Here is a 1153433-nt window from a genome sequence, read left to right as displayed (position 1 = left end):
ATAGCCACTGTGGAATTTGACTTAGAGAAAAATGGTAAAGAAGACAAATAGAGAGGCTGCAGTTCTAAAGGTTTGGAACCTGGAGGAGGAATCCTATCCTTTGTGCATTGATGGTGGAATCGACTATAGGCAAAGAGGGCTGCCCTCTCTTAAGTGTATCCTGAATCAGTGCCTATATGCAGAGAATTAGCCTTTCCAATTCCAGGGCCTTTTGAAAAAGAGCATAGACAAATTTTGACTAGCAAAAGACTAAATAGAAAAATTCCAAGAAGGAGGTGCCCAAGCAAGGCAGAAATGGATGAGATGCTATAAGAGGGGGGCTTGTAAAGCTTGGAACAGTCTGAAGGCATTGAATATTTGAGAACCAGTAGTCAGGGAGGCTGGAAGGGCACCAAAGAAATCTTGGCTGATTCCACACTTTGGCAGCATTTCTGACAAACTTCAGCCAGAAATCTCTCCCATTGCAATGTCTCCTTTTGAGAATATCAGGCAAAATTTACAAAAACCAACAGATGCATTTCACAGAAGCAATATTAGCACTTTTCAAATCTACTTCATATTTAGTGAACAAAGAAGAAAACAGTGTTCTATACAAATGATAGCTTAAAAGCAAATCATGCTCATTGTCATGTGTTGTTCTCATGACATGAAGACTTTAAAGGCAGAAACTGTCTTAAGGTTTTTTTTTAACATGTTATATGTTCTTTTTTTTAATTTTTTTATTATTTTACTTTAAGTTTTAGGGTACATGTGCACAATGTGCAGGTTTGTTACATATGTATACATGTGCCATGCTGGTGTGCTGCACCCATTAACTTGTCGTTTAGCATTAGGTATATCTCCTAATGCTATCCCTTCCCCCTACCCCCACCCCACAACAGTCCCCAGAGTGTGATGTTCCCCTTCCTGTGTCCATGTGATCTCATTGTTCAATTCCCACCTATGAGTGAGAACATGCGGTGTCTATTTTCATTCTTTAAGGAAGTAATCTTGTGGCTGGTCTGAGGTTGTCCACTCTGTCTCTGGCATTTTAAATGGCACTGAGCCCTTGGACCTTTATAACATGAACAATTCTAAATCATGGAACAGGGAAGAGGGCAGAAATAGAATATCCTAAGAGCCGATAGTTATGGCTTGGAACATAGTGACTGGAATATTCCTATAAGATTGGCCTAAGCGAAAAAGAAAGTGGAAAAAGGATCAGCAATAGAACAGGAAAGACACAGGGACAATATGGGCCCCAAGGAGAGGAAGTTCCTCTAGGAATCTGAGGATGGTGTTGAATTTCATGGTTTAAAGCAGGCTCAAAACAAAGGAGTTAGGAGAAATGTAATATAAGAATTACCTCAGGAGCTTAAAATTTTTAAATTAAGATATAAGTACATAAAAGTGCATAAAGAACAGTAATCTTAAGTGTAAAGCTAAATAAAATTGGATATATGGATATAAGCCTGTGTAACCCCTATATAGATCAAGATATAGAACACATCCAGCACCCTAGAAAGTTCCCTCTGGCCCTTTCTGATTCTATATTCCATTAATCTCTTCCCAAGAGGTAACCCCTATTCAGACTTTTTCTTATCATAGATTAGATTTGCCTTTTCTATAAATTTATATAAATAGAATAACACGGTATGTACTCTTTTGTCTTACTTTTTCACTCAGTGTAATGTTTTTGAGATTGATTCATATTATTGTACATGTCAGTAGTGTGTAAAGTTTTATTCATTCTACTACTGATGAACATTTGGGTTGTTTCTAGTTTGGGGTTATTATAAATGATGCTTTTTGGATCATTAATATCCACGTTTTTGGGTGAACATGCACATTTGTTTTTGTTGGTTGTGCATTTAGGAGTGAACTTGCTAGGTTGTAGGTATTCATACTTTCAGCTGTAGTAGATACTGTCAATTTTTTTAAAAAAGTTGTTCCAATTAATACTCCCACCAGCAACGTATAAGATTCCAAATGTTCAACAACCTTGGCAACACTTGGGGTCTATTGTTTAATTTCAGTCATTATTGTGGATGTAGAGTGGGCACATTGTGGATTTAATGTTCATTTCTTGATGAATAATTATGTTTTGTGTCTTTTCATATGTTAATTGGTCATTTGGATACCATCTTTTGTGAAATATCTGCTCAGGTCTTTGACCCATTTTTAATTAGGCTATTGTCCTTTCTTATTGATTCATAAGAGATCTTTATATATTCTGAACACAAGTCCTTTGTCAAATGTATGTATTGTAATTATCTTCTACTCTGTGACTTGCCTTTTCTCTCTATTAATGGTATGTTTTGATGAAAAGAACTACTACACACACCCACCACCATCACTACCACCATCTCCCTAGCAGTCAAACTTACTTCCTACTTTATAGGTATAACAAAAGGCACCAGATAGGAGTTTCCTCATTTTCTTGCCACCAACCCTACACTTTCTGCCTCTGTGCCTATTCTATCTTCCTTTCAACTTATTATAGTAGAGGGGTTGTCCTTTCTCCTAGTTAAGGCCAATCTCTTCCTCTATGCTTTGAATTCCATTCACTCTTACCATTTGGAGTCCCAGACATTACCAATTTCCCCCTATTTGTCCTGTATCTTCAGACTGTTCCCTGAAATGGCTCCTTCACATCAGCATTTAAGCATTTCCATTTTTCTCCCATTTTTAAGAAAACAACAAACAAAATGCCCCCTTGACTTCTCATCCTCCTACTGTATCCCTTCCCACCCCATTCACAGCCAATTTTTTCAAAAGAATTGTCCTTACTTTGTTTTGTTCATTTTATCTGTTCTTTTCTTTATTTCTACTCACTACTTAACCCTCTCAAGTCTGATTTCCACCCCATCTCTCTACAAAGATCACTAATGACTTCAATATCACTAAATGTATTTTACACTTATAAAATCTCGTTTTGCTGGATTTCATAGTGGTAGTTGACAGACTTGACCACCACATGCTATACAAAACACTCTATCTTTAAGTATAGTACACCATAGTCTCTTGGTTTTCCTTCTGCTTATCTTGCAGCTCCTTATCAGTATCCTTTGCTGGCTACTCCACTTCCACCAAGCCATTAAATATTGAACCTCCTCAAAGCTCTATTCCAGCCTCTCTCCTAACTTCCATTAGCTCCTAAGTAATTTCACCCACTCCCAAGGCTTTAATCATCCAAATTGCAAAGTCTTGCAGGTCCATATTTCCATTCCAGTCCTCTCTCCTAAGCTTTAAACATGTATAAATCCAAAATAAGCTCATCATTTTCATCCCACACGTTCAACACAAATATATTTTATGTCCATTGTTACCATTGTTAGCAATATTGATCAATGATCAACTCTCAAGTCAGAAACCTGGGAGTCTTCTTTGATTCTTAGCACTCTCTTTCACTCCTTGCCAATAATAATATCTCATAAACATTCCAAAATCTGTTTACGCTTCTGCTTCCCCATTGTTATCAACTTGGTCTAAGCCCATATTATCTCTTTTTTGGATTATACCTCCTAACTGGCCTATAGGACAACTCTCAGTGTTGTAGTCAGAGCAGTGTTTTAAAAACACAACCCAGTTCAAGTCATTATTTCATTTAAAACCCTCAAATGGCTCCATCAAATTCAGGTTAATTCAGTTCTTACCCTGGTTTAAATATTTGCATGATCTATCCCATAAATATACACAATTATTATCAATTAAAAATAAATAAAATATTTTAAAACAACAAAATACTTGCATGACCTGGCTCCCTGCTACTTCTGTGCCCTAATCTCCAATTGTTCATCTCATTGATCAGTCTCCTCCAGTTACATTTCCCTCCTTGATTCTCCTTGAACAGCCCAACCATGTTCATACCTCAGAGCCTTTGCACTTGCTGATCCTTCAGCTGGAAATGGTGTACCCCACCAACCTTCAGATGGATTTTACTCATATTTCAGGATTCAGCTTAAATGTATTTTATTAGGGAAGCCTTCTTCAATTGTCCAAGAATTTACACCACCATATAATCAATTTGCACATCTGTAATATCCCAGTGATTTTTAAATTTTAAAATTGTAATTATGAAATATTTCAAACATACAGAAAATTTAAAAAGCACCTATATATCCACTATTGAGATTAAACAGACACCAAATTTTTGTTAATTTTACTTTATATCACTTAAAAAAATAAAACATTACAGATAGAGATAAACCCTACCTCCATTCCTTCATCCCCCACTTCTCACTGATAGATGACCACTAGCCTGAAGTTGGCATGTATCATCCCAATACTTGTTTTTGTACTTTCACTAAATGTGTACGTATCCATTAAGATGTATTTGATTGATTTCATGCTTAAAATTTGGGGATCAAGTGTTTCATACTGTACATACCTTTTGCATCTTGCTTTTTCCCCCCTCAATGTTATGATTTTAAGATTTATCTATATTGGTACACATTGATCTAGTTCATCCACATAACGACTTCATAGTATTCTATTGAATAAATGAACCATGCTAGCTTTTTTCTTCATTTCTCTGATGATGGGTAGTTAAGTACATTCCAATCTTTATCTATTCAAATCGTTTGCAATGAACATCCTTCACCATATCTCCTAATGCATATGTACAATTTTCAAGACTATAGGCCTAGAAGTGGGTATGTATATCTCTATATTTATTAGATATTGCTAAATTCTTTCTAAAGCAGTTATACCAATTTACAATTAGTAACAATGAAAAGCTCCTATTTCTCCTCATTTCTCCCAAAGTTGGTGTTATCAGAGTAAATTTTGCCAATCCGGTGAATATTAAATAATATCTCACTGTGATGCAACCTCTGTGAGGTTGATTTTCTTTTAACATGTTTACTAGTCATTCAAGATCCTTCCTCTAGTAACTGCTGATTCATATTATATCTATATTTTTGATTTGGTTATTTGTCTTTTTTTGTTTATAGAAATTCTTTATATATTCAGAATTTAAAACGTTTGTCATTTGTGAGTTGTAAATATCTTCTGTCAGTCTGTAACTTGCCTTTACCTTTGCTTATACTGAAATATTTTAAATTTTAATATATTTAAATTTATCTTTCCCTTTATGGCTTGTGTTTTTATGTTTTATTAAAGAACTCCTCCCATCTAGATATCATAAAGACTTCCTACTGTTCTCTTTTTTCTTACTTTCTTCTTACTAATACACAAACACACACACACACGCACCCCACAAACATATGTATTCTACTCTTCTTATTATTTTTACTTAGAGTTTAAACCTGCCAGGAATTAAATTATTAAATTTTTATAAATGGTGTAAAGTATTGATCTAATTTTATCTGTTTCCATAAGGGTAACCAAATATCCTAACACCATTTATTGGAAAGTCCATCATTTCATACACTGATTTATTATATACTCTATATGTCATATACTAATCATTTATTCTTGTATATTTGTAAGTTCATTGTGATTCTCCACCATTTATTTGTCTATTTATGCTATAATATTACACTTTTAAAAAATATTATGGCTTTATGGTAAGTTTCACTATCTAGTAATGTCAGTTCTTCATGCTTATTCCTCAAAATAGTCATGATCATTATTACCTATTTTCAATTTTATATGAATTTTAGTATCAGTATGTCAAGTTCTGTAAGAATAATATCCTTAATCCATATTTATTACTGATATCTTGATTAAACTTTCATTTAATGTATGGAATAACTTGAGAATAATCATTTATGTTCACAAATCTTTCCCTCAGGAACATAGTATAACTCTACGTTCATTTAGGCCTTTAAAATAGATTGTAATTAAAGTTTTATCATTTTCTTCTTCAAGAGGAAACACTTTTAAATTATTGCATTTTATAAGAGTTATTTCTATACACTTTGTAATTTTTGTTGCCCTTATAAATGCTTGAGGGGATGGATACTCCATCTTCCATGATGTGATTATTATGCATTGCGTGCCTGTATCTAAACATCTTATGTACCCCATAAATATAAATCCCCTACTATGTACCTACAAAAATTAAAAATTAAAAAAATAGTGGCTATGGGAGCAGGGGGTGTCCATTCTTGCATATTGTATGTGTATGTGTCTTATACCCATAAATATTTCACTGTGTTTGCATTGGTTTTTAATTTTGGTCTATCTTTTGCTATTTAGAAAAATTGTATTTTTGCTCTAATGATATCTTGATTCTAGTGGTTTTCAAACTTTTAGCATACCTCAGAATCTCCTAGAGAGCTGTTACAACACATTGCTGGGCCCCAATTCCAAAATTTCTGATTCAACGGTTCTGGAGTAGGGTATGAGAATTTGTATTTCTAACAACTTTCCAAGAGATGCTGATGGTAGTGGTCTAGTACAACATTTGAAGAGTTATTATTTCATGCTAATATCTTTATATAATGCTTTTAGCTCCATTTTAAAGAAACTGTCTATTGTTTCCCCTCATGAGTCATAATGAAATTTGCTGGTAACCTCTTTTTGCCTTTCCTCTCTTTCTGACCTAGCCTCTGATTTAAACCTATATCCTTTTACTCCCAGTTAATATTTACAAGGCTATCCTCTTTCTATAGCCATTTTTATTATTTGTAGTATATTTATATTTCAGACCATATAATGTTTAACTCTATTCTGTCATTCCATCCCCATTATTTATTCTTAGCTTTACAGGTAAATATAGTTACTGCTCACCATTAGAAATGTCCCAAGCTTCTCCTATAGTTTCTTGCTTATTTGAAGCTTGTCCTCTATTAAATCCCTTAGGAAGGAATAATGACAATATTTCTTGAGTTATTGCATATTCATTACAGCTTGTCTTTTAACTTGGTTGGATGTAAAATCTTTGGTATGCTGTTGCTTATCCATCTCATTTATAAGTAGTTTTCCTACATCACAATCTTTGCACATTTCTCTGAGCAGTTTTTTTCTGAAGCTTTTCTTCTGGAAGAACTCTAATACTACATTAAACAAATACACACAAATACCTTTTTATGTATACTTAGAAATCTGGTGCTCATAGGTAAGCAGCTCCTTGGCAAAAGAAGTGAAGTAGTGGCCAGCTGAAATGGCCACTTCTATCCAGAACTTTTCAGAACTGAACATTTCTTGGGGAATTAGGTGATGTCACCAGTGTACCCTGTGCTGAACTTCTTCTACTTTTCCACGTTTATATCCACTTTTGATCTCCCTTACAGGCATTTGAACCCACATCCTAGTTAAGACCTATTTATAGTCCATAGCCAGAAAATTTCCTTTGAATGCATAACTATTCTGTTGGTGGTAGAGTTTTGGTTTTTTTTTTGTTTTTTTTTTTTTTGCCAAACTACACTTTCACATGGCAAGCAGGTCTTTTAGAAATCCAATTATATGCCTTCCAAAGGTCCAAGGCCTTATTTCTAGTCAACTTGTACAGACCATTACAACTTCAGCTAACACAACTGCACATTGCTCAGCTGGCTTTTATCTGCAAGCACCACCTACTGGCCTGGAAGTAAAGCTGCACAACCCAATACAATGCCTGTTGACAAAATGCTTGTGCCGGAGAATGAGATAAGCTTCCTGAGACCTCCAAGTCCCTGTCTCTACAGTAGGCAGTGAGCTTGTTCACATCCCCAGTACACCACTACTATAATCAGATAATCAGCATTTGAGAAAACCACCACATTAAGCCTATTTATATCCCTGGCATTCGTACAGAGTCCTGTTCCCCTGAAAGCACTCAGAAAAATTGCCAAATGACTCTACTGAACATACACTACAGTCACACACTCAAGGGGGTGGGGGGAAACAAAAAGTCTCATCCAAATGAAAATAAATTCAAAAATGAGAAGTGACAGCTTATCCAGATAAGAAAGAACCAGTGTAAGAACTCTGGTAGTATAAAAAATGAAGTGTTTCAACAACCCCAAAGAATCACACTAGCTCTCTAGCAATGGATTCTAGCCAAAATGAAAATTCTGCAATGGCAAATAAAGAATTAAAAGTATTAATTTTAAGGAAACCCAGTGGAAATCAAGAGAAAGTTGAAAAGAACAGAAAGAAATCAGAAAAATAATTCAGGATATAAATGGAAATTTACTAAAGAGACAGATAATTTTTTAAAAAAACCAGACAGAACTTCTGGAAATGAAAAATTCATTGAAGAAGTTCCAAAATATAGTTGAAAGCTTTAACAATAGACTAAACAAAGCAGATGAAAGAATTTCAGAGCTTGAAGACAGGTCTTTTGAATTAACCTACTTAGACAGAAATAAAGAAAAAAGTTTTAAAAAAATGAAGAAAGCCTTTGAAATATATGGCATTATGTAAAGTGACCAACCATACAAGGTCATAGATATTCCTGATGGAGAAGAAGAAAAAGTAAAAAGTTTGGAAAACCTATTGAGGAAATAATTCAGAAAAAAAATGCCTGGTCTTGTTAGAGATTTATACATCCAGATATGATAATCTTAAAGAATTCCTGGAAGATAGACTACAGGATGACCTTCACCAAGCCATATAGTCTTCAGACTAGCCAAAGTCAAAGTGAAAGAAAAAATACTAAAAGCAGCAAGGGAGAAGCATCTAATCACCTATGAAGGAAATCCCATCAGACTAACACCAGACTTCTCAGCAGAACCCTTATAAGCCATAAGAGAATGGGGTCCTATTTTCAGTCTTCTTAAAGAGAAAACTGCCAGTCAAGAATTTTGTGTCCCACTAAACTAAGCTTCATAAATAAAGAAGAAATAAAGTATTTCCCAGACAAGTAAAGGCTAAAGAAATTTGTCACCGCTAGACCAGTCCTACAAGAAATGCTGAAAGGAATTTTCAACAAGGAAACAAAAGAATGATATCCACCATCATAAGAACACACAAAAAGTATAAAACACATAGTTCTTATAAAGCAATTACACAATCGAGACTAAAAAACACCTATATAACAATTAAAATTATTACAGAAACAAAACCTCATATATCAATATTAATCTTGAAAGCAAATGGAATAAATGCTCCACTTAAAAGATACTGACTAGTGGAATGGATTTAAAGAAACAAGATCCAAAAATATGCTGCTTACAAAAGAATCCACCTAACTGGTAAGATATTTACAGACTTGAAGTAAAGAAGTGGAAAAAGATACTCCATGCAAACAGGACCAAAAGCGAGCAGGAGCACCCCTACTTATGTCAGATAAAACAGACTTTTAACTAGCAACAGTAAAAAAAAAAAGACAAAGAAGGTCAGTATATATATGATAAAGGAATCAAATCAACAAGAAGATATGACAATCCTAGATAGATATGCACACAACACTGGAGCACTCAGATTTATAAAAATGAATACTACTAGACCTAAGAAAAGAGATAGACAGCAATGCAATAGACAGCAATTCAACACCTCATTGAAAGCACTAGACAGATCACCGAGGCAGAAAATCAACAAAGAAACTCTGGAATTAAATTGGACTCAAGATAAAATAGACCCAACAGACATTTATAGAACATTCCACCTAACAACAGCAGTATATACATTCTTCTCATCTACATCTAGAACTTTCTCCCAAATAGACCATATGCTAGGCCACAAAGCCAGTCTCAATAAATTTGAAAAATCAAAATCCTGTTAAATATCTTCTCAGACCACAATGGAATATAACTAGAAATCAACACCAAGAGGAAGTCTCAAAACTATTCAAGTACATGAAAATTAAACAATCTGCTCCTGAATAATCTGTGGGTAGATGATGATATTATGGTGGAAATTTGAAAATTTTGAAACAAATGAAAATACAGACACAATGAACCAAAGATCCTGGGATACAGCAAAAACAGCGCTAAGGGGGAGTTTATAGTATTAAATGCCTACATTCAAAAGATAGAAAGGCCTCTAATTAACAACCTAATGTCACACCTCAAGAAACTAGAAAAACAACAAACCAAATCCAAAGCTAGCAGAAGAAAAGAAATAACAGAGATCATAGCAGAACTAAATGAAATTGAAACCAAAAAATTATACAAAGAATCTATAAAATTAAAAGTTGGTTCTTTAACAAAATAAGCAAAATTGATGGACTGCTAGCTAGATTATCCAGGAAAAAAAGAGAGAAGATACAAATAAGGACAATCAGAAATGATAAAAGTGACATTACAATTGATATCACTTAAATACAAAAGATCATCAGAGACTACTATAAACATCTCTATGCATACAAACTAGAAAACCTAGAGGAAATGGATATATTTTCAGAAACATACAACTTCCAAAGATTGAACTACAAGGTAGAAAATGTGAACAGACCAACAACCAGTAGTGAAGATGAATCAGTAGTAAAAATCTTTCCCTCAAAAAAGGCTGGATTCACAGCTAATTTCTACCAGATGCACAAAGAAGGAATGGCACCAATCTTACTGAAATAGTTTCCAAAAATCAAAGAGGAAGGAATCCTTCCTAATTCATTCTATAAAGCCATCATCACCCTGACACCAAAGCAGAGTAAGGACACAATGAAAAGGGAAAACTACAAGCCAATATCCCTGATGAACATAGGTGCAAAAATCCTCAAAAAATAAAGGCTGGGTGTGGTGGCTCACGTCTGTAATCCCAGCACTTTAGGAGGCCAAGGCAGGCGGATCACGAGGTCATGAGATCGAGACCATCCCGGCTAACATGGTGAAACCCCGTCTCTACTAAAAAATACAAAAAATTAGCCAGGCGTGGTGGCAGACACCTGTAGTCCCAGCTACTTGGGAGGCTGAGGCAGTAGAATGGTGTGAACCCAGGAGGCAGAGCTTGCAGTGAGCCGAGATTGTGCCACTGCACTTCAGCCTGGGCGACAGAGTGAGACTCTGTCTCAAAAAAAGAAAGAAAGAAAGAAAGAAAGAAAGAAGAAAGAAAAAAATAACCCTAGCAAAAGGAATCCAACAACACTTCAAAAAGATAATACATCACAATCAAGTGCTCCTTATTCCAGGGATACAAGGGTGGTTCAACACATGCAAATTAATAAATGTGATTCACCACATATATAGAATTAAAAACAATAACCATATGATCATCTAGATAGATGCAAAAAAAATTTGATAAAATTTAGTACCCTTTCATGATAAAACCCTCAACAAGCTAGGCATCAAAGGAACACACCTCAAAATAATTAAAGCCATATATAATAAACCCATAGCCAACATCATACCGAATGGGTAAAAGTTGAAAGTATGCCCCCTAAGAACAGGAAGAAGTCAAGGATGCCCATTTTTACCACTCCCTATTGAGCATACTACTGGAAGTCTTAGCTAGAGCAAAAAGGCAAGAGAAATGAATAAAAGTCATCCAAATTGGAAGAGAGGAAGTCAAATTATCTCTGTTTACTGATCATATGATCTCATACCTAGAAAACACTAAAGACTCTTTCAAGAGACTCCTAGATTTAAAGATGACTTCAGTAAAGTTTAAGGCTACAAAATCAATGTACAAAAATCAGTAGCATTTCTATACACCAAAAAGTATCAAGCAGAGCGCTAAATCAAGAACTCAATGTCATTTGCAATAGCTACAAACATTAAAATACCTAGGAATGTATTTAATCAAGGAGGTAAAACATCCTTACAAAGCGAACTACAAAACACCGATGAAAGAAATCATAGATGACACAATTAAATGGAAGATAACTCATGCACATGAATTGAAAGAATCAATATTGTTAAAATGACTATACTGCCCAATCTACAGATTCAATGCAACTCCTATCAAGTTACCAATGTCATTTTCTACAGAATTAGAAAAAAAAATTATAAAGTACATATGGAACCAAAAAAGAGCCCAAATAGCCAAAGCAATCCTAAGCAAAAAGAACCAAGCTGAAGGTATCACATTACCCAAATGAAAATTATGCTACAAGGCTATAGCAACCAAAACGGCACAGTAGATTCTGCTGGCAAGAAGGCCAAATAGGAATAGCTCCAGTCTGCAGCTCCCAGTGAGACCAATGCAGAAGGCAGGTGATTTCTGCATTTCCAACTGAGGTACATTATTCATCTCATTGGAACTGGTTAGGCAGTGGGTGCAGCCCACGGAGGGTGAGCAGAACCAGGGTGGGGCATGACCTCACCCAGAAAGTGCAAGGGGTTGGGGAACTCCCTCCCCTAGCCAAGGGAAGCCATGAGGGACTGTGATATCCAGCCCAGATACTATGCTTTTCCCACGGTTTTTGCAATCTGCAGACCAGGCGATTCCCTCATGTGCCTACACCACCAGGGCTCTGGGTTTCAAGCACAAAACTGGGCGGCTGTTCGGGCAGACACTGAGCTAGCTGCAGGAGTTTCCCACCCTTCTCCCCTGCCCAGTGGCGCCTGGAACCCCAGGGAGACAGAACCATTCACTCCCCTGGAAAGGGGGCTGAAGCCAGGGAGCCAAGTGGTCTCACTCAGCGGGTCCCACTTCCGTGGAGCCCAGCAAGCTAAGAACTAATGGCTTGAAATTCTCGCTGCTAGCACAGCAGTCTGAGGTTGACCTGGAAAGATTGAGCTTGGTAGCGGGGGGCATCTGCCATTACTGAGGCTTGAGTAGGCAGTTTTCCCCTGACCACACTAAAAAGGCCTAGAAATTCAGACTAGGCAGAACTCAACACAGCATGGCAAAGCGGCTGTGGCCAGACTGCCTCTCTAGATTCCTCTTCACTAGGCAGGGCATCTCTGAAAGAAAGGTAGCAGCTCCAGTCAGGGGCTTATAGATAAAACTCCCATCTCCCTGAGACAGAGCACCTGGGGGAAGGGGTGGCAGTGGGTGTAGCTTCAGCAGACTTAAACATTCCCGCCTGCCAGCTCTGAAGAGAGCAGCAGATCCTGACAAGGAGGGTTCTCCCAGCACAGTGCTCGAGCTCTGCTAAGGGACAGACTGCCTCCTCATGTGGGTCCCTGACCCACGTGCCTCCTGACTGGGAGAGACCTTCCAAGAGGGGTTGACAGATACCTCATACAGGAGAGCTCTGGCTGGCATCAGGTCGGTGACCCTCTGGGACAAAGCTTCCAGAGGAAGGAACAGGCAGCAATCTTTGCTGTTCTGCAGCCTCCACTGGTGATATCCACGAAAATAGGGTATGGAGTGGACCTCCAGGAAACTGCAGCAGACCTGCAGAAGAGGGGCCTGACTGTTAGAAGAAAAACTAACAAACAGAAAGCAATAACATCAACATCAACAAAAAGAATGCCCACACAGAAACTCCATCCAAAGGTCATCAATCTCAAAGATCAAAGGTAGATAAATCCATGAGGATGAGAAAAAAACCAGCGTAAAAAGGCTGAAAATTCCAAAAACCAGAATGCCTCTTCTCCTCCAAATGACTGCAACTCCTCTCCAGCAAGGGCACAAAACTGGACAGAGAATGAGTTTGACGAATTGACAGAAGTAGGCTTCAGAAGGTCAGTAATAACAAACTCCTCTGAGCTAAAGGAGCATGTTCAAACCCAATGCAAGGAAGCTAAGAACGTTGACAAAAGGTTACAGGAACTGCTAACTAGAATAACCAGTTTAAAGAATATAAATGACCTGATGGAGCTGAAAAACACAGCACAAGAACTTTTGAAGCATACACAAGTATCAACAGCTGAATCAATCAAGCGGAAGAAAGAATATCAGAGATTGAAGATCAACTTACTAAATGAGGCATGAAGACAAGATTAGAGAAAAAAAGATTAAAAACGAGCAAACAAAGCCTCCAAGAAATATGGGACTATGTGAAAAGACTAAACCTCCGATTGATTGGGGTTCCTGAAAGTGACGGGAAGAATGGAACCAAGTTGGAAAACACCCTTCAGTATATTATCCAGGAGAACTTCCCCAACCTAGCAAGATAGGCCAACATTCAAATTCAGGAAATACAGAGAACACCACTAAGATATTCCTCGAGAAGAGCAACCCCAAGACACATAATTGTCAGATTCCCCAAGGTTGAAACCCAGGAAAAAATGTTAAGGGCAGCCAGAGAGAAAGGTCAGGTTACCTACATAGGGAAGCCCATCAGTGAATGTCTCTGGAGAAACGCAACAAGCCAGAAGAGAGTGGGGGCCAATATTCAACATTCTTAAAGAAAATAATTTTCAACCCAGAATTTCATATCCAGCCAAACTAAGTTTCATAAGTGAAGCAGAAATAAAATCCTTTACAGACAAGGAAATGCTGAGGGATTCTGTCACCACCAGGCCTACCTTACAAGAGCTCTGGAAAGAAGCACTAAATATGGAAAGGAAAAACCGGTACCAGTCACTGCAAAAACAGCACGGTAGTGGTATAAAAATGGACACATAGGTCAATGGAAGAGAATTGAGAATCCAGAAATAAAGCCACGTATCCACAACCAACAAAAATACACACTGGGGAAAGGTCAGTCTATTCAATATATGGTGCTGGGACTATTTAATCATCATACGCAGAAGAATGAACCTGGACCCATATCTCTCACCATATACAAAAATTAACTCAAAACGGAGTAAATACTTAAATTTAAGACCTTAAACTATAAAAAATCCTAGAAGAACACCTATGAAAACTCTTTGGACTTTGGCATAGACAAAGAATTTATGACTAAGTCCCCAAAATCAAATGAAACAAAACAAAAAATAGACAAATGGGAATGAAACTAAAAAGCTTCTGCACAGCAAAAGAATCAGCAGAGTAAACAGAAAACCTATAGAATGGAAGAAAATATTTTCAAACTATGCATCTAACAAAAGGCTAATATCCAGAATCTACAAGAAACTCAAACAACTCAACAAGAAAAAAATCCCAAATAACCCCATTAAAAATGGCCAAAGGACACAACAGACATTTTTCAAAAGAAGACATACAGCCAACAAATATATGAAATCATGCTCAACATCACTAATCATCAGAGAAATGCAAATTAAAACCCCAATGAGATATTGTATACCAGTCAGAATGGCTATTACTAAAAAGTCAAAAAAACAACAGATGTTGGCAAGGATTTAGAGGAAAGGGTATGCTTATACATTGTTGATGGAAATGTAAATTAATACAACCTCTACAGAAAACAGTGTGCGGATTCTCAAAGAACGAAAAATAGAACTACCATTAAATCTAGCACAATCTCACTATTGAGTATCTACCCAATGGAAAAGAAATCATTAATTAAAAGGATACTTGCACTCATATGTTTATTGCAGCACTATTCACAATAGCAAAGTCATGGAATCAACCTAAGTGTGCATAAACAGATGATTAGATAAAGAAGATTTTATATTATACACACACACACACACACACACACACACACACACACCATGGAATACTATGCAGCCATAAGAAAGAATGAAATCATGTCTTTTGCAGTTGCATGGATGGAACTGGAGGTCATTATCCTAAGTGAAGTAGCTCAGAAACAGAAAGTTGAAAACTGCATGTTCTCACTTGTAAGTGGGAAGTAAAAATGAGTACACATGGACATACAGAGTGAAATAGTAGACACTGGAGATTCTAAAAGGTGGGATAGTAGGAGGGGGTGAGGGTTGAAAAATTACCTAAGGATATAAGAGCCACTATTAAGGTGATGAGTAAACCAAAAATCCAGACTTTATCATTATGTAATATATCCACATAACAAAAATATGGCACTTCTATCTCCTAAATCTATAAAAATTTTAAAAATGTAAAAAGCAACAGAAAATAGTTACCAAATATGGTAGATATACATTTTAAAAATCAATAACCACTTTAAATATAAATGATCTAAATGCACCAATTCAAAAACAGATTGCCAATGTAGGTTTTTAATAAAATCCAACTACATGTTGTCTACAACAAACCCACTTTAAATATATAGACTCAGTTTTATGAGCCATATTAGCAAATTAATCTAAACTGAGGGAAAGGTCAAGGGAATCCTGATTTATAGCTAGTTGTCAGAAGTATAGGTGACAAGCTACTACTTATAACTGGCATCTGAATATACACAGTATTGCAGGGTTGAGCCCTTAACCTGTGGGATCTGACATTGTTTCCAGGCAGATGGTGTCATAATTTAATTTAATTATAGGACACCAAGTGGGTGTCCACAGGAGAATAGATTGTTGGTGTGGAGAAATCCCCATATGTAATTTGGTGACCAGAAGTGGTCTGTGCTAAGCATGAGAGTAGGAAAAACAGTTGGTTTTCCTATTATATGTAAAGTCCCAATAACCTTTTCTATAGATATGGAAATGACAATACTAAAATTCATATAGAATTGCAATGAGTCCAAGTAGCCAAATCAATTTAGAAAACAAAATAAAAGGTTGGAAGACTCACACTTTCCAATTTCAAAACTTATTATAACACTACAGTAATCCAAACAATATGGCACTAGCATAAGGATAGACAATGGCATCTATAAATCACTGAAATGGAATTGAGAATCCAGAAATAAAACCAAACATCTATGTATAATTGATTTTCAACCAGGATGCCAAGACCATACAATGGGGAAAGAACAGTCTCTTCAACAAATGGTTCTGGGAAAACTGGATATCCACATGCAAAAGAATGAAGTTGGACCTTTACCTAACATTATGTATAAAAATTAACTCAAAATAGTTCAAAGACCTAAATATAAGAGCTAAAACTGTACCAATATTAGAAGAAAACTTGGGAATAAATCATGATGTTGAATCAGGCAATGGTTTCTTAGATTTGGCACCAAAAGCACAAGTAACAAAATTTTAAAAACCATAAAATGGACTTCATCAAAATTCAAAACCTTAGTGCATCAAAAGACATTATTAAGAGGTGAAAAGACAGAATGAGAGAACATATTTGCAAATCATATATCTGATAACTAGATAAGGGTCCATATATCTGATAACTAGATAAGGATCTAGTGTTCAGAATATATGAGTAACTCCTACAACTCAATAATAATGAGAAAAGCAACCCAATTTAAAAATGAGCAAATGACTTGAATAGACATTTCTCTAAAGGAGATATGCAAATGGCCAGTAAGCACATGAAAAGAGGCTCAATATTAATCACTGGGGAAATGCAAATCAAAACAACAATTAGATATCACTTCACACCCATTAGGATGCTAATAATAACAATAATGGCAGAAAATAACAAATGTTGGTGAGAATGTAGATAAACTGAACCATCAACGGGAATTTAAAATTGTGCAATCATGGCAAAAAACATTCTGGAAGTTACTCAAAAGCTTACACATAAAGTTACTATATCATCCAGCAATTCCACTCCAAGATATTTACTCAAGAGACTCAAAAACAAATATCCAACCAAAAATATGCTCACAAATGTTCATAGAAACACTATTCACAGTAGCCCAACAGTGGTAACAACCCGAGTGTCCCTTAATAGATAAATGTATAAATGAAATGTGGTATATATACACACAATGGAATACTATTCAGCCATAAAAAGAAATAAAACAGGTCCTGTCATTTGCAACATGAAATAAGGCAGGCAAGAAAGACAAAACATTGTGTTCTTACTTATTTGTGGGATCTAAAAGTCAAAACGACTGAATTCATGGAGATAGAGAGTAGAAGGATGGCTACCAGAGACTGGGAAAGGTTGTAATGGGCTGGGGTGAAGGAAGGTGGGGATAGTTAATGGATAAAAAAAAAAATAGTTAGAAAGAATGAATCAGACCTAGTATTTGATAGCACAACAGTGTGACTATAGTCAATAATAATTTAATTGTACATTTTAAAATAACTAAAAGAGTGTAATTGGATTGTTTATAACACTGATATGGTTTGGATTTGTGTCCCCGCCCAAATCTAATGTCAAATTGTAATCCCCAATGTTGGAGGAGGGGCCTAGTGGGAGATTATTGGATCATGGGGGCGGATTTCCTCCTCGCTGTTCTCCTGATGGTGAGTTCTCATGAGATCTCATTGTTTAAAAGTGTGTAGCACCTCTACCTCCCTGTTTGCTCTCTTCCTTCTGCTCCAGCCATGTAGGACGTTCCTGCTTCCCCTCTGCCTTCTGCCATGATTGTAAGTTTCCTGAGGCTTCCCCAGCCATGCTTCCTGTACAGCCTGTGGAAATGTGAGCCAATTTTAAACCTCTTTTCTTTATAAGTTACCCAGTCTCAGGTAGTTCTTTATAACAATGCGAGAATGGACTAATATGAACACAAAGGATAAATGCTTGAGGGAATGGATACCCCATTTTACATGATATGATTATTATGCATTGCATGCCTGTATCGAAACATCTCATGTACCCCATAAATATATACATATACTATGTACCCATAAAATTAAAATAAAAAATGTTAAAAGCATGATACATAAAATGAAAATTGGTAAGTTAGACCTCATCAGAATTTTAAAGCCTTTTGCTCTGCAAAAACTCTAAGGATAAAATGACAAGCAACAGACTGGGATATTTGTAAATCTAGGACTAGTATCTAGAACATATTTTTAAAATTCAAAATTCAATAATTAGGAAATGGACAAAAGATATAGACATTTCATTGAAAGGAGTATGCAAATTGCAAATAAGGGCATGAAAAGAGAAAATACATCATTAGCCACCAGGGGGAACTGCAAATTAAAAGCACAATGAGATATCCCTATAAACCTACCAGAATGTCTAAACTTAAAAATATCTGGGCTGGGTGAGCTGGCTCATGCCTGTAATCCCAGCACTTTGGGAGGCTGAGGTGGGCAGATCACTCGAGACCAAGAGTTTAAGACCAGCCTGGTGAAACCCCGTCTCTACTAAAAATACAAAAATTAGCCGGGTGTGGGAGTGTATGCCTGTAATCCCAGGAGGCTGAGGCATGAGGATCTCTTGAACCCAGGAGGTGGAGGCTGCCGTGAGCCAAGATTGCACCACTGCACTCCAGTCTGGAAAACAGAGTAAGACTCTGTTTCAAAAAAAAAAAAAAAGTGATAACATCAATGGTGGTTAGGATGCAGAGAAACTGGATCACTGATACATTGCTGGTGGGAATATAAAATGGTACATTCTCTATGGAAAACAGCTTTGTGTTTTCTTATAAAAATAAAAATGTAATTACCACATGCCCCTGAAACTGTGCTCTTGAGAATTTATCTCAGAGAAATGAAAAATGATGCTATTGAAGAATTCTGTACTTAAGTGACTGTAGAAGAATGCTGCATTGGGTAGAAATAGCCAAGGTCTAGTATCTTCATAGTGCTCAGTTTTTGTCTGGGAACTTTCCAGCGAGAATTTGGCACTCCATCAAACCGCATGTCAGATCCCCAAACTTCTGCAGCTGAAGGCTTTCAGCTAAATGCACCTACTGTGGAGGTACTTTCCTGAAGGGAGAGCAAGGTGGCACACCACACGGCTGCTGCACAAATGTACAAAAAATTCAGTATGTAGAGGACTTGAAAAAGTCAATTAATAAACTTGATCTAATTGACATATATAGAACACTGCATCCAATTACTGCAGAACACGTATAGCTTTCAGATATATATAAAACATCTATAAAAGTTGAGCATATGCTGGGTCATAAATCAATTTATAATTCTATTGAGCTCAAAATTAAAAATCGCTAAAAATCTACATTTGAAATTTAAGCAAGAAGCTTCCAAAGTAATTAAAAAATTAAAGAAGAAATAACCATGAGTACTTAACAACACACTGAACTAAAGGACTATAACAATATATCATAGTTTTGTTTGCTTAGGATTGTCTTGGCTATACGGGCTCTATTTTGATTCCATATGAAATTTAAAATAATTTTTTCTAATTCTGTGAGGAAAGTCAATGGTAGCTTAATGAGGATAGCATTGAATCTATAAATTACTATGAGCAGTATGGCCATTTTCACGATATTGATTCTTCCTATCCATGAGCACGGAATGTTTTTCCATTTGATTGTGTCCTCTCTTATTTCCTCGAGCAGTGATTTGTAGTTCTCCTTGAAGAGGTCCTTCACATCCCTTGTAAGTTGTATTCCTAGGTATTTTATTCTCTTTTTAGCAATTGTGAATGGGAGTTCACTCATGATTTGGCTCTCTATTATTGGTATATAGGAATGCTTGTGATTTTTGCACATTGATTTTGTATCCTGAGCCTGCTGAAGTTGCTTATCAGCTTAAGGAGTTTTTGGGCTGAGATGATGGGGTTTTCTAAATATAAAGTCATGTCATGTGCAAACAGAGATAATTTGACTTCCTCCCTTCCTATTTGAATACCCTTTATTTCCTTCTCTTGTCTGATTGCCCTGGCCAGACTTCCAATACTATGTTGAATAGGAGTGGTGAGAGAGGGCATCCTTGTCTTGTGCCGATTTTCAAAGGGAATGCTTCCAGCTCTTGCCCATTTAGTATGATATTGGCTGTGGGTTTGTCATAAATAGGTCTTATTATTTTGAGATATGTTCCATCAATATCTAGTTTATTGAGGGTTTTTAGCATGAAAGGGTGTTGAATTTTATTGAAGGCTTTTTCTGCATCTATTGAGATAATGTGGTTTTTGTAATTGGTTCTGTTTATGTGATGGATTACATTTATTGATTTGCGTATGTTGAACTAGCCTTGCATCCCAGGGATGAAGCCTACTTGATTGTGGTGGATAAGCTTTTTGACATGCTGCTGGATTTGGTTTGCCAGTATTTTATTGAGGATTTTTACATTGATGTTCATCAAAGATACTGGCCTGAAATTTTCTTTTTTTGTGGTGTCTCTGCCAAGTTTTGGTATCAGGATGATGCTGGCCTCATAAAATGAGTTAGGGAAGAGTCCCTCTTTTTCTATTGTTTGGAATAGTTTCAAAAGGAATGGTACCAGTTCCTCTTTGTACCTCTGGTAGAATTCAGCTGTGAATCTGTCTGGTCTTGGGCTTTTTTTGGTTGGTAGGCTATTTAATTATGCCTCAATTTCAGAACTTGTTATTGGTCTATTCAGTGATTCGACTTCTTCCTGGTTTAGTCTTGGGAAGGTGTATGTGTTCAGGAATGTATCCATTTCTTCTAGATTTTCTAGTTTATTTGCATAGAGGTGTTTATATGGTAGTTTGTATTTCTGTTGGATCAGTGGTGATCTCCCCTTTATCATTTTTCATTTTGTCTATTTGATTCTTCTCTCTTTTCTTCTTTATTAGTCTGGCTAGTGGTCTATTTTGTTAATCTTTTCAAAAAACCAGCGCCTGGATTCACTGATTTTTTTGAAGACTTTTTCACGTCTCTATTTCCTTCAGTTCTACTCTGATCTTAGGTACTTCTTATCTTCTAAAGCTGGAGGCATCATGCTATCTGACTTCAAACTATACTAGAAGGCTACAGTAACCAAAACAGCATGGTACTGGTACCAAAACAGATATATAGACCAATGGAGCAGAACAGAGGCCTCAGAAATAACACCACACATCTACAACCATCTGATCTTTGACAAACCTGACAAAAACAAGCAATGGGGAAAGGATTCCCTATTTAATAAATGGTGTTGGGAAAACTGGCTAGCCATATGCAGAAAACTGAAACTGGACCCCTTCCTTACACATTATACAAAAATTAACTCAAGAGGGATTAAAGACTTAAATGTAAGACTAAAACCATAAAAACTCTAGAAGAAAACCTAGGCAATACCATTCAGGACATAGGCATGGGCCAAGACTTCATGACTAAAACACCAAAAGCAACGGTAACAAAAGCCAACATTGACAAATGGGATCTAATTAAACTAAAGAGCTTCTGCATAGCGAAAGAAACTATCATCAGAGTGAACCGGCAACCTACAGAATGAGAGAAAATGTTTGCAATCTATCCATCTGACAAAGGGCTAAAATCCAGAATCTACAAGGAACTTAAACAAATTTGCAAGAAAAAAACAACCCTATCGAAATTGGGCAAAGGATATGAACAGACACTTTTCAAAAGAAGACATTTATGAGGCTAACAAACATATAAAAAAAAGCTCATCATCACTACTTATTAGAGAAATACAAATCAAAACCACAATGAGATACCATCTCATGCCAGTTAGAATGGCGATCATTAAAAAGTCAGGAAACAACAGATGCTGGAGAGGATGTGGAGAAATAGGAACACTTTTACACTGTTGGTGGGAGGGTAATTAGTTCAACCATTGTGGAAGACAGTGTGGCAATTCCTCAAGGATCTAGAACCAGAAACACCATTTGAACCAGCCATCCTATTACTGGGTATATACCAAAAAATTATAAATCATTCTACTATAAAGACACATGCACACATATGTTTAATGCAGCGCTATTCACAATAGCAAAGACTTGTAACCAACCCAAATACCCATCAATGATAGACTGGATTAAGAAAATGTGGCACACATACACCATGGAATAGTATGCAGCCATAAAAAAGAATGAGTTCATGTCCTTTGCAGGGACATGGATGAAGCTGGAAGCCATCATTCTCAGCAAACTAATACAGGAACAGAAAACCAAACACTGCATGTTCTCACTCATAAGTGGGAGTTGAGCAATGAGACCATATGGGCACAGGGTGGGGAACATCACACACTGGAGCCTGTCAGGGGGTGGGGGGCAAGGGGAGGGATAGCATTTGGAGAAATACCTAATGTAGATGACATGTTGATTGGTACAGCAAACCACCATGGCACATGTATACCTATGTAACAAACCTGCACATTCTGCACATGTATTCCAGAACTTAAAGTATAATAATAACAAAAAACAAAATACAATGTAAAAAAAAAGAAAGAAGAAGAAGATATAACAATTGTAAACATATATGCACTCCAAATTGGAGCAACTAAATATACAAACCAGATATTAACAGAACTGAAGGGAGAAATAGAGACAATACAATAAAAGTAGGAGACTTCAATTCCCATATTCAGCAATGGATAAACATCCAGATAGAAAATCAAAAGGGAAACATTGGACTTGAACAAAACTATGTGGACAGCATGAAGGATTAAAAAAATATACGATCATCTCAACAGAGGCAGAAAAAGCACTTGACAAAATTCCACACTCCTTCATGATAACAATGCTCAACACACTAGGTGGAGAAAAAAATGTACCTTCACATAATAAAGGCTATATATGACAAGCTCACAGATGGTATCATACTTAATAGTGAAAGACTGACTTTTTTTCCTCTATGATCAGAAACAAGACAAGGATAATCACTCCCACCACTTGTATCCAAAATAGTGGTGGAAATCTTACCCACAGCAATTAAGCAAGAAAAAGAATTAAAGGAAATAAAAAGAAGCTGAGTAGGAAAGGAAGAAAAACTATTCCTGTTAGCAGATTACATAGTTCTACATGTAGAAAACCCTGAAGGCATCACAAAAAACTGTTAGAACTAAGAAATTAAGTAAAGTTGCAGGATACAAAATCAATAAACAAAAAAGTTACATTTCTACACACTAAGAACAAACCATCCAAAAAAGGAAACTAAGAAAATAATCCCATTACAATTATGATGGTATTAAAAAGAAAAAAAAAGTACTTAGGGATAAATGTAATTAAGGAGGCAAAAGTCTTGTACACTGAAAACTAGAAAACATTGTTGAAAGAAATAAAAGAAGACACAAATAAATGGAAAGACACTTCATGGATTGGAAATTTTAATATTGTTAAAATATCTATACTATGCAAAGCTATCTACAGATTCAATGCTATCCCCATAAAAATCACAATAACATTTTTTACAGAAATAGAACAAACAATCCTAAAGTTTAGATGAGAACACAAAACTATCTGGAATAGCCCAAGAAATCTTCAGAAAGAACAAATCTAGAGGCATCAAACTTTCTGATTTCGAGACATGTTACAAAGCTACAGTAACTAGAGAGTACTGGCATAGGAACAGACATATAGCCCAATGCAACAGGATAGGAAGCCCAGAAATAAACACATGCACATACAGTGGATTAACTGATGTTTGAAAAGTGTGCCCAAATTACCTAATAAGGGAAGAATAGTTTTTTCAACAAATGGTAGTGGGAAAGCTGGATATCCACATACAGAAAAAATAAAATTGGACCCTTATCTTACATGAAACACAAAGGTCAATTAAAAATGGATTGAAAACTTAAACAGAAGAGTGAATCTGGAGAGGGGAGAGACAAGATGGCTAAACAGAAGGCCCCACTAATCATGCCCTCCACAAGGACACCAATTTAACAATTACCTGCACACAAAGAAGCACCTTCATAAGAACCAAAAATCAGGTGAGCACTCAGAGTACTTGCCTTTAACTTCAAATCACTGAAAGAGGCACTAAAGAGAATAGGAAAGACAGTCTTGAGTCACTGATACCACCCTTCCCCCAGCCCTCTGGCAGTGGCCACGTGGTGCAGAGAGAGAATCTGTGCATTTGGGAGAAGAAAAGTGCAACAATTGTGAGACATTGCATTGAACTCAGTGCTGCCCTGTCACAGCAGAAAGCAAAACTAGGTTGAATTCAGCTGATGCTCGCCCATGGAGAGAGTACTTAAACCAGGCCTAGCTAGAAAGGAATCACCCATCCCAGTAGTCAGAACTTGAGTACTGGAAAGCCTCACCAGCATGGGCTGAAGTGCTCTGGGGAACATAAATAAATCTGAAAGGTCACCTAGGCCACAAGGACTGTAACTCCTAGGTGACTCCTAGTGTTGAAATGGGCTCATAGACACTGTACTTGGTGACACACAGCCTAGTGAGATACCAGCTGCGGCAGCTAAAGGAGTGTTTGTAACCTGAGGCAGTACAGTTTGTGCCTCCAGAGGAGACCCCTTTCATCTACTTGAAAAGAAGAGAGGGAAAGTAAAGAGGATGTTGTCTTGCATCTTGAATACCAGTTCAGCCACAGTAGGATAGGGCACCAGTCAGAGTTGTGAGGCCCTAACTCCCAGATGACATTTCTAGACAAACCCTGGGACAGAAGGGAACTTGCTGCATTGAAGAGAAGGACCCAGTCCTGGCAGGATCCATCACCTGATGACTGAAGAGCCCTTGGGTCCTGAATAACCAGCAGAGATACCTAGGTAGTATATGGGCATTGGGTGAGACTTGTGGGCTTCAAGTAAGACTCAGCACATTTTCAGCTGTGGTGGCTATGGGAAGTGATTCCTCTGCTTGAGAAAAGTGGAGAGAAAAGTAAAGGGGACTTGTCTTGCACCTTAGGTATCAGTTCAGCCACAGAACGATAGAGCACCAAGTGGACTCTTGGGGTCCCTGATTCTAGGCCTTGGCTCTTGGATGTATTTCTGGACCTGCCCTGGGCCAGAGGGGAGCCCACATTCCTGAAGGGTGAATCTAAGGTGAGACAGCACTCACCACAAGCTGACTGAAGAGCCCTTGGTCCTTAAGGGAACATCAGTAGTAGCCTGGCAGTACTCCCTGTGGGCCTGTGCTGGTGGCCATAAGGTGAGGCTCCTCTGCCTATGGAAAGGAGAGGAAAGAGCGGGAAGCATTGTGACTTATGGGTTGAGTGCGGGGTCAGACACAGTACAATAGAACACCAGGTAGAATTGTACAGACTTTGATGCCAATCCCTGGCTCCTGGATGGTACCTCGGGACCTGCCTGGGGCCTGGTGGAACGCACTGCCCTGAAAGGAAAAACACAGGTCTGGCTGGCTTTGCCATCTGCTGATTGTGGAGCCCCAGGGTCTTGAACAAACATACACAGTAGCCAGGTAGGCAGTGGTTACAGCAGGCCTTGGGCAAGACCCATTGCTGTGCTGGCTTCAGGTCTGATCCAGTGCAGTCTCTGTGGTGGTAACCACTGGGGTGCTCATGGGATGCCATCCCCAGCTCCAGGAGACTCAGAACAGAAAGAGAGACTCCATTTGTGTGAGAAGGAAAAAATATTTTCACCCTAGAATAGTATATCTGGCAAAAATATCCTTCAAGCTTGAAAGAGAAATAATAACTTTCCCAGACAAACAAAAGCTCAGGGATTTCATCCACACCAGACTTGCCCGACAAGAAATGTTAAAGGGAGAAAGAAACGGACGTTAGTGAACAATAAGAAATCATTGGAAGGTTCAAAACTCATTGGTAATAGTAAGTACACAGAAAAAACACAAAATATTACAACACTGTAACTGTGGTATGTAAACAAGTCCTATCTTAAGTAGAAAGATCAAAAGATGAACCAATGGAAAATAATAACTGCAACAACTTTTAAAGGTATAAGGAAGAAAGGAAGAAGATAGAAATAGAAACAACAAAAAATTTAAAGCAGGGGAATAAAGTTAAAGTGTAGAGCTTTTATTAGTTTTCCTTTCACTTTTTTGTTTGTTTATGCAAACAATGTTAAGTTGTTATTAGCTTAAAAAATGGATTATAAGACAGTATTTTCAAGCCTCATGGTAACCTCAAATACAAAACCATACAATGGACACATTAAAAAGTGAGAAATTAAATAATATCAGCAGAAAAAAAAATCACCTTCACTAAAAGAAAGAAAGGAAGGAAGTTAAGACGAGAGAAAAGACTACAAAACAACTAGAAAACAAATAACAATATGGCAGTAGTAAGTCCTTACTTATCAATAATAACGGTGAATGTAGATGGACTAAACTCTCCAATCAAAAGACACAGAGTAGCTGAATGAATAAAAACAACACCCAATAATATGCTGCCTACAAGAAACACGCTTCACTTACAGACACACACAGACTAAAAATAAAGGGATAGAAAAACATTCCATGCCAAAAAAAGAGCAGGAGTAGTTACACTTACATCAGACAAAATTGATTTCAAGACAAAAACTATATGAAGAGACAAGGAAGGTCACTATATAATGATAAAGGGGTCAATTCAGTGAGAGGACATAATGATTGTAAATACATATGCACCCAATACTGGAGCACCCAGATATATAAAGAAAATATTTTAGAGCTAAAGAGAGAGAGATCCCAATACAATAATAGCTGGAGACTTCAACACACAACTTTCAGCATTGGACAGATCTTCCAGACAGAAAATCAACAAAGAAACATTAGACTTAATCTGCACTATAGACCAAATGGACCTAATAGATTTGTACAGAACATTTCATCCAATAGCTGCAGAATACACATTCCTCTCCTCAGCACATGGGACATTATCAAAGATAAACCATATCTTAGGTCACAAAATAAATCTTAAAAGATGCAAAAAATTGAAATAATACCAAGCATCTTCCCTGACCACAGTGGAATAAAACTAGATATCAACAACAAGAAGAATTTTGGAAACTATACACATACATGGAAATTTAAAAATATGCTCTTAAATGACCAGTGAGTCAATGAAGAAATTAAGAAGGAAATTGAAAAATTTCTTGAAACAAATGATAATGGAAACACAACATACTAAAACCTATAAGATACAGTAAAAGCAGTCCTAAATGGGAAGTTTATAGCTATAAGTGCCTACATTAAAAAAGAAGAATTTCAAATAAACAATCTAATAATCAATCTTAAACAACTAGAAAAGCAAGAGTAAACCATACCCCAAATTAGTAGAAGAAAAGAAATAATAAAAATCTGAGGATAAAGAAACAAATTTGAAATGAAGAAAACAATATAAAAAAAAAACAAAAAAATGGTTTTTTGGAAAGATAAACAAAATTCACAGACCTTTAGGCAGACTAATTAAGAAAAAAAGAGAAGACCCAAATAAATAAAATAAGGGATAAAAAGGAGACATTACAACTGATAGACGTTTGAAGGATTGTTAGTGGCTACTATGAGCAACTATATGCCAATAAATTGGAAAATCTTGAAGAAATTGATAAATTTCTAGACATATACAACCTACTAAGATTGAGTGATAAGGATATCCAAAACCTGAACAGACCAATAACAACTAATAAGATGAAAGCCATAATAAAAAGTCTCCCAGCAAAGGAAAGGCCAGGACCTGATGGCTTCACTGGTAAATTCTACCAAACATTTAAAGAAGAGCTAATACCAATCCTACTCAAACTATTCCAAATAATGGAGGAGGAGGAACTTATTCTCTGAGGCCATATTACCTTGATATCAAAACCAGACAAAGACATTGAAAGGAGGTGCCAGCTGGGCTTCCTGGGTCTAGTAGGGGCTCCGACAGCTGTGAAACTCACTCATTTCCTGCAACAGGACTTACTTTGGTCCTGGATGAATAATATTGAAGATATATACTTAAAATATTCCTAACATCAGAATTTGTGCATGTGTTTTCTTCCCCAAGAAAGCTATAAACAGCGAAACTTTTGCTGTAAGCTTCCCTGTGTCCTCGCTCCCTCTCTCCCTTCCCCCTCCCCTGAAACTGAAAGGAATGTTAAAAGCCCGTTTTTCTGTGACCAGCAAACCTTATCTATGCTCCCAATTCCGATTCCTTGTAAACACAGTTTGTAAAATCCTGTGAGATCCTGTCTCCTTTGCCATGCCGCTGCAAGGTCATAAAGTAGATAAACCTTAAGTTACAATTCCGGTTTTCCTCAAGATCTGATACATGTTAATTGTCTTTGTTTCTCGCTCTGGTAACATCTTCCCGCCGCACGTATTTCCCGCCTTAAAGGGCTTAAAGGGTGATCAAAAAATCTAACACTGGCTACCGGCCCAGGACCCCTTCCACGCTGTGGAAGCTTTGTACTGCCACTCTTCTCAATAAAGCCTACAGCTTTTTTCTCTCAGTCTGATCCGTGTCTCTCTCTCACCGCGGGCTGCCGCCACACCAATTCTTTGGCATGGCTAAGGCAAGAACCTTTGACGTTACAACATCACAAAAGAAAACTATAGGCCAATATCACTAATGAATATTGATGCAAAATTTTTCAACCAAATACTAGAAAACCAAATTCTATAAAACATTAAAAAGATAATTTATCATGACCAAGTGGGATTTATCACACGGATGCAAAGATGGTTTAATATAGGCAAATCAACTAATGCAGTACATCATATCAACAGAAAGACCAAACCATATGGTCATTTCAATTGATATTGAAAAAGCACTTGATAAAATTCAACACTTCATCATAATTAAAATCCTCAAAAAATTGGGTATAGATGGAATATATCTCAACATAATAAAAGCCATATACAACATACCCACAGCTAGTATCATACTGAATGGTAAAACTGAAAGCCTTTCCTCTAAAATCAGGAACACAAGCATGCCCACTTTAACTACTGGTATTCAATATAGTACTGCAAGTCCTAGCTAGAGCAATCAGACAAGAGAAAGAAATAAAAGGCATCAAAAATGGAAAGGAAGAAGTCAAATTATCCTTGTTTGCAGATGATACGATATTAAACTTGGAAAAACCTAAAGACTTTACTAAAAAAACTATTATAACTGGAAAACAAATTCAGTAAAGTTTCAGGATACAATATCAACATACAAAAATCAGTACCATTTCTATATGCCCAGTGAAAAGTCTGAAAAAGAAATTAAGAAAGTAATCCCATTTACAATAGCTACAAATAAAATGAAATACCTAGGAATTAACTTAACCAAAGAAATTAAAGATCTTTACCATGAAAACTATAAAACACTGATGAAAGAAATTTAAGAGGACACAAAAATAGAAAGATATTCCATATTGACAGATTGGAAAAAACAGTATTGTTAATATGTTCATACTACCCAAAGCAATCTACAGATTTAATGCAACCCCTATCAAAAAAAGTTGAGTTGCTTGATATTTTCTATAGATTGAGGTCTGCAGCTGTGGTTGCCCACCATTTCAGACAGACAATTAATCTTGCAAATAGATGATGTACACTTATAGTATTGACAAATACAGTAAAGTACTATACATTTATTTTCTCTTTCTTATGATTTTCTTAATAACACTTTTTCTCTAGCTTATTTTATTGTAAGAATACAGTATATAATACATTAACATACAACATAGTGTTAATCAACTCTTTGTTATTGAAAAGGCTTCCAGTCAACAGGGAGCTATTACTGGTTAAGTTTTTGGAGAGTCAAAAGTTATATGTAGATTTTCAACTGTGCAGGGAGTTGGTGCCCCAACTCCTGTGTTGTTTGAAAGTCAACTGTGTATAAGAAACTCCTGCAACTCGATAGTGAAAAACAAATAACTCAATTAAAAAGTGGGCAAAGGACTTGAACAGACATTTCTCCAAAGAAGACATACAAATGGCCAACAGATAATGAAAAGATGCCCAACATAATTAATTATCAGTGAAATACAAATCAAAACTACAATGAGATATCACTTCATATTTATTAGGATGGCTATTATCAAAAACCCAAAGATAACAAATGTTAGTGAGGATATGAAGTAACTGGAACCCTTGTATACTGTTAGTGGGAAAATGAAATTATGCAGCAGCTATAGAAAACACTAAAGAGTTTCCTCAAAAACTTAAAAATAAAACTATCATGTGATCCAGCAATCCCACTTCTGAGTATATACCCAAAATAATTGAAATAAGGATCTTGAAAAGATATCTGCACTCACACATTCATTGCAGCAGTATTCATAATAGCCAAAATATGGAAACAATTCAAATGTCCAGATGAATGGATAAATAAAATGTGGTGTATACATACAGCAGAATATTATTCAGCCTTAAAGAGGAAGAAAATCTTGCCATATGTGACAACATGGTTGAACCTGGATGATATTATATTAAATGAAGAAAGCCAGTCACATAAGGACAAATACTCCTATATGAGAAATCTATAATAATCAAACTCACAGAAGCAGAGAACATAATAGTGGTTGCCAAGGGCTAGGGAGGTGGGGGAAATGGGGGCTTGTTCAATGAGCATAAAGTTTTAGTTATGCTAGATGAATAAGTTTTATAAATCTGTTGTGCAATACAGTGCCTGTAGTTAACCATATTGTATTGTTAACTACAACTTCGAAATTTGTTAAGAGGGTAGATCCCATGTTAAGTGTTATTACCACAAACAAACCAAAAAACCCAAAGGGACACAAGGAAACTGAAAGTGTTTGATGCATTTATTACATTGATTGTGGTGATGGCATTATGGATATTTGTATATACTCAAACATCAAATTATACATATTAAATATGTGCAGTTCTTTGTATATCAATTATGTTTTAATAAAGCTGTTGTTAAAATTAGAATAATTCTGGACGGTTTGTTTTCAAAGTAAGTATTTATAAATGTATGGATATATTGTAGAGGAAACGCAAAGGGTAATATAGGACCTAGGGATAATAGCAGTGGAGTAGCAGTTACCAAGCTTAGTCCAGTAGGGACAAAAGGAGGAAGCAGTTGTCAGAACCCAAAAGGAGTGAGTCCTGTAGAGATAGATGCTTTGAAATAAGCAGTGAGCTTCAGTTGAGGCCAACCCAAGACAATCTTTCAAGGAGAGACCCAGAGAAATAAATACTCTGACCTCACCCTCCTCTCTCATTCTGATTTCCTTCTGGGGTTCTGGCCAAATCTAACCAGAAGTCATATGGCAAGGGATTTCATTAATGTAGTCCATATTCCTGGAACATAGGGTAGGGTGAAAAAGGATGATGGGTCTGGATGAGAAGATATCTAGCACTATCGTATTGATGGGCTTAAAGACATAATATGACAAAGATGTTCTCCCCAAATTGTTCTACAGGTTTAGTCACAACCAAAATTTCCACAGATTTATTTTGCGACTTGACAAGCTGATTCTTTAATGTAGAAATGCACATGGCCAAATCATCCTTGAAGAAGAAGATGTAATATGGAATAGCAGGAAAGATGATGAAGCTAGTTTAATTAGGACTTGATGTATAGTGCAAGAATAGACCAAAAAAATCCATTAGAATAGGATGGAGAGTTCAGAAACAGGCCCATACACATATGGATACTGGATTTATTACAAAGGTGGCACTGCAGAGCAGTACAGAAAGGGTGATATTTTCTTTCCTCTTTTTTAAAACTTTACATATATATATATATATATATATATATATATATATATTAGAGGAGGCAGGGGCTCGCCATGTTGCCCAGGCTGGTCTTGAACATCCCGCCTCGGCTTCCCAACATGTTAGGATCACAAGCATGAGCTACTACGCCCAGCTGGGTGATCTTTTCAATAAGTGGTGCTGGCTGGGATACCCACTTGAGAAAAAAAGGCAACCCAATAAGAAACTCAGACACTCCATTAAAAATAAAAAAGTTTCTTGACTTTATAAATATTCTGGAAATTTTAAATTAAAACCCAATGGGGTTACCTTACACACCCATGAAAATGGCTAAATTAAAAAAAAACAAAACCCTGAGAATTACTAACACTTCCTTCTGTTGTAAGGACTGTGGAACAAAGGACATGCTTTTACACTGCTGGTGTGCCTGTAAATTGCTTGTGTCAATCAAGTTCCAGTCAGGAGACAGAAAACACACCAATTGTTTTAGCAGAGGAAACTAACATAAAGAATTGTTAACTAGGCATTGGAAAAATAAAAATGCAAAAAGAAAACAATAAGTTACCATGGATATGGTAACAGCAGGAAGCAGCTACCACTCCTAGGGGGGAACAAAGGGAAGAGTTTGAAATTATTAAATCCCAGAAATTTGGAGGAAAGGCTTTGCAAATGTGAAATGCAGACTCCTCAGGAGGGAGCACAGGCCTGATGATGCTCATCTGAGTGCACTTGAGGAGGGTCTTCCAATGGAACACTTCTGGGGAGGGGGTACTGCCAACTGGCGGTGGAGTATCTGAGGAAGTGCAATAAGGCTAATTCTGGAAATGCTGGGGAAACTGCAAACTGGATTAAGCTGCTGCTACTGGCAAGCACTGACACTGCTCTAGCACCTTCTTTAGGCAAAGACTACCAGGGAGGTAGCAGGCAGAGCATAAATGTGGTTTACAAAATCTGAGCCTCAACATCACAGAGCATAACACACAGTGTGGCCTGAGTCTCAGAGACTATTAATAACCAGTACAGCATACCAATTTCGATACTAAGTATTCATATATATCCTTTTACATGTATCTTCACTTCTATACACCAACAAAAATAACTCTTTGTATTTTAATATTATTAATTTTTTTATTAATTATTATTATACTTTAAGTTTTAAGGTACATGTGCACAATGTGCAGGTTAGTTACATATGTATACATGTGCCATGCTGGTGCGCTGTACCCACTAACTTGTCATCTAGCATTAGGTATATCTCCCAATGCTATCCCTCCCCCCTCCCCCCACCCCACAACAGTCCCCAGAGTGTGATGTTCCCCTTCCTGTGTCCATGTGTTCTCATTGTTCAATTCCCACCTATGAGTGAGAACATGCAGTGTTTGGTTTTTTGTTCTTGCGATAGTTTACTGAGAATGATGATTTCCAATTTCATCCATGTCCCAATATTATTAATTTTAATTAATAAGTTGTCACTATCCTTCACACAAAAACACTCTCACAATCTCCCCAAAATGAGAAGTGACAAAGTCACAATAGTTACTGTATTTGCCTCTGAACTATGTTGATTTCTCTTCAAATTCACTTACAGTCCCATCTGAAAATTTTTACATAAACACTAAACTGTAAAGTTAACTTCCAAAAATGATTTTATATAAAATAATAAGGGGAAAGAAGAGAAATAAAAATAAATTAGTCAATATATGCATACAGTTTATATATAATACGTACATACATACATACATACATACATACCTACATAAAAACAAGGAAGAGACTGTCTCATTGCTACATATACACCATATGGTTTTGGGTTGTAGTTAATATCTAAAACATCCTTCTTCAACTAATTCATATATCCTTAGCCCATTTTGTGTTACCTGGTAGGGAGACCCACAGCTTTATTGCTGAACGGTCTGAATCCTTAAAAATCTTGCCTATTTCCTGCTTAATGTAGTTTTCTATTAACCTTCACTATTCAGCATAGAAATACAAAGAGGTTCCCCAGAGAATTTTCCAAGTGCAAGCATAGTCCTCTCTGACCCCACTGTGGGACAGCAACCTAATTTCTTTGGAGATCTGGATCAATCACTCCAGCCTGTAGAGTAGCCTTTCCTGATTTTTGGTTTACTGGCATAAGAACTTCCAAATAGCTAATAGCGGGTGGCAGTCTCAACTTCCAATTCAATGGAATCATTGTGTCCCCGATTAAAGCATTCCTCCCCTGGTAAGTAAAACCTGTAAGCCAGCAGTGCTCAAATTTACCAGAACAAGAACCAAAATTCTTTAAGTGAGTTATTGAGGAGCCACTTCCACTTTGATTTCTTGGTTCTTAAAAGCAAAATTTAAGTGTTTTCTCCCAACTCATGTCACAGTGGATCTTCAGCAGTCTATCCATTGTTCAGTCAGTCCAGATGCTTCTGGGTGATGTGGTATATGGTAAGTCAAATTAATTCCATGGTATGGAGCCACTTCCACTTTGATTTCTACTTCTAGATCCTTGAGGAATTGCCACACTGTCTTCCACAATGGTTGAACTAATTTACACTCCCACCAACAGTGTAAAAGTGTTCCTATTTCTCCACATCCTCTCCAGCATCTGTTGTTTCCTGACTTTTTAATGATCTCCATTCTATCTGGTGTGAGATGATATCTCATTATGGTTTTGATTTGCATTTCTCTGATGACCAGTGATAATGAGCTTTTTTCATACGTTTGTTGGCTGCATAAATGTCTTCTTTGGGGAAGGGTCTGTTCATATCCTTTGCCCACTTTTTGATGGGGTTGTTTGTTTTTTCATGTAAATTTGTTTAAGTTCTTTGCAGATTCTGGATATTTAGCCCTTTGTCAGATGAATAGAGTCCTCAAGGATCTAGAACTGGAAATACCATTTGACCCAGCAATCCCATTACTGGGTATATACCCAATGGAATATAAATCATTCTACTATAAAGACACAAGCACATGTATGTCTATTGTGGCACTGTTCACAATAGCAAAGACTTGGAAGCAGCCCAAATGCCCATCAATGATAGACTGGATAAAGAAAATGTGGCACATACACACCATGGAATACTATGCAGCCATAAAAAAGGATGAGTTCATGTCCTTTGCAGGGAGATGGATGAAGCTGGAAACCATCATTCTCAGCAAACTAACACAAAAACAGAAAACCAAACACAACATGTTCTCACTCATAAGTGGGAGTTGAACAATGAGAACACATGGACATGGGAGGGGGGCATCACACGCTGGGGCCTGTTGGGAGGTTGGGAGCTGGGGAAGGGAGAGCATTAGGAGAAATACCTAATGGAGACGAAGGGTTGATGGGTGCAGCAAAGCACCATGGCACATGTATACCTATGTAACAAACCTGCATGTTCTGCACATGTACCCCAGAACTTAAAGTGTGTATATATATATATATATATATATATATATACTTTATATACTTTATACATATACTATATATATATTATATATAAAGTGTACATATATTTTATATATATATATATATATATATATATATATATATAACTTAGGCCCAGGAGCCCTAAGTTATCTTGGGACCTCAAGAGGAGAGGAGTTTACCCAACTCACAGGTATTTGATAATACAAATCCATGGCTGGGCTCAGCTTTAAAAAAGTATTGTTTGAGGATCCTTCTATGGAACAAAGTTCCATCAAAGCTAATTTAAAACACCTATGTAAAAAAATAATTATTTTTGCTGCACTTTACACAAATAATCTGGCCAAGTATAATACAACAAAACAAAACTCTACAAAATTTAGGAGTTGTCTCCCAACTCATGTGACAACTGGATCTTCAGCAGCCTAACCATTGTTCAGTCAGTCCAGCTGCCTTTGGGTGATTTGGTATATGGTGAGTCAAATGAATTCCATGGTATAAGCCCATTTCTGTGCTTCATTTGCTGTGAATTGAGTTTCTTATTAAGAATCAATGTCATTAGAATATCATGATGGTGCATAAGACATTTCACAAGTCCACGCATGATAAAGGTAGCAGAAATATTATGGTAAATCCATACTCAGAGCCAGTGTCTATTTCAGTGAGGAAAAATCATTTACTACTCCTTAATAGAGGCTATCCTACACAGTCAACTTGTCACCAGGTGGATGGCTTGCTCTCTCCAAGTGTTCCTCTCCTATCTTGGCAGGCTAAGCACTCAACAGTAACAATATCCAGGTAAGGCATGTGAGAAGATACATCAAAATGCTCCTGTCCTTTGGATCCCAAGAAAACTTCACCGAAGCGATAGATTCTGATTTTTCTTTTTTTTTTTTGATGGAGTCTCGCTCTGTCGCCAGGCTGGATTGCAGTGGCGCGACCTCGGCTCACTGCAACCTCCGCCTCCTGGGTTCGAGCAATTCTCCTGCCTCAGCCTCCCGAGTAGCTGGAACTACGGGCGCATGACACCACGCCCAGCTAATTTTTGTATTTTCAGTAGAGACGGGGTTTCACCATGGTGGTTTACTATTCTGTTACTAATGGGAAGTTCTTGAGGCTTATACTTGCCTCCTCCTACAATAATAACTCTCATTTCATGGATCAGAGAGCAAATGTGAAGATTCTGCCACTGTCTGAATGTGTCTACTCCAATTATATATTCAAGAGCTTGGGGGAATAACCATAGGGTGGGTAATCTGACTTACTTGTCACAAACATAGGTCAAAACTCCACTATCATCTTACCTCCATAAGCCCACATTTAAGCTCGTGAACCAGTGTAATAATGTGGGTTCTCAGAAATTAACATCAATTCAGAGCTAGTGTCTAATATCCCCCAAAAGATCTGGCTATTTCCTTTTCCCTATGCCGTCACCACGGTAAATGGCTATAGGTCCCTTTGGAGAAGGTTTGGGATAAGGTTTACAGTATATATTTATGGCAGTGCTCCGGGGTGTTTCATCAAGGGGACCTATCCTCTCCTTCGATCACAGAGCTCTAGGTCTATGAACTTTTTAGGTGTTTTAGAACTGGGTTTGAGGAGCCATGAATTTCCATTTTAGTGATTCAAGTCAAGTTTCTATCAAACCTAGATTCTTGTTGTTTAGATCAAATATCATTTTAGTAATCTACCCATCTATTTCATTCCAAAGGACACTGTGATGAATTAGCTGCCATCAAAAATTGTTGAGGACCAAAACATTGTGATAATCACTTTGTCCTTATTTCCAGTTAAAGTACTTACTCTCATCTCTTGTAGTTAAGGGCTGACAGTTGGCCTCTGCTACTCAGGGATACCATCATACTGACTGATATCAGGGCACTCATCTCAGTGTTGTAACTTTCCACTGTCATACCTGGCCTACGTAAGACAACCATCACAGAACTTTACAAGGGCACTGATTGTAGTAGATTGAATAGATGGCCACAATTCTTTACTCCTCCCTGTATCCATGCTCCTTTGCTCTGTGGCGAATAACCTCCTATCAAGAGGTAGAATATATTTCCCCATGCCTTGAATCTAGTCTAGCCTTGTAACATGCTTTGACCAATAGAATGTGACAGAAGTGACATTGCACTAGTTTTGAGCTCACGCCTCAAGAGCCTTGTACACTTTCACTTTCTCTTTTGGAACCTTATTCACAGTCATATAAACAACCCTAAGCTAGCCTGCTGGAGGATGAGAAAACAATGGGGAATAGAGACGAGCCATTTAAGCTGAGTTCTTTCAAGACCAGCCAGCCCTCAGATGACCTGCTGGCTGATGTCACAAGCATGAGTGAGTCTTGTCAAGGTAAGCTGAGCCTGGCACAGGACAGCAGAACCACTAGGTCAATCTGTAAACTTGTGATCTAAATAAATGTTTTTTTTAATCTTCCAAGTTTGAGGATGGTTTGTTAATGCAGCACTAGGCGACTAATACAGTGGTGCTCTTCTCACTAATATATTTCTCAAAACCTTAGTGAAAGGAATATTTTCTGGGCCATCTTGGGGGATACAGTGTGTGTGTGTGTGTGTGTGTGTGTGTGTGTGTGTGTGGTGGCTGTGGAAATCACATATGATGAATTCACTCCATCATTCCTATCTCCCTAAGCTTTCGTATTCCTTCCTCTACATTATGTCACGAAAGTTCTAACATCTCAACTGATTTAAATGTAGGCTGCCATTCAGTCCAAATTTTAGTCAACTAGCCAAAGAAGCTGTTAGAGTTACTTCCTTCTGTACAAGCTAATGCACTAAATCCATAATCTCTAATAAGTGTACCTATATTAATAACTTTGTCAATAATAATTAAATTGAACATTTAAAAATAAGTAAAAGAGTGTAGTTGTATTGTTTATAACACAAAGGATAAATGCTTGAGAAGATGGATATCCCATTTACCCTGTTGTGATTATTACACATTACATGCCTGTATCAAGATATCTCATGTACCCCATAAATATATACACCAACTATGTACCCACAAAAATTAAAATTAACAATAAAAAATAAATCCTATAACTAAAAATGCAATTAATAAAATAAAAAATGCAATAGAGAGAATCAACAGCTGAATTGATCAAACAGAAGAAAGAATGTGAATTTGAAGAAAGATTATTCAAAAATATACAGTCAGAATGGCTATTACTAAAAAGTCAAAAAAAACAGCAGATGCTAGTAAGGCTGCAGAGAAAAGGGAATGCTTATACACCATTGATGGGAATGTAAATTAGTCCAGCCCTGTGGAAAGCAGTCTGGAGACTTCTCAAAAAACTTAAAAAACAGAGCTACCATTTGATCCAGCAATTCCATTACTGGGTATATATCCAGAGAAAAATAAATCATAAACCAAAAAGACACATGCACTCATATGTTCATCACAGCACTATTCACAATAGCCAAGACATGGAATCAACCCTGGTGCCCATCAATGGCAGATTGGATAAAAAAAATACAGTACATATACAACATGGAATACTATGCAGCCATATCGAAGAATGAAATCATGTCATTTGGAGAAATATGGATACAGTTGGAGGCCACAATCTTAAGTGAATTAACACAGAAACAGAAATCCAAATACTGCATATTCTCACTTAAAAGTGGGAGCCAAACACTGAGCACACATGGACATAAATATGACAGCAATAGACCCTGTGGACTACTGGAGCAGGGAGAGAAGGAGGGGTGAGGGTTGAAAAGGTACGTACTGGGTACTATGCTCACTACCTGAGTGATAGGATCTGTACCCCAAGCCTCAGCATCACACAAATCCCCATGTGACAAGCCTGCACATGTACCCCCGTATCTAAAATAAAAGTTGAAATAAAAAAATACAATCAAAGGAGAAAAAAGAAAAGGAATAAAAAGGAATAAAGAAAGCTTCTGAGATTTATGGGATAGCATCAAAAGAGCAAATGTTCAGATTATAGGGGTTCATGAAGGGGAAGAGAAAGAGAAAGGGATCTAAGCTTATTCAAAGAAATAATAGAAAAATTTCCAAATCTGGAGAAAGATATAAATCTCCAGGTACAGGAAGGTGAAAAGTCTCCAATCAGATTCAATCCAAATAAGAATATTATGACCAAACTATTAAAAATCAAAGACAAAAAAGGATCCTGAAATCAGCAGCAAGAAAAATAAAGCAAATACTATATGAGGGAGTTCCAATATGCCTAGCAGTGAACTTCTCAGAAGAAACCTTGTAGGCCAGCATAGAATGGGATGATATATTCAAAGTGCTGAAAAGAAAAAAAACCACTGTCAACCAATAATACTATACCAGCAAAACTATCCTTCAGAAATGAAGGAAATATAAAGACTTTCTCAGACAAACAAAAGCTGAGGGAGTTTAACACCATCAGACCTGTCATACAAGAAATGTTAACGGGAATTATTCAAGCTGCAAAAGAAAGAACTCTAATGAGTAACATGAAAACATTTGAAAGTATAAAATTCTCTAGTAAAAGTGAGGACATAGTCAAATTCAGAATAATATGGTAATGGTGGCATGTAAATCACTCATATGTTTAGTATGACGATTGAAAGACTAAATTATCAAATATAATAACTATGATAACTTGTTAAGGGATATGCAATATTAAAATATGTAAATGGTGACATCAAAAAATTCAAAATGTGGGAGTGAAGAATGGGGTAAAACTGTAGGTTTCTGTTTGTTTGTTTGTTTTTTGGCTATCAAAGTTAAGTTGCTGTCAGCTTAAAACAACCTGTTATAACTATACGATGTTTTTTGTAAGCCTAACAGAATGAAACTATGAAACTACTAGAAGAAAACATATGGGAAAAGCTACACAGTGGCCTCAAAAGCACAGGCAACAAAAGTGAAAATAAACAAATGGGATTACATCAAACTAAAAAGTTGCTGTATAGCAAAGGAAATAAACAGAGTGGAGAGAATGAGAGAAAATATTTGCAAACTATGTATCTAATAAGGAAGTAAGGAACTCACACAAGTCAATAGCAAGAGAACAAATAACCTGATTTAAAAATGGGCAAAACATCAGAGAAATGCAAATCAAAACCACAATGAGATACCACCTCACACCAATTAGAATGGCGATCATTAAAAAGTCAGGAAACAACAGGTGCTGGAGAGGATGTGGAGAAATAGGAACGCTTTTACACTGTTGGTGGGACTGTAAACTAGTTCAACCATTGTGGAAGACAGTGTGGTGATTCCTCAAGGATCTAGAACTAGAAATACCATTTGACCCAGTGATCCCATTACTGGGTATACACCCAAAGGATTATAAATCATGCTACTATAAAGACACATGCACACGTATGTTTATTGCAGCACTATTCACAATAGCAAAGATGTGGAACCAACCCAAATGTCCATCAATGAGAGGCTGGATTAAGAAAATGTGGCACATATACACCATGGAATACTATGCAGCCATAAAAAAGGATGAGTTCATGTCCTTTGTGGCGACATGGATGGGGCTGTAAACCATCATTCTCAGCAAACTATCACAAGGACAGAAAACCAAACACTGCATGTTCTCACTCATAGGTGGGAATTGAACAATGAGAACACTTGGACACAGGATGGGGAACATCACACACCGGCGTCTGTCATGGGGTGGGGGGAGGGGGGAGGGATAGCATTAGGAGGAATACCTAATGTAAATGATGAGTTAATGGGTGCAGCACACCAACATGGCACATGTAACAAACCTGCACGTTGTGCACATGTACCCTAGAACTTAAAGTATAATAACAAAAAAGAAACAATAACAAAAAAACAAAAAAGAAAACAAAAAAAGAAAAAAATGGGCAAAAGACCTGAATCAATGTTTCTCAAAAAAGACATACAAATGGTCAACAGGTATGTGAAAAAATACTCAACATCATTACCATCAGGGAAATGCAAAGCAAAACCACAATGAGATATTGCCTCATTCCTATTAGGATGGCTATTACCAAAAAGACAAAGATAACAAGTGTTGGTGAGGATGTGGAAAAAAGGAAACCCTGGCACACTGTTGGTGGGAAGGTAAATTAGTATACTAACTATGGAAAATAATACAGAGGTTCCTCAAAAAATTTAAAAAAGCCTTGCCAGCATCTGTTGTTTCTTGACCCTTTAATAATCACCATTCTGACTGGTGTGGGATGGTATTTCATTGTGGTTTTGATTTGCATTTCTCTAATGATCAGTGATGTTGAATTTTTTTCATATGTTTGTTGGCCACGTAAATATCTCCTTTTGAGAAGTGTCTGTTCATGTCCTTTGACCACTTTTTGATTTTTTTCTTGTAAATTTGTTTAAGTTCCTTGTAAATTCTGGATATTAGACCTTTGTCAGATGGGTAGATTGCAAAAGTTTTCTCACATTCTTAGGTTGCCTGTTCGCTCTGATGATAGTTTCTTTTCCTGTGCAGAAGCTCTTTAGTTTAATTAGACCCCATTTGTTAATTTTTGCCTTTGTTGCAATTGCTTGGAGAAATAGGAACACTTTTGCACTGTTGGCGGGAATGTAAATTAGTTCAACCATTGTGGGAGACGGTGTGGCAATTCCTCAAGGAGCTAGAACCAGAAATACCATTTGACCCAATAATCCCATTACTGGGTATATACTCAAAGGAATACAAATCATTCTGTTATAAAGATACGTGTACGTGTATGTTCAGTGCAGCACTATTCACAATAGCAAACACATAGAATCAACCCAAATGCCCATCAATGATAGACCGTATAAAGAAAATGTGGTACATATACACCATGGAATACTATGCAGCCATAAAAAGGAATGAGATCATGTCCTTTGCAGGGACATGGATGAAGCTGGAAGTCATCATCTTCAGCAAACTAACACAGGAACAGAAAATCAAACACTGCATGTTCTCAATCACGGTGGGAGCTGAGCAATGAGAACACATGGACACAGGGAAGGGAACAATACATAACGGGCCTGTTGGGGGGTGGGAGGGAGAGAGAGCATCAGGATAAATAGATAATACATGTGGGGCTTAATACCTAGATGATGGGTTGATAGGTGCAGCAAACCACCATGGCACACATTTACCTATGTAACAAACCTGCACGTTCTGCACATGTATCTCAGAACTTAAAATTAAATTAAATTAAAAAAATTAAAAAAGAACTAGCATATGATCCAGCAATCCCACTATTGGGTATATATCCAAAGAAAATGTAATCAGTATGTCAAAGAGATATCTGCATACCCATGTTTATCGCAGCACTATTCACAATAGCCAAGATATGGAATAAAACTAAGTGTCCATCAATGAGTGCATGGATTTAAAAAGTGGCATATATACCACTTGAAATATTATTCCAGTACCACTTTGGAATATTATTTAGCCATAAAAAAGGAAATCATGTTATTTGTCACAGCATGGATGAACCTGGAGGACATTATGTTAGGTGAAATAAGCCAGGCACAGAAAGACAAATACTGCATGATCTCATGCGTGTGAAATCCACAAGTTAATCTCATTAAAGTAGAATGGAATGGTGGCTACCTAGAGGGCAGGGTGGTTGGTTACAGGGGGCAGGTGGAGAGATGTTGGTTAAAGAATAGAAAATTACAGTTAAATAGGAGGAATAAGTTCTATCGTACAGTATGGTGACTATAGTTAATAACAATATGTTGTATTCTTGAAAAATTGCTAAGAGAGTGGATGTTGCATTCTCACTACGAATATGATAACTATGTGTGATAATGCACTTTTGTTAATTATGTAGATTTTACCATTCCACAATGTATATATCCTTCAAAACATCATACTATACACAATAAATACATATAATTTTATCTGTCAATTTAACAAAAGAAAGATATACCAGCTCTGGCTTCAGATGAAGGAGCTTTGGGGTAGAATGATTTGAAACCTCTGCTCCCTATCAAATTCTAATGCTTTCTCAGGTCATATTGAGTTGAGATAATTGAACTGAGGGAACACTTACTTACGTGGTAATTTTTGGCTAAAAAAACAGGACACTGAAAACATGCCAACCATATAAAAGAGTGAAGTTGAACCCTTACATCTCATCATATATAAAAATTAACTAAAAATGTATCAAAGATATAAATGTAAGAGCTAAAATATAAAACTCTTAGAAGAAACATAGATGTAACTCCTTATGACTATAGTTTGGGCAGTAGTTTCTTAGATATAACACCAAAAGTACAAGCAACAAAAGGCGAAAATAGATAAATTCAACAACATCAAAATTAAAAACTAGTATGCTTCAAAAGACACCATCAGGACAGTGAAAAGACTACTCACAGATGGGAAAAAATTTTGCAAATCATATATCTGACAAGATCTTGTATCTAGAATATGTAAAATGCTCTTACAACTCAACAATAAAATGAAAAATAAGCCAATTTAAAACTGGGCTAAGGATTTGCATAGGTATTCCTCCAAATAACATATTCAAATGAACAATAAGCAAATAAAAAGAAGCTCAACATCATTAGTCCCCAGAGAAATAAAAATCTAAACTATAATGTGATACCACTTCACCTCCTCTAGGATAGTTACAATAATAAGGAAATCAACTAAAATGAGTGTTGGAGAGGATGTGGATAAATTGGAGACCTCATACGTTGCCAGTAAGAATGTAAAATTGTGTAGCCATTGTGGAAAATAGTGTGGCAGTTCCTCAATTGGTTAAACATAGAATTACCATATAATCCAGCAATTCCATCCCTAGAAAAATGAGAATGTATTTACACAAAATATCTTGTATATGAATGTTCATAGTGGAATTACTCACAAAAGCCAAAAGTAGAAACAACACAAATGCATATCAACCAATAAAAAGATAAACAAAATGTGGTTTATCCATATAATGAAATACTCTTCAGCCATGAAAAGAAATGAAATGAAACATGAATTGACCTTAAAAACATTATGCTCAGTGAAATAATACAGTTACAAAGGACCACACTGTATTATTTGATTTATATAAAATGTCTGGAATAATAGACAGAAAATGAATTAGTGGTTGCCAGTGGTAGGGAGTGATGTTGGGGTGTCATGGCTAAGGGATGCAGGGTTTGTTTTTGGGGTAATGAAAATTTTCTAAACTTGATTGTGATGGTGGATACACAACTCTGTGGATATACTGGATTTACTATAAGTGAATTATATCTCAACAAAGTTGTCTAAAAACATTTTCATAGGCAAAACTGACTGTGGGAAACAAAAAAAACCCTTCAACAAATAAATAACAAGAAAAAAAGTAAGGAAGGAGAGGAAATATCTATTCAAAGAGATTTAAAAAACATAATGACCAATTAAGATACTGACTATATATTTGATATCAGGGGAAAATTGTTGTAATAATTGCATGTGGTTATACTCAATAAAACAGTTTTTATCTTTTATAGGTACATCCTAAACATTTACAGATGAAAAGATAAAATATAAGGGACTTGCTTCAAAATAATCTAGATGAAACAGAATTTGCCATTAATTGAATAGTTGAAGCTGAATGATAGGTATATGGGGATCAGTGTATCATTCTCTCTAGTACAGGTTTAGAATTTTCCATTTTAATTAGCTTGATTGAATCTTTCTACAATGTATACATAAATCAAAGCATCACATTGTACCTCATAAATATACACAATTATTTGTCAATTAAAATTTTAAAAATTGATCAAAAAAGTGTTTTAAAAAGATGCCTCAAAGCTGTGAAATGTGGAATAAAGTTAATAGCTCCTTTTATTTTCCTGTTTCCTTTTATAGTTTAGTGACTTAGATGAATTGACTCAACTATTCTGTGTTTCATTTTTGCGTTGCATCACATTGTATTAAGAGAAGAAATTTACATTTGTACTAGAATGTAACTTTCTTGCCAGTAGCCATTTCTATCTGTTATTCCGCGTTCTATTCTCAGAATAGGCATATAGTAGGTGTTCAATAAACATTTGTTGAATGAACAAAACAAAAAGGAAGAAATACTCTGCTGTAGTCTATTAAGTTCATTATCCTGGACTATTAAATTACTGTCAATGCACAATTTAAATTGTCTACTTCATTAAAATTTATTTGCTATTATACACTGTTATCAGGCCTGCTAAATAACATATGAAACTAATCAGTGAAAATACTACATTATGAAGTCTCTTGCCAGAGGCAAACTGATCATTTTAAAAGGGATTTTGTAGTGTTGCTATGGCCACAAATAGATGTATAGATGATAGATAGATAGATAGATAGATAGATAGATAGATAGATAGATAGATGATAGATGCAAATATAGATTATATAGATACAGATAGGTAAATAATGTATTTCTGTAAGAAAGTGGTAAAAGTATAAATATTTAACTTTTCTTCATTTGTGTTTTTCTGTAATTTCTAGTTTTTCATCTAAAACATACATTATTTGTATAACAATTTTGTTAAAAGATTTGTAGATATGCTCAGGTTACCTGGTGTATGGTAGTTAGTTGAAAAGGAAACTCATTGTAAATAAATGCCAGATGAATCCCTGGAGAGAAGAGGCGCATTAATTGAATTGCTAAAGTAGCTGAGGAACTCTCTTAAACAGGCAAATGCCAAAAATAAACCATTTTGCTGCACATTTTCCCACATTTTTATTTGCACTGAAGACTCAAAAAGGAAAAAAGCAGCCTCCTATCTAACAAGGAATGTTTTTTAAAAAGCCATATAATGCTTTTCCCAATATTGTGTTTAATAGATAAGAAAAACTGCAATGATTTATTACACTCTAAATCTGAGCCAGGTGCTTTACATTCACTATCTCACTTAATTCACATGTTAATCCTGCAAGGTATGTGTCATTAACCTTATCTCCCAGATGCAAAAACTAAGACACAGAGAGGTTAAGTAACTTGCCTAAGCTTACACAGCTATTAATTAAACCAAATTTTGTTTCACTTAGAGTGAGAGCTTTTGATCTTCTTCATGAAATGTCTGGTACTAGACAGGTTTTGAAATGCAGAAATCAGCAAAACTGTCTCTTCAAGAGCAAGTGGAAAGAAAATAAACCACCTGCAAGTTCTTCTGATGCATATTGGACTAGCGTCTGGACCCACGAGTAAGCAATGACAAGTTCTAACTAAAACATGAAAAATTCAGGGCGAGTCAGTTCTACTGAAGACAAAAACAGCATCAGATAGAGCAGTAACTGGTAACAGGTGAATACAGGGGCAAAATTGTTCATAATATTCTGGAGTATGAGTTTCCACATCTGTAAAATGAGAGAGCTTAACTAAATCAAAACAAGTTCAATAAAAAGTGCATAAAGTTCCTTTTTCTCTAAAATTCTATAATTCTAAGAAATGATTTAAATAAGATATCTTCACATATTTTGTGTAACTGTATTTCAATATGATATGGCTTATTTTCAGAAAAGTGCCCATTCCTCTGTTGAAAAAAAATGTGGACTTTCATTTTGGACACTGTAATTCAGGAAAATGATTCTAAGAAGCAATGAAGTTCATGGATAAATAGAGTCATAGAGGGCAATAGCCATAAAGAAAAGAAGATCCTAGGTAATCTGAATATATTATTTACTTTTATATACTCAATCCCTGAAATGGGCCATTAATTTGTGAAATTTGGCCCAGTATCCTTTAAGTTGCTAGAGGTCTGTGAGGCCACAGACATATAGGTAAGGATGTGACAGCAATCAATCAGCTGCACATCAGAAGTCAGCCCCACTGTGAGGTTCAGTGATGGGAATCAGGATATAGGATTCTGTTTGGCCTAGCTGGGGATTCCAAAACAATTGGTTGATATTTCTCTTAGCTCTTGATATCATATACTTGGGGAAAGCAATCCTAATATATGATGAAAAATGCAATATCATATGTATGGAGTTCTAGCAAAGGCAGTGGTTTAATTGAGACCCCTTAATGAATGCTGGATATCTGTTATAAATGTTTCTTTATGGTCCCACTTGGGTCTTTGCTTCCAAATTTACAGACCCATCTGTTGGTCTGCTTGACTCAAGAAGTTACTGATAAAAGTATCATCTTCAGATAATTTAACATTTTGAGAGACTGCTGTCTTTTAAATATGAAGAAACTTGGAGGGGGAACCTTCCAGGACACTGTGATGATCCACATTATTATTTTCTCCTCTTCTAATTCTTCATTTGTAGAAATTTGTACAAGTACTGCTTTCTGCACAAACTGCAGCATTTTCAGCCTGTAGTGCAAAGTCATGCCCTAGGTATCTCCATTTTTATTTTTACTTAGCAGACATGGCTCCAATAGATAGGATCCTATTTGGGTTCCACTACAGAATGAAGGTGGGGTTGGCTGTGCAAACTTGAGGGATACAGCCAGAATAAGCCGCTGAGACAGTGAATTATGGAGCTCAAACTCTAATTAAGACAAATCACATAAGTGTAGGATGTCTGGTTAACATTGATTTTACAGCATGGAGTTCTCACTTTAACTGCAGGTAGTGGTTTGTTTTCAATACCCACAATCCTTCAGGGATGAAACATGCCCTAGGGCCACTAGAACCTATTTTCCAAAAGCAGTGATATTATAATTTCTTGTTAGTCCTCTGAAAGTTATTATACTTTGCATCACATCTATTTTATAGCCCCAACAGTCTGACTTTAGAGTGTGAAAAGTGCAGAGTGAGGGTTTTTCTGAATGCCCATCATGCTCTGCCAAGCACAGGTGTTGGTTTGAAATTGCTTCTACATGAAGCCTGTTGACCTTAATGCCTGTTACAGGAGGTGGCCCTATACTCCAGAGATACTGACTTGATAGTGAGGACCACCCACCTGCCCTTTGCGGGTAGCCTTTGGCTTCTGTGAGTTTGTAGTAAAAGCAGGGCAGGGAACCCATGTCGGGGTCTTCTGCACTGCTCTGTTGGTGAAGTTCCTTTCTCAGATGCATAGACGTTGTGTAATAAGATACGGTATAAATGAAGAGACCCTTGAATACCTTTGGCTGCTCTGGAGCCCCAGATATATTGAGTCTCTTGCTCAGGAAGTCAGTCATACTAGAGAAGTTGAGCCAAGCATTGCTGGTAATACACTGAATTTCAAATAAATCTTTGACCATACTGAAATGAGGGGACCTTTGCTGATATCACCCTGACTACCAGAGTGGAGAGGACATCATTTGGTAACTTGGCCTACAGACTCTTGAAGACACATTTTTTCCTTTTGGCATATGATGATAGCCCAACTCATTTTATGAGAAATAGTTGAAACAAAAAGGAATGTTTAGGGAGAAGAAAACTCATGGAAGTGGGAGAGTGGTAGAACAAAGGAAAATCCAGGAAGGATGGAGTAGACAATGTGAGTAGACCAGGATTAAAACCTATGTTTGTCTGACTCCAGAGCCCAGGGTTCTTGCCTCACCAACAGTAAGACTGGAAAAAATGTAATAGGTAATATGAGAAAAAATTAATATGGTTTGATGACTAGAATATACTTCATTGTTGTATGCATTTCTTGACTTAAATCCAAAATGGATTTAAGCTATTTATAGTACAAGACGTGCATAGAATGTCTGCTAAAACAAAAGTTAAAAACAATTCAGAATCACATAAGCAGAATAAACTGAAGATAATGATAGTGACAGAGTTTGATCACAAAACTTAGCTGTTCTTGCATGTTCTTGCACTCATACTGACTCTGTGAACAATAATAGTTGGCAAATCGGGTTTCCAGCATAGAAGTGTCAGCCATTGGCATTACTGGCTGCAGTAAAGTTGATTTTCTGTTGTAGAAATAGCACTGGTATATATAGTAGCATCTAGTCCTTTGTGGTAGTAAAAGAGGTTTCCTCGTCACACCAGCTGTGCAGTGAATTTTTGGTTGGTGGTCCTAGACACCCAGCCCATGACTGGTTCTCCACGATTCATGATAATTCTGTTAGCCACCAAATATCTGTTTTTTCTAACTTAATTTTTATTGAAGTATAGTTTATGTATAGTTAAATGTACAGATCTTAACTATACAGGTCAACGAGTTTTGACAAATGTATACACTGTGTAACCAACAACACAATCAAGATACAGAACATTATCATCACTCCAAAGGGTTTTGTCATTACTCCTTCCAGTAAATACACAACCCCTCTGCTCCAGGAAACCATTATTCTACTTTCTACCAGCATAATTTAATTTTGGAATTTCTAGAATTTTATATAAATTGTCATACAGTATGTATTCTTTTGTGTCTAGCTTCTTTAGCTGAGTATAATGTTTTTGAGGTTCATCTACATTTGTTGCTTTCGAGTAATTATTTTATATGGGTGAGTAGTATTCCATTTTATGGATGTATAGTTTATTATCAATTTGCATGTTTTGAATTATTTGCAGTTTGGAGCTATTACAAATAAAACTGCTGTAAAAATTTGTGCAGAAGACTGTATGAGTATATATTTCCATTTCTCTTGGGTAAATACTTAGGAGTGGTATTACTGAGTCATAGGGAAAGTGTGTTTAACTTTATAAGAATCTGCTAAAGTGTGTTTAACTAAGAATCTTATAAAGTGTGTTTAACTTTATAAGAATCTGCTAACCAGTTTTCTAAAGCAATTGTGCCATTTTATTTTGCCATCAGCAATGTATGAGAACTCAAAATGCTCCACATCATCATCAACACTTGGTAGTATCATTCTTTTTTAGATGTTATAGCTTGTGTGAAGTGTTGTGTCTTTGTGATTTAACTTTTCCTTCAGTTCAAGAGTAAATGATGTTGAACATCTTTTCATATGTTTATTGGCCATTCGTACATCTTCTTTTGTAAGTATATGTTTAAATCTTTTTCCCATTTCTAATTGGGTTTGTTTGTGTTTTTATGTTTGATTTTAAGAGTTCTATATGTATTATAGATACCTTACTTTTGTAAGATATAGGTATTATAAATATTTTGTATTTAGTCCATGGCTTATATTTTCATTTTCATAACAATGTCTTTGACATGCAGAAGTTTTTAATGTTAATGAAGTTTATCACTTTAAACTTTTATGGTTAATGATTTTTTTTCTATTTTGAGAAACAATTGCCTAACACAAGATCATGAAGATATTCTCCCATGTTTTCTTCCTTATGCTTAACAATTTCAGCATTTATGTTTAGGTCTATGATTAATTCTAAGTTGAGTTTTATTTATGGTATGAGGTAGAGTTTGAGGTTCATTTTCTTCAACTTTCAGTGGTTTAAGAGAATTTCCCTGTTCAAAGGCATTGGTAATGATATAAAAAATTAAAGTAATAAGACAGCATTGTATTGGCTGAGGGATAGACACTTAGATCAATGGAACCAAATACAAAAAAACAGAAACAGACCCTCACAAATTTGCCCAACTGACTTTTGACAAATGTGCAAAAGCAAGTTAAAAAAAAAGTAAGGATAGCCTTTCAAGCAATAGTCCTGGAGCAACTGAACATCTATAGGCAAAAGTATGAACTTCAACCTAAATTTCATACTTTACCAAAAAAAGTCACTGAAAATGGATAATGGACTTAAATGTAAGCCACAAAACTATAAAACTTTTTTAAAAAACATGATAAAATCTTTGGATATAGGTTTCAGTAAAGGGCTCTAAGACTTGACATCTAAAGCGCAATCCATAAAAAAACTTGGTAGATTGGATTCCTCAAAATTCAAAACTTTTACTCTGCAGAATATTGTCTTAAGAGGATGAAAAGACAAGCAACAGAGTGGGAGAAAATACTTGTAAACCATATATCTAACAAAGAATTAGTATGTTAAATATATAAAGTTCTCAAAACTCAACCATAAAAAATGCTGAACAATCCAAGTAGAAAATGGGCAAAAGACATGAAGAAACCTTTCACCAAAGATTATATACAGATAGAAAATAAGCACATGAAAATATGTTCAATATCATTCATCATCAGAGAAAGGCAAATTAAAATCACAATTAGATATCACCACAGACCTGTCAGAATACCTGACATAAAAAATAGCTAAGATAAAAAATACAATACAAAATGCTGGAAAGGTTGCATGGAAGCTGGATCTTTCATACATTGACGGTGAGAATATAAAATGGTACAGCCACTCTGGAAGACGGTGTTGTAGTTTCTTAAAGTATTAAATATGCAAATAGCATATAACCCAGGAAACATACTTTTGGGCAATTAGGGCAGAAAAATTAAAACTGGTATTCCCAAAAAAACACATGTGTACAAGAATGCTCATAGAACCTTCACTGATAATAGAAAAATACTGAAAACAGCTCAAATGTTCTTCAGTGGGTTATTGGTTGAACAAACTCTGATACATACATACCATGAAACACCACTCAACAATAAAAAAGAATCAACTATTGACACACACAACTTAGATGGCTCTAAAGGGAGTTAAGCTGAGTAGAAAAAAAGCCAATCCCAAAAGGTTACATATTGCCTGACTCCATTAATATAGCATTCTTGAAATGACAAAGTTATAGAGATGGAGAACATATTAATGGTTGCCAGGTGTTGAGGAGGAGAAAGGGAAGTGAGTGTGGCTATAAAGGGGCAGCATGAGAAAGCTTGTGGCAATGGAAATGTTCTACATTTTAATTGTGGTGGTCATTATACAAAGTTACACATATAATATTTTATACAACTACACACACACATATGCATGTGTAACTGGTAAAATTCAAATATGCTCTGTGGATTTTACCAATGTAAATTTCCTGGATTGATATTGTACCAGAGTTAGGCAAGATTTTACCATCAGAGGAAATTGTGTAAAGGGTACACGAGGTCTCCCTGTATTTTTTGGAAACTTCCTGTGAATTGACAATTATTTCCAAATAGAAGGTTAAAACCAAAGAAATATATGACCATAATATATGTAGGCCTATTACTGGATTCCGAGCTATTTTATTGACTTATTTGTTATTTCTTACTCTAATACCACACTGTTTTGATAAGTGTAGTTCTATAGTTAGTCTTGAAACCAAGAAGTTCTATAACTCCTCCTCTTTTTAAAGTTTTGCTGGAAACCCCAAGACATATGTTTACCCATCCCAACATCTGCACAGATTGTCTTCTCTAATGCCTTGCTCCATAGATTTCAGATGCTTCTGCTACCCTGAGCTCTGATCTTTTCCTCCTTCGTTCAATGAGACTGCAAACTCAGCTTGGAATCTAGCTCTTGATGCTGGGATCAGAAAACAGTCACCAGGCAAAGAGCTAAGGCAGTCTTGGGGCTTGATTTGTGAGTTTCTCTTTTCCTGGGGATCATAATCATGGGCTGACTATTGCTCAATATCTTTAAACAGTTTCCTTGCATATTTTATGCAGTTTTATGATGTTTCTAACGGCAAGAGTGCTGATCCAGTGTCATTCCCAACATAACTTTTTTTCCTGCTTAAATCAGTCAGCTTCAGCTTCTGTTGCATGCAACTAAGAACCTTGACTGATACAAGCCCCTATTTTATGCCATGTCCTATGATATGTGCTTGGCATTTATTATGTGATTTAATCTTAATTTAGAGAAATAATTCCATGTGGAAACTAGAGAAATGGGCAAGAAGCATTTCTAACAGTGAGGACAAGGTTGAGGAGAGGGAGGTTGCAGTGAGAGGAGCATTCTAGATTGAGGAAGAATGTATAAATGCACAAGGGAACCAGCATGCAAGAATTAAAGTATGAAACTTTTGTCATCTTCAAGGGAATTCTTCTGAGACCTTTATAAATTATCCTAATCCAATAAAACCACTATACATAGAATTTCCTCCATAAATGCAGTAAAGTACAATTGTTTATATAGTAGGATATTACCGGACGGTTTTAACTTTCCCACCCCTATTAACATGGGTACTAATAAAATAACTAAGCATCCTAGTTTGCCCTGAACTGTTGTGGTTTTAGCACATTACAGGGAATTCCTCAGCCCCAGGAAAACTGAGAAAATTATCCTTTGGTATATGTGACATCGCTCACCTAGCTACAGTTGATTGGTCTAGGTGGCCACCAGTCTCAAACTTGGCCAATAAATCCCTCATAGATTTATGGAGATAGGACCATAAAGGTCTATGGTAACCAGGGAGTGCCTCTCAGATCTTTCAAGGGAAAACCTACTATGAGGAGTGGAGTCAGCTAACAGTCTCCAGCTGGAGCACTTTTGGGATTATTTTTGCATCATTTGATCCAAGGTCATTCCCTTCCCAGGCATCTCCAGCCAATCTCTGAGCACAAGAGGTGTACTAGGGCTGTTTCTGTCTAACGCAGGATTCCTCTAATTAGCAGTCTCTGTTGGGGTGGTTGAGACTTCCATAGAGCTGTACTGTAATCTCCTCTTTATCTTGCCAGCCATTACCCACGATAGATCTGTAGATTTGCTTTTCAGAGGACCTGATATGGCTTAGTGTCTCTCTTCAGTGGTTGAATCTGTAATATGAAAATCTAGGAAGGTGTCCGTAACTGTATCTACTGTTACATGGACTTGGGAAACAAAAAGAGCTTGAGAGGAGTGGGGAGGAAAGCAAGGGAGGGAACGAGGGGATGAGAGAGAGAGAAGAGAGAGAGAAGAGAGAGAGAGAGGAGAGAGAGAGAGAGGAGACAGAGAGAGAGAGAGGAGAGAGAGAGAGAGAGAGAGAGAGAGAGAGAGAGAGATACCCCAGATAAATGTGCAGGGAAGAATAGGGGTAAAAGAATGATAGAGTCAATTTCACTGGAATCCTTGTTTTTGACGATTCTTGAGGCCTAACTATACCTTGCCTTTTTAAAAGTTTTGATTGTTCTAATCCTCCTTGAGTTCTGTGAAACACCTTATTATCTTCCCATAAATTTCTCTCTTTTGCTTGTTAGTTTCAGGTAGGTTTTGATAACTTTTAACTAATGAGTCCTAATTAATACTTCTTCACTGCAAAATTAATTGTATAGGTTACTACGTTTATGCTGAATCACATTTCTGTTGAGAGTCAGAAATGTTCATATCCCCAGAGTCAGAAATGTTCATAAACCGAAACACAAATTAATATACCCTTCAGCTTTACCAAATTTTTGTCCATGAGTAGGTGAGGAAAATTTTGTATGGTCTAGATGATTTCTGAAAAGTTTTAGCATTTATTTGTTTCTCTATAGAGTACCTAGCAGGATTCTTGTCATAGACCAAAGCTTCAGCCAAATTCAACATTGCACTGTGTCCAGAATATTTATTTTCTGGCTAAAAGTCACTACTTTTATAATAAATCTTCCTTCTTTAATTTTTTAACTCTTTCAAAGATCACTAGTAGTTCTTTTAAAGACCATCTTTGATAAATCGAAGTTCAAAATCACAATTAACACATAGTTTTAACCACCTTTCAAGAACTCAAGGTTATGAATATGATTAGAGATCACTAAAGCTTCACTGAGATGCTGATAAAACAAAGGTGTAGATGTTAGTCAAAGATGATGGCTCTCAGACATCATTTAATACAGTAGTCCATGCAAGAGATGGTGATAATTTGGCCTAGAGCAAGAGTCTAAAAATTATTGCCCACAGGGCAAATCCTGCCTCTTGCCTGTTTTTGTAAATAAACTTTTATTGGAACATACCTACACGTATTCATTTATGTATTGTCTGTGAATTCTTTCACTCTATGAAAGCAGAATTTAATACCTGGAGACAAAGACTGTATGTGACTCAAAAAGCCTAAAATATTTACCAGCTGACCCTTCACAGAAAAAAAAAAAAAAAGCCAAACTCTGGTCCGGAATGTTAGCAGTACAGTGAGGGACAAATGCATGAGCAGATTATATTTTGGAAGCAGAACAAGAACAAGTTTGGTGTGTTCTAGGAACAGCTGGTGTGGCGGGAACATAAAAAGACCCAGATACAATTGTTTTTTCTATTTTGTTTTCTAGCACATTTGTACCTATTGCTTTTATTCAGCTATTCATTCATTCCAAAAATATTAAGAAGTTCCACTCTGTGCCATACACCATGTGACCTGCTACACACACACACACACAGAGAGGAAACAGTAAAATATCTGACTTTTATTTTATTACAAGTAAAATTTATATTTTATTAAAAGTAAAATATCCAGGCTCCCTAGAGTCTGGAGCCAAATTACCTAGGTTTGAATCTCAGCTCTGAAATTTAACTGCCACGTGATCCTGGTGAAAATTGCTTAACCTATCTGTGCCTCAGTTGCCTTATCCTTAAAGTAGAAATAATATCATCTACCTTAAGTGTTTGATATAAAACAAACACTTAGCCCAGTGTTTAGCATATAGTGCACATTTTATAAATGTTGGTTACTATTATTAAGGAAACTTGCTTCTTTTACTGACTCAAACAAACAGGTATTGTCTATCAACCTGTTGCCTTTTCTGAGTACTTTGTGTTGATTTCAGCTTAGCTTTAAGTGAGCTCATTCACTCTAATTGCTACAGTTATGATCTTCCTGTTACAGGACATTGGATCATGCTGTTCTTTCTGCCCAAAACTTTTTTTGTTTTCCCATTTGCCTGGCCAACTCCAATTTGTTCTTTAAACATAAGGGCATAAGGGCATGGACTATATCTGGGCTTTGTTTATCATTTTACACCCAGATCTTAGTACAGTGCCTGGCATACAGTAGGCACTCATTAATGTTTATTGCATGAATGAATACCAGCCAGACTAAATCTAGATTCTCATTGTACTTAGTTTTTCCTCTTTATGTTACATTCACACTCTGGATATGTCCTTTTGTTTACACACTGGTTCTAGAAATTTTTTAACAAATATTTATTAAATATATAGACATTTTAGACTCTGTGCTTGGAGAACAAATATGAAAAACACAAGTTTTCTGCTCTCAAGAAGCTACTTATTCATTAGAGGACAAAGACATGCAGAAAGAGAAATTATAATCTAGAGTAAGTGGTACTCTTGAGACCTGTACGAGATCCATTGGGCATACTGGACCTAGGGAAAAAAAATATACAAACTTATCCGGGAAAGACAGGGAAGGCTTCACAGAGGAGGTGCTATCTAAATTGAGTCAAAAATAACGAGTAGCCGTTTTCCAAATAAACAAGTGCCGGGTAAGAGCATTCATGGCAGAAGGAATTCCAGGGCAAAGGTGTGGAGGCTTTTTCTCTTTTGTTGATCCTGACTTCTACAAACCAATTCCTTTATTGCTTTTTTGACATTAGATTAACACTTTTAATCTCGAATAAATATAATACTGCACAATTTCCCATTTTCAGTATATATGCATTTGATTTTTTTTGTTGTTCTTACTCTCATTTTTTAAATCTGCCTTGGATTTCCATTGCATATACTATTTCAGTATACTTTTTGGTCCTTCTTTGTAATATGTATCGTTCTTAAATTTTTACCTGCATAAGGTGTTCATTCCTAATGGGTATTCCCTTCTAGTGCTCACTGTATATAGCACTGTATCTGGACCCTGGGTTCAAGATGCTCAGCTGAATCGATGGGAGTAATGAGCGGTATATGACTTCCATAAACTCAAGAAAGTGGTGGAAAGGTAGTAGAATCTTAGTTCTAGTAAACCTCGATAAACTACCATAAATAGAAGCGTAGTGGGAGGACTCGGGAGGAGCACTGAAATGGCAGGCAGGGGACCCAGGTTTTATAGCTTTGTGGGCCTGTTTTTTCTCATCCCTGCACCTATAGCTTCAAGTATGTTCACTAAAGGCGATTGAATACAGTGCCCCGGCCCAGTCCTTCCGAATGGGAGACTGACGCCCTAGCACCGGGCGAAGTCCCGGGCGCCAGAGGCACCCACCCTGCACGGCCGGAAGGAGTGGGGCGGGGCCTACAGGCTCTCCGCTGGGCCCGAGCGGGCTGGGGGAGGGGAGCGTGGGGCCGACAGTTTTGGGGGTGAAAAGGCAAAAGGCGGGTGAAAGGCTGCCTCCCGAGACTCTCCTTGCTTGGAATTCTGCCCACTCTGCGGAGTTAGCAGTCACGACCTCCAGCACAGGTGGGTTCCGTCCCGTGGGTCAGGGAAGGGGTGTCCCCATGGGTGCTACGGGTGGGTTTGCCCAGGCGCTCGCTTTCAGGCCTGTCGCAGTGGGCGGCGGAGGCTCTCACCCGGGCTGCTGGGCCCAAGGGCGGTGGTACTCACCTTAACCCTGGCGGAGAGGAAGGCCACTCCTGCCTTGCCGCAGGGTTGTCGTCACGATCTGTGCCAGTTGCGCGACAGAGTCTGCCCGGAGATCAGCGTGAGGCCAGATGGGCCTAGCGCTCAGGAAGAGCTGGAAGAGCTGGAGCAAGCTCGCGTTGGGACTGACGCCCAGTGTACATTGTTTCAATCTCGGTCGGACTTTACAGCCCTGGATCTGTCACTGACTTGGTGTTTAGCTTTCAGCGAGTCCCTACCCTCTTCCTGCCTCACTTTGTTCGGCAGTAGAGTGGAAGGTGGAACTCAGCTGTCTGCAAGATCTTGCAGCACTTTCTTTCGTTCTCATATCCACTAATGTTCTCTGCCCAGATTTTACCCTTTGTCTGCCCCCTCTGGAGCAAGGCTCTGGGTAAGTAAGTTAGGCTAGGAAGTTTTCTTTCTCTTCCGAAAACAATGGAAAAGCCTTTAAATACTCCTGACTGCCCTGGAAACGACATTCAAACCACGAATTGAATGTCAACTCTGAAGAATGGGTTTGTGAATGCCATACTATTAAACGTTTTAACCAGATGATTGCCTAAAATGATGTGTGTTGAGTGGACATAGTACACTGCCTAGCAAAAGTCTCATGATAAATGAGTTGGGTGCTTTAACTCAGTCGCTGAAAGAAAAACTTGAGCTCTCATATTTAAGAAACACTTTCATAATCCACTCCCATACAGTAGTAGTCTTTTAGAGTTGCTTGTAGCTTGGTTTGCCCTTTCAGGACACACTGTAGTAAAAATTACATACAGTTTATTTTACATTAACTATAAAGACAAAGAAGGACTATAAACATTATGGATCAACATTTTGGTGTCAACTTCTGGTTTCTCCTCATTAAGGAACTGGTGGTAATGATAATGGTGAACATATATTTTGCAAAATACTATAATTTTCACAACAACCAGAAGACGTTAAGTAAGGTTATTTATAATAAGGCTTAAAAAACTTATACTTTATCTCATAACCAGTGTGATGAAGGGAATGTTTACTGGGGTGGTTGAGTCTGGGGGCTTGTTTAGTGTGCCCCACCTAGTTCTTTATTTCTTGGAAGCTTGGACTGGAACAGATCACTTCCTTGTTTTGGCCTCTGTTTCAGGAACCACCATTTGTTCTGTATTTCTGCTTGTCAACCCTGGGAACAACAGTAAAACCAGCCAAGTGGATCACTGGGTGTTTACAATGTTTCTGACAGCTGTATCTGATGCCTCCAGGGGCTGGGAGGGGGACCCCGGGATTAACAAACCTCTTTGGTGGGAAGAGTCTCTTCCTGCAAACTGAACACGGATCCATCAGTTGGGCACCACTGTGATCCCCTTTCTATAACACCAAACATCCCCTGGGCTCATATGGGCTGTACATGCACCTGCCATTGCCCTGTGTAAAGATTTACAGGATAAGAGGCTCTTGAAAAAACCCAGCCTGCTCCATACCTGTAGGTTCTAGGGAAGGAGTGGCTGATATGTAGGTGAGTGTTCTTCTGGATGAGGAAAACACCTCATGATTTCCCAAATGGTTTGAAAGGTGAGAAAAAAATTATGCTGGACATCTGCTGAGCCAACCTGAAGGGTGAGTTTTGCATTGGCTATTTGGCAGGACCTGGTGTCTGCCTTGTTTAGCTATATTTTCACTCTATTCATCATACTCTGTTCATTCACTCCAAAGGCAATCAATGAATGTCAACTCTGTGCCAGGATGCTGATCCATTCACTGAGATTGGCAGCACAGGACAGCCAGTTCGGGAGGACAACAGGAATTCAACTTTAAGCATACTCAGTCTGAGGCCTCCTCACCTTTCCCCACTCCCTATATCTAACTGCTACAAAATCTTGTCACTTCTACATCCTGAATATTTTAAAAAATCCATCCACTTCTCTTTGTCCCATGAGTACTCCAAATTTCAAGCCAGCAATATTCTTTTTTAATTGATTTAAAAATTTTTATTTTAAAAGACCAAATGGTTGCATGACCCTCGACTCTCATGGGAAAACCACAACCCACCACCACCACAGCAACAACAACAAACAGCCTAATGACCTCTGTATGATCCCTAATAAATTGTCAAAGTAAGGAGATGAAAGTTCTCTTTTTTTCTTGATGCTCACAGTGTTTAAATATTGTATTTAGGATAATTTACATGCCATAAAATTTGCATATTTAAAGTGATTTTATAAATTTATTGGGTGGTGCAACCATCACTACAATCTAATTTTAAAACATTTGCATCACGTCAGTGACATCTTCCTTGCCCATCTGCAGTCAGTCTTCATTACTACTCCCAGCATCAGACAACCACTAGTCTACTTTCTGTGCCTATGGATTTGCCTATCCTGAAAATTTCATCTAAATAATGTCTCCAAAGTTTATTAATGTTGTGGCATATATAAATACTTCATTCCTTTTTATAGCTGAGTGATATTCCATTGCATCAGTATACTACATTTTGTCTATCTAGTCATCAGTTGATGAACACTTGGATTGTTTCTATCTTTTGGCTATTATGAATAAAGCTGCTATGAACGTTTGTGTGCAAGTTTTTGGGTGGACATTCGTTTTCAATTCTCTTGGTTAAACACCTATGAGTGGAATTACTTGGTCATATTATAACTGTATGTTTAATTTTCTGCCAAACGGTTTTCCCAAGGGGCTGTACTATTTTACAGTTATTAGATTTATATGAACCACCAGCAATGTATTTCTTCACATCATCACCATATTTGTTATTTCCCCGTTTCGTTTTGTTTTTTTCAAATGTGTAGCTATTCTTGAGGGTGTGGAGAAGTATCTCATTGTGATTTAGATTTGCATTTCCTTAATGGCTAATTGAGCATCTTTTTATTTGCTTGTTAGATATTTGTATATGTTCTTTGGAGAAATGTCTCCTCACATATTTTGCCCATTTCTGATTAGGTTGTTTGCTTCCTTACTATTCAGATGTAAGAGTTGCTTATATACAAGTCCTTTATCAGATATGTAGTTTGAAAATATTTTCTCCAAGTCTGTGGTTTGTCTTTTCATTTTCTTACTACTGTATGTTGAAAGGCAAAGGTTTTTATTTATTTTACTTTTATTTTAGTTTCAGAGGTACAGGGGCAGGTTGGTTCCATAGATAAATTGTGTGTCACAGGGGTGTGGCGTACATATTATTTCATCACACAGGCAATAAGCATAGTACCCAATAGGTAGTTTTTTGATCCTCACCCTCCTCCCAATCTCCATCCTCAAGTAGGCCCCCGTGTCTATTGTCCCCTTCTTCATGTCCATGTGTACTCAATATTAGCTCCCATTTATAACTGAGAACAAGTGGTGTTTGGTTTTCTGTTCCTGTGTTACTTTGCTTAGAATAATGGCCTCCAACTCCATCCATGTTGTTGCCAAGGACATGATCTCATTCTTTTTGTGGCTGCATAGTATTCCATGGTGTATATGTACCAAATTTTCTTTATTCCATATACCACTGATGGGCATTTAGGTTGACTCCATGTCATTGCTGTTGTGAATAGTGTTGTGAGGAACATATGCATGCATGTGTCTTTATGGCAGAATGATTTATATTTCTTTGGGTATATACCCAATAATGGATGGCTGGGTCAAATGGTAGTTCTGTCTTAAGTTCTTTGAGGGATTGTCAAACTGCTTCCCACAGTGGCTGAACTAACTGACATTCCCACCAGCAGTGTATAAGTGTTCCCTTTTCTTTGCACCATTGCCAACATCTGTTATTTTTGACTTTTTACTAATAGCCATCCTGACTGGTGTAAGATGGTATTTCGTTGTGGTTTTCATTGATTAGTGATGTTGAGCATTTTTTCATATGCTTGTTGACCACATGTATGTCTTCTTTTGAAAAGTGTTTGTTCATATCCTTTGCCCACTTTTTAATGAGGTTGTTTGGTTTTTGCTTGTTAATTTAAGTGCCTTATAGATTCTAGATATTAGAACTTTGTCAGATGCCTAGTTTGCAAATATTTTCTCCCATTCTGTGTGTTGTCTATTTACTCTATTGATAGGTTATTTTGCTGTACAGAAGCTCTTCAGTTTAACTAGGTGCTATTTATCCGTTTTTATTATTATTGCCATTGCTTTTGATGTCTTTGTCATGAAATATTTGACAGGGCCCATGTCTAGAATGGTATTGCCTAGGTCTTCTTCAAGGGTTTTTATGGTTTTAGTTGTTACATTTAAGTCTAATCCATTTTGGGTTGATTTTTGTATATGGTGTAAAGAAGGGGTCTGGTTTCTATCTTCTGCACACAGCAACCAGCAATCCTAGCACCATTTATTGAATAGGGAGTATCTATCCCATTACTTGTTTTCATCAGCGTCAAAGATCAGATGGCTGTAGGCACACAACTTTATTTCTGGGCTCTCCATTTTGTTCCATTGGTCTATATGTCTGTTTTTGTACCAGTACCATGCTCTTTTGGTTACTGTAGACTTCTATAGTTTGAAATCAAGTAATGTGATGCTTCCAAGTTTGTATTTTTGCTTTAGATTTCTTTGGCTATTTGGGCTCCTTTTTGGTTCCATAAGAATTTTAGAATAATTTTTTTTAATTATGTGAAGAATGCCATTGGTAGTTTGATAAGAATAGCATTGAATCTATAAAATGCTTTGAGCAGTATGGCTATTTTAACAATATTGATTCTTCCTATCCGTGAGCATGGAATGATTTTTCATTTGTTTGTGTCATCTCTGATTTCTTTCAGCAGTGTCTTGTAATTCTCATTGCAGATATCTTTCATCTCCCAGGTTAGCTGTATTCTCAGGTATTTTATTTTTTTTATGTCTATTGTGAATGGGATTGCATTTTTTATTTGGTTCTCAGCTTGGACATTATTGATGTATAGAAATGCTACTGATTTTTGTACATTGATTTGGTAGGCTGAAACTTTGCTGAAGTTGTTGATATGATCTAGGAGATTTTTGTCAGAGACAATGGGGTTTTCTATGTATAAAATAATATTGTCTGCAAACATAGATAGTTTGACTTCCTTTCTTCCTATTTGGATGCCTTTTTTTTCTTTCTTTTGCCTGATTGCTCTGGCCAAGACTTCCAGTAGCATGTTGAGAGTGGGCATCCTTGTCTTGTTCCAGTTCTCAAGGAGAATGCTTCCAGTTTTGCTCATTCAGTATATGTTGGCTGTGGGTTTGTCATAGATAGCTCTTATTATTTTGAGGTATGTTCCTTCAGTGCCTAGTTTTTTGAGGGTTTTTAACATGAATAGATGCTGAAATTTATCAAAAGGCTTTTCTGCATCTATTGAAATGAACATGTGATTTTTGTTTTTAGTTTTGTTTATGTGATTAATAACATTCATTGATTTGCATACATTGAACCAACCTTGCATCCCAGGGATAAAGCCTGCTTGATCTTGGTGAATTAGCTTTTTGACATGCTACTTTCTTCATGGATATTGGCCTGAAGTTTTCCTTTTTTGTTGTGTCCTTGCCAGGTTTTGGTATCAGCATGATACTGGCCTCAAAGAAGGAGTTAGGGAGGAGTCCCTCCTCAATTCTTTGGAATAGTTTCAATAGGAATGGTACCAGCTCTTCTTTATATGTCTGGTAGAATTCAACTATGAATCCTTCTGGACCTGCGTTTTTTTCTGGTTGGTAGGCTTTTCATTACTGATTCAATTTTGGAACTCGTTATTGGTCTGCTCAGGGTTTGTATTTCTTCTTGGTTCAGTCTTAGGAGGTTGTATGTCTCCAGGAATTTATCAGTTTATTCTAGGTTTTCTAGTTTGTGTGCAGAAAGATGTTCATAATAGTCTCTGATGGGTTTTTTTTTTTTTTTGTATTTCTGTGGGGTTGGTGATGATGTCCCCTTTATCATTTCTGTTTTTGGTTACTTGTGTCTTCTCTTTTTTTCTTTGTTAGTCTAGCTAGCAGTCCATCTGTCTTATTTATTCTTTCAAGGAACCAGCCTCATTGATTTCATTCTTTTTTTTATCATTGAATGCTATAATCTTTCCTCTTGATGCTGTTTTAGCTATGTCTCCGAGATTCTGACATGTTGTATCTTTGTTGTCATTAGTTTCCAAGAATTTATTGATGTCTGACTTAATTTCACTGTTTACTCAAAAGTCATTCAGGAGCAGGTTGTTTAATTTCCATGTAATTTTATAGTTTTGACCAATCTTCTTGGTATAGATTTCTATTTTTATTGTGCTGTGGTCTGAGAATGTGGCTGGTACGATTTTTGTTTTTGTTGGTTTAAAAAATTTTTAATTTGCTGAGAATTGTCTTATGGCTGACTGTGTGGACAATAGAGTATGTGTTATCTGCAGATGAGAAGAATGTATAGTCTGTTGTTTTTGGGTGGATTGTTGTGTAGATGTCTGTTAGCTCCACTTGATCAAATGCTGAGTTCAGGTCCCAAATATCTTTGTTAGTTTTCTGCCTCAAGGATCTGTCTAATACTGTCAGTGGGGTATTGAAATCTCCCACTATTATTGTATAGTTATCTAAGTTTCTTCATAGGTCTCTGAAAACTGGTTTTATGAATCTGGGTGCTCCTGTGTTGGGTGCATATATATTTAGGATAGTTAAGTCTTCTTGTTGACTCTTTACCATTTGTAATGTCCTTCTTTGCCTTTTTTCATCATTGTTGGTTTAATGTCTATTTTGTCTGAAATTAAAATAGTAATCCCTGCTTTTTTTTGTTCTTTGTTTGCTTTGTAGGTTTTTCTCCATCCATTTACTTTGAGTCTATGGGTGTCATTGTATGTGATGTATGTGAGATGGGACTCTTGAAGACAGCATACCACTGGGTCTTGCTTCTTTATCCAATTTGCCACTTGGATACCTTTTAATTTTGGCATTTAGCCCATTTACACTTAAGATTAATATTGATATGTGCAGATTTGATCCTGGCATCATGTTGTTAGCTAGTTATTATGTATACTTGATCACGTGGTTGCTTTATAGTGTCAGTGGCCTATGTCTTTAAGTGTGTTTTTGTGGTGGCCAGTAATAGTCTTTTGTTTCCATATTTAGCACTCCCTTAAGGACCTCTTGTAAGGCAGGCCTGATGGTAATGAATTCCCTTAGCATTTGCTTGTCTATAAAAAAGATCTTATTTCTCCTTTGCTTATGAAGCTTAGTTTGGCTGGATATGAAATTCTTGGTTGGAGTTTCTTTTCTTTAAGAATGCTGAATCTAGGCCCCCAATCTCTTTTGACTTGCAAGATTTCTGCTGAAAGGTCGCTGTTAGCCTGATGGAGCATCTGATGACTATGTGTCTTGGGGATGGTCCTTTTGTATAGTTCTTGCAGAGGTTCTCTGAATTTCCTGAATTTGAATGTTGTCCTTTCTAGTGAGGTTTGGGAAATTTTCATGGACAGTATTATGTTTTTCAGCTCTATCATATTAGTTTGGTTCTTTCTTAAAATGGCCATTTCATCTTTCAGCTCCTGTATTGTTTTATTATAATCCTTAAATTCCTTGGATTCAGTTTCCACTTTCTCATGGATCTCAAATGATCTTAATTCCTATCCACATTCTGAATTCTATATCTGCCATTTTAGCCATTTCAGCCTGGTTAAGAATCCTTGCTGGGGAACTAGTGTTGTTTGGAGGAAAAAAGACACTCTGGCTTTGTGGGTTGCCAGAGTTCTTGTGCTGGTTCTTTCTCCTGTGTGTGGGCTAATGTTTCTTTAACTGTGGTGTAATTTGAGTATAGTCAGTTGACCTCATTTCTGGACATTGTCAGAGTGCTGGAGCTTTGTGCGGGGTCTTTATTTGTAGCTGAATTCTTGTTCTTCGTTTCACAGAGGGATATATTAGGTAAGTATTTTTGGTGTCAAAATTTGGGCTGTGATTCAGTAGATGGTGCTTAAGTGTAATGGCCATTAGGTAGGCTCTTGCTCAGCCACATGACTCCTCTATTTCCTTGTGTTTGCGGCCATGCTCCCTCTTGGTGCTCTGAGGGTGTGGGCTCCTCTCCCACTTGAGTGCTGGCTGCAGAGCTTGGCTTGACACTCTTGGGCTTCACATGCAGCCTTCAGATGAGCTCAGGCTTTGTGTTCCCTCCCCAGCTTGGGAGCAGCAGGGGCAGGGACCTTGGCAGTGGCAATTGCAGAGGGCCTTTCACTTGTCTTTTGGGTCTCCACTCCAGAGAAATGCAGAACTACTATCATTTGGAGCATTCATCCTGGGGTGGAGTGGCTGCATTGTGGGCCCGAGCCAGGGAGCCCTGCCTGGTGATGAATGGGGAGGGGGAGAAGGGAGCTCACAGGGAAGACAGACTAGCCTCTTCTTAGGTTGGCTGTGGCATGATGGAGGTATGAGTACAGCACTCAGGGTCTTTGTTCCTTCCCCAATCCAAGGGCAGCAAAGGCAGTACCACTGCAGTGGCAGTCTCAGAGGGCATTTCATTTGCCTCTGGGAGCTCCACCCCAGAGCAACACAGAGCCACTGACAATGGGAATGTTCAGCCATGAGGTAGGGCAGCTGTTCTGTGGGCCCAAGCCAGGGGCCCTGCTTGGTGAAGACCAGGGGGTTGGAGGCTCACAGAGATGAGAGACTTGGCTCTATTCTGTATGGCAACTGTGGCATGTTGGAGGTGCAAGTAAATCCCTCAGGCTCTTTATTCCTTCCCCAGTCTTAGGGCAGCAAGGACAGAGCTGCTGCAATGGCAGTGGCAGAGGGGCTCTCGGTTCTTTATTTTTGATAAAGTCCAAGTTATTTTTTTTCTTTTGTCAATTGTGTTTTTTGATGTTGTATCTAATAATTCTTTGCCTAACCCAATATCATGAAGGTTTTCCTATGTTTCTAAAAGTTTTATACTTTTACCTCTTTCGTTTATGACTCTGATTCATTCTGTGTTATTTTGTGTATGGTGTAAGGTGAAGGTCTTCATTAATCTTTTTGCATATGGATATCCAACTGTACTATCATCATTTGTTGAAAAACTAACCTTTTCCTGTTGAATTGACTTGGAACCTTTTTTGAAAACCAATTTACCATAAATATAAGGGTTTATATCCGACCTCTCAATTGTGTTCCATTAGTTTATATTTCTATTCTTATGCCAGTCCCTACTGTCTTGACTATTGTGGCATTGTAATATGTATTTAAATTGAGAAAGGTGAATCCTCAAATTTTGTTCTTCTTTTTCAACATTGTTTTGGGTATTCTGGGTTCTTCCCATTTCCATATAAATATTAGGATCATCTTGTCACTCTTTCTTTCTTTCTTTCATTCTTTCTTTCCTTTTCTTCTTTCTTTTCTTTCTTTCTTTCGACAGGGTCTTGCTCTGTTGCTCAGGCTGGAGTGCAGTGACACAGTTGCAGCTCATTGGATCCTCAACCTCCCAGGCTCAAACGATCCTCCCACCTCAGTCTCCTGAGTGCCTGGGACTACAGATGTGCATCACTATGCCTGGCTATTTTAACAATATTTTTGTAGAGATGTGGTCTCCCTATTTTGCCCAGGCTGGTCTCAAACTCTTGGGCTTAAGCTATCCTCCTGCCTTGGCCTCCCAAAGTACTGGGATTATAGGCATGAACCATCATGCCCAGCCTCTGCTTTGATTTTGGTAGCGATTGCACTGAATCTATACATCAGTATGGGGAGAACTGCCAACTAACAGTATTGGATTTTTCAATCCATGAACTTGAAATACCTCTCCATTTATTCAGATCTTCTTTAATTTTCCTCAACAATGTTTTGTAGTTTTCAGTGTAAAAATCTTTTACTTTTTTGTTACATTTATTCCCAAGTATTTAATTTTTGGTACTATTGTGAATTATTTTTTATAATATCACTTTATGATTTTTTGCAAGTGTATAGAAATACAAATTGACTTTGTGCATGTTGATTTGGTATCCTGTGACTTTGTTGAGTAGAATTATTAGTTTTAATATTGTGTGTGTGCGTGTCCATGTGTATGTGTGCATGTGAGTGTGTGGGTATATTCCTTAGGGTTTTCTCATTCAGGATTATGTCAAGGAAAGTTTGACTTATTTTTTTTCCCCAGCCTGGATACCTTTTACTTCTTTTCCTTGCCTAATTCCCCTGGCTAGCATCTCCAGTATAATGTTGAATAGGAATGACAGGAGTGAACATCTTTGTTTTTTTTCTGGTCTTAGGGGAAATATTCAATCCTTCATCACTAAATGTGATGTTAGATGTGCATTTTTCGTAGATGTTCTTTATCAGGTTGAGGAAGTTTTACTAATTGGTTAAGTTTTTATGTTTGATCATGAATGACTGTTAGATTTTGTCAGATGGTTTATCTGCATCTATTGAAATGATCATGTGGTTTTTGTCCTTTATTCTACACGATACATTATTAACTAATGTAACATAGGGTATTACCTTAATTTGGGGGTGTTAAACGAACCTTGCCTTCCTGGAATAAATCTCTCTTTGTCATGATATATAATCCTTTTTGAAATACTGGTGGATTTGATTTGCTAACATCTTGTTAAGGAATTTTGCATTTGTATTCATAAGGGAAGTTGAATTGTAGGCTTCTTTTCTTATAATGTATTTGTTTTGTTTGATGTCAGAGACCAGCCTCATAGAATTAGTTGGGGAGAGTTTTGTTGTCAGATGTGTATATGTTTATAGTTACATATCTTCCTGATGAATAGAACCTTTCATCATTATAAAATGTCCTTCTTTTTCTATAACATTTTTTTCTTAAAGTCCATTTTGTCTGATACTAGATATCAGTCTAACCACTCCAGCTCTTTTATGGTTGCTCTTTTTTTTATACAATTTTTTCATTCTTTTATTCTTTTAACCTGTTTATGTCTTCACATTTAAAGTGTGTCTTTCCATTATTGTAGATGGCATATCCTTGGAGTGTGTTTTTCATCCAGTCTCACAATGTTTGTTTTGATTGGACTGTTTAACCCATTTATACTTATAGATGTACATCTGGCTTTATTCATTTATTTCATTAATGTTTCTTGACTTCTTTGTTCCTCCGTTTCTCCTTTATTACCTTCTTTTATGTTATATAGCTAATTTCTTGCATACCATTTAAATCCTTTTTTGATGTTTTTACTGTAATTTCTAGAGCTTTTTAATTGAATGCTCTGGGGATTGCAATATGTATGTCAACTTGAAATAACCTACTTTAGATTAATAATAATTTAATTTCAGCAACACAGGGAAGTTTTCTCCACCCATCCTTTGTGCTATTAATGCAGTATATTTTACATCTTAATATGTTATAAGCCCAACAACACAGTTTTAAAAATACTGTTTTATGTAGTTTTCCTTTAAAAGAAAGTAAGAAAAGTATGTATTTTCTCTTTTATGTTTACTTACATAATTACCTTTACTAATCCTCTTTATTTCTTCCTATGGATTCAAGTTACCATCTGGTGTCATTTCCTTTTAGCTCAAGGACTTTAGTATTTTTTGTAGGGTAGGTCTGTTAGCAATGAATTCTCTGTCTTTGTGTATTGTGGAATTTATTTATTTCACATTGATTTTTGAAGGATAATTTTGCTGGATATAGAATTCTTACCTGAAAATTTTGGGTATTTTTCTTTCAGCATTTTGCTATTCCACTGCCTTCTGGCCTCCCCCACAGGGTGTGGCCTCTGATGCTTTTACTCAGTTTTTTTGGTGGTTGTTGTTGTTATTATGCTAGCTTCCAGGGGGTCACTGCTGGGCCATATTTTAGTGGTCATCCAGTGACTGTTCATATGTTATGCTTAAACACCTTCTGCCAGTGAGGGTTCCACAATTTGCTGAAAGTATCCATGTGTGGGCTGGGGCGTACATTCCAGATTCACGCAGTTTAGAAATCTACCTTTGCTATTACTTGCTACTGTATAACACCACACATTTAGGCAAAGACTAGTAGATAAGTGAGGCACTGTTCAGTTTCTCCCGAGCATGTGCACAGACTTGGAGACCCCTAGGGATATGTAGGACCTTATTTAAAGCCCAGTATAGCTGTCTCGTGCAGTAGATTACTCTGTTAAATTTTAGGCTGGTCTCATTTGCTTCAACTAGTATTGCAACTTTTGTCAGCTGTGATGTTGGTCGTTCCCAGTTGATTGGTTCTTCTTTGTGGAGGAGTCAAGTGTCTTGTGCCTCTAGTCAGCCATCTTGAAAGACTCTACCAATTCCCTTTTTATAACAAATATTTTGTACCAATTTCTTTATTAACCAGAAGTGAAATTCATAGATAGCATAACCTACCTATACACATATTTAAAATATGAGCACAATGTCCTAACTAGAATTTAAAGGAAAAATTAAATGCGAGTGATTTATAATAATGTATTTAAATATGTAAATGCTGAAACATGACTACCTGAAGTAGCCAAATATTTACACCTATACATTGATCGCCATGAATGTGACAGCTACAAATATAATACCACAAAGTGTAATTATCATTGGTGACATGATTTTCTAAAAAAATTATTTTGGATAAATTTCTGAACAAAAGAAAATATACTGTTCTCTCAATTTACTTGGTAGATTTACTCCTAGAAAATTCAGTATATAGTAAATTCATGCAAAAATACCATGTTTATATGTAACAAAAGGAGGTAGGTTCTGGCCTCTGGTAATTATAAACAGGTTTTTCATTTGTAGGCATGTCAAGGTTAATATTAAAAAGTTTAGGCAGGATTCTCCATTGCCTGGGACTGTCCTGAACATTTCAGGATGCCTAATATCTCTGATGCCACTAAATGTCAATAATTCCCCTCCAATCATTGTGATAACCAACCTGCCCCATACACATTTCCAACACACTCCCTAGACATGGCAAGATGCCGGTTGATGGTGGCAAGATGCCTGTTGAAAGCCACTACTTTAGGATAAAGTGTATGCATGTCCTCAACTCTACTAGATAAAAAACGTCAAACTCATTTTCAACATGGTTGTATCAAGTTTTGTCTCACTATCAATAAATAAATGGAAATGCTTTTATATCTTACTGTTAAGTATGTTTGTTATGTTTTAGTACCCCTTAACAGGCTAAGGAAGTTCCATTCTATGCCTAATTTACTGAGAGACTTTTAAAATATTGTGAATGGATATATTATCTATTTTTTTCTGAACATGTTGAAGTGAGTGTATTTTGCTTCTATCACCTATTAATTTGTTGAATTCTATAATATACTTTCTAAAATTTAAGCAACCTTGAACATGATGATTCATGTCTTTACTTTTTTTCTTGGATTTGTTCTGCTAACATATTTTGTTTGTGTTCTTGACAAGCATGTTTGTGAGTGAGATTGGTCTGTAAGTGTGTTGTCTTGGTTTGATTTTGATATAAAGATTATACTTGCCTTAAACATGAGTATGGGAGTATTTTCTCTTTATTTGTTCTCAGGAAGAGTTTGTATAATATAGAAGTACAGTTGACACTTGAACAATGTGGGGGTTAGGGCTTCTGACTCTTGCACAGTCGAAAATCCATGTGTAATTTTTTATTCCCCCAAACTTAACTAATAGCCTACTATTGACCAGAAGCTTCAGTGATAACATAAACAGTCAATTAACACATACTTTTTATGTTATACATATTATATACTGTATTCTTATGTGAAGATGAGTAGGCTGAGAAGGAGGAGGACTAGGAGGGGTTGACCTCACTGTCTCAGGAGTGGCAGAGGTGGAAGGGGTGGAGGAGGTGGAACGGGAGGCAGGAGAGGCAGGAACACTCGTTGTAACTACAGAAGAACATCATAATTTCTGTCTGTATTTTTTGCTTTATCATTTCTCTAAAAATGTTCCTATATGGTACCAATTATTCCACCATTTGCTTTAGTTTCAGTGCCCATATCATAGAAAAGTCCATATTGTAAAAGAAGTAAAAAAGCAGTCTTGAATAATCAGAACCCTTCTTCTGTATTGTCTAGTGTCAATTTCTTTATTATTATTATTATTATTATACTTTAAGTTTTAGGGTACATGTGCACAGCGTGCAGGTTTGTTACATATGTTTACATGTGCCATGTTGGTGTGCTGCACCCATTAACTTGTCATTTAGCGTTAGGTATATCTCCTAATGCTATCCCTCCCCCCTCCCCCCACCCCACAACAGTCCCCGGTGTGTGATGTTCCCCTTCCTATGTCCATGTGTTCTCATTGTTCAATTCCTACCTATGAGTGAGAACATGCGGTGTTTGGTTTTTTGTCCTTGCGATAGTTTGCTGAGAATGATAGTTTCCAGCTTCATCCATGTCCCTACAAAGGACATGAACTCATCATTTTTTATGGCTGCATAGTATTCCATGGTGTATATGTGCCACATTTTCTTAATCCAGTCTGTCATTGTTGGACATTTGGGTTGGTTCCAACTCTTTGCTATTGTGAATAGTGCCGCAATAAACATACGTGTGCATGTGTCTTTATAGCTGGCACTGCTTCATCTACATCTTCTTTCTCATAATCTGGCACTGGTTCGGAAGCACTCATCTCCATCAAGTCGTCATTTAAAAATTTTAAAATTCCTGTGGCATGGTATCTATTAGCTCTTGGACTTTTCCAATATTCCTATCTTGAAACCCTTCACCCTTCCACCTGCTTTTGCCATATGTGCAATCTACATCATGATTAACTTAATTGGCTCTGTCATAAGTCTATGAAGTCATGTACAACATCTGGACACAGTTTTCTCCAACAGAAATTTATTGTTTGGGGCTTTATGGCTTTCATGCCTTGTTCTATAACAATGATGGCATCTTTTTTTTTTTTTGAAAAGGATTTTATTTTGAAGAATGTACAGGTTGAGTATTCCTTATCTGAAATGCTTGGGACTAGAAGCATTTCAGATTGTTTTTTTTGGAATATTTGCATTACATGCTTACCAGTTGAGCATCTTTAATCCCCAAATCCAAATTCCAAAATTCTCCAGTGAGTATTTCCTTTGAGCTCATGTCAGTGCTCAAAATGTTTCAGATTTTGGATTTTTGAATTTGGGATACTCAACTTGTATTAGCTTAGGTAAAAAAAATGCTTAAGAAACACTGAGCCTGTCATTGTTGGACATTTGGGCTGGTTCCACGTCCTTGCTATTGTGAATAGTGCCACAATAAACATACGTGTGCATGTGTCTTTATAGCAGCATGATTTATAATCCTTTGGGTATATACCCAGTAATGGGATGGCTATGTCAAATGGCATTTCTAGTTCTAGATCCCTGAGGAATCGCCACACTGACTTCCACAATGGTTGAACTAGTTTACAATCCCACCAACAGTGTAAATGCGTTCCTATTTCTCCACATCCTCTCCAGCACCTGTTGTTTCCTGACTTTTTAATGATTGCCATTCTAACTAGTGTGAGATGGTATCTCATTGTCGTTTTGATTTGCATTTCTCTGATGGCCAGTGATGATGAGCATTTTTTCATGTGTACTATGCAGCCATAAAAAATGATGAGTTCATGTCCTTTGTAGGGACATGGATGAAACTGGAAACCATCATTCTCAGCAAACTATCGCAAGGACAAAAAACCAAACACCGCATGTTCTCACTCATAGGTGGGAATTGAACAATGAGAACACATGGACACAGGAAGGGGAACATCACACACTGGGGACTGTTGTGGGGTGGGGGGAGGGATAGCATTAGGAGATATACCTAACACTAAATGACGAGTTAATGGGTGCAGCACGCCAACATGGCACATGTATACATGTGTAACAAACCTGCACATTATGCACATGTACCCTAAAACTTAAAGTGTAATAATAATAGAATTTTAAAAAAAAGAAACACTGAGCCTATTTCAATGAGTTCGTATACTTAGAAGAAATGTATTCCTGAGTATAGTCACTGTCAGGAATTATGGAAACTACAGAAAACATAAGAGGCGCCAAAAGATTGGGGAACTGACAAACATATATTTTGAAGAGTAAATTCTGAGAAGTTGAACAACAACCCTTGAAAGTATTAGATAATGTTAGCATTTAGGGGACAGTGTATTGGGCAACTGACTGAGGTTCCTAAGAATAAGTCAGGTCAAAATAGCCTCATTTCTTTCTTTTGATACACATGGGGGAATTCTTTAATGTTGTAATCCTTCCAGACTTTCATGATGTTCTCTTTATTGGGGTTCTCTTTCATAGCATTGACAATTCTTTCTATAGAGTACTGGGTGTAATGAGCCTTAAAGGCCCTTATGACCCTCTGATCTAGGGACTGAATTAGAGACATTGTATTTGGAGGCAAGTAGACCCCTTAAACGCCTTTGGTGTTGAACTCATGGGGGTTCTGGGTGTCCAGGGACATTGTCCAATATCAAAAGAACTTTAAAAGTCAGTATCTTACTGATAAGGTACTTTCTGACTGCAAGGACAAAGCATCAATGGCACCAATCCAGAAAAAGGTTTCTTGTTGTCCAGGCTTTGTTGTACAATCAAAATACTGACAACTGGTGTTTATCTTTTCCCTTCAAAGCTCAGAGATTAGCAGCTTTATAGATAAGGAAAATCCTGATCATAAACCTGACTGCATTTGCACAAAGCAGTAGAGTTAGCCTATCCATTCCTGCCTTAAATCTTGATATTCACTTCTCTTCCTTACTAATAAATGTCCTTCATGGTATCTTTTTTTCAGTATAGGGCACATTTATTTACATTAAAACCTTGTTCATATAGATAGCCTTTCTCTTGGGTGATTTTCTTAATGGTATCTCAGAAATCATCTGCTGCCTCTTAGTCAGTAGAAGCTGCTTCTCTTAACATTTTTAATGCCAAACCTCTGTCTGAAATTGTCAAACCATCCTTTGCTGGCATTAAATTTTCCAGCTTTAGATCCTTCACCTTTTCGTTTGCCTTATCTTGTCATATAATCACTTCAATTTTCCTCAAATCATATTAGAATCTATAGGTATGCCTTTCTCATAGAAATCCTGTACCCATATAAAAACTACATTTTCAAAATGAGATTAAAAGGTATTTCACAAAAGGTACAAGGTTTTTGTGCCTGCTGGCATAGCTGCAGCCACAGCTTCATGAATTTTCTTTATTTACAATGGTCCTTAACTGGGTTTATTTATCTTGAAATGGTGGACAACCACAGTTGCAGACCTCAATCTACATACAGTACATATCAAGTAACTAAACATTTCCTTGTAATGTCATGACTTTTCTCTGCTTCTTGGAAGCACTTCCAACATCACAAGTGGCACTTTGTATGGATCCCATGATGTTTAAGGTTTATGGCATTGCACTAAATACAATGAAAAATATGTGAGAATCATGAGAGATCACTTCTTACTATGATATGCAATTTACTGCAGACATGAACTGCTCTTGTGGAGATGATTAGCATCACACAGCTTTTTAAGTGGATACTCATAATACCTAAGCCCACCCACAATGGCAACAAGAGGTGTCTATGAAATTATTATAGTAGTATAACTACAGTAAATTTTATGCAGTTATGATTTAATACTGCATCTTTATACTTGTTTACATTTATCTTGACTGTGAATGGCATCATGTACAGTCTGTGTTTGTAAATTTTGACAAATTTTAACTTTTTATAACATATTTGTATATATTTTATGGTAGTAAATGATAAAATGGACTAGCATCTAAATATATTTTATGCATTTGTGACATACCCTTTTCTTAAATTTTTATATTTCTAGGCCACATGGTTTGTAAGTTTTTGTAGATTGTTGCAAATTTCAAAAAATTTTTCAAACATGTTGAAAAAATTCTGTGTATAAGTGGACCCATGCAGTTCAAACCATGTTGCTCAAGAGTCAGCTGTACTATAGATTTTTCACTTTGTTGTTATCATAAGGCTTACATAAAACATCTTATAATAGGTGAATTTAAGCTGATAAGAACTTAACTTTTATCACATATAGCTCTACACTTTTATTCCCCTGAACACACACATTTTGGTTTTGGTGTCAAAATTTACAGCATTTTGTAATTTATATCCCTTGATAATTTATTTTAATTATAGTTATTTTTCATAGTTTTGACTTTTAGCCATTGTACTTGAGGTAAAATTGCTTTACACACCATCATTATACTCCTATTCTATATGTAACTGTATTACTTATACCATTAAGTTTTGCATTTTCATATGTTTTATGTTATTAATTAGTGGCCTTCTGTTTTAGCTTAAATAACTCCCTTTAGTAATTCCTGCAGGGCAGGCCTAGTGGTGATGAACTCTCTTAGCTTTTGTTTGTCTGAGAAAGCTTTTCCTTCTCCCTCATTTTTTTCTTTTTTTTAAAAATTGCTTCCTCATTTTTGAAGGACAGATTTGCCAGTTAAAGTAATCTTGGTTGCTAGGTTTCCCCCTCCCCACTTTGGCACTTTGAATTTATCATCCCATTTTCTCCTGACCTGCAGAGTTTCTGCTAAAACATCTGATATGCTGATAGCCATATTGATATTCCCTTGTATGTGATGTGTTTCTTATATCTTGATGCTTTCAGAACTTTTTATTTGTCTTCGAAGTTTGACAGTTTGATTATTGTGTCTTGGTGAGCTCCTCTTTGGGTTTAATTTGATTGCAGGTCTGTATGCTTCCTTTGCCAGACTTTTGGCATCTTCCCCCAGATTTGGAAAGGTTTTAGCCATTATTTCCTTAAATAGCCTTTCTGGCTCTTTTCCTCTCTGTTCTTCTTCATGTATTATTATTATTATGCAAATGTTAAGTCTCTTGATTGTGTTCCATAATTCTCATAGGCTTTCTGCATTCTTTTTTCTTTTTGCTCTCTGACTGCATTATTTCAAACGTTCTGTCTTTGAGCTCACTGATTGTTTTTTTTTTTCTTGGATTTATAGAGCCTGCTACTGATATATTCTATTGAAATTTTCAGTTCATTCATTGAGTTCTTCATCTCTAAGATTTTTATTTTTAAAAAATTGTTTCTATTTCTTTGTCAGCCTTCTTATTTTGTTCATGTATTGTTTTCCAAATTTCATTTAATTTTTTATCCATATATTATTGTAGTTCACTGAACTTTTTAAAGAGGATTATTCTGAATTCTTTGTCAGTCATTATATAGATCTCCATTTCTGTAGGACCCATTGTTGGAGTTTTATTAGTTTCTTTTGGAGATGTAATGATTCCTTGATTCTTCTTAATTCTTGTTTCTTTATGTTGGTGTCTTTACATTTGAGGAGGCAACCACCTCTTCCAACCTTTACAGGTGTTCTTTGGCAGGGATGGACCTTCACTATTGTCTAGCCTGTGATACTGGACGGGGCCATCTGGTAACAAGCCTGGGAAGTCAGAGCTTGCTGTTGTATTTTCTAGCTTGGTGGGCTGCTGCCTTTGCTCTGAGGTCATATGAGGCTGCTGGCTGGGCTTCAATATCTTATGGCATCACTGGCTGAGCTCTGAAATCAGGCAGAGTTGTTGGCTGGGCTTTACAATCACCTCTGATCAGGCTGGAACACAGGGTGTATTCCTTGGCTGGACATTACCACCATTTGATTTCTGTGGTTGGGCCAGGGGTGCAGGCTGGTCTCCAAGATTAGGCAGAGTTGCTGCTTGGAATGGTTGGGAGTATCTTCTATGCTCAGTAGAAATGCATAGTTGAGGTTTGCCTCCCTGTCTGGGTGGGGTTTTCAGATGGGGTTTGTGGCTGAGCCAAGCTGCTGTTTGTTCTCCCAGATGGGGGCAGGTCTAGCCCCTGTGCTTTGCCAAAATGTGCTGTGATGGGCAACTCTCTCCCTGGAAGGGGCCTTGGGGAGTCTGAGGCTGGACATGGAGGCTGGCCATCCTAGAGACTTAAGCCAGATTGAACTTCCCACTGTGCTTCTGGGAGCAATCAGCTCTACTTTGTGGGTGGGCTATGCCATTGGCTGGTACATCTGACAGGGCACCACTGCTAGCAGGAGCCCAGAGCTATCACCAAGATTCACACACTGGTGGTTATGAGCTCTGCCTCCTTTCTTTGTTTCTACTTGACCCAAGGCAGTCTAGCTGTGTCATTATTCTTTCTGTTCCCCATGAGGTGAGACTAGAGTGGGCTTCCTGGGGAGCATCTTGGAATGCTAGAAATCTAGTTGTCTGCCTCTGGTTCTCTTTTCCCACTGTAGAAACTGTAAGCCCAGGAGAACTGTCTCTGTATGGCACTGTGCCAACTTAGGGGAGTAGGAGATGCCTTGAAGTCAAAGTGGGATCATTCCTCTTATCCTTCTAATGGGTTTTTATTTAGTTCTGTGGTCCACATGGGTGTCTCAGGCTTTTCCCAAGTTTTGGGGTTTTCACAAAGATGTTTTGGTCTGTTGATAGTTGCTAGTTGCACTTTCTATGGAGAGAAGTAAAGCCTGGAATCTCCTATTTTGACATCTTGCTAATAACAGTACATTGTTATCAAATATAGTCACCATGTGTCTTGAACTCCTTTCTCCTGTCAAATTGAAATTGTTTATCATTTGACCAACATCTCCCCAGTCCCCTCCCCTGCACCCAACCCCTCAGAAGCACCAGTTTATTCTCTGCTTCTATGAGTTCAAGTTATTTAGATTACACATATAAGTCAGATAAGGTGGTATTTGTCATTTTGTGCCTGGCTTAGTTCCCTTAACATAACATCCTCCAGGTTCATCCATGTTGTTGCAAATGACAAGATTTTCCTCTTTCTTAAGGCTGAATAGTATCCCATTGTGTATACATACCACATTTTCTTTACACCTTCACCTATTGATGTATACTTAGGTTGATTTCATATCTTGATTATAGTAAATAGTGTTGCAGTGAGCATGGAGGTGCAGATGTCTCTTCAACAGACTGATTTTATATGTTTTGGCTATACCAGTAAGTGAGATTGCTGGATCAAATGGTAATTCCATTTTTAATTTTTTTAGGAACCATTACGATGTTTTCCATAATGGCTATCCTAATTGACATTCCCACCAAAAGTGTACAAGGGTTCCCTTTTCTCCACATCCTTACCACACTTGTTATCTTTAGTCTTTTTGATAATAGCCATTCTAATAGGTGTGAAGTGTTCCATAAATTTTGGTATATTAGTTTTATTTTCATTCAGTTCAAAAAAAATTTCCCCTTGGTTTCTTCTTTAGCTCATGGATTATTTATATGTTTTTCTTAATTTTTAAATATTTGTGGATTTCCCAAATTTCTTTCTACTATTGATTCTAATTTAATTCCATTGTGATTAGAGAACATGCTTTATGATTTCAGTCTTTTAAATTTATGGGGAATTATTTTATGACCTTGCATATTGTCTTTTCTGTATAAAGTTACATGTGTGCTTAAAAGAATGTGCGTTTTGGAGTGAAGTGTTCTATTGATGTCAGGTAGTCCATAAGTATATAGTGTTGTCTAAGTCTTTTATTTCTTCACTGATTTTCTTTTTGTTATATCCATTATTAAGAGTGGGATTTTGAGGTTTTCATCTATTATTGTTGCATTATTTCTTTCTTTCTTTAATTCTATCAGTTTCTTTCTTCTTCATGTACCACGGGGCTCTATTTGTTAGATGCATGTATCATTTTACTTTTCACATTTCCCTGAGGAATTGAATTACTGAATTATAAAATTTTTCTCTTTTAAAGAGTCTATTTAGTATAATAACAGTGTAGTCACTCTAGCTCTCTTTAAGGCTTACCTGGTATATCTTTCCCCATCCTTTCCCTTTAGCTTGTTTCTTTGACTGTAAAGCGTGTCTCTCATAGTATAGTTAGATATATATTTTTTCATCTAGTGTTTAAAATCCAGCCTGATAGTTTCTCCCTTTTGATTTGAATGTTTAACTATTTTATACTTAATGGAACTGTTTACATTTAGTCTGTTTCAATTTCTGCCTGCCAGTTTACTATTTTTCATCTACATATACCCTGTCTTTTTGTTCCTCTGTTCTTCCTGCTCTAGTTTTTTGTGTTAAATAGCTATATTCTAATATACTGTTATAATTAATTTTTGATGTCTTTATCATATACATGTATATTTTTAATTATTTTCCTACTGGTTTCTCTAGGGTTTATAATGTGCATCTTATTTTACCACAGTTTACAGAAGATTAATGCTGACTTCATTTCAGTAGCACGTAGAAACTTCAGAAGAGCTCCATTTTCTACCTTCTTTTATGTTATTAAAGTAATGTATATTATGTCTATATGTGATATAAACCCCCAAATACAGTTATAATTATGAATTTGTAAAATTATGTTTTTAAAGAAGAGATGGAAGAAAGGAGAAAATACATTTATAAAGTCTTTTAGATTAATTTATATATTTATCATTTATGGTTGTCTTCAATTCTTTCTGAGGATGCATGTTATCAATGGCATCATTTTCTTGCTCCAATATAGGTCTATTTTATCCACACATACTTTGGTAAGTATGATGTATCTTGTAGCTTTATATGTTGTAAGACCAACCATACACTTTCATAAATTATTGTTTTATACAATTGTCTTTTAGATCAGTTAAGCAAAGGAAACAGAAGTACATGTGTATGTACACGTATGTACCATGTTTTATATTTACCCATGTAATAATCTTTACCTTTATTACTTTGTGATTATTTTATTACCATCTGGTGTCATTTCCTTTCAGCCCAAGGAACTTTCTTTAGTATTTTTGTACAGGAGTTCTACTAGTAATAAATTCTCTCAATTTTTATCCATTTGGGAATGTCTTTATATTACCTTCATTTGAAGTACAGTCTTGCTGCAAATAGAATTTTCGGTTGACATTTTCTTCTTTTTCTTATCGATACAAAATATTTTACGTATTTGTGGGGTGCATATGAGTATTTGTTACATGCATAGGATGGATAAAGATCAAGTCAGGGTATTTGGGGTATCCATCACCTTGAATATTTATCATTTCTATGTGTTGGTAACATTTCAAGTCCTCTCTTTTAGCTACTTTGGAATATATAATACATTGTTGCTAACTGTAGTCACTCTGGTATAGATTATTGGAGCTTATTTATTCTATTCAACTGTATGTTGGTACCCACTAACCAATCTTTCTATATCACTTCTCCCATCCACACATCCTTCTCGACCTCTAATATCTATCATTCTGGTCTCTATCTTCATGAAATCAGTGATTTTACCTTTCATAAATTAGTGAGAACATGCAGTATCTGTCTTTCTGTTCCTGGCTTATTTCACTTAACTCCAGTTCCATCCATGTTGCTGCAAATGACATGATTTCATTGTTTTTTTGTTTGTTTGTTTGTTTTGAGAGAGTCTCACTCTGTCACCCAGGCTGGAGTGCAGTGGTGTGATCTTGGCTCACTGCAACCTCCGCCTCCCGGGTTCAAGCAATTCTCCTGCCTTAGCCTCCCGAGAGTAGCTGGAATTATAGGTGTCCACCACCACACCCAGCTAATTTTTGTATTTTTAGTAGAGACAGGGTTTCTCCATGTTGGCCAGGCAGGTCTCAAACTCCTGACCTCAGGTGATCTCCCCTCCTTGGCCTCCCAAAGTGCTGGGATTACAGGCGTGAGCCACCACACCCAGCCGATTTCATTCTTTTTTATGGTGAATAGTATTCCATTATGTATATATACCAAATTTTTCTTTATCTATTCTTCAATAGACACTTAGGTTTATTCTATATCTTTGCTATTATGAATAGTGCTGTTATAAACATGTAAGTGCAGGTATTCTTTTGATATACAGATTTTGTTTCCTTTAGATAAATACCCAGTACTATTATAGGATTGCTAGATCATATGGTAATTCTATTTTTAGTTTTTTGAAACATCCTCCATACTGTTTCCATAGTTGTGCTAATTTACATTCCACCAGCAGATGAGAGTTCCCTTTTATCCACATCCTCATCAACATTTGTTCATTTGTTGTTTTTTAAATAATAGGCTTCCTAGTTGGGGTATGATTATATCTCATTGTGGTTTTAATTTGCATTTCCCTGATGATTAGGGATGTTGAGCATTTTTTTCCTACAGCTGATGGCAATTTGTATGTATTTTAAAAAGAAATGTCTATTCATATCCTTTGTTCACTTTTTAACGGGATTTTTTTAAATTGTTGAGTTCTTTGAGTTCCTTCTAGATTCTGGATATTAGTCCCTTGTTGAATGAATAATTTGCAAATATTTTCTCCCATTCAATGGGTTGTCTCTTCACTCTGTTGATTGTTTCTTTTGCTGTACAAAAGCTCTTTAGTTTAATAAAGTCTCATTTGTATGTTTTTATTATAATTGTGCCTTTGATGTCTTAGCCATGAAATCTTTACCTAGACCAATGTTTTCTCTGTGTTTTGTTCTACTACTTAAACGGTTTGGGTCATGCTTAAGACTTTAATCCTTCTTGACTTCATTTTTTATATGGAGAGAGAAAGAGGTCCAGTTTTATTCTTCTGCATACAGGTCTCCCATTTTCTCAGAATCATCTATTGAAGAGGGTTTCCTTTCACCAGTATATGTTCTTGGTATCTTTGTCAAAAATCAGTTGGATATAAGTACATGGATTTATTTCTAGACTCTCTATTCTGTACCATTTGTCTATGTGTCATCTGTTTTTATACCAATGCCATGCTGTTTTAGACACTATAGCCTTGTAATATAATTTGAAGTCAGGTAATGTGATGCCTCCATCTTTGTTCTTTTTGCTTAGTATTGCTTTGGCTACTCGGGCTCTGTTTTAGTTCCATACAAATTTTAAGATTGTTTTCACTAATTCTGTGTAAAATAACATTGGTTCTTAGATAGGGATCACATTGAATCTGTAGATTGGTTTGGGTAATTTGGTCATTTTAATAATATTAATTATTCCAATACTTAAGCATGGGATGTTTTCCAGTTGTTCTGTTCTCTTAAATTTCTTTTGTCAGTATTTTTTTGTTTTTCTGTAAAGATTTTTCACCTCGATTAAATTTATTCCCAAGTATTTTATTTTTTGTAGCTATTGTCAATGGGATTGCCTGCTTTCTTTCTTGGCTAGATCATTGTTGGCATATATAAACACTACTGATTTGTGTATGTTGACTTTGTATCCTAAAATGTTACTTTATTTATCAAATGTAGGAGTTTTTTAGTAGAGTCTCTAGATTTTTTTAGATATAAGATCATATCATCAGCAAAGAGAGTGACTTGACTTCCTTGTTTCCAATTTGGATGCGTTTTATTTCTTTCTCTTGCTTGGTTGCTCTGGCTAGCACTTCCAGTATTATGTTGAACAGGAGTGGTGAAAGTGGGCATCCTTGTCTTTTTCCATTTCTTAGAGGTAAGGCTTTTAGCTTTTTTCCATTTGGTATGATGTTAACTGTGGGTTTGTTATATATGACCTTTATGTTTTTGAGGTATATTCCTTCTATACTAGTTTGTTGAGAGTTTTTATCATGAAAGGACGTTGAATTTTATCAAATTCTTTTTCTGCATCTATTAAGATGACCATATAATTTTTGTCCTTCATTCTGTTGATGGGTTGTAGCACATATATTGGTTTACATATGTTGAACCATCCTTCCATCCCTGGGATAAATCTCACTTGATTGTGGTGTATTATCTTTTTGATGTGCTGTTGGATTTTGTTTGCTAGTATTTTGTTGAGGATTTTTGCATCTGTGTTCATCAGGAATATCAGCCTTTACTTTTCTTTTTCTGTTGTGTCTTTGCCAGATTTTGGTATGAAGGTAATTCTGGCCTCATTAAATGAGTTAGGGATAGTTCTCTCTTCTTCAATTTTTTAGAATAGTTTCAGGAGGGTTAATATTAGTTGTTCTTTATACACTTGATAGAGTTCATCTGTGAATCCATCTGGTCCTGAGCTTTCTTCTTTGGGAGACTTTTTATTACTGGTTCAATCTCACTACTTGTTATTGATCTGTTCAGCTTTTCTATTTCCTCCTGACTCAACTTTGACACATTGTGTATGTCAAGGGATTTATCCATTTCCTGTAGGTTTTCCACTTTGTCAGTGTATAGATGTTCGTAATAGTCTCTGATGATCTTTTGTATTTCTGTTTGGTACCAGTTGTAATATCTCCTTTTTCATTTCTAATTTTGTTTATTTGGGTCTTCTCTCTTTTTTGATTTGCTTAGTGAGTTGTTTATAAAACTTGTTTATCTTTTCAAAAAACCAAATTTTCATTTTGTTGATCTTTGTATTTTTTGAGTCTCTATTTTGTTTAATTCTGCTCTTATCTTTATTATTTTTTCTCTTTCTGCTAATTTTGGGTTTTGTTCATATTTTTCTAGTTCCTTCAAGTGCGTTGTTATGTTGCTTATTTGAAATATTTGTACTTTCTTCATGTAGCCATTTATTGCTATAAACTTTCCTCTGAGCACTGCTTTTGCTGTACCCTGTACTTTTGTGTATGTGTTGTTTTCATTTTCACTTGTTTCAGGAAATTTTTTGCTCTCCCTAATTTATTTCTTGACTCAATGCCATCTAGGAGCTTTTTGTTTAATAACCATGGATTTTTTTTTTTTTTTTTTTTGAGACGGAGCTTTGCTCTTGTTGCCCAGGCTGGAGTGCAATGGCATGATCTCACTCACTGCAACCTCTGCCTCCCAGGTTCAAGCAATTCTCCTGCCTCAGGCTCCCGAGTAGCTGGGATTACAGGCATGCACCACCATGCTTGGCTAATTTTTTTGTATTTTTAGTAGAGACAGGGTTTCTCCATGTTGGTCAGGCTGGTCTTGAACTCACAACCTCAGGTGATCCGCCCACCTCGGCCTCCCAAAGTGCTGGGATTAAAGGCATGAGCCACCGTGCCTGGCCCAATAACGATGGATTTTTACAGTTTCTAAAGTTCTTCTTGCTATTGATTTCTAATTTTATTCCATTTTGGTCTGAAATGATACTTGATATGACTTCAGTTTTTAAAAAGTTGTTGAGACTTGTTTTGTAGCCAGCATATGGTCTATCCTGAAGAGTGTCTCATGTGCCTGTGGGAAGAATGTGCATTCTGTAATTGTTGGATGAAATTTTCTTTAATATCTGTTAGGTCCATTTGGTCTAAGGATCAGTTTACCAGTTTAAATCCAATGTTTCTGTGTTGATTTTCTGTCTAGATGATCTGTCTAATGCTGAGAGTGGGCTGTTAAAGTTCCCTATTATTATTGTGTTGGAATCTTTCTCTCCCTTTATATCTAGTAATATTTGCTTTACAAATCTGTGTGCTCCAGGATTGAGTGCATATATGTACTCCAAACATACAAAACATTTTGTTTATTTTCATGGAGCACACAGATTCATAAAGCATATATATATGTGTGTGTGTGTGTGTGTGTGTATAATTTATATCCTCTTGCTTGATTAATTTACCATTATGTAATGACCTTGTCTTTTTACTGTTTTTCACCTAAAGTCTGTTTTATCTAAGTATAGCTACTCCTGTTTACTTTTAGTTTCCATTTGCATGTAATGTCTTCATTATCCCCCTTTGTCTATATGTATCCTTGCAGGTAAAGTGCTCTTCTTGGAGGCAGCATACAGTTGGACCATGTTTTTAAAATCCATTCAGCCAGTCTATATGTTTAAGTGGAGAATTTAGTCCATTTGCATTCAAGGTTATCACTGATATGTGAGGTTTTGTTCTTATCATATTGTTAATTGTTTTCTGGTTGTTTTGTATATTTTTTGTTCCTTTTGTTTTCTCTTATTGTTTGTTATTTTGGTGTGGTGATTTTCTGTAGTGGTATCATTTGAGTCCATTCTCTTCCTCATTTGTGTGTAGGGTTTACTAGTGAGTTTTATACTTTTGTTTGTTTTCATGGTGGTAAATACTGTCATTTTGCTTTCAGGTTTAAGACTCGAGCATTTCTTGTAGGACTCATCTAGTGGTGAAAATTCTCTCAGCATTTGCTTCTCTGAAAAAGGCTTCATTTATGAGGGAAATCATAAATTTCCCTTCATTTATGAGTGAAAATGTTGCTGGGGATAGTATCCTTGGCTGGCAGTTTTTTTTTCTTTCAGGACATTGAATACATCATCTCATTCTTTCCTGTCCTGTGAGACTTCTGCTGAGAAATCTGCTGTTAGTCTGATGAGAGTTCTTTTATTGGTGGCTAGACATTTTTCTCTTGCTATTTTTAGAATCCTGTTTTATCTTTGACTTTAGAGAGACTGACTATAATGTGGTGGGGAGAAAACCTTTATGCGTTGTATTTCTGGGGATGTTTGAGCCCCATATAGACATATGGATGTCGAAGTCTCTTGCTAGACTTGGGAATTTTTCACCTATTATTTCATTAAATAGGATTCCATCATTTTGTTCTCTCTTCAGCCTTGAGAACACTGATAATTCAAAGATTTGATCACTTTATGGTGTCCCAAATGTCATGAAGGTTTTGCTCATTCTATTTAATTCTTTTTTATTTATTTTTTTTTCTGACTGGATTATTTCAAAAGACCTGTCTTCAAGTTCTGAAATTCTTTCTTCTGCTTAACCTAATCTATTGTTGTAACTTTCAAATGTATTTTATATTTTATTCAATGAATTCTTCAGTTTCAGAATTTTTGTTGGGTTCTTTTTTAAAAAAATATCTATTTGAAAAATTTCTAATTCATATCTTGAATTGTTTTTCTGATTTATTTTTGTTTTTCAGATTTCTCATTTATCTTGCCGAGCTTCTTTAAAATGTGTATTTTCAATTTGTTATCTGGGATTTTGTGAATATCTTTTTGATTGGGATCTGTTGCTGGAAAGTCATTGTGAATTTTTTTCTTTTCCTCTTTTTATTTGTTTAAATATATGAGGTACAAGTGTAGTTTTGTTATGTGGATATATTGCCTAGTAATGAAGTCTGGGATTTTAGGGTAACCATCACCTGAATAATGTGCATTGTACTCATTAAATAATTTCTCATCCCTCACTCCCCTCCTACCCTTCCAAGTCTCTGATATTTATCATTCCTCACTCTATGTCCATGTGTGCACATTACTAAGTTCTCACTTATAAGTGAGAACATGTGGCATTTTCTTTTCTGTTTCTCTGTTGTTTCACTTAAGATAATGGCATTCAGATACATCCATGTTGCTGCAAAAGACAATTTTATTATTTTTTATGGCTGAATAGTATTCCATTTTGCATATGTACTACATTTTATTTAGTCATCCATTAACGGACATTCAGGTTAATTCCATACCTTTGCCTTTGTGAATAGTGCTTGATATGGTTTGGCTGTGTCCACACCCAAATCTCATCTTGAATTCCTACATGTTGTGGGAGGGTGGGAGGGACTTGGTGGGAGGTAACTGAATCATGGGGGTGGGTCTTTCCCATGCTGTTCTCATGATAGTGAATAAGTCTCACGAGAGCTGATGGTTTTATTTATTTTATTTTTTGATGGTCTTTCTCCTTTTCTTTTTTTTTATTATACTTGAAGTTCTAGGGTACATGTGCACAATGTGCATGTTTGTTACATATGTATACATGTGCCATGTTGGTGTGCTGCACCCATTAACTCATCATTTACATTAGTTATATCTCCTAATACTATCCCTCCCCCATCCCCCAACCCCACGACAGGCCCCGGTGTGTGATGTTCCCCACCCTGTGTCCAAGTGTTCTCATTGTTCAGTTCCCACCTATGAGTGAGAACATGTGGTGTTTGGTTTTCTGTCCTTGCAATAGTTTGCTCAGAATGATGGTTTCCAGCTTCATCCAGGTCCCTACAAAGGACATAAACTCATCCTTTTTTATGGCTGCATAGTATTCCATGGTGTATATGTGCCAAATTTTCTTAATCCAGTCTATCATTGATGGACATTTGGGTTGGTTCCAAGTCTTTGCTATTGTGAATAGTTCCGCAATAAACATACATGTGCATGTGTCTTTATAGCAGCATGATTTATAATCCTTTGGGTATATACCCAGTAATGGGATGGCTGGGTCAAATGGTATTTCTAGTTCTAGATCCTTAAGGAATCGCCACACTGTCTTCCACAATGGTTGAACTAGTTTACAGTCCCACCAACAATGTAAAACTATTCCTATTTCTCTGCATCCTCTCCAGCACCTGTTGTTTCCTGACTTTTTAATGATCGCCATTCTAACTGGTGTGAGATGGTATCTCATTGTGGTTTTGATTTGCATTTCTCTGATGGCCAGTGATGATGAGCATTTTTTCATGTGTCTGTTGGCTGCATAGATGTCTTCTTTTGAGAAGTGTCTTCATATCTGTTGCCCAATTTTTGATGGGGTTGTTTGATTTTTTCTTGTAAATTTGTTTAAGTTCTTTGTAGATTCTGGATATTAGCCCTTTTTCAGATGGGTAGATTGCAAAAATTTTCTCCCATTCTGTAGGTTGTCTGTTCACTCTGTTGGTAGTTTCTTTTGCTGTGCAGAAGCTCTTTAGTTTAATTAGATCCATTTGTCAGTTTTGGCTTTTGTTGCCATTGCTTTTGGTGTTTTAGTCATGAAGTCCTTGCCCATGCCTATGTCCTGAATGGTATTGCCTAGGTTTTCTTCTAGGGTTTTTGTGGTTTTAGGTCTAACATTTAAGTCTTTAATCCATCTTGAATTAATTTTTGTATAAGGTGTAAGGAAGGGATCCAGTTTCAGCTTTCTCCATATGGCTAGCCAGTTTTCCAAGCACCATTTATTAAATAGGGAATCCTTGCCCCATTTCTTGTATTTGTCACGTTTGTCAAAGATCAGATGGTTGTAGATGTGTGGTATTATTTCTGAGGGCTCTGTTCTGTTCCCTTGGTCTATATCTCTGTTTTGGTACCAGTACTATGCTGTTTTGGTTACTGTAGTCTTGTAGTATAGTTTGAAGTCAGGTAGCATGATGCCTCCAGCTTTGTTCTTTTTGCTTAGGATTGTACTGGCAATGCAGGCTCTATTTTGGTTCCATATGGACTTTAAAGTAGTTTTTTCAATTTCTGTGAAGAAAGTCATTGGTAGCTTGATGGGGATGGCATTGAATCTATAAATTACCTTGGGCAGTATGGCCATTTTCACAATATTCATTCTTCCTGTCCATGAGCATGGAATGTTCTTCCATTTGTTTGTGTCCTCTTTTATTTTATTGAGCAGTGGTTTGTAGTTCTCCTTGAAGAGGTCCTTCATATTCCTTGTAAGTTGGATTCCTAGGTATTTTATTCTCTTTGAAGCAATTGTGAATGGGAGTTCACTCATGATTTGGCTCTCTGTTTGTCTGTAATTGGTGTATAAGAATGCTTGTGATTTTTGCACATTGATTTTGTATCCTGAGACTTTGCTGAAGTTGCTTATCAGCTTAAGGAGATTTGGGGCTGAGACAATGGAGTTTTCTAAATATACATCATGTCGTCTGCAAACAGGGACAATTTGACTTCCTCTTTTCCTAATCAAATACCTTTTATTTCTTTCTCCTGCCTGATTGCCCTGGCCAGAACTTCCAACACTATGTTGAATAGGAGTGGTGAGAGAGGGCATCCCTGTCTTGTGCCAGTTTTCAAAGGGAATGCTTCCAGTTTTTGCCCATTCAGTATGATATTGGCTGTGGGTTTGTCATAAATAGCTCTTATTATTTTGAGATACGTTCCATCACTACCTAGTTTATTGAGAGTTTTTAGCATGAAGGACTGTTGAATTTTGTTGAAGGCCTTTTCTGCTTCTATTGAGATAATCATGTGGTTTTTGTCTTTGGTTCTGTTTAAATGATGGATTACATGTATTAATTTGCATACGTCGAACCAGCCTTGCATCCCAGGGATGAAGTCCACTTGATCATCGTGGATAAGCTTTTTGATGTGCTGATAGATTTGGTTTGCTAGTATTTTATTGAGGATTTTTGCATCGATGTTCATTAGGGATATTGGTCTAGAATTCTCTTTTTTTGTTGTGTCTCTGCCAGGCTTTGGTATCAGGATGATGCTTGCCTCATAAAATGAGTTAGGGAGGATTCCTTATTTTTCTATTGATTGGAATAGTTTCAGAAGAAATGGTACCAGGAGAGCTGATGGTTTTATAAAGAGTAGTTTCCCTGCACAAGCCCTCTTCTCTTGTCTGCTGCCACATGAGATGTGTCTTTCACCTTCTGCTATCGTTGTGAGGCCTCCCCAGCCACGTGGAACTGTAAGTCCATTAAACCTATTTCTTTTGTAAATTGTTGAGTCTCAGGTATGTCTTTATCAGCAGTGTGAAAACGGACTAATATAGTGCTGCAATAAACATACAAGTACATGTATCCTTTTTATATAATGGCTTTTTTACTTTTGGGTAGATACCTATTAGTGGGATTGCTGGATCAAACGGTAGTTCTATTTTTACTTATTTGAGAAATCTCCATACTATAGAGGTTATATTAATTTACATTCCCATCAACCGTGTATAAGCATTCCCTTTTAGCATCCTCACCAACATCTGTTTTTTTTTACTTTTTGGTAATAGCCATTCTGACTGGTGTAAGATGATATCTCATTGTGGTTTTAATTTTCATTTCTCCAGTGATTAGTGATGCTGAGCATTTTTTCATATGTCTATTGGTCATTTGTATGTCTTCTTTTGAAAAATGTCTATTTATGTTCTTCACCCACTTTTTAATGGAGTTATTTGTTTTCTTTGTTGTTGTTGAGTTGTTCATGTTCCTTGTGAATTTGAGCGCTGGCTGCTGAGAACTAGGTTCATGTTGGATGCATCGTTTGCAAATATTTTTGTCCCGTTCTCCAGGTTGTCTGTGCACCTGGTTGATTAATTATTTTGCTGTATAAGAGCTTTTTAATGAAGTCCCATTTTTCTATTTTTTTGTTGTTGTTGTTGCTTGCGATTTTGAGGTCTTAGTTGTGAATTCTTTGCCTAGACCAATATCCAGCAGTTTCCCTGGGTTTTCTGCCAGTATTTGTATAGTTTCTGGTTTTACATTGAAGTATTTACTCCATCTTAAGTTGATTTTTTTATGTGGTGAGAGATAGGAGTCCAGTTTCATTCTTCTGCATGTGGAAATCCAATTTTCCCAAGACCATTTATTGAAAATGATGTCCTATAAAGATGGGAACAATAGACAGACACTGGGGACTGCTAGAGGTGGGAGAGAAAGAGGGGGCTAAAGGCTGAGAAACTACCTATTGGGTACTATGTTCACTACCAGAGTGACAGATTTAGTCATACCCCAAACTTCAGCATTATGTAATATACCTTTGTAACAAACCTGCACGTGTAACCTCTGATTCTAAAACAAAAGTTGAAAAAGAAAAATAAAGGGTGTCTTTTCCCCATTGTGTGTTTTTGTCACCTTTGTCAAAGACCAGTTGGTTGTAGATATGTGGTTTTATTTCTGTGTTCTCTATTCTGTTCCATTGATTTGTGTGCCTGTTTTTATACCAGTACCATGCTGTTTGGTTCCTATAGCTTTGTAGTATAATTTGAAGTCAGGTAATGAGATACCTCCGTCTTTGTTCTTTTTGCTTAGGATTCCTTTGGCTATTCAGGCTCTTTTTTGTTTACATATGAATTTTATAATTTTTTTCTAATTCTGTGAAAAATGATGTGGGTACCTTGATAGGGATTGCAATTAATCTGTAGGTTACTTTGAGCAGTATGGTCATTTTAACAATATTGATTCTTTTGACCCATGAGTATGGGATGTTTTTCCATTTTTGTCATCTACAATTTCTTTCACCAGTGTTTTGTAGTTTTCCTTGTAGAGATTCTTGGTTAAATATATTCCTTACTATTTTATTTTTTGTAGCTATTGTAAATGGGATTTCCTTCTTAATTTGTTTCTCAGCTGGATAATTATTGGCATATAGAAATGCTACTAATTTATGTATATTGATTTTGTTTCCTGAAAGTTTACTGAAATCAACTCTACAAGTTTTTTGGAGAAAGTCTTTAGGGTTTTCTAGGGCGAAGTTTTTCTGGGGCTGTGATGTGAAGTGTGCCAGTTTTGGGGCCCCAGTGGTGGCAGCAGTGGGCTGAGTTTGCCTGTCCTTGAACCCCAGAGCCATGTATTCTGGCTCTGGTGTTAACAGGTGAAGGCAGGCCAATTCTTGGGCCTCCGGGTGGCTTGTTCAGATGTCAGCAGTGACAATGTTTGGCCGGGTTTATGGGCAGGTTCTCAGGCCCCTGTGCAGTGGGCATGATGTGGGCAATGGCAATAGCATTGATGGGGCATCCTCCTACAACCTATGTGGTTGAAGCTCGTCTTTGCCGTGGCAGCAATGGGTTGGGTGGGCCAATCCCCTGGCACACAGGTGATATGTGTTGGTGTTTGCCAGCAGTGGTGGTATTGGTATGTTGGGTCAGCCCAACTTCAGACCCTGGGAAGAGTACTCAGGTTCCACTGGTATGGACTGGGCTGAGAGATCCCCAGGCCTCTGGATAGCATACTTGAGTACTGGGGGCATAGGACTGGGTTAGTGTACTTGCCCTCAGGGACCCTGGTTAGTGTATTCAGGCTATAGCTGTGATAGGTAGGGGCAGGGTTGTCTCCAGGCTGCCGGCAGGATATTCAGGTGGGGGCAGTGGTGGCTGCACTGTGGGCCTGCCATCTGGGAGGATGGGGCCATTGTCATTGTCAGCAGTGCAAGCAGGCACTTGTGGGGCACACAGCCTGCTCATACCTTGGTCCTACAGCCTACAGCAGCACTAGTAGAACTTTTCCTTGGGGCATGTAAAAGTGCCAGGCCTCCCCCATCTCCCTCCTGGACCTGATGGTGGCAGTGGCAGCATTAGCCCCAGGGCAGGATGCAGTTCTTTGGGGACTGGGCTCTCAATGGTACCAGCTGTAGTCCTGTCACCATATAGGGTGGGACCACTATCAGTGGGAGCAACATAGGCAGGCACCTGTGTGTTACATGGTTTTCTTGCTCTTTCGTTTCACAGCAGCCTGCAGCAGCAGCAGGGATGGGATTCGTCCTCAGAGTGTGTGAAAGTGCCTGATCTCTTCTTTCCCTCCTTGGCCAGTGGTGGCAGCAGTGGCAGTGGCACCAGGGCTGGATGTGTTAAGGCAAAAACTGCAATTACTTTTGCACCAACCTAATAGTTCTTTGAGAGCTGGGCTGTTAGTATTATCTCCATGGAAGGGGCATATACTAGCTACATCTAATCAGCCACTATGAACCTGACTGGTGTGAGATGGTATCTCATTGTGGTTTTAATTTACATTTTTCTATTTTTTTTTTTTTTGAGACAGAGTCTTGCTTTGTTGCCCAGGTTGGAGCACCGTGGTGCGATCTCAGCTCACTGCAGTCTCTGCCTCCTTGGTTTAAGCAACTCTCATGCCTCAGCCTCCCTGAGTATCTGGGACTACAAGTGCGCACCACCATGGCCAACTAATTTTTTTTATTTTTAGTAGAGATGGGGTTTCACCATATTGCCCAGCCTGGTCTCAAACTCCTGAGCTCAGGCAATCCACCCGCCTTGGCCTCCCAAAAGTGCTAGGATTACAGGTGTGAGCTAACTGCACCAGGCCTTAATTTACATTTTTCTAATGATTTGGTGATGTTTAGCACTCTTTTATGTGCTTGTTGGCCATGTGTATGTCTTCTTTTGAAAAATATCTGTTCATGTGTTTTGCCCACTCTTTAATGGGGTTGTTTGGTTTTTGCTTGTTAATTTAAGTGCCTTATAGCTTCCAGATATTAGACCTTTGTCAGATGCATAGCTTGCAAATATTTGCCCCATTCTGTGTGTTGTCTATTTACTCTGTTGATAGTTTCTTTTGCTGTGCAAAAGCTCTTTAGTTTAATTAGGTCTCATTTGTCAATTTTTGTTGTCATTGCAATTGCTTTTGATATCTTCGTTATGAAATCTTTCACTGGGCCTGTGTCAAGAATGGTATTTCTTAGGTTATCTTCCAGGGGTTTTGTAGTTTTAGGCTTTACATTTATAAGTCTTGAAACCGTCTTGAGTTGATTTTTGTATATGGTATAAGGAAGGGGTCCAGTTTTAATCTTCTGCATATGGCTAGCAGTTATCCCAGCACCATTTATTGAATAGGGAATCCTTTCTTCATTGCTTGCTTTTGTCAACTTCATTGAAGATCAGATGGTTATAGGTGCACAACTTTATTTCTGGGCTCTCCATTCTGTTCCATTGGTCTATATCTCTGTTTTTGTACCAGTACCATGCTCCTTTGCTTACAGTAGCCTTGTAGTATAGTTTAAAGTCAAGTAATGTGATTCCTCCAGCTTTGATCTTTTTCCTTACGATTGTTTTGGCTAGTCAGGCTACTTTTTGGTTTCATATGAATTTTAGATTTTTTTTCTAATTATGTGAAGAATGTCATTGGTAGTTTGATAGGAATAGCATTGAATCTGTAAAATGCTTTGGGTAGTATGGCCATTTTAACAATATTGACTCTTCTTATCCATGAACATGGAATGTTTTCCCATTTGTTGGTGTCATCTATGATTTCTTTGAGCAGTGTTTTGTAATTCTCATTGTAGATATTTTTTACCTTCCTGGTTAGCTGTATTCCCAGGTATTTTATTCTTCTTGTGGCTGTTGTGAATGCGATTGCACTCTTGATGTGGCTCTCAGCTTAGATGTTGTTGGTGTATAGAAATGCTACTGATTTTTGTGCATTGAGTTTTGTATCCTGAAACTTTGCTGAAGTGCTGATTTTTTTTTAAATCAGATCTAGGAGGTTTTGGCAGAGACTATGGGGTTTTCTAGGTATAGAATTATATAATCTGCAAACAGAGATAGTTTGACTTCCTCTCTTCCTATTTGGATGCCTTTTATCTCTTACTCTTGCCTGACTGCTCTGGCCAAGACTCTCAGTACTATGTTGAATAGGAGTGGTGAAACTGGACATCCTTGTTTTGTTCTGGTTCTTAAGGGGAATGCTTCCAGCTTTTGCTCATTCAGTATGATGTTGGCTGTGGGTTTCTTATAGATGGCTGTTAACTATTTTGAGGCATCTTCCTCCAGTGCCTAATTTGTTTTAACATGAACAGATGCTGAATTTTATCAAAAGCCTTTTCTGCTTCTATTGAAATGATCATGTAGTTTTTGTTTTTAGTTCTATTTATGTGATGAATCACATTTATTGATTTGCATATTTTGAACCAAACTTGCATCCCAGGGGTAAAGTCTATTTGATTGCGGTGGATTAGCTTTTTATTGTGCTGCTGGATTTGGTTTGCTCATTTTTTCTTTTGTTTCTTTGAAACTTGCTTATTTTCTTTGGCTTTCAACAGCCTATTGTGATTTTTCAGTATGTAGATTTCTTTGTGTTTATCATCCTTGGCGTTGAGATCCTTGGATGTGTAGATTAATATTTTTCATCAAGTTTGGGAAATTTCTGACAATTATATTTTCAAATATTTTGTCTGTCCCTTTTTGTCTCTCTGCTTTTTCTTGGACTCCAATGACTCATATGTTATGATATGCATTGAATTTTGTCCCTCCAAAATTCATATGTTAAAGTCATAACCCTCTATATCTGAGAATGCAACCTTATTTGAAGATAAGGTCTTTACACAGGTAATCAAATTAAAATGAAATTATTTAACTTATATTCTTATAAAAAGGGAAAATTTGGAGACAGATACATGCAGAGGGGAAATGATGTGAAGACAGGGAGAAGATGGCTATCCACAAGCCAAGGAAAGTGGTCTGGAACATATCTTTCCCTCATAGCCCTTAGAAGGAACCAACATTACCAACACATGGTCTCAGACTTCTGGCCTCCAGAACTGTGAGATAATATGTTTCTGATGGTTAAGCCACCCAGTTCGTGGCACTTTTTTATGGTAGTCTTAGTAAACTAATACAGGTTGTTGTGTTCGGTGCTATCCCACAGGTCTCTGTAGCTCTGTTCATTTTTCTTAAATTTTTTCTTTCTGTTCTACAGATCAAGTTATCTCTATTAATCTATCTTTAAGCTTGTTGATTCCTCCTTCTGTCAGAGCAATCTGTGTAGTCTCCCTAGTGAATTTTTCATTTCAGTTATTATACCCTTCAATTCCAGAGTTTCCATTTGATTCTTTTTTTATAATTTCTGTCTCTTTGTTGATGTTCTGTGTGCTAAGTAATTGTTCTCCTAATTTCCTTTAATTCATTAAACATGGTTTATTTTGTTCTTTTGTTCTTTGAGTACATTTTTTGTCCTTGTCTGTTGTGTGCAACATCTGAGCCCCTAGAAATGGTTTTTGTTGACTGCTGTTTTCACCCCATGTATGGATTACACACTCATGTCTAATATTTTTTAAGGAAAATTGGATGTTTTAGACAATATTACCTCTGTATCAGCATAGCTTAGTGGTCAGTTAATGGTTGGTCAGAGATTGCAATTAAAATCTTTAACCAGTAAGGCTAAGTTTCTACCCTTTGAAAAGTGGATCTGCATGTGGGATGGGAAACAAATTCAAAGTTCAGGCTGTTTACAAGCCTGTCTCACTCTTACTTTCTGTGTGGACAAGGACTCATGTTCTCCCAGGGACAAGTGCATATCTAGGATCCACTCTGACCTTTCATAAGCAAGTGTGCAGTTTGTAAATATACGTAGTCTGCCAAACCCCCAGTGATATGTGAGAACTTTTCAAGGCCTACTTTGGCTGTCTCGTTACCTGGATATCCCTGTTAAATTTCTTGCTGGCCGGCCTTCTGGCCTGTGGCTCTCTACAACCATTATGGAGGCTTTAGGCTAGCTGTCATATTGGCCTTCCTTGATTGCTTGCCACTGATTTTGCTATTGTTTTCAGCAATGCCACTGGATATGGGTTTTGTGTGTGTGTGTGCTCTGTTGTATTATTTTATTTTATTTTATTATTATTATACTTTAAGTTTTAGGGTACATGTGCACAATGTGCAGGTTTGTTACATATGTATACATGTGCCATGCTGGTGTGCTGCACCCATTAACTCGTCATTTAGCATTAGGTATATCTCCTAATGCTATCCCTCCCCCCTCCCCCCACCCCACAACAGTCCCCAGAGTGTGATGTTCCCCTTCCTGTGTCCATGTGTTCTCATTGTTCAATTCCCACCTATGAGTGAGAATATGCAGGGTTTGGTTTTTTGTTCTTGCGATCGTTTACTGAGAATGATGATTTCCAATTTCATCCATGTCCCTACAAAGGACGTGAACTCATCATTTTTTATGGCTGCATGGTATTCCATTGTGTATATGTGCCACATTTTCTTAATCCAGTCTATCATTGTTGGACATTTGGGTTGGTTCCAAGTCTTCGCTATTGTGAATAGTGCCGCAATAAACATATGTGTGCATGTGTCCTTATAGCAGCATGATTTATAATCCTTTGGGTATATACCCAGTAATGGGATGGCTGGGTCAAATGGTATTTCTAGTTCTAGATCCCTGAGGAATCGCCACACTGACTTCCACAATGGTTGAACTAGTTTACAGTCCCACCAACAGTGTAAAAGTGTTCCTATTTCTCCACATCCTCTCCAGCACCTGTTGTTTCCTGACTTTTTAATGATTGCCATTCTACCTGGTGTGAGATGGTATCTCATTGTGGTTTTGATTTGCATTTCTCTGATGGCTAGTGATGGTGAGCATTTTTTCATGTGTCTGTTGGCTGCATAAATGTCTTCTTTTGAGAAGTGTCTGTTCATATCCTTCGCCCACTTTTTGATGGGGTTGTTTTTTTCTTGTAAATTTGTTTGAGTTCATTGTAGACTCTGGATATTAGCCCTTTGTCAGATGAGTAGGTTGTGAGAATTTTCTCCCATTTTGTAGGTTGTCTGTTCACTCTGATGGCAGTTTCTTTTGCTGTGCAGAAGCACTTTAGTTTAATTAGATCCCATTTGTCAATTTTGGCTTATGTTGCCATTGCTTTTGGTGTTTTAGACATGAAGTCCTTGCCCATGCCTATGTCCTGAATGGTAATGCCTAGGTTTTCTTCTAGGGTTTTTATGGTTTTAGGTCTAACGTTTAAGTCTTTAATCCATCTAGAATTAATTTTAGTATAAGGTGTAAGGAAGGGATCCAGTTTCAGCTTTCTCCATATGGCTAGCCAGTTTTCCCAGCACCATTTATTAAATAGGGAATCCTTTCCCCATTGCTTGTTTTTCTCAGGTTTGTCAAAGATCAGATAGTTATAGATATGCAGCGTTATTTCTGAGGGCTCTGTTCTGTTCCATTGATCTATATCTCTGTTTTGGTACCAGTACCATGCTGTTTTGATTACTGTAGTCTTGCAGTATAGTTTGAAGTCAGGTAGCGTGATGCCTCCAGCTTTGTTCTTTTGGCTTAGGATTGACTTGGCAATGTGGGCTCTTTTTTGGTTCCATATGAACTTTAAAGTAGTTTTTTCCAATTCTGTGAAGGCATCAGGTAGCGTGATGCCTCCAGCTTTGTTCTTTTGGCTTAGGATTGACTTGGCAATGTGGGCTCTTTTTTGGTTCCATATTAACTTTAAAGTAGTTTTTTCTAATTCTATGAAGAAAGTCATTGGTAGCTTGATGGGGATGGCATTGAATCTATAAATTACCTTGGGCAGTATGGCCATTTTCACGATATTGATTCTTCCTACCCATGAGCATGGAATGTTCTTCCATTTCTTTGTATCCTGTTTTATTTCATTGAGCAGTGGTTTGTAGTTCTCCTTGAAGAGGTCCTTCACGTCCCTTGTAAGTTGGATTCCTAGGTATTTTATTCTCTTTGAAGCAATTGTGAATGGGAGTTCACTCATGATTTGGCTCTCTGTTTGTCTGTTATTGGTGTATAAGAATGCTTGTGATTTTTGCACATTGATTTTGTATCCTGAGACTTTGCTGAAGTTGCTTATCAGCTTAAGGAGATTTTGGGCTGAGACAATGGGGTTTTCTAGATATACAATCATGTCGTCTGCAAACAGGGACAATTTGACTTCCTCTTTTCCTAATTGAATACCCTTTATTTCCTTCTCTTGCTTAATTGCCCTGGCCAGAACTTCCAACACTATGTTGAATAGGAGTGGTGAGAGAGGGCATCCCTGTCTTGTGCCAGTTTTCAAAGGGAATGCTTCCAGTTTTTGCCCATTCAGTATGATATTGGCTGTGAGTTTGTCATAGACAGCTCTTATTATTTTGAGATACGTCCCATCAATACCTAATTTATTGAGAGTTTTTAGCATGAAGGGTTGTTGAATTTTGTCAAAGGCCTTTTCTGCATCTATTGAGATAATCATGTGGTTTTTGTCTTTGGTTCTGTTTATATGCTGGATTACATTTATTGATTTGCGTATATTGAACCAGCCTTGCATCCCAGGGATGAAGCCCACTTGATCATGGTGGATAAGCTTTTTGATGTGCTGCTGGATTCAGTTTGCCAGTATTTTATTGAGGATTTTTGCATCAATGTTCATCAAGGATATTGGTCTAAAATTCTCTTTTTTGGTTGTGTCTCTGCCCAGCTTTGGTATCAGGATGATGCTGGCCTCATAAAATGAGTTAGGGAGGATTCCCTCTTTTTCTGTTGATTGGAATAGTTTCAGAAGGAACGGTACCAGTTCCTCCTTGTACCTCTGGTAGAATTCGGCTGTGAATCCATCTGGTCCTGGACTCTTTTTGGTTGGTAAGCTATTGATTATTGCCACAATTTCAGAGCCTGTTATTGGTCTATTCAGAGATTCAACTTCTTCCTGGTTTAGTCTTGGGAGGGTGTATGTGTCAAGGAATTTATCCATTTCTTCTAGATTTTCTAGTTTATTTGTGCAGAGGTGTTTGTAGTATTCTCTGATGGTAGTTTGTATTTCTGTGGGATCGGTGGTGATATCCCCTTTATCATTTTTTATTGCGTCTATTTGATTCTTCTCTCTTTTCTTCTTTATTAGTCTTGCTAGCAGTCTATCAGTTTTGTTGATCCTTTCAAAAAACCAGCTCCTGGATTCATTAATTTTTTGAAGGGTTTTTTTGTGTCTCTATTTCCTTCAGTTCTGCGCTGATTTTAGTTATTTCTTGCCTTCTGCTAGCTTTTGAATGTGTTTGCTCTTGCTTTTCTAGTTCTTTTAATTGTGATGTTAGGGTGTCAATTTTGGATCTTTCCTGCTTTCTCTTGTGGGCATTTAGTGCTATAAATTTCCCTCTACACACTGCTTTAAATGTGTCCCAGAGATTCTGGTATGTTGTGTCTTTGTTCTCATTGGTTTCAAAGAACATCTTTATTTCTGCCTTCATTTCGTTATGTACCGAGCAGTCATTCAGGAGCAGGTTGTTCAGTCGCCATGTAGTTGAGCGATTTTGAGTGAGTTTCTTAATCCTGAGTTCTAGTTTGACTGCACTGTGGTCTGAGAGACAGTTTGTTATAATTTCTGTTGTTTTACATTTGCTGAGGAGAGCTTTACTTCCAACTATGTGGTCAATTTTGGAATAGGTGTGGTGTGGTGCTCAGAAGAATGTATATTCTGTTGATTTGGGGTGGAGAGTTCTGTAGATGTCTATTAGGTCCGCTTGGTGCAGAGCTGAGTTCAAGTCCTGGATATCCTTGTTAACTTTCTGTCTCGTTGATCTGTCTAATGTTGACAGTGGGGTGTTAAAGTCTCCCATTATTATTGTGTGGGAGTCTAAGTCTCTTTGTAGGTCACTCAGGACTTGCTTTATGAATCTGGGTGCTCCTGTATTGGGTGCATATATATTTAGGATAGTTAGCTCTTCTTGTTGAATTGATCCCTTTACCATTATGTAATGGCCTTCTTTGTCTCTTTTGATCTTTGTTGGTTTAAAGTCTGTTTTATCAGAGACTAGGATTGCGACCCCTGCCTTTTTTTGTTTTCCATTTGCTTGGTAGATCTTCTCCATCCTTTTATTTTGAGCCTATGTGTGTCTCTGCACGTGAGATGGGTTTCCTGAATACAGCACACTGATGGGTCTTGACTCTTTATCCAATTTGCCAGTCTGTGTCTTTTAATTGGAGCATTTAGTCCAGTTACATTTAAAGTTAATATTGTTGTGTGTGAATTTGTTCCTGTCATTATGATGTTAGCTGGTTATTTTGCTCGTTAGTTGATGCAGTTTCTTCCTAGTCTCGATGGTATTTACAATTTGGCATCATTTTGCAGTGGCTGGTATCGGTTGTTCCTTTCCATATTTAGTGCTTCCTTCAGGAGCTCTTTTAGGGCAGGCCTGGTGGTGACAAAATCTCTCAGCATTTGCTTGTCTGTAAAGTATTTTATTTCTCCTTGACTTATGAAGCTTAGTTTGGCTGGATATGAAATTCTGGGTTGAAAATTCTTTTCTTTAAGAATGTTGAATATTGGCCCCCACTCTCTTCTGGCTTGTAGGGTTTCTGCCGAGAGATCCGCTGTTAGTCTGATGGGCTTCCCTTTGCGGGTAACCCGACCTTTCTCTCTGGCTGCCCTTAACATTTTTTCCTTCATTTCAACTTTGGTGAATCTGACAATTATGTGTCTTGGAGTTGCTCTTCTCGAGGAGTATCTTTGTGGCGTTCTCTGTATTTCCTGAACCTGAATGTTGGCCTGCCTTGCTAGACTGGGGAAGTTCTCCTGGATAATATCGTGCAGAATGTTTTCCAACTTGGTTCCATTCTCCCCGTCACTTTCAGGTACACCAATACGATGTAGATTTGGTCTTTTCACATAGTCCCATATTTCTTGGAGGCTTTGCTCATTTCTTTTTATTCTTTTTTCTCTAAACTTCCCTTCTCGCTTCATTTCATTCATTTCATCTTCCATCACTGATACCCTTTCTTCCACGTGATCGCATCGGCTCCTGAGGCTTCTGCATTCTTCACGTAGTTCTCGAGCCTTGGCTTTCAGCTCCATCAGCTCCTTTAAGCACTTCTCTGTATTGGTTATTCTAGTTATACATTCATCTAAATTTTTTTCAAAGTTTTTAACTTCTTTGCCTTTGGTTTGAATTTCCTCCTGTAGCTCGGAGTAGTTTGATCATCTGAAGCCTTCTTCTCTCAACTCGTCAAAGTCATTCTCTACCCAGCTTTGCTCCGTTGCTGGTGAGGAACTGTGTTCCTTTGGAGGAGGAGAGGCGCTCTGCTTTTTAGAGTTTCCAGTTTTTCTGCTCTGTTTTTTCCCCATCTTTGTGGTTTTATCTACTTTTGGTCTTTGATGATGGTGATGTACACATGCGTTTTTGGTGTGGATGTCCTTTCTGTTTGTTAGTTTTCCTTCTAACAGACAGGACCTTCAGCTGCAGGTCTGCTGGAGTTTGTTAGAGGTCCACTCCCGACCCTGTTTGCCTGAGTATCAGCAGCGGTGTCTGCAGAACAGCGGATTTTCATGAACTGCGAATGCTGCTGTCTGATCGTTCCTCTGGAAGTTTTGTCTCAGAGGAGTACCCGGCCGTGTGAGGTGTCAGTCTGCCCCTACTGGGGGGTGCCTCCCAGTTAGGCTGCTCGGGGGTCAGGGGTCAGGGACCCACTTGAGGAGGCAGTCTGCCTGTTCTCAGATCTCCAGCTGCATGCTGGGAGAATCACTGCTCTTTTCAAAGCGGTCAGACAGGGACATTTAAGTCTGCAGAGGTTACTGCTGTCTTTTTGTTTGTCTGTGCCCTGCCCCCAGAGGTGGAGCCTACAGAGGCAGGCAGGCCTCCTTGAACTGTGGTGGGCTCCACCCAGTTCGAGCTTCCCGGCTGCTTTTTTTACCTAAGCAAGCCTGGGCAATGGTGGGCGCCCCTCCCCCAGCCTCGCTGCTGCCTTGCAGTTTGATCTCAGACTGCTGTGCTAGCAATCAGCGAGACTCCGTGGGCGTAGGACCCTCTGAGCCATGTGGGGGATATAATCTCCTGGTGCGCCGTTTTTTAAGCCTGTTGGAAAAGCGCAGTATTCGGGTGGGAGTGACCCGATTTTCCAGGTGCCGTCTGTCACCCCTTTCTTTGACTAGGAAAGGGAACTCCCTGACCCCTTGCGCTTCCTGAGTGAGGCAATGCCTCGCCCTGCTTCGGCTTGTGCACAGTGCACTGCACCCACTGTCCTGCGCCCACTGTCTGGCACTCCCTAGTGAGATGAACCCGGTACCTCAGATGGAAATGGAGAAATCGCCCATCTTTTGCGTCGCTCACGCTGGGAGCTGTATACTGGAGCTGTTCCTATTCGGCCATCTTGGCTGCCTGACCTCTGAAGTGGTTATGGGTTTTATTGTGATCTTCTACAAATGATGGCAGCACCCTCCATCAGTGGAGCTTTCAGTTCTTAGGTCTTCCACTGTACATTTAAAATGACCATGCCACAGGGCTGGTGGAAGGAATGGGAATGACCCCAGGTTAAAATGCCATAGATTTCTACCATTTGTACTCAAGATTCAATAGTTTTTCTTGAATTAATACTTCTCAATTTGTTGTATGATTTTGTCGGTTTCCAGAGTCATGATGTGGTTGTTTTTGACAACTTTGTCCAGTTTATTTTTGCATTTTGAATAACTTTATTGAACTCCTCACTCAGCTATTCCTGTGTCCCCTGTATTTATTTTAGGTATCTATTATGGGTGATTTATTTTTTTTAATTGGATAGCTTGTTTTGTTTTATTTTGTAACTTGAGACAAATAGACATTTGGGATTTCAAGTTCTTAGATTGCTTCTTGTACTGCACAAAAAGTATAGGAAAAATTGTTTTTATTTCAATTCCTAATGCAGTCATTATGTTCAGATGTAACTGCCAGTCATTCAGGAAGTTAAATGCTCTAGCTGTTGGCTTGCAGCCTTTCAGGAGATGCTGTTTCTTTCTTTGTAGTAACCATAAAGATATCGAAGTTGGCCCATATGCAGTTGCTGCTCTGACTAGAGTTTCCAACTGCGGCCATTCCCCAGACATTTCTGATTATTCTGCAACCAATGATTGTTGGATCTTGATTTGTTAATTCACATAAAAATGTATTAAGTTCTTAGTATATGTTTGACACTGTGGAGGTTACAAGTAAATTTACTCTCCAAACTCATAGGATTTGCAGCTTAGCTAGAGAATCAAAGCTTACATACTTGATGAACCAATTAGGAGGACAGTTAAAATCAAGATAACACCAGCACGTTTGGTTCAAATAGTATGCATCACTGGCCATCAGGAAAGATAGAAATCTGTGTAGTCCAAATGAAGTGAGGAAGACTTCTTTGAATGAACAGATTTTGAAATGGTCTTTGAAGAATGAAGAGAGATTTTATATAGAGTGAAGAGAGCATCCCAGGTTGAAGTATTATGAGCAACACCATGAACAGGACCATTGACATCTCCTGAGTAGGTTAGTGTGTCTCTTTTAGTCACATATACCTACTCTCTCAGCGTGTACCTCAACCCATAAAAAGGGAGTTCTGGTACCTTAAGTGGCCATTCACAGGGAAATAATGAACCATTCAATCTAACATTGGCCCATCTCTTACTTTACTCTCCCAGGAACCAACTTTGCCGTCTGTTCTTCTGTTGTATATCTGCCTTATCCTTCATGTTGAACACTCACTGTTACCTTCTGTCCTCCTGACTACAATCTTATATTGCCATGTTAGTAGGTCATCCTTGGACAGTCCTTGATGGTTTATTTCCTGGTTTTAGCATTGCTCACAACCTTCCTGCTTAGACTGGAAGAAATCCTTCTTGGATTGTGACATCTGCCTCCTAGAAAAATATATCTTTGATACGATGATTCTAGTGGCAACATAGTATACCCTTGGAGGAGATAATGGTGCCCCAGTAGACAATATAGCTGCAAACTGTGGCCCAGAGATAAGAAACTGTGTTTCTTCAAATTAAGAATGCTAACTGGCCAGATAACAGAATCCAGGAGTATAATCACTAACCTTGAAGTCACTTTGCTGCATCTACTGTCCCTGGAAAACACACAGATGCACATAGCCTTGGTTCAGGCTTTACTTTAAAGGTGTTAACCATACAGCATTGCTTCTGTTGGAACATTTTTTTCTAGCTATTCATCATAGTGTCTCAGATTCATAATGGTCCCTAGGTTTTCAAAGCAACCTAAGGCATTTAGGGGGCTCTTCATTTATACCGTATCTTATCCCACAACATCTATGCATCTGAGAAAGGGACTTCTCCAACAGAGCAATGCAGGAGACCCCCACGGGGTGATGGGGTGCCTTGCCTATACTTTTACTACAAACTCACAGCAGCCAAAGGCTACCCCCCAAAGGGCAAGTGGGTGGTCCCCATTTTCAAGTCAGTATCTCCAGAGTATCGAGGCACCTCTTCCACCTAGCAGTAGAGTCAATAGATTTCATTCAGAAGCAACAGTATACCAACACCTGTGCTCAGCAGAGCATGGTGGACATTCAGAAAAACCTTACTTGGCACCTGGCAAATAAATGTGTGGATGAGGTGTGTGTGTGTGACTGTGGATTGGAGGAACTGAACTTTCACTGCCATTTGTAAGTCTTGATGGGCTAAGTCCAAGCCCTACTTTTCTGCCCATATTATAATGCCACCCCAGTGTGCCTCTGCAGCCCCTAGAAGTCCTTTTAAGACCTTTCATGGCAGTGCATCTGACATAATGTCTTTTGGTACATGGAAACATGAAGTCCATGCATTGGAATCAAGGACATACCAGGAAACCCAAGGGGTAGTTTCACCTACTCTTGACCCTAGACCACCCTTGTTTGACCTAAACTTTACTTCAACCTTGTCCTGCCCTGCTTTTCAGTACCACAAGCCATACCCATTATGGTAGATACACTGATGTAATTGGCTATGCCCTGCCTGATATTATTGTCTCTCACCAAAGGCCACAGTTGTCACTGCCTTTCAGACTCCAAATTCTTTAAGGTCTTCCCTTTCCTCTCACAGCATACTGTTGACAGTAAATACATATAACAGTGCTTATTCTCCTTTCACAGACAAAAGATCTGAAATGCTCTGCTATCTGATGACCCTCCAAGTCTAGACACTCTTCCCACTTCCCCTCACATATCTTTTCCCCAGTAAATTACTTGCACATCTATTTTTATCAGGCATCTGCTTTTTTAGAAGACCTGAACTAATACAGTTGTTGGCATTACAATTTGGGAGATTTCATATATAATCTGTATATCTGGCTCATTTCAAAAATTCTGAAGATTACAACACTAGGCCTATCTGTCCATAATCAGCTGGAACTAAGTAGTGGCTATGATTTTTGGACACTTCAGTTCACCCCTCTCTCTACAACACATTGTCTCTTATACTCGACTTATTTATGTTACTTGCCTAGCCCTTGTGAGCATTTAATTTTGAGTCCTTGAAAAAAAGGAACATTCTTTTAATTCATGCAATCCAACATATTATTTTGCTGATTGTGATGGAGAAAATGGCATAGACCCTGCTCTCATTGGAACATTTTCTTGTAATAAGGCAACCAGACATTAGCCAAACAATCACAGAAATAAAAACAAATAAACAAATAATTACAAGTTGTAATAAGTGCATTGAAGAATAAAAGGATCTATGAGAAACTAACAAATGTTAATCTTCTTTTCCCTGTCTACACCAATTCCTTTGGTAGTCTCATCCAGTCTCCTGACTTTAAATACCAACTATGGAACAACTACCAAATTTGTATCTGCAGCTCATATCTCTCCCCTGAACTCAAGACTCATGTATCCAACTGCCTCTCTGATATTTCCACCTAAAAATCTAATAGACATCTCAAATTTAACAGATCCAAAACTAAAATTCTAATCTGTTTTTCCAAACATCCTCCAGCAGTCTTCCCCATCCTTTCAGTTTTTCAGTCCAAATACCTTGGGTTATCATTCATTCCTTGATATGGTTTGGCTCTGTTCCCCACTCCTGCTATCTCATCTCAAATTGTAATCCCCACATGTCAGAGGAGGGGCCTGATGGAGAGTGATTGAATCATGGGGGTGGACTTTCTCCTTGTTGTTCTCATGATTGTGAGTGAATTCTCAGGAGATCTGATGGCCTAAAAGTATGGAACTTCCCCTTTTGCTCTATCTGTCTCCTGCTACCATGTAAGGTGTGCATTGCTTCCCCTTTACCTTCTGCCATAATTTTAAGTTTCATGAGGCCTTGCAGCCATGCAGAACTGTGAGTCAATTAAACCTCTTTGTTTTACAAATCACCCAGTCTCAGGTAGTTCTTTATAGCAGTGTGAAAATGGACTAATACAGAAAATGGGTACCAGGAGAGTGGGACATTTCTATAAAGATAACTGAAAATGTGGAAGTGACTTTGGAACTGGATAGTGGGCACAGGTTGGAACAGTTTGGAGGGTTCAGAAACAAGAAGATGTGGGAAAGTTTGGAACTTCCTAGAGACTTGTTGAAGGGTTTTGACCAAAATGCTGATAGTGATTTGGACAATGAAATCCAGGCTGAGATGATCTCAGATGGAACTGAGGAACTTAATGGGAACTGGAGTGAAGGCCACTCTTGCTATGCTTTAGCAAAGAGACTGGCAGCACTGTGCTCCTGCCCTAGAGATCTGTGGAACTTTGAACTTGAGGGAGATGATTTAGGGTATCTGGTGGAAGAAATTTCTAAGAAGCCAAGTGTTCAAGAAGTAACCTGGCTGTTCCTAACAGCATAGTGTTATATGCACCTGGGTGTTCCTAACAGCATACTGTCATGTGCATTCACAAAGAAATGGTCTGAAATTGGAACTTATATGTAAAAGGGAAGCAGAGCATAGAAGTTTGGCAAATTTGCAGCCTGAATATATGATAGAAAGGAAAAAACCAAAAAACCCATTTTCTGGGGAGAAATTCAAGCCTGCTGCAGAAATTTCCATAAGTAAAGAGAAGCCAAATGTTAATAGTCAAAACAATGAAGAAAATGTCTCCAGGGCATGTCAGAGACCTTTGCGGCAGCCCCTCCCATCACAGGCCCAGAGGCCTAGGAGAAAAAAAAAGGTTTCATGGGCCAGGCCCAGGGCCTCCCTGCTCTGTGCAGCCTTTGGAAATGGTGCCCTGCATCCCAGCCACTCCAGCTCCAACTGTGGCTTAAAGGGGCCATGGTACATTGCTTCAGAGGATGCAAGCCCCAAGCCCTGGTAATTGCCATGTGGTGTTGGGCCTGTGGGTGCACAGAAGGCAAGAATTGAGGTTTGGGAACCTCTGCCTAGATTTCAGAACATGTATGGAAACACCTGGATGTCCAGGCAGAAGTCTGTTGCAGGGGCAGAACCATCATGGAGAACCTCTACTAGGGCAATGCAGAGGGGAAATATGGGGTTAGAGGCCCCACACAGAGTCCACACTGGGCACTGCCTAGTGGAGCCATGAGAAGAGGGCCACCATCCTCCAGACCCCAGAATGGTAGATCCACCAACAGCTTGCACTGTACACCTGGAAAAGCCACAGGCACTCAATGCCAGCTCGTGAATGCAGCCTCAGTGGCTGTACCCTGCTAAGCCACAGGGGCAGAACTGCTCAAGGCTGTGGGAGCCCAACCCTTGCATCAGCATGCCCTGGATATGAGAAATGGAGTCAAAGGAGATTATTTTGGAGCTTTAAGATTTAATGGCTGCCCTGTTGGGTTTTGAACGTGTGTGGGGCCTGTGGCCCCTTTGTTTTGGCCAATTTCTCCCATTTGGAATGGGAGCATTTACCCAATGCTTGTACCCCCATTGTATCTTGGAAGTGACTAACTTGTTTTTGATTTTATGGGATCATAGCAGAAGGAACTTGCCTTGTGTCAGATAAGACTTTGGACTTGGACTTTTTAGTTAGTGCTGAAATGAGTTAAGACTTTGGGGGCTGTTGGGAAGGCATGATTGCGTTTGAAATGTGAAAAGGACATGAGATTTGTGAGGGGCCAGGGGTGGGATAATATGGTTTGGCTGTATGTCCCCACCCAAGTCTCATGTCTAATTGTAATCCCCAATGTTGGAGGAGGGGCCTGGTGGGAAGTGATTGAATCATGGCAGTGGATTTCCCCTTGCTGTTCTCATTATTGTGAGTGAGTTCTCATGAGATCTGATGGTTTAAAAGTGTGGCAATTCCCCCCACTCCTGCCATCATGTAAGACGTGCCTTGCTTTCCCTTCACCTTCTGCTATGATTGTAAGATTCCTGAGGTCTCTCCAACCATGTAGAACTGTGAGTCAATTAAATGTCTTTTCTTTATAAATTACCCAGTTTCAGGTAGTCCTTTATAGCAGTGTGAAAATGGATTAATACATTCCTCTTTATCTCACACCCCATTTTCAATTCATCAGCAAATCCTGTCGTTTTTGCCTTCAAAAAAACAGACTCTGACCCTTTTTCACCACTTTCACTGCTACCGCCTTAGTCTAAGTCACTATCATTTCTTGCCTGGATTACTTCAATAAATCCAGTACTGTAATAGCCTACTAACAGGTATCCCTCCTTTCCTTGGCCTGTTTACAGTTTATTCTCAATACAACAGCCAGAACAGTTCATTTAAAATGTGTCATCATGTTACCTATTAGTTTTAAAACCCTACAATGGTTCATCATTTCTATCAGAGTAAAAACTAAAGTTTTTATATATTAGCTTATAAGGCCCTACATGATCTGACCTGACCTATTTATTCCTACCTTTCTCACTTCATCTATTATTTTACTTCTTGCTTAGTGAGCTCCAGCTACAATGTTTTTTCTTTCTTTTTTTTTCTTTTGGCCACAACAGATATAATCACAACTTAGAGCCTTTGCATTGGCTATCCCCTCTGCCTAGCCTACTTTACCCCAGATATCCTTATGACTAACTCCTCCTTTGATCAAATGTCATCTTTCTTAATGAGGCCTACCCTGACCACCATGTTTCAAAGTCCAACTTCCAGCACACTGCTTTATCCTGCTATTTTTTATAGCTTACTATATATAACTTATTATGTTTATACTTAATTATCTACCTTCTCCCACTAGAAGATAAACTTGAAAGCAAGACTTTTTGTCTTCTTTGTTCACTGGTATATCCCTAGTGCCTAAAACAATGTCTAGCACAAAGTAGACACCCGACAAATATTTGTTCAAATGATTAACTAATTAATTAGTTAATAAGAGTGTCAGCGAAGGTTTCTCAATGAATTGATATTTAATCTGAGACCTAAGGAACGAGCAGGAAGAACGAAGGGGAGAGCATGGTAAGCAGAGAAGGCAGTATATGTGATGGTCCTGACATGGGTAGGGCAAGATAGATTATGTAACGCCCTGAGTGCAACTGTAAAGAGATTGCTCAAACCTTTGCCTCTCCTCAAGGAGCTCATAGCAATTGAGGTAAGAAAAATAATTAAAGAAATGATTGTCATACATGTTTTAAGTGCACTAATAAGGTTATGCACAGAAACCTGTGAAAACACTGAGTAGGCAGTTGCTAACTCTTCCTAAGGGAGCTGGGAATATTTTACGAAGAAGGTGACATTTGAGCTAAGTCTCAGGCAGGAGAGTGGCATGATGAAAGTGTTTTAAGAAGATTAATCTGGCAATAGTATGGACAATGGATTGGAATATGGATGGACTGAAGGCAAGGAAACCATCTAGTCTATGGCAATAGGCCAGGTATGAGGTGATGAAGGAATCTATGGGAATGGAAAGAGAAGGACAAATCTGAAAGACATTTGGAAGGAAAAATTGACAGGAGCTAAATGCACTCTTGGCTTTAAGCCTTTCAGGAGGTAATGCTTCTTCCTTAGTAATAACCATGAAAAGATTCAGATTGACCTATTATGTAATTGCCTACTCTGACTAGAATTTCTAGCTATGGCTGTTCTCCAAAAGTTTCTGTTATTATGATTGATACTTGTTGGACCTTAATTTACATTACGATGGCTTTAGACTCTAAAGGTTGGGAAGCTCTCAAAAACATAATTTTGACAATGAAACAGCAAATTATTCTATTAAAGGAGAAAAGAGGAAAACCATGGGGCCACATAGGAAGTTTTACAATGAGTTCATACTTTCTTTTTTTTAAAAGATAATATATAAGAAATAGGAAAAAGGGCACAAACACAAGGATAAATATAACTGGTGACACGTGCCTAAAGGGTTAGTATTTGGAAGGATAAGGTCCAAAATTACCTCAGGCTTGTAGAAATGCATATTTGTAAAGACAACAAGAACAATATTTTAACTACACTCTCAGAAAGAAAAAGTACATGTGTCCTGGAATGGGTAAATTGTAACTCAGTTGATATTACTAAACTACTCTCAGTAATCGAAGGCATTAAGGAAAATAGCAAAGGTGCTTTAAGATTGGATTTATATAAATATATTACTGAGGCTAACAAAGAAAAAGGGGGAGTCTTCAATCTTCTAATCAGTGAGCTAAATGTCTCTTAAGTTAGCTTCTAAAACAAATTTTCAAATAAGCGAGTACTTAAAAAATTAGTTATCAACAAAGCCATTCAACACAAACCTGGTTCTTATTTCTGACAAGGCTATTAGAGGTAGTTTATGGAAATATGGCAGACATAATTACATATCTTAAATGAATGAATGAAATTTCAGCAAGACTAATAAGTCATTTATGATAACCTTCTGGACAAGACAATATGGGTTATAAAAGTAATATAATTATGTATTAATTAATTAAATCACCATATTCAAAGAGTGCTGATTAACATATCATAGGCAAAGGATGAATTTTTTGATGATCTGCTGTATACCCTACCTTTGGATTGACCCAGTCAATATTATTTACTTAAGCAAAATATCTTAAGCAGACATTAAGATTAAGCAAACATTTTAGATTTAAAGGGGCTATGATGCTGGAAGAATAATAATTCAATTCAATTTTCACAAACATTTATGGAGTTCTGCTAAGTACTAGGAACCATGCTAGATGTTAGGGTATCAAAATAAATGAGACAGATAGGCCTTCCTATTGAGGAACATCCAGCATTATTAGGGGGAAAGACATATAAACATATCATTTCAACATAATGTATTAAGAAGAAACACATAAAGACTATTATGAGAGAACAAAAGAAAGCTACTGGTTTATTCTGGGAGTTTAGAGAAGACTTCTTAGATGAGATGATATCTAGACTGATTCTTAAAAGATGAATAAAAGGCAGAATAGGAAGGGAAGGGCTTCCAGTTTGAACAAAGAGCATGAACATGAGTTTCTTCAAATATGAAAGAACATGGTAAATCTGGGGTTAAGCAATAAAGTACAAGGAGGTAAGTAGCAGGAAGTTAGGCTGAGAGGTAGCTCAGAACCAGGTAGTAGAAGGCATTACATTAAGGACATTGGATTTTACATTGAAAAGCCTAGGGAGACATTCAAATGGAGTGACACACTGACATATTTTAGTTAACTCTTCCTACCATGTGCAAAAAGTTTGAAGGGAGGGCAAGAGTGGATAGGTCAATTAGAAGGCTGTTGCAGTCTTTAAGTGAGAAATAATGATGGGCCTGGACAGGCATGTTGGCAAGTAGAGATACACTACGGTGGGTGAAGTTTGAGAATCATTTAGGGGATAAAAGTTATCATGACTTGATAATTGACTGGGGGGAAAACTTTTTTTAATGAAGTATTGAGTTTGAAGCACTGATTTTTGAGTTACGCAACTGGTTGAATGAGACTAGAATTTACTGTGAGGAGGAACTCTGTGGGAGGAAACAGTTTAGGTGTAGGGGGGATCAGGATGTCATTAAAAGGTGCTTCATGAGGATAGGAATATTTTTGGTTGCTGATATATTTTCAGCACCTTTAACAGTGTCTGGCACCTAATATGTGTAAAGATCTGATATATGTGCAATAGGAGTCCTAGAAAAAAAGGAGAGAGAATGGTACAGAAACAATATTTGAAGACGTGATGATGAGGAATTTTTGAAAAGTAATACAGCATTGCATTATTTTTCTATAGCTGCATATCAAATTACCACAAACTTAGTGGTTTAAAACAACATCCATTTAGTAGCTAACAGTTCTATAGGTTGTTGTGGGAAGTGAGGGGCCCCAAACGGAGGGACCGGCTGAAGCCATGACAGAAGAACGTGGATTGTGAAGATGGACCGGCTGAAGCCATGACAGAAGAATGTGGATTGTGAAGATTTTATGGACATTTATTAGTTCCCCAAATTAATACTTTTGTAATTTCTTATGCCTGTCTTTACTGCAATCTCTAAACATAAATTGTAAAGATTTCATGGACACTTATCACTTCCCCAATCAATACCCTTGTGATTTCCTAGGCCTGTCTTTGCTTTAATCTCTTAATCCTGTCAGCCGAGAAGGATGTATATCATCTCAGGACCCTGTAATAATTGCGTTAACTACACAAATTGTACAGCATGTGTGTTTGAGCAATATGAAATGTGGGCACCCTGAAAAAAGAACAGGATAACAGCAGTTGTTCAGGGAATAAGAGAGATAACCTTAAACTCTGACCGCCGGTGAGGTGGGCAGAACAGAACCATATTTCTCTTCTTTGAAAAGCAAATGGGAGAAATATCGCTGAATTCTTTTTCTCAGCATGGAACATCCCTGAGAAAGAGAATGCGCACCTAGGGGTAGGTCTCTGAACTGGCCCCCCCGGGGCGTACCTGTCTCTTATGGTCGAGATTGCAGAGGTGAAATAAACTCCAGTCTCCCATAGCGCTCCCAGGCTTATTAGGAAGAGGAAATTCCTGCCTAATAAATTTTGGTCCGACCGGTTGATCTCAAAACCCTGTCTCCTGATAAGATGTTATCAATGACAGTGGTGCCCAAAACTTCATTAGCAATTTTAATTTCGCTTCCGTCCTGTGGTCCTGTGATCTCGCCCTGCCTCCACTTGCCTTGTGATATTCTATTACCCTGTTAAGTACTTGATGTCTGTCACCCACACCTAGTCATATACTCCCTCCCCTTTTGAAACTCCCTAATAAAAACTTGCTGGTTTTTGTGGCTTGTGGGGCATCACGGATCCTACCAATGTGTGATGTCTCCCCCGGACGCCCAGCTTTAAAATTTCTCTCTTTTGTACTCTGTCCTTTTATTTCTCAAGCCAGCCGATGCTTAGGAAAATAGAAAAGAACCTACGTGATTATCAGGGCAGGTCCCCCGATAATAGGTCAGAAGTCCAGGTGTGGCATGACTGAGTTCTCTGGTCACAGTATTAAAGGCTGAAATCACAATGTTGGCCAGGCTACATTCCTTTCTGGAGGCTATGGCTAACAATCCACATGTAACCTCATTCAGGTTGGCTGAATTCAGTTCCTTGTAACCATAGGACTGAAGTCCCTGTTTCATTGCTGCATGTCAGCTGTAACTCACTCTCATCTTCTAGAGACTGCCTGCCTTACTTGCCACGTAGTTATCTCCATCTTCAAAGCCAATGAAAAATCTTCCTGGCATCAACTCCCTTTCTTGCTTCAAGTCTCTTTCACTAAGAAGAGACCAATTCAAGATGGATTAAAGACTTAAATGTTAGACCTAAAACCATAAAAACCCTAAAAGAAAACCTAGGCAATACCATTCAGGACATAGGCATGGGCAAGGACTTCATGACTAAAACACCAAAAGCAATGGCAACAAAAGCCAAAATTGACAAATGGGATCTAATTAAACTAAAGAGCTTCTGCACAGCAAAAGAAACTACCATCAGAGTGAACAGGCAACCTACAGAATGGGAGAAAATTTTTGCAATCTACCCATCTGACAAAGGGCTAATATCCAGAATCTACAAAGAACTCAAACAAACTTACAAGAAAAAAACAACCCCATCAAAAAGCGGGCAAAGGATATAACAGACACTTCTCAAAAGACATCTATGCAGCCAACAGACACATGAAAAAGTGCTCATCATCACTGGTCATCAGAGAAATGCAAATCAAAACCACAATGAGATACCATCTCACGCCAGTTAGAATGGCAATCATTAAAAGGTCAGGAAACAACAGGTGCTGGAGAGGATGTGGAGAAATAGGAACGCTTTTACACTGTTGGTGGGACTGTAAACTAGTTCAACCATTGTGGAAGTCAGTGTGGCGATTCCTCAGGGATCTAGAACTAGAAATACCATCTGACCCAGCCATCCCATTACTGGGTATATACCCAAAGGACTATAAATCATGCTGCTATAAAGACACATGCACACGTATGTTTATTGCAGCACAGTTCATAATAGCAAAGACTTGGAACCAACCCAAATGTCCATCAATGATAGACTGGATTAAGAAAATTTGGCACATATACACCATGGAATACTATGCAGCCATAAAAAAGGATGAGTTCATGTCCTTTGCAGGACATGGATGAAGCTGGAAACCATTCTCAGCAAACTATCAAAAGGACAGAAAACCAACACCGCATGTTCTCACTCATAGGTGGGAATTGAACAATGAGATCACTTGGACACAGGGTGGGGAACATCACACACTGGGGCCTGTCAGGGGGTGGGGAGCTGGGGAAGGGATAGCATTAGGAGAAATACCTAATGTAAATGATGAGTTGACGGATGCAGCAAACCAACATGGCACATGTATACCTATGTATCAAACCTGCACATGGTGCACATGTACCCTAGAACTTAAAGTATAATTAAAAAAAGAAAAAAAAAAAGAAGAGACCAGTCTCTTTCAAAGGATTGCTGCATCAGGTCATCCCAACCAAGGGCCATTCCCCTTTCTTAAAGTCAGCTGTCCCATATACATAATGTAATAATGCAAGTGAAACCTTATCATATTCATAATCCCTCTCACACTCCAGGGGAAAAGATTTTACAACAGCAAGGGTAACTGGAGGTCATCTTAGAAATCTGCCTGTCACAAGCATCAGTTCGTGGATTCAAAAAGTACCATAACCCGAAGCAGAATAAATAAATAAAAAACCCTCATCTAGGTGTATTTTAGTAAGAACTGCCAAAAAAATAAAGAAAAAAAAGTCTTAAAAGCATTTGGAGAAAAAAAAAGTATTACCTTTCAAGGAATAGCAATTAGATTGGCTTTGACTTTTCAACAAAAACAACATGAAGACAATAGAACTACATTTTCAAAATGCTGACAAAATTAACTGTCAACCTAAAATTTTATCTGGTAAATTCTATATCCAGCCTTTTAAAATGGAAGTAAAATAGATGTTTTTAGATGGTCCATAACTTAGGGAACCTGTCACCAAAAACCAAAGGAAATATTAAGGATCTTCAGGCAGAATTAAACTGATCCTAAATGAAATCTTGGAAATATATAATGAATGAAGTGCAGGGGGGAGGTTAAATATGTGTGTAGATCTGAATGTTCATTGATCATATTTTAAAAAATAGTAATGTCTTGGCAAAGCAAGGTAGTGCATGCCTGTAGTCCCAGCTACTCAAGAGGCTGAGGTGAGGATCTTGAGCCCAGGAGTTTGAGGCTGCAGTTTGCCATGATCATGCCACTGCACTCCAGCCTGGGTGACAGAGTGAGGCTCTGAATCTATAAATGAATGAATGAATGAATGAATGAATGAATAAAAATAGTAATGTCATGTGGCGTGCATGTGTATGCAATTAAAATACACAATAATAGCACTTGAGGGAGGAAGATAAATGGAGTTAACATAAACCCTCTAATTTGTGCTACACTTTAATATGTCATATATATATGTTATTATTCATAGAATAATCACTAAAAACAGTAAAAGAATGTATAACAATTAAACAAGGAGTAAATTGAATAATACAAATTACCATATTAGTACAAAACAAAGCAAGGAGAGAAAAGATAACAGAATAGGCAAGACAAACAGAAAGTAAATAGTGATATAGTAGTTAAATATATCAGTAATTATAGTAAATGTAAATGGACTGAATACCTCAGTTAAATGACAAAGATTATTAGAATGGTTAAAAAATACAAAATCTACATCTTGTTTATAAGAGATATATAAAATGTAAAGATATAGGAAGATTGAAAGTAAAAGGATGGAAGAAGTATAGAATGCAGATACTACCCAAAAGAAAGCTGATATAGCTATATTAATACCAGACAAAGGTGACTTTAAGGTAGAAATATTTACTAAATATAGAGCTATTTTATAATGATAACAGGGGCAATCCACCAAGAAGATACAATTATTCTGATTTGTATGCACTTAACACTCAAAATAGGCAAAGCAAAAATTTACTGATGCCCAATAAATTCACAATCATAATCAGAGATCTTAAAATATATCCCTTAGTAACTGATAGAATATCAGACAAAAAAGAGAAAACCAATAATTATATAGAAGAGTTGGACAGTAATATTAACAAACTTGACCTAATTGACATATATAGACAACCACATGCAACAATTGCAGAATACATATTCTTTTCTGCACATAGAAAAATACGTGATGTGTTGAACCATAAAGCAAATCTCAAAAACTTTAAACAATTATAGTATTTTTTGGCCACACCGACATTAAGTTAGAAAACAAGAAATAAATTAGAAAATCTCCCTAAAATTCGTAGTATACTTTAAAATAACCTGTGGGCCAAATTTTTAAAAATTGCAATGGAAAATAGAAAATATTTTGAGCTGACTGAGAAATGGAAATATAGCATCTCAAAATTCAAAGGGATACTGTTTAACCATTACTGTAAGGGAAATTTGTGTCCTTAAAATGCATATTCCACAAAAGAGGGAAGGCTAAAAAATCAATGACATATGGATCCATCTCAGGGAATTGGAAAAACAATAGAAAATTAATCCTAAAGAATGTAGAAGGAAGCAAAGAACAGAATTTCCTGTAAGAAAGACATATTTGACAGACAGCATTATTGAAACCGAAAGTTTCTTTTATGAAAAGACTAATAAAATTGATAATACCACTAGAAATATGGATAAAGAAACAAAAGAAGAGAGAGAAAGCATAAATAACCAATATTAGGAATGAGACAGGAGCTACCATTATATATCATAAAACAGAACAGTTACAATTGGATATTGTAAATAATTTTAAGTCAGTATACTAAAAATTTAAATAAAATACATAGATTCCTAGGAAACATAACTTACCAAAAAGAACACAAGAAGATAAATTTCTGCACTGACCTATAACTATTAAGTAACTCAAACCCATCTCACAAAGTAAAGCCAAGACTCAGATGCCTTCACTGAGTAATTCTATCAAAATTTAAGAAAGAAATAATATCAATCTCACATGACATTTTCCAGAGAACAGAAGAAAATAGATGTCTTTACAACTCTTTTTATAAAGTTAGAATAATACTGTAACTAAAATATTATAAGGAAAATATGAGAAAGGAAAATTTGGGGTTAATTTTACACATCAATATAGATGCAAAATTTCGAACAAACTATTAGAAAATTGTAAACAGTGATGTATTAAAAGGATAATATACCCTATTGTAGTTTGGTTTATGCCAGCGTTGCAAAGTTGGTTTACATTTTGAAAGTGAATCAAGGTAACTCACCACAGAAACAAAGGAGAAAAATCATACAGTCAAATCAATAAATGCAAAAAACCCCCTAAAATTCAACATCCATTTATGAGAGAAAAAGTCTTTTAGCAAACTAGAAATAAAAAGTAACTTCTGATAAAGGTTATTTACAAAACCATCTAAAACATGCCATCCACAATATCCAACATTCCAAAAAATACTACATATATAACAAAATGAATAAATAGTCAAAATAAGGAGGGAGGACAATAGTCAATAAAGGCAGACTCACAGATAACCCAGATACTGGTGTTTTCTGACCAGGACATTAAAACTGTTATTGTAAATATGTTAGAGAACTTACAGGAGCAAATAAGTGGAATGAATGAACAGATGGAAAACTTCAGAGGATAAACAGAATTTCTAAATAAGGACCAAGTGGAAATACTAGAACTGAAAAGTGAAGTGGAGGTAACATTTCCTAACTTATTTTGTGATCATTAAAAAGTCAGGAAACAACAGATGCTGGAGAGGCTGTGGAGAAATAGGAACGCTTTTACACTGTTGGTGGGAATGTAAATTAATTCAACCATTGTGGAAGACAGCGTGGCAATTCCTCAAGGATCTAGAACTAGAAATACGATTTGACCCAGCAATCCCATTACTGGGTATATACCCAAAGGATTTGGGGTGGGGGGAGGGGGGAGGGATAGCATTAGGAAGAATACCTAATGTTAAATGACGGGTTAATGGGTGCAACACACCAAATGGCACATGTATACACATGTAACAAACCTGCATGTTGTGCACATGTACCCTAAAACTTTTAGTATAATAAAAAAAAAAGAAAATACATGAGCTGCTGGAAACTTGTATGCAGTTACATTAGAATAAGTAGACAAGCTGATATAGTGCATGTTGGAACAGTCCAGAATGAGACAATATTAAAAATATTTATTTCGGGACCTGAGGTAGGTGTTGAAATGGATATGAAGGGCATGCAGCCTCACCCAACTGTCTTTCTGTGCATTGCCATGCCGTTTAAAGGGCCAAGCACCTTTTGAGAGTTGATGCGCTTTATTTACTAAAAATAAAAATATCTTTGGTCCCATTTTTCTTTTCTTTTGGGGGTAAAAAATAATTTGTTAGTTGTCAAGATAGCCAGGCTGAAGAAAAAAATGGCTTTTCCCCTCGTTTTTAACCTGCTTTGATGACATAGTAACCAAATAACCAAGTGGTTCATATACACTCAAAATATTTAATCACAGTCTCTAGGGGCAGGGCCGGATCATCAGAACTTTTCTAAAGTTCCCCACATCACTCTATTGTGCCATCAGGATTGAGAAACCACTTGTCTGAAGTCTCACCAGTTTGAACTGACATTAGTAAGGAGAAAACTTAGTCCAAAAGAGAAGGCTAGCAAAAGGAAACATGTAAATCAGCTATGAAATGTGAATGTGTTGCTTCAGGAATTGCTTCATTGCATTAAGGGCGTGAAAAGAACTTTGAGAGTTCAATTATTTCATTCGTGTGCATCCAGATAGAAACATACTCCAGGAATTGATATTCTGTTTTTAACAGCTTTCAGTGCTACTTATCCAAGTATCTTTTTGTAATCCATTCCCAAATATTGCAATGGATGGAAAAGCAAGCAAGCAAGTAGACCAATAGTACAAAACATTATAGAAAGAACTTATTTTTACACATAATAAAAATGGAAGTAAAATTAGTTACTTTAGGATTAGTTTAATTAGGACAAGTTAAATTAGGATTGCGACTATGCGTCATGGGTAAATTTTCATATATGCATATTACAATAAAACTGATTTTGCAAGACCAAAAAAAAATCATTCTATGATAAAGACACATGCACACGTATGTTGACTGCAGCACTGTTCACAATAGCAAAGACTTGGAAACAACCGAAATGCCCATCAATTTGAGACTGGATAAAGAAAATGTGGCACATATACGCCACGGAATACTATGCAGCCATAAAAAGGATGAGTTCATGTCCTTTGCAGGGACATGGATGTAGCTGGAAACCATCATTCTCAGCAAACTAACACAGGAAGAGAAAACCAAACACCACGTGTTCTCACTCATAAGTGGCAGTTGAACAATGAGAACATATGGGCACAGGGAGGGGAACATCACACACTGGGGCCTGTCGGGGAGTGGGGGCTAGGGGAGGGATAGCATTAGGAGAAATACCTAGTGTAGGTGACGGGTTTATGGGTGCAGCAAACCACCATGGTTTGTATACCTATGTAACAAACCTGCACGTTCTGCACATGTATCCCAGAACTTAAAGTACAATTTTAAAAACCCAGCATAAATCTGATAAAATACCTGATAAAGATGACACACACACATACACACACCAGACCATGTATTCCTCATGTATCTAGATGCAAAATACTGAAACAAAATTTCAGCATATTGAATCCAACAATGTATAAAAAGGATAATATATCATAATCAAATGGGGTTTATTCCAGAAATGCAAGGTTGTTTTAACATAGGAAGTCAATCAGAATAATTAACCACTTTACTAGAATAAAGCAACAAGCCATAAAATAATAGATGTAGAAAGTACATTTGCTAAAATTCAAGTCATATTCCTGATAAATACTCTCAGAAAACTAGGAATTGAAGGAAACTTCCCCAACCAGAAAAAGGCCATTAATAACAATAACAAAAAAATCCAAAAACATGGCTAACAACATACTTAATCATGAAACTAGAATGTTTTCCCCTAAGATCAGGAACAAGGCAAGGTTGTCCATGCTTACTCCTCCTAACTAGTGAGCACAATGCAGCAAAAAAACAAACAAAAGGTATAAAGTTTGCAAAAGAAGATGTAGAACTCTATTCATATATGACATTCCTTATATAGAAAATGCTGAGAAATTTCCAAAGCGCTTACTGGAAGTAATAACTGTTTTTAATAAGATTACAGCATTCCAGGTCAGAATATAAAAGTCAGTTGCATTGTGTATACTGTTAGCAATTACAAATTGAAATTTTAAAATGCTGCTTGTAATAGCACAAGAAATCACTTAGGAATGAATTCAATGAAAGATGTGCAAGACCTCTATACTTGCTATTGTCAGACATCTTAATTTTTGCCGATCAGATGGTTATATCATATCTCACTGTGGCTAGATTACAATTCCCTAATCATTAATGAGGTTGAACATCTCTTCATGAATTGATTGACCATATTGACCATATGTGTTTTCTCTTAGAAATGTCTGTTCATACTATTTGCTCACATATTGTTTGCTTTTCCTATTGACTTGTAGGATGTCTTTTTTTTTTTGAGACAGAGTCTCACTCTGTTGCCCAGGCTGGAGTGCAGTGGTGCAATCTCAGCTCACTGCAACCTTTGCCTCCTGGGTTCAAGCGATTCTCCTGCCTCAGCCTCCTGAGTAGCTGGGATTACAGGTGTGTGCCACCACACCCGGCTAATTTTTGTATTTTTTAGTAGAGACAGGGTTTCACCATGTTAGTCAGGCTGGCCTCATACTGCTGACCTTGTGATCCACCCGCCTTGACCTCCCAAAGTGCTGGGATTTCAGGCGTGAGCCACCGCGCCCAGCCTGTAGGATGTCTTTAAATATTCTTGATATTAATACTTTGTCAGTTGTGTGAATTTCAGATACCTGCTGCCAGTTTGCAAATTGCTTGATTATTAATCCCTTGTCAGATGGGTGGTTGGCAAATTATTTTCTCCCATTCTCCAGGTTGTCCGTTCACTTTGTTGGTTGTATCCTTTGATGTACAGTAGCTTTTTAACTTGATGTGATCCCATTTGTCCATTTTTGCTTAGCTTGCCTGTGCTTTTGAAGTCTTACTCCAGAAATCTTTGCCCAGACCAACGTCCTGGTATGTTTCCCCAATGTTTTCTTGTAGTAGTTTCATAGTTTGCGGTCTTAGATTTAAGTCTTTAATTCACTTAGATTGTATTTTTTGTATATGGCAAGAGGTAGGGGTCTCATTCTTCTGCATATGGATATCCAGTTTTGCTTGGGCTGATTTCTAAAAATTGAAACTGGTAACATTTGAGTAGTGAGATTATGGGAAATGGGGGAGGAGAGACTTTGTTTTCTACCATTCTTTTTTTTTTATTATACTTTAAGTTTTAGGGTACATGTGCACACTGTGCAGGTTAGTTACATATGTATACATGTGCCATGCTGGTGCGCTGCACCCACTAACTATGAGATATCATCTCACACCAGTTAGAATGGCAATCATTCAAAAGTCAGGAAACAACAGGTGCTGGAGAGGATGTGGAGAAATAGGAACACTTTTACACTGTTGGTGGGACTGTAAACTAGTTCAACCATTGTGGAAGTCAGTGTGGCGATTCCTCAGGGATCTAGAACTAGAAACACCATTTGAACCAGCCATCCCATTACTGGGTATATACCCAAATGACTATAAATCATGCTGCTATAAAGACACATGCACACGTATGTTTATTGCGGCGTTATTCACAATAGCAAAGACTTGGAACCAACCAACCCTTGGAATCTACCATTCTTTATGGTTTAAATACATATGTATTTCTGTATGTGTCTATAGCAGGTGTGGAGATTTTAATTATATGTGTCATTGTATATGCCAAACCTCATCAACAGTTTCCTTGAAAGAATGGGGTGGTAAATAATGAAAGAAAGAGGCTTTTACTTATTATTTTATATATTTCAGGGTTGTGTGGATTATTTCCAACACCTCCAACAATCCCATCTTTTTTTTTTTTTTACAATCAGTTTTATTTTTAAGTTAATATAAAACAACGAAACCTTCTTCAAAGAACACTAGTCATGTGGAGCTCCACCACTTTCCTCAGGCATCGTTAACTTCTTACTCCTTTGCACCTTTCACTGTGTTGTATGCTTAAAACTATTATAAATAGTAGTAGTTATCACCCTGTACTTGTCTTTCTTCCCTGCTAGTTTGTGAACATCTTGAATGGTGGCTAGGACTGCTGATTTATTTATGTTTGTATCTTAATACTTAAGAAAGTACCTATTATAGCTGGTCGTGGTGGCTCACGCCTGTAATCCCAGCACTTTGGGAGGCCGAGGCGGGCGGATCACGAGGTCAGGAGATCGAGACCATCCTGGCTAACACGGTGAAACCCTGTCTCTACTAAAAATACAAAAAATTAGCCGGGCGCGGTGGCGGGCGCCTGTAGTCCCAGCTACTCGGGAGGCTGAGGCAGGAGAATGGCGTGAACCCAGGAAGCGGAGCTTGCAGTGAGCCGAGATCACACCACTGCAATCCAGCCTGGGCGACACAGCAAGACTCCATCTCAAAAAAAAAAAAAAAAGTACCTATTAGTAATGTTTATTTTGTGAAATAATGAAGTGAGTGAATATACTTAAGAGTAGATTTTTGGGAGATTTTTCGATGTAGTGGGAGAAGAGTATTTGATTAAAAATTTAATATTTGACTAGGAGTTGGAAATTTTTTTTCTTTGAAGATCCAGATAGCACGTATTGTAGACTTCATAGACTACAAAGAAGAAATTCTAGTCTGGTCTTGGTCTGGAGTCTTGGTGTCATACTCATCTTTGTTTTTCTTTACAACTCCTTAAAAAGTATAAAATCCATTTTTAGTTTGTGGGGCACAGATTGCCAGCCCCTGTTTCAGACAGTATCTGTAGGTAGGAGGTTGGAAACAAGAGACAGTGAAGAAATAAATGTAACCCAGATATCAGCAGAGGAGTTTCTGTGCTCTCCTCTTTGCCCTCAGCCACAAAATCTCAATAAATTTGACTTTAGCCTTCCATTCTCTATCCTGTAATTACAGACTGCTCCCTAGTGATTAGTAAATTCTATTATATCTCTAGCTATGGCTTTAATTTATGTGATTGGTTTCATCCCATATCAGCATGAAGTTCAGTCCTTTCATCAGCTTACAACTCACATACCCACACATATGCATGCACGCACACACACACAGGCACTCACCAGTCCACTCAACATAAGCATTTTGTGGGTTTAATTACACTACTGCATATTTGAGGGTGTAATTGAGAAGGTTCACATTGAGAACCACACAGCCTATCTGCAATCACATAGCTCTCTCAGTCTTCTGCCACAGGACAAATTAATTCCTTTTAAGACCTTATGCAAATGGTGTTGTTTTATTAATTTTTCTAAAACTATGCTACTCAGCATCACCAACTCCAAGCAGGTTTATCAAGGCATTTTCCCAACATACAGTTTATGCCTAACAACAGCCGTAATAACGATAGTAATAGCAGTGATACATATGTAGGGCTTAGTATGGAACATATAATTCTAAGTATTTTAGTCCTCACAGTAAAGCCATGAGATAAATACTATTATCAACCTCATTTTACAAAGGAAGAAATGGAGTCACTGAGGGTTTAAGTAACTTGCCCACAGCACACATAACCAGCGGAGAAGAAAGTTTCACATAGTCGGAATAGGGGTGATCAGTAGTGTCACAAGCAGAGAGACCCAGAAGGATGAGACATGAAAAATAATCCTTTTACAATTATGGGTCAGTTGACAGGATAACGACAGGGATACATTCTGAGAAATGCCTCATTCAGCAATTTCATGGTTGTATGAACATCCTAGAGTGTTAACAAACCCAGATGGTATAGCCTACTACACGTCCAGGCTATATGATATATATAGCCTGTTGCTCCTAGGCTACAAACCTGCATAGCATGTGACTGTACTGAATACTGTAGGCAATTGTAACATAACGCTGAGCATTTGTGTATGTAAACACATCTAAACATAGAAAAGGTAATGCATTGTGCTACATTACCATGTCACTAGGTGATAGGATTTTTCGGCTCCATTATAATCTTATGGGACCACCATCATATATGTGGTCTGTTACTGACAGAAATGTCATTATGCAGATGACTGTATGTATTTGGAAGGTTAAGATTAGTGAATTTTTTAAAGCACTGCTTCAGTTAGGTAGTAGGCCAAAAGGAAGATTGTATGACATAAAATAAGAGTGGCTAATGAGAAAATGTAAGTAATGGTTATAGATCACTTATGCTTAACTTTTCACAATTTCTCCTTTGTTTAATCCTCTGTATTGAGATCATTAAATCTATCATTTTACATAATTATATCTGTAGTGTTATTCCTATAGCCTCATAAAAGTTGTTGTATATTACTACTAACTTGTTATTATCCAATCTTCTAGGATGTGGTACCACAGATTGTCCCACCTACACAGCAGGCTTCAGGACTTGCTGAAGGGAGGAGTCATATATCCGGCCCTTCCACAGCCCAACTTCAAAAGCTTACTTCCTTTAGCTGTCCATTGGCACCATACAGCCTCCAAGTCTCTGACTTGTGCTTGGCAGCAACATGAAGATCATTTTGGTAAGAGATATGTGAAGACAGATACTTTTTAAAACTTGTGGTAAGAAATATTTGCTTTGGCAGCACATATATCAAAAATTGGAATGATAAAATTGTGGTAAGAAAACACATAGTACAAAATTTACTATCTTAACCATTTTAAGTGTACAATTCACATTGTTATGCAATGATAAATACCTTTTGTGTGGTCTGAAAATACTTTTTGTGGAGTTGACAGGACCTCTAGCCATTTATTTTTAAGATTAGCCTACAAGTTGGGAGAAAGACAAAAATAACAGAGGGCAATAGTGAAATCCCTTCTCAACTAGGGGAAGGCAACTCAGCCTGCTCCAGCCCCACTCCATCTCCCTGTCTTACCTAAGGGAAAAAAAAAATAAAGAAAAGAAAGCCTTAATATACAAGGGAGAGGGTTTCAAAGATATAGACTAGGAATGTTACAACCACAGAAAGTATTAGTTGGCAGGAGGGAATACTTTACCTATGTGTATGAGTCTTCTAAGGCTGCCATAACAAATTACACAAACTAGGTGATTTAAAACAACAGTGTATTTTCTCATAGTCTTGGAGGGTTGGTAAGGCCATGCTCCCTTTGGGAGAGAGTTTTTCCTTGCCTTTTCTAGTTTCTTATGGTTGCTGGCAATCCTTGGCTTTACTTTGCTTGTGCCAGCATGACTCCAATCTCTGCTTTCATATTCACATGGCCTTCTTCTCAATATCTAATCTCTGTCTTCAAATATTTCTCTCTTTATAAAGATAGCAGTCATTGGATTTAGAACACACCCTAATCCAGTGTGACCTCATTTTAACTTGATTACATCTGCAAAGAGGCTTTCTAAATAAGGTCACATTCACAGGTACCAGGGATTAGGACTTCAACATATCTTTTTGAGGGTTACAGTTCAATCTACCACACCCTGGAAGAAAAACAAAAACAATTGTGAAAGTCACACTTCCAAGACACAGGCCCACTATGCACTCCAAAGACTGAGAATCTGAAGATTGTAGAATGCCCTCATCCCCCCACATCCTACAACAAGCTAATAAGCCTCCAGTTAAAATGACAGTGGATTACAGCTGGAAGAGCTGCAAGAGACAGCCTGTCTCTGAGGTACAGCACAAAGGGAAGGGCCAAGGCCAAGAGAGAAGACAAAAGCAAAATCACTAGAGAAATTTAATGCTTCTGGTACCCACAGAGACAACAAACATCAAACACAACCTAACTCCAGGCCAGATTAATATAAATATTCATGGTAAAATCCTATTTACCTCAGTAGCTATTGCTCTATACAAGATGTCTGGCTTTTAACAATAACAACATTACAAAACTTGCTAAGGCAAGAAATAACACAATTTGAAGAGACAAAGCAAGATCAGAACCAGACTTACATATGACACAGGTGTTGAAATTATCAGTCAGAATTTTAGGATTTTTTCTATTTCTGTGAAAAATGTAATTGAAATTTTGATAGGAGCTGCATTGAATCTGTAGATCACTTTGAATAGTATAGATATTTTAACAATATTAATTCTTCCAATCCATGAAGATGGAATTTTTTTCATTTATTTGTGTGTTCTCCAATTTATTTAATCAATGTTTTATAGTTTTGAGTGTAGAGATTATTAATCTCCTTGGTTAAATTTATTCCTAAGTATTTTTTTGCAACTATTACAAATAGCATTGTTTTCTTGATTTCTTTTTCAGTTAGTTCATTGTTAGGGTTTAGAAGCATTAATGATTTTTGTATGTTGATTTTACTGAATTCATTAAGTCTAACAGTTTTTTGGTAGTCTCTTTAGGGTTTTCTATATATAAGATTATTTCATCAGTGAACAGAGACAATTTCATCTCTTTCTTTCTTATTTGCATGTCTTTTATTTCTTTTTCTTGCCTAATTACTCTGGCTACAACTTCCAGTACTATGTGGAGTAAGAGTAGGAAGAGTGAACATCATTGTCTTGTTCCTGATCTGAAAGGAAAAGTTTTCAACTTAAGACCCTGAATGGCTAAAGCAATCTTGAGCAAAAAGAACAAAGCTGGAGGCATCGTACTACCTGATATCAAAATATATTACAAAGCAATAGTAATCAAAACAATATGATACTGGCATAAAAATAGACACATTAACAAATGCATTATAAATAAACACACACACACACCCCTTAAAATAAACAAGCAGGACCTCACACATAGGCATATTATATTAAAACTGCAGAAAACCAAAGACAAAGAGATATTCTTGAAGGCAGCCTAGTGGGGAGAAAAACACCTTACCTACAGAGAAACAAAGATAAGAATTGCAGTGGACTTCTCATCAGGAACTGTGCAAGCAAGAACACAATGGAATGACAACCTTAAAGTGTTAAAGGGGGGACAACTACCAATGTAGAATTATATATCCAGCAAAATGATCCTTCAAAAGTGAGAGATAAAGACTTTTTCATACATCAATACTATTTTGATTACTGTTGCTTTGTTGCATGTTTTGAAATTGGGAAGTGCGAGGCCTCCAATTTTGGTCTCATTTTTCAAGATTATTTTGACTATTCAGGGTCCCTTGAGATTCCGTATGACTTTTAGGAAGGTTTTTTTCTGTTTCTACAACAAATTCCATTGGAGTTTTGATTGGCATTGGATTTAATCTGTAGATCACTTTGGGTAGTGTGGACATTTTAACAACATTAAGCCTTCCAATCCATAAGCATGAGATGCCTTTTCATTTATTTGTACCTTTCTTTGATTTATCTTAGCAACATTTTGTAGTTTTCACTGTACAAGTGTTTCACTAACTTGGTTAAGTTTATTCCTAAGTATTTCATCCTTTTTGATGCCATATGCAGAAGGCTGAAACTGGATCCCTTCCTTATACCTTACACAAAAATTAACTCAAGATGGATTAAAGACTTAAACATAAGACCTAAAACCATAAAAACCCTAGAAGAAAACCTACGCAATACCATTCAGGACATAGGCTTGGGCAAAGACTTCATGACTAAAGCACCAAAAGCAATGGCAACAAAAGCCAAAATAGACAAATGGGATCTGATTAAACTAAAGAGCTTCTCCACAGCAAAAGAAACTACCATCAGAGTGAACAGGCAACCTACAGAATGGGAGAAAATTTTTGCAATCTATCCATCTGACAAAGGGCTAATATTCAGAATCTACAAAGAACTTAGACAAATTTACATGAAAAAAAACCCCATCAAAAAGTGGGCAAAGGATATGAACAGACACTTCTCAAAAGCAGACATTTATGCAGCCAACAAACATATGAAAAAAGCTCATCATCACTGGTCATCAGAAAAATGCAAATCAAAACCATAATGAGATATCATCTCACATCAGTTAGATTGGCAATCATTAAAAAGTCAGGAAACAACAGATGCTGGAGAGGATGTGGAGAAATAGGAACGCTTTTACAGTGTTGGTGGGAGTGTAAATTAGTTCAACCATTGTGGAAGACAGTGTGGAGATTCCTCAAGGATCTAGAACTGGAATTACCATTTGACTCAGCAATCTCATTACTGGGTATATACCCAGAGGATTATAAATCATTCTACTATAAAGACATATGCACACGTATGTTTATTGCAGCACTGTTCACAATAACAAAGACTTGGAAACAACCCAAATGCCCATCAGTGTGAAACTGGATAAAGAAAATGTGGCACATATACACCATGGAATACTATAGAGCCATAAAAAAGGATGAGTTCATGTCCTTTGCAGGGACATGGATGACACTGGAGACCATCATTCTCAGCAAACTAACACAAGAATAGAAAACCAAACATCGCATGTTCTCACTCATAAGTGGGAGTTGAACAATGAGGACACATGGACACAGGGAGGGGAACATCACACACTTCGGCCTGTCAGGGAGTGGGGTCTAGGGGAGGGATAGCATTAGGAGAAATACCTAATGTAGATGACAGGTTGATGGGTGCAGCAAACCACCATGGCTCATGTATACTTATGTAACAAACCTGCATGTTCTGCACATGTACCCCAGAACTTAAAGTATAATAAAAAATAAAATAAAATAAAGGGAATTTTTTCTTAATTTTTCTTCTTAGATTGGTCACCATTAATATATAGAAATGCAATGCATTTTATGTATTGCTTTTGTATCCTGCAAATTTTCTGACATCATTTATTAGTTATAATACTTTTTATTGCACATGGAATATTTAGGGTTTTCTACATATAAGATCATGTCATCTGTGAATACAGACAATTTTACTTCATCTTTTCCAATTTAGATTTCTGTTACTTCTCTTTCTTGTCTAATTTTTCTAGCTAGGAATCCCAGTACTTCAACAATAGTAATATTGAGGGTGGGCATCCTTTCCTTATAATGTGCATCCATTAACATAGATCTATAATTATTTGTTACTTTTGTTTTTAAAATTTATATCATATTTAAAAGTGATTTACACGCTTATATTACAATACTACACAATAAACCTTTATCAGAAGGTTTATATTTTCTTATGGTTTTGTGTTGCTATTTATCATCCTTTTTCTTCAACTTGAAGGATCCCTTTAGCATTTCTTGTGGGGCAGATTGAGTGGTGATCAACTTCCTCTCCTTTTGTTTATCTGGGAAGTCTTAATCTCTCCTTCATTTTAGAAGGACAGTTTTACAAAATATAATGTTCTTGGTGGGCAGGTTTTGTTCTTCAGTAATTGAATATATTATTTCACTCCTTTCTAGCCTGCAAGGTTTTGCTGAGAAACCAGCTGATAGTTTAATAGAAGCTCCCTTATATGTGATGAGTCATTTTTTCTTGCCACTTTCAAGATTCTGTCTTTGTGACTTTTGACAGTTTGATTTTGATGGGTCTCAGTGTAGGTCTCTTTAGATTTATTCCAACTGGAGTTGTTTGTTTATTCAAATTGTGTGTCCTTTTCTCTCATCAAATTTGGAGAGTTTTCAGCCATCATTTCTTCAGATAAGCTCTCTACTCATTTCTCTTTTCCCCTTTTGTGATTTGCATCATGTGTATGTTGTTCTGCTTGTTGGTGCCCCATAAATCCCTTAGGCTCTCCTCATTTTTCTTCATTCTTTGTTGTTTTTTTCTTCTCTTTTTCAATAATTTCAAAGCCCTATTGATGAGTTTACTAATTCTTTTTTCTGCCTGGTCAATTCTGCTATCGAATCCCTCCAGTGAATTTCTCCAATTCGATTATTAGATACTTCAGTTCCAGAATTTCTGTTTGATTCTTCTTTATACTTTTATTTATTTGTTGATATTCTTATTTTGTTTATATGTCAGTTTCCTAATTTTGTTTAGTTGCCTATCTATGTTCTTGTTTAATTCTTCAATTATTCTGGTGATGCTTATTTTGAGTTTTTGGTAATTTATATTTCTCTATGTCTGTAGGGGTGCTTTCTGGAGGTTTAAATTATTCCTTTGAATAGTCCACATTTCTTTGTTTCTTCGTATGTCTTACTATATCTTGTTGAGACTTTAACATTTGAAAGCTCAGCTACCTTTCTCAGTCTTTGTGGTCTGGTTGCATACAAGGAGGACATTCCCCAATTAGCCCAGTTAGAGAATCCAGAGACCTCCTAATCCTTTCCTGGGAATGCATACTCTTCTGGGATTGTGCATATAATCATCTAGTTGAAGAGATTTATCAGTTTCTATTCAGGAGTTCCCCTTGATGTCTGTCTGTGATACTGCCATCTCTCTGTTTCTGTAGTAAACTAGGGTATTGGAGCTCCACATAATGTCTGTCTGTGGTCTACAGACTCTGGTGCCAGGCCAAGCCACATTGATCACCTTTGTTCTCAGCAGGCCCCCAACCTGGCATCCCATTGCTGTCAGTTCTTAGATTCAGGCAAGACAGAAACCAATCTTTTAGATAACACCCTGAAAAGTTAGAATGTTGGACATTCAACTTCTTTTCCCCCCTAGGATAAGTCAGGAGGTAGGGGTTTCCTCTCAGTTACAATGCACCAAGCTGGGAGGAGAGTCTCTGGTGAAGAAATGCCATGAATTTTCCTACTGGGTTTTGGTGAGGTTGGCTTTGCACTTGCCTGGGGTGCAGCAACCTTTTAACTCATTTCTGAATTTGTCATAAAGGCAATTGTTCCATAAATTGTTATTCAAACCATGGGGGAAGGAGGGTCTTTTTTTTCTATTCTGCCATCTTGCTGATGGCACTCCTGGAATATTATTTTAATATGGGAGATATTACATGTTTGCTAATGAGGATGATCCAATAGGGAAGGAAAATTTGGTGACGCAAAAGAGAGGAATAGAACTGCTTCAGGAGCATAGTCTCTGAGTATGAAAAAGAGATAGAATCTAGTTCATAAATGGAAGTATTGACCTTGATTAGATGCACAGATATTTCAACGATTGTAACAGAAAGAAAGGTGGAATATATAGGCACAGATGCAGGTAAGTGATTGGATATGGGGCATCAGTTTGTGAAGATTCTCTTATTGCTTCTACATTTTCTTTGAAGGAAGAAGCAACGTCATCAGTTGAAAGTGTGAAGGGTGAGGAGGTGTTGGCAGTTTGAGGATGGGGAGATGGTATGACACAGTCTTCTTAGAGAGTGAGTGATTTTACTAGGAAATTATGCAAGAATTATTTGGCTATATTGAGTACTAATTTGAGATTTTTCATGATGAGTTTAAAATGATACTAGCCAGTGCAGTTTTTAAAATTTTCTCCATCATAAGCGTCCATCAATGGATGAGTGGATGAAAAAAGTGAGGTATACATACACAATGTAATACTACTCAGCCATAAAAAGAGTCAGATCCTGTCATTTGCAGCAACGTGAATGAACCTGGAGGAATTTATGTTAAAGGAAATAAGCCAGGCACAGGAAGACAAATACTGCATTATCTCACTCATACGTGGAATCTAAAAAATTTGATCTCATAGAAGTGAGTATAATGGTAGTTATCAGAGGCTAGGGTGATTGAGGGGAGGGAAGATGGAGACATGTTGGTCAGAGGATACATAATTAGAGTTAGATAGGAGGAATACATTTCAAGAGATCTATCATACAGCAAAATGACTATAGTTAATGATGATATTGTATTCTTGAAAAACAGAGTTGACGTTACATGCTAGCACCACAAAAATAATAACTATGTGAAGTAATCCATTTATTAATTGGTTAGGTTTAGCCATTCCAAAATGTATATATACTTCAAAACATCATGTGTACAAGATAACAAAACACAGTATTTGTCAATTAAAAAAATAAAACATAAAAGAAAAATTTTTCTCCAGCAATTTTCAGCTGCTTGGCTGCACAGGAGGTAGGAACTTGAGTTTACCATGGTTGGGGCTTTGTCAGAGAAGTATGGCACAGAGAGAGGGGACAAGGAAGTTAAGAATGTTTGCAGGGAATTGATTAAAATGATGGACCATGGAATATGGGCTCTGTAAGGAGGGAAGTGAGGACATTAAGGAGGGAAGTGAGGACATTAAAGGAAACAAGATGACAGAGAGTGAAAAGGAGCTTAGGGTCAATGAATTGGAGCTCTTTATGGGGTTGAAGGATTATCGGGGTGAGGAGTGCCAGAATAATTGAACTGGAATGGTAATAAGAGGTGGCTAGAGTATGGAATGTTTTAAATGAAAATTTTGAGAGTACTGTCATTAATGATGATGAAGTTGCCAAGGATGACAGGGAAAGGATAAAGTGGACAACAGTAAACTGGTCTTCATTAGAATAATTAAGAAAGCATGATCTTCAAAGAAGCTTGGGTTTTAGAGGAAGGAGGGAGAAAAAGTGGTCCAAAAACAACACTGAGAAGCGAGGAGGTAACTATCCTAACAGGATTACTGCAGCCTTGTCTTGCTCTCCTGATGATCCATTATCCATCCTGAAACTAGAGTGCTCTTTCTAAACTCCAATCTGATTTTACTACCTTGATTTTTAAAATCCTTTTATAGTGTCCCACTGTCTATAGATGATGAATACCTGAATGTGGCAGGAGAAAGGAGTATAAATGGAGAGGTTATATGGATTTCAGAAAGATTTAGGAAGTGGAATCAACAGACCTTGGTGATTGATTAAATGTGGGTTATAAAAGAGATGAATCAAGGTGAGTTTCAAATTTCTTTTCTGTATTAAAATTTTGATAAGATCTAATTAATAAGCATTTGCTGAGTGTTAATTTCATTAACTGAGCTAAGAACTGTTAGAGAACCAAAGATGGAAGATTCCCTTTCTCAATGTAAGATGTAGAGTCCCTGAAATGAATAAAATAAGTAAATAAATATGAGAAGCATAATTAGCTTATGCCAGACACAAATGTAAATTGAGTTGATACCTATCAAATATTTAATTTCAAAGAGGAAATACATTATTCAAAGAAGCTGCCTTGAATAAATGAATTTTTAGCTATATTTTGAAGGAGAAGGTGGTCATTTAATCAGAAGGTCCTTTAATGAATTTCTCCTGTGATTTCAAGGAGAAAAGTTACAAGTGAAAAGGCAAGAATGGATTCCAGTCAGCAAAAGGACAGTAAGCATACCAACTTAACTAAAATGAGGGGATATATTGAAGCCTACTAAAAGGCAAGTCTAGCCACACAGTAGTTTATTCCACTACTACACTGCTTATATAACTAGCAACTCTTAACCTGAAAATGGAATATAGCATATAGTCAGGATTACTAGCTATCTAGTAGAGCGGGAGAAGATCATTTGTAGATATGTGGCCTGTATTGGAGTTACCAGTAAGGCAGCTGCACCACTGCTTGATTTACCATTGATTTATTCAACAAACATTTAATGAATACCTACCAGGATTCAGGCATTGTCCTAAGTGCAAAGCATGCAGAGAGGAAGAAGACACATTCCCTATCCTCAAGATACTCACAGTCTTGTGGCAATGATAAACAAGCATAAGACAAGATGAGAAATTCTTTTAGGAAATACATAGGGTGCTGTAAGAACAAAGAGGAAAGGTACTTAATCCAACCTGGAGAGTTATGAATGACTGCCTGCTGAGTCATGAGTATTGAATATGAACTAGGCAGGGGAAGAGGGTTGAGGTAGTGAAGAAGAATGTTTCAGTTAGAGCAAACTATATGTACAAGAGTTAGGCTACAGAGAATATGTCATATTGGCCTATATGGACTGCTACATCAAGTGCAAGGAAGGGTTGATAAAAGATGCTACAGAGGTTAGCCGGGGCCACATTGTGCAGACCCTTGTAGGCAATCTTGAGGAGATTGGTCTTTATTGTAATGGGGAACTACTTAAGGGATTCTAAGCTAAATTTCATTGGAAAGAGTATTCTGACTGATGTGTGGAGCTTAAATGGAGACAGGGGTTAGTTAGGTTTCAAATGCTATTAAGGTGGTAGTATTAGCTACTCTTGCCAACTCACTAGAAGTGAAGGAGAGGATGAAAAAAAGAGTTTCTGCTACAGATTATCTCAGAGGTCAGCAGACTTTTATCTGTAAAGGGCCAGTGCTATGGACTGAATGTGTTTTCTCCAAATTCATATGTTGAAGCCTAACTCCCAATGTGATGGTACTTGAAGATGGAACCTTTGGGAGCTAATTAGATTATTAGGGTGGAGTCCTCATGATGGAATTAGTGCCATTATAAGAGAGAGCACATTCTATCTCTATCATTTGAGGATATAGCAACAAGGTAGCCATCTGCACAGCAAGAAGAGTGTCCTCACCAGGAATCAAATGGCCTGGAACCCTCATCTTAGACTTCCTAGCTTCCAGACAGTGAGAAATAAATATCTGTTGTTTAAGCTACCCAGTCTATTATAATTTTGTTATAGCAGCCTGAACTGACTAACACAGCCAGACAGTAAATATTTTAGGCTTTTTTTGGGCCATGTACAATCTCTGTCCCATGGTTGTCTTAGTTGGCTCAGGCTGCTTTAACAAAATACCATAGCCCAGGTGGCTTAAACAACAGACATTTATTTCTCACAGTTCTGGAGGCTACAAAATCTAACATCAGGGCACCAGCATAGTCAAGTTCTGGTGAGGACTCTCTTCCTGGCTTGCAGAAGGCTGCACTCTGCCTTCTTGCTGTATCTTCACATGGTGGAGAGATAAAGGGCTCCATCTCCTGTCCCTTGTTATAAGAGCACTAATACCATCATGAGGAATCTACCTTCATGGCCTAATTATCTCCCAAAGTCTCCATCTCCAGATACCATCACATTGGGGGTTAGAGCTTTAACATATGGACTTAGGGGAGACTCAATTCAGTCTATTACATTCCACCCATAGATTCCCCAAATTCATATTCTTCTCACATAAAATACATACCTTCCATCCCAACAACCCCAAGTCTTAACTCATTCCAGCATCCACTCTAAAGATGAAAATTCCAAAGTCTCAACTAAATCTCATCTAAATTTGATATGGGTGAGACTTGAGGTACAATTTATCCTGAGGCAAAATTTCTTCTCCTGTGAAACCAGATAAGTATGTGCTTCCAAAATAGGAAGGTGGGACAGGTACAATAGAGACAGTCCCATTCCAAAAAGAGAGAAATAAGGCCGGGTGCCAGGTGGCTCATGTCTGTAATACCAGCACTTTGGAAGGCTAAGGCAGGCAGATCACTTGAGGTCAGGAGTTCAAGACCAGCCTGACCAACACAGCAAAACCTTGTTTCTACTAAAAATACAAAAATTAGCTGGGCATGGTGGTGGGCACCTATAGTCCCAGCTACCAGGGAGACGAAGGCAGGAGAATCGCTTGAACCCAGGAGGCAGAGGCTGCAGTAAGCCGAGATCGCACCACTGCACTCTAGCCTAGGCGACAGAGCGAGCCTGTGTCTCAAAAAAAAAAAAAAAAAAAAAAAAAAAAAAGGCAGGGACAGGGGGAGAAATGAGAAGGAAGGAAAAAGTGATGGGTCCCAGCTAAGCCCAACATTTAGCAGCAGCCCTGCCCATGAGGCTCTTTGAGGTGACTGTGCCTTTTGAAACTGAGGAAGAACTAGCCCTGCCCCTTGGGCCTGTGGTGGGAGTGGCAGCCCCGATGATCTCTAAATTGCCTTTAGCCTCACTCTTCCCTTTTTTTGAGGAATAAATAGCACATGCACAACTCTTTCAATTTTGTCCCATTTTCTCTGTTCTTTTTGGTCCCAGCTGGCAGTTTTTCTGCTGGTATAATCCCATCTCTGTTTATGGCTTCTGTTGAGATGGCTGACTAGGACCATGGTTCATGCACACACTTATCTCCTTATCAAATGTCGATCAGCCACACCCTTAGTATTCTCTTTCAAACATACTTTCTCATTCTTTGCAATATGGATAAGCTGAGAATTTTCTAAATCTTTTAAGTCCTGGTTCCTTTTTGTTTAACAGTTCCTTCTTCAATTCATTTATCTCTTCTCGCATTTTACTGTAAGGAGTCAGAAGGAACCGACTGCTCTCTCATCACTTTGCAGCTAAGTTTTTTGCCACTTTATAAAAAGTGTCACTTTTTTTTCCTTTGTCCAGTAGCATGTTCCTCTTTTCCATCTGAGACCTCATCAGAATGGCCTTTACCATTCATATTTCTACCAGCATTCTGTTTACAATTATTTATATTCTCTAGGAACATGGAGGCTTTCCCTCCAGCTGTCCTCTTTTTTTTTCTGACCTCTTACCAGAAACACCATTAGCAATCCCTTCACAGTAATCTAGGCTTTTTTCTAGCATGTACCTGAAAACTCTTTCAGCCTCTACCCCATTACCCATTTCCAAAGCTGCTTCCACAATTTTAGGTATTTGTTACAGCAGTACCCTACTTCTCAGTACCAATATCTATATTAGTCAGTGTTCTCCAGAGAAACAGAACAGAACCAATAGGGGGATATATGTGTGTGTGTGTGTGTGTGTGTGTGTGTGTGTGTATAAAGGAATCAGCTCACACAATTATGGAAACTAAAAAGTACCAGTCTTCCATCCATAAGCTTGAGACCCAGGAAACCTGGTGATATGATTCCAGTTTAGTCTGAAGGCCTAAGAACCAGGAGAACCTTTCTAAGTTCTAGTCGAAGTTCAAAGGCCTAAAATGGAAGGCTGATATGTAAGTTTCAGTCCAAGAACAGGAAAAGACCAATATCCCAGCTCAAGCAGGCAGATAGAATTATTCCCGCATTGCAGAAGGCAATGTACTCTACTCAGTCTATTGATTTAAATGCTAATTTCTTCCAGAAACACTCTCACAGAATTAATGTTTAGCCACTTATCTGGGCACCCCATGGTCCAGTCAAATTGACATATAGAGTTAACCATTACAGTGATTTTCTTTGTTTTGTTTTTGTTTTATTACACTTTAAAAGTGTAAAAACCATTTTTTATCTTGCAAGCCAAACAAAATAGGTCACGTACCATATTTGACCCACAAGCTGTAGTTTGTTGAACTGTGCATCATCTCACTGCAATGACCAAACTGAATAAGGGTTAGTGGTACTCAAACACTTTTGTCACTCTAGGGAAAGGGTTCTCAATATTTTTAGTTTATAGACCCCATAGAAATTCTACACACACACACACACACACACACACACACACACACGAATTTTGCATATTATTCCACACACCCTAGGACAAGAACTCCAACTGTAGGGCACCACCAAATGAATAGCCCTATTTCAGAGTATCAGCAGTTGTATCAGACAGTCTTTCAATTAACTTCAGTATCTATAGATTTTCAAGCATCCAGTTGGGGTATACCTTGAAAGCACTTGTATAAGGCATGCCTGCCGTCACAGACAAAATGACTCAGTAAAGACCAAGTGTTGGCTTATAATGAGGAAATAATATAGGTACATGGAGGTGATGCCCCAATAGTCCATTCTGCTTCTCTCCTGTAAAGCTCAAGACTATTAGAAGGGAAAGACATTTTCTGCAGGACGTAAGTTGCCTTCTATCTGCATGTTTGACTTAGGCAATAGGATTTTCTGTAATATTCTCAGAGGGTTTCTGATGCCTGCTTTCTTTCTGTGTGTAGGTAACCCTTCTGTTTCTATACATATCTCATGATCTTTTCTTGTTGTTGAAAATCTGGACATTTTAGATAATATTTTATGGAAACTGAGTTCTCATGTCCCCAGAGGAATTGTTGCATATTTTTGTGTATTTGTTTGTATTTTGTGTATTTGTTTGTTTTGTGTATTTTTTTGTTGTCTGGGGTAATTCTGTGGAGTCTTTGTCCCCTGCAGTGTGTAGCCACTGATGTCTCTGCTCAGGTTTTATTTTTACTTCTTGTTTTTATTTTTAACTGTGGTTTCCTAAGCATTGCACTGGGGTCACCATAGCCCAGAGGCTCTCAATTGGGGTCTATTTTGCCCCCCAGAGGACCTTTGGCATTGTCTGGAGACATTTTTTGTCGTCACAACTGGAGAGGAAGATGCTGCTGACACCTGGTCAGTAGAGACCAGGGATGCTGCTAAGCATCCTACAGTCCACAGGACAGCACCCTATGACAAAAGGACTATCTGGCCCAGATGTCCATAGGCCTAGTTGAGGCATCAGGTTGGGAATTCCTGATATAGTTTAGAGGCCAGCCAAGTATTGATCAGAGGTTATGCTTAAAAAACTTAATGTAATAAGGCTTCCACCCTTTGCCAGAGGATCTGTGTGTTGTTTGAGGCATACACTTGAAGTTTGAGCTATTTACAAGTGATATGGTTTGGATGTTTGTCTCCTCCAAATCTCATGTTGAAATGTGATCTGCAATGTTAGAAATGGGGCCTGATGGGAGGTATTTGGGTCATGAGGGCAAATCCCTCATGAATGGCTTGGTGCCTGCCCCTCAGTAATGAATTCAGACAAGATCCAGTTGTTTAAAAGAGCCTGGCACTTCTTCACTCTCTCTTGCTCTCTCTCTCACTATGTGTCATGTTAGCTCCCCTTCACCTTCTGCCATGATTATAAGCTTCCTGAGGCCCTCACCAGAAGCAGATGCCAGCACTATGCTTTCTGTACAACCTTCAGAACCATGAGCCAAATAAATCTCTTTTCTTTACAAGTTACCTAGCCCCAGGTATTTCTCTATAATGATGCAAACAGACTAACCAAAGAAGTTTGTCCTGGTTTTTACTTTCTGTCATTCTCATGTCTCCTACAAAAAGCCTCATTTTCATCCAGAGACATGTAAATAACTGGAGCCATTTCCAGTCTCTCTTCAGTGTGCATACAGCACTGCATGCATGTGCAACCTTCCAAATACTAGGGATGTGTGGGAGCTTTTCAAGGCCCATTATAGCTTTCTCACTGCCTATATAGCCTGGTTAGATTTCTGCCTGTTCTTCTGGTCTGTTGTTTGCTCCAACCAGTATGGCTTCCCTAATTGTTTTTGATAACACCCAGATGCATGGGGGTTTTATGCATGCTCTGCTCCAAATCACGTTAGTCATATTTGACAGCAAACCTGCCGGTTTTCTTGGTTCGTGGAACTACCGCTGATTGGAGCTAGAGGTGGAGGAATAGGAGTGGGAGCACCCCATGCTAAAATACACCACAGATCCCCACTGTTTTTACCCAAGGTTCAGTAGTTTTTTTGTAAATAAATGCTTCCTTTTTAAAAGAAATTGCATTGTGTATGTTTAAAGTATATGACATGATATTATGAGATACATATAGACAGTAAAATGGTTACTATAGTGAAGCAAATTAACATATCAATCATCTCACATAGTTACCCATTTTTTTGTGGCAAGAACAGCTACCATTGACTCATTTAGCAAAAATCCAAAACATAATGCACTATTATAAACTATAGTCTTCATGTTGTTATATAACAGACATCTAGATCTGATCATTCTACATATCTGCTACTTTGTGTCCTTAGCCATACATCTCCCATTTCCTCCCTCATGCCCCTACCCTTGGCCCTGGTAACCACTGTTTTATTCTCTCTGTATATTTATTTGACTTTTTTTTTAAGATTCTGGATACAAATGAGATCATGCAAATTTTTTTTCTCTATCTGGTTTATTTCACTTAGCATAATGTCCTCCAGGTTCATCCATATTATGGCAAATGGCAAGATCTCCTTTTTAAAAGGCTGAATAATATTCCATTGTCTATATATACCACAGTTTTTTATACATTCATCCATCAACAGACATTTAGGTTGTTTCCATATCTTGGCTTTCATGAATAATGCTGCAATGAACATGAAAGTGCAGGTATCTTTATGAGGTAGTACTTTCATTTCCTTTGGGCATATACTCAGAAGGTAAAAGAATGAAATTGGACCTTTGTCATCCTACACACAAATCAGCTCAAAATGGATAAAAGACTTAAACAAGAATAAGACCTGAAACCATAAAACTCCTAGAAGAAAACAGGTGGTAAAGCTCCTTGACATTGGCCTTGGCAATGATTTTTTTGGATATCACACCAACTGCTTAGGCTACAAAAACCAAAATAAATAAATGAGACAACATCAAACTAACCAGGTTATGCACAGCAAAGGAAACAGTCAACAAAATGAAAAGATATCCTAGAGATTAGGAAAAATATTTGCAAACTGTATTTGTGATAAGGGGTTCATATCCAAAATTTATAAAGAATTCATACAACTCAGTAGCAACAAAACATATAACCCAATTAAAAAATGGTCAATGGATCTGAATAGACATTTCCCCAAAGAAGACATACAAATGACCAACACGTATATGAAAAGATGCTCAACATCACTAATTATAAGAGAAATACAAATCAAAACTACTCTGATATACCACCTGACACCCATTAGAATACCTATTATCAAAAAGACAAGAGATAACAAGTGTTGGCAAGGGTGTGGAGAAAAAGGAACTCTTGTACACTGTTGGTGGGAATGTAGATTGGTGTACCAATTATGGAAAACAGTATGAAGGTTACTAAAGAAATTAAAAATAGAATAAATACTTCTCAATTTGCTGTATACCTTTGGACAATTTCCAGAGTCTTAAAATGGTTCTTTTTTAGTTTGGCCAGTTTTATCAATACTTTTGGGGGAGAAAATTTGCCAAGCTCCTCTCTGTGTTTTTCTAAAAGAAGTATCACCTCCAGATTCCCAAGGCTGTACTTTGAGACACATTAGTGTACTAGGCTGTGGGGTTGCGTGACTTGGGTTCATGTCCTGGCTCTACCACCTAATGATTATATTCTTACAAAGTTACTTAGCATCTCTGAGCTTTAGTTAGTTGTCCTTAAAATGAGAATGATAATACCAATGAAAGTGAATGTGAGAGGTACAGGTATAGCAGTTTTTAAAAACTATTGCTTAATATCTTAAAATGTGGATAAACCACAGTTTATTCAGCGATTCTTCCACTTCCCCACTGATAGACATTTAGTCTTTTTCCTAATTATTTTTACTATTATAACCATCACTATTATGAATAACCTTATATGCAGCTCCACATGTGTGACACTTTCTATATGATAAATACTGAGAGGTGCACTACTATTTGTCCAAAGGAAAAGAAGTCATTATATCAAAAAGACACCTGTTTGTGTATGTTCATCACAGCACAATTTACAATGGCAAAGATATGGAACCAATCTCAGTACCCATCAACCAATAAGTGGATAAAGAAAATGTATATATACACCATGGAATACTACTCAGCCATAAAAAAGAATGAAATAATGTATTTTGCAGCAACTTGGATGGAGCTGAAGGCCATTATTCTAAGTGAAGTAACTCAGGAATGAAAAACCAAATACTGTATGTTCTTACTTATAAGTGGGAGCTAAGCTATGTTATGCAAAGGCATACAGAGTGGTATAATGGACATTGCAGACTCAGAAGGGGAGAGGGAAGGAGGGGGATAAAGAATAAAAAACTACATATCAGTTTCAGTGTACACTACTCGGGTGATGGGTGCACTGAAATCTCTGACTTCACCAATATACAATTCATCCATGTAACCAAAAACCACTTGAGCCCCAGAAGCTACTGAAATAAAAAAAAATATTAAAAGATAAAATAAATAAAGTACAAGAGAAAAAAATAAATACTGAGAGGTGAATATCTAGGTCAAATATGCACATTTTAAATTATTTTCATAGAAACTTGCTGATTGCCATCTAGTATAACTTTAACAATATATACTCCTACTACCAATGTTTGCAAGTATGCATTTTTCCCCACATCCTTTAAAACACATTTTAATCAGCCTTTAAAATTTTTATTGCTCTGATGGGTATAAAATGGTATCACATTTTGGTTTAAATACCCATTTCTTTGATTATTACCAAGGCTGGGGGCAGTTAATACATTTGCTGGTCACTTCTGGTGACTTTCCTTATTGATATCCTTCACCTATTTTTCTGTTGGGTTTTTATCTTTAATGATCACAGAGGTTTATTCTGTATGCTGGATATTAATCCTTTTATGCTACAAATATTTTTCCTGTTACTTCTCTTTTAACTTTGCTTTTATATTGTTTGCAGAACAGAAGCTATTTATTTTAATATAGATTAATTTATCTCTGTGCCTTTTGTGTCATATTAAAACAGCCTTTCCTACCTCAAGGTTGTCAACATTTAATGTTTTACAGTTTTAATTTTTTGTACTTTAATCCATCAGAAATTTATTTTTTTGAATTATATGAAGGCATAACTTATTTTTTTCTTTTCTTTTGTAAATTGGGTCACACACTTTATTTACCTTTTCTAAATGAGTAACCTGATGTATAGAAAGTCTTTATTTTTTTTGTAATTTTTTTATTTTGCTATAACTTCAAATTAACAGAAGGTTAGTTGCTAAAATAGTACAAGGACCTCCTGTATTAGTCTGTTCTCACACTGCCATAAAGAACTCCCAGAGAATGGTTAATTTATGAAGAAAAGAAGTTTAATTGACTCACAGTTCCATAGGCTGTACAGGAAGCATGGCTAGGAGGCCTCAGGAAACTTACAATCTTGGTAGAAGGTAAAGGGCAAGCAAGCATGTCTTACCATGGTGGAGAAGGAGAGAGAGACAGCAAAGGGGGAAGTGCTACACACTTTTAAACAACCAGATCTCATGAGAACTCACTATCATTAGAGCAGCAAGGGGGGAATTTGCCCCCATGATCCAATCACCTCCCACCAGGTCCCTCCCCCAACATTGGGGATTACAATTCAACATGAGATTTGGGTGGGGACACAGAGACAAACCATATCATTCCATCATTCCACTCCTAGCCCCTCCCAAATCTCATGTCTTTTCACATTTCAAAACCAATCACGCCTTCCAACAGTCTCCTAAAGTCTTAACTCAGAAGTTCAAGTCCAAAGTCTCATCTGAGACAAGGCAAGTCTCTTCCACCTATGAGCTTGTAAAATCAAAAACAAGTTTGTTACTTCTAAGATACAATGGGGGTACAGGCATTCGGTAAATGCTCCCATTCCAAATGGGAGAAATTGGCCAAAGCCAAGGGGCTACAGGCCCCATGCAAGTTCAAAACCCAACAGGGCAGTCGTTAAATCTTAAAGCTCCAAAATAATCTCCTTTGACTCCATGTCTCACATCCAGGGTATGCTGATTCAAGGGGTGGGTTCCCACGGCCTTGGGCAGCTCTGCCCCTGTGGCTTTGCAGGATACAGCCCTGGGGGTGCTTTCACGGGCTGGCATTGAGTGGCTGTGGCTTTTCCAGGTGCACAGTGCAAGTTGTTGGTGGATCTACCATTCTGGGGTCTGGAGGATGGTGGCCCTCTTCTCATAGTTCCACTAGGCAGTGCCCTAGTGGGGACTCTGTGTGGGGCTTCCAACCCCACATTTCTCCTCCACACTGCCCTAGTAGAGGTTCTTCATGAGGGCTCTGCCCCTGCAATAGACTTCTGCCTGGATATCCAGGCATTTCCAGCCATCCTGTGAAATCTAGGCGGAGGTTCCCAAGCCTCAACTCCTGCCTTCTGGGCACCCATAGGCCCAACAACACATGGAAGCCACCACTTGGGGCCTGCATCCTCTGAAGCAATGGCCCAAGCTGTTCCTTGGTCCCTTTTAGCCATGGCTAGAGCTGGAGCTGCTGAGACACAGAGCCAAAGGACATGGGGGCCATGTCCCAAGGCTGCACAGAGCAGTAGGGCCCTGGGCCTGGCCCACAAAACTCTTTTTTCCCTCTTGGCCTCAGGGCCTGTAATGGGACGGGCTCCTGCAAAGGTCTCTGACATGCCCTGGAGACATTTCCCCCCCCATTGTCTTGGATATTAACATTTGGCTTCTCTTTTCTTATGGAAATTTCTGCAGCCTTGAATTCCTCCCAGAAAATGGTTTGTTTTCCACCACATGGTTTCACTGCACATTTTACAACCTTTCATACTGTTTCCCTTTTAAATATAAGTTCAAATTTCATACCATCTCTTTGCAAATGCATATGAGCATACACTGTTAGAAGCAGCCAGGCCACATCTTGAACACTTTGCTGCTTAGACATTTCTTCTGCCAGAAACCCTAAATCATCTCTCTCAAGTTGAAAGTTCCATAAATCCCTAGAGCAGGGGCACAATGCTGCCAGTCTCTGATAAAGCATAGCAAGAGTGACCATTACTCCAGTTCCCAATAAGTTCCTCATCTCTATCTGAGACCACCTCAGTATGGACTTCACAGTTTGCATTGCTATCAGCATTTTGGTCAAAACTATTCAAGAAGTCTCTAGGAAGTTCCTAAATTTCCCTCACCTTTCTGTCTTCTTCTGAGCCCTCCAAACTGTTCCAATCCCTGCCTGTTACCCAGTTCCAAAGTTGCTTCGACATTTTCAGGTATCTTTATAGCAATGCCCCACTTCTCTGGTAACAATTTTCTGTGTTTGTTTGTTCTCACATGGCTATAAAGAACAACCTGAAACTGGGTACTTTATGAAGAAAAGAGGTTTAATTGACTCACAGTTCTGCAGGCTGTACAGTAAGCATGGCTGGGAGGCCTCAGGAAACTTACAATCATGGTGGAAGGTGAGGGGAAGCAAGCACATCTTACCATGGCAAAGCAGGAGAATGCGAAGGCAGAAGTGCTACACACTTTTAAGCAACCAGATCTCGTGAGAGCTCAGTCACTTTCAGGAGAACAGCAAGGGGGAAATTTGCCCCCATGATCCAATCACCTCCCACCAGGTCCCTCCCCCAACACTGGGGATTACAATTCAACATGAGATTTGGGTGGGGACACAGAGCCAAACCATATCACCTCATATATATATCCTCTACGCACCTATGCTTTCTTCTTTTGATACTTGAATGGTTTCATTTTCTAAATTTAGTACTCCTATATATTTTGAGTTTATCTTGATAACCTTGTGACAACATGACATATAGACACAAATTTATCTTTTCCCAAGTTCTATCTAGTTGTCCCAACACCATTTATTTAAAAAATTCATCTTTTCCTCAATGACTTTTGCTGTCACTTTATTACATACCAGATTTCCATATGCATTTGGGTATATTTCTGGGCTTTTTATACTCTTCCATCATTTTATCTATTTAAATACAACATTACACCATTTTAATTATAGAAGTTCTACAGTATATTTTAATATCTGGTACGGGGCAAGTCCCTCCCCTCAACCCTTATTGCTTATTGGTAGAAGACTTTTAGAAGGAAGTTTTCTGGATGCTGATTTTTTAAAGTTATCTCAATAAATAGTTCTGATGAATGTGATCTTTTCCCTAGAGCTGAAATATGCTAATACCGTGATGCGCTTTGATTACGTCTGGCTTCGAGACCACTGCCGCTCAGCATCGTGCTACAACTCTAAGACTCACCAGCGCAGCCTGGATACTGCCAGTGTGGATTTATGTATCAAGCCAAAGACCATTCGTCTGGATGAGACCACACTCTTTTTTACTTGTGAGTGGACAGGAGACTTGATCTTCTTTGGGGGTACTCTTCTGAAGGACAGTTATTTTGTGGAAAATGGTTTGTTCCTTTCAAAAATAGGTTATTACTTACTTTTCTTTTTTTCTTGTTTTGGAAGGATTTTTTGAAACATTTTATTTTTCTCTTCAAATAAAATTGTTACAATCCACAGCTAACATTATACTTAATAGTGAGACTGAATGCTTTCCCTCTAAGACAGGGAACATGGCAAGGATGCCCATTCTTACCACCATTATTTAACATCCACTCTCACCACTCTTATTTATCATAGTACTGAAAATTCTATTATAGTAAGTCAAGAAAAATTAATAAAATTCATACATAAAACTCTTTATTTGCAGATACATGACATCCTAACATAGACTACCTCAAGTAATCTATAATAAAACCGTGAAAACTAATAAATGAGTTCAGTAAGGTCAGAGGACACAAGATCAACACACAAAAATCAATCATATTTCTATATACTTAAACATGCAGAAACTGAAATGAAAAATGACCATTTCAAAAATAGCTTCAAATAAATTTAAATATTTAGGTATAATCTAACAAAATATGTATAGGATCTGTATGATAAAAATTATTAAATGCTGATGAAAGAAATCAAAGAAGACATAAATACAGGGAGAAACAAATCATGTTCATGGATTGGAAGACTCAACATAGTAATGATGTCAGTTTTCTCCAAATTGATCTATAGTTTTAATGCAATTCCTGTCAAAATATAAGCAAGATTTTTTTTATAATTATAAACAAGCTTGCTCTAAAATTTAAATGGAAATATACAGGCCCTAGGAGAGCCAACACAATTTTGAAAATGAAGAATTAAGTGGGAAGAAATCACTTCCAGACTGCAGTAATCAAGACAATGTGGTATTGGTGGAGGGACAGATACATAGATCAATGGAATAGAATAGAGAACCCAGAAATAGATCCACAGAAATATAGTCAACTTATCTTTGGCAAAAGTGCAAAAGTCATTCAATAGAGGAAGGATAGTCTTTTCAGTAATTGGTACCGGAGCAATTGGACATCCATAATGAAAAAATAAAAGAACCTCAACTCAAGTCTCACACCTTATATAAAAACAAAATCATAGTAGATTGTGGACTTAAACGTAAAACATAAAACTATAAAACTTCAAGAAAAGAACATATGAGAACATCTTAAGGTCCTGACTGGCGCTAGGACTAAATAACTCTTAAAACTCAGCAGAAAAACAAGCAATACAATTTAAAAATGGATAAAAGATATGCTCAGACATTTTCCTGAATAGGATATACAGATGGCGAATAAACACATGAAAAGATGTTCAACATTATTAGCTGTTACAGAAATGAAAGTTAGTATCACAATGAGATTGCACTACATACCTATCAGAATGACTACATTAAAAAACAGTGACTACACCAAATACTAGAGAAGATGCAGAGAAATTCTATCACTCATACATTGCTTATGGGAATGTAAAATGGTACACTCTGGAAAACAGTTTGGTAATTTCTTAAAAAAAAAAAAAAAAACTAAACATGCAACCCAGAAATCACACTTCTGGGCATTTATCCCGAAGAAATGAAAACTTATGTTCACATAAAACCCTGTACATTAATGTTCACATCAGCCTTATTTGTAATAGCCAAGAATTGGAAACTACCCAATGGGTTAATGGTTAAACAAACCATCCATACAATAAAATCCTACTCAGCAACTTTATTGGAACTAGTTCGATACATAACTTGGAAGAACCTCAATTACATTATGCTGAAGTGAAAAAGCCAATCTGCATGATTTCATGTTTGTAACAGTCATAAAATAACATAATTATATAGGTAGAGAACAGATTATTGGTGTCCAGGAGTTAGGGATTCGGGGGTAGGAGGTGGCGGATGTAGCTGTAAAAGGGTAACACGAAGGAGTCATATGGTTGAGTATCTTGATTTTGGTGGTGGTTACACAAAGTTACACATGTAATTACACTGCATAGAGCTATGCACACAAATGAATATATGTTTAACTGGTTAAATCTGAATAAGCCCAATGGATTGTACCAATACCACTTTCTTGGTTTGGGTATTGTAGTGTGGTTATATAACAAGTTAACATCAAGGAAGGGGAAGAGCTCATGGGACTTTCCTACACATTTCTTTTCAACATCCTGTGAATCTATTATCTCCAAATAAAAAAGTTAAAAGAAAAAGCATTGGAGGAAAAAACATGCTTATGATGCATACATTGACTACTAATTTCTCTACAATAGAAAAAAAATGCCATAGAAAGGTTTATTTAAAAACAGGCAAAATATTAGCAAAATGTATGCTGAAGACTAAATATCCTTAATATGTAAGGTGCTTTTGCTAAATTGTAAGAAAAGTACAATTGTTCCAATAGAAAAATGTGAGAAAGGACTGAACAGACAAATCATTAAAGCAGGAGTCAGCAAACATTTTCTATAAAGAGCCAGATGGTAAATATTTTTAAACTTTGTGGGCTATATGAGTGAATGGAGCTATAGACAATATGTAACAACATGGACAGCATGTGTTCTGAAACAGGCATTACAAAACCAAGCACCAGATTTGACTCATAAACCATAGTTTGGTAGTCCCTGCATTAAAGAAACATAGATGTCTAACAAATATAGAAAGTATTCTTATTAGCCTTAGTAAGCAAATAAAATTATTACAAGATAGCAGTTCCACTTTAGTTACCAAATTAGAAAAAAATATATTTTAAAAATAAGAATACTCCATTTTGATGGACACATATGTACTGTTGGAGGGAATGAAGATAAGTAGACTTTCTAAAAAGTAATTTGATTATGTATATCAGAACTCTTAAAAGTTTATATCTTTGAAATTTCTAAATACAAAGATACAAACTTTTAAGAAATGTAATACACATTCTATTTCTAAATTATAGAAATATGGTTAAAGATGATCACTAATAAATAATAGGAAAATTTTTTAAAATAAATGTACATACCCAGAATAACAGATGGGTTAGGTAAATCTTGGTAATGTATATTTTGTAAGCTTTAAAAATTAATTTTAATGAAGGTTGAATTTTTAAAATGATAAAATTTAATTTTAAAAATTGTTAAAATGTTAAGTGACAATGGCAGAGTCCCAAATTTTATATATATAAATTACATAAACTATATTTATATACATAAATTACATAAAATAAGAGAATGTACAGAAAAACTGGAAGGAATGATGCCAGGCTGTCAATCATAGTTTCATCTGGGTCATAGAATGATAAACATGGTGACTTTTAATTTCCTCATACTTTTTTATGCTTTCCAAATTATCCAAAGTGTGATACTTTTTTATCAAGGGGAGGGAGGAAAAGAAAGAGAAGTAAAAAGGAGAGACAAGTTGTCAGCATAGTCTTTCACTCCTTCTGCTGCTTCCTTTGCTTATCCTGAAGATTTTCTAAAGCATTTCAGGGTTGGTTTTCAACTTTTTTTGGGTGGGGTGTGCACAGCAGGTGAAGCCACTTACAAAGTAATTTTATTGTATTGTGTTGATGTCATATAATTAGACAGCAATGTCCTATATCATGTAGAAGAGGAAGGCAGCATAGAATAGTACTGAACTTGTAGCAGCAAGAAGGTGGGGTTCTAGTTCCACCTATAGTACTTAGTTGTGTGATCTTGAGTGAGTCACTGACTTTTTCTCCATCTGTAAAATAAAGATTAGCCCCTTCTAGCTCAAACATTCTGAGTTCCTATATAGATGGAAGACAGGGATGGGGGCAAGGGGAGAGAGTGCCAAGTAGGTTTGTAAAAGCCTACTTGGATTATCATTCTTTGATGACTTGATGAATTTTCCAGAAGATCTTTTACTATATAACTATAATTCTGTAAACTTATTTAGCCTCTGGGAAGATTTATTTGTTCATTCATTTATTCATGCATACCACTCAAACCACACATATTTCTTTCTCAGAAACATTCTAGGCATTCATTTTAATTTGGTTTCATAAACAATACAGTACTGGATAACTGATTGCTAGGAAAAAGATTCTTAACTAGTTGTAACCAATTACAGATATTGACATTATTTGTAATTATTATAGTGCCTTTTATTTTTCCCCTTAAAAGGGCCAGATGGTCATGTGACTAAATATGATTTGAATTGGCTGGTGAAAAACAGCTATGAAGGGCAGAAACAAAAAGTCATCCAGCCTAGAATACTATGGAATGCTGAAATCTACCAGCAAGCCCAAGTTCCATCGGTAGATTGCCAGAGCTTCTTAGAAACCAACGAGGGACTGAAGAAGTTTCTGCAAAACTTTCTGCTCTATGGAATTGCATTCGTAGAAAATGTCCCTCCCACTCAAGAGCACACAGAGAAGTTGGCAGAAAGGATCAGCTTAATCAGGTAATTCATTTGTTTCCTAAAATCCACAGTATTATAATTAATTTCCAGAGCATGAACACCAATAAATAAATGTAACAGGTATGGTCACCCTCGTTTTCAATCCAGAATATTTTGTAGCATGAATAAGGGACTCTCACTTGCAGTACTTTCTTTGAGGTCTGGATTTCTAATCTCTAAATACACTTATGTGTAAAATATAATGATGACTGCAGAGTCATTGGTAATATGTTTCTAGCCCAGTGATCCCAAGTGACAGGTATTATTGTACACTGGAAAAAAACACTGACTGTAAGGAGAACTGGATAGTAGTCTGAGTTCTACCATCAAGTAGTTGTGTGACCATAGGCATGTCCATTACACACACACACACACACACACACACCCTCGACCCCCTCTGTCCTCTATTTTCCCATCTGTTCAATTTGACCTTCTGTGATTCCTGTGGCTTGATTCAGAGACTGATTGTTAATAACACTGCCTTCAAAGGCTATATAGCATTCAGCCAGCACATTCCCACCCATTATTTTCTTTTAATTATTATAGGAACCCTGATCAGTGTGTGTTTTGTCCCCGTTTTACTGCTGAGGCACTGACAGTCAAATATACCAAGTGTCTTGCCCAGGAGTGCTCTACTAGTAAACAATAGAACTTGAATTCAAATAGCCCAGGTTTCCTAATCCTAAATACATTGTTTTTTTCATTACCATTATGCACTTTTGGGTGGTATATAGATTGATCTTCTATAGTATTAAGTGTGATGTCAACCTACTTTATTATAATTAGTACTTTCCTTTTACTTAATAAGATCCAGATATAGCTCATTTTGTAGTAGATAGTATGCTGGGTCTTCTTCCCTGTGCTGGTAGAGCATAATCAACAGCATCTGTGAGCCATTCAGTTTGAATCACAGTTTGAGAACTTTCAAGTGAAAGAAACTGTGCTGGTAAGTGATAAATTGAGACAGCTTTAGGGATGATAGTTCAAAAGGAAGAGCATTTCCTATTTGAACTTCAAGTGTTCAGAAAATAAGATGAACTTTGAAAGCTAAAGAATTAAAGTGACCTTTAGTCAGATTTGAGCCCAACAGAAAAATAATTACAAAATCAAAATATATGATGTATACTTCAAGGAGAGACACAACAACAATGGTACAGCAAGTCTCACTAAATACTTGCTAACACAAACTATCCTTTTCTCTTTTCTTTATTCCTCCATGTCCAAAAGATGAGTGAGGATCTACATTAATCACTTCTGTGTCTTATAAATAATATGAGAACTCTTCAGTCATCCTTGCAAATTGGATTATCCAAAATATTAGGAAATGACCACCATTGCTGAAAAAATGGTACTAATAAAAGACAACAGCTATAAAAATAGTAAATAAAGTTAGACTTGGAACCAACCCAAATGTCCAACAATGATAGACTGGATTAAGAAAATGTGGCACATATACACCATGGAATACTATGCAGCCATAAAAAATGATGAGTTCATGTCCTTTGTAGGGACATGGATGAAATTGGAAATCCTCATTCTCAGTAAACTATCGCAAGGACAAAAAACCAAACACCGCATATTCTCACTCATAGGTGGGAATTGAACAATGAGATCGCATGGACACAGGAAGGGGAACATCACACTCTGGGGACTGTAGTGGGGTGGGGGGAGGGGGGAGGGGTAGCATTGGGAGATATACCTAATGCTAGATGATGAGTTAGTGGGTGCAGCGCACCAGCATGGCACATGTATACATATGTAACAAACCTGCACATTGTGCACATGTACCCTAAAACTTAAAGTATAATAATAATTAATAAAATAAAATAAAATAAAAAAATCACTTCTAGAAGCAGCTATATCTTTTTCTGTGAAAGAAAGGTGAGCATAGAAAAGAACCTTGAATTTATGAAGGCTATGAAAACTGGGCACATAATCAGAGTGGGATGATTCTCCAAGCTTTCATAATACAATATTATACTTCCACAGTTTTCTCCCCAACTTTCTAGAATGTTAATAAGTGACAGAATTGTCAAGACTAGCATGTTCAACTGTCATTTTCACCTTATGGATTAAATTCTGGAACCAAAAAAATCTACTGTTATTTGTGAGTAACTAAAGAAGGTATTGGAAGGAGTTTTGAAAGACAAGAATGAACATTTCAAATAGCTAACAGGTCTTTCTTTATTTCATCTAACAGAGAAACCATTTATGGGAGGATGTGGTATTTCACTTCAGACTTCTCCAGAGGTGACACTGCGTACACCAAGCTAGCTCTGGATCGGCACACTGACACTACCTATTTTCAAGAGCCCTGTGGGTAGGTGGATTAGACTTTTACAGTGTAAAGTCTTTATATGTGATAGTCTTGAGTGGTTTCTTAATTATTTTCCATTCTGTTCGAACCAAGATCATATCTGCTGCTGCGGATTTGTATGACTTTCTCTTCCCCTAGAAACATGATCATTTTGAAATACCTTAACTCAGTTTTTAGATTCTGTATTAGGCCATTCTTGCATTGCTATAAATAAATACCTGAGACTGGGTAATCTATAAAAAAAAAAGAGAGAGATTTAATTGTCTCATGGTTCTGCAGGCTATACAGAAAGCATAGCAGCATCTTCTTCTGGGGAGGCCTCAGGGAGCTTCCAATCATGGTGGAAGGTGAGCAGGGAGCAAACAGTTACATGGCAAAAACAGGAGCAAGTGAGAGAGAGTCAGGGAGGAGGTGCCACACATTTTTAAACAGCTAGCTGTCACAGGAACTCACTCACTATCTGAAGACAGCACCAAGCCATCAGTTATCCACCTCCATGAGCTAAACACTTCCACCAGGCCCTACCTCCAGCACTGGAGATTACAATTCAACATGAGATTTTTGTGGGGATAAATATCCAAACTATAACAGACTCCTAGGAATAAAATATTTTTAAGTTCTCAAAAGAAGACATTTATGCAGCCAAAAAACACATGAGAAAATGCTCATCATTACTGGACATCACAGAAATGCAAATCAAAACCACAATGAGATACCATCTCACACCAGTTAGAATGGCAATCATTAAAAAGTCAGGAAACAACAGGTGCTGGAGAGGATGTGGAGAAATAGGAACACTTTTACACTGTTGGTGGGACTGTAAACTAGTTCAACCATTGTGGAAGTCAGTATGGCGATTCCTCAGGGATCTAGAACTGGAAATACCATTTGACCCAGCCATCCCATTACTGGGTATATACCCAAAGGATTATAAATCATGCTGCTATAAAGACACATGCACACGTATGTTTACTGTGGCACTATTCACAATAGCAAAGACTTGGAACCAACCTAAATGTCCAACAACGATAGACTGGATAAAGAAAATGTGGCACATATACACCATGGAATACTATGCAGCCATAAAAAATGATGAGTTCATGTCCTTTGTAGGGACATGGATGGAGCTGGAAACCATCATTCTCAGCAAACTATCGCAAGAACAAAAAACCAAACACCGCATGTTCTCACTCATAGGTGGGAATTGAACAATGAGAACACATGGACACAGGAAGGGGAACATCACACAGCGGGGACTGTTGTGGGGTGGGGGGAGGGGGGAGGGATAGCATTAGGGGATATACCTAATGCTAAATGACGAGTTAATGGGTGCAGCACACCAACATGGCACATGTATACATATGTAACAAACCTGCACATTGTGCACATGTACCCTAAAACTTAAAGTATAATAAAATAAAATAAAATAAAATAAAAGAAAAAGAAAACTCATCTTACTATATAAATGGAGTCCTAATTTTGTTAATTATTAAAATGTAATTTTACATTTTTCAAAGTAATTATAAATTATCCCCCAAAAAAGTATTGCCTAACCATTAGTTTTGGAATTTGTACAGATTTCTTGCATTTAGTTATTAACATATTGCAAAAGGGTCGTCATGCAAACACAGCTGCTTTGAGTATGGCATTAAGAAGAATTTGAATCTGATTTACAAGAAGTTGGAGAGGAGGAATGATGGAAGAATAACTTCTTCACACGGAATAAGATGCTTTTGAACCAAAGATGATACATACTATACTCAATTTTCCTACCATTTGCTCTTCAGTAGAGGCACCTCTGTGGTTATTCCGTGTTCTTGATCTTGTTTCTGCATATAGATGGTGAGCCTGAGACACAAAGATATGAGTAAAATGAGTGCACATAGATTTATGGAGACTATATGAGAGGATGATAATATGCAATTGCTCATGGTTACACTGATTTCCTTTAAGGGTTTATAACTTAAGAATGTTTGATTCAGGGAAGGAAGAACAAAGCAGCTTTTAGATATCCTGATAAATGTTATCAATATATGGAGAGATCAACAACCCTGCATCCTCATTCTAGTGGATACAGAAGGAAAAAAGAGGAAATGAGATAAGAAGCAGCTGTACAGGGGTTGAGGTTCAAATACTGACTAGCTCTTCCCTTTATGACCAACACCAGAGATAAACAACTGTTTGTGGCTTTAGTTTAATTGTTTGTAATCAATGGCAAGGAACAAGTGATTAGCAGTATGGTAATAGCACTTAAGAGTTCAGGCTATGGCATCAACCAGACCCAGATTTGCATTCCAGCCTCAACATGTATTAGATTTGTGATCTTGGACAAGTAACTTAATTTCTCTGTGCTTCAGTTTCCTTATCTGTAAAATGGGACTAGTAATATAAAACCTATCCATTAGCATTGCTAAGGAATTAAATTATATGATCATACTGCCTGACACAAACTAACCTATCCATTAGCATTGCTAAGGAATTAGATTATATGATCATACTGCCTGACACAAACTAAGTGTTCAATAAATATTAGCTATAATTTTCATCATTTTATTCATTTTAATCACTATCTTCATTGTTATATGCTTTACTCTCTCTAAAGCTATCTTTGCTCTGGATCTCATCCTTTCCAGCTTCCTTGGGGATTTCTCTCTCCTCTATCTTCAGCCTTTCCATACCTATTGACTCCTTCTTATCAGCCTCCCATATCTTAATTCTCTATTTTTGTACTTCCTTGGACTCTATCTCCGTTTAGCTACAGCCATGTTTTTTTCTTCCACTTCATGGCTAAGATTATTAAAAGAATAATAGCTACATTCAATATATTTTCATTCTCACTTCCCATTTACTCCTCAAACCCATAGGCATCTAGTTTTCCCAACCCACCCCTCACCGCAATTAAAGTTACTCTTTCTAACGTCACCAGCAACTAATTGTCATATCCAGTGTGTACTGTCATCTTACTTGATCCCTGAGACATACCATTAACCACTACTAAATTTCTTAAATGTTCCTTCTTTCCTAGTTTTCTTCCTATATATCTGACCATTTTTCCTCAGCCTCCTTTGCTGGCTTCTTTTGTCTATTTCCTAAATATTATTGTTCCTCAAGGTTTTCTCCTTATCCCTCTTTTCTTACTTGAAATGATCTCTCCAAATGACCTCTTCCATGCTCTTGGCTTTAGCTATCACTTGTAACAAAATCCACCTCTCTTCCTTAAACATCTTTAACTGGTAACTAAATAACCCTGACCTAGAAGTTTCACAGAAATTTCAATATGGCTAGGCTTACCTTTCTCTTTTTAATTGTATTTATATTATATTAGATTGTCCTTGATTTTACTCCATATTTTTGTTTCTTATTTTAATTTGCTTTTTACTTTTTCTTAGTTTTGCATATTTGATTAAATTACTATTAATTTTATTTTCCCTCATAAGTTTGAAAATTCTACCTTAGTTTTCCAGTCAATTAATAGTCACCTTACCTTTCCCTGTTAACATATTCAGAAACTGTATATGATTAGCTGTTCTAACATGCCTCTAAACTGAACTCCTTCCTCAACCTCTCATACTTCCTCATTATCATTCAACAGCATATCTGTCTGTAATCTCGGTCTTAGTAAATAGCATTATCATTTTTCAGGTGCCCAAGTGAGAAACCTGGAGTTATTCTAGATTCTTGCCTATCCTTCAGTTATCAAATTCTGCTACTTCTATCTCGGTATCTCTCAGGTGTGTCTTCTTCTCTATAACGCCCCTTTCTGAGTTCAAGCTCTCAATATTTTTCTTTACTATTTCAGTTGTTCAAGTTGGTTTCCAAGTTTTTTGTCACGTTGCTTCTCACCAGTCCATGTTCCACACTATCAACATAATGGACTCTTTAAAATATTGATATGGCCGTAGAGTTTCACAGTTTAAAATCATTTTGTGGTTCTCTGTGCTATGCCAATAGGAACTTCTTACTCCTTGTTGTTTTACATTGGTATCTTTGGTCATGCTTTCTCTCCGCCTAGAATGCCCTCTCCTCATCTCAATCTCCTTCTACTCCAATTCTTGCTCATTCTTTAAGATTAGTCAAAACAATTTTCATTCTTCTCCAAAACATTTCTTTATACAACACCCCACTAGAACAGATCATTCCTTTGTTTATGACCCCACTATATCTTGTTTGCAACTTTATTATAGTACCTATCATATTTTATTTGGTATTTATTTGCTTTAGTTCTTCTTACTAGACTATGAGCTTCTTGAAAATATAGGTTATATATTATTCATGCCTGTATTGCCAGGGCCCAGCACATATAAGCTTCAATATATGTTAGATATGTTTAGAAGAAACCTCTAGTGGCATTAATATTTGAAAACACAAAAAAGTACAACTGCCTATGAGAGAAAAACAATTAAGAAATGAGATTTCCAATTAGGAAATGAAAAGAAAATGACAAGTAGGTTCAGTAATCATTTTATATATAATTTCTAGAATTTTGATATGTTCTGTCTTCCACTGAACAGAAGAATTTTCTTTTCTCTCTTTAGCATTCAAGTGTTTCATTGTCTTAAACATGAAGGAACTGGTGGCAGGACACTGCTAGTAGATGGATTCTATGCAGCAGAACAGGTACTTCAAAAGGCACCTGAGGAATTTGAACTCCTCAGTAAAGTGCCATTGAAGCATGAATATATTGAAGATGTTGGAGAATGTCACAACCACATGATTGGGATTGGGCCAGTCTTAAATATCTACCCATGGAATAAAGAGCTGTATTTGATCAGGTGAGTATCAAAGAACTATCCCCAACTGTAATATATTTGCCAAAGATTAGCCTTCTAATGTAACAAAAATCCCTAAGATTCTTATATCTACTACATTTTAATCTTGCTATTCTATAGCTTTTTATTATCAAACAGTTTGTATTCTTCTTATAATTCCCATGGAATAGTAAATAGCCACCAACCAAAGAATACTAGGTTTATTTTAGGGGTGGGGTCAAATATTAGAGGTAGTATTTTTTAAATGAAAACATTATTAAATGAAAAAGAGTTATTAAATTATCCTCAGTGACCAAACAGCTAGGTTACCCAACAACATTTATGTATTCAGCCCAGATTTATGCAAAGCTCTTGACCTGTGTATTCAATTGACTACTGATATCACAACTTAGATATTTTGTAGAATATAAAACATATCATATTCAAACATGAACTCATCACTTCTACTCATTTTAAACCTACTTCTCCACTTGTTTTCCCATTTTCATTGAATGGTACCACCATCCACTAAGTTTCCCAAGCCATAAACCAAACATCATATTTAATTTTTCCCTCTCCCTTATATTACACAACCAGTCTTATCAACTCAATCTCCTATATTTTTCTCAAACTATCCCCTGCTTTCTATCTACAATGCCTCTTCTTGCAGTGAGAACACTTTTCTTTCCCATGGCTAAAGTTGTAACTGATGTCCTTGCTTCCATTGTGAGCCCTCTTCCATTAATTTTTCATGCTGAGTCTTATCTTTTGCTCCCATGTTAAGATCCTTCTAAACCTCCCCAGTGTCTTTCAGAGAAAGACTAGAGTCCTTCCTTATGGCTTTTAAGGTTCTGTATGATCTGATCCCTTCTTACTCTTCTAGCATGTAATTCATGTTTTCCATACATTCTTCCCTAGCTATTCCAAACTGCTTTGGGTTTCTGGAGCCCATTATTTTGCATCTTGCAGCCAAGCTTTTTACTATGCATTTTTGCAGATGGATTACTGCTCCTGCTTCTGCTTATTCCAAGCAAACTGTTACTGTGCATTAATTCAGTTTACTCAGCAAATATTTCATGAGCATCTACCAAGAGTCATGCTCTGTTCTTGACACTGCAGATGAAACTGTAGGCACAATAGACAAAAATTCCTGGCCATCTTGGAATTCTCATTATAGTGACGAGAGAGTAATTAAAAATAAATAAGCAAATATATAATATATCAAATTGTGATAAGTACTAGGGAAAAACAAAAAAGCAGGGAAGGAGATATGGGGTGAAGAGGCAGGGTGAAGATAGCTGCAAAACTTGACATACTACAAAGAGTACAGGCTTTGTAATCAGAAGGAGTTCAGTGTGAAATCCTGACTGCCATTTATTGATTTTTGGCCTTGGACAAGTTACTTAACCTGCTAGTCATGAGTTTCCAGTTACAATAATAATACCTTCTGTGCCCACTTGTTGTGAAGTTAAAAATAAGTTGTTATCCTTACCTTTACCCCTGGCTTGTAGGAGGAACTGTGTAAATATTAATTTACTTCCCTTGGATAAGTTCCTCTGGGAAACTCTCCCTCTGTTATCTCTCATATATCTAAGTGCCTAAAACAATGAGTAGTAACTCTATTTTCCCAACATTTTATTATGAACATTTCTAAACATATAGAAAAGTTGAAAACATTTAACACAGAAAAGCCATAGACTTACATCTAGATTCTACCATTAAGATATTTCTATACTTGCTTTATCACCTATCTTCCCATCTATTCATTCATCAGTTAATCTTATTTTCAGTGAATTTTAAAGTATAATACATTGCAGATATCAGTACATATCTCCCTAAAATACTTCAACATTTATATCATTAAGTAGAGTTCAATATTTGCTTACAGCTTTTTAAAGTTACAATGTATATGCAATGATGTTTAAAATATTAAATATACACTCACTGAGTTTTGACCAATGCATATACCTATTTAACCCAAACCCTTATCAAGATATAAAATATTACTATCACTACAGGAAGTACTCTCATACTCCTGCACATACATCTCAGAGGAACCCACAGTTTGATTTTCTTTTACCACTATAGATTAGATTTTTGCCTGTTCTGTTTATCTCTTCTTTTATGAATACACATCTGGACTCTTTCCAGTTTCAGGTTATTATGAATAAAGTTGCTGTGAACATTCATGTAAAAGTGTTTTTTTTATATATGTTTTCATTTTCATTTCACTAAGGTAAATACCTAGGAGTGGAACTGCTGGGTCATAGAGTAGGTGAATGCTTAGTTTCATAAATAACTGCAACAAGTTTTACCAAAGTACTTGTACCATTTTACACTGTCATCAACAATGTATGAATTGTAGCTGCTCCAAGGACATGCCACACTCTTTTAAACGACCAACTCTTGCAATGAATTCAGAGGGAGAACTCACTCATTACTATGAGAGTGGTACCAAGCCACCCATGAAGGACCTGCCCCCATGATGAAAACACCTCCCACCAGGCCCTACCAAAACTTGTTTGCTCTTTGCTTTGTTTGCTTATAATAGTCATTCCAGTGGCTGTGAAGCGGTATCTTACGGTGATATTTTTTTATTTTAAAAATGGATTTAGAGGGTACAAGTGCAGATTTCTTACATGCATATATCGCGTCGTGGTGGAGTCTGGGCTTTTAGTGTACCCATCACCTGAAGAGGGAACATTGTACCCAAGAGGTAATTTTTCAACCCTTGTCAACTTCCCACCCTTTTGTAGTCTCCAATATCTATTATTCTACTCTATATGTCCATGTGTACCCATTGTTAAGCTCTCACTTACAAGTGAGAATATGTGATATTTGACTTTCTGTTTCTGAATTATTTTACTTAAGATAACGTACTCCAGTTCCACTCATGTTACTGCAAAACACACGACTTCATTATTTTTTATGGCTGCATAGTATTCCACGTATATGTAAAATGCAGATGGGTAGATACCCAGTAGTGAGATTGCTGGATCAAATGGTATTTCATTTTTTACCATGTTTAGTTCTTTGAGAAATCTATTTTTAGTTCTTTGAGAAATCTCCATACTGTTTTCCATAAATGTGATAATTTACATTCCCACTAACAGTGCATAAGCATTACTTTTTTCTCCACATCCTCACCAACATCTGTTGTTTTTTGATTTTTAAATAATAGCTATTCTGACTGGTGTAAGATAGTATTGTTTGGTTTTAATTTGCATTTCTCTGATAATTAGTGATATTGAGCATCTTTCATATGTTTGTTGGCCACTTGTATGTCTTTCAAAAAACACCCATTCATGCCCTTTGCCTACTTTTTAATGGCGTTACTTGTTTTTTGTTTTTGTTTTTGTCGTTGTTGTTGTTGTTGAGTTGTTGGAGTTTTTGTAGATTCTGGATATTAGCCTTTGTTAGATACATAATTTGCAAATATTTTTTCTCATTAGGTAGGTTTACTCTGTTGATTGTTTCTTTTGCTGTGTGGAAGGTTTTTAGCTTAACTGAGTCCCGTCTGTTTATTTCTGTTTGTGTTGCACTTGCTTTTGAGGACCTGGTCAAAAATTCTTTGCCTAAGCCAGGCCAATGTCCAGAAGAATTTTTCCTACATTTTCTCACAGGATTTTTACAGTTTCATGTCTAAAGTATAAATCTTTAGTCCATCTCGAGTTAATTCATGTATATGGTGAGAGACAGGGGTCCAGTTTCATTCTTCCGCATATGGCTAGCCAGTTTTCCTAGCACCGTATATTGAAGAGGGTGTTCTTTCCCTATTGTTTAATTTTGTCAATATTGCAGAAGATCAGTTGTTAATAGGTACTTTATTTCTGGGTTCACTATTCTGTTCCGTTGGTCTATATGTCTATTTTTATACCAATATCATGACGTTTTGGTTACTATAGCCTTGTAGTATAATTCAAAGTCAGAATGTAATACTTCAAGCTTTGTTCTTTTTGCTTAGGATTGGTTTGGCTATTCAGACTCTTCTTTCGGTTTCATATGAATTTTAAGTTTTTTTAATTATGTGAAAAATTGTGTTAGTAATTTGATAGAGACTGCATTGAATCTGTAAATTGCTTTGAGCAGTGCGGTCATTTTTAATAATATTGGTTCTTTTGATCCATGAGCATGGGATGTGTTTTCATTTATTTGTGTCATACACAATTTTTTCATCAGTGTTTTGTAGTTCCTCTTGTAGAGATCTTTCACCTCCTTGATTAAATGTATTCCTAGGTGTTTTATTTTTTGTGGCTATTGTAAATGGGTTCTTCATTTGGTTCTTAGCTTGAATGATATTGGTGTAGAGAAATGCTACTGTGTTTTGTACATTGATTTTGTATCCTGAAACTTTACTGAAGTTCTTTATCAAGTCTAGGAGTCTTCTGGAAGAGTCTTTTGGAGTTTTATTGTACATTATTTGGGGTTTTCAACATAATGGGGTATATTTTTCTCCTTTATAATATGTATGCCTTTCATTTCTCTCTCTCTCCCTCTCTCCCTCTCTCTCTCTCTCTGTGTGTGCACGTGTGCGTGTGCGTGTGCATGTGTTATCGCACTAGCTGGGACTTCCAGGACTAACAGTGAATAGTAGTGGTGAGAAAGGACATCCTTGACTTATTTCTGATGTTAGGGGAAAATTACTCAGTGGTTCACTGTAGGTTTTCCATGGATAGCCTTTATTAGAATAAGGAAATTTCCTTCTATTCCTAACTTGTTGGGAATTTTATCATTAATTAATATTGAATTTTGTTGAATGCCTTTTCTGCATTTATTTATATGATCATTCGATGTTGCGTATTTAGTATGACAATATGATAAAATACATTGATTGATTTTTGAATGTTGAACCAACTTTGAATACCTGGGATAAACTCCACTTGATCTTGATGCATTATCTTTTTTATACATTGCTAGAGTTGATTGGCTAGTATCTTAGTAAGAATATTTGTACCTATGTTTATGTGAGATATTGCTGTTTTGTTTTTTGCTCGTAATATCTTTGTCTGAGTTTGGTATTAGGATGATGCTATCCTCATAATATGAGTGGGGTCATTTTCTCTCCTTAATTTTCTGAAAGAGACTGTAAAATTTGTATTACATCTTACTTAAATGTTTGATAGAATTCATGAGTGAAATTGTCTGGCCCGGAGTTCTCTTTCTTGAAAAGTTTTAAATTACAGATTCAGTTGCTTTAATGCATGCCAGGCTATTCAGATTATCTACTTTTCTTTGAATTAGTTTGTTTTTTTTTTACCATGTGGGTTTAAGAAATTGGTTCATATAAGTTATCAAATATATAGGCATAGATTGATTGTAGTATTCCCCCTCTTATTCTTTTAGTGAGAACATTCAAAATCATCTCTTCTAGCTATTTTGAACTATACAACATATTATCGTTGACTATTGTCACCCTATTGTGCAATAGAACACCAGAACTTAATCCTCCTATCTAACCATAACTGTAACTTTGTACCCAGTGACCAACCTCTTCCCATCTCTCCTTCCCTCCTCGCCTCCCCTGCCTCTGGTAACCACTGTTCTACTCTCTACCTCTATAACATCAACTTTTAAATTTATATTTATTTTATTTTTATTTATTATTTTTGTGGTTACATAGTAGGTGTACATATTTATGGGTTAGATGAGATGTTCTAATATAGGTATGCAGTACGTAATCACATCAGGGTAAAAATGGAGTATCCATCTCCTCAAGCATTTATCTTTGTATTACAAACAACCAAATTATACTCTTTTGGTTATTTTACTTTATTTTATGTTTTATGATTATTATACTTTAAGTTTTAGGGTACATGTGCACAATGTGCAGGTTTGTTACATATGTATACATGTGCCATGTTGGCGTGCTGCACCCATTAACTCGTCATTTAGCATTAGGTATATCCCCTAATGCTATCCCTCCCCCCTCCCCCCACCCCACAACAGTCCCCGCTGTGTGATGTTCCCCTTCCTGTGTCCATGTGTTTTCATTGTTCAATTCCCACCTATGAGTGAGAACATGCGGTGTTTGGTTTTTTATCCTTGCGATAGTTTGCTGAGAATGATGGTTTCCAGTTTCATCCATGTCCCTACAAAGGACATGAACTCATCCTTTTTTATGGCCGCGTAGTATTCCATGGTGTATATGTGCCACATTTTCTTAATCCAGTCTATCGTTGTTGGACATTTAGGTTGGTTCCAAGTCTTTGCTATTGTGAATAGTGCAGCTATAAACATACGTGTGCATGTGTCCTTATAGCAGCATGATTTATAATCCTTTGGGTATATACCCAGTAATGGGATGGCTGGGTCAAATGGTATTTCTAGTTCTGGATCCCTGAGGAATCGCCACACTGACTTCCACAATGGTTGAACTAGTTTACAGTCCCACCAACAGTGTAAAAGTGTTCCTATTTCTCCACATCCTCTCCAGCACCTGTTGTTTCCTGACTTTTTAATGATCGCCATTCTAACTGGTGTGAGATGGTATCTCATTGTGGTTTTGATTTGCATTTCTCTGATGGCCAGTGATGAAGAGCATTTTTTCATGTGTTTTTTGGCTGCATAAATGTCTTCTTTTGGGAAGTGTCTGTTCATATCTTTTGCCCACTTTTTGATGGGGTTGTTTGTTTTTTTCTTGTAAATTTGTTTGAGTTCATTGTAGATTCTGGATATTAGCCCTTTGTCAGACAAGTAGGTTGCAAAAATTTTCTCCCATTCTGTAGGTTGCCTGTTCACTCTGATGGTAGTTTCTTTTGCTGTGCAGAAGCTCTTTAGTTTAATTAGATCCCATTTGTCAATTTTGGCTTTTGTTGCCATTGCTTTTGGTGTTTTAGACATGAAGTCCTTGCTCATGCCTATGTCCTGAATGGTATTGCCTAGGTTTTCTTCCAGGATTTTTATGGTTTTAGGTCTAATATTTAAGTCTTTAATCCATCTTGAATTAATTTTTGTATAAGCTGTAAGGAAGGGATCCAGTTTCAGCTTTCTCCATATGGCTAGCCAGTTTTCCCAGCACCATTTATTAAATAGGGAATCCTTTCCCCATTGCTTGTTTTTCTCAGGTTTGTCAAAGATCAGATAGTTGTAGATATGTGGCATTGTTTCTGAGGGCTCTGTTCTGTTCCATTGGTCTATATCTCTGTTTTGGTACCAGTACCATGCTGTTTTGGTTACTGTAGCCTTGTAGTATAGTTTGAAGTCAGGTAGCGTGATGCCTCCAGGTTTGTTCTTTTGGCTTAGGATTGACTTGGCGATGTGGGCTCTTTTTTGGTTCCATATGAACTTTAAAGTAGCTTTTTCCAATTCTGTGAAGAAAGTCATTGGTAGCTTGATGGGGATGGCATTGAATCTATAAATTACCTTGGGCAGTATGGCCATTTTCACGATATTGATTCTTCCTACCCATGAGCATGGAATGTTCTTCCATTTGTTTGTGTCCTCTTTTATTTCATTGAGCAGTGGTTTGTAGTTCTCCTTGAAGAGGTCCTTCATATCCCTTGTAAGTTGGATTCCTAGGTATTTTATCCTCTTTGAAGCAAATGTGAATGGGAGTTCACTCATGATTTGGCTCTTTTGGTTATTTTTAAAGTATGATTAAATTATTTTTTTACTACAGTCTCCCTGTTGTGGTAGCAAATACTAGGCCTTATTCATTCTTTCTAACTATTTTTTGTACCCACTAACCTTCCCCACTTCCTCCTCACCCTCCCACTAACCTTCCCAGCCTCCCTTCTACTCTCTATCTTCATTTCAATTATTTAATTTTTAGCTCACACAAATAAGTGAGCACATGCAAAGTTTGTCTTTCTGTGCCTGGCTTATTTCACCTAATGTAATGTCCTACAGGCTTATCCATGTTGTCACACATGACAGGATCTCATTATTGGTTATGGCTGAATAGTACTCCATTGTGAATATGCACCACATTTTCTTTATCCATTCATCTGTTGATGGACACTTATGTTGATTCCATATCTTGGCTATTGTGAATAGTGCTGCAATAAACATGGGTGTGTTAGTCAAGGTTCTCCAGAGAGACAGAACCAATAGGATATATGAGAGAGGATTTATGAGGTGTAGTTGGTTCAGATGATTATAGAGATGGAGAAGTCCCACAATAGGCCATCTGCAAGCTGCAGAACCGAAGAAGCTGGTAGCACGATTCACTCCAAGTCTGGAAGCCTCAGAACTAGGGAAGCTGAGAGTACAGACCCCAGTCTGAGGCCAAAGGCCTAAGAGCCCACTGGAGGCTGTGGATGCAAGTCCCAGAGTCCAAAAGTGGAAGAAACTGGAGTCTGATGTCCAAGGACAGGAGGAGGAAAGAAATCTGGCTGCAGAAGGGAGATAGGATGAGCAGAGAGAGAGAATTCCTCCTCTTCTGTCTATTTGTCCCAACCAGGCTCCCAGCTAACAGGACAGTGCACGCCCACATTGAAAGTGGATCTTACCTGTTGCAGTCCACTGTCTCACACACCAAGCTCCCCTGGAAACACTCTCACCGACACACCCAGGGAACAATGTTTCAACAGCCGTCTTGGCATCCCTCAATCCAGTCAAGCTGACTCGTAAATTGAACCATCACAATGAGAGTGCAGGTATCTCTCCAACATACTGATTTCATTTCCTTTTAATATACCCAGTAGTGAGTTCTTTGGATCATATGCTAGTTCTATTTTTAATTTTTTGAGGAACCTCAGTACTGTTGTCTATATTGCCTGTACTAGTTTACATTCCCATCAACAATGTATAAGATTTCCCCTTTCTACACATCTTCACCAGCATTTGTTGTTTCTTTAACATAAAGAGTGTAAAATCACTTTATTAGAAAGTTTAACTAATCAGTCACAAATGAACAGCATTTTTGAGCACTAAACAGAGGATTAAAATAATTTCCAAACACTAGAGAAAATTATTGAAAATTCTAATATTTTAGGCTTAAAGTATCATTACCCTCATGAAAGCAAAAATCCTATAGATGATATTTTCTAATATATATATATATATTCTAAGTACTATGAAATTATAATAGAAATCATCAATTAAAGTGTAACAAAGAAGTAATATCTAACCACGGGCAAATTTCTTTTAAGATCACTTTATTATATTTTATGTTATTAAATTAAATTTTGATTTTTTTAATTATTATGGGTAAATAATAGTTGTATATATTTATGGAGTGCATGTGATGTTTTGATACAGGCATACAATATGTAATGATCAAATCAGGATAATTGAGGTATCTATCATTTCAAGCCTTTATTATTTCTTTGTGTTAGGAACACTCCAGTTCTACTCTCTTAGTTATTTTTAAATATACAATAAGTTATTGTTAACTATAGTTGCCTTATTGTGCTGCCAAATACTAGATCTTATTCATTCTCTCTGTGTTTGTACATACTAACCATCCTTGCTTTCAGCCTATTTTTTGTCTTTTTAATGATAGCCATTGTAACTGGGGTGAGGTGATATTGTGGTTTTGATTTGCATTTCCCTAATGATTAGTGATGTGGAGCATTTAAAAATATACCCATTTGCCATTTGTCTGCCTTCTTTGGAGAAATGTCTATTCAGAACTTTTGTCCATTTTTAAGGGAATATGTCTTTTTTGGTTATTGAGTTTGAGTTCCTTATATACTCCGGGTATTAATCTCTTGTAGATGCATAGTTTGCAAACATTTTCTCACATTCTGTGAGTTATCTCTTCACTCCGTTGATTGATTGTTTCTTAGAAATTTTCAAATTACAATACATTGTTATTAACTATAGTCATCACGTGGAAAAATAGATCACTTGAACTTATTTCTCTGATCTAAAATTATGTATCCTCTGAGCAACATATCCCCAACCACCCAACCACTACTCCACAACCCACCAGCCTCTAGTACCCACCATTCTGCTCTCTATTTCTGTGACATCAACTTTTTTTTTACATTACACATGTGAGTGAGATCATGCAGTATTGATATTTCTGTGCCTGGCTTGTTTTCACTTAATGTTCTCCAGGTTCATCCATGTTGTCACAAATGACAGGACTTTCTTCTTTTTCAAGGATGAATAGTATTCCACTTTTTATACATACCACATTTTCTCTATATACACTCCCATGTATTCTGCCTAGATTGATTTTATATCTTGGCTATTGTGAATATTTCTGCAAAGAACATGGAAGATATCTCTCGGACATACTGATTTCATTTCCTTTGGGTATATACCCAGTGGTGAGATTGCTGGATGATGTAGTAGTTCTACTTTTAGCTTTTTTTAGAAACCTCCATATTGTTTTCCATAATGGCTGTACTAATTCACATTCCCACCAACAGTGTGCAAGGGTTCACTTATCTCCACATCCTCATCAACATTGTTATCTTTTGTCTTTTTAATAATAGCCATCCTAAGGAGTATGAGATGATATCCCGTGGTGGTTTTAATTTGAATTTATCTGATTACTAGTGATGTTGAGCACTTTTTCATATACCTCTTAGCCATTTGTATGTCTTCTTTTGAGAAATGTCTATCCAGATCCTTTGCCCATTTTTAAATCAGGTTATTTGTTTTCTTACTATTGAGTTGTTTGAGTTCCTCAAATATTTTAGATATTAACCCCTTATCAGATGTATAGTTTGCAAATACTTTCTCCCATTCTGCAGGTTGTCTCTTCATTCTTTTGTTTCCTTTGCTGTGCAGAAGCTTTTCAGTTTGATGCAATTTCATTTACCTAGTTTTTCTTCCGTTGCTTATACTTTTGGATCATATCCAAAAGGTAATTGTATAGACCAATATCATAGAGTTATACCATATGTTTTCTTCTAGTAGATTTACGGTGTCAGGTCTTACATGTAAGCGTTTAATCCATTTCTAGTTGATTTTTGTATATGTTATAAGAAAAGGGTCTAATTTCATTCTTCTGCATGTGGACATCCAGTTTCCCCAGCACCGTTTATTGAATGTATAAGAGTTCTTTTCTCTCCACATACTTGCCAACGTCTGTTATTTTTGGTCTTTGTAATAACAGCCATTCTACAATGGCCATATTCCCATACTGTGGGTTGTTTCTTCACTCTGTTGATTGTTTCCCTTGCCTCACAGAAACTCTTTAGTTTAATCCAGTCTCATTTGTCTATTTCTGGGTTTTGTTTCCTGTGCTTTTGGGGAATAAAATCTTTTCCCAGAGCATTATCCTGGAGAGTCATCCCGAGGTTTTCTTCTAGCATTTTTATAATTTCTATAGCTCCTCCAAGGTCACACACCTGAACTGAGATTGTAATGGTGATCTAACTGAAAGCCTATTTATCTACCTATCTGAAAGCCCACCAGCTTTCACTTACACCACAATACACAAATCCATCAAATGCATCGTCTGCTCAATTATGGAGCTCTCTTGGGAAATACTTGTCTGTCAACTAAGAAGAAGGATAACTTTGTTAAATCTTCCTAGCTTTTCTTGTCAGATAAATGCCTGCTTTATTTGCTTTCCCCTACTCCCACGTCTCTCTTGCTTCATATCAAAGCAGGAAAAAAAGGAAAAACTGCACAATAATATGATGGCATCACTTTGTGCCAAAGTCCAGAAATAGTCTTATTCTAATCCAAAGTATTGCACAACCATTTTGCTTATGTGTAATAGACTTTTCCTGCTACTTTCTCTGTTGGCTTTAGAAAACACCACCATCTAATATAAATAGTGAATACCAAATTCCATGTAAGCTTGGACAAATCACAAGGTCTTATCATTATTTTCCTTATCTATAAAGTAAGACAATAACAGCTGTACTACTTACCTCACGTGGTTATCATACAGAGGGTCAATCAGATAGTGTATATGGAAACATTTCTAAACTGCAAATCTCAGTTTGAAGTCAAAAGATTATAAGTGTGATCTGTAAAAATGTTGCTCTCATGAACAAGCGTACACAGGAATTACGATCATTTTTCTGTTCTCTGGTATAAACAATGAGTTAAAGAATTAAGGACACCTGATTTCAAAACCTCTCTGCTACGTATGAACTCTGTGGCAGGTCTCCAAGTTTCAGTTGCCTTAAATGTAAAAGGAGGTTAATAACACCTTTCCTTCTGGGATGATGAAATAAGTAAATTAAATAATATTTTCACAAATGCCTAACCCAGCACTAGAAGTTTCTGGAAATGACAATGGGTGTCAACAGCCTGGTGAAGACTGTGCTTCCTCACTCCATTCTCCCTCCAGGCATGGCTCCTTGAAGCCTGGGAGGATGGACTATTATATTCTTTTTCTTTCTTTCTTTCTTTCTTTCTTTCTTTTTTTTTTTTTCTTTGAGACAGAGTCTCGCTCTGTCGCCCAGGCTGGAGTGCAGTGGCGCGATCTTGGCTCACTGCGGCGTCCGCCACCCAGGTTCAAGTGATTCTCCTGCCTCAGTCTCCCAAGTAGCTGGGACTACAGGCGCGTGCCACCGCGCCTGGCTAATTTTTTTGTTGTTTTGTTTTGTTTGTATTTTTAGTAGAGATGGGGTTTCGCCATGTTGGCCAGGCTGGTCTTGAACTCCTGACCTCAGGTGATCTGACCGCTTTGGCCTCCCAAAGTGCTGGGATTACAGGCGTGAGCCATCGCGCCCGGCCTATTTTTTTCATTTGATTCTTGCAGTAGCCCTGTGAGATCAGCTAAGCAGATGTTATTATGCTCATTTTATATGCAACAAAACTAAGAATGTTGGCTCTGATTGTGCCATGTACTATCTAACACTAAGGAATATTGCCTGAGATATCCAAAAATGGCACCATTGGATGTTAATTTACCTTTGGAAAGAATATCTTTGGCAGTATCTAGTAAATCTGAGCATACACATACCTTATGATCCATAAGTTCCATTCTTAAGTTTATTTCAAACAGGAGTGAATATATTTGTTCACCAAAAGACATGTAATAGAATGTTCATAACAGCACTGTTTGTAGTAGTTCCAAACCGGAAATTACTCATATGTCCATCAACAGTAGAATGGATAAACTGTGGTGTGATCACGCAGTCCACTTCCATATAGCACCAATAAACTATTGCTAAGCAATGATGAAACTCCTAAACATAATATTAAATGAAAGAAGCCAGACACAAAATGAATACATATTGTGATTGCAATTATATAAAGTTTTATATAAACAGGCAAAACTAATCTTTGGTGATAGAAGTCAGGATGGTAGTTACCCGTGGGTTGGGGGATGGGCATTACTGGAAAGGGGCATAAGGGAGGGTTCTGGGGTTCTGGTAATGATCTGTTTATTGACCTGGGTGCTAGTGATATGGATGCGATTACATCATGAAAATTCATCAAGCTTACGATTTGTGTACTTTTTCCGTAATGTATACTATACTTCAGTAAAAAGTTAATTTGCCTTAGGCAAAACAGAAACCCATTATCTTAGGCAAGGTTTTTCAGTGGCTTCCCATGGTACTCAGAATAAAATCCAAAGTCCTTACCATGGCCTGCATGGCAATATATACATGATCTAGCCCCTGACTACCTCCTCCGCGTAATTTCTCCCACCATTATTCCCCTTGCTTACTCAGCTCCAGCCACGTGACCTTCTTACTGGTCTGCAAACAGAATAAAACTCCATTCCACCCCAAGGCTGTGTTTTTGCTTTTCCCTTTGCCTGGAATGCTCTCCCCTCAGCTTGTTACATTGTTGGTCTCGTATCATACAGGTAACAGCTCAAATGTCGCTTCTTCAAAAAGTCCTTCACTTAACACTCCACGTGAAATAGATTTCCCAGTCGCTCTTTATTATATAACACTATTATTTTTTCATAGCATTTATAACTAGCTGAAATTACTTTGTTTATGTATTTATTACTTGTTTATCATCTATCTTCCTCAATAGAAGGTAAACTCTGTCCAAAGACTGAGGTCGTGTCTGCTGTATTCGTCCTTGTATCTTTAATGCCTGACGCACTGCCTAGCATGTAGCCGGTGCGCATATAAATGTTAGGGTTGAACGAATGATTGAAGATCCCTGGGTGAATGGCCCACTAGGCTATAGCTGGGATTCCTCCCACAAAGGGAGACACTTAAGTTGTAAGTCATCCTGTTAAAAGGAAAGCTTTGTTAGTACAACCTCTCTTGTCCACCCCACCTCAGCTTGGTGAGGAGAAAGCTCAGCGCTTTCCCCAGTGCTTCCATGACCTTTGGCCAGTAAAGACTTAAAATATCATATCATAAGATGAGAGAAACCAGTTGGAACTTAACTTCTATCCCGTATCCTTAGATTATTCAAAGAAAAACAAAACACGGTCAACAGGCAGTGGAACTCCTCACTCCAATGTGATATTCCTGAGAGAATATTGACTTATCGTCACTTCGTCTCTGGGACAAGTATTGAACATAGGGGAAGCCTTATATAAAATTGTTCAATAAACAAAAGATGTCTTTAACATGTGTTTCAGATCTTTCTTCTCATGATTCCATGTTAGGTACAACAACTATGACCGGGCTGTCATCAATACCGTTCCTTATGATGTCGTCCATCGCTGGTATACAGCACACCGGACTCTAACGATAGAGTTGAGGAGACCTGAGAATGAGTTTTGGGTCAAACTAAAGCCTGGCAGGGTGGGTCCTAATCTCTAAAGATGTCAAGCAAGCTTGTAATACTGAAGCAGTGAAGAACGGGTACTTACTTAATATGTGAGTCACGATGTTGCAAAGGAAAAAGAGAAAAGAGTCCTTGGTTTTGTTTATGGTCCTGCCGCCCACTCAATGAATGCTCTGGAAGCAAGCCTCAACCCATCTCTAAGGCATCAGTGACTCTATTTGTATGATGAAGGGGTTTAACTAGATGACCCCCAAGGGTCCTTCCAGCTTCATGATTCCATAGTTTTTATTTTTGGTATTTCCTCTGGATGAAAAATACCTTCAGCTTAGCATAAAATGTCATGAGATAATTTAACCCTTTGAGAAAGGGTAGAATAAGAATTAAAGAAAAAGAGAAAGAAAGAAACCAATTATCTGATTTGCTTTGATAAGAGAACAATTACTTGAGAAACAGAAGCTCCTCCAGTGCAGGGCCCATTACCTACTGTTGCCTCTGTAACTTCCATTTAGCCTACTACAGGGCTATACACATCTTAGTTTCCAAAAGTTTGTTTAATTTCAAAAGAAAAATATCTCATTTAATGTAACCAGAAAACAACCTAAAGGTTATCTTTTAAATGATCTCTTCTGACTTAGGGTTCCTTTGGTCTGTCCTTCTTCTGACAGTGTTTTCTCTCTCTCTCTCTCTTTTTTTTTTTTTTTGGCCCATTCACAGGTCCTATTTATAGACAACTGGCGTGTCCTACATGGCAGGGAATGCTTCACTGGCTACCGCCAACTCTGTGGCTGCTATTTAACAAGAGATGATGTATTAAACACTGCTCGCCTCTTGGGGCTTCAGGCTTAAAATTGACAGCATCTGGATTATGAATACACCTGGCACCCTGGCTACCAGAATTTCATATGGGCAGAATAATATTGTGTCAAACTCTACTTCAGATTGTCTCCTTATCCCATCCCACAAAACAGAATCTGTCCGTTTCTCTAGTAAGGGAGACTTGTTGGAGAGGCGGGACTCTGAGTTATCTAATGTCAGACATCTAGTGGGGCAGCTCTCTTCCTCATGTTATAACATGGATCCACTTGTTTTATTTAAACCTTTTAATATAATTTTGGTCAGTCTCCTTCAGAAATATAATCTCCATATTGATAGGAAAGCAATAATTGCCATGAGGTAACGATTTTTTTCCCAAGTAGATCAGTTAGAAAGAAATGCATTCTAGAAATAACAAAAATCCTGATAAAGCAACAATTTGCAAAATGTTTGGTCTTAGGACACCTTAACACTCTTAAAAGTTATTGAAGGCCCCAAGGAGTTCTTGGGTGTGGGTTCTATCTATTGATACGAATTATTTTAGGTATTAAGACTGAGAAATATTTAAAACTCAAGAAGAACACAGAAGCACACATCCCTCAGCTATCAGAGAGATGACATAACCATATGTCATGTAGCCTCTGGAAAAGTCCTCTGTATCCTCATGAGATAACGAGAGGGGGAAAAAAAGCTACTACTGCCTTTGTAACTTCCACTTAGCCTACTACAGGGCTATGCACATCTTAGTTTCCAAAAGTCTGCTTAATTTCAAAAGAAAAATGCCTAATTGAATGTAACTCATCTTGGTGTTATTATACAAAATAATTTTTAATCTGCAGACCCACGAAAAGGGTCTCAGGGACTCCTCCAGGGGTCTTCAGACCATACGTTGAGAACCCATGGGCTAGCGACTACCTTGAGACAGTCCTTTACCTAGGCCTGTGGATTAAAGGGTTTAGCTGAAACCCTAGATTCTTCTCTATAGTCTAATAGAACTCCAAACATTGTAAGAATTGCTTGGTAGCATAAGCTCAGGGATAAGGTGGGAATTGAGTTCAAATATAGTGTTTTATCTTCCACACAAATCATCTCTATAGGAGTTAAATTAGGAAGTCACAACAGCGCCTGTTGAACAAACTCATCAGTGTGGTAATCCTTTGAGGGATAATTGCAGAAAGGTTTTAGAGACTTGTGAGGTTCCATATGATAATTCTTTACACCTCCCCCCCGAAGAGAAAGTACACAGGGCTATTCTGTAATATTGTTCAGGGAAATCAGCATGACAGATGCTGTGCCTCCAGAGAGTTCTCTGGAGATTACTACCCAAATGTGTATTTTGGCAATTTGGTGGTATTTAGGATGTAATATGTTTTCCTCCATTTCTGCTAATTTTCTCTCTCTCTCTCTCATAACATACTATACATGCTAATTGCCAAGATTTGAATGAGTCAAATTTAGTAGCTTGCTGCTTTTATTTTTTAAATGGCTTCTTTTACGTATTGGCGGGGGGCGGGGGGGGGTGGGGGCAGGGTATGAGGCTTCTTTTCCCTCAGCTTTCATTGAAAGTGAAGCTGTACAATAACCACATTGACCACTGTAGAATGATGAAAGAGAATACAGGCTAGGATGCACACAAGAGGGGGGAAAAGGCATTATTAGTGAAGATAGGAGTTACAAAGCAAAGCAAAGTCAGTATTCAGATAGAGAATAGAGCCTAATCTGATGTTTGCAGGGAGTTCCTAGATCACATTTGGCAATTTACACATTATTTTATTGACCTATCCAGTGCTCCAAAATGTGTTCCAAAATATTTTGGCATTTTATTTGTACTATATAGGAATCTTTAGGGGAGTCCATGAAATTTGTTTTCCTCTTAGGTCAAAGGACTGATAATTAACTTTGGTTCTTAAGGAGTATGCCCTTTAGCAATAAGAACAGCAATAACATTTTACCCTGCAGTTTTTTCTCTATACCTACTATTATGCACTCCTAAAATATGTCATCATTAGTCTTCATGAGGATGTTTACCATTTCTGAAGTTTTGCGTAAATTAGCCTTGAAGATTACACTATAACTGAGGTCATCAGCATTGACTTATGGCTAGCAAAGGACATGCTCATGGCCCTGGAGAGATGAGGACACAAAACAAATCAATTTCCCCACTTACTGAAGGACTCCCCTTACCTTCTGTCTCTCCTGAGACCTTGACTCATTAATTATTTTACTCTCCTTTTTGGAAATTTGCAACCGGTCCTTCTCAACAATGTACTCCCTTTAGTACATTGAAGAAAAAGGGAAGGGAATTATTTGAGTCCTGATCACGATGCATTGAAAACTTCCTATGTGAGATGTTTCTGTTTTTATATCTCTTCCAGGTGTCCCTGAGTATATAAGCATGGGTCTATGTCTACCAAGCTCACTGTAGAGTCACTTTTACCTTTTGCTATGGTGGAATGGGATCTGTAGGGTCAGGAACACAGCACCCAACACAGTGCCTTATGGATAGTAGTTTTATAATACAGATGTGTTGGAAGAATAAATGAATGGGTCCTTTTCAAACAAATTCACCAGAAGTTACCACATTCTCTGTATGTATGTCCTTTTTCGTTTGGCATTTAGCTGACACTGACTTTTGTTTGCTTTCATCTAGAGTGACCAACCATCCTCTTGTGCCCAGAACTACAGGACTTTCCATTTTAAAACTAGGAGAGTCCCACACAAACCAGGACTGTTGGTCAGTCACCGTACCTTCTTGCTGCTAGATATGTAATTTTCTTTGGTTTTCATCACCGGTTCCCATTTCTTTGAAAGTGTTTGTAGGTCACAGACTGTGTAGTCCATGATGAAAAGAACAAAAGATGTATGAATTATGGTGTGTTGTGGTGGTTCCCAAAGTAGGGTCCCCAGACCACCAGCAGTGGCATCATTTGAGAACTCCTTAGAAATGCAAATTTTCAAGGCCCACCCCACGCCTACTAAGTAAGAAACTCTAGGCATGGGTACCAGCAGTTTGTTTTAGCAAGTCCTCTGCAGGATTCTAACACATGACAAAGTTTGAGAACTACTGACAGGAAGAGTCCTGCTGCTGAGTTCTAGGCCCAGTTCTGTCACTGGCTCACTAAATGACTTCAGGCATGTCCCTCTCCTATTTTGAACTTCAATTTTCTCTTCTGTGAAATGAAAGCCTTGGACTAGGCAGCGTCTAAAGGCTCTGTCACTCCGTAATTGTGTGACTTTGGTAACTTTGTTTGACTTCTCCTTGCTTAAGTTTTCTCATATGGGTATGGTAAGGAAAATACCTACCTCACAGGATTTTCTAACAATTTTGTGATTATTAAGTATGATGACTGATGACTAATATATGACAGCCAACTCTTACACAGTGCTTTCTATATCCTGGACTGTTGTAAGTGCTTTTAATCCCCGCAACAATCCCATCTCCATTTTACAAATGAAAAATAGAGGTCACACGGCTAATACGTGTCAGAGTTTGGATTAAAACCCAGAAAAATCTGTCCCCAGAGACAATGATTTTAACTAGCATGCCCTTTTGCTCAATAAATGTTAATTCCCTCACCCTTTCCACACACACACAGTCTAGCTGACCATTCATAGACAACAATCCCACTTTCACAGTCCATCCAACAAGATCTTAAAAGAACCATGAGAATCTCTAGGTTTCTTTTGCAAATAGTTTTCAAGCATTTAAAAAAAAAAGGTGGGGGGCGGGGAGGGAGTGGCCAAGATGGCTGACTAGAAGCAGCTAGGGTGAGTGGTTCTCATGGAGGGGAAGGAAAGGGGCGAGTAAATACAGCGCCTTCAACTGAAACATCCAGGTACCCACATTGGGTCTAATCAAGGAAACAACTCGATCCACAGAGAATGAAGAAAAGCAAGGCAGGATGACAGCCCACCCAGGAGCAACATGGAGACAGAGGAACCTCCTCCACCCAGGGAAGTCGTAAGTGAATGTGCGATCCTGGGAAACCACGCTCCTCCCATGGATCCTTGCAACCCTTGGGTCAGGAGATCCCCTGGTGAACCCACTCCACCAGGGCCTTCAGTCTGACACACAGAGATACATGGAGTCTCAGCAGAGTAGCCGCTTGAGCACATGCAGAGACCCAGCAGCTTTACATACTCCGGCCCTGGGTTTCCCAGCAAAAGTAACTGCAACTCCTGCAAAGCGGGAGATTAGACCCCTGTACATACCCCTAGGAAAGAGGCTGAATCCAGGGGGCCAAGCAGCACGATCTGCGGGCCCCACTTCCACTGCACCTCACAGGATAAGACCCACTGGTTTGGAATTCCAGCCAGCCACCAGCAGCAGTGTTGCACCTACCTGGGACGGAGGTCCCAGGGGGAAGGGCAGGCTGCTCTCTGGGACAGAGCTCCCAGAAGTGGTACCCCAGAACAGCACAGCACAGCTGCTCTTCAGAAGCATGGCCAGACTGCTTCTTTAAGCAGGTGCCCAATCTGTTCCTCCTCACTGGGTGGGACTTTTCAACCAAGGCCTCCAGCAACCCCTACTGGTGTTCTCTGGCTGACAGAGATTTGAATTCTCCCTGGGACAGAGCTCCCGGAGGGAGGGAGGGGCCACCATCTTTGCTGTTTGGGCGACTTAGCTGTTCCGGCCTCCAGGCTTTGGAGAGCCCACACCAACCAGGGGTGGAAGCAGTGCCCCAGCACAGCACAGCTGATCTGTGAAAGCATGGACAGACTGCTTCTTTAAGCAGTTCCCTGATCCCGTTCCTCCTGATTGGGTGAGACCTCCCAACCAGGGTCTCCAGCCTTGTCCTGCAGGTGCGTTTGGGCTGGCAACAGGTCTGTACCTCGCTGGGCCGGAGCTCCCAGAGGAAGAGGCAGGCTGACATCTTTGCTGTTTCACAGCCTTCACTGGTGATAGCTCCAGGTACTGGAAAATCCAAGGCGACTAGGAACTGGAGAAGAAGCCCAGCAAAGTACAGCAGCCCTACAGAAACATGGCCAGACTGTTGAAAGAAAAAAAAAAATCCAAAGGTCAGCAACCTCAAAGACTGAAGGTAGATAAGCCCACAAAGATGAGAAAGAATCAGTGCAAGAATGCTGAAAACTCAAGAAGCCAGAGTGCCCTCTTTCCTCCAAATGACTGCATCACCTCTCTAGCAAGGGTTCGGAATTGGGCTGAGGCTGAGATGGCTGAAATGACATAAGTAGAATTCAGAATATGGATAGGAATGAACTTCACTGAGTTAAAAGAGTACATTGTAACCCAATGCAAGCAAGCTAAAAATCATGATAAAACATTGCAGGAGCTGACAGACAAGATAGCCCATATAGAGAAGAATGTAACCAACCTGACGGAACTGAAAAAACACACTACAAGAATTTCATAATGCAATCACAAGTACTAATAGCAGAATAGACAAAGCGGAGGAAAGAATTTCAGAGCTTGAAGACTGGCTTTCTGAAATAAGACTGGCAGACAAGAATAGAGAAAAAAGAATGAAAAGCAATGAACAAAACCTCCGAGAAATATGGGATCATGTAAAGAGAGCGAATCTAAGACTGATTGGTGTCCCTGAAAGAGATGGGGAAAACGGAACCAATTTGGAAAACGCATTTCAGGATATCATCTATGAGAAATTCCCTAACCTAGCTAGAGAGGCCAACATTCAAATTCAGGAAATCCAGAGAACTCCAGGAAGATACTCCACGAAAGGAACATCCCCAACACACATAATCATCAGATTCTCCAAGGTTGAAACGAAAGAAAAAATGTTAAAGGCAGCTAGAGAGAAAGGCCAGGTCACCTACAAAGGGAAGCCCTTCAGACTAACAGTGGATGTCTCAGTGGAAAACCTACAAGCCAGAAGAGATTGGGGGTCAATACTCAACATTCTTAAAGAAACTCCAACCCAGAATTTCATATCTGGCCAAAGTAAGCTTCACAAGCAAAGAAGAAATAAGATTATTTGCAGACAAGCAAATGTTAAGGGAATTTGTTACCACCAGACCTGCCCTACAAGAGCTCCTGAAGGAAGCACTAAATGTAGAAAGGAAAGATGGTTACCAGCCACTCCAAAAACACACTGAAGTACTCAGACCAGTGACACTACAGAGCAAACATGTAAGCAAGTCTGCAAAATAACCAGCTAGCATCATGATGAAAGGATCAAATCCAAACATACCAATACTAACCTTAAATTGTAAATGGGCTAAATGCCCCAATTAAAAGACACAGAGTAGCAACTAAGATCCAATGGTATGCTGTCTTCAAGAGAACCATCTCACATGCAATGACACACATAGGCTCAAAATAAAAAGATGGATGAAAATCTACCAAGCAAACGGAAAACATAAAAAAGCAGCAGTTGCAATCCTAGTTTCTGACAAAACAGACTTTAAATCAACAAAGATCAAAAAACACAAAGAAGGGCATTACATAATGGTAAATGGTTCAATTCAACAAGAAAATCTAACTATCCTAAATACATATGGACCCAACACAGGAGCACCCAGATTTATAAAGCAAGTTCTTAGAGGCCTTCACAGAGACTTAGACTGCCAGGCAATGATAGTGGGAGACTTTTTAACACCCCACTGACAATATTAGACACATCATTGAGACAGACAGTTAACAAAGATATTCAGGACCTGAACTCAGCACTGGATCAAATGGACCTGGTGGATATCTACAGAACTCTCCACCCCAAAACAACAGAATATACATTCTTCTGATCACCGCATGGCACTTACTCTAAAATCGACCACATAATCAGAAGTAAAACACTCCTCGACAAATGCAAAAGAACTGAAATCGTGACAAACAGTCTCTTGGGCCACAGAAGAATCAAATTTGAAATCAAGATTAAGAAATTCACTCAAAACCATGCAATTACATGGAAATTGAATAACCTGCTCCTGAATGACTTTTGGGTAAACAATGAAATTTAGGCAGAAATCAAGAAGTTCTATGAAACTAATGAGAACAAAGATACAAAGTACCAGAATCTCTGGGATACAGCAAAGGCAGTGTTAAGAAGGAAATTTATAGCACTAAATGCCCACATCAAAAAGTTAGAAAGATCTCAAGTTAATAACCTAACATCACTACTAAAAGAACTAGAGAAGCGAGAGCAAACAAATCCCAAAACTAGCAGAAGACAAGAAATAACAAAAATCAGAGCTGAACTGAAGGAGACAGAGACATGAAAAACCCTTCAAAAAATGAAAGAATCCAGAAGCTGTTTTTTTTTCTTTGAAAAAAAGTAATAAAATAGACAGACCACTAGCTAGACGAATAAAGAAGGAAAGAGAGAAGATTTGAATAAACACAATCAGAAATGATGAGGGGAATATTTACCACTGACCCCACAGAAATACAAACCACCACCAGAGAATATTGTGAACACCTCTGGGCACATAAACTAGGAAGTCTAGAAGAAATGGACAAATTCCTGGACACACACACCTCCCCAAGGCTGAACCAGGAAGAAACTGAATCCCTGAACAGACCAGTAATGAGTTTGGAAATTGAGGCAGTAATAAATAGCCTACCAACCAAAAAAATCCCAGGACCAGATGGATTCACAGCTGAATTCTACCAGATGTACAAAGAGGAACTGGTAGCATTCCTACTGAAACTATTTCAAAAAATTGAGAAGGAGGGATTCCTCCCTAACTCATTCTATGAGGCCAGCATCATCCTGAAACCAAAACCTGGCAGAGATACAACAACAAAAGAAAACTTCAGGCCAGTATCCTTCATGAACATCAATGCAAAAATCCTCAACAAAATGCTGGCAAACTGAATCCAGCAGCACATCAAAAAGCTTATCCACCACGATCAAGTTGTCTTCCTCCCTGGGATGCAAGGTTGGTTCAACATATGCAGATCAATAAATGTGACTCATCACATAAACAGAACTAAAGACAAAAACCACATGATTATCTCAATAGATGCAGAAAAGGCTTTTGATAAAATTCAACATCGCTTCATGTTAAAAACTCTCAATAAACTAGGTATTGAAGGACCATGCCTCAAAATAATAAGAGCCATCTGTGACAAACGCACAGCCAACATCATACTGAATGGACAACAGCTGGAAGCATTCCCCTTGAAAACCGGCACAAGACAAGGATGCCCTCTCTCACCACTCCTATTCAACATAGTATTGGAAGTTCTGGCCAGGGCAATCAGGCAAGAGAAAGAAATAAAGGGCATCCAAATTGGAAGAGAGGAAGTCAACCTATCCCTGCTTGCAGATGACATGATCCTATATCTAGAAAACCCCGTTGTCTCAGCCCAAAGGCCTCTTAAGCTGATAAACAACTTCAGCAAAGCCTCAGGGTACAGAATCAATGTGCAAAAATCACTAGCATTCCTATACACCAGCAACAGTAAAGCCGAGAGCCAAATCAGCAATGAACTCCCATTCACAATTGCTACAAAAAGAATAAAATACCTAGGAATACAGCTAACTAGGGAGGTGAAAGATCTCTACAAGGAGAACTACAAACCACCGCTCAAAGAAATCGGAGATGACACACAAAAAAATGGAAAAACATTCCAAGCTCATGGATAGGAAGAATCAGTATTAAAATGGGCATACTGCCCAAAGCAATTTATAGATTCAATGCTATTCCCATTAAACTACCATTGACAGTCTTCACAGAACGAGAAAAAAAAAACTATTTTAAAATTCATATGGAACCAAAAAACAAAAAAAGCCCGAATACCGAAGGCAATCCTAAGCAAAAAGGACAAAGCTGGAGGCATCATGCTACCTGACTTCAAACTATGCTACAAGGCTACAGTAACCCAAACAGCATGGTACTGGTACAAGAACAGACACATAGACAAATGGAACAGAACAGAGAACCCAGAAATGAGACCACACACCTACAACTATCTGATCTTCGACAAACCTGACAAAAACAAGCAATGGGGAAAGGATTCCCGGTTCAATAAATGGTGCTGGGATAACTGGCTAGCCATGTGCAGAAGATGAAAACCGGCTCCCTTGCTTACACTATATACAAAGATTAACTCAAGATGGATTAAAGACTGACATGTAAAACCCCCAACTATGAAAACTCTGAAAGACAACTTAGGCAATGCCATTCAGGGCATAGGCATGGGCAAAGATTTCATGATGAAGATGCCACAAGCAATTGCAACAAAAGCAAAAAATTGACAAATGGGGTCTAATAAAATTAAAGAGCTGTGCACAGTGAAAGAAACTATCAACAGAGTAAACAGACAACCTACAGAATGGGAGAAAATATTTGCAAACTATGCATCTGACAAAGGTCTAATATCCAGCATCCATAAAGAACTTAAACAAATTTACAGGAAAACAAACAACCCCATAAAAAAAGTGGGAAAAGGACATGAACAGACACTTTTCAAGAGGAGACATACATGCAGCCAACAATCATATGAAAAAAAAAAGGTCAACATCACTGATCATTAGAGAAATACAAATCAAAACCACAATGAGATCCCAACTAATATTAGCCAAAATGGCCATTATTAAAAAGTCAAAAAATAACAGATGCTGGCGAGGCTGTGGAGAAAAAGGAATGCTTATACACTGTCTGTGGGATTGTAAACAAGTTCAGCCACTGTGGAAGACAGTGTGGTGATTCCTCAAAGACCTAAAGACAGAAATACCATTCAACCCAGCAATCCCATTACTGGGTCTACACCCAAAGGACTAAAAATCATTCTGTTACAAAGACACATGCATGTGTATGCTCATTGCAGCACTACTCACAATAGCAAAGACATGGAATCAGCCTAAATCCCCAACAGTGACAGACTGGAGAAAGATAATGTGGTACATATACACCATGGAATACTATGCAGCCATAAAAAAGAATGAGATAATGTCCTTCGCAGGGACATGGATGGAGCTGGAGGCCCTTATCCTTAGCAGACCAACACAGAAAGAGAAAACCAAATACTGCATGTTCTCACTTATAAGTGAGAGTTAAATGATGAGAACATATGGACACATAGAGGGGAACAACACACACTGGGGCCTTTTGGAGGATAGAGGGTGTGAGGAGGGAGAGGATCAAGAAAAACAACTAATGGGTACTAAGCTTAACACCTGGGTGATGAAACAATCTATGCAACAAATCCCCTATGACACAAGTTTACCTACGTAACAAACCTGCACTTGTACCCCTGAACTTAAAAGTTTAAAAAAAAAAAAAAAAGGAGTTAGTGGCTAATAAACTCTAAATAAAGCATTTCAAACTTAAAAGCAAAATCTGGCCAGGTGCCGTGGCTCACGCCTGTAATCCCAGCACTTTTGGAGGCCAAGGCAGGAGGATTGCTTGAGGCCAGGAGTTTGAAACCAGCCTGAGCAGCAAAGCAAGACCCCGTTTCTACAAAAAAATAGAATTAAAAGAAAAGTTAGTTGGGTGGAGTCATGAGTGCCTGCAGTCCCAGCTACTCGGGAAGCTGAGGTGGGAGGATCTCTTGAGCCCAGCAGTTCAAGGCTACTGTGAGCTATGATCACGCCACTGCACTCCAGCCTGGGTAACAGAGCAAGACCATGTCTCAAAAAAAAAAAAAAATTCATCATTTCTAATTTTGCCTCTTCCAAGAATGGAAGGAAATTAACCTATTCAGTACTTTTTTTTCTCTTGAAAAATACCAGTCAGTTGTTAGGCTCAAAACCCTTTGATAGAACATATCCATATCACTGGCCCCAGGGTGCTCTTGGGCATATTGGAAATCCACTCACTTAGCTCAGCTGTGGATTAGCTCAACTCTTAGTTACGAGGCCAGAACATGTCTGCATCCTCACCTCCTTAGGCCTGCAGCTCATCAGAACCAAAGACCCTGGCAGAGTTTGGTGGTAGTTCTTTTTTGTGAGACTTACAGTCAGGGGTTGGTGGGTTTGTGGGTAGCTCCATTCTAGTCCTGGGCTTTAATCTGTGAGTATGGCTTTTGTCTTCCATCTTGCTCAGGGTACTTTGGAACCGCTATACATTGCAGGAGCTTAGCTTCTGGTTACCATGGTTTGCTTCCAGAGCAACAAGCCTAGTACTTCAACATGGAGACAATTATCTTTTGTTTTTGTTTTGTTTTGTTTGTTTTGTCTTGGCCATGCCTTTTTGAGTTTACCTTTTTATATTTTGTCCATCATTGCCATGTGTTTGGAGCAGTGGGCGTTCCATAACATGAACTCACTGTACCATCACGAATGGGAAGTAAGGGGAAACCTTTTCCATGTGGATTTTACTCTTCCCTGATTCCCTAAATTGGGTTTGCAAAATACTACTGTGCACTTTCTTGATGATTCGGGCTTATCTTTATGACTGTCTGTTTTTGTGTCAGACTGTAAAGAAGTATAAAAGTCTTTAGCTTGATTAATGCAATCCACGCTTCCTTTCTGGAAAAAAAAGGGGGGGGCGCATTTTTTTACAGTTGCAATAAATCGTCTTAAGCCATGTTGGTGTATATCATATAGATTAGTGGTGGTGTTCTAGCTTACTTTCTGTGTGGGCAGGCAGGCACGGTAATTTATCCCCTGCACGACTAAAGATCACAAGGGCTAATGCTGTGTAAACCTGTGAACTCAGTGAAGGTTTTTCTCTGTTAGCCCCATCTTTCTCCATGGTCTACCCACTGATGGTGGCCACTCCCTCCAATTCAGGTACTCCCTGCAATTCAGGTACTCCCTCTCACCATCTGCTTTCTAACTTCCTCTCTGATGCCTTGACTGAGGCAGTGTCGTGTCATAGGAAGAGCACAAACTTGGAATGATCTGGGCTTGAATTCCATCTCTGACTTTTACTAGCCTGGGAAATTGTGGGAAGTTGCTTTCTTTCCTTGAGCCTGTGTTCCTACATATGCAAAGTGGGGCTAATAAATGCCAGCTAGCTGAAAAATCTATGATGAAGAATGAATCTATACATGTGTATAAAGTGTGAGCAGCACATAAAAAAACACTCAGTACATAGTAGTTGTTTATCATTGTTGACAATATCACTGCTTGAGAGAAGAGGAGGAATCAGGGCTAGGCTGTGTGTTTGACAGGAATCAACATTCTACTTAGGGGGAAGCAGCAAATTTATGACAGGCAGAATTGGAAAAGTATGTGAAAATGTTAGGGGTCAGAGAGAGTAGGCAAGTTGTGAAGCACAGATATATTGGCAAGACATCTGAACTTCTAGGCCTGAGGGTTCCTGGATAGGAAGTTGGTTTGGGGTTTTGGCAGTCCGAAGGCTGAGAGCTGAAAGAACAGAATGGTCAGGGAACAGGTCAGAGAGCCAGATGAGAAAAGCTGAGTCTGGAGAGTTTTAGGGAGAGTGGTGTGGTAATGAAGGTGTGTAGAATCAATGAGACAGGCAGGCAGACACCCATGCTCGTGATGGTGCATAGTTAAGGTGGAGCACATACTTCCACATCTAACTTCACCATCTCCCAAAACCCCACTGGAACTGCTACAAATGTGATTTTTGAAAGGATTAGAAGGATAGGAGTGAAGATGAAATAAAAAGGGTTGAAGAACAGGAAAGGAGGCAACAACTAAATTTTGGATGCTGAAGAACAGATGGATGAGTGGCAACTGACTTAGCAGATCCAAGAAGGCCACAAACTAGGAATTCTGGGACCTTAGTGGGAAAAGCAAAAAGCTAACTTGATTTACTCCTCACCCCCAGGAATCTTCAAAGGCTGGACCAAGGTAACTCTGGAAGTGGAGTTACCTCTGGAAGTGAAGGGGGGTGGGTATCAAAATAATGAAGGCTGTTTGAAAACTCTTTTAAGAAGTAGATTCATTGCCAAATCCCCTCCTGCTGTCAATGCCAGTGAGGGGCTGGCCCTTCCCTGCTCTGACAGAAGCCTGGAGTGTTATTCCCTGGAGAGGGTAAAGCAGAGGGTCTCTGGATGGGGAGTTCCCAGACTTAGTTGAGGGCTGGGGTCCTGTACTGAAAACAGGGGTGTTGAGTGGAAGCATGTGTCCTGAAAGCTGTGAACTCCCAGTCTTCTTCCCTGCCCCTGCCCCTGCCCCTGCCCCTGCCCCTGCCCCTAAACTTCTGGCAGCTGGAAGAGTCTTCTGTGAGCCATCTGACCAACCTAAGAGAAAAAGATCTAAGGAGACTCACACTGAAGGCTCCCCAGTAAAGGGCTCACTCAGCTGGGTTACTCCCCGATGAGGTACATATCTTGATACTGTGAGGAAGAAGACACCCATTCAATTGAGGGTACTTATTTTTGGAATGGGAGGAGAGACCTGAGCATTTTAGTTACTGCAAGGAAAGGAGCCAGGCAGAGAAGACGGAGAGATTAGACATTCTTGAGAGAAGAGGTAATTGATGGAGTGAGGCACCTGGGGAGGCAGGATGGGATCGAACCCAGAGCAGGAGTGGAAGTGACAGCCTGAGTCAGAAGAAAGCACCTTCATCTTTCACTGAGATAGGATGAAAAGAAATGAGATCTGGTTATAGACTCAATTTGATCCATTATTATTTTGCAGCTACTATATCCAAGGCGTTGTGTGGGGTAGTGTTCGTTCATCCATCCACTCATTCATCCAACATTTTTTGGAGCAACTACTGTGTTCCAGGCACTGTGCTGCGTGCTGGAGATACCGAGATAAGTCAGACAAGGTTCCAGTCCTCAAGGAGCTCACAGTCACAGGACGAAAGCAGGCTCACAACATAGGGCAATATGTGCTGTGAAAACTGAGCACAGGGGGCTGTGAGAACATGGAGCAAGGGACACTGTAGAGAAGGGAATGAAGCAGGTATGGAAATGGATATAGAACAAGACATGGACTGCTCTGTGCATTCAAGGGCAGAGAGATCTCATCCAGCAGGGCCCATCTGCAGAGGTTTCATGAAGTTAGGTGGTCTTTGAGTTGAAACCGAGAGGATGCCTAGGGTTTCTTTCAACCTGCAGTGACGTGGGGGTGGGGAAGGGGTGCCCACCAAGAGGTGAAAACAGATGCAAAGATCCAGAGGCAGGAAATTGCAAGAGGACATGTTCAGGGTAGAGGGAGAGGCCCTGGTTGAGCATCTGAGAAGCCCCGGTTGAGAGTATGCTGAGGCAAGTGGTAGGAGGTGCAGTTGTGAAGCAGGAATAGGATGAGATGCAAAAAATATCACTGAAGCAACATCACAAATTGCAGCCGGGTTGAACAAATGCATTGTGTAAAAAACACCAGACTGTGAAATGAGAAACCCGATTCTGTTTGAGGCCCAGCTCTGAAACAAACTTGCTCTTGATGTGGTGTGTAGTGACTCAGTTAACGTCTCTGAACATTGGTTTCTTCATCCATCAAGTGGTAGCAGGAACACCTTTCCTGCCTGTCTCATGGGGTTCTCGTGAGGAGCATATAAGTCAGTGTACAAGAAAACACCTTTAAAAAAACAACAACAACAACTCTTTAAAGTGCCGGTGCACACACGTGAAGGCTTATTATTGAGGAGACGCTTGTGCTGGGAACACAACCCTAACCCTAACCCCTAACCCTAACCAGGGGAGCAAATGTACTGAAATATTCTCCTAAAGGGATCCAACAACATTCCGAAACTAGTTGTTAGGTAACATGGGGAGCGAATCAACTCCTGTTAATTTTGGAATGTCTATATGTCAAATTTACATACAATAAAAATAGATTTGTACTATCCTGGCGGTCTACCGATGATAGTACAACAGGAATTATACACACAAAAACATGCAAATGTCCGATTGTTCTTCATTCACTCAACCAACATTCATTGACCATTCTGCTGTGCACTGAGGGCAGGCACGGTGGAGGCCAGACAAATAGAATTTCTGCCCTCAAGATCTCCTTGTACCACGGGAGACACATGTATTAACAGCCAATGTTAACACCAGGTAAGCACAAGGAGTCTGTGGGAGCTCAGAACAAGGGTACCTAAACCAGTCTTTTGCAGCTGAGGTTGTATTAATATGAAGTAGTACCATTGCCCCGATTTTACAGATGAGGAAACTGGGAGTTAGAGAGCAAGTGACAGAGCCAGTACTCTAACCCAGCTGTTTTAATTCTGAATCCAGGGCTTTTTCTGTCTCGCCACAGCTGCCTCTTTTGCTTTGTAAATACTTTAGGTCTAATGCATATGGCAAAAGATAAGTTGTCTTGTGTGTCCCTGCCCATCCTAGACTGCCTGCTCCTTTCCAGAGACAAACAGGAATTTGGGGGTTAGAGCACTTCCGTGCGTCCAAAATGTTATATTTCAGATATAAGTAATAATAATAATAATTAATAATTAATAGTAAAAGTCCTCACCCTATCTATAAGTTCCTTTTGAAAGCTTCTCAAGAGTCCAGGAGTGTGTGTGCACACACGCGTGTACGTGTGGGTGTATATGTGTGCACGTGTACGTGCACGCATGCAAGTGGGTGCGTGTGCATAGGCGTTTGGAGTAGGGAAGGTTGGGAAGCACTGGCTCCTGCATTTTCAACAAACCTGGATACAGAGAAAATGGAAAATGAGCCCAAACAAAAAGGAACTTGCAGAAGAAGGCAGGTGAAAATAACCAATGAGAGAAAAGAGTTCTCAGGAGACACCAGGAAAGCAGTGTCTGCTGGCCACATCTACTGCTTCACTGGCAGTTCCATTAAAATAAAATATATTCCACTAAAATATATATAGGGAAAGTGGTTTCCTCCATCATGTTCTTCTGGGAATTTTGTGGAAATTTCCTGACGTTGTGTGAGTCATAAAAGGAAAAAGAAATAATTTCCATTTCTGGAAATATTGCAGATTACATAACCCGAAATCCCTCCTTGCTACACAACACCTAAAAAAGCTGGGTAACTAGTGGTCTGTGGTTGCCAAAAATGACATCCTGTGAACATCCGGGAGCCTCAAGCAATCCCAACACTACGGCAACTGAAAAAAAAAAAAAAAAATGAAGGGATTGCACTAAGTAGCTCGTAAGATCCCTTTCATCCATTTCTTTGCACCATATCATTCTTTAGTTCTTGTATTCACTCATTCACTGGAACATTTACTGAGCACTGATTCTATATCAGGTATTGGCTGCGTTGTGTTTTGATGAATACAAAGTTGAAAGGCATGGTCCCTGTATTCAAATAGCTCACCACGTTGTGCAGTGGCTCTTGACCGGAGCTGCACATCGGAATCACTTGAGAAGGTTTGCAACAATGCATATGCCTGCCTTCCTCGCTGCCCTCAAGATTCTAACTTCATCCTGGAGGGAAATGAATAGCCCGGCATTCTTTCTGTGTTGATTTCTGAAACCCAGAGCCTGAAGGGAATTCAAAGTGTTAGACAGCATTCTATAGAAATATGAAAGGGAAAGGATTTCTTCTGGACAGGATAGATCCTCAAGCTCGGGGGAAGGTGCAGAAGAGGCGAGACCTCTGTCATTTCCAAGAGGAGTGGGAACCTGGGCCCTGCTGCCCGACAGCAATGCCAAGGAGAGACGTGGATTGATTTGAGAGGCATTTTGAAGGTAGAGTCCACTGAACTTGGTGTCCAATTAATTGTGAGAGAGGGGTTGAGGGAGAGGAAGGTGTCAAGATGACTCCCAGGTTACTGGTTTGGTCAACTGGGCACACCTTATTCACACAGGGAATATTAGAAGAGGAGAGAGCTTGGAGAGAAGATGTTTTCAGTCTTGGATATATTTGAGTTTGGGGTGCACGTGGAACAGAACATCCAGGCAGGGAAGTCCAAGAGGCAATTGGATACTCTTACCTGAAGCTTAGCAGAGTGTTCAACCTTGTATATCATTTTAAAGTGATTGCATCACTCCCAACCCTCTTAAAAACTTTCTGAGTAAAGCATAATACCAACTTTATACATTTCCTTTCAAAGAGTACACAAAAATCAGTTCTTTGTGCCTCAGGGAAGAGCCACACCCAGTTATCTATATAACCATATTTTGAGTACCACCTCGTGACTTTTCTGCAGCCTTCAGTACCTGCTTTTAAATGGTCACATATAATAAATGCACTAAAAGCAGCCATGTCTCACCACCGTTTGCTTAGGGCAGGATTCCCATCAGCAATGGATCTTCATATTTTTCCACTTCTGAGCCTAGGGAAGAAAAATCCATGAAGGTAACCAGTTCATAAAGTGGCTCTTCTTCCCAAAATTTCTTGTGACATGTGGCTTTGAGCAATTAGGGCTCTTTCAACCCCTGAGTGTCTGGCACCCCAAAGCACCAATCTTTCTTTGAGGCTACATATTCATGAAAAGTCTTCCCCCGCCCCCATCACATTCCTCTTCCAGAGAATTTGTGGGAGCTTCTTAGTGCTCTGGGAGTTTTAAAGGGGAAAGCAATTTCCATTTCTGGAAACAGTGCACACTAGATAACCTGAAAACCCTCCTGTTACAAAGCACCTTTTAAAAGGCAGGATAAAATTTAATAAATATTCCTTTTAATGCACATGTGATGAACTTATGGTGGAAGTTGACCCTCAGGTGTCAAAAAACAAAGAGGAACCTAAAGAGCAGATCAATGGGCATTTGAATTTATGTTAGGGTGGTAGGGGAATGGATTCAATAACCACCAGGGAGAGGAGACAAGCCTTGGTGCCTCACAAGGGCTACACAGTCAGTGAAAGGATGGACTAGGAAAAAAAAGTCTTCCCACCACCATGGTGAGATGACAAGAGAGTTTGTTTCTTCATGGGTTCTGGTGGGAGAAAATAAAATGCTTCCCCTGGTCATTTGTAACTCTAAGGCTATTGTCATGTAGGTCTAGGGTTGGAATTAATACCTCTTATTTAGGTCTTGAAAACCCCAAGCTTACACATTAACATCAAAAAGATAACAGCCAGAGATACACCCCCAGTCAAACCTCATTGAAGTCACACAGATGAAGCCGTTTGAACAAATCCCTAAACTCACAAACAAAATTATAAAACACCTGAGGAAAAAAAAAAACCACCTGTGATTGAGTATCAGCAAACACAATGATGAGCAGGATTACACTACCAAAAACTTTAGATAATAGAGCCAACCGAGAGTATAAAATAAGTTTGTGTAAGATACTTAGAAATAATAAGGAATCCAAACATATGAGAAAGATCAAGATTCTACGGAAAAAGAAGAGGCCGGTTTCTTTCTTTAAGGAACCAAATAGAACTTCCGAAAATGAAAGACATTATTTCCAGTGACAGCAAAAGATCAGAGGATGGGTTTAAAAGCAGATTCATCTGCTTTAGTGAACTGGAAGATAGAAGTAAGGAAATTATTCAGAAGGCAGCAAGGAGAGATAGCAAATGTATAAACGGTTAAGAGATACAGAAAAATGATGCAAAGGTCCAAAAAACCTCTAATAGGAATGACAGAATCAGAGACTAAAGAGAGCAGGGGTAAACCAATAATCAAAAGGATACTGGCTGGAAATTTTCAGATTTGAAAACAGACATAGTTCCTCGTATTCTAAAAGCATGAGCCACAGCAAGAATCAATAAAACTGAATCACAGGGGAACCGGCGCAGGTCAACAAAGAAAAGGGGAAAGATCTTAAAATCAACCAGAAAGAAAAGACACAGTGCTATCAAAGGGATAATAAACTGACAGCAGACTTCTCACCAACTGCAATAAAAATGGAATCATATCACTAATGCATTCGGGGAATGGGGGGAAATGTCATACCCAACTAAATTACAATTCAAGAATGAGTGAAATAAAGATATTCTTTTTGATATATTTTAAAATATTTATTTATTTATTTGTTGAGACAAGGTCTCACTCTGTCGCCCAGGTTGGGGTACAGTGGTGCGATCATGGCTCACTGCAGCCTCGATCTCATGGGCTCAAGGGATCCTCCTGCCTCAGCCTCCCTAGTAGCTAGGACTACAGGTGTGCACCTCCATGCCTGGCTAATTTTTTTTTTTTCCCGAGTAGCTGGGACTACAGGTGAGCACCACCACTCCCGGCTATTTATTTATTTATTATTTTGTAGAGACAAAGTCTCATTATGTTGCCCAGCCTGGTCTTGAACTCCTGAGCTCAAATGATCCTCCCACCTCGGCCTCCCAAAATGCTGGGATTACAGGTGTGAGCCACTGCACCCAGCCAGTAAAGATATTCTTCAACAAAGGTTGAGAGGGCTGACCACTCACAAACCCTCACTGAAAGAACGACTTAAAGATGTTCTTCCATTAAAAGGAAATTGAACGAAAAGAACAAAGCAAGATGCAACAGAGGAATGGTGAACAAAGAAACTAGTAACCATGGCCATGAGTCCAAAAAAAAAAAAAAAAAACAATGCATAAAAACAATATGACTGACCAAATTATAACTAAATACTGGACAGCATTGACTTGTAAGACAAGGTCCTTGCATTGTTTGCGGTGAAATTGGAGACGATTAAGATTTGATAAAATGAAGTGTTTGCGATTAAAAATAAAAAGACCTTGATAATTTCATATCCGTTAGTGTGGATTCAGATCCATTAGAAAGCTTACATTTATCTAAAACTAACTCCAAGTCAGCCGGAATATATCCCAGGAATAAAAAAATAACCCTTCAAAACCAGAGATTTTGTAACTGAACTCCGGTCCAGGCCATTCATCACCTGAAGGCCAAAAACTCAAAGAGAGGAGCTTTGGTGAAAGGAAAGTTAGCTTTATTTGAGAAGCCAGCAACCGGGAGGAGTCAGTGAACTAGACTTCAGTGATCACCTCTCTGAGTTGTGCCTCTGGATTAGGGGTTTTTAAGGGAAAGCAGAGGAAATAATGATCAAAACATTCTTCTAAAACGTGTTCAGTCTCAGGTGGGCAGTTAATCACTGCTTTCTTGGTCAATGTTTTGTGACCTTCTACAGGCACCGTCAGCCTATTCTTACCAGGCTGGTCAGCCCCTTCCCAGAGCTGCTGGTTGGCGTGTTTTCTTTTATCTCTGTTGAAGGTCCTGTTTTCCTGAGACTATTTTTAGTGAATCATCTACAGACTCAAGCAAAGCAATAATCACATTCAAGCAAGCAAGCTTTTATCTTAACTTGGAGTCAGTAACATTACAATTTATTTGTAAAAGATGGCAGAGTGAAGAAAGATAAAAGAATCTCCCTTCCCCGATCCTACTAAATAAATTAAAAAATAATAAATAAATAATGGTAAAAAGCAGAATGAGAAGAAGAGAAGACTAAGGAGGAGAAGAAGAGAAGACTAAGGAGGAGAAGCAGGAGAAGGAGGGAGAGAGGGAGGAAAGTGGCTTCCCAGGAATATATATATATATATATGTATATGAATATACATATATGTATATATACACGTATACATATACGTGTATATATACATACATGCATTATACATGTATGTATATCTACATGTATATTATATATGTATTTATAGCTACATGTATATTATATATGTATATAAATACATGTATATTACATATATGGATATAAATATAAATACATGTATATTACATATATTTATATAAATATAAATACATGTATATTACATATATATTTATATAAATATAAATACATGTATATTACATATATATTTATATAAATATAAATACATGTATATTACATATATTTATATAAATATACTTACATGTATGTTACATATATATTTATATAAATATGCACACATGTATGTTACATATATTTATATAAATATACATACATGTATATTACATATATGTTTATATAAATATACATACATGTATATTACATATATGTTTATATAAATATACATACATGTATATTACATATATATTTATATAAATATACACGCATGTATATTACATATATATTTATATAAATATACACGCATGTATATTCCATATATATTTATATAAATATACACACATGTATATTTACATGTATTTATATAAATATACACGCATGTATATTTACACGTATTTATATAAATATACATACATGAATATTTACATGTATTTATATAAATATATGTATATCTACTTATATAAATACATGTATATCTATTTATATAAATACATGTATATTTACATAAATATAAATACATGTATATTTATGTATTTATATTATATTTATATTTATATTTATATATATTATGTATTTATATAAAAAAATACATGTATATTTATATAAATATAAATACATAAATATACATGTATTTATATTTATATAAATACATAAATATACATGTGTTTATATAACTATAAATACATATGTATTTATATAACTATAAATACATATATAATATAACTATAAATACATATATATTTATATAACTATAAATACATATATTTTTTATATATATTTATATATATTTATATAACTATAAATACATATTTATATATTTATACAACTATAAATACATATATATTTATATAACTATAAATACCTATATATTTATTTATATAACTATAAATACATATACATATTTATATAACTATAAATACATATATATTCATATATATTTATATAACTATAAATACGTATAAATTTATATATATTTACATAACTATAAATACGTATATATTTATATATATTTATATAACTATAAATACGTATATACTTATATATATTTATATAACTATAAATACGTATATATTTATATATAACTATAAATATGTATATATTTATATATGTATATAACTATAAATAAGTATATATTCATATATGTATATAACTATAAATAAGTATATATTTATATATTTATATATTTATATAACTATAAATAAGTAATTTATATATTTATATAACTATAAATAAGTATATATTTATATACATTTATATAACTATAAATATGTATATATTTATATACATTTATATAACTATAACTACGTATACGTAGTTCTATAACTATAACTACGTATACGTAGTTCTATAACTATAACTACGTATACGTAGTTCTATAACTACGTATACGTAGTTCTATAACTATAACTACGTATACGTAGTTCTATAACTATAACTACGTATACGTAGTTCTATAACTATAACTACGTATATATTTATATCTACATTTTATATATAAATGTACATATATGTATTTATATCTACGTATTTATATATACAAATATATACGTATTTATACATACAAATATATACGTATGTATATATATGCATTTATATAGATAAATATATACACATTTATATATAAATATACGCACATTTATATATAAATATATGCACATTTACATATATAAATATATACATATATATAACATATGCACATATATACACATATGTATACATATATACATATACATACATATATACATATACATATATACATATACATACATATATATGCATATATATAAATATATGGGTATTCATATATACATGTATATTATATAGGTATTTATATATGTATTTATATATGTATTATATATGTACATATATATAGTACATATATATATGTATAAATTCTTGTGGGGAGGATGGCTGGTTTAGCACACTTCTCATTCTGTCCCCACCCCCTGGAAGCAATACTGAGGAAAAACAATGTGAGCCAGTCAGATCCTGAGAATGGGATGTAAGGCTCTCTAACTTGAGGAGAAATGGACTGAGAGAATAAGCAGAAAAAAATTAAGTAAATACCTTTGTGAACAGAAGCCCTCAACTGCCACTCCTAGATTTCACCAGCGGTAGGAAGGCTCCCAATTCTTTCCATTTTCCAAGACACCGTGCTGAGTTGGGCAAACAAAACAAAACCCTCAGAGTAAGACACACCCTTGCATGGATGGACTAGAGCATGATACATGATATTTAGCAAGATCTTAGAAGAAAAGGTAGATTGAAATCAACATCCCGCCTGCCCTCAAATTATCACCCTCAGAATTTTAGAGCAAATAGAACGTCTGACAATGTTTTCCATAATTGAAATAAAAATAAATGGTTTAGCAATGATGCTAACAATCTACAGGGATAGAGAGGGAGAGGGAAAAGGAGAGAAGAGAGGAGAGAGAGAGGGAGGGAGGAAGGAAGGAAGACAGAAGGAAGAAAGGAGGGAAAAAGAGAAGAGGGGAGGAGGGAAGAAAGAAAAAGAAGAAAAGAAATAAGGAAATAGAGAGAAAGAGAAAGAAAGAAGAAGAAAGAAAGAAAAAAGAAAGAAGAAAGGAAGAAGAAAGAAAGAGAAAGAAAGAAACCATCATAGTATACAAAAGACAGATAACCATCACAGACTGGAAGAATGCATAAAACAAGGAACAGATGCAACTAACCCTAGAGTTCTCTAAGCCATAGTAAAATTTAAAATATGATTTCAACTTAACAAAGTTTCAAAGACCAGATGATTGGCAACCGAATATGATTTTTTTTTTTAAAAAAAGGAGATTACTGAGCTCAGAAAAGAAACCGAGAACTCAAAGAACCACATGGTGGATCAAAGAAGTAAATTAGGAAGAGCAAGATGCAGAAGAGACATGCACACAAATCGAAACAAGGGCATGGAGGAAGGACTTTAGATGGTCACGCTAATGCTGATCCAACATTAAGATAATTTACATGCCTTAAGTAAAGAGCCTAATAAATGGGATAGAAAAATATCCGCAGATGCCATATGTGAAAAGTTTCCAGAAATAAAGGAAGAATTGAACCTGCTCCTGAAAAGGACAAAGTCTCTACCATGAAAAATTGATGCAGAACAATCAATATTGAGATATGTTCTAGTTGTGTTATGGTACTTCAAAAAAAATTAAAGAATTTCTTAAATTCTTTAAAGACACCTAAGTGCGTGCGCGCGCGCGCGCGCGCACACACCCACACCCACACCCACACACACACATCACTTACAAGGGAACAAATTTGTTCCACTTAAATATAAAAGTAAAATGTAACATCTCCAGAATGTTTCTGCTCCTGGGTGAGATGAAGCATGCACACTCTACTGAATGCAGCTATAAAATGTGGACACAGTGCACGGGCCAGCTATTTGAGGACTCTGAAAAGTAAATGGAAGGAGGCAGACCGGGGAAAGACTACAATCTGAAGCACCACTGAAACAGCAGTGAATTTCACATTTTCCCCCCTTTAGTATCCTTGGCTCAATGTAGCCTGCAAGTTAGAAGTAGACAGTGGTGTGAACAGAGAGAGCTCTGGTTCTGACTTGAGAAGAGGGAAAAGGGAATACTAACCCTCAGCGATAGTTAAGGGAATCCCCAGTTTTTCTTTCTTCTTTTCTTTGTACTTTCATGTTCTAGCCCACAGGCAATCCTGTGGCAGCAGTGGTGGTGACAGAGGCAGTGACAGTGACAGTGGCAGCCGCCAGGGCCTTCAGGTGATTAAAGCTCTGAAGGAAAGTAACCTTCCTCTCTGATTGTAGGTCCCAAAAGGGTGCCCGTGACTTCTTTTTCCCCTCTTTGGTCTTCCTGCCAAATCACACCAGAGGAAGGCAAAGGCACAGGAAGCGTGTGGCAGAGAAGAGTGACTAAAGCGACAGCAACAGCTTCACGGCTACAAGGTTGAAAAGGGGAAGCTGAGGGAACCAGAAAGTGCTGGGGAGATTGCAGGGAGGGAGGAAGTGCTTGGGAAAGTAAACCCATGAAGCTGTGTATGAGCTTCTGGGCTTACCCCCCAAGGTGTGTATGTACAGATGTGATCCTGTACGACATACAAAGGACTTTGAGAACTGCACTGAGTAAGGGATATAGACCTCGCCAGCTCCAAGACTGCTGATCATGCTTAACAGAACCAAATACCATTGCAAAGGCTTTGAAATGGAACTAACAATAAAACCCCCGGTCAGAACATGTGGCCTGAGCCTAAGTGACTGGGGGAAAAATGAGTGGACACTTGGGGATCTGTGGGAATATGACAAAAGAGCTACCTTTTGTGTCATCATAGTGACAGAAGGAAAGGAGGAAGGGGGTGGGACTGAAAAAGTATTCAAATAAATAATGGCTGGAAGATTCTAAATACGGCAAAAGACACATGCCTGTACATTTAAGAAGCTGAGTGAACCCCAAACAGAATAATCTTAAAGAAACTTACACCAAGAAGCATCACAGTCAAACTTCTGAAAACTAAGGACCTAGGAAAAAAGTCCCAAAAGCAGAGAGAGAGAGAAAGGAAACCTTACCTATACGGGAAAAGGAATTAGAATGGCAATATATTTCTCATTAGAAACCATGGAGGCCAGAGGAAGTGGCATAACACTTCTCAAGTGGCGAAACAAAAGAACCCTGTCTACAAAGTGAAATTACCTTCAGGAATGCAGGGGAAATCAAGACATTCGCAGAAGAAGGAAAAGTAAGAGAGATTGTTGCCATCAGACCTACCCTTACCTCTACGCTTAGAGAAGCTTCCTGCATGAGATTCCACTAGGCATGTAAAATGCCTTGGCTGAGCATGACCTGCTCACCAATTCTCTCTAATGTGGACATTTATCATGCTGCCCAGTATTGGGAAGATATGTCTTAGAATTTCTCACGAGCTCCTAGTACAAGTCTGGTCTAGTTTCTGCCTCCAACCCCTCCACTGAAATTGCTCTTGCCAAGGCCCCCAGCAACACTTGCATTGCTTAACTCAGTGAACAGGTTTTAATGCTTATCATTTTGGAACTCAGCAAGTGTTTCTGAGTTTGTCCCTTCTTGTTCAGTTCCTCTGGCTTCCTTCTGCACCTTTGCTCTCATCTCTTTCTGGCTTGATTATCTTTTAGCGTGCCCCCCAACCCCGCACCAACTTTATCTGTGGAGACACTCCTCTAGTCTTCTTCCAATGATGTTCCTCTTTTGCTTGCCCCTTAAAAGAAGTTGTCCTTGGTCCCCTTATATATTCTATGTGCTCTCCCTGAATGGTCTCAACTACATTCATGGCTTCAAGAACTACCCTGATGAGTCGCAAATCTGTATTTTCAGTATTGACTTCACTCCTGAACTCCTAAGCCAAATCTCCTTCATCTCCATCTGGATATCCCACAGGCATTTCAAATTTCACACGCTGAAGACTGAACTCATCTTCCTACCCATACGCAGACCTCCTCCTTCATCCCATTTGTCCAGGAATGACTCCAAAGTCTGTGGTCACCTCACTCTATCCCTGTGGAGTCATGCTAGAGCTTTTTCACTTCCCCATCGCCACTCCCCTCCCCTGCCAACCAATGCCCCGCTTTTCCAATTGGCTAACTTGTACTCGTTCTTCAAGCTTCATATTGGACACCATTTCTCCAGGAACATTTCCCCAACCCCAAACGTCTGTGTAAAGTACTCCTCTTATGTGTTCCTACAGCACTTTCTTAGTCCATCTGTGTTGCTATAAAGGAATACCTGAGGCTGGGTAATTTATAAAGAAAAGAGGTTTATTTGGCTCATGATTCTGCAGGCTGTACAGGAAACATGGTGCTGGCATCTGCTTGGTTTCTGGTGAGGGTCTCAGGCTGCTTCCACTCATGGCATAAGGTGAAGGGGAGCCGGCAAGTGCAGAGATCACATGGTGAGAGAGGAATCAAGGTGGGGTGGGGGGGAGGTGCTACACTCTTTTTTAACAACCAGCTCTTGTGGGAATGAATCAAGTGAGAACTCACTCATTACTGCGAGGCTGGCACCAAGCCATTCATGAAGGATCCACCCCATGACCCAAACACCTTCCATTAGACCCCACCTTCCAACACTGGGTATCAAATTTCCACATGAGATTTGGAGGGGTCAAACAAACCAAACTATAACCAGCACCTTGAACTTCCCCTCTCATAGCACTTATCACAGTATAGTGTTGTCATTGTCTGGCTCCTTGTCTGTATGTTCCACCAGACTGCATGCAGGGATCTGATCTATATTTCTCGTTGGTGTTGTCTCAATGCTTAACGCAGTATACCTGGCACTACCCTTCAATATTTTTTGAAGAATGAGCACATGAATTATCATGTCTCCAGCTAGGTTCGCCAGTATGAGTAATATGTAGTGAGTGTCTACTGTGTGCCATTTTACTACCTAAACTTTTTATGGACTCTGTCCCCTAGTCTTATCTACCAATGCCATTGTCTTAGTTGAGATATCTGTCATTTCTTGACTGGTATAATACAGCAGCTTTCTAATTCCAATCTCAGTCCTCTCTGTTCTATTCTCCAGACACAATCCTCTCTGTTCTATTCTCCACACAGCTTCCAGGGTGATATTTCTAGAGGCAAATCAGACCACGTCACTCCCAAGCTGAAAGACCACAGTGGGTTCAGTGTAGCCTACAGGGTATTCTAAAACCTCAGCATGGCATAATAGAACCTCCATGTCTTGGCTCCTGCCTACCTCTTTCCCAGCCACATCAACCACTACTGCTCCACTGGCATCGTACTCTCCAGCCTTAATGAATTGGTTGCAACTCCCCTCCTCCCACCGGTGCCTTGGCTTCTCATCATGCTACAGATTCTTTAACACACACATTGTCCTCCAAGAAGCTTGCCAGATCCACTCCTATTCTTTCAACGAAATGTTTACTGACCACTCTTTATACACTATGACCAAATAGGATTTATCCCACAAATGTAAGGTTGGTTCAACATGTGAAAATCAGTTTATATAATACACCATATCAATGGTTGGTTCAACATGTGAAAATCAATTTATATAATACACCATATTAACAGAATGCACGGCAGAGCGGGGGCGGGGGAGGGGGCTCATGGTCATCTTAATCATGTACAAAAAGGATCATTTGACAAAACGCAGTACCCTTTCATGAAAATAAATTCAACAAACCAGGAACAGAAAGAAACTTCTTCAACCTGATAGAGGGCATCCATGAAAAACCCAGAGATAATATCATACTTAATGGTGAAAGACTGGTTGAAACAACTGACTGTTGCAGATTGATCTTGGATACTGCAACTTTGCTGAGCAATGAATAACATGAAAATAAGATTAAGGAAATGATTCATTTTACAGTAGCATCGAAACAATAAAATGTCGAGGAATAAATTTAACAAAAGGTGTACAAGATGTATACTCTGAAAATTACAAGACGTTGCTAAAATAAATTAAAGAAGACCTAAATAAATCGAAAGGCATTTTGTGTTAACGGACTGGGACACTTAATATTGTTAAGATGCCCGTAATCTCCAAGGCAATATACAGATTCATTGTGATGCCTGTCAGAATCCAACCTGCCTTCTTTGTAAAAACTGACAAGCTGATCCTAAAATTCATAAGAAAATGTAAGGGGCTCAGATAGCCAAAACAATCTCAGAAAAGAAAAAAGTTGAAGGACTCACACTTCCCAATTTCAAAACGTACTACAAAACCGCAGTAATCCGAAAAGGGTGGTACTGCCATCGTGATAGATACATTAGGTCAATGTTACAGAACTCAGAGTCAGGAATAAACCCATATATTTATGTAAAGTTTATTTTCAGTAAGAGTTCCGGCACCCCTCAATGGGTGGAGGGGAAGAATAATCCCCTCAACAAACTGCACTGGGACAACTGGATAGCCACATGCAAAAGAATGCCCCTGGACCCCTACCTCACATCATGTAAAGAATTAATTCAAAATGGATCACAGATCTAAATGTAAGGGCTGAAACTATAAAACTCTAAGAAGAAAACAGAGATGTAACTTTGCACGACCTTGGATTAGGCAACAGCTCCTTCAGTATGACACCAAAGGCAAAGCCACAGATATCTTTTCATTTGGCAAGTTGGACTACATCCAAATGTAAATCTTTTGGGCAACAAAGGGCTCTATCCAGAAAGTGAATGGGAGAAACATTTGCAAATCACATATCTGATAAGAGTCTATTTTCCAGAATATATGAATAAGTTTTAGAAGCCCACAGCCAAAATACAATCAACCGAATTAAAAAATGGGCAAAGGGCTTGAATAGACATTCCTCCAAAGCAGAGGTACAGAGGGCCAAGAAGCACATGAAAAGATGTCTTAGTCTGTTTTCTGTTGCCATAATTGAATACCCGACACTGAACAATTTATAAAGAAAAGAAATTTATTTCTTACCGTTCTGGGGACTGGGAAGTGCCCCGGCATCTGGGGATGGCAGAGGGTATCACATGGCGAGAGGGCAAGAGCGTGTATGTCGTTTCAGGCCTCTCTTCCTATTCTTATAAAGCCACCAGTCGCATCCTGGGGGTCTCACCCCGATGACCTTATCTAATCCTAATTACCGTCTCAAAGGCTGCGCCTCCAATCAACATGTGAATTTGGGGATTAAGTTTCCAAGACACACAATTTGGGGGACGCACTCAAACCACAGCAACATCATTAGCCATTTGGGAAATACAAATGAAAACCACCATGAGATAGCACTTCACACCCACTAGGATGGCTACTGTAAACAAAACAAAATGAGGCAAACAGAAAACAAGTTTTGATGAGGCTGTGAAGAAATTGGGACTCTCATGCACTACTGTTGGGAATGCGAAAGATTACAGCTGCTGTGGAAATCAGTTTGGTGGTTCCTCGATAAGTTAAACAGAATTACCACACGAGCCAGCAGTTTGACTCCTAGAAATAGACCCAAAAGAACTGAAAAGAGATATTCAAAGAAAAACCTGTAGAGAGATGGTCATGGCAGTGCCATTCACAATAGCCAGAAGGGGGAAATAACCTGTCCATCAACTGACGAGTGGGTAAACAAAATGTGGCCTCCTATTTATACAACAGAATCGTACTCATTCAAAGGAAGGAAGTAGTGATTCATGCCTCTACATGGATGAACCCTGATGAAACCATTACGCTAAGTGAAAGCAGCCAGACACACAAGGCCTCACATTTGGTCGTATAATTCCATCTATAGGAAATCTCCAGAACAGGCTAACCTCTACGGACAGAAAGCAGATGGACTAGGGGTTGCCAGGGACTATCGGGAACGTGCGTATGGGCGGGGGGAGGGGGTGTGTGTGGGAGGGTGTGGGGGCTGGTAGTGGTGGTGTGGAAGGAGGCGTGCGCCAAGTGACTGCTTATAGGTACAGGGGTTTCGGTTTCCTTTCGGGGTGTTGAAAACGTTTCGGAACTAGGTGGTCGTGATGGATGTGCAACATTGTGAAGGCGTGGTACCCATCCTCCCCTCGCCCACCCCTTTGTCTTTCCCACAGTGTTCCCATCCAGTAGAAAGGGAAAGTTCCCACTGGCAAAGAGAGGGTCACCAGCGCGATTCCCCCTGCCCCGCCCCACCCCACCCCCACGGCCCTCCAGCCACTTCTAGGCCCAGGCCTGCTCCCTCGAGGCCAATGGGAAAGTGATGAGGTCACCTGACGGACGTGCGTCCCTTGTGAGGGGCCGTCACCACATGCGTGCCCGTCACCACATGCGTGCCCGTCACCGGATGTGCGTGCCCATTGGTCTCGGCTCCCTAGCCAATGAGGGGCTGGGCCCTGGTCGCTAGGATACACAGTACTGGACGCGCTAACTGTCCTCTTGAGAGCCATCTTGCCTAGCTGGGCCAAGCCGAGATAGCACACTCAACGCCCAGCATGCCGAGGAGGAGGAGACACCGAGGGTCCTCCGGTGCTGGCGGCCGGGGGCGGACCTGCTCTCGCACCGTCCGAGCGGAGCTTTCGTTTTCAGTGAGCCAGGTGGAGCGCAGTCTACGGGAGGGCCAGTACGCTCAGCGCCTGAGTCGCACGGCGCCGGTCTACCTCGCTGCGGTTATTGAGTACCTGACGGCCAAGGTCCTGGAGCTGGCGGGCAACGAGGCCCAGAACAGCGGAGCGCGGAACATCACTCCCCTGCTGCTGGACATGGTGGTTCACAACGACAGGCTACTGAGCACCCTTTTCAACACGACCACCATCTCTCAAGTGGCCCCCGGCGAGGACTAGCTTCTGACACCCGGCCCCTGGGACCTGACAGGTCCACTCGTCCACCCACCCGGCCCCAAATCCCCCGGCCTTAAACACCCTCCCCCCACAGCCCAGGCCCCAAAGTCTTGGGCCTTCATTAATTCTGTCAATAAAATGTTTAAAGGAACCCATCTGCCTGCTTCAGTCACTTTGCCTTGGGGTGGGGGTGGGGGGGCGGTGAGATGGGTTGGGGGGTTGTGAGACCTCCACAGCTGGAGGGATGGAGAGGTGGTGGGGGTCTGGGGTTGGGTGGGAGTCAGGGATGGCACAGAGGAGCAGTCTCTGCCGGTGACAGTGCAGGGGAGTGGCCCTGGGTGGGAAGGGGACACCCCCGCTGGTTCTGAGCAAGTCAGGGCCTGCCCGGGAAAGTCCTCAGCATGATGGTGTTCGTTGGGGCGGGTGGGCCTCAAGACCATGACTGCAGTGTTGCGACAGGACGGACTTCTAAGGCAACCGGGGTGGGGACGGAGAGGTGGACCCGGCGCTTGGCAAGGGGCCCTGGACCGGAAGACGGAGGAGTGAGTAGTCGGGGCGGGGGGGGGGCGGAGGGGGGCGGAACAACAGTCCAGAAATGCACAGACATGGAATTAGGGTCACGAGTTTAGTTTGGGTCATGTTCAGATGGAGAGGCTGTGGGATGCCTTTAGCAGCCTAGACCATTTGCATTGCAGCCGAGCTAGCAGCAGCTGGTGCCCCGCCAGGCCCCGCGTACCTTCCCAGGGTCTTGGCTCCGCATCCCCGAGACCCTCCATTTGCATACGCCGCTCACAGCCCGGCCAGGCCCCGCCTCCGATCCCGCTCTTTGCATATCACCAGGGCAAGGGGCAGGCTCGGGCTGGGGAGCCGGCGCGGGCACGGCGGCAGCCCGCCGAGGGGGACGCAGGGCACGTCGCCCCGCCCCGGCCCGCCCGCCAGCTGCGGCGGCGCGTCGGGAAGTGCTTGGGGCGGCGAGCATGGCGGCAGCGGCTGCAGGCCTGGGCGGCGGCGCCGGCCCGGGACCCGAGGCCGGGGACTTCCTGGCCCGCTACCGGCTGGTGTCGAACAAGCTGAAGAAGCGGTTCCTGCGGAAGCCGAACGTGGCGGAGGCCGGCGAGCAGTTCGGACAGCTGGGCCGGGAGCTGCGCGCTCAGGAGTGTCTGCCCTACGCGGCCTGGTGCCAGCTGGCGGTGGCGCGCTGCCAGCAGGCGCTCTTCCACGGGCCCGGGGAGGCGCTGGCCCTCACCGAGGCCGCCCGCCTCTTCCTGCGGCAGGAGCGCGACGCGCGCCAGCGCCTGGTCTGCCCCGCCGCCTACGGGGAGCCGCTGCAGGCCGCCGCCAGCGCCCTGGGCGCCGCGGTGCGTCTGCACCTCGAGCTGGGTCAGCCGGCCGCCGCCGCCGCCCTCTGCCTCGAGCTGGCCGCCGCCCTGCGCGACCTGGGCCAGCCGGCCGCCGCCGCCGGTCACTTCCAGCGCGCCGCCCAGCTCCAGCTGCCCCAGCTGCCCCTGGCCGCGCTGCAGGCGCTTGGCGAGGCCGCCTCCTGCCAGCTGCTGGCGCGCGACTACACCGGCGCCCTGGCGGTCTTCACGCGCATGCAGCGCCTGGCGCGGGAGCACGGCAGCCACCCGGTGCAGTCACTGCCGCCGCCCCCGCCGCCGGCACCCCAGCCCGGGCCCGGGGCGACGCCCGCCCTACCGGCCGCGCCGCTTCCTCCGAACTCCGGCTCGGCGGCGCCCTCTCCCGCCGCCCTGGGCGCCTTCTCGGACGTGCTAGTCCGCTGCGAGGTGTCCCGCGTGCTGCTGCTGCTCCTCCTGCAACCACCGCCCGCCAAGCTGCTGCCGGAGCACGCCCAGACCCTGGAGAAGTACTCCTGGGAGGCTTTTGACAGCCACGGGCAGGAGAGCAGCGGCCAGCTTCCCGAGGAGCTCTTTCTGCTGCTCCAGTCTTTGGTCATGGCTACCCACGAAAAGGACACGGAAGCCATCAAGTCGCTGCAGGTGGAGATGTGGCCACTGTTGACTGCTGAGCAGAACCACCTCCTTCACCTCGTTCTGCAAGAAACCATCTCCCCCTCAGGACAGGGAGTCTGATCCGTCCCATTCACCCAATGACTTCTTTTTGCCCAGGCCGGGACTTTTTGCATCAGTCACGTTAACCAGATGACTTTGCCTGTTACCAAACCTCATGCATCCACGTTTGCGTCTGGGGAGGAATAAAAAGACATCGTTCCCGCTTCTGCGTTTTGTTATTCCTACTGCCGCCATAGGAATTATTTCGTTGGCTGAACGTTACCAGCACCCCGAGAACACATTTTGATAGAATCAGAGTAGAGGACATGGCTGTCTTCTAAAAAGCCACGACATGAAAATGACAATCCCTTTCGTCTCCTTCCTCCGCTGCTTCCACCCAACGCAGCCTCCTGCCTCCGCCTTTGTTTCATAGTGAGGATCTTATTTTGCACGGCGCCCTCCCTCTAAATACCTACCCTAGATGATTTCATCCTGCCCCTCACTTCTTAACATATTCCTGTGTCTTTGTAATGGCCAAATTTCTCCTTCCACTCGTCCGCACGGTACGTCTTCATGGGAGTCATTTTATTCCTTACAGCTTCCTTGTAACCACAGCCCTAAATCCATGATAAAGCTACTCTTGTACTCCTCATGTGTGGTTTTGGTGTCCGTCGTCTATAAAATGTGACTCTCTTACCTACTTGTCAGGAGGCCAGCAGCAGAACCAGATAGCTGTTTGGGCTCCAGGCTGTATTCGTTCCTTTGAAATTTGCGCTATGCCTCCTGTGTGGGCAACGAACCTGCAGAGATCATCTATGATGTGCTCCGTACTGGGGTGACTGCAATGCAGATACATCCAGTGCAGCGGGTCTGGTGCCGATGCATCGATTTGCATTGGAATTCACGGTTCTGGTTCCATTCGCAGAGGTATATGCAGTCTGGATCACAACAGCTTTTATTTGTAATAGGGATTTTTTTTTTTTTTTTTTTTTTTTTTTTCGAGATGGAGTCTCACTCTGTCGCCCAGGCAGGAGCGCAGTGGCGTGATCTCGGCTCACTGCAACCTCCGCCTCCTGGGTTCAAGCGATTCTCCTACCTCAACCTCCAGGGTGCCTGGGATTAACAGGCGTGCACCACCACGCTGGGCTAATTTTTGTATTTTTAATAGAGATGGGGGTCTCACCATGTTGGCCAAGCTGGTCTCCAACTCCTGACCTCAGATGATCCACCCTCCTCGGCCTCCCAAAGTGCTGGGATTACAGGCATGAGCCACCACGCCTGGCCTGTAATAGGGATTTTGCTGCAACTTTTAGTTAAGGAGGTGAAATCAGAGTGCGTGGCCCTTTGGTGTTGTGCGATCACGTGACTGCAAGGCAGCCTCCGTGTTCCCCCAAAGCAGGATGGCGTTCCGTTTGAGAACACTTAAGTTTCCAAGGCTTTCTGGCTCAAATGGAGCATGCCCCCCAACTAAGCTGTTTTCTTACTTATTGCGTCTTTTTAATCCTTTTGATGGTGACAACAAGAACTCTTCAGAATATAGCCTCTTTCTCAAACTTTCAACCCTGGGGAAATGCATCCTTTGGGCCGAAGTTGCACACAATACTGATCTTCGGGGCTGAGATGTAAGGACACAGTTTGGAGTAGGTGTTTTTGTTTTGCGTCTTTTTGCAGGGGAGAGGTGTGGAGGGTTGTCACTGTGAGTTGAGTGCCTCCAAATGGGTGGGACTTGTAGGGTGTTCTTTTCTGCTTCTATTTCTATTTCGACAGTGTGGAAGTAATGGGAAGCACAGGAGAGGCCCATTCCACCGTCATTCCTCTTTCTCTCACTTGGCTGCCAGGAAGGGTCCTACGGAGCCCTGAACGCCTAGCCCAAATTATTGTAAAAGCGGTTGAAGGGCTCATGCTCCTTTGCTCTTTGGCTCTTTCCTGGTATGCTCCTCTTAACCCGGGCTGCAGACCTGGCCGGCTGGCTTCTTGTCAGGTTCAGGAGTTACGGAGCATGACTGGTGACCAGTTTGGGATTTGGGCTTCAGGAGAAGCCTCCTTAGGCCTCTGGTCCAAACTCCTTGCGTCAGGGAGGTGAGGGGAAGGATAACCAGACGGTCAGGTAGTGGGTATCTGAGCATAATTCTAGGAAACACTAAAACTCCTCGTTTTCCATTTGCCGTGGGCTCATTCGTGTATCTCCCTCAGAAGCTTAAGAGCAGTGATAACTGGGCCGAGGCCAGATTTCAGCATTTTTGAGAATTCCCTCGTAATGTATCACATCAGTATCAAAAGTCAACACTGATTTCTAGCATGCCAAAAGCAAATACTTTCAGAGGACATGATTAGTTTGCTTTTTAACTTGAAAACAATTCCAAATTCACACTTAAAACAGTGTAAACCGTCGGAAATGGTGGCAGCGAAGCAGTGAACCCTTAAAGGCTGTTGGGGTTCCCCTTCTCCCCATTGTGAGGTACTCCCAAAAGGATAAATGTTGCTTATGAAAGAATATTTTATACGTGAATAGTACAAAGACAAAGACGTTTGAGAACCGCTACGCCGGAGGAAGGTGGTCAAGACTGAAATTAGCGTGTTAGGCAAGATCTGGTTCCTAGGTGCTGAGGATTCTGGTGCCAAGGATTAATGTTAACCGTGCAGGCATCTCTACCACCGTTAGAGGAGACCAGCAGCCCACAGACTCTTTCTGTCAAGGGCGGGATAGAAATGTGTTAGTCTTTACAGGCCACAGGTGGTCTCTGTTGCACAGTCTTCTTTGTTTCTTTGTATGTTTGTCTTTGCAATCCTTTCAACGTGTAAAAACTATTCTTAACTCACAGTCCGTACAAAAGCAGGCTATGGGCCAAATTCTGGGGCTATAGTTTGCCCACCCCTGAATTAGAACCCAGGACATAGTAGTTGCTCAATAACTGTTTAATTTTTTTTTATTTCAATAACTTTTGGCTTACAAGTGGTTTTTGGTTAAATGGATGAATTATATAGTGGTAAATTCTGAGATTTTAGTGTACCCATCACCCGAGTAGTGTACATTGTACCCAATATGTAGTTTTCTTATCCCACACCCTCACACTCTTCCCCCTTGTGTGTCTCCAAAGTCCATTATATCACTCTGTATGTCTTTGCATTCTCATAGCTTAGCTCCCACTTACAGGTGAGAACACAGGGTAATTTGGTCTTCCATTCCTGAGTTACTTCACTTAGAATAATGGCCTCCAGCTCCATCCAAGTTGCTGCAAATGACATTATTCTGTTTCTCTTTATGGCCGAGTAGTTCTCCACGGTGTGTACATACCACATTTTCTATATCTACTCATTGGTTGATTGGTGCTTCGGTTCGTTCTATATCTTTGCATTTGTGAATTGTGCTGAAATAAACATATGTGTGCATTTGTGTTTTTCATATAATGACTTCTTCTCCTTTGGGCAGATACCCAGTAGTGGGATTGCTGGATCGCGTGGTAGATCTACTTTTAGTTCTTTAAGGAATCTCCATACTGTTTCCCATAGAGGTTATACATTCCCACCTAGCAGTGTATGCACCGTCCCTTTTCACCACATCCACGCCAACGTCTATTGCTTTTTGACTTTTTAATAATGGCCATTCTTGCAGGAGTAAGGTGGTATCTTATTGTGGTTTTAATGTGCATTTCCCTGATGATTAGTGATGTTGAGTATTTTTTCATATATTTTGTGGCTATTTGTATATCTTTTGACGAATGTTTATTCATGTTATTTCCTTACTATTTGATGGGATTATTTTTATTTTTTCTTGCTGATTTGTTGCATTCGTTGTAGATTCTATATACTAGTTCTTTGTTGGCTGCATAATTTGCAAATATTTTCTCCCATTCTGTGGGTTATCTGTTTACTCTGATGATTATTTCTTTTGCTGTGCATAGTGTTTTAGTTTAATTAGGTCCCATTTATTTTTTTTTCTGTTTCATTTGCTTTTGGGGTTTTAGTCGTGAATTCTTTCTCTAGACCAATATCCAGAGACGTTTTTCAAGGTTATCTTTTAGAATTTGTATGGTTTCAGGTCTTAAATTTAAGTCTTTGTTCCATATTGAGTTGATTTTTGTATAAGGTGAAAAATAGGGATCCAGTTTCATTCTTCTACATGTGGCTAGCCAGTTTTCCTAGCATCATGTATTAAATAGAGTGTCCTTTCTCCAATTTATGTTTTTGTATGCTTTTTTTAGGATTAGTTTGTTGTTAAGTATTTGGCTTTATTTCTGGGTTCTCTATTCTGTCCCATTGTTCTATGTGCCTACTTTTATACCAGTTCCAGACTGTTTTAGTAACTATAGCCTTGTATTATAAATTGAAGTCCAGTAATGTCATGCCTCCATATTTTTCTTTTTAATTATGATTGCTCTGGCTATTTGGGCTCTTTTTTGGTTCCATATGAATTTTAAGATTGTTTTTTTCTAAATCTTTGAAAAACAATGTTAGCATTTTGATGGGAAATGCATTGAATCTGTAGATTCCTTTGGGCAGTATGGTCATTTTCACAATATTGATTCTTCAAATCCATGAGCATAGGATGTGTTTCCATTTGTTTGTGTCATCTATGATTTCTTTCACCAGTGTTTTGTAATTCTCCTGGTAGAGATTTTTCACCTCTTTGGTTAAGTATATTCCTCGGTATTAAATTTTTTGCAGCTGTTGTAAAAGAGATTGCGTTTTTAATTTGATTTTCACCTTGGTAATTGTTGGTGTATAGTAGTGTTACCAATTTGTGTACATTGATTTTGTAACCTGAGACTTTACTGAACTTGTTTATCAAATCTACGTGTCTTTTGGAGAAGTCTTCTAGGTATATGACCATATCATTAACAAACAGTGATAATTTGACTTTTTCTTTTTAAATTTGGATGGCCTTTATTTCTTTCTCTTGCTTGATTGCTCTGGGTAGGATTTCCAGTACTGTGTTGAATAGAAGTGGTGAAAGTGGGCGTCCTTATCTTGTTCCAGTTCTCAGGGGGCATGCTTTCACCTTTTCCTGTTCAGTTTGATATTGGCTGTGGGTTTGTCATATATAGCTTTTTTTTTTAGACAAATCCCTTCTATGCCTATTTTGCTGGGGGGTTTTATCATAAAGCGATGCTGGATTTCATCAAATGCTTTTTGTGCATCTATTGAGATGATCATATGGTTTTTGTTTTTAATCCTGTTTATGTTGTGTATCACATTTATTGACTTGTGTATGTTAAACCTTCCCTGCATCCTTGGGATGAAACCCAGTTGATCATGGTGTATTGTATTTTTGATGTGCTGTTGGATTTGTTTACCTAGTATTTTGTTGAGGATTTTTCCATCTATGTTCATCAGGGATATTGGTCTGTAATTTTCTTTTGTTGTTATGTTCTTTCCTGGTTTTGGTATTAGAATGAAACTGGCTTCATAGAATAATTTAGGGAGGATCCCCTTTCTCTATCTTTTGCAATAGGTTCAGTGGGATTGGTACCAGTTATTCTTTGAATGTCTGGTAAAATTCAGCTGTGAATCTATCTGGACCTGAGCATTTTTGGTTGGCAATATTTTTTTATTACTGATTCAGTCTTTCTGCTTGTGATTGGTCTGTTCAGGGTTTCTATGTATTCCTTATTTTGAGACAGAGTTTCACTCTTGTTGCCTAGGCTGGAGTGCAATGGCAGGATCTCAGCTCACTGCAACCTCCACCTCCCAGGTTCAATCAATTCTCCTGCCTCAGCCTCCCAAGTAGCTGGGATTATAGGCATCTGCCACCATGCCTCATTAATTTTTTTGTATTTTTAGTAGAGATGGGGTTTCACCATGTTGGCCAGGCTGGTCTTGAACTCCTGACCTCAGGTGATCTGCCTGCCTTGGCCTCCCAAAGTGCTGGGATTACAGGCATGAGCCACTGCTCCCATCCAGCTTCCAGTTTAATGGAATCGTTGTTGTGTCTCCTGATGGCAGCATTCCTCCCTCTGGGGCTAAGACTTCTAGGCCAGCAGAATGTAATGTTGCGGGAACAGGAAGCAAAAATTTTGCTTCACTAGGGGTGATGGTGAGTGGTGCCACTTCCACTTCCACCCCTTGATTCCTGGACCCGTGAATCCTGGCTATGGGAGAAACAGTACCATATATTGGACGCTGATTGAGAGCATACATGGCCTTCTGGAGAACTTTGCCCCAGCCCTGCAAAGTATTGTCACCTAGTTGATGTTGTAATTGTAACTTAAAAAGGCCATTCCACCATTCTATCAATCCAGCTTCTTCAGGATGATGGGGAACGTGGTAAGACCAGTGAATTCCATGAGCATGAGCCCATTGCTACACTTCTTTAGCTGTAAAGTGAGTGCCTTGGTCAGAGACAATGCTGTGTGGAATACCGTGACGGTGGATAAGGCATTCCGTGAGTCCACGGATGGTAGTCTTGGCAGAAGCATTGTGTGCCGGATAGGCAAACCCATATCCAGAGTAAGTGTCCATTCCAGTGAGGACAAACCTCTGCCCCTTCCATGATGGAAGAGGTCCAATATAATCAACCTGCCACCAGATAGCTCGCTGATCAACCCAAAGAATGGTGCCATATTGAGGGCTCAGCGCTGGTCTCTGCTGCTGGAAAATTGGGCACTCAGCAGTGGCCGTGGCCAGGTCAGCCTTGATAAGTGGAAGTCCATGTTGCTGAAACCATGTGTAACCTCCATCCCTGGCACCATGGCCACTTTGTTCGTGGGCCCACTGGGCGATGACGGGTGGCTGGGGAAAGAGGCTGAGGGGCGTCCACAGAACGGGTCATCCTATCCACTTGATTATTAAAATCCTCCTCTGCTGAGGTTACCCATTGGTGAGCACTCACATTGGATGCAAATATCTTCATAGCTTTTGACCACTCAGAGAGGTCCATCCATATGCCGCCTCCCCAAATTTCTTTGTCACCGATTTTCCAATTATGCTTCTTCCAAGACCCTGACCATCCAGCCAAACCATTGGCTACAGTCCATGAATCGGTATATAATCGTACTTCAGGCCACTTCTCCTTTCATGAAAAGTGCACAACCAGGTATACTGCTCAAAGTTATGCCCACTGGGAAGATTTCCCTTCACCACTGTCCTTCAGGGATGTCCTAGAAAGGGGCTGTAGTGCTATAGCTGTCCACTTTTGGGTGGTGCCAGCATATTGTGCAGAACCATCTGTGAACCAAGCCCTAGTCTTCTCTTCCTCTATCAACTGCTCATAGGGAACTCCCCATGAGGCCATAGGTGCAAGGTTGGGGGAGAGAAGGCAGGGTGGCAGGAGTAGAGACCGTGGACATTTGAACCATTTCCTTATGTAACTTACTTGTGCCTTCAGGACTTGCGTGAGCCCAATCTTGTATATACCACTTCCATTTGATGATGGAATGCTGCTGTGCATGACCCACTTCATGGCTAGATGGGTCAGAAAGCACCCAGTTCATGATAGGCAGTTCAGGTGGTATGGTGACTTGGTGACCCATAGTCAAACATTCAGTTTCCACCAAAGCCCAGTAACAGGCCAAGAGCTGTCTCAAAAGGAGAGTAGTTATCTGCAGAAGATGACAGGGCCTTGCTCCAAAATCCTAGCGGCCTCTGCTGTGATTCACCTATGGGGGCCTGCCAAAGGCTTCAGACAGCAACCCTATCTGCCACTGACACCTCAAGCACCATTGGATCTGCTGGGTCATATGGTCCAAGTGACAAAGCATCTTGCACAGCAGCCTGGACCTGTTGCAGAGCCTTCTCCTGTTCTGGACCCCACTAAAACCTGGCAGCCTTTTGGGTCACTCGATAAATGGGCCAGAGTAACACACTTGAATGAGGAATGTGTTGCCTCCAAAATCCAAATAGGCCCACTGTTAGATCTGACATACAGCAATTACAGGACTCTTCAAAGATACAGGTGCTGCACTCACAAATCTGTTTCTCAAGGCATTGGTCAAGGTTATATCTTTTGGACCCTCCAAGCTGGGATGAGTAGGTCTAAATTAACTAATTCACTCCACTATCCCAATCTCCCTAAGCCTTTGGATCCCTTCCTCTACATTAAACCAAGGGAGAGCAGTCATTTCAGCTCGCTCAAGTGGGCTATCTTTTAATCCATATTTCAGGTAACCAAGCAAATAAACTATTAGAACCTTATTTAACTACCCGAGCTGCAACATTAAATGCAGAGTCCCTACTTAGTGGGCCCAAATCAATAAATCCAGCCTGATCCAACTCTATGTTCCTTCCACCATTATCCCACACCCTTAATATCCATTCCCATGCCTGTTCTCCAGATTTCTGTTCATATAAATTAGAAAAGTCAAGCAGTTCTTTTTGAGTGTAGTGTTCCTCCTCATGGGTCACACTCTCAACCTCACCTCTAGAGGCCCACTGCGACTTTAGTCTAGTTATAGGTCTAGAAGCAAACAGGGGTATTAGGGTTGGCTCCTAAGGAGAATCAACATTATCTTGCCTGGCAACTGCCTCAGGGGAGGCCATCACTGTTGCCTCAGGCAGCACAGGGTTTATCTCTTCAGGCGAAGGTGGAAAGGCTGATGGCAGCATGGGTTAGGGAGAGGATGTTGCCACTACTGGGGATGGGGAAGCTGTTTCTTCTGGCAAAAAAGGTTCATCAGAATTTATTAACTCAGTGTCCCCAGCTTCATCAGGGTCCTCCCACATGTCCCCATTCCAAGTTGCAGGGTCCCATTCTTTTCCAATCAATGCCCTCACTTTAACAGTAGATGCCTGGTGAGGCTGTGCATGCACCTTTGGTTGCAGGTCAGCCACTCACGTGATAAGAGCCTGTGTCTGTTTTTCCACAATTTCAGCTCTTTCTCTACAAGAGATAACACTCTCACTCAGGGCAATCTCAGCAGATTTGAGGCTCAGTATCTGTTTCTGAAGCCAGGAGATAAAATCCATGAGCTCATTTTCTTTCATCACGTTGTCCGCTGAACTTAGGAGCAACCAACCGGCTTCATTATATTCCTTGGTCCCCCATATAAGGTCAAAGATATGATGTATAGAGTCACTAAATTCCTTGCCTCTCACAAACGGTGAATCAGGAGTGTTAAATGCATTTATTTTGCATAACTCTCTAAACAGTCTATGACAAGGACTATCAGTGTTCTCCATACTATTAGAAGTAGATTCCTTAGCATTTTTGAGTCTAATCGTATTAAGCAGCCAACTCCAGAAACCCCAAAACCAACGAAAGAACTCCGTCCTTAATATTCTCTTCCTCTAGAACCACTCCTGGTACCAAAATCTGTCAGGGTTCTCTAGAGGGACAGAACTAATTATATATATAATTAGTTTATTAAGTATTAACTCACACAATCACAGTGTCCCACAATAGGCTGTCTGCAAGCGGAGGAGCAAGGAGAGTCAGTCTCAGTCCCGAAACTGAAGAACTTGGAGTCCAATGTTCGAGGGCAGGAAGCATCCAGCATGGGAGAAAGCTGTAGGCTGGGAGGCTAGGCCATTCTCATTTTTTTTTCACATTTTTCTGCCTGCTTTATATTCTAGCCATGCTGGCAGCTGATAGATGGTGCCCACCCAGATTAAGGGTGGGTCTGCCTTTCCCAGACCACTGACTCAAATGTTAATCTCCTTTGGCAACACCCACACAGACACACCCAGGATCAATACTTTGCATCCTTCAATCCTATCAAGTGGACAATCAGTATTAACCATCACATAGGCTAACTAAAAAATGAGAGAATACTCAAATAAATGAAATCAGAAATGAAAGAGGAGACATTACAACTAATCACACAGAAATACAAAGGATCATAAGAGACTATTAGAAACAATTATATTTCAACAAATTGGATAATCTAGAAAAAAATGGATAAATTCTTAGAAACATATAACCAACCAAGATTGAATCATGAAGAAGTTGGAAATCTGAATGTACCAATAATGAATTAAGAAATTGAGTCACTAATCACTAGTCTCCCATCAAAGAAAACCCCAGGACCAGATAGCTTCACCCTGAATTCTACCAAACATTTAAAGATTAGCTAATAGCAATTTTTCTCAAACTCTTCCAAAAAAATCAAAGAGGAAGGAATATGTTCAAACCCATTTTCTAAGGCCAGCATCACCCTGATACCAAAACCTATCAGAGACACAACAAAAAAACAAAACTTCAGGTGAACAAAACTTCAGGTGACACAACAAAAAAACAGAACTTTGGTGAACATCGATGCAAAAATCCTCAACAAAATACTTTAAACCAAATCCAGCAACACATCAAGAAGTTAATCCATCAAGTAGGCTTTATCCTTGGGATGCAAGGTTAATTCAACATATACAAATCAACAAATGTGATTCATCACATAAACAGAACTAAAGACAAAAACCACATGATTATCTCAATAGATGCAGAAAAGGCTTTTCATAAAATTCAACACCCTTTATGTTAAACAATAAACTAGGTATTGAAGGAAAATATCTCAAAATAATATCCATCTATGACAAACCCACAGCCAACATTATACTGAATGGGCAAAAGCTGAAAACATTCCCCTTGAGAAACTGGCAGAAGACAAGGATGCCCTCTCTCACCACTCCTATTCACATAGTATTGAAAGTCCTGGCCAGAGCAATCAGGCAGGAGAAAGAAATAAAGAAATAAAATTGGAAGAGAGGAAGTCAAACTATCCCTGTTGGTAGACGACATGGTTCTATATCTAGAAAACCTCATAGTCTCAGCCCCAAAGCTCCTTCAGGTGATAACTTCAGCAAAGTATCAGGATTCAAAATCAAAGTACAAAAATCCCTAGCATTCCTATATACTAACAGCAGCCAAGCCAAGAGCCAAATCAGGAATACAAACCCATTCACAGTTGCCACAAAAAGAATAAAATACCTAGGGATACAGCTAACTAGGGAGGTGAAAAGAGTTCTACAATGAGAATTACAAAACACTGCTCAAAGAAATCAGAGATGACACAAACAAAACATTGAAAAACATTCCATGCTCATAGATAAGAGGAATCAATATCATTAAAATGGCCATACTGCTCAAAGCAATTTATAAATTCAATGCTATTCTTATCAAACTATCAATGACATTCTCCACAGAACTAGAAAAAACTGTTTTAAAATTCACGTGGAATAAAAAAGGAGCCCAAATAGCCAAGGCAATCCTAAGCAAAAATAACAAAGCTAGAGGCATCAGGTGACCTGACTTCAAACTATACTGTAGGGCTACAGTAACCAAAACAGCATGGTACTGGTACAAAAACAGACACATAGACAAATGGAACAGAATAGAGAGCCCAGAAATAAGGTCACACACCTACAATCATCTGATCTTTGACAAACCTGACAAAAACAAGCAATGGGGAAAGGATTTCCTATTCAATAAATGGTGTTAAGATAACTGGCTAACCATATGCAAAAGATTGAAACTGAACCCCTTCCTTGCATCATACACAAAAAATAACTCAAGATGGATTAAAGACATAAATGTAAAACCCCGAACTATGAAAACCCTGGAAGACAACCTAGGCAATATCATCCTGGACATAGGAACTGGCAAGATTTCATGATGAAGACAGCCAAAGCAATGGTGAAAAAAAAGCAGAAAATTGACAAATGGGATCTAATTAAACTAAAGAGCTTCTGCACAGCAAAAGAAACTATCAACAGAGTAAACAGACAACTTAAAGAATGGGAGAAAATATTTGTAAACTATGCATCTGACAAAGGTCTAATATCCAACATCTATAAGGAACTTAAGCAGATTTACAAGAAAAAAAAGGCCATAATAAAGAGGGCAAAGGACATGAATGGACGCTTTTCAAAAGATGATATATGCAGGGAGCCGAAGGCCCCGTGGGACGTGACCAACTCAGCATTCCACTGGAGGCTATATGATCAAACAGCAAACTGTTTATGATGAATGCAGGATGTGGGCAAACTCACGACTGCTCCCGCTGCCAGAAGGTTTGCTGAGGGCAATCGCTTCCTGGCACGAGCTCCTTGAGGTTATCTACTGGGACATCTAGAGAATGCAGTCTTGCAAGCCTACTCTGGACCGAGCAGCTGACTCCTTCCTTCCACCCCCCCTTCTCACTATCTCTTTTGCCTAATAAATACAGAGGGCTATGTAAAGCTCAGGGCCCTTGTCCACTAGAGGCAAGGTGCCCCCTGACCCCTTCTTCCAAAAATACTCTTTTGTTTTTGTCTTTTATTCCTGCATTTGCCCTCTTTGTTCAGTCCCCCTAGTTCTGTGCGGGTTACAGACATACATGCAGCCAACAAGCATATTTTAAAAAGCTCAATATCACTGATCATTAGAGAAATGCAAATCAAAACCATAATGAGATATAATACCATCTCACCCCAGTAAGAATGGCTATAATTTAAAAGTCAAAAAATACCAGATGCTGGTGAGGTTGCAGAGAAAAGGGAACCCTTATACACTATTGGTGAGTGTAAATTACTTCAACCATTGTGGAAAACAGTGTGGCGATTCTTCAAAGGGCTAAAAACAAAACTACCATTCAACCCAGCAATCCTAGTACTGGGTATATACCCAAAGGAATATAAATCACTCTACCCTAAAGACACAGGCATGTGTATATTCATTGCAGCACTATTCACAATAGCAAAGACAGGAAATCAATCTAAATGCCCATCAATGGCAGATTGGATAAAAAAAATGTGGTACTTATCCACCATGGAATACTATGCAGTCATAAAAAAGAACGAGAGCATGTCCTTTGCAGGAACATGGATAGAGTTGGAGGCCATTATCCTTAGTAAACTAATGCAGAAACACAAAACCAAATACTGCTTATTCTCATGTATGAGAGCAAAATGATGGAAAGGCATGGACACAAAGAGGGGAACAACAGACACTGGGACCCACTTGAAAGTGGAGGGTGGGAGGAGGGAGAGCATCAGAAAAAATAACTACTAGGTACTAGGCTTAGTATCTGAGTTACAAAATAATCTGTACAACAAACCTCTGTGACATGAGTTTGCCTACATAGCAAACAGGCACATGTATCTCTGAACCTAAAATAAGTTATTTAAAAACAGAAAAGAAGACTGCAGGGCAATATAACTGATGAACATAGGTGCAAAAATCCTAAACAAAATACTACCAAACCATATTTACCAGGACATTAAAAGGATTTTTCACCATGATCAAGTGGGATTTATTCCTGGGATGTAAGGTTGGTTCAATATATGCAAATCAATAAATGTGATTCACCACATTAATAGAATAAAGGACAAAACGCACAGGATCATGTCAATAAATGCAGCAAAATCATTTCATAAAATTCAACATTTTTTATGATTAAAAACTCTCCACAAATAAAATGAATGTTTCTCAACACAATAAAGGCCAGCCATGTATAAGAAGCCCACAGCTAAAATTATACTAAATGGCAAAAAGTTAAAGGCTCTTTCTCTAAGATCAGGAACAAGACAAGAATGCTTATTCTCACCACTTCTGTTCAACATTGTACTGGAAGTCCTAGCCATAGCAATTAGACAAGAGAAACAAATAAAAGTCATGAAAATACAAAAGGATAAAGTGAAACTGTCCATGTTTGTTAATTACTTATTATTATTATTATTATTATTATTATTATTTTGAGATGGAGTCTCACTCTGTCACCCAGGCTGGAGTGCAGTGGTGCAATCTCACCTCACTGCAACCTCCACCTCCCAGGTTCAAGCGATTCTCCTGCCTCAGCCTCCAGAGTAGCTGGTACTACAGGCATGTGTCACCACGCCCAGCTAATTCCTTTTTTGTATTTTTAGTAGAGACAGGGTTTCACCATGTTGACCAGGATGGTCTGTATCTCTTGACCTCATGATCCGCCCACCTTGGCCTCCCAACGTGCTGGGATTACAGGCATAAGCCACCGCACCCAGCCTACATAATATTATATATAGAAAACCCTGCAGACTGTGCCAGAAAACTATTAGAATTGATAAGGAAGTTCAATGAAGTTCCTGATACAAAATCAACTTACAAAATTCAGTAGCATTTCTATACACTAAAAACAAACTATCTGAAAAAGAAATTAAGAAAACAATCTCATTTACAATAGCAAAAAGTAATACATGAGTAAATTTAACCAAGGAAGTTAAATATCTGTATACCAAAAATGATAAAATATTTATGAAAGAAATTAAAGATGACATAAGTGGAAAGATATCCTGTGTTCATGGAGTGAAATAATTACTACTGTTAAAATCTCCATACTACCCAAAATGACTTACAGATTCAATGCAATCCTTATCAAAATTCCAAGTCATTCTTCATAGAAATAGAAAAAGAAACTAAAATTTTTATGGAACCAAAAATGACACCTAACAGCCAAAGCAATCTTTACCAAAAAGAATAAAGCTAGAGGCATCCCACTATCAAATTTCAAAATACATTACAAATCTATAGTAATCAAAGCAGCATGGTACTGGCACAAAAACAGACACATCAACCAATAGAATAGAATACAGAGCCCAGAAATAAACTCACACAAGTATGGTCAATTGATTTTTGACAAAGGTGCCAAGAACACACATTGGAGAAAGGACAGTCCCTTCAGTAAATGGTGTTGGGAAATCTAGACATCAGAAGAATATTAAAAATATATTTTTATATTTATAATGGTGTTGGGAAATCTAGATATCAGAAGAATATTAAAAATATATAAGGAACTCAAACTACTTGGTAACAAGGAAACAAATAACCCTATTAAAAATGGGCAAAGTACCTGAACAGACATTTCTCAAAAGAAAGCATACAAATGGCCAATAGATACATGAAAACATGCTCAACATCTATAATCATCAGCAAAAATTCAAGTTAAAACCACTATGCGATATCACCTCACACCTGTTATTTTGGCTATTTTCAAAGAGACGAAAGATAATAAATGTTGGTGAGGATGTAGAGAAAAGGGAACACTTATACATTCTTGGTAGTATTATAAATTAGTACACCTATTTTGGAAAACAATATGGAGATTCCTTGAAAAATTCAAAATAGAACTACCATATGATCCAGCAATCCCACTAGTGGATATATAGCCAAAGGAAATAATACTGAAGAGATGTCTGCACTCCCATGTTCATTGCAGCACTATCACAATAGCCAAGATATGAAATAAACCTGTTTCCATCAACAGATGTAATGGATTTTTAAAATGTGGTGTGTGTATACATACACACACACACACACACACACGCACACACACACATATAGCTATATACACACACACGCACACAATGTAATATTATTCAACCTTAACAGAAATTTTTGCCATTTGCAACAACACAGATAAACTTAGAGGACATTATGCTAAGTGAAATAAACCAGGCACAGGGAGACAAATATTACATTATCTGACTTATATGTGCAATCTAAAAAAGTCAAATTTATAGAAGTAAAGAGTAGAATGGTAGTTGCCAGGGGCTGGAGTAGGGGAGTGGACAGGGAAAGGGGAGACATTGTTCAACAGGTACAAAGTTTCAGTTACATAGAAGAAATAAGTTCTGGTGATCTATTGCACAGCACAGTAACTATAGTTGATAATAATGTATTGTATATTTTGAAATAGCTACAAGGGAGGATTTTAAATGTTCTCACCACTAAAAATGCTGATTATTATGAATTTATCATTCTACATTGTATACATGCATAAAATATGTTGTACCCCATAAATATATATAATTATTATTTGTCAATTAAAACAGACTACCTACTGAACTGTGCACTTTAGTTATTTTTGTTATATAAATTTACTTCAATTAAGAATTAAAATTAAAAATTTTTAAATGAAGGAGAAATTTTAAAAGTGAATCAAATAATTTGGTACCCAATATATCCTTTCATGGTGTAAAAATGAAAAGTGGCCCAGGGAAAAGAATTTAAGGCTGCGGGTCTTCCACAGATGTCTGTAAGATTTGAGGTACCTAAAATTAAGTAGAGAGAAAGAGAATGTGTTTTAACAATAATTGTGGGCGTAGCTGTTCGTACATGAATCTGACCAGAGCAAAATAGCTAAAACTTTGGAATAAATTGAGGGAGACATACTGTCAAAATAAAAATAAGTCTGGACTAATAGAAAATATGATGGTTGTAGACTTAAAATAATCCTTTGGCCTCTAACCTTTTATGGGTGAGAAACAGGCCCAGCAGCACCTAAAATTGGAATATTTCATATAGTACCAAAGAGGATAATAGAAAAGGAAAGATTTTCTGTAGGAGAGTTCCAAGAGTCATAAATAACAATAGGCTGGGAGAGATACTCTCAAGGAACAGAACAAGAGCCTAATTAAGGAATATTTCCCACCTTCAGTCATTTTCAGTTCACATGTCTCTGTATCAAAAGGAGTCCCATCTGGACTTGATGACATTACCACATATCACCTAGAAATCTTAGACTTTTGAGCTCTAAACAATGACTGATTAGTAATTTTTGACTTATTGATCCTTTGACACGGGCAATTGTATTGTGTATGTTTAATATTTGGTGACTAGAGGACAGCTCACAGTAAATGCTTTCACTCTTTATCAAATATTCCAGCTTTTCAACACAAGGTGCTACTTTCCATAGAAGAATTATACATCTCTTTTTTATTAAACCCAGGAGTGGTCATGTGACCTGCCTATGAATGAAATGCTTAACAAATATTTACTGTGCACCTAAGATTGCTAGGTGCTTTACTTCTGGTGACACAACTATAAAGATAAATAAAGTCCTTGCATTGAGAAAGCATATGATCTTCCCAATAGAGAGATGTATGAAACCGAGCCTTCTTGCCCTGCTCACTAAGACTCACAGCAGTATTTGTATAAGAAACACAAACATGTTTTGAAAAAAGGTTTGAGAAGTAAATCTTTAATGAAGTCCTACAGAAGCCTAGGAATAGTTGTAGTGTGAAGGAATTATACTGAAGAAGGGAAAAGGAATTTTTTTAAAAAAATGCTGCTTTGGTCTACAAATACCCTTTCAACTTTAGGAAATGAAAGTAAAGAATATTACCTTTTTAGAAACATATTTAGGTATTGAACTATGCTTCTTAGACATGACACTGCTCACAGCCTAAAGCACATCAGCTTTACAAGTGTTAAAACACAGAAAAATATTTCTTTTAAGTCCATTTAGATGTCTCTCATTCTAAAGCTCCACTCATTACCACAGCTGCTGTCTCAAGTAGCTCTATGCTTTATCTTAGAAGGTAATCGTGATGAAAATATTTAAGTTTTTGTTCCTGCACAGTCAAAATAAGAATACAAAATGCAAATGTGTGTGTAAAATGGGAATTTTCCTGTCACAGAACTGCTATTGAGGACAATAGGACCAAGTAACTCTACATTAAAGAGAGGTATTTGAGGCCGGGCGCGGTGGCTCACGCCTGTAATCTCAGCACTTTGGGAGGCTGAGACGGGCGGATCACGAGGTCAGGAGATCGAGACCATCCTGGCTAACACGGTGAAACCCCGTCTCTACTAAAATACAAAAAATTAGCCGGGTGCGGTGGCGGGTGCCTGTAGTCCCAGCTACTCGGGAGGCTGAGGCAGGAGAATGACGTGAACCCAGGAGGCGGGGCTTGCAGTGAGCCGAGTTCACGCCACCGCACTCCAACCTGGGCGACAGAGCCAGACTCCGTCTCAAACAAACAATAAAAGGTATTTGACCAACCATCTGGGAAGGACTTACTAAGAGCTGACTCCAAAACAGTTTTGTGACTTCTAGCCTACCATCATCCACCTCTAGGCTGTACAAAAGAACGTGAGAGTGCTTGAGGAAAGAGGCTAGTAGCACAATTTTTTTAAGGGTCTTCTATCAAGTGATGGGGTGTGGAATGCTGTTTCCCCTCTCTGGTTAAGTTATCTCCACAACTCTCTCCCTTTTCAAATGAGGAAAATTTTAACCTCATAAAGCATGGATGTGTTTGCCAAGAGGAAAGATTTACTTCTCACTCCCAGCCCTACACCACTCTTACAGGATCTTTGCTGAGAAGGAAAAATGTATAGGCCTTTCCTGTGCTATTACTGAAGTAAAACATGTAAGAAAGTTCTTGGGTGAAATTTATCTGTATCTCCTGAAGTTTGAAGGGCACCGATATTGGTAACTGACTTTTCCTAGTAAATTCCAAACATAAGAAGCCAGCTGGTGCTGTTTGGAATAACAAAGTACAGAGATGAAGCTGGTAAGAAGAAGCTTTCACTGTCCAAGTTTTGGTGGAAAAATATGGCATATTACTTCCCTTGGGTGAGATCAGACATCAAAGAAGGTAGCTGGGTACATCTTGAGAGGATCCTTTCCTAGAGATCTTTCTGTTGAAGTGAGGTGCATTGTTACATCAAAGAGCAGTGCAGTATTGAAGGTCTCAAAAGAATGCACAAATGCACTCCAAAATGAAAACAGCCAACATTTTGCCATCTAGAGGGCATCCAGTGCCATCTGGAAGGCACTAATTCCAGATTACAGTGGCACTATTCAATTAAAACCATTTTGCCTCCTTACTTTTCTCTTCTACTCCAATGTATCCCCAATTCTCAAAGGATCTAGAAGCAGTATAATGATTTGGAGGATAGAAATTATCAGGAACAGTATATAAAATGGTATTGTTTTGTATATTTACATAAATAGATTAAAATATGAGTATAGGACAAGATATAATGAAAATGACCATGTAAATTTGAAAAACCAAAGAGAATTCTAGAAATAAAAAATACCAATTTTAATTAAAACTCATCTGATCAGTTTGATGGCAGATCAGATACAGCTGAAATTAGAAAACTAAGATAGACCAAAAGACATTACTTGAAACTCAGCACAGAGACAAAAAATAAATACAAGAGATGGAGAACATGAAGGATAGAGCATAATGGTTTACTATATAATCAGAGGTGTAGAAGGAGGAAAGAGAAAAAACAGAGCAGAGGGAATATATGGTTATAAAGGCAGATATTTCCCAGAACTGACAGAAGACCAGTCCACAGATTCAGAAATTTCAATGAATCTCAATCAGGATGAATAAAAAGAAATTTACACTTAGACACAGCATTTAGAAAACAAATTTACAAGAAAAAAACAAACAACCCCATCAAAAAGTGGGCAAAGGACATGAACAGACACTTCTCAAAAGAAGACATTTATGCAGCCAAAAAACACATGAAAAAATGCTCACCATCATTGGCCATCAGAGAAATGCAAATCAAAACCACAATGAGATACCATCTCACACCAGTTAGAATGGCAATCATTAAAAAGTCAGGAAACAACAGGTGCTGGAGAGGATGTGGAGAAATAGGAACACTTTTACACTGTTGGTGGGACTGTAAACTAGTTCAACCCTTGTGGAAGTCAGTGTGGCGATTCCTCAGGGATCTAGAACTAGAAATACCATTTGATCCAGCCATCCCATTACTGGGTATATACCCAAAGGACTATAAATCATGCTGCTATAAAGACACATGCACACGTATGTTTATTGCAGCACTATTCACAATAGCAAAGACTTGGAACCAACCCAGATGTCCAACAATGATAGACTGGATTAAGAAAATGTGGCACATATACGCTATGGAATACTATGCAGCCATAAAAAATGATGAGTTCACGTCCTTTGTAGGGACATGGATGAAATTGGAAATCATCATTCTCAGTAAACTATCACAAGAACAAAAAACCAAACACTGCATATTCTCACTCATAGGTGGGAATTGAACAATGAGAACACATGGACACAGGAAGGGGAACATCACACTCTGGGGACTGTTGTGGGGTGGGGGAGGGAGGGATAGCTTTAGGAGATATACCTAATGCTAAATGACGAGTTAATGGGTGCAGCACACCAGCATGGCACATGTATACATATGTAACTAACCTGCACATTGTGCACATGTACCCTAAAACTTAATATATATATAATAATGTATATATATAATGATATATAATAATAATGAAAAAATAATAATGAAAAAAAAGAAATCAAGGGAATATTTTACACTGCTGGTGGGAATGTAAACTAGTGCAACCATCATGGAAAACTATGGAGATTCCTTAAAGAACTAAAAGTAGAACTACCATTTGATCCAGCAATCCCACTACTGGGATTCCTACCCAGAGGAAAAGAAGTAATTATACAAAAAAGATACTTGCACATGCATGTTTATAGCAGCACAATTCACAATTGCAAGAGTATGGAACCAGCCCAAATGCCCATCAATCAACCAGTGGATAAAGAAATTGTGGTATATATACCACGGAATACTATTCAGCCATAAAAAGAAATGAAATAATGGCATTCACAGAAACCTGGATGGAATTGGAGACCACTATTCTAAGTGAAGTAACTCAGGAATGGAAAACCAAACATCATATGTTATCACTCATAAGTGGAAGCTAAGCTATGAGGATGCAAAGGCATAAGAATGATACAATGGACTTTGGGGACTTGGGGGAAAGGGTGGGAGAGGGATGAGGGATAAAAGACTACAAATTGGGTAAAATGTACACTGCTTGGGTAATGGGTGCACCAAAATCTCACAAATTACCACTAAAGAACTTATTCATGTAACCAAACATCACTTGTTCCCCCAAAACCTATGGGAATAAAAATTTAAATAAAAAAGTAATCAAAGACAATCAAAGTAGCTTAATAAATGGAGAGAAAGGAAAGATCTTCGTTAAAAAGGAATTCCAACTGATAAATGTAGAAGGAATGATGAAATTGGAAAATCACTATTTTGCAACCAAAATAGGAATAATTGATTGAGGCAAGAATCATTAATGGTGAGTTAAAGTTTATTGAGGAGTAAGACATTCGTCTACAATTGTCTCTTGGTATACATGGGTGATTGGTTCCAGGACCTCCATGTATACCCAAATCCATGCATACTCAAATCCATGCATACTCAAGTATCACAGTCTGCACATATATGAAAAGTTGGCCCTCCATAAATGTGAGTTTTGCATCCCCCAAATACTGTATTTTTGATCTGGCTTTGATTGAAAACATCTACGTATAAGTGGACCCATGCAGTTCAAACCCTCATTGTTCAAGGGTCAACCATAACCTTAGAGTGTCTTCCTACAAGACACATGTTACTTACAAAAGAAAAATTTGTTGCTTTACAGTGGGAAAAGCTGGAACACACCACCTTAACCAAGTTATCCAAGGTAACATCATCAGTAATGGGACAGATAAATATCAGGCTCACCTACTACAATACACTGAGTACACAATGTTACTTCTGTGTTATTTCTTCCAGTAGTGCATAACATGCACCTAATCATAAGAAAACATCAGAAAAACCTGAACTGAGGGACATTCTACAAAATGACTGGTCTGTTCTTCAAAGTTGTCGAGGTCATAAGGAAAAGGAAAGATTGGGGAACCATTCCAGATTGAAAGAGACTAAAAAATCATGAAAACTAAATGCAACATACAATCATGTATTAAATCCTGGATAAGAAAAATTATGAGGAGTCTTATTGAAGCAATTGAAAAAAACTGAAAAAGATCTGCGCATTAAGTGATAGTTTTATATCAGTATTAACTCCCAAATTTCAAGGGTTGTACTATAATAATGAATGAAAGATTGCTTGTATTTTTAGACACACACTGAGCTACTTAAAGGTATTGAATATCATATCTATGACATATTATCAATGCGTTCAGAAAAATGCTATTATATATATTAGTAATATAAAGAGAGATAGATGGTTATATGATATAATAATAAAGCAAATGTGGGAAAACAAAGTTTTTAATGGGGAATGTGGGTGAATTCTTTGTATTATTCTTGAAAGTTTTCTGTATGTTTGAAATTATTTCAAAATATGAAGTTTAAAAGCATTATGGGAACCTAGTTTTCTCAACTTCGGGAGGCCAAGGCAAGCAAATCACTTGAGGCCAGGAGTTCAAGACCAGCCCAGCCAACATGGTGACACCCCGTCTCTACTAAAAAACACAAAAAGTAGTTGGGTGTGATGGTGTGCGCCTGTAGTCCCAGCTACTCGGGAGACTGAGGCAGGAGAATCACTTGAACTCCGGAGGCAGAGGCTGCAGCAAGCCAAGATTGCACCACTGCACTCCAGCCTGGGTGACAGAGCAAGACTCTATCTCAAAAAAAAAAAAATAGAAGAAAAGGAGAAGATACCAATTCTGAATGTGGAAAGCAATAGAATGGATAAAGATATAACAGGCAAATGCAAACTATGAAAATTTGATGTAACTATATTACACTGAACACAATAAACATTAGGGTAAGGGAATGTACTAAATATTAAAAAAGGTCACTGCATAAGAATAAAAGGGTCAACACAGCAGGATGATATTTATAAACCTTAGTCAAGTAAAAACGTAGCCTCAACATTTATGAATCAAAAATTTACAGGAATAAAAGAGAAATGTAAAAACTGAACATTATTACCTTCTTCAGTAACTGATAGAAGAAGCAATCATAAATTCAATAAATGTATGAATATTGGTTTAATACAATTAGTACTTTTGATCTAATGGTGACAAACAGAATACTACACCCACCTCCCAGACAAGGACTTCAAAATAGCTGTCTTGAGAAAGTTCAACGAACTTCAAGATAATGCAGAGAAGGAATTCAAAACTCTATTGGAGAAATTTTCTTCTAGGGTTTTTGTTGTTTTGGGTCTTACATTTAAGTCTTTAATCCATCTTGAGTTGAATTTTGTATATGGTGACAGGAAGGGGTCCAGTTTCAATCTTCTGTATATGGATAGCCTGTTATCCTGCACCATTTATTAAATAAGGACTCCTTTTCCCATTTTCATTGTCGAGTTTGTCAAAGATCAAGTTGTTGTAGGTGTGTGACCTTATTTCTAAGTTCTCTATCCTGTTTCATTGGTCTATGTGTCTGTTTTTGTGCCAGTACCATGCTGTTTTGGTTACTGTAGCCTTGTAGTATAGTTTCAGGTCAGGTAGTGTGATGCCTCCAGCTTTGTTCTTTTTGCTTAGGGTTACTTTGGTGATTCATGCTCTTTTTTGGTTGCATATGAATTTTAGAATAGTTTTTTCCTAATTCTGTGAAAAATGATGTTGGCCATTTGCTAGGAATAGCATTGAATCTATAAATTTCTTTGGTCAGTATGGCCATTTTAACAATATTAATTATTTCAATCCATAAGCATGGGGTGTTTTACCATTATGTTTGTGTCATCTCTGATTTATCTCAGCAGTGTTTTATAGTTCTCCTTGTAGAGATATTTCACCTCACTGTTTAGATGTTGATATGGTTTGACTGTGTCTGCATTTAGATGTTCATATGGTTTGACTGTGTCTGCACCCAAATCTCATCTTAAATTGTAGCTCCCAAAATTCCTATGTGTTATGAGAGGGACCCAGTGGGAGATAACTGAATCATGGGGGCAGTTTCTCCCATACTGTTCTGCTGGTAGTGAATAAGTCTCATGAGATCTGATGGCTTTATAAAGAAAAACTCCTTTCACATGGTTCTCATTCTCTCTTTGCCTGCTGCCATGTAAGATGTGACTTTCACCTTCCACCATGATTGTGAGGCCTCCCCAGCCACATGTAACTGTGAGTCCATGAAACCTCTTTTCCTTTATAAGTTACCCAGTCTTGGATATGTCTTTATCAGCGGAGTGAAAATGGACTACTACAGTAATTTGGTACTGGTAGAGTGGGGTGCTGCTGTAAAGATACCTGAAAATGTAAAAGCAACTCTGGAACTGGGTAACAGGCAGAGGTTGGAAAAGTTTGGAGGGCTCAGAAGAAGACAGGAAAATGTGGGAAAGTTTGGAACTTCCTAGAGACTTGTTGAATGGCTTTCACCAAAATGCTGATAATTACATGAATAATGAAATCCAGGCTGAGGTGGTCTCAGATGGAGATGAGGAAATTTTTGGGAACTGGAGTAAAGGTGACTCTTGCTATATTTTAGCAAACAGACTGGTAGCATTTTGCCCCTGCCCTAGAGATCTGCGGAACTTTGAACTTGAGGTAGATGATTTAGGATATCTGGTGGAAGAAATTTCTAAGCGGCAAAGTATTCAAGAGGAAACTTGGGTGCTGTTAAAAACTTTCAGTTTTATAAGGGAAGCAGAGCATAAAAGTTCAGAAAATTTGCAGCCTAACAATGTGATGGAAAAATAAAAACACACTTCCTGGGGAGAAATTCAAGCCAGCTGCAGAAATTTGCATCAGTAATGAAAAGCCAAATGTTAATCACCCAGACAGTTGGGAAAATGTCTCCAGGGCACATTTGAGGTCTTCATGGCAGCCCTTCTCATCATGGGCTCAGAAGCCTAGGAGGAAAAAATGTTTTCATGGGCTGGGCCCCTGCTGTATGCTGTCTATGAACTTGGTGTCCTGCATCCCAGCTGCTCTAGCTGTGGCTAAAAGGGGCCAAGATACAGCTTAGGCTGTGGCTTTAGAAGGTGCAAGCCCCAAGCCTTGGCAGCTTCCATGTGGTGTTGAGCCTGTGAGTGCACAGAAGTCAATAATTGAGGTTTGGGAACCTCCACCTATATTTTAGAGAATGTATGTAAATGCCTGGATGTGCAGGCACAAGTTTGCTGCAGGGGTGGGACATTCATGGAGAATCTCTGCTACAGCAGTGTGGAAGGAAAATGTCAGGTGGGAGCTCCCACAAAGAGTCCCCACTGGGGCACTGTCTAGTAGAGCTGTGAGAATATGGCCACCATCCTCCAGCACCCAGAATGGTAGATCTACCAACAGCTTGTACCATGCACCTGGAAAAGCCACAGACAGTCAACACCAGCCTGTTAAAGCAGCCAGGAGGGGAGCTATACACTGCAAAGCCACAGGGGCAGAACTATCCAAGTCCATGGGAACCCACCTCTTGCATCAGTGTGACCTGGATGTGAGACATGGAGTCAAAGGAGATCATTTTGGAGCTTTAAGATTTGACTGTCCCACTGGATTTTGGACTTGCAAGGGGCCTGTAGCCTCTTCATTTTGGCCAATTTCTCCCATTGGGAATAGATGTACTTACAGAATTCCTGTACACCCATTGTATCTAAAAAGTACCTAAATTGCTTTGATTTTACAGGCTCATAGGTGGAAGTGACTTGCCTTGCTCAGATGAGACTTTGGACTGTGGACTTTTGAGTCAATGCTGAAATGAGTTAAGACTTTAGGGGGACTGTTGGGAAGGCATGATTGGTTTTGAAATGTGAGGACATGGGATTTGGGAGGGGACGGGGCAGAATGATATGGTTTGGCTGTGTCCCACCCAAATCTCATCTTGAATTGCAGGCTCCCATAATTCCCATGTGTTGCGGGAGGGACCTGGTGGGAGATAATTGAATCATGGGGGTGGTTTCCCCCATATTGTTCTCATGATAGTGATTAAGTCTCATGAGATCTGATGGCTTTATAAAGGAAAACCCCTTTCACTTGGTGCTCATTCTCTTTTTGCCTGCTGGCATCTAAGATGTGCCTTTCACCTTCCACCATGATTGTGAGGCCTTCCCAGCCACATGGAACTGTGAGTCCATTAAACCTCTTTTCCTTTATAAATTACCCAGTCTTGGGTATGTCTTTATCAGCAGTGTAAAAACGGACTAATACAGATGCATTCCTCCATATTTTATTTTTGGTGTGACTATTGTAAATGGGATTGCATTCTTAATTTGGTTCTGAGCTTGGGTGTTATTGGTGTATAGAAATATTACTGATTTTGGGCCGGGCGCGGTGGCTCATGCCTGTAATCCCAGCACTTTGGGAGGCCGAGGTGGGTGGATCACGAGGTCAGGAGATTGAGACCGTCCTGGCTAACACAGTGAAACCCCATCTCTATTAAAAATACAAAAAAAAAAAAAAATTAGCCAGGCATGGTGGTGGGCGCCTGCAGTCCCAGCTACTCGGGAGGCTGAGGCAGGAGAATGGCATGAACCCGGGAGGCGGAGCTTGCAGTGAGCCAAGATTGCGCCACTGCACTCCAGCCTGGGTGACAGAGCCAGACTCCATCTAAAAAAAGTAGATGATGGAAACTACCTTTGAGAAAGCTCATGTCTCTTAGTTTTGTTGATCTTTTCTATTGCTTTTCTAGTTTCTACTACTAAAAAAATCAAAGATAACAAGGGTTGGCAAGAATATAGAGAAAAGTGAACCCTTGTACATTTGTGGTGACAATGTAACCAATACAGCCATTATGGGCAATTGCATGGAGTTTCCTCAAAAAATTACAAATAGAACTACCATATGATCTAACAGTAGCAATCCCACTTCTGGATATAAATTCTCTTATGTTTACTACTTGTACAGTGTCATTTGTCTGTTTCCAATTTTTTTTTAAAGTATGGTAAAAGCATGAAAATAGACACATGGACCAACGAAAAAAATGGAAAGCCCAAAAATAAACCCATGCATATATGGTCAACTAATCTTTGACAAAATCTCTAAGAACACATATTGGAGAAAAGATAGTCTTTTCAATAAATGGTATTGGAAACACTAGATATCCACTTGCAAAAGGTGAAGTTGGATCCCTATTGTATTACCTACAAAAAATCAATTCAAAGATCTGAAACTCCTAGAAGAAAACACGGAGGAAAGCTCTATAACATTGGTCTCAGCAATTATTTTTTGGATTTGGTGCCAAAAACATAGACAACAAAGGCAAAAATAAATGACTGGTACTATATTAAACTAAAAAGTTTCTGCAAAGCAAACAATCAAATGAAAAGGCCACATATGGAATGGGAGAAAATATTTGTAAGCCACATGTCCAATAAGGGGGTAATATCCAAATATATAAGGAACTCATACAACTCAACAGCAAATAAGTAAATAAATAATAATAACAAATAACCTGATTAAACAATGGGCAAAGGGCCTGAATAGATGTGTTTCCATAGAAGACCTGCAAATTGCCAATAGGTATATGAAAAGATGCTCAATATCACTAATTATCAGGAAAATGCAAATCCAAACTAGAATGACATATCACCTCATACCTGTTAGAATGGCTATTATCAAAAAGCCAAAAGATAACCAATGTTGGTGAGGATCTGGAGAAAAGGGAACACTTGTACACTTTGGGGGGAATGTAAGTTGGTACAGCCACTATGGAAAACGGTATGAAGATGCCTCAAAAACTCAAAAATAGAACTACCATATATGATCCAGCAATCCCACTCCTGAGTGTATATCCAAAGGAAATAAAAATCAATATTTCAAAGAGATATCTGCACTGCCATGTTCATTTCAGTAGTACTCACAATAGCCTAGATATGGAAACAACGTAAGTGTCCATCAACTGATAGATGGATAAAAAATGAAGTATTATTCAGCCATAAAAAGAAGGAAGTCCTACCATTGGCAACAACATGGATGAACCTGGAGGAAATCATGCGAAGTGAAATAAGCCAGATATAAGAAGACAAATACTGCATGATCTCACTTATGTGTGGAATCTAAAATATCAAACTCATAGAAACAGAGAGACGGGTCCGTTACCAGGTGGTGGGTGTGGTGGAAATAGGGAGACGTTGGTTAAGGGGTACAATTCATAAGATGAATAATTTGGAGATCTAAAGTGAGACATGGTGACTATAGTTAATATTGTATACTTGAAATTTGCTAAGAAAATAGACCTTAAATATTTTCATCATTCATGTAAAAGTAATGATGAATGTTCGTTAGTTTGATTGTGGTAATCATTTCACAATGTATACATAGATCAAAACATTACATTGTATACCTTAAATATATACAATATTTATCTGTCAATTATACCTCAATAAAGCTGTAAAAAAGGAAAAGTATTTATGATAATAATGCCCATCAAACAGTGAATTCCAATAAAGAGATACAATTTTTTGAATCACCAAGTAGAAAATTAGGAGTTAAACAGTAGAATAACAACTGGAAGATTAATAGAAGGACTCAACAGGTTTGAGCTTCCAGAAGAAAGAGTCACTGAACTTGAAGCAGATTTGAAAAATACTATGTGATCTGAAGAATAAAGAGAGGAAAGAATGAAGATAAATTAACAGTTTCTGAAAAATGTGGCACACCAATAATAGCACCAATGGACATATAATGGGCATAACAGAAGATAGAAGAGAAAAATTGAGGCAGAAAAATTTATTCATATAAATAATGGCTGAAATATCCCCAAACTGGATTTTTAAAACCGTTAATATATGCATCCAAAAAGCTCAATATATTACTGAAAGACATCCCCCTAAGATCAGGAACAAGACAAAGAGTCTGCTCCAGCCACTTCTATTCAACATTGTCTTGAAAGTTCTGCTGTGGTAATTAGGAAAGAAAAAGAAATAAAAAGCATCCAGATTGGAAAGGAAGATGTAAAACTCTCTCTATGCACAGATGACATTATTTTCTATATGGAAAATTCTAATGAATACACACACACACACACACACACACACACACAAACTATTAAAGTTACTAAATGAGCTCAACAAGATTGCCGAATACAAGGTCAATGTAAAAAAATTGCTTGTATTTCTATACCCTAGCAGTGACACCATGAAAATAAAATTAAGAAAAAATTCAATTACAATAGAATAATAATATAATACTTAGAAATTGATTTATCAAAAGAGGTACAAGAATGCCAAAAAGAAGTATAGTATACTCTGAAAACTACAAAAGATATTTTTGAAAGAAATTAAAGACCTAAACAAATAGAGAGACATTCCAGTCATGGATTGTAACACTTAGTATTTTTTAGATGGCAATAATCCTCAAATTGATCTACAGATTTCATACAATATTTTCAAAATCCTAGTTTGCTTTTTTTGCATAAATTAAAAAGCTGATCCTAAAATTCATGTGTAAATGCAAGGGACCACATTTAACCAAAACAATCTTGAAAAAGAAGAACTAAGTTGGAGGATTCATAGTTTCTGATTTCAAAAAATGCCACAAAGCAACAGTAATCAACGCATTGCAGTACTGGCATAAAGATAAATGTATAGATCAATGGAATAGAATCAAGATTTAGGAAATAAGCCCACAGGTAATAAATAGTCTGACACCATTTTGGTTTGACTACTGACAGCTCTTAAGCCTTACTTTCCCTCTTCCCTTTCTGCCTCATATCTGGGGAGGCTGATAGGAAAGCTGGGGTACTGCCTCCTTTAATGCTGGCAGGAAGTCCAAATCATGTACGGGAACCCTCACCTAGGCCACACATCCTAACTGCCAGAAAAAATGGAAGTTATTCTCCTTACTCTGCTCTTTCAAGCCATCTTCAGGCCTGCTTTGAAGCCACTTTGATCTTCCCAAGAAGACTTTATCGTGTGTAATAAACTTTTCATACCCTCTTGGTGTATGTGTGGCGTCATTAGTCTCAACATACAAACCAAATTTTGAGTGGGGATCCATCCTGCATATTAACATGGCCACAAAACACCTTACATTTATGGTCAATTAATTTTTGACAAGGGTGTTGAAATCATTCAATAGAGAAGGAATAATATTTTCAACAAATCATGCAGAAACAGTTAGATATTCACGCAAAAAATAAAGTTGAACCCCCTACTTCACAACATACACAAAAATTAACTCAGAATAGGCCATAGAACTAATTGTAACAGCTAAAATTATAATCCTCTAAAAGTTATAGTAAATTTTTGTGACCTTGGATTAGGCAATAGTTTCTTAGATAGAACACCAAAGTATAAGCAATAACAAAAAATCAGATTAATTGAATTTCATCAAAATTTAAAACTTTTGTGCATCAAAAGACATTATCAAGAAAATAAAAAGACAACCCACAGAATGAGATAAAATATTTTCAAATCACATATCTAATAAGGGTCTTTTCCATAATTTATAAAGAGCTCTTAGAACTCAATAATAAAAAGACAATCCAATTGAAAAAATGGGCAAAGTATTTGAATACACATTTCTCCAAATAGACATGAATGACCAATAAGCACATGAAAAGATTGTCAACATCATTAGTCATCAGAGAGATTCAAATCAAACCATAATGAGATACTACTTCACACCCACAAGGATGGCTATAAGAAAAAGAAAATGGAAATAACAAGTGTTGGTAAGGATGTGGAGAAATTACAATCCTCATATATTGCTGGTGTGAATGTAAATAGTATGGCCATTGTGGAAAATAGTTTGATCATTCTTCAAAAAGTTAAAGTTAAACATAGAATTACTATATGACCTATCAATTGTACTCCTAATATATACTCAAAAGAATTGAAATCAAGTGTTAAAAGAAAAACCACACAACTTTTACAGAAATTGTTCATAGCAACACCATTCATACTAACCAAAAAAGCTGAAACAATATCCATCATCTGATGAATGGATAAATAAAATGTCTGCATACCCATACAATGGAATATTATTCAGCAATATAAAGGGATTAAGTATTGACACGTTATGATAGAGATAAACCTTGAAAACATGCTAAATGAAAGAGGTTGTTCACAAAAGACCACACACTGTTTAATTCCATTTATATGAAATATATAAACCAGGTAAATCCATAGAGATACAAAGTAGATCAGTGGTTGCCAGGGGCTGTAGGTAGAGGAGAATGTCAAGTGACTGCCAATATGTACAGCATTTTGTGGGGAGGTGATAAACATGTTATAAAATGTGATTATGGTAATGACTGCACAAATTATTGAATTTTTATTTCAAAATTGGTGAATTTTATGGTACATAAATTATACCTCCAAAATATGCAAAAAATGAAATACAAGAAAAATTTGTTGGAGAAAATTTGCTATTTGAGATTGAGTAAAGAATATTAATGAAGAATGTTAAATGAATTCCCCTAGATTCTCTGCTACTATAATATTAACACTATAATTTAACTCTATAATTTAAATATCTAAATATAATGAAACAACTGACATCCAGAGATTGTGTTCCATTGCTGGATGAGTACTCATCTGAAAGTTCTTCACTGCCAGAAGGTCTAGGCAACCTTTCCAGTAGACTTAGATGATAATGTATACCATTTTGAATTCTAAATTCCATTGAATTATCTATGTAGTCGATAGTTTTTCTGGAGGCATTGTCCTTGCATATAAAACTAGAGATTAAATTCACATAATTGTGTCAGAATTGAATAAATATTTTATATGAAAGTGTTCTGCAGGAGGTCAGTTTGGGCCCAAGTTTTTAAAGAAGGCAAGGAATAGAGAGAAAAGAATGTATTATTTAAATTAAATAGGGCTATTTAGCTATTCAATTTCCAATTATTCACCTTTAAGCAATCCTATTATGCTGAAGGTCTTCTGATGCTTACCATGTATATAATCAGATTGTGTAAAACACTCCACTGAGCCATGGTCTGTTTGTTGCGGCAGCTTTATAGGCACTGAAATGAAAACAGTCAAGAGTAGAAAAATTATCATGGGAACTGCAGTTACTCTTCACATGTCTGAGATGGTGAGAAAGCTGATATTTGGCAGATATTTATTTAAAGATCAACATATTGTGAGAGCCTGAATTAAAATAGTGTTAAAACCAAATTTAAAAATTACAGCATTATCACACCTATTTATTACATTCTGAGTATTGGGTAGGGTAATGGTCTAGGCATTATTCCAGGGAAGTGGAAGAAATAAATAAACTAATGAAATTGCAAGGCTCAGAAGTTAGGAGTGTACACTAAGTGCTAAGGACTCAAAATGGAAAATCATGAAAAGATTTGGGATTGAAGCAATTTCAAAATAAGGATTTGACAAATACCAAAATGGGTCTGGCCATTGTTTCAATTGGATGAAATAGCTCCTTCCTCTCAGTTTAGAAAAGTATTGACATATTTTAAATCATAAAAATCCATCAAAACTTTTCTGTGATCTCACATCCCCCAGAGCTATGTCTCTCTCCCTCTTTGTAATAAAGAATAGTCCACATTTGTTTTCTTTGCTTGCTCACCTTCTACTTTCTCCTCAATCCATTGCAATCTGACTCTAAATTCTACCATACCACTGACTAAAGTCACAGGCCACAGTTTTCATCTTACTTTGCCCCTTAACACTACTAGGTACAGTTGATCACAGATGACTGCACAACTCTGTGCATATACTGAAAATTATTGAATTTTTATTTTAAAATTGGTGTTTTATGGTACAAAAATATACAAAAATGAAATACAATAAAAATTGTTGGAGAAAGTTTGCCATTTGAGATTGAGTAAAGAAGATTAATGAAGGTTAAATGAATTACCCTAGACTCTCTGCTATTATAATATCAACTCCATAATTTAAATACCTAATTGTCTTCTTTCTCTATGCTATCACACCACATTCTTCTCATTTTCTTCCTACTTTACTTGTCTCTCCTTTGTCCCCTTTGAAAGTTTCTTTTTCTCTGCAAGTCCCTCAAGTGATAATATTCCTTAGGATTTTGTCCTATTCCCTCTTCTTTTCCAACTATACACAACAGTTATCACCATCTTATATCAACCTATTGTTTGTGGATTTCCCCCATTCTATGAATATTAGTGGGAAAAATATAATCTACTTTTTAGGGCAAATGTTAGCATATTTTAAGATATATTAAGGGTAGATTTGACATCAAAAGCACGGGTAACAAAAGCAAAAATAAACAAATGAGACTATATCCAAAATGCTTCTGCACAGCAAAGGAAAAAAATCAACAAAATTAAGAGGCAACCTACAGAATGGGAGAAAATATTTGTGAACTGTGTACCTGATAAGGGGCTAATATCCAAAATATGTAAGGAACTCACATAACTCAATAACAGAAACCCCACAAAAAACTAATAATCCAATTAAACAATGGGCAAAGGACTTCAAAAGACATTTTTCCAAATAAGATGTAAAATAGCCAAGAGGTATATGAAAAATGCACAAAATCAGTAATCATCAGAAAAACTCAAATTAAAACCACAATGAGATCACTTCACACTCATTACAATGGCTATTATCAAGAGACAAGTGTTGGTGAGGATGCAGAGAAAAGGGAGTCCTTGTACATTGCTGATGGGAATATAAATTGATACAGTCTCTGTGGAAAACAGTAAGGAGTTTCCTCAAAATATTAAAAACAGAACTACCATATGATTCACGAATCCCAATGCTGGGTATACATCCAAAGAAAATAAAACTAGAATCTCAAAAAGATATCTGCATTCCCATGTTCCTTGCACCATTTTTCACAATAGCCAAAATGAGGAAACCACCTTAAAGTTGACACAAGTTTATGGGTCTTTGTGACAACATGGATGAACCTAGAGGGCACTAGGCTAAATGAGTAATCCAGGCACAGAAAGAGAAATACCATATGATCTCATATGTGGAATCTAGAAAGGATGAACTTATAGAAGCAGAGAATAGAATAGTGTTTGCTGGGGACTGGAGAGTGGGGGAAATGGTGAGATGCCACATATGAGATCATATGGTATTTCTCTTTCAGTTACAGGATGAATAAGTTCTGATGATCTAATGTACAGCATGGTAGCTGCAGTTAATATTTGAAATTTGGTAAGAGAGCAGATTATAAGTGTCCTTACACACTTAAATGCACTTAACACACGCACACACAACATGGTAACTATGATGATGACAGACATGTTAATAAATTTGATTGTGGTGATTATTGCACAAAGTATACATATATCAAATCTGTACACCTTGGATATATACGATTTTGTTTGTCAATTATACCTCAGTAATGCTGGAAAAAATGTAAGGGATAGCTATGTTGGGTTAGGTGGGACTTCAACATTTTAAGTCAGTGAAGAAGGGTGTATTTTGAAATTGAGACGTCACAGCTTAGATTATTTTGGATATTGCCAACTGTTTTGGCTGCCCAAAATATTAATCTCTTTCTATGAATGCAAAATTACCCCACCTCATGGGTTTTGGTGGGAAGCAAAATATACCTCCTACTACAAGGGATGAAAATTCTAGATGCTAACTTGCCTAATCTCCATTACAGCTAGGGAGTGGCCACATAACCTAAGCTCCCTCAATCAGATGTGTCTGTGCCAGACTGACTTGGAAACTAAAGATATAATAAGAAGATTTCTCTTTCTGGTGGCAGTGGTATAATCATTTTTCTAATCAGATTTTCTTTTTCTTTTTTTTTTTTTTTTTGGGACAGAGTCTCACTCTGTCGCCAGGCTGGAGTACAGAGGCGTGATCTCGGCTCAACTGCAACCTCCGACTCCCTAGTTCAAGCAATTCTCCTGCCTCAGCCTCCTGAATAGCTGGCATTACAGGCACACATCGCCACGCCCAGCTAATTTTTGTATCTAATCAGAGAATTCTAAGGTGTGATTTGAGGCATTTTTCTTAGGTATAGCTGAGCCAGGTTCTACATTCCCTTAAACAACTTCTATGAGATGTCTACTGTCCTTTTAATAAACTCCCTTTCTGTTCAGTCAGCTAGGATTGGCCTCTACTGCTTGCACCTAACAACCCCAATTGATACAGCTCCTAATATTTACCTCTGGCCCTGCCCTCACTCTGAGATATACGTAAGATCATATCTCACATATCTCACAGGTTCCATACAGGATATCTCACAGTGGTTTGGCTCTATACCTGATATCTCACAGTTATGGAGCCAAACCACTTACTAGCTGTGTAACCTTGAGCACGTTACTTCTTTCTGAACCTTTGCTCTTGTATAAAATGAGAATTATATTAATACCTACCTCACAGGAATATTGTAATGGTCAAGTGAGAAACTTAGGTGTCAAAAATTGTAAACTGAATAATGCAATACAGTATTGTAAAATATAATTTATACTATTATAGTTTATTCTACATTAAATGGTAGTGGTACCTTGCTTTTCTTACCACATGTGTGGGAGGCTTGTAACTGTTTCTTTACTCCTGGGAAACAAGGTTTCCCCAAAGTAGCTGTATCTGCAAACAATGTAGAGTTTTATTTCTTTTGACGTTGCCTCAATAGTCCTTGTAGAGCACCAGGAGCGAAGCACTCTGTTGGTAATGATTTGAAGAAACAAAAATAATTTGAGGGTTGGGAACTTGAAAGGGAGGTAAAATAGATAGCAGAACAAGAATTGATATTTCTGTAATGCAGGCTTGAGAGAGACAAAAAAGAAACTGAGGCAAAATACTTTGAGGTCTCAAGGAAATAGAACTAAAAAGAGGATCTTGCAGTAAAAACAGTCTATTCAGGCTGCCATCACTGAAGCAAATGAATCAGGATATTGTTAACGTTTTTGTCACTTTGCTTGAGATGCATCATGGAAGAAATATGTACTGGATTGGCCTGACTTGGCTAGCACACCTGTTCTTTGCCTAGGAGAGGGCCTGGTTCCTTTAGACCATATCCAAAAGAGATAATTCTCTACAAAGAAATTGAGGGTATAGGGATGACAGAAAAATAGATGCTGACAGCAACAACAAATGCACATGATTGTGAAATGGAAAAAGTAATCTTGTTTTTTTCTACCATGTCATACTGCCAGGCTTTAGTACCATGCCAGGTTGAGAATTGTTTTTTGGTGCAGAGAGACTGGCATCATAATTTATCTTCCTTAGAAAGCAATGCCACAGCACCTCCAAGGTTACTGGCAAATATCAAATAATGATGAGTGTTGGGTTTTTGTCTTCTGAAATGAGTAAAACAAGTTCTCGTAGTTTTTTGTGCTTGAAAAAGTACAGTACAATTTTTATTTATGAATGTTTTAAAAATTGCCAATTTTCTCCAAGTTCCTAATAGCTCAATTTTTTTACTGCTCTAAATATAGAGTTTAAAATGTGTTGTTTTAGATTTTTGGTAACCATACATATTTAGCAATTAAAGATATTAGTGCTACCAAGCGACTTTGAAAAATACTGATTACTAAAATAAAAAAGAAATATTTTGAGTTTTAGTGCTTAATTCCTTCTGTTGGTTATAGAAGAAGTAATTGAAATGTAGTTGAAGGAGCTAGATTGGAGGTATCTGCTATGCTCTATCACTAGGACAGAATTTCTCAACCTCAGGGGCCATTTGGGGCCAAATAACTCTTAGTTACAGGGTGTTGTTCTGTGCATTGTAGGATGTTTAGAGTCATTTCTGGACTCTACCTACTAGATGCCTATAGCATTCCCTACCCCTCAGTTGTGACAGTCACATATATCTCCAGACATAGCCAACGATTTGGGGAGGGTGTATAAAATCACTGCTGGTTCAGAACTACTAGACTAGAGGTAAAGCTACAAAATCCTGTGCATTGAGAAAATCATTTATGAAGATTTCCTCTTTATACTGAGGTTGAGGCAAATCAATAAGGGTTATTCAAAACTTTGTGGCCTAAGCATTCAAGAGATTTGTATCCTACAGATCATGAATATACCAGAAGCAGGAACTAATACAATGCAATAACAATTACAGGGCAGCATTGCCAAAAATGAGAAGGATTTAGGCCACAGACAGAAATTACATCACTGAGAATTCCATACAGACCCGTATATGATAGCTAATGCTGAAGCACACTCCAGCAATAATGCTGTGATATAGTGTTGCATTATTAACTGAAAATAAGTGAGTATAACTGGGTTTTCCAATGGAATTCTTAAGAATGTTAATTTTTTCTGTGGAACACACTTTAGGATGAGCTGGACTGGGAAGAAGCTACTGAGTTTGCACACTTGAGAACCAAGCAGTATTTTCTACCCACACTGTCTTGGGAAACAGCCCAGAAATACATATCAGGTGTAGCTTTCAAAAACAACATTTCTTTGGCCATGAACTAGCTGAGCAAGATTATATTCTTACTCATAATATAATTTTAACTAGTTAAGAATGTGTATATCATTATACACCAAGACAAAGCTAGTCTCATTACATTGCCCATATATTGAATATCATGGTGATCTGGACAATATCAGTCTGTTATTTAAAGCTCAGTAAACCACTAACATTTAAACAAATAATTTGAAAAACTTTATTGCAGGTCTTGCATGTCTCCCATTTCCAACATACTTGTGACTGGTCCATTTTTATTCATTACATCACATTTCTGTTTTCCTCTAAGAATTTGCCATAACTTGCAGAGAAAATTGCCAGGACAGATCTATTTCTGCGCTGAAGCCTCATCATGCCATTCTCACACATTTTCTTGATTTGGTAGTTCTCTAGGAAACAAGGCTGATACTTTAGCTTCCCTTTCAAATTCAATACTATATTCCAACATGTATATTTTTAAGCTGTCTGGAAGCATTGACAGTTTAAATTTCCTTAAAATGAGGATAAATCTATCATAGAGTCAGTTGAACTTCCAGAAATCAATTTTCAGAAGGATTACAATCCAAAAAATTACAAAATGAGATATTACAGTGAAAGTGGCTCTTACTTTTGGGTAGATTTCAGATCTTTCTCTAATTATAAAATACAAAATACTGGAGGAGCCAAGATGGCCAAATAGGAACAGCTCCGGTCTACAGCTCCCAGCGTGAGCGACGCAGAAGACGGGTGATTTCTGCATTTCCATTTGAGGTACCGGGTTCATCTCACTAGGGACTGCCAGACAGTGGGTGCAGGACAGTGGGTGCAGCGCACCGTGTGCCAGCCGAAGCAGGGCGAGGCATTGCCTCACTCGGGAAGCGCAAGGGATCAGGGAGTTCCCTTTCCCGGTCAAGGAAAGGGGTGACAGACGGCACCTGGAAAATCGGGCCACTCCCACCCGAATACTGCGCTTTTCTGACGGGCTTAAAAAACGGCGCACCAGGAGATTATATCCCGCACATGGCTCGGAGGGTCCTACGCCCACGGAGTCTCGCTGATTGCTAGCACAGCAGTCTAAGATCAAACTGCAAGGTGGCAGCGAGGCTGGGGGAGGGGCGCCCGCCATTGCCCAGGCTTGCTTAGGTAAACAAAGCAGCCAGGAAGCTCAAACTCGGTGGAGCCCACCACAGCTCAAGGAGGCCTGCCTCCCTCTGTAGGCTCCACCTCTGGGGGCAGGGCACAGACACACAAAAAGACAGCAGTAACCACTGCAGACTTAAATGTCCCTGTCTGACAGCTTTGAAGAGAGCAGTGGTTCTCCCAGAACGCAGCTGGAGATCTGAGAACGGGCAGACTGCCTCCTCAAGTGGGTCCCTGACCCCTGACCCTCGAGCAGCCTAACTGGGAGGCATCGCCCAGTAGGGGCAGACTAACACCTCACACGGCCGGGTACTCCTCTGAGACAAAACTTCCAGAGGAACGATCAGATAGCAGCATTCGCGGTTCACGAAAATCCGCTGTTCTGCAGACACCGCTGCTGATACCCAGGCAAACAGGGTCTGGAGTGGACCTCTAACAAACTCCAACAGACCTGCAGCTGAGGGTCCTGTCTGTTAGAAGGAAAACTAACAAACAGAAAGGACATCCACACCAAAAACCCATCTGTACATCACCATCATCAAAGACCAAAAGTAGATAAAACCACAAAGATGGGGAAAAAAACAGAGCAGAAAAACTGGAAACTCTAAAAGGCAGAGCACCTCTCCTCCTCCAAAGGAACGCAGTTCCTCACCAGCAACGGAACAAAGCTGGATGGAGAATGACTTTGACGAGTTGAGAGAAGAAGGCTTCAGATGATCAAACTACTCCGAGCTACAGGAGGAAATTCAAACCAAAGGCAAAGAAGGTAAAAACTTTGAAAAACATTTAGACGAATGTATAACTAGAATACCCAATACAGAGAAGTGCTTAAAGGAGCTGACGGAGTTGAAAGCCAAGGCTCAAGAACTACATGAAGAATGCAGAAGCCTCAGGAGCCGATGCGATCACCTGGAAGAAAGGGTATCAGTGATGGAAGATGAAATGAATGAAATGAAGCGAGAAGGGAAGTTTAGAGAAAAAAGAATAAAAAGAAATGAACAAAGCCTCCAAGAAATATGGGACTATGTGAAAAGACAAAATCTACATCGTATTGGTATACCTGAAAGTGATGCGGAGAATGGAACCAAGTTGGAAAACACTCTGCAGGATATTATCCAGGAGAACTTCCCCAATCTAGCAAGGCAGGCCAACATTCAGATTCAGGAAACACAGAGAATGCCACAAAGATACTCCTCGAGAAGAGCAACTCCAAGACACATAATTGTCAGATTCACCAAAGTTGAAATGAAGGAAAAAATGTTAAGGGCAGCCAGAGAGAAAGGTCGGGTTACCCACAAAGGGAAGCCCATCAGACTAACAGCGGATCTCTCGGCAGAAACTCTATAAGCCAGAAGAGAGTGGGGGCCAATATTCAACATTCTTTTTTTTTTTTTTTAATTTTTTATTATACTTTAAGTTTTAGGGTACATGTGCACATTGTGCAGGTTAGTTACATATGTATACATGTGCCATGCTGGTGCGCTGCACCTACTAACTCGTCATCTAGCATTAGGTATATCTCCCAATGCTATCCCTCCCCCCTCCCCCCTCCCCACCACAGTCCCCAGAGTATGGTATTCCCCTTCCTGTGTCCATGTGATCTCATTGTTCAATTCCCACCTATGAGTGAGAATATGCGGTGTTTGGTTTTTTGTTCTTGCGATAGTTTACTGAGAATGATGGTTTCCAATTTCATCCATGTCCCTACAAAGGATATGAACTCATCATTTTTTATGGCTGCATAGTATTCCATGGTGTATATGTGCCACATTTTCTTAATCCAGTCTAGCGTTGTTGGACATTTGGGTTGGTTCCAAGTCTTTGCTATTGTGAATAATGCCGCAATAAACATACATGTGCATGTGTCTTTATAGCAGCATGATTTATAGTCATTTGGGTATATACCCAGTAATGGGATGGCTGGGTCAAATGGTATTTCTAGTTCTAGATCCCTGAGGAATTGCCACACTGACTTCCACAAGGGTTGAACTAGTTTACAGTCCCACCAACAGTGTAAAAGTGTTCCTATTTCTCCACATCCTCTCCAGCACCTGTTTTTTCCTGACTTTTGAATGATTGCCATTCTAACTGGTGTGAGATGATATCTCATAGTGGTTTTGATTTGCATTTCTCTGATGACCAGTGATGATGAGCATTTTTTCATGTGTTTTTTGGCTGCATAAATGTCTTCTTTTGAGAAGTGCCTGTTCATGTCCTTCGCCCACTTTTTGATGGGGTTGTTTGTTTTTTTCTTGTAAATTTGTTTGAGTTCACTGTAGATTCTGGATATTAGCCCTTTGTCAGATAAGTAGGTTGCGAAAATTTTCTCCCATGTTGTAGGTTGCCTATTCACTCTGATGGTAGTTTCTTTTGCTGTGCAGAAGCTCTTTAGTTTAATTAGATCCCATTTGTCAATTTTGGCTTTTGTTGCCATTGCTTTTGGTGTTTTGGACATGAAGTCCTTGCCCACGCCTATGTCCTGAATGGTAATGCCTAGGTTTTCTTCTAGGGTTTTTATGGTTTTAGGTCTAACGTTTAAATCTTTAATCCATCTTGAATTGATTTTTGTATAAGGTGTAAGGAAGGGATCCAGTTTCAGCTTTCTACATATGGCTAGCCAGTTTTCCCAGCACCATTTATTAAATAGGGAATCCTTTCCCCATTGCTTGTTTTTCTCAGGTTTGTCAAAGATCAGATAGTTGTAGGTAAGCGGCGTTATTTCTGAGGGCTCTGTTCTGTCAACATTCTTAAAGGAAAGAATTTTCAACCCGGAATTTCATATCCAGCCAAACCAAGCTTCATGAGTGAAGGAGAAATAAAATCCTTTACAGACAAGCAAATGCTGAGAGATTTTGTCACCACCAGGCCTGTCCTAAAAGAGCTCCTGAAGGAAGCACTAAACATGGAAAGGAACAACCGATACCAGCCACTGCAAAATCATGCCAAATTGTAAAGACCATCGAGACTAGGAAGAAACTGCATCAACTAATGAGCAAAATCACCAGCTAACATCATAATGACAGGATCAAATTCACACATAACAATATTAACTTTAAATGTAAATGGACTAAATGCTCCAATTAAAAGACACAGACTGGCAAATTGGATAAAGAGTCAAGACCCATCAGTGTGCTGTATTCAGGAAACCCATCTCACGTGCAGAGACACACATAGGCTCAAAATAAAAGGATGGAGGAAGATCTACCAAGAAAATGGAAAACAAAAAAAGGCAGGGGTTGCAATCCTAGTCTCTGATAAAACAGACTTTAAATCAACAAAGATCAAAAGAGACAAAGAAGGCCATTACATAATGGTAAAGGGATCAATTCAACAAGAAGAGCTAACTATCCTAAATATATATGCACCCAATACAGGAGCACCCAGATTCATAAAGCAAGTCCTGAGTGACCTACAAAGAGACTTAGACTCCCACACAATAATAATGGGAGACTTTAACACCCCACTGTCAACATTAGACAGATCAACGAGGCAGAAAGTTAACAAGGATATCCAGGAATTGAACTCGGCTCTGCACCAAGCAGACCTAATAGACATCTACAGAACTCTCCACCCCAAATCAACAGAATATACATTTTTTTCAGCACCACACCACACCTATTCCAAAATTGACCACATAGTTGGAAGTAAAGCTCTCCTCAGCAAATGTAAAACAACAGAAATTGTAACAAACTGTCTCTCAGACCACAGTGCAATCAAACTAGAACTCAGGATTAAGAAACTCACTCAAAACCGCTCAACTACATGGAGACTGAACAACCTGCTCCTGAATGACTACTAGGTACATAACAAAATGAAGGCAGAAATAAAGATGTTCTTTGAAACCAATGAGAACAAAGACACAACATACCAGAATCTCTGGGACACATTCAAAGCAGTGTGTAGAGGGGAATTTATAGGACTAAATGCCCACAAGAGAAAGCAGGAAAGATCCAAAATTTACACCCTAACATCACAATTAAAAGAACTAGAAAAGCAAGAGCAAACACATTCAAAAGCTAGCAGAAGGCAAGAAATCACTAAAATCAGAGCAGAACTCAAGGAAATAGAGACACAAAAAACCCTTCAAAAAATTAATGAATCCAGGAGGTGGTTTTTTGAAAGGGTCAACAAAATTGATAGACTGCTAGCAAGACTAATAAAGAAGAAAAGAGAGAAGAATCAAATAGACGCAATAAAAAATGATAAAGGGGATATCACCATCGATCCCACAGAAATACAAATTACCATCAGAGAATACTATAAATACCTCTACACAAATAAACTAGAAAATCTAGAAGAAATGGATAAATTCCTCGACACATACACCCTCCCAAGACTAAACCAGGAAGAAGTTGAATCTCTGAATAGACCAATAACAGGCTCTGAAATTGTGGCAATAATCAATAGCTTACCAACCAAAAACAGTCCAGGACCAGATGGATTCACAGCCGAATTCTACCAGAGGTACAAGGAGGAATTGGTACCATTCCTTCTGAAACTATTCCAATCAATAGAAAAAGACGGAGTCCTCCCTAACTCATTTTATGAGGCCAGCATCATCCTAATACCAAAGCCGGGCAGAGACACAACCAAAAAAGAGAATTTTAGACCAGTATCCTTGATGAACATTGATGCAAAAATCCTCAATAAAATACTGGCAAACTGAATCCAGCAGCACATCAAAAAGCTTATCCACCATGATCAAGTGGGCTTCATCCCTGGGATGCAAGGCTGGTTCAATATAAGCAAATCAATAAATGTAATCCAGCATATAAACAGAACCAAAGACAAAAACCACATGATTATCTCAATAGATGCAGAAAAGGCCTTTGACAAAATTCAACAACCCTTCATGCTAAAAACTCTCAATAAATTAGGTATTGATGGGACGTATCTCAAAATAATAAGAGCTATCTATGACAAACCCACAGCCAATATCATACTAAATGGGCAAAAGCTGGAAGCATTCCCTTTGAAAACTGGCACAAGACAGGGATGCCCTCTCTCACCACTCCTATTCAACATAGTGTTGGAAGTTCTGGCCAGGGCAATTAGGCAGGAGAAGGAAATAAAGGGTATTCAATTAGGAAAAGAGGAAGTCAAATTGTCCCTGTGTGCAGACGACATGATTGTAGATCTAGAAAACCCCATTGTCTCAGCCCAAAATGACCTTAAGCTGATAAGCAACTTCTGCAAAGTCTCAGGATACAAAATCAATGTACAAAAATCACAAGCATTCTTATACACCAATAACAGACAGAGAGCCAAATCATGAGTGAACTCCCATTCACAATTGCTTCAAAGAGAATAAAATACCTAGGAATACAACTTACAAGAGACGTGAAGGACCTCTTCAAGGAGAACTACAAACCACTGCTCAATGAAATAAAAGAGGATACAAAGAAATGGAAGAACATTCCATGCTCATGGGTAGGAAGAATCAATATTGTGAAAATGGTCATACTGCCCAAGGTAATTTATAGATTCAGTGCCACCCCCATCAAGCTAACAATGACTTTCTTCACAGAATTGGAAAAAACTACTTTAAAGTTCATATGGAACCAAAAAAGAGCCCACATCGCCAAGTCAATCCTAAGGCAAAAGAACAAACGTGGAGGCATCACGCTACCTGACTTCAAACTATACTACAAAGCTACAGTAACAAAAACAGCACGGTAGTGGTACCAAAACAGAGATATAGATCAATGGAACAGAACAGAGCCCTCAGAAATAACACCGCATATCTATAACTATCTGATCTTTGACAAACGTGACAAAAACAAGCAATGGGGAAAGGATTCCCTATTTAATAAATGGTGCTGGGAAAACTGGCTAGCCATATGGAGAAAGCTGAAACTGGATCCCTTCCTTACACCTTATACAAAAATTAATTCAAGATGGATTAAAGACTTAAACTTTAGACCTAAAACCATAAAAACCCTAGAAGAAAACCTAGGCATTACCATTCAGGACATAGGCATGGGCAAGGACTTCATGTCTAAAACACCAAAAGCAATGGCAACAAAAGCCAAAATTGACAAATGGGATCTAATTAAACTAAAGAGCTTCTGCACAGCAAAAGAAACTACCATCAGAGTCAACAGGCAACCTACAGATGGGAGAAAATTTTTGCAATCTACTCATCTGACAAAGGGCTAATATCCAGAATCTACAAAGAACTCAAAGAAATTTACAAGAAAAAAAAACAAACAACCCCATCAAAAAGTGGGTGAAGGATATGAACAGACACTTCTCAAAAGAAGACATTTATGCAGCCAACAGACACATGAAAAAATGCTCATCATCACTGGTCATCAGAGAAATGCAAATCAAAACCACAATGAGACACCGTCTCACACCAGTTAGAATGGCTATCATTAAAAAGTCAGGAAACAACAGGTGCTGGAGAGGATGTGGAGAAATAGGAACACTTTTACACTGTTGGTGGGACTGTAAACTAGTTCAACCATTGTGGAAGTCAGTGTGGCGATTCCTCAGGGATCTAGAACTAGAAATACCATTTGACCCAGCCATCCCATTACTGGGTATACACCCAAAGGACTATAAATCATGCTGCTCTAAAGACACATGCACACGTATGTTTATTGTGGCACTATTCACAATAGCAAAGACTTGGAACCAACCCAAATGTCCAACAATGCTAGACTGGATTAAGAAAATGTGGCACATATACACCATGGAATACTATGCAGCCATAAAAAATGATGAGTTCACGTCCTTTGTAGGGGCATGGATGAAATTGGAAATCATCATTCTCAGTAAACTATCACAAGGACAAAAAACCAAACACCGCATGTTCTCACTCATAGATGGGAATTGAACAATAAGAACACATGGACACAGGAAGGGGAACATCACACTCTGGGGACTGTTGTGGGGTGGGGGGAGGGGGGAGGGATAGCATTAGGAGATATACGTAATGTAAATGAAGAGTTAATGGGTGCAGCACACCAACATGGCACATGTATACATATGTAACTAACCTGCACATTGTGCACATGTACCCTAAAACTTAAAGTATAATAATAATAAGAATAAATAAATAAATAAATAAATAAAAAATAAAAAGTAAAAAAAAAATACAAAATACCTCTGTAACCAAGAGGTATTTTGTGTCTGTGGGTTATACAGCTTAAGGTATTATGCATTGATTTAAAAATTACTAAACATGAAAACACAGATATAGCACTTAGAAATGAGTCCAAAACTATGCAGGACTACAATCCTTTTTGATAAATCCCCTCTTAATTGTAAATACCTCTGTGAAACTTGCCTGGTCTACACTTATAAGACACAAGAAGCTACTTATATGTCTCAGGACATGGGTCTGGTCCAAATACTCAACTATTCACAGATATCAGATACCAGTTTTGGTCCTGGCACTCATCCATGAGTTTCTTATGAAGAGAAGAGAAGAGAAGAGGAGAGGAGATTACGAAATAAAAATGTGATGTACACATTAATGTGTTATCATTTCCATCAATGAATTTTACAACTTTTCAATAAAATGTTTCTTTTTACTCTGACATCTAGAAGTTCTATTCAATGAACACTGAAAAGATATAGACAGATTGATGATAGCTAGATAGATAGATTAGACATGAAAAATTAAAACCGTGAATTATAGCTCTGTCATTTACTTGCTCTATGACTATTAAAAAATTATATCCACAAAATTTTATTTCTTTATGTTTCATGGAGATAGTAATTCCCAACACAAGTTAAGCAAAAAACTATGTTCAAATTCAATTACTACAGAAATCAAAGCTTTTACTATATGGACAAGCTGAGTACTCTGGCTCTGGAAATGATTAGGAATAACACAGAGGCCAATAATATTTGTGGCTCATTAAAATGGGAGAGGGCACACTGAATGGCAAGAAGAAAAGCAAGAGACATGGAAACATGGAAGCCAAGGGAATTGAGTGTTTAAAAAAAGGTAGACTGGTAGGCTGTGTCAAATAATCCTAAGGAGTTAGATCAGATAAAGACATCAAAGTGTCCATCAGATTTAACAATATGGACATCATTAATGACCTCAGTGAAGCTGGTGGTGTCAGAAATAAGACTGAGTGAATTTCTATTGAGAAAGTAAAGATGGAGAGTGTGTTTTTTTAAACAGAATAAGATAAAATAAAGGCCAGTCAGAAAGCTATATATTTAGTTTCTATTACAGACTGATCTACCAGCTTTCCAACTGGTAGATCCCTTAGTCCAGCTCCCATCTAGGTCATTAATGGCCTCTGTCACTTACTAGCTGTGGAGCTATAGAAGAATCAGTTCACCCACCTGATTCTGTTTCCTCATCCTTAAAATGGTTTAAAAAATAGTAACTACTTCATAGAGTTATTATGTAGATTAATGGCTAGAATGCTTATGCTGTGCCAAGCAACATACCTGGCACATAGTAGCTGTTTAATAAACGTCAGCTAGTATTATAAGAAAGGAAAGAAATTGGCCAAATTAAGATCATGTAACTAAGATCAAAATTCTCCTGATCCAAATGGTGTAGGAAAACCATCTAGGACTAATTTCTTTATTTTTTATTTTATTTACCTTGTCCTGGTAGTTACATATCCAATCTGTTCCTTTCTCAAATAAAATCAGTGTGTTTTACTTCTGAATGTAGAGTTATCGATAACCTTACTCTCTGAGAAGTTGCATCTTACCTGTCTAGTTGTGACTGACACACAGTTGGCATTTTCACTGGTCCTACCAATTGGAGTTGGGCAAAAGTTTTCCTTGGAGACTTTATGACCATAAAAAGCGGAAGTGATTTCTGCCTTCATTTCGTTATGTACCCAGTAGTCATTCAGGAGCAGGTTGTTCAGTTTCCATGTAGTTGAGCGGTTTTGAGTGAGTTTCTTAATCCTGAATTCTAGTTTGATTGCACTGTGGTCTGAGAGACAGTTTGTTATAATTTCTGTTCTTTTATATTTGCTGAGGAGTGCTTTACTTCCAATTATGTGGTCAATTTTGGAATAAGTGTGATGTGGTGCTGAGAAGAAAGTATATTCTGTTGACTTGGGGTGGAGAGTTCTGTAGATGTCTATTAGGTCCGCTTGGTGCAGAGCTGAGTTCAATTCCTGGATATCCTTGTTAACTTTCTGCCTTGTTGATCTGTCTAATGTTGACAGTGGGGTGTTAAAGTCTCCCATTATTATAGTGTGGGAGTCTAAGTCTCTTTGTAGGTCTCTAAGGACTTGTTTTATGAATCCGGGTGCTCCTGTATTGGGTGCATATATATTTAGGATAGTTAGCTCTTCTTGTTGAATTGATCCCTTTACCATTATGTAATGGCCTTCTTTGTCTCTTTTGATCTTTGTTGATTTAAAGTCTGTTTTATCAGAGACTAGGATTGCAACCCCTGCCTTTCTTCATTTTTCTTTGAAACCAATGAGAACAAAGACACAACATACGAGAATCTCTGGGACACATTTAAAGCAGTGCATAGAAGGAAATTTATAGCACTAAATGCCCACAAGAGAAAGCAGGAAAGATCCAAGATTGACACCCTAACATCACAATTAAAAGAACCAGAGAAGCAAGAGCAAACACATTCAAAAGCTAGCAGAAGGCAAGAAATAACTAAGATCAGAGCAGAACTGAAGGAGATAGAGACACAAAAACACTTCAAAAAATCAATGAATCCAGGAGCTGGTTTTTCAAAAAGATCAACAAAACTGAGAGACTGCTAGTAAGACTAATAAAGAAGAAAAGAGAGAAGAATCAAATAGACGCAATAAAAAACGATAAAGGGGATATCACCACCATTCCCACAGAAATACAAACTACCATCAGAGAATACTATAAACACCTCTACACAAATAAACTAGAAAATCTAGAAGAAATGGATAAATTCCTGAATACACATACCCTCCCAAGACTAAACTAGGAAGTTGAATCTCTGAATAGACCAATAACAGGCTCTGAAATTGTGGCAATAATCAATAGCTTACCAACCAAAAAGTGTCCAGGACCAGATGGATTCACAGCCGAATTCTACCAGAGGTACAAGGAGGAACTGGTACCATTCCTTCTGAAACTATTCCAATCAATAGAGAAAGAGGGAATCCTCCCTAACTCACTTTATGAAGCCAGCATCATACTGATACCAAAGCCTGGCAGAAACACAACAAAAAAAGAGAATTTTAGACCAATATCCCTGATGAACATCGATGCAAAAATCCTCAATAAAATACTGGCAAACCGAATCCAGCAGCACATCAAAAAGCTTATCCAACATGATCAAGTGGGCTTCATCCCTCGGATGCAAGGCTGGTTCAACACACGCAAATCAATAAACATAATCCAGCATATAAACAGAACCAAAGACAAAAACCACATGATTATCTCAATAGATGCAGAAAAGGTCTTTGACAAAATTCAACAACCCTTCATGCTAAAAACTCTCAATAAATTAGGTATTGATGGGACGGATCTCAAAATAATAAGAGCTATCTATGACAAACCCACAACCAATATCATACTGAATGGGCAAAAACTGGAAGCATTCCCTTTGAAAACTGGCACAAGACAGGGATGCCCTCTCTCACCACTCCTATTCAACATAGTGTTCGAAGTTCTGGCCAGGGCAATCAGGCAGGAGAAAGAAATAAAGGGTATTCAATTAGGAAAAGAGGAAGTGAAATTGTCCCTGTTTGCAGATGACATGATTGTATATTTAGAAAACCCCATCATCTCAGCCCAAAATGTCCTTAAGCTGATAAGCAACTTCTGCAAAGCCTCAGGATACAAAATCAATGTACAAAAATCACAAGCATTCTTATACACCAATAACAGACAGAGAGCCAAATCATGAGTGAACTCCCATTCACAATTGCTTCAAAGAGAATAAAATAGCTAGGAATCCAACTTACAAGGGATGCGAAGGACCTCTTCAAGGAGAACTACAAACCACTGCTCAACGAAATAAAAGAGGACACAAACAAATGGAAGAACATTCCATGCTCATGGATAGAAGAATCAATATTATGAAAATGGCCATACTGCCCAAGGTAATTTATAGATTCAATGCCATCCCCATCAAGCTACCAATGACTTTCTTCACAGAATTGGAAAAAGCTACTTGAAAGTTCATATGGAACGAAAAAAGAGCCCATATCGCGAAGTCAATCCTAAGCCAAAAGAATAAACCTGGAGGCATCACACTACCTGACTTCAAACTATACTACAAGGCTACAGTAACCAAAACAGCATGGTAGTGGTACCAAAACAGAGATATAGACCAATGGAACAGAACACAGCCCTCAGAAATAATACCACACATCTATAACCATCTGATCTTTGACAAACGTGACAAAAACAAGCAATGGGGAAAGGATTCCCTATTTAATAAATGGTGCTGGGAAAACTGGCTAGCCATATGGAGAAAGCTGAAACTGGATCCCTTCCTTACACCTTATACAAAAATTAATTCAAGATGGATTAAAGATTTAAATGTTAGACCTAAAACCATAAAAACCCTAGAAGACAACCTAGGCAATGCCATTCAGGACATAGGCATGGCGAAGGACTTCTTGACTAAAACACCAAAAGCAATGGGAACAAAAGCCAAAATTGACAAATGGGATCTAATTAAACTAAAGAGCTTCTGCACAGCAAAAGAAACTACCATCAGAGTCAACAGGCAACCTACTGATGGGAGAAAATTTTTGCAATCTACTCATCTGACAAAGGGCTAATATCCAGAATCTACAAAGAACTCAAACAAATTTACAAGAAAAAAAACAAACAACCCCATCAAAAAGTGGGTGAAGGATATGAACAGACACTTCTCAAAAGAAGACATTTATGCAGCCAACAGACACATGAAAAAATGCTCATCATCACTGGTCATCAGAGAAATGCAAATCAAAATCACAATGAGATACCGTCTCACACCAGTTAGAATGGCTATCATTAAAAAGTCAAGAAACAACAGGTGCTGGAGAGGGTGTGGAGAAATAGGAACACTTTTACACTGTTGGTGGGACTGTAAACTAGTTCAACCCTTGTGGAAGTCAGTGTGGCGATTCCTCAGGGATCCAGAACTAGAAATACCATTTGACCCAGCCATCCCTTTACTGGGTATATACCCAAAGGATTATAAATCATGCTGGTATAAAGACACATGCACACGTATGTTCATTGCAGCACTATTCACAATAGCAAAGACTTGGAACCAACCCAAATGTCCAACAACGATAGACTGGATTAAGAAAATGTGGCACATATACACCATGGAATACTATGCAGCCATAAAAAAGGATGACTTCATGTCCTTTGTAGGGACGTGGATGAAGCTGGAAACCATCATTCTGAGCAAACTATCACAAGGACAAAAAACCAAGTACCGTAGGTTCTCACTCATAGGTGGGAATTGAACAATGAGAACACTTGGACACAGGAAGGTGAACATCACACACTGGGGCCTGTCATGTGGCGGGGGTAGGGGGGAGGGATAGCATTAGGAGATATACGTAATGTAAATGAAGAGTTAATGGGTGCAGCACACCAACATGGCACATGTATACATATGTAACAAACCTGCACGTTGTGCACATGTACCCTAGAACTTAAAGTATAATAATCATAAAAAAAAGCGGAAGGGATAATAGTAGATGCCTTTTGTGGGTACATGATTCCCAGTTGCTCTCCTTAGCATTCATGAGCTATATGTTTCTTCAGGACCTTCTTTAGTTAGGCTGGGGGAATGTTGGAGGTAGATAATGGAGAAGAATACTGTATAACTCCCAAAGTACTCCTAGACTCTTATAAAGGACCTCAAATTTCAACCCTGCTAAATCCCCATACAGTGCCTAAGTATCTTTTATAGATTCCCAGTAATCAGTCATCTAGAATCTTCCTAAACACTTTTAATAATAGGGTATATTTGTTATGTGGCTGTTGAATAGTTATATTGGTTAAATGTGTTTCCTCATGTTGAATGAATTCCTGGTCTCCCTTTTGCAACTTCTGCCTATTAATTCTACTTCCATCACTAGGAGTTATTTAAAAAACTAGGTCTGAGTCCTCTTTTTCATAATACTCTATTAGATATTTAAGGACAGTGACTTTCTTGCACTACAAAACAAATTTTCTCAACCTAAGTTGAGAAACTTCCTAATTTCCAAACTTCTCACCTTACTTTAAAATCTCATATGAACCATGTCTAGCTTGACAATAAATTTCTTAAAGTATTAGATAGAGTCTGAATGAAATAGAGAACAATGTGATTTCTAGAAGTCACCTTTTACTTCTAGTTTGAAAACAAGCACACTATACTATTATTGCCTATCTTATGAGACTGTGTCAGACACTTTATTGACTACCCAGTATTTATTTCTATCTTTCTTTACTAATAGGAGGCTTAATTTTGTTTGTGGTAATAATGTACTCAGCCCCAGTTGAGACACTTGCTTTTTCAGGCTCTTTTTAAGCTAGAGCAGCCGTGTGACACAGATATCTACCTTTTGCATGCCATGATATCGCAAAGGTTACTGTAAATCCTTATCTTTTGCTTCTGCCTCTCCTCTTCCCTCCAAGTGAATCTACTAATATTCCTCTTTCTTCCTGAACTTCTACTAGCAAAATCCATTCTACCCAAATTTCTCATCCAATTCTGACAGAGGAAGTATATAGGCAGCCTACTATTCTAAGCTTATTGCAAGGCTTATCTCGTTTAATGCTCAAAAATACCCTATGAGCTCAGTAAAATTATTATCCACATTTTTCAAAAGAAAAGCAATGAGGATCAGAAAGGTGAAGATACTAGAGAGTAAGTAGTAAAGCTAGTATTTAAACATAGTTCAACATGTTTTTAACCCCTGCGCTGAGGTCCTCTTACTAAGAGTCCTTTGTCAGAGGGGCCAAGATGGCTAATTAGAAGCAGCTGTGGTCCGCCGCACTCAGAGGAATGAAAGAGGCAAGTGAATACAGCACCTTCAACTGAAATATCCAGGTTCTTGCACTGGGACTGATTAGGACAGCTCGACCCACGGAGCATGAAGATAAGCAGGGTGGGGAAATGGCTCACTCAGGAGCGACACTCAGCCAAGGGAACGCCCAAACCCAGCCAAGGGAAGCAGTGAGTGATTGTGCAACCCCTGGAAACCACGCTCTTCCCATGTATCTTTGTAATTTGCTGATCAGGAGATCCCCTTGTGAGCCCACCAGGGCCTTGGGGCTGACACACAGAGTTGTCTGGAGTCTTGGCAGAGCAGATGCTCAGGCACACAAAGAGACCCAGTAGCATTACATACTCCAGCCCCGGGATCCCCAACATAGATGTCTGCAACTCATGCAGGGCAAGAGAGCTGCACATACCCCTAGGAAGGGGGTGGAACCCAGGGAGCCAAGCAGCATTGTTCTGTGGGCCACACTTTCATGGCACCTCACAAGATAAGACCCACTGGCTTGGAATTCCAGCCAGCTACCAGCAACAAGGTGGAGCCTGCCTGAGGCTGGACAAAGCCCCCTGTGGGCAGGGGGAGGGGTGGGCACCATCTCTGCTCTTTGGTCAACTCAGCTGTTCCAGCCTGCAGGCTTTGGAGAATCCAAATGGTCCAGACAGGAAGGGTCCCTCCGTTGCCATATTGTGGCCAAACTGCTTCTTTAAGTGGGCCCAATCCATTCCTCCTCACTGGGCAGAACCTCCCAGCTGGGACTTCTGGCCATGCCTGCTTGCACATATTATGGACAGAGCTCTGAACTATCTCTAGGATGGAGTGCCCTGAGGAGGGGAGGGCTGCCACCTGGGTTGGTTGGACGACTCAGCCGTTCCAGCCTGCAAGCTTTGGAAAGTCCAAGCCAATGGGGACAGACGTGGTTCCCCACCATGACACAGCTGTTTTGTTGAGGTGTGGCCAGACTGCTTCTTTAAGTGGGACCCCAATCCACTCCTCCTCATGGGGCAGATCCTCCCAGCAGGGTCCTCCAAGCCAGGGCCTCTGGCCACCCCCACCCATGTTCTATAGGGCCAACAGAGCTCTAATTTCTCCCTGAGACAGAGTGCCTGAGGGGCAAGGCAGGTCACCACCTGAGACATTCGGGCTTCTTAGCCAGTCCAGCTTCTGGGCCGTGGAAAGCCCAAACCAGACAGGGGCTGAAAGGATCCCCAACACAGCACAGCTGCTCTACCACAAAGCAGCCAGACTGCTTCTTTAACTGGGTCCCTGATCCTTTTCCTCCTGACTGAGTGAGAACCTCCAAATGAGGTCTCTAGCCACCTCCTACAGACCTGTTGGAGCCAGCAATAAATCAGTAGCCCTCTGGGATGGAGCTTCCAGAGAAAGGGGCAGACTGCCATCTTTGCTGTTTTGCAGTCTTCACTGGTGACACCTCCAGGTGTGGGAATAACTGAGGCAAGTAGGGTCTGGAGTGAACACCCAGCAAATAGCAGCAGCCCTACAGAAGACTGGCTAGACCATTAAAAGAAAAACAAACAGAAAACAACAACAACAACAACAAAAGTCCCCCACAAAGTCCCCATCCAAAGGTCAGCAACCTCAAAGATTGAAGGTAGTAAGCCCCCAAAGATGAGAAAGAATCAATACAAAAATGCAGAAAACTCAAAAAGTCAGAGTGCCCCTTTTCCTCCAAATGACTGCAGTGCCTCTCCAGCAAGGGCTCAGAACTGGACTGAGGCTGGGATGGCTGAAATGACAGAAGTAAGCTTCAGAAGGTGGGTAATAATGAACTTTGCTGAGCTAAAGGAGCATGTTGTAACCCAATGCAAAGAGATAAGAATTAAGATAAAACAATACAGGAGCTGATAGCCAAATTAGTCAGCATAGAGAGGAACATAACTGACCTGTTAGAACTGAAAAACACACTACAAGAACTTCACAATGCAATCACAAGTATTAATAGCAGAATAGACCAAGCAGATTATTCTCAGAGCTTGAAGACTATTTTTTTCTGAAATAAGGCAGGGAGACAAGAATAGAGAAAAAAGAATGAAAAGGAATAAACAAAACCTTTGAGAAATGGGATTATGTAAAGAGACCAAACCTTTGATTGATTGGGGTACCTAAAAGAGATGAGGAGAATAGAACCAAGTTGGAAAACATACTTCAGGATATCGTCCAGGAAAAATTCCCCAACCTAGCAAGACAGGCCAACATTCAAATTCAGAAAATGCAGAGAACCCCATTAAGATACTTCATGAGAAGATCATCCCCACGACAATAATCATCAGATTCTTCAAGGTTGCAATGCAAGAAAAAATGTTAAGGGCAGCTAGAGAGAAAATCCAGGTCACCTACAAAGGGAAGCCCTTCAGACTAACAGCAGACTTCTCAGTGGAAAGCCCATAAGCCAGGAGATTAGGGGACAATATTCAACATTCTTAAAGAAAGAATTTCCATCCCAGAATTTCCTATCCAGCCAAACTAAGCTTCATAAGCAAAGAAATAAGATCTTTTTTGGACAAGCAAATGCTGAGGGAATTTGTTACCACCAGATCTGCCTTACAAGAGCTCCAGAAGGAAGTACTAAATATGGAAAGGAAAGACCATTACCAGTCACTCCAAAACCACATTGAAGTACACAGACCAGTGACACTATAAAGCAACCATGTAAACAAGTCTGCAAAATAACTAGCTAACATCATAATGACAGGATAAAATCCACACATAACAATACTAACCTTAAATGTAAAAGGGCTAAATGTCCCAATTAAATGATACAGAATGGCAAGCTGGTTAAAGAACCAAGACCCATTGGTATGCGGTCTTCAAGAGAACCATCTCACATGCAATAACACACATAGGCTCAAAATAAAGGGATGGAGGAAAATTTACCAAGCAAATGGAAAATAGAAAAAGGCAGTGGTTGCAATTCTACTTTCTGACAAAACAGACTTTAAACCAACAAAAATCAAAAAAGAAAAAGAAGGGCATTACATAATGGTAAAAGGTTCAATTCAACAAGAAGAGCTAACTATCCTAAATATATATGCACCCCATATAGGAGCACTGAGATTCATAAAGCAAGTTCTTAGAGACATTCAAAGAGACTTAGACTCCCACACAATAATAGTAGGAGACTGTAACATCCCACTGACAATACTAGACAGATCATTGAAACAGAAAATTAACAAAGTATTCAGGACCCACTGACAATACTAGATAGATCATTGAAACAGAAAATTAACAAAGTATTCAGGACCTTAACTCAGCTCTGGATCAAGTGGACTTGATAGATATTTATAGAACTCTCCACCCAAAAACAACAGAAAATACATTCTTCCCATCGCCACATGTCACTTACTCTAAAATCGACCACATAAAGTAAAACACTCCTCAGCAAATGCAAAAGAACTGAAATCATAGCAGTCTGGTATCTCCCCTCTCACCCATGCTTCCTCTCTTGTCATGTGATCTCTTGCACCAATTGGCTCCCCTTCCCCTTCCACAATGAATGGAAGCAGCCTCAGGCCCCCCACAGAAGCAGTTGTTGGCAACTTGCTTCTTGTACAGCTTGCAGAACCATGAACCAAAGAAACATCTTTCTTTGTAAATTACCAAGCCTCAAGTATTCCTTTATAGTAACACTAAATGGACTAAGACAAGTAACAATAAGATGGAAGAGCTAAAAAACACAATGGGCTTTCAACAGGGCCATACTAACAAGATATAAAACACAGCCTAAACAAGTTACAGGTGATTAAACAGTAAGTGAACAGATTACTAGAACAAAAGTCAACATTAATAGAGGAAGATAATAGAATGCAGATTCTCTACGATATTATACACCATGTTCAGAAAAGAAAATGTGACACAAAAAAAGCAATCACTAGGAATCAACCAAAAGATGCTCCAGATGTTAAATTTAAAAGAAAACAATGATAAAGTAGTTAGTATAAATAGTTTAAATAAAAAAGGAGAGATGATATCAGGAAGACAGCAAGCTAGGCGGTGCTAACCTTCATCCTCTCACAAAAACAACAATTTAACAACTATTCATGGATGAAAATAGCTCTGGGACAGTTCTGGGCTACAATTAAAAAGGAACAGTAGCCAAGTGGAGCACAAAAATCAAGGATGGCTGCATAGAAAAAGGTAGGAAATATTTTACCCCTGGCTGGAAAAGCTTAGTTCCAAGAGGAATCTCCTTGGCTATGAGTTCCCACTGCAGAGAATAAGAAGAACAGGAGGACCCCAGCAATCTTTGCCATTGAGGACCCCAGAAGCCCTTGTGACCATCACAGACCCCTAAACAGCCTTCTGCTGGAGAGGACCCCTGCAGTCTTTGCAAATGTAAAACTCAGTTGATGGAGCCTCCTGGATCTCAAGTTACTGTGGCTCCCAAAGCCAGAGAAACCAAATCCCCCTCACCTGGATGATGCAACTGTGGGCCCCTCAAAGCCAGTGCCACTGCGCTCCCCCAGCCAGTTGCCAAAAAGTGCATGTGCCCCAGACCTAGTGCTACTGCCCACTTGACCCAGATGGTGCCCTCATACTTGTTCACAGGTGAAGGCTTTTCCCTATAGTAACCAGTCCATAAAGTCTGGAAGAAGTGACCTTTTTTAATGCACAGACACTGGCTTGGGCAGGGTCTTCAAGATGGCTGATTAGAGGTATCTCCTACTCACCTTGTCCACTAAGAAGAACCAAAATAGCAGGTAGATAACTACACCTTAAGTAGATCATCCAAGAGAGGACACTGGAATTCAATAGTGAAATGACAGGAAACAAAGCAAGGAAAGGGAGGGAAGTGAGGCAGCCTGCTTGGCCAGGATTGGCTGGGAGCTGAGACAGACTCCCCAATGCATGGAAAACGTGAGAGACCATCAGCAGTACACATTCCCATTATGAACTCCTGAAATCCTAGTTTGAGAGAGCCCCTTAACCCTCCTTGGCCCTGAGACTAACATGGTGAGCTCTCTGGAAATCACAAGAAGGAACTGCACCAGAGAGAGGACTCACTCTGGGTACCACAAGCTCCCACGTCCTTGGCAACAGTGACACAGTACCATCTTTAGAGCACAGTCCACACCGGACTATGTGGTGCCCTGCATCCAGCACCAAGGTAGTAGCCATAGGCAGCAGGCAGCAATCCTTTCCCCTCACCTCCTGCAAAGGGGTGGCCATGTATTTTAACATGCCCCAAGGACAAATTCCACTGCCTGCTATTGCAGTGGCTGCAGACTGCTGCAAGCTGATGCATTAGTGTGTACTCACGCTGCTATGAAGAAATACCTCAGACTGGGTAATTTATAAAGAAATGAGAACTAATTGACTCACAGTTCCACAGGCTTGGGGAGGCCTCAGGAAACTTACAACTAGGGTAGAAGGGGAGGCAAACACATCCTTCTTCACAGGGTGGCAGCAAGGAGAAGAATGAGAGCTGAGTGAAGCAGGGAAGCCCTTTATAAAACCATCAGATATCAAGAGAACTTACTCACTATAACGAGAACAGGATGGGGGAAACCACACCCATGATTCCATTATCTCCACCTGGTTCCTCCCATGACACATGGGGATTATGGGAACTACAATTCAAGATGAGATTTGGGTGGCTACACAGCCAAACTATATCACTGTACCCCTGGCCCCTCCCAAAATTCAAGTCTTCACATTTCAAAATGTAATCATGCTTTCCCAACAGTCCCCCAAAGTCTTAACTTATTCCAGCATTAACCCAAAAGTCCAAGTCCAAAGTCTCATCTGAGACAAGAATGTCCCTTCTACCTGAGCCTGTAAAATCAAAAGCAAGTTAGTTACTTCCTAGATACAATGGGGATACAGGCATTGGGTAAATATATCCAATCCAAATGGGTTAAATTGGCCAAAATGAAGAGGCTACAGTCCCCATGAAAGCATGAAATCCAATGGGGCAGTCTGTCTTGAAGCTCCAAAATGATCTCCTTTGACTCCATGTGTCACATGCAGGTCACACTGATGCAAGAGGTGAGCTCCCACAACCTTGAGCAGCTCCACCCCTGTGGCTTTGCAGGGTACAGCCCCCTTCCTGGCTGCTTTCATGGCTGGTGTTGAGTATTTGCAGCTTCTTCAGGCGCATGGTGCAAGCTTTCAGTGGATCTACCATTCTGGGGTCTGGATGATGGTAGCCTTCTTCTCACAGCTCCATTAGGCAGTGCCCCAGTGGGGACTCTGTATGGGGGCTCACACCCCACATTTCCCTTCTGCACTGCTTTAGCAGAGGTTCTCCATAAGGGCTCTGCCCCTGCAGCAGACTTCTACCTGAACACCACAACTTGAGGCTGCATAGAGCAGGAAGGCCTTGGACCTGGCCCAGGAAACCATTTTTTCCTCCTAGGCCACTGGGCCTGTGATGGGAGAGATGATTTAGGGTATCTGGTGAAAGAAATTTTTAAGTGGCAAAGCATTGAAGAGGAAGCAGAGCATAAATATTTGAAAAATTTGCAGCCTAGTGATTCGATAGAAAAGAAAATCCCATTTTCTGCAGAGAAATTCTCAGCATCCCACTCTACCAGTACCAATTTACTGTATTAGTCCATTCTCACACTGCTATGAAGAAATACCTGAGACTGGGTAATTTATAAAGAAAAGAGGCTTAACTGACTTACTGTTCTGCTGTGTTAGGGAGGCCTCAGGAAAATTACAATCATGGTGGAAGGAGAAGCAAACACGTCCTTCTTCACATGGCAGCAGGAAGGAGAAGAAGAATGACAGCCAAGTGAAGGGGGAAGCCCATTGTAAAACCATCAGATCTCATGAGAACTTACTCACTATCATGAGAACAGGATGCGGGAAACAGGCCCCATGATTCAATTATCTCCACCTGGTCCCTCCCGTAATGCATGGAGTTTGTGAGAAATACAAATCATGATGAGATTTGGGTGGGGACACAGACAAACCATATCAGATGATGTGTAGGCAAAGCCAACTACCTATGGCTGCTCCCAGGGAAAGCAATTCCACCTTCTTAAGTAACTTAGTAACAGCACAGCCATTGCCACCTTCACCTGAGCATTCTGTTGATGACCTATGGCTCACTTCACCCCTACATAACACAGTCAGCATCTTCATGAAGCATGATGGGGGTGGTGTGAAACCACAGCTCAGCCAGGCTCCACCTCATGCCCAAGATCCAAGCATATCAGTCAGAGGCCCAGGGATTGACCAGCCCAGTTCACCACCAGTAGCACCTGAGCACTCCTCCCAGGGTCTGACATCAGGCCCACTCAACCTGCTGTTACCACCAAAGCTGGTGCCCACCCCCATGCATCACCTTCCAGTCTGGGCACTGGCCTCCCCAACCCATCACAGCCACTGCCAACACCAGCATGAGCCTAACATAGCTACTGGATAGCCCTACCATAGCTACTGCCATCACCCACATCATGCAGGCTGTCCAGGGCCTTAAGGACCGACCCACATGCTCAGCCCATCAATGTCATTCCTGGCACCTGAACAAGCCACCTGGAGGCTTAAGAGTCAGCCTTAGAGGACCCATTAACACTGGCACCAATGTGTGTCAACCTAAAACCCAGGGACAGATTTGCCCATCCCACCATTGATGACATTGGGACCCAAAAACTGGCTTACCTGGCATCCCAGTCACCAGCAAAATTTCACCCCAGCCTCCAGTAGTAGCCACAACCTAAGCCACTGAGGAAATCAGTTATCACTGATGCTGTTTACAGCCAAGTAAGTCATGCAAAGACTACACTACTCCCCACACTCCAAAGTTAAAGCACTCTCCTATGATAGCAATGTTTTTAATTGGAAAAAGTGACTGTTACATCAGATGTATGGATATCAGCGTAAGGACAAAAGAAACATTAAAAAGAAATATGACACCTACAAAGGGACACAATAATTCTCGAGCAACAGATCCCAATTTAAAAAAGCATAAGGCCAGGCACAGTGGCTCATGCCTGCAATCCAAGCACTTTGGGATGCCAAGGCAGGTGGATCACTTGAGGTCAGGAGTTCATGAACAGCCTGGCCAACATGGCGAAACCACATCTCTACTAAAAATAAAAAAAAAAATAGCTGTGTATGGTGACACATGCATATAATCCCAGGTACTCAGGAGGCTGAGGCAGGAGAATCACTTGAACCTGGGAGGCGAAGGTTGCAGTGAGCTGAGTTTGCACCACTGCACTCCAGCCTGGGTGACAGGGTGAGACTCCATCTCAAAAAAAAAGAAAAAAGAAAAAAAAAAGCATGAAACCCCCCAAAATTCAAAATTTCAATACTAAAAATTCTTAGTGATATATAAGAGAATTCCAGAAAACAATAGGAAGAAATAAGAAAAACAATTCAGGATACAAACGAGAAATTTACCAAATAGATAGATATAATAAAAACAAACCAAACAGAGATCCTGGATTAAAGAAGTCATTGTATGAAATACACACTGGATTCAAAAGTTACAACAATAGACTATATCAAGCAGATGAAAATCTCAGAACTTGATGACAAGTTTTTTTGAAATAACCCAGTCAGACAAGAGTATAGAAAAAACAATAAAAAAGAATAAGCAAATCCTTCATGACATAAGGGACACCATAGGTGACAAATCTTTGAATTATCACAGTTCCAATAGGCAAAGAGAGAATGAAAGGGTAAGAAAACCTATTAAACAAAATAATAGATACAAATTTCCCAAGTAAAGAGATGTAAACATCCAGATGCAGGAAGCCGAGAGACTGCCAAACAGATACAATGCAAAAAGCTCTTCTCCACAGCGCACTGTAGTTAAACTGTCAAAAGTCAAAGACAAAGAGAGAATTCTAAAATTAGCAAGAGAAAAGCATCTAGTCACTTATAAAGGAATCCCCATTAGACTAACAGCAGATTTCTCAGCAGAAACCTTATAAACAGGAGAGAATTGGATGATATATTCAAAGTGCAGAAAGAAAAAAATTGTCAGCTAAGGGCATTAAACCTAACAAAGTTATCCTTTATAAATAAAGCAGAAATAAACTATTTTCCAGAAAAACAATAGCTGAGAAAATTTATCACCGCTAGAATGGCTCTACAAAAAATACTTAAGGGAGTCCTACACATGGAAGCAAAAGCATGATATCTACTATCATGAAAACATATGAAAGTATAAAACCCATTAATAGAGCAAACCTACAAATAAGGAAGAGAATGGAATAAAATATTATCACTATAGAAAACCACCAAACCACAATGATAAACAATAAGAGAGAAAGAAAGGAATGAAGAATATTAAAAACAACCAGAAAACAATGAACAATATGACAAGAACAAAACCTCACATATCCATAATAACCTTAAATGTGAATGGATTAAATTCTCCACTTAAAATGCATAGAATGGTTAAACGAATAAAAACATGGCCCAAGTATATGCTGCCTACAAGAAATGCACTTTGCCTGTAAAGACATATATAGACTGAAAGTATAGGGATAGAAAAATATATTTCACACAAACAGAAAGTAAAAATAAGCAGGAGTAGTTAGAAAAAACAGACTTTAAGTCAAAATAGTAGGAAAAAAAACAATATTATTATATCATGATAAAGAGATCAATCCATGGAGAGTATGTAACAATTATAAATATACATGCACCCGATATTGGAGAACTCAGATTCTTGAAGCAAATATTACTAGATCTAAAGAGAATGGCTCAATATAATAATAGTGAGGGATTTCAACACCCTACTCTTAGACAGATCATCTAAAGCACTGGATTTATTTATTTATTTATTTTGAGGCTGGGTTATAAGACTGGCAAATTTTTGTATTTTTGGTAGAGACAGGGTTTTACCATGTTGCCCAGGCTGGCACTGAGCTCCTGGGCTCAAGTGATCCACCTGCCTTGGCCTCCCAAAGTGCTGGGATTACAGGTGTGAGCCACCATGCCTGGCTGAAACATTGGATTTAAATCAGGCTTTAAACCAAATGGATCTAACAGACATTTACAAAATATGTCATCCAATAGTTGTAGAATACACATTCTTCTCAAAAGCACATGGAACATTCTATAGAATAGGCAATATGTTAGGACACAAAACAAGTCTTAAACTTTAAAATACCGAAGTCATATCAAGCATCTTGTCAGATCACAGTGGAAAAAAATTAGAAATCAATACAAAACAACTTTGGAAACCATACGAATACATGGAAATTAAACAACATGCTTCAGAAAGACCATTGGGTCAATGAAGAAGTTAAGATGGGAATTAAAAATCATTGAAACAAATGAAAATAAAAATACAACATACCAAAACCTATGGGATACAGCAAAAGCAGTGATAAGAGGGAAGTTTACAGCAATAAATGCCTATATCAAAAAAGTAGAAAGATTTAAAATATTAAATCTCTAAAATTTTAAATAAACTTTTAAAGTTAAAAAAATCTAACAATGTACCTTAAGGAACTAGAAAAGCAGCAACAAACCAAATCCAAAATTAGCAGAAGGAAAGAAATAATAAAGATCAGAGCAGAACTACACAAAATAGAGGAAAAAAATACAGTGCATCAATGGAACAAACAGTACGTTTTTTAAAAAGATAAACAAAATTGATAAATTGCAAGCAAGACTAACCAAGAAAAGAAGGGAGAACACAAACATTAACAAAATTAGAAATGGAAAAGAAGACATTACAAGTGATACTACAAAAATTCAAGGGGTCATCAGGGATTATTACGAAAACTATATACTAACAACAAGAAAACCTAGAGGAACTGGATAAATTTCTGGAAGCATACAACCTAACAAGATTGAATCAGGAAGAAATAGAAAACCTAGATGGAAAAATAATGAGTAGTGAGATTGAATTAATAATTAAATGTCTCCCAACAAAGAAAAGTCCAGGACTGGATTCACTGCTAAATTCTACCAAACATATAAAGAAGAACTAATGCCAACACTTCTCAAACTATTCCAAAAAGTTCAAGGTATAAGAATACTTCCTGACTCATCCTATGAGACCAGCATTACTCTAATAACAAAATCAGAAAATGACACAATAAATTTAGAAAAGTACAGGTCAATATTCCTAATGAACATAGACACAGAAATTCTCCACAAGATACTAGGAAACCAAATCCAACAGCACATCAAAAAATGAATACACCATGATTAAGTATAATTTATACCAGGGATGCAAGGATGTTTCAACATATGCAAATCATTGAATGTCATGAATCACATCAAAAGAATAAGAAACAAAAAGCATATGGTCATCTCAATAGATGCAGAAAAAGCATTTGATAAAATTCAATATCATTTCATGATTAAAAACTCGACAAACTAGGCATAGAAGGAACCTTTATTATTTCAAAATAATAAAGGCCATATATGACAAACCCACAGCTAGAATCATACTGAATGGGGAAAATTTGAAAGCCTTCCCTCAAAGAATTGGAACAAGACAAGGATGCCTATGTTTACCACTTTCATTCAACATAGTACTGGAAGTCCTGGGCATAAGAATCAGGCATAGCAATCAGGCAAGAGAAAGTAATAAAAAGAATCCAAATCAGAAAAGATAAAGTCAAATTATTTGTCTTTGTAGACAACATAAACTTACATTTAGAAAAATGAAAATACTATACCAAGAAGCTCTTAGAACTGATAAACAACTTTAGTAAAGTTGCAGGGTATAAAAACATAGAAAAATCAAGAGCTTTTATATACAAGCTTTTATATACAAGACATCAAGAGAGCATTCCTATTTATAATGGTCACAAAAACAAACAAACAAAAAAACCTCAGAACAAATATAACCAAAGAGGCAAACGATCTCTACAATGAAAACTACAAAGCGTTCGTGAAAAAAACTGAAGAGGACACAAACAAATGGAAAATCATCACATGTTCATGGATCAGAGGAATTAATATCATGAAAATGACCATACTTCTCAAAGCAACCTACAAATTAAATGCATTTCCTATCAAAATACCAATGTCATTTTTCACAGAATTAGAAAAAATATCCTAAAATTTATATTGAACAAAGTGTCTGACTAGCCAAAGCAATTCTGAGCATAAAAAAACAAAGCTGGAAAAATCACACTACCCAGTTTCAAAATACAAGGCTATATTAACCAAAACAGCATGGTACTAGTATAAAAATAGACATATACCTCAAAGGAACAGAATAGAGGACCCAGAAATAAATCCACAGATTTACAGCCAATCAATCATTACAAAGTCTTCAAGAATTTTCACCAGGAAAAGAGGATACCCTCTTAAACAAACGGTGTTGGAAAACTGGATAACAATAATTTTTGATTATTGTGAAACTAGAGCCCTATCTCTCACTATGTACAAAAACTAATTCAAGATAGATTAAAGACAAACGTAAGACCTGAAACTATAAAACGACTACAAGAAAACCTAGGGAAAACTCCTCAGCACCTTGGTTTAGGCAAAGATTTCATGACTAAGTCCTCAAAAGCACAGGCAACACAATCAAAAATAGACAAATGGGACTATATTCAACTAAAAATCTTCTGCACAGAAAAGAAAGAAATCAATCGGGTGAAGAAACAACCTATGGAATAAGGAAATATTTGCAAGCTACTCATCTGACAGGGGATTAATATCCAGAATATACAAGGAACTCAATCAACTCAACAGTAAAAAAGACAATAATCCCATCAAGATGTGGGCAAAGAACATGAATACATATTTATCAAGAGGAGACATACAAATGGTCAAGAGCTATATGAACAAATGATCAACATCACTAATCCTCAGGGAAATGCAAATCAAAACCACAATGAGATATTATCTTACCACAGTTAGAATGGCTATTATTAAAAAGACAAAAATAACAACTGTTGGCAAGGATGTAGTGAAACGGGAACTCTTTTACAGTGTTGATGGGAATGTAAGTTAGTAATCCCCTATGGAAAACAGTATAATGATTTATCAAAAAACTAAAAATAGAACTACCATACAATCCAACAATCCCACTAGTGGGTATTTATCTAAAAGAAAATAAATCAATATATCAAAAAGATGCATGCACTCCAATGTTTATTGCCACACTATTCACAATAGCAAACATATGGAATCAACCTACATGTCCATTAATGCACAAATGGATTAAGAGGATGTGGTCTTTATATATATGACCATAAAAAAGAATTAAACCATGTTATTTGCAGCAACACGGATGGAACTGAAGTACATTATGTTAAGCAAAATAAGCCAGGCACAGAATGACAAATTTCACATGTTCTCACTCATACATGGGATCTAAACAAGTAGATCACAGAGGTAGAAAGTGAAATGATGGATACCGGAGACTGGGAATTGTGTATGGGTTGGTGAAAGAAAGGTTGGTTAATGGGTACAATAATACAACTAGATAGAATATGTTCTAACGTTTGATAGCAGAGTAGGGTGATTATAGTTAACAACAATGCATTGTATTTTTAAAAATAGCTAGAAGACTTGAAATGAACCCATATATAAATGATAAATATTAGGGTGATGGATATTCTATATACCCTGTGTATTAGGGTTCTCTAGAGGGAAAGAACTAATAGGATAGATGTATATATAAAGGGGATTTTATTAAGGAGTATTGACTCACACAATCACAAGGTGAGGTCCCACAATAGGCCATCTGCAGGCTGAGGAGAGAGGAAGCCAGTCTGAATCCCAAAGCCTCAAAAGTAAGGAAGCCAACAGTGCAGCCTTCAGTCTGTTGTTGAAGGTCCAAGAGTCCCAAAGCTGAAGAACTTGGAGTCTAATGTTTGAGGGCAGGAAGCATTTAGCATGGGAGAAAAATGTAGGTGGGGAGACCAAGCCAGTCTAGTCTTTTCATGCTCTTCTGCCTGCTTTTATTCTGGCCACACTGGCAGCTCATTAGATTGTGCCCACCCAGATTGAGGGTGAGTCTGCCTTTCCGAGTCCAATGATTCAAATGTTAATCTCCTTTGACAACACCCTCATAGACACATCCAGGAACAATACTTTGCATTCTTCAATCCAATCAAGTTGACAATATTAACCATCACACCCTGACTTTATCATTACATATTCTACACATGTAATAAATTTCACGTATATCCCATAAATATGTACAAATACAATGTATCAAAAATTTAAATAAAAATAAAAATAAAAGTACAGATTCCAGTGCTAAGCTACATGAAATGTGAAAAATCAGGGAAACATGACACCATCAAAGCAACACAACAAATTTCCAGTAACCCACCCAAAATAAATGAAGACCTACGAAATGCCTGATGACGAATTCAAAATAATAAATCTAAAGAAGCTCAGCAAGCTACAAGAGAACACAGATAGACTACTCAACAACATCAGGAAAACAATACATGAACAAAAAAGTTCCAAAAATATTAGAAATTATTAAAAAAGATCCAAACAGAAGTTCTGGATCTGAAGAATACAGTGGCAAAACTAAAAATGCAATAGACCACTTCAACAGCATATTCAATCGGAGAGAAATAATTAGCCAACTCAAAAACACATCTTTTGAAATTATACAGTAAGAAGAGAAAAAAATGAAAATGAGAAAAGCCTACAGGATTTATGGAACACTATCATGACATACACATTATGATATTCCCCAGAACAGAAGTGAGAGGGAAAGGAGAGAAAAGCATATTTAAAGAAATAATGACTCAAAACTTCTCAAATCTGGGGAAGAAAATAGATACCTAGATTCAAGAAGCCCAAATAACGTCACATAAGTGGAACATAAACAGGTCTACACTGAGGCATTATAATTAATTTGTCAAAAGTCAAAGCCAAAGAGATAATTTTGAATTAGCAAGAGAAAAGTGACTCATCACATATAAAGGAACTTCAATGAGACTTTTAGTGGATTTCTCAGCAGAAGTCTTGTAGGCCAGGAGAGAGTGGGATGATACATTCAAAGTATTGAAATTAAAAAAAAAAAACCTGCCAACAAGATAACTATACCTGGAAAAACTATCCTTTAAAAATGAAAGAGAGATAAAGTCTTTCCCAGACAAACAAAAACTGAAGGAGATAATCACCATTACATATGCCTTATAAGAAACACTTAAGGGAGTTCTTCAAATTGAAATGAAAACATGCTGGGCATGCACTCATGCCTACAATCCCAGCACTTTGGGAGCCAAGGCAGGCATATTGCTTGAGCTCAGGACTTCAAGACCAGCCAAGGCAACATGGCAAAACTCTGTCTCAACAAAAAAATAAAAAATTAGCCAGGCATTGTGACATGTGCCTGTAGTACCAGCTACTTGGGAGGCTGAGGTAGAAGGAGCACCTGAGCTCAAGGAGGTCAAGGCTGAAATGAGCTGTGATCACACCACTGCACTCCAGCCTGGATGACAGAGTGAGACCCTGTCTCAAAAAGTAATAATAAAATAAAATAAAAACATGCTAAACAGCAACATAAAAGCACATGAAAGCATAAATCTTCCTAGTAAGTGTAAATATATAGACAAATACAGAATAATGGAACATTGTAATGATGGTGAGTAATTACTATTACCCTAATATAAAAGTTAAAAAACAAAAATATTAAGAATAACTATCACCACAAAAATTTGTTAATGACTGTTCCATATAAAAGGAAGTACACTCTGACTACAAGAACACAATGTGAGGGAAGGACATAAAAGTATAAAGTTTTTGTATGGGATCAAAGTAAAGTTGTTATCAACTTAAAGTAGACAGTTATAACTACAAGATATTTTATGCAAGCCTTGTAGTAACCACAAATAAAAAACCTATAATAGACACACAAAAGATGAAAAGAATCAAAGCAAATGACTATAAAAAACCATCAAATAAAGAACACATGAGAGGACTAGAGGAACAAAACAACAGCAAAATGGAGAGAAAACAATGAGCAACATGGCAATAATATATTGATATGGTTTGGCTGTGTTCCTACACAAATCACATCTTGAAATGTAGCTTCTATAATCCCCACGTGTTATGGGAGGGACCCAGTGAGAAGCAATTGAACCATGGAGGCAAGTTTTTCCCATGCTGTTCTCATGACAGTGAATAAGTCTCAGGGATGGTTTTATAAAGGGCAGTGCCCCTGCACATGCTCTCTTGCCTACCACCATATAAGATGTGCCTTTGCTATTCCTTCACCTTTGCCATGATTGTGAGGCCTCCCCAGGCATGTGAAACTGTGAGTCCATTAAACCTATTTTTCTGTATAAATTACGCAGTCTCAGGTATGCTGTTATAGCAGTGTAAGAATGGACTAATATAGTAAATTGGTACCAGTAGAGTGGGGTACTGCTATTAAGATACCCAAAAATGTGGAAGCGACTTTGGAACTGGGTAACAGGCAGAGATTGGAACACTTTGGATGGCTCAGAAAAAGACAGGAAGATGTGGGAAAGTTTGGAGCTCCCTAGAGATTTGTTGAATAGTTTTGACCAAAAAGTCCAGGCTGAGGTGGTCTCAGATGGAGATGAGGAACTTATTGAGAACAGGAGCAAAGGTGATTCTTGCTATGCTTTAGCAAAGAGACTGGTGGCATTTTACCCCTGCCCTAGAGATCTGTGGAACTTTGAACTTGAGAGAGATGATTTAGGGTATCTGGTGGAAGAAATTTCTAAGCAGCAAAGTGTTCAAGATGTGACTTGGGTGCTCTTAAAATAATTCAGTTTTACTGATTCACAAAGATATGATTTGGGATTAAAACTTATGTTTAAAAGGGAAGCAGAGCAGAAAAGTTCAGAAAATTTGCAGCCTTACAATGGGAAAGAACAGAAAAACCCATTTTCTGAGGAGAAATTCAAGCCAGCTGCAGAAATTTGCATAAGTAATGAAGAGCCAAATGTTAATTGCCAAGACAATGGGGAAAATGTCTCCAGAGCATGCCAGCAGTCTTCACAGCAGCCCCTCCCATCACAAGCTGGGAGACCTAGGAGAAAAAAACTGGTTTTACGGGCCTTGCTGCTTTGTCCAGTTTCAGGACTTGGTGTCCTGCGTCCCAGCCATGGCTAAAAAGGACCAACATACAGCTCAGGCCATTGCTTCAGAGAGTGCAAGCCACAAGCCTTGGCAGCTTCCACATGGTGTTGGGCCTGCTGGTGCTCAGAAGTCAAGAACTGAGGTTTGGGAACCTCTGCCTAGATTTCAGAGGATGCATGGAAACACCTGGATATCCAGGTAGAAGCCTGCTGTAGGGGCAGAGCCCTCATAGAGAACCTCTGCTAGGGCAGTGCAAAAGGGAAATGTGGAGTGGGAGCTGTCACACAGAGTCCCCACTGGGGCACTGCCTAGTGGAGCTGTGAGAAGAGGGCCACCATCATCCAGCCCCCAGAATGGCAGATCCACCAACAGCTTGCACTGTGCACCTGGAAAAGCCTCACACACTCAACTCCAGACCATAAAAGCATCCAGGAGGTGGTGGGGGCTGTACCCTGCAAAGCCACAAGGGTGGAGCTGCCCAAGACCATGGGAACTCACCTCTTGCATCAGTGTGAACTGGATGTGAGACATGGAGTCAAAGAAGATCATTTTGGAGCTTTAAGACTTGACTGCCCCACTGGATTTCAGACTTGCATGGGCCCTGTAGCCCTTTTGTTTTGGTCAATTTCTCCCATTTGGAACAGGTGTATCTACCCAATGACTGTACCCCCATTGTATCTAGGAAGTAACTAACTTGCTTTTGATTTTACAGGCTCATAGGCAAAAGGGACTTGCCTTGCCTCAGGTGAGACTTTGGACTGTGGACTTTTTAGTTAATTCTGGAATGAATTAAGACTTTGAGGGACTGTTGGGGAGGCAGGATTGGTATTGAAATGTGAAGACGTGCGATTTGTGAGGGACCAGGGGTGGAATGACATGGTTTGGCTGTGTTCCTACCTAAATCTCATCATGAATTGTAGCTCCCATAATCCCCAAGTTTCCTGGGAGGGACCCAGTGGGAGGTAATTGAATCACAAGGGTGGGTTTTTCCCATGCTATTCTCATAATAGTGAATAAGTCTCATGAAATCCAATGGTTTTATAAAGGGCAGTTTCCCTGCAATGCTCTCTTGCCTGCTGCCATGAAAGATGTGCCTTTGCTCCTCCCCAGCCGTGTGAAACTGTGAGTCTGTTAAACCTCTTTTTCTTTATAAATTACCCAGTCTCAGGTATTTCTTCATATCAGTATAAAAATGGACAAATACATATGTTTTCACATATCAATAATTATTTTAAATATATATCAATTGAACTTTCCAGTTCAAAAGACATAAAATGGCTGAATGAAACCAAGTGTTGAACCATAAAATAAATCATAAATCTCAATACATTTCCAAGGACTGAAAACTTATATATTCCCTGACCACATGAAGTTAAATTGGAAATTAAATAATACACTTTTAAGAACTAAGTGGATCTAAGAAATCACATTATACATCATACAATATTGTGAAATATTATTATAAAAAAGCAACACATCAAAATTTATAGACTGCAACTAAAACAGTTCCTAAAGGAAAATTTATAGCTTTAAATGCTTACATTAGTAAAGGAGAAAGGTTCAAACTCAAACACATTTGTAACTTCCTTAAGCAACTAGAAAAACGAGAGAAAAATAAACCCAAAGGAAGTGGAAGGAAAGAAAGAATAACAACCAGAGCAGAAATCAATGAAATACAAAACAGATTAAAAACACAAGAAATTTTAAAAGTCAATAGCGTCATTGAAATGAATACTCTGACAAGTCAGCAACAAAATGAATAAAAAAAAAAACAAAAAGGAGTGAGGAAACACAAATTCTCAATATGCCCAGGAATGAATGAGAGGATATATTGACAGACTCTAGAGATGCTGGTAGTATAACAAGGAAATATTAAGATCAACTTCAGTCAAAAAATGCAAAAAAATAAATAGACAAATACAAGTTACTAAAAGTGACTGAGGAAGAAATTTAAAATGGAAATTGTCCTATAGATATTAAAGAAATTAAAATCAGAACAAAAAACCTTCTTTTGTGAAGAAAATTTCAGACCCATATAGTATTACTGGTGAATTCTATCAAACACGTAAAAAGCAATAGACGTTGGCGTGGATGTGGTGAAAAGGGACGGTGCATACACTGCTAGGTGGGAATGTATAACCTCTATGGGAAACAGTATGGAGATTCCTTAAAGAACTAAAAGTAGATCTACCACGCGATCCAGCAATCCCACTACTGGGTATCTGCCCAAAGGAGAAGAAGTCATTATATGAAAAACACAAATGCACACATATGTTTATTTCAGCACAATTCACAAATGCAAAGATATAGAACGAACCGAAGCACCAATCAACCAATGAGTAGATATAGAAAATGTGGTATGTACACACCGTGGAGAACTACTCGGCCATAAAGAGAAACAGAATAATGTCATTTGCAGCAACTTGGATGGAGCTGGAGGCCATTATTCTAAGTGAAGTAACTCAGGAATGGAAGACCAAATTACCCTGTGTTCTCACCTGTAAGTGGGAGCTAAGCTATGAGAATGCAAAGACATACAGAGTGATATAATGGACTTTGGAGACACACAAGGGGGAAGAGTGTGAGGGTGTGGGATAAGAAAACTACATATTGGGTACAATGTACACTACTCGGGTGATGGGTACACTAAAATCTCAGAATTTACCACTATATAATTCATCCATTTAACCAAAAACCACTTGTAAGCCAAAAGTTATTGAAATAAAAAAAAATTAAACAGTTATTGAGCAACTACTATGTCCTGGGTTCTAATTCAGGGGTGGGCAAACTATAGCCCCAGAATTTGGCCCATAGCCTGCTTTTGTACGGACTGTGAGTTAAGAATAGTTTTTACACGTTGAAAGGATTGCAAAGACAAACATACAAAGAAACAAAGAAGACTGTGCAACAGAGACCACCTGTGGCCTGTAAAGACTAACACATTTCTATCCCGCCCTTGACAGAAAGAGTCTGTGGGCTGCTGGTCTCCTCTAACGGTGGTAGAGATGCCTGCACGGTTAACATTAATCCTTGGCACCAGAATCCTCAGCACCTAGGAACCAGATCTTGCCTAACACGCTAATTTCAGTCTTGACCACCTTCCTCCGGCGTAGCGGTTCTCAAACGTCTTTGTCTTTGTACTATTCACGTATAAAATATTCTTTCATAAGCAACATTTATCCTTTTGGGAGTACCTCACAATGGGGAGAAGGGGAACCCCAACAGCCTTTAAGGGTTCACTGCTTCGCTGCCACCATTTCCGACGGTTTACACTGTTTTAAGTGTGAATTTGGAATTGTTTTCAAGTTAAAAAGCAAACTAATCATGTCCTCTGAAAGTATTTGCTTTTGGCATGCTAGAAATCAGTGTTGACTTTTGATACTGATGTGATACATTACGAGGGAATTCTCAAAAATGCTGAAATCTGGCCTCGGCCCAGTTATCACTGCTCTTAAGCTTCTGAGGGAGATACACGAATGAGCCCACGGCAAATGGAAAACGAGGAGTTTTAGTGTTTCCTAGAATTATGCTCAGATACCCACTACCTGACCGTCTGGTTATCCTTCCCCTCACCTCCCTGACGCAAGGAGTTTGGACCAGAGGCCTAAGGAGGCTTCTCCTGAAGCCCAAATCCCAAACTGGTCACCAGTCATGCTCCGTAACTCCTGAACCTGACAAGAAGCCAGCCGGCCAGGTCTGCAGCCCGGGTTAAGAGGAGCATACCAGGAAAGAGCCAAAGAGCAAAGGAGCATGAGCCCTTCAACCGCTTTTACAATAATTTGGGCTAGGCGTTCAGGGCTCCGTAGGACCCTTCCTGGCAGCCAAGTGAGAGAAAGAGGAATGACGGTGGAATGGGCCTCTCCTGTGCTTCCCATTACTTCCACACTGTCGAAATAGAAATAGAAGCAGAAAAGAACACCCTACAAGTCCCACCCATTTGGAGGCACTCAACTCACAGTGACAACCCTCCACACCTCTCCCCTGCAAAAAGACGCAAAACAAAAACACCTACTCCAAACTGTGTCCTTACATCTCAGCCCCGAAGATCAGTATTGTGTGCAACTTCGGCCCAAAGGATGCATTTCCCCAGGGTTGAAAGTTTGAGAAAGAGGCTATATTCTGAAGAGTTCTTGTTGTCACCATCAAAAGGATTAAAAAGACGCAATAAGTAAGAAAACAGCTTAGTTGGGGGGCATGCTCCATTTGAGCCAGAAAGCCTTGGAAACTTAAGTGTTCTCAAACGGAACGCCATCCTGCTTTGGGGGAACACGGAGGCTGCCTTGCAGTCACGTGATCGCACAACACCAAAGGGCCACGCACTCTGATTTCACCTCCTTAACTAAAAGTTGCAGCAAAATCCCTATTACAGGCCAGGCGTGGTGGCTCATGCCTGTAATCCCAGCACTTTGGGAGGCCGAGGAGGGTGGATCATCTGAGGTCAGGAGTTGGAGACCAGCTTGGCCAACATGGTGAGACCCCCATCTCTATTAAAAATACAAAAATTAGCCCAGCGTGGTGGTGCACGCCTGTTAATCCCAGGCACCCTGGAGGTTGAGGTAGGAGAATCGCTTGAACCCAGGAGGCGGAGGTTGCAGTGAGCCGAGATCACGCCACTGCGCTCCTGCCTGGGCGACAGAGTGAGACTCCATCTCGAAAAAAAAAAAAAAAAAAAAAAAAAAAAAATCCCTATTACAAATAAAAGCTGTTGTGATCCAGACTGCATATACCTCTGCGAATGGAACCAGAACCGTGAATTCCAATGCAAATCGATGCATCGGCACCAGACCCGCTGCACTGGATGTATCTGCATTGCAGTCACCCCAGTACGGAGCACATCATAGATGATCTCTGCAGGTTCGTTGCCCACACAGGAGGCATAGCGCAAATTTCAAAGGAACGAATACAGCCTGGAGCCCAAACAGCTATCTGGTTCTGCTGCTGGCCTCCTGACAAGTAGGTAAGAGAGTCACATTTTATAGACGACGGACACCAAAACCACACATGAGGAGTACAAGAGTAGCTTTATCATGGATTTAGGGCTGTGGTTACAAGGAAGCTGTAAGGAATAAAATGACTCCCATGAAGACGTACCGTGCGGACGAGTGGAAGGAGAAATTTGGCCATTACAAAGACACAGGAATATGTTAAGAAGTGAGGGGCAGGATGAAATCATCTAGGGTAGGTATTTAGAGGGAGGGCGCCGTGCAAAATAAGATCCTCACTATGAAACAAAGGCGGAGGCAGGAGGCTGCGTTGGGTGGAAGCAGCGGAGGAAGGAGACGAAAGGGATTGTCATTTTCATGTCGTGGCTTTTTAGAAGACAGCCATGTCCTCTACTCTGATTCTATCAAAATGTGTTCTCGGGGTGCTGGTAACGTTCAGCCAACGAAATAATTCCTATGGCGGCAGTAGGAATAACAAAACGCAGAAGCGGGAACGATGTCTTTTTATTCCTCCCCAGACGCAAACGTGGATGCATGAGGTTTGGTAACAGGCAAAGTCATCTGGTTAACGTGACTGATGCAAAAAGTCCCGGCCTGGGCAAAAAGAAGTCATTGGGTGAATGGGACGGATCAGACTCCCTGTCCTGAGGGGGAGATGGTTTCTTGCAGAACGAGGTGAAGGAGGTGGTTCTGCTCAGCAGTCAACAGTGGCCACATCTCCACCTGCAGCGACTTGATGGCTTCCGTGTCCTTTTCGTGGGTAGCCATGACCAAAGACTGGAGCAGCAGAAAGAGCTCCTCGGGAAGCTGGCCGCTGCTCTCCTGCCCGTGGCTGTCAAAAGCCTCCCAGGAGTACTTCTCCAGGGTCTGGGCGTGCTCCGGCAGCAGCTTGGCGGGCGGTGGTTGCAGGAGGAGCAGCAGCAGCACGCGGGACACCTCGCAGCGGACTAGCACGTCCGAGAAGGCGCCCAGGGCGGCGGGAGAGGGCGCCGCCGAGCCGGAGTTCGGAGGAAGCGGCGCGGCCGGTAGGGCGGGCGTCGCCCCGGGCCCGGGCTGGGGTGCCGGCGGCGGGGGCGGCGGCAGTGACTGCACCGGGTGGCTGCCGTGCTCCCGCGCCAGGCGCTGCATGCGCGTGAAGACCGCCAGGGCGCCGGTGTAGTCGCGCGCCAGCAGCTGGCAGGAGGCGGCCTCGCCAAGCGCCTGCAGCGCGGCCAGGGGCAGCTGGGGCAGCTGGAGCTGGGCGGCGCGCTGGAAGTGACCGGCGGCGGCGGCCGGCTGGCCCAGGTCGCGCAGGGCGGCGGCCAGCTCGAGGCAGAGGGCGGCGGCGGCGGCCGGCTGACCCAGCTCGAGGTGCAGACGCACCGCGGCGCCCAGGGCGCTGGCGGCGGCCTGCAGCGGCTCCCCGTAGGCGGCGGGGCAGACCAGGCGCTGGCGCGCGTCGCGCTCCTGCCGCAGGAAGAGGCGGGCGGCCTCGGTGAGGGCCAGCGCCTCCCCGGGCCCGTGGAAGAGCGCCTGCTGGCAGCGCGCCACCGCCAGCTGGCACCAGGCCGCGTAGGGCAGACACTCCTGAGCGCGCAGCTCCCGGCCCAGCTGTCCGAACTGCTCGCCGGCCTCCGCCACGTTCGGCTTCCGCAGGAACCGCTTCTTCAGCTTGTTCGACACCAGCCGGTAGCGGGCCAGGAAGTCCCCGGCCTCGGGTCCCGGGCCGGCGCCGCCGCCCAGGCCTGCAGCCGCTGCCGCCATGCTCGCCGCCCCAAGCACTTCCCGACGCGCCGCCGCAGCTGGCGGGCGGGCCGGGGCGGGGCGACGTGCCCTGCGTCCCCCTCGGCGGGCTGCCGCCGTGCCCGCGCCGGCTCCCCAGCCCGAGCCTGCCCCTTGCCCTGGTGATATGCAAAGAGCGGGATCGGAGGCGGGGCCTGGCCGGGCTGTGAGCGGCGTATGCAAATGGAGGGTCTCGGGGATGCGGAGCCAAGACCCTGGGAAGGTACGCGGGGCCTGGCGGGGCACCAGCTGCTGCTAGCTCGGCTGCAATGCAAATGGTCTAGGCTGCTAAAGGCATCCCACAGCCTCTCCATCTGAACATGACCCAAACTAAACTCGTGACCCTAATTCCATGTCTGTGCATTTCTGGACTGTTGTTCCGCCCCCCTCCGCCCCCCCCCCGCCCCGACTACTCACTCCTCCGTCTTCCGGTCCAGGGCCCCTTGCCAAGCGCCGGGTCCACCTCTCCGTCCCCACCCCGGTTGCCTTAGAAGTCCGTCCTGTCGCAACACTGCAGTCATGGTCTTGAGGCCCACCCGCCCCAACGAACACCATCATGCTGAGGACTTTCCCGGGCAGGCCCTGACTTGCTCAGAACCAGCGGGGGTGTCCCCTTCCCACCCAGGGCCACTCCCCTGCACTGTCACCGGCAGAGACTGCTCCTCTGTGCCATCCCTGACTCCCACCCAACCCCAGACCCCCACCACCTCTCCATCCCTCCAGCTGTGGAGGTCTCACAACCCCCCAACCCATCTCACCGCCCCCCCACCCCCACCCCAAGGCAAAGTGACTGAAGCAGGCAGATGGGTTCCTTTAAACATTTTATTGACAGAATTAATGAAGGCCCAAGACTTTGGGGCCTGGGCTGTGGGGGGAGGGTGTTTAAGGCCGGGGGATTTGGGGCCGGGTGGGTGGACGAGTGGACCTGTCAGGTCCCAGGGGCCGGGTGTCAGAAGCTAGTCCTCGCCGGGGGCCACTTGAGAGATGGTGGTCGTGTTGAAAAGGGTGCTCAGTAGCCTGTCGTTGTGAACCACCATGTCCAGCAGCAGGGGAGTGATGTTCCGCGCTCCGCTGTTCTGGGCCTCGTTGCCCGCCAGCTCCAGGACCTTGGCCGTCAGGTACTCAATAACCGCAGCGAGGTAGACCGGCGCCGTGCGACTCAGGCGCTGAGCGTACTGGCCCTCCCGTAGACTGCGCTCCACCTGGCTCACTGAAAACGAAAGCTCCGCTCGGACGGTGCGAGAGCAGGTCCGCCCCCGGCCGCCAGCACCGGAGGACCCTCGGTGTCTCCTCCTCCTCGGCATGCTGGGCGTTGAGTGTGCTATCTCGGCTTGGCCCAGCTAGGCAAGATGGCTCTCAAGAGGACAGTTAGCGCGTCCAGTACTGTGTATCCTAGCGACCAGGGCCCAGCCCCTCATTGGCTAGGGAGCCGAGACCAATGGGCACGCACATCCGGTGACGGGCACGCATGTGGTGACGGGCACGCATGTGGTGACGGCCCCTCACAAGGGACGCACGTCCGTCAGGTGACCTCATCACTTTCCCATTGGCCTCGAGGGAGCAGGCCTGGGCCTAGAAGTGGCTGGAGGGCCGTGGGGGTGGGGTGGGGCGGGGCAGGGGGAATCGCGCTGGTGACCCTCTCTTTGCCAGTGGGAACTTTCCCTTTCTACTGGATGGGAACACTGTGGGAAAGACAAAGGGGTGGGCGAGGGGAGGATGGGTACCACGCCTTCACAATGTTGCACATCCATCACGACCACCTAGTTCCGAAACGTTTTCAACACCCCGAAAGGAAACCGAAACCCCTGTACCTATAAGCAGTCACTTGGCGCACGCCTCCTTCCACACCACCACTACCAGCCCCCACACCCTCCCACACACACCCCCTCCCCCCGCCCATACGCACGTTCCCGATAGTCCCTGGCAACCCCTAGTCCATCTGCTTTCTGTCCGTAGAGGTTAGCCTGTTCTGGAGATTTCCTATAGATGGAATTATACGACCAAATGTGAGGCCTTGTGTGTCTGGCTGCTTTCACTTAGCGTAATGGTTTCATCAGGGTTCATCCATGTAGAGGCATGAATCACTACTTCCTTCCTTTGAATGAGTACGATTCTGTTGTATAAATAGGAGGCCACATTTTGTTTACCCACTCGTCAGTTGATGGACAGGTTATTTCCCCCTTCTGGCTATTGTGAATGGCACTGCCATGACCATCTCTCTACAGGTTTTTCTTTGAATATCTCTTTTCAGTTCTTTTGGGTCTATTTCTAGGAGTCAAACTGCTGGCTCGTGTGGTAATTCTGTTTAACTTATCGAGGAACCACCAAACTGATTTCCACAGCAGCTGTAATCTTTCGCATTCCCAACAGTAGTGCATGAGAGTCCCAATTTCTTCACAGCCTCATCAAAACTTGTTTTCTGTTTGCCTCATTTTGTTTTGTTTACAGTAGCCATCCTAGTGGGTGTGAAGTGCTATCTCATGGTGGTTTTCATTTGTATTTCCCAAATGGCTAATGATGTTGCTGTGGTTTGAGTGCGTCCCCCAAATTGTGTGTCTTGGAAACTTAATCCCCAAATTCACATGTTGATTGGAGGCGCAGCCTTTGAGACGGTAATTAGGATTAGATAAGGTCATCGGGGTGAGACCCCCAGGATGCGACTGGTGGCTTTATAAGAATAGGAAGAGAGGCCTGAAACGACATACACGCTCTTGCCCTCTCGCCATGTGATACCCTCTGCCATCCCCAGATGCCGGGGCACTTCCCAGTCCCCAGAACGGTAAGAAATAAATTTCTTTTCTTTATAAATTGTTCAGTGTCGGGTATTCAATTATGGCAACAGAAAACAGACTAAGACATCTTTTCATGTGCTTCTTGGCCCTCTGTACCTCTGCTTTGGAGGAATGTCTATTCAAGCCCTTTGCCCATTTTTTAATTCGGTTGATTGTATTTTGGCTGTGGGCTTCTAAAACTTATTCATATATTCTGGAAAATAGACTCTTATCAGATATGTGATTTGCAAATGTTTCTCCCATTCACTTTCTGGATAGAGCCCTTTGTTGCCCAAAAGATTTACATTTGGATGTAGTCCAACTTGCCAAATGAAAAGATATCTGTGGCTTTGCCTTTGGTGTCATACTGAAGGAGCTGTTGCCTAATCCAAGGTCGTGCAAAGTTACATCTCTGTTTTCTTCTTAGAGTTTTATAGTTTCAGCCCTTACATTTAGATCTGTGATCCATTTTGAATTAATTCTTTACATGATGTGAGGTAGGGGTCCAGGGGCATTCTTTTGCATGTGGCTATCCAGTTGTCCCAGTGCAGTTTGTTGAGGGGATTATTCTTCCCCTCCACCCATTGAGGGGTGCCGGAACTCTTACTGAAAATAAACTTTACATAAATATATGGGTTTATTCCTGACTCTGAGTTCTGTAACATTGACCTAATGTATCTATCACGATGGCAGTACCACCCTTTTCGGATTACTGCGGTTTTGTAGTACGTTTTGAAATTGGGAAGTGTGAGTCCTTCAACTTTTTTCTTTTCTGAGATTGTTTTGGCTATCTGAGCCCCTTACATTTTCTTATGAATTTTAGGATCAGCTTGTCAGTTTTTACAAAGAAGGCAGGTTGGATTCTGACAGGCATCACAATGAATCTGTATATTGCCTTGGAGATTACGGGCATCTTAACAATATTAAGTGTCCCAGTCCGTTAACACAAAATGCCTTTCGATTTATTTAGGTCTTCTTTAATTTATTTTAGCAACGTCTTGTAATTTTCAGAGTATACATCTTGTACACCTTTTGTTAAATTTATTCCTCGACATTTTATTGTTTCGATGCTACTGTAAAATGAATCATTTCCTTAATCTTATTTTCATGTTATTCATTGCTCAGCAAAGTTGCAGTATCCAAGATCAATCTGCAACAGTCAGTTGTTTCAACCAGTCTTTCACCATTAAGTATGATATTATCTCTGGGTTTTTCATGGATGCCCTCTATCAGGTTGAAGAAGTTTCTTTCTGTTCCTGGTTTGTTGAATTTATTTTCATGAAAGGGTACTGCGTTTTGTCAAATGATCCTTTTTGTACATGATTAAGATGACCATGAGCCCCCTCCCCCGCCCCCGCTCTGCCGTGCATTCTGTTAATATGGTGTATTATATAAATTGATTTTCACATGTTGAACCAACCATTGATATGGTGTATTATATAAACTGATTTTCACATGTTGAACCAACCTTACATTTGTGGGATAAATCCTATTTGGTCATAGTGTATAAAGAGTGGTCAGTAAACATTTCGTTGAAAGAATAGGAGTGGATCTGGCAAGCTTCTTGGAGGACAATGTGTGTGTTAAAGAATCTGTAGCATGATGAGAAGCCAAGGCACCGGTGGGAGGAGGGGAGTTGCAACCAATTCATTAAGGCTGGAGAGTACGATGCCAGTGGAGCAGTAGTGGTTGATGTGGCTGGGAAAGAGGTAGGCAGGAGCCAAGACATGGAGGTTCTATTATGCCATGCTGAGGTTTTAGAATACCCTGTAGGCTACACTGAACCCACTGTGGTCTTTCAGCTTGGGAGTGACGTGGTCTGATTTGCCTCTAGAAATATCACCCTGGAAGCTGTGTGGAGAATAGAACAGAGAGGATTGTGTCTGGAGAATAGAACAGAGAGGACTGAGATTGGAATTAGAAAGCTGCTGTATTATACCAGTCAAGAAATGACAGATATCTCAACTAAGACAATGGCATTGGTAGATAAGACTAGGGGACAGAGTCCATAAAAAGTTTAGGTAGTAAAATGGCACACAGTAGACACTCACTACATATTACTCATACTGGCGAACCTAGCTGGAGACATGATAATTCATGTGCTCATTCTTCAAAAAATATTGAAGGGTAGTGCCAGGTATACTGCGTTAAGCATTGAGACAACACCAACGAGAAATATAGATCAGATCCCTGCATGCAGTCTGGTGGAACATACAGACAAGGAGCCAGACAATGACAACACTATACTGTGATAAGTGCTATGAGAGGGGAAGTTCAAGGTGCTGGTTATAGTTTGGTTTGTTTGACCCCTCCAAATCTCATGTGGAAATTTGATACCCAGTGTTGGAAGGTGGGGTCTAATGGAAGGTGTTTGGGTCATGGGGTGGATCCTTCATGAATGGCTTGGTGCCAGCCTCGCAGTAATGAGTGAGTTCTCACTTGATTCATTCCCACAAGAGCTGGTTGTTAAAAAAGAGTGTAGCACCTCCCCCCCACCCCACCTTGATTCCTCTCTCACCATGTGATCTCTGCACTTGCCGGCTCCCCTTCACCTTATGCCATGAGTGGAAGCAGCCTGAGACCCTCACCAGAAACCAAGCAGATGCCAGCACCATGTTTCCTGTACAGCCTGCAGAATCATGAGCCAAATAAACCTCTTTTCTTTATAAATTACCCAGCCTCAGGTATTCCTTTATAGCAACACAGATGGACTAAGAAAGTGCTGTAGGAACACATAAGAGGAGTACTTTACACAGACGTTTGGGGTTGGGGAAATGTTCCTGGAGAAATGGTGTCCAATATGAAGCTTGAAGAACGAGTACAAGTTAGCCAATTGGAAAAGCGGGGCATTGGTTGGCAGGGGAGGGGAGTGGCGATGGGGAAGTGAAAAAGCTCTAGCATGACTCCACAGGGATAGAGTGAGGTGACCACAGACTTTGGAGTCATTCCTGGACAAATGGGATGAAGGAGGAGGTCTGCGTATGGGTAGGAAGATGAGTTCAGTCTTCAGCGTGTGAAATTTGAAATGCCTGTGGGATATCCAGATGGAGATGAAGGAGATTTGGCTTAGGAGTTCAGGAGTGAAGTCAATACTGAAAATACAGATTTGCGACTCATCAGGGTAGTTCTTGAAGCCATGAATGTAGTTGAGACCATTCAGGGAGAGCACATAGAATATATAAGGGGACCAAGGACAACTTCTTTTAAGGGGCAAGCAAAAGAGGAACATCATTGGAAGAAGACTAGAGGAGTGTCTCCACAGATAAAGTTGGTGCGGGGTTGGGGGGCACGCTAAAAGATAATCAAGCCAGAAAGAGATGAGAGCAAAGGTGCAGAAGGAAGCCAGAGGAACTGAACAAGAAGGGACAAACTCAGAAACACTTGCTGAGTTCCAAAATGATAAGCATTAAAACCTGTTCACTGAGTTAAGCAATGCAAGTGTTGCTGGGGGCCTTGGCAAGAGCAATTTCAGTGGAGGGGTTGGAGGCAGAAACTAGACCAGACTTGTACTAGGAGCTCGTGAGAAATTCTAAGACATATCTTCCCAATACTGGGCAGCATGATAAATGTCCACATTAGAGAGAATTGGTGAGCAGGTCATGCTCAGCCAAGGCATTTTACATGCCTAGTGGAATCTCATGCAGGAAGCTTCTCTAAGCGTAGAGGTAAGGGTAGGTCTGATGGCAACAATCTCTCTTACTTTTCCTTCTTCTGCGAATGTCTTGATTTCCCCTGCATTCCTGAAGGTAATTTCACTTTGTAGACAGGGTTCTTTTGTTTCGCCACTTGAGAAGTGTTATGCCACTTCCTCTGGCCTCCATGGTTTCTAATGAGAAATATATTGCCATTCTAATTCCTTTTCCCGTATAGGTAAGGTTTCCTTTCTCTCTCTCTCTGCTTTTGGGACTTTTTTCCTAGGTCCTTAGTTTTCAGAAGTTTGACTGTGATGCTTCTTGGTGTAAGTTTCTTTAAGATTATTCTGTTTGGGGTTCACTCAGCTTCTTAAATGTACAGGCATGTGTCTTTTGCCGTATTTAGAATCTTCCAGCCATTATTTATTTGAATACTTTTTCAGTCCCACCCCCTTCCTCCTTTCCTTCTGTCACTATGATGACACAAAAGGTAGCTCTTTTGTCATATTCCCACAGATCCCCAAGTGTCCACTCATTTTTCCCCCAGTCACTTAGGCTCAGGCCACATGTTCTGACCGGGGGTTTTATTGTTAGTTCCATTTCAAAGCCTTTGCAATGGTATTTGGTTCTGTTAAGCATGATCAGCAGTCTTGGAGCTGGCGAGGTCTATATCCCTTACTCAGTGCAGTTCTCAAAGTCCTTTGTATGTCGTACAGGATCACATCTGTACATACACACCTTGGGGGGTAAGCCCAGAAGCTCATACACAGCTTCATGGGTTTACTTTCCCAAGCACTTCCTCCCTCCCTGCAATCTCCCCAGCACTTTCTGGTTCCCTCAGCTTCCCCTTTTCAACCTTGTAGCCGTGAAGCTGTTGCTGTCGCTTTAGTCACTCTTCTCTGCCACACGCTTCCTGTGCCTTTGCCTTCCTCTGGTGTGATTTGGCAGGAAGACCAAAGAGGGGAAAAAGAAGTCACGGGCACCCTTTTGGGACCTACAATCAGAGAGGAAGGTTACTTTCCTTCAGAGCTTTAATCACCTGAAGGCCCTGGCGGCTGCCACTGTCACTGTCACTGCCTCTGTCACCACCACTGCTGCCACAGGATTGCCTGTGGGCTAGAACATGAAAGTACAAAGAAAAGAAGAAAGAAAAACTGGGGATTCCCTTAACTATCGCTGAGGGTTAGTATTCCCTTTTCCCTCTTCTCAAGTCAGAACCAGAGCTCTCTCTGTTCACACCACTGTCTACTTCTAACTTGCAGGCTACATTGAGCCAAGGATACTAAAGGGGGGAAAATGTGAAATTCACTGCTGTTTCAGTGGTGCTTCAGATTGTAGTCTTTCCCCGGTCTGCCTCCTTCCATTTACTTTTCAGAGTCCTCAAATAGCTGGCCCGTGCACTGTGTCCACATTTTATAGCTGCATTCAGTAGAGTGTGCATGCTTCATCTCACCCAGGAGCAGAAACATTCTGGAGATGTTACATTTTACTTTTATATTTAAGTGGAACAAATTTGTTCCCTTGTAAGTGATGTGTGTGTGTGGGTGTGGGTGTGGGTGTGTGCGCGCGCGCGCGCGCGCACGCACTTAGGTGTCTTTAAAGAATTTAAGAAATTCTTTAATTTTTTTTGAAGTACCATAACACAACTAGAACATATCTCAATATTGATTGTTCTGCATCAATTTTTCATGGTAGAGACTTTGTCCTTTTCAGGAGCAGGTTCAATTCTTCCTTTATTTCTGGAAACTTTTCACATATGGCATCTGCGGATATTTTTCTATCCCATTTATTAGGCTCTTTACTTAAGGCATGTAAATTATCTTAATGTTGGATCAGCATTAGCGTGACCATCTAAAGTCCTTCCTCCATGCCCTTGTTTCGATTTGTGTGCATGTCTCTTCTGCATCTTGCTCTTCCTAATTTACTTCTTTGATCCACCATGTGGTTCTTTGAGTTCTCGGTTTCTTTTCTGAGCTCAGTAATCTCCTTTTTTTAAAAAAAAAAATCATATTCGGTTGCCAATCATCTGGTCTTTGAAACTTTGTTAAGTTGAAATCATATTTTAAATTTTACTATGGCTTAGAGAACTCTAGGGTTAGTTGCATCTGTTCCTTGTTTTATGCATTCTTCCAGTCTGTGATGGTTATCTGTCTTTTGTATACTATGATGGTTTCTTTCTTTCTCTTTCTTTCTTCTTCCTTTCTTCTTTCTTTTTTCTTTCTTTCTTCTTCTTTCTTTCTCTTTCTCTCTATTTCCTTATTTCTTTTCTTCTTTTTCTTTCTTCCCTCCTCCCCTCTTCTCTTTTTCCCTCCTTTCTTCCTTCTGTCTTCCTTCCTTCCTCCCTCCCTCTCTCTCTCCTCTCTTCTCTCCTTTTCCCTCTCCCTCTCTATCCCTGTAGATTGTTAGCATCATTGCTAAACCATTTATTTTTATTTCAATTATGGAAAACATTGTCAGACGTTCTATTTGCTCTAAAATTCTGAGGGTGATAATTTGAGGGCAGGCGGGATGTTGATTTCAATCTACCTTTTCTTCTAAGATCTTGCTAAATATCATGTATCATGCTCTAGTCCATCCATGCAAGGGTGTGTCTTACTCTGAGGGTTTTGTTTTGTTTGCCCAACTCAGCACGGTGTCTTGGAAAATGGAAAGAATTGGGAGCCTTCCTACCGCTGGTGAAATCTAGGAGTGGCAGTTGAGGGCTTCTGTTCACAAAGGTATTTACTTAATTTTTTTCTGCTTATTCTCTCAGTCCATTTCTCCTCAAGTTAGAGAGCCTTACATCCCATTCTCAGGATCTGACTGGCTCACATTGTTTTTCCTCAGTATTGCTTCCAGGGGGTGGGGACAGAATGAGAAGTGTGCTAAACCAGCCATCCTCCCCACAAGAATTTATACATATATATATGTACTATATATATGTACATATATAATACATATATAAATACATATATAAATACCTATATAATATACATGTATATATGAATACCCATATATTTATATATATGCATATATATGTATGTATATGTATATATGTATATGTATATATGTATGTATATGTATATATGTATACATATGTGTATATATGTGCATATGTTATATATGTATATATTTATATATGTAAATGTGCATATATTTATATATAAATGTGCATATATTTATATATAAATGTGTATATATTTATCTATATAAATGCATATATATACATACGTATATATTTGTATGTATAAATACGTATATATTTGTATATATAAATACGTAGATATAAATACATATATGTACATTTATATATAAAATGTAGATATAAATATATACGTAGTTATAGTTATAGAACTACGTATACGTAGTTATAGTTATAGAACTACGTATACGTAGTTATAGTTATAGAACTACGTATACGTAGTTATAGTTATAGAACTACGTATACGTAGTTATAGTTATAGAACTACGTATACGTAGTTATAGTTATAGAACTACGTATACGTAGTTATAGTTATAGAACTACGTATACGTAGTTATAGTTATAGAACTACGTATACGTAGTTATAGTTATAGAACTACGTATACGTAGTTATAGTTATAGAACTACGTATACGTAGTTATAGTTATAGAACTACGTATACGTAGTTATAGTTATAGAACTACGTATACGTAGTTATAGTTATAGAACTACGTATACGTAGTTATAGTTATAGAACTACGTATACGTAGTTATAGTTATAGAACTACGTATACGTAGTTATAGTTATAGAACTACGTATACGTAGTTATACTTATAGAACTACGTATACGTAGTTATACTTATAGAACTACGTATACGTAGTTATAGTTATATAAATGTATATAAATATATACATATTTATAGTTATATAAATGTATATAAATATATACATATTTATAGTTATATAAATGTATATAAATATATACTTATTTATAGTTATATAAATATATAAATTACTTATTTATAGTTATATAAATATATAAATATATATAAATATATACTTATTTATAGTTATATAAATATATAAATATATACTTATTTATTGTTATATAAATATATAAATATATACTTATTTATAGTTATATACATATATGAATATATACTTATTTATAGTTATATACATATATAAATATATACATATTTATAGTTATCTATAAATATATACGTATTTATAGTTATATAAATATATATAAGTATATACGTATTTATAGTTATATAAATATATATAAATATATACGTATTTATAGTTATGTAAATATATATAAATTTATACGTATTTATAGTTATATAAATATATATGAATATATATGTATTTATAGTTATATAAATATATATGAATATATATGTATTTATAGTTATATAAATATGTATATGTATTTATAGTTATATAAATAAATATATAGGTATTTATAGTTATATAAATATATATGTATTTATAGTTGTATAAATATATAAATATGTATTTATAGTTATATAAATATATATAAATATATATAAAAAATATATGTATTTATAGTTATATAAATATATATGTATTTATAGTTATATTATATATGTATTTATAGTTATATAAATACATATGTATTTATAGTTATATAAACACATGTATATTTATGTATTTATATAAATATAAATACATGTATATTTATGTATTTATATTTATATAAATATACATGTATTTTTTTATATAAATACATAATATATATAAATATAAATATAAATATAATATAAATACATAAATATACATGTATTTATATTTATGTAAATATACATGTATTTATATAAATAGATATACATGTATTTATATAAATAGATATACATGTATTTATATAAGTAGATATACATATATTTATATAAATACATGTAAATATTCATGTATGTATATTTATATAAATACGTGTAAATATACATGCGTGTATATTTATATAAATACATGTAAATATACATGTGTGTATATTTATATAAATATATATGGAATATACATGCGTGTATATTTATATAAATATATATGTAATATACATGCGTGTATATTTATATAAACATATATGTAATATACATGTATGTATATTTATATAAACATATATGTAATATACATGTATGTATATTTATATAAATATATGTAACATACATGTGTGCATATTTATATAAATATATATGTAACATACATGTAAGTATATTTATATAAATATATATGTAATATACATGTATTTATATTTATATAAATATATATGTAATATACATGTATTTATATTTATATAAATATATGTAATATACATGTATTTATATTTATATCCATATATGTAATATACATGTATTTATATACATATATAATATACATGTAGCTATAAATACATATATAATATACATGTAGATATACATACATGTATAATGCATGTATGTATATATACACGTATATGTATACGTGTATATATACATATATGTATATTCATATAAATATATATATATATATTCCTGGGAAGCCACTTTCCTCCCTCTCTTCCTCCTTCTCCTGCTTCTCCTCCTTAGTCTTCTCTTCTTCTCCTCCTTAGTCTTCTCTTCTTCTCATTCTGCTTTTTACCATTATTTATTTATTATTTTTTAATTTATTTAGTAGGATCGGGGAAGGGAGATTCTTTTATCTTTCTTCACTCTGCCATCTTTTACAAATAAATTGTAATGTTACTGACTCCAAGTTAAGATAAAAGCTTGCTTGCTTGAATGTGATTATTGCTTTGCTTGAGTCTGTAGATGATTCACTAAAAATAGTCTCAGGAAAACAGGACCTTCAACAGAGATAAAAGAAAACACGCCAACCAGCAGCTCTGGGAAGGGGCTGACCAGCCTGGTAAGAATAGGCTGACGGTGCCTGTAGAAGGTCACAAAACATTGACCAAGAAAGCAGTGATTAACTGCCCACCTGAGACTGAACACGTTTTAGAAGAATGTTTTGATCATTATTTCCTCTGCTTTCCCTTAAAAACCCCTAATCCAGAGGCACAACTCAGAGAGGTGATCACTGAAGTCTAGTTCACTGACTCCTCCCGGTTGCTGGCTTCTCAAATAAAGCTAACTTTCCTTTCACCAAAGCTCCTCTCTTTGAGTTTTTGGCCTTCAGGTGATGAATGGCCTGGACCGGAGTTCAGTTACAAAATCTCTGGTTTTGAAGGGTTATTTTTTTATTCCTGGGATATATTCCGGCTGACTTGGAGTTAGTTTTAGATAAATGTAAGCTTTCTAATGGATCTGAATCCACACTAACGGATATGAAATTATCAAGGTCTTTTTATTTTTAATCGCAAACACTTCATTTTATCAAATCTTAATCGTCTCCAATTTCACCGCAAACAATGCAAGGACCTTGTCTTACAAGTCAATGCTGTCTAGTATTTAGTTATAATTTGGTCAGTCATATTGTTTTTATGCATTGTTTTTTTTTTTTTTTTTTGGACTCATGGCCATGGTTACTAGTTTCTTTGTTCACCATTCCTCTGTTGCATCTTGCTTTGTTCTTTTCGTTCAATTTCCTTTTAATGGAAGAACATCTTTAAGTCGTTCTTTCAGTGAGGGTTTGTGAGTGGTCAGCCCTCTCAACCTTTGTTGAAGAATATCTTTACTGGCTGGGTGCAGTGGCTCACACCTGTAATCCCAGCATTTTGGGAGGCCGAGGTGGGAGGATTATTTGAGCTCAGGAGTTCAAGACCAGGCTGGGCAACATAATGAGACTTTGTCTCTACAAAATAATAAATAAATAAATAGCCGGGAGTGGTGGTGCTCACCTGTAGTCCCAGCTACTCGGGAAAAAAAAAAAATTAGCCAGGCATGGAGGTGCACACCTGTAGTCCTAGCTACTAGGGAGGCTGAGGCAGGAGGATCCCTTGAGCCCATGAGATCGAGGCTGCAGTGAGCCATGATCGCACCACTGTACCCCAACCTGGGTGACAGAGTGAGACCTTGTCTCAACAAATAAATAAATAAATATTTTAAAATATATCAAAAAGAATATCTTTATTTCACTCATTCTTGAATTGTAGTTTAGTTGGGTATGACATTTCCCCCCATTCCCCGAATGCATTAGTGATATGATTCCATTTTTATTGCAGTTGGTGAGAAGTCTGCTGTCAGTTTATTATCCCTTTGATAGCACTGTGTCTTTTCTTTCTGGTTGATTTTAAGATCTTTCCCCTTTTCTTTGTTGACCTGCGCCGGTTCCCCTGTGATTCAGTTTTATTGATTCTTGCTGTGGCTCATGCTTTTAGAATACGAGGAACTATGTCTGTTTTCAAATCTGAAAATTTCCAGCCAGTATCCTTTTGATTATTGGTTTACCCCTGCTCTCTTTAGTCTCTGATTCTGTCATTCCTATTAGAGGTTTTTTGGACCTTTGCATCATTTTTCTGTATCTCTTAACCGTTTATACATTTGCTATCTCTCCTTGCTGCCTTCTGAATAATTTCCTTACTTCTATCTTCCAGTTCACTAAAGCAGATGAATCTGCTTTTAAACCCATCCTCTGATCTTTTGCTGTCACTGGAAATAATGTCTTTCATTTTCGGAAGTTCTATTTGGTTCCTTAAAGAAAGAAACCGGCCTCTTCTTTTTCCGTAGAATCTTGATCTTTCTCATATGTTTGGATTCCTTATTATTTCTAAGTATCTTACACAAACTTATTTTATACTCTCGGTTGGCTCTATTATCTAAAGTTTTTGGTAGTGTAATCCTGCTCATCATTGTGTTTGCTGATACTCAATCACAGGTGGTTTTTTTTTTTCCTCAGGTTTTTTATAATTTTGTTTGTGAGTTTAGGGATTTGTTCAAACGGCTTCATCTGTGTGACTTCAATGAGGTTTGACTGGGGGTGTATCTCTGGCTGTTATCTTTTTGATGTTAATGTGTAAGCTTGGGGTTTTCAAGACCTAAATAAGAGGTATTAATTCCAACCCTAGACCTACATGACAATAGCCTTAGAGTTACAAATGACCAGGGGAAGCATTTTATTTTCTCCCACCAGAACCCATGAAGAAACAAACTCTCTTGTCATCTCACCATGGTGGTGGGAAGACTTTTTTTTCCTAGTCCATCCTTTCACTGACTGTGTAGCCCTTGTGAGGCACCAAGGCTTGTCTCCTCTCCCTGGTGGTTATTGAATCCATTCCCCTACCACCCTAACATAAATTCAAATGCCCATTGATCTGCTCTTTAGGTTCCTCTTTGTTTTTTGACACCTGAGGGTCAACTTCCACCATAAGTTCATCACATGTGCATTAAAAGGAATATTTATTAAATTTTATCCTGCCTTTTAAAAGGTGCTTTGTAACAGGAGGGTTTTCAGGTTATCTAGTGTGCACTGTTTCCAGAAATGGAAATTGCTTTCCCCTTTAAAACTCCCAGAGCACTAAGAAGCTCCCACAAATTCTCTGGAAGAGGAATGTGATGGGGGCGGGGGAAGACTTTTCATGAATATGTAGCCTCAAAGAAAGATTGGTGCTTTGGGGTGCCAGACACTCAGGGGTTGAAAGAGCCCTAATTGCTCAAAGCCACATGTCACAAGAAATTTTGGGAAGAAGAGCCACTTTATGAACTGGTTACCTTCATGGATTTTTCTTCCCTAGGCTCAGAAGTGGAAAAATATGAAGATCCATTGCTGATGGGAATCCTGCCCTAAGCAAACGGTGGTGAGACATGGCTGCTTTTAGTGCATTTATTATATGTGACCATTTAAAAGCAGGTACTGAAGGCTGCAGAAAAGTCACGAGGTGGTACTCAAAATATGGTTATATAGATAACTGGGTGTGGCTCTTCCCTGAGGCACAAAGAACTGATTTTTGTGTACTCTTTGAAAGGAAATGTATAAAGTTGGTATTATGCTTTACTCAGAAAGTTTTTAAGAGGGTTGGGAGTGATGCAATCACTTTAAAATGATATACAAGGTTGAACACTCTGCTAAGCTTCAGGTAAGAGTATCCAATTGCCTCTTGGACTTCCCTGCCTGGATGTTCTGTTCCACGTGCACCCCAAACTCAAATATATCCAAGACTGAAAACATCTTCTCTCCAAGCTCTCTCCTCTTCTAATATTCCCTGTGTGAATAAGGTGTGCCCAGTTGACCAAACCAGTAACCTGGGAGTCATCTTGACACCTTCCTCTCCCTCAACCCCTCTCTCACAATTAATTGGACACCAAGTTCAGTGGACTCTACCTTCAAAATGCCTCTCAAATCAATCCACGTCTCTCCTTGGCATTGCTGTCGGGCAGCAGGGCCCAGGTTCCCACTCCTCTTGGAAATGACAGAGGTCTCGCCTCTTCTGCACTTTCCCCCGAGCTTGAGGATCTATCCTGTCCAGAAGAAATCCTTTCCCTTTCATATTTCTATAGAATGCTGTCTAACACTTTGAATTCCCTTCAGGCTCTGGGTTTCAGAAATCAACACAGAAAGAATGCCGGGCTATTCATTTCCCTCCAGGATGAAGTTAGAATCTTGAGGGCAGCGAGGAAGGCAGGCATATGCATTGTTGCAAACCTTCTCAAGTGATTCCGATGTGCAGCTCCGGTCAAGAGCCACTGCACAACGTGGTGAGCTATTTGAATACAGGGACCATGCCTTTCAACTTTGTATTCATCAAAACACAACGCAGCCAATACCTGATATAGAATCAGTGCTCAGTAAATGTTCCAGTGAATGAGTGAATACAAGAACTAAAGAATGATATGGTGCAAAGAAATGGATGAAAGGGATCTTACGAGCTACTTAGTGCAATCCCTTCATTTTTTTTTTTTTTTTTCAGTTGCCGTAGTGTTGGGATTGCTTGAGGCTCCCGGATGTTCACAGGATGTCATTTTTGGCAACCACAGACCACTAGTTACCCAGCTTTTTTAGGTGTTGTGTAGCAAGGAGGGATTTCGGGTTATGTAATCTGCAATATTTCCAGAAATGGAAATTATTTCTTTTTCCTTTTATGACTCACACAACGTCAGGAAATTTCCACAAAATTCCCAGAAGAACATGATGGAGGAAACCACTTTCCCTATATATATTTTAGTGGAATATATTTTATTTTAATGGAACTGCCAGTGAAGCAGTAGATGTGGCCAGCAGACACTGCTTTCCTGGTGTCTCCTGAGAACTCTTTTCTCTCATTGGTTATTTTCACCTGCCTTCTTCTGCAAGTTCCTTTTTGTTTGGGCTCATTTTCCATTTTCTCTGTATCCAGGTTTGTTGAAAATGCAGGAGCCAGTGCTTCCCAACCTTCCCTACTCCAAACGCCTATGCACACGCACCCACTTGCATGCGTGCACGTACACGTGCACACATATACACCCACACGTACACGCGTGTGTGCACACACACTCCTGGACTCTTGAGAAGCTTTCAAAAGGAACTTATAGATAGGGTGAGGACTTTTACTATTAATTATTAATTATTATTATTATTACTTATATCTGAAATATAACATTTTGGACGCACGGAAGTGCTCTAACCCCCAAATTCCTGTTTGTCTCTGGAAAGGAGCAGGCAGTCTAGGATGGGCAGGGACACACAAGACAACTTATCTTTTGCCATATGCATTAGACCTAAAGTATTTACAAAGCAAAAGAGGCAGCTGTGGCGAGACAGAAAAAGCCCTGGATTCAGAATTAAAACAGCTGGGTTAGAGTACTGGCTCTGTCACTTGCTCTCTAACTCCCAGTTTCCTCATCTGTAAAATCGGGGCAATGGTACTACTTCATATTAATACAACCTCAGCTGCAAAAGACTGGTTTAGGTACCCTTGTTCTGAGCTCCCACAGACTCCTTGTGCTTACCTGGTGTTAACATTGGCTGTTAATACATGTGTCTCCCGTGGTACAAGGAGATCTTGAGGGCAGAAATTCTATTTGTCTGGCCTCCACCGTGCCTGCCCTCAGTGCACAGCAGAATGGTCAATGAATGTTGGTTGAGTGAATGAAGAACAATCGGACATTTGCATGTTTTTGTGTGTATAATTCCTGTTGTACTATCATCGGTAGACCGCCAGGATAGTACAAATCTATTTTTATTGTATGTAAATTTGACATATAGACATTCCAAAATTAACAGGAGTTGATTCGCTCCCCATGTTACCTAACAACTAGTTTCGGAATGTTGTTGGATCCCTTTAGGAGAATATTTCAGTACATTTGCTCCCCTGGTTAGGGTTAGGGGTTAGGGTTAGGGTTGTGTTCCCAGCACAAGCGTCTCCTCAATAATAAGCCTTCACGTGTGTGCACCGGCACTTTAAAGAGTTGTTGTTGTTGTTTTTTTAAAGGTGTTTTCTTGTACACTGACTTATATGCTCCTCACGAGAACCCCATGAGACAGGCAGGAAAGGTGTTCCTGCTACCACTTGATGGATGAAGAAACCAATGTTCAGAGACGTTAACTGAGTCACTACACACCACATCAAGAGCAAGTTTGTTTCAGAGCTGGGCCTCAAACAGAATCGGGTTTCTCATTTCACAGTCTGGTGTTTTTTACACAATGCATTTGTTCAACCCGGCTGCAATTTGTGATGTTGCTTCAGTGATATTTTTTGCATCTCATCCTATTCCTGCTTCACAACTGCACCTCCTACCACTTGCCTCAGCATACTCTCAACCGGGGCTTCTCAGATGCTCAACCAGGGCCTCTCCCTCTACCCTGAACATGTCCTCTTGCAATTTCCTGCCTCTGGATCTTTGCATCTGTTTTCACCTCTTGGTGGGCACCCCTTCCCCACCCCCACGTCACTGCAGGTTGAAAGAAACCCTAGGCATCCTCTCGGTTTCAACTCAAAGACCACCTAACTTCATGAAACCTCTGCAGATGGGCCCTGCTGGATGAGATCTCTCTGCCCTTGAATGCACAGAGCAGTCCATGTCTTGTTCTATATCCATTTCCATACCTGCTTCATTCCCTTCTCTACAGTGTCCCTTGCTCCATGTTCTCACAGCCCCCTGTGCTCAGTTTTCACAGCACATATTGCCCTATGTTGTGAGCCTGCTTTCGTCCTGTGACTGTGAGCTCCTTGAGGACTGGAACCTTGTCTGACTTATCTCGGTATCTCCAGCACGCAGCACAGTGCCTGGAACACAGTAGTTGCTCCAAAAAATGTTGGATGAATGAGTGGATGGATGAACGAACACTACCCCACACAACGCCTTGGATATAGTAGCTGCAAAATAATAATGGATCAAATTGAGTCTATAACCAGATCTCATTTCTTTTCATCCTATCTCAGTGAAAGATGAAGGTGCTTTCTTCTGACTCAGGCTGTCACTTCCACTCCTGCTCTGGGTTCGATCCCATCCTGCCTCCCCAGGTGCCTCACTCCATCAATTACCTCTTCTCTCAAGAATGTCTAATCTCTCCGTCTTCTCTGCCTGGCTCCTTTCCTTGCAGTAACTAAAATGCTCAGGTCTCTCCTCCCATTCCAAAAATAAGTACCCTCAATTGAATGGGTGTCTTCTTCCTCACAGTATCAAGATATGTACCTCATCGGGGAGTAACCCAGCTGAGTGAGCCCTTTACTGGGGAGCCTTCAGTGTGAGTCTCCTTAGATCTTTTTCTCTTAGGTTGGTCAGATGGCTCACAGAAGACTCTTCCAGCTGCCAGAAGTTTAGGGGCAGGGGCAGGGGCAGGGGCAGGGGCAGGGGCAGGGAAGAAGACTGGGAGTTCACAGCTTTCAGGACACATGCTTCCACTCAACACCCCTGTTTTCAGTACAGGACCCCAGCCCTCAACTAAGTCTGGGAACTCCCCATCCAGAGACCCTCTGCTTTACCCTCTCCAGGGAATAACACTCCAGGCTTCTGTCAGAGCAGGGAAGGGCCAGCCCCTCACTGGCATTGACAGCAGGAGGGGATTTGGCAATGAATCTACTTCTTAAAAGAGTTTTCAAACAGCCTTCATTATTTTGATACCCACCCCCCTTCACTTCCAGAGGTAACTCCACTTCCAGAGTTACCTTGGTCCAGCCTTTGAAGATTCCTGGGGGTGAGGAGTAAATCAAGTTAGCTTTTTGCTTTTCCCACTAAGGTCCCAGAATTCCTAGTTTGTGGCCTTCTTGGATCTGCTAAGTCAGTTGCCACTCATCCATCTGTTCTTCAGCATCCAAAATTTAGTTGTTGCCTCCTTTCCTGTTCTTCAACCCTTTTTATTTCATCTTCACTCCTATCCTTCTAATCCTTTCAAAAATCACATTTGTAGCAGTTCCAGTGGGGTTTTGGGAGATGGTGAAGTTAGATGTGGAAGTATGTGCTCCACCTTAACTATGCACCATCACGAGCATGGGTGTCTGCCTGCCTGTCTCATTGATTCTACACACCTTCATTACCACACCACTCTCCCTAAAACTCTCCAGACTCAGCTTTTCTCATCTGGCTCTCTGACCTGTTCCCTGACCATTCTGTTCTTTCAGCTCTCAGCCTTCGGACTGCCAAAACCCCAAACCAACTTCCTATCCAGGAACCCTCAGGCCTAGAAGTTCAGATGTCTTGCCAATATATCTGTGCTTCACAACTTGCCTACTCTCTCTGACCCCTAACATTTTCACATACTTTTCCAATTCTGCCTGTCATAAATTTGCTGCTTCCCCCTAAGTAGAATGTTGATTCCTGTCAAACACACAGCCTAGCCCTGATTCCTCCTCTTCTCTCAAGCAGTGATATTGTCAACAATGATAAACAACTACTATGTACTGAGTGTTTTTTTATGTGCTGCTCACACTTTATACACATGTATAGATTCATTCTTCATCATAGATTTTTCAGCTAGCTGGCATTTATTAGCCCCACTTTGCATATGTAGGAACACAGGCTCAAGGAAAGAAAGCAACTTCCCACAATTTCCCAGGCTAGTAAAAGTCAGAGATGGAATTCAAGCCCAGATCATTCCAAGTTTGTGCTCTTCCTATGACACGACACTGCCTCAGTCAAGGCATCAGAGAGGAAGTTAGAAAGCAGATGGTGAGAGGGAGTACCTGAATTGCAGGGAGTACCTGAATTGGAGGGAGTGGCCACCATCAGTGGGTAGACCATGGAGAAAGATGGGGCTAACAGAGAAAAACCTTCACTGAGTTCACAGGTTTACACAGCATTAGCCCTTGTGATCTTTAGTCGTGCAGGGGATAAATTACCGTGCCTGCCTGCCCACACAGAAAGTAAGCTAGAACACCACCACTAATCTATATGATATACACCAACATGGCTTAAGACGATTTATTGCAACTGTAAAAAAATGCGCCCCCCCCTTTTTTTTCCAGAAAGGAAGCGTGGATTGCATTAATCAAGCTAAAGACTTTTATACTTCTTTACAGTCTGACACAAAAACAGACAGTCATAAAGATAAGCCCGAATCATCAAGAAAGTGCACAGTAGTATTTTGCAAACCCAATTTAGGGAATCAGGGAAGAGTAAAATCCACATGGAAAAGGTTTCCCCTTACTTCCCATTCGTGATGGTACAGTGAGTTCATGTTATGGAACGCCCACTGCTCCAAACACATGGCAATGATGGACAAAATATAAAAAGGTAAACTCAAAAAGGCATGGCCAAGACAAAACAAACAAAACAAAACAAAAACAAAAGATAATTGTCTCCATGTTGAAGTACTAGGCTTGTTGCTCTGGAAGCAAACCATGGTAACCAGAAGCTAAGCTCCTGCAATGTATAGCGGTTCCAAAGTACCCTGAGCAAGATGGAAGACAAAAGCCATACTCACAGATTAAAGCCCAGGACTAGAATGGAGCTACCCACAAACCCACCAACCCCTGACTGTAAGTCTCACAAAAAAGAACTACCACCAAACTCTGCCAGGGTCTTTGGTTCTGATGAGCTGCAGGCCTAAGGAGGTGAGGATGCAGACATGTTCTGGCCTCGTAACTAAGAGTTGAGCTAATCCACAGCTGAGCTAAGTGAGTGGATTTCCAATATGCCCAAGAGCACCCTGGGGCCAGTGATATGGATATGTTCTATCAAAGGGTTTTGAGCCTAACAACTGACTGGTATTTTTCAAGAGAAAAAAAAGTACTGAATAGGTTAATTTCCTTCCATTCTTGGAAGAGGCAAAATTAGAAATGATGAATTTTTTTTTTTTTTTGAGACATGGTCTTGCTCTGTTACCCAGGCTGGAGTGCAGTGGCGTGATCATAGCTCACAGTAGCCTTGAACTGCTGGGCTCAAGAGATCCTCCCACCTCAGCTTCCCGAGTAGCTGGGACTGCAGGCACTCATGACTCCACCCAACTAACTTTTCTTTTAATTCTATTTTTTTGTAGAAACGGGGTCTTGCTTTGCTGCTCAGGCTGGTTTCAAACTCCTGGCCTCAAGCAATCCTCCTGCCTTGGCCTCCAAAAGTGCTGGGATTACAGGCGTGAGCCACGGCACCTGGCCAGATTTTGCTTTTAAGTTTGAAATGCTTTATTTAGAGTTTATTAGCCACTAACTCCTTTTTTTTTTTTTTTTAAACTTTTAAGTTCAGGGGTACAAGTGCAGGTTTGTTACGTAGGTAAACTTGTGTCATAGGGGATTTGTTGCATAGATTGTTTCATCACCCAGGTGTTAAGCTTAGTACCCATTAGTTGTTTTTCTTGATCCTCTCCCTCCTCACACCCTCTATCCTCCAAAAGGCCCCAGTGTGTGTTGTTCCCCTCTATGTGTCCATATGTTCTCATCATTTAACTCTCACTTATAAGTGAGAACATGCAGTATTTGGTTTTCTCTTTCTGTGTTGGTCTGCTAAGGATAAGGGCCTCCAGCTCCATCCATGTCCCTGCGAAGGACATTATCTCATTCTTTTTTATGGCTGCATAGTATTCCATGGTGTATATGTACCACATTATCTTTCTCCAGTCTGTCACTGTTGGGGATTTAGGCTGATTCCATGTCTTTGCTATTGTGAGTAGTGCTGCAATGAGCATACACATGCATGTGTCTTTGTAACAGAATGATTTTTAGTCCTTTGGGTGTAGACCCAGTAATGGGATTGCTGGGTTGAATGGTATTTCTGTCTTTAGGTCTTTGAGGAATCACCACACTGTCTTCCACAGTGGCTGAACTTGTTTACAATCCCACAGACAGTGTATAAGCATTCCTTTTTCTCCACAGCCTCGCCAGCATCTGTTATTTTTTGACTTTTTAATAATGGCCATTTTGGCTAATATTAGTTGGGATCTCATTGTGGTTTTGATTTGTATTTCTCTAATGATCAGTGATGTTGACCTTTTTTTTTTCATATGATTGTTGGCTGCATGTATGTCTCCTCTTGAAAAGTGTCTGTTCATGTCCTTTTCCCACTTTTTTTATGGGGTTGTTTGTTTTCCTGTAAATTTGTTTAAGTTCTTTATGGATGCTGGATATTAGACCTTTGTCAGATGCATAGTTTGCAAATATTTTCTCCCATTCTGTAGGTTGTCTGTTTACTCTGTTGATAGTTTCTTTCACTGTGCACAGCTCTTTAATTTTATTAGACCCCATTTGTCAATTTTTTGCTTTTGTTGCAATTGCTTGTGGCATCTTCATCATGAAATCTTTGCCCATGCCTATGCCCTGAATGGCATTGCCTAAGTTGTCTTTCAGAGTTTTCATAGTTGGGGGTTTTACATGTCAGTCTTTAATCCATCTTGAGTTAATCTTTGTATATAGTGTAAGCAAGGGAGCCGGTTTTCATCTTCTGCACATGGCTAGCCAGTTATCCCAGCACCATTTATTGAACCGGGAATCCTTTCCCCATTGCTTGTTTTTGTCAGGTTTGTCGAAGATCAGATAGTTGTAGGTGTGTGGTCTCATTTCTGGGTTCTCTGTTCTGTTCCATTTGTCTATGTGTCTGTTCTTGTACCAGTACCATGCTGTTTGGGTTACTGTAGCCTTGTAGCATAGTTTGAAGTCAGGTAGCATGATGCCTCCAGCTTTGTCCTTTTTGCTTAGGATTGCCTTCGGTATTCGGGCTTTTTTTGTTTTTTGGTTCCATATGAATTTTAAAATAGTTTTTTTTTTCTCGTTCTGTGAAGACTGTCAATGGTAGTTTAATGGGAATAGCATTGAATCTATAAATTGCTTTGGGCAGTATGCCCATTTTAATACTGATTCTTCCTATCCATGAGCTTGGAATGTTTTTCCATTTTTTTGTGTGTCATCTCCGATTTCTTTGAGCGGTGGTTTGTAGTTCTCCTTGTAGAGATCTTTCACCTCCCTAGTTAGCTGTATTCCTAGGTATTTTATTCTTTTTGTAGCAATTGTGAATGGGAGTTCATTGCTGATTTGGCTCTCGGCTTTACTGTTGCTGGTGTATAGGAATGCTAGTGATTTTTGCACATTGATTCTGTACCCTGAGGCTTTGCTGAAGTTGTTTATCAGCTTAAGAGGCCTTTGGGCTGAGACAACGGGGTTTTCTAGATATAGGATCATGTCATCTGCAAGCAGGGATAGGTTGACTTCCTCTCTTCCAATTTGGATGCCCTTTATTTCTTTCTCTTGCCTGATTGCCCTGGCCAGAACTTCCAATACTATGTTGAATAGGAGTGGTGAGAGAGGGCATCCTTGTCTTGTGCCGGTTTTCAAGGGGAATGCTTCCAGCTGTTGTCCATTCAGTATGATGTTGGCTGTGCGTTTGTCACAGATGGCTCTTATTATTTTGAGGCATGGTCCTTCAATACCTAGTTTATTGAGAGTTTTTAACATGAAGCGATGTTGAATTTTATCAAAAGCCTTTTCTGCATCTATTGAGATAATCATGTGGTTTTTGTCTTTAGTTCTGTTTATGTGATGAGTCACATTTATTGATCTGCATATGTTGAACCAACCTTGCATCCCAGGGAGGAAGACAACTTGATCGTGGTGGATAAGCTTTTTGATGTGCTGCTGGATTCAGTTTGCCAGCATTTTGTTGAGGATTTTTGCATTGATGTTCATGAAGGATACTGGCCTGAAGTTTTCTTTTGTTGTTGTATCTCTGCCAGGTTTTGGTTTCAGGATGATGCTGGCCTCATAGAATGAGTTAGGGAGGAATCCCTCCTTCTCAATTTTTTGAAATAGTTTCAGTAGGAATGCTACCAGTTCCTCTTTGTACATCTGGTAGAATTCAGCTGTGAATCCATCTGGTCCTGGGATTTTTTTGGTTGGTAGGCTATTTATTACTGCCTCAATTTCCAAACTCATTACTGGTCTGTTCAGGGATTCAGTTTCTTCCTGGTTCAGCCTTGGGGAGGTGTGTGTGTCCAGGAATTTGTCCATTTCTTCTAGACTTCCTAGTTTATGTGCCCAGAGGTGTTCACAATATTCTCTGGTGGTGGTTTGTATTTCTGTGGGGTCAGTGGTAAATATTCCCCTCATCATTTCTGATTGTGTTTATTCAAATCTTCTCTCTTTCCTTCTTTATTCGTCTAGCTAGTGGTCTGTCTATTTTATTACTTTTTTTCAAAGAAAAAAAAACAGCTTCTGGATTCTTTCATTTTTTGAAGGGTTTTTCATGTCTCTGTCTCCTTCAGTTCAGCTCTGATTTTTGTTATTTCTTGTCTTCTGCTAGTTTTGGGATTTGTTTGCTCTCGCTTCTCTAGTTCTTTTAGTAGTGATGTTAGGTTATTAACTTGAGATCTTTCTAACTTTTTGATGTGGGCATTTAGTGCTATAAATTTCCTTCTTAACACTGCCTTTGCTGTATCCCAGAGATTCTGGTACTTTGTATCTTTGTTCTCATTAGTTTCATAGAACTTCTTGATTTCTGCCTAAATTTCATTGTTTACCCAAAAGTCATTCAGGAGCAGGTTATTCAATTTCCATGTAATTGCATGGTTTTGAGTGAATTTCTTAATCTTGATTTCAAATTTGATTCTTCTGTGGCCCAAGAGACTGTTTGTCACGATTTCAGTTCTTTTGCATTTGTCGAGGAGTGTTTTACTTCTGATTATGTGGTCGATTTTAGAGTAAGTGCCATGCGGTGATCAGAAGAATGTATATTCTGTTGTTTTGGGGTGGAGAGTTCTGTAGATATCCACCAGGTCCATTTGATCCAGTGCTGAGTTCAGGTCCTGAATATCTTTGTTAACTGTCTGTCTCAATGATGTGTCTAATATTGTCAGTGGGGTGTTAAAAAGTCTCCCACTATCATTGCCTGGCAGTCTAAGTCTCTGTGAAGGCCTCTAAGAACTTGCTTTATAAATCTGGGTGCTCCTGTGTTGGGTCCATATGTATTTAGGATAGTTAGATTTTCTTGTTGAATTGAACCATTTACCATTATGTAATGCCCTTCTTTGTGTTTTTTGATCTTTGTTGATTTAAAGTCTGTTTTGTCAGAAACTAGGATTGCAACTGCTGCTTTTTTATGTTTTCCGTTTGCTTGGTAGATTTTCATCCATCTTTTTATTTTGAGCCTATGTGTGTCATTGCATGTGAGATGGTTCTCTTGAAGACAGCATACCATTGGATCTTAGTTGCTACTCTGTGTCTTTTAATTGGGGCATTTAGCCCATTTACAATTTAAGGTTAGTATTGGTATGTTTGGATTTGATCCTTTCATCATGATGCTAGCTGGTTATTTTGCAGACTTGCTTACATGTTTGCTCTGTAGTGTCACTGGTCTGAGTACTTCAGTGTGTTTTTGGAGTGGCTGGTAACCATCTTTCCTTTCTACATTTAGTGCTTCCTTCAGGAGCTCTTGTAGGGCAGGTCTGGTGGTAACAAATTCCCTTAACATTTGCTTGTCTGCAAATAATCTTATTTCTTCTTTGCTTGTGAAGCTTACTTTGGCCAGATATGAAATTCTGGGTTGGAGTTTCTTTAAGAATGTTGAGTATTGACCCCCAATCTCTTCTGGCTTGTAGGTTTTCCACTGAGACATCCACTGTTAGTCTGAAGGGCTTCCCTTTGTAGGTGACCTGGCCTTTCTCTCTAGCTGCCTTTAACATTTTTTCTTTCGTTTCAACCTTGGAGAATCTGATGATTATGTGTGTTGGGGATGTTCCTTTCGTGGAGTATCTTCCTGGAGTTCTCTGGATTTCCTGAATTTGAATGTTGGCCTCTCTAGCTAGGTTAGGGAATTTCTCATAGATGATATCCTGAAATGCGTTTTCCAAATTGGTTCCGTTTTCCCCATCTCTTTCAGGGACACCAATCAGTCTTAGATTCGCTCTCTTTACATGATCCCATATTTCTCGGAGGTTTTGTTCATTGCTTTTCATTCTTTTTTCTCTATTCTTGTCTGCCAGTCTTATTTCAGAAAGCCAGTCTTCAAGCTCTGAAATTCTTTCCTCCGCTTTGTCTATTCTGCTATTAGTACTTGTGATTGCATTATGAAATTCTTGTAGTGTGTTTTTTCAGTTCCGTCAGGTTGGTTACATTCTTCTCTATATGGGCTATCTTGTCTGTCAGCTCCTGCAATGTTTTATCATGATTTTTAGCTTGCTTGCATTGGGTTACAATGTACTCTTTTAACTCAGTGAAGTTCATTCCTATCCATATTCTGAATTCTACTTATGTCATTTCAGCCATCTCAGCCTCAGCCCAATTCCGAACCCTTGCTAGAGAGGTGATGCAGTCATTTGGAGGAAAGAGGGCACTCTGGCTTCTTGAGTTTTCAGCATTCTTGCACTGATTCTTTCTCATCTTTGTGGGCTTATCTACCTTCAGTCTTTGAGGTTGCTGACCTTTGGATTTTTTTTTTTCTTTCAACAGTCTGGCCATGTTTCTGTAGGGCTGCTGTACTTTGCTGGGCTTCTTCTCCAGTTCCTAGTCGCCTTGGATTTTCCAGTACCTGGAGCTATCACCAGTGAAGGCTGTGAAACAGCAAAGATGTCAGCCTGCCTCTTCCTCTGGGAGCTCCGGCCCAGCGAGGTACAGACCTGTTGCCAGCCCAAACGCACCTGCAGGACAAGGCTGGAGACCCTGGTTGGGAGGTCTCACCCAATCAGGAGGAACGGGATCAGGGAACTGCTTAAAGAAGCAGTCTGTCCATGCTTTCACAGATCAGCTGTGCTGTGCTGGGGCACTGCTTCCACCCCTGGTTGGTGTGGGCTCTCCAAAGCCTGGAGGCCGGAACAGCTAAGTCGCCCAAACAGCAAAGATGGTGGCCCCTCCCTCCCTCCGGGAGCTCTGTCCCAGGGAGAATTCAAATCTCTGTCAGCCAGAGAACACCAGTAGGGGTTGCTGGAGGCCTTGGTTGAAAAGTCCCACCCAGTGAGGAGGAACAGATTGGGCACCTGCTTAAAGAAGCAGTCTGGCCATGCTTCTGAAGAGCAGCTGTGCTGTGCTGTTCTGGGGTACCACTTCTGGGAGCTCTGTCCCAGAGAGCAGCCTGCCCTTCCCCCTGGGACCTCCGTCCCAGGTAGGTGCAACACTGCTGCTGGTGGCTGGCTGGAATTCCAAACCAGTGGGTCTTATCCTGTGAGGTGCAGTGGAAGTGGGGCCCGCAGATCGTGCTGCTTGGCCCCCTGGATTCAGCCTCTTTCCTAGGGGTATGTACAGGGGTCTAATCTCCCGCTTTGCAGGAGTTGCAGTTACTTTTGCTGGGAAACCCAGGGCCGGAGTATGTAAAGCTGCTGGGTCTCTGCATGTGCTCAAGCGGCTACTCTGCTGAGACTCCATGTATCTCTGTGTGTCAGACTGAAGGCCCTGGTGGAGTGGGTTCACCAGGGGATCTCCTGACCCAAGGGTTGCAAGGATCCATGGGAGGAGCGTGGTTTCCCAGGATCGCACATTCACTTACGACTTCCCTGGGTGGAGGAGGTTCCTCTGTCTCCATGTTGCTCCTGGGTGGGCTGTCATCCTGCCTTGCTTTTCTTCATTCTCTGTGGATCGAGTTGTTTCCTTGATTAGACCCAATGTGGGTACCTGGATGTTTCAGTTGAAGGCGCTGTATTTACTCGCCCCTTTCCTTCCCCTCCATGAGAACCACTCACCCTAGCTGCTTCTAGTCAGCCATCTTGGCCACTCCCTCCCCGCCCCCCACCTTTTTTTTTTAAATGCTTGAAAACTATTTGCAAAAGAAACCTAGAGATTCTCATGGTTCTTTTAAGATCTTGTTGGATGGACTGTGAAAGTGGGATTGTTGTCTATGAATGGTCAGCTAGACTGTGTGTGTGTGGAAAGGGTGAGGGAATTAACATTTATTGAGCAAAAGGGCATGCTAGTTAAAATCATTGTCTCTGGGGACAGATTTTTCTGGGTTTTAATCCAAACTCTGACACGTATTAGCCGTGTGACCTCTATTTTTCATTTGTAAAATGGAGATGGGATTGTTGCGGGGATTAAAAGCACTTACAACAGTCCAGGATATAGAAAGCACTGTGTAAGAGTTGGCTGTCATATATTAGTCATCAGTCATCATACTTAATAATCACAAAATTGTTAGAAAATCCTGTGAGGTAGGTATTTTCCTTACCATACCCATATGAGAAAACTTAAGCAAGGAGAAGTCAAACAAAGTTACCAAAGTCACACAATTACGGAGTGACAGAGCCTTTAGACGCTGCCTAGTCCAAGGCTTTCATTTCACAGAAGAGAAAATTGAAGTTCAAAATAGGAGAGGGACATGCCTGAAGTCATTTAGTGAGCCAGTGACAGAACTGGGCCTAGAACTCAGCAGCAGGACTCTTCCTGTCAGTAGTTCTCAAACTTTGTCATGTGTTAGAATCCTGCAGAGGACTTGCTAAAACAAACTGCTGGTACCCATGCCTAGAGTTTCTTACTTAGTAGGCGTGGGGTGGGCCTTGAAAATTTGCATTTCTAAGGAGTTCTCAAATGATGCCACTGCTGGTGGTCTGGGGACCCTACTTTGGGAACCACCACAACACACCATAATTCATACATCTTTTGTTCTTTTCATCATGGACTACACAGTCTGTGACCTACAAACACTTTCAAAGAAATGGGAACCGGTGATGAAAACCAAAGAAAATTACATATCTAGCAGCAAGAAGGTACGGTGACTGACCAACAGTCCTGGTTTGTGTGGGACTCTCCTAGTTTTAAAATGGAAAGTCCTGTAGTTCTGGGCACAAGAGGATGGTTGGTCACTCTAGATGAAAGCAAACAAAAGTCAGTGTCAGCTAAATGCCAAACGAAAAAGGACATACATACAGAGAATGTGGTAACTTCTGGTGAATTTGTTTGAAAAGGACCCATTCATTTATTCTTCCAACACATCTGTATTATAAAACTACTATCCATAAGGCACTGTGTTGGGTGCTGTGTTCCTGACCCTACAGATCCCATTCCACCATAGCAAAAGGTAAAAGTGACTCTACAGTGAGCTTGGTAGACATAGACCCATGCTTATATACTCAGGGACACCTGGAAGAGATATAAAAACAGAAACATCTCACATAGGAAGTTTTCAATGCATCGTGATCAGGACTCAAATAATTCCCTTCCCTTTTTCTTCAATGTACTAAAGGGAGTACATTGTTGAGAAGGACCGGTTGCAAATTTCCAAAAAGGAGAGTAAAATAATTAATGAGTCAAGGTCTCAGGAGAGACAGAAGGTAAGGGGAGTCCTTCAGTAAGTGGGGAAATTGATTTGTTTTGTGTCCTCATCTCTCCAGGGCCATGAGCATGTCCTTTGCTAGCCATAAGTCAATGCTGATGACCTCAGTTATAGTGTAATCTTCAAGGCTAATTTACGCAAAACTTCAGAAATGGTAAACATCCTCATGAAGACTAATGATGACATATTTTAGGAGTGCATAATAGTAGGTATAGAGAAAAAACTGCAGGGTAAAATGTTATTGCTGTTCTTATTGCTAAAGGGCATACTCCTTAAGAACCAAAGTTAATTATCAGTCCTTTGACCTAAGAGGAAAACAAATTTCATGGACTCCCCTAAAGATTCCTATATAGTACAAATAAAATGCCAAAATATTTTGGAACACATTTTGGAGCACTGGATAGGTCAATAAAATAATGTGTAAATTGCCAAATGTGATCTAGGAACTCCCTGCAAACATCAGATTAGGCTCTATTCTCTATCTGAATACTGACTTTGCTTTGCTTTGTAACTCCTATCTTCACTAATAATGCCTTTTCCCCCCTCTTGTGTGCATCCTAGCCTGTATTCTCTTTCATCATTCTACAGTGGTCAATGTGGTTATTGTACAGCTTCACTTTCAATGAAAGCTGAGGGAAAAGAAGCCTCATACCCTGCCCCCACCCCCCCCGCCCCCCGCCAATACGTAAAAGAAGCCATTTAAAAAATAAAAGCAGCAAGCTACTAAATTTGACTCATTCAAATCTTGGCAATTAGCATGTATAGTATGTTATGAGAGAGAGAGAGAGAAAATTAGCAGAAATGGAGGAAAACATATTACATCCTAAATACCACCAAATTGCCAAAATACACATTTGGGTAGTAATCTCCAGAGAACTCTCTGGAGGCACAGCATCTGTCATGCTGATTTCCCTGAACAATATTACAGAATAGCCCTGTGTACTTTCTCTTCGGGGGGGAGGTGTAAAGAATTATCATATGGAACCTCACAAGTCTCTAAAACCTTTCTGCAATTATCCCTCAAAGGATTACCACACTGATGAGTTTGTTCAACAGGCGCTGTTGTGACTTCCTAATTTAACTCCTATAGAGATGATTTGTGTGGAAGATAAAACACTATATTTGAACTCAATTCCCACCTTATCCCTGAGCTTATGCTACCAAGCAATTCTTACAATGTTTGGAGTTCTATTAGACTATAGAGAAGAATCTAGGGTTTCAGCTAAACCCTTTAATCCACAGGCCTAGGTAAAGGACTGTCTCAAGGTAGTCGCTAGCCCATGGGTTCTCAACGTATGGTCTGAAGACCCCTGGAGGAGTCCCTGAGACCCTTTTCGTGGGTCTGCAGATTAAAAATTATTTTGTATAATAACACCAAGATGAGTTACATTCAATTAGGCATTTTTCTTTTGAAATTAAGCAGACTTTTGGAAACTAAGATGTGCATAGCCCTGTAGTAGGCTAAGTGGAAGTTACAAAGGCAGTAGTAGCTTTTTTTCCCCCTCTCGTTATCTCATGAGGATACAGAGGACTTTTCCAGAGGCTACATGACATATGGTTATGTCATCTCTCTGATAGCTGAGGGATGTGTGCTTCTGTGTTCTTCTTGAGTTTTAAATATTTCTCAGTCTTAATACCTAAAATAATTCGTATCAATAGATAGAACCCACACCCAAGAACTCCTTGGGGCCTTCAATAACTTTTAAGAGTGTTAAGGTGTCCTAAGACCAAACATTTTGCAAATTGTTGCTTTATCAGGATTTTTGTTATTTCTAGAATGCATTTCTTTCTAACTGATCTACTTGGGAAAAAAATCGTTACCTCATGGCAATTATTGCTTTCCTATCAATATGGAGATTATATTTCTGAAGGAGACTGACCAAAATTATATTAAAAGGTTTAAATAAAACAAGTGGATCCATGTTATAACATGAGGAAGAGAGCTGCCCCACTAGATGTCTGACATTAGATAACTCAGAGTCCCGCCTCTCCAACAAGTCTCCCTTACTAGAGAAACGGACAGATTCTGTTTTGTGGGATGGGATAAGGAGACAATCTGAAGTAGAGTTTGACACAATATTATTCTGCCCATATGAAATTCTGGTAGCCAGGGTGCCAGGTGTATTCATAATCCAGATGCTGTCAATTTTAAGCCTGAAGCCCCAAGAGGCGAGCAGTGTTTAATACATCATCTCTTGTTAAATAGCAGCCACAGAGTTGGCGGTAGCCAGTGAAGCATTCCCTGCCATGTAGGACACGCCAGTTGTCTATAAATAGGACCTGTGAATGGGCCAAAAAAAAAAAAAAAGAGAGAGAGAGAGAGAAAACACTGTCAGAAGAAGGACAGACCAAAGGAACCCTAAGTCAGAAGAGATCATTTAAAAGATAACCTTTAGGTTGTTTTCTGGTTACATTAAATGAGATATTTTTCTTTTGAAATTAAACAAACTTTTGGAAACTAAGATGTGTATAGCCCTGTAGTAGGCTAAATGGAAGTTACAGAGGCAACAGTAGGTAATGGGCCCTGCACTGGAGGAGCTTCTGTTTCTCAAGTAATTGTTCTCTTATCAAAGCAAATCAGATAATTGGTTTCTTTCTTTCTCTTTTTCTTTAATTCTTATTCTACCCTTTCTCAAAGGGTTAAATTATCTCATGACATTTTATGCTAAGCTGAAGGTATTTTTCATCCAGAGGAAATACCAAAAATAAAAACTATGGAATCATGAAGCTGGAAGGACCCTTGGGGGTCATCTAGTTAAACCCCTTCATCATACAAATAGAGTCACTGATGCCTTAGAGATGGGTTGAGGCTTGCTTCCAGAGCATTCATTGAGTGGGCGGCAGGACCATAAACAAAACCAAGGACTCTTTTCTCTTTTTCCTTTGCAACATCGTGACTCACATATTAAGTAAGTACCCGTTCTTCACTGCTTCAGTATTACAAGCTTGCTTGACATCTTTAGAGATTAGGACCCACCCTGCCAGGCTTTAGTTTGACCCAAAACTCATTCTCAGGTCTCCTCAACTCTATCGTTAGAGTCCGGTGTGCTGTATACCAGCGATGGACGACATCATAAGGAACGGTATTGATGACAGCCCGGTCATAGTTGTTGTACCTAACATGGAATCATGAGAAGAAAGATCTGAAACACATGTTAAAGACATCTTTTGTTTATTGAACAATTTTATATAAGGCTTCCCCTATGTTCAATACTTGTCCCAGAGACGAAGTGACGATAAGTCAATATTCTCTCAGGAATATCACATTGGAGTGAGGAGTTCCACTGCCTGTTGACCGTGTTTTGTTTTTCTTTGAATAATCTAAGGATACGGGATAGAAGTTAAGTTCCAACTGGTTTCTCTCATCTTATGATATGATATTTTAAGTCTTTACTGGCCAAAGGTCATGGAAGCACTGGGGAAAGCGCTGAGCTTTCTCCTCACCAAGCTGAGGTGGGGTGGACAAGAGAGGTTGTACTAACAAAGCTTTCCTTTTAACAGGATGACTTACAACTTAAGTGTCTCCCTTTGTGGGAGGAATCCCAGCTATAGCCTAGTGGGCCATTCACCCAGGGATCTTCAATCATTCGTTCAACCCTAACATTTATATGCGCACCGGCTACATGCTAGGCAGTGCGTCAGGCATTAAAGATACAAGGACGAATACAGCAGACACGACCTCAGTCTTTGGACAGAGTTTACCTTCTATTGAGGAAGATAGATGATAAACAAGTAATAAATACATAAACAAAGTAATTTCAGCTAGTTATAAATGCTATGAAAAAATAATAGTGTTATATAATAAAGAGCGACTGGGAAATCTATTTCACGTGGAGTGTTAAGTGAAGGACTTTTTGAAGAAGCGACATTTGAGCTGTTACCTGTATGATACGAGACCAACAATGTAACAAGCTGAGGGGAGAGCATTCCAGGCAAAGGGAAAAGCAAAAACACAGCCTTGGGGTGGAATGGAGTTTTATTCTGTTTGCAGACCAGTAAGAAGGTCACGTGGCTGGAGCTGAGTAAGCAAGGGGAATAATGGTGGGAGAAATTACGCGGAGGAGGTAGTCAGGGGCTAGATCATGTATATATTGCCATGCAGGCCATGGTAAGGACTTTGGATTTTATTCTGAGTACCATGGGAAGCCACTGAAAAACCTTGCCTAAGATAATGGGTTTCTGTTTTGCCTAAGGCAAATTAACTTTTTACTGAAGTATAGTATACATTACGGAAAAAGTACACAAATCGTAAGCTTGATGAATTTTCATGATGTAATCGCATCCATATCACTAGCACCCAGGTCAATAAACAGATCATTACCAGAACCCCAGAACCCTCCCTTATGCCCCTTTCCAGTAATGCCCATCCCCCAACCCACGGGTAACTACCATCCTGACTTCTATCACCAAAGATTAGTTTTGCCTGTTTATATAAAACTTTATATAATTGCAATCACAATATGTATTCATTTTGTGTCTGGCTTCTTTCATTTAATATTATGTTTAGGAGTTTCATCATTGCTTAGCAATAGTTTATTGGTGCTATATGGAAGTGGACTGCGTGATCACACCACAGTTTATCCATTCTACTGTTGATGGACATATGAGTAATTTCCGGTTTGGAACTACTACAAACAGTGCTGTTATGAACATTCTATTACATGTCTTTTGGTGAACAAATATATTCACTCCTGTTTGAAATAAACTTAAGAATGGAACTTATGGATCATAAGGTATGTGTATGCTCAGATTTACTAGATACTGCCAAAGATATTCTTTCCAAAGGTAAATTAACATCCAATGGTGCCATTTTTGGATATCTCAGGCAATATTCCTTAGTGTTAGATAGTACATGGCACAATCAGAGCCAACATTCTTAGTTTTGTTGCATATAAAATGAGCATAATAACATCTGCTTAGCTGATCTCACAGGGCTACTGCAAGAATCAAATGAAAAAAATAGGCCGGGCGCGATGGCTCACGCCTGTAATCCCAGCACTTTGGGAGGCCAAAGCGGTCAGATCACCTGAGGTCAGGAGTTCAAGACCAGCCTGGCCAACATGGCGAAACCCCATCTCTACTAAAAATACAAACAAAACAAAACAACAAAAAAATTAGCCAGGCGCGGTGGCACGCGCCTGTAGTCCCAGCTACTTGGGAGACTGAGGCAGGAGAATCACTTGAACCTGGGTGGCGGACGCCGCAGTGAGCCAAGATCGCGCCACTGCACTCCAGCCTGGGCGACAGAGCGAGACTCTGTCTCAAAGAAAAAAAAAAAAAAGAAAGAAAGAAAGAAAGAAAGAAAGAAAGAAAGAAAGAAAGAAAAAGAATATAATAGTCCATCCTCCCAGGCTTCAAGGAGCCATGCCTGGAGGGAGAATGGAGTGAGGAAGCACAGTCTTCACCAGGCTGTTGACACCCATTGTCATTTCCAGAAACTTCTAGTGCTGGGTTAGGCATTTGTGAAAATATTATTTAATTTACTTATTTCATCATCCCAGAAGGAAAGGTGTTATTAACCTCCTTTTACATTTAAGGCAACTGAAACTTGGAGACCTGCCACAGAGTTCATACGTAGCAGAGAGGTTTTGAAATCAGGTGTCCTTAATTCTTTAACTCATTGTTTATACCAGAGAACAGAAAAATGATCGTAATTCCTGTGTACGCTTGTTCATGAGAGCAACATTTTTACAGATCACACTTATAATCTTTTGACTTCAAACTGAGATTTGCAGTTTAGAAATGTTTCCATATACACTATCTGATTGACCCTCTGTATGATAACCACGTGAGGTAAGTAGTACAGCTGTTATTGTCTTACTTTATAGATAAGGAAAATAATGATAAGACCTTGTGATTTGTCCAAGCTTACATGGAATTTGGTATTCACTATTTATATTAGATGGTGGTGTTTTCTAAAGCCAACAGAGAAAATAGCAGGAAAAGTCTATTACACATAAGCAAAATGGTTGTGCAATACTTTGGATTAGAATAAGACTATTTCTGGACTTTGGCACAAAGTGATGCCATCATATTATTGTGCAGTTTTTCCTTTTTTTCCTGCTTTGATATGAAGCAAGAGAGACGTGGGAGTAGGGGAAAGCAAATAAAGCAGGCATTTGTCTGACAAGAAAAGCTAGGAAGATTTAACAAAGTTATCCTTCTTCTTAGTTGACAGACAAGTATTTCCCAAGAGAGCTCCATAATTGAGCGGACGATGCATTTGATGGATTTGTGTATTGTGGTGTAAGTGAAAGCTGGTGGGCTTTCAGATAGGTAGATAAATAGGCTTTCAGTTAGATCACCATTACAATCTCAGTTCAGGTGTGTGACCTTGGAGGAGCTATAGAAATTATAAAAATGCTAGAAGAAAACCTCGGGATGACTCTCCAGGATAATGCTCTGGGAAAAGATTTTATTCCCCAAAAGCACAGGAAACAAAACCCAGAAATAGACAAATGAGACTGGATTAAACTAAAGAGTTTCTGTGAGGCAAGGGAAACAATCAACAGAGTGAAGAAACAACCCACAGTATGGGAATATGGCCATTGTAGAATGGCTGTTATTACAAAGACCAAAAATAACAGACGTTGGCAAGTATGTGGAGAGAAAAGAACTCTTATACATTCAATAAACGGTGCTGGGGAAACTGGATGTCCACATGCAGAAGAATGAAATTAGACCCTTTTCTTATAACATATACAAAAATCAACTAGAAATGGATTAAACGCTTACATGTAAGACCTGACACCGTAAATCTACTAGAAGAAAACATATGGTATAACTCTATGATATTGGTCTATACAATTACCTTTTGGATATGATCCAAAAGTATAAGCAACGGAAGAAAAACTAGGTAAATGAAATTGCATCAAACTGAAAAGCTTCTGCACAGCAAAGGAAACAAAAGAATGAAGAGACAACCTGCAGAATGGGAGAAAGTATTTGCAAACTATACATCTGATAAGGGGTTAATATCTAAAATATTTGAGGAACTCAAACAACTCAATAGTAAGAAAACAAATAACCTGATTTAAAAATGGGCAAAGGATCTGGATAGACATTTCTCAAAAGAAGACATACAAATGGCTAAGAGGTATATGAAAAAGTGCTCAACATCACTAGTAATCAGATAAATTCAAATTAAAACCACCACGGGATATCATCTCATACTCCTTAGGATGGCTATTATTAAAAAGACAAAAGATAACAATGTTGATGAGGATGTGGAGATAAGTGAACCCTTGCACACTGTTGGTGGGAATGTGAATTAGTACAGCCATTATGGAAAACAATATGGAGGTTTCTAAAAAAAGCTAAAAGTAGAACTACTACATCATCCAGCAATCTCACCACTGGGTATATACCCAAAGGAAATGAAATCAGTATGTCCGAGAGATATCTTCCATGTTCTTTGCAGAAATATTCACAATAGCCAAGATATAAAATCAATCTAGGCAGAATACATGGGAGTGTATATAGAGAAAATGTGGTATGTATAAAAAGTGGAATACTATTCATCCTTGAAAAAGAAGAAAGTCCTGTCATTTGTGACAACATGGATGAACCTGGAGAACATTAAGTGAAAACAAGCCAGGCACAGAAATATCAATACTGCATGATCTCACTCACATGTGTAATGTAAAAAAAAAGTTGATGTCACAGAAATAGAGAGCAGAATGGTGGGTACTAGAGGCTGGTGGGTTGTGGAGTAGTGGTTGGGTGGTTGGGGATATGTTGCTCAGAGGATACATAATTTTAGATCAGAGAAATAAGTTCAAGTGATCTATTTTTCCACGTGATGACTATAGTTAATAACAATGTATTGTAATTTGAAAATTTCTAAGAAACAATCAATCAACGGAGTGAAGAGATAACTCACAGAATGTGAGAAAATGTTTGCAAACTATGCATCTACAAGAGATTAATACCCGGAGTATATAAGGAACTCAAACTCAATAACCAAAAAAGACATATTCCCTTAAAAATGGACAAAAGTTCTGAATAGACATTTCTCCAAAGAAGGCAGACAAATGGCAAATGGGTATATTTTTAAATGCTCCACATCACTAATCATTAGGGAAATGCAAATCAAAACCACAATATCACCTCACCCCAGTTACAATGGCTATCATTAAAAAGACAAAAAATAGGCTGAAAGCAAGGATGGTTAGTATGTACAAACACAGAGAGAATGAATAAGATCTAGTATTTGGCAGCACAATAAGGCAACTATAGTTAACAATAACTTATTGTATATTTAAAAATAACTAAGAGAGTAGAACTGGAGTGTTCCTAACACAAAGAAATAATAAAGGCTTGAAATGATAGATACCTCAATTATCCTGATTTGATCATTACATATTGTATGCCTGTATCAAAACATCACATGCACTCCATAAATATATACAACTATTATTTACCCATAATAATTAAAAAAATCAAAATTTAATTTAATAACATAAAATATAATAAAGTGATCTTAAAAGAAATTTGCCCGTGGTTAGATATTACTTCTTTGTTACACTTTAATTGATGATTTCTATTATAATTTCATAGTACTTAGAATATATATATATATATTAGAAAATATCATCTATAGGATTTTTGCTTTCATGAGGGTAATGATACTTTAAGCCTAAAATATTAGAATTTTCAATAATTTTCTCTAGTGTTTGGAAATTATTTTAATCCTCTGTTTAGTGCTCAAAAATGCTGTTCATTTGTGACTGATTAGTTAAACTTTCTAATAAAGTGATTTTACACTCTTTATGTTAAAGAAACAACAAATGCTGGTGAAGATGTGTAGAAAGGGGAAATCTTATACATTGTTGATGGGAATGTAAACTAGTACAGGCAATATGGACAACAGTACTGAGGTTCCTCAAAAAATTAAAAATAGAACTAGCATATGATCCAAAGAACTCACTACTGGGTATATTAAAAGGAAATGAAATCAGTATGTTGGAGAGATACCTGCACTCTCATTGTGATGGTTCAATTTACGAGTCAGCTTGACTGGATTGAGGGATGCCAAGACGGCTGTTGAAACATTGTTCCCTGGGTGTGTCGGTGAGAGTGTTTCCAGGGGAGCTTGGTGTGTGAGACAGTGGACTGCAACAGGTAAGATCCACTTTCAATGTGGGCGTGCACTGTCCTGTTAGCTGGGAGCCTGGTTGGGACAAATAGACAGAAGAGGAGGAATTCTCTCTCTCTGCTCATCCTATCTCCCTTCTGCAGCCAGATTTCTTTCCTCCTCCTGTCCTTGGACATCAGACTCCAGTTTCTTCCACTTTTGGACTCTGGGACTTGCATCCACAGCCTCCAGTGGGCTCTTAGGCCTTTGGCCTCAGACTGGGGTCTGTACTCTCAGCTTCCCTAGTTCTGAGGCTTCCAGACTTGGAGTGAATCGTGCTACCAGCTTCTTCGGTTCTGCAGCTTGCAGATGGCCTATTGTGGGACTTCTCCATCTCTATAATCATCTGAACCAACTACACCTCATAAATCCTCTCTCATATATCCTATTGGTTCTGTCTCTCTGGAGAACCTTGACTAACACACCCATGTTTATTGCAGCACTATTCACAATAGCCAAGATATGGAATCAACATAAGTGTCCATCAACAGATGAATGGATAAAGAAAATGTGGTGCATATTCACAATGGAGTACTATTCAGCCATAACCAATAATGAGATCCTGTCATGTGTGACAACATGGATAAGCCTGTAGGACATTACATTAGGTGAAATAAGCCAGGCACAGAAAGACAAACTTTGCATGTGCTCACTTATTTGTGTGAGCTAAAAATTAAATAATTGAAATGAAGATAGAGAGTAGAAGGGAGGCTGGGAAGGTTAGTGGGAGGGTGAGGAGGAAGTGGGGAAGGTTAGTGGGTACAAAAAATAGTTAGAAAGAATGAATAAGGCCTAGTATTTGCTACCACAACAGGGAGACTGTAGTAAAAAAATAATTTAATCATACTTTAAAAATAACCAAAAGAGCCAAATCATGAGTGAACTCCCATTCACATTTGCTTCAAAGAGGATAAAATACCTAGGAATCCAACTTACAAGGGATATGAAGGACCTCTTCAAGGAGAACTACAAACCACTGCTCAATGAAATAAAAGAGGACACAAACAAATGGAAGAACATTCCATGCTCATGGGTAGGAAGAATCAATATCGTGAAAATGGCCATACTGCCCAAGGTAATTTATAGATTCAATGCCATCCCCATCAAGCTACCAATGACTTTCTTCACAGAATTGGAAAAAGCTACTTTAAAGTTCATATGGAACCAAAAAAGAGCCCACATCGCCAAGTCAATCCTAAGCCAAAAGAACAAACCTGGAGGCATCACGCTACCTGACTTCAAACTATACTACAAGGCTACAGTAACCAAAACAGCATGGTACTGGTACCAAAACAGAGATATAGACCAATGGAACAGAACAGAGCCCTCAGAAACAATGCCACATATCTACAACTATCTGATCTTTGACAAACCTGAGAAAAACAAGCAATGGGGAAAGGATTCCCTATTTAATAAATGGTGCTGGGAAAACTGGCTAGCCATATGGAGAAAGCTGAAACTGGATCCCTTCCTTACAGCTTATACAAAAATTAATTCAAGATGGATTAAAGACTTAAAATATTAGACCTAAAACCATAAAAATCCTGGAAGAAAACCTAGGCAATACCATTCAGGACATAGGCATGAGCAAGGACTTCATGTCTAAAACACCAAAAGCAATGGCAACAAAAGCCAAAATTGACAAATGGGATCTAATTAAACTAAAGAGCTTCTGCACAGCAAAAGAAACTACCATCAGAGTGAACAGGCAACCTACAGAATGGGAGAAAATTTTTGCAACCTACTTGTCTGACAAAGGGCTAATATCCAGAATCTACAATGAACTCAAACAAATTTACAAGAAAAAAACAAACAACCCCATCAAAAAGTGGGCAAAAGATATGAACAGACACTTCCCAAAAGAAGACATTTATGCAGCCAAAAAACACATGAAAAAATGCTCTTCATCACTGGCCATCAGAGAAATGCAAATCAAAACCACAATGAGATACCATCTCACACCAGTTAGAATGGCGATCATTAAAAAGTCAGGAAACAACAGGTGCTGGAGAGGATGTGGAGAAATAGGAACACTTTTACACTGTTGGTGGGACTGTAAACTAGTTCAACCATTGTGGAAGTCAGTGTGGCGATTCCTCAGGGATCCAGAACTAGAAATACCATTTGACCCAGCCATCCCATTACTGGGTATATACCCAAAGGATTATAAATCATGCTGCTATAAGGACACATGCACACGTATGTTTATAGCTGCACTATTCACAATAGCAAAGACTTGGAACCAACCTAAATGTCCAACAACGATAGACTGGATTAAGAAAATGTGGCACATATACACCATGGAATACTACGCGGCCATAAAAAAGGATGAGTTCATGTCCTTTGTAGGGACATGGATGAAACTGGAAACCATCATTCTCAGCAAACTATCGCAAGGATAAAAAACCAAACACCGCATGTTCTCACTCATAGGTGGGAATTGAACAATGAAAACACATGGACACAGGAAGGGGAACATCACACAGCGGGGACTGTTGTGGGGTGGGGGGAGGGGGGAGGGATAGCATTAGGGGATATACCTAATGCTAAATGACGAGTTAATGGGTGCAGCACGCCAACATGGCACATGTATACATATGTAACAAACCTGCACATTGTGCACATGTACCCTAAAACTTAAAGTATAATAATCATAAAACATAAAATAAAGTAAAATAACCAAAAGAGTATAATTTGGTTGTTTGTAATACAAAGATAAATGCTTGAGGAGATGGATACTCCATTTTTACCCTGATGTGATTACGTACTGCATACCTATATTAGAACATCTCATCTAACCCATAAATATGTACACCTACTATGTAACCACAAAAATAATAAATAAAAATAAAATAAATATAAATTTAAAAGTTGATGTTATAGAGGTAGAGAGTAGAACAGTGGTTACCAGAGGCAGGGGAGGCGAGGAGGGAAGGAGAGATGGGAAGAGGTTGGTCACTGGGTACAAAGTTACAGTTATGGTTAGATAGGAGGATTAAGTTCTGGTGTTCTATTGCACAATAGGGTGACAATAGTCAACGATAATATGTTGTATAGTTCAAAATAGCTAGAAGAGATGATTTTGAATGTTCTCACTAAAAGAATAAGAGGGGGAATACTACAATCAATCTATGCCTATATATTTGATAACTTATATGAACCAATTTCTTAAACCCACATGGTAAAAAAAAAACAAACTAATTCAAAGAAAAGTAGATAATCTGAATAGCCTGGCATGCATTAAAGCAACTGAATCTGTAATTTAAAACTTTTCAAGAAAGAGAACTCCGGGCCAGACAATTTCACTCATGAATTCTATCAAACATTTAAGTAAGATGTAATACAAATTTTACAGTCTCTTTCAGAAAATTAAGGAGAGAAAATGACCCCACTCATATTATGAGGATAGCATCATCCTAATACCAAACTCAGACAAAGATATTACGAGCAAAAAACAAAACAGCAATATCTCACATAAACATAGGTACAAATATTCTTACTAAGATACTAGCCAATCAACTCTAGCAATGTATAAAAAAGATAATGCATCAAGATCAAGTGGAGTTTATCCCAGGTATTCAAAGTTGGTTCAACATTCAAAAATCAATCAATGTATTTTATCATATTGTCATACTAAATACGCAACATCGAATGATCATATAAATAAATGCAGAAAAGGCATTCAACAAAATTCAATATTAATTAATGATAAAATTCCCAACAAGTTAGGAATAGAAGGAAATTTCCTTATTCTAATAAAGGCTATCCATGGAAAACCTACAGTGAACCACTGAGTAATTTTCCCCTAACATCAGAAATAAGTCAAGGATGTCCTTTCTCACCACTACTATTCACTGTTAGTCCTGGAAGTCCCAGCTAGTGCGATAACACATGCACACGCACACGCACACGTGCACACACAGAGAGAGAGAGAGAGGGAGAGAGGGAGAGAGAGAGAAATGAAAGGCATACATATTATAAAGGAGAAAAATATACCCCATTATGTTGAAAACCCCAAATAATGTACAATAAAACTCCAAAAGACTCTTCCAGAAGACTCCTAGACTTGATAAAGAACTTCAGTAAAGTTTCAGGATACAAAATCAATGTACAAAACACAGTAGCATTTCTCTACACCAATATCATTCAAGCTAAGAACCAAATGAAGAACCCATTTACAATAGCCACAAAAAATAAAACACCTAGGAATACATTTAATCAAGGAGGTGAAAGATCTCTACAAGAGGAACTACAAAACACTGATGAAAAAATTGTGTATGACACAAATAAATGAAAACACATCCCATGCTCATGGATCAAAAGAACCAATATTATTAAAAATGACCGCACTGCTCAAAGCAATTTACAGATTCAATGCAGTCTCTATCAAATTACTAACACAATTTTTCACATAATTAAAAAAACTTAAAATTCATATGAAACCGAAAGAAGAGTCTGAATAGCCAAACCAATCCTAAGCAAAAAGAACAAAGCTTGAAGTATTACATTCTGACTTTGAATTATACTACAAGGCTATAGTAACCAAAACGTCATGATATTGGTATAAAAATAGACATATAGACCAACGGAACAGAATAGTGAACCCAGAAATAAAGTACCTATTAACAACTGATCTTCTGCAATATTGACAAAATTAAACAATAGGGAAAGAACACCCTCTTCAATATACGGTGCTAGGAAAACTGGCTAGCCATATGCGGAAGAATGAAACTGGACCCCTGTCTCTCACCATATACATGAATTAACTCGAGATGGACTAAAGATTTATACTTTAGACATGAAACTGTAAAAATCCTGTGAGAAAATGTAGGAAAAATTCTTCTGGACATTGGCCTGGCTTAGGCAAAGAATTTTTGACCAGGTCCTCAAAAGCAAGTGCAACACAAACAGAAATAAACAGACGGGACTCAGTTAAGCTAAAAACCTTCCACACAGCAAAAGAAACAATCAACAGAGTAAACCTACCTAATGAGAAAAAATATTTGCAAATTATGTATCTAACAAAGGCTAATATCCAGAATCTACAAAAACTCCAACAACTCAACAACAACAACAATGACAAAAACAAAAACAAAAAACAAGTAACGCCATTAAAAAGTAGGCAAAGGGCATGAATGGGTGTTTTTTGAAAGACATACAAGTGGCCAACAAACATATGAAAGATGCTCAATATCACTAATTATCAGAGAAATGCAAATTAAAACCAAACAATACTATCTTACACCAGTCAGAATAGCTATTATTTAAAAATCAAAAAACAACAGATGTTGGTGAGGATGTGGAGAAAAAAGTAATGCTTATGCACTGTTAGTGGGAATGTAAATTATCACATTTATGGAAAACAGTATGGAGATTTCTCAAAGAACTAAAAATAGATTTCTCAAAGAACTAAACATGGTAAAAAATGAAATACCATTTGATCCAGCAATCTCACTACTGGGTATCTACCCATCTGCATTTTACATATACGTGGAATACTATGCAGCCATAAAAAAATAATGAAGTCGTGTGTTTTGCAGTAACATGAGTGGAACTGGAGTACGTTATCTTAAGTAAAATAATTCAGAAACAGAAAGTCAAATATCACATATTCTCACTTGTAAGTGAGAGCTTAACAATGGGTACACATGGACATATAGAGTAGAATAATAGATATTGGAGACTACAAAAGGGTGGGAAGTTGACAAGGGTTGAAAAATTACCTCTTGGGTACAATGTTCCCTCTTCAGGTGATGGGTACACTAAAAGCCCAGACTCCACCACGACGTGATATATGTATGTAAGAAATCTGCACTTGTACCCTCTAAATCCATTTTTAAAATAAAAAAATATCACCGTAAGATACCGCTTCACAGCCACTGGAATGACTATTATAAGCAAACAAAGCAAAGAGCAAACAAGTTTTGGTAGGGCCTGGTGGGAGGTGTTTTCATCATGGGGGCAGGTCCTTCATGGGTGGCTTGGTACCACTCTCATAGTAATGAGTGAGTTCTCCCTCTGAATTCATTGCAAGAGTTGGTCGTTTAAAAGAGTGTGGCATGTCCCCCCACCACTTTCTCTCTTCCTCCCACTTTCATCATGTGAGATGCATGCTCCTACTCTACCTTCCTGAGGCTCTCACCAGAAGCAGATGCTGGCACCATGCTTTCTGTACAGCCTGCAGAATCATGAACCAATTAAACCTCTTTTCTTTATAAATTACTCAGCCTCAAGTATTTCTTTATAGCAAAGCAAAAATGGATTAACACAACATTTATATGAAATATTTAGAATAGGCAAATCCATAGGTACAGAAAGTAGATTAGTGGTTGTCTGATGCTGGGAGTAGTAATGAAGACTGACTGCAGATGGGCAAGGAAGATGTCACTGACGTGATGCAAATGTTTTAAAATTAGATTGTAGTGATGGTTGCACCACCCAATAAATTTATAAAATCACTTTAAATATGCAAATTTTATGGCATGTAAATTATCCTAAATACAATATTTAAACACTGTGAGCATCAAGAAAAAAAAAGAACTTTCATCTCCTTACTTTGACAATTTATTTAGGGATCATACAGAGGTCATTAGGCTGTTTGTTGTTGTTGCTGTGGTGGTGGTGGGTTGTGGTTTTCCCATGAGAGTCGAGGGTCATGCAACCATTTGGTCTTTTAAAATAAAAATTTTTAAATCAATTAAAAAAGAATATTGCTGGCTTGAAATTTGGAGTAGTCATGGGACAAAGAGAAGTGGATGGATTTTTTAAAATATTCAGGATGTAGAAGTGACAAGATTTTGTAGCAGTTAGATATAGGGAGTGGGGAAAGGTGAGGAGGCCTCAGACTGAGTATGCTTAAAGTTGAATTCCTGTTGTCCTCCCGAACTGGCTGTCCTGTGCTGCCAATCTCAGTGAATGGATCAGCACCCTGGCACAGAGTTGACATTCATTGATTGCCTTTGGAGTGAATGAACAGAGTATGATGAATAGAATGAAAATATAGGTAAACAAGGCAGACACCAGGTCCTGCCAAATAGCCAGTACAAAACTCACCATTAAGGTTGGCTCAGCAGATGTCCAGCACAATTTTCTTCTCACTTTTCAAACCATTTGGGGAATCATGAGGTCTTTCCCTCATCCAGAAGAACACTCACCTACATATCAGCCACTCCTTCCCTAGAACCTACAGGTATGGAGCAGGCTGGGTTTTTTCAAGAGCCTCTTATCCTGTAAATCTTTACACAGGGCAATGGCAGGTGCATGTACAGCCCATATGAGCATGGGGAATGCTTGGTGTTATAGAAAGGGGATCACAGTGGTGCCCAACTGATGGATCTATGTTCAGTTTGGCTCCAAGCAGGAAGAGACTCTTCCCACCAAAGAGGTTTGTTAATCCCGGGGTCCCCCTCCCAGCCTCTGGAGGCATCAGATACAGCTGTCAGAAACATTGCAGACACAGAGTGATCTCACAGAGACATTCAGTTTGACTGGTTTTACTGCTGTTCCCAGGGTTGACAAGCAGAAATACAGAACTAATCATGGTTCCTGATACAGACGCCAAAACAAGGAAGTGATCTGTTCCAGTCCAAGCTTCCAAGAAATAAAGAACTAGGTGGGGCACACTAAACAAGCCCCCAGACTCAACCACCCCAGTGAACATTCCCTGGTTGTAGAGAGAAGTGAAATTTGCAACCCAGAACAGAAATCTGGCTGTGTGAGCAGTAGGATTGGGGGTGGAAACATTTAATAAAGTACAATTTTTTAACCCTCTTTTAGACAGTATCATTGGATAAACATCCTTTTCAATAATAAAAATCCAAGTCATTTCTGGCCCTTTTCCTGGAAGTGCTTTCAAGTTACAGGAACACCAATAAGAGGCCCTTTTCTGGGCATGGAGCCCAGGTCTCAAAGGGAGGCTCTAGAAAACATCTGGTCTGCTTGATATATAGAAGCTAGCACTGCATGTGTGTGTTTCTGTGCATGTGTTTCTCCTGTGCTGACTCATGGCATTGAAGCCTCTCTGGAAACACCCCCACCCTTCTAGCCAGGCAGTTTATACACACCCCTTTGGCTCCTCCTTGATTTAAATGTTAGATCACGAGGAAGAAGGAAAACGATTTCAAGAGCTGCACTTAAGCATCTAGAATTTTCTGCGTCACACCTCTTGAGAGAATAGACTGGCTCCAGGTCTGACTCAGTCCACTACAAGCTAGACGGTCTTCTTAAAGCACCAACATTACTTGAGTCTTTGGATAAAATTGAGAAAAGAGTCTACAAGTATTGTGGACTCTACAGGAGGCAGGAGGCTGACAACTGGCAGTAAAGACAAAGATGTCAGGCCTGCGGCCCGGCACTCAAGTGGACCCTGAGATTGAGCTTTTTGTAAAGGTAAGTTTTCCAGCTATAATAACTGCATGTAGAATATATTAGTTTTTGACACTGAAGTCCAATGTCTTTAAAAATTCTCCACATTTGGGCTAGAGATAGGAAAGAATGTTGTGATTATTTTCCTACTCTGAGTTCTAGAAGAATGCCCGGGTGTGTGACTGTTCTTAGATGACAACAGGAAAACAGATCTCTTCTGAAAAAGGCAAGGTGATATGGTGGAAAAGCACTAGACTGGTTTGTAGTGAGCGACTAAATTATATTCTCAGTGGCTTCCTATATAACCTTAGAAAAATCCCTCCCTCTCTCCAGACTTTTTTTTCTCCATCTATACAATGAAGGAGCATGACAAGATGATCCTTAAGGGCTTTCCAAGTCTCAAAATCTGTGTTTTATGAGATAGGTTTTGGAAGGCCTGACTGGGTGGAGGAGAGGGCCGAGAATGACCTGAGAACTCCATTCCCACACATAGCCTAGACAGAACTTTCTAAACTTCTACAATGGACAAACATCACAGCAGGGTCACATGGACACTGGGAGAAAAAAAACAGGAGTCTGTGTGCTTGTTATGTGAGGAGGGGGACATTTTAGAATGCTCTGCTTCTTCTTTTTGGTCTGCCATGGAGTTGTTTTTTTTTTTTTTTTTAACATGTCAACTTTTCAGAAAAGCACTTTGGAAAACCCCTAAATCAAGAGAAAGGAACATGTGTTTCCAAATTAGCTCATCAAGAAAGAAAAATTTATATGGGTTATTCCCAGTAGAAATTAAACAGCTTACTAAATCCTCGCTTACATTAACTGTGTAGCTTTTCCCTTTATTTTCACTGACTATTGGATAGTATTCAGGATAATAAGAACAATAACAAACTCATATTGTGCCTGGCTCTTTTCTAAATACTTTACATATGTTACCTAATTTAGTCCTAACAACTTAGGAGATAGGTTGTTATTAATGGTGCTTGTATAGTACTAGCATCATCAGTAGTAGTAGTGATAGTAGTAGTTATTACTACTTCATTACAACTTTTAGTTATTACAATATTATAATGTTGTTCTCATCATTTCTAGATAGGTAAACTAAGGCATTAAAGTTTAAGTAAGTTGCCTCTAAAACTATACAGCTCCCTGATGGCTTACAAAGACATAAAATAAGATATACTTACCAAATGTTAAGTTAAATACCTATTGGCAAAAGTAATGCTTTTACAGCCAGTTAGATTATTTAACAGCTTGTCACATATATACACCAAGGACATCATCAACCTGTCTTTTCAAAATTGTAAGAGAAAGACCCTTGAATTCCTGCAGTGCTAGGTAATGCAATTAAGTGTCTGCTAAACTATCGGGCATAAGAGCGACTTCTTCTATCTCTGGGTTGTAGCAAAACATATAACTGCTCAGATAGGATATAAATGAGCTGTAATTTCCTAACTGGCTTTTTACATTTACCAATTCCAAATCAGAAGTAATGTCTCTTCACTGGGTAACTAAAGTGTTCCCTTTGTCTGAACTGTTCATTCAACTCAATTAGACTCCTGAAATCAATTGTTGGCTTTCACCTATGTGTTTATCTTCATAGACTTTTCATATTTGGGTGGTAATCTGGACAGGAAACTTTAGCAAGTCACACATGGATGAGAAAATGTTGAATTAAATAATAACTTTCAAAGGAACCAATAATTTATTGAGTACTTACTATATGGTAGGCACTGTGCTAAGTGGTTTATTATTAACCCTCTTTTATGAATACAGAAATTAAAGCAAAGAGCAGCTAAGTAACTTTGTCCAAGGTCACATAGCTAGTTAGTGGCAGAGTTAGAATTCTATTCCTTTAAAATAGCTATGTCTAATATTATTCAATTGTTTTCAGTTGTGTGAACTTTTTAGTAAACTAGTCCAGAATTTTATCAGGTGGAGTGCTTTAGATGTAAGCTTATGTAATGACATTGATACAAATTACAGATTTTCTGGAAGAACCTCAAATATCATCTGGTCCAGGTTTTTGTTTTATTTTAAGCTGTGTTCCACAGATCTCTAGAAGTTTCGTGGAAGATACTGGGAGGGGAAATAGGGGTTGAGAAAGACTAAAAGTGCTAATGAGTAATTTTTAAAAGGCATTACTACAAGAGATTAAGCATTCTCCTGTCACAATTAAGAATTTATACCACGATATCTATGTGTTCTGTGTAGTCAATAAAAACATTGTCTTTTAGCTCTGAATGATTTGAGCAAGGTTTCTATCCAATAACTAAGAACAAAGATTTCATAACACACATTTTATTTTCTCTAAGTGCAGGGATGAAATAATCTTAATGATTTGTTGTTTGTTGTTAAATGGAATGTTTGCATTCTGTACCAAAGACTCTAAAATTAAGTTTTAGTATATTTGTACATAAAATTATGGAATCTAACATTTGGGCCAAAATTCTGAATGTAATACTTTTGTCAAAAACTTTTTTTAATGTGTGGGGGAAAGAAGGAAGAGATGATACTCTACTCTGAGTGTTCAGACCATTTCAAAGTATCTTATAGCTATTATAAATACTCATAAAGACTGATTAATATAAAAATTCAACAAAACTATTAAATGAGAGAAGGCAGTGTTTAAGAGTATGGTGTCTGGAGGATATAGTCCTGGTCCTGAATTTACTGAGTGAGAAGAGGATGTATGTCATCAACTCTTGATTAGCCGACTGTACTTGAGCAAGTCAGCCTCTCTGAGCCTCAGTTTCCTCACCTGAAAAACAAGTGTAATAACAGAGCCTACCTCATAGCATCATCCTATTTGTAAGGATTAAATAAAACAAGTATATAAAGCACAGTAGTTGGCAATGTAGTAAACACTTTATAAATGTTAACTATTGTTGCCATTATTATTTTTCATGTTTAAAAACTTAGATCACAAACACAAAGAAAAAAATTGTTTTGGTGAATGGCTGCATCCTGCCTTTGCCAGCTGAAGATAATTAAGAGATCAGTAATTCATCAATCAGGCTAGCGAATTTATATCCTAAAACTGTATGTGATGGCACTTTAAATCAGCATAACATAACAGAAAAAAAAACCCTTCAGTTTTCCTGTAAAACTTTACTGCATTTCCCCCACACCTCAGTGTTTTGATTTTCCTTTTGCCAAAGGCGATCCACCCTTCCTGCTGTATCTATTATCAGACTCCATTCTTCTTCCTGCCTCCCACCCTTAATCATGTTTCCACTCACTAAACCTAGTTTTGATTGGATCCTTAGTCTGACTTCTATTATAAAACAAATGCAGCTGGTAAGGTTGGTTGCCTCTTCCCATTCCTCTTCACACCCTGCCATCACAAAGATCAACAATATCATTTTCTTTGTCACATCCACTATCAGGGAAAGAAAATTTTGTCAAAAAATTGAAATTTTGTCCAGTGTTTCTGGACCTTAATAATTCTACGCATAATAGATCAGAGCAGCCGTAAGATGAAGTACCTTTTATTTCCTTCTATAGGCTACCCTTTCTAGTCTTTCCTATCATAATTCTTGGTGATTTTAATATCTACACAGATGATTCTTCCAACACTCTAGCCCCTCAGATCCCTGACTTTCCCTCCTCCAGGGATCTTAGTCCTCATCATCTCTCAGGTGCTTCTTCCCATAGTCATATGCTTACCTTTGTCATTGCAATGTCTGCAACCTCTGCATAATATCATTTATTTGGGGGTGTTTTTTGTTCTTCTTTTTGAACTTCTCTATTTTCATAGGTACATGTTTAACTTTGACAAAATACTTTAAAAAGCAGTTGTACCATTTTACACTTCACTTCATTATGTGAGAGTTCCACTTGCTCCACTTTCCTGTCAACACTTGGTATGGTCATTCTTTTTCATTTCAGTTATTCTAATGTGTTTATCATGGTATCTCATTGTGGTTTTAATTTGCCTTTCCCACATGTCTAATGATATTGGGCATCTTTTCATGTCCTTATTTATCATCTGTATATCTTCCTTTGTAAAGTATTCAAATCTCTTCCCCATTTTAATTGTTCTTTAACTTTAATTTTTAATTTTTGTGAGTACATAGTAGGTATATATATTTATGGGTTGCATGGAATATTTTGATACAGGCATGCAACATGTAATAATCACATCAGGTAAATGGGATATTCATCCCCTCAAGCATTTATCTTTTGGGTTACAAACAATTCAATTATACTGTTTTAGTTATTTTTAAAAGTACAATTAAATTATTTTTCACTGCAGTCACCTTATTGTGCTAGCAAATACTAGGTGTTATTCATCCTTCCTAGCTATTTTTTGTACCCATTAACACTCTTCACCTCCCCACACACACAGCCTCACTACCCTTCCCAGCCTCTAGTAGCCATCCTTTACTCTCTCTATGAGTTCAAATGTTTTTGTTCTTAGCTCTCACAAATAAGTGAGAACACGTGAAGTTTGTCTTTCTGTGCCTGGCTTATTTTATGTAATATATGACGTCCAGTTCCATCCATGTTGTTGCAAATGACTGAATCTCATTCTTTTTTTTTTTATTTTTTATTTTTTATTTTTTATTTTTTATTCATCATTCTTGGGTGTTTCTCGCAGAGGGGGATTTGGCAGGGTCATAGGACAATAGTGGAGGGAAGGTCAGCAGATAAACAAGTGAACAAAGGTCTCTGGTTTTCCTAGGCAGAGGACCCTGCGGCCTTCCACAGTGTTTGTGTCCCTGGGTACTTGAGATTAGGGAGTGGTGATGACTCTTAAGGAGCATGCTGCCTTCAAGCATCTGTTCAACAAAGCACATCTTGCACCGCCCTTAATCCATTTAACCCTGAGTGGACACAGCACATGTTTCAGAGAGCACAGGGTTGGCGGTAAGGTCACAGATCAACAGGATCCCAAGGCAGAAGAATTTTTCTTAGTACAGAACAAAATGAAAAGTCTGCCATGTATACTTCTTTCTACACAGACGGCAACCATCTGATTTCTCAATCTTTTCCCCACCTTTCCCCCCTTTCTATTCCACAAAACCGCCATTGTCATCATGGCCTGTTCTCAATGAGCTGTTGGGTACACCTCCCAGACGGGGTGGTGGCCTAGCAGAGGGGCTCCTCACTTCCCAGTAGGGGCGGCTGGGCAGAGGCGCCCCTCACCTCCCGGACGGGGCGGCTGGCCGGGCGGGGGGCTGACCCCCCCACCTCCCTCCCGGATGGGGCGGCTGGCTGGGCAGAGGGGCTCCTCACTTCCCAGTAGGGGCGGCCGGGCAGAGGCGCCCCTCACCTCCCGGACGGGGCGGCTGGCCGGGCGGGGGGCTGACCCCCCCACCTCCCTCCCGGACGGGGCGGCTGGCCGGGCGGGGGGCTGACCCCCCCACCTCCCTCCCGGATGGGGTGGCTGACCCGGCAGGGGGCTGACCCCCCACCTCCCTCCCCGACGGGGCGGCTGCCGGGCGGAGACGCTCCTCACTTCCCAGATGGGGTGGCTGCCGGGCGGAGATGCTCCTCACTTCCCAGACGGGGCAGTTGCCAGGCAGAGGGTCTCCTCACTTCTCAGATGGGGCGGCCGGGCAGAGACGCTCCTCACATCCCAGACGGGGCGGTGGGGCAGAGGCGGTCCCCACATCTCAGACGATGGGCGGCCGGGCAGAGACGCTCCTCACATCCCAGACGGGGCGGTGGGGCAGAGGCGCTCCCCACATCTCAGACGATGGGCGGCCGGGCAGAGACGCTCCTCACATCCCAGATGGGGCGGTGGGGCAGAGGCGGTCCCCACATCTCAGACGATGGGCGGCCGGGCAGAGACGCTCCTCACATCCCAGACGGGGCGGTGGGGCAGAGGCGGTCCCCACATCTCAGACGATGGGCGGCCGGGCAGAGACGCTCCTCACATCCCAGACGGGGCGGTGGGGCAGAGGTGCTCCCCACATCTCAGACGATGGGCGGCCGGGCAGAGACGCTCCTCACTTCCTAGATGTGATGGTGGCCGGGAAGAGGCGCTCCTCACTTCCTAGATGGGATGGCGGCCGGGCAGAGACGCTCCTCACTTTCCAGACTGGGCAGCCAGGCAGAGGGCCTCCTCACGTCCCAGATGATGGGCGGCCAGGCAGAGGCGCTCCTCACTTCCCAGACGGGGTGGTGGCCGGGCAGAGGCTGCAATCTCGGCACTTCGGGAGGCCGAGGCTGGCGGATCACTCGCGGTTAGGAGCTGGAGACCGGCCCGGCCAACACAGCGAAACCCCATCTCCACCAAAAAAATACAAAAACCAGTCAGGTGTGGCGGCGCACACCTGCAATCGCAGGCACTCAGCAGGCTGAGGCAGGATAATCAGGCAGGGAGGTTGCAGTGAGTCGAGATGGCAGCAGTACAGTCCAGCTTCGGCTCGGCATCAGAGGGAGACCGTGGGGAGAGGGAGACCGTGGGGAGAGGTAGACGGGAGAGGGAGAGGGAGAGGGAGAGCTGAATCTCATTCTTTTTTATGGTTGAATAGTACTCTGTTGTGTATATGCCCACATTTTCTGTATCCATTCATCTGTTGATGGGATATTTAGGTTGCTTCCAAATCTTGGCTATTGTGAATAGTACTGCAATGAACGTGGGAGTGCAGAGATCTCTGTGATATGCTGATTTCCTTTCTTTGCGGTAGATACCTAGCAGTGGGATTGCTGGACCATAAGGTAGCTCTATTTTCATTTTTTTGAGGAACCTCCAAACTGTTCTCCATAGTGGTTGTACTAATTTACATTCCCATCAACAGTGTTTGAGGATTCCCTTTTCTCTATATCCTCGCCAGCGTTTGTTATTTCCTGTCTTTTGGATAAAAGCCATTTTATTAGGTTGGTGCAAAAGTAATTGCGGTTTTTGCAATTGAAAGTAATGGCAAAACCGCATTTACTTTTGCACCAACCTAATAACTGAGCTGAGATGATATCTCATTGTAGTTTTGATTTGAATTTCTCTGATGATCAATGACATTGAGCACCTTTTCATATGGCTCTTCACCATTTGTATATCTTCTTTTGAGGAATGTCTATTCACATCTTTTGCCCATTTGTCAAACACATTATTAGATTTTTTCCTATAGAGTTATTTGAGCTCCTTATATATTCTGGTTATTAATCCCTTGTCAGATAGGTGGTTTGCAAATACTTTCTCCCATTCTGTGGGTCGTCTTTGCACATTGTTGATTCCTTTGCTGTGCAGAAGCTTGTTAACTTGATGTGATCCCATTCGTCCATTTTTGCTTTGCTTGCCTGTATTTATGGCATATTATTCAAGAAATCTCTGCCCACTCCAATGTCTTGGAGAGTTTCCCTAATGTTTTCTTTTAGTAGTTTCATAGTTTCAGGTCTTAGATTTAAGCCTTTAATCCATTTGTATTTGATTTTTTGTATATGGTGAGAGATAGGGGTCTAGTTTCATTCTTTTGCATATGGATATCCAGTTTTCCCAGCACCTTTCCCCAGTGTATGATCTTGGCACCTTTCCTGAAAATGAGTTCATTGTAAATGTATAGACTTATCTCCAGGTTCTCTATTCTTTTCCACTGATCTATGTGTCTTTTTTTATGCCAGGACCATGCCATTTTGGTTACTATAGCTCTGTAGTATAATTTGAAGTCAGGTATTGCTTAGGAGATAGCTTTGGCTATTCTGGGTCTTTCCTGGTTCCATATAAATATTAGGATTTTTAAAAATTTCTGTGAATATATGTCTTTGTCATTTTGATAGGGATTGCATTAAATCTATAGATTGCTTTGGGTACTATGGACATTTTAACTATATTTATTCTTCCAATTCATAAATATAGAATATCTTTCCATTTTTGTATGTCTTTTTCAATTTCTTGTATCAATGTTTTATAGTTTTCATGTAGAAATCTTTTAGTATTTTTGTTAATTACTATGTACTTTATTTCATTTGTAGCTATTGCAAATGGAATTACTTTCTTGATTTTTTTTCACATTGTTCACTGTTGGCATATAGAAATGTCACTGATTTTTGTACGTTGATTTTGTAACCTGCAACTCTACTGAATTTATCAACTTTAAGAGTTTTCATTGGAGTGTTTAGGTTTTTCCAAATATAAGATCATATCATCTGCAAACAAGGTAATTTGACTTCCTCCTTTCCAATTTGGAAGCCTTTTTATTTCTTTATCTTGTCTGATTGCTCTGGCTAGGACTTCGAGTACTATGTTGAATAACTGTGGTGAAAGTGTTATGTTCCCAATCTTAGAGGACAGGATTTCAGTTTTTGTCCATTCAGTATAATACTAGCTATGGGTTTGTCATATATGGCTTTTATTCTGTTGAGGTATGTTCCCTCTATACCCATGTTTTTGAGGGTTTTTTGTCATAAAGGGATGTTTAATATTATCAAATGCTTTTTCAGCAACAATTAAAATGATCATAAGGTTTTTGTTCTTCATTCTGTTGATATGATGTATCTCATTAATTGATTTTTGTATGTTGAACCATTCTTGCATCACTGGAATAAATTGCACTTGGTCATGATAAACGATCTTTTGTTTTGTTTTTGTTTTCACTTTTAAGTACAGGGGTACATGTGCAGATTTGTTATATAGGTAAACTTGTGACATGGGTGTTTGTTGTACAAATTATTTCATCACCCAGGTATTAAGCCTAGTACCCATTAGCTATTTTTTTTTCTGATCTGTTCCTTCCTCCCACCCTCCACCCTCTGATAGGCCCTAGTGTCTGTTGTTTCCTTTTATGAGTCCATGTATTCTCATCTTTTAGCTGCCACTTGTAAGTGAGAATGTGTGGTATTTGGTTTTCTGTTGCTGCATTAATTTGCTAGGGATAATGGCTTCTAGCTCCGTTCATGTTCCTATAAAGGACATGATCTCATTCTTTTTTTAAAAAGTGACTTTATTTTATTTTAGTTACATAAATTACAAAATATCACTAAGTGAAAATAAAATCAATAAAAATCATCCATGATACCACCCACTTTAACATTTATGTGTATAGCCTTTTATGCTTTATTTCTTCACATATATAGATAAATACATTCATCAAAAAGAGGTTATTTCATATATTAAGTTGGTGCAAAATTAATTGCGCTTTTTGCCATTACTTTTAATACATTGTTTTGCAAACTATTTTTATTTAACAATATATTATTAATTTATTTCTATAACATTAAATATATTATCTGTGTGTATGTGTGTCTTGGTTTCTTATGACTAAAATTTTTAAAAATTAAGGCGTTGTTATGTTGAGATAGTTGAAGATTCACATGCAGTTTTAAGAAATAATACAGAGAGATGCTGTGTGCCCTTTACCAAGTTTCCCTTAATGATAACATCTTGTAAAACTATAGTATGATAAGAAAACCAGGACATTATTGACATTGATGCAGTCAGATACAGAAGATTTTCATCACTACACAGATCCGTGTTGCCCTTTTAAAGCCACATCCACTTGTGTCTCATCCAATCCCTCAACCATTAATCTCTTTTCTGCTTTGATAATTTTATCATGTCAAGAATGTTATGTAAATGGAATAAAACAGTATATCACCTTTTGGGATTGTCTTTTTTTTCCCCACTCAGCACAATTCCCTGGAACTTCATCCAAGTTGTTGTGTGTATCAACAGTTCGATCCTTTTTATTGCTGAGTACTACTCCATGATACTGATATGCCACAGTTTGTTTAATTATTCAGCTGTTGAAGGACATTTTGGTTGTCACTAGTTTTGGGTTATTACAAACAAGGCTGTATAAATCCTCTTTTACAGGTTTCTTTATGGACATAAGTTTTCATTTCTCTGAGATAAATGCCAAAGGGTCTAGTTGTTTGGTCGCGTAGCAGCTGCATGTTTACATTTGGAAGAAATTGCCAAAGTGCTTTCCAGTGTGGTCATACTATTTTACATTAAAACCAGCAATATTTCTGTGCATTCTTACCAGCATTTTGTGTTGTCACTATTATTATCTTAACTATTTTGAAAGCTGTGTAGTGACATTTTATTGTTTAAATTTGCATTTCCCAAAAGGCTAATAAAATTGAACATTTTGTGTGCTTATTTGTCATCTGCATGTCCTCTTCAGTGCAATGTCTGTCCATGTCCTTTGCTCATTTTCTTTTTTCCTTTTTTATTTTAGAGTATTTAGTTGGCAAATAAAGATTGTATATATTCAATGTATACAACACAATGATTTTGTTTCTTTTTAAAAAGAATTATTTATTTTTCAATGGGTTTTTGGGGAACAGGTGAAGTTTGGTTACATGAATAAGATATATAGTAGTGATTTCAGAGATATTGGTGCACCCATCACCCAAGCAGTGTACACTGTACCCAATGTGTAGTCTTTTATCCTCACTCCCCCACCCCTTTCTCTGAGTCTTCAAAGTCCATTGTATCATTCTTATGCCTTTGCGTCCTCATAGCTTAGCTCCCAATTATAAGTGAGAACATACCATGTTTGGCTTTCCATTCCTGAGTTACTTCACTTAGAATAATAGTCTCCAATTCCTTCCAGGTTGCTGCAAATGCCATTATTTAGTGCCTTTTTATGGCTGAGTAGTATTCCATGGTGTGTGTGTGTGTGTGTGTGTGTATATATATATATATATATATATATATATATATATATATCACATTTTCTTTTTTATTATACTTTCAGTTCTTGGATGCATGTGCAGAACGTGCAGGTTTGTTACATAGGTATACATGTGCCATGGTGGTTTGCTGCACCCATCAACCCGTCATCTAGGTTTTGGGCTCCACATGCATTAGGTAATGCTGTCCCTCTCATTTCCCCCCACTCCGCAACTGGCTCCAGTGTTCCATGTGTTCTCATTGTTCAGCTCCCACTTATGAGTGAGAACATGTGGTGTTTGCTTTTCTGTTCCTGTGTTAGTTTTCTGAGAATGATGGGTTCCATCTTTATCCATGTCTCTGCAAAGGACATGAACTCATTCTCTTTTATGGCTGCATAATATTCCATGGTGTATCTGTGCCACATTTTCTTTGTCCACTCTATCATTGATGGCCCTTTGGGTTGATTCCAAGTCTTTGCTCTTGTAAACAGTGCTGCAGTAAACATATGTGTGCATGTGCCTTTATGGTAGAATGATTTATAATCCTTTGGGTATATACCCAGTAATGGGATTGCTGGGTCAAATGGTATTTCTGATTCTAGATCCTTGAGGAATTTTCACACTGTCTTCCACAATGATTGAACTAATTGACATTCCTACTAACAGTGTAAAAGTGTTCCTATTTCTCCACATCCTCTCCAGCATCTGTTGTTTCCTGACTTTTTAATGATTGCCATTTTAACTGATGTGAGATGGTATCTCATTGCGGTTTTGATTTGCATTTCTCTAATGATCAGTGATGATTAGCTTTTATTCATATGATTGTTGGCCACATAAATGTCTTCTTTTGAGACGCTCATATCCTTCACCCACTTTTTGATGGGGTTGTTTGGTTTTTTCTTGTAAATTTATTTAAGTTCCTTGTAGATTCTGGATATTAGCCCCTTGTCAGATGGATAGATTGCAAAAATTTTCTCCATTCTGTAGGTTGCCTGATCACTCTGATGACAGTTTCTTTTGCCATGCAGAAGCTCTTTAGTTTAATTAGATCCCATTTGTCAATTTTGGCTTTTGTTGCCATTGCTTTTGTTGTTTTAGTCATGAAGTCTTTGCCCATGCCTATGTCCTGAATGGTATTGCCTAGGTTTTTTTCTAGGGTTTTTATGGTTTTAGGTCTTATGTTTAAGTTTTTAATCCATCTTGAGTTAATTTTTGTATAAGGTGTAAGGAAGGGGTCCAGATTCCGTTTTCTGCATATGGCTAGCCAGTTTTCCCAGCACCATTTATTAAATAGGGAATCTTTCCCCATTTCTTGTTTTTGTCAGGTTTGTCAAAGATCAGATGGTTGTAGATGTGTGGTGTTATATCTGAGGTCTCTGTTGTGTTCCATTGGTCTATATATGTGTTTTGGTACTAGTACCATGCTGTTTTGGTTACTGTGGCCTTGTAGTATAGTTTGAAGTCAGGTAGCATGATGTCTCCAGCTTTGGTTTTTTGTTTGTTTGTTTGTTTTTGTTTTTTGTTTTTGCTTTGGATTGTCTTGGCTATACAGGCTCTTTATTGGTTCCATATGAAATTTAAAGTAGGGTTTTTTTAAATTATTATTATACTTTAAGTTTTAGGGTACATGTGCACAACGTGCAGGTTGGTTACATATTCCAATTCTGTGAAGAAAGGCAATTGTAGCTTGATGGGAATAGCATTGAATCTATAAATTACTTTGGGCAGCATGGCCATTTTCATGATATTGATTATTCCTATCCATGAGCATGGAATGTTTTTCCATTTGTTGTGTCCTCTCTTATTTCCTTGAGCAGTGGTTTGTAGTTCTCCTCGAAGAGGTCCTTCACATCCCTTGTAAGTTGTATTTCTAGGTATTTTATTCTCTTTGTAGCAATTGTGAATGGGAGTTCACTCATGATTTGGCTCTCTATTTTGGGTGTATAGGAATGCTTGTGATTTTTGCACATTGATTTTGTGTCCTGAGACTTTGCTGAAGTTGCTTATCAGCTTAAGGAGTTTTTGGGCTGAGACAATGGGGTTTTCTAAGTATGCAATCATGTCATCTGCAAACAGATACAATTTGACTTCCTCTCTTCCTATTTGTATATGCTTTATTTCTTTCTCTTGCCTGATTGCCCTGGCCAGAACTTCCAATGCTATGTTTAATAGGAGTGGTGAGAGAGGGCATCCTTGTCTTGTGCCAGTTTTCAAAGGGAATATTTCCAGCTTTTGCCCATTCAGTATGATATTGGCTATGGGTTTTTCAGGGATAGCTCTTATTATTTTGAGATACATTCCATCAATAACTAGTTGATTGAAAGTTTTTAGCATGAAGGTATATTGAATTTTATCGAAGGCTTTTCATGCATCTATTGAGACAATAATGTGGTTTTTGTCATTGGTTCTGTTTACATGGTGTATAATGTTTATTGATTTGCATATGTTGAACCAGCCTTGTATCCCAGGGATGAAGCCAACTTGATCATGGTGAATAAGCTTTTTGATGTGCTGCTGGATTCAGTTTGCCAGTATTTTATTGAGGATTTTCACAACAATGTTTATCAGGGATATTGGCGTGAAATTTTCTTTTTGTGTGTGTGTCTCTGCCAGGTTCTGGTGTCAGGATGAAATTGGCATCATAAAATGAGTTAGGGAGGAGTCCCTCTTTTTCTATTGTTTGGAATAGTTTCAGAAGGAATGGTACCAGCTCCTCTTTGTACCTCTGGTAGAATTTGGCTGTGAATCCGTCTGATCCTGTGCTTTTTTGGTTGGTAAACTGTTAATTGCTGCCTCAATTTCAGAACTTGTTATTGTTCTATTCAGGGATTGACTTCTTCCTGTGTCCAGGAATTTATGCATTTCTTTTAGATTTTCTAGTTTATTTGTGTAGAGGTGTTTGCAGTATTATCTGATGGTAGTTTGTATTTCTGTGGGATGAGTGGTGATATCCCCTTTATCATTTTTTATTGTGTCTATTTGATTCCTCTCAGTTTTCTTCTTTATTAGTCTGGCTAGCAGTCAATCTATTTCGTTCATCTTTTCAAAGAACCAGCTCCTGGATTTATTGATTTTTTTGAAGGATTTTTCGTGTCTCTATCTCCTTCACTTGTGCTCTGATCTTAGTTGCTTCTTGTCTTCTGCTAGCTTTTGAATTTGTTTGCTCTTGCTTCTCTAGTTCTTTTAATTGTGATGTTAGGCTGTTGATTTTAAATCTTTCCCGCTTTCTGATGTGGGATTTTGGTGCTATAAATTTCCCACTAAACACTGCTTTAGTTATGTCCCAGAGATTCCGGTACGTTGTGTCTTTGTTCTCATTAGTTTCAAAGAACTTTATTTCTGCCTTAATTTCGTTGTTTACCCAGTAGTCATTCAGGAGCAGTTGTTCAGTTTCCATGTAGTTGTGCGGTTTTGAGTGAGTTTCTTAATCCTGAGTTCTAATTTGATTGCACTGTGGTCTGAGAGACTGTTTGTCATGATTTCCATTCTTTTGCATTTGCTGAGGAGTGTTTTACTTCCAATTATGTGGTCAATTTTAGAATAAGTGTGATGTGGTGCTGAGAAGAATGTATATTCTGTTGATTTGGGGTGGAGAGTTCTGTAGATGTCTATTAGGTCTGCTTGGTCCGGAGCTGAGTTCAAGTCCTGAATATCCTTGTTAATTTTCTGTCTCGTTGATCTAATGTTGACAGTGGGGTGTTAAAGTCTCCCACTATTATTGTGTGGGAGTCTAAGTCTCTTTGTAGGTCTCTAAGAACTTGCTTTATGAATCTGGTTGCTCCTGTATTGGGTGCATATATATTTAGGATAGTTAGCTCTTCTTGTTGCATTGATTCCTTGACCATTATGTAATACCCTTCTTTGTCTTTTTTGATCTTTGTTGGTTTAAAGTTTGTTTTATCAGGAACTAGGATTGCAACCCCTGCTTTTTTTTTTTTTTTGCTTTCCATTTGCTTGGTAAATATTCCTCCATCCCTTTATTTTGAGCCTATGTGTGTCTTTGCACATGAGATGGGTCTCCTGAATACAGCACACTGATGGGTCTTGACTCTTTATCCAATTTGCCGGTCTGTGTGTTTTAATTGGAACATTTAGCCCATTTATATTCAAGGTTAATATTGTTATGTGTGAATTTGATCCTGTCATTATGATGCTAGTTATTTTGCCCATTAGTTGTTGCAGTTTCTTCACAGTGTCGATGGTCTTTACAATTTGGTATGTTTTTGCAGTTGCTGGTACCGGTTTTTTCTTTCCATGTTTAGTGCTTCTTTCTGGAGCTCTTGAAAGGCAGGCCTGGTGGTGACAAAATCTCTCAGCATTTGCTTGTCTGTAAAGGATTTTATTTTTCCTTCGCTTATGAAGCTTTGCTTGTCTGGATATGAAATTCTTGGTTGAAAATTCTGTTTTTAAAGAATGTTGAATATTGGCCCCCACTCTCTTCTGGCTTGTAGGCTTTCTGCAGAGAGATCTGCTATTAGTCTGATGGGCTTCCCTTTGTGGGTAACCCGACCTCTCTCTCTGGCTGCCCTTAACATTTTTTCCTTCATTTCAACCTTGGTGAATCTGATGATTATGTGTCTTGGGGTTGCTCTTCTCGAGGAGTATCTTTGTGGTGTTCTCTGTATTTCCAGAATTTGAATGTTGGCCTGCCTTGCTAGATTGGGGAAGTTCTCCTGGATAATATCCTGAAGAGTGTTTTCCAACTTGGTTCCATTCTCCCTGTCACTTTCAGGTACACCAGTCAAACGTAGGTTTGGTCTTTTCACATAGTCCTATATTTCTTGGAGGCTTTGTTTGTTTCTTTTCATTCTTTTTTCTCTAATCTTGTCTTCATGGTTTATTGCATTAAGTTGATCTTCAACCTCTGATATCCTTTCTTCCACTTGATTGATTTGGCTATTGATACTTGTGTATGCTTCACGAAGTTCTTGTGCTGTGTTTTTCTGCTCCATTAGGTCACTTATGTTCTTCTCTATACTGGTTTTTCTAGTTAGCAATTTGCCTAACCTTTTTTCAAGGTTCTTAGCTTCTTTGCATTGGGTTAGAACATGCTCCTTTATCTTGGACGAGTTTGTTATTACCCACTTTCTGAAGCCTACTTCTGTCAGTTTGTCAAACTCGTTCTCCATCCAGTTTTGTTCCCTTGCTAGTGAGGAGTTGTGATACTTTGGAGGAGAAGAGGCATTCTGGTTTTTGGAATTTTCAGATGTTTTGCACTGGTTTTTCCTCATATTTGTGGATTTATCTACTTTTGGTCTTTTATGTTGGTGACCTTCGGATGGTGACCTTCTGTGTGGACATCCTTTTTGTTGATGTTGATGCTATTCCTTTCTGTTTCTTAGTTTTGCTTCTAACAGTCAGGACCCTCTGCTGCAGGTCTGCTGGAGTTGGCTGGAGGTCCACTCCAGACCTGTTTGCCTGGGTATCACCAGCAGAGGCTTCAGAACAGCAAAGATTGCCTTCTGTTCCTTCCTCTGGAAGCTTTGTCCCAGAGGGGCACCTGCCAGATGCCAGCTGGAGCTCTCCTGTATGAGGTGTCTGTCGACCCCTGCAGGGAGGAGTCTCCCAGTCAGGAGGCACGGGGGTCAGGGACCCACTTGAGGAGGCAGTCTGTCCCTTAGCAGAGCTTGAGCACCATTCTGGGAGATCCACTGCTCTCTTTAGCACCAGTAGGCAGGAACGTCTAAGTCTGCTGAAGCTGCACCCACAGCCACCCCTTCCCCCTGGTGTTCTGTCACAGGGAGATGGGAGTTTTATCTATAAGCCCTGACTGGGGCTGCTGCCTTTCTTTCAGAGGTGCCCTGCCCAGAGGGAGGAATCTAGAGAGGCAGTCTGGCTACAGCGGCTTTGCCGAGCTGCAGTGGGCTCTGCCCATTTCCAACTTTCTGGTGGCTTTGTTTACACTGTGAGGGGAAAAGAGCTTACTCAAGCCTCAGTAATGGTGGACACCCCTTCCCCTACCAATCTGAAGCATCCCAGGTCGACTTCAGACTGCTGTGCTGGCAGTGAGAATTTCAAGCCAGTGGATCTTAGCTTGCTGGGCTCCATGGGGATGGGATTCACTGAGCTAGACCACTTGGCTCCCTAGCTTCAGCCCCCTTTCCAGGGGAGTGAATGGTTCTGTCTCACTGGTGTTCTAGGCACCACTGGGCTATGAAAAAAAAACTCCTGCTGCTAGCTTGGTGTCTGCCCAAATGGCCGCCCAGTTTTGTGCTTGAAACCCAGGGCCCTGGTGGCATAGGCACTGGAGGGAATCTCCTGGTCTGCTGGTTGCGAAGACTGTGGGAAAAGCATAGTATCTGGGCCAGAGTGCACCATTCCTCACGGCACAGTCCTTCAAGGCTTCCCTTGGTTAGGGGAGGGAGTTCCCTGACCCCTTCTGCTTCCTGAGTGAGGTGACGCCCCACCCTGCTTTGGCTCACCCTCCTTGGGCTACACCCACTGTCTAACCAGTCCCAATGAGATGAGCTGGGTACCTCAGTTGGAAATGCAGAAATCACCTGCCTTCTGTGTTGATCTCGCTGGGAGCTGCAGACCAAAGCTGTTCTTATTTGGCCATCTTGCCAGCCCCCAATTATTTCTTTTGCTATACAGAAGCTTTTTCATTTAATTAATTCCCATCTATTTAGCTTTGTTTGTGTTGCATTTGCTTTTGGGTTCTTGGTCATGAAGTCTTTGCCTAAACCAATGTCTATAAGAGATTTTCCAATGTTTTCTTCTAGAATTTTTATGGTTTCAGGTCTTAGATTTAAGTCTTTGATTCATCTTGAATTATTTCTGTATAAGGTGAGAGATGAGGATCCAGTTTCATTCTTCTACATGTGGCTTGCCAATTATCCCGACATTATTTGTTGAATAGGGTGTCCTTTCCCCACTTTATGTTTTTGTTTGCTTTGTTGAAGATCAGTTGGCTATAAGTATTTGGCTATATTTCTGGGTTCTGTATTCAGTTCCATTGGTCTATGTGTCCATTTTTATACCAGTACCATGCTGTTTTGGTGACTATAGCCTTATAGTCTAGTTTGAAGTCGTGTAATGAGATGCTTCCAGATTTGTTCTTTTTGCTTAGTCTTTCTTTTGCTATGTGGGCTTTTTTGGTTTCATATGAATTTTAGAATTGTTTTTCTAGTTCTGTGAAGAATGACAGTGGTATTTTCATGGGAATTGCATTGAATTTGTAGATTGCTTTTGGCAGTATGGTCATTTTCACAATATTGATTCTACCCATCCATGAGCATGGGATGTATTTCCATTTGTTTGTGTCATCTATGATTTCTTTCAGCAGTGTTTTGTAGTTTTCTTTGTAGAGGTCTTTCACCTCCATGGTTAGGTATATTCCTGAGTTGTTTATTTTATTTTTTTTTTTTGCAACTATGGTAAAAGGGATTGAGTTCTTATTTTATTCTCAGCTTGGTCACTATTGGTATATAGAAGAGCTACTGTTTTGTGTACATTAATTTTGTATCCTGAAACTTTGCTGAATTTATTTACCAGTTCTAGGAGCTTTTTGGATGAGTCTTTAGAGTTTTCTAGGTATACAAACATATCATCAGCAAACAGGAACAGTTTGACTTCCTCTTTACCAATTTGGATGCCCTTGATTTTTTTCTCTTTTCTGATTGCTCTGGCTGGGACTTCCAGTACTATCTTGAATATAAGTGGTAAAAGTGAGCATCATTGTCTTGTTCCAGTTCTCAGGGGGAATGCTTTCATCTTTTCCCTGTTCAGTATAACGTTGGCTATGGGTTCGTCATAGATGGCCTTTATTACCTTAAGGTATGTTTCTTCTCTGCCAATTTTGCTGAAGGTTTTAATCATAAAGAGATGCTGGATTTTGTCGAATGCTTTTTATGTATCTATTGAGATGATCATGTGATTTTTGTTTTTAATTATTTCTATGTGGTGTATGACATTTGTTAACTTGCAGATGTTAAACCATCCCTGCATCCCTGGTATGAAACTCACTTGATCATGGTGGATTATCTTTTTGATATGCTGTTGGATTTAATTAGCTAGCATTTTGTTAAAGATTTTTGCATATATGTTCATCGTGAATATTGGTCTGTAGTTTTCTTTTTTTGTTATGTCCTTCCTTGGTTTTGGTATTAGGGGGATACTGGCCTCATGGAATGATTTAGAGATAATTTCCTTTTTATCCAATGGAATAGTGTCAATAGGATTGGTACCAATTCTTCTTTGAATGCCAGATAGAATGCAGCTGTAAATCTGTCTGGTCCTGGACTTTTGTTGTTGTTGTTGGCAATTTTTAAATTATCATTTTAATCTTGCTGCTTGTCATTGGTGTGTTCAGAGTTACTATAACTTCCTGGTTTAATCTAGAAGATCTTTGTATTTCCAGGAATTTATCCTCTTCTCTAGGTTTTCTAGTTTATGCATGTAAAGATGTTCACAGAAGCCTTAAATAATTTTTTTGTATTTCTGTCGTATCAGTAGCAATATCTCTCATTTCATTTCTAATTGAGTTTATTTGGATCTTCTCTCTTCTTTTCTTGGTTAATCTCACTAATTGTCTATCAATTTTATTTATCTTTTCCAATAACAAGCTTTTGTTTTACTTATCTTTTGTGTCTTGTTTGTTTGTTTCAATTTCACTTAGTTCTGCTCTGATCTTTATTTCTTTTCTTCTGCTGGGTTTGGGTTTGGATTACTTTTGTTTCTTCAGTTCTGTGAGGTGTGACCTCAGATTGTGTATTTGTGCTCTTTCAGACTTTTTGATGTAGGCATTTAATACTATGATCTTTCCTTTTAGCACCACTCTGATGGTTAATACTGAGTGTCAACTTGATTGGATTGAAGGATGCAAAGTATTGATCCTGGGTGTGTCTGTGAGGGTGTTCCCAAAGGAGATTAACATTTGAGTCAGTGGGCTGGGAAAGGCACACCCACCCTTAATCTGATTGGGCAGCATCTTATTAGCTGCCAGCATGGCTAGAATATAAAGTAGGCAGAAAAATATAAAAAGATGAGACTGACTTAGCCTCCCAGCCTACATCTTTCTCTTGTGCTGGATACTTCCTACCCTCAAACATTGGACTCCATGTTCTTCAGTTTTGGAACTTGGGCTGGTTCTCCTTGCTCCTCAGCTTACACACAGCCTATTGTGGGACCTTGTGATCATGTTAGTTAATACTTAATAAACTAATAGGATATATATATATATATATATATATATATATATATCCTGTTAGTTCTGTCCCTCTAGAGAACCCTGACAAATACAGCCACTTTTGCTGTATCCCAGAGGTTTTGATAAGTTGTGTCACTGTTATCGTTCAGTTCAAACAATTTTTTATTTCCATCTTCATTTCATTGTTGACCCAACAATCATTCAGGAGGTTATTTAATTTTCAGGTATTTGTGTGGTTTTGAGGATTCCTTATGGAGTTTATTTCTAATTTTATTCCACTGTGTTCTGAGATAATACTTGATATAATTTTGATTTTCTTAAATTTACTGAGACTTGTTTTGTGCCTTATCATGTGGTCTATCTTGGAGAATGTTCCATGTGTTGATAAATAGAATGTATATTCTGCAGTTGTTGGGAAGAATGTTCTGTAAATATCTGTTAAGTCCATTTGTTTTAGGGTATAGTTTAAGTTGATGGTTTATTTGTTGACTTTCTTTTTTGATGACCTGTCTAGTGCTGTCAGTAGAGTCTTAAAGTCCCCCACTATTATTGTGTTACCATCTATCTCATTTCTTAGGTCTAGTAGTAATTGTTCTATAAATTCAGGAGCTCTGGTGTTAGGTGCATATATATTTAGGATTGTGATATTTTCCTGTTGGACTAGTCCTTTTATCATTCTTTAATGTCTCTGTTTGTCTTTTTTAACTGCTATTGCTTTAAAGTTTGTTTTGTCTGATATAAGAATAGCTACTCCTGCTCACTTTTGGTGTCCATTTGCATGGAATATCTTTTTCCACCCCTTTACCTTAAGTTTACCTGAGTCCTTATGTGTTAGGTGAGTCTCCTGAAGACAGCAGAAACTTGGTTGGTGAATTCTTATCCATTCTACCATTCTATATCTTTTAAGTGAGGCATTTAGGCCATTTACATTCAATGTTAGTACTGAGATGTGAGGTACTATTCTATTCATCATGCTATTTGTTGCCTCAATACCTTGGTTTTTTTTTTCATTGTGTTATTGTTATATAGATCCTGTGAGATTTGTGCTTTAAGTAGGTTCCATTTTGGTGTATTTCAAGGATTTGTTTCAAAATTTAGAGCTCCTTTTAGCAGTTCTTGTATTGCCAGCTTGGTAGTGGCAAATTCTCCCAGCATTTGTTTGTCTGTAAAAGACTGTATCTTTTCTTCATTTATGAAGCTTAGTTTCACTGGATACAAAATTCTTGGGTGATAATTGTTTTGTTTAAGGAGGCTAAAAATAGGACCCCAATTCCTTTTAGCTTGTAGGGTTTCTGCCGAGAAACCTGCTGTTACTCTGATAGGTTTTCCTTTATAGGTTACCTGATGCTTTTTCCTCTTAGCTCTTAAGATTATTTTGTTTGTCTTGATTTTAGATAACCTGGTGACTATGTGCCTAGGCAATTATCTTTTTGTGATAAATTTTCCAGGTGTTCTTTGAGCTTATTTTATTTGGATGCCTAGATATCTAAAGGCTGGAGAAGTTTTCCTCAATTATTCCCTCAAATATGGTTTTCAGACTTTTAGATTTCTCCTCTTCCTTGGGAACATCAATTAGTCTTAGGTTTGGGTGTTTAACATAGTTCCAAGCTTTTTGGAGGCTTTGTTCACTTTTTTGGTTTTTTAATTATTTTTTTCTTTGTCTTTGAGGGATTCAGTTAATTTGAAAGCCTTATCTTCAAGCTCTGAAGTTCTTTCTCCTGCTTGTTTGATTCTACTGCTGAGACTTTCCAGTGCATTTTGCATTTCTATAAGTGTGTCCTTAATTTCCAGAAGTTGTGGTTGTTTTTTATTTATGCTATCTATTTCATTGAAGATTTTTGCTTTCATATCATTGAAGATTTTTCCTTTCATATCCTGTATCATGTTTATGATTTCTTTAAGTTGGAGTTCACCTTTCTCTGATGTCTCCTTGATTAGCTTAATAATCTACCTTCTGAATTCTTTTTCTGGCAATTCAGGTATTTTAACTTGGTTTGGATCCATTGCTTGTGAGCTGGTGTGATCTTTTGGGAGTATTAAATTACCTTGTTTTGTTGTATTACCAGAATTGATTTTCTAGTTATTTCTCACTTGCTTAGACTATGTCAGAGGGAAGATCTGGGAGGGGCTGTTCAAATTCTTTTGTCCCACGGGGTGGTCCCTTGATGTGTTGTTCTCACACTTCCTCTAGAATTCGGGCTTCCTGAGAGCCGAACTGCGGTGATTGTTTTTGCTCTTCTAGGTCTAGCCACCTAGCGGAGCTACTGGCTTCAGGCTGGTACTGGAGAGTATCTGCAAAGAGTCCTGTGATATGACCCATCTTCATGTCTTTTGGCCATGGATACCAGCACCTGCTCTGGTAGAGATAGCAGGGGAGTGAAGTGGATTCTGTGAGAGTCTTTGGTTGTATTTTTATTTAATGTGCTGGATTTGTATTGGTTGGCCTCCAGCCAGGAGGTGGTGCTTTCAAGAGCACATCAGTTGTAGTACTCTAGGGAGGAAGCAAACTTTCCCTAGGGTCACCTGGTTAAGTATTCAGGTTTCTTGGGTGGTGGGCAGAGCCATAGAGCTCCCAAGAGATTATGTCCCTTGTCCTTGCAACCAGGGTGGGTAGAGAAAGACCACCAAGTGGGGGCAGGGTTAGGCATGTCTGAGCTCAGACTCTCCTTGAGTGTAGCTTGCTGTGGCTGCTGTAGGGGATGGGGGTGTGGTTCCCAGGCCAATGGAGTTATGTTCCCATGGGGATAATAGCTGCCTCTGCTGAGTCATACAGGTCACCAAGGAAGTAGGGGAAAGCTGGCAGTCACAGGCTCATCCCACCCCCATGCAGCCTGCAGTCCTAAAGGCCAGTCTTACTCCCACTGTGCCCCCTCAACAGCACCGAGTCTATTTCTGGGCATCTGGCGATCAAGGCTGAGAACTTGCCCCAGACCACCAGCCTCCCAGCTAAAAAGCAAGGAGACTCACAGTTTTTCAGCATCTCAGGGAGCATGCAGCAGTGCTCCAGTTCCTTCAAAGGGTCTGTGGATTATCTCAGCTTCCCTGGAATGTTGCTGTGGTACTTCTTGGAGCAAAAGATCATGATGTGAGCCTCCACACCTCTCTGTCTGTCCAAGTGGGAGCTGCAAGCTAGTGCTGCCTCCTATCTGCCATCTTAATGATCTTACTCTTTTTTATGGCTGCATCATATTCAGTTGTGTATATGTACCACATTGTCTTTATCCAGTCTACCATTGATGGGCATTTAGGTTGATTCCATGTTTTTGCTATTGTGAATAGTGCTGCAGTGAGCATGTGTGCATGCATCTTTATGATAAAATAATTTATATCTCTTTGGGTAGATACCCAGTAATAGGATTGCTGGGTAAAATGGTAGTTCTATTTTTAGGTCTTTAAGAAAATGTCACACTGCTTTCCACAATAGTTGAACTAATTTAGACTCCCACTTAACAGTGTCTGTGTTCCTTTTTCCCTGCAACTTTGACAGTAGTTTTTTTTTTTTTTTTTTTTTTTTGCCTTATTTATATAGAGAGGTGGCATTTTGCCATGTATCCTGGGCTGGTCTAGAACTCCTGGGCTCAAGTGATCCATCCTCCCTCCGTGGCATCCCAAAGTGCTAGGATTGCAGGCATGAGCCATGGTGCCCAGCCTATTTTTGACTTTTTAATCATAGCCATTCTGACTGCGTGAGATGGTGTCTCATTCTGGTTTTGATTTGAATTTCTCTAATTATCAGGGGTGTTGAACTTTTTTTTCATATGCTCATTGGCCACATGCATGTCTTCTTTTGAAAAGTGTCTATTCATGTTATTTGCCCACTTTTTCGTAGGCTTTTTCTTGTAAATTTGTTTAAGTTTCTTATAGATGCTGGATATTAGGCCTTCATCAGATGCATATGGAAAAACATTCCATGTTCATGGATAGGAAAAATAAATATCATTAAAATGGCCATACTGCCCAAAGCAATCTATAGATTCAATGCTATTCCTATCAAACTACCAATGACATTCTTCACAGAACCAGAAAAGACTATTCTAAAATTCATATGGAATCACAAAAAGAGCCCAAATAGTCAAAGCAATCCTAAGCAAAAAGAACAAAGCTGGAGGAATCACCTTACCTCACTCAAAACTATACTACAGAGCTATGGTTACCAAAACAGCATGGTACTGGCACAGAAACAGACACATAGAACAATGGAACAGAATAGAGAGCCCAAAAATAAGGCCACACACCTACAACAATCTGATCTTTGACAAGCCTGACAAAAACAAGCATTGGGGAAAAGACTCCTTATTCAATAAATGGTGCTGGGATAATTGGCTAGCCCTATGCAGGAGGTTTAAAATGGACTCCTTTCCTACACCATATACAAAAATAAACTCAAGATGGGTGAAGTACTGAAATGCAAAATGCAAAACTGCAAAAACCCTGGAAGAAAACCTGGGCAATACCATTCTGGACATAGGAACAGGCAAAGATTTCATGATGAAGACACCAAAAACAACTGCAACAAAAGGAAAAATTGACAAATGGGGTCTAATTAAACTTAAGAGCTCCTACACAGCAAAAGAAACTATCAACACAGTAAACAGACAACCTACAGAATGAATGATCATTTTAATATGTTGTTGAATTCAGTTTGCTAGTATTTTATTGACAATTTTTGCAACAATAATCATATGGTTTGGCTGTGTCCCCACCCAAATTTCATCTTGAATTGTAGCTCCCATAATTCCCTCATGTTGTGGGAGGGACCCAGTGGGAGATAATTGAATCATGGGCACAGTTTCCCCCATACTGTTCTCATGGTAGTCAATAAGTCTCACAAGATCTGATAGTTTTATAAGGGGAAACCGCTTTCCCTTGGCTCTCATTCTCTTCTCTTGTCTGCTGCCATGTGAGATGTGCCTTTCACCTTCTGCCATGATTTTGAGGCCTCCCCAGCCACAAGGAACTATGAGTCCATTAAACCTCTTTCTTTTGTAAATTGCCCAGTGTCGGGTATGTCTTTATCAGCAGCATGAAAATGGACTAATACAGTAAATTGGTACCAAGAGTAGGGTGCTACTTAAAAGATACTCAAAAATGTGGAAGCGACTTTGGAACTGGGTAATAGGCAGAGGTTGGAACACATGGGAGGGCTCAGAAGAAGACAGAAAAATGTGGGAAAGCTAGGAACTTCCTAGAGACTTGTTGAATGGCTTTGACCAAAATGCTGATGATATGGACAATAAAATACAGGCTGAGGTGGTCTCAGATGGAGATGAGGAACTTGCTGGGAACTGGAGCAAAGGTGACACTTGTTATGTTTCAGCAAAGAGACAGGCAGCATTTTGTCCCTGCCCTAGAGATTTGTGGAAGTTTGAACTTGAGAGAGATGATTTAGGGTATCTGGCAGAAGAAATTTCTAAGCAGCAAAGCATTCAAGAGGTGACTTGGGTACTGTTAAAAACATTCACTTTTAAAAAGGAAACACAGCATAAAATTTCAGAAAATTTGCAGCCTGACAGTGTGATAGAAAAGAAAATCCCATTTTCTGAGGAGAAATTCAAGCCAGCTACAGAAATTTGCATAAGTAACAAGGAGCAGAATGTTAATCACCAAGACAATGGGGAAAATGTCTCCAGGGCATGTCAGAGACTTTTGTGGCAGCCCCTTCCACCACAGGCCCTGAGACCTAAGAATGAAAAATGATTCTGTGGGCTGGGCCCAGGGTCCCTCTGCTGTTTGCAGTCTAGGGACTTGGTGCCCTGCATCCCAGCCACTCCAGGCATGACTAGAAGGGGCCAAAGTATAGCTCAGGCTGTGGCTACAGAGCATGCAAGCCCCAAGCCTTGGCAGCTTCCATGTGGTGTTGAGCCTGCAGTGCACAGAAGTCAAGAATTGAGGTTTGGGAACCTGTGCCTAGATTTCAGAGAATGTATGGAAATACCTGGATGTCCAGGCAGAAGTTTGCTTCGGGGTGGGGCCCTCATGGAGAACCTCTGCTGGGGCAGTATGGAAGGGAAATGTGGGGTTGGAGCCCCCACACAGAGTCCCCACTGGGGTGCTGCCTAGTGTAGCTGTGAGAAGAGGGCCACCATCCTCCAGACCCCAGAATGGTAGATCCACTGATAGTTTGCACCATGTGCCTGGAAAAGCCACAGACACTCAATGCCAGCCTGTGAAAACAACCAGGAGAGAGGCTGTACCCTGCAAAGCCGCAGGGGCAGAGCTGCCCAAGGAAACAAGGTGAGAAAAATGCAAATGCAAGTGTCAGGATGGACCAAGTGGCCAGGGCATAGCCAATCCATTCAGTGATCTCACTGGGGAAATTGGCTTCAGAAACATACATAAACAAGCCACCTTGTGGATTCCTATAGGTTATTTCTCCAGGCTTCCTGACCTGGCACTATATACAGTCACTATAAATGTTGATTTCCATTCCCAAAATAAACAAGAAGACACCTAAGCTAAACCTTCTAAACCCAAGACAATGGGAACCCATCTCTCAAGCATCAGCATGACCCAGATGCAAGACATGAAGTCTAAGGAGATCATTTTGGAGTTTTAAGATCTGACTGCCCTGCTGGATTCCAGACTTGCATAGGGCCTGTATCCCCTTTGTTTTGGCCAATTTCTCCCATTTGGAATGACTGTATTTACCCAATGTCTGTACCCCTCCATTGTATCTGGGAAATAACTAACTTGCTTTTGATTTTACTGGTTCATAGATGGAAGGGACTTGCATTGTCTCAGATGAGACTTTGGATTGTGGACTTTTGAGTAAATGCTAAAATGAGTTAAGACTTTGGGGGACTGTTGGGAAGGCATAATTGGTTTTGAAATGTGAAGACATGAGATTTGGGAGGGGCCAGGGGCAGAATGATATGGTTTGGCTGTGCCCCCACCCAAATTTCATCTTGAATTGTAACACCCATAATTCCCTCATGTTGTGGGAGGGACCCAGTGGGAGATAATTGAATCATGGGGGCAGTTTCCCCCATACTGTTCTCATGGTAGTAAGTCTCATGAGATCTGATGGCTTTATAAGGGCCCCTTTCACTTGGCTCTCATTCTCTTCTCTTGTCTGCTGCCATGTGAGATGTGCCTTTCACCTTCTTCCATGATTGTGAGGCCTTCCCAGCCACGTGGAACTGTGAGTCCATTAAACCTCTTTTTTTTTTTTTTTTTTTTTGTAAATTGCTCAGTCTCGTGTATGTCTTTATCAGCAGCATGGAAACAGACTAATACAAATATTTATCAGTGATATTGGCCTATAGTTTTCTTTTTTGATGTGTCTTTGGTTTTGGTATCATGGTAATACTGGCCTTGTAGAATGATATTAGAAGTATTTTCTCCACCTCTAATTTTCAGAATAGTTTGAGTAGAATTGGTGTGAGTTCTTTATTTTTATTTTTTTATTTTTGAGACAGGGGCTCACTCATGTTGCCCAGGCTGGAGTGCAGTGGCACAATCTTAGCTCCCTTCAACCTTGACTTCCCAAGCTCAGGTGATCCTCCTACCTCAGTCTCCTGAGTAGCTGGGACTACAGGCACATGCCACCATGCCTGGATAATTGTTTATATTTTTAGTAGAGACAGAGGGTTTTTTTTACTTGTATCTTATTGTACTATGTCTCAAAACATTGTTGTAGTTATTATTTTTGATTGGTTCATCATTTAGTCTTTCTACTTAAGAGTAGTTTACAAACCACAGTTACAGTATTATAATATTCTGTGTTTTTCTGTGAGTTTTATGCCTTCTGGTGATTACTTATTTGTCATTAACCTTATTTTTTTTCTGATTGAAGTACTCCCTTTAGCATTTCTTGTAGGGTATATCTGGTGTTGATAAAAAGCCCTCAGCTTTCATTTGTCTGGGAAGATTTTTATTTCTCCATGTTTGAAGGATGTTTTTGCTGGATATACTATTCTAGGGTAAAAGTGTTTTTCTTTCAACACCTTCACTGTGTCATGCCACTCTCTCCTGACCTGTAAGATTGCCACTGAAAAGTCTGCTTCCAGACGCACTGAAGTGCCATTGTATGTTATTAGTTTCTTTTCTCTTGCTGCTTTAAGATCCTTTCTTTATCCTTGACCTTTGAGAGTTGGACTGTTAAATGCCCTGAGATAGCCTTTTTTGGGTTAAATCTACTTGGTGTTCTATGACATTCTCGTACTTGCATATCAATGTCTTTCTCTAGGTTTTGGAAGTTCTCTGTTAATATCCCTTGAATAAACTTTCTATCCTATCTCTTTCTCTACCTCCTCTTTAAGGCCAATAACTCTTAGATTTGCCCTTTTGAAGCTATTTTGTAGATTTCATAGGCATGCTTTATTCTTTTTTATGATTTTTTTCTTTTTTCTCGTCTGTGTGTTTTAAAATAGCCTGCTTCAAGCTCATTAATTCTTTCTTCTGCTTGATCAATTCTACTATTAAAAGACTTTGATGCATTTTTCGGTATGTCAGTTACATTTTTCAACTCCAGAATTTCCACTTGATTCTTTTAAGTTATTTCAATCTCTTTGTTAGGTTTATCTGATAGAATTCTCTGTGTTATCTCAATTTTTTTTTAGTTTCCTCAAAACAGTTATTTTGAATCTTTGTCTGAAATGTCACGTATCTCTGTTGCTCCAGGATTGGTCCCTAGTGCCTTATTTAGTTCATTTGGTGAGGTCATGTTTTCCTGGATGGTCTTGATTCTTATGGATGTTTATCTACATCTGGGCATTAAAGAGTTAGGTATTTATTGTAATCTTCACAGTCTGGGCCTGTTTGTACCCATCCTTCTCGGGAAGCCTTTAATTTGGCTTTCCTGCTCCACCTCTCCTCTCTTTTGCCCAATTTATTTTAAGACAGAGTCTCACTCTGTTGCCCATGCTGGAGTAGAGTGGCATGATCTCGGCTCACTGCAACCTCTGCCTCCAGGGTTCAAGCAATTCTCCTGCCTCAGCCTCCCAAGTAGCTGGGATTACAGGAGCCCACCACCATGCCCAGCTAATTTTTAGTAGAGATGGGGTTTCATCATGTTGCCCAGGCTGGTTTCGAACCCCTGACCTCAAGTGATCTGCCTGCCTCAGCCTCCCAAAGTGCTAGGATTACAGGCATGAGCCACCACACTTGGCGTCTCTTGCCCATTTTTAAAGTTGGGTAGTTAGTTGTTGAGTTGTGTTCTTTATTTGTATTTTTATATGTTATAGATACAAGACTTTTTTATTTTCTTAATAATTCTTTTGAAGAGCAGGACATTTTGGTTTTGCTGTATCCCAGCTTATTGAATTTTTCTCTTCTCTCCCTCCTCTGAATTCCAGTCACATTGACCTTCTTTCAGTTCTTTATACATGCCATGCTCAAGCCTATTGCAAGACCTTTGCACATGTTATTCCCTGTTTAGAATGCCCTCTTCATGCCCATTCATCTAATTAACTGTTACTTATCCTTTGAACTCAGTTTAAATGCTACTTCCTCAGGGAAGGCCTTCCCTGACAGACCCCATATAGATTTCTCAGAGTTTCTCTGTTATACACTCATAAAATGCACTTCCTTTCTTCAAATAATTTATCTCTGTTTAAAACTGAGAGTTAATTTGGAGGAATATTTTTATTTTAATATCTGGTGTGTATATATATATATGTATATGTCTGGTATATGTTACACACATAATTTGTTCAGTGAATATTCATTGGGTAAGTAAATGAGTAAGTGAAGAAAGAGGGTCCACCAATAAACTCAAGTGCATATAAAATTTCAAAGCAGAAAAGTGTTTTCAATCAGTAGAAAAAATGATGGCTGATATAGTTTAGATACTTCTCCTTGCCCAAATCTCATGTTAAATTTTAATCCCCAATTCTGGAGGTGGGGCATGGTGGGAAGTGTTTGGATCATGAGGGCAAACCTCTCATGGCTTAGTGCTGCCCTCATGATAGTGAGTGAGTTCTCATGAGATCTGGTTGTTGTAAAGTGTGGCATCTCATCCCCCACTCTCTCTCTCTCTCTCACTCCTGCTTTCGCCATGTGAAGTGTCTGCTCCCAGTTCAATTTCTGCTATGAGTAAAATTTCCCTGAGGCCTCCCCAGAAGCTGAGCAGATGCTGGTGCCATGTTTGTACAGCGGCAGAACTGTGAGCCAATTAAACTTCTTTTCTTATAAATTATCCAGTCTCAAGTATTTCTTTAGAGTAATGAAAGAGTGACCTAATACAATGATGTATCAGGCTGTGTTTGCAATACTATAAAAAAAAACCTGAGCCTGGGTAAATTATAAAGAAAAAAGTTTAATTGACTCATAGTTCTGCAGATATTACAAGAAGCATGGTGCTGGCATCTGATTCTGGTGAGGGCCTTAGGAAGCTTAACAATCATGGTGGAAAGTGAAGAGGGAGCAGGTGTCTCCATGCTGAAAGTGGGAACAAGAGAGCAAGGGGGGAGGTGCCACATACTTTTAACAACCAGATCTCGAGGGAACTAACTGAGCAGGAACAAACTTATTAACAAGATGATGGTGCTAAACCATTAATGAGGGATCCGCCCCCAGGATCCAATCACCTCCTACCAGGCCCCACCTCCAACATTGGAGATTACATTTCAACATGAGATTTGGAGGGGACAAATATCCAAACCATATCAGATGGATTTATTTAATGAAAGGCATAAGATTATTAACTATTTGTAAAAATTTAAAAATACTAAAGAAGTCCTCATACACTTCTTACACCAAAACAAAATCCAAATAAATGAAACAAATGCAAAAATTAAACCATGATGGTACTAGAAGAAAACGTGATAGAAAATCCTTATGGTAAATCAAAATATGAAAATAAAGTAAGGAAATATGTTTTTTGTAATCTTGATGTATATAAGCAGATCAGAAAAGCCAGACCACGTAGAGAAAAAGCATGGTCGATCTCATGTAAATTTAAATTTTACATAATCCATGTTTTTAAAATTACATGTAACATATATCACATAGAGTTAATGTCTTTAAAATACAAATAATTTTTCCAAACAATAAGAAAAAGTCATTACCTTCATAAAAAAATTAAAAACTGTCATAAACAAACAATTCACAAAATAAGGAAATGGCCAATGGCCATATGGAAAGGCACCTTTCAGAAAGGAAATTTGGTGGAGGGAGGAGCCAAGATGGCCAAATAGGAACAGCTCCGGTCTACAGCTCCCAGCATGAGCGACGCAGAAGACGGGTGATTTCTGCATTTCCATCTGAGGTACCGGGTTCATCTTACTAGGGAGTGCCAGACAGTGGGCGCAGGTCAGTGGGTGCACGCACCGTGTGCGAGCCGAAGCAGGGCGAGGCATTGCCACACTTGGGAAGCGCAAGGGGTCAGGGAGTTCCCTTTCTGAGTCAAAGAAAGGGGTAACGGACGGCACCTGGAAAATCGGGTCACTCCCACCCGAATACTGCGCATTTCCGACGGGCTTAAAAAACGTTGCACCATGAGATTATATCCCACACCTGGCTCGGAGGGTCCTACGCCCATGGAGTCTCGCTGATTGCTAGCACAGCAGTCTGAGATCAAACTGCAAGGTGGCAGCGAGGCTGGGGGAGGGGCGCCCGCCATTGCCCAGGCTTGATTAGGTAAACAAAGCAGCCAGGAAGCTCGAACTGGGTGGAGCCCACCACAGCTCAAGGAGGGCTGCCTGCCTCTGTAGGCTCCACCTCTGGGGGCAGGGCACAAACAAACAAAAAGACAGCAGTAACCTCTGCAGACTTAAATGTCCCTGTCTGACAGCTTTGAAGAGAGCAGTGGTTCTCCCAGCACGCAGCTGGAGATCTGAGAACGGGCAGACTGCCTCCTCAAGTGGGTCCCTGACCCCTGACCCCCGAGCAGCCTAACTGGGAGGCACCCCCCAGCAGGGGCACACTGACACCTCACACGGCAGGGTACTCAAACAGACCTGCAGCTGAGGGTCCTCTCTGTTAGAAGGAAAACTAACAAACAGAAAGGACATCCACACCAAAAACCCATCTGTACATCACCATCATCGAAGACCAAAAGTAGATAAAACCACAAAGATGGGGAAAAAACAGAGCAGAAAAACTGGAAACTCTAAAAAGCAGAGCGCCTCTCCTCCTCCAAGGGAATGCAGTTCCTCACCAGCGACGGAACAAAGCTGGATGGAGAATGACTTTGACGAGCTGAGAGAAGAAGGCTTCAGATGATCAAATTACTCTGAGCTACGGGAGGACATTCAAACCAAAGGCAAAGAAGTTGAAAACTTTGAAAAAAATTTAGAAGAATGTATAACTAGAATAACGAATACAGAGAAGTGCTTAAAGGAGCTGATGGAGCTGAAAACCAAGGCTCGAGAACTACGTGAAGAATGCAGAAGCCTCAGGAGCCAATGTGATCAACTGGAAGAAAGGGTATCAGCAATGGAAGATGAAATGAATGAAATGAAGCGAGAAGGGAAGTTTAGAGAAAAAAGAATAAAAAGAAATGAGCAAAGCCTCCAAGAAATATGGGACTATGTGAAAAGACCAAATCTACGTCTGATTGGTGTACCTGAAAGTGACGGGGAGAATGGAACCAAGTTGGAAAACACTCTGCGGGATATTATCCAGGAGAACATCCCCAATCTAGCAAGGCAGGCCAACATTCAAATTCAGGAAATACAGAGAACGCCACAAAGATACTCCTCAAGAATAGCAACTCCAAGACACATAATTGTCAGATTCACCAAAGTTGAAATGAAGGAAAAAACGTTAAGGGCAGCCAGAGAGAAAGGTCGGGTTACCCTCAAAGGGAAGCCCATCAGACTAACAGCGGATCTCTCGGCAGAAACCCTACAAGCCAGAAGAGAGTGGGGGCCAATATTCAACATTCTTAAAGAAAAGAATTTTCAACCCAGAATTTCATATCCAGTCAAACTAAGCTTCATGAGTGAAGGAGAAATACAATCCTTTACAGACAAGCAAATGCTGAGAGATTTTGTCACCACCAGGCCTGCCTTACAAGAGCTCCTGAAGGAAGCACTAAACATGGAAAGGAACAACCGGTACCAGCCGCTGCAAAATCATGCCAAAATGTAAAGACCATGGAGACTAGGAAGAAACTGCATCAACTAACGAGCAAAATCACCAGCTAACATCATAATGACAGGATCAAATTCACACATAACAATATTAACTTTAAATATAAATGGACTAAATTCTCCAATTAAAAGACACAGACTGGCAAATTGGATAAAGACTCAAGACCTATCAGTGTGCTGTATTCAGGAAACCCATCTCACATGCAGAGACACACATAGGCTCAAAATAAAAGCATGGAGGAAGATCTACCAAGCAAATGGAAAAGAAAAAAAAGGCAGGGGTTGCAATCCTAGTCTCTGATAAAACAGACTTTAAACCAACAAAGATCAAAAGAGACAAAGAAGGCCATTACATAATGGTAAAGGGATCAATTCAACAAGAAGAGCTAACTATCCTAAATATATATGCACCCAATACAGCACAAAGATTCATAAAGCAAGTCCTGAGTGACCTACAAAGAGACTTAGACTCCCACACATTAATAATGGGAGACTTTAACACCCCACTGTCAACATTAGACAGATCAACGAGACAGAAAGTCAACAAGGATACCCAGGAATTGCACTCGGCTCTGCACCAAGCAGACCTAATAGACATCTACAGAACTCTCCACCCCAAATCAACAGAATATACATTTTTTTCAGCACCACACCACACCTATTCCAAAATTGACCACATACTGGGAAGTAAAGCTCTCCTCAGAAAATGCAAAAGAACAGAAATTATAACAAACTATCTCTCAGACCACAGTGCAATCAAACTAGAACTCAGGATTAAGAATCTCACTCAAAACCGCTCAACTACATGGAAACTGAACAACCTGCTCCTGAATGACTACTGGGTACATAACGAAATGAAGACAGAAATAAAGATGTTCTTTGAAACCAATGAGAACAAAGACACAACATACCAGAATCTCTGGGACGCATTCAAAGCAGTGTGTAGAGGGAAATTTATAGCACTAAATGCCCACAAGAGAAAGCAGGAAAGATCCAAAATTGACACCCTAACATCACAATTAAAAGAACTAGAAAAGCAAGAGCAAACACATTCAAAAGCTAGCAGAAGGCAAGAAATAACTAAAATCAGAGCAGAAGTGAAGGAAATAGAGACAGAAAAAACCCTTCAAAAAATCAATGAATCCAGGAGCTGGTTTTTTGAAAGGATCAACAAAATTGATAGACCGCTAGCAAGACTAATAAAGAAAAAAAGAGAGAAGAATCAAATAGACGTGATAAAAAATGATAAAGGGGATATCACCACTGATTCCACAGAAATACAAACTACCATCAGAGAATACTACAAACACCTCTACGCAAATAAACTAGAAAATCTAGAAGAAATGGATAAATTCCTGGACACATACACTCTCCCAAGACTAAACCAGGAAGAAGTTGAATCTCTGAATAGACCAATAACAGGAGCTGAAATTGTGGCAATAATCAATAGCTTACCAACCAAAAAGAGTCCAGGACCAGATGGATTCACAGCCGAATTCTACCAGAGGTACAAGGAGGAACTGGTACCATTCCTTCTGAAACTATTCCAATCAATAGAAAAAGAGGGAATCCTCCCTAACTCATTTTATGAGGCCAGCATCATTCTGATACCAAAGCCAGGCAGAGACACAACAAAAAAAGAGAATTTTAGACCAATATCCTTGATGAACATTGATGCAAAAATCCTCAATAAAATACTGGCAAAACGAATCCAGCAGCACATCAAAAAGCTTATCCACCATGATCAAGTGGGCTTCATCCCTGGGATGCAAGGCTGGTTCAATATACGCAAATCAATAAATGTAATCCAGCATATAAACAGAGCCAAAGACAAAAACCACGTGATTATCTCAATAGATGCAGAAAAAGCCTTTGACAAAATTCAACAACCCTTCATGCTAAAAACTCTCAATAAATTAGGTATTGATGGGACGTATCTCAAAATAATAAGAGCTATCTATGACAAACCCACAGCCAATATCATACTGAATGGGCAAAAACTGGAAGCATTCCCTTTGAAAACTGGCACAAGACAGGGATGCCCTCTCTCACCACTCCTATTCAACATAGTGTTGGAAGTTCTGGCCAGGGCAATTAGGCAGGAGAAGGAAATAAAGGGTATTCAATTAGGAAAAGAGGAAGTCAAATTGTCCCTGTTTGCAGATGACATGATTGTATATCTAGAAAACCCCATTGTCTCAGCCCAAAATCTCCTTAAGCTGATAAGCAACTTCAGCAAAGTCTCAGGATACAAAATCAATGTACAAAAATCACAAGCATTCGTATACACCAACAACAGACAAACAGAGAGCCAAATCATGAGTGAACTCCCATTCACAATTGCTTCAAAGAGAATGAAATACCTAGGAATCCAACTTACAAGGGATGTGAAGGACCTCTTCAAGGAGAACTACAAACCACTGCTCAAGGAAATAAAAGAGGATACAAACAAATGGAAGAACATTCCATGCTCATGGGTAGGAAGAATCCATATCGTGAAAATGGCCATACTGCCCAAGGTAATTTACAGATTCAATGCCATCCCCATCAAGCTAACAATGCCTTTCTTCACAGAATTGGTAAAAACCACTTTAAAGTTCATATGGAACCAAAAAAGAGCCCACATCGCAAAGTCAATCCTAAGCCAAAAGAACAAAGCTGGAGGCATCACACTACCTGACTTCAAACTACACTACAAGGCTACAGTAACCAAAACAGCATGGTACTGGTACCAAAACAGAGATATAGATCAATGGAACAGAACAGAGCCCTCAGAAATAACACCGCATATCTACAACTATCTGATCTTTGACAAACCTGAGAAAAACAAGCAATGGGGAAAGGATTCCCTATTTATTAAATGGTGCTGGGAAAACTGGCTAGCCATATGTAGAAAGCTGAAACTGGATCCCTTCCTTACACCTTATACAAAAATCAATTCAAGATGGATTAAAGACTTAAACTTTAGACATAAAACCATAAAAACCCTAGAAGAAAACCTAGGCATTACCATTCAGGACATAGGCATGGGCAAGTACTTCATGTCTAAAACACCAAAAGCAATGGCAACAAAAGACAAAATTGACAAATGGGAACTAATTAAACTAAAGAGCTTCTGCACAGCAGAAGAAACTACCATCAGAGTCAACAGGCAACCTACAAAATGGGAGAAAATTTTCGCAACCTACTCATCTGACAAAGGGCTAATATCCAGAATCTACAATGAACTCAAACAAATTTACAAGAAAAAAACAACCCCATCAAAAAGTGGGTGAAGGACATGAACAGACACTTCTCAAAAGAAGACATTTATGCAGCCAAAAAACACATGAAAAAATGCTCATCATCACTGGCCATCAGAGAAATGCAAATCAAAACCACAATGAGATACCATCTCACACCAGTTAGAATGGCAATCATTGAAAAGTCAGGAAACAACAGGTGCTGGAGAGGATGTGGAGAAATAGGAACACTTTTACACTGTTGGTGGGACTGTAAACTAGTTCAACCATTGTGGAAGTCAGTGTGGCGATTCCTCAGGGATCTAGAACTGGAAATACCATTTGACCCAGCCATCCCATTACTGGGTATATACCCAAATGACTATAAATCATGCTGCTATAAAGACACATGCACACGTATGTTTATTGAGGCATTATTCACAATAGCAAAGACTTGGAACCAACTCAAATGTCCAACAATGATAGACTGGATTAAGAAAATGTGGCACATATACACCATGGAATACTATGCAGCCATAAAAAATGAGGAGTTTATGTCCTTTGTAGGGACATGGATGAAATTGGAAATCATCATTCTCAGTAAACTATCGCAAGATCAAAAAACCAAACACTGCATATTCTCACTCATAGGTGGGAATTAAACAATGAGATCACATGGACACAAGAAGGGGAATATCACACTCTGGGGACTGTTGTGGGGTGGAGGGAGGGGGGAGGGAGAGCATCAGGAGATATACCTAATGCTAGATGACGAGTTAATGGGTGCAGCGCACCAGCATGGCACATGTATACACATGTAACTAACCTGCACAATGTGCACATGTACCCTAAAACTTAAAGTATAATATTTAAAAAAAATGAAAGGAAATTTGGTAAGATCTATCAAAATGGGAAATGTGCATACATTTTACTGACCATTTTCATTTTAAAGATTAACCTTAAAGATATAATCTCAGAAGTGGAAGAAGCTATATGCCCAGAAATGTTTGTTTCTGAAGTACTTAGAGTAGTAAAAATTTTGGAATATCTTAAATGTCTATCAATAGGAAAATTATATAAATTCTGATAATATATAAAATTTATTATTATTATTATGTACCCATCACAGTTGTAACTTTACATATAATGAGATTATTTGCTTCCCTATATCTCTCTGTCCATAGATGATGGAGTACATGAGATTAAGAATGTCCATGTTTGTCTCTAGCAACTGGCTCATTTCCTAGTAGGAACTAAATACATACTTATTGAACAAACAAATGAACTGAGGTCTCTCTTTATCTTAATAGGCTGGAAGTGATGGAGAGAGTATTGGAAACTGTCCCTTTTGCCAACGGCTTTTCATGATCCTCTGGCTTAAAGGAGTTAAATTTAATGTGACAACTGTTGACATGACCAGGTAAGAGAAATCAGGACATGTTAAATTCTAGGAATTGAGATTGGTAGATACCAATAAAATATTGGTGTTTATTTAATGTGTACTTTATCTAGAGACCTAACTCTGCTTATTTTTAATAATCATAGAAAGCCTGAAGAACTAAAGGACTTAGCCCCAGGTACCAATCCTCCGTTCCTGGTGTATAACAAGGAGTTGAAAACAGACTTCATTAAAATTGAGGAGTTTTTAGAACAAACCCTGGCTCCTCCAAGGTACAGCATTTACAAGATACTATTTTGCTGAAGATAATCTATTTTACTGGCTTGTTTATTGCAGATTTAGTATTCTTACCAATTTAAGTACTTTTGGATTTCTGGGCCTACATGTCAAATGACACACATGCATAAACATACCCCTCCAACTTCAAATACAAAAAGATGATATGTGTAATATTTCAAATAATTTTTAAAAGCTGCATAACATACATAACACAAGAAGGTAAGTTCTCTGTGCTCTAGAAATAGAGTAGGAACATATAGTGAGATGGGAGTGAGGGAATGGGATACTAACACTATGTAATGCATAAGGATTGATCATGACTGGTCCTTAACACCACTGACGAAATGACAGAACATACCCAACACGAGGGCTAGTGGCCAGGAAATAGACTTCAAGCAGTTAACCAGAGGCCAGAACTGTACTGCCTACACTTGAATGACAACCGCACATCTCTGTCTACCCAGGATAGGTCTAGAAACAAGAAGCATGCTGTATTAATTTTCTATTGCTGGGTAACAAATTACCACAAACTTAGTATCTTAAAACAACAGCTATTTATTATCTCACAGCTTCCATTGGTCAGTTGTCTGGGCATAGCCTGCTAAGGTCCTCTGCTCAGGGTATCAAAAAGTGGCATTCAAGGTGTTGGTCGGGAACACAGTTATCATATGGGGCCCAGGTGACTCTTCCATCTTCATTCAAGTTTTTGGCAGAATTCAGTTCCTTGCAGCTATATGACTGAGGTCTTAGGTTATTGGGTAGCTGTTTGTTGGGGTTGGGTTGGCATTCAATTACTAGAGGCTGCCCCTCTGTATAGGCATTTCGCAACATAGCTGATTGTTCTCTTCCTCTAAAACCTGCAGGAGAATGTCTCTCTGATGTTTTTTTGAGACGGAGTCTCGCTCTGTCGCCCAGGCTGGAGGGCAGTGGCACATGTTGGCTCACTGCAAGCTCCGCCTCTCGGGTTCACGCCATTCTCCTGCCTCAGCCTCCTGAGTAGCTGGGACTACAGATGCCCGCCACCACGCCCGGCTAATCTTTTTTTTTTTTTTTTTTTGTAATTTTAGTAGAGATGAGGTTTCACCGTGTTAGCCAGGATGGTCTCAGTCTCCTGACCTTGTGATCCACCGGCCTCGGCCTCCCAAAGTGCTGGGATTACAGGCGTGAGCCACTGCGCCTGGCCTGATGGTTCACTTTCTTTTAAATTTTTTTATCAGTACAAATTATGGGATACATATGAAATTCTATTATGTGTATGTAATGCATAGTGATAAAGTCAAGGTATCTACAGTGTCCATTACCCAAATACAATACATTTTTGTAACTATAGTCACCCTGCTCTTCTATCAAACATTGAATTTTTTCCTTCTATCTTATTTATGTGTGTACTTTTTAACACACTTCTCTTCATCTTCCCTTCTCCTCCCAATCACCCTCCCCAGTCTCTGTTATCTCTCTTTCCATTCTCTATCTTCATGTGATCAACTTTTTTAACTCCCACATATAAGTGAGAACATGCTATTTTTGTCTTTTTGTGCCTGGCTTATTTCACTTGACATAACAACTCCAGTTCCATCCATGTTGTTCCAAATGACAGGATTTCATTCTCTTTTATGGCTGAATACTATTTCATTGTGTATGTATACCACACTTTCTTTATCCATTTATCTGTTGATGGACACTTAGATCGATTCCATACCTTGTCTATTGTGAATAATGCAATAATAAACATGAGAGTGCAGGTATCCCTTTGACATACTGATTTCTCGTGCTTTGGATAAATGCCAATTAGTGAGATTTTTGGATCTTATGGTAGTGCTACTTTTGGTTTTTTCAGAAATCTCCATGCTGTTTTCCATAGTGGCTATATTTATATTCCCAAAAACAGTGTATAAGAGTTCCTTTTTCTCCACATCCTTGCCAACGTCTGTTAATTTTTTTTTTTGTCTTTTTAATAATAGCAATTCTGACTGAGGTGAGATGATATCTCATTTTGGTTTTGGTTTGCATTTCTCTGTTGATTAGTAAAGTTGAGCATTTCTTTATGTACATTTTGGCCATGCCCTTTGCCCATATTTTATGAGATTTTTTTATTGTTGAGTTGTTTGATTTCCTTGTATATTCTGGATATTAGTCCCCTGTTGAATAGTTTGCAAACATTTCCTCTCATTCAAAAGGTTGTCTCTTCACTCATTTCTTTTGCTGTGCAGAAACTTTTTAGTTTACTTGAGTCCTATTTGTCTATTTTTGTTTCTATTGCCTGTGCTTTTGACATCTCAATCATAAATTATTTGTCTAGAACAATGTCCAGAAGAATTTTCCCTAGGTTTTCTCTTATTATTTTTATAGTTTTGAGTATTATGTTTAAGTCTTCAGTCCATTTTGAGTTGATTTTTGTATACAGTGAGAGATAAGGATCAAGTTTCATTCTTCTGCATATGGCTGTCCAATTTTCCCAGTACCATTAATTGAAAAAGGTGTCCTTTCCCCAATGTTCTTGTGAACTTTGTCAAAGATCAGCTGGCAGTAAATATGTGAATTTATTTCTAGGTTCTCTATTCTGACCATCGGTCTATGTGTCTATTTTTATACCATAACATGCTATTTTGGTTACTATAGCCTTGTAATATATTTCAAAGTCAGGTAATGTGATGCCTCTAGCTTTGTTCTTTTTGCTCAGAATTGCTTTGGCTATATGGAATCTTTTTTGGTTACATGTGAATTTTAGTATTCTTTTTTTGTAATTCTGTGAAAAATGACATTGGTATTTTGACAGGGATTGCATTGAATCTGTAGGTTACTTTGGGAAAATCACAATTTTAATAATATTCATTCTTCTGATCCATGAGCATGAGATGTTTTCCCATATAATTTTATCATTTTCAATTCCTTTCATTAGCATCTTGTAGTTTTCATTGTAAAGATCTTCCACCTCCTTGATTAAAATTATTCCTAGATATTTTAATTTTTAGCTATTGTAAATGGAATTGCCATCTTCATTTCTTTTGTGGGTAGATCATTATTGGTGTATAGAAATGCTACATATTTTTTAGTGTTGATGTTTTTAACCTGGAACTTTACTGAATTTACTTATCAAATCTAAGAATTTTTTGGTGGAGTTTTTAGGTTTTACTAGATACAAGATCATGGCACCAGTAAAAAGGGACAATTTTACTTCCTTTTTCCCAATTTGGATGCCTTTTATTTCTTTCTCTTGCCTGATTGCCATACCTAGGACTTCCAATACTATGTTGAATAGGAGTGGTGAAAGTGGGCATTCTTGTTTTTTTTCCATTTCTTGGAGGAAAGGCTTTCAATTTTTCCCTATTCAGCATGATATCAGCTGTGGGTTTATCATATATAGCCTTTATTATTTTGACATCTTTTCCTTCTATGCCCCATTTGTTGAGAGGTTTTATCATGAAGGGGTGTTGAATTTTATCAAATGCTTTTTCTGTATCTATTGAGATGATGATATGTTTTTTGTCCTTTATTCTATGGATGTCATATATTGAGGTTATTGATTTGCACATGTTGAACCATTCTTGTATCACTGGTATAAATCCCACTTGATCATGGTGTATTATCTTTCTGATATGCTATTGGATTCAGTTTGCTAGTATTTTGTCAAGAGTTTTTGTATCTATGTTCATCAGAAATATTGGCCTGTAGTTTTCTTCTATGTGTGTGTTCTTGTCTGGTTTTTGTATCAGGGTGGTGCTGGCCTCATAGAATGAGTTAAGGAGAGTTCTCTCCTCTTCCATTTTTTAGAATAGTTTCAGGAGAATTGGTATTAGTTCTGGTAGAATTTGTCAGTGAATTTGTCCAGTCCTGTGCTTTTCTTCATTGGGAGACTTTTTTATTACTGACTCAATCTTGCTACTCATTATTGGTCTGTTCATGTTTTCTATTTCTTCCCAATTCAGTCTCAGCACATTGTATGTTTCCTGGAACTTATCCATTTCCTCTAGGTTTATCAGTTTGTCAGCATACAGTTGTACATAATGGTCTCTGGTAATCTTTTGTATTTCTTACATATATGACTTAATGTGTCCTTTTTCATTTCTAATTTGTTTGTTTGGGTCTTCTACTTTTTTGGTTAGTCTAGCTGGCAGTTTATCAATTTAACAAAAACCAACTTTTTCAATCATGATGCTTTGTATTTTTTAGTCTGTATTTCATTTAGTTCTGTTCTTTATTACTTCCTTTTTCTGCTAATTTGGTATTTGGTTTGTTCTTGCTTTTCTAGCAGCTTCACATACATTATTATATTGTTAATTTGTCATTTTCCTACTTTTTTCATGTAGGCATTTATTGCTATAAGCTTGCCTCTTAGTGCTGCTTTTGCTGTATCCCACAGGTTTACGTATGTTATGTTTCAATTTTCATTTGTTTCGAGAATTTTTTTTCTTCTTAAATTCCTTATTGACCATTGGTTGTTCAGGAGCATGTTGGTTAATTTTTATGTATTTATGCAGTTTCTAAAGTTCCTCTTGGTGTTTATTTATAGTTGATTTCATTTCCTTGTGGCCTGAGAATATCCTTGGTATGATTTTCATTGTGTTAAATTTATTGAGACATTTTGTGGCCTGACATATGGTCCATCCTGGAGAATATTCCATGTGCTGATGAATGTATATTCTGTAGTTGTTGGATAGAATGTTCTGTAAATGTCTGTTTGGTTCATTTGGTCTAAAGTCCAGTTTAAGTCTAATGTTTATTTGTTGATTTTCTGTCTAGATTATCTATCTAATGTTGACAGTGGGATGTTAAAGTTCCTTCCTATTATTGCACTGCAGTCTGTCTCTACCTTTAGATCTAGTAATGTTTGCTTTATGAATCTGGATGCTCCAGTATTGGGTGCATATATATTTAGGATTGTTATATCTTTTTTGCTGGGTTGATCTGTCATTATATAATGATAGTTTTGGTCCTTTTTTCACTTTTTTTGATTTAATGTCTGTTTTGTCTTATATGATTATAGCTAATCCTGCTCACTTTTGATTTCCGTTTGTGTGAAATATCTTTATCAACCCCTTTCAGTCTATATGTGTCTTTACTAGTGAGGTGAGTCTCTTGTAAGTACTATGCAGTTGGATTATGTTTTTTAAATCTATTCATCCAGTGTATGTCTTTTAAGTGGAATATTTAATCTGTTTATGTTTACATGTGAAGACTTATTTCTGTCATTTTGTTATTTTTTTCTGGTTGTTTTGTATATTCTTTGTTTTTTTTCTCTCTCTCTTGTCATTAATCATTACAGTTTGGTGGTTTTGTGTAGTGGTAATATTTGAGTCCTTTATTTTCTTTATATCCAGGCAAGAAGGATGGCCACTATTCTCACACTGGGAGCAGTGTATAAGTGATTCAGCCTTTCCTTTCTTGTTGGACTCCTTACCCTTCAGACAAATTCCACATATAGCTTTTGGAATGACTTTGGGCTTGTACCCAGGAACTGAGTTGGACAGTACAGAACGTTTGGGACCATCTTTTCTTGGAGTGGCAGCTCTGTCTTTTGATTTCTGTCTTCCCTGGAAAGAGTCCTGGCTGTCAGGAGAGCTTTCCCCTTCAGATACCTTGCCAGAGGAGCTGTCCGAAGTGCCTTTATTTTTCCGCTTCTCATCACCTCAACCATCTTCGCCGTCATCTGAATCACCGTCGCTGTCTAGAGCAGGGAGCTCAGGATCCAGAGTGGCCTCGTACAGGGCTGTGTTTAATGGCAGATACCACAGCTCATCTGGTGAGTACCTCTTATAATATTCCTGGAACTGTCCGGGGATGAGAGCCACTGGGTAAGAACTGACCTTTGTTCGCCCTGTTGGCAAAACTTCCTACTTCCCTTGAGGCACCTGGATAACGTGTCTGCAAGTCAAAATAAGCTCTTCTTTCTTCCATGCGTTCCCGGTTTAAGTTGCTGCTTTTTTTGGCAGCTTTTTTGTTTGTTTGTTTGTTTGTTTGTTTGTTTGTTTTGAGACGGAGTCTCACTCTGTCGCCCAGGCTGGAGTGCGGTGGCGCGATCTCGGCTCACTGCAAGCCCCACCTCCCGGGTTCACGCCATTCTCCTGCCTCAGCCTCCCGAGTAGCTGGGACTACAGGCGCCCGCCACCACGCCCGGCTAATTTTTTGTATTTTTTGTAGAGACTGGGTTTCACCGCGTTAGCCAGGATGGTCTTGATCTCCTGACCTCGTGATCCGCCTGCCTCGGCCTCCCAAAGTGCTGGGATTACAGGCAGCTTTCTTAATATACTCAGGCACTTTACTGGCTTCAACTTTCTGAGTATTCTGTTGTTACATTTGGGAATACTCTTTGTAATGGTCTGTAATTCGTTGACGTTCTTTTTCTTGTAGAATAACAGAATACTTAGCATGTTTGGCTGGATATTCCTTTATCGTTAAAACAATCACTTCATCACTGCTCAGTTAAACCTAGAGTGCATTGAGTTTCAGTAATGACATTTGGCTCTCTCAGGTAGAGTTTGTCCTTGTGAGACAAATCTCGTCTCTCTAAATCTGGATATTTCCTTTTAAAGGAGGTCACACCGAAATATTAACTGACTTGTTCTTGAAGCATATAGTATTCTCCTGTTTCATCAGGTGGCCATTTGTACTCTATCAAATTTTATGCTGGATAGTAACTAAAGCCAAGTTCTTGACTTGAAGTTTCACAGCTCCTAGAACCATCTCCTGAGCCCATTCGCCTCTTTTTGGATGCCTGGGTCCGGTCATTTGAATTATCTTCAATTTCATCCTTCGAGGACTGCGCTCCGGGGGTGGCTGGGTCGCTGTCGCATGGCCGCGGGGAGGCGCCAGAGGCTGGGAGGGCGCGGGGCTGCGGGCGGGAATGGAAAAGGTCCTGCGGCGGCGGCGGCGCTCCTGACATCCACCCGACCCCATTTTTTTTAAATATCTGTTTTATTCAGCATACCCTTTCCCAACATATCTGTAATACTAGGCATTAGCACTCTTTTTACATCTGTGCCGATATAACAGGTGTAGTGACATCTCATTGATACTTAACTTGTATTTCCTTGAATGATAGATACATTTAAGCATCTTTACCTATGTTGTTTGATCATTTGGTTTTGTTCTCCTGTGAATCATCTTGTCAAATCCGTCTGATTTTCTATTAGCTTCATACTGAATAGGCAAAGCTGGAAGCATTCCCCTTTAAAAGAGGCACAAGACTTTAAAATAGTATTGGAAGTTCTAGCCAGAGCAGTGAGGCAAGAGAAAGAAATAAAGGGCATCCAAATAGGAACATAGAAAGTCAAACTATCCCTGTTTGCAGACGACATGATTCCATATCTAGAAAACCCCATACTCGGCTGCACTCAGCATCGGAGCCAGGAGCTAGTGGCCGCCGCCACGTCCCACCAGACCTGCATCCAAGCAAGTGAAGATGTCAAAGAGATCTTGCCAGAGCCAGAAATGGAAAGTACAGACTTCTGAAAATATCTATTGAAAATGAGCAACTTATGATTGGATCATATATAGTCAGCCTTCAGATTCCTGGGATAAGGATTATGATTCCTTTGTTTTACCCCTGTTGGAGGACAAACAACTGTGCTATATATTATTCAGGTTAGATTCTCAGAATGCCCAGGGATATGAATGGATATTCATTGCATGGTTTCCAGATCATTCTCATGTCCGTCAAAAAAGGTTATATGCAGCAACAAGAGCAACTCTGGAAAAGGAATCTGGAGGTGGCCACGTTAAAGATGAAGTATTTGGAACAGTAAAGGAAGATGTATCATTACATGGATATAAAAAATGTTTGCTCTCACAATCTTCCCCTGCCCCACTGACTGCAGCTGAGGAAAAATTATGACATTAAAATCAATGAGGTACAGACTGACGTGGGTGTGGACGCTAAGCATCAAACACTACAAGGAGTAGCATTTCCTATTTCTCGAGAAGCTTTTCAGGCTTTGGAAAAAATAAATAACAGCTGAACTATGTGCAGTTGGAAATAAACATAAAAAATGAAATTATAATTTTGGCCAACACAACAAATACAGAACTAAAAGATTTGCCAAAGAGGATTCCCAAGGATTCAGCTCATTACCATTTCTTTCTGTATAAACATTCCCATGAAGGAGACTATTTAGAGTCCATAGTTTTTATCTATTCAATGCCCAGATACACATGCAGTATAAGAGAACGGATGCTGTATTCTAGCTGCAAGAGCCCTCTGCTAGAAATTGTAGAAAGACAACTATGGATGTTGTAATGGATGTAATTAGAAAGATTGAGATAGACAATGAGGATTAGTTGACTTCAGACTTCCTTTGTGAAGAAGTACATCCCAAGCAGCATGCAGGAAAAAGAAGAATTCGAAGACTAATTAGGGGCCCAGTGGAAAATGAAGCTACTACTGATTCAAGTCATCAGATTAAACATAGCAATACTAGTTTTTTAAAAGTCCAGCTTTTAATACAGGAGAACTGAAATCATTCCATGTTGATATAAAGTAGGGAAAAAATTGTACTTTTTGGAAAATAGCACTTGTCACTTCTATGTATTTTTTAAATTAATGTTACAGAAGAGTCATGATTTCTATTTTTGACTTAAAGCTAGAAAAGAGTTCAACATAATGTTTAATTTTGTCACACTGTTTTTATAGTGTTGATTCTACACTTTCACATACTTCTTAAAATTTTATACAATTGGGCCAGTTCTAGAAAGTGTGATGTCTCGAAGGATAAACTTACTACTTTCTTGTAGGACAGAAAGACCTTAAAATATTCTTATCACTTAATGAATATGTTAAAGACCAGGCTAGAGTATTTTCTAAGCTGGAAACTTAGTGTGCCTCGGAAAAGGCCAGAAGTTGCTTATTCTGAGTAGCTGTGCTAACTCTGTCAGACTATAGGATCATCTCTGCAACTTTTAGAAATAGTGCTTTATATTGCAGCAGTCTTTTATATTTGACTTTTTTTTAAACAGCATTAAAATTGCAGATCAGCTCACTCTGAAACTTTAAGGATACCAGATATTTTCTATACTGCAGGATTTCTGATGACATTGAAAGACTTTAAACAGCCTTAGTAAATTATCTAAGGCTCTGTGAAGCCAAACATTTATGTTCAGATTGAAATTTAAATTAATATCATTCAAAAGGAAATAAAAAATGTTGAAAGAGTTTTAAAAATCAGGATTGACTTTTTTCTCCAAAACCATACATTTATAGGCAAATTGTGTTCTTTGTCACTTCTGAACAAATATTCAGATTTAAAATTACGTTAAAGTCCTAGTATTTAACAGGCTAACACAGATAAACACCTTAATAATCTCCTTTCAATTAATATTGTATTTCAAACCACATTTAACTGTCTTCTAATGCTTTGCATTTTCAGTTACAACCTAGAGAGATTTTGAGCCTCATATTTCTTTGATACTTAAAATAGAGGAAGCTAGAATACTTCATGTTTAGTCTGTTAAACCTGCTACAAAAACCATAACTTTGAGGCATTTTCTAAATGAGCTGTGGGGATCCAGGATTTGTAATTTATTGATCTAAACTTTATGCTGCGTAAATCAGTTATCAGAAATGCACATTTCATAGGGTGAAACACTCATTTTTTTTTTTTTTTGAGACGGAGTTTTGCTCTTGTTGCCCAGGCTGGAGAGCAATCGCACGATCTCCGCTCACTGCAACCTCTGCCTCCAGGGTTCAAGTGATTCTCATGCCTCAGCCTCCCAAGTAGCTGGTATTACAGGCATGTGCCACCATGCCTGGCTAATTTTGTATTTTTAGTAGAGACGGGGTTTCTCCATGTTGGTCAGGCTGGTTGTGAACTCCCGACCTCAGGTGACCCGCCCGCCTTGCCCTCCCAAAGTGCTGGGATTACAGGTGTGAGCCACTGCGCCCGGCCAAAGCACTCATTTCTAAACCTTATTATCTAAGGTAATATATGTACCTTTCAGAAATTTGTGTTCAAGTAAGTAAAGCATATTAGAATAATTATGGGTTGACTGATTTTTTATATAGAATTTAGAGTATTTGTGTGGGGTTTTGTTTGTTTACAAATAATCAGACTATAGTATTTAAACATGCAAAATAATTGACAATAATGTTGCACTTGTTTATTAAAGATATAAGTTGTTCCATGGGAGCACACATAAACAGACATACATACACCCAAATTATTGCATTAAGAATCCTGGAGCTGTGTTGCAGACCATAGCTGAAGCAGTTATTTTCAGTCAGGAAGACTACCTGTCATGAAGGTATAAAATAATTTAGAAGTGAATGTTTTTCTGTACCATCTATGTGCAATTATACTCTAAATTCCACTACACTACATTAAAGTAAATGGACATTCCAGAATATAGATGTGATTATAGTCTTAAACTAATTATTATTAAACCTATGATTGCTGAAAATCAGTGATGCATTTGTTATAGAGCATAACTCATCATTTACAGTATGTTTTAGGTGGCATTATCATACCTAGACAATGAATAACATATTCCCAATAAATTTATATGGCAGTGAAGAATTACATGCCTTCTGGTGGACATTTTATAAGTGCATTTTATATCACAATAAAAAATTTTTCTCAAAGAAAACCCCATACTCTCAACCCAATAGGTCCTTCAGCTGATAAACAACTTTGGCAAAGTTTCAGGATGCAAAATCAATGTACAAAAATCACTTGCATTTCTATACATCAACAACAGCCAAGCTGAGAGCCCAATTGGGAAGGCAATCCCATTCACAATTGCCACACACAAAAAATAAAATACCTGGGAATACAGCTAACTCAGGAGGTGAAGGATATCTACAATGAGAATTACAAAACACTGCTCAAAGAAATAAGAGAAGACACAAACAAATGGAAAAATATCCCATGCTCATGGATAGGAAGAATCAATATCAACAAAATGACCATACTGCCCAAAGCAATCTAAAGATTCAGTGTTATTTCTAACAAACTAACAATGACATTCTTCACAGAACTAGAAAAAACTATTTTAAAATTCTTATGAAACCAAAAAAGAGCCCGAATAGCCAAGGCAATTCTAAGCAAAAATAACAAAGCTGGAAGTATCGCATTAGCCAACTTCGAACTATACTGCAAGGCTACAGTAAGCAAAACACAGCGTGGTACTGATACAACATCTGTAATCCCTTCACTTTTGGAGGCCGAGGCAGGTGGATCACCTGAGGTCAGCTGTTCCAGATCAGCCTGGCCAACATGGTGAAAACCCGTCTCTACTAAAAATACAAAAGTTAGCCAGGCTTGGTGACACACGCCTGTAATCCCACCTACTCAGGAGACCAAGGCAGGAGAATTGCTTGAACCTGAGAGATGGAGGTTGCAGTGAGCCAAGATCACGCCATTGCACTCCAGCCTGGGCAACAGAGTGAAACTCTGTCTCAAAAGAAAAAAAGAAAGAAAGAAAGAAAAAAACAGGCACATAGACCAATGGGACATAATAGAGAGCCCAGTAATAAGACCGCACACCTACAACCATGTGATTTTTGACAAAGCTGACAAAAGCAATGGGGAAAGCACTCCCTGTTCAATAAATGGTGCTGGGCTGGCTAGCCCTATGCAGACGATTGAAGCTGGACCCGTTCCTTATACCATATACAAAAATCAAGATGGATTAAAGACTTAAGTGTAAAACCCAAAACTACAAAAACCCAGAAGACAACCTAGGCAATGCCATCCTAGACATAGGAACAGGCAAAGATTTCATGACAAAGATGTCAAAAGCAATTGCAACAAAAGCAAAAATTGACAAATGGGATTTAATTAAATGAAAGAGCTTCTACACAGCAAAAGAAACAATCAACAGAGTAAACAGACAACCTACAGAATGGAAGAAAATTTTTACAAACTATGCATCTAACAAAGGTCTAATATCCAGTGTCTATAAGGAGCTTAAATAAATTTACAAGAAAAAAATCGCATTCAAATGTGGGCAAAGGACATGAACAGATGAACAGACATACATGGGGCAAATTAGCATATGAAAAAAAGCTCATTAGTGATCATTGGAGAAATGCAAATCAAAACCACAATGATATACCATCTCACTCAAGTCAGAATGGCTAAAAATAAAAATAAAAAGTCAAGAAATAGCAGATGCTGGCAAGGTTGTGGAGAAAAGCAAACACTTATACACTGTCGGTGGGAGTGTAAACTAGTTCAACCATTGTGGAAGATAGTGTAGTGATTCTTCAAAGAGCTAACAGCAGAACTACCATTTGACCCAGCAATCCCATTACTGGATATATACCCAGAGGAATATAAATCATTCTACCATAAAGACACGTGCATGAGAATGTTCATTGCAGCACTATTCACAATAACAAAGACATGGAATCAACCCAAATGCCCATCAATGACAGACTGAATAAAGAAAAGGTGGTACATATATACCATGGAATAGTATGCAGCCATAGAAAAGAATGAGATCGTGTCTTTTGCAGGAACATGGATGGAGCTACAGGCTATTATTCTTAGCAAACTAACACAGGAACAGAAATCCAATACTACATGTTCGCACATATAAGCGGGAGCTAAATGATGAGAACTCATGAACACAAAGAAGGGAACAATACACACTGGGGTGTTCTTGAGGGTGGAGGGTTGGAGGAGGGAAAGGAGCAGAAAAGATAACAACTGGGTACTGAGCTTAATACCTTGGTGATGAAATAATCTGTACAGCAAATTCCCATGACATGAGTTCACCTATGTAACAAACCTTCACATGTATCCGAAACCTAAAATAAATTTTTTTAATGAAATAAATATGGTTTTTGGGGGGGCCTCCTCTTTCGGCTTTGGAGCCCCCCTCCCTCTGTCTCGGTATGGGGGAGTTTCTTCCTTCTGTCTTCTCCCTTCCTTCTTGCCTATTAAACTCTCTGCTCCTTAAAACCAAAAGAAAAAAAAGAAAGAAAGAAAGAAATATGGTTTTTATTTTTCTCACATAAGAAACTCAGAATGAACCTAGGATGATAGCTCCGTAATTTCATTAGGGATTTCAACTCCTAATCTTTCTTCTCTGCCATCCTTCAAGTGAGGCTTCCAGTCTCAAAGTTAACTCATGGTGACAATATGTCTGCTGGAACTCCAGGCAACAGATCTAATATACAAGCCAGCTCTAAGGAGTTTTCACAGAAGCCACACCCAAAAATTTCCATTTACAGCTCATTGTCCAGAGGTAATTCATGTGGTTAGATCTAAGTAGTGGTATATAAGTGTGTTATCTGCCATAGTTTGCCCCTCTGACCACCCAAATAAGTGTATGTATCCCTCTTCTCACATATGGAACACACAGTTACTACAGTCAGCTTAAAGTCCAGTACCTTTGGATGATGTGCAATATCTCCATTAGATACTAATGGTCAAGCAGTCAAATATATTAAAAATTATCTCCACCCACTCTTTGACACACCCATTTTTAAAAGTGAAGATTCGATAACACACAACCACCACTGGTTCATACTAGTTCATAATAGTTACCATGACTTGAAAAAGGACTGAAATATTGTTTCTACGTTTTATTGTTACAAACACTGCTAAAAGGAATGGTCTTTTTACAAGGCCCTCCACAACGGTTAGTCTTCCATATTGCTGGATATGGGAACCCTTCCATATGAACTTTGTTTTATCTACTTTTTAAAAGCCTTGTAAACACCCACATTAATGGAAATGGTGGAGTAGGGAATTCCAGAACTCCATTCTTTCATAAAAGCAATGAATAGGCTGGCAAAACTGTCAGAAGCAACTTTTTCAGAACTCTGGAATCTAAGCAAAAATTACAGCAGCCAGGAGAACACTTAATGAATAAAAAATCTAAATTTCAGTGAGAGTTCTGTGGCATTTTTGGTTACCTTGAGACCATCCTCCAACCCTCAGCCCATCAGTAGTCTTAAAAATGGCAGCTTATATTGCAGGTGCAGGTTACTGGTACCAGAGGAAGTGATATTGACCTTATTTTCAGTGAACTGTGATTGTGTAGTTTGACCTATCTGGTGGTTCCCTGAAGGATTACCTCAATGGTTTACCTTTTTGTCACCTGCACTAGAGCTTCCCCAGGGCTGAGGCACCTTCCCTGGTGCTGGTTGTGGAAAGAATTTTAAAGCAAATGTATTAGTCACAGCTACACAGAACAAGGAATAACATCTGGGAAAAGCAATAGACAAATGGAAAAATCCCAGGAAGGGCCAGGCGCGGTGGCTCATGCCTGTAATCCCAGCACTTTGGGAGGCCGAGGCGGGCAGGTCACCTGAAGTCAGGAGTTCGAGACCAGCCTGACCAACATGGAGAAACCCCATCTCTACTAAAAACACAAAATTAGCCAGGCGTGGTGGTGCATGCCTGTAATCCCAGCTACTCGGGAGGCTGAGGCAGGAGAATCGCTTGAACCTGGGAGGCAGAGGTTGTGGTGAGCCGAGATTGCACCATTGCACTCTAGCCTGGGCATGGACAACAAGAGCAAAACTCCATCTCAAAAAAAAAAAAATCCCAGGAAGAAAGAGGCTGAGATACTTGGGGGATGCTTAGGGAAATAATGGCTTCAAAACATTTTATGTATTCTGAGGACTATAGAAGACTATGCATGGACCCATTTCTAGATGTGTGCTCACAAAAGAACTGAGAAGACTAGGCTCTCAATTCTGGCTAAATTTCAGGCACTGCACAAGCAGAAAATGAAGGCAAAGGCAGAACTTTAAACTGTGTAGCTAAGCAATGAAGGAGAGCCCCAACACAGAACCAACCCTCAAAAACTAAGAAAGCTTTTTGTTTTCATAGTTTGTTTCTTTGTTTTGCTTCCAGGAGTTTAATAAAATCTCTGTAAAATCAATAACTGACTAAAGCTAATGGAACAAATATTTCAGAGGCCACACATACCAAAAAAATATAGGCTTTACAAAATTAGTTAAGAAAACTAACTAAACCAACAACAACCACAATAAGCAGCAACAACAAGACCAGGGGACTGGGAGAATCAATCAGATTTCCAGAGTTTCTACATTATAACATTCAAAACATCTGGTTTTCAAGAAAAAAAAAACTGAGGCATGTGAGGAAACAAGAAAGTATGGCAAGGACAAAAAACCAAACACCGCATGTTCTCACTCATAGGTGGAAATTGAACAATGAGAACACTTGGACACAGGATGGAACATCACACACCGGGGCCTGTCGGGGGGCGGGGAGGGATAGCATTAGGAGATATACCTAATGGGTGCAGCACTCCAACATGGCACACGTATACATATGTAACAAACCTGCATGTTGTGCACATGTACCCTAGAACTTAAAGTATAATAAAAAAAAGAAATGAAAAAAATACATTGCATAGATGAAATACGATCATACATTTATAGCATTTAGCACAATTCCTGACATAATAAAATACTCAATAAAACAACAACAACAGAAAGAAAAACCCACAGCTGACATTGTACTCAATAGTGAAGGACTGAAGTTTTTCCCCTTAAGATCAGAAACAAGACAAGGATGTTCATTGTGGTTGGAAAAAATAATTGATATGATTTCAATCTTCTTAAGTGGTTAAGAATTTTTTTGTGGCCTAACATATGATCCATCCTGGTGAATATTCTGTATGCACTTGAAAATAATGTGTATTCTGCTACAGTTGCCCAAAATCTGGGGTTGAAGAAGCCAGCTTAGTTCTGGGTTGGGCCTGAAGCCTGGGGCTCTGTGGGTCAGCCTTTTTTGGGCTCAATTGGAGCCTGGTCTGGGCCTGAAGCCTGAGCTTGAATGGGCCAGCCTGAAATCTGGGGCCACCAGGGATGGCCTGGAGTCTGTACCCATGAGGGCTGTATTGGAGGCTGAATGTTTGGATGCTGACCTGGTACCTGTGGCCATGGGGGCCAGCCTGGAGCTGAGGTCCATGGGTGTCAACGTGGCACTGGGACAGACCCAAAGCCTGGGAGTGTGAAGGCCAGCCTGGAGCTGAGTTGGTCTGGATACTGGGTCTGTGGGTATTGGCCTTAAACTGGGGTCCAAAGGTGCTAGTCTTGTGATGGAGAGGGCCTGAAAGCTGAGTCTGGGGGTACAGTGGCTGTCCTGAAGCAAAGGGGCTGTCTTGGAGGGGTGCAAGCCTGGAGGTATGATCTGGTGCTGAAGGAAGTCTGGAGTCTGGGGCTACTGACCCAGGGCTGGGAGACTGCATCTGCAGGGATGGCCTGGACATTGGGGCTACAAGGGCTGGCCTACTGCCCAAGTCTGTGGGGACCAGCCTAAAGTCTGGGGTAATCATGGCCTGTCCAGGGCTAGACTTTACTGTGTTGGGCCCAGTGTTTGGGTCTGAGGCAAAGTCTGGTGTTCACTTACCTCTTCTTCTCCCAAGCAAAGGGCATCTCTCTCCATACTGTGGGTTGGAGAAGGCATAACACAGGTAATTTAAAACTGTCCTGCTAAGGTGAAAAATAAAGCAAAAAAGAGAAGTAGTGATGTTAGGGAAAGGAGTGATGTTGCAATGTTACAATTGAACGTCCAGAGAAAGGCTTCACTTAGAAAGAGATACCCATGAAAAAGACCTGAAAGAAAAGTGGGAGCAAGGGATGTCCATGTGTCCCCCTCACCTACGGGCAGACCAAGTTAAAAGGCTCTGGGGTAGGAGGTTTCCAGGCCTATTTGAATGGTAGCAAGAAGGTCTGTGTCATAATTGAGCGAGTGAGGGATATGAGAGAAGAGAGGTAAGGTGGGATCACATCATGTGGATCCTTATAGGCTACTGTAATGAGTTAGGCTGTGACTCGGTAAGATGAGATGACTGCACACTACTGAGTAGGGGAAAGCCATCACTCTGGCTTCTGGGTGGTTAATAGACTGGGTGGGAAAGAAGGTGGTTCATATCATGTGGGTCCTTGTAGACCACTGTGAGCACTTGGGCTCTAACTCTGAGATGAGGACATTGCAGGCTAATGAGTAGGGGAAAGACATGACATGACTTACATTTTAACATGATTGCTCTGTCTATGGGTGGAGAATATTCCAGGTGTATGAGGGACAAGTATGGGAATAGGGAGAATAGTCAGGAGGCTGTTACAGTAATATAGGCTTTGGACTGGGCAGGGGCGCGGGGGTGGACAGATTCTGGATACATTTTGAAAGGTAAGCTGACCAGAGTTGCTAATAGATCAAATGTGGAGTTAGAAGGAAAGAGAGGAATCAAGGAAGATACCTAAGTTTTTGACCTGACCATTTCTAGCTTCCAGTGAATTTTTTTTTATGAAAAGGAATTGAGTGTTTTAGCCTTTGTTTGTATTGTATATATTTAAGGTATAACACATGATGTCTTGATATACATATATATAGTGAAATGATTACTACAGTCAAGCAAATTAACATATCCATCGCTTCATATAGTTATCTTTTTTATATGGTAAGAGCACCTAAAATCTACCCTTTGCAAATTTTCAGTATACAATATTATTAGTCCTCATATTATACATTATATCTCTAGACTTACTCATTCTACATAACTGCAACTTTGTACCCTTCGACCTACATCTCCCTCTTTCCTCCCCCCACTGCCCCGGTAATCACTGCTCTATTCTTTTTTCTATATATTTGACCTTTTAAAGATGCCACACATAAGTGAGATCATGGAATATTTGTCTTTCTGTGCCTGGCTTATTTCACTTAACATAACGTCCTCCAGGCTCATCCACGTTGTTGCAAATGACAGGAGTTCATTCTTTTTAAGGCTGATTAATATTCTATTACATATATATATATATATCACAATTTCTATATCCATTCATCTGTTGATGGGAACTTAGGTTGTTTCTATATGTTAGCTTTTGTGAATAATGCTGCAGTGAACATGGCAGCACAGATATCTCCATGAGGTGCTGATTTTTTATTGAATACTTTTCTGCATCTAGTCATTATCAAATGGCTTTTCTTATTTGATTTGTTAATGTGGTGAATTATATTATTACATTATTTTATTTAATTATGCTAACTGAGCTTTGTATTACTAAGAGAGGATATCTTGGCTACTTTTTTCCCATTTTCTCCATCCTGTTTATTCCACCATTTGTTTTATAAGTTGTAATATTTGAAACCATATTTTTCTTTTTCTTTTTTTTTTTTTTGAGACTGAGTTTCACTTTTGTCCCCCAGGCTGGAGTGCAATGGCGCAATCTCAGCTCACTGCAACCTCCACTTCCCAGCTTCAAGCAATTCTCCTGCCTCAGCCTCCCAAGTAGCTGGAACTACAGGCGCCCGCTACCACGCCCAGCTAATGTTTGTATTTTTAGTAGAGACAAGGTTTCACCATGTTGGCCAGGCTGGTCTCAAACTCCTGACCTCAGGTGATCCACCCACCTCAGCCTCCCAAAGTGCTGGGATTACAGGCGTGAGCCACTGCGCCTGGCCAAAACCATATTTTTCTACTACTCATGTCTGAAAATGTATTGTACTGACATTATATCTTCTGACAAATAGGCTTTTAGGACCAAGTATGGAAACCACCATTTGAAACATTGTTTCTACAGATAAATGAGCTTTGGATTCCAGACAACTGATTACCCTGTGAACTTTAGAAACCAAAGTGTTCTGAGATTGGAAAAAATATAAACTTCTACTGAGAGACTTCTAAGGGTGTTTAGTTTCCAGCACAATGTTCCAGAACTTCCATTTTCAGTATAGTGCAAGCTAGGGCACCTGGTCTCTGTCATGTTATGTGCAAATGATAGTTGACGCATGTTTCTTTTTAAGGTACCCTCACCTGAGTCCCAAGTACAAGGAGTCTTTTGATGTGGGCTGTAACCTCTTTGCCAAGTTTTCTGCATACATTAAGAATACACAAAAGGAGGCAAATAAGAGTAAGATACCTTTCTTTAAATCTCTATTTTTCTCTCACTCTTCATCTTCTCACTCAGCAAAAATAGAATTTTCCTGAATATATAGTATATTTTGGGGACTGGCCTAGTCTTCCCCTCATTCTCTATACTCTCCTCTGAAATTCCCTTGCATGAAGTTGTATTAGATTTAGAACTCAAGATTCAATATAGCTATTACCAACCATAGCTCAATTAGAATATTGACATACCAGGTGTGAACTAACTGCAGGACTGTGTACCTTTAAGGTTTCTTAAACTGTGGCACCTACCATTTCCCACGAACATTCTTAAATAGGTTTATTATCCTCTGAGTCACAAGAACTGTGTTTTTTCTTTCACTTTCTAACTCTTCTGATCACTTTTCTTTCTTTCTTTTACTCTCCTGCCAATGCACCTCCCTAAGAAAAGCCCAAAAGATTTACACTCACTATTTCATCTTACTTTGTCTTATCAGTGAGTAGCTGAGCATTCTAAATAGTTAACTAGATATTGAAGAGCCAGTGTAAGTAGTATGTATAGATAGATACAGGTGTCTAAATGTGTGGAAAGCATATTTAGAATGTATTTAGTCAAAAGACAATACATTTACAAGTAACTCTATTACTTCATTGCCTCAGATTTTGAAAAATCTCTGCTCAAAGAATTCAAGCGTCTGGATGACTACTTAAACACCCCACTTCTGGATGAAATTGATCCAGACAGTGCTGAGGAACCCCCAGTTTCCAGAAGACTATTCTTGGATGGGGACCAGCTAACACTGGCTGATTGTAGCTTGTTACCCAAGCTGAACATTATTAAAGTAAGTCTTTATAAGGCAGGCTGAATGGGTGGGAGGGGTTTGCCAGTTGCCAGCACAAAGCATAGTGACCTTCCAGTGCGGTATTATTATATTATAGCTTTGTCATTATCATCATCATCATATGTACTATATACATCTCTTTTCTCTTTAGAGGGAAGATCCATAATGTTCTCTTCTGGGAAGTATTAAAACTTGTTTCTTTTTTTTTCTTTTTTGAGATAGGGTCTTGCTCTGTCACCCAGGTTGGAGTGCAGTGGCATGATCAAGGCTTATTGCAACCCCCACCTCTGAGGCTCAAGCAGTCCTCCCACCCCACTCTTGAGTAGCTGGGACTACAGGTGCGTGCCACCACGCCTGGCTAATTTTTTGTACTTTTTGTAGAGACAGGGTTTCACCATGCTGCACAGGCTGGTCTTGAACTCCTGGGCTCAAGTGATCCGCCTGCCTTGGCCTCCCAAAGTGTTGGGATTACAGGCGTGAGCCACCGTGCCCAGCCAAAACTTGTTTCTTTCTTTCTAAATCAGAAGGTATTTTCCACTGTCTTATTTTGTAATAATATTACCTATTTTACAGAATTGTTAAGAGAATTAAATAAATTAAAGCATTTAAAATGCTTAGAACAGTGCCTAGATCATAATAGGGAATAACCAATTTGGGCTATTAGTATTATGATGAATTAATCATAAATTTAATAAATATTTATTGCATAGACTTACACAGAATTTACTCTTTGAGTCCTATGCCAAACACAGAGAATACGTAAAGAAAGAAGACATAGGACTCTAAATAAACTCTTAGTCTAGTCGTGGTGGATATGTGCTCATTTTCTGTGCTTCCTTCCTCTAAATATAGTCATAATTAAATACAGAATCAATATCAACATGATTGTAAGCATGTAGTTTTGTCAACATTTGTAGACAAAACATCAAAATAGTCCAAGATTTGTGTCTACTTCATAGTTTCTTTTATAGTGCTTTTTGTGTCGATAAGATGCCTTTGATAATCTTGACTTCTAAGATACATTTCTACATAGTAGGCATATTACTGATGCCTTCTTTTTCCTCTTTTTTTTGCAAAATTCTAGGTTGCTGCCAAGAAATATCGTGACTTTGACATTCCAGCAGAATTCTCAGGAGTCTGGCGTTATCTCCACAATGCCTATGCCCGTGAAGAATTTACCCACACGTGTCCTGAAGACAAAGAAATTGAAAATACTTACGCAAATGTGGCTAAACAGAAGAGTTAGGAGAGCTCTTACGGGAGAAAAGGCTATATTTGTGATCAGATTTTACTTATTGACATATTAGAAAGGTTTTTGCAAATAAGAATATGAAAAATACTGTTTCTTCTATCCAACTCTCTTATGAAAAGGAACTCTGTATTTTCTATTAGCCATAAATAATCTGTCCACTGTATTTTACAGGTCTTCATACTTTTACTTAATTTTCTTTATCTGTATGGCAAACCACTGCAATCCTGAATGACATGGAAAGCATCACGATCTTTTGCCCTTTGCTTGAATTCCTGGAATGCATACATATAAGCTAAACAGATGTCTGCAGTTATAAATGTCATAAGTAGAGGTACAATCTCACCCTGCTCCTTAGAAACATTTCCATATAAATCGCTAAAATAATTTCACATTTTTGTTAGTTTAATATATACATGAGTTTATTTCTGATATAAATAATAAATACAGAGAGTGAGCATATCAGAGAGGCAAATTCTTAAAGAATGATTTTTAAAATCAGCTCTAGGAAGAGCTCAAGATCAATTGGTCATAGAACAGCATTTGACGCCTAGAACTATGACCACCTCATGGTCAGAGATGAGAATATAGCCTTTGTGACCAGATTATATTATTTTTAAATGAAGCACTCATTAAATAAAACATAATTTTAAAAAACAATATAAGAAACAAAGTCAACTGAATCTTTTATTCATAGAAATGAAAAGGAAAATAAAAAATGTGGCTGACCAAATGGTCTTGTTGTTGTCCATAAAAGGATAAGGTAAACAGTCCTTAGATAATTACAAAACTTTCTACAAAAGTTAAAATGTTACATTACTATAAGTATTCAGATTCACTTGTTAAAGTACTCTTAAATCATTCAAATCTGGAAACAAAAGCTGAACTTAACTCTTGCTCCCTCAAAAGAGAAACACAAGCATAAGTGCAGCTTCAAAAAAGGAAAATATTTTAGGCTTTGGTGGAAGGGTGGAGTTTAGATAAAATTTAAATGAAGTAGCGTTTTAATAGGTTCAAAGAAAAGGCAATGAGCAAACTCAAAGTACTGTCCTTGAAAACCATAGAGTCAAGATAAATGTATAGTGTATGGTTAGGTGGCAGAGAAATGCAATCATGTTGATAATCTTTGAGATACATCCTGTCATCAGTATATTTCAGAATACATGCAATGCACTAGCAAGTTACAATTGATAGAATACATTTGAAATGTTAAATGAAATAAGCCAGGAACAGAAAGACAAACACCACATGATCTCACTCATATGTGGAATTTTAAAAAGTTGATCTCACTCATATGTGGAATTTTAAAAAGTTGATCTCATACAAGTAGAGGGTAGAATCGTGGTTACCAGGGGCTAGGGAGAGAAAGAAGGCAGAGGCACTGAAAGATGTTGGTCAATGGGTATAAAGTTACACCTAGGAAGAATAAATTTTGGTATTCACCACAGTAGGGTGACTATAGCAAATAATAATGTAGCATGTATTTCAAGATAGCTAGAAAAGCAGATTTTTAAATGTCACCACAAAGAAATAACAAATGTTTATAGTGGTGGATATGGTAATTACGCCTATTTGATCATTATACTGTGTGTACATGCATTGAAACACCACATTGTATCCCATATATATGTACAATTATGTGCCCATTATACATTTAAAAAATAAATTTAAAAAACCTTCAATTAACTCTCTTGGTTTAAAAGAAAAATATAAACCAAAACTACATGATCTCTAAAACAAATGATGATGTAAACACTTCATATCAGAATCCATGGGATAAATATAAAGCAGTGATCAGAGGAAATTTTATAACACTAAACACTGCTATTAGTAAAAATAAAAGATTGAAAATAAATTGATTAAATATTGAACTAACAAAAATTTTTAAAATGTGCACAACAATGTGAATATACTTGACACTTCTCAACTCTCTGCTTCAAAATAGTTAAGGCGATGAGTTTTAAGCTATGTGTTTTTAACACAACTTAAAAAAAAAAATGTCCAAATGGATCTTGGTAGAGCACCAGCAAAAAACAGAAAGAAACTTAGAATAAGTACAACAAATTAAGTAAAAGAACACAAGAAATTAACAAAAAAAGTAAGAATTAACAAAAGAATAGAAATAGCATAGACCTAGTTAATGAATCAAAATCTTTATTTTTTAAAAGATTGATAATACAGACAAACCATTAGCTACATTAATCAAAATAAAACAGAGAAAGCAAAAGTATGCAAAACAAAGAATGGGGAAATAACTAGTAGAAGAAATTTAAGACATTATAAGAGACTACTTTGCAGACCTCTATGCAAACAAATTTCAAAATCTAGATGATAGAGATAATTTCCTAGCAAAGTAAAGATTACGAAAAACAACTTTATTAGAGATATGAAAATTGAAGAGCTCAATCTTCATAGAAGAAAGAGAGAGCATTTTTTAAAAAGAAGAAATAGAGAAAATTATAAGGAACTACTTACCAAAAAGTATCAATCCCCAGATAGTTTCACAGGGAAATTCTACCAAACTTTAAAAGACCATATAGTCTCAAAGTAACTTTGCGAAACAGTGTTTCTTCTGGAAAATATAAAACAAAATATAAAGAAACTATACATAAACATTGTACTCTAATTGGCAAAGTTGTTTCTCAAGGGGATATGTGTAGACAATTCTGAAACAGCCATACATGTATACTGAGATTGAAAAAATAAGTAAATGAACTGTAGGTGGGAAGTACAAATAATCAAGAAGGCTAGGATGAACTATGTGGTACTGGATTCGATTCAGAGACATCAGTATGTACTCAAGTTTAACTTAATATTGATAGAGGTGAATAGATACAAAAATAATTACATGTGCGTATATACATGAGTCAGTATACATATGTATAGTTCCTAGCCCTGTGTCCTGAGAGGGCCTAGAAGCAATAGTACCCTAGTAGCAACAAGCACACCCAATGCTAAGACCTTGGATTCTAATATCATTCTCCAATAAAAGGAACTAGAGCTACTTGGAGAAATAACTGATTCTAGGACCAAGGCAGGGGAAATACGAGATGGGCCTGGAGAATCTCATAGCACCAGAAAGTAAGGAATTGAGAAAAAAAAAAGATGAAGGCATGGCAAAGGAAATAGAGGAGTCATCCTGAAAGATTGCCAAATTTGGAAAAATTGCCTCAATAAAATATAGATACTCCTCACCTTCTGATGGGGCTATGACAATAAACCCATCATAAGTTAGAAATATTGTAAGTTGAAAAGGCATTTAGTACCCCAACAAACCCATCACAAAGTCAAAAAATCATGTCAAACCATAAGTCCAGATGCTCCTCAGCTTACCACGCAATTACATCCCAATAAACCCACCATAAACTTGAAAATTTGTAAGTCAAATGGTCATAAGTTGAGGTTTGTCTGTAATGCAGTATTAGATTATAACACAAAGTATAAAATAGAGGAGTCCATATGGACACAAATGACTTAATTAATAATTAATTAATTAATGGAGGAAAAGAGGCAAATCTCCCATTACAGAGGAATTTATTTATCCAGTCCTCTGTTGATGGATACTTAGGTTGATTTCATGTCTTTGCTATTGTAGATAGCACTATGATGAATATACAAGTGCAGTATCTGTTTGCTAAAATGATTAATTTTCCTTTGGGTAGATACCCAGTAATGGGATTGCTGGGTCAAATGGTAGCTTGTTTTAGTTCTTTGATAAATCTTTAAGCTGCTTTCCACTGTGGCTTAACTCATTTTCATTCCCATCAGCAATGTATAAACCTTCCCTTTTTTCCACAGCCTTGCCAGCATCTGTTATTTGACTTTTTAGTAACAGCCATTCTGACTGGTGTGAGATGGTATCTCACTGTGGTTTTGATTTTTATTTCTCTAATGTGATGTTGAGCTTTTTTTCACATGATTGTTGGCCATATGTATATTTTTTTTGAGATGGAGTCTTGCTGTGTTGCCCAGGCTGGAGTGCAATGGTACGATCTCAGCTCACTGCAACCTCCGCCTCCTGGGTTCAAGTGATTCTTCTGCCTCAGCCTCCCAAGTAGCTGGGACTATAGGTGCATGCCACCATGCCTGGCTAACTTTTGTATTTTTAGGAGAGGTGGGGGTTTCACCATATTGGCCAGGCTGGTCTCAAACTCCTGACCTCGTGATCCACCTGCCTCGGCCTCCCAAAGTGCTGGGATTACAGGCATGAGCCACCGTGCCCAACCGTATGTCTTCTTTTGAGAAGTGTCTGTTCATATCGTTTGCCCACTTTTTAATGGGGTTATTTGGTTTTAGCTTGTTGAATTGTTTAAGTTCCTTATAGATTACAAGTATGAGACCATTATAAGATAGTTTGAAAATATTTTCTTCAATTTTGTAGGTTGTCTGTTTAATTGCTTATTAATTTATTTATATTTCAATAGCTTTAGGGGTACAAGTGGTTTTTGGTTACATGGGTGAATTGTATAGTAGTGAAGCCTGGGCTTTAAGTGTATCTGTCACCTGAATAGTGTGCATTGTACCAAACAGGTGATATTTTTTATCCTTCACCTCCCTCCAGCCCTCCCCCACTTCTGAGACTCCAATGTCCGTTATACCATTCTTCAAACCTTTACATACCCATCACTTAGCCCCTACTTATAAGTGAGAACATGTGGTATTCGATTTTCCATTCCTGAGTTACTTCACTTAGGATAATGGCCTCCAGTTTCATCCAAGTTGCTGCAAAACATATTATTTCATTTTTTATGTCTGAGTAGTATTCCATGGTGAGATATATGTGTGTATATATATATATATATATATAAAACAGCAGAGGATATATTGTTTTCAAGTGTACATGGAGCGTTATCCAGAATAGACTATATACTATGCCAAAAAAACAAACCTCAAGAAATTTAAAAGGATAGAAATAATAAAAAGTATGTTTTCTGACCACATGGAATGAAATTAGAAATCAATAGTAGGAAAAAGATATAAGAAACTCACAAATATGTGAGAATTAAACAAAATACTAATAAATAACAAATGGGTCAAAGAAGAGATCAAAAGGAAAATCAGAAAATACTTCTTTCAGATAAATGAAAATGAAGACACAAGAAAGATACTAAAACTTATGGGGTTCAGATAAAGCAATGCTCAGAGGGAAATGTATAGCTATAAGTGCCTGTATTAAGAAAAAAAATCTCAAATCAATAACTTAACCTTCCAACTTAAGAAACTGGAAAAAGATGAGCTAACTAAAAGAAAATCAAGCAAAAGGAAGAAAATAATAAAGATTAGGGCAGAGATAAATGAAACAAAGGGAATAGATTAACAATAGAATCAATGAAACCAAAAGTTGGTTCTTTGAAAAGAACAACAAAATTGCCAAACTCTTTTTTGGTTCCATATGGAATTTAAAGTAGTTTTTTCCAATTCTGTGAAGAAAGTCAATGGTAGCTTGACTGCTCATTAGAGAAATGCAAATCAAAACCACAATGAGATCACATCTCACGCCAGTTAGAATGGCAATCATTAAAAAGTCAGGAAACAGTGGCACATGCCTGTAATCCCAGCTACTTGGGAGGCTGAGGGAGGATAACTGCTTGAGCCCAGGAGATGGAGGTTGCAGTGAGCCGAGATCATGCCACTGCACTGGAGCCTGGCCCACAGAGCGAGACTCTGTCTCAAAAAAAAAAAAAAAAGGAAACAACAGATGCTAGAGAGGATGTGGAGAAATAGGAACACTTTTACACTGTTGGTGGGAGTGTAAATTAGTTCAACCATTGTGGAAGACAGTGTGGTGATTCCTCAAGGATCTTGAACCAGAAATACCATTTGACCCAGCAATCCTATTACTGGGTGTATACCCAAAGGATCATAAATCATTATACTATAAAGACACATGCACACGTATGTTTATTGCAGCACTGTTCACAATAGCAAAGACTTGGAACCAACCCAAATGCCCATCAGTGACAGACTGCGTAAAGAAAATGTGGCACATATACACCATGGAATACTATGCAGCCATAAAGAAGGATGAGTGCATGTCCTTTGCAGAGACATGAATGAAGCTGGAAACCATCATTCTCAGCAAACTAACAGAAGAACAGAAAACCAAACACCACATGTTCTGACTCATAAGTGGGAGTTGAACAATGAGAACACATGGACACAGGGAGGGGAACATCACACACCGGGGCCTGTTGGGGGGTGGAGGGGTAGGGGAGGGATAGCATTAGAAAAAATACCTAATGTAGGTGACAGGTTGATGGGTGCAGCAAATCACCATGGCGCGTGTATACCTATGCAACAAACACGCATGTTCGGCACATGTATCCCAGAACTTACTATTTAAAATAAATAAATAAATAAATAAAAACTATTAGGACTAATAAGCAAGTTCAGCAAGGTTGGAGGATATAAAATCAATATGCAAAAATTAATTCCATTTTATAAACTTGCAAGGAGCAATCTAAAAATGAAATTAAGAAAACAATTCCATTCACAATAGCATCATAAATAACAAAATACTTGAAGTACAAAACTTATACACTGAACACTATGAAACATTGTTAAAACAAGTTTTAAAAACCTAAAAAAATGGAATGATATCCATCTTGTGCTCATAGATTGAAAGACTTAATTTTATTAAGACAGCAACACTCTCCAAATTGATCTACAGAGTCAAATCAATACCTATTAGCATTCCAACTGCCTTATTTGCAGAAACTGATAAGCTGTTCTTAAAATTCATATGAAATTGCAAAGGGCTCCAAATAACCAAAACAATCTTTGAAAAGATTGGATCCTCCACAGTAGGAGGACTCACACTTTCTGATTTCAGAACTTTCTACAAAGCTACAACAGTCAAGAGAGCGTCATACCAGCATAAGGGCAGACATATAGACCAATGTGTATTGACCATTTCATTTCCTCTTCTGGGAATTGTCTCTTTATATACTTTGTATTTTTTATGTGTAATCTTTTATCATTGCCTTACTGTTTTAAAACAAATCAGCTTTATTAACATAGAAATAGAAAGTCCAAAAATACATCCATACATCCATGGTCAATTGATTTTCCAGAGTGTCAAAATCATTCCATAGAGAAAGAATAGTATCCTCAATAGAGTGCTGGGATAGCTGGATATCCACATGCAAAGGAATGAATTTGAACCCCTTCCTCACACCATGCATAAAAACGAACACAAAATGGATCATAGACCTAAATGAATGAACTACAACTATAAAACTCTTAGAAGAAAGAATGAGTAAACCTTCATGACCTTGGATTGGGCAAAGTATTCTTAGACATGATGCCAGAAGCATGAGCAACAAAATAGAAACTCGATAAATTGTACTTCTTAAAAATCTAACTTTGTTTTTCAAAGGACACCCTCAAGAAAGTGAAAAAAAAGGACACACTGAATTGGAGAAAATATTTGCAAATCATATATGTGATAAAGGACTTGTGTCTAGCATATATAAAGAACTCTTATAACTCAATAATACAAAGACTAGTAATCCAGTTTAAAAATGGGCAAAAGATCTAAGTCAATATTTTTCCAAGGAAGATACACAAATGGCCAATAAGAATGTAAAAATATGCTTGAAGTCATCAGTCATTAGGGAAATGCAAATCAAACTAGAATAAAGTACCACTTCACATCCATGTTAGAGAGAATGTGGAGAAATTGGAACCCCATACGCTGCCAGTGGGATGTAATATGGTACAGCCACTGTGAAAAAGTCAGGCATTTCATCAAAGGGTTAAACATAGAGTTGCCACAGGACTAAGGAATTCCATTCTTAGGTATAAATCCCAAAAAACTGAAAACAGATATTTAAAAAAACCTTGTACATGAATATTCGATGGTAGGATTATTTAGAATAGCCAAAAGGTGGGAACAACCCAAATGTCCCTCAATGAATGAATGGATAAACAAGATATGGTCTATCCATACAATGGAATAGTATTCAGCCACAAAAAGGAATGAAGTACTGATACTTGCTACAGTGTGAATGAACCTTGAAAACATTATGCTAAGTGAAAGCAGCCAGTCACAAAAATGCACATATTATATGATTTCATGTATATGAAATGTTCAGAATAGGGAAATTTATAGAGACAGAAAGTACATTAATGGTTGCCAAAGGCTGGAGGAACATGGGATAGAGAGATGATAGCTAAAAGGTTCTGGGTTCCTTTTTTTTTAAAATATATATATATTTTTTATTATACTTTTAGTTCTAGGGTACCTGTGCAGAACGTGCAGGTTTGTTACATATGTATACATGTGCCATGTTGGTGTGCTGCACCCATTAACTCGTCATTTACATTTACATTAGGTAAATGTAATCCCTCCTAATGCTATCCCTCCCCCTCCCCCCACCCCTCTGGGTTACTTTTTGAAGTGATAAAAATGTTATAAAATTAACTGTGGTGATAGTTGTATATATCTGTGAGTATATTAAAAACCTATGCTAAGAATTGTTCACTTTAAATGGGTGAATTGTACAGTATGTGAATTTTCATGTTAATAAAGCTGATTTTTTTTAAAGAGTAAGGCAACGATAAAAGATTACACATAGAAGGCCTGGCGCGGTGGCTCACGCCTGTAATCCCAGCACTTTGGGAGGCCGAGGCGGGCAGATCACAAGGTCAGGAGATCGAGACCATCCTGGCTAATACAGTGTAACCTTATCTCTACTAAAAATACAAAAAATTAGCCGGGCGTGGTGGCGGGCACCTGTAGTCCCAGCTACTCGGGAGGCTGAGGCAGGAGAATGGCGTGAACCCGGGAGGCAGAGGTTGCAGTGAGCCGAGATCGCGCCACTGCACTCCAGCCTGGGCGACAGAGAGAGACTCTGTCTCAAAAAAAAATAAAATAAAATTACACATAAAAAATACAAAGGATATGAAGAGACAATTCCCAGAGGAGGAAATGAAATGGTCAATACACAAGACTTGGTATTGACCTCATCAGTAGTCAGAGAAATGTAAAAATAAAGCAATGAGACATATTTTTATTTAACTAAATTCTATTGAGAAGAATTAAGAAAGAATAAAACATACATATGATGCTTGAAATAATAATGCAGAGCGATGGTCTTTTCACACATTGCTGGGTAGAATTTAAACTGTTAAATAGTTTTGGAAAGTAGAATGCCCATGTCCGTTAAATTTAAAATACTTATACTCTTTGAATTCATGGCCCCTTTTTTAAGACTGTAGCTCACAGAAATAAAATACGTGTGGCTACACTTTAAAATAAGTTATGACAAAAGGGAAATTAGGTGGAAATGGAAAGATATTTATGATGCTTTATTAATTGCAAAAAGCAATTATTAATTGAAAGTAAGGCCCCAGTTTAATTTTTGTGAAAACAAACAGCAATAAATGCATATAGGAATACAAACACATATAATATTTGTGTGTTTATGTGAGCATGGAAACACTTGTAGACTAATATATAATTATGTGCCTTCCCTTTTTTGTGCAGTTTTGTATTGCTTTGCTAGTTTCAATGAAAAGGTATGACATTGGCAGTTTGAACGACAGAGAACAGTTTTAATGAACAGAGGGTGGGTGGGGTAGTTAGAAAGGGAGGGATCGCGCTAATGTTGCAGCCATTTTGTGTGCGCTCCTCTTACAGATACTGCGGCGGCCCAGGCGTCGCGTCTACGCGGGGGATTACAGTAACCCGGTTGTCAGTGATGAGTCAGAGTGCGTGGTGCTGATGCTGCTGCCATTTCATCACCTTTGCGAGCGCAGCATCCATCCCTCCGCTCTCCCGGCGCCTGGGCCTACCCAGCTTCGGGCTCCCAGGCCAGCGATGCGCTCGCGGCTGAGCTAGATCCTGCCGAGCCGCGCTCTCTGAGGCGTCGGCGGGGCGCCCCCTCCCGCCGTCCCCGGTCCGGGCCAAGGAGACCTGCAGAGCCGCGGCCATGGAGGCCATCTGGCTGTACCAGTTCCGGCTCATTGTCATCGGGGATTCCACAGTGGGCAAGTCCTGCCTGATCCGCCGCTTCACCGAGGGTCGCTTTGCCCAGGTTTCTGACCCCACCGTGGGGGTGGATTTTTTCTCCCGCTTGGTGGAGATCGAGCCAGGAAAACGCATCAAGCTCCAGATCTGGGATACCGCGGGTCAAGAGAGGTTCAGGTGGGAGCGCAGTCCGGGCCCGCAAGCAGTGGGAGGGTCTTCGGGGTTTGCACCGCCTCTGGGGAGAGAGGACTTCCTGGTTCTAGGTGCGGTCCAGGAGGGCAACACCAAGGGTCTTGGGGATTCTGCCGAAGCCCACCTTCGGCTAACCCGGAGTTTAGTGCAAGGAAAGAAGCGCCCTGACAGGGAAGGCCGGTCAATAACACATATTGCTTGCACCACAACTCCACCAACCTGCCCTTTGGTGGCTAATAAACTAGCTGGAATTGATCTCTGTATCTGTAATTCATCAATCTCAGTCCCTATGTTACATACTTTCAAAAACGTTCCCAGGTCATCCTAACATAACTGACAGAGATTTAAATACATAAATACATGTGTATTATGTTTTATTTCCACATCTGTGTGTGTGCACATATATATATGCTAACGTATGTTCCAACATAAAGGAAATAGATACCATTGATTCCTTCTTGCAACCAGCACACATTCAGTGATCATCTACTATGTGCCAGACTCTGGGCTTGTTTCTGGGAAAACAGTGTGAGGAAACTCACACAAGGGGATGCCATGTAATCTAAACAGACAAAGCCCCTTCATTCTTGGAACTTCTGTGCTAACATAGTTGAGGGAAATAGATAATCAGCAATTACGAAACTGTGTCTTGCTCATATTTGTATGCCCACTCCCTACTGTAACACTTGGCACAAAATGAACATGCTTAATTTCAATCAATGAATTCATTGAATAATCAATGAATATGTTTACTTTCACTCAGAACCCTTTGCTTTTCTATTGTAGCATGTATTATTTGTAATTATATGTATGAACACAGAGGAGGAAAGGTTAACTGGAGAAGATGAGACCGGATGAGTATGACTGCCCAAGCAAAGACAGGAAACGCCCAGGGATAGGAAACAGCATGAATAAAGACAGAAGTGAGAGGAAGCAGAGTGTACACAGAAAACTTTGCAGAGAACAATTTGAACTAAAGTAGAGCAGCAGGAACCAGATCAAGAAAACTCAATAGCCCAAGTTTATGATCATTTACTCATTTATCTATTGAAAACTAACTAAGCATAGAAGATACTGGTTGGGTAATTGAAGAGGGGTAAGGAGAAGAAATAATTACAAACTTAAGTTACCTCCAGCTCCCCACTTCCACAAACACCACTGTGGAAAATATCCTTGTACAGGTTCACTTTGAACTTGCGATTGCATTTCTCCTAAGCAAAGAAAGGTATCTTTTATGTGTTTGTTGGAATTTCTTTCTATATGAACAGCCTGTTCATATCCACTGCTTATTTATTTATTGGGCAATATGGACTTGTAAGAGTACTTTATAGATTAAGAATATTAACCCTTTCCTGTCATGTATGTTGTAAGATATATTCCTAGTTTATCATTTGTCTTTTCACATTATTTAAGATTTTTTAATGTAGGGAAGAATTTAAGGTTTATGTAGCCTTATGTCCGTGCTTAGAAGGCCTTTGTCACTTTCTTTGCTAAGTACTCACAAACAATTAATGTAATAATATATTCCAGAGTTTTGACAGTGATCTACAGCTTGCTTGTTGATTTCTTGAATCAAGCTTCTCACAAATCAAAACCTTTGTTTGTTCATGTCTAAATTTTCTGGTAAATCTACCATTCTCCATGAATCTTCAAACCTAAGAGACGAGAAATGCTTTCAGTCCCCAGGGCTGATTTGCCTGATTTTGGAGACTAAAAGTCATTTGTAAGTTTTACTTTTACCATCATCTAGCTTGGACTGTAGGTCCCTGGACAATGCTTGTTCTGCTAACATTGAGCCATTTTCTCTAAGCTATTGAGTCCTTCATTGTCTATCTTCTTTATCTGAGGAGACAGAAAACCTAAAAATAGACATAGGTAAAAAAAATCACAGTAGTCTAAAGCAAGTGACTGCAGAGACAAATAGGTCCATACCCTGTAATAAGCTTTAATACACTGTAAGCAAAGTGCCATAATGTATATTTATAATGAGGCTCCTCAAGTCAAGAAGTTAAAACATGTGAAGTTTCTTCTGATGGCTCCTGAGTTGAGTTGGCCTCTCTGAAATGTGTCAGGAAACAGGGCTGAGAGGCACTTTGCCTGAATCCTTCGCCATCTCTCTTTTTCCCATTCCCACAGGCCTTGAAAATAAAAAATAAAATTGTGTTTCTCCTCACAGAAGAGATTGAGGATCCCTGTTAGCTAATAATAATAATAATAATAATAATAAACAATAATAATAATAATGGAAAGAGAAAAAAACATGGTAATGATAAATGGAAAAAATGGAGTAGCAAGATACCTACTTTAAATATTTTGTTAACTATCATAAATTCATTTCTGTGTTTTAAAAATCCTGTTTCAACTGCTAGCATTTGTAATGAACTCTCCACGTCACAGAACACTTTAATATCCATTGTTTCATTTTGCCTCATGGTAACACTGTGACTTGGGTATCTTATTTTGCAGAAAAGGAAGTCTCTGTCAGTTATTCAGATTTAGGGGGTGGGAGAGTTAGTTGTAGTTTTACCTGAAGGCAAGAAATAGAACTCAGTTATGTCCCAGGGTCACTCTCCAGTGCTGAATCCATGGAAAATGCCTAAAAGTTCATGAACATTCATTTCTAGAAGATGCCCATCTCAAAGTTTGGCCCAATTGGAAACTCACATATTAGTAGTAGTATGGAATGCCATTTGTATTCCTTTGTTTTTTTAAAAAAAAGAAAATCATTTTTATTAAAGGACTGTGTCACTAACCAGGAACACTTGAATATACTGAGTTCATTGACATGCAGAAGTTTGGGCACGGCCTTTACTCTTTACTTCTTTCTTGTGTTTTAGATCCATCACTCGCGCCTACTACAGGAACTCAGTAGGTGGTCTTCTCTTATTTGACATTACCAACCGCAGGTCCTTCCAGAATGTCCATGAGTGGTTAGAAGAGACCAAAGTACACGTTCAGCCCTACCAAATTGTATTTGTTCTGGTGGGTCACAAGTGTGACCTGGATACACAGAGGCAAGTGACTCGCCACGAGGCCGAGAAACTGGCTGCTGCATACGGCATGAAGTACATTGAAACGTCAGCCCGAGATGCCATTAATGTGGAGAAAGCCTTCACAGACCTGACAAGAGACATATATGAGCTGGTTAAAAGGGGGGAGATTACAATCCAGGAGGGCTGGGAAGGGGTGAAGAGTGGATTTGTACCAAATGTGGTTCACTCTTCAGAAGAGGTTGTCAAATCAGAGAGGAGATGTTTGTGCTAGTCAGTTCTTTTATTTCCAAAACATGCTCTCCTACTTGAACTGAAAAGTAAGAGAAATAAATAGAATCTTTGTGTAACTGATGAGAACTCAACCTCCATTTGGATACCAAGTGAGCCTCCCTCTCAGGGGGACTCTGACAGACTCGTGTGCGGGTGGATGGGGGTGCCTGAGTGCTGTGACCAAGGGACTGAATTGCTGACATGGGCCAGGCCAGGCACTGTTTTGTGGCCCATGCTAGGCAGTGGCTGCTCCATGAGCCCTTTGTGGACCACATGTTAAAGGCCTGGGGTTTAGGAAGCTAAGTCCCAGGAAAACATACCTACAGACAGGACAACTATTCCTTGGTATTTGAGCTCACTTATAGGCCATGAACATAAAGAAATACATAAAGGGGAAAAAAGTTTCACACTGGGGACAATTAGCATAACTAAACAAAGATTATGAGCTCTACTTATTCCGTGAGAATACCCTGCACCAAAGGTGTTTGCTGGGTTTGGTTAAAAGGTACCAATTAGCTTTTAACAGCTTTCTGTAAAATGAGGAACACAGACCAAAAGGTCTGGTGTTCAAGTAAAAATGATGTGGCTATGGAAAGGAAGGCAATCTACACAGTTATTAGCACATTTCAGAAAATGAACACCCTTGTGATAGAATTACCAGCTGTATGAAACAAATTGTCCCATGCAAATTACCCTATAACTAGGAAAGAGACACTATAACCCAAATGCCATACCCCCTTTTTCCTTTGACCATGCCTGGGATTTCATTGCCTTGGCACCTGCAATCTGGAAGTAAACAGTCTGCTTGCTTCTTCAGGCACGTGACAGTGACAACACAGTGACTGCCTCTGAAAAGAGCCCTGAGGCAAACACTCTCTCCTGCTGAACAGGAGGCACTGTAACCCTTACAAACAGCTTACAGTTACTTGGGCTACTTATTTGATCATCATAACAGGCCTACGAGGTTTTTGCCCCATTTTACAGAATAGTAAACTAAGAGCCATGAGAATCACTTGGCCAAGGTCAAGGACTCGTGACTCCTAGCTCTTTTCACTGCATCATAGTGCTGTCAGATAAATAAATGATTATGAATTTGTTTACTTGGGAAGAGATATGACTATAAATAAATGTTCTCTACATGTTAGGATATGTTTTCCTTATTGATTACAACTCAGCTATAATCCTGAGGGAACATGGGAAGGAATCAAAGGTAAAGCCCATTCAGGCATTATTGACAAGAGGGCTTTAAACAAGTGAATAATTGCACAACTAAAAAGACATTAGAACTGTGTGGGCTATAAGTGTTATCACTGAGACACAGTGGATTTTTATTGAAAGGAACCACGTACAGCAATGCGGAGTGGGATAGGGATAAAATACCCACCCCAAAATGACCTTGGCCACCTGTCTGCCATATACGTACACTGAGTTCCTGTCTACCCAAGAGAGTCAGCCCTTAATTCTCAGGTGAACCAACAGCTAACTGCATCAGCAAATTGGAATGGCTGGCTTGAAGTTTCCATTATTTTCTTTAAGAGAGGTGATGCTTTAAATTACTTTTTGGATTGTAGCCAGTTCAGCTAGGCAAAAGCCATACTTTTCACAATTAAAAAAAAAACTATTCTGACTAGAGTCAGGTTTCTCATATCCATTGTGATAGGAAGGCCTAAGAATGACAAATCGCTTTGAGATATAATATTGAACTTCAGTATGAATGTGACCGAATCTGAAACTTTGGGAATTTGCTTCAGCCAGAATAAAGAAGCCAAATCATGAAAATTATGGAAGACTATTCTGCCACCTGTGCCCCAAGTTGGATGAGCAAACCACTTTGGATCAGTTCACAGCATTAACTACAAGTGAACTGATCATCTTCTCTATATTCATTTCACAAGAGCTGGCTTAGGTGGGGTAATTAAATTGCCACCTTCGTGGTTGTAAAAGACAAATAAAACATGGCAAATTTCATTAACACAAAATTTCATCAACTGCTATACTGAATTATGTTTAGAAGATTCTGAAAGCAAGATTATCCAGTGGGTAAATGAGAGTCGACTGGATTCTGTCAGTTCAAAAAAGGAAACAAACAAAACTTCCCTACAATTTTCTTCACTAAAATTTATTATATGTACACTATTCCCACTCCTGGCATTTTCTGGCAGGTTTAAAAATATTCAGCATAAATCCAGCAGAGGTGGCTGAGCTTAATTGCTTAAATAAGTTCTAGAAAATTTAAAAATCATTTTAGTAGAATTCAGTACCGTTGTCACTGCAATAAGTGGGTTTTAGAAAATAAGTGTGAAAAGAATCAGGTGTTAATATAATACTAAGGATAAAGCTTTAGAAGCTATTTTACTACATAGGTAAAGAAAAGATAAACTAACTTGTAACAAAGACCACAACTGCATGTTGGATTAGATTGTCTCATATTTCAGAATAAAATGTACTGTATACTTTTCCTCACTTTGTTGTGCACTGTAATGAAATGTGAAAAATGCTTTATTTAGCTGTATGTGAATGAAAATATGCTTGTATTTAGTAAAATGATTGATTATGTGACTGTGAGATTCCAAGTGTGTGTTATAGCTATTTCCAGAATCTGTTACTACAGCGTAGCAACTACTACCAAGGATATCAATAAGATGTGACATAGCATACACAATCGTATTCACCATTACCTTAAAGCCAGAAAGAGAATATAATTTTTGAAGGTTATCTGACATCATATCAAAAGTCACTGGGACCTCAATACTTCCTGGTGAGCATATGCCACTTTGAGAAAAGTTGGTTCTGTCAAGCCTAAATCTTCATCATGATGATTTTTAATCAAGAGTCTTAATTCTGTTGCCAAGTAGTTGATTACAACTATTATGTTCCCTGGAAAGTCTTCTTTTTTCCAGGCTAAGTTGCCTCAGCTTTTTCATATCCTACTACGGCATGCTTTTTATGCCAGGATCACTTACAGTGTGGCACCAACATAAGAACACAATAGTTCAGCACATTTCCCAGGATTGATAGTACACATGAGGGTGGGGGGAGGGTTAAAAAAAAAAGGAAAGATAATGGATTCTGAGTCTAGGCATAAGTAGATAGGTAGCCTAAGTTCTGTACAGCTTTATCACTTTTATAGTTAAGAGGGAATGGAAGGGAGGGAAGGGGAGAAGAAGGAAAGAAGAAAGGAAAACAACAACAATGTAACATCTCCTTCTCCTTAAAATGCTCCCCAGGGCTTGATCATTTTTTCTTCATTTATATTAATTCTCTTGGTGGCTTCATTCAGTCCCATGGCTATAAATTAAATCTATAAGTCAATGAGTCCTGAATTTTTATCTTCAACTTGTCTATTTCCCATGGACTCCAGACCTTTATAACCAACTGTTTACCTGACATCCCCACTTGAATGTCTATCAGGCATCACAAATTTAACATGTCCCAAATCAGGCTCCTAATCTTCCTCCCCAAATATGTCCCTCTCATAGTCTTCCCCTCCTCAGTAAATGGCAACTTTGTCCTTTCATCTACCTTTGCCAAAAATCTTGGTGTCATCCTTGACTCCTTTCTTTCATAGTCCACATCTGATCTATCAGGAAATTATGCTGGCTCTACCTTAAAAGTATAACCAGAATATGACAGCTTTTCACCATTCTCAATGCTAACACACTGGTGCTGTCCACTATCATTTTTCTGAGTTATTGTGACAGCTGGTCTCCCTGCTGCCACTCTTGTCGTCTCCCCTTCCCCGCCCCTGCCATGCTTGCAGTTTATTCTCCACAGAGCAGCCAGAAGGAGCCTGATAAAACATTAGTTATAAGCAATCGTCTACTCATGATTTTCCAGTGGTTATACATTTTACTCAGCTTAAAACCCAAAGTCCTTCCAATGGCCTGCAGAAGAACCCTTGGAAATAAATTCCATCTCCATCTCATCACCTCTGTAACCTCATTTCCTACTGCTAACCCTCTTTATTTTACTCCAGTTACATGGGTTCTTTTCCTGTTCTTCAAACACACTAAGCACATTCCCACCTCAGGGACTTTGTATTTGCTTTTCCCTCTGTCTGGAATTCTTTTTCCTGAGATATCTGCATGGATTGCTCGCTCACCTTCATCAAGTTCTGGAGCCAGCAGCTTCCAAGAGTTGGAAGCAGTTTCCTCATCCTAGGGAAGACGTGGCTCCAAAAGTCATTGCTGACAGCTCAACCTAGAGTCTTACTCTTTAGTCTTCCCTGGGTAACAATAAAGTGTAGAGCACACAGAAAAGGGAAAGGAAACTTACAAGGAGACAATGAAATCCTGGAGAGTACAGTTTTATAGGATGGTGTGAACAGTAGTATCAAAATGCAGCAGTCGATTCAGAAAGATAAAAACTAAAATGAATCCGCAGGATTTGAGAGAACAGGAAGTCATGAGTGGCCTTTGCCGGCATAGTGTTGGTGGAATGATTGCTGCCTATATTAAGCCTCTCAGGAACTTGGTGTTCTCAGTTCTGTCAGAGGACCAATTCTCTTCTCTCTTTCTTCTCTCTATCCTCTCCTCTCCCTAGACAATCTTACCCACTCTCGTGACTTCAGTTACCATCTTTCCATTGCTGATTCCAAAATCAGTAACTCTAGCTCACTTTTCTGAACGTTATACCAATACAGCCAACTTGCCTACTAAACAAAGCCACAGATTTCTCAGACTCAACATACCCAATACTAAAATCAATGTCTTCAACGTCTATCAAAATGTGCTCCAACAACCCCGGTCTTCCTCAGCTCTATAAATGACACCACCATTCACAGAAATTGGGAGTTATTCTTAATTCCTCACTCCCCCTCATTTCTCATATCAAATCCATCATCTAGCACTGTCAACTCTAACTTCAAAATATGTGTCTGACCCTGGGCAACACAATGAGACCCCATCTCTACTAAAAAAAAAAATAGCCCAGCATGGTAGCACATGCCTGTAGTCCCAGCTACAAGGGAGGGTGAGGTGGGAGGATCACTTCAGTGAGCTGTAATCACACCGCTGCACTCCAGCCTGGGTGACAGAGCAAGACCCTGTCTCAAATAAATAAACAAATATATAAATAAATATATGTACGTGTGTGTGAGTGTGTGTGTGTGTCTGCCACTTTTCTCCATCTCCATTGATATCACGTTTGTCCAGGCCACTATCAACTCTTACCTGAACTACTTCATTATCTTCCTAAGTAGCCTCCCTAGTCCTTGTTCCCACTCCCATGATACATTCTCAACCTAACAGCCAGAGTGATCTTTTCACAACGTAAGTCAGATCAAGTAATTCCTCTGATTAAAACCCACTGACGGTTTATTGTCACATTTAGAACAAAATCCAAATAAACCCTACATTTCTTAACATGGCTACAAGGCCCTGCATGATCTGGCCTGGGTCTACTTACTCATCTTGTTCACCAGTATTTCTCTAACTTGTAGCAAGTTAGGTGCTTGAATAATCTATACATACTTGAATGAATGATTGTTTTCTTGCTCTACTTTAATCCAATGACCTTGATTCTTACTTCACATCAGTAAAATACACACATGTCCCTATCTTGAAGCATTACCAAATTTTATACAGCCTCTAGAGTTCTGATTATAAGTTCTGGTTGCTCACTCTCTCCTATGAGACCTGCTTTTAAATGTCTTCAGGACGTTTTAGGCAATCAACCAGTCCCCACTGCCAGTCTATCAATGTACCCCTGGATTTTGTTTTCCTCCCCGTTTTTCCTGGCTCTTGTAGTCAATAGCATTCAACCATAAGTTCCTGAAGAAAATGACTGTTAAAAGCTTGGTCTATTTCTTTCTATATATTTTTATTTCCATTTTCAAAAGGTTGTTTAACATAGTGGTTAAGAGTACGGATTTTGGAATAAAACAGACATGAGTTCAAATTCTGACTACCGGTTATGTGTGAGTCAATCTCTCTGAGTCCCAGTTTACACATATATAAAATTGGATAATAATAGTATTAATTCATAGAGTTGTGAGGATAAAATGAGATAATCCATATAAAGTACTTAGCACAGGCTCTGGCATTTGGTGAACATCACATAACAATCTTACCAGAAAAGGTTACATACTATAATATGTTTGCCCCGAAATGAATCTTTTTCATAAAGGGTATCATGTAACACATACTATGCCATTACCTTTTTCACACGTTGTATATTCCCTGTAAATACACAAGGACAGAAACTATGTCTGTTTTTGCTAATCATTATATCTTTACAGTTTATCAGTACCTGTACATATTTGCTAAATGTGATCAAGAGTTAGTTGACATACTAAAGATGACAGAGCAAAGATAGAAGAAAACTGGGTCCTTGATAATGTCATTGAACTACAGATTTAATTACCCTGGAGTCACCCTATATTAAGATTCCTTGTTACAGGAGTAATAAATCCCATTTTAGTTTGTGCAGTTTTTTTCCACCTATAGCTGAAAGTCTCTTGATACAATAGTATTCCACTGTATGGATATACAAGTTATTTAATCAATCCTCAGGTTATGTGCAAATTTTGCTGTTATAAAGCAATTCTATGATGCATATATATCTTTGTATATTTGACTAATTATGTCCTCAAGTCAAAATCCTAGAAATAGAATTTATGAATCAAAGAAAATATACATTTAAAATTTTGATATAATTGATTAGATCAATATTTTTTAATGTGCATATCTTGGTTACTGGTTTTCTGTGGCTTGCAGCTGAAGCAGTCCTATTTATTAGTATGATCTCCTTATATATGTAAATTAGTTTTTTATTCATCACATATGTTGCAATTTTTTTTTGGTTTTTCTGATTTCTTAAGCTTTCTGGTGGTTAATACAGAAGTCTCTCATATATAGGTGATTAAATCTGTTGTCTACAATAAACTGGAAACAGTCTTTGTCTCAGAATTGGGGAACTGATGCCTGGAAGACAAGCTGTGAGGAAGACTTAATTTCCATTGGATAACATTTTGTATCTTTTGATTTTTGTGCCATGTAACTTATGTTATCTTTCTTGTACAGTATGTTGTCTTAATGTTTTTTGGCAATGATGTTAGGTTGAGATAGGCCTTCCCCACTCAAAAACTAGAAAACGGTTTTCCTATGATTTCTTATAATGGATTTGGGATTCCCTTAGGAATTGACTTAGGTATAGGAAGTGGAGGTAGGGATAAGAACTATTTTTCCCAAATGACTAGATATTTGTCCCTCCACCATCTGGAGAATATTCCATTGTTCCTTTAATAATTGGAAATTCTACCCTTTTCAAATATTAAACTGTCATATATACATGGGTCTGGTTTTGGACTTAGCTTTTTTAGTTCATTAATCTAGTTTTCTATCCTTGCCTACATTGTTTTAGTTACAGTAACTCTGTAATATGTTTTTATTATCTTTTGTCACTTCAAAATTGTCTTTGTTATTCTCATGCAGTATATTAGAACCTGAAGATGTGTCAAGTTTCCCCTAAGGTAATATTGGGATTTTGATTGAAGTTGCATTAATTTACTGACACTGATATATGGCAGGAACAAGTATCTTTACAATATTTGCCCAAGAATATGTCATTCAATTATTTTAATCCTTAAGTTTATGTCCATCAGTAACTTCTTATAGTTCTCTTATAAGTTTAGCCATTTTCTGTTTATTCCTAATTTATAACTTCTGCTATCATTGGAATGACTCGTTTTCTCATTATATGTTCTAATTGATCATTGCTAGCATGTAGGAAATCTGTGGATTGGTTTATATCTTGTAGCCAGACACCTTACTAAACTCTCTTATTACCTCAAATAGTTTTTCAGTTGATCTCTTCTGCTTTCCAGGCAGACATTATAATCTACAGGTAATGATAATGTTCTCTCTTCCTTTTAATATTTATACTTCATTTCTTTTTATTGTCTTTTTACACTGGCTAGATCTTAGAGTAAAATGGTAAATAACTGCAGTGGTGGTGGGCACCTTTGTCTTTTTCCTGCTGTTACGTGCTTCTAGCATTTTGACCTTAAATTGTCTTTAATAGGCTATGGAACTTTTCACTGCATTATTATTTTACTAAGTGCTTTTAGAAAGAATGCATATTGACTTTTTCAAATGTCTTTCTGGTACCCGTTGAGGAAATCAAATGGTTTTCTTCCCTTAACCTGTGAATGTAATTAATTATATTAGTAAATCTGTTTATGTTAAACCATATTTACTTACATTCTTGGAATAAACTCTACTTGTTCATAGTGTATTTTTTAAATACTGCTTAATTTAATTTACTAACATTTTATTTAGGATCTTTGCATTTAAATTCATGTTTCAGATTGGTTCATAATACCATTTCCAGAAATGTATTCCATGGGGATTACAAAGAATCTAGGTGTGTGTTGGGGGGCACCTACAGTCAAACAAATTCAGAAAATTGTGGATTAAATAAAGCAAAATAGTATTCTGTAGGACTACTGAATACTATGGTATATTGGGACTCTCCATTGGGAGGTAATTTTATACAGCATCTCCTCAACTTACATGACAAAATAACTCACTTTCTGAAGCATCTTAACAGACATTTCAGTGAATAACACATTGGAAAATGGTGATCTTTTGTGCTTTCTGTCAGGTTTTGATATCATGGTTATGCTGGCCTCAGGAATGATGAAATTATTAGAAATCTGTCTTCTTCTATACACTAGAATATTTTCAATAACGTGGGGGTGGTCTGCTTATTGAAGGTTTGAGAGAATTCACTCATAAGAGCTTTTTGGTCCAGCATTCCTTTTTTTGTGTGCGTGGAAAGGGGTATAGATCTTTGACAATCTTTCCATTTATTTCATGGTAATGGTTAGATTCAGTTTTCAACCATAATATTGACCGTTTTCATAATATTGACCGTTTTCATATATGTTCATTGCCCTTCCCTGAAACAGGATTATATTTCCCTCTCATGATGTAGGTTTGGCCATGTGACTGGCAATGTCCCAGCTAGGGGCTTTTCTATTAGCTTGGATTCAGGAGTAAAGTAAACATGGAGCAGAGCAATCCTTGACCTATAATGGACATGTAGCCCCCAGGACTGGGAATGACTACCACAGCATGTCATAGCCAATCTAGATTAACACGTACATCTGGCTGGGCGTGGTGGCTCAAACCTGTAATCTCAGCACTTTGGGAGGCCAAGGCAGGAGGATGGCTTGAGGCTGGGAGTTCGAGACCAGCCTGGGCAACATAGTGAGACCCTGTCTCTACAAACAAAAACAAAAACAAAAACAAAAACACTGCATACATCCTCATGAGTAAATTTTGGTAATTTGTGTTTTCCCTGAAAATTATCTATTTCAGGTAGATTTCCAAATGCATTGGTGTACAGTTGTACTTAGCATAATTTAAAAATTTCTGTAATGATGGATAGAAACCTCTCTCTCATTTGTAGTCTTGTGTGTTTTCTCTTCTTATTACTTATTTTTATCGGTATTTTCAAATAAACAGCACTTGGTTTTATCAATTTTACTTCCTCTGCATTCTAATTTATTGATTTTTAATGTTATCTACATAAAGTCATACTTTGTCCTTTTTTGTGTGAATGAATATTTTCCTGGTTCTTCATATGCCAACTAATTTTTTATTGTACTCTGAACATTTTGAATATTATGAGATTCTGGGTCTTGTTTAAATCCTATGGAGGATTTTGATTTTTTGCTTTAGCAGGCAATCAACCTGAGTAAATTCAAGTCACACGTTCCAACCTGCAGTGGTCTATCCTTTTGTTCACTTCTTAGTCTTTGATATACTAATTAGGAACACATCCAAGCTCGTGCAGCTATGTGGTTGCTTTTCAGAGCAACTCCCTCTCCTTGTCCTCCATCTCCAGCACTTTCCACTTCCCTGGAAATTCCCTTTTGGGTGCTCTAGGCAGAAATCTTGGGCTTTAGCTATCCTGCTCCGCTGTGCAGTGTCAGGGGCCATGCGGCAGGAAAACTAGAGGAAAAAATGGTAAATTCACTGTGGGTTCATCGGTACTCCGAATTCAGTTGTTCTTTCCTGATAGCCTACTGGTATTTTATTTTCTGTGTCTTTAAATAGCTGTTCCATGCATTCTGCCTAGGTTTTATAGCTGTACTCAGCAGGGGAGACAGAGGAAGTGTGCTTCCTCCATCCTATCCACAAATCAAATTTTACTCAATGTATTTTTACAAACGTGCCAAGGATTTAATAATTTAATGGGGAAAGGATAATATTTTTAACAAATAGTGTTGAAAGAATTGGACATACATATGCAAATAAATGAACCTGAACCCTTACCTCACACCATACACAAAAATAAACTAAAAGTAGATCACACACCTAAATATGAGGGCTAAAACTTTTTTTTAATTTTTATTTTAAGTTCCAAAATATATGTGCAGAATGTGCAGGTTTGTTACACAGGTATACTTGTGCCATGGTGGTTTGCTGCACCTATCACCTGGGTTTTAAGCTATTTGCCCTGATGCTCTCCCTCCCCTGCCCCCACCCCACAGGCCCTGGTGTGTGTTGTTCCCCTCCCTGTATCCATGTGTTCTCATTGTTCAACTCCTACTTATGAGTGAGAACATGCAGTGCTAAAACTAAACTTCTACAAATTTAGATAGGATGAAAACTTAAAAACAGGTTTTAAAACTGATAATATGATTTCATCAAAATTGGAAACTTTTTGCTTTTCAAATGACAGTTAAGAAAATGAAAAGTCAGGCCACTGACCTGGAGAAAGAATCTGCAATATCTGATCAAAGATTTATATGTCTAGATTATCTGAAGAACTCTCAAAACTCAATAATACAAAGATAAACAACCCAATCACAGTACACAGGCCACAGAAGAGACAGGTATACTTCTTGCTATTCACTAAAAATGCAATTTTCTTTCACAGCTATATTTATATATATATATAGCACTCCCTATGCCATCAAATGCTTTTCCCTTTCTAACCTTTTAAACAAATTGCTATTCAAACTATAATATTCAATTCAAGCATCACCTTCTTAGAAAATTTATCCACCTGATTTAAGTAATATCAAAAGGTCTCTGCTTTGTGGAGATTGTATATGGAATACAAATACATATTTCTCTGTTAAAGCAGATATCACATTTTTTTTATAATCGCATCTACTATACATTTGATTTTCTTATAAAAACACAAGTTTCTTGAAGGTAGAATCTTATTCTTAATTAGGGAGGTAATAGAGCTGAAACCTGAAAATAAATCTGATTTCAAAGAGGCACTGACAAACCACAATGGAAATAATTAATTTTGATTTTTAAGAAGTCTCACCTTTTCCTTGGAACTTCTCCACTAGTTTCCAACAGCAATTTCACAAATATGTTTTTTTAACACCAATAGCAATTTTGAAGACATCTGTCCTCATAAACTCTTCTTAAAGGGGCCAGACTTATTTTTAAACATTTGAACATATTTTATCATAAAACAACAGATTTTGCCAGGCGTGGTGGTTCACACCTATAATCCTAGCACTTTACGAGGCTGAGGTGGACAGATTGCCTGAGCTCAGGAGTTCAAGACCAGCCTGAGCAACATGATGAAACCCCTATCTCTACAAAATATACAAAAATTACCTGGGCGTGGTGGCACGTGCCTATGGTCCCAGCTACCTGGGAGGCTGAGGCAGGAGGATCACTTAAGCCCGGGAGATGGAGGTTGCAGTGAGCCAAAACTGCACCACTGCACTCCAGCCTAGGTGACAGAGGAAGACTCTGTCTCCAAAGAAAAAAAAAAAAAAAGAACAGTTTTTTTTTTTTTTTTTTTTTTTTGGAGACAGAGTTTCACTCTTGTTGCCCAGGCTGGAGTGCAATGGTGTGATCTCGGCTCACTGCAACCTCTGCCTCCCAGGTCCCAGTTCAAGCAGTTCTCCTGCCTCAGCCTCCGGAGTAGCTGGGATTACAGGCACGCACCACCACGCCCAGCTAATTTTGTATTTTTAGTAGAGACAGAGTTTCACCATGTTGGCCAGGCTGGTCTCGAACTTCTGACCTCGTGATCCGCCCGCCTCAGCCTCCCAAAGTGCTGGGATTACAGGCGTGAGCCACCACGCCTGGCAAAAGAACAGATTTTTAAACAATGTTTTGTTCATGCATGCAATATATGAATCCTCACTGTATGCAAAGCACTGTTGTAGGTACTAGGGATAGGTGAAGATTAGAACAAAAATTTTTGCCCTTATACAACTTAAGTTCTAGAGTAGGGACACAGACAACGAGTAATATAAATATATAGCATGTAAAATAGTGATGAGGAGACTAACCACATAGTTTATCATCCAAGCTGGGCTTCTACTGAAAGTAGAAAGAGGAGCTAAAAATAATTAATAGCTGTGAGCAACAGAAAAAAAAACAGACTGTCCCTGGCAAACCATGGCATAAAATTACCCTAGAGTTAAGCACTAAAGGGAAAACAAAGCAAGGAAGAAGGATAACGATATGCATTTGTGTGAGGGAAGGGGGTAGTAATTAAGCTTATATTTGAAGTTATATTTGAGTGAAGATCTGAAAGTGTTAAGGAGTAAACCATGTAGATATCTATACATTCCAGGAAAAGAGAGTAACAAGTAGAAAAGTCCTGTGGCAGGAGCAAAACGAGTATGTTTCGAGAACAGCAAAGGAACTGGTGTGCTAGAGCAGAATGAGCCAGGGAAGAATGAAAGGGGGGTAAATGAAGAAAGAGAGAGAGAGAGAGAGCGGGGTGGGGGGGGCAGGGGCTGACTCACATAGATTAATTTAGAGAGGGGGTGTGGGACCCAGATCAGGTAGGGCTTGTACATCATTGTAAGGACTCTGGCTTTGCTCTGAATCAGATAGAAGTCACTGAAAAGTTTTAAGCACAAGAGACACTTGATCTGACTTACATTGTACCAGAATTCCTCTGGCTTCTTGTAGAGAATGGTCTGAAGGAGAGCGACTGTGGAACCAGGGAGACAAATCAGGAGGCTGTTGCAGTGACCCACATGAGAGATGTTGGTGACTTGGACCAAGATGGTAGCTGAAGAGGTGATGAGAGGTGGTCAAATTTTGGATAAACCATGAATTTAGTCAGGAATTGCTGATGAACTGAATATGACGTATAAGAGCATGGGTGGGATTTGAGGTGAGGAGAGGAAGGAGGAAGAATCAGTTTAGTTTTCAACACATTCAGTTTGAGATGCCTATTAAGTTTCACATATGGAGATGTCAAGTAGGCAGTAGGATATGAGAGTGTAAAATTCTGAGGTTTAGAGGTCCAAGCTGGAGATAAAAATCTGGGCATTATCAGTGCAGGGAGGACAATCACTGACATGAGATTGGATGAGTTCCTCAAATACACAGAAAAGAGGTCTGAGGAGTAAGCCTCAGGGAACACTAGAATTTAGAGGTCATAGAAGATAGAACTCCTACATGAAACTGAGAAGGAGCAGGCAGGGAGGTGGGAGGAAAACCAGGCAAATATACTAGAAACCAAGGAGGCAGAGTTAAAAGGAGAGAGCAATCAACTGTGTCAAATGCTGCTGATAGATCTAATAAGAAGAAAATGAAGACTGGCCATTGGATCTCGCAATGTGCATGTCTGGAGACCCTGACAAGAGCAGTTTCTGTGGAGTATAGCATAGAAAAACCTGGTTAGAAGAGAACAGGAGGGAAAAAAAGAAAAGTGAGTAGAGAATACTTCCAAGCAATTTTCTGGGAAGACAAGTAAGGATGACAGCTTGAGGGGATGTCAGGCCAAGAGAGTTTTGTTTGTTTTTGTTTTTGTTTTTTTAAGATAAGAAAGATTCACTGGAGAAAGATTGAGGATTCAGGAGAGAGACAAGTTGCAGGGGAGAACGTTTCTTCTCTTTAAGATTGCAGGGACACCTCATCAATGGAAACGAGAAGTAAAGTACAGAGTGTTCTGCTGTGTACTACAATGCAATGCATGCGCTCCTAAAACTTTAAAATTCTGCAAAATTGCACAGCAGCTGTTATAAGTTGAATTGTGTCCTCCAAAGATGTCAAAGTCCTTGCCCTCAGTACCTGTAAGTGTGATTCTATTGGGGGAGGGGGTGGCGGTCAAATTGTAGATGTAATTAGTTAAGATGAGTTCATACTGGAGTAAGGTGGGCCCCGATCCAATGACTGGTGTCTTTATCAAAAGGGGAAATGTACGCACAGGAAAAACACCAGGTGAAAATTGGAGTTCTGCTACCACAAGCCAAGAACTACTAGAAGCTAGGAGAGAGGCTTGGAACAAATCTTTCCATACAGCCTTCAGAGGGAGCATGGCTCTGCCAACACTTGACCTTGGACTTCAATTCTCCAGAAATATGAGATGATATATTTCTGTTTATTGTTTATCATACTTTGTAACAGCAGCTCTAGCAAATTAATACACTAACAGTAACAAGGCCTAAGGGAAAAATAGGTTTGGGGTGTATCACTTAAAATCAATACAATTTTGTGGCCAGAGCACTCAACAGAAAAGGTCATTGGTACTTAGGAAATAACATGTGCACTGCCTAGGCCAGAACTCCTCTAACTGGAGGCTGAGCCAGGCAATGTTACAAATATACCATACATTGCCCTGGAAATGTTTCCAATGCTTTGGTTAGGGCAAGACTGGGGGCCAAGATGAGGAGGATGAAGCAAAGGCTTATGAATATGGGCAGATGGTGGGTAGATGTGGGGTGGAGTGCATGGAGAGTCCTATCGTTACTTCAGTCTTCTTGGCCAACTAGAAAGCAGGAACATCAGCTGTGAGCAACAACCAGAGAGGGAGTGTCAGGGTTTGAGACCAGGAGAGAGGGTATGACACTGTCTTGCAAGGGGAATGAATGGATCACTGCACAGCATCACTGCCCTCTTGAGACTTGCAGTGGTGACCTTTTTTTGGTTACATTAAGCTGCCTGGGAATTGACAGAGTTGGTCTGAACCAAGACAGTGACTCAGCTAAGTCAGTATAGCAAAGCTGGATGACAAGAACATTGACAACATGTACAAAGAATGAAACACAAAAGAAGAGAAGTAAGGATGTGCAGGGCAGTGAAAACCTGAAAAGGTAGGAGGTGGTGGTCAGGGAGCAGAATGGCTTGAGGCTGAAATTAGGAAGGAGCGGCAGTGGTTGGTAATGACAAGGTCTCAGGTGTGACCATGGGAATAAGTGACTAAGGAGTGGGGAGACAAGATCACCAAAGGAAAGAATGCCAAGCTATTAGAAGGAGTCACATAAATACTGACAGCGTTAAGACAGAAGACACATAGTATTATCCTAAGAGACTGATTATCCTTACTTTTAATGATGAAGGAAGCAAAAGTTACTGTTGGTCACTTGATTTGTTTTTTATTCTTTTGAGTTTAGCAACAAAGGCTTATATTTTAATCTGAATCCCCTGTTCTTAAGCTTATTAGTGTTCTCATTGCATCAAATTCTAAATAATTTTGTAATTATAATTTTGACCTGAAGTTCTTTAACATAGTGCTTAATTTTGAAATGTTAAATATTTTTCTCATTTAAACCATTATTCATTCCGATTTTACCTGCATTATGGTCAGAAAATGTGGCCCAGACTATTTGCACTTTTGGAAATTTGACATTTTCTTCATTAGCTTAATATGTGCTCACTTTTTGTAAATGATTTTTGAGAATTGGGTTTGTAGGTGCTAAGCATTACTAGCAGTCTTGCCTAATTAACCTGTAAATGACTGCAATTAATATATTAGGACTCCTATTAATGTTTCTGTCCATTTTCCTTGCATTTCTAACACTTTATACATTTTCACGTAATGTTATTCATCAGATACATGTTCACGAAGGTTTCATCTTTGTCATAAATGGTAGTCTTTACCAATGCAAATACATGTATGAAAAGAAAAAGAAAAATTACCTTAAGAAAACAGCAACTTGAACTTCTACCACAAATTCTCAGGTGACCTGGCACTTTGGAACCCACAACAGAATGAAAGCTCACAACAGATATTTACACTTTAATAGAAGACCCAAAGATTGCTTGATTTTCCAAAATATCCAATTGCCATCTCATTTGAAGTTTTGAAAACATTTCCTAACATGTATGTTGCTCTGAAATACTTTACATATACTAATTACAATTCTGTAGAAATATTTTCTGGGGTTGGAAGGAGACTTCCCTGAAGGGGGCAGGTTAATAAAAGTCATATTAAATCATGTTTATAATATTTAATATGGTTGATAATTGCCATAAGCAGTGTTCAGTATTTCAGTATATCCTGCCACTTTTAAGTACTAAAATACTGATATCTATTTGCCATTATTCAGTAATAATCTAAATAATTTTGTCTCATCACATATGTAGTCATGCATGAAAAGTTTGAGTTGCCCAGCACTCTGATCATATTCCTCCCCCTTTAAAAAAAACTCTTTGAAGGTGTATTCTTATTATCAGCTTTTTAAATGATCCTTTCCTTGGTCATTAGTATCAGTAATCCGTTTTCCCTACAGTTACTAGATTTCTCCCAGAACCAATTTGGGCCCCATCTACTTTCAAAAGTTCCTGATGTAACTAACTTTTCACCAAGGAGAAATGGGACAGGTGGAGGTTAGGGGCTGGCGTAGAGAGATGGGCCATTGGATACATAAGGAGGAGGGTGTGGTAGGGACCAGAGAAGAAGGGAAGGGGATCAGTCCTTAGTTTCCAGCTTTCCTGCCTCTATTTTCAGGGCCAGATTCCCATCTCTGCTTGCCTTTTGTCTTCCAGAGTCATCTTTGTTTTCGGACTTGTCCACTCCTTCCCTAGGATAAAATTTATTTTCTCTGGACCTTCTTCCCCTATCATCTGACCTGCACAAACTCTAGCCAGAAAAGTTAAAAGAGAAAGTCCTAGACCATGGTCATCTCTCAGATAACCAGGGTAATGACCCTTTCCTTGGTCATTAGTATGAGTAATCAGATTTCCCTATAGTTGCTAATTACCTGGATTTCTTCCAGAATCACTTTGGGATCTGGTGGCTGAGGACCAAGTGGAGAAGAAAAAGGCAACTACAGTCCACTCTTTCTTTCTCTTTTTAAAGGTTCAGAGGGTACATGTGCAGGTTTGTTACATAAATATATTGCATAGTGGTGACGTCTGTGCACCACACTTTTTAATGCATCACTGGTATCAGTGTCTCAGTGTGACACACACACACACACACACACACACACACAAAGCCAGCATTGCCATTTTACTCTGGTATTGCAACCAGCTGCTATAGTAAAGTTGAAAATTAGTTAAAAATCTAATTTTTTATGAAATTAGAATTTAAATACCTAGGAATACATTTAACCAAGGCAGTGAAAGATCTCTACAAGGAGAACTACAAAACACTGATGAAAGAAATCAGAGAAGACACAAACAATGTGGCAGACGTGCTAGATAAAGCAATTAGTAAAGTAAAAGAAATAAAAGGCATCCAAATCAGAAAGGAAGAAGTTAAAGTGTCTCTGTTTACAGATGACATGATCTTACATATTGAAACTGTAAAGATCCCACCAAAAACTGTTAGAACTAATAAATAAGTTCAGGAAAGTTGCAGGATACAAAGTCAACATGCAAAAATCAGTACTATTTCTATATGCTAACAATGAAGTATCTGAAAAAGATATCAAGAAAACAATCACATTTACAATAGCCAAAAAGTACTTGGAAATAAACTGAACCAAGAAAGTAAAAGTCTATACACTGAAAACTGTAAAATACCAATGAAAGAAATTGAAGAAGACACAAATAAATGAATAGATACGGCATGGGCATGGATTGAATAATTAAAACTGTCAAACTGTTCATACTTCCCAAAGCAATCCACAGAATCAATACAATCCCTATCAAAATTCCAATGACATTTTGCACAGAAATAGAAAACAATCCTAAAATTCATAAAATCACACTCTCTGATTTCAAAATCAACTACAAAGCTACAGTAATCAAAACATCATGGTACTGGTGTAAAACAGACACATAGACCAATAGAACAGAATAGAGCCCAGAAGTAAATCTACACATTACAGCTAACTCATTTTCAATAAAGATGCCAAGAACACAAAATGGGGAAAGGAAACGCTCTTCAATTAATGATGCTTGGGGAACTGGATATTCACATACAGAAGAATGATATTGGACCCCTATCTCATTCCATATATGATAATCAACTCAAAATGGATTAGACTTAATCATAGGGTCTGAACCTGTAAAAACTACTGGAAGAAAACATAGGGAAAAAGCTTGATAACATTCATCTGGGCAATGACTTTTTGGGATATGACTCTAAAAGCACAGGTAATACAAGCAAAAATAGACAAATGCAAGAGATTGTTATCCACTGACCTTTTACCTTTAAATTTTTTACTTTTACTCTAGAATCCACAGCTTTCATCTAGGGAAAATAAACTGATTCAGTCTAAGATGGGTGTACTTGGAAAATCTGGAAAAAAAATCCTATTTGGTCATTGCCTACCTGTATATCAAATATCCACAGAAGGCAAATAGAGTTGTCACACAATCAACTAACACATAAAATTATTTGAAAACCATAATCAAGAGGCATGATCCTTTATAAACTGCTCAAAAATACCGTGCACACCAGGTCTATCCTTTTTGACGTGACTACAGCTAAATCTGACATCAGACAAGAGAGGAACACAAACACGAGTATATTCTCTAGTTAAACTTTAGGGCATAATCCATATGAATTTTCATGTGCAGATGAGATCCTGGGCCATCTTCTCCTAACCAAACAAGAAAAGCAACTCTGTGCACATAATACGTGAATCAATTTCTCCAGCCTTGGACACTTCCAATCTCAAACTGGTACCTTCTCACAACTGGTCATACAAGCAGTTCTCCCTGAGTACAGAAAAGAGTATGAATATATAGGAAATATGGTTAATTAGCAGGCCTAACGATGACACTGGTCATAGTTACAAAATTTCAAAATAAAAAGTATGAAAATGAAACTTTTAGTTATTGCCTAGTTTGGGCTACAAGCCTTAAAAGCTTGCACTCTGCAATGACTTCATAGGTTCACTAAATTTATAACATCACTTGGTTTTGAGTTGAGAAAAACGTTTTCAGATCCATTTATTAAGGAACTTTGGAGATTAACTACTTGGACCTCCTGGCTGATTGTCTTTCACGTAACCCAGACAGAAATGTTTCCATCTGACCCTTAAAATTTACTGAAGACAATATTACATTTTCTGCAGTTATTAGCTAAGAGGCCTTACAAAAGGAACTGAAAAGGGAAGCAGGCCAATGACAAAAACTGGGCCATGATTATGCAAGATTCAACAGGTTATGAGTGAGGTGTTTCAAATCCCTTTCTCTTTTAAGATTTGGCACTGATGTTGGATAGCTTTCTAGCTTGGTTCCCCTGGAAACCTGACGAAGGGAGACCACCAGCTGTGTGACGAGAGACTGCTTCTGGTAAAACGCTCAGCGAAGTATCCTGTGTCCAAGCTAGGAGAGCTGCAAATGAATGTAAATACCTGCTAAGAGTCACAGCTTGGGCTCCAAGAGCGCAGTGTACAACTTGTTCCTGGGCTTTGTCCCTAGCCGGAACCCAAGGATGCTACATGCACAGGGAACTGTTAAAAAGAGGGTGGTCCCTTATGGCTTCTAAAGCCAAGGTGACTCCTATGTCCTTTTGTGCAGTCTGTGGGGATTGCCAAGATAATTCCCATAGAACTCTGCCTAAAGCCACCCTCTGGCATGCTGTCTTGCCTGTCCAATGTCCTTCAGAGCAAACTGGTAACAGAGGAGGCCTTTCCATGTCGTGGGAGTTTGTGTAGTTGAACCCAACACCAGCTGTGACGGGTGCTGCCCTGGCACTCTGGAGTGTCTTCAGAGGCAACCCCATCCCACATTGGCACCAAATTGTCATAGCCATGACTATCACAAGAGTATGGGATTAGAACCAATGAAGGCAAACCTTCAAAAAATGGTTTAAGATCTTTAAAGACATCACTGAAGTTTAAGGCTGTGAATAGCAAATATATACAGGCAGAGTGTTCACTCATTAAAAAATGGACCTTAACATTTTCCCCAAACTTAGCTATTACTAAGTAAAGGAGCGAAGTGTCATGGTATAGAGGGGTAAATTTTCCCAGAAGCAAGGAAATGTGGCTGTCATTCCGGCTGTGCACATAGCCGCTGTATGGCCTTGAATAAGGTGCTTCTCCCTACAGATGTCAGTGTCTTTATATTGAAGAGGATGGGTAGGGGGAGCAGGGGATGATGGAAAGCACGATTGAAGTACAGGAAAAACACGAATTTAGAAAAATGTTACATTAATAACAGCTGGAAAAAAGAAAACACCAATTTGGCTTGTGTGTTTTAAATTGTAAAACCTGCAAACAAACACCTATGATTCTGGGCTTTTAAGGTGAGAACAAAAACAATTTCTTAAGTTTTTGCCTGTTGATGCTTCACTCAATTCTCAACATACCTGTTCGAAAACTCATCAGCCTCACAGCCTCTGTGTCAAACAAGTCCTATGTAACTAAACAATACTTTCAGTTAACCCCAGGTAATGATATACTATGATCATTGACTCCATAATTCCACTGGTAATCTCGTCTCAGAAAAAACCCTAAATATAAGAAAAAGTCTTATGTAAACATAAACTGCTCAGTTCTCTACTTACAATAGAGAAAAAGTTTTAAAAACAACCCACAAATTTCATGCTAAGTGAAGAAAGTAGGATTAAGACAAAATCATTTCAGCTATGTTTTCAAAAAACCTATGCACAGAAAAAGAAACAGAATACACAGAAATATCAAGGGGGACTGCAAATAGAACATCTTTTTTTCCTGTTTTCTAAATTTTCTTAACTGAACATCCATTTTATAATGAAAAGCAGTTCAATTTAAGTTGCATTTCCAACACATTTCTCAGCATCAAGTTCTGTAGTCAATCTTTTGCCCATATCCTCTCCTAGTACGCTATACTAATATTAAACTTCAAAATATGTCAAATCAGGATGGTTATGTTATTCTGAAAATGTAAACCACTCTAACAGAAATTATCTGGCAGAGGTAAGATTTAAATATCTTTCATTCAATTAACAGAGCCTAACACAGTTCCTGACACATAATGGGTGTTTTTAAATATCTGTTAAATAATTACCTTAATTTTTGGCCTGTAATTCATATCTCGAAAGAGTTTTGTTTCTTCATAGCCCTTGTAATTACCTAAAAATCCATATTTATACTTTCAAAGACAAAATGAAGATCTTCGGAGCAAACCATTCCTGTTCTAACATTAACAGGAACAAACATTTCATACCAATATATACTTACCATAACAAAGTTTGGGGAAAATGAGCACATACAATATCTCAAGATGTTTACAAACCTCAAATTCTAAAATATGAGAATTTAAAATTATGAAAGAAAAATTCAATCAAGGAAATTCTGTTATCTTTTCAATGAACTTCTCAATTGTTTGCAGATCTGTATTCCTTCCACAGGGATTTTATGGTGTTTCTAGAAATATAAGTTGTTCTTGGAACATGCTAGTATATGTACAAGTAAACTTTACAAATATGTCAAAAGACCCATGTTAACCTTAAAAAGGTGTTATTGTCTGAATCTTTGTGTCACCCCAAAATTGTTATGTTAAAATCTTAACCCCCAAGGTGATGGTATTAGGAGGTGGGGCTTTTGGGAGGTGAGTAGGTCATAAGGGCAGAGCCCTCATGATGAGATTAGTGCCAAATTAAAGAGGCCCAAGGGAGCTCCTTGCCCCTTCTGCCACATGAGGGCACAGTGAAAAGGTGCCGTTTACGAACCAGGACACAGCCCTTACCAGACACCAAATCTGCCAGCACCTTGATCTTGGACTTCCCAGCCTCCAGAACTGGGAGAGAGAAATTTCTGCTGTTTATAAGCCCCCCACTCTGTGGTATTCTGTTATAGCAGCCCAAACATAGTAAGACAAAGAGTAACATGAAAAAAGTGCTCTGCCATAGTTTTAGCGTCACTGTTTTAATTTCATGAAATACAAGTACAAAACATTGTATAAGTATACCTTTTACTACACGGAGATGAACTAATACATTTATGTTTTTATCAGAATCTGTATCACCCAGCACTGGTCAATGTACTAGTAGCTTTCCACAGGGATTTTTTATACTATTCCTATAAGGTTTTATCATGAATAAAAAAGCTCACAACTCTTTTCAGCCATTGCAGATTTACATTTATCTTAATATTCCTGTTCAAGATGCTTTGGAGAACTGTTAAGAACTACAAAATCACCTTAGGCAGAGTTTTGAATGAGTAATTTTATTTCACGTTGGCCAAGATCTCCCTTATGTTGGCATTGCAAAGACACTGCACTTATCTGAGGTTAGAAAAAATGTTGTCTTAATAGCCCTCTTAATGTGTAGCAAGGCAAATTACCATTTCCTAAAATGTCCAGAATATCATAGTAGTTAGTTATTCGTTACGCAGTAAGTCATGAAACCCCACTTATAGAAGACAATAGCAACAGAGGACCACTAAGTCCTAAATATACCAAAGAAAAACAAGTTTACAAATATTCAAACTGTCTGTCTTCTCTACCTCTAAAATGGTTTAACCACATCAAGTGAGAGTAACATCAGCCAATTAGAAAGGGAAAAAGTAAACTGTGCTAGCGTCCGGCATTCAGCTTCCATAGCATGTCTCACAGTTTTCGGCCATTTCAGCTAAGAGTTTTCTTATGACAGGCAAAAATAATGATTAAAATACCATTAGCTTTGCTGAGAAATGTGAAAAAAAAAATCACAATGTCAAAAATATTTGAAACTAATTTTGTTTTTATAAATAAATAAAATGGTGTTTATCTTTTCTTAAAATTCTTGCTGTTAAAACATTCAAAGTTATGTCAACCTGTAAGGATAAAGGGGTATTTAAGATAACATGTTTGGAAAACTAAACCACATTTTTAATTGCCAGCATTATGCTTTGTTCTTGGTAGAGTCATCCTTGTTTCTTCTTTTTACATCCCAATTATAAACCCTGGCCATATCTGCAAGAATTGTCAAAGAAAATGCAAATGCAATTCTAAAGATAATGCATGCAATGACTAAGTATTCACTCCACTCACACAATGAATCAAAGACACAGAAATGAAACATATACAAATACTGGTAACAAATAGTATTGTAAGACAACCTGCTATAATGTCAACTGTTAGGAAAATACTATAATTAAACTCTATCAAAACTAAGGACTCAAATTAATTGTTAACCCACTGTTTACTATGGTATTAGTCAACTGTCAGCTAGTCAACTATGATATATTTAACAAATATGTACTAGACACTCTCGATAGTTTTAAAGACAGTCCCTCATCCAAGAAATCTGAAAGATCACTCAACCCATATCCTGCCATGTAATATTTATATTATTACAATTATCAATAATTTTATCTCTTACCCTCCCTTTGGCTTAACAAGTTTATTAAGCATCTACTGTATTTTTGACTAGGCACTGTACAAAGCCCTGACCTGAATAAGACAGGTGAAGTTCTTTTCCTCGTGGAGCTTAGACTCCAGTAGAATAGTCAATGTAACAGGGACTGTCCACCCTAGCTCCCTCACTTGTCTGCACACCTTCCTTTCCTACCTTTTGCAGTACTAGCAATAACAAATGGCATTTAACTAAGCTTGTAGGACTCATCTTAGAGGATTTCCTCACTTTTGGCTCCTGTACCCATCTAAGTCACTGGATCCTGTTTTTTTCTCACACGTTTAATATCTTTTCCTTTCCACAAGCACCACCCGTCCTAGGCCCTCGTCATCTCATAGCTGGATGAAGTTTCCACACTACCCGTCAGATGATGATGACCACTGCACTAGGCCCCAACAGGCCTGCCTTCCCTCAGCCAACCATAAACAACTGCCACATGCTGCACACTGGAAAAGAAGAGAAAGTGCAGCTCCTACATCTGAAGAGCTCACGGTTTGGCAAGGTAAAACTAAGCAGTATGTGTTCAGCAAGCACACAAGGAACACCCTGAGGATCAGAAAATGTTCAGGAAAGCTCTGAGGCTTGGACTGAGATATTTAGGGTAAAAGGGTAAAAAAAGAGCACATCCTGTAAATATGGGAAAGTCATTCCAGTTAGGAGGAACAAAGTGTAGAAATGCAAAGGGTGTGGCACAATTGGGGAGTGTGTACAATAACTGACTGGGGTTATCTGGAACCTGGAATGCACTGGGGAAAGGCAAGAAGAGGTCAGTGGCATGAGGTGAGACAAGCTGGGGGCACTTCACAAGAGTGCCTATATGTATATCTTGTAAGTAACAAGGAACCGTTGAAATATTGTAACCAGAGGAATAAAAATGAGTGACCTAGTAAATTCATAGTAGAGATAGTGGGAAGGACAGATGGAATGAGAGGAACCTAAAAAGGTACTGAGTGCAGGTTTTGGAGCCCCAGAACGAGAACAGTAATGGGCAGAGAGATCTATGAGGGAAATTTGATGTGAATCTGGCGATTGATTTATTATTGGTAGTTAGGAAGACAGAAGTGTGAAAGGTGACTCCCGTGATTTTGTCTTGAGTGACTGTGACAGGAAGTAGGAGGAAAAGACAGGCCAGAGAAGAAAGGCAAAGAGCTTGCCTTCCCCCTTGACCAGAATACCCCACTCCCACCTCTTCTCTCTGCTGATCTTTAAACCCTACGCCGCCTTTAAAAAAGCAGCCTAACTTTTATCTTCTCAACAAAGCCTTCTTTGAACTAACTCCAGCCTACATCTATCTTTCCCAAAGTTTAAATTGCCTTGGTGTTGCATATGTTAACTTACTTATAGTTTGCTATGAATTATCATTCAGCTGTTTTACATGTACAGTTCTACCAGAGAAAGGCACTGCCACTCTTTTCTAAAATTGATTTTCATGCCCCATATGTCTTAGCACAGTTGCAGGAACATAGGAGACCCTTAAATGCTTGTGAAATTAAACTATTTAACCAGTTATAAAATTGTCTTGGGAAAATATTTGGAAGAAAAATACTTACTCACCTATGTGAATTTGCTGTTTTCACATCACATTTCAAAATCACTAATCTATCTACAAACTTATTTAAGTACTAGTTCCGAATATCTTATTTATTATCTTATAAAATCTATAACCTTTATATTAGCCTAATAAGGAAATTCTTCCCACTAAAGCAATGTAAGAAAGAATGTGGGAGGTTTTTTGTATTCTAATTTTTTTTTAGTTCTAGGGTACATGTGCAGGATGTGCAGGTTTGTTACAAAGGTAAACGTGTGCCGTGGTGGTTTGCTGCACCTATCAACCCATCACCCAGGTATTAAGCCCAGCATGCATCAGCTATTTTTCCTAATGCTCTCCCTCTGCCCATGAAAGAATGTTTTTTTAAAAAAATCTTTCTCCTTTTTTCCCTTGCTTTTTGTTTTAAGAAAGGATACTGACTTCTGTGGTAGTAAATTGATCTCGAAGAAAGTCAAGGTCTTCCTCCAGGGAATCAAGATTCTTTGTGGCAGTCGATAAATTCTTTTCCAACAATGCCTGAGCTTCATCAATATCATATTCAAGCATTACATTAGCCTGAAGAGAGAAAGTCATGACAATTACTCAATATTTACACAGAGCTTTATACGTTAGATTAAAGTGTGGGCAAACTACAGCCCTCAGGTCAAATCCAGCTTGCTGCCTTTTGTTGTAAGTTAAGTGTCACTGGAGCCCAGCTATTCTCTACTCAGGCTTTCATACCACAATGGCAAAACTGAGTGGTTGAGACAGAGACCATGTGATCTACAAAACCAAAAATATTTACCATTTGACCTTTTACAGAAAGTTTGCTGACCCCTTGGTTAAAGAATATATTTACATACATTGTATCATTTAATCCTCAACCCTGCTGAGGCCAAAGTTGTCTTCTTCACAGTTAAAGAAATGAAGGCTCAGGTTTCCTTAGCTGGCATAGCTAGTGGGTAAATGGGAGAATCAGGATAAGAAACCAGTATGTTTAGATACAAAATCCTATCTTTCTACTACCTCCATCGTGAAACTAAATAGTGTTGTTTGTATCAATTTAAATAAATTCTGAGCTTGAGATATGATATTAATTTAAAATTTTTCAAAGACATTTATTATCATCTATATTTGACCAGGTAAAAAAGACAGCTAGCTTTTACCTGTCCCTTCCTACTACTTCTGACAGATGTTAGGGATTAAGACAAGGTAATGTGTCTGTCATTCTGAAGATCTAGTGTTACTGCCAATATTCAGGGATGCATGTACCCTGGAATTGGGAAGCCATACCTTTTACAGCTTTGAACTCTCCCTATCACCTGACTTACCACTGGCATTTCCGAAACCACTTTCCTCATCTCACAAATGCAATTTTAAAATTACTCAAAGGATTGTTGTAAGGATTAAACAAGACAACATGAAAGTATTTGGCACAAAGTAAATGCCAAATAAATACTTACTGACCAAATAATCCAATCCATAATTAGAAAACTGTATTAAAATTCAGATAGGACAAAAATATTCAACATAAGCAAAGACTGAACATAAATATAACAAGAATCCACAAAGAAAAAAAAACCAAAGCAGGGGACCAAAAAAATTTCTAAATCCTTCATTTCAACAAAATGTTCCTGAAATGTGACACATGCACATACTACACACACACACACACACACACACACACACACTGGGTGAAATGACACGCAAAATGAAATGAAAGGGTACTTTGTATACCTGGGGGAAACTGACCCAAAAGTCCTTTGAGCATCCAGGCAAAAAGAACACATCACTCATAAAAGAAAGAAATCAGTTTGCCCTCACACTTTTTGACAGTGATGCTTTACAACAAAAGAAAATGGGGCACTGTATAAGATGCTCAAGGAAATAAAATGTGAGTTTAAGATATTATATCCAGCAAAACTGAATTTCAAGTACAAAGGCCACAGACAAGTTGTCAGCAACATGAGATAACTCAGGGAATATCATTCCCATAAATCTTAAGGCAATCTACTTATCAGACGAATGAGTAACATACAATCAAAATGACTGGGGGATGACTGGGGGGACATCAACATAAAGACTATGATGTGCATTCAATATTTACACGAAGAACTAGGATAAATGAAAGACAAGAGAGAGAGAAAGAGAGAGAGCAAACAGTATATAATGGCTCTGTGCTCCAACAATGTGGGAACAACCTTATAAAGAATGCGTAAGGACAGGAAGAACATATGCAAAAATGTCAGTGGTAACAGTGTTGGGTGGTGTTATTCTAAGAATGCTTTGCGTGTGAATAGTAATGTTGTCTAGCTTAATTCTATCACCCTTGGTATTTCTGAAAACCAGGATTCTTGATATAGAAGAAACAGGGGGGCCAGGCGCGGTGGCTCACACCTGTAATCCCAGCACTTGGCAGGCTGAGATGAGTGGATCACTTGAGGTCTGGAGTTCAAGGCCAGCCTAGCCAACATGGCGAAACCCCGTCTCTACTAAAAATACAAAAATTAGCTGGGCGTGGTGGCGCATGCCTGTAATCCCAGCTACTCAGGAGGTTGAAGGAGGAGAATCACTTGAACCCAGGAGGCGGAAGTTGCAGTGACCCAAGATCACGTCACTGCGCTCCAGCCCGGGTGACAGAACAAGACTCTGTCTCAAAAAAAAAAAAAAAAAAAACAGAGGAACAACTAAAGTGAAAACTCTGTTGTCCTGAATTTGAATTGGAGGTAACAGTATGAAATCATGAGGTACACACATATTAACCTGAACCTCTGCACACAAGTTTATGCAGGTTAGCTATATCCTACTGGTTCTATTTCTCTGGTTGAACCCTGACAACAGATTCGTTCACTTACACTTTGCTTTATGCAGTTTTCTGATTTTTTTGTTTATATTTAATATTATATACATATAGAAAAGTATTCATATCATAAATATATAGCTTGATGTATTTTCACAAACTTAACACACTCATGGAACCAGCATCCACATCAAGGACAGGTTATCACCAACACCCCAAAGCTTACTTGTGAACATTTTCAGTTACCACCAGCACCCCCACCGCAAAGGTAACCATTAACCTGACTTACAGCATAGTTTTGCCTGTATTACAACTTTACATAAACAGAATGACACAGTATATGTGCTCTTTTGTGACTGACTTCTATAGTAGGCAAGAATTATGGCTCCCATAACAGCTGTCTCATTCTAATCTCTGGAATCTGTGACTCTGATGAGATATTTACATCATTTGTCAGAGCTGACCTTAATATACAGACTGCCTAGGTAGGCCTAATCTAGTTATATGAGCCCTTAAGAGCAGAGAACTTTTTCTGGCTGGCAGCAGAATGAGAAGTTTGAAAGATCTAAAGTGTAAGAAAGACTAGTCATATCACTGCTTTGAAAACAGAAAGGACCATGAGTCAAGGATTGCAGGTGGCCTCTAGAAGCTGAGACTGACTCCTGGACGACAGGCAGCAAGGAAACAGGGACCTCAACCACAGAGAACCGGATTTTGCCAATAATGTGAATAAGGCTGAAATCTAATTCTCCCCCAGAGATGCTAGTAAGGAGTACAGCCCTGTTGACAATTTAATTCTGGTTTTGTGGGACCCTCAACAGAGGACCCAGCCAAGCCCATCTGGATTTCTGACCTATACAGCTAGGAGATAATGGATATTGTTTTAAGCCTCTGAGTTTGTGGTAATTTGCTATGCAGTTTCTTTCACTCAACCTTGTTTGTGAAAATCACCCTTGCAGTGCTGGCGTGTAGCAGCAGTTCATTCCTCCTCTGTACTGTATAGTATTCCACAGTCTGAACACATCATGATTTACTCATCCATTCGACTATGATGAACATTTGGGTTGTTTCCAGGTTTTGGTTACTACAGAGTTGATATGAACATTCTTATACCTTTCTTTTAGTTAATATTTATACATTTCTTATATACAGCAAGAGGCAGAAAGAGATAGAAACAGGCATGGAACTGCTATGGCATAGGCAATGCATATGTTCTGCTTTAACAGATACTGCCAGTTTCCCCAGTGGCTGTGTCCATTTACACCTTCACCAACAGTAAATCAGTGTTCTCACTATTCCATGTCCTACCATCACTTAGTATCACCCTACCATTCCGGTGGGTACACAGTGAGATCACATTGTGCTTTTAATTTGCATTTCCCTGTTTACTAATGAAGTGGGACAACTTTTCATATGTTTACTGGCCATTGGGAGGCCCTCTTTTTGGAAGTCACTCACCCATTATCCTGAGGAGTTGCTTATCTTTCCATGTTATCCTTAACAAAAAAGTTTTCTAAAAAATTTAAGTATATAAATATTAGGAAAAAAAATGTTTGCAGATTTGGTGAAAGGAGTATGTTGTTAAGATAAAATTATAAATATCTGATAAAGTCGATTACATTAAAATTTAAAACTTCTAAGAGGTACCACAAAAGACAAGTGACAGATGAGAAAAAGTATCTGCAATATTAAGAGAAGACTGTGCATCCGAAATACATAATATATAAAGAAGACCTAAATGTCTATCAAAAAAAAAAAAAGAAAAATAATCCAACAGAAAAATGGAGCAACAACATAATCAGGAAGGCAAACAGAAGAGGAAATACAAATGAGCATTTTGTCATACAAAAACCTATAAGAGGATACTATTTTCACCTATAAAACTAGCAAAAATCTAAAAATGTGGGTGAGACTGTTAATAAAAGGGTATTTTTATATACTGTTGGAGAAAATGAAAATTGGTAGTCTTTTCTGGAGAGCAATTTGATAGTATCCATCAACATGTTAAATGTGCATACTCTTAGACACAACAATTCCATTTCAAAGCAGCATACAAAAATATGCCTTTGTATACAAGTCTATATGTGCAAAAATATTTACTACAGCACCACTCACTGTACAAGAAATTTTAAAACAATCCAAACACCCCTTGACTTGGGAATATTATCACATAGCCCTACCACAGAATAGTAAGCCAATAAAACCAAGGAGGCAAACTCTGTGTCTACTCACAAATAAAGACATCTTTGCTGAACAATATACAATATATATCCCATTTTTGTAAAAACAATTAACAAAATTCCCAATATTTAGGTACATACAGATGTACAGACATGATTAAAAGTGGGTGCATCTGGGGATGGAGCAGTAGCCTGCTGCTTTCTATTTGCTCTTTGAACCATTAGCATGTATGAACTCTGATGAAAAACTAACAAAAATGTCATTCACCCAAGAAAAATTTTTACTGAGCACTTATTATGTGTCAGGGAACTGGTAAATACACCAATCAATAACATATCAGGGAGTGCTAAGTACTTTGAAGGAAAACAATACAAGATAAACAGTACAAGTGAAACCAAGAAATGCTGACAGACAAGTCATAGCAGGTCCCTGGGGGAGCTAACAATTGGAACTGAGAACTCAAAGGATTGAGTGTGAAGAACACAGAAGTAGAAATGTGGGGCCACACTGGCAGGTTCCAGGAACAGTTAGGGGGCCACCATGGCTACAGCAGAGTGAGCAAAACAATGAGCATAAATGAGTGCTGAGAGGGAGTAGGGCTGTCTTGTGGAAAGGACACCTCTGTATTCCACCCTTGGTGACAGGGAAACCACTGGGGTCTTGAGCAGAAAAGCGGAATCATCTGACATGTTTTAAAAGCATTACTCTGGCAGCTTAAGCAGAAGAAAGAGCTAGAATAAAGGTTCTGAGGCAGGGCCACTCCCAGCATGCTCTAAGTCTGGCAAGAAGTCCAAGTGTGGCCAAGCGAGGAAGTAAGAGAAGAACAGAGAGACTGGACACGGTGGCTCATACCTGTAATCCCAGCACTTTGGGAGGCCAAGGTGGGCAGATCACCTGAGGCCAGGAGTTCAAGATCAACCTGGCCAAAATGGCAAAAACCCCGTCTCTACCAAAAAATTTAGCTGGGCATGGTAGTACGTGCCTGTGATCCCAGCTATTCAGGAAGCTGAGGCACAAGAATCGCTTGAGCCCGGGAGACAGAGGTTGCAGTGAGCTGAGATCACAACACTGTTCTCCAGCCTGGGCGACAGAGTGAGACTCTGTCTCAGAAAAAAAAAAAAAAGGGAGAAGTAACAGAGAGTACCAGGATGTATAGGAACTTGTCAGCCACTCAAAGAACTTGGACTTTTCCTCGGAATGTGATAAGAAACCATTCAAAGATTTTGGGCAGAATAATGGAATGACCTGATTGAGATTTCAAAGGATTAATCTGACCACTGTGCTGGAAAGACTTTAGGAATTCCAGCAAGGGCAGAAGCAAGACAGTGAATTAGGGTATTATTATGGGTTAAAGAGTGTCCCCAAAAAAGATACATTTAAGTTTTAACCCCTTATACTAGTGAATGTGACCTTACGTGGAAGTAAGGTATTATGGATTGAATTCTGTCTCCCCAACAAAAAATAAGTTGGACTACTAACCCCCAGTAGCTCAGAATGTGACTTTATTTGGAGATAAGGTCTTTCAAAAGGAGAAATTTGGACACATGCATGCACACATGTGAAGATGAAGGCGGAGATCACAGTGATGCTTCTACACATCAACATGCCAAAGACTGTCCGCGAACACCAAAGCTAAGAGAGAAGGCTAGAACAGATTTTCCCTCACAGCTCTCAGAAGGAATCGACCCTGATTCTGGGGCTCATCACAGACTTCTGGCCTCCAGAACCATGAGACAGTCCATTTCAGTTGTTAAAGCCACCCAGTTTGTGGTAATTTTATTATGGCATCCCTAAAAACTAATACAGACGGTATTCCCACAGTCCTGGCAAGAGACAAAGGTGGCCTGGACCATGGTAACAGCAGTAAGGAAGTGAGAGATAGTTGGCTTCTCGATCTATTCAGAAGAAGGAACCAGTGGGGTTTGCTGAAGGACTGGTTGAGAGATATAAAATAAAGAAGAGTCAAAGAAGACTCAAAGATTTTTGTTCTGAGCAACCAGGCAAAAGATTCTGCCATTTACTGAGATGGAGAAGATTGTGGGAAGTGCCAGTCTATGAGTGGTGAAATGAGGATTTAAACATTCAAGAGGAATGAAAGAAGAAAAACATGAAAAGAGCAAGAAGAGCTCAGCAAAGAAAATGAAGAGAAAGAGAAACAGAAGAACAGTTACGAAAGACAGAGTAAAAGCAACAAAACAGAATAACTACAAGGGAAAACACAAAGTCATGGGGAAGCAGCCAGAGGAAATCACACAGAATGAAACACATCGAATAACTGAAAACAGAGAACATGATAGGTACTGAAAACAGATAAAGGAGATCGAACATATGCATATTTATTATTCCCAAAAGATAATAAAAGAAATGGGGCAAAAGTCACATTCAAGTACACAACAGAAATTATCTTTCCTGAAATAAAGTAACACTTGAATTTGTGAATCAAAAGGTCATGCAATTTCTACAAAAAAACTGAATACAGAAAATCATTCAATCCTTGGACACTCAGGTGTAGTTGCTATGCTTCAAAGTTATTTTTTAAAAAGCCTTAGTGATAAATTATAAAAGATAAATACTGAAATGCAGATTGTAGAGTGAAATATAAATGTTGTACAAACTTTGAGCAAACCTCCTTGGGCTAATCTAGAGTGCCTCTCCAGAGTGATCCTACAGGACAGCAGCTAGGGGAAATCCTCCCCGTAGGACAGCTGGTAGAAGTACACTCGGCTTGCTACTTTGTATGAGAACTTGCCTGAGGTAACAAGATCCACGGACAGGTAGCTGGATAGTCAGAGGACTGAGAAGAGCAAAATAGGTAAATCACAGATAAGCTCAATGAAATCATCTAAAACTGAATTACATGGTTTTAAAAAATAAACTCTAACCTCAAACTTTTTGCAATACTCTTTTTCCCCTAAAATTGAGAGGGATCTTTCTAGAATTATTAAACTCTTATGGGAAGAAGCGTTTATCTAAAGTTCAGCAGTACCTTCTATTTTACTTCTATTGCTCTTCCTCCATTATATTTAAGAGAGATAAAGCACTAACTGGAAGAGAAGCAGGGTTTGTTTGATCAGTTTTATCTTGATTGGGAGAGACTTCAGTATGTTTTTACTGCGATCTTCATCGCACTTCTGATTCTAGTCAGTTTCTAATATGAACCACTTGGACTCTGTCCCTTTGTCCCTTCCACAATCAAAAGGAGATGAACACTTTACATATCTCGAGCAATACTATTAAAATACTAGCAAATACTAGCAAAACCAGTGTGTTTGCTACAGAAAACACACTGGTTTACAAATATATCAGCTGTGGCTATAACATTTACTTACCCCCAACCACAGACACACTTTATCGGTAGGAGGAACTGAAGCTTTGCAATACAGGTTATCTGCCAGCAAGAATCTGGTCTCCATTGAGTTGGTGGACTCCTTCAAAACAAAAAAAAAATGACAGTACCATAAACAGGCCAGTTTGATACCAAGGTTATAAAGGAGAGATTGCACAGTTGAACCTAGGACATTTAAAACAGTACCATCATGCAGGCTAAGTGTAGTGGTAAAAGAAATGAATGCTAGACCCAGGTGGCTGGGTATGGACTCTGGCTCAGCTACTCACTAGCTGTACAAATCTGGCATCTCACTTAACTTCTGTATCTCAGGTTCTTCATCTGTAAAATGAGGATTACAACAGTCCCTACACCTGTGAAGTCAGTGGTAAGCACTGAGTATACACAGACACACACACACCCCCGAGTGCCTGACATACAGAGAAGGCATTATTGTAAGAATTAGCCATTCTTCTATTATTTCATTGGTGCTTCATGCCCAATCAATCAGTTGCTGAAGTCTTACAAAGTTCACCACATATTAAAATGTACTAGAAATAGTTATTCTACCAGTCAAGCAAAATCATAAGCATACACACAATCTTTTAAATACAATATGCTTATGAGATTTAATCTTTACAACCCGCTTTTATTTAATGAATACTGGATTAAGACTTAGAAGACTCTCAAATTTAGTTCTGCCAGTAACTAACTACATAGACAATGGTCGAGTATAACCTCTCCATAACCATTTCCTCAACTATGAAATGAGAACCTGTAACAGATGATCTCTAAGATTCTTTCCAGCTCTATAAATCTTGGACTAACTCTTTATTCTTAGGGAGAAAGACAACAACAAAGAAAAAACCCTAGATGCTGCTAGCACAGAATAAGACATTTTCTTTGTACACCTAAAACAATTTCAAATTGCATTTAAGTTTCACAAGCACTAAAGATAAGCAAAGTAATCCAAGTGTGGGCCCTAGAATTAAACTTGACTTTTGGGGGAAGGCCACAAAGCCACATTTGCTACAGAAGCACATCGTAACATTAGTGTATGTGCTTAAGAAGGCAGACTGGATTCCACAGCACAGATCAAATATCAGTGACCAAAGAGTCAAAGAAGACGAGTTTCTGCTGACATATCCTAGCTTGCTCATATTTACAAACAAAAATGCACTTACTTTTTTCTTCTGCATGTATTTTAGAATTTCCAAAGTCTGTTTAATTTCAGGAATCTGACCTTTTAGCCTGTGAACAAGAAAAAGAGTAACTTAGTATTTTGCAGGCAAAAATAAACAACAGGACATGGTCTTACTAACTTTGCATTTTCTACTAATGTGTTCTTGAGGACTATTTATAGATATAAAATACTTAAGATATTTTTAGATATGAGATAAAATAAGATATAAATATTTATAAAAATAAAATATTTAATGAAATATTCACCAAAAGAAAATATATTTAGTAAAATATTCATAAAATATTTAAAGTATAAATACTTAATAAAAATATTTAAGATATACTAGTGAATGTTTATGGAATGCCTATTCCATGAAGACAAAGCTCTGTTCTATTATGTCAAATACCCCATGGCTATTTAACATTTCTAGAGCAGACTATATTCCACAGAGTTGATTCATAGGTTCTGCATTTGATTAGAATGAAATTTTAAATAGATTAATTTTAAAACTAATTTTAAAAATAACATGGATTCAAAAGTTACATTCTAAAATAGAAGACACCAATCCCCTATCCAGTGATGCACATAGCTACTCCTGGTGTGTGCATTGGGTATACACACATGTACATCACAGTCAGCTAAATGCCAGGCAAAGCACAGTGACACCTTCTCAGTATGTGCACTTGTCACACTGTGAAAAATGTACAGAATCATCTGAATGCCAAACACACCACATTATGATACAGTATAATTTAGTGATTCTTTTAAGCTTTGGGTATTTCTTCCTTAACTTTTATGTTGATAAATGCTCTTCTTTTCAAATGAGGTAACGATCGTTCTTAAAATTATAAATGGATCACTGATTTAAACACAAGAAATTTAAAAAAACAATGATGGACATGATACAACTGATCCGATTTAATGGATAAGTTATATGATAGCTACTAGCAAAATGCTAGTAAGTGACTCCCAAATGCAATCAACCTCACTGACAAGAACATAAGAGAAAAACATAGTATGCTAAAAACATTCAGTCAATTAAAGAGAGAAAACAATGATACCGTTTTTGTCACTGGGGTTTAGCTCTTTATGGTAATTAGATGCATGTGTTTTGCATGGAGATATATGCAAAACAGTTCTAGGGTCTCTGTCAAATGTAATTTCTAGCAAAACAGACTAAGGATATAAAAACGAAGCTCTGGTTCTTTCGAGGTAAATTTACTAAATATTATTAGAGACCAAAATGTAAACAAAATATAAACACAACAATGAAAATGAACTTATTGCGTCACATAAAAGAAGTCACTCCATGTGTGCAGCAGGTTGGCAGGGCAAATTTACTACACCCTGTGCTACTGACCCGGCAAGAAATGTGTTAAATGAGCCTGCTGCTTAAGAAAAAAACATAGTGTCATCATTTGATAATACAGTCCAGTGAATAATCTAGAAACACCTAGCATTCATTTTTTCACTACAATTCAATCTGGATGCCATAGATTGCTCAAGTTTGCTTATTTTTGCATGATATGTTCATATAGGTAAACAGAAAGATGTTATACATTTGTAAAATATGTGATACACACACAACATAAGGAGTATGTTCAGATCAAGATTTTTTGTCATGTAAATGACTTTTAAGATGCATTCTGTATATATAAATATTATATGTAATATGCTATAAAGCATATTAATGAATCAATCAGATGCAGCCCTAGCTAACTTAGGAACCAGACCACCAATGACACTGCACATGCCCAAGCAATACACTCCTCCCTACCCTGCTTCACCTGAAGAGAAAGTAGCTTGGCTGGGCACAGTGATTCACGCCTGTAATCCCAGCACTTTGGGAGGCTGAAGCGGGTGGATCACCTGAGGCCAGGAGTTCGAGACCGGCCTGGCATGGTGAAACTCAGTCTCTACTAAAAAAAAATACAAAAAAATTAGCTGGGCGTGGTGGTGCATGCTTGTAATCCCAGCTACTTGGGAAGCTGAGGCGGGAGGATCCCTTGAATCCAGGAGGTGGAGGTTGCAGTGAGCCGAGGTAGCGCCACTGCTACCCACCAGGAGTGACTTAAATTACCCCCACCTCCACGTACATTACTGGCCAAAGTAGCTGATATCCCTGAGGGAATCTAAGCTGACAGGGAAAAGACATTATAATTTGATCATTATAATAAATAAAGACAATAAATTCAACAACCTCTACCATATGAAACAAAATTAACAAATACCAAAAGATAAAACTATACATTAAATACTTAAAGATACCACAAAGAGAAAAGAAAGGATATTGGTAATATGAAGAGGAACCAACCAGAACTACCAGGTATAAAAATCTTAACAGCTGAAACAAAGAACTCATGGCTATCCATCTAATTGCCAAAAGATAAATGACAAAGACAGAAAAAAGGGAAATAATATAAAGAAATGGAAGGCAGAATTAGAAGTGTCAACATCTGTAAACAGGAATCCCAGAAAGAAAGAGGAAAAAAAATTAACAGACGATAAAAAAAGAAAAAGTGATAATCACAAAATTTCCAATTAAAGAAAGATAAAAGATCTCAGATTCAAGTGTCGAAAAAGAGATTAACACATGAAATACTAAGGAATTTTTACACAGCTTGAAGGGTAAAGTTAAATGACAGGCTGCAAGATTTACAACACATACAAAGAAAAAGGCTAGCCTCACCATCGCCCTCGCCCTCTTTGCACGGTCTCCCTCTGATGCCGAGCCGAGGCTGGACTGTACTGCCGCCATCTCGACTCACTGCAACCTCCCTGACTGATTCTCCTGCATCAGCCTGCCGAGTGCCTGGGGTTGCAGGCACGCGCCGCCATGCCTGACTGGTTTTCGTATTTTTTTGGTGGAGACAGGGTTTCGCTGTGTTGGCCGGGCTGGTCTCCAGCTCCTGACCGCGAGTGATCTGCCAGCCTTGGCCTCCCGAGGTGCTGGGATTGCAGACGGAGTCTCGCTCACTCAGTGCTCAATGGTGCCCAGGCTGGAGTGCAGTGGCGCGATCTCGGCTCGCTACAACCTCCACCTCCCAGCCGCCTGCCTTGGCCTCCCAAAGTGCCGAGATTACAGCCTCTGCCCGGCCGCCACCCCATCTAGGAAGTGAGAAGCGTCTCTGCCTGGCCGCCCATCGTCTGGGATGTGAGGAGCCCCTCTGCCCAGCCACCCACTCTGGGAAGTGAGGAGCGCCTCTTCCCGGCCGTCATCCCGTCTAGGAAGTGAGGAGCGTCTCTGCCCGGCTGCCCATCCTCTGAGATGTGGGGAGCGCCTCTGCCCAGCCACCCCGTCTGAGATGTGAAGAGCGCCTCTGCCCCGCCGCCACCCCGTCTGGGATGTGAGGAGCGTCTGTGACCGGCCACCCCGTCTGAGAGGTGAGGAGCCCCTCCGCCCAGCAGCCACCCCGTCTGGGAAGTGAGGAGCCCCTCTGCCCGGCAGCCGCCCCGTCTGAGAAGTGAGGAGCCCCTCCGCCCGGCAGCCGCCCTGTCCGGGAGGTGGGGGGCAGGCCCCGCCCGGCCAGCCGCCCCGTCCGGGAGGTGGGGGGCGCCTCTGCCTGGCCGCCCTGTCTGGGAAGTGAGGAGCCCCTCTGCCCGGCCGCCACCCCGTCTGGGAGGCGTACCCAACAGCTCGTTGAGAACGGGCCATGATGACGATGGAGGTTTTGTCGAATAGAGAAGGGGGAAATGTGGGGAAAGGAAGGAGAGATCAGATTGTTGCTGTGTCTGTGTGGAAAGAGGTGGACATGGGAGACTCCACTTTGTTCTGTACTAGGAAAAATTCTTCTGCCTTGGGATGCTGTTAATCTATAACCTTACCCCCAACCCCGTGCTCTCTGAAACATGTGCTGTGTCCACTCAGGGTTAAATGGATTAAGGGCGGTGCAAGATGTGCTTTGTTAAACAGATGCTTGAAGGCAGCATGCTCGTTAAGAGTCATCACCACTCCCTAATCTCAAGTACCCAGGGACACAAACACTGCGGAAGGCGGCAGGGCCCTCTGCCTAGAAAAACCAGAGACCTTTGTTCACATGTTTACCTGCTGACCTTCCCTCCACTATTGTCCTATGACCCTGCCAAATCCCCCTCTCCGAGAAACACCCAAGAATGATCAATAAATACTAAAAAAATTTTAAAAAAAAAGAAATAGGCTGAACTCACTTATGAACAGAAATTCAAAAATCCTAAATAAAATAATAGCAAATTGAAAAAAACAAAAAACAAAAAGGCTAGCATCTAAACTACATAGAGCCATCTGCTGCAAAACAACTAGATCATGACACAAAAATAGTTTTGTTGCATAGCTGACATCATAGGAGTGAGAGAAATTCCAGAAAAATAAAAAGAGAAAAGTAGCCCTCCAACTACTTGGGAGGCTGAGATGGAAGAATTGCTTGAACCCAGGAGGTCAAGGCTGCAGTGAGCTGTGATCACACCACCGTACTCTGGCCTGGGCAACAGAGAGAAAGCCTGTCTCAAAAAAATGACCAACCCACTATTAAAATAGGTAAAACTCAAGAAAATTTTCCTAACTCACTATCTCCAACTCTACCATTCTCTTTTAAAACACTAGACAAACACTGTTCTCATCCAGAACACCAACGTTCACTGATGTTTCCTAAGTGCTTTGAATTTTTACCCCTTCTCCCCACATTTAGGCCTAGACCATATGTTAAGCTAGAGTGAGTATCCTGCTACATACCACAGTTGTAGAGTTAGCAATATAACTTTTTTCTTTGTTTTGTTTTTGTCTATCATTAATTTACTAGTTAGAAGAGCAATTTAAGTTTGATACGCAAATTTCCCCCTCTCCCAGGACTTGGTCCCAAGGCCCATTTTCTTTTCCTTTTTTTTTTTTTTTCTTTCTTGAGATGGGGTATCATCACTCTGTTGCCCAGGCTGGAGTGCAGTGGCACACTCACAGCTGACTGCAGCCTCAACCTCCCTGGCTTAAGCAATACTCTCACCTCAGCTTCCCTAGTAGCTGGAACTACAGGCATGCACCACAACACCTAGCTAATTTTTGTAGATATAGGGTTTTGCCACGTTGCCCACACTGGTCTTGAACTCCTGGGCTCAAGCGATCTGCCCACCTCGGCCTCCCAAAGTGCTGGGATTACAGGCATGAACCACTGCACCCCGCCCCAAGGCACATTTTCTTCTCTATCTGTAACCTCCCTGTAGGTGATCTCAAATCCAATGGCTTTATTTTTCTTTTTCAAATAAACTTTTACTATCACAAAAGCAGTACATGTACATTGTAAAAAATTAAGAAAACAGCTAAGCAAAAACAAGAAAAATGCCATATTCTAACTACCCAGAGATTACCACTGTTAATATGCCTTTAGTGTGGATTTCTCCAGATATTCCTGTGCATATATACATTTTTTTCCAAAACGAGAGCACACTGTTCTTAATGTTTTCTATCTTGCTTCTGTCCATTAACACTCTCCATCTTTCCATGTCAATGACTTTTCATCTCATCTAATACTCAGTACATATTCAACTTTGTACAACTGTCACCAAAATCAAATGAGAAAATATATCTACAAACTTCTGTACCTTTGCATAAATGGTGCCTTAGGCCCAGACTACCCCTTCCTCACTTTAGTCTGCCTCCAAACTCACAACTAATCTTTGAAATTCTACACAGCTATCTGTTCCTCTTAGAAGCTTCCTCTGAACCTCCTTGGCCCCTCCAGGTTAATGAGGTGCTTTGGTACAAAGTAATGAGTTACCATCCCCCTGTACCCCTACTGTTCTACTTTGTGTGCTAATTTTATTTATATACCTATAATTTCCACCAAACTGCGTCCCTGGTTTTTTGTGTGGTTTGTTTGCTTTTTAGACTGGGTCTCGCACTTTTGCCGAGGCTGGAGTGCAGGGGCATGATCGCATCTCACTGCAGCCTCAACGTCCTGGGTTCAGGCGATCCTCCCACCTCAGCCTCTAGAGTAGCTGTGACCACAGGTGCATGCCACCATACCCAGCTAATTATTACTATTATTATTTTTGAGATGGAGTCTCACTCTGTTGCCCAGGCTGGAGTGCAGTGGCACAATCTCGGCTCACTACAACCTCCGCCTCCCGGGCTCAAGCAATTCTCCCAACTCAGCCTCCCGAGTAGCTGGGATTACAAGCGCATGCCACCACGTCTGGCTAATTTATTTGTATTTTAGTAGAGACGGGGTTTCACCATGTTGCCCAGGGTGGTTTCAAACTCCTGAGCTCAGGCAATCTGCCCACCTCAGCCTCCCAAAGTGCTGGGATTACAGGTGCGAGCCGCCGGGCCCGGCCTAATTATTTTTTAATTATTTGTAGAGACGGGGGTCTCCCTATGTTGCCCAGGCTAGTCTTGAACTCCTGGACTGAAGTGATCCTCCCACCTCAGCCTCCCAAAGTGCTGGAATTACAGGTTTGAGCCACCATGCCCAGTCCTGTGTCCTTGTTGAAAGCAGATACTGGATGTTATTTCACCCAAAACAGTATGTGGCATCTAGCTGGCATTCCATAAATATTTATCTTACAGAAGAATGCTGGCACATGCACAAAACAGAGATCTATAAATATTTATTACAGTGAATTGACTTTATAAGCTATATAAAATAATGTAGGGAAATAAAGAGTTGAGAGTAAGGATAGCTTTTTTCCTATGCCTATTAGTTATGAAATCTTGGGATTTCATAACTAATTAAGTCTTATGCCCAGCCTCTGTGGGTCTCTAATCTCACTGGCAAAATTAGAAGGATGAACTAGACATATAAGACGTTATGATTTTGAAAGCTTTGGAATACAGTCTTTAACAACCATTCTATTATGTTTTCAAAACCACATTTAGACTGGCAATACCAAGTGTTGGCAAGGATACGGAACAACTGGAACTCTTGTACGTTGCTGGTGGGAATTTCATATGGTACAGCCACCTTGGAGGACTGAACACTTGACATCTGAATATTTTATTATATGTAAATTATATCTCAATTTTTTAAAAGTTCAAGTCATATAAGATTTTCAAAACTTAGAAATTTTTACACTTACCTTCTTTTCTTTTGAGCAAGGTTGAGTTCCATAAACTTATACTTCTGGTACTGTTCATCCAGCTTCTTTAATACTGTATCTGCAGTCTCATTCCCAGGCTGTTTCATGAAGGAATCTACATCTTCCTTTAATATCAAAAGTAATACTTTACAAATTTTAGAATTCATGCCACTCAGATTTTTTGACTGCTTTGTTTTTAAAACATAGAAGAAAAAAAAGCTTTGTTTTTCTCCAAAGGTTTGTTTTTAACTAAAAGTACAGGTTAAGCACCTTTATCTAAAATGCTTGGGACCAGAATTGTTTTGGATTTTAGATTTTTTTTTTTTTTTTAGATTTTGGAATATTTACATTATACCAGTTGAGCATCCTCAATCCAAAAATCCAAAGTCCAAAATGCTCCAATGAGCATTTCCTTTGAGCACTATATTGGTGTTCAAAAAATTTTGGATTTTAGAGCATTCTAGATTTCAGATTTTCAGATTTAGGATGCTCAACCTGTAGTTATAAAAAGTTAGAGACAATTTCAGATGGTACATATATATTATATAGCTAATTTATTCTTTCACTTTCCTCTTCATTTTTTATTCAAAAATAGGAAAAGAAGAATGACCTTGCCCACCACTTTATGCATTTCCCATGCATCCCTAGTAGTAAATATGAAAATACTAACAATCAAATACATTGCCTATTCATGCATCCTATTCACAAAATGATTTTACAGGTTGCATGTCAAGATTATCAATTTTATTACTTATTTTTAATTCAACAAGTTTTACCATAGAAATCATACTAAATATGGTTACTGGGTTCCCAAGGCAATCCACAAATGCTTCCTTCAGTATCAAATAACTGAAACAAAGTAAACCTAAAAGGCAAACAGAATAATCTTTTGTAACAGTAATAACTGATCAAAAGAAAAGCAGTAAAACTGATGTTAAAATATTTTTTATACCACATGCTGATCCTTGAAGAAAGGCTAGTTAATTAGATAAGGATCAGAAACAAGATGAAAATATATGAAACTTAAAAGAGATGCTACAAGAGTCGTCTAGTACTTTACAGAACTGTAGTTCTTTATTATAAGTAACTTCAATTATCTTATAGCTTCTAAGATCTTCACATCATTATTCTTATCCATATTTACTAGCTACCAGAGAATATCTTAGCTGAAGCAAGGAAGAAAAAGGAAGAGAAACACAGCAAGGGAGTGAACTAAGAAGCCATCAAACTAGACAGTAAAGGAAATTGAAAAGGTGAGGCTGAGAGATAATGGCTGAGTTCTGTATGTTAAAGAGAGATGCCATCTTCCTAGAAGGGTCACTGCAGGGAAGAGAAAGAAGTGTAAGTTTCTGGCACATGATACATGTTATCAGGTGCTGGAGTTTAGCAAGAATTAACTACAGCGGCATAGGCTGTGGTTAAGAGACAGGAGGTGCCTGGTTTGAATCCCGGCTTCGCCACTCATTAGATGAGTTGACCTTAGGGAAGTTATTTAACCTCTCTTTGCCTCAATTTCCTCATCATCTGTACAAGTACCTTTTCGTCACCAGGGATTAAATGAGTTAGCATATGTGAAACGCTTATAAAAGTACGTGACACCTATCTATAGCATAATGTGCCACAGGGACACAAAGTGCCAGGGATTTTGTTTTGGGGTAGAGGTCAGAGAAAACTACAGGGAGATGATATCTGAACTAGATGTGGAAAGATGAAGAGGTCATGAAATGGACAAGGGTGAAACAACAATTCAAGCAGAGAAAGAAAACAAATTACTGCCTCAGCGGGGTTGGGGAATGGACTGGGTCTGACTTCTAACCACTGTGGTATATTGCTTCCTATCATCATGAATATTAATACCTATTCGACACCTACTACACTGCAATACTGCAAGCATGTTCTCTGTTTCCCATAACAACTCTCTAAGTATTGTCATCCCTATTTCAGTTAAAGAAACTCAAGCTCAAAGTGGTAAAATAATATGCTTAAGGTTAAGCAGCAACTGGGAAGCAGAGCCAGGATTCAGACCCTGGTCTATTTAGAAGCCAATAATCTTTCTACAATACCATGTCACTTCAATTATTAATAGTTTGGAAACATAAACAGTTACATAAAATTTGGGTTGCTTATTACATTATGTTGGTAGAAATTTTAAGGTCTAGAAAAAAATAACCACGACATTGTAGGGAAAAAGCATTTCAAGACATTATAAAGCCCTCAGATAAAGTGTCTCCCGAGTTAGATTTCTGACGCCATCTCTAGCTGAGCACCATGAATGTAACATTTAAGGCCCTATGGAAATTCAATTAGACACTTAGTTTGAGCTTATACTATGTGTGAGGCACTACGCTATGACCAGGAGAAGTAGGGCGATTCATGAGAACTACCTCACCTCCTCCCAGTAGCAGAGCATGAGGGGTAAGCTGCCAGTCTGGACCTCCACGGATTGTCCAAGTTGAAACCCTGGATACCTCACTTACATCCTGTGTGGCCTGGGGCAAGTTACTCAAGTGCCCCGTACCTCAGTTTTATCATCTAAAAAACGGGCATAACAGTAGCTACCACCTCGAGTTTTGTAAAATCATTAAGAAAGTGCCTGGCACTCAACAAATTTTATTCCTTGTTATGATTAGATAATAGATCAATGTAGAGAAATAAATGACACAGCTCATAAAAACACAAAATAATAACCGATTACGAAATTCAATCAGCAAATGCGAATATACAATATCAAGTGTGGTATAAATAAATGAGTCTTTAGAAGGATATAAGACGTGGTTAGTAAAAAAAAGGCAGAGGTAAGGTAAGGTACAAACCAAAAGATTGAGAAACTTCCATGAAGATTTTATAGTAGCTAAGTGGGGACAGACAGATGACCTGGCCTGGAGGGCCAGTCAGATGTTTTCTCTCGTTAGTCAAATAGTTTTCAACTACTATTTCTAAATTAAATAAATAAAATAAAATTTTTAAAAAGCCACCCAGAACAGGCAGCGCCCTCCAGAACGGCCTGTGGAGCAACCCGATCCCCTCTAGGACACTAGCGAACCTGGGACCTAGCGCCATCACGAGGGTTCAGCCTCCTCTCTCAACAATTCATTCTCCACTAAGTTGTTAGAATGATGTAGTTAAAACGATAGGCCTTCTGATGACAGCCCGTTGCCTACTGGAAAAACCTCAATTCCTTAGCAAGACACAGAAGGACTTTACACTCCCAACCTATCATCCTATTTTCCCATCGGTCTCTTCTTCCATTTCCCCTGAGGCAACATTCCCGAGACCACTGCATTCCTTCAACAGACAAAGTGATATTCCCGGTTTTCACATCTTAGCACTGGCTGTTCTGCCTATTCATTGTACTGTGTCTCCAGCATCCATGCTGAGTCGAGAGCTCCTCACCACCTCCCCTTTTCCAACCAGCAGGCGGACGAAAACCGGCGGCAGCCCGGAGGTCCCTCAGGCCGCCCTGCCCTGCCACCCGCCGCCCCTCGCCCCTCGCCCCTCGCCCCGGCCCCGCACCCCGGCCCCGCACCCCGTTCTCTTCTACGGCCTTCTCGAGCTACGTTTCTTCCGGGCGGGCCCCCAGCAGAGCTCAATCTGTCCAGGTGCGAGGGGTGAGAGCAGACCGAGCGCCCCCTCCCCGAACACTTAGCTCAGCTCCTTGCAACAGTCGAGGCCTGGGTGGGAGCCGGGAAGAAAGGGGCAGTCCAAGGCCTCAAGCCAAGATGCCAGGGAACAGCGTGCCTCTTACCACAAACACGGCCTCAGGAATCCCCAGGTGGAGCCGCCGCCCATTCCCTGTGGCCATTTCTCCTTTGCCACAACTGTCCTTAACGGCCGCCATCTTGGGGATGCGAGCGCGCGACTGCCTCCCGGGCCGCCGGCCGCCGGGATTCCGTGATTGGCTTGTTCGCACTTGCAGGCCCGCCTCTCCATCTCCATGCACATTCATTGGTGCGCAGGGAGCGTCCCCCACAAGTCACCGTTCTCCTTTGGCCGAAAGTAGCCCAACCTCTAGGTGCTGATTGGCTGCGCTCAGGTAAGTGACAAGCGTGGAAGGGCCGCGAAAGAGAAGCTGGAGCGACAGGAAAAACCCATACGTCCTCCTGGGAAAAGGGGTCTTGTGAGTGAGCGGTGCTAAAGCCCTAGGAATAGGGACCTAGCCTGACCCCACCCCGACCCTAGAACTGGCAGCAGCCTTCACAGTGGCCTCTGGAGCGACCCAATCCCCCCTCTCGGATGCTAGCGAACCTGGGACCTAGCGCCATCACGAGGGTTCAGCCTCTGTGCCTTTCTGGTCTCACCATCCCAGGGAGCTTCCTGCCCCTTGAAGGGAACTTACTTTGTGTCTGTTTCAGAGTGGTCACTGGCCTCATTCTAATAAATACCCTGCCTGTCGCACCAGCCTTTCCTGAAAGCCACCTTTGATCAGAATGTCTTCTCTCCAGCTCAAACGTTTCCAAAACTTCATAGTCTACAGACAAAATCCTAAGAACTCCACCTAGGCTTCTAGGCCCATGGACTTACCCAATGTCATCCTACACTACAACCCTTTAAAAGCACATGTGTCATACAGAACCAAGTAATTATTCTTCGGGCTCTTTTCTGTCCTTTATTTCACTGGAGTGTTTCCCAGTGAGGCAGTGCTTCATCCACTTGCACAAATTCTACCATGAGCCTAAGAATTATGCAATGGAAAGTAAGTCTGTCTTCTCAAAGGCAATCACTGTTACCGGTTTATCTCCGCACATAATGTACGATCAAGCATATAGACATAGATATGTCTTTATATATAATATGAGGAAGAAATTGGTATCGTCATATTGTGAATGAGGAAACTAAAGCACAGTGAACCTGTACAGCTCCTCCAAAATCCTACAACTACATAGTAGTGAAGCCGGAATTCCAAACTAGTTCTCCAGTGGCTTCTATGCGATTTGGCTTGGGAGGATGAAGACATGTTAGCTAACCATGACTCTGACCTTTTCTGGTCAGCAGTTTTGTAAGATAATGTCTCTGTTCCTGGAGAGAAAAGTATATGGGAACTCTATTCTTCACCACTCTCCCCCACCTCAGTGCCTTCCAAAAAAAAATTTTGTTTTTGAAAAGTAGGTAACGTTTCTACAGAAAAACATTGAGATATCAGATACACATGCAAATTTTGTTCAACTTCACTGATCCCTATCTATATTAATCATTGTTAGAACCAATCAAGGACTTACTTCAAACTTTAGGAAATATTTCTCCAAATTATCACTAATTTTAATTTGGAATAAATCCCTCTAAGAGATATATTATTTGACACTTCGGGCCAGGTTTTTCTTTTGGAGCCAAAAGCCTTATCAGCTTATCGCTCATGTTTTACTCCCTTACAGGTACAAACAGAAGATTCCCTTATTTATACTGCTGAATATATTTCCTTTCTAGTCTTCTCTTAATTAGAAAGTTGTATACCAATTCTTTCCTTCCTGCCATGGCTGCAGCAGCTTTTCCCAGAGTACACTAACCTTATCAACTCTATAGGTGGTCATTTTCTTATCTCTTAGCAAAAAAAAAAAAGAAAAAAAGAAAAAGAAAAAAAAAAACCTTCCTCTTGCCAGATCCAAATCTAGCTATTACCTGACTAAATATGATTGGTCTTTAGCAACCCTTCAGTAGCCCACACCTTTTACAGCTTATCTTTAGATTGCTTTAATAAAAGCATTTTTTAAAACAGACTTTAAAAGGTTGTAGTTTTTCACCATGGACACTTTTGAAACAAAACAAAACAAAATGTAAAGAAAATACGCATACAACAGGAAACAGAACAACTTAAACAATCATTTCACGTAGTGTTGTGCTGATAAATGTTCAACTAATTCTCTTTAGAAAGGGGGTATATATTTATTATAAATTGTATTGATGTAAAAGGTGTATAGCACACAATTTCATAAGTGATAATAAAATATACAATACTCTTTATCGTTAATTCTGTATAACCAATTCTGACAGGATGCTTTTGATTTTTGCCAAATACATATCTCCCTAGACAACCTACAGTTGCAATTGATGAACTAGTGTAGTTCTGACATGAATGTTGCATGATATTTTCATTTATGTTAAGTAATAAGAAAAAAGTAATTCAACAATTATTTTTATATTGGTACTTGGATCATTCATAAACAATGTGAGTGATTTATTTGCTGAATTGGATAATGGTTTTCAAATACCAGAAAAATATTGCCTCATTTTATGGTGCTGTTCACAATAATGGCTACAGACACAACTCACTTTTAAGCTGAATCTGCATTAGTAACATTTTCTCCATTGCTTTCAAGTCTAGAGTGACAAACATAGATCAAGCCGTAGTTTGTAGCATCTACCAATTTCTGTAGCCTAGATACTCCCACAATGGCTGATTTCAATCCATGTCGAGTTGGGAGGACATGCCCAGTAGCACACAGATACAATCGATGTAAATAACCTCAAGAGCATAGGTAACATTCAAATGTCGAAAAATAATTAGAAGGTGATAAATTTTGAATATTTATTACCTTTGCCTTTAAAAGAATTTAATTGTAAATTTTTATAATTTAATTTTAAATGATGGCTGTGTTTAACAACCATCTTGCAGAATTTCTAGAAATTTAACAATTGGTTCTCACAAGCTGGTACAAGCCAGCTCTAGTGCACCACTGGCTCATATTTTGGGAAGCCAGAGTTTAATGACTTCAGTGAATAGTACCTGCAAATGTCACACTAATGTGCTCTGCAGAGAAGGAAGAAAATGATGTGACATACAATTGGAGTCCCCTGGAAGAAGAGGGTGATATCCTTAGCAACTTCCAGAACCCAGATAACCAAGAGTTGACTTAAATTTGTACAGCCGGGAACCCACAACAACTCTCACTCCATCTTTGCCTGGAAGTTTTGTGCAGGTAACAGGTTCTGTCCCAATCTCCACAAGCCTCTGAAATTACTCTGAAGAGCTGCAAATCCTGAGGCTGGGGGAATGTGTCTCCTTTTTCCTGAGCCTGGTCACTGGGGTCATTTCCTCCCAGGAAGCCCACTGGGAAAGAGCCCAAGGCCTTCAGAGAGATGCCAAGCATTTCAGGATGTTCTGAGACAGCCTCTGCTCGACCTTCTGATTCAGTTTCTAATCCTGACTTCTGAGAGCAGAAAGTGCAGTTTCCCCTAGGGGCTTTGGAACTCCCCTGGAGGGCACTCAACTGTGATAGTGCTCCTGCATGCTAAGCCACCCCAGCCTCTTGGGGCTATTTCCTAGTAAGTCAGAATACATATGTATTCTATTTCCAGACATGCCAATGGGCCTCCATACTCACTACCCTGGGTTGTTGAGTGTGCTGGTAGTGTTCTCACTGTGTATTGTTATTGTATCTTCAGTGTTTTTGCTCTGTTTATACAAGAGAGGACAAGGTAGGATTTTCCTAGACAAGGTAAAATGTGGCAATGTGATTTCCTTTTTCCTGGGACTGATGTTATTTATCCAAGGTGATGTGGAGAGGTCCTTTGTTCAGGGAACTAACCCTTCTGCAACCCCCGCCCCACCACCTCATCTGCCAGAATGATGGCCCTGGGGACTCCCAGACATTACCCTGCTTTATTTCCAGAATCCATTTCTAGGCTTGCCACTGTGTAATAGGCCCTAGAACTTGGGTTCTAGTTTAACCCTGTCATTTAACAGGCTGTGCCTCATTAGACAAGTGTCTTCACCTATCTAGCTCAGTGTCCTCACATGTGAAATGTGAGCTTTGGACTAGAGGATCTCCAGACTCACTTCTAGTGCTAATACATTTTGACTACGACCTCTGGTGAGTCATCAGGGCACTAGTACTAATTCTGCATCCCATGGTTGTCCCTAGATCCCACTGGATCCTCCGGGTTCCTTCTGTAACTATGCAATTCTCAATTTAGAAAACCTGATCTTGGGCCCCAAGGTGAGTAATTACACCCTCCAAATCCCTCTGCCCCTATGTCCACCCAAGCTCTTCCTTTCCAACCAAACCCAATAAAAAGCATGGATGTAAAAAGGTTCAAACTCTGCTTTCATGTTCCTGAATCTCCTTTGGGCCGGACTCCTTAGGATACATGAAGACCTTCAGTATAAGCCATGGTAAATTCCCAGTCACAAGTTTTCCTGTATAATAATTGGGAGAGATGGTGCATTTCCAGCACAATGGTTAAGGCTAAGAGCATGCACTTTGCAGTCAAGCTTGATTATTTATTGGCTATGGGATATTAGGTTAGTCACTTTAACACTGTCTCAGTTTTCTCCATTGTAAAATAACCATAATAACAGGGTTTTGGGCACATATTATTAAGTAGATTGAATGGAATTACACATAATAACATACTTGATACTGTGCCCAGTACCTAGTAAGCCCTCAATAAATTTCAGCTACTGTCCTGATAATTGAAAGGCATGGATATGGCACAGAATAAGAAACTCTGGGGTTTGAGACATGAGCCACAACATGTCATGATAATGGCCTCATGATGGGGAGAAATCACACAGCCTGCTCATAGCATGGGAGATCTGCAGGGTCCCTCAGATAGACATCTGTTTTAAATCCCTCACAGCCTCCTGGGGAGGAAGAAGGGCTATTCTTCACATATACAGATAAGAGAGAGCATTCAGTCTGGCTCAGGACTAACTCCTAAAACATTGGAGCCCCATGATATTGCACAGCTCACTGGGCCTGCTATTTGTGGATATGTTGAAATGCCTTGAAATATGAAAGCCCAAAAATATGGCCAACTCTTTTCAACTTGGCTCTAAAATGTCTGATGTCAGTACCAAAGAAAAGGAGAAGCTGAGATGAGTGCCTCTATCAGCCTATAAATACTTAAGGGTAGGGACTTGTTTCTCTTGCCTTTGCTTCTCTGGGCCTCACACTGAGCTTGATAACTGATCATTATTTATTGATCAAGTTGATCAATATTTATTGCTTGATCATTATTTATTGACTGTGTGAATCAAGCAACAAATGTTTGTGGAGCATGTACAATGTGCTCAACATTGAGGTAGTGAAGATAAATTACACTAGAAGAATCCGATGCAGTGTATAACTGGAGATAATAAATCTAGTTAAGAAACTAAGACACTCACATGAAAAACCACCTAGCTGGGCAAGACAGTTAATGCTAAGTGCCAGAGACACTAAGTGTAGTGGGACTCCATCTTGCATGGAAGACCTGCTTTTGCCTACACATTGGAAAAAATTCTGGATTTGGAGCCAAGAAACCTTGGAAGTCATCTCTCTTAGGGCCTCCATTTCCTCTTCCTAAAGAGGATTTTGGAATTGCTAATCTCTAGAAAATTCATCACCTTTCACATATTGTAGTCTCTGTTTATTTGTGATACAGATGATGGCTCAAAAATAACGGTGTGTGGGCACATTACAGTTTCAAGAAAGCCAAGCCAGCAGAGACCAGAATACTTGATGAAATTTCCCATGGCAAGGTGAGTTTATGTTAGTTACTCAGGGATCACACTCCCTGCCCAAGACAAGGAATCATAGGCAACCATTGCTCTTGCTGTTACTTAGAGAGCAGCTACAGCAATTACATGCTGGGAGTCTGGAGAGTCTGCTCAGGAAATCAATTTCAGCAAAATGATGCCATCAGCCTTGCTATGAGGACAGGAAGGAAGCGAATTGTCACTCCATGGCAGTCTTCAGGGGATGAAGTCCTGAGATTTTACCTAGGGACCTGGCTCTGGATTAGATGAGAGTCATGACTAGATCTGTAGCAGTCCCTAAAGGGGCCAAACAACTGAAGAACACCTGGTATGAAGTAAGGCTTGTACTGTGGCTACTGAGGGCACTCAGAGGGCCCAGAACTGCGCCTGTATGACACATGGCATATGTGCTTTTTTTTAGAGACAGGGTCTCTCTCTGTCACCCAGGCTGGAGTGCAATGGTGCAATCATAGCTCACTGCAGCCTCAAACTCCTGGGCTCAAGCAGTCCTCTTGCCTCAGCCTCCCGAGTGGCTAGGAGTATGGGTGCATGCCACTATATCCAGCTAATTTTTTTATTTTGTAATTTTGTAGAGATGGGGCCTCACAATGTTGCCCAGGCTGGTCCAAACTCCTGGCTTCAAGTCATCCTCCTGCCACCTCAACCTCCCAAAGTGCTGGGATTACAAGCTTGGGCCACTGCACCGGGCTGACACACGTGCTTTTAGGAACTTGTTAGGGAAGGGGTGTGGTTGGAAGACTAGAGTGGGTTAGGTGAATTATTAACCATTAAAATAAGAAAAATAGAGTACATAACCTCCAAACGTCAAATTAAAGAATTTCAAGAGTATTGAATGTCTTCCAAGTAAACGTTTATTTTACTTGGAAGATGTGGAGGATTCAGTTCAGCCTGTTGAAAGATCTTTTTACTCACTTCTGAATCTGAATCTTTTTGCTTTGGGACCTCTACTTGGACTGCGTCTGAATGAGAGACAGATCTGTAAATATTTAATCATTTATACATATTTTTATTTGTAGTTATGAAATAAATTACAAGTATTTTAATACAAAACTCTCGTCATTTTTCTCATTATCTAACACCTGAAGCTTTGTCACTCCTCCTAAAACAAATGTTCAGGTATCAGGGGGCTCAGCACATCAGCTGAAGACTGAAAGAAGAAACCTTGTAAAGTCTTCTAGAAAACAATACTCTGAGACAATGGACACCTGGATCATGACACTCTCCCATACACTTCAGCTATACTCACTCATATTACCACTGCCTACTTCCACTTCTTTGTTCAACCTATTCTTTCTGCCTGTAATGCCAAACTTCTTCTATCCGCTATACATCTACTATTTGAAATCTTCTTTATCATTCAGTACTTGAAAGCTTCCTTTGCTAAATTAATTATTCCGTTCTTTGAGTTCCCATGGTGCTTTGTGCTTCCCTCTCTGTGTCTGTGTTTATCTGGAGCACGCTTTCTCACTCTGTTAACTCTCTGTCTATTTTTAAATCTTATCATTAAACTTAAGTATCAGTTCTCTGGTAAGTCATCCTTGAAATCTCCAGACTGAGTTAGCCACTTCTCCAATACTAATCACAGTTGGGTTTGTTGACTGAATAAACAAATGAATGAATAAAAGGATGGCTGAATAAATATAAGAAGCCAGTTGAGGCTTAACAACACAAGTTTATAGAGGTCTGCACCAGGTCTGCACAGTTCTGTGTCTTTCTATGATGATGAAAATGTTAGAATTATGCTTTCTTCTATGAGAGACCAACAGTACACAAAAGATGGCTATGTTGCAAAACTCCATTATAACACTGATCCTGCCTCCAGTGACTGCCTATCTCTGCCAAGGCCCTTAGCAACAACAGCCCAAACGTACCTGATGTTCTGGGGATGGAGTGGAAGGACTACTGGTCCTTAGGCCTTGCTGGGTATGAATCATGGGTTGAGGTGCCATTAGAGAAGGAGCTCCCAATGGAGTTGGAACCTATGAATTGTAAAAGAAAACAATCAGTTAAAAATTAATTAGTATTTAATTGCTCTCCTAATACAATAGTACCATGAGAACAAGTAGCCCCCTAGAGTAAATATTATATTAATATTTAATAAGCATCAATTGAAAGGAATGCTAAATGCCAGATGCAAAGAAAAAGACGAAAATGTATCTGTGAAGGGGCTGCTAGTGATAAAGTGTGAGAGACCAAAGAGTGTGGAAAACCTAAAGAATAGTTATTGAAAAGCAGGGATGAATTAGCCACAAAGTAAGGCCTACAAATGACTCTTTTCAAGACAGAACTCCAACATCTCAAGGCCAATAATACTCATAGGAAAAAGAAAGGAAGTTTGTAGGTGGACATGGAACATGTTAAATATATACTGGTATGTGTGTATCTTTCATGAAATACTTTAGTATGAACATATGATTTGATATGGCGATCTACAGGTTAAATGTGAAGGATGTATAGAAATTTGCCAGATGAAAGTAGTGAAGGAAGCGCAAGCACATCAGGTCAAGGAGGTAGGTGGAACTAGAAAGGCATTTGACATCTCTTTAGTTTGTTTTACTCTTCTAGTTACTTTATGAGCTCAGATTTTAAATTATATTCAAAAGATGAAAGAATAGCAATTAATGAAGAACAAACCAAGGAGGTTGCACAGACCCATTAATATAAGACTGTGACCATCTCCCTCCACTGTTTAAAACCATTAAATGGACCCTCATTGACTGTAGATAGTGTGTAAACTCCTTGGCATGGCTTACCAAGCCTACTGCTTCCTCCTCTTGATCTTTTCCCTCACTTCTCCCTCACTGATTGAGGCAATATGGGCTTACTTAAGAACAACTGGGTAAATTAGAAACTGTTCAAATGACTCATAACCAAAGGCTAAGGGTTAATATGTTGACCTGCTGAGAGGTTTCTGGTGATACACTACAGGGTTATGTTCTTGATCTTCTTGTTCATCTTCATCTATCAATGAAAATGTTGTAGAGGACATGTTCACTGAGCATGTGAATAACATACACATTGGAAAGGATAATGAATATATTAAATATAATCAGAAACATTAATTTTCTCGACAGACTAGAGATAGGGTCCCAACTGAATAAGAGGAAGGTTAACAGAGTCTAGCACTTGGATCTTAAAAAAATACCCACATATATATAGAATGGATGAGAAGTGAAAATGAAGTTAAAAGAATTTTAGTTGATAGTAACATTTAAGTTTTCCAGTCCTTCCTCCTGTCTCAGCCCCATGCCAGCAATTTGGAAGCAGTTCCTAGCTATCTTCAGTGTGCAGGGATGCCACTTCTGCAGTATCAAACAAAGGGCCTAAGTGAGCAAGGTACCAAGACCTCTTGCCTTACAAACCAGTGCTGCCTAGAAATCCTTGAAATTGCTCTTGCCTGAGGATGAAGATCTTGGTCTACTTCTGTGATGCTATCAGATAGTACACCCTGGAATAGCCCCACGTGGTGACTAGACTGAGCACCTAGTCCTTTTAGGAAACCTAGGTGAATATACCTCCTTCAGTCCACCTGGGTCCATAGTTATTCATGCCTGAGGAGTGGGATTCTCATTCTGTAGTCAAGTCAATGCTAGGGTCTACTTTTTACCTGATTCCTGTCAGCTTCTCTCCCTGGGAAATGGGCCCTGTTCTGTTCACCATTATTTGGAAAGAATCTGAAATAGCCTGGCTTTTTACGTAGCCCTTCATAGTTTTTTCTGCAACCCATACTTTTTGCCTCAAGCCCTGTTATACTAATAAATGGACTTTGGTTACTGATGCCTAACCTGGAATCTACCACACTCCTTTGGTACTTGGACCCTGACCTGTGGAGTATCTCAGTTCTACTCCTTCTACCTTAAATTCTTACTAAGTCTATTTTTTCTGGGCTTGGGTTCACTCATAGTTCTAACATACATGCACACCTAGTATCATATTATACTCTAATCCTCTTCTGGAAACTAACTGGCACATATAGTGTATTATTATAGAGGATGTATAGAGAAGTCCACAAACAGGACTCAAAAGAGATATGAGGTAGGAGGAAAACTAAGAGAAAATGGTGTTTCTAACTCTAGGAAGGGAGAGTGTTTCCTCCTCTCTCACTGGCCACTCCTTTTACACCTCTTTTGCAGGTTCCTTCTCATTTCCTTGCCCCAGTGACAGACGACCCTTGGGCTCATTCTCCACTCACCCCTAGTTGATTTCATCCATTCTTTCTCTCAGCACACTCTTACTTCAAGGTGTTTGCACTGATTATTCCCTCTCCTGGAATGCTCTTCCACTTGACTTGCTCCTTCCACTTGACTCTTTAAAATTTCTACTCAAGGCCAGGCACGGTGGCTTACACCTGTAATCCCAGCACTTTGGGAGGCCGAGGCAGGCAGATCACGAGGTCAGGAGATTGAGACCATCCTGCCTAACACGGTGAAACCCCATCTCTACTAAAAATATTAAAAAATTAGCCAGGCGTGGTGGCAGGTGCCTGTAGTCCCAGCTACTCGGGAGGCTGAGGCAGGAGAATGGCGTGAACCCAAGGGGTGGAGCTTGCAGTGAGTCGAGATTGTGCCACTGCACTCCAGCCTGGGCAACAGAGCAAGACTCTGTCTCAAAAAAAAAAAATTCTACTCAAGACTGAGTCACCTTTTCAACAGAGTTCCCACTGACCAGCCTATTTAAAATGGAAACCTACTCCAATACTCTTAATTCTTCTTCCCTGCTGCAATTTTCTCCATAGCACTTGTCACCTTATTTATTTCTTCCCTCCACTAGAATGTACATCCCACAGGGACATGGGTTTTTGTTTCTTTTAATTATTGCCATATTCCTAGAATTAGAATGTGTGCTAGTTGAGTGATAAGAGAGAAGGACTAAGTAAGACAAGGACAGAGAAGTAGCTATTAGATTCAGTCACATGAAAGTCATTAGAGACCTTTACGTTAGCAGTTTAGTGGAACAGTGGGGATAGAAGTCACATTAACGTGAGTTGAAAAGTGAACCGGGGAGACAACCTCAATGTCCTTTAATACAAACATGGGTTGTTCCTGCCTTACTTCAAGAATATATACCGAGTAGCCCTGTGCCTAGAAAGAACTAAGCAAGGCAGGAGTGTCAGGAGACGGAAGCAGAGAGGAAGCATGGAGGATCTTGGCTTTTGCTCTGGGGGAAGTGGGGGCAATTGCAATGAAGTTGCTTGATTTGACTTAAACTGTAAGCCAATCACTCTGGCTGCAGTGTGAAGAACACTGTAGGGAGCAAGGGCAGAAGCAGGGAGCCCAGGTAGGAGGCTACTGCAGTGACCCAGGTGAAAGAAAATGGATTAGGAAAAAGTTAGGATGCATTCTGAAAATAAAGGCCATTGCATTTGCTCATGAATTGTATGTGGAGTGAAAGAAAGATGTATTAAGGAGGACTGCAAGGCTTTTGGCCTGAGCAACTGGAAGGATGGAGATGTCATCAGCTGTGATTGGGAAGTCTGCAAGAACAGCTTTGGGGAGATCAAGGGTACAGTTTTGGACACGTGCAATTTGAGATGTATCAGAAACATGAATATTTGTTATCCTCTGTATGTTCCTGTATATTTACCATTTTCTGGAATGGACCAACAGCAAAAACAACATGAGCAAATTGGTGTGTGGCTGGAGCAACTAAATGACTTCAGAGTTTCCATTACCTGTATTGTATTGCATAAAATTTATGCAGTGCACTGAAGCTACAAATAGAACTAGTGATTACAAACAATTTTTAACTAAGAAAAATTTTAAATCATGAAAATTTGCCAAATAAGCAGAATATAAACAATAAACTAAAAATGAGTTAAAAGAAAGTTGGAATCAGAAAAATTCCAGATATTCTATCTGTATTAACAATGTCTCCCATTAGAAGCTTTATACGATAACAGCAAAATCAGTTCAACTTTTTAAACCTGATTAATATAGACTAGAAGTGATCCCAAACAGCAAAATGGCAAATAAAACAAAACAAAATGAGACAACAATAAAATCCTTCAGAAGGGGAGAAAAACCAGCAGCAAACAGTAGTTCATAACTCTTAGAATAAACCAAGAATGTAACCTAAACTAAACCATATTAATACTTGAATCTCTATTATGTGCATGTTGATAATTCCTATTTTGGATTATCTATTAATTCTGAAGCAGCTTTCTCTTGACTACTCCACTTCTGTGCATCTCTTTTCATCCCCATTTCCAGGGTTCCTTTCTTTATTCCTGTTAGCCATCTCACAAGGCATATATTATTTTTCAGAGAGCTGCCATTTTTTCCAATGCAAGAAAAGAATGTGGATGGATTACCTTCCATTTAAAAATATCTGTATAATTTTTTTCTGTTCGTAGTTGTAACCATATATCCAACTCTTGATATCTTAAAAGAGGCTTTTCTGGCCGGGTGCAGTGCCTCACACCTGTAATTCTAGCACTTTGGGAGGCCAAGGCGGGCGGATCACCTGAGGTCAGGAGTTCAAGACCAGCCTGGCCAACATGGCGAAACCCCATCTCTACTAAAAATAAAAAAATTAGCCTGGCATGGTGTCAAACGCCTGTAACCCCAGCTACCTGGGAGGCTGAGGCAAGAGAATTGCTTGAACCCGGGGGGCAGAGGTTGCAGTGAACCGACATCGTGCCACTTCACTCCAGCCTGGGTGACAGAGTGAAACTCCATCTCAAAAAAAAAATGTTTTCAAAACCCTTCTTTATGGTTCTCTAGCAAACAGCTGCATGAGATAAAGTGAACAATCATACAGTATAGATGCTCTGTGCAGAGCCTAAATAAAACAAGCTACAAAATTGATGAATTCCTTCACAAACCATTTCTAACACATAATGCATAATCCATGTGTTACACCACAAGGTCCGATAGGTGTGCAAATCATTAGAATTTGATCTTGATCCCAGGGTGTTTCCAATCTTGTGATATAGTCTTTCCACCGTATTACTCAAACTATCTTTGTGTTATATACTTTGTATACTATGTCCTCTTTGACTACTCATGCAAGGTATAGCATGATAAATTGGAGAAATTTAACAGCAATTGGGTGTAATTGATTCCAAGTATTCTTTTTTTATTTTATTATTATTATACTTTAAGTTTTAGGGTACATGTGCACAATGTGCAGGTTAGTTACATATGTATACATGTGCCACGCTGGTGTGCTGCACCCATTAACTCGTCATTTAGCATTAGGTATATCTCCTAATGCTATCCCTCCCCCCTGCCCCCACCCCACAACAGTCCCCAGAGTGTGAGTTTCCCCTTCCTGTGTCCATGTGTTCTCATTGTTCAGTTCCCACCTATGAGTGAGAACATGCGGTGTTTGGTTTTTTGTCCTTGCGATACTTTACTGAGAATGATGATTTCCAATTTCATCCATGTCCCTACAAAGGACATGAACTCATCATTTTTTATGGCTGCATAGTATTCCATGGTGTATATGTGCCACATTTTCTTAATCCAGTCTATCATTGTTGGACATCTGGGTTGGTTCCAAGTCTTCGCTATTGTGAATAGTGCCGCAATAAACATACGTGTACATGTGTCTTTATAGCAGCATGATTTATAGACCTTTGGGTATCTACCCAGTAATGGGATGGCTGGGTCAAATGGTATTTCTAGTTCTAGATCCCTGAGGAATCGCCACACTGACTTCCACAATGGTTGAACTAGTTTACAGTCCCACCAACAGTGTAAAAGTGTTCCTATTTCTCCACATCCTCTCCAGCACCTGTTGTTTCCTGACTTTTTAATGATTGCCATTCTAACTGGTGTGAGATGGTATCTCATTGTGGTTTTGATTTGCATTTCTCTGATGGCCAGTGATGGTGAGCATTTTCTCATGTGTTTTTTGGCTGCATAAATGTCTTCTTTTGAGAAGTGTCTGTTCATGTCCTTCGCCCACTTTTTGATGGGGTTCTTTGTTTTTTTCTTGTAAATTTGTTGGAGTTCATTGTAGATTCTGGATATTAGCCCTTTGTCAGATGAGTAGGTTGCGAAAATTTTCTCCCATTTTGTAGGTTGCCTGTTCACTCTGATGGTAGTTTCTTTTGCTGTGCAGAAGCTCTTTAATTTAATTAGATCCCATTTCTCAATTTTGGTTTTTGTTGCCATTGCTTTTGGGGTTTTAGACATGAAGTCCTTGCCCATGCCTATGTCCTGAATGGTAATGCCTAGGTTTTCTTCTAGGGTTTTTATGGTTTTAGGTCTAACGTTTAAGTCTTTAATCCATCTTGAATTAATTTTTGTATAAGGTGTAAGGAAGGGATCCAGTTTCAGCTTTCTACATATGGCTAGCCAGTTTTCCCGCCACCATTTATTAAATAGGGAATCCTTTCCCCATTGCTTGTTTTTCTCAGGTTTGTCAAAGATCAGATAGTTGTAGATATGCGGTGTTATTTCTGAGAGCTCTGTTCCATTCCATTGATCTATATCTCTGTTTTGGTACCAGTACCATGCTGTTTTGGTTACTGTAGCCTTGTAGTATAGTTTGAAGTCAGGTAGCATGATGCCTCCAGCTTTGTTCTTTTGGCTTAGGATTGACTTGGCAATGCGGGCTCTTTTTTGGTTCCATACGAACTTTAAAATTTTTTCCAATTCTGTGAAGAAAGTCATTGTTAGCTTGATGGGGATGGCATTGAATCTATAAATTACCTTGGGCAGTATGGCCATTTTCACAATACTGATTCTTCCTACCCATGAGCATGGAATGTTCTTCCATTTCTTTGTATCCTCTTTTATTTCATTGAGCAGTGGTTTGTAGTTCTCCTTGAAGAGGTCCTTCACGTCCCTTGTAAGTTGGATTCCTAGGTATTTTATTCTCTTTGAAGCAATTGTGAATGGGAGTTCACTCATGATTTGGCTCTCTGTTTGTCTGTTATTGGTGTATAAGAATGCTTGTGATTTTTGTACATTGATTTTGTATCCTGAGACTTTGCTGAAGTTACTTATCAGCTTAAGGAGATTTTGGGCTGAGACAATGGGGTTTTCTAGATATACAATCATGTCATCTGCAAACAGGGACAATTTGACTTCCTCTTTTCCTAATTGAATAGCCTTTATTTCCTTCTCCTGCCTAATTGCCCTGGCCAGAACTTCCACCACTATGTTGAATAGGAGTGGTGAGAGAGGGCATCCCTGTCTTGTGCCAGTTTTCAAAGGGAATGCTTCCAGTTTTTGCCCATTCAGTATGATATTGGCTGTGGGTTTGTCATAGATAGCTCTTATTATTTTGAGATACGTCCCATCAATACCTAATTTATTGAGAGTTTTTAGCATGAAGGGTTGTTGAATTTGTCAAAGGTCTTTTCTGCATCTATTGAGATAATCATGTGGTTTTTGTCTTTGGTTCTGTTTATATGCCGGATTACATTTATTGATTTGTGCATATTGAACCAGCCTTGCATCCCAGGGATGAAGCCCACTTGATCATGGTGGATAAGCTTTTTGATGTGCTGCTGGATTCGGTTTGCCAGTATTTTACTGAGGATTTTTGCATCAATGTTCATCAAGGATATTGGTCTAAAATTCTCTTTTTTGGTTGTGTCTCTGCCCGGCTTTGGTATCAGGATGATGCTGGTCTCATAAAATGAGTTAGGGAGGATTCCTTCTTTTTCTATTGATTGGAATAGTTTCAGAAGGAATGGTACCAGTTCCTCCTTGTACCTCTGGTAGAATTCGGCTGTGAATCCGTCTGGTCCTGGACTCTTTTTGGTTGGTAAGCTATTGATTATTGCCACAATTTCAGAGCCTGTTATTGGTCTATTCAGAGATTCAACTTCTTCCTGGTTTAGTCTTGGGAGGGTGTATGTGTCGAGGAATTTATCCATTTCTTCTAGATTTTCTAGTTTATTTGCGCAGAGGTGTTTGTAGTATTCTCTGATGGTAGTTTGTATTTCTGTGGGATCGGTGGTGATATCCCCTTTATCATTTTTTATTGCGTCTATTTGATTCTTCTCTCTTTTCTTCTTTATTAGTCTTGCTAGCGGTCTATCAATTTTGTTGATCCTTTCCAAAAACCATCTCCTGGATACATTAACTTTTTGAAGGGTCTTTTGTGTCTCTATTTCCTTCAGTTCTGCTCTGATTTTAGTTATGTCTTGCCTTCTGCTAGCTTTTGAATGTGTTTGCTCTTGCTTTTCTAGTTCTTTTAATTGTGATGTTAGGGTGTCAATTTTGGATCTTTCCTGCTTCTCTTGTGGGCATTTAGTGCTATAAATTTCCCTCTACACACTGCTTTGAATGCGTCCCAGAGATTCTGGTATGTTGTGTCTTTGTTCTCATTGGTTTCAAAGAACATCTTTATTTCTGCCTTCATTTCGTTATGTACCCAGTAGTCATTCAGGACCAGGTTGTTCAGTTTCCATGTAGTCGAGCGGTTTTGAGTGAGTTTCTTAATCCTGAGTTCTAGTTTGACTGCACTGTGGTCTGAGAGACAGTTTGTTATAATTTCTGTTGTTTTACATTTGCTGAGGAGTGCTTTACTTCCAACTATGTGGTCAATTTTGGAATAGGTGTGGTGTGGTGCTGAAAAAAATGTATATTCTGTTGATTTGGGGTGGAGAGTTCTGTAGATGTCTATTAGGTCCGCTTGGTGCAGAGCTGAGTTCAATTCCTGAGTATCCTTGTTAACTTTCTGTCTCGTTGATCTGCCTAATGTTGACAGTGGGGTGTTAAAGTCTCCCATTATTATTGTGTGGGAGTCTAAGTCTCTTTGTAGGTCACTCAGGACTTGCTTTATGAATCTGGGTGCTCATGTATTGGGTGCATATATATTTAGGATAGTTAGCTCTTCTTGTTGAATTGATCCCTTTACCATTATGTAATGGCCTTCTTTGTCTCTTTTGATCTTTGTTGGTTTAAAGTCTGTTTTATCAGAGACTAGGATTGCAACCCCTGCCTTTTTTTGTTTTCCATTTGCTTGGTAGATCTTCCTCCATCCTTTTATTTTGAGCCTATGTGTGTCTCTGCACAAGAGATGGGTTTCCTGAATACAGCACACTGATGGGTCTTGACTCTTTATCCAATTTGCCAGTCTGTGTCTTTTAATTGGAGCATTTAGCCCATTTACATTTAAGGTTGATACTGTTATGTGTGAATTTGATCCTGTCATTATGATGTTAGCTGGTTATTTTGCTCGTTAGTTGATGCAGTTACTTCCTAGCCTCGATGGTCTTTACAATTTGGCATGTTTTTGCAGTGGCTGGTACCGGTTGTTCCTTTCCATGTTTAGTGCTTCCTTCAGGAGCTCTTTTAGGGCAGGCCTGGTGGTGACAAAATCTCTCAGCATTTGCTTGTCTGTAAAGTATTTTATTTCTCCTTGACTTATGAAGCTTAGTTTGGCTGGATATGAAATTCTGGGTTGAAAATTCTTTTCTTTAAGAATGTTGAATATTGGCCCTCACTGTCTTCTGGCTTGTAGAGTTTCTGCCGAGAGATCTGCTGTTAGTCTGATGGGCTTCCCTTTGTGGGTAACCTGACCTTTCTCTCTGGCTGCCCTTAACATTTTTTCCTTCATTTCAACTTTGGTGAATCTGACAATTATGTGTCTTGGAGTTGCTCTTCTCGAGGAGTATCTTTGTGGCGTTCTCTTTATTTCCTGAATCTGAATGTTGGCCTGCCTTGCTAGATTGGGGAAGTTCTCCTGGATAATATCCTGCAGAGTGTTTTCCAACTTGGTTCCATTCTCCCCGTCACTTTCAGATACACCAATCAGTTGTAGATTTGGTCTTTTCACATAGTCCCATATTTCTTGGAGGTTTTGTTCGTTTCTTTTTATTCTTTTTTCTCTAAACTTCCCTTCTCACTTCATTCATTCATTTCATCTTCCATCACTGATACCCTTTCTTCCAGTTGATCACATCGGCTCCTGAGGCTTCTGCATTCTTCACGTAGTTCTCGAGACTTGGCTTTCAGCTCCATCAGCTCCTTTAAGCATGTCTGTGTATTGGTTATTTTAGTCATACATTCGTCTAAATTTTTTTCAAAGTTTTTAACTTCTTTGCCTTTGGTTTGAATTTCCTCCTGTAGCTCGGAGTAGTTTGATCATCTGAAGCCTTCTTCTCTCAACTCGTCAAAGTCATTCTCTGTCCAGCTTTGTTCCGTTGCTGGTGAGGAACTGCGTTCCTTTGGAGGAGGAGAGGTGCTCTGCTTTTTAGGGTTTCCAGTTTTTCTGCTCTGTTTTTTCCCCATCTTTGTGGTTTTATCTACTTTTGGTCTTTGATGATGGTGATGTACAGATGGGTTTTTGGTGTGGATGTCCTTTCTGTTTGTTAGTTTTCCTTCTAACAGACAGGACCCTCAGCTGCAGGTCTGTTGGAGTTTGCTAGAGGTCCACTCCAGACCCTGTTTGCCTGGGTATCAGCAGCAGTGGCTGCAGAACAGCGGATTTTCATGAACTGCGAATGCTGCTGTCTGACGTTCCTCTGGAAGTTTTGTCTCAGAGGAGTACCCGGCCGTGTGAGGTGTCAGTCTGCCCCTACTAGGGGTGCCTCCCAGTTAGCCTGCTCGGGGGTCAGGGGTCAGGGACCCACTTGAGGAGGCAGTCTGCCTGTTCTCAGATCTCCAGTTGCGTGCTGGGAGAACCACTGCTCTCTTCAAAGCTGTCAGACAGGGACATTTAAGTCTGCAGAGGTTACTGCTGTCTTTTTGTTTGTCTGTGCCATGCCCCCAGAGGTGGAGCCTACAGAGGGAGGCAGGCCTCCTTGAGCTGTGGTGGGCTCCACCCAGTTCGAGCTTCCTGGCTGCTTTGTTTACCTAAGCAAGCCTGGGCAATGGCGGGCGCCCCTCCCCCAGCCTCGCTGCCGCCTTGCAGTTTGATCTCAGACTGCTGTGCTAGCAATCAGCAAGACTCTGTGGGCGTAGGACCCTCCGAGCCATGTGCGGGATATAATCTCCTGGTGCGCCGTTTTTTAAGCCCGTCGGAAAAGCGCAGTATGAGGGTGGGAGTGACCCGATTTTCCAGGTGCCGTCTGTCACCCCTTTCTTTGACTAGGAAAGGGAACTCCCTGACCCCTTGCACTTCCCAAGTGAGGCAATGCCTCGCCCTGCTTCCGCTTGCGCACGGTGCGCTGCACCCACTGTCCTGTGCCCACTGTCTGGCACTCCCTAGTGAGATGAACCTGGTACCTCAGATGGAAATGCAGAAATCACCCATCTTCTGCGTCGCTCACGCTCAGAGCTGTAGACTGGAGCTGTTCCTATTCGGCCATCTTGGCTGCCAGCTCTCAAAATTTTCTAATAAACTCAAATGAATGATTAAAAAAGAGCATTTTTTCTTACCATTCTATACATAGGCATTTGCTGGGGAGTCACTGGAGGTAGAACCTTGACAAAAAGTAAATTTTCTACTAGCATTTAATAAGCAATATTAAAAGATACAGAACATTTTCTGCTATATGTTTAACATTGAGAACAAATTCATAGTGAACTTTTTATAGCCAAGACAGTGATCTTTCCTTAAGCAATTATCTTTCCTTAAGAGGTTTAAAGACATCTAATTATTGCTGTGTTGTTTTAGAAGGCAGAGCAGAGTTCACATTAGCTCAAATTTCCTGAGGAACAGGAATTTGCTTGGAAAACATTGCACATCAGAGAGTAATGTGAACTTAGCTAAGAAAGAAAGAGTTGTGACTTTTCTGTACTGCATAAACAAAACAATAACAATAGACAAATTAAATAAAAATTTCAACCATAATCACATTACCTCCAACAAATAAAACTTTCTCAGTTTTTCAGTTTTCACTTCCAGTCTTCGTTTATGACGTCTTTTAGATGTATACAATAATGTGAAAAATGATAAGTTGGCTTTCAACACAGCAGATGAAAAGCTGAGTAATACCAGTCATAACTTTAATCCCTGTCTTTGTTTCTTTGTCCATTACTAGGTGATATAACATGAGACACAGTTATATCACCTGACCTCAGGTGATCTACCCACCTCGGCCTCCCAAAGTGCTGGAATTACAGGTGTGAGCCACCACACTCAGCCCAGACTGCCTCTTTAGGCCGGACCCTAACCCAACCCTCCTCATTGGGTGGGGCCTCGCTGCAGGAATTTCAGCAACTCCAGCCAGGGGTTTATGGACAGAACTCTGATCTCCCTGGAACAGAGCCCCTGGGGGGAGGGGCAGCCACAGTCTCCATGGATCAGCAGACTTAGTCTTTCTCCCTGCTGGCTCTGAGGAATCCAGGCAGTGTGGACGAGTAAGATTTCTCCCCAGCACAGTGCACCCCTTCCACCAAGGGGCAGCCAGAGTGCTTCCTTAAGTGGGTCCTTGATCCCATGCCTCCTGACTGGGTGAGAGCCCCCCAACAGGGGTCGCCAGACACTTTATACAAGAGCATTCCCACTGGCATCAGGTTGGTGCCCCTCTGGGACAGAGCTCCCAGAGGAAGGGGCAGGAAGCCATCTTTGCTGTTCTGCAGCCTCCATTGGTGATACCTCCAGGTGCAGGAGGGACCCAGGTGACTAGGATCTGGAGTGGACCCCAAGCAAACTGCAGCAGCCCTATGGAAGAGTAGCCTGACTGTTAAAAGAAAAACAAACAGGAAGCAACAGCAACAACAGCATCAACAAAAAAGTCCCCAAAAAACCCCATCTAAAGGTTGGCAGCCTCAAAGATCAAAGCTAGGTAAACTCATTAAGATGAGAAAGAATCAACAAAAAAAATGCTGAAAGCTCAAAAAGCCAGAGTGCCTCTTCTCCTCCAAGTGATCATAACACCTCTCCAGCAAGGGCACAGAACTGGGTGGAGGCCAAGATGGATGGACTGACAGAAGTAGGCTTCAGAACGTGGGTAATGATGAACTTCACTGAGCTAAAGAACCATGTTCTAACCCAACGCAGAGAAGCTAAGAACCATGATAAATCATCACAGGAGCTGTTTACCAGAATAACCACTTTAGAGAGGAACAGAAATGACCCGATGTGTTGTGGGAAGTCAGGGACCCTGAACGGAGGGACCAGCTGGAGCTGCGGCAGAGGAACATAAATTGTGAAGATTTCATTTTAATATGGACATTTATCAGTTTCCAAATAATACTTTTATAATTTCTTATGCCTGTCTTTAATCTCTTAATCCTGTTATCTTCGTAAGCTGAGGATGTATGTCACCTCAGGACCACTGTGATAATTGTGTTAACTGTACAAATTGATTGTAAAACATGTGTTTGAACAATATGAAAGCAGTGCACCTTGAAAAAGAACAGAATAACAGCGACTTTTAGGGAACAAGGGAAGACAACCATAAGGTCTGACTGCCTGCAGGGTCGGGCAAAAAGAGCCATATTTTTCTTCTTGCAGAGAGCCTATAAATGGACGTGCAAGTAGGAGAGATATCGCTAAATTATTTTCCTAGCAAGGAATATTAATATTAATACCCTGGGAAAGGAATGCGCTCCTGGGGAGAGGTCTATAAACGGCCACTCTGGGAATGTCTGTCTTGTGCAGTTGAGATAAGGACTGAGATATGCCCTGGATTCCTGCAGTACCCTCAGGCTTACTAGGGTTGGGAAACTCCACCCTGGTAGATTTGTGGTCAGACTGGTTCTCTGCTCTCAAACCCTGTTTTCTGTTGTTTAAGATGTTTATCAAGACAACATGTGCACCGCTGAAAATAGACCCTTATCAGTGGTTCTTGCTTTTGCCCTTTGCCTTGTGATCTTTGTTGGACCTTTATCAATAGTTCTGCTTTTGCCCTTTGCCTTGTGATCTTTGTTAGATCCTTATTAGTAGTTCTGCTTTTTGCCCTTTGAAGCATGTGATCTTTGTACCTACTCCCTGTTCTTACACCCCCTCCTCTTTTGAAACCCTTAATAAAAACTTGCTGGTTTGAGGCTCAGGTGGGCATCACAGTCCTACTGATATGTGATGTCACCCTCAGTGGCCCAGCTGTAAAATTCCTCTCTTTGTACGGTCTCTCTTTATTTCTCAGCCAGCCGACACGTATGGAAAATAGAAAGAACCTATGTTGAAATATTGGGGGTGGGTTCCCCCAATACTGATGGAGCTGAAAAACATAACGTGAGAACTTCACAATGCAACCACAAGTACCAATAACAAAATAGACCAAGCAGAGGAAAGAATTTCAGAACTTGAAGACTATCTTGCTGAAATAAGACAGACAGACAAGATTAGAGCAAAAAGAATGAAAGGAACAAACAAAAGCTCCAAGAACTATGGGATTATGTAAAAAGACCAAACCAACAAATAATTGGGGTACCTGAAACAGAGGGGAACAATGGAACAAAGTTGGAAAACATACTTCAGGATATCATCCAGCAGAACTACCCCAACCTAACAAGACAGGTCCAACATTCAAATTCAGGAAATCCAGAGAACTCCAGTAAAATACTCCATGAGAAGATCAACCCCAAGACACATAATCATCAGGTTCTCCAAGGTCAAAATGAAGGAAAAAATGTTAAGGACAGCCAGAGAGAAAGGCCAGGTCACCTACAAAGGGAAGCCCATCAGACTAACAGTGGACCTCTTTGCAGAAACCTTACAAGCCAGAAGAGATTGGGGGCCAATATTCAACCTTCTTAAAGAAAAGCATTTCCAACCCAGAATTTCCTATCTGGCCAAACTAAACTTCATAAGTGAAGGAGAAATAAGATCCTTTTCAGACAAGCAAATACTGAGGAAATTTGTCACTACCAGGCCTGCCTTGCAAGAGCTCCTGAAGGAAGCACTAAATATGGAAAGAAAAAACTGTTATCAGCCACTACAAAAACATACTGAAGTACAAAGACCAATGACACTATGAAGCAACCACATAAACAAGTCTGTGAAATAACCAGCTAGCATCCTGATGACAGAATCAAATTCACACCTGAAAATATTAACCTTAAATGTAAATGGGCTAAATGCCCCAATTAAAAGACACAGAACGGCAAGCTGGATAAACAGTCAAGACCCAGTGGTGTGCTGTATTCAAGAGAACCGTCTCATGTGCAAAGGCACATATAGGCTCAAAACAAAGGGATGGAAGAAAATTTACCAAGCAGTGGAAAGCAGTAAAAAGCAGGGGTTGCAATTCTGGTTTTTTTTTTGTTTTTTTTTTTTTTTTGAGATGGAGCCTTGCTCTGTCGCCCAGGCTGGAGTGCAGTGGCACGATCTCAGCTCACTGCAAGCTCCGCCTCCCAGGTTCATGCCATTCTGCTGCCTCAGCCTCCCAAGCAACTGGGACTACAGGTGCCCGCCACCATGCCCAGCCAATTTTTTGTATTTTTAGTAGAGACGGGGTTTCACCATGTTAGCCAGGATGGTCTGGATCTCCTGACGTCATGATCCACCCCACCTCGGCCTCCCAAAGTGCTGGGATTACAGGCGTGAGCCACTGCACCTGGCCACAATTCTAGTTTTTAACAAAACAGACTTTAAACCAACAAAGATCAAAAAATACAAAGAAGGGCATGATACAATGGTAAAAGGATCAATTCAACAAGAAGAGCTAACTATCCTAAATACATATGCACCCAGTACCAGAGCACCCAGATTCATAAAACAAGTTCTTAGAGACCTACAAAGAGATTTAGATTCCCAGATAATAATAGTGGGAGACTTTATCACCCACTGTCAATATTAGATAGACCATCAAGACAGAAAATTAACAAGGATATTCAGGACTTGAACTCAGCTCTGGATCAAGTGAATCTGATAGATATCTACAGAAGTCTCCACCCATAAACAACAGAATATACATTCTTCTCAGTGCCACATGGCACTGACTCTAAAATCAATCACATAACAGGAAGTAAAACAATCCTCAGCAAAGGCAAAAGAACTGAAATCATAACCAACAGTCTCTCAGACCACAGCACAATCAAATAAGAACTCAAGATTAAGAAACTCACTCAAAACCACAGCAACTACATGGAAATTGAACAATGTGCTCCTGAATGACTCCTGGGCAAATCATGAACTTAAGGTAAAAATCAAGAAGTTCTTTGAAACCAATGAGAACAAAGAGATAACGTACCAGAATATCTGGGACGCAGCTAAAGCAGCGTTAAGAGGGAAATTTATAGCACTAAATGCCCACATCAAAAAGCTAGAAAGATCTCAAATCAACACCCTAATATCACAACTAAAAGAACTAGAGAACCAAGAGCAAACAAACCCCAAAGCTAGCAGAAGACAAGAAATAACCAAGATCAGAATGGAACTGAAGGAGATAGATACACACACACAAAAAAAAAAAACCTTAAAAAATCAACAAATCCAGGAGCTGTTTTTTTGAAACAGTTAATAAAATACACTACTAGCTAGACTAATAAAGGATAAAAGGGAGAATAATCAAATAGACACAATAAAAAATTATAAAGGGGATATCACCACTGACCCCACAGAAATACAAACAACCATCAGAGAATACTTTACAGTATTATTTATAGACACATTATTTATTTATAGACACCTCTATGCAAATAAACGAGAAAATCTAGAAGAAATGGATAAATTCCTAGACACATACACCCTCCCAAGACTGAACCAGGAAGAAGGTGAATTCCTGAATAGATCAATAACAAGTTCTGAAATTGAGGCAGTATTAAATAGCCTACCAGCTGAATTCTACCAGAGGTACAAAGAGGAGCTGGTACCATTTCTTCTGAAACTATTCCAAACAATTGAAAAGGAGGGACTTCTCCCTAACTCGTTTTATGAGGCCAGCATCATCCTGATACCAAAACCTGGCAGAGATACAACTAAAAAAAAAGAAAACATCAGGCTAACATCCCTGATGGACATCAATGCAAAAATCCTCAATAAAATACTGGCAAATAGAAACCAGCAGCACATCAAAAAGCTTATGCACCACAATCAAGTTCACTTCATCCCCAGGATGCAAGCCTGGTTCAATATATACAAATCAATAAATGTAATTCACCACATAAACAGAACTAAAGACAAAAAACACATGATTATCTCAATAGACACAGAAAAGGCCTTTGATAAAATTCAACATCCCTTCGTGTTAAAAACTGAATAAATTAGGTACTGATGGAACATACCTCAAAATAATAAGAGTCATTTATGACAAACTCACAGCCAATATCATACTTTATGGGCAAGAAGCTGGAAGCATTCCCCTTGAAATCCAGCACAAGACAAGGACGCCCTCTCTCAGCACTCCTATTCAACATAGTATTGGAAGTTATGGCCAGGTCAGTCAGGCAAGAGAAAGAAATAAAGCCTATTCAAGTAGGAATAGAGGAAGTCAAACTGTTTCTCTTTGCAGATGACATGATCCTATATCTAGAAAACCCTGTCATCTCAGCCTAAAAGCTTCTTAAGCTGATAAGTAACTTCAGCAAAGTCTCAGGATACAAAATCAATATGCCAAAATCACAAGTATTCCTATACACCAACAACAGACAAGCAGAGAGCCAGATCATGAGTGAATTCCCATTTGCAATTGCTACAAAGAGAATAAAATAACCAGGAATACAGCTAACAAGGGAAGTGAAGGACCTCTTCAAGGAGAACTACAAACCACTGCTCAAGGAAGTTAAAGAGGACACAAGCAGATGGAAAAACATTCCATGCTCATGGATAGGAGGAATCAATATCGTGAAAATGGCCATACTGCCCAAAGTAATTTATAGATTTGATGCTATTCCCATTATGCTACCATTGACATTCTTCACAAAATTAGAAAAAACTATTTTAAAATTCATATCGAATCAAAAAAGAGCCCATATAGCCAAGAAAATCCTAAGCAAAGAAACAAAGCTGGAGGCATCATACTACCTGACTTCAAACTACAGTACAAGGTTACAGTAACCAAAACAGCATGCTACTGGTACCAAAACAGATACATAGACCAATGGAACAGAATAAAGATCTCAGAAATAAAACTGCACATCTACAACCATCTGATCTTTTACAAACCTGACAAAAACAAGCAATGGGGAAAGGGTTCCCCATTTAATAAATGGTGCTGGGAAAACTGGCTAGCCATATGCAGAAAATTGAAACTGGACCCTTCCTTACACTTTATACAAAAATTAACTCAAAATGGATAAAAGACTTAAATATAAAACCCAAAACTATAAAAACCCTAGAAGAAAATCTAGGCAATACCATTCAGGACATAGGCATGGGCAAAGATTTCATGACGAAAATGTCAAAAGCAATCGCAACAAAAGCAAACATTGATAAATGGGGTCTAATTAAACTAAAGAGCTTCTGCACAGCAAAAGAAACTATCATCAGAATGAACAGACCACCTACAAAATGGGAGAAAATTTTTGCAAGCTATCCATCTGACAAAGGTCTAATATCCAGAATCTACAAGGAACTTAAATTTACAAGAAAAAAGAAACAACCCCATAAAAAATTGGGCAAAGGACATGAACAGACACTTCTCAAAAGAATGTCAAAAGCAATTTTATATGTTGTGGACAACATATAAAAAAAAAGCTCACCATCACTGATTGTTAGAGAAATGCAAATCAAAACCACAATGAGATACCATCTCACCCCAGTCAGAATGGAGATTATTAAAAAGTCAAGAAACGACAGATGCTGGCAAGGCTGTGGAGAGATAGGAATGCTTTTACACTGTTTGGGAGAATACAAATTAGTTCAACCATTGTGGAAGACAGTGTGGCGATTCCTCAAAGACCAAGAACCAGAAATACCATTTGACCCAGCAATCCCATTTTCAAAGGAATATAAATCATTCTGTTATAAAGATACATGCACATGTATGTTCACTGCAGCACTATTCACAATAGAAAAGATGTGGAATCAACCCAAATGCCCATCAATAATAGACTGGATAAAGAAAATGTGGTGCATATACACCACGAAATATTATGTGGCCACAAAAAGGAATGAGATCATGTCCTTTGCAGGGACATGGATGGAGCTGGAAGACATTATCCTCAGCAAACTAATACAGGAACAGAAAACTAAACACCACATGTTCTCACTTATAAGTGGGAGCTGAAGAATGAGGACACATGGACACAGAGAGGGGAACAACACACACTGGGACCTGCAGGAGGGGTTAGGGGAGGGAGAGCATCAGGATAAATGGCTAGTGCATGTGGGGCTTAATACCTAGGTGATGGGTTGATAGGTGCAGCAAACCACCATCGCACACGTTTACCTATGTAACGAGCCTGCACATCCTGCACATGTATCCCAGAACTTAAAATAAAACAAAATAAAAATTTAAAAATAAATTTAAAAGTTTTTTCAAAAAAGAAATGCAGAATCTCAATCTCCATCCCAAACCCGCTTCATTTTAAGAATTCTAGGTGAACCGTATGAATATTGAAGCTTGAGAATAAGAAAGTATAGCAAGGTTCTAGAAAATTCTGTCAAGGGGGAACTATGCCACGTGTGTTCTCAATGCCCACAGAGCATCTTAATTGTTGTTAGGGGAAATGGTTATTCTCCTTGCCCTCTTATTTCCATATCCCTCCCTGAGGACTGAGGGGATTTAATTTAGTGGTCTATGTCTCATATATTAGTGGGCGGGAGGACTGTGCCACATAATCTCCATCATCATCATCATCATCACCATCATCATATTACAAATATTTTTTGAGCGCTAACTGTGACCTAGGCACTATTCTGAGCATTTTACATGTGTTACCTCATTTAATCCTCATAACAACTTATAAGACAGGTGCCATATTAATCCCCATCTTACAGGTAAGAAAACTGAGGCATGGAGAGGTTCTGTACTTTGTCCAAGGTCGCGCAGATATTAAGTAGGCTCTACCTGGTTTCCAAGTCAGGCAGTCTGCTGCCAAAGCCTGTACTCTTAACCACTATGCTACAGTATTACATAAAGTCCTCCTGGTCTAAAGCTTGCTAGCAAGTGGCATGCACTGTTACTACTTCCTTCTTAAGAGGTTGGCTTATCTTTGCAGAACTTCCTGTCCCTTTGAAGTCTCCACCATCCAGTTCTACAGTTTTCACAAGAGTGACTGGGGGAGTAAGTTCAATTTGAAGAGGTAGGTAGAAGCCCTTGCTATCTTCTCTAATCTAGCTTTACTGCAAAGTTCTATATTTTAGGTCATAAAGCGAGATCTGAATTTTAATTCCCACCTGGTTCCTTTGTGTATTTCTTAAATTTCTGAGAACTCATAGCGGGAAACATGTTTAATCAAAAATGTTCCTAAAACACTAATTAATACTTTCTTGAAAAAGAAATGTCACAAACAGAAAAAAAGATGGGACAAAGAAATAGCTGACAAAGGAATAGTATCCAGAATTTGTATAGAACTCATAAAGCAATAAGAGAATGACAAGTAACCCAATAAAAATCAGGTGAAAACTTAAGTAGGTATTTCGTTAAAAAGGGAACTTAGTGGTTAATAAATATATGAAAAGATGCTCGAACCGATGTTTTGTTTTTCCAAGATGAGCAAAAACTGAGGGAATTTGTCACCAACAGACTGGCCTTACAAGAAATGCTCAAGGGAGTCCTGAATCTGGAAGTGAAAAGATAATCAGCATTATGAAAACACACAAAAGTATTAAAACTCATTAGTAGAGCAGATATAAAAAGAAACAAAAAAGAATCAACCTTATTACTATAGAAAACCACCAAACCACAATGACAAGCAGTAAGAAGGGAAGAAAGAAACAAAGGATATACAAAACAACCAGAGAACAACAAAATGACAGGAGTAAGTCCTCACTTATCAATAATAATTTTGATGAAACTGACTTCATCTGTAAAGACACATATAGACTGAAAGTGAAGGGATGGAAAAAGATATTTCACACAAATGAAAAACAAAAGTGAGCAAGAGTAGCTATACTTATATCAGAGAAAAGAGACTTTAAGTACAAAACTGTAAAAAGAGACAAATAAGGTTATTATGAAACTGAACAGGATGTTATGAAAAAGAACAGATCATAAGAATATATTCTTGGAAATTAAAAGCATAACTAATGAAATTAAAACTTTAACAGAAGGATTGAATTATAAGAACACAAACCTTCAATGGATGGGCTAAATTGCAAATTAGACATAGATGCAGACAGAATTCATAAAGTAGAATATAAATTTGGAGATAATATCCAAAATGAAGCACATAGAGATAAAGAGAGAATACAGGAGAGAGGTCTTAAGAGATAAAAAGGAGGGTGAAAAGATATAAAAGAAGTCTAATTGGCTTGCCAGTGAAGACACTAGAGGGCAAGGAAGAAAGCCAATATTTACAGGTATAACAGCTAAGAATTTTTAGAACTGAGAAAAATCATAATTCTCAGATTCCAGAAGCCCCAATAAATTTTAAGCAAGTTAAATCAGTCAATCAATCTATCAGTGAACCAATCTACCTGTAGAAATATCAAGGTAAAACTACTTATTAAAAAGGCAAAACCTTAAAAGCAGCAAAACAATTCAGAATCACTACATTAGTTTACCACTGCTGCTATAACAAATTACTTGAAACTTATGGGCTTAAATGATACAAATGTATTTGCTTACAGTTCTGGAGTTCAGAAGTCTGACATGGATCTCATTGGGCTAAAACCAAGGTATTGGCAGGGCTTCATTCCTTCTAGAAGCTCCAGGGGAGAATCAGTTTATTTGTTCCTTCCAGCTTCTGGAGGTCACCAACATCCCTTGGTTTGTGTCCCCCTTGCTCTATCTTCAAAGTCAGCAACTGTAGCATTAATCTTGCTTCCATTATCACATCTCTTTTTATGTCCCTCTTGCCGCCCTCTTTCACTTTTAAGGAATTTTGTGATTATATTGGGCCCACCAGGATAATCTCCCGATTTTAAAGTCATTTGATTAGCAAACTTAATTCCACCTGCAACCTCAAGGTCCCTTTGCCATGTAACCAAGCATATTCACAGATTCCATGGATTAGGACATTGACTTCCGGGTGGCGGGCATTATTCTGCTTACACGGCTAATAATTAGACTGAAAGTCGTTTTATCAATGGTGGTGGTAGAAGCCAGAATATAGTAGAATGATATCTTCAGAGTACTAAGAGAAAATAACTGTCAAACTAAAAGAGTATACCAAATGAAAATTGAAATTTGACAAATGAAAATTGAGTTGACCAACAATACACTCTTACCAGTGGAAATTTTAAGGATGTACTTCAGGTGATCCCATACAGAAGGTCTAAGATAGAAGAAGGAATTATGAGAAAGAAAATGGTAAACAATGTGTTTAAATCTAAACAAACACTGACTATATAAAACAATGATACTTACGCCTAATTTGTGGTGATTAAAAAAATAAAAAAGATACTGACTCATGAAGAAATAGAAAATCTGAATAGATCTATAATTAGTAAAGAGGTTGAATCAGTAATCAAAAACTTCCCAAAGAGAAAAGCCTGGGACCAGATGAATATTGAAATTGATGTTTGTCGAATTCTAACAAACATCAAAAGAAAAATTAATACCAAATCTTCTCAAAGTCTTCCAAAAAATTGAAGCGTAGAAAACACGTCCTAACTTATTCTATGAAGCTGCTATATTCTGATACCAAAGCCAAAGACAATAGAAGAAAACTGTAGAGCAATATTCTTTATGAACATTAATGCAAAAATCCTCAACAAAACACCAGCAAACCGAATCCAGCAGTTTATTAAAAGGATTATACACCATGACCAAGTGGGATTTCTTCCTGGAATGCAATGATGAGTCAACATACAAAACTCGATCAATGCAATACACCACATTAATAGAATGAGGGGAAAAACATTTGATAATATCAATTAAAACAGACAAAGAAGGCCATTACATAATGGTAAAGGGATCAATTCAACAAGAAGAGGTAACTATCCTAAATATATATGCACCCAATACAGGAGCACCCAGATTCATAAAGCAAGTCCTTAGAGACCTACAAAGAGACTTAGACTCCCACACAATAATAATGGGAGACTTTAACACCCCACTGTCAACATTAGACAGATCAACGAGACAGAAAGTTAACAAGGATATCCAGGACTTGAACTCAGCTCTGCACCAAGCGGACCTAATAGACATCTACAGAACTCTCCACCCCAAATCAACAGAATATACATTCTTCTGAGCACCACACCACACCTATTCCAAAATTGACCACATAGTTGGAAGTAAAGCACTCCTCAGCAAATGTAAAACAACAGAAATTATAACAAACTGTCTCTCAGACCACAGTGCAGTCAAACTAGAACTCAGGATTAAGAAACTCACTCAAAATCGCTCAACTACATGGCGACTGAACAACCTGCTCCTGAATGACTGCTGGGTACATAACAAAATGAAGGCAGTAATAAAGATGTTCTTTGAAACCAATGAGAACAAAGACACAACATACCAGAATCTCTGGGACACATTTAAAGCAGTGTGTAGATGGAAATTTATAGCACTAAATGCCCACAAGACAAAGCAGGAAAGATCTAAAATTGACACCCTAACATCACCATTAAAAGAACTAGAGAAGTAAGAGCAAACACATTCAAAAGCTAGCAGAAGGCAAGAAATAACTAAGATCAGAGCAGAACTGAAGGAGATAGAGAAACAAAAAACCCTTCAAAAAATCAATGAATCCAGGAGCTGGTTTTTTGAAAAGATCAACAAAACTGAGAGACTGCTAGCAAGACTAATAAAGAAGAAAGAGAGAAGAATCAAATAGATGCAATAAAAAATGATAAAGGGGATATCACCACCGATCCCACAGAAATACAAACTACCATTACAGAATACTATAAACACCTCTACACAAATAAACTAGAAAATCTGGAAGAAATGGATAAATTTCTGGACACATACACCCTCCCAAGACTAAACCGGGAAGAAGTTGAATCCCTGAATAGACCGATAACAGGCTCTGAAATTGAGGCAATAATTAATAGCCTACCAACCAAAAAAAGTACAGGACCAGACGGATTCACAGCCGAATTCTACCAGAGGTACAAGGAGGAGCTGATACCATTCCTTCTGAAACTATTCAAATTGATAGAAAAAGAGGGAATCCTCCCTAACTCATTTCATGAGGCCAGCATCATCCTGATACCAAAGCCTGGCAGACGCACAACAAAAAAAGAGAATTTTAGACCAATATCCTTGATGAACATCGATGCCAAAATCCTCAATAAAATACTGGCAAAACGAATCCAGCAGCACATCAAAAAGCTTATCCACCATGATCAAGTGGGCTTCATCCCTGGGATGCAAGGCTGGTTCAACATATGCAAATCAATAAACGTAATCCATCATATAAACAGAACCAAAGACAAAAAATCACATGATTATCTCAATAGATGCAGAAAAGGCCTTTGACAAAATTCAACAGCCCTTCATGCTAAAATCTCTCAATAAATTAGGTATTGATGGGACAGATCTCAAAATAATAAGAGCTATTTATGACAAACCCACAGCCAATATCATACTGAATGGGCAAAAACTGGAAGCATTCCCTTTGAAAACTGGCACAAGACAGGGATGCCCTCTCTCACCACTCCTATTCAACATAGTGTTGGAAGTTCTGGCCAGGGCAATCAGGCAGAAGAAAGAAACAAAGAGTATTCGATTAGGAAAAGAGGAAGTCAAATTGTCCCTGTTTGCAGATGACATGATTGTGTATCTAGAAAACCCCATTGTCTCAGCCCAAAATCTCCTTAAGCTGATAAGCAACTCCAGCAAAGTCTCAGGATACAAAATCAATGTGCAAAAATCACAAGCATTCTTATACACCAATAACAGACAAACAGAGAGCCAAATCATGAGTGAACTCCCATTCACAATTGCTTCAAAGAGAATAAAATACCTAGGAATACAACTTGCAAGGGATGTGAAGGACCTCTTCAAGGAGAACTACAAACCACTGCTCAGTGAAATAAAAGAGGACACAAACAAATGGAAGAACATTCCATGCTCATGGATAGGAAGGATCAATATCATGAAAATGGCCATACTGCCCAAGATAATTTATAGATTCAATGCCATCCCCATCAAGCTACCAATGACTTTCTCCACAGAATTGGAAAAAGCTACTTCAAAGTTCATATGGAACCAAAAAAGAGCCCGCATTGCCAAGTCAATCCTAAGCCAAAAGAACAAAGCTGGAGGCATCACGCTACCTGACTTCAAACTATACTACAAGGCTACAATAACCAAAACAGCATGGTACTGGTACCAAAACAGAGAAATAGACCAATGGAACAGAACAGAGCCCTCAGAAGTAATACCACACATCTACAACCATCTGATCTTTGACAAACCTGACAAAAACAAGAAATGGGGAAATGATTCCCTATTTAATAAATGGTGCTGGGAAAACTGGCTAGCCACATGGAGAAAGCTGAAACTGGATCCCTTCCTTACACCTTATACAAAAATCAATTCAAGATGGATTAAAGATTTAAATGTTAGACCTAAAACCATAAAAACGCTAGAAGAAAACCTAGGCAATACCATTCAGGACATCAGTATGGACAAGGACTTCATGTCTAAAATACCAAAAGCAATGGCAACAAAAGCCAAAATTGACAAATGGGATCTAATTAAACTAAAGAGCTTCTGCACAGCAAAAGAAATTACTATCAGAGTGAACAGGCAACCTATGGAATGGGAGAAAATTTTTGTAATCTACCCATCTGACAAAGGGCTAATATCCAGAATCTACAAAGAGCTTAAACAAATTTACAAGAAAAAATCAAACAACCCCATCAAAAAGTGGACAAAGGATATGAACAGACACTTCTCAAAAGAAGACATTTATGCAGCCAACAGACACATGAAAAATTGCTCATCATCACTGGCCATCAGAGAAATGCAAATCAAAACCACAATGAGATACCATCTCACACCACTTACAATGGCGATCATTAAAAAGTCAGGAAACAACAGGTGCTGGAGAGGATGTGGAGAAACAGGAACACTTTTACACTGTTGGTGGGACTGTAAACTAGTTCAACCATTGTGGAAGACAGTGTGGCTATTCCTCAAGGATCTAGAACTAGAAATACCATTTGACCCAGCCATCCCATTACTGGGTATATACCCAAAGGATTATAAATCATGCTGCTGTAAAGACACATGCACATGTATGTTTACTGCGGCATTATTCACAATAGCAAAGACTTGGAACCAACCCAAATGCCCATCAATGATAGACTGGATTAAGAAAATGTGGTACATATACACCATGGAATACTATGCAGCCATAAAAAAGGATGAGTTCATGTCCTTTGTAGGGACACAGATGAAGCTGGAAACCATCATTCTCAGCAAACTATTGCAAGGACAGAAAACCAAACACCGCATGTTCTCGCTCATAGGTAGGAATTGAACAATGAGAACACTTGGACACAGGAAGGGGACCATCACACACCGGGGCCTGTCGTGGGGTGGGGGGAGCGGGGAGGGTTAGCATTAGGAGATACATCTAATGTAAATGATGAGTTAATGGGTGCAGCACACCAATATGGCACATACATACATATGTAACAAACCTGCATGTTGTGCACACGTACCCTAAAACTTAAAGTACAAAAAAAAAAAGAATAATTTGGTCCCTTACCTCATACCAGGGACAAAAGTTAACTAAAAATTAATCAAAGACCTAACCTTGAGAACTAAAACTATAAAAATCTTCTAAGAAAAGAAAGGGGAAAACTTTGATGACACTGGATTTGGCAATGAATTCTTGGATTTCAGACCAAAAGTATAGGCAACAAAAGGAAAAATAGATAAATTGGAGTTTATCAAAATTAAAAACCTTTGTATAATCAAAGGACACTTTAAAGAGAGTCAAAAGGTAACTCATAAAAGAAAATATTTGCTAATTATATATCTGATATAGGGTTAATATCCAAAATATATAAAGAACTTCTGCAAGTCAACAACACCAAAGCAACCACATTAAAAAATGACCAAAGGATTTGAACAAAAGTTTCTTCAAAGAAGACATACAAATGGCAAGTAATCACATGAAAAGATGCTCATCATTAATCATTAGGGCAATTCAAATTAAAACCACAATGAGATACCACTTCACACCCATTAGTATGGCTGTTGTTATGGACTGAATATTCCTGTCCACTCCCCCAAATTCATATGTTGAAATCCCAACGCCTAATGTGATTACCATCACATTAATAGGTGATGGTAATAGGTAATAGGTAATAGGTGATGGGGCCTTTGGGAGGTAATTAGGTTATGACAGTGGGACCCTCATGAGTGGAATATAAAGGACCCCAGAGAGCACTCTTGCTCTCTTTCTGCCACGTGATGGGTACCGCAAGAAGTCTGGAAACCAAGAAGAGGACCTTCACCAGGCAATAAATCTACTAGTGCCTTAATATTGGATTTTCTAGCCTCTAGAACTGTGAGAAATAAATTTTTCTTGTTTAAGCCACCTAGTCTATGGCAACTTATTATACCAGCTCAAACTGACTAAGATAGCTGTCATCAAAAAAACACCCACTCCCAAAAAACACAGAATGTAACAAGTATTGAGGGTGTGGAGAAATTTGAACTTTCATATGTTGCTGGTGGAAATGTAAAACGGTACAGTTGCTGTAATAAATGGTATGGTGGCTCCTCAAAAAATTAAATATGAAATTACCAGATGATCCAGCAATTCCACCTCAGGATATAGAATCAAAAGAATTGAAAGATTCAAACAGGTATTTGTGCACTAATATTCATGGCAGCATTATTCACAATTGCCAAAAGGTTGAAACAACCCAGATGTTCTTCAACAGATGAATGGATAAACAAATGTTATATATTATGGAACCATTGTTTAAAACTCAAATGTCCAAAGCAATCTTGTGCAAAAAGAACAAAGCTGGAATCATCACCCTGTCTGATTTCAAACTGTATTATAAAGCTATGATAATCAAAACTTCTATGCCATGGTACTGGCATAGAAGTAGACACATTGACCAATGGAACAGGATAAAAAGCCTACAAATAAAACTATGCATTTACAGTCAATTGATTTTCAACAAAGGTGCCAAGAACGTTGATGTGGTTTGGATTTGTGTCACCACTCAAATCTCATGTCAAATTATAATCTCCAGTGTTGGAGGAAGGGCCTGGTGGGAGGTGACTGGATCATGGAGATGGATTTCCCTCTTGCTGTTCTCATGATAGTGAGTGAATTCTCATGAGATCTGGTTGTTTAAAAGTGTGTAGCACCTCCCCCTCACTTTCTTCCTCTGGCTCCAGCCATGTAAGATGTACCTGCTTCCCCTTCGCCTTCCACCATGATTATAAGTTTCCTGAGGCCTCCCCAGCCATGCTACCTGTACAGCCTGCAGAACCATGAGCCAATTAAACCTCTTATCTTTATAAATTACCGAGTCTCAGGTATTTCTTTACAGAACTGTGCGAATGGACTAATACAAACATACAATGGGGAAAGGACAGTGCTTTCAATAAATGGTGCTGGGAAAACTAGATATCCACATGCGGAAGAATAAAATTGGACCGTTATCTCAAAATTTTGTCATTTGCAACAACCTGGATGAACCTGGAAGACATGTTAAGCTAAATAAGCCAGGCACAGAAAGACAAACACTTCATGATCTCACTTCCATGTGGAATCTAAAATTTTGTCAATCTCATAGAATGTTAGTTTCCAGAGATGAAGGGTGGGGAGGGATGGGGAAAGGAGATATGTTGGTCAAAGGGTACAAAGTTTGAGTTAGACAAGAGGAATAAGTTTTAGTGCTCTACTGCACTGCATGGTGAACATAGTTAATAATGTATTATATACTCCAAAATTGCTAAAAGGATATATTTTAAATGTTCTCACTGCAAAAAAAAAAAGGTTAAAAAGGTGAAGTGATGAATATGCTAATTAGTTTGATTGAATCTTTCTACAATGTGTACATACATCAAAACATCACATCATACTCCATAAATATATACAATTATAGTCAATTTAATTAATTAATTTTGAAAATGAAATTCTAATACATGCTACAACATGGATAAACCTTAAAGATATAATGCTGAGTAAAAGAAACAATAGGACAAATACTGTTCTGCAAGAGCCAACTATCTGAGGGAGGGAAACATTTATTTCCATTAGGTGGAGCTATGGCTCCATAAGGGCAGGGACAAAAAATGTTTTTTACTAAATCTGTCTCTGTCCTACCACCACTCAAAACCTTGACTTGTCTTTATCACAGAAGTGGGTGGTTTCTGACCAGGAAACTGAAAAATACCAAAGGGAAACTTTATGACTCCTTGGCTCACTACCACTGTCCCCATGCATGGGTGGTTTTAATCTTGAGCATAGCAAAGACTCTGATTACTAAACCAGTGAAGAAACCAATGTGCAGGTCCACAGCTGACCACTGAGTAGTGCACATGCAGGACAGACCTGAAGAACAGCACAGAGGCTGTGGAAACTGACCTGACATTAGAACCAGGGACCAGAGAAGCAGCTAAAACTTGCTGCTTAGACCTAATCAGGTGAAACACCTGTTAAAACACAAATATCAACATTTTCCATAAAATTTAATAAAAGATAGAGTCTTACAAAATAACAGTCAATATGTACAAGATGCAATCCAAAATTACTTGGCACATGAAGAACCACAAAAATCTCAATTTGCATAGAAAAAACAATCAACAGATGCCAATGATGAGATGACACAGATATTGGAATTATCTGACAAAGACATTAAAGTGGTTGTTATAAAAATAATTGAATGAGCAATCATGAACACTCTTGCAACAAAAGTTAAAATAGAAAGCATTATCAAATAAATGGAAGATACAGAGAAAAACCAAATGGAAAGTTTAGAACTGAAAAATACAATAACACAATTAAAATATTCCATGGAAGGACTCAATAACAGAATGGAGATGACAGAGCAAAGATTCGGTGAACTTAAAGACAGACCAGTAGAAATCATTCATACTGAAGGACAGAAAAAAAGATTTGAAAGAACCAAACAGAGCTTCAGGGACCAGTGTTACAACATCTAAACATCTAGTATTTGTGTTATTGGAGTCTGAGAATAAGGAGTGACTAAGCACAGTGCTGAAAAAGTATTTGAAGACATAATAGCAGAAAATTTTCCAGTTATTCCCAAGTGTGGCAAAAGACATAGAAATGAAGGATCAAGCTGAATAGACTCCAAACAGCATATGCTCCCCCAAAACCCATGCCCAGACATCATCACCAAACTTTTGAAAATGAGAGACAAAGGAAAACATCTTGAAATCAGCCCCAGAAAAAAATGATATAGGCTATAGGAGAACAATGATTTAAATGATTGTAAATTTTTCGTCAGAAACCACAGAGGCCAGAATAAAGTGGCACATTTTTCAAGTGCTGAAAGAAAAGAATTATCAATCCAGAATTCTATATCCAGTGAAAATTTGCTTTAGGAATAAAGGTGGAGTAAAGCCATCCTCAAGTGAAAGAAAAATAAGAGAAGTCATAGCTGAAATTGCTAACAGCAGAACTTCCATTGCTAATGGAAGCTCTTCAGGTAGCAAGGGAAATTATACCAGAAGGAAACTTGAAATATCAAGAAAAAGGAAGAGCAACAGAAATGTCAATTATCTGGGTAATTATACTAGACTATTTGTCCCCTCTTTTTTTTTTTTTTTTTTTTTTTGAGATGAAGTCTTGCTCTGTTGCCCAGGCTGGAGTGCAGTGGCACAATCTCAGCTCACTGCAAACTGCGCTTCCCGGGTTCAAACGATTCTCCTGCCTCAGCCTCCCAAGCAGCTGGGATTACAGGCACCCACCACCATGCCCAGCTAATTTTTGTATTTTTGTTAGAGACAGGGTTTCGCCTCGTTGGCCAGGCTGGTCTGAACTCATGACCTCAAGTGATCCGCCCATCTTGGCCTTCCAAAGTGCTGGGATTACAGGTGTGAGCCATCGCTCCTGGCCACTCTTGAGTTCTATAAAACATGTTTGATGGTTGATAACAAAAAGTGTAAGATTGTCTGCATGGTTTTTGGATGTATGTAGATGTAATCGATAGACAACTATAACATAAAGGGAAGAAGGTAAGCTGGACCCATATGGTGCTAATGTTTCTACATTCCAACTGAAGTGGTCAAATATTGATTCTAAACTCACTGTGAAATGTGTTTGGTAATTGCCAGATTAAGCATTAAAGGAAACTACACGAAGATATAATTCAAATCACAATATATAAATTAAAATGGGATACTAAAAATTGTTGTGGGCTTCCCCAGTTCCCCCGACTTTCTTTCCGAGTCTTGACAGAAAATCACAGAGTGACTTGATCACTTTGTGACCCAGCCCACTCCAGGTTTTTGCCAGGAGGCCTGAACAAAAACTGGGGCCTTGAACATTCCCAGGTGCTAATAAAGGCATCTAGGTTGTTACCCAAAACACTGAAAAAAAAAAAAAAAAAACTGGCCCCACGACTGAGCCAAATTTGTTAAACCCTAATAAAAACTCCATCCCCTGCGCCTGTATCTGCAGACATACCAGTCCATGCTTTGGACTGATCACCCTGGCACTTAGTGCTTCTGTCTTTGGAATCCCAAACAGTCCCATCTCAGGACAGTTTGGGGCACTCCATTGTGGGAACTCCTCTGCTCCTGCTTTTGAGGTGACTCCAGCCACAGGTCCTGTGGGACAAAACAAATGTTCAAAGAACCCAGAAGGCAGGAAAGAGGAAACAGAGGAACAACAACAAAAATAGAGGGGATAAACGGAAAATAATAAAATGGTAGACCTAAATACAAACATCAATAATGAAATTAAGTGCAATTGCTCTAAATACACCAAATAAAAGACAGAGGTTGTTAGAATGGATTTTTAAAATAATCCAACTCTGCACTATAGACAAGAGACTCACTTCAAATACAATGATATAGGCAGCTTAAAACTAAAAGAATGGAGAGAAGATATAATACACAAACACTATTCAAAAGAAAGCTGTTACATTAATATCAAAGTAGACTTCAGAGCAAAGAAAATTGCCAGGAATAAAGGGGAACATTACTTATTGGTAAAAGGATCAATCCACCAGAATACATAATAATCCTAAATGTGTATACACCAAATAACAGAGCTTCAAATTATATGAAGCAAAAACTGACCAGACTGAAAGGAGAAATGAACAAATCCACAATAACTGGGAACTTAATACTCTACTCTGATGTCTAGACAGAAGGACTTTGCAGAAATCAGCAAAGATACAGAACAATGCAATCAACCTACAGGATCTAATTGACGTTTACATAACATTTCACCCAACAATAGCAGAATATAATTGTTTTCAAGTGCCCATGGAATGTTCACAAAAACAGACCATCCCCTGTGTCATAAATCAAAACTTAGCAATTTAAAATAATTTAAAGCATACAAAATATTCTCTCTGACCACAAATGAATTAAACTAGAAATCAATAACAGAAAGATAAGAGAATTTCCCAACACTTAGAAATTACACAACACGGCCAGGCGTGGTGGCTCACACCTGTAATTCCAGCACTTTGGGAGGCCAAGGAAGGTGGATCACCTGAGGTCAGGAGTTCGAGACCAGCCTGGCCAACATTGTGAAACCCCATCTTCACTAAAAATACAAAAACTAGCCAGGCATGGTGCCGGGCACCTATAATCCCAGCTACTCAGGAGGCTGAGGCAGGAGAATTGCTTGAGCCTGGGAGGCAGAGGTTGCAGTGAGCTGAGATCACGCCATTGCACTCCAGCCTGGGTGACAAGAGCAAAACTCCATCTCAAAAAAAAAAAAAAAAAAGAAAGAAAAGAAAGAAATTACACAACACATGTCTAAATAATGGGTCAAAGAGAAATTAGGAAATATTTTGGACTGAGTGAAAATGAAAATATAATATAATAAAATGTTTGGTTTATATCAAAGCAGGGCTTAGAGGGAATTTTATAAAATTAAACACTTGTATTAGAAAAATATCAACTTGATAATCTAAATTTCCACCCCAAGAAACTAGAAAAAGAAGAGCAAAGCAAACCCAGATCAAGCAGAAGAAAGGAAACAACAAAAAGTAGAAATCGATGAAATTGAAAACAAAAAAATCAATAGAGAAAATTCACTGAAACTAAAATTTATAATCCTTGTATTAGTCTGTTCTCATGCTGCTGATAAAGACATACCCGAGACTGGGTAATTTACAAAGAAAAAGAGGTTTCATGGACTCACAGTTCCACGTGGCTGGGGAGGCCTCACCATCATGGTGGAAGGCAAATGGCACGTCTTACATAGAGGCAGATAAGAGAGAATGTGAACCAAGCGAAAGGAGTTTCCTCTTATAATATCATCAGATCTCATGAGACTTATTCACTACTGTGAGAACAGTATGGGGGGAACCACCCTCATGATGCAATTATCTCCCACCAGGTCCCTCTCACAACACATGGGAATTATGGGAGCTACAATTCAAGATGAGATTTATGTGGAGACACAGCCAAACCATATCAATCCTCTAAGCAAGGCAAAAAAAAAAAAAAAAGAGAGAGAGAGAGAGAAGACATAAATCACCAATATCAAGAAATGAAAGAGTAGAGATCACTACAGTTCGCATAGACATTGATTAAAAGGAAAATAAGGGAATACTATGAACAGTTCTATGCATATAAATTTAAACTATTTATGTTATTTCTACATTTCATCTTCTTTACTGCAAACCCATTTCTTTGCTGTACCTTTTCTAGTATTTCTTAGTCATCTGTGTCCTCTATTTTCTAAGCATCCATTTCCCTCAAATTGCCTTACCTTGTTTTCAAATCTATTGCAGTAGCACAGCCACAACTTTCCTCAGTATGTTTCAAAGTTACTCCTTCCTTCTTCCCAAACCCTACCAAAATTTTCATTCCTAGATATAGCTCAGCTGGATATTAGAAAAAGAAAAGTCACTATCTACTCAACAGTTAATGTACAGTTTGTTATATCTATGGAACAAGGAAGTTTTAAAGCAAAATCATACAAAAAATAGCACAGGTCCACAATCCTATATTTTAAATCCTTGGGATCAAAAGTGTTTTGAAATTCACAATGTTTTGTACATTAGAAAGACAATTTAGAAAATGCACATAAAACATATGATGTAACACCTCAGGGGGGATGGGATAGTACCCTATAATCAAATGCATTAATATTTATGCAGCAAAATGCAAACAAGATCATAAATAATGACTATAGACTCATTATAGTTCAGATAACATTTTGCAGCCAAAAGAGTTTGTCACAAACCTTAACTAAGTAAGTAAACTTGTTGTCCAGAACTTTTTGAATTTTAAAATTGCATATAATGTATAGGGGATCTTATCTTTCAACTTTCAATCTATTAGCAAGTCCTATTAATTCTATCTGTGTATCTCTGAAATCTCTTTCTTTCAATGTCCACTGTCACTACTCTAGACTGGGCCACTTGAGACCTCCTGCTTGGATAACTTGAAAAGACTTTCTAATTGACTTCTTCGCTCTGTCTTACTTGCCTACTATCCATCTTCCATACTCTTCCCAGACTAATCTTTCAAAAATGTAAACATGATCATGTTATAGCTTTGGCTCCCCACTGCCAATAAGATAAACTCTTATACAAGTTCCTATGAGTTCTGGCCTCTATTAACCTCTCTAGCTTTATCTCTTATTGCATCTGTCATATATTATGCTACAGCCATGTTAAGCTGTTTACATTTTTCTGAATAGCCCATGTAGTTTTCTGCTCCCTCTGCTTGTGATGCCCTTGCCCTATTTGTCAACTGGTTGGAACAGGAATTAAAAGAAATTTGGCCGGGCGCGGTGGCTCACGCCCGTAATCAACACTTTGGGAGGCCGAGGTGGGTGGATCACGAGGTCAGGAGTTCAAGATCAGCCTGGCCAAGATGGTGAAACTCCGTCTCTACTAAAAATACAAAAAATTAGCCAGGCATGGTGGCACACACCTGTAATCCCAGCTACTCCGGAGGCTGAGGCAGAGAATTGCTTAAACCTGGAGGGGTGGAGGTTGCAGTGAGCCAAGATCACGCCACTGCATTCCAGCCTGGGCGACAGAGTCAGACTCTGTCTCAAAAAAAAAAAAAAGAAATTAAAGAATGTGTAAGCAGAAACTCAGTTGTATGTAAGAAAACCCAATTCCCCCTGAGAAAGAGAAAGAGCTGGAGTCCTTTAAAATTAACTGTCTGTTTTTCTGTGGCTAGTGAGCCTTATCTCTCCTCCTTTCCCAGGCATTGTGAAGACCCTGTTTCTCTAGCTGTGCAGCTGCAAGGTCATTAAAAAGATAAACTCAAGTCGTAAAACATGTTTTTCCTTAAAAAGTAAGAAATGATGTAAAGCATGTCTCAATTAATTGAATAACTGTCATTGTTTCTTGCTTCTGTAATATGCTTCCCCCTGCACAGATCTCTCCCCACCCCACAAAATGCTTAAAAGGTAACTTAACTCTTTGTTCAGGGCTCAGTCCTTTGGATGTTAATCCGAACTGGGCTGGTGCACCTAAATAATAAATATCCTCCTAACCCCATTGGTCTCTCTAGTTCCTTATCAATCCCGCTACATGGTGACTATCAATTTACCTCATCTCCTTTCTGAAAAAAATTTTTATTGATACATAATAAATGTACATATTTCGGGGGTACATGTGATAACACATTCATATAATTTGTAAAGATCAAATCAGGGTAATTGGGATATCCATCACCTTAAATATTTGTCTTTTCTTTATCTTAGAACCACTCAAATTATTATTTTCTAGCTATTTTGAAATATACAATAGATTCACCTCATCTCCTTTTACCTCATGTTCAGTTTACTTGTAAAATTAATCAATATACCCTCTGAAGTGTTCCATCTTAGCACTTACAATATTCATGTCTTTATTTCATCTACCCTTACAGTAGCTCCTTGAGAGTAGAGCCTAGTTCCTATTTGATTCTGTGTCTTTACCACTTAGCACAGTGCATGGTACCTAATAGGTGCACAATAAAAGTAGAGCAAAATAGTGGAAATGTAGATTCTATGATGAGAAGAGAACTGCAGGCCTTATAGAGATCCTAATGTGAATTTTCACATTTCAATTTATGAAATAGTTTAATATACTTATGAGTATTAGTGTAATACATTAAAAATGATTAAAAAGAAAACACTTCTTGCTCTACTTACATCCTTAATACAATTTTTCTATGTTATATATATATATATATATCAAAAAACTAGAGTAATTATACAGCACAAATTTTACCATGTAGGGAAGAGGAGCAGCAATGGAATTCCATATGGTTGATGTGCAGGTGAAGGTATTCAACTGCCAGTTTATTCCATCATAAATTTCCATCTCTGAAGGCTGACACCACTTCATGTCAGATCTAATGGGAAAAGAACAGTCTCTTCAATAAACACTGCTGGGAAAACGTAATATTCACATGCAGAAGAATGAAATCAAACCCTTATCTCACACCATATATAAAAATCAACTCAAAATGCATTAAAGACTTAAACATAAAACCTGAAATTGTAAAAATACTGGAATAAAACACAGAGGAAAAACTATATAACATTAGTTGGGGCAATAATTTTTTGGATTTGACCCCAAAAGCTCAGGCAACAAAAGCTAAAATAAACAAATAGAATTAAATCAGACTAAAAAGCTTCTGCACAGCAAAGGAAACAATTAAAAGAGTAAGAGAAAACCTATGGATTGGGAGAAAATATCTGAAAGCCATACATCTGAAGAGGGGTTAATATTCAAAATACATAAGGAACTCAGACAACTCAATAACAAGAAAAGAGATAACCCAATTATGGCCAAAGGACCTGAATAGATATTTTTCAGACGAAGACATACAAATGACCAACAGATATATGAAAAAATGCTCAACATCACTTATAATTAGGGAAGTGCAAATTAAAACCACAAGATATCAGCTCATATCTGTCAGAATGGCTATGATCAAAAAGATGAAAGGTAAGTGTTGGCAAGGATGTGGAGACAAGAGAACGTTTGTATACTGTTGGTGGGAATATAAATTAGTACAGCCATTATGGAAAACTGTGGTTTTCCTCAAAAAGCTAAGAATAGAACTGCCATATGATCCAGCAATCCTACTTCTGGGTATATATCCAAAAGACTCGAAATCAGTATATTGAGGAGATCTCTGCACTGCCATGTTCATTGCATCACTATTCACAATAGTCAAGATACAGAATCAACCTAAGTGTCCATCAATGGATGAACTGATAAAGAAAGTGTGGTATACACATAATGAAATACTATTTCATTATAAAAAGAAGGAAATCCTTCCCTTTCAGTGGGGAACTGAAGCTATAACATGATCATGTTTACATTTTTGAAAGATTAGACTGGGAGGAGTATGGAACATGAATAGTGGGCAAGTAAGATAGAGTGAAGAAGTCAGTTAGAAAATCTTTTCAAGTCATCCAAACAAGAGGTCTCAAGTGGCCTGGTCTAGAATAGTGATAGTGGACATTTGCAACAACATAGATGAAACTGGAGGACATTATGCTAAGTGAAATAAGCCAGACACAGAAAGATAAGTACTGTATGATATCACTTATATGTGGAATCTAAAAAAAGTTGAACTCATAGAAGCAGAGAGTAGAATTGTAGTTACCAGGGGCTGTGAGGCCTGGGGAGAAAAGGGATTGGGGAGATGTTGATCAAAGGATACAAAACTTCAGCTAGACAGAGGAGTAAGTTCAGGAGGCCTATTGTACAACACATTGATTGTAGTTAATAAGAGTGTATTGAATATTCAAAATTGCTGAAAGTAGATTTTACATGTTCGCACCACAAAAAAAATGGTTTAAAATGGCCGGGCATGGTGGCTCACACCTATAATCCCAGCACTTTGGGAGGCTGAGGTGGGTGGATCACCTGAGGTAAGGAGTTCAAGACCAGCCTGACCAACATGGTGAAACGCCATCTCTACTAAATTAAAAAAAAAATTAGCCAGGTGTGGTGGCGGATGCCTGTAATCCCAGCTACTTGGGAGGCTGAGGCAGGAGAATCGCTTGAACCTGGGAGGTGGAGGTTGCAGTGAGTTGAGATTGTGCCGTTGCACTCCAGCCTGGGCAACAAGAGCGAAACTTCGTCTCAAAAAAAAAAAAAAATTAAAAATATGAGGAAGCTGATATGTGAATTTGTTTAATCATTCCACAATGTATATTAAAACACCTGTTGTACAACGTAAATCATAAATATATAAATTTTGTCAATTAAAAATCAATAAATGTTCAAGACACATTTTTAAAAGAAAGATTGTCGGTAAAATAAAAACTGGAATATCTTCAGAGTTGTCAACATTAAATATAATACAGGCATACAATTTTTTATACCTAGGTTTACTAGTCAATCAAGCTTATATTATCTTTACTAGATACTTAAGATTATAAAACTATAAATGTATCATCTCAGGCAGGGTTTCATAGAGTATGCTCGAATATCAAAGAAGCAGTCTGTACAAGCAATGAATTTTTAAAATATATTCTTGGATTTTATTTGTTAATATTTTATGTAGGATTCTGCCAAATATAATGAATATGTGAGACCAGTTAGCAGCTTCCTTTCTTTGTTCATCTTCATTCAGCTTTGATATTAAACTTATGTCACTTTCTACACTGAATTGGAGATCTTCCCTTTTTCTATGGCATAGAATTGAAATTACCTATTCTTTAAGGGTTAGATAGCTCAACTGTGAACTCATGATGCACTGGTAGCTCTTCAGCTACCTTTTCAAAGACTTATGTGGTAATTGGTCTATGCATCTTTCTGCTTCTTCTTGGACGGTATATAGTAATTTATATTTTACTTGGAAATCATCCATTTCCTCTAGATTTTCAAACAGGCTGTTGCCAAACGGTTGCACAATCATAATTATTTTAATCTCCCCTCCATCTGTCAGCTCTTTTATTCCCAATGTTGTAAACTTTTGCATTCTCTTTTCTATTTAATCAGAGGAGCTTATTTTATTAGACTTTATAAGGAATTTTGTATCTGTTTTTGTTGGTAGTGTTATGAATTTAAGCTTTTAGCTTTAAAAATTTTATCTTCCTAATTATTTTCTACTTTCTTAAGATAAAAATGAAATTCTTTCTTAAAATTTATCTTTTTTAAACCATAATGATATTTAAAGCCACAAATTTTTATCTGAGTTTTAGCTCTCTCAGTGCCCTATTAGCATTGGTATGAAGTTTTCTTCTTCATTACCTTTAGATAGTTAATAATTTTCCTTTTGATTTCCTCTTGGGCAAAAGAATTATATTTTTAAATTTCTAAATGGTTAAAATTTTCATGGTCAAATTTTTATTAATTAGTTCTAATTTTATTGAATTATGAGAAAATATAGACTGTAAAATTCTTCAAAATTTTGTTACGGTTTTCTTTGTGGCCAAGTATATTATTGCTTTAAAGAAAATGAACGTTCTGTGTGTGTGTGTGTGTGTGTGTGTGTGTGTTCTGGTTTATTATTGTTATTTATTTATTATGTTTTATTCGAATTACTTTGTCTTTACTTATGTTTTATCTACTAGACCTGTCTAATAATGAAGTTCACACTGGCTAACCTATGATACTCAGGAGCTCCAACTAGTTGATTCATTATTTTTGCTTGATAAAATAAAAATAAGCATTATTTATTTAATAGAGTCTATTATCATAAGGAAAAGAACCAAGAATACAAAGAACTACGAGGAATGCCAATATTTAAGACATGCCTAGAAAAGAAGATCCTTCAGATGAGCCAAGAAGGATTATCAGATGGGTAGGTGGAGAACCATGTAATACAGTATACTTTAACCAAGAACTTTACCTACAAAAGTTAGGATAGTGCATAATAAATAAATTTTCCACTTTAATTATTTAAGTTTAAAAAGTCCACATGTTATAGAGTTTCATAACAAGCAATTATGATATCTAATTTGAAAATTATTTTCTAGTTCTTACTCTTACAAGCCATTTCCTCTGGCATGTATTTATTGGTTGCCTTTTTTTTTCTTTCCTGCCCAGCCCTCCCTCTCTATCTTTTTTTAAATAATAAAAACTTACCTATTGACTGGGATTTATTCGAAGTAAAAATCTGTTTCATAAAACAAACAGAAGTTTTACATTATTTTTGTGTAAATACTTTTTCTTAAAATGCATTTTAAAATATATTTAAAATATTAATTTAAAAATAGATGTTTATGTCCTACAAGGCTAGCAGGTGAGCCATTTAGGTTGTTTGCTATAATCGTTCCACCTTGCTGTCTGGCTCCAATAGGTTCGTGGGCTTGTGAAGGTAATGATGGTTGTAATGTATCATGTAGTCAAAATAATCTAAAAATAAGAGACAAAATGAGATGAAAACATAAACCAAGTTTATATCAATACAGTAATGACATATGTGTACCCTCCCACTACAAACTAATAGGACCTCAAATTATTAGGTAAAAGAAGAGTGATTTAAAGTTATTTATTGAATAAATTTTAATTTAGCCCTTGTTATGTGCCAGACAGTGTACTAGGTGCTAAAGATACAGCAGTGAGGAAAAAAGATAAATATCCCTGCCTTCATGTGATTTACATTCTAATGGAGACAGAAAACAACCAAGATGAAGTATATGCTATGTCAGATACTGATAAGTGCTAAGGAAAAAACATCAGGGAAAGAGACATGATATGTCAGTGGGAGAGATATGTCCAATAATGAAAGAGATGGTTTGAAATTGCCCATTATAATAGTATTTTTCTCAAGTTCTCCATGTATCTCTAATAACTTTTGCTTTATGTATTTAGTTTGGCGCATGCAGTAATTTAAATTTTAAATAGGAATGGCTCACCGAGAAGGGTACTTTTAAGTAATGACCTAAAGGATGTGAGAAAGTGAACCACGGTGATCCTGCAGGATCTGAGTAAAATTACAATTTGTTGAATATTATAAAAGAAGAAGTACAGAATACTACATGAATGTATCAAGGAAATTTAACTTCATCTAGGGAGTCAAGAATTAGTCTTCTGTGTTAGTTAATCTGAGACTTACAGGATAAAATATAAGTTATATAGGCCATGAGGATTAGGGCCAGGGGAAGGAGAGAAAAGGATTCCAGCCTGAGAATTAGAAAGACCCTGGGGGATGTGTAAATAAGTGAAACAACTCCAGTATCCCAGAAAGTTGAGCAAGAACAACACAACATGAAGCTTGTAGGCTTTATCCTTGGATAACTGAAATTCTCTTAAAAGTTTTGATCAAGGGAATAGCATGATTATATTTGACTTTCTAAAATATCACTCTGATTGCCATATTCAGAATGGATTATAGGAGGGCAAATGGATGTGGGGGGGGCAGTTATGTAGCTATTATAGTAATCCAAGAGAGAAATGACAGTGGTTTTAGCTAAGGTTGAGGCAGTTTGGATAGAAAGAAGTGGAGAGAATTGAGAGATCATTGAGCAGTAGAATGAATAGGATTTGGTAATGTGTTGGATATGGAAGTGAGGGAGAAGGAAGTGTCAAAAATAATTCCCTGGTATCAACTGAGCACCTGAGTAAATGGATAACAGTGCCATTTACTAAGCACATGCCAAAGGCAAAGGAGCAAGGTTTGGGAGATGGTAAGTGAGCCATTTCATTTTGGATAAATTGAGTTTGAGATAATTGTAGAACATGCAAGTGGAAAAGTCCATTAGACAGCTGGATATATAAGTTTGGAGCTGTAGATATAAATGTAAACAGAAATATAATTCTCTCTCTCTCTCTTTCTCTCTCCCCAGAATATACATAGTAATTAAAACCCTAAGGGAAGTATCTCCAACCAAGGCCAGAGATAGAGAAAAATCATTCAGTGAAACTGCCAAGGATAGAGCTTTTGGTTTACCATGGAATAAGTTGGTAAGAGTGATAGAAGGATAGAAGTACAAAAACAACAATAACAGCACTTACTATGGGCTAGGCACTGTTCTAATCACTCTGTGTATATCAACTCATTTAATTTTGCTGGCAATCTTAAAAGGATAAGGAAGCTGAGGTACAGAGAGGCTAAATGATCTGCTCAAAAACACAGTCTATGAATGGCAGAGTGAAATTTGAATCCAAGCACTCTGGCTCCATGGCCAGCATTTTTAAATTACAGTAATTTAAGATAAAAAGTGGTTTCAACTGGTCACAGGATTGTCAATAGAATTGGTTGAAGCAATGAGGGTGACACTACTGTGGAGATCACCAGTAGTCAGTATTGGTCTGTTGGTAATCACGCCCCTAGGCCTTTAGAATACATACACATCGAACTGAATCCATAGCTTATTCTCTTAACCACTATGTTAAACTGTCTTGTAACATCTGTTGTAAGCACTAATAATACCCAAAGCACAAGGACTCAGAAAAGTGACAGTAGTTATTCTTTTGGAAATGAACCAAGTGTACAGTTTTTCTATGCATATTGTTTTACGCAAAGAACTTATGTTTATCGTAGCTTTGGTTGAACTCGCCATTAAAAATGCAGAAGATTTGTCCATTGAAAAAAAATATATATATATAAAAGAAAAATAAAAACATTTAACATAGATACAGTCTAAATATTTAAGTTAAAATAAGAACAAAATTTAATTCAAATACATATAAACCCTATGATAACACTGCTATATAAGCCCTATGATAATATTGCTCATTATTACGTGGATTTGTGTCTAGAGTAGAGATAACCAAAATATGGCTGCCTATGAGCAGTTGTGTGCCAATAAATGTATAACAAACAGCTCTCAAGAAAAACGCTGGGTGCAGTGGCTCACACCTGTAATCCCAGCACTTTGGGAGGCCAAGACGGGCAGATCACAAGGTCAAGAGATTGAGACCATCCTACCCAACATGGTGAAACCCCATCTCTACTAAAAATACAAAAATTAGCTGGACATGGTGGTATGTGCCTGTAGTCCCAGCTACTCGAGAGGTTGAGGCAAGAGAATTGCTTGAACCCCAGGAGGTGGAGGTTGCACTGCATTCCAGCCTGGCGACAGAGCAAGGCTCCATAAAAAAAAAAAAAAAGCTTAATTTGTAGTGTTTGCCCATTTCTGTAGGATAAATACTCCCATCGTGACCAATTTCAAGTTGCCAATGTGACATCAACCAGCTAGAAAAATTCCTGGAAATTTATGGCTCCTCTAAGCTAGTAGGAGTTGGCTCCAGAACACCACTTAAGTATGAAGCAAACTAAATGTAAGAAATTACAAAGGATTTCCATCTTAAGCATTACAAAGTATCACACTGTATGGATGTATATTTTTGTTTCTTTGTAAACTTTATATATTAATAATAGGTAATTATTTTCATGGTATTAATTTCAAAAGTTAGAAAATGGTATATGGTGGAGACTCACCCACCCATCTCTTTCCATGAACCACCACACTCTTTTTGGAAGCAGTCCATTTTAACTCATTTCTTATATATCCTTCCAGAAGTATTATTTAAGACATTACATACATATTCCTTCTTTTTACTATCTTAAAAAACAAAAATGATAGTATACTATACTTTGTTTCACATCTTGCTCATTTGTCATTTAACAATATAACTTGGAGATTGTTACATTTCAGTATATAAAAGCAAGCCTCTTATTAATTGTGCCATTGCTATTATAATGTTGCAATGAATATTCTTGATCATATATCATTTCACAATTTTGACTATATATGTTGAATAAATTCCTAGGAATGAAAGTGCTCGGTCAAATACTGCTTCAGGAAGAGGCAGTAGACACAGCTGGTAGTTTAGCAGTGAAAAAAATTAAAGATTCTATCTACAATGAACTCAAACAAATTTACAAGAAAAAAAAAACAACCCCATCAAAAAGTGGACAAAGGATATGAACAGACACTTCTCAAAAGAAGACATTTATGCAGACAAAAAACACATGAAAAAATGCTCACCATCACTGGCCATCAGAGAAATGCAAATCAAAACCACAATGAGATACCATCTCACACCACTTACAATGGCGATCATTAAAAAGTCAGGAAACAACAGGTGCTGGAGAGGATGTGGAGAAATAGGAACACTTTTACACTGTTGGTGGGACTGTAAACTAGTTCAACCATTGTGGAAGACAGTGTGGCGATTCCTCAAGGATCTAGAACTAGAAATACCATTTGACCCAGCCATCCCATTACTGGGTATATACCCAAAGGATTATAAATCATGCTGCTATAAAGACACATGCACACGTATGTTTATTGCGGCACTATTCACAATAGCAAAGACTTGGAACCAACCCAAATGTCCAACAACGATAGACTGGATTAAGAAAATGTGGCACATATACACCATGGAATACTATGCAGCCATAAAAAATGATGAGTTCATGTCCTTTGTAGGTACGTGGATGACACTGGAAACCATCATTCTCAGCAAACTATCGCAAGGACAATAAAACCAAACACCGCATGTTCTCACTCATAGGTGGGAATTGAAAAATGAGAACACATGGACACAGGAAGGGGAACATCACACTCCGGGGACTGTTGTGGGGTGGGGGGAGGGGGGAGGGATAGCATTTGGAGATATACCTAATGCTAAATGATGAGTTAATGGGTGCAGCACACCAGCATGGCACATGTATACATATGTAACAAACCTGCACATTGTGCACATGTACTCTAAAACTTAAAGTATAATAATAATAAAATAAAAAAATAAAGTAAAATAAAATTTAAAAAAAATTGAAGATTCTAATCCTATCTTCAGTTATTACTTACATAATCATGTAATAATGCCACATTACCTGCAAACCAAGCTCTGCTTGCTGAAGCTGTCACAACTGGACTATTTGGGAAGGATGTAGTCAATGCACGTTGAAGACTTAAAAGATGACCGTAAATATGAGGCACACTGGATAATAAATAGAATTACATATATTCTGCCTGGCTGAACTTACATTTCTTTGATTTATCCATCTATCGATCCATCTCTCCAACTATATACTAACTATATGTCTGTCTGTGATAAAGATAATTAAGAAATAGTCAATAGGCTTGTGGTCTAAGAGAAGGTGATAATACAAATAGATTGCAATCAATACAACCTTAAAAAGTCTAATGAATTAATATTATGTGACCTTTGTAGTGATTGTTGAAAATATAGAAAAATACAAAAAAGAGAGGTGGAGCCAAGATGGCCGAATAGGAACAGCTCCAGTCTACAGCTCCCAGTGTGAGCAATGCAGAAAACGAACGACTTCTGCATTTCCAACTGAGGTACCAGGTGCATCTCACTGGGGATTGTCGGACAGTGGGTGCAGGACAGTGGGTGCAGTGCACCGAGCCTGAGTGGAAGCAGGGCGAGGCATTGCCTTACCCGGGAAGTGCAAGGGGTTGGGGAATTCCCTTTCCTAGCCAAGGTAAGGGGTGACAGACGGCACCTGAAAAATCGGGTCACTCCCACCCTAATACTGCACTTTTCCGACAGTCTTAGTAAACGGCACGCCAGGAGATTATATCCCACGCCTGGCTTGGAGGGTCCTATGCCCACAGAGCCTCGCTCATTGCTAGCACAGCAGTCTGAGATTGAACTGCAAGGCAGCAGCGAGGCTGGGGGAGGGGCGGCCGCCATTGCTGAGGCTTGAGTAGGTAAACAAAGCTGCCGGGAAGCTCGAACTGGGTGGAGCCCACCACAGCTCAAGGAGGCCTGCCTGCCTCTGTAGACTCCACCTCTGGGGAGTCTAACGATCAGGCAGCAACATTTGCTGTTCACCAATATCCGCTGTTCTGCAGCCTCTGCTGCTGATACCCAGGCAAACAGGGTCTGGAGTGGACCTCCAGCAAACTCCAACAGACCTGCAGCTGAGGGTCCTGACTGTTAGAAGGAAAACTAACAAACAGAAAGGACATCCACACCAAAACCCCATCTGTACGTCACCATCATCAAAGACCAAAGGTAGATAAAACCACAAACATGGGGAAAAAACAGAGCAGAAAAACTGAAAAATCTAAAAATCAGAGCGCCTCTCCTCCTCAAAAGGAATGCAGCTCCTCACCAGCAACGGAACAAAGCTGGACGGAGAATGACTTTGAAAAGTTGAGAGAAGAATGCTTCAGACAATCAAACTACTCCGAGCTAAAGGAGGAAGTTCGAACCAGTGGCAAAGAAGTTAAAAACCTTGAAAAAACATTAAACGAATGGACAACTAGAATAACCAAAGCAGAGAAGTCCTTAAATGACCTGATGGAGCTGAAAACCAAGGCACGAGAACTACGTGATGAATGCACAAGCCTCAGTAGCCAATTCGATCAACTGGAAGAAAGGGTATCAGTGATTGAAGATCAAATGAATGAAATGAAGCGAGAAGAGTTTAGAGAAAAAAGAATAAAAAGAAACAAACAAAGCCTCCAAGAAATATGGGACTATGTGAAAAGACCAAATCTACAACTGATTGGTGTACCTGAAAGTGACAGGGAGAATGGAACCAAGTTGGAAAACACTCTGCAGGATATTATCCAGGAGAACTTCCCCAATCTAACAAGGCAGGCCAATTCACATTCAGGAAATACAGAGAACGCCACAAAGATACTCCTCGAGAAGAGCAACTCCAAGACACATAATTGTCAGATTCACCAAAGTTGAAATGAAGGAAAAAATGTTAAGGGCAGCCAGACAGAAAGGTCAGGTTACCCACAAAGGGAAGCCCGTCAGACTAACAGTGGATCTCTCGGCAGTAACTCTACAAGCCAGAAGAGAGTGGGGGCCAATACCCAAAATTCTTAAAGAAAAGAATTTTCAACCCAGAATTTCATATCCAGCCAAACTGAGCTTCATAAGTGAAGGAGAAATAAAATACTTTACAGACAAGCAAATGCTGAGAGATTTTGTCACCACCAGACCTGCCCTAAAAGAGCTCCTGAAGGAAGCACTAAACATGGAAAGGAACAACCGGTACCAGTCACTGCAAAAACATGCCAAATTGGAAAGACCATCGAGGCTAGGAAGAAACTGCATCAACTAATGAGCAAAATAACCAGCTAACATCATAATGACAGGATCAAATTCACACATAACAGTATCAACCTTAAATGTAAATGGGCCAAATGCTCCAATTAAAAGACACAGACTGGCAAATTGGATAAAGAGTCAAGACCCATCAGTGTGCTGTATTCAGGAAACCCATCTCATGTGCAGAGACACACATAGGCTCAAAATAAAGAGTTGGAGGAAGATCTACCAAGCAAATGGAAAACAAAAAAAGGCAGGGGTTGCAATCCTAGTCTCTGATAAAACACACTTTAAACCAACAAAGATCAAAAGAGACAAAGAAGGCCATTACATAATGGTAAAGGGATCAATTCAACAAGAAGAGCTAACTATGCTAAATATATATGCACCCAATACAGGAGCACCCAGATTCATAAAGCAAGTCCTGAGTGACCTACAAAGAGACTTAGACTCCCACACAATAATAATGGGAGATTTTAACACCCCACTGTCAACATTAGACAGATCAATGAGACAGAAAGTTAACAAGGATATCCAGGAATTGAACTCAGCTCTGCACCAAGCAGACCTAATAGACATCTACAGAACTCTCTACCCCAAATCAACAGAATATACATTCTTCTCAGCACCACACCACACCTATTCCAAAATTGACCACATAGTTGGAAGTAAAGCACTCCTCAGCAAATGTAAAACAACAGAAATTACAACAAACTGTCTCTCAGACCACAGTGCAATCAAACTAGAACTCAGGATTGAGAAACTCACTCAAAATCGCTCAACTACATGGAAACTGAACAACCTGCTCCTGAATTACTACTGGGTACATAACGAAATAAAGGCAGAAATAAAGATGTTCTTTGAAACCAATGAGAACAAAGACACAACATACCAGAATCTCTGGGACACATTCAAAGCAGTGTGTAGAGGGAAATTTATAGCACTAAATGCCCACAAGACAAAGCAGGAAAGATCTAAAATTGACACCCTAACATCACAATTAAAAGAACTAGAGAAGCAAGAGCAAACACATTCAAAAGCTAGCAGAAGGCAAGAAATAACTAAGATCAGAGCAGAACTGAAGGAAATAGAGACACAAAAAACCCTTCAAAAAATCAATGAATCCAGGAGCTGGTTTTTTGAAAAGATCAACAAAATTGATAGACCACTAGCAAGACTAATAAAGAAGAAAAGAGAGAAGAATCAAATAGACGCAATAAAAAATGATAAAGGGGATATCACCACCGATCCCACAGAAATACAAACTACCATCAGAGAACACTATAAACACCTCTACACAAATAAACTAGAAAATCTGGAAGAAATGGATAAATTCCTCGATACATAGACCCTCCCAAGACTAAACCAGGAATAAATTGAATCTCTGAATAGACCAATAACAGGCTCTGAAATTGAGGCAATAATTAATAGCTTACCAACCAAAAAAAGTCCAGGACCAGATGGATTCACAGCCGAATTCTACCAGAGGTACAAGGAGGAGCTGGTACCATTCCTTCTGAAACTATTCAAATTGATAGAAAAAGAGGGAATCCTCCCTAACTCATTTTATGAGGCCAGCATCATCCTGATACCAAAGCCTGGCAGAGACACAACCAAAAAAGAGAATTTTAGACCAATATCCTTGATGAACATTGATGCAAAAATCCTCAATAAAATACTGGCAAACCGAATCCAGCAGCACATCAAAAAGCTTATCCACCATGATCAAGTAGGCTTCATCCCTGGGATGCAAGGCTGGTTCAACATATGCAAATCAATAAATGTTATCCAGCATATAAACAGAACCAATGACAAAAACCCCATGATTATCTCAATAGATGCAGAAACGGCCTTTGACAAAATTCAACAGCCCTTCATGCTAAAATCTCTCAATAAATTAGGTATTGATGAGACGGATCTCAAAATAATAAGAGCTATTTATGACAAACCCACAGCCAATATCATACTGAATGGGCAAAAACTGGAAGCATTCCCTTTGAAAACTGGCACAAGACAGGGATGCCCTCTCTCACCACTCCTATTCAACGTAGTGTTGGAAGTTCTGGCCAGGGCAATCAGGCAGAAGAAAGAAACAAAGAGTATTCGATTAGGAAAAGAGGAAGTCAAATTGTCCCTGTTTGCAGATGACATGATTGTGTATCTAGAAAACCCCATTGTCTCAGCCCAAAATCTCCTTAAGCTGATAAGCAACTCCAGCAAAGTCTCAGGATACAAAATCAATGTGCAAAAATCACAAGCATTCTTATACACCAATAACAGACAAACAGAGAGCCAAATCATGAGTGAACTCCCATTCACAATTGCTTCAAAGAGAATAAAATACCTAGGAATACAACTTGCAAGGGATGTGAAGGACCTCTTCAAGGAGAACTACAAACCACTGCTCAGTGAAATAAAAGGGGATACAAACAAATGGAAGAACATTCCATGCTCATGAATAGGAAGAATCAATATCGTGAAAACGGCCATACTGCCCAAGATAATTTATAGATTCAATGCCATCCCCATCAAGCTACCAATGACTTTCTCCACAGAATTGGAAAAAACTACTTCAAAGTTCATATGGAACCAAAAAAGAGCCCACATTGCCAAGTCAATCCTAAGCCAAAAGAACAAAGCTGGAGGCATCATGCTACCTGACTTCAAACTATACTACAAGGCTACAATAACCAAAACAGCATGGTACTGGTACCAAAACAGAGATATAGACCAATGGAACAGAACAGAGCCCTCAGAAATAATGCCACACATCTGCAACTATCTGATCTTTGACAAACCTGACAAAAACAAGAAATGGGGAAAGGATTCCCTATCTAATAAATGGTGCGGGGAAAACTGGCTAGCCATATGTAGAAAGCTGAAACTGGATCCCTTCCTTACACCTTATACTAAAATTAATTCAAGATGGATTAAAGATTTAAATGTTAGACCTAAAACCATAAAAACCCTAGAAGAAAACCTAGGCAATACCATTCAGGACATAGGCATGGGCAAGGACTTCATGTCTAAAACACCAAAAGCAATGGCAACAGAAGCCTAAATTGACAAATGGGATCTAATTAAACCAAAGAGCTTCTGTACAGCAAAAGAAACTACCATCAGAGTGAACAGGCAACCTACAGAATGGGAGAAAATTTTTGTAATCTACTCATCTGACAAAGGGCTAATATCCAGAATCTAGAATGAACTCAAACAAATTTACGAGACAAAAACAAACAACCCCATCAAAAAGTGGGCAAAGGACATGAACAGACACTTCTCAAAAGAAGACATTTATGCAGACAAAAGACACATGAGAAAATGCTCATCATTACTGGTCATCAGAGAAATGCAAATCAAAACCACAATGAGATACCATCTCACACCAGTTAGAATGGCGATCATTAAAAAGTCAGGAAACAACAGGTGCTGGAGAGGATGTGGAGAAATAGGAACACTTTTACACTGTTGGTGGGACTGTAAACTAGTTCAACCATTGTGGAAGTCAGTGTGGCGATTCCTCAGGGATCTAGAACTAGAAATACCATCTGACCCAGCCATCCCATTACTGGGTATATACCCAAAGGATTATAAATCATGCTGCTATAAAGACACATGCACACGTATGTTTATTGCGGCACTACTCACAATAGCGAAGACTTGGAACCAACCCAAATGTCCAACAATGAGAGACTGGATTAAGAAAATGTGGTACATGTACACCATGGAATACTATGCAGCCATAAAAAATGATGAGTTCATGTCCTTTGTAGGGACATGGATGAAGCTGGAAACCATCATTCTCAGTAAAGTATCGCAAGGACAGAAAACCAAACACCGCATGTTCTCACTCATAGGTGGGAATTGAACAATGAGAACACATGGACACAGGAAGCAGAACATCACACACTGGCGCATGTTGTTCGGTGGGGGGAGGGGGGAGCGATAGCATTAGGAGATATACCTAATGTTAAATGACAAGTTAATGGGTGCAGCACACCAACATGGCACATGTATATATATATGTAACAAACCTGCGGGTTGTGTACATGTACCCTAAAACTTAAAGTATAATTTAAAAAAAAGAAAAATACAAAAAAGAAAATGGAAATCAACCATAATTGTTACACTTAGAGATAGCTAAGGCTGGTTGCAATGTCTCACGCCTGCAATCTCAGCACTTTGGGAGGCTGAGGCAGGCGGATCACCTGAGATCAGGAGTTAGAGACCAGCCTGGCCAACATGGTGAAACCCCGTCTCTACTAAAAATACAAAAATCAGCAGGGTGTGGTGGCGTGTGCCTGTAATTGCAGCTACTGGGGAGGCTGAGGCAGGAGAATCACTTGAACCCAGGTGGTGGAGGTTGCAGTGAGCCGAGATCATGCCACTGCACTACAACCTGGGCGACAGAGTGAGACTCTGTCTCAAAAAAAAAAAAAAAAAGGAAAAGAAAAAAGAAATAGCTAATGTGAACAGTTTGGGGTGACATACCTCAAATTTTGCATTATTCAGTTTATATGTATATGCATATATAGCAGAGTACATGTATGTGTATGTGTAGATAGATGTGTGTATCTGTACCCACGTCTTGAATGTTACTATGTGTTCTATTCCATGAATGAGCACTTTGACACGTCATTAAATAATCTTCTACAATAATAGTTATTCTCACTAAAGGAGCCCCTAGGTGAAGGAATCAAATTCTTGAATATTCCCATCCCAATCTCTGACTTTGCAAATCATTCAGTTTAATAAAAGATGTTCCTTTGGGAAGCATATCATCCTGTGAAGAGTATGGAATCCCACAAAAGACTGAAAACCTCGGTCCCATATCATCATTTAAAATAGCTGAATAGTATTCCATCATATTCATAGCCCATAATTTATTTAGTCAATCGCATATCATTAAACATTCAGGACGCAGGAAATTATCTAGAGGGAAACAAAATTAACCTACATTAAGACATTTATTAACTTACCAGTAAGGAGGTAAAGTGTCATTTTTCTCTTCCAAAGAAGCTAAATACTGTTTTAGTGCTTCAAGTAAACTGTGGGGTGCCTAAAAAGTTATTATGAAACACTTATTTTCTGATAGTTTTAGCAAATTCATACTCTTCTATATTACAGTCAGCCTTCCATATCCATGGATTCCACATCCATGGGTTCCACATCCATGAATTCAGTCAACCATGGGTTGGAAGGTATTCTGAACAAAATAGATGGTTGTGTCTCTATTGCACACGTAAAGTTTCTTTCTAGTCATTATTTCCTAAACAATACAGTTTAACAACTATTTACATAGCGCTTACATTGTACTAGGCATTATAAGTAACCTGGAGACGATTTAAAGTATACAGAGGATGTGCGTACGTTATATGCAAATGCTACACCATTTTATATCAGAGACTTGCACAATCCCACGTGGACACTGAGGGACAACTGTATAAAAATATTTTGAACAAAAATTAAGGTGCCTCATTAAAGCTAAAATTGCTACATGTAAATTCATTATTAAAAGTAGCATCTTGGTATCAAATCAGATTTTCAAACTATGATTTCAAACATATTGTTAGGCTAGGTGCAGTGGTTCACACTTGTAATCCCAACACTTTGGTAGGCCAAGGCAGGAGGATTGTTGGAGCCCAGGAGTTCGAGACTAGCCTGGGCAACAGTGAGACCTCATCTCTACAAAAAATAGAAAAATTATCCGGGCATGATGACGCACACCTGTAGTCCCAGCTACTTGGAAGACTGACGTGGGAGAATCACCTAAGCCCAGGGAAGTCAAGGCTGCAGTGAGCTGTGATTGCTCCACTGCACTGCAGCCTGGGCCGGAGAGTGAGACTGTGTTTCAAAAAAATAAAATAAAATACGTTTTTAAAAACAACAAAAAAAAGTCTCTTAAAAGATCAAAAAACTGCTAAAATATCTATCTCCTCAGAAGACACTGGGCTTCCAATAGTCTCATTAATGACAAGCTTTATTTTTCACCAAGGCACTAATTTTTATTAACATTACAGATTTCTTTCTGTATATGTTTATTGTCTGTTTCCCTGCAATAGACTATAAGCCCCATGAAGACAGGGATTTTGTCTGTTTTGTCCACTGATGAATCTTAAGTGCCTGGCACATAGTAAGTGCTTAATTAATATTTGCTGAATGAATGTGGATGTATCTTTTTATTCTGTTTCCATTAAAAATAGACTAGAGGACTATATTGCAGACACAAAATAGTGCATGAAACAACCAAAACTAAGGACCCGCACAGAGTCCATTTCTCCCTGCTGCCACCTCCACTGGAGCAGGTGCTGATATCCACAGCTGAGAGACCTGCGGACAGTTCACATCACACGACTCTGTGCAGACAACTCCCAGTACCAGCCCAGAGCCTGGTAGACATGCTAGGTGGCTAGATCCAGAAGAGAGAACAGTCACTACAGCCCGGCTCTCAGGAAGCCAGATCCCTAAGAAAAGGGGGAGAGTACTACATCAAGGGAACACCCCATGGGACAAAAGAATCTGAACAGCAGCCTTGAGCCCCTCTGACATAGCCTACCCAAATGAGAAGGAACCAGAAAAACAATTCTGATAATATGACAAAACAAGGTCCTTTAACGCCTCCCTAAAAACATCACACTAGCTTACCAGCAATGGATCCAAACCAAGAAGAAATCCCTGATTTACCTGAAAAGAATTCAGAAGGTCAGTTATTAAGCTAATCAAGGAGGTACCAGAGAAACATGAAGTCCAATTTAAGGAAATCAAAAAATGCTACAGGAAAGGAGGGGAGAAATCGTCAGTGAAATAGCATAAATAAAAAATAATCAAAACTTCAGGAAATAATGAATGCACTTAGAGAAATGCAAAATGCTCTGGAAAGTCTCAGCAATAGAATTGAACAATCAGAAGAAAGAACTTCAGAGCTCAAAGACAAGGTTTTCAAATTAACCCAATCCAACAAAGACAAAGAAAAAAGAATAAGAAAATATGAACAAAGCCTCCAAGAAGTCTGGGATTATGTTAAATAACCAAACCTAAGAATAGTTGGCATTCGTGAGGAAGAAGAGAAATCTAAAAGTTTGGAAAACGTATTTGGGGGAATAATTGAAGAAAACTTGCTGACCTTGCTAGAGACCTAGACATTCAAATACAAAAAGCTCAAAGAACACCTGGGAAATTTATTGCAAAAAGATCATCACCCAGGCACATTATCATCAGGTTATCTAAAGTTAAGATGAAGGAAAGAATCTTAAGAGCTGTGATACAAAAGCACCAGGTAACATAGAAAGGAAAACTTATCAGATCAGCAGCAGATTTCTTGGCAGAAACCCTACAAGCTAAAAGGGATCGGGGCCCTATGTTCAGCCTCCTTATACAAAACAATTATTGACCAAGAATTTTGTATCCAGTGAAACTAAGCTTCATAAATGAGGGAAAAATACAGTTTTTTTTCAAACTAACAAATGCTGAGAGAATTTGCCACTACTAAGCCAGCACTACAAGAACTGCTAAAAGGAGCTCTAAATCTTGAAACAAATCCTGGGAACCCATCAAAACAGAACTTCTTTAGAGCATGAATCCCACAGGACCTATAAAACAAAAATGCAATTAAAAAAAAAGATATACATGCAACAAATAGCATGATGAGTGGAATAGTACCTCACATCTCAATACTAGTGTTAAATGTAAATGGCCTAAATGTTCCACTTAAAAGATACAGAATTTCAGAATGAATAAGAATTCACCAACCACCTATCTGCTGCCTTCAAGAGACCCACCTAACACATAAGGACTCACATCAACTTAAGGTTAAGAGGTGGAAAAAGACAGTCCATGCAAATGGACACCAAAAGCAAGCAGAATTAGCTATTCTTATAAAAGACAAAACAAACTTTAAAGCAAGAGCAGTTAAAAAAGACAAAGAGGGACATTATATAATGATAAAAGGACTAGTCCAACAGGAAAATATCACAATCCTAAATATATATGCACCTAACACTGGAGCTCCCAAATTTATAAAACAATTACCACTAAACCTAAGAAATGAGATAGGTAGCAACACAATAATAGTGGGGGACTTCAATATTCCACTAACAGCACTAGACAGGTCATCAAGACAGAAAGTCAACAAAGAAACAAGGGATTTAAACTATACCCTGGAACAAATGGACTTAACAGGTATTTACAGAACATTCTACCCAACAACTGCAGAATATACATTCTATTCATCAGCTCATGGAAACTTCTCCAAGATAGACCATATGATAGGCCACAAAACAAGTCTCAATAAATTTAAGAAAATTGAAATTAGATCAAGTACTCTCTCAGGCCACAGTGGAATAAAGCTGGAAATCAACTCTAAAATGAACCTTCAAAATCAAGCAAATATATGAAAATTAAATAACCTGCTCCTGAATGATCATTGAGTCAACAATGAAATCAAGATTGAAATTTAAAAAATTCTTTGACCTGAAAGACAATAGTGACACAACCTATCAAAACCTCTGGGATACAGCAAATGCAGTGCTAAGAGGAAAGTTCATAGCCATAAATGTCTGCATCAAAAAGCCCAAAAGAGCACAAATAGACATTCTAAGGTCACACCTCAAGGAACTAGAGAAACAAGAACAATCCAAACCCAAACCCAGCAGAAGAAAGGAAATAACCAAGATCAGAGCAGAACTAAATTAAATTGAAACCAAAAAAAATGCAAAAGATAAATGAAACAAAAAGCTGGTTCTTGGAAAAGATAAATAAAATTGATAGACCATTAGCAAGATTAACCAAGAAAACAAGAGAGAAAATCCAAGTAAGCTCAATTAGAAACAAAATGGGAGATATTCAACTGACACCACAGCAATACAAAAGATAATTCAAGCCTACTATGAACACCTTTACACATATAAACTAGAAAACATAGAGAAGATGGATAAATTCCTGGAAAGATACAACCCTCCTTGCTTAAATCAGGAAGAATTAGACACCCTGAACAGACCTATAACAAGCAACAAGATTGAAATGGTAATTTTAAAAAATTACCAACCAAAAAAGTCCAGGACCAGATAAATTCACAGCTGAATTCTACCAGACATTCAAAGAAGAATTGGTACCAATCCTATTGACACTATTCCACAAGATAGAGAAAGAGGGAATCCTCCCTAAATCATTCTATGAAGCCAGTATCACCTTAATACCAAAACCAGGAAAGGACATAACCAAAAAAGAAAACTACAGACCAATATCACTGATGAACATAGATGCAAAAATCATTAGCAAAATACTAGCCAACTGAATCCAACAACATATCAAAAAGATAATCTACCATGATCAAGTGGGTTTCATACCAGAGATGCAGGGATGGTTTAACATACACAAGTCAATAAGTGTGATATACCACATAAACAGAATTAAAAACAAAAATCACATGATCATCTCAATAGATGCAGAAAACGCATTTGACAAAATCCAGCATCACTTTATGATAAAAACCCTCAGCAAAAATCAGCAAACAAGGGACATACCTCAATGTAATAAAAGCCATCTATGACAAACCCACAGCCAACATAGTACTGAATGGGGAAAAGTTGAAAGCACTCCCTCTGAGAACCAGAACGAGACAAAGATGCCCACTCTCACCACTTCTATTCAACATAGTACTGGAAGTCCTAGCCAGAGCAATCAGACAAGAGAAAAAAATAAACAGCATCCAAATTGGTAAAGAGGAAGTCGAACTGTTGCTATCTGCTGATGACATGATTGTATACCTAGAAAACCCTAAAGATCCCTCCAAAAACTCCTAGAACTGATAAAAGAATTCAGCAAATTTCAGAATACAAAATTAATGTATGCAAATCAGTAGCTCTCCTATACACCAACAGTGACCAAGCTGAGAATCAAATCAAGAACTCAACTCCTTTTACAATAGCTGCAAAAATATAAAATACTTAGGAATATACCTAACCAAGCAGGTGAAAGACCTCTACAAGGAAAACTACAAAACACTCCTGAAATAAATCATAGATGACACAAACAAATGGAAACACATCCCATGCTTATGGATGGGTAGAATCAATGTTGTGAAAATGACCATACTGCCAAAAGCAATCTGCAAGTTCAATGCAATTCCCATCAAAATGCTACCGTCATTCTTCACAGAACCAGAAAAAAAATCCAAAAATTCATATGGAACCAAAAAAAGAGCCTGCATAGCCAAAACAAGACCAAGCAAAAAGAACAAATCTGGAAGCATCACATTACCTGACTTCAAACTATACTATAAGGCCATAGTCACCAAAACAGCATGGTACTGGTATAAAAATACATGCATAGACCAATGGAACAGAATAGAGAACCCAGAAATAAAGCCAAATGCTTACAGCCAACTGATCTTTGACAAAGCAAATAAAAACATCAAGTGGGGAAAGAACAACCTTTTCAACAAATGGTGCTGGGATAACTGGCTAGCCACATGTAGGAGAATGAAACTGGATCCTCCTCTCTCATCTTATATAAAAATCAATGCAAGATGGATCAAAGACTTACACCTAGGACCTGAGTCTATAAAAACTCTAGAAGATAATGTCAGAAAAACCCTTCTAGACATCAGCTTAAGAAAGGATTTCATGACCAAGAGCCCAAAAGCAAATGCAATAAAAACAAAGATAAATAGCTGGGACTTAATCAAATGAAAGAGCTTTCCAACGGCAAAAGGAACAGTCAGTAGAGTAAACAGACAACCCACAGAGTGGGAGAAAATCTTCACAATCTATACATCTGACAAAGGACTAACATCCAGAATCTACAATGAACTCAAACGAATTATCAAGAAAAAAAATCCCATCAAAAAGTGGTCTAGGGACATGAATAGACAATTCTCAAAAGAAGATATACAAATGGACAACAAACATATGGAAAAATGCTCAACATCACTAATTATCAGGGAAATGTCCATCAAAACCATAATGCAATACCACCTTACTCCTGCAAGAATGGCCATAATAAAAAAATAATAGATGTTGGCATGGATGCGGTGAAAACGGAACACTTCTACACTGCTGGTAGGAATGTAAACTAGTACAACCACTATGGAAAACAGTGTGGAGATTCCTTAATGAACTAAAAGTAGAACTGCCATCTGATCCAGCAATCCCACTACTGGCCATCTACCCAGAGGAAAAGAAGTCATTATACGAAAAAGATACTTGCTCATACATGTTTATAGCAGCACAATTTGCAACTGCAAAAATGTGGATCCAACCCAAATGCCCATCAATCAACGAGTGGATAAAGAAACTGTGGTATAGATATACGATGGAATACTACTCAGCCATAAAAAGGAATGAATTAACAGCATTTGCAGTGACCTGGATGGGATTGGAGACTATTATTCTAAGTAAAGCAACTCAGGAATGGAAAACCAAACACCGTATGTTCTCACTCACAAGTGGGAGCTAAGCTATGAGGATGCAAAGGCATCAGAATGATACAATGGACTTTGGGGACTTGAGAGAAAGGGTGGGAAGGAGGTGAGGGATAAAAGACTACAAATTGGGTTCAGTGTACACTGCTCGGGTGATGGGTGCACCAAAATCTCAGAAATCACCACTAAAGAACTTACTCATGTCACCAAATGCCACCTCTTCCCCAAAAACCTATGGGAAAAAATTTTTTAAAAAATAGAAACAATAGACTCCCTCTTATATAAGGCCAATTCCTCACCAGGATTCTATATTCCACCAACTCCCCTGAACCATTCACTGATTCTTTGTTCAAGAAATATTTATGATAATTTACCAATAAGAAATGGGGATATAACCATAAGCACAAACAACTTGATCCCAAGCTTCATAAGATTACAGTCTACAGATAAGGAGAAGATATATCAAACAATCACACAAATAAATGTAAAGTCATTTTAAGTTGTAAACAGTAGCATGAAAGAGAGGTACACAATACTCACTGTTGAAGCAGGGGAATCTAACCAAGTCAGGGAAGTCAGGGAAGCAAGCCCTCCTGAAGAAAGTAATAGTTTGTGCTGTGTATACTTATCCTTATGAAGGATAGCTGAGGAATAAGTAGTAGGTCAGTTCGGGAAGAAAGAGCACTGTAGACAGAGGAATAACATGTGCAAAGGCCCTGGGGAAGGCATATGGCACAGATGAACCCTGTTGCTAGAGCAGAAACAGCAGAGGGGAGCATAAGGGAGATGAAGCTGGAGAGTAGGAAAGGGTTCAACAATGCAGGACCTTAAATTAAAAGCAATGTTGAGGAGCTTGCACTTTGTCCTAAGAATCCTGGGAGACCTTCGAGGGCTTTTAAGTGAGAGGTGAAATGATCAGATCTCTATTTTGGATGTTATCAGATCTGCATTCTGGATGCACCGTGTAAAACAAACAGCAGGGGGCAGAGTATCTGGAGACAGACTGGTTGGAAGGTGAGAGAGGATGGAAGTTGAAGCTAAAAGGCAGAAAAGAGGAGGCATTGCAGACAAAGTCGTTAGGATTCAGTGTTGCATTGTAAAGGCGAGTTGAAGGAGAGAGTATCAAGGATGAGAAGGGTACACAGAAAGAGAAGCAGATCTGGGCGGAAGATGGGTGATATAAGCTGCTGAGCTAGCAGGTTTAATGTACTACTTACAGAGGTGTGGACACAGCTAAGGAACAATTCTGAGAGAATAAATAACAAAAGTTGTCAGTATGTGAACAATGTTGGAAACATTTTATTTTGTCTGATTTCCTTTGGGAGAATTCATTGCCAGCTATAAATCTGTGGAAACGCTGCCACACAATCTTAGCACACAAGATTGGCAGAAAATCGCTTAGAAACACTGAAAACATGTGACAAAGTGCTTTCCGTGAAAAGGGTGGATGCGAAGCAGTAAGGACCCCCTTCATGAAGCACGCGGTCACCCTCCAGCCACCAGAACCAGAGGAACGCTGTGGTAACTGAGGGAAAACGCATCTAGGCACACGTCACGGTGGCACCTTCCAGCAGGTCCCCGGGGTTGTGCCCCTGGAGCTCTGACAAAGAGTGTGGCCCGGAAATGTGATGTTTGGACTGCAAGTTTTGGTGAGAAATAACAATGCATCAGGTTGCAGACAAAGCAGACCCTGCTCTGTGCGTTTATGGGAGCCACGCCCAACAGGAACCACAGGGAATGATCGAAAGGAGAGGGACGGACACAAACAGACACACCAGAGAGAGGTTCTCAGGAGGAGGCTCTGTGGCCTCCAGACCACGTCAAAGCCAAGGCAGAAAGGATGAACTGAGGAAAGGAGGAAAATTTCCCCTTAAGGAAGGTAAAATCCAGAAGGGATCCCTAAAATGGTGAGCAGTTTAAACCTAGCAGTTTTGCATTAATTCACATAAAGTATAATGAAAACTGTTGGACACACAAGGAGAGACTGGCCAATCTATAGTCACAGAGGAAGACCTTCACACCCCTTCACAGGATCTCGCAGCAGATTGGCTGAAAAGTCTCCTTGAAACTGCAGACCTCTCTCAAGGAGACCCACTGAGTTGGGCAAAGGTGGGGCCGACTTAATTCTTGCCTCCCTGCTCTCCCACGTAGCCCTGCATTTCACTCCATTCCAGGGTTTCTGGGACACCCGAGAAAGCACGTAGTCCAGGGAGCACGTCTGCCAACTGAAGGCCTTGACAAATGACTTTCTGTACTGGCTGAGGGCCAGGGCCCAGCGTACTGATAAGGAAGCTCTTCCAGAAAAAGGGTTGATTTACAGAGGAATGAATCTGCAGGAAAGTTTACCAACAAGATCCCTGCCTGCCTTTTGCAGGCTCTCCTGCAACCATCTACTTCATTTTTGATCTCAGGAAGACCAGAGCTGAGGTAAGGAGGAGGGTGGACTGGTGGGAAATGTGGCCCTTAGAACTCTAAGCACAGGTGCTGGTCAGTTAATGCTCATCTGCATCCTGACAATGGCTGAGACTGTGGTTCCTAGCAAAGGTCCCCTTGCTGCCCCCACCACCTCCCTTAGGGAAGAAAGGTCAATGTAGAAAAAAGTCAGAGGACTACATTGTGATGGATACCTAGTGATTCTTCATGTATAATTTTTGTTCAGTCTTTTTCGGGAACTCAGGGGCCGGGATTGTGTCTCATTCATTATAACTGAAAAGGAGTCAAGCATGTTTACGAATGAATGTTTATTGAAATCAACTGGTTATGTCGCCATGAGGCAATGAAACTCTGTCTTTTCCCCTACTAACCCAGACATTCTCATTGTCTCTCTCTCTTCCCACCACTGGTCATCTGAGTTCTCATTCAGGAAGCCATGCATTATTTCACCCAACAGTGGTTCCCATTGTGGACCACTTTGTGGGATTTCAGGGCTACGTGCAAGCTGCCTTTGTACTTGTCTGCACATGAAGGAACATTTGTGCTGTGTATACTTGAGAGAACATTCCTTTCCTTCAAAGATTTATAAGCCATCAGCCAAAAAATCCCTCCTTCTCTGCCACTAAACCTAACATTTTATTTGCATCTGCAACCATCCTCTCTGCCCTACATCTTCATTTTCTCTCTCTTCACAGGCTTCTTCACATACACATGACTGCCACATGAACCAGGCACTGTCTGAGCATTCCACATGTGTTATCTCAGATAATCCTTCATTCTTCTAGTCCCAACCAAGGCAGGTCTGCCACACCAGTCGCTGATATGTAGGATGAGGACGGCTGGGGAATGGCTTTGAAAGTCTTGAGTCTCCAGATTTTCCAGAAACCTCTGAGCCTCCTTTGTTGGAGATGATACAGAGGCCTCTACTCCACAAGTTACATGCCCCATCAGGATCTGCTCCCACCTCCATTCCTGTCCTCTAGGCCGATAACTATAGTTAAGCCACAGCAAAACTCAGCTAGGGGCGTGCCTCTGATATAGCCCCCAATCACCCTCCAAGCAAAACAGTAGATTAAAAAAAAAAAAACAAAAAACAAACAAACAAACAAACAAAAACCAAAAACAGGACTACCTCCCAAGAGGATGGCAGAAATTAGCACAAATCTAAATAGTAGAAAGGATTATATTAGTGGTGATAGTCCCTATTCCCCATCAAAACCAGTTGGGTTCTGGAGATTAACAACTACAGCAAAATCAATCAAGTAGTACCCCAATTGTAGCCACTATGCCAGCCATGATAGCTTCTTTGGTAGAGGTGGAGTTAATGCAGCTTTAGGTACATAGTATGTGGCTGCTGGTTTGGTGACTGTGTTGCTTTCTATCACCATCAGAAGTGTGACTCAGAAAGAGTTCACAGGCACATGGAGTGAACAACACTTTACATTTTCAGTTTTATACCCATGGCTGTGTTAACTCTCTTATCTTCTGTCATAATAAAGTTAGAAGTCTAGAACATCTGGTCACTCCTCAGAGCATGAAATTGATCCACTGTATCCATGATGTCATGCTCATAGGATCAGATGAGCAGGCAGTGGGCAGTATAGTGAAAGATACATGCAGTCTACATTCTTTTCACACTGATAAAATTTGGGGGGTTCCAGTGGTCAGAGGCATACCAGGACATCACATCCAAAATAAAAGATAAAGTATTGCATCTTGTACCTCCCACAACAAAAAAGGATACATGATACCTGGTAGGCTTCTTTGGGCTCTGGAGACAGCATATTCCCACATGATGGAAAACTGCTCTCATCCATATCCCAGGTGGCCTAAAATTTAGGCCTGCCACCTAAATTTGGGGGCCCAGAGTAGGAAAGGGCTCTGTAGTAGGTACAGGCTGGACCAGAAGCCCTGCTGCTCAGGCCCCATGATATATCTGGGTTGGAGCACAGGCAGGTCCAGAGGGCTAAGTAGGATCCACAAGCAGGTTGCCTGAGGCCCATCTTGTCCACACCTCCAGCACTGCCACCTCCACCCCAGATCACACCTATGCCCATGAGGGGATCCCTGAGAACTAGTTGCTGAGGAAGAAAAAAAGCCTGAGCTCCTTTGATTCTTACAACACTACTATGAGCCAGGTGGTGCATCATACCCATTTTGCAGTTGCAGAAATAAGGAACAGAGAATGGAAATGAGTTGCTTGAGACCATATACCTGAAAGGTGGACAGGGCAGTCCTCAAATCTAAGTTCTTTATTCCAAATACCCTGCTGTTTCTACTGATAATATTGAAAGCATGGTCTAGTTGTTATACACATACACACACATACACACATAATAAGCACACATATATATGTTACTTATGGAGAAATGAAAACGCACACACATAAGTGTATAGCAAAGGATGGAGAGTCTCAGATGATGATTAATATAATAAACACACATAAACAAAGACAAAAACGTCACTTAAATACATAGGAGAGATACACTGACCTGAGTAATATATGGAATGTTGCTCTGGTCAATTCCAACTTGCTGAAACAAAAAAGAGGGGGAAAGTACACGTTACAGCAGGGAGTGGCAACAACAAAAATGTAACTGAGAGATCATTGTGTGCATGAAAGAGAAAATACCCCAAGAGTATGATGTCTTCCTGGGCTGGTACCTTATCAGGCTAAAGTATGCCTCGCACACTTAAGGACACCCTTATATTTATCCTAAGGATAGACTTTTTTTTAATTATTTTTATTTTTTTCATTATACTTTAAGTTCTGGGGTACATGTGCAGAATGTGCAGGTTTGTTACATAGGTATACACGTGCCATGGTGGTTTGCTGCACCCATCAACCCGTCATCTACATTAGATATTTCTCCTAATGCTGTCCCTCCTGTAACCCCTCACACCTTGACAGGCCCCGGTGTGTGATGTTCCCCTCCGTGTGTCCACGTGTTCTCATTGTTCAACTCCCACTTATGAGCGAGAACATGCGGTGTTTGGTTTTCTCTTCTTGTGTTAGTTTGCTGAGAATGACGGTTTCCAGCTTATTGAGTCTTTGCTGATTTAAGAAGAGCTAAGCTGCATTTTGGATATCATACAAACGTGTTCTAATTTTTCAAGTAGTCAGAAGTCAGCGATTATTCGTATTGTCATTCTCCCATGGGTAATATGTCTTTGTTCTCTTTGGTTTTCAGAAGCTTGACTATCACTCGCCTCCGTGTGGTTCTCTTTGTATTTATCCTGCTTGGGTTCTCTGAGTGTCAGGGAGAACATGGGGCTCACCTCAAGTGTTTCTGTCACTGACCACAAACCTACCTATTGTTCACTACCTAAAAAGACTTATGTCATATATATTTTGGTCTACTTTTAGAGTTGTTTCTGGTGGGAGGGTAAGCTTCATACTGGTTATCTTTATGGCTGCAAACAGAAGTCCTTGTAAGATTGCTTTTGAGTGCAAGTGCATTGGATAGTACATTTGAAGTACCTAACTTTAGTTTTAGTTTTAGTTTTACTGTTTACAAAGTAGTTAAAACAACTACCAATTTCTGTGCGTTTGTGTGGTTATGGTGGTGGAGGAAAGAGGTATAGTTTCAACTGATACTAAATTATTGCAAAAAAAGAAACACCTTAAGTAGAAATGGATTTCTGTACCTCTGCAACTTTCAGAAACTGTGTCAATTTGGTTGTTCCTCTAAGGAACCTGATGTAAATATCCAAACTTTCCCTGCATTGGTTCTTCCTCATGTCAAAATATTTGTCTAAAAATAGAAAAAAATTACCATAAAGGAGCCAATATCTTAGCAATTTTCAAGTTTTACTCCATTCTGATTATTCTATTTTAAGCTAATTCTGGATATGAATTTAACCTGTTCAAAACAATTATAATTTTAATCAAGTTATTTTCTGTTTTAATAACAAGAAATAGCACTGCTCAATCCCCATAATCAACTATTTTTTATGGAGTAACTACTGTATACCAAATACTGGTGCTGGGTATATGGAATTTAATAGCATGCACAGATAGTTTAGATTTTAATTTCAACGACTTCTAGTCTATAGTCTTTTTGATTAATACAAAGCTCTGCAACCCTTTGAGGGAAAGAGCTGTGTTTCCTACTCTCTTATAACCCTACAAATGTATAATACTACGTATTTCTTCAGTATAAGGAAAGCTATCAAATTCCCGTCAATAAAGTTTAGAGAATAATTGCAGCTAAATGAATCATTCATTAGGGCTAAATGATGACAGTAATTTCCTGAAAAGTCTAAAAATATATGCTTGTATATCATCAATAACAATTACTTATGTTATAGGCTTTACCTTCTTAGGAAAGTCAAAACTGTGTTATTTGAACTTGGTGGAAATGGGCCTTATTACCATATAATGAATAAACATGGCAACCTAGGTTGATTCCCTGACAAATTTCCCAGAAATATCAGTTAGCACTTACATAAAAGTGGAAAAGTTTTGTAGCTAATTAGCCAAATAATGTTTAACCAATGAAGCAATATAATATTTGTATTGAAAAGTATACATGACCCTGCAAAGATTTTCTATTTTGTATCTAAAGCAAATGTGAGTCTAAATGTAGAGACAAGGGATTTTTACAAATAAATTATTTTACCATTTTATGCTTTAAAAAGTAATCATTTAAAAAGTTTATTCTTTATCCTACCTAGCAGATTAAGGATCCCTTCATTATAAGCTGCAAAGAGACAAAGAGAATCTTTAAAGAGGAGCATAAAAGCAGCATGTATTATACCATTAGTTAGTTCATCAGGATTTGCCTGAAAATTAAATAAAAACGTAACCAATTAACACCACAGTTAGAAAATTATTTCTCCTACCTATAGTTACAGGATGCTATTTACTATATTTTTTAACAAAATTTATAAAGCTCTTATGTTGCATTAAACTGGGTTTGAATAACTGGAAGTGTGTTTAGCAGCTCTTCAGTATTCATAGTTTCTTATCACACAATCTGTCCTATAAAAGATAAAAGAAATTCATGAACCTCAGTAATTAAGAGTTTGAGAAGCTCTGTGACATCAGCATCTTGAAATAGGGCTGTTTTTGACAAACTACAAAGCAGGCCACATGTAAGCTTCAGTACTTCTTGCTTACAAACTAATGATATTTACTGACCCTCTCTTGGTTTTTGTGATGTCAGATGAGATCATTCTATATGCAAGTGACTTTTCATTTAAGTACTTGCTGTATCGTCTGATGAAGGTTGACATAGTATAGCCTAAAAATGAGATATTTCGATTATTTCCAATTCAACCAACAGTAGCTTTTTACAATATGTCAATAAATGCAAAGACTTATTCCACATTCACCTGTATACTTCAACAATATCTTTGAAGCACAAAAGCTAGAATGGCCTTTATTAATCACCTACTCCAACATTCTTCCAGCTTTCTGTTAAAGATTAATTTTTATTTCCTTAGAGCTTTGATATCATCCCTTAATGGGATATTGATGGTGACATTCCTGAACAGATGAAATAATTGAACTGTATCAGCTCCTTCGACATTTTCACAGAAACTATTATAAATTGTTAGCATTTTCCTTACTCTCCTCATCCCACTGCCACGATCCCTCCTCCCCTCTCCCTCCACTCAGCAAATGACCTGCAGCCTACTTCATAGAGAAAAAGGAGAAGAAAGGCCATGGTACAAACTCAACTACTCTCTACTCGACCTCCAAATGTATGCTGATTCCCCTTCAATTTATTCATTCATTAAACAATCACTGAGTGCCTACTATAAGCCAGGCGATGTATTAAGTGCTGGAAGTTCAGCAGTGAAAAAAACAGACAAATATTCCTGCCCTCATAGGGCTTACATTTCAATGGGAAATGACAGACAAGTATGTTAAAAAAAAAAAAAAAAGGAACACAGAGACAGTCAGGGAGAAGGGGAAAGAATAAACCCAGGCAGAGAACTGGTGTAAAGGTGCTGCAATTTTTGGTAGGCTGGACAAGGCTTCACTGAGCAAAGACCTGTAGGTCTCATTAACTTTTCTGTCTCTAGCATATGGCATATTCTGTTATTCTTAGTAAGCTCCAAATATACGTTGTATCAATGAATTTGGGGATTATTTACATTCTTAAAATGTATAGCACATCGCAGCCTTCATAATTTAGACACTTTTTTAACTAGGCACAATTTTCAGAACTTTTCCCTCTTTGGCATATGGAAATATTTCCATCAAAGAATCATCTTACCTTCTATGACACTTTTATCCAGGAAATTGTGTAAAGTGAACAAAGAGCTCTGACATGAAACATGTTTAATGAAACACTGTCAAACAAATGTGCCAAATTCTAAAATTAGTTTCTGTACACACGAAAAGTTCCTTAATGATTGTCATTATGAATGTATACTTAATTCTCTCACACACCTTGTATCTATTTCAGGAACATTGATTAAGTTGCGCACAATCACATCCTGTGCTGGCCAACATAAAGATTTGCAGCTGCCAACTCTCCTCTATTTATATACCCCCCAAATAAACAAGGAGTTAAACATTAAAGCTCATGTGAATACACACTGTTTCCCTCTAAGACTTTCTATCTAGGCATGCCCCACTCTTGATTTTGAGTAATTTTAAGTTACGGAAGTATACAAATAATAATATGATACATCTGTGGACCCCACTACCTGGAAATGATAACTGCTAACTTTCTGACATATCTGCTTCAAGTCTATTATTAAAATAAGAGAAAATAAATGATTACGGATAAAGCCCCATCCCTGAGATCCATTTCCTGCTTCTACCTAGAAGTAACTGGTATCATAATTTTAATGCATTATCTTTACAATCTATTTTCCTCATAGTTTCACATGTATTTGTTCCATGGACAAGTACTGTGTGTATTTTAAATTTTTTACGTAAGTAGTTTTGCACTCTAAGTGTCATTCTACAATTTGCTTCTTCTATTAGCATTGTTTTTGAGGTCTAGCCTTATTGGTATACAATCCCATTTAATGTAATACAGCATTTTATTGTATAACTACACTAAATTTTATCTGTTCTCTAGTGATGGAAATTTAGGTGATTTCTAGTTTTTCATTATTATAAACATGATGTGAGAAGTGGATTTGCTGAGTCACTGGGATGGGCATTTTCAACTTTCTAAATGTGTCTCAATGTTCTCCGCTCCACAGTGATAAACTGCAGCAGCTACATGTATCCACAGAGTATGTGAATTCCCATTACCTCAATGTCCTCCCAACTATTCATACTGTCAGAAATTTTAATTTTTGCTAATATGAGCATGTTCTCAGATGATTATTAGACATTCTGTTTTCCTTTTCTATAAACCCTCTGTTCATTTCTTTTGCTCATTAGTCTATTGTAGTGCCTTTTGCTTACTAATTATGTATTCTGAATATTAACCTTTAGTCTATAGTATATATGTTGCAAATATCTTCTTTTAACTATGGCGCCTTCCCTACCCAAATGTCATAAGCATATTCTCCTACATTTTCTTCAATTTTATCTATTTTTTGAATTTAGATATTTCATCCATGTGGAATTTATTTTTGTATATGGGGTAACATAAGCATCTCATTCTCATTTTTTCCATAGGGATGCTGCTTGTGCCAATAGGCTTTATTTTAAATTCCTTCCCCTATGCTTTTCCCCACATTTTTTAGTGCCACCAAGTTCCCATATAAGTGTAGTTCTATAACCAAGCTCTCTATTGTGTTCCATTTATATATATGTTCTATTTTTTACCAATACTCTACTGTGTAATTACTGTTGCTTTACAATGAGTTTCAAAATCCAGTCAATTTCTAAACCCTGATTTTTTAATACAAAACTTACTGAGGGAAAATGCCTGTGAATTTAAAATAGAAAATAATAAGTAATTTAATGTTATGGAGCATTCCAGTTGTTCTGTAAAATATAGAGAGATGGGTAGGTGATGAGGTAATATGCTTAGGTGTAGTCTCTCCTGTCAAAGTAAAGCAGGGTCTAAATCCTCTAAAGAATTGACAGAAATATCCACTCTATTATGGACATTGTTATCTAGTGGCTATTTTATCAGTGACTAAAATGGTACACCTCAAAGAATACTGATCACAAAGATATATGCATTAATAAAAACAGATAAAAATATTTTAAATACATACTGCTATTCACTTCCCTCACTTGCCACTAATTAAAGTAAAAGGTAGTAAGCCCTTGACAAACCAAGAACATTTTGCAATTGCATGCTTACGCTCACCTCATTTCCGTGCACCACGAGGTGATGTACAGTAACCAGGGCTTTGAACACCACCACCCAGCTACTGCTCCCAGTTTTTTCAGAAAGAACATTAGCCAGATGTTCAACGCTTATGTTAGTTTCACTGATGTACTGTATTAGATCTAAATTAGAGACAATGACGAGCATTAGAATACAGACTGAGAAATAACTTTCAAAACCAAAATTGGTAATTTTAACTTAAGTACAGATGCAATCAAATGTTGGAGAAATGACATAGGGAATCCTCAAAAACATTTTCTTCATTACATGTATTACAATTTGCACTGTTATATGTTACATGATATTTAATGCCTTTAGTTATCTTGCATACTTGATGAGGGGAGGGAATGAATCCATTTTGGTCCTCAAGGCCCAGCAAAGCAGATGGCACATAACAGGTTTTGGTCAATACTTATTAAATGAATGAACAGTACTGAAGAAGGTAACATACCCAAGATCATACAGGTAGTTAAATGGCAGGGCTGGGATTTGAAACTAGATTTGTTTGACCCTAGAGACCAAGCTATTAACCACTGTCACTACTTCTGTCAAGAAAACTGTCATTCCATGAAGGTTCAGTTAGGAACTTTCTTTGTACTGTCACTCCATCTCTGATCCTTTTATCTGCATCCCGTATCCTTTTATTTATTGCTTCTTTTTCTTGAGTCCACTACCTCATAGCTTTGTACCTAGTTTATTGTGACAGCTTTTAAATTTCTGGCCTCATGCCTATAACCATTCATGAATTCATTCCATACAGCCCCTCAAAAGTTAAGTTTCATAATTTGATTTTCACATTCAAGAACATGGCAATGATTCCCTACTTTTTACCAGTTCAAAATCCTCTTTGCTTTCAAAACTGTCTACAAACTATCATTATGCCACAACTTCATCCATGGCACTTATTCATTAATGAGCATTTCTTTAGGTCTTCAGAAGCCAATTCTGGCATATATTACATAAGTATCCAGGACTGTATAATATATACAGAGAATCCAGTATGTGGCCTGCTGAGAATGATGCTTTGCAAACATATATATATATATATATATATATATATATATATATATATATATATGAAATTAATCTCTATTTAACTTAGTAACTTGCTGTAACACATGCACATTAGCACGATGATAAGAAGGTAAAACTTCAGAAGGCAAATACAGATTAAGTCAATGAATAGTTTAAGTAAAATACCAAAATAAAGGGGTGATCAAAACAGTGAGCTAGCTATGCAGCTTTCAATAGCTGTAAAATTTAAGTATACTCTGCCAATAGCACACATTGTTTATCAAGTCACTGCTCACTACAAGCTCAAACAACAGGGAATGGGGCTAGACTGGGTAGACTGGGAGTCTATCCTTTGAGCAACGGGTCACTCTAGGAATCAAAAATCTTCCTCCTAGAAACATACACAGGGCACAAAAATTGTGCCATGGACAGTCTAAAGCCTATTCATGGGCGTTAGGTTAGGAATACCTAAGGGAGAATCTATTCAATAGACTCCTTCAGAAGACTCGCTGAATGTTACAATTTATAAGGGCACTGGGGTGAACTTGGGAAATGAGACCTTTCTAAGAAGCCTGGGTTATTATTCCACCCTCTTTGTCTCCTATCTTAGTTGAATAATTTCTAAATATTTTGGAATTTGTAGTTAAAAACACCAGAGGTCGCTGTGGGAGGCTGAGGCAGGCGGATCACCTGAGGTCAGGAGTTCCGAGACCAGCCTGACCAACATGGAGAAACTCCGTCTCTACTAAAAATACCAAATTAGTTGAGCGTGGTGGCGGGCTACTGTAGTGCCAGCAAGTCAGGAGGCTGAGGCAGGAGAATCGCTTGAACCAGGGAGGCAGAGGTTGCAGTGAGCTGAGATCGCACCACTGCACTCCAGCCTGCAACACAGCGAGACTCTGTCTCAAAAAACAAACAAACAAACAAACAACCCACCAGAGGTTCCCCTCTCTGCTCAAAGATTACTAGAAATGACAGCTCAAACTCCCCCTCCTGCAGGGACGTGGAAGAGGGGAGGGCACTGAGGTGAGGGGGAGGGGGAGGGGGAGGGGGAGCGGAAGGAGAAAAGGTGCAGCCATTAGGAGGTTCTTCCCCACTCAGACTGCACCAGCTGCGTGGGCTGCCCATACCCGGCCTCCTACTCACCAGCCAGTTGTTTCGGCTCAGGCTCCATGGGCTCATCGGTGGTCGCCCCGAGGGCAGCCTTGGACGCAGATAACCCCATGCGCGAGTCGAGGGTGATGGCGACAGAGTCCAGCCCCACCTCTTCCACACCACAGAGGGCCGGCATCCCTGAGCAGGGTACCGGCACCCCTGGTTTTGGACAGGGAGCCCCAGGTGACGGAAGAAATGCCTGACCCTGCAGGGAGCCCTCAGCGGGCGACCTTACTTCATGCAGCCTGACGCAGACATCCAGCATTATGAGGTGGGACTTGAACTTGCGAGGAGCTCGGGCTCTGCAAGAATGCTGGGAAAGATGGCTGCCCGGCCCAAGAAGGCAGGTACCACGCACTTGCTTGGTTTCTGAGGGCAAGTCCAGGTTTGGGACAGGGCATCTCTGGAGGAGCTAGGGCACTTTGCATAGTACATGCCACAGTAACAAAATAAACAACAACCATTAACGAATATTATGAGGAACGGGGACATGTTGGGGACTCCATATGAAAGCTCTCGAGATCTTCAGGTCTTGGGAAGTTAGGTGATCCTATGACACTACCTTGGAAATTCTTGATATGGCATTGTTAGGGAAGCTTCAGTCACACATTATCAGGGCTGTAGCCTGCTTGAGGTCATGTCTTCCTACTCTTCAGGCAGCACCAGATTCACAAGTCCATAGAGTTGTTCATAGTATTTCTTTATTATCCTTCTAATATCTGTAGACTCTACCGATGTTACTGCTCTCACTCTTCATATTGGTAATGTATGTTCTTTTTTTCTCTTGATTGGTCTGCCTAAAGAGTTAATTGTGTTGATCTCAAAGAACCAACTTTTGGTTCCATGGGATTTCTCTATTTTCTGTTTCTATTTCATTAACTTATGCTTTTTATTATTTCCTTTCTTCTACTTGCTTTGGGTTTATTTTGCTCTTTATTTTCTGGTTTCTTAAGGTAGAAGGCTAGGTTTCCGACTTGATGTATTGCTTCTTTTATAATATAGCCATTTAGTGCTAAATACTGCTTTTGTTGTCGAAACACCTTTTTCTGACTTTGGTCTTTTAAAATTTGAGATTTATTTTATGGCACACAATATAGTCTATCAAGGCAAATGTTCTTTTTTTGTTTTTTGAGACGGAGTCTCGCTTTGTCGCCCTTGCTGGAGTGCAGTGGCGGGATCTCCGCTCACTGCAAGCTCCGCCTCCCGGGTTCACGCCATTCTCCTGCCTCAGCCTCCCCAGTAGCTGGGACTACAGGCGCCCGCCACCACGCCTCACTAATTTTCTGTATTTTTAGTAGAGATAGGGTTACACTGTGTTAGCCAGGATGGTCTCGATCTCCTGACCTCGTGATCCGCCCGCCTCGGCCTCCCAAAGTGCTGGCATTACAGGCGTGAGCCACCACGCCCAGCCATAAATGTTCTTTGTAAACTTGAAAAGATGTATATTCTTCTATTATTGAGTGGAGTGTTCCAATTAAATGTGTATTACACTCAGTGATTTTGTTGTTGTTGTTTTGTTAGTGAGAGAGGGTTCTGCTCTGTCGCCCAGCCAGGCTGGAGTGCAATGGTGCAATCTCGGTTCACTGCAACCTCTGCCTCCTGGGCTCAAGCCATCCTCCCACCTCAGCCTCCTGAGTAGCTGGGACTACAGCCATGTGCCACCACACCCAGCTAATTTTTGTATGTTTTGTAGAGATGGGGGGTTTTGCCATGTTGTCCAGGCTAGTCTCAAACTCCTAAGCTCAAGTGATCTGCCCGCCTGGGCCTCCCAAAGTGCTGGCATTACAGGCGTGAGCCACCACGTCTGGCCACTTCTTGATGATCGTATCACAGTTCACCAAAGCTCTGTTCATTTCCATTTTTTAAGAGCCTTCCTCCTACCCTATGCTTCAGTTTGGAGATTTTCTTTTGTTATGCCTTCAAATTCACTGATCTTTTCTTCTGCAGAGTCTGATTTGCTGTTAATCCCATCTAGAACATGTTGCGTTTCTAATATTGCATGTTTCATCTCTAGAAGTTCCATTTGGTTCTTTTTATATTATTCAACATAATGAGAGTAATGAAAGATTTTAAAAGAATGAACATTCTCCTTTAAACCCTTGTGGATATTATAATAGTTATAATGGTTATTTTTAAATATTTGCTAATTCCATCATCTTGGGCATTTCTTGGCCTGTTCCTATTGACTTATTTTTGTCTCGTGTATGGGTCACATTTTTCTGCTTCTTCCTATACCTAGTAATTGCTGATTGGATGCCAGATACTGTTCATTTTGCTTTGTTGAGTGTTGTATGTTCATGTATTCCTTTAAGGAATGTTGAAGTTTGTTTAGACACGCACACACATTACTTTTAAATCACATCTTTCTAAGGCATATTTTCTTAAATGGCTTTATTGATATTTAATTCACATATATCTTCGTTATGAGAAAAGCCTGGCACTGTAACATTCCCTCAAACTGGGCCCCCCAAACTGGGAAGGAGCCAAGGTACCAAAGAAGTCCATCTTAGGAGTTTATTAGGACTTACATACAGGGCACTCCTGGGCAGCAGCAGGACAACTCCAGAGATCTGCCCTGCCTCCCATCTCTAAGCTGCTTTTAAGCTAATTTCCTGGCTCTTTGCCTACTGTGTGCAATGAGACTGTTTGCTGTAGTAGGTTCCCAGATCCATTCCAGGATGTTTGGGTTCTCAAGGACACCTGCTCCTTGGCTGGGCACCATGGCCTTGGCTCACCGCCAAGCCTTGAAGTTTCAAGCCGTGGACATACACTCTTAAGTAACATGGTGGGGGGCCCACCACACTACAACTTTTCCCTCATTTCGTGTAAAATTCAGTAGTTTTTAGTATATTCATAGAGTTGTGCAACTATCACCAAGATCAATTTACAACCTTTCCACCACTTGCAAAAGAAACCCCGTACCCATTTGTTTTGACAACCCCCAGCTAAATTGGGTTTCCAGTACCAGAGCAGCTAGCAACTCTGCCCAAACTCTGCAGCTTTGAAGAGCTCATTTATTAGCTCTAATAGGTTTTGTGTGTGTGTGCATGCATTCTTTAGGGTTCTCCCTATATAATATCAAGCCATTTGCAAATAGATACAGTTTTACATCTCCTTTCCAATTTGGGTGCCTTCCCCTGCCCTCAACTGCCCTGGCTAGAATCTCTAGTACAATATTAAAGTGGCAGGAAACAACATCCTTGTCTTGATTCTGATCTTATGCAGAAATAATTCAGTCTTTCACCATTAAGTATGATATTAGCTGTGGGTTATTCATATATGGCCTTTATCAGGTTGGGGAAGTTCCTTCCTCTTTGTAGTTTGTTGAGTCTTTTTCTCATGAAAATGTGTTGGCTTATGTCAAATGCTTATCCTGCACCTGTTGAGATGATCATGCAGTTTTAGTCCTTTACTCATTTAATCTGGTGTATTATATCGATTGATTCTTGTATGTTGAACTGTCCTTGCACTCTTAGGAAAATTGTCACATGGTAATGGGGCCTCATTCTTTTTATATGTTGCTGGATTAGGTTTCCTAGGATTTTGTTGAGGAATTTTACATCTATATTCATAAAGAATTATTGGTGTCTAGTTTTCTTTCCGTATGATGTCTTTGTCTGGTTTTGGTATCAGGGTAGTATTGTTCTCATAGAATGAGTTGAGAAGTATTTCCTCTTCTGTTTTTGAAGAGCTTGTAAAGAACTGCTGTCAATTCTGAACTGGTATATGAATTCAAATGTTTGGCAGAATTCACCAGTGAAGCCATCTGGTCCTGGGCTTTTACTGGTGGAAAGTTTTAAAACCAGTAATTTAATCTCTTTACTTCTCATAAGTTTATTCAGATTTTTTGTTTATTGGTAGGTCAGCTTTGGTGGTTTTTGTTTTTCTAAAAATTTGTCTACTTCATCTATGTTATCTAATTTATTGTAATATAAACTGAATTGTTGAATTCAGTTTGTTAGTATTTTATTGAGGATTTTTGCATCAATATTCATCAGAGATACTGGCCTATAGTTTTCTTAATGTATCTTTGTCTGGTTTTGGTATCAGGGTAATAACCCAGGGATTAGAATTTAAAAATCTTAGAAATTTACCTGATGCTCTGTTCTACTGTGGTTTAGCTGGCACTTAAACCACAAGACGAAGTACTTCCCACTCTTCCCTCCCCCTTCCACAGGCAGAGGTGCCTCTCCCTGTGGCCACGACCAACCCTGTCCCTTGGGGGGCTCTTCCAGGCCATTTCCAACATTCACTTAAAGCCCCAGGGCTCTTCATTCAGCTTGTGGTGAATGCTGCCAGGTCTGGGACTCACCCTTCAGGGCAGGGGGCTCCCCTCTGGCCCAGAGCAGGTCCAGAAATGCTGTCCAAGAGCCTCCTCATTGTTCTACCACATTGTAGCTGAGCTGGTACCTAAGGAGCAAGACAAAGTTCCCTTTACTTTTTCCTCTGCTTTTCTCAAACAGGAGTCTCTCATTGTAGCCACCACAGCTGGGAATATGCTGAGTCTTACTTGAAGACAGCACATCTCAGAGCCCAAGGCCCACAGTATATTCCCTAGGTATTGCTGCTGGTTATTCAAAGCTCAAGGGCTCTTTAGTCAGCAGGTGACGAATCCTGCCAAAACTGGATTCTTCCCTTCAAGACAGTGGGTTCCTTCTTAGCCCAGGGTGTGTCTAGAAATGTTGTCCATGAGCTAGGGCCTGGAATGGGGGCCTCATGACTGCCCAGTGCTCTATCCTACTGTGGCTGAGCTGGTATCCAAGATGCAAGACAAAGTCCTCTTTACTCTTCTCTCCTTAAACATTTCCTTGATGCTAGCTGCACTGCTTGGTGTTGAGGGAGGGGTACTGCAAGCACTCCATTAGGTATGTGTCTCACTAGGTCATGTGCCACCCTAGTCCACCGCTCAGCACTAGGACTCACCTGGGAATTGCAGTCCTTGTGTCCTAGACTGCCTTCCAAATTTACCTAGAACCCCAGAGCACTTTGGCCCACGGTGGCGAGGCCTGCAAAAGCTTAAGGTCTGACCACTGGGAAGGGCAATTCCCCTCTGTTTAGGTCTGGTCCATATGCTCCCTACCTGCAAAGGCATGGTCGCTACCAGGAGATGGAGGAGGGGTGCTGTCTGTGAGTCAAGACTGTCTCTCCTATCCTCTTCAATGACTCTCAGAAATATTAAGTTAAAACCAGGTACTGTGATTGCTTACCTGATTTTTGGTTCTTGTGACGATGCTTTTGTGTGTGCAGATAATTGTTAAAATTTCGTGTTTCTGTGTGGGGAGGGAGGATGAATGGCATAGGCTTCTATTCTACCATCTTGCTTTGCCCCTTTGGATATAATTCCCGTTTTCTTTTTGTAAGGTTTGTAGTATTGTCTCCTATTTCATTCCCAATTTTAGAAATTTGAATCTTTTATTCATAGTCAGTCTAGCTATAGGATTGTCAGTTTTGTTGATCTTTTCAGCAAACCAACTTTTGGTTTTATTGATTTTTCTCTATTGTTTTCCTGTTCCCTGTCATTTGTTACCACCCTAACCTTTATTATATCCTTCCCTCTGCTAGCTTTGGAATTAATTTGCTTTTTTTCAGTTCCTTAAGCTGAGAAGTTGGGTTATTAATTTGAAATCCTTTCTCTTTTTTACTGTAGGCATTTATAGATATAAATTTCCCCCGAGCGCTGCTTTCATTGCATAAGTTTTGGGTTGTTTTTTCATTTATCTCAAAGTATTTTCTATTTTCCCTTATGATTTCTTCTTTGACCCAATGGGTATTTAGGAATTTATTGTTTAATTTCCATAACTTGGTGAATTTCCCAAATTTTCTTCTGTTATTGATTTCTAATTTTATTCCATTGTGGAGAGAGAACATACATTGTATAATTTCAGTCCTTTAAATTTATTGAAACTCGTTTTGTGGCCTAACATATGATCTAACTTAGATAATTCTTCACGTTTAGTTGAGGAGTATGTATATTCTGCTGCTATTGTTGGATTAAGTGTCTTATAAGTAAGTTGTCTGTTAGGTCTTCTTGGTTGATAATGTTATTCAGTTCTTCTATTTCCTTGTTTATCATCTACCTAGTTGTTCTATCCACTATTGAAAGTGGTGTATTGAAGTCTCCAGCAGTCATTGTTGAATTTTCCATTTCTGCTTTGATGCTGTCAGGTTTTGCTTCATGTATCTTGGGCTCTGTTGTTATGTGCCTATATGCTTATATCATCTTCCTGGTGGACTGACCATTGTAACTTTATAAAATGCCCCTATTTGTCTCTAACATCTTAAAAAATCTATTTTGTCTGATATTAGTTTAGCTGTTCCAGCTGTTATGGTTGCTGTTTGCATGATATATCTTTTCCCACCATCTTAACTTTATTTGTATCTTTGAATTTAAAGTCTGTATCCTGTGAACAGCATATAATAGGATTTTTTTTGTGTGTATTCTAATAATCTCACTCATTCATTTATATCTAATTACTGACAAGCGATGATTTATGCCTGTCATTTTGCTCTTTGTTTTCTATATGCCTGTGTCTTTTGATCTTCTATTTCTCCATTACTGCCTTCTTTTGTGTTACATATTTTCTAGTATGCCATCTTAATTCTTGTTTCTTTACTATATTTTTGAATTATTTCCTTAGTGGTTGCCCTGGTGATTACAATTAACATCTTAACTTAAAATCATCTGGTTTTAATGAATACCAATTTAATTTCAACCATATTAAAAAAAATTTGCTCCAACATGGCTCTATTCTCCTCTCTTTTGGGCTATTATTGTCATACATATTATATATTTTTTACATTATAGGCCCATCAACACATCCTAGAATTATTGCTTTATGCAGCTGTCTTCTAAATTAAGTAGAAGAAAAAAGCGTCACAAAAATACAACATACCATGTCTTATATTTATCTATGTAGTTACCTTTACCAATGATATTTATTTCTTTATGTGAATCTGAGTTACAGTCTACTGTCCTTTCATTTCAGCCTGAATAACTCTCTCTAGTATTTCTTCTAAGATAGGTCTGCAATGGCAGTCTCTTGTTTTTCTTTCTGGGAATGTCATTATTTTTTCTTTTTTTTTAATTCAATCCAACAGATCCACTGGTAAGGGGATGTCATTATTTTACTTCATTTTTGTAGGATAATTTTGCTGGACATATAATTCTTCACTGACACTTTTTCTTTCAGCACTTTGAATATGTCATCCCACTGCCTTCTGGCCTCTATGATTTCTGACAACAATTTGGCTGTCAATATTATTGACGTTCAGTTGTATGTGATAAGTCATTTCTCTTGCTGCTTCCAAGATTCTGTCATTGGCTTTAGACATTTTGACTATGAAGTGTCTAGGTGTGGGTTTATCCCTCTCAAAATACTTAAGAGTTTCTTGAATATGTAGATTCATAGATTTCATCAAATCTGGGGAGTTTTTGGCCATTACTTCTTTATGCCCCTTCTTTCTTTAGCTAGAACTCCCATTGTGGGTGCATTGTTATGCCTGATGGTGTCCCACAGGTCTCTGAGGATCTGTTTGTTTTTCTTCATTCTTTTTTCTTTTTGATACTTGGGTCTCTGATAATTGACCTATCTTCAAGTTTACTGATTCTTTCTTCTGCCTGCTCAAATCTGCTGTTAAGTCTCTCTCATGAATTATTCATTTCAGTTATTATAGTTTTTAGCTCCTGAATTTCTATTTTGTTCCTTTTAAAAATTTTATCTTTTTTATCTCTATTTGGCGAGATATCATTTTCCTGATTTAATTGTTTATTCATGGTTTCCTTTTGTTCTTTGAGCATATTTACAACTGTTGATTTAAATTGTCTAGTAAGTCCAAGACCTGGGCTTTGTCTGGGACAGTTTTTATAAACTTTTTTTTTCGTTTCAGTGGGCCGTACTTTGTTTCCTTGCATGCCTCATACTTTTTTTGTTTAAAACTGGACATTTTGATGTTATAATGTGGTGGCTCTGGAAATCAGATGTCCCTCTCCCCAGGGTTTGCTGTTGTTGTTGTTTAGTGAATCATTAAATCATGCCACCAGATAGGAGAGTAAGCTGAAACAAGGCCTGCATGTTTGCTGCACCAGTTATGGGACTCCCTTGCTGTTGTTGTTGTTTAGTGAATCTGGTGGCAGTAGGAGAGTAAGCTACTATCTAAAATTATAAATTATGAAACCTATACAACATATTAAATTTTTAGAATTATGTTAAATGAAGAAATCCACATGCAAAACTATAAGATGCATTAATACTAGAAATGAATAACAGAAATAAGAGAAAACCAAAAGGACTACCAAAAATGAGTTATTTTGAGGAAATTATAGGTTTCTCTTCACATTTTTCAAGTTTCCTTTATTATATTACTTTTGTGATTTTAAAAATCGGACACTTTAATTTTGTATTAAGAAAGTAATACATACTCATTGTAGAAATTCAAAAAACAATTTACAGAAGAGTTCAAAGTGAAAAATAAGACTCCCCCCTGGCCTTAAGCTCAGTCACCAGAGGTTATGAGCTAATTAGCATTTTCTCATGTAGCCTTTCAGATATTGTACATTATATGTAGATTTTAAAAAGTAACTTGTTATAAACTTACCAAAAAGTTGGAGGAATAGTACAAAGAACTCCCATGTTCACTTCATCCAGATTGTTCAATTGATAACACTTCACATTTCTGCAGCATGCATGCGTGCATGTGTGTACCACCATTATCATATGGCTTTTTCTTAACCATTTGAGACCAAGTTGCAGACATGTTCCATCAGTCCTAAACACTCCAGTGTACAATTCTCAAAAACAAAGACACTCTTGTACATAACTACCACATTGTCAAAAAAAGGCCAAGCCCAAGAGTGATTGATTTGGCTTCTAAAGTAATAACATGTCCTTTTAAGATTCAGTTTATTACCTACATAGACAGCGAGAGGAAGATGGGCCAAAGGTGCCAGCTCCCCATGTCCTTGTTCCCTGCACCAAACAGGACTTCTGAAACAAGGCCTGCATGTTTGCTGCACCAGTTATGGGACACTCCCTTGCTGAGGAGCCCCTTTTAGACTGCAGCTAGCAGTTTTATATTCTGTAGCTATACCCTGAGTGGGGCAGAGCAGATAGCCTCAGACCTCAATAGTACTCAGATGAGAAACTGTCTGTCTCAGTGACAGCCTCCCAGGAGAGATTAGGAGGTTAGAGATAGCCTTGAAACAGCACCTCACCACCCTCCCATCCTCTTGTGTTCTGGGAGGATCATGATACATCCTGCCAAGACTCAGATAAGTTGCAATTCAAGCCTAGCTTGCATAGATATATGCATGCCAGGTCACAAGGGCACCATGGCAGATCCACTCTCTACAGCTCCATCCCTCACTTTTCAAATAGCTAGCTAAGAATTCTCAGGAGCATAGGCCACCCCATCAAATTACTCTAATTAACTGTGCTTATAGGGGCCTTAACCAAATACATTCTGATTGTTTTGGGCAACATATACAAGAATGAGTCTCTAATTAGGCCCACTTGGAGGATACACACTGCAGCTAGGCTCCCCAACTGGAGCCAAGCCAGTTAAATATTTCATTAACCCAGGTGCAGTAAGGGATGCTGCCAGTTGCACATATCCTGCCTTGACTGACCAGCAGGAAGTCCTGGGTAATGTGTTATTGTCCCATTACCATGTACATTAGAGATAATAGACCAGTTTGTGTGTGGCAAGCTAGTATAGGTAGCTTCTTATTCATGTAAGAAGTTGTAGTGACCTCAGCAGTGCCATTGTGTTGAGTTGGGATCAGGGTCCAATTCTATTAAGCTCTTGTACAAAAGAGTTTTGTTAGTTTCCAGAAAGTTAATCTCATTCTATCGTTTTGAATGGAGGCTGTTAACTACTTGAGTCAGCAGTTCCTGGGAAGTTTCTGAGAGTCCTTAGATTAAGATTTGTTGGCCAGCCATTGAGTTGAAAGTGGTGGTGGCAGTCTGGGCTAAATTGTCCAGAGGCTCTGCAGACAAGTAGCTGAGATGTTAGCGGCCCCTCCTCTGCCTTCACAGAGTTTAAAGTGTGCTCTCTCCACCAGTCAGGACTGTTGCCCTCCTTTCACAGCCATGTGATTGATGTTACCAGTCCTTACAGCAGTCACTTCACCCTTTTCCAGTCCTTTCCTTGTCTTACCTACACCTTGCTCCTAAATTGTGTATTAGTCCATTTTTGCATTGCTATAAAGGAATACCTGAGGGTGGGTAATTTATAAAGAGGTTTAAATGGCTCACAGTTCTGCAGGCTGTACAGAAAACATGGCATCAGCATCTGCATCTGATGAAGGCCTCAGGAGGCTTACAATCATGGTGGAAGGCAAAGGGGGAACTGGTGCCTGCTGCCTGGGAAGCACAGATCTGATGAGTGTGTGGATTCCAGTGATGTTCATCCTCAGGCTCCTGGGTCTTGTGCCATCTGCTGCTATAACGTTTGTCTCACAGAGGCTGAAACATGATCATCCAGTCATCTTGCTGAAAACTTCCTAAGTCTAGTAAGAGATTTAGACATCCAGATACAGGAAACTCAGAGATCCCCAAATATATACAATTCAAACTGTATAAGGAGTTGGGTCTTTTTTTCTTTTTAAACAAAAGCAGACATTACAATAACCAACAGCTGTTGCAGACCAGGAGCTCATTTTATCTCCTTCGCAGGGAGCTTAGGGAGCACAGGGCAGAGCGGAAGAGGCCAGCCTGCAAGGTCAGCTGGAGCTGCAGGAAAGTTTCTTCTTTTGTGTGTCTTTTAAAAAAATAAACAGTTTTATGGAGACATAATTTATACACAATTCACCCATTTAAAGTGAACAATTTAATGACTTTTAGTATAGTCATAGAGCTGTACAACCATCACTGCAGTCAACTTAGAATATTTTCATCACCTCAAAAAGAAACCTCATCCCTCTTAGCCATCAACCCCATATCCCTGCTCCCTCCTACCCCTCATTCCTTTTTATGGCCAAATAATATTCCATTAAAGAACAGACTGCATTTTGTTTACCCATTCATTGGTTGATAGACATTTGGGTTGTCTAGTTTTTGTTTAAATTTCTGTCTTCAGTTCTGTGGGATATACACCTAGAAATGCACTTGCTAGGTCTTATGGTAATTCTGTGTTTAACTTTTGGAGGAGCCATCAGCCAGTTTTCCAAATTGTCTACACCATTTTATATTCCTACCTGTAGTGTACAAGAGTTCCAATTTCTCCACAGCCTCACCAACACTTGTTATTCTCTTACATTTTTATTCTGGTTAGTATAAAGTCAAATCTCATGATTTTTATTTCTCTGGTGACTAGTAACGTCAAGCATCTTTTCATGTGCTTCTTCGCAATTTGTAGGTCTTCTTTGGAAAATTTCTATTTAGGTCCTTTGCCCATTTTTGAATTGTGCTGTTTGGTTTTTGTTGTTTTCAGTGTTCTTTATATATTTTGCATACTAGACTCTTATACATAGGATTTGCAAATATTTTCTGCCATTGTCCTGAGTTTTCACTTTTTGATGTCTTTGGATGCACAAAATTTTCTAACTTCCATAAATTCCAATTTATCTATTTTTTATTTGTTGCTTGTACTTTGGTGTCATATCTAAGAATCCATTGCAAAAACCAAGATCGTAAAGATTTACTACTGTTTTCTTATAAAGTTTTTATTGTTTAAGCTCTTGAATTTAAGTCTTCAATACGTTTGGAGTTAATATTCATTTATCGTGTGGGGTCTCGGTCCAACTTCATTATTTTGCACGTGGATATCCACTTGTCCATTCGCCAGTTGTTGAAGACTATTCTCTCCCATAGTCTTGGCACCCTTGTTGAAAATCAGTTGACTGTAGATGTGTGGGCTTATTTCTGGACTGTCAATTCAATTCCATTTTTAGTGGAGGGTTTGGAAATCAGCATCTTGGTGCTAGCTGTGCTCATAACCACTGGGTGTCACTTCTAGTCCCTCTTGGTGGACGGAGCTGAGACAGATATGTACATATACACATACCTTTCTCAGCTCTGAGATATATATATATATAGGGTTTCTGTGTGTGTGTGTGTGTATATATATATATATATATTTCCTTTGAACAAGAGTTCATATTAATGAACTCTTTTCCAATCTTAATCCAATACCATGAGATTCATTTTACCCTTCCTCCTTTCCATGATTTTGTTTTGTTTTTTTTGAGACAGAGTCTTGCTCTGCCGTCCAGGCTGGAGTGCAGTGGCGCAATCTTCGCTCACTGCAAGCTCTGCCTCCCGGGTTCACACCATTCTCCTGCCTCAGTCTCCCGAGTAGCTGGGACTACAGGCGCCTGCCACCATGCCCAGCTAACCTTTTTTTTTTTTTTGTATTTTTAGTAGAGATGGGGTTTCAGCGTGTTAGCCAGGATGGTCTCAATCTCCTGACCTTGTGATCCACCCGTCTCGGCCTCCCAAAGTGCTGGGATTACAGGCGTGAGCCACTGCGCCTGGCCTTTCCATGTTTTCAAATAATTTCTCTGACATTGAGAAACCTAGCTCCCATTTTCCTCAACAGATTTACTTCTTCGCTCAATCAACTTAGTTATTTGCTTAATGTAGCACACTGCTGGCTGCCTCCTCACCCTGAGGGCACTGGCACAACATGGCTTCCACTGGATCTCTCCCCCTGCCCCTCCACCCAACCATGGAGCCACAAAGCTGGAAACTCTGACACCTCCACGCAGTAATCCCAGCCTGCTTCCTCAGCCATCAGGCACTTTGACACCTCCATGTACCTGCCCCTCCCCCAACATGTTTATCCTACAAATTACTCAGATTACTAGGCTAGAAAAAGAATTTCAAATTGCTATAACTTTATCAATATAAATAGTTTAGAAGGTGATGGAGAGAGATGTTAAGAATGTCTATTTGGTTTCTGGTTTGTGCAAATGGATGTTACATTCACTATTCACTGAGGTAAGAAATGTTGGAAGGGAATATAGTTTAGATTGAAAACCATGATTTCAGATTTAGATATATTCATTTTTATGTGCCATTAAGACAGCCAAGTGGAGGCCAGGCACGGTGGCTCGCGCCTGTAATCCTAGCACTTTGGGAGGCCGAGGCAGGTGGACTGCTTGAGCCCAGTAGTTTGCCACCAGCCTGGGCAACATGGTGGAACCCTGCCTCTTCAAAAAAAATACAAAAAAATAAGCCAGGCATGGTGGTGCGTGCCTGTAGTCCCAGCTACTTGGGAGGCTGAGGTCAGGAGGTCGAGGCTTCAGTGAGCCATGATCATGCCACTGCGCCCCAGCCTAGGCAACAGAGTGAGACCCTGTCTCAAAAAAAATGTCCAATAGAGAGGTGGAAATGTAGGTCTGGAGTTCAGATAGAGGCGTGGACAGATACAGATTTGTGTGTCAACTGCATATAGGTATGCAAAGATAGAGAAGTCTATGAATGAATTTGAGAAGGAACAGCTAGAGAAGAAAAGGATAGCAGGAAGGATAGCCAGAGAAGAAAATAAGAGAAACCAAGGAAGTAGATTTCAAGGAGGAGTGACCAACTGTGTCAATACTGAGAGGTTCATCAAGGATGGGCAAAGCAACTATTGACTTTCACTGTGTGGAGCTCATTGGTGACTTTGGCAGGAGTAGTTTCAATGAAGCGCTGTGGACAGAGGTCACAAGGCAATGAGTTGAAATTATAGGAGATAAGAAAACAGAGAGAACAAGTATATACAGTTACCATGAGAGTCTTGGATGTGATTGAGAATAGAGAATCTAGTGTTCATAAGGGGATACAGGGTTGTGTAAAGGTAAGCCAGATTGGTGCAGCTGGGAAAATAATGATACATCCTGTTCACACCACTGTTTCTTGTGATGCTCAACACTTTTAAAGACTGGACACTGAGCTAAAAGAAACCTTGGTGGTCAACTACTCTAATCTCAGAAAGGGAAAAGGACTTGTGCTAAAGGTTGGCATGTGAAAATATTCCAATCGTTTTATTCCCCTCAAATTTTCTAGCACCCTTTTCTTATTTCATAAAATAGGTACCATACGTCCCAGTTCCTTACTTAAAACTTACAACTTTTCATTTTGCAATAATTATATACTTATAGGAAGTTGCAAAAATAGTACAGAGTCCCATGTATCCATTACCCAGTTTCCTCCAGTGGTACGGTTTTGTAACTATAGCACAACTTCATATCCAAGACATTGACAATAATATTATACTGCTATCTAGACTACAGACTTTATTCAGTATCACCAGATTTTACATGCATTCATTTGTGTGTATGTAGGTCCATACAACTTCAGCACAGGTAAAGATTCATGTGCTTAACCTCATAATCAAATGTTATAATCAACATCATAATCATCATAATCATATAGAACTGTTCCATCAGCACAAAGGAACTCCTTGCTTCATCCCTTTATAGTCATACATACCCCACACCCCCTCCAGTCCCTATCCCTGGCAACCATTAATCTGTTCTTCATTTCAATAATTTTGTCACCTCAAGAATGTTATATAAATGCGATCATACAGTATGTGACCATTTGAGACTGGCTTTTTTTGTTCACCATAATACCCCTGAGGTACAACCAGGTTCTTGTATCAACAGTTAGTTCCTTTTCATTCCAGAGTAGTATTCCAAGTTATGGATGGTTTGTTTAACCATGTACCTGTTGTAGGACATCTGGGTTGTTTCCAGTTTGGGGCTATTACAAATAAAGCTCCTATGAATATTTGAGTACAAGTACAATATAGGTTTTCATTTCTCTGGAATGAATGTCCAGGAGCACAACTGCTGGGTCTTATGTTTAACTTGATTAAAAAATTATGCTTAACTCGATAAGAAATTCATAAACTCTTTCCCAGAGTGGCTGTACCATTTTACATTCCTGTCAGCAATGTATAAAATATCCAGTTTGTATCCTCATCAGTATTTGGTATTTTCACTATTTTTTCTTTAGCCATTGAGATAAGTAAGTCATAGCCTCGCTGTGGTTTCAATTTGCATTCCCTGATGACTTATGGAGTTTAACAGCTTTTCATATGCTTACTTGCCATCCATAGGTCCTCTTCAGTGAAACATCTATTCATGTCTTTTGCCCATTTTCTAATTGGACTGTTTGTTTTTATTGTTGAGTTTTGTGGCCTTTTTTTTTTTTTGAGATGAGGCCTCACTCTGTTACACAGGTTGGAGTGTGGTGGTGTGATCATAGCTCACTGCAGCCTCAAACTCCTGGGCTCAAGTGATCCTCCTGCCTCCCTAGTAGCTGGGACTACTGGTGTGTGTCATGGTGCCCAGTTAATTTCTTAAAAAAACTTTTTGTAGAGACAAGAGTCTCACTATGTTGCCCAGGCTGGTCTGGAACGCCTAACCTCAAGCACTCCTCCCATCTTGGCCTTCCAAAGTGGTGAGATTACAAGCATGAGCTACCATGGCTGACTTCAGTTGAGTTTTTAGTACACTTTATATATTCCAAATTGATCAGATATATGGTTTGCAAATTCATCTCAATCTGTAGCTTATCTTTTCCTCTTCTTAAATCACAAGTTTTTAAATTTTGAAGAAGTCCAATATATCAGATTTTGTCTTTTATGGATGTGCTTTTGGGGCAAAGTCCAAGAACTTGTCACCTAGCCCAAGATCCTGAAGATTTTTCTCCTGTGGCTTTTTTCAGAGTTATATAGTTTTATGTATCACATTTAAGTCCGTTATACATTTTGAGTTAAATTTTATATAAGATGTGAGGTTTAAGTAGAGGTTCTTTTTTCTCCTCGCCATGGGTGTCTAATTGCTCTAGCATAATTTGTCAGAAAGGCTATTCTTCCTCCATTGAATTGCTTTTGCACTTTTTCAAAATCAGCTGAGCATATTTATATGGGTTTATTTCTGGGTTCTCTCATCTGTTCCATTGACGTATGTGTCTGTTCCTCTGCCAATACCATCTATCTTGATTACTATAGCTTTATAGTAAGTCTTGAAGTCAGGTAAAATGAGTCCTCCAAGTTTTTCTTCTTCGAAATTGATTTAGCTTAAGTAACTTTACACTGGATATTTTCATCTTTCCTATAGGGAAAGAAGAAGAATAGAGAAGAACAGTGCCTGTGGGAAATTAGGGACAATATAGTATATACATTCCATATGCTCAAGGCTAGTGGTTTTCAAATGTTAGTATGTCCCAGAATCAGCTAAGTAGTTCATGCAGATTTCTGGGTTTTATCCCCAGAGATAGAGTATGACCTTCAAGTGATTCTGATGCAGGTGATTCTGGACAACACTTTGAAATGTGAAAAATGAGAGGGAGAAACAAAAACCAAAAACAGCCTTTATCACTTAACTTCTAGTATCCAACAAGCATACTTTGTTTCCAGTATGCAACAAGCACACAGAAAAGTATGTCTTTTCTGCAGACGCATTTATCATTTGTGCTTTTACATGATAAGAGTAATGCAACCAAACTTTTTAAAGCACGATTTTTATTATATCCTCAATCCTAAATGTTTCTGGAGAAACACATTTTACTATAATGGAAACTCCTAGGCAGATAGGATCTGCTCAATAGGAATTTACTTCAGAGTCAAATATGCTAGAACTCATGTTTGGCTAAAAAGGGCACCCTCAGAGATTCAATGTTTGATAGGTATCTCAGAACATATATTTTAGAAATCAAGAAGGAAGACACTGTCCTCTCAATGAGGGCATAGAGGTGGGGTACTTCCTTCCACTCACACTGGATTTATTATTTGCTTGTCCAACATAAGCATCATACCTACAAAATTGAAACATAAAATACTCTAGTGAGTGAATGTATTTGAAAATGAAAATAAAGACTTCCAAGTTAAAAGAAAGGGAAATATAAATGTTTAAAATATACTCCCCAGACATTTTATTCTAAGATATTCCTTGCCATTGTACCACCCATAGCCTTTTTAAAAATAACTTCCATATTCTACTTAAATCATCTTGCATAAGCTCCTTATTGGTCAGTTATAGGTAGGAGGGTTCAGTGAACTCTAATTAAACTGTCAAGAAGACATCCTGTGCTGATTGCATGTGAAAAATAACTACTCTATTGTCTGCCTGCATGTGAGCTGTGTGCATTTTCAGACTGTGTTTAGTACACAAACTGAAAAAGAAGTTTTGTACCCCATTTTGTCTGCTGATTTATTCTAGAGAAGAAAGTTCTTGCATAAGCTCTTCCTTTTCTTGTTGTAATTCCTGCAAATGCTGTTGGTTTTGCTCCAGTCTGTCCTCCAACCACTGTAGGAGAGGCCCGCTGATTGCCGACATCTGACTGCACAGATTCTTGGTAAACACTTCAATAGGAAAAACAAAGATGAGAATAATTGTGGAAAAGCACCATCCACTAGCATGTTTCCACTCTATCACCAACAGACCCCCAACCATGAGCACAGAAAGAAGGGGTTGGAGAAGGAAGTAGAGAAAGTGTAATAAGTAGGACTGGTAAACTATTTTCTGTGCCCAGCCAGGGGAAAAACAGAAGAGCTGAGCATAGAAAATACCCATTCTGAGGTCATCTTGAATCCATAAGCCAGAGGGAAGCCTGGCAGAAAGACGGCCAGCTCTTTACTCCCTTAGGCAAAAGGGCTAAGAGCCACGAAAGGGTTCCTTTCCCCAGCCTTTCAGACCTTCCCTTGCTGTAAACCACCATAACCTCCTAATGGGCCAGAAGTCTGCCTTCTGCAACTTACGTTTCCAGAGCACCCTGTAGGTATATAAACTGTTATGTATATTGCAGAAATATACATTAATTGAATACACCTGAGAGCTCCTCTTTTGAAATGAAGAACAGAGGGATGAAGAGTAAGGGAGTTACCATCTTTTATGCTTTACTGTGACTGTTCAGCTTCATGGTGAGACAAAGATTCTAAGGTACTCTTTTAAAACAAATTCCATCTAATGTAAGTATCTTTTTCTCTCTCATAATATGTGACTGTTACTTAAATGACCACTGTCCAGTTTTTTGCTATTTTAAAGACTTTAAAATCTAAGTACATGTACACTTTAAAACTAATTATCCAGTATTTTCCAGATTGTACCAAATTATATCTCCAGGAACAGTGAGACTGTTCACTTCCCTCACATCCTCACCTAATTGTCTCTCAATTTAATCTTTGAAAAGGTGAAAAACTGATAATCTTATCTTAATCTATACTTCTTTTAAAGATAATAATTAACATTTTTATTTTTGTAGGGGGCCATAAAAGTCTTTAATTTTTATTTACTCAATCTTTCCTTTTGTGAGTTCAGGGTTTCACATTATTCTTAGGCTATCACCTTCCTAGAGTCTGAAAAAAATTCTTATATTTTTCCTCCCGTATTTCTTTAACTTATAAAATGAGCTTTTGGGGGTGTAATTTACAGACAGTAAAATGAACCAATTTAAAGTATACAGTTCTATGAGTTTTGACAAATGTATACCCCATGTTATAATTTGGATATTTGGCCCTCCAAACCTCATGTTAAAATTTGACCCCCAATGTTGGAGGTAGGGCCTCATGTGAGGCGTTTGGGTCATGGGGGTGAGTTCTTTCTCTGTCAGTTCCCACAAGAACTGGCTGTTAAAAAGAGCCTGGTCCCTCCAACATTCTCGTTTCCTCTGTTGCCACATGATGTCTGCATACACAAGCTCCCCTTTGCCTTCTGTCACAAGTGGAAGCAGCCTGAAGCCCTCACCAAATGCAGGTGCCAGCACCATGCTTCTTGTTCAGTCTGCAAAACTGTAAAGCCAAATAAGCCTCTTTTCTTTATAAATTACCCAGCCTCAGGTATTCCTTCATAACAACACAAAATGAACTAAGACATCCCATGTAACCAGTGCTAGTCAAGATACATACCATTTCCACCACCCTCAAACAATCCCCTCCGCAGTTTCCTTTGCATCAAATGCCCCTTCACCCCTGGGCCCAGGCAGCTACCACACCATAGATTAGTTTTGCTTATTCTTGAATTTGGAACCATGGAGTATGTAGCCTTTTGTGTGATGCTTCCTTCACCTGGCATAATGTTCTTGAGACGTGTCCTTTTTGTTCATGTTTCAGTAGTTTGTTCTTTTTATTGATGAGTTGTAGTCCATTATATGGATATATCAGAGTTTATCCATTCACCCACTGATACACATTTGTGTTGTTTCTACCTTTTGGCTATTGTGAATAATGCTGCTGTAAACATTTGTGTACAAGTTTTTGTTTGAGCGGCTGTTTTCAATTCTTTGACGTATATACCTAGGAAAGGAACTGGTATGACATTTGGCAAGTATAATTGCCAACCTCTTTTCTAAAGTGGTTGTACCACAATAGTAAAAGTTTAAATATATTTGGAATTTATTTTTTGTGTAGGGTATTAGGTAGGAATCTATTTTCCCCCAAATGGAAATAAAAGAATGTTAACTCCATGAAGGTTAAAACTGTCTCTTTTGTTCAGCACTGTACCTTAGTGCCTAGAATAGCACTCAAATGTTTCCTGAATGAACAAAGAAAGAAATGAACTGTCCCAATCCTATTTAGTAAATAATTCATGCTTTTTTCATTTATTTAAAGTAATATCTTTGTTAAATATAAATTCTTATATATACATAGGCCTATCTCTGGACTCTGTTCAGTTCCACTGATCTATTTGTTTATTTTGAGCTATTATTTATACTTTTTAAATTACTATGGCTTTAGAATATGGTTACATATCATATATTACCAACTTTTAACTCTGTCATGTTTTATCCTGAGACCAAAATTATGGGACAGATAGACCAAGCCATTTCTCCCTTTTCTTTGAAAAGTAACCGCCTATAACACTCAAAAGCCTCCCCTTCTTCCTCACTGGTGACTTTGGAAGTAACTGGGGAAGAGTGCACAGAATGACCCAGAAGTCAGGGTTACTCAGACAGAAAGTGTGGCTGGGGCAATGTGTATATTAGGGACAAGTGAATTAGTATATATATTGTATTCAGCTTTTTGTTCCTTTGCCTTGTACAAAAATTACTTTTATATTTATTGACATCAAAAGATTTTCTCCCTCATGCCTTCCCTTTTATCTGTCTATCTGTGTATCCATCCATCTCTTTCAGTTCCCACCACGACAGGCTGGTAGTGTTATGCTGGAACCAATTCATGCCAGCTCACAAAAGCCAACTATTAAAATTCCAAGAAGTTTATAAGCTAGTTGATGACATGTTAGTTGCTTGAAACCAGCCATGCCAGGGGCATTACACCATGGAAACCGTCAAACACAACAAATCAGGGTCCTCCCTGCTCCTTGAGATCTGGTTGTTAAATGTGTGCCAGTATATCACTGAGTAGGTCTATCATAAAGCTCTTTCCTGTCTTTCCTCCTGTCTTACTCTAGGCTGTATTTATAGTATTCATGGATCCCCAGAGTTCACAAGAAATGTTGGGCTCAGGATCAGGAAAACCCTTGGGAAAGGAAGCCTGAAGACAACTTGTACCCATCACTTCACTCACTTAAACTAAATTTGCATCTGTCAGCTGAGTGTTTCAGGGAAATACTCAGAAAAAATGCTGAGTACTCAAGAAACAATTCTTACCTGAGCCATTATGGATCTTGGTTACTGAGTCCAGATGTGTAAGGCTAAAGAATAAAATAGTTTAGGTTAGTGGCAAAGCAGCACTGAAGGGAAAGCAAAATGGTCATGGACTATACCAACCATAAACTGCATCACACCGTTGTCAACTGTATTAGATGAATATGTAGTATTTAAATCCCCAATATCAACTTCTTGATGATTTGGGGGATGTGATTTTATTCAAAGATAATTCAAAGTGATAATTTTGAAATTGCTGTCTCTCACCAAAGCTCTGACTTAGTACAAATTTATTGGGCAAGACCTAGTGCTTGGCAACAGGATTAAGATGTTGTGGATTATCCTCTTTTCTCAACCAAAAAAGAAAGCATCCTTGCCCTTGAAAGATCCAAAGTAGCAGGAGAAAAACAAATGTTGAAGAAATTATCATACAACGTGAGAAACATTATGATTGGAGACTGCTAGAAAGCTTCCCAGAGAGGCAAAAAGAAAGGGGCCTCAAGAGTTGAGCTGCTAAAGATAAAAGGACAGAAGAAGAAAAGAGAGACTAGGTCCTGAGAAGTAGAGAAGAGGAGTGAAGAGGGTCTCTACCTGTGGATCCTCCTATACGCATCCTGCTCCTCCTGGCACAGGATCTTGGGCAGCTCTACTGCTGATTCAAGGCACACTTTCCCGATAGTGACATGAGGTACAATATGGATTGGGATTTCGATTCTCTCATACCTGTGAGGCAATCAGTTCAGGTCAGTTTTTAAACCCTGAGTTGTTATAATCAGAAGTTCTCTACAGTTTTAATTGAAAGTTTGGGATATGGCATACTTTAAAGATTAAGCATTGCTGTAATTCATTTAGTGATGTTAACTTCAAAGTGGATAGAGTTCAAACTGGGTTCGTCTGGAGAGCAAACTAAAAGCCCGTCTGCAGAGCCAGTATTCCCTAGTTCCATAGAGAATCTGAGGCCACTTCTGTAAATTTAAGAGAAGCCTTGAGAGCTCAAGGTCCTTACGTCTGCTCCCCAGTCAGGGGAAATAGCTAATTAATACTGTTTTCAGTCAAGAAGTTGCCAGTGAGGTTGAACAAAGTAATCCCAAAAGTCTGGAGTAGAGGAACTACAGACTCTTCAATGACTCCATCACATTCATTATGTAGGTGGGATTACTCACTTGTTCTAACTCAGTGTTTACCAGTGGCCCTCACTTCCCATTTTCTCCCCTGGGGGGAAATAGGTAAGAAATTCACAAATATTCACATGTTCATGCTAGAGTGGGAGAAACAGAAATGTTTCTTACTAAGGCCCAACCAATCTACCTCTACCCACTTCTCACCCCAAATACACCTAAACTCTACCTACCAGCAGGTTCAGTGGAGAATTCAGGTTGAAGGCCCCTGGCACTGTGAGGCCCCACTGGCACATGGTGGTAAGGCAGCTTAAGATCTAGCTTCCCCATCCCAGCAGAACATGTCTAGTCCCCATACCACAGCCTAGATGGAACACAAATGGTGGGGCATTACAAGCCCTCCCCTCCCCACACCCAAGTAGTCAGGGTGTGCTTCCATCTAAAATCATATATTTTCAGTCTGAAGAACTTTTAATATTTCTTGTAGTGAATTCTCCAGATTAATTCTGCCTGCTTTTTTCCATAAAAATGTCTGGTTTGTCTTAATATAAAATTCTGGGGTTGATAGCTTTTTTCTTCATGCACATTAAAGATGTCACCCCATCATCTTCCAGCCTCCCAGGGTTCTGATGAGAAGTCAGCCATCATTCTTATCATTGTATTTCTCCACTATTTGTAATATATCTTTTATTCCTTTAGCTGCTATAATGTGCCTATTTTAGTTGGCTTATATTCATATTGCTTGTGATTGGCTGAGATTCATGCATCTATGGGTATGAATCAGTTTTTAGAGAATTCTTAGCCATTATCTCTTTAGGCATTCTTTGTCTACTTCTGGTGCTCCAATTACATGTAAATTAAAATGGTTCACACTGCCTCACAGTTCTGTCACACGCCATTCTGCTATTTCATTCTCTTTTTTTTTTTTAACTCTTTGCTTCATTTAGGGTATATTTTATCAACCTGTCTTTGTCACTGATCCCTTCTGCTATACCTGAGTCTGCTGCTAGTCCCTCTGGTGATTTCTTAATTTTAGGTATTTTCCACTTTTACAATGTCCATTTGGGTTTTTTTTTTTTAATTGTGGTTAAAAAAATAAAATTTACTATCAACCATTTTAAGTGTACAGTTCAGTAATGTAAGTATATTAACATTGTTATGAAACAGATCTTCAAAACATTCTCATCTTGCAGAACTGAAACTCCATACCCATTAAACAACTCCCCTTTCTCCCTTCTCCCGGCCCCTGGTGACCACCATTCTACTTTGTATATCTATGATCATTAGATACCTTATATAAATAGAAAAATGCTGCATCTGTCCTTTTGTGAATAGCTTATTTCACTTAGCATAATATTCTCAGGGTTCTTTCATGCTGTAGGTTGTAACAGGTTTTCCTTTATTTTTAAGGTTGTATAGTATTCCATTATATGTTACATTGCATTTTGTTGGTCCATTCATCCATCAATGGACATGTGGGATGCTTTTACTTCTAGACTATTGTGAATAATGCTGTGAACATAGGTATGTAAATACCTATTTGAGATCTTGCTTTTAATTCTTTTGGATATACACCCAAGAAGTGAGACTGGTAGATCATATAGTAGATCTATTTTTAGGTTTTTAAAGAAACTACAGGCTTATTGCACCACTCTACAATCTCAACAATAATGTACAAGGGTTCCAACTCCTCCATATTCCCACCAACACTTGTTATTTTCTGATTTTGTTAGATAGTAGCTGTCATAATGGGTGTGAGGTGGTATCTCATTGTGGTTTTGATTTGCATTTCTCTGACAATTAGTGATATTGAACACTCTTTCATATGCTTGTTGACCAAGAGAAATATCACTTTAAGTCCTTTGCCCATTTTAAAATCAGATTTTTTTGTTATTGAGTGTAGGAGTTCTTTATATATTCTGGATATTGACCCCTTATTAAATATATGATTTGCAAATATTTTCTCCTATTCCATAGGTTGCCTTTTCACTCAGTTCATTGCTTCCTTTCATGCACATAAGTTTTAAAGCTTGATGTAGTCTCATTTGTCTATTTTGCTTTTGTTAGCTGTGCTTTTGGTGTCATATTCAAGAAATTATTGTCAAATCCAATGTCATGAAGCTTTTTCCCTATGTTTTCTGCTAGTTTTGTAGTTCGGGGTCTTATATTTTGGTCTTTAATTCATTTAAGTTTTATATACGGTGTAAGATAAGGGTCCAGCTTCTTTCTTTTGCATGTGAATATTCAGTTTTTCCAGGATCATTTATTAAAGAGACTGTCTTTTTCCCATTTAGTGGTGTTGGTATCCTTGTTGAAGTTTGCTTGACCATATGCAAGGGTTTAAATCTGGGCTCACCATTCTGTTTCATTGATACCACACTGTTTTGATTACTGTAGCTTTGTAGTTACTTTTGAAACCAGGCAGTGTGAATTGCCCAAATTTGTTCTTTTTCGAACTTGTTTTGGCTATTCAAGGTCCCCTGAGATTCCGTATCAACTTTTGGATAGATTCTTCTATTTTTAAAATGGCCAGCCTGGGTGACAGAGCGAGACTCCATCAAAAAAAAAAAAAAAAAAAAAAAAGCAAGCAAGCCATTGGGATGTTTACAGTGATTGCATTAAATCTACAGATCACTTTGAGTAGTATGATATCTTAACAATATTAATTTATCCAATCCATGAACATGAGATGTCTTTCCATTTATTTGTGTCTGTAACTTCTTCCAGCAACATTTTGTAGTTTTGAATATATAAGTCTTTCACCTCCTTGGTTAAGTTTATGCCTAATTATTTTATTCTTTTTGATATTATTGTAAATGAGATTTTCTAAATTTCCTTTTCTGATTATTCATTGTTAGTATATGGAAATAAAATAGATTTTGGTTTGTTGATTTTTGTATCCTGCAACTTTCTTTTTGCTTATTAGTTCTAACAGTTTTGTGAGGTTTCCACATATATTTCATGTGTGAACAGAGAGATAAACTTACATCTTCCTTTCCAATGTGGATGCCTTTTATTTCTTGTTCTTGCTTAATTGTTTTGGCTAGGAATTCCAGTCCTGTGTTGAATGCTTATTTTTAAATTGAAGTGTATGTCCTTTTATTTTTGAGTTGTAAGAATTCTTTACCTATTCTGGATGCTATACCATTATCAAATATGTAGTCCTCTCTTATCCTTGGTTTTACTTTCCATGGTTTCAGTTACCTGTGGTCAACCACGGTCCAAAAATATTAGATGAAAAATTCTAGAAATAAACAATTCATAAGCTTTAAGTTGCAGACCTTTCTGAGTAGCATGATGAAATCTTACGCCATCCTGCTCTAACCTGCCCAGGATATGAATCAACCCTTTGTCCATCTGATCCATACTGTATATGATACCTGCCCATTAGTCACTTGGTAACCATCAGATTGACTGTCACGGTATTGCAGTTCTAATGTTCAAATAATCCTTATTTTACTTAATAATGGCCCCAGAACATAGGAGCAGCAATGTTGGCAGTTCTGCTATGCCAAAGAGAAGCCCTAAAGTGGTTCATTTAAGTGAAATGATGAAAAGTATCCAACTTAATTTTAAAAAACGAGAACATATCATATGCTAATGCTGCTAAGGCCTATAGTAAGAACAAATCTTCTATCTTTGAAATTGTGAACAATATATTGTTATAATTGTTCTATTTTACTATTGTTGTTGTTAATCTCATACTGTGCCTAATTTATAAACTAAACTTTATCACAGGTGTGTATGTATAAGAAAACATGGTGTAATAGGGGTCAGTACTATCTGTGGTTTCAGGCCTCCACTGGGGTTCTTGGAACATATTCCCCAAAGATAAGGGGAGACTGCTTTTTGTAATTTGCCACTATTTTTTCTGATTCTGTAGGTTATTTTCACCTTCTTGATAATGTGCTGTGATGCACAAAAGTTTTTAATTTTTATCAAATCCAATTTATCTGTTTTTTTTCCTTTCTCCCTTGTGCATTTGATGTCATATTTAAGAAATTAGTGCCAAATTGAAGGTCATGAAGATGTACCCCTATGTTTTCTTCTAAAGTTGTATTGTTTTAGCTCTTCTATTTAGATCTTTGATCCATTTTAATTTTTGTATATTGGGTGAAGATAGTGGTCCAGCATTATTCTTTTTGCATGTGGATATCCAGCTGTCCCAGCACCATTTGTTGAATTGCCTCTTCTTTCCCTGTTGAATTATCATGGCACAGTTGTTGAAGATCAATTGACCAGAAATGTACAGGTTGACTTATGGACTCACAATTCTATTCCACTGATTTATATATCTATCCTTTGCTACCTTTTGTGGTTTTTCTACAGTTCTCTGAAACTCTGTCCCTTTTTTCCCAGTCTTTTCTGTCTGTTATCCAGCTTGGATAGTTCTATTGATCTATCTTCAAGTTTACTGACTCTTTCCTCTGGCATTTCCACTGCATTCTCACTTTTAATCTAGAGTTTAAAATTTTTGGTTGTTATATTTTTCAGTTGTAAAATTTACATTTGCTTCTTTTTATCTTCTATTTCTTATATGATACTTTCTTTTTAAATATTTGTTGCAACATTTTTGTGACTGATAGCTTGAGCATTTTCATAATGGCAGCTTTTAAAGTCTTGTCAGATATTTCCAACATAAGTGTCATCTTGCCTTTTGTATCTGTTGATTATCTTCTCCCATACAAGATGAGATTTCTGTGGTTCTTAATATGTTAAATAACTTTGGTTTATGTCCTGGTTATTTTGGATATTAAGTTATGAGACTTTGGATCTTGTTTATATCCCCACTTCTGTGGTATTTTGAGTTTTGGGGCCCTTCTCCAATCTGCCTGTTATTTACATTCCAGAGTTCACAAATAGCTAGGCTTGGCATTCTTTCCAGAGTATATAGTTGAGTTCAGTGAGATATAGGGGCAGCATGTGTTGATTTCATCTATGTGTGAAATCATCCAATGCTTTGAAATTTAATAAAATATTTCTAAATAACACCTACATCAAAGTAAATCACAAGGGTAATAATATCACAAGGGAAATACTTTGAACTGAAGGATAGTAAATAAAAATTATGGATGTACCCAAAGCAGTGCTTAAAGACTGATATCATTAATAAACCCCCACCAAGACTGATCAAGGTAAAAACAGAGAACACAAAAATTACTAATGTAAGGAATGAAAAAAGAGAAATCACTTCGGATCCTACAAACTTTAAAAGAATAGTAAGAAGATATTGTGAACAATGTAAACTAAAGTTCTAGGATAAATTCCTAGAAAAGCACAACTTGCCAAAACTAAAACGATACAGAAAATCAGAATAATCCTACATATTTTAAAGAAACTGAACCTATAATTTAAAACTTTACACAAAGAAAACTCCACACTGACATTGCTAATCTGTTACATTCTATCAAACATTTAAAGAAAAAACCCAAACTTACACAAACCATTTCAGAAAATCGAGATATGGGAACATTTTCTACTTTGTACTATGCAGCCAGCAAAACCATGATATCAAAATCTAGCAAAGGTGCTTAAACAAAAGAAAATTATGGATCAATCTTATTTATGAAAAAGATATATAATTCCTAAAAAGATTAGCCTAGTGAATACACTAAAGAGATAATATACAGTGACTAAGGAATGCAAAGCTGGGTTAAGATTCAGAAATCAGTCCATGCGACTTACCACATTAAGGCAAATAATCATATGATTATCTTAATAAATGCAGAAGGAGCATTTGATAAAATTCAACATTCAATCATAAAAAAGAGGCTTAGAATACTAGAAATACAAGGGAACTTCCTTAATATGATAGAGGCTAACTACAGAAAAGCTAAATTAAACACTAGAGATAATTGGGAAATTTTAAAGCATTCTCTTTTACATTTTATTCATAAATTTTACTGGAAGACTGAGACAGTATAATAAGGCATGAAAGAGAAATAAAAAGGTGTAAAGATTGGAAAGGGTGAAATTAAATTGCCCTTGTTTATGGAAGACATGACTGTTTACATAGAAAATCCCAAGGAAATAAAATCTGCAGATAAATCATTAGGATTAATAAGTACATTTATATCCATAAGGCTGCTGGATATAAAGCCAACATACATATATCAATTTGCTATGTAAATAACCGGTACCAACTGGAAAATTATGAAAAGATACCAATTACAATAACATAAAACACCAAATTCCCAAGAATAATTTAAATGAAAGATGTGTACAATCTTTTCAGATGTTTCACAGAAAAATACAAAAGATAGAGAAATTAAAATCTAAATAAATGGAGGGATACATCAAATTGATGAATGGATTCAATTCTATCCCAGTCAAATCTCAGCTGACATGTTTCAGCAAGTTTTCTTGTGGAAATCAACAAACCGATTTTAAAATTTATATGGGGCTACAAAGGGCGAAGAATAGCCAAGACAGTCTTGAAGAATAACAACAAAGGGGAGAACTAATGTTACCACATATCATCAAGACTTATTATAAAGCTACAGCAACTAAGTATGTTACTGACACAAGGATAGACACATAGACAAAACAGAATTCGCCTAGAGTCCAAAAACATAATCATATATATAGGGACGATTGATTTAAGGCAAAGTGGCAAGGCAGCAATAAATGGTGCCAGGTCAATTGGATACACACGTGGGAAAAAGGGAACGTCAACTCACATCCCACATCATATCCTAAAGTTAACACTAAGTAGATTGTAGATTTAAGCATGAATGGTGAAATAATAAAGCATCTCTTTCAGATAGGGAAAGATGTCTTAAATAGTGTAGGACACTAAAAAGCACTAGATCGAAAAGATAAAAAGATAATTTGGACTATTATATTAAATAAACAACTTAGGCTCATCAAATGATACCATTAAGATAGTGAAAACCAGGTCAGGGTGAGAGAGTAGATACTTGGAATAGGTATAGCTGACAGCTTATATCCAGAACATACTGGAATTCTTTTGAAGTACTAAGAAAGTTAAAGAAAAATGAATATGACTTATACGTGAGGGGATATCCAAAAAGCCTATAAACATTTGAAAAGGTGTTCAACCTAATTAGTCACTGGGGAAATCCAAATTAAAACCACAATAAGATACTACTGCACACTCACCAGAACTGCAAAAAATGAAAAAGTCAGAAAATACTAATTGTCAGTGAAGCTGTTAAGCTGTGAAAACCTTCATACACTGTTGGCAAGGATGTGAATTTGTAGGATAGCTTGGAAACTATTCTACTAAAGTGATAACCCAGCAATTCCACTTCTGTGTACATACTGAAAAGATATGCATTCACATGGGCAACAAGAGGCTTGTGTAAGGATTATTTTCATAGCAGCTTTATTCATAAGAGCCCCAAATTGGAAACAACCCAAATGCCTAACAATAGAACATATAAGTAAATTGTGGTAAATTCCAACAATGAAATATTACACAGCAATAAAAAAGAACTACCATAACAGAGTGAAAGAAGCCATACACAAAGTTGTACTTACCGTATTTTCCCATTTATATAAAATTCAAAAACAGACAAAATTAATCTGTGTTGTTAGAGATTAGGATAATGGTTACCTTTGGGAAAAAAACAAGGGTATAACAATTGAGAGGAGTCACAAAGGAGGCTTCTGGAGGGCTGGTAAGGTTCTATTTCTTGATATGTAGTACAGTTTCACAGGCGTTCACTTTGTAAAAATTCATGGAGCTGACTGATCTGGGTTGTGGTTGCATAGGTGTTTTCATTTTGTGAAAATTGATTGAGCTGGACACTTGTTAATTTGTGTACTTTTCTGTATGTTACACTTCAATTGAAAAGCTAAGACCAACCAACCAAACTAAGTTTATGACAAAGAAGCTCTAGAGTATGCTAGAGCTCACAGGTCAGAATGTATGCATTAAAATAGTAGTTTTGAAATCTACAGCTGAAGGGACACTAAACAAATATTTACTGAACACCATGGGAACAGTAATAAAAAAGCATACCTTCTTTCAAGGATCTTACAATGTTAGTGGAAAAACAAAATATTAAAATATAATGTTATAAGTATTACAAAAAGGAAGTATATGATTTTATTAAGTTTCCAGGAGGAATGCTTAACTGGGATGGTATCGGGGGTTGAGAATTATCAGAGAAGGATTCCTAAATTTGATCTTCATCTTCAAAAATGACTAGACATTGGCCAGGTGGTATAAGGAAAAAGGAAACTGTAGGCAGAGTGAGCATATGACAGAGAGAGAACATGGCTGGAGAAATAAGCAAACCATGAAGGGCTGCAGGTTTGGGGCTTTATTCTGAGGGCATTAGGGAGCAGGATCATTTTAGAATAGCTACACCATGATACCAAATTGAAAGGAAGTAAAATGGGTGAGTGCTAAAATTAAAGAACTTTTAAAAAAATAAATAAATAAAAATACTACTTAGCATCTATGGGATATATTTAAAGCAAAGATCAGTGGAAAATTCACAGCCTTAAGCATTTATATCAATAATAATGAAAGACAAAAAATATACTCATTAAATTCCAAACTCCAAATGCTAAGACAAGCACAACAAAATGACCAAAATGAAACATAAGGAAGGAAATAATAAACATAAAAGAAAAAGTAGTAAGGTTGGGAATAGAAAAAAATAACTAAATAAAAATCAGTGTTTCAAGGAAAAATAACAAAATTGACACACCACTGGCTAACATAACCAAGGGAAAAAAGAAATAGCACAAATATACAAAATATGAAATGACAAGGGGGAGATAACTATTAAAATACAAGAGATTTAAAATATGACAGACTATCTGGCAGAGAGATCTCTGTGTAAATAAATTTGCAAACCATAAAAAATGAATAATTTCTTCGGAAACTGTACCAAAATTGACCCCATTACAGAAAGAAAGCATAAACAGATAAATTCCCAGAGGAGAAACACAAAAAGGCCTAGTTGATTTCATAGAGGAATTGTCAAAGAACTGATTGTCTCACTGCTACATATATTTCTGTCACAGCCTAGACAGTGAAAGAAAACTCCAAACAATTCTTCTGAAGCAAGTGTAATATATATACCTAAACCTGATAAAGACAGTACAAAAAAAGAATATTTCTGATAGCACTTATGATTTTTCCTGAATACAGAATCTTTCTTAATGAAGAAATGCTACAGGAATTTCCATAAGGATCAGAAACAAAACAAGATCATCTACTATTTCCACTACTATTTAATGTTCTAAAGAAGATATTAGGCAATGCAGTTATATTTAAGGAATCAATTAGAGGTTTAGGAATTGGGAAATAAGTAAAACTATTTGCAGATGGAGTGTGATACTTATCTGGAAAGCTCTAGAGAAATAAAGGTATAATTAACTCAAAAGAATTCAGGAAGATAAAAATTTACATACAGAAATAGTAGCCTTCAAATATACAAGCAAAAAACAGAGGATGTAATAGAAAAAAAAACATTAACAAAGCAAAAAAGAAGTTAAATGCTTAAGAATAAATTTCAGTATGACATATACAAAACCTATATGAGAAAAACAACACTCCCGAAAGACACAAAAGTAGACTACAGCAAATGGAAAGACAGCCAGTGCTCTTGGATAGGATGATGCAACATCACAGATTAATTTATAAATTTAACACAATCTCAATAGAAATATCGAAAAGTTTTTATCTGGAGCTAGACAAGTTGATAGTAAGGTTCACATGAAAAACCAAACATGTAAGAATAGTCAGGGTCTTGGATGGGCGTGGTGGCTCAAGCCTGGGCTCACACCTGTAATCCCAGCACTTTGGGAGGTTGGGAGTTCGAGACCAGCTTGGGCAACATGGTGAAACCCTGTCTCCACTAAAAATACAAAAATTAGCCAGGTGTGATGGCACGTGCCTGTAATCCCTGCTACTCGGGAGTCTGAGACAGGAGAACAGCTTGATCCCGGGAGGCAGAGGCTGCTGTGAGCCAAGATCGCACCACTGCACTCCAGCCTGGACGACTGGGCGAGACTCCGTCTCAAAACAAAGCAAAACAAAAAGAATAGTCAGGGAAACACTGAGAAAAGAAAAGCTACAATGGAGACTAGCCCTACGGATAATAAAACATACAATAAAGCCACCATAATTTATGTGATGGTAACTAAATGGACGGACAGAATAAAAAGAAATAGATCCAAGTGAATAGGGAGCTTTCATATATGGTAAAAGGTGGCATGTAAAATTGCTGACATGAAGATAAGCTTTTTTTTAATTATTATTTTCCCTCACTCTGTCGCCCAGGCTGGAGGGCAGTGGCACAATCTCGGCTCACTGCAACCTCCGCCTCCCGGGTTCAAGCAATTCTCCTGCCTCAGCCTCCCGAGTAGCTGGGATTACAGGCATGCGCCACCACACCCAGCTAATTTTTGTATTTTTAGTAGAGATGGTGTTTCACCATGTTGGGCAGGCTGTTCTCGAACTCCTGACCTCAAGTGATCCACGCGCCTCGGCCTCCCAAAGTGCTGGGATTACAGACATGAGCCACTGTGCCCACCTAACACAAACTTTTTAAACAATGGTTTTGTAACAGGTAGATTGCCATTTAGAAAGAGATAAAATTAGATTCATATCTTAGTCTATACAAAATTAACTCTATATAGTTCTGACTTTTGACTTTTTGAACCATGTTGATGTTTCATATACTCTAAAAGGGAAAAAAGTATGGGTTAAAAAAAAATCCTAAAATGGAAAACAAGCAAACAAGAAAAACCTGTCTTTCAAATAAATCATATAACCACACTGAAGTGGTCAGGGGGAAAACAGACTGAACCCAGCTAACTATTTTGAGTATACACTCTTAGGCATATGTCCAAACTCATCAAAATGTGTACATTAAATATGTGCAATTCTGCATGTTAATTATACCTCAATAAAGCTTAATAAAAAGAACTGTGAACAAATTTTGATCTCTAGTTAGTAGGTTTGTCTTTCACGATGATATAGATTAGCAATTCTGAAACTACTTTCTGTATATTCTAGGGCTGAGTAACAAGTAAACATATTGTGGCTAGCAGAAGCAAGGCATCTCTCTTTTGAAGGAAAAAGTTGCAAATATGAAAAAGGAGAATGCTAGGATGAACCTTAAAGTATGGAAATAGAATTGGAGTTATCAGGTTGAACTCAGAGGTAAACTGGAGAAAGTTTCCCAGCTGAAGCACAAGGAGAACCCCCAGGTAGGGCTTGGCAGATGCCGAGTTGAGAAAATGGAGCTGAGACTCTGGGAAGGCCAAGATAGTTTGTGTTTGCAAAGTAAAGTACCGTAGAGGAAAGAGCTGCATAGGAAGAGAACACCTGGAGGGTCTGGACATGTGTGTGAGCAAACTACCCAGTCAGAGAAACAACAACCTAAAGGGATTAAAGCATCTATTTTCAACAGTCCGAATGGAAAATCTCATAATATTGGAAGCATCAGAGTATTAAAAAGGGTCTTGCCTCAGTAGTGGGGAAAAAATGAACCTTATATTAAACACTGCTTTGTTTCTGCCTAACAAAGCTTAAAAGCAAGATCCAAAGGGATAGGAATGTTTCCTAATAACTTTAGCAGTATCTTGAAACAAAACTCAAGAATATTTTTAGGAACACAAATATATCTAGTACCCAATAAGGTAAAATTCACAATGTCTGCATCCAATCAAAAATTATCAGGCATGAAAAGCAGCAGAAGAGTCCAACCTATAAGGAGAGGAAATGAATTGGAATTGGCCCAGAATGATGCTGATTTAGTGACAAAATTGGAGGACAAAAACATTAAAATGAATATTATAACTATTTTGTATGTTCAAGAAGCTAGAAGATTAAACATGTTAAGTATAGAAAAGAAAAAATTTAAAAGATCCAAATGAGACTTTTAGACATGAATATTACAATGCCTGAGATAAAAAGTACAGTAGAGTATTGGCACATGCCTGTAGTCCCAGCTGCTTGGGAGGCTGAGGCAGGAGGACCACTTGAGCCCAGAAGTTGATGGCTGCAGTGAGCTGAGATCATGCCACTGCACTCCAGCCTAGGTGACAGAGCGTGACCCTGTCTCTAAAAAAATAAATAAATAAAAATTAAAACATACAGTGGACAGGATTAATGGTAAATTTAACATTGCAGAAAGAAAGATGAGTAAACTAGAAGACAGCAATAGAAACTATACAGAACAAATCACAGATAGAAAAAAAAAAAGACTGAAAAACAATGAACAGAGCATCAGTGAACTGTGAGGTAACATTAAGTGGCCAAATATATGGTTAGTTGAAATACCTAAAGGAGAGGAGAAAGTGGACATAAAAAACTAGTGGAAATAATGTCTGAAGTTTTTCTAAATTTGATGAAAAAAAATACATAAATCCACAGATCCAAGCAGCTCAATGAAACCCAAGCACAGGAAACAATTACACCATGATACACTTATACTCAAATGGTTTAAAGCCAGTGATAAAAACAAAATCTTAAAAGAAGCCTTAAAAAAGGACACATTAAGTAGAGTAGACAAAGGTAAAAATGTCAGCCGCTTTCTTGTTGAATAGCGGAGAAATATCTTTATAGTTCTGAATGTAAAAAAGGCAACCTAGAGTTCTTTACCCATCGAAAATATCTTTCAAAAAATGAAGGCAAAGACTTTTTTCAGATATATCAAAGTCAAAAGAATATAGCACCGGCAGAGCTACACTACAAGACACATTAAAGGATGTTCTTCAAGAAGAGAGAAAATGATACCAGATGTAAACAAAGAAACTAAGAGCACTAGAAATGACTAACCATATGGTTAAATACAAAGACTTTTCTTATTTAAATTTCTTGAAAAGATAATAAACTGTTTAAATAAAACTTATACATACAAGTAAAATGTATGACCACAATGGCACAAAGGCCAGGAGGCGAGAAATGAAAGTATGATGTTGCAAGATTCTTATACTACGTATGAACTAGTAAAATATCACTCGAAGACAGACTGTGATACGTAAAAGATGTATACTATAAACTAGTGGTTTTCAACCAGGGGTAATTTTTCCCTGCAGAAAACATTTGGCTGTGTCTGGAGATGTTTCTGATGATGACAACTGAAGAAGTGCTATTGGCATTTAGTAGGTGGAGGTCAGGGATGCTGCTAAACATTTGACAATGCACAAAATGTCACCCCCCCACCACACACACACACACACACGCGCACACACACACACACACACACACACAAACTATGTGACCCAAAATGTCAATAGTGCCAATGTTGACAGACCCTGTGAAAAACCCTAAAGCAACCACTGAAATAACAAAAGACTACAGCTAATTAGTCTATGAAGGAGATAACCATTTGACAAAATACAACATCTGTTTTTGTTGAAAACATTTTCTTATCAATCCAGGAATTGAAGAAACTTCCTCAAACTGATTAAAGGAATCTATGAAAAATCTTCAGGTAACATCATATTAAATGGTGAAAGAGTAAATGATTTCTCCAAAGATTAGGAACAAAGTTACCATGACCGCTCTTACCAGCTGTATTCAACAGCTTATTAGAGGTTCTAACAATGCAATAAGGCAAAAAAATAAATAAATAAACAGAAGGCATCCACATTGGAAAGAAACAAGTGAAACTGCCTTTAATCACAGATGACATAATCGCCTGTAGATAATCCAATGGACCCTTCAAAAAAGCTATTAAAAGTAATTGAATTTAGCAAGGTTGTAGGATATAAACTCCATATACAAAAATGAATTGTACTTTTATATAGTAGCAATGAATAGGAAATTGAAATTAATACAATCACATTTACAATAATATAAATACATGAAACGTATAGGGATAAATATGACAAAAGATATGGAAGACCTGTATATTGAAAACCACAAACCATTACTGAGATAATTAAAGACCTAAATAAATGGAGAGCTATACCATGTCCATACTTTGGAAGACTACCGTATGTTCAGCCAGTGTGATCCTAGGTATTTCCCCAAGGAAAGGAAAGGCATATATCCACACCAAGACTTATATACAAATGTTCTAAGCAGCTTTATTTGTAATAGACAAAAACTATAAATAACTCAAATATCCATCAACAGGTGAATGGATAAACATATTGTGGTAATATTTATACAATTTAATATTATTCTGTAATAAAAAGGACAGACTATTGATACATGCTGTGACATGGCTGAATCTCAGAATAATTATGATGTATGAAAAGAGACAGACAAAAAAGTACATACTCTATGATTCCATACACAAAAAAATCTAGAAAATGAAGACCAATCTGTACTAATAGTAGATCAGGGTTTTCTGTGGTTAGAGAAGTGATAGGGCATGATGGAAGAAAAGAATTACAAAGAACCAAGGCTCCTTGGAGAAATAATGAATCCAGGCTGGGTAGAGGAAAGAATGAGACAAACCTGGAACATCTACTTGTGCTAGAAAATCAAAGAAAGATGGGAGTAGGTCAAAATAACACAGGAAAAGCTTCCACTAGCCAATTCTGAAACACTGGGTGCCTCAAAATAACTAATGATAGTAATGGATTAAAACTCATTGAATAAAATAAGGATCCAGGTGTTCACATTAATATAAATAAATAAATGAACAAATAATCAAACTGGCAGAAGAGAAAACTCTTTCTTAGAGAAGAATACCAACTAGTAAATGTTGAAGGAATGATGGAATTAGAACATTGCCATGTGACAAACATCTTAGTAATAAGTAATTTACGAAATACTAATTGATGAATGCTAAAACTCCCCACAAGATACAGTCATCCCTTCGTATCTGTTGGGGATTGGTTCCAGGACCTCCCGCAGACACTGAAATCCATAGATGTTCAAGTCCCTGATATAAACGGGTGCAGTATTTGCATATAACCTCATCCTCCTGTATACTTTAAATTCCCTCTAGATGACTTATCATCTCTAGATTATTTATAATACCTCATACAGGCTGGGTGCACTGGTGCATGCCTGTAGTCCCAGTACTTTGGGAGGCTGAGATGGGCAGATCGCTTGAGCCCGGGAGTTTGAGACCAGCCTGGGCAACATGGCGAAACCCCACCTCTATAAAAAATACAAAAAAGAAAATAGCCAAGCCTGGTGGCACATGCCTGTAGTCCCAGCTACTTGGGAGGGTGACGAGGGAGGATCCCTTGAGCCTTGGAGGTCAAGGCTGCTGTGAGCCGTGGTCACACCACTGCATTCCAGCCTGGGTGACAAGGCAAGGCCCTGTCTCAAAAAAAAAAAAAAAATTATTATACTGTATTGTGTAAGGAATAATGACTAGAAAAAAGTCTGTACATGTTCACCCTGTATGCAGTTTTTTTCCAAATATTTTTGATCCAGGGTTGGTTGAATCAATGGAAACAGAATCCATGAATGTGGAGGGCCAACTGTTTATTAATATCAAAGGGAATAATTAACTTTACAGTGGAAAAACATATCAGGCACTACCTGAAGCACATGGTCAAAGTTAAAATCACCAGTAATGGAACAAATTGACATGTGCCTCCTGATACAAATCACCAAAAGAACCAACATAACTTCAGTGGCATTATTGCGAAAAGTGCATAATCTACATCTAATCATGATAAAACATGAACAAATCCAAAATGAAGGACATTTTCCAAAATAACTGCCCTTTAGTAGTCTTCAAAAATGTTTAGGTCACAAAAGACATAAGAACTGTTTCAAGCCAAAGGAAACTAAACAGCCAAGACAATTACGTGCAATGTGTGAACTTGGACTGCATCCAGGACCAGACTAAAGGTTTTTTCTTCTGTTATATGGATGTAATTAGAAAAATTGGTGATGACATTTGAATACTATCTATGGATTAGATAATAATGCTGTAAGGATTTTAATTTCCTGATACGGATAATGATATTCTGGTTATGTAAGAGAATGTCGTCGTTCTTTCAGAAATGCCTACTGAAGAGGTATCATGTGTGCAACTTACTGTCAAATGGTACAGGAAAAATATCCATACAATAAAGAAAAAAAATGACAATAGAAATGTGACAAAATACCAACATTTGGGGAATCTGGGTGAGGGGTATACAGGAATCCTTAATACTATTCTTACAACTTTACTGTAAATCTAATATTATTTCAAAACAGAATATTAAAAAACATCGAGTAATAACCTTAAAAATTGATTTAGTAAGGACAATTCCTAAAACAGAAAAATCAGACACCAGAAAACTCAATGAGTGCAAGTGACAGGAAGGGGAAAAAATTAAAAGCATAGCAAACAGAAGGCAAAACATAATGGCAGAAATACTGCCACATATGTCAGCAATGGTAATAAAATGAATGTATGACATTCACCTATTAAGAGACGAATGTCCTGATTGCTTAAAACCAAAAAACTCAAGATCTTGCTATATTTTATAAGAGGCATACCTAAAACAAAATAACTGAGGAAGGTCAAAAATAAAAGAGTGGAAAAAGTTATAACAGGCAAACAAATGCTAACAAGAACTATAATACATAACGAGCAGTGGCAGAGATTGCTGGCTGCCTATTCCAAATGCGCATTCTCACTTTCCTCCTTGATAACAGAATGTCCATTTTTAGCAAAGACAGAGCTACTTGAAGTAAAAGACTAGATTTCCCAGTCTCCTTGGCAGCTTAGGTATGGCCACTTGACTGAGTTCTGCCAGTGAGATGGAAGTGGAATTGTTTTCTGGGACTTCTGGGAAGGTCGCTTATTGGAAATCAGTTGAGCTGGGGGACAGGCCCCTTTTTGCCCTCCTACCTTTCCTCTTCCTTCTGGCCCTCAATGGAGATGTGCTGGCTGGAGCTCCAGAAGTCTCGTGGACCATGAAGGGACCTTAGGATGGAAACCACACACCAAGATGGTGAAGCAAAATAGAGGAGTCTGGGTCCCTGATGACACTGCAGAGCCCTGAGACCTGATATCCATCTCCAGACTTCTTTTACCACAAAAAAAATAACATTTCTAATTTTATTTCTTATTTAAATTTTTTTTTCTAATATATGCTGCTGAACCTAATCCTGACGGGAACAATAATATTATTTAGAGAGAAAGAATTCAAGGCATAAATAAAAAATAAATTGGACAAAGAGGACTATTTCATATTGTGTGAAGGAAAAACACAGAGAAGTTTAATAGTTATGACCTGTAAATATTCTGCACTAAAACAAACAAACAAACAAAAAACAGCTTCAAAGGATATAAAGCTAACTCTGACTAAAATATGAAAGTGGACAAATAATTTAGTTGGGATGGGAAGTTTATACATACACATCTCTCTCAGATATCAATAATCAAAACCACAATGAAGGATATAAGGATTGGTATAACACAACTTAAGCTTATTCTGATGGGGATATAAGGAACTTGTACCCAAGAGAACATATACATACTTTCAACCCAAATGAAAAAGCTGTGAAAATTGACTATGTTTTAAGTCAGGGATCAGCAAACTCTTGAAGTAAAGACATATTTTAAGCTGTGTGGGCCACAGGGTCTCTATTACAACACTCAGCTCTACAATCATAGCTGGAAAGGGGTCATAGACAATATGTAAATAAATGGATGTGGCTATATTCCAATAAAACTTGATTTACAAATATAGGCCCCAGGCCAGCCTGGCCTACAAGCTATAGTTTGTGGACCCCTGTTCTAGGTAACAGAGGAAATATTTTAAAAATCCGTAAGGCTGATACCACACAGGCCACAATCAGTTACCATAATGTAGTGTTAAAAATTAACATACTAGTCCCTCCCTCAAGTCTAAACAACTGGAAATTTCAAAATTTTAAATTTTTAAATGCACTTCTAAATAACCCTTGGGTTGAAGAGAAAATAAAAATGGAAAGTACAAATTATTTACAAGTAAACAAACAAAAAACATCGGAACTGCCTTACTATATATACATCAAAACCTGTGGGCCCAGAGTGAAGAGGAAAATTTATGACCTCAAATGTATTTATTAGAAAACCAGGAAGACAGAAAATAAACCTGGTTTTCACCTCAAGAATTTAGAATACAACAATAAAATGCAAAGAAAATAGAATAAATTAATAAAGAGAAATGCAGAATTTTTTAAAAAGGCTAAGAAACTGAGTTGTAAATAATGCTGCTATGAACATGGGTGCACAACTATCTCTTAGAGACCCTGCTTCCTTTTTTTTTGTTTTTGAGACGGAGTCTCACTCTGGCGCCATCTTGGCTCACTGCAAGCTCCGCCTCCCGGGTTCACGCCTTTCTCCTGCCTCAGCCTCCCCAGTAGCTGGGACCACAGGCGTCTGCCACCACGCCTAGCTAATTTTTTGTAGTTTTGGTAGAGATGAGGTTTCACCGTGTTAACCAGGATGGAGAGACCCTGCTTTCAATTCATTTGGGTATGTACCAAAAAGTGGAACTGCTGAATCATATGGTAATAATATTCTTGATTTGAGAAACTACCATACCATTTTCCACAGTGGGTGTACCATTTTACATTTCTACCAACAGTGTACAAGGGTTCCAATTTCTCCATGTCTTTGCCAACACCTGTTATTTTCTGGTTTTTTAAAACACCTTTTTGAGATACTGATTTCAATTTTATTGGATATACTCCTGGAAATAGGATTGCTGAATCATATGACAGTTCCATTTTTTGTTTTTTGAGGAATCTCTATACTGTTTTCTATCTTTGACTTTTTGATAATAGCCATCCTAACTCATTATGGTTTTGATTTGCATTTCTCGGATTAGTGATGCTGAGTACCTTTACATGTACTTATTGGTCATTTATATGTCTTCTTTGGAAAAATGTCTATTCAGGATCTTTGCCCATTTATAAATTATATTATTTGGGTTTTTCGCTATTGAGCTATGTGAGTTCTTTATATATTTTGGATATCAGCCCCTTTATCAGATATATGGGTTGCAAATATTTTTCTCCCCTTCTGTAGGTTGCCTTCTCATTTTGTTCAGTTTCTTTTGCTGTGCAGACGTTTTAGTTTGATATAGTCCCACCCATTTATTTTTTCCTTTGTTGCCTGTGCTTTTGGAGTCGTATTCATAAAATCTTTGCCAAGACCAATGTCAAGGAGTGTTTCCTCTGCTTTCCACTAGTAGTTTTACACTTTCAGGTCTTATGTTTAAGTCTTTAATTCATTTTAACTTGATTTTTGTATATACGTGTGATAAGGATCCACTTTCATTCTTTCGCATGTGGGTATCTTGTTTCCCCAACATCATTTATTGAAGAGACTATCCTTTTCCCATTGAATATTCCTGACATCTTTGTTGACGGTTAGTTGACTGCATAAGCATGGGTTTATTTCTGGGCTCTCTATTGTCCTATTAGTCTATGTGTCTATTTTTATGCCAGTACCATATTGCATTGATTATTATAGCTTTATAATATACTGTGAAATCACATAGTGTGATTTCTCCAGCTTTGTTCTTCTTTCTCAAGGTTGCTTTGGCTATTCAGGAACTTTTGTAGTTTCATATGAATTTTATGATTTTATTTCTATTTCTGTGAAAAATGTTATGGGAATTTTGATAGGGATTACACTGGATCTGTAGATGACATTGGGTAGTAGTGTGTGGGAAGTAATGTCTCATTGTGGTTTTTATTTGCATTTCCCTAAAGACTAATGATTTGGGGCAATTTTTCACGTGTTTATTGACCACTTGTATATCTTCCTTGGATAAACGTCCATTAAAATCCTTTTACACATTTTTTAAAATTTAGGTGAAATTCACATAACATAAAATTAACCATTTTAAAGTGAACAATTCAGCGGCATTTAGTACCTTCACAATATCGTACAACCACCACCTCTATCTGGTTCAAAAACATTTTCATCACTCCAAAATAAAATCCCGTACCTATTAAACAGTTACTCGACATTCTCCCTTCCCACCAGCCCAGGATAACACCAATCTGCTTTCTGTCTCTATGGATTTAGCTATTCTGGATACTTCCTATAAGTGAAATCATACAATATGTGACTTTTTGTGTGGCTTCTTTCACTTATGTTTTCAAATTCTTTCAGATTGTAGCATGCTTCTATACTTTGTTTCTTTTTTATGAATAATATTTGATCGAATGGATATACAGTCATGCATTACTTATTGATGGAGATGCGTCCTGAGAAATGCATCGTTAGGCAACTTCATTGTCATTAAAACATCATACAGTGTACTTATACCAAACAAGATGGTACAGCCTACTACATGCCCAGGCTATATGGTATAGCCTATTGCTCCCATGCTATAAACCTGTACAGCATGTTATCATATGGAATACCATAGGCAGCTGTAACACAATGACAACTATTTGTGTATCTAAACACAGAAAAGGTACAGTAGAAATACAGAATAAAAGACCAAAAAAAAAGTACACCTGTATAGGGCACTTACCATGAATGGAGTTTGCAGGACCGGAAGTTGCTCTGGGTGAGCAATTGAGTGAGTGGTGAGGGAATGTTAAGGCCTAAGATATTACTGTACACTACTGGAAACTTTATAACACTGAACACTTAGGCTACACTATATTAAAAATTGTTTCTTTCTTGGCTGGGCACGGTGGCTCATGCCTATAATCCCAGCACTTTGGGAGGCCGAGGTGGATGAATCACCTTAGGTCAGGAGTTCAAGACCAGCCTGGCCAACATGGTGAAATTCCATCTCTACTAAAAATACAAAAATTAGCCAGGCATGGTGGTGCACGCCTGTAATCCCAGCTACTCAGGAGGCTGAGGCAGGAGAATCACTTGAACCCGGGAGGTGGAGGTTGCAGTGAGCCTAGATCCTGCCGTTGTACTCCAGTCTGGGTGACAAGAACAAAACTCCATCACAAAAAATAAATAAATAACAATAAAAACAAAATTTTTTCTTTCTTCAATAATTAACCTTAGCTTACTGTAACTCTTTTACTTTATAAACTTGTTAATATTTTGAATCTGGTAACACTTAGCTTAAAACACACTGTACAGCTATACAAAAATATTCTCATTCTTTATATTCTTATTCTATAAGAATCAACATTACACTCAAAGAAAATGACCATTGGAGCACTGTGGAATTCATATTTTCAGATTAGGGATGCTCAACCAGTAAGTATAATGCAAATATTCTAAAATCTTAAAAAATCTAAAATCTGAAAGTATTTCATATAAAGGATACTCAATCTGTATTTGCTTTAAAGTCTTTATCACACAATTCCTACATGGGTGTCAGCTTAGTGTTGGCATCTGTTAATGTCCTTTTCTATGCAAGTTGAAATTTTCTCAGTTCTTCACATACCAAGTAATTCTGAATTGGATTCCCAGTATTTGGAATATTATGTTGACACGCTGGGTCTTGTTTATATTCTATGGAGAATGTTGTTACTTTTGTAACAATCCACCTAGTTAGGTTCAGGTTCAATTTTCCGCAGCCTTCTGTAGGCAGCAGTTCTAATTTTTCAGAGCCTTTGTAGTGTTCTTTGGATCATACTTGCATGTGCACCACCTAGTGGTCAGTATAGGATCTATGCGGTGGTCTATTGGTTAATTCTGTTCTAAATTATGCTAATTAGGATCAGATCCATGCATACATTGCTCAAGTATTAGCCCAGAAATTTATAAGCAACTTTATGAAGTTGCTTTATCATGTTCCTCCCTTTATGTGATTTCTTGGACCCCTTTTGTTCCTCCTACCAGCAATGAGACTCTAGCTACTCTCTTGTGTTCCTTCATGATTTGGCCTGCGTATACACCAAATGTTTAATAACCAAGCTTTCATTCTTTTATCAAAATAATAATAATAATAATCATTATCATTTGCAGTAACAGCAGCATCAAGAATTCTTCTAATTAATAGTTAATAATGATAACAATAATAATGATAAACTGTCTGGGAGGAAGTATGACAGCAATGGCTAAGACTGGTGTCCCACAGCAAGATATCTCAGGTCTAGAACAGAGTGATACCTGAACAAAAGAGCTGGCTCCCAACCTATTCACCGTAAAGTGAAGCCTCATGTTGACAAGCCAAGGCCACAAATAATGAGCTATCACTTCACTTTTTGTTGCTTTATTCTTAAAAAGGGATAGACAAGGAAGATTTTAAAAATTAAACAAAAAAAAAAAATTATCAGAGGAAACAGGTAACTGTAAAAAACAGAAGGCAATCTAACATTTTCAATATCATATCAATAAAATAAAAAAGGATGCTGTGAAATGGGAGTAACCAGCAAATGTAGAAAAACCTCTTGAAAATTAAAAATATAAAATTGCCAAAATAAAAGAGTTGGAAGATAAAATTTTAAAAAGCCGAAACTAGAACAAAATAAAAGAGACAGAAAATATGAGTAAAAAGAAAGAGTCATTAGGTCAATTTAGGACCTTTAACTTGTGAGTGATAGGAGTTCTAGAAAAAGAAAGGGAAAAAAACAGGGAGGAATTATCAAAGAATAGAGAAAAGGATATGATATCTCTGTCCTATTAACTTAGGGGGAAAAGGAAGGAGAGAGCTGTGAGAGAGGAAGCATCACCAGTGTTCTCCTTAATTTATCCAATAGAATCCTGTCTCATGGACTTGAAGTGAGTGATGCATCTCCTTCTGCTAGGACTTCAAGTCCATGAGACAGGATTCTATTGGATAAATTAAGGAGAACACTGACCATGAGAACAAGGACTCCTACACTGACTACCATAACCAGCATGAGACTAGAAAGCCTCCTTTCCTTACAGTGTAGATTTATTTAAGTCATCTTCCCAATACTTCTGATGCCATCTTAGAGTGAACATGGGGAGTAACGGAAGTAATTGAAGGAATGAGAAGTCATTCCCCAAAGACCAATATAAACTAGAAGAAACTGTTTAAATTATGGAATTGGACTGAGTTACAAATAAGATTTCCTCTCTCCAGGAACTAGGTAGGTTGTGGATTGTTTTATCTGGGAGTACAAAACAAACAAACAAAAAACAACAGAGAATTGCCCAGAGCTGAAAGACAAGCACTTTCTGATTGAAGTGTACAGCAGTTTGAATAAAATATCCACATTCTAACTATATCATAGTTAGAAAATCATAGAAAATTTCACATCAAGAATAAAGAGAGATACCTAAAAGCTGTCAGAGAGGGGGAAAAAATGCCCTACAAAGGCTTATCATCAGTAACATTGGATGTTTAAAAACAATGAAACAATGCCTTCAAAGTTATGAGGGGGAAAATTTCCACTTTGAATTCTTTATCTAGTAAGGTTATTAATTAAGAATAAAAACATTTCAGACAAGCAGAACTCAGAAAGTTTAGCTCAAATACACACCATTCTTAGGAAGTTACTAGAGAGTCTTTTCCAGCAAAATGACACAGTGAACCAAGAAAGATAACATAAAATCCAGGTGACAATGGATCCAACCCAGGAGAATAATGAAGGAAAGTCCCAGAATGTCAGCTGTGCAGTAGGCCTAGAGAAGATATCAGATCAGGGTAAGAGGATAGTGGGTTTCAAGGGAGCAATCCTAGGAAAAGCAAGGATTCCAAATATTTTGATATTACTTCTGAGGATGTAGAGCTCTGGGAGATGATAAAGGCAGAAAAATAAGGGGAAAAAGCCACTCAAAACCCCATGTAAAAAACAAAAAGCTATGTAAGAAAGGAAGTGGAATCATAGTACACTACACTGCTTGGTTGTACAGAGAATAATCTTTACATAATAATAACAATATAAACACTTTATTTTCTACTCTCAGAATCAACCATAGACAAAGCACAGAAAATGCAATTATGGTTACAACACAGAACATAGATGCTTACAACTGTGAAAATATAAATGCTTAGGGTAAAACTACAAGTAACAGCAGGGAGCCAAAAAATATTGTCTACTGTCAATTGTTAATAGAATAAATAAGCAAACTTTAAGATTAGAAAAGTAACCAACAGAACGAAAAATAGTAACATAAATACATTGAGGAGAATGGAGATGGGGTAGTATAAGTGAGCTAAATCCTCATTTGTGAGAGCAATATAACACAATAATAAATAAGAATAGAAAATATCCAAAATTGGTAAATCAAGAAAGAACATCATAAGTATATTATTTAGAGATATCAAAGTAACAGAAGAACTGAAAGGAAAATAAGGAGAAAGAAGTGGTTCCATTTGAGGAGTGAAACTATTTATTATAAGCCCTTCTGTACCACTCAATATTTTCATGCATATGCATGCATTAGTGTGGTGAAAATTTTAAAAATTAATTTTTCTTGACTAGGTATTTATCTATTTCTCTTCTACATCTTTACACAAATCGTAATTTACTGTTCTTCTACCCTGCATTTCCATTTAACAAAATATCTTGGAGATATTTGTGTATTACTACCAAGCTTCCTTGCTTTTTTTTTTTAACGGCTGCATTTTATTCCATTATATGAATGTATTATAATTTATTTAATCAGTTCTGTACTGATGAGCATCTGTTTCCCAATTCTTTGACATTTCAAACAATGCTATAATAATAAATTGATAAATATGACAAGAAAAAAGGCAATACAGTATTTGCTTCTATCTCCCAATTAGACAATGAATGAACATGGCATATAGTAGGTACTCAATTAAGATTTGCTAGTGGCCGGGTGCAGTGGCTGACACCTGTAATCCCAGTATTTTAGGAGGCCGAGGCAGGCGGATCACCTGAGGTCAGGAGTTTGAGACCATCCTGGCCAACATGGTGAAACCCCATCTCTATTAAAAATACAAAAATTAGCTGCGCGTGGTGGTACATGCCTGTAGTCCCAGCTATTCAGGAGGCTGAGGCAGGAGAAATGCATGAACCCGGGAGGTGGAGGTTACACTGAGCCAAGATTACACCACTGCACTCCGGCCTGGGTGACACAGTGAGACTCTGTCTCAAAAAAAAAAAAAAAGATTTGCTAATTTAGATTGAATTGGATTTCAATAAGGAAATGGATCTATGCAAACATTTAAATCAAGTTTATGACACAGCAAAGACAAGAATCTATACAAATCTAGTACTCTGCATGTTCAGTCTTTGATTTATGATTTACCAGAGAAAGGAAAAATAGCAGCTCAGTTAGGATAAGTGTACAAAAGGAAATGTCAGGCAGGACTGTGGTGATGTAATTACAGTGAAGAGACTGCTCATATGACCCTAGCTTCCTAGGTCCCCAGTATCCAAGCTGCTAAAGAGATTCTAACTCATCGTAGAGCTGTAAATGAGTATAAATAAAAATGCAGTGTCTTAGTGTCTTACCAGTGAAAGGAATAAAATGAAACAAAACAATAAATTCTCTGAATTGGAGATTAGCCCTCCAATACACACATAAGTCTCTCTCATACTTACTCTGAACTCTTTTGGGCCTGTATGGATTGGAAGCAAGTGTAGAGTACCCGGCCAGTCTATCAAAGGAAAAAAGAAAGAAAGAAATATCACACAAAGAAAGATTAATATTGAGAAAGACCCCAAAGGTCCCTCTAGAAGCAGAATGTTAAAAGAGATACCAAAGATGGAATATGCCATAAATTAATTTCTATAAAAAGGATCATATGCTCAGTCAACATAAGATGGTCACAACCAAACATCTGCTCATGTAACAGCAGGGAATTGTTAACAAACACAAGAACCAGGAACCTAAGAACCTGAACATTCAAACTGCCATCCTGAAAGCTGACAAACTTATTCAACAACTACTTATGATGACAATAAATAAATAAACGCATGATGACAAGGTTGAAAGCATTTCAAATGATGTATAAAGTTCAAGGTACTGAACTTTAGTGTTTCTGGAAAACTGATTTTATGGAAAATATTCATTATTAACACAGATTCTGAGAATATAACTAATGCACTAAATAAGACACTATTGGTATTCTTAGCAGAATTCATACCTACAATGTTAAGTAGTAATTTTCTTTTTGTTTGAACTGACACATATTATAACCTCTTGACATGAACATAAAATTCAAACAGAATCCAAATAAAGAATGGCAAGACTGGCCACTGATCAAACTGTTTAACCTCTGTGAGCTTCAGTTTGTTGATTCATAAAATGGGAATAATACTCCTTCTGGGTTTTTGTCAGGGTTACAGCATATTTACGTAAAGCACCTAATAAGTACATGCCATACAATAGGTGATAAATGGTAGTTGTTACTATTAGTAGCCATCAAACTATATTCAGCATGCAACCACTTCTCATTATCTTCACTCTTACCTCCATGACCAAACCTCCATCATCTCTTGTCTAGATTACAGCAATATCTTCCTAACAGGTTTCACTGATGCCACGGATTCCACCCACACCCTCTGCCCACTGTTCAGTCTACACAGAAGCCAGAGAGATCCCATTAAGACATAAAGTCATCCTCCAGTGACTTCCCAACTCAGAGTCAAATCCAAGGCCTTACAAGATCTGGACCTTGTTTAGGACAACTAAATGAGTTATCATTCAAACTGGGACACTTCCAAGAGGGAAGGACACTAGGATAATAGGGTAAAACTGGGACTGACAGAGGCAAACTGGCATGTATGGTCATGGTCTTCCTCACTCTGCTGCAGCCACACCAACTTCCTTGATGTTTCCTGAACATGCCACATTCACCTTAGGGTCTTTGCACTGGCTATTTCCTCTGCCTGGAACGTTCTTTCCCCAAGAAATCCACAAGACTTGTTCCCTCACCTTCTTCAGGTCCTGACTCAATGACCCTTTTCCTTGAAACCTTTCCTGGCCATCCCGTTAAAATCGCAAAGAGATTTTTCTCTACTCTGTGTGTAGACACACACACAGACCCTACACACACACACACACACATGCACACACAATACCTTTGTGTTCTTATCTTCTATGAAACAGGAAAAAATAAGTCCTACAAAGCCTTGATCCATCATCTGGTACATGGCTTGTGTGCGAACATCTGAAAATAAATGAAAATTTAAAAATCTTCTGTCAATAAGCTGTGTCTCACAGCTTATTGATGTAAAGATTGACTTAAAGATTTAAAGATAACAGCAACATATAATCTTCCTAGGATTCAGATTGTACAGGCAAAACAGGAATATATCCTAAGGACAATGTCAAAGTAAAAATGTTTTGCTAGGTTAGGGTAATACTATCGAAAGTCTGCCATTAAATAATAAAACTTATTAATAACTCTAGCCTGCCTAGCCCAAGAGTAGCTCTGCTATGGAATGTGGTATAGAAAGAGAAATTAAAAAGGAGAGAAAGTATTTCCTAGAAAAAGCCTTTTGATGGACAGCTTCTAGGAAAGTGAACATATTTATTAGGCTTGCTACTAAAGAACAGAGAGTAAAGGTAGAAAGAAAGCAATTTAGTTACATTACACTGATTAGAAGGGTAAAGATGTATATTGAGAGCCCCAATGGACTATACGTAAACAGCAACTGTAAAAATCAATTTTGCAAATTTTACCCTTTAATATCTTTAAGTCTGCAGAATGGGAGTGTCCTGGACAGTAATGATATTCAGCAATCAGCAATTTTCAGTTAACAGTTTAAGTTTTTTATATCAACTGACAGACTTATTAAAAACAATCAATATGACATAAATCATTACTTTTAATACATAATAAAATAAATCAAAATAATGACATCTGCTAAAGGACAGTCAAATTTTGGTTTAAAATAACCATACCCTATGTAATGGAAAAGGAAACATGCTATTAATTTCTGAAAACAATAAACATTGCAACCCCATGATACTTACCAACATGTGAAGGCCAAACAGTTATATGAGGGTGGGAATGATACCAGCCCACAACTCTCATGGGGCGGCCTGTCAGTTCAGCCAACCTGTGTGTCTGTCAAGGTACTTTAAAAATGTGGGAACAAAATTTATGATGCTAATAAGGGCTCAGAAAGCACCCTGAAGTTTAAAATAAGCTTATTACAATTTAATGGCAACAAAAGAATAAGATTAATGCTGAGTTTCCCATAATGCCCATTTAAAGCCAAAATTTCTAAACTAGAATCCACATGGTTTCCAATGCCATATATACTTACATCCTCGAGTTTAATTTAGCTGATGTTTCATCACTCGAATCCTCACCACTGTGCTATCTGAAAAGCTTTTCTAAATCTTCAGAAGTTGTCACTTTCAAGACTGCTGCTGTTATCCTGTAAAATGCTGATTAGTTTTCCTGCAAATTATTTATATTAAAATATAATAATCCTTTTTATACAACTAAGTCTGAGAAACAATATTTCTAAGATATATTTTCAAGTTTTCAAATGCCAAGAGAAACTACTTAACTTCTCTTAGCCCATTTCTTCAGCTGCAGACTGAGGCAGGGGAATAATGTTTCAGAGCAGTGAAGAGTAAGTGCAATAATCCACACACGGTGTTTAGCATAGTGCCTGGCAAACACCTAGTAAGTGCTTAACAAATAGTCATTGCAGCTGAAGTTTGCAGGGCAGAGGACCAGAGAGGAGAGCTGCAGAGAGATAGCCTGCATATCTGCACTTGAGGGTCCCACTTGAGCATTCAGCAGATCACTGATGAGCGGAAGCATGTGAGGAAACTACGAGAGGCCAGGGAAAGGATCCCTGAAGAAAACAAAAGTGGGATGGGGATCAGCTTCATATTCACTTACGAGGCGCCGGCCAGGACACTCGGAATCATACTGAAACAAATCACAGGAAACAAATGCCCCATTTGATCATTTTGGGGTTATATTTAACATGAAACACTGCATTCAGTTCCCAGCATTGCATTTTTTGAGAGGAAGTCACAAAAGAGAATCTCTCAAGAGGATAGAGACCAAGATAGTAAATGGCCTAGAAATGAAATGATACTAGGAAAACTGGAAGGAGGGGCAGGGAGGAATGGAGAGAAGACTAGGGAGGCAGATGGAGGGGACTCCACACAGAGTTCATTGTCGCAGTGTTTGACCCTGAGATCTTTTGGCATTTAGGAGCAGGAATGTCAGAAAATTTCTAATTCTTCCAATAAAAGCCACTCAAAAGGAGAAATAGAGAGAAATTCTAAAAAGCAAACAAGGATGTAAGGGAAGAAAATTTGTGAAACGACCTAAAGCAGGATGACTGCAGCAAGCAGGAGCCCCAGAGCACAGAAAAGCTTCTCTTGACCAGTAAGGATATCTCTGCCTCTGTTGAAGCTGCAGACAGCTGCTCTGGAGAAATTTCTACTCGGTCCTTCCTCTTATCAGAACGTCGTAAGATGATGACAGAATGAATGTGAACAATTCTGACGGCATCAACCTAAAGGAAAATCCACAGAAATGGTTACTTACAGCTCTCTCCAATAACACATCCCCCTTCAAGTATAGAATTGCATTTTATGATAATATCAGATAAAATATTCCATTCTAGAAAACTGACACTTTTCTCACGAATAATGAAATGTTTCAAATAAAAGACACCCAACCTCAATATATACATTTCAGACACAAAAATATAAAATATATATGCTAATATTTAAATCACGGAAGGACTTTTAGGATGATCAACTAGTAATTATTTGACTTACAACTATGTACAAAACACTGTATTGCACAAAGGAATATAAATCAGAGCGCTGACAAAGGGTTCAATGTGCTAACGACATGGTTGAGCGGCAAGTTGTCATTCATGAAACTCCACTAAGATAATGTAGTAAGTCAATGCCATAGGAGCTGATATGGCTGGGCTCTGTGTCCCCACCCAAATTTCATCTCAAATTGTAAACCCCACGTATCAGGAGAGACACCTGGTGAAAGGTGATTGGATTGTAGGGGTGGATTTCCCCTATGCTGTTCTCATAATGGTGTGAGAGTGAGTTCTCAGGAGATCTGATGGTTTAAAAGTGTGGCACTTCCCCCCTCACTCTCTCTCTCTCCTACCACCATGTAAGATACGCCTTGCTTCCCCTTCACCTTCCACCATGATCATAAGTTTCCTGAAGCCTCCCCAGCCATGTGGAACTGTGAGTCAATTAAACTTCTTTTCTTTATAAATTACCCAGTCTCAGGGAGGTTTCTTTTTTGTTTTTTTGTTTTTTTGTTTTTGACACAGTCTCACTCTGTCGCCCAGGCTGGAGTGCAGTAGTGCAATCTCAGCTCACTGCAACGTCTACCTCCTGGGTTCAAGCGATTCTCCCACCTCAGCCTCCTCAGCAGCTGGGATTACAGGCACACGCCACCATGCCTGGCTTTTTGTATTTTTTGGTAGCCATATTGGCTAGGCTGGTCTCAAACTCCTGACTTCAGGCCTGCCTCGACCTCCCGAAGTGCTGGGATTACAGGCATAACCCACCGCACCCGGCCTCAGAGTTCTTTACAGTCTGATAACAGACTAATACAGGAGCTCAGAGGAAAGAACTCACTTACATTAGAAAAGTAATCTTTTACATAAGCAGAATATGAATCTAAAAAAGAAAAAAATCTTCATAGAAAAGGCAGACAAGTGTATCCATTCCTTGATTACTGTGGGAAGTGGGGGGAACAGATTTTCTACAGGTGCCGAATGGAAGTAGTGAAGTGTGAATGAGGTGTCTGGGAGACAACTTACCCAACTGATTTAGATACAGAGCTTGAGGTGAAATGGCAGATGGCAAAGCTAAGAAAGTTGGAGTGAGAATGTACAAGACCTCAAATGCCAAGCCATAATTTGCAGGATGAACTCGAAGGAAAAAAAATTATTTCAGATAAACTGTACATGAAGTAACAATGAAGTACTGGGCTAAGCAGATGGCAGAGATGGAAGAAACAGATTTGAGACCCATTAAAAAGAATGAATCTACAAGATTTGGTAGCTTATGGATCATGGGTGATGGTGGACAGGAAACGGTCAAAGAGGACTCTAAAGTTTCAAGGTTGAAACTAGGTAGAACGTGTGAGGCAGATCTAAGTTTAGAAAGGGTCAGGAAGGAAAGAAGATGAGCTTGTTTTCAGATGAGATAATCTGGGATGAGAGATATACAATATGGCAATTTTTAGCAGGCAAGTGGGATTATAGCTTAGACTCAAACAGAATCAATGCAGGAATCAATAAAGCATTTATGAGTGGACAGAAAAGGTGTGGAGAAAGGGAGCAGAGGTCTTGGCCTGAATCAAGGGGAGTGGCCACATTTAGTGTGGGGAAGAACAAGAAGGGCCAGGGAGGAAGACAAAGAAGGCAAAACCAGAACAATGAAATGGTACAAGAGTTTCAGGGGAAAGAGTGGGCTTAGCATTATCAGATGTTGAAGGGACAAGTGTGAAATCTGAGAGAAGGCTTTTGAAATAAGCTATAGATTTTCACTGTGCAACAGGTCTGATTTCAGATATGCAGCAAGTATGAAATACACATGGAATTCAAAGACAACACAAAAGAGAAAAAAGGAATGTAAAATATCTCAACATTTCTTAATATTCACTACATATTAAAATAATAATCCTTCAGATACTTAGGTTAACTAAAATACACCCTTCAAATTAATTTCATTTATTCTTTTTTACTGTGATTACTAAAAAATTTAAAATTATGTATATGGATCACATTCGTGGCTCACATGATATCTCTTTTTTTGTGGTTTATTTTTGTTTTGTTTTTCAACTGAATACTCCACTTAAAAAGATTATCACACTGGATTTTTTAAAAAGTATTTACCACTAATAAGAGACACAAGAGACACATTTTAAATATTAGTACACAGAAAGGCTAAAAATAAAAGGATAAAAAATACACTATGCAACACTAAAAAGGCAGCTTAACTAATAAAGTTTAATATCTAATTTAGACAGTACAAACTGACATAAAACTCAAGACGAGGGCATGAAATCTTGAATAATAAAATTACATTATTAAGATTGGAATGTATCTTAGTAACTGATGCCCAGGGTGAATTGTTTCTTTCTCTCTTTCTTGCTTTAGTCAGAGATTTCAGTGCCTAAGAGGAATGAGTAATATTTAATGCATAGACAGAGGAGGAAGAGGAGTTCACAAAGGATTGTGGGAAGGGGGAAACAGGAATAAATACAACAAAACCAACAAAAGCTCATGAGAGTTTAGAGATTCAAGGAGAAAGATTAAGATAAGCACCAGGAAATAATCCACCGAAGGTAGAATTAGAAACCAGACCTCAGTGGGTTTGACTGGGGAAGGTGAAGGAGTAGTAATTGTAGCCCATTCTTTTAAGAAGTCTGGCTATTAAAGGAAGGATATAAGAGTACTGACTACAGGAAGATACGGGATTAAGAAGTAGCTTTCCTTTCTGAAAATGAGAGTAATTTAAGCATATGTTTATCCTAAAAGAACCAGGTGACAGGGAGAAGACCCAGAAAAGAGACAGAACATTTGATAAACAAGTTCTCTGAAGAAGCTGCAGCTTTGGATAGGAAGAGGACTTATTTCTTTGATATGGGAAGAGATGCAAAGTGATTAAGGTGGAGAAGTTTGTAACTAGTAGTAATAAGTAGATGAAGCTGTGGCCTGATAACTTGGTGGGAGGAGGGGAAGTAATTCATTTTTATTGTATTTTACAAAAGCATCGGTCTGTGACAGACTGGGGGAAACGTTAACTGGTCCGATACCACGATTAGGTGAGAAGCATTACACTAGACCATCAAGGCTAGAGCATGCCAGAAAAGATGGTGTAGGAGTGCAGACAGGAAAAAAGTCAAGGCAGACTAAGAACTATGATGCTATGGTTAGTTTGCCTGTTTAAGAAGAGAGGGTTGCATGAGTAGATGTTGGAATTCGAGATAAAGAGGTAATAGTGATGTGAAAGTATCAAGGATGCCAAAGTATCAAGGAAAGTGGGAGAAGGGCCAGAAAACAGGCAGTGACAGCAAGGAGAGCAGCAAGAGGGTGGTACTGACAGTGATTATTAATCTTGATCAAGTAGAGACAATTTGCTACAAAGAACAGAAAATTAGGTCCCATTCCTAGTGAGTAGATGCTTCATCTGATTTTACTAGAAAGAATATCTCATCCAGCCAGAAACCGCATACTCTGGCTGAGATCACTGGATTACAGAAATCTTTCCCCAACTGCAAGTTTCCATCATGCAAAATTTTAGCACACATACCTTTTCAGCAACTGTGCGCATTTCAGTTCCAGTATATGCAAATTTGGAGTCACTCCTACTGGGAATAAATTAGAAAAAAAAAAGGAAGTGCGGTTTGGAATATAAAAAGGAATTAAAGCAAAATAACAGGATTAACTGTTTTTGCAATGAAATCTTAGCAGAGACCAAAGAAGAGGAGGGAAACTGAATTGAGGCTAGAGCTGCACTCTCTATATCTGTTAGAAGCAATCTGGGACACATGCACAAGTGGCTGAGTGTATAAAGTTATAATGGACAAAGCTACATTCCTGGAATCCTGGGAATTAAGAAGGTGGGCTTCAGAAGTATACTATGGTATGATTTGAAGTTTAAATTAAAATGTTACCGAAAGGTTTCACCACGTCAAGTATTGAAGCTACTGGGGATCTCTGAGATCACTGAGGTCCATCAGGAGGAAAGGCAATGTCAGTGTCAATTTACGTGAAGGAATGGATCAATGGGGAAATGCCTCTAAACGTATATGCTCTCTGTCACTAAGAAAATTACTGATATCTCACTGGCATTTAAGGGGAGACAGAACATGAAATACACTGAGCAAGGCCAGGTGTGGTGGCTCACGCCTGAAATCCCAGCACTTTGGGAGGTCGAGGTGGGCAGACTGCTCGAGCCAGGAGTTCGAGACCAGCCTGGCCAACATGGTGAAACCCCGTCTGTACAAAAAAAAAAAAAAAAAAAAAAAAAAATAGCCGGGTGTGGTGGCGGGCACCTGTAATCTCAGCTATTCGGGAGTCTGAAGTATGAGAATCGCTTGAACCTGGGAGGCGGAGGTTGCAGTGAGCAGAGATCGCGCCACTGCACTCCAGCCTGGGCGACAGAATGAGGCTCTGTCTCACCCCTAAAACGCAACAATTATGATAATGCTTATTAAGATGTTTATCCCATATCTCAACTGAATAGGAGGTAAGGCAGAAACCGAAGTTCAAGGTTGTATCATTAAGGGAGCCCCGGAGTGATAATGGTAATTAATTTAAGACACGATCCGGACACAATACTGCCAAAGTCGCCATAATTTTAGGTTAACAATGACTTAGAGATTATAAGATATGAGTAAACAAATACAGTCTTACCTTGTATCATCGTTCAACTAGAGTGGGAAAAAGCAAAAAACATTATTGATCACATTACGTTTGTTTGACATATATGGATTCAGATTATATGACAATTAGGTCATGTGTTCACGCACATGGTATGAAAGACTGGAGAATTACTTTAGACTGTAAACAGCTAAACTGTATTTCCTCGTCCTCTTTGGCCCCTCCTCAACACAATGCAGCGGAAACTTTTGCTTCCTTCAAGCCCCGCACCTTCTGTTAGGCTCTTCGATACCCTTCAAATGCTTTGCTTGATATCTCTGCTCCCTAGACAGAAGACTCGAGGCGAGGCAAGGGGCTCTAACTGTGGTCAGCTGCTGCGTCATAATACCCGGACATCCTCATTATACTCCAGTGTCTTTCTGACCTGCCTTGCAGTTTTGGTCAACGGGGCGAAAAGCGCAGATCTAAAGAGAAGCCCCAGGCTACAGGAGAAAGGGCAAGGCTCCCGGGGCCTGTACAGACGGCCGGGGGCTCGCAGGAGACTAAACGAGTGTCAGGCGGCCAGAAGAAACGGGGATCCCCGCGACAGAGCTATGTAAAGGGTGGTGTCCAAGGACCTAAATCGAGGATGCCTGTGGCCTCCGCAGCCCTGGGAGCTGCCGGCACCCACCCCGGGGACACACTGGGACTGCTCAGCAGGGTTCCATCCAGGCTAACAGACCTACTCACCTCCCCTATGCACAGCCCCATTACTTCCTCCTTCTCTGTGCTCAGAGCGTGGTTGAGACAAACGAGGAAAGCGTCAGACTCGAGATGAACCGCCTGCACCGCCTGCACCACCTGCACCGCCATCTTGGCCCGACCCTTCTCACGTCCGCCTCGGGCCCACTTGGTCCTGACCAACCGGGTGCTGCGGCGCAGCCTCCTCAGCGCCCAGCGCTGTGCGCTCCGCCCAGGCCTGGCCTTCGGCGCGCGGGTTCCTAGGGGGCGGGGCTTAGGGAGCGGGCGGGGCTGTGGGGGCGGGGCTGTGGGGGCGAGGAGGGGGCAGCGGGCGCGCGGCTGGCGCGCGGGGGCGGGCCTTGGGGCGCGGGGGCGGGGCCCGCCCAGCAGCACCTGGGAAACGCCCGCGCGGTTTGGGGCAGGCGTGGCCGTCGGGGCGGAGGGCGGTGGCCGGCCGCGGTCCGGGCGTCAGGCCGGGCGGCGGGGGCGGCAGGGAGGCGGCGCTCTGGGGCCGCAGGCGGACGTACTCTGTGAGCGGCGCCCGGGCGCCTGGGCAGGCGCCTCCCGAGTACCGGCGCCCATTTTGCCCGCCCGCTAAGGAGACCCGTGCGCGGCCTACACGCTTGGGGGACAGCCCTTTAAGACGACATCTCCGCGAACGCCGGCCTCTTGAGCCAGGGGGACGCTCTTTTGAAAGTCAGTCCCAAAACAGTTAAGGTTTTATTTTATTTTGTTTTATTTCCAAGTCACAGCCCCCGAATCTCGTACAACTCTCCCTGGACCACTTCCGGTTGCCGGCCCGCGCCTCATAACTTCGGTTCGAGTGACCTCGGCCCGGGATGCCCCTCGGCTCACCCCGGGCTCACGTCGCGATCCTGGCTTGAGTGGCCCAGGGTGGGAGACCTGGAAGTTTTAGCCTAGCTGTTCTCAAGGCGGATTAATTAGCCCAAGAAACATTATATTCATGTGAGTAACCTTTTGCAGAAACAGTGTTATACTGTATCTGAAAAAGTATCACTCTTAAGCTTGGCTGCTGCTACTTTCTACAAAGGCTTTTAGGTAGCTGTTTGTTGGATACAGGGAAGGGGAAATGGAGAACTTCAGTTTTTATTCAAGTTCGGATGTATCACATTAGGTATCCAGAATGCAAGTTTCCTCGGGTCTCCTTGTCTCGATGATATCAGACAGTAAAAATATATGTAAAAGTAATTTTTATTTCGAGGTATGTCAAACGTGCCAAGGATAAAAGTACAGATCTTCCAACTCACAAGTCTAGGAATCACACGTGGATTTTGAAAGCGATTCTAAATCAAAGCACAATATATGCCGTGCCGCCTCCACAGCCCGTCCGTGTTCGTGTCTTTGATTTGGTTTTCTACTTTGTGTAGTCTTGAAGCCAGGCAGGTATGGCAGTACTGGAAAGGGAACATTCCCAAGGTGCTACTTGAAGTGTTGATGCTTTGCTCTTTTCTCCCAAGTCAGTTCCAACCCAAGTCTCCCCACACATAGGGTCCCCATCCAGTGCAACGATCTGTAATGTGCACGCCAGCAGCCTCCGTTTTTACCTAACGATCTGTAAGGATCACATGGCACATCTTTCTATAATTAATTTGATCATGATGAAGGTTGGAAAATTTTCGTGTGCAGTTACATTGGACCTGTCTAAATTTTCTCTTGTTTCAATTTTATATCATATGTTATTTTCAGTTACTGTTTGTGGCTAGTATGCCCCGTCCTCATGGAGCAGGAACGGCTGTTCTTATTATTATGATATTAACATTTGGTGATGGGATATAGTGCCTTTAGGCACTTTCAAGAAGAAAAATACCTTTTGTTTGTTATCGGCGGTAGTCAATCTCATATTCCAGAATGAGGTTCACTAACTTTTCTAATGCTCATGGCTGCCTTTTACAGCTCCAGGCATTTAATTGGAGTAGAACAAAATTATTAACATTTATGGCAAGCTTATTATATGCTAGATACTAAGCATTTATATGCCTGGTACATGTAAACTGCCCCATTTGGAGTCAAGCTCAACAACTTCCCCACTGTGTGACCTTGAGCAAGTTACCTAACTTCTCTGTGCCTTTCTTTTCCTCACCTTTAAGTGGGGATGATAATAATTCTGCCCACCTCATAGCGCCCTATGAAGATTGTGAAAATTAAATGAGTCAATATATGTAAACATATAGGAAATGCTAAATAAAGACTATCATGATTAATATGTTCTTTAATTCTCATTTTACACCTCAGGAAACTGAGGTGGAGAGACGTTAACTTGTCCAAGGTCACAAAGCTAGTAAGTGACAGACTCAGGACTCATACACAGGCCTGGGCCCGTGTTCTTGGTAATTTCACTCATTGTAATTGGACGAGTTTATTAATTGACTTCTAATAAAATAAGTGTATTCAACTGATCAATGTTTAAAAACTGTTCATCAACCTGGCAATTAAAGCAAACTATACTTTTTTTAAAAAGACACAAAAGAATTTATTCTGTAAAGGAAAAATGATAGTTTTACTTAGATTACTACCTAAGGAAGCCCTTCTATCTTATATGTCATCCATTTAAAACCTAATTTACAAAATGCCTTACTAAGAAATTGTCTGTCTTGGCCAGTGTGCTCTCTGGCCCCGAAATCAAGGTGACCCTCATGGGGACAATCTCTTCTAGTGGATGATAAAGTTATGCAGTTATCTAAACATTTTTGGAATTCATTTGTATTTGTAGCTGGCAGTATTCCTTGAGTTGAGTTGCACAAGTTTATATTCCATGTATTGTATTGCACCTTGTACCTAAGTCTATGTTGAGGTTTTAAAAGATTCGTCTTAGTTCGAGAAGTCCTGAATTTTGTAAACAAGTATCATGTGCAAATAAAATGTTCTCTAGTCAAATAAATTTGGGAAATGTTAACATAAAGTTTCTTTACTGCATAACTTGCCAGAACAGTTACTACACTAATGTGCTTTATGACTCTCCAAGATTCCCAAACTTATTTGACCAAGGAAAATGTTGGGAGCAAGTTTTCTAAGAATCACATTTTTCCACTCATAAAACCTGTGATTTTATAGGCTTTGATCTGAATCCCTCTCCCTCAGCCTTTGCATTTCTCTGCTGAGGACTTTGTTCATGCTCATATGGTGACTTCTCTGTCCCTTGATCACTGCAGTTGTCTTTCTCTGGGCCTGCATGCCCTCTGAATGCTAGCACACACAATTCCAGGATACTGTGCTGAGAGGTGGTTCCCAGGCTCATCCCGCTGATGCCCAGCATGTTGACCTTTGGGTCACAGCAGCACATCACACTGCCTTTCTTCTGACAATATTTTGTAGTGACTCATAGGCCTCTTTGTAGTGACTCAGTAACTCAGACCATCATCTCCAAACTCTTTGCCCTCTATTCCACTGGCATTATTTCCTTTTAATGTCAATATAACCAATGCAATTTTGTTTTCCATTCAAAACAAATTTAAATGTCAACATGTTGGTTGTTGCTAGGACCTATCTATGAAATTGAGATGGTCCTGAAACCCTTAACACATGGTTTCCACTTTTTTAAAACAGTTATTGGCCACACTTAAGTCTTCTGTGCTTGAAATCCGAATTTAATATATTTTATTTTGACATTAGTATTTACCAGGTTTTTATTTGTATTTCTCTTTTCCAAAGCTCTGGGAAGGAAGAGAGGCAAAACAACTGTATCTGCAAATGGGAAAAAAGGGGGGCTTTGGAAAAAAATTATATATAGCCAGAGGCTTATGCCTAGAGAATCAATCTCTACCCACGTATACATAGCCAATCATGACAACCACTGTGGCGTTCCTTTGTTTCCCTTCCCTACCCACCATACATATACACCTGTTCACTGAAACATTGCTTGACCAGTACCTGAGACTTGGGGTGCCCAGAACTGTATCATTCCTGCTATTGAGCAGAATACAATACTGTGCTTTAGGGAAGACAGGACTTGTGAAATAAGCAAAGCAAATGTGTAAGGTGATTTTGTTTAAATATAAATGCTACAGTAGTCAAAAGAGGCAAGAATTTTCTAAAGTTTTCATAGAGGAGGCAGGCACCTGGACTCTGCTATAATAGCACTAAGATAGGCAGAGAGGCCCAGGGAGGCATTTTAGGCAAGTGGAAAACAAGAGCAAGGGTATGGAGCTAGAAATGAGCCTGGTATTTGGGGAAAGTTGGTCTCAACTGCAGTGGTAGTTGTAGTGCCTGCTGGAATTGGTGACATATAGGATGTAGCAACTGAATAAGAGGAAGAAATCCAAGATAATTCATAAGTTTTGAGTCTGCAGGATCAGGAATGGTGGTGTTGCCATTGAGAGAAATCAGGATTTGGTTGAAGAGAAAGTTTAGACGAGTTTGAAATGAGAGAGCACATATGTATGAAAACTAAGACAGGAGCTTACACCAGGCTTAGAGTCAGATGCACTCAGGGTATAATGGGTGAAGCATCTGGTTGCTCTCGACAGTCTCACTTTGAGGACTCTAACAACCACCCTCCCACGCTGCATTTCTTTTCCCACCTAATGAGAATAGGAGGTCTTTGTTTTGCGGGGCAGCTCCCCAGTGCCGTATCTATACTCTGGCCAAAGGTAGAAATACAGTACAACTGCGCTATAATGCTCTGAGTAAGGTCTAGAAGATTGACTCATGCAAAATGCACATCAAGTTATTGTGAGGTCCTGAAATGATATCTGGGGCTTGGGCAGAGGATCGTTATAGAGTCTGCCCTACCACTCAAATGCTTTGGGAGGTATGCTTCCTTTACACCTCTCAAATGTGCTTCTGGTCTTCTGGCTTAGGAAGTCAAAATTTAAACCTAGTCCTCTATGGAAAAATGGGCTCCTGTAACATCCTGCAGAATTATTAAAATAAAACAAGGACCTAGATGGATAACTTTCATTTGCACTCACTCAGCTCCAAATCAGCATGATCCCCAAAGTCTCTTGCAGCTCAGAAATTCCATGAAGCTAGCTTACTTTTCCTAACAAGAAAATCCCCTTCTAGAAATGCCCATCCGCTATTTGTAAACTTTCTTAGTAAACTGATAAATAGATCATTTGCCCTTAAAACAAACTTTTAATTTCAACTCTGAAAGACATGCATATATGTCCTTCAGAATCTTACCTTTTAAAATGGAAACTGCTTGGAAGTGGCTTTTACCTGGGGAATATGACATGCATGTGTCTGTTATACTGCCTTCCTGCCAAAATAAGTGTGTCTTTAGGCACGCTCTTTGCATATTCTATTGCTAACTACATTTTGCCAGACACTGCTTGTGAATGCAGTATGTGTGAGACCACTGCCCAGCTTCCTGTAGTGCTAGTCCTACATTTCCACAGAACTCCTCACCTAGCCAAATTCTTGAGCGCTTTGCAGTCAGCAGCACTACCTGAGGCTCTGCCTGAGTGTCACTTTAGTTGTCTTGCAGAAAGCTTCAGATGTCCTTGGTTCTATTTAGGTTGTGCAAATAGACATATGAGGTTTGGTTCTGGTTAGTGGTTGCTAGTACCAGATCACCTTGCTTACTGGTGAGTTCATTCAAACCCAAAAAGTCACACCTGTGTCCTGTGCGCGGGTGCTGCAGGCTTAGGTGGAGAAAAGCAGGGCTAGAATTGGAACCCAAAGCCCAGAATGGCAGGAGAGGATGTGGGGGCTCCACCCGATCACCTCTGGGTTCACCAAGAGGGTATCTACCGCGACGAATACCAGCGCACGTGGGTGGCCGTCGTGGAAGAGGTAACTGTTTACATTTTGCTTATTTCTTTGATTTTGCTTTCAAGTGACTTGGTTTCTATTCCAGTCTCAATATTCTGAAGTCTTTGGTTTTATTTTTGATCATTCCTTTCCATTAGGAGACGAGTTTCCTAAGGGCACGAGTCCAGCAAATTCAGGTTCCCTTAGGTGACGCAGCTAGGCCAAGTCACCTTCTTACCTCCCAGCTACCTCTCATGTGGCAACTCTACCCGGAGGAGCGCTACATGGATAACAACTCTCGCTTGTGGCAGATACAGCATCATTTAATGGTACACATGTTGCTTAATTATTTTCCATTGTACTGGGACTCTCGTAACAGAGTACTCCATAAACTTTTCTTTTTCTGACAGGTCAGGGGAGTACAGGAGCTGTTGCTTAAGCTTTTGCCTGATGACTAACCTGGTATGTATTTCTATTTCTCCTCTATCCTCCCCCTCTTTGTTTTGGCTCTATTCAGTTGTGGTGATTTTAATGATTTTTTTTTCCAGGTGCTGGGATTCTACGAAGATATGCTCCTTTGTTCTGTTCAGTATTTGGCAATCACTTCATCCACTACTGCAGTGCACCCACCCTTGGGCCTGGGGGGAGGGAGTGGGTTGAAAAACTGCTCAAGAAACAGAAGTTTAGCAAGGGTCATGAAGAATACTGCAAGTGAAACTGCAGAGAGAGGTTACGTAGGCAGAAAGCAAGTCAACAAAAGCACTTAGTCAGGATCCGTAACTTGAAATTGACTCCTTTGGAAATTGCCATAGAACCCTTAATGGACATCATCGGCTGGACCTGGGATCTGATGAATCCCACAAAAGTCAGCACCTTCTACAGAACAGATGCCCTGATCACCAAGGACTTGGTACTGATTTAGAGAGAAGAGAGCAGCTCCTAGCAGCATCAACATCTATTTGTCGCTTATTTGCCCTGCAGCAATTCACCTGCCTTTCCTTCTCCCATCCTGTAAATATCCTAGGTTTTGCTCCAGTGTTTCCCATCCCAGTACTGACCTAATTTGGATCTGCTGAGTATTTAGAGGGCTCTGAAAAGAGATATGCATTGATGAAATTAGCTACAAAGGCTTGTGGGCCTTTTTTCTATCTGAAATTGTGTCTTCAAATTACTGGAAGTTGCTGATCAAAATTGTGGGCTCTTGAATTCATTCTCTGATTACAGATATTTTAAATAAGCTGGTTTCTATAAGAACTTCAAGAAAAACCATTTTAGCTGCTTAACTGGCACCTTTCTCAGGAAGTAATAACACCAAATATTGCTGATTCCTAGGAAAACATTTACTACTTGTAAAGAATTTCCTGAGTTAAAGTAGTTATAACAGTTTATATACATTAAAAGTAAGGTTTTACTTTAAAAAAAAAAGTCTTGGGAATAATAGCTACCATGTATTGGAGTCCTTTCCAGGCACTATTGTATGTACTTTATATACTTTATCACATTTAATCCTCCTGTCAATGCTTTGAGGTAGGTATGATTCCCATTTTATATATGAGTAATAAAAAAAGCTCAAGGAGTTTAATCATTTATCAAGGGTTTCTTCTGCGAATGATAGAGCCAGGCTGCGCCGTCGGCTCCTCTAGCCTAACGTTGGTTTACAGTATTCAAAAAGAGTTGATTGAATTCAAGGTTTTTTTTCCATGTAAAGCTATTTATATCTTCCAAGCCTAATGAAATGGATATTATAAAAATACAGTTGATTCATCCTATGTTTGGGAAGAGTATTTTTAGTGTAATTATTTTCCAGCAATTGTAAGGGCATATACTGCTTGTCTCAGAAGAAAATTCCACGTAGAGGGGCTTTAAAGTCTTTATGGAAAAAAGAAAAATAAAAATCATTTTTCTTGTTTTAGTTTTCTGGATATGCCGCAGAAGGATCCGTGCCAGAAGCAAGCCTGTGAGATACAGAAATGTTTACAAGGTAGTATATTGTAAAATGCTTTAAAAATATTTTTCCACTGTGAACTAACTATAAGAGACCAATTATTCTTTTATCTGTATTAACTCTTTTTTAAGAATGTAACGTATATGTAATTATCCTGAAGATTCTCTTCATTGTATCATCAAAGATGCAGAAAATAAAAAGTAATGTGATCAAAGCTAGGGGTTTTCACTCCAGGTGATTAGCATCACCTGGAGATCTTTAAACACTTACCTAGAACGATTCAGACTTCCTAGGGCTAGGGCTAGGAAAAAAAGGGTTTTTTGTTGTTGTTGTTTGTTTTTACTAAAAGGCTAGTTTTAAATTGGTTGGTTATACTTCACTGCAGCTGACAATTCACTTTTTAAAAGCAATCTGGAAGAGGTGCGGTTGAAATAACAATTAGAATTCAGGCTGCCAAAGTCATCAACTAACTCTTAAAGGCAGAAGTGAATCTGGACTAAAGCATATTTGAGGTGATTTGTCCATTTGTCCAGCTGCTAAGTTTGACCAAATGTTAGAGGATTTTAGTTTTCTAATCAGTGAATGACTGTTGCCAGAAGAGCAAATAGAAAAAGCTATAAGGCTATCTGAATTTGAAAAAAATTTAATAAGTTTTCCTCACTAGTAAAGTAATAGATGGAGATGGACGGTCATGAAAATATAGAAAGGTATGAAAGAAAAATGTTCAGAGTTCCCCTAAAGATTCACCACCAAAGAAATCCTTTGTTTGTGTATCTCCTTGGACTTTTGGCTTTCATTCTTGGACTTTTCATTTTTTGATATTAGCAATATTTTATAAAATCTTTTAGATTAAAATCTGGATGTATAATAATGCCATTTTAGTCAAACTTCTTCCCTCCAACTTTAAGGAAAAGGAAAAAGTTTTTTGCATTTAATTCCTTCTCCCAAATAAATCCTTACCTTGTTTGAAATAAGCCATAGCTAAGGGAAAAAATAAGTTAAAAAAGAGCTGGTGACACCCCCTTGGCACAGAACTGGAAAGACTAAAAGATGACAAGCACCGTTATAAGGACTTTATACGTATTAAGCCTTTCATCCATGAGGTAGATGCTACTATGACCCCCATTTCATAAAGGGGAAAACAGACACACAAGTTATGTAATTTGACTAGGGTCACGTAGCTAGTAAGAGGTATGGTGGGAATTTCAACACCCCCCGCCAACCGCGCACTTGGTCTAGCTCCAAATCTGGACTGTTACCCACCTTGCTATACTGCCTTTCTAATCAGAATTGTCTTTCCTATCCTGAGCTAACTACCATGTACCCCATTTTAGTACTGGGGGACTCATTAACTGCAGCTGACCTAGAGTCTTTAGGTCAGGTCCTCCTTAACTTAGTGTTTATGTATAGTAGGGATCTGCAAATGTTTTATGAAAAAGGCTAAACAAGTAATATTTTAGGCTTTGGAGGCCAAAGGCCTTTGTTGTATATATTGTGTATGTGTTGTGTGTTTACAACCCTTTAAAAATTAAAATCTATTTTTAGCTCCCAGCTGTAAAAACCGGCTGAATTTGACCCTAAGGCTGCAGTTTGCCAATTCCTGATGCACAGCCTTAGTAGGGGAGGTCTAACAATCAGCTTAAACTGTATGCAAAATAATGTGTGGTGTATGTGCATTTTCCTAATTCATCAAATTAGTGACCAGTAATAAAAATGATGTTAAAAACCAATGTCCTAGAAAAAGGTGCATACATGCTATTCACCTTAAAGGAAATTATATATGAAAATAGCTTTCAACCACTTTGTAAATCATACTTTCCCTAACGAACCTGTCGACAGGTCTCTAAATTAGAAAGAATCAGTGGACTTTGGTGAAAAGGGGTGGGAAGCACTGATCTAAACCTCCCTGTACCTTAGTCCTATGAGATCATGACTAGAGTCTGCCTGTATGTTTTTCAGCCAACAGCTACATGGAATCAAAGTGTCAGGCTGTCATCCAAGAACTGCGTAAGTGTTGTGCTCAGTATCCCAAGGGAAGATCTGTCGTCTGTTCAGGATTTGAAAAAGAAGAGGAAGAAAAGCTAACACTGAAGTCTGCATCAAAGTAAAGTTCTTCTGAAGCTGCTCCATGTTTCCACCAAATGAATTTTTTTTATCCTCCTGACTTTCTTCAGGCCAGGTAGCAGCAAATAGCAAATGAAAAAGTCAGCTAGAAAAGTTAATGAATATGCCATCTATGCAGAACAGGCAGAAATATAAACACATTAAAAGACAAATATGTAGAATGTAATATACTGAGCTGCTAAAATAAACCTGTTTAAGAGAAAAATTTGGGTTTTGTACTAAATGTATTTTAAGACTATTAGATATAGGGTATTAATGAATTCTCTTGAAGTTCAAGCCACTAGTGCCATTCATCAAATTTAAGTCATATGAGGTATGTTAGGTGAAAGGACTCACTTCCAGCATCACAATTTTGACGCCCTTTTTTTTTTTTTTTTTTTGAGATGGGGTCTCACTCTGTCATCCAGGCTACAGTGCAATGGTGCGATCTCGGCCCACTGCAACCTCTGCCTGCCGGGTTCAAGCAATTCTGCCTCAGCCTCCCAAGTAGCTGGGATTATAGGCATGCACCACCACGCCTGGCTAATTTTTGTGTTCTTAGTAGACGGGGTTTCACCATGTTGGTCAGGCTGGTCTTGAACTCCTGACCTCGTGATCTGCCCGCCTCGGCCTCCCAAAGTGCCGGGATTACAGGCGTGAGCCAATTTTGATACCTTTTATAGATTACATGCTAAACTAATTCAAAGTTTCCTTTAAACTAACTCATTACCTTTTGTACTTCCAAAAATGCAGAGCAAAAAGTGTCTTTCCAGATGCCAGTAAGAGCATTTCTTTCTGCTTTTGCATCCCCACTGCAGCGACTAACCAGGTAGGAAAGGCATAGAAATGATTCTTGTAATGCTTAATGATCCTTAATTTATCATGAAGGAACTGAAGAAAAAATTTTCATTGGAAGTCAGGTAGGCAGCAAGATAATTCAAACTTAGTTGGTTTATCTATTCTTTATATCCTGATAATAAAAACCTGTTACAGAGGATCCAGACAACATTAATACAAAGCTGCTGAATGAAGCCTGTTGACAGTTGTCAGTCACTTTATGAAGTAGGAGGAGGCAGCATGCAACAGGCCATTTGCTTTCCTCAAATGGATGCTTGAACCACCAAAGCCTGTCCTCTAAAAAAGAAAAAGATGACTAAAAGCAGGAACAATTTCTGCTAGGTCCCTGATGTTAAAATACCATGATTATTTGAGACCAACTGTTTTCTTTAAAGCAGCATTACTCAAAGTGTTTCTAGGAATTGCTGTAACCGGAAGAAAAAAAAAAAGGCTTCTCTGGTCAGGTAAGTTTGGGGAATGCTAGGTTGCATACAAGTACACAGGTTAATTTCCTGTCAGACTTCAGAGCTTTCAAAAAACCTAAGTGAACCTGTTTTGCAGACAGCATCTCTGTGTGTGAATGCTCTCCAGAGAGACTTAAAGAAATGCTGCCTTAGAGACGTTTGGTCCACAAACCAGAGTGACAGAGCTAAATCCCCATGAAATTTAAATGAAGTCTTATGTTAATAATAAAACAATAAAACATTATACAACTTTAATGTTACACCATCTACAAATCTAAATTACATTTAAAATTATCAGTTGACAGTTGTACTAGGATTTACATTAGGAATCACTACATGATCAAATAGATTGTTTTTCTGTGTTTTATTGCCAAGTTATTTTTACTGAGTTAACTACTCCAGTTTCAGACTCTTTTAAATGTTTTTATGCTAAAGTATATGTATTAGTCCATTGTTGCATTGCTATAAAAAGTGCCTGAGACTCGGTAATTTATAAATAAAAGAGGTTTAGTTGGCTCACAGTTCCATGGGCTGTACAGGTAGCATGGCACTGGTATCTGATGGGCTTCTGGGGACGCCTCAGGAAACTTACAGCCATGGCAGAAGGCAAAAGGGGAGTGAGCACTCCACATGGCCAAAGCAGGAGCAAGAGAGAGTGAGGGGTGAAGTGCCACACACTTTTAAATTACCAGATCTCATGAGAACTCACTATCATGAGTAAAGTACCAAGAGGGGATGGTGCTAAACCCGCCCCCACGATCCAGTCACCTCTCACCAGGATCCACCTCCATTAGGGAATACAGTTCAACATGACATTCGGTGGCTCCAAACTGTATCAGTATACTACTTTCTTTCAGTTTTGAAAGGTTCAAATCAGTTCCTTCTTTTAAAGGATTGTGTCAGTTTAAGTCAACAAATCTATTTGAAGACATTAATTTAACTCTTCTTATTCTTAGGTATTATTATGACATACAAAAAAATAAAATAGCCATCATAGAAGGCTTAACATTTACTGAGTGCTTCTTATTGTTAGGGACCAAGAGTAACACTGAATCTCAGTCTTAAGGAAAGAACTCTAGGAAGGTGAAAACTATGATCTCCCATTTTAGAAACCAAAAAAAAAAAAAAAAAAAAAAAACTCTGTTAAGTTGGCTATTAGTGATGCTAAGTTTAATCACTTGGTTAGTGACTGACAGACCTTTTAGCTAGAAAGGTAGCTTTCCCTTCGTAATGGGTAAGTCATTTGTGGGGTGATATCTTGTCACTCCTTTCCTTGCATTCACTCCACACGATTCCTAAGACATTTAATGAACTATAATATTACACTTGTGTTCAGTATTCAGAAGGCATCTGAAGTTGTATGGCACTTAATATAAAAGTCTTTAAAGCCCTCTTAAGGAGTTAACAGCAAAACTCTTAATTTTTTCAGCACCAGCTTCCAACTGTGTACTTCAGTGGTTCTCAGTCTCTGCTGCTCATTAGAAAAAGCTAAGACACTTTAAAACCTCAGGATGCCTGAACAGCACTCCAGACCAGTGAAATCAGAATCTCTAGGATGAGAGCCAGGCATTAGTAGTTTTTAAAATTTCACAGGTGATTCCCAAGTGCAAGCAAGGATGAAAACCACTGCTCTCAGGAATGTCATTTCTTACCATTTTAAAATTTAAAAAGGTAGACAGTTTTGACAAGTCAGTAAACTGACTTTAAAGCTTTATAAAAACGTGAAAAAGTGCGACACTTTTCTTTTAAAAAAAAAAAGTATTAAGATTCATGATCCCTTAAAAAGAATGCAAGCATCGGAAATACAAGCTATACCATATGACTTCTAGAAAAATCAGGCTCAGAACTAAAATAGGTTTTCTGCCCAATTACTCAGATGTTAGTGTGACCTCTTAGAGAATTGGGCAGAAAATGTATTTTAGTTCTGGGCCTGATTTCCGAGAAATCATACTAGATTTCATGACAAAGAAATGAAGCTGATAATTTGGTAGAGGGAGTAGAGGGCAGCAGCCACATTTTTCTCTGGGGTCCAAAACTGGCTGTGAGCTTCCCTCTGAGAAGAAATTGAGATCATCATGAAACATTGATGATACTCAGAAATTTCAAATCCATCAGTATACCATCTTTTCAAGCAGAGATTCCCAAACTGTACAAAAGTAGAGGTTCCAAATAAGAGCCCAACCATTAGTTATGGCCATCTTTCTGACAACCGTGAAACAAAAGAATGATGGAGAGACTATTCTTACCACAATAGTTAACTACACAGTAACTTTGCTTTCCAAAACCAGAAGCACCCACCCCAAGAGCATGTTGGCTAGAATTATGCAAGAGATCATTCCTTGTAGAATCTAGTCCGCCAACTTGAATCGTCTTCTGCCAGCATCCATGAGACAGTAACTGCCCAGATCCAGTAGCAAGGACTGTCACCCCAGTGGTAGGGGAATCAAGAACCCCACTGTCCTGTTAATGAATGTCTGGAGGCTGAGTGGCGGGAGATTGCAGCAAACAAGCGGCCATTTGGGAGGAGAGTCATGCTAACATATTATCACAATGGCAATAACACTCATGACAATGGGCTGCTCAGGCAAGGGTCCCCACCACCACATCTCTCCCCGCACCTAGCTCCCGTGTCAGCAATGAGGATACACATTCTTGGGGGAGACTGAAACATTGGACTCCATCTGTTGAGCCCGAGCAGGCAGCGGCCAGAAAGTGCCCCTGGATCCGTCTCTGCTCTCCGACTCTGGGGAGAACCTTGGGAAGAAGAGACTCAAAAGTTCTACCTCTCCTGTAGCATGCTCCAAGTCCCCATCCCACCAGGTCCCATTGCGGGAGAGACGCTGGGTCAAAGGGTGGCTCAAAGTGGTGAGGACGCAGGGCCGACCCATAGTAGCCAGGAAGGGGACAGAAGGGGTCCCTGAGCCGGGACACCGTCCAGCACGCTGCAGGGCAAGGGAAGGGAAGCCTTCACTACGTAGATGCCATCCTATTGGTTGACAACTTGGAAGCCTTGAGTGCGGTGTTACCACGTCGCCGCCACAAGGGGGCGATGAAACCCCGAACACATTCCAAGTCAAGTTTCTGCGGACCATATACAGCGACAACGCTCTTCCCAAGGAAAAACTTCCGCCCCACCACCACTAATTAGGAAGTCCAGAGCGTCATTGGACTCTGCTACCGGAGAAAATACGTGCCTAGCTAAGCAGGCCTCTCCAGTCAAATGAAAGTAGTGCACTGAAAGGTGGAGCTGCCTGGTCCTTGAATCATCTCGGTTTTGCATGGAGGAGTGGCAGCTGTTCTTTTGGGGGAAACCTTAACTCCCACTTCACCACCTGAAACAAAACTGCTGGCACAATAGGGCCTTGATTCACAGGTACCCCCAAATGCCTGAGCCTCCTTCACTGATGGTTCAGCTAAACTGAAAACAAGGTGTGCAGCTGTGCGTGTTCAACCTCCATGCCAGCTCTGCACAATCCCAAGTGGTCACAGTGGCCTCACACAGTGGGCAGAACTCACAGCCGTTCTCATACTAGCAGGATGAGACCAACCTGCAATACTGACCTCAACCATGACCCTCACAGTCGTAGAGGCAGCCAGCTGGGAAAAAACTTCAGGAGGGACCTACCTACAGATCTTAATTCAGACAATCAGAATACAGTCTGAGGCCAGACTATTTATTACAACCTACTCAAGGTAGTTTAGAACCACCTGCTAATCTTTGCTGCCCTCACCAGTAATCACAGGAAAAACAGATGCACCAAAAGACAACCCCTACCCCACTGGAGAGGCATTGGGTGGCCAGTCTCCCCACATGCAACCCAAAGGGGCACAGAGCACTTTGGTTAGCTTTGCTGTTACCATCCCATTGCTGTGGGTAAGTCACACAGGTAAAGTGGCTGCAGCCACTATCACCATATATGGCATAACCCAGAGACCCAGATGTCAGGAGAGGCAGAGTGTGGGGAAGCAGGAAACAGATGACTCAGTGTCACTACATATATCTATATCAATATATATAGAGAGATATAAATATATAGCAAGCAAAAAAAAAAAAATAGAGGAGGATCTATAAGGTTAAGAGACTTATCCAAATCATGCAAATACGATGTGAACCTTGCATGAATTTTGATTCAAACAAACTAAATGTAAAACACTTGAGGAAATTTTGAACACTGATCAGATTTTGGATATTATGTAATTACTGTTAATGTCTGATATGATGAGGTATTTATGATTTTTAGAAATAATTCTTACCTTTTAGAGATACATACTGAAATATGATAAAATGACATTTTGATATTTGTTTCACAATAAGTGGTAAAAACCAGCAGAGCTATAATTTGATGATTGTTGTGACTGAGTGATACATACACGGGGATTACTGTACTATATTCTCTACTTTTATATATTCCTGAAGGCGTCCATAATAAAAAGTGAAAAAAAATAAGTTCTTATAGCAAAATATGCAGCAAAGAGGCTCATACCATTATGGTTTTGAGATGATTCATACATATTGCAAGCAAAATGGCTTATGTTTCCTTAAATGTAAGGAGAAAAACGCAAATAGGTGGTTTCTGTAAAGTTCCACACATCCACTGGTAGTTTTGATTTTCAAATTCAATACATCATTCTCAAGACGGGTTAAAATGCAAACATATTTAAATGTATGGCCTTAGAAACACACTCATATTTCACAAGAGATCATCTCCAAGATTAACAATTCTGAGTAAAACTAAGCTTTAATAGTGAGTTTTCTTTCTATAAAGTCATTATTCAAATACTCAGCACCTATTAAGTGCTAGGCCCTGTGAGTATAATGGTGAAGACAGAAGTCTTGCCCTCTGAAAGCTGACTGATATTCTAGTAGGGACTGTAGACATGGTAACATGCCACTACAGCAAAATGTGCTAAGATTCTGTGTGTGCGTGTGTGCCTGTGTGTGTGTGTGTGTGTAAGCTTTTAAAGAATAATTCTCAGGGTTGTGGTCATCATGAGACGGTAGATTACACTTGATGGAAATTTATTTCTCATGTCCTATCACTATCTTTCTTAATTCTGAATCCCTGGAAAGCTACTTCTTTAAAATTCCGGTTTAAATGTTGTATTTCATACTAACTAGATAAAAAAAAAATAGTAGAAGTGGCACAGAGGAGTTATGGCCACCCCTAATGTTTTCATAAGGATATTTCATTCACATTTCAAAGCTTAAAACCTTTTCTACAAAATAAAAATCCAAAATCTTCCCTTTCCCACCTAAATCACTTGTTTTACAATAAATAAACCCTTTGGAAACAGCCATGAGATACATTATCCTGTACGGTAGAAAGCATTCCTGGACAATATCAGATTTTTCAATTATAGTAATTATGCTGCCAATTTTGTCGGCATAATTATAACACATTTAAATAGCTTTCTGTAATGTAAAACCAACTAAAAAAGAAAGTAGACACCAAGATACCAAAATCTTTCATGCTTAAAGGCAAATGTATTCAGTTCCTTTCCATGCAGCACACAATAAGGTTATCTATGTGCTTATTTCTTTTCCAAATCAACAGTTTGGGACAAGCTTTCAGGATCCACTCATCCTCCACGGTCAGCCATCTTGTAATGTGTTCTCATAAGTGTCTTGCATGGGGGTAAAGGAACCTTCTTGTTGGCCTACAGACTGGCCAAGTAGGGGGTGTACTGGGAGGAGAGCTAAGGACTATTGTCTCTTCTGCCACCATCAAGCTCATGGTGCCACATTGACTTGTACCAGCAGATGCTTATAGAAGCCACTCGGATTTGCCATGGCAGGGAGGAAGGCATGGGAGAAGAGGAGGAGGGACTCGATGTCCTATGATGGAGTGTAGAGGCTGCTGGCTGGAAAAAAACAGGAACAATGAACATGAGGTCATCTTCCTTAGGATGCCATGCCAAGCAGAAAGCCTCCGAAAAATCCCCCAGTCACTAGAACATTCTTCTTCACAAATGACACCACCTGAAAACAGAAGATAGTACAATGGGTTGTTTTGCTAAGGATGTTAATAATATTAAGAATCATCTCTATTATACCTATGCCAGTCTTAACAATGTCAATCCCCTCATCGGTTACGTAATTTGCACTTTACCCAAAGGGCAATGGACTTACATTAATAGTCTATTTAATAATAATTAAATAGACTTACATATGAAAATGACTACTGGCTGGTGTGGGGAGAATAAGACTAGAGGGAGCCTGATGGGAAGGAGGATGCACATCAGGAGGTAGAGACAATGGCTCTTTGAATCAAGGACAAAGAAGGAGAGTTCATGGGGACAGTTATGGGGAAAGAGTAAAGCTGCACTAAATAAACTGGTTACAGAGGCAATTCTGTTTCCAATTTTGCTCCTTCCATCCTCTTTGGCATCTACCCTCCAATAGAGGCTTCTCATTTCCTGAAGTCTCTCCCCTAAATCTCTCCATCCATGCATTCCCCTCTGAAACCTGCTCCCAGGTAGATGCTATAAATTCTCATTCTCACACTTCACCACATCTAAGATGATTAACAGGTGACGTTCTTATTTCCTTAAGTTCCCAAAGCTTCCCACCTCCCCTCTACCCTCCTGGAATAGCTCCCGGTCATCTGAGACTCAGTGCATACATTCAGACACTCTTTATGGCTCCTTAGTCTGTGCTCTACCAATCTCCTGACCACTCCCCACCCTTCCAATTTCAGAGACAATTTTGATAAGTGGCTCAGACTTCCTCTTTCTCCTAAGTGTGATCACCACCTTAGAAAGTGTTCATATGAACAAGACATCCAACATCCTGGCCTGATCATTTCTTGAACTCAAGTACGGTGACTTCCATCCCCAAACCACCTAAGCTACTCACACCCTGACATTCCCCTAACATTTTCACACTACCAACCCCATCCTCCTAGGACCACTGTCTTCTAACCCTCCAGTAAGCCCTTACTCCAACGATGCCTATGTCTTCCTGCCTCATTTCCACTCCTCCTCCAACTCTCCTGGACCTCTACATTTCCTTAAATGAAGCACTTTTGTCATCTGCCATTGGGGTGAAGAAAAAAAATCATACAACTTCCTGAGAAAATTGGTTTCCTTTATTATTTTTACTACTCTTTCTTCAACTTGCTAATTTGGCTTTCAACTCCACCACCCCACTAAACTGTTCTCACTGAGGTCATCTTGTTGCTAAATACTGAACTAAATCTTCATCCTGTTTCTCAAATCAGACCACCGGCTCTATGAGTAGGAAAACCAGCCACTACATCCCCAGGGCCTGTGACAGTGAACTCAATTCCAAATTATCTGGTTACTTTATAACAAACTCCCTCTGTGAGTCAACAGTTGGTTCTAATCAAATATTAACTTTATGCTTTTTATTATATACACTTCCAGTATTATTTTAAAAGTTTTCAGCAAGGTGCCATGGCTCACACCTGTAATGCCAGCACTTTGGGAGGCCGAGGTGGGAATACTGCTTGAGCCCAGAAGTTTGAGACCAGCCAGGACAACACAGGGAGACCCTGTCTCTCCAAAAAATTTAAAACTTCACCGGGTGTGGTGGTACACACCTATAGACCCAGCTACTCAGAAGGCTGAGGTCAGAGGATCGCTTGGTTGAGGCAACAGTGAGCCATGACTGTGCCACTGCACTCCAGCCTGGGCGACAGAGTGAGACCTCTCTTACAAAATTTTTTTTTACTCACTGTGCTGAGTCACTGTGCCCAGCCATGCATTATTTTTATAAACATTTGAATAATAAAGTTTTCATGAAATAAAAAATGTAACTTTCCTAACTTTGAGGAGAGACAGAAGGAAGAAAGGAAAGAGAAACCATCTGGGCTCTGGGCTCCTGTAGATACCCACCTCTGCCACCTTCCCACTCTGGGTAAAGGCACCAGCTTTGACCAGCCACTTGCCAATCACCAGCACGAAGAGCCACTCACAACATGAGAAGCCTGAGGCGCACACAGGGTATCTCTCCTCCCCTGTACTCAATCTGTCTGTTTTCCCTGTGAGGCTAGAGTGAGCTAATGGGAGAATCTCTCATCACTCCAGGCTACAGAAAGTACCAGCTATCTTCTTGACATCCTGATCCTTGTTTATTTCTCCCCAGTTCAGTGTACTTATTTATTTGCAACATCTGACATATTTCTAAAGGTAATAAAGCAGCAGCAAAAAATATCCTTTTAAAAAGGAAGGACTTCTCCTGTCCCTGCAGTGCCAGGTTATAATCTAACTTGGCTTTAATGAACAAGATCAGGGGTTAGCAAACTACAGCCCATGGGCCAAATCCAATCTGAACCTGTTTTTAAATAAAGTTTTATTGCAACACAGCCACATCCACTTATTTAACATATCATCTATGGCTATTTTGGTGATATACAGTGGAGTTGAATACTTGTGACATTTCACTAGTTATACGCAGAACAAGCAGAGTATGAATGTTTCAGAGATACGCGTGTATAGCGACAAAATGGGACTCAAAATAATTATACTGGCCATATATCCTTCCCACCTACTATGCTGCCCCACATTCCTACAAGAACTGGTTAAAGGGATAATCACTCCACAAATGTGCACAGACAAAGGTCACCAAACACTTAATTATCCAGCTTTTAAAAATGTTCTGAAGTGATGATAATCCAAGTTAGTTTTGTCTCATTACTCTAAGTTCTTTGTAATGCTTAAGCCCTGTCCATCACTGAGATATGGTACAATAGGGTTAAGCCCTGTTTTTGTCTGCACTGTTCACACACTACACGTGAACAATGCAAGTCTCACCTCCTCAGCTTTGCTCCTGACCTCAGTAGGTATCTGATTGCTCTTACGGATCTTCAGCTGCTCTTTGGCTTTCTTCATGTCCTTCTCCACTCGTTGCCAGTCAACTTTGATGTACCCAGTATGGTTTGCAAGCTACAGTATCAACAATAATGACAACAAGAAATGAGAAACAGATTTGTTATTTCTTTTAGTCAGGATAAATCCTGAAGTAGACTCTCGAAACCCTCTGACTTTCCATTTTTGGAGACATCTGCCATTTGATTCTTTGTATCATGATGACATCTACTCAGCATCCCCCCTATATGCGAAGCCATATGCCTGGCACTAGAAATAACTACTGGCAATTCTTTTAAATTATTTATACTCTTACAACCCTTTTACAAAGAGTTATATAAGATGAAAATCAAGGTGGGGGGTCAAGATGTAGGGTGAAGAGATGGACCTTACAGCCAATACAAATGTTTCCAGAGAATGACTCTGACAATGTGCCCATGAGTGTCAGTTTCCTGACAATGTGAACAGAGCAAAGCATTCAGGCAGTTATTACTGTTGCTTAACAGGAAGAAATCTAGCATCTGGCCCCACAGAGATTTCTCATGAGCAAGTTCATATAAAGGGATATTAAGAGAACCACATCCAAAGACACCTACAGCATATACCTATTTCCCTTGATAAAAACAGCAGGCACAAACACTAAAACTCAGTGTAAATCTGATTCAAGCATGTAGTTTTTTGATGATGGATTAATATCATCCTAGGAATGAAGAGAATGACTATAGCCAATCAATCAATGCCCTATCAATATCACTTCTCTCTACCAAATTTTTGGCAATCTCAAAATATCTGAAACTAAAAGTCTTCACCTTGCTAGAGTCTCCTCCTGCATTGTTGCTCTTCCTCTAGGCCCTATCTTAGCTAATGGCACCACCAGTCACCCAAACAGACTAGAGAAAATACTTGTGATGTGTATCATAAACAAAACATTGATACTCAAAAAAGTGAACTTCTTATAGAGATCAGTAAGAAAGAAAGTTCACTTTAAAAATGGGTAAGGGCAATTCAGAGGAAAGTGTCCACGAAAAGGAAAAAGTTCAACTTCACAAGTAATCAAGCCATAGTAGCTTTATTTATGAGTCTATAACTGGAAATACACAAAAGTCTATCAACACATGAATGGATAAACAAATTGTATCATATTTACACAATAGAATATTACTTAGTACTAAAAAGAACAAATTACTTACAGCAACCACATAGTTGAGTATCAACATTTGTATCTAAAAGAAGGCTCTGGTTCATTTACTCCACCCTGTTTATCCCACAAAATCCTGCTATTAAACTGAGAGAATACATGGACTAGCTATTTGAAGGCTCTTACATAAAAACAGCGACGTGCAGATTGGAGAAGACCAGAATTCAAAGCACCACCAAACTGGTGGTGTGTTTCCTGCTTTTCCTGCAGTATCGCCTGGCCTAACCTCAAGGCAGGACTCAAGAAACATCTGACAAAATTCAACGCAAATTCATGATAAAACTCTCAGAGAAAGAGCAATAGAGGGGAACTTCCTCAACTTGATAAAGAACATCTACAAAAAAACCCTGCAGGTAACACTGTACATAATGGTGAAAGAACGAATGCAGGGAACAAGGCAAAGCTGTCCGCCATCTCCACTCCTATTAAATATCGTACCAGAAGTGAATTCAGAGTCAGCACAACAAGACAAGAAAAAGAATTAGGAGGCATCCTGATTCACAAGGAAGAGGTCAAACTGTCTCCAATCATAGACATCTTTGTCTACATAGAAAATTTCATAGACTTCAACAAAAAACAAAAACTCCTAGACTAAAAAAGTGAGTTTAGCAGGGTCACAGGACACAAATTCACACAAAACCAACTGAATTTCTATATGCTAGCAATTTGAACTGGAAATGAAAAATGTTTAAATGATTTACAACAATGGGTGCAAAAAATAATTAAATATTAGGTACAAATCAAATAAAACATACAGGATCTGTATACTGAGAACTACAAAATGCTGAAGAAAGAACTCAAAGACAACCTAAATAAATGGAGAGACACATCATGTACATGGAATGGAATACTCAACACAGAAATGATGCCCAGTTCTCTCCAAATTATCTATAGATTTACTGCAATCCCAAATCACAAATCCCAGTAGGATTTCTTATAGATACATAAATAAGCCGGTTCTAAAATTTATATGGAAAGGCAAAGGAACTGGAATCACCAAAATGAATCTGAAAAAGAACAGAGTTGGGGGAATCACACTACCTGATTTAAGATTTACTATAATGCTACAGTAGTCAAGACAGTGTGTCATACTGAAGAAGAGATAGACACACAGACCAACAGAACAGAATAAAAAGTACAGAAACGGACGTGGACAACTACGACAAACTGATTTTTCACAAGGGGGCAAAAGTAGTAATGGTGGTGGTGAAGTCCCCTGGGTGGCCCAGGCCAGGATTGCGAGGTGACTTCCTGCTCTCCTTGGCATTACTGGGGGACTGCACTGCAGGGGCAAAGCAACACCAGAACTGAGAAAAGCAGCCTCTCCCGCTGCAAGGTCCCTCCAGCGCCCTCTACTGACAAAGCTCAACATCCTACTTCCATTGCAGCACAACACGTAGAGGGAGCCGAATAAACTGAAAACTGGCAAGCGTTGCTGCTGGGCTCTGAAAGCTGCAAAAAGTGCTGGAAATGATCTACAGCTTGGTAAGAAAAAGCAACTACATTCATAAAGACGTGAAGGAAAAATTTCACTGTTCACAGATGGCATAAAAAGATTTTATAGACAAAACCCAAAAGAATCCCAGACAAGACTTTTTTAACAAGGTGGCTGGCTGAAAGAGCAACATAAAATATCAACTGTATTTCAACACACTAGCATGAATCAGAATGTGTAGTTTTAAAAATCGTATCATCCACAAGAGCAACTAAAGTTATAAGGTATCCAGTAATAAAACTGAATCACAGATGTACAAGATCTATACAGAAAAATAATAAAAAGTCTATTCAAAGGCATTAAAGAAGACCTAAATAATTGGAGAGAAAGCCCGTGTTCACAGATAGAATACTCAATATCATAAGAGATATCTACATGGTTCCAATGCAATTCCGATAAAAATTTCAACAGGATTTTTGAAAATAACTGACAAGTCTGATCTAAAATTTAGATGAATGAGCAGAAACACAAAAGTAGCTGCAACACTCCTGAAGAATAAGGTGGAGGAATTTGCATTACCAAATATTAAGCTTTAGTACTGTCATAAAGATCGAAAGTTGACCAGTGGAACAGAACACAGAAACCAGAGTCACAGCCACACATACATGGGTTCTGATATATGAAAGAGACAATGCTGCAAATGTTGGGAAAGGGAAGAATTATTCACTAAATTCTGCTCAATTATCAGTATGGAAAAAAGGAAACTGGATCCCTATGTCAAACTATAACTTGTGATATAACTGATCTCCCAACATTATGCTTGCCTCCTGCTCTCACTCCCCTGGTGACAGATAACATGAGTGCCTGTAACAGATTCTCCATGTCTCACCTCTGCAGCAAAGCAGTGTCCCTGTACCCCTTGAATATTGGAATTATCCAACCCCAAAATCTCATTTTGAGGTGCCTTTCTGGAGACATTTTCAATACCAATTATTTCTGTCAGGGCCCCAAAAAGAAACAGAGGACACACTCAAATTAAGACATTTCAAAGCAATATTAAAATGTTTATGAAGTTTGGGGCAGCATATAAGGGAAACCACAGGGATAGAGATGTTACTGCACTTCCACCTGAAGGGTCAAGGGGAAGGAGAGAGAGGTGTGAGGAGGGGCCCCACCTTGCAGGGAGTCTGACCTGTCTAGCAACAGAGCCAGCACGTAACAAGCCCACAGGGAAGCAGCCAACAAAAGTGAGGCTTGGGCAACAAAGGAGATGCAACTTGCACCATGTTTCTGCAGAACTGTGCTTGGGAGTCCTGAGGTCATGGTAGTGTGAGGAAGCCTATACTGGCACAGGGACCACATGGAAGAGCACTGAGACTATGGACAGCGGGGAAATAAGGAGAGGAGGAGGGAAGACAAACAGAGACAGAGACACAAAGAGGCCCCACAAGTCCAGACCTACCCTAACCCTCTGATCATCTGGCCTGTAACCACATGAGACTCTGATCCACAAGCACCTACCTTAACCCTCCCCAAACTCCTGTAACCATGAGAGAGAATAAAGTGATCATTATTTGAAGCCATTAGGTTTGGGGGAATTTGTCATGCAGCAATACCACACTCAACCCAGCTACAGCCAGTTACCAGCTTCCCTCTTCGATACATTTGATTTTCACCTGACCTATCTGCAAAACTCACTCCAATCATGGTGCTAACGCAGAACTTACCTTGCAAAAGTGAGGGTTGCCAACTGTGGGAAGAGACAAACGGCTGTGAATTCAGAGACTCTGGCATGATTCAGCAAGTTATGGCTCCCACAGCACAGCAGAATCACCTCAGGAGTTTTAAGTTTTCCAATGAAATCAGACTGTGGGTCAGGAGTGGCACACGTTGGCTCTTTTAAAAACTCCTAGGTGATTCCAATGTGGAGCCAAATTTGAATACCAATGCCACAGAGCTAAGAAATGTATGCCTAATACAATCAAATGTCAGTTTTCTTTTGTTTTTGGAGAAACTGCTCCCTTTTTCAAGTCTTGCTTGTTAGTCTCTCCTAAGCAGTCTCAGAGAACTGGCAACCACTGGTTCTGAAACTATGGGTCAAGGAGACAGCAGATGACATCTGACTGTACTGTCACTTAGCTCCCATTTCTCATCACATGCTCAACATCCCCTCTGTGAAAGCTAGCTATAATATTAGCATATGACACTAAATCATCACAGCACACTTGTATTTTTGAAATCACATCCGCTTAATAATTCAGCTGGTCTTAAAAACTCTTTTAAAGGAGCTATGATAAGGAATTTGCACTTCTGTCCCCACATGAGGAAATAAAATGGGACTGGCAAATAACATTTACTAGTATAATGAATAAAATTTGACTCAAACGGTCACTAGCATTTAAAATAGTACATGAAAACAAGTGCAAAGGCTAGTCTAGTGTGACATAGCCAGGACTGTATTACAACTCCCCACACCACATTCCTTAATGGGCAGGTGGAATTTCCAAACATCTGAGAACATTTCACATACAGACCTGAAGGAGAAAAAATCCACCTCCCACAGCTGTTGCAGCCAACTTTCCAACCTTCTGGAATATGAAACCCGTGCACCTACAAAAACAAACCAACATCAGACAAATTGATGAGCTGTCAGTTACATACAAACATGCATTTCTGGCAATGTTCATATCTTACTTAGCTTAAGATGACCTAGCTCCTTCCTACCCCCTACGTAAAGCCAGCCCCAAGAGGAGCATGACATAAGGAAATCAAATCTTGGCTCTATGAATCTCGTGGTCTTGAGTAAGTCCCTTAAAACTCTCAGGTTATATTTTTAAAAGATGACTCTGGCTACATTGTGGAGAAGAGATTAAAGGGGGAGGACGAAGGCAGAGACTCTAGTTAAGACGGTGAGGTAGCGATCCAGAAGAGAAGTGAATGCCAATGGGCCGAGGTAGAGATGGCAAGGAGGGAGCAGACCTGAGGAACTGTTTGTGAAGAAAAAAAAAAACACTCCTGAGTTTGAGGACAGGATGGTTGCAAGGGATAAGGCACAAGATTCTGTCCTGAATGTGGCATTTTTTACAATATAAAAACAAGGAAGAGGAATAGAGGAAAAGGTGGGGGAAGGGAGGGGAGGAGATAATGTCATTTTGAATATGTTGAATGCAAAATGTCCATATGATATCTGAGTGGCAACATCTCGTAGCCAGTTTAATATAATTATGCGTTTCTTCATTACTGTCTATCTTCCTGCCCCCACCCGATACTAAAATGTAAGCTTCATGAAGGCAGAGATTTTGTTGTGTTCATTGCTGAACACCTATCAGCTGTAATCATTAACCATTGTTGAAAAAATCCTCCCTAGACTCCAATTCTCCAGCCCCCTTCCCTTTTCTCTGCTCTCCTTTACAGCAAAACTACTTTGAGGCCGTCTCTTTTGTCCTGTGTCCATATTCTCTCACACCTACACCATTCAGGCTTTTGTCCCATGACTTCAATGAAACCATTCCTATCAAGGTTACCACTGATCTTGACCTTACCAAATGCTAGTGTTCACTTCTCAGCTTTAATCTCATCTGACCTACAGCAGCTTTTGACACAGTTGATTACTCTCTCCTTTTTTTAAAAAAGGTGTTTTATTGTGTGTATTTGAGGTTTACAACATGATGTTATGGGATACATATAGACAAGTAAAGTGGTTACTATAACGAATCAGATTAATATATCTATCATCTCACATAGTTACTTTTTTGTGATAAGAGCAGCTAAAATCCACTTAATTCACAGAAATCCCTAAGGCAATACAATTGCATTAGCTGCAGTCCTCATGCTGTACATTGGATCTCTCAACTTGCTCCTCTTACATATTTGCTACTTTGTATCCCTTGACCTACATCTTCCCATTTCCTCCCATCCTATCCCTGGTAACCAGTTTTATTTCTTTATATTTATTATATTATACAACTGTATATATGACTTTTTCCCCACACATATGAGATCATGCAGTATTTTGTCTTTCTATGTCTGGCTTACTTCACTTAGCATAATGTCCTCCAAAATCTATGCTATGGCAAACAGCACAATCTCCTTTTTTAAGGCTAAATAGTATCCCATTGTATACACATTTTCTCTATCCATTCATCCATTGATGGACACTTAGGATGTTTCCATATCTTGGCTACTATAAATTAATGCTGCACTGAACATGAGAGGGCAGATATCTTTATGAGGTGGTGATTTCATTTCCTTGGGGTATATACTCAGAAGAGGAATTGCTGGGTCGCATGGTAGTTCTAATTTTAATTTCTTTAGGAACCTCCATACTGTTTTCCATAATGGTTGTAACAATCTACATTCCCGCCAACAGTGTACTAGGGTTCCTTTTTCTCCACACCCTCATCAACAATTATCTCTTGTCTTTTTGATAACAGCCATTCTAACAAGTGTCAGTTGATATCTCATTGTGGTTTTAATTTGCATTTCCCTGATAATTGATGATGCTAAGCATCTTTTCATATACCTCTGGTGGCCATTTCTATGCCTTCTTTGGGGAAACGTCTGTTCAGGTCTTTTCCCCATTTTTTAAATCAGGTTATTTGTTGTTCTGCTATTGTACTCTCTCCTTCTTGACATCTTTTTGCTCTGGAATACCATTCTCTCTTGGTTTTCCTCATATATCACTGGCCATTCCTTATCAGACAATTTTGCTGAGTCCTCCTCTTTCTGACTTCTGAATGTTAGGTTGTTCTGAGGCTCAGTCCTAGAACCTCTTTGCTCTGTGTATTCACTTTCTATCTGCTGGGTCTATACCATGATCTCTGATGTAGGTTACTGTTACAGCTCCTCATCTGGACTTCTTACCTCCACTTTCGCCCCCTAGAATCTATTCTCAATATAGCAGCTCATACAGTCCTAAAACAGGGGTCGACAAACCGCAGCCTGGGAGCCAAATCCTGCCAGATGTCTCTTTGTAAATCAAGTTGCAACAGAGATTGTGTGATCCATAAAGCCTACAATATTTACCATATGGGCTCTTTACAGAAAAACTTTGCTGACCCCTGCTCTAAAATGTAAGATCAAGGTACACTTCTGCTCATAACCTTCCAGTAGCTTCCCTCCTCACTAAGAGAGAAAGTTAAAGCCTTACACTTAACATCTTGTCTCCCATTACCTCACTACCCTCATTGTCTACTGTTCTCCTCTTATTACATTTCAGCTCAGTAAGAGAAAGAATTACAAATACAACAATGCATGGAGAACCTCATAAGACTTTTAATCTTTTTTAAACAAAAGTTAGATGTCAGGCAGTATATTTCTGAAGCGACTCTGAAATTGGAAGGGTGGTAGGACCAGTAAATAAATGATAAGGGTCCATTTTAAGAGCATTCCACTGTTCAGACTTACTAAAGTATAATCAGAGTAACTGACATATTTAGAATGGTTACAGATTTTTGCTGTTACAAAAATTGTTGCACTGTTTATAACACCTGGCTTTTTCTCTTTTTAAAACAAAACACACATTTTAAATAAAGCCTAATAACAAAGCAAGACCCAAAAAGATCAAGTGATTTCTAAGTAACTGCATCCAAGAACAAGAATCAAGCACATTTATAAGAATAAAAAATATCTAGCACCCAATGAAGTAAAATTCATAATATCTGCCATCTAATTAAAAACTACCAGGCTTGCAAGGCAGAAAAATACCACGATCAAAAAAAAATAAACTAAAAGAAACCCAGAAATGATACTGATGAAAAAATTAGTAGACAAAAGCATTAAAAGTTATTGCAATTATATTCCATATGTTCAAGAAGCTAGAGAAAAGATTGCACATAATAAGTAGAGGCAAGGAAGCTCTTTTAAAAACATGCAAATCTTGGCTGGGTACAGTGGCTCATGCCTGTAATCCCAGTACTTTAGGAGGCCAAGGCAAGAGGATTGCTTGAGCCCAGGTGTTCAAGGCCAGCCTGGGCAACATAGTGAGTCCCCATCTCTCTAAAAATAACTTTTTTAAATTAGCCAGGCACGGTAGCATGCACCTGCAGTTCCACTATTCAAGAGGCTGAGGTGGGAGGATCTCTTGAGCCCAGGAGGTAGAGGTTGCAGTGAGCTGTGATTGTGCCACTGCGCTCCAGCCTAAGCAACAGAACAAGAAAGTCTCAAAAAAAAGATGCAAATCAAACTTATAGAAATAAAAACTACAATGTCTGAGACGAAAAATACAGCAGTTTAGACACTGTAGAAGATTAATAAACTTCATGAAATAGCAATAAAAACTATCAAAAATGAAACAGAAAAGAGACAAAAAAATGAAAATGGTTATGATACTGAACTATAGTTAGACAAGATGCTACCATAGGGGGAACTGGGGAATGGGTATAAGACCTCTATGGATTATTTCTAACTGCATGTGAATGTACAATTATCTCAAAATAAAGTTTTTAAAAAGTAAACAGTATTAATGAACTGTGGAAAAACTTCACACACCCTAATAAATGTGTAATTGGAATCACTGAAGGAGGACAGAAAAAAATATTTGAAGGACAACAGAAAATATTCCAAGCTTCGTGAAAACGATAAACCCACAGATCCAAAAAGCTCAATGAAATCTAAGCAAAAGAAACAAAGAAGGCCAGGCATGGTGGCTCACACCTGTAATCGCAGCACTTTGGGAGGCTGAGGCAGGAGGATCACCTGAGGTCAGGAGTTCGAGACCAGCCTGGCCAACATGGTGAAACCCCATCTCTATTAAAAATACAAAAATTAGCCAGGCGCGGTGGTGCACACCTGTAATCCCAGCTACTCCAGAGGCTGAGGCACGAGAATCACCTGAACCTGGGAGGTGGAGGTTGCAGTGAGCTGAGATCATGCCACTGCATTCCAGTCTGGGTGACAGAGAAAGAGTCCATCTCAAAAAAAAAAAAAAAAAAAGATAGAAAAAGAAAACTATAGCAAGGTACAACATAAACAAACTGCTTAAAACAAATGGTAAAGAGGAAATCTTTTTTTTCTTTTTTTTCTTTTTTTTGAGACGGAGTCTCGCTCTGTCGCCCAGGGTAGAGTGCAGTGGCACAATCTCGGCTCACTGCAAGCTCTGCCTCCCGGGTTCACGCCATCCTCCTGCCTCAGCCTCCCGAGTAGCTGGGACTACAGGCGCCCGCCACCATGACCGGCTAATTTTTTGTACTTTTTAGTAGAGACGGGGTTTCACCGTGTTAGTCAGGATGGTCTCGATCTCCTGACCTCATGTTCCACCCACCTCAGCCTCCCAAAGTGCTGGGATTACAGGCGTGAGCCACCACGCCCGACCTAGAGGAAATCTTAAAAGGAGCCTGAAGGGAGGAAAAAAGAGGCATTAGGTACAGAGGAATAAAGTTTGAAGTGAACACATTTCTCACAGAAAATAATACAAAGCCAAAAGACAATGAAATAACATTTTTAATGTGCTGAAAAAAAAGCAACAACCCTGTCAATCTAGAATTCTACACTAAGTGATCTTGCAAAAACAGAAATGAAATAAAGACCTTTTTCACAGATACAAAACCTGAAAAAAAAAAATATCCCCAGCAGACCAGCAATATAAGAAATGTTAAAGGAAGTCTTTCAGGCAGGGGAAAATGATATCATATAGAAATCAGGATCCACACAAAGGCATGAAGAGCACAAGAAATAGAAACTATGGAGTAAAATGTGAAAGGCTTCCTTCTTGTTATTAAAAACTATAAAAATTCAACATTTAATGCAAAAATAATAAGAATGTATTATGAATTTACATAATTTTAAAAGTAAAATTTATAGCAATGAAAACAAAGGGGGAAGGGGAAAATGGAAGCATACTGTTATATCATATATGAAGCGTTAGATTTCTTGAAGGCAGACTACAAGTAGAAGATGTCTCCTATAAACCCTAAAGCAACCACTAAAATTACACAACAAACAGTTATAGCTAATAAGCCAACAAAGGACATAATTATGAAAATATCCATGAAAATAGAATTATGAAAATGGAATTGAAAATATTTGATCTAAGCAACAAAAAAAATAAATTGGACCTCATCAAAATTAAAAATAAATTGGACTTCATCAAAATTAAAAACTTTCTTGTATCAAAGAACATTATCAAAACAGTGAAAAAGACAAGTTAGAGAACAGGACAAAATATTTGCAAATCGTGTCTGGTAAGGGTCTAGAATCCAGAACATATAAAGAACTCTTACAACTCAATAACAAAAAGATAAACCCAATTAAAAAATGGGCAAAGGACTTGAGTTGACATTTATCTGGAGAAGATATACAAATGGCCAGGAAGTACATGAAAAGATGCTCAAAAGTTAGGTGGGTCCTCAAAAAAGTAAACATAGAATTATCATATGATCCAACAATTCCACTCCTGGGTATATACAAAAAAATAGAAGACCTAAAAATAGGTATTGAAAAAATACTTATACCCAATGTTCATAGCAGCATTATTCACAACAGTTAAAAGGTGGAAATACCCCAGATGTCCTCCAACAGATGTCTGGATGAACAAACTGTGGCATATACATACAGTGGAATCCTATTGAGCTATAAAAAGGAATGAAGTAGCAATATATATACACTATAACATGCATGAACCTCAAAAGCATTATGCTAAGTGAAAGAAGCCAAACACGAAAGTTCACCCATTGCATGATTCAATATATATGAAATATTCAGAATAGGTCAATCCATAAGGACAGAAAGCAGACTGTGGTTGCCAGGAGTTGTAGGAAGGAAGAATTAGGAGTAACTGCTCAGTGGGTACTCAGTTTTATTTGGAGGTGATAAAAGGATTTTAAAACCATATAGAGATAGTGGTTGTACAATATTGTGAATGTACTAAGTTGTATTATTCACTTTAAAATGGTTAGTTTTATGTTATGTGAATTTCACCTCAGTATATATGTTATATATGTACACACATATATAACATATATATTTATATTATACACACACACACAGCTACTTGATCCAAAAGAAAGCAAAAAATGAAAACAAAGAACAGATTAAATATCAAGATGGTAATTTTGAACCCAGTAATAACAAAAACAAATGTCCCACTTACAAAAAATATACACTTATGAATAAATCTAGCCAAGAAGGCAAAAGGTCCATACACTGAAAACTATAGAAGGCTGATGAAAGAAATTGAAGACAACACAAATAAACAGAAAGATATTCCATGTTCATGAATGGGAAGAATTAAAATTGCTAAAATCTCCATACCTCCCAAAGCAATCTACAGATTCAATGCAATCCACATCAAAATTCCAATGACATTTTTCACAGAAAGAGGAAAAAAAATCCTAAAATTCACAGGGAAGTACAAAAGACCCCTAATAGCCAAAGCAATCTTGAGCAAAAAGAACAAAGTTGGAGGCATCATCATACTACCTGATCTCAAAATATACTACAAAGCTATAGTAACCAAAACAACATGGTCCTGGCATTAAAAACAAACACATAGACCAACGGATCAGAATAGAGAGCCCAGAAATAAATCCATGTATTTACAGTCAACTGATTTTTGACAAAGATGCCAAGAACACACAACAGGGAAAGGATAGTCTCTTCAAAAAATGGTCCTAAGCAAACTGTTTATCCACATGCAAAAGAGACCCTCATCTCAAACCATTGCAAAAATCAACTGGAATCAGATTAAATACTTAAATATAAGACCTGAAACTGTAAAACTGTTAGAAGAAAACAGGGAGAAAGCTCCATGACACTGGTCTGCACAAATATTTTTTGGATATGACCCGAAAAGCAAAGGCAACAAAAGGCAAAAATAGACAAATGGGATTACATCAAACTAAAAAGCTTCTGTAAAGCAAAGGGATCAACAGAGTGAAGAGACAACCTAAAGAATGGGAGAAAATATTTGCAAAGCATATATCTGATAAGAGATTAATATAAAAGATATATAAGGGATTAAACAACTCAATTGTAAAAATACAACCTGATTTAAAAATGGGCAAAGGACCTGAACAGACATTTCTCAAAAGAAGACATACAAACATACAAATGGCCAATAAATAAGGTATATGAAAAAAATGCTCAACATCACTAATCATGAGGAAAATGCAAACCACAATGAGCTATCACCTCACACCTGTTAGGATGGCTATCATCAAAAAGACAAGAGATAACAAGTGTTGGTGAGGATGTAGAGAAAAGGAAATCTTTGTACACTGTTGGTAGGAATGTAAATTAGTAGAGCCATTATGGAAAACTGTATGGAGACTCCTCAATAAATTAAAAATAGTAGAACTAATAACATATGATTCAGCAATCACACTACTGGGTATACAGCCAAAGGATATGAAGTCAGTACATTAAAGAGGTATCTGCATTCCCGTGTTCACTGCAACTATTCACAATATCCAAGATAGAGACAACTTAAGTGTCCATCAACAGATGGATAATGAAAATGTGGTATATTACATAATGGAATACTGTTCAACCCTTAAAAAGGAAATCTTGATATTTGTGACAACATGGATTAACCTGTAGGACATTATGCTATGTAAAATAAGTCAGGCACAGAAAGACAAATACCAAATGGTCTCACTTATATGTGGAATCTAAAAAAAGTCAAATTCATAGAAACAGAGAATGGTGGTGACCAAAGGTTGTGGGGTGGGGTGGTTGGGGAAATGTTGGTCAAGGACACAAAAATTCCAGTTAGGAGGAAGAAGTTTAGGATATCTACTGTATATCATGGTGACTACAGTTAATAACAACATATTATATATTTGAAAATTGCTATAAGAGTAGGTTTTAAGTGTTCTCACCACAAAAACATGGTAAGTATGTGAGGTAATACATGTTAAATAGCTTGATTTAGCCATTCCAGAATGTATACATATATCAAAACATCATGTACACCACAAATAAATACAATTTTGCTGTTGCTGTTTTGTTTCCTTTTTGAGACTGGGTCTCATTCTGTCACCCAGGCTGGATGGAGTACAGTGGCATGATCTTGGCTCACTACAACCTCCCCCTCCCAGGTTCAAGCCATCCTCCCACCTCAGCCTCCCAAGTAGCTGGGACTACAGGTGCACACCACCACGCCCGGCTAATTTTTCTATTTTTTGTAGAGATGGGATTTCGCCATGCTGCCCAGGCTGGTCTCAAACTCCTGAGCTCAAATGATCCACCTGCCTCGGCCTCCCAAAGTGCTGGTATTAAAGGTGTGAGCCACTGCACCCAGCCTACAATTTTTACTAGTCAATTAAAAGAATTTTAAAAATAAACTTAAATGTAAATAGTCTAAGCACCCTAATTTAAAGGAAGAGACTGTCAAATTGGATTCTAAAAAATTAACAACCACCTATATGGAACCTACAAGAAACCTACTTTACATGTAAAGACTCAGCTGGGTGTGGTGGCTCACGCCTATAATCCCAACACTTTGGAAGGCTGAGGCAGGCAGATCATTTGAGGTCAGGAGTTCGAGACCAGCCTGGACAATATGGTGAAACCCTGACTCTACTAAAAATACAAAAATTAGCCCGGTGTGATGGTTCACGCCTGTAGTCCTAGCTACTTGGGAGGCTGAGGTGAGAGAATTGCTTGAACCCGGGAGGCAGAGGTTGCAATAAGCCAAGATCACACCACTGCACTCTAGCCTGGGTGAGAGAGTGAGACTATGTCTCAAAAAAAATAAATAAATATAAATATAAAGACTCCACAATACCCTATTCCATGTGCCTCTTCCCTTGGCTGAGTTAATCTGTATCATTTTCTGTTAAAAAAATAAAAAATAAAAAAATAACCCTGAGTGGAACAGCTCTGAGTTCTGTGAATTCTCCTAGAAAACTATCAAACATGACAGTGGTCTTGGGGACCCCTGAACTCTGCAACTAGTAAGTGGCTTTTAGCAAGACTACAATATACAAGATCTATATACAAAAAAAAACTATTGCATTTGTATATACTATACAAGCAATGAACAATGGCAACTTGAAATTTTAAAAGTAATACCATTTATAATGGTATCAAAAATATGAAATACTTAGGAATAAATCTGATATAAGATGTGTAAGATCTACAAAGCATTGCTGAGAGAAATTAAAGAAAACCTAAACAAATTGGAGAGATACACCAATGTTTATGGATCAATGCAATCCCAGTCAAAATCTCATCGGGTGTCTGGCAGAAACTGGCAGCAACCTAATTCTAAAATTCATATGGAGGAGTGTATAAAAACAAGATAAAATTCAGATGGAAATGCTAAATACCTAGAATACTCAAAATAGCTTTGATGAAAAACAAAATTTCAAGACTTGCATTACCTAAGTTACAGTAATCAAAACAGCATGATAATGGCACCTAGATCAATTTGGCAGTACAAAGAGCTCAAAAACATATAGTCAACTGATTTTCAACATAGGTGTAAAGACAATTCAGTGGAGAAAAAGACAGTCTTTTTTTTACAAATGTGGGGACAACTAGATACCCATATGCAAAAAAAACTTGGATTCCTACCTTATACTATATACAAAAAGTAAATCAAAATGGATCACAGAACTAAATATAAAATCCGAACCTATATACAATCTAGAAAAAGCGAGAGAAAATCTTGGTGACCCTGGATTAGGCAAATATTCTCAGACATGACACCAAAAGCTGGAGCTACAAAAGAGCTGCACTTCAAGATTAAGAACGTCTGCTCTTTGAAAGGTACAGTTCAGATAATGAAAAGCTACAGAGAAGTAATATATTTGCAAATCACATATCTAAGACTTCTATCCAGAATATTTAAAGAACTCTCACGATTCAGAAGTGAAAGAAAACCAACAACCCAATAAAAATATGTGGAAAAAGATTTGAACAAATAAGTCATCAAAGATATATGAATGGCAAAAAATATGCCCATGAAAATGCTCAACATCATTAGTCATTAGAGAAACGCAAATTCAAACCACAATGAGATACAACTTCATACCCACTAAGATGTTTGTAATCAAAAAGATAATACCAAGTGTTAGTAAGGATGCAGAGGAACTGGAACCCTCACACATTGCTGGTGGAGATGTAAGATGGTACAGGCACTTTAAAAACTGGCAGGTACTTGTAAATTTAGAACATTCACTTACTACGTGACTCAGCCATACTATTCCTAGATATTTACCCAAAAGAAATGAAAGCATATGTTCATACAAAGACTTGTACACTTGTATACAAACTTGAAGTTTTATCTGTAATAGCTAAAAAGTGAAAAAAAAACTCAAATGTCCATCAAAGGTGGATGGAGAAACAGATTGTGGTACATCCATACAATGGAGTACTATTTAGCAATAAAAAGGAATGAACTGTTGATAAACAGAAAAGCACAGATTATCTCAAAATTATTATGGTGAAGGCTGATGCAGGAGAACTGCTTGAACCCAGAAGGCAGTGAGCCAAGATGGTGCCACTGCACTCCAGTCTGGGCAACAGAGCAAGACTCCGTCTCAAAACAAAAAAATATATTATTATGGTGAATAAGAGAAGCCAGACAAAAAAGAATATATACTATGTAATTCCACTTCTAAAAAGAATCTAGAAAACATAATCTATAGTAATAGAAAGCAGATCAGTGGTGGGAGGATGGCATGAAGGAAAGAGCGTGGAATTACAAAGAGGTACAAAGCAGCTTTTGAAGTGATAGGTATGTTCATTATCTTGACTGTGGTGATGGTTTTATGGGCATGTACATATGTAAAAATGTATCAAATTTTATACTTTAAATATGTGCAACTTATAATATACCTATTTATTAAATTTAAAAACTAAGAGATAAAGAAAATAGCCAAGATGTTCCTAAAGAACAAGATAGCAGACACACACATACGCATGCACACACACACTCACATAAAGCAGCGGGGAAAGGGATAGCTTTCGCAATAAATTAAGTTGGGACAAATGGGTATTCCACATGGGGAAGAAAAGAAGGAATCTATCACATACTGAGCACAAAAACAATTCCAGGTGGATAATAAATCTAAATGTGAAAGGTCAAATAATAAAAGTTCTGAAACATCGGGTAGGCAAAGATTACTTAAATAAGCCACAAAAATCACTAACCATTAAGGTTAAGATTGATAAAATTGACTATATTAAAAATAAGATCTTCAGTTCATCAAAAGATACCATAAAATGAAAAGATAACCACAGAATGAGTGAAAATATCTATAATACACACAACTAACAAATGACTGAGAATATTCAGAATATATAAAGAACTCTTACAGCTTAACAAGGGAAAGAATGACAACTTCAGAGGAAAAAAACTAGAGTGGAACTGAAAGAGGAGATCCAAATGGTCAACAAACATACGTAAAAGTCGATCAATGTCACTCCTACTCAGGGAAATGTAAATGAAGCCACCATGAAATACTACTACCTAACTACCAGACTGGCAAAATTTTTATAGTCTGGATTTAACTTGATTACCTCGCTAAGGAAAAATTAACTAATTTTTTAAAAATTTAATAGCCTGGCAAAATCAAGTGCCACCATGTAGAACAACAGGTTCATTTGGTCCTTGCTGGGACTGTAAACTGTTAAAAACAGTTTTGGAAGGTGGTTTGACATTATTTAGTGAAGCTGAAGATACCTATACCCATTACCTAGCAATTTCTAGGTACAGACCCTACAGAAATGTATGCACATATACACTGGGAAATCTAATACTCATATAAGCATAGTATTAGCCAAAAATGGAAACAACTCCAATATCAGTCATCAACTGGATATACTGTGGTATATTCACATAATGGAACTCAAAATACAAGTGAAAGTGAAGAAACTACAACTATACACAATGTAGTTGAATATATGAAACATCAGGTTGAGCGAAAAAAGCAAGACTCAAAAGAATACATACTGATTGCATTTACTTTAAGTTGGAAAGCAGGTAAACCACAGTATGTTATTTAGTGACATAACTGGTGTTAAAACTACAAAGAAAAGCAATGAAATAGCTGCTTAATAACCTCTCGAGTTTCTAGGGCGCTAGCCACATTTTTTTTAACCTTAGCAGTTGTTACATAGGTGTTCACTCTAAGTATTTGCTAAAATGTACACCTGTTAAATGTGCTGTTCTATATTTGCTATATGGTGCTATAAAATTTTTCAAATGTAAAGAGTCTATGAGATTAATGGATTGAATATTCACCTATGAAATTTGCTATTACTTTTTGAATTTATTACAAATGAAACCATAAGCTATGTCACATTAAGTTATCATCTGACATAGCTAATAAGTAGTTAGCTCCTTATTCTACCAGTTACCAGCTATGTGGCCTTGGGCAAACTAACCTTTCTGAGCCTCAGTTTCTATAAAATGAGGATAGAAAATAACAGTACTAATTCCAGAGTTGTGAGAAGGAAATGAGATATCTATGTAAACACTTCAAACAGAACCTGGCATATAGGAAACAATCATTATGTGTAACCATTAAATGGTACTTTAAGATGATGTTTAGATACATGCTCCACATTAAGTGACCAATTTCACAGAAGCCAATGTGTTTTCACTGGTTAAAGGAGATGATGGTACCTATAACTGCAATACTAAATCATGCACAAAAGACAGTGGACATCTTTCACATCACTTACCATCCAGTGACACCTCCAATGAACAGCTGGGTTGCCACGCTATACTTTTCTGCTGAAGGTCCAGATTCCTGCCCGAACAGCTTACGCCACCATGGCTGCTTCTTAGCAAATTCCGCAAGGTCCAGTGACTCAAAATTTCCCTCAAAGTTTCCTACAAGAAGTAATACGTTAAATAAGAAAATATTTACTTTTATAATAAATCACTACCATACCTAACTAGATTGAGATATTTAAAGAAACAGACATAAATGTAATAAGAAACCTCCAAATATTCTATTTTAAATAGTAAATTTATTCTAAGTTGCAATTTTGGAAAATCAGACTAAAATCAGCAAATACTAATGTCTATATTACAGGGAAAAACCTAGAAAATCTCAAATTAGTCCTCTAGTTTGTCCTCTCAAATTTAAAAATAACAAAAAAGGCTGGGCGCGGTGGCTCACGCCTGTAATCCCAGCACTTTGGGAGGCCGAGGTGGGCGAATCACCTGAGGTCAGGAGATCGAAACCAGTCTGGCCAAAATGGCAAAACCCCATCTCTACTACAAATACAAAAATTAGTCGGCCTGGTGGCAGGCACCTGTAATCCCAGCTACTCAGCAGGCTAAGGCAAAAGAATTGCTTGAACCCAGGAAGCAAAGGTTGCAGGGAGCCGAGATAGTGCCGCTGCACTCCAGCCTGGGCAACAGAGCGAGACTCCATCTCAAATAAATAAATAAATCCAAAAAGACCTACAAAAAACTGCCAGTAATGCATCCCAAATGAAACAAATTTGCCCCTTCTCTTCAGAAGTAACTCAATGCTATTCAGTAATCCACAAATTTTCTAAGTACTACGTGGATCTCCAGTGATAATGAAGATGAGAGGTAATGTTTAATTGAGCTCTTACTATTTACCAGGCAATGTGCTAAACATTAATCATGTACATCTAATTAATCCACAGAATAAGGTAGGTACTACTTATTAACTCAATTTTATAATTAAGAAATGAAGGCCAGGCATGGTGGCTCACACCTGTAATCCCAGCACTTTGGGAGGCCGGAGGCAGGTGGATCACCTGAGGTCGGGAGTTTAAGACCAGCCTGACCAGCATGGAAAAACCCCATCTCTACTAAAAATACAAAATTAGCCGGGGGTGGTGGCACATGCCTGTAATCCTAGCTACTCGGGAGGAGAATCACTTGAACCTGAGGGGCGGAGGTTGCGGTGAGCCAAGATCGCACCATTGCACTCTAGCCTGCGCAACAAGAATGAGACTCCATCTCAAAAAAAAAAAAAGAAGGCACCAGGCATGGTGGCTCACGCCTGTAATCCCAACACCTTGGGAGGCCAAGGTGGGCAGATCACCTGAGGTCAGGAGTTTGAGGCCAACCTGGCCAACATGGTGAAACCTCGTCTCTACTAAAACTACAAAAATTAGCTGGGCATGGTGGCATGCGCCTGTAATCACAGCTACTTGGGAGGCTGAGGCAGGAGAATCACTGGAACCGGGGAGGTGGAGGTGGCAGTGAGCCGAGATCACGCCATTTCACCCCAGCCTGGGCAACAAGAGTGAAACTCCGTCTCAGAAAAAAAAAAAAAATGAAATGAAGGTTCCAAAGTTACATGATTTGCCCAAGCATGGAGAAAGAATTAACAAAATGTCAATCCCTTTCTCTGTGGGAAGATAATGTCAGGCTCCCCTACTATACCCAGCCCTGTTTCCCTGGAAACACACCGCACTAAGAAATGTCTGATATGAAATGTCAGCAATGTACTATTCAAAGCTGTTTACTGTAAAATTGACCTCAAATGATCAACTTCATCTGGCATGGAGTGTGTACAATCTTTTCACACATAATGTAACAAACAATAGAAAATTACTACTACCCATGCAAAGGCAAAGCCATATAAAGGAAACAAAATTTGTTTAAATAAAAGAAATAGAAGCAGGCCAGGCACGGTGGCTCACGCCTGTATCCCAGCACTTTGGAAAGCCTGGGGGACAGATCACTTGAAGTCTGGAGTTCAAGACCAGCCTGGCCAACATGGTGAAACCCTGTTTCTACTAAAAATACAAAAATTAGCTGGGCGTGGTGGCATGTGCCTGTAGTCCCAGCTACTCGGGAGGCTGGGACAGGAAAATCACTTGAACGCGGGTAGCGAAGGTTGCAGTGAGCCAAGGATCGCACCACTGCACTCCAGCCTGGGTGACACAGTGAGACTCAGTCTCAAAAAGAAAAAAAAAAAAGAAACAGAAACAGAACCAGTGATGATCAAGATGCTGAAGTAAGCAAATAACAATGATCAAAAACTGCTCAAAAGATTAAACATATATGTAATTGGAGTTCCAGAAGATTAGAAAGAATGGGATAGAAGTAATATTCAAAGAGGTACACAAAAGTTATTCAGGCCGACAAGAAATGATGCCACATGGAAGTATGGAAATGCAGAAAGGAATGAGACACTGGAATGGGCAAATAGGTGGATAAATCTAAATGAATACTTACTGTACAAAATAATAATTACAGAAATGTTATACTTTAAAATCAAAGAAAAAAATCAGAATAAAAAGTAGAAAATAGGGGCTGGGCGTGGTGGCTCATGCCTGTAATCCAAGCACTTTGGGAGGCCGAGGCGGGTGGATCACGTGAGGTCAGGAGTTCGAGACCAGCCTGGCCAACATGGTAAAACCCCGTCTCTACTAAAAATACCAAAAATTAGCCGGGCATAGTGGCAGGCGCCTGTAATCCCAGCTACTCAGGAGGCTGAGATGGGAGAATTGCTTGAACCTGGGAGGCGGAGGTTGCAGTGAGCCGAGATCAGACCACTGCCCATTTTCCTGGGCAACAAGAGCGAAACTCCGTCTCAAAATAAAAATAAAAATAAAAAAAGTAGAAAATAGGAATAGAAGGGGATTTCTTCAATCTGATATAGGACATCTATGAAAAATATACAACTAACATCATACTTAATGGTGAAATATGGAACACTTTTCTTTCCCTAAAATCTATTCAACTGTTTTCTGTTTTGTTTTGAGACAGGGTCTCACTCTATCACCCACATCGGAGTGCAGTGGCACTATCACAGATTACTGCAACTTCAAACTTCTGGGCTCAAGCAATCCTCCCACCTCAGCCTCCCCAGTAGCTGGACTACAGCTGTGCACCACTATGACCAACTGATTTTTTTTTTTTTTTTGTAGACAGGAGGTCTCACTTTGTTGCCTAGGCTGGTCTGGAACTCCTGGCCCCAAGTGATCCTCCCTCCTTAGCCTCCCAAAGTGCTGGGATTACAAGTGTGAGCCACCTCGCCCAGCACTGTACTGGAGTTCCTAGCCAGTGCAACAAAAGAAAAGAAATAAAAGTCAAAGAGATTAGAAAGGAGGTACAACAATAATTCTGTCTTCATTGGCAGATAATATAACGGTGTATATAGAAAACCCAGAAAAATCTACAAAAAGGTACCAGAAGCAAGGTCACACATTATAAGACCAATATTAAAAAGTCATTTGAATTTTTATGTATTAGAAATGATGAATTGGAAAACAAAATAATTTTAATTGCAAAAATTATGTTGTAGTAAATTCAATGAAAGATGCACAAGACCTGTTCACTGTAAACTAGAAAACACTGCAAACTACAAAACACTGCAAAGAAATTGAAGATGACCTAAAATAACAGTGATATACTGTTTATGTTTTGCAAGACTCAATATTTTTAAGATATTCATTCTCTCCATATATTGATCTATATATTCAATACAATCTCAATTAAAACGTAGGTTTTTTCTTTTTTCTTTCTTTTTTTTTTTTTTTTTTTTGAGATAGAGTTTTGCTCTTTTTGCCCAGGCTGGAGTGCAATGGCGCAATCTCGGCTCACCGCAACCTCCTCCTCCCAGGTTCAAGTGATTCTCCTGCCTCAGCCTCCCAAGTAGCTGGGATTACAGGCATGCACCACCACGCCTGGCTAATTTTTTGTATTTTTAGTAGAGACGGGGTTTCTCCATGTTGGTCAGGCTGATCTCAAACTCCCGACCTCAGGTGATCCGCCTGCCTCAGCCTCCCAAAGTGTTGGGATTACAGGAGTGAGCCACCACGCCCGGCCAAAAAGTAGGTTTTTATGTAATTGACAAACTGGTTCTAAAATTCATATGAAGATACAAAAAAACCCAGTAGTGTTCCAGTTACTTCGGCTGTACTACAAATTACTCCAAAACTTCATGAAGCAAAACAATCATATATTATGCTCTCAGATTTTGTGGATCAGGAATTCAGCCACAGCACTGTGGTTTGTCTTTGTTTCATGTCTGAGGCTTTAGCCAGAAGACTTACAGGCTGGGTCTGAAGACTCTACACTCACACAGATAGATAGGCTGCTACTCTATGTGAGTCAGTCTAGGCTTCCTTACAGCATAGGAGCTGAGTTCAGGAGGTGAAAGTCCCAAGAAAGGGAGAGAGCAAATGCAGTGTTAACTTCCACTGCATTCTGTAGGAACAGGCAGTCAGTCACAAACTCCCATCCAGATTCATGAAGAGGGAATATAGATCCCACTCCTGGGTGGGAGGAGTGTCAAAGTCACTAGGAAAAAGACCATAAGGAATGGAAAATATTGCTGCAATCAGGAAAATACAAACTGCCACAATAATCCTGGGGGCGGAGGCGGGCAAGGGAAAGAGGAGGGTTCAAGGAATTTCAAGGCTTATTATAAAGCTACAGTATAATATACAACTATCTTAATTTCAAGGCTTATAAAGCAATGACATTCAACACTGTCAAACTGACCCAAGGATACCCAAATATAGCAATGGAAGAGAATCCAGAATCCAGAAATAGATCCACACATCTAGTCATTTGATTTTTAATAAGTTAGCACCAAGGTAACTCAATGAAGGAAACAACAAATGATGTTAGAACTACTATATATTTGTGTTTCAAAAAAAACTACTCTCAACCTCTACCTTAAACCACACACAAAATATAATTCAAGAATTCATTCAGGATACATCACAGATGCCCATTTAGCAAAACAAAATATGGATGTCTGAGTACCTGGGTACTCCATGGCCTCTCAAGTAGTTAAATAATTTATTTTTCTAATGTAACAACAAAACATTACAGTTTTGTTTTAACGTAATTTGACCAAGCCCCTTAGATCAACAGGTGGCTCCACTGGGGCTGCAGTGAGCTATGATTGTGCCACTGTGCTGTAGCCTGAATGACAGATCTAGTCCCTAAAAAAGGGAGTAGGGGGGAAGGTAGATTAAATGCGAGATATTTGGTCAGTCATTGGTCAAACACTGCTAAGCACTATGACAGACAAAAGTCAGCCAATAGCTTCGTTTATGAGCCCACAAAATCAATGATCACAGTTATTATGTGATCACCACTGTGATAACAATTGAAACTCATCTTAACCTCAAAATTTCTCACAACAATTTCCTAGGTGCAAATACCTGATCAACCTATAAGAGCAGTCTGCTCTTATAAAAGTCAATAAGAGCAGTCTGCTCGGCAGGAAAATACATAATTATCACATTGCACATTCCACCTTCCCAGAGTCATCTAAAATTTAGTGGCGTGCTGGCGAAATGCTTAACAGTCGGCTTTAGGCAAGGGCTGATTTGTAGTGTAGCCAATTTCCATTGCGTATTCATTCATCGTGAGCATGACATTACTGAATTGTGACACTACTGAACCCAGAGTTGGGAAGAGACGCACAGTAGAGCACCATAGTATAGTATCTCCTCCACAAAGATACAATAGATGTATAAATAACCTCAAAAGTAAAGTAACAATAAAACATGGTAAATAATAAAAGTGATGAGTTTTTAGTATTTTCACTGCCTTTGTTTTTAACATAATTTACGTAATTTTACGTTTATATGATTGAGTTTTCAATGATGGCTCTGTTGAGCAATGGGATCCCGTGAGTCAGTACTAAATTAAATACAACCTAAACATTCAAAATAGGGTAAGACGCATAACTTAAAGACGTGCTCCACTGCGAATTACACGGAATCTTTGACTATGCCGACTAAACAGAAGGCTATTCCTAAGTACCATCCCATATGTGCTAGTTTTTCAAAACCAACAATAAAGCAGTTGGGGAGGTGCCTTGTACACAGAATGACGCCACGAGGCATTTGAGATGAACGTCCAAAGGGACAAAGAAGCCAGACCGCTTCCGAGAACAGGGACAGAATGTCTTCGGGCTTCTGCTGCCGGGGGCGGCGCCGGAAGGCTGGGTGAGCTCCACTGGAGACGACACCCCGGGGTGGTTAGGCCCCAGACACGCGCGTGACCTTGGCCGGACCCTGGGAGCGGCTGAGCCAGGGGCGAGCCCCGAGCGCCCTCCCCGTCCCCGCGCCGCTTGGACTCCCCGGGGAGCTCGGTCGCGACTGGCGGGCGCGGAGCCCTTCCCCTTCCGGAGCCCAGGAAGGCGGCTCCCCGCGGCGCCGGCCGCGCGCGCGCCCGCCCTTACCTTGACTGGACGCGGCCATTTCGGTGAGCTTGTCTCGCGAGGCCACACGTAGAGGATCTGCGCGGTAGGCCGCGGAGTGGCGCGCAGTTGTCGCCACCACTTGGCTTCCGGCACGTGGGGCAGATGTTTCCATTCCCACGGCGGCAGCGGAAGAGGGAGGGCCGGGCGCGCCGCGGCTGCTTCCAGTCTCCGCAGGCGGCTACATCACAGAGCTCAGCGTGCGGTGTCACAGGCCCCGCGGTCCCGCCCAACAGATGCACCGAGATGCGCGTGCGCAGAAAGCATCCCGGGGGTGAGGCTCCCTCCCTCGCTCTCCCTCTACTCCCGCCCCACTCTCTCCCACTTTCCCCCCTCCACCCACCGCGGCCGTCGGGGCTCGCTCGCTAAGTACCTGGAGGCGAGTTCCTGACGCGACTGCGACTCAATCCTCGCCTGGTGAAGAATATTTTACCTATGACTCACTGAAAATAAAGACGGCTGAGTGACCGTGTTTGTTCATGTAAACATTGAACAAATATTTATCGGCTTCTGCGATGTGTCCTACTCTTTTAGTGGAGGAAGACACATTTTATTTATGTATTTAATTTTTCTTTTGAATTTTACATGCGAGTTATACTTAATAAAACTCACTTCAAAATATACCTTCAACAGAAAATCCAGCAACAGTTTCTATTATGTTAGTTAAAACAGCCAGTCTTTTCCTTTACTTTTAAAAATTATTCATAAATGTAATTAGTGAATTATAATAAACATTGACATCTGATCCACTGCTTTAGGAGTGACACAAATGAAGTTAACTCAGGCTATTTTCTTTATAATCATTGTGCTATTGTTTTCTTTTTCTTTTCAATTATACTGCTTAATATAGGATTTTGTGGCACCATAGGAGTTGAGTAAAAATGAAAGGAATAAAAATATACCTTATCTGGCCGGGCGCGGTGGCTCACGCCTGTAATTTCAGCACTTTGGGAGGCCGAGGCGGGCGGATCACGCGGTCAGGAGATCGAGGCCATCCTGGCTAATATGGTGAAACCCCGTCTCTACTAAAAATACAAAAAATTAGCCGGGCGTGGTGGCGGGCGCCTGTAGTCCCAGCTACTCGGGAGGCTGAGGCAGGAGAATGGCGTAAACCCGGGAGGTGGAGCTTGCAGTGAGCCGAGATCGCGACACTGCACTGCAGCCTGGGCGACAGAGTGAGACTCCGTCTCCAAAAAAAAAAGAAAAAATACGTTATCTATGAAGATTTCCAATTTGATTTCTATTTATCACAAATGGCCACAGTACTCTTTTGTACTTTACCGCATACCATATTGTATGCAGTCATTATTTGTGAATATGTAATTGATAATATTGTAGGTTTTAGAGAATCCTTGAAAACATGAAAATTTGGTAATGGGGTCTATTTTGATTATTTATTTATTTATTTATTTTATTTTTGAGACAGAGTCTCGCTCTTGTTGCCCAGGCTGGAGTGCAGTGGCGCGATCTCGGCTCACTGCAAGCTCCACCTCCCGGGTTCAAGCGATTCTCCTGCCTCAGCCTCCCAAGTAGCTGGGACTACAGGCACGTGCCACCATGCCCGGCTAATTTTTTGTATTTTTAGTAGAGGAGGAGTTTCATCTTGTTAGCTAGGATGGTCTAGATCTCCTGACCTCGTGATCCGCCCGCCTCGGCCTCCCAAAGTGCTGGGATTACAGGTGTGAGCCACCGTGCCCGGCCATATTTTGATTTAAAATTTAGCAATAACAGATAACATTTTCAATCAAGTAAGCCCTTGGGCCAGGGAATGCTATTCCTTAAAAAGTGCTTCTATCAATATAGCCTCTGACTCATTACTTTGGTAATTTTTTAATTGTATTTCATTCCTGATTAACATTCCCACCCAGATTATTAATTATACAATCTGTTAACTGTAGAACCTCAAACATGTTGGATTGTACTGTATTTGTCTGGAAGACACATTTTTAAAACATTGTAATCGCTATAAGAGAAGCACTGGGAAAGAAAGGAGCTTCTATGCCTGCAGTGCCTGAGGAGCCCTTTAACAGTGTGCCCCGCCCCTAAGCTACTCATGCAGTCATCCCCATCCCAGTTAGTCAACTTTATTCCAAAAAACTTGGTGTTCCAAATTTTTCCTTCTCAAAGCCCACAGATCCAAAATTCATCAGCAGTTCCCACAAACGTTACCCTCACAATGAATCCAGCCATTTTTCACCCTCTCCAGTGGTACCATCATAGCCCAAGCCGCCACCATTTCTCACCCCCGGTTAACAGACCACCCTCCTTCTACCCTTATCCTGCTAGAGTTTGTTTTATCTACAGTGATCAGAAAGATCAGCCTAAAAGATAATTCTGATCACCACCCTCCTCCACTCACAACCCGGCCGTGTCTCCCCATTGCCCTCAGTGTAGAAGTCAATGTCCCTTTGCTGAAATGCAACCTTAGTGAAACTTTCCATGACTAACCTCCTTTAAAATTGCAACCTGGTCCACCCTTACTCCCCCTTACCCCACTTCCCTTTTTTGCACAGCACTTATTTTACCTTCTAACATACTGTATAATGTACTCGTGTATTATAATTATTGCTTATCATCCCTCTTTCAGTTGCTTATATTTTTCATCAATGTGTACCCAGTGCCTAGGACAATATCTGTCTAGGACAAATGGGTAGTTATGTGGCTGTAGGCAAGCCATTTAACCTCTCTGTACCTCAGTTACTTTATCTGTATCCACTTTGCAGTGTTGTCATGAGGATTAAATCAGATAGCCTATGTGTAGCACCTGGCAGTGAATTTATCACCCTGTGCTGTAACTGTCTACTTTTCTGTCTCCTCCATTGGACTGTCATTCCCAGGGGGTTGGGAACTGGGATTTCTTCATTTCTGAGGCATAGAAGTATAGCATAGTGGTTAGGAGCATGACTTCTGGAGCCAGAGTACATGGGTTTGAATGCTACCACTCACAAGCTGTGTGGCCATGGAGAAGTTGCCTAACCTCTCCGTGCTTCAGTTTCATCACCCATAAAATGAAGGTAAGAATAGTACCTGTATTTAAAAGCACCTAGAACAGTTCCTGGCATATAGTGTCAGCTGTCATCTCTGCATCCTTGTACCTGTCAGAGAGGAGTGTTTATCAAAGGGGCTTCTTGCTGCCTGTTTCCAAACCAGTCGACAATATACCAATTGCTCCCTAACACATTCTTGTTTGTGCAGAACTGAGCTCAATGATAACATTTTTATAGCAACCCTGATCAAGTTTCTTCTCATAATCTCTTATGCTTTGAGGCCCCCGCAGGGGCCCTCACTCTCCCTAATAAACATTAACCTGAGTAGGGTGTTTGAGCTCACCATGGCTACATTCTGATGTAAAGAGATATATCCTATACCTGGGCCAAATGTAAACAACCTGGAAAAGTGTTAGGTTAAAAACAAAACAAAATAAATAAATGAATAAATGCCAGGTGGTTATGAGTGCTATTGAGAAAAATGAAGCCAAGAGGGATATCAGTGATGCAGGTGGGGGTAAAGAGCTTACAACATAAATGTGGTGTTCCATATTTAAACCTCATTCAATAGGGAAGATTTGAGCTGAAATGTGAAGGAGTTGTGGGAGTGGAACTACGTGGAAATCTGGGGGAAAGGTGTTTTGGGTAAAAGAAATAGCAAGTGTTGAGGTCCAGGGGCATGAGTGTGCTTGATATTTTAGGGAAGAGTGAGGAGACCAGTATAACCAGAGTGAGATGAGACTACAGAGGTCAGGAGAAAGGGCATGCAGACCATGTGGGATGCTCTAGGACCTAGGCCATGGTAAAGATGTAGGGTTTTACCCTGATGGAGGTCAGAAGCCATTGGAGGATTCTGAGAAGAGGAGTGACAGGACTCGCTTTATAGTTTTAAATTATAACTATAAATTATAGTTTTTAAAACAATAGTTGCCTAACCTCATGTTATATGTAAAACTACAGTTTTAAAAACTATAAATTCCTCATACTGGCAGCAGTGTGAGGGGCAAGGGCAAAAGCAGAGAGACTAACAGGTTGCTGGTTACTCTTGCTAGTGCAAGTGAATTCTAGAATCTTCGACAACATCCAGAACTTCTCTTGCTGCTGCCACTCAGGAAGAGGGTTGGAGTAGGCTAGGAATAGGAGCACAAATTAAAGCTCCTGTTCACTTTGACTTCTCCATCCCTCTCCTCCTTTCCTTAAAGGTTCTGATTAAAGCAGACTTATGCCCCTACTGCTCTCAGAAGTGAATGGGTTAAGTTTAGCAACCTCCCTTTTGCTACTTCAGTTCTTCCTGTGGCTGCTTCCCACTGATAAAAAGGAAGCAATCCTATCGGTTACTGCTTAGTGCTGAGCACATCCAGTGGGTAAAGTTCCTTAAAATGCTCTGCAAAGAAATTGGGACTTTTCATTAAATCAGAAATTTTACTTTTTTCCCCTCCTGGGAGCTAAAGATATTTTAGAGAAGAATTAACCTTTTGCTTCTCCAGTTGAACATTTGTAGCAATAAGTCATGCAAATAGAGCTCTCCACCTGCTTCTTTCTGTGCCTTTTGCGATTCTGCTTTAGTGCCACCAGAAGATACTACCTGGGTGCAGTGGAACTGTCATGGGACTATATGCAAAGTGATCTCGGTGAGCTGCCTGTGGACGCAAGGTAAAGGCATGTCCTGTAGGGTCTGATCGGGGCCAGGATTGTGGGGATGTAAGTCTGCTTGGAGGGAGGTGCAGACATCGGGTTACGATGGTTGTGATGCTACCTGGGCCCCAAAGAAACATTTCTGGGTAAGGTGTGCACACATCTGTGTTATTAGCAGAAATGCTAACTGCCAATTCTTTTCATAGGTCTGACCTATTTGTTGATATTTTGTTCTGTTTTGTCCATTGCTTCTCTTCGTCATATGCTGCTCCTCCAGAATCTAGAGACTGGAGTAGAGGGAGGGTGAAGGGACAAAGACAAAACTTCCCTCCGCCTGCCCAAGCTTCCATAGAGAGAATCAAGGCAATGAAATCCAATCAATATCACACACAAGTTTCATGTCTGGTTCTCTTGTGTGTACATGCGATGTGTGTTTTTATAATATCTTTTCCTACTTTGGGTGTAAGGATAATATGAGCCTTGAGTTCAGAAGCTTTTCGTGTTTTGGGGGTTCTGGTGCATTTAGGCAGAGTATTAAATAACTTTATCAATATTGTCTATGGTCATCAGTTGATTCAGATTTTTCTACCTCTTCTTCAGTAAATATTGGTATATTTTGGTCTATACTTTCATAGAAAGCAATCTACTATCCCTAGATTTGATAATGTATTGGTATCAAGTTATGTAAGAGTCTCCTGTGATTTTGTTAAACTGTTCTGTGTCTGTAGTTATATTTTCTTTTTCATTCCTTATGTTGTATATGTTCTCTTCCTCTCTTTTAAAGATAATATTTCCAGGAGTTTTCTTGATTTTATTGGTCTTGTCAAGAATTTTCTTTTGGTTTGATTTATCAATCTCTTTTTTCTTTCTGTTGTATCACTTTCTGCTTCTACTTTCATTGATTTATTCCTTCCTTCTAATTTCCTTTGGATCATTTTGTTGTTAGATTTTTGCTTCTTGAGTTGAATGCTGAAATCATTTATTTTATATTTTTTTGTCTTCTTTAAATGTGTATTATAAAGATTTAAATATAATACATAGATTGTGGCTGTGTAAACATTAAATGTTGTACATACTTTATAGTCTTTTTGGTTCTTTCTGTTTGGCTCCCCATCCTCTTTCCACATCAGTCCCCTTCTCCCCCACCTCAGCTTGGTAACCCCAGTACGATAATATATATTCACATACACATACACACACACAAAGGTTTTCTTGGACATTATTTGTTTTATAAAATTGGGACATTATACACACATTTCTCACTCATTAACACGTACTAGAACTCTAAGTCAATTGGTATAGCTTTAATTCATTATTTTTATTGGCTATATAAGATTCTATGGTATGGCTGTATCACAGTTTAGTCAATATGTTCACTTTATTCCAGTCTTTGGCTACTATATCCTATATCATTACATACTGGTGCTTTTACTTCTGTTGAACAAATTTGCAAGAGGAATATTAATGGAACGAAGGGAATGTTTCCTTCTCAGTTTTAATTTCCAAAGAGGTCAGAACTTTTCAAACATTTCTACCATCGAAGTATGAAAATGGCCTTCTCTCTGCATTCACATAGCGATAAGTGTTATCCTGTTTTTAAAATTTGCCAATTTTACAGGTGTAGAGTGATATTGCATCATTACTTTCATTGTGTTATTTTTATTTCTAATAAGTTGAGCATCTTTTTAAATGCTTGTTGGCTATTGGATTTATTTGGGGGATTTAATTAGTCATATGATTTGCCCATTATTCTTTGGACTCTTTCATTTAAAAAAAATTATGAGAACCCTTTTATTATTACAAATATTAACTCTTTGTCATGTATATTGCAGTTTTCCCCAAGATGTATTGTTTGTCTGTTGACTTTCTTATAACTTTTACCAAAACAGTTTTTAATTTTTATAATCAGACATATCCTTTCTTTCATATCTTCAGAGTTGGCAAGGTTGGTTAAAAATGTTTCCCACACCTCAAGATTGTACGTGTAGTCTCCCAGATTTTCTTGCAAGATGTTTACTGTTTCGCTTTTTATATGCATTGCTTCAATTATCTGCTAATTACTTTTGTCATATGGCATGAGAGAGGGATTTGTCTAGTTTTATTTCCATCTAGATCAATAGCCTATTGTGATGGCACCTTTTGCCACTGATTTGAATCAACACATTCATCATATAAAGTTCTCATATATATTAGCATATATTTCTGGATTCATTAGGCTGTTTCACTAATCTACTATTATCTTGCTATGCCAGTACCATAGTGATTTGATTACAGTGAGCCTATGATATCTTCTGATATCTGGTGGGTGAAAGCAATCCTCACTATTCTTTTTGTACCTTTCTTAGCTATTCTTAGACACTTTATTCTTCCACATAAAACTGTTAAGATATTTTTCAAATTAAAAAGATCCAAGCCCTGTTGTGATTCTAACTGCAATTTCATTAAACTCAGACCTTAATTTTATTAATGCAATAAATTTAAATATTTTTCTTATTACATTTATCTCTGTGTATTTTATAAGTGTGATGCTATTGTTAATAAGATAGTTTTCTCCTATTTCCATTTATGAGTGCTTAGTACCAAATAGAGATAAGCTATTGGTTTGTGTATTTTCAGCTTTTTCTTTTGAGGCTGGGTCTCATTTTGTCACCCAGGCTGGAGTGCAGTGGGGTGATCTCACCTTACTGCAGCCTCAACCTCCTGGATTCAAGCAATTCTCCTGTATCAGCCCCCCAAGTAGCTGGGACTACAGGAGCAGGCCACCATGCCCGGAAAATTTTTGTATATTTTTTAGAGATGGGTTTTTGCCATGTTACCCAGGCTGGTTTTCAACTCCTGAGCTCAAGCATTCCCCCCACCTCAGCCTCCCAAAGAGCTAGGATTACAGGTTTGAGCCACCGCACCCAGCCATTGTATATTCATCTTAAATCTAGCTACCTTACCAAATTTGCCTATTAATTCTAGTAATTTTACCCTAAAGTCTCTGTGAGTATTGAATCATATCATAAGTTAAATGAGACAGATTTTAGCTCATTTCCAATATTTATAGCCAGTTATTTCATTTTCTTATCTTATTGAATTTATTAGAAAACAAGAGCAAATGTTAAATAATAACAATAAAAGTGAACATTCCTTCTACTCTATGATTTTACTTGAAATAATTTTTGTATTTTGCTATTTAGAGTAACATTTGCTGTTTTGGTTTTTGTAAATGGTGTTTATTACTTCTATTCTCATTTGCCACAAAATGTTTATCATAAATAAGTTTTCAGCAGCTGGTATCATCTGAATTGTCTTCTTTGATATGTTGATAAACAAATTATGTTCATAGATGTCCTGACACTAAATACCCTTACATTCTTGGAGTAAAATCTACTATTCATGGAATTTGATCATTAGTGGGTTCTATGTACTACTATTTCTTTAGACACTGTGTGCCTTTACATGTGGGATCGATCTATAGCTTTTTTTCTTTTCTTTTTTTTTTTTTTTTTTACTATTCTTAGTAGATTTTCACTACTCAACCTACTAATAATAATAAACAAAGTTTTGTTGGCTTTATCAAATGAATTGATGAGTACTCCATCTTTTTCTATTGCTTAGAATAGCTTAAGTAACATTTGAATTATCCATTGTCTAAAAGTTAGGTGAGACTCACTTATGAATCCATTTGGTCCTAGTGGCATTTGCAATATCTTTAATCACCCCTCCAGGCTCTTCTATGATAATCAGTCAATTCAAGTTTCAACTTCTAATAATTATATACCTTTCTAGGAAGTAACTTTATTTATTTTTTCAATTTTGTTGCCACAGTGTTGCATGTAGCACTCACTCATGATTCTTTTACTCCACATTATCTGTAGTTATGTGCCCTTTCTTAATCCTAAATTCCTCTATCTTTGCTATTTATCTTTTTTTCCTTGAATAAGCTTGCCAATGACTTGTCTATTTTGTTGCTGGTGGTGCTCTTTTCAAAGAATGAGCTTTTGGATTTATTTTTTTTTCTAGTTGGTATAAAGCATTTTTATTTTCACTGAGCAGAAAAAGAAGCTATTGATTCATTAACTGTGCTGCTTTATTGGCATGTAGCTATGCACTGTTCACACATTAATATATAAAACTCGTCAGTCTGTTTTATTTTGTCCGATGGGAAAACATGAACAGTGAGATTTCTTATGCAAAAAGTGAACAGTTCAACTATGCTAGCTCCATATACCTTTATTAACATTCCAGAGACTTATCCTCTCAACATGATCTGATTTCTGTAGGATAACTTTTCAGGAAAAGTATTTTCTGATCAGTGAAGCTTGGAGATATAAATAAGCAATCGGCCAGGTATGGTGGTTCATGCCTGTAATCCCAGCACTTTGGGAGGCCGAGACAGGCAGATCACCTGAGGTCAGGAGTTTGACACCAGCCTAGCCAACATGGCAAAACCCCGTCTCTACCAAAAAAAAAAAAAAAAATTAACTGGGCATAGTGGTGCTCACCTGTAATCCCAGCTACTGAGGAGGCTGAGGCAGGAGAATTGCTTGAACCTAGGAGGCGGAGGTGGCAGTGAGCTAAGATTGTGCCACTGCACTCCAGCCTAGGTGACAGAGTGAGACTCCATTTCAAAAAATAAAAAAATAAAAAAAAGCAGTATCTCTCATATTCATTAACTGGACCCTGACTTTCTTAAAGCTCAACCCAAAGCTGAAGTCCATGAAGGCACTAGTTCTCAAACTTCAGTGTGCGTAAGAATCACTCGGGAAGCTTATTAAAATTTACATTCCTAGGCCCCATCCTCAGCAAACTATTTAGTCCCCACGTAATTCTATCCCACCCCACCCCAGCTTTATTGTGGTATAATTGACAAATAAAAGTTGTATATATTTAAGGTGTACAAGATAATGTTTTGATGTAAGTATACATTGTAAAATGGTATAGCATGAAGGGTTTTCTTTTCATTTTTTTCAGAATAGTTTGTAATATCTTCTTTGATTTCATCTTTGATAATCTAGACGTATGATTTTAATTGCTTTTTAAATTTGTTTATCAAGTTAGTTTGTAGTATTTGGGTCAACATTGAATATCCTGTTAATTTCCTATTGCTGTGTAACAAACTACATCAAATGTATCAGCTTATGACAGCACCCATTTACTGTCTCACAGTTTCTGTGAGTTAGAAGTCCAGGTGGACTCAGCTGGATACTCTGTGCAGAGTCATACAAGGCCAAAACCAAGGTTTTAATAGGGCTGCACTCCTTAGTGAAAGCTCTTGGGGAGAATCTGCTTACAGGCTCATTTGGAATGTTAGCAAATTCAGTTCCTTCTCTCACTTTCCATGTAGTGCCCTCTACCAGCAATGGTGCATCAACACTCTCTCATGCTTGGAATTGCTCTGACTTCAATTTTCCGTGCATATCTCTGGCCTTTTTTGCCTCTCTCTTTTACTTTTAAGGACTCATGTGATTACATTGGGCCGACCTGGGTAATTCAGAATACTCTCCCCATCTCAAGGTCAGCTAATCAGCACCCTTAATTCCATCTGCAAAGTTTAATTTGCCACATAATATATTTTTGGACATGACACCAAGGAGCAAAGGTGATGTGGGCCAAATTTTTACCTGCCACAGGTATAGTTTACATACAATGAAGCACATCAATTTTAAATATGCAGTTTGATGAGTTTTGACAAATGCATACACTTGCATAACCACCACCCTAATCAACATGCATTTACATCAACCCTCCTGCAACTTTTTAATGAGTCTCTCCCACTGACCTGGCCTCAGCCAATAAACTACTATCTGGAAGTTACAGATTTGTTTTCACATGTTCTAGAATTTTACATCAGTGGAATCATACGGTATGTATTCTTCTATGGCTTTTTTTTCTTCAGCATCATGATTTGGAAATTCATGCAGGTTGTTGTATAAAGTATTTCTATCCTTTTTATTGCTGATTACTGCTCCATTATGGGATTATATCATAATTTTGGATTATTTCCAGTTAGGAGCAAATACAAATAAACCTGCTATGAACAGTGCTCCACATGTTTTGTGTGAACATCTATTTTCATTTATCTTAGTTAAATATCTAGGAGTGGAATTGCTGGATCATATGGTAAGTGCATGTTTGACTTTAAGAGAAACTGCCAGACAGATTTCTTGAACGTACCATTCTATACTCCCACCAGCAATGCATGAGAGTTCCAGTTGCAATATATCCTGGACAACATTTGATGTTGCCAGTACTTAATGACTGCACAGTGGTATCTCACTATACTTTTTTTTTTTTTTGAGATGGAATCTCATCCCATCACACAGGCTGGAGTGCAGTGGCGCAATCTCAGCTCAACATCTGCCTCCTAGGCTCAAGCAATTCTCGTGCCTCAGCCTCCTGAGTAGCTAGGACTATGGTCACACGCCACCGTGCCCAGCTAATTTTTGTATTTTTAGTAGAGACGGGGTTTTGCCATGTTGGCCAGGCTGGTCTCAAACTCCTGGCCTCAAGTGATCCACCCGCCTCGGCCTCCCAAAGTGTTGGGATTACAGGCTTGAGCCACTGCGCCTGGTTATACTTCTAATTTGCATATCTCTGATGACTAAAGATGTTGAGCATCTTTGCATGTGCTAATTAGCCATTCCTATATCTTCTTGGAAGTGTCTATTCAAATCATTGGTCCTTTGTTTTTAAACGTAGTTTCAACTTTTATTTTAGACTGAGGAGGTACATGTGCAGGTTTGTTACATGAGTATGTTGCATGGTGCTGAAGTTTGAGTTACGAATGAATGATCCTGTCACTGAAGTAGTGAACATAGTACCCAATAGGTGGTTTTTCACTCCTTGCTACCCTTCCTCCTCCCTCTTTCCTCTAGTCATCTCCAGTGTCTATTATTCTATGTCCATGTGTTCTCATCATTTAGCTCCCACTTCTAAGTGAGAACATATGGTATTTGGTTTTCAGTTCCTGTGTTAATTCACTTAGGATAATGGTTTGCCAGTTTTTAATTGGGTTGTTTGTCTTGTTATTGTTGAGTTTTGATAATTTTTTATATATTCTGCGTACAGGACTTTTCAGAGGTACCTGTTTTGAATGTTTTTTTCCAATCTATGGCTTGCATTTTCATTTTCCAAATGGTGTCTTTCAAATAGTGGAAATTTATAGTTGTAGTTAAGTCCAATTTAGCTTTTCTTCTTCTATGATTCATGCTTTTTTTCCCCCTGTCCTAGGAAATCTTTGCCCACCTCAAGTTCACAAAGCCTTTCTTCTGTTTTCTTCTAGAACTTTTATCATTTTAGCATTAGTATTTAGGTTTATAATACATTTTGAGTTAAATTTTCTGTATGGTGTGACTTTTCTTTCTCTATTGAATTCCCTTGGCACCTTTGTAGAAAATTAAATGACTGTATGCAGGCAAATCTGTTTATAGATTCTCTAGTTCCATAGATGTGTATATCTGTGCTTATGCCAGTACCAGATTGTTTTGATTGTTGTAACTTTATAGTAAGTCTTAATATCAGGCAGTCTAAAACCTCCAACTTACTTTTTTATTGAAATTGCTTTTGATATATTTAGGCTTTTATATTTCTGTATTAATTTTATAGTCAACTAGCCAACTCCACCAAATAGCCAACTGGGATTTTGACTGGAATTGAATTGAATCTGTAGATCAATTTGGGGAGAATTGACATTTAAACAATACTGAATCTTTCAATACAACAACATGGTATGGCTTTGTTTCTTTAAATTTTCTTTAATTTCCCTCTAGGATATTTTGTAGCCTACAGAGTAGTTCTTGCAAGAATTATATTAATTGTATCCCTAAGTATTCTGAGGGATTCAATGCTATTGTTAATTGTATCATTTTTATTTGTTTTCGTTTTCCAATCATTTGTTACTAAAATATAGAAATTCAATTGATTTTTGTATATTGACCTTGTTCACTCTAATCTTGTTAATTTGCATTTTAGCTCTAGTAGCATTTTGCACTTCTTTTAGAATTTCTACATATACAATAATGTTGTCTGCAAATAAAGACAGTTTGCTTCTTCCTTTCCAAACTGGATGCTTTTTATTTATTTTTTTTTTCATGCCTTACTGTACTGGCAAGGGCCTCCAGTACAATGTTAGATAGAACTGATGATAGCAGAATCCTTGTCTTCTTCCTGATTTCAGAGGGAAAATATTCATTATTTTACCATTAAGTACAATTACTTGTAAATTTTTTCATAGATGCCCTTTGTCAAATTGAGGAAGTTTCCTTCTATTCTTGGTGTGAGAGTTTTTATCAAGATTTGATACTGGATTTTGTCAAATGCTTTTTCTGCATCTATTCAAATGGTCATATGGTTTATCTTGTTTATTCTGTTATGGTGAATTACCTTGATTGATTTTTTTATGAGGAACTAGCTATGTATTCCCAGGGAAAAAATCCACCTGGTTGTGACATATTACATTGGTAATATTTTCGCTATGGACTGAATTGTCTCCACCTCCCCCCACCCCAAATTCATATGTTGAAGTCCTAACTCTCAAGATGATTATATTTGGAGATAGGGCTTTTAGGAGGTAAACAAGGTTAAATGAGGCCATAAGGATGGAGTCCTAATCTGATAGGACTGGTGGCCTCATAAGAAGAGAGAAGGTTCTCTCTCTACACTCATGCACTGAGGAAAAGCCATGTGAACATACAGCGAGAAGGCAGCCATCTACCAGCTGGGAAGAGGGCTCCACTAGAAACTGACCGTGCTGGCACCCTGATGTTGGATTTCCAGCCTCCGGAACTGTGAGAAAATAAGTTTCTGTTGTTTAAGTCACCCAATCTCTGGTATTTTGTTACGGCAGCCCTGGCCAACTAAAACTGTTTTGTTAAGGGTTTTGGTGGTGATGGTGGTTTTTTAGTTTTTGCGTCTGTGTTCATGATGGATATTTGGCTGTGATTTTCTTATAATGTCATTGTCTGGTTTTGATATAAGAGTGGTATTAGTCCGTTCTAATGCTGCTATGAGGACATACCCGAGACTGGGTAATTTATAAAGGAAAGAGATTTAATGGACTCACAGTTCCACATGGCTGGGGAGGCCTCACAATCGTGGTGGAAGGCAAAGGAGGAGCAAAGACACATCTTATATGGCATGGTGGCAGACAAGAGAGCATTGTACAGGAGAACTGCCCTTTATAAAACCATCAGCTCTCATGAGACTTATTCACTATAATGTGAACAGCATGGGAAAAACCCACTGCCATGATTCAATTACCTCCCACCTGGTCCCTCTCACAGCACATGGGGATTGTGGGAGCTACAATTCAAGATGAGATTTAGGTGGGGACACAGCCAAACCATATCAAAGAGTTAAGACTTTTTTTTTTTTTTTTTTTTTTTGAGATGGAGTCTCGCTCTGTCGCCCAGGCTGGAGTGCAGTGGTGCGATCTCGGCTCACTGCAAGCTCCGCCTCCCGGGTTCACGCCATTCTCCTGCCTCAGCCTCCCGAGTAGCTGGGACTACAGGCGCCCGCCACCACGCCTGGCTAATTTTTTATACTGATAGTAGAGACGGGGTTTCACCGTGTTAGCCAGGATAGTCTCGATCTCCTGACTTCATGATCCGCCCACCTCGGCCTCCCAAAGTGCTGGGATTACAAGCGTGAGACACCGCGCCCGGCTGACTATTCTTATAAAATGAGTTGAGACGTGTTCACTCTTCTATTTAATGAAAGAGTTTGTGTAGAATTGGCATCATTTCTTTTTTAAATGTTTAACTATATTCACCAGGGAAATCATCTTATCCCAGTGTTTTTTGTTTTGGTTTGGTTTGTTTTTTTTAAGGGTCTTAATTGTGAATTCTATTTTTAATAGGTAAAGGGCTATTTGAATTTTCTATTTCTTATAGGATAAATTTTAATAATTTCTTTTAAGAAATTACATTTGAGACTGGGCATGGTGGCTCACACCTGTAACCCCAACACTTTGGGAGGAGGCAGCAGGATTGCTCTAGGCCAGGAGTTTGAGATCAGCCTGGGCAACATAACAAGACTTGACTTCTACAGAATTTTTTTTCATTAGCCAAGTGTGGTAGCATATGCCTGTAGTCCCAGCTACTTGGAAGGCTGAGGCAGGAGGATCACTTGAGCCCAAGAGTTCAAGGCTGCAATTAACTATGGGTCATGCTACTGCACTCCAGCCTGAGCAACAAAGCAAGGCTCTGTCTCAAAAAAAGAAAAGAAATTCCATCTGAGCTGTTGAATTTAATAGTATAAAGTTCAGAATATTTCCTTACCATTTTTTCACTCCTTGGAGGTATGATTTACATACTGTAAAAATCACTTATTTTCAGTGTGGAGATTCTTTTCCTTTCCTAAATCTCCACATTTTTATTGACATATACTTTACATATCATAAAATTCACCATTTGAAAGTGTACAATTCAGTGGTTTTTAGTGAAACCGTAAAGTGTGCAACTATCATCTTTATTTAATTCCAGAATATTTTCATCACCTCAAAAAGAAACCCTGTAATCATTAAACAGTCACTTCTAATTTTCTTCCTTTCCCCAGCCCCTGGCAACCATTAACCTACTTTCCGTCACTGTGGTTTTGCCTATTCTGGATATTTCATGTAAATGAAGGGATAAAATATGTGGCCTTTTGTGTCTAGCGTCTTTTGCTTAGCATGTTTTCAAGATTCTTCCATTTTTGCAGAATGATAGAGGAGTTAAAATAAGAAAATAAAGATATAGTAAGAATGAAACTATTTTCATTTTTTAATTTAAAAAAATCTTCCATGTTGTAGTATGTATCAGAATTTAACTCCTTTTTATGGCTGAATAATACTCCATTGTATGGATAGACCACATTTTGTTTATCCGTTCATCTGTTGATGGACTTTTGGATTGTTTCCCCTTTTGGCTATTATGAATAATGCTGCTATAGAACATTCATGTACAAGTCTTTGTGTACATATGCTTTTATTTCTCTTCGGAATATACTTAGGAATATAATTGCTAGGTCACATGGTAATTCTATGTTTAACTTTTAGAGGAACTGCCAAACTTTTTCAAAGCTGCTGCACCATTTTACATTTTCACTACCAAAGTATGAGTGTTCCAATTTTTCCGTATTCTTATCAACACTTGTTACTGTCTGTCTTTTTAATTATACTCATCCTAGTGTGGATAAAGTGATATCTCATTGTAGTTTGGATTTGCATTTCCCTGATGACTAACGTTGTTGAGAGTCTTTTCATGTGTTTATTGACCATTTGTATATCTCCTTTGGAGAAATGTCTATTTAAATGCTTTGCGTATTTTTAATTGGATTATTTGTTTTTTAGTACTGAGTTGTATAAGTTCTTTATTTATTCTTAATATTATACCCTTATCAGAGCTATGATATGAAAATATTTTTTCCCATTCTGTGGGTAGTATTTTCACTTTCCTAATAGTATCCTGTGATGCACAAAGTTTTTCATTTTGATGAAATCGAATATTTATTTATTTTACCCCTTTGGTTGCTTGTATTTTTGTTGTCATATCTAAGAAATCAATGTCAAATCAAAGATCACTAAGATTTAAACCTATATTTTCTTTTGAGACTTTTATAGTTTTAGTTCTTACATTGAGGTCATTGATCCACTTGGAGTTAATTTTGGTATATGGCGTGAGGAGGGGATCCAAGTTCGTTCTACAGCCTATATAGCCTGCAGATGAGCAATGTTAGTGACCTTGAAAGTAGAGGCCCAGATTGTCAGTAGCCTGGCATCTAACTAAACAACCATTTATCCATTAAAGTTAGCCCTGTTAACAATTAATATTGAGATAATTTTACTTAATACACTGTGTATATTAGTGTCCATCTAGCATGCAGCCTGAGGCACAGAGAATAATAGTTTGAGTATAAAATTGAATTGAATGGCATACATCATTAATTTATTATCTAGCTTTCTGTTATTGTATAGGCAGTCACATGTATTTACCAGAAAAAAGTTGATAGAATTTTTCTTTTGATGAAACCCTTTTACACTTTAGATTATTTTGATGCTGATTAACAGGATAAGCTGACTCTGGACACATCCTGACAGCCTCTGCCAAGGTTTGAAATAAACAGCTGGGAAAATTCAGTTTTATATTATCTGTTCCCGCAGCTGCTCAGTTTCTTCTAACCACGGGTCAGGGAATATAATAGGTTTTCCGATTAGTTTTAGATAAAATGTGAAAGAACAGTTCATGTCAAGGACAATGGTTGCCAAATATATTTGGCAGGATTTCTATATTGAATCCCAAAGGAAATACACAAACAAAACCCCACAAAAGTTAGGAAGGAGTAAAACCCAGGAACCCTGGAACATTTTGTCATTTACTATGCAGATTTGCCTGAAAGTGAGACAGGCAAATAAATCACATGTTTCTGCCAGCGTGGAAAATATTCACTCAAATGGCAAAGGTCTCAGGCTGGGGAGCTGGATATTGTCCTGTAATAGGTTCATCTCAGAACTGAATCACACACTTGGAGGGTGTTAATGCTCTTAGGAACATCTAGTTATTCCCTTTGAATAGAGTCCTGTCCTGAATCACATATACTTGACCTAGGGCCTAGGCCTTTTTGTTTTTCTGTCTCACAATCTTGTTTCTCCATCAATTATGTGTTTTCACTCTTCCCTCAGAGAGGGAAAAAGTGTTTCTGTGTGCTCTTGATCCTGTTCCCTCTCTGATCTTCCAATCTATTGCTCTATAACATATTTTATATGTGTCTTATATCTTCATTTTAGTCAGAAACATTTATTTATTTATTTATTTATTTTTTGAGACAGAGTCTAACTCTATCCCCCAGGCTGGAGTGCAGTGGCATGATCTCAGCTCACTGCAACCTCTGCCTCCCGTGTTCAAGCGATTCTCCTGCCTCAGCCTCCTGAGTAGCTGGCATTACAGGCGTGCCCCACCACGCCCGGCTAATTTTTGTATTTTTAGTAGACAGGGTTTCATCATGTTGGCCAGGCTGGTGTCGAACTCCTGACCTCAGGTGATCCTCCCGCCTCGGCCTCCCAAAGTGCTGGGATTACAGATGTGAGCCATTGCGTCTGGCTTTTAATCAGAAACATTTAAAGTGAAAGCACTGTGGTAACTTATGTTGAAATACCTTAGAAATCAATGGAAACTGCACAGAGAGGGGGTAGGATAGACGTAGTGGAACCAAGGATATGATATGGAAAAAGGAGAAAGGTAGCAAACTAGGGATGAGTTGGTGAATGTGGAAGGGCATAATAATGTTAAATGACTGAAAACTACATAGGCTTATGTTAAGACTAGTGCCATGGAAATTTTTAGAGGTAGATGACATTAGAGTATGTTTAAATATAAATTAATGTTACTGGTTGTGTTCCCTAGATGTAGACTCTGAGATGAAGATTAACATGCAGGAATTTTATTTGTAGTGTTCTTGGAATCAACACCTGAGGAATCAGGGATAGGCAGAGGGAGAAGCGCGCTGCCGGGTAGGCTCCAGGACAGCCTTGCTGGACCTTACAGGGAGCTCTGGAGCTGGAATGAACCTTCCAGGTTGGACCAACATGTCCAGGCCTCTGTGTCCCTGCACTGAGCACTCATGAAGTGCTGTCCATCCTGGGACAGGGCAGAGTCGGCCCTGGGAAGAGGCGTGGTCTGCCCAGAGAGGGGGTGGGGCCTGTCCTGGAAATGGGCGGGGCATGCCCTGGTAGAGGGGCGTGGTCTGTCTTGGGAAGGAAGGTGCGTGGCCCCCACAGGCAACATTCCTCTGGGGCAATCCCGGCGCACACCTCAGCGGAGGTGAAGGCTGACTTCCCACACCCAGTGGCTGGGACTGGGGAGTTCTTTCCTAGACTGCCATCCGGGCGCCCCTCACCCTCTTGCTGCTCAGCTCCAGGTCGTCGTGGGTTCAGGGCTCAGCTGCACGCTCCTGCCCGCGCCCTGGGCGTGATGGCACCCCCAGCCCCTGCCATTCTTCCCCCTCACCCCCTCTCCCTGCCACTGCTCTGCATTGCCCTGGGTTAGCCTGGCGGGGCCAGGTGGCACCCGCCGTATACTCTTGCCTTTCTGCTGCGGGGGCCTTTCTGCTGCGGGTCCCAGAGCTGCAGGGAGGGGCGGCAGAGACTCCCCACGTGGCTCATTGGCGGGGGTGCTAATCAGAGTTCTTTTGCTGCCACTCTTTGATTCCCAAACCCCATGTAATCTTCTTAGTGGGGACACAGAATCATCTTTGAATTCATACATATACAGCACCTTGGAGGTTGGCCCTCCATCCTCACAGAGACCTGCCTCCAAGCTGGAGTTCTACCTGTGCCTGGTTGTCGACCCACTCCCTCATCTCTTTGGCTGTACAATGATTCCCCAGGTCTACACGGTGCTATATGGAATTCCACATCAGTGAATCAAATCCTCTGTAAGATTTCAGATAGTGGTGCTGGCTAAGGCCCTGAAGGGAGGAAAGGCTAAGTTACGCCAAGATTAGGTATCACAATGAAGTCCTGTCCTTTCTAGGATGGAAGGAGTTCAGTGTGTCTGGCCACCGAGAAGCTGGTTTGTCTCTGTGATGGACAATACCATATTGCAGCAGTCCCCAACCTTTTTGGCACCAGGGACTGGTTTCGTGGAAGATAATTTTTCCAGAGACTGTGGGGTTGTTGGGAATGGTTACGGCATGAAACTGTCCGCCTCAGATCATGAGGCATTAGTTAGGTTCTCATAAGGAGCACAAAACCTAGATCCCTTGCATATGCAGTTCACAGTAGCATTCGCACTCCTATGAGAATCTAATGCAGCAGCTGATCTCACAGGAGGCAGAGCCCAGGCGGTAATGCAAGTGATGGGGAGCCGCTGTAAATACAGATGAAGCTTTGCTCCCTGCCTGCTGCTCACTTCCTGCTATGTGACCCCATTCCTAACAGGCCACAGACCAGTACTGGTCAGGGGCCCAGGGGTTGGGCCCAATATGGCATATTGGGAGCTCAGCATTGATTCTTGTTGCTGGCAGGTTGGACTTTGGTGGCAACAGTAGCTAGATCAGCCTTAGTCAGTGGGAAGCCACACTTTTGGGTCCATGCATAAATTCTCTCCCTGCTGCTGTAGCCACTTAGCTCATGTCTTGCCAGTACTGCGATGGCCTATGCAGAGGCTAGCTGATGTGAATTGCCAGAGTCATTTTTATATGTGTTGTTGGTTTGTGCTTCCTTCAAGGTGGATGCTTTCTGTTGGCATTAACGTATTACTTGGAGATTTTTCTAGTTTGTGTCCACTCACTAATATGCCTTTGTCCCAACTTTTTTCTGGAAGAGCTTCCTTATCAGTACGCTGGGCCCTGGCCCTCAGCCAGTACAGAAAGTCATTTGTCAAGGCCTTCAGTTGGCAGACGTGCTCCCTGGACTACGTGCTTTCTCGGGTGTCCCAGAAACCCTGGAATGGAGTGAAATGCAGGGCTACGTGGGAGAGCAGGGAGGCAAGAATTAAGTCGGCCCCACCTTTGCCCAACTCAGTGGGTCTCCTTGAGAGAGGTCTGCAGTTTCAAGGAGACTTTTCAGCCAATCTGCTGCGAGATCCTGTGAAGGGGTGTGAAGGTCTTCCTCTGTGACTATAGATTGGCCAGTCTCTCCTTGTGTGTCCAACAGTTTTCATTATACTTTATGTGAATTAATGCAAAACTGCTAGGTTTAAACTGCTCACCATTTTAGGGATCCCTTCTGGATTTTACCTTCCTTAAGGGGAAATTTTCCTCCTTTCCTCAGTTCATCCTTTCTGCCTTGGCTTTGACGTGGTCTGGAGGCCACAGAGCCTCCTCCTGAGAACCTCTCTCTGGTGTGTCTGTTTGTGTCCGTCCCTCTCCTTTCGATCATTCCCTGTGGTTCCTGTTGGGCGTGGCTCCCATAAACGCACAGAGCAGGGTCTGCTTTGTCTGCAACCTGATGCATTGTTATTTCTCACCAAAACTTGCAGTCCAAACATCACATTTCCGGGCCACACTCTTTGTCAGAGCTCCAGGGGCACAACCCCGGGGACCTGCTGGAAGGTGCCACCGTGACGTGTGCCTAGATGCGTTTTCCCTCAGTTACCACAGCGTTCCTCTGGTTCTGGTGGCTGGAGGGTGACCGCGTGCTTCATGAAGGGGGTCCTTACTGCTTCGCATCCACCCTTTTCACGGAAAGCACTTTGTCACATGTTTTCAGTGTTTCTAAGCGATTTTCTGCCAATCTTGTGTGCTAAGATTGTGTGGCAGCGTTTCCACAGATTTATAGCTGGCAATGAATTCTCCCAAAGGAAATCAGACAAAATAAAATGTTTCCAACATTGTTCACATACTGACAACTTATGTGCTTCCTTGGGTGATTTTACAACTTTTTAAGCACATGAATAAAAATTATTGTCTGCTTTTTTCTCCTTTTTTCTCTCTTTTTTTTCTTGCATGCAGAAAGTTTATAGGAGGGGGATCCTCTGGATCAACACCCATGGGGGAGTGAAGGAAGCAGGATTGGGTAAAAGAAGTTGAGGTGATACAGTCTGAACAAAGGTCAATCCCACAGGGAGCTCAAGCTAGGATGGCTCTGCAGAGATGTTCTCTATTGAGGCAAGTTGTCTGGACCTATATAGTCCCACATTTACCAGGAATAAGGCATGAGTTTGGATGTGGTGACTGACTTCAGCCAAAATTGGTTCCCAGAGAGGAATTCAGATTAGAGTTGTCAGCTGTCAGCACACCCAGCAGCTTAGGAAATAAGTGCTTTAGTCCTGAAGCGGTGAATCTGGACACCAGCCTCCACTGTGGTCCACCCTTTCTGCTGCTCAGATTCATTTGCTTCATAAGTTCTGGAATGGTTCCTTCAGGATTCTGATGGGCTCCCTTTCCTGGGGAAACAAAAGAGAAAGGTTTGGAACACAGCACAACTCCTGCTGCTTTAGCTTTTCTTGAGTCTGCAACTGGTACTCATCATCTTCCCCTTCTACTACCCATTCTAGATCCCTCCCCCCACCACCCTCTCAATTCATACTTCTGCTGGTCCAAGTGGGTTACCAGATAAGGTACCTGGTCATCATGCCCTTTGTAAGCCATGACTGTACTTGTCCATTTATCATCAGCATTGAACAAGGGAATACTAAGAGATACCCAAGCAGATGACCTGGCTGCCAAATATATTCTCCTCTGTCTCCATTGTGTAATGTCAGCCCTTCCTCCTGATGATCAGGATCGGTTACACTTGCCAGGATAGTGACTCTTTTCCTTACCTCTTGGTCTCTTAATAGTGATCTGAAGTAATATGATGGCAACCATAGTTTCAAGTTTAATGAGACTCTTGGTGTGTCCACTGGCGGACATATTCCCCTTTTAAGAACCAGTACTTCTAAACTCTCAGAGCCCAGAGTTGGGATAAGAGGCATAGTTTCCCTAATTGGGTCACTGGGAGTAATGGTAGTGTGAGGCTGCTCCTACTTACACTCCTTGTTTCCCAAAACCATATATTTTACTTCGGGACACACCCCACTAAACGATGGCCATTGATCTAGAGTATATACTGCATCCTGCAGGATGGTGCCTCGTCCTTAGGTATTATGTCTAAGCTAGTGCCTCAGCTGTGCCTTCAACAAGCTGTCCTACCACTCTATCAAGTGGGTAGCTTCTGGGTAGTGGATTCCATGGTCATGTATCTTCTTGCTTTAAAGTAGATCTCTTGGTCTGATGCAGTGTTATGTAAGATCAAATATTCTGTGAGGCCTTGAATGGTGGTGTTTACTGAGGCTCACCAAGCGACTGAATGATTTTCTTGAGAAATGGTGACATATCAGAGCCTTAGCTTTGGTCTCTGTTACTGGCAAGTTGAACATTAACAACATCAGTAGCTAGATCTGTATTGATGAGTCCATGATGTTGGGCCCGTGCATAGCCTCTGCCATGGCTCCTCCTTTCATACATCCATTTTGTAAGAATTGGGGCACCAACAGCAGAGGCTGGTAAGCATCAAAGTGGCTAAGTCATTCAGTCTACTTGGTTGTTTAGTGCTGTTTCTGTGGCTGATGTTCTTTTCATTTATTCATTCTGTAATGCGTGTCCTTTGTAGATTCAATTTCCTTCTCTCTGAACAACTTCTTTGGATATTTATTGAAAGGCAGGTCTACTGTCAATAAATTCCTTAATTTTTATTGTCTGAGAAAGTTTTTATTTCTCCTTCATTTTTGAAGGATACTTTCACAGAGTTCAGAATTTTAGGTTGACTGTTTTTTCTTTCTCTCAACACTTTAAATATGTCAGTGCACTCTCTTCTTGTTTGCATGGTTTCTGAGGCGAAGTTGGATGTAATTTTTATCTTTGCTCCTCTATGGATAAAGTGTTTTTCCCCATCTGGTTTCTTACAACATTTTTTGTCTTTGATTTTCTGGAGTTTGAATATAATATGCCTAGGTGTAGGGTTTTTTTATTTGTTCGTTTGCATCTATCTTTTTTTTTTTTTTTTTGAGACAGAATCTCGCCCTGTCACCCAGGCTGGAGTGCAGTGGTGCGAACTCGGCTCACTGCAAGCTCCACCTCTTGGGTTCATGCCATTCTCCTGCCTCAGCCTCCTGAATAGCTGGGACTACAGGCACCCGCCACCACAGCCGGCTAATTTTTTTTGTATTTTTTAGTAAAGATGGGGTTTCACCATGTTAGCCAGGATGGTCTCGATCTCCTGACCTCGTGATCTGCCCGCCTCGGCCTCCCAAAGTGCTGGGATTACAGGCGTGAGCCACCGCGCCCGGCTGCATCCATCTTCTTTGGTATTCTCTGAGCTTCCTGAATCTGTGGTATGGTGTCTGGTGTCTGACATTAATTTGGGGGAAATTCTCAGTCATTATTGCTTTAAAAATTTGCTCCTATTCATTTCTGCGTTCTTCTTCTGGCGTTTCCATTATGTGTATGTTACAACTTTTGTAGTTGTTGTTCCACAGTTTTTGGACATTCTGGGCCCATGCATAGCCTCTGCCATGGTTGTTGGTGTTTTTTTTTTTTTTCAGTCTTTTTTTCTCTTTGCTTTTCAGTTTTGGAAGTTTCTATTGTCATGTCCTCAAGCTCAGAGATTCTTTCCTCAGCCATGTCTCATCAACCAATGAGCCCATCAAAGACATTCTTCATCTCTGTTACAGTGTTTTGATCTCTAGCATTTCTTTTTTATTCTGTCTTAGAATTTCCATATTTTTCCTTACGATATACATCTGTCATTGCATGTTGTCTACTTTTTACATTAAAGCCCTTAGCATATTAATCATAGTTTAAAAAATTCCTGGTCTGATAATTATGACATTCCTGCCATATTTGACTCTGATTCTGATGCCTGCTTGTTCAGTCTCTTCAAATTTTGTGGTTTTTGCCCTTTAGTGTGCCTTGTAATTTCTTGTTAAAAGGTGGACATGATGTACTGGCTACGAGGAACTACAGTAAATAGGCCTGTAGTGATGTGGTGAGAGGGAAAGAAAGAAAAGATGCTCAACATCACTAATCATTAGAGAAATATAAATCAAAACTACAAAGAGATACCGCCTCACACCCATTAGGATGGCTACTATCAAAACTAAAACAGAAAATAATGAATGTTGGTGAGGATGTGGAGAAATTGGAACCCTTGTGCACTATTGCAAATGTACAATAGGGCAGTTTCTCTAAAAATTAAACAGAATTACCATATGATCCAGCAACTCGACTTCTGGCTATATATGCAAAAGAACTGAAATGGGGTCTTAAAGAGATATTTATACATCAATTGTATTAGTCAGGGTTCTCCAATGAAACAGATCTGTGTGTGTGTGTGTGTGTGTGTGTGTGTAAAAATATATGCCAATGGTAAAAGTACAGGGTCTGAGTCAGAAGGCAGAACCAAGAATGCTTATGTCCAAGGGCAGGAGAAGACAGATGTCCCAGTTCAAACAGGGAGAGTGAATTTGCCCTTCCTCTGTCTTTTTGTTCTATTCAGGCCCTCAGTGGAATGGATAATGCCCACCCACATTGGTGAGAGTGATCTTCTTTACCAATTCAAATGCTATTCTCTTCTGGAAACATCATCACAGACATACCTAGAAATACTGTTTTGCCATGTATCTGGGCATCTCTTAGCCCAGTCAAGTTGACATATAAAATTAACCATCATATCCATGTTTATAAGCAGCATTATTCACAATAGCTAAAATGTGGAAGTACTGCAAGTGTCTATTGACAGACGAATGGATAATCTAAATGTGGTATATACACACAAAGCATTACGAAAGAAGGAAATTCTGACACATGCTACAACATAGATGAACCTTGAGTATATTACGCTAAGTGAAATAAGCCAGTCATGAAAAGACAAATGCTGTATGATTCCACTTATATTGGGTACTTAGAGTAGTCAAAATGATACAGAAAGTAGAATGGTGGATGCCAGAGACTGGAGGAGGTGAGAGTTATTGTTTAATGTTTATACAGTTTCAGTTTACAACATAAAATTAATTCTGGAGGTAGATGGGAGCATATTACACGTTTTCTTTTTGGGGATGGGATCTCACTCTGTTGCCCAGGCTGGAGTGCAGTTTTGTGATCATAGCTCACTGCAGCCTTAACTGTCTGGGCTCAAGTGATCCTCCCACCCCAGGCACCAAAGCAGCTAAGACCACAGGTGCACACCACCACGCCTGGCTAATTATTATTATTTGTAGAGGCCAGGTACTGCTGTGTTGCCCAGGCTGGTGTTGAACCCCTGGGCTCAAGTGATCATCCTGCCCTGGCCTCCCAAAGTACTGGGATTACAGGTGTGTGCCACCACACCTGGCCAGAATATTTAATGCTACTGAACTGTACATTTAAACATGCTTAAGCTGGGCGTGGTGCCTCACGCCTATAATCCCAGCACTTTGGGAAGCCAAGGAGGGTGGATTGCTTGAGCCCAGGAGTTTGACACCAGCCTGGGCAACATGGTGAAACCCTGTCTCTACAAAAACATTAACCGGGCATGGTGGCACATGCCTGTAGTCCCAGCTACTCTGGCGGCTGAGGCGGGAGGATCGCTCGAACCCGGGAGGTGGATCTCGCCACTGCACTCCAGCCTGAGCAACAGAGTGAGACCCTGTCAAAAAAAAAAAAAAAAAAAGATTTACGATAGTAAATTTTATGTGTATTTTACCACGATTATTAAAATTGAAAAAAATCCCCATGGGTCACTGGTTTACCAATTTAGCCATTTTCACCATTTTTAGATTGCATTTTCCTTCTCTATCTCAGCATTCTGACTAAAGGAAAAGCAAAATTTCTTACAAGAATGAATGATTCTCCAGTGTGGCTGCTCCTGAAAGGAACAATGAGACTTTTGTTATTTCACCACAAGACTGAGAAAGAAATAAACAAGTGATAAATGCCCAGACCCCTTCTTATTCATTCCACATCCTGGTAATCTGAGGCATGGTGTGGCTTTTACTCCAAGCATACGAATACTTACAATCAGAAGCTGCCTCTCCTTTCCCTCACTTTATCATTATTGCCATCATTTATGACAATGGAGGGAGTGTCTCACTGGATGATATTTGGGGTTCTTTCTTCAGTGGTCCGCCATACCGAGCATTTATTTGTGCTGTTCTCCATCTTTCACATCTACCACTTTTCAAAAGTCCCTGAGAGTCAATAAGACATGAGACTCGAACAACTGCTTCACATCTAAGTGTATGTCTTTAAAAATCTCTCCTTTTCCATGTTTATGTCTGATGTGTTTTGTTATGGCAAAGTGGCATGTAGTATACGGTTCATAAGTGAATCGATGTACATCTGTGGAGGGCAAATGCTCAATTTTAGATCTACACATGAAAGCTTTTTTCCAGGGCAGGAGCCTTGCTTTCTCCAACTAAGCCTTAATTACCCAAATGCCCATGTGTTGTGCCTTTGGCTTGTTGAAATGATACCAACTGGTAAAATTTGATGGGAGATAAAAGCTAGATGTCCAGAAGCATAAAAGTCAGGAAGAGAGGCTCTTTATGGCATAGAGAAAGCTGCAGAACTGCTCCATGGTGTGCAAAACTCATCAGCACATGAAACTAGTGAGTGGAGATAGTCACCTTCAACCACTTTGTAATTTCTACCAATTCACTTGGGGCCAGTGTCCCTTATTCACCAAGATTCACATTGGTCCTTTTGATTATTTGGCGTGAGGAGGCCCCCAGACATGCTAAACTGTCATGCAGGGAGAGAGGAAAAGTTGGGAACCAGCCTTTGCTTAAAAGGGCTTTGACAATGGAGGCAAATAATAACATTTTGGGAACATTTATATAAGTAATTATATAATTTCTGATTCAGTAGCTGGTTCATGAATAAATGAGTAATTGGGAGTATCTGAGTGGAGACAAGAATGAACATTAATGTAGGACTGATTCTGAATTACAGCTTCTGGCACTAGTAGGTTTCAATATACATAGTCTGCTGAAAGGTAATTTTCTCTGTGATATTCCTGGTATCCCTAAGGATGGAAGTATAATTTTAGGTACATACTGACAAAATTTGAACACAAGGTACTTAGATGAAAGTTATAGTCTGTTTTAGAGATGAAATTGAAGGATGCAGTAGCTATTGCTTTGGCAAAGGATTTTTGGCTGATGCAGTGTATGGTTATTGATTTTATGATTCTTATCATATGGCACCTAATGTATCAGTTGAGTTGTGAAAACAGTGTTTCGGTTTAATGGATGTTAGGGATTTATATACAACTTCAAATTTGCCTCCTTGCTAATAGTAGAAAAGAGTAGTATGGAAGCATTACTTCCAGCTGCTTTTTGAAGTGTCCACCAAAATAAACGACTTTTTCCTTTCTTCACGCAGATTTCCTCCTAGAGTGCCAAAATCTTTTCCATTCAACACCTCAGTCGTGTACAAAAAGACTGTGTTTGTAGAATTCACGGATCACCTTTTCAACATCGCTAAGCCAAGGCCACCCTGGATGGGTAATGAAAATAATGTTAAATGCTAATTATGAAATTGGGTATCTTATTTTCTATCACAGATTCCCCAATCTTGAGGTTGCAGTTAAAAAGCGCAGCTGCCAAAGAGAATGTTTCCCTAACTGCTACCTATAGGGAAATACACTGACTGCATTTTCTGTCTTTTTGCTGGGCCGTCTTCCTCTGCTTGGTCTATGCCAACTGCTTACCTCCACTGAGATGTCAAATAAAGTATGTAACAACATGTTATGACAGGACATTTTCTGTCTTAGAATTGTTGCTGAGAATTATAGGTGGGAAGTATCCCCTTATTCTAAAGAGAGATATCAGCCTATCGATTTAGAACTTGTTCAGGTAGTAGTCCAAAATTGGTTCTGCAACCCTTAGGCCCTGACTCACCTCCAACCTTGTATAAAAAAAGGCTAGGAACTTATGGAAGACTTTAGATTTGAATATTTATTTGGAGAGCCTCTTCGGTGTTTTATGTGTTGCTTACCCCATGGGGGGTGGGAGGCCTGTCCCTCATGTCAAGGTATAATGAAGGAGGCTTCAGGAGAACCACTTCGAAGACTGGACAAGGTACCTATGGAACTTGGGAGACACTGACCACTGCCTGGTTTTTATCTGGATAAATTTTCAAGGTCAGAGGCCAAAAGGACTTCTCCTGATGGAATAGCAGGGGGAGTGGGCAATAGTGGGAGCTAACTGCACTACCATTGTTAGGTGTAAGGCCAGGAAGGTCACTGAATGGGACTTGTCTTACAAAGACTCTGCCTGAGAGGTCTTCCTGCCAGGATTAGATAACCCCAATAGAAAAAGCCTGTATGGGTTGTACTGCCAGAAGCAGAATCTGAGAGGAGAGATACAAGTGACCAGCTGGAGAAGGTATATCCCATGCCAAGATCAGGAGCAGTGGGGTGTCTCCTTGTTGGCAGGGAGAGGTCTCCAAATAACTCATAAGTTCCCTAAGAAAGAAAGGCAGAATTTTGGTATGTGTCACAACTAGGGAGTACTAATGCCACATTATCACTGCTCCTTCCAAGAAAGACTTTGTCATTGTGCCTATTTTTTTTTACCCTCCCCCCTCCTTTCCACTTGCTCCTACCTTGGCAGGTCCAGAGACACAAAGGTGAGTTGGGGAGGAAGATTAGGAGAGGAAGGTGGGGCTGTCAGAATGTAGCTAGAGAAGGAAGGGAACTTGCAATTGCAGAAGACATCAAAAATTCGGTATTAGACTGGACTGGACTTGTTAGAACCTAAGAATGATACTGTTGGTTAATACCTGAAGGTTACTGGAAAAGATTTGGGATCAACCAAAGTGCAATAAAAGGGAGATCTCACATAATGTAATTAAAAGCAGTGGTCTAAGAGAAGTAAGGCTATTTTATGTTTTTATCCCACTCAATCCAGTTCATTCAACAGACTGTTTATAGGCATTTTATACTTAGTGTATTCATAAAACAGAGCTCTTAATTTTCCTCTTGATTTTCTGTCATGGCCTGACTAACAACCCAGTTGCACAAGCCAAAATCATAGGAGTTTTCTTTGACTCCTCTCTTTTTTTCTATCTCCACATCATATTTATGAGCAAGTCCTGTTGACTGTTCCTCCAAAACAAGTTCCAAGTCTTCTTATTTTACTTCTTGTAAAATCCAAATTCATCCAAATTCCTGTGGCCTACAAGGTCCTACATGTTATGTTTCCTTTTTGACCATATTTTCTGTTACTCCTCTGCTGATTCACTGTGCTTCAGCCACACTTTACTTGACTATACCAAGCTTATTTCTGCCTCTGGATGTTTGCATTTGTTTTATCTGTTTTCAATGCTCTTCCACTAGATCTTTGAAAATCTTGCTTCTTTTTCATTAGTCAGATCTCTACTCAAATGTCACCTCCTCAGAGAGGCCCTTCCTGACTACTACACTGAAAGTATCCTCTACCTCCTGCCTCATCACTTTCTAGCAGACCACTATCTTTTATATTTATAACAACTTGAAATTTTCTTATTTATTTCTTTATGTGCTTAATGTCTTGAGAATATGATCTCCATTATCTGTCTTGTTTGCTACTGCACCTCCAGTGCATAAGACAGTTCCTAGAATATAGTAGGAACTCTAGTTGAATGAATGAATGAATGAATGCATGAATGAATGAATGAATTGAATGATTGCCAGAAATCTTGCCTCAGAGCAACCATAAGGTTGGGCTGATGTTGGCAGCAAGCAAATACTACTTTTTGTCAGTAATTACAGGGGCATGCTTCTCCACTGTGACCTTGACTCTAACTTTTGGAATAACAGGTTTTCTGGAGTACTATCCCCAAGTGACCTTTGGTGGACATCTCATTCTTACAGGTCTGCTAGGTCCTACCATCCAGGCTGAGGTTTATGATACAGTGGTCATTACACTTAAGAACATGGCTTCCCATCCTGTCAGTCTTCATGCTGTTGGTGTATCCTACTGGAAAGCTTCTGAGGGTGAGTCAAATACCCTCCTATTGTCCTGTCATTCTATGAATAGAACAGTGAGATGTGTGTGCTTTGTAATGGTGGCGTTACAACTCTTTTAAGGTCCTAACTGAACATTATGTGTGTTTCTTAACATTTACTAGATTATAAATATCTCAAGATAGGGAAATCCATCTTATTTATTGCTGTGTCCTTAGCATATAACATATTGCCTACCCTATAGTAGATACTCAATACAAGAATGAGGGTGTAGTGGACACCAGTCATTTTTTCTTCCTAAAATTAAACATTTCTCACCTGTGTACCCCCTAGGAATTGCTTTTCTGAATATACTTCAAACAGAACCTGCCATTTTCTTAAAGCCCATGCCTCCCTAGCCATAGCAGTTGATCTAGGAGTGAGCAGTTGACACGGGTATCCCACCTCCTTGGCCACAGTTGATTGGTCCAGAGATGGGCACCTTACCCAAGCTAGGCCAATGAGAGTACTTGCACTAGCATTTTGAAATTTATGACAAAAAGGACCTATTATTACCAGGTAATCCTATACTTAGGGGATGGAGCCCAAATATAATAAAATCAAGATTCTACTGCTTCATGTATATCATGTGGGCCATGGATCTTATAGGAGTCTTAAGGGGGTGTTGGTCTTGTCCTTTTCTTAGTTGCCTAGCTCTTTGCAGGCATGGTGCAAAGGCAGGACAATCTACCTTTATCTGCTCCTTCTATACCACTGATCCTACCCTAAACATGTAGCTGTATAATCAGAGACAGGAAGCCATGGCAAATCTGGAGGGTCTCGGCTTGGCTATATCTTAAAGAGTTACATGTAATCGTAGTTCAACATTGGGGAAATTTTCCAAAAATTGGTGGAGAAACGAGTGGCCAATGCAATTTTATCTTTTTCTTTTCTGCTGACATCAGGGAGAGATAAGAGCTTTAAAATCACAATTATGGGGAGATAATATTTTAAAATCCAGCTCAAGTTAAACCCATCAGAAAAGGTAACACCTTTTGGGACCCCCAAATGGCCACATCTTATCCAATGAGGGGACACCAACCATAGAGTCTATACTGCACAGTTCAAATGGTAGCCATGAGCTATCAGGCACTTGAAATGTGGTGAGTCCTACTTGAGACATACTGTAAAATATACACCAGATTTCAAAGGTTAAGTACAAAAAAGACTAAAAATATCTCATTCATTGTTTATAAGTACAAGTTGAAATGCTTATATTTGGATATACTAGGTTAAACGAAATACATTATTAAAATAATTTCACCTGTTTCTTTTTACTTTTCTTAATGTGACTACCAGAAAATTTAAAATTACATATGTGGTTTGCATTATATTTCTATTGAACAGTGAAATGTTTAGCATATGTTGAAGTTGCTGCTCCTGATGCAGTGGCTCATCTCAGATTTGGCCAAGTTCTTCTGTCCAAGGAAAACTAGGTTCAACCCATTCCTGGAGAGGAAGAGACTCAAATCTTTCTGGGCTGGGTCACTTACCTTGGTTAAATCTGTTCTCCACCTATTCTACCAACAACCAAAGGGATGGACATAGCTGAAATAAAAATCACGCAATCACACTGAATGGTATCTCACCTCAGGTGGGCCTTCAGCATTGCCTAGCCATTCTACTGCTACATTTCCCCTAATCCATTTACTCTCCCTCTCCCCAAGACAGCTATAATGTTTCACACATTGTTAGCCTCTCATTGAACCTCCAACATGTGCTGCCGCCCCTGCCCCCACCACAACGTGAGCCTTGGGGAAAAGGGTATTTTTTTCCTAATGAAATATTTCAAACAAAGGTAGATACAGAAAATAATATAACAAACAAACATGTGCCCATCACCTCACTTTGCCAAATCTTAACATTTTGTCATCTTTGCTTAATTTATTTTACAAAATTAAGCATTTTACATACAGTCTGTACTCCTCCATGGGGCTGGCAGGAAAAGGCTCTCATTGTCAAAGTTCAAAGTAATTGATCATTGAAAAAATAATGATCACATTAAAAACAACACTTATATAATAGAGATACATATTGTAATACTCATAAATGAAATGATATCCTGTCTAGGATTGGCTTCAAACACATCCAAGCTGATGTTACAATCATTAGGTGAATTCCTGATGTGGAATTTGACATTTGTATGGCGCCAAAATAATATCCCAGTGATTTTTTTCTGATTGTAAGTGGAAATGTTAACTTTAGAATGGAGGTATCAGGCTAATCCACAGGTCAGTTTTAGTGTCACTAAGGATGGGATGGCCAGATATTATCTGCCCCTGATATGGCACAAGATGAGGGATTCAGCATCATCTTTGATATATTTTAGCCAAAAAACTTATTTAACTTGAATCTAATCAGAACTTAGGCATATTCAATAGCATGGGATATTCTACAGGACTACAAGCCAAATTTCTTTCACCAAATGAGTGTCAGAAAAAAAGGGACTACTCCATACTAAAAGAGACTATGGGCCTAAACAACCAGATGCAATCTGCAGTCTTAGGTTGGATTCTGATTTGGACCAACTAGCTACAAAGGATGCCTTTGAGGCAATTAAGAAAATTTGAATATTGCATTGATATTAGGTGATATTAACTGGATCAGGTGTGCTAGTGTCATTTTGTTTATGTGGGCAATTTTTTTTTAAAGATGACTTCTAAAGTATATAGGAGTGGACTATCATGAAATTTGTAATGTACATTAAAATGCATCATCATAAAAAGTGTGTTGAAAGAAAAAAGTGAAAGTAGCAGTGCAATTCTAAGAATAATTTTCTAACATCCACTCACAAAAATATTAAATTCTTTATATTAAACACATGAAAAAGAACACAAATATATCTGTCTTTCAAGATTCATCTCAAATTCCACCTCCTTCATCAAGCATTACTGAAGAGTAGGAAGCTTGTTTACTTTTTTTATCCACTGTGTTGCTCGCTCCAAGGGCATAGAGACTTCTATCTTGATCTTTATATTTTCAGCTTGTAGCTGAGTCTGGTAAAGAATAAGAACTCAATAAATATTTGTGAATAAATAGGTGAATATTTCCACATGGTATTATAATTATATCTTTATATGTCTATGTCCCCCACCAAACATAGTGTTGTACCACTAGGAAAGAACAAAGTTTAAGAAATTTTCTTAAATCTCTCTCTTACTGTTCCCTGACCCTCACTAGTGCCTACCAAAGAGTCTGTGACAAAGTGTATTTGTTGTTGAATTGAATTAGGCAAAAAGATGCAATAATGGAAGCAATTTATTATTTAACAGAATGTGGAGATATCAACCAGAACCTAGTTTTTACTGCTCATGCTAGGGTTAGTGATCTCAAGATCCTCTGGAGTATATGAAGCTTCTCCCCATTTGTGGCTGCTGCTTGTTAGTTTTTCAAGTTAAGATGCAGAAAGTAGGCCGGGTGTGGTGGTTCGCACCTGTAATCCCAGCACTTTGGGAGGCTGAGGCGGGTGGATCACGAGGTCAGGAGTTTAAGACCATCCTGACCAACATGATGAAACCCCATCTCTACTAAAAATACAAAATTAGCCGGGCATGGTGGCATGTGCCTGTAATCCCAGCTGCTGGGGAGTCTGAGGCAGGAAAATCACTTGAACCTGGGAGGCGGACGTTGCTGTGAGCCGAGATCCAGCCTGGGCAACAGAGTGAGACTCCGTCTCAAAACAACAACAACAACAACAACAAAGATGCAGAAAGTCCGTTTCTTATGTAGAACCTATTGGTGACAATAAACTTGACATGTTTCTTTGAGTGTACAGTGGATATAGAAAGGACAATTTTATTTCTTCCTGCTATAGGAGCTGAATATGATGATCAGACCAGTCAAAGGGAGAAAGAAGATGATAAAGTCTTTCCTGGTGGAAGCCATACATATGTCTGGCAGGTCCTGAAAGAGAATGGTCCAATGGCCTCTGACCCACTGTGCCTTACCTACTCATATCTTTCTCATGTGGACCTGGTCAAAGACTTGAATTCAGGCCTCATTGGAGCCCTACTAGTATGTAGAGAAGGTAAGTGTATGAAAGCGTAGGATTGAGATGAAATAAGCAGAGAAGTGCAAACAACTGAATCTATCTATAACAGTTAGCATTTGTGTTCCTTCACCTGAAAGAGGCTTTTTTACTCTAGCATCATGCTCATGGAAAGGAGAATAATCCAGTTTCTGAGAGAAGCAGATATGCATTCTATATAACCACAATAAACTCTAAGCTGGGATCAGGAGGAGCTGAGTTCCAGAATTAAATCTCTCTCCTCAAAGCATTGCTATTTTCCTCTTCAAATCTGTGGGTTTTATCAGTAGTGATTTCTACTGTCCTCTGCCTTTTGCAAACTTTGAGCTAGGTTCCTTGAAAACTTCATGGAGGTAAACACATCCAAGGGTGTGATCAATGGCATATAGACTGGTTCAGGTGGTTAGTTTGTCATCTGTAAACCAAAAGTATATAAAAATCAAAGAAAAGTCAGCATTTATTTATATGTTACTGAAAATTAATTAATTTGGATTGAATTAATATATTCTAAAATAATTCTAATCAAACCTGTTTTTAATTTATACCTTAGCATAAATTAAATTAGGGAAGTAAATTTTGCATAATTTGTTTTTATCCTATTTTTTATGGTGAAATCAGCTTCACTGTACCTTTTCCTTGTTCCAGTTATCTTTTACTGCATAACTCCACAATTTAGTGGCTTAAAACAACAACAGTCACTTATTATCTCTCATGGTTTCTGTGAGTCTCATGGAATTTGTCAGTGTTTTGACTTGGTGGCCTATCTAAGTGTGTCTCATGAGGCTGTAGTCAAACAGTGGCTAGAGCTGAAATCATCCCAAAGGTGACTCTATTCACATGTCTTTGACCTTGGCTTGATGGTACTCTCCACATGGTCTCTCTCACATGGGTTTTACAGGGTAGCCAGACTTCTTATATGGTCCTGAGATAGCCCATTAGAAGCTGTTTCACGATTTCTAATGTAACCTTGGAAATCACTCACATAACCTACATTCTATTAGTTAGAATGCATCAATAAGACCAGTCTATAAAGGGAGACTCCACCTTTTGATGGGGAATAGGCAAAGAATTTATTAACAGGAATCACCATACTCTTTCTGAATGGTGATGATGAATGTGATTCAAAAAAAAGATGGGAGCGGGGAGTGGAGAAGATGAGGAAGGTTTGTAGTTTATAATAGTTTCAGATGTAAGTATGATTTCTCATATACTGAGTTCAGTTTCATAGTCATAATTAATGAGAAAGTGCCAAAACCACAGTGTATTATTTATGGGATGTAAAGGCTAATGGAACAATGAGATCATCAAAACATTAGTGTTTACATATGACATATAAAGAAATAAGTTAAAAACCCAAATGATTCTTTGACACAGAGTTGAACTAAAGAGTCTACAGAGGTTCTAGTTCCAGGTGAAATGGATAAACACACTCCACCCTTTATTTCCCATTGAACTTAACTATAAAACCTTGACAAAATGCAAAGCCCAGATATTTAAAAATTTCTAAAAAGCAAATAGAACAAGTGTATAGAGAAAAGACACTAGAATTGAAAGTATTACCAAACTTGTGGGGGAGTATACCTTTTTCCCCACTCTAGTATTCCTTAACCTGAATTAAAACATAACTGGAGACTTCGAAGTGAGTACTATGTTGCAAAGAGAGCTCCAGGACAAACCCTCTGGGGTTTCAAGGAGTGAGAAAGGTAACTCTAAATGCTCAGAGAGCGTGGGAGGGGAAATCCCCTAGGGTTTTTGTCCTCTTTTCCACCATTCTCTCAAGCTTCAGTCCCAGGTTGCCTGTGGCAATGACAGTGGCTGGCAACAGAAACCTGCCGGAGTAAAAACTTAGGGAGGGGAACATTATTCTTCATTCAGTACAGCTACAGATCTAAGACATTGGGGGAAAAGCACATTACTTTCTCTCTGTCTTTCCCCTTCCATTGCTTGACCTTAGCTATGATGTAGTTGTGGAAATTGGAAGCTTCTGGTTAGAAAACCAAAAAAGGGAGCTCACAGAACTGGAAAGTTTATACATGACAGAGAGAAAAGATCCCAGGAAAGTAAACCCATAAAGTTGTGCATTAACTCCTGGATTCACCCCCAACCTACACATCCAGGTATGTAGTTTCAGTGTCAGATCTGTTTTAAACCCCTTGCAGTGCCATTGAGTCCAACGCAGTGGCCAGTCTGGTGCTTGAGGGGAAATCTCAGTTTCACAGTCTTCAACATGTTCCATTACGTCCCATAAATAACACACTGTGGTTTTGGCACTTTCTCATTAATTATGACTATGAAACTGAACTCATATATGAGAAATCATACTTTCATCTGAAACTAACGCCCACAGAATTCCTTAAAACATGTCTGATGGCTGAAAGCAAAGATAGAACATTGTGAGGTAGGTTTTTTAATGTATGGTAGATACAATACATAAAAGAATCATAGCATAACAAGAGGAGGGTAAGGAAAACTTTATGGTCCATTCAACTTCATTCCAATTCAAATGGTAAAATGTTGACTCTAAGTAGATGATAGTGAAAGGTTAAGTATGTATTTTGTAATCCCTAGAGCAACCAATAAAAAATTATACCAAGAGACATAGTAAAAAGTCACAATAAACTAATTACAATGGTATATCAAAAATGTTCAAATAACTCAAAAGAAGGCAAGTAAGGAGAGATGAAAATCAGAGAGAAGAAGGAGTAAAATAATAATAAAATGATAGGCTTAAATCTAAACATATCAATACTTATATTAAGTGCAAATGGCTAAAACACACCAATTAAAAACAGAGATTAGCATACTGGATATAAAAGCTTGAACCAATTATATGTTGTTTACAAGAAACTCATTTCAAAAAAATGATATAGGTAGGTTACCAGCATAAAGATGGAAAAGGATATATGATGCAAACATGAATATGAAGAAAGTTGAAGTAGTACAAATCTGTAATCACAACATTGATTTTTGCCAGGAGTGCCAAAACCATTCAATAGGGGAAAGAATAGTGTCTTCAATAAACAGTGCTGAAACAGGTGAATATCTGCATGCAAAATACTGATTGAGTATCCCTTACCTGAAATGCTTGGAACCAAGAACGTTTCAGATTTCAGATACTGGAATATTTGCACATATATAATGAGATAGCTTGGGGATGGAACTTAAGCCTGAGTATGAAATTCATTTTGGATATAAATCCCTTGCCAGTTATGTGATTGGCAAATATTTTCTCCCACTCTATAGTTTGTTTTTTCATTCTTTTAATGGTGTCTTTTATAAAGCAAGAGTTATATGGACAAACATATGAAAAGATGTTCAACATCATTAACCATTAGGGAAATGCAAATTCAATCAACAGTGATGTATCTATTAGAATAGCTAAAATAATAATATAAAATTGCCAAGAATCCTGTCAAGAATTCAGAGCAACAGAAAGTCTCACAATGCACAATGGTATAGCCATTCTGGAAAACAGAATGGCAGTTTTGCTGCTTGGTAGAGAAACAGTCTCTGGCAGTTTCTTATGAAATTAGATGTACACTATAGAGGGATAGCAGGAGGGAGTTCTTTTTGGATATTGAAATGGATCTGTATCTTGACGATGATGGGGTTTCATGAGCTTATATCTTTGTTAAAAGTTATAGACCTATACACCAAAAGAAAAAGTCAATTTCACTATAATTGAAAATTTATATAAAAGTAATTAGAATGTTTTAAGACAGCTTTATACGTATTTTAAATGTGTCTCTAAAGTTTTTAATCCAGTACTTCTGGTAAAGATGGCACAGGGTCTTCATACTTAGCCATTTTTCCATCCTCCACCTCAACGCCAACCTCGCTGAAAACCAACAACAAAGATAGGTAAACCGTAAATAGAGAAAATCGAATAGGCATGGTCAGCTGAAAAAGAAGATAAATATTTGTGGACCAGAAGCAGGACAGGAACTGTGAGTAGTAAAAGGGGTGGAAATTACAGGCCAACTGAGATCTGGGTCAGGAAGCCAGCTGCGGTAGCCAAGGAGTCAGGATGACAAGGATAAATAGTGCTCCCCACCAGAGGGACTGAGAGCCCATATCATAGAGTTGGGCTCTTCTTCACTTGAAAGAGAGCTGAGCACGGCTGCTGCTCACTCTTTGTTTAGGGCCATGGCTTTGTGGAAACTCAGGGTCCTAGAAGAGGGGAAAGCAAACCCAGTCCTAGAATAGGAACTGAACTAAGTTTTCTTGGTTCAGTGGGGGAATCTGCAATATCCCCAAGGTTTCCATTGGCCAGTATCTCCAAAATTCCATTCTAGGGTATGATTTGCTAGATAGAGAATAGTGAACACGTCCTTTGCTTAATCAACCAATGATCACAAGGGACAGCAAAGATCACTATAGTTCGACAAAGTCAGATTTATTGGCTCATGGCAACAAGAGACTGTGGACACCTCCCTAAACAAAGGGAAATACTGTATAGAGTTAGTAAAGAATTTTGGGGAAGGGTGGAGGTTAGGTGATATTTAAATGAAGCAAAGTAGAGTTGTGTGTAAAGAAATAACCATGAGGTCTAGACTGTGAAGTGTTCTAAAAAGTTAACATAGACATGAAAGGTTAAGTCAAGGCACCCCTTACCTGAAGCTTGAGCTTTAAATTGAGCTGCTTCTCTGTGTCAAAGTAATTTAGATGACCTAGGAAAGAATGAGATGTTTCATTCTTGTTGCTATTAGTTCAAACATTTCTGGCAGGCTGTGAATTCAGAGAACAAACAACTCAATTGAGTAAGAAAGCAAGAGATAATCAAAGCAAATAGTTGGCATTCAGTGAGTTTATACAGTGGCAATGTGTCCTTGGGAGAAATGGTGTTGTTAACTCTGCAGTTAGCTTTATCTATGTCTCTTATCCCAGCCTGATGAGTAGCAGCACACGTACTGTTGCTTTCTTAGTCCAAGCTAATTTTTATTTCTAAGCATTAAGGGTGCGAGAGAGAGAAAGAACGGCAAAATGTCATAAACAAAAATCTTTCTACTCAAAATAAGCCTGTAAACAAAAGTTTCCAGTCAAATTAAAAAAATATATAATTCTAAGAAAGATAGCCAACAAGCTCAACAGTTAAAGCATGAAACAAGCTAGTTTGTTCCATTAAAAACTTCAGCTATCGATATACACGGTATTTATTTAAAATGTGAGTATAATTAGAAGCACTGTGGGCTATTGAAAAACAATCATGAGTGTAGATGTTTAATATGGACAATTGCTATTTTACTCAAAACTTTTAATTTACAATTGCAGAAGTATAAAAAGTTACAAGAGTAACAGAAATTATCTATAATTTCACTATTATCACACAGTGTGTGAGGGCTTGTATTTTGTAAGTGTTTTTAATTTTTTTCTTTAGTAATTCATTTTTATCATATTTTACACAAGTAGTGGTCTTCATCAAAGTTGAAATAAAAAAATTCTTTGCTCCAGATAGTTTTAGAAACACTGCTATAGGAGACCTGACATCAAAGCCAAGTTATCAAGAGACAGAAGACTACATTTGTTCTTACTGTCAAGTAACTGATGAAGAACTGTCTCCTCCTAGTGACAATTTCCTACAATGAGATTTTTTAAATAGAAGATAAATGTTCTCACTTCTTTTTCAGGGAGTCTGGCCAAGGAAAAGACACAGACCTTGCACAAATTTATACTACTTTTTGCTGTATTTGATGAAGGTTAGTGAGTCTTAATCTGAATTTTGGATTCCTGAAAGAAATCCTCTGCTACTATTAAGAGGAGGTGATTATAGAAAGATCATAAATTACATTACTGTTCAGGAATGAAGGAGATGGGGTTAAAAATGAATTCCAAGAAAACAAAACGTAACCTCAGTTCCACTGGCAGCTATGAGGTAAGAAGATAGAGGAGCTGGATAACGGACTGGCCTCATCCCCCTCATTAAGACTGTCAACAAATACTTTGGGCTCTACTTTCTAAATGCTTTCTCTTATCTTCATCTATTATTAAGTGCACAACCTTTGGCAAGTTATTTAACCTCTCTGTGTCTCGGTTTCCTAAATGGAAATAATAGTACATTTTTCATAAGATTGTTGTGAGTGCTGAGTGATTTCACTTAAGTAACCTAGAGCTCTGTGTGGCATAGAGTAGGCCCTCAATAGTGTTAGTACCTCCGCCTCCTCCTCCTCCTCCTAATGTAATCACTATGTAATCAATAACAATAACATAATATTCTTCCTGCTCCCTTATCAATTTACATTGCCATCTTCTTAATTGAGGCCCTCATGATCTGTCTCATAACTCTCAAAGGAAGCTTACTGAAGTGAGTATCCGATCTTGTCACTCTAGCCTCTACAATACTTCAGTTTGCCAGTTTCGGTGGCTCATGCCTGTAATCCCAGCACTTTAGGAGGCTGAGGTGGGCAGATTGCTTGAGCCCAGGAGTTTGAGACCAGCCTGGGCAACAGGGCGAAACCACATCTCTACAAAAGAATTAAAAAATCAGCTGGTCATGGTGGCGGGTACCTGTACTCCAGCTACTTGGGAGGCTGAGGTGGGAGGATCACTTGAGCCCAGGAGGTGAAGGTTGCAGTGAGCTGTGATTGCGCCACTGCACTCCAGCCTGGGTGATAAAGCCAGACCCTATCTCAAACAACAAAACAAATAAAATAATTCAATTTCAAGGTAAAGTGCAAAATGCATTATCTATTCTCTGGTGACATTTCCAGCCTTGTTGTGTTCCATTTCCTGCCTTATCTTCCATGGCACCCAAATATGTAATGCTTTTTCTTGCATGAGACCTCTGCATATGCAGTTCCCTCTGCCTGGAAAAATCTGTCTCCCTCTTTACACTAAGTAAGCTTCTCCTTTTTCTTTAAGTCTGACTTACTTCAGTTATCCCCTTCCTTAATTCCTTCTCCCAGGATGACCTCTAGTCTGGATTAGATGCCTGCTTATATTTCCACAGCATCTTGAGCTTATTCCTTATCATACTATATCAGTATTTTCTACTTTATTTAATATTTATCTTCTTTGATCTCATATCTTTTTCCCTTCAAGGAAAGTGAAGTTTCTTCTCCTCTCTGCTCCCTGTAACACCCTACTCTCATCTTTATTATATCACTCTTTACTCTTGATTATAATTATCAGCTTCTCTGACTATTCCAGCTAGAGTGTAAGCATCTTGAAAGCAGAGGCTGTATCTTCCTCTCTATCATCAGTGTCTACAATCAGTAGTGCTCAATAAATATGTGTTTGAATGAATGAACAAATGAATGGCTGCCTCATAAAGTTTTAGCACTAGCTACCAGTCCTTCACACAAAGGGGTAACTCCAGGGAGTCACTGTTCAATAGTATTTCCAGTGCTTCAGCCCTTATCAATTTCAGAGACAGTGTTAGGGAGCTTTCAGGTTCCTGGGGTTTCATAAATATAAGCTGGGATGAAGCAATTATAACGGAGACAGGGACTGACAGGCAGCCTTTTTCCTAGGACAGTTTTCTTTTTTCTTTCCTTTTTTTTTTGAGATCGAGTCTCACTCTGTTGCCCAGGTTGGAGTGCAGTGGCACAATCTTGGCTCACTGCAACGTCCACCTCCCAGGTTCAAGTGATTCTCCTGCCTCAGCCTCCTGAGTAGCTGAGATTACAGGCACATGCCACCATGCCCGCCTAATTTGTGTATTTTTAGTAGGGATAGGGTTTCACCATGTTGGCCAGGCTACTCTCAAACGCCTGACCTGAAGTGATCCACCTGCCTCAGCCTCCCAAAGTGCTACGATTACAGGTGTGAGCCACCGCGCCCGGCCCCTAGGATGATTTTCATAAGCTTTCTTTTAAATAATTCAGCTAATAAAAAGAATTGAATCCTGATGCCTCAAGCTAACCAATATTCTGTCTTCTATTATTATCCATTCCCACTTATTGTCATGGACAAATGGAGGGAGAGAAAATCAGTTTGAGCAAGAGATGTCTGCCTTTACATAATTATCTTCTCCCTCCCTCACACTGACTTTGAGAGGATAAGTGCTGTATGCCTACTTTGCTGACAAAAATGCTTAAGGTGTGAGCACACTGGGAGCAGGGAAGGAGAAAGGGGAGGCAGTCATTCATGAGACACATGCTTAGCTGACTCTATCTTTGCCTTCTCTCTCATCAGGGAAAAGTTGGCACTCAGAAACAAAGAACTCCTTGATGCAGGATAGGGATGCTGCATCTGCTCGGGCCTGGCCTAAAATGCACACAGTCAATGGTTATGTAAACAGGTCTCTGCCAGGTATGTACACACCTGCTCAACAATCCTCAGGGTCTTCCAAATTCAGCACCAGAGTTCTGTACTTCAGTTCACAAACAGCTCGGCATCTCACAGGATATAGCCCACTGAATACTTGAAGATCTCTGGCCTCTGGGGATCTTAATGTATAGTAGGCAATTCCTCTTTTGGTCACCTGAAAATGAAGGCTTACCCAGGTACATAAAGCCCACAGTCAGATTTTTCTTTCCTTTTCTTAAATGTGAGTGGGCAACCAAGGATGAACAGACATTTAAAAAGAACCTAAAATATGGAAGGGATATGCAAAGATGAACAAAGAAAATAATAATCCCAGAATAAAAAAAGCTATGACTCAGAACAGAACTCATCGGAAGCTCTTACTACTATTTTCATAAAGATTCAAGAAGATACTGCATCAATAAAGTAACAATAAGATGCCTTCCAGTTTTAAAATAGGGGCATAGAGGCAGGCTGGCTTTACTCCCTCTCACAGAAAACCAAAACCAAACATACAGCACCAATATCTACACCAACAACAACCCAGAGCTCACATGTGAGGATGAGACAGTTCCCGGAGCCACAGAGAAGTGAAAAAACTTTGAGAATCCGACTTCCACATCCATGACTCTCCTTCCTCCTATTCTGCCCAGCACCAAGTGTATGGAAAATCTCCCCTCAACTCATGGTTTCTACACTGGAAAAAGTGACATTGAGGTGTTCAACCAGCTTCTCCACCTTCTTGGGTTCCCTGGGGGGAGATTTGTCCTTGCCTTAACCCACAGAAAACATCATGACTGTCTGAAGGCAGAAATATCCCAGAGTACAGGCAGAGACAAATGAGGGAGGAAGGACTACCATCCCCAGCCCTGGAAATTCTGCTCTATAATTTGGCCAAAGACATGCAAATTCAGAATGGCCGTGCAGCAGCACCATGCTGTAGCAGGTTTATCCTACAGGTCACCTTGGCATGAATCACTAGCTGGCCTTCCAACACTGCTATGATAATCCCTTTGGGACCTCACCCACTTGGGACAGGCAGGGCTCTGACCACTTACTGGAACACCTGTAATCCCAGCACTTGAGCTCAGCACAGTAACAATAGGAGATGGCTACTACCGTTAATTTTATGCAGTTACGATTTAATACTGGATCTTTACGTTTGTTTACATTTGTCCCAACTGGGAATGGTGCCATGTATGGTTGTAAGTATGTAAGTTTTTATAAATTTCAACTTTTTATAATAGATTTTTGTATATTTTATGGTAATAAATGATAAAATAGTCTAGTATCAACATGTATATGTATATATGTGTGTATACATATATATATATATATATATTTTTTTTTTTTTTTTTTGAGACGGAGTCTTGCTGTCGCCCAGGCTGGAGTGCAGTGGCGCGATCTCAGCTCACTGCAGGCTCTGCCCCCCGGGGTTCACGCCATTCTCCTGCCTCAGCCTCCCGAGTAGCTGGGACTACAGGCGCCCGCCACCTCGACTGGCTAATTTTTTGTATTTTTAGTAGAGACGGGGTTTCACTGTGTTAGCCAGGATGGTCTCGATCTCCTGACCTCGTGATCCACCAGCCTTGGCCTCCCAAAGTATATATATATATTTTTTGAGACGGAGTCTTGTTCTGTCACCCAGGCTGGAGTGCAGTGGCACAATCTGAGCTCACTGCAACTTCCCCCTCTTGGGTTCAAGCGATTCTCCTGCCCCAGCCTCCCAAGTAGCTGGGATTACAGGCATGTGCCACCACGCCCACCTAATTTTTGTAGTTTTAGTAGAGATGGGGTTTCACCATGTTTGCCAGGCCCGTCTTGAACTCCTGACCTCGTGATCTGCCCGCCTTGGCCTCCCAAAGTGCTGGGATTATAAGTGTGAGCCACTGCATCCGGCCATCTCCATATATTTTTTGCATTCATAACATACCTAACTTTTTCTTAATTTTTTTGATATTTTTACCCTATGTGGTCCATCTGACAGTTTTTTCAAATTGTCATAAATTTCCAAAAAAATCTCACTATATTTATTGAAAAAAAACTGCATATAAGTGGACTCATGCAGTTCAAACCTGTATTGTTCAAGAGTCAACTGTGTGTTTTAAAGCAGATTTTAACATCAAGAAATGATAGAAAAATGATAAGAATTAAAAGAGATAAATATTCATATTAGAATTGCCCATCAGGAGCTTCTGAGTAGCTGAACGCATGGAGGTTCCTGGAGAGTGGCTGGCCCCATGCCCCTTCCCACATACCCTTCCTTATATATGCATCTCTTCCATCTGGCGTTTATAAGAAAAGGTGCTGACTGCTGAATTATAAGGACACTGTGGTCTACTAGATAAAGGTTGAGGAGAGGGGTTTGGGCTTCTATTGTCTTCTTTCCGGGCCTTCATCTCCTGCTTGTGATTAAGTAGTGCATGCTGAGTGGAGCAAAGTGGTGGAATAGGACTCTTCAGCAATAATCTCCTCACAGAAACATCAAGGTAACAACTCGATGCGTGAAATTACCTTCAGAAGAGTTAAGAAAACCCGAACCCATGAGCAAGACTGTGAAGCCCTTTTGGACTGCAAAGACGAGTAAAACCATAGTTGCACATAAAGGGGATTGGTTCTTTATGACTGAGACCCCACCCGCAAGCCACTGCAGTACCACAGGCGGAAAGTCACCATGGACCCACGGTTTTTACACCGGAATACTCTCCCGTATGGCCTGGGTGCCCTCTGTGGATCTCCACTAATTAGTAGCAGAGCCAGCATGAGACTTGCGTCTAACCTGGGCTCAGGGCGCCCTCTCGTGCTAAAAGGAAATACAACAGCCAGTCCTTTCACTTTCTTTTTGATATGGTCTCTGTTGCCTAGGTTGGAGTGCAGTGGTGCGATCATAGATTACTGCAGTCTTGAACTCCTGGCTGGGCTCACGCGGTCTTCCCACCTCAGCCTCCAGAGTGGGACTACAGGTGTGTGCCACTATTGGCTAAATTTTCGGGTTTTGTTGGGGGGGGGGAGATTGGGGTATTGCTATGTTGCTCAGGCTGGGTCTCGAACTCCTGACCTAAAGCAATCCTCCAGCCTCAGCCTCCTAAAGTGCTAGATTACAAGTATGAGCCACCACACTCAGCCCCACTCAATTTCTAAACGAGCTCACTGAAATAGAGCAGTCACAAACAAACCCAGACTGTGAACATGAGAATAAATACCTAATTCTTCAATGTGTAGACAGGGATGCACATCTGCAAAGAATAAGAATAGCCTAAGAAAGACGGCCTCAACAAATGAACAAAAAATCGTGCCAGTGACTAATCCTAAAGACATGCAGGTGAATGATCTGGTAGACAAAGAATTCAAAATAGCTATTTTAAGAAAACTCAACAAACTTTTATAAAACACAGAGAAACAATTCAGAAGTTTATCAAAGAAATTTAACAGAGAAATTGAAGGAATAAAAAAAGTCAGAGAGAAATCCTGGAACTGAAAAGTATAATAAAAAATGACACATGCAATACAAGACATCAGCAACAGAATTGATCAGGCAGAAGAAAGGATCAGCAAGCTCAAAGACAGGTTATCCAAAAATACAATCAGGAGGGGCTTCAGGATGGTTGACTAGATGCATCTAGTGTTCATCCCTTCCATGGAGAGGAACCAAAGTAGCAAGTAGATAATTATACTTTGAATAGGTCATCTAAGAGAGAACACTGGAATTCAACAGAGCAGTGACAGGAAGCATTGAAAGCAAGGGAGGAGAGAGAAATAAGGCCTGTTTGCCTGGGATTGGCTGGGAGTCTGGAACAGCTTCCTAATGTGGGAAAAAGGTAAGAGACCCTTAGTGTTCCTCATTTTCACCAAGGACTCTTGCAATCCTAGCCACAGGAGAGCGCCTTATTCCTTGACAGCACAGAGACTAGCATAGGAGTTGCCTAAAGACCGTGTGAAGGCATTGCAACAGAGAGCTCACGCTGGATTCTGCAATTCTCCCAAGCAGCTGCAGCACAGCACCATTTTGAGAGCACAGCCCACACATCCTGCCCTGCTATGATGGCCGTGACTTAGGCAGGAGCCCTGAGCAGTGATCCTGCCCCACCCAGCAGAGGAGTGCCCATGCATTTTCACATATTCCAAGAACAAATTCCACTACCTACAACCACTGCTGCTGCAGGCTGCTGTGGGGCCAAAACACTAGTGAACCTTGTGCTCCCAAGCTACCTGCCTACAGCTACTCCCTGAGAAAGCAACCCCACCTTCACCAAGAGCAGGGCTATAGCACAGCTACTGCTGCACCCCAACCTGAGCATTTTGCTAGTGACCTCGGTATCACCCCACCCCTGCATAGCACAGCCAGCACCTCACACACCACCAAGGAGCCTGAGGGCAGGTTCACGTAGCCCAGCTCTACCTGCCCCCAGTACCCAAGCATATCATCCAGGGGCCTAGGGATCACTTAGCCCTGTCCACCACTGGTGGCACCTGAGCACCTCCTGGGGTCTGAGGTCAGGCCCACTCAACCTGCCACTACTGCCACAGTTAGCACTCACTGCATGCACCACTTGAGGGTCTGGAGACTGGCCATGAAATCCATAGCAGCCACAACCAACGCCAGCACAGACCACTTGAGATTCAGGTTGTTTCATTGCTATGATTGCCATCAACCATGCCACTTTGCTGCCCAGGAACTTGAGAACCCACCCACCCACGTGATCCATCAATACCACTTCTGGCACCCAAGTAAACCACTTGGAGGCCCACAAATCAACATGCCTGGACCTAAAACCAGTGCAATCATATGCCACCATGGTACACCAAAGACAAGCACACTCAGCCCACTGCTGCCACCATTGGGGCCTGAAGACAGGCCTACCTGGCATCCCAGTTCTCAGAAAAACTTCACCACAGCCTCCACTAATAACCACACCCTAAGCCACTGAGAAATCACAAATATCACTGATGCTGTTTAGAATCTTATACAGAGGCTACTACATTCACCGAGAATCAAAACCGAAGTGCTCTACCCAAGCAACACCACAGATACATCTTCAGGAAAAAGTTCTTTCCTACAAAAGCAAATTTTAAAAATTGGAAAAAGTGATTATTACACCAGATGTGCAGATATCAATGTAAGGACACAGGAAACATGAAAAATCAAGGAACTATGACACTCCAAAGGAGCACAATAATTCTGTAGCAAGAGATCCAAATAAAAAAAATTTAAGATGGGTACAAAAAAATAGAAAGAATGAATAAGACCTGCTATTTGATAGCACAACATGGTGACTATAGTTAATAATAACTTAATTGTACATTTTAAAATAGAGAGTGTAATTGGATTGTTAATAACTCAAAGGATAAGTGCTTGAGGGTATACATACCTCATTCTCCATGATGTGTTTGTTTCACATCACATGCCTGTATCAAAACATCTCATGTGTTCCATAAATATATACACCTACTATGTATCCACAAAATAAAAAAATCATAGTTTACAAGCAAAACAGTATATGTGACCTTTGGTTTTTAAGTAAACTGGCCAACATCTCTTTAAAAATTTATGAAATCCTGGAAAAATAATTCCAAATTTTGATACTAAATAAACTCAGTGAGATACAAGAGAATTCTGAAAAAAATACAAAGAACACAGAAAAACAATTGAGGCTATGAAAGAGAAATTTACCCAAGAGATAGATATCAAAAAAGAACCAAACAAAAATTCTGGAACCAAAGAATTCATTGAATGAAATACAAAATACATTTGAAAGGTTCAACAATAGACCGGACCAAGCAGAAGAGTATCAGAACTGAAATACAGATCTTTTGAAATAACCCAATCAGACAAAAATAAAGAAAAAAGAATTTTAAAAAATGAGCAAAGATTTCATGACATATTAGGCACTATAAAGTGACCAAATATTTGACTCTTCAGTGTCCCAGAAGGCAAAGAGAAAATGAAGAGGTTAGAAAGCCTATTTAATGAAATATTAGATGAAAAATTGCCAAGTCTACCAAGAGATTTAGACATCTAGATAAGGCTCAAAAATACCCAAATAAATACAATGAAAAAAGGTCTTCTCCAGGGCACATTATAGTCAAACTATCAAAAGTCAAAGAAAAAAATTTAAAAACAGCAAGAGAAAAGCATATAGTCACCTGTAAAGGAGCCGCTATCAGACTAACTGTGAATTTCTCAGCAGAAACTTTACAAGCCAGGAGAGAATGAGAGAGAGAGAGAGAAAAAAAAAACACCTGCCAGCCAAGGATACTGTACACAGCAAAATTATCCTTCATAAATGAAAGAGAGAGAAAAATATTTTCAGACAAAAAAAAAACTGAGGAAATTCATTGCAACCTGATCTGCTTTACAGGAAATGCTAAAGGGAGTTTTTCAAACTGAAAGAAAAAGGTCCTAATGTGTAACATGAAAACATCTGAAGGTATAAAACCCACAGGTAAAAGTAAGTATCCCGACAAATTCAGAATTCTCTAACATGGTAATTGTAGAACATAAATCACTTATATCCTTAGTAGGAAGATTAAAAAACAAAACAGATAAAAATAATTACCATAACCTGTTAAAGAATAAGCAATATTAAAAGATGTAAATGATGACATCAAAAACACAAAATTTGGGAGTAGATTTTTTTTTAAATTTTCTTGCAATCAAAATTAAGTTGTTATCAGTTCAAACTAACTTGTTATAACTATAAGGTATTCTGTGTAAGCCTCATGGTAATTACAAAGCAAAAATTTTTATAATAGATACACTAAAAATAAAAAGCAAGGGATTAAAACATACTGATAGAAGAATCACTTAACCACAAGGGAAGAGATTAACAGAGGAAGAAAGGAACAAAGGATCTACACAACAACTAGAAAACAAGTAAAAATATGGCACTACCAAGTTCTTACCTATCAAAAATTACCTTGAATACAAATGGGTTAAATTCTCCAACTAAAAGACATAGAGTGTTTGGTTTTTTGTTCTTGCGATAGTTTACTGAGAATGATGATTTCCAGTTTCCTCCATGTCCCTACAAAGGACATGAACTCATCATTTTTTATGGCTGCATAGTATTCCATGGTGTATATGTGCCACATTTTCTTAATCCAGTCTATCATTGTTGGACATTTGGACCGCATATTCTCACTCATAGGTGGGAATTGAACAATGAGATCACATGGACACAGGAAGGGGAATATCACACTCTGGGAACTGTTGTGGGGTGGGGGGAGGGGGGAGGGATAGCATTGGGAGATATACCTAATGCTAGATGACGAGTTAGTGGGTGCAGTGCACCAGCATGGCACATGTATACATATGTAACTAACCTGCACAATGTGCACATGTACCCTAAAACTTAAAGTATAATAAAAAATAATAATAAATTAAAAAATAAAAAAAAAGACATAGAGTGGCTGAATGAATTTTTTTTTAAAAAAAGATCTAACTACATACTGCCTAAGAGAAAGACTTTACCTGTAAGGACACACATAGACTGAAAGCGAAGGGATAGAAACAGATATTCCATGCACATGTAAACAAAAAGAAAGCAGGAATAGCTATACTTATATCTGATAAAATAGACTTCAAGTCAAAAACTATAAAAAGAGACAAACAGCCAGACGTGGTGGCTCATGCCTGTAATTTCAGCACTTTGGGAGGCTGAGGCGGGTGGATCACCTGAAGTCAGGAGTTCGAGACCAGCCTGGCCAAATGGCGAAACTCCATCTCTACTAAAAATACAAAAATTAACCAAGCATGGTGGCAGGTGCCTGTAGTCCCAGCTACTCGGGAGGCTGAGGCAGGAGAATGGCATGAACCCGGGAGGTGGAGCTTGCAGTGAGCCGACATTGCACCACTGCACTCCAGCCTGGGCACACAGCGAGAATCCATCAAAAAAAAATTGACAAACAAGGCCATTATATAATAGTAAAGAAGTTAATACAACAGGAGAATGTAACAAGCATAAATATGTATACACCCAACATTGGAGCACCTAAATATATTAATGTTTGATCTTTGTATTTTCTAGTCTCATTAAAAGTAAGGGCAAAAACTACAATTACTTTTGCACCAACCTAATATAAAGCAAACATTAATAGACCAAGGGGGAAATGAAGACAGCAATGAAATAATAGTAGAAAACTTTAACACCCCACTTTCACCAATGGACAGATCATCCAGACAAAATATCAACAAAGAAACACTGGACTTGAACTGCACTGTAGACCAAATAGAGCAAACAGACATTTACGGAACATTCCATCCAACAGCTACACAGTTCACATTCTTCTCAACTGCACGTGGAACATTCTCCAGGAGATTATACATTAGGCCACAAAGCAAGTCTTAACTAACTTTTTTGAAATGAAGTATTTTTTTCCTGCCAATAATGGAATAAAACTATAAATCAACAACAGGAGGAACAACTGTACAAATACATGGAAATTAAAGAACATGCCCCTAAACAAACAATGGGTCAATGAAGAAATTAAAGGAGAAGTTAAAAAATTTCTTGAAACAAATGAAAATGGAAACATAACATGCCAAAATGTATGGGATACAGCAAAAGTAGTCCTTAAAGAAAAGTTTATAGCAATAAATGCCTACATCAAAAAAAATCTCAAATAAACAACCTAATGATGCATCTCATGGAACTAGAAAAACAAGAACAAACAAAACCCCAAATTATTAGAAGAAATGAATGAATACAGATGAGAGCACAAATAATCAAAATAGAAACTAAAAAATACAAAAGATCAGTATAATGAGTTAGTTAGTTCTTTGAAAGGATAAAAAAAGTCAATAAACTTTTAGCCAGACTAAGTGATAATAAAGAAGAAAAACAGAAATAAATCAGACATGAAAAAGGAGACATTACAACTGATAACACAGAAATACAAAGAATTGTAAGAAACTACTATGAACAACTATAAGCCAACAAATTGAAAAGCCTAGAAAAAATGGATAAATTCCTGGACACATACAACCTACCAAGGTTGAATCAAGAAAAAAATGGAAATTTTGAACAAATCAACAATGAGCAACAAGATTGAAGCAAAAATAAAAAGTCTCCCATCAAAGAAAAGTTCAGTACCCGATGGCTTCACTGCTGAATTCTACCAAACATCTAAAGAACTAATACCAATTCTTCACAAACTATTCAAAAAATTGAAAAGGAAGAAACTCTTCCAAAATTATTTTAGGAGGATAATGATCATTATCCTGATCCCAAAACCAGACAAAAGCACAATAACAACAAACAACTACAGGCCAATATCCTCAACAAAATACTAGAAATAGAATTCAACAGCACATTAAAAGATCATTTACCATGATCAGGTGGGATTTATCCCAGTGATGTAAGGATGGTTTAACATATGCAAATTAAGAATGAAGGACAAAAATTATATTATCATTTTAATAGACACAGTAAAGGCATTTGACAAAATTCAATATCCCTTCATGATAAAAACTCTCAACAAAGTATAGAAGGAGCATACCTATATGATAAACCTGCAAACAAGATGAAACTGAGTGGGGAAAAGTTGAAAGCTTTTCCTTTAAGAACTGGAATAAGACAAGCATATCCACCCTCACCACTTCTATTCAACACAGTACTGGAAGTCCTAGCCAGAGCAATTAGGCAAGACATCCAAATTGGAAAGAAGGAAGTCAAATTGTCCCTGTCTGGCCAGGCTCAATGGCTTATGCCTGTAATCCCAGAACTTTGGGAGGCCAAGGCGGGCAGATCACTTGATGTCCAGAGTTCGAGACCAGCCTGGCAATGTGGTGAAACCCCATCTCTACTAAAAATACACACACACACACACACACACACACACACACACACACATGCTAGCCAGACATGGTGGTGCGCTCCTGTAGTCCCAGCTACTCGAGAGGCTGAAGCAGGAGAATCACTAGAACCCCAGAGGCGGAACTTGTGGTGAGCCAAGATCGCACCACTGCACTGCAGCCTGGGCAACAGAGTGAATCACTGTCTCGAAACAAAAACAAAAACAAACAAAACAAATTGTCCCTGTTTGCAGATGACATGATCTTATATATAGAAAACCGCCAAAACTACACCAAAAAACTGTTAGAGCTAATAAATGAATGTAGTAAACTTGTAGTCTACAAAATCAACATACAATAATTGATAGCATGTCTATATGCCAACAGTGAACAATCTGAAAAAGCAATCAAGAAAGCAATCACGTTTACAATAGCTACAAAAAATGTCCAGAAATAAATTAACCAAGGAAGTGAAAGATCTCTATAATGAAAACTATAAAATATTGATGAAAGAAATTGAATAAGACACAAATAAATGGAAAGATATTGCATGTTCATGGATTGAAGAATTAATATTATTAAAGCCAAAGCAATCTACAGATTCAATGCAATTCCTATCAAAATTCCAATGTCATTCTTCACAGAAATAGAAAAACAATCCTAAGATTTGTGTGGAACCACAAAAAATCCCAAAGAGCCAAAGAAGTCTTGAGCAAAAAGAATAAACCTGGAGGCATCACACTACCTGATTTCAAATTATACTACAAAGTTATAGTAACCAAAACAGCATTGTGTTGACATAAAAACAGACATATAGACCAATAGAACAAAATAGAAAGCCCAGAAATACACCCAAACATTTAAAGCCAACTGATTTTCTACGAAGTTGGCAAGAACATATGATGAGTAAAGAACAATCTTTTCAATAAATGGTGCTGGAAAAACGGGATATCCATATGCAAAAGAATGAACCTAGACCCCGTATCTCTCACCATGTATGAAAGTCAAATAGGCCAGGCACAGTGGCTCATGCCTGTAATCCCAGCACTTTGGGAGGCCAAGGCAGGCAGATCACTTGGGGTCAGGAGTTTGAGACCGGCCTGGCCAACATGGTGAAACCCCGTCTTTACTAAAAATACAAAATTAGCCAGGTGTGGTGGCACACCTGTAGTCCCAGCAACTTGGGAGGCTGAGGCAGGAGAATCACTTGAACCCCAGAGGTGGAGGCTGCAGTGAGCCTAGATCGTGCTATTGCACTCCAGCCTGGGCAATAGAGTGAGACTCTGTCTCAAAAAAAAAAAAAAAAAAGAAAGAAAGAAAGAAAAGAAAAGAACAATAGATTAAGGAATTAAATTTAAGACCTGAAACTCTGAAATTATTAGAAGAAAACATAGTGTAAGCATTTCATGACATCAATTTGGGCAAGAATTTGTTAGACAAGACCTCAAAATCATGAGTAACAAAAGCAAAAATAAAGAAATTGGATTACATCAAACTAGAAAGCTTCTGCACAGCAAAGGAAACAATCAGCAGAGTGAAGAGACAACCTATAGAATGGGAGAAAATATTTGCAGATTATACATCTGACAAGGGATTGATATCTAGAATATATAAGGAACTCAAACAACTCAATAGCAAAAATCCAAATAATCCTATTAAAAATGAACAAAAGACCTGAATAGACATTTCTCCAAAAGAGACATACAAATGGCCAACAGGTATATGAAAAATGCTCAACATCACTAACCGTCAGGAAAATTAAAATCAAAACTACAATGAGATATCACTTACCACTGTTAGAATGACTATTATAAAAAAGACAAAATAACAAATGCTAGCAAGGATGTGGAGACAAAGAAACTCTTATACACTGTTGGTGGGAATATAAATTAGTTAAGCCATTAGAGATAATGGTATAGAGATGCCTCAAAAATTAAAAATAGATCTATCATATTTTCTAGCAATCCCACTACTGGGTATATACCAAAAAGAAATGAAATCAGCATGTTGAAGAAACATCTGCATCCCCATGTTTATGACAGCATTATTCACAATAGTCAAGATATAAAATCAACTTAAATGCCCATCAATGGATGAATGGATAAAGAAACTGTGGTATAGATACACAATGGAATACTATTCATCCATTTAAAAAAGATGAAATCCTGTCATTTGCAACAACGTGAATGAGCCTGGAGGACATTATGTTAAGTGAAATAAGCCAGGCACAGAAAGACAAATACTCCATGATCTCACTCCTATGTACAATCTTTAAAATTTGATCTCATAGTAGTTGAGATTAGTGATTCTAGGAAGATAAGGGGGAAGTGGGAGATGGGGAGAGGTTGGTCAATGGGTACAATGTTACAGGAAGATAGAAGGAATAAGTTCTGGTACTCTATTGCACAGTAGGGTGACAATAGCCAACAATAATATATTGTATATTTCAAATAGAAGAGAGGATTTTGAATGGTCTCACAACAAAGAAATGACAAACATTTAAGGTGATGGATATGATAATTACCCTGATTTGAATAATTACACAATGTATACATGTATTGAAACATCACATTGTACCCATAAATTTGTACAATTATTTATGTGTCAATAAAAAGTAATACAGTTAAAAAAATTAAATTGCCCATTAGGATAAATAAAAAGACCCCCACACAAAATTATCATTGTGGCATTTCAGAGCACAGAGAGAAGATACTTAAAGCTTCTTCTGAGAGGAACAGGACGCATACAAAAGAATGGGAATTAGACTGACGATATAATTAAGCAATATTGTAAAAGATCTAAGGGAAAAATTATTTGGAACCTAGAATTTTTAGTCAAACTATGAATCAATTTTGGGGGAAGAAAAAAGACATTTTCATATATAGAGGGCCTTAATAGTCACTGAATGTGTACTATAGTAAAACCAGAAACTACATAAAAGAGGAATTTGGGAGATTCAGCAACCCAAGAGAATAATGAAGTATGAGGGGGATGTTTTCTCCTTAGTTCTTTTCTGTATTTTTCAATAATTTGATAATAAACATGCATAATTTTATAATTAAAAAAGAAATTAATTTTGACAACATGCAAGTTCCTGTTCTCACATACCTTATAGTGGAGAGACAGATTGTAGTCAAATAAGCATAATAATACATGCAAAATTACAAACTGACCATTACTCTGAAGGAAAATTACATAATTCTATGTAAGCCTATAATACAGGAATCTGACCTAGACTGGGGAATCAGAGAAGGCTTCCCTAAGCAAGTACCCCTTGAACTTAGCTTTGAAACTGGGAAAATGAGGCAATGTGAGATGAAGCTGTTAGAGGTATTAGGAATCAAACCTATTGGGGCCTTCTAGTCCTTAGTAGAGAGTCTGGACTTTATTCTATGTGGAATGACAGCCTCCAGTGGGTTTTAGGCTGGCGGATACTACAATCAGATCTGGAATGCAGAAATAGTACACCAGTTTCTTTGTGGGTAAAAGTCTTAGAGGGGAGAATATGACCAGCTATAGGGAGACCTGTAAAAAAAGTTTATCAGTAGCTCAGACGAGATAATGGTAACTTGGATTAAGATAGTGGTAGTAGTAACAGTGAAAAAATAGATACATTTGAAAGCTTTTAGAGCCAAAATAGGAGGCAGCTGTGCCCTTGTTGTTACCAGTGTGGGATCTGAACACATGACTACTTGGGTTCAAATACTGAGCAAATTAATTAACCTCTCTGGGCATCCGTTTCCTCTCCTGCAAGACATGGATGATAATGGTTTCTACATTCATAGGGTTGTTATGAGGAATGAATGAATTAAAACTTGTAAAATACTTTGGACAGTGCTTGACATAAAACAAGTGCTCAATACATATTAGCTATTATTGATTATATTGCCCTGGTCAGTGTCAAACTGCATATGGGAGATGAGAATGGTAACATAACATTCACTGTTATAAAAAACTCTGGAAGAGAATGAAGTGATGAAAATTGTAAATTTGGTTTTGAACATGTGGGTTTTTTGAGATATCTAGGTGGAGATGTTGAGAAAGTGATTGGCTGTATGAGCCTGGAGTTCCAGAAGAGGTCAGGAGGGGAGACAGAAGAAGGAGCAGTCTGAGAAGTAGGAGAAAAAAACCCAGAGAGATGTTGGCACAGAGGCCAAGGGAAGAGAGAGTTTTAAAAACGAATGAATGGTCAACAGGTGCAAATAAAGACTGAAAAATGTCCATTGGATTTAGCAGCATGATGGTGATTGGTGACCTTGGCAAGAGCTGTTGGTTTGATAGTAGCCCAATGTTCTTGATAAATTTGTTTACAAGTCAAGGTAGCAATAAAGTGTCTAAAGTCAATTTGTCCATTCTGTCCTAGCAAGTGTTTTCCATTTCAAATTCTCTACTTCATAGCCATAGGTGTCTTGTTCCTACTTTACAGGTCTGATTGGATGCCACAGGAAATCAGTCTATTGGCATGTGATTGGAATGGGCACCACTCCTGAAGTGCACTCAATATTCCTCGAAGGTCACACATTTCTTGTGAGGAACCATCGCCAGGCGTCCTTGGAAATCTCGCCAATAACTTTCCTTACTGCTCAAACACTCTTGATGGACCTTGGACAGTTTCTACTGTTTTGTCATATCTCTTCCCACCAACATGGTAATATCTTGGATCTTTAAAATGAATATTATAAATATCCAGTCCTACTTTTAATAAAATTTACTGGACAATGTACAGGAATATAGTGTGTTGCTGAAGGGGACATTATAGAGTTACTGTATTAGACCTCAGCCAAGATCCCCTAGTTTCCAGCTTCCAGTGTAAAGTTTTTACCTTGACTATAAAAGGGCTTGAGTATTAGTAGGACTCATGGATTTTTAGTTAAATGTCTGTGATGGAGAAAAGATGGCTTATGGATGATTGAGGTGGGAAAATGAGGAGAATAGTATGCCCTTGGTTTCTCAGCCTTATCCCATTAACTACGCTCCAATATTATGGAGAGAGGAACTGCAAGTTGTAGCTGAAGAGATTTTTTTTTTGGAGAAATCTAGGGAAATGGAAAAAAAGGCATTGTCCAGATTGCAACTGTAAGGGCTCCACTATATCATTAGTAATGCCCAGAGCAGTAAATAGCAAATATGACAGGCTATTGTAGAGCTTGACTTCAGACACCAGACAGCCAGAGGCACTCTGTAGATACCTGGCAGTAGATGAGAGACATCTGTGAAACTGAGGGCAGGTCAGGAGCTAGTGAATTTTAGAAGTAACATGGGATTGAAAGGACTATTTGGTGGGAACTTTGGAAAGGGTCAAAGGTTCTGTGTAAGCAAATTAGGACGATGGTAACTACAGTTTTAAATTATTGTTAATGTAACTTTATTTGTAACTGCTAGTTGTGCAAATTCAGATTGCATCATCATTTCACCCCAATTTTCCTTACTTTTGTATTTATTCTGCTAACTCTTAATCTTGGATCAACCTAATAACCCTCTTTCTCTACCCCTCTCGTGGCCATTGAAGGCTCTTAGTCAGTTTGTGCTGCAATAACAGTATACCACAGAATGGGTAATTTATAATGGACAGAAATTTATTGGCTCACATTTCTGGGGGCTGGGAGGTCCAATATCAAGTTGCCTTTTTGCTGCGTCTTAACATGGTGGAAGGCATTATATGACAAAAGGGCAAAGAAAGGGTGAGAGAGAGCAAAAGGAGGGTGAGCTCACTCCTGTGATAACAAATCCACTCCCATGAACCCTTTCCCCAGATAACTGCATTAGTCCATTCATGAGGGTGGAACGCTTATGACCTAAACACCTTTTATATGTTCACCTCTCAATACCATCACGATGATAATTAAATTTCAATATGAATTTTGGAGGGGACAGACATTCAAACCATAGCAAGAGTTATTGGAGAAAAATGTCGGAGAGGCCTAATCTTTTATATTTAATAGCATTTCTTTCTTCCTATTACTCTCATATTAACCTTCTCCTCAGGTTCCTTGGTTGACTTAGAAAAGAGATTTGATCTTGCCATGCATCCACCATTTTCCTCCTTATGTTCTATTAGTGACCTTGTTTATTGTCTTCTGTAGTGATTAAGAATAGAAATCTCTCTTCCCCATGTGTCACATAATATTTATGGAATTTTGACAAGACCTTAGTGGACAAAATGTGTCATACTGAATGAGTAACAGGAAGTTGATGCACAAACAACATTCTTGCAGGCACAGAGGAATAGGTCATTTACTTGTATATGATCATTGTCAATCAATCATTGTCCAGTTGGACCCCGATTCAGTTTATTTTTTGTTTTGTTTTTCTCCTTTTCACAGATTCTATCCACTAATTTTAATCTTTATTTTTCAGAAAAAAATGCTTTATCTTATTGAACCTCAGACCAAACACTTTGTTTTTCGATGCAGACTGAGTTATGTTTAAGGCTACATGAACCCCAGACTAGTTGTTTGCTGCTCCTAAAACCTTCCCTGTTCCTCATAATCAAGTAAACAGGTCTCCCTTCTTAGAAGTATTTGATCTTCAAAATTGCCCTGTGGTATAAATAGGGCAGGAATTATTATTATCCATTTTACAAAGCATGAAGATGAGACTGAGAATGTTGAATACATTTGCCATAGGGTTTACAACTAGTCACAGGCAGACATGCTCTTAAAATATATATCTCCTTGATTTTAAGTTGTATCTTGTCATGGTTTTATGAACTTGGAACATGTCTTAAAGTTTATATCTACACTAACATTTTTCCCAATAAGCTGTTATTAAATCAATGATTTGTGGCAAGAAGGGATAGTGATGTGGAAAGGGGGGTACTTAGGGGAGAGCCTGGAAGGCCTAATAAGAGAGAAAGAAGTCATAAAAGTTAAGGCAAGTGATATGGTTTGCATATTTATCTTCACTGAAATCTCATGTTGAATTGTAATTTCCAATGCTGGAGGTGGGGTCTGGTGGCAGATGTTTGGATCATGGGGGTGAATCCCTCATGGCTTGATGCTGTCTTCATGATAGTGAGTTCTCATGATATTTGGTCATTCAGAAGTGTGTGGCAACTTGCACTCTCTGTCTTGCTCCTGCTTTCACCATGTGACATGTCTCCTCCCCCTTCACCTACCCCCATGATTGTAAGCTTCCTGAGACCTCCCTGAAGCCAAGCAGATGCCAGCACCATGCTTCCCATATAGCCTGCAGAAACATGAGCTAATTCAATCTCTTTTCTTTATAAATTACCTAGTCTCTGGTATAGAATAGCCTAATATAGCAAGACACTCTGACATTGTTTGGTTTGTCTGACTCCAGATGGCATGGAAGCTTATGTCAAAGTAGACAGCTGCCCAGAGGAACCCCAACTACGAATGAAAAATAATGAAGAAGCGGAAGACTATGATGATGATCTTACTGATTCTGAAATGGATGTGGTCAGGTTTGATGATGACAACTCTCCTTCCTTTATCCAAATTCGCTCAGTTGCCAAGAAGCATCCTAAAACTTGGGTACATTACATTGCTGCTGAAGAGGAGGACTGGGACTATGCTCCCTTAGTCCTCGCCCCCGATGACAGGTAAGCACTTTTTGACTATTGGTACTCTCTCTTCCCCGTACTCAAAAAGTTCTTACCAGTTATTCAAACCAACAAATCCTGAAGCCATGTTTAAGGTTAGGTACAGGTATGGAATCAAATGGCAAGGGTATTAACATTTGGAAACTAACATAGCTGAGCATCAGAGAAGCTTGTATTTTTCTCACTCCTTGCCTTGATTGAATCATATAAGCTGTTTTAAAGTTGGATTTGAGCCTACCTAGAATTTTTCTTCCCAACCTCTCATCTTTTTTTCTCTTATACAGAAGTTATAAAAGTCAATATTTGAACAATGGCCCTCAGCGGATTGGTAGGAAGTACAAAAAAGTCCGATTTATGGCATACACAGATGAAACCTTTAAGACTCGTGAAGCTATTCAGCATGAATCAGGAATCTTGGGACCTTTACTTTATGGGGAAGTTGGAGACACACTGTTGGTAAGTTGAGGAAAAGATTTAAGGTCAGGTAAGAAGAAAAAGTCTGGAGAGTTTTGAGTTTCTAAAATACCTCATAATTCAGCCTTGTCTCCAATGGACATGATCTTTTAAAAGCTATAAATGTTACACAAATAATAGCTGATTGTATGTATTTAAAGTTTGAGTATATAGAATAAAAATTTAATGTCACCCACTAAACTCGACACTCCTTTGAAATACTGCTTAGACTTTGATACATATCCTTCCAGATCTTTCTCCATTAATTATGTCATATAGGAGTCAGCAGACTATGGCCTATGAACCAAATTTGGCTTGTGGCCTGCTTTTGAACAGTCCATGAGCTTAGATGAGATTTTACATTTTTTAAATATTGCAAAGAAAAGAAAGGAGGATGGGAGGAAGGGGAGGAGAAGGCGGAGGAGCAAGAGAATATGTGACAGAGGCTAGATAGGGCTCACAAATTTTAGAGTACTTACTATCCAGCCTTTTCCAAAAAATGCTTGCTTGCTCCTGATCTAGGATATTAAGAATGAGTATGGTGTAAGTAACAGAATACTCAATGGACAGTGGTTTAAATAAATAAGGGTTTATTTTCTTCACAAGAAATTTGAAGATTGGTCGTTGGTTCCATAAATTCAGCTGCTGAAGAATGTCATGAAGAACACTGGTTTTTAGATGTGGAGTTTTGTTAGATACTGCCAAACTGACTTTCAGCAATTTTGTACCAATTTATATCCCCTACCATAAGTATATGACTGCCCTTTTCCCCACACCATTGCCAACAACATATATTATAAACCTTCAGAAAATTTTCCAATTTGATGAGCAAAATGTTTATATGTTGTCTTCATTTGCATTTCCCTGGTTAGTGGTCAAATTGTATATTGTTTCATGTTTGTTGGCTATTTGTATAACTCCCTCTGGGAATTGCCTGCTTGTAAATTTTGTCCAGTTTTCTATTTGGTCAGTCATCTTTTGCTTATGTATTTGTAAAAGGCCTTTATAGATTATGGATATTGACATATTGTTATTTATCTTTCAAATGTTTTCCTCACATTGTCACTTGTACTTTAACTCCTTTATGATATTTTTTGTCCTTCAAAGATTTTTCATCTTTATATAGTCAAAACCTCCTATCTTTTATCAATCTTTTCATTTATATTTCTCTGGATCTTTTTCACTTATGTTTTCTGCCTGAGAATGTCTTTGCCACCCCCAAGACACTACAAAAATAGTCTATATTTTATTCTCTTACTTGTATAGCTTTATTTTTACAGTGAGCAATCTAATTGCCCTGGAAGTTACTTTTGGATGTAGTGCATAATTCAAATAGAAATTTTCCCAAATGGCAGCTGACACAACCAATCCTTTTTTCATTAATTTGAAAATGTCTTCTTTATCATATACTAAATTGCTAAAATCTGGGATTTTTAATTCTCCTTAACTAATCTGTTACCACCCTGTTTTAATGACTTCAACTTTGTGATATGTTTGATATCTGTATGACATCTTCTTTCATTGTACTTCTTCAAAATTTTTATTAGCTATTATTGTACAATTTTTCTTCATAAATTTTGTGTATGTATTTTTTCTATTTTTCATTTTTTGAAGATTGTATAATTTTATTTTTTATTCATTAATTTTTAAAATGCATAATGACACAATAATTTTACATATTTATAGGGTACTTTTTGTGTATTTTGAGTTACTTTTACTGGCTAATTTAAAAATAGATAAACAAGAGCATGCAATAAAATGTAAATTTTCCTCCCTCTTGGACTTCCAACCCCATAGTCTGACAGACAGTCATTGCTGTGGGTTTGTATACTCCCCTCCAGAAGTAGTGCATACATATACAAATGTGTGTGTGTATGTGTGTGTGTGTGTGCATTTCACACAAAAACAAGAGCAGTGTAAATTGGTCTGTACCTTGATTTTTAAAAAGTAACAATATATTTTGAGTTAGCCAGGCATGGTGGCGCATGCCTGTAGTCCCAGCAACTCTGGAGGCTGAGGCAGGAGAATCGCTTGAATCTGGGAGGCGGAGGTTGCAGTGAGCTGAGATCGCACCACTGCACTCCACCCTGGGCAACAGAGTGAGACTCTGTCTCAAAAAAAAAAAAAGTAACAATATATTTTGGATATCATTTCATGTCAACATATATAGATCTACCTCATTCTTTGATTTATTCAGGTTATGCTCTGGATACCATGCTGAATCCTACACTTAAACATTACCTCAAAATGGATCAAAGATAAAATGTAAGAGCTAAAACTACAAAATTATAAGAAAACAACAGGATAAATCTTTGTGATCTTGAATTAGACAATAGTTTATTGGATAGGACACCAAAACCAACAAGCAACAAAAGAAAAACCATTTGACCCAGCCATCCCATTACTAGGTATATACCCAAAGGAATATAAATCATGCTGCTATAAAGACACATGCACACGTATGTTTATTGTGGCACTACTCACAATAGCAAAGACTTGGAACCAACCCAAATATCCAACAATGATAGACTGATTAAGAAAATGTGGCACATATACACCATGGAATACTATGCAGCCATAAAAAATGTCCCTGTTTGCAGATGACATGATTGTATATCTAGAAAACACCATTGTCTCAGCCCAAAATCTCCTTAAGCTGATAAGCAACTTCAGCAAAGTCTCAGGATACAAAATCAATGTGCAAAAATCACAAACATTCTTATACACCAATAACAGACAGAGAGCCAAATCATGAGTGAACTCCCATTCACAATTGCTTCAAAGAGAATAAAATACCTAGGAATCCAACTTACAAGGGATGTGAAGGACCTCTTCAAGGAGACCTACAAACCACTGCTCAACGAAATAAAAGAGGACACAAACAAATGGAAGAACATTCCATGCTCATGGATAGGAAGAATGACTGGGTTTTAAGACAAGAGCAGAAGTGGAAGTTGCATTTTTATCCTCATATCACACACCTCAGATCTGGAGGTGGGATTGATATTTTCAGGGTTCTTCGCTGCAGCTTCCATGTTATTGCTCTTCCATTCTCTCTCTCTCTCTCTCTCATCTCTGTCTCTCTCTCTCTCTCTCTTGAGATAGGGTCTCGTTCTGTCACCCAGGCTGGAGTGCTGTGGTGTGATCACAGCTCACTACTGCAGCCTCAACTTCCTGGGCTGAAGTGATCCTCCCACCTCAGCCTCCCAAGTAGCTGGTACTATAGGCATGCACCACCACGCCTAGCTAATTTTTTTATTTTTTGTAGAGATGAGGTCTCACTGTGTTACCCAGGCTGGTCTTGAAGTCCTGGGCTCAAACGATCCTCCTGCCTCAGCCTCCCAAAGTGCTGGCATGAGCCACTGCACCTAGGCCTTTGTTTTCTTTTAAAGCTGGTGCAATCAGGCAATACCACCTGCTACCCTTGCTTAATACTGTAATCAACTGTCCTCTTGGTCATGCCTGCTCATTCACTGAAGATTTTATCTCCTGAAACACTGTCTCTTTCTCTATTATCAGTGAATTTAATGCCCAAATAGTGATAAAGGCTGAGAGGAAGCAGTGTCCTCACCAGGCATCTAAATTTCAATTAGTGTGAGAAGGTGCAGAGAATACTTCCTGAAGCAATTGAAACAATTTTTAAAGAAGTGGAAAGGGGCCTTTAGAGAGAAACCTAAGTACTGTCAGTCCTCCACATTGTCAACTGAAGAATCCTAAGTTTGTAAATTTGGAGTGGAAAGGGTTGCAGGCTGGGAAGTGTAGCCTCTGGCAGCAACTGGAAGCAAGCACTTTGAAGAAGGAAGGATGAGATAAGAATTTATGCTGAATGAGTTGGCTAAGTATACATATTTAACAGGTTCCAGGAGGAGCTGTGAATATTTATGATGAGGCACCTGCAACCATACATGTTACATACATTCCATGTTCACTTTGGGGTGGAGACTTAACATTTAGATGCATGAAAATTAGGCTGTATATGTCAAAAGATGAAACAGAGGACACAGAGGCAGCCTCTGTAAACTGGCCAGAGCCAGTCCATGGTCAGTGGTCTCTCATCAGGAAGCAATGCTTCTCAGTTGTTATGATAAAACTGCACAAAGGGAGGGGAATCCACCACGTCTTTAGAAAGGACTGGTTTATGTTTAACCCTTAAGAAAGAAAGTCTAACGGTGGATTAGGGAGGGAGGGAATGTAACAAGGCATGCCCGATCTCCCATTCCATCATGGTCAGAAACTCAGTTTTTAAGCCATCTCTGGGGTCTCCTTGGCCGAGAAAGGGGTCTCTTCAGTCGTTTGGGGATGCTTAAGATTTTATTTTTATTTTTCAGTATCACTGGATTTCTAGTCTCATATTCAAACAACCATTGATTGAAAGTATTCAAAAAACAACCCCAAAACAATAAAAGATAATAATACAACAATAAATAATAATACAAAGAAACAATACGGTAAAACAACTATTTACATAGCATTTATGTTATATTATGTACTGTAAGAAATCTAGAGACGAGTTAAAGTACATGAGAGGATGTGCATAGGTTATATGCAAATACTACATCATTTTGAGTAAGAGACTTGAGCATCACAGATTGTGGTATCTGCAGGGGTCCTGGAACCAATCCTCCATGCATGCCAAGGAACAATTTCATGAAAAGACCAAATATTTTGAGTTTTATCTAGCCTCAAATTACTATAATGTAGATAGAGGCCACTTTTATTTATCTGGAGTTAGACCACAGTTTTCTTGTTGATCCTAGTCGTTTTAGGATTTGATCTTAGATCTCGCTTATACTTTCAGATTATATTTAAGAATCAAGCAAGCAGACCATATAACATCTACCCTCACGGAATCACTGATGTCCGTCCTTTGTATTCAAGGAGATTACCAAAAGGTAAATATTCCCTCGATTTATAGCTCTTTTTTATCTGTAGATACAGATGAGATAAGTATCATCAGTAACAACTAAAATTATGTTGGTCCTTTCTCCAGCTGTTGGCCGGACCTCAAGCTCCAGTCTAAAGTTATAAAAATCAATTATAGGAATCCTCAGGTGATGTTTCATGTAAATTCGTGAAGAGTCGCCTGACATGTTTTTCCTATTACCTAGCGGTGATGTTCAAATATTCCACAGCCAATTAGATTCCACTGCAATTAGTTCCACTGCAACTACTGTAAATGCCCTAAAATCTTGAAGCTGGTTCTTCTGGCACTTAAGATAATTTTTTTTTCTGAGTACGGTTTTCAGCTACATTCCACACTTTTGGTATCTAGTGTGGTATTCCACACTTTGGGTAACTAGTTTGATATTTTCAGGATTCTTTGCTGCAGCTTCCATGTTATTGCTCTTCCTTGCTCTCTCTCTCTCTCTCAACAGGGTTTCACTCTCACTTTTGGTATCTAGTTTGATATTTTCAGGGTTCTTCGCATATTCATTTCTAAATAGTTCACAACTCCAGTTTTTATTTACTATATTGTTTGCTGTTTAAAGATTTATTTTTTCTTTTAGTAGATTGGATGTTATGTATATTCTTTCTATTATTTAATTTTGGATGAATATTTATCAAAATAATAGATGTGTATGCTTAAAACTACAAAAGGGCTGCCTCCCTAGAGGCATCCATTTTTAAGAATTTCTGTTTTTGATTTTTGGTGGTTATCTCTACATCTCTAAAAAGTTACTTATACTGCTAACTCTTTGTTTTTCAACTTTAGACATTATATACTTACTTTGTTTTGTGCTTTTTTCCATTCAAGTTGTTTCAGTTTTATCAGTGTTTTCAGTTGGATTGGCTATCATTAGAACTTTAAAAATATACTAAACATCAACTTTTAGTAAGATATTTTCCAATCATTTATTGAAAATATCTTTTGACTCCATACTTCATAAATTAAGGATATTAAAAACTGTACCCCTCACTTTTCCTTTCCCCAAACCTTTCTTTTCTCTACTGCTGCTAGCCATTCCTTTACTTTTACAAAACTAAACTTGATAACATTTACATTTTGCCCTGTAATTTGAAATAACTCTTCCTTGCTTTGTCTATATATTTTCTCTAAAGCTTAAAAAATTAAAAAACAGCATTTGTATTATTTTAGTATTTTAGCAAGTTTCTTTTCATAAATGCTAACTGCAGAACTGGGTAATATGCTATGATTGCTCTCTTTTCTACAGCTCAAGTGATTTTACTATTAAGATAAAATAATATGTGGAAGGAAAAAAGTTGATCTCATAGAAGTAGAGATAAAATAGTGGTTACTAGAGGCTAAAGAGGGGAAGGGGAGGGGGAAATAGGGAGACGTTGGTTAATGGATGCAAAATTCCAGCTAGATAGGAGGCATAAGTCCTAATGTTCTATAGCACTGTAGGGTGACTGTAGTCAACAATGACATCTATTTTCAAATAGCTAGATGAGAGGATTTGGAATGTTCCCAACACAAAGGTGTATCCTGAAGTAAGACTTTGTTTTCTTTTATTCGGAAAAGAAATGTAGGCTTCTTCAACCCTATTTCTTAGGCCTTTCAGCTTCTTAATCATTCTATGTATTGCTTGCTATCCAAACCTTTTATTTTTTTTTTGAGACAGCGTCTCGCTCTGTCACCCAGGCTGGAGTACAGTGGCACGATCTTGGCTCACTGCAACCTCTGCCTCCCAGGCTCAGGCTATCCTCCCACTTCAGCCTCCTGAGTAGTTGGGACCACAGACGCACACTACCATGCCCAGCTAATTTTTTTATTATTTTTATTTTTTGTAGAAATGGGGTGTTAACTTGTTGCCCAGACTGGTGTCGAACTCCTGAGCTCAAGCGATCTGCCTGCCTCAGCGTCCCAAAGTGCTGGAACCAAATCTTTTTCTTCTTAAAGACATTCTTGTAGTGAATAGCATTAACTTCTTTTCCCTTGTACATTTCTATTTTTTGATTTCTTCTTTTGTTTTTCTGGAAGTATATTCTCAAGTAACTTCTAAATATGTGGTACATAGAGGGTGAACTTTCTGAATCCTTCAGTATCACATGATGGGCAGACAGACTGGTTATAAAAATTTTCCCGCTGGGTGCGGTGGCTCACGCCTGTAATCCCAGCACTTTGGGAGGCCAAGGCGGGCAGATCACTTGAGGTCAGGAGTTCAAGACCAGCTTGGCCAACATGGTGAAAACCCATCTCTACTAAAAATACAAAAAAAATAGCCGGGCATTGTGGCGTGTGCCTGTAATCCCAGCTACTCAGGAGGCTGAGGCAGGAGAATTGCTTGAAACTGGGAGGTGAAGGTTGCAGTGAGCCGAGATCACCCCACTGCACTCCAGCCTGGGCAACAGAGCAAGACTGCATCTCAAAAAAAATTCCTTCCCCTGTTTTCTAATATTCATTATTGCCGATAAGAATTCTTTATTTGCATTTCTTTATGGAAGAATGGCATAGTGACAGAGTTCTGGGGAGATTTTGAATGTGTATCCCGAAATTTGGAGGCATACGTGGATAGTTACTGGTAACCTGCTTTTCCACGGAGAATTTTGAAGGCTGTAATGCCCATAATAGTGGGCAAGAAGAGAGGGCAAGAGTGGAGCAGTTTACCTTCCTGCTGTTTGACATGAGTTTATTCTGTAACAAGTGAATACTGTTGAAAGTAGCTGGGCTTTATCCCTTTTGAAGATATTCTGCCCAAGAAGGCAGTTAGGCAGGCTGAGGGGATAGCAGAACCAATAGAGTCTTGGATATATCACTGGAAGTAAGAAGAGCTGATGGGGAGAGGAGAGTTGCAGAAGGATAGCTGAAAGAAACATCTCTCATGTCATGGAACTATGTAATGCTGAGGTCCCCATGGTAACTCTAAAGAAACCATACGTGTGTCCTATGAAAAGACCAGCATTTGGGCACCTCCCACACAGAGAACATTGATGACCAAATAGTGTTGTCAAAGATAGAGCAGCAGGACCTGTTAAACAAGAGTCTGTTTGCCCTTTCTTCTATTACCTACCCTCCCTCACCCCCAGCTCCTGGAAAAGGGAAGAGAAGGCTCAGAAATATTGAAAGAACATACTACACCATTCCCTTTCTTTCTTTCTTTCTTTTTTTTTTTTTTTTTGGAGACAGAGTCTCGCTCTATCCCCCAGGCTGGAGTGCATTGGCATGATACCGGCTCAACCTCTGCCTCCCAGGTTCAAGCAATTCTCATGCCTCAGCCTCCCAAGTAGCTGGGATTACAAGTGCCTGCCACCACACCTGGCCAATTTTTGTATTTTTAGTAGAGATGGCATTTCACCATGTTGACCAGGCTGGTCTCGAACTCCTGACCTCAACACCATTCCCTTTCTATGGGTCCTCTAACCATAGGTCAGGCATAACTTACTGAGGTGAGGAAGAGCTTAGAATGAATATAAATTAAAATTTTGATTTAGATTGTATCTTCAGGTATGAAACATACCCAGAATGAGACTTAATTACTAAAATCAGTTCTTGTCCTGAGGACCCATTACCCTGAGGGCAGATCTCAGTTCTTGCTCCCTTTCCTCACAGAAGTCAGAGACTACACCTTAAAACTCCAATGCCAAGCTCTTTGGCATATATTCAGGCCTGACACTTTCACAGTCAACCGGATAATCAATTACAGCTTTTTATTTTTTAAAAAAATTGTTTGAATCTTAAAATTATAATAGGTGTGACTTTAGCTTCCACTTGCTCAGAAACTTCATATGTACATGCAGATTTGTAGAACCCTTGCAACAACAACATGATTATCAATATGTGGCTTGTTGTACTCTAATTGAGCTATTTATGGTTTTGCTTGTGGGTAGGTGTAAAACATTTGAAGGATTTTCCAATTCTGCCAGGAGAAATATTCAAATATAAATGGACAGTGACTGTAGAAGATGGGCCAACTAAATCAGATCCTCGGTGCCTGACCCGCTATTACTCTAGTTTCGTTAATATGGAGAGAGATCTAGCTTCAGGACTCATTGGCCCTCTCCTCATCTGCTACAAAGAATCTGTAGATCAAAGAGGAAACCAGGTGAGTTCTTGCCTTTCCAAGTGCTGGGTTTCATTCTCAGTGTATGTCCCCTTATAACCTGAAGAAAATATAATGGTTTGCAATATAGGTCAGTAAAAGAAATGAGCTTAGCTTTTACTGAATTTGAGTTTCGCGTAGTAAACGTGCCTGCTGGATGGATAGGCCATAGAATGTAGGCCCTAGATTTTTCCTATAGTACTCATTCCCAGTCTGGGATTTAGCTCTCTCTAGCTGATCCTCCCCATTTTTATATGTCCAATTACCACCTATTTTCAGATGACCCACAAATTTATATCTACAGCCTAGATTTCTTCCATGGGCATCTCATTATGGATGACTCAAAAGTACCTCAAAATTAACATGTCTGCAGCATGTAGCACTGTTGCAGGAAGTCAGGGACCCCGAACAGAGGGACTGGCTGAAGCCACGGCAGAAGAACATAAATTGTGAAGATTTTGTGGACATTTATTAGTTCCCCAAATTAATACTTTTATAATTTCTTACGCCTGTCTTTACTGCGATCTCTGAACATAAATTGTGAAGATTTCATGGACATTTATCACTTCCCTAACCAATACTCTTATAATTTCCTATGCCTGTCTTTACTTTAATCTCTTAATCCTGTCATCTTCATAAGCTGAGGATGTATGTTGCCTCAAGACCCTGTGATGATTGCGTTATCTGCACAAATTGTTTGTAAAGCATATGTGTTTGAACAATATGAAATCTGGGCACCTTGAAAAGAACAGGATAACAGCGATTTCCAGGGAACAAGGGAGATAACCATAAAGTCTGACTGCCTGCAGGGCCAGGCAGAACAGAGTCATATTTCTCTTCTTGCAAAAGCGAATAGGAGAAATATCACTGAATTCTTTTTCTCAGCAAGGAACAGCCCTGGGAAAAGAATGCATTCCCAGGGGGAGGCCTCTAAAATGGCCGCTCTGGGAGTGTTTATCTTATGCAGTTGAAGATAAGGGATAAAATATGCCCTGGTCTCCTGCAGTGCCCCCAGGCTTGCTAGGATTAGGAAATTCCAGCCTGGCGAATTCTAGTCAGACCAGTTCTCTGCTCTTGAACCCTGTTTCCTGTTAAGATGTTTATCAATGACAATGCGTGCACAGCGGGACATGGAACCTCATTAGTAATTCTAATTTCGCCCTACCTTGTGATCTTGCTCTGTCCCCATTTGCCTTGTGATATTTTATTGCCTTTGAATCATGTGATCTTTGTGACCCACACCCTATTCGTACACTCCCTCCCCTTTGAAAATCACTAATAAAAACTTGCTGGTTTTGCGGCTTGGGGGCATCACAGAACCTGCCGACATGTGATGTCACCCCTGGAGACCCAGCTGTAAAATTTCTCTCTTTTGTACTCTTTCTCTTTATTTCCCAGACCGGCCGACACTTAGGTAAAATAGAAAAGAACCTATGTTGAAATATTGGGGGCTAGTTCCCACAATATAGCACAGTGCATCTCACTTAGTAAGAGCTTAATAGGCTATGTGCGGTGGCTCACGCCTGTAATCTCAGCACTTTGGGAGGCCGAGACAGGAGGATTGCTTGAGCTCAGGATTTCAAGACCATCCTGGGCAAAATAGTAAGACCTTGTCTCTACAAAAAAAAAAAAAAAAAAAATTAGCCGGGCATGGTGGTGTGTGCCTGTAGTCCCACCTACTCAGGAGGCTGAGGTGGGAAGATAGCTTGAGCCCAGGAGGTCGAGGCTGCAGTGAGCCTGGATGACAAAGCGACACCCTGTCTCAAAAAAAAAAAAAAAAACACTTAATAAATACTTTTGGGCAAAACATAGGGAAAGATATAAAATATTTCAAAATATGGCTAGAATTTGGACCATTTCTACTGCTTTAAAAAATAAAGCTAAATTCTCTGAACAAGAAAAGCTTAGTTCTTCACAAAAACTCATTGCTCGGCCCCAGAATAACTCAGTGCCATATTGCTGAGGCTTGACTACATGTCCATTTGATTATATTTATGATACATAAGATCCCTACTAGTCTGAAAACATTTCATATGTTTAGAGAGTAAAGTATATGAACTTTGGTGCCAATAAAACACATGGCACGTAAACTCAGAGAAGTATAAATTTTGCCAAGTACTTGTCCTGACCAATTTTTCCTAACTATAGTTTTTTCGTCACTTTTGGGAAGAGAACTGAAATATTATTCTATATTCTCCAATCTCCTCTCTTCAGTATTTTGGTTTATATAGCTATAGGTTATAAAAAATGAGGTTTATACATATTAGTGAGGTTTACATATGAAATCTTAGCAGATCCAATTAGCAAGCGACTAATTCATAAATCTGGTTCATATACAAAATGCTCTTCTGAAAAAAATTTGAATGTTTTAAACAGAAAATTTAAGGTATTAGTGTTGTTTGACATTTTTGTGGTTCACCTTATCTTTCTTATTTGATTTCTGTTTTTCTATTTTTAATTTTTTATAGCCTTGTGGAAGGTCAGTTGCTAGATGGAAGTTTAGGAAAGTCAGTATCTCATTTGACTTAACTAACTTAAGAAAGGCACTGAATAACCACTTGGTTCTTTAAGGAGTTAAATCTTCTAATCTGAACATGAAGAGAATAAGGCTACAGACTGTACCAAATAAATCAGCTAGCATATGGCCTTGGGTGCAGAAAAAACTAAGTTCAGTGGGATCAGTCACCCTCTTGTCCTGGGGACACATTTGTTGTAAGCATATACTCACTGCTCATAGCACCCACCCTCAACTCCCAAGCCCTGGTACATGCCTAAGAGGAAATGGAATTAAACCAATGGATTAGATATATCACATGCATGCCATCGCTTTCATCATAGACTGCTAGCTCCTACCTGACAACATCAGTAGCATTTCTTTACCCCTTTCAATATATGTAATTAACAGATAATGTCAGACAAGAGGAATGTCATCCTGTTTTCTGTATTTGATGAGAACCGAAGCTGGTACCTCACAGAGAATATACAACGCTTTCTCCCCAATCCAGCTGGAGTGCAGCTTGAGGATCCAGAGTTCCAAGCCTCCAACATCATGCACAGTGAGTAAAGCAGCACTTAAGTCCAGTGGGTGGTGAATAAAGAAAAATTGATGTAATCAAAGTGATGTCCAGATAATGAATGAATTGTATGTGCACATAAATTTAACAATTATGTTACCTATAAATGTATAATTTTTACTCAAACACACGTGATCATATAACCCATATTTTAAAAATCCAGTCACCATTTTTTCCTTTCAATATTTACTTGATTTCCCTCTCCCTTTTAATTCCCTATCTCCTTCTATATTACATCTTTTCACCAACCATTCCATGCCCAGGTAACATATTTTAAGACATATTTTCTCTATAATTATATAATCATATATAAACACATACATACATTGTATTAGTCTTCTAGTGCTGCCATAACAAAGTACTGCAGACTGGGTGGCTTAACCAGCAGATATCTATTGTCTTACAACTCTGGAGGCTTGAGATCAGGATGTGGGCAACGTTGGTTTCTTCTGAGGCTTCTCTCCTTGTCTTGTAGATGGCTTTCTCCCTTGTCTTCACATGGTTTCTCCTTTATATATCTTTGTCCTAATCTCCTCTTCTAATAAAGATACCAGTATTGTTGGGCTAGGGCCTACCGTAATGACCTTATTTTAACTAACTACCTATTTAAAAACACTATCTCCAGGTATAGTCACATGCTGAGGTACTGGGGTTTAGGACTGCAAGGTATAAATTTGGGATGGGGGAACACAATTCAGCCCATTGCATGCATACACATGTGTATATATTTATATATACCACAAATCTGAATGGTCAAAAATATGGTAAAAAATTCCAATTGCACTATCCTACAGGGAAATGCGAAATAGAATAACAATAGGATAGCACTTTATACCCATCAAACTGCCAAAATTATAATTACTAGTGGGCTTGTGGATAAAAGAGTGTTCTCATGCTATATTAGTGGATAAGTAGTATAGTCTTTTCAAAACCAATATATGCCTTTTGAAATTCTGATTATTAAGATGTTTAAGATGGAGTGAGCCACATTTCCCTGTGTGTCCCACTGGATGCAACTAAAAATCCTGAACAGGCCGGGCACAGTGGCTCACGCCTGTAATCCCAGCACTTTGGGAGGCCGAGGCAGGTGGATCACGAGGTCAGGAGATCGAGACCATCCTGGCTAACACGGTGAAACCCCGTCTCTACTAAAAATACAAAAAATTAGCCGGGCATGGTGGCGGCTGCCTGTAGTCCCAGCTACTCAGGAGGCTGAGGCAGGAGAATGGCGTGAACCCGGAAGGCGGAGACTGCAGTGAGCCAAGATCGTGCCACTGCACTCCAGGCCGGCGACAGAGTGAGACTCCGTTTCAAAAAAAAAAAAAAAAAAAATCCTGAACGAAATGCATGGGAACCTTGAAAAGTTATAATGTGAGTTATACTCACCTACCAGAATGTGGCATATGTTACAATTCTATGCCCCTCCTCTCAAAGCTTTAGCCCTTTAACTTTGGGTTGAGCCTCATATTTAGCTTGAATTTCTAGTAATAGTGATATATTATTCTCCAGAGTTAAAGTCCTTTACTATCCATTATTCTAAAAATTTTAAGGTTGTTTAGTCCTTTGAGTTGCATTTTTATTTTTTACATAGTTCAGGGTATTGCTTTCCTTCTGAAGGATTCAGATTTCACATTTGTGCAAGAGTCTAATGCTTAGTATTTAATTCTAGTGGCACAGAGCTTTTTTCTTTTCTCCCTCTTCTCTCCAGCCTCATGGCTTTGGTTCAGAATTCCTTCAGCCTGATAGAATATTGTATTTTATAATTTCCTTATTGTGCTATTTACTAGATATTTGTTCTTCTATTTTTTTCTATTCATAATTTCTCCCTTTCCCACCACATCTTTTTCCAAGTAGGATGTGCACTTGCCACAGTATCTGGACAGTTAAACCGTCTCATTTTCTTGGAGACGGTGATGAAAACTAGAGAGATATAGTGACATAAGCAGAGCCAGAAAACAATTTCACTGAAGATGATATATATTTTTTTCCTCTGGGATTTCTAATATAGCTTTTGGTGGAGATAAGAGTCTGGAATTGAGAAAGAAGAGATTGGAGTTGAGAAAAAGAGTCTGAGAAAGCACAGGGAGAGACACAAAGGCAGAGACCAAGAGACACGGGGGAAGGATCTTCAGAGGAAGAGTCCAGGGAGAAAGATGCTAAGACAGAGGGATAAGAAAAGAAGAAAAAAAAGGACCAGGAGGAGAGAGACCCAAACCATAAATCACTCCTATTTCCATTAGCAGTAAAATTGATAATCTATTTTCATACAATGAAATACCATGTGACAATGAAGATTCACAAAAATAAAGCTATACACAACAATATGAATAAGTATCACAAAGACAATTTTTAGTAAAATGGTAAGTGTCAAAAGAATATATACAGTATTATATTATTTACATAAAGTTCAAAAATGGGCAAAATTAACATATAGTTTAGGGATACAGAGGAAGAAAAGTATAAAGGTTAGTAAGGACATGATTATAATAAAAGACAAGATAGTGGCTACCTCTTAGAAAGAGTTCATTTGAGAATAAACACATGTGTTTTGTGGGGATAGCAGCAATATTGTATTTCATGACCTAGATGTTTGTTTTATAATTTTGTGTTTTAAAAAATTGTAGGATTTATGATTTATTTCGTAGATGGATCCTACAAATGATAGGGAAATTGCAGTAGGAATGAAGAGGAAGGAACATGTACAGGATTTGTTTAGAAGATAGAAGGCACATGATTTTGTAAATAATTAGCTATGTTTGGTAAAGGACTAAGAGGATTCAAAGATGATTACCAAATTTCTGATATGGGTAACTAGGAGAAGAGACAGACAAAATGGAAGAAAGTGTATTTAAAGAAATGATAGCAAAAACTTTCCAAATCTGGAGAAAGATGTAAATATCCACGTACAAGAAGCTCAAAGATCCCTAGTCAGATTAGATTCAAACAAGACTATATGAAGACACATTACAATCAAACTGTCAAATATCAAAGACAAAGAGAGAATCCTGAAAGCAACAACAAAAAAGAAGCAAACCACATACAAGGAAATTCCAATAAGGCAGAAACTTTACAGGTCAGAAGAGGGTGGGATGATATATTCCAAGTACTGAGAAAACTTTACCTAGAAAATGTTTCCTTCAGAAATGCAGAGAGATAAAGACTTTGCCACACAATTCCAGTTAGACAAGAGAAATAAATTAAAGACATCTATTGTACACTATGGTGACTACAGTTAATAAATTACCCATTCCAATATATACATATATAAACATTGTGATGTACATCATAATATATTCTATTTTTCCCTGTCAATTAAAAAATAAATTTAAAAAGATTGGATAGAGAAGAATCAGCCATTCTAGTAATTAAGCCTGAGGAAGCTTACATTCCAGTGATTTCAGATAACCATTATGCAAGTTAAGGAATAAACTGGATAGGATGATATTAAAAAAACAAAACCACCAATGAGATACACCAGAATGGCTAAAATTAAAAAGGCTGTCCATACCAAGTATTGGTAAAGATGTAGAGTAATGAGAACTCTCATAAATTTCTGGTCAGGAAATCCAAACATCGAAAGCCAAACATCGGCATACCCTATTGACTCAGGAAATCCACTCCTAGTATACACCTGTTATGTCCCGAATCATGTCCCCTAGAATTCATATGCTGAAGCCCTAATACTAGTATTTCAGAATGTGACTGTATTTGGAGATAGGGTCTTTAAGGGGTTTATTAAGTTAAAATGAGGTTGTTACAATGGGCCCTAATCCAATATGACTAGTGTCCTTATAAGAAGAGGAAATGTGGGCCAGGCGCAGTGGCTCACGCCTGTAATCCCAGCATTTTGGGAGGCCAAGGCGGGCGGATCACGAGGTCAAGAGATCAAGACCATCCTGGCCAACATGGTGAAACCCCATCTCTACTGAAAATACAAAAATTAGCTGGACATGGTGGCGAGCTCCTGTAGTCCCAGCTACTCGGGAGACTGAGGCAGAAGATTGCTTGAACCCAGGAGGTGGAGGTTGCAGTGAGCGGAGATCACGCCACTGCACTCCAGACTGGCAGACAGACTGAGACTCCATCTGAAAAAAAAAAAAGAAGAGGAAATGTGTACACACAGAGACACCAGGGATGCATATTCACAGAGGAAAGACCAAGCCAAGGAGAGGCGTCAGTAAAAACCAAACCTGCCAATACCTTGATCTTGGAATTTTAGTGTTCAAAACTGTGAGAAAACACATTCCTGTTATTTAAACCTCCCAGTCTGTGGTATATTGTTATGGCAACCCTAGCCACTAGTACAGCACCCAAAAGTAGTGTGTACATATTTCACAAAAGACATATAACTATTTAATCCATGTGGAGTGTCAAAAGGCAAAAATACAACAAATGTATTTTAAAGATTGTAATTGGCTTTTATACATGATTCTAGAATCAGATAGCCCTCAGAACCAAATACAGAACAGCAGCCAGCAACATAGTATGGATAGAAATTGGAAGTGAGGTTTAGAGACAGCTTAATTGATTACAGTTGGGCATTTTTGCCTTATTTGAAGCTGTTAGTCGCCTGCAATTGATGGAAGTTCAGCTGCTATAATCGGCTGAGACTGAGCTGTTTGTTATAAAAGCATATTCCTAAATTAGGCTTTCAGTTAGTTCATCAACTAAGCCAGGCTGCAACTTTGTTGTGCAAGGACTCAAGTGCAAAGGTACCCTTAGGCAAAATTCAGATTAATTTAAAAGGACTTTACTTTTGTTAGTTATGTGAAATGAAGTGGAATCTATTTTTTCCAAGTGGATAGTCATATTTTCTATTATCATTTACCAAATAGCTGATTTTTTTCCTGTACTGGTTGGAGATGCTGCCTTTATTATATATTAAGTTTCAACTTATTATATATTAAGTTTCCGCTTACATCTTGTCAGTTTCTGGACTCCATATTTTGTTTGATATATTTATCTATTCTGCATTAAGACTGCATTTTTAATTATAATAGCTTTATAATATCTCAATGTTGTATAGGAAAAAAACTTCAATTGTTAATTAGTTATACTAAGCCAATGTCTAAGTATTGCTTAGTGGTTTGTGGGCAACCATCTTACACAGTACCTAGTAACAGAGTAGACAAGTGTTTATTGAATGGATGGATGAATGGATGTGTGGAAGAGGCTTTCAGAAACAATTCCCTTCATAGACTAAGGCCAATGTTACTTTTGCTTAGCTCTTTAGTTTGAAATAATTTAAAATGTACAGAAAAGTTACAAGAATGATACATGGAACTTGCACACACCCTTTACCCAGATTCACAAATGTTTAACATTTTGCAATTTTGTTTTTCATTTTCTTTTCTTTATATACACACTTCTGTTATTTTCTATTTGAAAATTAGTTGCAGACATCACATCCCTTTACCTCTCAATACTTTAGTACACATTTCCTGTGAATAAAGATATCTTTTATATCTTTATAACAGACACTTCAAATTGATAAAACACATTTCCGTAATTTACAACTGGTATTCCAGTTGTATCAACCAATGCTGTCATTTATAGCATTTTCTTCTTTGAAGTACAGGGATCTAGTACAAGTAAGTACTTGTCCTGCTTCTTTCATTTCCTTGAATCTGGACCTTCATCAGATGGTAACTTTAAGCACCCAAAGGTTTTTTTCTGGTTTCTCCTCTGTGTAGTTTAAGACCATGCAAACATCCTGCTACTCATCAAAATGCCCCCCATATAACATCCAAATTAATCTTTATCATGATGGTTTATGACTGTCTCCTCACATTGGGATTGGGGCCCAACTGATTATTAACAATCTACTTTTTTGGAAGATATAATATCTCTTCCTGGGAATAAGATAATGGGCATAACATATAATAATTCCTAATTGTATCATGACAATCACAATCCAAAATACTAAATCTGTGATGTGTCTAAATCTCTTTTCCCCATTGTTTTTGCAGGCATCAATGGCTATGTTTTTGATAGTTTGCAGTTGTCAGTTTGTTTGCATGAGGTGGCATACTGGTACATTCTAAGCATTGGAGCACAGACTGACTTCCTTTCTGTCTTCTTCTCTGGATATACCTTCAAACACAAAATGGTCTATGAAGATACACTCACCCTATTCCCATTCTCAGGAGAAACTGTCTTCATGTCGATGGAAAACCCAGGTTAGTTATTATATTTTTCTTGTACCAACAGCTGTGAATGCTTCACTAGCCATTCGTATGCTCTTTTGCCCACTAGCTCACATGCTGTCATTTATAGCATTTTCTTCCTTGAGGTACAGGGATCTGGTTTCTCCTCTGAGTAGTTATTATTTTCACCCTTGCAACTAATAAACAGTTTGAAGGATCACATAGTAGTTCTATTTTTAGTTTTTTGAGGAACCTCCTTACTCTTTTCCACAGTATTTGTACTTATTTACACTCCCACCAACAGTGTACAAGCATTCCCCTTTTGCAACATCCTCACCAGCATTTTTTAATTATTTTGTCTTTTTGATAAAAGCCATTTAACTGGAGTGAAATATCTCATTGTGCTTTTGGTTTGCATTTCTCTGGTAATTAGTGATGTTGAGCAGTTTTTCATATACTTGTTGGCCATTTGTATGTCTTCTTTTTTTTTTTTTTTTTTGAGACGGAGTCTCGCTCTGTAGCCCAGGCTGGAGTGCAGTGGCACAATCTCGGCTCACTGCAAGCTCCACCTCCCGGGTTCACGCCATTCTCCTGCCTCAGCCTCCCGGGTAGCTGGGACTACAGGTGCCCGCCACCACACCCAGCTAATTTTTTGTATTTTTAGTAGAGACAGGGTTTCACCGTGTTAGCCAGGATGGTCTCGATTTCCTGACCTCGTGATCCACCCGCCTCGGCCTCCCAAAGTGCTGGGATTACAGGCGTGAGCCACCATGCCCCGCCTGAATGTCTTCTTTTGAGAAATGTCTATTCAGATCTTTGTCCATTTTTAATAGGGTTCTTTGTTTTTTTGCTATTGACTAGAGTTTCTTATATATTCTGGTTATTAATGCCCTCTCAGTTGTATAGTTTGCAAATATTTCATCCCATCCTATAAATTGTCTCTTCACTTTGTTAATTGTTTCCTTTGCTGTCCAGAAGCTTTATGGCTTGATATAATCCCATTTGTCTACTTTTGCTTTAGTCCCCTGTGCTTTTGAGGTCTTACCTGCAAAATCTTTCCCAGACCAATGTCCTGGCGCATTCCCCCAATGTTTTCTTCCAGTAGTTTCATACTTTCAGGTTGTATATTTTAGTCTCTAATCCATTTTGATTTGATTTTTGTATATAGTGAGAGATAGGGGTATAGTTTCATTCTTCTGCATGTGGATATCCAGTTTTCCCACACCATTTATTGAAGAGACTATTCTTTCACCAGTGCATGTTCTTGGCACTTTGTCAAAGGTGAGTTGGCTATAAATGTGTGGATTTATTTCTGGGTTCTCCGTCGTGTTCCACTGGCATATATTTCTGGTTTTATGCCAGTACCATGCTGTTTTTGTTACTACAGCTTTGTAGTATAGTTTCAAGTCAAGTAGTGTCATGCCTCCAGCTTTGTTCATTTTGCTCCGGATTATTTGGCTGTTTGGAGTCTTTTGTGGTTCCACACAAATTTTAAGATTCTTTTTTCTATTTCTGTGAAAAACTTCACTGGTATTTGGATAGGTATTACATTAAATCTGGTAGCATTGATATTTTAACAATATTAGTTTTTCCAGCCCATTAAAATGGGATAGATACCTTTTCAGTTTTTTGTGTGTTCTTCAATTCCCTTTATCAGTATTTTAGTTTTCATTATAGAGATATCTCAGCTCTTTGGTTTAATTTATTCCAATATATTTATTTTTATTATAGCTATTGTAAATGATTTTTTAAAAATTTCTTTTTAGGTTGTTAGCTCTTGGTATATAGAAATGCTACTGATTTTTGCATGTTGGTTTTGTATCCTGCAACTTTACTGAATTTGTTTATCAGTTCTAATAGTTTTTTGATGGAGTCTTTAGTTTTTTGTGAAATATAAGATTATGTCATCTATAAACAAGGAGAATTTGACTTCTTCCTTTCCAATTTGGGTACCCTTTATTTCTTTCTCTTGCTTACTTGTTCTGGCTTGGACTTCCAGGACTACATTTTATAGAATTGGTGAAAGTGGGCATCCTTATCTTGTTTCAGATCTTAAAGGAAAGGCTTTTGGTTTTCCACATTTGGTATGATATTAGCCATAGTTTGTCATATATGGCATTTATTGTTTTGAGGTATGCTTTCTATACCCAGTTTGTTGAGAGTTTTCTCATGAAGGGATGTTGAATTTAATCTTTTTGGCATCAATTGAAATGATCATTTGTTTTTGTCCTTCATTCTGTTGATATGATGTATCACATTGATTCATTTCCATATGTTGAACCATCCTTGCATCCCTGGGATGAATCCCCCTTGATCATGATGAATGATCTTTTACTGTGTTGTTGAATTTGGTTTGCTAGTAGTTCATTGAGGATTTTTGCATCAATGTTCATCAGAGATATTGGCCTGTAGTTTCTTTTTGTGTATGTGTGTGTCTTTGTCTGGTTTGGTTTCAGGGTAATACTGGCCTTGTGGAATCAGTTTGGAAGTATTTTTCCCCCTTGATTTTTGGGATAGTTTGTGAAGAGCTGGTATTAGTTCTTTTTTTTATTATTATACATTAAGTTTTAGGGTACATGTGCACAATGTGCAGGTTAGTTACATATGTATACATGTGCCATGCTGGTGTGCTGTACCCATTAACTCGTCATTTAGCATTAGGTATATCGCCTAATGCTATCCCTCCCCCCTTCCCCCACCCCACAACAGTCCCCAGAGTGTGATGTTCCCTTTCCTGTGTCCATGTGTTCTTATTGTTCAATTCCCACCTATGAGTGAGAATATGCAGTGTTTGGTTTTTTGTTCTTGCGATCGTTTACTGAGAATGATGATTTCCAATTTCATCCATGTCCCTACAAAGGACATGAACTCATCATTTTTATGGCGGCATAGTATTCCATGGTGTATATGTGCCACATTTTCTTACTCCAGTCTATCATTATTGGACATTTGGGTTGGTTCCAAGTCTTTGCTATTGTGAATACTGCCGCTATAAACATACGTGTGCATGTGTCTTTATAGCAGCATGACTTATAGTCCTTTGGGTATATACCCAGTAATGGGATGGCTGGGTCAAATGGTATTTCTAGTTCTAGATCCCTGAGGAATCGCCACACTGACTTCCACAATGGTTGAACTAGTTTACAGTCCCACCAACAGTGTAAAAGCGTTCCTATTTCTCCACATCCTCTCCAGCACCTGTTGTTTCCTGACTTTGTAATGATTGCCATTCTGACTGGTGTGAGATGGTATCTCACTGTGGTTTTGATTTGCATTTCTCTGATGGCCGGTGATGGTGAGCATTTTTTCATGTGTTTTTTGGCTGCATAAATGTCTTCTTTTGTGAAGTGTCTGTTCATGTCCTTCGCCCACTTTTTGATGGGGTTGTTTGTTTTTTTCTTGTAAATTTGTTTGAGTTCATTGTAGATTCTTGATATTAGCCCTTTGTCAGATGAGTAGGTTGCGAAAATTTTCTCCCATTTTGTAGGTTGCCTGTTCACTCTGATGGTAGTTTCTTTTGCTGTGCAGAAGCTCTTTAGTTTAATTAGTTCCCATTTGTCAGTTTTGGCTTTTCTTGCCATTGCTTTTGGTGTTTTAGACATGAAGTCCTTGCACATGCCTATGTCCTGAATGGTATTGCCTAGGTTTTCTTCTAGGGTTTTTATGGTTTTAGGTCTAACGTTTAAGTCTTTAATCCATCTTGAATTAATTTTAGTATAAGGTGTAAGGAAGGGATCCAGTTTCAGCTTTCTACATATGGCTAGCCAGTTTTCCCAGCACCATTTATTAAATAGGGAATCCTTTCCCCATTGCTTATTTTTCTCAGGCTTGTCAAAGATCAGGTAGTTGTAGATGTGTGGCGTTATTTCTGAGGGCCCTGTTCTGTTTCATTGGTCTATATCTCTGTTTTGGTACCAGTACCATGCTGTTTTGGTTACTGTAGCCTTGTAGCATAGTTTGAAGTCAGGGAGCATGATGCCTCCAGCTTTGTTCATTAGGCTTAGGATTGACTTGGCGATGCAGGCTCTTTTTTGGTTTCATATGAACTTTAAAGTAGTTTTTTCCAATTCTGTGAAGAAAGTCATTGGTAGCTTGATGGGGATGGCATTGAATCTATAAATTACCTTGGGCAGTATGGCCATTTTCATGATATTGATTCTTCCTACCCATGAGCATGGAATAGTCTTCCATTTGTTTGTATCCTCTTTTATTTCCTTGAGCAGTGGTTTGTAGTTCTCCTTGAAGAGGTCCTTCACATCCGTTGTAAGTTGTATTCCTAGGTATTTTATTCTCTTTGAAGCAATTGTGAATGGGAGTTCACTCATGATTTGGCTCTCTGTTTTCCTGTTATTGGTGTATAAGAATGCTTGTGATTTTTGTACATTGATTTTATATCCTGAGACTTTGCTGAAGTTGCTTATCAGCTTAAGGAGATTTTGGGCTGAGACAATGGGGTTTTCTAGATATACAATCCTGACATCTGCAAACAGGGACAATTTGACTTCCTCTTTTCCTAATTGAATACCCTTTACTTCCTTCTCCTGCCTAATTGCCCTGGCCAGAACTTCCAACACTATGTTGAATAGGAAAGGTGAGAGAGGGCATCCCTGTCTTGTGCCAGTTTTCAAAGGGAATGCTTCCAGTTTTTGCCCATTCAGTATGATATTGGCTGTGGGTTTGTCATAAATAGCTCTTATTATTTTGAGATACGTCCCATCAATACCTAATTTATTGAGAGTTTTTAGCATGAAGGGTTGTTGAATTTTGTCAAAGGCCTTTTCTGCATCTATTGAGATAATCTTGTGGTTTTTGTCTTTGGTTCTGTTTATATGCTGGATTACATTTATTGATTTGCATATATTGAACCAGCCTTGCATCCCAGGGATGAAGCCCACTTGATCATGGTGGATAAGCTTTTTGATGTGCTGCTGGATTCGGTTTGCCAGTATTTTATTGAGGATTTTTGCATCAATGTTCATCAAGGATATTGGTCTAAAATTCTCTTTTTTGGTTGTGTCTCTGCCCGGCTTTGGTATCAGGATGATGCTGGCCTCATAAAATGAGTTCAGGAGGATTCCCTCTTTTTCTATTGATTGGAATAGTTTCAGAAGGAATGGTACCAATTCCTCCTTCTACCTCTGGTAGAATTTGGCTGTGAATCCATCTGGTCCTGGACTCTTTTCGGTTGGTAAGCTATTGATTATTGCCACAATTTCAGAGCCTGTTATTGGTCTATTCAGAGATTCAACTTCTTCCTGGTTTAGTCTTGGGAGGGTGTATGTGTCCAGAAATTTATCCATTTCTTCTAGATTTTCTAGTTTATTTGCGTAGAGGTGTTTGTAGTATTCTCTGATAGTAGTTTGTATTTCTGTGGGATTGGTGGTGATATCCCCTTTATCATTTTTTATTGCGTCTATTTGATTCTTCTCTCTTTTCTTCTTTATTAGTCTTGCTAGCGGTCTATCAATTCTGTTGATCCTTTCAAAAAACCACCTCCTGGATTCATTAATTTTTTGAAGGGTTTTTTGTGTCTCTATTTCCTTCAGTTCTGCTCTGATTTTAGTTATTTCTTGCCTTCTGCTAGCTTTTGAATGTGTTTGCTCTTGCTTTTCTAGTTCTTTTAATTGTGATGTTAGGGTGTCAATTTTGGATCTTTCCTGCTTTGTCTTGTGGGCATTTAGTGCTATAAATTTCCCTCTACACACTGCTTTGAATGTGTCCCAGAGATTCTGGTATGTTGTGTCTTTGTTCTCATTGGTTTCAAAGAACATCTTTATTTCTGCCTTCATTTCGTTATGTACCCAGTAGTCATTCAGGAGCAGGTTGTTCAGTTTCCATGTAGTTGAGCAGTTTTGAGTGAGTTTCTTAATCCTGAGTTCTAGTTTGATTGCACTGTGGTCTGAGAGACAGTTTGTTATAATTTCTGTTCTTTTACATTTACTGAGGAGAGCTTTACTTCCAACTGTGGTCAATTTTGGAATAGGTGTGGTGTGGTGCTGAAAAAAATGTATATTCTGTTGATTTGGGGTGGAGAGTTCTGTGGATGTCTATTAGGTCCACTTGGTGCAGAGTTGAGTTCAATTCCTGAGTATCCTTGTTAACTTTCTGTCTCGTTGATCTGTCTAATGTTGACAGTGGGGTGTTAAAATCTCCCATTATTATTGTGTGGGAGTCTAAGTCTCTTTGTAGGTCACTCAGGACTTGCTTTATGAAACTGGGTGCTCCTGTATTGGGTGCATATATATTTAGGATAGTTAGCTCTTCTTGTTGAATTGATCCCTTTACCATTATGTAATGGCCTTCTTTGTCTCTTTTGATCTTTGTTGGTTTAAAGTGTGTTTTATCAGAGACTAGGATTGCAACCCCTGCCTTTTTTTGTTTTCCACTTGCTTGGTAGATCTTCCTCCATCCTTTTATTTTGAGGCTATGTGTGTCTCTGCACGTGAGATGGGTTTCCTGAATACAGCACACTGATGGGTCTTGACTCTTTATCCAATTTGCCAGTCTGTGTCTTTTAATTGGAGCATTTAGTCCATTTACATTTAAAGTTAATATTGTTATGTGTGAATTTGATCCTGTCATTTTGATGTTAGCTGGTTATTTTGCTCGTTAGTTGATGCAGTTTCTTCCTAGCATTGATGGTCTTTACAATTTGGCGTGATTTTGCAGTGGCTGGTACTGGTTGCTCCTTTCCATGTTTAGTGCTTCCTTCAGAAGCTCTCTTAGGTCAGGCCTGGTGGTGACAAAATCTCTCAGCATTTGCTTGTCTGTAAAGGATTTTATTTCTCCTTCACTTATGAAGCTTAGTTTGGCTGGATATGAAATCCTGGGTTGAAAATTCTTTTCTTTAAGAATGTTGAATGTTGGCCCCCACTCTCTTCTGGCTTGTAGAGTTTCTGCTGAAAGATCAGCTGTTAGTCTGATGGGCTTCCCTTTGTGGGTAACCCGACCTTTCTGTCTGGCTGTCCTTAACATTTTTTCCTTCATTTCAACTTTGGTGAATCTGACAATTATGTGTCTTGGAGTTGCTCTTCTCAAGGAGTATCTTTGTGGCATTCTCTGTATTTCCTGAATTTGAATGTTGGCCTGCCTTGCTAGATTTGGCAAGTTCTCCTGGATAATACCCTGCAGAGTGTTTTCCAACTTGGTTCCATTCTCCCCATCACTTTCAGGTACACCAATCAGTTGTAGATTTGGTCTTTTCACATAGTCCCATATTTCTTGGAGGCTTCGTTTGTTTCTTTTTATTCTTTTTTCTCTAAACTTATCTTCACACTTCATTTTATTCATTTCATCTTCCATTGCTGATACCCTTTCTTCCAGTTGATCGCATTGGTTACTGAGGCTTGTGCATTCATCACATAGTTCTCGTGCCATGGTTTTCAGCTCCATCAGGTCCTTTAATGACTTCTCTGCATTGGTTATTCTAGTTGTCCATTCGTCTAATTTTTTTTCAAAGTTTTTAACTTCTTTGCCATTGGTTCAAACTTCCTCCTTTAGCTCGGAGTAGTTTGATCTTCTGAAGCCTTCCTCTCTCAACTCATCAAAGTCATTCTCCATCCAGCTTTGTTCCGTTGCTGGTGAGGAGCTGCGTTCCTTTGGAGGAGGGGAGGTGCTCTGATTCTTAGAGTTTTTGGTTTTTCTGCTCTGTTTTTTCCCCATCTTTGTGGTTTTATCTACCTTTGGTCTTTGATGATGGTGACGTACAGATGGGTTTTCGGTGTGGATGTCCTTTCTGTTTGTTAGTTTTCCTTCTAACAGTCAGGACCCTCAGCTGCAGGTCTGTTGGAGTTTGCTGGAGGTCCACTCCAGACCCTGTTTGCCTGGGTATCAGCAGCAGAGGCTGCAGAACAGCAGATATTGGTGAACTGCAAATGCTGCTGCCTGATCATTCCTCTGGAAGTTTTGTCTCAGAGGAGTACCCGGCCATGTGAGGTGTCAGTCTGCCCCTACTGGGGGGTGCCTCCCAGTTAGGCTACTCAGGATTCAGGGACCCACTTGAGGAGGCAGTCTGCCCGTTCTCAGATCTCAAGCTGCGTGCTGGGAGAACCACTACTCTCTTCAAAGCTGTCAGACAGGGACACTTAAGTCTGCAGAGGTTATTGCTGTCTTTTGTTTGTCTGTGCCCTGCCTGCAGAGGTGGAGCCTACAGAGGCAGGCAGGCCTCCTTGAGCTGTGGGGGGCTCCACCCAGTTCGAGCTTCCCCGGCCACTTTGTTTACCTACTCAAGCCTGAGCAATGGCGGGCGCCCGTCCCCCAGCCTCGCTGCCACCTTGCAGTTTGATCTCAGACTGCTGTGCTAGCAATGAGCAAGGCTCCATGGGCGTAGGACCCTCTGAGCCAGGTGCAGGATATAATCTCCTGGTGTGCCGTTTGTTAAGCCCGTTGGAAGAGCGCAGTATTAGGGTGGGAGTGACCCTATTTTCCAGGTGCCATCTGTCACCCCTTTCTTTGACTAGGAAAGGGAATTCCCTGACCCCTTGTGCTTCCTGGGTGAGGCGATGCCTCGCCCTGCTTTGGCTCACGCACGGTGCACTGCACCCACTGTCCTGCACCCACTGTCCAGCACTCCCCAGTAAGATGAACCCGGTACCTCAGTTGGAAATGCAGAAATCACCCGTCTTCTGCATCGCTCACGCTGGGAGCTGTAGACTGGAGCTGTTCCTATTCGGCCATCTTGGCTCCCAATGCAAAGACCTTCAAACAACGTGACTTCATTTTCTCACTCCTACCTTTTGTGCTCTTGTCATTTATTTGAATTCTACATATATTTTAAACCCCATAAGACATTATTATTGTTTTATATAATCAATATCATTTATATATATATATATATTTACACCTTTCATTTCTTTCATTCTTTTCTGCATTTCTTGCTTCAATCTATGATCATTTTCTTTTTGTCTGAAGAAACTTCTTTGGAACTTCCTTCAGTGTGTGTTGGCTAGTAAAAAGTTCTCTGTCAGTTTTTGGTCAGAATGGGTCTTTATTTTGCCTAGATACAAGTCCTTGGTTGGATTTACATATTGTGAATGTTTTCTCCCAGTCTGTGGTTTGTCTTTTCACTCCTTTAAGGGTGCATTATGGTTAATAGAAGTTCTTACATTTAATTAATTCTTATTTTTCAGTTTTTTATGGTTAATGCCTTTTGTATTCTGTTTCAGAAATTTTTGCCTATCCTAAGAACATGATGCCATCCTTCTATATTTTCTTTCTACATATTTTAAATATTTTCTTCTAGAAGTCTGATTGCTGTGTTGTTCACAATTAAGTTTATGATTCATTTTTAATTAATTTTGATGGAGTGTTGCAGATAAAAGTTCATTTTTCCATATGGATATTTAATTGCTTTAGCACCAATTGTTGGAAAAAAATAATTTCCTCACTGAATTGCACTGTTGTCTTTGCCATGAATCTGATGACTGTATCACTGTAGCTTTGTTTCTGTACTCTATTTCAGGGGTAGGTTATGATCCACAAGCCAAATTTGCAGCTTGTTTTTATATGGCATTGAGCTAAGAATTTTTTTACATTTTTAAAGAATTGTCACACAAAACAAAAAAAAAGCAAAATAAAAATAAGAATATGTATCATGGACCATATGTGTCTACAAACCTAAAATATTTACTATGTTGCTTTTTACAGAAAAAGTTTGCCAACCCCTGATCTCTTATATTCCATTGACTTATTGGTCTATCTTTGTACCAGTAACATACTATCTTATAGTAAGTTTTAATATTTGTTAGTATAATTCCTCCAACTTTGCTCTCTTTGATTTTTATATAAATTTTAGAATCATCTTGTCAATTTTATCAATAAAAATATCTTCTGAGGTTTTGATAGGGATTACATTGATTCTGCAGATCAATTTGGGGGAGCATACATCTTGACAATATTGAGTATTCCTGTCCATGAGCATGGTTTAGTTATTTATTTACATCTTTTAAATTTTCTCTTGGCAATGTTTTTGTAAAATTTTAGTGTACAGGTCTTGCACATTTTTGTAAAGTGTATTCTTTGGTATTTAATGCTATTATAATATTTTTTATGGTATCAGTTTTTGTCATTTGTGTTTTTCTAGAAATATGTCCCTTTCATCTAAGTTGTTTAATTTACTTGAAGTAAGTTATTTGTAATGTTCTTTTATCATCCTTATAATGTCTGTACTGATGTCTCCGTTTTCATACCTGATATTGTTATTTATATTTTATCTATTTTAAGTTTATCGCCTGCACCCACTAACTCGTCATCTAGCATTAGGTATATCTCCCAATGCTATCCCTCGCCCCTCCCCCTAGTGCACATGTACCCTAAAACTTAAAGTATAATAAAAAAAAAAAGTTTGTCGCCTTTGTTATAGGTTCATCAAATTTACTAATCCTACCATAGGATCAAATTTTTGCTTTGTTCGTCAGGTCATGGAATTAAAAAAATTTTTTTGTTTTGTTTATTTTCTATGTTGAATTTTTATTTTTATTTTGCTTTGCATTTCATTTATTTCTGGTCTTTTGTTATTATTCCAATACTTTCTCTGGATTCAGTTTTCTTTTTCTTCTTGACTTCTTGAGATTAAAACTTGGTTCATTGATTTTCAACATTTCTTACTTTTTAAAAGTTCATACAAAGCATAAATTTCCCTTTATATACTGCTTTAACCCCATATCACAAATTTTGATGAGTCATATTTTTATTATCATTGAGTTGAAAATATTTTATAAATTTTACGTTATTTCTTGTTTTATTCATAGTTATTTTACAGTGTTTTACTTAATTTCCCAATATATGGCGATTTTCTGGCTCTCTCTCTGTTGCTGATTTATTTGTTTTACTGTGATCACATAACATACTCTATATTATTTCAATCATTTGAAATTTGTTGAGACTTGCTATATGCCCAGTGAATAATTTGATTTGATTAATGGCCCACTGCATTTGAAACAAATGTGTCTTTGCTGTTATTGGGTAGAGTGTCATATATTTGCCTATTATGTCAAGTTGCTTTATCATGTTTTTAAAATCCTTATAAACTTCCTGATATTTTATCTGTTTCTTACAGACATGGAGGAAACTGTGACATCTCTGTGATTGTTGAGTTTGTTATTTTGATTTTTGTATTTGTTAGTAAGAATGTTTCAAAATAAATGAGGCAATATAAAATCAGGTGCTTACAACTTTAAGGTTGTATTCTTATTAAATCAATTCTTTCATCTTTGTGAAATGTCCTTTTTGTCTGAAGTAGTACTTGTTGCCTTAAACATCTGCATTGTCTAAAATTTATACACCTGCACTATCATATTTATTTTGCTTAATGTTTGTGTGGTATATATTTCCCATTCTTTTCTTTTCAACCTATCTCTATCCTTATATTTACAGTGTGTCTTTTTTAACATTTTCTGTAGTGCAAGTCTGTTGGTTAATTAATTTTGTCAGTTTTTGCTTCTCTGAAAAGTCTTTATTTCTGTTTTTGAATTATATCTTCACTGTGTATAGAATTCTGGGTTTGTGATTGTTGTTTTTGTTTTATTACATTTTGTTTTATTGGTTTTTCCCTCAGCACTTTAAAAATGCCGCTCCATTGTTTCTACTTGCATAGTTTTTCACAATAAGTTTGTTGTAATTCCCATTTGCATTCAACTGTACATAATGTATCTTTTTAAAAAAATCTGGATGGCTTCAAGCTCTTTACTTTGATTTTCGTGTGTGTGTGTGTGTGTGTGTGTGTTACTTTGGCATTCTCTAGGCTTATTCAATCTGTAATTTGGTATCATTAATTTTGAAAAATATCATCTGTGTCTTCAAATATTGCTTCTAATTCTTTCTCTTCTTCTGGTATTGCATTTACATATATTATACTGTTCAATTTTGTCACACAGCTCTTGAATATGCTGTTCTAGTTTGTTTTCTAACTATTTTTCCTTCTAGTTGTTCAGTTTTGTTGACATTTATTGACCTATTTTTACTTCAATAATTGTTTCCTGGGTTGTTGAGTTAATTGATGAACTCATAGATGACATACAATTTATCTTTTTATTCTTGTGTCACTTGTGCTTTTGATGTCACATCTAGGAAGGCTTTGTCTAGCCCAAGGCCACATTTACTTCCATATTTTCTTCTAAGAGTTTGATAGTTGTAGCTGTTACATATATGTCTATGATCTAGTTTGAATAAATTTTTGTGTATGGTGTGAAGAAGAGGTCTAACCTCTTTTTTATTTTTTGCATGTAAACATCCAGTTGTCCTGGCACCATTTGTTGAAAATATGATTCTTTTCCCATTAAGTCATCTTGACACCCTTGTTGAAAATCAATTGACCATAAATGTGAGAGTTTATTTCTGAACTCTCCATTCTGTTCCATTGACCCATATGTCTTCTATAAATTCTTATAGCTAATTCTACATTAGACTTTGGTTTTTCAGATGTGGTCATCTCATTAGATTATGGTGATATGTTTGGTTACAAGTTTTATCTTCTCCTTGGCAACATTTTTTTGATTACTGCTCTTCTTTTATTCGTTTTTGTTGTTCCTTTCTCTTTTTGTGAGACAGGGTCTCACTCTGTTGCCCAGGGTGGAGTAAGTGGTGTGATCATGGCTCACTGCAGCCTCAACCTCCTGGGCTCAAGCAATCCTCCCACCTCAGCCTCCCAAGTAGTGGGACTACAGGCATGCACCATCATGCCAGGCTAACTTTTTTATTTTTTGTAGAGACAGGGTCTTGCTTTGTTGCCCAGGCTGGTCTTGAACTCCCAAGCTCAAGCAATCCTCCAACCTCAGCTTCCCAAAGTGCTGGGATTACCAGTATGAGCCACTGCACCTGGCCTTGTTGTTCCTTTCTTCCTTTTATCTTGTAGTATCTTGATCCTTTTTGCTTATTATTTATCATTGAGATGAGTTTATTCTAAATAAACTTTTCGCAGAAAGTTTATGTAGATATATTAATATCAATGAGGCATTAGGAGTGAGTTTTAGATTAGCAGGAATTCTCTTATGAAAGGTATTGATTGTATGTGTGAGTTTTCAGCCTTTACTTCTCTCCAGCCCATCAAGATCAAAGCTGCAGAGTTGTTTACATTTCAGAATTTCTTTCCTCCCCTCCCCACCTTGCAAAACAGACTTACAGTGCAAAAATGACTTGTCAATGTGATTCTTTCTTCTGGTCCCATCTTTCCTACCTTTTGAGACTTGTGTTGAAAGGAGTCCAGTAAAACCACCAATGCTAGCTTGTATACCCTGATCCCATTGTTATAATGAATGACTGACTGTTTTTCATATCAAAGTATAATACTTGCACCTTGATAGAAGAAAGAAACAAGGCCAGGCACAGTGGTTCATGCCTGTAATCCCAGCACTTTGGGAGGCTGAAGTAGGAGGAATAATTAGACTTTGATATTAAAAATGGGGAAGATATGGAGGTATAAGATATGAGGAAGTATGTCTTCTTGGACTTTTCTGAAATCTGCCAGCCATGAGCATCCACTCTTTTTATCTTTTGATACCTGTTTTATATTAACTATACTTCTATTTTGTGGTTTCATGGCTTCAGATATCTTCCAGCTTAATTGTACTCTGTCTTTAATTATTTGCAGCAATTTCTGAAAGGAGCAAGAAGAAAGGCCAGCCCTTTCTTCACTACCTTAAAAACTGGTCATCTTTTGAAACCCCATGAAAGGCACAGTGGGTGACCACCTACATCAGGAGTGGGCAAACTATGGCCCTTGGGTAGTCTGGTCTCTGTCCGTTTTTGTAAGGTTTTATTGGAACCCATACACACACAAACTGATCATCTCTTGTTATGTGTTAAGTTTTCTTAGAATTATTCTTTTCTATTTCATCCAGCTGAATTACCATTTCACCTTGTGTATGCCCTTTCCAGTCTTAAATTATAGAAGCTATGTCTTTGTGGTTTTAAATTATGGAAGCTGTGCCTTCTTGTGTTTTAGTATGGCAAGATATTTGTTCTTACTTTTCCTCTAGAATCTGCAGTGGATTACTTTCAGAAGTAGGTATTGCCTCTAAGTTTCCTGACTTCTGTTTCCTTCTCCCTGTTCTGTAGTATATTTATAGATTGCATGTTTTCTCGTCCTTAAACAAGGTACAAATATGTTCTGATCAAGGTTTGCTAGCCGAGAGGATAAGTGGCTTGCTCTTAGCCTAACTCTTTGTCTACTTAATGGATGTCGAATTCCCTTCTCAACTCAACAGCTAGTAACTAGTTCCAAGATCAGATAATAGCTTACAGAATTAATTAGTTCAGTGAAAGCCCTGGTTTGATCACAGAGGCAGGAGACTGATCTATATATTTGTAGTGCTGACTAGACCCCAACTTGGCCAGATAGCTTATACCTATGTCAGAAGTTGGAGGAGATTGACAGCTGAAGTGTCTCCAAGGGAATTACAATTATTTTCATTTTCTTTGTGTCTGTAATTATGTCTCTTTTCTTACTTCAAATTTTGTATATGTGAAATTTCTTAATTTTTATTTGGTTATTTATTTTATTGACTTTTTCATCAAACAACCAACTCTAAGCTCTTGGATTGAAATTTATGAATTAATTATAATGTTTTAAATTTACCATTAGTCACACATACAATACAAAAAGATATTTTCATTACAAAATTTTAACCCAAGCCATTAAAACTAAACTCCAGCTTGGTCACCATTCCTAATACCAGGCCCCTCTCAGAGGGGAGGGTAAATAAAAGTCCATTTTGGTAACTAGTTTGACGAGAATCTCTAATTGTTTCCCTGTTTTTCTTATAATGTCTGCCTTTGAATTATCCTCTTTTTTTCAAGAGTTCCATCATATAATGTATTCCTTTTTGCTTACAGATTGACCTCCTAGAGGCATGCATACCCCTGCTCCAGTCTGAGCTGGTTCTCTCTAGGCCTGAGGCTCAGTTATCAACTTGGGACTTTTATTTACCCTCCCTCAGGATAGGTACCTGGTTCTTGGATACCAGGTCTTACTCTTGTTTGAGATACTCCTTTATTTTGGTGGCAAACATTCCATAATCACTTCCTGATAATGGTGACATTTGAGGTAGATTTTCTGAGTCTTTATATGTTAGAATATGTTTTTATTCTCCTTTGCCACTTGATTGATAATTTGGCTGCACATAGAATGTAAGCATTCACAGGGCTTTTGGGAGCAGCTTCCCTTGAGAAGAAGGTGGATGCAGTTAAGATCTTCCCTGCAAAGACTGTGTGAAATGACAAGGCTATTGAGGTACCCAACGGGTAGCTTGGTAAAGGTGTATCTTGTCTCTTATGTTTATGCATCTACTTTACCACCATGTAATTAGCCTATTATAACTTGTTGCATTCCTTCACTCAGCTAATCTTGTTCATGGTAGAAATTAATATTGCTAGTACCATGGTAGAATTTTATATTAGCTGGATCCTAGACCTAAATGCTCCTTCCTTGTGCTTACATATTCTGCAAGTGGGTGACAGTGGATGCTAGGTATTGTTTTATGTGATTTCAATGTATTATATGATGGGGTAGATACTATTAGCCTCATTTGAAAATTAGAAACCTATTGTTCAGAAAGTTTAAGTGACTTTCTCAAAGTCACACAGCTGGTAAATGGTAGAACTGGGATTTGAATCCAGGCAACCTGATGGATTTAAGAGGAACCTGTGCCACTATGTGATATAGCAATAACATCTAGCCAATATAAATACTTTCCTGAATTAAATCACTGTCATATTCAGAGAGTTCTGTGTCACTATTAAGACCCTCCATTATTGTGTATATTAATTACATTTCCCTATTTTAATCCCACTATCTATTCATTTTTATCACAGTCCTTTCTTATGGTCACAAACAGGCATAGTACAACAGCAGCAATGCAGAAACCACTTTTATATTACATGTTCCAGGGATTTAACCCAATGACCTGTGATATAATGATACTGACTAGTATTTTTTCATTTATCTGGGAATGGGAGAGAACCTCTAACAGAACGTTTTAGAATCTGTGTTATGAGTAACCAGAGTCTTATTCTTCCTCATCTCCAGGCCTATGGATTCTGGGGTGCCACAACTCAGACTTTCGGAACAGAGGCATGACCGCCTTACTGAAGGTTTCTAGTTGTGACAAGAACACTGGTGATTATTACGAGGACAGTTATGAAGATATTTCAGCATACTTGCTGAGTAAAAACAATGCCATTGAACCAAGAAGCTTCTCCCAGAATTCAAGACACCCTAGCACTAGGCAAAAGCAATTTAATGCCACCACAATTCCAGAAAATGACATAGAGAAGACTGACCCTTGGTTTGCACACAGAACACCTATGCCTAAAGTACAAAATGTCTCCTCTAGTGATTTGTTGATGCTCTTGCGACAGAGTCCTACTCCACATGGGCTATCCTTATCTGATCTCCAAGAAGCCAAATATGAGACTTTTTCTGATGATCCATCACCTGGAGCAATAGACAGTAATAACAGCCTATCTGAAATGACACACTTCAGGCCACAGTTCCATCACAGTGGGGACATGGTATTTACCCCTGAGTCAGGCCTCCAATTGAGATTAAATGAGAAACTGGGGACAACTGCAGCAACAGAGTTGAAGAAACTTGATTTCAAAGTTTCTAGTACATCAAATAATCTGATTTCAACAATTCCATCAGACAATTTGGCAGCAGGTACTGATAATACAAGTTCCTTAGGACCCCCAAGTATGCCAGTTCATTATGATAGTCAATTAGATACCACTCTATTTGGCAAAAAGTCATCTCCCCTTACTGAGTCTGGTAGACCTCTGAGCTTGAGTGAAGAAAATAATGATTCAAAGTTGTTAGAATCAGGTTTAATGAATAGCCAAGAAAGTTCATGGGGAAAAAATGTATCGTCAACAGAGAGTGGTAGGTTATTTAAAGGGAAAAGAGCTCATGGACCTGCTTTGTTGACTAAAGATAATGCCTTATTCAAAGTTAGCATCTCTTTGTTAAAGACAAACAAAACTTCCAATAATTCAGCAACTAATAGAAAGACTCACATTGATGGCCCATCATTATTAATTCAGAGTAGTCCATCAGTCTGGCAAAATATATTAGAAAGTGACACTGAGTTTAAAAAAGTGACACCTTTGATTCATGACAGAATGCTTATGGACAAAAATGCTACAGCTTTGAGGCTAAATCATATGTCAAATAAAACTACTTCATCAAAAAACATGGAAATGGTCCGACAGAAAAAAGAGGGCCCCATTCCACCAGATGCAGAAAATCCAGATATGTCATTCTTTAAGATGCTATTCTTGCCAGAATCAGCAAGTTGGATACAAAGGACTCATGGAAAGAACTCTCTGAACTCTGGGCAAGGCCCCAGTCCAAAGCAATTAGTATCCTTAGGACCAGAAAAATCTGTGGAAGGTCAGAATTTCTTGTCTGAGAAAAACAAAGTGGTAGTAGGAAAGGGTGAATTTACAAAGGACGTAGGACTCAAAGAGATGGTTTTTCCAAGCAGCAGAAACCTATTTCTTACTAACTTGGATAATTTACATGAAAATAATACACACAATCAAGAAAAAAAAATTCAGGAAGAAATAGAAAGGAAGGAAACATTAATCCAAGAGAATGTAGTTTTGCCTCAGATACATACAGTGACTGGCACTAAGAATTTCATGAAGAACCTTTTCTTACTGAGCACTAGGCAAAATGTAGAAGGTTCATATGAGGGGGCATATGCTCCAGTACTTCAAGATTTTAGGTCATTAAATGATTCAACAAATAGAACAAAGAAACACACGGCTCATTTCTCAAAAAAAGGGGAAGAAGAAAACTTGGCAGGCTTGGGAAATCAAACCAAGCAAATTGTAGAGAAATATGCATGCACCACAAGGATATCTCCTAATACAAGCCAGCAGAATTTTGTCACGCAACGTAGTAAGAGAGCTTTGAAACAATTCAGACTCCCACTAGAAGAAACAGAACTTGAAAAAAGGATAATTGTGGATGACACCTCAACCCAGTGGTCCAAAAACATGAAACATTTGACCCCGAGCACCCTCACACAGATAGACTACAATGAGAAGGAGAAAGGGGCCATTACTCAGTCTCCCTTATCAGATTGCCTTACGAGGAGTCATAGCATCCCTCAAGCAAATAGATCTCCATTACCCATTGCAGAGGTATCATCATTTCCATCTATTAGACCTATATATCTGACCAGGGTCCTATTCCAAGACAACTCTTCTCATCTTCCAGCAGCATCTTATAGAAAGAAAGATTCTGGGGTCCAAGAAAGCAGTCATTTCTTACAAGGAGCCAAAAAAAATAACCTTTCTTTAGCCATTCTAACCTTGGAGATGACTGGTGATCAAAGAGAGGTTGGCTCCCTGGGGACAAGTGCCACAAATTCAGTCACTTACAAGAAAGTTGAGAACACTGTTCTCCCGAAACCAGGCTTGCCCAAAACATCTGGCAAAGTTGAATTGCTTCCAAAAGTTCACATTTATCAGAAGGACCTATTCCCTACGGAAACTAGCAATGGGTCTCCTGGCCATCTGGATCTCGTGGAAGGGAGCCTTCTTCAGGAAACAGAGGGAGCGATTAAGTGGAATGAAGCAAACAGACCTGGAAAAATTCCCTTTCTGAGAGTAGCAACAGAAAGCTCTGCAAAGACTCCCTCCAAGCTATTGGATCCTCTTGCTTGGGATAACCACTATGGTACTCAGATACCAAAAGAAGAGTGGAAATCCCAAGAGAAGTCACCAGAAAAAACAGCTTTTAAGAAAAAGGATACCATTTTGTCCCTGAACGCTTGTGAAAGCAATCATGCAATAGCAGCAATAAATGAGGGACAAAATAAGCCCGAAATAGAAGTCACCTGGGCAAAGCAAGGTAGGACTGAAAGGCTGTGCTCTCAAAACCCACCAGGCTTGAAACGCCATCAACGGGAAATAACTCGTACTACTCTTCAGTCAGATCAAGAGGAAATTGACTATGATGATACCATCTCAGTTGAAATGAAGAAGGAAGATTTTGACATTTATGATGAGGATGAAAATCAGAGCCCCCGCAGCTTTCAAAAGAAAACACGACACTATTTTATTGCTGCAGTGGAGAGGCTCTGGGATTATGGGATGAGTAGCTCCCCACATGTTCTAAGAAACAGGTATGAATGCATTGGTTATTCCTTTGCTCTGCTCTTGTGACATTTGACTTTACCAGATGATGACACCAACAATGAGAGTTAGAGGATGAAAAATCAAGGTGTCTTGAAACTCTTACTCTGGTGAGATAGAGAGAAGAGAGGTTTACAAGAGGGTAGAGGAATCAGGGTCAAGAAGGAGCAATGGGGAGCAGGAAGAAAGTCAACCTCACCTATCAACCTTATGAGCTGCAGGGGAAATCTTAGTCTCATCAGAGAACTTTAAGCAAGGCAGAAGGAAGAAGCAAGTTCGTGTTAAAGAGGTTAAGGACTTGGGGAGGATTGGTTTTCATGATACTGGGGATCCAGAGGGCAAAGTAGGATGATTTTATTTTTAGGTGAGTAGAGGGAGGTTGAGCAGTCAAGTAGTACAGAGAAATGTGGAATATAAACATAAGGAAAGTCAGTCAGTCACAAATATTTATGGAACACCTACTACATGCCAGACACTTTTGTACACATTGGAGTGCAGCACAGCAGGAGCTTATATTCTATTGGAAAGAGCAAGAGACAAGTTAGTACAAAACTAAATAAGGCAATCTCAATTGTGTTGTTCAGAAGATAGAATAGAATAATATGGTAGAGAGAATAATATGATAGAGTAATACGGTAGAGTGTTACATTAGCTATGGTGGTCATAGAAATCATCTGTGAGGAGTTGAGACCTAAACGATGATAACAGGCCAGCTGATGGAGCTCTGAGAGAAGATGTTTCCAGACAGAGGGAAGAGAAAATGCAAAGGCCCTGAGAATGGAAAAAGTTTACCATGTTTGAGGAACAAGAAGGGACAAGCATGACTTGTCACTTTCCCACCTTGCTTTCTAGCTCAAGTAAGCCCTTATTGCTGCATTGCAACCATAGACTATTTCCCCAGTCCACTGACTTTCTCATTCTCCTGGACCTCTATCTTAGATTTTCTGTGTTTTCCTTAAATCTCGAGCACCTTTTTTCCATTCTCCAATGCCCATTTTCACTCTTAGCTGATGCTGTGCAATGAACCTCCACAGACTCCCAACATCACATTTACTGGCATTTGTACCCATATACTCTGCCTGCACACTTATTACAATAAATAGAATGTCTGTGCTCCTAAGGCCAACCTCTCCAGTTTTGTACTTGATTCCCATCTCTTCTCCCTTCATAAAAAATGTTGCTCCAGCAATTTCTCCTTTTCTCCCTTACATCATCAATTTATCTCTCCACTAGATTAATCTCATCAACATCAATCATGCTATTATTTCCTCCCCTATCTTTACAGAAACCGTCTTAAAATAATTGTCCCTGCTTGCAGCCTTTGCATCTTTTCCTGCCATTCTCTCCTCTTTAACCCACTCCAAAGAAGCTTTTATCTCTATTATTTCATAAGAACTACATTTTCAAGGTCATTATTGATCTTTACATTACTGATTCCTAGTCCTCATCTTATTTGAATTCTCAGTAGTATTTGAGAGGTGATTACTCCATCGTTGATACAGGTTCTCACTTGGTTTCTCTAACACCACTTTTCTTCACTTTTCTACTAAACTTACTGCCAATCTTTGTCAACTTTGCGAGTCCTTCTTCATCCCCCTAATCTTTAAAGGTTAGAGTGCTCCAGGGATTAGTTCTCCAACTTCTTCTTTATTCTATTTATACTCACTCTGTGACGACATTGTTTAGCCTCATGATTTTAAGTACTATCTATCTGCAGATAATTCCAGTTGAATATCTGGAGATATTCTCAGATCTCTCTCCTGAAGTCAAAATTTACATATCAACTCCCTACCTTAACATGCACACAATTAGACTCTTAATTCCTGCCCCTTCCCAAAACCTGCTGATTGCTCAGCCTTCTCCATGGCAATCAAAAACCATTCCTGGCCGGGCATGGTGGCTCACTCCTGTAATCCCAGCACTTGGGGAAGCTGAGGCAGGTGGATTGGTTGAGCCCCAGAGTTCAAGATCAGCCTGGGCAACATGGCAAAACCTCATCTCTATTAAAAATACAAAAATTAGCCAGGCGTGGTGGTGCACACCTGCAGTCCCAGCTACTCAGGAGGCTGAGGCACGAGAATCGCTTGAACTGGGGAGACAGAGGTTGCAGTGAGCTGAGATGGCCTCACTGCACTCCAGCCTGGGCAACAGAGTCAGACTTGATCTCAAAAAAATAAATAAGTAAAACCATTCCCTATTTCAGTTATTCAGTCCACAGATCTTGAAGTTTTCCAACTCTTTTTTTCTTACATTAACATCTAATCTGTAAAGGATCCTGTATTAGTCCATTTTCACACTGCTAATAAAGACATACCTGAGACTGGGCAATTTACAAAAGAAAGAAGTTTAATGGACTCACAGTTCCACATGGCTGGGGAGGCCTCACAATCATGGCAGAAGGCAGGGAGGAGCAAGTTATATCTCACATGGATGGCACAGGCAAAGAGAGAGAGCTTGTGCAGGGAAACTCCTCTTTTTAAAACCATCAGATCTTGTGAGACTTATTCACTATCATGAGAACAGCAAGGGAAGGACCTACTGCCATGATTCAGTTACCTCCTATCAGGTCCGTCCCACAGAACATGGGAATTCAAGATGAGATTTGGGTAGGGACACAGCCAAACCATATCATTCCACCCTGTCCCCTCCCAAATCTCGTGTCCTCACATTTCAAAACCAATCATGCCTTCCCAACAGTCCCCCAAAGTCATAACTCATTTCAGCATTAACTCAAAAGTCCACAGTCCAATGTCTCATCTAAGACAAGGCAAGTCCCTTCCACCTATGAGCATGTAAAGTCAAAAGCAAGTTAGTTACTTCCTAGATACAATGGGGTATAGGCATTGGGTAAATACAGCCATTCCAAATGGGAGAAATTGGCCAAAACAAAAGGCCTACAGGCCCCATGCAAGTCTGAAATTCTACGGGGCAGTCAAATCCTAAATCTCTAAAGTGATCTCCTTTGACTCCATGTCTTGCATCTGAGTCATGCTGATGCAAGAGGTGGGTGCCCATGGTCTTGGGCAGCTCCACCCCTGTGGCTTTGCAGGGTACAGCCTCCCTTGTGTCTGCCTTCATGGGCTGGCATTTTCTGTAGCTTTTCCAGATGCTGGTGCAAGTTTCTGGTGGATCTACCATTCCGGGGTCTGGAGGACGGTGGCCCTCTTCTCACAGCTCCACTAGGTGGTACCCCAGTAGGGACTCTGTGTGGGTGCCCTGAGCCCACATTTCCCTTCTGCACTGCCCTAGCAGAGTTTCTACATGAAGGCCCACCCCCGCAGCAAACTTCTGCCTGGGCATCCAGGCACTTCCATTAATTTCTAAACAACAAAGCATTCAAGAGGCGACTTGGGTGCTATTAAGGGCATTCAGTTTCATAAGGGAAGCAGAGCATAAAAGTTTGGAAAATTTGCAGCCTGATAATGTTATAGAAAAGCAAATCCCATTTTCTGAGGAGAAATTCAAGCGGGCTGCAGAAATTTGCATAAGTAATGAGGAGCCGAATGTTAATCCCCAAGACAATGGGGAAAATGTCTCCAGGGCATGTCAGAGGTCTTCACACCAGCCCCTCCCATCACCGGCCCAGAGGCCTAAGAGGAAAAAGTTGTTTCATGGGCTGGGCCCAGGATCCCCATGCTGTGTGCAGCCTAGGGAGTTGGTGCCTTGTGTCCCAGCCGCTACAGCCATGGCTGAAAGGGGTCAATGTAGAGCTCAGGCTGTGGCTTCACAGGGTACAAGTCCCAAGCCTTGGCAGCTTCCACATGATGTTGAGCCTGCGAGTGCACAGAAGTCAAGAACTGGGGTTTGGGAACTTCCGCCTAGATTTCAGAAGATGTATGAAAACACCTGGATGCCTAGGCAGAAGTTTGCTGCGGGGGTGGGCCCTCATGGAGAACCTCTGCTAGGGCAGTGCAGAAGGGAAATGTGGGCTCAGGGCACCCACACAGAGTCCCTGCTGGGGAACCACCTAGTGGAGCTGTGAGAAGAGGACCACCGTCCTCCAGACCCCGGAATGGTAGATACCCTAAATCATCTCTTTCAAATTCGAAGTTCCACAAATCTCTAGGACAGGAGCAAAATGCCACCAGTATCTTTGCTAAAACATAACAAGAGTTACCTTTGCTCCAGTTCCCAACAAGTTCCTCATCTCTATCTGAGACCACCTCAGCCTGGATTTCATTGTCCATATCATTATCAGCCTTTTGGTCAAAGCCATTCAACAAGTCTCTAGAGAGTTCCAAACTTTCCACATTTTCCTGTCGTCTTCTGAGCCCTCCAAACTGTTCCAACCTCTGCCTGTTACCCAGTTCCAAAGTCGCTTCCACATTTTTGGGTATCTTTTCAGCAGCACCCCACTCTACTGGTACCAACTTACTGTATTAGTCTGTTCTCACACTGCTGATAAAGATATACCTGAGACTGGGAAATTTACAAAGGAAAGAGGTTTTATGGACTTACTGTTCCACATGGCTGGGGAGGCCTCAAAATCATGGCAGAAGGCAAGGAGGAGCAAGTCTTGTCTTACATGGATGGCAGCAGGCAAAGAAAGAAAGCTTGTGCAGGAAAACTCTTTTTTTTCTTTTCTTCTTTTTAGACAGAGTCTTGCTCTGTCACGCAGGCTGGAGTCAGTGGCGTGATCTCGGCTCACTGCAGCCTCCACCTCCCGGGTTCAAGTGATTCTCCTGCCTCAGCCTTCCAAGTAGCTGGTACTACAGGCATGTGCCACCACATGAGATGAGATTTGGATAGGGACACAGCCAAACCATATCATTCCCCCTGTCCCCTCCCAAATCTCATGTCCTCACATTTTAAAACCAATCATGCCTTCCCAACAGTCCCCCAAAGTCATAACTCATTTCAGCATTAACTCAAAAGTCCACAGTATTTTTAGTAGAGATGGGGTTTCACCATATTGGCCAGACTGGTCTCTAACTCCTGACTTTATGATCCGCCCGCCTTGGCCTCCCAAAGCACTGGGATTACAGGTGTGAGCCACCATGCCCAGCCAAAAACTCTTCTTTTTAAAACCATCAGTTCTCATGAGACTTATTCACTATCACAAGAACAGCATAGGAAAGATCTGCCCCCATGATTCAATTACCTCCCACCAGGTCCCTCCCACAACACATGGGAATTCAAGATGAGATTTGGGTGGGGATCCTGTTGGCTATCATTTCAAAAAATAGTCAGGGTTGATTATGGACTTAGTATTGAATAAGATGAAAATGTACTGAAATGGAACGATGAAGATAATTGACCAGGGAAAGCAGGTTACAAGCCAAGAGAGGATACAGTGTCACTTCAGATGCTATAAAAGTGATGTTTTTATTTTTTGAACGTTATTTAGCTATATTTTCAAATTATCTACACTGCATATGCACTGCTTCTCTAATAATAAAAGGGTATTAAAATAATAAAATCAAGTCTATAAATCACACACACACACCCCAGCCTCTTCTCTACACCTCAGTGACTACCAACCACATCTAAATTATCATCATTTCTCATCTGAATTATTGCAAGAAGCCATTGCAATAATTCAGATGAGAGTTGATACAAAGCCTTCCTGTTTCCAACCTTACCCTCATATAGTCTTTTCCCAACATTGCATCTAAAGTAATTTTTCAAATTGTAATTCTGATCACTGTTCTCTGCTTCAGATCCTCCAGTGGATTTTCATCTCACTCAGTAAATTCCAAAGCCTTCACCATGGCCTTCAAGACCCTACGAAATTTGACCCTCTGCAACCTCTCTGCCTTCATCTGTTACCATTGTCTCCTGTTAATCCTGCCTCAGCCACACTGACCTCCTTGTTCTTCTCAAATGGACTAGATGTGTGCCTATCTCTAGACCATTACAGTTTCTGTTCTCTCTACTTAAAATTATGTCCCTGATACTCTAATGCAAGTTCTCTTACTTCCTTCAGGACGCTGCTCAAATTTCATTTTATCAGTGAGGCTTTCCCTGAACACTGTATGTAAATATTGCTCCCATCATTTTTTTTCAATGCACTTAACAGTGCCTGAAATATTATATATTTATTTCTTTATTGTCTATCTTCTCTGACTATAAGTTAAGCTCATTAAGAACACAAACTTTGGAGGTATTGTTCAATGTTGTGTCCCCAGAACTTTGAACAGTGCCTGGCACATGGCAGATGTTCAAATAAATGTATGTTGAATGAATTAGTAAATGATAAATGTAGGGAGACAAAAGCAGGTCTCCCATTTATATCCAAACTCTAGGACTCTAGGAAAGACTGATTATATGGAATCGTGTCACACAGCATCCATGGGCAAGAGTGGAGGCAGAGATACCAGTTAAGATGCTATTGCAGTCATACAGATAAAAGAAGACATTTAGACCAGTGTGGTGGTGACAGAAATGGAAAGAAATGGAAGGATGTTGGGTATAATTAAAGATAAGCATATAAGACTGGCTGTTAATTGAGTATGGGAAGAATGAGGAGAGAGGATGTAAAGAACATTTCTTTTTGTTTTTTTGTTTTGTTTTGTTTTTGTTTCTTTTTATTATACTTTAAGTTCTAGGGTACATGTGCACAACGTGCAGGTTAGTTACATATGTATACATGTGCCATGTTGGTGTGCTGCACCCATTAACTCGTCATTTACATTAGGTATATCTCCTAATGCTATCCCTCCCTCTTCCCCCCACCCCCCAACAGGCCCCGGTGTGTGATGTTCCCCTACCTGTGTCCAAGTGTTCTCATTGTTCAATTCCCACCTATGAGTGAGAACATGCGGTGTTTGGTTTTTTGTCCTTGCCATAGTTTGCTGAGAATGATGGTTTCCAGCTTCATCCATGTCCCTACAAAGGACATGAACTCATCCTTTTTTAGGGCTGCATAGTATTCCATGGTGTATATGTGCCACATTTTCTTAATCCAGTCTATCATTGATGGACATTTGGGTTGGTTCCAAGACTTTGCTATTGTGAATAGTGCCACAATAAACATACATGTGCATGTGTCTTTATAGCAGCATGATTTATAATCCTTTGGGTATATACCCAGTAATGGGATGGCTGGGTCAAATGGTATTTCTAGTTCTAGATCCTTGAGGAATCACCACACTGACTTCCACAATGGTTGAACTAGTTTACACTCCCACCAACAGTGTAAAAGTGTTCCTATTTCTCCACATCCTCTCCAGCCCCTGTTGTTTCCTGACTTTTTAATGATCGCCATTCTAACAGGTGTGAGATGGTATCTCATTGTGGTTTTGATTTGCATTTCTCTGATGGCCAGTGATGATGAGCATATTTTCATGTGTCTGTTGGCTGCATAAATGTCTTCTTTTGAGAAGTGTCTGTTCATATCCTTTGTATAAGATTATTAGTGGATTTCTCAGAAGAAATATTGTAGGCCAGAAGGGAGCGAAAATATAGATTTAAAATCCTGAAAGGAAATAAAAACTAGCAATGAAAAATACTATATCCAGTAATTTTATCTTTCAGAAATGAAGGGATGATAAAGATTTTCTCAGAAAGACAAAAGCTAGATCTGCTTTATAAGAAATGCTAGTAGGAGTTCTTCAAGCTGAAGAAAGAGGATGCTTATTAGTAATATGAAAACATATGAAAGGATAAAACTCACTAGTAAAAATAAGTACACTGTCAAATCCAAAACACTCTAATAGCGTAATGGCAGTGGGTAAATTAATTATATCTTTAGTATAAAAGATAAAAGACAAAGAAAGCTATTTTAAAAACTAAAGCTATAATAATGTGTTAAGGAATGCAAATTATTAAAATATGTAAACTGTCACATCAAAAACATAAAATAGGCTGGGCACAGTGGCTCATGGCTGTAATCCCAACACTTTGTGGGGGCCGAGGTGGGAGGATCACTTGAGCCCAGGCATTTGAGACTAACTTGGGCGGGATAGTGAGATCTCATCTCTATAAAAAATTTAAAAATCAGTAAAGCATGGTGGTGCATGCCTGTAGTCCCAGCTACTCAGGAGGTGGAGGTGGGAGGACTGCTTGAGCCTGGGGGGGTCAAGGCTACAGTAAGCAATGATCACACCACTACACTCCAGCCTGGGCAACAGAGCAAGACCCTGTCTCAAAAAAAATAATAATATGTAGGAGGAAGGGAATAAAAGTGTAGAGTTTGTGGATGCAATAAAAATTAAGTTGTTATCAGTTTAAAATAGCCTGCTAATTTTGTGTAAGCCTCATAGTAACCACAGAGCAAAAGCCTGTAGTAGATACACAAAACATTTTAAAAAGGTCCAAAGCATACCACTACAGAAAGCCATCAAACTATAAAGGAAGAATGCAACAGAAGAAGAAAGGATCAAAGGATCTAAAAAAAAAAAAAAGAAAGACAGCAATTAACAAAATGACACAAGTATGACCAAAGTCCACTGCTTCTTTATTACTGATATAGAATATCTTTCAGATCTTAAGGGACTGATTAATTACTTGGGAGAGAAAGTTTGTGTTGAGAAGATTTGCTTGTGTTGCAATGAGAAGGGGAAGTCCTACTCAACAGAAGCTGTACAGGCACATATGACAAAAGCCGGCGTAAGCTTTTTACAGATGGTGATGCTGCTTTGGAATTTGCAGACTTGTATGAGTTTAGGAGTAGCTACCCAGATCACAAGGAAGGGGAGGACCCTAATGAGGCTGAGGAGTAGCCCTTAGGAAAGGACTTAGAATATGATGATGAAAGCATGGAACTGATTCTGCCTTCTGATGCCAGAGTGGGTCATCACTCCTTGATGAGATACTACAAACAGTGATTTGGCTTGTCAAGAGCTGTGGCAGTTGCTAAATATTGTAAGGCCATGGGCCGAGTGCTTCAGTAATAGAGAGCCCTGGGATAGACTGGCAACACAGGAGCAGCTGTTACATGAAAGTGAGACATGCATTATATCCAAAGGATGAAGTCAAAATGGATGCTGAAGACAGAAATGAAGAACAATGCCACCAAGCAGATGCACTTTAGGGTCCAAGTGAGAGTCTGAGAGTCTGCCAGGATTGAGTGATTGTCTGCTGCCCAAGTTTCCTCCTTGCCCTGAGGACCAGGGAAAGCCAGATTGTATGATGGACACTTTTGCTGCTACTTCACTTGCTCTAACATAATAATAAAAATGAAAATCTAAAAAATATTTTATTGAAGAATGAAGGTGAAAGAAATACATTTTCAGACAAGCATAAACAGAGAAACTTCACCACTAGCAAAAGTCCACTAAAATATTCTAATGTTATACTTGAGACAATAAAAAAGTGATACAGAATGGAAGGCATGAGAGACAAGATGGGATAAAGAGCAAACAAAGTTAAATATGTGGGTAAATAGAAATAACTATCATAAAACATGGTCAAATGTTTTATGAGCGTTAAGATACATATAATTGCTTTATTCACAGTTGGTTTGCTGTCATAACACAAGTATCATGAAAATCACTGCTAAATCTAAGCCAAAATTGGGAAAGGAAAAGGTTCATGTCACTATCATCAACGTTGGACATGTAGACTCAGGAAAGTTCAACACTACTGGCCATCTGATCTATAAATGTGACATGATCAACAAAGGAACCATTGAAAAATTTGAGAAAGAACCTGCTGAGATGGGAAAGGGCTCATTTGAGTATGCTTGGGTCTTGGATAACTATAAACTGAACATGAAAGGAATATCACCATTGATATCTCCTAAAGAAACCTGAGGCCAAAAAGTATCCTGTGACCATCATTGATGCCCCAGCACACAGGGGCTTTATTAAAAAAAAAAAAAAAACAACATGATTAGAGTGATATCACCAAAATGGTGGATAGAAGCAATCTGGCTTCACTCTCCTCCAGAAAAACCAAAAACAACTATTCAGTGTCTAGCTTATCACCAGGAATATCCCATAACTCAAAACAGAGGCTGTGAGGATCTGAGTGGCCACATAGAAGAGAAAAACTGCAAGCAGAAGATAACAAAAATGGGCCTGTTTAACTGCAGCATCCCCTTCCCAAGCTGCCAGGCACCATGCAGAAAAGTTCCCCCAGACTGACAATATGTACATCAGAAAAAGTGACATCTAGATGAAGAGCCAGCTTTCCCACCATCTTGGGTTCCTTTGCAGAAAAATCATTCCTGCCTCAATCCGTGGGAAGCAGCCTGATTGCCTCTAGGGTAAAAAAATCCTGAGGGCAGCTAGAGACAAAGGATGGAGGTGGGGCTAGCAACCCCAGCATGCAAAACACATTGGCTGCTCTTCATCTAAGCCAAAGAAGACACCAAATGAGAGAGACTGTTCAGCCCGTGGTTCCTCTGGACACAAAATCCTAACCAGATGTCTCACCCAACCAGGATATCCAGTTTGGGACCTCCCCCAAATCGGGAATAGGCAGTAATCCAAGCCGTTGCAAGAGCTGCAGCAAATCTGGGCTTACAGCACCATCTAGTGCCAAAAAAGAGGCCGTACTCTCAGAGTAAGGAAGCTCTAATTCATACATAACCTTTAGACAGGCATACTCCTGAAAAACCAAACTAAGCCAGACACAAAGACTGGAATAAATAACTTAGCATTCATACAAAGACATAGATATATGTGCATAAAAAACAAGAGCAAATAGGGAGCTATGACCTCTCCAAATGGAAACAGCATGGAGCCAGTGACCAACCCTAATGAGATGGCAAATTGTAGCTCTCAAATCAATAATTCAAAATAAAAGTTCTGAGGAAACTCAAAGAACACAAAAAAGCAACTGAGAAATTTATGAGATAAATTTAACAGAGAAATCAAAATAATAATTTAAAAAACCAGAAATGCTGGAGCTGAGAAATACAACTGAACGGAAAAAAAAAATGCACTGGAAAGTCTAAACAGCGGAACTGATCAAGCAAAACAAACAATCAGTGAGCTCAAAGACAGGCTATTTGAAAATACACAGTCAAAGGATAAAAAATAATTAAAAGGAATGAAGAACACTTGCAAGATCTAGAGGACTGCCTCAATAGAACAAATCTAAGAGTCATGGGCCTTCAAGAGAGAAAGAGCAATGAATAAAAAGCTCAAAGAAATAACAGAAAATATTTCCAAACCTACAGAGAGATGTAAGTATCCAGTTATAGGAAGGCTGAAGATCACCAAACAGATTCAACCCAAATAAGACTACCCCAAGGCATACAATAATTAAACTCTCAAAGGTCAAAGACAAAGAGGGGATCCTAAAAAGAGCAAGAAAAAAGAAGCAAATAACATATAAAGGAGCTCCAGTTCATCCGGGAACATACTCTGGACCAGATGAACCTACCTGACGTTTTACAGAACATTTTATCCAACTACTACAGAATATACATTCTTCTTATCAGCACATGGAACATTCTCCAGGATAGACTATATATTAGGCCAGAAAACAAGTCTCAACATTAAAAAAAATAAAATTATATTAAGTATCTTTTCTGACTACAGTAGAATAAAACTAGAAATCAATGACGAGGAACTTTTGAAACTATACAAATACATGGAAATTAAACAACATGCTCCTGAACAACCAATAAGTCAATGAAGAAATTAAGAAGGAAATTTATTGAAACAAATGAAAATGGAAACAACATACCAAAATGAATGGGATACAACAAAAGCGGTACTAAGAGAGAAGTTTATAGCTATAAATGCCTACATCAAAAAAGAAAGACTCAAATAAACCTGGTAATGATGTAACTCAAGGACATAGAAAAACAAGAGCAAACCAAACCCAAAATTAGTAGAAGGAAAATAATAATAATAATCATAGAAATAAATAATATTGAGAAAAAGAAAACAATATGAAAGACCAATGAAATTTTTAAAATGGCTTTTTGAAAGATAAAATTTAAAATCTTTAGCTAGACTAAGGAAAAAAAATGAGAGAAGACCCAAATAATTGAAATCAGAGATGAAAAGAGTCATTAAAACTGATAACACAAAAATACAAAGTTTCACTAGAAACTATTATGATCAACTATATGCCAACAAACTGGAAAAACTAGAAGAAATGGATAAATTTCTGGACACATACAACTTACCAAGATTGAACTATGAGGAAATAGAAAACTTGAGCAGACCAATAACAAGTAATGAGATTGAAGCAGTAGTAAAAAGTCTGGCATTAAATAAAAGTCCAGGACCTGATGACTTCACTGCTGAAGAAAAACTTACACCAATTATACTGAAACTATTTAATATTGCAAAAAATTGAAGAGAAAAGAATGTTTCCAAACTCATTCTACAAGACCAGCATTATCCCAATACCCAAACCAGACAAAGACACAACAACAGCAAAAAGAAAACTACAGGCCAACTTCGCTGATGAATATAGATGCAAAAATCCTCAACAAAGTACTAGCAAACTAAATTCAACAACACATTAAAATGAGTATTTGTCATGCCCAAGGGGGATTCATCCTAGGAACACAAAGATAGTTCAACATATGGAAATCAATAAATGTGATACACCACATTAACAGAAGGAAAGACAAAAACCATATATTTATTTCAATAAATGTCAAGAAAGCATTGAATAAAATTCAACATCCCTTCATGATAAAAACTCTCAACAAATTTGGTTTAAAGGAGCATACTTCAAAACAGTAAATGTTATATATGACAAGCCCACAGCTAACATTACACCAAATGGGAAAAAATTGAAAGCCTTTCCTCTAAGATCTGGAACAAGACAAGCATGCCCACTTTCATCAATTCTATTAAATGTAGTCCTGGAAGTCCAAGATGGAGCAATTAAGCAAAGGGCCTTCAAATTAGAAAAAAAGAAATCAAATTCCCCTTGTTTGTAGACGATATAATGTTATATTTAGAAAAACCTAAACACTCCACCAAAAAACTGTTAGAACTGATCAAGAAATTCAGTAGAGTTGCAAGAAGCAAAACCAACATACAAAAATCAGTAGCATTTCTATATACCAAGAGCTAACAATCTGAGAGAGAAATCATAAAAGCATTTTCATTTTCAATAGCTATAAAAAAATTAATATCTAGGAACAAATTTAACCAAAGAGGTGAAAGATCTCTATACTGACAACTGTAAAACCCTGATGAAAGGAATTGAAGAAGACACACAAAAAATGAAAAGGTATCTATCCCATGTTCATAGAATGGAAGAATTCATATTGTTAAAATATCAATACTACTAGATTTAATGTATTACCTATCAAAATACCAATAACATTTTTCACAGAAATAGAAAAAGCAGTCTTAAAATTTGTACAGAACCACAAAAGACCCAGATATGGTTTGGCTGTGTCCCCACCCAAATCTCATCTTGAATTGTAGTTCCCATAATCCCCACATGTCGTGGGAGGGACCCAGTGGGAAGTGATTGGGTCATGGGGGCAGTTTTCCCCCATGCTGTTCTCGTGATAGTGAGTGAGTTCTCATGAAATCTGATGGTTTTCTAAGTGTTTGGCATTTCCCCTGCTGGCACTTATTCCCACTGCCACCTTGTGAAGAAGATGCCTTGCTTCCCCTATGCCTTCCACCATGATTGCAAGTTTCCTGAGACCTCCCCAGCAATGCGGAACTGTGAGTCAATTATACCTCTTTCCTTTATAGATTACCCAGTCTCCAGCAGTTCTTTATAGCAGTATGAGAACAGACTAATACAGTAAATTGGTACCGAGGTAGGGGGGGCACTGCTATAAGGATACTGAAAATGTGGAAGCAACTTTGGAACTGTGTAATAGGCAGAGGATGGAACAGTTTGGAGGGCTCAGAAGAAGACAGGAAAATGTGGCAATGTTTGGAACTTCCTAGAGACCTGGAGGGCTCAGAAGAAGACAGGAAAATCTGGGAAAGTTTGGAACTTCCTAGAGAATCATTGAATAGCTTTCACCAAAATGCCGATAGTGATATGGACAATGAAGTTCAGACTGAGGTGGTATCAGATGGAGATGAGGAACTTGTTAGGAATAGGAATAAAGGTGACTCTTGCTATGCTTTAGCAAAGAGATTGGCAGCATTTTGCCCCTGCCCTAGAGATCTGTGGAACTTTGAACTTGAGAGAGATGATTTGGGGTATCTGGCAGAAGAAATTTCTAAGCAACAAAGCATTCCAGAGTGACAGAGCAGAAAAGTTTGAAAAGTTTGCAGCCTGATGATGCAGTAGGAAAGACAAACCCATTTTCTGGGGAGAAATTCAACCCAGCTACAGAAATTTATATAATTAACAAGGAGCCAAATGTTAATCACCAAGATAATGGGGAAAATGTGTCCAGGGCATGTTAGAGACCTTTGCAGTAGCCCCTCCCATCACAGGCCTGGAGGCCTAGGAGGGAAAAATGCTTTCGTGGCCTGGGTCCAGGGCCCCCCTGCAGTGTTCAGCCTGGGACTTGGTGCCCTGTGTCCCAGCCACTCCAGCTAAAAGAGGCCAAAGTACAGCTTGGGCTATAGCTTCAGAGGGTGCAAGCCCCCAGCCTTTGTTCTGTGGGTGCACAGAAGACAAAAATTGAGGTTTGGGAATGTCCACCTAGATTTCAGAGGATGTATGGAAATGCCTGGATGTCCAGGCGGAGGTGTGCTGCAGAGGCAGAGCCCTCGTGGAGAACCTCTGCTAGGGCAGTGAGGAAAAGAAATGTGGGGTGGGAGCCCCCACACAGTCACCACTGGGGCACTGCCTAGTGGAGCTGTGAGAAGAGGGCCACTGTCCTCCAGACCCCAGAATGGTAGATCCACTGACAGCTTGCACCGTGGGCCTGGAAAAGCCACAGGCACTCAATGCCAGCCCATGAAAGCAGCCAGGAGCAGGGCTGTACCCTGCAAAGCTACGGGGGTGGAGCTGCCCAAGGCTATGGGAGCTTGCCTTTTGTATCAGGGTGACCAAAATGTGAGACACGGAGTCAAAGGAGAACATTTTGGAACTTTCAGGTTTAATGACTGCCTTATTGGATTTCAGACTTGCATGGGGCCTGTAGCCCCTTTGTTTTGGCCAATTTCTCCCATTTGGAATGACTGTATTTACCCAATGCCTGTACCCCTATTGTATCTAGGAAGGAACTAACTTGCTTTTGATTTTACAGGCTCATAAACGGAAGGGATTTTCCTTGTCTCAGATGAGACTTTGGACTTGGACTTTTGGGTTAAGGCTGGAATGAGCTAACACTTTGGGGGACTGTTGGAAAGGCATGATTCTGTTTTTAAATGTGAGGACATGAGATTTGGGAGGGGCCATGGGTGGAAACATATGGTTTGGCTCTGTGTCCCCACCCAAATCTCATCTTGAATTGTAGTATATTGTTTGTAAAAATTCCTGCCTATCCAGAGATTTTTTTTTAAAAAAAACAATACTTTCTTCAATTTTCTCTTACAATTTAATTTTTTACATTTAACTTTTTAATACTTCCTGTAGACTAAAAGTTATTTTGGTGCATTGTGTGAACCAAAGATCAAAGTAGTTTTATTTTTTTCTGAAAACATCTATTCATTTTTTCAATTAATTGATTGTTTATATTAAGGATCTAGGAGGATCTAAAATTATGGAATTGTGGGCAAGGGCAATTTTTGCCTTACATTTCATGTAAGGCAAAATAATCCCCATGTGTCATGGGAGGGACCCAGTAGGAAGTGATTGGATCATGGGGGCAGGTTCCCCCATGCTGTTCTCATGACAGTGAGTAAGTTTTCATGAGATCTGATGGTTTTATAAGCATCTGGCATTTCCCCTTCTGTCACCTCTCCCTCCTGCCGCCTTGTGAAAAAGGTGCCTTGCTTCCCCTTCACCTTCCACCATGATTGTAAGTTTCCCGAAGCCTCTCCAGCCATGTGGAACTGTAAGTCAATTAAACCTCTTTCCTTTATAAATTATGCAGTCTCAGGCAGTTCTTTATACCAGCAGGAAAACAGACTAATACAGACCCTAAATATCCAAAGCAGTCCTGAGCAAAGAGAACAAAGCTGGAGGCATGATGCTACTTTATTTCAAACTATACTACAAAGCTGTAGTAACCAAAACAGCATGATACTGGCATAAAGACAGAAACATATGCCAGTGGAACACAACAGAGAACCCAGAAATGAATCCACACATTTAGAGCCAACTCATTTTTGACAAAGTGCCAAGAATATGCATTGGTGAAAGAATAGTCTCTTCAATAAATGATGTTGGGAAAACTGGATATCCACATGCAGAAGAATTAAACTAAACCCCTATCTCTCACTGTATACAAAAATTAAATCAAAATGGATTAGAGACTTAAATATACAACCTGAAAGTATGAAGCTACTGGAAGAAAACATTGGGGAAATGCTCCAGGACATTGGTCTGGGAAATATTTTATGGCCTGGGAAATATCAAAAGCACAGACAACTAAAGCAAAAGTAGACAAACGGGATTATATCAAGCTATAAAGCTTCCGCACAACAAAGGAATCAATTAACAAAGTGAAGGGACAACCTACAGGATGGGATGAAATATTTGCAAACTATACAACTGAGAGGGTATTAATAACCAGAATATATAAGGAACTCAAACAAGTCAATGGCAAAAAAGCAAAGGATCCTATTAAAAATGAACAAAGATCTGAATAGACATTTCTCAAAAGAAAACATACAAATGGCCAACAGGTATATGAAAAACTGCTCAACATCACTAATTACCAGAGAAATGCAAACCAAAAGCACAATGGATATTTCACTCCAGTTAAATGACTTTTATCAAAAAGACAAAAAATAATGAATGCTGATGAGGATGTGGCAAAAGGGGAATGCTTGTACACTATTGGTGGGAGTGTGAATTAGTACAGATACTATGGAAAAGAGTATGTATGTTCCTCAAGAAACTAAAAATAGAACGACCATGTGATCCAGCAATCCCACTGCTGGATATATATCCAAAGACAGGAAATCAGTGTATCAAAGAGATAGTTGCACACCAACATTTATTACAGCACCATTCACAATAGCTAGGATATAAAATCAACCTAAGTATACATCAACAGATGAATGGATAAAGACTGTGTGGTATATATACACAATAGACTTTTACTCAGCCATTAAAAAGAATGAAATCCTGTCATTTGTGGCAACATCGATGAGCCTGGATGTCATTGTGTTAAGTGAAATAAGCCAGGCATAGAAAGACAAATATCACGTTTTCACTTACATGTGAGAGCTTAAAAAGTGGATCTCAGGGAGATAGAGTAGAATGGTGCTTAAAGGAGTTTGGGAATGGTATGGGGGGGTGGGATGGAATGAAGAGAGGTTGATTAATAGGTGTAAAATGAAGGGGTGGCCTGCCCCTCGTCACCCACAGTGACGAGAAACACTGTGGGTGTTTCTCGTCAGGTGGGACGAGAGACTGAGAAAAGAAATAAGACACAGAGACAAAGCACAGGAAAGAAAAGTGGGCCCAGGGGACCGGCGCTCAGCATACGGAGGACCCGCGCCGGCACTGGTCTCTCAGTTCCCTCAGTATTTATTGATCATTATCTCTACCATCTAGGAGAGGGGGATGTGGCAGAACAATAGGGTAATAGTGGAGAGAGGGTCAGCAGGAAAACATGTGAACAAAGGTCTCTGTGTCATAAATAAGTTTAAGGAAATGTGCTGTGCCCTGATGTGCACGTATACAAACATCTTGGTGCATTAAAGAGCAGTATTGCCACTAGCCTGTCTCACCTCCAGCCTTAAGGTGGTTTTCTCCTTTCTCAGTAGATGGAGCATACAATCGGGTTTTACACCGAGACACTCCATTGCCCAGGGACGAGCAGGAGAGAGATGCCTTCCTCTTATCTCAACTGCAAAGAGGCCTTCCTCTTTCACTAATCCTCCTCAGCACAGACTCTTTACGGGTGTCGGACTGGGGGACGGTCAGGTCTTTCCCTTCCCACGAGGCCATATCTCAGGCTATCACATGGGGAGAAACCTTGGACAATACCTGGCTTTCCAGGGCAGAGGTCCCTGCGGCCTTCTGCAGTGTATTGTGTCCCTGGGTACTTGAGATTAGAGAATGGTGATGACTTTTTTTATTATTATTATTATACTTTAAGTTCTAGGGTACATGTGCACAACGTGCAGGTTTGTTACACGTGTATACGTGCACCGTGTTGGTGTGCTGCACCCACTAACTCGTCATTTACATTAGGTATATCTCCCAATGCTATCCCTCCCCCCACCCCATGACAGGCCCCGGTGTGATGTTCCCCCTCCTGTGTCCAAGTGTTCTCATTGTTCAATTCCCACCTATGACTAAGAACATGCGGTGTTTGGTTTTTTGTCCTTGTGATAGTTTGCTGAGAATGATGGTTTCCAGATTCATCCATGTCCCTACAAAGGACATGAACTCATCCTTTTTATGGCTGCATAGTATTCCATGGACAAGCATACTGCCTTCAAGCACTTTTTTAACAAAGCACATCCTGCATAGCCCTAAATCCATTAAACCTTGACTCAACACAGCACATGTCTCTGCGAGCACAGGGTTGGGGCTAGGGTTACAGATTAACAGCATCTCAAGGCAGAAGAATTTTTCTTAGTACAGACCAAAATGGAGTCTCCTATGTCTACTTCTTTCTACATAGACACAGTAACAGTCTGATCTCTCTCTCTTTTCCCCACAGTAAAATTACACTTAAATAGAAGGGATAAGTTGTAGTGTTCGATATTACAGTAGGGTGACTATAGTTAACAATGATTTATTGTATGTTTCAAAATAGCTAGAAGAGAAGACTGGGAATGTTCCCAACACAAATAAATGACAAATGGTTGAAGTGATTGATATTCCAATTACCATCATTTGATTATTACACATTGTATTAATGTATCAAAATATCACATGTATCCCCAAAACATGTACAATTATCGTGTATCAATTTAAAAATACATCATGATAGGCACCTCTCAGGTTGACTGTACTGTCCTGATTATTGCTAGTGGTGTTAACAAATTTGAAGCTAGTATCTTTAAGAACGGGCAGACCCATGAGCATGCCTTTCTGGTTTACACACTGGAAGTGAAACAACTAATTGTTGGTGTTAAAAAATGGATTTCACTGAACTATGCCATCACCAACAGAGCTATGTGGAAATCAATAAGGAAGTCAGCCCTACATTAAGAATATTGGCTACAACCGCAACACAGTAGTATTTATGCCAATTTCTGGTTGGAATGCTGACAAATTGCTAACATGCCTTGGTTAAAGGGTGGAGAGTCACCTGCAGAGATGGCAATACCAGTGTAGCACACCGCTTGAAGCTCTGGATTATATCATACCACCAGCTCATCCAACTGACAAGGCTTGTGCCTACCTCTCCAGGAAGTCTACAAAATTGGTAGTATTGGTAATGTCTTTGTGGGCCTAGCGGTGACTGGTGCCCTCAAACCCAGCATGATTGGTCAGCTTTGCTCCAGTTAACATTACAACTGAAATAAAGTCTTTTGAATTGCACCATGAAGCTTTAAATGAAGCTCTTCTTGGGGACAATGTGGGCTTCAGTGTCAAGAATGTGTCTGTCAAAGATGTTTATCATGGCAATATGGCTTGTGACAGCGAAAATGACTCGCCAACGGAAGCAGCTGGCTTCCTGAACCATCCAGCCCAAATCAGTGCTGGCTCTCCGCCTCTGTTGGATTGTCACACAGCTCACATTGCTTGCAGGTTTGCTGAGCTGAAGGTGGTTGATTTCCTTCTGGTTAGAAGCTGGAAGATGACCCCCATTGTGATTTTTATTGCTATGGTTTCTTCCTAATTTAGTCTTGAGGTCTCTCCCTTGAGAATGGTCATAAGCCAAGATAGCCACTTTCTAGGAGAGTCCTGACCAGGGGGAAAGTTAAGTTTGAGTGTGTCAGCTTGGTGAGACACAATGAGGAAGTAAAAACAAAATAAATAGTGGAATAGAATACTAACAAGTACCTAGAAATAAGTCTAGCTGAAAATCCCAAGACATTCCTTTTGTAGAGCTCAACAAGCTGATTCTAAAATTAATATGAAAATGTAAAGGTTTATGAATAGCCAAGTCCTTCTTGAAGAGGAAGAATAAGATGAGAGTAATTGCTGTCTAATATATTGAGACTTATTTTAAAGCTATAATAATTAAAACAATGTAGCAGTTGGTATAGGGATAATCAAACAGGTAAATGAAACAGAATAGAAAATCCAAAACTAGTCTAACACATATAGAAACTTGATTTATGACAAAGGTGTCACAGAAGTAGAGTTTCAATAAAATGCTGGAAAATGTTGGTATCTATACAGATAAAACATTACATTGGATTCCTAACTCACACCATACACAAAAATCCATTCACATTGCATTACAAGTCTAAAAGTGAAATATAAAATCATAAACATTTTAGAAAGAAAATGTAAAAGAATATATCAATAACCATAGGGTAGGGAAAGAAAGAGAATTGACATCAAGATACAAAAAGCCCTAGCCAATAAGGTTTTTTTTATAAATTCCACACATTAAAATTACAAACTTATGCTCATCAAAAGATAACATAAAAACAATGAAAAGATTAGCCACGGAATGGTAAATGTTTGCAATACATAACACAAAGGACACACAAAGGAAACTTATATAATAGATTTTAACAGGCTTCTCTGTGTCCTTCTTCTCCAGCAATCAAGGAATATATAAAAAAGCATATCAAGGATATATAGGGTACTCTTTTGATTCAACAAGAAAAAAGCAGATTATCCAAGAGAAAACTTGGCAGAAAAAAGCTTGGATAGGTGCTCCACAAAAGAGGACATCCAAATGACTGCTACTCATAAGAAAAGATGCGCAACCTCATAGAACATCCAAAAATGTAAAAACACAGTCAATACCAGATATTTATAATAATTTGGAGCAAATGGAACTCTCATACATTGCTAATGAAAATGGAAAATGGTCCAGCTGCTTTGGAAAACAGTGTGGCAATACCTACCAAAGCCAAACACATGCATACCTAGTAATTCCACCCTTATATATGTGCCCAACAGAAATGCACATATATGTTCACCAAAAGATGTGCACCAGAAGGTTATAGCAGGCCCATATGAAAGTGCCAAAGATTATAACAACTCAAATGTCCGTGATTAGGGTATATTCATATAATACTATACAACAATAGGAATGAACAAACTATAGCTACATATGATAATATAAATGAATCTCACAACCAGAATGCTAAGTGAAAGAAGAAACAAAGGAATATATGTAGTATGTTTTATTTACACACTTCAAAACAGGCAAAACTAAATATATTTTTAAAGGATGTATACGTAACTGGTAAAATTATAAAGAAAAGCAAAGAAATGATTATCATAAAGATCAGAATGGTGGTTACCTTCAGTGGGAAGGGAGAAAGTATGAATGAAAAGGGACATCCAGTGAGTCTTGTGGGTTGTTGGCAATGTTACTGATCTGGGTGATGATTGCATTTATGTACCAAAGGCATTTGTGTTTTATGCACTTTATTGTATATGTTTTAGTTCACAATTTTTTTAGTTCACAATTTTAATAGGGCTTTAAAAAGTAAAAAGAAAAGAGATCCAAGGGCTTGACCATGGGACTCTCTTATATTTGGAGTATGTTTATAAACTTTACATTCATTCAACATTCGACAAATATTTTTTGAGCACCTACTTTGTGCCAAGCACCGTTACAGGTGCTGGGAATACAACAGGGAACAAAACAGACAAAACCCCAGCTTTCATGGAACTTACATGCTAATAGAGCTTGGCAAGAGTATTTCAAGGAAGATGAAGTGGCTAACTATGCAAAATGCTTCTCAGGCACCTAGGAAAATGAGGATGTGAGGCATTTCTACCCACTTGGTACATAAAATTATTGCTTTTCCTCTGCTTTTTTTCTCCAGGGCTCAGAGTGGCAGTGTCCCTCAGTTCAAGAAAGTTGTTTTCCAGGAATTTACTGATGGCTCCTTTACTCAGCCCTTATACCGTGGAGAACTAAATGAACATTTGGGACTCCTGGGGCCATATATAAGAGCAGAAGTTGAAGATAATATCATGGTGAGTTAAGGACAGTGGAATTACAAGAAAATTAATTTTATATATTTATTTTCTTGCTGACTATAATGTATTCCCACTTTTGGAAATTTTTAAAGTATAGAAAAATAATTCCATAATTATCTTTGTGTACGTTCTATTTTTCCTATGTATTTTTCTCCTTATGTATTCAAATTATACCATGCAGAATTCTGATTCTTGTTTTTTTACTAAATATCACATCATAAACATTTCTTATGTCATTAAAAACACTTCCTATGTATGTTTTTAAAATACTGCATAATAGTCTATTATATGAATTTATGGAACCATAGTTTATGTAACCATTTATTTTGAACAATCTTTTAGACAGTTTCTTTTTTCACTATATAAATAACGCTGTAATAACAGTTTTTCTAAGATAAAATTCCAGAAGTGCAACGTATTTGAGCATCTTAAGAGTTTTTCTTATTAATTATTTGGTAATGGCCCTTGCACATTTGTCTTTCATGGAGGAAGTGCTTTTCTTATTGATTATGTTACCTTATATATTAGATAGTAAACCACTGAACATTTTAATGAGAGGTACTTTTTCAAGTTTTTGTTTTCTCTTAATTTTATAAATGATGGTTTTTGAAATAAAACACGTTTTAATTTTTAGGTAGTAACCCATCAATCTTTACTTTTTGACACTTTCATTGCTTTTATGTTTATAAAAATTCCTGCCTATCCAGAGATTTTTTAAAAAACACCTATACTTTCCTCAGTTTTTCTCTTACAGTTTAATTTTTTACATTTAACTTTTTAATACTTCCTGTAGACTAAAAGTTATTTTGGTGCATTGTGTGAACCAAAGATCAAAGTAGTTTTATTTTTTTCTGAAAATATCTATTCGTTGTTTCAATTAATTGATGGTGTATATTAAGGATGTAGAAGGATCTAAAATTATGGAATTGTGGGCAATTTTTGCCTTACATTTTATTTTACTTTCCATTATATTCTATGATAAATATGTATAATTTTTAATCTGGAAAGTAAGCCTTTTTTAAAAGATAATATGCATTCATTCTAGAATTTGTCATGAAGAACCTTAACTTACATATCAACTCCTGGCGTTATGGTCTCTTATAACCCCTGCAGTAACATTTTCCCTTTTACTCTGGAATTGCTTTTAAGTGTTTAGGAATTTTCTCCTTTGCAACTTTGAGTTCATACCTTAAATTTAGAATACAAAACCTCCTCAGGATTAGGTTTGAGTTCTAACAGCATCCATCTTCTGTACCACTTCTTCCAGGGTATTAAAAACTTTGATAAAGACCAAAAGACAGGTATTTCTTTTAGGGATGTAAACCCTAAGGACCTTAAGATCCTAGAAGATTATTCTTGCTTTTTTTTTTTTGTCGTTATTGTTCTGCAGGTAACTTTCAAAAATCAGGCCTCTCGTCCCTATTCCTTCTATTCTAGCCTTATTTCTTATGAGGAAGATCAGAGGCAAGGAGCAGAACCTAGGAAAAACTTTGTCAAGCCTAATGAAACCAAAACTTACTTTTGGAAAGTGCAACATCATATGGCGCCCACTAAAGATGAGTTTGACTGCAAAGCCTGGGCTTATTTCTCTGATGTTGACCTGGTAAGCAGGTGTCTATTGTGCTGACCACTTTTTGGTTTAAAAGAAATGGTCTTTGTGTGCTAAGAATTTTGGTATTTATCCTACGTGCAATAAGAAGCTTTAAATAGGAGAGTTGATCATTATATTTGTGTTTTAGAAATGTCATTCTGGAATCTACTGAAGACGATGGATTATATTTTTGGAAGGTGGGAGGCAGGTTGGAGTGGCATAAAAATTGATGAGAAATCCACTCTGGTTCATAGGTGAGAGAGCTTATACTCATAGGATTGATGTCTTCCCTCCCTAGGAAAAAGATGTGCACTCAGGCCTGATTGGACCCCTTCTGGTCTGCCACACTAACACACTGAACCCTGCTCATGGGAGACAAGTGACAGTACAGGAATTTGCTCTGTTTTTCACCATCTTTGATGAGACCAAAAGCTGGTACTTCACTGAAAACATGGAAAGAAACTGCAGGGCTCCCTGCAATATCCAGATGGAAGATCCCACTTTTAAAGAGAATTATCGCTTCCATGGTAATATATTCCACATCCAAACATTATCACTGTGAAATGCAGATTGCACTTTGACAAATGAGACTTGATCCAGGGACTTGAACTGATATAATAGATTTTAACAGGCTTCTCTGTGTCCTTCTCCAGCAATCAATGGCTACATAATGGATACACTACCTGGCTTAGTAATGGCTCAGGATCAAAGGATTCGATGGTATCTGCTCAGCATGGGCAGCAATGAAAACATCCATTCTATTCATTTCAGTGGACATGTGTTCACTGTACGAAAAAAAGAGGAGTATAAAATGGCACTGTACAATCTCTATCCAGGTATGAGCTTGTTTGTGCTCTTTCTTCTACCTACTCTATTTGTTGAGTACTTACTTTAAATGGTCTAGGCACTGGGAACACAATCAGTGAACAAAGCAGACAAGCTCCATGCTCTTAAGTAATACTTTTTCAAATGCTTTTTAAACCATTTGTTCAAAGCAAATGAACAAGATAATTTCAGATATAGAAAAATTGCTAAAAAGGAAATAGAACAGAATAAATGGATAATTAATGTCACAGTACTTTCCTAGGGAAAAGGAATTTATTCCTTTATCATTTACCATCTCAAATCCCATAGGGCACCAGTAGTCATCCAAAGAGTGATTTGTTTATGTATGTAACCAGTATATTGATTAAGCACTACTCATAATGTTGATCACAACACAATTTTATTTTGGTTCTCCACTGTCCCTTTAAAATAGGTTTGGCCAGGTGCGATGGCTCACACTTGTAATCCCAGCACTTTGGGAGGCCAAGGTTGGAGGATTGCTTGAGGCCAGGAGTTCAAGACCAGCCTGGGTGACAAAGCGAGACCCCCATCTCTACAAAAAATAATTAGCCAGACATGTGGTATATACCTGTAGTCCCAGCTACTTCACCTACTTGGGTGGCTGAGGTGGAAGGATTGCTTGAGCCCAGGAGGTTGACGCTGCAGTGAGCTATGAAAGTGCCACTGCACTCAAACTTGGACAACAGAGCAAGACCCTGTCTCTAAAAAAAAAAAACCATCCAGTTTAATAGCGGGGGTAAACTTTCCTTATTTCTTCGTAAAAATTCTGATAAGCCCTGTAACTTTTCTGCTCACCCTTAAGTAATAAACAGGACTAAAGTCACTTTATGTCACAAATACAGTTCAAATCAGAAATTACAATGTCCATCCCAAGATATTAATCAAAATTGTGAACTTGATTTAACTTCAATCTCCCCTCCTCCAACTTGAGCCTGCATCAGGCTGGAAGTCTGCACTGGAAAAGGGAGACATGGTTGAGTCCTCTGTTTCTGTACCTTGTGATGATCGTGCTTCCCCACAACCCCTTTATAGCTGCTGTTTTGAACTCCAACATGGATAGGTTAAAGGTAAGGGGATAAGATAGTTCTTACCTATTTACAGCTGGCACCATTGTTGTAAACTAGCTTAACACTGTTTGTGCCTGGCAATACTTGTTGACTCTTTCTCCTGCAGGGCACTTTCAGGGAACTCTTTAGAGACTCCCTTACGTGACTGTCATGAAATCCCCTTGACATTTCTTCCACCTTTACTCTGGGTGGTCACTTGTGACTCATTTCTCAGCCCTCAGTGTTCACCTGCAGCTTCTTGTTGCTGGGGTAACTTTACCCTTGTAGGCAGCTCTAGTGGACTGGATCCAGAGGGAACTCACCCTGACTTATCTGTTTCACAGAGTCCACATCTGGCCAATGGGAAACACACCTTTTGCTCAGAACGACCCTGGGAATGTAGGTCAATCATAATGCAGTAGCATTCTCCTGTCCCCACCATCAAAGAATTCAGTCACCCTGTTTCTCATCTCCTGGGGGGAGGGGAGTGGTCAGAACTCAATCTCCACAACCCCCAACTGTAAGGGTCACGTAGCAAGCACTTTGCGTTTGAGGGGTCCAAAAGTAGTGGAACTACCAAATTTGGTAGGTCTACTCTGATATTTCGCATAAACCAATGTATCTCATGCTCATTTTTTAGTGAAAAGAAATAATTTCTGTTCCTGTTGGTTTTTATAAGGTGTTTTTGAGACAGTGGAAATGTTACCATCCAAAGCTGGAATTTGGCGGGTGGAATGCCTTATTGGCGAGCATCTACATGCTGGGATGAGCACACTTTTTCTGGTGTACAGCAATAGTGAGTAGCAATGTGGGCAGAGGTTCCCTACCTACTCAGCCTACTTCTTTACAGCTTTCCTCCTTTCTGGAATGGTTGCTTGTGTCAGGAAATAAATACAAGCTTACATCATTATCAAATTTAAAACGAATATTGCTGGTAGAAATCATCAGAGTTCTCAGAGTAGGGCAGATATACTTGAAGCTTTGAACACTTTGTACCTGAAGCTCTAAATAATTGACAAAAAAAAAAAAACCACCTCATTTTCACAACTTGGTAAAGCTCGAAGATCTCCAGTAGCAGATTTTGGAATTTAATGTTGATTTAGTTACCAGATAACTTAGAAATACTACTTGGAAGAGTTTGGAGATTTAACCCTAAACAAGTAAGAGAGCCACTGGTCTATTTATGTACGGACCCCAGTTTCTTCAGCTGTAAAATGTGAATCATTCTAGCACCTGTTAGGATTAATTAAATGAACTAATACAGTAAAACGTTGAGTACAGTTCTTGGCACATTTAAACACTAAAAAATATTAGCATTTGTTGACGTTCTCCCATTTTCATTGACTTACATTTGAGAAGCTGAATTTTGTGCACTTCTAGTTACTGTGTTCCACCCGTTTCATTTCAGAGTGTCAGACTCCCCTGGGAATGGCTTCTGGACACATTAGAGATTTTCAGATTACAGCTTCAGGACAATATGGTAAATACTATTATTTTTGCTCCAAGAACCTGGGCTGATTATATCTTTTTTTAATAATCTGGTGGAGAATCTCAGATAATGAATCCATCTCCATGCTTCTATTAGTTCTATTCCATAAGTGCCTCTCAAATACATCTCCTCCTCTCCACTTCCCACTGTGGCCATCTTAACTCAGGTCACCATCATTTCTTACCTGGGCAATGACACTGCCTCCTTAAATATCCTCCCTACCTTCAGTATTTCTTCCTTGAGTCAATTCTTTTCAGTGCAGCAGGAAGCTATACTTTCCTATGAGCAGTAATGGTAAAGTTTGACTAGGGTCTATAGAGAATTCTCAGAAATTGTTTTAGAGCACTACTGCCCACAGGCTAAATGCAGCACACTGCCTGTTTTTGTATGGCATGTGAGCTATGAACAGATTTTCCATTTTTAAATAATTGTCAAAAAGACGAAGACTATTTCATGACATGTGAAATTATAAAATTCAAATTTCAGCATCCGTAATAAAGCCTTATTTTGGAACACAGCCACGTCCATTAATTTACATATCATCTATGGCTACAGCAGCAGTAACATAGTTGCAACAGAGACCATATAATATGCAAAGCCTAAATGATTTACTATCTGGCCCTTTACAGAAAAAGTTTGCCAACCTATGTTGTTGTGAGGTAAAAAAAATCCTCTTGAAAAGGAGGCGTGAGAGTTTTACACCAAAATAGTAACATTTTTCACTAGGTGGAAGGGTTACATTTTAAAATGTCTTTTATTTGTATTTTTACTTATTTTTACTTTTCATTTTCTGATTTTTCTACAATGAACATACATTGTGTAATAAATAATAGGCGGGGCACGTTGGCTCATGCCTCCCAGCACTTTGCAAGGCTGAGGCAAGCAGATCACCTGAGGTCAGGAGTTCAAGACCAGCCTGGCCAACATGGTGAAACTCCGTCTCTACTAAAAATACAAAAATTAGTCGGGCATGGTGGTACGCGATTGTAGTCCCAGCTACCTAGGAGACTGAGACAGGAGAATTGCTTGAACTCAGGAGGTGGAGGTTGCAGTGAGCCAAGATCATGCCATTGCACTCCAGCCTGGGTGACAAAGCAAGACTCCATCTCAAAAAAAGAAAGAAAAGAAGAAATAATATTATTATTTGGTAGTGTTGGTAACAAATTGCAGTATCAGCTAGTTAGAGGTGCTAACAATTAACAAAATTATAAATTTTAGAAAATAAAATGGACAACAAGGATAAGCAATATCCTTAGATAGTAATTGATACTGGTATGCCATAAAGCCTTTATGTTTTTCTCTATTTTCACCACAGCTTAGATTAACCTTTCTCAAGACAATAATTTTATTCTCAAGTGTCTAGGACTAACCCAGCTGAATTTAATCTCTGTTTCTTTACTTGGGCAAAGGACAGTGGGCCCCAAAGCTGGCCAGACTTCATTATTCCGGATCAATCAATGCCTGGAGCACCAAGGAGCCCTTTTCTTGGATCAAGGTTAGAAAATGTAATCAGTGATGGGAAATGTATCACATTCAATCAATTGCATTACTTATTCCTCTTGCAAGCTCAAAGGATTCTATGAATATGAGAAAACTAAAGAACAGAATGCCTTAATGATTTGTACAAAAGCAGTCATGAACAAAGAGATATGGGGATAGAATTGAGTATATTGATATGTCCTGTTTCTGTATTTTAGTCCTTCTACTGGGATTAGAACATCTGAATATTTTCTATAATATTGAACTCGTCATCTCTCAAGACAGTATATGTTATTATTAGATGCTTCCAACTGCCCACGTATCCTTAAGTACTCCAATCCCCTTTATTTTAACATAAAACAAATGGTTCACAAATGCAAACCACATGTGTACTTTTACATTTTCTGTAGCAACGTTTTCAAAAATGTGAAATTCACTTTAATAATACATTTTATTTAACTCAACATATCTGAAAATACTATCATTTCAACATATGATCAATGAGGCCCCTTCAAAGACAGACAGATGGAAACTCTTGGGTCTCTTCCATGCCTCACAAAAGCTGAGGGCAGCTTGGAAGTGCCTGCTCAGCCTCTCCACCTAAACATAAGGCTAGATGCCTTCTAGAAGCCCAAACAGGAGATGGAGAAAACATTTTGATTTCCATCTTTGCAAATAGCATGTCTATTAATGCCACAGCATTGTTTTGTAGACACTGCCAATTTTGACTCAATCTGAGCTGCTGTTCACTAATCCCTAAGTATTTTTTGTTGGTTTGTGCTTCTGCCAAACAACATGTTATGTTCTTCACCTTGTATTTCTATGGTTATTTTCAACCTTAAGTGTATCCCTATATAGAGAACATGTTTATCTATTTGGCCACCCTGTGTCTGTCTGTGCTATTTAATTTTTTGTAATAACATTCTTATTTGGGAGGGTGGAATTATATCTTCCTCACTAGATACAACCTGATAAGACTAGTAAATAGAGTGTCCTGTCTGTGCCTAGCCAATGAACCCTGAATGGTATACTCTGTTGTTTCCACTTACTAGATTTGGCCCATTGTTTCAGCTTGCCGATCTTCAGTGTCCCAAAGTATTTCCTAGTTTTTCCAGTTACTGATTTGATCAGTAAACTTTCTAATACTGCAGCAAAGTCATGATCAAAATATTGAAGTAGACAAGACTTCCTTAGTATGTGCACAATACAAGTCAAGCTGTTAAGTCCTTACTACAACCTTGTGAGGTAGATGTTACTATCATCTTCATTTCAGATAATGAAATTGAAGCATAGAGAGGTTATTGTGGCCCAAGTCACACGGCTAATAAGTGACTGAGCCAAAATTCAAATTCTGATAGTTGGGCTCCAGAACCCTAATTGGTAATCGTACTACACTGTTTCCGGAATGCTCCCTTTAAGTTGATAACCATCTATTAACTGTCACTGTTCACTTGTGGTAATTAAACCAGTTACAAATCCACCTAGTTATGTTATCATCTACCACTATTGAATCGCCTTATCTTCAAGGTGGTTTTGCCATCTGTCCTACTAAGGTCCAGCTAGACTTTTTATAGATCTCGTAACTTTATAAAATAAACCATGGAGATGGAGTTGAAAGGGGGTGCTGACAAGGAAGGGAGTTGGAGAAGGCATCTATTCTCGTGAGAAGGCCTGAAGAGTGCACAACAGCCTGGCCCCAAGACACAAGAGCGCTGGGCTGGCTTGAGGAGCACCAGGTGACCAAGACCAGGCAATGCACAGGGGGAAGTCAGCAGGCCCCATGGAGATACGCAGCTGCAGTGTTTGTACTTTTATACAGTGAAACTCATTACCACCTTGCTTACTTCCTAATAGAGAGATGTGTCTTGTAGTTACACTGAAACACCTGGCTGGGCACATAGGTGAAGCTGTTGAGTCTGTAATTGTCAAACTGCTCCCAGGTGCCAATTATAATGTAGAAGAGGCACAAGAAGATGAAGTGGATAAGCCTGGCAGTTTGTCAAGCATTCATCAGTTGTCAAGCATTTGTCAGTTGCAGAATGTAGGTAGGCTGCCAAGGCTTTATTGTAGCCTGGTTCTATTGCAGCTTTATTCTAGCAAGGCTGCTGGAAAATACAATAATCACTGGTCCAAGAAAGAACTCTTATACTCTATCTATATGAAGAAACAGTAAAAGTCAATTCAGTAGAAGTCATGATTTTTGTGCCTGGTGCTTTCACTTTTTTATGCCACAATACCAAGAGGTTAAAATGAAGTGTCTTTGATTGGGAATACCATCTATCTGGGAAAAGACAGGGCTGCAACTTCTGAAGACCTTGACACTCTGTCCTGTTACCCTGCTTCATTTTTCTCCTGCACTTATCACTACTTGATGCTATAAACAAATAAAAACATATATGATATAAGGTCTATTTCTCCTACTCAACTGTAAGTTCCATGAGGGCAGGGCTTTCTTTCTTGTTTACTACTCTATTCCCTGTACCTAAAACAGTGCTTGGCACATAGCAAGTGCTAAAAAATATTCTTTGAATGAGTGTATGAATGGAACTTACAGTCAGCTGAAGGAGACAGTTATTAAGCATAAGAGTGATGACCAGTCCAATTGTGTGTGTCAGGCATGTGTGAAAACGTGCTAAATTTGACTTGCTTATTAGGACAGTAACTGATACTTCTAATGTTCTTGCAGCCCATGACCTCTTCTTTAAGAAGTGTCCATTCTGTACTACTTTCCCATTATTCACTCATTCATTCCAAAGCATTTGCTATACAGCAGTATTATACCAGATACCATATTAGGTGCTGGGGCTAGAGAGAATATAAAAGCTAACATTGATTGAGTGTTTAGTATGCGCCAGGCCCTGAACTCAGCACATTACATGTATTAACTCTTTAACCCCTATGGCAGCCCTTTGAGATAAAAACTAATATTATCTTCACTTTACAGATAAGTTGAGACACAGAAAGTTAGGTGACTCAAATGGGTTCACTGCCTTAAGGATCTCAGTCTAATAAGGAAAGCAGAAAAGCAAAGCAACCTTATAATATGGTGCAATAATTTGCTATAATGAAGTTATATACAAAGTGAAGTAGAAGCATAGAAGAAGCAGCACTAAATTTGTCTGGGTGAGTCAGAGAAGGCTAACCAGGAAAAATAGTTTCTGAACTAACACTTGAAGGAGGTGTAGCAGTTCATCACTGACAGTGATGTTGGGGTGGGTCTGGTTTCAGGAGAGGGGAGGAAATTGGCTTTGGTCTGAGGCTGAGGTGTGGGCAAAGCATTAGCTTATGTGGGTCCATTAGCTTATGTGAGTCCACAAAAGGTGTGTGTGTGTTTGTGTGTATGTGTGTGTGTGTGTGTGTGTGTGTGTACGAAATGGGGGCTCAATGATTTGGTAGTGGTTTGGTTTGTCAAGAAGCAGGCTGGGAACTCAATAAGCATCTTTCCATTCATTTCTACTGTGTATCCCACAGCTTCACACACACATGCACATTTCAACATTGGTGACTGCTTCACTTGCACACCTAAGGTAATGATGGACACACCTGTAGCAATGTAGATTCTTCCTAAGCTAATAATTAGTTTCAGGAGGTAGCACATACATTTAAAAATAGGTTAAAATAAAGTGTTATTTTAATTGGTAGGTGGATCTGTTGGCACCAATGATTATTCACGGCATCAAGACCCAGGGTGCCCGTCAGAAGTTCTCCAGCCTCTACATCTCTCAGTTTATCATCATGTATAGTCTTGATGGGAAGAAGTGGCAGACTTATCGAGGAAATTCCACTGGAACCTTAATGGTATGTAATTAGTCATTTAAAGGGAATGCCTGAATACTTTAAAGAATTTTGGCAGATTTCAGATATTGGACAAACACTCTTAGCTTCCACAAACTTAATTCCAAAAAATAATTTTTCACTTATGAGCAATAGAGTTATTACGGACATATCAGCAAAAATGTAGTAGTGTCAAGGCTCATAGATGATAGAAATGAAGAGATGCTGTATTGATAGAAATATGTGATTCAGGACTGTGTGGATTGATGATTGTGAGCTTGCTTATGGATATCCTAGGTTTCAGGTTATAGTAGGACAATCAGGTTGAAATGTCCAGCAGGCAGTAGGTGAAAGACAAGTTTAGGGGGCAAAACCATGGATGGAGATGAAGATTCATGACTTCCACATAAAAGGATGGGTGAAACTTTGGGAATTGATGAATTCTCTAGAGGTGAGCTCAAGACCCTTAAAGGCTTAAAACCTCAGCGTTATTGTCTACTCTTCCCTCATTTTTATGCCCACAAATCTGGTCAATCCTTTATTTGTAATGCCTCTCATATCTCTTTCTTCTGTTTCCATTTATACCGCTGTTGCCACAGCCCAGGGTCCCATCACCTCACACTTGATCTATTGTATTACATTCCTAACTAGTCTTCCCCCGTTTCTAATCTGTTCTCCGATAAAAGCTGCACATCATTTTCAGGATAATCATCAGTCGCCTGCCTAAAACTTTTCAATGTCTTCCCATTGTCTTCAGAATAAAGTTCAAAGTCTTCAAATGACCCCAAGCAAGATAACTTTTGTTTGCCCCTTTAGATCCATTTTCCTGCTTCTCTACCCTGCTTCTTGTTCTGTGAGGTGAGCTTGTATAGAATACATCAACAGGTTACCTTGTCCTCCAGCTTTTGGTTGGACTTCACCAACAGGGAGCACTGGCAAAAGATTGGCATATTTATTCTTCTGACTTTCTCCTTGTAGAGGAGTTCACTGTATCTCCCCACTTAAGGTCACTGTTTCCCTCAGAGTGGCTTTTTCTACCTGTACTAGCTACTATTGCTGTGTACCAAGCCACTTCAAAACTTGGTGTCATAACAATAACCATTATGTTTTGCTCACAGATTCTGTAGATCAAGACTGGGACACAGTGGGGATGGGTGGTTTCTGGAGCCTCAGTTAGGATTATTTAACAGCTGGGTGCTGGAATCATCTGGAAGTTCCTTCTCTTGCTTTTCTGGTGGTTGGTACTGACTGTCAGCTAGGACAGAATCTGGGGTTGTTGACTGATGTAACTTTACATGGATCATCCCTGAGGCCTGGCCTTCCTTACAGCATGTTTCAAGGTAGTTGGACTTCTTTTTGAGGGGGGGTAGGAGGGTGGGGGGAGGACAGAGTCTCACTCTGTTGCCCAGGCTGGAGTGCACTGGTGTGATCTCGGCTCACTGCAACCTCTGCCTCCCGGGTTCAAGTGATTCTCCTGCCTCAGCCTCCTGAGTAGCTGGGACTACGGGCTCATGCCACCACGCCCAGCTAATTTTTGTATTTTTAGTAGAGACAGGGTTTTGCCATGTTGACCAGGCTGGTCTTGAACTCCTGACCTCAGGTGATCCGCCCACCTCAGCCTCCCAAAGTGCTGGGATTACAGGCATAAGCCACCGCACCCGGCCTGTAGTTGGACTTCTTACACGTCATTTTAGGGCCTCCAAGTGTGAGTGTTACAGTTAACAAGGTGAAGACTACATAACCTTTTCTGACCGAGTCTTCTAAGTTATGTAGCATCACTTTTGTCGACAAAAAGTGTTGAACTCTATAAAATATTTGAAGAGATTTATTCTGAGCCAAATATGAGTGAGTATGGCCCATGACACAGCCCTCAGGAGGTCCTGAGAACATGTGCCCAAGATGGTCAGGGCACAGCTTGGTTTTATACATTTTAGAGAGGCTTGAGACATCAATCAAATACATTTAAGAAATACACTGATTTGGTCCAGAAAGGCGGGACAACTCAACTTGGGGGCTTCCAGGCTATAGGTGAATTTAAACATTTTCTGGTTGACAATTGGTTGAGTTTGTCTGAAGACCTGGGATTGATAGAAAGGGAATGTTCAGGTTAAGATAAACATTGTGGAGACCAAAGTTCTTTTGAAGTCTTATAGTGGCTCCCCTTAGAGACAATAGATGACAAATGTTTTGTATTCAGATCTTAGTTAATCTCTTTAGGATTGGGAGGGGCTGGGAGAAAAAGATCTAGCTATGTTAATAGAGATTCTTTACAGTTGCAAATTTCCCTCCACAAAGAACAGCTTTGCAGGGCCATTTCAAAATATGGCAAAAAAAAACATGTTTTGGGGTAAAATATTTTGATTTTCTTCCTTGTCTCACAATGTGATGCCAGAGTAAGGTTGGAAAGTAAATCATGACATATAAGGTTAAATAAAACCCATCTGATGAGAATTTATGATTTGTAGGGCATGACTCCCCAGACCCCTTAGATAGGAATTTGGGCAAGATAAAAAAAAAATCAGAGTTTAGTCCTCACTTTTAATACATTCTATTGGTTATAAGCAAATCGCATATCCACCCAGATTCAAGGGGAAGAGACATAGACCCTAATTTTTAATGGGAGAAATGTTAAATAATTGGTGGTCATTTTTTAAAGCCACTACAATAATCTATCCAATTCTCTCTTTCAGGATGTTTCTCTCTTCTGATCCTTTCAGGTTTAGGGATTGTCAACAAACAAAAAGTTAAACCCTGTAAAATACTTGAAGAGATTTATTATGAGCCAAATATGAGAGACCAATGGCCTGTGACACAGCCCTCAGGAGATCCTGAGAACATGTGCTCAAGGTGGTCTGGCTACAACTTGGTTTTACGCATTTTAGGGAGACATAAGACCGAAATCAATAGATGGAAGATGTACATTCATTGAGTTTGGAAAGGCAGGACAACTGGAAGCGAGGCGGGGCTTCCAGGTCGTAGGTAGATTCAAAGATTTTCTGATTGGCAATTGGTTGAAAGAGTTAAGTTATTGTGTAAAGACTTAGAATCAATAGAGAGGAACATCTGGGTTAAGATAAGGGGTTGTGAAGACCAAGGTTCTGTCATGCAGATGAAGCCTCCAGGTAGCAGGCTTCAGAGAGAATAGATTGTAAATGTTTCTTATCAGACTTAAAGAGTCTGTTCTATCAGTCTGAAGGTCTGTGTTGATGTTAATACTGGTCAGATTTTTCTGAATTCCAAAAGGGAGGCGGGTATAATAAGGCATATTTGATCCCCACTTTCCCATCATGGCCTGAATGTTTTTCAGGTTAACTTTGGAAGGCCCTTTGCCGAAAGGAGGGGTCCATTCAGATGGTTGGGGGGATTAGAATTTTATTTTGGGTTTACAGAATGGTAATACTCTGTTCCCACCCTCCTAACTAGTATCTTTATTAAACCTTCCACAAATTATCCTAATTTCCATGTTTTCTGTTCCTTGCTGGATCCCTTGTTTCATACAGTAATTGGTGCTAGAAGAAACCCCAGGAAACAGATTTTCAAAATGCAATTCTAAGGTTATGTTGCTAATATATTCAAGAAACACAGAGATAACATGTTTGCCAAGGAAGAAAATGAGCAGTTAGGGAATCCATGACATGTGTTAGTATTATAGTTTCTCAGATTATCACCAGTGATACTATGGGATGAGTTGCAGATGGCAAGTAAGACACTGGGGAGATTAAATGACAGTGGCATTTAGTCACTGTGGCAACAAACGTAGCATTACCTGATTGTAGAGTGGTCTGTCTTCTTACAGCCCTAGAGGGCATACACATGGAAAAAGAAATGAAATGTTATGAATATATACAAAATAAGAACACTGATGAACATACATGGAAAATCAGGATGCATGCATAGAGCTTTTGAGGAATCCTCCGTATCCTGTGGTTGTAGGCAGATACGACTTAGGGGCTGAGCATAAGTTGCAGAGCTGCAGTGACAATTAAATGCTCAACTCCACCAGATCTATTATGCTGTGGTAAGAGTACCGGTGGGAAGGAGTGAAACTCTGAGGCCTGAGATGGAGGCATTTAGGCAGACATGGATGAGGCTGAGAATTGCAAACCTCCAAATTCCCCTGAACCTCCTTTGCCTGAGGAGGCAACCACTCCCCAGTCTCTGAAGCAGTCATCCCTCTTTTGCGTAAAAGCCTTTCAGTGGCTATAACTGAGATAGGTGCCTCACAAACCAGTGACTATTCTCCTTAGAGACCCTGTTTGGCCACTACGAAAGCCAGGCGAGTCACAGAAAATGACAGCAGATCACAAATTTAATCAGGTGGTGATGCCAAAAAACAATTGCAATTCCAGATATCATATCTCTGTTGAAGCAAATTTACACAGCCCCAGGCACCTGATATGGAAGTATTGACCTAGAGAATGTTTTTTCTTCATTTCCATACATTAGTAAAATCAGAATACATTTGAATTTACCAAGTAGGAACAAGAGTATTAAGTTTACTGCCCATGCATCAGGGCAATATTAGCTCTCTTGTTTTCTATCATAATATAGACTCAAGGGACCTCAAACATCTTTACATACCACAAGCACAATGCCTGTCCATTACACTGATGACATTATGCTGACAGGATCTGGTAAACACATAACAAATAAGCCTGTCTTGCTCTTGACTTTAATGAGAATGTAACCTGTGTTTCACTGTTTAATGTAATGTTCACTGTTAGTTTCAAATACTTTTTATGATGTTTAAAAAGTTTTCTCCTATCCCTATTTTATTTGCAATGGCAACTGAATTTTATCAAATGCTTTTCAGCATCTTTGACATGGTCACATTTCTCTTTTGTGTTGTCAAATTATACTTAACGAAATTCAATAGTGTGCTGACAAGAAATTAACAACCCACAGGGGAGCAAAGTGAGAGGAGGTTAAGAAGTAAAGGCCTTGATTTATAGCATTGGCAGATTTCCCTGACATAAATACTACTCCCATCATGCCTGGCCCCAGGGATGGGAAGAGATGCTTACTTACAATTGGCTCTCACAGACCAGTGCAAGAGCACTACTGTGCTCCATTTCTGGGAAAACTTTCGTCAGTCATAGTGTGTTAGTTATTTAAAACTTAGCTGGATCCAATTTGCCAACATTTCATTTATAATTTCTATATCTATATTCATGAATGAAATGGGTTTAGCTTTTTCAGTAGCTCTACTTGCCAGGTTTTGGCATGAGGGTTATATTAAACTTGAAAATAAAGTGGGAAAGCTTCCATTTTTTTCCATGAAGACTATTGCTCTAGAATAGCTTATTTAATGTAGGAATCCAGTATTTAATGAGAGTAAATGAAAAAGCCATATGAGCCATGTGCTTTATTTAGTGAGAGATACTAGGCTATATTTTCCAATCGTTATATGATTATTGCTATTCTCATTTGTGTTGCCTTGAGTTAATGTCTGCAAATGTGCACATTAGAGTCATATATCCCTTCCTGTGCCATACATCTATATCTGTATACACACATATGTCTTTTCTCCTTTTTTCCCTTCTGTATCAAGAGTTGGCAAGTGTTTGTCTATTCTATTAATTTTTCAAAGAATCAGCTCAGTTTTAAACCCAAACGTGGTTTTGAAAGAGCTGTTTCTAGTTCATCAATCTCTGTTCAAAACTTTAAAAATTCTATTTTCCTTTCTTTTGGTTTGTTTCCTACAATCTGGAGGTGAATGCTTAGTTCACTTATTCTTCAATCTTTGTCTTTTAACGATAAGGATAAATTACTTACAGTTATTAACTACTCTCATGAGGTTCATTCCTTGAACAATCACTGAGCAACTACTATGTCCTGGGTTCTAATTCAGGGGTGGGCAAACTATAGCCCCAGAATTTGGCCCATAGCCTGCTTTTGTACGGACTGTGAGTTAAGAATAGTTTTTACACGTTGAAAGGATTGCAAAGACAAACATACAAAGAAACAAAGAAGACTGTGCAACAGAGACCACCTGTGGTCTGTAAAGACTAACACATTTCTATCCCGCCCTTGACAGAAAGAGTCTGTGGGCTGCTGGTCTCCTCTAACGGTGGTAGAGATGCCTGCACGGTTAACATTAATCCTTGGCACCAGAATCCTCAGCACCTAGGAACCAGATCTTGCCTAACACGCTAATTTCAGTCTTGACCACCTTCCTCCGGCGTAGCGGTTCTCAAACGTCTTTGTCTTTGTACTATTCACGTATAAAATATTCTTTCATAAGCAACATTTATCCTTTTGGGAGTACCTCACAATGAGGAGAAGGGGAACCCCAACAGCCTTTAAGGGTTCACTGCTTCGCTGCCACCATTTCCGACGGTTTACACTGTTTTAAGTGTGAATTTGGAATTGTTTTCAAGTTAAAAAGCAAACTAATCATGTCCTCTGAAAGTATTTGCTTTTGGCATGCTAGAAATCAGTGTTGACTTTTGATACTGATGTGATACATTACGAGGGAATTCTCAAAAATGCTGAAATCTGGCCTCGGCCCAGTTATCACTGCTCTTAAGCTTCTGAGGGAGATACACGAATGAGCCCACGGCAAATGGAAAACGAGGAGTTTTAGTGTTTCCTAGAATTATGCTCAGATACCCACTACCTGACCGTCTGGTTATCCTTCCCCTCACCTCCCTGACGCAAGGAGTTTGGACCAGAGGCCTAAGGAGGCTTCTCCTGAAGCCCAAATCCCAAACTGGTCACCAGTCATGCTCCGTAACTCCTGAACCTGACAAGAAGCCAGCCGGCCAGGTCTGCAGCCCGGGTTAAGAGGAGCATACCAGGAAAGAGCCAAAGAGCAAAGGAGCATGAGCCCTTCAACCGCTTTTACAATAATTTGGGCTAGGCGTTCAGGGCTCCGTAGGACCCTTCCTGGCAGCCAAGTGAGAGAAAGAGGAATGACGGTGGAATGGGCCTCTCCTGTGCTTCCCATTACTTCCACACTGTCGAAATAGAAATAGAAGCAGAAAAGAACACCCTACAAGTCCCACCCATTTGGAGGCACTCAACTCACAGTGACAACCCTCCACACCTCTCCCCTGCAAAAAGACGCAAAACAAAAACACCTACTCCAAACTATGTCCTTACATCTCAGCCCCGAAGATCAGTATTGTGTGCAACTTCGGCCCAAAGGATGCATTTCCCCAGGGTTGAAAGTTTGAGAAAGAGGCTATATTCTGAAGAGTTCTTGTTGTCACCATCAAAAGGATTAAAAAGACGCAATAAGTAAGAAAACAGCTTAGTTGGGGGGCATGCTCCATTTGAGCCAGAAAGCCTTGGAAACTTAAGTGTTCTCAAACGGAACGCCATCCTGCTTTGGGGGAACACGGAGGCTGCCTTGCAGTCACGTGATCGCACAACACCAAAGGGCCACGCACTCTGATTTCACCTCCTTAACTAAAAGTTGCAGCAAAATCCCTATTACAGGCCAGGCGTGGTGGCTCATGCCTGTAATCCCAGCACTTTGGGAGGCCGAGGAGGGTGGATCATCTGAGGTCAGGAGTTGGAGACCAGCTTGGCCAACATGGTGAGACCCCCATCTCTATTAAAAATACAAAAATTAGCCCAGCGTGGTGGTGCACGCCTGTTAATCCCAGGCACCCTGGAGGTTGAGGTAGGAGAATCGCTTGAACCCAGGAGGCGGAGGTTGCAGTGAGCCGAGATCACGCCACTGCGCTCCTGCCTGGGCGACAGAGTGAGACTCCATCTCGGGGGAAAAAAAAAAAAAAAAAAAAAAATCCCTATTACAAATAAAAGCTGTTGTGATCCAGACTGCATATACCTCTGCGAATGGAACCAGAACCGTGAATTCCAATGCAAATCGATGCATCGGCACCAGACCCGCTGCACTGGATGTATCTGCATTGCAGTCACCCCAGTACGGAGCACATCATAGATGATCTCTGCAGGTTCGTTGCCCACACAGGAGGCATAGCGCAAATTTCAAAGGAACGAATACAGCCTGGAGCCCAAACAGCTATCTGGTTCTGCTGCTGGCCTCCTGACAAGTAGGTAAGAGAGTCACATTTTATAGACGACGGACACCAAAACCACACATGAGGAGTACAAGAGTAGCTTTATCATGGATTTAGGGCTGTGGTTACAAGGAAGCTGTAAGGAATAAAATGACTCCCATGAAGACGTACCGTGCGGACGAGTGGAAGGAGAAATTTGGCCATTACAAAGACACAGGAATATGTTAAGAAGTGAGGGGCAGGATGAAATCATCTAGGGTAGGTATTTAGAGGGAGGGCGCCGTGCAAAATAAGATCCTCACTATGAAACAAAGGCGGAGGCAGGAGGCTGCGTTGGGTGGAAGCAGCGGAGGAAGGAGACGAAAGGGATTGTCATTTTCATGTCGTGGCTTTTTAGAAGACAGCCATGTCCTCTACTCTGATTCTATCAAAATGTGTTCTCGGGGTGCTGGTAACGTTCAGCCAACGAAATAATTCCTATGGCGGCAGTAGGAATAACAAAACGCAGAAGCGGGAACGATGTCTTTTTATTCCTCCCCAGACGCAAACGTGGATGCATGAGGTTTGGTAACAGGCAAAGTCATCTGGTTAACGTGACTGATGCAAAAAGTCCCGGCCTGGGCAAAAAGAAGTCATTGGGTGAATGGGACGGATCAGACTCCCTGTCCTGAGGGGGAGATGGTTTCTTGCAGAACGAGGTGAAGGAGGTGGTTCTGCTCAGCAGTCAACAGTGGCCACATCTCCACCTGCAGCGACTTGATGGCTTCCGTGTCCTTTTCGTGGGTAGCCATGACCAAAGACTGGAGCAGCAGAAAGAGCTCCTCGGGAAGCTGGCCGCTGCTCTCCTGCCCGTGGCTGTCAAAAGCCTCCCAGGAGTACTTCTCCAGGGTCTGGGCGTGCTCCGGCAGCAGCTTGGCGGGCGGTGGTTGCAGGAGGAGCAGCAGCAGCACGCGGGACACCTCGCAGCGGACTAGCACGTCCGAGAAGGCGCCCAGGGCGGCGGGAGAGGGCGCCGCCGAGCCGGAGTTCGGAGGAAGCGGCGCGGCCGGTAGGGCGGGCGTCGCCCCGGGCCCGGGCTGGGGTGCCGGCGGCGGGGGCGGCGGCAGTGACTGCACCGGGTGGCTGCCGTGCTCCCGCGCCAGGCGCTGCATGCGCGTGAAGACCGCCAGGGCGCCGGTGTAGTCGCGCGCCAGCAGCTGGCAGGAGGCGGCCTCGCCAAGCGCCTGCAGCGCGGCCAGGGGCAGCTGGGGCAGCTGGAGCTGGGCGGCGCGCTGGAAGTGACCGGCGGCGGCGGCCGGCTGGCCCAGGTCGCGCAGGGCGGCGGCCAGCTCGAGGCAGAGGGCGGCGGCGGCGGCCGGCTGACCCAGCTCGAGGTGCAGACGCACCGCGGCGCCCAGGGCGCTGGCGGCGGCCTGCAGCGGCTCCCCGTAGGCGGCGGGGCAGACCAGGCGCTGGCGCGCGTCGCGCTCCTGCCGCAGGAAGAGGCGGGCGGCCTCGGTGAGGGCCAGCGCCTCCCCGGGCCCGTGGAAGAGCGCCTGCTGGCAGCGCGCCACCGCCAGCTGGCACCAGGCCGCGTAGGGCAGACACTCCTGAGCGCGCAGCTCCCGGCCCAGCTGTCCGAACTGCTCGCCGGCCTCCGCCACGTTCGGCTTCCGCAGGAACCGCTTCTTCAGCTTGTTCGACACCAGCCGGTAGCGGGCCAGGAAGTCCCCGGCCTCGGGTCCCGGGCCGGCGCCGCCGCCCAGGCCTGCAGCCGCTGCCGCCATGCTCGCCGCCCCAAGCACTTCCCGACGCGCCGCCGCAGCTGGCGGGCGGGCCGGGGCGGGGCGACGTGCCCTGCGTCCCCCTCGGCGGGCTGCCGCCGTGCCCGCGCCGGCTCCCCAGCCCGAGCCTGCCCCTTGCCCTGGTGATATGCAAAGAGCGGGATCGGAGGCGGGGCCTGGCCGGGCTGTGAGCGGCGTATGCAAATGGAGGGTCTCGGGGATGCGGAGCCAAGACCCTGGGAAGGTACGCGGGGCCTGGCGGGGCACCAGCTGCTGCTAGCTCGGCTGCAATGCAAATGGTCTAGGCTGCTAAAGGCATCCCACAGCCTCTCCATCTGAACATGACCCAAACTAAACTCGTGACCCTAATTCCATGTCTGTGCATTTCTGGACTGTTGTTCCTCCCCCCTCCGCCCCCCCCCCCCCGCCCCGACTACTCACTCCTCCGTCTTCCGGTCCAGGGCCCCTTGCCAAGCGCCGGGTCCACCTCTCCGTCCCCACCCCGGTTGCCTTAGAAGTCCGTCCTGTCGCAACACTGCAGTCATGGTCTTGAGGCCCACCCGCCCCAACGAACACCATCATGCTGAGGACTTTCCCGGGCAGGCCCTGACTTGCTCAGAACCAGCGGGGGTGTCCCCTTCCCACCCAGGGCCACTCCCCTGCACTGTCACCGGCAGAGACTGCTCCTCTGTGCCATCCCTGACTCCCACCCAACCCCAGACCCCCACCACCTCTCCATCCCTCCAGCTGTGGAGGTCTCACAACCCCCCAACCCATCTCACCGCCCCCCCACCCCCACCCCAAGGCAAAGTGACTGAAGCAGGCAGATGGGTTCCTTTAAACATTTTATTGACAGAATTAATGAAGGCCCAAGACTTTGGGGCCTGGGCTGTGGGGGGAGGGTGTTTAAGGCCGGGGGATTTGGGGCCGGGGAGTTTGGGGCCGGGTGGGTGGACGAGTGGACCTGTCAGGTCCCAGGGGCCGGGTGTCAGAAGCTAGTCCTCGCCGGGGGCCACTTGAGAGATGGTGGTCGTGTTGAAAAGGGTGCTCAGTAGCCTGTCGTTGTGAACCACCATGTCCAGCAGCAGGGGAGTGATGTTCCGCGCTCCGCTGTTCTGGGCCTCGTTGCCCGCCAGCTCCAGGACCTTGGCCGTCAGGTACTCAATAACCGCAGCGAGGTAGACCGGCGCCGTGCGACTCAGGCGCTGAGCGTACTGGCCCTCCCGTAGACTGCGCTCCACCTGGCTCACTGAAAACGAAAGCTCCGCTCGGACGGTGCGAGAGCAGGTCCGCCCCCGGCCGCCAGCACCGGAGGACCCTCGGTGTCTCCTCCTCCTCGGCATGCTGGGCGTTGAGTGTGCTATCTCGGCTTGGCCCAGCTAGGCAAGATGGCTCTCAAGAGGACAGTTAGCGCGTCCAGTACTGTGTATCCTAGCGACCAGGGCCCAGCCCCTCATTGGCTAGGGAGCCGAGACCAATGGGCACGCACATCCGGTGACGGGCACGCATGTGGTGACGGGCACGCATGTGGTGACGGCCCCTCACAAGGGACGCACGTCCGTCAGGTGACCTCATCACTTTCCCATTGGCCTCGAGGGAGCAGGCCTGGGCCTAGAAGTGGCTGGAGGGCCGTGGGGGTGGGGTGGGGCGGGGCGGGGCAGGGGGAATCGCGCTGGTGACCCTCTCTTTGCCAGTGGGAACTTTCCCTTTCTACTGGATGGGAACACTGTGGGAAAGACAAAGGGGTGGGCGAGGGGAGGATGGGTACCACGCCTTCACAATGTTGCACATCCATCACGACCACCTAGTTCCGAAACGTTTTCAACACCCCGAAAGGAAACCGAAACCCCTGTACCTATAAGCAGTCACTTGGCGCACGCCTCCTTCCACACCACCACTACCAGCCCCCACACCCTCCCACACACACCCCCTCCCCCCGCCCATACACACGTTCCCGATAGTCGCTGGCAACCCCTAGTCCATCTGCTTTCTGTCCGTAGAGGTTAGCCTGTTCTGGAGATTTCCTATAGATGGAATTATACGACCAAATGTGAGGCCTTGTGTGTCTGGCTGCTTTCACTTAGCGTAATGGTTTCATCAGGGTTCATCCATGTAGAGGCATGAATCACTACTTCCTTCCTTTGAATGAGTACGATTCTGTTGTATAAATAGGAGGCCACATTTTGTTTACCCACTCGTCAGTTGATGGACAGGTTATTTCCCCCTTCTGGCTATTGTGAATGGCACTGCCATGACCATCTCTCTACAGGTTTTTCTTTGAATATCTCTTTTCAGTTCTTTTGGGTCTATTTCTAGGAGTCAAACTGCTGGCTCGTGTGGTAATTCTGTTTAACTTATCGAGGAACCACCAAACTGATTTCCACAGCAGCTGTAATCTTTCGCATTCCCAACAGTAGTGCATGAGAGTCCCAATTTCTTCACAGCCTCATCAAAACTTGTTTTCTGTTTGCCTCATTTTGTTTTGTTTACAGTAGCCATCCTAGTGGGTGTGAAGTGCTATCTCATGGTGGTTTTCATTTGTATTTCCCAAATGGCTAATGATGTTGCTGTGGTTTGAGTGCGTCCCCCAAATTGTGTGTCTTGGAAACTTAATCCCCAAATTCACATGTTGATTGGAGGCGCAGCCTTTGAGACGGTAATTAGGATTAGATAAGGTCATCGGGGTGAGACCCCCAGGATGCGACTGGTGGCTTTATAAGAATAGGAAGAGAGGCCTGAAACGACATACACGCTCTTGCCCTCTCGCCATGTGATACCCTCTGCCATCCCCAGATGCCGGGGCACTTCCCAGTCCCCAGAACGGTAAGAAATAAATTTCTTTTCTTTATAAATTGTTCAGTGTCGGGTATTCAATTATGGCAACAGAAAACAGACTAAGACATCTTTTCATGTGCTTCTTGGCCCTCTGTACCTCTGCTTTGGAGGAATGTCTATTCAAGCCCTTTGCCCATTTTTTAATTCGGTTGATTGTATTTTGGCTGTGGGCTTCTAAAACTTATTCATATATTCTGGAAAATAGACTCTTATCAGATATGTGATTTGCAAATGTTTCTCCCATTCACTTTCTGGATAGAGCCCTTTGTTGCCCAAAAGATTTACATTTGGATGTAGTCCAACTTGCCAAATGAAAAGATATCTGTGGCTTTGCCTTTGGTGTCATACTGAAGGAGCTGTTGCCTAATCCAAGGTCGTGCAAAGTTACATCTCTGTTTTCTTCTTAGAGTTTTATAGTTTCAGCCCTTACATTTAGATCTGTGATCCATTTTGAATTAATTCTTTACATGATGTGAGGTAGGGGTCCAGGGGCATTCTTTTGCATGTGGCTATCCAGTTGTCCCAGCGCAGTTTGTTGAGGGGATTATTCTTCCCCTCCACCCATTGAGGGGTGCCGGAACTCTTACTGAAAATAAACTTTACATAAATATATGGGTTTATTCCTGACTCTGAGTTCTGTAACATTGACCTAATGTATCTATCACGATGGCAGTACCACCCTTTTCGGATTACTGCGGTTTTGTAGTACGTTTTGAAATTGGGAAGTGTGAGTCCTTCAACTTTTTTCTTTTCTGAGATTGTTTTGGCTATCTGAGCCCCTTACATTTTCTTATGAATTTTAGGATCAGCTTGTCAGTTTTTACAAAGAAGGCAGGTTGGATTCTGACAGGCATCACAATGAATCTGTATATTGCCTTGGAGATTATGGGCATCTTAACAATATTAAGTGTCCCAGTCCGTTAACACAAAATGCCTTTCGATTTATTTAGGTCTTCTTTAATTTATTTTAGCAACGTCTTGTAATTTTCAGAGTATACATCTTGTACACCTTTTGTTAAATTTATTCTTCGACATTTTATTGTTTCGATGCTACTGTAAAATGAATCATTTCCTTAATTTTATTTTCATGTTATTCATTGCTCAGCAAAGTTGCAGTATCCAAGATCAATCTGCAACAGTCAGTTGTTTCAACCAGTCTTTCACCATTAAGTATGATGTTATCTCTGGGTTTTTCATGGATGCCCTCTATCAGGTTGAAGAAGTTTCTTTCTGTTCCTGGTTTGTTGAATTTATTTTCATGAAAGGGTACTGCGTTTTGTCAAATGATCCTTTTTGTACATGATTAAGATGACCATGAGCCCCCGCCCCTGCCCCCGCTCCGCCATGCATTCTGTTAATATGGTGTATTATATAAATTGATTTTCACATGTTGAACCAACCATTGATATGGTGTATTATATAAACTGATTTTCACATGTTGAACCAACCTTACATTTGTGGGATAAATCCTATTTGGTCATAGTGTATAAAGAGTGGTCAATAAACATTTCGTTGAAAGAATAGGAGTGGATCTGGCAAGCTTCTTGGAGGACAATGTGTGTGTTAAAGAATCTGTAGCATGATGAGAAGCCAAGGCACCGGTGGGAGGAGGGGAGTTGCAACCAATTCATTAAGGCTGGAGAGTACGATGCCAGTGGAGCAGTAGTGGTTGATGTGGCTGGGAAAGAGGTAGGCAGGAGCCAAGACATGGAGGTTCTATTATGCCATGCTGAGGTTTTAGAATACCCTGTAGGCTACACTGAACCCACTGTGGTCTTTCAGCTTGGGAGTGACGTGGTCTGATTTGCCTCTAGAAATATCACCCTGGAAGCTGTGTGGAGAATAGAACAGAGAGGATTGTGTGTGGAGAATAGAACAGAGAGGACTGATATTGGAATTAGAAAGCTGCTGTATTATACCAGTCAAGAAATGACAGATATCTCAACTAAGACAATGGCATTGGTAGATAAGACTAGGGGACAGAGTCCATAAAAAGTTTAGGTAGTAAAATGGCACACAGTAGACACTCACTACATATTACTCATACTGGCGAACCTAGCTGGAGACATGATAATTCATGTGCTCATTCTTCAAAAAATATTGAAGGGTAGTGCCAGGTATACTGTGTTAAGCATTGAGACAACACCAGTGAGAAATATTCTGTTGTATAAATAGGCCACATTTTGTTTATCTACTCATCAGTTGATGAACAGTTCATTAAGTGATTTCCATGGCAGGGGAGGTAAATGTTGTCCTCTATCCTCTTAGATTCTCCAGCTAGGACTTAAATAAGATAGATTAACAAAAGAAAAGCATACAAAATTTTATTTGGTATTTTTTACATGTACATGGGAGCCCTCATAAGAAATATGAAGACTCAAGTGATCAATTACAGCTGAATACTTACATACTAGGGTGGGAAAAGTATGGTAAATTGTGAAAACATAACAAGACAATGGGGTTTGGGCTAGGAGAGTTAATTGTGGAAAAGTCACTAAGAAGGTAAGAGTTGTGTAACAAGGTTTTTTGGTGCAGCTTTCCCTTAAGCCTGGACTCCCCATCTCTGGCAATAAGAATGTGTTTCTTCTTCCTGGTATCCAGATAATACCTTTCACATCAGAGTTTCATCTCTTCCTTTCATGAAAAAAAAAAGGAAGGTCACTGTGCCCTTCTTGCATCTGCTACTTTCAAGTGCCTTTAAACACAAAATAATCAATATGCCAAAGTGGCATATTTTGAGGTGGCATTTGATCCCCTACATTACTGATTGGATAGTGTGAATAGTGCTGCCATGAACGCTCCTGTACAAGTGTTTGTTTGAACAGATGTTTTAAATTACAGACGCTCCTCAACTTGGGATGGTATTACATCCTGATAAACCCATTGTTAGTTAAAACCATTATTAGTGTAAATTCATTTAATACAGCTATATTAGTCCATTCTCACACTGCTATAAAGAACTACCTGAGACTTGGTAATTTACGAAGAAAAGAGGTTTAATGGACTCACAGTTCTGCAGGCTTAACAGGAAGCATGACTGCGAGGCCTCAGGAAACTTACAGTCACAGCAGCAGGTAAAGGGGAAGCAAGCACGCCTTACCATGGTGGAGCAGGAGAGACAGAGAGTGAAGGACGGAAATGTCATACACTTTTAAACCATCAGATCTCATGAGAACTCACTCACTGTCTCAAGAACAGCAAGGGGAAATCCACCCCCATGATCCAATCACCTCCCACCAGGCCTCTCCTCTGACACACGGGGATTACAATTCAATGTGAGATTTGGGTGGGGATACAGAGCCAAACCATATCAGCGGCTAACCTACCAATCATCATAATTTAGCCTGGCCTACCTTAAACATGCTCAGAACACTTACAATTAGGCTACAGTTGGGCAAAATCATATAACGTAAAGCCAAATTTATAATGAAGTGTTGACTATCTCACGTAATTTATTCAATATTGCACTGAAAGTGAAAGGCAGAATGGTTGTATGTGTACTTTAAGTACTTTTATGCATATAGATTCTACTGAATGCATGTTGCTTTCATACCATCATAAAGTCAAAATATTGTAAGTCCAACCATTATAAGCTGGGAACCATCTGTATTTGAGGTACATACCCATGAATATATTTATGGGTTTATTTCTTGCTTCTTAATTCTATTCCATTTATATATATGTCTGTCCTTATGCCAGTACCACAAAGCATTGATAACTGTAGCTTTATACGAAGTTTTGAATTTGGGAAATGTGAGTTATCCAGCTTTGTTATTTTTTAGGATTATTTTGGCTATTTGAGGTCTTGCACAATTACACATGAATTTTAAGATTGGCTTTTCCATTTCTGCCAAAAAAAAATGGCCATTGGGATTTTGATGCAGATTGTATTAAATCTGTAGATCACTTTGGGTAGTACTATCATCTTAATAATATTGTCTTCCAATTCATGAACACAGGATATATTTTCACTTCTTTATGCTGTCTCTAATATCTTTCAGCAATGTTTTGTAGTTTTCAGTGTACAAGTCTTTTACCTCCTTAGCTGAATTTATTCCTAAGTATTTTATTCTTTTTGAAGCTATTTTAAATAGAATTATTTTTTATTTTGTTAATTTCATCTCAGATTGTTCATTGCTAGTGTGTAGAAATACAACTGATTTTTGCGCGTTGATCTTATATCTTGCAACTTTGCTGAATTCGTTTATTAGCTCTATAGTGTTTTGTGGATTCTTCGGGGTTTTCCATACATAAGTTCATGTTCATCTGAGAATAAGATAGCTTTACTTATTCCTTTTCAATTTGGATGCCTTTTATTTCTTTTTTTCCTAATTGCTCTGGCTAAGACTTCCAATACAATTTTGAATAGAAGCAGTAAAAGCAGGCATTCTTGTCTCGTTTCTAATGTTAGGGAAATATCTTTCAGTCTTCTACCATTGAGTGTGATGTTAGTTTTGGGTATTTTATGAATGCTCTTTATCATGTTGTGGATTTTCTCTTCCATTTCTAGTTTGCTTAGTGGTTTGTTTTTGTTTTTTTGTTTTTTTTTTTTTGGTCATGAAAAGGTGCTCAGCTTTATCAAGTGATTTTTCTGCATCAACCAGAATGAACTTGCAGGGGTTTTTTTCCCTATATTTTATTAATGTGGAGTTGACTGGGGGATTGATTGTCTTATGTTGAACCAGTCTTGCATTATTGGGATAATTTCCACTTGAGCATGGGCTATAACCTTTATAACATGCTGCTGGATTTGGTTTGCTAATATTTTGTTGAAGATTTTTGCACCTAGATGCATAAGGGAATATTATACTCACATATTCAATTACATGCAATTTGTAATTTTCTTTTCTTGTGATATATTTGTCTGGCTTTGATATCAAGATATGGTGGCCTCATAGTATGAGTTGTAAAGTTTACTCTCCTTTTCTATCTCTTGGAAGAGTTTAAGAAGGATTAATGTTAATCCTTCCTTAAACATTTAGTAGAATTTACCAGTGAGGCCTTCTAGCACAATGCCTGGCACATAATATATGGAATCTAGGATTTGTGTAGTCAGTCATTAACTATTTGTTGAATTAATAAATTGTCTCCCCAAGCAGGTTTCTAATCAAGGCACAAAGATTGAGTAACGAATGAAGGCAAAGCCAATGTATACAGGGTATTAGTTTTCTAATGCTGGGGTGGCAAATTACCACAAACTTAATATGGCTTAAAACAACACAAGTTTATTATCTTACAGTTCGATAGGGCAGAAGACTGACCCAAGTCTCACTGGGCTAAAATCAAGGTGTCATCAGGGCTGCATTTCTTTCTGGAAGCTCTAGAAAAGGATCCTTTTTCGGTCGCCTGTAGTCCCAGCTACTCGGGAGGCTGAGGCAGGAGAATGGCGTGAACCCGGGAGGCGGAGCTTGCAGTGAGCGGAGATCGCGCCACTGCACTCCAGCCTGGGCGACAGAGTGAGACTCCGTCTCAAAAAAAAAAGAAAAAGAAAAGGATCCTTTTTCCTTTCTTTTCCAGCTTCTAGATGCCACACACATTCATTAACTCATGGCTTCCTTCCTCCATCTTCGAAGCCAGTAACATTGCACCTTTGTGACTATTCTTAAGTAGTCACGTCTCCCTTTGACTCTCCTCTTCTGCCTCTCTCTCTCACTTTCAAGGCCTCTTGTGATTACATTGGGCCGACCTGGATAATCCAGGATATTCTCCCTATTTTGACATCAGCTAATTGGCAAACTTAATTCCATCTGCAACCTTAAGTCCCTCTTGCCATGCAACATAACACAGTCAAATGTTCTGGGGATTAAAATGTGGACATCACTGAGAGATCATATTCTTCCTAGCACATACGGTTTAGTCACAAGTTAATGATCAACATTTATTAGCTATATAATACTCTTAAGTTCAACATAAACTTTTTGGATGCTGATAAAACGGAATGGCATTTTACATTGATATATACGTCATTTCAAAACTTCTTCTACTTCTCAATGATTATTCTGTAGCAACAAATTTCTTTTAAATCAGAAATTTGGAAACATAACGAGACCTATCTCAAATCAAAGATGACTATCCCCTTTTGGAGTCAGACTACACATTCATTATTTTAGTCAAAATGAGACATAAAATTCAGGCCCCCAAGAGCTGCCAGTACCCACTTACGCAGGAGGTAGCTAGACGAAACAGGTAGCTTTCTACAAATGATTTTGCACCATCCCACCCCAGAAAGGTGGGTTGGAGTGTTTACTTATTACCTGGGATTTAATTATACTAGCTCTTGCAAAAGCCAAGTCTAAAGGCCATAAATAGAAGGTCAAATTTTCTCCTATATAGAAAGGAGAGCAGCAGAGAAAACAAAATCCTTGGTAAATCTTTAAATAAAGTTATATGGTTTGAATATGTTATTCATTCTATTTTAACCCCCCAATACAGATATATTTATAAAAAAGAATATTGTGATTTCTGGTATAACTTGTTTAGGAACAAAGCCACAAATTTATTAATATTTTCTGTTCCATGGGAAGAAAAAAATGCTACATGGCAGAATAATTTTTAAAAATTTCCAGCCGGGCACGGTGGCTTATGCCTGTAATCCCAGCACTTTGGGAGGCCGAGGTGGGCGGATCACAAGGTCAGGAGATCGAGACCATCCTGGCTAACACGGTGAAACACCGTCTCTACTAAAAATACAAAACATTAGCTGGGCGTGGTGGTGGGCGCCTGTAGTCCCAGCTACTCGGGAGGCTGAGGCAGGAGAATGGCGTGAACCCGGGAGGCGGAGCTTGCAGTGAGCCGAGATCGCGCCACTGCGCTCCAGCCTGGGCGACAGAGTGAGACTCCATCGCAAAAAAAAAAAAAAAAAAAAAAATTCCCATGATACTAAACTGATGTGTGATCATATAATAGACTTACACTGATACCTATTTTAGTGTATTCAAGCAGATAAAAAATCCCAGGTGTTCTATGAGTGATATCATTTTCAGTATTTCTTATGCTGTATGCCATGGTTTAAATCTAGGCCTTTCGAATTGGCATTACTACCATATTTCTCAAACTGTATTCCCTTTCTCTTGAATATGTTATGTAATTTTGTCCAGAACCCAGACATGTCAAGGTGTGAAATCCCACGTTTTGGATACTAACGTGTCTCATTAATTCATACAGTGGGATCATTCATTAATGCCCACATTATAGACTCTCTCTCTCTACACACACACACACACACACACACACACACACACACACACACACACACTACATTCTTAGAAGATCATTCTGAGACCAGGGTGGAGGATAGGCTGTGCATTCCCAGTACTCTTTCACAGCTGACTCTGTCCTCTGCCAGTGTTTTCAAACTTTACTGCTTATGAAACAGCTAAGGGTCTTATTAAAATTTAGATTCTGATTCAGTAGAACTGACATGGTGCCCAAGGAACTGCATCTCTTTTAAAAAATCTTTATTTAGGTATAATTGACAAAAGTTGCATATATTTAAGAGGTACAACTTGATGTTTTGATATATTTTGTTTTTCATATATGATGTTTGATACATTGTGAAATGGTCACCACAAGCAAGCTAATTAAGATATATCTATCTCTTTGCCTAGCTACATTTTTTTGTGGTGAGAACATTTATGACCTACTCTTTTAGCAAATTTCAAGTATACAATATTGTTTACTGTAGTTACTATATTGTACATTAGATCTCCAGAACTAATTTATCTTGCATAACTGAAATTTTGTACCCTTTGATCAACATCTCCCTGTTTCCCCCACACCACAGTCCCTAGCACCTAAGATTCTACTGTCTGCTTTTATGAGTTTGACCATCTTAGATTCCACATATGAGGTCATGAAGTATTTTTCTTTCAGTGTCTGGCTTATTACACTTAGCATAATATTTTCCAGGTTCATCCATGTTATCACAAGTGGGAGGATTTTCTTCTGTTTTAAGGCCAAATAATATTTTATAATTGTGGGAATATTCCATCAGATATATATATATCAGATTGTCTTTATCCCTCCATCCATCAATGGACACACTTAGGTTGTTTCCATATCTTGACTATTGTGAATACTGTTACAGTGAACATGGGAGTGCAGATATTCAACATACTGATTTTGTATCCTTTGGATATATAACAGAAGTGAGATTGCCAGATCACATGGTATTCATTTTTAGTTTTTTTGAGGAACCTCTATGCTGTTTTTCATAATGGCTGTACCAATTTATTTTTGCAGCAACAGTGTACAAAGGTTTCCTTTTCTCCACATTACCACCAACATTTGTCATATTTTGTCTTTTTGATAATAGCTATTTGCTATGGTTTGAGTGTTTTCCTCAAAAAACATGTGTTGGAAACTTAATTCCCAATGCGACAGTGTTGGGAGGTAGGGCCGAATGGGAGGTGTTTAGGTTATGAGGACTCCAGCCTCATGAATGGATTAATGCCGATTACAAAAGCACCTAAGGCTGTGAATTTGAATTGCTCTCTCTTGCCCTCTTTTTGCCCTTCTGCCACGTTATGATATAGAAAGAAGGCCTTTGCCAGATGCTGGCCTCTTGATCTTGGACTGCCCAGCCTCCAGAACTGTGAGCCAAATACATTTCTGTTCACTACAAATTACTCAGTCTGTGGTATTCTGTCATAGCAGCATAATAAATTAGAGTCCATAATAAGTTATAGTCCATAACAGACTAAGACACTATTCTAATAGATGTGAGGGAATATCTCATTGTGTTTTGATTTGCATTTCCCTGTGGGTTAGTGATGCTGAGCATCATTTATCTGTTGGCCTTTTATATTTCTTCTTCTGAAAAATTCTATTTGGGTTCTTTGCCCATTTTTAATTGGGTTGTTTCTTACTAATGAGTTGTTTGAGTTTCTTACCCATTATCAGATATACAGTTTGCAAATATTTTCATCCATTCCATAGGTTGTCTTTTCACTCTGTTGATTATTTCTTTTGCTGTGCAGAAAGTTTTTAGTTTGATGCAATCCCAGTTTCTATTTTTGTTTTTGTTGCCTGTGCTTTTGGTGTCATATAAAAAAATTATTGCCCAAATCAATATCAGGTAGCTTTTTTCCTGTTTTCGTCTAGGAGTATTATAGTTTCAGGTCTTATATACAAGTGTTTAATCAATTTTGAGTTGAATTTTATGTATAGTGTGAGAAAAGGGCCCAATTTCTTTCTTCTGCATGTGGATATTCAGTTTTCCCAATATCATTTATTGAAGAGACTCTCTTTTCCCCGTTGTGTGTTCTTGGCACCCTTGTCAAAAATCTGTTGACTGTAAATGTGTGAACTTATTTCTGGGCTTTTCTATTCTGTTCCCTTGGTTGATGTGTCTGTTTTTATGCCAGTACCATACTATTTTGATTACTGGAGACTTGTAGTATATTTTGAAATCAGGAAGTATGATGCCTCTAGCTTTGTTCTTCTTGCTTAAGATTGCTTTGCCAGGCTGCATGTGGTGGCCCACGCCTGTAATCCCAGCACTTTGGGAGGCTGAGGCGGGTGGATCACTTGAGGTCAGAAGTTTAAGAGCAGCCTGGCCAACATGGTGAAACCCCGTCTCTACTGAAAAAATACAAAAATTAGCCAGGTGTGCTAGCAGGCCCCTGTGATCCCAGCTAATCTGGAGGCTGAGGCAGGAGAATCACTTAAACCTGGGAGGCAGAGGTTGTAGTGAGCCAAGATTGCACCACTGCACTCCAGCCTGGGCAACAGAGCAAGACTCTGTCTCAAAAAAAAAAAAAAAAAAGATTGCTTTGCCTCCTTGGGGTCTTTTGTGATTTCATATTAATTAAAAAAATTTTTTTTATTTCTGTGAAGAACACCATTGAGATTTTGATAGGGATCACATCAAATCTATAGATTACTTTGGGTAGTGTGGACATTTTAACAATACTAATTCTTCCAATCTAGGAATATGGAATATCTTTTATTTATCTGTGTCTTAATTTCCTTCATAAATGTTTTCTATATTTTCATTGTACAAGTCTTTCATTTCTTTGGTTAAGTCTATTCCTAAGTATTTTATTCTTTTGTTGCTATTGTAAATAAGATTATTTTCTAATTTCCTTTGGGATATTTTATAGTGTATAGAAACACCACTGATTTCTGTATGTTGATTTTGTATCCTGCAACTTTACAGAATTCATGTATTAGTTCTAACAATTTTTTCTTGAGTCTTTAGAGTTTTCTACATGTATGATCATGTCATCTGCAAAAAGAGATAATTTTACTATTCTCTTCTATTTGGATGCTTTTTATTTTATTTATTTTTTAAATTATATTTTAAGTTCTGGGTTACATGTGCAGAACGTGCAGTTTTGTTACATAGGTATACACGTGCCCTGGTGGTTTGCTGCACCCATCAACCCGTCACCTACATTAGGTATTTCTCCTAATGTTATCCCTCCCCTAGCCCCCCACCCCACAACAGGCCCCAGCGTGTGATGTTCCACTCCCTGTTTCCATGTGTTCTCATTGTTCAGCTCCCACTTATGAGTGAGAACATGCAGTGTTTGGTTTTCTGATCTTGTGATAGTTTTTGAGAATGATGGTTTCCAGCTTCATCCACGTCCCTGCAAAGGACAGGAACTCATCCTTTTTTATGGCTGTATAGTATTCCATGGTGTATATGTGCTACATTTTCTTAATCCAGTCTATCATTGATGGACATTTGGGTTGGTTCCAAGTCTTCGCTATTGTGAATAGTGCCACAGTAAACATACATGTGCATGTGTCTTTATTGTAGAATGATTTATAATCCTTTGGGTATATGCCCAGTAGTGGGATTTGCTGGGTCAAATGGTATTTCTAGTTCTAGATCCTTGAGGAATCGCCATACTGTCTTCCACAATGGTTGAATTAATTTACACTCCCATCAACAGTGTAAAAGCGTTCCTATTTTTCCACAACCTCTCCAGCATCTGTTGTTTCCTGACTTTTTAATGATCACCATTCTAACTGGCGTGAGTTGGTATCTCACTGTGGTTTTGATTTGCATTTCTTTAATGACCAGTGATGATCAGCATTTTTTCAAATGTCTGTTGGCTGCATAAATGTCTTCTTTTGAGAAGTGTCTGTTCATATCCTTTGCCCATTTTTTGATGGGGTTGTTTGTTTTTTTCTTGTAAATTTGTTTAAGTTCTTTGTAGATTCTGGATATTAGCCCTTTCTCAGATGGATAGATTGCAAAAATTTTCTCCCATCCTGTAGGTTGCCTGCTCACCCTGATGATAGTTTCTTTTGCTGTGTGGAAGCTCTTTAGTTTAATTAGATCTCCTTTGTCAATTTTGGCTTTTGTTGCCATTGCTTTTGGTGTTTTAGACATGAAGTCTTTGCCCATGCCTATCTCCTGAATGGTATTGCCCAGGTTTTCTTCTAGGATTTTTATGGTCCTAGGTCTTACGTTTAAGTATTTGATCCATCTTGAGTTGATTTTTGTAAAAGGTGTAAGGAAGGGATCCAGTTTCAGTTTTCTGCATATGGCTAGCCAGTTTTCCCAACACCATTTATTAAATAGAGAATCTTTTCCCCATTGCTTGTTTGTGTCAGGTTTGTCAAAGATCATATGGTTGTAACTGTGTGGTGTTATTTCTGAGGCCTCCATTCTGTTCCATTGGTCTGCATATCTGTTTGGCCCCAGTACCATGCTGTTTTGGTTACTGTAGCCTTGTAGTATAGTTTCAAGTCAGGTAGCATGATGCCTCCAGCTTTGTCCTTCTTGTCCAGGATTGTCTTGGCTATGAGGGCTCTTTGTTGGTTCCATATGAAGTTTAAAGTAGTGTTTTCCAATTCTGTGAAGAAAGTCAGTGGTAGCTTGATGGAGATGGCATTGAATCTATAAATTACTTTGGGCAGTATGGCCATTTTCATGATAATGATTCTTCCTATCCATGAGCATGGAATGTTTTTCCATTTGTTTGTGTCCTCTCTTATTTCCTTGATCAGTGGTTTATAGTTTTCCTTGAAGAGGTCCTTCACATCTCTTATAAGTTGTATTCGTAGGTATTTTATTTTCTTAGTAGCAATTGTGAATGGGAGTTCACTCATGATTTGGCTCTCTGTTTGTCTGTTATTGGTGTATAGGAATGCTTGTGATTTTTGCACATTGATTTTGTACCCTGAGACTTTACTGAAGTTGCTTATCAGCTTAAGGAGGTTTTGGGCTGAGACGATGGGGTTTTCTAAATATACAATCATGTCATCTGCAAAGAGAGACAATTTGACTTCCTCTTTTCCTATTTGAATAACCTTTATTGCTTTCTCTTGCCTGATTGCCCTGGCCAGAACTTCCAATACTATGTTGAATAGGAGTGGTGAGAGAGGGCATCCCTGTCTTGTGCCAGTTTTCAAAGGGAATGCTTCCAGTTTTTGCCCATTCAGTATGATATTGGCTGTGGGTTTGTCATAAATAGCTCTTATTATTTTGAGATATGTTCCACCAATACATAGTTTATTGAGAGTTTTTAGCATGAAGGGGTGTTGAATTTTATCGAAGGCCTTTTCTGCATCTATTGAGATAATCATGTGGTTTTTGTCATTGGTTCTGTTTATGTGATGGATTATGTTTATTGATTTGCATATGTTGAACCAGCCTTGCATCCCAGGGATGAAGCCAACTTGATTGTGGTAGATAAGCTTTTTGATGTGCTGCTGGATTTGGTTTGCCAGTATTTTATTGAGGATTTTTGTATCGATGTTCATCAGGGATATTGGCCTGAAATTTTCTTTTTTTGTTGTGTCTCTGTCAGGTTTTGGTATCAGGATGATGCTGGCTTCATAAAATGAGTTAAGGAGGATTCCCTCTTTTTCTATTGTTTGGAATAGTTTCAGAAGGAATGGTACCAGCTCCTCTTTGTGCCTCTGGTAGAATTTGTCTGTGAATCCATCTGGTCCTGTACTTTTTTTGGTTGGTAGGCTATTAATTACTGCCTCAATTTCAGAACTTGTTATATGTCTATTCAGGGATTCAACTTCTTCCTGGCTTAGACTTGGGAGGGTGTATGTGTCCAGGAATTTATCTATTTCTTCTAGATTTTCTAGTTTATCTGTATAGACGTGTTTATAGTATTCTCTGATGGTAGTTTGTATTTCTGTGGGATCAGTGGTGATATCCCCAATATCATTTTTTATTGCATCTATTTGATTCTTCTCTCTTTTCCTCTTTATTAATGTGGCTAGCAGTCTATCTATTTTGTTGATTTTTAAAAAAAAAACAGCTCCTGGATTCAATGATTTTTTGAAGGTTTTTTTGTGTCTCTATCTCCTTCAGTTCTGCTCTGATCTTAGTTATTTCTTGTCTTCTGCTAGCTTTTGAATTTGTTTGCTGTTGCTTCTCTAATTCTTTAATTTTGATGTTAGGGTGTCAATTTTCAATTTTTCTTGCTTTCTCTTGTGGGCATTTAGTGCTATAAATTTCCCTCTAAACACTGCTTTAAGTGTGTCCCAGAAATTCTGGTACGCTGTGTCTTCATTCTCATTGGTTTCAAAGAACATCTTTATATCTGCCTTCATTTCATTATTTACCCAGTAGTCATTCAGGAGCAGGTTGTTCAGTTTCCATGTAGTTTTGTGGTTTTGAGTGTGTTTCTTAATCCTGAGTTCTAATTTGATTGCACTGTGGTCTGAGAGACTGTTTGTTATGATTTCCATTCTTTTGTATTTGCTGAGGAGTGTTTTACTTCGAATTACATAATCAATTTTAGAATAAGTGTAATGTGGTGCTGAGAAGAATGTATAATCTGTTGATTTGGGGTGGAGAGTTCTGTAGATCTCTATTAGGTCTGCTTGGTCCAGAGCTGAGTTCAAGTCCTGAATATCCTTGTTAATTTTCTGTCTCATTAATCTAATATTGACAGTGGGGTGTTAAAGTATCCCACTATTATTGTGTGGGAGTCTACGTCTCTTTATATGTCTCTAAGAACTTGCTTTATGAATCTGGGTGCTCCTGTATTGGGTGCATATATATTTAGGATAGTTAGCTCTTCTTGCTGCATTTTTCCCTTTACCATTATGTGATGCTCTTCTTTGTCTCTTTTGGTCTTTGTTGGTTTAAAGTCCGTTTTATCAGAGATTAGGATTGCAACTCTTGCTTTTTTTTTTTTTTTTTGCTTTCCATTTGCTTGGTAAATATTCCTCCATCCCTTTATTTTGAGCCTATGTGTGTCTTTGCAAGTGAGATGAGTCTCCTGAATACAGCATACTGATGGGTCTTGACCCTTTATCCAATTTGCCAGTCTGTGTCTTTTAATTGGGGTATTTAGCCCATTTACATTTAAGGTTAATATTGTTATGTGTGAATTTGATCCTGTCATTATGATGCTAGCTGGTTGTTTTGCCCATTAGTTAATGCAGTTTCTTCATAGTGTCAATGTTCTTTACAATTTGGTATGTTTTTGCAGTGGCTAGTACCAGTTGTTCCTTTCCATGTTTAGTGCTTCTTTCAGGAGCTCTTGTAAGGCAGGTCTGATGGTGACAAAATCCCTCAGCATTTGGTTGTCTGTAAAGAATTTCATTTCTCCTTCACTTATGAAGTCTTAAGAGGTTTAATTGACTCACAGTTCTGCATGGCTGTCCCATAAGTCCCATGTTCTTTCCTCAGGAAACCTACAGTCATAGCAGAAAGGGAAATAGGCACATCTTACATGGCAGCAGGCAAGAGAGAGTGTGTGAAGGAGGAACTGTCAAACACTTATAAAACCATCAGCTCTCATAAGAACTCACTATCAGGAGAACAGCATGGGGGAAACCATCCCCATGATCCAATCACCTCCCACTAGGTCCCTCCCTTGACATGTGGGGATTATGGGGATTACGATTCAAGGTGAGATTTGAGTGGGAACATAGAGCCAAACCATATCAGTATCTAAAAGGAAAAACCTTCAGTTTTTCCACATTTGGTTATGATATCAGCTGTGAGCTTTTCCTATATGGTCTTTATTGTGTTAAGTTCCTTCTGTATCTATCTTGCTGAAAGTTTTTATTATGAATGGATATCTAGTTTTGTCAAATTCTTTTTCTGTATTGATCGAAATAATCATGTGTTTTTCATCTTTCATTCTGATAATGTGGTATATCACATTGATTGATTTGCCCATGTTGAACCATCCTTGCATCCTAGGGATAAATACCACTTGTTCATGATGAATGATCCTTTTAATGTGCTGTTGAATTTGGTTGGCTGGTGTTTTGTTGAGGATTTTTGTATCCGTGTTCATCAGGGATATTGGCCTGTAGTTTTCTTTCTTTTCTTTTCGTTTTCTTTTTCTTTCTTTTTTTCTTTTTTTTTTTTTTGAGACAGAGTCTTGCTCTGTCGCCCAGGCTGGAGTGCAGTGGTGGTATGATCTTGGCTCACTACAACCTCCACCTCCTGGATTCAAGCGATTCTCCTGCCTCAGCCTCCTGAGTAGCTGGGACTACTGGAACATGCCATCACACCCAGCTAATTTTTGTATTTTTTTAGTAGAGATGAGTTTTCACCTTGTTGGCCAGGCTGGTCTCGAATTCCTGACCTCAAGTTATTTGCCTGCTTCAGCCTCCCAAAGCATTGGGATTACAGGCTTGAGCCACCACACCTGGCCTGGCCTGTAGTTTTCTTTTCTAGTGTTGTTTTTGCCTGGATATGGTATCAGGGTGATGTTGGCTAATAAATTGTGTTTTGAAGTGTTCTCTCTTGTATTTTTTGGAAGAGTTTAAGAAATACTGGTATTAATACTTCGTTGAATGTTTGATAGAATTCATCCATGAAGCCATTGGTCCTGGGCTTTTCTTTGTTGGAAGGTTTTTGATTACTAGATTTAATATCCCTATTTGTTGTTAGTCTGTTAAGGCTTTCTATTTCTTTGTTATTCAGTTTTGGTATGTTATATGTTTCTAGGAATTTATCCATTTCCTCTAGGTTAACCAATTTGTTGACACTTATAATAGTCCCTTATGGTTCTGTCTGTTTCTGTGACATCAGTTGTAATGTCTCCTCTTTCATTTATATTTTATTTATATGAGTCTTCTCTCTTTTTTTCGTAGTCTAGATAAGGACTTGTCAATTTTGTTTATTTTTTCAGAAAAATCAACTCTTAGTTTTGTCAATTATTTCCAATTGTTTTTTATTCTCTTTTTTATTTATTTCTGCTCTAGCATTTATTATCTCCTTTGTTCTGCTACCTTTGGGCTTAGTTTTTTTTTTTCTTCTTTTTGTAGTTCCTGGAGGTGATAAGTTGGGTTGTTTATTTCATATGTTTCTTCTTTTTAAATATAGGCATTTATTGCTATAAATTTCCCTATTAGTATGCTTTTACTGCATCCTTTAAGTTTTGGTATATTATCAAGATTTTGGTTTCTTCTGTGACCCAATGGTCGTTCAAGAATGTGTTGTTTAGTTTCCACATATTTGTGAATTTTCATGTTTTCTTATTGTTATTGATTTGTAGTTTCAATCCATTGTGGCCAGAAAATATACTTGGTATGATATTAATCTTCTTAAATTTATTATGACTTGTTTTGTGACCTGAAAGGTGATCTGTCCTGAAGAATGTTTTGTGTGTGCTTGATAATTCTACTGTTGGGTGGAAAGTTCTGTATATACATTTTAGGTCCATTGGGTCTATTTTATTCTTCAGTTCTGTTTTGTCCTTATTGATTTTCTGTTGGGATGATCTATTCATTATAGAGAGTGGAGTATTGAAGTCAACTATATTATATTGTTATCTATTTCTCCTTCCATGTCTGTCAATGTTTGCTTTATATATTTAGGTACTTTCGTGTTGGGTACATATATATTTATAATTATTACATCTTCCTGTTCAAGTGACCCTTTTATTATATAATGACCTTCTATGTCTCATGTCACAGTTTTTTACTTAAAGACTATTTTTTCTCATACAAGTATAGCCACCCCTGCTCTCTTTTGGTTACAGTTTGCATGGCATAACTTTCTCCACCCCTTCACTTTCAGCCTATGTATGTCCTTAAATCAAAAGTGAGTCTGTTATCAACAACATGTAGTTGGGTCCTGTTTATTTTTGTTTCTTACTTCCCATCTCTGAATTGTTGGCTTTTTAAAAAGCCCATTCAGTTACTCTGTGTCTTTTGATTGGGGAGTTTAGTCAATTTACACTTAAAGTAATTATTGATAGGTTAGGACTTTCTGTTGCCATTCTGTTAATAGTTTTGTGTTTTGTAGTTTTCTTGTTCTTTTCTTCTTTTTCTTTCTTTGTGGTTTGATGATTTTTGCTTGGATGTGTTTTGATTCTTTTCTCTTTATCTTCTGTATATCTACTGTGTGGGGGGGGGGTCTGGGGGGTTACCACAGGGATCAAATTGAACACTTTATAGTTACGGCAGTCTGTTTTAAGCTGACAACACCTTGAATCACATACAGAAACTCTATACTTTACTCATTCCCCCCGCCACAACTTTATGTAATCGACGTCATATTTTACTTCCTTCTATATTGTGTTTCCATTGACAAATTTCTGTCACTATAGTTACTATTACTATTTTTGTCTTTTAATTTATAAATTAATATTAATAGTGATTTATAACAATCATTATAGTGTTACAATAGTCTATGTTTCTCTTTATATTTACCTTTAGCAGTGAAAGGATTCATATGCTTTTGTGTTACTGTTTTTTTTTATTTCAACTTGAAGAACTATTAGCACTTCTTATAAGGCAGGTCTCATGGTGACAAATCCCCTCAGTTTTTGTTTGAGAAAGGCTTTATCTTTGTGTTCATTCTTAAAGGACAGTTTTTCCAGATAAAGTATTGTTGATTGGATTTTTTTCTCTCAGTACTTTGAATATATCATCCCACTCTTTCCTGACCTGCAAGGTTTCTGCTGAGATATCCACTCATAGTCTTATGGAGCTCCCCTATAGGTGACAATTCACTTTCTTCTTACTACCCCAAAATTCTCTTTTGTCTTTGTTGAAAATTTAATTATAATGCGTCTCACTGTAGACTTCTGTGGGTTTAATGTATTTGGTTATCTTTGGGCTTAATGAATCTAGATGGCACTTTCCCTCCCTAGATTTGGGGAGTTCTCACCTATTATTTCTTTAAATAAGTTTCCTTTCTCTCTCTCTTCTCCTTTTAAGATTTCTATAATGCATCTATCATTTTGCTTGATGATGTCCCATAAGTCCTCTGTTCTTCCTTCACTCTTTCTCATTGTTCTTTTTATTCCACTAACTAGATAATTTCAAATGACTTGTTTTCAAGTTTACAGATTCTTTCTTCTGAATGATTGAGTCTGCTATTAAAGATCGCTATTAAATTTTTTAGTTCAGTCATTCTTCAGCTATATTCAGCAATATTCTTTAGCTATAGGATTTTTATTTGGTTCTTTTTTATGGTTTTTATTTCTTTATTAAACTTCTAATGTTGTTCATGTATTGTTTTCCTCATTTTGTTAGTCATCTTCCTGTATCCTCTTGTAGCTCATTGAGCTTCTTTAAATGATTATTTTGAATTCTTTGTCAAAAATTTCATGAATCTCCATTTCTTCAGGGTTGGTTACTGAAGCTTTATTAGTTCCCTTTGGTGATGTCATATTTGCCTGATTCTTCATGATCCACATAGCCTTGCATTGGTATCTGTGCATTGGAGTGAGCTGACACCTCTTCTGGTCTGAAGTTGGGTACTCAGACAATGGGCCCATTACCAGGGCTTTGGATAGGTGTAGCACTCACTGGGTCCTTGAGTGGGCAGGACTGCCTGCAGACCATGATGCAGTGGGCCTGGAGCTGGGTCAAAGGGCTGCTTCAGGGTCCCCACTTGGGCCCACAGTCAGTGGGCCTGTTATGGGGGCACAGGTAAGTGTGGATTCAGGCAGGACTGTCTCCAGAACATGGTACAGCAAGACTGGAGTTGGCTCACAGGGTTACTTCTGAGTCCACAGTCAGGTCTAGTTGGTGGGCCTGCTTCCAGAGGTGGACTGGCATGACTCCCACCTGTTTCCTAAGTAGGCAAAACTTCCCCAAGACCATGGTAGTGTGGTACTGAAGCTGCTTTAGGTACAGGGCTGCTTCAGAGTCCACAGTTGGGAGCCCTGTTACTGGGGTTGCCAATGGGAGTTGCTCCTCCCAGATTCCTGGGCAGATAGGGATAGTGGTAGGACCATATACAAACAACTCTGGAGCTAAGTCCCCAGGGTGGTGGGCTGCTTCTGGGTCCACAACCAGAACTACAGTTGACAGGCCTGCCGCTAGAATGTGGGCCTGCCTTATTAAAGTATTCATCTTTGTTCTTGAGCTCTACCAGGGTTTCTCAACCTCATACCTGAATCCCAAGGCTCCCACAAAGACACTTTTGTCCATAGATCATTGTCAAATTATTGTTCCTGTGGGGGAACAAGAGCTAGGGACCTCCTATCCCATCAACTCACTGATACCGTTCTCCTGATGCTGCATTTTGAATTGCCCTCAGGTGATGCTGCTACTCCTGGTCTGTGGACCATGCTGGAGTAGCAGAGCCCAAATGGCTTCCTCAACTTTTATGAACCTTTTACAGGAACTCAAAGTAGAAAATAACTTCACTTGCCCCAGACCTAATAATTTCCTTTGTTCCCACTTCTTCTTGGTGCTTTCCTCCTTTGTGTCTACCATCGTAACATCCATCTAACCATAGTTGTCTTATGTAGATGTTGGATGCTGTTGAGAAATGCACAAAGCAAATTAGAAGGAAGATATGATTGACAGAAATTGCTTTTTACTCTGTATTCACTTTCCATGTATTTGTGCTAATCTCTCCATACAGGTCTTCTTTGGCAATGTGGATTCATCTGGGATAAAACACAATATTTTTAACCCTCCAATTATTGCTCGATACATCCGTTTGCACCCAACTCATTATAGCATTCGCAGCACTCTTCGCATGGAGTTGATGGGCTGTGATTTAAATAGTAAGTGCCAAGTCATCCCATATCCTTCTTCCCTCAACCATGGGTAGGGTGACTAACTGTTCTAGTTATCCTGAGACTGGGGGAGGGGTTCCCAGTGTCAGGACACAAAATTGTCAGTGCTAAAACCAGCATAGTCCTGGGCAAACCCAGAAATACCATTCAACCCAGCAGTCCCATCACTGGGTATATAATCAAAGGAATATAAATCATTCTGTCATAAAGACACATGCACGCATATGTTCATTTCAGCACTATTCACAGTAGCAAAGGCATGGAGTCAACCTAAATGCCCATCAACAACAGATTGGATAAAGAAAATGTGGTACATACATACCATGGAATACTATGCAGCCATAAAAAAGAATGAGATCATGTCCTTTTCAGCAACATAGATGCAGCTAGAGGCCATTATCATAAATGAACTAATGCAGGAACAGAAAACCAAATATCATGTGTTCTCATAAGTGGGAGCTAAACATTAAATGCACATGGACACAATGATGGACACTCAGGAGGGGAGAGGTTGGGAGGGGGGTGTGGGTTAGAAGGTTATGTATTGTGTACTGCACTCACTACCTGAGTGAGGGGATCATTCATACACCAAGCCTCAGTGACATGCAATTTACCCATGCAACAAACCTACCCATGTACCCCTAGAATCTAAAATAAAAGTAGAAGAAGAAAAGAAACAAAGAAAATTAAAGAGTCACACAAAGTGGGAAGAGCTGGCCGGAAAACAGATAGCAATAACAGAATTGGCCGGGCGTGGTGGCTCACACCTGTAATCCCAGCACTTTGTGAGGCCAAGGCAGGCGGATCACGAGGTCAGGAGATCAAGACCATCCTGGCTAATATGGTGAAACCCCAACTCTACTAAAAATACAAAAAATTAGCCGGGTGTGGTGGTGGGCGCCTGTAGTCCCAGCTACTCGGGAGGCTGAGGCAAGAGAATCGCTTGAACTCGGGAGGCAGAGGTTGCAGTGAGCTGAGATCATGCCACTACACTCCAGCCTGGGTGACAAAGTGAGACTCCATCTCAAAAAAACAAAAACAAAACAAAACAAAACAAAAAACCAATAACAGAATCTGTGCAAAAGTTAACACCTGAGAAATGATATTATGATGACAGTAGCCCTAGAATATCAGTGGAAGCTGCTCAGTATAACTGAGGCTGAAGCATGTCCTTGTGATAACCTTCTTTTTTCTTTTCTTTGAGGTTGCAGCATGCCATTGGGAATGGAGAGTAAAGCAATATCAGATGCACAGATTACTGCTTCATCCTACTTTACCAATATGTTTGCCACCTGGTCTCCTTCAAAAGCTCGACTTCACCTCCAAGGGAGGAGTAATGCCTGGAGACCTCAGGTAAGAGGCAACAGATTTACTGTTTAACTGACTCAGAGCAGTGGTTGGGGAAAAAATCGGGGAAGGCCTTGACTGTTTCTTCTGAGGTATTTCTGTCAACTGTTAGTTCTAAAAAGTGTGTCAAGGAAGTTTGGTTATGGGCAGACAACCACACAGGCATTTGGGGGAAATGATCTCTAATTGAACCTCCTGGAAGAAGAATCTCTATATCTAGTACTGAGCTAATATCTGTCAAAGAATTGTAGAAGCTAAAGTCCATTTTACAGATAAATATCAACAATTAGCTTTCTTTCCAGGTTTCTCATTACATCAATGAAAAGTAAACATTTACTGCACATCTTAGTATCCCTAGGATGAGCCTAGGGATACAAAGGTGAATTGTGAAAAATTTTGGCCCTGAAGTTGCTTAGAGTTGAATAAGAGAGACTGACTAGCCAATGGAAAGTGGAGGCTGGGTGCGGTGGCTCATGCCTGTAATCCCAGCACTTTGGGAGGCTGAGGCGGGCCGATCACAAGGTCAGGAGTTCTAGATCACTCTTTTGCTGAGGCAGGATAATCGCATGAACCCGGGAGGCGGAGGTTGCAGTGAGCTGAGATCACGCTATTGCACTCCAGCCCAGGCGACAGTGCCTGACTCTGTCTGAAAGAGGCAGAGAGAGAGAGAGAAAGAAAGGAAAGAAGGAAGGAAGAAAAAGAAAGAAAGGAAGGAAGGAAGGAGGCCGGGCAGAGTGGCTCACGCCTGTAATCCTAGCACTTTGGGAGGCCTAGGTGGCAGATCACGTGAAGTCAGGAGTTCAAGACCAGCCTGGCCAACCTGGTGAAACCTCATCTCTACTAAAAATATAAAATTATCTGGACATGGTGGTGGGCACCCGTAACCACAGCTACTCGGGAAGCTGAGGCAGGAGAATCGGTTCAACTCGGGAGGCAGAGGTTCAGTGAGCTGAGATCATGCCATTGCACTACAGCCTGGGTGACAGAGCAAGACTCCATCTCAAAAAAGAAAGTAGAGTGAGAAGTGCTGTGGTATGGTTAAGAGGGATTTGGGAATTTCTGGGAGTAAATGGTGACCAAGAGGCTACTAGTCCAACTCTATTGCCCTCAGGTGAATAATCCAAAAGAGTGGCTGCAAGTGGACTTCCAGAAGACAATGAAAGTCACAGGAATAACTACTCAGGGAGTAAAATCTCTGCTTACCAGCATGTATGTGAAGGAGTTCCTCATCTCCAGCAGTCAAGATGGCCATCACTGGACTCTCTTTTTTCAGAATGGCAAAGTAAAGGTATGCTGGTCTCCTTGGAAAGAAAGAAAGAAAAAAAATACCACCTCTCCTAGAGCTTAACATAACATAAAAAGGTTGATATATGACCAAATTTTCAGAGCAAAATTTATTAAGTACCTATGGTAGCAAGACATTGTAAAAGGCATTCTGAGAGAACACAGTGACTTTAAGAAAAAGGTAAAATACTGAGAAAAAGGGCAGAGTAGATCCAAGAGTTAATTCTCCTCATCAGCACCTTGATTCCCAAGCCTTTTTGACCTTTAAGTTTAGTGGTCCAGGAAGTCTTCATTCTTAATCTGGGTTTGCTGGATAATTCAACAAATTGTCCTGATTAAAAGACATGACATAAAGTCTTATCACCCCATGAGTAATGGGGGAAGGAATAGTTCCTCTCTTTGGTATTTTTTATATTCTTTTTTCACCAAGAATTAACCATGATGTGGTCCTTACCAATCTCTCTAATACAGTCTCTTGCCACTTGGCTCTTTAAGCTCCATCCATACCAAGAAATTCTCAGGTCACTAAATACAGCCATTATATCTCATACCAGGCTTTTAAGTAGATACTATTTCTTCTACCTGGAACATTTTTCTAGCTACCCTCTACTGCCACTTTCACCTGACTCATTCGTTAAGTCTCAGATAAACATCATGTCCAAGAAGAATTCCCTTATCCATCAAGGCTGGATGAAAGACTTCACCAAACTGGCAGTTTGGTGAACTGAAGTCTAGACATTGGATATTCTAGAAGAAATTCCCATTTAAAAAAGGTTATATCTCTGATTAGTGCCACAACATGATGAACTTTCAAAATATGCTAAGTGAAGGCCGGGCGCGGTGGCTGATGCCTGTAATCCCAGCACTTTGGGAGGCTGAGGCAGGCAGATCACGAGGTCGGTAAATTGAGACCATCCTGGCTAACACAGTGAAACCCCGTCTCTACTAAAAATACAAAAAATTAGCCAAGCGTGGTGGCGGGTGCCTGTAGTCCCAGCTACTCGGGAGGCTGAGACAGGAGAATGGCATGAACCCGGGAGGCAGAGCTTGCAGTGAGCCAAGATCGCGCCACTGCATTCCAACCTGGGCAACAGAGTGAGACTCCATCTCAAAAAAAAAAAAAGAAAAGAAAATACGCTAAGTGAATAGGCCAGACATAAAAGGATAGATATTATATGATTCTACTTATATGAGTGTGTTAGTCAGGGATATCCAAAGAAACAGAACCAATAGGAGATTCTGTCTGTCTGTCTCTCTCTCTCTGTCTCTCTGGATGAGCTAAACTGTTTTAGTTCAAGACTGAAAGCAGGAAAAAGCTGATGTTCCAGTCCAAAGGCAGTCAGGCAGCAAGAATGCTTTCTTACTTGGGGAAGACTCAGTCTTTTTGTTCTATTCAGGCCTTCAACTAATTGGATGATGCCTCCCACATTAGGGAGAGCAATCTGCTTTACTCAGTCTACTGACTTCGATGTTAATCCCATTCAAAAACACCTTCACAGAAATAACCAGAATAATGTTTGAGTAAATATCTGGGCACCTTATGACCAAGTAAAGTAGATACATAAAATTAACCATGACAAGTCCACCCCTTGTCAATGTAGCACCCATCATACACATCTCCTTTATCTCTAAGTAGAGACAAAAATGAGGTCATAATTCCACCTAACATGATATAACAAAACTTGGCTAGTATTGATAACTACCTTCTTCTACTACCCATTCTGTATTGACTTTGCCTTCAGCAAGCATCTCAGCTGATTGTGGTTCTTTACCTGATGAGGTGACCCAAACCTTTATTCCTGAAGAGCCTGGGCCACTAGTAGTCCTGCATGGATTGGGTTGCTGTAGTTTCCCATTGACCAGAATCATAGGGCCTGGTAATACTAAGAGACACTCTAAGGGATCTATTGTATTCCAGACACACTCTTCCATACCTCCATTGTGAAGCAGTAGTTCAGTTTCCTTCCAGGAAGGACAAAACGCTGCCCCTTCCATGATGAACATATTCCAATGTAATCAACCTGCTGCCAGATAGCTGGCTGATCATCCTGGGAAATACTGCCATACTGAGGACTCTGTGTTTGTCTCTACTGCTGGCAGATTGGGCACTTAGCAGTGGCCATAGCCAGGTCAGCCTTGTTGAATAGAAGTCCATGTTGCTGAGCCCATGCATAGCCTCTATCCCTGCCACCATGGCTACTTTGTTCATGAGCCCATCAGGCAGTGACATAGGTGGCTGAGTAAAAAGGATGACTGGTATCCACAGAACAGGTCATCATATCTACTTTTTTTTTGAGATGGAGTCTTGCTCTGTTGCCCAGGCTGGAGTGCAGTGGCACAATCTCAGCTCACTGCAACCTCTGCCTCCCGGGTTCAAGCATTTCTCGTGCCTCAGCCTCCCGAGTAGCTGGGACTACAGGCGCGCATCACCATGCCTGGCTAATTTTTGTATTTTTAGTAGAGACAGGGTTTCACCATGTTGGCCAGGCTGGTCTTGAACTCCTGACTTCAGGTGATCCTCCCGCCTTGGCTTCCCAAAGTGCTGGGATTATAGGTGTGAGCCACTGCACCCGGCCCATCATATTTACTTGATTATTGAAATCCTTATCTGCTGAGGTCACCCTTCGTTGAGCACTCACATGGGACATAAATATATTCACATCCTTTGCCCATTCAGAGAGATCTGTCCACATACCTCTTCCCCAAATTTCTTTGTCACCTGTTTTCTAATCATGTTCCTTCCAACTCCCTATCTGGACAAAGCACTGACTACAGCCCATTACTTGACATATAATTGCACACCTGGCCATTTCTCCTTCTAAGCAAAGTCCACAACCAGGTACACTGCCTAAAATTCTGCCCACTGTCCTTCATGGGTATCTCAGATAGGGACTGTCCACTTTTGTGTAGTACCTGCATATCGTGCAGAACCGTCTGTAAACCAGGCCCAAGACTCCTCTTCCTCTGTAAACTGATCATAGGTAACTCCCAATGAGGCCATAAGTGCAGGCTGGGAGAGAGAAGGCAGGGTAGCAGAAACAGGCACCATGGACATTTGGGCTACTTCTTCATGTAATTTACATGTGTTTTCAGTACCTGCTCAGACCTGATCATGTATATACCACTTCCATTTGATGATGGAGTGCCATTGTTCATACCCAACTTTATGGCTTGGTGGGTCAGATAACACCTAGTTCATGATGGGCAGTTCAGGTCACATGGCAACTTGGTGGTCTGTGGCTAAGCATTCAGTATCTACTAAGGCCCAGTAGTAGGCCAAGAGCTATCTCACAAAAGGAGAATAGTTATTCACAGAGGATTACAGGAGGATTTCTCACTACAGTAGCCCCTGCTCCATAGGTCAGGGAACCAATGTGAAGATCCTGCTAGCTGCTCAATATATCTGTTCCAATTACGCATTCCAGGACTGGGGAAATAACCACAAGATAGTCTCACAGATCCTCTGCATCCACTTTGAGATGGACTTCAGCTAAAATTCCATTGATCATTTGACCCTCCATAAGCCCATACTCTGACTGGTGGACCACAGTGACATTTTGGGTCTCCTGAAATTAGTGCCAGTTCAGAGCCATTGTCCAGTAGTCCCTGAAAGGTCTGATTAATTATTTTTCTTCAGTGCACATTTATTCTGATAGAAAGGCCATATGTCCCTTTGGGGAAGGCTGAGAGAAAGAGTGGCAGTATTCTTGGCAGTGTACCAGAGTCCTTCCTCAAGGAGACTGAGCCTCCCCTTCATTCAAGGAGTGCTGGGTCTGTAAACCTGCTCAAGTCTGGGAATTGATTGAGAGGCCGTGACTCTGTTTTTATTATTCGGGTTAGACTTTTGTTCACTTGACCTAGAACTTTTCCACTTATGCAGTTCAAGAATTTGGTAGGCATTCTATCTATATCACATCTAGGAACACTATAATCTACTAGCCAACACCATAGGTCTGTGCAAGTCATACTATTCTAACTGCTGCTTTGACTCTGCTGTCCCTTATGGTAACCACACTTACCTTGCCTTTGGCAGTTGAGTGCTGCCCATTGGCCCCTTCCACCCCAGGATCCAATTATTCCCATTGTATTTAGGTTTTCTAATTCAGTGACTGCAGGTCCTGCTGTAAGGTGTCACCTACAGAGAAGAGTGATCACAGAGCCCTTCAAGGATGCTGAGGTTCCCCTCACAAATTTATTTCTCAAAGTAATAGTGAGATCTGTGTCTTCTGAACTCTCCCAGTGTTGGTGAGTAGGTCTTAAATGACAAATTCACTCTAGCATTTCAATCTCCTTTCTTCTACATTAAACCAGGGCAAGTCTGAAATTTCTAGTTTGCTCACTGTGGGCCATCTTTTGGTCTGTGTTTCAGCCAACCAATTAAACTGTTAGAGGCCTTCCTAATTCCCTGAGATGCAACATTAAGTCCAGAATCTCTGCTTAGTGGGCCCATGTCAATAAATTTGGCCTAATCCAACTTTACCTGCCTTCCACCGTTATCTCACATCCTTAGTACCCATTCCTATACATATTCTCTGGATTCCTGCTTGTGTAAATTAGAAAACTCAAGTCATGATTTTGGAGTGTAGTGCACCTTGTCATGGGTCACCTTCATACCTCACCTCGCCTGCTGGGACTTGAGTGTAGTTATAGATCTAATAACAAAGAGGGGTGGTAGGGTGGGTCCTGAAGGGAATCAGCATTATCTTGCATGGCAGTTGCCTCAGGGGAAGCCATTACAGTTTCCTCAGGCAGTGCAGGGTTAATCCACTTAGACTGGAGTGGAGATACTGCCACCACAGGGATGGAGAGAAAACTTTCACTGACAAAGAAGACTCATCAATATTTAGGAGCTCAATGTCCCCAGCTTAATCAGGGTCTTCCACACATACCTAATCCAACTTGTAGTGCCCCATTCTTTCCCAATCACTGCCCTTGCTTTAACAGTAGACACCCTGCAAAGCTGGGAGTTTGGCTTGCTTTGTAATTCAGTTAGTCACAGGATGAGATTTGGCATTTGATTTTCAGCAATCTCAGCTCTGTGGCTACAGTAGATAAGGGTCTCCTTCAGGGCATACATAGAATCTGTCAAGTCATTTATGCAGCTCTTGAGCTGGGAATTCAAATTCCTGAGCTCCTCCTTTTCTTTCATCACTTTTTCCAGCAACATTAGGAGCAACCAACTAATCTCATCATATTCATTAGTTTGACAAATATGTTCATAAGTGTCAATATACATAGTCACCAAGACCCTTGCTTCTTAAAAGTAGTTGATTAGGAGTATCCAATGGAGATATTTTGCATATACATATTTTTTGAGATGGCGTCTCGCTCTGTCACCCAGGCCGGAGTGCAGTGGCATGATCTCAGCTCACTGCAACCTCCATCTCCCAGGTTCAAGCGATTATCATGCCTCAGCCTCCCGAGTAGTTGGGATTACAGGCACCTGCCTAATTTTTGTGTTTTTAGTAGAGACAGGGTTTCATCATGTTGGCCAGGCTGGTCTCGAACTCCTGACCTCAGGTGATCCATCCACCTCGGCCTCCCAAAGTGCTGGGATTACAGGTGTGAGCCACCGCGCCCAGCCTGGCCTACATATTTCTATTGCCAGATCATGCCATGGACAATTTTTACTACTGAAAATAGTCATTAGTGTCTTTAAATTTCATCAGGTTACAGAACCAATTCCAGAAATCCAATAACAAATTTATAAAATTTATCCTTAAAATTCTGTTCCTTTAGAATCACTCTTGGTGTGAAAATCTGTATTAGTCATGGTTCCCAAAGAAACAAAACCAGAACCAAGAGGAGATACATACACACACACACACACACACACACACACACACACACACACAAGGAATTAGCTCATGTGATTATGGAGTCTGCCAAGTCTCAAGATCTGCAGGGTGAGTTGGCAGCCTAGAGACCCAAGAGAGCTGATTCGTAGTTCCAGTTCAAAGACCGGCAGGCTACAGACCCAGAAAGAGTTAAAATGTTTTAGTTTGAGCCCAAAGGCAGGAAAAAAACTGAAGTCCCAGTTTAAAGGTAGTCAAATAGAAGGAACTGTCTCTTACTAAGAGGACAGTAAGCCTTTTTGTTATATTTAGGCCTTCAACTGATTGGATAAGTTCTATCCACACTGGGGAGAACAATCTGCTTTACTTAGTCTACCAATTCAAATGTTAATCTCACCAAAAAACACTCTCACAGACACACATAAAATAAAGTTTAATCAAATATGTGGGCACCCCATGGCCCAGTCAAGTTGACACATAAAATTAACCACCATAATGAGGTATCTAGAGCAGGCAAATTCATAAAGACAGAAAGTAGAAAAGAGGTTACCAGGGTCTTGGAATGGGGAAGAAATGGAGAGTTATTTTTAATGAGTACAGAGTTTCTGTTTGGGGTGATGAAAAAGTTCTGGAAATGGTTAGTGGTAATGGGTGCACAATATTGTGAGTATACTTAATACCACTAAATTGTACACTTAAAAATGATTAAAATGGTAAATTTTATGTATATTGTACAACAATAAAAAAGGCTATATCACTGACAATACATTGTTGTATTTAGCAAAGAAAGGGGAATCTCCAGCCTCCCCATCAACAAAAACCCCCACAAACTTCTATTTTAAAATAATGAGCTGAAATCATAGCGGAGAGAGGTGAATAATGAGCAAATATAAAAAGGAAGACCTTTCCTCAGACAGAATGCCCATATTAATGTTGTTACTGGAAGACTAAGCCTTGAGCAAAATGCAAGGAGAACTCAGTGTGAGAATTCTGCATTGTCATGAATCCCAGAAGGAAGCTAGAGAAGTTGCAGATAAATATTATCCTCTGGCACCTGGAAGAACCATTCTCAACCTACTCTAGAAAAAAAGCACCTCCAGTTTAGGCCTCCAGGATTCCTAAATATTAAAATTATAAGATCACAGACATAGATCAGCAAACATGCAAGACAACAAGACAACTTGAGTACAAGTGAACAGAAACAATCAATGCAGATTTAAAACTTGAAGAACACCAGATATTGACATTATCGGATACATAATATGAAATAATTATGTATAAAATCTTTAAAGTAATAACATATGGAAACATGAAAATAAAAGACAAATTATCCAACATTATTAGGCAGTTGAAAAAAACCATTGCAGGTTACAAAGTCAACATGCAAAAATCAATTGTATTTTTATACACTAACAATTACAAATATGAAAAGGAAAACAGAAAAGTCTATTTACAATAGCATCAAAGATAATACAATATTTAGGAATAAATTTAACCAAGGAGGTGCAAGTCTTGTCCACTGAAAACAAAAAAACCCAGTTGAAAGAAACTAAAGAACTGTCTGGTCTGAAGACAGCAAATATGGAAAATTAGCAACTAGAAAAAAATTAAAAATTAAAAATTAAAAGAGAAATTAAATAACTAAATAAATGAAAAGGCATCCTGGATTTATGGATTTGAAGACATAATATTCTTAAGATAAGAATATTACCACAAACCATTTGCAGATTCAAAGCAAGCATTCTGGGTTTTTTTGTTTGTTTGTTTTTTGATTTGAGACGGAGTCTCACTCTGTCGCTCAGGCTGCAGTGTGGTGGTGCAATCTCCACTCACCATAACCTCTGCTTCCTGGGCTCAAGCGATTCTCCGGCCTCAAATCATTCTCTATCAGAATCCCAAAGACATTTTTTTTTTGAGGAATAGAAAAATCTATCCTAAAATTCAGATGGAATTTCAAGGGACCCTGAATAGCCAAAACAATCTTGAAAAAGAACAACGTTGGAGGAGTCATACTTCCCAATTTCAGAACTTACTACAAAGCTACAAGAATCAAAACAGGGCAGTACTTACATAAATATAGACACATAGATCAATGGAATAGAATTGAGAGTCCAGAAATAAGCCTATACATCTATGGTCAATTGATTTTCAATAAAAGTGCCAAGACCATTTTGTGGGAAAAGAATAGTCTCTTCAACAAATGGTGCTGGGACAATTGGATATCCACATGCAAAAGAATGAAGTTGGATCTTTACCATATACAAAATTTAACTCAAGGCTGGATGTGGTGGCTCACATCTGTAATCCCAGCACTTTGGGAGGCTGAGGCTGGTGAATCACTTGAGCTCAGGAGTTTGAGACCAGCCTGGGCAACACAGTGAGACTCTGTATCTACAAAACAAGAAAAAAAAATTAGCTGGCATGATGGTACACACCTGTAGTCCCAGCTACTAGGGAGGCTGGGATAGGAGGATCACTTGAGCCCAGGAGGTGGAGGCTGCAGTGAGCCATGATCGCACCACTGCACTCCAGCCTGGGTGTCAGAGCAAGACCCTGTCTGTAAAAAATCATTTAACTAAAAATGTATCAAAAAACTAAATATAAAAGCTAAAACCATAAAACTGTAAGAAAAAACAAAGAGGTAAATTGTTATGATACTGGATTTGGCAATGGTTTCTTAGATGTGACACCACAATCACAAGCAACAACTATATAAAAATATATATAGTAGACATCTTTAAAGTTAAAAGCTTTTGTACATCAAAGAACACTATCAAGAAAGTAAAAAGATGATCTACAGTATAGGAGAAAAAAATTGCAAATCATATATCTGATAAAGGGCCTAGTATCCCAGAATATAAAAAGAACTCTTACAACTCAACAACAGAAAGACAACCAAATTTTAAAATGGGTAAAGGACTTCAATGGAACTTCTCCAAAGAAGATATACAAGGATCCAACAAACTCATGAAAAGATAGACAACATCATTAGTTATTAGGGAAATGCAAATCAAAACCACAATGAGATAGCATTTCAAACCTGCTAGGATGGCTAAATTTAAAAAAAAACAAAAACAAAATGTCAAGCGGGAAAATAACAAGTGTTAGCAAGAATATAAAGAAATTGGAACCTTCCTTGATGATGAGAATGTGAAATAGGGCAGCCACTGTAGAAAATATTTTGGCAGTTCCTCAGTAAGGAAAACATAGAATTAACATAGACCCAGCAATTCTACTCCTGGGTGTGGACCCAAAAGAATTAAAAACAGGCACTCTAACAAAAACTAATATACAAATGCATATAGAAGTACTATTCATAATAGCAAACAGGTGAAAACAACTCAAATGTTCATCAAGTGATGAACAGATAAACAAAATGTGGTCTATCCATATATGGACTATTATTTATTCATAAAAAATCAAAGTACTGATCCATGCTAAAACATGGATGCTCCTTGAAAGCATTATGCTAAGTGAAAGCAGCCAGGCACAAAAGGCCACATTCCACTTATATGAAATACCCAGAATAGCAAATCCATAGAGACAGAAAACAGATTAGTGGTTGCCAGAAGCTGGCAGAAGGAGTGAATGTGGAGTGGCTTCTTAATAAGTATTGAATCTCCTTTTGGGGTTATAGAAATGTTCTGGAACTAGATAGTGGTGATGGCTATATAACATTGTGAATGTACTAAATGGCACTGAACTTCACACTTTAAAATTGTTAAAATGGTAAATTTTATGTTTGCGAATTTTGCAATAGATAAGTCAGAAGACATGTACATTACCATAATGAGTAACAAACTGACAGCTGATTTCTAAATAATAGCAAATATCAGAAAATAATGAATGATGTCTTCACAATGCTAAAATAAACAATGTGAACCCCTCTCTCAAAAAGAAAACCTAATGAAAATATCTTTTATGCGTTAAAGCAAAAGAGGAAATTAGGACACAGACAGGCACAGAGGGACGACCACATGAAGATATAGAAAGAGGACAGACATCTACAAGCCAACGAGAGAGGCCTTACAAGAAACCAACCCTTAGCCAGGTGTGGTAGTGTGCACTTGTAGTTCTTGTTACAAGGGTGCAGTGAGCTAGGGTTGTGCCACTGCACTCCAGCCTGGGAAACAGAACAAGACCCTGCCTCTAAAAAAAAAAATAAAGAGAAGGAGAAGAAGAAGAAAAGGAAAAGAAAAAAAAAAAAAAGAACCAAGCCTGCTGGCCAGGCGTGGTAACTCATGCCTGTAATCCCAGCACTTTGGAAGGCTGAGGCAGGAAGATCATCTGAGGTCAGAAGTTCAAGACCAGCCTGCCCAACATGGTGAAACCCCCTCTACTAAAAATGCAAAAATTAGCTGGACATGCTGGCGTGTGCTTGTAATCCCAGCTACTCGGGAGGCTGAGGCACAAGAATTGCTTGAGCCCAGGAGGCAGAAGTTGCAGTGAGCCCAGATTGTGCCATCACATTCCAGCCTGGACTACAGAGGGAGACTCCATCTCAAAAAACAAACAGACAAAAAAAAAAAAATACACACACACACACACACACACACAAAACAAGCCTGCCTACCCCTTGATCTTGGACTTGTAGCCTCCAGAACTGTGAGAAAATAAATTTCTATTGTTTAATCCAGGTGTGCGTGTGAGAATTTAGAACATATGACAACAGCAAAAAAGTCAGCATGTGGATAAATAGAATAAAGGATTCTAAAATCCATGTATTATCTAGGAGGTAAAGATGTTAATATTAAACCTTCATAATTTGATTAATGTTGTAGTTTATAGGATAGCCAGTAAGTAATAGAAATACACACAATGTAAGACTCCCAAAATGGTAGAAGAAAAAATATGAAAGGATAAAATATACTCAACAAACCTAAATGAAAGCAAGCAAAGAGAGATAAAGAAACATAAAACAGATAGGAAAAATAGCAAGATAAGATGGTATATTTAAATTGAAATATAACAGTAATCATATGTAATATGAATGGACCAAATATTTCAGTTAAAAGACAAAGATTGTCAGATTGATAAAAAAGCAAAAGTAGCTGGGCGTGATGGCTCACACCTGTAGTCCCAGCTACTTAGGATGCTGATGTGGGAGGATCACTTGAGCCCAGGAGGTTCAGCCTGGACAAGATAGTGAGACTTGTCTCTTAAAAAAAAAAAAAAAAAAAAGCAAAAGTAAATTGTGTGCATTTTATGAGTCATATCTAAAACATTAGATACAGAAAAGTAGCAAGACAAAAATGAGAAAAGAAATTATGCAAATATCTAAAAGATATCGATTACAGCTCTATTGATAGCAGAAAAATAGACTTTAAAGCAAGAAAATATTGCTGGAGATTAAGAATGTGATTTCATGGCTGGACACGGTGGCTCACACCTGTAATCCCAGCACTTTGGGAGGCCGAGGCGGGTGGATCATGAGGTCAGGAAATTGAGACCATCCTGGCTAACATGGTGAAACCCCGTCTCTACTAAAAAAAAATACAAAAATTAGCCGGATGTGGTGGCGGACACCTGTAGTCCCAGTTACTCAGGAGGGTGAGGCAGGAGAATGGCGTGAACTCGGGAGGCTAGATTTTAACACATCTCTCGTCAATTGATGGAACAATGTATAGAAATAGAACAATTAACATGATTCACAAGTTTGATCTTATAGACATATTTAGAAAATAGCACCTTGAAATTGCAAAATTACAAGGGCAGTTCCAACATGGCCGAATAGGAACAGCTCCAGTCTACAGCTCCCAGCGTGAATGACAGGTGATTTCTGCATTTCCAACTAAGGTACCAGGTTAATCTCACTGTGGCTTGTCGGACAGTAGGTGCAGGACAGTGGGTGCAGCCCACCGAGCGTGAGCCGAAGCAGGGTAAGGTATCACCTCACCTGGGAAGCACAAGGGGTCAGGGAATTCCCTTTCCTAGCCAAGGGAAGCTGTGACAGATGGCACCTGGAAAATCAGGTCACTCCCACCCTAATACTGCACTTTTCCAATGGTCTTAGCAAACGGCACACCAGGAGATTATATCCTGCACCTGGCTCAGAGGGTCCCACACCCACGGAGCCTCGCTCATTGCTAGCACAGCAGTCTGAGATCAAACTGCAAGGTGGCTGCAAGGCAGGGAGAGGGGCACCCGCCATTGCTGAGGCTTGAGTAGGTAAACAAAGCGGCCAGGAAGCTCGAACTTGGTGGAGCCCACCGCAGCTCAAGGAGGCCTGCCTGCCTCTGTACGCTCCACCTCTGGTGGCAGGGCACAGACAAACAAAAAGACAGCAGTAACCTCTGCAGACTTAAATGTCCCTGTCTGACAGCTTTGAAGAGAGTAGTGGTTCTCCCAGCACAGAGTTTGTGATCTGAGAATGGACAGACTGCCTCCTCAAGTGGGTCCCTGACCCCCGAGTAGCCTAACTGGGAGGCACGCCCCAGTAGGGGCAGACTGACACCTCACACAGCTGGGTACCCCTCTGAGACCAAGCTTCCAGAGGAACGATCAGGCAGCAACATTTGCTGTTCAGCAATATTCGCTCTTCTGCAGCCTCTGCTGCTGATACCCAGGCAAACAGGGTCTGGAGCGGACCTCCAGCAAACTCCAACAGACCTGCAGCTGAGGGTCCTGTCTGTTAGAAGGAAAACTAACAAACAGAAAGGACATCCACACCAAAACCCCATCTGTACGTCACCATCATCAAAGACCAAAGGTAGATAAAACCACAAAGATGGGGAAAAAACAGAGCAGAAAAGCTGAAAATTCTAAAAATCAGAGTACCTCTCCTACTCCAAAGGAACGCAGCTCCTCGCCAGCAACGGAACAAAGCTGGACAGAAAATGACTTTGACGAGTTGAGAGAAGAAGGCTTCAGACGATCAAACTTCTCTGAGCTAAAGGAGGAAGTTCGAACCCATCACAAAGAAGCTAAAAACCTTGAAAAAAAGGTTAGATGAATGGCTAACTAGAATAACCAGTATAGAGAAGTCCTTAAATGACCTGATGGAGCTGAAAACCATGGCCCGAGAACTATGTGACGAATGCACAAACTTTAGTAGCCGATGCGATCAACTGGAAGAAAGGGTATCAGTGATTGAAGATCAAATGAATGAAATTAAGCGAGAAGAGAAGTTTAGAGAAAAAAGAATAAAAAGAAACGAACAAAGCCTCCAAGAAATATGGGACTATGTGAAAAGACCAAATCTATGTCTGATTAGTGTACCTGAAAGTGACAGGGAGAATGGAACCAAGTTGGAAAACACTCTGCAGGATATTATCCAGGAGAACTTCCCCAACCTAGCAAGGAAGGCCAACATTCAAATTCAGGAAATACAGAGAACGCCACAAAGATACTCCTCGAGAAGAGCAACTCCAAGACACATAATTGTCAGATTCACCAAAGTTGAAATGAAGGAAAAAATGTTAAGGGCAGCCAGACAGAAAGTTCGGGTTACCCGCAAAGGGAAGCCCATCAGACTAACAGCTGATCTCTTGGCAGAAACTCTACAAGCCAGAAGAGAGTGGGAGCCAATATTCAACATTCTTAAAGAAAAGAATTTTCAACCCAGAATTTCATATCCAGCCAAACTAAGCTTCATAAGTGAAGAAGAAATAAAATCCTTTACAGACAAGCAAATGCTGAGAGATTTTGTCACCACCAGGCTTGCCCTACAAGAGCTCCTGAAGGAAGCACTAAACATAGAAAGGAACAACCGGTACCAGCCACTGCAAAAACATGCCAAATTGTAAAGACCATCGATGCTAGGAAGAAACTGCATCAACTAACGAGCAAAATAACCAGCTAACATCATAATGACAGGATCAAATTCACACATAACAATATTAACCTTAAACATAAATGGGCTAACTGCTCCAATTAAAAGACACAGACTGGCACATTGGATAAAGAGTCAAGACCCATCAGTGTCCTGTATTCAGGAGACCCATCTCACATGCAGAGACTCACATAGGCTCGAAATAAAGGGATGGAGGAAGATCTACCAAGCAAATGGAAAACAAAAAAAGAAAAGCAGGGGTTGCAATCCTAGTCTCTGATAAAACAGACTTTAAACCAACAAAGATCAAAAGAGACAAAGAAGGCCATTACATAATGGTAAAGGGATCAATTCAACAAGAAGAGCTAACTATCCAAAATATATATGCACCCAATACAGGAGTACCCAGATTCATAAAGCAAGTCCTTAGAGACCTACAAAGAGACTTAGACTCCCACACAATAATAATGGGAGACTTTAACACCCCACTGTCAACATTAGACAGTTCAACGAGACAGAAAGTTAACAAGGATATCCAGGAATTGAACTCGGCTCTGCACCAAGCAGACCTAATAGACATCTACAGAACTCTCCACCCCAGATCAACAGAATATACATTATTCTCAGCACCACGTCGCACTTATTCCAAAATCGACCACATAGTTGGAAGTAAAGCACTCCTCAGCAAATGTAAAAGAACAGAAATTATAACAAACTGTCTCTCAGGCCACAGTGCAATCAAACTAGAACTCAGGATTAAGAAACTCATTCAAAACCGCTCAACTACATGGAAACTGAACAACCTGCTCCTGACTGACTACTGGGTACATAGCGAAATGAAGGCAGAAATAAAGATGTTCTTTGAAACCAATGAGAACAAAGACACAATATACCAGAATCTCTGGGACACATTTAAAGCAGTGTGTAGAGGGAAATTTATAGCACTAAGTGCCCACAGGAGAAAGCAGGAAAGATCAAAAATTGACACCCTAACATCACAATTTAAAGAACTAGAGAAGCAAGAGCAAACACATTCAAAAGCTGGCAGAAGGCAAGAAATAACTAAGATCAGAGCAGAACTGAAGGAAATAGAGACACAAAAAACCCTTTAAAAAAATCAATGAATCCAGGAACTGGTTTTTTGAAAAGATCAACAAAATTGATAGACCACTAGCAAGACTAATAAAGAAGAAAAGAGAGAAGAATCAAATAGACACAATAAAAAATGATAAAGGGGATATCACCACCAATCCCACAGAAATACAAACTACCATCAGAGAATACTATAAACACCTCTATGTAAACAAACTAGAAAATCTAGAAGAAATGGATACATTCCTGGACACATACACCCTCCCAAAACTAAACCAGGAAGAAGTTGAATCCCTGAATAGACCAATAACAGGCTCTGAAATTGAGGCAATAATTAATAGCTTACCAACCAAAAAAAGTCCAGGACCAGACGGATTCACACTCAAATTCTACCAGAAGTACAAGGAGGAGCTGGTACCATTCCTTCTGAAACTATTCCAATCAATAGAAAAAGATGGAATCTTCCCTAACTCATTTTATGAGGCCAGCATCATCCTGATACCAAAGCCTGGCAGAGAAACAACAAAAAAAGAGAATTTTAGACCAATATCCCTGATGAACATTGGTGCAAAAATCCTCAATAAAATACTGGCAAACCGAATCCAGCAGCACATCAAAAAGCTTATCCACCATGATCAAGTGGGCTTCATCTCTGGGATGCAAGGCTGGTTCAACATACGAAAATCAATAAACGTAATCCAGCATATAAACAGAACCAAAGACAAAAACCACATGATTATCTCAATAGATGCAGAAAAGGCCTTTGACAAAATTCAACAACCCTTCATGCTAAAAACTCTCAATAAATTAGGTATTGATGGGACGTATCTCAAAATAATAAGAGCTATTTATGACAAACCCACAGCCAATATCATACTGAATGGGCAAAAACTGGAAGCATTCCCTTTGAAAACTGGCACAAGACAGGGATGCCCTCTCTCACCACTCCTATTCAACATAGTGTTGGAAGTTCTGGCCAGGGCAATCAGTCAGGAGAAGGAAAAAAAGGGTATTCAATTAGGAAAAGAGGAAGTCAAATTGTCCCTGTTTGCAGATGACATGATTGTATATCTAGAAAACCCCATCGTCTCAGCCCAAAATCTCCTTATGCTGATAAGCAACTTCAGCAAAGTCTCAGGATACGAAATCAATGTGCAAAAATCACAAGCATTCTTATACACCAATAACAGACAAACAGAGAGCCAAATCATGAGTGAACTCCCATTCACAATTGCTTCAAAGAGAATAAAATACCTAGGAATCCAACTTGCAAGGGATGTGAAGGACCTCTTCAAGGAGAACTACAAACCACTGCTCAATGAAACAAAAGGGGATACAAACAAATGGAAGAACATTCCATGCTCATGAGTAGGAAGAATCAATATTGTGAAAATGGCCATACTGCCCAAGGTATTTTATAGATTCAATGCCATCCCCATCATGCTACCAATGACTTTCTTTACAGAATTCTAAAAAACTATTTTAAAGTTCATTTGGAACCAAAAAAGAGCCCGCATTGCCAAGTCAATCCTAAGCCAAAAGAACAAACCTGGAGGCATCACGCTACCTGACTTCAAACTATACTACACGGCTACAGTAACCAAAACAGCATGGTACTGGTACCAAAACAGAGATATAGACCAGTGGAACAGAACAGAGCCCTCAGAAGTAATACCACACATCTATAACCATCTGATCTTTGACAAACCTGACAAAAACAAGAAATGGGGAAAGGATTCCCTATTTAATAAATGGTGCTGGGAAAACTGGCTAGCCATATGTAGAAAGCTGAAACTGGATCCCTTCCTTACACCTTATACAAAAATTAATTCAAGATGGATTAAAGACTTAAATGTTAGACCTAAAACCATAAAAACCCTAGAAGAAAACCTAGGCAATACCATTCAGGACATAGGCATGGGCAAGAACTTCATGTCTAAAACACCAAAAGCAAGGGCAACAAAAGCCAAAATTGACAAATGGGATCTAATGAAACTAAAGAGCTTCTGCACAGCAAAAGAAACTACCATCACAGTGAACAGGCGAGCTACAAATTGGGAGAAAATGTTTGCAATCTATTCATCTGACAAAGGGCTAATATCCAGAATCTACAAAGAACTCAAACAAACTTACAAGAAAAAAAGACCCTATCAAAAAGTGGGTGAAGGATATAAACAGACACTTCTCAAAAGAAGACATTTATGCAGCCAACAGATATATGAAAAAATGCTCATCATCACTGGCCATCAGAGAAATGCAAATCAAAACCACAGTGAGATACCATCTCACACCAGTTAGAATGGCGATCATTAAAAAGTCAGGAAACAACAGGTGCTGGAGAGGATGTGGAGAAATAGGAACGCTTTTACACTGTTGGTGGGACTGTAAACTAGTTCAACCATTGTGGAAGACAGTGTGGCGATTCCTCAAGGATCTAGAACTAGAAATACCATTTGACCCAGCAATCCCATTACTGGGTGTATACCCAGAGGATTATAAATCATGCTGCTATAAAGACACATGCACACGTATGTTTATTGTGGCACTATTCACAATAGCAAAGACTTGGAACCAACCCAAATGTCCATCAATGATAGACTAGATTAAGAAAATGTGGCACATATACACCATGGAATACTATGCAGCCATAAAAAGGATGATTTCATGTCCTTTGTAGGGACATGGATGAAGCTGGAAACCATCATTCTCAAAAACTATCACAAGGACAAAAAACCAAACACCGCATGTTCTCACTCATAGGTGGGAATTGAACAATGAGAACACTTGGACACAGGTAGGGGAACATCACACACCGGGGCCTGTCATGGGGTGGGTGGACGGGGGAGGGATAGCATTAGGAGATATACCTAATGTAAATGACGAGTTAATGGGTGCAGCACACCAACATGGCACATGTATACATATGTAACAAACCTGCACGTTGTGCACATGTACCCTATAACTTACAGTATAATAAAAAAAAAGAAATTGCAAAATTACACATTCTTTGTAAGCACACAAAGGAAACATGTTAGAATTTTCCATTTTAAGCTACAAATAAGCTACAAATAAAGTAGTCTCAAATTTCAGATAATATAAAACATGTTTTCTGGTCACAATACAATTAAAGTTGATATAAATAAGAAAGATAACTATAAAATCTTTCTATGTTAGAATCAAGAACTATACTTTTAAACCCGTGTGTCAAATAAGAAATCATAAATTAGAAAATATTTTAAACTGAATGATAACAAGGCATGACATATTAAAATGTGGGAATCAGCTAAAGCAATATTTAGAAAGAAATGTATAGCATTAAAAACATATATTGGAAGAGAAGAAAGCCTGACAATTAATGAGCTAAGGTATGTCTCAAGAAGCTAGTGAAACAGCAAAATAAACCAAAAGGAAGTAGAAGCAAGGAAATAATAAAGATATGAAGTAAATGAAGTAAAAAAGAAACATACAATAGAGAGAATAAAGAAAACCAAAAGTTGGTTCCTTGAAAATTGACAAACTTCTGGCAAGAGCAATCAAGATGAAAAGAAGGCACAAATAATATCAGAAACTTTAAAAAACTGGACATCAATAAAGATCCCACAAAAATTTCTGCCAATATAAAAATATAAAAAATGAGGATACTTATTAATATTAAATGTTCTTTCTTGTTGTATTTACCAGGGATTAATCCATTTTACCTAATTTTCCAAACTTAGTGTTAAAAGGTTATTAATTTAAAAAATCCAGATCCAGATGGCTACACTAACTATATTCTACCAATTTTTCAAAGGAGAAATAATATTAACCTTGCAAAAATTGTTTCAGAAAATGGAAAAAGATGGAATGTTATTCAATTCTCTTATGATAATAGCATAACGTTGACAACCAAACCCAACAAGAACAATATTAGAAAGGAAGATAATAGGCCCATTTTATTCATAAACATAAATCCCAAACAAAATATTAGCAATATGGATCCAAATTGGATTTATGCTAGGAATGCAAGTTTGGCTTATACATTAGAAAACTGATATAATTTATCACAGTGACAGACTGAAGGATTATACATATTGGCTGTCCTAAGCAGTGCAATAAGATGAGAAAAAGAAGGAAAATATGTAAGGATTGAATATGATGAAACAAACTCATTGTATGTGGAAGATATGATGGCATAGATAGAAAATCCAAAGGAATTTATATATAAATTATTAGAATTTTTAAAATTTTTCAAGCTTGCTGAAAACAAAATAAATACCAAAATTAATTGTATTTCTGTATACCTGAAACAGTTGGAAAAATAGTTTTAAATAGCATTTAAAAATTCCAAGCAGGAGTTGCACATTCCTGTCAGATAATGGCAGCTGCCTAAATCTCTCCACAGTCTTCAAAAACCATACATACACATACACACACAATTTTAAATTATGACTAAAACCGCCCATAACCCATCTATAGAATAACCAGAAGACAAAAAGTACTATAAGTTTATATTTACAAGTAGAAAATAAATATATAAATCTAGCCAACCTTGCTCCAGAGAGAAACCCTGTCTCAAAAAAAAAAAAAAAAGAAGAAAGCAAATGTTGGAAATTAACTGTCCTATAAAAGCAAAAGTGAATTACTAAATCACAAGACCCTCAAACCTCTTTGGTCACATCTATTAAATAAATTACACTTCCATTTATCAACAGTAGAGGGTACTCCTGGCTAAGAAACCTAGTAAGCCACCCAGCCCTCATGTCTGCCTGCATAAATCACCTCTTATTGCTGAAACAAGAAAATGTAAGGAATTTCTAAATGAACAGAAAATAGCATATGAAGCAGATGGTATTAATGTTCTTGAGTTTTTATTCCCTCTTTCCTTGAAAACCTCATCAACTTTAGGCATGGCTGTACGGCTCATCTTGATCAATAGAATGTGATTGGACATGACATATATACCACTTCCAAATAGAAGCTTTAAATGTGATTTTGTGTTTGACACACTCTTTTGTGCCTCTGCTCCAGGCTCCAGACTTTAAGCCTCTAGAACGATAAGTGAATAAATTTCTTTTGTTTTAAAGGCACCAAGTGTGTGGTGAATTTGTTACAGTAGCCCTAGAAATCTAATACTAACAAAAAGAATGTTAGAGTTGAATTAGAAGTGTCAGTGAGAACTTAGGAATTTAAAAAATCATATTCTTAGCACTGTTTACTGAAGGAATCTAGAAGTAATTACACTGCAGTAATAACGAGCCCATCCCATGCCCAAATCTTGGTCTCTAACTACCATTTTCCAGTCAAAAGAATCTGAGCTCCCTAGAGAAATGACTTTTTCAAGGCTGGATCAAGGAAACCGCCAGGCAATCTTAGATGATCTTGGTGATCTTGATGTGCCAGAAGATTAATGGGATCATGTGAAGGGCTTCCTGTTGGCCAGATTTGAGACAATTTGAGCATCAAAAGGAATAATGAGGGTAATGGATCATAACTGGAAAATCAGTTTGCAACCATCAATGTACTTACTATTGAATACTTGTAAAGAACTTTAAGGGTTGCTAATACCATTGGATAAAAGCTTGTTGTGAAACAGAATATTTGCATGGTCTCAAGTCTCACTCCACAGATTGTTAGGAAAGGGGAAGGGTTACCTTTATAAATATAGAGATTAGGTGGACATCTTAACCAAGTGATCAAACTTAGCATCATCAATAATGGGACAATCTGGCATCGCATGCCCCCTGATTTAATGCAGTAAGGATTAAGTCTAACAAAAGATGTACAAAGCCTCCAAATACAGCGTAAACGTTTGTAAAATAATCTCAGAACAGGGACCTTAATGTTTCTCAAAAATTTTTCCAAATACAGAACTTTATTTCTATAGATGTTTATGGTATATTTGCCATGCTATATACATTATGCTATATATTCTATGTGCTGAAGATACAACAATGACCAAGGTCTTTGCCCTTGTGGAACTGACATTTGGTGGCGAAGACAGAGGAAACAGTCAATAAGCATGTAAAGAGATAAAGGAAAAGATACTGAATGCTACAAAGGAAACAAATAAGTTGAGATTTAGAACAAAAAAGAGTCCTATTTTACATGAGGAATAATGAGGAAGACCTTTCTAAAGAGGTAGCTCAGCACTTTGGGAGGCCGAGGCGGGTGGATCACGAGGTCAGGAGATCAAGACCATCCTGGCTAACACAGTGAAACCCCATCTCTACTAAAAATACAAAAAATGAGCCGGGCATGGTGGCGGGCGCCTGTAGTCCCAGCTACTGGGGAGGCTGAGGCAGGAGAATGGCGTGAACCCGGGAGGCGGAGCTTGCAGTGAGCCGAGATGGTGCCACTGCACTCCAGCCTGGGCGACAGAGCGAGACTCCGTCTCAAAAAAAAAAAAAAAATTGAGGCAGAATTTCGCTATGTTGCCTAGGCTTGTCTCAAACTCCTGGGCTCAAGCAATCCTCCTGCCTCAGCCTGCTGAGTAGCTGGGACTCCAGGGGCATGCCACTATGCTTAGTTTAAGAGGTGGTATTTAAACTGAGACCCGAAGGGTAAAAAACATGGATAAAAGAAGAAACAGAAGGGGTAAGAGCCTTCCAAGCAGAGGGAATCACATATACAAAGGCTCTCATGTTAAATAAAACAAGAGTTGACATTGTTGAGAAACTGAAAGATCAGCTCATCTGCGATGCAGTAAAATAGGAGGAATGCTGTGGGAGAACAGATCAGAGACTTGGGCAGGGGCTATATTAGGCAGAACTTGGAGACCAGAGTAAGGGGGCCAAGGTGGGAACAGACCGATTAAATTGGCATCTCTTGGGGGGGGTGGGGGGGTGGGGAGCTAGCCCATGCATCATTTTTTAAAAGCTCCAAAGGCGATTCCAATAAGCAGCCAGGGTTGGGAACCTAGGGGGAAAATGTAGCTAGATGAGTGAAGATGGCCCAAACGTCTTTTGTTCTGATAGCTAAACTCTCTGTAGGATCACAGTGTTACTTCACAGTGCATTTGCCAGGAAAAGTCTCTTCCCATTTGGAATCCGAAGTAAAACTGACACCACACTTGAAGATGCCAGGATTGTTAGAGGAAAATGTCACCCAATAGCTCCAGGAAGCAGGAGCCCTATTGTTGCTGTTTAACCACTTCTTTCCCATTTTGGTGGCAAGTTGCCTCCTTTTACACAAAGTGCCTCAGGAGATCCTAAAGATATCATGGTGTCTGTCTGTCCTTGCAAGAGCATGCATTATGGTAGGACATTGCCTTCATTCTGTTCCTTTTTCTCCAAGACTCTTGCTTATTCTCACCATTTGGCTGGACTTTCTACTGTAGGATTACCTCGGAATCCACACAAACCCCACAGGGTTTTAGGGTTGCCTTGAATTACACGTTTTGAACATTCAGATCTTCATTTTCCCAAACATCCACCCAGTTATAGGTGACCTTTGCTCCAAAGTCCTGGAGTAGCAAGATGCCTTGAGTCTTAGACTCTTCCCACTTCTTTCTCTCTTCTGCATCCCGTCCTGCCAAGGTTGCCCAGCCACACTAAATTGCATGCCTTGCTGTGTTGCATTCGTTATCATTCTAAAGTTGTCACCAACATGTGCGAAACCAGTTTATCTAATAACGATAGCTACCATTTTCTGAGCTCTTGCCATGTACTCCTCTTGCCACAGCAAATGCATTGACAAGGGAGTCTGCTGGCCAAAGCCTGACTCTCATCTCCAGATGGTCCAACACAGGTGCTGTGTGTGACCCAGGACAAAGCACTTAATGTCACTGAGGTTTGGGAAGTGGGTGAGAACACTGTAGATATAAGGCCTAGCTAGAGTGAAGGCCTCCAAAGCAGGGTGCTCTTAATTCTAGATGTCCCAGATGCGTAGGACGGAGTCATCTAGTCATCTTCCAGGGTTTAATCCTGGACTACTGGAAACAACTAGAAGTGAGAAAAGCGTCTGTGCTTTGCAGTGACCATTGTCCTGTCAGACAACCAATAAATGCTATCTTTCCTCTTTCAGGTTTTTCAGGGAAATCAAGACTCCTTCACACCTGTGGTGAACTCTCTAGACCCACCGTTACTGACTCGCTACCTTCGAATTCACCCCCAGAGTTGGGTGCACCAGATTGCCCTGAGGATGGAGGTTCTGGGCTGCGAGGCACAGGACCTCTACTGAGGGTGGCCACTGCAGCACCTGCCACTGCCGTCACCCCTCCCTCCTCAGCTCCAGGGCAGTGTCCCTCCCTGGGTTGCCTTCTACCTTTGTGCTAAATCCTAGCAGACACTGCCTTGAAGCCTCCTGAATTAACTATCATCAGTCCTGCATTTCTTTGGTGGGGGGCCAGGAGGGTGCATCCAATTTAACTTAACTCTTACCTATTTTCTGCAGCTGCTCCCAGATTACTCCTTCCTTCCAATATAACTAGGCAAAAAGAAGTGAGGAGAAACCTGCATGAAAGCATTCTTCCCTGAAAAGTTAGGCCTCTCAGAGTCACCACTTCCTCTGTTGTAGAAAAACTATGTGATGAAAGTTTGAAAAAGATATTTATGATGTTAACATTTCAGGTTAAGCCTCATACATTTAAAATAAAACTCTCAGTTGTTTATTATCCTGGTCAAGCATGGAACAAAACATGTTTCAGGATCAGATCAATACAATCTTGGAGTCAAAAGGCAAATCATTTGGACAATCTGCAAAATGGAGAGAATACAATAACTACTACAGCAAAGTCTGTTTCTGCTTCCTTACACATAGATATAATTATGTTATTTAGTCATTATGAGGGGCACATTCTTATCTTCAAAACTAGCATTCTTAAACTGAGAATTATAGATGGGGTTCAAGAATCCCTAAGTCCCCCGAAATTATATAAGGCATTCTGTATAAATGCAAATGTGCATTTTTCTGACGAGTGTCCATAGATATAAAGCCATTTGGTCTTAATTCTGACCAATAAAAAAATAAGTCAGGAGGATGCAATTGTTGAAAGCTTTGAAATAAAATAACAATGTCTTCTTGAAATTTGTGATGGCCAAGAAAGAAAATGATGATGACATTAGGCTTCTAAAGGACATACATTTAATATTTCTGTGGAAATATGAGGAAAATCCATGGTTATCTGAGATAGGAGATACAAACTTTGTAATTCTATTAATGCACTCAGTTTACTCTCTCCCTCTACTAATTTCCTGCTGAAAATAACACAACAAAAATGTAACAGGGGAAATTATATACCGTGACTGAAAACTAGAGTCCTACTTACATAGTTGAAATATCAAGGAGGTCAGAAGAAAATTGGACTGGTGAAAACAGAAAAAACACTCCAGTCTGCCATATCACCACACAATAGGATCCCCCATCTTGCCCTCCACCCCCATAAGATTGTGAAGGGTTTACTGCTCCTTCCATCTGCCTGACCCCTTCACTATGACTACACAGAATCTCCTGATAGTAAAGGGGGCTGGAGGCAAGGATAAGTTATAGAGCAGTTGGAGGAAGCATCCAAAGATTGCAACCCAGGGCAATTTGAAAACAGGAGATCCTAATATGAAAGAAAAATGGATCCCAATCTGAGAAAAGGCAAAAGAATGGCTACTTTTTTCTATGCTGGAGTATTTTCTAATAATCCTGCTTGCCCCTTATCTGACCTCTTTGGAAACTATAACATAGCTGTCACAGTATAGTCACAATCCACAAATGATGCAGGTGCAAATGGTTTATAGCCCTGTGAAGTTCTTAAAGTTTAGAGGCTAACTTACAGAAATGAATAAGTTGTTTTGTTTTATAGCCCGGTAGAGGAGTTAACCCCAAAGGTGATATGGTTTTATTTCCTGTTATGTTTAACTTGATAATCTTATTTTGGCATTCTTTTCCCATTGACTATATACATCTCTATTTCTCAAATGTTCATGGAACTAGCTCTTTTATTTTCCTGCTGGTTTCTTCAGTAATGAGTTAAATAAAACATTGACACATACAAACAAATGCCTTTGAGAATTGTGTTTTTACACTGGAAATAAAAATGTGAACACTGATTTTTAAAACAAATAGGGGCACTGAATAGCAAGATGGACACTCTAGAAAACCAAATTAGTGAGTTAGAAAACCAGATTAAATTGAACTCAGAGTAAAAATGATATAATTCATGAGAGTCTGAATAAAATAAATCAGAAATGGAGCCTCAATCCAGGAGAACAGCTTATATGGAGAGAGAGAGACTGAGAGAGAAATGGGAGTTTCTGTTCAATGGGCATAAAGTTTCAGCTATGCTGCTGGGCACAGTGGCTCATGCCTGTAATCCCAGCACTTTGGGAGGCCAAGGCGGGCGGATCACCTGAGGTCAGGAGTTCAAGACCAGCCTAGCCAACATGGCGAAATCCTGTCGCTAATAAAAATATAAAAATTAGTTGGGCATGGTGGCACATGCCTGTAGTCCCAGCTACTTGGGAGGTTGAGGCACAAGAATCTCTTGAACCCGGGAGGTGGGTGGAGGTTGCAGTGAGCCAAGATCGTGCCATTGCATTCCATCAGCCTGGGCAACAGAGTGAGACTCCATCTCAAAAAAAAAAAAAAGTTTCAGTTATGCAAGATGAATTAAGTTCTACAGATCTAATGTACAACATTGTGCATATAGCTAACGATACCATACTGGGCACTTAAAAATTTGTTAAGAGAGCAGATACCACGTTGTGTTCTTACTACAGTTTTACAACAATGCAAAAATGCATTGTAAACACTATGTGCAAATAGAATAGCAAAGAATGTATACAGTGCCCATGAGCATAACATTCCAGTGGACCCACAATGCATCAGAGTTCAGTGAGACTCAAAGGGAGAAGAATGTTGACAAAGTCAGTGGGGAGGAGAAAATGAGTGTGATGAAATAGGCGGTCTCATTAAACTTCCCTTACAAAACACAAGATCAAAGATAAAATTATTAAGAATTTCAAGACAGTGACATCAGAGCAAACGAAACATAGGGCCCCTCAGGGTGTGGGGCCCTGTAGACCTGCATAGATCAAACTCCCATGAAGCCAATCCTGAGTCCCAGGCAAGCTGGGACTTTTGGTCATCCTAGCAATAGTCATGTGAGTGCACCATCTTGGAAGTAGATCCTCCAGTACAGTCAAGCTTTCAGATGACTGCAGTCCCAGCAGATACATGACTCCAATCTCATCAGAGACCCAAGCCACAACCACTCAGCTAAGCCACTCCAAAACTAACCTACAGAAACTATAAGGTAATAAATGTTTTCTTCACAGTTGCTAAGTTGGAGGTAATTTTTCATTCAGCTAAAGTTAACTTATATGACAGCCATATTCTTTTTACAATGGAAAAGTCAGACAGGCATACAATGCTCATTTTCAGCTTATTCACATTGTCACTATTTTGTGGGGTTACCTGGTGGGCACAGGACAGTGACCAAGTTTGCAGGTCCTCCAGCTCCTGCTGGATCTTTTAGCTTCTCCAAATCCTAGAAAAGTTGTGTGTTTAGCTCTTTCAGAAAACACCTGACCTTCTCGTGCATGTTACTCCACCATCGAAGTTAGAAGCTTGGAGATAACATGAGACTGATGCAGGTTTTAGTCCATTTCATGGGCTCTTCTCTTTTCAGGCTTCCAGTGTATACTTGCTTTCTCCACTTCACCTCACCTTTCCTTCCACAGAAAGGTCAGGGTATGGAGCTCATATGAGGGTTTAGAGGAATTTGGGTCAAGGGCCAGGGCCAGCTTCCTCCAGTGTTTCAGGTCACAACCTAGATACACCTTTATCAGCGCCTGGGAATGTTCAAGGTCCTAATTTTCATTCAGGCCTGCTGGCTGGGTCACAGAATGATCAAGCCACTCCATGATTTTCTAGCACGACACAGCAAGAAACTGGGGGAGACTGGAGGACTCTACAAAAACTTTCATTTTATGTATTTCCTGGTAGCTCTGTTTTCTGATAGAACCCTAACTGAGATACCATTTTTGCCAGTTCTTCTATGGATAAGTATTATTTTTTTAATTTTTTTAATATTTTATTTTTTGTAGAGACAGTATCCTGCTATGTTGCCTCGACTTGATTTGCATTTTTTTTTTTTTACTTTAAGTTCTGGGATACATGTGCAGAACATGCATGTTTGTTACATAGGTATACATGTGCCATGGTGGTTGGGTGCACCCATCAACCCATCATCTAGGTTTTAAGCCCCTCATGTCCCCCAGGCTGGAGTGCAGTGGCATGATCATAGCTCACTGCAGCCTCAATCTCCCAGGCTCAAGCCAGGCTACTGCCTCAGCCTCCCGAGTAGCTGGGACTACAGGCATGCACCACCACACCCAGCTAATTTTTAAATTTTTTGTAGAGACAGGATCTCGCTATGTTGCTCAGGCTGGTCTCGAACTCCTGGGCTCAAGCTATCCTCCTGTCTCAGCCTCCCAAAGTGCTGGGATGACAGGCATCAGCCACTGTGCCTAGCCAGAACTATTTCTTTTTAATTAGTTTGTAAGAGTTCTTTGTACGTTAACAATCTTAATTGAATGTCTGTCGTATATGCTGTGAAATTACTTAATTTGTCATTAACCTTTTATCTTTTTTAAACAATGTTTTGCTATATGAAAGCTTTACATTTTTATGTTATAAATTTATCAGCATTTTCATTTATGGCTTTGGGTTTTATGACATGCTTAGAGTAGCTTTTTCTGCACCAAGATTATAAAAATATCCACACATAGAATTTTCTATCATAAAAGTATGACAGAAAATGTCGTATTTTGTATATAATTTTATTTTTTGTTTAGTCCTGGATCCATCTAGAATTTCTATTTTGCATAGCATGGCAAAGGGCTCACACCCAACATCATATTAAATAAGGTCTTTTTCCCTGATATGAAATGCCACATATATATGTTATTATAACGCATAGTTAGATACCATGTGGTGAATAAAATATCTTAGAATTATTCAAGCCTAAGAGGCTAGAACTACTGCAAGGATGGGTTTTGGTATCAACACAGATGTTTATACATAGAGAGAAAATGATGTCTGTGTGCTTAGCTGTCAAATAAGGAGACTGGGGGAGGGTTAAATGTAATCAATGATATCATAAGGAGTGGTGGAATTCTGTTTGGAACTTCAGAGACCTAAGGAGAAGACTGACCAGCTTCTTCTGAAGACTTCTGCCCTCTAAAGACTAAGGCCTAATTCCACTGGTTTCTTTGAATTCCGTGGTCCTAAGTCCATTTTCAGGTAAGTGGTTTCCCACTGGATGTGGGTCTCTTTAAGCCGTATCAAACAGTAGGTGAGTGTATCAGTTATAAATGTCTTAAGTAATAGGAGGCCCAAATTATAATGGCTCAAATAAAAGTATATTTTTCTCATACCATGCAGTCCAGAAGTAAGCAGATACAGGTGTTAGTTTAGTGGCTTGAAATTATCAGAGCAACTTCAGGCAACATTTCTTAAGCAATATTCAAGGCAGCATAAAGGGAAAATGGTTGCACCATCTCTTTTATCAAGACAGCAAAAAGCCTTCCCAAAAGCTATCCATCAGATTTCCCTTATGTTTCATTATCCAGAGCTATGTCACATAGCCATGCCTAACTTCAAGGATGGCTGAGAAAGGGAGGATTCAGCTTTTTCAGCTTATCTAGTTGGATGTAGTAAATGAAAAATGGGTGGGAACAATATCTGCCAAAAGTCGCCATTCATTCAAAAAATATTTATTGAGCACCTGGATACCCTATGTGCTAGGTACTGTTTAGCAGTGAACAAAACAGACAAAAATCCCTGCACTCATAGAGCTTACATTATATTCAGGAGATACATATAATAATGTAAAGTAAAATATATTCTACTAGGTTCTGATGAGGTTCTGGAGAAAAATCAAGCAGGTAAGACAATTAGGAAGTTTGTAGGAGGGTGGTACAATTTTAACAATGGGATCTAAGGAAAATCCTCATTGAGAAGGTGATATTTGAGTACCTGACAGAGGTGAGGAAATAAATTCTGAGAATACCTGGGGGAAAAGCATTCCCTGGAAAGGGAAAAGCAAGTTAAAAAGCCCCAAGGTAGGAACACGCCTAGCTTGTTCAAAATGAAATGAGGCTAAGTTGGAGTGATGATCAAGAGGAGACTCATAGGATATGTGGTCAGCAGTAACTAGGACATAATCTGACCTACAACCTACCAAGATCTCTTTGGCCACTCACTGGAGAAGAGGCTTAAGGGAGGCAAGGACGGAAGCAGAAAGACAGAGATGATGGTGGGTAGCAGTGGAGGTGGTGTGAAGTGGCAGGATATTCTGGATACGTTTTGTAAGTAAAGGTGACTAGACTTTTCTGATGGATAAAGTGTGTGAGAGAAAAAGAAGAGTCATTACTATATATGTAAATCTAAGCAAACATTTACTTTTTAAAGCAATATAAAAGTTTGTTACTTGAATATATAAAATATATCATGGAGTTAAAAATATATAGAAATTTATTATATTTGGTATCTAAAGTAGTCAAATTCATAGAAACAAAAATGAGGAGCTGTTTAGAGTTTCAGTTTTCCAAGTTGAAAAAGTTCTAGAGATCTGTTGCACAACAATGTGAATGTACCTTTTTCGGCCTGAACAGGTGAAAGAGTTTCTACTAATTGAGTTGGGGAAGATTGAAAAGGTATCAGGTGTAGGAGGGAATGTCAGGTATCTGACCTGATAGAGCATAGTCAGGTTTTGTTTTGTTTTCTTGGAGGGGATATATTTTGCTTTGGAAACTGACCATTTTCAGGAGTCACCTGTGTAAGTAAGTCAATTGTCCTTATGTTCGTGATGGTGAGAAGATTTTTGGAATATGAACTAAACCATCATTGTCTAACTTTTCAGACAAAGTTTCTGTGGAAAGACCTACGGACAAAGACATCTCTCCTTGGCAGAGTGAGCTAGGATTACCAGCTCTTCAGCCGCAGCTGAAGGCAGGAGTCCATGGAACCCCAGAAGCTGCTGATAATTGGATTTCTGCTATGCTCTCTAACTTGCCTCTTGTTGGAGACAGTAGCTTCCTCTCCTTCGCCTTTGTCTGCCTTGGGAATACAAGAAAAAACAGGATCGAAACCACGCTCAGGGGGTGTGTTTGCTGTTAGGATGAATGTTTCTTTCTTCATAGGACTTAAGATTCATGTTTCAGGTCAGGTAAAATGAATTTCATGTTTAAAAAGAATGTTCATAGGAAAGCAAACTATTCTGGTTTGGTTCAATTTAGTTCAACAAGCATTAACCTACCTACTACGTACCAAGCCCTTTTCTGAACTACATGGATTAGGAATTGAACAGCCTCTGTTATGAAGGAGCTCATAGATAGGCAGACAAAGCCATAGATGCCAACCTTCCATGGAGTATGATCAATGCTCACAGGGGACAAGGGGATCATTTAAATTGTTTTGGGCGAGGGGTCAGGAAAGACTTGACAAAGGAGGTGAAATTGAAAATAAACCTGATGGTCCACTGATCCACAATCTAGGTTCCAACATGCACACACATGCTATTCAAGTGTCTTGCTGGTTAGTGGTGAATCCTCTCAACTCCATGCTGCAGACACTTTCATTTTCCCCTCCTTCTTTCTTCAGGGTCAAAGCACTGTACCTTCCTCCCCCAGTTGCTAATGAAAAGACCCAACATCCCCAGCCTTACATTGATCAGCAAACTCCCCCTAGAGGTCCTTCTTCCAGTGGCCCTGGCCCCTTTCTCCTCTGCTCTTAGGGCTGGTGGCCTTCTCCTTTCTCTTCCTGGGATACTCCCTCTCCTCAGCCTCCTGCAGGACTCCCAGATATACTCTAGGCAACAACACTTCAGTAAAGACTTTCTTGTTATCAAGTCATGCTTCTCTTTCAAGAAGTACCCAATATACTCAAGATATCCGAAACAACAATTATTGTTCCTATTTGACTTACAAGGAGGCAAAAATTATATCCATCTCAGGATACTTTAAAAACAAAATGTTTGCCCTTTGAACATCTTACAGCCAGCACAGCAAAGTAGTTTAGAATATGGGCTCTGGACAACTGTAAGAACATGATATCTGGGACAACTATTTGAACTCGAATTTGGATTCAAACGCCAGCCCTATCATTTACTTGACCTCTCCTCAATGAATGTCTATGCTCTTTCTGCAGGTAGTCACAGGTCCTGGCTGAACAACTTCAGGGATTACTTATGGCAACTTATCAAGAGTGCCTTACCTCCAGCAGCCATTGTTGCTTTTCTTCTCACCTCAGCACTAATGGGGATGCTCTGCTGCTTCACGTAAGCTTCTGTGGGAAGAAGAGACAGGGAGGAGAGAGGGAACGTGAAGGGGGGTGGGAACAGAAACAGGTTGCTCACCAGCCTGCATATCTGTAATTAAGGGAAAGTTTTAAGAAATTCAATTCTGGGAGGAAAACTGTGAAAGGTCATGCAACCCCCGTTGAAAATGTCTACTTTCTCTTTTACTTCCTCCAACTTGCTCCATTTGTTACCAGTGACTGACAGGTCACATTTAATGACTAGTGTTTCCAGTGGTCATTTCTTTTATCAACTTGATTAACTCCTAATTTTTCTTCCCTGTGGCTCAAGAACTATACATAGAAAATAAATAATTAGCTGTGCTCTCAATTTCCTGAAAATTTATCATAATATTTATCTACATAAATCATATGAAGCCAAAAGAATCCTGAGGAAAACAAAATAGTTGAGCTAAATTTTGTTAATTCAGTCAGTATTTACCAACAAATGACTACTTGCTTGTCTCTGTGCTTGTTGCTAGAAAGGCAGAGAAAGAAGACGATTAAAAATTACAAATTGGTAGGTCGTTGCTATTGTGGGAGACAGAGTCCAAGTGGGGAGACCTATGAAAGTGATCAACAAAGGTGTTAAAGAGATGAGGTCAGGAAATAGTTGGCCAGTTTGCAAGAGGAACTAAAAGGGAATAGAGAATAGAAATGGGGGGTCCTGCAGAGCTCAAAAATCTAATAAAAGTGGCTGAGGATAAAGATCAGATTAAGGGTGTGGCATCACCTATGGCTCCTGTAACCTCAAAATGATCACAGGATCAAGAACTGTGTCTAGGAAGCAACCTTGGATGCGGTTACTGGCACATGGAACTGATTGGAGGCAAATAGATTAGAAGTCAGCTAAGCTTTTGATAGAAGCTTATTGCCAGAGAAACCATAAGCCAGAACTAAATGAGCCATCAGTTGTAAACAATAGTTAGGCCTCCAACCTTCCATGAAGAAGAAGGACACCAGCTTCGAAGGTCCCAACATTTGCTTCAGATGCAGCCATAGAGAATAATGGATCAGTAGAGCCTCCCAGAGAATGGACAATGGGCCACAGAGTCACCCTTTGAAAGCAGGATTTGGGCCTAATCCATGCCTACCTACCAGGACTCCAGGATTGCCACAGAGCAGTGACTGCTGTGTGTCTCTCATTCTTCCTATTTCCAAATGGGAATGTTTATGGTGCTTATCCTCTTCCTGTTCCATCATTATTCTGGGGTGTGGAGATCAGGAGCATATAACTCGTTTTAGTTCATAGGTCACTTAACCAAGCAGAGCCACCCTCAGACTTGAGAGAACTAAGCATCACCCAGATACTCTGGACTTTGAGCTGGACACAGTGATGAGTGTGACTTAGTACTGAGGAAAGGGTTTGCCGCAAGTCAGGGAGACCGGAATTTGGCATTCAGAGTATAATTAATGATCAATGCCTGTGGAAGATAGGGGGTGGAAGGGAGAAATCAAACTGTCTTGCAAGCCCAACAAAGACTCAGTCGGCCCCATCAGGGTTGTCCCACATGGCTGAAATGGCTGGACCTCTCTAACCCCACCTCAGTCATTCACTGGATGTGGGCTGCTCCCAGAAAGTACATGGAAGCTCTCTGCAGCTGAGGCAGACTCTGAATGAGCTGACAGGTAGAGGCTTTCTGCTGACAACACTCTCAGCAGCTAGGGAAATAAGGCCTTTCTCAAGCGGAAATATGGGTGGAATATTTCCATATGCATGACAGGGTGGCTGTGTTCCACGTATGAAAGGAAAAGTGAAACAGATACTGGGTGATCAGAAAGACAGACTGTAACAGAGACTGGCTATATGTTCAGCAATCCTGTTCCTTCTTCCCCAAGCACAGAGTAACATTATATTCTCAACCTTCCTTCCAGTTAGGCTGGGACCACAGTACTGAGATTTGGCCAGTTAAATACGAGCAAAAGGAATGTATGACATTTCCAGGCCTAGCCATAAAATGTCTTGCACATGCGTCCATGCTGCCTCTCTCTTTCACATATGCATGGCTTCAACTGAAGGACTCTAAGATGGTGAAGCCACATGATGGAAGGAGCTGGGATCCCTGAATCACCTTGTGGAGGAGAACTTAACTTACATCAGAATGAGGCATGAGTGAAGGATCAATTTTATTGTGTTAAGCTACTAAGATCTCAGGATTGTTTGTTATAGCAGCTGAATATCCCTGACTAGTATACCTAGCAACCAACCAAGGGAGCTGGAACTCAAATCAAGATATGTCTGGTTCCACATCTTTGAAGTCATTGTTACTCAAACTGTGGTCAGCAGGTCAGCTGCATCAAAAGCATCTGAGGTATTGGTTAATTAATATTCAGAGGGACTTCTGTGAAGATAAAGCAGGCAATATGCCAAGAAAAAGAATTCCTTCTTTGAAGTAGATGGCTTAACCTGAATAGAAAAGCCAATAAGCCCTTGCTGGGAACAAGCAAGCTAACTAGTGAAAGAAACATTTCTGGACCCAATTGGGCACCAAGTAGAAGCCTAACAGATAAATTTGAATGAATAAGCATATAGGCAAGCCATATTTTTAAGAAGCAGTTTGTTGAGGCAAGAAGGTAAAGTCTAAAACTTCTTTATGCTCAGACCTACGTCTGCTGCTCTCACTTGACTGGAAAGAAGTAAAGGCTACAAGAGCTCACACATACCTCAGCATCATGAAGAGAATTTGTTAGTCCAAAGTATAGCACTGGACTTGTGCACATCTCCTGTAAATAACTGGTCCAGTAAGAGTTTACCTCATTCAACAGGAAACAGCACCAGATCTATGTAGAGTTACTATATGGAAAACACAAGAAACGTATAAGCAAGAAATGGCAGATGAGGAATACTCACTAGAAAAATATCTCAGGGCAGATAAAAACCATGTACTAACATATTGCCATAAATTCAAAACATTTGATACAAAATATAAAATAATAGCTAAGGTCGGGCATGGTGGCACATGCCTGTAATCCCAGCACTTTCAGAGGCTGAGGCAGGAGGATTGCTTAAGGCCAGGAGTTTGAGACCAGCCTAGGAACATAGCAAGACCTCATCTCAATAATAATAATAATAAATGCTATATGCAGAAATACAACAGGGCAGATAAGGTATACCAAAACAAAAGAAGAAGATGAAAATTAGTTGGAAAATCCCAAGAAAAATGTAAAAGACAAAAAGTAAAACTATCACCACAATGAGGAAGCATGAAGAAAAAGAGACATTGGTGCAAAATATGAAAGAAAATATGGAAAATAGGATTATATAGGCAAGCAGTATTAAGTAAACAGTTTGGTGAAAGTAAGATTAGAGAAGAAATGGTAGATGCAGGAGGCACAGAATGATTTCTTTGATGAAGAGAACCAAAATAATCCAACAGAAGAAAAAGTTATAATTTTTTCTTTTTCTTTTTTCTTTTTTTTTTATTGTTACTATACTTTAAGTTTTAGGGTACATGTGCACAACGTGCAGGTTTGTTACATATGTATACATGTGCCATGTTGGTGTGCTGCACCCATTAACTCGTCATTTACATTAGGTATATCTCCTAATGCTATCCCTCCCCCCTTCCCCCACCCCACAACAGGCCCCGGTGTGTGATGTTCCCCTTCCTGTGTCCAGGTGTTCTCATTGTTCAATTCCCACCTATGAGTGAGAACATGCAGTGTTTGGTTTTTTGTCCTTGCGATAGTTTGCTGAGAATGATGGTTTCCAGCTTCATCCATGTCCCTACAAAGGACATGAACTCATCCTTTTTCATGGCTGCATAGTATTCCATGGTGTATATGTGCCACATTTTCTTAATCCAGTCTATCATTGATGGACATTTGGGTTGGTTCCAAGTCTTTGCTATTGTGAATAGTGCCGCAATAAACATACGTGTGCATGTGTCTTTATAGCAGCATGATTTATAATCCTTTGGGTATATACCCAGTAATGGGATGGCTGGGTCAAATGGTATTTCTAGTTCTAGATCCCTGAGGAATCGCCACACCGATTTCCACAACGGTTGAACTAGTTTACAGTCCCACCAACAGTGTAAAAGTGTTCCTATTTCTCCACATCCTCTCCAGCACCTGTTGTTTCCTGACTTTTTTTTTTTTTTTTTTTTTTTTTTGAGGTGAAGTCTCAGTCTGTCACCCAGGCTGGAGTGCAGTGGCACCACCTCGGCTCACTGCAACCTTTGCTTCCCGGGTTGAATCGATTCTCCTGCCTCAGCCTCCTGAGTAGCTGGGATTACAGGCACGCGTCACCACGCCCAGCCAGCTGATTTTTGTATTTTTTGTAGAGACGGGGTTTCACCATGTTGGTCAGGCTGGTCTTGAACTCCTGATCTCGTGATCCACCCGCCTCGGCCTCCCAAAGTGCTGGGATTACAGGCGTGAGTCACCGCGCCCGGCCAAGTTATAATTTTTTAAGTGTTGCAGAAATTAAAGAAGACTGGAGTCTGTGGTCATAAAGGACACATCAAGTCCCAGGAAAAATTGGGACTTGCTACTGGGCACATAGTAGACTCTCAGTAATACTTGTTGATTTTTAATTAAGACATTTCACAGTGAGGATTGCACACAGCCTCTCTGTGCCTCATTCTTCCTCCTCTATACTCACCTGTGTATACCATTAGCTGCAGCTGTAATGAAGGCTTAAGCTAGCTGCTTATTACCTGAGGCACATGGAAGCTTGGCTAATCTCCCAGCATTCCAGAAGCAGAGGTGGAAATCAGGAGGACTGACAGGCTCTAACAAGTCCACAAAGATATGTGTACAAGGAATTTTTAGTATGGTTTACGATAGTGAAGAAATGAAAACTTAAATGTCCATCAGTCTGGGGCTAGCTAAAGAAAGTATTGCACATTCATACACTGAGTACTAAGGATAATTACACAGAAACATATTCATGAAATATCATTGAGTGGAAAAAGCAGATTATAACAGAAGATATATAGTTTAGTCTAATTTCTTATTAAAAACTAATTGTATAGTGGGAAAGCCTCTAAGAACCTAACCGAAGTATTAGACATTGGTTATCTCGTTGTGGTAGTGAATAGGTTGTTTTATTACTATTGGCGGTGGTGTTAACTTTTGTTTTTCCTGTCTAATTGCACTTTCTGATCTTTCTTTTTTTTCTTTTTCTTTTTTTTTTTTTTTTTTTTGAGACGGAGTCTCGCTCTGTCGCCCAGGTTGGAGTGCAGTGGCACGATCTTGGCTCACTGCAACCTCCGCCTCCTGGGTTCAAGCGATTCTCCTGCCTCAGCCTCCCGAGTAGTAGCTGGGATTTACAGGCACCCACCACCACACCCAGCTAATTTTTGTGCTTTTAGTAGACATGGGGTTTCACCATGTTGACCAGGCTGGTCTCAAACTCCTGACCTCAAGAGATCCTCCTGCCTTGTCCTCCCAAAGTACTGGGATTGCAGGCGTGAGCCACCGTGCACAGCCTGGTAATTTCTTTTTCTTTTCTTTTCTTTTTTTTTTTTTTTTTTTTTTTGAGACGGAGTCTTGCTCTGTCACCCAGGCTGGAGTGCAGTGGCACGATCTCGGCTCACTGCAAGCTCCGCCTCCCAGGTTCACGCCATTCTCCTGCCTCAGCCTCCCGAGTAGCTGGGACTACAGGCGCCCGCCACCACGCCAGGCTAATTTTTTTGTATTTTTAGTAGAGACGGGGGGGTTTCACCGTGTTAGCCAGGATGGTCTTGATCTCCTGACCTCGTGATCCACCTGCGTCGGCCTCCCAAAGTGCTGGAATTACAGGTGTGAGCCACTGCGCCCGGCCCACTTTCTGATCTTTCTACAATGAGCTGTATTGTTTGATCAGTTCATTTTTAAAAAGATACTTTAAAAACGAAAGAAGAAAAACTACCTAACCATACTTATACCACTACCTCCAAGCCCCACTGTACTGGAAACACATTCTTATTCTGCTTTTTCATCAAAGTATTTTGTTTGTATGGAATTATTTGGTTCATATTAAGAGAAAAACTGGTGTAAAATCCAGTCTTTGAAAAGGTGATATAATTACATAGCAACTCTGTGCAGAGCATTCACCATTTTATCTTCCTTTCCCAGCATTCTTGTAGTTGATCCAGTCCACTGAAGAACTAGAAGATTCAATAGGGCAAGTGTGGTCTCTCCAGTTGGACTCCAAAAGAGTGGGGCATTTGCTATCTGCTTAAAATGAGGAAGTATCTATCAGTTGAAATTAAATCGTCTTCCAACTTGAATTATCCTTTGCCTTCATTTTCTCCTTCAAAAGTTGCAATTTTAAAATGTGAATATCCTTATTACTGTTTTGGTTATAATAGTAATACATATTTATTGCAAAAAAAAATTGAGAAATACAGAGAAAAGAATAAGTTTCCATAATTCTAGCAACCAGAAATAAACATCATTAACATCTTGATGTACCTCCCTTCAATTTTTTTCTATGTATGTATTACAAGTTTTCCAAAGTCTGTTCTGTGAAACAATAGTTCTGTTTTAATAAAAGTCACAAAACAGTGAGGGCCCTGTGGTCAGTTATGTTTGGGAAATGCTGGATTAAACAAATTTAAACCTATTTTTCTTTGCTCAAGGACTTCTAAGAACTTTTAACAGGCTAATACTAATCTCCACAAGGGAGTATAATATATAGCATTTCCCAAACTAATTTAAACGTGAGCTTTTTTTTTTTAATGTAGTGGACATGACATAAGTCATTTAACGACCTCTCCATATAATAATTATTTAAGGTATTTCTATTTATTCACTATTATAAATGTAATACAGGTAATATTATTAAAAATTATTGGCTGGGTGCGGTGGCTCATGCCTGTAATCCCAACATTTTGGGAGGCCGAGGCGGGTGGATCACCTGAGGTCAGGAGTTCGAGACCAGCGTGGCCAACATGGTGAAACCCCATCTCTACTAAAAATGCAAAAATTAGCTGGCCATGGTGGTGCGCCCCTGTGATCCCAGCTACCCAGGAGGCTGAGGTGGGAGACTTGCTTGAATCGGGAGGCGGAGGCTGCAGTGAGCTGAGATAGTGCCATTGCACTCCAGCCTGGGTGACAGAGCAAGACCCCGTCACAAAAAAAATATATTAATTTGCTTTTCCTTTTTGCTGTTCTGAGTTTGAAATCATTCATTCAGCAGACACTTGTTGATCACCTACTGTGAGCCAGACACTGAACAGGTAACAAACAGACGGGGTCTTGCTCTGTCACCCAGGCTGGAGTGCAATGGTGCTATCTAACCCCAGCTCTTGTGGAGCCACCATGCTAATGTGAAGATTCAGAGAAACCAGATTCAGCGAGGGGCAGAGTAGCTATTGTGAGCCATTGAAAGGATTTAGGCTCTTCCTGGGGGCCATAGTGGGGGCCAACAGAAGGTTTAGATCGGAGGAGGGATGTGAAGGGAGAGCAGATGGGATTTGATTAGGATTTGGATGAGATGAGAGAGAGAGTGAGGCTTCAAGCATGCCTCCGAGGTTTTTGGCCCGAGCAAATGAAAGAATGGGGTTGTCATTTATTGAGCTAGAGAAAACTGCAGGAGGTTAGGAATTTACTACAGAGAAAATGCAAAGAGAAAGAAAAACTGAAGTGAAATTCTAATTGATGCTGAGGTGAGATCCAGTGGGCTGCCACATGGCCTGTCATGTGGCCTGCTGTGGCAAGCCAAGGTGAACTCAGAAAAGACTTGGAGTTTTGTTTAAGTCCAATGTTTCCTTTTTGACTGTCTTTCTGGATGATGCGTCCACTGTTGAGAATGGGGTGTTGAAGTCCCCGTGTTGCTGTCAATTTCTCCCTTGTCTTCTGTAAATATTTGCTTTATATATTTAGCTGCTCCAATGTTGGGTACATACATATATATATTTACAGTTGTTATGTCTTCTTGATGGATTGACCCCATGAAAGGAAAATAAATCGCCCCCAAATGACCAAGCGAAAGGGAAAAGTCAAGCTGGGAAGTGCATTGGGCAAACCTGCCTCCTATTCTATTCCTAAATAAGATAACTACAAAGATTTTTTTTTTAAAGCTACATACCTTCCTCACAATTTGCCCATGAAGAAATTCCTTGTAAACAAAGGACAGGCAGAACTCAAAGTCATCCCTCTGCTCACATGAGACAAATGCATATCTGATTGCTTCCTTTGCCCTATTGTTTCACAAAGTCAGACTAAAGCATAAGTGACTCTTCCTGCTCTCACATGTAAATTGTGTATTCAGTGAAAGGCTAATCGGCAACTCAAAAGAATGCAACCATTTTTCTCTTATCTAACTATGACCTGGAAGCCCCCTCCCCACTTCAAGTTGTCCCACCTTTCTGGACCAAACCATTGCATATCTTACATATATTGATTGATGTCTCATGTCTCCCTAAAATGTATAAAACCAAGCCTTGGGCACATGGCATCAGGACCTCCTAAGGCTGTGTCATGGGCATGTCCTTAACCTTGGCAAAATAAACTTTCTAAATTCACTGAGACCGGTCTCAGATATTTGAGGTACACATTTGGTGACCACAAAGAGACTCTGAGTGGAGGTGGCCCTGACCTTTGACAAATCTCCTATCAGTACTTGGTACCAACTTGAGCTATCTTTATGGCTCAAACCAATAGAACAATTTGCTGAGGCCTGGGAGCTCCCCTCCCTCCAGAGAATCCCTCATCTCCCAAAATTTGGTTGAGATCTAAAGTTTATTTTGCTGTACAACTCCTTTTCTGGAGTTTTGCTTGCTTCCAACAAGGAAGGCAAGTTTTCCTGCTTCCATGACAATGAAAGGCAGATAACTGCATTCTGGAATTTGAGCTCACTTCCAACAGGGAAGGTGAGTTTGAGTTTTTTCCTACTTCTGGGATGGTAGAGAGCAGTCTTCAGCCTGAGACCCACTCCTAGGTAAGTAGCTGAATTGGAGTTTTCTCTTGGCTAAAGTTACGATTCACAGTCGGCTGGTCTTAATTTCTCCTTACCATTAGAGGACTCAGTAATCATATTGTTGGGGTTCTTTTGTTGTTTGTTCCAGTCTTTCTCCCATCAAATTTGGCCAATTCTACCTGACTTGGTCAAATTCGAATGAGAATTCCAAATAGTGAGTAACAAGGTATCTCTGAATTGGCTAAAATTCCTCGCAGCTGCAAAAGAGAAAAAAATGACCAAACATGCAGTTGGTTTGTGTGTTTGCTCCCTGTCTTAAAAAAATAATTGTTCTTTCATTTACTTTTCTTCCACCCTATTCCTCCTTCTCCCCTCGCCATCTTTGGTACCAAGAAGAATATAAAGAAGGCATCTAATGACTCTAACCCTTTAAAGAACTCAGGACAAAGGCACCATTCACTCCTTTGGGACTGTTCTGTTTTCTTTGTGGAGTTTCAAGAGTCATGGGCAGATTCTTCTTAGGTGTAAAGCTCTGCTCTCCTGTATTGCATTACCTGACCTCTTTGGCTTCTGGGGGTGAAGTGGCTACATTGTCTGGGGTATACACCCTGGGGTTCGTTGTCATACACCAGGAAAATTTAGGACATGGACACACACAAGTCTAGGAGCAGAGGTTTAATGAGCAGAAGAGAAGAGAAAGAGAAGCAGCTTTCTCTACAGAGAAAGGGGTCTCCCGGTGGAAAGGACCAGCGGGTGGTGGATGCGCCAAATTTTAGTCAGGTTTGAGGAGGTGGTGTCTGATTTACATAGGGCTGACAGATTGGTTTGATCAGGTATGACGTTTACATAGTGCGGGGGAAGGCTGGTGGCCCCAGCTGAATATTATTATGCAAATGGACTTTCCAGTTGATTGGAGCCATCTTGCCTCTCTATGTCTGCAGCTGAACTTTACAGGCTGCTCTTTGTTAGAAAATCATTTGGGGCTGCTTTTTATTAAAAAGAAAAACTTTACTGAGGATCCCCATACCCTTACTATCTGCCTAAGTGATTTCTTCTTAAGTCCTGTATCAGGGGTACCAGAGATTACCACCTTGTCCTGTGAGAGGATTTGACCTTGGCATGTGTAATAGCAGACAAGAGCTACAGTTAAAGGTGGCCGAGGACAGTTTACAGAAAGTGGTCTTGGCTGGGCTTTTTTCCTCCTAGGAAGTTGTTTAGGATCTCAATTCTAATTCAGATGCATTTTAAAGAGTCTTCTCCATTGCCTTTCCTCCCCAAATTAATCTCCATTGGCTTGTCTGCATATTTGCATGAGGAACTGCACTGTCACTTTCATAGATAAATGAGAGACTGAGTTTCCTCAACCCCAAAGAGAAAGGGCATTTTGCTCCTCCCAGTCAAAAGGTGCTCCTGGGTGACTGGAGGCCAAGTGGGAGTGTCTGGGGGTTGCCTCCATGTGATGTGCAGTAGCCCTACAGGGAATTGCCAACAAAATTAGTTTTAAAAGCCTCGTCCAGGGAGCACATATAGGAGCTGCTCACCCCAAGCTTTGAGCCCTCCCAGAGGTGCTAGACCTCTGGAGAGAGAAACTGAGACACAAAAGAGGGCCGAAACAATTCAGTGGTGATGCATTGTGGAGTCCTGTCCGCAACCAGCACACTTTGACCCACCACACTAAACCCTAGGCCACAGCTCAGTTCCTCCTTTTAAGAAAAAAACAATGTGGGAAACACATCATCTAAGAATAAGGAAAGACAAGGAGAACAAGCCCCCTTGGAAGCCCATTTGGTTTCATGGCTCCTGTACTCGCAAGTGGCTGTGTAAATGGAAGGGCCGGATTTCCTGCGACTCCAGCTGCTCACGCGTTAGGTCTGTTCTTGTGCACGTTTGAAACTGACAGGCAGATTACATCAAGGAAAATTCCGAGCCTGAAGGTCAATCTGCAACTATAAAGCTCCTGAATTCTCTATCTCTCTGCTTTCTTTTCTGCCTGCTTTAAGTCTGTTGTTAACTTTTCTACTGAGATAAAATCCACTGTTTGCACCTAACCGTTTCTTTTTGTTATTGTTTTTGCAAACCAATGAGTTGTTATTAATATCGCATGGCTAGAGTTCTGAAGTAAATGCTCTAGGATATTTGTTTATATGAGTGTGTATGTGTGTGTGTTTACGTGTATGTAGACGTATTTGGTTATATGTTTTCTGCCACAAGGTACCAAATTTGGCTTAAAGAGTACTCATAAATTAAATAATAAGCCCAAATGCTTTTCAAGCTCACATGACTTAAGTAGAGTTTTTACTAAGCTAGCTTTAAAATTATTGGTAGAGTAATATTACAAATATCTTCAGAAATGTCAGTATACATTTTTGTTTGCATTTATTGATCAAGAGATTTCATACTTATCCCTGCCAAATATTATAAGGTGTCAAAATTTGTCATAAAGCTTATTTTATTTTATTTTATTTTATTTTATTTTATTTTATTTTATTTTTTGAGCGGAGTCTGCCTCTGTCGCCCAGGCTGGAGTGCAGTGGTGCGATCTCGGCTCACTGCAAGTTCCGCCTCCAGGGTTCACGCCATTCTACTGCCTCAGCCTCCCAAGTAGCTGGGACTACAGACACCCAGCTAATTTTTTTGTACTTTTAGTAGAGACGGGGTTTCACCGTGTTAGCCAGGATGGTCTCGATCTCCTGACCTCGTGATCCGCCCATCTCGGCCTCCCAAAATGGTGGGATTACAGGCCTGAGCCACCGTGCCCAGCTGTCATAAAGGTTATTAAACAATAAACCCAGCCCAAAACAGAATGATCTTTGCTTGTGTAATCTTTCACAAAAAAGACATTATTATTGGTTTAATGAAGACAGCTAAATCCTGAATTATTTGGTAAAATAACCATGTATTCAATCTTAAGATTCTAACTCAGATAAATGCCTGAAATTCACAAGCTACAAAATGGTTGACAGGAAAATAACTTTGGTGACTGTTGCAGTTTTCATAAATAATCTAGGTAAACTATTAAAATAAAATAATTAGGTAAATGTGATGGGATAAATATTTGTAGATAAACTTGCCATCATTTAGAATCTAAAGTTAAATAATAGGTATTTCATTAAATGGGTGTTTTCTAATTAAAAAATATGTATTGTAGGAAAACATTTTTTCTAAAAAATGTGTGTGTTCTTGTTAAAGGGTGAGTAATTTTTGTCTAATTCAAAGGTTATTTAAAGGTTATGTATAAAACAAGGTAAAAAGAACCGGGAAATAAGAGATATGTAAAGAAAGGTATAGAAATAAAGAAGTATTTTTGGTAAGAAAGCTTAAAAGTAATTTTATATGATAAAGAATCTTATATGGTAATTTTTTGTCCCAGAATAAAATGATTGGTTATTTAAGAAAGAGGGAAGGTCAGGACAAACCAGAAAGTCCAAGCATATCATGAATGGTCTGGCCACAGCTCAGTTCCTCCTTTTAAGAAAAAAAAAATGTGGGATCAAATCTTATATGATCGGTGGGTCTCAGCAGCTCGGGTGGCGGGAGGAGTGGCAGCGGCCAGGCAGCCCAGTTTCGCGAAGGCTCTCGGCGCGCCGCAGCCCGCAGGCACCCGGCACACACCCTCCCTGCCACCAGGATGCCCAAGAGGAAGGTCAGCTCCACCAAAGGGGCCGCCAAGGAAGAGCCCAAGAGGAGATCGGTGTGGTTGTCAGCTAAACCTCCTGCAAAAGTGGAAGTGAAGCCAAAAAAGGCAGCAGCGAAGGATAAATCTTCAGACAAAAAAGTGCAAACAAAAGGGAAAAGGAGAGCAAAGGGAAAACAGGCCGAAGTGGCTAACCAAGAAACTAAAGAAGATTTACCTGCAGTAAAGAGGGAAACGAAAACTGAGGAGAGTCCAGCCTCTGATGAAGCAGGAGAGAAAGAAGCCAAGTCTGATTAATACCATATACCATGTCTTATCAGTGGTCCCTGTCTCCCTTCTTGTACAATCCAGAGGAATATTTTTATCAACTACTTTGTAAATGCAAGTTTTTTAGTAGCTCTAGAAACATTTTTAAGAAGGAGGGAATCCCACCTCATCCCATTTTTTAAGTGTAAATGCTTTTTTTAAGAGGTGAAATCATTTGCTGGTTGTTTATTTTTTGGTACAACCAGAAAATAGTGTGGGATATTGAATTATGGGAGGCTCTGACTGTCTCGGGTGTCAGCTTAATATTCCATAGATGGGGGGTTAGTTTTTATATCCTATAATACAAAGCACATTAAATGGCAATATGGAGTCAGTCCTGCATTTAATGTCTTGAACATTTTAAATTACTTCTATTCCCATGTTGTTTTTTAGTAGAATTGTTTCCTAAAGAAAACCACTCTTTGATCATGGCTCTCCCTGTCAGAACTGTGTGCACTCTGTAACATCTTTGGTTGTGGTAGTCCTGTTTTCCTAATAACTTTGTTACTGTGCTGTGAAAGATTACAAATTTGAACATGTAGTGTACGTGCTATTGAGTTGTGAACTGGTGGGCCGTATGTAACAGCTGACCAACATGTGAAGATACTGGTACTTGATAGCCTCTTAAGGAAAATTTGCTTCCAAATTTTAAGCTGGAAAGTCACTGGAATAACTTTAAAAAAGAATTACAATACATGGCTTTTTAGAATTTCGTTATGTATGTTAAGATTTGTGTACAAATTGAAATGTCTGTACTGATCCTCAACCAATAAAATCTCAATTATGAAAATAAAAAAATTTATATGATCAAGTTGTCTATAATTAAAGGGAAATCATTTATAATGGTTTTTCTAGAGATTGGGTTTTGATATTTAAAGAAAAAAACACTTATACACTAAAGGATTGATTAGAACAATGATATTTTCTTAAGGTATTTGCTTTACCCTTAATAAAACTATAAGATATTATGATTTTTAATGCAAAGTTCAACTTTGTGTCTCGTGTTTTCAGCTTTCTCTCCGTTAAAAGTCTGAAATAATAACTCTCCTTCAACTCATTTTCAGCTCCTGTACGGTTTTTTTTTTCCTCCTTCGGTTTCTGTTTGTTGTGATCTGATGCTAAAAATGTTTTATCTTAAAGGTCTAAAGAAAGTGTTTCCTTCCAACATAATATTCTGTGCTCTTGGCTTTAAATTGTTCTATGGATCTGAAAATTTGCATTTATGATCCAGGAAACATTCTTCCTATGTCTAACTAGTTCAAGTACCTTTTTCATTAGTTTTGACTTGAACTTATCTAAATGGAACTCCCCATAGGGAACAGCAGTCGCACCGCGGAAGGTCTCTTTTGCCTTTGGGTAACTGGCCTAATAAACAGATTTTATGCTTTATCAAAATAATTTCTATGTCATTATTACTAAGTTTTGATTTGTTTAGGGAAAAAAACTGAGATTAAAACTTTTTTTAAAATTAAGGTTATTACATCCGTGTGACTTTCTATATGTGCTTTTAAAGTTCTTGTGCCAGTGAGTCACAGGGCTTTGACTACTGGGTCTGAAAAGAACCCCAAGTCCTGCTAAATATTAAACACTGACGGCAGTTAAATCCTTATCTTCAAACCCCATAGAAGATGCCAATGAAAATAAACTTTGTTCATGAGACACATGGCCAGAAATTAAAACTATTTAACTTCTCAAGGCCCAGGGACTATCGTGGAAGAGGCAAGCACATGAGATTGTAAGGGCTGATTTTGAGACATAAAGTAAGTTCAGTTTCTCTATAAATTAACCATTAATGTTGAAGGCACACTGATGTAGGACTAGCATAGGGGTCCCTATGTCAGATTAACAAGGTTTTCTTGGAGCGTTAAACTACTCCTTAATAAAAGATTATAAAGGTTATAAAAAGGCTATGGAAATTATATCTTATGGTCAGGATGGTTAACATTTTATAGATTGTTTATAAAATTTTGAAAAAAAAATTTAATTGGCCTCATGCTGTCTTTATTAGGGCTTATTGTTTGGAAAATTAAGTCTCCTCTCTCAAAGACTAAAGATTTTCACCTTTAAAAAAAAAACTGAGTTATCACTTTGGCTAAATGAATGACTTATTTTACAATGACCTGTGATCCTATTTTGTGATATCAAGTGTTTTAAACTTTTTATATTTGACAAACTTTCCAAAATCAAATGTTAACTTCAGTCCTCATTAATTTCTTTATATTAGTTCCCTGAAGTTCAGAAGAGACATATTCAGCTTATTTGATATAATAAAGTCATACAGGAAGTATATGAAACAGTGTTTAAGCTTCTTTGGATTATGTTTATATAACTGTGTTATTAGTGTATGTTCCAGAATTGTATGAAATTCCTGTGATTCTGATAGGTCTTAGCATATGTTATCAGTAGTGATTATGATTATTATGTAAAACTGTTGTATGCCACAGAAATAACCAAATTTTCTTGTCAATTGTGTGTTTAACTATGACTATTTTAAGACTTTTGTCATCCACAGTTGTTTTATTTTTATCCTTTTCAAAAGGTGGTTTATAATCAGCATAGGACTCTGACAGGTGCTCTTGATTGCAGGTTTCTGATAACCTTGGAGATTGTGACACTAGATTAGAGGAAAAACTTCCAAGACTCCCACAGAGAGCTGAAATGTTCATGAATATCAAGCAGAACAGGAGTTAACTGCATGGACTAAACTAATAGAAGACTGAAATAAATCCTTTTATGACTTTTTGCCTAAAACATTGCTGATCTTTTGTTTGTTTTTCAGAGCCAAAGAAACTTTTTGAAACTTTTGACAATCAAGTAAAATATATTCCTATAAACAAAATTTGGAGCACATTTCTCTCTACCTGATTTCTCCAAAATTTGGAAAGTAGTTGTGAGTATTCTCAACTTGTGGCAATATTGTTATTTGCCTAAGTACAATAAGAATCTGCTTTCTTTGGTAACAGGACACAATTGGAGACACTGGTTATTCTACCAAGGTTTTGACTGGAATAACATGCTTTCAAATACAGATTCCTTCAAGTAATCAAAGTTGAATTATAGAGCCAATAAAAGCCCCTTGGGAAAACATGCCTCATACCTTGTCTATGCAGTCCCTATACAGGTTCCTGACCTGTGGTAAGTGAAAAATGTAACTTTCTGACTGGTCCAGGATCCCCAAGTTTTCTTGGAACCTCGAGGTAAGGAATTCACCCAATTAACATAGGTATTTGCAGACATAGGCTGGGCTTAAGACATTAAATTCAAATCTGAGATTCCTTATGGAATAAAGTTCCAGCAAAGCCAATTTTAAAAAAAAAGAGGAGCCTATATGGCAAATAATTATTCTTGCTGACTTTATGTGACTACTCCAGCCAAGTATAATAAGACTAAAACTTATTTTGCAAATGAATTTGTCCTATGATTTGTCTTTACTGAAAATGGAACTGGAGAGAGAAAAATTATGTTTCAAAATAAACTATGGTACACCTGTTATTAGATTCTGGTCTTGCCTAACGTTTTTCAATTTTTATTATTTTCTACAGTTTGGGCTGAATTCTAAAATTTTTTCTGGCTACAAGTCTCCAAAATAACGTTTTCAATTTTTTATTCTTTCCTTTTTTCCCATTTTTCCTGATTTGAAATTTAAAAATTAAGCTGTGCTTTCTTAAAGCTCTGTAAACTAAAGCTAGACAACTTAAACTTCAGAAGAAAACAACAGCAACCAATTTACATATTACACATAAACCAATTTCATACCTGCCTACTGATGTATGGACTTCAGAGGAATATGGCCTATATTGATTTTCCAGGATTGTTCCTCAATTTTTGTTTGTTTGTTGTTGTTTTTCTCCCTTCCTACCCCTATTTTCTCTTTGTAGGACATGAGACTTCACAACCTGCTAAAAATGAGCTTTCCTAATAATGTGGGACCTATCTGTCTAGGAATAAAGCATCCTAGCCACGAGAGATCAGACAAAACCTGAGACCAGAGGCTCATTTTCTTCTAAAGTGCTTTCTCTGAAAGATTTTAGAAAGAAAAGGGGAGAATATGAAAGGAAAATAAATCTCCCCAAAATCACTAAGCCAAAGGGAAAAGTCAAGCAGGGAACTGCATTGGGCAAATCTCCCTCCCATTCTATTCCTAAATAAGATAGCTATAAAGATTGATAAATAAATAAATAAATAAATAAGCTACATACCTCCCTCACAATTTGCCCACAAGGAAATTCCTTGTGAAACAAGTGGCAGGCAGGACTCAAAGTCATCCCTCTACTCACATGATACAAATGCATATCTGATTACTTCTTTTGCCCTACTGTTGCACTGAGCCAGACCAAGACGTAATTGACTATTCCTGTAAATTGTGTATCCAGTGAAAGGCTAATCAGAAACTCAAAATAATTCAACCATTTGTCTCTTATCTACCCACGATCTGGAAGCTTCCTCCTCTATTTCAGTTGTCCCACCTTACTGGATGAAACCAATGTACATCTTACATATATTGATTGATGTCTCATGTCACCTTATCAAGTGTCTAAATATGCACAAATCTGTTTCTAGCCTCTCCCTTCTGGTCCATTGGTCTATTTCTGTGCCTATACCACACTCTTAATTACCATAGCTTTATTAAGGTCTTGCTATCTGCAAGACAGTTCCCCCACTTTGTTCTTCTTTGGCTAGTCCTGTTCTTTACAACTCCACACATATTTTGAAATTAGATTGTCAAGTTTCACAAAACATACCTGTTGAGATTTTTATCAGGATTGCATTGAATCTATAGGCCAATTTCAGGAGAACCTACATCTTAATAAAATTAAGCCTTCCAAACCATGAACATGTTTCTCTTTCAATTTTTAGCTCTTCTTCAATGTATGCAGATAGAATTTTATAATTCTCTCCATACAGTACCTATATATGGTTCAACTTATTCCTAGGTATTTGATCATTTTAGATGTCATAACGAAATGGTGTCTTTTAAAATTAAATTTTCTGTGTATCTTTGGTGTATAGAAATACAATTGATTTCTTTATATGACTGTAGCTAACAACCTTAGTAATAGCATTTATTAATTTTAATAATTTATCTGTAGATTTTTAAATATTCTACATAGACAATAATATATCCATAGATAACAACAATTTTGTTTCTTCCTTCCCAGTCTTTATACCATGATAATTTACTTTTGCCTTATTCTGCTGGATAGAACTTACAATACGACACAGAGAAAAGTGGTTATAGAGGGAGGCATCTTTGTCTTGTTCAACATGTTAAAGGAAATACATTCAGCTTTTTAAAACTATATTCGTTGTAGGTATTTTAGATGTTTTACAAATAGTTTTTAAAAATCGGTTAAAGAGGGAAGATTTTTTTGTTTGTTTGTTTGTTTTGAGACAGAATCTCACTGTCACCCAGGCTGAAGGCTGAAGTGCAGTGGCATGATCTCAGCTCACTTCAACCTCCACATCCTGGATTCAAGCGATTCTCTTGCCTCAGCCTCCCGAATAGCTGAGACTACAGGTGCTTGTCACCTCGCCCAGCTAATTTTTGTATTTTTCATAGAGATGGTTTTTAGCTATGTTGGCCAGGCTGTCTCGAACTCCTGACCTCAGGCAATACACCCACCTCGGCCTCCCAAAGTGCTGGGATTACAGGCATGAGCCACCGTGCCTGACTAAAGATGGTTCTTTCTATGCCTAGATTTGATAAAAGATATTTTATCATTAATGGATATTGAATTACATTGAATATTTTCCACCTACTGAGATAATATGAGTTTCTCCATGAATATGGTAAATTGGATTAATAAATTTTCTAGTGTTAACTAATCTTGAATTTCAGTATCTGAAGTTTTTGGTTCAATTTGGTTACCTATGGTTTCTGCTGGATCTCCCTCACGGGACTTTGTTTCCTTGATTGTTTAGCGATTTATCAGTCTATAAATATGTATGGAATTTAAGGTCTGGTATCAATGAGGACTCCTTCAAAAAGACATATTTTGCTCTGCCAGGCACCTTGGGGCTCTATCAGTCAAGAAAACACTTGAAGTTAAATTATCTACTTAAGGTTTTTCAGGTCACTCAGGTAGTGCAACTTTGAGCTGCCAACCAGAGCAAGGGCCAACTTATACTTATGAATTCTCAGGGCAGGGTTTTTGTTAGTCCCTTGTGGTAGATTCAGTTAGTGGTCCTACAGAAAGTAGATTAGTGGTTGCCAGGGACTAGGAATGGGGAGTGACTACTAATGGGGCTGGGGTCTCCGTGGGTGATGAATCCGTTCTGGAATTATGCTACAGTCTGGATATTTGTGTTCCCCCAAATTCCTATGTTGAAACTTAATTCTCAATGTAATGGTAATTAAGTTTAATGTAATGGTAATGGGGCCTTTTAGAGGTGGGCCCTTTGGGATTAAAGAGGCCCACCTCTTTGCAATGCAAGCTTGTTTTCCCCCTTCCACCATGTGAGAATTCAGCAAGAGGGCACCTTCTATGAGGAACAGGCCCTCAGCAGACACAGAATCTGCTGGCATCTTAATCTTGCACTTCCAGCCTCTAGAACTGTGAGCAATAAATGCCTGTTGTTTATGAGCTATCCAGTTTGTGGTATTTTGTTATGGCAGCCCAAACAGACTAAGACCAATTAGATAGTGGTGATGGTTGCACAACTCTGTGAATATACTAAAAAGCACTGAATCGTTCACTTTAAGAGTCTTATGCTCTGCTGACTGAGCTAGCTGCACCTGTGAATTGTTCACTTTAAATGGATGAATTTCACGGTATGCAACTGTTATCTCAATTTTTTTAAAAGTACTTGTTTCATAGGATTGTCATAAGACTAAATGAAAGTATATAAAATACACAGTGACTCTATTCAATGAACAGAAGGAAAAAAAAAGCTAGTGTGTTAATATATTTTAACCAGCATTTTCAGTTGTTTTCAGCAACAGATCATCCAGGTACCTGGTCTGCCATGGTGCCAGAAATTGCCTTTTTTTTGCATTATTTCAATCTGGATTTCAAATTACCAGTTTGGTTGAATAACTTGCCGTATTTTTTTCTGTACTTTTATTTGTATTCCTTTCTATTTCTCATTTTTTCTATTGCCTGTTCGTAAGTCTGTCGGTGCTTTTCATTATTTATTTTAAAGAGTTCTTTTTAAAATATTTTTATTTTTTATTTCAAAATTATTTGGGTAGAGGTGGTTTTTAGTTACATGGATAAGTTCTTTAGTGGTAATTTCTGAGATTTTGGTGCACCCATCACCTCAGCAGTGTACACTGCACCCAATGTGTAGTCTTTTGTCCCTCATCCCCCTCCCACCCTTTCCCCCGAGTCCCCAAAGTCCATAGTATAGTTCTTATGCCTTTTGTCCTCATAGCTTAGCTCCCACTTATAAGTGAGAACATACAATATTTGGTTTTCCATTCCTGAGTTATTTCACTTAGAATAGTGGTCTCCAACTCCATCTGTGAGTTGCCATTATTTTGTTCCTTTTTATGGCTGAGTAGTGTTCCATGGTGTATATATACATATTTTCTTTATCCATTTGTTGGTTGATGGGCATTTAGACTGGTTCCATATCTTTGCAATTGCAAATTGTGCTGCTATAAACATGCATGTACAAGTGTCTTTTTCAAATAATGACTTCTTTTCCTCTGGGTAGATACCCAGTAGTGGGATTGCTGGATCAAATGGTAGTTCTACTTGTAGTTCTTTAAGAAATCTCGGTACTGTTTTCCACAGTGGTTGTACTAGTTTCCATTCCCACCAGCAGTGTCAAAGTGTTCTCTTTTCACCACATTCACACCAACATTTATTCTTTTTTGATTTTTTTTATTATGGCCATTCTTGCAGGAGTAAGGTGGTATCTCATTGTGGTTTTAATTTGCATTTCCCTGATAATTAGTGATGTTGAACAGTTTTTCGTATGTTTATTGGCCATTTGTATATTTTGAGAATTGTCTATTCATTCCTTTGCCCACTTTTTGATGGGGTTATTTTTTTCTTGCTGATTTGTTTGAGTTCCTTGTAGATTCTGGATATTAGTCCTTTGTCATCAGATGCATGGTTTGCAAATATTTTCTCTTATTCTGTGGGTTGTCTGTTTACTCTGCTGATTATTTCTTTTGCTGTGCAGAGGCTTTTCAGTTTAATCAGGTCCCACCTATTTATTTTTGTTTTTGTTGCATTTGCTTTTGGGTTCTTGGTCACGAACTCTTTGCCTAAGCCAATGTCTAGAATAGCTTTGCCAGTGTTATCTCCTAGAATTTTTATGGTTTCAGGTGTTAGATTTAAATCTTAGATCCATCTGGAGTTGATTTTTGTACAAGGCGAGGGATGAGGATCCAGTTTCAATTATCTACACGTGGCGTGCCAATTTTCCCAGCACCATTCGTTGAACAGGGTGTCCTTTCCCCATTTTATGTTTTTGTTTGTTATGTCAAAGATCAGTTGTTTGTATTTGGCTTTATTTCTGTGTTCTGTATTTTGTTCCATTGGTCTACATGCCTATTTTTATACCAGTACCACGCTGTTTTGGTAACTACGGCCTTGTAGTATAGTTTGAAGTCGGGTAATGTGACCTTAGATTGTCTATTTGTGCTGTTTTAGACTTTTTGATATGGACATTTAATGCTATGAATCTTCCTCTTAGCACCACTTTTGCTGTATCCCAGAAGTTTTGATAAGTTGTGTCACTATTATCATTCAGCTCAAAGAAATTTTTGATTTCCATCTTGATTTCATTGTTGACCCAAATACCATTCAAGAGCAGATTATTTAATGTCCATGTATTTGTATAGCAAAAGTCCTATCCTGAGGGTCTGTTTTCTGAGGCCACCCCATTTCTGACACCTGTTTTCTTAGCCTATGTTTGGTAGAAAGCAAAGCCTGGAGCAAAACATATGTGGTAAATCTTTAGTGAAGGATGCAATCCCATGGGTGTAAGAGTGAGGGAATAAATGAAGTGAGGTAGGGAAGGATGGAAACAAAATATACTTTGGTGTGCTACTGAGTTCGCCACTGTTACTCAAGAAAACACAGCTTATGTCACAGTCTTCCTGAATGCTTCCAGAAGAGTTGTATAGAATCACACCATCTTGAAATGGTTGAGGAAAGGAATTGATCTGCCTACGGGTGTTTGTCTCATTTCTGTCAGTGGTCAAAGTTCACCCTATTAGGTGTTTGTTAGTTTCCTCACACCTCTGAGTTGCGTTACCTTGGTCCTGGTAGTCAGTAGGAAAGCCAGATCCCACACACCACAGTTCAGTCCTGAATCCAAAAGTGGTAGGAGTCATCAGAGCCTCCATGGATCTGGTCAGGATGAGCTTGAGTGCAGAAGCTCCTGCTGCAGTGAGTGCAGTAGAGGCCATTTCAGAACCTAGCCCTCACTTTAGAAAAGTGAAGGAGTCAGAAGTGTCAGGAGATGTGAAAACGGCAGTGGCAGTCAGGGATTTCCATTGATCAAGTGCCTGATCGCCTGGGAAGTAGATAAGGCTGAGAAAATATGGAAGGAGTATAAATTGGAGCAAGGCCATGCATACTATGGTTTTCGTACCTGGACAAACAAGGCAACTCTAGTCCTGAATATTTTGCAGATGCACAGAGGGAGACCTGGAAGGTTACAGACCAAACTGGGAATAGTTGTTCCCTCTAGGAGCAGAATTGCTGGCTCAGAGGGTAGATGTATGTTCAACTGTAAGAGATAATGGAAACCCGTTTTCTTTACAACTGGTACCAATTTAGACTCCCACCAGCAATATTCAATAAATCATATGGATTCACATCCTCCCCAACACTTGGTACTGTTAGACTTTTAAATTTTTGACAACTGAATGGGTGAACAGTGGTATTTCATTGTAGTTTTGCTTTGCATTTTCCTGATCACTAATGATGTCGAACATCTCTTTATATGTATGTTTATTGGCCATATGCGTCTCTCCATTGGTGAAATGCCTATTCATGTGTTTTGCCCACTTCTTTACTGGATTGTGTTTTTCTTAATAATTTGTAGTCCTTTATATATTCGCAATTGGAATTCCTTGCCACTTATCTGTATTGAAAATATTTTCTCCCAATGCACAGCTGTGTTTTTTGCTCTTTATGGTGTCTTCATAAATTAAAATTCTTAAAGTCAAAGTTACCACTATTCCATTCTATGGTCAATGGTTTGTCTACATTGTTTAGAAATCTGTATCCCAAAGTCTAAAAGTTCCTTGCCTATGTTTCCTGTCAAGAGCTTTAAGGGTATGTTTTTGACATTTAATTCCTTAATCCATCTGGAATAGATTATTATTATTTTCCATATCACATGAATGAGGGTTCCAATTTCATCTTTTCCAATATAAATAACCATTTTCCAGCGTCAGTTAATAAAATGTCCCTGTTTACTTACCTAACATGCCACTTCTATCATATACCACATTTCTATACTTGCATGGTTGCGTTTCGGGGTTCTCTATTCTATGCCATTGCTCAATTAATCTATCCGTGCCTCAATATCACAGTCTTAATTTCAATCTCTCCCCCCCCACCCCCCCCCCCACCCCCCGTTCGTTTAGAGTGATCTTGAGGAAGGGAACCGTCATTCACATGAGTTCGGCCTCTTGGTAGAGAAAACTGGGCAATGCAGCTCTAAACTGTTGCCCTTGGATTTTCTCCTCTTGGCTATGAGCTCCTCCTTCCCAGGAAGCTTTGAGGAAGGTCAGAATAAGATTACATATAGTGATGAACTGCTTCTAATACTGTGAGGCTACTAGCTTGGGGTAGGGGACCAAGAGCCGTACAAGCCCATTAAATGTTTGTTTTGTTCAGAAAGCCTTCCATCGCTGTGACTGGTGTTTGAATGTCTCCAATGCGTTAGGATGCTAAGGAATCCTCCTCTAGGGTTACTAAGGAATGTTTGCTGCCTTTGCTTTCGCTGAGCCGGAAAAATTTTGTGGCATTTACAGCAGGAGATCTGCCCTAAGTAAAAACAGTTTGGTTTTGAAGGCAATAAGATGTTTCATCATCAAACAGCACACAACAATTAAATGACAGGGTGCAGCAGCACAGCAGCCTTAAAGGCATTTTCGCAATGTCCAGATTTCAAAGGGTAATGCTGCGCCCGCATCAATTTATGGGAAGAGTCTAGAGTTCACCTACATCTTTCGAACTCCACTAAGCCGGCCGATTCTGATTTCCCTTGTTGCCTCCCTGCCATCCCCACGAATTTGGCCAGGGCACCCGGGCGGCTCAGGCCCAACGGGGCGTGGGCCGTGTGCTCAACCACCCAGAAGCTGGGGGCCCCCTCCCCTTTCTTATCTTTCTGGCATTCATCTCACGCGGCCACCTACGGCTACGACTTCCTCAGGCCCTTTAAGGGCCGCTTCTCAGAGCGCAGGGAGCCGCGGAGTCCGGGGCGTGGGAGACTTCCATGGGCGGAGCGAGGGCAGGAGTGGGCGGGCCGTAGGCGGAGCTCCGTCCGCGCCCTCCCGGCGCACCGCCTGCGGGGCGGTGACTGGCCCAGCCGCACCGCGTCTCCCGCCGTCTCCGCAGCCCCGCAGGCCCCGGGCCCTCTCGTTCCCAGCGCTGCCCTGTCTTGCGTTCCAGTGTTCCAGCTTCTGCGAGATGACCCTCAAGGCGAGCGAGGGCGAGAGTGGGGGCAGCATGCACACGGCGCTCTCCGACCTCTACCTGGAGCACTTGCTGCAGAAGCGTAGTCGGCCAGAGGTGAGCGGGCCCCGCTAGTCCCAAGGGTGCTGAGCCGGGGCTCGGCCATTCATCTCGGGACTTGCCCTGTCCCGGGCCCTGTCCCCGGGGGGCCTGTCCTTGCGGGTCCCGGCCATAGGTCGGAGACCGCAATAGCCGGCGGGGTGAGGACAAGGCCAGCGCGCGGCCGGGTTCGTACCGGGCTGCTGGTGCAGTGGATCCTTGCCCCCAGCAGTCCTTCTAGTTGGAAATCAGGAGAGGCAGCGGCCTGGACAGTGCGCTTATTAAGGTCAAGGAAAACTTCCTCGTGGACGGAAGTCAGAGTAACAGAAAGTCTTTAAGGAACACATCAAGGAGTAGGTCTGCCTGGTTGTTGTTGAAGTGCTTGTGTTTGGGTCAGCAGAAATGATTGTAAAAGCTTCTGGTTCTAAAGAGCTCACTCACTGTTCCTCTTCATTTAGGCAGGTCCCCTTGTGCTATGGTGCAAAGAGGGTGGCCAGTGTATATTTGCGGGTGGAACAAGGAATCCAGATTCCAGGGATGGATGGCTGGTAAATAGCTATTAACCTCTGTCCTCAAAGATGCCCTAAGGGTAGGTTGTGCTTATCTGTTACTGGCAAATCTCTCCCAAACTCGCTGGTTTACAACACTGAGCATTTTCTTGTCTCTCATATTTCGTTTTGGTTGGGCCCAGCAAGGTGGTCGTCACTCAGGGTCTGTCAGGTGGGGACACGGCTCACTTACTCATTTGGAGCCATGAGCCATGAGCCAGAAAATCAACCAGCAGCCTCTCCCTGTGGCGTGGTCTTCCTCACAGCATGCTGGCCAGGTCCCAAGGGGAAAATGTCCAGACAGAACCAGAGAGCCAGGCAGAAGCTCAGAAGTCACAGCATGAACCTCCTTCCTAGACTGCAAGCTCTTCTAGGGCTGGGCCGTGTCATACTCACTGCTTTAAGTGCCCAATAAGTGGGTCCTCAGAAATGTTTGCTAAATTAATAAATGACTGAAGAGATGGACATTTGGGATTTACAGTAACCCTCCGATTTCACAGATGAAAAAACTGAAGGTCCCTGCAACATAAGGCAAGCAGTAGAGCTGTAGACTCTTTGGGCTAAGTGGCATTAACTCAAGGAAACAAGTAATGGGCATCAGAACTGAGGCTAGATTTTGTGTCTGCTGCACTGCATTGCCTTACCCTTTATATTCCACTCGAGTGAGGCATTCACACCTGCCTGTCATTTCAAATCAGGATTGCAACAGCCTGAGTTTAAATGAGTGCAGAAATAATACAGGCATGAAAGATGCTATTGTTATACAGATGATGAGACAAAATTACAAGTTCTGTTACCTGATTCCCCATAAACTTGGACTTGTGATTTTTTTCTTCCCCACAATCAGTAATCACTTGGCTGAGCCTCAACTATTTTTAAAAAATCTATTTATTTCTGGAAGTCTTATTGAGGTACGCTTAGCATACAGTAGAATTCATGAAATTTAATTGTGTAGTTTGATGACATTTGACAGACGTATATAGTCATGTAACGACAACCACAATCACGACAAAGAATAAACATTTTCAAGGTTCCAGGAAGTTCCCCTGTGACCCTTGGCAGTCAGTCACCTTCCTCCACCTGGAACATGGCAACCACTGATCTGTCACTATAGATTTGCCTTTTCTGGAATTTTATATAAATAGAATCCTACAGTATGATGTATTTTGTGTCGGGGTTCTTATGTAAACCTATGTGTTCCCTTATGGGCATGCTTGAAAGACTGTGCATTTTTGAAAAGAGGCCCTGTCACCACCAGTGTTATGTTGTGGGCACACCCTCTGAGTAAACAGCACGTTTTGTGGGGCTGTGAGTTTATACTGTAATATTGGAGATAGTCTACCAGTTAGCTAATTTGTTTGGTTTTTACTAAAGGATTTGAAGAAGATCAAATAAGAAAACTTACTGAATCCCTGAATGAAATAGTATCCAGCTGTGCCAAAGTGAGCATCTGAGGGAGACTCTTCACACGATGAAGCGTGGCTTGACTCCACAAACCTGCGGATTCTTATTTCTTTAGGTTCACCTTCCCTTTGGGGCTCTTACCAGTCTTTGCTGCAGCAGCAAGCTCTGCCTTTCACTTGCTGCGTGGTTTTGGGCAAGCTGCTGAAGCTCTCTGTGCCTTAGGTTTCTCTCCTTTATGAAACTGGCAAGTTTGGAAGGTTGTGGCAACATTTACATGAGATAATGCTTGACAAGGACCTTGAGCCACACTGGGACATCCAGGGTAATGACCCAGTATCTCCCTAGGAGCTGCCTGCCCAGTAGTAGCAGTCAGAAAGTTTTCCTATAATGGCAAGATTTGAAGCAGGAAAACCTGTGAGGAAGTTGTTGGCTTCAATAGAAATTATAAAATTATTTTGCTGAAAGTTTCATTTAAAGGTGTCACTTTATGGAAAAAGGCTACCGATTCAAAACATAAAGTTTCACTTCCAATTATAATCCACATTTAATACTGAAAAAATATTGTCTAAAGGTAATTTTGCAATAGGTTTGAATGTAGCCTATCTCCCCTATTTAAGTATATCTCCTTCCTTGGATAAACTAATTTTTTTTTTCTTTTCAATGTGGTCTAGTTAATGGAGAAACTAATTTTATTAGCTCTCTCTGGCCTTGTTCTTCACAGCAGTATCCATTAATGCACATAAAAGTAGTTGTAAAATTCCCAATACTGCTTTTCTCTTCGGGCCTGTTTGAAGCAACACTTTCCCCAGGACCTGAAGCAATTGGTTGAGAATCCCTGAAAATTCTCTTGGGCCTATCCCACATCAAAAAAAATCACCTAACAGATAAGTCAGGCTCCAGGCAAATTTCCACCAAGAAAACCTGTTTCTTGGTTCTTAGGCCATCACATGCAGCATTACTCCCCGCTGGTGGTCACTGAGTGTGACGCAGTGTTGTTTGTTGCCTACTCCAGGTCTGCTGCTGGAACTAAGAGGCAAATAAGGAAGGAGGCAGACATGGAAACAAATACAGTAGTGTGGTGGTGATGTGATAGAAGCAGCTGTGGAGCGCTGTGGAGCAAGGAGGGGCACCCAGCACAGTGGGCTCTTGCATTTCGCAGTACCTAGGCTGTAACTGGCAGGTGGTACCTGGGCAGAGGGAACAGCCTGTGCACGGACACCAAGGTGCATGCCGAGTGCGGCACCTTCTGCGATGGCAGGAGGTTGAGTCTACGGTGTGCATGATCACTGACTCTGCTTCTGACTAGTTATAATTTCACCTGAGAAAGAACTTTCGCTGCAGACTTGGATCTTGCTGTTTCCTTTGCAAAGGAAATGGTTCCGTTCAAGGCTTTTCTTTTCACAGAACTGATACTAGAAAGTAAAGTGTAATTTTCAAATTATTTAGTCCTCTGCCCAATTTCCCCAGTATGTGGTGTGGTCTCAGCCAGTCTGCCTTTCCTGTCCTTCACTTCCAGGAACTTCATGACTTTTTTCTGTTCTTTTTTTTTTTTTTTTTTTTTTTTGAGACAGAGTTTTGCTCTGTCGCCCAGGCTGGAGTGTAGTGGTGTGGTCTTGGCTCACTGCAACCTCTGCCTCCTAGGTTCAAACGATTCTCCTGCCTCAGTCTCCCAGCTAGTTGGGATTACAGGCGCCTGCCAACACGCCTGGCTAATTTTTGTATTTTTGATAGAGACAGGTTTTCGCCATGTTGGCCGGGCTGGTCTCGAACTCCTGATCTCTGGTGATCCGCCTGCCTCGGCCTCCCAAAGTGCTGGGATTACAGGTATGATCCAGCGCCCTGGGCCTTTCATGACTTTTTTTTCAAAACTAGAAGGGCTTAGGATACCTTGCAGATAAGAATCTGCTTTTATTGTGGCTAAGTAGATTTGAGTTTCATCATGAACGTTCTATTCTTTTCTAACTCATTTGTTCTCCCTACACAAGACACTGAAGTATAATAGAATACCAGGAACAGATATTTCAGGTTAAGATCAATTCCCTTAAATTGGAGTTTGCCAACCTGGGCACTGTTAACACTTTGGGTCTGATAATTCTGTTGTAAAAAGTAATACCTCGCCGCTAAGTTGTGACAATCAATAATGTCCTGAGACAGTGTCAAGAGGGGAGACAAAATTAGTTGATGCAGAGATTTTTCTCCTAAGCAGTGAGTTGTCTCTAACCTTTCAGTGTTGCTAAAAAAGAACTCTGGGTGTGGAGTGTAGAAAGGCAAGACTAAATAGCCATATTTCCAAAATTGGCTGGGGTAGGGGAAGTGACGCCAGAGGAGGGGAAGAGGAACTTTCGTAACATAGTCTTGCTTTTCTTTTTTTCTTTCATATGAAGAAATATACATGAACAAAACACATAATAGGTTTTCCCTCAAAAGTTATCTTCCTTGCGAGGCCTTTTCTGCTTTATTTTCCTCCTTAGCACCTGTCATCATCTCTGAATATTCTGCACAGTGCAGAGGCAGCCTTTATGTGAGGGACACAGCACCTGCATTCTCTCCATGTACCTGCACAAACTCCAAAGTCCATGCTTATAGTTTAACTTCTGGAGTCTGAGGCTTACTCATCCTTTAAGCTCAGACAGGTTTCCGAACCATTTCATGTCTTCAAATATTGACCACAGAATGGGGATGAGCATTTGATTTAACGAGTGTTGTTATTTGCACACAGCTCCGGCACTGGTTTAATGGCAGTGTGGGGACTCAGTGCCAGGTATCTGCAGCCCTGTGTTTCTGCTGTGTGGAACGGTGCTACTTGAGTTTCCTGTTGTTTTTTTTCCCCAGTGGAAGCAAAAGCCTTTGCATGTGTACTGAGAGCATGGGGTAGAAAAAGCTCGTTGGGAAGGGATCTCTAGAGACTTGGCCTTTAGGTTGATGTATGTGTTCCCAGATGGATTTAGTACCTGAGAAGCAAAGCACCTGGTTAATGTATGATTTTAAGACAGTACCTGCCAGAATATCCTGGCTCTTAGGCCTTCCTCTCTCCCTAGTTCCTGTCATTTGTGGTTAAACAGTGGTAATCTCTTTCTAATACTTCAGAATACCCTTGGCTTTCTCAGTTTCTCTTGTTTTTTCCCAAAGTGGAATAGGATACTGCCCATGCAAAGAGAGGGAATTTGCGAGCACCTGGGGCCAGGGCTTGCTGGGCAGCTGTCTGGCATCATCTCGCCTTCTTGGACTTGGCTTTCTAAGTCTCCACGTGGGAGCAGTTGGCAAAGAGCCTAACAGTAGGCTGAGCAAATATTTGTTCTTTCCTATGTTCACTGTCACTTAATCTAATTGTTTGGATTAGAAAGCCAGCTTCAGTTGCCCCTGCTCTATTCACCCCCCGCCACCGCCCGCCCCCCGCCAAGTTTGTTTTTCTTTTTAAATTCCAACTTCCTTTGAGCAACTGCCTCTGCCCTTTGAACCCTGCTGCAGATGTTTCCTCTGAAGGGGCTTTCAGAGCAGCAGGCATTGCCACTGCAGCACTTTGTCTGATTAAAGGCCAGAGGCTGCAGAACAAAGGCCAGACATGGAGTCCTGGGTGAGTGTTTATTCCCTGGCTCCTCCTGAATCCCAGCAGTCATCCTTAACAGAGCCACTTCCGCCCTGCCTTGTCACTGGTCAGGGGCAGGCCTGCCATAGCTCTGTGGCCTCCTGTATCCACTACAGATGATGGTGGCTGCTTTGAGAGGATGATGTGAAGGTTGTGAAGTGAACTCTGAGAAATAGAATCTAGTACCTTTGACCTTTATTATTTGTTAAGGATTACTCATGTCACTGACAGTATATGTCTGCATCTCTTTTCTCCTATGATGTGTCAGTAATGAGGAGACATGGGGACTAGTTGAAGGAGTTATGTAAGATGAGGTCACAGAGAGCTGACCCTCCCTTTCTGAGAGTCTCATGAAGACAGGGTGGCTCAGGGACAAGTTCACGGTGGAGAAAATTGTGCTTTGCTTTTGGAAAACTTACTGTTGCAAGTGTGTACTTTAGTTACCACGTTGGAAGTTTCTGTTTTTCTTAGTCATCATTTGCAACTTCTGGGTAAGCGTGATAGTGACTCTTAGTCATCGCAAAGAGGAACGTCTTGATGGATAAGCACATCTGAAAGACCAACCTTTGGGATGGCAACTCTTGAACTTTTCCAGCTGGAATGGTTCTGCCTCTAGTAAGCTTTGCTGAGTCTTTAATTTAAAGGCTGACATGTAAAAAGCAATCACTGTAATACAGCTGGATAAGAAGAATATGACATAGCTAGGCATGGTGGCTCACACCTGTAATCCCAGCACTTTGGGAGGCCGAGACGGGCGGATCACCTGAGGTTGGGAGTTCAAGACCAGCCTGACCAATGCGGAGAAACCCCATCTCTACAAAAAATACAAAATTAGCCGGGTGTGGTGGTGCATGCCTGTAATCTCAGCTACTCGGGAGGCTGAGGCAGGAGAATCGCTTGAATCCAGGAGGCGGAAGTTGTGGTGAGCCAAGATCGTGCCATTGCACTCCAGCCTGGACAATAAGAGTGAAAGTCTGTCTCAAAAAAATAAAATAAATAAAATAAAATAAAATAAAATTCCTCTAGCCACCACCACAATGAAGATAGAGAACTGTTCCATCCCCACAAAGACCTCTCTCCTGCTGTCGCTTTATAGTCACACTTGTCTTCCTCCCTACCCCATCCCCGCAACCCCTTGCAGCCACTACTCTGTTCAATGTCTCTATGATTTTGTCATTTTAGGAATGTTATATAAGTGGAATCATATAGTATGTGATGTTTTGAAATAGATTAGCTTTCTTTCAGTCAGGATAATGCCTTTGAGCTGGATCCCAAGTTGTTTTAGTATCAGTAGTGTTTTTTGTTTTAATTGCTGAGAAGTGTTCCATGGTATGGATGTACCACGGTTTAACTGTTCACCTGTATTTTGGTTCTTTATAGATTTTGGCTGTTATAAATAAAGCTGTTATGAGCATTCATGTACAGGCTTTTGAGTGAACATAAATTTCCATTTCTCTAGGTGAATATCCAGGAGTGCCATCCCTGGGTTTTATGGTAGTTGTGTGTTTGGTTTTTTAATAAAGTGTTCAACTATTTTCTATGGAAGCCATATCACTTACATTCCCACCAGCAATGTATGAGATGCCCAATTTTCCCTCACCTTCACCAGTTATGAGTATTGTCACTATTTTTTTATTTCAGCTATTCTGATAGATGTGTAGTGATATATCATTGTTGTTTTAATTTGCATTTCTCCCTGATGGCTAATGATGTTGAACATCTTTTTATATCCTCATTTGCCATCTTTATATATCCTCTTTGGTGAAATATCTGTTCATGTTTTTTGCCCATTTCCTAATTAGATTGTTCGTTTTTACTGTTGAGTATTGAGCACTCTCTTTTTATATTCTATATACCAGTCTTTTATTGGATATGTGGTTTGTAAATGTTTCTCCCAGTCTGTAGCTTGTATTTTCACAATCTTCATGTGGGCTTTCACAGAACAAGAGTTTTTCATTTTGATGAGGTCCAATTTACCAATTTTTCCTTTTATGGATCCTGTTTTTGATGTCATGTATAGGAACTTTTTGCCTAGCTCTAGATCCTGACAAGTTTCTTCTATTTTTTTCAAATATATTTTCTAGTTTTGCACTTTACATGTAAGTCCATATCCATTTTAGAAGGTAAGGTTCAGGTCAGCATTTCCCTTTTTGGTGATGAGTTTCCAATTGCTGCAGCACCATTGAGTTGCTTTTGCATCTTTGTTAAAAATCAACTGGGCATATCTCTGTGGGTCTGTTTCTGGGTTCCCTATCCTGTTCCATTGATCTGCATGTCTATACCACATAGTCTTTACTGAGACTATACTACAGTAAGTTTTGAAACTGTGCAGACTGAGTCTTCCTACTGTCTTGTTTTTCAAAATTATTTTAGCTTTTCATGGGTCTGTACCTTTCCATCATGTATACGTGCTTTTAGTGTAACCTACATGGACCAAGTGAGTGAAAGCACTTGTGTATGAGAAAAATAACACCCCAGGTATAGGGTGATCGGTAGCCAACACTGGCTTCTGGCTGAGGCATCAGTAAGGAATGTGAGAGCTGGGGCCACCTGGAGAGCGATGCCAGATCGTCTGATACTTTAAAAAGAAGTTGGAGTCCCCTGATTTTTACTAAAGAAAACAGAGACATGTGGTCGAAATAAAACAGTTTGCAACTTCTGCTTTGGAGATTTTTTCTTTTCTTCTTCCAGAGATAGAGTCTCGCTCTGTTGCCCAGGCTGGAGTACAGTGGTGCTATCATAGCTCACTGCAGCCTTGACCTCCTGGGCTCAAATGATCCTCCTGCCTCAGCCTCACGAGTAGCTAGGACTACAGGCACATGCCACCACACCTGGCTTGGAACTTTAAATAATACATTCATTCCTTCATTTATTGTCCAACCAATGCAGATCCTACTTCTTGACTCCCCACTTTGTAACAGAACAAGATTACAGGCCTCTTCCTTTCGATTTTTCTCCCCTTTTTACCTGCCAACTTCCTATCATGGACATGTGTACCTTAATATTGTCATGGTGCTGATATTTACAGTCTGTTATTTCTTTCATGATTTGTTTCTAAGTGAGTTCTAAAAAGTAAAAATCAATAAGTGGTTTTTATATTATTATAACTGGTTGCCAATCCAACATCCCACTTCTCACTTACATATCCCTGATCTTGTTTGGGATGGCAAGATGCTCAACTAAACTAATCTTCCCAGCCTCTTTGGCTGGTGCCTCCTGTATGCACATTCTAGGCTCTAGCTGTCTCAACTCTCCTTGGTCATTCCTCCATCTGCTTTCTGTCTTCTAGAAAGCTATTGAAATCCTGGCCGGGCATGGTGGCTCATGCCTGTAATCCCAGCAGATTTGGGAGGCCAAGGCAGGTGGATCACTTGCGGTCAGGAGTTCGAGACCAGTCTGGCCAACATGGTGAAACACCGTCTCTACTAAAAATACAAAAATTAGCCAGGTGTGGTGGCGCTTGCCTGTAATCCCAGCTACTCGCGAGGCTGAGGCAGGAGAATCGCTTGAACCCAGGAGGCGGAGGTTGCAGTGAGCCGAGATCACGCCACTGCACTCTAGCCTGGGTGACAGAGTGAGACTCTTTCTCAAAAAAAGAAAAGAAAAGAAAAGGAAAAAAAAAAAGAGAAAGAAATCCTTCAACCCCGATGACTTTTTGTGGGTTTCTATTTCCCTCCTCCCGTTTACTCTTACTTAAACAGGGTCAAGGTTGAGGCAGGACAAGATCCACACAAGTACTTGAACCTGAGTCCCAATCACTTTGGAAAATTCTTTCACTAATTTATTTTATTAAAGTAACACAAGCACATAATACATAATTTAAAAGGTATAACTTGATACACAGTGAAAACAATTTCCTTCTCACCCCATCTTATAGCCACCCAGTTCCTCTCCCTAGAAGCAACCACTGTTTCTTATGTCTCCTTCCAGACATAGTTTATGTATTTTCATTTATTTTATTTTTTGAGACAGGGTCTCACTCTGTCACCCAGGCTAGAGTGCAGTGGCGTAATCACAACTCACTGCAGCCTTGACCTCCTGGGCTCAAGCAATCCTTCTGCCTCAGCTTCCCGAGTAGCTAGGATTACAGGTGCACGCCACCATGCCCAGCTAATTTTTTTATTTTTTGTAGAGATGAGGTTTTACTATGTTGCCTAGGCTGGTCTCGAACCCCTGACCTCAGGTGATCCTCCCACCTCAGCCTCCCAAAGTGCTGGGATTACAGGTGTGAGCCACTGCACCTGGCCAGTTTATGGATTTTTAAGCAAATATGAATATAATCATTATTTCACTGTTTATGATGAAGCTAGTATACCCTTCATCACATTATTATTATTTTTTGCTTAACAATAAATCTTCAAGATCACCCTCAGAACCTCCTTTTCATACCTACATGGTGTATCCCGGGTATCATAAGTCAATTTTTTAAATATAAGCCTATCTTAGACAATTTTGTTATAACAGCAATGCCATATGACTTGGTGTCATGTGAGTTTTTTGAAGTTCTAGTTGCTAGAGAAGGCAGTTTCTGGTTGCTAGAGAAGGCAGTTTCTAGTTGCTAGACAAGGCAGTTTCTCTTTCTCAGTACTTCCCTCATTTGAGGTCACCTGATAGCAAATACTACTTCAAGCCTCACCATGTTTTTTGTTTGTTTGTTTGTTTGTTTGTTTTTCTGAGACAGGGTCTTCCTCTGTTGCCCAGGTTGGAGTGTAGTGGTGTGATCATGGCTCACTGCTGCCTCCAACTCCTGAGCTCAAGCAATCCTCCTGCCTCAGCCTCCTGAGTAGCTGGGACCACAGGCTTGCACCACCACACTCAGCTAATTTTAAAATTTCTTACAGAGGCAGGAGTTTCACCATGTTGCCCAGGCTGGTCTCAAACTCCTGGGCTTAAGCGATCTCCCCACCTTGGCCTCCCAAAGTGCTGGGATTACAGATGTTAGCCACTGCACCTGGCCCAAACCTCACCATCTTATCAAAGTTTCTACTTAGAAATCAGAGTCCCTTAGAAATGATGTAAGCCTCTACTCCAGACTTCCTTCTCTCTCATCTTCTAGTCCTTTTCTAGGCCTTGGGCAGGCCAGTGGACACTGCTCAGGAATACATCTATTCCCATCTAGGGACCCTTCTCCTTCCCCACGCAGTGAATGGCACACTCCTCACAGTTCTGCCTATTGGGAAGATCTTCCCTCCCTACTTTCTTTGAGGGTCACCTCTGGGTGTGACTGGAATGCAGCTATCCCCTATTTTCAGCAGACCCTTCCATAAGCCCACTTCAGGCCTATTCCTCCTCCTCCTCCTCCTCCTCCAGGTGGCTATATTATTTTTGATTTAATATTTTATCTGGGGTGGGCAGGGAGCATTTTCAGAGGTTTCCATAGTTTTTCCCCATTGTGATTGCTCTTACCCCAGGCCCTGGGCTTCTTCAACATTAACAGATCAGTAAGATGAGGAAAGACCAGCAAAGCAAACTGAGAAGGAGCATTTTAAGGAGAAGAGAGTGATCACCTGTGAGACTGATCCACAGGTGATCTACCATGTAGTGGTGTAGCAGTAGCCATTCATTGCCATTGATGTAGGGTATCCACTTGGATATGCTTCAGTTTATCCATTCTACTGTTGATGGACTTTTGGGCTATTTTCAGGTTTGGGCTTTTAAGAATAGTGTTGTTCTGGAAAGGGCACACCACTACTTTCCTGGAATTCCTGCCAAAAATGCAAAATCCCAGTCTAATCTTGAAAAAACATCAGATGATAACCCCAAACTGAGAGACATCTACAAAATAACAGGTGTGTACTCTTCAAGAATGTCAAGGTCATGAAAGAAGAAGAAGAAAGGCTGAGGAAATTTTCCAAATTAAGGAAGAGTAAGGAAATGTGAAATGCATGATTGGATTCTGGTCTTAGATTGGATTCTGGGACCAAAAAGTCCTAGGTTGGATTCTGGACTGGGGAAGAAATATATAGCTATAAAGGACATTCTTGAAAGGGTTGGCAGATGACAATATTGTGTCAATGTTAAATTTTCAGTTTTGAAAATGCTCGTTCCTAACATATAGAGACATCTATGGGTAAAGGAGAATGAAGTCTTCAGATTACTCTCAAATGGTTCAAAAATTAAATTTTATAATATTTTTTAAAGAGTACTGGCTGCTCTTGGAATGGCGCCAAAAAGATGAAAGAATTTTATAGCCACACCTCCTAGATTCTACAGTTAACATGTTGCTGTGTTTGCTTTATCACATTTCTATCCAAAAACTGCCCATCTATCCACCTTTTTTTTTCCTGGTATTTCAAAATAAGTTTCAGATATCAGAGCACTTTACCCCTGAAAGCTTCAGCATGCATATCATTGGCTCAAGTTCAGGATTTGTTTATGGTTCTTTTCATCCTGTTATTAAATTGTAAGAGTTCTTTATATGTTCTGGATACAAATCCTTTGTCAGATGTAAATATTGCAAATTTTTATTCTCAGGCTGTGTCATACCTGTCTAGTTTCTTATGTAAGATGTTTGAGTTTGATGAAGTCAATTGTTTGCTTGTATGATGATTGCTCCCTGTGTCTTGTCTACTAAATCTATGCTTATCTCAGTGGAGTTTTTTGATGAATAGACTTCTTACTTTTAAAGTGTTTGTCTTTTTAGTTTTCATTTTATACTCGGGACCTTTTATGACATTTATCGTGCAGACCATTTTTCCCCGCTGCACTACAGTGTCACCTGACTATAAATGTGTGGCTCTGTTTTTGCACTCTCTGTTCCATTACATTGGTCGTTTGTCTTTCTTCTTACCACAGTGCCTTAAATTACTTTAGATTTATAATAAAGAGGTCTTGCTGCCTGGTAGAGTAACTCATTTAGCTTTGCTGTCTTTGAGATCAGGGGAAGAAGTCACAGTGGCAATGTATTATTGTTATCACCGTGGTTCGGGGCCCAGTCCTAAGTGCCTAATTCTACAGGTAGAAGTTCTTTGTAGCCTAAGGGGTGATTCATGAGAAACTGATGCTAACCTGAATTACCTTTATTGCTGTGTGACCGAGAGCATCAGGTTGTTCAAGGAAATACAAAGGAGAAGAGAACATGCCAGAAACCCTTGGAGCCTGAGGTGCCACAGGATTCAGAATCTTTCTAATTTTGTTATATATTATGTAATACCCCAAGCAGGATCCAGGAGAGCACCATGTAAATCAAGGCACATTAATATTTCTGCAGCAACCTAGATAAACATGTCTATTTTATTTATTTTTAGAGACAGGGTCTCGCTCTGTTGCCCTGGGACTGTAGCTGGGACTACAGGTGCACACCACCACACTTGGCTAATATGTCTATTAAGTTGGAGAAATAAAGCTTACAAACAGCTTCATGTCAATTCAAATAAGAATGAGGCCAAACTTATGAAATAAGTTTTCAGAGCCTCTTGAATGTTAGAATTGCAGATTGTGGACTGGCTGTGGGCCTTGCTCCTGATTTCATACGTTGCTTTGTTGTTTTGACTTGACAGGCTGTATCGCATCCATTGAATACTGTGACCGAGGACATGTACACCAACGGGTCTCCTGCCCCAGGTAGCCCTGCCCAGGTCAAGGGACAGGAGGTGCGGAAAGTGCGACTCATACAGTTTGAGAAGGTCACAGAAGAGCCCATGGTAATCCCCTGTCATATTGTCGCCCACCAGTTACTCTCTGCCCCATGAGTCACTGGGCCAGAAGAGTCAATGCAAGAGGCTGCTCATGGAGTTAGGGAATTGGCCAACCCCAAAATTGTCTTTTCATTCTTATCTCAAATTCCTCCTCAAAGCAGGCTTCATGCCTGTTCTAGTTGAGGACTATCCTGAGTATAAATGGAAAATATTTTCCTGAGAAATTACCATAAGTTCTTTCTAAAATAACCTCAGAAAGAGCTTAAAATAAAGCTTATCGTGCCGTTGCCTTTATTTCAGGGAATCACTCTGAAGCTGAATGAAAAACAGTCCTGTACGGTGGCCAGAATTCTTCATGGTGGCATGATCCATAGACAAGGTACTCTGTGGGAGCTCTGGGTGGGGTTTGATTCAGGGATTAATAATTTACTCCCTGTTCAGTGGTGTGGGGCATGAAGCTTATAATCCTCCAAACTGGTAGCATTTTTGTGAGTGTGCCAAGAGACTTTTTGTGGCTTAATAACTGGCTCTGTAGAATCAGTACATGATAAGATCTCTATGTGAATTGCCCAGTGCCACCATCTCCCTATCTGAGCCTTCTTTCACACCTATTTATACCAATATTTGTCTAGTAAGTTAATATTTGAGCAATTGCCACATGCCACCCATTGCATTAGACTTGGAAAGGACAGCAGTACCACTTGGTAGCATTTTGGGGTTTGAGCTAAACAACAAAGAAACATGGAGCTTGCTGGTGAAAGAGGAGTACTGAGTTCTTTGCCTTGCTTTGTTATTCTTTTTAGTGTATACATCTGTGTCATAGTCTGGAGTCAGTAGCCACTCTAGTTCCAGGAATTTGAGGACAAGGTGTTTTATTGTGCTGTTGGACTACTGAGGCCAAGGAGGATGAGACCATCTTAAACTGTCAAGTCAAATGTTTTCAATCCTGAGTATTTGACACAATCTGTTTCATAACATGCTGTAAATCCTGGTTTCTCTTCTATGGTATCTTGAGTTACATTGACAGCTCCTGTTTGAACTTTTGTTCTTTTGTGGATTGATTTTTCATTTCATGGCAGGCTCCCTTCACGTGGGGGATGAGATCCTAGAAATCAATGGCACAAATGTGACAAATCATTCAGTGGATCAGCTGCAGAAGGCGATGGTGGGTATTTTCTATGCTAGATGAAGACCTTCCATTGTCTCCATAAGTGTTGATCCACATTGGTATCAGTGACCTCATCTCTCTGTCAAAGTATTTGTACCTTCTTGAGGGGGCTCTTTTCACTGCTAGTCTTTAATCTGTGTAAGAAATGATAATTTTCTGCCTTTATTTAGTAAAATTCTAAAGCAGGGCAAATAACCCGGAGCATTAATCTGGTGTTCCATGAAGTAATGTGAAATGAAGTAAAGCAAGCTATAACGTATATAGTAGAATCCCATTTTTGTTAAAAACAAACAATACATATGTATGCATAATGTATGTAAATATTTGTAATGCTTTTATTGGTATGGGGAAAGGCGTGGATATATATGCGCCATAGTTCATTTTTAGGAACTTCTTCAGGACTTTTTGGGGTAAAGAGTGGGGAAGAAAAGTCTTTTTTTTTTTTTTTTTGAGATGGAGTTTCGCTCTGTCACCCAGGCTGGAGTACAATGGCGTGATCTCGGCTCGCTGCAACCTCCGCCTCCTGGGTTCAAGCGATTCTCCTGCCTCAACCTCCCGAGTAGCTGGGATTACAGGTACCCACCATCACGCTGGCTAATTTTTGTATTTTTAGTAGAGACAGGGTTTCACCATGTTGGCCAGGCTAGTCTTGAACTCCTGACCTCAGACGATGCGCCCACCTCAGCCTCCCAAAGAGCTGGGATTACAACAGGCGTGAGCCACCGTGCCCAGCTCGGAAAAGTCTTTAGTTAGCTTTTCTTTGTTACTCTTTGCATGTCTTCATATTGTTATGCTGATTTATGGGGCACATGACACTTTTGTATTAAAGGAGGAATTGTCCTACAAAATCTCAAAATGTGAAGATGGTTGTTGGGGAAAAAAACCTGGGACTTTGAATGAATGATCACATCATTCAACTTAGTTTTCTGTACAATTTTATGTCCATTTTTTTAATAGAAAGAAACCAAAGGAATGATCTCATTAAAAGTAATTCCCAACCAGCAAAGCCGTCTTCCTGCACTACAGGTGGGTGGCACCATTTTCTCTGTTGTCATGATGGCAGGAGTCGGGCCATGTTGTCTTATATTCTTTGAAATTTGATTATAAGGGATGTGAGTCTAACTTTAAGTTCTAAGTATCTCACAAGTGTGTAGCTGCTTGGCTCAGGGTCCCATTATTCCCTGCCTGGTATAAAATACAGGAGCTCATTCCCCTTTCCTCAATGGAGAACATAGTGACGACAGTAGTAGAGAATGAATGAGCCTTTGCTGCTAGTGGTCAGGTAGGAAGGGAGAGGGTAATTTTATTCTACAGATGGTAAGGAATCAATACAGCTCCAAGAGGAAAATGGGTAAAGGGAATGAAGAGATCATTCACAGGAGGAAAACTACAAATGAGCATTGAACATATGAAAAAATATTTTATCTTACCCATCATCAAAGAAATGCAAATTAAAATATGCATGAGACACCAGTTTTCACCAAGCAAATTGGCAAATACTTTTTAAAATAGCAATAATAAAGCCCCGTGATTGATAGTGGCAAAGTAAAGAAAGAAACAAAAGATAGATAGAATCTGTTGAGCACTTATTCACAATTTATTGAGGGTCTACCATGTACAAAGTACTGTGCTAGAACATGGAGGTGATATAAAGAGAAATGGTTCCCAGTTCACACATAGCTCATCAGCCAGTAGAGGAATAGATTGGACAGGGCCATGGCAAGTCAATGTGGAAGAAGGAGATATTTAAAAGAATAAATCTGAAGTTTCTATTGCAGGTTACTTGTAGTGTGACGGTATAATTTTCTTAAGTAAACTTTTAAATTGAAGTTTTGGCATATATGGGCATATATTCAACAAAGGGCACAAATCACAAGTATAAAACTGGATGAATTTTCACAAACTGAGTACACCCATGCCTAAGACCGCCGCCCCCTCACCATGCGTGTTTCCTCAAGGCCCACCATAACCCTGACTTCTAACAGCAGGGATGAGTTTTGCCCCTTTTTGAAATGTATTAACGTTGAATTATACAGTATGAATTCTTTGGTGTCTTATTTTATTCGCTCAGTATTATGTTTATGGGAATCATCTATATTGCTTCATTCTCATTCATTCATTGTATGAACATGCTACAATTTAATCTATTCTGTCAGCTTTTTTGATCTTACATTGAATGGCTGCCATTCACCAAACAGGATCTAATTCAGCAATACGAGAAGATTTACTGCCTGAAGGGCAATAAATTCACCACGTTAACAGAAAAATGGAGAAAAATCATATGATTTTTGTGCATGTGTCTTGTGGATACATCTATGCCTTTCTTTTGAGAGTAGAATTGCCAGGTTGTAGGATATATGTGTCTTCATCTTTAGGTGATATTGCCAAATAGTATTCCAAAGTTGGTGAACCATGTTACATCCCCAACTGCACAGTATGACAGTTCTGGTTGTTCTATATTCTCACCAATACTTAGCATTGTCTGATTTGTTGGGTTTTTTTTCACCCTTTGGCCATCCTGATGGTGATATCACATTGTGATTCTAAAAATTCTCTAATGACTAATGAGGGTAAACTCCTTTTTATATGTTTTTTTCCACTTGGATATCCTCTTTTGTAAGATACCAATTCAAGGCTTTTCTTACTGATTTGTAGCAGTTCCTCATATATTCTGGATAAGAGTCCTTTGTCATATGCATCCCAAGTATGTTCTCTTCTTCTGTGGCTTATTTTCTTCATGGTTCCTGTTAATGACTAGAAACTCTTAATTTTAATGAAATCCAATCTACCACTTTTTTCTGATTAGCACTTTTTATGTCTTGTTTTAAAAGTTTTTACTTACCACAAGCTCAACAAGATATTCTCCTGTGTTTTCTTCTAAATGCTTACTTGTTTGATTTTTCACATTTGGATCCACAACCCATCTGGGATTGATTGTTATATACATTGTAAGGTAAGAGGTCAAGATTCCAGTTTTTCCATATGGATACCAATTGAACCAGTATCATTTACTGTACACTGTCACTTTTGTCATGGTAATATTTACAGGTCTATTTTGGAACTTTTTATTCTTTTCCTTTGGACTGTTTGTTTATCCCTGTGTCAAACCTACATATCAGTTTGGATAAAAGAGGCATCTTCACAGTATCCCAGTGGAAGTGATGATAGCAGACATCTTTGTTTATTTTTCCATCTTAAAGGGAAAGCTGGCCAGGTGTGGTGGCACGCGCCTGTAATCCTAGCACTTTGGGAGGCCGAGGCGGGTGGATTGCTCGAGCCCAGGAGTTCGAGACCAACCTGGGTAACATAGCAAGACCCATGTCCTTTGAAAAAGGGGGGGAAAGCTTTTAATCTTTCACTGAGAAGTATGACGTTGGATGTAGGGTTTCTGTAGGTATTCTTTCTCACAGTAAAGAACCTCCCTTCTATTCCAAGTTTGCTAAGAATTTTAATCTTGAATGGGTTTTGAATGTTATCACAGGCTTTTTCTGCATCTATTGAGGGGATCATATGATCTTTTTCCATTTTTATGTTAACGTGGCGAATTTATTGCCCTTCAGGTAGTAAACCTTCTTATATTGCTGAACTAGATCCTGTTTGGTTGTGATTTATTATACTTTTCATACATAACTAAATTTGACTTGCTGATATTTTGTTTGGGGTTTTTACATCTCTGTTGCAGAGAGAAATTATAAGATTCTTGTCAGATTTGGGTATCATGCTTATAATGAGTTGGGAAGTGCCATCATTTTCTATAATCTGTTTTCGTATGAGATTAGCCTTCTTTCTTCAAATGATGCTTGGAAAATTTGTCAATGAAGTCATGAGGTAGGGGTGTGTGTGTGTGTGTGTTTGGGAGCAGGAGAGGAGAATTTTCAATAATAAATTCAAGTTCTTTGATAGATATGAGTGTCCATATTTTCAATTGTGAAAACAGTTGTTCAAAGAGTAGCTGCCCTGTACTGAGACAGACGACCCAGATCCAGCAGTAACTGCGGACACGTTGACGTGGAAAGATATCTCATGCCTTCTTTTTTTTTTTTTTTTTTTTGTTTTGAGACGGAGTCTCACTCTGTCGCCCAGGCTGGAGTGCAGTGGCACAATCTCGGCTCACTGCAAGCTCCGCCTCCCGCCTCCCGGGTTCAAGCGATTCTCCCGCCTCAGCCTCCCGAGTAGCTGAGACTACAGGTGCACGCCACCACACCCAGCTAATTTTTGTATTTTTAGTAGAGACGGAGTTTCACCATGTTAGCCAGGCTGGTCTCCAACTCCTAGCCTCATGTGTTCCACCCGCCTCGGCCTCCCAAAGTGCTGGGATTACAGGCGTGAGCCACTGCGCCCGGCTTCTCATGCCTTCTTGTTAAAGGGATTCATTCTGACCCCTCCGCAAACACAATCACTTCAGCGTTTCAATTTCTCTTTCTTGGGTGCTCCCCCACCATTCTTACCTCCCTGTTGTTCATTCCATCCTGACCCCATTTGTCTACAGCAGGACATGCTCTGATGCTGGTGTTTCTTTTGAAGCTGCCGCCTGCAGTTCCTTTTGCCTTCTTTTTAGATGTTCATGAGAGCGCAGTTTGACTATGATCCCAAAAAGGACAATCTGATCCCTTGCAAGGAGGCGGGACTGAAGTTTGCTACTGGGGACATTATCCAGATTATCAACAAGGATGACAGCAATTGGTGGCAGGGACGGGTGGAAGGCTCCTCCAAGGAGTCAGCAGGATTGATCCCTTCCCCTGAGCTGCAGGAATGGTGAGCCATTTTTGTGCAGGTGGAAGGGCCATGTGCCTGCCACAAATAACTTAGCTTCAGAAAATCTGTCATTTTGTTTGTAGTTTCTGTTTCTCAACCAAGGAGACCTCCTAGATTTCCTGGCATAATGGGTGGGGGAGGGTTAACCATGCGTTGATAAGCTGGACTGAGAGGCAACTACAGGCAAGGGAGCCCAAATAGCTCTTCATTCTTATGTGGGCCTCTTGCTTCCTTCAACGTTTTCCCCATAGTTACCAAGCACGTGACAGTGCTGGGACTGAGCCCTCCCTGGTCTCCTGTTTCCCAAGCTAGTGCGCTTCTACCAGCCATGTTGTTTCTGGGATTTCCTTGGAGTCCTGCAGAAAACAGTCGCATTTAAGTATGTGTCCTTTAGGCACATTCCTGGTACATGGAAGAAATAATTCCTGTCCCCGAGTCAGATTGCTCACTTAGTCCTGGTTACATCATAGGAATGGCAGAAAAATTCACAAAACAGTTCCAACTGATAAGACATCCAACACTGAGCCTCCCTCTGCCTGTGCAAACTTACCCCAGTGTAAAGATTACAACCATTGTGGGGTTGACACTGAATAGAAATATTAGAATATATTACATGTAGTAATACGTTATTGTTTTGTGAAGCAGTTGTTTTAGATATATATGTGGGGTGTGTGTATGTGTTTTGTTTATAGATGTATGTGCAATAATGGCTTGCAATGTACAGTGTATTTCTTAGAGTGAGGTAGGGTCATAAAGGTTTGAGACCTTTATGGTCTAGACCAAAGAAAGAGAGTTGTTTGTGGGTTGTGTCCAGAATGTGCTGACAGGTACTAGATGACACAGACTCAAGGAGCCAGGTCCCTGACTGAGGGCAGGGCACAGTGCAAGATGCACCAAACAGTGTATGGGGTGCTTTGCACACATTATCTCCCACTGTAATGGACACTCAGAGAGTGAAGGGGGTGCCATTAGAGACTGAGTGGCTGGGGGGGGTATGAGGGGAGGGGGAGGAAAGCTGACCCCTTGATTGTCTTTTCCTACCAGGCGAGTGGCAAGTATGGCTCAGTCAGCTCCTAGCGAAGCCCCGAGCTGCAGTCCCTTTGGGAAGAAGAAGAAGTACAAAGACAAATATCTGGCCAAGCACAGCTCGAGTAAGCTTTCTGAGCCTTCTTGCCCCAGGTTCCTGGCAGCATTCATGTGTTTCCCAGTCTCTGTAACCAGCAGAAAAGGGGAGGTGGTGCAGTGCGCAGCAGAAGGCGCATTCTACAGAAAGCATGTCATTTCTTCTGGTTTCTTTTTATTGAATCCATCTTCACAAGCTTGCTGCAGTCAGGCCAGTGGATGTAAAGGAGGACTAGTGGTCAGCCCACACCTGCTCATCACCCCACCCCTCACACAGAAGTAGATATGGTGGGAGAGGGGAAGTGAGGCAAGAACACAGGCCAGAGGGAGAGGCCAGGGCCAGGTCATAGGGAGCTTCGTGCACCCTCCCTAGCGTTTTAAATTTTGCACTATAGACTGTGGAGCTGGTGAAGGGTTTTGAGCAGAGAATTCGCACGGTCAGCTTTCCATCTGCATTTCTCTTTCTGAGATGTCACGTGCACACCACCAGCCAGGGAATGATCGTGGCAGTCTTGGGTTGTAGGCAGGTAAGGGGGTGGAGAGTCAGGATGACACCAGGTCTCTATCTTGAGCAGCTGGGTCAATAGCACCACCATCTTCTAAGATAAGGGACATTCAGGCAGAACCGAGATAGCATTGGCATTCTTCAGCTCTAAGTGCCAAGGGAACATCTGATACCGAAACTATGAAGAGATGAGGACAGGAGACAAGAAAAGTTGGCTCAGAGAGATAGGGCAAGGAGGAAGAGAGGGTCCAAAAGTTAGATAAACTCCCTTGCTCAAAATTCCCTCACCACACTAAAAATACAGTCCAAAGTCCTTCCTCCACACCAACCTCCCTCGTCTCATCTCTAGTCACTTCCTCCCTGCTTGTTGAGATGTCGCGAGGCTGTTTCCCATTTCAGAGTGTGGACCACTGTTCTCCCTAGCTCTGGAAATGAACACTGCTTGGTTTTCTTTGTCTCTAGTTTTTGATCAGTTGGATGTTGTTTCCTACGAGGAAGTCGTTCGGCTCCCTGCATTCAAGAGGAAGACCCTGGTGCTGATCGGTATCTTCTCATTGCCCCATTTGCACATTTCTGTCTTTGTTTTCCTGCCTGCATCACGTGCCCACCCCCAAAAAAGGCAGTGAGGAAGAAAAGAACTGAGGTCTCTTGGGTTCTCCATATAGAGCAGGTGTAAGGAATTTTCTGAATCCTCACGTGCACCCCACCTGGGTCCACCTCACAAGTGAAACTAAACCTTACAAGTTTCTCTACTATTTAGCAACGAATTATTTTTGGTTAGGTTTCATGCTGTCTGCTGGCAGTGATATGCTTTGTAAAGCTCCCTTCCCCCAAGCAGTGACTCTGACCTGAAACAGAATAAGTCCTCGCTTCAAACCCAGGTATGTAGGCTTTGCCTCTGGCGGACTGCTCACCTTCCTGTCTTTACAGTTGAAATTTTAGTTGGTTAGAGGATCTACATTAAGGTTTTGGTAAAATTTCTAGTAAAAACACTGGCTTAAATTCAGTTCCATTAATTTTGAAGAAATTTTAGAAAATAAACAGAAAACCTCATATGTTAGCTGGCTCCTCTGCAGAAGTGACAGTTACATTCTGAGTCCCAACCCTTAGTCCTCAGAAAGAGCCTTCTCCCCGAAATGGAGAAAAAGGACCTGAAGCCCCTTGGTGGCCCCAAATCTTCTGACAGCTTAAAGGCCCTGACCCCAGCCCAGATGCAACCCCAACTCATGTTCACCTGTTGGCAGTTTTGAGGGCCGAGAGAGGAAAATCCATATCTTATCCTCGCTCCTCTCCCCCCTTTCCAAAAGATGTTCTTCTGTCTCTACACAGGAGCCAGTGGGGTGGGTCGCAGCCACATTAAGAATGCCCTGCTCAGCCAGAATCCGGAGAAGTTTGTGTACCCTGTCCCATGTAAGTACCTCTTAGGCACCTTGGAGGGGAGGTGACAGGCTGGTACCACTCGCCATCTGAAATACCATAGTGTTATTTTATTATTTTTTAAATTATTTTATTTTAAATGATTATTAAAACTAAACAAAATATGGAAAGATAAAAATTTGTGCCCACAATTCCTCCACCTAACAGAATAACTGTTTTCTTATTGTTATTTGTGCTGTTTGTCTACATAACAGAAGCTATAGTAAACATTTTGATACTGCCTTAAAAATTACTAAGTATTAAAGTTTATACATATAACTTTGTCATTTTACTTTTTAAACATTTTCTCATGTTCCTCTGCAATTTGCCTAATTCTCTTTGAGAACTATCCCACTCTTGATGTTCAGGCTGCCTCTCATTTTCATGGAATGTCTTCTAAATCAAAGCAGTGCCTAGGAAAGGCCCAAACGATCTCAACAGCAGTCCTAGATATGGAGAAGAGTAGCGCCAGTGATCAGGTGGAGAATTTGATAACTCTTCCATTCCCAGAAGTGATGCTGCATGGTATAGTTGTGTATGTTCCCAGAAAGAAATACGGTCATTCCTCACTTAATATTGTCAATAGGCTCTTCGAAGACTGTGACTTTAAGTGAAATGACTTATAACAAGAACCAGTTTTTTTACTCATCAACAATACAATGAAATGAAGTTGAACTAAACCATGTTAGTCAAGGACCAGCTGCATGTGATTTCACTTAAAGTCACATTTTCTAAGAACCTACTGATAATAATATTAAGTGAGGAATTACTGTACTGCTAAGCAAAATAGAAAACCAGATTCTAAACCTCATATTACTAGTTTTTAATTCTTTCTTCATTTTGCTTTTTTACACATGGATCATTGAGAGTTGTCTCGTTGCTGGAGGGACATAGAGTTATTCCAGTGTCACATTAGGAGCAGAAAGCAGATGGCCCCAGGAGTGAGTGGGGAAGCAGAAATAACCAGTACAGGCTCCTCCTTCAAGAGAATCACATGTGGTTGTAGATTGAGGGGAAGGGGCCAGTTGAGAGACAAGTGTGATCCGGAAGGCAAAGGAGACAGTCAATGGAAGATGGAAAGAGGGGAGGTTGGGAGGATTGTGTTTCAAGCTACAATATCTGGAGCATATTTTACTGATTAGACAATTTATATGAGTAATAGAAAATAGTCCAACTTTTAACAACATGAGCTGAAACTAAACCAAAGTACTCTTCTTTCCAAGTCATGAAAAGGAAACCTTAAATATATTTCCAAGAAATCCTGACCATAGTCTGTAGATCTGTTTTTAAAATATTTTCCGCTATCTTCATTTCTAAGTTTCAATATTCCTAGATTTGGTAGTTTGAGAGATGTAACTTCATTTAGGGAAAATGATAATAGGAATTTTCTATGTTAGGTTTTGCCCCTTAAAAGTTAAATGTGTCCTGGGCAGATGGAGGGATTTCCTGGTGTGCATCACTTTCTAGCATCAGCTCTTCAGGAGCCCACGGGAGGAACCCCTGTATTAAAGTCAATGCACCAAAGGCAGCTAGGGCTTCCATACAGACACCATGGTCCAAGCCCTCATGAAAGGGTGAGTTTGTCGGGGATTTGGGTTCTTGTACACAGATACAACACGGCCACCAAGGAAGAGTGAGGAAGATGGGAAGGAGTACCACTTTATCTCAACGGAGGAGATGACGAGGAACATCTCTGCCAATGAGTTCTTGGAGTTTGGCAGCTACCAAGGCAACATGTTTGGCACCAAATTTGAAACAGTGCACCAGATTCATAAGCAGAACAAGATTGCCATCCTTGACATTGAGCCCCAGGTGGGTAGGCATGGAAGGGCAGGGACAGATGGGCTCAGCCACACAAGGGATGGCGAAGAGAGTGCTGAAAAAGACAGTGCTCCTTGGGAATCTTCTGGGGGCTCAGGATTGCTTCAGCCTTTTAATGGGGTCAGCCTGGAACAAGAACAGTAGTACTGGGAACGATGGAAAGCTTATGACAGCTATGTAGGTTTTTTTTTCACTTTCCTTTTCTTCCCCCCCCCCGCCCTTCTTTTTTTTTTTCTAGACCCTGAAAATTGTTCGGACAGCAGAACTTTCACCTTTCATTGTGTTCATTGCACCTACTGACCAGGGCACTCAGGTGAGGAGAGGTTGTGCAGGATGGGTAGTTCACTTTCTCTGGGCCTGCCCATACTAGGACCTCAGTCCAGGTCATTGGCCAGAGTGCTGGCTGGAGGTCACAGCTCCAGCTGGGCTTCTTCCTCCAGGGCCAAGAAGCCAAAGGGCATGCACATTCGTTCCAGCTCTTAAGCCACTAGCTAGGCCAGTGCCCATGCTAGGTAACAGGGACAAAACAAACCAGACCCAGTCATTGTCCTGGAGGCACACAGTTCCAGGGGCAGAGATGGACATTTGAGCAGATCCTGATACTGGTGGGATGCAGGCTCTGGCAGGGGAAGCTGTGATGGACAGAGGTGGCACTGAACCCGCCCTGGGGTGCAGTATGGCTGTGGGGAAAGACAGAGAGGCCAGGAATATATCAAAAAGCCTACCCTGCTCCTCTGCCCAGCCCTACCCATGCACTTTGCTGCACTGTGCTTTTGCATTGAACAATGGACACCTTTCCCTATCAGGGTGTGAGGAACTCTTTTTCTCTATAGCTGCTTGGTCTTCTACTGCATGCATGTGTAATTACTTAACCATTCACCTGTTGACCATTTGGGTTGCTTTCAAACACTGATTATAAAGAATACTGCAATCAATAGCCCTGTGCATATAGCATATGTGTGCAAATATATCTGTAGGAAAAACTCCAAGTAGGATCACTGGGTCCAAGAGCACACACACTTAGAATTTGGACAGGGACTGCCAAATTGCACTCCTTTAGGATTTATAGTCCCTCCAACCACCTGTGAGACTGCTTGTTTCTCTTTGCCTGTAGCATGTTGTCAAAATTTTCTTTTTTTGCCAGTCTACTGGAGGGAAAAATAGTATCTCATATTTCTTTTTTACTAAAAGAGATGATCAGGTACTTTTTCATATGAAGAGCAATTTGTATTGCCTTTTCTGAGAATTATCTGGTCATGTCCTTAGCTCATTTTTCTGCTGAGTTATTGACCTTTGATTTATAGGAAGTCTATATTAGGGTAATTAGCCCTTTGTAATATCAGCTGCAATTTTTTTTTTCCAATTTGGCATGTCTTTTTGCTATGCAGACATTTTTACTTTTATGTAGTTACATGATTTGTCTTTCATGGCTGCTTGGTTTTAGGTCAAAGACAGAGTCCTGAGATATATATACACACACATTTTTAAATTTTGTTTTTTGTAGAAATGGGGTCTCACTGTGTTGCCGGGCTGGTCTTGAACTCCTGTGCTCAAGCAATCATCCTGCCTTGGCCTTCCAAAGTGCTGGGATTACAGGTGTGATCTGGGATTAGAAGTCACCTTTATCTGACTGGGTGCAGTGGCTCACACCTGTAATCCCAGCACTTTGAGAGGCCGAGGTGGGCGGATCACCTGAGGTCTAAAGTTCGAGACCAGCCTGGCCAACATGGCAAAACCCTGTCTCTACTAAAAATACAAAAATTAGCCAGATGTGGTGGTGCATGCCTGTAATCCCAGCTACTCGGGAGGCTGAGACACGAGAATTGCTTGAACCCGGGAGGCGGAGGTTGCAGTGAGCCGAGATTGTGCCACTGCACTCCAGCCTGGGCCACAGAGCAACACACTGTCTCAAAACAAAACAAAACAACAAAATCACCTTTATCTTCGTTTTAGGATTGCAGCTCTGGTGGTTGTTGAAATGGCTCTTCCATGTTCAAAGGGCATTAAGTGGGAGATGCTGGTGAAGTCCATGCTGTCTCTGCATAGCTATTGGTCCTCCAGAGGACTCTGATTAGTCAGGGTTAGCTTGAGATCCTCTGAGAATTGCCATGGTCTTTTGAGATTGCCTCTTCATGCCCTACATGAACATTCTTTCACAATGTCTTCTGAGTTTGACTCGTCAAGTATGATGCACAGCTGAGCAACACTAACAATTGCTGTTTAAAATCTGTCACTGGCCTCTCTGGGCTGGGGGTGGTGCAGCTTGCTTCATCTGTGGCTTTCTTCTTTGCAGACAGAAGCCCTGCAGCAGCTGCAGAAGGACTCTGAGGCCATCCGCAGCCAGTACGCTCACTACTTTGACCTCTCACTGGTCAATAATGGTGTTGATGAAACCCTTAAAAAATTACAAGAAGCCTTCGACCAAGCGTGCAGTTCTCCACAGTGGGTGCCTGTCTCCTGGGTTTACTAAGCTTGTAGAATGGGGGAACCCACTGTATGCCCCTCTCCAGCATTTGGAATTCCACCCGCCTTGCTTTAAGACAAACAGGGCTGCTCCAACTAGTTTTGTGTCAGCTTCCAGCTCTCTGCAGCTATCCTAATTCAGCCAGTAAGGTTCAGTCTTCTTGCTCAGGCTCCTGAAGGGTTGGGATTTGATTCTCCTGATAGATGGGGCCCCACTGATCTGGATTTGAAAAGGATTTCTAGAAATTGGGGGTAAGAAGTACTACCAAAATGTAACTGCTAATCAAGGGTGATGCACAGCAAAAGCAATGGACCCCATCCCTCTAAAGCCTGCCCTCCTTTGCCTTCAACTGTATATGCTGGGTATTTCATTTGTCTTTTTATTTTGGAGAAAGCGTTTTTAACTGCAACTTTCTATAATGCCAAAATGACACATCTGTGCAATAGAATGATGTCTGCTCTAGGGAAACCTTCAAAAGCAATAAAAATGCTGTGTTGAAATGCCAATGACCTTGTAACTCTGGGTTTCCACACAAAAAGAAATGTGGCCCATTTCACTTAAGCTCCTGGACAACAGCATTAACACAAGATGCCTCTCTTGTGTTCAGATGATAAACACTGGTGCCCTGGAAGAGTCCCCATTCTCTGCCCCCACTGCAGGGCTCTACTGGCTAGTGCCCATGTAGAAAAACACCCTTAAGGTTGTTGTATCTAGTGGAGAGCTCATTGTGGGCACATATTTAGAACGAGAGAAAATCCAAGCCTGGGTCCCGTGGTACAGTGGAGGCCGGTCGCTGAGCCAGGGCTGGGGATCCACTCTGCATGCCTGGCTCATGATATGGCTACAGCTCAGGGCCTCGCCTCGCTGCATCCAAGAGCGCTGCTTTTTTTTTTTTTTTTTTTTTGAGACAGTCGTCTGTTTTGCCAGGCTGGAGCGCAGTGGCAGGATCTCGGCTCACTGCAACCTCCACCTCCCAGGTTCCAGGGGATTCTCCTGCCTCAGCCTCCCGAGTAGCTGGGATTACAGGCGCACGCCACCACACCTGGCTAATTTTTGTATTTGTAGTAGAGATGGGTTTTGCCATGTTGGCCAGGCTGGTCTCAGACTCCTGACCTCGGGTGATCTGCCCGCCTCAGCCTCCCAAAGCACTGGGATTATAGGTGTGAGTCACTGCACCCGGCCTCTTTCTTGGTTCTTAATACCAAATTGGAAGCAACCCTAGACCTTTCTTCCACTAATCTGTCACCAAGGCCTTCAGATTCCTGCATGTCCCCACCCTCAGCTTCCTTCTCCCGACTCACCCTGCCCCCCCTCCTGCCAGGCCCACTATGTATAAATACATTAACCCTCTCCTTCTCTGTTCTTCTAGAGATCAGTGGTTTTGTGGTAATCACTGCCTCTGAGTACTTGATCTCACATCAGATGACAGGGCCCAAGGTGGATTGTGTAAGATACAGAACAAAAATGTAAAAACCAGAAAACAAACATAAAAGCATCACATTTCAAATAGGACATAAAGGTCCCTAGATTTTTAATCAAAATATTTTACAATTTTTGCTCTGCTAGCATGAGATCAACAAGAAAACCCAACAGGAATACATAAAAAACTTAACCAGTTGACTTTAATAAGTAAAAATTACAACATTCTTCTCCCAGCAATGAACAATTTCATTTTTTAAAAGTAAACGAGGCCTAAAACAAGAGGGCACAGGAACAAGTAGTCAGATGGATTTAGGTGAGCACTGTACACAAGCTTTGAGGAAGTGCAAAGGACTGACCTCTAGGCCAGAACAAGATGGAAAACTACCAGGCCCATCAGGCCTATAACCCAGACACCAGCATGGACAAAAACTCAGTTATACTGAATTCAGAGACAAAATTCAGTGACACTCTTCTACCACTTATTTACGGTTCTACAGCATTTCACTGAGCAGACTTAGTTTTTTGTTTTTGTTTTACAAACCTTTTAAACAGAGGGGATTTAAAAAATGCAAACTAGGACTACGATGTTAAGACAACCACTAGCAGACAGCTGCGGACAGTTACTGGGTCTGAAGGTGAGGCTTCCCAACTCAAACAGAGAAGTCATTGGGATAAACTCTGCCTCTTTCATCTTTCACCACCCATATCCTTAAAACAGGACAAGATGGGATGACCACACCAGGTAACATCACCGAGGTCTCAAAGTAGCAGCTAAAATGTGCCAGAACTCTTCACCCTGTCTAGGACCTATGTTCCACTCTCTCAGCAACAAAAGGATCTATAACATGTTTTCTCAATAAGGCTTTAGTTTCTCCTCCAGCTGGACACAATGCTTCAAGTGGCCTTCACTACTCAGAAACCAATTCTACCTCTTTTGCTTTCTTCTTCTTCTTCTTCTTCTTGGTGGTATCACTGTCCTAGAAAGAAAGAGAATGAAAGCTCACAGATACCATCCACTAACAAAGCTATGACTCTCCCAGAAGGAAATCTGGTAAAGGTCCACAGTCAAGCAAGCCTTTTTCAGGACCTGTAAGGATATTTTGGGTTAAATGCTGCATGTGACACAAAGTTCTGTAAACCTTTCAGTGACACCCTAGTGGTCTACTTTTGGAAGTGGAAACATTCAGATCACCATCCTACACATCCTCTCCACCCACCATCAATAGAGCTCTAAGTATAAGGGGTAGAGGTCGGGTGCCTCTATCTGTCCATTCCACAGGGAACACGGGGAAGCACTAAAGGCACTCGGTGACATCCCACCCCCAGGCCACAGCTCCTCCAAGAAGAGTAACAAAGCTGGTACCACCTGGGTAATTCTTTCCCCACGCAGGGACTAAGCCAGCCCAAGGAACCTGAACGTGTTTCCACACACCCCATCTCCAGGCTCGGCCCCGCTCTCCAGACCAGCTTTGGCCTTCTTGTCCTTCTTACTCTTCTTCTTTTCCTTCTTGATCAACTGAGGAGCTGCTGGAGGAGTCTCGTCACTTTCACTCTCACTCTCTCGCTTCCGCTGAGATGAAAACAATTGGTTAAGTGTTAGATCTTGGGCAATAATGGACAAGAAAGGTTCAGTGAGTCAAAAGGTAGCAAGGCACCAAGAAAGATCCCAATTGAATCTAACAGGACGTTTTCTGACTACAAACCCGGACAGGGCCTTAGTTTACTGAGGATTTGAAGACAGTCTCATCCCCCAAATCCAAGAAGCCTTGAGGCAGGCACAAGAGAAGGAGCACAGCAGCAGCACGGGGCTTGGGGTGGAAAGGCCCGGAGGAGCTGTTTCTCTCATGACTGCGAGGACCTCTCACAGAAAGCAGGCAAAGCAGGAATTCACATCTGACAAGTCAGAAGCTCCTCCCACACAGCCTGTGCAGGATACTCAGTACCGCCCCCGGTTTCTGAGTGCAGACCTGTCATTCTGTCCTCCAATGCCAGCAGCTCCATGGGGTGGAGTTGCCAACCCATGCTTGACTGACTCTTTCAACACTGGGTGGTGCCAGGTTAAGATGCAATTCTGCTCTCTGCTGAATTTTGTATGGCCTCGAGTGTCCAACAGCCATGGCCTCTGATTTCAACACATCTGTCCTACCATTTGACCCAGGGCAGGGGCCAGAATTGACACACACACACCACCACCCATTCTATCACTGTGTTGCTGCCATAGCTGAGGTAGGAGCCGAGGCCGATCTGATTCCTGAGCCCACATTCCTCCTCCCAGCAGATAGGACAGAGAATACAAATCAGAGGAGCCTGCAGAGCCCAAACAAGCACCCCAGGGTATGAGGCAGCATTACCTGTGTATGCGCTGCATCTCTGATGCTAGCGTATATGGCTGGACTGCGGACAGTCACAAAGTAAGACGAATGCCAGTGCCTCTTAGGATTATCTCCCTAAGCACATTCCAAACTGAGGACAGCATGCCACTCACCTTCGCAGTTTTTGCTGCTTCGGCAACTACCTGCGGGGCTTTTACCACTTCAGCAACCACCTCTTTTTTGGCAGACTCACTGAAAAAGAGGTAGCAATAGGTCAAATTCACTGAATGGCTTTCCAGGGCAGTACTGATGTTATGTAGTGTTATCTGGCAAGTCTAAAGCCACCATCAAAATACTGACGCTTGACAGAAGAACTCACCACTTACTGTTGCAGACTGACTCCCTCTAGAGTCCCACGAGCCAGACTAGAAAGGGATAACTGTCTGCCGTGCAGGCCCACACCCCTAACTGGCCTGGGCAGCCAAAATCTCACGGGAGCCGAAGAGCTGGTTCCTGTGGTCCTACATTTAGCAAGTTTGCCCCAAACCAAGTGACTCCCCCTCCCCTGGGCTCTACAACCTCCATGCTCACCTGTTCCTCACCTGTTGTCCATGTACTCCTGCGTCCAGATGGCAAGTGGGCTCTACCTTCCCATCCTCACCTGTTGTTGACATACTCCTGCATCAAGGCAGCAAGTGTGCCGTCTCTACCCACCCCTGGCTCTGAAACATCCTGCCCTCACCTGTAGTCAACATACTCCTGCTTCCAGGTGGCAGGTGTGCTGTCTGTGGGCTTCCCATGCTTGTCCAGAAGGCCCTGCTTGATCATCAGCTTCTTCTGACTTGCCTGGTGGAACATCAAGGTGTCAACATTAGAATGGTGTCAATGCTGGAAGCGGGCATGGTGACTACAAAGAATAGAACAAGGTTCCTCCCTGGTGTATTCTCAGCAGGGCCTCAAACTCCTCTCCAGAGCATTCAGAATTTGCCCACTAACTCCAACACACACAGGACTTGTTGAAGATCACAAAGCTTATTAGTGAGAGCCTCTGCAGACATACGTCCCCACCGCAGCCACTCTACTTTTTTGCCTTTGCACATGCTGCTTGCTCCCAATGCCCTGAACTCTCCCCTCCCCTCTTCACTTCACCAACACCTAACCCACTCTTCACACCGGTGTGGCTTAACAGACAATCCCTTGACCAGACTCCTTGACCACTGTGGACACTCCAGGTGACAGACACCTCTCTGCACTCCTTGGTAGCCACTAACGTGCATGAAATTCGCCATTCCACTGTGTGATTACGTGAGTAATGCCCAACTGTTTCCCCTCATGAAACTGAAATCTCTAAGGCCCAAGACAGGGCCTGTTTCCACTCATCGACAACCCAGAGCCCAGCACAATACAAGGCTGTGGTGGTGAAACACACCAAGAGCTGCCCAAGTATTCAACAATGCCAAACAAAAGAACCTGGCAGGGCACGCAACCCAGTACCACTTACCTTTGGACCTAAACCCCACTTCCGAGGGTAAGTGTCTCTCTCCATGATCACTCTCTTGATCTTGGCTACTATACCATGGTCGCAGGTAGAGATGACCGCTGTGGTCATTAATGCAATAGCTACAGGCATTGAATAAAGAAAAGAATTATTTGAAGGGTGAAAGAATTGATAATTGATGAGCCCCAATTCTACTGTTGCATGCCACTTTAAAACTTTTAAAACTCTGAGCTACTACTTTAATTGGGGTTACCTTTGCTCAGGATGTGCATATGGAGGAAATACTCCATTATGAGAAGGAGGCCTTTGAAATGACGTTAAACTTCTGAAGTTAAAAAACACCTAACCAAAGCACCTAACAATACACATAACAGGCTTGCAGCTCAAGACGTCTATAAGAACGGCATGCACACTCCCTTTGGGGCCACAGAACCTTTGAAGTTTTAAGGATTCCTTTTCTGCTGCTGTCCATAGGCCGTGGCTGCCTTGCCTGCTCACAGAGCTAAGGAATCCTGATGACATGCTTACTTCTGGTACAAATTAGACCCATTAAATGAATAGCTCTAAGGTTCATTCACTAAGAGGGTGCGCAGAGCATTTAAAGTCTTAAGAGACAATCCAACAGTAGCTAAGCTTTCACAAGTTAAAAAACACTGGTACTTCACATGGAACCACAAAAGACTCAAAATAGCCAAAGCTATCCTAAGCAAAAAGAACAAACCTGGAGGAATCACATTACCTGACTTCAAATTATAGTATAGAGCTACAGTAACCAAAACAGTATGGTACTGGCATAAAAACAGGCACATAAACCAATGGAACAGAATAAGGAACCCAGAAACAAATGCACACACCTACATTTAACTCATTTTTGACAAAGGTGCCAAGAACATACACTGGGTAAAAACCAGTCTCTTCAATAAATGGTGCTGGGAAAACTAGATATCCATATGCATAAGAATGGGAGAAAATATCCGCAAACTACCCATCTGACAAGGGATTAATAACCAGAATATATAAGGAACTCAGCACTATAGGAAAAAAAATCTAATAATCTGATCAAAAAACAGGCAAAAGATTTGAACAGACACTTCTCAAAAGAAGACAAATAAATGGCAAACAGGCATATGAAAAGGTGCTCAACGCTGATCACGAGAGAAATGCAAATCAAAACTACAATGAAATATCATTTCACTCCAGTTAAAATGGTTTATATCCAAAAGACAGGCAATGACAAATGCTGGCAAGGATGTGGAGAAAAGGGAACCTTTGTACATTGTTGGTGGGAATGTAAATTAGTATAACCACTATGAAGAACAGTTTGGAGGTTCCTCGAAAAACTAAATTGAGCTACCATAGGATCCAGCAATCCCACTGCTGGGTATATACCCCAAATAAAGGAAATCAGTGTTATCAAAGAGATCACAGTAGCCAAGATTTGGAAGCAACCGAAGTGCCCATCGACAGATAAATGGATAAAGAAAATGTGGTATATATACACGATGGATTACTATTCAGCCTTAAAAAAGAATGAGATCCTGTCATTTCCAACAACATGGATGGAACTGAAGATCGTTATATTAAGTGTAATCGGCCAGTCACAGAAAGACAAACATTGCATGTTCTCACTTATTTGTGGGAGCTAAGAATCGAAACAATTGAACTCATGGACAGAGAAGAGTAAAAGAATGGTTACCAGAGACTGGGAGGGTAGTGGGGGGCTGGCAGGGAGGTAGGGATGGTTAATGGGTACAAAAAAAAAAAAAAAAAAATCAGGCCCGGCATGGTGGCTCACACCTGTAATCCCAGCACTTTGGGAGGGCAGATCACCTGAGGTCAGAAGTTCGAGACCAGCCTGACCAACATGACAAAACCTCGTCTCTACTAAAAATACAAAAAATTAGCCAGGTGTCATGGTGTGCACCTGTAATCCTAGCTACTCGGAAGGCTGAGGCACGAGAATCGCTTGAACCTGGGAAGCAGAAGTTGCAGTGAGCCGAGGTCACGTCTCTGCACTCCAGCCTGGGTGAAAAGAGCAAGACTGTCTCAAAAAAAAAAAAAAAAAAAAAACCACCACCACCAAAAAACCAAAAGAATGAACAAGACGAGTAAGACTATTTAATAGCACAACAGGGTGACTATAATCAATAATAACTTATGTGTATATTTTAAAATAACTAAGGTGATAAATAACTAACAGTAAAATAGGATTGTTTGTAACACAAAGGATAAATGCTTAAGATGGATGCCCCATTCTCCATGATGTGATTATTATGTATTGCATGCCTGTATCAAAACATCTCATGAACCCCATAAATATATACACCTAGTATGTAACCAGAAACATTTACAATTTAAAAAATAAACATCCCCTCTTACCCATGCAGATTGCTTCTCCTTTGGTGGTGATAACCACAATCTCCTGATTGACCTCAATGCCGTCCTCATATCGAAGAACACCTGGAAGCATGATCTTGGCCCCATAGCAGATGGCATTTACCTGCAGAGATGGCACCAAGTGTAAGGGGCCCAGCTGCTGCCCTCCACCCCACTCCCACACCAGAGTAAAGGAGGACAACAAGGGAGTGGGGCCTGACACCAGGAAACAGGGATGGCACTTATAGCCCAGTAGCTGCAAGGGGCATGAAGGGACTCAGAAGAGCAACAGCCACCTCACCGTGCTAGGTACCACTCTCCGCACATTACACACGACTCAAAAGTAGTAAAGAAGACTTTCAGGTTTTCAGGTTCTAGAGACTCACAAGTATTTTCTTTTTTTTTCTTTTTTTTTTTTTTTTTAATTTTCAGGCAGAACGTCCCTCTGTTGTCCAGGGTGGAGTGCAGTGGCACATTCTCGGCTCACTGCAACCTCCATCTCCCAAGTTCAAGTGATTCTCAGCCTCCCAAGGAGCTGGGATTACAGGCACGCACCACCACGCCCAGCTAATTTTTGTATTTTTAATAGAGACAGGGTTTCACCATATTGCCCAGGCTGGTCTCAAAATCCTGAGCTCAAGCAATTTGCCTGGCCCGGCCTCCCAAAGTGCTGGGATTATGGGTGTGAGCCACCGCACGTGGTCCGTATTTTCATTTGAAACATAAAAATAGCCTTGGCATTCCTTAATTACTCCTCTCTCCTCCTTATGAGGAGAAAGAACAGATTTACTGGAGATCCAGGCAATAACAGGCTCTTAAAGAACTTGAAAACAAGATTACTGAGGCCTGTTGAACCAATCACACACAAGTCTTGGTGCAGAATTTATAGGTCAGTGGGTACAAGTTAAGGCTACCTCTCCAGAGGTTCAATGGTACCCAATGCACCCATCTGCCTCATACCATCTCCACTCACCTAGACCTCTTTTGATCACATTCTCCCCTCCCTTTACATTCACCCAGAAGCCAATGGTTTGATAAGGAGAGGACATCACATTTTTTCAACTATTATGGTGCCATCTTTCAGTATTTATTACAACCTATACACATACAAAAAATGTGAACATCTATACAAGATTTGAATATAAATAATTACCAACTACAAACATTTTAAATATCCAGAAATTTTTATCCCTCAAGTTAGAGAAAAAGACAATGTTTTAATTTATAAAAGGCCAACTCTCTGATCATCATAAAAACACAGCTCACAGCCTTGATCTCCTGGGCTCAAGCTGGTCTCAAACTCCTTCCTGGACTCAAGTGATCCTCTTGCCTCAGCCTGCCAAAGTGCTGGGATTATAGGCATCAGCCACTGTGCCTGGCCTAATGTGCCTTATTTTTAAGTATGCCTACCATTAAACTTTTACTTTAAATTAATATACTTGGTTTGGACTTGAAAAAAATAAAATAAAACCCAAGGAAAACAATAAAAAGAGCAAGCCTCATCTTTGGAGTACGTTCTGTCCAAATATAAACTCCTAACCCGGAACTTACTGCACTGTCTTTCATAACCAGCCGTTTATGAGATGTCAACAGCTTTTCCAAAGGGTAAACAACTCGCCGCAGGTAACTCTCATCCTTGTGGTTATCATACAGCCACTGAGCATCAAGCACATCATGCATTGTCACCATGTGGTCCTGAAAAGCAGCCATGTATGAAAATAATTCAGTTTATTTGTATCTCAGCCCATCAGACCCCAAACTTCCTAAAACTGAATGTCACTTGTTTACTAGTCCAAGCTCATTATGTCTTCAGCCTCTTCAGTCCTGGCTCTTCCAGGCATCTTTAACCGTTGAAGTATTAGACCCCAAGCAGGCATTTTTGTAGGCCGGGAGGCAAATGAATAGAATAATACTTTCTACCCAATCATCTCCCTTAGCCCATTTTAATGTCCCAAAGTTTAATTAACAGAACAGGGAAGCTGCCCTGGACTGAACTCAACACTTTGGAAAGCATCTTTCCCACGACATGAAGCAAGTGGAGTGCCATCAAAGGCTGCCAGATGGTAAGAACCAGCTCTAAAACTTCTAGCCCCGTAACACATACCTTTTCACTCATGACTCCAGAACGAACCCTCCGAAGCTCCTGCATCTGACCACCAACTCCCAATAACAAACCAAGGTGCACACATAATGTCCGAATGTAGGTGCCAGCCTCACAACTCACCCAAAAGATTCCTAAGATACACACACACAAAAGAAAAGCAGCACCTACTGTAAATACATCACTGGTTGAGAAATGCAGTTATCCTTCATCTGAGCCACCAAGACTAGAGGTGACAGACACACTTCTTAAAATATAAGCATTTGCTGTAAAGATCTGTAATTCTGGCCAGGCACGGTGGCTCAGGCCTGTAATTCCAGCACTTTGGGAGGCAGAGGCAGGTGGATCACGAGGTCAGGAGATCAAGACCATCCTGGCTAACATGGTGAAACCCCGTCTCTACTAAATGTACAAAAAATTAGCCGGGCATGATGGCGGGCGCCTATAGTCCCAGCTACTTGGGAGGCTGAGGCAGGAAAATGGTGTGAACCCGGGAGACAGAGTTTGCAGTGAGCCGAGATCATGCCACCGCACTCCAGCCTGGGCGACAGAGCGAGACTCCGTCTCAAAAAAAAAAAAAAAAAAGATCTGTAATTCTGATATTAGCAGAATTTTTAACACTTAAGTTGCAGGTATATTCAGCATGGTATGTTTCATGGATGGGAGGAAAATTGGCATTGTCTTAAATTTACTTCTGACAACAGAAACTTCTAAGCAGTCAAAATTGCAACAAATAAAAAACACATGCAAAACATACTTTGGTGAAAACACTTACCTTTGAACAAAGCACCGAACTACACAAATGCAGAATGAAAACATTTCAATTCCAGCAGAAGCAGTCATCATAAAAGGTGTAAAAGCCATCTCACTTTACTAGGCACTGTTCACTTTTTCAACAAAAGATAACAAAAACTATCGCCCGCAGATAATATCCCAGCTGTAGGGCAGGTTTCAGAAAGTCTTCAACTTCAAGGGCATCTACTTTTAATAAGAGAACAGAATCCTGAAGAATGTGTTCATACCCACTCACAGGCCTAATGACTCACCTAATCTTCTTTCAGGATCGTATTCAATCATTTTGCTCTCGTAGATGGTCCTCACTCGGAGCTGCCTCTTTACTGCAGCAATAAGTGGGGGTCGCTGGAATAAGGCACCTGTCAGAGTTTCTAGGGCCTAAGAACAAACACAAATGAAAACAAACACCTCATCAGAATGTACATGTGCAGTCACTGGTCCAGGCTGGCTGCGGCAGCCGACTGAAAAGGGGACAAAAGGAGTCAGTCAGGACAGCTAACCCATCTCCAGATGTTTAGGGGCTCAGAGATCCAAGTCAACAAAGGGTGTCCTCCCTACAATTGCAGACTTACCCTAGAAAGCTGGGTCCCCCCTTCAATAGCATTGTGCAGCCGGACAATCCCCACATACTCTTTGCCTGAAAAATGACAAAAGAGTAGTCAGGTGTGGCCACTGAGTTTTCTGTTTTCCATATTTCTTATATGCTCAGTCACTCCCATTTTGCACAGCAGGAAAAGCGGCAGTTTGACCTTGTGTTTCTATAAAATTTGCATTAAGAGAGATTTCATGGTGATGATGTGGGAAAGAATGAAGACACTTTCTCACTGGGAATTCAATGTACTAACAGGGACAGTTGGGAGTACCCAGTGTAGAAGCTGCGTGGAAAAAGCCTTGCAAGATAAGCAGGCTTTTCTCAGATAAAAATGAACGAAGGATACTTTAGGCAGAAGCGGTAGCACAGAGTGAGAAGCCTGGAGTGACAAGCTGAGAGCTGAACCCGGACAAATGGATCCAGTCAGCTTGATGAATACATGCTTAGTATGTGGAATTCCAAAAAGCGCGGACCATTAAGATCTGGCAGGGGACAGAACGTACACAGAAACCAAAACAATATCCTTGCTTTAGGATTTTTTTTTTTCTTAAGGAAGAAATAGTTTCCAGCAGACAAAACATAGAAGGGAAATACAGAAAGCTTTTCACTCTAGCCAGTCCTTCCCTCCCTCTCCCACATACCTGCACTCTGTTGTGACTTCACCAAGCGAGTGGCTCGTTCTATGCACACGATTAAACAACCAGTCACCTTGGGATCCAGAGTACCACTGTGCCCTGTCTTCTCCACCCGAAGTATCCGTCGAATCCAGGCTACCACCTCATGGGAAGAGGGGTTAGAGGGCTTGTCAAGATTAATGAAACCTGTCCTGGAATGGAAAAAAAAAAAAAATTAATGTATCACCCACTCTTATGCTCCAGTGAAACAACAAATCTGAAGAGTTAAAAAGAAAAATAATTCACTGCGGGTACAGGTTATATATTCAAGACAAAGCTATTCTGGCATGCCACTGCCTTCCTGAATAGCTGATGTGAAAGCATTTTCAAAAGAAAGTAAGTTTGCACAGTGCCTCCTCCCAACACTTACCTGATATAGTCCCCAATCTCTCTCTTCAGAGGATTTGAACCACATGCAAGAGGTGTATAGTGTGTTGTCCTTACATTCAGCTTATCAAAATTCTACAAAGCAACGACACAACACAAAACAAAATACCATGTCGTGAGCACATGTTAAAAAAGAGTCAGTACCACTATGTGGCCCACAAACTGGCATAGGTCTGCAAGACGGACTAAGTACAAAAACTGAGAACTGTTGACAAACTTAGCAATTTAACATTGTGGGGACATGTGTTCTACAACAGTGTTGAGTGCACTGCCAATTTTTTTAAAACTTGGTTCTTCATTTCAGATACCTTAAGGAATCCTGCTTTAAACTGTATCAGTGGGCACTTCCCAAAGTCAAGGATGCCAGCAGTAAGCATTCTCAATCAATTGTTTAACACTTGGAAATAACGTAAAAGCAGGCATTCATCTGATGCACGATTTTAACCACATACCTTTAGCAAAAGGGGCCACTGAGACGTGTCCAACTTAGCAACTTTGGATTCAGGTTTGATAAGAAATTCTTCAGCATGTTGTATTTCCTTCGACAGGACAGAAATATAACCTATTAAACTTCCCACCCGATTCTGAACAATTCCATTACTGCCATGGAAATGTAAGCCTTTTAAACAGAAAACAAGGCTTCCTATGACTTTTCACTGGGACCTCCAAGGGACAGAGAGAGAAGAAATGAACCAGGAGTACAGAGGGGAAGTGAAATGTCACTAAGATGGGTCCAAACATTTAAAGAGAAAGGGGGATGGCGGGTCTGTGGGTGGCATAAGGAAGACAAATTCAGAGACAGCAGTTGGTAAGGCCAGCACCATTTAGTAAGCTATGCCTGAAGGACACTTGGACTGTCTGGGGCTGTGTCATTTCAGTGCTTTTTCGAATCTACACAATGACTACCAATGCTGGCTCATTCCTTGGAAACCTTTAAAAACACTTCTTTCCTTTAGTTTGTTATTTAAGTAAACTTTCTTTTTAGTCAAAGTGAAGTCAAACACATTACTACTCACGGCTACATCTTCTTCTGGCAATGACTTCCGCTCCTTTTTCTTCTTATGTTTCTTTGGCAAAATAATTACTAAAAAAACAAACACAGGATTTGGGAATTTTCCCCAAGAATAAATGAAACAAGGGTTTAAAATAAAGACCGAAATTAGGGCAGGTAGGAAATGGATTTTAGGTCTACAATTACAGTCACATGCCACATAATGTTTTGCAAGTACAGACTGCGTATGTGATGGTGGCCCCCATAAGATTATAACAGAGCTGAAAAATTCCTATCTCCTAGTGATGTCTTGATGATCCTGACCCTGTGTAGGTCAAGGCTACTGTGTGTGCTGTGTTTGTGTCTTAGTTAACAAAAAAAAATTTTTTAAGAAAAAAATTAAAAAATTTTAAAATAGAAAACTTTATAAATAAGGAGATAAGCAGAGAAAATATTTATGTACAGCTAAATAATGTGTTTGTTTTAAGCTAAGTATTATTACAACAGTCGAAGTAAAAAGTTTATAAAGTTACAGTAAGCTAAGGTTGATTTATTCTGAAGAAAAATATATTTTTATAAATTTAGTGTAGCCTAGGTGTACAGATTATAAAGTCTCCAGTAGTGTAATGTCTGAGGCCTTCACATTCAGTCACCGACTCAACCAGGGCAACTTCCAGCTCAGCAAGCTCCATTCATGGTAAGTGCCCTCCTCTACGGGTGCACCACTTATAACCTTGTGTACTATATATATATAATATACATATATATAATATACATACATATAATACACACATATATAATATACATATATACACACACACACATACATATATATATATATATATATATATTTTTTTTTTTTTTTTTTTTTTTTTTTGAGACGGTCACACTCTTTCCCCAGGCTGGAGTGCAGTGGCAGGAACTGGGCTCACTGCAACCTCCTTCTCCAGGTTCAAGCAATTCTCCTGCCTCAGCCTCCCGAGTAGCTGGGATTACAGGCGTGTACCACCACGCCCACCTAAATTTTTTGTATTTTTAGTAGAGACGGGGTTTCACCATGTTGGCCAGGCTGGTCTTGAACTCCTGACCGCAGGTGATCCGCCAGCCTGGGCTGGGATCACAGGCCTGAGCCACCGCGCCCGGCCCTGTGCTATGTTTTTACTGTCCTTTTTCTGCTTAGACATGTTTAAGTACACAAACTCTCGACGCTGTGTCCCAACCGCCTACAGCATTCCGCACAATACCATGCTGTCCAGGTTTGAAGCCTAGGAGCCATACGCTACACCATATACAGCCTAGGTGTGTAGTAGCCTATGCCACCTAGCTTTGTGTAAGAGCCCTCTGATGTTCACACAATGATGAAATCGCCTAACGACCCATTTCTTAGAACGTATATCCGTAGGTAAGCGAGAAAACAAGGTGTGTAAGGCCAAATGTATGGGTCGCATGGCTGGGTAACTGACTGTAGGCTACTGCACGTGTCGGCTTCCCTTCCGGTTCACCACGTGGCTATGGCAGAGCTTAAACATCCCACAGAAGCGCTCACGCAGGGGGCCGGAAAGTTCCATAAGCGACCACTCGACTGTCCCCGCGGGCTTGTGGCCTCTAGAACTTTCTTGCAACTCGGAGCTCTATCCCTGCTCCGGCGTCCCTCCGCTCCTTTTCTTCTCGGCCCGTTTCCACTACCCTTGCTCCCCTAGTCGCATGGAGCTGTAACGGCGGCGTCCGGGCTGGCAGCAGCACAGACACTGCCACGTCCCACGCCACCGCGGGGTGGGCAGCACGGCAGATGTCTTTCGACGGCGACCCGGACCCCAGGGAGGTGAGAGGGCCGAGCCCCATCATGCCAAGTCACCGCGAGGGGCTCCCACTCTCGCGCCCTTGCCATGGAGCCAGGGCCGAGAGACAAGGCCGGCTTAAGGCCGGGCGGTGAAGAGGCCGACACGCCGGCGGGAACCAGAGGGAGGCGTGCGCGGGCCCCGATACCATCCCCCCACCCCCGTTCCCCGAGTCGCCCGGAGTTAGCACGGCCCGGAAGCCTGCAGCCCTTACCTTCCGCATCCGCCATGTTACCCTGCACCGCGTGCGTGCCGCCCGGTCCACAGCCGAGGGAACGACCGCAGACTCCCGCCGCCTTGGTCCCGTCAGGCCGCGCTGCTAGGACCCACCCACCCGCGCATTGCCCTGTGCGTGCCTTGCCGCGGGGCGGGAGGAGGCGGGGCCATCCCGGGGGCGGAATCCGAGGCGCCCGCTGGTCGTCCGCGCAATGCGATTTGCTGGCTCGGCCAGTACGGAGGGCGAGACCGCGCATGCGCTTCGAGCCTCAACCAGCCTGGTTGGCCCAGGCTGGAAGCGCGAGTGCCGCCCGCCCCGACAGCCCGGAGTCTGTGGGCGTGGCCCCAGCTGTAGCTGCTTCACCTCCGGGTTTAGCTCCGCGCCTGCGCCTGGGCTCACGGCTGAACGCTCCGTAAACAGTACCTCTTTCTTTGCTTTCTCACACCGACCCTTTCAGGTTGCTGTTGGATCAGTCCTGATGAATAAGTGAACATGTTGAAGCTCGGAGAGGTTGAAAGCCCTTTGCTGCTTGCAGTTCCCATCCAGCTAGAGCAGATGGCCAATAGGAGTAGTGTGCGTGCCACATATTGACTTTTAAATTTTCCAGCAGCAACATGAAAGAAGAGTAAAAAGAAAAAGGTGAAAATGATTTATAATGAATTTTTTTAACCCAGCCTATCCGAAATATTATCATTTCCACATACAGGCAAAACACAATAGTATGAATGGGGTATTTTACATTGGTTTTTTTTTGTCCCCGCAAAGACTTTCCGGTGTGTGCGTTTATGCTCACAGCACACCTCAATTTGAACTCTACGACCGGGCTTCACGCCAAACAGCAGAGACAAAGCACTGGCACTAAATCTCATAGAAACAGGATGAGCCTGGGTATCATGATAGGCAGCAGGGCTGGAAGCTGGAACCAAACTGATTTCTCCCCAGGGATCTCTGGTGGTGTCTAATTGATCACAGTGTCCTGTAGTAAGCCATCATGATCTGTATAACCCCGGTAACTCTAGGTCTGGCTAAAGGCATTCTGCCTTGAATCACCACAATGGAAAATCATGGTGCCTCATCTAATTCCCAGATCTAGTCAGTCCACAGGCCAGAGCCCGTGAGGTGAGCCTGTAAAGGTGAGGCCAGGCACATGTAACGCTACAAGTGTGTACTTTCAGCCTGCCTCCTCCCTTCTCGTGGGACCCGTGGCCATTTACCAGGGGCTTGCACTAGCCTGTGTGAATCGCTGGGGAAGTAGAATGCCACTTGGTCCAATGGTCAGAAGTGGAGTCAGCCCACGTCCCTTTCGCTATCAGCCACCCTGTGGCTCTTTCCCCGGTTCTTGAATCCATACTTGTAATAAACACAATTGGTAGCTGGATAAATTCCCAGAGGGGCTTCCTGACTCAAGGGCGGAGGGTGATAATGGAAGGAAAGAACAAAGGAAGCCTCTGGCACATTATCATAATTGAGTCCCTGGGAACTGATTTGATCATCTCACTGTACCCCAAGACATCATGCTGAGTGGACCTGATGCATAGGAAGTGGCAAATATTTCACCACAAGGTGAGAGAGAAGCCCCTTGAAAATTCAGGGAGGTGACACCTCAGTGAACTTCCTGGGCATCCAGTGGGCTGAGGCATGTTGAGACGGTCCCTCCAAAGAGAAAGACAAGTTGCCTTACTTGGAACCCTCTGCTTGCTAAAAAAGAAGCATGACACTCAGTGGGCCATTTTCTGGAGATGGCATATCCCATTAGGATGCTACACAGAGCCTTTTCCAAGCTTTAATAAGAGACTCACAGTTCAGCCCTCTGGAATTTGAAATAAACTTAAAGCTAAGACCTCCACACACAAAAAATAATAATTTGCCAGGAGGAAAAGCTCCTGGCTTGCTGTAATTATTTACTGAAACGGAATGACTGTGATACATGTGGTCTTAAGACCTGACCTGCCCATGATAAACTGGGTGTTGTCTGACCAAACCATGAGTACCATCAAGTACAATGATGCAGCCACTTTAGAAAATGGTCTGGCAATTCCTTGAAAGGTTAAACACAGAGTTACCATATGACTCACCAATTCTACTCCTAGGTATAGACCCAAGAGAATTGAAAATGGATTTTTAGATAGATGGTTGTACACATATGTTCATAGAAGAACTGTTCACAATAGGCAAAAGGTAGAAACAACCAAAATGAACAGATGAATAGATAAACAAAATGTGGTCTATTCATACAATGGAGCCATAAAAAGGGATGAAGTACTGATCCATGCTACAACATGGATACAACATTGAAAGCATTATGCTGAGTGAAAGAAGCCATTCACCAAAGGCCACATTTTGTGTGATTCCATTTATAGGAAATATCCAGACTAGGCAAATCTAGAGACAAAAAGCAGATTAGTGGTAGCCTTGGCCTAGGAATTTAGGGGAACATGGGGAATGACTGCTAATGGGCACAGAGTTTCTTTTTGAGGTGATAAGAAAAGGTTCTAAAATTACATTTTGGTGATGGTTGCACAGGATTTCAAGAATTGTGGGATAGGATGGCCACTCATGATGGTTTGGGATCATCTAAATGACAGCCAAATTCCTCGAATTTTTGGTTTGGGTCACAGAGGGAATTTCTATAACAATGCTTAAGCAATTACTTATCTTTTACAGGCACAAGAATAAAACAACTAAAAACCAAACTTTAAAATTTTGACCCATCACCTTTCCAAATTACAAAACTCAGTGAGTTCACAGCCTTCTCAGTTCTCTTAGTAAAGGTTGGGGCCACGATCAGAAAAGCATAGAACACTGGGATTTGAAATGGGAGTAAATTGGAGAATTGGGAGTCCCCAGAATCCCCAACTCTTACTGAGCCTCCATTGTTAAACAACCCCCACGTTTATCTGATTGCAGGTTCCCTTACTGTCTCATGAGGGAATTAGCAGGGAAGCAAAGGCACTTCCCTCCTACTCTCCCACCCCAGTGTCTCCAGGCCTGTAACTAGAGTTAACCTCTACATTGCCTCAACTGAACAATTTAAGTCATGCATCAGGAGAAAGCTTGCATATGAAAACAGTAGTAGGAGTTTGCAAACATGTACCAGGAAACAGGTAATATTTATGTAAATGATATGTGAAGGTTCTTGACCCAAAAAGAGAGAAGATCATTTTAAATCAGGCTGATTTCTTGGTATAGACGCTGGAATAGAGGTTCATGTGGAGGTGATGCCTGGACCAAGAAGCCTATCCTAGAGCTTTAACTGCAATGGACGATAGAGTTCAGGTGAGAGTGTACAAGGATTGAAGGAGGTGTTTTGCTAATAAATGCTGTAAGCTACTAGATTCCCATCCCAGATTATTTTTCACCACATTGTTTTCACCACATCTAGCCAGGTAACCAAAACAAAATTCTTGCATTTGTCTGAATGCAAGACTCATGGAAGACTTTGCTTCTAGTACCAAATCTTGTGCCACTTAGAAATGTTTTGTTTGGAAGTACAAGAAACAGACTGTTATTATTGGAAGGGTATTATAGACTGTGGGACTCAAGAAAGAACAGGTTTAAAGAGTGGGGTGAGTGAACATTAAGGGTAGGCCTCAAAATTGTTTATGTCTCATCTCTCACCTTCACAGCACCACACCACATCAAGTTATACCATTAAATAAGACTTTAGTGGATGTTGGCAGAGGTAAAAACTGAAAATCACATTTAAAGAAAGGCATGTGAAACAATAGCTCTAAATATCTTTTTGTACTCTAAGAGAAAAGCCCCTAACAATGCCCTGCATGGATGCTCTTTAGTTCCCAGCCTGCTCTCCTGCCCTCAGGTCCTGTAGGGTTATACTGCTTCTAAAACGTTTCACTAGGTCATGTGTGGTAAGCAGTTAGTTGGCTGCCTAACAGACATCCCTTTCCTCTTCTTTCTCCATAACAGAGCCCCAGTTTTGGCCAGGACAGCACTGTGCCCAGCAGCAGGGCAAGCATCACAGTCGCTCTAAGCCAGTCAGATCCTTTGTCACATCATTTACTGGCCTCTCTTGCAGTTAGGGTGGCCATGCGGCACAATTCTGGGCAACGAGTTGTAACTGGAAGTCAGCTGGAGAGGGGAGGATTGGGTAATGGCAATGAGGAGCCAGAAGTGGCCAAGTGGCTCTGTTTCCAAGTTAGTGGAGCAATTCTCATAAGTGGAAGCATGTTTTTCTTGGGTACTAGAATCTAAACCAGCCAGGTACAAAGTCATGAGGTTGAGAAGCAAAAATTCTGAAGGCAGATTATTCACCATGTCTGTGAGATATGCCATTCCCCACCTCAACTCTGTTTTCCAGACCTCTTATATTCTGACCATGAGAAAAACTGCACCATTTAATGGTTTGTAGTTCAGCGTATGGTCCAGATCCTCACAAGAGTGTTGTGTCCCAACTAGCAACACAGCAGAATCTTCAACAGGCCATTTTATCATTGGCCAGATCAACGGCTGCCTACAGAATGTTGGAAGAGGTATGGAATTGTTTTAGCAAATAGATCACACCTGTAACCGTAGCAGCAATTGAAATAACCACCTGATTATGCTTTCAGTAATCCACAGTCGTTTAATGTCCACAGTTTAGGTTTCTACTGCTGCATAACAAACCATCCCCAAACTTAGTGCCATTAAACAGCCATTTCATTGTGCTGACAGGTTCTTCAGGTAAGAAATCAAGACAGGACACAGTGAGAATGGTTTCTCTTTGCTCTGTAATGTCTGAGGTCTTGGCTGAGATGACTTGATGGATAGGGGTGACAGGATGGCTGGAGGCTATAATCTTCTGGAAGCTTCTTCACTAACATGCCTGTTGCCTATACTAGGATGGCTGGAAGGCTGGGTTCCACTGGAACTTGAGCACCTACTACACACAGCCTCTCTTTATGGCGTGGCAGCCTTAGACTAGCTGGAGTCTGTACTTGGTGGCTCAGGACCTCCAAAGCAAGGGTTAGAGTGAAAAAGGCAAAAAGCTGCATCACCTTTTATGACTCGGCCTTGGAAGTCTCATCATGCCATTTTTGTTGCAGTCTATGGTTGAAGCAGCCACAAGCCTGCTCAGGTTCAAGGGGAGGGAACATTAACCCCACCTCTCAGTGGGAGGAGTGTTAAGAATTCTGGAGTCCTGGTTTAAAACTGCCACGTTCACCAAGACCTAACCAACTGCTGTGCAGGCCAAACGGATGAATTAAATGAGGGTGTGATAGGAATTTCCTTCCCTGCATTTTTCAAGTCTTTGATGCGGGAACTAATTTCTGAAATTGCTCCTAAGTATGTGGTATTATTTGTTTTGATTTACACTTTGTGAGAAGGGGAAACTCTAGGGGTTTCCACTTGGGCCTTTCTGTCATGATGGCCTCATTCTGTAGGTCAGGAAATCATTGTGGGAATTTTGTTTTGTTTTCTTTTGAGACAGAGTCTCACACTCTGTCAGTGCATTGGTGTGATCACATCTCACTGCAGCCTCAACCTACTGGGCTCAAGTCATCTTCCCATGTCAGCCTCCCAAGTAGCTGAGACTACAGGCATGCACCATCATGCCCAGCAAATTTTTGGGTTTTGTGTAGATACACGGTCTCAATATGTTGCCCAAGCTGATCTCGAGCTCCTAGGTTCAAGCAATCCTTCTGCCCTGGCCTCCCAAAGTGCTAGGATTACAGGCATGAAGCCACCGTGCCTGGCCCAATGTGGGGATTTTGCTGACTTTTTTTTTTTTTTTTTTTGAGACAGAGTCTTGCTGTGTCACCCAGGCTGGAGTGCAATGGCTCAATCTTGGCTCACTGCAACCTCCACCTCCCAGGTTCAAGCGATTCTCCTGCCTCAGCCTGCCTATTAGCTGGGATTACAGGCACGCACCACCACGCCTGGCTAATTTTTGTATTTTTAGTAGACAGGGTTTCACCATGTTGGCCAGGTTGGTCTCAAACTCCTGACCTCAGGTGATCTGCCTGCCTCAGCCTCCCAACATGCTGGGATTACAGGCTTGAGCCACTGTGCCCGGCCAGCTGACTTTTTTTTTTTTTTTGCCATTTAGATGAGTAGGTAGTGGTGGTTTTAATATGCACTTCTCTAATAGCTAATGATGCTGAACCTCTTTCTATGGGCTTATTTGATATCTGTATATCCTCTTCAGTGAAATATCTCTTCATATCTTTTGTTTATTTTCTATTTAGATTTTTTTTACTGTTTATTTTTGGTAATTCTTTATATATTCTTGATATGAGTCCTTTGTTAGATCCATGATTTGTAAATATTTTCTCCCAGTCTGTAGCTTGTCTTTTTATACTTTTTTTTTTTTTTTTTTTAGACAGAGTTCCAGTTTTGTTGCCCAGGCTTGAGTGCAGTGGCATGATCTGGGCTCACTGCAACCTCTGTCTCTGTCTCTGTCTCCCAGGTTCAAGCAATTCTCTTGCCTCGGCCTCCCGAGTAGCTGGGATTACAAGGGCCTACCACCACGCCCAGCTAATTTTTGTAATTGAGACGAGGTTTCACCATATTGGCCAAGCTGGTCTCGAACTCCTGACCTCAGGTGATTCACCCGCCTCGGTCTCCCAAAGTGCTGGGATTACAGGTGTGAGCCACCATGCCTGGCTGTCTTTTTATACTTCTTAACAAGGTATTTTGTAGAGCACAAGTTTTAATTTTGATGAAGTCCAATTTATCACTTTTTTCTTTTTTTTTTTTTTTTGTTTTTTTTTTGAGGTGAGGTCTTGCTCTGTCACTCATGGCTGCCTCAATCTCCTGGGCTGAAGCCGTCTTCCCGCATCAATCTCCTGAGTAGCTGGGACTACAGGTGTGCACCACCACACCTGGCTAATTTTTAAAAAAAATATTGGTGTAGAGACACCATCTACCTTTGTTGCTGAGGCTGGTCTCAGACTGTTGGGCTCAAGTGATCTTCCTGTTTCGGCCTCCCAAAGTGCTGGGATTCCAGGCATAAGCCACTGCACCTGGCATCAAGTTTTTCTTTTATGGATTGCATTTTTGGTGCCATGTCTAAGAACTTATCACCAGGTCGTAGGTCCCAAAGATTTTCTCCTATTTTATCTTCTAAAAGTTTTGTAGTTTTACATTTCATATGTAAATCTAGGATCCATTTTGAGTTCATTTTTGTATAAGGTGTGAGGATTGGGTTGAGGTTTTTTTGTTTGGTTTCGGCCTATGGACGTCCAGTTGCTACAGTTTGTTGAAAAGACTATCCTTCCTCCATCGAATTGCTTTTGCACCTTTGTCAAAAACCAGTTGGACGAATTTATGTGAGCCTATCTCCAGGCTCTCTATTCCATACCATTTATCAATATGTCTATCCTTTCACCAATACAAAAAGTTTTGATGACTGTAGCTTTATAATAAGCTTGAAATCGTACAAAGAGATTTATGTGTTGACGTTGTATCCTGCAACCTTGCAAAACTCACTTATTAGTTTTGGGAGTTGTTTTTGCGTATTCCTTGAGATTTTCTAAGGAGACAATTATGTTCTGCAAATTGAGACATTTTCTTCCCAATCTTTATGCCATTTGTTTCTTTTTCTTATCTTATTGTACCGAACTAGGACTTTTAGTACTATGTTGAATACAAGTGGTGAGAGTGGATATCCTTGCCTTGTTCCCAGTCTTAGGGGGAAAGTGTCCAGGTTTTCACCAGCAAGTATGATGTTACCTGTAGGTCTTCTGCAGATGTTCTTTAATAAATTGAGGAAATTCCCCCATTTTCTGAGAGTTTTCTGAGAGTTTTTGTCATGAATTCTGTCAAATGCTCGTTCTGCATCAACTGATAAATCATGTGATTTTTCTTCTTTTGCCTGTTAATGTACTGTATTGCATTAATTGGTTTCCAAATATTGAACAAGCCTTGCATCTCTGAGATGCATGGTGTATAATTATTTTTATGTATTTGTGGATTCTATTTGCTAGTATTTTTCTAAGGATTTTTGTGTCTATATTCATGAGGCATATTGGCATGTAGCCTTCTTTTTTTAACTTTTTCTGGTTTTGGAAGTATCAGAGTAATACTGGCTTTATAGAATGAATTGAGAAGTGTTTGATTTGGACTTATGACAACAATTTTGTGCAATCTCTTATTTATTTAGAGATGAGGTCTTCCTATGTTGCTCAAACTCCTGAGCTCAAGGGATCCTCCTGCCTCATCCTCCCACAGGGCTGGGATTACAGGTGTGAATCACCATACCTGACCAATTTTGGGCAATTTTAAATACAACAATAATGGATATGATGAAAGACTATCACTGATAATAATAAAGTCAAATTTCATATTCTACATGAAAATTAGATGATTTTAACTCATAGAGAAGTCGTTTATGGATGCCTATAGAGGAAAAAGAGTGTTCCCCTATCTGAACTTGTGCCATGGCACTCCAGGCCTTTAATTCACATACTTCTTAGATTTATTAAATCAAGAGGTGGGTGGGAGGTGGGAGATATAGGAAGGTGCAGTCCTTTTCCTCATTACTGACTCTCACACACATTTGAAGCTGTTTCCCCTGCCTGTCTATGATCCAGAGTTTTCTTTTCAAATTTTCTTTTCATAGCAAATAAGTTAGATGCATAGTCACTTTGACTCATCATGATGAAATTGAGATAGAAACTCTTCTGTAATAGTAGGCATTTATTTTTACAAGTTTGTAGTTATAAGATTTACAGAAGTTAATGAACCGTGAAACAAAGTCTATTTTAAACAAAAAATAAATGGGGAAGCCACAAAGGGAATGCAGGTGCCAAAAATCACTGGCTATTCAAATTCTCTCCTCTCCCCAGGCTAGAGTGCAGAGAAGCTAAGATGGGTTTCCATGAAAGGAACAATTTCGATTTCTCTGGCAGTGAGAACAGGGTACCCTAAAAGATACGGGAATAGTTACTCATATCACATCTTTATTTAACCCATCTGGCTAGTCTGGAGATTAGTAGTGGGTAATTGTAGAATTAATCAGGCTGTGCTTCGAACTGAAGCTGCTATTCCAGATGATGCTGTTTTCCTACAGCAAATCAACATAGCCCCCTGGCACCTGGGATACAGCTATTCATTTGCCAAATATTATTTTTTCCCATTCAGCAGAGAACACTAGAAGCAGCTTACTTTCATCTGGCGGGAACAGAAGTACAACCTTAGGACTATATCTATTCTCTGGCTCACTGTCATAATCCACGTTGAATGGAGCTTGATTGTTGTGAATGTTGTGCTGGTTTATTACACTGATGACATATGTACTGGACCTGATGATCTAGAGGTAGCGAATACTCTAGATGCTTTATTAAGATACAAGTACACCACAGGGCAGGAGATAAGCCCCATGAAAACTCAAGAGCCTGAACCTCAGCAAAGTTTTTAGATGGTCTGGGCCACGTTGGGTATTCAACATGTTGTTGTACCGCTTACCACCTACCACTCAGAAAGAGGCACGGCATTTGGTGTGGATGTTTGAATTTTGTAGGCAACATATGCTACATTTAATTGTGCCGCACCAATGCACTCAGCAAGTCATCTGTAGGGTTGCATGTTTTCGGGGAGAGATCCAGGGCAAGAAAAGGCTCTGTGACAGGTCCAGGCCACTTGACCCTTATGACCATGTAGATTCAACAGGTACAGGACCTTTGACACATTGGGAGGCTACACGGAGCCTCTGGCAAGTCCCAGTAGGAGAAACACACAGCAAAGCCCTAGAGTTTTGAAGTAAACCATGCCCTCTACCACAAAAGAAGTATTTTCCTTTTGACCAACAGCTTCCAGCTTGCTCCTGGGCTGTGGCAAAGTCTGAATGCTTGACCATGGGGCACCAAAGAACCATGGAACTTCAGCTGCCACTGATAAATTTGGTGCTATTTCGTCCTCTTTTGGAAGTGGAATATTTGAGACCAGACTCAAGCAGGTCTGGAAGGTACAGGAAAGTTGCTAGAGCAGGTGGCTCACATCTTTGTGGCCCCTGCTGCTGCATGATCACCATTCCCTGGACTCACACCCAGAATGTCGTAGGGAGTTCCTCATGACCAGGTCTATTGGTGAAGGTTTCAAAAGGAAGCAAACAGTAGACTCAAGGGGTTGAAATGAGGAAAGTATAATTAAGGGATTTTTTTTTTTAACAGAGGTGTAAGCAAGACTTAGAGAATTAGCAATGCATAGTGGGGCTCTCAGGGACTGGCAACAGTTGATATGGCCACAGCCACTGCTAAGTGCTCAAGCTGCCCACAGGCAGAGACAAACAACCCCTAATAACATAGCATTCCCTGGGGGGACCAGACAGCCACCTGGACTGCCATCTGGAAGGGGCAGCAATTTTTTCTCACTTGAACAGGTACTAATTTTGTACATGGATTCACTTTTTTAAAATTCACATTTCTGCTGGCACTGCTGCCCATTGACTTACTGAACCCATTATTCACACTGACATTATCTCACACAAGAAAATCATTATAAGCCAGTGTGCCCGTGCTGAGGGACTCCACTAGTGTTACCATGTTAGCTCATCACCCTGAAGCATCTGGCCTGATAGGATGGGAGGTTGGTCATTCTGTTGAAGATGCTAGCAAACGTCACACAGATGATACCCACAAAAAGCAGAGGGTGGTGCTTAAGTGGATGGGCTCTTGACACAGCTCTGGCTGCCTATGGATGATTTTCTCGTGTGGCTCTCGACAAGTGACACTGTCATCCTGTTTTTCATTTTAGTAACCTGCAAAATTGAGATAATAATAAGAGCCCTTTGACAGGGTGTTGTGTGGATTCAATGAGATAACGCCTGGAAAGTGCTTAGCACAATCGCTGGCATGGTGTTAGCTTGGCAGTAAGGAAGGTCACAAGTGTTAGGTGCTCATGATTGTTATTTTTACTTAGCGTGGTCAGCACACTAGTTGGCACAATCAACTTTAGATCCATCTTTTAAAACCTTCGAGTCAAAGAGATTGCAAACAGCACTACCTTTTGAGTTTGGGTCATTTGGGTTCATTAAGACATTTAGACCGTTTAGCCGGCAAAGCTTATCACTGAATACAACGATCTTTGGGGGAGGGACATAGAAAGCACACTACTGCGCAAGCAATCAAGTGGAATAGGGAAGTCCAAGAGGAGTCTTGCTTTTGTTTCTCCGTGAACTATGCACATGGCAGATGCGGGTGGTACTTGGGTTTCAGCTCCAGGGTCCCTGTGACCCAGGGACCAGCCCGTTTGGCGTGGCGGATTGGGGATGGGGCATGAGGGCAACAGGTTCCAGGCTGTGCTCCCATTAGGTCGCAGGGCTCCTTCCGAGCGCTTTCTCGTGACCCTGGGTGAGAGTGGCAGGCGCCCTGCTGCGTAGGCTCCCCCCCACCCCGGGCACAGCCGCCGGCGGAGCTGCAGTTGCTCGAAGGGGCTTCCCAGGCTTCGCTGCTTGCTTTTCCCGCCGTCTTGGGTTGCGGGCGGCGTCGGTTCCCTCCCCGGGGGCCGCGGCGGCCGGAGGCGGGGGTCGCAGCGGCCGCTCGGGGCGGCGCTGGGCGGGCGGGCGCTGGGCCCGCCCCGCCGGCATCCTTGGCCCGACTTCCTTCTGCCGCGGGCGGCTGGCCCAGCTGGAGGAAGCGGCGGCGGCGGCCACGATGAGTGCGGGCGACGCAGTGTGCACCGGCTGGCTCGTTAAGTCGCCCCCCGAGAGGAAGCTACAGCGCTACGTGAGTAGGGGCGCCGCCACCCGCCCGGCCTTCGCGTCCCGGGGCACCCGCCCGCGGGGCGGCCGCGGGGAGCCGCTGGGCTCTGGGCGCGCCAGGCGCAGCCGCTCCCAGCGCCCGGGACTGCGGGCGAGGCCGATGGACGGAAAGCGAAATCGCACGTCGAGCCAGCTTCGCCGCTGTGCTAGGCAGCGGGCCGGAGACCAGGTGGCGCCTGCCCGCGGGGCTCAGGGACTCCAGACCGCCGCTGACTCTAGCGGAGGGAGGCGGGTTGGGGCTGAAACCTCAGGCGCCAGTCTCCGTACAGGAGCGGCCAGGGAGACATCTCGAAAGCGTGCCCCTTTCTTTGGCTGGGGGTGGCTCTGAGACCCATCGCCCCGCGAAGTAGACGCGGCAGGGGATAGGGAGACTGACAGCCAGAGGGGAATTGCCTGCATTCCCCCTGGACCGTAAGGAGTAAGGAGTGCTGCTCTTGTAGCTGTCATCGGACACTGCTGTCTGGAACCCTACACAGTGTAACTCGTTTCTCATCGTGTAACTCGTTTCAGCTTCTTCTTAATGCTGACACCGCGCTTTTATAGTGCCAGCTGGACAATTGACTTTTACTAGTATGAAATTAGGAATACTTGGAAGAGCGTATCTTCCTACATATTCCATTACCGTTTTAAGATGTACCATCGACACCTCAAACGTTCATTATCTCCATCAGCGTCCTCACGATAACGTCTTAAAAACATTCTGCTTAAAGACCTGATTGCTACTCAGTGTTTTTCAGCCATTAGGAAGAACCACTTCAGTCCCCAGGGAGTTGCATATAAATAGCTATTAGGACTTCTTGCTTTTTTTAGGCTGGGAGTAGCTGGATGGATTCATCTTGTTCTCAATTCCTAATTTCTCTGCAACTTCACTGCACGGTGGTAGGAACAAACTCGCGCATGTCTGCGCTCATCCAAAGCAGCCCACCCCAAATGTGGTTCAGCCTTGTGCTCTTGTCTATACAGTGCTCTCAAACTGCTGTCCTCTTCTGGCCAAATTTCACAACTGTTTTTGTTCCCACATAGATGAGGCACATATTGTGTGGAAGTTCAAGAGGTGGGATTAGAAAAAGACTTTAATAATGTATGAATCCTTCCAGAATGTGTGGCAGGAGATTTTCCTGAACATGGAGTTGCTCAAGCCCTCTTTCCCCATTCACATCGGGCTAGACAGTGTGTGTTTCTCTCTTAGGGGTCTTTGAAAAGATTTTTGTTGTTTGTTCTGCAGAACAGAACTTTAGAGGAAGGTTGTTCTATTTAGCACGTGAATATCAGGAGTGCATAAATACTGAGATTTCTCTAAGTGCCAGTGTGTCCCTACATCATTTGCTTTTGAGTCCAGGAGTCCATAAGCACAGGGTCCAATATCTCTTGGCCTCTGCATTATCCAGCTGCTTCCTTAACTGTGAAGCTACTCAAAGGAGGCAAGAGAAGAAAACCTGCTCCCATCACCTGCGTGAGCAGGTGAGGCTTTTGTCACACAGTAGTGCTCTTAGTGTTGACTCAGGATGGGTTTCCTTGTTGTCCTTTGGAATGACAGACATTTTAAAGGTTCACTATGCAGTTTCAGTAGATGATACAGAAAGATGCCCCTGGAGGGCAAAGATTATAGAATATTTTATTTCCCAGTCTTTTTTTGTATCTTAAGCAGACTGGCTTAGGGAAGTTTATTAGTATTTCATCAACTTTGGGAAGGCATGAGTGTGTGTGCCTATTATCACACGTGGTTCATTCCTTTAGGGGATGTGGCAAGAGTGGACACTGCGCAGCTTACAGATATGTGGGGCGTGTGATGATGGGGCAGTGACTAGACTTAAGACACAAGAGTACCTAGGTGTCATCTTACCAACACTGCAAGACATAAACCTTGATGTTTGGGAACTGTCTCTAAGAAAGATCATATATAGTCAATGCTTTTTTCGCTGACAGGCATCTGTCCCTGGAACACACCACAGAAAGAATTCTTTTTCCTCTCATAGCTAAATTCTGCAGGAATCTTTTTCACCACTAGATGGTGATCATGTGTCACTTCGACGGGGCCTGGATAGGGCTGTTACAGCTGCTTAAATTCAATTCCTGTCACTCCCTCCCGTTAACGGAGCGCTAACTCCGAACTAGGCCCTGTGTTACAGGCTGGGAAGACAGAAAAAAAAGACTTGATTCCAGTTTATAGTTTAACATTTATAATAGTAACATAGCAAAACTAGTTATTGGCACAACCAGGGCAATAACTCAGTTATTCGTGCTGCCAGGCCAGCAAGCAGCACTCCATCAATGTTTGCTGTTACAAATGGAAGCTCAGGCAGTTTTTAGGTAAACCTTTCAGACCAAAGTAGGCTTGTACTTCATCCACTTGAATCCATCAGTGAAGACAATCAGAAAGTTATTTTTTATCACTGCTCTTTTAAAAGATAGTTATTTTCATCTGTATTTTTTGTTTCACAAGAAATATATTCTTATGTTAATAAATAGAATGAAAAGTGAAGACCCCCTTTAAATTTCCCCTACCCCCCTACCTTCCCTTTGCTCTCCTCCTTATTCCACTCCTCAACCCAGGGATAACAACTGTGAGCCGTTCAGTGAGTACCATTCTACAAAATTTTTCAGAAAATACATAATTTTCTTTTTGCACAACTGGGATGTTTGTTCACAAACATCCTGGACATCTTTCCAGGTTAGTACATATAGATTTACTTCATTCGTTAAAGCATTGTCAAATATTCATTGTAATACATACAATATAACAATTTCTCTATCGGTGAACATTTGGCTTGCATCTATTTTTATCCATTTTAAAGAGTCCTATAATAACAGTGATAATAAAGCTATAATAGTTCACTTTTATTGAATGTTTATATGTGCCAGGCACTACACTAAGAACTTGTATTAACTCATTTAGTTTTCAAAACAATGCCAAGAGCCAGGCACTGTTTTTGTCCCTGGATATAGGTTCTCTGGATATAGGTTCTTTGTTGCATATTTAATTTGCAAATATTTTCTAGCAGCCCATAGTTTTTGTCTTTTCATCCTCTTTTGAAGAACTAAAATTTAAAAATTTTAATGAAATCCCCAATACAATTTTTCTTTTATGAATCATGGATTTAATGTCAAATCTAACAACTCTTCATCTAGCCTAAGATCCTTTGTCACCCAGCCTTGACCTCTTGGGCTCAAGTGATCCTCCCACCTCAGTCTCCTGAGTAGCTGGCACTATAGCTGCTCCCCACCATGCACTGCTAATTGTTGTATTTTTTGTAGAGAGGACAGGATTTCTCCACGTTGCCCACAGGCTGGTCTCCAACTCTTGGCCTCAAGTGATCCTTCCACCTTGGCCTTCTAAAGTGCTGGGATTACAGGCGTGAGCCAATGCACCCGGCCTCTGAAAGTTTTATATTTTTATATTTTATATTTAGATCTATGATCCATTTTGAGTAAATTTTATAAAAGCTGTGAGGTTTGTATCATGGTTTCTTTTCTTGCATACCGATTTCATTTGTTCCAGTACTATTTATTGAGTAGACTGCCTTTATTCCATTGATTTACTTTTGAAACATCATCAAAAACCAATTTACCTGAAGGGCACAGTGGCTCACGCCTATAATCCCAGCACTTTGGGAGGCTGAGGCTGGAGGATCTCCTGAGGTCAGGAGTTCAAGACCAGCCTGGCCAACATGGTGAAACTCTGTCTCTACTAAAAACACAAAAAAAATTAGCCAGGCATGGTGGTGGGCACCTGTAATCCCAGCTACTTGGGAGGCTGAGACAGGAGAATTGCTTGAACCCCAGAGGTGGAGGTTGCAGTGAGCTGAGATCACACCATTGCACTCCAGCCTGGGCGACAAGAGCAAAACTATCTAAAAAAAATCCATTTACCATATCCATGTAGATCTATTTCTGGATTCTCTAGTCTGTTCCATTGATCTATTTGTTCTATGCCAACAACATGCTGTTTAATGACTAATGACTGTAGCTTTACAATAATTCTTGAAATCAGGTTATTTTAGCCCTCAAACTTTTTCTTTCTCAGAGTTGTTTTGGCTATTTTAGGTCCTTTGTTTTTCTATGACAATTTTAGGATTGGTTTGTCAATTGATTTCACTGACCTCATATCCCATAGCCTTGCTAAACTCACTTATTAGTTCTAATAGCCTTGTCTGTAGTTGCAACCTGCAATACTATAAATGTTGCACAGAAATGACGAGAGCAGACATTCTTGACTTTTTCTTGATTTTAGAGGGAAAGCATTCCATTTTTCACCTTTTAAGTATGTTAGCTGTAGGCTTTTTGTAGGCACCTTTTACCAAATTGAGGAAGTTCCCCCATCTTGCTAGTTTGCTGAGGCTTCTTCTCATGAGTTGGATTTTGTTGTGTTTCCTGCATCTATAAAAATGATGATATGTTTTTTATTTTTTAGTCTGTTACTATGGTGAATTACACTGCTTGGTTTTAAATGTTGAACCAACCTCAAACTTCTGGGATAAACTTCAGTTGGTTGTAACATATTATTCTTTTCATATATTTCTGGATTTGCTTTGCTGATAGTTTGGCTGAAGATATTTGTGTCTCTGTCCATGAGGGATATCGGTCTGCAGTTTTCCTTTTTTATGCTATCTTTGGTTTTGATATTAGCATAATGCTGGCATCATAAAATGAAATCAGAAGTTCTCCCTCCTCTTGTATTTTCTGAAAGATGTTGTGTAGAATTGGTATTCCTTCTTCCTTAAATGATTGGTAGAACTCACCATTGAAAACATCTGGGCCTATACTTTTCTTTTCGGGAAGGCTATCAACTACAAATTTTCTTTCTTTCTTTTTTTTTTTTTTTTTTGAGATGGAGTTTCACTCTTGTCACCCAGGCTGAAGTGCAGTGGCACGATCTTGGCTCGCTGCAACCTCCACCTCCTGGGTTCAAGAGATTCTCCAGCTTCAGCCTCCCGGGTAGCTGGGATTACAGGTGCCCGCCACCATGCCTGGCTAATTTTTGTATTTTTAGTAGAGACAGGGTTTTGCCATGTTGGCCAGGCTGGTCTCAAACTCCTGACCTCAGGTGATCCACCCACTTCGGCCTCCCAAAGTGCTAGGATTACAGGTGTGAGCCACTGGGCCCGGCCAAATTTTATTTCTTTAATAGATATAGGGCTATGTGGGTTATCCATATCTTCTTGAATGAGTGTCGTTAGTGTCTTTCAAGGCTTTTCTCTATTTTGTCTAAGTTCTTGAATTTATTGGCAGAAAGTTGTTCATTATGCTCCCTTATTATCCTTTAAATGCCTGTATGATTTGTAGTGATGCCTCAGTTTTCATTTATTACATTAGTTTTTAGGAACCATCCTTTGGTTTCGTTTATTTTCTCTACTTTCTCCCTGCTTTCAATTTCATTAATTTATCCTCTTATCTTTATTATTTTCCTCCTTTTGATTGCATTGGGTTTAATTTAATCACTTCTTTATCTAGTTCCTTAGGGAGGAAACTTAAATTACTGATTTGAGACCTTTCTTATTTTCTAATATAAGCATTTAATGCTATAATCTTCCTTTTTTTTTTCTTTCTGAGACTGAGTCTCGCATTGTCACCCAGGCTGGAGTGCAGTGACACGATCTTAGCTCACTGCAACCTCTGCCTCCTGGGTTCAAGCAATTCTCCTGCCTCAGCCTCCTGAGTAGGTGGGATTACAGGCACCTGCCACCATGCCTGGCTAATTTTTGAATTTTTAGTAGAGATGCGGTTTCACCATATTGGCCAGGCTGGTCTTGAACTCTTGACCTCAAGTGATCCAGCCCACCTTGGCCTCCCAAAGTGCTGGGATTACAGGCGTGAGCCACCACACCTGGCCAATCTTCCTTCTAAGCACTACTTTAGGTGCATCCCACAAAATTGGATATGTTGCATTTTCATTTTAATTCATTTCAAAATATTATTTAATTTTCCCCTGAGATTTCCTCTTTGATCCAAGGGTTGTCTGGAAGTTTATGTAATTTCCCAATATTGGAATTTCTAGATATCTTTCTATTATTAATTTCTAGTTAAATTCCATTATGATCTAAGAACAAACTCTATATGATTTATATTCTTTAAAATTTGTTAAATGTATATCATGGCCCACAATATAGTTTCACTTCATGTACATAAGCACTTGAAAAAATATGTATTCTTCTGTCATTGGGTAAAGTGTTCTATAAATGTTAATTAGGCCAGGTTGGTTGTTAATGTTATTCAGTTCTTCTGTATCCTTACTGATTTTCTGTTCACTTTTACTCTCAGTTACTGAGGGAGGAATGTGAAAGTTTCTATCTGTAATTGTAGGTTTGTCCACAGTGTCCACATTTCTACCTCCAGTTCTATTTGTTTTTACTTCACATATTTTGATGCTCCATTTCTAGTTATACACATTTGGAACTACTATGTTTTCTTGGGGAATAGAAGCCTTTTTCATTATTTAATGTCTTGCTTTGTCCCTGATGCTATTCCTTGTTTTGAAGTCTATTTTCTTCTTTCTATTGTCTTTTTGATAATAGCTTTCTTTTGATATGTGCTTGCATGGTGTATCTTTTTCCATTCTTTTACTTCTAACCTCTCTGTGTCTATATTTGATGTAGGTTTCTTATATACAGCATAGAGTTGGGTCTTGCTTTTTAACGCCTTTTTTTTTTTTTTGAGATGGAATCTCACTCTGTCGCCAGGCTGGAGTGCAGTGGCACGATCTCGGCTCACTGCAAACCCCGCCTCCTGGGTTCACGAAGTTCTCCTGCCTCAGCCTCCTGAGTAGCTGGGATTACAGGCACGCGCCACCACACCCGGCTAATTTTTGTATTTTTAGTAGAGATGGGGTTTCACCATGTTGGCCAGGATGATCTCGATCTCTTGACCTCGTGATCCGCCTGTCTCGGCCTCCCAAAGTGCTGGGATTACAGGTGTGAGCCACCACACCCAGCCTCTCACCTTGTTTTAATTGGCATATTTAGTTCATTCACATAAAGTATGATTATTGAAATGTTTATGTTAAAATACACCATCTTGCTAGCTGTTTTTCATTTGTTCTATCTGTTCTTTGTTTCTTTTCTCCTCTGTTTCTGCCTTCTCTTGGGCTAATAGAGCCTTTTTTATTATTCCATTTTATCTCCATTGTTAACTTACATTTCATAACTTCATATTTTTGCAGTTACCCTGGAGTGTAAATTATACATTTTTAACTAGTTGCAGACTTCCTTTAAATAATATTATATCATTATAATATTAGTAGTATAAGGACATTGGAATAGTATATTCCCAATTCCATTCTTATATTCTTTGTGCTGTTCTCATGCATTTTACTTTTACATGTGCTATAAACATATGATACACTACTACTAATTTTGCTTTAGACAACCAGTTATCTTTTCAGTCAATTAAAACAAAGAGAAAAAACTAAACTTTTATTTTTCTTTTATTTATTCCATTTCTTTATGTAGGTTCAAGTTTCTGTCTGCTATCATATTCCTTCTGCCTGAAGAACTTCCTTCAGCATTTCATGTAGTTTAGGTCTGCTGGCAGTGACTTCTCTGTTTTGTTTGTCTGAGAAAGTCTATTTCTCCCTCATTTTAAAAAATATTTTCACTGGGCATAGAATTATGGGTTGACAGTTTAAAAATTTTGCTTTGTTTTGTTTTTCTTTTCAGCACCTTAAAGATGTCACTTTATCAATCAGGAAATACACACACACACACACATTAATACATTTAGCTTGATCCAATATTGTATTCTGTCTTCCTTGGCTTAACATCCTGGGAACCCATTTCCACAGATTTCAGTGGTTTTTAAAGACAGCTTTATTGAGGTATGCGTGTGTGTATGTGTGTGTGTGTATATATATATATATATATATATATATATACACACTATAGAATTCACCCATCATAAGTGTACAGTTGGTTGACTTTGAGTAAATTTATACAATTATGCAACCATCACTGTGGTCTAGCTTTAGACCATTTCTATCCCCACGAAAAATTCCCTTAGCCTATTTGCAGTCACTGCTCACTCCTATCTCTAGCCCCAGGCAGCAACTGATCTGCTTTCTGTCTCTATAGATTTGCCTTTTCTGGAAATTTCATATAAGTGGAATAATAGACTATGTGGTCCTTTTATGTCTGGCTTCTTTCCCTTAGCATTGACCCCACAGCAGCCAGTGTACTTTCTGAAATTCATTTAAAGTAGAAGCTGTGGCCATTGATATGAGATCTTTCTTATTTTCTAATACAGATGGTTCCTGACTTACGATGGTTTGACTTATGACTTTTTTTGCTTTACGATGGCATGAAAGCAACACTCATTAGTAGAAACTATACTTCAAATTTTCAATTTTGATTCAAAATTCCTTATAACTATTATAAAATAGGCTTTGTGTGAGATGATTTTGCCCAACTGTAGGCTAATGTAAGTGTTCTGAGCACATGTAAGGTAGGCTAGGCTAAGCTATGAAGTTCGATAGGTTAGGTGTATTAAATGCATTTTTGACTTAGGGTATTTTCAACTTATGATGGGTTTCTTGGGATGTAACTCCACTGTAAGTTGAGGATCAACTGCATATACATTTAGTGCTACAAATTTCCCCCTTGGCACTGCTTTAATGGCATTCCACAAATTCTGGTGATATGTTGTATTTTTGGTTTTATTCACTTCAAGATATCTTCTAATTTCCCTTGTAGTTTTTTTCTGTGACCTGCGGGTTATTTAGAAATGTATTGTGTAATTTCCAAATATTTGGGAATTACCTAGATATCTTTCTGTTTTTTACTTCTAATTTCAATTTGTGGTTGGTTGAACCTATGGTTGATGGAACCCACGAGATATGGTTTGGCTCTGTGTTTCCACCCAAATCTCACCTTGAATTGTAATCCCCATAATCCCCACATGTCAAGGGCAGGACCAAGTGGAGGTAATTGATAAGCAGATTATGGGGGCAGTTTCCCCCATGCTTCTCATGCTATCGAGTGAATCTCACGAGATATGATGGTTTTATAAAGGTCTGGCATTTCCCCTGCTTGCACTCACTTCATCCTGCTGCCCTGTGAAGAGGGTACCTGTTTCTCCTTTGCCTTCTGCCATGATTGTACATTTCCTGAGGCCTCCCCAGCAATGTGGAACTGAGTCAATTAAACCTTTTCCTTTTTTCTTTTTTTTCTTTTTTTTTTGAGATGGAGTCTTGCTCTGTTGCCCAGGCTAGAGTGCAGTGACGTGACCTCGGCTCACAGCAAGCTCCGCCTCCCAGGTTCAAACAATTCTCCTGCCTCAGCCTCCCGAGTAGCTGGGATTACAGGCGCCTGCCACTGCACCCGGCTCATTTCTGTATTTTTAGCAGAGATGGGGTTTCACCATGTTGGTTAGGCTGGTCTTGAACTCCTGACCTCGTGATCCACCCGCCTCAGCCTCCCAAAGTGCTGGGATTACAGGTGTGAGCCACCATGCCCGGCCCAACCTTTTTCCTTTATAAATTACCCAGTCTTGGGTATGTCTTCATGGCAGTGTGAGAACGTACTAATACACCACATATATTAGTCTGTTTTCACACTGCTAATACAGACATACCAGAGACTGGGCAATTTACAAAAGAAAGAGGTTTAATGGGCTCAAAGTTCCACGTGGCAGCGGAGGCTTCACAATCATGGTGGAAGGTGAAAGGCACGTCTCACATGGCAGCAGACAAGAGAAAGAACTTGTGCAGGGAAACTCCCCTTTATAAAAGCATCAGATCTTGTGAGACTTATTTGCTATGGTGAGAATAGCATGGGAAAGACCCGCCTCCATGATTCAGTTATCTCCCACTGGTCCCTCCCACAACATGTGGGAATTATAGGAGCTACAATTCAAGATGAGGTTTGCGTGGAGACACAGCCAAACCATATCTCCGTGGATGCATTCTCTAGTAGGTAGAGGCCAGGGATGCTGCTAAATATTCTGCAATGCACAGGACAGTCCTCCACCACCATGAATTTGGCCCAAATGGGTCCAAGTGGTGCCAAGAGGGAGAAATTCTGTTCCAGATTGAACAGTGAATTCCTTCAGCTTAAGTGAGAATTCTGTTGATAGATATCTACTTTAATTCTTTCCTGTTATGGTGAAGAGGAAGGCCAGGGACCTGGGTTGGCTATACAGGTAGCTTGTTTTCTGGGTCGTGGGCTACCTCAGCAACTGGAAGTCTCTGTGCTTAGGATCACCACTAAGGGAGGGATCTCCTCCATGAGTCCTATATACCGTGGGAAGGGATTGTCATCCCTCTTTGGAAGTCAGATCACTTGGGCGCCTTGTGACCTCCACTCTCTGATGGGCTCAAGAAAATGAAGATTTTGTGTTTTGTCCAGCTTTTCTCGTCATAGTGGGAAGGATGTTCTTTGCATCTTTTTACATTCCTAGAAGCGGAGAACCCTTATATTTCTTTTCTGAGACAAGTTTCTTGATTTTCTTTTCAGATATATTCCATGCATATACAAGCACATATACTTCCCCATTTTTTGCACAAATGGTAGCACACTATACTCACTATTTTGTAACCTTCTTTCTTAGTAATGTATTTTGGAGATTGGTCCATATCAGTCCATAACAGCTTCATAATATTTCACTATGTGGAGATACTATGATAGAACTTCTCTTGTTTCCAGTCTCATGCTGCTGTAAACAATACTGTGGTAAATATCTTTGTACATTGGTCTTTGTGGTTATGTGCAATTATGCTTGTAAAAAAACTCTTAGAAGTTGAATTGCTGAGTTGAAGTGCATGTAAACGTATAATGCCAATTTTTACTCTCAGCAACAGAGTATGAAAGTGCTTGTCCTCAAATACAGTGTACTGTTAAATGTTTTTATCTTTGAAAAATCAATAGATGATAAATGGTATCTTGTTTTAATTAAATTTCTTTGTGAGTGAGGTTGAACATCTCTTCAAGTATAAAAGCCATTTATATTTCTGTTTCTAGAAAATTATCTTAAATGTAACCTAAATCTTAAATCCTTCATTGGGTCTGTTTTGGGGCAGTTTTGTTGATCTTCCTGTCAATTCTTCTACTTTTGACTTAGTTTTAAAAATTGCTACCAAATAGGTAATGCAGTCATGTTTCAAAAATTAAAAAATATATTTTAAATGTTTGATGAAAACTTCTTCCACCTCTGTCTTCATCCACCCTATTTACCCTTACCCCCAAATAACCATTTTTTAATTTTTTTCTTTAATCTTTTCAGTATTTCTTTATATGAACACAAGGAAATACATATACAGCTTCTTATTCCTCCTTTTCTTACACAAAGGATACACAATGTTCTGTACATTAGTCTGTTCATTTAAAAATTTATCCTAGAATTGTCTCCATGTCAGTGGCCAGAGTTCATCTTTTTTCTTTTATTGATTTCACTTAATATAATAACCTCCAGTTCCATCCGTGTTGCTGTGAATGACAGGATTTCATTCTTTTTTATGGCTGAATTGTATTCCATTGTGTGTATGTACTACATTTTCTTTTTCCATTCATCCATTAATGGACACTTAGGTTGATTCTGTAGCTTGGCTATTGTGAATAGTGCTGCAATACACATGGATGACGTGAGTATACTTTAAGTATGGTGTAAATATGTAAAAACAGCTTCTGTTAATGAGTTTCAGGGCATGATACTGAGAAGCTTTGTTTTTTTAAATCATATATCTTTAATAAAAACTTTAATTTTTGACACTGGGCTCCCACTCCCTACTCCCCCAAAACCTTATCTTTAGTGGGCATGTCATTTCAGGTAACTAGATGATGATTTAATTAGGCAGATAAAAAATACTGTTGTGGGATCTGCCGAAGCAATCTTGAGGTTAAACTGTCAGGAAAGATGATCAGAATCTGTACCTTCATTGTAATGGAGACTGGAAAAGAAAGGATCCATCATTTCTTGCTTCTATAACTGGAGTTGGTCTCTTCTCTCCCAGGAACTTATAAGGTTGGGAATTCCCCAAATATAGAAAAAGGTGCAGATGCTGGGTGGCCAAAACAACTGACAATGTTACTCCAGATTGCCACTTAGATTCTGGAAGTCAGGTTGATTGGGATGGTATTTGAAGATATCCTTTTTAAAAAAATCTTTCCTAGGCAAGGCGACTTAGTCCAGGGTAATAATGTGAATGCAGCAGAAGGGAAAATATGAGAATATTTTAGAGAAATAATCAATGGGAAATGTTGATTGCTTAATTATAAGGTATGTGAGAGAGGGCGTAATTAAAGATTTTGAACTTGACAGGAGTAGGGATGAGGAGAAGGGTGATTAGCCCAAGATGAATTACAGCAACTCCAATGCTGGCCACATTTTTGCCAGCCATTTGTTATCTGGACACTTCCAATGACAGGAAACCGGTTACATAATATGCTGCCCAAATAATCGTGTGATAGTTCTGACTGCAAGAAATTGGTCCTGGTGTTAACCTCCTTAGAATATACGGAACACCTCTAATTCTTTTTCAATTTGAGAGCCCTGCAAATATCCAATCTAAATGTTGCCAGCTTACTCAGTCATTCCTTAGGATAGAACAGAGTTCTGAGTTCCCTCACTGTCCTGTATATTTCCTCTGAACTGGTACCAGAACTAAATAAACTTCTCCAGGACCATCATTGCTCATCTGGACATCGTGCTTCTGAGAAAGCAGCTGGAGATTCCATTAGCTTTGTTCTGGCAGCCACGCCACACCGTTGACTCACACTGAGCTTCCTGTCAAACGGACTTAGATTTCCTCTGTGTTTCAGCTAAGCTATCTTTTCTCCAGTCTGTTCTTGTGCTATTGCTGTTTTGCTTAAGCCCAGGAACAGGACCTACATTATTACTGTTGAATTTCATCTTTTATTTATTTATTTTTGTAATTGATTCTTTTTTATTTTTTTGAAACAGGATCTCACTCTGTTGCCCAGGCTGGAGTGCAGTGGTGCAATCTCAGCTCATTGCAACCTCCACCTCCCAGGTTCAAGCAGTTCTCCTGCCTCAGCCTCCTGAAAAGCTGGGATTACTGGCGCCTGCCACCATGCCCAGCTAATTTTTGTATTTTTAGTAGAGACGGGGCTTCACCATGTTGCCCAGGCTCGAACTCCTGACCTCAGGTCATCCTCCTGCCTCGGCCTTCGAAAGTGCTGGGATTACACTGTGCCTGGCCTGTAATTGATTTTTTATGCCACATCTTTTTGGACACTGACTATGTCATACAAACACTGTGAGCAAGAGCATGGGAGAAAAGACCCAGTTTGGGGGCAAGCCAGTGAGACTGGTACGTTCAGGCTGGCACATACCGAGTTTGAAGTAACCGTGGGTAAATTTGTCTAGAGCTGAGGGGAGGGACCTGGGCTCCAGATGGAGTTTTGGTGGTTACTGGGGTGTAGGAAGTAGTTAAAGTTATGGGGGTGGATGAGATTATCCAAGGAGGGTGTGATGAGTAAGAAGGAAAAGGACCTAGGGCAGAATTTTGGGAGATACCGCAGTTAGAGAGTAAGAGGAAAAGTGTCAGCAAAACTGAGAAGAGATAAGAGGAGAGACCATTAGAGGCGATGGATAACCCTAAATACCTTGCAGTGGTAATGCCAGTCACCCGTCTTTCCTCCCAGGGCTCTGACTGATAGGGCACAGAGAAGGAATGGACAAGGGGCACAAGATAAGGAAGATGGATGCAAAACAGCTGTTTCATCACTGAAAAAGCTGAATTGGAGAAAGCTACTTGGGCCTGAAGTCTAAGTGGGGCTTCCGAGTCTTTCTGGTGAAGTGGATTCCCAATATTAATGGTTTAGGAAGAAATGGGTAGCAACGACAGCAAGAAGTGTGGCAGTGGAAGAGAAAGGAGATGAGATGGTAGTTAAAAGTGAAAGACGCAAATGGGAGGAAAGTATTTATTCATTTGCAGTGTCAACCAGGAAACCAGTGACCCAGGCTATCAGACCCAGGCCTAATAAAGAAAGAAATACAACCAAGTGATGAGATGGACTCGAAGTCAACAATTTTCCAAAGGGCTAACTACATCTTTAGGGCCTGAAGTGTGTGTTTTAGATGAGTTCTGCCAATAGGTATTTGTGAGATTGAGGATAAAGTGCACAGGTTAGAAGTCTTAATAGGAAAAATCCTTGGACTGGTTCCTCCACAGGCCAAATGCTTTGGGACAAGCTCTCTAAATGGCAGAGAGGTCACTCAGGTCCAACCCTGGCTTATTCTCCCTGCCCCTGCATTTGATGAATACCTTAAACCTTTACCATGAATCGGATACAAGACTTTAAGATCTTAGCACCAAAATACGTACACACCACAGAAAAGCAGAAAGAAAACTTCAAGTCTAGCATTTTACTCTTTTTAAATTGGAAGATGGCAGTATGTGGATCCACTTGGCTCTAGATGATAACAGTCAGCACTCAAATATGTTGTTATTTTCTGAGAGAATAATATAATGAACTCTTCCTAGGTGGTATTATTGTACTTCCATTAGGAGGAAAATCGTATCTGGTTGTCTCCCTTTTTGTGATTGTAGCAGCCACTGATGCTTAATGCTTAAATTGATTAATTCATTAAGGATTACAAATGGTGAGATTCTATTTCTCATTCGCTCCTAATCAAGTGTTTACTCTACCACTCCATCAAAACTGCTCTTGTCAAGGTTGACTAATGTCCTGCGTCATGGGGTTGTTGTGAGGATGAAGTGAGTTATATGTAATGCACTTCATAAGTAGCCAATAAAGGTGACCAATTCATATTGTATTACTAGCACTGCTAGTACTAGTACCACGGAAAGATATTGGAGGATGTGCTCCTCTTCCTACTAGAGACCATTTTGCTTGCATGTTAGAGAGCTGAAAGTGTCTGGGAATGGCATACCCCACTCCTTAATCATGGGAGGGGATGGACAATGTACAGCCTCTGAAGCAGGAACACGCCTGGAATGTTCCAAGAGCAGTGAGCTTGGCTGCAGCCCAGGGAGTAAGGAATGGAGCAAATGAGGTCAGAGTGGTGATGCGAGTAGAGGCCTTACTTTAGCCTTTGGCTTTTCATCTGAGTAAGGGAGGAAGACACCAGAGGGTTCTGAGAACAGAACTGACATGATTTGATGTGAATGGTAACAGGATCACTCTGGCAGCTGCCTGCAAGCTGTAGGGGCCAGGGCAGAAGCAGGGAGACCAGGTGAGGGGCTAGTGCAGTGATACAGGTGAGATGCGTGGAGAGGGGTATATTCTAAAGGTAGAACCGGCAAGATTTTCTGATGGATTGGTTATTCTATGCAAGAGAAAGAAAGAAGTCGAGAATTCCAGTGTCTTGGCCTGAGCAGCTGGAAGGATAGAGTTGCCATGTACTGAGATGTGAAAGCGTGTGGAAGGAACAGGTTTAGTTAGGGAGACCCCAACTACCCCCATGGGCTCCATTCTGGGAAGATGTCTTGTGAACAGTCTGCATTTAATTGTTTTGAAAATTTGCTTTTGGAGTTATAGACTTTAATCTTCATTTCACTCCGACTTGTAAATGGGATGAAGGGAATGGCACTCAAATAATCACAGCACATGAGAGTCCCGAGATTGCCAAAATATAAGCGTAGACTGGGGTGGAGGGGCTTATGTGTGTGGTTTGCTTATTCATACCATAATTTATTCAACCTTTTGATAGATATTTACTTTCTTTCTGATTTTTAGTTATTATGAAGAATGACATTAAGATACATTGCACATGTTTGAACATTTTTGCCAGGCTTATATACGAAGATGTCTCATTTAAAATTAGATATGGATATATAGTTTGGGGCCATTTCTGTTTCTTTTTCTGTGAAATACTGATTCATATATTTTGCCCATGTTTTTCTATTAGGTCATTCATATTTATCTTAACGTCTCATAGAAGCTCTTTTTGTGCTTTGTTTATTACATACACATTTATGTGTAATTCAACATAGAAGATTAAAAGAAAACATAGGAAAATATTTTGATAATCTTGGAGTGGAGAAGGCTTCCAGATCGCATAATACGAGGTTAGCCCCCACTTCAGTCAGACTGGATGTGCTCAAAGCATGCTGGGAAGCCTTGGCTGGGGTGGCTCCAGATCTGCTGTCTCTGTAGCTAAGGGCAAGCGTTAGAGTGGAAACAGCGATCAAAGTCAGTTTCCTTCCCTTGCAAAGCAGCCCCTCTGTTTACTTGTCTGTCTCCCTCCCTGAGCGCCTTGCTCAGCGCTGTCTCCCCAGGGCCTGCAGTGTGATACATCAAAGTCGGGGTTCCTTCCCTTGTGGGTTGTGCCCAGTGCCTGAAAACACAGTGTCTTCCTGCCAAGTAGAGCCTTGTAAGAACGTCCCACTGACCTGCAAAGTGTGTGGGCGAAAACCTTCCCATCCTCCCTCTTAGGCCCTGGACTTCCCTCTGTTACAACATTAGCATTCTGCACAGTGATTATTTGTTTGACTTACTCATATTTGTAGCCTTTCACTGGAGAATTTCTATCCAAGTAATTCAGCCTATTTTGCCTTCTTTGCACATAAGAACGTCACCATGCTCTAGACCAAGCTAAAGCTTTGGCTATTACTTACTAAAAGGCAACAGCAGCAAAGTGACAGCAAGGCCCCCAAAGGGGGTGGCTGCTTTTCTGTCCCCTCCTTTTCTTTAGTTATTTCACCACTAAGTCATGACTTCCTGTTAGAGGCTTCCAGTTCTGGCAGTATTTGGTTCCTATTTCACAAGAAGCCAGTCTGTTACATTGTGGCTTTTAGTGCTAACAAGAAATCAGTGGTTTAGGGTCTTTGGCCAGGAGAACAGTGTCATTAGAAGTTAAACTGAGGTTTAAACAGTAATTTAACCCCACCCAAATTTTCACACCAAATGAGAATTCTAACATCACCTTGCCAAAAAAAAGGTACACTCTTCAAAGTGTTAGCCCCTAAAATGTTAGACTGATCAACATTGTAAGTAAATATAAGAGATGAAAATTATTGTCAGATAATTACCTCCAGGACAGATAACTGACTCGGAAAGTCTTTAGATTTGAGATCTCTTGAGCTATGACCCTTATACCAAATTAGGTAAAGAGCTTACGGTACAAAAAAGAAAATTGTAGATCAATCTCACTTAACGCAGATATGAGAGACGAATTCTAGATATATGTTGTATTTAAATGTAAAGAAAACGAAATAATATAATTTCTAGAAGGGACAATGTGATTGAATCTCAATCTGATCGTGGGGTTGGGAAAACCCTTCTAAACATGATAGCAGAGGAAAAACCATAAAGGAGGAGACAAGGATTTTTGCTACATGAAAATAAAACATATCTCTTTGCTCATTTATTTATTCAGTCAGTTCTCCAACAAATAATCTAGTGAGTGTCTCCTATATGCTGAACACTATTTTAGGTACTTCAAAAACAATACCAACTTATAAGGCAAATGACAAAATGCGAAAGTTTTTCACATCATATGAGGCAAGCAAAGAGTTCATATTCTTCACCTTTATGAGTAATCCTGATCAATGATTAGAAAAAGATCAGCATCACAATTGGAAAATGGGCAACATACATGAACAGCAGTTCACAGACAGTTCACAGCAGTTCACAAAGGGACGTGACACATAAAAAATAACATACATTGAATTGCAAATGAGACTGGTTGGTGGTGTTGTATCTGAGTGTGCATATTGACATATTCTGGACCAGTGCTCACTGATTCATTCAGCAAACATTTTCTGAACCCTAACTTGCACATGTATTCTTGGGAGGAAAGAAAGGGCATTTGGGTCAACAGTGAAGAGGCCAAGAGTTTGTCTGGAACTGTAAACAATAAAGAGTTCTTCCTTCTAGCAGATGTGCTTTGAGCCAAGCAAGTAATGAAACCAAGTTGAAATTGAGAGTGTTCTTTTCCTCTCCAAGTACCTGGGGATAAGTCAGCAGGCAGATGCCCTCTGGGGTCTTAACTTCTCCCACGCTGAGACAGGAGCTTAAATAAACACTGGTGCCCTGTGGTCTCTGATGGAACAGCTTCTATTGACTCAAGGTTATGTGCTGGCCGGGGGCTCGGAGGTGGTTTTGGCAACTTCCTCCAGCCAGAGGAGTACTTAGAACTGATGAACCACCCTGAAAAAATTCATTTGGGGCTGTAGCTGACTGCTGGGTTTCCCACTGACCCTGGGGTGCTGGGACCCTTTCTAGAACGGCTCACTCCTTCCCCTGTCATCTCTTTTCTTCCCTCTCACCCTTAGACTCACACACAACACTTAGGTGTTTCAAGCATTTCTACTTTTTAGGAATTCATATATGGTTAGAAAGCCTTCCCAGCTGCCAGTATTACGTAAGTGTCCACCTCTATTTTTTCAGTACTGTCAGTTTCTTTATTTCAATGTAAATGTTTAATCCAGGAAGAATTTATTTTTATTATATGTGGAATGAGATAGAGATTCATTAATTAATTCAACAAGATTTACTGAGTCCCTGTTAGGCACCAGGCACTGTTGGGACATTTGAGAAAGACTTTCTTCAGTATTAAACGTCAGATTATATTATGTCCGATAACACAAGATACAAGGTTTTCTGAATGCTTTCCAAATTCATGTATTTTAGGAAAAAAAATAGGAGGACCTCTTGCTAGACTATGAGCTCATTTTTACAAAATGATGTTGTATTTTTCTTCTCTCCTAGACCTTTTAACCTGAATACACACTCTTCCACAATCCCAGTCATTCAGCTCATGCTTTTCTTCATGTGGAATGAGGTTCCTCTTTGACTCCTCACCCACTGCTCACTCTTCTGATGTGCTAAGCTCTTTGACCTACATAGCTCTAGTCAGCGGATGACAGCTTCTCGACATCACACATAGTCTGTGATTAGGAACCAGACCGAAGCAGACGATCTGATTTCATGGCCACCTCTGCTACATATTCGCTCTTGCCCGACCGCAACTTGCTCAACCTCTGTGTGCCTCAGTTTCTGCATACGTATAGAATGCCCTAAAAAGAGTATTCACTCACATGGGGTCTGTGTGAGCGTCAAATGATTTAATTTAATTTAAAGCATTTAGAATAATTCCTGGGATATACGTGTTAGCTATTAATATTGCTATTGCATATTTTGAGGGATCTGTGTTACTTCATGTTTGTCTGTGACTCTGGTACTGATATCTTCTCATCGTTAATGGACTCCTTTAGAGACAATCCCAGGAGCCACCACACCTGTGCACTCAGCTTGGGCAATGGGGAATGTCCCTAGCGGACACCCATGGGTGTGAGGGTAACATTTTTCATTACTTTTCTTGTGGGAAAAGATGCATAACATAATATTGACCATTTTAATCACGCGTAAGGGGACAGTTCAGTGGCATTAACTACTGTACCTTCATAATGTTGTGTAACCATCACCACTAATTATACCTAACACTTTGGAGTTATTCTTAATGTTTTGCATTAGAAGAGCCTCCCCTCAACCACATTGGTCTCACACAACTGGTGAGTTCAGCTGCGCCGTCACTTCCTCTATATTGCACCTTCCTTGATTCTCCATCCAGACTTGATTACCTCCACTGCACCTCAGACACTTAATGTATCACAGAACTTACCAGAGTTTAAAATAACTTTATTCCTCAGTTGGTTTTGGCCCATTGTTTCAACCCGTAATTTTGCATCCTCATCCTGACCTAACATATTAGTGACCCTCCCAGGTTTGTAAACACTTGCAAATTTGATTAGCTGGTCTTAATGACCTCAAAGATTCTGCCACACAAGAAATAATGAGAAACTAGCCAGGATATTCAGTGGCACTTTGGTTGACAATACATGAGGAAGGTCAAGTCCATGTCATGTATGTACTTGAACACAGACCTCTTGGTATACTTATCTTTGCTGAACATTTCTCCTCAGGATTCTCCCTTCCAAGGCCCACCATACTGTAGAGATACAGGACTTTTCTGCTTCTGTTGACAAGCTATGGAAGCAGATCCTGTGGGCCAGGCCATCTTCAGGACAATCACAGGAAGTTATTCCACGCCTTGGACAAGTCCCAACTCTATCTGGCAGGGAGCAGAAGGTTACAGGCCATCAGGCTGAAAGGTCACCGGCAATCCCAGGGCTAGTGGCATTGAGCCAGGATAGAGAGGAGAAGTGTGTAACCTGCTCCTGGAAACTCCCAACCTTTGTGGCCCCCCTTGGCAAGGAAGTAGAAGGTGGAGGGAAAGGGCCCTCTTGAGTAAAGCTCAGCAGAAAATAGAAAATTAACCAGATTTCTGTTTCTTTAATGATGCTTACCTTTTGCAACACATAAACAACCCCCAGCCTCGTGAGTGCGTTCAAGGTGTAGCTACTGGGCAGAGAATGGGAGATCAGCTTAGAGGAGCAGGTCTTGGGAAGTTACCAAAAATCTCTAAGTTGTTACCAAATGCTTTATTTCATTTCATGTTCTGGGACCACATCCAAAATTCCTAGGGGCCTTGCAAGTGGCAGTCAGTAATTGAGTTGTTAGGTTTTCTAAACAGTAACTAGAATCAACTAAGTATATGTCAATAGCAACACAAGAACAAGAAAAACACGGTAGGGGAAAGTTGTCCATAGTCAGAGGAACAGGGGTGAGGAAGGGTGTCAAAGGAAATGAAAAGTCAGTAAATCAGACAAGAGCAATTCTTATTCCTCTTTCCTTCTTTTCCTCTGTGTCTTCTGGACTCCAAAGAATGTTTGCACATGAAGGGACAGAAATATCCAACTTTGCAATACAGAGCTAAATCAGAGGAAATAACTTTGACAGTTCCATGTGATAGAACAGTGCCCAAAGTGCTCTAGCACATGACTGTTTTCCGGCAGATACCCCCACAGCAAACTGCAGAGCGTGGCAGGAGCAACCAGCTTGAAAACTTGCCTGGTAAAGTTCTAAGCTATCTTGAAGGGTCATCAACCAACTTGAACGGGCACATACCCTCTCCTTACTGTGGCTCTGTTTTCTCTCTTCTTTAATTTCAAATAATTTGAAACAATGTTGTTGAACACTGAATGAGGGAGCCATGGGTTCAGATTCACTGTTACTCAGTGAGAAAGCCACTTCATCTGTCTGAGTACCAGTTTCTTTTTCTGGAAAGTTAGGGCAGTAGGGTAGTAGCTGCCTTGACCACTGCACGAGATTAGGAATGTCAATTGATAAAAACTTGTAGGAGAAAGAAATGTCATCAGTGAAAGCTCATTTGCCCTTGTTCCATGAGGCCTTGATAGCATGTTACACAATAGTATTATCTGCTAATTGCAAACCAGAACCCTGTGATTCAGTCTGAATCCTTTCCTCTCCCTGGTGGCCCACATGCATTTGGTGACCCAGTCCTGTTAATTCTCCTTGCAACTTGTCTGCTACTGCCACATCTCTAGCTTCATCTTCCGTCACTCCAAACCTCTGGCAGTTACGAACTCATCCAGGTGGCACTCATTAACAGCATTTGGCCCAGTTCTTGGTTCATTGCACCAAGCATCATAGGAGCAGGGCCTGGGTCATATTCTTCGCTGTTTCCCTTGCACACATCACCGGGCTTGGTTCACAGTAGGCATTGGATAAATGTCTTTTCACAAGAGCATTGAGTCCATTTACATTTAAAGTAATTATGGGTGCCTTTGGATTAAAGTCAAGCATCTTATTGTGCTTTTTATTTGCCCTATCTTTTCTAGGTTTCTTTTTCTGCACTTTTAAAATTTCCTTTGGATTGAGTGTCTTTTTGTAAACTTACTATTTTGAAATCACTAGATTCACAGGAAGTTGTAAAGAAATGTCCAGGAAACCAGTGCACCTTTTCCCCCAGTTCCCTCAGTGTCGCCATCTAGCATAATTCTAGTTCGGTCTCACAACAGCAAATGACATTGATACCCTCTAAGAGCAGCTGTAGATGTCACCCCTTACACGTGCATGTGTGTGCATGTGTAGCTCTGTGTGATTTCATCACCTGTGTAGAGTCATGTACCCACCACTGAAACCAATACTGAACTGTTCCATCACAAAGATCCCTTGTGTTGCCCCTTTATAGCCATACTTTAGTCAGTCATGCTGTCCACAACAACACATTGAGTATGTATTGTATGCCAAGACTGTTAAAGATGTTGGAGGTACTTTAGGGACCAAGATGGGCAACGTCCTTGCCTTCACAGAGCATACAGTTTAGGTCAGCACAGGCTAAGATCCCAGGGAAAGTTGGAGCCACTTGCTGTTTACTGGGTGTGGCTTGGTTTCCAGGATTTCTGTGTTCTATCTGTAACTCCAACTGCTCCCCAAGCTACTTCCATCTCCAACGTCTCATCAATTTACATTCAACTTGAAAGCCTTTCACAGTTGGTTCAGGTAGGTTCTTAGCAACATTTTTTTTTTCTCCTTGTTGTCTTTTAATCTGAGGCATCTCCTATACCTGGTCAATAAGGCCACTGAAAAAGCAGCGCAGAAGGAGACCAACACCTGTAAGCAATCAGAACAATCAGAATCTGAGCACTAAAATCCTGGCGCTCTAGACGCTCTTGGCCAGGACAGTATGAAGCACGTCCATGGGTCAGGAGGGGAAGAGGCCCACACAATTCCTTTTGGCAGATTCAGTCAAAAAGTGTCATTGCTAAAATGACAGCAGTATTGAAGGATCAAAACGTAGCGCTCCAAATGCAGATAGGTATAGGTTCTCCTCCCTCAGCCTGAGTTGGAAAGCCTGGCTCTGAAGGCAGGTTGCTGACCCCTCCTGTGCACATGTGAAGGAAATGATTTCATAGCTTTGGGATTTCACCACCGCAGAGGGGGCAGAGGGCCAATTCTGCTGAAACAAAGGGACAATAATCACTCTCACCAGAAAAGTAGTTTAAATCGGAGGTGTCTCTTTACAGCCTCAGAGACTTTCAGGATGTTTCTCAGTTCATTTCTGTGTCTTTTGACAATGGATACAATCCAGGCGGGCCACTTAAATTTTATTGGAGTGAATTCTGGAGCCAAAGAAGTGAAACTTGCTATAACCCAGCCAGGTTTATTTTACTGTGCAAGTAGAATTGAGTGCAGGAGGAACGTGTCCAAACTTCTAAGCCTTGTTCGTTGTTCAGTTTAATTCTGAACAACATGCTACAATATCTGGATAGAGTATTTGCTGGTGTTGAGTTAAAACTCTGGTATGATGCCTTGCCTGACAGCCTAAGTTCCAGCTTGGAGACTGTGTCTATCTGGTTCACTGTTACATCTCCAGCTCCTAGCACATAAATATATGATGAGTACATTCTGGTGATTAGGTTTGCTATAAACTACAATACTAGTCTTGTTCCTCAAGAGTAGTGTTTTAAACCTAGGTCTATGATATCATGAAATCACATGTACAATTCATTCATTCAACAAGTATTTACTGAGCAACTATCCTGTGCCAGGCACTACTAGGCCCAGAGGATAAAACAGTGATCAAGACAGACAAAGTCTCTACTGTCCGGGAGCTCACATTCTAGTGCTGGAGGCAGAGAATGACTGTGGCTGGCCACTTCAATATGGATGATCAGAGAGGGTCTCTCTGAGAGATGACAATTAAGTTCAGGTCTCAATAACAGGAAGCAGAGATCTGCATGGCAGCCATGCAAGGATCTGTGTGACAGAGTATTCCATGGAGAAGGAACAAGTAAGGCAAAGCCCCCAAGATGGAGAGGAGATTCTACATGTTCCGGAACAGCAAAAAGACCAGTGTGGAAGAGCAAGAGAGTGGCTGAGATGTGAAGTGGGAGAGACAGGCAGAGCCAGTTCATGTGGGACGTTCTAGGCTATGTGAAAGAGTTTGGGTTTTGTTATTAATATATTGGGAAGCCTTTGGAGGGTGCTAACCAAGGGAACAACATGATCTGATTTATGATTTTAAAATGTTATTGACTTCTTTGTTAAGAATGAATTTATGGGGGGAGTTGAGAGTGGATGTGGGAAGACGAGGCTATTTCAATTACTCAGGTGAAAGACAATGGTGACTTGGACTAGGGTGGTTGTGGGGCAGGGGTGGTGTATGGAGAGAAGTGGATTGATTTGGAATGTTTTGAAAGTAGAGTCAACAGAACTCACTAGTGGTTTGGTTATGGAGAGTGGAAGCAAAGATCACTCCAAAGTTTTTGTATTTACAGAATGGAAGGATGGCGATACCATTGGGAGGTATTGAGAGGCTGGGAGAGGAGAGGGTTAAGTGGCCATGAAATAAAAGCTGCATTTTGGCCATGTTAAGTTTGACAGACCTCTTAGATATGTAAGTGGAGATGTCAGTTAGATGGTTGGCTATATGGGTCTGAAGTTCATGGGAAAGATCCAGATTGGAAACATAATTTTGTAAACCATCATCAAATAGATGGTAGTTAAGGGAAATGAGACTGGATGAAGCCTCTTTTATTTTCATCTGTGGCCGCTTACTTTTATGCATCGTGATCTGCACCTCTGCACCAAGTCAGGCCTGGTGAATTAGGATCTCTGGAGGTGAGGTCCAGGAATGTGCATTTTTAACAGCTCTCTGGGTGATTCTGGTTATTCCTCTCTTCCCAGGCTTTTCTATGTGTGCTTCAGGTTTGATGATCACTTCTTCAGAGTCTGAGATGTTATTATGCCCATCTAGTTTATTTTTTTTGTTTCAGATATTGTATTTTTTACCTACACATGTTCCATTTTTTTCTTGTCTGTAACTTCCATTTCTCTCATTATGTTCGTATTTTCCTTTAAATCTCAAATGTTATAATAGCTGTTTCAAAGTTGTCTGCTTATTCTATCATCTCTGTTATTTCTAGGTTTCTTTCTATTGACTGATTTTTCCTTTGGTTATGAGTCATATTTTTATGCTTCTTTGCATATTTAGTAATTTCTTGGGTGTTTTCATTGTAAATATTATATTGTTGAGTGTCTGCTTTTGTCTTTCCTTAGAGTGTTGAATTTTTGTTTTGGCCAGCAATTCATTACCTTGCTGATGAACTTGATCATTCCAAGCCTTCTTTTTAAGCTTTCTTAGGGCAAGTCTAGAGCAGCCTGTACTCTAGGGCTAGTTTGGCCTTACTCCTGCTTCTAAGATGTGGCCTCTCTTTGAGTCTCTACTGAATGTTCCAGGTCTCTCCATTATGGCTGATCAGCACTCAAACATCTCCCAGCCCTGTGTGAGCTCTGGCAGTTGTTTAGATTGGGGGTCTTCAGTAGTTGTTTTAGGATGCACCTCATAGGGTTTCACTCTACACACATGAATGTTAGTATTCAGCCAAAGTCTCATGGGGAAACACCTATGTAGATTTGTAGAGCTCTTTCTCTACATAACTGTGTTCTCTGTGGTCCTTTGTCCTGCAAATTCTAGCCACCTCAACCACCCAGAATTCCGATCTCTGCTTTCTCAACTCTGTGAGATAGCCATGGTTGAGAAAGTGCTTACAGGATGAAAGCCAGGGTGATCAGGGACTCACCTCTTTTGCTTTCCTTTTTATAGAGGCCATAGCTCTGCACTGACTGCCATCTAATGTCTATTTCATGTATTTATTTGGTCTAGTTTTCTAATTGGTTTTATGGGTAGGAGGCAAGTTCAGTGTCCAGTACACTAATGTGGCTGGAAGTGGAAGTCCTTCCAGGTGATTCAGATGCATAATAAAGATTGCAGAGTGTATTAGTTTCCCAGGGCTGCTGTAACAAAGTACCACAGACTGGTGGCTTAGACAAGAGAGGTGCATTATAGTCTCACAGTTCTGGAGGCTGGACATCTGAAATTAAGCTGTCAGCAGATTTGGTTCCTTCTCAAGGCTGTGAGGGAAGGATGTGTTCCAGGCTTCTCTCCTTGACTTGTAGATGGCCATCTTCTCTCTGTGTCTTTTCACGATGTCTTCCTTCTGTGCATCTCTGTGTTCCAATTTCCCCTTTTTATGAAGACACCAGTCATATTTGATTATGACCCCACTTTAACTTGCTAAAGACTATTTCCATATAAGTTTATATTCGGGGATACTGGGGGCTTAGGAGTTTAACATATGAATTTGGGTGACACCTGCCATTGCATAGGACCCACTTCAGCCTTGCAGGTACTCGCACCTTTGTTCACTCCATTAAGAAACAAACTTGGAGATGTTTGTTAACTATGTAATCAGCAAGTTGGATTGTTTTAAGATGAGAACAATGTGTAGCTTTTACTCTCAGAAGAATGGGATTAAACTGTTCTCTAACAATTTTATAAAAACTAACAAGCCTGTGACCTAAACACACCTTCCTGGAGGAGACTAGAAATGAGCACAAACACCTTTCCACAAGGTTACAGGATATTGCAGGGTTTTGTTGTTAGAGATGATACTGGTTGGTGGTAATGAGTCAGCTTGGTTGCTGTGGCAGGAAAGGCTGATGGGAAGTGGATCTTTTGATGGTCAGAGCTGGAAAAGCCCTCAGAGCTCATCATTGTATAGTATGGAGACATGGGCTCCAGAAGGGGAGAAGCAGTTTCCCCAAGGCAAGTGATGCCATGAGCCCTGGGGGCCAACAGTCACATTGTCATTTTATTTTTATTTATTTATTTATTTATTTATTTATTTATTTATTTAAGATGAAGTCTCACTCTGTTGCCCAGGCTGGAGTGCAGTGGCCCAATCTCGGCTAACTGCAACCTCCACATACTGGGTTCAAGCAATTCTGCCTCAGCCTCCTGAGTAGTTGGGATTACAGGTGCGTGCCATCACACCTGGCTAATTTTGTATTTTTAGTAGAGACGGGGTTTCACCATGTTGGTCAGCCTGGTCTCGAATTCCAGACTTCAAGTGATCCACCCATCTCGGTCTCCCAAACTGCTGGGATAACAGGCGTGAGCCACCGCACCCAGCCCACATTGTCGTTTTATAAGTTACTTTTACATTGATAATGTTTTGCCATTGTTTCTCATTGGTTCACTACAATCATACCATAAGGGTGACAGGCCAGGGTTTACTATTTACATTTACAGATGACAGGACTGAGGTTTGCAGAAGTTGAGTTACTCAAGTACTGTGTGCTCAAAGTCACACAGAAAGTAGAATCAGAATTCAAATTCAGGTCTCCTGACTTTCAATTCAGTGCCTCCCCCTGCCCATTTTTGTACTCCATTTCTCTAAGTTACTGTTATGGATACTTGTTTGCATAGTGATTCCGCTTTCTATATCCTCTTGACCCAGGCTCATCTTCACAGTCTATCCTGAACTCTTGACCTCACCCTTTTCCATCTTGGCTTCCCAAGCTGCTCATGACCTACCCAGCAGAGAAGGCCTGAGGGGAGAAGGTGAAGTCCAGTGCAGCTACTTGAAGCCAGCAAGCCTGCAATTTTATGTTTCCATAAAATGCAAACATCTCAGTAAGAAGAGAGGGCAGCCCTCAGGTCCTAACATCCCCACACCTTCTATTCTGAAGTGCTCACCATCATCTTTTGTACTCTTTACTTCCTGACCCATCTCTGAACTTCTTAGGTTCAGACCCCTCTACTTATCTCTTATTTATACTCTGACTCCCTCTCCTCACATCTGGCAGTTGATGCTGGACATTGAGCATAAACCTCTGCTTTCCTTCCTCATCCTGTGAGCTTACGAACTCCGTGATAAACATAGCACCCTTTTTCTTTACATGCACAGTGTCTGGCACATAGTGGACACTCGGTAAATATTGATTGAATGAATCCACAAATATGCCCTGTACAGAGGAATTGTTTTAAGATTTTTTTTTTGTCATAAAAGAAAACACAAGGCCGGGCACGGTGGTTCACGCCTGTAATCCCAGCACTTTGGGAGGCTGAGGCAGGCAGGTCACCTGAGGTCAGGAGTTCGAGACCAGCCTGACCAACATGGCGAAACCCCATTTCTACTAAAGACACAAAAAATTAGCCGGGCATGGTGGCGCATGCCTGTAATCCCAGCTACTTGGGAGGCTGAGGCAGGAGAATCGCTTGAAACTGGGAGGTGGAGGTTGCAGTGAGCCAAGATCACGCCACTGCCCTCCAGCCTGGGCGACAAGAGCAAAAAACTCTGTCAAAAAAAAAGAAAGAAAAGAAAACACAAATATTGCAAACCACGTAAAACAAATGTATTGACAAATAGAACTTTGCCACCCACAACAGAAGTCCCTCCATGTGTCCTTCTCGATCATAACCTCCTTCTTCTCCCCATAAATAACTACCATCCTGACATGTATAGAAATATCTTCTTTGCATTTTTAATGTTTTTATCACTCAAATGAGTATCTGCTAGGCACACTTAAACATTTTGATGTGTCTTTTAAGTATCATTTAATCCATAGATATCTCCTCTGTCCCTTTATTTTTCTTTTCTTTTTAAAAGTAAATTTTATTGTATATAATTTGGAGTTTACAACATGACCTTATAGGATACCAATGGATAGTAAATGGTTACTATAGTGAAGGAAATTAACATACAATCTCACATATTTACTTTGTGTGTGTCAATAGCAGCAAAAATCTACTTATTTCACAGAAATCCCTAAGGCAATACAATTGCATTAGCTGCCGGTTGGATCTTTAGCTGCAGTCCTCATGCTGTACATTGGATCTCTAGACTTGCTCCTCTTACATATTTGCTACTTTGTATCCTTTGACCTACTTCTTCCCATTTCCTCCCATCTTGTCCCTGGTAACCAGTTTTTTTTTTATATTTATAAATATACCACAGTACATTTGACCTTTTCCCCCCACATACAAAACAGATCATTCAGTATTTGTCTTTCTGTGTCTGGCCTGTTTCACTTAACATAATGTCCTCTAGATCCATCTATCTTTTTGCAAATGGCAGGATCTCCTTCCTTTTTAAGGATGAATAATATTTCATAGTGTGATGCGATGCACATGCCACAATATCTTTATCCACTTATCTGTCAACAGACACCTAGGTTGTTTCCATATCTTGGCCATTGTAAATTAATGCTGCACTGATCATGGGAGTGCAGATATCTTTATGAGAGGGTGATTTCACTTCCTTTGGGTCTATACTCAGAAGAGGGTCTGCTGGGTCAGGGTCTGCTGGGTCATGTGGTAGGTCTAATTTCAACTTCCTTAGGAACCTCCATAGTGTTTTCCATAAGGGTTGTATGAATCTACATTCCCACCAACAGTATACTAGGGTTTCCTTTTCTCCACACCCTCACCAACACTTGTTATCGCTTGTCTTTTTGATAATTGCCATTCTGATGAATATGAAGTGATATCTCATTGTGGTTTTCATTTGCATTTCCTTGGTGATTAGTGATATCGAGCATCTTTTCATATACCTGTTGCTATACTTGAATGTGTCCTCCAAAGTTCATGTGTTGGAAACTTAATCCCTAATGCAACAGTGTTGGGAGGTGGGACCTTTAAGAGATGGTTAGGTCATGAAGTCAGCCCTCATGAATGGGTTTATGTCAGTGTCAAGGGAGTGGGTTTGTTATCAAGAGAGTGGGTTTGTTCTAAAAGTAAGTTCAGCTCTCTCTTGCTCTTGCGTGCACTCGCTTGCCCTTCTGCCTTCTGCTATGGGGTGACACAGCAAGCAGATCCTCACCAGATGCTGAGCAGATGCTGGTGCTATGCCTTTGGACTTCCCAGTCTCCAGAACCATGAGCAAAATAAACTAATATTGTTATAAATTATCCAATCTCAGATATTCTGTTATGGCAAAAGAAAATGGACTAAGATACCTGCTAGACATTTTTATGTCTTCATTGGAGAAATGTCTGTTCAGATCCTTCACCCATTTTTTGTTTCTTTTTCCGCAATTGACTTGTAAGAGTTCTTTGTAAATTTTGAATATTAACCCCTTAATGTAGTTTGCAAACATTTTTTCCCAGTATATAGGTTGCCTTTTCATTTTATTGATTGCTTCCTTTCCTGTGCTTTTCTTTTTCTTATAACCTATCCATTGAAGAACCTGGGCTTTTGACCTGTAGAGTTTTCCACAGGCTGGCTTCTGCTGATTGCACCCTCATATCAGGCTATCAAAGGCACAAAATGTCTGATTGTTTCTTTTCCCAAGTTAGCAGCTGTTGATGCTTAATGGCTATACCTATTAATTCACTGGGGCTAGCAAATGGGGATATTCTAATTCTGTCATTTGTTTTTCCATTACTGATCAGAATACATTCATAAAGAGACATTCCCTTCATCTACCCAAGTGGGACAGTTCACGTAGAGGAAAGGTTGGATAATGCTTGATTCTTCCCTTTTACTTAAGTAGTTTTCAAGGAAATGAAGTAGTTCCCTTACATCCTCTGAAGATGACAAATTCTTTTTCTTTTTTTTTTTTTTTTTTTTTGAGACGGAGTCTCCCTGTCGCCCAGGCTGGAGTGCAGTGGCGCGATCTCGGCTCACTGCAGGCTCCGCCCCCCGGGGTTCACGCCATTCTCCTGCCTCAGCCTCCCGAGTAGCTGGGACTACAGGCGCCCGCTACCTCGCCCGGCTAATTTTTTGTATTTTTATTAGAGACGGGGTTTCACTGTGTTAGCCAGGATGGTCTCGATCTCCTGACGACAAATTCTTTTTCTAATATCACAATGAACTCATGGATTTAAGTGTATTTGATGGATTTCAAGCTACTATAATTATTACACAATCATGCATCATTCAATGACGGGCATATGTTCTGAGAAATGTGTCATTAGGTGATTTAGTCACTTTGCAAACATCACAGGGTGTACTTACACAAACCTAGCTTACTACACACCTAGGCTATATGTTATAGCCTGTTGCTTCTGGGCTACAAACCTGTACAGTATGGTACTATATTGAATACTGTAGGCAATTGTAACACAATGGTAGGTATTTGTGTATCTAAACATAGAAAAGGTACAATAAAAATATGGTATTAAATCTTTTGGGATTCAGATGTCTCGGAGGATTGAAAAAAAATCTTATAGGACCACCATTGTATATTTGGTTCATTGTTACTATTATGTCCTGCAGCATATGACTATTTATGAAAGCAAAAATTCTTTCATATATGGCCAGTGGTAGCCTCTTCAGGTTAGCCCCTAAGTCCTTTTGACATGGCCCTCGTGATTCCTTGTGGCATTGTTTCACTGTAAAAAGCTTCACTTTAGTGCTGGCAGACTGACTGCTTTCAGGGGCTTTGTCACATGTCTTCCATTTTCCAGAAGCCTGTAAGCCTGGCGGAACAGAACTATATGTGGCCTCTGGTTTTACCTACTTAGCAAAGAGCTCCAAGAACACCTCATTTCTGTTTTTGCATAATCACAACTCTTATGTAGAGATTTAAAAACCTAAGGGATGACACACTGGCGATTTTGCATGATTCAGCATCAAGACTATGCTACGTCCTATTTAAGTTACTGTGTGACTGTTCTTTTTCCTTTCCACCCTCATGCCTGCCTTCCAGCCCTGCTGAACTACTTACGCAAAGTTTTGAGCCTTTCCACCTTAATGCCTTTGTGCACGCTGCTTCCTCCTGCCCCACTTTAGCCTTAGCTTAGTCACCACTTCTTCCTGGAAGCCTCCCCAGACAACTGATCTGAGAGAGATGTGTCTTTTGTTTGTTCCCATAGCATCTTGGTTTTGCCTTATCGTAGCACTTATCTCACTGATTGCAATCGTCTGTTTATCCATCTGCTCACTCCCTTGTTGCCCATGAGACTGTGAGTGGCAGGGCATGTGGCTTGCTCACTTCATCTTCCCCAGTATCTGCACAGTGTCCAGCATATTAGTGGGCTATCAACAGGTAATTGTTGAATGAATGGATAAAGCCCAAACTTCTTCATGTCACTCTTCCCATTGCACTCCCACCACTCCTGGTTCATTCTTCTGCTAGACCGCTCACTACGCTGAGTTGAAATCTACCCATATCATAATTCTACCCTTCTCCCTATCCCAGCTAGAGAGTGAGGTCTTTTAGGGACCAGCTCTAATCCCCTTTTCTAGCTTCATTGTCTAGCAGGATGCACAGTGCAGAGTAGGCACTCAAATAAACTCTTGGTGTTACTTCTCTTCCAATATTGTTATTAAAAGATAAGAAATCTATTGTCTCCATAACACTAAGAGCGGTTAATGTGAAACTTGTTTCTGTGCTTAGTTTGACTTCCTCTTTTAGAATCATTTTTGGGAAGTGCAACAAAGTTCCTCTTTACATTTCCCCCACCAAAGTGGCTTTTGGAAAGTTTGGAGCACCCCATGCTCCCTCCCCATGAAAGCTTTCCTCAGCAGGCACAAATGGCATTCTCTCATCCCCTGAGCCCCTTCCCTGGACTAGGCCTTATGTTCCTGTTTGCCTCAGTTGATGCCAGAAGCCCAGGTTTCCCACTTTCAAACCCCACAGCAAGACTTGAGCTCCTTCTCTTATGTTTAGTGGCTCTACTCCCATCCAGTGCCACGTTTTTGCAACAGGAATTTATTGAATCAATTTTTCTCTCCCTCTTGGGTCACCCCCACGAGCATACAAACATGCTGTTATTTTTCCTGTCTTAAAAACATGGACTTAATCACACCACGTTGTTTGTCTCCTGAGATTGTCTCCTTGTTTGACTCATGGCCAGACCTCTTCTCAAAGCTTTATACTGTCTGTAAAGGCAGGAGCAAACCAGGGTTCACCTGCCCCAACCTGACATGGAGTGACTGCCTTCCTTCTGCTTGCTGCCCCTTGCCTCAGTCCTGGAAGGGCTTTTTATTCTAAGGCATAATTGGAGGTCAGTGCTTCTTTGGATTCTCTGCCATCTCAGATTCATGTTCTCTGAGCAGGGAGGGAGCTGAGAATACTCCAAATAGTGTCTTTTCCTTTTTCCCTGGCCTCTTGGTCAAAGCTGGTGGGCTTAAAAAGTATCACACATAAATGAAGCTAGAGATACAAAAGACTTCCTGTCCCAGGGGTCGCTGTACCTCCTGGCAGAACCCCACACTTCCTGCTGTCACACATGCTACCGCATGGGAGAGAAAAACCACAGAGCTATAAATCTCCCTGCGGTCAGCCGTCATCCTTCTCTGTGCTCAATTCCCAACTGGGGCTAATGCCATAGTTCCCTACCGCAGAAAGTAAGGATACGCTATCCATGCAGGCTGGCCTATCTGGCCCTTCGATGAACAAAGGGCACCTAAATGTAAGACAAGGAACTCAAACATTTCCTTCCCCCTGGCTCCATGAGAGGGCAGGGAGGTTTACAGATCCAGGGGGCTCCCTAGGGCTTTGGTCAATTGTAAATACCTCTTTCCCCCGGCCAGAGACCTGCACCCTTTCTTTGTACTGAGCCAAGATGGTACTGTCTACATCAAAAATTCTAAGTCAATGGTGAGTGGGAAGCCAAGGAGCCCTAGGTCATTCTCAGTTGTTCTCAGGGCACAAAAAGAGACCTGTCATATCTTGGCACTGGTTTCTGTGGAATATCATTCTCTTTTCTTTTCTGAGCATGGACTGAGCTTTACCTGTTCATCTGACTTCCAGGCTTGGCTCTTTCCAAGATTCCTATTCCATTAAGGAAAATTCCTTTTTGTTTTTACAGTGTTTCAAAACAGGGGCACTGATAGCTTTAGGCCAATCCTGCCATGCCCCACCCCCCACTCCATCTCCAGCCTTTATAACAAGCAAAACCCACATATTTTCAGATGCTCCCAAGAGGAATTATACCATCCCTGGTTGAAAAACACTGTGACTTAGGGGGTGAATGCTTAAGAGTCTCCCATCTTTAAAAAATCCCTTGACCCCAGAGCTTTCCCCCTTTACAGTCAGATGTTTCTGGAGAGCTGGCTACACTTCCTCTCTCTCTTTATTTTTTAACTTCACATCCATTACCGATCCTTCCATCCCAACCTGAGTGCAAATTCATTCCTACAGTTGTTTAGCTATGTGACCTTGAGCACATTACTTAATCTCTCTGAACCTCAATTTTATCAGACATAAGATGGAGATAGTAATAGTTACCCCTCCCATAGTATAGTTTTAGGGATTAAATGGGTTACAGTAAAGCGCTTAGACAAGGGTCTCTTACATAGGAAGTGTAACTAGCCAAGCTAGTTAATTCTCTGAGAATTCTATTAGTGTTTTAATCATCATTGGGGGGTTTTATGGAAGACAATTTGTCACCTTCAGACACTGGCAATCCTCTCTCCTCCTCTCCAATGTGTATGATTTTCCTTCTTGGCCAGTTGTGTAGAACTTAAATAACAATGTTGGAAGATACTGGGGCAGTGGTGAGCATTTGTGATTTTCATCTGATTTTAATGTATGATATTGGCTCTTGAACTGAGATAGATAATAGTAAGAAAGCTTCCTTCTAGTTCTTTATTGCTAAGATTCTTTTAAAGCTTCAGCATATGTTAAATTTGTACTACATTCCTTTGCTGCATCAATTTCAATGATTGTATAATTCTGGCCCTTCAAACTGTGGGTGTGAATCCCATTACTAGACTCTCCAATCCTGACCCGTCCTTAAAATCATCCAATAAAGCGGACTTGAAGATGGGCACTAGTCCTGTAATACAAAGCGTTTCATCATTAGAATGGCTGATTTGTTTCCTTCCTGCTGTCCTTGTCATGACATGGGTTCTTGGCATAGCCTAAGAAACAAGAGAAATTGGTCCAGTAACTCCTTATTGAATTGCCTTTCTGCAGGCCTGGCGCAAGCGCTGGTTTGTCCTCCGGCGAGGCCGCATGAGCGGCAACCCCGATGTCTTGGAGTACTACAGGAACAAGCACTCCAGCAAGCCCATCCGGGTGATAGACCTCAGCGAGTGTGCAGTGTGGAAGCATGTGGGCCCCAGCTTTGTTCGGAAGGAATTTCAGAATAATTTCGTGTTCATTGTCAAGACTACTTCCCGTACATTCTACCTGGTGGCCAAAACTGAGCAAGAAATGCAGGTGTGGGTGCACAGCATCAGTCAGGTCTGCAACCTTGGCCACCTGGAGGATGGTGCAGGTAAGAGCGGAGTTGGGGCTCCCATGTGCTAAGGGGTATCCCAGGACTGGAGGGTTACTGCAGAAAAACAGTTCAAGATGCCAAGCCTGCCTCCTTGAGGGTGTTTTGGCAGGCTAATTTATATCAGAACTGTTCCTACCAAATACAATACTGGAAATTGCCCTCTTTTACCCAGTCCAAATGTGGGAAGGCAGAGTCCATGCGCACACTGAGCATTGCAGGTTACTTTAATGGCTTTAAAACCCCTTCATGTCTTTGCTCTCATTCAGCCACAGTGAAAGTCAAATGTGGATGAGGATGTCTTCCCATGATGCTGACACTCATGACCTTCTAGAAATATCAAATATTGCCATACTTCAAAATATTGTGGAACTCCAGCATTTCTGGTGCCTATTGGGTTGTTCATCACTAAATGGTAGAAAGAGAGAACTTGGCTACTTATCGTAGGCAAGAAAGATTTCCTGATACCTCCAAATGTCTCAAGTTCTCTGCAGAGGAAATTAGTTGTAAGTTTGCTCTGGGCCATTTCTGGGCAGTGGGAGCAATTGACCCATGAAGAGTACCCCAGAGTCTCTCTCTCTCTCTCTGCCACACGCACACACGCACACACACACACACACACACACACACACACACACAACTCATCCTATGTAATTTTCCAGGTATATTGTAACCTAGGGTTACAATTCACTTCCCTTCATGGATTTTGTTGTTGAGCCCCTGACATTATTGCAACATGTCCTATTCCTCAAAATATGAGATTTTGAATCTGGTTTCTTTTAGCCTCTTAGTCTAGTAGACAAAACTTTGCCCCTAAATCCTGTAATCTATAGTTGCTTCAACATTTTAAGAGTTACTGCATGGTTTCCACCATCTGCCACTGAAATATCCACACTCTAACGCTAGGTGGCAATGGAGAGTCAGAGTTGAATCTCCCTCCAGGACAGGCACAAGAGTGTGCTTCCTGAGAACACATTCCTTTCCGTTTCATGAACCAAGGAAGCATATTAAGTGAGGCTATTCAATAATATTGCTGAGCATTGGGAGCACTCAAATAAAAGGAAATGAAGTGATGGCAAGTTCTTTATCCTTGGTACAATGGACAAAACTTAATTGGAAAAGCAGCATTAAGTAGGTTCTGGCTAGAGTCTGACATTATGCAAATCAAGCAGAACCTCCCTGACCAACTAACTTCTCCAGCCTTGCTGCTGGCTCTTTACCACCCTGTTGTGCACCTTCAGCCCTAACTAGGTATATCGTCGTATACTGTGTTATATATCTCCTCTGTTTCTTTCCTTATCCAGGAGTTATCCTAAAACATACATATATAATATGTTTCCCAATAACCCAAGAGCACCAGGAATGAGTAAGGCACCAGGTCGAAACTGGAGAGCCTGCCCCGGCATGAAGTTGGAGGAAGCCAGAAAACTCACCTATGACCCTTTCCATTCTCTGTAGCCCCCCGCCTCAGTTTTTAGAACCACATAAGAGCAGGGTCCTCTTCATCTGAGAATTACACCCAAAGGGCTTTCTTGTGACTTTTCACAGAGTGTTTGGTTCTGTCTCCAGCAACCATATAGTAGTCAACACATTGTGTGTGTACCCTGGCCAGGAGCTCTGTTGAAATGCTTTTGTATATTAACTTGTCTCATCCCCACAGCAGTTCTATGGCCTATGTGTGATTATTATCTCCACTTTATAGAAAAGGAAACTTGGAGAAGGCAGGCCATGTAGTAATGGCTATGTAGTAGAGCCTGGACTTGAACCTAGGCAGTTCTGGGTCATCCTGACTCAGGAATCCTGGACTATTAACTTGGTTCAAAAGGGAAATAAAAGCAGGCTTTTCAATGGCTGTTTCTGATCTGGAGTTCTCATTGATTCCTGATTCAAATTCATCTTAAGGACCATGTTCTCAGGTGATGGGGAGAATGTTATGCTCCTTGAGAAAAAGAAATGGACTTTTCCAGCCACCACAGCACCGTGTTTCTTTCCTTCCCTTTACTTATAACAGTGATGAACAGGATTCTTTATTTATGTGTTATTTGTCTGTCTTCTCTGCTAGAATCTAAACTTCAATAAGGGCAGGATCTTTGTCTTGGCTGTATTGAGGGTTAGTGGCATTCTGGGCACATGGTAGATGTAATAGGTATTCTATATAGACATATACCTATATAATAAACATGTATAGGTATACATACATATATGCACAAGTACCTATATAACTATATGCATGTACTTGTTATGCATATATATATATATATATATATATATATATATATATATATGTTTGTTTGTTGAGTGAAAAAACAATGAGGCAAGGCTGCTGCTGAGGGCCATAAAGAAGCTGTGCGTAGATTAACTGCAGATTTTTAGGCCAAGAATGCTGGGTTTTTTACTCTTAATTGATTCAACACTTTGCTCTTGAAACATTGGCCTTCTTTCCCAGACATTGTTTATAGCTTGGGGAAATGGTCTTCTCCATCAGTACAAACACCAGCTGTGATTTGCATCTTCTGTTTGGCTTCTTTGATGCTGTTGGAGAAATTTTGAGTGCGTGTTATAGCCATTCTTAAACATTAACCTGGGAAATGATTTCTCCAGCAGATTCCATGGAGAGCCTCTCTTACACGCCCTCCTCCCTGCAGCCATCCTCTGCCAGCTCCCTTCTTACCGCCCATGCTGCCAGCTCCTCTTTGCCAAGAGATGACCCAAACACTAATGCCGTAGCCACTGAGGAAACCAGAAGTGAGTCAGAGCTTCTCTTCCTTCCAGATTATCTGGTTTTGTCCAACTGCGAGACTGGAAGACTGCACCATACCAGGTATGCTTATGCCCAGGACTCTGTCTGTGCTGGGCCTGCTAGCATGCTCTCTAGAGTCACACTGCCTCCTCTTGCAGTCCGTAGCTGAGATGTGTTCAGTGTGCTTCACCAAATTAGTCCATTTAGTGGTAGCATTTTCTAGTGGGTGTGTCTGCTGTCACCTCTCTTCCTGCCAATGTCAAGGCAGGAACAGATTGCTATGAACCACTGTGAAAGATGAAGCATGTAGTATACTAAACAGAATGAGTCATGCTTTTCAGCATTGTGGTTTTCACTTCTAGCCTTGCATTTTCATGTGTATCTGATGCTTAGAGGATGAAAAAATCAACAAAACATTTTTCTTTTGCCACACCAAGGGGTTGGTGTAACTGAGCGTTGTAGAGGGAATGTGGCTATGCAAGTAGCAAGCAAGGTGGTACTGGGGAGTTGGGAATGAGGCCAGCGTTGGTTTTGTGGTGGGTGGATGGCTGCATTTTAGTCCAACTTACATGCTTTTCTTCCCCAGTCTACCCACCAGATGTGATAGCTGGTCAAACTCAGACCGTTCATTGGAACAGGCTTCATTTGATGATGTTTTTGTTGACTGCCTGCAGCCGCTCCCCTCCAGTCATTTGGTCCACCCCTCATGCCATGGCAGTGGAGCTCAGGAGGTGCCATCCTCGAGGCCTCAGGCTGCCCTGATCTGGAGTAGAGAAATCAATGGGCCACCCAGGGACCACTTGTCTTCTTCACCATTGCTGGAAAGTTCCTTAAGTTCCACCATTCAGGTAGATAAAAATCAAGGTTCCTTACCCTGTGGAGCAAAAGAACTAGACATTATGTCCAACACTCCACCTCCCCGCCCCCCTAAGCCAAGCCATCTGTCTGAACGGCGCCAAGAGGAGTGGAGTACACACAGTGGTAGCAAGAAGCCAGAATGCACTCTGGTTCCAAGAAGAGTCTCCCTCTCTGGTTTAGACAACATGAGAACCTGGAAAGGTAAGTGTTGGGTCCTAAGATTCAGGCGCCAAGAAAACCCTGGCTCCTCTTCACTCTTTGTGCCCATGTGAGGTCGTGCCAATGGACCAAAACGATGGGGCTGGGTTAGAATTACCTTGATGTGTGCAGCTTGGTAAAAAGCCACATCAGTAGTGTGTACTTGTGTACATATGTGCTTGTCCCTTGCTCTGGCTGGCCTGATCTTCTAATGGGGCTGGATCCTTGGTGGAAGCATATACCCTGAAAGCAGCACTCTTCTGTTCCTGGATCCCCCCAACCCCTCCTTTGAGCCTGACCACCAGGAGAGACATTTAGGTCCCCATAGATGCTGCAATAGGTTGGAACCCTGGTCCCTTGTGATGGGCTTGCCCATGCAAGTCCTTGCCCATGTGGTAAGCTTCCCACCTGAGTCTGAGCTCCTAGTGTTTTTTGGAGTCACTCAGGGACCCAGTTGGTACAAAAGTTGATGTCTTTTGTCTTAACTCAGTCCCATTCCCTTCTTTGCCTCTCTCTCACATACATAGAGAGTCCTGAGACCACAGACCATCGCCGCCTTCTATTTTTTAGCAATCCCATCAACCTCATTCATCATCCCACTAGACTTGTTCTTTCCAAATTCTAAGTGGCTGTACAAAGGGCCCTCCCACAGCCCTCTTTTGCCCTTTTCTATAAGGCCATTTATCCTCACGAGGTTATCTTGCAATTCTGCTTGCAGTTCCATCTTCCTCCACCTGTTTCTTTCCACCTGGGCCTCTCTGGCCTTCAGAAGCTGTTTGGTGAAAGCCAATTCAAGCCCATTCATTGTGGTTTTTCAGTAACCTCTTCTTTACTGCTTTGCTGGGCCACCTCATCTTTCTGCCATGAGCCAACCAACCTTAGCATTTTGCTCTTCTTTCTTACATCAGTCTGTATCTCTCAGATACACAGACAGACACAAAAACTAGTTGTCTATCTCTGTGTCTTTCTCCTTTTTTCTTTCTTCTCTCTCTTTCTTTCTCTCTCCATTGAAATATAATCACCCACACATCACTACTTATTTAGGCCATGTTTTCAAGGAATTATGGAAAGTGGAAGGAGTGCAAATTTATTTTCAAATTGTACGAATCTCTCATTCTGACTGAGAATTAAGTCACTAGTAAAAACCTTCCCTAATGTCCCTAATGATGTTACCATTATGTATGTTGCTTCCTTTTGACAGTCCTTATGAAATAGATGTATACTGATTACACAAATGATCTGGATATGCTAACGTGTGAACAGTTGACAAAAAGGGAAAAATGAAAGTGGTTAAGCAGATTTTAGGAAGTGAAATGAATAAAACCAGTAGAATAATAACATATGAAAATGAATTAAAAGTCTTAAATTGAAGAACAAAAACTTGAAATAATTTGAAATTTCAACACAAACATAAAACAATTAGGTTGTGTTCTTTTACATGAAGGCAAACAAAGATTAAAACTAAGTAAAATAGAGGTTTTGACCATGAAACAAAGACCAAACAACAGTGGTGCCTAGAAGCAAAATGGCTCTGATAAAGCTGAGGGAATGCATAAAGTTTATTGTTCTGCCTTTCCCACTGAGATTTGCCTGGAATCTGTGTTGGTACGTGGTGGCAGAGTGAGGCCAAGGTTCGTTTTTGTCCATCTGGATCTCCATCCGATGACCCTGCAAGGCCGTCCTGTCCCCATGGCTCTCCAGCGCCCCCTCTGCCATAGATGAAGTGCCCATGTATGTGAGGGTCTGAGTTTCCTTTCTGCTTTCTATCCCTTGGAGCCTACTTGTCCAGCTTGCACCAGTACCACACTCTCTTAATTACTGTACCATTCTATCTTAATATCCAGTAGGACAAGTCCTCCTGCCTTTGAGAATATAATGGCTATTCTAGGGTCAATTTTACAGTCAGCTGGTCAGGTTCTAGACACACATATATAAATATATTGGGGATTTGAGGAGGATTGCATCCGATCTGTAGATCGGTTTGTGAAGATTTGACATCTTTACAATGTTGAATTTTCCAATCCATGAATAGGAAATATGCTTCCATTTCTATAGGTCTTATTTTTGTATTTTAAAATATTTAATTGACAAATAAAGATTGCACATGTTCAAGGTGTGAATGCAGATGCATCAGAACATGATGATTTGATATGCATATGCATTATGTACTGATTATTACAATCAAACTAATTAACACATCCATGGCCACCCATGCTGTACATTGGATCCCCCAGACTTGTTCACTTATCACTGAAAGTTTGTACCTTTTGACCAACATATTCTATTTACCTGCATTCCCCAGTCCCTGACAACCACCATTTTACTATTGCCATGAGTTTGACTTTTTTAGATTCCACATATAAGTGAAATCGTGCAGTATTTTTTTTTCTGTGCCCAGCTCATTTCACTGAACATAATCTCATCCTGGTTTACCCATGTTGTCACAAATGACAGGATACCATTCCTTTTTAAGGCTGAGTAATATTCCATTCTGAATATATACCACATTTTTTATATCCATTATATCCTTTATCCATTCATCCAGTGATGGACACAAATTGACTACATGTTGTATTAGTCCATTCTCAGTATGAGAATGGACTAAAGAACTATTTGAGGCTGGGTGCGGTGGCTCAGACTGTAATCCCAGCACTTTGGGAGGCGGGGGCGGGCAGATCACAAGGTTAGAGGTTCAAGACCAGCCTGGCCAATATGGTGGAACCCTGTCTCTACTAAAAATACAAAAATTACCCAGTGTGGTGGCGGGTGCCTGTGGTCCCAGCTACTCGGGAGGCTGAGGCAGGAGAATCGCTTGAACCTGGGAGGCAGAGTTTGCAGTGAGCCGAGATCACACCACTGCACTCCAATCTGGGCGACAGAGCAAGACTTCGTCTCAAAAAAAAAAAAAAAAACTGCCTGAGACTGGGTAATTTGGGTAATTTATAAAGCAAAGAGATTTAATTGACTCACTCACAGTTCCACAGGCTGTACAGGAAGCATGGCTAGGGAGGCCTCAGGAAACTTACAATCATGGAAGAAAACAAAGAGGAAGGAAGCATGTCTTACATGGCTGGAGCAGGAGGAAGAGAGTGAAGGGGGAGGTGCTACACACTTTTAAACAACCAGATCTTGTGAGAGCTCTATCACAAGACAGCACTAGGGGGATGGTGCTAAACCATTAGAAACCACCCCCATGATCCAATCACCTCCCACCAGGCCCTACTTCCAACATTGGGAATTACAATTCAACATGAGATTTGTGGGGGACACAGGGCCAAACCATATCACATGTTGTGGCTATTGTGAATAGTGCTGCAACAAACACAGGAGGGCAAGTATCTCTTTGACATACTGATTTCATTTCTTTTGGATATGTATCCAGAAGAGAGATTGCTGGATCATAAGGTAGTTATATTTTTAGTTTCTGAGGAACCTCCATACTGTTTTCCATAATGGCTATACCAATTTACATTCCCACCAACAGTGTACAAGGGTTCTCTTCTCTACATGCTCTCCAACACTTGTATTTCTTGTCTTTTTTGATATTAGCCATCCTCACAGGTGTGGGCCGATACCTTGTGTGGTTCTGATTTGCATTTCCATGATGGTTAGTGACGTCGAGCATTTTTTCATATACCTGTTGGCCATTTGAGAAATGTCTATTCGGATCTTTGCCCATTTTAAAATTGGGTCATTTAGTTTTTTTGCTACTCAGTTATGTGAGTTCCTTATATATTTTTACTGTTAACCCCTTTTATATGATTTGCAAATATTTTCTCTCATTCTCTAGGTTGCCTTTTCATTTTGTTGATTGTTTCCTTTGCTGAGCAGACACTTGTTAGTTTGATGTAGCTCCGCTTGTTTATTTTTGCTATTTTTGCCTGTGCATTTGGAATCATATCCAAAATATCATTGTCAATCAATACCAATGTCAATGAGCTTTCCCCCTATATTTTCTTCTAGGGGCTAAATGGTTTTAGATTTTAGATTGAAGTCTATAATCCATTTCAAGTTAATTTTTTGTATATGGTATAAGAAAAGGGCCCAACTTCATTCTTTTGCATGTGGATATCCAGTTTTCCCAACACAATTTATTGAAGAGACTCTCCTTTCTCCATTGTGTATTCTTTGCACTCTTGTCAAAGCATAGTTGACCATGTACATGTGGGTGTATTTCTGGCCTCTCTATTCTGTTCTTTTGGTTTATGTATCTGTTTTTATGCCAGTACAACATAGATTTTATTTAATTCGTGTATATAATGTTTTATAGTTTTTATTGTAGAAATTTTACATATCTCTTATTAATACATTTCCGTGTATTTGCTATTTTTTATGTTATTGTCAACTGTTTTTTGCTGTTGTATGAAAACTTAAATTGAGTTTTGGATTTTGATTTTATATCCAGCTTTTTAAAACTATGGATTATTTTGTCTTTTCTTTGCATATAATTATATTGCCTGCAAATAATAATAGCTTTGTTTTTTCTTTAACAACCCTTGTATTTTTCATTACTTTTTCTTATGTCACTGCATGGGATAAGAAGCCCAGGACGTTACTGAATAGTCATGGTGACAATACGGATCCTTGTATCATTCCCGATCTCAGATAGAAAGCTTCTAATATTTCACCGTTACAATGTGGTTTGCTGTGGAATATTGTAGATATCATTCATTAGATTAAAGTCATTCACATATTTTCTACTTTGCTAACTGTTATTTTCTAAAGTCATGAATAGATGTATTTCTTTTATTTTTAATTGACAAATAATTGTATACATTTATGGGATACAGTATGATGTTTTGATATGCATCTATATCATGGAATGATTAAAATCAAGCTAATTAACAAACATTACCTAATATAATTATCATTTTTTGTGGTTGAAGCACTTTATAATCATATTATTTTTATCATGTTAATGTCAAGAAATTCACTGGATAATTTTTTTAGTGCTAAACTAACCTTGGCATTTCTGGAATAAACCCAACTTTATCATGATACCTATCCTTTTTATAAATTACTAGATTTGTTTTGCTCATATTTTGTTTAGAACTTCAAAAAAAATCTGTGTTCATGAGGGAGATTGTCCTGTAACTTTCTTTTATCATGACGTCTTTGGTTTTGGTAAAAATGTTATGCTGACGTCATAAAATATGGATTTATTTCTGGGTTCTCTATTCTGTTCCATTGGTCTATGTGTCTGTTTTCATACCAATATCATCATGCTGTTTGGGTTATTGTAATTTTGTATATTTTGAATTGACGTAGTTTGATGCCTCCAGCTTTGTTCTTTCTAAATTTTTTTTTTTCCGGAAACAAGGTCTCATTCTGTCACCCAGGCTTCAGTGCAGTGGTGTGATCATAGATCACTACAGCCTCAAACTTCTGGGCTTAAATAATCCTCCCACCTCAGTCCCCCAAGCTGCTGGGACTACAGGCTCACGCCACCACACTTGACTAATTTGAAAAAAAAATTTTTTTTTTAGAGGCAGGGTCTTGCTATGTTGCCCAGGCTGATCTCAACCTCCTGACCTCAAGCGATCCTCCCATCTCAGCTTCCCAAAGTACTGGGATTACAGGCATAAGCCACTATGTCCTGCCCAGATTTGTTCTTTTTTCTCAGTATTGCTTTGGATGTTCAAGGTCTTTTGTGGTTCCATATACATTTTAAGATTGTTTTTTCTATTTCTGTGAAGAACATAATTGATATACTGATATTTTGATAGAGAGTGCATTAAATCTGTAGATAACTTTGGATAGCATGTTCATTTTAACAATATTAATTCTTCTGATCCATGAGCATTTTTTTTTTTTGAGATGGAGTCTTGCACTGTCGCCCAGGCTGGAGTGCAGTGGTGTGATCTTGGCTCACTGCAACCTCTGCCTTCCAGGTTCAAGCGATTCTCCTGCCTCAGCCTCCCGAGTAGCTGGGATTACACGCATGCCCCACCACGCCCAGCTAATTTTTGTATTATTAGTAGAGATGGGGTTTCACCATATTGATCAGGCTGGTCTCGAACTCCCAACCTAAGGTGATCTGCCTGCCTCGGCCTCCCAAAGTGCCAGGATTACAGGTGCGAGCCACCGTGCCCGGCCAGATCCAGAAGAATATTAATTCTTCTTTCCATTTGTTTGTGTCCTCTTCAATTCTTTTTATCAGTGTTTTGTAGTTTAGTTTTCATTGTACAGGTCTTTCACCTCTTTCATTAAATTTATCCCTGGGAAATTTTTTGTAGCTATTGTAAATGGGATTGCTTTCTTCCTTTCTTTTTCAGCTAGCTCATTGTTTGATGTATAGAAATGCTACAGATTTTTGTATGTTGATTTTGTATCCTGCAAACTTACTAAATGCATTTATCAGTTCTAAGAGTTTTTTGGTAGCATCTTTAAATTTTCCTGTATTTAATATTATGTCATGTGCAAATAGAGAGAATTTGTCTTCCTCTTTTCCAATTTGGATATCTTTATTTCTTTCTTTTGCCTGATTGCTCTGGCCAGGACTTCCAGTAATATGTTGAATAAAAGTGGCGAAAGTGGGCATTCTTTTCTTGTTCTAGTTCTTGGAGGAAAGGCTTTCAGCATTTCCCCATTCTCTATGATGTTGTCTGTGGGTTTGTCATATATAGCCTTTATTATTTTGAGGTATGTTCCTTATATGCCTAGTTTGTTGATAGTTTTTTTAATCATGAAGGGATGTTGAATTTTATCAAATGCTTTTTATGCATCTATTGAGATGATCATATGGTTTTTATCCTTGATTCTGTTGATGTGATGTGTCTCATTCTTGCATCTCTGAGATTAATCCCACTTGATCATGGTGTATTATCTTTATGATGTATTGTTTGACTCAGGTTGCTAGTATTTTTTAATTTTTTAATTTTTTAAACTTTTATTTTAGGTTTCGGGTACATGTGCAGGTTTGTTACATAGGGAAATGCGTGTCACTGGGTTTGTTGTACAGATTATTTCATAACCTAGGTACTAAACCTGGTGTTTTGTTGAAGATTTTGCATCTATGTTCATCAGAGATACTGGCCTGTAGTTTTCTTTTTTGTCTTGTGTCCTTGTCTGGTTTTGGTATCAGGGTGATGCTGGTCTCGTAGAATGAGTTAGGGAGAATTCTCTCCTCTTCATTTTGTAGGGGATAGTTTGAGAAGCATTGGTGTCACCTCTTCTTCAAATGTTTGGTAGAATTCAGCAGTAAAGCCATCAAGTTTCTGGGCTTTACTTTGTTGGGAGACCTTTTTTTATTATTGATTCAATCTCATTACTCATTATTGGTTTGTTCAGGTTTTCTAGTTCTTTCTGATTCAATCTTGGTAGGTTTTACGTGTCCAGGAATTTATCCTTTTCCTCTGGGTTTTCAAATTTGTTAATGTATAATTGTTCAAAACAATCTCTAATAACTGTTTGTATTTCTTTGGTAACTATTGTAATGCCTCCTTTTTCAGTTCAAATTTTATTTATCTGAGCATTCTTCGCTTTTTCTTACTCTAGTTACTGACTAAGTGACTAAACCACTTAGTCTAGTGGTTTATTGATTTTGTTTATCTTTTTGAAGAACGAACTTTTTCTGTAGTTCTGATGTGATCTTTATTATTTATTTCCTTATACTATTTTTCAGTTTGGTTTGCTCTTGCTTTTATAGTTTCTTATTTCTTTTTAATTTTTGTGGGTACATGGTAGGTGTATATATTTACGGGGTACATGAGATGTTTTGATACAGGCATACAATGTGAAATAATCACATCATGCATTTGTTCTTCATGTTACAAACAATCCAATTACACTCTTTTTGTTATTTAAAAATGTACAATTAAGTTATTATTGACTATAGTCACCCTGTTGTGTGGTCAAATATTAGGTCTTATTCTGTCTAATGAATTTGTGTATCTATTAACCATCCCCACTTCCCCCACAGCCCCCCACCCTGGCTACCTTTCCCAGCCTCTGGCAACCATTCTTCCACTCTTTATGCCCATAAGTTCAATTGTTTTGATTTTTAGATTCCACAAATAAGTGAGGACATGTGACATTTGTCTTTCTGTACCTGGCTTCTTTCACTTAACCTCCTTAATGACCTCCAGTTCAATCCGTGTTGTTGCAAATGATGGGATCTCATTCTTTTTTATGGCTGAAGAGTACTCTATCGTATATATGTACCACATTTTCTTTATCTATTTATCTGTCGATGGGCACTTTGGTTGCTTCCAAATCTTGGCTACTGCGAACACTGCTGCAGCAAACATAGGAGTGCAGGTATCTCTTTGATACACTGATTTCCTTCCTTTGGGGTATATACCCAGCAGTGGGATTGCTGGATCTATGGTAGCTTGATTTTTAGTTTTCTGAGGAACCTCCAAACTTCTCCATAGTGGTTGTACTAATTTACATTCCTGCCAACAGTGTACAAAGGTTCCCTTTTCTCCACATCCTCACAAGCATTTGTTATTGCCTGTCTTTTGGATATAAGCCATATTAACTGGGGTGAGATGATAATCTCATTGCAGTTTTTAAATATATTTTTTATTTTAACTTTTGTTTTAAGTTCAGGGGTACATGTGCAGGTTTATTAAATAGGTAAACTTGTGTCATAGGGGTTTGTTGACTATTTCATCACCCAGGTATTAAGCCTTGTATCCATTGGTTATTTTTTCTGATCCTTTCCCTCCTACCATCCTCTGCCCTCCAATAGGCCCCAGTGTCTATTGCTCCCCTCTATGTGTCCATGTGTTTTCATCATGTAGCTCTGACTTTTATAAGTGAGAGCATGTGGTATTGGGTTTTCTGTTATTGCGTTAGTTTGCTAAGGACAGTGGCCTCCAGCTCTGTATATGTTCCTGCAAAGGACATGATCTCATTATTTTTTATGGCTGCATAGTATTCCATGGTGTATATGGACCACATTTTCTTTATCCAGTCTGTCATCGATGGGCATTTAGGTTGATTCCATGTCTTTGCTATTGTGAATAGTGCTGAAATGAACATATGCGTGCATATGTCTTTATGTTATAATGATTTATATTCCTTTGAGTATATATCCAGTGATGGGACTGCTGGGTTGAGTGGTATTTCTGTTTTTAGGTCTTTGAGGAATCACCACACTGTTTTCCACAATGGTTGAACTAATTTACATTCCCAAAAACAGTTTATAAGCATTCCCTTTTCTCTGCAACCTCACCAGCATCTGTTATTTTTTGACTTTTTAATAATAACCATTCTGACTGGTGTGGGATGGCATGTTATTGTGGTTTTGATTTACATTTCTTTAGTGATCAATGATGTTGAGCTTTTTTGTATCCTTGTTGGCTGCATGTATGTCTCTTTTGAGACAGTTTTGATTTGCATTTCTCTGATGATCAGTAACATTGAGCACCTTTTCATATGCCTGTTTGTCATATGTTTGTCTTCTTTTGAGAAATGTGTATTCAAATCTTTGTTCCATCTTTTAATCAGATTATTAGACTTTTTTCCTATAGAGTTGTTTGAGCTTCTTAAATATTCTGTTTATTAATCCCTTGTCAGATGGGTAGTTTGCAAATATTTTCTCCCATTCTGTGGGTTGTCTCTTCACTCTGTTGATTGTATTCTTTGCTGGGCAGAAGTTTTTCAAGTTCATGTGATCCCATTTGTCCATTTTTGCTTTGGTTGTCTGTACTTTTGGTGTACTGCTGAAGAATTTTTTTGTCCAGGCAAATGTCTTCGAGATTTTCCCTAATGTTTTCTTGTAGTAGTTTTATAGTTTGATGCCTTAGCGTTTTTTCCCTAATGTTTTCTTGTAGTAGTTTTATAGTTCGATGTCTTAGATTTAAGTGTTTAATCCATTTAGATTTGATTTTTGTATATGGTGAGAGATAGGGGTCTTAGTTTAATTATTCTGTGTATGGATATCCAGTTTTCCCAACACCATTTATTTATGTGCCTATCTTTTTCCCAGTGTATGTTCTTGGCACCTTTGTCAAAAATGAGTTTGCTGTAGGTGTGTGGATTTGTTTCTGAGTTCTCTATTCTGTTCCATTGGTCTATGTGTCTGTTTTTATGCCAGTACCATGCTGTTTGGTTACTATAGCTCTGTAGTATAATTTGAAGTCAGGTAATGTGATTCTTCCAGTTTTGTTCTTTTTGCTTAGGATAGCTTTGGCTATTCTGGGTCTCTTATGGTTCCATACAAATTTTAGGATTTTTTTTCTATTTCTGTGAAGACTTTAATAGGTATTTTGGTAGGGATTGCATTGAATCTGTAGATTGCTTTGGGTAGTATGGACATTTTAATAATGTTGATTCTTCCAGTACATGAACATGGAATATTTTTCTATTTTTTGGTGTACTCTTCAATTTCCCTCAATATTGTCTCATAGTTTTCATTATAGAGGTCTTTCACTTCTTTGGTTAAGTTAATTCCTAGGTATTTAAGTTTTTGTGTGGCTATTGTATATGGGATTACTTTTTAATTTCTTTTACAGATTGTTCACTGTTGGCATATAGAAATGCTACTGATTTTTCTATGTTGATTTTGTGGCCTGCAACTTTACTGAATTTGTGTATTAGTTCTAATAGTTTTCTTGTGTAGTGTTTAGGTTTTTCCCAATATAAGGCGGAGCCTCACTCCATAGCTACCACCACCCCAGGCCATGGGGAGTACTGTCTGCCCATGTTCCCTTAAGGCCCAAGGGCATTTCAGGAAGCTTGCAATGAATGCTGTCATATAAGAGAAAAAGTGCCTTCCTTTACTCTGATCCCATCTGCATTCTATCTGTCACGAATCTCTTAAATTATCTGGCACATGGATTATACCTATGTCTTTGATTCAGAGTTTTCTGAATAGTTTTCTAGGCAGTGTTCTATGTCCTTTCCAGAAGTCCTATGAAATAGGTTCTATTATTGGCTTCACTTTACAAATAGGAAACTGAGACATAGAGAGGGTAAGTAACTTGTCTAGTGCCATACAGCTAATACATGGTGGTGTAGGGATTTATAACTAGACAGTCTGACTTCAGAGTAGTTTTTAACCAGTACTTGTACATCTTTAAACATATGTAAGCATAGATATATACATATATACATACACATATATGTATATATAATATATATGCTTAATTCCATCAGTCTCTGTCACATCTTTTCTGAGCTGGGAGTTGTCCTTGCACTTTAAGATGTTGTCGAATTTTAAGTTTATTTCTTAGAGGCCTCCTGACTTTTCACACCTCCAAGCTCTTGAGGGCTGAGGGCTGAGGGCCACTTTGCTCTGGCCACCACATGCTGGGAGCACTTGCTGAACTTCTCTGCACCACTCAACACTGTTGGCCATTCTTTCCTTCCTGAGGCTTTCATGGCACCATACCCCCAAGTTTCCTCATTAATCTATGGTTGCTCTTTCTCAAGATACTTCACGGACTTATCTCTTAGTTCTTTGAGTCTTAGGATTCTCTAGAGTTTTGTACTTTTCTCAACACTTGCAACCTAGATAGTTTCATCTACTCTTATGGTCTAAATTATTCTAAATTTTATTATCACACTGTTTCTTGCATCCATCTGATGAGTTTCTAATCCTGGATAACTCCAAATGTCCTTTCTCTCCATGCGTCTACCTGAGTAGCTTTTCTGGTCACAGACCTCAATTGGGCCCTTAATGCTGCTCCACAAGGCAATCATTTCTCTGTTCACCCTGTTCTCCTGCTCATTACAAGGAATATTTCAAACCTCTCTCCTCTCCTCAAACCTCCAGTTCTGCCTCCAGTTCAGAAGATTTATGTAATAAATGCAACAAACATTTGTTAATTACTTGCTATATCTCCTCCTATTTCACAGAGAGAACTCAAACCATTGGCTAGAAACTTCTTCAAAATCTGGTCTGATTTTTCATCTGTTGGGGAAATGTGTTCTGACTGCCCAGCTAGACTCTAATAGCAACTGTTGTGTTATGCTTCTCTGCCTCTCTGGACTCTAGTTCAGTTGATATTGTTCTGCATTTCTCACCACCTTGGCTTATTTCTTGCAGCTGATGTAGAAGGCCAATCCTTAAGACACCGAGACAAGCGGCTTAGTTTGAATTTGGTAAGTTCAACATTCAGGTTCTTTTAAGCATCAATTTTACCAAAAACAGCTTGATCTATGTATATTCCCTTGAAATCTTTAAGATTCAGCACTCTGAGTCTCTGAGGAATCTTCCAGTCTCCCCTGAAGACTTGAACTTGCTTGGGAACTACAGGACTTGGTGTTCTATAAGGGCCTTATTGATTCTAATGGTTCAGACACTTGCTCAACTTGGTATAGCTACTTAAGGCATCACTTTATGCTTAAAGCATTTGCATAAACTCATAACCCTCTGTCTTCCAGTGTCAGATCTTGGAGAGTTATCGCCTATACTAAAACGATAAGTCCAGAGGCAGAACTTGAGCTAGAGGCTTGTCTGACTTTGCTGAGGAAGTTCAGAGTTATACTTGGATAATTTGGAACTGAAACCATATGTACAGCTTTGGCCGCCTTCTGATAGCAGTTTCCATGACTGGTCTGTGGTTCCCAATCTGTATCTATTCTTTTGCAGCCATGCAGGTTCTCCCCGATGTACCCCACAGCTTCAGCCAGTATCGAAGACAGCTATGTGCCCATGAGCCCCCAGGCTGGTGCCTCTGGTCTTGGACCCCACTGCAGCCCTGATGACTACATTCCAATGAACTCAGGAAGCATCTCAAGCCCGTTGCCTGAGCTGCCTGCAAACCTGGAACCTCCCCCAGTGAATAGAGATCTCAAGCCTCAGAGGAAATGTAAGCACTTGACCAGGCCTGCTGTACAGGGGTAGGGGAGCAAGGTTCCGGCGGTCGCATAGAAAAGGTTTCTGTAAAGGAAGACCTAGAGAAACCACCCCAGAGGGCCGGAAAGTATAAGGTCAGGAAAGAAGTGGCTGGGTTGGAATAGGAAGGGCTGGGGCACCTTGCTGCCCCAGATTGTCATGATAATAGGAGTCGGGAGACTTACAGGCACTGTGGCCTTGCAAATACAGCTGACAAAGCCAAGTTCATTCCAGAGGGCTCGTCTTTGGCTATTTCCCTAACAAAGGCCCAGGAATAAGTGATGGTGGATTAGAATGGAATCCCACCTGGCATCTCCTCATTAGACAGCACTTGAATGTAATCATAGTGCCAGCCTCTGTAAGGCAGTCAGGAATAGCCTTTGACACCAATTCCTGAAGGTCAGACCCAGTCACATGCAGTTTATCACTCATCGTTCTGTGCATGCCCGTCAGCAGAGGTATTCAGGGATAGAAGAGGATTTTGGCAATGAGCAGGCTGACTCCTCTGTGCGCGGGGTGCCTTGCAGCTTCTGTCTTACTCCCAGGCAGCTTCTCTGGTTTGCTAAGCAGCACAGACAGACAGAGACATAGATAGGAAAAGAGGGAAAGAGGAAGAGCAGGTCAGAGTGACTTTTTAACTTCATTCTTGCTCATCCTCCCCTTCCCAGTTGGCTGTGTGATTACAAGGAAGCATTGGTAGAATGACTGATCTCTCGTGCATTCCAACTTCTCTTTGCCCTTTAGAAAGCAAAAAAAAGTCACTTCAGGTGGCTGTGCCCAAAGCTGCCAACTAAGACCCCTACTCATGCCTGGTCTACTCCAGGCATATTCCCTTAAATTTCAGTCAAAATACATTTATACATTTACAATGCATGCGCTGCATATGTATTGCTGTGGTGGGCACTGGGTGGGATACAAAGATGAGGAAGCAAGGAGGGTTCTTCAGTCTGAGGGGGAGGAAGATATGTAAAATCCACCTGGACCATGAAATAGAATTATGAAATCAGTGCTAAATAGGAGAACAGACCCTGTCTTATGAGGTTCAGAGGAAATAGCCATTAATTCTGGTCAGAAACAATTAAACAACAACAGAACTTTCTGTGATGTTGGAGATAATGGCTATTGAACCCTTGAAATTTGGCTAGTGTGACTGAGGAACTACATTTTAAATTGTATTTAATTTTAATAAATGTACATATATGTCTAAATGGGCACGTGTGGCTAGTTGTCACGACAATGGACAGTGCAGCTCTGCAGGACCTTGTGATAGGCAACAGAAGATGTCTGACAGACTCAGGGTTGGAGACTTAATGAGTGGATGCAAAGGTGGATACCTGGGCCAGGACTAACTCAAGAAGATGGGCCACTGAGGTGGAATAAGGGTTGGGGCAGATACCAAGTGCTTTTCTAGGTGCCGAGACTACTGCAGTGAACAAACCAGATATACCCCTATTCTCCTGGAGCACAGTTTAGGTCCAGATAAATCATAGATGAGTGTATTATCACAAACTGGGGCTGTGCTGTGAAGGGTAAGTACAAGAACTTGAGACCCCAGGCTGTGGGGCCTGATCTTGTCTGGAGGCAAAGAGATGGGACAGAATGTTCTAGGCAGAAGGATCATCAGGTGGACAATGGATTGTAGGTGGGGAAGACTAGGACCTGGGTGATCATCTCTGCCTGTGATAAGAAAGGTAACATTTCCACTTCAGACACATCGGGTGTGAGGTAATAGATGTTGCAATTCCACAAGGTCAGAGACTTTCATCTGCTTTATTCATCCTGTGCCTTCGACACCTAGAAGCACGCGTGATATACAGAGACTTCTTAATAATGCCTTGCCACGTTGTTACCTCCAGCAGGTAATGTGACCATTTGCTCAGTATTTGTCTTTACTCCCAGTGAGGCAGGGAAGAGGAGGACAGTGAAATTCACCCTCATCATCAGTGCTGCCTGTTAGTAAATGTGGATTTGGTGTGCTGGGAAAGTGAAATGTCATAGTTTTACAGTCTTTAGATTCTGGCCTTGACCTCCTGGATGTTGCACACTGTCTTGTAGCACGGCCACCTCCTCTGGACCTGAGAAACCTCTCCATCATCCGGGAACATGCATCTCTTACCAGGACCCGCACTGTGCCTTGGTAAGACTGATTGCTCAAAAGAGCCTCATCCAGCACAGACACCCCGGTGTGTGTTAGGCCTCTGATTAAATGTAGTTGAAGCCCACCTGATCTAGCTTAAGCCAAAGGAGGGGTGAGGTTTATTATCGAGAGCAAGAGCTGTTTTATGGATCACAAAGGAAGGAATATGTCTGGGTCTCCCAGGATCCTGGAATCAGGAACTAGTGTGCTGTTGGGAACCCAAGGAATCTACTCACTTCTGCTTCACTTTTCACATCTGTGCATTCCTTTGTCTTTGCAGTATTCTTTTCTATTGCACAATCCTCATGGTCAAAGATAGCTGTACCATACCCCCTGAACTTGTTTGCATGCTACAACTCCAGTACCAACAGATGGGCTCTTTTTCAGTGCCAATTCAGATTTCCTGGGGAGAGAGAATTGTGTTCCCCAGTCTCAGTGGAACTGGCTATGGCCCAAGCCCAACTTTGTGAATGGGGTAGGACAAGGGAGTTCCCAGGTTCACGGGCTGGGTAGACAGACTTCAAAATGTAATTGCACCCTTTCATCTCACCTTTTAGAAGTTGCATTTTTAGTCCTGAGCTTGGCTCAGGAGTTTCTCGGTTCACTCTAAATGACACAAAACACAATTGCATTGTAAAGCAGAATTCTGCAATGAGCTGTATTTCCAGCCAAGACTGTGACTCAGCTCATGCTTCTGACTCAGGAGAAGGATGGGAGTTGATTGGCAGTCTTGTGTCCTATCAGAGGAATGGCCATACTTCCTCACTTTTCCTTACATTGAATAGAAACAAGAAAGCCCCAAAGGAGTATTTTTTTTTTTTTTTTTTTTTTTTTGCTAAATGATATGATGCCCTCGTCCGTTTAGAAAGCTCATGAGCTGTGTCACATAGAGGGCCTGAGAAAAAGCAGCCTTTGTGAATTGGGAGCCATTTGCCCCAAAGTGGAGCAGAAACTGTTGGGCATTTTCTGCCTCTTCAGGAATTGCTTTGGCCGGAAGGAAGTTGTGTCTGGAAGAGGAGGGCTGAAACCCCATGAGGGCCATGTTAGTTCCTGGCCAGCTTTCAGAGCAGCTGTAAGACATTGCTTTGACCTCATCTATATTTTTATTCTTAGCAGTCGAACCAGCTTTCTCTCTCCAGAAAGAAATGGTATTAATTCTGCAAGATTTTTTGCTAATCCTGTTTCCAGAGAAGACGAAGAAAGCTACATCGAAATGGTAATCTTATATTTTTCACACTCTTCTTATCCTTCACCCCAATCTGTAGTCTTATGAGCTCATTGTAAAGGAAACACATCCTTCAGTAAGCCCTGTGCAATTTTAAAACAACCACTTGATCGTAAAACCAGGCCACAAGCTTTTCTAGACTTGGAACAAATCCATTTGAAGTTGGCTTTCTTTCCTGCAACATTCAACTCCTCATACCATTTTGAGATTGCAGTATTTCAAGATAGCTCAGGGCTGAGGCTTGCTTAATTTGAAAATGGAAATGCCAGCAATTCTTTTCACCAAGGCTGTGATGTCCTGTTTGACCCCAATAGGTTTGTAGTTCTCTGGATGTCCAGAGTTCAAATTGTAAAAACTCAACATATTACATGGTCCCTTCCACCAGAACACCTGGTGGCCCTGTCCTGACTGCTTCTGAACCTTCCTGGAGGATGAATCACTTAGAGTCCCATTGGGAAAGGTACAGTGCCCTGGACTGTGAGTGTATCTTAGCCTCTGGAAGATTCCTATTATGGGTCTTTCTATAGACCTGAGTGGATGGAGACTTGATTAACCATTTGCAGTTAAAGAGTCCTGATGTTTCCCTTCTAGCCTGTTGTTCCTTCTATTCTCTTCATCTTGGATGCTATTGAGAACATGGGCTTTTTGAAGATGGAGAGGGACTTTTAGCACCTCTGGCAATTAGCAGACACTTTAGCCATGACAGTGCCTGTTCTGCAATTTAGAAATGTAGGGAACTCAAGAGAGAGCTTCTGTTTGAACTACGAAATTTTGAAAAGAGATCTTAGAAGGACAATGTTCAAGGCTCTGTGACAATATACTCTTGAGAAGACAGTTCTGCCTTCCTATATGCAAGGATAATCAGCAACTGAAAATCTAAAAATAGTAATCTCCAGTTAAGCTATAATTAAATGCTTCATTTTACCTTCTTATTTTATTCAAATCATGCTGTAAGTGCACTTAACCATATGCAGATGCAAAGTGACTCATATACAAATCTGTTATGGTCTTCCCAATATTTCTGACACTTAGTAATGGCCCTTGGGAAATTTCTAGAAGAAAACACTCTTATAAAACGATGCTTAACAGCTGTGCTCTGTCTCCAGAGAACAGAAAAAGGAAGTGAATCTAAAACCCAATGGAAGCAAGTACAGAGTCATTCCAGATACCAACAGTTCATTTCTGATCTTTGATGTTGTGAGAAAGATCAGTGTTGGCTGGGCGCGGTGGCTCACGCCTGTAATCCCAGCACTTTGGGAGGCTGAGGCGGGCGGATCACGAGGTCAGGAGATCGAGACCATCCTGGCTAACACGGTGAAACCCCTTCTCTACTAAAAATACAAAATACAAAAAATTAGCCGGGCGTGGTGGCGGGCGCCTTTAGTCCCAGCTACTTGGGAGGCTGAGGCAGGAGAATGGCATGAACCCGGGAGGCAGAGCTTGCAGTGAGTCGAGATAACGCCACTGCACTCCAGCCTGGGCGACAGAGCCAGACTCTGTCTCAAAAAAAAAAAAAAAAAAAAAAAAAAAAGGAAGATCAGTGTTTCATTAACAACAAAGCTAAGAATCGTTTGTTTACCTAGGTTTATAATCACTGATCAATGACTGTCTCTGTGTATTAGTAGGCAACATGACACAGCAGATTAAGAACCCAGAACACTGGCTGATAGTAGCTATGATCTGGGAACTGTCGTATAAAAATGTTTAAAGGCTATCCCATCTTGTTCAATTGTGTTTTTTTAAACTTTAGTAATAAGACAGTTTCACATGACTTTGATTTACGTTATTTCACTTGTGCCACATAACAGCCCAATATGGTAGTCAAACCTAGTATGATTTGACTTTGATTTTGTGCATAAGTATATATGTTAATTTTTTTTTTCTCTTTAAGGGCAAGTTCTGATCTGAATGTAGTGATTAAGGCCAGGGGCTGAAACACGGTTTTGCTTTACTGAAATACAAGTTTTGCCATATATCCTTCTTTAAATGTTTGTGAAATTATAGAAAATTTAGAAGAATAAACATAATTTTATTATATGGGATTTCTTCTGTATCACTTTTTCAAGCCCTTTGATTTCAACAGCTTTGTAAGGCTTTTATAGTAGAGTTCTAGCCTCTTAAATCTCACATTAATTTTTTGATTATGGTATTACAATACTTTTACGTTTTTAGATCATTTTTACATCATACAGTGAAATTGACTTTCTCTTGGTGTGCAGTTCTGTGAGTTTGAACATATATAGAGATTTGCGTAACCACCACCATGATCAGAGTACACAACGGTTCCAAAATCCCTCATGCTACCTCTTTAGAGCCACATCCTCCCTTCACCTGTAACCCCTAGCAACCATTGATCTGTTCTTCATGACTATAGTATTGTCCTTTCAAGAATGCCACAAAAATAGAATCATACGGTACCTTTTAAAACTGGCTTCTTTCACTCAGAATGGTTTTTTTGAAATTCATCCATTGTTACATGTATTAACAGCTCTTTCCATTTTATTGCTGAGCAGTGTTCAAGCATATGGATGTGTCATATCTTGTTTGTCCCCTCACCCATGGAATGACATTTGGATTTTTTTCAAGTTTTTAGGCAATTAGAACTGTTAGATGCTTTCTTTTACAGTTTTTGAAAAATATTTTTCTTGTAGTAAAGCTCTACTTTCTGTCTCTATGAACTTACCTGTTCTAGGTACCTCATATAAGTGAAGTCATACAATATTTGTCCTTTTGTGTTTGTCTTCTTTCATTTCATCTAGTGTTTTCAAGATTCATCCATATTGTAGGATACAACAGAATTTCATTTCTTTTTAAGGCTGAGTAGTATTTGACTGTATAGACCACATTTTGTTCATCCATTCATCTGCTAATGGGCATTTAGGGTTGTTCCTACCATTGTCTATTATGAATAATGCTGCTATAAACATTGGCATACAAGTGTGTGCTTGACTTCCTGCTTTCAATTTGTTTGTATATATATATGTAGAAGTGGAATTTCTGGATCATATGGTAATTCTATGCTTAACTTTTTAAGGAACCACCAAACTTGTTTTCCACAGTGACTGCACCATTTTACATTGCTGCCAGTAATGCACAAGGGTTCCAATTTCTCCACATCCTAACAATTTTTATTTATCTTTTTTTTTGGAGACAGAGTCTCGCTCTGTTGCCCAGGCTGGAGTGCAGTGGTGCAAGCTCGGCTCACTGCAACCTCTGCCTCCCAGGTTCAAGCAATCCTCCTGCCTCAGCCTCCTGAGTAGCTGGAATTACAGGCGTGTACCACCATGCCCGGCTAATTTTTGCATTTTTAGTAGAGATGGGGTTTCACCATGTTGGCAAGGCTGGTCTCGAACTCCTGACCTCATGTGATCCGCCTGCCTTGGACTCCCAAAGTGCTGAGATTACAGGCATGAGCCATCACGCCCGACCTATTTATCATTTTTTATAATCGGTATCCTAACGGGTGTGAATTGGTATCTCATTGTGGTTTTCATTTGCATTTCCCTAATGATTAATGAACATCTTTTTATGTACTTATTGGCCATTTATATATCTTCTTTGGAGAACTGTCTATTCAAGTCCTTTGCATATTTTTAAGTTAGGTTGTTTCTTTTTTTGTTGTTGAGTTATAGGAATTTTTAAAATATATTCTGGATGTTAACCCCTTATCAGATACATGATTTCCAAATATTTTCTCTCATTCTGTGGGTTGTCTTTTCACTCTCTTGATAGTGTCCTTTGATGCGCAGAAGTTTTTTATTTTGATGAAGTCAAAATTTTCTTTCCTTTTATTGCCTTGCTTTTGGCGTCATATCCATGAAATCATTGCCAAATCCAATGTCATGAAGATTCTCTCCTATGTTTTCTTCTAAAAGTTTTATAGTTTTAGCTCTTATGTTTAGATCTTTGATCTTTTTTGAGTTAATTTTTGTATGTGGTATAAAGTTAGAGTCCAACGTCATTCTTTTGCTTGTGGACATTCAGTTTTCCCAGCACCATTTGTTGGAAAGTCTAGACTATCCTTTCCATGTCGAATGGTCCTGGCGCTCTCATTGAAAATCTCGTTGAAAATCAATATATGCAAGGGTTTATTTCTTGGTCTATATGTCTATCCTTATGCCAGTACCACAATGTTTTGATTAGTGTAGCTTTGTAGTAAGCTATGAAATCAGAAAGTATGAGTCTTCCAACTTTGTTCTTCTTTTTTATGATTGATTTGTCATTTAAGGGTCACTTAATATTACATGTGAACTTTAAGGACAGGGTTTTTTATTTCTGCAAAAAAAGACCATTGGAATTCTGATGGGGAATGCTTTGAATCTGCAAACCGTTTTGCATAATATTATCATGTTAACAATATTAAGTCTTTCAATTCATGAACACAGATATCTTTTCATTTACTTATGTCTCCTTTACTTTCTTTCTTACAGTTTTCAATGTATAAGTCTTTGCCTCCTTGGTTAAATTTATTCCTAAGTATTTTGTTCTTTTTTTTCTTTTTTATTTATTTATTATTATTATACTTTAAGTTTTAGGGTACATGTGCACAATGTGCAGGTTAGTTACATATGTATACATGTGCCATGCTGGTGCGCTGCACCCACTAACTCATCATCTAGCATTAGGTATATCTCCCAATGCTATCCCTCCCCCCTCCCCCCACCCCACAACAGTCCCCAGAGTGTGAAGTTCTCCTTCCTGTGTCCATGTGTTCTCATTGTTCAATTCCCATCTATGAGTGAGAACATGCGGTGTTTGGTTTTTTGTCCTTGCGATAGTTTACTGAGAATGATGATTTCCAATTTCATCCATGTCCCTACAAAGGACATGAACTCATCATTTTTTATGGCTGCATAGTATTCCATGGTGTATATGTGCCACATTTTCTTAATCCAGTCTGTCATTGTTGGACATTTGGGTTGGTTCCAAGTCTTTGCTATTGTGAATAATGCCGCAATAAACATACGTGTGCATGTGTCTTTATAGCAGCATGATTTATAGTCCTTTGGGTATATACCCAGTAATGGGATCACTGGGTCAAATGGTATTTCTAGTTCTAGATCCCTGAGGAATCGCCACACTGACTTCCACAATGGTTGAACTAGTTTACAGTCCCACCAACAGTGTAAAAGTGTTCCTATTTCTCCACATCCTCTCCAGCACCTGTTGTTTCCTGACTTTTTAATGATTGCCATTCTAACTGGTGTGAGATGGTATCTCATTGTGGTTTTGATTTGCATTTCTCTGATGGCCAGTGATGGTGAGCATTTTTTCATGTGTTTTTTGGCTGCATAAATGTCTTCTTTTGCGAAGTGTCTGTTCATGTCCTTTGCCCACTTTTTGATGGGGTTGTTCGTTTTTTTCTTGTAAATTTGTTTGAGTTCTTTGTAGATTCTGGATATTAGCCCATTGTCAGATGAGTAGGTTGCGAAAATTTTCTCCCATTTTGTAGGTTGCCTGTTCACTGTGATGGTAGTTTCTTTTGCTGTGCAGAAGCTCTTTAGTTTAATTAGTTCCCATTTGTCAATTTTGGCTTTGGTTGCCATTGCTTTTGGTGTTTTAGACATGAAGTCCTTGCCCATGCCTATGTCCTGAATGGTAATGCCTAGGTTTTCTTCTAGGGTTTTTATGGTTTTAGGTCTAACGCTTAAGTCTTTAATCCATCTTGAATTGATTTTTGTATAAGGTGTAAGGAAGGGATCCAGTTTCAGCTTTCTACATATGGCTAGCCAGTTTTCCCAGCACCATTTATTAAATAGGGAATCCTTTCCCCATTGCTTGTTTTTGTCAGGTTTGTCAAAGATCAGATAGTTGTAGATATGCGGCGTTGTTTCTGAGGGCTCTGTTCTGTTCCATTGATCTATATCTCTGTTTTGGTACCAGTACCATGCTGTTTTGGTTACTGTAGCTTTGTAGTATAGTTTGAAGTCAGGTAGCGTGATGCCTCCAGCTTTGTTCTTTTGGCTCAGGATTGACTTGGCGATGCAGGCTCTTTTGTGGTTCCATATGAACTTTGAAGTAGTTTTTTCCAATTCTGTGAAGAAAGTCATTGGTAGCTTGATGGGGATGGCATTGAATCTGTAAATTACCTTGGGCAGTATGGCCATTTTCACGATATTGATTCTTCCTACCCATGAGCATGGAATGTTCTTCCATTTGTTTGTATCCTCTTTTATTTCCTTGAGCAGTGGTTTGTAGTTCTCCCTGAAGAGGTCCTTCACATCCCTTGTAAGTTGGATTCCTAGGTATTTTATTCTCTTTGAAGCAATTGTGAATGGGAGTTCACTCATGATTTGGCTCTCTGTTTGTCTGTTGTTGGTGTATAAGAATGCTTGTGATTTTTGTACGTTGATTTTGTATCCTGAGACTTTGCTGAAGTTGCTTATCAGCTTAAGGAGATTTTGGGCTGAGACAATGGGGTTTTCTAGATATACAATCATGTCATCTGCAAACAGGGACAGTTTGACTTCCTCTTTTCCTAATTGAATAGCCTTTATTTCCTTCTGCCTAACTGCCCTGGCAAGAACTTCCAACACTATGTTGAATAGGAGTGGTGAGAGAGGGCATCCCTGTCTTGTACCAGTTTTCAAAGGGAATGCTTCCAGTTTTTGCCCATTCAGTATGATATTGGCTGCGGGTTTGTCATAGATAGCTCTTATTATTTTGAGATACGTCCCATCAATACCTAATTTATTGAGAGTTTTTAGCATGAAGGGTTGTTGAATTTTGTCAAAGGCCTTTTCTGCATCTATTGAGATAATCATGTGGTTTTTGTCTTTGGTTCTGTTTATATGCTGGATTACATTTACTGATTTGCGTATATTGAACCAGCCTTGCATCCCAGGGATGAAGCCCACTTGATCATGGTGGATAAGCTTTTTGATGTGCTGCTGGATTCGTTTTGCCAGTATTTTATTGAGGATTTTTGCATCAATGTTCATCAAGGATATTGGTCTAAAATTCTCTTTTTTTGTTGTGTCTCTGCCCGGCTTTGGTATCAGGATGATGCTGGCCTCATAAAATGAGTTAGGGAGGATTCCCTCTTTTTCTATTGATTGGAATAGTTTCAGAAGGAATGGTACCAGTTCCTCCTTGTACCTCTGGTAGAATTCGGCTGTGAATCCATCTGGTCCTGGACTCTTTTTCGTTGGTAAGCTATTGATTATTGCCACAATTTCAGCTCCTGTTATTGGTCTATTCAGAGATTCAACTTCTTCCTGGTTTAGTCTTGGGAGAGTGTATGTGTCGAGGAATTTATCCATTTCTTCTAGATTTTCTAGTTTATTTGCATAGAGGTGTTTGTGGTATTCTCTGATGGTAGTTTGTATTTCTGTGGGATTGGTGGTGATATCCCCTTTATCATTTTTTATTGCGTCTATTTGATTCCTCTCTCTATTTTTCTTTATTAGTCTTGCTAGCAGTCTATCAATTTTGTTGATCCTTTCAAAAAAACAGCTCCTGGATTCGTTAATTTTTTGAAGGGTTTTTTGTGTCTCTATTTCCTTCAGTTCTGCTCTGATTTTAGTTATTTCTTGCCTTCTGCTAGCTTTTGAATGTGTTTGCTCTTGCTTTTCTAGTTCTTTTAATTGTGATGTTAGGGTGTCAATTTTGGATCTTTCCTGCTTTGTCTTGTGGGCATTTAGTGCTATAAATTTCCCTCTACACACCGCTTTGAATGTGTCCCAGAGATTCTGGTATGTTGTGGCTTTGTTCTCGTTGGTTTCAAAGAACATCTTTATTTCTGCCTTCATTTCGTTATGTACCCAGTAGTCATTCAGGAGCAGGTTGTTCAGTTTCCATGTAGTTGAGCGGTTTTGAGTGAGATTCTTAATCCTGAGTTCTAGTTTGACTGCACTGTGGTCTGAGAGACAGTTTGTTATAATTTCTGTTGTTTTACATTTGCTGAGGAGAGCTTTACTTCCAACTATGTGGTCAATTTTGGAATAGGTGTGGTGTGGAGCTGAAAAAAATGTATATTCTGTTGATTTGGGGTGGAGAGTTCTGTAGATGTCTATTGGGTCTGCTTGGTGCAGAGCTGAGTTCAATTCCTGGGTATCCTTGTTGACTTTCTGTCTCGTTGATCTGTCTAATGTTGACAGTGGGGCGTTAAAGTCTCCCATTATTAATGTGTGGGAGTCTAAGTCTCTTTGTAGGTCACTCAGGACTTGCTTTATGAATCTGGGTGCTCCTGTATTGGGTGCATATATATTTAGGATAGTTAGCTCTTCTTGTTGAATTGATCCCTTTACCATTATGTAATGGCCTTCTTTGTCTCTTTTGATCTTTGTTGGTTTAAAGTCTGTTTTATCAGAGACTAGGATTGCAACCCCTGCCTTTTTGTGTTTTCCATTTGCTTGGTAGATCTTCCTCCATCCTTTTATTTTGAGCCTATGTGTGTCTCTGCACGTGAGATGGGTTTCCTGAATACAGCACACTGATGGGTCTTGACTCTATCCAATTTGCCAGTCTGTGTCTTTTAATTGGAGCATTTAGTCCATTTACATTTGAAGTTAATATTGTTATGTATGAATTTGATCCTGTCATTATGATGTTAGCTGGTTATTTTGCTCGTTAGTTCATGCAGTTTCTTCCTAGTCTCGATGGTCTTTACATTTTGGCATGATTTTGCAGCGGCTGGTACTGGTTGTTCCTTTCCATGTTTAGTGCTTCCTTCAGGAGCTCTTCTAGGGCAGGCCTGGTGGTGACAAAATCTCTCAGCATTTGCTTGTCTGTAAAGTATTTTATTTCTCCTTCACTTATGAAGCTTAGTTTGGCTAGATATGAAATTCTGGGTTGAAAATTCTTTTCTTTAAGAATGTTGAACATTGGCCCCCACTCTCTTCTGGCTTGTAGAGTTTCTGCCGAGAGGTCTGCTGTTAGTCTGATGGGCTTCCCTTTGAGGGTAACCCGACCTTTCTCTCTGGCTGCCCTTAACATTTTTTCCTTCATTTCAACTTTGGTGAATCTTACAATTATGTGTCTTGGTGTTGCTCTTCTCGAGGAGTATCTTTGTGGCGTTCTCTGTATTTCCTGAATCTGAATGTTGGCCTGCCTTGCTAGATTGGGGAAGTTCTCCTGGATAATATCCTGCAGAGTGTTTTCCAACTTGGTTCCATTCTCCCCGTCACTTTCAGGTACACCAATCAGACGTAGATTTGGTCTTTTCACATAGTCCCATATTTCTTGGAGGCTTTGCTCATTTTTTTTTATTCTTTTTTCTCTAAACTTCCCTTCTCACTTCATTTCATTCATTTCATCTTCCATCACTGATACCCTTTCTTCCAGTTGATCGCATTGGCTCCTGAGGCTTCTGCATTCTTCACGTAGTTCTCGAGCCTTGGTTTTCAGCTCCATCAGCTCCTTTAAGCACTTCTCTGTATTGGTTGTTCTAGTTATACATTCTTCTAAATTTTTTTCAAAGTTTTCAACTTCTTTGCCTTTGGTTTGAATGTCCTCCCGTAGCTCAGAGTGATTTGATCGTCTGAAGCCTTCTTCTCTCAGCTAGTCAAAGTCATTCTCCGTCCAGCTTTGTTCCGTTGCTGGTGAGGAACTGTGTTCCTTTGGAGGAGGAGAGGTGCTCTGCTTTTTAGAGTTTCCAGTTTTTCTGCTCTGTTTTTTCCCCATCTTTGTGGTTTTATCTACTTTTGGTCTTTGATGATGGTGATGTACAGATGGGTTTTTGGTGTGGATGTCCTTTCTGTTTGTTAGTTTTCCTTCTAACAGACAAGGCCCTCAGCTGCAGGTCTGTTGGAGTACCTGGCCGTGTGAGGTGTCAGTCTGCCCCTGCTGGGGGGTGCCTCCCAGTTAGGCTGCTCGGGGGTCAGGGGTCAGGGACCCACTTGAGGAGGCAGTCTGCCCATTCTCAGATCTCCAGCTGCGTGCTGGGAGAACCACTGCTCTCTTCAAAGCTGCGCCCACTGTCTGGGACTCCCTAGTGAGATGAACCCGGTACCTCAGATGGAAATACAGAAATCACCCGTCTTCTGTGTCGCTCACGCTGGGAGCTGTAGACCGGAGCTGTTCCTATTCGGCCATCTTGGCTCCTCCGATCAGTATTTTGTTCTTTTTGATGATATTGTAAAGGAAATTTTTTTTTTAATTTCCTTTTGTGATTGTTCACTATTAGTGTATAGAAATGCAACTGGTTTTTGGGTATTGATATTATATCCTGCAACTTTGCTGAATTTGTCATTTTAATTTATTATTAGTTTTTGTGTTTTTTTTAGGGTTATCTATATATAAGGTTATATTTTTATATAATTCTTAGGGTTTATATAATTTTTAGGGTTATCTATGTATAAGGTTATATTATCAGCAAATAGAGGTTACTTTACATCTCCCTTTCCAGTTTGAATGTCTTTTCTTTCTTTTTCTTGCCTAATTGCTTTGGCTAGAACTCCCAATGCTTTGTTGAATAGAAGTAGCAAAAGTGGGCATGCTTGCCTTGTTTCTGATCTTAGTGGTATTTGACAGGTTTCTATGTGGATAGACGTCTTCATTTCTCTAGATCAGTGGTTCTCAGACAGTGGTGATTTTGACCCTCAAGGGATATTTGGCAATGTCTTGAAACATTTTTGGTTGCCACAACTTGGAGTGGAGGAGGTAGTGCTAATGACATCTAATGGAAAAAAATCAGGGGGCCTGCTATACATCGTACAATGCACAAGACAGCCCTCACAACAAAGAACTATCCAGCCCCAAATGTCATTAGTGCCACAGCTGAGAAATCCAGCTCCAGGATAAATACCTAGAAGTGGTGTTGCTGGATCATCAAATGTATGTTTAACTGAGTCATCAATTGTTTATTTAACTTTGTAAGATACTGCTAAAATGTTTTTCATAGTGGCTGTACCATTTTGGACTCCCACCAGCAACTTATGAGAGTTCCAGTTGCTCCACCTCCTTTGCCAGCGTAGTTGGTATTACCAGATTTTTATTTTTTTATTTTTTTATATATTTTTTAGTTTTTTTTATTATACTTTAAGTTTTAGGGTACATGTGCACAACGTGCAGGTTTGTTACATATGTATACATGTGCCATGTTGGTGTGCTGCACCCATTAACTCGTCATTTATATTAGATATATCTCCGAATGCTATCCCTCCCCCGTCCACCCACCCCACGACAGATCCCAGTGTGTGATGTTCCCCTTCCTGTGTCCAAGTGCTCTCATTGTTCAGTTCCCACCTATGAGTGAGAACATGCGGTGTTTGGTTTTTTGTCCTTGCGATAGTTTGCTGAGAACGATGGTTTCCAGCTTCATCCATGTCCCTGCAAAGGACACGAACTCATCCTTTTTTATGGCTGCATAGTATTACATGGTGTATATGTGCCACATTTTCTTAATCCAGTCTATCAGTGTTGGACATTTGGGTTGGTTCCAAGTCTTTGCTATTGTGAATAGTGCCACAATAAGCATACATGTGCATGTGTCTTTATAGCAGCATGATTTATAATCCTTTGTGTATATACCCAGTAATGGGATGGATGGCTGGGTCAAATGGTATTTCTAGTTCTAGATCCTTGAGGAATCACCACACTGACTTCCACAATGGTTGAACTAGTTTACACTCCCACCAACAGTGTAAAAGTGTTCCTATTTCTCCACATCCTCTCCAGCACCTGTTGTTTCCTGACTTTTTAATGATCGCCATTCTAACTGGTGTGAGATGGTATCACATTGTGGTTTTGATTTGCATTTCTCTGATGACCAGTGATGATGAGCATTTTTTCATGTGTCTGTTGGCTGCATAAATGTCTTCTTTTGAGAAGTGTCTGTTCATATCCTTCACCCACTTTTTGATGGGGTTGTTTGTTTTTTTCTTGTAAGTTTGTTTCAGTTCTTCGTAGATTCTGGATATTAGCCGTTTGTCAGATGAGTAGATTGCAAAAATTTTCTCCCATTCTGTAGGCTGCCTGTTCACTCTGATGGTAGTTTCTTTTGCTGTGCAGAAGCTCTTTAGTTTAATTAGATCCCATTTGTCAATTTTGGCTTTGGTTGCCATTGCTTTTGGTGTTTTAGACATGAAGTCCTTGCCCATGCCTATGTCCTGAATGGTATTGCCTAGGTTTTCTTCTAGGGTTTTTATGGTTTTAGGTCTAACATTTAAGTCTTTAATCCATCTTGAATTAATTTTTGTATAAGGTGTAAGGAAGAGATCCACTTTCAGCTTTCTCCATATGGCTAGCCAGTTTTCCCAGCACCATTTATTAAATAGGGAATCCTTTCCCCATTTCTTCTTTTTGTCAGGTTTGTCAAAGATCAGATGGTTGTAGATGTGTGGCATTATTTCTGAGGGCTCTGTTCTGTTCCATTGGTCTATATCTCTGTTTTGGTACCAGTACCATGCTGTTTTGGTTACTGTAGCCATGTAGTATAGTTTGAAGTCAGGTAGCGTGATGCCTCCAGCTTTGTTCTTTTGGCTTAGGACTGACTTGGCGATGCAGGCTCTTTTTTGGTTCCATATGAACTTTAAAGTAGTTTTTTCCAATTCAGTGAAGAAAGTCATTGGTAGCTTGATGGGGATGGCATTGAATCTATTAATTACCTTGGGCAGTATGGCCATTTTCGTGATATTGATTCTTCCTATCCATGAGCATAGAATATTCTTCCATTTGTTTGTATCCTCTTTTATTTCATTGAGCAGTGGTTTGTAGTTCTCCTTGAAGAGGTCCTTCACATCCCTTGTAAGTTGGATTCCTAGGTATTTTATTCTCTTTGAAGCAATTGTGAATGGGAGTTCACTCATGATTTGGCTCTCTGTTTGTCTGTTGTTGGTGTATAAGAATGCTTGTGATTTTTGCACATTGATTTTGTATCCTGAGACTTTGCTGAAGTTGCTTATCAGCTTAAGGAGATTTTGGGCTGAGACGATGGGGTTTTCTAGATATACAATCATGTCATCTGCAAACAGGGACAATTTGACTTCCTCTTTTCCTAATTGAATACCCTTTATTTCCTTCTCCTGCCTGATTGTCCTAGCCAGAACTTCCAACACTATGGTGAATAGGAGTGGTGAGAGAGGGCATCCCTGTCTTGTGCCAGTTTTCAAAGGGAATGCTTCCAGTTTTTGCCCATTCAGTATGATATTGGCTGTGGGTTTGTCATAGATAGCTCTTATTATTTTGAGATACGTCCCATCAATACCTAATTTATTGAGAGTTTTTAGCATGAAGGGTTGTTGAATTTTGTCAAAGGCCTTTTCTGCATCTATTGAGATAATCATGTGGTTTTTGTCGTTGGTTCTGTTTATATGCTGGATTACGTTTATTGATTTTCGTATGTTGAACCAGCCTTGCATCCCAGGGATGAAGCCCACTTGATCATGGTGGATAAACTTTTTGATGTGCTGCTGGATTCGGTTTGCCAGTATTTTATTGAGGATTTTTGCATCGATGTTCATCAGGGATATTGGTCTAAAATTCTCTTTTTTTTTGTTGTGCGTCTGCCAGGCTTTGGTATCAGGATGATGCTGGCCTCATAAAATGAGTTAGGGAGGATTCCCTCTTTTTCTATTAATTGGAATAGTTTCAGAAGGAATGGTAGCAGCTCCTCCTTGTACCTCTGGTATTACTAGATTTTTAAATTTTCTACCTTCTGATGGATGTATATTGGTATCTCAGTGTGGCTCTAACATGTACTTTCCTAATGGTAAATTATGTTGGACATATTTTGGTGTGTTTACTTGCCATCCATATATTTTCTTTGGTGGAGTATCTGTTCAATCTTTTTGCCAATTTTTAAATCAGGTTGTTTGTTTTCTTACATTGAGTTTTGAGAGTTCTTTATATATTCTGTGTACAAGTCCTCCAAAGGGGCCAGGCATGGTGGCTCACGCCTGTAGTCCCAGCACTTTGGGAGGCTGAGGTGGGAGGATCATCTGAGGGCAGGAGTTCGAGACCAGCCTGGCCAACATGATGAAACCCTGTCTCTACTAAAAATACAAAAATTAGCCGGGCGTGGTAGCACGTGCCTGTAGTCCTAGCTACTCGGGAGGCAGAGGCAGGAGAATTGCTTGAACCCGGGAGGCAGAGGTTGCAGTGAGCCAAGATCATGCCACTGCACTCCAGCCTGGGTGACAGAGTAAGACTCTGTCTCAAAAAAAAAACAAAAACAAAAAGAAAACAAAAAAAACCCAAGTCCTCCAATGGATATATAGTTTGCAAATATTTTCTCCATATCTGGAGCTTGTCTTTCCATTATCTTCTGTCTTTTGCAGAGCAAACATTTAAAAATTTAATTAAGTCCAATTTATTGATTTTGTTTCCTTAATGGATTGTTATGTCTAAGAACTCTGCCTAACCTTAGTTCATTAGAATTTTCTCCTTTATTTCCTTCTAAAAGAATTATGGTTTTACATTTAGGTCTATGATCCATTTTAAGTTTATTTTTGTATGAGATGTGAGGTGAAGTCGAAGCTGACATTTTGCATATGGATGTCCAAATGTTTCAGTACCATTTATGGAAAATATAATCCTTTCTTCATTGAATTTTCTTTGCACCTCTGTAATAAATCAGTTGGGCATATTTGTGTAGATTTTCTATTCTGTTCCATTGTCTCTCTCTTTGCCTATGCCATACAGTCTTGATTATTGTAGCTTTGGAGTAAATTTTAAAATCAGGAAGTTTATTTTCTCTAACATCATTCTTGTTTTTAAAATTTGTTTTTGTTATTCTACTTCCTTTGCCTTTCCGTGTATAATTAGAGTCAGATGTTCTTTATCTACAAAAATATCCTGCTAAGACTTTTTTTTTTTTTTTTTTTTGAGACAGAGTCTCGCTCTGTCACCCAGGCTGGAGTGCAGTGGCGCCATCTCGGCTCACTGCAAGGTCCGCCCCCCGGGTTCATGCTGTTCTCCTGCCTCAGCTTCCTGAGTAGCTGGGACTACAGGTGCCCGCCACCACACCTGGCTAATTTTTTGTATTTTTTTTAGTAGAGACGGGGTTTCACCGTGTTAGCCAGGATGGTCTTGATCTCCTGACCTTGTGATCCGCCCGCCTCAGCCTCCCAAAGTGCTGGGATTACAGGCGTGAGCCACCACGCCTGGCCTAACACTTTTTTTTTTAGTTGGAATTGCATTAAATCTATACATACATTTGAGAATTGAGTCTTTACTATTCTGAATCTTCCAATTACTGAGCACAGTATATCTCTCCATTTACTCAGATTGGTTTTTGGTTTTTTTGTTTTGTTTTTTTCTTTTTTTTGAGATAGAGTCTTGCTCTGTCACCCAGGTTGGAGTGCAGTGGCACAATCTCGACTCACTGCAACCTCCCCCTCTCGGGTTCAAGTGATTGTCATGTCTTAGCCACCCAAGTAGCTGGGATTACAGGCACATGCCACCACGCCTGGCTTACTTTTTTGTATTTTTAGTAGAGACAGGGATTCACCATGTTGGCCAGGCTGGTCTCGAACCCCCGACCTCAAGTGATCCGTCTGCCTCAGCCTCCCAAAGTGCTGGGAATACAGGCATGAGCCATCGCGCCTGGCTCATTTATTCAGATTTTCTTTGATTTTTTTTCCCCTCATAATTTTGTAATTTTTACATAGATCTTATGCGTGTCCTATTAGATTTATATCTAAGTATTTCATTTTTGGAACTATTATAAATAGTATTTTTTAAATTTCAGCTTCCAATGACCCATTGGTGGTATATAGAAATATGATTGGCTGAGTTCAGTGGCTCGCACCTGTAATCCCAGGACTTTGTGGAGGCTGATGTGGGAGAATGGCTTGAGCCCAAGAGTTCAAGACTAGCCTGGGCAACAAAGTGAGACGCTGTCTCTACAAAACTGTTATTAAAAATTAACCATGCATAGTAGCTGTGCCTATAGTCCCAGCTAATCAGGAGGCTGAGACAGGAAGATCCCTTGAGCCCAAGAGTTTGAGATTGCTGAATTAACTTATTAATTATAGGAGGTTTTTATTTTCCTCAGATTTCTTGGGATTTTTTTTTTTTTTTTTTTGGTAGAGACAAGGTCTTACTATGTTGCCCAGGCTGGTCATGGTGTATTATTTCCTTGTATATATTGCTGCATTTCATCTGCTAATATTTTGTTGAAGATTTTCATGTCTGTGTTCCTAATGGTTGTTGATCTTTAGGTTTTTGTAGTGTCTTTGTGTGGTTTTGGTATTAAGGTCATGCCGGGCTCCTCAGGAGGTGTTCTCTCCTCTTCTAGTTTCTGGAACAGATCGTGTAGAATTAGTTTTGTTTATTCTTTAAATTTTTGGTATAGTTCACCAGTGAAACCCTCTGGGTGAATTCAATTTCTTTAATACAGGATCATTATCTATTTGATCTCGGGTGAATTATGGTTATTTCCTAGGAGTTTTCTAGTTTTACCTTCACATTTGGATTATACCACCTTGAATTAACTTGTGTGTGCTGTGAGATAGGGGTCAAGACTCATTTTTCCCCATATGTTTATCTAATTGGTTGGCACCATTTATGTAAAATGACTATCATTTACTGACGATTCGGCAGTGCCATCTTTGCCATAAATCAAATATCCATATATGTACGGGTTTTTTATGGACTCTTAATTCTATTCTGTTGGTTTCCCTGTCTATCTTTGAACAATACAAACTCCCTTAGTTGCTGTAGCTTTATAAGACTCAATATCAAGGAAAGTAAGTCCTCCTGCTTTGTTTACCTTCCTCTAGGTTTTTTTTGTTTTTTTTCTTTGACTTTTCTACTCCCATAAAAATTTTAGAAACAATTTTTTAATTTCTACCAGAAAAGGAAAAAAATATTGTTCTCAGCAGGAAGGGTGATCAAAATTACTTTATTCAACATTACTGGAGGTGAAACTACATTTATTCTATTTTTAAAATTTGATGGAACACTTTGGTAGGCAAGATAGCATGAAAAACACCTCTTATTATAAATATGATACGTTTTTAAGTCTAAAACTCAGCTGACAAGAAGGGAAGGGAAAAGAAATTTCTGGGGCCAAAAATATTGAGAAACAGCAACCCCCCAAATTAATAAGAATTACAAACAATAGAATCAAATATGGAAGTAGGCAGTTTTTGGAAACACTGGATTTTGAATATAAAATAAGTAGTTTTACTATATTTAAAGAAATAAATGAGAAATTGAAAGTTGGATTAAGTAATGAGATACTATTAAAAATGGCCAAGTAGATTGTAAAAGACCATTTACAACTTTTAGAAATAAAAACAAGAATGAAATTAGAAACTCAATGGATGAGATAAACAGACTAAGCACAAAGAGTGATTTAGTGAGCTGGAAGATAATTTATGAATAAGTTACTAATAAATCAGAACAAGGAGTTAAAAACATGGAGAATATGAAAGAAATTTGGGACATGGAAGATAGAATAAGAAGGTCAAATATTTGTATAGTCAGAGTTGTTGAAGAAGATTATAGAACAATAGGAGAGAGGCAATATGTCAAGGGATAATGCTAGAGTTGCTCGCAGTTCATGAAAGGTACCATTCCTCCACAAGCCCAAAGACTTACAAGCAAGTTAGTATAATAAAATGTTAGTGGAGTATACATGGTGGGTATATTTTCTTTAATTTGGCTGATTGCTGGAAACATTTTATAATAATAAGTTTAGAAAAACCCTACAAAAGTGAAAGAATAAAGGCAAAAGCAGAAACTAACAAAATAACAAAATCAGAGAGGATCAATACAGCTGTAATTGGCTCTTTAAAAAGACTAAAATTTAACAAAACTAATACAAAAGATATGAATACAAATAAGTAATATTAAGAATGAAGAACAGATAATAATTACAAATACATGAGAGATTAACTACCTAAGAGAATTTTGTGAACAACTCTGTACCAATAAATTTGAAAACTTTTGTGATAGGCAAATTCTCTGGATTAAAAAAAAATCAGAAATTGACTCAAGTAGAATTAGAAAACCTGAATGTTTATGTACCTATTAAAGACACTGAATCAGTAGGAAAATTTGTACTACAAAGGATCATAAGGCCCAAAAAACTTTACAGATAGTTTCGACCAAAAAGAAGAGATAAGTGCAATCTTATATAAACACCTACCAGGAATGGGAGAAGAGAATATTACCCACCTTACTTTATGAGGCTAAAATAATTTGATAAAACAAATAGCAATTACATAAGTAGAAAGCTGTAGGCCAATGTTACTGGTGGATGCAGATTTTAAAATCCCAAAGAAGAATATGTCTAACCAAATACTCGTACACAAATGTTCATAGAAGCATTTTTTCATAATAGCCAGAAAGGGAAAACAACTCAAATGATCATCGACTGATGAATGTGTGAATAAAATGTAGTATAATATATAATAAAATGTAGTATAATATTCCATTGTATTATGCAGCCACAAAAAGAAATAAAGTGCTGACACATGAACCTCAAATGGAAGATTGACCGCAAGCTTCCAATTTCTCTCCATCCCCAAACACCCTCTAAAATAACAGTAAAGAAATCTGTTAAAGGCATAAACCCACAAAGATATGAAGAATTGGAGAAGAAAATAGCAGTAACATATTGGAAACTAGAATGCAGGTAGATATGTAGTAAATGACTTACAAGACCCCTCCCCCCTACAAAAAAAATTAAATCTTAAATGTGGTGGAAGGAAGGCAAGAAGCAACTTGACTTATACTGCAGACTACCCAAAGAGTTCAGGAATTGTCCACAGTAGGTAGTTCTGAAGTAGGGTTGAAGGGAAAGTAAAAGAAGCAGTAATGGTCAAAGGCATCAGGTAAGTTCCAAGATCCCTTCCCTCACTCCATGGAGGTGAAACACTGTGACTTTCCATCCCCCATCTCATAGAAAAGTTGAAGTTCAGTCTCTCTGGAGAGAGTAAAACAAAAGGTCTCTGCACTGGGGGATACTAGACATATTTGACCACGAATACTATACTAACGACAAGGTGATTAAGTAAATAGGCATAATGGATATGAGAACCATTCTCAAGCCCTTTTCCAGAATGTTGACAACCAGACCATTACAATTGAGTTTGGAGATTAGAAAATATTTATCTGGGCTATTTGAGCAGCCCAAGTGGCAAAACGTAGTTCCTAATATTGGGGGTTACTCAAGATAACCACCCAATGGGATCACCCTGCAGAAAACTCCAGAGCTGACAAACACCATCCATGTACACAAAGCTCCACATTAGCTTTTTGGTCTTTCGCTCGTAAGTATAAGCAACAGGAGAACTCTAGCATGAAAGATTGAAATCAAACAGATTATTATTTTATTTTTTTGTGAGGCAGAGTCTCACTCTGTCACCCAGGCTGGAGTGCAGTGGTGCAATCTCAGCTCACTGCAACCTCTGCCTCCCGGGTTCAAGCGATTCTCCTCCCTCAGCCTCCGAAGTAGCTGGGACTACAGGCATGCACCACCATGCCTGGCAGATTTTTGTATTTTTAGTAGAGACAGAGTTTCACCATGTTGGCCAGGCTGGTCTTGAACTCCTGACCCCAAGTGATCCGCTCGCCTCGGCCTCCCAAAGTGCTGGGATTAAAGGTGTGAGCCACTGCGCCCGGCTAGGAAAAGCCTTTTTAAAACTCTATTATTACCAATATTCTCAGAGAGATGAGCTATTACAACCATAAACCAGGAATATCTATTAAGTCAACCAAGCACATTAACAGATTAAAGGAGAAAAATGATATATTATCTTACTAGATGCAGAAAAAGCATTTGATAGAACTCAACATCTATTCATGAAAAAATCTATTAGTAAACACGGAATAGAGGAATTTTCTCTAACCTCATAACAAATGAAAAATGAATCTTATAGAACCTGTAGTAGATATCATACTCAGTGGTTAAAAGCTAAAAACATCTCCTAAAGAAACAAAATGAATAAGAATTGGAAAGGAAGGAAGAAGACAAAGAGTGATTATTCTTAGATGAAGCGATAACTCAAAATAATCTGCTTATATGAGTGATAACTCGAAATAATCTACTTAGAAATAATTAGAATTACTAAGTTAGTAAAATAAATAATTACAATTAATAAAAGATATCAAGATTGATGGATATAAAATCAATATACACAATCCAGTTCGCTGTCTAGATAATGGTAACAAACAGAAAAAAGAATTTAAACAAAACTTACCATTTACAGTAACAACAAACTCTAGGCATTTAGCGATAAACCTAACAAAAAATATTGTGGAGAGAATTATTAAAACTTATTAAAAGACATTAAGGAGAATGAAATAAGTGGAAAAGTAGACCATGTTCCTGAATAGGAAGACTCAAATATTAAAGACATTATCTAACCAATTCCCTAACAGAGATTTTTGAGGAACTTTGAAGCTGATTCTAAAAGGGTCAAGATCACGCAAGACATTCTGGGGGAAACCAGGTTATCCATGTTGAGTAAAAACAACAACAAAAATGGAATGAATTTTATTTCTATTGCACCACCATATACAATATTAAAATCCGTTCAAGTGAGATTATTGCTTAAACGTGAAGCAAATTATTGCAAAACTTTATAATTTCAGGAAAAATATAGAGAAATAAATTATGACCTCAGCATAGGGAAGGATTCCTTAAACATAATGTAAGCCATACAGGAAAGGATCGACATTACATTAAAAGTATTTCTTAGTCAAAAGAAATACCATAAAAAGAAATGAAAAGACAAGAAGCTAGACTGTGATGAGCTATCTGCAACATACATGATAGCAAATGATTACTCTCCAGGGCAGAGGAAAAAGTACTAAGGGTAAGTAAGAAAAATATACAAATAATTCAATACAAAAATTAACCAGGACAAGGCAAAAAAAAAACCCAAAAAACAAAACAAACCCAAACAGGCAATTCACAGAGGAGAAATAAACAAATGACCTTTCAACATATGAACAGGTGCTCATACTAATTAATAATCAGGGGAATGGAAAATCAAACCACAGTAAGATACCATTTTACCTGTCTCAGGTAGGAAAAATGTTAAAAAGTCTGACAATACCAAGTGTTGGCCAGGATGGGAAGCAATAGAAGTTCTTATACACTCCTGGTACACGTGTAGATTGGTTCACTCTGGAAAATAGTTTGGTGATATTTAGTGAAGTTGAAGATGCTCATATCCTATAACCCACTGATTCTATTCCCAAGTAAATGCCCTAGAATTTCTCCCACAGGTGCATGAATGCCCATGGCAGCATTGCTTACAATAGCCCCCAAACTGGGAGCAACTCAAATATCCTTTGATGGCAGAATGATTAAATAAGTCATGCAATGGAATATCTGACCCACTGCAAATGAGTGAAATAGGGCTAATGCTTCGACACAAGTGAATGTGGGGTACCTAATATTGAACACAAAACTGAAGCCGCCCAAAATGCATACAATGTGATTCTGTTGATATGACATTCAAAAACAGGCAAAATGAAATAGTCTGTTATTTAAGGATACTTGCATACTCATAAAACTATATTTAAAAGTAAAAGGAGTGGTAAGCACAAAATTCAAGATAGTGCTTTACCTCTTGGGAGGAGAAGGAAAGATGGTACAGGGGAAACAGCTTCAAAGATATGGATTGGTAGCATTGCACTTCTGAAGCTGGGCCCTGATTTTCATCTGTGTTATAACTGTTTGTATTGTGCAAACTATATTTAAGTGCATTTGGGATGCCTTCACGAGAACTTTAATAAGTATAGTTGATCTTGTCAGGGTTTAATCTCTGAAGTATCACAGGCCTGTCAGATTCGTGAAGCAAATTCCTTTTTGAGTGAATTTTGGCAAACTGTTCCCATGGTGAATAATGGTATGGTTTCATTGCGAAGCCCAAATTGGCTATATTCTGTTTGAAATTACAGTTCTCACTCAGATATGCAGGCTGATTGACTCAGGTCTCATCAGACTATTCTGTTACGATCTGATGGCAGCTGCTTGGGTGAAGCCACAACTTGCCCTCCTTCCCTTGAGCAACCAAGATAGACATCATTAACCTGACTCCTGTGATGTTGGTTCCTAGGAGGAGCACCGAACAGCCAGTTCCCTGAGCAGTGGTGCTCTTACGTGGACAAAGAAATTCAGCCTAGATTATTTGGCCCTGGACTTCAATTCAGCATCACCAGCCCCCATGCAGCAGGTAGGAAGGGCTTTGCGTCTAAGAAAAGGTGATTCCATCTCTGCCTAGACTTTTCTGATTATCAAACCATGCATATTCTCCTTAGAAAGTGTTAAAAATGCAGACATGTATAATGAAGAATATTAAAATCAGCCCTCATCCTGCCTCCCAGAGAGAATGAAATCTTGGTGTATTTCCTTCTAGGGTGTGTTCTTTGTGTGTGTATGTATAAATAGATGTGATATTCACACTTCAAAATTTGGACCAAAAAGTTTATAGAAAAATATCTCAGGCAGAAACAAGGGTGGGGTAGAGGACCCTCCAGGTGTAGGAACATCCTGTTTAGGGAACAAGTAATAGCCTTGTTTGGTTAGACTTGAGGGAGCAGTGGAAAGAACTGTAAGTTGGAAGTAAGGGGCCTTGAATGCTGAGTTGGGCAGCTACCCCTTTGGGTAGAATTCTCATCTGAAAAATGGGAATCAGAAATGACAACACTTATGTCAAGGGCTGTTGTGAGGATTAATTGAGTTAATACATGTAAGTTATCATATCTGTGAACTAGTATCACCCACTGTACAGCGTAAGGAATGAGTGCATGGGAAACAATTGAGGACTTTCCTCCTCTTTTGCTGAGGTAACTCCTACTTGTTTTCTACTTTTAATATCGTTCCAAAAACCTGATATGAGACTGGAGAAAAGCTGGTAAGAAGGGTGGGAGCAATAAGTATAAAAGGAGCATTAGTCAGTTTTGGTAGACAAACAACCCCCAAATCTCATCTGCTTTCAACACAAAGGCTCTTTTATTGCAGGCCAGAGCCTTTGTGTTCCAGGTCATCTCCAGTCCAGGGCCGAGGCAAGAGAAGCAGCCCCCATCTGAAGTGTGCTGGCCTCCTGGCAGAGGAAAAAGAGAGATTGCAGAATCACAGAATACCTCTTTCTCCTTAGGATTGGAACATGTCACTTCCTTTTTGTTATTATTGTTTTGTTTTATTGAGTCAAGATCTCACTCTGTCACTCAGGCTGGAGTGCAGTGGCATGGTCATAGCTCACTGCAGCCTCGATCTCCTGGGCTAAAGTTATCCTCCCATCTCAGCCTCCCAAGTAGCTGGTACTACAGTTGCACACCATCACCCACGGCTGTTTTTTATTTTTTAATAAAAAATGATCTTGATCTCCTGGGCTCAAGTGATCCTCCTGCCTTGGCCTCTGTATTAGTCCATTCTCACACTGCTATGAAGAAATACCTGAGACTGGGTAATTTATAAAGGAAAGAGGTTTAATTGACTCACAATTCAGCGTGGCTGGGGAAGCCTCAAGAAACTTACAATCATGGTGGAAGGGGAAGGAAACACATCCTTTTTCACATGGCGGCAGGAAAGAGAAGTGCAGAATGAAGTGGGGAAAGCCCCTTATAAAACTATCAGATCTCTTGAGAACTTACTATCATGAGAACAGCATGAGGGTAACTATCCCCTTGATTCAATTACCTCCCACCAGGTCCTTCCCAGGGCACATGGGGATTATGGGAACTACAATTCAAGATGAGATTTGAGTAGGGGCACAGCCAAACCACATCCCAGCCTCTCAAAGTGCTGGGATTACAGGCACGTGCCGCCATGCCAGGCCATGTCACTTCCACTTACATTATATTGATCAAAGCAAGTCAAGTGGCTAGAGCAAAGTTGAGGGAAGCAGAAGCACGTGTGTGCACACACACAAGCACACATACAAAGTACAAAGTTTCCACACAGAGGAAAGGGCAACAAATATTTAACAATGTAATTTAATACAAAAGGGTAAACATTTTCCTGACATTTTAAGTTAGATGTAATGAAAACCTTTTTGTTCTCCTCCTTCAGAAACTTCTCCTTTCAGAAGAACAAAGAGTAGACTATGTCCAAGTGGATGAGCAGAAGACACAGGCTCTCCAGAGCACAAAACAGGAGTGGACGGATGAAAGGCAATCCAAAGTATGAGAGGTGCGGGCTTGTGCCATGTGTGAAACAGGGAAGCTTGGGGCTCAGTTTGAGTTTTTTCTTTTTCTTTTTTTTTTTTTTTTTGTCCACTAAAAACACACTGATGGTCAACACAGGTCAAAACCAAGAGAGAATGTGTAGTTTTCAAGGTCTTGGCCAGAACCTTTAGGAAAGAAGACCTGTTTATACATTGAAGGAAGAAAAGAAGGAAGCAGTTGCCTTCCGGAGGGGGCTCTGAGAGAATCTAGCCTCCCCTCTGTCCTATTGGAGCAAAGATTGGAGTGAGTGTTGCCACCAACAGGATTTTATCGTTTGACTCCAATACCTGAAATTCTGACTTCTCTCCTGTGCTTCAATGAGAATGATAAATTATCCTAGCAAAGGGGCCTCTGGAGACCATCTTGTTCCAGCCTCTGAAGACAGTTGAGGAGATCAAGCCCAGCAATGGTGGCAGAATCTTACTCCAAAGACTTCAGCAGACTAGTCATTTCAATACCCAAAGAAAGACAAGTGACAGGGGCAATGGATCTCAGGCTCTGAGATAAGTATATCAGATGACACTGGTGGCTCTAAGGATATTGCAATTAAGCAGCTACCTGTAGCCAGGTATTCTGCTGCTCTTGGCCTTTTCCCACGCATCGTCTCATGTCTTCTCCGAAAGACCTTGGAAGATAGGCCTGGAAGAGACTGTTGATGCCACTTTGAAGAAAAGAACACTGAGAACTAGAGGAGGGAACACTTTGCCCAAGATTACTCACAAAGCCAAGACCCAGAGTCCAGCTTAGAGAATAGAGTTGTTCAGGCTGCCAATTGCAAGCTCATTCCTCTACCTCATACTTCCTCTGAGGATTTTGACAAAATGGATTAATTGGGTGAGCCTTGGAGACATGTGGGAAACACCTGCAGACACAAAATGAGTAATCATCCTGTCTCCCTTTCAATAGGGATCTGAACAGGTGTTTTGATACTTGAAAGATGTGCATGTCAAGTGAGGGTTTCTTTCTGCGATGTTCAACTGGAACTCTCCCATCAGTAGTTACAATTAGAAATACCTACTGATGGTTAGTCTGAAGGCCATTCTCATGGTCACCTATACAGTGTGTTTCCCTGTGAGCTGGCTAATGCTAGCAGAGGAATTTTTACCGCCTTGGGGAAAGCATAGGTTGTCCCTGGTTATCCTATGATGGGCCCAAGCTTTGGAGTGATAGAGAAAAATGACCAGGAAAAAACCTATGAATTCCATTCTTAGGTTTCCCAGCCAATTGCTCCCTTCTGCTTTAGAAGTGACTAGGTACTGAGAGTACAAACACTCCCACTTTATAATGAAGGCGTCATGTCACCCCTTCCTTTACAGGTCCTGGGGTCCAGGAGACCCAGAATGAAGGTGTCAGTTGGGCATGAAGTGTTATTTAGTGTCCATTCTTGATCCTTCTGAGCACCTACAGCTGGAAACTAAGCAGATACTGGTCCTGCATTCTGACTGAGATTGTGTCTTCTTTATGAGGATAGATCAAATTGGCAGTCAGGCCCATGATAGTCAGTGCAGTTGGGGCAGTTGTAGACTTTGCTACAGGATTTCAGGGTTTCCAATCACCCCACAGGTAAGTGAATGCCAAAGTCTTCTTTTTTCAGACCATACAAGAAGTCATTTTGATTTTCAAAGAAGCCGTTTTGATTTTCAAAGAAGCAGGTTCTGGTGACATTATTTTCTTCCTTGGACAAAGTGGGGGGAAATTTCTAAGTATTTTAACTGAGTTCAGGGTCCTTAGTGAGCCTGGACAGAGCAAGGAGAGGGCTCCCCACTCCCTAAGCCCCACAGCCAGCTCTGCATCACCACACACAGCCAGAGCCTGTGAGGAGCTGCCTTCTTCCCCATGTGACTTGCAAAGAGTCTCAGGCAAGAAACCAGGGCTTCAAACTGCCAGTTCCCATGGAGGGTAGTTCCCTCGTGTGGAGCACTTGTGTTAGGATCACTGATTATCTGACAAAGTCTGGTGCAGAAAAAAAATTGTAGGCCCAAGTGTCAAGAACCACACCAGATTGGAGATAGAAAAGAATAGCTGAAATTATGTCAGTAGTGAAATGTCACTCCATTGACCCACCGAAAAAAGAAATCTGTTTCTACCAAACATTTCCAGAAACGTATTTATAGCATGAAGAAACACACATGGGTAGTGTGACCTGTTTGGATGTGATTACTTAAAAATGGAATGCTCTGAATAGGCACTCTCTACATTAAAGGTATGGAAGGCGATAGGGGTCAGAATTTTTAAAATTTAATTTTGAAAAAGGTGACTCACCCCTCATTTCCAGAGTGTATGCAATTATGTCCTGCTTTGATAAAACTGCTAGATGATGGCTATGCAAAAGCATAATGATTCAAGGAAACAAAGTACAGGTAGTTTTTGAGCTGACAGCAGCAAAGGCACCATAAGTCAAAATACTGGTTTTGGTGGAGATGATCGATGTGTGTGTGTGAGAGAGAGCTATGTTTCTAACCAAGGGCCTAATGTTTGTTACAGAAATGATCCCAGAGACCTACAAGATGTGGGAATCAGCATAACAGGGCAATGCAGCAATTAACCCCACATTGTTTTCTGTAGTTCCTTTTTGTTTCATTTTCTTCTGTCTCACCTCGTTAGAAAATTCCTCCCAGTCAGGGGTCGTCCAGTGCAGGACGGGGGACCCAAGGGTCTCAAGCCTGCAAGTCCAGAAGGTGACAAACCCAGGAGCACTGGGAGTTAAGCTTTCCTTGGGGAGGGAAGAGCCTTGATGTCCAGCACACAGCCTGGCTATAAAGACACGAAGCGACCTACCCACTGTACAGTCCACTTCACAGGATCAGCTGAATCATGACCTTTAAAAGTTCCGAGTTGAAACTGAAGGCTTTCCTCAGACCTGGCTTTTTCCTCAGTCCCTGTTCATATCATCTCTGCACCCACAATCACACTGATTTTTCAAATTCATTTTGTTTTTGCTGTTTCATTTCTGGCATTAATAAAAGTCTTATAAGGAGAAATCGTGACTTAAGTTCTTTTTTATTTAACTGATGACATCCAATATAAATAAGGAACATGTTTTGAAAGCGGAATATTTGAAAATGGACTTCATAACCACTTTTACGTTGAAGTACAACAAACTTAACCTGACTCACGTGCATGTTATTTCACTGCAAACATTTGAGCAGGTGTCTGTAATCAGTACTGCTTCGGCTCAGCCAAACCATATCTTGTCATTTTCTTAATTTCTTCGTTGGAAACTCGCTTTGATAATTGACACTAAAATCAACTGCTCTCCCTGACACCATGTATAACATGACCTTCGTGATTACTTGCATGAGAAGGTAACTGCCCTACGCCTGCCTGCCCCAGCAGATGTCTCTTTTGCCACCACCTCCCTTTTCTCCATAGCTGAGTCTCCCAGATGCCCTGGGTGCTGGGTCAGTGGCATCTCGAGGCCGTGAAACAAGGAAAGGACAAAGAAAGTAGGGAGGGGGCGGGCTCAGGTTTGGGGGAAACAGGCCAAAGGCATAGAGAGAACAGGCCTGGGGGATCCTGGGACCTAGAGAAAGGACAAAAAGCCACATTAAATCCCTCACCCCTGGTGAAGTATGAGGCCAATCAAGAACACTTTTTCCCTACACACACACTCTAGACCAAGTCTCCGACCCACAAAACAGCAGGTTGGCCCATAAGGCCAACTGAGAGACTCCTTAACCGGGTCCCCACCAGCCGCATCAGGATGCCTTTCTCATCACCCATGGAATACACAATAAAATGGGACGGAGGACATTTATTAATGATAAAGGGTTCAATTCATGAAGAAGACACAATAAATATGTGTGCACTGAATATAACAGAGCTTCAAAATACATGAAGTTAAACTCATAGAAAAAAAGAATACATAAACCCACAGAGGTGAATATTTTCACACTCCTTTTTTAGTAACTGATAGAACAATATTTTAGAAAATCAGATATAGAAAAGCAAACTAGACTGTGCACAGTGGCTCATGCCTGTAATCCCAGTGCTTTGGGAGGCTGAGGTGGAAGAATTGCTTCAGGCCAGGAGTTTGAGACCAGCCTGGGAAACATAGTGAGACCCTGTCTCTACAAAAATAAAAATACAACAAATTAGCCCGGCATGGTGGCACACACCTGTAATCCTAGCTAGTTGGGAGGATGAGGCAGGAGGATAACTTGAGCCCAGGAGTTTGAGAATACAGTGAGCTATGATCATGCCACTGCACTCTAGCCTGGGTATTAGAATAAGCCCCTGTCTTTAAAAAAATGAAAAGAAAACAAGAAATAAGACTAAATTATAGTCTAAATATAGGAATGATCTCAGCCATGTAGAAGAATAGGAGTTCTCCAGCTTTACTCTCCCAAACAGAAATCCAACCAGTAACTATCAAAAGGCAACACCACCATTGTGAGCACCACAGAACTCAGAAGTGAATGTGAGACACTGCTTTGAACTACAGAATCTAGAAAGCCCACAATCAGATGGTAAGAGGAACAATTCTTTCTAACCTTGCTGCCCTTCCTCCAGGCTGGCACAGTACCGCACACAGAATTTTTCTGAGCTCATAGTTTCTACTGTGGGAGCAGTGAGTTGGAGGCTGACATTTGTCTTCCCCACCATTCTGAACCCCTTTCAGGAGGCTCAGTCTTGTCACATACTTCAGGGAACATTGGGAGTGCCAGCAGGGCTGGACACCTGGGGTAAGTTGGAGATGGAGGATTGGGGTGGAGCTTACAGTGACAAGGGAACAGATTTTGGTGGTTACTCTGCATTCTAGCCAATGGAGGCACCATGCTGGAGAAACTAGCCAACGGCATCACACTTTAGGAAATATAATACAGATTCCAAACAATAGTACCACATGGCCTGGGAAGACAACTGCAACCCTGCCTAATCAGAGTTGATTGCAGAGCCCAGCCAGCAGCCCCACCTGACAGTGGACTCCAGCCAGTGGTCTCACTGGACCATGGCGCAGAGGCAGCACTACCATTCAACCTCAGAGCGCAGGAAGCAACTCAAGAACATGACACCAAAGACTGCTTGCATATGGTTGCAACCAGCTGGCTCATTCAGAATCTCAGGTTAGACTAAATAGTAAAGATCTATTATCACCAAAGAATACCTGCAAAGAATGAAAGACGTGGCTAGGTCCTCAAATGCACAGGCATCAATGTAAAAACACAAAGATTATGGAAAAAATCTGAAAAATACAACACACGAGAAGAAACTAATAAAGCTTCAGTAATGGACCCATTAGAGAAGGAGATCTATGAAATAACTGACAAATAATTCAGAATAACCCTCTTAAAGAAGTTCAGAGAACTATAAAAATACAAATAGATAATCAAAATAAAAAACAATTCATGAACAAAATGAGAAATTTGACAAAGAAATGGAAACAATCATCAACAACAACAACAACAAATCAAATAGAAATCCTAAAGATGAAGAATACAATCACTTGTGGAGCTTGGTGGCTCACGTCTGTAATCCCAGCACTTTGAGATGCCAAAACAGGTGGATCAATTGAGCTCAACAGTTTGAAATCAGCCTGAGCTACATGGTGAAACCCTGTCTCTACAAAAATTGCAAAAAATAGGCTGGTGTGGTGTCTCAAGACTGTGGTCCCAGCTACTTGGGAGGCTGAGGTGGGAGAATTGCTTGAGCCTAGGAGGTTGCAGTGACCAAGATTCCACTACTGCACTGCAGCCTGGTTGATAGAGAGATACTCTGTCTCAAAAAAAAATTGTAGAATACAATAATTGAACCCTAAAACATCAATAGAATGCCTCAACATCAGAATAGACCAAGAAGAAGAAGATGAGGAAGAAGAAGAAGAAGAACAAGAAGAAGAAGAAGAAGAAGAAGAAGAAGAAGTAGTGAGCTCAATGACAGGACATTTGAAATTATCCAATCAAAGGAGCAAAAAAAAAGGATCATAAAAAGGAATGAAAAAAGCTTAAGGGATTTATGAGATAGCATCAAAAGGGCAAGTGTTTGGGTCATCAGAGTTCAAGCAGGACTGAGAAAAACAACTAGGTAGAAAGCTTATTTAAAGAAATAATAGCAGAAAATTTCCAAAACGGGAGAAAAATATAAATATTCAGGTACTGGAAGGTCAAAGGACACCACTCAGATTGAATCAAATAAGACTACCCCATGACATATTAGAATTAAATTGCCAAATAACAAAAACAAAAAGAGAATTCTGAAAGCAACAAGAGGAAGGAAGCAAATAACACATAAGGGAGTTCCAATATGTCTGGTAACTGACTTTTCAGTAGAAACCTCATGGGCCAAGAGGGAGTGAGATAGTATATTCAAAGTGCTGAAGGAAGAAAAGAACTACCTACTAAGAACACTATACCCAGAAAATCAAGACAATAGAGACTTTCTCAGAAAAACAAAAGCAGAGACAATTCATAATCAATAGACCTATCTTACAGGAAATGCTAACGGGAGTTCTTCAAGCTGAAAGAAAAGGATGCTAATGAATATGATAACATCTGAACTTATAAAACTCACTGATAAAAGTGAGTACACAGTTCAATTTACAATATTACAGTAATGATGGTGTATACTTTGCTTACATCTTTAGCATGAAGGTTAAAAGACAAAACTATTAAGAATAATGACAATGGGGCTCCATTCCAAGATGGCCTAACAGGAAGAGCTCCGGTCTGCAGCTCCCAGTGTGATCGATGCAGAAGAAGGGTGATTTCAGAATTTCCAACTGAGGCACCTCATTCGTCTCATTGGGACTGGTTGGACAGCGGGTGCAGTCCACGGAGGGTGAGCCAAAGCAGGGCAGGGCATCACCTTACTCGGGAAGTGCAATGGGCCAGGGGATTTCCCTTTCCCAGACAAGGGAAGCCGTGACAGACTGGACCTGGAAAAACGGGACACTACTGCCCAAATACTGCACTTTCCCCATGGTCTTAGCAACCAGCAGACCAGGAGATTCTCTCCCATGCCTGGCTTGGTGGGTCCCATGCCCACAGAGCCTTGCTCACTGCTAGCGCAGCAGTCTGAGATCAACCTGCGAGGCAGCAACCTGGTGGGGGGAGGGGCATCCGCCATTGCTGAGGCTTGAGTAGGTAAACAAAGCGGCCAGGAAGTTTGAACTGGGTGGAGCCCACCACAGCTCAGCAAGTCCTACTGCCTCTGTAGACTCCACCTCTGTGGGCAGGGCATAGCTGAACAAAAGGCAGCAGAAACTTCTGCAGAGTTAAAACGTCCCTATCTGACAGCTCTGAAGAGAGCAGTGGTTCTCCCAGCACAGCATTTGAGCTCTGAGAACTGACAGACTACCTCGTCAAGTGGGTCCCTGAACCCTGTGTAGCCTAACTGGGAGACACCTCCCAGTAGGGACTGACAGACACCTCATACAGATGGGTGCCCCTCTGAGACAAAGCTTCCAGAGGAAGGATCAGGCAGCAATATTTGCTGTTCTGCAGCCTCCGCTGGTGATACCCAGGCAAAAAGGGTACGGAGTGGACCTCCAGCAAACTCCAACAGACCAGCAGCTGAGGGACTTGACTGTTAGAAGGAAAACTAACAAACAGAAAGGAATTGGATCAACATCAACAAAAAGAACATCTACACCAAAACCCCATCTGTAGGTCACCAACATCAAAGACCAAAGGCAGATAAAACCACAAAGATGGGGAGAAACCAGAGCAGAAAAGCTAAAAATTCTAAAAACGAGAGTGCCTCTTCTCCTCCAAAGGATTGCAGCTCCTCGCCAGCAATGGAACAAAGCTGGATGGAGAATGACTTTGACGAGTTGACGGAAGTAGGCTTCAGAAGGTCAGTAATAACAAACTTCTCTGAGCTAAAGGAGCATGTTCTAACCCATTGCAAGGAAGCTAAAAACCTTGAAAAAAAGGTTAGATGAAAGACTAACTAGAATAAACAGTGTAGAGAAGACCTTAAATGACCTGATGGAGCTGAAAACCATGGCACGAGAACTTTGTGATGCATGCACAAGTTTCAATAGATGATTCCATCAAGTGGAAGAAAGGATATCAGTGATTGAAGATCAAATTAATGAAATAAAGCAAGAAGACAAGTTTAGAGAAAAAAGAGTAAAAAGAAAAGAACAAAACCTCCAAGAAATATGGGACTATATGAAAAGATCAAGTCTAGGCTTGATTGGTGTACCAGAAAGTGACGGGGAGAATGGAACCAAGTTGGAAAACACTCTGCAGGATATTATCCAGGAGAACGTCCCCCACAACCTAGCAAGGCAGGCCAACATTCAAATTCAGGAAATACAGAGAACACCACAAAGATACTCTTCGAGAAAAGCAAGCCCAAGACACAAATTGTCAGATTCACCAAGGTTGAAATGAAGGAAAAAATGTTAAGGGCAGCCAGAGAGAAAGGTCAGGTTACCCACAAAAGGAAGCTCATCAGACTAACAGCAGATCTCTCAGCAGAAACCTTACAAGCCAGAAGAGAGGGGGCCAATATTCAACATTCTTAAAGAAAAGAATTTTCAACCCAGAATATCATATCCAGCCAAACTAAGCTTCATAAGTGGAGAAATAAAATCCTTTACAGACAAGCAAAAAACATGCCAAATTGTAAAGACCACAGATGCTATGAAGAAACTGAATCAATTAACGGGCAAAATAACCAGCTAACATCATAATAACAGGATCAAATTCACACATAACAATATTAACCTTAAATGTAAATGGGCTAAATGACCCAATTAAAAGACACAGACTGGCACATTGGATAAAGAGTCAAGACCCATCAGTGTGCTGTATTCAGGAACCCATCTCACATGCAGAGACACACATAGACACAAAATAAAGGGATGGAGGAAATTCTACCAAGCAAATGGAAAGCAAAAAAAAAGCAGGGGTTGCAATCCTAGTCTCTGATAAAACATACTTTAAACCAACAAAGATCAAAAGAGACAAAGAAGGCCATTAGATAATGGTAAAGAGATCAATTTAACAAAAAGAGCTAACTATCCTAAATATATATGCACCCAATACAGGAACACCCAGATTCATAAAACAAGTCCTTAGAGACCTACAAAGAGACTTAGACTCCCACACAATAATAATGGGAGACTTTAACACCCCACTGTCAATATTAGACAGATAAGAAAGAAGGTTAACAAGGATATCCAGGACTTGAACTCAGCTTTGCACCAAGAGGACCTAATACACATCTACATAACTCTCCACTCCAAATCAACAGAATATACATTCTTCTCAGCACCACATCGCACTTATTCTAAAATTGACCACATAATTGGAAGTAAAGCACTCCTCAGCAAATGTAAAAGAACAGAAATCATAACAAACTCTCAGACCACAGTGCAATCAAACTAGAACTCAGGATTGAGAAACTCATTAAAAATCACAAAACTACATGGAAACTGAACAAACTGCTTCTGAATGACTACTGGGTAAATAACAAAATGAAGGCAGAAATAAATATGTTCTTTGAAACCAATGAGAACAAAGACACAATGTACCAGAATCTCTGGGACACATTTAAAACAGTGTGTAGAGGGAAATTTATAGCACTAAATGCCCCCAGGGGAAAGCAGGAAAGATCTCAAATCAACACCCTAACATCAAAATTAAAAGAACTAGAGAAGCAAGAGCAAACACATTCAAAAGCTAGCAGAAGGCAATAAATAACTAAGATCAGAGCAGAAGTGAAGGAGATAGAGACGCAAAAAACCCTTCAAAAAATCAATGAATCCAGGAGCTGGATTTTTGAAAAGATCAACAAAATTGATAGACTTCTAGCAAGACGAATAAAGAAGAAAAGGGGAAAGAATCAAATAGACCAGGCGTGGTGGCTCAGGCCTGTAATCTCAGCACTTTGGGAGGCTGAGACGGGCAGATCACGAGATCAGGAGATCGAGACCATCCTGGCTAACACGGTGAAACCCTGTTTCTACTAAAAATACAAAAAAAAAAAAAAAAATAGCCGGGCGTGGTGGCAGGCACCTATAGTCACAGCAACTCAGGAGGCTGAGGCAGGAGAATGGCGTGAACCCAGGAGGCGGAGCTTGCAGCGAGCCGAGATTGCGCCACTGCACTCCAGCCTGAGCGACAGAGTGAGACTCTGTCTCAAAAAAAAAAAAAGAAAAGGAAAGAAAAGAATCAAATAGACACGATAAAAAATGATAAAGGGGATAGCACCACCAATCCCACAGAAATACAAACTACCATCACAGGATACTATAAACACCTCTATGCAAATAGACTAGAAAATCCTGGACACACACACCCTGCCAAGACTAAACCAGGAAGAAGTTGAATATCTAAATAGACCAATAACAGGCTCTGAAATTGAGGCAATAATTAGTAGCCTACCAACCAAAAAGAGTCCAGGACCAGACGGATTCACAGCCAAATTCTACCAGAGGTACAAAAAGGAGCTAGTACCATTCCTTCTGAAACTATTCCAATCAATAGAAAAAGAGGGAATCCTCCCTAACTCATTTTATGAGGCCAGCATCATCCTGGTACCAAAGCCTGGCAGAGACACAACAAAAAAAGAGAATTTTAGACCAATATCCCTGATGAACATCGATGTGAAAATCCTCAATAAAATACTGGCAAACCGAATCCAGCAGCACATCCAAAAGCTTATCCACCATGATCAAGTGGGCTTCATCCCTGGGATGCAAGGCTGGTTCAACATACACAAATCAATAAACGTAATCCATCACATAAACAGAACCAACGACAAAAACCACATGATTATTTCAATAGATGAAGAAAAGGCCTTCGACAAAATTCAACAGCTCTTCATGCTAAAAACTCTCAATAAACTAGGTATTGATGGAACATATCTCAAAATAATAAGAGCTATTTATGACAAACCCACAGCCAATATCATACTGAATGGGCAAAAACTGGAAGCATTCCCTTTGAAAACTGGCACATGACAAGGATACCCTCTCTTACCACTCCTATTAAACATAGTGTTGGAAGTTCTGGCCAGGGCAGTCAGGCAAGAGAAAGAAATAGAGGGTATTCAATTAGGAAAAGAGTAAGTCAAATTGTCCCTTTTTGCAGATGACATGATTGTATATTTAGAAAACCCCATCATCTCATTCCAAAATCTCCTTAGGCTGATAAGCAACTACAGCAAAGTCTCAGGATACAAAATCAATGTGCAAAAATCACGAGCATTCCTATACATCGATAGCAGACAAAAGGAGAACCAAATCATGAGTGAACCCCCATTCACAATTGCTACAAAGAGAATAAAATACCTAGGAATCCAACTTACAAGGGATGTGAAGGACCTCTTCAAGAACTACAAACCACTGCTCAACAAAATAAAAGAGGACACAAACAAATGGAAGAATGTTCCATGGTTATGGATAGGAAGAATCAATATCGTGAAAATGGCCATACTGCCCAAGGTAATTTATAGATTCAATGCCATCCCCATCAAGCTACCAATGACTTTCTTCACAGAATTGGAAAAAACTACTTTAAAGTTCATATGGAACCAAAAAAGAGCCTGCATTGCCAAGACAATCATAAGCAAAAAGAACAAAGCTGGAGGCATCACACTACCTGACTTCAAACTATACTACAAAGCTATAGTAACCAAAACAGCATGGTACTAGTACCAAAACAGAGATATAGACCAATGGAACAGAACAGAGGCCTCAGAAATAATGCCACACATCTACAACCATCTGATCTTTGACAAACCTGACAAAAAGAAGAAATGGGGAAAGGATTCCCTATTTAATAAATGGTGCTGGGAAAACTGGCTAGCCATATGTAGAAAGCTGAAATTGGATCCCTTCCTTACACCTTATACAAAAATTAACTCAAGATGGATTAAAGACTTAAATGTTAGACCTAAAACCAAAAAATCTCTAGAAGAAATCCTAGGCAGTACCACTCAGGACATAGGCATGGGCAAGGACTTCATGTCTAAAACACCAAAAGCAATAGCAACCAAAGCCAAAATTGACAAATGGGATCTAATTAAACTAAAGAGCTTCTGCACAGCAAAAGAAACAACCATCAGTGTGAACAGGCAACCTACAGAATGGGAGAAAATGTTTGCAATCTACCCATCTGACAAAGGGCTAATATCCAAAATCTACAAAGAACTTAAACAAATTTACAACAAACAACCCCATCAAAAAGTGAGCAAAGGATATGAACAGACATTTCTGAAAAGAAGACATCTATGCAGCCAACAGACACATGAAAAAATGCTCATCATCACTGGTCATCAGAGAAATGCAAATCAAAACCACAATGAGATACTATCTCGTGTCAGTTAGAATGGCGATCATTAAAGTGTCAGGAAACAACAGATGCTGGAGAGGATGTGGAGAAATAGGAACACTTTTACACTGTTGGTGGGAGTGTAAATTAGTTCAACCATTGTGGAAGTCAGTGTGGCGATTCCTCAGGGATCTAGAACTAGAAATACCATTTGACCCAGCCATCCCATTACTGGGGATATACCCAAAGGATTATAAATCATCCTGCTATAAAGACACATGCACACATATGTTTATTGCGGCACTATTCACAATAGCAAGGACTTGGAACCAACCCAAATGTCCATCAATTATAGACTGGATTAAGAAAATGTGGTACATATACACCATGGAATACTATGCAGCCATAAAAACAGATGAGTTCTTGTCCTTTTCAGGGACATGGATGAAGCTGGAAACCATCATTCTCAGCAAACTATCACAAGGATAGAAAACCAAACACCGCATGTTCTCACTCATAGGTGGGAATTGAACAATGAGAACACTTGGACACAGGATGGGGAACATCACACACCAGGGCCTGTTGTGGGTTGGGGGGCTGGGGGAGGGATAGCATTAGGAGAAATACCTGAGGTAAATGACTAGTGAATGGGTGCAGCAAACCAACATGGCACATGTATACCTATGTAACAAACCTGCACGTTGTGCACATGTACCCTAGAACTTAAAGTGTAATAATTAAAAAAGAATAATGACAATGGTTTATTTTAAAATATGCAATATGAAAAGTTGTAAATTGTAACATGAAAAACTCAAAATGTGGGCTAGATGCAGTGGCTGCCACCTGTAATGCCAGAATTTTGTGCTGAAGTGGAAGGATTGCTTGAGCTCAAGAGTTCAAGACCGCACTGGGCATCATGAGGATACCTCGTCTGTAGTAAAAAGAAAAAAACATTACCTCGGCATGGTGGCTTGTGCTTGTAATCCCAGCCTCTGGGGAGATTGAGGCAGGAGGATCACTTGAGCCCTGTTGGTCGAGGCTACAGTGAGCTGTGATCATGCCACCTCACTATAACCAGGTCAACAGTGAGTTCCTGTCTCAAAAAAATGTGTGTGGAGGGAGTGGAGTAAATGTGCAGAGGTTTTTATTTTTGTGATCTAAGTTGTTACCAGCTTAAAATAACCTGTTATAACTTTAAGATGTTTCTTTTAAGCCTCATGGTAACCACAAAGCAAAAAGCTATAACAGATAAACAAAAAATAAAAAACATACTACGAGAGTGATCACTTAACCACAAAGAAAATCAGTAGGAGAGGAGAAAAGGGAGAATCGACAAAGCAACTAGAGAACAATTAACAAAATGGCAGTAGTAAGTTCTTACTTATCAATAATTACCTTGAATGTAAATGGGATATATTGTCCAATCAAATGACATAGACTAGCTAAATGGATTTAAAAATTAAGACGCAGACATTTGCTACCTACAAGGGACTCATTTCACCTGTAAAGACACATAGAGTCAAAGTGAAGGGATGAAAAAAGATATTCCACGCAAATGAAAACACAAAGAGAGCAGGAATAGCTATAGTTACATGAGATAAAATAGACATTAAGTCAAAACCTCTAGAAAGAGACAAAGAAAATCACTATGTAATGATAAAGTGGTCATTTCAACAAAAGGGTATAACAATTGTAAACATATTTGCACTCAATATTAGAGCACCTAAATATATAAAAGAAATATTAATTAATCTGAAAAAGAGACAGACTGCAATACAATAATACTAGGGGACTTTAACAACCCTCTTTCAGTAATGGACAAATCATCAAGACAGAAATAAATAAGCAAACAACAAGCATATACTACACTCTAGAGCAAATGGACCTAACAGATATATACAGAAAAATCCATCCAGTAGCTGCAGAATACACTCTCTTCTCAACTGCACATGGAACATTCACTGAGATATATAGTATGTTGTGCCACCAAAGAAGTCTTAACAAATTCAAGAAGACTGAAATCATATCAAGTATCTTTTCTGATCACAAAATGGTATAAAACTAGAAAATGAGGGACTTCGGATAATCCACACATATATCTGTATTAGTATGTTCTCACACTGCTGGAAAGACATGCCCAAGACTGGGTAATTTATAAGGGAAAGAGGTTTAACTGACTCACAGTTCTGCATGGCTGGGGAGGCCTCAGGAAATGGTGGAAGGGGAAGCAGGCACATCTTACATGGTGGCAGGTGAGAAAGAGTGAGTAAGAGCAGGGAAAACTGCCTTACAAAACCATCAGATCTTGTGAGAACTTGTTAGCGGTGGCAGAAATTTGAGTTACCCCATGTTACTGTTGGCCTATCTGTATGGGTCCATAGCAACTTCAGCCCTTGCCTCCTCAGAAGAAAGAATTCAACTGCAGGGCATAAAGCAGTAAAAGAGACCGAGGCAAGTTCCAGAGCAGGAATGGAAGTTTATTTTAAAATGCCTTACAACAGGAAAGCAAGGTGCACTTGGAAGAGACCCAAGGGGGCACATGAAGGTTTAATTAAAGAGAGAAGGTCAAATGCCCTGTTTACCTGTGATCCTAGGACATTTATAAGCTTACCTCTTTCCCATGATTATTCCCTTAGGGTGGGCTGCCCACATGCATAGAGCCCTCCTTACCCTTGGGAAGTGAGTATGCCCAGTGTGTCTAGGGAGTTATACATGCATGCCCACCTGAGGCTTTCTTCCTTTCTCCAGTGGAAGATCATACTTCACCATTTTTGTCTCTTAGTATGCATGCCCAGAAAGTTTCTTCTCCCTGGGGCCTGCATCCAATTAACATTTTGATGTTAACAGGTGTGGACCATCAGGAAATGGCCTGTCCCCCTGGCATGGTCAGATTATCACTCTCGGAGAGGCAACATAATAATTGGTGAACCATCACCCAGCATTTCTGGTGGATGGGTGAATGCCATTCTAGTGAATGGGGACTCTCTATGTGTGCTCCAACCCCACATATCCCTTCTACACTGCCCTAGCAGAGGTTCTCCATGAGGGCTTAGCCCCTACAGCAGACTTCTGCCTGGACGTCCAGGTGTTTCCATGCATCCTCTGAAATCTAGGCGGAGATTCCCCAACCTCACTTCTTGACTTTCGTGAATTCGCAGGCCCCATACCACATGGAAGCCACCAAGTTTTGGGGCTTGCACCCTCTGAAGCCACTGCCTGAGCTATACTTTGGCCCCTTGTAGCCCCAGCTGCAGCTGGTGCAGCTGGAATGCAGAACACCAAGTCCCAAGACTTCATAGAGCAGCAGAGGCCCTGGATCCGACCCAGGAAACCATTTTTCCCTTCTAAGCTTCTGGGTCTGTGATGGGGGGGAGCTGCTGCCAAGATCTACGACATGCCCTGGAGACATTTTCCCAATTGTTTTGGTGATTAACATTTGGCTCCTCCAGCATCAGGATAAATAGCTAATGTAGGCAGGGCTTAATACCTAGGTGATGTGTTGATAGGTGTAGCAAACCACCATGGCACACGTTTACCTATGTAACAAACCTGCACATCCTGCACATGTATCCCAGAACTTAAAATAAAATAAAAATTTTTTAAAAAGCCTCCTCATTACTTATGCTAATTTCTGCAGCTGACTTGAATTTCTCCCAAGAAAATGGGTTTGTCTTTTGTACCGCATCATCAAGCTGCAACTTTTCGAAACTTTTATGCTCTGCTTCCCTTTTAAACGTAAGTTTCAGTTTCAGATCATCTCTCTCAAGTTCAAACTTCCACAGATCTCTGGGTCAGGGGTAAAATGCTTCCTGTCTCTTTGCTAAAGCATAGCAAGAGTGACCTTCGCTCTAGTTTCTAAGAAGTTCCTCATCTCCATATGAGACCACCACAGCCTGTACTTCATTGTCCATAATACTATCAACATTTTGGTCAGCTGGGCGCGGTGGCTCCCGCCTGTAATCCCAGCACTTTGGGAGGCCAAGGCAGGTGGATCATGAGGTCAGGACATCAAGACCATCCTGGCTAACACAGTGAAACCCCGTCTCTACTAAAAATACAAAAAATTAGCCAGGTGAGGTGGCAGGCGCCTGTAGTCCCAGCTACTCGGGAGGCTGAGGCAGGAGAATGGTGTGAACCCCGGGGCCAGAGCCTGCAGTGAGCCGAGATCGCGCTACTGCACTCCAGCCTGGGCGACAGCGAGACTCCGTCTCAAAAAAAAAAAAAAAAAACATTTTGGTCAAAGCCATTCAACAAGTCTCTAGGAAGTTCCAAGGTTTCCCACATCTTCCTGTCTTCTTCTGAGCGCTCCAAACTGTTCCAACCTCTGCCCAATACCCAGTTCCAAAGTTGCTTCCACATTTTCAGGTATCTTTATAGTAGTGCCCCATTCTCTGCAGTACCAGTTTACTATATTAGTCTGTTCCCACACTACTATAAATATACTACCCAAGAATGCATAATTCATAAACAAAAGAGGTTTGATTGACTCACAGTTCTGCGTGGCTGGGGAAGCCACAAGAAACTTACAATAATGGCGGAAGGCAAAGGGGAAGCAGGCACCTCTTTGTAAGGCAGCAGGAGAGAGAAGAGAGAGTGAAGGAGGAACTTCCAAATTCTTATAAAACCATCACATCTCGTGAGAATTCACTCACTATGAGGAGAACAGCATGGGAGAAACTTCCCCAATGATCCATTCACCTCTCACTCAGTCCCTCCCTTAACACATGGGGATTATGGGGATTACAATTTGAATCGAGATTTGGTTGGGGACACAGAGCCAAACCTTATTAATATCTAAATTTAAAAATATGCTTCTGAACAATCAATGGATCAATTAAGAAATTAAAAGGGAAATTTAAACATTCCCTGGGAGTAAGGAAATTGGAAAAAAATATCAAAACCTATGGAATACAGGAAAACCAGTTCTAACAGGGAAGTTTATAGCAATAAATGTGTACACCAAAAAGAAGAAATATCTCAAATAAATGACCTAATGTTGCATTTCAAGAAACTAGAATCACAAGAACAAAGTAAGCACAACATTAGTAGAAGGAAAGAAATTACAAAGATATAGCCTTATGTGATATGTAGAACACGAACTCTAGCTATGAAGCACCTACCCAGTGTGGTAACAGTAGTCACTCTGTGGGTTGTGGGGGGAGTGTGCATGTGTAAACTTTCACTCCATCTCAGTCATTTCTGCAGTGTTGAATTACTTTCCTCGGGGTCAGATTATCTGGGGAATGAAAGCAAAGACTTAAGTTGGCTACAACTGAAGGGAAGCCAGCCTGGTCTGACCCCTCGACTCATGCTCCGGCCTAGGTGCAGGGGGCCCTGTGGTTTTGGCTCCGGTTCTCTGGCTGCAGGTTCCTCCTGTACAGGCCTAAGAAGAGAAGAATGCTGCCTGCAGAGGGCAAAGTGTCAGAGAACAGGACGTAGATACGGTGTCAGCCCCAGGGGCAGGCTCTCTGTGGGGACCTTGCTTGGTGAGATGCTCCCTCAAGCCACAAGCCACTCCAGACACCAGGCACCCTCTTCCTCCCCCAACACCTTCCTCACAGACAAGACAGGTTGGTGTCTTTTGTCCTGATGTCTTTGAGCTTGACAGACCTAGTTTTGGACACATAGATAGGTAGGTATGCACGAGCTGGTGGCCGCAGGCTTCCACACAGCTTGGGCTGACTCCGCAAACAGGGAGACTGGAGACACAGCTACGGGAAGGATGACACAACATGGTCTTCACCACACTGAGGCTGATCTGGGTACTTCTGCCGTGTACCCAACGTAAAGCAACGCTTATTAGGTTGTCACCTCAGGGGGAGCAGCCAGCTGCCTGGTGGAAGGTGGATTATATTGGACCCATTCTCTCATTCAGGGAGCAGGAGGGTTTTTGTCCCAGGAATAGAGACATTTTCTGTATATGTATCTGCCCTCCCACCTGCCACAGTTTTGCCAGCAAAGCCATCTATGGATACCCTAAAGGCTGATCCCCATCACTTTCTCCCAAAAAAGGCTCTGTTCGACAGGAGATGAAAGATTTGCCATTTGAGGCTCCTCATTGTATTGAACCAACAAGTCTTCCTCCATTAAATCTGAAACCTGCCTGCCTAGTCATTAGTCCATCCCTCATCCCCTCCCCCCCTTGTAAGTTGGGACTCCACACCTAGACCCTCATCTGACTCTGAGTTGCATACTACGGGTGCAGGGTTCTGTGCGTGGTTCCAAGCAGCTGCGGAATGGGACCCTAGTGTCCCAGTTTCTTCTGAAAGGCCTGAGGGACAGCAAGGCTTGGAGGCCCCTGCTGTTCACCACCTTTCTGCTAATCTACATAGTGGTTGTGGTTGGGAGCCACATGTTCACAGTGGACTACCGACGCCACACTCCCATGTACTTCTTCTTGGGCGGCCACTCGCTGATGGATGCCGCCTGTATCTCCAACATGGTGCCTCAGGTGCTGGTGCATTTGCTGGCTCCGGTAGGGCCCGTACCTTATTGTGCTTGTCTCATCCAGATATGCTTTCTCCACTTCCTGGCACCCTAGGAGTCCTTCCTCCTCACAGCCGTGGCCTATGATTACTATGCAGCTATCTGCCAGCCATTGCACTACTTTGTCCTCGTGGGCCGACTGACCCACACGGGCCTCACTTCCATCTCCTGCCTGCTGGCCTTGGCCAACGCATTCACCTACAGCATCCTCACAGCTCTACCCAAGTTCTGCAGGCCTTGCCTCATCACCCACTTCTTCTGCGACCTCCGTCACTGCTCAGACTCTCTTGCTTCAGCACATGTACCAATGAACTTGCCCTGTTCTTCAGTTTTCTGGTGGCTCTCGCACCCTGCGTCCTGGTCGTGGTCTCCTATGGACACGTTGTGGCTGCTGTTCAGGATTCATTCCACCCAGGGCTGAAGAAAAGCCTTTTCTACCTGTGTTGCCCATCTCACTATGATCGGTCTTTTCTACCTCACTTCAGTCCCCTGCTACATCCTTCCCAACTCTGCATACTCTGGCTTGGGCGACTGGGTGCTCTCTGTGCTATGTGTGGTCCTCACTCACATGCTAAACCCCATCTCCCACAGCATGCTGGGATGACAGGCATGAGCCACCGCACCGGCCAGGAAATATTTCTTGAAAGAAAGAATGAGAGAGTACCTCGTGTCTCCCCATTACGGGGTTTGGCACTGGGGATACAGAAAAGCTCCAGACAAGCTTCCTGCCTTTATGGAGCTCACAAAGTAGGCTGGGCTATTAGGCACTAAGACAATTCACTGTCATACAATGGTTACTCGCCATTCCTTCACAGGAAAGGGTCACTCACCCCTACCACCAAACCTAGGAACGGCCACATGCTGCTCAAAGGGTCAACACAGCTGCCTTTCACTGTTCTCAAGTGATGGCGGGTGGGCACTCAGAGAAGACCAAAGGCTCAAGGCCAGGACACTAGGCCATCCGGGGCTTCTCAACAGACCCCCATCCCGAGTCCCGCACAAGAGCCTGCAATGACCCCCACAGGGTGAAACAAGCCGTGCTCATCAGCCCTGGTAGGTATGGCTGGGCCCTCCCCCTGGGCCATATGAGGCCAGCCTACATCATCCCCACTTAGACTGCCCCACTCAGGCCAAACTCCTAGGAAAGGGGCCGGGAATCTGTGTAGACCGGGGGAGATTGTTCTCATCATATAGGTGAGAGATGATGCCGACCTGGCCTAGGGAGGGTGGAGAGGACACATTGAAGGAAACTGACTGGACGGAAGGTGAGATGACAGAGTGCGGGGCCATGGAAATGCGTGTCGCCAAGACAGAGAATGAAGCAGAGGGAAGCCATTCTGGGAGTCGGGGGACAGGCAGTGAGGTCAGCTGGGGGCAGGTTGGGTTGGAAGTACCTACAGGCCATCCAAGCTCACATGACTGTGCTGGTTTGAAACTCTGGAATTCAAGCAAAGAGATCCCTGCTTAACTTTAATTCAATGGCCCTCTTTGAATATAGACATCCTGGCCCTGTCACCTCTGAAGCTTCACCATTCCAGATGATGCCTAATGTGATTTCAAATACATTTCATCCATTCCAAGCAAGTCTTCTCTGATTCGGAAACACAAAGGCTGTCACTGCCAGCGTGTGTGGACCAGGACCGGCCCTCTGGAGAGGAGGGGCTGTTATGGGCCTCGGTAGGTTTTGTGTTTAAGCACACATGTGTTCTTCATGAGTACCTCCAAGGTGCAGAAGAAAAAAAAAATCTCACTGTGTAATAGTGACAAAATGCTGATGAAGCAAACTATCAACAGCCCTCTGGAGGAATAACTTTCAAGGTAGGATGAACTGTGTGTGTGGAATTTGGAAACAATTGTTTTTTGGAAGCGGCTGAAAGCCACAGAGATGACCGGGAGAGCCGGGCGACATCAGCCCCGTGGTGTCTAGCGTGGGCCCCGAGGCTCGGTGACTTCAGGGACTTCATCACAGCACCGTCCGCCTCATTGCATCAAGAAAAGGTGCCAATTAGAACAAGTTTCAGAGGAAAAATATGGCCTCCAATGAATTGAACAGGCTAATTTAAACTTTGGCAAACTGGCTCACTCCGGAGCTAATTAGAAATTTTCCTCAACAGCAAGTAATGAATAACTTTCTTAATCGCTTTCTGCTTATAAATGTAATACATGTTCACTGCAAAAGAAGAGGAAATATGGGCAAGTTCGGAAGAGAAAATAAAAAACCAACCGTTATCTCACCGCCAAGGATAACGACAATGAAAATGTGGTGTATTTCTGGATAAATGAGTCAATTCTTGTCTAGTGCTTACAACAGTGGCTTGGGACGTGGTGACCACCCAACAAATGTTATTGGTTATTATTATTCTCATTGCTAGTAGGCTTAGAAAAGTCTTTTCCAATGCTATCCCTCCCCCAGCCCCCCACCCCCAACAGGCCCCGGTGTGTGATGTTCCCTTCCCTGTGTCCACATTGTTCAATTCCCACTTACGAGTGAGAACATGCGGTGTTTGGTTTTCTGTTCCTGTGTTAGTTTGCTGAAAATGATGGCTTCCAGCTTCATCCATGTCTCTGCAAACGACATGAACTCATTCTCTTTCACGGCTGCATATATTTCATGGTGTATATGTGCCACAGTTTTAAAATCCAGTCTAACATTGATGGGCATTTGGGTTGGTTCCAAGTCTTTGCTATTGTGAACAGTGCTGCAATAAACATACGTGTGCATATGTCTTTATAGTAGAATGATTTACAATCCTTTGGGTATATACCCAGTAATGGGATTGCTAGGTCAACAAGTTGATGGGTGCAGCAAACCAGCATGGCACATGTATACCTATGTAACAAACCTGCACGTTGTGCACATGTACCCCAGCACTTAAGGTATAATAATGAAAAAAAGGAAAGAAAAGAAAGAAAGAAAGAAAAGGAGAGAAAGAAAGAGAAAAGTATTTTCCATTCCAACAATCAAATAAAGTTCATCTAAATTTTCTTCCAATGTTTTTACTTTTATTGTGTATATATTAGGTCAATACATTCTAAACACTTCAGATACTATAGAAATATTTCTCTATATAGCATTCCCCCGTGCTTCTGAGATATGTATCAGCAGCCTGAGAAGTCGGCATTCCTTTGTCCACACCCATCCCCGTGCATCCGTTTCATTTCATTCGCTCCACAGTCAGCCGCACCTCAGAGTTGTCCTTCAAAGGGTGAGAGACTAAGACTTTTATCCAGTGACTCTTGGCCCCATCAGTGGGGGGCTGTGTCCAAGGGTACAACTTCCCCAGAGCTTCCAGGCCCACCCTGTGCAGGGCGCAGGAGAAAAAGCAGATGTGTTGTGAGCTGCAGGAGAGGCGCTGGCACAGGGCACAGAGGTCCCCACCCCAGCAGCCGAGAGGCAGAAGGCACGTGCAGGGGGCCCAGAGGCTCAGCAGGATCTGAGATGTGAGAAGATGTCTACGAACACAGAGGCGCAGGAGGAGGCCGGAGATGACGGTCACTGGAGGGGTTCTGAGACGTGCACAGAAAACAGGACAGAGCTTGGCAGCAGCACTCATTTGTCGCCCTGCCACACACAGCCTGTGTTTTCTCCTTGACGGCATCTCAGTAGGACCCAATAATGCCAACGCCTGGAGATCCCTCTGGACAACCGTCTTCATCCTCCACATCTGGTCCTCCCCTACACCTGGGGCCTGGACCTGCTAAGGAGCTCTTTCCAGTTTTCTAGACACCTGTGGAATCCCTTCACCCACCCTTCCCCACCGGTGTGGCTGCTCTCCAGCTCACTCTCGTCCTGCTCTCCCCAACTGCCTCGGCTCCAGGGGGACAAGGCCTTCCCTGGGCTGCTGCCTTCCCTGCCCCCTTCCCAGTCCCCAGAAGGATGCCGGCCGCAGAGGCCTCCAGAGCAGAGCCTTGCTCACCGCAGCAGCTCCAGCTGGAGGAGGTTCCCCCTGCCTCCTGTACCCCGACCCCTTCCTTAGAGCAGCAGAGGCGGAAGCAGGAGCCTGCTTTGGAAAATGGCATGTTTTTATTGCTATGTCTGCAGTGGCTTTTTAGCACAGTAGAATGTCCCCACAGGCCCGCCACCCTCACCCAGCCCCAGCCCTGCAGCCTCTGTCTGGGTGTCGGGGAAGCCTTTCTTGGGGTCACTCAGCCGTCTCGGGACTGGACGTGACAGACAAACGTGGGTTAAAGCTGCTACACAGAAGACTGGAGGTGCGGGAAGTGCATTCGCTTTAAGCCTAGAGGTGGTAGCCGTGTCCGGGGTCCTTTCCTGGGGGTGTGCCTGTTACCGAAATACCAAGGGTTTGGTCTAGGTCCTGCTGCTGGCCGCACAGAAAGCCAATGACTGACTGAGACAAAGAGCATTACCAGGGAAGACGGCTTTAATTGGGTGCTGCAGCCGGGGAGATGGGAGTTAAGTCTCAAATCCATCCCCCTGACTAAAACTAGGGGTTTATATAGCCAGGAAGAAATGCACCAATGTGTAGGAAAACAGGAACTCGGGAGGGCCCAGAAAGCAATCCTGATGAATGAGGGGGGTCCAGCATCTCATTGTCTGGATGTGGTGATCTGGTGAGTTTCAGTTCTTTGATATTTTGAGAGGCCCGAAGGTCATTTCCTGAGGAAGGAATTCAGATAAAACAACTGTAAGGTTCAAGCTTGAAGACCAGAAGGGTCAGTTTCTATGTGTATCAAAAAGAACAGCCTATGGGACGATTGGATCGGTTTCATGCCCAACCCAGGGTACAGGATGTGGGAAGCCTGAGCCGGCCTGCTGAGCAGCCCAGACACCCGGGATGGAGTATTGCAGCCTCTCGCCCCACAGACTTGTGAACAGGGCGTGGGGACAGACACCCAGCTCCTAGGGCCATGCCACCCCCACCCCAGCCTGCCTCTCGCAGCACCGTTCCTGTGGATCTGACCCCCTTCCAGACACAGAAGTAAGCCAGCACCCGGCAGAAACAGGGTCACCTCCCAGCTCCCTACCAGGGAAGAGCGACCAGGGCAGGGACTGATACTGCCGAACCCAGGAGCCAGGCCCGACCCAGTCTCAGGTCCAGCAGGTCCCGCCTGTCCACCTGGGCCAGGCCTAGAGCCCGGGAGCCCCTGGCTGGTGGGAGGCCACCCACAACCCACCCCACACGCAGCTCCAGCTCCCCCACCAGGCGGGGCGACTAGGACAGGGACAGAACCCGTTGAACCCAGGAGTGAGATCCGGCCCCGGGTCCCGCTGGGCCCTCCCGTCCACCTTGGCTGGACCTGGCGCCTGGGAGACCTTGGCTGGCGCGAGGCCACGCCCACCAGACATGCAGTTCCAGCTACCCCACCAGCTGGGCGACCAGGACAGGGACGGAGGCTGCTGAACCCAGTTAGAGGCCTGCCCCCCGGGGTCTGTCCTGGGCGCTCCCCCAAGGACGGACAGGGCAGGCAGGGTCCGGGACGATGGCCGCACAGTCCCGGCCCCGTGTTCCCAGGCCCGTCTTGCTCCTCGATGTGAGGGAGACCCGGGGGATGGGACAGGCTGGGCCCCGCAGTGCCTGAGTCCCTGCAGGGCTCCCGGGACAGGGGTCCGGCAGACAGCCGGCTGCTCAGGGGTGAGGGGTCCAAGCTGGCATTGCGGCCACCTTCCGGCCCGGACTCTCTTGGGGAGGGGCGGGGTTGGTGAGAACCGGTCACGTGCTCCGGGGCTCACTCGGGGTCTCCCAGGGCCGGAAGTAGGGCCCCTGTGCGCAGGCGCCCTGAGGATCCCGGGCTGCCCATCTCACGCCAGGGGGCGGAACTTCCTGCAGCCTCTCTGCCTCCGCATCCTCGTGGGCCCTGACCTTCTCTCTGAGAGCCGCGCAGAGGCTCCGGAGCCATGCAGGCCGCAGGCCAGGGCACAGGGGGTTCGACGGGCGATGCTGATGGCCCAGGAGGCCCTGGCATTCCTGATGGCCCAGGGGGCAATGCTGGCGGCCCAGGAGAGGCGGGTGCCACGGGCGGCAGAGGTCCCCGGGGCGCAGGGGCAGCAAGGGCCTCGGGGCCGAGAGGAGGCGCCCCGCGGGGTCCGCATGGCGGTGCCGCTTGTGCGCAGGATGGAAGGTGCCCCTGCGGGGCCAGGAGGCCGGACAGCCGCCTGCTTCAGTTGTATCCTGTTCTGTTCTGTTCTAGGAGGTTCTGGTGGCGGGGTGGGGGCCGTGAGATGGAGACAACAGGGTCAAGAGGTGGGGGGCAGGGCCAGGAGGTGGGTGAGGGCAGGGCCAGGTGCGGAAGGTGGGGTTTGGGAGATGGGGGTAAGGGGCCGGGTGGGGTGGGGGTGGGGGCTGGGAGTTGGAGGTCGAGGGGTGGCTCAGAGGAAGGGAGTAGGTAGGGGATGGGAGGTGGAGCGTGTGCACAGTTGGGTGCTGGGCAATGGGGTGAGGGGCAGGGGGACAGGAGACAGGGGTTCTTGGGTGTGTGAAGGGATCAGGAGTTGGGGGGAAGCGTGCAAGGTGGGAGCCGGTGGCTGGGGTGTGCGCTGGATGGGGGTGGTGTCAAGCGATGGGGAGAGGTCCCGGCTGATGCGGCAGGGGGCATGGTGGGGAGGGCCTTGGAAGGGCACGCAGGAGTCAGCTTGAGGTGCAACAGAGGAAAGTGGGGAATCAAGACAGCTGCGTGGGGTTGCTGCAGGACCTGGGCCAGTGCGTGGGGAGACAGCCTGAGGGGATGAGATGGGCACCGGCCAAATCGTAGGAGATGGCACCTTAACTGGGTCCCCACCAGGCACATCACGATGCCTTTCTCGTCGCCCATGGAAGCGGAGCTGGTCCGCAGGATCCTGTCCCGGGATGCCGCACCGCTCCCCCGACCAGGGGCGGTTCTGAAGGACTTCACCGTGTCCGGCAACCTACTGTTTATGTCAGTTCGGGACCAGGACAGGGAAGGCGCTGGGCGGATGAGGGTGGTGGGTTGGGGGCTGGGATCCGCCTCCCCGGAGGGGCAGAAAGCTAGAGATCTCAGAACACCCAAACACAAGGTCTCAGAACAGAGACCTGGTACACCAGACCTGCCGCCACCTGAGGGAGCCCAGGGAGATGGGTGCAGAGGTGTCGCCTTTAACGTGATGTTCTCTGCCCCTCACATTTAGCCGACTGACTGCTGCAGACCACCGCCAACTGCAGCTCTCCATCAGCTCCTGTTTCCAGCAGCTTTCCCTGTTGATGTGGATCACGCAGTACTTTCTGTCCGTGTTTTTGGCTCAGCCTCCCTCAGGGCAGAGGCGCTAAGCCCAGCCTGGCGCCCCTTCCTAGGTCATGCCTCCTCCCCTAGGGAATAGTCCCAGCACAAGTGGCCAGTTCATTGTGGGGGCCTGATTGTTTGTCGCTGGAGGAGGACGGCTTACATGTTTGTTTCTGTAGAAAATAAAACTGAGCTACGATTCCGTGTCCGAGTCTCTTTTCGGCGAGCGAAGGCACCTTCGGACTTGCATGCCCTTGTCCTCGGGTTGCAGGGGAGGCTCTGGGATTCACAGATTGAAGTAGCACAAGGTAACGGGAGGCAATTTGGGAAATGGGGGAAAATGAAAAGCCACTGGGTCCCGCCATTCAGCATTAACTACTGTGGACATTTTAGAATATTTTCCTCAATATACTTGCATTTATATGTTAAATATATGACAGTAGCATATATAATGTTTTTCCAGATCAGCATTAAATTTTTTCCCAAATTGTTTTCATTGAACATATGAGCTTTTGTGCTTTCTAAAAAGGCTTCAAAAACATGTACTTGAATAGATGCATAAAACCAGCATTATTTCACTGTTAAACATGTGATATGGGCCGGGCATGGTGGCCCGCACCTGTATTCCCATTGTTCTGGGAGGCTCAGGTGGGAGGATGGCTTGAGACCTGCAGTTGGAGGCCACCCTGGGCAACGTAGTGAGATTCTCTCTCTATAAGAATCATTTAAAAATTAGGGGTGGAGGGAGTGGTGGCAGGCACCTGTAGTCCCAGTTACTCAGGAGGCTGACGTGGGAGGGTGGCTTGAGTCCAGGATCTCGAGGCTGCAGTGAGCTATGAATGCATCCCTGAGCTCCAGCCTTGGCGACAGAGTGAGACCCTGACTCTAAAGTAATAATAATAGTAAATGTGAACAGCGTAAAATGTTTGTAAACACGTAATGTTAACACAGATTCTCTTACTGCTTGCAGAGTCCAATGAACAAGAGCAAGGTTTCCTGTAAAGAAACTGACTTTCTGCCATGCTTGGTTTAGGGGAAGACGTACAGGCTCCTGCCTTTAAGAGCACTGCTTCCCATTGGGGGCAGAAAGCAGGGCCTTTTAAAGGGGGACTTGGTATAAATGGTAGGCAGGGGAGGGAGCAGGCAGCTGCGGGGTCTGTGTGACTTACTGAGGTGCCTTGTCTGCCGGGAGGTCACGCTGGCACCATCTTGGGCAGAGCTAGGTTGGAAAGGGGCTGTTTGTCAAAGCAAAACAGACATATGCTTGAGCTGTGTTCTGGGATGCTCTTAAGTTGCTCAGAGACAACTTGATCCCTTTGAGTTTTGTTTTAGCATTTGCTCGGTGGGAACATAGCAGATTTTAATGTAAGATTAATCATATTAGTTGACAATCTCCAATGCTTGGCAAGGCTGTAGTTGGAAACGAGGACTCATACGCTGTCAGTAGGAGTGGCAGTAACATCTATCTGGACATTTATTTGGCATTTTCTATTAAGGGAAAGATGTGCATTCCCTTCCACCCACCTTGAGGAATGCATCTGAGAACCTCCTGGATATGCAAATGAGGTAGAATCCACCAGCATCTTAATGACACCACCACGTAAGTAGTTTTTAGAATGTAAATGTCCACCAGCTGCGGAAAGGCTGAACAAATCACTGCACAACTGAGGAAGGCGAGGGGGGTTGGTACATCCAGGCCGTGCCAAAGCCGGTTCTGTCTCAGAGCAGAGGAGTTTTTCCAAGAGACGTGGGCACGCTGTGAGGAAGTCCCAGCAGGAAGCCAGGTAAATGCCACCTCCGCATGCCTGCCCCGGAGGGTGTGAGCGGCTTCCTTCTCCTCTGGATCGGTGGTGTGCTAGGAGAGGCCTGGGTCTCTGTCAAGGCCAGGGACGGATGGAAGCTGAGAGGACGCTGAGACCTGGGGAGCTTCCTGGAATTCAGGGACGCAGTGAACTCGCTCTGTTTCAGCCCGAGGTGCGCAAAGGAAAACTGAAAGACCAGCAGCAATGTCAGAGAGACCTTCCTGTCATGCCAGCGGGATTCCTTGGGAGCCAGTGAGCGCTCCAGCCCTTGAGGGCTCTGTCACAGCTGGTGGGAGCATGGGTCAGGGCTGTGGCAGAACACACCCCAGCCTCAGGTGAAGAGGTCCCTAATGCTTCCCTCTAGCCCTCATATTCCAGAATTCCAAGTCAAGTCTGAAGAGTCCGCTTAACTTCCGTCCTCTCAAACATGCAGAGTGGTCGTCACACGCGGTTAGAGGAGTTTGACTCCTGGTGAAACGGGGAGGCCCGGGCAAACCTGGCCACGAGTCCAGCATGTGCCCGCCCCAGCAAGGTCACCGTGCCCCAGAGGAAGCAGCACCGGGAGAGGTCACCATGCCCCAGGGCCGCGACCCTGGCCGGGCTGACTCAGAAGTCCAGCTGCATTGCAGCTCTAACTGCATCCAGACAACTTTGACCAGGTGCTGAGCCACCGGCCCCTGCAGCCAACATCACGGGCACAAAAGCAGAAGCCCAGGGAGCAAAGATGAAGATCCAGGAGCACAGTAACTGTCAGGTAGGGACCTGCTGGCCCACTGAGTCTGGGAGCAACACCACAGGCGCTGCAGGGAGACCCCCGGAGTGACCCGGGGCCTGTCTCCAGAGGGCGGCCCTTCCTTAATTGGAGCTGCCTCTTCCCCTCCTGCCCTAGGATGTAAACCCCGCTTGGCTGAAGTATTGAATTCACGGGGAATCTGACCCCGCTCTGCCCATGATGCTCATCTGTCCTCTGGGGCCTCATTCCCTGAGCTTCCCAGAGCGGCCTCCTTTGTTTGGCTCAGCTCTGTGTCTTCCTTCCCGAAGCTGTGTCTCCAGTGTGTTAGGCTTCCCCTCTCTTCCCTCAAGTGACCTCAAGGGCCCAGGAGGAAACGCAAGAGGGCAGGAGGGCTCCCTGAGGTGGAGAGCAGACAGAGAGCAGGTTCTCCTTCTGCCCTGTCTTGAAAGATGCCCCCAATTTACACCCACACGGGCGCCAGAGTGGCCAGGTTGGTGAGGAGGGGGAATGGGTGAGGCTCCCATGCAGACACCCAGAGAGGTGAGTCCCTGAGATGGAGAGAAAGGAGTATCCGCGAGCGCACTGCCCTGTGGGAGAGGGAGAATCTCGCTGTTTGCAGAGTCAGCCATGTGGAAGGCTGCGGCCATCTGTTTTGCGTGTGTACCTACCGAGGCAAGAAGATCGCTTGGGGTCGAGAGTTTGAGACCAGCCTGGGCCACAGAGCAAGACCCTGTCTCTACAAAAATAAAAAAAATTTTTTTGTTTTTGAGACGGGGTCTCACTCTGTCGCCCAGGCTGGAGTGCAGTGGCACTATCTCAGCTCACTGCAGGCTCCGCCCCCCGGGGTTCATGCCATTCTCCTGCCTCAGCCTCCCGAGTAGCTGGGACTACAGGCGCCCGCCACCACGCCCGGCTAATTTTTTATATTTTTAGTAGAGACGGGGTTTCACCATGTTAGCCAGGATGGTCTCAATCTCCTGACCTCATGATCCGCCCACCTCGGCCTCCCAAAGTGTTGGGATTACAGGTGTGAGCCACCGCACCCGGCCAAAAATAAAAAATTTTTTAAAGTGACATTTGAGATGTACTTTTAAGTGAAGCTGATGTGTTTGGTGTTATTTTCTTGCAGAAAGTGAGGGGCATTAGTGTAAAGGATTTTGGAAGTGTTTAAAGAAACAAAAGGGAGTGTTGAGACGCCATCCACCCCTGAGAGAAGCTGCGTGGTATTATGGCGGGGGTGGGGCACCAGGATGGGCGGCCCCACTTCTGGCCTCTGACTTCCTGAGCCTCAGGCCCATGTGGGCCCAGGCAGGGCCCGGCAGGCCGGGCTGCCCAGCTCCCCTCCACTGTCCCCTCTGCCACCAGATGCCATCCGGCAGAGCAACCAGATGCTGCGGGAGCGCTGCGAGGAGCTTCTGCATTTCCAAGCCAGCCAGAGGGAGGAGAAGGAGTTTCTCATGTGCAAGTTCCAGGAGGCCAGGAAACTGGTGGAGAGACTCAGCCTGGAGAAGCTCGACCTGAAGAGGCAGAAGGAGCAGGCTCTGCGGGAGGTGGAGCACCTGAAGAGATGCCAGCAGGTAGTCGGGGCAGGGCCAGGTTCTGAAAACCCGCGGTGACGCCAGTGTTCCACAAGGGAACCCGTGGTCGGGGGTCCCCCAAAGCGCCCTGGGGCTCAGTGCTGTGCCGGGAGGGCTCGGAACTCAGAAAAGCCGTCACACTCCCAGTTCCGGTTTATTACAAGGAAAGGACACAGGTTACGGTGAGCGAAGGCTCAGGGCGCACAGGGCGGGCTCCAGGAGAGACCAGGCGTGAGCTTCAGCGGCTCCTCGCCCAGGGGAGTTGTGCAGACGGCACCTGTTTCTTTCGGCAACAGTGTGGGACAGCGAGCACGGAGTCCCAACCGGGAAGCTCACCCCAGCCGTGGCGGCCGGGGTTTGCACGGGGGGTGGGCCGCGTAGGCACAGAGCGCCTGCGTGGCCAACTTTGGTCACTCGGCTGTAGCCACCAGAGGTCCAGCTGTGTGGCCCAAGGCTCCCCCCATAAATCGTGTCATTAGCACAGACCGCCTGGTTTCAGGGTCTTTGTGTGTGGGCTTGGCTGATCGCAGGATCCTGGCGATGGTAGTCAGGAAGGGGCTGTGCTCCCTTTGAGGGGCAAGGTGGAGAGAAGTGCCGGAGAGGAGACTTGCTGGCGGGTACCTGGCACTTGCCACAGCCAGGCTCCACTCCCCTGGGGAAAGGCGTGGATGGTGGGCTGTGCACGCCGCTCCACTCAGGGCTTAGAGCACCTGGCTTAAGGCGTTGATTTCCTGTGTGGGAAGTGGATGAGTTATCTACAGCTGCCGTGACCAAGCACCACAGACTGCGGGGCCGAAGCCACGGAAACGCGTGGCCTCCCGCTTCTGGAGGCCTGGAGGCTGAGCTAGCGGTGGTGCCGGCAGGGTGGGCTCCCCGCCAGGGCCGTGAGGGAGCTGCCTTCCAGGCCTCTCCACGGCGCCGGGGGCCGCCGGCTGCACCTCTCCAGCCTCCATCTCCGTCATCCTGTGGCCTTGTCCCCGCGGGCCTCTGTGCCTGTCCTCCTCTTTTGACAAGAACACCGGAGATACACAAAGGTACACAAAAGCGGGCCTTTGTTCAAGCTGGCAAAAGAGATTTTCTTCAGAAACCCCTGCTTGCGGGGGAGAGAGCTGAGCTCCGTTCCCGCCCCAGCAGAGGCGGCCTGGCCTTGCGAAGGGAGAAGGAGGGAGTCGGGAGGGGGCGAGTGCAGGCTCAGGTGAAAGATGACGGGGCAGCCAGCGTCCTTGCCACGAGGCCAGCCGTGGGTGGGAGCTGCCGGTGCTTACCAAGGTTGGGATGCTTCCGTCCCCGTGGAGAGTGGGAGACTGGGCCCCGCGCCTCCTGAGGTTTCCGTTTCCAAGGAGTGGCTGCGGGGCCCTCGGGAAAGCCCCTGGGTTGTGGGTGCTACACAGATGTCTCAAAGGGACAGGGTAAGCCCTTTGTAGTAAATGCTGTAAGAAAGGGAGGTCAGGTGTTGGCCGGAACAGACAGTAAATGCTCTGGGCAGCCCTGAGCGTTTCCAGACGGGAACTCACTCAAAAGGGGGCTGGGGCGTCCCGGGGGCGCGGCCTTAGGCTCCCAGAGGCCCCGTGAGGTGGTGGCCGGGTGTCTTCGGGCAGGGGTTTGAGTGCAGTGTGCCTGCCGAGAGGTTCTGCAGTTCCCAGTGTTTAACGAAATTCAGTGTCCACTCTTGATTTGCACAAACTCTCCCATCCTGGCGGCCCCGGGTGCGGACTGGGGCCTGTGTTTACTTTGCCCTATTCGTGTCTGGCCTCCTTTTGTCCCAAGTCTCAGAGAGACGGAGAGAGATCCCCTGCTGGGGCTGTAGCTGCAAGGCCACCGGGTTCAGCCCTCAAGGCCTGCTTGCCGGGGCAGTGACTAAGCCGTTGACAACCTCAAGGCAGCTTTGTGCTCCTTCGTCTGTTTGGGGATCTCTTTTTGCCCCATCTGTGTGTCACCCTGTGGCAGAGGGTTAAGGTGGGCAGCTGGGGAGGGTTGGGTGGCCCTTGGGCTCATGAGGCCCTAGGGCACCCAGGTTTGGGGGTGCCGAGGGCAGGAAAAAAGGCCTCATGGCGCGCAGGCCTCAGCCGCTTGCGGGTTGCCCCAGGCTTGCGGATGGCAGGAGTGGGCCGCTGGGGAGAAAGCAGTGCTGACAGGAAGTGGCTTTTTATCCTGCAGCAGATGGCTGAGGACAAGGCCTCTGTGAAAGCCCAGGTGACGTCCTTGCTCGGGGAGCTGCAGGAGAGCCAGAGTCGCTTGGAGGCTGCCACTAAGGAATGCCAGGCTCTGGAGGGTCGGTGAGTCGGGGGAGCCGGCTCCGGAGACCGCTTCCAGGGTTTCCAAAAGCAATGAGGTGGGTTTAGGGGCCTCCAGGGTGCTCCTTGATGAGGATAGACCGGGGCAGGCTGCGTAAACACGTCGGGGCAGACGTCGGGAGAGGTCTGGGCCAGGCATCCGGGACCTGGGTCCCAGCCGGCTCTCCGCACTCTGTGACCCTTTGATGGAGTTTGGATTATTTCCTTAGGAGGCATTTTGGGGGCCCCGAGCCCACACCCACAGTGTCTAGTTCTCTGGAAGGACTTCTGGGACCGGCGCACAGTCGCCCTCGTGGCTGAGGTTGATGACAGGGAAAAAGGCACAGGGCAGGAGCCGCCAGGGCAGGAGCCGTGGGGGGAGTTGGAGAAGCCCTGTCCCAGCCTCCCGCCGCCCTGCGAGCGGCACAGTGAGAAGCGCCTCCCACACGGGCCATGTTCCTGCCCAGGGATGCCCGCTAGAGACTCAGCGCCCTGGGTGTTTACTGGGGGCAGGTCCTGTCAGCGCCCTCTGCCAGGCAGGTACCTAAATCCCCGACTCCCAGCAGCAGAGCGGGTGCTCACGTCAACCACGTTCTTCCTACAAATGGCCTAGGTGCAGGGACCGCCCTGACCACTAGAGAAAGTGTCACTGTGGCAAGGGAACTTCACCAGCCAAGGGCCAACCTTGCCAGCCGGTGGCCTCAGGCCTGCTGGTTACTCTCTTTTGCAAAGGGGTCTTGGTTCTTGTGAGTGGGACCATTGGGTCAAAGGGCAGGGAGGTTTCTGTGGTTCTCATTCGGTCCTGCTTCTGCCCTCCAGACAGATGGATCAGCTGCCAGGGGGGCCCCAGCCATCCCAGCACAGTAGGCGGTCAAGGTGCACTTGGGGCAGCCAGCAGGGCAGAGGGGAGGGGAGCTCGACCGAGGCTCTGATGGGCAGAGGGAACCCGTGCAGGGTGTGGGGGCAGTATGCAGGCAGGCGCGGAGGGGAGAGCCAAGCAGCCAGGCCTGCCAGGCAGAGTTGGGGTGACTGGAGAAGGGCCGTGTCTGCCTGTGGCCAGAGGCCACCCAGGACCTGGACAGATGCACCCACCATTGTCCCTGCAGTGAGGCTGTGGAAGGTCTTGGTGTGGTGGGATGAGGCCAGACCCTGGAAACTGGAGGTTAAGGGAGCTGTAGGGGGGCAGGTGTGGGAACTGAGCATCCGAGCAGGTCGTCTGGGACTCCAGCAGAGCTCTGGGCAGCAGCAGGGATGGGGCCGAGGCCCGGTCTGCATTGAGCTCAGTGCTTGCACGCCCAGGTGGGCAGTCTCTCATTTTTGGAACAGCAGTCTCTCCTGACCCCCTCCACTGAGACTGCTTTTGCTGGGGCCCCCAGCAGCCCCCCACGTGGAACTCCACGGGCAGTTCCGAGGGCTCCTCTCACCTGGCCCCAGCACTGCGGGATGCAGGCGACCCCATCCTTTTCTCGGACCACCCCCTTCCCCTGGCTTCCAGGTCTCCTTGCCATCTGTACTTGGTCACCTGCTGGGCCCCTGCATTGAAGCAAACACGTCTTAAGCAAAGCTCCTCACCTGCTGCTCCCACCTGGCCCCCTGCAGTTGTCCTCGTGTCTGTTGACGGTGCCTCCACCCTGCCGCCTGGCATCAGCTCGCAGTCACAGGGTGTTCAGAGCCGACCCCCACCCCCCGCCCACGCCCTGCGCATAGCCCCTCCCGTCCCCCCGTTCGTCCTCCCTGAGTCTGCTCTTTCCCCGTGCCAGGGCCCGGGCGGCCAGCGAGCAGGCGCGGCAGCTGGAGAGTGAGCGCGAGGCGCTGCAGCAGCAGCACAGCGTGCAGGTGGACCAGCTGCGCATGCAGGGCCAGAGCGTGGAGGCCGCGCTCCGCATGGAGCGCCAGGCCGCCTCAGAGGAGAAGTGAGTCAGCGGGGGCGGGGCCGCACTGCAGGGTCTGTGGTTCTACACTTGATCTTAGCCGAAAGGCTGAGAAGTGTCGGGTCCATGGTTCTTTCTGCCTTCTGAGGACTCCTTCAGATTCTGCCTGTGGCTGTGGGCCCATTCTATCCCTTAGCCTTGCTAACGGTAGAGGCGACCATGATGACACCCGGTTTGTCTTTGATACAGTCATGCCATCTGCTCTCCAGACCACGTTTCACTGCGTGTCCACACGTGGCCTTTTTTGTAGTTTTTTTTTCCTAGCCACTAGGTCATCAGGGGACTTGTCCTTTAAAACCCCTTCTAGGCCAGGTGCTGTGGCTCACGCCTGTAATCCCAACACTTTGGGAGGCCAAAGTGGGTAGATGGCTTAAGCCCGGGAGTTCCAAGACCAGCCTGGGCAACAGAAAGACAACAAAAATACCCCCAAACCCCCCCTTCTACCAGCATCCAATCTGGGACCTCAGGTTCCTGTGCTTGGCGTGCCTTTTCAGTCTCCTTTAATCTAGAACAGTTCCCCTGCCTTTCTGAGCTGTTTGTGAAGTTCACAGTTTTGAACAGTGCAGGGTAGTTCCATTGTATTATTACTATTATTTTCAAGACAGGGTCTTGCTCTACCGTCCGGGCTGGAGTGCAGTGGCATAATCTCGGCTTACTGTACCTTCCGCCTCTTGGTCTCAAGCGATCCTCCCAGGTAGCTGGGACTATAGGCGCAGGCCAGCACACCTGGCTAATTTTTGCGTTTTTGGTAGAGGTGGCGTTTTCCCATGTTGCCCGGGCTGGTCTTGAACTCCTGAGCTCAAGCGATCCTCCTGCCTTGGCTTCTCAAAGTGTTGGGATTATGGGCGTGAGCCACTGCGTCTGGCCGCGATTTTATTATAAACATTAAAAATACTAGCTTTTAGGAAAACGATATTAACTGCCTGGTGACCAGCCCACCAAAGCCTGCTTTAGAGTTGACGGCCTCAGGAGTCCTCACACAGCCTTGGAAGACCCCGTTCCAGGCCTGTGATGCGAGGGAGGGAAGGAAGGGGGTAGAGTTGGAAGCAGGCAGCACCGTGGCTGGACTGGCATGAGGTGGTTTCTCCAGCAAAAGCTCCCTTTCCTCAGGAGGAAGCTGGCCCAGTTGCAGGTGGCCTATCACCAGCTCTTCCAAGAATACGACAACCACATCAAGAGCAGCGTGGTGGGCAGTGAGCGGAAGCGAGTGAGTGCGGCCACTGGGGCTCTAGGGCTGGCCTTGCCTCTTCCTCTCCCCGTGGCCCTGAACCTTGAGAATGGGTAGACCTGCCTTAGACTTGGCTTAGACCTGTGTCAGGCTGCAGCTGCGACAGCTCAGGGAAGCTGTGGGGAGATGGCAACCCCAGGATGTTGCTGTCAGGAGTGTCAGCAGGCCATCTTAATGGGGGGCTGGGCCAGAGCCTTGGGGTGCTCCCTCTGTGGGGCTGGGGACATCTTGTCTCCATGGACATTCCCTCTTGCCAGCCATCGCCATCTGGCACCTGGCTCAGCTTCCCCCAAGCCAAGGTAAGCCCGACAGCATTTCCACCCCAGTGTTGGCTGGGAGCCTTTTCCTAGTTTGTCCTCATCAGACCTAACCTGGGTGCAGTTTGCTAGTGATCACATTTTAGCAGGACACCGTCCATCGTAAGTGTACGCAGAGGAGATTTATAAGGACAAAGCCTGAAGCCAGGTCACATGGGGAAGAGTTAGCTACAAAACTGGCCACTTAATCTCTGGAGGGGGGCGTTGGTGGGGTGTGTCTGTGTGTGTCTCAGGGGGCTGGAGATGCCTGCGTGGGAGGAGTGCACCTCTGACCAGGTGGCAGAGTGGAAGGACTGAGGGCTCTCAGCTGAGCTGTGCACATGGCGGGCACGGGACCGGCTCGCTGTGAGTGGGTGTGGCCTGTGTCCTGTGAAGGGTGGGAGGAGGGCTGTGGAGCTGGGGATTCTGGGAAGGGAATGTCGGCCCAGCTGGGAGGTTGTACCAGATGACCTCAGCGGCCTCTTCAGTCCTGAAAAAAACCTCAGCGTCTCCTCTGTCGTTTTGGGCCGTGACAGGACGCAGCCATCTCCCTGTGCACGCTGAGATCCTGCAATGGGCCCTCAAATCAGGGGCTGGCATCACCCAGCCTGGTCAGCCAGGGCCACTCTTTCATCCTTCTCAGTTCTTCTCAGCCAGCCTCGCCCTGGGCTGACGAGGCTCCGTCAGCTCCCCTTGCCCGTCCTTAGGGAATGCAGCTGGAAGATCTCAAACAGCAGCTCCAGCAGGCCGAGGAGGCCCTGGTGGCCAAACAGGAGGTGATCGATAAGCTGAAGGAGGAGGCCGAGCAGCACAAGATTGTGATGGAGACCGTTCCGGTGCTGAAGGCCCAGGTGAGGGCCCTCCTCTCTGACCCACCCTGGCACTGGGACCTGGAGTGTCTCTTTGGCGTCTTTTTTTTTTTTTTTTTTTTTTGCTTTTGCTTTTTGAGATTGAGTTTTGCTCTTGTTGCCCAGGCTGGAGTGCCACTAGTGGCACGATCTTGGCTCACTGCAACCTCTGCCTCCCGGGTTCAAACAATTCTCTTGCCTCAGCCTCCTGAGTAGCTGGGATTACAGGCGCCTGCCACCATGCCCGTCTAATTTTTGTATTTTTAGTAGAGACAGGGTTTCACCATGTTGGCCCAGCTGGTCTCGAACTTCTGGCCTCAGGTGATCTGCCCACCTCCGTCTCTCAAAGTTCTGGGATTACAGGCGTGAGCCACCGCACCCGGCCTCTTTGGCATCATTTTGTAGTGGCCTTTCGTAAGCTTCTGAGCCACTTGTGCTGCTCCTTAGACCTCTCGGTGAGCTTGGCATTACTCGCCGTTTCCTCTGTTACGAGGAAACATTACTGGTATCTGTTTCCTCTGCGCCGCTGGGGGCTCTGGCAGGACAGCAGTGGGTTCTGCTTTGTTCCTGTGGTGCCTGGCACAGTGCCTGGTGGGTGGCTGGCTTGTGGCGGGCACATCCCTTTCTGTTGGATTTGCCAGGCGGATATCTACAAGGCGGACTTCCAGGCTGAGAGGCAGGCCCGGGAGAAGCTGGCTGAGAAGAAGGAGCTCCTGCAGGAGCAGCTGGAGCAGCTGCAGAGGGAGTACAGCAAACTGAAGGCCAGCTGTCAGGAGTCGGCCAGGTGGGCCTCTGAGAGCGTGCCCGTGTGAGCAGTGGGTGCGACACTGGGGGGTCGCCAGTGGTGACCACAGGAGACGGATGGCTCCTGGTGTTCTGGGTTAGGGCTCACTGTGGTCCCTCTCCTCTCACCTGAGCTTCCAAGAGCTGCTTTGACACTAGTCCAGCCAAGGAGCTTTACAGAAATGCGTGCCTTGACTGGACGGTTTCTGTTTTCAAAGGATCGAGGACATGAGGAAGCGGCATGTCGAGGTCTCCCAGGCCCCCTTGCCCCCCGCCCCTGGTGAGTGAGCGAGAACTGGGCCTGCGGGAGGAGGTGGGTGGGGAGGGCAGGTGCTGCGCCGCGGGAGGTCACAGTTCGACCTTCCTGTTGCTCTCTGGAGACTTGACGGCGGGAGCTCGTGTAGGCCACCCCATCGGTAGCCCACCCCCTTCCCCGAGGCTAAGGGAGGCATGCCGTGGTAGCGGCGGCTCCTGGTCTTACATGAGTGGCCTGTGAGACCAGGCCTGCCATTGACAGTCCTGCCAAGTCTCCATCCCCCTCCATCCTCCCCTTCCCTCTGACTCTTCTCTTTTCCCAGCCTACCTCTCCTCTCCCCTGGCCCTGCCCAGCCAGAGGAGGAGCCCCCCCGAGGAGCCACCTGACTTCTGCTGTCCCAAGTGCCAGTATCAGGCCCCTGATATGGACACCCTGCAGATACATGTCATGGAGTGCATTGAGTAGGGCCGGCCAGTGCAAGGCCACTGCCTGCCGAGGACGTGCCCGGGACCGTGCAGTCTGCGCTTTCCTCTCCCGCCTGCCTAGCCCAGGATGAAGGGCTGGGTGGCCACAACTGGGATGCCACCTGGAGCCCCACCCAGGAGCTGGGCGCGGCGCCTTACGCTTCAGCTGTTGATCCGCTCGTCCCCTCTTTTGGGGTAGATGCGGCCCCGATCAGGCCTGACTCGCTGCTCTTTTTGTTCCCTTCTGTCTGCTCGAACCACTTGCCTCGGGCTAATCCCTCCCTCTTCCTCCACCCGGCACTGGGGAAGTCAAGAATGGGGCCTGGGGCTCTCAGGGAGAACTGCTTCCCCTGGCAGAGCTGGGTGGCAGCTCTTCCTCCCACCGGACACCGACCCGCCCACCGCTGTGCCCTGGGAGTGCTGCCCTCTTACCATGCACACGGGTGCTCTCCTTTTGGGCTGCATGCTATTCCATTTTGCAGCCAGACCGATGTGTATTTAACCAGTCACTATTGATGGACATTTGGGTTGTTTCCCATCTTTTTGTTACCATAAATAATGGCATAGTAAAAATCCTTGTGCATTAGTCGTGCGTTATCTTTGGCATAGACTCTGAGAAGTGACACCACTGAGCATGGGCGATGGGGTAGATGGTACCTGAGCCCCTTCCTCCTTGGAGCTTGGTTTCCCATCTCTCCCCACCCCCTATTTCCCTAGCCTTGCCAAGGAGGAGGTGGGAAAGCCCGTTTGGGTTTTTGTCATTCGCTAGGCCATGCAGTTCTCTGTTAAGAGTGAGCTTAAACATCTTTCCTGAGGCTTTAAGGACCTTTTTTAGTTCTGCTTCTGAATGGGCTGCTCATATCATATATATATATGTACATGTATAGGTGTGTATATGTATATGTATGTGTGTGTGTGTGTGTGTGTGTATGTGTGTATATATATATTTTTTTTTTTTTTTTTTTTTTTGAGACAGAGTTTTGCTCTTCTCGCCCAGACTGGAGTGCAGTGGCGTGATCTCAGCTCACTGCAACCTCTGCCTCCTGGGTTCAAGCGATTCTCCTGCCTCAGCCTCCCTAGTAGCTGGGACTACAGGCGCCTGCCACCACGCTCGGCTAATTTTTGTATTTTTAGTAGAGATGGGGTTTCACCATGTTGGCCAGGCTGGTCTCGAACTCCTGACCTCACGTGATCCACCTGCCTTGGCCTCCCAAAGTGCTGGGATTACAGGTGTGAGCCACTGTACCTGGCCAATTTTTGTATTTTTAGTAGAGATGGGGGTTTCACCACTTTGGCCAGGCTGGTCTCAAACTCCTGACCTCAGGTGATCTGCCTGCCTCAGCCTCCCAAAGTGCTAGGATTACAGGTGTGAGCCACTGCGCCCCGCTGGGCTGCTCATATCTTTTATCCGTTTTTCTACTGGGTTATCTTTTGTTGCTCAGCTTTTAGAAACTCTTTGTCCATGAGCAGGATTAGGTTTGTGGCTGTGATAGAAATTGCAGATATCTTTTCCTGCTTTGACCTCGCTACTAGTGTTTCTTTGTTTTTTGTTTTGAGATAAGGTCTCTGTCACCCGGGTGGGAGTGTAGTGGCACAATCAGAGCTCACTGCAGCCTTGACCTCCTGAGTTCCAGCAGTCCTCCTGCCTCGGCCTTGCGAGTAGCTGGGATCACAGGCGTGCGCCACCACACCCTGCTAAACTACTGGTGCTTCTCAGCCTCGAAGTTTTTTTTTCTTTATGTAGTCACATTTATCCATTTTTTCCCCCTTTTACTGCTTTGAGTTTGGAGTCGTCATGACCACCTTGTGGTCTGTGGGAAGGATGCTTCACACATGAGCACTTTTCTTTTTCTACCACCGAAGCGTGCTCTTGTCTTCACCAAGAGTGTTGTTGCCCAGTGTGACTGGTGGTGGCTGTTTCATCATATTCCAGAAGTTTGTGATGCCATTTCCCACACTGGCCCCAATTAGGAAGAACAGACGACTCTACTTGTTTTGCAAGATTCTGGAAATTTCCTGGGGTGTCAGAGCCCTGGGCATTAACCCTGCAATTGTAGCAAAGGAAACAAAGTTGGAAGTTGACTCCCCAGCACCCGGGCCTTCCTTCCTGCCCTCCTCCAAGCTGCCCTGGTTGGGAACGGGATATCGTGAATCCACCCTGAGGCTTCCGCACAGGGCTTCCTGCTATTTGACAGTGTGAGGCTGGCTAGAATTGGGATATGAGGCCTTCTAAAAATTAACCTGGCCTGAGGGCTTTCTCAGCATCTGGGGGCGGGGTGTGGGGGCGGGGAGTGACCTTTCCCCTTCTTCAAGCCAGGTGCCCATCAGATTCTACTTGGGAAAATGTGAAAGGCACAGACAGCTTCTCTGCTCACGGGTGCTGCACTTAAATCCTAATCTTGCAATTTTTCTACAAGAGCACTTTACATTTTTTTTTGGAGGGAGGGTGTATGAGTAGACGGTGGCTGCTGTAACAAAGTACTGCACACTTGGGGCTTAAAACAACAGAAACTCCTTCACAGTGTTGGAAGCCACAGTCTGCAATCAAGTTGTCAGCAAGGCTGGTTTCTTTTTTCTTTCTCTTTCTTTCTTTCTTTCTTTCTTTCTCTTTCTTTCTCTTTCTCTTTTCCTTTCTTCCTCTTTCTCTTTCTCTCTTTCTTTCTTGTTGGATACAGTCTTGCTCTGGCACCCAGGCTGGAGTGCAGTGGCGCCATCTCAGTTCACTGCAACTTCCGCCTCCAGGGTTCAAGCAATTCTTGTGCCTCAGCCTCCCGAGTATCTGGGATTACAAGTGCCCGCCACTACGTCCGGCAAGGCTGGCTTCCTCTGCAGGTGCCAAGAGAATCGTTTACAGGCCTCTGTCTTAGCCTCTGCTGGTTGCTTATAGAGCCATCACCCTAGTCTCTGCCTCTGTCATCACACAGTCTCTTCCTCTTCGTCTGTGTCTTCCCTTTTGTCTCATAAAGGACACCAGTCATTGGATGTAGGGCCCACCTGGATAATCCAGAATGATCTCCTCATCTCGGCATTCATTACATCTGCAAAGACCCTTTTCCCAAAGAAGGTCACACCCATAAGATATGCACGTATCTCTTCAGGGCCATCACACAACCCAGTATGGGGACATATTCCAGTGCACACAGATGAGGGCAAATGCAGCAGCAGTGCCTGGGAGCTGGAAAAACACCCCTGCTTGGGCCCCCTGGACCAACTGAGTCAGAATCTTGGTCGAGACCCACCGCCCTGCCCGGAGGTGGGGCTGCCTCCTCCCTCCTCCGGTAGCACAGTGTAGGGTTGACCGTACACCAGACACCAAGGATTTAAAACCATACCATTTGCGCAGAAGTACGGCATTCCAGGGTTTTCCTTTTCGGCTTTACTTAGGTTGAGCTTCCAGAACAACTGGTCGGATTACTCTTGGGAGGGAACCAGCCTGCCTGCCCTATTGGCTGCGGCCCCTTGATCCACAAACGAAGCCCACCCCTGCCGGAGCTTGTGGCGTTCTCTGGTGTTCATGCGCGCTCCCCCTCCTGCCGACCAATGCACAAGAACAGTGCGGGCGACCAGTAAGCACAGTGAGAAAGCATTTCACCCTCATCAGTAACTAAAACAACACCAAGTCTGACAGCAAGCAAAAAGTGATCTGAAAATGGCAACCGATGAAGCCCTAGGTGAGCGCTCTGCTGGCAAGGTGCAGGACAGCGGCCCTTGCAATGCTGCCCTTTCCGAGGGGGCCATTTGCTGGGATGGAGCAAGCCCGTAGGCAGCGTCCTCAGCCCTGGTGCGTAACCCTAAGAGAGAGTCGGGCACTCAACGATGACTCTGGCATTGGGAAGGTGCTTCACTTCATCATTTGTAGCTGCCAAAGGTCGGGGTGAGATAAGAGGCTGCGTATGTAACGATGTGGCCCGGCACAGCTGGCATTTTGAACATCTCCTCACACGCAACATGCCTTGTAGCATGTTGGTGTGAACAGGCCAGGTGACAAACTTATGGATAAAGCGTGACCCCAATAGAGAGGTAAAAGCTCTGAGTGCATACCCTGCTAACCTTTGGACGGACGTGAGTAGCTGGGTGGCCAGTAATGAGAAGTTTTCCTTACATGTTAATACATTTCCTAAATGCCTATCATTTGCACGCATTCCTTTGATACACAGAGAATACGTCTTCCCACACAGTCGCTCGGGTGGTAACGCAGCTTGGTTTTCTTCTGTGCCAGTGGCAGGGAAGAGCCCGCTGTTGACACAGCCTCTCAGCAAGGCACGGGGCAGGGGCTGACTGTGTCTCCTGGGGCTGTCGTGACCAAGCACCACAGACTGCGGGGCCGAAGCCACGGAAACGCGTGGCCTCCCGCTTCTGGAGGCCTGGAGGCTGAGCTAGCGGTGGTGCCGGCAGGGTGGGCTCCCCGCCAGGGCCGTGAGGGAGCTGCCTTCCAGGCCTCTCCACGGCGCCGGGGGCCGCCGGCTGCACCTCTCCAGCCTCCATCTCCGTCATCCTGTGGCCTTGTCCCCGCGGGCCTCTGTGCCTGTCCTCCTCTTTTGACAAGAACACCGGAGATACACAAAGGTACACAAAAGCGGGCCTTTGTTCAAGCTGGCAAAAGAGATTTTCTTCAGAAACCCCTGCTTGCGGGGGAGAGAGCTGAGCTCCGTTCCCGCCCCAGCAGAGGCGGCCTGGCCTTGCGAAGGGAGAAGGAGGGAGTCGGGAGGGGGCGAGTGCAGGCTCAGGTGAAAGATGACGGGGCAGCCAGCGTCCTTGCCACGAGGCCAGCCGTGGGTGGGAGCTGCCGGTGCTTACCAAGGTTGGGATGCTTCCGTCCCCGTGGAGAGTGGGAGACTGGGCCCCGCGCCTCCTGAGGTTTCCGTTTCCAAGGAGTGGCTGCGGGGCCCTCGGGAAAGCCCCTGGGTTGTGGGTGCTACACAGATGTCTCAAAGGGACAGGGTAAGCCCTTTGTAGTAAATGCTGTAAGAAAGGGAGGTCAGGTGTTGGCCGGAACAGACAGTAAATGCTCTGGGCAGCCCTGAGCGTTTCCAGACGGGAACTCACTCAAAAGGGGGCTGGGGCGTCCCGGGGGCGCGGCCTTAGGCTCCCAGAGGCCCCGTGAGGTGGTGGCCGGGTGTCTTCGGGCAGGGGTTTGAGTGCAGTGTGCCTGCCGAGAGGTTCTGCAGTTCCTAGCACCATCATTTTCTCCTCCTCAGACCCCTTGGTTCTCCTTCCACGTCCTGGCAGCTGCTTCGCAGGCTCCTTGCTGGTTCCTGTGTCTCCGAGCTGACTCCCGAATTCCCTTCCTCTCCTTGCTCAGACACTCCCCCTTTGTGACCTCGTCCATCTTCAAGGCCTTGATGCTGATGACAGATTTCTGTCTTCCAGTCCTGATCTGTTCCTTCACGAAAATGAGCCCAGTAGCCCGTCCAAGCCAGAAATGGACTTTTAGCCCCCACCCCCTGCCAACTCTGCCCTTTCCCTCATCCCCAGTTGCTTAAGCCAAAACGGATTCCTCTTCCTCTCGTGATCCAAACTCCTGAGTCCCTTCACCTTTTGCCTACACTATCACAGTGACCTCCTTGCTGCTTTCACACTGGAGAGCGTGGGCTCCCTGTGATCTACTCGCCACATGGCAGCCAGTGTCATCTGGTAAACCTTTGCTGAAACCCTGCCATGCCCTTCAGTTGCCCTGGAAACCTGAACTCATCCTCAGCCTGGCTCGCAGAGCCCTCATGCCACTGGGACGTCACGTTATGTCCCTCTCCTGCTGGCCCGCTGCACCCAGCCGCACCACATGCCGGCCGCACCGCACACACGCTGGCCTTTTGGCCCTTCCTCGAACACACGGCGCTTGTCCTTGTTGTCCCCTCATCTTTGCATGGCCGATTTCTTTTTCTCATTCAGCTCTAAGTTTAAACTTTCAACAGTTCTAAGCGTATCACCTTCTTCATCTTAAAGTCCTCATCCTAAATCACACTGCGCTGTTTTAACTCCCGGCTTGGCAGTCCAAACGGCCTCATTTATTCTGCTTTGTTTTCTCTCTCCTTCCACCAGAGGGAGAGCAGAGGCCTCCTCCAGCTCAGTCAGGCACCATCCCCCGGAACAGCAGTCTCCAACCTTTTTGGCACCAGGGACTGGTTTTGTGGAAGACGAGTTTTCCACAGACGGGGATGGGGCGTGGGATGACGTTTCGGGGATGAAACTCTTCCACTTCAGATCATCGGGCATTAGTCAGATGCTCCTAAGGAGCACACAACCTAGATCCCTCGCACACACAGTTCACGATAGGGTTTGCGCTCCTGTGAGAGTCTGAGGCCGCTGGCTGATGTGACAGGAGGCAGAGCTCAGGCGGTCATGAGAGCAATGGGGAGCAGCTGTACACACAGATGAAGCTTCGCTCGCGTGCCCACCACTCGCCGCCTGCTCTGTGGCTCAGTTCTTAACAGGCCACAAACCAGTATCGGTCCGTGGCCGGGGGGTTGGGGACCCCTGCCCTAGAACGATGGTCGGCACAGCTACACTCGGTGCACATTTCTTGGTGGCCTGAGCTTGTCTTGAGCTCCATCAGGATTTCTCTGTCAATATTTTTGTAGACCATACCCTGTCACCATAAATGGTGCTTGGTAGAAATGGCTGTATGCATGTGATAGGGATAACACAGAAAACCCATGGTAGAGAGCATGGCGACTAACTTGGAGGGACTTCTTTTTGTCTTTTTTTTTTTTTTTTTTTTTTTCGTTTTTGCAGAGATGCAGGTATTGTCATGTTGCCTGGGCTAGTCTCAAACTCCTGGGTTCAAGCAATCCTCCCACCTGTGCCTCCCTAAATGTTGGGATTACAGGCATGAGCCGCTGCCTCCCCCCAGCATGGGGGGACTTCTTATAAGCATTTTCATTTATTTATTTGGAATTCGGATGGATAGATCATGTTGGCCTGATAATGTATGTGCAAGAGCACAGACTCTGGGGTCTCATGGACAAGCCCCACTCTGCCCCTTGCTTAATGTCTCTGAGCCTCAGTTTCCTCATCTGTAAAAAGGGCAGAAATGCCATCCGTGTGCAGCAGAGTACCGACGAAAGGATGGATGCAATGCTCTTACGGCAGTGCCCCACCCAAGGCACAAGGAAAAACCACGAAAGCAATTCCAGTTTACACCACGTCCCAAACTGGATTTTCCATTCGACTATAATTCCTCCCAATAAGGGCTCAAAACGTTGTCTAAGGAAAGTCGATTGGTTGTTGCCCAGGGCTGGAGGAGTTGGGGGAAAACGGGGAGTGACTGCTGATGGAGACAGGGTTTCCTTTTGGGATGATGAGAATGTCCTGAAGCTGGTCATGCTGATGGTTGCACGTATCTATGAATATACTAAAAACCATCGAATTGTACACTTTAGACATGTGAATTGCATAGCATGTGAATTAAACCTCAAGTCGTTATTTTAAAAATGTTGTCTAAGACACCTGGGCGCCTCCTGTAAGCTCCCATGAAAATGCAAATGAAGACACAGAAGAAGATCAACATTGAACGTTTACATCCTCTCCTAAAGCTATGTTTGACAGGTGACCTTTTTTTATCCTTCCTTCCTTCCTTCCTTCCTTCCTCTTCCTTATTCCTTCCTTCCTTACTTCACTCCCTCTTCCTTATTCCTTCCTTCCTTCTTTCCCTCTTCCTTATTCCTTCCTTCCTTCTTTCCCTCTTCCTTATTCCTTTCTTCGTTCCTTCCTCCCTTCCTTCCTTCCCTCCTTCCTTTTTTCCTTATTCCTTCCTTTCCTCCCTTCCTCCTTCCCTCCCTCCCTTCCTTCCTTCCTTCCTTCTTCCTTATCCCTCCCTCCCTCCCTCTCTCCCTCCTTCCTTCCTTCCTTCCTTACGTTTTTTAACAGTAGAGACAGGGTCTCACTGTGTTGCCCAGACTGGACTCGAACTCCTGGAAATCAAGTGATCCTCCCACCTGGGCCTCCCCAAATGCTGGGATTACAGGCTTGAGAACTGGCAGGGAGAATGGGCGACTGACTTTGTGTTGTGAAGCAGAGTGACCCTACTCTGTCCTTTCCTCAGAGACCCAGGGTTGGTACCAACCAGGAGACTAGCAGCTGCTCTTCTACTCGGCCCAGGTTGCTTTCTCTATAGTCATTGAGAGGCAAACCCTCAAACAGAAAGTGTGTCAGCGGGGGGCAGGCAGCTGATGGATGTCATTGTACCCTTGGAGGAACAGAACTCAGCGGTCACAGGAAGCGGGGAGATCCAGGGATTCCATCGGTCGCGTTGGTTCCGAGTGTCGCAGGCCTGAGGGGAAGGGGTGAGATTTGCTTTCTCAGTCTAGGAGAGCCAAAGTCGACAAATGTGTGCTATAGCTGGAAATAAGTCTTCTCCCGCACCTAGCGGGCGGTGGTCAGGGTGGTCTGTCTGTCCATCCCCGAAAGCACTGCAAGACCTGCCATCTGTTTCTGGTGATGCTGGGTGGTATTATTGAGACAGATATTTCTGCTGAAAATAACTGCAAATGATAGATGAAACAGTTTGAGACTGTTCAAAACAGCTGAGAACCAACAAGAGAGCAAAACCTGAGAGGAAGTGGGAATCCAAGAAGAAGTACGCCACTGAAGCTGCTTATTTCCCGAGGACGCTGGCCGACCTGGGCAAACTTGGGTTTTGGTTCTGGAGGCCGTCCAGGCAAGGGAGACAGCAGGCAAGGCCCAAAGCCTTTGTGAAGTGTGGGGAGTTGCATAGCAGCCCCCGCTACATTAAGGAAACCCCACCCCAGCTCTGCAGATTGCGGGGAAGCAGGAGATGAAAGGAAAGGGAAAACACCCCTGTGCAAAGTTGTGGCCAAGGGCCAGGTTCTGTGCAGACTTGCAGTCTAGGTTTTCCTGGTGGGGCCGTTCAGTGGCCCTCGAGTCCTAAATTTGGTCTGAGGTGGTCCTGGGCCGACAGTACCCATATTAGTTTTCTAGGGCTGCCGTAAGAAATGGCCACAAACTGGGTGGCCAAAAACAACAGAAACGGATTCTCCCGTGGTTCTGGAAGCTACAAGTCTGGAATCCAGCTGTCAGCAGGGTTGGTTCCTACTGGAGGCTCTGTGGGAGAATCTGTTCCATGCCTCTCTCGTAGCTCCAGGTGGTTTCTGGCAATCCTTGGCACTCTCTGTCTCATAGAGACACCGCTCCAATCTCTGCCTCCTTCTTCGTGGGGTCATCTTCCCAGTGTGTCTGCCTCTCTCTCTTATGAGGACACTAGTCACATTTGATTAGCGCCCACCCCAATCTAGTATGACCTTAACTTGATTACATCGGCAAAGACCCTATTTCCAAATCAGGTCACATTCCCAGGCACCCAGGTGTTAGGACTTGAACATACCTTTTTGGGGGACACAATTCAACCCACAACGGTTACCCCAATGGATGTGTGGATTCGTGGGAGCCTGGGGTTGAGATGCAGTCTCCACAAAAGTTCCTGAGCGAGAGCATGTCCTTTGCAGGAGCGTGGTTGGAGCTGGAGGCCATTATCCTTAGCAAACTGACGCAGGAACAGACAACCAAATACCACATGTTCTCACTTATAAGTGGGAGCTAAATGATGAGAACACACGGATACATAGAGGGGAATGAAACACACTGGGGCCTTTTGCAGGGCGGAGGTTGGGAGGAGGGAGAGTATGAGGAAAAATAGCTCATGGGTACTAGGCTTAATACCTAGGTGATAAAATAATCTGTACGACAAACCCCCATGACACAAGTTTACTCATATAACAAACCTGCACGTGTACACCTGAGCTCTTAAAATAAAAAGAGCGATGTATTAATATAACAACTTTAGGAGCACTGGGGGAAAAAAAGTTCTTAATGACGCTGAGCAGTGCACATAAAAACTAAGCACACCCAGGGCAGGAAAGAGACCATGAGACTAAGAGTTCAGATGCTGGAGGCTGGGTGCAGTGACTCACACCTGTAATCCCAGCACTCTGGGAGGCCGAGGTGGGCAGATCACAAGGTCAGGAGTTCTAGACCAGCCTGGCCAATATGGTGAAACCCCGTCTCTACTAAAAATACAAAAATTAGCCGGGCGTGGTAGTGGGCGCCTGTACTCCCAGCTACTCGGGAGGCTGAGGCAGGAGAATCACTTGAACCCGGGAGGTGGAGGTTGCAGTGAGCCGAGATGGCACCATTGCACTCCAGCCTGGGCGACAGAGCGAGACTCAAAACAGATGCTGGAGCACCACACAGATGACAGAACAACTGAACTTTAAAAACTTAAAAAAAAAAAAAAAGAAAGGCTTGTGAATATCCGCAGGGAATAGGGAATATATATATCCAAAAAGTAAAAGCTGTCTAACTTTTTATTTATTTGTTTGTTTGTTTATTTATTTGAGACAGGGTCTCACTCTGTCACCCAGGCTGGAGTGTAGTGGCACGATCACAGCTCATTGCAGCCTCAACCTCCCGGGCTCAAGCGATCCTCCCGCCTCAGCCTATCAAGGAGCCGGGACTACAGGCGCGTGCCATCACGCCCGGCTAATTTTTTATTTTTTCGTGGAGATGGGGTTTCGCTATGTTGTCCAGGCTGCTCTCAAACTCCTGGGCTCAAGCCATCCTCCCACCTTGGCCTGCCAAAGTGCTGGGATTACAGGCGTGATGAACTCAATTTATTTTTCTCTTTCTAAAAAATACCCATTTGCTTTCTCTGTCCCCTGAAAAGCCTTCAAAGCAATGCTAATGCCATTGCAGCTGGCACCAAGACTATGGACTGAAGTGCTCCCTCTGGAGGTAAATCTGAGACATGACCACAGCGTTTGTCAGGAGGACACTGCTGCCAACCAATTTGAGTTGCCATTGGCTACGAATGGAGCATCAGAAGGAATAATGGCCCTTCCTGCCGGCTGCTCTGCTGGTCTTCCTTCCTGCCTCTCTTCCTCGGTCCTGTCCTTCTCCCCCTCTTCTTCCAAAAGCCCCTGGGATTGGGGGCCCACTCAAGGAAAGTGTGGAGGGCAGCTGGGGACCAGTGTGAAGCATGATCCTCCGCTGAGCGCAGCAGTGTCCTGCACAAGGAAGTTTTGTGGAGTAAGGAAGGGAGTCGGCGAGGGTGACTGTGTCCTGGGGAGGGGTCAGGGGTCCAAGAGAGGAACGTGTGCCAAGTTGGGTGGTGACCTGATGGGCTCAGATGATTGATTGGCTTTGCAGTAAATATATGAATGATGTAGAGACCTGGCTTTCTCACCGTTTGGAAAAGGAGTTGCAGATATGAAAGGAGAGAAGGCTTGAATGTGGATTCGATTTGGAGTTGTTGGTGTGAATTCATTGATCTAGTTTGGATGTTTGTCCCCACCCACATCTGATGTTAACTTGTAATCCCCAGGGCTGGAGGTGGGGCCTGGTAGGGGGTGTTTGGGTCATGGGGGTGGATCCCTCATGAATGGCTTGGTGCTGTCTTCGTGATAGTGAGTTCTCGAGAGATCTTGTCATTTTAAAGTGGGTGGCATTCCCCCCCCCCCACACACACACTCTCTCTCTCTCTCTCTCTCTCTCTCTCTCGCTTGCTCCTGCTTTCGCCATGAGATACACAAGCTCTTGCTTTGCCTCCCACCACAAGTAGAAGCTTCCCGAGGCCTCTCTAGAAGCTGGGCAGATGCCAGCACTAGGCGTCCTGCAGAGCCTGCAGAACCAAGAGCCCATTAAACCTCTTTTCTGTATAAATTACCCAGTCTCAGGTATTTCTTTATAGCGGTGCAAGAGTGGCCTGATACACTGATGGCTTTCAATATACAGATAGGTATAGAAATAAGCATAGCTGTAAAATAGGGCTGTGTGTATGGGTATTTCTCAGCTCCATCACTTAGAAGGCCTGGGACCATCTCAATAGCAGTGAGTTGACTTAGTGCCTGGGTCTCGATTTCTAAACAACCGTCTTGATTAAAAAGAACAGAGCTCACTAGAGAAATGACTGATTCCAGGGCTAGGGCAGAGAAAGTCCGAGATTAACTGGATCATCTTGTTGTCCCAGAAAAATAAGGAAGTGCTTAAAGAGCAACGGAGACACATTTAGCTGGACTAAGACAGAGAGAGCGAGGACTAAAATCAGAAATGAAAGTAGCCACATTACTACTGACCTTACAGAAATAAAAATATGCATGAGAGCACGGAAACGTATGAGTTCCTTTACTTCATTCTCCTCCTTTACTTCTGAGTTGGTCAAGAATTAGAAGCAAGAGTTTGGGAACACTTTGCTAAAGGGGTTTCTATTCACTGTTGCAGATATAGCTAAGCTATAGATATAGATATAGATGATAGATAGATATAGATATAGATATAGATATAGATAGACAGATATATAGAGAGAGACCAGGTCTCACTTTGTCACCCAAGCTGGAGTGCAGTGGCATGAACATGGCTTATTGCAGCCTTGACTTCCTGGGCTCAATGCCATCTTCCCACCTCAGCCTCCAGAGTAGCTGGGACCACAGGCGTGCGCCACCGCGCCTGGCAAATTTTACAATTTTTTGTAGAGAGTGGGTACAGCCATGTTGCCCAGGCTGCTCTCAAACTCTTGGGCTCAAGCGATCTGCCCAGCTCGGTCTCCCAGAGTGTTGGGATTACAGGCATAAGCCACCATGCCCGGCCAATTGCAGCAATAATATTCTTTTGCAAAAAATTTGTTCATCGTTGGTACCGAAGAGCTGTTGAACATCCTATTATTGCACAGGAGGCATTTATCGTGGTACAGGCCAGGGTTTTCTGCCCCAATCAGGGTCTGATGTTAGGAGGTACGTGGAGAGATGGGTAACCTTAACAGTGTCACCTTTTTCTTACTTTTCCCCAACAACTCATCTCATTTATTCATGTTTGTGTTTTGCAGACAATTGGAAATAACACGTCACAGTTACAAGCACCATTACATATGATGGTGGTATTTCTGATCCTAGACAAAGACCACTTGAGTTCATTACAACCCCTATCAGCCATGGTACTTTGGGCCAGTCACTCAGCCTCTCTTAGTTTTAGCTTCCACGTCTATGAATAGGATGACAATAATATTCTGCATGCTTGCTCTGAGGATGGAAAAGATAATTTCCCTTTTCTTAGAGTCAAGGTCTCGCTCTGTCGCCCAGGCTGGCAGGAGTGCAGTAGTGCGATCACGGCTCACTGGAGCCTCGACCTCCTGGGCTCAAGTGATCCTCCCACCTCAGCCTCCCGAGTAGCTGGGACCACAGGCATGAGCCACCATGCCTGGTGGGAAAGACAGTTTTTATAATGACTTTTATCCCTTTTATTTTTTGACAAAACCATGTTTTTGTTCACTACTTCAAGGTGAATGATGTCCTCCCAGTTCCAAATCTAGTGTCTGATTTGAGGGCTAGCTAGCCACTGGATCGACATTGGAGGAAAAACAGCTGTTCTCTGAATTGATCTTATGCTTAAGCAGATTTGCTGGAAGCTTGCACACCTGTTATCTTTGAAAAAATAAATTGGTTATTGGTTAATTTTTTCCCCAAACCGTGATACAATGAGTTATGATTATAGCATGACATACGTGTACACCTCAAAATCATTGTGTAGTACAAATCGCAAAACTTATAGGAAAAATGGGGTTAGGGACACAATACTCAAAACCTTTGTCAGTGACACATAAAAAAACGAAGATAGGAACCTAATGAAAATGGTAGCACAATTCTATGCATGTTAAATGGTTAAAAAATACTTAAGTGCTGCAGCAAGTACGGCACTTCACCTTGAAAAAGACCTGAAGTTTGCTTGTGGAAATGGTGGTGGAAGGGTTGCAGGTCATGAATTGGTGAAAGGAGGGTGTTCTGAAATTGGACAGAAAGTTGTAACACCAGATGTGGACTAGTGTGGCTTATAATACGTGTGCTGAGCCGAGGGAGTGGAGTAAGGTGGGAATCCCCTGGGAATTTAAGTGAACACTGATCAAAATGTTTGTTTCAAACCAATTCTCTTGTATTCATTACGTTGGCATTTAGGAATGAAGTGATGTTTCCATGACCTATGTTGATTGAAAGACCAAAGATTTTGTACCTGTTGAGTCTATGTCTTTACAGTGCAGTAAATTTGTACTTCTGAGTTTAAAGATTAGGTCAACAATTGGGTATTTAGCAAGGCACTCTGGGAAACAGAAAAACTATAAGACAGTCTCTGCCTCCGGGCGACCAACTACTTTTTAAAAATTCAACTGGAGTCTATATAAAAGAGGAAATGAAGGCGGCCTGGTGCAGTGTGGCTCACGCCTGTAATCCCTACACTTTGGGAAGCTGAGGCGGGAGGACTGCTTGTGTCCAGGAGTTTGAGACCAGCCCGGGCAACATAGTCAGACGCCATCTCTACAAACAATTTTAAAAAATGAGTCGGGCGTGGAGGTGTGCACCTGTAGTCCCAGCTACTTAGGAGGCTGAGGTGGGAAGATGGATTGAGCATGGGAAGTCGAGGCTGCAGTGAGCTGTGATTGCACCGCTGCACTCTGACCTGGGTGACAGAGTGAGACCTTGTCTCCAAAAAAAAACAACAACAAAAAGAAGAAATGAAAATCTAGAAAAATACGTGAAATCTTTTCCTGTCAAATGTTTCCCCCTAAGCTTTAATGATCCTATTTCATTAAAGGAAATATGGGAGAATATTGATGACTGGCAGCACGTAGTGGTTAAGAGCACCGGACTGGGAGCTGGAAGAGTCTGTGATTCTTGAACTCCTGGGCTCAAGCGATCCTCCCACCTCGATCTCCCAAAGTACTGGGACTACAGGCATGAGCCAACATGCATGGCCGAGTCTGTGATTCTTTACTGGAATGGAGTGACGTGTGTTTTCTTCTTAAATGACATTGTGAATTTCCAAGGTCCTTGAAATCTCTTTGCATCTCTTTCCAATTTGCCATCGCTATGCCTGAAGTTCAGTTGGAATGCTTATATTTCAGCTTATCACATTACCTATATTCTGATCAAATATGTTATGGCATCGAAGCTAATTTTGAGACATGGTCCCTAGGCCATGGGGCCTAATGACCAGAGATGGAAGTCTATGTGCTGCTTCTGTCCCAAGGGAGATGAGTATCTGTTAGGGGCTCACTCGGGACTGTGTGGTGCTACCTGAGTGCGACACAGATGCTGGAGACTTGAGAAGATATCACTGTAGACTCCAACCCTGTTATAGCTGATGAGGAAAAAACTGAGAGTATTTATTATTGCCCCCACAAAATGCACATATTTTATTATATTGATAAGATGTGAACAATATGTGATTCCTCAATATTCTGCAGGTTGCCTTTTCATTTTGTTGATTGTTACTGAATTCTTCTACCCCCAAAAAGGATTACATGAGAAGATTGTGAACAATTGTTTGCCAACAAATTAGATAACCTAGATGAAGTGGACAAATTCCTAGAAATGTACAAACCATGAAAACTGACTCAGGAAGAAATAGATTTCATTTCCTTCAGATCTATACCCAGAAGTGGGAGAGCTGGATCATATGGTAGTTCTATTTTTAATTTTTTGAGGGACATTCACAGGCCTGGAGGCTGAAGAGGGAAGAATGGTTTTTTGGACCCAGCCCAGAGCCCTGCTGGCCTGAGCACCCTCAGGACACTGCTATCTGCGCCCCAGCTGCTCCAGCTCCAGCCGTGGCTACAAGGGCCCCAGATACGCCTCCGGCTGCTGCTCTGGAGGGTGCAAGCTGTAAGCCTTGGTGGCTTCCATGTGGTGTTAAGCCTGCGGGTATGCAGAGGGCAAAAGTTGAGGCTTGGGAACCTCTGCCTAGATTCAGAGGATGTATGGAAACGCCTGAATGTCCAGGCAGAAGTCTGCTGCAGGGGCAGAGCCCTCCTGGGGAACCTCTACTAGGGTAGTGCAGAAGGGAAATCTGGGGTTGGAGTCCCCACTGGGGCACTGCCTAGTGGAGCTGTGAGAAGGGGGCCACCATCCTCAAGACCCCCGAATCATAGATCCACTGACAACTTGCATTATACTCCTGGAAAAGCTGCAGACATTCAATACCAGCCCAGGAAAGCAGCCGAGGGGGCTGTACCCTGCAGAGCCACAGGAGCAGAGCTGCCCAAGGCCTCAGGAGCCCACCCCTTGCCTCAGTGTGGCCTGGATGTAAGACATGGAGCCAAAGGAGATTATTTTGGAGCTTTAAGAATTAATGACGATTTTCTGCTCTGCCCGCCCACAGATGTAGTTTCCTCCGCACGTGGGCTCCTTCCCTCCTCCCCGCCTGCAGGGTCCATGGCCACCATGGCGTTTTAGGGGCAGCAGTGCCTGTGGCAGCCTTGGCCTTTGCAGCGGTGGCAGCAGCACCAGGCTCTGCAGTGGCATCCACCGGCGGCTTAAGCCGTAGCACTTCTCACAGCATTCAGCAGCAGCATTGCTGTAACCGACAAAGACACCTTCGAATTAAGCACATTCGTTGATTCCAGCAAAGCACTGCACCATGACCGAGATGAGCTTCCTGAGCAGCGAGGTGTTGGTGGGGGCTTGATGTCCCCCCTTGACCAGTCAGGTTTGGGGACTGAAGAAAGCCTAGGTCTCTTAGATGACTACCTGGAGGTGGCCAAGCACTTCAAACCTCATGGGTTCTCCAGCGACAAGGCTAAGGCAGACTCCTCCGAATGGCTGGCTGTGGATGGGTTGGTCAGTGCCTCCAACGATGGCAAGGAGGATGCTTTCTTTGGGACAGATTGGATGTTGGAGAAAACTGATCTGAAGGAGTTCGACTTTGATGCCCTGTTGGGTATAGATGACCTGGAAACCCTGCCAGATGAGCTTCTGGCCACGTTGGATGACTCGTGTGATCTCTTTGCCCCCCTAGTCCAGGAGACTATTAAGGAGCCCCCCCAGTCCAGGAGACTACTAAGGAGCCCCCCCCCCAGATGGTGAACCCGATTTGCCATCTCCCAGAAAGTTTAGCCCGACCAGGTTGCCCCCTTCACCTTCTTGCAACCTCTTCCCCTTTCCTCAGGGGTCCAGTCCTCCACTCCAGATTATTCCTTTAGTCTAGAGCTGGGCAGTGAAGTGGATATCTTTGAAGGAGCTAGGAAGCCAGACTCCACTGCTTACATTTCCAAGATCCCTCAGTGCACAAAGGAGGAAGACGCCCCCTCAGATCATGATAGTGGCATCTGTATGAGCCCAGAGTCCTGTCTGGGCTCTCCCTCTACCTCCAGGGGCTCTCCGAGTAGGAGCCCGCCATCTCCAGGTGTCCTCTGTGGCTCTGCCTGCCCCAAACCTTATGACCCTCCTGGAGAGAAGATGGTAGCAGCACAAGTAAAGGGTGAGAAACTGGATAAGAAGCTGAAAAAAAATGGAGCAAAACCAAACAGCAGGAACTAGGTATCGCCAGAAGAAGAGGGTGGAGCAGGAGGTCCTCACTGGTGAGTGCAAAGCGGTGGAAAAGAAGAACGAGGCTCTGCAAGAGAGGGCGGATTCCCTGGCCGAGGAGATCCAGTACATGAAAGATTCGATAGAAGAGGTCTGCAAGGCAAGGGGGAAGAAAAGGGTCCTCCAGTTGAGGGTAGTCAGGAGCGTCAATGTGCTTGTACATAGGAGTCTCGCGCTGTAGCTGTGTGTTCGAATAAATTATTTTGTAGTGAAAAAAAAAAAAAAAAAGAATTAATGACTGTCCTGTTGGGTTTTGGACTTGCATGGGGCCTGTAGCCCCTTTGTTTTGGCCGATGTCCCCCTTTTGGAAAGGGAGTATTTACCCAATGCCTGTACCTCAATTTTATCTTGGAAGTAGCTAACTTGTTTTAGATTTTACAGGCTCATAGGCAGAAGGGACTTGCCTTGTCTCAGATGAGACTTTGGACTGTGGATTTTTGAGTTAATGCTGAAATGGGTTAAGACTTGGGGGACTGTTGAGAGGAGATTATTGTATTTTGCAATGTGAGAAGTACATGAGATTTGGGAGGGGGCAGGGGTGGAATGATATGATTTGGATTTGTGTCCCCACCCAAATCTCATGTTGAATTGTAATCCCTAGTGTTGGAGGAGGGGACTGGTGGGAGGCGACTGGATCATGGGGGTCGATTTCCCCCTTGCTATTCTCATGATGTTGAGCTCTCACAAGATCTGGTTGTTTAAAAGTGTATAGCACCTCCCCCTTCACTTTCTCTTTCTCCTTCTCTGGCCATATAAGATGTGACTCCTTCCTCTTTGCCTTCCGCTATGATTGTAACTTTCCTGAGGCCTCCCCAGCCATGCTTCCTGTAGAGCCTGCAGAACTGTGAGTCAATTAAACCTCTTTTCTTTATAAATTACTCAGTCTTAGGTAGTCCTTTATAGCAATGCGAGAACGGACTAGTACCGTCAATATTGATGAGAATGTTGAGCTATGTGTATGTACGCTGACACATTATGGTGGAAGCGAAAATTGGCTCAAACCACTTGGGAAAACATGGCATTATCTAGTAAATTTCGAGATATGTATTGGCTGTGATACAGCAATTCCAAAAAAAAACTTGGACATGTGCTTCAAGAGACCTGTACAAGCATGTTCATAGCCAAGGGCTGGAAACTATCCAAATGCCTGCCCATCATCAGCAGAATGGTTAAATTAGAGGACTATAAAACTCTGCCGTAATGTAATAGGTAGTTTCCAAGAAATCCAATCACATACAATGTGAAAATGTGTTACTGTGGGGTTAATGAAATGAATGAGGCAAGCCCGCTGGACCATCCAAATCTGTCCTGCTCCCGGCTGGAGTTTGATGCCATCTAGTGGCAGGTGTTGCTCTGGCTGAAATATTGATGGAGGAGATTTCCGGTCCAGTGGCTGGCTGAGACTTCCAGGACAGTGGCAGTATCTCCAGGAATCTCTCAATCAGTTAGGACTTCCTTTCTTGACTTGATCTGAGGATAATAGGCCGGGAAAATAATGGGGACCCGGAGACCCTCCCTCTGTCTTCCTGCTTCCTAAGACAGGGTCACATGCACTTTACTCTCCCTTCCCTGACCTGTTGAAGGTAAGAACTTTAGCCTGCCTCTGTCTGAGAATGGGGAGACTGAGCAGAGGACGACAGGAAGGATGGCAATCACTAACTGGGTTATGTCTGATTTTCAGCTATTCCAGGTGTAATTGTGTTAACAAGTTGTGTTCTCTGGTTTTTAAAATTCATCATTTAATGAAATATATGTAATGAAATACAGCAGTGAAAATAATAAACTGGAGGTACACGCAAGAGCTTGGGTGAATTTTTCTTTTCTGTAAGTAAAAACATTTTTAACTGATGTATGATAACTCTGCATATTTATGGGATACATGTGATATTCTGATACATGCACACGCACACACGATGTAATGATCAAGTCGGGGTATTTAGGATCTCCACCACCTCAAGCATTTATCATTTCTTTTTTTGGGGAACATTTCCTATCTTTTAGCTATTTTGAAATATACAATAAATAATTACCTATAGTCCCTCTACGGTGCTATCAAACACTAGAACTTAATCCTTCTATGCAACTATATGTTTGTCCCCATTAACCTCCCCACCCTCCCCACCTTTCCCAGCGTCTGGTAACCATCATTCTGCTCTACCTCCAAAAGATCAACGTTTTTAGTTTCCACATGAGTGCCAATATGCTTTTCCCAGGTGCAGAGGCTGCTGATTCCTGGATTTGGAAGGTGGGGGAGAGTGGTTTGGATTTCAGTACCTCCCCCTTCCTCAGGGCTAGGCCCTGTCTGGTCACCTCCTGTTGCTACAGGTGTGCCTGGCACAGACATTCAGCTCCCGGGGCCGTGCCGCCCTCACCCCTGCATGCCTCTAGAGGTACCTGTCCCGTGGATTTGACCCCCTTCCAGACACACAAATAGATCACCACTGAGCAGACACAGGGTCACCTCCCAGCTCCCTACCAGGCAAGAGCGACCAGGGCAGGGACTGATACTGCCGAACCCAGGAGCCAGGCCCGACTGAGCTTCAGGTCCAGCAGGTCCCGCCTGTCCACCTGGGCCAGGCCTAGAGCCCGGGAGCCCCTGGCTGGTGGGAGGCCACCCGCAACCCACCCCACACGCAGCTCCAGCTCCCCCACCAGGCGGGGCGACTAGGACAGGGACAGAACCCGTTGAACCCAGGAGTGAGATCCGGCCCCGGGTCCCGCTGGGCCCTCCCGTCCACCTTGGCTGGACCTGGCGCCTGGGAGACCTTGGCTGGCGCGAGGCCACGCCCACCAGACATGCAGTTCCAGCTACCCCACCAGCTGGGCGACCAGGACAGGGACGGAGGCTGCTGAACCCAGTTAGAGGCCTGCCCCCCGGGGTCTGTCCTGGGCGCTCCCCCAAGGACGGACAGGGCAGGCAGGGTCCGGGACGATGGCCGCACAGTCCCGGCCCCGTGTTCCCAGGCCCGTCTTGCTCCTCGATGTGAGGGAGACCCGGGGGATGGGACAGGCTGGGCCCCGCAGTGCCTGAGTCCCTGCAGGGCTCCCGGGACAGGGGTCCGGCAGACAGCCGGCTGCTCAGGGGTGAGGGGTCCAAGCTGGCATTGCGGCCACCTTCCGGCCCGGACTCTCTTGGGGAGGGGCGGGGTTGGTGAGAACCGGTCACGTGCTCCGGGGCTCACTCGGGGTCTCCCAGGGCCGGAAGTAGGGCCCCTGTGCGCAGGCGCCCTGAGGATCCCGGGCTGCCCATCTCACGCCAGGGGGCGGAACTTCCTGCAGCCTCTCTGCCTCCGCATCCTCGTGGGCCCTGACCTTCTCTCTGAGAGCCGCGCAGAGGCTCCGGAGCCATGCAGGCCGCAGGCCAGGGCACAGGGGGTTCGACGGGCGATGCTGATGGCCCAGGAGGCCCTGGCATTCCTGATGGCCCAGGGGGCAATGCTGGCGGCCCAGGAGAGGCGGGTGCCACGGGCGGCAGAGGTCCCCGGGGCGCAGGGGCAGCAAGGGCCTCGGGGCCGAGAGGAGGCGCCCCGCGGGGTCCGCATGGCGGTGCCGCTTGTGCGCAGGATGGAAGGTGCCCCTGCGGGGCCAGGAGGCCGGACAGCCGCCTGCTTGAGTTGTATCCTGTTCTGTTCTGTTCTGTTCTGACAGTTCTGGTGGCGAGGTGGGGGCCGGGAGATGGGGAGGGCAGGGCCAGGTGGGGGAGGAGGCGGGGGAGATGCGAGTAAGTGGTTGGGTGGGGGTGGGGGTGGGGGTTGGGAGGTGGGGATATGGGAGGCCAGCTGCGAGGAGGGGAGGAGGTAAGGGCTGGGAGGTAGAGGGGGTGGGGGTGGGGGAGAGGGGCTGGGTGATTGGGTGAGGGGCACTGGGTCATGCGGGGAGGGGAGCAGGGGCCAGGAGATAGGGGGACCCAGGTGTAGGAGGGGATCAGGAGGTGGGGGGAAGGGGGCAAGATGGGAGTGGGTGGCGGGAGGTGGTTGGGATGGAGGGTCGAGTGATGAGGAGGGGGCCGGGTGATGCCACAGGGGGCAGGGTGGGGAGGGGTCTTGGAAGGGCACGGAGGAGTCAGCTTGGGGTGCAGCAAAGGAAAGTGGGGAACCAAGACAGCTGGGTGGGGTGTGCTACTGGGCCAGTGCCTGGGGAGACAGCCTGGGGTGGATGAGCTGGGCAATCGGGGGTGGGGGAGTGGGGGAGGGGGAAGCTGGCCTGGGGTAAGCAGCAGGCCGGAGCCACAGGCCAAGTCGTAGGAGAGGATGCCTTAACTGGGCCCCCACCAGCTACCTCACCATGCCTTTCGCGACACCCATGGAAGCAGAGCTGGCCCGCAGGAGCCTGGCCCGGGATGCCCCACCGCTTCCCGTGCCAGGGGTGCTTCTGAAGGAGTTCACTGTGTGCGGCAACATACTGACTGTGTCAGTTCAGGACCAGGACAGGGATGGGGCCTGGGTGGGTGGCGGTCACAGCGTGGCAGGGTGGGGGCTGGGATCCGCCTACACCCCACGGTCAGGCTGCTAGAAACCTGGGAACACGCCAGCACAGGGTCTCAGAACAGAGACCTGGTACACCAGGCCCGCCGCCACCCGAGGGAGCCCAGGGAGATGGGTGCAGAGGTGTCGCCTTTAATGTAATGTTCTTTGCCCCTCACATTTAGCCGACTCATGGCTGCAGACCACCGCCAACTCCAGCTCTCCATCAGCTCCTGTCTCCAGCAGCTTTCCCTGTTGATGTGGATCACGCAGTGCTTTCTGCCCGTGTTTTTGGCTCAGCCTCCCTCAGGGCAGAGGCGCTAAGCCCAGCCTGGCGCCCCTTCCTAGGTCATGCCTCCTCCCCTAGGGAATGGTCCCAGCACGAGTGGCCAGTTCATTGTGGGGGCCTGATTGTTTGTCGCTGGAGGAGGACGGCTTACATGTTTGTTTCTGTAGAAAATAAAACTGAGCTACGATTCCGTGTCCGAGTCTCTTTTCGGCGAGCGAAGGCACCTTCGGACTTGCATGCCCTTGTCCTCGGGTTGCAGGGGAGGCTCTGGGATTCACAGATTGAAGTAGCACAAGGTAACGGGAGGCAATTTGGGAAATGGGGGAAAATGAAAAGCCACTGGGTCCCGCCATTCAGCATTAACTACTGTGGACATTTTAGAATATTTTCCTCAATATACTTGCATTTATACGTTAAATATATGACAGTAGCATATATAATGTTTTCCCAGGTCAGCATTAAATTTTTTCCCAAGTTGTTTTCGTTGAACATATGAGCTTTTTTACTTGGGAAAAATTATTTGAAAACATACTTGAATAGATGCATAGAACCAGCATTATCATATCACTGTTAAGCATGTGATATGGGTTGGGCATGGTGGCCCACACCTGTATTTCCAGCGCTGTGGGAGGCTTGAGGCAGGAGGATGGCTTGAGACCTGCAGTTGGAGGCCACCCTGGGCAATGTAGCGCGATTCTGTCTGTAGAAAAATCATTAAAAGGCCGGGTGCGGTGGCTCATGCGTGTAATCCCAGCACTTTGGGAGGCCGAGGCGGGCGGATCACCTGAGGTCAGGAGTTGGAGACCAGCCTGGCCAACATAGTGAAACTCCATCTCTACTAAAAATACACACACAAAAAAACAACAACAAGAAAACATTAGCCAGGCGTGGTGGTGTGCGCCTGTGATCCCAGCTACTTGGGAGGCTGAGGCAGGAGAATCACGTGAACCTGGAAGGTGGAGGTTGCAGTGAGCCGAGATGGTGCCACTGCACCCCAGCCTGGGCAACAGAACAAGACTCTGTCTCAAAAAAAAAGAAAAGAAAAAAAGAAAAGAAAAAATTAGCAGGGTGTGGTGGTGTGTGCCTGTAATCCCAGCTACTTGGGAGGTTGAGGTAGGAGAATCACTTGAACCCAGGAGGTGGAGGGTGCAGGGAGCCGAGATCATGCCACTGCACTCCAGCCAGGTTGACAGAAAAAGACTCTGTCAAAAAAAAATTTTTTTTTAAATTAGGTGGGTGTGGTGGCAGGCACCTGTAGTCCCAGTTACTCAGGAGGCTGAGGTGTGAGGTGGAAGGATGTGTTGAGTCCAGGAGCTGGATGCTGCAGTGAGCTATGAATGCACCCCTGAGCTCCAGCCTGAGTGACAGAGTGAGACCCTGCCTCTAAAATAATGATAATAGTAATTCAAATAATCTAAAATCTTTGTGAACATGTAATATAACCAAAACACAGGTTCATTCCCTCATCGCTTGGAGATCCAATTAACAAGAGTGTGGTCTGCTATAAAGAAACGGACTTTCTGCCATGCTTGGTTTAGGGGAAGACGTACAGGCTCCTGCCTTTAAGGGTGCTGCTTCCCACTGGGGGCAGAAAGCAGGGCCTTTTAAAGGAGGACTTGGCGTGAATGGTAGGCAGGGGAGGGAGCAGGCAGCTGTGGGGTCTGCATGACATGCTGAGGTGTCTTGTCTGCCGGGAGGTCACGCTGGCACCATCTTGGGCAGAGCTAGGTTGGAAAGGGGCTGTTTGTCAAAGCAAAACAGACATATGCTTGAGCTGTGTTCTGGGATGCTCTTAAGTTGCTCGGAGACAACTTGATCCCTTTGAGTTTTGTTTTAGCATTTGCTCGGTGGGAACATAGCAGATTTTAATGTAAGATTAATAATATTAGTTGACAATCTCCAATGCTTGGCAAGGCTGTAGTTGGAAACGAGGACTCATACGCTGTCAGTAGGAGTGGTAGTAACATCTATCTGGACATTTATTTGGCATTTTCTATTAAGGGAAAGATGTGCATACCCTTCCAGCTGTAGGGAAAAGAAAGAGAGATCAGACTGTTACTGTTGTCTATGTAGAAAAGGAAGACATAAGAAACTCCATTTTGACCTGTACCCTGAACGATTGTTTTGCCCCGAGATGCTGTTAATCTGTAACTTTGCCCCAACCTTGAGCTCACAGAAACATGTGTTGTATGGAATCAAGGTTTCAGGGATCTAGGGCTGTGCAGTATGTGCCTTGTTAACAAAATGTTTACAGGCAGTATGCTTCGTAAAAGTCATCACCATTCTCCATTCTCGATAAACCAGGGGCACAACGCACCGCGCAAAGCCGCAGGGACCTCTGCCCTGGAAAGCCGGGTATTGTCCAAGGTTTCTCCCCATGTGATAGCCTGAGATATGGCCTCGTGGGGCGGGAAAGACCTGACCGTCCCCCAGCCCGACACCCGTGAAGGGTCTGTGCTGAGGAGGAAGGCCTCTTGCAGTTGAGATAAGAGGAAGGCCTCTGTCTCCTGCCTGCCCCTGGGAACTAAATGTCTCGGTATAAAACTCGATTGTACATTTGTTCTCTTCTGAGATAGGAGAAAACCCGCCCTGTGGCGGGAGGCGAGACATGTTGGTGGCAGCAGTGCTGCTCTGTTACTCTTTACTCCACTGAGATGTTTGGGTGGAGAAAAGCATAAATCTGGCCTATGTGCACATCCAGGCATAGTACCTTCCCTTGAACTTATTTGTGACACAGATTCCTTTGCTCACATGTTTTCTTGTTGACCTTCTCCACACTATCACCCTGTTCTCCTGCCACATTCCCCTTACTGAGATAGTAAAAATAGTAATCAATAAATACTGAGGGAACTCAGAGACCGGTGCCAGTGCGGGTCCTCCGGATGCTGAGCACCAGTCTCCTGGGCCCACTGTTCTTTCTCTATACTTTGTCTCTGTGTCTTATTTCTTTTCTCAGTCTCTCGTCCCACCTGATGAGAAATACCCACAGGTGTGGATGGGGCTGGCCCCCTTCATTTGGCGCCCAACGTGGGGCCTTTCTCTAGGGTGAAGGTACGCTAAGACCGTGAGCATTGAGGACAGTCGATGAGAGATTCCCGAGTACGTCCACGGTGAGCCTTGCGGTAAGCTTGTGCACACAGAGGAACCCAGGGTAACAATGGGACAAACTGAAAGTAAATATGCCTCTTATCTCAGCTTTATTAAAATTCTTTTAAGAAGAAGGGGAGTTAGAGCTTCTACAGAAAATCTAATTATGCTATTTCAAACAATAGAACAATTCTGCCCATAGTTTCCAGAACAGGGAACTTTAGATCTAAAAGACTGTGAAAAAATTGGCAAAGAATTAAAACAAGCAAGTAGGGAAGGCAAAATCATCCCACTTACAGTATGCAATGATTGGGCCATTATTAAAGCAGCTTTAGAACCGTTTCAAACAGAAGAAGATAGCGTTTTGGTTTCTGATGCCCCTGAAAGCTGTGTAATAGATTGTGAAGAAGAGGCGGGGACAGAGTTCAAGAAAGGAACGGAAAGTTCACATTGTGAAAATGTAGCAGAGTCTGTAATGGCTCGGTCAACACAAAATGTTGACTACAATCAATTACAGGAGGTAGTATATCCTGAATCACCAAAACTGGGGGAAGGAGGTCCAGAACCATCGGGGCCATCAGGGCTAAAACCACGATGGCCACCTCCTCCTCAGTCGAGTGAGTGCTGGGGGAGGAAGCCTGAAACCAGGCTGGCTGCAACTCGGCTCGCGGTGCCCATTATTGCCCAACCGGCAGTTCACTGCGGTGAAGGAGCAATTCAGACTCGCCCTGTAGCATCCTGTCTGGGTCAAACAGTGGCCGCTCCCTAAGGAAAAGTTAGGGGCGCTACATAAAATAGTTAAAAAAACTATTTAAAAAAGGACATGTTTCACCCACTGTCTCTCCTTAGAATTCTCCAGTGTTTGTAATTCAGAAAAAATCCGGCAGATGGCGCATGCTAACCGACTTAAGAGCCGCTAATGCCGTAATTCAACCCATGGGGGCTCTCCAACGCAGGCTGCCCTCTCCGGCCGTGATCCCCAAATGTTGGCCTTTAATTATAATTGATCTGAAGGATTGCTTTTTTTTTTTTTTTTTTACCATTCCTCTGGCAAAACAGGATTTTGAAAAATTTGCTTTTGCTATACCAGCCATAAATAATAAAGAACCAGCCACCAGGTTTCAGTGGAAAGTGTTGCCTCAGGGAATGCTTAATAGTCCAACTATTTGTCAGACTTTTGTAGCTCAAGCTCTTCAACCAGTTAGAGACATGTTTTCAGACTGTTATATCATTCATTATGTTGATGATATTTTGTGTGCTGCAGAAATGAGAGACAAATTAATTGACTGTTACACATTTCTGCAGACAGAGGTTGCCAACGCAGGACTGACAATAGCATCTGATAAAATTCAAACAACAGCTCCTTTTCATTATTTAGAAACGCAGGTAGAGGAAAGGAAGGTTAATCCTCAAAAGATAGAAATGAGAAAAGACACATTAAAATATGAAATGACTTTCAAAAATTGCTGGGAGATATTAATTGGATTCGGCCAACCCTAGGCATCCCTACTTATGCCATGTCAAATTTGTTCTCTATCTTAAGAGGGGATCCAGAATCAAATAGTAAAAGAACATTAACTCCAGAGGCAACAAAGAAATTGAATTAGTTGAAGACAAAATTCGGTCAGCACAAGTAAATAGAATAGATCACTTAGCCCCACTCCAACTTTTGATTTTTGCTACTGCACACTCTCCAACAGGCATCATTGTTCAAAATACAGATCTTGTGGAGTGGTCCTTCCTTCCTCACAGTACTATTAAGACTTTTACATTGTACTTGGATCAAATGGCTACATTAATTGGTCAGGCAAGACTACGAATAGTAAAATTGTGTGGAAGTGACCCAGATAAAATCATTGTTCCTTTAAACAAGGAACAGGTTACACAAGCCTTTATCAATTCTGGTGCATTGCAGATTGGTCTTGCTGATTTTGTGGGAATTATTGACAATCATTACCCAAAAACAAAAACCTTCCAGTTTTTAAAATTGACTACTTGGATTTTACCTAAAATTACCAGACATACACCTTTAGAAAATGCTCTGACAGTGTTTACTGATGGTTCCAGCAATGGAAAGGTGGCTTACACCAGGCCAAAAAAACGAGTCACTGAAACTCAATATCACTCAGCTCAAAGAGCAGAGTTGGTTGCTGTCATTTCAGTGTTACAAGATTTTAATCAGCTTATTAACATTGTATCAGATTCTGCATATGTAGTACAGGCTACAAAGGATGTTGAGACAGCCCTAGTCAAATACAGTATGGATGATCGGTTACACCAGCTGTTTAATTTGTTACAACAAACTGTAAGAAAAAGAAATTTCCCATTTTATATTACTCATGTTCAAGCACATACTAATTTACCAGGGCCTTTAACTAAGGCAAATGAACAAGCTGACTTGCTAGTATCATCTGCATTCATAGAAGCACAAGAACTTCATGCCTTGACTCATGTAAATGCAACAGGACTAAAAAATAAATTTGATATCACATGGAAACAGGCAAAAAATATTGTACAGCATTGCACCTAGTGTCAAGTCCTACACCTGCCCACTCAGGAGGCAGGAGTTAATCCCAGAGGTTTATGTCCTAATGCATTATGGCAAATGGATGTCACACATGTACCTTCATTTGGAAAATTGTCATTTGTCCATGTGACTGTTGACACTTATTCACATTTTGTATGGGCAACCTGCCAAACAGGAGAAAGTACTTCCCATGTTAAAAGACATTTATTATCTTGTTTTGCTGTCATGAGAGTTCCAAAAAAAAATAAAACAGATAATGGGCCAGGATACTGTAGTAAAACATTTCAAAAATTCCTAAATCAGTGGAAAATTACACATACAACAGGAATCCCCTATAATTCCCAAGGACAGGCCATAATTGAAAGAACTAATAAAGCTCAATTGGTTAAACAAAAAAAGGAAAAAGATAGTAAGGAGTATAACACTCCTCAGATGCAACTCAATCTAGCACTCTATACTTTAAAAATTTTAAACGTTTATAGAAATCAGACCACTACTTCTGCAGAACAACATTTTACTGGTAAAAAGAACAGCCCACATGAAGGAAAACTGATTTGGTGGAAAGACATCAAAAATAAGACATGGGAAATAGGGAAGGTGATAACATGGGGGAGAGGCTTTGCTTGCGTTTCACCAGGAAAAAAGTCAGCTTCCTGTTTGGATACCCACTAGACATTTAAAGTTCTACAATGAACCCATCGGAGATGCAAAGAAAAGCGCCTCCGCGGAGACAGAAAACCCGCAATTGAGCATCATGGACTCTCCAGGTGAACAAAATGGTGGTATCAGAAGAACAGATGAAGTTGACATCCACCAAGGAAGTGGAGCCGCCGACCTGGGCCCAACTAAAGAAGTTGACACAGTTAGCTGAAAAAAGCCTGAAGAAAACAAGGGTAACACAAACTCCAGAGAATATGCTGCTTGCAGTTTTGATGATTGTATCAATGGTGGTAAGTGTCCCCATGTCTGCAGGAGCAGCTGCAGCTAATTATACTTACTGGACCTATGTGCCTTTCCCGCCCTTAATTCGGGCAGTCACATGGATAGATAATCCTATTAAAGTATGTGTTAATAATAGTGCATGAGTACCAGGCCCCACAGATGATGTTGCCCTGCCCAACCTGAAAAAGAAGGAATGATGATAAATATTTCCATTGGGTATCATTATCCTCCTATTTGCCTAGGGAAGGCACCAGGATATTTAATGCCTACAACCCAAAATTGGTTGGTAGAAGTACCTACTGTCATTGCCAGCAATAGATTTACTTATCACATGGTAAGTGAAATGTCACTCGGGCCACAGATAAATAATTTACAGGATCCTTCTTATCAAAGATCATTAAAATTTAGGCCTAAGAGGAAGCCTTGCCCCAAGGAAATTCCCAAAGAATCAAAAGGCCCAGAAGTCTCAGTTTGGGAAGAATGTGTGGCTGATACTGCTGTGGTATTACAAAACAATGAATTTGGAACTATTATAGACTGGGCCCCTCGAGGCCAATTATATTACGATTGTACGGGCCAGACTCACTCATTTTCACAGGCCCCATCCATCTGGCCCACTAATCCGGCCTATGATAGTGATTTAACTGAAAGGCTGGACCAGGTTTACAGAAGGTTAGAATCACCCTATCCATGGAAATCGGGTGAAAAGGGAATTTCATCACTTCGAACAAAGTTAGTTAGTCCTGTTGTTGGTCCTGAACACCCAGAATTATGGAAGCTTACTGTGGCCTCGCACCACATTAGAATTTGGTCTGGAAATGAAGCTATAGGAACAAGAGATCGTAAGCCATATTATACTATTAACTTAAATTCCAATCTGACAATTCCTTTGCAAAGTTGTGTAAAACCCCCTTATATGCTAGTTGTAGGAAAAATAGTTATTAAACCAGATTCCCAAACTATAACCTGTGAAAATTGTAGATTGTTTACTTGCATTGATTCGACTTCTGACTGGCAGCACCGTATTCTGCTGATGAGGGCAAGAGAGGGCGTGTGGATCCCTGTGTCCATGGACCGACCGTGGGAGGCTTCCCCATCCGTCCATATTTTAATGGAAGTATTAAAAGGAGTTCTAACTAGATCCAAAAGATTCATTTTTACTTTAATTGCAGTCATTATGGGTCTTGTTGCAGTCACAGCTACTGCTGTGGCTGCTGGAATTGCTTTACACTCCTCTGTTCAAATGGTAAAATATGTAAATAATTGGCAAAAGAATTCCTCAAAATTGTGGAATTCTCAGACCCAAATAGATCAAAAATTGGCAAACCAAATTAATGATCTTAGACAAACTGTCATTTGGATGGCAGATAGGCTCATGAGCTTGAAATATCTTTTTCAGTTACAGTGTGACTGGAATACGTCAGATTTTTGTATTACACCCTGAGCCTACAATGAGTCTGAGCATCACTGGGCCATGGTTAGATGCCATCTACAAGGAAGAGAAGATAATCTTACTTTAGATATTTCAAAATTAAAAGAACAAATTTTTGAGGCATCAAAAGCCCATTTAAATCTGGTGCCAGAAACTGAGGCAATTGTGAAAGCTGCTGATGGCCTCACAAATCTTAATGCCGTCACTTGGGTTAAAACTATCAGAAGTTCCACTATTGTAAATTTCATATTAATCCTTGTATGTCTGTTCTGTCTGTTGTTAGTCTACAGGTGTATCCAACAGCTCCGAAGAGACAGTGACCAGCGAAAACGGGCCGTGATGACGATGGTGGTTTTGTCAGAAAGAAAAGGGGGATATGCAGGGAAGAGAAAGAGAGATCAGACTGTTACTGTTGTCTGTGTAGAAAAGGAAGACATAAGAAATTCCATTTTGACCTGTACCCTGAACGATTGTTTTGCCCCGAGATGCTGTTAATCTGTAACTTTTCCCCAACCTTGAGCTCACAGAAACATGTGTTGTACAGAATCAAGGTTTAAGGGATCTAGGGCTATGCAGGATGTGCCTTGTTAACAAAATGCTTACGGGCAGTATGCTTGGTAAAAGTCATCGCCATTCTCCATTCTCGATAAACCAGGGGCACAATGCACTGCGCAAAGCCGCAGGGACCTCTGCCCTGGAAAGCCGGGTATTGTCCAAGGTTTCTCTCCATGTGATAGCCTGAGATATGGCCTCGTGGGATGAGAAAGACCTGACCGTCCCCCAGCCTGACACCCGTGAAGGGTCTGTGCTGAGGAGGAAGGCCTCTTGCAGTTGAGATAAGAGGAAGGCCTCTGTCTCCTGCCTGCCCCTGGGAACTAAATATCTCGGTATAAAACCCGATTGTACATTTGTTCTCTTCTGAGATAGGAGAAAACCCACCCTGTGGTGGGAGGCGAGACATGTTGGTGGCAGCAGTGCTGTTCTGTTACTCTTTACTCCACTGAGATGTTTGGGTGGAGAAAAGCATAAATCTGGCCTATGTGCACATCCAGGCATAGTACCTTCCCTTGACCTTATTTGTGACACAGATTCCTTTGCTCACATGTTTTCTTGCTGACCGTCTCCGCACTATCACCCTGTTCTCCTGCCACATTCCCCTTACTGAGATAGTAAAATAATAATCAATAAATACTGAGGGAACTCAGAGACCGGTGCCGGTGCGGGTCCTCCGGATGCTGAGCGCCGTCTCCTGGGCCCACTGTTCTTTCTCCATACTTTGTGTCTTATTTCTTTTCTCAGTCTCTCGTCCCACCTGATGAGAAATACCCACAGGTGTGGAGGGGCTGGCCCCCTTCATCCACCCACCTTGAGGAATCCATCTGAGAAACTCCTGGATATGCAAATGAGGTAGAATCCACCAGCATCTTAATGACACCACCACGTAAGTAGTTTTTAGAATGTAAATGTCCACCAGCTGCGGAAAGGCTGAACAAATCACTGCACAACTGAGGAAGGCGAGGGGGGTTGGTACATCCAGGCCGTGCCAAAGCCGGTTCTGTCTCAGAGCAGAGGAGTTTTTCCAAGAGACGTGGGCACGCTGTGAGGAAGTCCCAGCAGGAAGCCAGGCAAATGCCACCTCCGCATGCCTGCCCCGGAGGGTGTGAGCGGCTTCCTTCTCCTCTGGATCCTTTTTTGCTCTCCACCTCAAAAAAAAAAAAAAAAAAAAAAGAAGTCATAATAAAAATGTTAGGAATGGAAAGATTATATATAACTATAGGTATAGCAGAGATTTGAAAAACAGTAAGATAAATTCACTGTAGTAAATTTAAAAAACGATTAACTGGACATTGTGCTAGGAAAATATAATGAATTCGAGAAATAGAAAACATTTTTCTTTTTGGCCAAGACCACTCTCCAGGTGGGACTGTGCTTTCCCATTACATTGCACCAGGAAGTGCACCACATCTTTCTTTGTCTTTATTGTGATGCTATTTAGGTTCAGGTGGCGTCAGCCTGATCACTTTTTTTTTTTTTTTTTGAGACAGGGTCTCTCTCTGTCACCCACATTGGAGTGCAGTGGTGAAATCCTAGCTCACTACAGCCACATTTTGTTTATCCATTCATCCATTCATGGATGACACTTGGATGGTTTCCACCTTTTGGCTATTGTCAATAATGATGCAACAAACATTGGCACAGAAGTATCTGTTTGAGGACCTGTGCTTTTTGAGCAGCCGCCAAACAGTTTTCCATAGTGCCTGCACGATTACATTCCAGTCGGGAATAGATGAGGGTTCCAACTTCTCCCCATCCTCGTCAACTCTTACTATTTTCTATTTTTTAAGTAACCATCCTAGTAACTTAACTGTGAAGTGGTATCTCATTGTGGTTTTGACTTGCATTTCCCTAATGACTAAGGATGTTAAGCATCATTTCATGTGCTTACTGGTCATTTCTGTATGTTTTTTGGAGAAATGTCTAAGTCTTTTGTCAATTCTTTAACTCAACTGTTTATCATTTTGCTTGAGTTTTAGGAGTGTGTTGTATATTACGAGTTGAGTTTTAGGAGTGTGTTGTATATTATGGATACTACACCCTTATCAGATATGATTGGCAAATATTTTCTCACTTTCCTCAGCTTGTCTTTTCACTTTTGTGTTGAGGCTTAATATTACCATGCTGACCTGGCATCCATTTTGTTGTCTTGACATGAGTCCCCAGATGTCACACAATGCCCTTGGTTAATAGCCTAAGCCCAGTTCCCAACCGCTGCCCTTCGATTCCACTTTCCTTCCCCTAAAAGCCATCTCACCAGTACACACACACGCACCCAGCTGCCTGACCAAATGTAAAGTTAGATTAGGTCCACGTGGTGGGAGCCCCTTTTTGTGGGCATTTGCTTTGAATCCTCCAATCTTCTCACCCCCTACTGTGATGCTCTGACCATCTCCCTGGACCCAAATAGAGGCAAGTGCCCCAGGTCCACACACGCCCTCTGCACATGTTGAATGACCTCCGTGTAGCCTCCATAACCTGTGAGTAATAGAAGTTCTTTGTTTCCATCTTCTGGCTCTTCTAATCACTGAAGGAGTACTCTCCATTTTAAAGGAACTAAGTTAAAACAACTTTCTTGATAATGTTCTTGAATGCACAAAAGTTTTTCATTCTGATGAAGTCCAGTTTAACTATCTTTTCTCTGGCTGCATGTACTTTTGGTTTCATATCTAAGAAGCTATTGCCAAATCCAAGGTCATGTAGACTCACCCTGTGGTTTCTTTGAAGAGTTTTATGGTTTTAGCTCTTACATTTAGGTTGCTGATCGATTTTGCGTTAATTTTTACTTACTGCATTATATGGGGGTTCAACATCATTCTTTTGCACGAGTAATTCCACTTGTTCCAGTGCTGTTTGTTGAGGAGACTGCTGGATTGGCACTCTCGTCAAAAATTATTTAACCGGGGATCATATCAAGTTAAAAAGCTTCTGCACAGCAAAGGAAACAATCCACAAAGTGAAGAGACAACACACAGAATGGGACAAACTATTTGCAAACTACCCATCTGATAAGGGATTAATGACCAGAATACATAAGGAACTCAAACAACGCTGTAGGGAAAAAAAAGTCTAATAATTCAAGTAAAAAAGAGGCCGAAGAAGCAAAGGAACAGGAGGGGTATAAGGAGGATTGGGGTGGGGAGGGGATGGGGCAACCAGAGACAGGATGGAGATTTAAGGATCCCTGTGATTCCCGAGATGACTCTGAGAGCATCAGCTGGGGAACCGGATGAAAATTCACAGCAGACGTGCATTGTTTGGAAGGAGGTGAGGAGCCAGAAACGGTGAGTTCTTCACTGAAGGAGTGACCACTTGATCTGTTCTTTGGCTGACTGCAGTACCTGAGACACGGTCTGCTCCATAAGAGGGACATCTTCATCCCCTTATTTAAAAAAAATTTTTTTTGAGACAGCATCTCCTCTGTTGCTCAGGCTGGAGTGCAGTGGCACAGTCAAGGCCCACTGCAGCCTCCACCTCCCCAGGCTCAGGTGATTTTCCCACCTCAGCCTCCCGAGCAGCCGGGACTACAAGCATGGCATACATTGCCTGGCTAATGTTTTCTGTTTTTAGTAGAGACGAGGTATCACCATGTTGCCCAGGCTGGTCTCAAACTTCTGGGCTCAAGCAATTCTCTCACCTTGGCTTCCCAAAATGCCGGGATTACAGGTATGAGCCACCTCAGGGAGCCAGAATTTCTTTCTTAAATGTTTGATTCATTAACCAATAGAGCACCCAGCCTGGAGTTTTCTATGTGGCAAGGTTTTTAATTATGAATTTATATGGGTAATTGATATAAAACTCCTTTTTTTCTTGTGTTAGTTTTAGTAATATGTGTCTTTCAATGAAATTATACATTTCATTGAAGTCATTGAATTTACAGTTACAGAGCTGTTAATAGCATTCTTTTTTTTTTTTTTTTTTGAGACAGAGTCTCACTCTGTCGCCCTGGCTGGAATGCAGTGGTGCGATCTCGGCTCACTGCAAGCTCCGCTTCCCAGGTTCACGCCATTCTCCTGCCTCAGCCCCCTGAGTGGCTGGGACTACAGGCTCCTGCCACCATGCCCGGCTAATTTTTTTGTATTTTTAGTAGAGACAGGGTTTCACCATGTTAGCCAGGATGGTCTCAATCTCCTGACCTCGTGATCCACCCGCCTCAGCCTCCCAAAGTGCTGGGATTACAGGCGTGCACCACCGCGCCCGGCCAATAGCATTCTTTACTAGCCTTTGACTTGTTTCACTGATGTCTGCTTTGTGATTTATTAGGTCCTCCTTCTGCTTGTCTGGGGCTAACTTTCTCTTTTCCTCTAGGGTGCATACCCTTCCACTCACCTTGAGGAATCCATCTGAGAAACTCCTGGATATGCAAGTTAGGTAGAATCCACCAGCATCTTAATGACACCACCACGTAAATAGTTTTTAGAATGTAAATGTTCATCAGCCGCAGAAAAATTAAATAAATCACTGCACAACTGCCCCAGGGGAAAAAGTGTGAGGAAGCTAGAGAGAGAGCATGGTAGATAGTCGGGTACTAGCATAGAAAGAGGTTAAAACAAGTCACCAGATCTCTGCATATAGGCTATGGCACACTCTCGTTTTGGCAGTGTGCTCCCGCCACATGAGCATGTAGGGATGTGCACAGTAACTCCCTGGAAAGCCACCTCCACGCTCAAGAGTGCTCATCGCTGGACAATAGCTTTAGGGAAATAAAACCTTCACCTTTTAAATCTCAGACTTCCATGTTGAAATATTTTCATCAAGCATGTATTACTTTGGAAATACATGCCTTTACTTTATAAAAGAAGAGTCTGCTCGAATAAGAAACCATCTCTCCTAGTCCTGTTCTTTCAAAACATTGGAAGTGGATTCTGAGTGTGTTGAAATGTCTGTGCCACAGCAGAGGGCACCTGTTGGTTTTGTCACCCAACCTCTGTTCCCCTGTACCAGTGTGCATATTTCCCCTAGAACCACTCCCTCCCTTTCCCTTCAGCAGTTTTGATTCTGCTGGAGTTGACTTCACCCCAGATTCCAGGTGGAATGACTCATCCTTCCTCTCTCACTATGTGATGCCAGCTTTCCACCACTTCCTGCCAGAAGTAGATGTGGTCTGAGGCCCTCACCAGAAGCAGATGCTGGCACCACCCATCTTACAGCTGCAGAACTATGAGCCAAATAAAACTCTTTATGAATTTCTCAGCATCAGGTATTCCTCTATAGCAATGCAAACAGACTAAGACAGGGATTGAGTCCTTGCTGATAAGCCCTCAAAAGCTGCGATGGTAGAAAAAGCAGCGAATGAGTCTTCTGTGCATAAGAATCCAAATAGGGAGGAGTGAGCCTGCAAGGGAGTCCCAGGAGGAAAGGGAGGAGGAGAACGGGCACAGGGACCAGCTCTTTCCAGATAGGGCTCCCCAACCTGGTCCAAAAGTGCGGGCTTCATTCACCCAGAGCTTGAGTCTTTAGTTTCATTGTCCCGTGACCCCGTCCCACCACCTCTGCCCAAACATGGCCCAGGTGCAGCCGGCCACCCTAGCCCCATGGCTGGATGGCTGGAGCTGGCGGCTTTTAAACCCAAGTCAGGTGGCCCCAGTCCTCTGCTCTAAGCTGTCCAGTGGGCTTCCCTCACTCACAGTGAAAGCCAGAGCCCTGATGGCAGCCTACAGTCCCGACATGATCGAGCCTTTCCTCTCTGGCCTTCTCACCTCCCACACTTGCCCTTGCTCACGCTGATGCAGCCACACAGGGCCCCTGGCCCTTTCTGGAACACACCAGGCACACTTCTGCCTCAGAGCCTTTGCTTGTAATCCCAGCACTGTGGGAGGCTGAGGCAGAAGGATTGCTTGAGGCCATGAGTTCGAGACCAGCCTGCACAACACAGTGAGACCCCCATCTCTACCAAAAACATGTTTTTTAAGTTAGCCGGGCATGGTGGCATGCGCCTGTGGTCCCAGCTACTGAGGAGGTTGAGGCAGGAGGATCGCTTGAGCCCGGGAGGTGGAGGCTGCAGTGAGCTATGGTCGTACCACTGCACTACAGCCTGGGCGACAGGGCCAGACCCCGTCTCTCAAGAAATAAAAATAAATAAATAAATAAATAAATAAATAAATAAATAAATATAAGAATAAATGCTTGTTGAATGAATGTCTGTTTCTCATTTCTGCATTTTCTACAGTTAGTGCAGGGTCAGGCATAGAGTGAGAAGAGCAGAGGGCAAAGGGCGAGCCAGGTCACCGAGTGGGAGTGACGGGGACAGAGTTAGGAGAGAGTCAGGGAGGGAATGGTCTCAGGACAACAGGGGCTCAAGCACCTGGTGTGGGACCACACCCTTGGCTGGTCTGTTTCCCTGGCATCCATCGGGGAGGCGTTTGTTTCCTCCTTCCCTTGGCAGGACCTGGTGTTTCGCCTGCCATTTCTCCCCGTGCGTCCCTCTATCCCAGCAATCTTAAAAGATTCTCGAGATTCAGCAAAGCAAGAATCAAGGAGAGTTCAGTGCCAGTGGAGCTGTCAACTACAGGAGCCATTTCTACTGGGACCACTGATCCACAAAGTGGGTTCAGCGAAAGCAGAAAACCCATTTTAATCATGGTTTTGCTCAGCATAGGTGGTGACTGTGATTCCAGCTTCCCAGCCACTTTCGCGTTGCACTGAGGATTACTTGGTTGTTTTACTTACCTGAAGGGCACCTGGAGTCTTTGAGCTGGACAGGTCCCCAGAGGGCCACGTGCCCACTCCTCGCCTTAGAGCTCTAGGTCAGGAAGCCTTCTTCCTTGGATGACCCACCTCCTGCTACTGACCCCGCCACTGGCTCCTGCCCCAGGTCCCCTGTCCCGACGGAGCCCAGCCCAGCTCGGGCTTCCCCTCTGGCATCTCCTCTCGCTATGGTCACAGGAGCCCAGGGTGGAAGGACTGGCAGAGGGAAGGGTGACCGGCCTCCCTCCAGACAGGGGTTCCCTCCAGCGAGAGCCCAGCCCCATCCTGCGACCCAGCCCAGCCTCCCCCAGCCCCTCCATTGTCCCTGGCCGGCCCTCCCTGCGGGTAGGCAAAAACCTGCTTTCTGGGTTCATGTGTGTCTTCCTTGGACTCGTGCCCTTGGCTGTAGCTTTGCCACGTCAAATCATGTCCACTCTTTTCTCTGCACCACGCTGCGGAGACATGGTGTGTGTTTTGTTTCCTTTGGGCCCTAAACCTTGAAAACACTGAAAGACACAAAAAGGAAGGTAAAAGTCACACAGCATGCAGACACTTGAAAAGTAAGACGTGAAAGTCAGAGTGAAGGTTCCTGCTCCTTCCGTCTTTCCCCACTCTCCAGAGAGAACCATTCTTAGCTGCCAGGGACATTTTCTTCCCTGCTTGGTACTGTGCATGCAAACACACACTCACGCACTCACGCACACACACGTGTTCACACACACGCACGCACACACACGTGTTCACACACACGCACGCACACACACATACACACACGTGCATGTGCACAAACACCACACTCACCCACTGCAAACATTCAATGGGATCATAGTCTACAAACTTCCCACCCTTATTGCAGTAATTTAATTTGTTACTTAACGAAATGTCTGGGAGCGGTTTTCAGTCAGCACTTACTGGCTTACTTCATTCTTTGTAGCTGCTGTATTCCGCAGTATGAATGCGCTCTAATTTAACTAATTATAGATTAATACTAATAACAGAAAGTAATAATACACATAAACAAAAATAAAATCTAACTAAAATAAATCATAATTTCATCAGTCTTTGAGTACTTTGCTGTTGAAGTGGCTTCTGGCATTTCTTTTTTACCACAGCCCATGGCACAGAGCACATCCTGGCATAGAGCACGGCATGCCCGGCTTTTCTCACTCCCCTGAGCACCCCTGGAGAGGAGGCCTGGGGTGACCTGGGAGGGGCAGAAATCCAGAGAGCAGCCCCGTCTAGGAGACTCTTCCGTTGAGAACCATCTGCTGTCAGTGAGAGTAGCCCATCCTCGGGTGAACAGTGGCGGGGCCCAGTGGCTTCCTGGAGCTCAGACGGTGGCTTTCCAGCCTGTCTGGACCACAGGGAGCAGCCCTCAGAAGAATTTGCTGGCAGCTCTTAGGAAGGGAGTGTCCTTCGAGGAGTCACCAAGGTCTGCAACTTGCCTTAAATAGAGGCGAACACGGGACTCAGAAAGTCCCAGGAGAGGCCAGGAAGGCACCGGCCGGCCGTACTGGGACTCACCCACCGAGGGGAGTGACTTCACCAGGTCACTCAGTTCCTCAGGTTCCCAGCGGAACCCAAACCCCGACCGTTTATGTCTTATGTGCCAACCCTAGAGATGGCATAGGTCTGGGCAATGTTGCTTCAGTCAGATCTGCTGAAAAGGCAGCTCCCGCTATGCAATTACCAGCGTGTGAATGGGTCTCAGGCTGACTCCAGAGGCCAGAAACTTAGAGGGTTGGCTTGGGTGGAATTCTGTGCCCACGCCTTGCTAGAGAGACATGTAAAGTGGGCAATGGGGCCTGAGATTGGTGGCCTTTGAAACACTGCTCCCCTTGCCCCGCCACCACACACACACACACACACACACACACACACACACACACACAGAGAGACTGGGCTGGGATTCTGTGCTTCTTTGTAATAACTCGGAGGGGGCATTCTTCGGGGCTCTCAAGGCCTCCACATTTAATCTGCAAAACCACAGTCATCAAAGTGAGTGAGTCATCTTCAGGGAGTGAGGTGGGGAATCAGGGTCAGAGAACCCAAGAATGCTACCACTCAGCTGACCTAACCTTCCACCTAATCCCATCGTCACCCCAGGCGAGTGTAGCCACATCCCAATGACTCCTGACTGGGGTGCAGCCCAACGTCCAGCCTGCAGCACGGTCGCCCTCTCAGTAGAGCAGGACGGAGGTCACCGCTGCCCAGCCCGGTCAGGACGCTCCATCATCCCCTGCCTGCCAGCTGCAGCCACTCTAGGCTGCCAACTCTGCGTCTGCCACCACTGCCCTTTCCAGGTATACCAGTGCACAGGCCAATGCCACTGCCAGGCCTCAGAAGCTTCCAATCCTTGGAGGGCCAGCTCGGCTTCTTACGGGAAACCACAAAACAGAAAACAGGACCCCCAGACAGCCCTGTCTGAGCTTAGAATCACACACTCTCCCTCGAATCACTCCAGTAGCTTCTGCCTCTGCCTCCACCCCCAGAGGGGCTCCCAACACCGCACAGTGGTACCTTTCCAGCCCCTCCACCTTGCTCTTCCCCCTTCCTCCTCTCAGGCACCCGTCTCACGTCAGCCACAGTTGCTAAAACAGAGCTCTTCTGCTTATAATGGAGGCACAGGCCATGGAAACCCTATTGTTCTCAGCACCCAGGGAACAGGCTTTGGGAGGTGCCCTATGAGGGATCTTGCCTTGCAAGTGGGAAGCATGCGGGACTGTTCCAGAGTTGCTGAGACTTCCTGAACTGAGCCAGCCAACAGCAGAAACCCAAGGACACTGTGGGAGACAGATGGCCTGGAGGCCCAGGTGGCATTGGCCCATGCACTGGTGTACCTGGAAAGGGCAGTGGTGGTGGACGCGGGGTTGGCAGTCTAGAGTGGCGGTGGCCGGCAGGCAGGGGACGATGGAGCGCCCTGAGAGTGCCTGCTCAGGGAGACCTTGGGGCGCCTTCGGCAGGCAGCTTTCCGGCCAGGATTGCCTTGGCATAGGGCCCCGAGGGAGGAATGGAAAGGGAAGAAGATTCCAATAGAAACCAAACATTTCGAAAGAAAGGCACCGCAAATGACACCTCAGTAACTGTGGCTGTTGCCTTTGCAAATTTCTAGACATCCTAAAGCAGCAATAGCTCAGGTACCACAGCTCTCAAAATTACCCAGACTTTCTACACCTCCCTCAACTTAGATACCAATTAGAGATCACCGATTCTGATAGGGTCTGGGGCAACGTGGGACTGAGTTCTGGGAACATAATTCTACTGGGATGGGACACTGGCTTGTCTTCTGCATTTGGTGGCTATAGGGCCGGGGCTAGATATTCCTGTGCATCCTATGAACTCTTTAAAGGGGAAACTCACAGTGAGTTGGCATTTAAATAACCCAACTGCCGAGGCACTGAATAAACAGCACCCATTCCTGTGGATGGTGGTCTAGACTGCAGACCTCTGGGCCCACAAGCCATCGAGAACATCTAGCTGAGTGGGAGCAGAGAGGAGGTTGGAGAGAGTGATTGGGGACTTCAGTTTCTTCCAACATTAGCTCACAAGATCAAAAGACTTTGGGGGGTGGGGGCGGAGGTGGGGGGCACGGCCTTTCTCTAATGCCTTTGAGCTTCAGCTTGCCGGGAGATTTAATTTTATTTTATCTTATTTTTTTGAGAAAGGGTCTGGCTCTGTTGCCCAGGCCAGAGTGCACTGGCACGATCACAGCTCACTGTTGCTTCGCCCTCCCAGGCTCCAGCGATCCTCCCATCTCAGCCTTCCAAGTAGCTGGGACTACAGGTGAACACCTAGCTTGTTGGGAGAAAAGCTGAGTGTTGGGAGAGAAGCTGAGGCAGGGCTTGCATGTCTGACATAATGTAAAAGTCTTGGAACATGTCCGGGGTCCAGGGTCTAAAACCCCTCGTGGCCTTTGGAACACCAAGCTCTGTGGTAAAGGGTAGAAGGCTACCCTGATGCACCATAATCTCAGCCCAGGGCATAAAACCCCTCGTGGCTCGGATAGAATCCAGGGCTCGTGGCTCTGGAATGTGTCTAGACTTGCTGGCTCCTTGCTCCTTGCTCTCCCAGGATTGATTGTATCTTGAGTTAAAAGAACCTGCTCTCCATTATCTCAAGTAGCAGAGCATATGCTAAACCATCACAGCTGTAAATCTTGTGCTTAATGCAATGCGCCCTTTCAACCCCACATTCTCACCACCTGTTTCTTTGATCACCAATAAATAGTCTGGGCTTCCAGAGCTCGGGGCCTTCACAGCCTCCATACTTAGCGATGGCCCCCTGAACTCACTTTCTCTCTCAAACTGTCTTTTCTCATTCCTTTGACTCCGCTGGACTTCATCACGCCCACGGCCTGGTGTTGAGTCCGATCACCCCAACACCGGCTAATTTATTTTTATTTTTTTGTAGAGACAGGGTCTCCCTATGTTGTCCAGGCTGATCAGGAGAATTTTGAACTTTATTGTCTCTGCAGGTAATTCTTCATGGGAGAGGGTTTACATTTGGGACATGTGCTATGTTGGACTCTCATTGTTAGAATATCTCATAGACGCCATTTGACCTTGTTGCAGAACCTCTGATGAGATATGTTGGGCAACGATGGCCAGAAATAATTTGGGATGAGCAAACAGAGTAAGGGGTAAACTTTTGGCTGTGGGTACACCATAGACTTACTAGTTAAGCCCAATGGGTTAAGAGGTATGTATCTGACCATTTTCATACTGCTACTGTTGTAGGACTTTCTCCTCAGTTCAGCTAAAAACTGGGTTCTTGTCACATGACCAGGAAAGATTTGGCACACAGACATTTTGAAGGGTGAGGGGTTATGGAATATATTGGGCAAAAAGGAAAAAGACTCTCAGCAAAGCCAGAGGGGTTCCTGTTAACAGGCCCCCATCTCACAGGTTGAATCCCAGGTTACTGCACAGGAACAGGAGGGGCCAGGCTCCTCCCGCCTGGAAATGGCACAAACTTCCATGGCGCTACCCTGTTCTCCCAGTGCCCTAGCCGGTTGGAGCTTCTCTAGGGCCCCTTTCTACTTGGCTGTTTCACTATGAAGAAATACCCAACACTGGGTAGTTTATAAAGAAAGAGAGGTTCAATGGACTCACAGTTCCATGTGGCTGGGGAGGCCTCACAATCATGGTGGAAGGCGAAGGATGAGCAAAGGCACATCTTACATGGCGGCAGGCAAGACAGCATGTGCAGGGGAACTGCCCTCTGTAAAACCATCAGATCTCGTGAGACTTATTCACTACCGTGAGAACAGCATGGGAAAGACCCGCCCCCATGATTCCATTACCTCCCCCTGGGTCCCTCCCATGACCCGACCCGTGGGGATTATGGGAGCTACAGTTCAAGATGAGATCTGGGTGGGGACACAGCCAAACCATATCAGGGTACAAAAGTTTGGGAAACATTAGGTGTGCATGTTAGGGCGGTAACTCTTCTCTCCCCCAGTCTCCTTGAGGAAGGATCAAGTGGTTAATTTGTCAAAAGTTCTCACTGTGGGAGATCTGGCCTCTTTTTCCTTTCCTTCCTGCCCAGTTTGGTGGCAGGCAGCAATATTGGGGATGTGAACCTGTTCTACAGACCCAAAACCTTCCTCCAGTGGACCGCTCTAAGTCTAGACTAGGGGGCTTGTGAGGAATTAGCAAGCCCATTTGGCTCTTCTAACAAGCCCTGTCCACCAAGGCTGCTTCCTCATCTGCTGGCACGTTTGTGGAATTTCTCAGTTGGTTAGGAACCCTGGCAGGCAGGGAAGAGGTGCTATTTATTGGCCCCTCCCTACTCCCCCAGATTCTCAACTTCGGTGCTAATGCTTGTAAATTGCTTAGGAATTCTGGTGCTAAATATGCAGGAATGCAATTCTGGTTGCAGGGGAAGGCGGTGAGAGGGGAGGCTCAGAATTCCTCTGGCTTCTTAACTAGCACTTCTGGTTTCTACGGTAAACTCTGGCCCCCCTCCCCTCACCATGGTGCTCCACCCCTGCCTGGAGGGGGTGAGGAAGCCACAGCTGCACCCACAGCCTCAACACTAAGCTCTGCTCAATAGAACCCTCTGCAAGTACCAGGTTGAGATATGATGAAGCAATCTGGTTGATCATTTTTTTGTCTCACTTGAGCTTACTCATTACAGTCCATTTGTGTTTTGAAATGGTTAGCTACAGATTTATAGATGATTTTTATTACCTTGTTTTGTAGTGGAGGCAACCACAAAGAATTCCATAGTTGCAATTGCCTGAAGGCAGGTAAGTATTGGAATTCTGGGTCTGCCAGGTGCCCACTCACTTCCCTCAGATGCTAAGGCTCTGCAGATCTTGGAGCAGGTGCGGGAGGGGTGATTTGGTCTCAGCCACTCCAGATTTTGGAGTTCATGTGGATATCTTGTCACCACTTAGTTTTATTGTGGATGCTGCCCTCGGGTTTTGGTTTTGCTATCCTATTTCTCTCTCTCTCTCTCTGTTATGAAGATACAAAAATGATGTTACAATCATTGATGTCATCTCAGAATGTAGAAATTGCATCACTTCTATATCGGAATAATTCATAAGGTTGTTTTAACTTTAATACAAGGAAACCATAAGCATTAGAACTTCTGGGTAAAATAGTGACCAGAGGGCAAAGATTTTTAAGTCCTCTCCCCAGAGTTATGCTGAAATGACAAATGAAGCAAATGAAATGTAAACTATAAGGGGAAGCCAGTTCATCAGCTAACTAGGAAACAGCAGCAGCTCCTCACCAGGATCTCTGAGGAATTTCTCTCTCTCACCTCTCTCTCTCTGTCTCTCTCTCTCTCTCTCTCTCCCCTCTCTCTCTGTCTCTCCTCTCTCTCTCTCCTCTCTCTTTTCTCTCTCCTCTCTTCTCCCTCCTCTCTCTCTCTGCTCTCTCTTTTCTCTCTCCTCTCTCTCTTCTCTCTCCTCTCTCTCTCTGTCTCTGTCTCTCTCTCATAGTTCCAATCTATCATGGACTGGTACTTTTGTAAAAACAATAAAATTTATCATACAATTAACTGAAAAAGACATACCAAGTCCAAGCCCATCTACTTTATTGTTAGAATCAACAGACACTCTGATTCAACAGATTTACTCTGCCTGCGTATACACTCAATTTCTGTACTTATTATAGGCTGGAAGCAGTTTCTGGATCACCATCCACTTGCAGACTGTATTCATTTATTTAGGGCCATCAGAACAAAATAACACAAACTGCATGGCTTAAAACGACAAAAATGGATTTTCTTGCAGGTTCTGGCATCCACTAGTCTGAAGTCAAGGTATGGGCAGGGCCGCGCTCCCTCCAAAGAGGCTCCCAGGGAAAAATCGTTCCTGGTCTCTCCTAGCTTCGGGTGGCTGGTGGCATTCCTTGATGTTCTGTGGCTTTTAGATGCTTAGACACATCACTCCAATCTCTGTCTCTGTCATCATATGACCTTGTCCCTGTATGTGTCTGTTTCCAAATTTTCCCCTTTTTAATTAAGATATGAGTCCTATTGGATTAGGGCCCACTGTAAGGATTTCATCTTAACTTGATTACATCTGCAAAGACCCTATTTCCAAATAAGGTCGCATCAACGGGTCCTGGGTCAACATGACTTTTGGGGGACACAGTTCAACCCACTACGTGGAGCATCCTCATTTTGTGAACTTCACTTTCTGTGGCTCTCATGGAGAGGGTGCAAGACTAATTTAAAGGCAGGGGCAGCCTGTGGCTCCCTGCCTATGAAAACACAGCGTCTTGGGGAATTGCACCCACTAACTGAGAGGGGCCTGGGTTGGAAGCAAGGTTGAGTTCTGCAGCAGCTGGAGGAAGGAGATACATCTGGCCCCACCAGCGCCCCTGGAAGTCCAGCTTTCTGAGAAGTCCGCAGGAGTCTCTACTCCTGCCTTATACTGGTTACATGTGGCAGCACCATGGAAAGGGCTGGCCACTGCCATGATCTTGCTTTCTGAGGGGGAATGTGCCAGGTCAGGGGGCACCATACCACCTCTCTGCTGCCATTGTCTTGGGCTCTTCACATTTTACCAGATCTCTTAGCTGGCAAAGTAGAACCACAGAGAGTCTAGACTTTTTCCCTCTCTCTTCATCCTGCCCAAAAGATTGGAACACAGAGTGTCTGATGGAGCCTCCTTAACTCCCAATATTGGAAGACAGAGACCTTCTTCTGTAAGGATGAGTGTCTTAGTCCATCTGTGTTGCTCCAAAGGAATACCCGAGGCTGGGTCATGGATAAAGAAAAGAGGTTTATTTGGTTCAGGCTTCTGCAGACTGTACAGAAAGCATGGTGGTGGCATCTGCTCTGCTTCTCGGGAGGGCCTCGGGCCGCTTCCACTCACTGTGGAAAGTGAAGGGGAGGTGGCATGTGCAGAGGTCACAGGACAAGAAAGGAAGCAAGAGAGAGAGAAGGAGGTGCCAGGCTCTTTTTAGGAACCAGATATTCTGGGAACTAAGAGAGGGAGAGCTCACTTGCCACCATGAGGACAACCCCAAGCCCTTCGTGAGGGATCCACCCCCATGAGCAAACACCTCCCACCAGGCCCCACCTCCGACATTGGAGATCAATTTCAACATGAGGTTTGGAGGGCACAAAACATCCAAACTGTAGCAGTGATCAAGCAGATGTGGCGGCTGGGATTCTGTGGGTCAAAAGAAGCAGAAAGCAACTCCACCAAGGTCAGGAAAGCATGGGACCTTCTAATGTGAATACCAGGTTTATGGGATGCAGGGTGGTTGTCTCTCAGAAGCCCAGGACAGGACTGCAGCTGGGCCTCAGGAACAAACTGAAACCAGAGACTCAGACACCATCAGGACTTCCTCCCTCCCTGTGTCTTTCAGCCCTGTGGATCTGCTCCTTTCTTCCTTTTCTCTGAAGACAAATGTCTTCTGCACCTTTTCCCAGGATGACTGCAAGCAGCTCCCAAATTTACAGGTGTATTAGGCCATTCTTGCACTGCTATAAAGAAATGCCTGAGGCCGGGTCATTGATAAGAAAAGAGGTTGAATGGGCTCACGGTTCTGCAGGCTGTACAAGAAGCACAGCAGCATCTGTTTCTGGTGAGGCCTCAGGAAGCTTCCAATCATGGCAGAGGGCAATGGTGGAGTTGGACCATCACATGGCCAGGGCAGGAGCAAGGGGGTGGGGAGTTGCCACGTACTATTAAATGACCAGATCTCGTGTGAACTCAGAGCGAGAGCTCGCTCATCACCAAGAGGATGGCCCAAGCCATTCTTGAGGGATCTGCTTCCATGACCCAAACACCTCCCACCAGGCCCCACCTCCAACACTGGGGATCACATTTCAACATGAGATGTGGAGGGGACGAATATCCAAACTCTATCCCCAGGTGACAGTCAAGGTGTGGAGTAACTTGAAAACCCTCCTGCTCTAAAACATCATCAGGACTCTGTCTCTGAGTCTCCCATATCCACTAAGAAGGAGCCAGAAGGGCCTTCTGGATGTGGTCTACATTGCAGTGTCAGCCGATGAGACAGATAGATAGGAGGGGATGATGGGAATATGGATGTTAGCCAGTTCGAGCAAAGCACCGGCTCATGTATATGACAATGATCTCCAGATGCAGTACCTCTGTGGAGACCTTGGTCTGTCTGGCTCTCTTCTTGCCCTTCCCCTGTGGTGTTGTCTCAGTGGTGAAAGCTAGCTCAATTACACCACCCCCTCATGCCAGGCCACCAAAAGGAGACACAGAAGAAAGGGACATGGCATGGAAAGCCAACCTAAGGGTAAGGAAACGACTTCCTCAGGATTGACCGGCAAACATGTAACACCTTTATTCTGCTGACTCTTTCCATGTTTCTCTCTAGCCCATGAGCTCTCCAGTCTGGGATGAGCATGTGTTGAGTGGCGGCAGCTGGGTCCCTAGTGTCCCCAGGAGTTTCTGCAATTGGGCACATCTCTAGAGCCTGGCCCCAGTGTCTGCTGCTTTATAGATGCTGAATAAATGGTGGTTGAATGAACACATATGAAAGCCAATGTGCTAATGCAGCTGTGGGGTGCAAGGATGGTGTCCTTCGGATCTGAGCATGTATCTCCAGGAAAGGCTTTCCAAACAGGACAGACACTGAGTGTGGGTTTGGGAGAAAGGCCAAGTGTATTAGTCTGTTCTCATGCTGCTAATGAAGACATACCCAAGACTGGGTAATTTACAAAGGAAGGAGATTTAATGGACTCACAGTGCCACATGGCTGGGAGGTCTCACAATCATGGTGGAAGGCAAAGGATGCGCAAAGGCACATCTTACGTGGTGGCAGTCAAGAGAGCGTGTGCAGGGGAACTCCCCTTCATGAAACCATCAGATCTCATGAGACTTATTCACTATCACGAGAACAGCACGGGAAACATCCGCCCCCATGATTCAGTTACCTCCCACCAGGTCCCTCCCATGGCACGTGGGAATTATGGGAGCCACACTTCAACATCAGATGTGGGTGGGGACACAGCCAAACCATATCATCAAGTTTTACCAAAGCTTCCTTCAGGTTCCCTGCAGCTCAGGCTGTTCCACAGTCCTGACTTGCTCTCTGCAGCGTACAGGGTGAGACCCCAGGAAACCCCTCAATTAAAACACAGGACAAGGTGCTCAGCATACCTGCCTGTCCTTTCTCTTCCTCCAGTACATTCTGCTCTGGCCAGAGGAGATTCCCCAGCCATCTGGACCCTCCCTTCTCTACCCTTGTCTTACATTGCTGCCAACTTGCCCTCCAATATACACCGTCATCAACAGCCTATGACAGTGTCGCTAGCCTCACATCCTTGCCGAACTGATGGGAATTATTTAAATTTTTGCCAATCAGATGGGAAAAAAAGTCATTGTTTTAATTTTTCTTTAAAAACTAAAGAAGGAGGCCAGGCAGGGTGGCTCACGCCTGTAATCCCAGCATTTTAGGAGACCAAGGTGGGTGGATCATTTGGCGTCAAGAGTCTGAGACCAGCCTGGCCAACATGATGAAACCCCGTCTCCACTAAAAATAAAAAACTTAGCTGGGAGTGGTGGTGCACACCTGTAATCGCAGCTACTCAAGAGGCTGAGACGGCAGAATCGTTTGAAACTAGGAGGCGGAGGTTGCAGTGAGCCGAGGTTGCAGTGAGCCAAGGTTGCACCAGTGCACTCTGGCCTGGGTGACAGAGCGAGACTCTGCCTCAAGAAGAAGAAAATAAAAAGCTAAAGAAGGAAATGAAAATTATTTAAAAATTAGTGAAGCTGAGCATCTTTTCATGTGCTTATTTGCTTTTGTATTACTTTTCATGTATTTCTTTAGTTGCCTCTGGAGTTAATGTTCTTTTACTATTTGATTCTGGATCCCCTCTTAAGATAGAGAACAAATTTGACATGGCATAAGTAGGGATGCCTAGGGTTGGCCGAATCCAATTAATATCTCCCAGCAATTTTTGAAAGTCATTTCATATTTTAATGTGTCTTTTCTCATTTCTATCTTTTGAGGATTAACCTTCCTTTCCTCTACCTGCGTTTCTAAATAATGAAAAGGAGCTGTTGTTTGAATTTTATCAGATGCTATTGTCAGTCCTGCGTTGGCAACCTCTGTCTGCAGAAATGTGTAACAGTCAATTAATTTGTCTCTCATTTCTGCAGCACACAAAATATCATCAACATAATGAATGATATAACAGTCTGAAAACATGTCTCTAACTGGTTGAAGAGCTTGAGCTACAAAAGTCTGACAAATAGTTGGACTATTAAGCATTCCCTGAGGCAACACTTTCCACTGAAACCTGGTGGCTGGTTCTTTATTATTTATGGCTGGTATAGCAAAAGCAAATTTTTCAAAATCCTGTTTTGCCAGAGGAATGGTAAAAAAAAAAAAAAAAAAGCAATCCTTCAGATCAATTATAATTAAAGGCCAACATTTGGGGATCACGGCCGGAGAGGGCAGCCTGCGTTGGAGAGCCCCCATGGGTTGAATTACGGCATTAGCGGCTCTTAAGTCGGTTAGCATGCGCCATCTGCCGGATTTTTTCTGAATTACAAACACTGGAGAATTCTAAGGAGAGACAGTGGGTGAAACATGTCCTTTTTTAAATAGTTTTTTTAACTATTTTATGTAGCGCCCCTAACTTTTCCTTAGGGAGCGGCCACTGTTTGACCCAGACAGGATGCTACAGGGCGAGTCTGAATTGCTCCTTCACCGCAGTGAACTGCCGGTTGGGCAATAATGGGCACCGCGAGCCGAGTTGCAGCCAGCCTGGTTTCAGGCTTCCTCCCCCAGCACTCACTCGACTGAGGAGGAGGTGGCCATCGTGGTTTTAGCCCTGATGGCCCCGATGGTTCTGGACCTCCTTCCCCCAGTTTTGGTGATTCAGGATATACTACCTCCTGTAATTGATTGTAGTCAACATTTTGTGTTGACCGAGCCATTACAGACTCTGCTACATTTTCACAATGTGAACTTTCCGTTCCTTTCTTGAACTCTGTCCCCGCCTCTTCTTCACAATCTATTACACAGCTTTCAGGGGCATCAGAAACCAAAACGCTATCTTCTTCTGTTTGAAACGGTTCTAAAGCTGCTTTAATAATGGCCCAATCATTGCATACTGTAAGTGGGATGATTTTGCCTTCCCTACTTGCTTGTTTTAATTCTTTGCCAATTTTTTCACAGTCTTTTAGATCTAAAGTTCCCTGTTCTGGAAACTATGGGCAGAATTGTTCTATTGTTTGAAATAGCATAATTAGATTTTCTGTAGAAGCTCTAACTCCCCTTCTTCTTAAAAGAATTTTAATAAAGCTGAGATAAGAGGCATATTTACTTTCAGTTTGTCCCATTGTTACCCTGGGTTCCTCTGTGTGCACAAGCTTACCGCAAGGCTCACCGTGGACGTACTCGGGAATCTCTCATCGACTGTCCTCAATGCTCACGGTCTTAGCGTACCTTCACCCTAGAGAAAGGCCCCACGTTGGGCGCCAAATGAAGGGGGCCAGCCCCATCCACACCTGTGGGTATTTCTCATCAGGTGGGACGAGAGACTGAGAAAAGAAATAAGACACAGAGACAAAGTATAGAGAAAGAACAGTGGGCCCAGGAGACTGGTGCTCAGCATCCGGAGGACCCGCACTGGCACCGGTCTCTGAGTTCCCTCAGTATTTATTGATTACTATTTTTACTATCTCAGTAAGGGGAATGTGGCAGGAGAACAGGGTGATAGTGTGGAGAAGGTCAACAAGAAAACATGTGAGCAAAGGAATCTGTGTCACAAATAAGTTCAAGGGAAGGTACTATGCCTGGATGTGCACATAGGCCAGATTTATGCTTTTCTCCACCCAAACATCTCAGTGGAGTAAAGAGTAACAGAGCAGCACTGCTGCCACCAACATGTCTCGCCTCCCGCCACAGGGCGGGTTTTCTCCTATCTCAGAAGAGAACAAATGTACAATCGAGTTTTATACCGAGACATTTAGTTCCCAGGGGCAGGCAGGAGACAGAGGCCTTCCTCTTATCTCAACTGCAAGAGGCCTTCCTCCTCAGCACAGACCCTTCACGGGTGTCGGGCTGGGGGACGGTCAGGTCTTTCCCGCCCCACGAGGCCATATCTCAGGCTATCACATGGGGAGAAACCTTGGACAATACCCGGCTTTCCAGGGCAGAGGTCCCTGCGGCTTTGCGCGGTGCGTTGTGCCCCTGGTTTATCGAGAATGGAGAATGGTGATGACTTTTACGAAGCATACTGCCTGTAAACATTTTGTTAACAAGGCACATACTGCACAGCCCTAGATCCCTGAAACCTTGATTCCATACAACACATGTTTCTGTGAGCTCAAGGTTGGGGCAAAGTTACAGATTAACAGCATCTCGGGGCAAAACAATCGTTCAGGGTACAGGTCAAAATGGAGTTTCTTATGTCTTCCTTTTCTACATAGACAACAGTAACAGTCTGATCTCTCTTTCTTTTCCCTACAGCTGGAAGGGTATGCACATCTTTCCCTTAATAGAAAATGCCAAATAAATGTCCAGATAGATGTTACTACCACTCCTACTGACAGCGTATGAGTCCTCGTTTCCAACTACAGCCTTGCCAAGCATTGGAGATTGTCAACTAATATTATTAATCTTACATTAAAATCTGCTATGTTCCCACCGAGCAAATGCTAAAACAAAACTCAAAGGGATCAAGTTGTCTCCGAGCAACTTAAGAGCATCCCAGAACACAGCTCAAGCATATGTCTGTTTTGCTTTGACAAACAGCCCCTTTCCAACCTAGCTCTGCCCAAGATGGTGCCAGCGTGACCTCCCGGCAGACAAGACACCTCAGCATGTCATGCAGACCCCACAGCTGCCTGCTCCCTCCCCTGCCTACCATTCACGCCAAGTCCTCCTTTAAAAGGCCCTGCTTTCTGCCCCCAGTGGGAAGCAGCACCCTTAAAGGCAGGAGCCTGTACGTCTTCCCCTAAACCAAGCATGGCAGAAAGTCCGTTTCTTTATAGCAGACCACACTCTTGTTAATTGGATCTCCAAGCGATGAGGGAATGAACCTGTGTTTTGGTTATATTACATGTTCACAAAGATTTTAGATTATTTGAATTACTATTATCATTATTTTAGAGGCAGGGTCTCACTCTGTCACTCAGGCTGGAGCTCAGGGGTGCATTCATAGCTCACTGCAGCATCCAGCTCCTGGACTCAACACATCCTTCCACCTCACACCTCAGCCTCCTGAGTAACTGGGACTACAGGTGCCTGCCACCACACCCACCTAATTTAAAAAAAAATTTTTTTTTGACAGAGTCTTTTTCTGTCAACCTGGCTGGAGTGCAGTGGCATGATCTCGGCTCCCTGCACCCTCCACCTCCTGGGTTCAAGTGATTCTCCTACCTCAACCTCCCAAGTAGCTGGGATTACAGGCACACACCACCACACCCTGCTAATTTTTTCTTTTCTTTTTTTCTTTTCTTTTTTTTTGAGACAGAGTCTTGTTCTGTTGCCCAGGCTGGGGTGCAGTGGCACCATCTCGGCTCACTGCAACCTCCACCTTCCAGGTTCACGTGATTCTCCTGCCTCAGCCTCCCAAGTAGCTGGGATCACAGGCGCACACCACCACGCCTGGCTAATGTTTTCTTGTTGTTGTTTTTTTGTGTGTGTATTTTTAGTAGAGATGGAGTTTCACTATGTTGGCCAGGCTGGTCTCCAACTCCTGACCTCAGGTGATCCGCCCGCCTCGGCCTCCCAAAGTGCTGGGATTACACGCATGAGCCACCGCACCCGGCCTTTTAATGATTTTTCTACAGACAGAATCGCGCTACATTGCCCAGGGTGGCCTCCAACTGCAGGTCTCAAGCCATCCTCCTGCCTCAAGCCTCCCACAGCGCTGGAAATACAGGTGTGGGCCACCATGCCCAACCCATATCACATGCTTAACAGTGATATGATAATGCTGGTTCTATGCATCTATTCAAGTATGTTTTCAAATAATTTTTCCCAAGTAAAAAAGCTCATATGTTCAACGAAAACAACTTGGGAAAAAATTTAATGCTGACCTGGGAAAACATTATATATGCTACTGTCATATATTTAACGTATAAATGCAAGTATATTGAGGAAAATATTCTAAAATGTCCACAGTAGTTAATGCTGAATGGCGGGACCCAGTGGCTTTTCATTTTCCCCCATTTCCCAAATTGCCTCCCGTTACCTTGTGCTACTTCAATCTGTGAATCCCAGAGCCTCCCCTGCAACCCGAGGACAAGGGCATGCAAGTCCGAAGGTGCCTTCGCTCGCCGAAAAGAGACTCGGACACGGAATCGTAGCTCAGTTTTATTTTCTACAGAAACAAACATGTAAGCCGTCCTCCTCCAGCGACAAACAATCAGGCCCCCACAATGAACTGGCCACTCGTGCTGGGACCATTCCCTAGGGGAGGAGGCATGACCTAGGAAGGGGCGCCAGGCTGGGCTTAGCGCCTCTGCCCTGAGGGAGGCTGAGCCAAAAACACGGGCAGAAAGCACTGCGTGATCCACATCAACAGGGAAAGCTGCTGGAGACAGGAGCTGATGGAGAGCTGGAGTTGGCGGTGGTCTGCAGCCATGAGTCGGCTAAATGTGAGGGGCAAAGAACATTACATTAAAGGCGACACCTCTGCACCCATCTCCCTGGGCTCCCTCGGGTGGCGGCGGGCCTGGTGTACCAGGTCTCTGTTCTGAGACCCTGTGCTGGCGTGTTCCCAGGTTTCTAGCAGCCTGACCGTGGGGTGTAGGCGGATCCCAGCCCCCACCCTGCCACGCTGTGACCGCCACCCACCCAGGCCCCATCCCTGTCCTGGTCCTGAACTGACACAGTCAGTATGTTGCCGCACACAGTGAACTCCTTCAGAAGCACCCCTGGCACGGGAAGCGGTGGGGCATCCCGGGCCAGGCTCCTGCGGGCCAGCTCTGCTTCCATGGGTGTCGCGAAAGGCATGGTGAGGTAGCTGGTGGGGGCCCAGTTAAGGCATCCTCTCCTACGACTTGGCCTGTGGCTCCGGCCTGCTGCTTACCCCAGGCCAGCTTCCCCCTCCCCCACTCCCCCACCCCCGATTGCCCAGCTCATCCACCCCAGGCTGTCTCCCCAGGCACTGGCCCAGTAGCACACCCCACCCAGCTGTCTTGGTTCCCCACTTTCCTTTGCTGCACCCCAAGCTGACTCCTCCGTGCCCTTCCAAGACCCCTCCCCACCCTGCCCCCTGTGGCATCACCCGGCCCCCTCCTCATCACTCGACCCTCCATCCCAACCACCTCCCGCCACCCACTCCCATCTTGCCCCCTTCCCCCCACCTCCTGATCCCCTCCTACACCTGGGTCCCCCTATCTCCTGGCCCCTGCTCCCCTCCCCGCATGACCCAGTGCCCCTCACCCAATCACCCAGCCCCTCTCCCCCACCCCCACCCCCTCTACCTCCCAGCCCTTACCTCCTCCCCTCCTCGCAGCTGGCCTCCCATATCCCCACCTCCCAACCCCCACCCCCACCCCCACCCAACCACTTACTCGCATCTCCCCCGCCTCCTCCCCCACCTGGCCCTGCCCTCCCCATCTCCCGGCCCCCACCTCGCCACCAGAACTGTCAGAACAGAACAGAACAGAACAGGATACAACTCAAGCAGGCGGCTGTCCGGCCTCCTGGCCCCGCAGGGGCACCTTCCATCCTGCGCACAAGCGGCACCGCCATGCGGACCCCGCGGGGCGCCTCCTCTCGGCCCCGAGGCCCTTGCTGCCCCTGCGCCCCGGGGACCTCTGCCGCCCGTGGCACCCGCCTCTCCTGGGCCGCCAGCATTGCCCCCTGGGCCATCAGGAATGCCAGGGCCTCCTGGGCCATCAGCATCGCCCGTCGAACCCCCTGTGCCCTGGCCTGCGGCCTGCATGGCTCCGGAGCCTCTGCGCGGCTCTCAGAGAGAAGGTCAGGGCCCACGAGGATGCGGAGGCAGAGAGGCTGCAGGAAGTTCCGCCCCCTGGCGTGAGATGGGCAGCCCGGGATCCTCAGGGCGCCTGCGCACAGGGGCCCTACTTCCGGCCCTGGGAGACCCCGAGTGAGCCCCGGAGCACGTGACCGGTTCTCACCAACCCCGCCCCTCCCCAAGAGAGTCCGGGCCGGAAGGTGGCCGCAATGCCAGCTTGGACCCCTCACCCCTGAGCAGCCGGCTGTCTGCCGGACCCCTGTCCCGGGAGCCCTGCAGGGACTCAGGCACTGCGGGGCCCAGCCTGTCCCATCCCCCGGGTCTCCCTCACATCGAGGAGCAAGACGGGCCTGGGAACACGGGGCCGGGACTGTGCGGCCATCGTCCCGGACCCTGCCTGCCCTGTCCGTCCTTGGGGGAGCGCCCAGGACAGACCCCGGGGGGCAGGCCTCTAACTGGGTTCAGCAGCCTCCGTCCCTGTCCTGGTCGCCCAGCTGGTGGGGTAGCTGGAACTGCATGTCTGGTGGGCGTGGCCTCGCGCCAGCCAAGGTCTCCCAGGCGCCAGGTCCAGCCAAGGTGGACGGGAGGGCCCAGCGGGACCCGGGGCCGGATCTCACTCCTGGGTTCAACGGGTTCTGTCCCTGTCCTAGTCGCCCCGCCTGGTGGGGGAGCTGGAGCTGCGTGTGGGGTGGGTTGCGGGTGGCCTCCCACCAGCCAGGGGCTCCCGGGCTCTAGGCCTGGCCCAGGTGGACAGGCGGGACCTGCTGGACCTGAGGCTGAGTCGGGCCTGGCTCCTGGGTTCGGCAGTATCAGTCCCTGCCCTGGTCGCTCTTGCCTGGTAGGGAGCTGGGAGGTGACCCTGTGTCTGCTCAGTGGTGATCTATTTGTGTGTCTGGAAGGGGGTCAAATCCACGGGACAGGTACCTCTAGAGGCATGCAGGGGTGAGGGCGGCACGGCCCCGGGAGCTGAATGTCTGTGCCAGGCACACCTGTAGCAACAGGAGGTGACCAGACAGGGCCTAGCCCTGAGGAAGGGGGAGGTACTGAAATCCAAACCACTCTCCCCCACCTTCCAAATCCAGGAATCAGCAGCCTCTGCACCTGGGAAAAGCATATTGGCACTCATGTGGAAACTAAAAACGTTGATCTTTTGGAGGTAGAGCAGAATGATGGTTACCAGACGCTGGGAAAGGTGGGGAGGGTGGGGAGGTTAATGGGGACAAACATATAGTTGCATAGAAGGATTAAGTTCTAGTGTTTGATAGCACCGTAGAGGGACTATAGGTAATTATTTATTGTATATTTCAAAATAGCTAAAAGATAGGAAATGTTCCCCAAAAAAAGAAATGATAAATGCTTGAGGTGGTGGAGATCCTAAATACCCCGACTTGATCATTACATCGTGTGTGCGTGTGCATGTATCAGAATATCACATGTATCCCATAAATATGCAGAGTTATCATACATCAGTTAAAAATGTTTTTACTTACAGAAAAGAAAAATTCACCCAAGCTCTTGCGTGTACCTCCAGTTTATTATTTTCACTGCTGTATTTCATTACATATATTTCATTAAATGATGAATTTTAAAAACCAGAGAACACAACTTGTTAACACAATTACACCTGGAATAGCTGAAAATCAGACATAACCCAGTTAGTGATTGCCATCCTTCCTGTCGTCCTCTGCTCAGTCTCCCCATTCTCAGACAGAGGCAGGCTAAAGTTCTTACCTTCAACAGGTCAGGGAAGGGAGAGTAAAGTGCATGTGACCCTGTCTTAGGAAGCAGGAAGACAGAGGGAGGGTCTCCGGGTCCCCATTATTTTCCCGGCCTATTATCCTCAGATCAAGTCAAGAAAGGAAGTCCTAACTGATTGAGAGATTCCTGGAGATACTGCCACTGTCCTGGAAGTCTCAGCCAGCCACTGGACCGGAAATCTCCTCCATCAATATTTCAGCCAGAGCAACACCTGCCACTAGATGGCATCAAACTCCAGCCGGGAGCAGGACAGATTTGGATGGTCCAGCGGGCTTGCCTCATTCATTTCATTAACCCCACAGTAACACATTTTCACATTGTATGTGATTGGATTTCTTGGAAACTACCTATTACATTACGGCAGAGTTTTATAGTCCTCTAATTTAACCATTCTGCTGATGATGGGCAGGCATTTGGATAGTTTCCAGCCCTTGGCTATGAACATGCTTGTACAGGTCTCTTGAAGCACATGTCCAAGTTTTTTTTTGGAATTGCTGTATCACAGCCAATACATATCTCGAAATTTACTAGATAATGCCATGTTTTCCCAAGTGGTTTGAGCCAATTTTCGCTTCCACCATAATGTGTCAGCGTACATACACATAGCTCAACATTCTCATCAATATTGACGGTACTAGTCCGTTCTCGCATTGCTATAAAGGACTACCTAAGACTGAGTAATTTATAAAGAAAAGAGGTTTAATTGACTCACAGTTCTGCAGGCTCTACAGGAAGCATGGCTGGGGAGGCCTCAGGAAAGTTACAATCATAGCGGAAGGCAAAGAGGAAGGAGTCACATCTTATATGGCCAGAGAAGGAGAAAGAGAAAGTGAAGGGGGAGGTGCTATACACTTTTAAACAACCAGATCTTGTGAGAGCTCAACATCATGAGAATAGCAAGGGGGAAATCGACCCCCATGATCCAGTCGCCTCCCACCAGTCCCCTCCTCCAACACTAGGGATTACAATTCAACATGAGATTTGGGTGGGGACACAAATCCAAATCATATCATTCCACCCCTGCCCCCTCCCAAATCTCATGTACTTCTCACATTGCAAAATACAATAATCTCCTCTCAACAGTCCCCCAAGTCTTAACCCATTTCAGCATTAACTCAAAAATCCACAGTCCAAAGTCTCATCTGAGACAAGGCAAGTCCCTTCTGCCTATGAGCCTGTAAAATCTAAAACAAGTTAGCTACTTCCAAGATAAAATTGAGGTACAGGCATTGGGTAAATACTCCCTTTCCAAAAGGGGGACATCGGCCAAAACAAAGGGGCTACAGGCCCCATGCAAGTCCAAAACCCAACAGGACAGTCATTAATTCTTTTTTTTTTTTTTTTTCACTACAAAATAATTTATTCGAACACACAGCTACAGCGCGAGACTCCTATGTACAAGCACATTGACGCTCCTGACTACCCTCAACTGGAGGACCCTTTTCTTCCCCCTTGCCTTGCAGACCTCTTCTATCGAATCTTTCATGTACTGGATCTCCTCGGCCAGGGAATCCGCCCTCTCTTGCAGAGCCTCGTTCTTCTTTTCCACCGCTTTGCACTCACCAGTGAGGACCTCCTGCTCCACCCTCTTCTTCTGGCGATACCTAGTTCCTGCTGTTTGGTTTTGCTCCATTTTTTTTCAGCTTCTTATCCAGTTTCTCACCCTTTACTTGTGCTGCTACCATCTTCTCTCCAGGAGGGTCATAAGGTTTGGGGCAGGCAGAGCCACAGAGGACACCTGGAGATGGCGGGCTCCTACTCGGAGAGCCCCTGGAGGTAGAGGGAGAGCCCAGACAGGACTCTGGGCTCATACAGATGCCACTATCATGATCTGAGGGGGCGTCTTCCTCCTTTGTGCACTGAGGGATCTTGGAAATGTAAGCAGTGGAGTCTGGCTTCCTAGCTCCTTCAAAGATATCCACTTCACTGCCCAGCTCTAGACTAAAGGAATAATCTGGAGTGGAGGACTGGACCCCTGAGGAAAGGGGAAGAGGTTGCAAGAAGGTGAAGGGGGCAACCTGGTCGGGCTAAACTTTCTGGGAGATGGCAAATCGGGTTCACCATCTGGGGGGGGGGCTCCTTAGTAGTCTCCTGGACTGGGGGGGCTCCTTAATAGTCTCCTGGACTAGGGGGGCAAAGAGATCACACGAGTCATCCAACGTGGCCAGAAGCTCATCTGGCAGGGTTTCCAGGTCATCTATACCCAACAGGGCATCAAAGTCGAACTCCTTCAGATCAGTTTTCTCCAACATCCAATCTGTCCCAAAGAAAGCATCCTCCTTGCCATCGTTGGAGGCACTGACCAACCCATCCACAGCCAGCCATTCGGAGGAGTCTGCCTTAGCCTTGTCGCTGGAGAACCCATGAGGTTTGAAGTGCTTGGCCACCTCCAGGTAGTCATCTAAGAGACCTAGGCTTTCTTCAGTCCCCAAACCTGACTGGTCAAGGGGGGACATCAAGCCCCCACCAACACCTCGCTGCTCAGGAAGCTCATCTCGGTCATGGTGCAGTGCTTTGCTGGAATCAACGAATGTGCTTAATTCGAAGGTGTCTTTGTCGGTTACAGCAATGCTGCTGCTGAATGCTGTGAGAAGTGCTACGGCTTAAGCCGCCGGTGGATGCCACTGCAGAGCCTGGTGCTGCTGCCACCGCTGCAAAGGCCAAGGCTGCCACAGGCACTGCTGCCCCTAAAACGCCATGGTGGCCATGGACCCTGCAGGCGGGGAGGAGGGAAGGAGCCCACGTGCGGAGGAAACTACATCTGTGGGCGGGCAGAGCAGAAAATCGTCATTAATTCTTAAAGCTCCAAAATAATCTCCTTTGGCTCCATGTCTTACATCCAGGCCACACTGAGGCAAGGGGTGGGCTCCTGAGGCCTTGGGCAGCTCTGCTCCTGTGGCTCTGCAGGGTACAGCCCCCTCGGCTGCTTTCCTGGGCTGGTATTGAATGTCTGCAGCTTTTCCAGGAGTATAATGCAAGTTGTCAGTGGATCTATGATTCGGGGGTCTTGAGGATGGTGGCCCCCTTCTCACAGCTCCACTAGGCAGTGCCCCAGTGGGGACTCCAACCCCAGATTTCCCTTCTGCACTACCCTAGTAGAGGTTCCCCAGGAGGGCTCTGCCCCTGCAGCAGACTTCTGCCTGGACATTCAGGCGTTTCCATACATCCTCTGAATCTAGGCAGAGGTTCCCAAGCCTCAACTTTTGCCCTCTGCATACCCGCAGGCTTAACACCACATGGAAGCCACCAAGGCTTACAGCTTGCACCCTCCAGAGCAGCAGCCGGAGGCGTATCTGGGGCCCTTGTAGCCACGGCTGGAGCTGGAGCAGCTGGGGCGCAGATAGCAGTGTCCTGAGGGTGCTCAGGCCAGCAGGGCTCTGGGCTGGGTCCAAAAAACCATTCTTCCCTCTTCAGCCTCCAGGCCTGTGAATGTCCCTCAAAAAATTAAAAATAGAACTACCATATGATCCAGCTCTCCCACTTCTGGGTATAGATCTGAAGGAAATGAAATCTATTTCTTCCTGAGTCAGTTTTCATGGTTTGTACATTTCTAGGAATTTGTCCACTTCATCTAGGTTATCTAATTTGTTGGCAAACAATTGTTCACAATCTTCTCATGTAATCCTTTTTGGGGGTAGAAGAATTCAGTAACAATCAACAAAATGAAAAGGCAACCTGCAGAATATTGAGGAATCACATATTGTTCACATCTTATCAATATAATAAAATATGTGCATTTTGTGGGGGCAATAATAAATACTCTCAGTTTTTTCCTCATCAGCTATAACAGGGTTGGAGTCTACAGTGATATCTTCTCAAGTCTCCAGCATCTGTGTCGCACTCAGGTAGCACCACACAGTCCCGAGTGAGCCCCTAACAGATACTCATCTCCCTTGGGACAGAAGCAGCACATAGACTTCCATCTCTGGTCATTAGGCCCCATGGCCTAGGGACCATGTCTCAAAATTAGCTTCGATGCCATAACATATTTGATCAGAATATAGGTAATGTGATAAGCTGAAATATAAGCATTCCAACTGAACTTCAGGCATAGCGATGGCAAATTGGAAAGAGATGCAAAGAGATTTCAAGGACCTTGGAAATTCACAATGTCATTTAAGAAGAAAACACACGTCACTCCATTCCAGTAAAGAATCACAGACTCGGCCATGCATGTTGGCTCATGCCTGTAGTCCCAGTACTTTGGGAGATCGAGGTGGGAGGATCGCTTGAGCCCAGGAGTTCAAGAATCACAGACTCTTCCAGCTCCCAGTCCGGTGCTCTTAACCACTACGTGCTGCCAGTCATCAATATTCTCCCATATTTCCTTTAATGAAATAGGATCATTAAAGCTTAGGGGGAAACATTTGACAGGAAAAGATTTCACGTATTTTTCTAGATTTTCATTTCTTCTTTTTGTTGTTGTTTTTTTTTGGAGACAAGGTCTCACTCTGTCACCCAGGTCAGAGTGCAGCGGTGCAATCACAGCTCACTGCAGCCTCGACTTCCCATGCTCAATCCATCTTCCCACCTCAGCCTCCTAAGTAGCTGGGACTACAGGTGCACACCTCCACGCCCGACTCATTTTTTAAAATTGTTTGTAGAGATGGCGTCTGACTATGTTGCCCGGGCTGGTCTCAAACTCCTGGACACAAGCAGTCCTCCCGCCTCAGCTTCCCAAAGTGTAGGGATTACAGGCGTGAGCCACACTGCACCAGGCCGCCTTCATTTCCTCTTTTATATAGACTCCAGTTGAATTTTTAAAAAGTAGTTGGTCGCCCGGAGGCAGAGACTGTCTTATAGTTTTTCTGTTTCCCAGAGTGCCTTGCTAAATACCCAATTGTTGACCTAATCTTTAAACTCAGAAGTACAAATTTACTGCACTGTAAAGACATAGACTCAACAGGTACAAAATCTTTGGTCTTTCAATCAACATAGGTCATGGAAACATCACTTCATTCCTAAATGCCAACGTAATGAATACAAGAGAATTGGTTTGAAACAAACATTTTGATCAGTGTTCACTTAAATTCCCAGGGGATTCCCACCTTACTCCACTCCCTCGGCTCAGCACACGTATTATAAGCCACACTAGTCCACATCTGGTGTTACAACTTTCTGTCCAATTTCAGAACACCCTCCTTTCACCAATTCATGACCTGCAACCCTTCCACCACCATTTCCACAAGCAAACTTCAGGTCTTTTTCAAGGTGAAGTGCCGTACTTGCTGCAGCACTTAAGTATTTTTTAACCATTTAACATGCATAGAATTGTGCTACCATTTTCATTAGGTTCCTATCTTCGTTTTTTTATGTGTCACTGACAAAGGTTTTGAGTATTGTGTCCCTAACCCCATTTTTCCTATAAGTTTTGCGATTTGTACTACACAATGATTTTGAGGTGTACACGTATGTCATGCTATAATCATAACTCATTGTATCACGGTTTGGGGAAAAAATTAACCAATAACCAATTTATTTTTTCAAAGATAACAGGTGTGCAAGCTTCCAGCAAATCTGCTTAAGCATAAGATCAATTCAGAGAACAGCTGTTTTTCCTCCAATGTCGATCCAGTGGCTAGCTAGCCCTCAAATCAGACACTAGATTTGGAACTGGGAGGACATCATTCACCTTGAAGTAGTGAACAAAAACATGGTTTTGTCAAAAAATAAAAGGGATAAAAGTCATTATAAAAACTGTCTTTCCCACCAGGCATGGTGGCTCATGCCTGTGGTCCCAGCTACTCGGGAGGCTGAGGTGGGAGGATCACTTGAGCCCAGGAGGTCGAGGCTCCAGTGAGCCGTGATCGCACTACTGCACTCCTGCCAGCCTGGGCGACAGAGCGAGACCTTGACTCTAAGAAAAGGGAAATTATCTTTTCCATCCTCAGAGCAAGCATGCAGAATATTATTGTCATCCTATTCATAGACGTGGAAGCTAAAACTAAGAGAGGCTGAGTGACTGGCCCAAAGTACCATGGCTGATAGGGGTTGTAATGAACTCAAGTGGTCTTTGTCTAGGATCAGAAATACCACCATCATATGTAATGGTGCTTGTAACTGTGACGTGTTATTTCCAATTGTCTGCAAAACACAAACATGAATAAATGAGATGAGTTGTTGGGGAAAAGTAAGAAAAAGGTGACACTGTTAAGGTTACCCATCTCTCCACGTACCTCCTAACATCAGACCCTGATTGGGGCAGAAAACCCTGGCCTGTACCACGATAAATGCCTCCTGTGCAATAATAGGATGTTCAACAGCTCTTCGGTACCAACGATGAACAAATTTTTTGCAAAAGAATATTATTGCTGCAATTGGCCGGGCATGGTGGCTTATGCCTGTAATCCCAACACTCTGGGAGACCGAGCTGGGCAGATCGCTTGAGCCCAAGAGTTTGAGAGCAGCCTGGGCAACATGGCTGTACCCACTCTCTACAAAAAATTGTAAAATTTGCCAGGCGCGGTGGCGCACGCCTGTGGTCCCAGCTACTCTGGAGGCTGAGGTGGGAAGATGGCATTGAGCCCAGGAAGTCAAGGCTGCAATAAGCCATGTTCATGCCACTGCACTCCAGCTTGGGTGACAAAGTGAGACCTGGTCTCTCTCTATATATCTGTCTATCTATATCTATATCTATATCTATATCTATCTATCATCTATATCTATATCTATAGCTTAGCTATATCTGCAACAGTGAATAGAAACCCCTTTAGCAAAGTGTTCCCAAACTCTTGCTTCTAATTCTTGACCAACTCAGAAGTAAAGGAGGAGAATGAAGTAAAGGAACTCATACGTTTCCGTGCTCTCATGCATATTTTTATTTCTGTAAGGTCAGTAGTAATGTGGCTACTTTCATTTCTGATTTTAGTCCTCGCTCTCTCTGTCTTAGTCCAGCTAAATGTGTCTCCGTTGCTCTTTAAGCACTTCCTTATTTTTCTGGGACAACAAGATGATCCAGTTAATCTCGGACTTTCTCTGCCCTAGCCCTGGAATCAGTCATTTCTCTAGTGAGCTCTGTTCTTTTTAATCAAGACGGTTGTTTAGAAATCGAGACCCAGGCACTAAGTCAACTCACTGCTATTGAGATGGTCCCAGGCCTTCTAAGTGATGGAGCTGAGAAATACCCATACACACAGCCCTATTTTACAGCTATGCTTATTTCTATACCTATCTGTATATTGAAAGCCATCAGTGTATCAGGCCACTCTTGCACCGCTATAAAGAAATACCTGAGACTGGGTAATTTATACAGAAAAGAGGTTTAATGGGCTCTTGGTTCTGCAGGCTCTGCAGGACGCCTAGTGCTGGCATCTGCCCAGCTTCTAGAGAGGCCTCGGGAAGCTTCTACTTGTGGTGGGAGGCAAAGCAAGAGCTTGTGTATCTCATGGCGAAAGCAGGAGCAAGCGAGAGAGAGAGAGAGAGAGAGAGAGAGAGAGTGTGTGTGTGGGGGGGGGGGAATGCCACCCACTTTAAAATGACAAGATCTCTCGAGAACTCACTATCACGAAGACAGCACCAAGCCATTCATGAGGGATCCACCCCCATGACCCAAACACCCCCTACCAGGCCCCACCTCCAGCCCTGGGGATTACAAGTTAACATCAGATGTGGGTGGGGACAAACATCCAAACTAGATCAATGAATTCACACCAACAACTCCAAATCGAATCCACATTCAAGCCTTCTCTCCTTTCATATCTGCAACTCCTTTTCCAAACGGTGAGAAAGCCAGGTCTCTACATCATTCATATATTTACTGCAAAGCCAATCAATCATCTGAGCCCATCAGGTCACCACCCAACTTGGCACACGTTCCTCTCTTGGACCCCTGACCCCTCCCCAGGACACAGTCACCCTCGCCGACTCCCTTCCTTACTCCACAAAACTTCCTTGTGCAGGACACTGCTGCGCTCAGCGGAGGATCATGCTTCACACTGGTCCCCAGCTGCCCTCCACACTTTCCTTGAGTGGGCCCCCAATCCCAGGGGCTTTTGGAAGAAGAGGGGGAGAAGGACAGGACCGAGGAAGAGAGGCAGGAAGGAAGACCAGCAGAGCAGCCGGCAGGAAGGGCCATTATTCCTTCTGATGCTCCATTCGTAGCCAATGGCAACTCAAATTGGTTGGCAGCAGTGTCCTCCTGACAAACGCTGTGGTCATGTCTCAGATTTACCTCCAGAGGGAGCACTTCAGTCCATAGTCTTGGTGCCAGCTGCAATGGCATTAGCATTGCTTTGAAGGCTTTTCAGGGGACAGAGAAAGCAAATGGGTATTTTTTAGAAAGAGAAAAATAAATTGAGTTCATCACGCCTGTAATCCCAGCACTTTGGCAGGCCAAGGTGGGAGGATGGCTTGAGCCCAGGAGTTTGAGAGCAGCCTGGACAACATAGCGAAACCCCATCTCCACGAAAAAATAAAAAATTAGCCGGGCGTGATGGCACGCGCCTGTAGTCCCGGCTCCTTGATAGGCTGAGGCGGGAGGATCGCTTGAGCCCGGGAGGTTGAGGCTGCAATGAGCTGTGATCGTGCCACTACACTCCAGCCTGGGTGACAGAGTGAGACCCTGTCTCAAATAAATAAACAAACAAACAAATAAATAAAAAGTTAGACAGCTTTTACTTTTTGGATATATATATTCCCTATTCCCTGCGGATATTCACAAGCCTTTCTTTTTTTTTTTTTTTAAGTTTTTAAAGTTCAGTTGTTCTGTCATCTGTGTGGTGCTCCAGCATCTGTTTTGAGTCTCGCTCTGTCGCCCAGGCTGGAGTGCAATGGTGCCATCTCGGCTCACTGCAACCTCCACCTCCCGGGTTCAAGTGATTCTCCTGCCTCAGCCTCCCGAGTAGCTGGGAGTACAGGCGCCCACTACCACGCCCGGCTAATTTTTGTATTTTTAGTAGAGACGGGGTTTCACCATATTGGCCAGGCTGGTCTAGAACTCCTGACCTTGTGATCTGCCCACCTCGGCCTCCCAGAGTGCTGGGATTACAGGTGTGAGTCACTGCACCCAGCCTCCAGCATCTGAACTCTTAGTCTCATGGTCTCTTTCCTGCCCTGGGTGTGCTTAGTTTTTATGTGCACTGCTCAGCGTCATTAAGAACTTTTTTTCCCCCAGTGCTCCTAAAGTTGTTATATTAATACATCGCTCTTTTTATTTTAAGAGCTCAGGTGTACACGTGCAGGTTTGTTATATGAGTAAACTTGTGTCATGGGGGTTTGTCGTACAGATTATTTTATCACCTAGGTATTAAGCCTAGTACCCATGAGCTATTTTTCCTCATACTCTCCCTCCTCCCAACCTCCGCCCTGCAAAAGGCCCCAGTGTGTTTCATTCCCCTCTATGTATCCGTGTGTTCTCATCATTTAGCTCCCACTTATAAGTGAGAACATGTGGTATTTGGTTGTCTGTTCCTGCGTCAGTTTGCTAAGGATAATGGCCTCCAGCTCCAACCACGCTCCTGCAAAGGACATGCTCTCGCTCAGGAACTTTTGTGGAGACTGCATCTCAACCCCAGGCTCCCACGAATCCACACATCCATTGGGGTAACCGTTGTGGGTTGAATTGTGTCCCCCAAAAAGGTATGTTCAAGTCCTAACACCTGGGTGCCTGGGAATGTGACCTGATTTGGAAATAGGGTCTTTGCCGATGTAATCAAGTTAAGGTCATACTAGATTGGGGTGGGCGCTAATCAAATGTGACTAGTGTCCTCATAAGAGAGAGAGGCAGACACACTGGGAAGATGACCCCACGAAGAAGGAGGCAGAGATTGGAGCGGTGTCTCTATGAGACAGAGAGTGCCAAGGATTGCCAGAAACCACCTGGAGCTACGAGAGAGGCATGGAACAGATTCTCCCACAGAGCCTCCAGTAGGAACCAACCCTGCTGACAGCTGGATTCCAGACTTGTAGCTTCCAGAACCACGGGAGAATCCGTTTCTGTTGTTTTTGGCCACCCAGTTTGTGGCCATTTCTTACGGCAGCCCTAGAAAACTAATATGGGTACTGTCGGCCCAGGACCACCTCAGACCAAATTTAGGACTCGAGGGCCACTGAACGGCCCCACCAGGAAAACCTAGACTGCAAGTCTGCACAGAACCTGGCCCTTGGCCACAACTTTGCACAGGGGTGTTTTCCCTTTCCTTTCATCTCCTGCTTCCCCGCAATCTGCAGAGCTGGGGTGGGGTTTCCTTAATGTAGCGGGGGCTGCTATGCAACTCCCCACACTTCACAAAGGCTTTGGGCCTTGCCTGCTGTCTCCCTTGCCTGGACGGCCTCCAGAACCAAAACCCAAGTTTGCCCAGGTCGGCCAGCGTCCTCGGGAAATAAGCAGCTTCAGTGGCGTACTTCTTCTTGGATTCCCACTTCCTCTCAGGTTTTGCTCTCTTGTTGGTTCTCAGCTGTTTTGAACAGTCTCAAACTGTTTCATCTATCATTTGCAGTTATTTTCAGCAGAAATATCTGTCTCAATAATACCACCCAGCATCACCAGAAACAGATGGCAGGTCTTGCAGTGCTTTCGGGGATGGACAGACAGACCACCCTGACCACCGCCCGCTAGGTGCGGGAGAAGACTTATTTCCAGCTATAGCACACATTTGTCGACTTTGGCTCTCCTAGACTGAGAAAGCAAATCTCACCCCTTCCCCTCAGGCCTGCGACACTCGGAACCAACGCGACCGATGGAATCCCTGGATCTCCCCGCTTCCTGTGACCGCTGAGTTCTGTTCCTCCAAGGGTACAATGACATCCATCAGCTGCCTGCCCCCCGCTGACACACTTTCTGTTTGAGGGTTTGCCTCTCAATGACTATAGAGAAAGCAACCTGGGCCGAGTAGAAGAGCAGCTGCTAGTCTCCTGGTTGGTACCAACCCTGGGTCTCTGAGGAAAGGACAGAGTAGGGTCACTCTGCTTCACAACACAAAGTCAGTCGCCCATTCTCCCTGCCAGTTCTCAAGCCTGTAATCCCAGCATTTGGGGAGGCCCAGGTGGGAGGATCACTTGATTTCCAGGAGTTCGAGTCCAGTCTGGGCAACACAGTGAGACCCTGTCTCTACTGTTAAAAAACGTAAGGAAGGAAGGAAGGAAGGAGGGAGAGAGGGAGGGAGGGAGGGATAAGGAAGAAGGAAGGAAGGAAGGAAGGGAGGGAGGGAAGGAGGAAGGGAGGAAAGGAAGGAATAAGGAAAAAAGGAAGGAGGGAAGGAAGGAAGGGAGGAAGGAACGAAGAAAGGAATAAGGAAGAGGGAAAGAAGGAAGGAAGGAATAAGGAAGAGGGAAAGAAGGAAGGAAGGAATAAGGAAGAGGGAAAGAAGGAAGGAAGGAATAAGGAAGAGGGAAAGAAGGAAGGAAGGAATAAGGAAGAGGGAGTGAAGTAAGGAAGGAAGGAATAAGGAAGAGGAAGGAAGGAAGGAAGGAAGGAAGGATAAAAAAAGGTCACCTGTCAAACATAGCTTTAGGAGAGGATGTAAACGTTCAATGTTGATCTTCTTCTGTGTCTTCATTTGCATTTTCATGGGAGCTTACAGGAGGCGCCCAGGTGTCTTAGACAACATTTTTAAAATAACGACTTGAGGTTTAATTCACATGCTATGCAATTCACATGTCTAAAGTGTACAATTCGATGGTTTTTAGTATATTCATAGATACGTGCAACCATCAGCATGACCAGCTTCAGGACATTCTCATCATCCCAAAAGGAAACCCTGTCTCCATCAGCAGTCACTCCCCGTTTTCCCCCAACTCCTCCAGCCCTGGGCAACAACCAATCGACTTTCCTTAGACAACGTTTTGAGCCCTTATTGGGAGGAATTATAGTCGAATGGAAAATCCAGTTTGGGACGTGGTGTAAACTGGAATTGCTTTCGTGGTTTTTCCTTGTGCCTTGGGTGGGGCACTGCCGTAAGAGCATTGCATCCATCCTTTCGTCGGTACTCTGCTGCACACGGATGGCATTTCTGCCCTTTTTACAGATGAGGAAACTGAGGCTCAGAGACATTAAGCAAGGGGCAGAGTGGGGCTTGTCCATGAGACCCCAGAGTCTGTGCTCTTGCACATACATTATCAGGCCAACATGATCTATCCATCCGAATTCCAAATAAATAAATGAAAATGCTTATAAGAAGTCCCCCCATGCTGGGGGGAGGCAGCGGCTCATGCCTGTAATCCCAACATTTAGGGAGGCACAGGTGGGAGGATTGCTTGAACCCAGGAGTTTGAGACTAGCCCAGGCAACATGACAATACCTGCATCTCTGCAAAAACGAAAAAAAAAAAAAAAAAAAAAAAGACAAAAAGAAGTCCCTCCAAGTTAGTCGCCATGCTCTCTACCATGGGTTTTCTGTGTTATCCCTATCACATGCATACAGCCATTTCTACCAAGCACCATTTATGGTGACAGGGTATGGTCTACAAAAATATTGACAGAGAAATCCTGATGGAGCTCAAGACAAGCTCAGGCCACCAAGAAATGTGCACCGAGTGTAGCTGTGCCGACCATCGTTCTAGGGCAGGGGTCCCCAACCCCCCGGCCACGGACCGATACTGGTTTGTGGCCTGTTAAGAACTGAGCCACAGAGCAGGCGGCGAGTGGTGGGCACGCGAGCGAAGCTTCATCTGTGTGTACAGCTGCTCCCCATTGCTCTCATGACCGCCTGAGCTCTGCCTCCTGTCACATCAGCCAGCGGCCTCAGACTCTCACAGGAGCGCAAACCCTATCGTGAACTGTGTGTGCGAGGGATCTAGGTTGTGTGCTCCTTAGGAGCATCTGACTAATGCCCGATGATCTGAAGTGGAAGAGTTTCATCCCCGAAACGTCATCCCACGCCCCATCCCCGTCTGTGGAAAACTCGTCTTCCACAAAACCAGTCCCTGGTGCCAAAAAGGTTGGAGACTGCTGTTCCGGGGGATGGTGCCTGACTGAGCTGGAGGAGGCCTCTGCTCTCCCTCTGGTGGAAGGAGAGAGAAAACAAAGCAGAATAAATGAGGCCGTTTGGACTGCCAAGCCGGGAGTTAAAACAGCGCAGTGTGATTTAGGATGAGGACTTTAAGATGAAGAAGGTGATACGCTTAGAACTGTTGAAAGTTTAAACTTAGAGCTGAATGAGAAAAAGAAATCGGCCATGCAAAGATGAGGGGACAACAAGGACAAGCGCCGTGTGTTCGAGGAAGGGCCAAAAGGCCAGCGTGTGTGCGGTGCGGCCGGCATGTGGTGCGGCTGGGTGCAGCGGGCCAGCAGGAGAGGGACATAACGTGACGTCCCAGTGGCATGAGGGCTCTGCGAGCCAGGCTGAGGATGAGTTCAGGTTTCCAGGGCAACTGAAGGGCATGGCAGGGTTTCAGCAAAGGTTTACCAGATGACACTGGCTGCCATGTGGCGAGTAGATCACAGGGAGCCCACGCTCTCCAGTGTGAAAGCAGCAAGGAGGTCACTGTGATAGTGTAGGCAAAAGGTGAAGGGACTCAGGAGTTTGGATCACGAGAGGAAGAGGAATCCGTTTTGGCTTAAGCAACTGGGGATGAGGGAAAGGGCAGAGTTGGCAGGGGGTGGGGGCTAAAAGTCCATTTCTGGCTTGGACGGGCTACTGGGCTCATTTTCGTGAAGGAACAGATCAGGACTGGAAGACAGAAATCTGTCATCAGCATCAAGGCCTTGAAGATGGACGAGGTCACAAAGGGGGAGTGTCTGAGCAAGGAGAGGAAGGGAATTCGGGAGTCAGCTCGGAGACACAGGAACCAGCAAGGAGCCTGCGAAGCAGCTGCCAGGACGTGGAAGGAGAACCAAGGGGTCTGAGGAGGAGAAAATGATGGTGCTAGGAACTGCAGAACCTCTCGGCAGGCACACTGCACTCAAACCCCTGCCCGAAGACACCCGGCCACCACCTCACGGGGCCTCTGGGAGCCTAAGGCCGCGCCCCCGGGACGCCCCAGCCCCCTTTTGAGTGAGTTCCCGTCTGGAAACGCTCAGGGCTGCCCAGAGCATTTACTGTCTGTTCCGGCCAACACCTGACCTCCCTTTCTTACAGCATTTACTACAAAGGGCTTACCCTGTCCCTTTGAGACATCTGTGTAGCACCCACAACCCAGGGGCTTTCCCGAGGGCCCCGCAGCCACTCCTTGGAAACGGAAACCTCAGGAGGCGCGGGGCCCAGTCTCCCACTCTCCACGGGGACGGAAGCATCCCAACCTTGGTAAGCACCGGCAGCTCCCACCCACGGCTGGCCTCGTGGCAAGGACGCTGGCTGCCCCGTCATCTTTCACCTGAGCCTGCACTCGCCCCCTCCCGACTCCCTCCTTCTCCCTTCGCAAGGCCAGGCCGCCTCTGCTGGGGCGGGAACGGAGCTCAGCTCTCTCCCCCGCAAGCAGGGGTTTCTGAAGAAAATCTCTTTTGCCAGCTTGAACAAAGGCCCGCTTTTGTGTACCTTTGTGTATCTCCGGTGTTCTTGTCAAAAGAGGAGGACAGGCACAGAGGCCCGCGGGGACAAGGCCACAGGATGACGGAGATGGAGGCTGGAGAGGTGCAGCCGGCGGCCCCCGGCGCCGTGGAGAGGCCTGGAAGGCAGCTCCCTCACGGCCCTGGCGGGGAGCCCACCCTGCCGGCACCACCGCTAGCTCAGCCTCCAGGCCTCCAGAAGCGGGAGGCCACGCGTTTCCGTGGCTTCGGCCCCGCAGTCTGTGGTGCTTGGTCACGACAGCCCCAGGAGACACAGTCAGCCCCTGCCCCGTGCCTTGCTGAGAGGCTGTGTCAACAGCGGGCTCTTCCCTGCCACTGGCACAGAAGAAAACCAAGCTGCGTTACCACCCGAGCGACTGTGTGGGAAGACGTATTCTCTGTGTATCAAAGGAATGCGTGCAAATGATAGGCATTTAGGAAATGTATTAACATGTAAGGAAAACTTCTCATTACTGGCCACCCAGCTACTCACGTCCGTCCAAAGGTTAGCAGGGTATGCACTCAGAGCTTTTACCTCTCTATTGGGGTCACGCTTTATCCATAAGTTTGTCACCTGGCCTGTTCACACCAACATGCTACAAGGCATGTTGCGTGTGAGGAGATGTTCAAAATGCCAGCTGTGCCGGGCCACATCGTTACATACGCAGCCTCTTATCTCACCCCGACCTTTGGCAGCTACAAATGATGAAGTGAAGCACCTTCCCAATGCCAGAGTCATCGTTGAGTGCCCGACTCTCTCTTAGGGTTACGCACCAGGGCTGAGGACGCTGCCTACGGGCTTGCTCCATCCCAGCAAATGGCCCCCTCGGAAAGGGCAGCATTGCAAGGGCCGCTGTCCTGCACCTTGCCAGCAGAGCGCTCACCTAGGGCTTCATCGGTTGCCATTTTCAGATCACTTTTTGCTTGCTGTCAGACTTGGTGTTGTTTTAGTTACTGATGAGGGTGAAATGCTTTCTCACTGTGCTTACTGGTCGCCCGCACTGTTCTTGTGCATTGGTCGGCAGGAGGGGGAGCGCGCATGAACACCAGAGAACGCCACAAGCTCCGGCAGGGGTGGGCTTCGTTTGTGGATCAAGGGGCCGCAGCCAATAGGGCAGGCAGGCTGGTTCCCTCCCAAGAGTAATCCGACCAGTTGTTCTGGAAGCTCAACCTAAGTAAAGCCGAAAAGGAAAACCCTGGAATGCCGTACTTCTGCGCAAATGGTATGGTTTTAAATCCTTGGTGTCTGGTGTACGGTCAACCCTACACTGTGCTACCGGAGGAGGGAGGAGGCAGCCCCACCTCCGGGCAGGGCGGTGGGTCTCGACCAAGATTCTGACTCAGTTGGTCCAGGGGGCCCAAGCAGGGGTGTTTTTCCAGCTCCCAGGCACTGCTGCTGCATTTGCCCTCATCTGTGTGCACTGGAATATGTCCCCATACTGGGTTGTGTGATGGCCCTGAAGAGATACGTGCATATCTTATGGGTGTGACCTTCTTTGGGAAAAGGGTCTTTGCAGATGTAATGAATGCCGAGATGAGGAGATCATTCTGGATTATCCAGGTGGGCCCTACATCCAATGACTGGTGTCCTTTATGAGACAAAAGGGAAGACACAGACGAAGAGGAAGAGACTGTGTGATGACAGAGGCAGAGACTAGGGTGATGGCTCTATAAGCAACCAGCAGAGGCTAAGACAGAGGCCTGTAAACGATTCTCTTGGCACCTGCAGAGGAAGCCAGCCTTGCCGGACGTAGTGGCGGGCACTTGTAATCCCAGATACTCGGGAGGCTGAGGCACAAGAATTGCTTGAACCCTGGAGGCGGAAGTTGCAGTGAACTGAGATGGCGCCACTGCACTCCAGCCTGGGTGCCAGAGCAAGACTGTATCCAACAAGAAAGAAAGAGAGAAAGAGAAAGAGGAAGAAAGGAAAAGAGAAAGAGAAAGAAAGAGAAAGAAAGAAAGAAAGAAAGAAAGAGAAAGAAAAAAGAAACCAGCCTTGCTGACAACTTGATTGCAGACTGTGGCTTCCAACACTGTGAAGGAGTTTCTGTTGTTTTAAGCCCCAAGTGTGCAGTACTTTGTTACAGCAGCCACCGTCTACTCATACACCCTCCCTCCAAAAAAAAATGTAAAGTGCTCTTGTAGAAAAATTGCAAGATTAGGATTTAAGTGCAGCACCCGTGAGCAGAGAAGCTGTCTGTGCCTTTCACATTTTCCCAAGTAGAATCTGATGGGCACCTGGCTTGAAGAAGGGGAAAGGTCACTCCCCGCCCCCACACCCCGCCCCCAGATGCTGAGAAAGCCCTCAGGCCAGGTTAATTTTTAGAAGGCCTCATATCCCAATTCTAGCCAGCCTCACACTGTCAAATAGCAGGAAGCCCTGTGCGGAAGCCTCAGGGTGGATTCACGATATCCCGTTCCCAACCAGGGCAGCTTGGAGGAGGGCAGGAAGGAAGGCCCGGGTGCTGGGGAGTCAACTTCCAACTTTGTTTCCTTTGCTACAATTGCAGGGTTAATGCCCAGGGCTCTGACACCCCAGGAAATTTCCAGAATCTTGCAAAACAAGTAGAGTCGTCTGTTCTTCCTAATTGGGGCCAGTGTGGGAAATGGCATCACAAACTTCTGGAATATGATGAAACAGCCACCACCAGTCACACTGGGCAACAACACTCTTGGTGAAGACAAGAGCACGCTTCGGTGGTAGAAAAAGAAAAGTGCTCATGTGTGAAGCATCCTTCCCACAGACCACAAGGTGGTCATGACGACTCCAAACTCAAAGCAGTAAAAGGGGGAAAAAATGGATAAATGTGACTACATAAAGAAAAAAAAACTTCGAGGCTGAGAAGCACCAGTAGTTTAGCAGGGTGTGGTGGCGCACGCCTGTGATCCCAGCTACTCGCAAGGCCGAGGCAGGAGGACTGCTGGAACTCAGGAGGTCAAGGCTGCAGTGAGCTCTGATTGTGCCACTACACTCCCACCCGGGTGACAGAGACCTTATCTCAAAACAAAAAACAAAGAAACACTAGTAGCGAGGTCAAAGCAGGAAAAGATATCTGCAATTTCTATCACAGCCACAAACCTAATCCTGCTCATGGACAAAGAGTTTCTAAAAGCTGAGCAACAAAAGATAACCCAGTAGAAAAACGGATAAAAGATATGAGCAGCCCAGCGGGGCGCAGTGGCTCACACCTGTAATCCTAGCACTTTGGGAGGCTGAGGCAGGCAGATCACCTGAGGTCAGGAGTTTGAGACCAGCCTGGCCAAAGTGGTGAAACCCCCATCTCTACTAAAAATACAAAAATTGGCCAGGTACAGTGGCTCACACCTGTAATCCCAGCACTTTGGGAGGCCAAGGCAGGTGGATCACGTGAGGTCAGGAGTTCGAGACCAGCCTGGCCAACATGGTGAAACCCCATCTCTACTAAAAATACAAAAATTAGCCGAGCGTGGTGGCAGGCGCCTGTAGTCCCAGCTACTAGGGAGGCTGAGGCAGGAGAATCGCTTGAACCCAGGAGGCAGAGGTTGCAGTGAGCTGAGATCACGCCACTGCACTCCAGTCTGGGCGAGAAGAGCAAAACTCTGTCTCAAAAAAAAAAAAAAAAAAAAATATATATATATACACACATACACACACACACACACACACACATACATATACATATACACACCTATACATGTACATATATATATATGATATGAGCAGCCCATTCAGAAGCAGAACTAAAAAAGGTCCTTAAAGCCTCAGGAAAGATGTTTAAGCTCACTCTTAACAGAGAACTGCATGGCCTAGCGAATGACAAAAACCCAAACGGGCTTTCCCACCTCCTCCTTGGCAAGGCTAGGGAAATAGGGGGTGGGGAGAGATGGGAAACCAAGCTCCAAGGAGGAAGGGGCTCAGGTACCATCTACCCCATCGCCCATGCTCAGTGGTGTCACTTCTCAGAGTCTATGCCAAAGATAACGCACGACTAATGCACAAGGATTTTTACTATGCCATTATTTATGGTAACAAAAAGATGGGAAACAACCCAAATGTCCATCAATAGTGACTGGTTAAATACACATCGGTCTGGCTGCAAAATGGAATAGCATGCAGCCCAAAAGGAGAGCACCCGTGTGCATGGTAAGAGGGCAGCACTCCCAGGGCACAGCGGTGGGCGGGTCGGTGTCCGGTGGGAGGAAGAGCTGCCACCCAGCTCTGCCAGGGGAAGCAGTTCTCCCTGAGAGCCCCAGGCCCCATTCTTGACTTCCCCAGTGCCGGGTGGAGGAAGAGGGAGGGATTAGCCCGAGGCAAGTGGTTCGAGCAGACAGAAGGGAACAAAAAGAGCAGCGAGTCAGGCCTGATCGGGGCCGCATCTACCCCAAAAGAGGGGACGAGCGGATCAACAGCTGAAGCGTAAGGCGCCGCGCCCAGCTCCTGGGTGGGGCTCCAGGTGGCATCCCAGTTGTGGCCACCCAGCCCTTCATCCTGGGCTAGGCAGGCGGGAGAGGAAAGCGCAGACTGCACGGTCCCGGGCACGTCCTCGGCAGGCAGTGGCCTTGCACTGGCCGGCCCTACTCAATGCACTCCATGACATGTATCTGCAGGGTGTCCATATCAGGGGCCTGATACTGGCACTTGGGACAGCAGAAGTCAGGTGGCTCCTCGGGGGGGCTCCTCCTCTGGCTGGGCAGGGCCAGGGGAGAGGAGAGGTAGGCTGGGAAAAGAGAAGAGTCAGAGGGAAGGGGAGGATGGAGGGGGATGGAGACTTGGCAGGACTGTCAATGGCAGGCCTGGTCTCACAGGCCACTCATGTAAGACCAGGAGCCGCCGCTACCACGGCATGCCTCCCTTAGCCTCGGGGAAGGGGGTGGGCTACCGATGGGGTGGCCTACACGAGCTCCCGCCGTCAAGTCTCCAGAGAGCAACAGGAAGGTCGAACTGTGACCTCCCGCGGCGCAGCACCTGCCCTCCCCACCCACCTCCTCCCGCAGGCCCAGTTCTCGCTCACTCACCAGGGGCGGGGGGCAAGGGGGCCTGGGAGACCTCGACATGCCGCTTCCTCATGTCCTCGATCCTTTGAAAACAGAAACCGTCCAGTCAAGGCACGCATTTCTGTAAAGCTCCTTGGCTGGACTAGTGTCAAAGCAGCTCTTGGAAGCTCAGGTGAGAGGAGAGGGACCACAGTGAGCCCTAACCCAGAACACCAGGAGCCATCCGTCTCCTGTGGTCACCACTGGCGACCCCCCAGTGTCGCACCCACTGCTCACACGGGCACGCTCTCAGAGGCCCACCTGGCCGACTCCTGACAGCTGGCCTTCAGTTTGCTGTACTCCCTCTGCAGCTGCTCCAGCTGCTCCTGCAGGAGCTCCTTCTTCTCAGCCAGCTTCTCCCGGGCCTGCCTCTCAGCCTGGAAGTCCGCCTTGTAGATATCCGCCTGGCAAATCCAACAGAAAGGGATGTGCCCGCCACAAGCCAGCCACCCACCAGGCACTGTGCCAGGCACCACAGGAACAAAGCAGAACCCACTGCTGTCCTGCCAGAGCCCCCAGCGGCGCAGAGGAAACAGATACCAGTAATGTTTCCTCGTAACAGAGGAAACGGCGAGTAATGCCAAGCTCACCGAGAGGTCTAAGGAGCAGCACAAGTGGCTCAGAAGCTTACGAAAGGCCACTACAAAATGATGCCAAAGAGGCCGGGTGCGGTGGCTCACGCCTGTAATCCCAGAACTTTGAGAGACGGAGGTGGGCAGATCACCTGAGGCCAGAAGTTCGAGACCAGCTGGGCCAACATGGTGAAACCCTGTCTCTACTAAAAATACAAAAATTAGACGGGCATGGTGGCAGGCGCCTGTAATCCCAGCTACTCAGGAGGCTGAGGCAAGAGAATTGTTTGAACCCGGGAGGCAGAGGTTGCAGTGAGCCAAGATCGTGCCACTAGTGGCACTCCAGCCTGGGCAACAAGAGCAAAACTCAATCTCAAAAAGCAAAAGCAAAAAAAAAAAAAAAAAAAAAAGACGCCAAAGAGACACTCCAGGTCCCAGTGCCAGGGTGGGTCAGAGAGGAGGGCCCTCACCTGGGCCTTCAGCACCGGAACGGTCTCCATCACAATCTTGTGCTGCTCGGCCTCCTCCTTCAGCTTATCGATCACCTCCTGTTTGGCCACCAGGGCCTCCTCGGCCTGCTGGAGCTGCTGTTTGAGATCTTCCAGCTGCATTCCCTAAGGACGGGCAAGGGGAGCTGACGGAGCCTCGTCAGCCCAGGGCGAGGCTGGCTGAGAAGAACTGAGAAGGATGAAAGAGTGGCCCTGGCTGACCAGGCTGGGTGATGCCAGCCCCTGATTTGAGGGCCCATTGCAGGATCTCAGCGTGCACAGGGAGATGGCTGCGTCCTGTCACGGCCCAAAACGACAGAGGAGACGCTGAGGTTTTTTTCAGGACTGAAGAGGCCGCTGAGGTCATCTGGTACAACCTCCCAGCTGGGCCGACATTCCCTTCCCAGAATCCCCAGCTCCACAGCCCTCCTCCCACCCTTCACAGGACACAGGCCACACCCACTCACAGCGAGCCGGTCCCGTGCCCGCCATGTGCACAGCTCAGCTGAGAGCCCTCAGTCCTTCCACTCTGCCACCTGGTCAGAGGTGCACTCCTCCCACGCAGGCATCTCCAGCCCCCTGAGACACACACAGACACACCCCACCAACGCCCCCCTCCAGAGATTAAGTGGCCAGTTTTGTAGCTAACTCTTCCCCATGTGACCTGGCTTCAGGCTTTGTCCTTATAAATCTCCTCTGCGTACACTTACGATGGACGGTGTCCTGCTAAAATGTGATCACTAGCAAACTGCACCCAGGTTAGGTCTGATGAGGACAAACTAGGAAAAGGCTCCCAGCCAACACTGGGGTGGAAATGCTGTCGGGCTTACCTTGGCTTGGGGGAAGCTGAGCCAGGTGCCAGATGGCGATGGCTGGCAAGAGGGAATGTCCATGGAGACAAGATGTCCCCAGCCCCACAGAGGGAGCACCCCAAGGCTCTGGCCCAGCCCCCCATTAAGATGGCCTGCTGACACTCCTGACAGCAACATCCTGGGGTTGCCATCTCCCCACAGCTTCCCTGAGCTGTCGCAGCTGCAGCCTGACACAGGTCTAAGCCAAGTCTAAGGCAGGTCTACCCATTCTCAAGGTTCAGGGCCACGGGGAGAGGAAGAGGCAAGGCCAGCCCTAGAGCCCCAGTGGCCGCACTCACTCGCTTCCGCTCACTGCCCACCACGCTGCTCTTGATGTGGTTGTCGTATTCTTGGAAGAGCTGGTGATAGGCCACCTGCAACTGGGCCAGCTTCCTCCTGAGGAAAGGGAGCTTTTGCTGGAGAAACCACCTCATGCCAGTCCAGCCACGGTGCTGCCTGCTTCCAACTCTACCCCCTTCCTTCCCTCCCTCGCATCACAGGCCTGGAACGGGGTCTTCCAAGGCTGTGTGAGGACTCCTGAGGCCGTCAACTCTAAAGCAGGCTTTGGTGGGCTGGTCACCAGGCAGTTAATATCGTTTTCCTAAAAGCTAGTATTTTTAATGTTTATAATAAAATCGCGGCCAGACGCAGTGGCTCACGCCCATAATCCCAACACTTTGAGAAGCCAAGGCAGGAGGATCGCTTGAGCTCAGGAGTTCAAGACCAGCCCGGGCAACATGGGAAAACGCCACCTCTACCAAAAACGCAAAAATTAGCCAGGTGTGCTGGCCTGCGCCTATAGTCCCAGCTACCTGGGAGGATCGCTTGAGACCAAGAGGCGGAAGGTACAGTAAGCCGAGATTATGCCACTGCACTCCAGCCCGGACGGTAGAGCAAGACCCTGTCTTGAAAATAATAGTAATAATACAATGGAACTACCCTGCACTGTTCAAAACTGTGAACTTCACAAACAGCTCAGAAAGGCAGGGGAACTGTTCTAGATTAAAGGAGACTGAAAAGGCACGCCAAGCACAGGAACCTGAGGTCCCAGATTGGATGCTGGTAGAAGGGGGGGTTTGGGGGTATTTTTGTTGTCTTTCTGTTGCCCAGGCTGGTCTTGGAACTCCCGGGCTTAAGCCATCTACCCACTTTGGCCTCCCAAAGTGTTGGGATTACAGGCGTGAGCCACAGCACCTGGCCTAGAAGGGGTTTTAAAGGACAAGTCCCCTGATGACCTAGTGGCTAGGAAAAAAAAACTACAAAAAAGGCCACGTGTGGACACGCAGTGAAACGTGGTCTGGAGAGCAGATGGCATGACTGTATCAAAGACAAACCGGGTGTCATCATGGTCGCCTCTACCGTTAGCAAGGCTAAGGGATAGAATGGGCCCACAGCCACAGGCAGAATCTGAAGGAGTCCTCAGAAGGCAGAAAGAACCATGGACCCGACACTTCTCAGCCTTTCGGCTAAGATCAAGTGTAGAACCACAGACCCTGCAGTGCGGCCCCGCCCCCGCTGACTCACTTCTCCTCCGAGGCGGCCTGGCGCTCCATGCGGAGCGCGGCCTCCACGCTCTGGCCCTGCATGCGCAGCTGGTCCACCTGCACGCTGTGCTGCTGCTGCAGCGCCTCGCGCTCACTCTCCAGCTGCCGCGCCTGCTCGCTGGCCGCCCGGGCCCTGGCACGGGGAAAGAGCAGACTCAGGGAGGACGAACGGGGGGACGGGAGGGGCTATGCGCAGGGCGTGGGCGGGGGGTGGGGGTCGGCTCTGAACACCCTGTGACTGCGAGCTGATGCCAGGCGGCAGGGTGGAGGCACCGTCAACAGACACGAGGACAACTGCAGGGGGCCAGGTGGGAGCAGCAGGTGAGGAGCTTTGCTTAAGACGTGTTTGCTTCAATGCAGGGGCCCAGCAGGTGACCAAGTACAGATGGCAAGGAGACCTGGAAGCCAGGGGAAGGGGGTGGTCCGAGAAAAGGATGGGGTCGCCTGCATCCCGCAGTGCTGGGGCCAGGTGAGAGGAGCCCTCGGAACTGCCCGTGGAGTTCCACGTGGGGGGCTGCTGGGGGCCCCAGCAAAAGCAGTCTCAGTGGAGGGGGTCAGGAGAGACTGCTGTTCCAAAAATGAGAGACTGCCCACCTGGGCGTGCAAGCACTGAGCTCAATGCAGACCGGGCCTCGGCCCCATCCCTGCTGCTGCCCAGAGCTCTGCTGGAGTCCCAGACGACCTGCTCGGATGCTCAGTTCCCACACCTGCCCCCCTACAGCTCCCTTAACCTCCAGTTTCCAGGGTCTGGCCTCATCCCACCACACCAAGACCTTCCACAGCCTCACTGCAGGGACAATGGTGGGTGCATCTGTCCAGGTCCTGGGTGGCCTCTGGCCACAGGCAGACACGGCCCTTCTCCAGTCACCCCAACTCTGCCTGGCAGGCCTGGCTGCTTGGCTCTCCCCTCCGCGCCTGCCTGCATACTGCCCCCACACCCTGCACGGGTTCCCTCTGCCCATCAGAGCCTCGGTCGAGCTCCCCTCCCCTCTGCCCTGCTGGCTGCCCCAAGTGCACCTTGACCGCCTACTGTGCTGGGATGGCTGGGGCCCCCCTGGCAGCTGATCCATCTGTCTGGAGGGCAGAAGCAGGACCGAATGAGAACCACAGAAACCTCCCTGCCCTTTGACCCAATGGTCCCACTCACAAGAACCAAGACCCCTTTGCAAAAGAGAGTAACCAGCAGGCCTGAGGCCACCGGCTGGCAAGGTTGGCCCTTGGCTGGTGAAGTTCCCTTGCCACAGTGACACTTTCTCTAGTGGTCAGGGCGGTCCCTGCACCTAGGCCATTTGTAGGAAGAACGTGGTTGACGTGAGCACCCGCTCTGCTGCTGGGAGTCGGGGATTTAGGTACCTGCCTGGCAGAGGGCGCTGACAGGACCTGCCCCCAGTAAACACCCAGGGCGCTGAGTCTCTAGCGGGCATCCCTGGGCAGGAACATGGCCCGTGTGGGAGGCGCTTCTCACTGTGCCGCTCGCAGGGCGGCGGGAGGCTGGGACAGGGCTTCTCCAACTCCCCCCACGGCTCCTGCCCTGGCGGCTCCTGCCCTGTGCCTTTTTCCCTGTCATCAACCTCAGCCACGAGGGCGACTGTGCGCCGGTCCCAGAAGTCCTTCCAGAGAACTAGACACTGTGGGTGTGGGCTCGGGGCCCCCAAAATGCCTCCTAAGGAAATAATCCAAACTCCATCAAAGGGTCACAGAGTGCGGAGAGCCGGCTGGGACCCAGGTCCCGGATGCCTGGCCCAGACCTCTCCCGACGTCTGCCCCGACGTGTTTACGCAGCCTGCCCCGGTCTATCCTCATCAAGGAGCACCCTGGAGGCCCCTAAACCCACCTCATTGCTTTTGGAAACCCTGGAAGCGGTCTCCGGAGCCGGCTCCCCCGACTCACCGACCCTCCAGAGCCTGGCATTCCTTAGTGGCAGCCTCCAAGCGACTCTGGCTCTCCTGCAGCTCCCCGAGCAAGGACGTCACCTGGGCTTTCACAGAGGCCTTGTCCTCAGCCATCTGCTGCAGGATAAAAAGCCACTTCCTGTCAGCACTGCTTTCTCCCCAGCGGCCCACTCCTGCCATCCGCAAGCCTGGGGCAACCCGCAAGCGGCTGAGGCCTGCGCGCCATGAGGCCTTTTTTCCTGCCCTCGGCACCCCCAAACCTGGGTGCCCTAGGGCCTCATGAGCCCAAGGGCCACCCAACCCTCCCCAGCTGCCCACCTTAACCCTCTGCCACAGGGTGACACACAGATGGGGCAAAAAGAGATCCCCAAACAGACGAAGGAGCACAAAGCTGCCTTGAGGTTGTCAACGGCTTAGTCACTGCCCCGGCAAGCAGGCCTTGAGGGCTGAACCCGGTGGCCTTGCAGCTACAGCCCCAGCAGGGGATCTCTCTCCGTCTCTCTGAGACTTGGGACAAAAGGAGGCCAGACACGAATAGGGCAAAGTAAACACAGGCCCCAGTCCGCACCCGGGGCCGCCAGGATGGGAGAGTTTGTGCAAATCAAGAGTGGACACTGAATTTCGTTAAACACTGGGAACTGCAGAACCTCTCGGCAGGCACACTGCACTCAAACCCCTGCCCGAAGACACCCGGCCACCACCTCACGGGGCCTCTGGGAGCCTAAGGCCGCGCCCCCGGGACGCCCCAGCCCCCTTTTGAGTGAGTTCCCGTCTGGAAACGCTCAGGGCTGCCCAGAGCATTTACTGTCTGTTCCGGCCAACACCTGACCTCCCTTTCTTACAGCATTTACTACAAAGGGCTTACCCTGTCCCTTTGAGACATCTGTGTAGCACCCACAACCCAGGGGCTTTCCCGAGGGCCCCGCAGCCACTCCTTGGAAACGGAAACCTCAGGAGGCGCGGGGCCCAGTCTCCCACTCTCCACGGGGACGGAAGCATCCCAACCTTGGTAAGCACCGGCAGCTCCCACCCACGGCTGGCCTCGTGGCAAGGACGCTGGCTGCCCCGTCATCTTTCACCTGAGCCTGCACTCGCCCCCTCCCGACTCCCTCCTTCTCCCTTCGCAAGGCCAGGCCGCCTCTGCTGGGGCGGGAACGGAGCTCAGCTCTCTCCCCCGCAAGCAGGGGTTTCTGAAGAAAATCTCTTTTGCCAGCTTGAACAAAGGCCCGCTTTTGTGTACCTTTGTGTATCTCCGGTGTTCTTGTCAAAAGAGGAGGACAGGCACAGAGGCCCGCGGGGACAAGGCCACAGGATGACGGAGATGGAGGCTGGAGAGGTGCAGCCGGCGGCCCCCGGCGCCGTGGAGAGGCCTGGAAGGCAGCTCCCTCACGGCCCTGGCGGGGAGCCCACCCTGCCGGCACCACCGCTAGCTCAGCCTCCAGGCCTCCAGAAGCGGGAGGCCACGCGTTTCCGTGGCTTCGGCCCCGCAGTCTGTGGTGCTTGGTCACGGCAGCTGTAGATAACTCATCCACTTCCCACACAGGAAATCAACGCCTTAAGCCAGGTGCTCTAAGCCCTGAGTGGAGCGGCGTGCACAGCCCACCATCCACGCCTTTCCCCAGGGGAGTGGAGCCTGGCTGTGGCAAGTGCCAGGTACCCGCCAGCAAGTCTCCTCTCCGGCACTTCTCTCCACCTTGCCCCTCAAAGGGAGCACAGCCCCTTCCTGACTACCATCGCCAGGATCCTGCGATCAGCCAAGCCCACACACAAAGACCCTGAAACCAGGCGGTCTGTGCTAATGACACGATTTATGGGGGGAGCCTTGGGCCACACAGCTGGACCTCTGGTGGCTACAGCCGAGTGACCAAAGTTGGCCACGCAGGCGCTCTGTGCCTACGCGGCCCACCCCCCGTGCAAACCCCGGCCGCCACGGCTGGGGTGAGCTTCCCGGTTGGGACTCCGTGCTCGCTGTCCCACACTGTTGCCGAAAGAAACAGGTGCCGTCTGCACAACTCCCCTGGGCGAGGAGCCGCTGAAGCTCACGCCTGGTCTCTCCTGGAGCCCGCCCTGTGCGCCCTGAGCCTTCGCTCACCGTAACCTGTGTCCTTTCCTTGTAATAAACCGGAACTGGGAGTGTGACGGCTTTTCTGAGTTCCGAGCCCTCCCGGCACAGCACTGAGCCCCAGGGCGCTTTGGGGGACCCCCGACCACGGGTTCCCTTGTGGAACACTGGCGTCACCGCGGGTTTTCAGAACCTGGCCCTGCCCCGACTACCTGCTGGCATCTCTTCAGGTGCTCCACCTCCCGCAGAGCCTGCTCCTTCTGCCTCTTCAGGTCGAGCTTCTCCAGGCTGAGTCTCTCCACCAGTTTCCTGGCCTCCTGGAACTTGCACATGAGAAACTCCTTCTCCTCCCTCTGGCTGGCTTGGAAATGCAGAAGCTCCTCGCAGCGCTCCCGCAGCATCTGGTTGCTCTGCCGGATGGCATCTGGTGGCAGAGGGGACAGTGGAGGGGAGCTGGGCAGCCCGGCCTGCCGGGCCCTGCCTGGGCCCACATGGGCCTGAGGCTCAGGAAGTCAGAGGCCAGAAGTGGGGCCGCCCATCCTGGTGCCCCACCCCCGCCATAATACCACGCAGCTTCTCTCAGGGGTGGATGGCGTCTCAACACTCCCTTTTGTTTCTTTAAACACTTCCAAAATCCTTTACACTAATGCCCCTCACTTTCTGCAAGAAAATAACACCAAACACATCAGCTTCACTTAAAAGTATGTGTTGGCCAGGCACAGTGGCTCATGCCTGTAATCCCAGCACTTTGGGAGGCCAAGGTGGGTGGATCACCTGAGGTCAGGAGCTCCAGACCAGCTTGGCCAACATGGTGAAACCCCGTCTCTAATAAAAATACAAAAATTAGCCCAGTGTGGTGGCACACGCCTGTAATCCCAGCTACTTGGGAGGCTAAGGCAGGAGAAGCACTTGAACCTGGGAGGTGGAGGTTGCAGTGAGCCGAGATCACGCCATTGCACTCCAGCCTGGGGGACAGAGCAAAACTCTGTCTCAAAAAAAAGAAAAAAAGTATGTGTTAAATGCCACTTTTTTGAATTTTTATTTTTGTAGAGACAAGGTCTTGCTATGTTGCCCAGGCTGGTCTCAAATCGTTGGCCTCAAGCAATCCTCCCACCTCGGCCTCCCAACGTGCTGGGATTATAGGCATGGGCCACTGTGCCTGGCCTTATGCCACTTTGTTTGTAAGTGACTCGAATTCATTTGTATTCTGGTCAGTCTGAGGTGTGCCTGCCCTCAGATGCTCGGTATTGGTCCTCCCTGGCCTACATCTCTGCTGTCTTCTAGATCGGGGGTCCTAACACGCCTGCAGACTCCTAGGGTCAGCCTCCCAGGCAAACTTCACTGCAGCATTGCTGGCTGCAGCCTGAGAGGCCCAAAAGGCTTGGACCAGGCAAGTTAGTGGCGTCTCTGAGCCTCAAAGTCCTCATCTGCATAGTGAACAGAGACAAGAACATTCATCTTACAAGACGAGGAGGGTTAAACGAGGAAGCAGAAAACAAACGGGAAAAACCGCTGGTCCTCCCCTCACCAGAGCATGTGTGCCAGTGCCAGGCAGTCAGCAGAGGCCACAGGAAGGAGAGCCCCACACCCAGGAGACACCCCAAGTAGTGAAGAAGCCCTCTGAGGTGACAAAACTGATAAGTGATGTGGCAAGGTTCTAGCAACTCTATAGCAACTACAGAGCTGGATAAAATGGGGCAGGCAGTAGCTACCCCGTGATCAAAACCCTCAACCAACTAACTATTGCCTGCTGATGAGCGCAACATCCACCCCCCATCAGAATCCCGCTTGCTCTGCCCAAAGCTCAGCTCATCTGCAACTTGTCTTTTTTTTTGAGACAGACTCTCACTCTGTCGCCCAGGCTGGAGTGCAGTGGCGCGATCTCAGCTCACTGCAACCTCCACCTCCTGGGTTCCAGCAATTCTCCCTGCCTCAGCCTCCCAAGTAGCTGGGATTATAGGTGCCCGCCACCACGTGTGGCTAATTTTTGTAGTAGAGATGGGGTTTCACCATGTTGGCCAAGCTGGTCTCAAACTCCTGACCTCAGGTGATCCCCCCGCCTGGGCCTCCCAAAGTGCTCGGATTACAGGCATGAGCCACTGCACCTGGCTGGCAACTTGTCTTTTAAAAAATGTTCTGAACTGAGGTAAAATTCACATGACATCAAATTCACTATTTTAACTAATTCAGCAGTTTTCGGTGTATCCATCAGGTTGTGCAACCATTCGCACTATCTAATTCCAGAAAAGTTCCGGGACCCCATAAGCAGTCGCTCCCCCAGCACCCTCCTCATCTGCATCTGCCTCTGCAGATTGGCCACTTCTGGACATGTCTCACACTAGTGGAGTCACACACTAGAGACATGCAACTTCTTCGTGAATCTCTCCCTCAACATTCTAAGTACAGCCTCCTCCATGGACATAAGCATGTACATCTTGGGGGACAGACATCTTCTGGGCCCTTAGGGGCTTGGCCCAGGGCCTGACACATGGAGCTACCAAGTTTCACTTGCCACCCACAAAGCTCAGGTCAGGCGGAGCAGGGGGAGTCAATACAGCCTTGAGGCCTCCTTGTGTCCCTGGAGCCCGAGGGAAGCTGCTGCACTGAACACACAGCCTGGAAGGGAAGCAAGGGCGCCATACGCTGTGCCAGGGTCCCTGCACAGCTGGCCTGCAACACTCACCCTCAAGTCCCCCTCAATAGAGCACTCTCCTGGGGATGAGCAGAAGCCCCCAGTCTAGCTGTCACCTCTCTGTGCACCAGTGCTCTGAAGATCCCAATACAGTGGGTCTCACCAGGGACAACTGTATCCCCCAGGGGTCATTTGGCAATAAATATCTGGGGATATTGTTAGTTGTCACAACAGGATGGGTGCTACTGGCATCTAGCAGGTACAGGCCAGGGACTCTGCTCCACACCCTACAACGTACAAGAGAATTCTCCAGCCCCAGGTGCCGATGGCACTGAGGTGGGGGACCCTGTCCTGGAACAGGCAGGTCATGTTGGGTCTCCATGCTCCAGCAGGGCCTCTCCAATTCAGCCTCACCGTCGAGGAGACCAAGCAGCCCCTTGACAGCAAGCTGACTGCACTGACCCCTTCCTCCATGGAAGGAAAGGTGATTTGCCTTGACAGTAAGAGGAGACACATCGCAGGCATGGGTCTTGTCCCTGCCCACGGGGTGTCAGCCAGAGCCACTCTCTGAAGCCTACAGACTATGTGACTTGTCAGCACAGAGCCCCACATAACATCTCGGACCACACTCCAGCAAAGAAGGCGGGGGAGTGGGCCCATGACAGCGGTCTCTAGTAGTCACGGCACATGCCACCTCGCCCAGGAGCTGCCAGCCAGCCAGGACACGGAGAGCCAATTGAAGGTGCCAGCTCAGGGATGACTCCTGCAAGGAAGGGGTGTTGTCCTCCACGATGGGGTGGACACTTAGGCCTGAGTCCCCAGCAGGAACCAAAGGATGAAACAAAAAGGGCTACAGGCCCCACCACACCCAGTGAGCCATGTGGGGAGTCTATGCCGCCCCTCCCTGCAGCTCTGGGACCCGCGGCTTAGAAGGCCCCCGCAGCAGAAAGGCAAGAGTATATGGCGGGTGCCACCTGGCCCTGCCAGGCTAACCCAGGACAATGCAGAGCAGTGGCAAGGAGAGGGGGTGAGGGGGAAGAATGGCAGGGGCTGGGGGTGCCGTCACGCCCAGGGCGCGGGCAGGAGCGTGCAGCTGAGCCCTGAACCCACGACGACCTGGAGCTGAGCAGCAAGAGGGTGAGGGGCGCCCGGATGGCAGTCTAGGAAAGAACTCCCCAGTCCCAGCCACTGGGTGTGGGAAGTCAGCCTTCACCTCCGCTGAGGTGTGCGCCGGGATTGCCCCAGAGGAATGTTGCCTGTGGGGGCCACGCACCTTCCTTCCCAAGACAGACCACGCCCCTTCCTTCCCAAGACAGACCACGCCCCTCTACCAGGGCATGCCCCGCCCATTTCCAGGACAGACCCCACCCCCTCTCTGGGCAGACCACGCCTCTTCCCAGGGCCGACTCTGCCCTGTCCCAGGATGGACAGCACTTCATAAGTGCTCAGTGCAGGGACACAGAGGCCTGGACATGTTGGTCCAACCTGGAAGGTTCATTCCAGCTCCAGAGCTCCCTGTAAGGTCCAGCAAGGCTGTCCTGGAGCCTACCCGGCAGCGTGCTTCTCCCTCTGCCCTCCCCGGCTTCTTCCCCTGTCCCTCCTTTCCCTTCCCAGTACTGGTCCTGAGAGCACGCTAAACTTCCTCCCCGCTAATCTGCATCTCAGAGTCTACTTCCTGAAACCAAGAGGGAGGGCAGCACATCCCCACCCCAGGCCCAGGAAACGCAGAGGTGCAGGTGGGGAGAAGACGCCTTCCCCTCAGCAGGGCTGGATACCCTGACTCTTTCCTCACCTCGGAGCTCTTGATTCTCCTCCAGGCAGCGCTGGAGGGTCTCAGGAGCGCCCTGTTCTGAAGGCAGGTGCAGCATGGCTGGCTTCCCCAGAGGAGACTCTTCGCCCAGTACGTCCTGATCTGCTGCCGGGCCACCACTGGGCTGCACCATCTCACACAGTTGGCTCTTCCAGAGGTGCCTATTCATCCAACAGGGCAAGGGCTGAAAGAGAAAGGCAGCAGGGGAGTCACAGGAGACCCACATCCTTACCCAGCAGAAAAAGCCTATGAATTCTGGGGCTACATTTTAAACAGAATGCTGGTAATTCACCTAGTGTATCAAGATGCTAAAGTGGGTTTTCAGTCTAAGGGGTAGCAGATACTCCCATTCCAAAGGGAGGTGCTGGACCACCCATGTGGGACTTGAAAAGGCCTAGCTCCAGGCTGGAAATAGAAGAATTTCACCAGAGGTGGGAGAGTCGGGACAGGACTGTTTGTGGAGGGAGATGTCAGTATGCTGGGAATCCTGATCCCCTACACACCTCCAAGCAGGAGAAGTGGAGGGTACCGGCCCCTCATCGAGTGTAGTGGGCTGAATGGTAGCCCCCAGAAAAGATATGCCCATGTTCTAACCCCTGAAACATATGTGATTCGGGAAAAGGGTCTTTGCAGATGTAGGATCTCAAGATGAGATCATTCTGGGTGACGTGGGTGGGCCCTAAATCCAACAACATGTCTTTATGAGAGACAGAAGAGAGAAGCCAGAGGGAGATGCAAGGGGAGGAGGCCATGTCGGGACTGCCCCGGAGACTGGAGTGAGGCAGCCACAAGCCCAGGAATAAATGGGGCAGAAGCTTGGGAGAGGCAAGGGAGGATCGCCCTCTTAGAGCCTTTGAGGGTGTGGGCTTGCTAACCCTTTGGTTTTGGACTTCTAGTCTCCAGAACTGTGAGATTAAAATGTCTGGCCGGGCGCAGTGGCTCACACCTGTAATCCCAGCACTTTGGGAGGCCGAGGCGGGCCAATCATGAGGTCAGGAGATCGAGACCAGCCTGGCTAACACGGTGAAACCCTGCCTCTACTAAAAAAAAAAAAAAAAAAAAAAAAAAAAAAATTGCCGGTCACGGTGGCTCACGCCTGTAATCCCAGCACTTTGGGAGGCCGACGCGGGTGGATCACGAGGTCAGGAGATCGAGACCATCCTGGCTAACACAGTGAAACCCTGTCTCTACTAAAAATACAAAAAATTAGCCAGGCATGGTAGCGGGCGCCTGTAGCCCCAGCTACCCAGGAGGCTGAGGCAGGAGAATGGCGTGAACCCGGGAGGCAGAGAATGGCGTGAACCCGGGAGGCAGGAGAATGGCGTGAACCCGGGAGGCAGAGAATGGCGTGAACCCGGGAGGCAGGAGAATGGCGTGAACCCGGGATCGCGCCACTGCACTCCAGCCTGGGCAACAGAGTGAGACTCCATCTCAAAAAAAAAAAAAATACAAAAAATTAGCAGAGTGTGGTGACACGCGCCTGTAGTCCCAGCTACTCGGGAGGCCGAAGCAAGAGAATCGCTTGAACCCAGGAGGCGGACGTTGCAGTGAGCTGAGATTGCGCCACTGCACTCCACCCTTGGCTTTCAGAACAGCCCCTTCTCCTGGTTTCCTCCCTATCTTGCTGGCTACTCCTGCCCAGGCACTCTCACTGGGTTCCCATCCTTCATGTTGGGGTGCCCCAGGGCTCTGTCCTAGGACATCTTCTTCTCTGTAACTTCATTCACTCCCACAGGAATTCTGTCCAGTCTCATGCCTTGAACTCCAATCTTGATGCTTAATTAGACCTCTTTTCTAAACTCCACATTCATTTATCAAACTCGACATTTCTACTTGGTTATCTAGTAGCCTTCTCAAAACGAACCTCTCTAAGACCTCCGACAGTCCCCAAAACCCAGATCTACCCAAGGCCTTCTTTGTTATCAGCTGATGGCGAATCCATCCTCCAGCTGTCAAAAGTCTTTTTTGATTCTCTCTCTCTCTCTCACACACACACACACACACACACAAGAGCACATCTAATCCATCAAGAAATCCTGTTAAAATGTATCCCCCAACCGATCTGATCACACTGAGCAATTAACATTAACTATTTTAGGTGTCATAATGATATTGTGGTTGTTTTTCAGAGTCCTGTCTTAGAGAGAGGCACACTTAAATGTTTAAAGATGATGTCTGAATTCACCTCCAAATAATGGGAAAACTCCTAGGTATATACCCGAGAGAAATGAAAACACATGTCTCCACATGAATGCTTGTAGCAGCATTACTCATAGCAGCCAGAGAGTGGAAACAACCCAAATGTCCATCAACTATGAATAAACAAAATCTAGTACATCCACATGCTATAACATGAACAAATCTTGCAAATATGCTGAGAAATAAACAAGTCACAAAAGATTAAACATTGTATGAGTCTATTTATATAAGATGCCTACAACAGGCCAATCCACAGAGACATAAAGTGGATTAAAGGTTGCTGGGGAGAGCCACTTAGGGCTGAGGGGAAGATAAGCTGAGCTAAAGGGTATGGGGTTTCTTTGAGGGGTGACGAAAATGTCCTGTGAATATACATACAACAAACCATTGAATTGTACACTTTAAATGGATGAACTGTGTGACATGCTAATGATATCTCAAGCTGTTATTGAAAATAATAGTGGTGGCCAGGCATGGTGGTTCACACCTGTAATCCCAGCACTTTGGGAGGTCATGGCAGGTGGATCACTTGAGGTCAGGAATTCGAGACCAGCCTGGCCAACATGACAAAACCCTGTATTTACCAAAAATACAAAAAAAAAAAAAAAAAATAGCTGGGAGTGATGGTGCACGCCTGTAATCCCAGCTATTTGGGAAGCTGAGGCAGGAGAATCACTCAAACCTGGGAGATGGAGGTTGCGGTGGGCCAAGATCGTGCCACTGTACTCCATCCTGGGCGACAGAGTGAGACTGGGTCTCAAAAAAAAAAGAGGCCGGGCGCGGTGGCTCATGCCTGTAATCCCAGCACTTTGGGAGGCCGAGGCGGGCGGATGACAAGGTCAAGAGATCAAGACCATCCTGGCCAACATGATGAAACCCCATCTCTACTAAAAATACAAAAATTAGCTGGGTGTGGTGGTGCACACCTGTAGTCCCAGCGGCTGAGGCAGGAGAATCGCTTGAATCCAGGAGGCGGAAGTTGCAGTGGGTGGAGATCACACCACTGCACTCCAGCCTGGTGACAGAGCGAGATTCTGTCTCAAAAAAAAAAAAAGAAAGAAAGAAAGAAAGAAAAAGAAATAAAATAATAATGGGAGAGGATTGCGAGGGATATAAACAAAATTAGTCAGAAGTTGATACCTTCAATTGTTGAAGTTGGTAGCTGTGAATGTAAGATTTACTATACTGGCCGAGCGCAGTGGCTCACACCTGTAATCCCAGCACTTTGGGAGTCTGAGGCAGGCAGATCACCTGAGGTCAGGAGTTCAAGACCAGACTGGCCAACATATAGTGAAACCCCGTCTCTACTAAAAATACAAAAATTAGCTGGGCATAGTGGCGCATGCCTGCAGTCCCAGCTACCTGGGAAGCTGAGGCAGGAGAATGGCTTGAACCCAGGAGGAGGAGGTTAGAGTGAGCTGAGATCATGCCACTGCACTCCAGCCTGGGCGACAGAGCGAGACTCCATCTCTCAAAAACAAACAAACTAAAAAGATTTACTATACTAATTTTTCTACTTTCGTACATTTTTGAAATTTCCAATAATAAAATGCTCAAAGCACTGTCTCTGAGCTGGATTACTGCAATTACCTCTTAACAGGTCGCCCTTCTTTTACCCTTGCCCACTATGCTCTGTTCTCCCCACCACTGCTAGAACGATCAGTGTAAGACGTAATTCCGATCACATTCCTCCTCTACTGAGAACCCTACCATGGATCCCCGTTGCCTTCTGCGTGAAAGCCAATCTCCCTACAACGGCCTACAAGGCCCTGTACCATCGGGTTCCCCATCCCTTCCTCTCCAACTGTGCTCCCCTCCCTCACTCTGCTCCAGCTATAGTGACCTCCGTGCTATTCCTCTAATGTGCCAGGAGAGCCCATTCATTCTCAGATCACAGAAACAGTATGACGATAGGCAGATGTTGTCTTGCAAAACGAGCAAACAGGCATATGAAATCAGATACCTAGCTGCCAAACTATATGTGAGGCATTTCCGAAGAATTTAACGACCTCGATAGAACGCAGTCAAGTTTGGTGAACAGAATATGTCTCTGAACTAGAGGAGTCCTCACACAAGGAGTAGGGTCAGACCCCGCAGTGGAGGAGGAGGGAGGAGTAGAAACAGTCCAGCTCGCCGCCCAAGTAACCTGGGTCCTGAATCGGCCCGCCTTGGCCAGTGCTCCAGAAGCGCGCAGCAGGAACGGGCTGGGGCCCAAAAAAGAGGGGGGAGCCTGAACGTCCGGGGGAAGTTTCGGAGGCGGCGGAACGCCCACGGATGGAACCCTGTCTTTGGGGAAAAGGACCACACCTGTCAGCAGAGTCCGTCAGGCGTGAGAAGGGTGGGAGCGGCGGACTGTGAACGCTGGTAGGGCCCCGGCGCTCCGAGAAAGTCCCAGTTTCGCGGTCGCCCTTCCCTACTCCGCTGTCGAAATCCCCGCTTCCGGCTTCCGGTGTCATAGCTTTGGGATCCGGAAGTAAAAACACAAGCCCCGCCCCGGGAACACGGGAAGCCGGCGAGAAGTGTGAGGTCGCGGTAGGGCCGCATCCCGCTCCGGAGAGAAGTCTGAGTCCGCCAGGCTCTGCAGGCCCGCGGAAGCTCGGTAATGATAAGCACGCCGGCCACTTTGCAGGGCGTCACCGCCTACACGCCCCCTCGTCTCTCGGACGGCGGCGTCTAGCCTCGGGGCGCTCGGCCGCCCCGCCCTCTCCGGGGGAGGAATCAAGAAGAGACTGCCCAATAGGGCCGGCTTGACCCGCGAACAGGCGAGGGTTCCCGGGGGAGTGGCGCGGCAGAAGGCCCCGCCCAGGAGCCGAGGGACAGCCCAGAGGAGGCGTGGCCACGCTGCCGGCGGAAGTGGAGCCCTCCGCGAGCGCGCGAGGCCGCCGGGGCAGGCGGGGAAACCGGACAGTAGGGGCGGGGCCGGGCCGGCGATGGGGATGCGGGAGCACTACGCGGAGCTGCACCCGTGCCCGCCGGAATTGGGGATGCGGAGCAGCGGCAGCGGGTATGGCAGGCAGCCGGCGGGCCGGCCTCCAGCGCAGGTGCCCGAGAGGCAGGGGCTGGCCTGGGATGCGCGCGCACCTGCCCTCGCCCCGCCCCGCCCGCCCGAGGGGTGGTGGCCGAGGCCCCGCCCCGCACGCCTCGCCTGAGGCGGGTCCGCTCAGCCCAGGCGCCCGCCCCCGCCCCCGCCGATTAAATGGGCCGGCGGGGCTCAGCCCCCGGAAACGGTCGTACACTTCGGGGCTGCGAGCGCGGAGGGCGACGACGACGAAGCGCAGGTAACCGGCCGGGCGGGCGCCGCGCAGGCGGAGGAGCGTACTGTCCCGCGCTGCGCCGCGCGGCGGTAAAATACACGCTGTTTGTTGTGCTTGAGAACCGAGCAGAATCGAGAGGGTCTTAACCAATCCCTTTATACCCCGCACCTCCTCTCTTGAGCCCCTGAGACCCCGAGAGCGAAGGGGACTTGCCGACCGGGGTCACCCAGCTTGGCAAGGGGAGGGCTGGAGCTGAACTCCAGCATCTGCACCATCTCCCATGCTCCAGGTCATTGTGGAGTTCCCGCTACAGTCGGGAATGAGATGGTCCTGGGCACGCAGTTCCGTGCCCCACAAGGATTTTACTCGGTTGTCCAGAATTGATGCTGTAGTCGGAATCCACCAATGCTTTGAGTAATTTTGTAATGTACACCCTGAATGAAGGCTGCCTAGGAGAGAGTGGCTGGAGCCCAGAGCCCGCAGTTTCTAACCCATCAACCACTCCCCAACGCCCAGCCGTTCACAAGGAGTGATTTGGGTAATCAGGTGTCACCCCGGTGTGAGACCCCAGAGGAACTCTCAAGAAAGGGGCTAACTTCTCAATGCTCTCCTGTTCTTCTGCCTTGTTAACGAGCCTTTCTTCCACCAGACAGCGTCATGGCAGAGCAGGTGGCCCTGAGCCGGACCCAGGTGTGCGGGATCCTGCGGGAAGAGCTGTTCCAGGGCGATGCCTTCCATCAGTCGGATACACACATATTCATCATCATGGGTGCATCGGTGAGTATCTCCCAGGCCCCAATCTTAAAAGCCAGGAAGTGCCTGCTCCATGCCTCAGCTTTTCCAACTAATTGTTGCAGGGCCCCACAGGCTCTGCTAAGTTGAGCTCCTCCTCCCGCTCCTGCTAGTGCGCCAGGATCATCCCGGCTCTACCTGGTGTGCATATGCACTTGCAAGACTTTTTTTTTTTTTTTTTTTTGGAGACGGAGTTTTGCTCTGGTCGCCCAGGATGGGGTGCAGTGGCGCCATCTTGGCTCACTGCAACCTCGGCCTCCTGGGTTCAAGCGATTCTCCTGCCTCAGCCCCCCAAGTAGCTGAGATTACAGGCATGCACCACCACACCCGGCTAATTTTTGTATTGTTAGTAGAGACGGAGTTTCACCATGTTGGCCAGGCTGGTCTCAAACTCCTGACCTCAAGTGATCCGCCCGCCTCGGCCTCCCAAAGTGCTGGGATGACAGGCGTGAGCCACCACGCCCGGCTGCAGGACATTTCTGAACCCTGTGCCTAGCCGCTGAATGTAGCCCTTAGTCCTGGAGTTGCAGGCTCTTTAGGGACTGTCTAGATGGACTTCTTGGGGGAAAACAGGGAATGCTATTCATTCTGTAGTTTTTTCAGACCTGTTCATGCCTTAACAAATGAGTTCCAAAGGCAGGATCTGAGGCCTGATCTCTGCCTCTTCACTAACACTTCAAGTTCCGTCGATACAAACACTTAGGTTTTCTTTGAACACTGTCTCTTTGCCTCAATTTCGAAAGCCTACCAAGGAGCTCTGCCTCACCCCACCTGGCCCCAATTGTCCAGCTTGTAGAACCGCCATTCTGCACTCATAGGAAAGACAAAAGAATAGTATAGCATGAGGATTTCCATGGGAGGGGAGGGAGGGGTGGTCCTAGGACAGCCATCGCCCGAGACTAGAGCACCCTCCCCTGTGTCCCATGGGGCAGTGAGACTGTGCAGGGGCTGGTGGAACAAGGGCTTCATCTCAAATTACACGTGGTCTCAGTTTTCACTTTTAACCCTGGATGCACTCAAGAATCTCTCTGCTCATTACTGTATGACCATCTTTGCCATTAACTTACCTTGTAACCTTGAGCAGGAGCTCTATCAAAACTAGTTAGCTCTTCCACATCGTGCGCCCCTCAGTGCTGGCTGAGCTCAGTGGTTCTTTGTTCACATAGAACAACGCGCTGTCACACTTTGTCAAACCTACTCCTTGACACCTTTGTACTTCTGATCAGAACTTAGAAAAGGAGAGCCAAAAGGGAATGAGGAGGCAGCCGAGGGAGAAGGGCTCTGCCAGTGGCAGAGTAAGGAGGGGCCATTGTCCTCTGACTCCCCATAAGCCTGAGACCCAGGAGAGGTACCAGGTGGAGCCCACAGTAGATTGGGCTTGGCCTCAGCCCCAGCCTGGTCCCCTCAGAAGAGCCATACCTGGCCGGGCACGTTGGCTCACGCCTGTATTCCCAGCACTTTGGGAGGCCGAGGCAGGTGGATCGCCTGAGGTCAGGAGTTTGAGACCAGCCTGGCCAACATGGCGAAACCCAGTCTCTACTTAAAATACAAAAATTGGCTGGGCGCGGTGGCTCACATCTGTAATCCCAGCACTTTGGGGGGCCAAGGTGGGCGGATCACAAGGTCAAGAGATCGAGACCATCCTGGCCAACATGGTGAAACCCCGTCTCTACTAAAAATACAAAAATTAGCTGGGCGTGGTGGTGCGTGCCTGTAGTCCCAGCTACTCAGTAGGCTGAGGCAGTAGAATCGCTTGAATCAGGGAGTCAGAGGTTGCAGTGAGCTGAGATCGCGCCACTGCACTCCAGCCTGGCGACAGAGCGAGACTCTGTCTCAAAACAAAACGAAACAAAAAGGCCGGGCGCAGTGGCTCACGTCTGTAATCCCAGCACTTTGGGAGGCTGAAGCGGGTGGATCATGAGGTCAGGAGATTGAGACCATCCTGGCTAACATGGTGAAATCCCATCTCTACTAAATAAACAAAAAATTAGCCAGGCCTGGTGTGGGCACCTGTAGTCCAGCTACTCAGGAGGCTGAGGCAGGAGAAAGGCGTGAACTCGGGAGGCGGAGCTTGCAGTGAGCAGAAATCGCAACACTGCATTCCAGCCTGGGTGACAGAGTGAGACTCCATCTCAAAAAAAAAGAAAAATAACAAAAATTAGTTAGGTGTAGTGGCACCCATCTGTAATCCCAGCTACTTGGGAGGCTGAGGCAGGAAAATCGCTTGAACCCAGGAGGTGGAGGTTGCAGTGAGCTGAGATGGCACCATTGCACTCCATCCTGGGCGACAGAGTGAGTGAGACTCCATCTCAAAAAAACAAAAATAAAAAGAGCCATACCTGCATCAGCCACAAACCTTAACAGCCAGGACTCTGACCGTTAAACCCTTAGTCCAAGAAGCAGACTGGAGGAGAAGGTAACTGAGGTTGCTTTCTCCATCCCCACCCCATGCTGTCACAAGGCACTGCAACAGAGCAACCCAGGCCACAATGATAGCTTATGACTCCTGGCCTTCAGCTCTTATTAGACACCTCATTGAGAGCATCCAAGCTTGCTGTGTGACTTGGAGCAAGTGTTTTCCTTTTCCTGAACCTCAGCATTTCGTGTAGCAAATGACAGCTTTTGAAACGAGGGCCCAGGGTCCTTAGGCTTTTCCAAGCTGATTTTGTCATTTCACTGCCTTGCCTGTGGCCAGCTTGGGGTTGGGCAACTTTGTTTTGTTGAAATCAGTAGGGTTCCCCTTTGCTCTCCTCTGTTCTGAGAGTGACAACCTGAGGCTTTCAAAGCAGAAATAGGAAGTGCCAGCTCCAGCACTGTGGGTAGGGGACAAGGGGTCCTCTCTCTGAAGAGCCTCGTGGTTTGTTTTTTCCTCTTCCTGGTTGGGGGGAGATGGGAGGTGGCGTGCTCAGGCAGCACCTGGAACAGCTCCGGCTCCCAGGCTCCTTCCGCGCCTGATGCCTCACTCGGTGTGGGAGGTAGGCAGGGTGGCACTTGAGGGCACGCGATCCTAGAATCTGCTGTTCCAGGAAAGCAGCCCGTTCTCCATTCATTGAGCAGACAGCGATTGGGTACTTCTGGGCCACAGCAGCCAGTCCCTGCCCTCCTGATGGGACCTATGTGCTATTGTGGCCAGGGAACCACGGCAAGTAAGCAGACCAGCAAGAGTTCAGGCTCACGTGTGTTTCAGAAGATACACATGGGCCCTGTGTCCCCAGTCCCCCAAAGCACATAGATCCCACAAAGAGGGCCGGGAGAGCACAAACACAGAAGGAAGAGCAAATGCCCGGAGCCCCGAGTTGGGAACAAGCTCAGCATGACCTAGAAACTGAAAGCAGGCAAGTGGCTGGCAGACCCACAGCCTGGGCAAGCAGGACACCCTGGGGCAGGCTGGACCCACGTGGCCTTCCTCTGTCCCTTCCTCCTCCCTGGCCAGCTTACCTCACACTTGCCCACACACCCAGCTTCCTTCCTGGGGGCCCTGATGGCACCTCAGAGTTACCAAGTTGGCCACTTCCTGCCTTCTCAGGACTCCCAGCCCTACCAGAAAGGGAGCCGAGGTACTTACTGCCCCCTTCCAGAAAGCTCTGGCCTTGTAGACCAGTGTGCGCCTGGAACAGCATCTTTCCCCACCTGATGGGACCTCGATGATGCTGGAGAGCTTCACAGGGAGTGAGGGGAAGAGACTGGGATTGATAGTCTGCGGGGTCCTCACTTCTCTGGGCCTTAGTTTCCCCACCTGGATCACAAGGGCCATGGGCTTGATGGGCGTTCAGGACGCATCCCAATGATGGGCCTGTGGGAGGGATGACCCAGCGGCCCCCGCCTCCCCTTTCCTCAGAACATTTCTGGGCTGACTTCCCCACTGGTCTGATAAGATTCTTGCTGTGTCATGATGATGTTGGCACTCCCCCAAAGCCCCGGTGACTCATGAGCCCCCGGGTATAGCAGGGAGGCCCTTTTGTTGGTTTTTCAGCTGAACTAACTCAGCAGCCCCCAGGTTCTCTGGCCCCAGTGGCCAGGAACCAGCTGGGCCCCTGCCAAGGCCCAGGGCTCCACCCAGGGAGTCTGGGCAGGTCCTTAACCCCAGTGACCCTTGGGGATGGGATGGCCCACCCCCGCTGGCCCTGCAGCAGGCATCGTGCTCTACCATGAAACCCTCATGCCAAGACAAGGGCTGCAGCGATTTGGGTTTATAAAACAGACAGGTCATGGCCCAGGTCCCTTTGCCCTGGCCTAGCCAGATGTTGGTGGCTAGAGATCTTCATCATGCCCTGCTTCTACTAAGTCACCTTGTGTCCTTGGGCAGATCCCTCCCCTGCTGTGGTCCTCAGGAAAGAGGAGGGCGTGGGGAAGATGAGAAGCTCCCAACGGCTTTTCACTAAGGACCCCTTGAATTGTCCCCACCCACATGGCACGAGTAGACTCTTGACCAAGCTGTCGGGTTTCCCGATGTCTTCCCATGTTTGTTCCTCCAGAAAGTCCCACTAGAGCGTCGCAGCCAGCTGGGAGGGCAGGGCTACCCCTGAGTCCTGAGGAGAGCAGCTCAGTCCGGCTCAGCTCAGCTTAGCTTAGCTCCCTGTCACCATGGGAGAGAGCGGCCTGCCTTACCCCACCCCTACTGTCCGTCTTACCTCACCTCGCCTCTCAGGTGACTTGGAGCCCAGCAGACGGTCGGTCGGTTGCAGGGCCTGAGCTGAAACAAGGTGAGCCGGTTCAATCTCTAGTTAATCCCAAAGGGAGCAGCAGGAACAAACGGCCTGGAGCGTGGGGTTGCTGTGACTCAGCAGACCAGTCCCCTGCCACCAGTACCTTTCTGGAGTCTGTCCCGATGCCTCCCAGTCTTCCGGAATTTGGTCATGAGCAAACATGACCTGCTTTGAGTGAGGCTTAGAGGTATTTGCAGGCTGTGGTTCTTCCCGTTTATTTCAGGGTCCAGTTAGTTCCCAGTAAGCTGACCCTTTCTGTGTGGGGCCAGCCGTGAGTTGATGTGACAGGGGCAACGTTCCCCTCCCCAGCCCCACTGATGGCAGGTGCTGTGAGGAGCTGAGTAGAGGAGCTCCTACCCCAGGGCGAGGGGTTGTCTGCTGGACTTTGAAGGGTGCAGCAGTGAGAGGTCCGTGTGGCTGTAGTCCTGGCACCGAGCTCACCTGAGGAGCGTCAGAAGTGGAGCAGGGCCCCTGAAGAGCACAAGCACACAAGGCACCCACACCATAGCAGTTGCCCTCCTGGAAGCCCTCTGGTGGCTTCCTAACTGCCTGGCTCTGGGTGAGGGCATTTGACCTGGTGGCATGGCCCCCATTCTGTAATGGTTTGTAGAAATGGACCCATCCATGGTTGCAGTGCCTGATTGCTTCGAAGAGCATGTGTTTTTTTTTTTTTTTTTTCGTGACATGGAGTCTTGCTGTCACCCAGGCTGGAGTTTGGTGGCGCAATCTTGGCTCACTGCAACCTCCGTCTCCCGGATTCAAGTGATTCTCCTGCCTTAGCCTCCTGAGTAGCTGGGATTCCAGGTGCCTGCCACTACATCCAGCTAATTTTTGTTTTTTCTTTTTTTTGAGATGGAGTCTTGCTCTTTCACCAGGCTGGAGTACAGTGGCGCAATCTTGGCTCACTGCAATCTCCACCTGCGAGGTTCAAGCAATTCCCCTGCCTCAGCCTCCCGAGTAGCTGGGACTACAGGCGCGCACCACCACATCCAGCTAATTTTTTGTATTTTAGTAGAAAAGGGGTCTCACCATGTTGGCCAGGATGGTCTCAATCTCCTGACCTCGTGATCCACCCGCCTCAACCTCCCAAAGTGCTGGGATTACAGGCATGAGCCACCGTGCCTGGCCTGTATTTTTAGTAGAGACGGGGTTTCACCATGTTTGCCAGGCTGGTCTCGAACTCCTGACCTCAGGTGATCCACCCTCCTCAGCCTCCCAAAGTGCTGGGGTTACAGGCGTGAGCCACCATGCCCAGACTATTAGTTTTTACCATGTTTTATTGAAATATATGTCATGGGCCGGCCACGGTGGCTCACGCCTGTAATCCCAACACTTTGGGAGGCCACGGCAGGTGGATCACAAGGTCAGGAGTTTGAGGCCAGCCTGGCCAACATGGCGAAACCCCGTCTCTAGTAAAAATACAAAAATTAGCAGGGCGTGGTGGCAGGTGCCTGGAGTCCCAGCTACTCAGGAGGCTGAGGCAGGAGAATGGCTTGAACCCAGGAGGTGGAGATTTCAGTGAGCCAAGATCACGCCACTGCACTCCAGCCTGGCCGACAGAGTGAGACTCCGTCTCAAAAAAAAAAAAAAAAAGAAATACATGTCATGAAGAATACAGATGGTGCAGGTCTAGCTTGTTGATGACTTTTCACAAACTCAGCACAGCCACGGAAACTGCTCCTAGATCAAGAAACAGAATATGCTCTGCACCCAGGAAGCCCCCTCACCTGGGGCTCTCACAGTCACTGGCCCTCAAAGGGTCATTTCTGACCCACTCCCCACCCTCCGCTCCATTGTTGGTTTTCTCGCCGTCTTTCGTTGGTGCGCAAATCTTAACTGTACAATTGGCTGTACACCCTCATCACAATAAAGGCCATCGTCATCTCCCCAGAAAGTTCCTGGGTACCCATTCCCAGCCAATCTGCCCTGCTCCAGGCAACCGCTGATCTGATTTCTGTCACAATGGGTTGCATCTCTGATGCTGAGATTTCCCAGTGTTGCTGAGTAGTATCCGTTGTATGAATGCACAGTTTGCCGGGTCACATGTTAATTCAAGTGTTTGACTTGTTTCCAGTTTGGGGCCGCTATGAACTAAGGCTGCTGTGACCATTCGTGTGCAGGTCTTTGTGTGGACTTGCACTTTCATTTCTCTTGGGGTGGAACGGCCGGGTCACATGATAGGTGTGTGTTTCACTTGATCAGAGGCTTGCAGACTGTCGGGAGCACCCGCACCACCTCACAGCTCAACTTTAGCCATTTTCATTTTCTTGCCTTACTGCACTTTTCTTGTTCCTGATTGCTTAAAGGGATGATTAATATTTCAACATTTCCTATAAGTGTGATATTTGTAGTATTTGTAAGGATGATGGTTTGGGGGTTTTTTTGTTCTTTGTTTTTTGGTGGTGGTTTTTTTTTTTTTGAGACGAAGTCTAGCTCTGTTGCTCAGGCTACAGTGGTGTGATCTCGGCTCACTCCAGTCTCTGCCTCCTGGTTCAAGCGATTCTCCTGCCTCAGTGTCCTGAATAGCTGGGATTACAGGCATACACCACCATGCTCAGCTAAGTTTTGTATTTTTAGTAGAAATGGGGTTTCACCATGTTGGTCAGGCTGGTCTCAAACTCCTGACCTCAAGCGATCCCCCGCCTCGGCCTCCCAAAGTGCTGGGATTACAGGCTTGAGCCACCACGCCCAGCCAGAATGGTGTTTTATAGATGCCCTTTATCAAGTTAGTGAAGTTCCCTTGCATTCCTCCTCTGCTAAGAGTTTTAGCGTGAATAGGTGATTTCTGAAACACTTGATCTACATCTGTTGGGTTGAGCAAGATTGCTAGATTTAAAAAATCAAAACATAGCAGTAGGCAGAGAGTTCTTAGAGTTTTTTTTTAATCTCTTAATATGGTGAATTTCAATGATTTTTTTCTGTTAATATCAAACCAACTTTTTATTTACAGATGTATTTATTCTGTAAATAAAAAACCTACTGTTTTTAACATTGCAGGATTTGGTTTGCTGATGTTTTCTTTTTTTTTTTAAAGAGACAGGGTCAGTGGGTCGCCGTGGCTCACGCCTGTAATCCCAACACTTTGGGAGGCTGAGGCGGGCAGATCACTTGAGCCCAGGAGTTCAAGAGCAGCCTGGACAACATGGGGAAACCCTGTCTCTACAAAAAATACAAAAAATTAGCTGGGTGTGTTGGCATGTACCTGTAGTCCCAGCTACTCCAGAGGCTGAGGTGGGAGGATTGCTTGAGCCCAGAGGCAGAGGTTGCAGTGAACTGAGATCGTGCCACTGCACTCCAGCCTAGGTGACAGAGTGAGACCATGTCTTTAAAAAAAAAAAAAAAAACCTCCTGATTTCAAGCAATCCTCCTCCCACCTCGGTCTCCCAAAGTGCTGGGGTGTGTGAGCTGTGCCCGGCCTGCTGATATTTCGTGTGGGATTTCTGCATCTGCATGTGTGTGTGAATGAGGCGTATGGGTTTTCCCATGTGCCTTTCTCATCAGGTTTCCGTACCAAGGCTCTGTAGGCCCCATAAGGTGGCTTGGGAAGTGTTCCCCTTTCTTCCTTCTGCAGGAAGAGTTTGCTTCAGGCTGGAATTCTCTTGTGCTTGCATTTTGGTAGAACCCACTGGCAACACTCTCTATGCCAGGGTGTTGTTTCTGTAGGAAGATTTGTGGCCACTGTCCCCTCTCAGGTCCATTGCTCTGTTTTTTGTTTGTTTGAGATGGAGTTTCGCTTTTGTAGCCCAGGCTGGAGTGCAATGGCTTGATCTTGGCTCACTGCAACCTCCGCCTCCCAGGTTCAAGCGATTCTCCTGCCTCAGCCTCCTGAGTAGCTGGGATTACAGGCATGGGCCACCATGCCCAGCCAATTTTGTATTTTTAGTAGAAACGGTTTCTCCATGTTGGTCAGGCTGGTCTTGAACTCCCAAACTCAGGTAATCCATCCGCCTCGGCCTTCCAAAGTGCTGGGATTATAGGCTTGAGCCACCGCGTCCAGCTGTTTAGTTGTTTTTTTGTTTTTTGTTTTTTGTTTTTTGAGATGGAGTTTCACTCTTGTCGCCCAGGCTGGGGTGCAATGGTGCAATCTTGTCTCACTGCAACCTCCATCTCCCGGGTTCAAGTGATTCTCCTACCTCAGCCTTCCGAGTAGCTGGGACTACAGACACCCGCCACCACGCCTGGCTAATTTTTTGTATTTTTGGTAGAGGCGGGGTTTCACCGTGTCAGCCAGGATGGTCTCGATCTCCTGACCTCTTGATCCGCCTGCCTCGGCCTCCCAAAGTGCTGGGATTACAGGAGTAAGCCACTGTGCCCGGCCTATGCCCTTTTAAAAAAGCAACCATGCCAGGGGGTTGTCTGTTTCTATTCGTCTTTTTCAAACACCAATTTCCGGCTTTGTTCATCTTTTCTTTGGGTTAGCTTTTAATTTTATTAATTTTACTTGTCATTATTTCCTATTTTCTTCCTGGTAATTTGGCTTGCAGTTCTATCTTTTTCTCACTTTTTTTTTTTTTTTTTTTTTTTTTTTTTGGAGATGAAGTCTCACTCTTGTCACGCAGGCTGGAGTGCAGTGGCACGATCTTGGCTCACTGCAACCTCTGCCTCCCGGATTCAAGTGATTCTCCTGCCTCAGCCTCCTGAGTAACTGGGATTACAGGTGCCTGCCACCACACCTGGCTAATTTTTGTATTTTTAATAGAGATGGGGTTTTGCCACATTGGCTGGTCTTGAACTCCTGACTTCAGGTGATCTGCCTGCCTCAGCCTCCCAAAGTGCTGGGATTATAGGTGTGAGCCACCGCATCTGGCCCTTTTTCTCACATCTTAAGTGGAATGCTTAGCTCCTTATTTTTGAACCACTCTTTTTTGCTAATGTAAGCACTTCAGGTCACGTCTCACAAATGTGGCTACATGGTACTTCTGTCGTCCCTTGGTTCTACTGAATTGAATTTTCGGGTTTTCTCCTGGAACGCAGGAGATGCGTTTATGTCTTCTGGGTCAGGGATGGAGGGCTGGCACAGGCTTGAATCTCGGGGCTCTTCTGTCTGTATATCAGGCAAGACAGACATGCTTGTGGCCCAGTAGTGATCCTGAGTAGTGCCCAGATCACCAAGGGTGGAGGATGATGTATGTAGGTCGTGTCCCCAGCCACTTCTAACCACACACCTGTTCCCTCTGCCACAGGGTGACCTGGCCAAGAAGAAGATCTACCCCACCATCTGGTAAGTGTGTCCCGCCACTGCCCCTGTGACCTCCCGCCAGGGACAGGCCTGGTCCTGCCCTGCCCGCACTGGTTACGGCTGTGCCCTGCCCTCAGGTGGCTGTTCCGGGATGGCCTTCTGCCCGAAAACACCTTCATCGTGGGCTATGCCCGTTCCCGCCTCACAGTGGCTGACATCCGCAAACAGAGTGAGCCCTTCTTCAAGGTGGGTGGTGTCAGGGCCTCCCCCAGCCTGGTTCTGCCCTCTCTACCAGCCCCCAGCGTGGCCAGCTTCGGGGACCTCCCCCCATCCCATCCTGGGATGCTCTCCTCCCCTCCTGCCCCGCCCCGCCTGCTCTCGTACTTCTTTGAGACCCCCATTACCAGCCCCCGTGACCAGGACCCACAGGTCCCCTCCTGCTGTGCTCTGCTGCGTTTTCTCCGCCAATCATAGTTGGGTGTCATGATTTTGGAGAGAGAGCTTTCTCCAGTGTATTTCTCCCAGGTCAAAATATCCTGAAATCTGGCCTCTGTCCTAAGGCACAGGGGTCCCAGCCTGGGGCAGTGTCTGTGCTGCCTGCTTTGGCCTCCCTCCCTCTGGATGTGCAGAGCTGCTAAGATGGGGCTGAACCCAGTGTGGGACTGGGACACTGACTTCTGAGGGCACCCTCCCTGGACCTCCAGGGAAGACCCTCCACTCCCCTGGGGCAGAACACACACGGACTCCAAGAGAGGGGCTGACATCTGTCTGTGTGTCTGTGTGTCTGTCTGTCCGTGTCTCCCAGGCCACCCCAGAGGAGAAGCTCAAGCTGGAGGACTTCTTTGCCCGCAACTCCTATGTGGCTGGCCAGTACGATGATGCAGCCTCCTACCAGCGCCTCAACAGCCACATGAATGCCCTCCACCTTGGGTCGCAGGCCAACCGCCTCTTCTACCTGGCCTTGCCCCCCACCGTCTACGAGGCCGTCACCAAGAACATTCACGAGTCCTGCATGAGCCAGATGTAAGGCTTGCCGTTGCCCTCCCTTCCCGCCTGCCAGGCTGGCCCAGGCAGTGCTCCCACCACTCTATGAGCGTGTCCGGGGCCGGGGATCTAGGCAGCATCCATGGTGCCGGGGCCATCCCCAGTGGGACCACAAGGTGGCAGCATTGCTCCACGAAACACCGCCTTTCCGCTCTGCTTCCCCAAAGGCCCGGCCAGGCCGCAGGGTGGCAGCCTTGCTCTGCGAATGCAGCATGGCCCGCGCTGGGTGGTTTCCCAACCCAGCCAGAGGCTCTTGTCCTCTGGCTGGTTTTGAATGCGGGGGTAGTAAAGCAAAGGTCCTCTTCTCATTTTCAAAACCAATGAGGAAGCCAGGGCTTGGATGCCTCCTCCCCCTGCTCCCCTACAGGCCTTCAGGCCACTCCGACCCACTGGGGACCCAGCATGAGGCAGGAGGGGAACGGGCCCCTGGCAGCATGCCAGCAATGCCACCCTGGCACCCAGGGTGGGAAGGCTTCCCGGAAGGTGTTGAGCCAGAGGGTCATCTGGGAACACAAGGCACGGGAGGTGGCCACGGGGGCGAGGAGGTTCTGGCCTCTACTCCCCTGGGAGGGCGTCTGAATGATGCAGCTCTGATCCTCACTCCCCGAAGAGGGGTTCAAGGGGGTAACGCAGCTCCGGGCTCCCAGCAGAGGCTGGAACCGCATCATCGTGGAGAAGCCCTTCGGGAGGGACCTGCAGAGCTCTGACCGGCTGTCCAACCACATCTCCTCCCTGTTCCGTGAGGACCAGATCTACCGCATTGACCACTACCTGGGCAAGGAGATGGTGCAGAACCTCATGGTGCTGAGGTGGGGCCAAGCCGGGGCCGGGGGACCAGGGTGGGGGTGGTGCTCAGGAGCCTCACCTGGCCCACTGCCTCCCCGAGGACGAATTCCTCCAGAACTCAGACAAGGGTGACCCCTCACATGTGGCCCCTGCACCACAGAGGCCCAAGGGCAGTTCCTCCACCTTGCCCCTCCCCGCAGATTTGCCAACAGGATCTTCGGCCCCATCTGGAACCGGGACAACATCGCCTGCGTTATCCTCACCTTCAAGGAGCCCTTTGGCACTGAGGGTCGCGGGGGCTATTTCGATGAATTTGGGATCATCCGGTGAGAGCTCTTCCTCTCTCCTGGGAGGCTGGCACAGGGTGGCAGAGCCAGTCACCCTGCAGGGCTACTGTTCCCTTTCTTGGGGGAGCTCCTCCTCACCCTGCAGTTCAAAACCTAAGTGTCTGAGCTGTCAGACCGGGCTGGAAAGGGCTGGACCCCTACACAGCCAAGCACCCCACGGTTTTATGATTCAGTGATAGCATCACCATGTCCTTCCTTGATTTAAGGGGACCTGGAAGACAAGGGGGATCAGGAAGTGAGTCTTGCAGCTTGTCACTAGGAAGCCTTGTTTGGGGTCCCCATGCCCTTGAACCAGGTGAACAGGGCGGGGAGCTAAGGTGAGCTCTGGCCTCTTCCGTCCCTAGGGACGTGATGCAGAACCACCTACTGCAGATGCTGTGTCTGGTGGCCATGGAGAAGCCCGCCTCCACCAACTCAGATGACGTCCGTGATGAGAAGGTAGGGGGTGCACCCCAGTCCCCAGGAGCATGCCCTGTCGCAGGCCCATCTGTGACGAGGCACTGAGCTGGGGTGTGCATGCAGAGCAAGTGTCCTCAACCCCAGAGAAGTCACCACCTCTGAGCACAGCGTGGCCTCCCGGAGGTGACCTGGACTGGCAGTCATGAAGCCCAAGTTGTCATGTCCCAGGCCTGACAATCACTATGTGACCAGGGAAGGCCATTGCCTCTCTGGGCCTCAGCTTGTTCATCAGAATAGACTCGAGATGGACCAGGGTGGTCCTGGAGGGTCCTCAGGGAGGGGCCCTGAGCTGGGCCTCTGGCAGGGTGAGCAGAGCCAAGCAGGGGCCTCCTCCTGCCCTGAGGGCTGCACATCTGTGGCCACAGTCATCCCTGCACCCCAACTCAACACCCAAGGAGCCCATTCTCTCCCCTGGCTTTCTCTCAGGTCAAGGTGTTGAAATGTATCTCAGAGGTGCAGGCCAACAACGTGGTCCTGGGCCAGTACGTGGGGAACCCCGATGGAGAGGGCGAGGCCACCAAAGGGTACCTGGACGACCCCACGGTGCCCCGCGGGTCCACCACCGCCACTTTTGCAGCCGTCGTCCTCTATGTGGAGAATGAGAGGTGGGATGGTAGGTGATGCCTTCGAGGCCCAGCAAGGCAGAACTGGGCATGCCCTGTGTGCGGGCACTGGAGCTCCCACTGAGACACTCACGCACTGGTCCACACCCTGAGAGAGCTGGTGCTGAGGCTGCCCTTTCCGCCACATAGGGGTGCCCTTCATCCTGCGCTGCGGCAAGGCCCTGAACGAGCGCAAGGCCGAGGTGAGGCTGCAGTTCCATGATGTGGCCGGCGACATCTTCCACCAGCAGTGCAAGCGCAACGAGCTGGTGATCCGCGTGCAGCCCAACGAGGCCGTGTACACCAAGATGATGACCAAGAAGCCGGGCATGTTCTTCAACCCCGAGGAGTCGGAGCTGGACCTGACCTACGGCAACAGATACAAGGTGCCCTACAGAGAAGGAGCAGTGTGGAGGGTGGGCGGCCTGGGCCCGGGGGACTCCGCATGGTGGCAGGCAGTGGCATCAGCAAGACACTCTCTCCCTCACAGAACGTGAAGCTCCCTGACGCCTACGAGCGCCTCATCCTGGACGTCTTCTGCGGGAGCCAGATGCACTTCGTGCGCAGGTGAGGCCCAGCTGCCGGCCCCTGCATACCTGTGGGCTATAGGGTGGCCTTTGCCCTCCCTCCCTGTGTGCCACCGGCCTCCCAAGCCATACCATGTTCCCTCAGTGACGAGCTCCGTGAGGCCTGGCGTATTTTCACCCCACTGCTGCACCAGATTGAGCTGGAGAAGCCCAAGCCCATCCCCTATATTTATGGCAGGTGAGGAAAGGGTGGGGGCTGGGGGCAGAGCCCAGCGGGCAGGGGCGGGGTGAGGGTGGAGCTACCTCATGCCTCTCCTCCACCCGTCACTCTCCAGCCGAGGCCCCACGGAGGCAGACGAGCTGATGAAGAGAGTGGGTTTCCAGTATGAGGGCACCTACAAGTGGGTGAACCCCCACAAGCTCTGAGCCCTGGGCACCCACCTCCACCCCTGCCACGGCCACCCTCCTTCCCGCCGCCCGACCCCGAGTCGGGAGGACTCCGGGACCATTGACCTCAGCTGCACATTCCTGGCCCCGGGCTCTGGCCACCCTGGCCCGCCCCTCGCTGCTGCTACTACCCGAGCCCAGCTACATTCCTCAGCTGCCAAGCACTCGAGACCATCCTGGCCCCTCCAGACCCTGCCTGAGCCCAGGAGCTGAGTCACCTCCTCCACTCACTCCAGCCCAACAGAAGGAAGGAGGAGGGCGCCCATTCGTCTGTCCGAGAGCTTATTGGCCACTGGGTCTCACTCCTGAGTGGGGCCAGGGTGGGAGGGAGGGACGAGAGGGAGGAAAGGGGCGAGCACCCACGTGAGAGAATCTGCCTGTGGCCTTGCCCGCCAGCCTCAGTGCCACTTGACATTCCTTGTCACCAGCAACATCTCGAGCCCCCTGGATGTCCCCTGTCCCACCAACTCTGCACTCCATGGCCACCCCGTGCCACCCGTAGGCAGCCTCTCTGCTATAAGAAAAGCAGAAGCAGCAGCTGGGACCCCTCCCAACCTCAATCCCCTGCCATTAAATCCGCAAACAGCCCCTCCTGTCCCCTTGTCATTTGCTTCCCTGAGGACCCACTTCCTTGTCCCACTCCCCGAGTCACCCGGGTGCTTCCTCTGTGGCCACTGAGGAGCCTCCTCACTTCTGGTTCTGACCCCATGTCCAGCCATGACCATGTTTGGTGTCAGAGACACCTCCTGAGTCCCCCTCCGCTCCACGCATATTGTCATTGTGAGACCAGCTTGAGGTGCAAGGATGTGGGGTCACCTTCCGCTCTTACTGTCCATGTCCCTGCCCCACCCAAGATGACTTCCAGCAACACTGCCAGTCCACAGATCCCAGAAGTATTTAGGAAGGAGAGGGGATGGGTTTTGTGACTGATGTCAGAGGCCAAGGGAGAGGGGACAGTCCACAGTGATGCACAGCCAGGCCCAGCCACCCCTTCCAGGCAGAAGGGCCACACACTGGGCAGCTCTCAACATAGGCTGATTCTCCCAGTTCTGGAGGCCAGAGTCCAAGATCCAGCACTCCCGCCAGAGGCCCAAGGGGAGGGTCCTTCCTGCCCTCTCCAGCTCCTGGGGAACCAGGCATCTTGGGCTGGTGGTCACCTCACTCCACTCACTCTGCCTGTCTTCTCGTGGCCTCCCCATGGTGTGACTTCTTTTCTATGTCCTAACTCAGCGACATCTGCAGACCCCCTATTTCCAAATAAGGCCACATCAGGAACTCCCAGGAGACATGTATTTGGGGGCCGCTGTTCAGCCCCTGCACTGCTCCCCACACAGCCCCTGGGTGTCTCAGTGCAGCATGTGTCCTGCCAGGGAGATGGCGAAACCAGACACTATGGTCCCTGCACTTGTGGCCCAGGTTCTAGGAGGTGAGGCCGGCAGGGAACAAAATAACCAGGTGGTGCTGGGATTTGTCCTTTGCGGAGAGCAAACCAGTGGCCTGGAAAGTGGCCAGGGAGGAGTGTTCCACCCGCAGCACAGGTGAGGACGCGCACCCTGGGCGCTGCAGGTAGCAGGGCCCGATGTCGTAGAACGAAGGAGGCCTCTGGTGAGACCTGTGGCAACAGGGACACATGCTGCATCCCGGTGTTCAATTCTTGCTCTTCCTGTGCCCTGAATGGGGAGTGGCACCTCTTGAGTTTTCAGAGGGAGGAGGTATGCCAAGTTCACCTGGACCCTAGATAGGGAAAGGAGCTTGATGGGGGCCAAGGACAGGTCACAGGCTCAATGGGCTCTGTGTGCACAGGATTGGGGGCCAGGCTTCGGCCACAGGGGCAGTGGTTTTAGTCCTCTTGTCCTGGTTCCTGTGGCCTCCAGAAGGGGCTGTGGCAAGGCTGAGAGTCGGGTTGGGCTGGGGGCTGATGGGGTGTGGTAAGGCTAAGCAGGGTAGGTTCCAGGACAGGGAACAACACCCAAGTAAGGCCAGGCGCAGTGGCTCAAGCGTGTAATCTCAGCACTTTAGGAAGCCAAGGTGGGCAGATCACTTGAGGCCAGAAGTTCAAGACCAGCCTGACCAACATGACGAAAATATGTCCCTACCAAAAAAAATACAAAAATTTGCCAGGCGTGGTGGCGGGCACCTGTGGTCCCAGCTACTCAGGAGGCTGAGGCAGGACAATTGCTTGAACCCGGGAGGTGGAGGACCATCCACTGGCACCTGAACCCATCAGGCAACTGTCCCTTCAGCTCTGGGCGCCTACTTGGGTGGAGGCAGGAAGGAGGTCCCAGGTGAGGACAGCGCTGGGTCCACAATGGGAGAGAATGAGAGATCAGGTCAGGGCATTCCACTGTCACCTCAGTTGCGGGTGTCTACACTGAGACATGGACATAAGCCCGAGAAAACACGAGCTGTACCCTGAACAAGAAGGCAGTCCTCCCCAGCCCCTTGGAGCTCACAGGAGCACTGAGGCCCTTGCCTGTGAGCCCAGATCCACCCTGGCCCATTCCATAGGGTGACTCACTCAGCCTCCCTGACCCCTGCTGACCGGTTCAAGGCTGGAGCCCTGTTTTCACCCCTTCTCTGCCTGCAATGCCAAAGAATTCAGCCACAATTTGCTTTTTTTTTTTTTTTTTTTTTTTTTGAGACTGGATCTCACTCTGTTGTTGCCCAGGTTGGAGTGCAGTGACGCAATCACAACTCACTGCAGCTTCCACCTCCCAGGTTCAAGCATCCTCCTACCTCAGCCTCCTGAGTAGCTGGGTCTACAGGCGTGAGCCACCACGCTTGGCCCGCAATGTACTCTAATGTACTCTTTTTTTTTTTTTTTTTGAGATGGAGTTTTGCTCTGTCGCCCAGTCTGGACTACACTGGCGTGATCTCGGCTCACTGCAGCCTCCACCTCCTGGGTTCAAGTGATTCTCCTGCCTCAGCCTCTCAAGTAGCTGAGGCTACAGGTGTACGCCACCACGCCTGGCTAATTTTTGTATTTTTAGTAGAGACGGGGTTTCATCATGTTGGGCAGGCTGGTCTCGAACTCTTGACCTTAGGTGATCCCCCAGCCTTGGCCGCCCAAAGTGCTGGGATTACAGGCGTGAGCCACTGCACTCAGCCCCGCAATTTACCGGGTTTTTTGTTTGTTTTTGTTTTTGTTTTTTGAGACAGAGTGTGGCTCTGGCACTCAGGCTGGAGTGCAGTGGCACGATCTCTGCTCACTGCAACCTCTACCTCCCAGGTTCAAGCAATTATTCTGTCTCAGCATCCTGAGTAGCTGGGATTACAGGCGCCCGCTACCATGCCCAGCTAATTTTTATTTTTAGTAGAGATGGGGTTTCCCCATGCTGGCCAGGCTGATCTCGAACTCCCGTGATCTGCCCGCCTCAGCCTCCCAAAGTGCTGGGATTACAGGCATGGGCCACCGCACCTGGCCACAATTTACTCTCTTTTTTTTTCTTTTTTTTTTTTTTTTTTTTTGAGACAGACTCTTGCTCTTTCGCCAGGCTGGCGTGCAGGAGTGCAGTGGCGCGATCTCAGCTCACTGCAACCTCCACCACCTGGGGTCAAGTGATTCTCCTGCCTCAGCCTCCCAAGTAGCTGGGACTACAGGCACCCGCCAGCACACACAGCTAAATTTTGTATTTTTAGTAGAGATGGGGTTTCACCATGTTGGTCAGGATGGTCTCTATCTCTTGACCCCGTGATCCACCCGCCTAGGCTTCTCAAAGTGCTGGGATTACAGGCATGAGCCACCGCACCCAGCCCACAATTTACTGTTAAGTGCACTCTACCTCATGGGTCTTCAGAGGCCCTGGATTGGTGTCTCATCTCTCAAGGTTTCACCCCACGCGGGAGTGGGTAGGAGCTGGAAAGAGCCCCCCTGCCGGACCCGACACTCGCAGTGTACTCAGAGCTTCACCTCCCAGCCCAGACCTGCAAATTATTAAGCCAGAAGAGAATTTCAAACCTAGCCTGATCCCTTCACACTGAGTCCCAGGTGCCACAGCAGCACAGACCCAAATGCCTTAGCTTCTCTGCTGCCGGTGTCTGACATCACATCAATTTGCGTCCAGCAACCACTGAAGCCAGCAATGTGAGAAGCCCAGAGAGTACTTAAAACTCTCTCCAGCTCCTCTCCCTCCCTCCATCCGAACCTGGCCCACTGCCGGGTGGCTGAGCCAGAAAGGGATGGGAGTGGAGAAGGGGTCTTCAGGCTGAGCTGGGCGGGGGCGACTGTTGCATTGTCTGCTCTGCGAAGCAGAAAAGGAGAGGAGGGAGAGGCACAAATGGGGCGGGGCTGGCTTCGGGCCTTTACTTTCTAGGCTCACCACTGCCCTCTCCCTGTGAGAAGCAGTCAGAAGGGATTGGCCTTCCTGTACTGCAGGAGGAGAAGCTGAGAAACTCAGCTGTGAGACGTGATCAGACTAGTCCAGGACAACACCCAGACATACAGGCCAAAGCTGGGGTCCCTGAGAAGGCCTCTTGCCTCCTAGAGCTTCACTGCTTGCCTCCACTAGAACACTTCGAGGAAGCTTTGAGGGAACAAGAAGCAGACTGAATTCTGGCTTTCTGTAAGGACAGTGAGACTCTATGGCTGGACACAGTGTCTCACTCCTATAATCCCAGCACTTTGGGCATGTTGCTTGAGCCCAAGAGTTCCAGACCAGCAGAGCAACATGATGAAACCCTGTTTCTACAATAATACAAAAATTAGCCGGGCATGTTGGCACACGCCTGTAGTCCTAGCTATTCAGGAGACTGAGGTGGGAGGATCACTTGGGCCATGATCACACCATTGCACTCCAGCCTGGGCCACACAGCAAGACCCTGTCTCAAATATATATATAAATATATATATACACACACACACACTCAAATATATATATATACACACATACACACATATATTTGCAAGGCCAAATTTTCAGAGAAAACTAGGACCCCATGATACAAATTAACCCCCAAGTTGCCTTTGCCCACCCAGGAACTTTTCCTTGACAGCCCTATAAAGCGAAGAGGACAGAAATCAAATCTTGAGGCCCCCAACTTGCTGCCCCATCATACTGAGAGGAAACCCAGAATTGCAACTGAGCCAGGGTGCAAATTCCCAGGGTTCAAATTCCCAGGGTTCAAATTCCCCAGGGTTCAAATTCCCAGGGTTGACCATGGAACCTTAAGCCTTTCACTTGGCTTAAGGGGTCCTGGATGGGCAGTTCCCCAATGCAGATGGTTCTGCCTGTCTGACAGAACCCGGAGCAAACCCTCTCAGGAGAGACTCCTTCCTCCTACAGGTACTTTTTAAAGCATGAGGGCAAGCACATCATCAGAGATAACCGGGCGCACCAGGAAACAACATTGCAAGAGAAACAATGAGCAATAGCGACAGATCGTGAGGTCTTCAGGCGCTGGAATTGTTAGCCAGACATAAAATAACCATACTTAACCAGATCTAATGAAATAATAAGTCGTGGTGGGACAGCTGGGTGCAGTGGCTCATGCCTGTAATCCCAGCACTTTGGGAGGGATCAAGCAGACAGATTGCTTGAGCCCAGGGGTTCTAGGCCAGCCTGGGCAACATGGTGAGACCCCACGTCTACAAAAAATACAAAAACTAGCCAGGTGTGGTGGCAAGTGCCTGTAGTCCCATCTACTCAGGAAGCTGAGATGGGAGGGTCGCTTGAGGCCAGGAAGTGGAGGTTGCAGTGAGCCAAGATCAAGCCACTGCACTCCAGCCTGGGCGACATAGTGAGACCCTGTCTCAAAAAAGGTAAAATGTGAGCTTGTAAGTTTAAAACTAGATGGACTGGTTTAGTGGCAAATTACGCAACATCAAAGAGAGAATGTGAGAACCAAAAACTGGCTCAGAAGAATGTATTCAGAATACAACCCAGAAAGACAAGTTCAGGGAAGACACTAAAGACAGAGGAAGAAGCCGCAAGGAGAATGAGAAGGTGTTCCATACATTTAACTGATTTCACAGAAACAGAAGACAGCAAGTATGGCAGAAGCAAAACTTGAAGATAGAATGATGGCTGGCTGGGCATGATGGTCGCTGGCCAGACGTGGTGGCTCACACCTGTGATCCCAGCACTTTGAGAGGCCGAGGTGGCCAGATCACCTGAGGTCAGGAGTTCCAGACCAGCCTAGACAACATGGTGAAACCCCGTCTGTAATAAAAATACAAATATTAGCCAGGCATGGTGGCGCTTGCCTGTAATCCCAGCTGCGTGGGAGGCTGAAGCAGAATCACTTGAACCCGGGAGGCAGAGGTTGTAGTGAGCCTAGATTGTGCCACTGCACTCCAGCCTGGGCAAAAGAGCGAGACTCCGACTTAAAAAAAAAAATATTTCAAGTATGATGGTGAAGTGCAAACAAAAGCAAAGAATTTGCCACCAACATTTTCTCACCAAAAAGTGTGTGCCTCAAGCAGAAGAAACCCAGTACTAGATGGAACAATCTGAGATGCAAGAAGGAATAACGAGCTAAAGAGGTCAATGTGCAGCTCACCTAAGTAGACATTGGCTGTTTGTAAATACAGTTTTATGGGAACCCAGCCACACCCATTTGCTTACATGCTGTCTGTAGTGGCAGAGTTGAGTGGAGTCTTCCCTTGGTATCCACGGGGATTGGTTCCAGGACCCCCAGGGGTATCAAAATCCACAGATGCTCAAGTCCCTGATATAAAATGGCACAGCATATAACCTACGCACATCCTCCTGTATACTTTTTTTTTTTTTGAGACAGAGTCTTGTCTGTCACCTAGGCTTGAGTGCAGTGGCACAATCTCGGCTCACTGCAACCTTCGTCTCCCAGATTAAAGCGATTCTCCTCCCTCAGCCTCCCGAGTCACTGGGATTACAGGTATATGCCACCACGCCCAGCTAATTTTTTTATTTTTAGTAGAGGTGGGGTTTCACTATATTGGCCAGTCTGGTCTCGAACTCCTGACCTCGTGATCCGCCCACCTCGGCCTCCCAAAGTGCTTATAGGCGTGAGCCACCGTGCCCGGCCCCTCCCGTGTACTTTTTAAATTTGTATTTTTTTTTTTTAATAGAGTTGGGATCTTGCCATGTTGCCAAGGCTGCTCTTGAACTCCTGGGCTGAAGCAATCCTCCTGCCTCAGCCTCCCAAAGTGCACAACTCCCCAGTCCTCCCATACACTTGAAATAATCGAATCATCTCTAGATAACTTATAGTATCTAATACAATATAAGTACTACGTAAATAGTTGTTTCACTGTCTTGCTTTTTTTTTTTTTTTTTTTTTGAGACACAGTCCAACTCTGTAGCCCAGGTTGGAGTGCAGTGGCCACAATCTCGGCTCACTGCAACCTTCACCTCATTGGTTCAAGCGATTCTTGTGCCTCAGCCACCTGAATAGCTGGAATTAACAGGCACGCACTACCACCTGGCTAATCTTTGTATTTTTAGTAGAGACAGAATTTTGCCATGTTGACCGAGCTGGTCTTGAACTCTTGACCTCAGGTGATCCGCCCTCATTGGCCTTTCAAAGTGCTGGGATTACAAGCATGAGCCACCACACCCACCCAGTGCTGTTATTTTTTAGTGGTGGTGGTGGTGGTTTTTTTTTTTTTTTTTTTTTTCCCAAACATTTTCTGAGGTTGATTGAGGATGTGAAACCTGCAAATACAAAGGGCTGACTGTGGTCGTGACAGAGACTTGTGTAGCCTACAGAGCTGAGGGTATTTACTACCTGGCCTTCATGGGAAATATCTGCTTAAACAGTATGATCCTGAATGACCAGTGAGTCAGTGAAGAGATTAAGAAGGAAATTGAACGTTTTCTTCAAATAATTCTGAGTAGCGCTGTACACAGCAAATGTCTGGGGTCTTCTTTCTGATTTGGGTTCTTTTTTCAGATGTTCAGCCTCAGGGAGCTTTCTGGCAGGAAAATGAGACAAGATCTACCTTTTGGCCAGGCGCGGTGGCTCACACCTGTAATCCCAGGACTTTGGGAGGATGAGGCAGGCGGATCACTTGAGGTCAGGAATTCAAGACCAGCCTGGCCAACATGGTGAAACCCTGTCTCTACTAAAAATACAAAAATTAGCCAGGCTTGGTGGTGGGTGCCTGTAATCCCAGCTACTCGGGAGGCTGAGGCAGGAGAATCACTTGGACTCGGGAGGCGGAGGTTGCAGTGAGCCGAGGTCACACCATTGCACTCCAGCCTGGGCAACAGAGTGAAACGCCGTCTCAAAAAAAAAAAAAAAAAAATTCCATCTTTCTCCAAAGCCAGCAATACAGTGATGTTCCAGCCATCTCATGACCCAATGACCCATCACATAGGGTTTGACTGCTTCCCAGGGTGAATGCAGGCAGTCCTGAGGCTGGCAGTACATTTATCCAGGTGACCAAGCAGCTCATTCCCATATACCATTGAAAAGCCGGCCGGGTGCCGTGGCTCACACCTATATATCTCAGCACTTTGGGAGGCTGAGGCAGGCAGATCACCTGAGGTCAGGAGTTCAAGACGAGCCTGGCCAACATAGTGAAACCTCGTCTCTACTAAAAATACAAAAATTAGCCAGGTGTGGTGGCGGGCGCCTGTAATTTCAGCTACTGGGGAGGCTGAGGCAGGAGAATTGCTTGAACCCGGGAGGCGGAGGTTGCCAGTGCTCATTTATTTTTACATAAACACACTCTTTGAGGCTGAAGTAAATCTGACTGATTTTCAATGTGAAAATAATATATAAAAACTGTACTTGGAGTTATTTCTAAACAGAACTAACATCAGAATCATCTATTTTGGAAAAATCTGATTGATCAGATGAATCTTCGGCTAACAACATTTTCTACGATTTGACATTTTCGGCAATTCAGAATTACTATTTTTTTGTCAATGGAAATACCACTACTAAGAAAGGAATGCTCTAAATAGAGTGATGTCTTTTGTTTCCAAAGTCGATATACTAGAGCGATGAAAAAATAATAAAAGGAAGATATTTCATGGCAAAGTTATCTCGGGGTAAACGCTGCAGCCACAAGCACCACCAGCGTATTCTCAGGGCAAAGGTACCAGTAACCTGCTTGTTGGTTCAAAGGTCCAGCATCTTCGCTCTGAAGCCCAAGAATGACTTGAAGACAAGGAAGCCATGTTTCTGCTCAACTCCAGCCTGAAGTTACAGGTCTGAGGAAAGAACAAGGTGCATATAAATGGAACCCATGTCTTGGAGGACATCAGAAAGGGAACTGTCAAGTCCTTTCTTGTACAACCTAACTGTTCAAGTTAGCACACCATCATTTTAGTATTTTAGTCTTCCTAGTGGAGCTGCTTTTTTTTTTTTTTTTTTTTTGGTGAGATGAAGTCTCGCCCTTATTGCCCAGGCTGCTGGAGTACAGTGGCATGATCTCGGCTCGCCACAACCTCCACCTCCTGGGTTCAAGCAATTATCCTGCCTCAGCCTCCCCAGTAGCTGAGATTACAGGCACCCGCCACCATGCCTGGCTAATTTTTGTATTTTTAGTAGAGACGGGGGTTTCACCATATTGGCCAGGCTGGTCTCTTGGCCAGGCTGGTCTCGAACTCCTGACCTCATGATCCGCCTGCCTTGGCCCCTTGGTGAAGGGGTGGCCTGCCCCTCCACAGCTGTGGGTATTTCTAGTCGGGTGGGCCGAGAGACTGAGAAAAGAAATAAGACACAGAGACAAAGTATAGAGAAACAATAGTGGGCCCAGGGGACCGGCGCTCAGCACACCAAGGACCTGCACTGGCCTCTGAGTTCCCTCAGTTTTTATTGATTATTATTTTCATTATTTCAGCAAAAAGGAATGCAGTAGGAGAGCAGGGTGATAATAAGGAGAAGGTCAGCAAAAAACGTGAGCAAAAGAATCTATGTCGTAATTAAGTTCAAGGGAAGGTACTATGCCTGGACGTGCACGTAAGCCAGATTTGTTTCTCTCCACCCAAACATCTCAGTGGAGTAAAGAAGAACAAGGCAGTGTTACTGCAAACATGTCTCGCCTCCCGCCATAGGGCGGTTTTTCTCCGATCTCAGAATTGAACAAATGTACAATCGGGTTTTATACTGAGACATTCAGTTCCCAGGGGCAGGCAGGAGACAGTGGCCTTCCTCTATCTCAACTGCAAGAGGCTTTCCTCTTTTACTAATCCACCTCAGCACAGACCCATTACGGGTGTTGGGCTGGGGGACAGTCAGGTCTTTCTCATCCCACGAGGCCATATTTCAGACTATCACATGGGGAGAAACCTCGGACAATACCCGGCTTTCCAGGGCAGAGGTCCCTGCGGCTTTCCACAGTGCATTGTGCCCCTGGTTTATTGAGACTAGAGAATGGTGATGACTTTTACCAAGCATACTGCCTGTAAACATTCTGTTAACAAGGCACGTCCTGCACAGCCCTAGGTCCCTTAAACCTTGATTTTATACAACACATGTTTTTGTGAGCTCCAGATTGGATCAAAGTGGTTGGGTCAAAGTGGCTGGGGCAAAGCTACAAATTAACAACATCTCAGCAAAGCAATTGTTTAAAGTACAGGTCTTTTTCAAAATGGAGTCTCATGTCTTCCCTTTCTACATAGACACAGTGACAGTCTGATCTCTCTTTCTTTTCCCTACACTTGGCCTCCCAAAGTGCTGGGATTACAGGCGTGAGCCACCGCACCCAGCCTTATTTATTTATTTATTTTATTTATTTATTTAGAGACAGAGTCTCGCTCTGTCACCCAGGCTGCAGTGCAGTGGCGCAATCTCGGCTCACTGCAACCTCCACCTCCCAGGTTAAAGCGATTCTCCTGCCTCAGCCTCCCGAGTATCTGGTATTACAGGCGTGTACCACCATGCCCAGCTAATTTTTGTATTTTTAGTAGAGACGAGGTTTCACCATGTTGGCCAGGCTGGTCCTGAACTCCTGACCTCAGGTGATTCACCTGCCTCAGCCTCCCAAAGTGCTGAGATTACAGGCGTGAGCCACCGTGCCCGGCCCCTATTTTATTTTTTTGAGACAGGGCCTTGCTCTGCTGCCTGAGCTGGAGTGCAGTGGTGTGATCATAGCTCACTGCAGCCTTGACCTCCTGGGCTCAAGTGATCCTCCCACCTCAGCCTCCCGAGTATCTGGGACCACAGGTGTGCACCACCACATGCTGCTAATTTTTGTATTTTTGGTAGAGATAAGGTCTTCCTGTGTTGTCCAGGCTGGTCTCGAACTCCTGGGCTCAAGTGATACTCCCGCCTGGGCCTTCCAAATTACTGGGATTATAGGTGTGAGCCACTGAGCCCAGCCTGGGTGATGTTTTAGCTGTACCTTAAACAACTTTAGCAGATGTGGATTAAGACACTAGGAGCCAATGAGACTTGGCAATTAATGGCTGGGCGTGGTGACTCACGCCTGTAATCCCAGCACTTTAGGAGGCCGAGGCAGGTGGATCATTTGAGGCCAGGAGTTCAAAACCAGCCTGGCCAACATGGTGAAACCCCGTCTCTACTAAAAATACAGAAATTAGCCGGTCAGTAGTGGCACATGCCTGTAATCCCAGCTGCTGAGGAGGCTGAGGCAGGAGAATCGCTTGAGCCTGGGAGGCAGAGGTTGCAGTGAGCTGTGACTGCGCCACTGCACTCCAGCCTGGGCAACACAATGAGACCCTCTCTCCAAAAAGAAAGAAAAAAATCGTGAAAAATGAGGCAATGCAGTTACGTGTTGGCTGTGTCAGGTCAGGTTTCTGCATTTTATCACCCCCTTCCTGCACAGGAATCTTCAACATGGTTTCTGTGGAGTCTAGCTGCCCTTTATTTATTTGTGTAAATATATATATATATATATATGCAGGGTCTCACTTTGTTGCCCAGGCTGGTCTCAAGTTCCTGGCTTCAAGCAATCCTCCCACCTCAGCCTCCCAAAGTCCTAGGATTACAGGCATGATTCACTATGCCCACCTCAGCCTCCCAAAGTCCTAGGATTATAGGCGTGATTCACTATGCCCACCTTAGCTGCCCTTTCTTGGACGATCAGGCCCAGAGCTGAACCTCAGAGGCACCGCGCATCAATCCCCAGTTGAGTAGCCTGTAGCTGCCCCGCTTGTTGCCAGTTGTTGAGCATGAACTCCCTGCGACTGCTGATAAGTCCCCTTTATCTGCGCTCCTCTCTATACACAGCCACCTTTTGTTCCCATAACAAGCCTTCAGGTCTCCACATTTGCACATCTCAAATTCTGTGTTCCACGTAGGTGGCTTATTCAGGGCCCTTCTCAAGCCACTTTCTAAAAGTGTCAACCAGTCACTGTTAACTGATGCTTCTGTATTGGTGGAAATGAAATATCTATTGATTTCCGTGCATGGTGGCACATGCCTGTAATCCTAGCACTTTGGGAGGCCGAGGCAGGCGGATCACCTGAGGTCAGGAGTTCGAGACCAGCCTAGCCAACTAGTGAAACCCCATCTCTACTAAAAATACAAAAAAATTAGCCGGGTATGGTGACAGACGCCTGTAGTTCCAGCTACTCGGGAGGCTGATGCAGGAGAATCACTTGAACCCGGGAAGCAGGAGTTGCAGTGAGCCGAGATCACGCCACTGCACTCCAGCCTGGGCGACAGAGTGAGATTCTGACTCAAAAAAAAAAAAAAAAGAAAAGAAAAAGGAAAAGAAATATCTATTGATAGAATTTTTAAAAGAACTCTATATTTCTATGGACATATATATGAGCCCATAAAAGTAATACATGGCCGGGCACAGTAGCTCACGCCTGTAATCCCAGCACTTTGGGAGGCCAAGGCGGGCAGATCACGAGCTCAGGAGTTTGAAACGAGCCTGGCCAGCATGTTGAAACCCCATCTCTACTAAAAATATAAAAAATAGCTGGGTATGATGGCAGGCGCCTGTAATCCCAGCTACTTAGGAGACTGAGGCAGGAGAATTGCTTGAACCTGGGAGGCAGAGGTTGCAGTGAGCCAAGATTGAGCCACTGCACTCCAGCCTGGAGACAGAGCAAGACTCTGTCTCGGGAAAAAAAAAAAAAAAGTAATATATACACACACACAAAAAGATAGTAGTGATGGTTGTACAACATTGTGAATGTAACTGATGCCACAGGATCGTATACTTAAAATGATTTGGATGGCAAATGTTATGTTATATATGTCTTACCCCAATACAAAAGTACATCTATAAATATATAGTATTATTTTGGGTGTGCTCCTTTCTGTATAGAGGTTATCCCGTGGTGTGTGTCTGTAACTTGATTTTTTCCAATTCTGCCCTCAGTTTCCTGCTCTTTCCGGGCCTCAGGAGGCTTGACATCCCTTTGACCACAGCACTGAAAGGTGTTCTCTTTGCTGAGAACTCAGTGTCTTCTGCCTGGCAGAGGCTTCGGCCCTCTGTTTTTGTTTCTATCCCTTATGCATTCTCCCCGGCAGGTGCCCCTCCCAGCTTTAAGTGTATGTATACTCTGGATTTTTCCATCTTCAGAACAGTGCTCAAAAATACCTGGGGTGTCCTTCTAACAGAAAGTGCAGAGACGTCTGCTGCAGGATTGCCCACCCCCATTTTGTAACATCTGCTATTTGAGAACTGCTGAAGCTGCCCTGATCTATGAGGGCTGACCTGGAAGAACAGATGACTGTGAGTGTACCCCAGGACGTTGGCCTGGATGGTGACAGACCATGTGCTCTAGTCACCGTGCTGGCCAGACCCCCACAGGAATCCAAACCATCCCAGAGAAAATAAGGGACTTTTGCAAGGCTGCCCCAGGAAGCACGGAAGACGTGGAACTGAATCCCAGGCCTCTGGCCCATCACCCACGTGGTGTCCCCAAGGAAGGGAGAGTTGTCTCGGAATGCTCAGGGGGACTCATTAAAGCAACAATTTCATAAATGCCTGCTCTGAACAACATGTAAATATTGTCTTTGAAAAACACCGGCTGGCAGCTCAAGGGTGTGAGTAACCTGGAGCTTCTTCGACTGGGCCCCCCTGAGGAGGGCATGGAGCCCAAGATTCGTTACCATAATTACTTGAGAGGCTGTCAAATTCCATGACAAAACGCAAATGCAAAGCCCTGGCCCCAGCAGCAGGCAGCTGAAAGGGACCTTGACCCTGTTGAGTACTCCAGTATAGAAACTGCTGGATTCTAACCAGGGCTCTCCCATGCCCGGCTCTATAAACTTTCTCTATATTTTGCATTGTTTCCCTAAGGGTAGGAGATTCCCGTAAGTTGGGTCAAAGGGCAGGGAGGTTTCCGTGGTTCTCATTCGGCCCTGCTGCTGCTCTCCAGACAGATGATGGATCAGCTGTCAGGGTGGCCCCGGCCATGCCAGCGCAGTAGGTGGTCAGGGCGCACTTGGGGCAGCCGGCAGGGCAGAAGGGACGGGAGCTTGACCCGTGTTCTCATGGGCAGAGGGAGCCCGGGCAGTGTTGGGGGCAGCGTGCGGGCAGGCGCGGAGGGGAGATAGCCAGGCAGTCAGGGAGAATTGGGGTGACTGGAGAAAGGCCGAAGGGCCGCGTGTGCCTGCGGCCGGAGACCACCCCAGGTCCATACAGCCAGCTGGGTGCCGGGCACCGCTTGGAGCCGCTGGGAAAGCCAAGCACCGCTCTTTCTGGAGCCTTCTTTTTTCCTGTTGTTAGGGAATTCACGACGTCACACTTGTTTTCAAGTGAAAATAAGAGTTGTGTAGGACGCGAAAGTCACGTGACTTGAAAGCTGAACCTGAGAGGCCTCAAAATAAATTCTGGTTTGCTGTGAAAGCCTCGGGTTATAGCGCTAAACTCCCCCCTCCACTGCCCCCGAAAGTTGTATTCTCCTCTGCTTTTAGGGTGGGGTGTGGCGTAAACAACACAGCTTGAGCAGCTCTGAGGAGGAGGGTGTTAGAGATCAGTCAGGCGGAGCAGGCAAGAGTTTTCAAGGATGTCGAAATAGTTTGAGACGCCCCGTCCCATTATAAAAGTGATAACGAGAGACAGCAGGAACGCGCTTCTGGACAGAAAACAGACCCTAAGGAAAGGCAGCCAGAGGCTCACGCTGGATCCTGCGGTCTTCCCTATCTGCGCCTCTGTACCTCCCTTGCCTTTACAAAGCGCATGGATCAACTTTGGAACAGGTTCTAATTCTGCCCCAGATCCATCTGCGTCTTCCCACGACTCACAAATCCGACCTCAGGGTGCAAGCGCAGCCCCAGCCCTCTAAGCCTGGGTAGGCAGGGCTCTCCCACCCGAGAAAGGGCCGAGGGGAGACTTCCGGGGCGGGACCGACGTGGGCCCCTCCCACTCGGCGGCCGGTGGGTTCAGCCTGAACGCACTGCGGAGGTGGGGCCGACGAGGGATCCAGGGGCGGGACAGGTTCGGGGCGGGACAGGTTCAGGCCCCTCCCGTGCGGCGGCCAGCGCGAGCGGTAGAGGCGGGTCTGGAGGCGGGGCCTGCGTGGAGCCAGGCGGTGCAGCTGCTGCCGGGGGCGGGGCCGACGGGCTGTGGCCCCGCCCTTAGCCGCCATTGCCGGGCCTGCCTGGCCACCCTGCGCAGCGGCCTTGCGTCCTCTCCCGGGGCGGAGCGGGTCGGCGGGCCTGACAGGGAACCTCCCTGACCGAGCCCACGTCTCCCCACGGCCAGAGAAATCTCCGGCCCGGCCCGCGTCGCCCGGAGGAACGGCCGGAGCCCAGGAGAACCACATCTTCGTCCCAGCCCCGGAGGCTCCTGTGGGCAAGATCGTGAGCCAACGGGTTCCTGAGGCCCCTCCTGGCCAGGCAGGGTTTCCCCGCGCGTTTCCGAGGAGCCCTGCCTGGCCGGGCGGCTGGACAAACAGGTCGTAGCACCGATCGCGCCCGCCCCCAGCAGGGGTCCCGCACAGGCTTGCCCCTGACCCCCACCCAAACCTGTCCTTCCGCTTTGCCCCCAAACAGTGCACTTGCCGGCGGTCCCAACCCAGCAGGAGAAGTGGACATGAGGTTGGCAGGTGGGTGGCTTCCACAGCGAACGGGAGGGAGTTGAAAAGGGCACCTGGCTGGAGGCCCAGCGTCGCGACATCTTGTGTCTGGAGAGGCCCGGGTGAACCACTGGGTTTGGTTTTGGAAATGGAGGACTCTGCACAAACACTCGTTCCTTGACCTTAACCAAATCCTTTCACCTCTGAGGACGTCAGCTCCCCGAGCTATGACATGAGGATTAGTATAGTCAGTATCTCCCAACGCAGGTAGCAGACCAGCTGCTTTTTGGAAAATGAGTGGTGAGAGAGAGGAGGTAGGCAGTCCAGGTGGAGAGGCGTGGTCTTAGAGGGGAAGTGACAAAAGTGGCTGTGGGCTTCGACATGAACCCGATGACAGCCCTACTGTCACCTGGACAAGTAAGATGAAGATCCTTGGGGAGGGATAGGTTGGGGCGGGGTGGAGAGTAGAAACAACTCGGGAATTGGACTTCAGACTTGCTAAGGTGGTAACTTTGTGGACATATCCAGGTGGAGCTGGCCACTGAGGAACCAGCTGGCAGGGAGTGGTTTCAAGAGAGGCCACGGCTGGAACTAGAAAATAGAAAGTCATTGACACATGGTGCTTAATTAAAGAGCTAGGAGTAGATGACATCATCTAAAAAGACACTACAGGCCGGTCGCGGTGGCTCACGCCTGTAATCCTAGCACTTTGGGAGGCTGAGGTGGGAGGATCACTTGAAGTCAGGAGTTCGAGACCAGCGTGGCCAACATGGTGAATCCTCATCTCTACTAAAAAAATACAAAAAAATGAGCCGGGCGTGGTGGCGGGCGCCTGTAATCCCAGCTACCCGGGAGGCTGAGGTTGCAGTGAGCCGAGATTGCGCCACCGCATAACTCCAGCCTGGGCGACAGAGCGAGACTCCGTCTCAAAAAAGTAAAGACAGCTGGGCGCAGTGGCTCACGCCTGTAATCTCAACACTTTGGGAGGCCAAGGCGGGTGGATCACCTGAGGTCAAGAGTTCGAGACCAGTCTGGCCAAGATGGTGAAACCCCGTCTCTACTAAAAATACAAAAATTAGCCAGGCATGGCCGGGTGCGGTGGCTCACACCTGTAATCCCAGCACTTTGGGAGGCCGAAGCGGGCGGATCACGAGGTCTGGAGATCAAGACCATCCTGGCTAACATGATGAAACCCCGTCTCTACTAAAAATACAAAAAAATTAGCCGGGCGTGGTGGCGGGCGCCTGTAGTCCCAGCTACCAGGGAGGCTGAGGCAGGAGAATGGCGTGTACCCGGGAGGCGGAGCTTGCAGTGAGCCAAGATCACGCCACTGCACTCCAGTTTGGGCAACAGAGCAAGACTCTGTCTCAAAAAAAAAAAATTAGCCAGGCACGGTGGTGCGCGCCTGTAATCCCAGCTACTTGGGAGGCTGAGGCAGGAGAATCGCTTGAACCCAGGAGGCGGAGGTTGCAGTGAGCCGACATCGCGCCATTGCACTCCAGCCTGGGGGGCAAGAGCAAGACTCCGTCTCAAAAATAAAAAAAATAAAAAGACACTACAGGTAGGGACCAGACGGCAGCCTGAGATGGAAGCCTGGGAAAGTCCAGCTTTTAAGGGGAGGGTAGAGGAGACGATCTAACTAAGGAGAATGAGGAGTGTCCAGAGAGATTGGGTCAGGAGAGTGTGCTGTCCGGAAAGCCAGCAGAGAAGTTAGTGCTTCTGTCAGGTGGACATGGGCAGCCCACTGAGAGGTCAAGGAAGATCAAGGCTGACAGGTCACCAGGCGTGGTGACACCACAAAGGTCATCAGTGGCCTTGGCAACAAGCTGATTTGGTGAGGTGGTGGAAGCCAGGCCAGACTGGAGTAGGGTGGGAGGGAGTAGGAGGTGAGATGATGGAATGAGTATAGATGACTTTTGAGGGGGTTGACAGGGAAAAGAAAGGTTAGGGGAAAGAGGATGGGGATGTGGTTTTGAAGAAGAGTGTTTTCTTTGCTTCCTTAACATTGGAGATGTTGAAAATACAGGAGAAAGAGCGAGCTAGAGAGAGTGATCACTATTACAAGAAATCAGAGAAGGCTGGGGAGCTTGCAATCCAGGTCCCAGCAGATGACGGGACTGTTGTTGTTTTGGTTTTGTTTTGTTTTGTTTTTGTTTTTGTTTTGAGACAGAGTCTCACTCTGTCGCCAGGCTGGAGTGCAGTGGCATGGTCTCGGCTAACTGCAACCTCCGCCACTCAGGTTCAACTGATTCTCCTGCTTCAGCCTCTTGAGTAGCTGGGATTACAGGCGCGCACCACCATGCCCGGCTAATTTTTGTATTTTCTGTAGAGACCGGGTTTCACCATCTTTGTCAGGCTGGTCTCGAACACCTGACCTCATGATCTACCCGCCTCGGCCTCCTAAAGTTCTGGGATTACAGGCGTGAGCCACTGCGCCCGGCCGGGACTGGTCTTAAAAGGGAGTAGGGACCCTTCTCCCTCAGAACAGGAGGAAAGGAGGGGCAGGTGGATGCCCAAATATATTGGTGGTTTCAGAGGCAGGAAGTTGAGGGGGTTCTTGGAAAGAGGGCTGGAGCCCTTCTCGAGCAGAGAGTTCTGGAAGGCCCCCTCCCAGACCCGCCAGGGAGAACCAAACCCAGCAGCCTTGGGATTTGAACTCAATTTCCTCCTTCCACCTGCCAGGGAGCTCAAGTCTCCCTTTCAGCCCTGGTAGAAGGCAACAGGTCTCCACCTCCTTGTCCTCCAGCCACTTCTTGCCAAGTGGCAGGGGAGATCCAGTCATGCAAGGCTATGGGGTCATTCTGGGGTTCGCTGGGATCTGAGGTGACCCCACCCTGTGTCTATCCTGCCTCCAGGCCCTCTCCGCATTGTGGTCCTAGTCGTCAGTGTGGGTGTCACATGGATCGTGGTCAGCATCCTCCTGGGTGGGCCTGGCAGTGGCTTTCCTCGCATCCAGCAACTCTTCACCAGTGAGTGTGGGACCCCGCCTTATCCTTCTCTGGAGGCCACCAAGGTGGCCACCTGGGCCTGTGGTTGAGGCTCTGGGTTGGGAGTTGACTTGGGTTTTCTATCTCCTCCCTGGCAGGCTACCTTTGACTGTCCCCAGTCTGTCTCCTGGCATCAGGCGCAGCCTCCCCCAACACCCAGTTGCTTCATCTAGGAAAGCCAATACCTGATCACTAGAATTATATGCCAAACTGGAGTCAGTAGGGCCAGAGTAAGGGGCAGGGAGCTTCCACTGAACATGGGGAGTGATGCCCCGGTTGCTCCCTGCAGGCTCTGAGATGGAGAGGGGACTCTCCACCTTGTTGACTGGTAATAGGTCACCTAAGTACTTTTTTGTTTGTTTGTTTGAGACAGTGTCTCACTTTGTCTCCCAGGCTGGAGTGCAGTGGTGCAATCTCGGTTCACTGCAACCTCTACCTCCTGGGTTCAAGCGATTCTAGTGCCCCAGCCTCCCGAGTAGCTGAGACTACAGGTGCGCACCACCAAACCCGGCTTATTATTATTATTATTATTATTATTATTAATTTATTTTTTTTTGTATTTTTAGTAGAGATGGGGTTTCACCATGTTGCCCAGGCTGGTCTCAAACTCCTGGGCTCAAGCAATCTACCCGCCTCAGCCTCCCAAAGTGCTACAGGCATGAGCCACTATGCCCGGCCAGGTCATCTAAGTAGTTTTTCTAATTCCATTTCCCCCTGTTCCTAGAGTAGGGAGTTTTTCATCTGAACATGACTTACACTTGAGCAGGAAGCATGCCAAGGTCGGCCTGGCTTAGCCCCCGGCCCCTGAGCCTGACTGCCTGTGTCTACACTTCGCGGTGTAAGGAGGGCCAGGCTGCCCTGCCGCAGGCCCTGGGAGGCTCCACACTAACAGAAACCACTCTGTATCCACAGGTCCAGAGAGCTCGGTGACTGCAGGTAAGGCCCCTGTCACCTCCCTGCTCCTCCCCTTTGTGACATCCCTGCCTGTCCCCGGTCCCGTAGGGCTTCGGTTTTCCATTTATTCCTCCCCAAACCAGCTGTGGTGGTCCACGGGGGCTGCTTGCCACTGTCAACCTAGAAAACAAGTTACTTCCTGCCAAGTTACTTCCTGCCAGAATATGACGGTGGGGCAGGCCTAGGATAGATACTCCCACTGCAAAAGGGCAACTTGGAAGGAAGAAAGAGGTCACCCGTCCCAAGCAAGTCCAAAGCCCAGCAGGGCAAAATTCATTTGGTTTCAAGGCCTGAGGGGAATCCTCTGTGGCCTGAGATTCTTTCTTCTGGGCCTGCTGGAATGACCCCATGCTCTGAAACAGGAGACAGCCCCACCTTCGGGGCCACCCTTCCTTCCCTTCATCTCATCTCTGCCCCCTTCACTCCAGGCCGGCAGTGTTTCTGCTGGTGTCAGATTCTCAAGAGCCTTGTTGGTCTCTTGTGCAAGTTATAGAGGCCCAAGCTATAAAATCAGAGAGTTTTCCCACAGACGCTTCCTAGATAACCCCATCTTCATTGTAGATTTCTGCTGAAAGGGTTGAGTGGACCCACGAGTCACATACCTCAGCTCTGGGGCAAACGCTTGAACAGCCTTGCTGTTCTGTCCAGGGGACACTTTTGCAGTTTTTGTAATATGATTAGGCCAAGAATTTTCCACATCTTCGCTTTCTGGCTCCTTTGTGCTCAACAGTTTCTTCCTTATGTCTCTCACATTTTACTATAAGCAGCAAGGAGAAGTCAGGCTACGCTCTCAACACTGCTTGGAAATCTCCTCAGCTGAATATCCAAGTTCAGCACCCAGCACTTACACATTCTCCTTTCGACAAAACACTAGAACACAATTCAACCAAGTTTTTTTTTTTTTTTTTTTTTTTTTTGAGACGGAGTCTTGCTCTGTCACCCAGGCTGGAGTGCAGTGGAGCCATCTTGGCTCACTGCAACCTCCGCCTCCCGGGTTCAAGCGATTCTCCCACCTCAGCCTCCTGATTAGCTGGGATTACAGGCACCTGCCACCATACCCAACTAATTTTCATATTTACTAGAGATGGGGTTTCACCGTGTTGGTCAGGCTGGGCTCGAATTCCTGACCTCAAGTGATCCTCCCGCCTTGGCCCCGCAAAGTGCTGGGATTATAGGCGTGAGCCACCACACCTGGGCCAAGTTCCTTTATAACAAGGATCAGCTTTCCTCCAGCGCCCAATAACTCAGTAACATGTCCCTCATTTTCCTCTGAGGCTTAACCAAAAGCACCTTTTTTTTTTTTTTTTTTTGGTAGAGACAGAGGTCTTACTCTGTTGCTCAGGCTGGAGTTCAGTGGTATCAGTGGTATCATCCCAGTGCACTGTAAGCTCAAACTCCTGGGCTCAAGCGATCCTCTCACCTCAGTCTCCCAAGTAGCTGCGACTACAGGCATGTGCCACCACACCCAGCTAATGTTTTATTTTTTATTATTTATTTTTTGAATGTATTGAGACAGGGTCTTGCTCTCTCACCCAGGCTGGAGGGCAGTGGCGCAATCATAGCTCAAGTGATTCTCCTGCCTCAGCCTCCTGAGTAGCTGGGATTACAGGCATGCACCACCACACCCAGCTTATTTTGTATTTTTTGTAGAGACGGGGTCTCACTATGTTGCCCAGGCTGGTCTTGATCACCTGGCCTCAAGTGATGCTCCTGCCTTGGCCTCCCAAGGTGCTGGGATCACATGCGTGAATCACCACACCCAACCCAAAAGCACCTTTAACATTCATGTTTCTAGCAACGTTCTGTTCTTGATGATATTTGTATTCTCTAAGACCACAGAGGCTGTCTCTATTGCTCTCCCCTCCTCTCACCAGAATTACCTTTAACATCCATACTCCTACCAACAGTCTCTTAAAGGCAATCCAGACCTTTTCTAACATGTACCTCAAACTTCTATAGCCTTGATATGGTTTAAATGTCATCTCTAAAACTCATGTTGAAATTTGTCAATGTATTGGTATTGAGAGGAGGGCCTTTTTGAGGTAGTTATGTCATGAGGGCTCTGCCCTCATGAATGGATGAATGCCATTATTATGGGTGAGTTAGTTACCTTGAAGTTCAGCCCCCTTTTTTCCTGTGTCTCATATGCTTGCTTCCACCTTCCACCTTTCTGCCACGGGATGACCCTCACCAGATGCCAGCGCCATGCTTTTGGACTTCCCAGCCTCCAGAACCATGAGCCAAATGAATCTGTTGTCTTTATAAATTACCCAGTCTGTGTTATTCTGTTATGGCAGCAGCAAATGGACTAAGACAAGCGTCTACTGACTACCCAGTTCCAAAGCCATTTCCACATTTTTAGGTATTTGTTACCTAAGCACCACACTTCCTGGTGCCAAAACCTGTATCCATTTCCTGGAACTGCCATTTCAACTGGGTGGCTTAAACAACAGAAATGGATTCTCTCCGCATTCTGAAAGCCAGAAGTCTGAAATCAAAGTGTCAGCGGGGCGGCACTCACCCTGAAAGTTCTACAGGAGGGTCCTTCCTGACCTCCCCAGGTTCCAGTGGCCCCAGGCATACCTTGGCCTCTGGCTGTGTCACTCCTGCCTCTTCCTCCACTGTACCATGGCTGTCTTCCCTCTGTGTGTCTTTGTCACTTCTGTTCTTATAAGGACATCAGTCATGTTGCATTAAGGACCCAACCTACTCCAGTATGACCCCATCTGAACTGCAAAGGCCCTATTTGCAAACATCACATTCTGAAGTACCAGAGATTAGAACTTCAGCATACCTTGAGGGGACAGAATTCAACCCATAATAGAAGCCATCCTGCTCCACTCCTCCCAACCAACCCCCATCAAAATCGGGAGACAGGCTGCACCCCCTGCCACACTACCCCCTGCCACACTGCCTTTGCTCAGGTTGGCCTCATCCATGCAGCTAGACGCCCAGCCTGACTTACTTCACCCCTGCTTTGTTCCTGGCTGTGCAGTGGCCCAGGCCAGCCCTCAGCATCCTTTCTTTTCTCCCACCAGTAACAGAAAATCCTTCTGTCTTGGGTCCCTGTGGCCTCACCAGTAGGCCACAGAGTATGGAAGTGTCCCCAGCCTTGGCCTGAGCCACATCCCCCTACTTGTGTCCTGCTCTGCGGTCACTTGTTCTACCATGTGTGCTGGTCCTGACCTCCCCTTCAGATCTCAGGTGACCTCAGGGCCAGGCCCATGGATAACACCTGCTATCCCTGCCCAGCGCCACGGGCCAGGAAGTACAAGTGTGGCCTGCCCCAGCCATGTCCTGAGGAGCACCTGGCCTTCCGCGTGGTCAGCGGGGCCGCCAACGTCATTGGGCCCAAGATCTGCCTCGAGGACAAGATGTGAGCTCCCTGGGGTGACTGGGGATCAGGGAGGGAGTGGGGGATCCAGGGCCGGGTCTGCAAGGGAGAGTGGAGCAGACATGCCCATGTGGGATCTCCCCGTCCCCCCCCACCCCAACTAGGCTGATGAGCAGCGTCAAGGACAACGTGGGCCGCGGGCTGAACATCGCCCTGGTGAACGGTGAGGCCCCTGGCTGAGCGTGGCCTGCCGCCCTCCTTCCCTGCTCCCTCCCCAGGAGGCCTCTGGGTGTTTGCCCTCCCTTCCCCTCCCATTCAAGATCTCCCAGGGAGGCCTGGGAAGGAGTCTGTGCAAGCGCAAGGCTCCACAGAGGAGTGACCCAATGAACAAAAAAGCATGATGGCAATAAAGAACTAGGGAAGGTTCTGGGAGGTTGAGGGTGCTTCATGGAGAGCCCCCGGAGGGCCTCAAATGCCAGACAGAGGCACCAGGGCTTGGGGTGGGATGCAGCTGCCTGAACAAATGGATGAATATTGGGGGACTGTTTGAAAGCTTCCAGAAGGGCTGCCCCCCCCCCCCCCCCGCCCGTGCTACCTGCCTGCCGTGCCCTGAGGCTGACCTGGCTTACCCAGCAGGGCCCCTCCCTCCTGACACAGGGGTCAGCGGCGAGCTCATCGAGGCCCGGGCCTTTGACATGTGGGCCGGAGGTGAGTTGCAGCGCAGCGTCTTGCATTTTGACTGCAGCAAAATGACCTGGGCAGCTTCCCCTGAGACACTGCTCTCTCTGTCTGTACTTGGAGCTTCTCAGTCACCTCCGTGGGTTCAGAAAGGACAGGGGCATCGCCAGCTTGGTCTGGAGGCTGTGGGAGGTCACGGGGATGCCTCAGCTTCCTACACCAGTCTGTCCCTTGGCGGGGCATGTCCCAGGCCCAATCCCTACTTCTGTTTCCTTGTTTGGAGAACGGGCTTGTGGGAGGGTGCTCAGTGGTGCCTGATGACCCCTGTTCCGTGGCACCTGCCCCCCCAGATGTCAACGACCTGTTGAAGTTTATTCGGCCACTGCACGAAGGCACCCTGGTGTTCGTGGCATCCTATGACGACCCAGCCACCAAGTAGGTGCTTGGGGAGGCCAGCCTCAGCCTTGCCCTTCTGCAGCAACAGCTGACACCCCTTCCTCCCATGCTGCAGGATGAATGAAGAGACCAGAAAGCTCTTCAGTGAGCTGGGCAGCAGGAACGCCAAGGAGCTGGCCTTCCGGGACAGCTGGGTGTTTGTCGGGGCCAAGGGTGTGCAGAACAAGAGCCCCTTTGAGCAGGTATGGTGGGTGCCTGGCATCACCCCCACCAGGGCAGCCTGTCGCCCCTTCTGCCTGCATGCGACAAGGCTCCCCAGCTGCTCACGCCCCAGCAGGGGACCGTCCCCAGTCCAGCTATGAGGGGTGGGCCAGTGCAGCTGATGCCATGTTTCCCTGGGATGGGTGGAGGGGCCAAGTGCCCTGAGAGTACACCGTTGGCCAACACAGCACAGTTGACTGACAGCCTGGGTCCTGGTCCACTCCTGTCCCCTGTCCCTGAGGGCCAAGGTCATGACTTTCTGCTCCCCTCCCCGCAGCACGTGAAGAACAGTAAGCACAGCAACAAGTACGAAGGCTGGCCCGAGGCGCTGGAGATGGAAGGCTGTATCCCGCGGAGAAGCACGGCCAGCTAGCACGGCCAGCGCCAGGACCGGGCCGAGGGAGGCCAGACCAAGGGAGGCACGCGCGCTGCAAGGCGGACAGAGGCTGAGGCTCACACCCCACGCCCAGGCAGGAGCGCTCCCTGGCCCCAACACATCGGGGCTCCGAGGCAGTGACCAGAACGTGGTCTCAAGGTGGTGGGGGCTATGGGGGCTGCAGGGGCTAGCCCTGCCGCACTTTGTCACGGGAGCCCAGGGTACCCGCCTCCTTTTCGTAACACTGTTCCCCCCGGTCAGCCCATCTAGCCCTGTCCTCCATTCCTCACGCCATCTCCGTCCCCATCCTGAGTCCTGGAACGGCCCTGGGTGCCCGCCCCTCACTGTGCAACTCTGGGAGCAGCCCGGCAGGTTGGGGCATCTTCCAGAACCTCTCCCTTCTGGAGCCACTCTGCACTGCGGGCTAAACATGTTTCCAGTGTGATTCCTTCCAGTGAGCCAAACCCGGTGGCTGCTTCATGAGCCTGACTGCCTCTCGCCTGCTCTCAGCAGGAAGGGACCCCTGGAGCAGGCTGGCCCGGGGTGGTGAAGTAGCTGGAGCCCGATCACAGTCCCGCGGTTTGTCAGGGGGCCCACCTTCTAGATGACCCCTTAATAAAGTGATGGCCCCACAGAAGAAATGCCTTCAGATGCTGTTGTCAGTGCGGAGTCAGAGGTGGCGGTGTCCTCTGGGGTGCGGGAGGACAGATTCCAGAGTCTTAACCAACCTGCTCCCACAGCCCGAGCAGACAGCCTTTTTTCTCCAGGGCTCCTGCCACCAACAGGCCCCGCTGCGACTGAGATGTGACTCAAGCAGTGAACAGAGCAGTGGGACTCTTTTTGTCTGGCAGAGAAGATTCCCCATTCAGGGGCTGCCGGAAACTCAACAACTCCCTCTGACCCAGTGCAGGCCTGTACGGACAGGGACAGGGACAGGGCCAGGGATTGGGATTAACACCAGCCCAGGCCCCCACCACACCCCATCATCATCCAAGAGCACATGTCGCCCACAGACTTCGGCTGCCTTTGAAGTCAGGGTTGTGAGGGGTCGAGTCACTTGGGCTTTTTGCGTCTCTCCCAGGTTACGGTTAATACCTCCCTTTGCTAAGCGAGAGCCAGCAAATTAGAAGCAATTTTGCTGGAATATCAAATCCAGAGGCCCAGAAGCAGTCTGAGTTCAGCGAAAGGAGAGAAGGCAGTTCCTAGATGGGAGGCACTGTGGTGTCCTTCATGGGGCCACGTTAGGGGCGATGGACTTAGGAGCCAATCCCAGGAAGAGTGCAGAGCGCAGACAGAGCCTCAGAAGACAAAAGTGCTTCTGGCTCAGGCACATGTGGGGTTGGAGGCACAGGGGTGCCCTGGAGGAGCGGCTCACCAGGGAGGAAACGATGGTGATGCCAGGACTGAAAAGGTCACACAGCAAACACCCAGTCCTGCCTCTGCACCAGGAACTTTCTACATGTATTCCATTCCTTTTTTTTTTTGTAAACTTTCTTTCTTAGAGCCATTTTAGGTTCACAGCAAAACTGAGTGAAAAGGTCAGAGTTCCTGTGTGCCCCCTGCCAGCCCCCAGCTTCCCATCTGTTGCTGTCAATGAACCAGTATCGGTGCTCACATGAGGCTTCAGTTTGCTGTTGGACGTTCGATGGGTTTGGGCAGGATCATACACGCTTCACGCTTTAGACTTGCTATGGAAAATTGCAAACATCTCCAGGAGACAGACTAGCATACAATCGGCCCTTCACATCCATGGGGGTTCCATGTCCACAGATTCAACCAACCACAGATTGGAAATACTTGGAAAAAATAAAAATACAAGAATAAAAAATAGTACAAGTAAAAAACAATACAGTGGCCGGGCGTGGTGGCTCACGCCTATAATCCCAGCACTTGGGAGGCCAAGGCAGGTGGATCACGAGGTCAGGAGATCGAGACCATCCTGGCTAACATGGTGAAACCCCGTCTCTACTAAGAAATAGAAAAAATTAGCCAGGCGTGGTGGCGGGCGCCTGTAGTCCCAGCTACTCGGGAGGCTGAGGCAGGAGAATGGCGTGAACCCGGGAGGCGGAGCTTGCAGTGAGCTGAGATCACATGACTGCACTGCAGCCTGGGTGACACAGCGTGACTCCCGTCTCAAAAAAAAAAAATTAGCCAGGCGTGGTGGCAGGCGCCTATAATCCCAGCTACTTGGGAGGCTGAGGCAGGAGAATCACTTGAACTCGGGAGGCAGAAGTTGCAGTGAGCCAAGATTGTGCCATTGCACTCCAGCCTGGGCAACAAAAGCAAAACTTCGTCTCAAAAAAAAAAAAAAAAATACAGTGTAGGCTGGCACAGTGGCTCATGCCCTATAACCCAGCACTTCGGGAGGCCAAAGTGGGCAGATCACTTGAGCCCAAGCATTCAAGACCAGCCTAGGCAAAATAGCGAGACCCCATCTCTACAAAAAAATAAAATTAGCCAGTCGTGGTGACACGCATCTGTAGTCCCAGCTACTTGAGAGACTGAGACAGGATTACTTGAGCCCAGGAGGTCAAGGATGCAGTGAGCCAAGATCACACCACTGCACTTCAGCCTGGGCAACAGAGTGAGATCCTATCAAAAAAAAACACACACACACAATACAGTGTAATTGTTATTTGCACAGCATTTACATTGTATTAAGCATGATAAATAATCTCAAAATGGTTTAGATTCTATGGGACCAGGCTTGGTGGCTCATGTCTGTAATCCCAGCACTTAACGGAGGTTGAAGCAGGCAGATTGCTGCAGTCCAGGAGGTTGAAGCTGCAGTGAGCCGTGATTGTGCCACTGCACTCCAGCCAGGGTGACAGAGCGAGACTTTGTCTCAAAAAAAAAAAAAAAAAAATCAGGCCGCGCACAGTGGCTCACACCTGTAATCCCAGCACTTTGGGAGACCGAGGTGGGCAGATAATCTGAAGTCGGGAGTTTCAGACCAGCCTAGCCAACATGGTAAAACCCTGTCTCTACTAAAAACACAAAAATTAGCCAGGCGTGCTGGCGCATGCCTGTGATCCCAGCTACTCGGGAGGCTGAGGCAGAATCACTTGAACCTGGGAGGTGGAGGTTGCAGTGAGCCGAGATCACGCCACTGCACTCCAGCCTGGACGACAGAGTGACACACCGTCTCAAAAAAAAAGAAAAAAGGGCTGGGCGCACAGTGGCTCACGCCTGTAATCCCAGCACTTTGAGAGGCCGAGGTGGGCAGATCACAAGGTCAGGAGATCAAGAGGTCAGGAGATCAAGACCATCCTGGCTAACACGGTGAAACCCCGTCTCTACTAAAAATATGAAAAATTAGCTGAGCATGGTGGCGGGTGCCTGTAGTCCCAGTTACTCGGGAGGCTGAAGCAGGAGAATCGCTTGAACCTGGGAGGCGGAGCTTACAGTGAGCTGAGATTGCACCACTGCCCTCCAGCCTGGGTGACAGAGCGAGACTCCATCTCAAAAGAAAAAAAAATCTATGGGAATAAATATGTATAACTATAATGTATCCATTTTATATCAGGGACTTGAGCATCCCTGGACTTTGGCAGCTATAGGGTGCCCTGGAACAAATACCTATCGGATACCAACAGATGACTGTCATCAACTCTGATGTGCTCATCCCTCTAGTGATCGACATGTGACCAGTGCTGTCTCATCTGTACCCACATGGTCCCATATGTTGACACAAATCTCAACTTCCTTCTTGCATCAATACCTCAGTTATACCATAGGTAACACCTCCCCACAACCCTAGCCAGTAAGTGTGGCCATTGTCCCCACTGTACAAAAAAGTAAAGGTCCCTAGTGGGGATAGGAGAGTTCCCGGTGTAGCAAGACTACAAGCCAGATAAGTACAATTCCACAAGGTTACCAGCTTGCCCCTAAATGAAACGGAAACTCACGGAGTGTCTATACTGCCAGGCTGGGAGGGGCTCGGGCTCCCCGACACTTCTCCAGCAACTGCTGTGATTGCCCAGCCTTCCTCCATTTGTTCCTTCAGCTCATTTGTTCACTAAACATTCACCAAGTGCCTGAACTGGTCCAGGAACACCGTAGTGAGCCACAGTGACAGCCTCTACCTCTTCATGGGGCTGCACCCTCACTGGGGTCACCAGTGTCACAGCCCAACACAGGCTAGGAAGCTGATGGCATGGAGCACAGCCTGCCTGACTTCCCAAAGAGGAGGTAAGCTTGACATATCCCACGGTCCTGTTTTGCCAGGGTATCGCCCCCTGGGCCTGCCCTGTAGGAGTTAGGATGTCCTCACTTACAATGCCAGAATTCAAACTCAAACTGGCACAAGCAAACAAAAAAAAAAAAAAAAAAGGGAGGATGGCAGAATGCATTGTTCCTGTAATGGACCCCGAAGCCCAAGGGACTTGGGCTCTCTCCACCTCTTGGCTTTGTTTTTCTCTCTGTATTGGCTTCATTTTCCAACATGGCAGCCTTCCTTGCCATGACAGTTGTCAGAATCAAAATGGAGTCACTTGTGTTAAAAAACACAAAACAGAGCTGGGGAAGGCTGCAAATGCAGAAACCACAGCCTTCCACAGAAAAAAAATACTGCGAGGACATCTGCCCAGCAACTTTTTGAGACGGAGTTTCGCTTTTGTTACCTAGGCTGAAGCGCAGTGGCGCGATCTCGGCTCACTGCAACCTCCGCCTCCTGGGTTCAAGCGATTCTGCCTCAGCCTCCCAAGTAGCTGGGATTGCAGGTGTGCACCACCACACCCAGCTAATTTTTGTATTTTTAGTAGAGACACAGTTTCACCATGTTGGCCAGGCTGGTCTTGAACTCCTGACTTCAAGTGATCCACCTGCCTCAGCCTCCCAAAATGCTGGGATTAAAGGCGTGAGCTACCGTGCCCGGCTGACTTTTTTTTTTTTTTTTTTTTTCTGAAACGGAGTCTGGATCAGTCACCCAGGCTGGAGTATAGTGGCACAATCTTGGCTCACCACAACCTCCGCCTCCTAGGTTCAAGCGATTCTCCTGCCTCAGCCTCCTGAGTAGC

At 41.3% G+C, this 1153433-nt stretch overlaps 28 protein-coding genes, 2 long non-coding RNA genes, 4 other non-coding genes and 6 pseudogenes across 106 annotated transcripts; 23 read left to right on the top strand and 17 right to left on the bottom strand.

Annotated features, from left to right (window-relative positions):
* The first annotated feature begins 56933 nt into the window (after positions 1–56933).
* On the top strand, positions 56934–174878 carry TMLHE (trimethyllysine hydroxylase, epsilon). Of its 5 annotated transcripts, none has more exons than XM_016944640.4 (8): positions 56934–57125; positions 124495–124676; positions 145283–145459; positions 149595–149874; positions 152072–152191; positions 156724–156960; positions 171377–171515; positions 172213–174878. In XM_016944640.4, exons 2-8 carry the CDS (start codon positions 124496–124498, stop codon positions 172342–172344), a joined length of 1266 nt encoding a protein of 421 aa, XP_016800129.1. In that variant the 5' UTR covers positions 56934–57125; position 124495; the 3' UTR covers positions 172345–174878. The 5 variants fall into 5 exon arrangements, 4 of the variants coding, with proteins under 4 accessions (XP_016800129.1, XP_054533127.1, XP_016800132.1 ...); XR_001714230.4 differs by having other exon boundaries at positions 56946–57125; positions 171377–171590; XM_054677152.2 differs by lacking the exons at positions 171377–171515; positions 172213–174878 and adding an exon at positions 171172–171333 and having other exon boundaries at positions 56949–57125.
* Positions 174879–202544: 27666 nt separating this feature from the next.
* Positions 202545–203123, top strand: H2AB2 (H2A.B variant histone 2). The gene has a single exon (XM_016944639.4). It carries the CDS (start codon positions 202628–202630, stop codon positions 202973–202975), a length of 348 nt encoding a protein of 115 aa, XP_016800128.1. The 5' UTR covers positions 202545–202627; the 3' UTR covers positions 202976–203123.
* Positions 203124–203819: 696 nt separating this feature from the next.
* Positions 203820–205633, top strand: LOC104004037 (40-kDa huntingtin-associated protein). The gene has a single exon (XM_024353250.3). The coding sequence runs from the start codon at positions 203950–203952 to the stop codon at positions 205060–205062; it is 1113 nt and encodes a 370-aa protein (XP_024209018.1). The 5' UTR covers positions 203820–203949; the 3' UTR covers positions 205063–205633.
* Positions 205634–278697: 73064 nt separating this feature from the next.
* On the bottom strand, positions 278698–280381 carry LOC112204046 (40-kDa huntingtin-associated protein). The gene has a single exon (XM_009439884.3). The coding sequence runs from the start codon at positions 280379–280381 to the stop codon at positions 279269–279271; it is 1113 nt and encodes a 370-aa protein (XP_009438159.2). The 3' UTR covers positions 278698–279268.
* MIR1184-1 (microRNA mir-1184-1) lies at positions 279301–279398 on the top strand. Its single transcript, NR_035568.1, has one exon. It is a non-coding gene; the product is annotated as a microRNA mir-1184-1 (primary transcript).
* Positions 280380–387996, top strand: CLIC2 (chloride intracellular channel 2). Of its 7 annotated transcripts, none has more exons than XM_063804701.1 (8): positions 280490–280622; positions 295413–295475; positions 307461–307619; positions 365049–365158; positions 365284–365409; positions 384142–384248; positions 384884–385065; positions 386150–387996. In XM_063804701.1, exons 3-8 carry the CDS (start codon positions 307578–307580, stop codon positions 386309–386311), a joined length of 729 nt encoding a protein of 242 aa, XP_063660771.1. In that variant the 5' UTR covers positions 280490–280622; positions 295413–295475; positions 307461–307577; the 3' UTR covers positions 386312–387996. The 7 variants fall into 7 exon arrangements, with proteins under 7 accessions (XP_054533129.1, XP_054533130.1, XP_063660771.1 ...); XM_063804702.1 differs by lacking the exons at positions 280490–280622; positions 295413–295475 and adding exons at positions 287690–287984; positions 289431–289519; XM_054677154.1 differs by lacking the exon at positions 295413–295475 and having other exon boundaries at positions 280380–280622.
* Positions 281208–281791, bottom strand: H2AB3 (H2A.B variant histone 3). The gene has a single exon (XM_024353175.3). It carries the CDS (start codon positions 281701–281703, stop codon positions 281356–281358), a length of 348 nt encoding a protein of 115 aa, XP_024208943.1. The 5' UTR covers positions 281704–281791; the 3' UTR covers positions 281208–281355.
* Positions 312332–313381, bottom strand: LOC743723 (uncharacterized). The gene is made up of 2 exons (XR_002941428.3): positions 313247–313381; positions 312332–312549 (listed from the first exon to the last, which is right to left on the bottom strand). It is a non-coding gene; the product is annotated as an uncharacterized LOC743723 (long non-coding RNA).
* On the bottom strand, positions 367841–372125 carry LOC107970935 (PHD finger protein 10-like; annotated as a pseudogene).
* On the top strand, positions 372613–373960 carry LOC134809343 (twinfilin-1-like; annotated as a pseudogene).
* A 7905-nt stretch (positions 387997–395901) lies between the features above and the next one.
* On the top strand, positions 395902–402301 carry RAB39B (RAB39B, member RAS oncogene family). Its single transcript, XM_016947603.3, has 2 exons — positions 395902–396464; positions 399317–402301. Exons 1-2 carry the CDS (start codon positions 396250–396252, stop codon positions 399741–399743), a joined length of 642 nt encoding a protein of 213 aa, XP_016803092.1. The 5' UTR covers positions 395902–396249; the 3' UTR covers positions 399744–402301.
* A 19407-nt stretch (positions 402302–421708) lies between these two features.
* On the bottom strand, positions 421709–445536 carry VBP1 (VHL binding protein 1). 2 transcript variants are annotated; one of them, XM_521348.6, is made up of 6 exons: positions 445000–445536; positions 441255–441379; positions 434212–434278; positions 433032–433130; positions 425159–425297; positions 421709–422751 (listed from the first exon to the last, which is right to left on the bottom strand). In XM_521348.6, the coding sequence occupies exons 1-6, from the start codon at positions 445198–445200 to the stop codon at positions 422681–422683; spliced, it is 702 nt and encodes a 233-aa protein (XP_521348.3). In that variant the 5' UTR covers positions 445201–445536; the 3' UTR covers positions 421709–422680. The 2 variants fall into 2 exon arrangements, with proteins under 2 accessions (XP_521348.3, XP_063660770.1); XM_063804700.1 differs by having other exon boundaries at positions 441255–441399; positions 445000–445130.
* A 67844-nt stretch (positions 445537–513380) lies between these two features.
* MTCP1 (mature T cell proliferation 1) lies at positions 513381–590323 on the top strand. 3 transcript variants are annotated; one of them, XM_054676356.2, is made up of 7 exons: positions 513381–513469; positions 585940–586091; positions 586208–586378; positions 586460–586511; positions 586598–587060; positions 587963–588030; positions 589954–590323. In XM_054676356.2, the coding sequence occupies exons 2-4, from the start codon at positions 585987–585989 to the stop codon at positions 586505–586507; spliced, it is 324 nt and encodes a 107-aa protein (XP_054532331.1). In that variant the 5' UTR covers positions 513381–513469; positions 585940–585986; the 3' UTR covers positions 586508–586511; positions 586598–587060; positions 587963–588030; positions 589954–590323. The 3 variants fall into 3 exon arrangements, with proteins under 3 accessions (XP_054532331.1, XP_009438146.1, XP_063660767.1); XM_009439871.4 differs by lacking the exon at positions 513381–513469 and adding an exon at positions 580877–581303; XM_063804697.1 differs by lacking the exons at positions 513381–513469; positions 586598–587060 and adding an exon at positions 581215–581303.
* LOC134809342 (phosphatidylinositol-binding clathrin assembly protein-like) lies at positions 518900–524313 on the bottom strand. Its single transcript, XM_063804699.1, has 2 exons — positions 523894–524313; positions 518900–521855 (listed from the first exon to the last, which is right to left on the bottom strand). The coding sequence occupies exons 1-2, from the start codon at positions 524165–524167 to the stop codon at positions 521647–521649; spliced, it is 483 nt and encodes a 160-aa protein (XP_063660769.1). The 5' UTR covers positions 524168–524313; the 3' UTR covers positions 518900–521646.
* BRCC3 (BRCA1/BRCA2-containing complex subunit 3) lies at positions 538099–580590 on the bottom strand. Of its 13 annotated transcripts, none has more exons than XM_016944629.4 (12): positions 580347–580580; positions 579651–579667; positions 578545–578602; positions 574638–574757; positions 573244–573331; positions 572346–572434; positions 570864–570919; positions 562306–562380; positions 545031–545162; positions 544443–544486; positions 541028–541197; positions 538099–539947 (listed from the first exon to the last, which is right to left on the bottom strand). In XM_016944629.4, the coding sequence occupies exons 1-11, from the start codon at positions 580467–580469 to the stop codon at positions 541046–541048; spliced, it is 954 nt and encodes a 317-aa protein (XP_016800118.1). In that variant the 5' UTR covers positions 580470–580580; the 3' UTR covers positions 538099–539947; positions 541028–541045. The 13 variants fall into 13 exon arrangements, with proteins under 13 accessions (XP_016800118.1, XP_003317841.1, XP_521347.4 ...); XM_003317793.7 differs by having other exon boundaries at positions 578545–578599; XM_009439875.5 differs by lacking the exon at positions 538099–539947 and adding an exon at positions 540341–540650.
* Positions 587963–590323, top strand: CMC4 (C-X9-C motif containing 4). Its single transcript, XM_016944635.2, has 2 exons — positions 587963–588030; positions 589954–590323. The coding sequence occupies exons 1-2, from the start codon at positions 587973–587975 to the stop codon at positions 590100–590102; spliced, it is 207 nt and encodes a 68-aa protein (XP_016800124.1). The 5' UTR covers positions 587963–587972; the 3' UTR covers positions 590103–590323.
* A 6806-nt stretch (positions 590324–597129) lies between these two features.
* On the bottom strand, positions 597130–625087 carry FUNDC2 (FUN14 domain containing 2). Its single transcript, NM_001251911.1, has 5 exons — positions 624955–625087; positions 618494–618644; positions 605395–605470; positions 600174–600305; positions 597130–597378 (listed from the first exon to the last, which is right to left on the bottom strand). Exons 1-5 carry the CDS (start codon positions 625085–625087, stop codon positions 597301–597303), a joined length of 570 nt encoding a protein of 189 aa, NP_001238840.1. The 3' UTR covers positions 597130–597300.
* A 4-nt stretch (positions 625088–625091) lies between these two features.
* On the top strand, positions 625092–814417 carry F8 (coagulation factor VIII). 8 transcript variants are annotated; one of them, XM_016944624.3, is made up of 26 exons: positions 625092–625246; positions 652401–652522; positions 654874–654996; positions 658820–659032; positions 664660–664728; positions 667166–667282; positions 681496–681717; positions 684372–684633; positions 684918–685089; positions 689885–689978; positions 693877–694091; positions 696994–697144; positions 703132–703341; positions 719330–722435; positions 744264–744417; positions 745811–746023; positions 746310–746538; positions 746665–746847; positions 748583–748699; positions 749312–749383; positions 750802–750887; positions 754514–754669; positions 787006–787150; positions 788367–788515; positions 789621–789797; positions 812453–814417. In XM_016944624.3, the coding sequence occupies exons 1-26, from the start codon at positions 625209–625211 to the stop codon at positions 812606–812608; spliced, it is 6951 nt and encodes a 2316-aa protein (XP_016800113.1). In that variant the 5' UTR covers positions 625092–625208; the 3' UTR covers positions 812609–814417. The 8 variants fall into 8 exon arrangements, with proteins under 8 accessions (XP_016800113.1, XP_003317837.1, XP_063660765.1 ...); XM_003317789.6 differs by lacking the exon at positions 625092–625246 and adding an exon at positions 629266–629612; XM_063804695.1 differs by lacking the exons at positions 625092–625246; positions 689885–689978 and adding an exon at positions 629299–629612.
* F8A1 (coagulation factor VIII associated 1) lies at positions 762719–764402 on the bottom strand. Its single transcript, XM_054676352.1, has one exon. The coding sequence runs from the start codon at positions 764400–764402 to the stop codon at positions 763290–763292; it is 1113 nt and encodes a 370-aa protein (XP_054532327.1). The 3' UTR covers positions 762719–763289.
* MIR1184-2 (microRNA mir-1184-2) lies at positions 763322–763419 on the top strand. Its single transcript, NR_128605.1, has one exon. It is a non-coding gene; the product is annotated as a microRNA mir-1184-2 (primary transcript).
* On the bottom strand, positions 765232–765868 carry H2AB1 (H2A.B variant histone 1). The gene has a single exon (XM_003317792.7). The coding sequence runs from the start codon at positions 765740–765742 to the stop codon at positions 765395–765397; it is 348 nt and encodes a 115-aa protein (XP_003317840.1). The 5' UTR covers positions 765743–765868; the 3' UTR covers positions 765232–765394.
* Positions 814418–819298: 4881 nt separating the features above from the next.
* Positions 819299–826935, top strand: SMIM9 (small integral membrane protein 9). Its single transcript, XM_054676358.2, has 3 exons — positions 819299–819525; positions 820571–820700; positions 826781–826935. Exons 1-3 carry the CDS (start codon positions 819384–819386, stop codon positions 826806–826808), a joined length of 300 nt encoding a protein of 99 aa, XP_054532333.1. The 5' UTR covers positions 819299–819383; the 3' UTR covers positions 826809–826935.
* A 6160-nt stretch (positions 826936–833095) lies between these two features.
* LOC129138630 (non-histone chromosomal protein HMG-14-like) lies at positions 833096–833582 on the top strand. Its single transcript, XM_063804698.1, has one exon. The coding sequence runs from the start codon at positions 833197–833199 to the stop codon at positions 833497–833499; it is 303 nt and encodes a 100-aa protein (XP_063660768.1). The 5' UTR covers positions 833096–833196; the 3' UTR covers positions 833500–833582.
* An 11357-nt stretch (positions 833583–844939) lies between these two features.
* Positions 844940–872127, top strand: MPP1 (MAGUK p55 scaffold protein 1). 3 transcript variants are annotated; one of them, XM_016947591.3, is made up of 12 exons: positions 844940–845213; positions 858233–858376; positions 858671–858749; positions 859450–859535; positions 860496–860564; positions 864097–864293; positions 865338–865444; positions 866383–866463; positions 867250–867330; positions 868946–869148; positions 869396–869470; positions 871451–872127. In XM_016947591.3, the coding sequence occupies exons 1-12, from the start codon at positions 845112–845114 to the stop codon at positions 871625–871627; spliced, it is 1401 nt and encodes a 466-aa protein (XP_016803080.1). In that variant the 5' UTR covers positions 844940–845111; the 3' UTR covers positions 871628–872127. The 3 variants fall into 3 exon arrangements, with proteins under 3 accessions (XP_016803080.1, XP_016803081.1, XP_016803082.1); XM_016947593.3 differs by lacking the exon at positions 844940–845213 and adding an exon at positions 850640–850721; XM_016947592.3 differs by lacking the exon at positions 866383–866463 and having other exon boundaries at positions 844947–845213.
* Positions 872128–873121: 994 nt separating this feature from the next.
* On the bottom strand, positions 873122–887202 carry DKC1 (dyskerin pseudouridine synthase 1). Of its 2 annotated transcripts, XM_016947588.3 has the most exons (15): positions 886822–887202; positions 884795–884862; positions 884231–884317; positions 883762–883853; positions 883359–883543; positions 882698–882762; positions 882377–882503; positions 881334–881464; positions 880781–880924; positions 879233–879353; positions 876857–876975; positions 876098–876201; positions 875529–875607; positions 874476–874613; positions 873122–874020 (listed from the first exon to the last, which is right to left on the bottom strand). In XM_016947588.3, the coding sequence occupies exons 1-15, from the start codon at positions 887078–887080 to the stop codon at positions 873952–873954; spliced, it is 1788 nt and encodes a 595-aa protein (XP_016803077.2). In that variant the 5' UTR covers positions 887081–887202; the 3' UTR covers positions 873122–873951. The 2 variants fall into 2 exon arrangements, with proteins under 2 accessions (XP_016803077.2, XP_016803079.2); XM_016947590.3 differs by lacking the exon at positions 884231–884317 and having other exon boundaries at positions 886822–887156.
* Positions 875676–875804, bottom strand: LOC112207206 (small nucleolar RNA SNORA56). The gene has a single exon (XR_002941660.1). It is a non-coding gene; the product is annotated as a small nucleolar RNA SNORA56 (small nucleolar RNA).
* On the bottom strand, positions 881104–881179 carry MIR664B (microRNA mir-664b). The gene has a single exon (NR_036023.1). It is a non-coding gene; the product is annotated as a microRNA mir-664b (primary transcript).
* A 10709-nt stretch (positions 887203–897911) lies between the features above and the next one.
* GAB3 (GRB2 associated binding protein 3) lies at positions 897912–980319 on the top strand. 13 transcript variants are annotated; one of them, XM_063804685.1, is made up of 13 exons: positions 898296–898487; positions 933015–933318; positions 935920–936139; positions 936645–937117; positions 949113–949168; positions 949659–949878; positions 951960–952041; positions 953155–953257; positions 975229–975345; positions 977184–977294; positions 977417–978172; positions 978655–978901; positions 979823–980319. In XM_063804685.1, exons 1-11 carry the CDS (start codon positions 898416–898418, stop codon positions 977492–977494), a joined length of 1836 nt encoding a protein of 611 aa, XP_063660755.1. In that variant the 5' UTR covers positions 898296–898415; the 3' UTR covers positions 977495–978172; positions 978655–978901; positions 979823–980319. The 13 variants fall into 13 exon arrangements, with proteins under 13 accessions (XP_016803084.1, XP_063660758.1, XP_063660761.1 ...); XM_063804688.1 differs by lacking the exon at positions 977417–978172 and having other exon boundaries at positions 898283–898487; positions 977184–977303; XM_063804691.1 differs by lacking the exon at positions 977417–978172 and having other exon boundaries at positions 898291–898487; positions 935923–936139; positions 977184–977303.
* Positions 980320–983143: 2824 nt separating this feature from the next.
* On the top strand, positions 983144–996655 carry LOC107972783 (olfactory receptor 3A3-like; annotated as a pseudogene).
* Positions 996656–1000053: 3398 nt separating this feature from the next.
* On the bottom strand, positions 1000054–1001747 carry LOC134809286 (uncharacterized). Its single transcript, XR_010154671.1, has 2 exons — positions 1000420–1001747; positions 1000054–1000333 (listed from the first exon to the last, which is right to left on the bottom strand). It is a non-coding gene; the product is annotated as an uncharacterized LOC134809286 (long non-coding RNA).
* A 74-nt stretch (positions 1001748–1001821) lies between these two features.
* On the top strand, positions 1001822–1003447 carry LOC465964 (cancer/testis antigen 2). Of its 2 annotated transcripts, XM_016947628.3 has the most exons (3): positions 1001822–1002177; positions 1002793–1002927; positions 1003157–1003447. In XM_016947628.3, exons 1-3 carry the CDS (start codon positions 1001909–1001911, stop codon positions 1003293–1003295), a joined length of 543 nt encoding a protein of 180 aa, XP_016803117.3. In that variant the 5' UTR covers positions 1001822–1001908; the 3' UTR covers positions 1003296–1003447. The 2 variants fall into 2 exon arrangements, with proteins under 2 accessions (XP_016803117.3, XP_054532503.1); XM_054676528.1 differs by having other exon boundaries at positions 1002793–1003248.
* Positions 1003448–1006908: 3461 nt separating this feature from the next.
* On the top strand, positions 1006909–1019548 carry LOC100610002 (NF-kappa-B essential modulator). 3 transcript variants are annotated; one of them, XM_054677031.2, is made up of 8 exons: positions 1006909–1007360; positions 1009518–1009636; positions 1011394–1011546; positions 1012675–1012771; positions 1013796–1013939; positions 1014578–1014720; positions 1014938–1014999; positions 1018824–1019548. In XM_054677031.2, exons 1-8 carry the CDS (start codon positions 1007172–1007174, stop codon positions 1018826–1018828), a joined length of 912 nt encoding a protein of 303 aa, XP_054533006.1. In that variant the 5' UTR covers positions 1006909–1007171; the 3' UTR covers positions 1018829–1019548. The 3 variants fall into 3 exon arrangements, with proteins under 3 accessions (XP_054533006.1, XP_016800099.3, XP_054533007.1); XM_016944610.4 differs by lacking the exon at positions 1018824–1019548 and adding an exon at positions 1015298–1016025 and having other exon boundaries at positions 1006910–1007360; XM_054677032.2 differs by lacking the exons at positions 1011394–1011546; positions 1018824–1019548 and adding an exon at positions 1015298–1016025 and having other exon boundaries at positions 1006915–1007360.
* Positions 1019549–1022870: 3322 nt separating this feature from the next.
* On the top strand, positions 1022871–1035314 carry LOC100609716 (cyclic AMP-dependent transcription factor ATF-4-like; annotated as a pseudogene).
* Positions 1035315–1036059: 745 nt separating this feature from the next.
* LOC129135315 (cancer/testis antigen 1) lies at positions 1036060–1037741 on the top strand. The gene is made up of 3 exons (XM_003317786.6): positions 1036060–1036415; positions 1037074–1037208; positions 1037448–1037741. Exons 1-3 carry the CDS (start codon positions 1036147–1036149, stop codon positions 1037584–1037586), a joined length of 543 nt encoding a protein of 180 aa, XP_003317834.1. The 5' UTR covers positions 1036060–1036146; the 3' UTR covers positions 1037587–1037741.
* A 5684-nt stretch (positions 1037742–1043425) lies between these two features.
* Positions 1043426–1047184, top strand: LOC134809332 (endogenous retrovirus group K member 113 Env polyprotein-like; annotated as a pseudogene).
* A 21360-nt stretch (positions 1047185–1068544) lies between these two features.
* On the bottom strand, positions 1068545–1070226 carry LOC100615588 (cancer/testis antigen 1). The gene is made up of 3 exons (XM_003317785.6): positions 1069871–1070226; positions 1069078–1069212; positions 1068545–1068838 (listed from the first exon to the last, which is right to left on the bottom strand). The coding sequence occupies exons 1-3, from the start codon at positions 1070137–1070139 to the stop codon at positions 1068700–1068702; spliced, it is 543 nt and encodes a 180-aa protein (XP_003317833.3). The 5' UTR covers positions 1070140–1070226; the 3' UTR covers positions 1068545–1068699.
* Positions 1070227–1071695: 1469 nt separating this feature from the next.
* LOC112206865 (cyclic AMP-dependent transcription factor ATF-4-like) lies at positions 1071696–1074528 on the bottom strand (annotated as a pseudogene).
* Positions 1074529–1086780: 12252 nt separating this feature from the next.
* IKBKG (inhibitor of nuclear factor kappa B kinase regulatory subunit gamma) lies at positions 1086781–1114245 on the bottom strand. 12 transcript variants are annotated; one of them, XM_054676713.2, is made up of 10 exons: positions 1107722–1107850; positions 1103198–1103399; positions 1098986–1099197; positions 1096710–1096828; positions 1094800–1094952; positions 1093575–1093671; positions 1092407–1092550; positions 1091626–1091768; positions 1091347–1091408; positions 1086781–1087522 (listed from the first exon to the last, which is right to left on the bottom strand). In XM_054676713.2, the coding sequence occupies exons 2-10, from the start codon at positions 1103382–1103384 to the stop codon at positions 1087518–1087520; spliced, it is 1122 nt and encodes a 373-aa protein (XP_054532688.1). In that variant the 5' UTR covers positions 1103385–1103399; positions 1107722–1107850; the 3' UTR covers positions 1086781–1087517. The 12 variants fall into 12 exon arrangements, with proteins under 12 accessions (XP_054532688.1, XP_063660036.1, XP_054532683.1 ...); XM_063803966.1 differs by lacking the exon at positions 1107722–1107850 and adding an exon at positions 1107378–1107634; XM_054676708.2 differs by lacking the exons at positions 1086781–1087522; positions 1107722–1107850 and adding exons at positions 1090321–1091048; positions 1114092–1114245.
* G6PD (glucose-6-phosphate dehydrogenase) lies at positions 1107888–1124145 on the top strand. 4 transcript variants are annotated; one of them, XM_054676706.2, is made up of 13 exons: positions 1107888–1108013; positions 1109318–1109445; positions 1119350–1119387; positions 1119483–1119591; positions 1120151–1120368; positions 1121040–1121198; positions 1121376–1121501; positions 1121867–1121960; positions 1122408–1122594; positions 1122734–1122969; positions 1123074–1123150; positions 1123256–1123348; positions 1123446–1124145. In XM_054676706.2, the coding sequence occupies exons 2-13, from the start codon at positions 1109326–1109328 to the stop codon at positions 1123534–1123536; spliced, it is 1548 nt and encodes a 515-aa protein (XP_054532681.1). In that variant the 5' UTR covers positions 1107888–1108013; positions 1109318–1109325; the 3' UTR covers positions 1123537–1124145. The 4 variants fall into 4 exon arrangements, with proteins under 4 accessions (XP_054532681.1, XP_054532680.1, XP_054532679.1 ...); XM_054676705.2 differs by having other exon boundaries at positions 1121037–1121198; XM_054676704.2 differs by lacking the exon at positions 1107888–1108013 and adding an exon at positions 1108463–1108692.
* Positions 1124146–1138944: 14799 nt separating this feature from the next.
* On the top strand, positions 1138945–1149056 carry FAM3A (FAM3 metabolism regulating signaling molecule A). Of its 9 annotated transcripts, none has more exons than XM_054676699.2 (10): positions 1138945–1139309; positions 1139407–1139459; positions 1142285–1142398; positions 1143329–1143352; positions 1146623–1146746; positions 1146869–1146927; positions 1147362–1147412; positions 1147733–1147817; positions 1147894–1148020; positions 1148317–1149056. In XM_054676699.2, exons 2-10 carry the CDS (start codon positions 1139447–1139449, stop codon positions 1148410–1148412), a joined length of 693 nt encoding a protein of 230 aa, XP_054532674.1. In that variant the 5' UTR covers positions 1138945–1139309; positions 1139407–1139446; the 3' UTR covers positions 1148413–1149056. The 9 variants fall into 9 exon arrangements, with proteins under 9 accessions (XP_054532674.1, XP_054532672.1, XP_054532673.1 ...); XM_054676697.2 differs by having other exon boundaries at positions 1138971–1139309; positions 1147338–1147412; XM_054676698.2 differs by having other exon boundaries at positions 1138984–1139309; positions 1147341–1147412.
* The last annotated feature ends 4377 nt before the right edge of the window (positions 1149057–1153433 follow it).

The sequence above is a fragment of the Pan troglodytes genome, chromosome X, assembly GCF_028858775.2.
Source record: "Pan troglodytes isolate AG18354 chromosome X, NHGRI_mPanTro3-v2.0_pri, whole genome shotgun sequence".
In the NCBI taxonomy this organism is placed as follows: Eukaryota; Metazoa; Chordata; class Mammalia; order Primates; family Hominidae; genus Pan; species Pan troglodytes.
Note: the sequence above shows the minus strand (reverse complement) of the source record. Positions and strands in the feature narration are given on the sequence as shown.

Bases quoted from the DNA above. Each gene is read 5' to 3' on its own strand.
- TMLHE (XM_016944640.4), top strand. From the start codon at position 124,496: ATGTGGTACCACAGATTGTCCCACCTACACAGCAGGCTTCAGGACTTG. The intron at 124,677-145,282 runs GTAAGAGATATG...TCTTTTCCCTAG, and splicing joins GCAACATGAAGATCATTTTG to AGCTGAAATATGCTAATACC. The intron at 149,875-152,071 runs GTAATTCATTTG...TTCATCTAACAG, and splicing joins GAAAGGATCAGCTTAATCAG to AGAAACCATTTATGGGAGGA.
- H2AB2 (XM_016944639.4), top strand. From the start codon at position 202,628: ATGCCGAGGAGGAGGAGACACCGAGGGTCCTCCGGTGCTGGCGGCCGG.
- LOC104004037 (XM_024353250.3), top strand. From the start codon at position 203,950: ATGGCGGCAGCGGCTGCAGGCCTGGGCGGCGGCGCCGGCCCGGGACCC.
- CLIC2 (XM_054677154.1), top strand. From the start codon at position 280,380: ATGCTCGCCGCCCCAAGCACTTCCCGACGCGCCGCCGCAGCTGGCGGG. The intron at 365,159-365,283 runs GTAAGAGAAATC...TAATAATCATAG, and splicing joins ACAACTGTTGACATGACCAG to AAAGCCTGAAGAACTAAAGG. The intron at 385,066-386,149 runs GTAAGTCTTTAT...GCAAAATTCTAG, and splicing joins CCAAGCTGAACATTATTAAA to GTTGCTGCCAAGAAATATCG.
- LOC112204046 (XM_009439884.3), bottom strand. From the start codon at position 280,381: ATGGCGGCAGCGGCTGCAGGCCTGGGCGGCGGCGCCGGCCCGGGACCC.
- H2AB3 (XM_024353175.3), bottom strand. From the start codon at position 281,703: ATGCCGAGGAGGAGGAGACACCGAGGGTCCTCCGGTGCTGGCGGCCGG.
- RAB39B (XM_016947603.3), top strand. From the start codon at position 396,250: ATGGAGGCCATCTGGCTGTACCAGTTCCGGCTCATTGTCATCGGGGAT. The intron at 396,465-399,316 runs GTGGGAGCGCAG...CTTGTGTTTTAG, and splicing joins GCGGGTCAAGAGAGGTTCAG to ATCCATCACTCGCGCCTACT.
- VBP1 (XM_521348.6), bottom strand. From the start codon at position 445,200: ATGAATGTGCATGGAGATGGAGAGGCGGGCCTGCAAGTGCGAACAAGC. The intron at 434,279-441,254 runs GTAAGTGTAAAA...TCTTGTTCACAG, and splicing joins CTTGCTCAAAAGAAAAGAAG to GCTAAAAGGTCAGATTCCTG. The intron at 425,298-433,031 runs GTAAGTAAATGT...TTCTCTCTTCAG, and splicing joins AAGTGTGTCTGTGGTTGGGG to GCTAATGTAATGCTTGAATA.
- LOC134809342 (XM_063804699.1), bottom strand. From the start codon at position 524,167: ATGCTGGATGTCTGCGTCAGGCTGCATGAAGTAAGGTCGCCCGCTGAG. The intron at 521,856-523,893 runs GTGAGTAGGAGG...TCTCTAATTTAG, and splicing joins TGAGCCGAAACAACTGGCTG to ATCTAATACAGTACATCAGT.
- BRCC3 (XM_016944632.4), bottom strand. From the start codon at position 580,469: ATGGCGGTGCAGGTGGTGCAGGCGGTGCAGGCGGTTCATCTCGAGTCT. The intron at 574,758-578,544 runs GTATGTGTGCTA...ATTTTCCTTTAG, and splicing joins TGCGCACAGTTGCTGAAAAG to GTTGATGCCGTCAGAATTGT. The intron at 544,487-545,030 runs GTAGAGACCCTC...TTTATTCTTTAG, and splicing joins GCGTATAGGAGGATCCACAG to CCTTACACATCTGGACTCAG.
- MTCP1 (XM_054676356.2), top strand. From the start codon at position 585,987: ATGGCAGGAGAGGATGTGGGGGCTCCACCCGATCACCTCTGGGTTCAC. The intron at 586,092-586,207 runs GTAACTGTTTAC...CCTTTCCATTAG, and splicing joins GGGTGGCCGTCGTGGAAGAG to GAGACGAGTTTCCTAAGGGC. The intron at 586,379-586,459 runs GTACACATGTTG...TTTTTCTGACAG, and splicing joins AGATACAGCATCATTTAATG to GTCAGGGGAGTACAGGAGCT.
- CMC4 (XM_016944635.2), top strand. From the start codon at position 587,973: ATGCCGCAGAAGGATCCGTGCCAGAAGCAAGCCTGTGAGATACAGAAA. The intron at 588,031-589,953 runs GTAGTATATTGT...TATGTTTTTCAG, and splicing joins GATACAGAAATGTTTACAAG to CCAACAGCTACATGGAATCA.
- FUNDC2 (NM_001251911.1), bottom strand. From the start codon at position 625,087: ATGGAAACATCTGCCCCACGTGCCGGAAGCCAAGTGGTGGCGACAACT. The intron at 600,306-605,394 runs GTCTGTATGTGA...TTGATACTGTAG, and splicing joins GTGGATTTTTTCTCCTTCAG to CTTGCAAACCATACTGGGTA. The intron at 597,379-600,173 runs GTGAGACTTGCA...TTCTGTTTTCAG, and splicing joins TCAGGAGCAAAGCTGAGGAG to GTGGTGTCATTTGTGAAGAA.
- F8 (XM_003317789.6), top strand. From the start codon at position 629,470: ATGCAAATAGAGCTCTCCACCTGCTTCTTTCTGTGCCTTTTGCGATTC. The intron at 652,523-654,873 runs GTAATGAAAATA...TCATTCTTACAG, and splicing joins GCCAAGGCCACCCTGGATGG to GTCTGCTAGGTCCTACCATC. The intron at 684,634-684,917 runs GTAAGCACTTTT...TCTCTTATACAG, and splicing joins GTCCTCGCCCCCGATGACAG to AAGTTATAAAAGTCAATATT.
- F8A1 (XM_054676352.1), bottom strand. From the start codon at position 764,402: ATGGCGGCAGCGGCTGCAGGCCTGGGCGGCGGCGCCGGCCCGGGACCC.
- H2AB1 (XM_003317792.7), bottom strand. From the start codon at position 765,742: ATGCCGAGGAGGAGGAGACACCGAGGGTCCTCCGGTGCTGGCGGCCGG.
- SMIM9 (XM_054676358.2), top strand. From the start codon at position 819,384: ATGGAACCCCAGAAGCTGCTGATAATTGGATTTCTGCTATGCTCTCTA. The intron at 819,526-820,570 runs GTGTGTTTGCTG...CTCTTTCTGCAG, and splicing joins ATCGAAACCACGCTCAGGGG to GTAGTCACAGGTCCTGGCTG. The intron at 820,701-826,780 runs GTAAGCTTCTGT...TTCCTTTCCCAG, and splicing joins GGGATGCTCTGCTGCTTCAC to CATTCTTGTAGTTGATCCAG.
- LOC129138630 (XM_063804698.1), top strand. From the start codon at position 833,197: ATGCCCAAGAGGAAGGTCAGCTCCACCAAAGGGGCCGCCAAGGAAGAG.
- MPP1 (XM_016947591.3), top strand. From the start codon at position 845,112: ATGACCCTCAAGGCGAGCGAGGGCGAGAGTGGGGGCAGCATGCACACG. The intron at 858,750-859,449 runs GTACTCTGTGGG...ATTTCATGGCAG, and splicing joins TGGCATGATCCATAGACAAG to GCTCCCTTCACGTGGGGGAT. The intron at 860,565-864,096 runs GTGGGTGGCACC...CCTTCTTTTTAG, and splicing joins GCCGTCTTCCTGCACTACAG to ATGTTCATGAGAGCGCAGTT.
- DKC1 (XM_016947588.3), bottom strand. From the start codon at position 887,080: ATGCGCGGTCTCGCCCTCCGTACTGGCCGAGCCAGCAAATCGCATTGC. The intron at 883,854-884,230 runs GTATGTGGTTAA...GTTGCTTTGTAG, and splicing joins AGTGGCCCCTTTTGCTAAAG to AATTTTGATAAGCTGAATGT. The intron at 876,976-879,232 runs GTAAGAGGGGAT...CAATGCCTGTAG, and splicing joins AGGAGAAGCAATCTGCATGG to CTATTGCATTAATGACCACA.
- GAB3 (XM_016947595.4), top strand. From the start codon at position 898,416: ATGAGTGCGGGCGACGCAGTGTGCACCGGCTGGCTCGTTAAGTCGCCC. The intron at 952,042-953,154 runs GTAAGACTGATT...TTTTATTCTTAG, and splicing joins AGGACCCGCACTGTGCCTTG to CAGTCGAACCAGCTTTCTCT. The intron at 953,258-975,228 runs GTAATCTTATAT...GTTGGTTCCTAG, and splicing joins AAGAAAGCTACATCGAAATG to GAGGAGCACCGAACAGCCAG.
- LOC465964 (XM_054676528.1), top strand. From the start codon at position 1,001,909: ATGCAGGCCGCAGGCCAGGGCACAGGGGGTTCGACGGGCGATGCTGAT. The intron at 1,002,178-1,002,792 runs GTATCCTGTTCT...GGTCCCCACCAG, and splicing joins GACAGCCGCCTGCTTCAGTT to GCACATCACGATGCCTTTCT.
- LOC100610002 (XM_016944610.4), top strand. From the start codon at position 1,007,172: ATGCTGCGGGAGCGCTGCGAGGAGCTTCTGCATTTCCAAGCCAGCCAG. The intron at 1,013,940-1,014,577 runs GTGAGGGCCCTC...TGGATTTGCCAG, and splicing joins TTCCGGTGCTGAAGGCCCAG to GCGGATATCTACAAGGCGGA. The intron at 1,015,000-1,015,297 runs GTGAGTGAGCGA...CTCTTTTCCCAG, and splicing joins CCCCTTGCCCCCCGCCCCTG to CCTACCTCTCCTCTCCCCTG.
- LOC129135315 (XM_003317786.6), top strand. From the start codon at position 1,036,147: ATGCAGGCCGCAGGCCAGGGCACAGGGGGTTCGACGGGCGATGCTGAT. The intron at 1,036,416-1,037,073 runs GTATCCTGTTCT...GGCCCCCACCAG, and splicing joins GACAGCCGCCTGCTTGAGTT to CTACCTCACCATGCCTTTCG. The intron at 1,037,209-1,037,447 runs GTCAGTTCAGGA...CCTCACATTTAG, and splicing joins TGCGGCAACATACTGACTGT to CCGACTCATGGCTGCAGACC.
- LOC100615588 (XM_003317785.6), bottom strand. From the start codon at position 1,070,139: ATGCAGGCCGCAGGCCAGGGCACAGGGGGTTCGACGGGCGATGCTGAT. The intron at 1,069,213-1,069,870 runs GTATCCTGTTCT...GGCCCCCACCAG, and splicing joins GACAGCCGCCTGCTTGAGTT to CTACCTCACCATGCCTTTCG. The intron at 1,068,839-1,069,077 runs GTCAGTTCAGGA...CCTCACATTTAG, and splicing joins TGCGGCAACATACTGACTGT to CCGACTCATGGCTGCAGACC.
- IKBKG (XM_054676708.2), bottom strand. From the start codon at position 1,103,384: ATGAATAGGCACCTCTGGAAGAGCCAACTGTGTGAGATGGTGCAGCCC. The intron at 1,092,551-1,093,574 runs GTGAGTGCGGCC...GCCCGTCCTTAG, and splicing joins TGGGCAGTGAGCGGAAGCGA to GGAATGCAGCTGGAAGATCT. The intron at 1,091,769-1,092,406 runs GTGAGGGCCCTC...TGGATTTGCCAG, and splicing joins TTCCGGTGCTGAAGGCCCAG to GCGGATATCTACAAGGCGGA.
- G6PD (XM_054676703.1), top strand. From the start codon at position 1,108,611: ATGGGCCGGCGGGGCTCAGCCCCCGGAAACGGTCGTACACTTCGGGGC. The intron at 1,109,446-1,119,349 runs GTGAGTATCTCC...CCTCTGCCACAG, and splicing joins TCATCATCATGGGTGCATCG to GGTGACCTGGCCAAGAAGAA. The intron at 1,120,369-1,121,036 runs GTAAGGCTTGCC...CCGGGCTCCCAG, and splicing joins GAGTCCTGCATGAGCCAGAT to CAGAGGCTGGAACCGCATCA.
- FAM3A (XM_054676697.2), top strand. The intron at 1,143,353-1,146,622 runs GTAAGGCCCCTG...ATCCCTGCCCAG, and splicing joins AGAGAGCTCGGTGACTGCAG to CGCCACGGGCCAGGAAGTAC. The intron at 1,147,818-1,147,893 runs GTAGGTGCTTGG...CCCATGCTGCAG, and splicing joins TATGACGACCCAGCCACCAA to GATGAATGAAGAGACCAGAA.